Source organism: Leucopleurus acutus, assembly GCF_964270905.1.
Source record: "Leucopleurus acutus genome assembly, chromosome: 6".
NCBI lineage: Eukaryota > Metazoa > Chordata > Mammalia > Artiodactyla > Delphinidae > Leucopleurus > Leucopleurus acutus.
The window spans coordinates 31,793,373-32,788,441 of NC_139149.1; the positions used below are offsets into that span (position 1 = coordinate 31,793,373).

At 36.1% G+C, this 995,069-nt stretch overlaps 2 protein-coding genes across 4 annotated transcripts; both read left to right on the forward strand.

Annotated features, from left to right (window-relative positions):
• Positions 1-210,544: 210,544 nt before the first annotated feature.
• Positions 210,545-302,808, forward strand: KYNU (kynureninase). 3 transcript variants are annotated; one of them, XM_082841314.1, is made up of 15 exons: positions 210,545-210,780; positions 212,984-213,061; positions 214,725-214,906; positions 224,459-224,579; positions 232,610-232,692; positions 242,122-242,183; positions 243,821-243,892; positions 245,098-245,172; positions 248,289-248,435; positions 268,040-268,138; positions 268,946-269,019; positions 290,432-290,484; positions 292,348-292,433; positions 298,029-298,259; positions 299,571-302,808. In XM_082841314.1, exons 2-15 carry the CDS (start codon positions 213,015-213,017, stop codon positions 299,715-299,717), a joined length of 1,479 nt encoding a protein of 492 aa, XP_082697440.1. In that variant the 5' UTR covers positions 210,545-210,780; positions 212,984-213,014; the 3' UTR covers positions 299,718-302,808. The 3 variants fall into 3 exon arrangements, with proteins under 3 accessions (XP_082697440.1, XP_082697441.1, XP_082697442.1); XM_082841315.1 differs by lacking the exon at positions 212,984-213,061; XM_082841316.1 differs by lacking the exons at positions 210,545-210,780; positions 212,984-213,061 and adding an exon at positions 212,359-212,723.
• Positions 302,809-353,579: 50,771 nt separating this feature from the next.
• Positions 353,580-974,931, forward strand: ARHGAP15 (Rho GTPase activating protein 15; the record flags this gene model as incomplete). The annotated part of the gene is made up of 14 exons (XM_082841317.1): positions 353,580-353,614; positions 382,668-382,846; positions 430,028-430,096; positions 450,009-450,070; positions 464,162-464,249; positions 483,685-483,774; positions 670,272-670,370; positions 671,653-671,782; positions 720,175-720,297; positions 750,559-750,657; positions 780,781-780,858; positions 847,835-847,969; positions 915,960-916,065; positions 974,748-974,931. The coding sequence occupies exons 2-14, from the start codon at positions 382,682-382,684 to the stop codon at positions 974,929-974,931; spliced, it is 1,428 nt and encodes a 475-aa protein (XP_082697443.1). The 5' UTR covers positions 353,580-353,614; positions 382,668-382,681.
• Positions 974,932-995,069: the final 20,138 nt, after the last annotated feature.

Genomic DNA, 995,069 nt, shown 5'->3' on the forward strand with positions numbered 1-995,069 from the left:
TCAGTCTCAATGAAACCCTCTACTCAAGGGCTTCTTGAAAGTGACCCCATTTATAATATGCCCTTCTGGAAATCAAAGGCAACCTCTGAATGGCATAAAGCTTCAGAAATATTGTTAAAGGTTTCCTTGTCATTGTTAAATAAATATTGGTAGCCATCAGAATTTTCCAAGGAATCTTTATACAATTAATATGAATAAAGTATAAGTAATTCAGTCCTAACTGCACATTGGATTGAAGAATGTCTCAAAGATAGTATAGGTAAAATAAGTGGTTTCATTTATTTTTATATTTATTAGTTTTCCAAAACCAGTGTAAAAAAGTGGATTTGTATTAGTTTTCAGGATCAACAGTAATGTTATGGCTTCTCAGTTGGTTCCACAATTTCTTCCATGTCTAACCTGATGCTGAATAAACTACATGTTTTAAATACATCAATATATAAATCTCACTTTTCAAAAATATGTTATACCTTTTATCAACAGTCTTTGGTATTAGCTTAATGACCCTTCTTTTTTTTTTTTTTTTTGCGGTACGCAGGCCTCTCATTGTTGTGGCCTCTCCCGTTGTGGAGCACAGGCTCCGGATGCACAGGCTCAGCAGCCATGGCTCACGGGCCCAGCTGCTCCGCGGCATGTGGGATCTTCCCGGACGGGGGCAAGAACCTGTGTCCCCTGCATCAGCAGGTGGATTCTCAACCACTGTGTCACCAGGGAAGCCTGACCTTTCGTTTTATATAAGTTCATTTTCAGGATCATTCTACCAAGTAAAAGCCAAAATAGACATGACATGAAACCACCTTTTATGCTTTGACTATTAGCCAAGTGTTAAGGTTTAGTTTTGTTTTATTTGTTTTCTAAATTTTCCTTAATAACTCTGTTCTTTAAAGGAACACAGTGACAACTGACTGTGGACAGCACAATTCTTTTCTTAAAGGTATTCTTACTCATTGTTTCATTTCACATTATTTTATTGATAAATATACTAAGCATAAGGAACAACTTATCTTTGCAGTCTCATCAATTTAAAAGCTACATTTTATTTAATTAATAGGGAGAGTTTATGGGAAAAGCTTTTATCAATGGGCATTGGTTTAAGATATCTTGGCCTTTTGAGAGCTATGCAGTATAATAATTGGTCTAAGATCATGTTAGAGAGGCCAGGTCGCTTTATATTCTCCCCCAACTAATAGAGAAGTCAGGTGAGGTTGTTTCCTGACACAGCTACTATTTCACTATTTTGGCTGATATTGCTGACCCCAAGAAGTTATTTCCTGTATTACGTGGACCCAGCATATACAGTCATTGAGAAGCACAGTATAAATATAGAAAACAAACTGGTCTATTCATATCAGGACCTCAATTTACCATTAATTTTCCACTCTTGATTGCATGATAAATTATGTCTATCAAATCCATCATATTGTGATGTAAAAACAAGATAGGCAACTATGGTGTAGGGACCAGGGTAATTATTGTTCTGGGCTAGCGTTCTAGCCCAGGTTTTCACACAGTGAGCCTTTGGTTAAATAATTTTATGCAATGATTCTCAATTTCCACTGCACACTGCAGTCACTGGAGAACCTTAAAACAAAACAAATCTGAATGCTGATGACTGGTCCCACTGCTAGAGTTTTATCCTTTTATGATTTTTTCAGGGTATTAAATAGTCCAGCTATAATCTTAATGCATTTGTTTTTGTTTTGCAAATAGATAGTAGCACATTTAATCTAAAATTGAAAAGTCAAGAATACTTATCTTAATCCATATAATTTTTAATAATAAAAACACACTTCCATTTTTAGGTGATTTTAAAGCTGTAGATATCATATATTTTCCTTATGAACATTTTTTCTCATTTCATTCTTTAATGAAGTCAATATTATCTAATCTAAAAAACAAATAGATAAAATCCAATCTTAAAGGTGATTCTTTTAGAGGATATAGATCCCTAATTCCTTAACCCTTTCATATAAAAATAAACTCCTAACTGAAGATATAAACACATTTTTCAAACATTACCCAAAAGTAAAAACAAAAAAGTTTTATTAGTTGTTTATTACATAATATACACCTTATTAATATCATTCTACTGAATTTCTTAGTCTTTAATATACAAGTTGCAATCAGGAGGAATTATCAATCTACAACCTCTTCCATTTGCAATCTAGTAGACAAGATATACCTTAATTATCTTACATATATTATTACTGTGTTTGACAGCTGAAGAGAGGATGGTCTTGGACCCCATGGATCTTAAAAACTAACGATTTCCAGAAAATAAAATAAAAATCTTTGATTAATCAGGTGGTTACTTCAATTTTATAAACAAGGGGTCAAATCTAAAGATTTCTAGTCTCAGAAAATAGAAATGATAGCAGAGGGAAACTGATGTATAAGGAATAGGAGAGAACAGCTCTCTAATTTAAATTCTTGTGCCTTTGAATCTCTGGCATGTAAAACTATGTATATCATCCTGACCTCATTATTTCTGTCTGTACTTTTTTCCCTCCCTATACCCAACTATAAGAATTTGCAGAAAACATACATCTCAATCTGCCTTTGATGATTCCAAGCTCTCTTGAATTCCTACTAAGTTTACATATAAATCAATAAAGTTGACCAAGGAAGACAAATCAAGGATCATATTTTCACGGTTTATGCCAAGGGAATTAGAGTTGAAAATCAAACATATAGGGTTGAATTAATGGGGCAGTCAGAAGCTATGAAAATCTCCAATGTGGAAGAAGGAGCTGAATAGAGACACATTCCATTTTCACCTCATGGAGACGTTTAGGACCCTCTGTAGAAGAAAATGTCTGCTCTTTGCTACTTGTCCATAATTTTTGTCCTTTTTGTCTCCCAGGTTCATTGTGTCAGTTACTACCAGGTTCATTGTATCAGGATTTTTTAAAAATTATATTTCATGCAATCATAATTTGAGACTGAGCAAGACCTCCAGAGTCTCAATCTTATTTCTCCTTCTTCTCCAGCAGGATTCTTTCCTCACAATCATAGGCTACAAAGAATGTTCAGAGTATTTCAGTGAAGTGACTCAAATATATCAGCATCAGATATTCTGTCTTCCCTTATTTCTATTGTCTTTAACAGAAAAATGTCACACTTTTTCTCTTCTTGAGAATCTACCTATGTTTTGATATTTATTTTGTGCCACATGAACTCACGGATTTATTTATTGACTGCATTGGAATCCATTGTTTTATTATTTTATTATCTTTATTTCATCTATTTGAATATATCTTTGCTTTCTACTTCATTTTTAATCAGTCTGCCTTTAGACTTTTCCTCCTTACATTGCCCACCAATAAAAATCTAGAAGGTTCTTTGTTTATTGCTATTTGAGGACCTAGAGATTACATTATTTTTTGTAATATAAAAGAATTTAATACAAAATATTAAATAATATAAAAGGATTTAAGCTGAAATTATCTATTTCAAAATTCTATATCTTATATTTTGGTTCTGCTGTTTTCACTTCTTTTATCAGCTGAATTCAATTAGCACTTATTAACCCCTTAGTAATTGAAAACATTGTACTATAGGTTGAGAGCACAGAACAATTAACCCTCAGGAACTTTACAGTCATGGCCACAAATGTCAATATGCCGCAAGCATCCATCAATTTACTTTGATTTAAAATGGCTTTTGCTAGTTACTCAGATACACTAACGGTTAACAGTTCGCTTCGGTGAACTAAATGTGAATAGTTATTATCCTGTAAGCATTGCTCCTGAGGTGAGAGAAAATGTGAGCTCTTATCACAGATACATTCACCACCCTTGCCCACAACCTTCTGAAGACCTGACCCTATGCATATTTGAAAGATATTTTACCATCCCTTCTAGTAGATAAGAACTTAAATTTAATTACAGTAAGTCCAAAATTATTGCTTATGGGAAAGGAGTCACATACTAAATCCAGGTTTATAGATAACCATAAAATTGAAAAAGTTGGTACTTATATCAAACTTAGAACTGACTTTTCATACCAAGTTATTGAGCAGTCCATTTAGATTAAGGGAAAAATCAAAACATTTCACTTATGGATTGCTATCACCTTTTGAAGCTTGATGGCTTATTTCTTGGCCTGTTTCTTCTTCAAAAGCTGTTATAAAATAGCTTTGTTATAAAATGTTTTAAATGTATAATTGGCCAAGATAATAAAAATACTTAAATGCAATTCAGTTATTTTTCAAATGTACCATTCCTAATCTAACAGGAGTAAATAGCAGGAGTAAATAACATGAGTAAAATGTAGTCAGTCCAAATTTCTATTGTTTTCCATCATATTAATTGTGAACATTACAATAAAGATCTATTTTGTCCTTATTTATATTATTAAAACTTTGTTTTGAATGTACCTTGTTATTTCTGTGGCATGAATTTGTTCACTTTCCAATGGATAGTAATATTTTGATGGAAAAAAAGCAAATAAGCAAAACCTAATACACACAATAGTGAAATAAAATTATGTAATAAAAATCATTTTCCAGAACAGAAAGTAGGAGAAATGTTGAATTTTCCATCAAATGGCTTATTTGTATTTTCTATCTGCCTTTCGAAAACTAAATCTTCTTTTTATTATTGTTTCTATCTTTCCTTCTATTGTCAGTTTCTTTCCTCTTCATCTCAATCATCTTCATAGCAAACACTAATTTTGCTAATCATGTGCCAGACACTGTTCCTAGTGCTTTCATGCATTTTCTAATTTATTATTCATACCTACACAACAAGGTAGGTATTTTTATTACCCCCCCCCCATTGTACAGATTAGACAACTGAAGTTTACAGTTTTTCTTCCCACATCTTTACTTCCTAGAAACCCTCGGGCATCTTAGATGAATTTTGCTGAAGCTTTTCTTAAACAAAACAATTTACTTAGGATTTTAAATGCAAAGTTGTTAATAAGATATAAACACAACTTATACATCGCTCTGTCCTTACTATTCACATATGAATTTGGTCCTCATCTGAAAAAATTTAAGAACTCAGTGTTTCAGCTCACTCAGAAAATGAGCAGACCAGACCCTCAACAGCATAAAAACTCATTGATGTTAATCAAATATATAAAAGTATCTCTGATACACCAAAATGTCAATGTATTAATTTGCAATGAAAAATTCAATTTCCTGAGATACACTGATATTTGTACTGACCAGTGTAAAGATAAGGACCATTAGTATCACTTAACAACACCAACTTCACTGTTCAGTCACCCTCTGAATTTCATCCTAGGCACCCAGCTGCCCTCTTCCTGCTTCATATCTTATTAGCGTATTTCTTAAAATATCTCTATATCATCATCCCAATTTAGCTTTCATCCTGAAAGTAATTATTTATTTATTTATTTTCTCTCCTTTCTGAATCTCTTTTCCCATCAAGGTAAGACTTTGCTTCTATTTTTCTGTATTTGCTCTAACATCCCTTGTTTCTACTCTTAATGTTATCACTCTGCTAAAAATGTCACTATATCCTGTCTAGAGTGAAACAATAGTCTCTGAATTGGAAAATCCAATAAATTCTCTCGATTACCAGAAGATTAATTTTCTTAAAGTATAGCTCATATAATATCATTTTTCTTCACAGGCTACCCCATTGCCTACTGAAATAATGAATAAATATTTTTTAAACCCATAGTTAAAAAGTCAAGAACATTCGATACTTCACTAATCTCCTTCATATGTAGTTCAAGGCTCTCTAAATTAACTCTACACTTTATTAATTTACGCACTCAGTTCTTTTTCCTGGAATAATTTTCCTTCCCATTTCTTACCTACTAAAAATTTTATCCGTCTGTAAGGCCATTTAAAAGTCACCTCCTCCATGCAATCTTCCAGAACTTCAGTAGACTGATATCATTTATCCCTCCTCAGAATTCTCAGAGGACTGCATTTTTACCTTTCTTACCACATAATTATTCTTTCTCATAATAGAGATACTTGTATAATCACTTAGGTTTCTGGCATTCCACCAGATCTTAACTTCTAAAGATCAGGATTTTGGAAAACTAGCTGCTGGACAATCATCGACAGGAAGAAACTGGAACTCACCAAAAAAGATACCCCACATCCAAAGACAAAGGAGAAGCCACAATGAGATGGTAGGAGGGGCACAATCACAGTAAAATCAAATCCCATAACTGCTGGGTGGGTGACTCACGGACTGGAGAACACTTATACCGCAGAAGTCAACCAACTGGACTGAAGGTTCTGAGCTCCAGGGGGTCCGGCAACAGGAGGAGGAATTCCTAGAGAATTCCTAGAGAATTCCTAGAGAATCAGACTTTGAACTCTCCTGGGATCTGACTGCAGGACTTCGACAGGACTGGAGAAACAGAGACTCCATTCTTGGAGGGCACACACAAAGTACTGTGTGCATGGGTACCCAGGGGAAGAAGCAGTGACCACAAGGGAGACTGAACCAGACCTACCTGCTAGTTCTGGAGGGTCTCCTGCAGAGGCAGGGGGTGGCTGTAACTCACCTTGGGGATAAGGACACTGGCAGCAAAAGCTCTGGGAAGTAGTCCTTGGTGAGAGCCCTCACAGAGTCCACCATTAGCCCTACAAAAGAGCCCAGGTAGGCTCCAGTTGGGTTGCCTCAGGCCAAACAAGAACAGGGAGGGAACCCAGCCTCACCCATCAGCAGTTAAGAGATTAAAGTTTTACTGAGCTCTGCCCACCAGATCAACAGTCAGCTCTAACCAACATCAGTCCCTCCCATCAGAAAACTTACACAGCCTCTTAGATAGCCACATCCATCAGAGGACAGACAGCAGAAGCAAGAAGAACTACAATCCTGCAGCCTGTGGAACAAAAACCACATTCACAGAAAGATAGAAAAGATGAAAAGGCAGAGGGCTATGTACCAGAACAAGATAAAACCCCAGAGAAACAACTAAATGAAGTGGAGATAGGCAAACTTCCAGAAAAAGAGTTCAGAATAATGATAGTTAAGATGATCCAGGACCTCGGAAAAAGAATGGAGGCAAAGATCGAGAAGATGCAAAAAATGCTTAACAAAGACCTGGAAGAATTAAAGGACAAAAAACAGAGATGAACAATACAATAACTGAAATGAACACTACACTAGAAGGAATCAATAGCAGAATAACTGAGGCAGAAGAACGGATAAGTGACCTGGAAGACAGAATGGGGGAGTTCACTGCTGCAGAACAGAATAAAGAAAAAAGAATGAAAAGAAATGAAGACAGCCTAAGAGACCTCTGGGACAACATTAAACACAACAACATTTGCATTATAGGGGTCCCAGAAGGAGAATAGAGAGAGAAAGGACCCAAGAAAATATTTGAAGAGATTATAGTCGAAAACTTCCCTAACATGGGAAAGGAAATAGCCACCCAAGTCCAAGAAGCGCAGAGAGTCCCAGGCAGGATAAACCCAAGGAGAAACACACCAAATTGGCAGAAACACATCAAATTGGCAGAAATTAAAGCCAAAGAAAAATTGTTGAAGGCAGCAAGGGAAAAACGACAAATAACATACAAGGGAACTCCCATAAGGTTAACAGTAGATTTCTCAGGAGAAACTATACAAGCCACAAGGGAGTGGCATGATATACTTAAAGTGATGAAAGGGAAGAACCTACAACCAAGATTACTCTACCCAGCAAGGATCTCATTCAGATTCGATGGAGAAATCAAAAGCTTTACAGACAAGCAAAAGCTAAGAGAATTCATCACCACCAAACCAACCCTACAACAAATGCTAAAGGAACTTCTCTAAGTGGGAGACATAAGAGAAAAAAAGGACCTACAAAAAGAAACCCGAAACAATTAAGAAAATGGTCATAGGAACAAACATACCGATAATTACCTTAAATGTGAATGGATTAAATGCTCCAACCAAAAGACACAGGCTTGTTGAATGATACAAAAACAAGACCCATCTATATGCTGCCTACAAGAGACCCACTTCAGATCTAGGGACACATACAGACTGAAAATGAGGGGATGGAAAAAGATATTCCATGCAAATGGAAATCAAAAGAAAGCTGGAGTAGCAATACTCATATCAGATAAAACTGAATTTACAATAAAGAATATTACAGGAGACAAGGAAGCACACTACAAAATGATCAAGGGATCAATCCAAGGAGAAGATATAACAATTATAAATATATATGCACCCAACATAGGAGCACCTCAATACATAAGGCAACTGCTAACAGCTATGAAAGAGGAAATCGACAGTAACACAGTAGTAGTGGGGGACTTTAACACCTCACTTACACAAACGGACAGATCATCCAAAATGAAAATAAATAAGGAAGCAGAAGCTTTAAAGACACAACAGACCAGCTAGATTTAATTCATATTTATAGGACATTCCATCCAAAAACAGCAGATTACACTTTCTTCTCAGGTGGGCATGGAACATTCTCCAGGATAGATCACATCTTGGGTCACAAATCAAGCCACAGAAAATTTAAGAAAATTGAAATCATATCAAGCATCTTTTCTGACCACAACACTATGAGATTAGAAATGAATTAGAGGGAAAAAAATGTAAAAAACACAAACACATGGAGGCTAAACAATACGCTACTAAATACCCAAGAGATCACTGAAGAAATCAAAGAGGAAATCAAAAAATACCTAGAGACAAATGACAATGAAAACACGACAATCTAAAATCCATGGGATGCAGCAAAAGCAGTTCTAAGAGGGAAGTTTATAGCTATACAAGCCTACCTCAAGAAACAAGAAAAATCTCAAATAAACGATCTAAACTTACACCTAAAGGAACTAGAGAAAGAAGAACAAACAAAACCAAAAGTTAGCAGAAGGAAAGAAATCACAGAGATCAGGGCAGAAGTAAATGAAATAGAAACAAACAAAACAATAGCAAAGATCAATAAAACTAAAAGCTGGTTATTTGAGAAGATAAACAAAATTGATAAACTATTAGCCAGACTCATCAAGAAAAAGAGGGAGAGGACTCAAATCAATAGAATTAGAAATGAAAACGGAGAAGTTACAACAGGCACCACAGAAATACAAAGCATCCTAAGAGACTACTACAAGCAACTCTATTCCAATAAAATGGACAACCTGGAGGAAATGGACAAATTTCTAGAAAGGTATAACCTTCCAAGACTGAACCAGGAAGAAATAGAAAATATGAACAGACCAATCACAAGTAATGAAATTGAAACTGTGATTAAAAATCTTCCAACAAACAAAAGTCCAGGACCAGATGGCTTCATAGGTGAATTCTATCAAACACTTAGGGAATAGCTAACACCCATCCGTCTCAAGCTCTTCCAAAAAATTGCAGAGGAAGGAACACTCCCAAACTCATTCTAGAGGCCACCATCACCCTGATACCAAACCCAGACAACGATACGACAAAAAAAGAAAATTACAGACCAATATCACTGATGAATATAGATGCAAAAATCCTCAACAAAATACTAGCAAACAGAATCCAACAACACATTAAAAGGATCATACACCATGATCAAGTGGGATTTACAACAGGGATGCAAGGATTCTTCAATATACGCAAATCAATCAATGTGATACACCATATTAACAAATTGAAGAATAAAAACCATATGATCATCTCAATAGATGCAGAAAAAGCTTTTGACAAAATTCAACACCCATTTATGATAAAAACTCTCCAGAAAGTGGGCACAGAGGGAACCTACCTCAACATAATAAAGGCCATATATGAAAAACCCACAGCATACGTCATTCTCAATGGTGAAAAAATGAAAGCATTTCCTCTAAGATCAGGAACAAGAGAAGGATGTCCACTCTCACCACTATTATTCAACATAATTTTGGTAGTCCTACCAACATAGTTTTGGAAGTCCTAGCCACGGCAATCAGAGAAGAAAGAGAAATAAAAGGAATCCAAATTACAAAAGAAGAAGTAAAACTGTCACTGTTTGCAGATGACAGGATACTATACATAGAGTATACTAAAAATGCCACCAGAAAACTACTAGAGCTAATCAATGAAATTGGTAAAGTTGCAAGATACAAAATTAATGCACAGAAATCTCTTGCATTCCTATACTAATGATGAAATATCTGAAAGAGAAATTAAGGAAATACTCCCATTTACCACTGCAACAAAAAGAATAAAATACCTAGGAATAAACCTACCTAGGGAGACAAAAGACCTGTATGCAGAAAACTATAAGACACTGATGAATGATATTAAAGATGATACCAACAGATGGAGAGATATACCATGTTCTTGGATTGGAAGAATCAATATCGTGAAAATGACTATACTACCCGAAGCAAACTGCAGATTCAATGCAATCCCTATTAAATTACTAATGGCATTTTTTATGGAACTAGAACAAAAAATCTTAAAATTTGTATGGAAACACTAAAGACCCTGAATAGCCAAAGCAGCCTTGAGGGGAAAAAAACGGAGCTGGAGGAATCAGACTCCCTCACTTCAGACTATACTACAAAGCTACAGTAATCAAGACAACATGGTACTGTCACAAAAACAGAAACATAGATCAATGGAACAAGATAGAAAGCCCAGAGATAAACCCACACACCTACGGTCAACTAATCTATGACAAAGGAGGCAAGGATATACAATGGAGAAAAGACAGTCTCTTCAATAAGTGGTGCTGGGAAAACTGGACAGCTACATGTAAAAGAACGACATTAGGACACTCCCTAATATCATACACAAAAATAAACTCAAAATGGATTAGAGACCAAAATGTAAGAACAGACACTATAAAACTCTTAGAGGAAAACATAGGAAGAAAACTCTTTGACATAAATCACAAGAGGATCTTTGTTGATCCACCTCCTAGAGTAATGGAAGTAAAAACAGAAATAAACAAATGGGACCTAATGAAACTTAAAAGCTTTTGCACAGCAAAGGAAACCATAGAGAAGACGAAAAGACAACCCTCAGAATGGGAGAAAATATTTGCAAACGAATCAATGGACAAAGGATTAATCTCCAAAATATATAAACAGCTCATGCAGCTCAATATTAAAAAAACAAACAACCCAATCCAAAAATGGGCAGAAGACCTAAATAGACATTTCACCAAAGAAGACATACAGATGGCCAAGAAGCACATGAAAAGCTGCTCAACATCACTAATTATTAGAGAAATGCAAATCAAAACTACAATGAGGTATCACCTCACACCAGTTAGAATGGGCATCAACAGAAAATGTAGGAAAAAGAAATGCTGGAGAGGGTGTGGAGAAAAGGGAACCCTCCTGCACTGTTGGTGGGAATGTAAATTGATACAGCCACTATGGAGAACAGTATGGAGGTTCCTTAGAACACTAAAAATAGAATTACCATATGATCCAGCAATCCAACTACTGGGCATATACCCTGAGAAAACCATAGTTCAGAAAGACACATGCACCCCAATGTTCACTGCAGCACTATTTACAATAGCCAGGTCATGGAAGCAACCTAAATGCCCATTGACAGACGAATGGATAAAGAAGTTGTGGTACATATATACGATGGAATATTACTCAGCCATAAAAAGGAATGAAATTGGGTCATTTGTTGAGATGTGGATAGATCTAGAGGCTGTCATACAGAGTGAAATAAGTCAGAAAGAGAAAAACAAATATCGTATATTAACGCATGTATGTGGAACCTAGAAAAATGGTACAGATGAACCAGTTTGCAGGGCAGAAATTGAGACACAGATGTAGAGAACAAACGTATGGACACCAAGGGGGGAAAGCCATGGGGGGGTGGGGATGGTGATGTGATGAACTGGGGGATTGGGATTGACATTATACACTGATGTGTATACAATTGATGACTAATAAGGACCTGTTCTATAAAAAAATAAATAAAATAAAATACAAAAAAAAATCAGGATTTTGTTTTCTTTTTTCTTTTTTTTTTTTGCAGTACATGGGCCTTTCACTGTTGTGGCCTCTCCCGTTGCGGAGCACAGGCTCCGGACACGCAGGCTGAGTGGCCATGGCTCAGTGGCCTAGCCGCTCCGCGGCATGTGGGATCTTCCAAGACTGGGGCACGAACCCGAGTCCCCTGCATCGGCAGGCAGACTCTCAACCACTGCGCCACCAGGGAAGCCCTGTCTTATTCATTTTTGATTCCCTATCCCTATATTATCTATTTACTAATCAAGTATTTAATGAAATCTTGTCCACTTAAATTAAATAGATCAAAATAGAGCACTAAGAGCCCTTACTTTTAGTTTTTTTTTTTTTTTTTTTTATGCGGTACGCGGGCCTCTCATTGTTGCGGCCTCTCCCGTTGCGGAGCACAGGCTCCAGACGCGCAGGCCCAGCGGCCATGGCTCACGCGCCCAGCCGCTCCGCGGCATGTGGGATCCTCCCAGACCAAGGCACGAACCCGTGTCCCCTGCATCGGCAGGCGGACTCTCAACCACTGCGCCACCAGGGAAGCCCTACTTTTAGTTTTATTTCATCTTGAAGTTTATGTCTCTGACATTTCCCCAGAAAGGTTTATACTCTTTGTTTCAGCATATTTACCCATTAAGTCAACAGTTTTATCTCATATATGAAAAGCTGAAAGGCAACAGTTCATGTCCAGACAATATTTTGTAGTCATCAGTAAGATTTGAATCTAAGGTCTGTACTAGGTGGATGCTATTGAATATAAAGAAATGCAGTTTAAATGGAAAATTAGTCATTTACTTAATTTTATACAGTTGAAGAGTATTATCAGTAATGTTTACTCTCAGTTTACCCTTATAACACCTAAGGTCTTTCAGTGTTCAAATAATTTAAAAATTAAATTTAGTTACCCTTTCACTCAGACACCATGAGATCTGTTGAATTTTTTTTTTGATGGGTTTATGTAGTGGATGTTCTTTGTAGTTCTCCAAGTAAATATTTGGGAAGAGAACATTGTTGAGGAGACCCACAGCACATGTGAGGAACTGAAATGTGCAAGCTCGGCACTGGGCATCTAAATGCTTACAGTTTATGCTCAGATACAGGGCAGTTTCACCAATGACCTCAGGAAAGCAAAATGGGTATTTGGCATATTCCTTTCCAATCTGCTTCAGAGTATACTATTTATGGCATGGACAACCTTTGAATTTTTTGTTCAAGTGATACGATCTCACTGAACACAAACACAGGGATTTATAACATGCAGCTCAGTATAGAGTACCTTCTATTACAAGCACATATGGAGAAAAAGTCTTCTTAAAAATTTAATTTTTTTGCATTCTCTTAGCTTAAGATGTTTCTCTCCTTGAAGAATCTTGATTATCTGTGTTGAAAACCCTGTGGGATTCCTCCTATAATGATATTCCTTCTTAGGTTAAATATGTTTTCCCTCTATACCTACTAAAATAAAATTTAGGGCTTATATTATACTTTGCTCCTCCTTTTTGAAAAGACAGTTTAAGCAATAAACATATATCCACAATTTTGCTGATTTTTTTCAGTTTGCTTTTTGATTTAATCAGATACAGAATTCATTGAAAGACTTTTTGTTTAAGTTTTAGGACTTCAAACTAAAATTTTAAAGTACTGAAGGTCAAGATAAGTTAGGAAATGGCAAAAGATCTCATGGTATATGGACACTTGCTTCCTTTTCTTGCTTCACTTGTGCTACAAGGTAAGCAGCGCTCACTTGTAGGAATTAAACTCAGAAGAACATAGATAGCACTATGAGATATATATATATATAATTAATATATTATTAACATATACTATCATATATATGCATATGATATATATGATGTTATATAGTCCAGTGAAAAGGCATGGACTAGGAATCAGGAAACTGTCTCCACTCTTCTTTTTGGTATAACTAGTTGCATGAGTTAACTGACATCATTTCCTCCATGGTCAAATACATAGAAACATTTATTTGCTTCAAGTCTTTATGCGTTTCATCTGAAATGTTGAATCTAAAAAGATTGTAAAAATAAGCCTATATACTGTGCAAATTCAGATGGAAGCAGCAATTTGAATTATAAAATAGAGGAGAAAAATTAAATAGTTGGGAGGGAGTAGGTAGATAGAAAATAGTTGAGAATATCATGATGGAGAAAGTCAAGGTAGTAAAACTTCTAGGCATTTTTCTTCAGAAATATGTTTGAGTGATTTTATAAAGTGATGTACCTACTTGTGATTGCCTTGCCAGTGCTGAGAAGAATTTTCAAGAACGTTCTCTAAACATTTTTCTGAGGCAAAATACACAACTTCTTGCTTTCTTGTAACATGCTTTTTGGCTTGTATGATCAAATATCATATTCAGATAATATTTTTATTTTGAATTTGAAAGTTACCATGTAGGGCTTCCCTGGTGGCACAGTGGTTGAGAGTCCGCCTGCCGATGCAGGGGACACGGGTTCGTGCCCCAGTCCGGGAAGATCGTGCCCCAGTCCGGGAAGATCCCACATGCCGTGGAGCAGCTGGGCCCATGAGCCATGGCCGCTGAGCCTGCGCGTCCAGAGGCTGCGCTCCTCAACGGGAGAGGCCACAGCAGTGAGAGGCCCGCGTACCGCAAGAAAAAAAAAAAAAAAAAAAAAAAAAGTTACCATGTAGTTGATGGGAGCTGAGATGAAGTCATCAAAAGTGGGATATTTCTGCTGAGTTCTAGATGCACTGCAATGGTGTGTGGAGTGACAGTATCACAGAGAACACTTGTGGTATTATAAAATATGAAAAATGATAAATACTTCATATAACATCCAAAAAATCATCTTGAAAAAACAACTTGCTGAGTTGTATCTGTTCTGTGGTGCTTTACATCTTGTTGATGCTTCAAATGGATCCCCTAGTCATCACCTTTGCATCCTTACATTGCTAAAGACTACTTTTTGATGCTTTCTCAGATATTGTGCTTACTTTTCAGCTTTAAATTTAGTTTTGAAAACACATGTTCCTAATTTATAGAATGTCAAAGGAGGCATTTAAATTCAAATTACTGTATTGGGATATTCAGAGTAAAACTATATATTTTTTTACACTGTCTTTTGACATCTCAGAAAAACCCATGTCTCTGATTCAATCCACATACTGCAAGAATAAATAGTATGCCTTCTCAGTAATTTATCACTTTCTGTATGATGGAAAGCCTCGTTTTCTAAAAGAAATACCAGACATGCGAAGGAAAGCACTTTGTACATTATTTTATCAAGAACAAAAAGAATGGTTTAATACTTCCTGTAATTCCACTTTCTCCCTCTGCATATGAAGTAACTTGCACAAGTTCAAGATTAACAGATCCTAATTGAAATGCTAAAAGACAAATACACAGTGTAATTATCGAGTTTAAAGTTTAACATCTTTGAAGATATTTCAATGTGAAAAAATCTGTTCAGAGACTCAACACATGTCATATTATAGAAGGAAATGAGCACTGATTTTTCTAGATATTTTCAGTGCCTAGCAAAATATGGTATTTTATCTTGACTTTGTAACCAAGCACCGTATTTTTTAACAGATGCTATTTCTCTTCTGATTACTGTATCCCACTATGAATTATCTCTCTTGGGAAGAGGAGAGGGGGAAGATTTTCATCAAAACATAAATCTATGCACCTAAAATACACTATGTTCTAAAGACAATAAAAAAAATTATACACATACAGTAATCTACCTTTGCCAATTTGAAAAATCATCAAACCTTTAAAGCAGAAATACTGAGGCCTTGGGAGACACCATAGAACCATTAGAGATGTATATTTATACTTTAAAAGTTGGTATTATTCTACCTCAATAAAACCTTTCCATATATGCAAACAGTAATGGCAGCAATGTAAATTGAATTATCTATAAAATATTATGTTTTTCTTACAGGATTGCTGAAAAGATGTTTTAGACTACAATGCTGTTAGAAAGTGCTATCATGCTGCACATACCAAGGATTCTAATTAGACTTGTCAATCACTGATTGATTACTACCATAAGATGAAAGAGCAATTGCATCCCGGCAATTATATTATCTTAAGGGTACAAAATGCAATGTTCAACTTTCAGCTGTCAGCAAGATTTCACTGAATGAAGGCCTGTTTTATCACACGGGCTGTTCAAAAGCCCTTCTGAGAACCTAAATGGCACATTAAGCCCTGGAAATATTGCTACTCAAAAGAAAAAAAATGTAGTAGAGTGAAATTGACTAAGTTTTAATTGATGAATGAGAAATCACATGGCTCTGTAGCCTCACATTCTTTAATTTTAGGAAAATACGGTCCACAGTAACATGCAAAATTACCCTGTGTTTCCATATTTCATATACTTTCTTTCTCATCTGCCCCCACTTCTCTCTCTCTGTTGACTCCCTCTATGTACAAACACCTCCACTTCTATAAGTAGGTACATGTGTTTCATATATTGAACTTTGCTTTTTGGTTTATTAGACTTCTAAAATATTCAGCAGATATTTATTTTTCTAAATGTATTCTAGGTAAATAAGTATTCTTTTTTTCCTTTTTTCCTAAGAATGAAATATTGTCGAGTCAATAATTATTTAATAATGACTTAAGATTAATTGTCAAATATTATTTTTCATTCCAAAATATACTAGTTTGGAAAGATTATAATCTTTCCAGTAGCACAACTTCAGGTGCCTCTTTCAAATTCCAAATTCAGGAGTATGGTATATCAAAAGGTTGTGATTTAGGAACTCTACAGCCATAATAGCTACTATAGTTTCAAATATTTGGGGGAAAAAAAAGTAAACAGTTAACTGATTTGGAACATAGAGGAGAGGATTTGAATTAGAGATTTATTTTAAATTTAAAATTTTCAGCCTTTCTAAAAAGGAATATTGGATGACATTCTAATTACTATTGCTATAAACAAACCACTCAAAACTTGGAGAGGCAAACACCACCATTTTATTTTGCTCAAGGATTCTGTAGGTCAGGAATTAGGATAGGACACACTGATGACAGCCTCTCTGCTTCATAGGGTTTGGGGCTTATCTGAGAAGATTTGAAAAGCAGGGGACTGGAATCATCTAGAGTTTTCTTCTCATGCCTTTCTGTATCAGAGATGAGATGACGCCAAGGACAGGCATAGCTGGACGTGTCAACTGGGGCACTTACATGAGGCCTTCCATGTGACTTGATATTTTCACCATGTATTGGCTGAGTTCTAAGAGAGAATGTCATGAGAGTGAGTATTCCAAGTGACTCAGGAAGAAGCTACATGGACTACTATACTAGCTTCAGTCACATAGGATCACTTCTCCTGGGCTCTACTAGTTGAAGCAAATGCAAACCTTACCCATTCTCTTGGCAAGAGGACACAGAACTACCTCTCATATGAGCAGAGTCAATTTCCTACTATTTTAAAAAAGGCACCAAAGTGTCATCTGGCCACAGTTATGTATATTTATCATATCTGCACAATAGAATCAGGCTATCTTAAGACTCCTCAAATGTCTCAACTCTTTATTTTTTTATCTTATTTTATTTTTTATTAGAGTTAATTTACAATGTTGTATTATTTTCTGATATAGAGCAGTGATTCAATTATACACACAAACACACACATTCTTTTCCATATTTGTTTCCATTATGGTTTATTATAGGATATTGAATATAGTTCTCTGTGCTATACAGTAGGACCTTGTTTATCTATTTTATATACAGTAGTTTGCACCTGCTAATCCTAAACTCCTAATTTATCCCTCCCCATCCCCATTTCCCTTTGGTAAAGTTTGTTTTCTATGTCTGTGAGTCTGTTTGTTTTGTAAATAGGTTCATTTATGTCATATTTTAGATTCCACATATAACTGATATCATATGGTATCTTTCTCTATCTGACTTACTTCACTTAGTATGATAATCTCTAGGTCCATCCATGATGCTTCATATGGCATTATTTCATTCTTTTTATGGTTGAGTAGTATTCCATTGTGTGTATGTACCACATCTTCTTTACCCATTCATCTGTCAATGGACATCTAGGTTGCTTCAATGTTTTTGCTATTGTGAATAGTGCTGCTATGAACATTGGAGTGCATGTATCTTTTTGAATTACAGTTTTGTCCAGATATATACCCAGGAGTAGGATTGCTGGATCATATGGCAACTCTATTTTTAGTGTTTGTTTGTTTGATTTTTGTGGTGCGCGGGCCTCTCACTGTTGTGGCCTCTCCCGTTGCGGAGCACAGGATCTGGACGCGCAGGCTCAGTGGCCATGGCTCATGGGCCCAGCCGCTCTGCGGCACGTGGGATCTTCCCGGACCGGGGCACGAACCCGTGTCCCCTGCATCGGCAGGCGGACTCTCAACTACTGCGCCACCAGGGAAGCCTCCCTATTTTTAGTGTTTTGAGGAACCTCCATACTGTTTTCCATAGTGGCTGCACCAAGTTAACTTACATTCCCACCAACAGTGTAGAAGCGTTCCCTTTTCTCCACACCCTCTCCAGCATCAAATGTCTCAACTCTTTAAGGAATTATGTTCAAATTCAAAATCCAGGATATTGTTAACTAAATAATGTCCAGATATGGATGAGGTTCCTCAGAGTGATCCCTCTAGTACAGTCCTTGAATATAGTTTCTATCAACCTGAAGACCTGTAAACTAAAGAGTCTCATTATCTTCCCCCACATACCCAAAGTACAATGATGGGATACTCTTGGATAACTGCAGTGGCACTCCTGCTCAAAAATGGATGTGGGACAGGGATAAGGAAAGTGACAGGAAGTACACAGCAGTCATTGGCTTACAGCATTTCTGAAATCCAGCCAGCATGAGCGGCCAGTTTCTAGATTAGAGTCCAGTCCTATTTTCTTTGCTCCTGGCTTTGGAATTCTCTGTGGCTGTTAGCTCCACCCTCCGGGGCCCTGTTTCTGTCCTCTGAGTCATCCTTCCTCTTCTGTAAGAGGTAGCCCATTTTTGCAGTTGAGCAGTTGTTTCAACCTGATCCCTGCTATTCCTGCTCAGAAAAGAGGAGTCACCATATTTCCAAGAATAATTGACCCTGATCAGCAGAAGGCAAAGCTGCTTTAACTCAATGAGAACACAGATATATATATATATATATATATATATATATATATATATATATATATGTATTGCAGATGATACACTTGGGCACCTCCTGGCATTTGTTTGTTCTATTGTAATCATAAGTGGGCAAATATAGCAGCCCGGATTTGAGAAGTGTACGACTACCAAGGATTCAGCCGCTCAATAATGAAGGTTTGGTCACCTTGGTGACCAGCCAAGACCAGCCAAGGAAAAGCTGAGAGTGAGGGGAGTTTAGAATGGATAATGGAGAAGGGAAAGAATGAGTACTGCTTATGGCTCCAAGATAAGCTACAGTAATGGGGGCTATAAAGTATCCCACTAACCTCCCCCTTCCAAGTTTACCCTCAGGAAAAAAGGTCTGTGGGAACCATGGAGGAGCTGCTTTTTGAACACGTGTAGACAAACATATCTGTTCAGTGCAAACAGTGAACTGTGGTGGCTAAATCCATGACTCAGATTTTCTGCTGCAGAAAATCTAATTGATAGATGACCCTAGCTGCTGCACTCTGAAGCTACCACCATTTTTGTATACACAGTCTTTTGTACAGTCTTGATTACCAGAAACTTTGATCTTGTTAAAATTTATCAGAACTGCACTATAGTCTAAGACTCTGCCTATCCAATTCTCCTTCCTTCTTTCTCTCTTCCACAGGTGTCATGTCTGTAACATGGTCTACCAGCTCTCCCTCCCTCTTGGGTTCCCTCCTCTTTTTACCTCACAAGTATTTTCCCCTAAAAATCTATTACAATCTAATCCTGTCTTGACATCTGACTCTTGGAAGACCTGAACTAATGCACTGGGGATTGGTTGATTTGTTTTAAAGCCAGAAAGTCCTGGCTCTTATAGTTTCTTTAAGCTCTGCCTGAAGAATTAAATAAGTTCTTTTTTAGCTTATCTCTCTCTAGTCTCACCTTATGATGCATAAGAAAGCAACTGACACCTTAAACATGTTACCCAGTAATGTCCTTAGCCAGATCTATCCATTCATTAGGTACACAGTCTATTTTCTATGTTACTGCAGGTGCTAGTTGTGCTTAATTCTTCATCACTATGTAACAAGAAATCTATTCTCCTCCAGCTTCCAATAATAGCTTTATCACTTTCCTTTAAGCCTTCACAATAGCCTTCTGAAGACCCATTCAAGCATCCACCCATGACCCAGTCCTAAACCTAACAGCACATAAAGCTAAATACAATGTTTTAGATTTTCACTTTACGTTTTAGATTATTGTATCTTGTCTATTTTTTAATTTCACGTTTGTTTTATGACTTTGCCCTGCCTCAAAATACCAAATTCTATTCCAAGTACTACTGCTGCCTAGAAACCATTCTGAATTTGAGGGTATACAACCACCATTGTACTATATTCACACATTCATTTTTTTTGACTTTTATTTATTTTTTAACATCTTTTTTTTAACATCTTTTATTGGAGTATAATTGCTTTACAATGGTGTGTTATTTTCTGCTTTATAACAAAGTGAATCAGCTATACATATACATATATCCCCATATCTCTTCCCTCTTGCGTCTCCCTCCCTCCCACCCTCCCTATTCCAAACCCTAGGTGGTCACAAAGCACCGAGCTGATCTCCCTGTGCTATGCGGCTGCTTCCCACTAGCTATCGATTTCACATTTGGTAGTGTATACATGTCCATGCCACTCTCTCACTTCGTCCCAGCTTACCCCTTTCCCCTCCCCATGTCCTCAAGTCCATTCTCTAGTAGGTCTGGGTCTTTATTCCCATTCTGCCCCTAGGCTCTTCATAGAGTCTGTCATACAGAGTGAAGTAAGTCAGAAAGAGAAAAACAAATACTGTATGCTAACACATATATATGGAATCTAAAAAAAAAAAAAAAAAAAACCACCACCATAAAAAATGGTCACACATTCACTTTTGTTCTACCTTCATGTTCACCATAGGTCCTAAACCCATCCAGTATCAAAAGAGAGAGTACATGGACCCTACTGCTCAATAGGAAAAGTGTCAACAAATTTGGAGCCATTTTTTAAAACTTCTACATATGATATTCATCAATTCATTACCATTTTGAAAATGTGTAAAATTTATGAGAGAAAATGTGTGAAGCTTAATAAGATTCTAACAGCCTGGGAAATTTTTTCAGAAGTCTTTAGGCCTATAGTATTCACTAACCCTGCCTATATTTAGGATTCTTCCTCCTATGACTTACTACTACTCTTTTCAGTACCAAAGAGCAATTGTCTTTAAAACTGGTTCTCTACTGTCCAGTGATAAATGTTTCTTCTCTGCTAAGGAACCTACTACTTTTCCCACAATCTGTTAAAGCAAATCCAAATTTCTACAACTTTCCTTATCTCTGCCTTGAATTTTAATTCTTATCTTTCCCTTTTCTTTTTTTTTTTTTAAAGATTTATTTTATTTATTTTTGGCTGAGTTGGGTCTTTGTTGCTGCATGTGGGCTTTCTCTAGTTGCAGAGAGCGGGGGCTACTCTTCGTTGCTGAGCCAGGGCTTCTCATTGCGGTGGCCTCTCCTGCTGCGAAGCACGGGCTCTAGGCGCGTGGGCCTCAGTAGTTGTGGCTCACGGGCTCCAGAGCGCAGGCTCAGTAGTTCTGGCACACGGGCTTAGCCGCTCCGCGGCATGTGGGATCTTCCCGGACAAGGGCTCGAACCCGTGTCCCCTGCATTGGCAGGCGGATTCCTAACCACTGCGCCACCAGGGAAGCCCCTCCCTTTTCTTTAACATCAATTCTCTATTCCAAAAATTTTGTCCTCCCCATGTGTCATCATAATGTCTGAGTCCTCATCACCTTTCCATTTCCAATGAAATGGAATTTGTCTTTATTCTCCATCAATCCAAATCTTATGCTTTCTAAAACATATGGTTAAATACCTAACTTTTCCCAAAATAACCCACCATCTCATAGATCTTTTTCTTTGAATTTCTAAGTCTCCTAGGGCATCTCTCCGAATTTCTAAGTCTCCAAAATAAGAATGAGATGCACATTCCTATTTGTTTTGTGTTACTTAAATTCTACTTCTGGACTGATAAATTAATTCTATTGCTTTGAGAGTTTTTGTACATTTGTTTTTTTTTTCTTCTTTTTCTTATTCATAATGTTGATCTTCTGATGTTTGTTGATTATTAGTTGTGTGCCTCAGTTTTGTGACAGAATTCTCACATTGTATTCTGGGCTGTCTGATCTCCCTTGAGGGCTGTGACATTCCATTTAGGTCTTTTTTGCTGTTGTGGAAAATTTCAATTGGACGCACTATTTTTTTTTTCAAATATGTTACACAAATTCATTGTCTCTGAGAATTCCCCTTTGTTTCGGTCATGGCTGTATACTCATTAATTAGTTTTTACATTTTTTCCCTATACTTTGTAGATTTGAGATGTCAAGTAGTGATTTCAATGTGTGTTTGGTCTGCCACTTTGATAGTGGAATAATGCACAGTACACTTTATGTTGTCTTTTACATAATTGACAGGTATCATATTTTCAACATTTTGGCTTACACAGTAGCTAAAAGAGTATCTTAAATGTGCTAAGTTTTCAATTAAAGTTTTTTGAATGACTTTAAATACTTTGGTTCTAATATAGGGTTGTAATTCTGACACTGTCTTGGGATATGGTTTTAAACTGGAGTGAAACCACAATATCCTCTAGAATGTAGACTGTGAGAAAATATGTGTAACAAGAGGTATATTGGAGAATTAGGATTCACTTCGGAGAAAACTATAATTTTAGATTCTATCTAGGTTTCTGTAGCCTTTCAGCTCAGACTGTGGTTTATTCCTTCATTCAGAAAAGATTTACAGAGTAAATAATGTTTTCAAGTATTGTTCTGGATACTAAGTTTGTAGAAATAAAGTGAAAAACTATCCAGTCATCAAGGAGTTTATATGTGTCAGGGCACTGAGGTATAGTGTATCTCTTGTTTTCAAGGAGGCAAGTATGGCTGGAACAGGAGTGATGGGAAAAGTATCAGATGATGCGGGCAAAGAAGTAATGAATGAAAAATTGTGTAGAAAATCTTAGGCCATGGTAAAGATTTTGGTTTTTACTCTGAGCTATATGGAGGACTACCAGAAGGTTTTGGTAGGGGAGTGACATTATTTTACTTTTTTTTTTTTTAGCAGTATCACCCAGGTTCCTATGTAGATGTCAGCCTGCTATGCAGATATCAGCCTGTAGGGGTAAGGGCAGAAGCCTAGAATCCAGTTAGGATATCATGTCATTACATAGGCAAGAAATGATGGTGACTTGGTTCATGAGTAATATTGATAAAGGTGATAAGAACTGGTCAGATTCTGAGGTATACACTAAAATGCAAAGATTGAAGGAAAAATAGGTTTTGGGAGAAGATGAGTACGTATTTTTTAAATGTCCCAGGATAAATGCTAGTTTTATTAACTAAAACCATAAGGGTAAAAGGAGACTATTCCAAAATTCTTTTACTTACTTTTACTACACCCTATAGCAGTCATTCTCAAACTTTTTGGTCCCAGGACCCTTTTACCATCTTAGAAATTATTGAAGATCTTGGGTCTAACCAGGAGTCAGAAATCACAGAGTGATTTAAATAGGGGAAGTTTAATGTAAGTAATTATTATAAAGCTGATATTTTAGAGTAACTATAAAGGTGAGAAGATGATTCTGAAGTGTATCCAGGTACTGAGGGAGAGTTTCCAAAAAAGGACAAACTTGAAAGGGAAATGATGTCCCCAAGGTTGGGGCTCAGACATTTTGAAGGTCTGGTACAATCTACCAGATGGTAGAGAACTTTGCTGAGTTGCCTGAGCAGAGCTGGTCCAGACTCACCGGGCAAGTGGTATAACCCTCTGAGGTGCCTGTGAGTACCATTGTGGGAACTGCTGAAAACTGGAGCTGAACAGGTTTCCCTCTATGAATCTTGGACGCTGTGCCTAGGTGGTGTGGGATAAAGGTTGGGTGGTCTGCTCAGTAGAAGTCAGCCTGATGGGACCTCTAGCATGTGCATTACATGATACAGGTCTGTCTTAAAACTGATCATTCAAATATTTCAAACAAACTACAAATAACCAAAGTAATAAAAGTCCTTAGATTTTAGTCTTCAAAATGTTCTGAAGTAAGATATACACTGCCTCCACCTCAACACCCGATTTACATCAGTTGAAATGAATAGAGAAATGACATTTTCAATTCATATATTCATAGTTCATTAGGTTTATAGTGTACAAACATTATATTTAGAACATCATGGGTAATACCTATACTCCCCTTCCTATGGGCAACCAAAATTTTGCGTTCAAATAATTCTAGTAAAAAACTTTAAATTTGAAATGTAGTTATGAATCCACTAACCTTCTCTTAGAAGATTTTGAAATCTCCTGTAACTTATCCATTCTATTTCAATGTAGTTCATTTCAAAGGCCTTTTTACAAAATGGAATCCTTTTAGATTAAACTTTCCACAATTGCTACTTCCACAGTTTTAGCATATAACATAATTTTGCTTAACAAACAAAAAAAGGCTCTTGAACCTTCAACCCTGTCCTAATAGCTCAGTGAAAAGTTACCAGTAAGTCATTTCTACTCTTTTATATAAATTGGAAAGAAAGTAAAGACAGTGGATAGGTTTAGACTTTTCTAAGACAGTTGTTGGCTACCTTGGTGTGCTAGTGGATCTGCTTGATTTAAAGAACTGGGCTGGCCAAAAGGTTCATTCTTTTTTTTCTGTAAGATGGTTCTAGTAGTGCTTAGTTGTCTTTAACTTCATTTGAAACAATTTTGTTAGATTGTATTGTGACAGGTATCATATCAGTGTGCATTAAAAAATATCAAAATTGGTGAATTTTTGTTTAGCCATTTTAATATTGAAGATGGAAGAAAAAAAGCAACATTTTCGGCATATTATGCTTTATTATTTCAAGAAAGGGAAAAACGCAACTGATACATAGAAAAAGATTTGTGCAATGTATGGAGAAGGCGCTATGACTGATCGAACATGTCAGAAATGGTTTGCGAAGTTTCCTCCTGGAGATTTCTCGCTGGACGATGCGCCACGGTTGGGTAGACCAGTTGAAGTTGACAGCAATCAACTCAAGACGTTAATTGAGAACAGTCAACGTTATGTCATGCGGGAGATAGCAACATACTCAAATTATCCAAATGAAGCATTGAAAATCATCTGCACCAGCTTGGTTATGTTCGTCACTTTGATGTTTGGGTTCCACATAAGTTAAGCGAAAAAAACCTTCTTGACCGTATTTCCGCATGTCTCTACTTAAACATACGTAAATGTTCCGTTTTTAAAACAAATTGTGATGGGTGATGAAAAGTGGATACTGTATAATAATGTGGAACAGAAGAGATTGTGGTGCAAGTGAAATGAACCACCACCCACCACACCAAAGGCCTGTCTTCATCCAAAGAAGGTGATGTTGTGTATATGGTGGGATTAGAAGGGAGTCCTCTATTAAGAGCTCCTTCTGGAAAACGAAACAATTAATTCCAACAAGTACTGCTCCCAATTAGACCGACTGAAAGCAGCCCTCAATGAAAAGCGTCTGGAATTAGTCAACAGAAAACGCATAATCTTCCATCAGGATCATGCAAGACCGCATGTTTCTTTGATGACCAGGCAAAAACTGTTACAGCTTGGCTGGGAAGTTCTGATTTGTCCGCTGTATTCACCAGACATTGCACCTTCAGACTGCCATTTATTTCAGTCTTTACAAAATTCTCTTAATGGAAAAAATTTCAATTCCCTGGAAGACTCTAAAAGGCACCTGGTACAGTTCTTTGCACAAAAAGGTAAAAAGTTTTGGGAAGATGGAATTATGAATTTGCCTGAAAAATGGCAGAAGGTAGTGGAACAAAGGGTGAATGCGCTGTTCAATAAAGTTCTTGGTGAAAATGAAAAATGTGTCTTTTATTTTTACTTAAAAAACCGAAGGAACATTTTGGCCAACCCAATATAAGGTAAGGGTATATGCTCTATAAAACTACCCAGCTTCTCTGCTCATATCTCTATTAATTTCATCCAGTATAATTATTTAATGATAACATAATTATTGAAGACTATTGATCCTCCAAAAGACTTAGTTCTCTTTCAGCAACTTATTCATATACATCTTCCTAATTTTGTAACTTATTTTAGTTTCTCAAGTGTACTTCAGTACATTTGCTGAATGGCTACATGGGCAAACTAAGTGTCAAGTGATGTGATAAGAAGGCCATCATGCTGACATCTCAGAGAAGATTTAGTCAGTCCAGAGTAGGTTATGCTGTGGTAACAAACAACCCCGAGGTCTCTGTTTTAACAGAACAAAGATCTATTGCTCCCTCATACATAATCTATTATGGATTAGGGCTAATGTTCAGACAACTAGGGCCCCAGCAATTAAGACTGCACTGATCTTACAGCTCTACCACATCAACATGAGGTCTTGTCTGCTGTTGGCTTAGGGGAAGGAGAACTAGAGAGTTATATGCTTGCTTTTCTCAGTATTGGCTAGAAGTAACACACATCACTGCTACCCATAGTCCATAGGCCAGAACTCATCACATGGCCAAGAGGACCAGGAATGTGTGGTGCAGATGGAATGCAACTCTCAACTCCACCGTGTAAGTCTGAAACTATCCACGCTTTTGTAGTAACAGCACCAACAAGAAATTCTGCTAACATCCTAGGAAGAAGCAGGAATAGACAACATGAGACCATAATAGATGTAACTAGTTATTACTTGGTGAATTGGAACCTTTTTGATTTATTGATTTTCTTATTTTATACACTAGAAATAATTTGAGTTTTAGATTTGGAGAATCAAGAAATGTTAACAGACCAGATATTAAATATATGTTAATCCTCCACTTGACCTCTCTTTCTTTTACCTTCCATTTACACTAAATTCACAGAACAAAAATTTTAAGAAAAAAATTTAAAAAGCATACCTTTTGTATATTAAAAAATATACATTTTGTAGACAGGTTTAGTAAATTATGACTTTTAGATCTTCAATATAGCTTATGATTATAGGCCCCATTCCTACTCTGTATAGGTGAGAAAATCGAGGAAGCCCACAGAATTTAAATGACCACCATCACTCTTGAACTTAAGCACACAGCCAACTCTGCGCCTTCTGAATCCAAGCCCTGTGCTCATATCTTGCTCCTTTTATCTTATATTTTGAAAATATCTCTGTGTTGTGTTTATCTCACCCACTAGACAGAGATTCCCTTAAGGTCAAGAAACATGACTTGATCTACATTGCAATGGATTACTTATTTGATACAGGTGATCTCACCAAGAATTCACTGACTTATATATACCAAAGATGAAGGGAGGCACCAGGGTGTATTCACTCTTATGTGTATACACTTATGGCATCAAGTCCAGTTTCAATATTTTGAGAGATATCTGATATTTATCACCGTTTAACATCCATACCACTATTATAAAACCCTAGATATGATAATTTTCCAGTATAAACCACTGATGACAAAAAGAAGAGAAATAGAAGAATGGGGGGGACCATGTTCTGCACATGATGATTGCATTACATTATTTAAAATTCAATAACCATATTGACAAATGAGTTACCTAGCTCAGAGAGGTAACTCTCCAAAGTTAGTGTTAAAGCTGAGATTTGACCTCACAGCTTACCTGATTCTAAATGTTGTATGTTTCCTCAATCCCACAATGACCCTCTGACAATGAAACATTTAGTACTTTAGCAAATAAAAATATCAGCATGGAAAATTGCAGGTCCTACATCGCCTCCTTTCCTTTTTTCTTAACATACTCTTTACTTTCATATTGGGTAAGGTTTTCATCCACATATATCAGCAGTAAGCCCACCAGTTGATCTACTTTGTTAAATAAGGTAATAGTGCATGAGTATTACTGTTTAAGTATTTCCCGTAGAACAGGCTTCTGTATTTTTCTTCTTTGATTGGAAAAGGTCAGAGGGCATTGCTATCCTCTGGCTAGGTAAACATGTTTTGGGGATATCTTAAGTTTGTGAGAATGGTTATATCTCTTACATGTGTATCAAAATATTCTAAAATGGAATATATTCAGGGATTGAAAGGGGAAGGGGCATACTCCTTTTTTTTCTGTGATTTTTCCAGCCCTCCTTCTATTCCAAAAAAGACTTTCTTGTAGAAATTATTTTACTGTTTTTTTCCACTGGAGGTCAGAGACATATCTGACAGCAAAGAGAATTCCAATATTTTTTAAAAGTTATTCATTCAGTAAATATATATTTATTGAATATTTATTGAAGTTTTCAATGCCAGATACTGTAGGCATTATGTACAACTGAAAGCATATTTACTGTTCTCTTTCAATTTACAGTCAAAAAAGATGGAGCAGACAGAGATAGGAGATGGGAAGAAGAAAGAGTAGTTATCTCCTCTCCATCGATTCAAACATAACAAGATGAACAATTTCAATGTTCTAATAGAATTTTCAATTCAAGGACATTAGGACAAAGAACACATTGAAAGTCTTTTAATGTAACAGAGTTTTGGCTCTTCTTCAGCTCTCCAAGTCTTGGATCATGCTCTGGGCCAGAGGAAGAAGCCAAGCACTCTTTCTATTCACCCACATAATTGGTGTCAAGTTTATATGTCAGTCTTTTACATTTGTTGTTCCATCTAAGCAGCATGTTTTTTCAGTAAACCCTGTTATTCATTTTGGGGGCTAGGGATGGGACAGAGAAAAAAATATTTAAGTAGATCTTTGTGCTGAATGGGAAGTGGATTTTTGGTATAAGCTTGATCTACATTGTAGGGGTTACTTATTTGATACAGGTGATCCCACCAGGAATTTACTACCTTATATAATCCAAAGGTCTAAGGAAGCACCAGGATGTGCACATACTGATATCATTAGGTCCAGGTTCAATATTTTTGAACCTGGGGTAATGAAGCAGCCAGAAGGTAGTTTAAATTAAGGAAGACATTTTCTGACTATTGTCTCTGGGTATAACTTGAACGGACTTCCCTGGGCAGTCAATTATTCCTGTGTGTATTTGAACATAATTTGGAGTCTCACCCATCAGGGATGTTGTCAACGTGTTCAAGCTTTACACAGATGATTGGACCATGTAACTTCTGATGAGTCCATCCTAAGATTTATAGGATCAGAAAATCCAGAAGTCATAGAACATTACAGATTAAGGAAATATTTCTTCACTATTATAGAAGAAACAGATTTTATTTTAAATTTGAAAAAAAAAGCACTGTCAATTTGTAAGAACATATATACTTGGTTGAATTAAAAATCTCAAAGCACACAAAACACCAAACTGAATGTATTTATAATTAAAATATGCCCTCATACTTTGTGTTGATATTTTTAATTTGGATGTTTTAGAAATCTATTTCTGGTTGGAAAACTTGATAGAAGAACTGCATTAAGAATTGTCATGGTTTTTTGACATTCCTGAAATAAAATCTGTGAAATCTGTTTCTTCTCCCCTGAAACTGAGTGGGTCTTTGTGACTGCCTTGACAAAAAGAATGTGGTGAAAGTGATGCTGTATGACTTCCAAGGACAGTTTAGAAAAGGCCATGCACATTCTGCTGTTTCTCTTGGGACAATGGCCTGGGGCCATTGAGCTGTCATGTATGGAGTCTCACTACCCTGAGCTGCCACATGAAGATAGATACCAGATTGAGAGAGAAAGGCCTCCCCACAGGACCCAGCACCAGATGCTTGTAAAAAGCCTTCCCTATGTCCCAGCCCTACCCTGAGAAAGCGCTGGCCTAGCTGAGTCCTGTCAACCCCCTAACTCCACTGTTTCCGAGTAGTTTGTTACACAAAAACAAAATAGAACACACAGACATCTCACTATTATGCTCTCTTTATACAGTGCTTACCCATTAACTTGAAAAGGGGAAAATTCAATTATCACTACTTTTGACTTTCTCAGCTCTAAATATAATTTTCTATTAACTTACTGGAGAAAGTACATCTTTGGGACTATGTGAAACTGTAGTTCATGTATGAATTTAAATAAATAGACCTTTCCCTTTATTGTTAGTTTGTAATATGTGAGGTATTAACTGAAAACAAGAATATATATATATATGTATATCTATCCATCTATCTATCATCTATCCAAATGTTAATCAAATTCATGTGTTACGTAAAGAAAGTGTTTCGTTATGAATAGCACAAAGTAAACTTTGTAGTGCTGAGAAAAGTAAACATCTTAGCTGGTCAGACCCTGGAGATAAATAACCATCCCAAGAAGCAATGAATGCTAAAAAAATGAATAGTGAATCAGTGCCAGAATTGTGTGTGGAAATGTAATCAATAAGTCAGGTTAGTGAAGAGAGCCTCTTCCCACCTGAAGCTATCCAAATGACACATCCTTTTCAATATGTCATAGGACTCACAAGAGTTTAAAGAATTAAAATTTCATTAAACTTTTCAAACTGTAGCTTGTTAATATACAGATGAAATCTAATTGTTACTATTTACTCATTTCATGTATAGGTAAATATACTATTTTAATCAGTATTATCTATTATCAATTGATTAAAATTTGATAAAAGTTAACATTTTAATTTTGTAGTTTGAATGTTACAATGACATCATTCCTAATAAAAACATTAAAATATCCTATGCAAAAGTAACAGTAAAAAGTGATTACTTCTATTGCATTGTTTTGTATATTCTAGGTTCAGAGTAAAATAGAAAAGAGGTAAAATACATATACTTTCTCATGTAATATTCAGCATCTTTCAAATATATTTGAAACAAAAAAGCATGAACTTTCAACAATACATGTTCTTTATATGTATAAAAAGAATTTTTATAGATATTTTAAAATAAACGTTATAAAAATGAGAAAATTTTGAAAAATACGACTTCATTTCTTTAAAAATTTCTTACCAAAAGTTAGTAGCTATGAACTTTAGTTTTCCTGTGAAAACCAATTTTAATGTATATCTTGTGCATGCTGTTGTATTGCATTAATGTTAATGTAATCCTGTTAATTGCCTATATTTTCCATTCAAAATTTTTAAATGATTGATGAGATTAGTTCTCATCAATATTTTCTCTGGGGCCTCATGATAATTCTGCTTTGCATAACAGCAAATTGAAATGAACGCTAATTTTTAAAAAATACTAAAAATTCCTAATTGAAAAGTGGACATTAGTTTGTAAACCAAAATTTATGCTCAAGTTAATTCTTAGGTGTTGTCCTAAAACCTTTCTTTCATTCTTACAGGAATTAATGAAATCTGTTTTATTAGATGAACAGGAGATTATTTATAACAGCAAAACTTACAAGGTGATAAATATGAATAATGTCAAAGTTTAAAGACCACAACCAGTGTTAATTACCCATCCCCAAGTGATTATTAGAATTAAAAAAGGAAATAAAAACTGAAAGTTTCATTACATGACATTCTGATAGTATAAATTGTACAGTACAACAGTATAACAGTGCCTCCAAGTGGCATCTGCCAAAATTCCACATGAAAAATTAAAACACAAGATCTAAAAGTTAAGTTTTAATAACAACAGACCCTAAAGAAAGACTAACCCTCTTTTCTTTCTACATACTTACGCTCTACTCTTCCTATTTATGGTTCTCTTTATTAGAAATCCCTGTGTCATTATTTTCATTTAACCCCATTAATCCTCAGAATTATAGACTGTTTTTAATACACTAATTATACTGTCTTGATATAGTGTTTTGATGGCTAATATGTAATTATTTCCATTAAATTTGTACAGTAAAATCTGGGTTTTTTTAAATTATACTATGCCTCTTTTTTCAGTATTCTTAGAAATATCACCCATATTTACTAAATCTTAGAGGAGAAGAGGGACAAAAGACTTCTCTCCCATCCATAGAATCCTAGAGTTGTAGGATTATCTAATTCCTTCTCTCTACTGTACAATTAAACACAAGAGTTTAAGCAATTTACCCAAGGTCATCTTGTTTTGTGACTTAACTAACGGAATCTGTCTCCCCAGACTTGTAATTCAGGACTCTTTCAAATGTATTTGCTATGACACCACAAGTAGAGCTCTCACCCATGCCTTAAACAAATGCACATTTAGTACATGGTCTTCTTTTTTTAACTTAATTAATTAATTAATTTTTGGCTGCATTGGGTCTTCATTGTGTTGCACAGGCTTCTTATTGTGGTGGCTTCTCTTGCTGTGAAGCTTAACTCTAGGTGCACGGGCTTCAGCAGTTGTGGCACATGGGCTCAGTAGTTGTGGCTCTCGAGCTCTAGAGGGCAGGCTCAGTAGTTGTGGTACACGGGCTTAGTTGCTCTGTGGCATGTGGGATCTTCCTGGACCAGGGCTCAAACCCGTGTCCCCTGCATTGGCAGGCAGATTCTTAACCATTGCGCCACCAGGGAAGCCCAGTACCAGTACATGGTCTTTTTATTTTTACTTATTTATTTTTTTGATGTGGACAATTTTTAAAGTCTTTATTGAATTTATTACAATATTGCTTCTGGGTTTTTTTGGCCCCGAGGCATGTGGGATCTTAGCTCCCCAACAAGGGATCAAACCTACACTCCCTGCATTGGAAGGCAAAGTCTTAACCACTGGACTGCCAGGGAAGTCCATGGCCCTACATCTGTTTGCTTCAGCCAGATGTCTAAGAGATATCACTCTTTTAGCTACTTTTATTCTTTATTAATTAATAATTTTAATTATTAATTAATAATTTATTTTTATTAATTAATAAATTTTTATTTATTTTATTATTTTATTTTATTAATTTAAATTTTATTAATTAATTATTATTGATTATTATGCTTAATTATTAATTCTTTATTAATTATTCTTTAATTCTTTTATTTTTTTTCAGCTTTACAGTTCTTGGACAACATGAGTAGTATATATATATATTTTTAATAAATTTATTTATTTTTGGCTGCATTGGGTCTTTGTTGCTGCACATGGGCTTTCTCTAGTTGTGGCGAGCAGGGGCTACTATTCATTGTGGTGGCTTCTTGTTGTGGAACACAGGCTCTAGGCACAGGGGCTTCAGTAGCTGTGGCTCGCGGGCTCTAGAGCACAGGCTCAGTAGTTGTGGCACACGGGCTTAGTTGCTCCACATCGTGTGGGATCTTCCTGGACCAGGGCTCGAACCTGTGTCCCCTGCATTGGCAGGCGGATTCTTAACCACTGCGCCACCAGGGAAGTCCCATGGTCTTTTTAAAACTCAATCAAACTCTAGAACACCAAATAAATTTTAGATGTTACCTAAAACAAAAAAGTGCTCAAGAATTGACAAATAACTGATAGGTTCTAAATACACTTTCTAAAAAATTAATGAATGTTTAATGTCATGGAATTATCCCAGTTACATGCCACAGAAATGTTTAAATCAGTACAGCAAAATAGATTCTAGAACCATAATAAATAGGGCAATTGAATTTATAACATAACTTAAAAATTAAAATTTGTTTGCTCTGGGGAGTTCCCTGGTCGTCCAGTGGTTAGGACTCCATGCTCCTACTGCAGGGGGCACGGGTTTGATCCTGGTCGGAAAACTAAGATCCCACATGCCATGTGGTACAGCCAAAAAAAAAAGTTGTTTTTTTTGTTTGTTTGCTCTGAAAAGGTAGTCTTTATAGTGAAAGTTATTTTTAAACTGATTTTATTTGTAAATGCAACTATATCCATTATTCCACCACTCTTTTAATATTTTTCTGAATATCGTATTTTATTGCTTATTTTCCCTTTTTCTGTTCCATATAAATGATTGCAGTAGGGCATCTTTCTCTCTTTTCCCAGAGGTGTCATACCAATGCTATTCTTTACTAATTCTTATTCCTTTTCTACTACTTAATTGCTCCTTAAGGCTGTTTCTCTTTTTCTCTTGCCACTTCATCTACAACTTTCTTGGAGTGAGTTAGCCAACATCGACAACAAGATTTAAAGTTCAATCTCTGAGGGGCTATAAGTAGATATATCTAGAGAATTAAATATAGAAAAAGTGCAAGTAGATTTTTAAATAGATACAGATATATATATATACATATATATATAATATGAACTATATTGTTAAACTTTTACTGTAATGCTGTAATATTTATGGAACTATTTTGCTGTGAAATTGGAAGAAATTTGTTCTTATTTAATGTTTACTCTTACCTATCTCCAAACTTCCATTTGAAGATTGAGCTCACACTCTACTATCTATAGTTTCATTAATTTCTTCAGCTATATCACATTTAAAAAATTATATGTGTTTTAACTTTCTTACCAAGATTCCACCCGTTTAAGGTAGTTTCAAACTGTGCCTTTTTTTTTTTTTTTTTTTTTTTTAGTGGTGTTTTCACTATCTGCCAATCTGAGCTCATCTCAATTTCATTTGTACTCTATTTACTCCATCTCTGAGATCACTAATGAGGTTTCAAATAAGACCAGGCTGACATTCATCCCTATGGCACCCAGAGAACATGACACTGTTTACCTTCACTCTTTGATTCAAGCCCATCGGCCAGATTTTAAACATTATGACAATGCTCAACGCAAAGCCTATTTAAATTAGCTTCTCTGAATTAAATCTGTGACTGAAATTTAATGAGACACATAAAAACTTGGTTATAATTAATACAAAAGTTCTTCTACATTACTATAGCTGTTAATCCTGCTTATTTCTCCCATGATTAACTATTCATATGTTTATTTTTCCCACAGTGAGTCCTTCAGATATTTTCCTTGATATTTGCTCTCATTTTGTTAGTGATAAAAGATACATGTCAACTTTCATGAATACTTCAGTACCTTTTAGTTTGGTAAAGATTATTTAACTTTTCATATTGCTTGCCAATTAAATCCAGATGGTATGAATATATCAGAACTAAACACATATAATTATAAAATCCAAGTTAATATTTTGCCACATTTTTGATGACTAACTCCCAGAATCAGAACAAGGGATAAACTGAAAATGAGTAAATCACACATTTTCTGGGCTTTATGCTAATTAAATATAGCAATAGATAGAATCATTTTTAAAAGACAAAAAAATAAGACAGTCAGATTAAACTGGGTTATAAGATATTTAATTAAATCTAATAACAATAATTTATTTATATTTATGGGCCACCTATCTTTCAACCAGATGGCAATATTTTATGTTACATGTAGGGAGAGATGTAAAATTACCTATATTTTTTATTCACTCTGAATGAGGATGATTAGGGAAAATAATGTTGAAATAAAGGTAATAAATAAAATATATTTGAAAATTATGGTTATTAGAAACTACTAAACAACTATTATTTGGTGATTGTTCCACAAATGTCCTAAAATCTGTGCTTATATATTATCTCCTTAAATAAACTGAAAGATACTTAAAGACCAAAATATATGCTACTGAAAGTAATACAGCGTTTTTCACTAAACATTATTTGTGTTTAAAAAACAAAAAGAAACAAGGCCAAAATTAAGTCAGTTGTGCTAAGTACCACATCATCATACCAAGACTTAATTCCTCACTTAACTACAGTTTCAGCCTCTTCCAGAAATGTAACGTTTAACCAGTCAACCCAGAATTACCTGGCCGGCAGAGGTAAGGTAATCTGCCTGACAGACCCAAGCCTTCCTCCAAAGGAAGGTTACTGCCCGAAATAATCTTTTATTTTGCTATGACTTCCTTGTCCCAGGCCCTTTCTGCCCCTAAAAACCTTTCCTTTTCTGCAGCTCCTGGGAGCCCCTTTCTATTTGCTAGATGCTGCCCAATTGGTGAATTGTTGAATAAAGACAATTAGATTTCAACTAGGTTTTCAAATTTACTCAGCTGAATTTTGTTTTTTAACATTTGCAAGGTGACTGATGTTAATGAGCTGTATTCCCTATGACAGTGTGGTCTCTGTATTAATCTGCTTCAAAATTGCTAGATTATGTTTGTCAATTACTGAATCAGAATCTCTAAAAATGGGGGAGATTATAAACTCCCCAGATGAGTTGTACACTCAACAATGTTTGAGGAACATTGTTCTATAAGCAACATATGCAATAAATGAATGAATAAATGAATAGATGAAAGAATGAATCAAGAATATTTAGGTGCTGTCCAAAATACATGATGAAAAAACAGCAATAGCATTTCTATTAAGCTAAGAGAGGAAAACTTCACAGAACAGTTTTGAGTTGATTATCAGCATTAATAAAATTTGATGACCAGAGAATTACTCAATTTATCTGATTATTCTGTGTTGACTAAATATGACATATACTGTTGCTGCTTAATGACATAATCAAAATGTCAAATTATAAATGATATGCCTCAAATTAAAAAGACAGTGAAAGCTAAAAATGATCAAAAATGTATTTTATATTCATGCCAAAGATTTAGAGATATCTATATTGGTAAAATTGTTGTCAACTATTGATCTGGAAAAGTTAGTCAAAACACAGTTACAATGGATGTATCTAAATTATTTGGTTTATTGCCTCTGGATTCCAAAATTAATATTCAAGAACAGAAGTTACCCAATTTCTTCAATAGTCCCAATAAGTTAATGTAAAGAATAAATGTGTAAATATTTTAAAAATCTGTCATTATTTCAGTCAAGTATGTGTATTTGAAGAAAGACAAATTTATGATTAAATTCTCATCATAGGAGAGTTAGTGGAGTGACCCGAGCCAAGTTATTTTCATTTGTATTCTCTAAAACGAATAATGAAAAGGGGGTGAGGGTGGGGGAATTACTGTCATATAAAATGATTAGATGTGGGAATAACACAAGCTCTGAAACCTAGTAGAGGCTTTGTGAAGGTTTGTTATTATTTTAAAACTTTGTGACTTAAGGCAATCACAATGATAGGAACTTAAAGGTACTACAGTTAAAGAGCCTGGTAGCAGAGAGCAACTACGATTCTTCCCTAATGTAATTAAACACACTACTCTTTCTCTGTGTGGGCCAGATTCACAACTGGCCCACACAGAGTTCACAACTCTCATTCACAACTTCTCATTTGCTTCAAGAAAATTTTGTGATTCATGATTTTGTCCCAGCAGAAATGTTATACTGAGGAAGAAGCATATGTCAGGGAAACCTTTGTACATCCCATGAATTGCAGCCTCTGGAGTGAGTACTTGAACAAAAGAAAAGTGGCTTTGATTAGAGAGCCATGAGGAAAAAGGTCCATTTGCACTGATGCAGATAGCCTATCTAATGTTTTAATTAGTAGATGACCATAAATTTGTTGGTGGGTTGTTTTGACATATCTAAGAGTGCACTAAAACTATATTACACAGCTTTGTTGTCAATCTTAAATATCATTGTTAACATATAAATTGAATAAAAATAACTGATATTAAGAGATTGTAAATTACTTCTGCTCATGATGCCTCAAACATGGTTCATAGAAGTCAAATTAATGACATTTTATAGAAATTATTATTTCAACAATGTGCTAAGTACCTACAATATATAATCACATGATGATAGGCACTTTCAAATACTGTAAATACCAAGAACAGTCTTAACCATATCTTCAAGGACTGTACCATTTTATCCAAGTTTATATTAATACTTGCAAAAAATTAGAAGACAATATAAGAAAATATATACATACAAATACTATAGGAATTCAAAGGGTATAACTTGGGAAAGTTTCATAAGGGAATGAGACTTTTTAAAATTAGTTCTAAGTTTTTTTGTGAAAATGAGGGCCATGTAAAATATTTTTAAGTTTAATTCCTGAATTTGCAATTATATTCATATTTCTAGCATGATTTCAGCAATGTACAATTTGAAGAACCATTTGACTTTGAGGCTCTTAAATTAAGCATTACAATGCATAAGATTGTGAGTCAACAGATTTAATAAAGAAGAAATAATTATTCAAGTTCAGACCAAAAAAAAAAAAGAGAGAAAAAAGTAAATTAACAAATTTAAGTGCAAGAACAGAAGGCAATGTAATAGAAGTGAAATCCATAATTCCAATACACAAGTAATAATACTTAATAACAAATTCCAATTACAGAAGAAATCAAATACTCTAAAGATATAAAGAAAAAAGGATGAATAAAATATAAATTTTAAATAGTAATAAAAAAGATTTTTAAAAGCAAATCTAAAAGGCATGCTTTTCAGTATGAAGAGAAGTAAATATGTAGTAAGAGAACATCTCTGGCAATAAAATATTAAGGGAAGACTTCATTGTTGTTAATGTTATAATATATTCACAGATTAATTATCCAATAAAGATAAATAAAGCTATTTGTGACAAAAACTTTGTGACATGATTTTTTTTTAATTTTAAGAGAATAACCCTATGTGTCTATGCAGAAAGAGCCATTTATGTTTGGTCAGCATATGTCCAAGACATAGTAAAATAATTTAGTTGCCAAAAAAAACCTATTTTGACATCACTAAATTTGGCAGAATTTGTTCTATTCACCCTTCATTTTCTTTTTAAGCTGTCATAACTTCTTCTCTGTTTAAAAAGCATTAAATAAATATAATGGATTCTTCACTGGAAAATGTAATGCCTATTTGTTACCTCCCTTTCAAAATATAAGGTTAAAATTCTTTTAGTGAGAAGATCTCAAAATAGAAAGGTCAGAGAAGAAATCCCTTTAAGATATATAGCATAACCAATGTTTTATAGTCCATAAAGTAAAAAATAAACAATGATGTGGGAAATTATCTGCTTTTATGATGGGATCAAAAAGCAAGAGATTTTAGACGGTATTAATTTAGTCATTAGGGAACTTGTATAATAACATATATATTGGTTGGTAGTAATCATGCTTGTGCTTTGCAAATAAAAACTGCCTCAAAATTCTGGTCAAGAAAGATTTAGAATCTTTCAGAGCAGAAGATGTAATTTCAATAGTTTTCAAGAGCTGTGACAATGGAGTTGCCACAGTTCAATTATTTATAGTCATTTTCAGGACTGGGAAACACAACAATATCATAAATTACTTTTTAGCAGACAATATCAACCATTTACATATACACAAAAGAGATGATTTTAGCAACAGTCCAGCTAATTGCCTGTCTTCTACAAATTAGCAACTAGGAAACTATTTTCACTCCTCATGACATCTATGTCTGTACAGTTTTCTGCTTCATTTCCCAGGTCATCTTGTTCTACCTCTCTCTAAATTGATTATCTCCTAAGCATACTAACCTCATATTAAAACATTTGAATAGCCTTACATATTTTAGTGCAAATTCAACACAACAAACATTTACTGAAAACATTTTATCGTGAAGAAATATTTTGGATAATGTAGGATGGTCAAAGATTGACCAGAAAAGTTCTTTGCTTTCAAGGATATAGAAAGGGGAACATACATGTATGCCACAAAATTTAATTTGGTATTGACCATCAATGTGTTTTAATTTTGCATAACACAGAAGTAGCTATGGACCCTCAGAGGAGATTGTTTTGAATACACTGGGGGGAAAATGCATCAATCATGGTAACTATGGCATCTGAGATGGCACTTTATGAATGTGTAGAATTGGAGTTGGTTGATACAGAGAAGTCAGATGGGAGGTATGAATGAAAGAGGAAGAATTTTAGAACATAGTTTTTAAAGGTGTGGAGACAGAAGATGGGATTTCTCTTTCGAAGTAGAAAGGAGTCTGAATTATATTTTAAAGCAAAAAGTTCTACTAGCCATTGTGTACTGATCTCCTGTCAGGCTTACAGGATTCAGTTACTTCCTCCTTACTTTGAAATACTGCTGACATCCGTACTGCACTGCTTGGTGACTCTTTCATATATACAACTCTCATTCAGAAAGCTGATTTTCAAGTTGAGCAAATTAACTTAGGTTTCCTTTCATTATAAATATTTTTACTTTAGCTAAGATTCAGAATTTTCTTTGGCTAGATTTGAATAAAGAGAAGATTGAAAACTTTGACTCAATTTCATTTTAACTTAGCTTCAAAATACATCCATTTTTTTCCTTCCATTGAAACCTTTAAAAAAATTTTTCTTTTCTTTTAGCAAGCAGCTTTCAGATTTACATAGGCTACCTAGATTAAATAATTTACATTTAGCCAGGAAAAGTTGATGAAACTCTCATTCAAAAATTGAAGACACTTCACTTTTTAGAATCTGGTGTTTATCAAATCTTTAAAAAGTTCATCTGTAGGATTATAATGAAATTACCTAAAATCACAAGACATTTGAATTCAAACTTTTCAATTCCTATTATATAAAATTTGTAATCCATAAATTTTTAACTTCACAGAGTTTAGCTGCATAACATTCAGCACCCCAAAAATATACTGGATAAAATTCTCTTGTGCTCAGAAAAATGCAAAGAGTGAATGAATAGGAGGTTCCATTGACAGTAAAGCCTTCCCTCTAAAAAGCAACTCTTTCATGGCCTATCTGCATCTGCAGGAATTACTTGGAACATGCAAGATGGACAATTTTGTTTAGCATATACGGACACTTCCTTATATGTGTCTATTCCAGTCTCTAACTTCCGTGCAGAAAACTTAGTATTAACTGTACAACTAGCCAGCCTATGACTGTGAATAGATTATTTTATTTCTCTGACCCTCAGTTTTCTAATCTGTAAAGTGGGAGTCAATAACAAACATCACAGTCCATGCTTGAAAATATCAGCTCTCTCTCCAACCCACTCTACATTCTGCAATACCCATCAGAACAACAACTATGCATAGGCACTAAACACATATTTTCAAAAATAATATCCATATAATAAGGACATGCAGAACTTAGAAGAAAGGGTCCAAGAAGATATAATGAAAGAATGTCTATCTTTGAGATAGGAACAGCAAAGAGTAGTTCTCAAACTTTAATGTGAATGGGAACCATCTGAGAATATTGTTCTGACTCAGTAAGTCACAGGGTCTTAAGAGTCTACATTTTTAACAAGCCATTGACAAAGATATGACAGTGCTGCTGGTCGGCAGACCACACGCTGAGCAGAAAGTAATGAGAGGACACTCAGAAAGCCCTCGGATCACCCAGTGAGTCGTGAAGACAGAGAAAAAAATTTAATATATGTGCCCAAGCAAATAGGTGACCCAGGATCTCACAAGGGCCTGCCGTGCTCCGTATGGCAATATTCATCACCAAAAGTTGTTACCAACATACAAACAGAGCCTTGATTCTAGACATAACGTTGCTGTTGATTCTGCAGCTAAAAAATTTCCATCTCTTTATAGGCAGTCTAGCTGAGTATCTGGAAAGATCCAGGTCTGAAGAAGAAATAGGGAATTGAAAACACTGAGAAGGAAGATAATTAAGAAATATGAACCAAAAAAAAGTGGCTTTCTATTTTCTGGAGAAAATATGGTGGAAAAATAAAACTGGGAAAATAATCGCTTTGGTCATCTGAATATAACTTAAAAAGTAGTTGTTTCTTTGATCTCCAATATGGCTTTTTCTGTACTGCTCAGCTACATTTCTTTCAAAATTTTCCAAATATAGTTCATTTGTTTCAAATAATCTTTTTATTTTCCTTGATTTATAGTTACTATTCTCTTATAATATACCATGTGAGTACAAAGGCTTTAGTTTTCTTCTCCATGTAAATTCAGAAGTTCTTTTTTTTTTTTTTTGCGGTACGCGGGCCTCTCACCGCTGCGGCCTCTCTCGCCGCGGAGCACAGGCTCCGGACGCGCAGGGTCAGCGGCCATGGCTCACGGACCCAGCCGCTCCACGGCATGTGGGATCCTCCCGGACCGGGGCACGAACCCTCGTCCCCTGCAACGGCAGGCGGACTCCCAACCACTGCGCCACCAGGGAAGCCCTCAGAAGTTCTTATCTTAGTTCAACACTGAGTTAATGATAAAGACAGGATGATGGTAAATTCAGGGCTAAAATCTAGGTTTTTAATTCTCAATTTACTTCTCTCTCCACATTATAATAGCATTTCCTATTTACGGTGTTAAGGTGTAATGTAAAACTAAAGACTTGGAAGTAAAAAACCGGGTTCAAGTTTTGATTTAAGTAGCCTCGGAAAAGTAATTTAATTTTTCTGATCCTCAGTGACTTTATCTATGAAATGAGGATAACTGTAATATCAATTCAAAAAGATGGTTTGAAGATGCTATGACAATGTTTGGTTAGCCATTAATTACTATACAGCCACCTCATAAAAGTTATAAAAATATGAATTATTATTAAGCAATTTTGCTGCTGTTATGCAAATAATCCATTGGGGATCATAAGTTACTGTTTTCTAATGCTATCCTAATAAATTTAATTATTCATATTTCAAAACTAACCTATCATTAATGAATTTCTATTCCAGATAAACAGTTTGCCCATAATTATTTTCTAAAACAAAAAGGTATATATTCATGACTAGTCAATAATTATAACCTTTTACGTCAAATACATTTTCTAAAAGGTTTAACATATTTTAAAAAACATGGCATCACCCCTTTTCTTCTTAGTTGCAAGGGTTCTACTGGCACACTGTTCTTGGGCAATCCTCTTCCTAAGGTTATGGTGCCTCAAACTATATTTTGTCTCAACAACCCACAGGCCTACAGTGAGGTTAACTGTTTTTGTCTGACATTTTAAAATATCAGCTTTTCTTCTTAAAGGATAGAAATGGATATGCTTTGACACATATAACATTTTAATTTTGGGATACCCATAGATTCAAAGTACTGTTGCAAATAAATGATTTGGACAATTACGTTCTATTTCCTAAACTTTAACAGCAATCCAAGTCAACAATCAAGTGATTCAATTCTGACATCTTTGAAGTATCTTGCCAATATCATATACAGGACAAAGTTTTTTCTCAGTGGGGGAAAAAAACACAACAATAACAGGATCCCAGGACCCTGTGAATGCAAGACTAAATAGAGAAGAGGCACTTACTTTCACTCTGTTTCATGGAAATGCAAAGGAAAGAAGGAAAAAGTTCTGAAGAATCCTCCACTCAAGGAAATACAAAAGCTGAGATATTTCTAGCTTCAGTTTATTTCTAATTCAGTGAGACTGAAACCAACTTTCTCTACAGGAGCCTTACTGCTCCTCCTTCTGCCCAACCACCAAGAATGAAATGTTTTTTAAAATAACTCTTTAATTAAAAAGGATGATTTTAAATAAAATTTGCTAACCTATAATCATAAAGATAGTATTTCCAATAGACCATAATTAGAGTAATTTTTAAGATCTTATGGTGGGTTTCTCTAAAACAATAAAAGTAAAGGAAGGAAATTCAACAATTACTGTATATCTGTCATTTTCTTTCACACGAACCTACGAAGTAGTCATTTTCAACACAGAGCAAATGAATAAATTGGGACCAGACAGGTTATAAAACTTGTCAGATATTAAACAGCCAGTAAGTTGAAGAAGCCTGGATTCTCCTAAAATCATGTTTTGAAGGTAAGGTCTCATTTCTTCTTATCCCCAGATATGTCATTATCTTTATGATGTCACAAAATCTTTATCTTTAATCTTTCTGGACTACAATATATGCCTCTATACAATAAGGTTGTGTAAGTAGAAGCTCTCATTCTGTTTTGTAACTCTATGATATCATGAGTCTGGCCATGGCATACATTAATAGAATAATTGGCCAAGAATATAGGGTCCTGCCATAATCTCTGAAGCTTGCCATAATAAAGAAAAGCCAAATATAATAACATCTCTATTATAATTCACTCAATAGTGTTGCTTTTGCCTGGAGAGTTAACATACCACCCTGAATGCCTTGTCTAATATCAGACAGTAAATGAGGCATTTGGGAGATGGAGATCAATGACATCCCTACATGCACATCAACTGCAGTATAATTAACTGAAACCTAAAACCAGGAAGTTCAAAAATTGAAATGCTCTCCAGTGCACTTTTATATCACTAATCATTGTTGTACATTAAAGTACAGGATGTACTTGTGATTGAGGATAGCAGCCTTGACAATTTAATGAAGAAAAGATAAAACACAGTAATCCTATAGAGAGCAAAGCTGGTCTCCTATTTATCAACAAATGCATTAGGAATCTTCCATCATGAAATTATACATCAATAATAGTATGAAATGAAAAGAAACAAGTGCCAAATAGGTTCTTTGATATAACAAAGGTGTTGGAAATGTAAGCCCTTATACTCATGTAAAAAAAAAAAAAATCCTACTATTCTATGACCTAATTGTAGAGTGATATTAATAGGAATGGTTCTATAGTACTTAATCAAGCAAAAATTCCATTGAAATAAAGGATGTGTCTTAGAACTACAACATAAGTTCCAAGAGACTGTGTAAATAATATGCAACTTTTTTTAACTTATAAGGACACATAAATTAAAATAATAAGGCTGTTGAAATCACATAGTTCTGCAACATAGGAAGTAAAATAGCCTAACAAACAGAAAACAATCAAAACAAACAAAAATCCTATCTATTTTAAATATAGCTTCTTCAATTAGACTTTTGGGAAAAAGACAGAGTGGAAAATTTTGGATTAAATTTCAGAGATTACAAGATAACTTGCAAAGAACATTCCAAAGATTCAACAGATCAGGAGAGAAGCTGGAGATTCCTTTAACTTCAAATTGTCTATGTTGTCATTCTTAAATAAAAAATAATTTATTATAAATCATTTTGCTTTGCTATATAAGTATTCAATTCCATGTTTGAAATCATAGTCATGACAATGACCCATATGTAGAACTAGTTAGTAAAAATAATAAAAATATTAAGTTCAACTATAAGAAATTATAGAAAATGTAAGGTTTTAATTTTTTAAGAAAGACATTGTATTTCAGCATTAAAATGAGTAGTATCGTTTTTCAAAGTAATTGTTCTGGTAAATTTTGCATCAACTCTTAGAAATGTAACAAATGTTCAAAAATTTTTGAACTTCTCTTTACAACTATAAACTCAGAACCACAGGGAGAAAAAATGTCTGTTTTTCTTCATTTTGTTTTTAATAATTGCAATAACCATCCTGATACATTTCATTTAAAAAACTTGTACTCAACATTTGTAGAATTCTTGAGAGATCGTGTTTAATTTCACTGGAGATGCAATAGACAGAACAGCAGTGTAGTGAAAGCATCTTCCACTTTCTGGCTACATAATGCTGGGCAAGTTGTTTGAACTCTCAGAGACTCTATTCTTTTATCTTCTAGATGGAAATAAAATAACTACAGAAATAAAAGAGTTGTAAGGATTGTATAAATACATAGTTGGCAGTAATATTATGAGATCTGTAAAGATATACTAAATGATAGTAATCAATACTAAGGAAAAATATTTTTCCCATTTTATGGGTTGATAGAAGGAATATACTTCTTCACTGACTCTGTTCCTGTATTCACTCTTTTGAAAAGAGAAAGTAGATTAACCAGTAGTTAAATTGGGGAAAACTAACTAGGCATGGCTGTCCTGGCACTACCTGCTTTTGTCCTCTTGCTAGCAGAGAGTGAATTCTCCCTGTTCCTCTGTGCTTTGAGATTTTAGGAGGGGTTTTTAGGAGGGCTGTTGTGCAGAGGGAGTTCTGCCTGGATCCAGCACCTCTCTACCTGGACTGGGAGAATCTGTATATTTCTGGAATTTATTTAAAAGACTGGTTTGGCTCATATATTATATCTCCTATAAATTAGACATTATCAGCTATAAGATGAAAATTTGGCATCCATATTTATAATTTAAAATACAAATCATCTTCCTCAAACACAGGTAGAACCTGTCAACATGGACATGGAAAAGAATATACCATAAACTCTGAGGGTAAATTGAAATAAAAATCACAAGGTGTATAAAGACAAGTTCCTGGAATTGGTTGCAGCATCTCTTAGTTACTATTGATAAGTTTAACACCTATATGTTGTATATGTCCTGGCAGGAATGTTACAAAATTAATTCAGAATTAAAGTGATCTTTCATTTTCCACATAGATCTAAATATTTTTAGAGTCCTCTATTCAAAAAAATAAGAAAATACTGTCATGTGTTTTGAGTATTCTTGTAATTGTTACTTGTGTTCCAGAATAACAGAAATATAGTGTTTTCCATAAATGTGCATTTAAAGTTTAAAGCCATACAATTTAAATTTTCTAGAAGCCACTTTTTAAAAGTTAAAAGATCAAATTAAATGTATTTAACCAAATATAGCCAAAATATTATCATTTAACATGTAATCAATATAAAATATTGATGAGATTTTTTTACATATGAATTCATCTAAAGTCTAACATGTATTTTACATTCACCTCAATTTGGACTAATGACATTTCAAATGTTCAGTAGCCACATGTGTCTAGTGGATACTGCATTTAATAACAGTGCAGGTATAGACCATCAACAGAATACTATGTCAAAACATCACACACACACATACAAACTACATTAATGTATGTTAAAGTAAAACTTCATTAACCTTAACAAGTGAGGAATGGAAAATTCCAATTGAATATTTTTGATTGTTTTATGTTTGGGGTAGTGTTTTGCTAATATGTATATCAGCCTTCTTTTTTTCTCGATTAGGTATCATTTAGCAAAAATAAAATTATATATATATTTAATTAATTAATTTATTTATGGCTGTGTTGGGTCTTCATTGCTGTGTGTGGGCTTCCTCTAGTTGCAGCGAGCGGGGGCTACTCTTCGTTGTGGTGCGCGGGCTTCTCACTGCTGTGGCTTCTCTTGTTGCAGAGCATGGGCTCTAGGCATGCAGGCTTCAGTAGTTGTGGCACACGGGCTCAGTAGTTGTGGCTCACAGGCTCTAGAGCGCAGGCTCAGTGGTTGTGGCGCATGGGCTTAGTTGCTCCGCTGCATGTGGGATCTTCCCAGACCAGGGCTCGAACCCGTGTCCCCTGCATTGGCAGGTGGATTCTTAACCACTGCGCCACCAGGGACGTCCCCAAAATTATATTTTTTAAGCAAGTGAGATGATGAACAAAGGTTTTTTTGCATAGACGCGAAAGAACAGATGCATGTGGACTGATTCACGTACCATGCAATCCTAGCCCATATAAATTAAATATGTATTTTTCCTAAAATTTTCTGCAACTCAACTAGTCACTCACTGCCAGAGCACCTTAAAACAACTCACAGAGATTTAGCATAGTGGGGAATTGAGTGTTACGTTGTTTTTAATCAATATATTGAGGCTTATTATTGCATTGACTGATTCACTCGACTTTGTTCCACAAAATTTTTAATTTTCTTAAAGCAAACGTATGTAGAAAATAAAACTACAAACTTATCAGACTTAGGGATACTGCAGATCAACTCGAGACCGGGAATCCTTAGAATATAGATGTCCTTGTCATAGTGTTCTACAATTACTCATGTAGAGTACGAAACTTCACTCTCTTTTTGGCAGCTTGTGCAAAATAGACACTTTCACCACTTACACAGTATTTGGCAAGGAAAAAATGTTCTGGTCTCTCAGGGTATACAAAATTTTCCTCCAAGTTAAATCTGAAATTAAGCTTAAAAGTCAATTTCTGTGATATTTTCTTCCATTTTTTTAACCACTCTTATTCCTAAGCACCTCTTCCAAGAGAACTGAAAGGGCAGAGATGAACACCTACAAAAGCCTTCCCCTGCTTTGCCTAGGTCCAACCTGCCTTCATCACCCAGCCTTAAAATCAGAGAAAAACCCCAGCTTCAGTACTTCCTTAGTACACGCAAAAAAATTTCCGGAATCTCTAAGCATATATAAATAATCAGGCCATTTTCTAAATCAAACTTTTCTGTAGTTTTTACCACTGTGATCCAAATTCCCCCCAAAAAAAGAAAAAAGAAAAAAAAAACTCTTAAAACTAAGTTTAAGTGCTAAATTCTATCTTCTGGGACTAAATCTCAAAATAAATGTCAGAAGCTGTGAAAAGTGATTTATATATGTTATGGTTGCAATTATGTTAAAAATAAAGGTATGCATATAAAAGTACTAAAAGAAGCCAGATGTTAATAATGGTTGGTTTTTGTGTTATGGAAAATATGGTTGTTGTTGTTTCTTTGTTTATTTTGGAGTTTGAAGTTTATTATGTAATAAGTGCTTAATACTTTTCAAAACATAAAATAACTTCATAAAATGAAATGAAACAGATGTGAATATATAGCATTAAATAAACAGAGAAAACAATGTTGAAACCTTTAAATGTACAAGGGCCTCCAAAGGATTAGGTAAATTTATAAACAATTGACTGAGTTCTATAAATACATTAGAGGTGAACAGTATAGTGAATCAGAAACTGTAAAAGCATACACTCCACCAATACAGGCTGATGTTAAAATATAAAATCACAGTTTGAACATCTCCTAGAAATTATTTTGCTTCTCATTGCAAAGCTTTCAATATTAAGACTGTCATTGTTTGGGGTCAGAATACTTAATCCCTACTTCAAATAACCTTCCAAGCAGAGCTTGTCTTGCTTATCCTCATTCTTTTGCTTCTAGGAAAATATTGTCTTTAAACTGTTGTATAATATTCTATTTTTCAGTGATTATAATTAAATTTTAAATGAACATGAGAACATAGCTCATGCTCAAAACTAATCACTCTATTATCTTGTAAGTGTAGTTGCTGAATAAAATTCTTAATATTTCTATATGCATTCATTTACTCAGAGAGGCAGGCAGGCAGGCGAAGTACTAATATTTTGCAGGGTTTTTTTAATTTTATTTTTTATTGTTTTGTGATGCGCGGGCCTCTCACTGTTGTGGCCTCTCCTGTTGTGGAGCACAGGCTCCAGACGCGCAGGCTCAGCGGCCATGGCTCACAGGCCCAGCCGCTCCACGGCATGTGGGATCTTCCTGGACCGGGGCACGAATCCGTGTCCCCTGCATCGGCAGGCGGACTCCCAACCACTGCGCCACCAGGGAAGCCCTTTGCAGTTTTTAAAAATTTTAATATTGAAATGTTTTAAGCATATAGTCAGAAACAATATTGTGATAGATACCCATGTTCCCACCATCCAGATTTAACAACTGTTAACATTTTGCTGTAGTTGCTTCGAATCTTATTTTAAAGAAATAAAACATTTCATAAACAGTTAAAGCTTTCCACTCTACTGTATGCACCCATTTTCCTCTTTATCTAAAGGTAGTAAGTATCCTCAAATTGTAGTATATTTTTGCTGCATATGGTATCAAATGTCTACTATTTTGTATTCATAAATAATAAATAATATTGTTCAATATTTAAAATTTGCATACATGGCATCTTTTCTTCTTAACTTATTTTACTGCACAGTAGGTTTTGAGTATTATTCCACTGGATCTAACTAATTTATTTTAATTACTAGTTAATTTATTTATCCATTCTCATATTGATAAGCATTTAGAATTTTTTCCAAGATAAACAATACTGCAAAAGCATCATGCCATGAGCATCCTTATGTACATATAGAAGAGTTCCACTAAGGTAGACACATTTTTTAAAAGAAATTCTGAATCATACAACATGACTGTCATCAATTTTACTAGATATAACTCAATAAAAATCCATAACAATTTTGTCAATACATATTCCCTCCAGCCATGTATATCTTTTCATATCCTCATATCCTTGTTGAGATTTTGATCAGACTTGCAGTAAACTCATAAATTCATTTGGAGAGAATTAATATATTTCTATGATTTCTGTGTACCTTTATATATATAAAATCATATTTATACATACTAATTATGGAACATAGTACCTGTTGGGAGAGACAGTTCTTCTGAATTTGTGTTCCTCCTACAAATCTTGCTGAGGTGACTGCTCTCTAGCGGACTGGAACAGGACACATCTCAGTGTTGTTTATGTAGCTGGTAAGTTTGAGAAATGAGATAATCCTTCCACTCAACTGAAAAACAAAAACAAACAAAAACAGGCTTGCTTACTCCTTGCTATGAAAGCAGTGGATTCCCCAAACTCACCTATAATCCAGCCCACTGTATGTGCAGGCATCAACATGGTCCCATCACATAACCCTGTAGTCTTGGGGGATCGCAGACAAGAGGACTAAAGCAAGTATGGCAATACGAATGCTGCTTCCTTAGTGGTGAGTACTAATGTTTCTTTTTTCTAGCTCAGAATCTATGAAACACTAACAGGTTAATTTCTCAGCTTTGAAGTATGGTAAAATTAAATCTCAGAGCTAACAGTGTACATTTTATTTATTGAAGCCTTTATTTGTAATCCATAATACAGATTTACAATTTTGGTATAAAGGGCTTATGTATCTTCTGTCAGAAGAAAGGAAGGAAGCAAAGGAAGGAGGGACAGAGGGACGGAAGAAAAGTGTAACACTGCATTGGTTAAATAAAACACATTTTTCAATCAAATTTGGGATTACGGTCTGCTAAATTGCTACCACTGTGCTAAGCTGTCCAACCTATGTGTCACATGTGCTTTGTATTTTACTGGTTATTTTTCTGGTTATTTTACTGGTTATTTGGTTGTATTTGTTTGCCTTACTGTTCCTCAGGAGTAGATACTCTGTATTAATCTTGTCATAATTTATATGCTTGGTATTTGATGTGCATATGTTATCTTTCATTCACTCAAGATTATCATGTGCCCCCTTTAAATTGTGAAGTCTTCCAAAACACACAGATCATATATTTTCCTTCCTTTCTACCTCACCAGTTGGTATAATATAGAATGCTGTATGTGTACTCATAAAATAAATGCAACTGACAGAAGACTGATTATCCTAGTTGGAAGCATATTTTAAGATGTTCACAGCAGTTACTCTCACTATTTAAGATGATTACAATCACAATAATCCCTTTCATTTGTATAATGCTTTCTATTTTCCAAAACCCTTTTCATATACATTATTTAATGTGAACTCATAACAAGCTGGATCTACAATAATCAACAAAAATAGTATCCACTTGGCAAGATAAATTGATTATATTTACTTATACAGATAAGATTAAAATAAGCTAACATTATGAAAAACTAAAAAAGCAAAGAACACCTTTGCTTGTTATTTTATCTATGGTGAGCATTAATCCAAATCATTTATGTTGACTTCGATCAAGCTACATCTGTTTGTAAAAGTGCTTTGATCTGCTTTACAAAGCAAGTTGCCCCTGGGGTATTAACAGACTGAGAAGAGGCTAAATTATTTTTTCCTTTCATATTTTGAATTAGACAGCATTGCTTAGCCAAAATGTCTCAAGGCTGGGGATATTACCATTCTCAATTTAACTTATAAATGTGTTCATAAGTCTTTTTATCCTCCTTCCCAACCCATTTGTAATATTGCTTACTGCACTCCAGGTCTAAAATGTTTCTATGCTCAATCATGTTAAAGTGTAAAACTGTCTCTCAATTTGAAGATCACTAAGATGGACTGAGTTCTTTTTGTTCTAATGTTCAACAGAGATCCTCATTTCTCAATGTATGTTTCCCATGTGTCACATTACTATGTGGAAAGGAGGTCACAGAAAGAACAGTATTGACTTTTAAGGTCTAGTATTCAAAAACGCTGTTGCAGTGAAATAGCATGTTCTCCAAGCAATGATATCTAAAAGGTCATTGTAGGGACAACCACAACCACATAATAATGATGGCAAAAGTTCAAGAAATCTTTGAAGTGGTAGAAAAACTTTTCAACTGAATAATGTACTATTATAAAACCTGGAGAATATATTTATGTATGCATGGTAACCTTCAAATAGCCCAATCTGCTTAAAGATAATACAGTAATTGATACAACTATGATGACTATTAAGATTTTAATGTAGAGACTATGTTGACTATGTTTTCAGCAATATAAGTGAGGCCATTGAACAATACAGGCAGATCAATCATGAGGATCTGTCTAAATAGAAAGGTGTTGCAACCAGGGATAAACTTTGACATACACAATTTTAAATTACAGGTGAAAGAAATGTTTAAAGATATGAAGGAACAAGGGAAAAATGGGAAGGAAGGGAGGGAAGGAGGTAAAAGGAAGGAGTTGAAAACCCTAACTGGTATATATTTTATCAAAATACCAAAATACCAATCAAAGCAATATATGTTACCTAAAATATGTTTACTTTGGCGAAAAGTAAAATTTTCTAACTTTACTAGTTGGCTTCTACTTTTTTAAACAAAAAATCAGCTTTATAGAGGTATAATTTACATACAATAAAATCTACCAGTTTAGTATATAATTCAATGAAATCATACATGTACATATTTGGGCATCCACCACCTTTACCAGGATGTAGAACACTTCCAGAAGGTTCTCCCGTGCTTCTTTGCAATCAATCATCCCTTGCCCATCTACAGATGACAACCGATCTGCTGCCTGTTGCAACAGTTTCGATTTTCAGGTTTTAGAAACCCACACCAGTGGAGCCACATGCCATATGAACATTTTGGGTCTGCCTTCTTTTGCTCAGCATGGTAGTAATGAGTTTCAGGAGACAGTGTGTATCTATATTCTGTTCCTTTTACTGTAATCAGACACTAGATTGTTTATCATTCATGAGTTGATGAGCAGTGAGCTGTTCCAGTTCCTGCTGCTAAGAACTTTCTTTGAGTCTTTTTTGGGTATGGGTTACCCTTTCCCTTAGGTAAATAATGGGGAATGGAATGACTGCTTTGTATATTAACAGTGTATTAAATTTATAACAAATCACCTAGTTATTCCAAAGTAGTTGTACAATTTTACATGGCCCCCATCAAAGTGTGAGAATGCCAGATCTGTATCCTTGCCAGTATTAGGTAATGCCCATCTTTATTTTTTATTAAGGTATATTTGATTTACAATATTATATTAGTTTCAGGTATACAACAAAGTGATTCAAATTTTTTAAAGGTTATACTCTATTTATAGTTATTATAAAATATTGGCTATATTCCCTGTGCTGTACAATACATACAATAAATGTAGCTTGTTCCTTTTATACTTAGTAGTTTGTACCTCTTAGTACACTACCCTTATCTTACCCCTCTCTGCTTTCCTCTCCATTTTGGTAACCACTAGTTTGTTCTCTATACCTGTGACTCTGTATTTGCTTTGTTATATTCATTCGTTTTATTTTTTAGATTCCCCATATAACTTATAACATCCATTCTCTTTCTGTCTTCCATTCCAGGTATGAGACAATTCGTGACTAGTGCTTTGGGTTGGAAGTTCTAGGATTTAGACTGCAGAGAAATACATGGTGTTAGCAAGTTCTTTTTACTGTAGATATAAAGATGTGCTCTGCAATCAGCTTTATCAGTATTAAAGCTGACATGCTGAATTCTATTTGCCTCCTAGAAATTGCTACTTAAATAGTTCTAAATTCAGAACAGAAAAAAAAAGAGTGTATTAGTGTTCTAAAACCATAGCAACTTGGTCTTTCTCTACGACCTTGAGAAATACACAGACTGGCACTTGGTGACCAAAATAACAAATAGACATCAAAGTTTAGGCGACAGTCAGCTCTACCACCACCAGTCCCTCCCATCAGGAAACCTACACAAGCCTCTTAGATAGCCTCATCCACCAGAGGGCAGACAGCAGAAGCAAGAAGAACTACAATCCTGCAGCCTGTGGAACAAAAACCACATTCACAGGAAAACAGACAAGATAAAAAGGCAGAGGGCTATGTACCACATGAAGGAACAAGATAAAACCTCAGAAAAACAATTAAATGAAGGGGAGATAGGCAACCTTCCAGAAAAAGAATTCAGAATAATGATAGTGAAGATGATCAAGGACCTCGGAAAAAGAATAGAGGCAAAGATCAAGAAGATGCCAGAAATGTTTAACAAAGGCCTAGAAGAATTAAAGAACAAACAAAAGAGATGAACAATACAATAGCTGAAATAAAAACTACACTACAAGGAATCAATAGCAGAATAACTGAGGCAGAAGAACGGATAAGTGACCTGGAAGACAGAATGGGGGAGTTCACTGCTGCAGAACAGAATAAAGAAAAAAAAATGAAAAGAAATGAAGACAGCCTAAGAGATCTCTGGGACAACATTAAACACACCAACATTCACATTATAGGGGTCCCAGAAGGAGAAGAGAGAGAGAAAGGACCCGAGAAAATATTTGAAGAGATTATAGTCAAAAACTTCCCTAACATGGGAAAGGAAATAGCCACCCAAGCCCAGGAAGTACAGTGAGTCCCATACAGGATAAACCCAAGGAGAAACACACCAAGACACATAGTAATCAAACTGGCAAAAATTAAAGACAAAGAAAAATTACTGAAAGCAGCAAGGGAAAAACGACAAATAACATACAAGGGAACTCCCATAAGGTTAACAGCTGATTTCTCAGCAGAAAGTCTACAAGCCAGAAGGGAGTGGCATGATATACTTAAAGTGATGAAAGGGAAGAACCTACAACCAAGATACTCTACCCAGCAAGGATCTCATTCAGATTCAATGGAGAAATCAAAAGCTTTACAGACAAGAAAAAGCTAAGAGAATTCAGCACCACAAACCAACTCTACAACAAATGCTAAAGGAACTTCTCTAAGTGGGAAACACAAGAGAAGAAAAGGACCTACAAAAAGAAACCCAAAACAATTAAGAAAATGGTCATAAGAACATACATATCGATAATTACCTTAAATGTGAAAGGATTAAATGCTCCAACCAAAAGACACAGGCTTGCTGAATGGAACAAGACCCATATATATGCTGTCTACAAGAGACCCACTTCAGACCTAGGGACACATACAGACTGAAAGTGAGGGGATGGAAAAAGATATTCCATGCAAATGGAAATCAAAAGAAAGCTGGAGTAGCAATACTCATATCAGATAAAATAGACTTTAAAATAAAGAATGTTACAAGAGACAAGGAAGGACACTACATAATGATCAAGGGATCAATCCAAGAAGAAGATATAACAATTATAAATATATATGCACCCAACATAGGAGCACCTCAATACATAAGGCAAACGCTAACAGCTGTAAAAGAGGAAATTGACAGTAACACAATAATAGTGGGGGACTTCAACACCTCACTTACACCAGTAGACAGATCATCCAAAATGAAAATAAATAAGGAAACAGAAGCTTTAAATGACACAATAGACCAGATAGATTTACTTGATATTTTTAGGACATTCCATCCCAAAACAGCAGATTACACTTTCTTCTCAAGTGTGCACGGAACATTCTCCAGGATAGATCACATCTTGGGTCACAAATCAAGCCACAGAAAATTTAAGAAAATTGAAATCATATCAAGCATCTTTTCTGACCACAACGCTATGAGATTAGAAATGAATTAGAGGGGAAAAAAACGTAAAAAGCACAAACACATGGAGGCTAAACAATACGTTAGTAAATAACCAAGAAATCACTGAAGAAATCAAAGAGGAAATCAGTAAGTACCTAGAGACAAATGACAATGAACACACGACGATCCAAAACCTATGGGATGCAGCAAAAGCAGTTCTAAGAGGGAAGTTTATAGCTATACAAGCCTACCTCAAGAAACAAAAAGAAACTCAAGTAAACAATCTAACCTTACTCCTAAAGGAACTAGAGAAAGAAGAACAAACAAAACCGAAAGTTAGCAGAAGGAAAGAAATCATAAAGATCAGAGCAGAAATAAATGAAATAGAAACAAGAAAAACAATAGCAAAGATCAATAAAACTAAAAGCTGGTTCTTTGAGAAGATAAACAAAATTGGTAAACCATTAGCCAGACCCATCAAGAAAAAGAGGGAGAGGACTCAAATCAATAAAATTAGAAATGAAAAAGGAGAAGTTACAACAGACATCGCAGAAATATAAAGCATCCTAAGAGACTACTACAAGCAACTCTATGCCAATAAAATGGACAACCTGGAAGAAATGGACAAATTCTTAGAAAGGTATAACCTTCCAAGACTGAACCAGGAAGAAACAGAAAATAGGAACAGACCAATCACAAGTAATGAAATTGAAACTGTGACTAAAAATCTTCCAACAAACAAAAGTCCAGGACCAGATGGCTTCACAGGTGAATTTTATCAAACATTTAAGGAATAGCTAACACCCATCCGTCTCAAGCTCTTCCAAAAAATTGCAGAGGAAGAACACTCCCAAACTCATTCTAGAGGCCACCATCACCCTGATACCAAATAAGTGATGCTGGGAAAACTGGACAGCTACATGTAAAAGAATGAAATTAGAACACTCCCTAACACCATACACAAAAATAAACTCAAAATGGATTAGAGACCAAAATGTAAGACTGGACACTATAAAACTCTTAGAGGAAAACATAGGAAGAACACTCTTTGACATAAATCACAGCAAGATCTGTTTTGATCCACCTCCTAGAGTAATGAAAGTAAAAACAGAAATAAACAAATGGGACCTAATGAAACTTAAAAACTTTTGCATAGCAAAGGAAACCATAAACAAGACAAAAAGACAACCCTCAGAATGGGAGAAAATATTTGCAAATGAATCAACGGACAATGGATTAACCTACAAAATATATAAACAGCTCATGCAGCACAATATTAAAAAAACATACACCCCAATCCAAAAATGGGCAGAAGACCTAAAAAGACATTTCTCCAAAGAAGACATACAGATGGCCAAGAAGCACAGGAAAAGCTGCTCAACATCACTAATTATTAGAGAAGTGCAAATCAAAACTGAAATGAGGTATCACCTTACACCGGTTAGAATGGGCATCATCTGAAAATCTACAAACAACAAATGCTGGAGAGGGTGTGGAGAAAAGGGAACCCCCTTGCACTGTTGGTGGGAATGTAAATTGACACAGCCACTAAGGAGAACAGTATGGAGCTTCCTTAAAAAACTATAAATAGAATTACCATATGATCTAGTAATCCCACTACTGGGCATATACCCAGAGAAAACCATAATTCAAAAAGACACATGCACCCTAATGTTCACTGCAGCACTATTTACAATAGCCAGGTCATGGAAGCAACCTAAATGCTCATCGACAGATGAATGGATAAAGAAGATGTGGTACATATATACAATGGAATATCACTCAGCCATGAAAAGGAACGAAATTGGGTCATTTGCAGAGACGTGGATGGATCTAGAGACTGTCATACAGAGTGAAGTAAGTCAGAAAGAGAAAAACAAATATCGTATATTAACGCATGTATGTGGAAACTAGAAAAGTGGTACAGATGAACCGGTTTGCAGGGCAGAAGTTGAGACACCGATGTAGAGAAGAAATGTCTGGACACCAAGGGGGGAAAGTGGTGGGGGGTGGTGGGGATAGTGGTGTGATGAATTGGGCGTTTGCGTTGACATATATACACTGATGTGTATATAATTGATGACTAATAAAAACCTGCTGTATAAAAAAATAAATAAAATAAAATTCAAAAATGAAAAAAAAATAACAAAACAAAAAACTAATACTAAACTTTCTTTGGGTTATTTGTATGGAAATATGTTAATATAAATGTTTCAGACATTACATGAAATTCCTAAAAATCTTATATATTCTGGTATAATGTTATAAGTCATAATTCTAGTTATTATTTTAAAAGGTATATCTCAGAAGTAACTAAATTTCCTTGTCAACTGTATTATTATGAACTTTCATCACATCTTTCACTGTGGTCATTTTTAAGTCTTTTGTCATTTACAGACAGTTCTGGGTGTACTCTGATGCTTTTGCAAAACTGTTCCTGTACAAGGGTTTCATCTTCAAGGAATTCATGGAAAAGACTGACAAGTACTGGTTTCTGGTAACTCAGTATACTGCTGAACTGAATGAATAAGCATTTTCAGAACTCTAATGGAAAACTGATGAATTCATAAAAGTGCTAACAAAAGATCAAGATGAAAAAAAATTAATTACATGGGACTGAGTGAACTGATGAGGATGATTATAATTTTTGTGACTTTGAATAAAAAAAAACCAAAAAACAAATTGTCTATGTTTTTCGAGAGAATTACTATAAGACCACATGAAAGAAAAGCATACATTTTTGTATGCATTTCTTTGAAGTGAAAGTATCTTTCCAAATTTCTATGAGTGAATTTCTTGCCTGACTCCACTAAACAAAGATGAAATTTAAATGGTATTTAAATGTGTTGTATTTAAAACACTATTAAATACAGTTTGGCAAAAGTGATGGCTTAGTAAATGTCCTTCTCAATCCCTTCTGTTTAGAGAATTATTTATGAAACTAGTCATTATAAAAAAAATAGTTTACGGCAGGCGTGTGGGTTGCTTTATTTAGGTTTTCACCTAAATTAGTTCAGTTAACACGGGATTGTCCACAGCGGGTTAATGCAGTTTATGGGCACTCAGAGTGGAGTTCACATACCCCATTATGAAGACCTGATATGGAGAATACAGTACTTGGTCTTCTTTGAGGAAGGAAATAGCTTAATGAAGTTATTGTACACTAAAACATGAATAAAGCAATTACATAGACCTGTTTTGGAAACCTCAGTTTCTATCAAACAGATTTGCTTAGGTATTCAAATGGTAACTGGATTGGTTTTAAACATATATATTGGAACAACTCTTAGGCCAGGAGTGATGTGAGAATAGTAAAAATATCAGAGGAAAGAAGATTAAGAAGAGATTTTTTTAAAAGAAAGGTCATAATCTTAAAGGACAAGGCTGAAATAAATAAGAAATACTAAATATGTTCCTGGGTCTAAGTGCTGGTAAAGATGCGATAAAACAGGGGGTAGCTGTTTTAGTTATTACTATGAATGAAAAAAATGAATGGGGAGCAAAGTTATGAAACAGAAAGAAAAGGCAAGATCTCAAAGAGGAGACTGAAATGACCAAGTACCAGACACAGAGCCAGTTTAACAACCAGTGTAGATTGGTCACCTACCAATTAGAACAGGACATTACTAATTAGAATGGACAATGGTCATCAAACAGTATATGTGAATATTCAGGTTTCTACTATCTATCTGTGCACTAGGAATTACTATTATTGACTTAGACTAGTGGTTCTTAAATTATATTCTCTTCAGCACCTTTTTGGGAACTAGTTGAAAGTGGAAGTTCTGAGGCCCCACTTCTGATGAACTGAATTAGGAAACACTGAGGGTAGGACCCAGCAATCTGTATCTTAGCAAGTCCCCCTGGTGAATCCAATGCATGCTAAAGTTTGAAAATAACGCGTTTAGCCCAATCATCAACCCTAATCTGAAACACACAGTCAACACATAAATACCTGAATTAGATATTTATTATAGCCAAGTATTATAAAGCTAGAACTAATGTTCCAATAAAAGGGAAGAATCAGAGGGAGCAGATAATGGATAGGAAACCAACAGTGTTCCTGCCATATCTACTCTGTCCTTTTAATCTTAAAAAAATTCTCTCTCTCTCTCTCTCCCCTTAACATACTATGATCTACATCGTATCATGCATTTAAAAATCCAGAAGAGTTGTAGACATTGGTCAGGTAAATTAAAGTATAAAATTGATGTTACGTTATAGTTAATTATATTTTATTTGCTTTAAAAAAAAACTTGTAGTGAAAACACTCATTATCATGGTTCTTTTTCTTGTGATTATTATGATAAGCTAGAACATGCTAGAGATAATTTCAAACAGAAGTGAGTTAATAAATTATCTAATTATATAAATTATCTAATTATACAAATAATTACTGAGCATCTTTTACATTCCTGGCTCCATGGTGTATACTGATTATCTTGTATTTCTACTTAAACCAATTTAAAAGATGTTTTCACTGTATATTAGTAGGAGGGCAGTCTTATGGTGAGGGAGTCTCTTAGGTCCAAAATTATGTGATTCTTAGGTCTCAAGCCTTCTTCTTTGAAGAGAGTCATTGCCTCGTCACTGATTTGTTATGGAATAAAACAACATTGATAGTCTACGTATAGAATGATTCAATGTTGAACACATATACAGATAGCAAATAATATTTTACTAATCTATAATCCCTTCTGTGGTTTCTGTCCCCTTTTATGAACTCTGTGGAGGGAATCACTTATGACAAAATGCTTTATGGGTAAAAAAACATTTTCAGAAGTTCAGATTTGCACTTCACTGACACTTTCCCTACAGCGATAGGAGGATCACAGTTATTTTCTTTAAAAGAGATGTAAGTTAAAGAAAAAAGGCAAACTTTAAAGCTTTCAGGACATCAAATAGAATAATCAGATATTTTATAAAATACATATCTTGATATGTCAGCCAATATGTGTTTTCAAAAGAAGAAAAAAGTTGTAAAAACCCTCAAACAACAATGATTTTTGTGCACATAAACATAAATGTTAGCTTTGGGCTTATTTTAATTCTACTGAAATATTTAAACTAGTTTTTTCATATTGCTTCTTATTTTCTAACCGTTCTGACAAACAGACTTTACACAAAAAGTGAGACATTTGCAAGCTGATGAATCATTATCAATTCATGAGGTATGAATATGCAGTGAAATTTTTCAAGTAAAAGATATTAATAACTTGCGATTTTGCAATGATTTATTATATTTATTGCACCCAGCAGGTAACAGTGCTTTGAACATTTTAGATTCATTATATATTATAGAAACTTACCAGAATAAAACCAAAAATTCTGTATATTGGGTTAAAATATCATATTTACTTATACATTTCCTCCTCATGTAGTCTTATTCCCACAATCAATTTTTTTTTAATAAATTTATTTATTTATTTTTGGCTGTGTTGGGTCTTCATTGCAGTGCGCAGGCTTCTCATTGCAGTGGCTTCTCATGTTGTGGAGCACGGGCTCTAGGCGTGTGGGCTTCAGTAGTTGTGGCACGCGGGCTCAGCAGTTGTGGCTCACGGGCTCTAGAGCACAGGCTCAGTAGTGGTGGCGCACGGGCTTAGTTACTCTGCGGCATGTGGGATCTTCCCAGACCAGGGCTTGAACCCGTGTTCCCTGCATTGGCAGGCGGATTCTTAACCACTGCACCAACAGGGAAGCCCCCCACATTCAATTTTAAGAATTATGTTTTGATTCAATTTTATGTTTTTCTCTTAAATTTATCTAATATAAAAATGTAAGAGTCTTTCTGAATTTTTAGCTAGCACATGTGAATAATACACAATTATTCTGTTTGAAAAAATATAAGAAATTAGACCTGTAGAGTTGTTAACAGTGGACTCTACACTATCCAACCAAATTTTAGAGACTACACTTGAGTGAAAACTTCGCTCCTAACTGTAGAGGCTAAATACATCAAGCCTGCTCACCAGATACAGCAACTCCGCTAAATCTGAGAGGATGCATTCTTATCTTATATAGTGCCGAAAAACGGGGGAAAAAAATCTGAGATTAAAGTTGTAAACTGATATTGATTGGAAGATACATCCTGATTTTGGAGACATTTCAATACGTAAATAAGTGGGTCTTAGACTGAAAAAATAAACTACATCATAGATGTTTTCCTTCCTCTTGGCATTATTTCCAGAAGTGAGAGAGGCTTATACAAATTAAGAGTCCACTGCTACTAGAATGTGCATTATATCTTTTGAAAACTTTTTATTAGAACAAATATCAAACTCTACAATTCAGATTTCTGAGTTTAATTCATTACTTTACTTTGGTTAAAACCAATACTAACTACTAAAAAGAGTGATCTTAATGTTCAGATCTGAAAATACCACAATAGTTTATCCACAATTGGAATCTGGGACTAAGACACAGGTCTAAATAAGGAAGAACTTGATTAATGCTTATCAATCGCTCTCCATTGCTTACAGAAGAAAGTGCAAACCTGCAGCGTGACCCACAGGCAGGCTGGAGCCAAGCCTCTACCTCCCCTATAGCATCTCACTTAGGTCTTCCCTTTTAACCCTATATCACCTCTGTACACAATGCAGTAAAGTTCAATGTCCTCAAGCTGATTCCTACTTCTGTGGTTTCACAGATGCTCTTCCCATTGTAGACTCCAGGGAATATTCCTCCTCATCCTTCAAGCTCTTCTCAAAGTGGTTCTTCTTCTCTGAAGACTCTTCTAACCTACTTATTAAAAAGCTTGCATTTAGTCACCATTGTTTCTAGCACCTATTTTACAGGATTATAGTGTGTTAGTGTGCGTGTGTGTATGTGTGTTTGTGTGTATGTGTACATTTCTTAAGGAGAAGGATCATATCCTTTATCTCTGTTTACGAAACAATCACAGTGCTATGCACATAACTGTCATTCAATAAAACTTTGTTGAATCAGTAATTATTTAATTAAATGGAATCTACGGAAACATTTATACTTTGGTCAAACATATTAAAGTTCCTTATTAGAATTTTTTTTCATTGTCTTTATTGTGAAAATGATGAAACAAGAGCTTTCTTTTATTTCTATACAGGAAGGGACAATGGTGATCGTTTTCTATAGGAAGAGTGAGATCCTTGCTTAGGACTTCATTTTTGAAAGGAAAGTTACCATATTTTGTTCCTGAATTTTCTGTTTTTATTTAGATAGTATATAGGGGATGGTAAAGAAATAATTTTTTTTTAGCAGGATTTTTAAGAGAAGTAAGGGACAGAAAGCTCTAAGAAATGTCTTAACAAATATTCTTTCTTTAAGACCTCAATCAGAATAGCTTCCCAAGATTTCTGAGTGAATATGAATTAGAATTAGAATTTTATTTTCTCCCCCTTTTTTAATAGAAATGCAGATAACACAGGAAGTCAGGTAGGACCCTCCATTCAATACAAACGTCACCCATTCATACTTGCTATAACTACTAACAGATTTGGCTTGATTGCTTTCCAATGGTGATTATATTTCTTTAACTAGCACTCCTGACAAAATATACATCTTCAGCCACTGTATAAAAACCACCAACAATATATCCATACCAACTCTCTCCTTACACTCTTTTCTTCCCGTAGAAAAAAATAAGAAAATAAGACTTTGAAAATACTTCTACTTCCTCACATCCCTACAAAGAGAGGAAACTATGTGAAGTACTTTACTTCCTCTTCCACTCCATCCCCATTCAGCAGGTTTTGCTGTAATTGTTTAGTACTTTTACTTCCTTTACAGCAGTTTGTATCTTCTCCTTTAAGAAACTATAACTAGGACTGATTAAATAGAATTAGTTACCACCCTTACCCACCACTCACTAGTAAATTGTTTCTCCTCTTCCTTGCACTGAGATCACTGATCTATTTGTTTGCTAGGAATTTTTGCTTGAATAGTAAATATGAGGTTAATATAGTTTATGAAGTCTTATATATTCTCCAATATTTCATTGCCAAGTGAAAGCTATCTTACCTGGGAAGAAGATTCTTGGATTTGTCTGTTTCTTTCAAGAATCAATACTATATTCTCTTGTAATATCTGGTGTCACTGATGAAAAATTATAGGTTTTTTTGTATATAACTTCAGCCTTCTGTAGGGCAGACAAGAGGATTTTTCTTTAACCTTGAGAGGTCAGGATTTTTGCCAGGATATACCCAGGTCTGTGTTCCACCAATCCTGCCTGGAATTCATTGAACAATTTTAATTTGCAGACTCAAATGTTTCTTCACACCAGGGAAATTTTCTTCTTTATTTGTTTAATTACTGTCTCTCCTCCATCTTTTTTCTCCTTCTGAAACCTCTATTATTCATATGTTATGTCTTCTGTATCTATTCTTCTTGCTTCTTTTTTTCCATGTAACGATTTTTGTCTCTTTATATTTTTGCTCTCTTTTGAGACGTTCTTCTACTTGATTTCCCAGACTACTAATTCAAATCTCAACCAACAGTGATAATCTTTCCTTTTTATTCATTCTCTGAATTTTTGGTTGAAAGCATGCCCTTTTACTTCTAGTAAGTTATTATCTGTTCTGTGTTGACTTTTCAGTCATAGATAGGTAGATAAATAATACACAGATATAGATAGAAATATAAATATAGATATAAATGTATGACACTGGAAGTATAATGTGCATTTATTATCTGGATCTTGCCATAGTGCCGTATATACTTTTAAAATATCCCTTTAATAGTTGCCTTGTAGTTTACTGTTTGGCTACATCAAATTTAACTACACATTTAGTAAACATGACTGAAATTTTGGGGTACTATAAGTGTTGTGGGGTTTTAAATATTGCTGTGGTATTCTTCCTAAGCATGCATATTTTAAAAGTCAATATACATATGTGTTAAGATTGATGGGTTGGGTGAGATTATGAGTGTTTTTTTTAAATTTGCTTCATTGTCTACCTTATAAGAAATTTCTAAATTAAATGTATATTACTTTTACAATAGAAAAAAATGTATTTAAAAGTTAATTGAAAAACTTAAAGAAAACAAGTCTGTTTACAGTGCAAATTTAACTATTTCAGTGTTTCCATATTTCTCAGCTCACTTTCTGACCATCCATTCCTTCCTCTTCTTTGATTACTTCAATTATAATTGTATTATTTGTATATAATTACATAATATCTTTAGAATAATGAAAATTTCTTCAAGGGAAGAAGTGTTTTATTCATTTACACTCATCTCACGGTTGAAACAAGCTGTTGAAAAATGCTGATAAACAAAATATGATAAATGAATAGATAAAAGGCATTTATTTAAGTTCCATTGCTAATATTGTGTTCAATTTCCGTGCAAACTTTTGTCACTGAACATAGATGAAATTCAATGCTTACACACTTCTTTTAGCTGAATGGACTAGGAAAATACATTCATATGTTCATTCTTTTTTTTCCATTCCTCATTTATTCTTTCCTTCATCTAACGTTTATTTCGTGTTTTGTTCCAGATCCTCAGCTTAGGGCTAAGTATTCTTCTCCGTTCTTTTAAAATGAGAAATGGCTTTCTTCCTCTCCCTTCTACACCTCACTTGCCTGGTTTAAAAGGCAATAATGTTATTGATATCTTCTGCATCCACATCCCATTCTTCTCATTTAATCCATCTTTCAGTTAGGAAATCTCCCACCTCTCTTGTTGAGATACCATTCTATCATCTATTGCATATGCTGATACAACTATTTTGTTTATCAAAGAAAGGATTCTTTAAACTGCTACATATGATGCCTGGTCTTTATTAAGTTAGGGGGAAAAAAAACAAACACAATCTTATTGTTTATTCATTCCTGCCTTCACCAAACCTCTAAAAAAAGATTGATGCTTTGGGGTAATATTAACTGTTAATGAAGTTAGCATGAAGTTTTGAAAAAAAATCTTTAGCATTAGAGTTAGAGATTCTATTCAATTTGGATGGACTGCACAGGTGTACAAAATGGAAAACAGCCTAATTCCTGCCATCAGTTGTGAGCTGCAATACTATTCCTGTGTGCAGATGGGCTGTGAATAGCCTTAAGCATTATAACAGTAATGCCAACTAATGAGAAGCAAATGTTGCCATGAGATTATGAGTGAGCAAAACCATACAGATAACTATATTTTAATAATCAAAAGTGTTTTGCCATTTGCAAGAATATTGCTTTGCATTCTACTTTATATACAGACTTCTCCTGATTAAGAAACAATGAATCAGGCCTAGGGACAAAATTCTCCTCTAGGACTAGCAAGACATCAGTTAGAACTATTTGATTTTAGTACTCTCATGGATTCTTCAAATTGAAAGCAGAAAAGGTTTACATATGTAATATGAGACAACTAACTAGATAGGAATAAACTCTAATAAAGGCTGCTCTGTAAGAATACATTTTGGAATATCTGCCTTTCTAGGATCGTTTAAAGGGAAACTATGTGTCATTTATCTTAGATGTATTTGAAAAGAACAAAAAAAACCTCATACATAAAACACCAAAATAATTCTGTGAGAAAGACTATATTCTTACAATAGAATATCAACCATGCAGTTAACTTGAGGCAATTTCATGGAAATCTGCTAATTCTATGCAGTGTGATTATGTCTCACTAAGGAATAAGTGAAATTCTTAGCAAAACTATAGAATCATTTCTTTCTAATGACTCAGCTTAGATTATCTCCTTGATTAGCTCAACGTCTCATATTCTCCTAGAACCAGTGGGTTGTCTGTTGGAATGGTAGGTTGTACATTATATCAGTGCATTACACTAAGTGAAAATAATTTCCAGACTCTGGGTTTGCAGCCGTTCAGAATTCAGATTCTAAATAACTCCAGTTAGATATAATAACTCCAGTTAGATATAACAAAGTCCCTTGCTTTCTGTTCACTCTGCAGAATGTTAACCACCTTTAAAACTTTGGAACTGTCTCTTTGTGCATCATTTCAGTCCTCAGGTGTGTCTTTATGGGCAGGTACTGAATTACCTCTATGTTCCACTCATACCTGCAGAAGAGGAAAAGATCTGAAGCCCCTTGCTTTGTGATTCAGACTAAAAAGTTTTCCAAATTAAACAGAAGTTATTACAATATTAATATAAGCGTAACTCTATTAAATTATCTTCCTTTAACTTTGAAATTTACTTCCCCCCCCGCCCCCCACCCCCTATCTTACATCCCTGGCTGCATGTCTGGGTTAAAGTTCTTTGGTTTGCAAGTAACAGAAAACTACTTAAGTTAGCTTTAAAAAAAAAAAAAAAAGTGTGATGAAACTAAAGCTGTAGCTCATGGACCTCAGGTGAAGGTCACCTTGGAGGGGAGAGAACTAAAAAGATATCAGAAATTAAGGCAATTCCTCTGCAGTCCCTCTGGTCCTTCTCATTCATTTTATCCCCCTCTTCCTCTCCTTCCTCCCTCACTGTTCAGGATCACAGAGTCTTTCAAATCTGATTCATTCTGAGTATCTTAAATTCCACTGTCTCTACCTGAAGTCTTTTCCTGCTCCTTTTTCATATGGGGAAAATGTTTACCCAGCATGTTTGTAATTTGCAAGTTTCTGTTTAGAAAAGACCCCAAATTGACTAGTATCTTTGAATTCTTAATCCAAAATTTCTGTTCCATCCAGGTATCTAAACCAATTGCAGATAGCTACATCCAGGAAAATGAAGTCACCCAGGACAGTCACAGCTGCCAGGACCCCCACTGGGAGTATGGCAGACAGTCTAAAAGATCTCTATTACACTATCTAAAAACAAATAAACAAAAATTTTTTTTTCCCACAATGTATCCAAAATAAACACTCCTAGGTCATGAAGAAAAAAAAGAAGAAAAAGAAGTAGCTTTTAGAACTACTATAGTCAAAAAGTATATCAATGCAAGTCATTTTTCACACATTGAATTTATACAAAGAAGATAGGTTTGTAGCTTCTTCAGAAAAATTCATAATTAAGCAGTCTAATGAAATAGAGGGCTAACATGTAAAGATTAAGGATCTCATTGTTCCCATAAAGAAATAGATGCAGAAATAGTGCAGGAAAAACAGACAATAGCTTCTTCCTTTTAAAAGTTCTTACAATCTATGTAGAGTGTGACACATTTGATATATGCAGAGAATCATATCAGCCAGTTTAAAGTCAAGTGTCAGGTAGCATGATATGAATTATTAGGGCTACTAGAAATCAGAGAAATCAGTTATTGATGGAGGTGGTAAGAGTGAAAAAAGTTTCATGGTGAAGACTAGACTTTATCTTGGCCTTTTGTTTAAGTGTAGGATTGGCAATACAAGAAGGGTGGAGGGGTGGGGATAAGGGTGGGAATGAGAATTGTTTGGAAAATGACTAAAAGATAGTGTCATTGTCAGAGAAAGTGTTGATAGAGCAAGGCTGTTGTCAGATATACTGATTACACAAGCAGATGTTTAACTTGTTTCCTCCCTAAAACGATCAGAAAAAAATACATTTTTCTTATCAGATTAATGTGACAACTAGTTTTTGACATCAAAGTGTCAAAACGTCATACATAAAATGTTACCAATATTATTTCAGTAATTACCGACAGAAGTCTGAGAATGGCTACATACTTTCACAATTTTCAGAATGGGAAAGTGATATATTAAAGTAATTAAAATAAATTTTGTTTGTTATTATAATTCCCAGAAAAACTGTAGATGAATTTACTTACCAAACACAGTAGGTAAGCACTTAGAAAAGAATGTAGTTCTCATGGAGCAAACCAAGTTAACCTCATGTTTAATAAGATTACTGGATAGAAAGACAAGAAAAGTACCATGCTATAATACAACTTGATCACAGCATAACATCCTTCAGATGAGTCTATCAGTCTTAGTTGTAAACAGAATCAAATTCTGGCTGATTAAGAAATAAAAGCAAAGACATACTATAAAGGTTACCCTAAAAATAGCTGATTAAAACGAAACCAATTTTTCCAAGAGGCTAAAGCATAAATCACAATTTGGGAGGAATGGAGAATCAGACTTGAAGATCTGGTGGCAGGCATCTAGTCCAAAGCTACAGCACAGATCTAGTCTTCCGAGGAAATCACTCTTGCCAGCAGTACCTATCTGAGACCACTGATCACGTGATAAAGTCCTCAGTATTTTAGTTTAGGAACGCAATATTGCCTAGTGGACATGAAAGAGTTCAGGCTTTCAATCAACCTCCTTTGTAGTTAAATAACCTTGGGAAGCACTGGTTTCCCTGTCTGTGTCACACGAATAAAAATAACTCAATTAACATGGTTGTTATATAAATATGTCAAACTGCTCTATGTAGTACCTGACACATAATAACTGACAAGGAGTAGCAGTATAGTTGTTAATTTACCCAATTTTGACCAGCAGAGGGGCTGGAGGACAATGACTTTAGCACTAATATGTATCCATAGTCCATAGAAAAGAGAATAGTGCTGTTATCCATTGCATTTGTTAGGTGATAGAGAACACTGTGTTCAGTTCTGGGTGTTATTTTTTAGAAAAAATATTTAAATCTGGAAATTTAATATTTGATATTTGGAGGAATATCATGTAGAAACAGAATACAACAATCTGTATAGTTCCATAGATGAAAGTGGGAACCAATGAGTTGGAATTACAGGGAGATGAAGTTCAGTTGAACATAAGAAAAAACTCCCTAATGATTATGGAAATAAGGCATTCTTTCATATTCAAAGAGGAATATAACGACTTTCTTTGAAGAATTGAGAACCACAGACATCTTCAAGCAAGAGTTAAATGAGCATTTTTGGATATATTATGGAAGTTCCTATATTTTATGGGATTTTAAAAGGCCCTAAGATCATTTCCCATGATGAGTGAATTGGTTTAAAATTTTCACCTACACCTGTGAAATATATTATACAAGTTAACTTTGAAAAAAATGAGATCAGTGCAGCAAATTACCAATACCCCATACAATATACTTACATTTTAAAAAGCACTTTGTAACACATCAAATACCCCTTCTCTTACTTAGAAATTTCTACTAATGCTTCAGGAAAAATAATGACAAAGTAAAGTTACCCGCAAAATATTTTTGCTTAGGTGCCCAGTTTTGGAGTTTTTCTGTTAAGTGGAGTGAAAGACAAATGTTTACACAAAGACAATAATCAGTGATTCTTTCAAATGCTTCATAAAAACATGAAATGGTATCAGAAATTTAATGAAAATAATTGAGGCTTTCAAAAGTTTGGAACAATTTATAAAAGTTGATATTCATAGTAAATTTTACTATTTTCAAATAGCAGCATAGCTTAAGAAAAATAAAGGAATTTTATTTCTTTTTAAATTTTTTTTTCCTTATTTCTTTGATTTTAGTGATCTTTTAAAATATGACTTTTTTTTCTGTCATATGAAAAATAATTCTGGTTTCAGAAAAGTGCTATAAAGACTGGTTTCTAATCAAATGCCAAGGCAAACTATGAGTAGTATAAAATTAGCATCCCACTGATTTTCAAACAAGGTCCCTTTCATGTGGAGAAAGCATATATGATGTTGTTTTAGTGTACAAGAAATAAACATGAAAGTATTATTCTACCAATCTAGTAATCCAGAGGATGTTACCACTCTACCAAACAGAATCAAAGACTACAGAAGTCCAAGGAACAAGGAAGTTATGCAGTATAGGGGGAAAAAGCTTAATAAAGTATGGAGTTTGTCTTGAATTCTCTACTCAAAAACCCTGTGGCTTTGAATAATTTGCTTTTTTCTCCTTTTATTTTCCTCTGAAAACTGTAGATATATCTTCTGATTAATTATACCACTGTAAAGATGTTGGCATACTGTGAATCACTATGCAAGAATAAGAGTATTATTATTTTTTATTATAATTACAGAAATGAAGTCTCAGAGCTACATACTGGTTTAGTGGAGCAATTTTCTGAAACTGCTTTCCATGTAAGGAACTCAAATGTTCAGAATTTTAGACAAACGAAAAATTTAAAGTGAAAAAAAATTTACCAAACTTGCCAAGGTTAAATTCAAAACCTAGCATGAACACTTTTCTGATGTTATTTTAGTGCATCAAGTATATATTGAGAAAATGAAAAAATAAGCATAAGCATTAAAATAAGCATCTGGCCTTCATCGGAAATGTCACACTACTGTCATTTATCTCACCTCTTCTGATCAATAACTATCTATGGGAAATCATAAAAATAAACAGAAGAACAATTTCAATCTTACAACAGTCTTTATACGCATTGTTTCTAGCACATCAACAACGTTAAAGTACGGTACTATTGTGTTCATTTTGGGAAGGAGGAAACAGGGTCACAGTAGCTGCGACTTGCCTTAAGAGAATACAGTCAGTAAGGAAAAGAAATGAGTTTTATTTCAGGCCTCTGTTACTTTAAAATCTAGGTTTGCATTACTCCAAGTTTTTTTCAAGATTCTATGGTATGTCCGTATCTAGCATATGGATTCTCATCTCATGATTATATAAAAACTGGTATGGAAAAGATAATTTACTTCTCTGGTCCATTATGCTCCATGTCGTTCTATTCCTGAAGGCATCCTTGATCATATTCATCCTTGGACAGAGCTGCCTGTTTTTCACTTAGTCTTCTAATTGCCCATCAGAAAGTATAATAGAATGACTAATTCTTATTCTAAGACAACATCTACAGTTCCAAATGTTGAGACACAAAATGCTTTAGTTCCAAAGATATGTACTCAACATTAAAAATGTCTGTGGATGTGCCTGTCAAGACATAAGGAAAATAAATCTGAAAAATAAAGGAAAATAATCATAGAACACAGTCACGAGAAGACAGACAGATATAAAGAGGATATAGACAGGCTGCCTAAGAGAAAGGCAGTCTTGGTATGTAGACCAAAAAAACAGGTGGAGGAGAAAAAATAGGGGCATATAGCAGGAGAGTACTATTAAAGATTTGCTCTTGTGCTAAAAATGACAGCATAAATTGCCACTCTGCACTGGAGTACAATGATGATTATATGTAAGGATAACTGCTTTGGTGTATATTGTATTATATTCTCCAATCAGAAGAGGAAGTTCTTTCTGAACTTAAAATTGATTATTATTTCTAACATATAACAATTGAAATAGTTTTTGTACATGAGCTATACATCTATCTATTGATCAATCAGTCTATACCTATAACTGATAAGTTTAATTTGATCACAGAATCAAAACAATGTTTTAAATTATTAACTTTAAAAGTAAAATATATATATATATATTAGTTACAAAGGTCAGATGCGTGAGCAGGGTAACATTTTGTTTTGTTTTGTTTAAAAAATATGTATCTCTTTTCTATAATAAACAAATATCACTCAGCTCAAGTTAAGTCAGTTTTCTTTCAATCATCACATAAGTTACAAAGACAACCAGACGCATTTTTCTTTTCTATATTTGGTGTCATCAAGATGCTCCAACTGACTGAATATATTATGTTAGCACCACATCTTGTTGGCAAGAGCTTTATCTGACAACCTCTACATTCCTCACCCAACCATCTGTTTTTCTTGGTCCTTAGTCATAAGGAAAAAAAACTCTAATTTTTTGCAACACCAATATCAAGCTAAACTAATAACTGATTCCCATTGACTTCAGAGAATACTCAGCACTTGGATTCTTACCCATGGGTGTGAAGAAAGATGTGAAAATGATTCAGAGAACTTTAAAAATGAAGTAGCATCATCTCTCGGAGCAGATACAGATGCCTTCAGTTTTCTACACTCTGGATTACAGTAAACTGAGACCAAACAGTCTCAAGTACTGAAACACATTGCAAAATAAGGTATTTTTCAGAACAGATTAGATGTACAATGATGTCCTCTATTAAATATGTTTTCACATATCATCCAGTTGATTTGACAGTACACACACACTGCAAATCAAGTTTGCCCTTGTAAACCTATCAATTAAAATTATTACTGGCCTATATATCCATGATTTAATTACAATCAACACACTGGCCTTTATTCGCACCTAACAGCTTCTTTCTGCTAACTTTTTATAACATTTTCCTTCTCTAAAGATATCATCAATTTGCATATATTCAACATTTATGAGCACAAGCCATACAACAAAAATTAATAATTTCTCATATGGGATTTATAATTATTTTAGGTTCATTCAGTCACCAGCAAGTTAATGAAGACCTTCTATGCCCTCTAGCTGTGCTTAGGCTAAGATATAGTCTTGGTACGTAAGGAACTTCCACCTCCTTGAATAGGGATTACATAAGCCTGTATATTTTTCTCTTCAAACGAACTGTAAAGGCCTCAAACAGCAGTTGTTGTTTATTCTGTATCTCAATAGTTTGTTTAGAAACTCAGGCACAATCCCTATGCTGATAGTGAAAAGCATAAACGACCATGGGAATGGCTATATCTGGAAATACCTTCTTTCCGCCATGTTGTGCTCTTACTGTGAGTTCTCTCCATATTTGAAGTCATTTGAGGATAGACACCAATTCCATTTATTTCCCTCCAGGATTCAGCACAGTTCTTGGCACAAGTAAGCCTCTAAATGGCTGCTCCTTAATCATCTATACTCTATATTAAATCAGTTTGTGATTCTGTCATATTTCTATGTGCATTACATTATTCTACATAGTAACAGCATTCCTTTTGTTGTTTTTGCTCTTGAGTAGAGGCATTTGATCAAAAGATCTACAATTACAAACAAATATTTATCTTCCTGACAAAAGAACATTACTATTCCATTCAGACAGCAGCCCTTATAACTGAGAGTTACAATAAAGTTCTGCAAAAATATTCCACATCAGTTCCAGTCAAGGCATTTGTGGATTTATCGGAAACACTTTCAAAATGGCTCCACTAGTATATGGGAGAGTGACAATTGTTAGACTAAGCATTTATGGTTTTCTGCAGTCTCAACCACTTTAGAGAACTTAGTAATCATCCAAAGTTACTCCTTATGAATGACTGCAGCTTTCTTTCAGGCATTCAATGCAAGCCTCATTGATTCTCTTCATGATTTATTAAGCCAGGGCACTTTTTTGGTTAAGTGACAGAATTCAGATTTCACTGTAATATCTTTTATAATGGTTTTTCAAAAGCTTTATGGAAGAATATGAAGATGTATATTGCCTAAATTAAGTGTGTACTTATTCAAACAAATGTGACGTGTTTTAAAACAATTTTAAAACTGCTCATAGCTGATGCTTGCATCAGAAATAGAATTATTTGACTTTAGAGTATGATTAAAACATTTGTACAAATGTATTGCCTATATGGTATGTATTATTTTAACTAGGGCTTGGTTGGAAAGAGGATGGTCCTGTCAATAATGACCAAGACCTGGGAATCAGGTGGGTTAGAGTATTTGAGAAAGACCACAGAAGTTAGGCACTTGGACTTCAACAGGATACCATTTAAGGAGTTTGCTAGGCAACTAGCCTTAGAGGTGTCTGAAAGCCAGCAGTGAAGACTCTACCATGAAGAAGAGGAACAAGAAAGGAAATATATCTCTGGAAGGATGGAGAACAGGAGAACGACGGATTTTGGCTCAGTAGAACTAGAATATTCCCTAAAGAACTAAGGAACAACCCAATTGTTTACTGATACAGCAGAGTAGCAATCATCAGAAATGTATAAAGTAAGCTCCTGGTCATAGCCAATGAAAAGCCCTGCTACTAGGTCTGGTGTATAACATCAATGTTAAGACCAAAATCCTGTCTGACTTGATCTTAAAGAAAATAAATAATAGCCCAGAGATTTCTTTTTAACCAACCCAAGGGTTTCAAATTCTGTGAAGAGCTCCATTTACACAGGAACTTAAATGACTCCAACATCAAGGGTCAGAGGGCTGCAGAAGCTGAAAGCCTGGCATAATCTGTAGTCACTGCCTTTACTGCTTCCATGAAGATTATGGAAACCTAAGGGCATTTAAAACAGAGGAGAAAGACTGTAGTGGCTGTCTAGAATTTTCTGTGTGAAAGTGTACAAAAGGAATACACCTTTACTTTGCTGATATGTTTTGCTTTTTTAGAAAAAAACAGTGGAATCAGGAATTTTTTGACCTTTCCAACAAGATAGAATGTTGGCTGGAGGAAAGATTTATATCTGAGGTAGAACAATGATGGAAAAGGTGGAAAATTTTGGCATTTTCTCTGTTCTTAAGTTATCAAGGGATTTAACTCACTGCCTAGAGAAAGGAGAGAAAGAGGGACAGAGAAGGAGAGAGAGAGACCCTTGTGGGCTTTTCCCTCTCCTTTAAATACACATCATTATTTATCTTGATTACTCTATCAAGGTATGTCACTCTTAATTTACTGTGACTTTTTTCTTTTAAAATGCCATTGTCTTTGGAATGGAGGAAAACATAAGAAAGCAGAAAATAATACTTTGAAAAGATCATCAATAGCTTTATTAGCAAAATTACTCCCCTTTTTATCCTTCATTTTTCCACACCTCCATCAACAGTTTAAACCTGAAAAATCAATCCACAACTGCACACTGGTCCTTTTCCCCCTAGATATGAAGGAGTCAGTGTGTGGTATGAGCACATAATTCAGAAATAAGATTTCTGAATGAGATAACTGCTTCTATGAAAAGGTTAATGAAAGTAGGGCCTGCTGTGAGGAGAACATTATTTTATGAACAACAGACGTAGGGAGTCTTCATAATAAATTATAATTAGCCTTTTCATAATACATTTCACAGATACCATTGATTTAGATAACCACTTTCTTTGAGAAACTCGATATGCTTCACAACTCAAAATATCTAAAACATATAAACAAATCTGAATAAATCTGAACTGACCATTAGATCTAGGCTCTGCAAAAAACTGTATGTAGAATTAATAGGGGCAGAACCAAAGACAGGGGACTTCTGAAATTTTTGTGAGTTTATAAACATTTTATAAGCTAATTAATTTGCTTGCCCTTCTTGCCAGCTCTCATGAGTTTTCTCTCTTCTCTCTTCTCTGTAGCCTCATTTTGGATGCAAAAAGATGAATCCAGGTCACTAAATAATTTACATCCTTCTGAACTCTGTGGGAAGAAACTCGATTCCTTGCTTAGGTTTCTGACGTCACTATACGATCCTTAAGCCAGTGTCTTAAATTGCCGGAGTCTATTTTATCATTTGTAAAAGTAGAAGCAACAAAACTATTTTACTGTTCTTATGGATGTCTCAGCAAACAACAAGAGTGTACACTAGGGCTTCCCTGGTGGCACAGTGGTTAAGAACCTGCCTGCCAACGCAGGGGACACGGATTCGAGCCCTGGTCCGGGAAGATCCCACATGCTGCAGAGCAACTAAGCCCGTGCACCACAACTACTGAGCCTCCGCTCTAGAGCCTGCGTGCCAGAACTACTGAAGTCCGCGCGCCTAGAGCCCGTGCTCTGCAACAAGAGAAGCCACCACAATGAGAAGCCCGCTCACCGCAACATGCTGCAACTGGAGAAAAGCCCACATGCAGCTACCAAGACCCAACACAGCCAAAAATAAATAAATAAATTTATTAAAAAAAAAAAAAAAGGAGTGTACACTATACAGTTAGATTAGATTAAAATTTTATTAAAATACAAGATATTGGGATTAATTCTGGCATTCTAAATCACTTACTTCTCTAATGCTAAGGCCACTTGAGTCTACTCTTGAAAATTATCAGAGCATTCTGAGGGTATGAATTGCCACTGCCAGCCTGGAGAAGGATATTAATTAAACCTTAAAAATGCATTCATTACTCATTCAATAAATATTTATTGAACACCTATTATTATGTACCAGGCATTGTATCAGTTGCTGTGTACAACAGTAGATGAAATAGACATAATCATTACCCTGATGGAGGTTACATCTAATGGTGAAGCAAACTATTTTACAAGAATTTTGCTTAAGTGACTCTTCTTGTGAGAAATAAGTTTTCCTATGAAAAGCCATTACATTTTAAATTTACACCTATTATAAACAATTTTATCATTCAATTATAAACAATTTTATCATTTTATCATTCAATTCTCTTCTTTGGATTAGATTTTTGATTCCTGGTATGTAGAAGAATAAAATAGGAGAAATCACAATGTTAAAAAAAAAAAAATATATATATATATATATATATATATATATATATATATATATATATATATACACAGACACATATACATCAACAATTTACTCTTTTTCTCTGCTTTCTTTAACTTATACTTGGAAAAAATTTCTCAGCTAACTTGTTTCTATACTCTACCAAGACAGATTAAGGGGAAAAAAGACATCAAGACTGATTTATAGCTTATCAAAATCACTCCACTAGTAGAGATTCATCAAGATCAACTGAGTAATGGTCAGACCAAGTTAGTGAAGTCAACATAGTGCTGACACAGCACATCTTAAACTGAAGAATGATAGCTTTGAACTGGTGGCTAAGAGAATGGATGCTACATTTGCCTCAGTAAAATCTCAGTTCACCAGAAGTTAAAAGAAAGAAGGCTATGTACATATTCATTTGTCTGATTGACAAAACACTAAACAGAAATTTTTTCTAGCAGGAATTTTTCCATCTTTCTTTCTTAGTAAATGTACAGATGATTGAACTTTTTGTGATTCAGGTTCTTGTGCTTCAAGTTCCTTAATTTGTCTATGAAGAGCCATTGAAGAAGCCATTTTACATTAAAGACAAAAATAATATTCAGAAGTATTTTATACCTTGTGAAAAATACGGTTGATAATTTTGAAATAAAAGATGTGAAAGGCAACATAATGTAGTAATTAAGCAGGTACTACAGAGCCAGACTTCCTGAGTTCAATCTAATTCCCTAAATCCTTAGGTGTGTAATATTGGACAACGCTTCAGTTTCTTTACTGACAAAATTAACATTATTGTATTAACTACCTCATGAGGTTGTTACAGGAATTAAGTTAGTAAACACTTAGAAAGGACACTGCCTAGGACAATGTCTCCATCATATTTAGCATACATAAGTGTTTCTTAAAAAATAATATGCACAGAGACAAATAATTTTCTTATGTGACTCATAAATGGGTTTCTGAAGCTGCATGAAAACAAAACAAACAAAAAGCTTTAAAAATATTTTGAATAATAACAGTGTCATTAGGATAAATAAATGGCCCTTCCAAAGGTGACTGATTAGGAGAAAATATTAATTTGAATGTATAAGCAGAAACATGCTTTTTAAAAGCTATTTCATTTCTCTTGAATCACACCTTATATGATAGCCTAGATCTGTCTGCTAATCACATCAAAGATTTTTTTGTTGTTGTTTACTTCATCTGGAACAAAAAGGAAGCGCTGAAGTCAGATGACAGAAGTGAGACCTAGTACATTAGACAAAATAAAAGACTCTTCTTTTTTCAAACTAATAAATTGTCATTAGCTTTGTAGGTAAAATCAAAAATAAAAAAGATAAAGTACAATTATTAGGGATCAGAGCTGGAATTCATGAAAAATATACAAAAATATAGGAGGATTAGATTTACTTAGCTGTTGAGGGTATGTGTGTTAAAATTTCCCAGAGGGCTTTCCTTTTAAAAACAACATTTAAATCACAATTTATATAAATTCAAAAATATTAGAACTTTTGGTGTCAACCCCAAAGAAAAAACATTTTGGAAGCTTAATGCTAACAATAAATTGTGAAAAACTGGCTAATTTAGAAATATTTTGTATTTAAATTTCTTGGAATCTATTTGCCCATGGCCAGAAAAGCAACGGGGGAAAATGGAAATTTATTGAAATAATTGTGTTGTGGGGAGGACTTTTATTTTGTTTATTCACACAACGCCAACCTTAAGTAAACAATCAACTTTATTTTGCTTAATTTTAATTTTATTTGGCATGTTAGTTTGTGGTTTTATCATTCTCAGAGCCAGATTTAATTGGTGAAGTTTTAAATGTAGAAATAATACACGCACTTTATCATATAAAAATATCAAGGCATGAAAACTATTCTAAAGGAAGAAACAATATAGAGCTCAGGAAATGTAATGTAATGTAATGGTTGTCAATTTGCCTAATGATCCACCCACCACTCTACAGATAAAAATCTCCTGACTATGAGTCAAAGCTAACAATGATGACATCATATTCTATTGTTCTCTTCCCTCACTCCCTCTGCCCCAGTCACTCTTGCTTGCCTCATTGCTGTGTCTTGAATTCACCAAAAATCCTGCTGTTTTAGTCAGGGTTCTCCAGGAAAACAAACCATTATATATACTCCCAGATGTGTGTGTGTGTGTATACACACACACACACACACACACACACACACATATATACATATGTATTTACACATAAATATACATGGAGGTGGAGGAGAAAAAGAGAGAGATACTTTAAGGAACTGGCTCATACAGTTGTAGAGATGCAAGTCCAAAATCTTCAGGGTGGACCAGCAAGCAGATTGGAGCCCCAGGGAAGGGCGGCAGTTTAAGTCCAAAGGCAGTCTGCTGGCAGAATTCCTTCTTGCTGAAGGAGGTCACTCTTTGTTCTCTTAAGGCTTTCAACTGATTGGCTAAGGCCCATTCACATTATGGAGGGAATCTGCCCACTCATTTAAATGTTAATCTCATCCAAGAAAACAGATTCACAGATGTATCCAGAATAACATTTGAACAAATATCTGGGCACTATGACCTAGCTAAGCTGACACATACAATTAACCAACACATCTGTCATATCTCACTCAAGGCCTTTGCACCATCCCCTATAACAGGAATATTCCTTCCCCAGCCATCTATGCAATACCCTCCCTCCGTCCTCTTCTAGTCTTCTCTATCCCCATCATTTGCTCCATGGTACTTATAGCTACTTCACTAGTAATAGAGACACCTGTTTCTTGTTTCTTTGTATGTTGTTTTTTGTGTAGTGTCCCTCTTCCTCTACTAAAATGAAACCAGAGATACTGTCTGTTTTTTTCACTTCTGTGGACTCCCCACATATAAGCAGTCAAATAGTCATTTAAAAATAATAATGATAAACTAATGCATGGACCATATTATCTTCAATCAACTCAGTTATTACAGGGAAACATATAATCTCTTCAACAAGTTGAACAGTTGTATTTCATATGAATGTTGAGGAATAAATCAGACAACTCTCTTCAATACACCACACTGTCACCCTGCCACTAGGTCCATAGTTTAAGCTATGCAAAGTGTCCCCCAAGAGGCACACTACTGGAAGATGTGTACTTTCCTGACAACTCTCTACTTTATCTCAAATACATCGTTATCAGTTAGAATTTATATATATATATATATAAAACAACAAGTTACAGCTATTTAAAAATTACTGGATCCAGGAGCACAAACAACGTGGTTAAGAATTAACCTCACACTGCAAAACTCAGCTCATGTTTTCATTTGGTCCTAAAACAGGTTTTGCTCTTGTGATGGCAAGATGTCTCTAGGCCTACATGCTCACAGCTCAAAGTCTGGTAGAAAAGAGGAAAAAATATCTTTTTTTAGTCGTACCAGAAAACACTTCAGGATTTGCTCTGATTGAAATGATATGGATTATATGTCCATCTGTGAAACAATCTCTGTTTCTTTGTGTAGGAGGCAATGCTCAACTGAGCCAGGCCTGCTTCACATTTCCACTACTGGGGCTGGGCACTGAGCCAGCCCTACCAAAGCAGCATCATCTTAGAATGAACAAGTGGATTTTTTTAAATAAACTTTTTATTTTAGAACACTTTTAGATTTACAGAAAAACTGCAAAGATAGTAAAGAGAGTTCCCATATACCCTGTACCCAGTTTCCCCTATTATTGCCATCTTATATTAGTTTGGTGATTTGTTACAGTTAATGAACTAATATTGATACATTATTATTAACTAGAGCCCATACTTTATTCAGATTCTTAAGTTTTATTTAATGTCCCTTGTTCATGCCAGGATCCCATTCAAGATACTGCATTATATTTAGTCATCATGTCTCCTTAGGTTACTCTTGACTGAGACAGTTTTTCAGATTTTTCTTGTTTTAAATCACCCTGACAGAGTACTGGTAGGCTGTTTTGTAGAATATCTCTCAGCTGGAGTTTATCTGATATTTTCTCATGATTAGAATGGGGATATGAGTTATTGGGAGGAAGACCACAAGGTAAATTGCCGTTTCAATGCATCACATCAACAGTATATACTATCAATATAACATCACTATTGATGTTCTCCTTCATCACCTGGCTGAGGTACTGTTTGTCAGATTTCTCCACTGTAAAGTTGCTCTTTTCTCCCCCCAATTCCACACTGTGTTCTTCAGAAGGAAGTCACTATATTCAATCCAGACTTAAGGAGTAGGTAGTTATGCTCTATCTCTTTGATGGCAGTATCTACATAAATTATTTGCTATTCTTCTGCATGAAATATTTGTTTATTCTCCCCCATTTGTTTATTTATTAAACCATTTATTTATATCATATAAATTCATGGATATTTATTTTATACTTTAGGTTATAATCCATTAGTAAATTATTTATTTTGTTGCTCAGATTGCTCCAGCTGTGGCCTTTGCGTGCTCTTTCAACTGACTCCTGTGTCCCTTTGTCATAACTCCAACATTGTGGGACTTATTTTTTTAGTACTTTCTTATCTTATGACACTACAAGATGTTCTAGAGGTGGAATTTTAAGGACAATACGGGAGGAATGATCAGAAGAATTACAAATGCATATATGCAAAAATAACTGAGGCCAACTACATGTATCAAATTCCTTATATAGTATTATATCAAGAGAATTTCTGTGAGCTGAGCTCACATTCTGTTCTATGATGTATAATGTTTTGTTTTTATTTTTTCTACTAGAGAACACTGAGATTTTGAGCTTACACATATCACTGTTACACAAAAATAGTTTGTTTAAGAAATGTCTACATAATTAGGCATTGAGGGTAACATTCCAACTCAAATGCTAAGGTCCATATTGATTGGACTTCTTTTAGCTCACATATCCACATTCAGTATTTAACACAGAAGATGTTAAATAGAAGCTTGATTGTCTAAAGCAGTGGGAAAACAATTCTTTCTTATTCATCTCTAAGTTTTCATATAATTCAAAGCATTCATTTTCTAGAAAATATTTTATTTCATAACAGATCCAAAAATCATGGATTAGCATGGTTAGACAGTAAACCACTCATTTTTATTGCATCAATCCTGATAAAATAGTTTCAGTTCTGAATCCTGTTGTGTAAATGCTTATTATAACACACAAAGATGAGGCAGAAAAAGAAAAACTTACTGTGCTAAGACTATTTCTGTGAAAAATATGAACTTGGTCTTTATTATTCTCTAGAACCCAGTCTACTGTTGTGTTTCTCCACCCAGTCATGCTCTGATTCCTACAATGATTCAGGCTTTAATATGACTATCCTACCTGCAATCCCTCAGTCTAAAGTCACTTTCTCTCAAGAGCCTATATTTAGTCTCTTAGCCAAAGACTATTGTCTCTTAGAAAACTATCATCTACAAACAAAATGCTTTATGGCTTAGTGTTATTTGAATATATATTTTCTGTAGTAAAATTATTATTGCTTGTTATAATTTCCTAGTGGTTTCAGAAAGGTCTTAACATTATTTATTACTTTGGAGCCAGCTGAAAGAGAAAAGAAGGTACGTCTCTGGATTCCTGGCCAGTGAGATTGTTTAGAAATCTATAAGCTTGTAGAAGGTTGTGAAGCTCTGTGCATGTAGTATTCTCAACTCCATGACTCTCCAAGATCATGTTTTCTCAGTATCAACAAGTATAGGCTTGTTACTGAGTCCAAGCTCGCTCTGCTCACCACACGACAGGCCAATGAATCAGAGACGAAGTGCTGAGGCAAGGAATACAACTTTATTTGCAAAGCCAGCAGATGGAGAAGATAGCAGACTATCGTGTCTGGTAAAATATCTTATTGGGGTTTGGATGCCGCTTTCTTTTATAGCACAGAGAGGGGGAGGAGATGAGGAAGTAAACTAAAAAGGCCATAAATTTTGCAAGTATCCCCTGGAATGGCCAGCCTCAGTGAAGGGGATGTGTTAATTTCTCCTTTCTTGTAGCCATCCACAGATGGGCAGGGTCAGGCTGTCTCCCAGTGAGTTAAACAGAGGCACTTTAGTTTTTAATATTCAGGCAGAGGGGCAGGGTTCCCTGAGGCAGGCCATTATGTATGATTATAATAACAAAAGCAACAAAAAGCAAAGGTTAAAGTCAAAGAAACAGATCGAACATGGAGTCCGATTTAGCTCTTCCTGTTACGGGCTTATAGCCACATCAAAAAATTCACACTCTGTGTCTTTCCTCTTTTCTATGTTTCTCTTTCTGAGTATCGTCACATAAATTCTTGGTTGAGGCCTTACAGCTCTCCATTTCCTCTGTGTGGTATCTGTTGACAATGCCCCCTGGATGACTGACCTTAAGCGCTCTTATCATCTATAGCCAACAGGAAAGGGCAAAGCAGTTAAAAAAAAAGTGATCAAAGATTAGAGTGTGTGTTTGTGTGTGTGTGTGTGTGTGTAATTGATACTTTCAACATAACATTATCAAAATATGGGATCAGAAAAAATTGTATTACTGTTTCACTTTAAAGCGGATCTAACAGCAGTAATATTGGGGGTGGAGCGTGGGACGGTTACATTTCCTACACCTGTGAATAAAGAATCCGAACAGCCCATGATTTCTGCCATCACCTAAAAGTGTCCACAGACACATAATATCACAAACACAATTTCAAATAAGTAATTTAAATTATAAAGCCCCATGTAACAATCAAATCTTCAAAATTTACTCCAGTGAATAGCTAGCTGTGGGGTGAGGGCAGTGGTCAGCAAACTCTTCATCCCCATTAGAAATATTCTCCCAAATTTTAGAGACAACATAAAATACCACATAAGATTAGAATGTACAAACCTGAAGGTTAGTAAACAATAGCTTTGATTTATAAAAAGTTAAAGCAAGTGATAAAATTTGAAACACCAATTAAATCATTTTATCATATCTCCCTCATCAAGCTTAAAACCCTTCAGCGACTCCTTAATGTCAAGAAAATTATGGTCAGTTTGCCTATTAAGTTATACAGGATATGGTATGATTTGTCTCTTGAATTCCTCCTTAGCTTCACTTCTCACCAAAACTTTCCTTGTATTCTCTTGCCTTGTACAACTGTTTGCACTTCTAAAAATTCACCATGTTATTTCAAAGCTGTCATTTTCTGTCATGTTTACTTGGACTGTATCACTTCTAATAAAGCGATTAAAATCTCAACTTACTGCTGGATATTTAGAGGCTTGACTCTCCCATCATGTTCTATTTTTTTTGTATATTATTGTAAGGCTGGATATTTAGAGGCTTGACTCTCCCATCATGTTCTATTTTTTTTGTATATTATTGTAAGGCCAACTGGTCCGAGGCAGGGGAACACAATCAGATTCACAGGTTGCATCAGACCGAAATTCTCCGGATCACCCCGTTCCAGAAACTGCCCTGGAGACATTCCGGACCACCCAGTTCCAGGAACTGACCTGGGGACTTTGAACCCAGCCCAGCCTTCCCCTCTTTCGAGGGGTGGGACTAACCGTCCCCCAGGATACCCGAAAAGACCACCAAATAAGGAATACCCTGCGCCCTCCCAGATTCACCACACCCCTTTCCCTTCTTCCCCTATAAAATCTTGCCCAACCCTCACCAGAGCGCGACTTCTCTGGCCCCTTTCTCTCGGATCAGTGAACCTCGCCCAGGAGCGCTCCCTAATAAAGCTCACTTGAAGCTTTCCTCTGTTTCGTGGTGCCGTTTGTTAAGATCCGACCTTACAGTTATGTTTTATTCCTTGTTATATTCGAAGTGTCTAGCAAAGTGCATAGCACATATAGGACAGAGAATTACAATAAAATAAAATAACAAAGACACTATGGCACATGTAATAATATGCATACTTAGCTACTGATATAAATGGCGACAATTTATGTATACATATATATGTGTAATATATAGTGTATACAATACATATATATAGAATAAATGTAGTAGGTTGAATAGTGTCCCCCCAAAGTCTATACCCATTTGGAACCTCAGAATGTGATTATATTTGGAAATAGGGTCTTTGCAGATTGGATTATTTAAAATGAGGTCATATTGCATTAGGATGGGCCCTAAATCCAATGTGTAGTGCCCTTATAATAGGACGGGAGATAGAGACATATTAGGAAGAAGGCCATGTGAAGAAGGGGGCAAATTCCTTATGAGCCATACATTCCAGATCCTCTTCCTAACAGCCACAATTCCTGAATCCAATGCCTAATCACACCCATTACCAATGCCTAGGGTAGAGATCCCTTATATTTCAATCAATTCCCTCTTGGGTGTGTCCATATGGAAAGTCTTTATATATATTTACATATATATATATATATATATATATATATATATATATATATAACTGAAACTAATACAACATTGTAAATCAACTTTATTTCAAAAAAATTAATAAAAATGTATATCAGCTGTAATTCTGTGAGACAGCCTACTATTCAAACATCTTTCTTTTTCCAAGGTTACTCATTCCTTTTCCTTCCTCCTGCAAATGGCCTTGTAGTAAAAACAATTGCATTACCTTTTAACCAGTAATGCTGTGCTGTTCAACATGTGAAAGGCTGAAGGTAGCCAATGAAAGAAGTAGAAAATAACACAGGAGGAAGAAAAAGGCGACAGGGTTGGAAACTGAAGAGGACTGCTCTCTTTATCAACACTATATGACACAAACGACAAGAATGGATGTATTGAGGGTCTTGTTGGTGGTCAAATATCAAAGCTCAGAGCAAGTGAGCGTGGGGAGGCGTTTAAAGGAAGGCTCACTAATGGCAGAAGCGGACTTCAACTCTGCTAATGGGGAATTTGATATTTGGACCAACCCTTCTGCTTAGGAACTCTAAAATGGTAAGACAAAATATAAAAATGATCAGACAAACATTAAATAGCTAATAAAGTAGTAAGGAATTAGACATCTGAAACTCAAGACAGGCAAAAATCACAGAAGTGAGCCCAACATTTAGGGCTGCTTATGGCTAATTTGCTGCTTTGTAAGAAACTGCAGAGGTTGGTCTTCATTATTATTAGTCCAAATCTTGGAGCTGCCACCTTTTCTTAGACAGTTTGCTTCCAATATACCCAAAAGACTATGGAAAACATAATGCTGAGCAGAGGTCTTTTCTATGAACTTAGATGTGGCAACAATTTAGCCTTAACTCTAAAAACTGTTTATGACCCCATGGAAGAAGGAAACTTTTTTTTTTTTTTTTTAATATATGAGGGTAGGAAAAACATTTGAAAATAAAATAAAAATTAATAACAGACTGTATTGAAATTTCCTGTCTCATTATTAACTCAATTTATAGAAAGGTTAAATTATGCCCAGTGTCTCCAGTTACAGGAAAGTACAGGAATGTGAAATTTACTTCTATAAAACCACTCCTACCAAAATGTACTGAATAAATCAAGCAATACTGTACAGCACCTGCCTTTTTATATCCAAGCACAACAACAGCCTTATAACTCCTACCAAATAAATATTTATTGAGTAGAAAGAAACTGTGTGTTAATGTTTGTACTAATGATTTCATAAACTACCAAAAGATGGCATCAAAATCATCAATTGCGAAGTCCAAGGATCCTGGGCCTTTTCACAGAGCCACTAGAGGAACCCCAGTTGGAGCACTGTGATGACTTACTGACACTATTTTAAAAAAGAACATGGATTCATCAGGAATCCAATTTGTTGGAGGTTAATAACATTTAGCATTTGACTGCAGAGGTCTGTTAGCATAGAATTTAGAAAATGTATGGATAATTTAGACACTGATGAAAGGGAAGCTAAAGAATGCCAAATTCAGGTGTTGCTTTCTCAGTGAGCAATGTCTGTTAAGAAAAGACTATAAGGAGACTCTACTCTGAGTATAATTATTAGGTAAAGGATGAGGCCCTAGAAGTACCATACTTTCCCAAACTGAGAAATAGACTTGGCATGTTATTAACATTTTCACATTTTGAAATGGGATTTTTATTTATTTCCTGACATTCTGTTGAGACCAGGTTAGGTCTTCAATTTTCTCCCCTGTATTACAAACAAAAGAGTGCTCTTAAATGCAAAATAGGAGTTGAAACTGATAAGATTCAGGATTTGCATCTTTAACATGTTAAAAATTAGCTAGAGACATCAATAGTAATGAGGAAATCTGTAAAGAGAATCTATATCATTTTAAATAGTTTCTGAACAAAATGAACATTCGAAAGTAAAGAATTTATTTTAATATCAAGCTTGAAATCCACAAAAAAACTTAATTGCAATTATGCACTGATATTGAAAAAATAATACTAATGTTGTACTCTGTTATTAAAGCATATTGATGTTTACAAGTTAACACAGAAAGAGATACAGTTTGACACAGCAACTGATTTCAGTTATTATTCAACACACTGACCAAGCACTACCAAAATTTTGCTAAGTAAATCTTATTGAATAGCTGTCTTAAAAACGTTTAAATCAATAAGAAAGAAAGTTTATTTGACTTGTAGTCAGATCTAATTCTACTTTCACTTTTTCTACAGGCTAAATAATTACAATTCACCACTGATTAATGTAGTTAGTGGGAAATTAAAGCATTCTTCAACTTTCTCCCCAAACTGAAAACAACATTTAGCTAAAATATATTTCATTGTTGACAGGGAAAACAGAATAGTGAGCAAATATTTTTTAAAGTTAAATGCTAATTTCAATCTGTTTTTCTTTTAATACCAAAATATATTTTAAGCCCTTAGTATTTTCTATGCAGAAGTACATTTTAATTTTTTATTCTAAAAAGAAAGTGATTAGATGGTTTTTGAATCATTCAAGACACTATTTTTTTCAAATAAAAATCCATTATAATCAAAACAAAATCTTTGAAGAAGCTAATGTAATCTTTAAAATAATATATTTACCTTCTATCCCATTTTCTTTCTTCAACAACTAATTTAATTGCATTGTTTTGCTTAACTACAACACCATTTTAGCTGGTATAAAGTTGAAAGAAAATGTGGGAGATTTCAAAGAGCAAGTTCATCTACAAAAGCAACAATTTTAATTATCACAAGAAAATGTTTAGTGATGGCTTAATTGGAGAAAGATCATGATCTTAAGGTAGTTTCTTCGTTGTAATCTTTATAAACTTTGACTGAGTTAACTGTTTGCCACGCAAATTAATTATCTAATTTCAGTGACAGGGTTAGATGAACAGATAGTTTACAAACAGCATTCTTTAGCACCAAGTTCTCTTGTCACTGTTAATTCCACTATACCACCTATCTTAACAAAGGTCCAATTTAGTATGTGGGGTGGGAGAGTTAAAAACAACCTGAAAGATTAAACTGATCACTTATTCTTCGAGGTGAGCAAGGATGAGGAATGGTGTTATACTTTTAATCTTTCATACTCACATTTATTTAGCAATTTCAGGAGCTTATCCAGTCCAATGCTGGGCAAGTTTTGACATGGGAACGACTGGAATTTGATGTCCTTTCACATTCTTATGCCATTTTTATTTTCTGTGGTTAATTCTTGTATCAAGTGTCTGAGACCTTCATTCTGCTCACTCATACCCAGAATTACCCATCATAACACCTAAGTAGCATCTTAAAATAGAGCTATGCTTTTCCTGTGCTTTTTGAAAACTATCTACTTTACAATTATTCTTACAGAGGATAAAATTTGAGTCTCAGAGATGTTAAATATCTTACCAGAGATCACCGTAGAGAGATACTTTTCATGGATTATAAGATCCTACACTCTATTTCTTATTGAAATAGATATATTCAGTAAGAGTATTTGAGGTAGTTTGAGTTTTATCAAAACCCAGAATTCAAAAATCTATTATGGCTAACAGTATGTAGTTCCATAATTGAAAAGGACCTGGACTTAACCATATGAGCTAAACAGAGAGAAGGAAGGAAAATAAACAGAGTTTTCTTTATTTACCTTGTTGCCTTTTCCTCTGTTACAGGGAAAGCTGAAAAGCAGATAATCAAAAGTGCTTTGTTTTTTCTAACATATCATTATATAAGATGCATAAAATGTATTTATCTTATTTATTGCCTGTCTCACACACTAAAATGTAAGCTTCATGAGGGTAGGGATTTTTGCCATTTTATGTTTTTAGCATCTTTAACTGTACCTGACACAAAGTAAATGCTAAATAAATCTTTGTTGAATGATGAATTCCTTGACTTTGAACTTCTAAGGGCCAACATCCTAGAGATTTAAGGGTGGTTTAAGGGATTTACAGTTTATGTGACCATGTGTTATTCTTTATTTTATTCTCTGTCTTTAGAATCTAACCCCTACATAAGCTGAGGCACCGTCATTTTGAATGAATGTTTTATATAAAATTTGTACATGTGCTCAAATTATACATTTATAGCACAACACACAGTAAGCATTCACAATACATAATCATTTGGCAGCATATGTGTGGAGTATAAAGGAAAAATACCAACAAACAGGAGCTACAGTCTAATAAATTAGAAATATCAAAAAAGAAAGACTAGTATTATATTTAAATTTTTTAAATACATTAACATCTAGACCCAATACTTTTGAATTCTAAATATTTTTGTGGCTTCACAAAGATTTTTAGTATTAGATGGATTCCATGAAGCCCAGAGGTATCTCATTATGGGCGATACTCTTAAAATCATATCCAAAATGTACAGATTTTCAAATAGAGATTGCTTATTTACATTTTGCCAGGGAACAAATCCATAGATTTTATCAAATTTCAAAAAAATAAAGTTAAGGACTATTGATGAATGAGATTTTTAAGTTTTTTTTTTTTTTTTAATGCATACTCAGTCATTTTCGTTTATTTGACAAACACATCTATATGCTAGGAGAATATAAAAGGTACATGCTATGTGCTCCAGCTAGACTCTCAGGATACAACAGTAAGTAGAGGCTCCTTTAGTTAAAGTCTAGTGACTAACATCTGTAACTGTTAAAAATTATCTAGTTTGGACCAAAAAGTCCTCATCCTTTCTGATTTTACCTTACTAAAATTTAAATCAAATAATATTTCAATGAATTCAAAATTTATTACCAAAGAGATAAGAATCACTCTATTTCACATTTATGAAAATGTATTTAAAGAACATGAAATCATACATTTCTTGTTATGTGGTGTAGTATCATAAATTATTGACAGTCAGCTTTCCATTTACTTGTTAAAATATGCAGCATTTGGTTCTGATATTTTAAGTGTTTTACACATTTACAAAAATAAAAGTCAGCACTTTAGAGTTGTTATGATCCCAACCTTAACCTAATGCAAATGTATAAGTTTCTTTCTTGTAAATTAATAAGAAAAACACATTTTTAAAAAAGCTAATTTGAAGACTCTCTTATTCTCTTTAACTATTCCTAGTGCTTCTTTATACTTTCTTAAATTGTTCAGAAGTACTAGATCTCTTCATGTCGTACTTAATCTGTTAGGCTTCCTCTTCTTCTGTTTACAGAATATTAGTCTTCTGACATAAGACAATATTACTCTTGTGGACACTTAAAATGTCATCACTGTTTTTCTGATGTATGAATAATCAGGTCAAAGATCTGTCTAAAGTCCTTGTGAGATAATTGCTCTTAGCTTCATTTTTTTCTCCTTTCCACATTTCTTAATTCCACACAACATGATGGGGATATGAGCAAATTGTGATTCCATTCCTTTTATTCCATTTTTTTTGGTAATCTCTCTATGTAGTTGGCATTTATGCCTCCTCTGGTAATAGTAAAAAACGAGGCTTTATTTTAATGGGGAGAGAGATCTTTTTTGGCTTTTTCCATGGACTCATGCAACTCTTTCTTTTTTTTTCATGATAAACTAATATTCAAGTAAGTGCTGATTTAAGGCCACTTTTACCTATTGAAAACCACCATTATCTGTAGAACCCTGCATTGAATTTATCATCAAATTCCTACTGTTTTGTTCTCAGACTAAAGGATTTAATCAGCGGACCTCCAACTAAATGATTTCCATTAAATATGCACTTTGTTATTTTAGGTGCTGCCCGGAACCTACCTTTTAAGCACTGTTTATATTTTTCTGCACATTTACTCTCCTCCTGCACTACACACGCACTTTAGCATGCTTTAATTCCTTTAACTGGCTTAAAAAATATTTTATATATCTTAACATTATATCCTGCAATAATGTTATAATTGCTACCAGCAATTTAAATTTATTCCCAGATTCAAACTCTTTGCTTTTTTTCTCTTGTTTCATCTCCAAGATTCCACATGGAATTTTTTTTTTTTTTTTTCTACCTGAGGTTCTTATATTTTCCTTTGGGTTTGTCTGCTGGAGGTGAATTCTTACTCTTTGTATGCAAATGCATTTATGTTACCTTTATTCTTAAAAATATTATCTATGGTGGAAAATTAGGCTCAATAATTCTGCCCTTTAGCATCTTGAAGACACTTCATGCTTCTGTGGCCTCTAATGTTGTTCAGTAGTCACTCAATCATTCCTTTGAGGTTTAATCTTTGGGTACTTTCAATACTTTTATGCTTTGTTTCCTTCATCAATTATGGGAAATTCTCAACCATTATCTCATGAAAAATTTCTCTGGGGCCCATTTTTGTTCTTTTTTTTTTTTTTTGCGGAACACAGGCCTGTCACTGTTGTGGCCTCTCCCGTTGCGGAGCACAGGCTCCGGACGCTCAGGTTCAGCGGCCATGGCTCACGGGCCCAGCCGCTCCATGGCATGTGGGATCTTCCCAGACCGGGGCACAAACCCGTGTCCCCTGCATCGGCAGGCGGACTCCCAAACACTGCACCACCAGGGAAGCCCTGCCCTTCTTTTATTTTCTAAAATTTTAGTTAAAAAGACATTAGACCTTTTTCACCGTATCCTCTCTTACCCCTTCATCTTTAATTCTGTATTTGTCTCTTCTTGTTCTTTCTAGCTGAGCTATGTGTAACTGGCTATTAAAATCGTTATGTTGTCTACTTGGTTTTAGTCATACTTTTCAATTCCACAATTTTAGTTGATTTTTATTCATATATGCCATATTGCTTTTTATAGTTTCCAGTTCTTTACTCTAAATTTTAAATGTATTTAGGGACTTCCCTGGCAGTCCAGTGGTTATGCAAGAGGTGCTATTTCGATCCCTGGTCCCTGGTCGGGAAGTGAGATCCCACATTCCCACGTGCCACGTGGCACAGCCAAAAAAATCCCTGTATTTTTATTCTCCTGAACATGGTAAATCATTGTTTTACAATCTACATCTAATAATTCCCCTAACCAGACTTCCTCTCAACCAACTTCTGTTGAATATTGTTCTATTGATTTTAGCTTGTGCATTTTTATTCTGCTATTTGTGTTATTTATCTTAGATTGTTTCTTAGAACAATTAATTTCAGAAATAATTTGAGTCCTAAGATGTTTCTATACTCTTTTGAAGATGATTTTTGTTTCCTTCTGCCAAGCAGAAGTATGTGCTAGATGACCAAGACCAAAACTTAAGAACTGTTTGTGTTATCTACACGGCCTGCCAGAGTCTAGTCCATACCCCACCTCCTGAAGGCAGTTTCTTCAGGTTCCTGCTCTGAGCAAGGGATTTTCCACGAGGGTTTCTACTTTTAGTGATCACTTAAATTTAACTTTCATCTTTTGAACTCAGTGAGTCTCCTGACTGATAGGTTTTCTTTCAGATGTGTCCTGGGCATTGGCAGGAGTTCCCAGTACAAAGGTAGCAGTGTAGCCCTAGCAATCAGAGAAGGTCCCTGCTCCCGGAGGTCCAGGGCTCTGTCACCTGTTGTCTGCTGCCTCTCTGCTGTCTGGTATGATTGAAAATGCCCCTAATAAAGAAGTGGCTAATTCTCTTCCTTGTTATTTTATGAGGACCTCAGCATATGTACTGACATAATATGCTCAGCATATATAACAGCTTAGTGTATTAGTATATTTTTTAGGTCCAGCTTTTTACGTGCCTTTGGCAGGAAGTGCTTTGAATCACCTAGGTGACCACTTATTGGAAATGGATTTCTCTCAAATGTTAGTTTTTCACAGACTTTATCCACAGTCACGTTATATTTGGGAGAAGTTAACATTTTGTAAATCTGTGTTGGAGATCTTAAAAATATTAGTAACTCCTGCCTTGATGATTTCACTCTGGCAGTGTATTTGAAGAAAAGAGACCAAAGGGAAAAAACACGAAAATCTATGGGAACACTTTATACAAAAAAATATTAACTATAACATTTTTTAAACTCCAATAAAAAAATGAAAACAAATGACATATCAAATAAAATGGAATAGATGTGCTAACTATGATTTATCCATACAATGGATTAGTATTTAGTAATTAAAAATAATATTTTTCTATAAGCATGCTACCTAAAATCAGAATATAAAATTTCATAGACTATGTGATTAAAATTATATAAATAAAAGAAACAGGACTATAAATCAGAAACACATGGAGACAAATCACTAAAAATCTGTAGATTATTATTATGAATGCTGACATATATTTATTTATATTTTATATACTTTTCTAATTATAAAATAAAACCATACTAATTTTAAAATTAGAAAAATATTATTCTAATTGCACCTAAAAGTAAACATAGCAAAATATAATCAGTAATTTTATTTGGGTAGTGGGAATTTAAGTTTCCACCCTTCTGTCAATTTCTTTGTATTTCACAAATTCTCTAAGATTAGCATGCAGCCATTTTTTATGATCATAATAAAATACACTCTTTTTAAGCTAAATTTTAAAAAATCCACCTTTATTCCTGCCTGAAAATAATATTACATAGACTCTTGTTTATATATGTTACATAAAGCTATCCCTAAAAATAAGGTTAAAATCATTCAATCATGTAAAGTTCTGCAAAGTATGTTCTAGGCAGCATGGCTACCTGTCAGTGTTCACAATAATAGTTCACAAAGATCACCATCAACATGAATTGGCAGGAATTTTTTTTTCAAATTCTTTTTTTTTAAACAATTTGGCTTTTAAAAAAATGCACTGTTTAAATAAGGCCTGAATTAAAGGAGAATTTCATCTGGCATTAACTTTTCAGTCATGTCCTCAATGTAAAATATAGCTTAATAAGGGAAAGCAGTCTTTAAAGGCTTTATATTAGAAGTAAAATACCATATGCTATTAAAAAAGCAAACTTTCTAGAGTATATCTTTTGTGTAATAAAGACCATAACGTGAAAGGGTAATATAAAATAATTGCATAAATGTACAGCCTTCTGACCCATGTAATGTGTTCCTTTCTCTTTCAGCATTGAATGCTTTCTGCAAAGGATCCTTAAGTACTTTATCTCATTTTAAATGGTGAAAGAAAAAGGATTTCTAATTCTTCCCATTTTCGTCTTGGTGTCCAAATCTAATGTTCTCCTAATCAATCACCTCCCATTAATTCTAGCTTTGTTTCCTTAGTCACTCTTAGCAACACCCACAATTCTGTTTCTGATGCTGTGATAGCTGTTATGTAATATTCACCTAGCATAGTATTTATGAAGTATAATATTGTTCACAATAATCTTTAGTTTTAGAAATAAAACAAATTAAACAAAAATGCATTATGCCCTTGAGTTGTTTCTTGCCTGCTCAATAGGTTAATTGTGACCTCAGCATAAGGAAAGAATAGCTAACTAGGTTGAAATTAGCTTACAAAGGTGGTCTGACTTGTTTAGAAAACAGTGTTGCTCTTTGCAAACTAATCCTGTAAAATTGTAATTTTTACTTTCTTCACAAATCAAGGACTTTCAAATACACATTTGGTTACTCCTGATATTTGGATAAGCGAATCAGGAAATGTTTTTATATTCCAAATTTGTCAAGATTTTTAATCTTGTTTTCCTCACCAAATTTGTTAGCCAGATAGTCTTATGGCAAACTTAAATATGAAAGTTTTAAACTCAAATGCCTTTTTTTGGTGACTTAAGATACTTTATAAAATCAGTCTTTTTTTATATCCATTCATTCATTTGTACCTCACCTTGTCTGAAAGGTTTTAAGATATTAAGAGTGTGTGTGTGTGCATGTAATGAGATAAAATACTAATAAAATTAATGAGTGAGGAAAGTAGGACAAAGAGAAAATGACAAAATGAAAGGTAAGGTGAAACGAACATGACATTAATACAGGAAAAGCTAACCAAGGGTTTTTACATATCTGTTGGCTACAGAATACAAATTTGACCCTAAATTAATTAATGAATATGAAAGTCATTCGAGTAATTAGTATGAATTTAGAAATATGATAACATAATTCAGTAAGAAGAAACAAAGAGTTGTATAAGAGAAGTATCACACTCCCTGATACTAAGGCCAGAGAGAAATTACTTCTGTGAATTCTCATGAAAAGGATGCTATATTATTCAAACAGTAATTTTTTTATAGTAAACAAATCAACTTATTCAGTGGTGCTGTTTCCTACCTAATAGGCTCATTCTGGGTGAATAGGAAAAGACCGTCATTCAACTCAGGAAAAACAGCTAGGTAAGGGGACATGAGATGAGGCCAAGTGTATAGTTCTCTTCCAGTCTATTTAAAGCTCCTTCAAAATTGTTTTCTATGAATAAAAATTCTCTTTACTGAGACTTTCATTTGTATTAAACAACACTGATTCCAAGATTTTAACCCTTGACCAGTAGCTATGCTTCAAGTTAAGCAAAGAACCAAAAAGCAACATCAGTCAGTTGAGCTAGCATATGTGTGACCTCTTGGGGACGGAGCATCCTAGCAAGGAGCTACCTAAAGAGAAGGCAACTGTCCCCTCTTCCCAGAAATGAAGGAATACTCATGGGCTGGATGAAGTATCTCTTAGAAGTAGTTGTAAGTATTGTCACAACAGGTGCCACAACTTAGAGCTATGTAGGTGGTGCTCTGCATAATGTTCTCCTTATCAATATGTCATCTAAAGGGTTACATCTATGGGGTTTGAGAGCACCTTTTTCTAATTCACATAAAGGATCTCTAAAGCTTAGCTTTGGCCAGGTTAAGATGTATTAATAGATTAAGTACAAGCAGTCCCTGCTTTTGCATGATTCTGAATGCACAACTTTCAGTAACAATGATTTAGTTAAGTAACCCCAGTCCCCCAATGACACAGTTTAAATTTTGCTTATCATGGTATGAGTTGTGAGGAATTACATACTGATACAAACTTCACTACCAGCTCTTCAGTCCACAAATCACTAAGTAAATAACAGACCTGCATCACCATGAATGACCCAGTTGTGTCACTTGTTTCAAAGTCTGTCAGTGATTGATTTCTGAGCATCTGTTAACAAGTCCACACACAGACATCAAGGTATGGAATTGTGTTGCCTTCTTGTCTCCCAGTGGTAAATCTATGTGACATTTTACAAAAATGGATAATTGAAAGACAAAGAGAGGTATGGTCAACAAAGATGAACGTGCAGGGGGAAAAAGGAGGAAGGCAAGGAAGAGGAAAAAGAAGAGAAGGAAGAAAAGAGGAGGGGGAAAAAGAAAAGTGGTGATGCTAGAAGTGAAATTCAAATCAAATGTAAGTAGAGTTACAGTACAAATAGCTGAGTGTAGGAATGTTGACAATGGCACCATTCAAGAGACTCTAAACATGTGCCATAGTAAGTTAGTGAGGGTAAACTTGTTAACATAAAAGAGTAAAGTAGTTGTGATGGAAAGGAAAGAGATGTCTCAGAGGAAGTGATGCCAGCAAAAACTTCACACTGAAGGAACTCTCAGAGATATTTCAAAACATTGAAAGCACAAAGGGTAAATGTTGGAACCTGCTCCAAGTGTTGAAAGGTGTAAGGAAATTCTCCAGAGCATAAGAAAAAAAACGCTCACTTCACATTTTAAATTATATCAAGAGAAGAAAAGGGAAATGCTATTCAAACTACTCTCTTGATAAGCTATTTTACAAATAAATAAAACACTTTAATTTTCAACATCTCCAATGTTTCAGTGCACTAAATAAATGTTTTACTAATTTTTCATATACATACCTCTATAACCAACAGAAAGAAAATTCTTAATGTTTTGACAACAAATTTTAAAAGTCACAGAACAATCATAATTTTCCCATTGATTATTAAAGTTGCTTTCATGTTTTTAGTTTGTATGATTATTTTTACAGTCCCACACTACTGTGCAAAGAGAGGACTTCTTGTACTAAACAATATGAGTAGGTAAATATGTAAGTAAGATAGATTACAGTACTGGTAAAACAAAAATAAATGCTATGTATGAAAAAGTCTTTTGATATATTATAAGAAAGGAAGAAAACATAAAAGAAAATGTATTCATTTAATAATATTGATAACTTCTTCAAGACTGGCATAAGCAAAATTAAAAGACAACATATTAGAAATATATATTTATAATGTGTATGGAATAAAAAATAATTAAGATAAAGAGTTCAAACCAAAAAAATTAGCAAGTATCCCAAGAGATAATGGAATAGCTGGGAAGAAAATAAACTCTAGAAAAGATTTGGTTACAAGGAACTAAAATACACTTTAGCTTGCATGAAATAAAAGGAAATAAATGAAAAGCAAGAATTTCATTTAGTCTTCATAGGGATTGAAGCTTGGAGATAGAAAGTCAGGAATGGAAGCTGTTTTATTTTTCTCCTCATGGATTCTCTAACTTTCTCTCTGCTTTAAAGCCAGTCTAGATTTGCTCATGCAGCTTCCTCATAGCTGCAAAATGGCCACCTAAAGCAAAATCTCATCACCTTCTGGTTCAACAGCTACTGACTGTAGCTGACTTTATTTTCTGAGATTTGTTTGTCTAGTTCTCAATAAAGATTTGGTCTCAGGGCAGACTTCTTATCAGAAGATGATGCAATTTGTTGGCTATTTCCAGCAACTTTGGGCAGGTCAGATGCATTTAATGACATATGCAATTCACTTAATTAACAAAAGAAGAAATTAAAAAGTCTAATGAACATTTGAAGATATTTTAAATTGCAGTCAAATAACTGATCCATAAAACAGTGAAACATTATTTATAATAAAATATGAATAATCAAGAAAAAGCAGACAAGAAAGAAAATTGACACACCCATGAGCACTGCTTGAGAGATTACAAATTAGTACAATTATTTTAGAGAGAAATTTGTCAGTGCACAACAAAAGCCTCAAAAATCTGGATTTCCAGTGATTTAATTTCACTTCTAGAAATTTATCTTCAAGAAATAATTATGGGGACTTCCCTGCTGGCACAGTGGTTAAGAATCTGCCTGCCAATGCAGGGGACATGGGTTCAACCCCTGGTCCAGGAAGATCCCACATGCCGTGGAGCAACTAAGCCCATGCTCCACAACTACTGAGGCTGCGCTCTAAAGCTCCACAGCTACTGAGGCTGTGCTCTAAAGCCCGTGAGCCACAACTATGGAGCCCACATGCCTAGAGCCCGTGCTCTGCAACAAGAGAAGCCATAAAGCACATGCACCACAACAAAGAGTAGCCCCCGCTCGCCTCAACTAGAGAAAGCCCACGTGCTGCAACAAAGACCCAATGCAGCCAAAAATAATATAAATAAATTTTAAAAAAAGAAATAATTATGACTTCATAAAACAGTTTACGTACAGGGATGTTCATTTTTATATTATGTAAAATAGAGAATGAAATGAATAACTTCAATATTCAATAAGAAAGAATGACTAGTTGGTCATGTTTTCAAATAATGAAATATTCACTCATTACAATTCATAGAAGTCCCCATATTCATTTTTGTAGACATCAATATTCACATGCAATAACATGGAGAAAAGTGTAGGTTCTGTACACTCTGAGAGAATATTTTAAAGTATTTGGAAGAATTTGATAAAAATCACTTAAGACAAAGAATAATTGTAGACCAGTGTTTTTCAAACTATACGTGGTAAAAGACCAGTGTTGTTGTTGTTGTTATTCCTTCTAATCCTAATTCACTTGAGACTAATACGTTAAAAAAAAGCAATAATAAAATAAATCAATACAAAAATAAAATGATGACGTTCAATATATATAAGTGTTTTTATTAGATTCAATAGACAAAATATGTCATTTTGTTATATATGTTTCTAAACACTTTCAGTTTCTATACTTATCACAGACTGGTAACCAATTTGCAGACCAACGAATTGTGAAACACAACTTCAATTGCACTGTAATCGATCTTCATTATACTGTCTCCTAAAGAGTGTTGGTTTTATTAACAGCAAAGCTTTTGATTCACTAAATGATATGCAGATTTATAAAATAAAATTTTGTTTACAATTTTTTTTATTTTGTAAATAAAATTTACAATTTTATTTACAAAATAAAATTACTAATTATTTTAACTAACATATATGGAAGGCTTTCTATGCCTGTCACTGTTTTCTATACAAAAAAAAAAAATATTCAAACCTAAAAATAACCATGAAAGGTAAGTAAAATTACTCCATTCATTTTAGAGACATACTGAAGAAATTTTCCCAGGGATACACAGCCAGTCAGTAGCAGACCTGGGATTTGAACTGGGGCAATGTGACTTTAAAGCCCGTGTTCTAATGCACTATGCTATAGCTTCTCATAGCACACTGCCTTGTGACCTGAAGCTGAACTGCTTAGAACCATGGAATAGAGGTTGAGCACTAAATCCAGACTCTGTAAAGATGGGGCTCTTCTGGTGACAGAAAAGAACTCACAGACATACTTTTAAAGGAGAATTAACAGAGTTTAACGCTAGATGTGTTCCAGGAATTCCTTTGTCTATTCTAGGACATCTTTGGTAAATTTGGGTATTCCAATTCCCCCAAAATATTGAGTATAACTGGATATTTAACTAAAATATAAAATGGGCTGAGGTGTGTTTCAATGTCCTAGTTGTCACTACCCTCATCAATTGTGCCATAGATAACACACCAAAGTTAACTATGTTAAAAGGTTGAATTTTTTAGATTAGGAGCTTATTATTTTCTTTTATTTATTTGCTTTTTATTTGATTTTCTGGACCTCAGACGCAAAGTGTTGTATTAACCATATGCCTCAGTTAGTAACTCACATCGATCTGAGCAAAACTCCTCTTTTATTTTAATTTTGATTCTCTTTGGCCCAGTTCCCTACTCTCATTTCTCTATCTACCAAAAAAAGGCACCCATTTTAATATGTTATAAAAAAAAAAAAGAATCCGCCTGCCAATGCAGGGTACATGGATCCCCCATGCCACGGAGCAACTGCGTGCCACAACTACTGAAGCCCGCGCGCCACAATACTGAAGCCCAGACGCCTAGAGCTCGCGTTCCGCAACAAGAGAAGCCACCGCAATGATAAGCCCGCGCACCGCAATGAGGAGTAGCCCCCGCTTGCCGCAACTAGAGAAAGCCCGCGCACCGCAACAAAGACCTAACGCAGCAAAATATAAATTTAAAAATAAATTAATTAATAAAAAAAAGGTATTCAAATTTCATTTGTATTTAGATGATTAGTGTTCAACATTCTTTTATGATTTTAATAATAATATCTCAAATAACATATGACTAGGAATACATTTTTTGTTTCTTTTCTATTATAAAAAGAAACAACTCTTTAATGACACTGAGAAACTGACTGTGGATAAATTAAAAATTAACAGTAGTGCCAGGATTAAATGTTATTGAGACCACTAGACCATGGGTTCCTAAGAGGATATTAGATACTTACCTTCGTTCACCCAGCATCTAGCATCCGGTGGGGTGCACTGCACACACAGAGAGGTTTGATAATTGGAAGGTAACTTAGCCTAGTTAGTAATATTGTCCATGGGACTTCCCAGATTTTAGGGAAGAGTAAAAAATGTACAGAACTTGAGGAAAGGAAGTAGGTAAGCTTTGGGGATGTAATGTTTAATGGCGGAGATAAACGAACATACAGTCAAAATAAGTCTTAGGAGGTGAAACTTAATTTAACATACACATGCACAGAGTGCTATATATGGTTCTTTAAGTTAAGAGTATAGTATTAAAGCTAGTACCAATTTAGAGGTGTGCAATTCATTACATATATGCTATCCCATCATGAATAAGATATAGCTATAATAAGCTTACAAGTGCTAATTTTGTATGTAAAATGACACTCCAGACCTCACAATTTTCAGGTTTATTTTTTTTTCTATGAAGAGTGAGGTAATGTGAGCCTATCCACATACTTCTTTGTCTCTATTGTAAATTTATTTATTACTTTTTTCTGGTGAGATATAGTTGGAAAGAATTTTGAAACTAGTAGTTACATATAAGCATGTGACCACATGGGGATCAAACCCCATGAATTCATAACATTTGTTTCCTACTTTGGTGAAGTCTTTCCAGCTACTGACGTATGCTCAGAAATTAATTTTCTCATTCCACCAGTGTGTACTCTGTGCCTATCAGTTCCAGGCGTTATGATCGGGGCCACAGAAAAAACATAGAGGTTGACTTTTATTACAGTACTTAAAATCTGAGAGAAGCCAGTATATAAATATAATAAGATGAGAAAATATGAAATAAAGAGCAAAGGTAATTTAGGAAAGTGAGAGATCACATCTGGCTACACTGATAAAAGAGGATTTCTTGGAAGAGCTCATATTTAAGTCTGTATTGAGAGTTTTATGTCACGGAACATGTGTATAATAGAATATATTAAGATCTCAGTCATCTCCATAAGAGAGAGAGGGTCCAAAGGTCTGCAGACGAGGAAATTTGAAGTATGTAGCAAGTTAACTTATGCAAATAAATCATCTTAATTGAGATTTCTCAACTAGGATTCCACAGCTGAACCACAGAACACAGAAAATGTCTAAGTGATTATTTTACTTGTCTCAATGAGTACCATTTGAATGCATAGGTGAAAAGATAATTCATAACCTTCAAAAATGCCTTAGTGGAATAGGACTTAATTCTCTCATGATGTTCCAGTTGAGAAAGACCTAGTGTCTGATATTTATGTTTATTGATGGATATATCTATATTTACCTATATATTCTATATCCATATCTATATATGTATTTATATATCTATATCCATCTATATACCTATATATTTGTATATAGCTATTCATCTATTCTTTTTTTCTTTCTAGAGAGAGAAGTTATCTATTAATAATGAGAAATATGACTACTAAATTTACCAGATACTGAGCAGCATTTTCAATCCCTGAAGGTGGACTTACATAGAAGACCAATTATTATTAGAAAGACTTTTCTTGGAGTATAAAATAATAGTACCATTGAGTCATAAGGACTTGATTTATTTCTCTCCTCAAAGAGATAGTCTCCATGTGAAGACTGGATGATTACTTGCGGCCCAGAGCACATTCCCTGAGCCTTAGGCATGGTGCCACTGTTTGCTTCTCTCCCTCTTTTTACTCCTTTCCTGAAAACCTCTCTTCCAATTGAATCATTCTCTCTTTGATATCTCTCGTATATATTATGCTAAAAATGTGTTTGACTTAATATCTTTCGAAGTCATACGGCTTGCATGTTTTAAAGAAGGGGATGCTCTTCGCAGGAGCTTAAAATATTATAAATCTCTAAGTGCATATCACATTTTAGATGTGATCTCTGATGATATATTTCAAGCATTTCATACATTTCCTACTTTGATCTTTCCCTTCATAATTGAACACACAGTTGACAGGATTAGGTCTAATGAGCATCCACTTGAGTCAAAATAGTCTCTACTTTCAACTTTCCTAATGAGTTTCAACTGTTACCTCAAGTGTATCAAGGTTAGGAGACCTGAATTTCTCATCTTTAGAACTAGCACCTTCATTTTCTGTTTTTTTTTACTCATTCAATATAATGAGTAAGAAAAAAATGCAATGCAATAAAACAGTGGTTTTAAATGTTCATAAGCAGAATGTTCCATTATTCAAATGACATGTAGAAGGAGAACGAGTATGCCTGAAGTGTAGTGAGCGTCAGGAGGCCCACTTGCTTGCTCCCTCCTTTCCTTCAGCCTTCGCTATTTCTAAGGTACATTTGTGGTGCCATGCTGCAAGGCTTTATAAACCACTGAAAAGACATGATAGATACAGATATTTAGATCAATAGATAAGTAGACATCCGGTCTGTAGTGTAGAATATTTGTTTCCTTTTGCTGCTGTTAACAAAATGCAACAAACTTAGAAGCTTAAACAATACAAATTTATTATTTTACTGTTCTGTAGGCTAGAAGTACAACACAAAACTCACTGAGCTAAAATCAAGGTGGCGGCAAGACTTCATTTCTTTCCAGAGGCTCTAGGGTTTTGAAAACCTTTCCTGGATCATTTGGGTCTTGGCACAATTCAATTCCTTGCAGCTGCAGGAATAAGATCCCAATTTTCTTACTGACTGTCAGCTGAGAGCCGTTTCCAGCTTCTAGATGCCTTGGCTGATGGCCCCCTTTTTCCATCCTCAAAGGCATCAGCAGAGGTTCCACCTCTTTTATGCTTCAAATCTGTCCTTCTTTCCTCTTCATCTTTCTAACTCAGCCAGGATAGGTTCTCCACCTTTAAGGATTCGTGTGATGAGGTCGGGCCAACAATATAATACAGGATAATCTCCACATCTCAGGATAATCTCAAGGTCTGTACTCATGATCGTATCTTAAAGTAATGTCTGTCATATAACATCCACAGGTTCCAGGGATTAGAGTGTGGACAGCTTTGTAAGGGCAGAGGTCATTATTCCACTTATCACAAGCAGTGTTTGTGTAGTTATTTCCATTTTCTTCTAAAGAGGAAGTCTTGACCAACAGGCAAGGCTACTAAGAAATATTTTGAAAAGTTATTTTGTATTTAAATGACATTTAATCAGTTTTTAAGTCATGAATATCATTCTTAACTTCAAGGCTTTGCATACCACAGTTTGGTTAATTATACCTTGCTTTTTAGTTAATTTCTGGAGAAGAATCTCACATCTCTATTTCCAATATTTTAATTGAACATATGTGGGAGAAGCTCACAAAGAACCATTAACATAATAAAGGGGGTTTTATTTTAGATTATGGGTTGTCAATCACTAATAATTTATGTTTATAATAATAATAATTTATGATTTCAATTTGCCAGCAATTTAGCTATAAAACACACACACACACACACACACACACACACACACACACACACACAAAACATAGAGACTTACTGAAGTGAAAGAACTGACCCATAGCCAGACTGACCACAGTTTTGAATACACTGAAGGACTAAATTTTGACATGCTTATTTGAATCTAATTGGAAATTCAGATCTCTATGCAGCCATTTATCCTTGAGTTCTAAGTCATTGCATTTCATCTGTTATTTATGACCTCATTTAGATTTCAGAAAAAATCCAATACTTCACGACACATCTTAACTTACGCTTTACCTTTAAGATCTGGCTACTCTTTGAGCCAAGAGCACAATGCTTATTCATGTGCATGGGAGTTATGAACCACCACCAAAGGTCAATGAATGCAGTCATATAATGAAGATAGAGTTTTTGGTCCACCTTGGTGTCTGACTGGTGATTTGATTAGTGATAAAAATGATACTACTCTTTCTGATAGTTCCAAGGCAGAATCTTCCTGTGGGATCATGGTTTATGGCCAGCCACTTCCCAAAGCACCACGAGTAGCAGAGGAAGGTGGGGATCCTTACAGCCATCCTGGTGTTGCTTTTGCTAGCTCTAGTCACTGGGGGATGATGTGATTGCTAGCCAAGATAGAACTTCTATAAAACCCAGCAGCAAAATGCTACACATACCTAACGTGTTAATAAGAGAGAGAAAAACTTCAACTTTCTTTTCTCTCTCACTTGGGATTCTAAAGGGCAACTGGGCAGCTACCAGCAAAAAGTCCAGAGGCACAAACCTACCAACACAGAATTCAAAAGGTACATTTCACAAATGGTAGACACAAGATGTGTTTTCTTTGCATACTCTAGTGTCAGGCTATTTCTCAAATGCCAATTCCCATCACAACTGGCACCTTTGGCATTTATGAAATGGTTGGTGTTTTGCATTCAGCTAAGGAATTTGTGTTCAGGGAACAGACAGAACGCAAGTGTCCTGGTCAGCTAATGCCAATCACCGTTCCCCCACTCCACAGGGATTTACTCAAAGAAGAATACAGCTTTCAGTCACCCTTTAGGGAAGTTTCTCTCTCATGCCAGAGTATGTCCAAGTAGATTCTTGACTGTGTTTCTAAATTCTTGACAAGCAATATGGGGAAAAAAAGAATAGCACATTTCTGAAAATGGAAAATGTGTATAAATAGTAACTTTATATAAGGTTAAATCACAGAACTTACTGAATATAAAGCAATAACACTACATGTGTTTGGAAATACCACAGTTCAAAGGCATTCTGTGCCTGATTTTAATGGATCTCACAAATACAATGAGTACATTAGTGAATGCATCATTATGTTCAAAGAGTTTGATCCATTTCCGAATAACAAGAATGGCAAACAACCTTCCAGTCCCAAAGGGTCAAATTCAGGGGCATGTTACAAAACCTTTTACAGATTCACCTCTTGACAAATGCATTTTAGGAATGATTAAATCGAAGTTTCACAATACAAAAAGGAAAAGAACAAGCTCCCTGGTAAACCTGCCACAGCTGAGGGAAGAATAGGCTATGGGATGATCTTAGAAACTACAACAATTTTAATGCGTTATGGAGTCTACCGTTAGCACAAGATGAGAATGAAGCAGTAATTATCAAAATCCAACCACTTATTATTTTCCATTCAATAGGCAAAAATATTTCTCATATTCTGATGTGAGAAAGCACAAGGATTTGTTTTTTAAAGATTAGGTTATGCTAGAGAATTATAAACAGCAGGCACCGTCAGCACTTAAGATTAGTGGACTTTTTTTCTTCAAGAAATGTAACTGAGCACTAGCTACACCACCATCAAGCAGGTACCTGGAGGTGAGTGTAGAAATATCAACCAACTTCATGAACAGTTGGAAGGTCTGAAATTACTATGCCCTTTGTATTTGCTAGCTGACATAATTGCTTACTTCAATGCACAGCTGTAGGAAAGAAATAAGACTCTTTTCACTTGTGCAAACTTACACTGACATATTTGTGAAAGCCCAAACTATCCCATACTGAAAGTTTTGGAATACTCTTATATCTATGGAAAATCTATTTGGCTTGCAAAATTCATATGAGCCTCACATACAAATTCTGTATATTTTCATTGCTTCCATAACCTTTTCCTCTTCTCCCATTACATTATAGGTTAAGAGGACATAAGTATGTGCTGGCAGTAAGTACTTTCAGCATAATATGTGTTAGCATTTCCTCACAAATAAATATTCCCCTGAAGAACCAAAGAGTAGAAAGGACAGGCAGAATGCATTATTACTTATGTAGCTTCACTGCATCATTTTATTTAGGGCCCCAAGCTGATCCCCTTAGTGTAGCTATAATTTCTTTTGGTCTTACACAGTGTACATTGGGTTAATGAGGTCAATTTGATCAGGTCAATGAGGTCAATTATTTAGGTACCCTAAACCCATGCCACCTCTTAATATAGCATAATTCTATGGTGACAAGAAGGAAATAGAGAACAGATTTACATCAATCAAATTGAGATCTGGAAGCATTTTAGATTTTTACCTTTCCTCCTGCTCCATGTATATTTGATAATAAAAATTTATCTCAGGTTGTCTTCTTTTGCTGCATCTCCTACTGCCCCAGCTTTAATTCAGGCTATCCTTATTTCTAACCTGGATTATGGCAGTAATCCAGAAGATCCCTCTGCCTCCAGTCTGTCTCTGAATTTACTCTATCATCTACACTGATACCACTGTGTCTAAAGCACAGATTGGATTTTTTTTCTATCTTGTTTAAATCTTTCGACGGCCTGGCTAATTTACTGCATGTTCACAAAGACAGTATCGTCATTAATGGTATCAAATGTCCTTTGGGGAAGCAACATCTGAGCATCCAACAGGAAGGAGTCAAGCCACACACCCTGAGCTACGGGGATTTAGAACCCTCAAGAGAAAGAACTTGAAAATGGTCCACAGTAGGAGTCCAGATCTATACAGACATGTGTAATGAATAGGAAGACCATATAGTAATCTGATTTTAAGAAGTACCAGCTGTGGCCCTGAGAAAAAAATCCCAAGGAGAAGAATGAATTTATAAAGGTGGACCATATCCAACAACAGGGACAAGATTTTGCTAACAACTACTGGCAATTTTTTGAGATGCATGCTGAAGCCAAACTTGAGTGCACTAAATTCAGCTGTGTGCCTCACCCTCAAAGCATCTATGCAGTCTATGAGGATGAGTGCCATGTAGTAAAACCCCATATAATTATGTCAATATGAATCTCAAAATATCTAAAGCTGGACATCTTCCTTTCTTACTTAAGCACTTAAAGAAAGAAGCTCTTTGTATACTGTAAGCCTGAGAGAATTATACAGTTGAGATGAGAAGAGATGGGAAGGAAATCCGCAGATGGAAACTGAGAGAATACAGATATACGTGGTATTTTGAAGCCATATATGGGTTTCAAAGCATTCATAGACTCATTGAGAGATAGATGTATAGCATCATTGGCAGACACATTAAGTGCCCTGGGATCCAGAGATAAAGAAATGTGAGACCAAAAGTCATAGATAGTCACTCTGGAAACATGTTTAAGTCACTCTTGGCCATTTCTGAAAATGTCTAAAGAGACATAATGAAAGGGATGAGATTCTGGTAGAAGTTTTTGAGTCAGCAATCCTATTTTACAACTTTCAGGGAGGGGGAAATTTCCCCCTCTACCCTTCTTGAGTTCTTGTGGCTTGACTAATAAAATTGACACAAGACAGATTAAAGAAACAAGCTTAATTGGTACCCACAGAAGTCTCATAGAAATGAGACCTAACAAGTGATGAAAGAAGGCAGCTTTTATACATTTTAGAGAAATAAATTTGAGAGGAATTAATGGGGCAAAGAAACTGAAGTTTGGGTGCTTAAATAGTAAGAGAATTTAAGCAAAGTTAGAGCTTGAGTAGTAAATTAGTAAAGAAGTAACAAGGTTTGTTTGTACAAGTTTCTCAGCCCTGAATTCCTTATCTCTGGTAATGAGGATGTCTTTCTACCTCCCAGTACAGAGAAGGTACCTTTCACATGGGAGATTTATTTCCTGCTTTCAGGCAGACAGAGAGGAGTGTTCCTCTTGCATCTACTGTTTCTTAAGTAATTTTAATTCAAAATAATCAATATGCCATTAGGGCATATTTTGGAGCTTCCATGCCCACTCCAGGCACAACACTCTCTGGGAATCTCCACGTGTTCACCATCTTGGAAGTTCTCCCAACCCTGACCTTTTGGGGTTTTGATGGAAGCATGGTTGATTAAATCATCGGCATTTGGTGATTTTTTTTTAAATAAACATTTATGTACAGTTGTGTTTTTTTCTAAATGTATTTATTTGTTTATATTTTATTTTTGGCTGTGTTGGGTCTTCGTTGCTGCAAGGGGCCTCTAGTTGCGGCGAGCAGGGGCTACTCTTTGTTGCGGTGTGCAGGCTCCTCAGTACGGTGGCTTCTCTTGTTGTGGAGCACAGGCTCTAGGACACAAGGGCTTCAGTAGTTGCAGCACACGGGGTCAACAGTTGTGGCTCTCAGGCTCCAGAATGCAGGCTCAGTAGTTGTGGTGCAAGGACTTAGTTGCTCCGCAGCATGTGGGATCTTCCCGGACCAGGGCTCAAACCCATGTCCCCTGCATTGGCAGGCGGATTCTTAACCACTGTGCCACCAGGGAAATCTGGCATTTGGTGATTGATTCAACCTCCATCCCCTTTCCCCTCTCCAGAAGTCTGGGAGTGCGACTAAATTTTCCCCAATTTGCTTTCTTCACCTGGCTAAATAAATTAGTTTGGGCAGCCTTCTCTAATCTCAACTCTTCAAACCCCATCATGTGTTAGGTGCCCTTTTTGAGTCCAACAACTCTATAATTATAAATTACACTGCAATATAATTATTTCTGTACTTTTTTACCTCCTCCATTAAATAGTGAATTCTTAAATGACAAGGGTATTCTAAATATTACATGGTCGATACAGTGTCTGATAAAGAGTAAATGCATAGCAAAACTGTATTTAATAGATTAATTCCTTCACCCAATATTCTGTATTTTTCATGCAGGTCTATCCATCTATATAGAATGTGGCCCCCACCATCCAAATAATGTAAAAAGTGGAGTCCCATTCCCCCCGTTATATCAATTATCTGAAATTATTTGCTTTACACTTGCTTTTTACTCTACCTGTTTTTCTTTTTTTTTTTTTTTTTTTTTTTTTTTGTGATACGCGGGCCTCTCACTGTTGTGGCCTCTCCCATTGCGGAGCACAGGCTCCGGACGCGCAGGCTCAGCGGCCATGGCTCACGGGCCCAGCCACTCCGCGGCATGTGGGATCTTCCCGGACCGGGGCACGAACCCGTGTCCCCTGCATCGGCAGGCGGACTCTCAACCACTGCGCCACCAGGGAAGCCCTGTTTTTCTTTCTTAATCTTATTCTGTGCCTTTTGTTTTAAAATTCTGTTCTAGTGGTATCAGGAATATGTTAAGTAAAATTTTACATATTTTATATATATATTCTATAATATTTTGTAAAAATTAATAAATAAATCTTAACCTTAAAGGAGCTTAGAATCTACTAGGAGATGTAAGACACGTGCACCATAGAAATCTAACACATGATTGAAAGTGAGAAGTTCTATAACAGAGAAACATATAAAGTGGTATGACAGCTCAAAAGAAATTCCAGTAGGTTATCAATGAAGTTGTAGCAGACACTATTACTTGCTCACTTGGTGTTGGCAGGATTTGGCTCTTTGCTGGCTGGTGGACTGACAGTCTCAGTTCCTGGATGACTATTCCCTGCATGTCTCCCTCAGTCCCTTATTCTGTGACCCTCTGCCTATACTAGCTCAAAACATAGCAGCTAACTTCCATTAGAAGGAGCAATGGAGAGATGAAGAAAAGGCGAACAAGATGGAAACCATAGACTTTTGGTAAATCTAATATTGGAAGTGACATCTCATCATTTTCACTGTATTCTATTTGTTAGAAGAAAGACATTAGGTATGGCCTATATTCAAGGGGAGGGCATTTCACAAGTGAGTAAATACCAAGAGGCAGAGATCAATGGGGGTCATCTAGAGGCTGCCAATCACATATACACCTCATGAAACTTTCATTACAAATGACAAAACAACAAAAACAACAAAAAAAGTTAGCACAGACACTCCTTGAAGCAATTCAAATGTATGTTTCTTAGAAGACCCTCTGGAAGGAAAGACAAATACTTAAAAGGAATGGTGAGCAGGAGAATTGCAAATATGAGCAAATCTAAATGCACTGACACATATAAAACAATAATAGTAGTTTGATGACTAATATAGCATGTAATTAGAAAACGGGCAAACTTATTAAAAAAGAAAAACATCAATAGTATGTAGAAGAACAGAGGCAAGTGAAAACAGATGGTTCTAAGGTTCTTCTATTGTTTCAGAGCTTACTAAATCCAAGTATGCATATTATATTTTAAGGGTAACCACTAAAAATAGACATAGATTATGCTGTTTCCAGACTAGTAGAATGAGTGTATGGGTATATGTTTGGGGGAAAAGGCAGTGGGAATATAAATAAAATTCAATCAGTACAAAAGAACACAGGAAATATGGATACTGGGAGGCATGGAAAAAGCAAGGTAAAAAGAAACCACAAAATAGTAGAAAGTAAAATGTTTGAAAATAATGAAATCACAAAATGGAAGATCTAACCAATGAACCAGAATACATAGATGATAGCAACTGGTTAGATATGGGGCCCAAGGAAAGAGAAAATTAAAGATCTGCCATTTTTCACTAGAGTGATTAGAAAGTTGATTGTGATATAAACAAAATCAGGGAGTATAGGACAGGTTACTGTTCAGTGAAATCACATGACAAAGTCAATTTTGAAAATTTTATTTAGATTTCAGCAGCTTTTCCAGAATTTCTAAGTAACATGCCCTTATGGTTGGCAATCAGGATAGATGGAGTTACCAAAGCTGTGTTTTATAGCATTTTGCATAAGATTGGGAAAATATCACTTGTCTATATGAAAAAATATGTGTGTGAGTGTGCATGGGGAGGGGAACAGAATGGATCTAAAGTTCCTTCAGGAAGCCCTTTGCCTCTACCAGTTGAGTCTGAGTTGCCTATGAGACATCCAAATAGAGCTGTTCATTCAAGTAGAGTATAGAGGCATGGATGTTTATTGTAATATCAGACAGACTGGATTAAATCACACCTTTTCCATTTACTAGCTATGTGATTTGGACAGTTAATTAGTGTTTGTAATCTTAGTTTCTTCAACTTCATAATGGTCACAAGAGCATCACTGTTGCAAGAATTCATTCAATTACATAAGATAATGAATATAAAATGTGTAGAACAGTGCCTGAAACCCAGTGTGTGATTATTGACAGCTTTATTTACAAGTCAATTTCTATTCCCTTTAATATCCATTATTTAAACATCTCATAAATAACATATCTTTTGTTCAAATCTTAGCATAAAATGAAATCACATCTTGAATTTCATTTTCCTTAAAACAAATCTACTAAAAGACTAACATGTCATATGGTTTCTACTGAAGTATCCCAACATGTGGGTCACATTTGTTAACATTTCTATTACAGTGTTGTCATTGAGTCGTACAATTCCTTGCCATCAATACCAAATTTCTCCTTGGAGTTCAGAAACATATTTTCAGATTTGATGGTAACAGATGAGCTTGCCATGAGATCAGCACTATAATAATTTACTGCAAATTCTTACCATTCATTTAAATAAATCATATAGAATACATAAAGCCAGAATATTTATACTATTCTTATCTTGTACATGAGGGAGTTTATAACATAAAAAACTTTAATTTGTATATAGATACATGTTCCTTCAGTGAAAATATAGGGAGAACATAGCCTGAGACAAAGTAAGTAATCTAATGTAAGAAAAGGAACCTAATTAAATTTAAATAAGGAAAAAAAAAGGAAAGGAAGGAGCTATTTCACAAGAATGCATTATTCTAGCAAGAATACTGGGTAGTCTCTGACATTCAATATCTATGACACCATGGAAAAATCACCAACACTAAGCTCCATGTATTTCTCTTTTTAAAATGTTTGGAAATAATTTTGAACTAGTAATGTATTAAAGAGACATCCTTACGTAATTATAGTACAATTATAAAACTCAGTGTGTTTTTCATCTCAAACATTTTTCTACAAACTTGATTTGGGTCATTTTTATATCTATCAGATTCCTATTTAACTTTTTAAACATATAAAATATGGTTAAAATACTTTTTAATGACCTTTGTTGCTGCTAATTCTAACATATATGTCAGTTATGGGTCAGATTTTTTAATTAACTTTTTACTTTGAAAGAATTTAAGATTCACAAGTTGCAAAAATAGTGCAGAGATTTCCCGTGTCCTCTTCCCCTAACTTTCCCCAATGATAATATCTTACATAACCATAGTACATTGTCAACATAAGGAAATTGACATTGGGACAATATTATTAACTCAGTTACAGACCTTTACTGAAATTTCTCAAGTTTTGCATGTACTCTTGTGTGTGTGTGTGTGCGCGCGCACGCGCACACACATGTTGAGTGAGAAGTATGGTTATGTGAAAATTTGTCACATATATAGATTTGAGTACAAATACCACAATCAGGACACAGACCTTTCCATTAGACAAACACACACACACCCTCCTTACTATTACCATATTACTCCTTAATAACTATACCCTTCTTCCACCTCTAACCTCTGTTACTCTCTGATGTGTTTTCTTTGTCACTTCAAGGTTGTTACATAAATGAAATCACATAAGTCATAAGTCTTTGGGTTGGATACACACACACACACACACACACACACACACACAGTGATAGAAATAGTTTCTATATCTATCGATCATCTATATCTATATAAAAGCTATTTTTTAAAAATCACTTAGCTGAAGAATGGCATTGCCTCTCCTAATAGATTTGGAAAATATCATTATATTACTGCCTATTTATTTTCTTATTTATTATTCTAGATGACTGTATATGCAGTGGCTATTTTTGTCTCTGTTTTGTACTAGGTGTTGGTTGGTTGGCTGGTTGGTTCGTTGGTTTTGAAGAAGATTGAGGTTTGAACTAAAGATAATTTGGTACCAGTCTCAAGAATTTCTCTTACTGTCCAAAGACAATCACTGAATTGCATTTCAATAAGATCTATCAACTCTGAAAGAGAAGACTGTATTATTTTCTGAAGTGACAGCAAAAAGCCAAAACAGTTTCTATCCAACAGGAAAAACCTGCTGCATATTATCAAATAATTGGCACAAGACTGGTAAATTCTTTCATAGATATTATTTATTATAATATTTTATAATTCACAAAATTTAAATAAAGTTAAACTATTATATTTGTAATAGTTTATATTTGTAGTAATCAAACCACTGTGAATACATTTGGGGGCATTAAGTAGTTAAAGTATTGCATTTGAAAGAGTGGTAATCAAACTGCTAAACTTTTTGAGACTCTTTTTACTTCTCATTAACTAGTAATAATTATAAGAAGAAGATCTGCAGCCAAGGTAGCAAGGAGCAGAAATGAATAGGGTAATCATAAGAAACTCTGCCCTATCTGACTGTTTACCACAACGCACTGTGTTCATTGTGCTCCTGTGGGCACCAGAATGTAAACATGCTCTGACCTTCTTTTCTTTACCTTGCTGGGAAAGGTAATTTTAATAGAATATTTAAATTCTCCAAAAGGAGTTTTCACAAATAGAGTTGTAACTTATGTTTCTATGACTATGGTCAGTCAAATAGTCTATAATTTCTGACATGTTTCTGGACATTCACTTTAAAGCAAAGTAAAACATAGACTTGATCTCAAGAGAGGAGAAACTATGAAAACATTATTTTTGTAGGGTTCCAAGTCTCTACTGAATCTATGTGTTAATAACATTTATGTGCTACAGGCATTGCTTTTAATGTTTGTACAGAAAATGTATGCAGATACTACTATTAATTCATTTTTAAATGTACAATACTGGTTTGTAAGTGAACCGATGATGTACTCAAATTGCTTCTATTTTACAGAATTATTTTCTAGCAAATTAGACATATAACTTTAAGTTCTTCTGGCACTATGGATTCTAATGTGTATACCATTCTGTATTTCTAAGGGTAAAACTTCCCAAAGTAAATCTCTTTGCTCAACTATATATGGCACAACAATACTGGGAAATAATAACATATTTGGTTTCCTTTCCATAGTTATTTTTCTTGCCATCTTGATCTCCTCTAATTAGCTTAGTGGCATCTTTTGCCTGGCAGGTGGGATTTGGGTAGTGGGAGTACAAGTAAAAGCGAAGTAACTAGCTAGATTTCTTAAAGAGATTATTTTTAAAACTCATAGCTCATACTACAGTCTTAAACCAAGGCACCTTTGAACTTGAATAGTTGGACTGTTTGAAAGACATTTTAATGTTTTATCAAAGTTTTCTGTTTTTTTTCAAAAATCAAAGCATATAGTTTATATCATAAACAATAAGTGAAAAAAATAGATGATAGAAGGGTAACTTCTTGTTCCAAACTAGATAAAGATATATGGTTTGAAGTGAGAGAACTTTGAAAGAAAATTTAAAATTACATAACTAATTATCTAAGACCACAAAGGTCTTCAAACCCTTTCCCACTGGTCTTCACTCCCCAAGCTGTCTACTAGGGTTAGGAGTGAACAACAAGCAACCAATGGTTTAAAAGGAACCTAACTGCACAAAAATTGATGTCTCACTTTCTTATATTGGAGCTTATAAGGAGAGTTCCAAGAATGAATGTCATGGCATGAATTGGCAGAAAGAGACCTCAACTGCCTCTAAATTTTTCTTGCATTCAGAGAATCACAAGAGTTTTAATGTTCCTTCACTTTCATCCCAAGAGGAGCACAGAGACTGCTAAGGGCTATATATTTGGGATGAAGAGGGAACAGAAAGTCCAAATTTTCACAGTGATAAAGGCCATAGAACCCAAAACTTGAGTAAATCGAAGCCCATGACTGAAAATCAATGGGAATTACACACCACAGTAGAAGCCAGGAAGATGCTTGTTGACAGAAAGATGAGACATTTTCCCTCTATTTGAGAATAATGTTTGAGCCCTTGACTGATATTCCTTATTTATCTCTCCAGAGCTATTCATCTCTGCCCTGTTTTGGACCTAGAGGCTTACTTATATGGACTGCCTCACTTGGGCAGGTTCTGTTGCCATCTGGATCATGGTTTGGTTTGGACAATAAGAAGCATTGGAAAGAGATGAAAGAAGAGAAACAGGTCAAGATATTTACTTATATGCCCCACCTACTCTCTCCATACCTCACCCCACTCCATCTGTTTCCTGCCAAGACAAATTTTGGCAGTGGCTGCCTTCCTCTTTATAACCTGCGACTGTTTATTTTCAATGGGTTCCTTTGTTGCCTCTCCTGTTGCCTCTTTAGGTATAGGGGTAGTAACAATGTCCTCCTCTTCTGAATCCCTAAGTGACTCTCCATCCCTTATTGATATTTCTTAACCTTGCCTATACCTTTATAAATAATCTTGTCTTCATACTCTCTTCCTTTATTCCTTTGAGTGTTCCATTTGTCACCTGATCTTGAGTTTTACCTTCTAGCAAAAATAGAAGGAAAAGGTAGAGGTAGAAATTACTGAACTGATTAAATATTTAACCCAAAAACATTAGAAGCTATGAGTTTCCTTAGAACCAGTAGATAATTTTTTCCATCAGTAGAGAAAATGCTATACAAAAACTAAGTAAAATTCTATTAGACACATAAAAAATTTCTGATTTTGTACACTTGAAATTGTGGTCTTTAAAATTCAACCAACTATATACAAAGACACTGTTCTTCAATTTTTTTCTGAAAGCAATTTCAAAAAATAAATTTCTATTCATTCCAAAAGATATCGTTTTTAAAGGAATTCTCTAGAGTATTTTTAAAGTCTCATAATCGAAAATTAGTCTCAAATCAAATACTCGCAGGCTAATTTTCTTAACCTCTCTATAACTTACTTGTAAAATTGATATCAGAGTTTAACCATACATTTAAGGAGTCATTTTTAATATAGAAGCATGACAGATGTAATTATTATTTTCAGCTTGAACAAGTTTACATTTATAAGCCATTAATTTACTAGGCTTTATTCAATTCTATGACTTACAGAGATTGAAAATTTAACCCTAATTGTCTTTAAACGCAATATCCTCCAGCTGTGTCCATTCTTTTAAAAGAGATCATGCATGTGTCTATGTGTTTATTTCTCTGTATGTAGCTGTGTTGGGCAAATCCCAAATAGGATAAACCCAAAGAAATCCATGACAAGATACATCATAATCTAACTTCTGAAAACTAAAAAACAAGAAAAAAATCTCAAAAGCAGCAGAGAGAAATAAGGCATTGCTTATATGAGAACAGCAATTCGAATGACAGAGGATTTCTCATCTGAAACCATAAAGGCCAGGAAAAAGTGGCACACCATGTTTCAAGTGCTGAACAAAAATAACCACAAATTCTACATCTGATGAAAATATCCTTCAGGACAAAGACATTCTAAGATGAAGGAAAACTGAGATAATTTGTCACTAGCAACTGTATCATTAAGAAATGATAAAGGAAATTCTATACACAGAAAGGAAATGATCACAGAAGAAGTTTTAGAACTTGAGGAAAAAAAAGAACATTGAAATGGGTGAAAAGAAGGGTAAATACAGTAGACTATCTTTTTTTCTCATGAGTCTTAAGACATATTTGATGATTGAAGAACAAATTAGAACACCACGTGATGTGGTGCTCAGTGCATGCAGAAGAAATACCTAAGGCTGTTATATTTTAAAAGAAGAGAGGGTAGGGCTTCCCTGGTGGCACAGTGGTTGAGAGTCCGCCTGCCAATGCAGGGGACACGGGTTCGTGCCCTGTTCTGGGAAGATCCCACATGCCGCGGAGCGGCTGGGCCCGTGAGCCATGGTCACTGAGCTTGTGCGTCCGGAGCCTGTGCTCCGCAACGGGAGAGGCCACAACAGTGAGAGGCCTGCGTACCAAAAAAAAAAAAAAAAAAAAAAAAGTAGAGAGGGTAAAGGAATCTAAATGAAAGTAAAATTTCTACACTTCACTTGAAAGGTTAAAACATCAATACCAGCAGTTTCTAAGTTATATAAGTATACTATAACACTTTGAATGGCCACTGAGAAAACTATACACAGATTTTATATATATAATGTATATATATAAAACATATGTATATATTTTAAGCACATTTTTAAAAATACATCAGGATGAGCCTTTTTTCTCTTTTAAGTGTTAAAATACACCAATCAAGTGTCGTAAGGGTAGAGGTATCTAAATGTTTCTTTCACAGACCATGGATAGGGTCTGAGATGCCCTAATTAAGTGTCTGACCATGGGTTTAGGGGCATACTTGGCCTCCATAAGGCCAAATTCAAGATGGAAGGAGGTTCCCATCAGGGAGCACATTGGGTAACATGGAATCACAATTATGTTATTAAAATCAATTATGAAAATTCAGTAAATAAAAGACAGTCCGACAAAAAAACGTCAAAATGCCGAAGTCAGCAGAAAGTTCCAAGTCAAGCCAAATGAGACCAGAGTGAGAGGAGGTCTACCGGAGTTACAGAAATTAGGGAAGAAAAAGTTCGGTTCATGACTTGCTGCTATGGGCTGACAATTGTGTGATGTATTATGCTGAAGGTATCTGACTCATCTGAAGTACAGGGAACAGGAAGTACAATGTAGGGAACACATAATAGCAACTTGGTTTCTATATCTTCAAGCATCTTTTCCTGTATCATCTCATTTAATCTGCTGTGGGACAAGATATTTTAGCCACACAAGCCTGTGTGACAAGATATTTTAGCCTCATTTTACAAAAGACATAATTGAGGCTTAGAGAATTTAACACCTTGGATAAAATTATTTAGCCAAATATGACTCAACCAAGATAGGCATCTGGTCTAACTTTTACAGATCTTTCTCATTAGAAGGATTCTAAGCTGGACTGAGCAAAGGATCTAGGTTGGTAAGAATGGAATAATCTCTCTACCACCTCCTCCAATATTATGTAGCATGGACTTGTTTAGTCCACAATTAAGAAACCTTTTTCTTACCTTTTATTTTTTAATTATAAGAGTGGAAAAATTCTTAAAATAAAGCAGGACTTGGTGACTGAGAGCATAAGGAGATTTTTTAAATGAAATAAATGCTAAAGGTTAAAAAAAAAGGATTATGCAATAGAACCAATTTTTGTTAAAATGTTAGTGTTTGTTGTTTGTCTTTATTACTTTTTTTAAAATAAATTTATGTTTTATTTATTTATTTTTGGCTGCGTTGGGTCTTTGTTGCTGCACGTGGGCTTTCTCTAGTTGTGGCGAGTGGGGGCTACTCTTCATTACGTTGCACGGGTTTCTCATTGCAGTGCCTTCTCTTGTTGCGGAATACGGGCTCTTAGGTGCACGGGCTTCAGTAGGGTTCAGCAGTTGTGGCTTGCGGGCTCTAGAGCGCAGGCTCAGTAGTTGTGGTGCACAGGCTTAATTGCTTCACTGCATGTGGGATCTTCCCGAACCAGGGCTCGAACATGTATCCCCTGAATTGGCAGACAGATTCTTAACCACTGCGCCACCAGGGAAGTCCCTGCCTTTATTACTTTTTAAATGATGAATCTTCTAAAAAAGTGATGCATGTCCACTATCCATATTTTTTCTGAGAAATCATTTTCCCCAGTGTTTAAGAATATAGGCTCAAAGTCAACTGACATGGATGAATCCATAATCTGCTACTTCTTAACTGTGCAACCTTGGGAATTATATTTAAGCTATCTAGAATTTAGCATCTTCATTTGTAAATTGGGGATAATCATTGGAGCGCTTGGAGATTAAATCAATGATACATATAAAATAGTCCGGTAACTTCTTGGCAAAGTATTTCTTGGAAAGAAATCAACTTTTTAAATGAATATCTGGCAAACAACATTTGTTTAAAAACATTGATAGAAGATAATATTGACAAGGTCATAGTCATGACCTCTCATTGGAAATTTACCTCTACTTCTATCTACTCTTTGAACCCTGAACAACAACAACAATTACAACAACAAAAAACTGCAAATAACTCATTATAGTCATTTGGGATCTGGGTGAAAGGGCATAGCAGGATCTAAGAAAATGCAGGCCTGCTTTGGAAAGAGTATTTCAAAGTCTATCCCCTACCCAACCTGAGTCAAGGCTATCATGTGAAACATAGAACTGCACATTGATAATGTGTATGTTTTATAACCTTTAAAGAAAACCAATGTAGCAAGACATAAAAGAGTCTGAAAAAAATACAGTAGAAATATAATACTCAGTTTTAGAAAGATGAAGAAAAAGTCTTATTTGGAAGGAAATGATTGAAAAGACAAACAAGCTGCAGCTTTTCTTACAGCTAAAGACCATGGAATAAAAGATGAAAACTAAGCCTCTTAGGTGGAATGCTATGAATTCCAGCTCTGTATAGTGGAGGAGTTGACAGAAGACTAATTTCTCAAGAAGAAAATGCTTTAAAAATTAAGCACTCAAATCAATATATCATTCTGGTTTAAAAGAGAAGAAGTGACATCTGGGAAGTGCGTTTTTATTTCTTAATCAAATGTAAATATAAAAACAAAGATCCTTGACAACTTTAAGAGATCAATGTTACCATGAGTAATTGCTATAATTTCATTTTTGTAAGGCACATAATTGATTAAAAAATTAACTCATTTCTGGTAATCATTTATCAACAATATATTATTTTTATAAAGTATTCTAAAATGATAGAATCATATGTCATTGTAGAAAAATCCTATGCATTTCAAACAATTTACAAAGTATCAACTCCATAACAAGGGCCTAAATTTTTTAGAACTCATTTAAAAAATTAAAACTTCAGAATTAAGATTTCCACTTTATTACACAATATATGTCGGGTTAATTAATCATTCTTGTCGATTCTCCAATATTCAACTACAAGTGAAGTGTGAATGGGTGAATCATATTCACTAATTCACATCCTAGGGAAACTACTTTTGTCAAATAAGGTAATGTAATAAAAATTTTAAAAAGGTTTCCTCAAATTTGACTGCTACTTGGTCCTTTCCAAGACTTTTAGTACAATATATTTTTCTTTTATTTAACATCAAGTTATTTCAAAATTGTGAGATGCATGTGATAATTCTTAAAGTCACTTGGATAAGTTTCTCCTTAACATTTTTCAATTTTTTTCTACTGGAAATCTTAGTATGTGTTCTCTTTCCTTGCATTAAATTTCATATATAAGAGAATGAATTTTCTATAAGAACTTCTGAAGCCAAATCTAAAATGAATTTTATCCTGAAGAACTGTCAGTTACTATTGTATTTGCTTAGAAACATAATGGCTATGTTTTAATGTTAGTGCTAAACAGAAGCAGAAATAAAATTTAGACAACACTAGTCTCTCTGTATCTCTTTTCATAGGACAGAGATTAATGTCATGCTCTGGATTTGATCTGGGATATTATTTTTCAATTTAAGAAACCTTCAGTTGCATCTATAACCAGAGAAGCCCCAAGTTCTCTAGCTACTGAAATTACTATCTTCTTTAATGTCTAAATAAAATGACCCAAGATGGATCCTATGTGGTTGCAGAAATTAGAGTCCTGCTTTGAAAATTCAGAAAGATGGGCTAGGGGAGGGAATGTGAACAGTTGCTTTCTTATACCGCTCACTGCCAACTTCTCTTTCCAATAATGCTTTGATCATCTCTCACAATGCTATATCAGCTTACTCCAGTTTTCGGTAAACACAAAACATGAAAAAAGTATGTCTCGTTCTCCAAGGCAGAGCAATGACAAGGCTAAAACCAAATTTATAAGTTAATAAAACTCTTTTTTTTTTTTAAAGGTTTGGGAGATGTGGTGGGAAGTTGGTGAGGGCAACCACAGTATGAAATAGAAAATAACCAAAAAGTAGATGGTACATAAAACGTAATGAACTCTGAACATATACAAACCACAGAGATGAACCTCAAGTGCCTTATATTAAGGAAAAGAAAGCCAGACTCGAACAGCATGATCCAATTTATATTATAGGCGAAGCTCTACAGGGACAGAGACTATAGGTACAGAAACAGATCAGTGGTTGCCAGGAGCAGAAGAAAGGAATAGACTACAAAGGGGCATGAAGAAAATTTACGGAGTGAAGGAACTGTCAAACACGGGTTGTGATGGTGTTTACCTGACCATATTCAATTATGAAAATTCATAGAAATATACATGTAAAAAGGAAAAATTTACTATATGTAAATTATACCTCATAAATTTCACTTCATAAAAATGGATGTTGTGCAATAATATTCTTCATATCCCTTATATAATCTTGAATGGATTTTCTTAGAAGCTCTCTTTCCACATGGCCCTCACCTCCTGATTTACTCTAAAAGCAGAAATTCTAGCTCCTCTTAATCCTGTTTCCCATTTGCAGGATCCCCAAACTCCTGTTTTCCTAATCCCTCAAAAATAATTCACAAATCTCTTAAAACTGAATGAGTCAATTCACTAAGATAATAATTAGCAGGCAGAGAGATTTTTGCTACCTACTCATTGATTTGAACCAAATCATAAATTTTTCTTGACCATAATCAACATTTTTTTCTTTCCTATTTTCTTTTAACACAAATAGAAGAACCATCTCTCAAAGAGTGATTTGCTGTCCATCTTTGGCATCTCAATGGCCTGTGGTTACATTTAGAGTCGTCCTTCCACTCTCCCAGTTCCAGATGTACTTTTCAACAAAGACCCTGCTTCCAAGTAGAAGGGTTTCCCTTCCCTGATCAGCAGTTACCAAAAAAGGAAAGGATTAAGTACTAGAAAATTCATCTCCTATTTGAAATTTCTTTTCAAATTGTAATTTTTGGTTACCTAATCTCTCTTCAGTCACCAGGCATATTAACTGTTCAAAGGATAAAAGAACATACTGTATTATCAATTTATTTGCTCACTTTCCTCATAGATTACTATTTAGACAATATTTATATTCAGAACTGATTCTATATTAAGAGAAGAAAAAATGGTGTTAATCCAAAAATGAAAAATGTAAAAACTGCTTTGCACAGCTGCCTTTATAAGTGTTATAGTAGTCTCAAGCTTATGGATACAAATGAGATCACACTAATATCCCCAGCCTCTCCCGCCCAATAAACCATAACTCAGCCAGTCCCCAGGGGTGTCATTCCTTTTGGGAGACAATTCTCCATGGTCTCTAATATTTCTGCATGCCTTTTGAGCGAAGGCATTGACAGCTGTGCTCCCAAACATCTTATCAAGGATGTTAGTACATAAAGGGCCTTGGAAGATAAAGATAGTGTCTCTCTCTAGGGCAGTATGCAGATTTCTTGCCTTGGAAGATAAAAATAATGTCTCCCTCCAGGACAAAAAAAGTTGGGCAGATTGACTAATAGCCTCTTGAAAAGAGTAGGGTTTCTAAGCTAGGAGTACTCAGCTGTGATGCAAACCTACTGCCTAGACCTCATCACATGGGCCATCCTGCTTAACCCTGTGGGATTTAGGGTGTGAGCAGAATAGAAGTGATCATGAAGCTCATGACTGTTGTTCCATCAGTAATAAGGTCTTTTGTTTCTGACCCAGGAGTTTCATGTCTTCTGCCAGCACTCATGAAACTGTGGCAACCTAACTTATTAACTGACAAGCAATGTAAAATCTCAGACCCTTCATGGTTCTTGACAACACCATATTCATGAATCAATCCAATTCACATCTATGTTCCTCTCAGTGGGCTGGTACCACCTGCAAGCTTCTGGGTTGGTGCCTACAGTGCTGCATCTAGATCACAGCCCTATAGATCTCACCAGAAAACTGCCCAAACCACCACCATGTTACTGCACCAGAACTGCTGGCAATAGCTACCTTCAAGAAGCTGCTCTTTTTGTTGTGCTTCCCTAGGGCATTCTCTTTTTGATTTTTGAAGACTGCTACACAAACCACTGATGTCATTACCAACAACTGCCCTATTCAGGCCTTTCTGAGATGTTCTATTGCAAAATGGTAGGGAGACAACTTCTCTTTCCCCGTTGTGGGCTCTTCTGTACATGCTTCACAGCAGGGTTGCTTGGCCCTATTATAGTTCCATTTGGCTTTACAAATACATTGGCCTCTGTGTCCAGGATAAACACCCAGCGCTATCTGGTAGCTGGCTGAGGTGGGTTCAAGTAAAACCAACATAATGTAACCAGGATGATCTAGCCTCTCCAACTCTTAAATCCTATTGTTGAGTCAAGCCACATTTGATGCACACTATCTTCTCTTATTAGCATATATTCTCTACAGAGAGCCTACAATAACTGCTAAATTAGAATAATTTGGATACTGTTATGAACTGAATCATGACTCCCCCCCATATTCATATTGAAACTCTAACCTTTATTGTGGTTGTATTTGGAGATGGGGCTTTTAATGAGGTAATTAAGGTTAAATCAAGTCATAAGGGTAGGACCTTAATCCCATAGGACAGATGACCTTATAAGAAGAAGGGGCACAGAAATCTCTCTCTTTCCGCATGTATACAGAGGAAAGGCTGTATGAGGGCACTGAGAGTAGGCTTCTGTCTACAAACCAAGAAGAGGGCCCTCAAAAGACCAATTCTGATGGCATCTTTTTCTTGGAATTCTAGCCTCCAGAACTGTAAGAAAAAAAAATTTCTTTTGTTTATACCATCCAGCTTGTGGTATTTTATCATGGCAGCCTGAGCTGACTAACACAGAAACTCCTGTGTCATGGCTTCCCACCACCTCCTCCACAGTTCTACTACCAGGGCAAACCTTGAGTTAAAATAATTACTCATCAAGTGACTCTGGTTTTGGGGAATGCTTCATGTCAAACCCTGGACTACTGTGGGCTTCTATTTGCCCCATGTGGGACATATAATGTTTACTGATTTTTATTCTCTTTTAATAAAGCCTTTTATGCCTTCAAGATGGAGACATTTGAGACAGTGAGCTGGGCTATTCAAGGCAAAGATTTCACAAGCTGCTAACAAGAGGCTGATATTAATATTATAAGGATCATGACACTTAGGATTCAGCTTTGACATACAGGTCAAAGACAGTCTGAAACAGTAGTTTAAATATTTGCAAATAAAAAATCAATATGTCTTTCTATGAGTACACATGATCAGAGGAGCCCAGCACGCTCTGTTGCAAGAAATGGCATGAGCCACTGCCATGTTGCAAAACACCTGTGGGTTAACCGTATACTTCTCTTTCAAGGGCAGGCAGGCCTCATAAGAAGAATGGAGCAGCATGTTTATTGCTTGTTAGTCCTTTCTTTGGGGGCTAGAACTCACTCTCCCTGCTCCATCTCCTTGCAAAGAGGGGACATAAAGAAATATAATATCACCATTCTATTTTTATAACTAAAAATATTTTCCCCAAACCCACACTATTCCAAGTACTACAAAACCATATCAAATATTTGATCCCAATTAGGAAACATAAAATGCTATGATAGTAATCTTTATAATTATTATTCATTTTTATTCTGTCATTTAATTTTTGTTTTTATATTTTACACCAAAATTGTATTATTTATACAGTCATAATATTTTATATATTTTTACAGAACTATGATATTAACAACACATATTTCATCTGGTTAGCTGTGAAATCATGGTCCAAAGTTCCCTAAGCATAAATCTGTATGACTCAATGGGCTATGTTATAACCTGTCACTAGGGCAAGAGGCTTGATGACCATTGCCTACAGACTAGCACTGACACATCCGAAGTTTAAGGATAACATTGGTGACAATTTCCCCAAATGTAAAAATGTCCTTAAATTTATTAGCTCCTCTTTAAGAACTAATTAGGATTAAACTTACAATCCTCATTTAGTATGTTTTCCTAGCACTTTGTTCTGATGGTGAAAATTTTTTAAGCATTATATATTTCAGTGAATTGAATCTTTACCCAACACTAAGCTTTGTCATTGAGAAAGAAAAACATTTTTGCAATAAGTTATAAGAATGAAGCATAATGCATATGAGAAAATTTATGATTTCTTTTTCCTCAGTAAAGGCAGTCTATAGATACTAGGTTAAATGTGGAAATAAACTACAAAACTAATTTAGTATGTGGGTATTTAGTATGTGGGTATTCAATTTATTTAACTGCAGAATATTGTAAAAGGTAAGTACATTCAATATCCATAGGTGAGAAAACTGAGCTGTAGAGAAGTTAAATAACTTACCCAGTATATAAAACGAGGAGGTAACAAAGTTAAGATTTAAATCTAATGTTTGAATCTACATTTCAAGATTCTCACTACTATAATATCCTAAAACAAATCCATATGAGCAAAAATTCATAGTTTCTCAAAATGAAACTATGGTAAAACAATAAATAGAAAACTAGAGATAAAATGTGATGTCTAAGGGAAATAAAATATTTTAGATGCCTCAAATATGAAACATATAAGCATCCAGTTCCAGAAACTTTTGGCAGATACAAAATTAGAAACTGTATGACCTATTTAATGAATATAAGCATCGAGGTGCAATAGTTACATTGAATAACCCATGATCAGACACTGTGTTGGTTATTTTTGCTATAAAGATAAATCTCCAGTAAAACGCCCAATAAGGTTACCATTTAAATGGTAATGCTAATAATTACATTCTGTGTTCACATTTCATTGAATGCCATAATTTGTTTACTACACATTTCCCCTGTGGATAAAAGAAAATGCTTTTGTTCCTGTGAAAGTTCTTGATTATCATTTTTGAAACCTTGTTTAATAACCAGTTTGAATGGAACAACCCACAACATTTTTATGGAGGGGGTTTCTGAAACAAAAAATATATTTTCTATTTATTATGCAGATATCTATCCTGGGAAACAAAGCGTCTCCTAAGTAATACAATCAGCCAAAATCTTACAATTCTCAGGAAAAAAAAATGGCTGCCATGTGTAACTGTAAGGTATTCTTTCATATGTGGCTAGAATTCAGTACTACAATCTTTAACCTCTGAGGTAAATAACTAACTTTTATGTAAAATTGTATTTGTTTTAGTTTAACACGTTAAGTGTAGAGACCAGAATACATTTGTCTTTGGCAGATGTCAAGAGATTACACATTTTATACTTCATAACTGAGAAATGCATATGTATTTTGTTCATCAGAAGAATGGAAAGATGCACAAACTCAACCTTTTATTTTATCTCTTAATATTCAAGATAAAGAAGATGACTTTGTACAGCTCCAGAAGAAATGCCTCAAAAGCAGAGAGGAACACCAGTTGCTTAGATAAGCATCGCCATTGGCATGTGCTAGTTTGGGATATTTTTGTTTTGTTTTCAAAATAAAATTTTTGTCAGTAATTTAACATTATTACAAAGAAGAGCTTGTGAACACTATGATCTATAAGTTTTTGATGTTTACTAGACTTTGATTTCCTTAACAACCCATTTCTTTCAACCTTCTTGTTAAGAAAGAAAGAAGAAGAGAGAGGAAGGAAGAAGGAAGGGAAGGAAGTAAATGATGGAGAAAGAAAGGAGAAAAAAAGGAGGAAAGAAACAACAAATAAAACAACAAAATAAAAAGACATTCTTCCCCAAAATCAATACTCTCTACCTTCAGCAATTTCTTCCCTACTTTCCCATTTAGTGTCATCATTTTCTTAAGCGGTTGCTAACACAGTGAAGAACACGACTAAGAAAGGGTATGTTAGGCTTGGTTAATTGTCCATGGTTCATAGAACACCACTGCCTTCTTTCAGTGTCAGAAGCAATTCTGGTTCAAATAAAAGTGTGGCCTCTCAGGGCTGTCAGCACTGCCACTTACTCAGTCAAAGACACAGTATGCTTCCCTTTTACTTACTTTGAGTCTTGCTGAACTTACATGCATTGGGAACACACCAGAATTCTGTGTTCTCAGGGCATCACCTATCAATGGGGAGGCAAGGAATGGCAGTGAACATATTTCACGTATTTCCTCTACTATTGTGTATGTTCCATTCTCCTATGGGACTTCATTTACAAAACACAAGTTCAAAGATACAATTATGAAGAATTTCAAGATGGTGACAGCAGAACATTAAACTAAACATAGTTCCTTTTAAACCTGGGACCCTTTGAGACTACACAGGTTGCACATATAGGAAGCCAGCCCCGATTTCATAGGTAGATAAGTAGGTAGATAGATAGAGGGAGATCTTAGAGAAGGCTTCTTTAAAAGGTAAAAGAAACCTCAAGAGAATAAAAGTGATGAGAAGTGATCAAAATATGAATATTGATTTAAAAGAAAAAAGAAATCAAAAGAAATTGAAGGTCTGGGGCCTGAGAAACTAAGAAGATGAAGTTATTATTTAATCAAACAGGGACTACTCCAGGAGAAGGTGGTTTGAGAGATGAGAGATAACAGAAGTTCAATTCTGGATGAATTAAGTTTAAGTGCCTGCTATGCATCCAGGTGTAAAACTCAATTAGGCAGTTGGATATGTGAGTATGTGGAGTAGAGAAGATATCTGAGCTGGAGATTTAATTTGAGAGGAGTCAGCACAGTGGTGACATGATATTTAAAGCCATGAGTGGTGAGAAAAGCTGATGTAAGAAGTACAGATGGAGAAGAGAGAGGGTTAAAGACTCAGATTTGGCACACTCCAATATTTATATATCAAAGAAATGACATGTGACCTACAATGGAAACTTGAAAACTAGTTTTGGCAAATGACAATCTCTCCAAAGTTACTCATCTGTAAAATAAGGGTGCTAATACTTCTTAAGATTGCTAGGGAATGAAAGGTAAAAAATAGTATCTTAACTGTCTAAAGTATCAACAACATTGCCTCCTTACTCCAACTACAGTGTCTCCCTCCTCTTGTTCATTTCCTATGCTCTCCCCATAGAACTCAATAAACAACCACAACAAAAAACCTAAATCTATTCATATATTCATTTGTATTACCACTGTTTGCTTTCCTAATACCTTCAATTACTGTTCAATTGTCCAGGACAGGAAACATGTCTTATTCATCTTTGTAACTCTACCATTAAACATATTGCCTGGAAATGAAAGACACTAATATTAAAAAAAAAAAAAAAAAGAATGTATTCTCATGAAACAAGGTCATTCCATGGCCATAGAGAAGACTTTTACACTAATGATAACTTATATAATTGTCTCAAAGGACTAGATGCTGAATGTAGGAGAATATGGCATCTACTCCTATTCAAAGTTGCTAAGATTTGAATTGTATATAGCTAAGTGAATATATATATTCAATAAATATATATGGCGAAACTAAAAGTTAAAAATTGACCCTAATATTTCTTTCAAATGACCTTTTTTTTTTTGCCAATGCAAAACGCAAGAGGTTTATTGAAGGCCGGTGCACTGGGGTTCCTTGGTCCTCACGCAGGAGGCCGAAGAAGGAACCCCCCCAGGGCGTGAACATGCATTTTTATAGGTCTTAATTTCCTGTTATGCAAAGTGTGGATTCAATTGTGATTTTTAATGATAGGTTCTTAGCTTCCGTTCGGGCCAGAGAGGGAACCTGTCCCAGGCTTCAAATGATCTTTGATTCAAGTACGTATCCTTTGATTAAGGGGAGATCAGAGGCCGATGACATCTAGGAATACTGGCCACCCTAGAGATAGGGCCAGGACACAACTGGGAGTAAAAAAGAAACCACTCTGAATATATAAACAACAGGGATTGAAATGCAAAGAACTGGCTAGACAAATAGTGAAAAAACAACAACAACAATCAGCAAACAGGAGACCAAAAGGGAATCCAGACACTCGCAACAAAAGGAACCCCTTACAGTCCCCACCATCAGACTGAAGGAACAAAGGAAGGAGGTGGTTTTACTAGGGCCAAGGGACCAGCGTCATCTGGTAGAAGCCAAGGATTTGTTCATAGTAACTGGTCAGCACATTCTTTCTACATAAGACAGTGTTCCTCAAATTTTGTGTGCATAAAAGTTACATGGGCAGTTGCATAAAATGAAGACTCCTAGGAAGCACCATCAAAGATTCTGATTCAGTAGAATCTGATTCAGTGGTATCAGGCCTAAGAATATGTATGTTTGACAAATATTATTGGTGATTTCAATGGAAGTGGTCCATGAGCCACATCTGTAAATGTACTGTTAAGGAGACATTTCATGGAAGATCAAATTAGAACAAAACTGTTTGTTGAGAAAGAAATCAGTCCAATGTTGCATGGGGAGTGATGGGGTAGAGAATGTTTAGAATGGATTAATTTCATACTTCCTTTAAAGGCTGGTTCCTCCATTTCCTTTTCTTACACCCTGTGTTGATCACATTCCACTTATCTCAAATAAACCATTCGTACATAAAGGTATATATTAACTACACTAAATTTCAAGTGATAGAGACAGACACAGATCACCTCAGGATTTCGTATCAAGTGACTCAGGAGGGTAAGGAGCAAAGGAAACTATTTTAACAGTTGCACAACTGCTCCTGTAAAATTTAAAATTTAAATCATTATTTAGGACATCATGTCTAACATCAACCGTGGTGATCCAATTAAAGGTCTAGTGACCTAGTCTTTTTCATATTCTCAGATAGAGGGGTTTGCACCTCTATTTCCTTAGCCATTCTCATGACTCAACTGCTCTTATTACCTCCCTCTTTCCATGTCTGTTTTATCTTTTCTCCATGTCTGCATCTTCCTCAAATGATACATTCATTGCTAACTCTGATCTAAAGCTATCTATAGTTTCCAAGCTCCCCCAAAATGTTGCAATCAAGTAAATTAGGTAACATCCTTCATGGAGCCTATAATAAGCAGAGGTCTCAGATTTGTTTAGACTCTTCAGTAAGAATCACATTCCAGTCCTGCTTTTATTAAGACTGAACAGCCCCATGTTTCTTCATATAATATTAATGGACAGTCACTCTTGTAATTTCAGCAAATAACTAATTTTATCAATTTCATTTTGATTTTTTTTTCAAATTCCCTCAGAATTATGGACACTCCACTGTTAAACCCATGTGTTAACCAACTATTCTCTACACACAATGAATTAGCTGCTACTCAAATGTTTCATATAAAGGTGTTCTCACTATGTAATCTGTCTGCCTTTTCTATCATTGCAGATCATTCATTATCTGAAGGATTTTCCTTATAAGTAGCAGCAACTGCTTCATTAAAACTTTAATACATACAAGTGATGTCTGAAAGATTTATAGAATACATAGAATCTATTTTTTTCACCAACAGAATAGCTACTCAAATATTTAAAAGCATCTACTGTGGCTCTCCTAAATCTTTTTATCTCCAGACTAAAATCCCCCACTTCCTTTCATCTTTCCTCATGTGTCAGAGTTTTCAGATTCCTCACTGTTCTGAACACTGTTCTGCCAATATTTCTTTTACATTGTGATGTATAGCGTTAGAGAAATTATTCCAAGTGTGAACTGCATAGTAGACGGAATGAATAACCTTCTTATTTGGACATGAGACATTGATAAACACAATGTAATACCATATCATGATAATATTTTCAGTGGTATGATCAGAGTGTTGACGCACGCTGAGCTTGTCATAATCAACAAAAACACAAGAATTTTCTATTCAAAGATGCTATCATATCAGTTTTTCCCAGTCTTTACCTACATCATTTATTGTTTTATTCTAACTAGTAAAGGTGGATACTGGCATTTGTTCCTTTTAAATTTCATAATATTGATTTAATTCTCTTATTTGTTTTTATAACAATGATTTGAAATGTTACAATCATTGAATCTTAGAACGGAAAAACAATTTAATTTTATCTGTATAATCAAAATAAAGCACTGCACTGGTGGTGCAGTGGTTGAGAGTCCGCCTGCCTATGCAGGGGGACACGGGTTCGTGCCCTGGTCTGGGAGGATCCCACATGCCGCAATGCAGCTGGGCCCGTGAGCCATGGCGGCTGAGCCTGTGCGTCCAGAGCCTGTGCTCCGCAACGGGAGAGGCCACAACAGTGAGAGGCCCGCGTACCACAAAAAAAATAAAATAAAATAAAAAAAATAAATAAAAATTAAAGCAGAATGGACAAGATAATCTCTATAGTCCAGGGTTGACTGACCTTCCCTATACATCAATTCTGTGATTCCTTAATCCTATATTCTAGCCATGCATGTGCCATATGAATATTTGATAACTACAGTGAACCTAATTTGCCTCCCAGTTATTCAAAACTTGAAAAAAATAATATTGCCTCTAATGTTTAGAGCATCTCTGAGGCAGACAGCTGAAATCATTATTCACGTTCTAAGAGTCACTGATGTCAAAGGTTTGCTTAAGAAATTAAAGGTAGTATAATACACAGCAAGAAACAGAACAGAAGTAATCTAGACAGACAAAAAGTAGTCCTAGGAAGGGAGGAAAGGATTATAACGGCGCATGAGGAACCTTTTAGGATGACGGATATATTTATTATCTTGATTGTGGTTGTGGATTCACAGGTGTATTCTTATGTCAAATTTATCAAATTGAACTATATCAATATTTGCTGATTATTGTACACCAGTAATATTTCCAAAAGCAATTAAAATATATTACTGAGGGATCCAAAGGTCTTTGTTCATGTTACCTACCAATATTACTGAATAGGTGATTAAAATTGAGAAAGTTTAAAATATTTTTAGTTATTCATTTAAAAATTTTATAATAATTTCATTACATGCTAATATTTAAATAAGCTATTTTCCAAAATAAAAAGTTAGTGAAAATAGGGATAATATTTTACATTTTTGCAAATCTCTTATTACATCTAACAATAGAAAGGAACTGGATTTCATACACTTTGAGTTTCAATATATTGCTAAATGTTGTATCAATTGATGTGTCTCAAGAAGTTACAGCCTCACACAGATTCATAGCTGGAAATGAGAGGAGCATTTTAATAGCCTTTTCAGATAATTCTGAATATTCTTTGATGCTGCACCAAAACTCAACAAGTGATCGCTTCTTAAAGGTGCACTGAAATGTGAAAATTCAAATTACATCAATAAACTTTTATATGCTCTGTTACTTTAAAATCCATTGGATTCATTGTACATTAAATAGATTTTACCCATGCATGAATGTGTGTCATGCACTGTAAATGTGAAAAAATACTGATTCTCTGAGACCTTCAGTTCTTTCCAAATTATGACCCATTTTATTTTACAATAGCAAAATGACAAATTCCAGTTCCATCTTGAGAACGGAGACTATTTTCTCTCTGTTTCACTATTGCTTTCTTGGTCCTGGAGGTGATATTCTGATTCAGTAAGGTAAAGTACGTAAGCAAATCTTTAACTTATGGTATGGTTATCTATTCTTTTATTGATAGAGATTGTTTCAATACAACATGTACACTTATAACATCTTGCTATGGAATATGAGGCTTTCAACATCTGCTTCCTTATGTATATCTGCAGCCTTTTTACCATCTTATTTACTACATTCAAAGATTCCTGACTTCAACTTGTTTGTGCACATTTCCTTGATTTTCCACATATGTAAGTATCTTATTCCTTTTGACCAGAGAACTCTAACTGTCTGAAAGGATGAGACTGTTAGCCATTATTTGAGATAAGCCTCTTTAACCACACAGAATGAGGTAAGGGTTTATTTTATGTGGTGTATACCAGCTGATCCTACCACTTTCTTAGTCTTCACATAAAGTTAAGGAAAGGCACTCCTTCCAGCAGGATGCAGGCAAGCACAGGGCTTGGCAAGCCAATAGTACCTTATGCAATAAGAAACAGGCATATCTTCCTCTCATTGGATACAACCTCCAAAAGGCACAGGGCTGAGAGGAAGAATTGGCTTGGATTTTAACCGCACAATTTGCAAAATATACAAAATTCTTTCTGGATGTCCTGATCCTTTCATAGCACTTTTCATTTGCACCCTACAAAGTCATGTCTCCAGATAAACTCTAAGCACCCTGAGTAAAGACTTTCTGCTTTATTTACATCCCCAAGATGTGGCACAACAACTGACACACTAGAAGCGCTCACCAAATGGGTACTGAATGAGTGAGCATTTGGTAAAACATGTCAAGATGGAAATCTACATACAAGAAGAAATGACACTCATCAGGAACTTCTTTTCGAAAGAAGTCTTTTTATGTCATGGTATATATGTATTTTCCCTCCACTGCCAAATTCATCACACCATCAACCTTCATAGGATAGATTTGTGTGGAAAGATAATGCATTAAAATGAAACTATTCAAGGGAAAGCATTTTTTTCTTTTCAAAATGACCATGTAAAACATGAAAAAACAGATAAATAAATATATTTAAAATATTAATTTGGCTAGTGATGGAATGAGAGAAAAACAGCAATTTTCAAATCTGCTCTGGATTAACAAGGTTCAGAGGAAGTGAGACACCATGAAAAGAACATAGATTGTCATCCTTGACAAGTGTGTTTACGAGTCCAGCCTCAGTTACTTTCTGACCACGTGAACTACAGCAGATTGCCTAACCAATCTGATCCCAGTTTGTCATTTGTAAAACAAATGTATATTTACCTCCATAGTAGGGTTGTAGCAGTGATTCAAAAAACAAATGATACATGTAAAATAACTAAACAGTATTCAGCACATTATAGATACAAAATATTTGGTAGTTCTTCATAATTACTTATATTTTCCTCATACTATTAAAGGTAAAAACTCCTTGGGAAGAGAAAATAAATTTTAGATATGAAATTCAAAAGCTGAAATTCTTGATTATGTTTATGTGTCATTTGTCTTGAACATTTCCTCAAATTACATTTTCATATCAGTGACAAACGCATGAAAAGGTGTACATTTTAAAAATACATCTAAATCAATATAGTGTTTAAAAATGCATATTATATTTTATTTGGTAGTGCATTTGCCTTCAAATAACCAAAAGCATAACAAATAGCAACTTGAAAAATTACAGTTTGTTTCATATAACATGAAGTTTTGAGAAGAGGCAGGCTAGAGCTGGTGAAGAAGCTCAATATGGAAAGAGGAACACAATACCTTTCTCTCTTTCTTCTCCACCCGTCGCTTGCTTTGTGGCAATCATCAGTGAAAAGTGTGTTAGGAAGGTCTCTTGACTGAGACCAACTATAATGTATACTACAGCAAGTAATCAAACTACATTTACATGTTTTCATATAAATGTTTGAGACTAAATTTAAACACATTTACCAATATTCTATATTGTACTTCTTGCTCAACTTGCTTTTGTACTTTAACACTGAAAAATGTCAATTGCAAAATATATATATATATATATATATATATATATATATATACCCATTATGTCAACAAATATGCAATTAGAATATTGTGGATTTAACAAGTATTGAAATGGATATCAGCTTTATTTTGTTAGATCTAGTCATTCAAAATTGATTTTAGTTTACATGAATTATTGTCATTTCAAACGGTTTATAGAATTTACAAAATATCTTAGATTTAAACACTAAATATTTTTAAAACAAATCATGTAAATTTTTATTAACTGTTAGCTTGTGAGTAATATGTAGATAATCATCAATATTTTATAACAACATGATAGTCCTTAAAATAGTTGCAGGTGAGAGTAGGGAATATATACAGTGAGAATAAATTAGGTTTACCGTAAAATCTGATGCCACTAGGGATGGAATAGATTTCTGACTAAATTTCTGAAAGAGTTATCAGAGAGCTTTATAAGTGTGTGTACTTTTGTACTAACATCAAATCTTTTGACAACAATTTATAATATTTATAATTTGTTTACCATGTACTTACAAAAGTGAAGTTTGATCATGTTGTTACTTGTCAAAAGCTAATATATTCCATGCATATTACAATAAAAGGAGACAGCCAGATTTGAAATATGACATAACTTTAAAAACTTTCAACAGTGTCATATCCTTTATTTAATCAGTCAGCCTTTTTTCTTCCTCTCTAATATTCCTAGTATTTTCCTCTTCATCACCCATTAATTTAATCCTTATTTAAGTAGGAGTCATTATGAAACTATCATAATAGCTTTACTTTCTTTGATTTTAGAAGAAAACCAAATATTTCAAATAGTTCAATTTACCCCATAATTTCTTAAAAGCATGTTATATTCACATTATTTCCCTTGTTATTTTTTTCTTTTTTCTTCTATGCTACATTTTGAGACTTTTTAAATCTTTCGTTTGCTTTTATTAATTTATAAATTATTTATCCTGTTCCTGAGGATTTTTTGTATTCTGGGGGAAAAAGAAACATGAAATTGTATGTATAGAAAAGTAGTTTTAGAGGTGAAATTGTCATTATATGCAGATGACATGATACTATATATAGAAAACCTTAAAGAAAATCCACACAAAAACTATCAGAACTGATATATGAACTCAGCAAGGTAGCAGGATACTAGATTAACATGCAGAAATTGGTTGCCTTTCTTTACACTAACAATGAAATATCAGAAAGGGAATGTAAAAAAACAATGCCTTTTAAAACTGCACCAAAAATAAAATAAAATACTTAGGAATAAACCTGATCAAGGAGGTAAAAGACTTATATGTTGAGAATTTTAAAACATTAATAAAGGACACTGAAAATGATTCAAAGAAATGGAAAGATAGCCCATGATCTTGGACTGGAAAAGTTAATATTGTTTACTACCCAAAGCAATCTACAGATTTAGTGCAATCCCTATCAAATTACCCATGATATTTTTCACAGAACTAGAACATACAATCCTAAAATTTATATGGAACCATAAAAGATCCAGAATTGCCAAAGCAATCCTGAGGAAAAAGAACAAAAGAGGAGGCATAACCCTCCCAAACTTCAGACAATACTACAAAGCTACAGTAATCAAAACAGGGTGGTATTGGCACAAAAACAGATATATGGATCAATGAAACAGAATAGAGAGCCCCAAAATAAACCCACACACTTACAGTCAATTAATCTTCAACAAAGGAAGCAAGAATATACGATGGGGAAAAGACAGTCTGTTGAGCAAGTGGTGTAGGGAAAGTTGAACATCTCATGTAAATCAATGAAGTTAGAACACACCTTCACACCACACATCAAAATAAACTCAAAACGGTTTAAGACCTAAATATAAGACATGACACCATAAAACTCCTAGAAGAGAACATAGGTAAATCATTCTCTGACATATTTCGTACCAATTTTCTTAGGTCAGTCTCCCAAGGCAATAGAAATAAAAGCAAAAATAAACAAATGGAACCTAATTAAACTTATAAGCTTTTGCACAGCAAAGGAAACCACAAACAAAATGAAAAGACAACCTACGTACTGGGAGAAAATATTTGTAAATGATGCAACCAACAACGGCTTAATTTCCAAAACATACAAACAGCTCATATAGCTCAATAACAAAAAAACAAACTAACAACCCAATCAGAAAACAGGCAAAAGACCTAAATAGATATTTCTCCAAAGAAGACATACAGATGGTCAATAGGTACATGAAAAGATGCTCAACATCACTAAGTATCAGAGAAATGCAAATCAAAACTACAATGAGGTATCACCTCACACTTGTCAGAATGGCCATCATCAAAAAGTCTACAAATAATCAATACTGGAGAGGGTGTGGAGAAAAGGGAACCCTCTGCACTGTTGGTGGGAATATAAATGGGTGCAGCCACTATGGAAAACAGTATGGAGGTTCCTCAAAAAACTGGAAATAGAGTTGCCATACGATCCAGCAATCCCATTCCTGGGCCTATATCTGGACAAAACTATACTTTGAAAAGATACATGCACCCCTATATTCATTGCCACACTATCCACAATAGCCCAGACATGGAAACAACCTAAATGTCCATCATCAGATGAATGGATAAAGAAGATGTTGTACATATGTACAAAGGAATACTGCTCAGCCATTAAAAAAAGAATGAAATAATGCCATTTGCAGCAACATGGATGGATCTACAGACTATCACACTAAGTGAAGTAAGTCAGAAAGAGAAAGATAAATACCATATGATATCCCTTATATGTGGAATCTAAAATATGACACAAATAAACTTGTCTATGAAACAGAAACAGACTCACAGATATGGAGAACAGACGTGGTTGCCAAGGGGTAGAGGGGTGGGGGAGGGATGGTTTGGGAGTTTGGGATTAATAGTGCAAACTATTATATATAGAGTGGCTAAACAACAAGGTCCTACTGTATAACACAGGGAACTATATTCAATATCCTGTAATAAACGATAATGGAAAAGAATATGAAAAAGTATATAAATGTATATACATGAATAACTGAATCATTTGCTGTATAGCAGAAATTAACACAATATTGTAAATCAACTATAATAAAATACCATTTTTTTAAAGAAGTTGTTTTGTATAGATGCTAGGTGGTGGCATTGATGGGGGTCATGGAAGCTAAAGAGATGGTACAGAGAAGTAGAAGGACAGAAAAATACATTGGCTTATGAGGAAGTATCAAACCAGATAAGCTAATATGTAGAGATATAAGACTAAGTGATTTATATGTAGTTTTTTTCAGCTTTATTGAGGTATAATTGACAAATAAGATATTTAAAGTGTACATGATGATGATTTGATATATGTCTACATTGTGAAAGGATTCTTCCCATTTAGTTAATTAAATATCCATCACTTCAAATATTTGTTTTATTTACTTGATTTGTTCAGAATATTTAAGCTCTGCTCTCTTAGCAAATTTCAATTATACAATACACAATGCAAAATTGGTCAGTGATGAGAAAGAAGGAAATCCTGTTGTTTGTGACATGGATGGACCTTGTGGTCATCATGTTAAGTTAGATAAGTCAAGCAGAGAAAGACAATACTGCATGCTATGAATAGAGTAGGGTGGGGCCCAAGGACAGCCTCTTCATTGCATAGGCATTAGGCAGAAGGCAAAGCCACCTCCTTGTTTTGCATTTAATGAGGGCATGACACATAGGGGAATCGCATTTAAAACAGAACTTTGTAGCATCTTAACAAGAAACCCTGACCATGAGAATTGTGAAGCACGTGCAATAAAACTGCACAGGTTACTGATGACCCGGTACCACCTTCCACATGTGGTGCCCCACTAGTTAGGGAAAATTTAAGGGAAATAGCTCTTAGAGCATATGTACGGTGGCTGTAGGAGAAAAAAGCTCAGGACCCGGAGCTGATGCAGCCTGGTGCAGTCCAGGTCACACCTCAACCTTCCCCTCAATGAATATTCCAACTGTAATCAAAAAGATCCCCACCCGGGCTTCCCTGGTGGCGCAGTGGTTGAGAGTCCGCCTGCCGATGCAGGGGACACGGGTTTGTGCCCCCAGTCCGGGAAGATCCCACATGCCGCGGAGCGGCTGGGCCCGTGAGCCGTGGCCGCAGGGCCTGCGCGTCCGGAGCCCGTGCTCCGCAACAGGAGAGGCCACAGCGGTGAGAGGCCCGCGTACCACAAAAAAAAAGACCCCCACCCATGCAAAAGGCTAAAAATAAGATAAAAGGGGGATCAAAAAACCCTCACTCTGACATGCCCGTACTCTTCTCCTCTGAGTGTGTAACTTTAGCTTCTGCCCTGAATAAACCACTTCTTTTGTACTCTTTGTTCCCCAGCCTCAGTCTTTATTTTTCCTTAGTGTTTTGTGTTCCTTGCTCAAATTTTTTTGAATGAGTTGAACAAGAGCCTCAACTTTTGATAAAGCTTTTCCAGTATCACTATCACTTATATATGGAATCTAAAAAATATTTCAAACTCATATAATTTTTGAGAATAAAACCATACATGGTCATTCCAATGATGTCACCATTTTTTTTTTAAACTATCATTCACATGGAAGGTGAAATTCTGAGACAGAGAAAATTAGAAATGAAATTTAATTATATTGAAGTCTTCTTTAGGAAATCATTAACATATTATACTTCACAAATATGTAAGGCTTTACTAGTTATCATAAAAGAATATTTGTATGGCTTCCAATAAATATAACTCATTCAATTTATATGACTTCTGTTTTTTACTCCTCATATACAAGCCACTGAAAAATGAAGTGAAACATTATATATGCTTTTTTCAAAGCTTTCTCAAAGTTATAGCACATCACACTACATTTTTTTCTTCAAACTGTGCAATCTGAGTGAGCTTTTTAACCTCTGAAAAGTAATGGTCAGAAGTTTACTTGATTATTCAGAGCAAAATGTTTTTCCTAGTATTGGTTTCACTGAACGAATACACAATTAATTGTATCAAACTGAGACAGGTTCCAAACTCATAGACGGCAGAAAATATTAGCAAAAGAAGTCAGAAGAACAATTAATGAAATATTTTAAGAGATAAAATACTTTTTGAATGTCTTTAACAAAATTAATATTTTAAATAAATGTAACATTGTCATTATATCCATTATTTTGCTTTTTCTTTACCTTTTTAACAGCTTTATTGAGATAACTAATATATCAAAAAATATGACTCCTTCCAAGTGGACAAATAGTTTTTTGTATAGTCACAGTTGTGATCCTTTAGCACAACCTAATTTTAGAACATTTTCATTACCTGAAAAGAAAACTTGTACCCACCAGTTAGTAGCTTCCCATTCAACAACTCCTCCCAACCTCACTACCCCACAACACACAAGATAACCCTACCTTCTGTCTCTATAGTTTTGTCTATTCTGGATATTTTAAATAAATGGAAATCATACAATTCCCCTGTATAGAACCATATAAATGAAAGCTAATGTTTTGAAGTTTCATCTGTATCATAGCATGTACCAGCACTTCATTTCTTCTAATAGCTGAATAATATTCCATTGTGTGGATACACCACATCTTTTTTTTTTTTAAACATCTTTATTGGAGTATAATTGCTTTACATTGTTGTGTTAGTTGCTGCTATATAACGAAGTGAATCAGCTATACGTATACATATATCCCCATATCCCCTCCCTCTTGTGTCTCCCTCCCACCCTCCCTATCCCACCCCTCTAGGTGGTCACAAAGCACCGAGCTGATCTCCCTGTGCTATGTGGCTGCTTCCCACTAGCTATCTATTTTACATTTGGTAGTGTATATATGTTCATGCCACTCTCTCACTTCGTCTCAGCTTACCCTTCCCCCTCCCCATGTCCTCAAGTCCATTCTCTATGTCTGTGTCTTTATTCCTGTCCTGCCCCTAGGTTCTTCAGAAATATTTTTTTTTTTTACCACATCTTTTAAAATATATTCCTCAGTTGATGAACATGCAGCTTGCTTCTTGTTATTATGAATAATGCTGATATGGACATTTGTGTACAAGTTTTTTGTTTGAACACCTATTTTCAGTTCTCTTGGGTATATACCTAGGAGTGGAATTGCTGAGTCATATAGTAACTTTACATTTAACATCTCAATGAATAGCTAAACTGTTTTCCAAATTGGCTGTACCATTTTAAAATCCAACCAGCAATAGATGAATATTCCAATTTCTCCACATCCTTTCCAACACTTGTCTTAATTAGCCATCTTAGTGGTTGTGAAGAGGTATCTCATCGTAGTTTTGATTTTATTCTCCTAATGACTAATGGTGTTGAGCATCTTTCATTTGCTTATCTTTCATTTGTTTATATTCTTTGGAGAAATATCTACTCAATTATATTGCTTATTTTTAAAACTGGGACCTAGCACAGTATTACAAATAGTAGATGCTCAATAAATATATGTAGAATAAATGGGAATGGCTTTGCTATTTATAATTATTATGGCTAATTAATGGATGTTAAGCTACAAATATAATTCCTTTAAAAGTTTGATTAAACATCAGAATAAACATTTTGAATGATAGGATGCTTATTAATTTTGCAGCTCACGTTGTATATAAAAACAAGTCAATAAGTAATGCCTCATAACATCCCAAATATGATGAAAAACTTAAATCCACAGAAGCTTAACAAACCATAAGCAGAGTAAAAAGAAATAAAATCACATCTAGGCAAATCATACTCAAACTGCTGACCAAAGATAAAGATAAAGCCTGAAATCAGCAAGAATGATTAATCCAGATAAAATTAAGATGGGGAAAAAGAGAAAAACACACAGTAAGTTTATACATATAGACCCAAATTTTTCAGAATGGCATTGAATGTTAAGTGGTCCAAATACTCCAAAAACCGGGTATCAATCTGAATAGAAAACAAGCACAAAATATAACACTGTATGTCAAGTATACTTCAGTGAAAAAACAAAATAAGCACACAAACCTAATTCTATGTTGCTTAAGAGAGATAAAGACACAAAGATTGAATATGAAAAGGTGTAAGTAGATATAACAGAAAACATTAGCCAAAAGTAAGCTGGTAGTTATATTAATATCATAGAAATTAGATTTTAAATCAAGAAGCATTATTAGAGAAAAAGAGAGATGCATAACGAAAACAAATCAGGGGAAAATAGAACAGTTCTAAATCACTGCGTGTGTAATCACAAAGCCATAAAACAAGAGAAGAAAGAAAAAAATCCACAAGCATAGTAACATAATTTATCAAGCTTCTCTGTCAATAATAGAACAAGACCAAAAATCTCTAAGTATATAGAACATTTAAAATCTATGATCAACAACTTGGTCTAATTTATATATATATGTATACATATATATGTAATATCCCCACAGTATCCTTAGATTTAAATGAAATCTCAAAGTCCCAGCAAGTTAAGATATAAACAAGTTGATTTGAAAATTCATATAGAATTAGGAAGAGCCATAAATAGCCAAAATAATCTTGAAAAAGAAAGAAACAAAATATTGGACTTATACCACCACAAATCAAAAAACATTATAAAGTTACAATAACTAAGAGAATGTAACAGGATCGGTAAATAGACCAATGGAATAGAATAGGGTCAAGAAAAACACCCACACATACATACTTATAAAAGTATTACTGCAATTCACTTACAAAATGTGCACTTTCCAAAATACTGCTATATTATTAAAAAAAAAAAAAAACCAGGGCTTCCCTGGTGGCGCAGTGGTTGAGAGTCCGTCCGCCTGCCAATGCAGGGGACATGGGTTCGTGCCCCGGTCCGGGAAGATCCCACGTGCCGCGGAGTGGCTAGGCCCGTGAGCCATGGCTGCTGAGCCTGCGCGTCCAGAGCCTGTGCTCCACAACAGGAGAGGGCACGACAGTGAAGGCCCACATACCGCAAAAAAAAAAAAAAAAAAACCCAGAAACTAAAAAACAGACAAAATACTCTAGATTATTGTTGATCTAACAGTGAAATTTTAAAATTAATAATAAACTGTGCTATGCAACACAGTAACCACTAGTCACATGTGGCTATTTAACTTTGAATTAAAAATTCAGTTTATCAGTAGTAATAGTCACTTTTCAAGATATTGATATATACATGTGGTTAGTGACTGCTATATTAACAGATTTAGAACATTTCCATCATCATGAAAATTTCTGCTGGTTAGCTTGGTTCTAGAAGAAAACAATGGAGACTACCTTTATGGCTTGGGATAGCAAAGATTTCTTAAATAGAAAAGAGAAATGCTAACTACAAAGGCAATTACAATGATAAATTAAAATGTCTTAAAATTAATAACTTTTGTTGATCAATAGATGTCGTTAAGAGAGTGAAAAGGCAACTCAGCAAGCATCAGAAGATATTTTAATTACATGTATCTGACAATTAAGTTGTATTTAAAGAGCATGTATTTTAAAGGATTCTTATAAATCAATAAGAAAAAGACAGTAAACCTAATAGAAAAATAAGGAAAAGACCTAATGGGCACTTCACAGAAAAGATACCAAATGTCCAACCAACAAAAAGTATGTTCAACATCATTAATCATCAGGGAAATTAAAAATTAGATCCATAGATCTACTACATGCACACATATATTCTCTCTCTCTCTGTCTCATACACACACACACACACACAAACCGAAATAACTACAAATTGAAAGACTGACAGTATCAATCATTGAAGAGGACCTACAGTAATTATAACTCTAACAGTCGGCTAGTAGGAGGTAAATTCATACAACCACTACAAAAAAACTAGCAGTATCTAATAAAACAGAATGTATATCTATTCTATGACCAAACAGTTCCATATGTACATATTTTTTCAATAGAAATGTTTGCATGTGTGTTATGAAGGACATGTACTCAAATGTTCATGGCAGCATTATTCATAATAGCTCCTAACTTGAAACTGTTTAAATGTATGTTAATAGTAAAATAAACAAATACATTGTACTATATTCATATAATGAAATGTTAATTATTAATGAAAATTAATGAACCATGCTACATGTAAGTACACGGATAAATCTTACAAACTTACACTGAAGGAAATACATGAGAACAAAATGATACTATATAAAATCTAGTTATATAAATTTTTAAAACAGGAAAAACTAATCCATGCTGTTAGAAGTCAGGGAAGGTAGTTTCCTTTCAACACTATAATGACTGGGAAGTAGCACAAGGTGGCCTTCTTTAGTCTGGCTATATGGTTATGTCTTTTTTTTTTTTTTTTTTTGGTGGTGGTTAAATGAATTGGTAGCATTGTGGTATTTATTTATTTAGCTGTGTACTTAATGTTTGGGTAATTTTCTGTGTGTATATTATACCACAATAAATTATTTGTAAAGCTACATCATGTAATTGGGTATTAGCTCCATGTAGAAAATATTTTGCTAAAGAAGTTTCACTTGAAGCAAATCTTCAGAGTAACACACAACTAATTTATAATGAACACCACCAAACTCCCTAACTACATAACCTGTAAGAAGCTAAGAAAGCTCTGTCGGTAGAAGTTTAGAAGTATTATTTTAATGATAACTGGCAAAGTAAATGTTCCTACAGACCATGATGATTAGATGGATAGACAGAAAGATAAAATATAGGTGGTTTACATGATATTAAATATATGAAACTATAATGTATATATATAACATTATGATATATGTGGCATTATAGATATATATGGCATTATATATGTATAATACTAAATTTATTATAGTAGATATAACACATATATACATTAATACTAATGATTCTTAAGATCATCCAAGAGATTACTGAAAACCACTGAATGATTTTTTAAAAATCAATTTTGTTTTAATGAGCATTAAAGCACAAAGTTCAATTTCTAAACAAGCAAAACGTTTACAATGACCAGTAAGTCTCCCTTCTACATTTTCCTCCTAGATCCCTCCTGGGAAATAACTGCTATGAACACTTTCTTGTTTATCCTTCTACTCTTTCTATATACTTTCCCACACACACTATTCTACACTTTATTTCCCCCCAAATAAATAAATCTAGTGCATTTTATACATACAGATCTGTTTCATTCATTTTAATGGCTATGTAAATTCTATCGTATTAATATACCACAATTCATTTAACTAGTTCTTTGCTGATAGATATTCAGCTTTCCCAAATCTCTTCTATCATTGATGTGCAATGTGTATTCTTACACATTCAACATTTTGCATGGGTGAATACAGCTATAAGATAAACTCCTAAAAGTGAAATTGCTCATTTAAGTGATATGTGGATTTTAAGTTTTGACTGATATTGCCACAAAGTTGCTCATTAAGGTGGAAGCAATTTACATTCTCATCAAGTATATATGATTTTAAGCATTTGTGTTTTAGAAAAATGATTCTGTGTGAAACTTGGAAGATGGACCATGGCAGAGAACAGTGATATGCGGGTTGGTAATTTGGAAGCTAATATAATAATAGTCTATGCAAGTATTCAGGCAAGGGCAATAAGAAGTGAGAGGAACTAACGATTTCAAGAACTATTACAGTAGGAGAGTTGAGAGGATTGAGATAATGACACCTTTGAGTGCTCTATCCATAATGGCCTTATATATATCTTTTACTAAGTCATCCAAACTGAAGTCCCAATAATTCAAGAGACATCCAGTCCATTACCACCTCAACCTTTGACTTGTCAGCCTCTCAGTTTCTTTTGCCAAATTCTCACTTCATTAAAGTGCTACTGAAATGAATTACCTTTGTCAGATGTCTCCATTAAGCCATTAACATGGGCTCTTCTCTCTCAAAACTTTTGGTCTTAAAGGTTAGCAAACTGGAAGTTCAAGTATTTGGCCTTTATCATTAAAAGGTTAAGGAAAAGCTATTCTTAAATCTGCCTCCATGTTTAGCCTCTAAATTATATCCGGTCCAGCATTAACAACTATATTTCCCAGAGGAGAGTTGTCCTTGTAATTTACGTGTGAGGAAACATTTGAATTTCTTTTAGAGAAACTAAAGTTTATCAGGAAATACAAGCAGGAACTCTTGATCATTTGCATAAATTCTTCACCATAGACAACCAGTTTCCAAAATCCTTTTTATATGCAAAAAATGGACTTTCTTCCTGATATGAGAAAATCATAATCCCTCTGTCACTCTTCCAAATGTCATCAGTCTATCAATTTGGAAGATGGTAACTAAAGCTAAAATTGTGAAGCAGTTTCTCCTATTGAAGAACAGTAAGACAAACACTGGTTTTTGTGAAAAATTTTACTTAACAGTTTTGCTTGGACCTGTATTCCACTTGAAAATCTCACTTTGGCATGAAAATCTCTGAATGGTCTTCCCCCATTCCCTCCCCAGGTGGTATAACTAGCTGATTGCAACGTAAGAACAAGTTGGGAGAAAGAAAAGGCAGTGATACCTAAAAAGGATTACTAAGGGCATAAATAGATCTTTTATTGGTAGAGATCTCTGTAGAGGATGGGCATGACAGAAACTTTGATTCAGGCCTAGATGCAAACTTCATGCTAATATCTTTGAAATCTAAAGCTGGCATAAGCAAAGCTGAGAGCATGGTGGAACAAACAAATAAAAGCTAAACTAAACAAACCTGATCTTTTAAAGCAGTCAGGATGTTTTCTGCTTTCCAATTGTTAGAGACTTGTATTCTACTTTCATGGAGGCTGTTTTATTGTTCCAGGAAAACCATGCACTGAAAATGTGCTTTTTAATTTTGAAGATGTAAAGCAGAGATGTGACTCCAAGGGATGCAATTGCTCTGTCAGATAATACAAAGAGGTTGGCTATGCTGCAAGTAGAGTTGAGTATCTGCAGATTGTGCTCCCCTTAGAGGAATTTTTTTTTTCCAAGTATGGCTTTAGAATGTGCTGTCTCTGAAAATTATAGCAAGTCCTTGGGGGAAATTCTTATGAAAACAATGCCCACAAGACATAAGCAATTAAGACCTCTTAAGACTTAAAGAAAGATGAGAAAGCTGAATTAACTTGAGCTAGAAGAGAAACTCTACATTGGAAATAAATTGGGCTTGGCTAAACATTGGACTACTGCATCAAACTGCTGATACCCCACACTATTATTATTTAAGACAAATAACTTGTCAGGTAAGGGGCTGATGCATGACTATTGTATTCCAAGAATATTGTTCTTTTGAAGACAATGGGCCAGACTGCACCTCTGTGGTTGGAGGTGGAATCTTCCTTAAAATAAGTAGAACTGCTCATGACAACCATCCCCGTGAAGAGGTCAAACTGGGGACAGGAAATGAATTCGGTAGGTCTCAGATTCAAAGAAAAGAAAGACATTGTCTGTCCTCCTGTGGGTAGTAGGATTGTGAAGCTCAAGAACACTCATTTAAGCGTGTGGCAAGCAGAGGAATTAGGAGGGAAGAAAATTGGCCATTACCACACAGATACAGACAGGAAGCTAAACAGGAGCCATCCTGTTAGAAATGTCTTAACGGTAAGTTTAGTTTAGGTGGTACCTTTCAGCTGACCTGTCCAGTACCAATTATAAATTACACCAGGGTTTTGTTTCTTTTTTATTATATTTTAATTTTCAGTGGGAGATTAGGGGAAAGTTCATGCCCATGCTTGAGAGACAGAGCAAGAGAGAAAAACACATTCAGAGACAACCTACTCATTTGTTCATTCTGTAAATGTTCGTCACACCTTCTCTATACCAGGCACTATTCCCCATAATAGATGGGTGAGCAAAACAGTCTTGATGAGTAAGACAATGTCTCTCATAAAGCTAACATTTTAATATGAAAAGATCAAAGAAACAGAATTAGCAATTTAAAAAGCAACAAAGAAAATAATGCGAAGAATATCAGATGCTTATTAGAATAATAAAAAAATGTTAATAAATAATAAATTACTGCATGATGGGGACATAATTTAGATAGGCTGGTCAAGGACAGCCTCTCTTAGAAATGACTTTTAAACAGAGACCTGAAACGATGAGCAACCAACCTCCTGAAGAGCTGGGTAAAACATATTCTGGGCAGAGGGACACCAAGTTCCACAGTCTTGAGGAAAAGCAGAGCAGTAATGTCCAATGGGTGGGCAGAGCAAGAATCATAGACCAGAACCAGATGTGGAGGTAAAATGAAAAATGAAAACCAGGAGTGCTCTCTAGAATATGTAAGTGTACTCTAAAACTTTTCTGATATTCTGCAGAAGAGGAATTCATTGAAAAATATATTTTTATTAATAAAATCAGACTTGCCATTATTGGAATGTAATTTTGAGGGAAAACATGAGCTAATTTGATACTCAGGGACTCATTGATACCCTGGCCATACCATTCACACTTGCATCTTTTAAAATAATAAAAGAACTAACTTATTGTGAATAGACATTAATGTTTGAAGCTGATATATATATAGGATATCTCTCTATATATATATATAGAGAGATATATATATATAGATAGATATGTAGATATCCTTTTCTACTTCAAAAGTTGACCTCAACCTTCATAACAGGCCCTGATTTCTATTTGGGGATCTATGTTGTCCCAAACAACCCAACTATCCCCACAGTGCCAGGGGCAGAACACGTGACCTAAGCTAAGGCAGTAAGTACCTTTTCACTACAGGGATTGGACTGGGGACAGGCACTTGCCCCAAGATGATCCAATCAAATTGAATCCCTAGAGTTTTTCAAGGATTTCTGAGGCTAAGATAAGATGAGGGAAGCATGCAGTCCTCTGAGCTGCTGGATACCATCTTCATATCATGAAGGGAGAAAGTCTTAGGATGACCCCAATAGCATTAAAGGCAAAGTGGAAAGCGAGAAAGAAACCTCATCCTTGAGAACATCACTGAGTCTCAAAATCAAGCATTACTGAGGACACTGCTCCATCAAGTCTAGGTACGTAAGTCAGAAACTTCCTTTTACTATTTAAGCCAATTTTTGTCATGTTTACTTATTGTTACTCCCAACAACAAAAACAAAACACTGTACCCACAAATTTGCACATAAAATGGAGACTAGCTTGTAGTTCACTAGAGTGCAGTAACTGGAAATGTTTGTTAAATGTTGTGGAATTCTTATGAGAAACTGACAAAAATCGTCAGATAAGAAGTATACAGAGTTTAATATTACAGTACTTTAACAGCATCACATCTTTTATGCCACAATTAATGCTTAACTATTCTTATAGTACCAAAAGTGTATATTTGTGGAGTTTTGTTTTGTTATTTTTTTTTTCCCAAGAACCTTAGAAGTCCTTGTTAAGTAACTCATGAACCCTCCTCATAATCTCTCTCTAAGGTAGTCAGGTTATAAGCAGTATTATTCATATTTTACATAAGGCAAGAACAATTTAAAATTCTCATAATCCCAGTTATCTTAAAAGATAAAACAATTTACCTTAAACCGAAGTAAATATAACTTGGCAGTGAGATATGTGGGTCCTGAGTTGCTTTAAAGTTTAATTCATAAGGCAACTAAATGCTTTAGATCTTTAGGTTTTTTGGGGTTTTTTTGTTTGTTTTAATTTGGAGCAGGAAAAGCTGGTAAGGAAAAAACCACCAATTTAACAAAATCTTATGTGGTAATGTATTTATATTTATGTATTCTAGTTACATTGTTTTGAAACAATATTGTCATCATCTTAAGACTAAATTAATATCTCATTTTATATGCAGAAAAATGACAATATGATGTCATCAAATGGAAAAAAGTTTTGAGACACTATTTTAATTATGATATTAATTATACTGAATAATAAATTTAATATTGATTAAGTTCATCCATCCTACCCTCAGTATGTCTTTGGATTAATAATGCATATTTTGAAAGACCAATTGTCAGAATTAGAAACACAGTACGTGGCAAGAAATTATCTATGTTAACCAACTGAGACAATTCATTAATTAACAGACTGACAATCACTGCTTTGCTAATAGTGAGCAGATAATTATCATGATTTCCCACAGTAATCTGTGAGTTTTAGACTCATTTTATAACATTAAACATTGTTCATACTTTGGGATTACAGTTAGTAAACTAATTTGAGGCACATTATCATTATTGAATGAATATAACTTGCCTGCACAGACTGCCACAAAATCTGGTGCTATCAGTTAATGAGCTTAATTTTCAACTATTACATGATTGCTGCCCAAACAGTCAAGTGTTCTTTAAATATCTTTCTAACATAAATGAGAAACGGTGGATCTTCCATAGGCTATTTAAGAAACTAAATACATTTTTAATTTACTCTTCATAAAATCCCATTAAAATGAAGTAATCATGAATTTTCGTAAAAGTAAATTCTAACACAACGTTACTGGAAAATGAATCAACTTTAACTCTTAAATCCTTTCTAGATTAATATATGTTACTAGGAAATTCACTGTAGTGTGCACGTCTGTCACTTTAAACTACTAATTGAAATGTTCTGGCCACAAAAACTCACCTTAGATTCTGCAGCGACGTGACTCAAAAAGTTAAATACAAGTTCCAGAAAATTTTACTCCTGAAATTAATAAAGTCTCAGTAATTAGAAGTTTCTGTAATTCAGATAAAAATTATATTCAATTAAGAATGGTTTTAATAAAAAGTAAAAAATTGATATATCTGTTTTTAAAAAATTATAAGCTGGTTTTAAAATTGAAATTTTCCAATATACACCAGTTTCCTTCTAAAATTGCTAAAAATGTTAAGGCGATGATTTACACAGTAGCTTTTCTGGCAAAAGGGATACATTAAATGGTATAAAGATCTAGTTTCAGAAATTAGGCAATGTAGAAAAATGAGCAAATATTGAAAAGAACAAAATTTTCCTAATCTTGTTGACACTTGGTTAGTGAATTATCTAAAAACTACAATGCCTCTACATTTTAATTAATACCGTTAGGAGCATTCATCCTCAAGACAACAAAGGATTTTAAACTTGAACTTGTCAGTGCTGATAACACTATGTAAGTAAACACACAAAGTAAATTGTTTAACATAGAGTTCAATTGAAACATTCCTAAAGTTCACTTCATAAAGGAATTTTACTGTCATCTAGTTCCTGCCCCATATGTGATATGCAGGGGGGGCACACACACACGCACACAAATATAAATACAAACACAGCAATGTGATCTTCATGCTAGAGTTCCTCATCATGTTTTTTATCATGATGTATAGTGCTGAAATGAGATTCAGGTTTGGGTAAGGAACTAAGTAAATAGTTGAGTAGCAGATATAAGGTAAGACTCAGGTAGAGTGATTTTAAGATGAAGTGGGAGATGAGGCAGTTTCAATAAAATAATTAACAGTAAATTATGCTATTTAACAAAGTAAATTGATAAAAAAAATTAAGCTCAAATAAAGTTACATATTTTAAACCCAATCATCTCATTCTTGAGAATTGATTCTTAAAGAAAATACGTAAAATCCATAAGGAGTGGGAGATCAATTGTATAAATAAAGATGCTCCTTGTAGTGACAACATTTATAGTGGCAGATGTTGGAAACAATCTAAAATTCCAATAATATGCAAATAGCTTGCTTATTTTAGATACAACCACTGGATAATTTTTTTTGCATCAATTTATTCATTTAGCAAGCATTTACTGAGTGCCTTTTCTGTTACAGGAAATGTCCTAAGTGTTGGAGATAGAGTGGTGAAAAGTTATTCATGGTTCCTGTCTTATTGGAATTAACTACAAATCAGTCATCATCAATTATGATACTCTTGAAGGCTGTACAAGTGCATGAAACAATGGCCATGAATTTTTCAACTACTGACTTAAAAAATCTATTTGCAAAGAAGTTGCAGGGCTTCCCTGGTGGCGCAGTGGTTGGGAATCCGCCTGCCGATGCAGGGGACATGGGTTCGAGCCCTGGTCTGGGAGGATCCCACATGCCGCGGAGCAACTAGGCCCGTGTCCCACAACTGCTGAGCCTACGCTCTGGAGCCCACGAGCCACAACTACTGAAGCCTGTGTGCCTGGGGCCTGTGCTCTGCAACGGGAGAGGCCACCGCAATGAGAAGCCTGCGTACCACAACAGAGAGTGGCCCCCGCTCGCTGCAACTGGAGAGAGCCTGCACGCAGCAACAAGGACCCAACACAGCCATAAATAAATAAATAAATAAATAAAAAGAAGTTGCAAACATGATGCAGAGCATTCTCATGCATCCTTCACCCAGCTGCCCCTAAAGATAAAATTTTACATAACCAAAGTACAATTGTCAAAGCCAAGAAACTGATTAAAATACCTAGGAATAAATTTAACCAAGGAAGTGAAAGACTTGCACACTGAAAACCATAAGACACTGATGAAAGAAACTGTAGAAGATACAAATAAGGCTATTATTAAAATGACAAGAAATAAGAAGAGTTTGGAAGGATATGAAGAAAAAGCAACCCTTGTGCACTGTTGGTGGGAATGTAAATTGGTGCAGCCACTGTGGAAAACAGTATGGAGTTACCTCAAAAAAGTTAAAAATAGAATTACCATATGATCCACTTCAATTCCACTTCTGGGTATTTAACTGAAGAAAACACCAACTCAAAAATATATATGCATCCCTGTAATCATCACAGCATTGTTTACAATAGCCAAGATATGGAAACAACCTAAGTGTCCATCAGTGGATAAATGGATAAAGAAATTGTGGCATATATGCAATGGAATATTATTCTGCCATAAAAGTAATAATGAGATCTTGCTATTTGCAACAACATAGATGGACTTGAGGGCATTATGCTAAGTGAAACTAGTCAGACAGAGAAAGACAAATACCATATGATCTCTCTTACATGTGGAATATAAAAGACAAAACAAAACAAAACAAGCTCATAGATACAGAGAACAGATTGGTGATTGTCAGAGGCAGATGGGGCAGGGGGCAAAATGGGTGAAAGGGGTCAAAAGGTACAAACTTCAGTTATAAAATAAATGTCATAGGGATATAATGTACAGCATGGTGAAGATAGTTAATGATAGTATATTATATATTTGAAAGTTGCTAAGAGAGTAGATTTTAAAAGTTCTCATTATAAGAAAAATAAATTTTTTACTATGTATGGTGATAGATGTTAACTAGACTTACTGTGGTGATCATTTTGCAGTATATACAAATATCGAATCACTATGTAGAACATCTTGAGCTAACACGATGTTATGTGACAATTATACCACAGTTTAAAAAAAATAGGAAAATGACATTGGCATGATATTATAAACTACACTACACACCTTATTTAGATTTCTCTAGGCTTTATAGTCATTCATTGTGTGGGTGTATAAATCTATACAATTTTATCACATGTATAGATCCATAATCAGGACACAGTAATATTCCCTCACTCCAAACAAAATTCCTCTCACTACACTTTGTCACATCTTCCCCACAACACTAACCCTTGACCACCACTGATCCGTTTCTCATCACTACAATTTTATGATTTCCAGAATGAGCAGAATCATACAGTATGTGACCTTTTGAAATTGGCTTTTTTCATTCAGCACAATGCCCTCAAGATCTATCCAAGATGTTGCATGTCCCAATAGTTTGCTTTTTCTTATTGCTGAGTAGTATTCTCTTGCATAGGTGTATCACAATTTGTTTACACATTTACTCATAGAAGAATATTTAATAATAGATTTGTGATAATATTAAAGTGACATGAGTTATGTGTATGTATTTTAAAAGTATAAGAGTACATGTGTTCTCTTAAAGTCTCAGCTCCTAGGCAGATGACTAGACCCATGTGGAGATTAATAAATATTTATTGGTTGCATCAATTCCAGAAAAGAAATATGGAAAAATTATATCAATTTTTTGAAATGATATATATTAATGGTTGTTATAATTTGGTTTATAGAGGTCTATTTTGAAAAGAGCATGGGAGGTGGAACATAATTAAACTTACATCTCTATCTCTTATTAGCTATAATACTTTGACATTCTATTAATAATTATCTCCACACTCTAGGTTATATTACCTCATTTAATCATCACAATAAAAAAGTTCATGAATTATTATTCTACCCATGTTCCAGATAAGAAAACTGAGGCTCAGCAAATAATGAAGAATGCATACAAATTAATTTTAAAAAGAGACAAATTCCCTGACAGAAAAATGAAGAAAGAACATTAAAGTAATACCTAATAATTATTTTTAAATATTTAACTATCTTAGTTATCAAATACATACTTATTGAAAGATCAATATTATTTTTAACTACCAAATTACCAAGGAGTTTTTTAAAGGATAAATACCAAGAACTTGTATCTAACTACTTATGGGAGCAAAAGTTAGCACAAAGTTATACAGGGCAATTGACTGTAAATATTTTCACTAAGATTATTTAATGAATCCACTTCATGTATTTTATTAAAGAAATAATTATATGTATGTGTGTGCATACACATGTATATATGCATCCACAAACACACATATACACACATATACATATATATATACTTGTTTACAAAGGTATTTATGCTGATGACAAAAATGTTACATGTAATTTATACATACAAGAAAAGTGATTACATAAAAAATGAATAGCAATATCTATAGAATTTATAGATTTTTTCATATAATTAGTGATCTCTCTAATTTTTATGTTTCCTAAAGTTTTACAGTATATTGCAATATTTATATATACTATGATTATATTTTAAAATAAAAAATATGTATGTAAAAAATATATAATTTATTAAGCCACTTTCTATGTTTAAAAATCACATCTCACTTATGTCTCACATGACTTTCACAATAACCATTTAAGAATGTCATTATTGTTCCTATTTCGCTGACAGAAAACTGAGACCTAAATTGATGAAGAGATCTGCCAATATCTCACAGAAGAGTGAATGTAAAATTTACTTCTAACAATAGTGTTTTCTTTCTCAAAGTGCAGTATTCTTTGTACTACATCTTGCTGACAGCATATGAAAAATTACAGTTCATTGGTAATAAAAACATTTCACCAAATTTATGAGCTTTAAAACTTACATTTGCATGAGTAGTAGTTTTAAGTACACAGGCCTAAAATGGTTATAGCAATTTTTACATCATTCAGTACTTGACAAATCTAAATGGTGACAAATACATTTCCTATCAAAAGAAAGATTTTCAAATAACTAAACATTGAAGGGAACACTGCCATTGAGATTTCCAATATTTGGTTGCTGTGAGGGACACTGAATTTCACTGTAATACAAGCACAGACCAGGGGTGCTATATTTAAAACTACATCGGCATTTCTATTAAAATTTAAGCTTTTCAAGGGTTTATGCCAAAGCCATAAAAATTCTATTTGATAGAAAGACAGAATTGAAAGCCTCTGTGGAGATTGTTTTCTTCCCTTTTCATATAAAACCAGCCTACCTATTTGTTTTCTTCATGGAATCCAAACACTTTAGCAGAACATGAATCTTGGATAACCATTAAGCAGTTAAGGTATATCAGCACCCTACCAACCTGAGAAAATGTGAGCAGGCCATACTGTCTGAAGGCTTGCCTATTCCAAATTCTGTTCTTATAAACCTATAAAAATTTTTTTGGTAATACTAATGGACTTGAAACCCAGAATATTTTGAGTCATTGTTTGTGCCAACAGTTGATACTGAACAGAGAAATGATATGTTGGTTTTTCCATGTTGTTGAGAAAACCCTATGATTTCTATTTTATTTTCAGAAGGATGACACAATCCTGTCAGTTATCACTCAGAGCCATATGAATTTTAAAACTCTTTATAATTCTTTTTCTGTTATTCAATTAAATATACTTTTACTGAGCCCTAGAATTCTCTGCTTAGAATCATGTTATTACTGCAGGAGGTAAGGGGAATTACCAGAGATGGTTCTGTCCTTAAAGGGCTAACAAGTTCATTGGGGAGATAAGAGAAACCTATGAAGCATCATGGTTCAAATACATAGTTGTAATCATTGTGAAACATTTGCTAAGAACAGAAAAGAAAAATTTTGTGCTGTTGAATACAACTCAATTATTGCCTCACTTCTTAAGGACCTTACGATTGAAAACAATATGACACAACTATGTTCATAAGGAACATTAGGAAATTGGTAGAGTTATTGATCAAACTGAGTCTCAGTTTTCTTAGCTATAAAGTGAGACTTCAGTGTTTTTTAAACTTAAAAGGGACTATTTCACCTCCTTTAGTGGGCATGAAATGAATTAAATGGGTCACAACCAGCATTCTTTATAAAATTAAGTAGTACAGAGTAGATGAAATAGAAAATATCAAAGTACATCCCATAGTGTGGGTAAGTGTTGTTTCATAAAATTTTTTTTAACTTGCATGTGTGTGTCTGCATATGTAATCCATCATAACATATATTTCCTTTGGTGGGTCATAATATGTAAAGTTTAGATTAGATGGACTAGTATCATTCCATCTATTAAGGTCTATAGTTTTGTAAACTGTCTCAGATTTCATTAGGCTATAGAAACACTATATCACATTAAATATTAATCTCCACTGGCTTTAAATATTCATCAGTTTAAATAGAAATTTATCTCATAAAATCCCTGTTCTTCCGATCTGTTTTTGTAAAGAATATGAAAGTGGGTAGTATCTCATGTGTCATGACTTTTCTAGTATAATTTTTCTACCTTGACGTTCTTTTCTAGGCATTGGACACATCTGTCCTGAGACACATGGCCAGTCCTTGAAATATTTGCAAGTGCTGTATTTCATGCAGAGTATCATGCTGGCCTTGAAACACCAAGGATCATTCCTGGGATCTCATAGCACAGCTCATAAACTGAATTCTCTCAACTCTTTTTTTTTTCTTGGAATAAACAAAACAATTTATTGATTCACTCAACTCTTGAATCGGCTTTTTTTTTTTTTTTTTTTTTTTAACCAAAGCTCAGACCCTGTCCAACTGGCTGGTAGGGCAACAGATGCTATCATTTTCATACTTTGTCACTTCTCTTGCCTTGAGTACTCCTGAAAAATCCCTTAGTCTTCCTCTAGCCAAAGAGAACAGTCCTTTGGGTAGATCATTTGTCTATTTGCTTTTTGCATTCCAAACTCCACCTTTCCTGGCTCTGCTATATAGTTCAGGAGTCTTGGAGCCAGAACATTTTATTTCCCAAAGCCCTTTTGACAGCTGAATTTTTGATGATTTCTTATCATTAGGAGGTCAAACAGGCAGTCAGAGAGTGGGAGGAAGAAAGAAGCTTCCAGCTTCTCGCTCCCACAATTCGGTAGTTGTTGAAAATTGCTAGAGATGCAGCAAGCGGATATGATATTGGGCTTAAGCAACCTGAAAAAGGCAGTTACCTTTTCAGAGTCAGTCTTGGTTGAGCTGAACTTCTCTGGTGGATAAAGCAGCAACTACAATGGTTTCCAACAGCTTACCAGCAGCATAAGCTCATAGACTCCAGCACAAGGACTTCTGCAGCTTTTGATCTTTATATATCACATCTTTTTTTCTTTTTATTTCTCTACGTAACACTACCTTTTTTCCTTTTTACTCTTCATACCATTCCAACACTTGCACAACCAATTCTCCAGATTAAATTTCCTTTAAATTACTAGAGTTGATCTGTATTTCCTAACTCAACCCTGACTGATACAGCCCTATATATGTTAAATCCTTCATTGCAATTGGGAATGGGAGACATACCACTGAACAACACTTCACAGAAGAATCTCAGTTACAGCTCTGGTTTAGTCTATGAACTAACCAAGGGGAACGTTTGCCTTGGGTTTATTAGTCATTTTAGTAACTCATTTTTTTGCCGAAAGTACTTGAAGTAGATCGGAGTATTTTTCAACAAAACTTCATTTCTCTCTAACCTCCTCATAGGGAGTATATTTCTCTGCTCCACAGAAGTTTTGTATGGCCATGTGATTTCTTCTGACCCACGGGATGTGACATGAGTAGCAGCAATAAAGTAATGAGCTTATTAGCCCTTATGGAGCAGCCACATATTTCTGCCAGTTCCCTTGGGGAACTTCTGACAGTTGCCAGAAGAAAATCACAACCACTTGGCTTCTGCCCCTCTAGCCTAGGAACTCAGCATAAACATGCATGGAACAGAACCAACCCAACACACATGTGGGACCTGCAGCATGAAACTGAGTGAGTTGCCAAACACAGTCCCATGAGCATGTCATTTGCCATTGAGATTTCTGCAATCAGTTGATTATGTGTACAAAGCTACTAATGCCATAGATTTGTACCATATTTTTTCCTATCTTGTTGATGTAATTGCTGACATAGATAATCTCTGCAATCAATATCTGTGTAACTCTGACCTGGCCATTCTGATCTGTTGTAACCTGCTACATAACATTTAGTTATTTCACTTAGAACCCTGAGAAAATGAAAATGTGATTAATATTTCAGGAACTGCATAACACTGAAAGCAATTAACAGGCATAGTCAACACTTTTAAGAAATAATATTTCTCAAAAAAAGATATTGTACCCTGCTTAAACTAAAATGTTATCCTTCATTCATTCATTCATTCATCACTATTTCAGTTATGGGGAATACAGCAGCAAACCAAATGAAGTTCTCTGTTCTCATTCTAGAGGTGAAGACAGACTCCAAAATATAAACACATAAACACATAAATCTTTATATTGCCACTAGCTGTTTTAGGCAGGTTATTCAGAGAAGACCTCTGGTCTTCTGCCAGAGTTGCAGTAAACACTAGCAGAGCTTATGTTTATGTTATTGTACATATATAATAAATTAGTTTATAAGGTTAGTCCAAAAATATGAATGTTCTTCTGTTTCATTCAGCAATAATTTTGTTAAATGAGTTCCTAAGCCTTGCAGAATACCTGATGATTAAAAAAAGTTGGCCTTTATTATAAAGTTACAAAGGGCATCTTTCAGAACCCAACAGTAAAAACTGCAGCCAGACAATCAAGTGTTTAGAACGAAAAATTAGAAAATTTCTGAGCTGATTTTTCCATTCCTCTTTTTACTGAAGCTATATTTTTTGTTTCTGCTTTGCTCTTTGCTTGATGAATATCTGATTTATTCCTTTCTCTGCAAAATAACTTTCTCTAATTGCACATGACTCAACCTGGCCACTTCAGCCCCAAACTCACAGATTTTACACAGAGATAACTGGTAACATTACCCAATTCTAAATTCTAACTAAAGGGAATCTTATTATCCTTGCCCAAGCTTGGACCTTCTCTACATCAATGATTACCAGTGTGATCCCTGGACCAGTAACAGCAGCATCACCTGTGAATTTGTTAAAGATGCAAATTCTCAGACCCAGGCCCAGATTTATTAAATTAGAAGAAGCTCTGGGGTGAGGATTAGAAATCTGTGTCTTTACAAGCCTTTCATGTGATCTTGATGCATACTAAACTTTGAGAACCACTGTTCTATGCTGTTGTCTGTAGCACTGATGAAATTAGCTCTAGGTAGATTGCTTAGGTCATAAAATAAAACGTCTTCATTTTCATGACCCATTGCCTGGGGTGGGGAATGAGTGTTAAAGGAGAAATTTCTTTAAAATAGAAAAATAAAATATGGAATATAGAAGAAACGATTAACTTCCTTCATACATTTCCTAGGATCATTCTTATCTATTGTTCCATTTTTGGAAATTGATTATTCATAGGTTTCTCTCCACCTAAGAATTAGGCTGTTTCTATTAATAGAAGTTGCTTCTATTAAATATAAAAATTTTGTTTCGGGTATTTAAGTAAGTCATAAGTTGGAACACACAAGAAACGTGCTTTTAATTTTTTTTCATATGGATGAAAAAGACACAGAAAATAACTTTATTTATATGGCTCCTCATAAAAAGTAGAGTATTTGAATTTCTCCTATATTGACTTTGGGATTTTAAACTAGTATAAATATTCTTTTTAGGGCAGTTTGATGGCTAAATAACCCCATGGCAATCCTAACACAATACAGTTCATAAATACTGGATAAAGCTATTTGACATTCATGAAGTCTTTTCTCTGACATCCTTACATGCTATGTTAGTATTAAATTCAGAAAGACAGCAATGAGATTTAAAAGCATGACTTGTTCAGAATTCAGAATATTTTCCAGTAGAAGTATGAATAGAGGTCTTGATATTTGAGTACATGACAGTAGAAGGAGAGGAGAAAATTCTGGTGACTTAATAACCACCATTTACCCTGACAAAGTAGAAATTAAAGAAAATCCTCACCACCATAATGCTGTCACAGGCACTGAACAAAGAAAGCTACAAGACATACCCTTTGTCCTTCAAGAGATTACTATCTGAGAACATTTATTTTGCTTTAAAGAAACAGACTTAAGTGACCCAAGGCAGAGCAGAAGTCATACATACAGTTCTCAGGCAGTTAATATGTTGATAAAACAGAAATGGGAGAGACAGGACTAATTTTATATTGATGGAAATGCAAGCCTTCTAAAGGTAGGAAGAATCGATCTTTTCTCCTGTGTTAAATACTCATAAGGCACAAAATAACTTACTTGATTTCTGTTCAAAATCTTTTCACTGCAGTTCACTACCTTTGCTTCTGTTTTCTCTCTCAACTGTCAACTGCTAAATGAATCATAGGAAGTAAGACAAAAAAATATTTGTTCTGGGGGGGCTTCACTGGTGGCGCAGTGGTTGAGAGTCTGCCTGCCAATGCAGGGGAGGCGGGTTCGTGCCCCGCTCCGTAAGCCATGGCCGCTGAGCCTGCGCGTCCGGAGCCTGTGCTCCGCAACGGGAGAGGTCACAACAGTGAGAGGCCCGTGTACCGCAGCAAAAAAAAAAAATTTGTTCTGGGAATAATAGAGGTAAGTAAAACCCTACTGAGACCAGTTTCATGCAGAAGGCAACAGAGAGAGAAGAATGTTCTCATGGCAGAGACAGGGAGAAAAATAAAACAAGGCATGGACATTATCTTAATGATGGCATCAAGGTGCACAAAGAAAACAGTGAGAATTAAACGGTGCTTGAAAAACTGAAAACTGAAATGGAAAAAGAATGTGAAGACAGTGAGTTGTTTTCTTAAATACTATGTAATATTTAATACATACAAAAAACCACACATACATTAAAAAACCACCCCTGAGCCCGTCAATAATATAGTAACGGGAACATTTCACACCTGTGTGCTTCTACTTGGCTTTATCATTATTTTGATTTTTTTGTCATCACTTATTTCATTATAAAATGGATTTTATCACATATGCATGTGTCAAAAGAAAATACTGATAAATATGACAGCAAAACTTATGCTTTGATAAAAAAGTAGGAAAAATAATCTTAAAAGATATACTGTAAGTGATGTAACTTATTACCTATATGAATAATTGATAAAATATGAGAATAAAAGTAAAATGAAAAATTAACAAAACATATGAATAAGCAGTATTTAAAAGCAGAAACTCAAATGACCTATACATATATGAAAATTGACTACTTATCAGTAGTAATCATAGGCAGTTAAATTTATAGAAGTCATGTATTACTTTATCATTCATCAGATCAGAAAATATGAAAAAATAATATTAATATGCTAACAATGCCTTGGCAGGTTGTGAGGAAATAGTGTTTTCTTTCATTCTTGATGGGAGAATAAAGCAGTAGAGCAAATTTGATGAAGAATTTGACAATATACGTTAACACTAAAAATGCACATATGCTGTTATTCAGCAATTCTCATATTAAGTACCTAAGATAGAAAAAGCAAATTCACATATGCAAATGGAGACATTCTAAGGTGCTTAATGAAGCCCTGCTTACAAAAATTAAAAACTAAAACAACCACAGTTTAAAAACAGTTAAATCTAGTTTGTTCTTTTGATGGAATAATATATAGCATCTATAAGGAATCAAGTATATGAGTTAGCATAGACAGACTGAAAACATATTTGAGTGAAAAAAAAGCAAGCTACAAAATGATATGTACACTATGGTATTATTTTTATAAAAATAAAAATCTGCATTAAATTTTTTATATACTTTCTATCCACGTATTTTGATATATAAACCAGTATTTTTAGTTTCTACTAGAAAGATACATATTGCATTCTGACAAGGATGAGGAGAAAGGAGCATGGTGATCAGAAAGGACTTAAGCATTAAATGTAACACTCTTATTATTTTTTAAAACCAATGCAATAATACATTACTTGTGTTATTAATTTTTTTTAAAATACAATATTAAATAAGATCAAGGTACTTTCCGGGAAGTGGAAGCTTGAATCACACACTCAATCTGAACTCTAAATGTCATATATATTGTATCTTCATGGAAATGGATGCCTCAGATAATCATAACATGGAACATGCAAATAATTGTTATCCCTTTGAAGTGTATGTTCATCTAGCATCTTATAGTTTTGACATCTATCAAGGAAAGAATATGCTAAGCTTAACAAAATAAATTCATTTGTTCAGCAAGTACTGTATGCTTACCATGCAAAAGTCACTGTTCTGCATTGTGGGACTATAACTGAACAAAACTGGCCACGATTCTTGCCCTGTGGAGCTTATATTGTAGTGCAATATATAAAGATGTTAGGTAGGAGTAAATGATATGGAAAAAATAAAACAAAAAGAAGGACACAAAATTTGAGGAGGGAGTAGTTGGGAATGAAAGCTGGGCACAAGAATCATTAGATTGTTGTAAGTTATTCTCAAGATTTTGAATCTTACTCTGAGTTAGATGAGAAGAAATTGGTGGGTTTTAAGCGGAGGAGATTTTATTAGGATCTCTCTGGGGGTTGTGCTGAGAATACACTAAAAAAGAGCAAGGTGGAAATAAGACTCTTCAATAAGTTACTACAGTAATCCAGGCAAGAGAACATGGTGGTTTGGACAAGTGTGATAACAAGGGGATGGTATGAAATGTTCTAATGTGTTTTTTTTTTTTACTTCTTTTTTTTTTTTTTTTTTTTTTTTTGCGGTACACGGGCCTGTCACTGTTGCAGAGCACAGGCTCTGGACACGCAGGCTCAGCCGCTCTGCGGCATGTGGGATCCTCCCGGACCGGGACACGAACCCATGTCCCCTGCATTGGCAGGCGAACTCCCAACTACTGCGCCACCAGGGAAGCCTCTAATGTGTTTTTAATGTAGAGTCCACAGGATTTGCTGTAGGATGATTGTGAAGGTTTAGAGAAACACGGAAGTCAAAAATGAGTTCAAGGTTTTTGTTTTACGTTATAAGGATCCACTGACAACTGAAATGGATAACACTAAAGCAGGAAAAGATTTGGGTGTTTGATTGGGTGTTGAACATATTAAAACTGAGTTCAATATCCCTTAATATATGACTGCTCTAATTCTCACTGTAAATTAATAATAGAAATTCTGGTTAACATATCATTGTATTAAGTGTGATTTAAAAAATAACATAGTGCTGCTCTCAATGCACAGGTATGATCATGAATTTAAACTATAAAGAAGAGGAAATGACTGGATTTTTTGGAGAGTCTCAGCAGTCAGCCAGCCAGTCTGCCATGTGACATTTTCTAGGGACATCTAGGCTTCAGAATCTACCTGCTTTCAAACTTTAGACTATGGTGAAAGTAACATGTAACTGAGAGTTGATAAACCTTATCTACCATCAACTTAGAAAAGGAAGGAGAACAAGGGTGTGGGTTTCATATCCCAAAGGTATTTATTCAGTAAGATGTACTGAGCAGGAAGGAACAAATAGCAAATGAGGAACTACGCTATGAACTTGGATTTGGCTGTGGTTGACTGCCTTTCACACACATCTTCCTGAGGGTTGAAGCACAAGGAAGCAGTCTTATCAAATTCAGTTGAGTTTCCATATATCCTAGAACAATTCTTTATCTTCTTTGCTGCTTCAAAAGCTCTAGCAAAGAAAAAGCTAAACAAAGCTTCTTTTGCCAAATAAGTTCATCCCAGATTAAAATGTAGTTACAACAGCTGCTACTGAGGATTTTGTTTACTAAAACTTTCACAGATCTTTTTTTTTAAAAAAAAAGGAAGCTTGGGAAGAAGCAGATTTTACAGTAGATCTTTCTCCAGAGAATGCAAGGTATATTAGAATAAATTAGTAATTTTTATATTTTAGGAATGAGCATCAAGAAAGGTCTATGTTAATTTAACTTGTGGAACAACAACAAAATATGCTAACTATATTGCTGTTTCATAATCACAAGACACAGATTTTTTTTTTTTTTTTGCATTTTTACTCTGCATTTAATCTTTACAATGGATGTATATTGAAATCAATAATGTTTCCAAACAGCAGTCAGCCAATTAGCAATTGTGGCATAATTGCCATTGCCTGTGTATGGGCAACCATCAAAATGCCAGATCAAAACTCACAGAAAGGATAGCAGTGGCCTGTAGAAAGGCCCAGGGATAATTCTGGAGTATTCTTTTAAACTCTTAGACACCATCAGTAAAGACATTGAATTAGATAGTACTTAGCAAAATTTCTGAAATGGTATTTAAAAGTAAGCTAGATCTTCATAACCTCAAAGTTGTCTTAGGGCCTATTACTAAAAGGTTTTAATTCTCTTGTGTAAGATTTTAAGAAATGCTGTATCACCAATGTTCTTGAGGATATTAATGACTGAATTAAAAAATTTCTAGAAAACTTTTGTCTGAATGTATAAAATTTTCAGGAACAACTCAACCAATTTACTCTCATTATACTTTGCTTATATGCATGTATAAGATTGATAAAAGATAAAACCCTATGTCTAATTAAGCCTAGAAGAGTTCTTTCAATATAAAAGTATAGAATATGAATCTAAGTCACAATAAGCACTGAATTATAGTCTAATTGGAAGCATCTTTTTTAGAGGTAACAGTGCATCTTAGAAGCAATGGTAACTTAAAGTCAATGAAATACAGTATATGCTTTAAAGTGATGGCTTTTTATCAGAAGATCAAGTTATCTTTAGAAAATGTGATATCCCAGGAAAAGCACTGGGTGGTGATCAAGAGGTCTAGCTGTGACACTAATTTGCTGGGAGACGTTAAGTAGCAATGAAATTTTGCTTTATTTTACTGGTCACTTATACAAAAATGGAAACAATTCGTTAGGAAGTAAATTATCTGGCAGAAGTAATTGTGCAAATTCACTTAGTGTTCCAAACATTTTCATGGCTCCTTACATACAAAACAATAATCCACATGGCACATAATGTTACAGCAGTCCTTTTACTGAAGATATGACAGTGCATTTCAAAATAGCAACTTTAGAATTAAGTATCTATAAACGCTCAAATATAGCATCAACTCTTAAGTCAGTGAAGCTATCTCTTCAGGGACCAGAGATAATATGATCCTTTTGGAAAATCTACAGAAAAAAAATCTGTCCATTTGTTTCTGTGATGATAAGAAAAATAAAAATTATTAAAATCAAATAGAAATGTGAATCCTGCCATTTCCTTGTCTACCACATATGAAGTAGAATCCTAGACACTTTGTTACCTGCTTCTGCCTTACTGTAGTTATAGCATGTATTATATTTGCATTTTATATTATTTCTTTATTAATTATGGTCCTTCTCTCTCTCAAGAACATAATGAGAGCAAAAGGTTGGTCAGGACCTTTGTCTCCTAGGGAGTGTCTGATATATAAGGCATTTTCAATAAAAAACTGTGTGTAATGGTTTGATAAATTAGGTATTTGGGAAAATCTTTAAGCAAAAATATTGCTTTAAGCACTATATAAATGCAATATGTTGTGAGAATGAGACAAAGGACAGCATGGACCTTACCCTATATTTTCAAAGGCACATATGTATAGGGTATATTTATTTGCTTGGGGGCAAGTCCACTTATCTGTGATGCCCAGCAGAGATGTTTTCAATCGAAAAGATAAGGCAAGGGTTAAGAAAATCAAACTTGATCTTTCTTCTATTCTCTGGCTTCTCTTGTTTTCCATTCCATTCTGACATAGTTTAAGAGAAATTTTAATGTCATATATTCTATGACATGGAACAATTTAGTGATGGCTTTAAGAAGAATTTTGAGAGTAATTTTTATATCATAGTTACTGAAACTTAAATTACTCTTTCTTTTAAATTGCTATGGTTATGTATTTGTTATAAACTCTCAAAAAGAGCTTTTTACTGCTTTGTAGTTCTCTCTTGCTTAAATCTGGAATATATGTTTTAGTTATCAGTGAAATTACTAATCTATTTTCTAAACAATTTAATTTGAACAAGTTGCTGTTTCACCTTTTTCTTTAGATTTAGATCTTTGATCATCTATATATAAATAATTATTAATAATTTTATATATCTTTGTGTTTGTAGTACATGTTTGACCTTAAGCTAAACAATTTTGCAAAAAGCAGGTAATGAATAAATAATGTGTACATATGGACATTTAGAGAAAATTAATCTTTGAAGCTTTTTTTTGTTTTTTCTTTTGTTTGCAATAAATGGTACTTCGCTTCTAGATATGTATCTAATCACAATTATAGAATTGCTCAAATTTTTTAATTGTCAGACAACCATTTTTCATGTTTTCTCTCCTGATTATGCAAACTAATAAAGAGGGAACATTAAAGAAGATCTCTGTCAGTTAATCTTCAGAATTTTTAAAATGTAACCTCATCTCCAGGTCTCAGATTACTTCCACTGAGGTAAACATTAATACACTAAGCATATTCTACAAGGATTTAACAAAAGTTGAATGCTCTCCTTCCTGTCTCTCATCAAAAGTCTAAACTATTCAGGCCATAAAAATAGTACTAACAACAACTAACATTTTTACGTCCTAACTACTTGTCACTAAGCACTAACACAACTGTATAACTAAAGCACGCAGTACTGTATACATATTCCTTCATTTAATCTGAAAACAACCCTATGAGGTAGATAATATCTTAGAGTCTAGGTAAAGTAGTATGAAGAGGTATATTGAAAAAAACCTACAGATTTCCTCCTGTGTGTTTCTCCTTTACTTTTTTTTTCTTTCAGTTTTACTGAGATATAATTGACATACACTACTTTGCTTATACACAGAACACTATTACTGACACTTCTGGTCACCAAATGTGTGTGGGTTTTTTCCCCACACCAAAGCAATTCATGACACCAACTGGGTATCCTACAATTTAACTCAGTTCTGGAAATGGGTCAGACACCACAGGTTAAGAGCTCAGTCCCACAAGAATGTTCCCACGACACTTTAGATACCAACTGAAAGTAGTAGGTCCCCAGAGTACCCACAACTTCTGTCTGACTTGGCTACAAAACGGAGGTTTTCACAATTCCCTCCTCAGGTTCTATTAATTTGCTAGAGCAGCTCACAGAGCTCAGAGAAACACTTATTTACATTTACCACTTTATTGAAGAATATGATAAAAGAATACAGATGAACAACCAGATGAAGTAATACATAGGCTGGGAGGGTCCCAAGCCTGGGAGATTATGTCCCTGTGAAGTTGAGATGTGTCACCCTGCACATGAATGTGTTCATCAACCTGGAAGTTCCCAGAACCCCCTACTCTTGGAATTTTATGGAGGCTTCTTCACGTAAGCATAATCAACTATTAACTCCATTTTTAGCCCCACTCCTTTCTTTGGAGGATGGGGGCAGAGCTGAAAATACCAAGCATCTAATCATTCTTTCTGGTGACTAATCCCCATCCAAGAACCAACCAGGAGCCCACTCGGAGTCGCCTCAATAGAACAAGATGTGTTCCTAGTGTTTTTATTACTTAAGAAATCACAAGGGTTTTAGGAACTCGGTGTCAAGAACTGGGAGCACAAACCCATATTCTATTACCTCATGAGAGGTAATGAGACTTACCTTAAAGAGTTTTCAACACAGGTCTTTCCAACTCTAGATCTCAGATCTTGACATCAGTGCTATACGGAAATGCCATGAAATAATTAATTATCTTACAAAATACAACCTTGTCAATTACACAATTTTACTACAATGAAATATAGCTGGTTAAAACTACTACTATAGTTATTCCTAATAGTTCTATGTCTCAAACACCATACTTGAGAGGACTTAAACTGATGTATATTTGAGAAAATTCTAAGGTATACTAGTTAATATGATGAGCAGATCTTTAATTTGAATAAGGAGACCTCCAATGTATCTTCTGTTATTATTAAAAAAAAACCCAAAAACCCACATTGTACCTTCAACACATTGTAATTTGGCTCAAAAATTTTACTACAGATGATTCCTTTGACCCATGTGTTTTTTTTTATGTGTTTTTTAATTATTATTTATATGCTTTACAAATTGTCACATTATCTAGATATATTTCAATGTAAGTTCATTCAAAGTAAACTGCAGAACATACTCATATTCTTTTATAGATCATAACATTTGCCATGTTATAAATATTAATTTAATACTTTAAATTAAATAGGAATAATAAAAAGGAATAATAACATAAGTATCAGAAAATAATTATTCAGAAAAAGTAGATATACAGTATATGGGCCTAAGAAATATTTACTTGTTAGTTCTGCAGTTGTCCTAAAATGAATTTGACATGTGTGGTAAACTGAATAACCGCCCTCAAAGATGTCCTTGTCTTAATCTCTGGAACCTGTAAATATGTTACCTTACATGATAAAAGGAACTCTGCAGACGTGATGAAGTTTAGGATCTTGTGATAGAGAGATTATGCTAAATTACCTGGGTGTGCCCAAAGTAATCACAAAAGTCCTGTAAGAGAGAGGCAGCAGGATCAAAGTCATGAAAAGGAGTTGTGAAGATGGTAACTGAGGCTAGAGTGATGTACTTTGAAGACAGAGGAAGGGACCATGAGTCAAGGAAAGCAGGGAGCCTCTAGGAAAGGAAAATTAAAGGAAATGGATTCTCTTCTAAAGCCTCCAGAAGGTCCTGCCAACATCTTGATTTTAGACCTCTAGAACTATAAGAAAATAAATTCATGTTCTTTTAAGCTACTAAGTTTATAACAATTTGATAGAGCAGCATTTGAAAACTAATAAATTACGGTTGTTAAATAGAACTTCTCACACTTTTACCTCTGGCCAAGATTTACCAAAAGTTTGTTTTAAGCAAAAACAAGCAAACCAACATATTGAATACAAAAATAAAAACAAAACAAAACCCAAACTACCAAAAATAAAAAAAACTGTATGTGAAAAGTAGTTTTCAAAACAATGGATATCATGCAATGAATGTTAGTCATCCCTGACAGGCACGAAACAAATAAAAGCAGTCCAACAAGTTTTCTAGTTTAATGCTTTGAGAGACTCTTCAGGCCATGGCACAGGGAGGAGGAAACTAGGCGTAACCTGGAGAATGCACTGAGCTGAGGAGACAAGCAGAGTCTGAGGAGAACCTGGCAGCAAGATTCCACAGAACAGAGTCCCTGAAGAGAAGGGGCCGCTGAAGAGACCTAGAGCTCTGGGGATCTGCTAGTGAGGAAACCACCTGAGGCTGAAAGAATGCCAACCATAAGAATTAGAGTGAATGGGGCCTGGAACACAGACATGGCGTGAATCGTGTCTGACTCCTCCAGGCAGCCTGTGTAAACTCCTAATTCACTTGACAGAGTGCTCAGAAAATGTTTACCTCAGTAGTGGGGTATAATTATCCATAAACTGAGCACTGTTCCAGGCACATATGACAAATTAAAAAAAACAAAACACCTGAAAGGACCAAACTTCTTTCCAAGTAACTTCTCTGAGTCCCCAAAGCTTAATATTTATATAAGTGCAACAAAATACGCACGAGGGGCTGCGTGGCACATCCTGCAGGCGGTGGCAGGCAGGCGGCCGGGCGCAAGATGAGGAAATTTCGGTTCCTTAGGCAGAGCTTCCACCCGCCGCACGAAAAGCTAAAGCAGCAGCTCTTCGCCTTCCCCAAGACCGAGGAGCATGGCTTCCCCAACCAGCCCAGCCAGCGCCCTGGCCTTCGACCCTGAGCTTCGCGTCATGGCCTGCAGCACCAGGTCTGGAGCCGTCAAGATCTGTGGTGCCCCCTGGTGTGGAGTTCACGCGCCTGCACCGAGACATGGCCACCATCACCCAGATGCACCTCCAGCCCGGCCAGGGCCACCTCCTGACCCTGCTGGATGACAGCAACCTCCATCTTTGGGAGATCGTCCACCACAATGGCTGCGCCCACCGGGAGGGAGCCCTCAGCTTCCAGCTGCCTAGGCGCCTGGACTTTAACAGTGCCACTGGCCTGCTCAGCCTCTCGCATATCACAGTGGTCCGTCTGGTGGCTTCTGGTGACAGGGCAGCCCTGGGCACTGAGGGTGGTAGCATCGTCTTCCTGGATGTTCCCACCGTGACGCTGCACGAGGAGGGCAGACCCTTGGCGCTGAAGAAGTTCCCGTGAAGGTGAGGCCATCAGGCTTCCCAGCATCCTCTTTGCCGGGCAATCAGCTACCCGCTCACACCACCCCCGCACCCCGCTCTAGCCATGCTCCCTCTGGGGGGATATACTATACATATATATATAGTACGTACTATAGTATATAGTATATACTATAGTATATAGTAGTACTATATATATAGTACATGCACATGCACATGCACATGTGGGCACCCACACACACAAGGGATAAATTTCAAAATGAATGGTATCTAATCAGATTGCCAGGCATGAAAGAAGTAGAAAAATAAAAACCCGCAATGAGAAGAGTAACTGTCAATTGAAACCAGATCAAAATTTACACTGATATTAGAAATATCAGAGAAGAATTTTAAAACCATTATAACTCTGCTGTATATGCTGAAAATGCTAAGTAAAGACCCGGAAAACATTTTTTAAAGACTCAAATCAAATTTCAAGAAATACAAACTACAATGCATATAATGAAAAATATACAACATGAGCTTAATGCAGATTAGAAATTACAAAAGAAAAGATTAGTGAACTTGAAAGATAGTCATAGAATTATCCAAATTATGTTATCTAATGGAATAATCCAAAGTGAAACACACAAAGAAAAAAAGGATTAAGAAAATGAAAAGAGCATAGGAGACCTGTGGAACAATTCAAATGATCTAATATGCATGTAGCTGATATTTCTTAATGAGATGAGAGTGGGGAGACAAAATTTTTGAAGAAAAAGTTCTAAATTTGATTAAAACTATAAACCTACAATTCCAACAAACATAATGTATTGTAAATACAAGAAACTTGAAGAAAGCTACACCCATACAGAATATAATCAAATAGATCAAAACTAGACAAGGAAAAAACTTAAAAACAGCCAGAGGCAAATGATACATTACATACAGAGAAACAAAAATATTGATGGCGGCAGAGCTCTCATCAGACATAACACAAGGTGAGAAAACACTGCATCAATGTCTTTAAAATACTGAATTAAAAAGAAAATCAACCTGGAATTCTGTTCTGAGTAAAAATATATTTCATAAACAAGATGAAATAAAGTTGCTTTCAGACATTCAAAGCTGAAATAATTCTTCACTAACAGACCTGTTCTATAAGAAATGGTTGGGACTTCCCTGATGGCTCAGTGGTTAAGAATCCACCTGCCAATGCAGGGGATAGGGGTACGAGCCCTGGTCCAGGAAGATCTCACATGCCGCGGAGCAACTAAACCCGTGTGCCACAGCTACTGAGCCTGCACTCTAAAGCCCGCGAGCCACAACTACTGAGCCCGTGTGCCACAACTACTGAAGCCTGTGCACCTGGAGCCCATGCTCCACAACAAGAGAAGCCACCATGATGAGAAGCCCGCATACCTCAAAGAAGAGTGGCCCCTGCTCGCCACAACTAGAGAAAGCCCATGCAGCAAAGAAGACCCAACGCAGCCAAAAATAAATAATTTTTTTTAAAAAAGGATTACTATTGTTTAAAAAAAAAAAAGAAATGGTAAAGGACATCCTCAAGCAGAAGAAAAATAATAACAGCTGGAACACTGAATCTATACAAAGGTAGGGGAAAAGAAATATAAATTACAACTAAATGGGTAAATATATGATTTTTTCTTAATATTTAAATCTCAAAAAATCACCACAAACTTCCACATCTAGAAAGATGAAATAAATGTAAATTTTTCTATTCCTCCGTTAAATATAGTTATGCATTCTGTACATTATATATAAAACAAATATAAAAAGTTTCTGAAAGAGAGAAGGCAAAATAGCTAGAGAACTCAAGATTTAAGAAATGTGCTCAAAAAAAAAAAAAATGAAGTTCTTAGGAAGTAAATCCAATAAAACATGTCCAGTTTTGTATGCTGAAAATCATAAAATGGTGATGAAAATAGTCAACAAAGATCTAAATAATTGGAGAGATATAGTGTGTTTATGGATTGGAGGACTCAACATAGCAAAAATATCAATTCTCCCCAAATTGATATATAAGTAATATACAATTTTTATCAAAATTCAAGAATTTGTAGAAATAGACTAAAACTATTATAAAATTTGCATAGGAAAAGGAAGAAACTTGAATAGCTTAAAAATGTTTTGAAAAAGAACAAAGTGGGAAGAATCAGTCTACCCAATTTCAGTTACTAGATAGCTACAGTAATCGAGACTATGTGATACTGCCAGATAGACAAACACAAATCATGGAATAGAACAGAAAACCCAAAAACAGACCCAACAAATATGCCCAAACTGACATTTTTTTAAGGTGCAAAACTAATTCAATGGAGTAAAGATAGATTTTTCAACAAGTAGTGCTTGAAGAATTGGACATCCATAGATTAAAAAAAAAAAAAAAAAGAACACAACCAGTTTCACATCTCATAAAAATATTAACTCAAAATGGATTGTGGATTTAAATGTAAAACTATAAAATACTTAGGGGAACAAAAAAACTAAGGGAAAATTTTTGATATCTAGGGCTAGGCAAAATGTTCTTGGACTTGATGCCAAAAATACATTTTATAAAATAAAAATAGATAACTTATACCATATCAAAACTTAAAACTCTGGCTCTGCTAAATACCCTGATAAAAGAATGAAAATATATGCTGCAAAGTGGGAGAAAATATTTGAAAACCATTAGTCTGTCAAAGGACCAATACCTATAGTACATAAAGAACTTTCAAAACTCAACAGTAAAAAACAAATAATGCAATTAGAAAATGGGCAAAAAACATAAAGAGACATTTTATTGAAAAGAATATATAGCTGACAAATAAGCACTTGAAAAGATGTTAAACATCACTAAAGATTAGAGAAATGCAAATTAAAACCACAATGAGATATCATCTCACATCCATCAGAATATCTAAAATAAAAATAGTGTCAACATCAAATGCTGGTAAAGATACAGATGTGAAAGGGCCAGATGGGAAAGCCAGCCTCTCGCTCCTTCCAATTGCAAGTCTTTCAGCTGAAGCTGATCTCAGCATGGGATGGTAGAAAAATCTTATGTTAAATAAACTCAAAATTTTGATTATTAAATAGAATTGGGCTATTTTCTAAACTGAGATGGTTTTAATTCAAAGTGCCCCACAAACTACTTATATTATACAGAAATGTATTGGAACTGAACAAAGTCTGAGACTGAAGATCTAGCCTCTATTGAATCTATATTGGGAAGAGTGGAAGACAGTTTCTTTATGATACATCATTAATTGTAACTTGTAAAATATTGTGATTCATGTAATAAGCAAGAGATTGCTGAGAAATCATTCAAAACAGTTAAAATACTTACTTTTGACAAAGAATTTCAGAAATAGGAACATGAATAAGGTCCAGTATTACACAATTAATGAATCCCATTTTTTTAAACAATCCCTGTAAAAGAGGTATCCAAATATTCTCTGGAACATGAAGTCACTGATGGTAGTGCTCCTGGTGATAATGGACCTGTTAATGCATTTTTGTATTTAACCAAGAACCATGTATTAGAATACCTTTAAATATTAAGAATATTTATAATAGGAAATGTCATACCCTTTTGTAAGTATAATTGAAAGGACTTTATTCCTTTTCATCTGCAAATAAACACCACATCTCTATTGGCATCTTTATTAGTATTGCTTAAACTGATGTTTTCACAACTGCCCCTCGTGAGAACCCTGCACTGGGAGTCAGCAACTCTGGATTCTTTTTTCACCCTGTTGCTGGCTTAACACATTACTCTAGAAATACTACATAACCTCTCCCTCCTCTCTTTCCACATTTTTTAAAAGACATGTATTATAGCTACTCCAAATACGCCAGAAAATCATTTTCAATTGCCAAGCATGTATTTATGGCGTGGTTTCCCAATATCTGGAAGTATGCTTTACCTTGTGCTTAAAGGAAACTTATTGAAAGATTTAAAGTTGCCTAGAAACAAGCTGAAACTGAAGTTTAAAAAATGGGATTGGAAGGTGCTAGAATAACCAAGTATTCATATGGGGAAAAAACATTCCCTTCTATTTCACCCAATACATAAAAAAAAATATTTAATGGGCAAATTCATAGAGACAGAAAGTACAACTGTGTCTACCAGGAATTTAAGGGGAGAGGGGAATGGGGAGTTACTGTTTAATGGATACAGAGTTTCAGTTTGGGAAGGTGAAAAAATTCTGGAGATGGATAGTAGTGATGTCACTCAGCAGTTTGAATGTACATAATGCCAATAAGTTATACACTTAAAATGGTTAAAATCATCAATTTTATGTTATATATATTTTACCAAAAAATACAATTGAAAAGAGAAAAGGAATTGAGTCTTTGGAAAGCAGGGCGGCCCTCATAGCAACCTCTGGTCCTAACTAATGTGTGGCTTATCAAGTAGGATGGGATAAAACCACTGCCTCACTTAAAGGCTGGGGTTAAAAGACAATAAAATAATGCTTCAAGACTTTAAAGTATACATCAAACTGGTGGAATAAAAAATGCATAGCAAGTATATGTTACAAATGTGTGCTAGAACTATATAAAAAAGTGAAATAGCATAATTTCCATTAGACTGAGACATCAGACTCCCTTGAGATGCCATACATGGCGTCCTACGTGATATGAGCAGTTTAATGTATGCCAATTATACCTCAATGAAACTGTTACGAAATTTTTTCTTAATTCAAAGTGAATGATAGAAAGAAATTTAAAAGCTAAAAATATAAAACTTCTAGAATAAAAGAGAAAAATATCTTCATGATGTTAAGATAGACGAAGGTTTCTACAGAACACAAAGAGCCCTAACAATAAGAGAAAAAATTGGTAAATAAAACTTCAACAACAACAATATGTATGCTCATCAGAAGGAATAATTAAGAAAATAAAAACATAAACCACAGACCTGGATATTAATATCTGCAATGCCTATATGTGATAAAGAACTTGTATCTAGAATATACATGTATGCATATATATATATTTTTTTTAATCCCTAAAACTCAATAATAAAAAGACAAACACAATACAAATGGGCAAACAACTTGACAGACACTTCCCCAAGAACATACAACTGGCCAGTAAACACATAAAAGGTGTTCAATATTATTACTCATCATAGAAATGCAAGTAAAAACCACATCACTAGAACTGCTAAAATTAATTAAAAAGAATCACAAAATCAATTGTTAGTAGTAGACATGTGGAGCCACCGGAACTCCCATATTTTGCTGGTGAAATAGAAACTGGTACCATCACTTGGAAAACCACTTGGCAGTTCACTATAAAGTTAAAACATACCTACCCTGTGATTGAGAAAATTCACCTCAAAATACTTTTCCGGAGGGAAATAAAAACTTCTGTCCCAAAAACCCTCGTGTGTATATATATATATATATATATATATATATATATATATATATATATATACGTATATTACAGTTATATATATACACTGTATAAACTGTATATATATATATAACTATATACAGTTAAATATATAACGTATATTACAGTTTTATTTATAATACTAAAAACCAGAAACAAATTAAAATGTGAATGAGTAAACAAATTGTAGATATTTATACAAGGGGATACTAGCTAGAAATATAAATAAAAGTACAATCAAGGCACACAACAGCATGGATGAATTCCACAGAAATAATTTTGGGCAAATGAAGCCAGGTAGTTAAAATTCCATTTACATACAGCTGTAAAACAGGAAAAACTGGTAACAGAAATTAAATCAATTGTTGCCTTGTATTTCGGGAGAAACTGAATGTAAGAGATTGAATGTGAAGGTGCATGAGGAAATGTTCTGAGGTGATGGAAATGTTTTCGATTATAGTCTGGTCACATAGGAATATATATTTGTCAAAACTCATTCCACTGAAAACTTAATACCTATGCATTTTATTCAAATTATACTTTGTGATGATTAATTTTATGTGTTAACTTGGAAGGTATTTGTGGATGAGATCAACAGTTAAATTGGCGGTTTGAGTAAAGCTCTCCATAATATGGGTAGGCCTCATTCAACCAGGTGAAGGCCTGAATAAAGCAAAAACGACTGGCCTCCCTAGCAAGAGGACTGCCTTCCTCCAGCTGACTACCTTTAGACTTCATCTGCACCATTGGCTCTCTGGCCTGCCACCCTATCCTGCCAATTCTGGACTTGCTAGCCTCCATATTTGTGTGAGCTAATTTCTTATAGCAAATCTCTCTCTCTACCTCTCATATATACATATACACAAACACACATCCTATTTTTTCTCTGGCAAACAATGATTAATATGTACCTCAAATCCAGAAAATAGTATAAAGCAAATTCTCCAGAAACAATATGCTAATTCAAGGAAATCCTTCCCAGACAGTAGATTCCATTCCAAGCCAGATTCAGAGTCCACATCTCAGAGGTAGCCAAAAATACTGTTTATTTTTCTTTATGAATCTTGCATAATCCTACTACTGGGAAAATCAAGTTTGAGCTTTCATTCTATCAACTTTCTCCTTCCTGAAGGTTCTGAGTCACTATCCGCCATGTAATCTATTTTTTAGCAGCTATTTCAATTTGTCCCTACTCTAGGACCAGAGTCATTATGGCTATACTCCTACAACAGAATCTTACCGCTCTTCATGACCTTTCTGGGTCATGGCTGGAAGCACTTGGAATCAAACAAGGCCCCTCCAACCTGTCAGGGTCTGAATAAAGTGTCTGCCTTCCCTGCACTGTGTACCTGAAATTCCTGCTCACCTGTTTGGCTGTTAGCCACTGTTTTCTGCCAGGTTTCTTGAAATCTTGCTCTACACAGGCATAGCTGAAGAATCAGCCAACTACTTGAGAGAAAATTTGCATACAGATTATTGTATCCACTTTGCTGAAGTTCATCTCGCCAAGATGTTTCTCCCTCAAGTCCCATCCATTTTCTCAGTTCCAAGCTCACTTTTGTAAAATAGGCCATTTTCTGCCTTGGCTCTATTCCTAGGAACTGAAAGCCAAAAAATATCTTCAGACGAAACAGCCAAAATATTTGAGTAACATCATTTTCCTTCCTTTCTCTTAAAGAAAGGAGCCCTATACCCAGCCTGTCTCAGTTGCTCTCCAGGGCTTTCCAAAAGTTGCTTTGTGTAGTTTGTCCATATTTAGTAATTATTTTCAGGGACATCACAGCTAGAACCAAGGTTAGCAGAGCGCATCTTTAAAAACATAAATTTTTTCAAGTCACCCCCACTCTCCAACCTTAAAATCCTTCAATGGCTTCCAACTACACTTTGAACGAATTCAGATACTTAGCCTTGACCTAAAAGGACTGCATAATCTGACCCTGCCTATCTCTCCTGGTTCACCTAGAGCCACTGCTGCATTATGTTCAGAGTTACTTAGCCACATGTCCCTTCTTGCAACTCTTGAAACATAACACTACCATATATAAAATAAACAACAAGGACATACTGTATAGCACAGGGAACTATGTCCAATATCTTGTAATAACCTATAATGGAAAAGAACTGAAAAAAATGAATGCAAACATAAGCATATATATATATATATATATATATATATATATATATATATTTTATATAACCAAATCACTTTGCTGTACACCTGAAACTAACACAGTATTGTAAATCAACTATACTTCAATTAAAAACAAAAGACAGAACTAACATAACAAGCCTCTTGGTGGCTCAGGGGCCTTTATTTTGGCTACCCCCTCACCTCTGCTTGAAACACTCTTCTCTCTTTTATTAGCTTATTTCTTCTCATGATTGACGATGATTGACCCCAATGCAACTTTTTCAGAGAGGCCCTCCTTAATGACATTATGTAATCTCATACTCCCTTGTTATTCACTATTTCTGTACACTCTTTTTCACTTTAGTCTTTCAGTGCGCATCACAATATAAAAAGTTACATAGCAAAATCATACCCAAAGAAATGGAGAAAGTGAAGAAGAAATAAGTAGGATTTAGCTAAGCAGAGAAAGAGAATACAATTACAACATCTGCAAAGTCACTTATATGCAGAGATTAGTAATAATATTCAAGTCTGAGGAAGGGAGATGATAAAAGGGAAGTGAATATGTAAGGCTTTTACTAAAAAGTCAAGTCACTTTTTGTATACTGTTGCAAGATTTGATTGACTTGTGAAATGAACAATTAACAAACATGAAATTATTTTATTTTTATCAATACTTAGGCCAAATTTGCTTTGTGTGTCCTCATCTCTTTCTATGCAAGTGAAGAAAATTAACATTAGTGGTGTCTTTTGTTCTCAACTCACTCATACAATTAATGGGATTTTTGTTTTCTACTAAAAACTGTCTTCAAAGTATTTTATGTATTCATCTTGCAGTAAGACTAGTAAATCTTTATTAAATCTGTTGCACATATTTTTAAAGTTCTTGACATTTATTATAATTTTTTTGCCATATCAAAGTTTGAATTTTTGCAGTTAAATCTGTCTTTTTCTTTATCACTCCTCTTGATGTGTCACACTTAGAAGGTACTTCCCTACCCTAAGATGCATTCAAGTTTTTAAGTCATCTTAAAATTTTATTGTTAGTATGTATTAAATACATTAGAATTTCTTTTGATTTATGTTGTAAATAGGGAATCTAAATTATCATTTCCTAAATGTCAATCATCACTATATACTATATAATATTTTCCCCATAGCTTTAAGATGTCAATAATAAAATACTTAATATTTACAATTATATGAATACGTGTGAATTCAGTACATACACACATACACCCCTGTATCTAGGTATTTTGCTCTGCTTAATTGATACATCCATTAACCTTTATAATAGTGCTTCTTAATGACTATTTGTTAAATAAATAGAATTAAATTACATATTAATTAGTCATTAAATTTTTACTTAATATTTATTTAGTAACCAAATTAAATATAGCATCTCAACTTTACATGTATATTTTAATATGTTCTAAAACAAAGCACTATTTTTTACTCTTGTTTTCAAAAGTTATTGAATATTTTACTTTGTTTATTCTTAAAGTAACAATATGAAATGATCATCTCAGACCACATTAGAAAAACATGTCACATTTGATGCAAAAAAGAGTCATCTAGAGACTGGTATAAATATACTGACAGAAATGTTTTCTACAGAGCTGGGATAAAACTAGATTTCAAAGATTTGCTCAACCTTATTTTGATTCATCCAGTGCCTTACTGAGTACATAGAAACCTTTCAGTAAATATTTATTGATTGAAAAACATATTTGAAGGCGTTTCAAAGGTGAGCTATTTGTCCAAGCTGTACAAATAAAATTACACAGATAAAAAAATTCCCCTTTATAATTTTATTAGACATGAGTTTTCAACCAGCTTGAATTAACAATTAATATATGTTTATTGGCTGCTTGTAGAAGTCTCAATTGTTTTTACGGTATATACAAAGAAGTAGAAGATGTAATGAGTCTCTTGTTTCAAATAGTTGGCAATAAAATGGGGAAACGTAATGTGTATTTAATCACTAGGAGGAAATTAAGAATTTTTAGGGGGAGGAAGTTTGTAAGGTCTGGAATCGCATAGGTTCCCTTACAGAAGGCTAAAGAAGGATGGATGGCCTTTCACCTCAGATACATAACAATAGGCAGGGAAAATGTCAACACAGCAGAGATCCTCCCCTCTAGTACCAGGAATCTTGGTGTGAGAGCTTTGATGAACTATTCCCATGAAGCAAGTAGACTTCATGAGTCCTATGCCAATTATTTTAGATGGAATTCTTTTTGAAAATATACTTAACTGGAAAAAAGTAAAATATGATTTTTTTACTCTTTACACATAGTGTGCATTTTCCTTTCTTTTTTTTATTTTTTACTTTCATTTTTTAAATTCCATTTTCAGGCAAAAGGCTTGGGTTCTTGGCAGAGGGTATTAATGTAAGTATTCAGTTCTGTATTCTCCAGTTCCTAGTACTACACAGACATTTAGGTTATCTATTTTCTACATATTTATTTTCGTTAACTGCATATACAACAAACAAAGGAAGTAAGGGAAAAAAGGATTAAATATATTTAAGCCCACTGTGTGTTGTGCCTGTAGACATGATGTTAGGAATCCACATGAAAATACAAAGATCAAGCCCTTCAACAGGTCTGATTTTTGGTGCATTGGGCCAAGACACATGCAAGAAAAAAGCAGAGCAGTTAATGAGCTAGTGAAAAAATTTATTAAGATTAGAACCTACATAATTAGATGATACTTGCTGATGTTTTTCTTAGTGTGTATATATCATATATCCTTAAAATATCTGTAATATTTTGTTTGCTTGGAGAAATAAATTCAAAACAAAAAGCTTCACAACAGATATGTCAACGTAAGGATCACATTTCATATTTTATCCTGGAATGTTTATGAAATCTCTGCTCCATTAAGTCTTCACCCCAATAACCTTAGAAAGCCCATTGATATTACAGTTTAGTTCTTGTTGGTTGATATTTATATCTTTCAGCAATAAATGCTTTTATTTTGAAATTGCTTATGAAAAGGTTAAACTAGTTCACCATATGCAGAAAATAAACACGTATTTTGCCTCGGATAAAATGCCAAGAATATGAAAATAAACAGGTGGATTTATGGATGTATACCAAAACATCACTAAAGCTTAGTTGATTCTGCTTACAAAGCCACCTTAATATTCAGTGGAGATCACTGCCAGATCCATTCGACAATAGTGATTGATGTAAATAAGTAAAGACAGAATCATTCCCCCAATTATATTGCGTCCTAGCTCAGCTGTTCAGGCTAGGCAGCCATAGTTCCAGATACTGAACTTTCTCTGTCACTCTCCCCTTCGTTAGTTCTCTTTTATCTTCAAACATTTTATAGAAAATAGCCCACTTTTGACCCTAGAGGGGTTTTTTGTTTGCTTGTTTGGTTTGGGGTTTGATTTTGGCCATACCACAGGGCATGCCGGATCTTAGTTCCCCAACCAGGGATCGAACCCATGTCGCCTCCAGTGGAAGTGTGGAGTCCCAACCACTGGACGGCCAGGGAAGTCCCAACACAAGAGTTTTAATATAAAAGTAAAAAGGTCTCTCTCTCTCTCACTCCTAGACCTAGGTCAAGATGGGAAGGGGCATAGGGAGACTCAAGTGTCCTCAGTAACTTTACTTTGGTTTTGATATGTAGTAATGACTGAAAATGGAGTAACCAAGGCATTTAGCTCCCAACTATCTCTTCTTATACTCAGGGTGAATTGATCAGCAAGGTTCATGCTCTGCAGGAAAGCCCTGTGAGCAAACAGATAACAATTTATGCTCCTGCAAATCCCTTCATAAACGGCACCCTTGCTGTTAGTGTTCTTCTTAGCAAAGAAGCTCCTGGGAGAATGGGAGATATAGAATGTCCAATAAGTAAAACAAAGTCCTTTGGATTTCTCAACTTTTTGGAAAAATATTCTAATCCTAGTAGATAGTTCACAACACTTAGATTTTAATAGAAGTTTTTCCAGTTTTCTGTTCTAGTCTAACCTTGCCTATAAGCTGTTTCAAAGGGGCCCTCAATAAACAGGACTTCTACAACAAGTGTGATGGTTTTCATCAGTTAATGAGAATCAACTTGGATGTGTATATCAGTTACTGTCAACATTATGATGACTCTGAACCACAGTCAGAGTGGCAGTCTCTTGTTTAATGTTTTTTTCCTTCTCCATTCAATGTGGTCATGACTCACATGTTAAGAATAGTACTACTTCATAGTGTAAAAAATTAATAAACAGAAGCCTCAATTAAACAGAGCTGAAAGATCAGAAAGGGGAATTCTCATGCCCTGTGACGGTAGCAGAGCCCGACGGTAGAAAAACTCCTCTTCTTTCCTGGCAAGGACTCAGTCAATAAAAAGCCATAGACTCTTTGTTTACTATAGAACTACCAACTTCCTTTTCCTCTTTATAAAAGCTTTCTCCTTTCCTTGTGGGGTGGGAACTTGCATGTGGCCGCCATTGTTGCAGACCCCAAATTGTAATTCTCTGCTGATTCCAAATAAACCTATCTTTGCTGGAGAAATACAGGGCAGTCTGCTTATTTCAGGTCAACAACAGTATTGGGAGAATTAAATGAATTGATACATTAGAGCATTTAGAACAAAGTAAGCATTCAATGAGCATTAATAATTTGACCTTTTTGCTTCTTGCTGTGGCTGTTGTCTCTAAAATTACCAGTACTGAATGCCAGCCTGCATGACTGCCTCACCCTCCCATTCCCTTTCCAGCCCCCATATCCTCTGGACCATTGCAGATATGAACCGGAAAGTAGATGGGAGTCAGGGCATGATGGTAGGGAAGGAACAGCCCTCCACTTTAACTTTTGACATAGGGACTTAAAATAGGTCCTCCCCTAAAACTCTCTCAGCAGGATTGTGACTAAATTGCAACTTTACAAAAGATTTAACTGAAAGTTCATGGTTAACAGAAGGGTACACAATCAGCAGTTATTTTCAAGTGCCAATCCATGTGGTTCATTTCAGAGCACTCTAGCCCAAGATTACCCACATGGATTTCCTAACAGTCTGGCACTCTAGATGACAACTTGCCTACAAGCAGTAAGGTCAGTTTAGCTTTCATTATCAAAAAGGCAGTAGAGCATTCTGTTCTACATTTAATAATTATGATACCCAGAGAAAAAAATTCTCCCATTACCCCAAATGAAGACTTGTTTCTCAATTTTCTCATTTCTTCAGATTCTGGTTTATCCCAGAATCTGCTGTTTCCTCTGAATCATTTTCAACAAAAACTCTCATCTCTACAATATAACAATACAGTTTAATGTAGTGTAATCCATTCTAAGTCTTCTAAAGAAAAGAAGCATTTCTACCATCTGTTTCCTCCAGCCTTCTCATCCAGGCAACTACAGCAACAAAGTCAACAGGGACAGAAACTCTCCCTCAGCCAAATGTACACAATTTTATATTGCAAAGTTGAATATTTAGCTTCTTCATCTAAATCATCTGCATTTCGGTAAAGGGACACGTCAGTTCTTCCCACAGAACAACAGTTGGGTACATTATGGGATACCATGAACAATTACAGATGCACTCATTAATTTATTTCAAAAATTGCTTTAATTGCTAATGATATGCCTGGCACTGGAAAATAAAAACAATTAAGAAAAAAATTTTGAAACATGAGCCTGTCTTCTGAAGCTAAAAATCTAGTGTTAGAGAAATAATAAATAAGTTAAAAACCAAAATATTATTATAGAGTGCTGTAAGTTTCATGAAGGAAACAGGGATCTGTGCAAAACAATGGCAGATGGCATTAGTGAAGATATGGCATCCTTTCAGTCACTGTGTGCTTTGTTCAGCAATAGTATGTTTTCTGGGTATGATCTTATTTTTGAAAATATCATTGTCTATGTTACGTCTAAAAAGTACAGAAGTTGGGTTAATAGTTGAAAATATTACAAAAAAGTGTTACAAAAAAGCATTTCGCTATAGTGAAACTAAAAGTGGTAGCAATAAAAATAATTAAATATGTAAAGAACATGGCAAATTTGGCATGTCAGGGATCAATCTTTTGAAAATAATATAGATTCTGAGGAAAAAGCAGCAAAGCATACATTATATGCAGAAGTCCATAACCAGCAAGAGTGGTCTGCTGTCTTCCCTCATCCCCCATCTGCTCTGTTATTCCAGAGTTTTAACAAGCATCCAATAATCCTATATATGTTTCTTATATACCAGGTTTATTGCTCATTTATTCCCATAAACTGCAAATTCCACAAGATCAGGGTTTTCTTGTGTGATGAATTTCAAGCACCGTGAATAGTACTTTATGCATAGCAGGGTTAAATAAATATTTGTTAAATCAAGAAATATGTAAGTAAATGAGTGTACAAATGAACCAACAAAGAATCTAATAATTTCAAAATGAATAATATTGGATGAATTCTAAAATTAACTTGCATTTTTGTCTTTTAAAGCTCTCTGAAGTAGACCCATTTAATTTTCCCTATTTTTCCTTTCTCCTATAGAAAGCTGGTATAATTTCTACATATAAGTAATTTTCATGACATTTTTTATTGAAGTATAGTTGAATTATAGTGTTGCGTTAATTACTGCTGTACAGCAAAGTGACTTGGTTATGCATATATATACATTCTTTTTCATATTCTTTTCCATTATGGTTTATCACAGGATACTGAATATAGTTCCCTGTGCTATACAGTAGGACCTTGTTGTTTATCCATTCTATATATACCAGTTTGCATCTGCTAATCCCAAACTCCCAATCCAACCCTCTCCCTCACCCTTCCCTCTTGGCAACCACCAGTCTATTCTCTATGTCCCTGATTCTATTTCTGTTTCACAGATAGGTTCATTTCTGTCATATTTTAGAGTCCACATATTAAGTGATATCATGTGGTATTTGTCTTTCTCTTTCTGACTTACTTCACTTAGTATGATAATCTCTAGTTGCATCCATATTGCTGCAAATGGCATTATTTCATTTTTTTATGGCTGAGTAGTATTTCTAATTTTGATTACTTATATGTTTTATTAAAATATAAGAAAATAATGTGAAAAACACTGGGGGAATAATTCATATGAGCAAATATAGGGATTTTAAAAATATTCTAATATGATGGTCAATATATTCATTCATTAGTTCAACAGATATGTTTTGAGCATCTGCTATGTGTCAGGGGTATAGCTTTGAAAAAGGAAGACAATATTACTGAACTCATGGAAACACATGCAAAGTAGTAAACACACTGAGTTATTTCAGACAGTGCTAAATGCAGTGAAAACTTAAAATGGAGATGGGATGAGGATCTTGTTTTTGGTCAAGGTAATCAGGGAGAGTCTCCATCAGAGGTGACTTTTGAATTGAGACCAGAATGGAGAGACTGTACACCCTATGGGAACGTGGAAGAACAGAGTTTTCTAGGCAGAGAGAACAAGTATGTGAGATTAGAGGGAGGCAACATGAGCACAGGTACAGAAAGGAATGAAGTCCAGTATGGCTGGAGGCCACTGAGAAAAGAAGAATATGATGTGTGTTGAAGTCAGAAAGGTCTCAGGGACCTAAATCACTCTGGGCCTTGTTGACACGGACAGTGTTTGGCCTTTATTTCTTGTTCACTTGTACTTCGCTGGAAGGTTTCATCTTGCAAGTAACAAAATTTGATTTATTTCAGTTTTAAAAATATCCCTAGCTGTGTATAGAAAATGACCAGCACTGCTGGGGGAAAATATCTTCCTCATGTGTAATTTTCTTTTTCCTATGAAATCTCTCGGTGAGGAAAGATAGTATATTGAATTACTATTACAATTCTATGCGTCTTGCCTTTTATGCTTTAAAAGTCACAGTTCTGGAATTTTATTCATGTGCACCACAAATACAATTTTTTAAAAATTGATCATTAATTTTTGTCTAAAAGGTGTCTGCTTCTTTAGAACTAACTTAAGTTCTCCACAATGTGGGGGAAAAAAATTAATGACAGTTACTCCAGTCCAAGGATATTACTTTTGATAGAAGTATCCCTAAATCTTGGTTTACTTCAGTCCTTTTCAGTGAAATCGCACATTAACGTTGGCAGGTTGCAATGGGTAAAAATCATCAATATTCCACTTCTTATTCCTCCTAACAAACTAAAGCCTGATGGGCTAAAGTAAATTTAAAATCTAAACCACAATGTTGTATTAAATTCAGTTTTGGCAGTTAGTAGATATTTTTTATCCTACAACAACAGATGTGACTAAAAGAATTGATCTTGTTGACATCGTTACCCTTGTATGGATAGAAATCAATATTAACAATATAATTTACCATTGCATATTTTGGCAAGGAAATTTTAACCATTCATAAAGTCAGGCTGAGCTTGTTCTCCATTGCAGTGTCACAGCCTACTTCTGATAGAAAACATTTTTATCTGCAATTGGCTAAGTCATTTATCTTAGTGAGACATCACAGGCAGTAGATGGCATCAGCAAATAGATATAGGAAAACCGCCATCATTAATTATAGTGAAGGCTGGAATTGGGGTCGCTGAGCTTCCAGTGACAGACTCACAAAGGAGGTAATACAACTTGTGATTCAAATACAATTAAGCGTAATATATTAATGTCTTTTTAGTCACCTCTTTAAGTGCAGGATTAACTCTAAGTCTTCATTATAATGACTAGTGTCCAACCAAATTTGAGTGTTTGATCTAGATTTAGTACTGTCTTTGCATTTGAGCTTCCTGACAAGATTCATGACAATCACCCATGTGTTATGGGTAACATTAGCCAGTATCTACACACAAAAAATAAAGTGGAAGACTGAAACAATACTCCAGATAGTTTTTCCCACATTTTGATTGTCTGCATGATTACAATTTCAAGAGTAATTTGCAGAGAAACAACAAGTTTTCATTTTCTGAAAAGTTTTCTGTAAAGGTTATTTAACATACAGTTATGTAAGAGCATAATCATTTTGACAAATAGGACATACTTTCAGAACGTAAAATGGAATAAATAAGATTATATGAAAAATGTGCAGTACATTTTGTCCCTGGCAAAAGGTATTCAAATCTGGCTGACCCTAATAACTATTAATCATATTAATTTGGTTACTTATGCATTTAGCTATTGTGTTTTATATTTTCCATCTTAAAATTTGCAGTTTTTAAATACATTTCTACCTTTGTTCTTCCATATTTATTGTAGTTTGTTTCTCTCTAGCCTCTGGTTCTTCTATTTGATGCCTTCTGTAGCACTTTTCTATGCTATTCCTTCCATTTATACTCATTCAACTCTTTAATATTTTGAGTGTATTTAGCATTGAACTTTAATTTTGGTCTGACTGTCTACTTTTTTCTTTAAAATTACTGCAGTATGTCTATTAAAGTTTATCAGAACTTTTATATACTGGTTCATCCATTTTTACCTTTCTTAAATTAGGGGAGAAAAACACCTTATACAGTAAAATTCACCACCCATTCAGAGAATTCCTTGATTACATAAATCAATGATAAAAAATGCACATACCTGTTACAAATGCTGTTTTTTAACTCGATTAAATTTAAAATATTTTGCTATATGTAAGGCTGGTTTTGTTAGAAATCCTAAGTTTACATTCAAAAAGACAAAATTTATAAATCACTCAGAGATGTGTATGGTTCTTAGAAACACTATTTACCTGTCACCTATCAGTATGCATATTTATAAGTTTGTGTGTGTGTGTGTGTGTGTGTGTGTGTGTTAAGTGATAGTGGATTTGGAGGAATCTGTTGGTTTGGCATGATCACGGGAAAGCCATGTTTCACCAAACACTGAGAAAAATAATGAAAACTTGTACACGTATCTTTTGTTTCTATTTGTTCCCTCACTTTGCTATGGACTTATATAGACTAGTGTTGGGGTGGTAGCATAGCAGTTTCCTGTCTCAAGGTGGCTTCATACTATTAAAAGCAAAACAGCACACTCCGCTTGGTTCAAAGGAGACTACAGTAAATAATTACTCACATTGTGAAGGTGAGCTCTTTCCAGATACAACCCTTCTCCTTCCAGACTGATGTTTCTAACCTTCCGTATCCATTAAGAGATGGATGAGATATGGGAGAAAAAAAAAATCCCCGAGGAGGTTATTATGTGCATGCTGCTCCTGGGCCATGACTCATCTAGTGAGCCTCCTGTAGGAATATTCTTACATGAATATTATCTCATGGAATCCTCACAGCAGTTCTGTGAGGAAGGGAGACATGATATATTATTACAGATAAGGAACCTGAGACTCACAGAGGCTGCCTTTTGCAAAGGCTACATACTAGAAAGGGGCAGTTTCTCACTAAGAATTCTGTGTGTTCTGACTTTAAAGTCCACATTCTGTCCACATCATGTAGCCCCTAAAGCAGATCTCAGCACAGCTGGCAATGCCTGCAAAGCACAATGAACTACTGGGTTCTGTTATTCTGTTCTCTAAGAACTTTTTGGCCCAGTTATACAGCACCAGTTCTTGCTTTGCAAGAAAAGAAAAAAAAAAAGAAAGAAGAAAGGTAGAAAACAGTAAGAGTCAATCTTGTGCCCATTACAGTAAATGGTAATGTATATAATTTTTCGATTAAAAAAATTTCAAAAGTTTCCATATATTCTCCAGTGGCCTGCCCCTGACAGCTTCGAATTCCATCAATCTTACTCTATTAATTCATGTTAGGCATTTTCTTCTCATGCTTCAAGTTGCAAATATCTCTGGAACACTGAAATTAGTGTCACATATTTAATTTTCTTAAGTAATTGGAAAGGCAAGCAGTATGGGAGCACTGGAGAAACTGAAGTGGGAGAAAGAGGAGAATGAAGGAGGATACCTATAAAAAGCCCTCTGCATTTCACTATTTCTTTATATTTGATCTTGCTCATAAATGAAGTTGTACGAGTTAGAGACATAAATATCATCATAAATGTCTTTAAAAAGGCACTGATGACAGTTCCATACAGGCTTTCAAGGGAAACAGTGGTGTTTTGGGAGCTCTTTTTTAACATTCAGGTAAGCATCATGTACAACCACATCTCCCCATGGCAATTATTTATTGCCCTAGTAAGTGGCAGGATTCTGATAGGGACAGTGCCCAACTGACTCAGAGTAACAAATATCATACTTTTGGCTCATGTGCATGGCCCCTGATTTCTTGATGCCATCTTCAGAGAAATAAATCATCATAAAGTTGACTGAGTGTGTCCTATGTACATGTGCTTGACTGTATTTGATATAATTGACAACAATAAAAAGACATTAGAGAAGAGAGGCATCAGTGTTGTCAAGTGAGTGTCACCTGACCCACGACTTCCAAAGAATAGTCAGGATATAGATGGGCTGAGAGGAAAGAAGAAGCCATCCAACAAGAGTAGGGATAGATAGTACAGAAGTAGTGTAACCATATGACATCTGTGTCTGTGTCTGGAAGGGGCTGCATGTGGTGGAAGAAAAAGGAGAGGTATTCTGCAAAGTTAAAAGGTTAGTCTGATTAAAATAGTTCATGGTACTAACAGGAGATCATTTTAAAACTGTAGAATTCAGTGAAATTATTGAATACCATAATTAGGGTTTATTTTTATATCACATTTGACATCTCAGCACAGTAGCACTTATAGCACATGGAGAAAAAAATAATTATGTTTAAGTGAGCATTCTGTATAGGCTGTGGCTTTCGTACTTCTTCATCCTCTGTATACCAGAATATAACAGAAATATAGTATACCTAACAGAAAGTCAGTGTACAGCCAGACCAGGATGCTCCATCTATAGCAAAATTTTGAGGTGTTCTTGGAAGGATTGTATAAAGAGAAAGAAAGAATATGTAGAAAATAGGTGAACGCATATCTGTTATGAGAGTCAAGTATATGTTACTGTAAATACTTATATGCAATGAACTCTAACATCCACCCAGGGGTTTTTGTTTCAATGTTTAGTTGCTCATGTTAAAGAAATCATGTAAACAATTAGCCAGTTTTTCTGATGCTCTGTTTGGATTTACTGCCATCTCTCTCCTGCTTAAGGATTGTTGTTACTCATCAGATAAGCTGAGTTCTTAGCACTTTCTTGTTAATTCCTTCAATCACTTTTGAAGCTTTAGTTCTGCTTTTCTAACTTCAGTGACTTGTGTGTGTGGTCTTGCCCTTTGGGTAGCAGTGTTCTAAAATGAGAGAGAGAGGATTTTTTTTAAACTTTTCCTGGAGGATCTTGTGACTAGAGTCAATCTAAAAGGAAAAAAAAGAAGTGTATATGCCAACTTATACATGTTGAGTTCCTACCTTTGAATTATCCCAATCTTAGAAACTTGTTATACTTTAAACTCTGTCTTATAAGTAAATGGTCAGGGCAAAGTACTTAATCACTGTAGGGTAGCAGACTATGCCACCCCCAAAATATGCCACTTTAGCATAGGGGTTATTTTGAGCTGAAGTTAATTGAGAGGAATTAGATACAAAAAAGTTCTCTGCCCTCCTCCTATTTCTCTAAAAGTAGAACATAAATTTAGGAAGGTGCCTCTCCTCCCCTCTCCAACAGGAAGGACAAAAGTTAATCACTGAACATTAGTTTGTATCTCTGAATCCCATACCCCTAACTTGCACCCCCCTTAATAGATAAGCAACGAGGATATATTGTACAGCACAGGGAATTAACCATTATCTTGTAATAATTTTTGATAGAGTATAATCTGTTAAAACTGAATCACTATGCTCTATACCTGAAATTAATATCATATTGTAAATCAACTGTACTTCAATTTAAAAAAAAGTTAATTACTGAAGAAAATTTTAGATCCTAACAGCCTGGAGACAGCATCAGAGGAATCTACATAATGAGATTTACTAATGAGGCTTTATCTACCATAAGTTTCTCATATGTTTACCTTTCCACATTTTCCTGCCCCTAGAGACTCAGGACCTTTCCACTTCTCTAAAAATGTATTATTTCTTTGTTAAGATGCTGTATAAGTCCAAGTTCTAACCAAATCTTTGAGTCATTCATCTCTAGGTACTCCCATGTGCCATATGTGTGATGTACATGTTAATAAACTTCTGTTTCGGTTTTCTCTTGTTGATTTGTTTTTGGCCTGTCTAATTTATAGGGCCCCAGCTGGAGAACCTAAGATGGGTAAAAGAGATTTTTCCTCCCCCACATCACTTAATTCCAAAATTCTGTGAGTTTCTCTGCAAATTTTTATGGCTATATAATTTCATTCCATGCCTAGGCATAATATTCAATATGAGAACCTTCAGTGCCAGCCGTACAGTGCTGGGCAAATCCTTTGCACACCCAGTCTCACCATATGGTATAGCTCTAAAGATAGATAAGAGCAATGAAACTAGCGAGCTCCTGGGCAGGGAGTGAAATGGGAATGACAGATAGCAGGACAAATAGAAGAAACAACCAATTTAATCAGTCAACATGGATATATGGTGTTCCTACTAGAGTCCATGCCTGGCATTAAAGAAAGAGATAACATGGGCCTTGCCTTACAAGATCTGATTTAGAGATCCCATATTCATTCAAATATTTCCAAATATTTATTCCAATGTTCCAAAATTCCAATATTTATTAAATAATTAAACTTGTAAGAGCCAATGGTGACATTAAAAATAGTTAAATATTAATGTTATATGGAACCATTAGGACTGAAATGTTCAGGGAAAGATTTTTTTGGGGTAGGACTTTGTAGCAGGGTTTAAGATGAGGGAGTTTGAGAAACAAATATGTAAGTATCATAAGAAGTGGGAACAAATGAAGCAGAGAAAGTGAGGAAAGGCTAAAGGTGGAATATTCTGGAAATAGTGAGATTTCACTCAAGAGAAGCTTTCATCAAGACAGAGTCAGGAATAACAAGAAGACCAGCTCTTAAGCAGTTGGAAATGTCATGAATCACTCAGCATAGGCAAAAGGGCCACAATTCAAGGGACAAAGTGTAAAAGGTATTGAAAAAAAGTTCAGCAATTAAAACAGCTTTAAAATCATGTTTCTTACTGATGGTCTGTTGACATTCTGCACATAAGAGGTGTCCAAATAATACCAGAGAATTATTGTCTAGGCAGAATGAAATATGTTGCTTTAAAAGTCAAATTGAGGCTTTTCGCCCCGGAATATGTTCTGACTTTGCAGATTTATAATGATCAATTTCTATCACTGGTAGAGAGCTATACACTGAATACTGAATTTAAGATCTATCATTTGCTTGAGCTACATTATAATAGTTTAATTTTTAAAACAATACAGCTGAAATAGTTTTCATACAGGAACTAGATAATAGACTGTAATACAGATTAGAAGAAAGTACAGTACATTTCTCCAGGGTACAAAGCAGGTGCCTTCAATGTTTGTATATTTTAAATGGAAATTGTTTTCTTTTAAGAGAAAGTATTATATAGAATATTGATACAAAGGGATTATATATTTTTGTTCTATTTTCCTGAGTTGTAAAACTAATTTCCTTCCTCTAATGAGAGTTCCGTGAAATATTCCATGAAGTCTGTAACAAATCTGGCCTATAAGGAAATGGATTTATATAAACTATAGCTGGGATTTTTCTGTATCTCAATGCAATTTCTTTCTTTCTAACATTTTATGCAGGCTTATTATGATTTTATCTACAGAGGCATTTAGGTATGTTTTAAATGGTAAGGAAAAAAATCAAAATTTGAAATTGAAAAAAAGAATTCAAAGTGAGTTACCAGGACAAAGAGCTCTTGAATAATGAATTTTAGAAGTAAGATCAAATTCTTACTATACAGAGTGCACATCTAAACAATTTCCAATTGTGACCTAGTAATCAAGGCTTCTCTATAACACTGCCTATGATTACCATCATTAAGAATGGTATGGATATTATATATAAAAAAACACTGGAGAGGCCTCCTTTGAAATTGATGGCCAATATAACTCAGAGGCATTTACACGAACAACTTTGTAATAAAGAATAAGCCCAATGGTGTAAGAACAAGTTGATTTCAATCACAGTTTTAAGTTAAAGCTTGTGGGGGCCACAGTGAGTGTCTGTAATTATAGGAATGTGCTGTAGGATGGTGTGGGGTTTTTTTCTGAAGCTATTCCTGAAGAAGATAAATGAGGCATGATGGTGGTACATTTTCATTGGTTATATTTTCAATAGATCTTTTGTAATGAATGTAAGGTGGCTTAGGAGAAGAAAAACTGATAAATCTGAAAATATAGATACTAGAATGATCTCTCTATGCAATGATGAGCAAAAGAAGTAGTTGAATTCATCAGTGTAACATATCCATTGAAAATGGACAGACCATGTATTGTTTTTGTTAGAAAAAGAGCTGGAGCTCCACAAACATAAAGTAAAAATGTAATAACCAAAAGAAATTCTGGAAAAATGATTCCTCAATAGATGTTCTGACCATCCAACACTCTCAATTCCAATATCCTCAACTACTGCTCTTATATGAAGCACCACTGAATAGATTGTAAAAGTCTTAGGCTTTGTTGGGTATTGAGGCAATGAGGAAATAATTAAGCATACCACTATCTAAACTCTAAGTTCAGGATAGTTCTATTACTGTTCAAAACTGGTCTGAAGTGTAGAAGCAGTGGGCTCCTACCCCTCTGCACTGCATCAAGTCCATTCTCCCAGTAAAAACATAGGCCTTTGCCCTTCTTGAGCTCAACCCTGTCCTGATAAACTGACTACATGGGTGAGCCATACAAAATGCAACTTTTCCACAGATGATCAGTTCTAAGATACAGAAAACTCAGACGTGGTTGGAGCAAAACAGTAACTCAAGCTGAAGCTTCTCCACATGAAAGCTTGAGGCCAGAAAAACAGAACTCCTGCCTTCAAACCCAAACCCGAACTTGGATCTGGAAAGAAAGAGAAGCTATATGCAGAAAGTTTATCTTCTTTTAGCCAGAAGGATGCCTGGAGACAGAGGGTAGACAGTCTCGGGATGAGAATTAAATTCTGAGGTTCTTGGAGAAAACTCAATCTGCAGAAATCCATAGATGTTGGTATTTGAACAAGTGTGTAGTGCTAAGAGCACTCAAGCCTTGGAAGAAATGCTGGAGCATCATACAATTGGACACACTTTAACCTAAATCTCATAAAATAGCAAAGTTTTCAGTGAAAGAGACTGTGAAGAATAAAGCGTTACTGATGGAGCCTCAACAGAGGGCAGATGGATTGCGGGTGGTACATCATCAATGCCCAGTTGTAAATACTGTAGAACCTCCCACCACTTGTATCCCTCATGATAGCTCAATAGCTTGATCTGAGTCATAAAGGCAAATAAAGCCAAGAGCAAATATATGCTTAAGGAAATTTAGCACTTAACACAGAACACCCAAAGAAAACAATCCAAACAAGTAGGTTCTTCCAGTGAATTTGAATCTGGAATTTGAATTTGAATCTCACCTTGAAATTGAATCTGGAGGAAACAGATGAAACTGTTAGAGAAATAAAAAGGAACACTGAGATTAATTCAATGATCATAATAAGGCTTTCAGGTATGGAAACATAATTTTTAAATTTAGAAAATATTAGAAATACTGAAAAAGTAGATGGTGATTGTTAAAAATGAGGCAGTATCCTGAAATCCTGAAATGATAAAAATGCAAAGAGACTGACAAGGAACTTGTAAGACGTATCCAGGAAGTCTAACACCTGAAACATAGGAGTTAAAGAAAAAGGGAACAAAGAGGTTGGGGAGAGACAATTGCTAGAGAAATGATAGAGAAGAATTTTCCCATGCATATGCACATACGAGCATGCTCATGCGCACACCCACGAAGAAATTTTGGGGCCAAACTTCTGAATTCTAAAAATAGAAAAAAAATTCTAACAAGATTCCACACAAAAGAAACAAGTTGTTTTCTTGTTTTTTATAAAGGAAAACCAATTAGACTGGCATTGAGCTTTTCCCTTATAATACCAAAGGAAGAAGTGTATGGAATAACATCTATAGGCTATTGAAAGAAAAGGATTGGAACCTAAGTATCTACACCCAGCTTAGAATCATTCACCTGCAAAAAAAAAGAAACATATTTGTTGACAGGCAAATATTCAAAACCATATTATTCTATATCCATCAAAGGAAATACTCGAGAATGGATTTAAAACCAAAAAACAAATAAGTGGAACAGTATCCTTATATATCATTATGGAGGATGATGGGCAAGAGAGTTCCTTCAAACAAGAAGGGTGAGTTTTGTTATCCCTGTCCTGTAGTATTTGTGTATGTTTTATATCAAGGGCCTATTGCTCTCATTTCACTGACATTTCTTTATAATAGTTTTCCTCCACTGCTTTAAAGTGGGAATGGGTATCTGGGTTCATTTTTATTATTAGCCATGAATGCCAGAATAATGAGAAACCGTATTTATAAAGAACAAGAATATCCTAAGTTTCCTAACAACACGTATCCTAAAGTTCCTGTTTTTAGAGGGAAACTTTAATTTGGATGAAGTTTGGATTGTCTCTCTTTGGAAATAGGGTAACTGTGTTTCAGTTGCATATGGAATTGCTGAATTGGGTCCATGGGCACAGGTTTAGAATTATATATCTGGGGGAAAAGATTGGGGTTGCCAGAAGTGAAATTGTAGTGAATTTCACTACAATATAGTAGGTATATAGTTTGGTCAGCTTACGTCAGGAAGCAGCTGAAGTCCTGCTCTATAATAATTCTCTATTCAACTGTGTTCAGCCTAGGGTTATTATAGCTATGGATTTTTGTGTGTCTATCTTTTTATTACCAAGATTTCAATTGATATTTCTTTTATATTCATATCTTCTTATTTTGGTTTTCATGTTTTTTTAAATAATTGAAAACATACTTATTCCTATTATAATTGTATGCAGAGTGAGTTTATCATGATTATTTAATCACTGAGTATGTCTTTCTTAGTACTATACTACTTAATATAATATGCAGACTTATATTGAAAAAGAGAATGTCATGTGATTATTTACACTCTCTCTCCCCCACTTTAACTGCCTTATCAGAATCATGCCAGCCCACTCACCCCTCTCTCTTTTTCTAAGGCAGCAGTCATAGTTCTGTTAGCTCAACCTGTAATTGGCACTTTTGTTTCCTACAGCAGCCAAACATGTAGCCTTTCTTTTTTTCACGCAGATCCACAGCCTTGCAGGACCATAACTTCAGCCCTACTCACTGCTTTGGTTTTATGTTTTGTTTTGTTTTTCTATTTCTTATCCACAGAAATATTTGCCTTTTTATTTATTTTTTGATCCCAGCTACAATTGTTTTGCTTTTCTCTTTTACTATAGTATCTACTAGTGTGGATTTGGGGGTCTATATTGCATGGAATATTTCCTTCTTCTCTCTCTCTCTCTCTCACGCACACACACACACACACGCATGCACACACACACACATTTTATTTTATTTCCTTTGACGCATTTCCTCCTCTGTAAAGTAAAACAGTAATAGTACTTATAACTCTTATTTTCTTTCCTCTAAAGATTAAGGGAGATAATACAAATGAAACCCTAGTACAATACTTGACACTTAGATAGGATTAAATATATACTAGTTATTTATTAATCTTGTTTCAAATTGAACTGACATTTTTGTGGGACTTAGATACACATATAAAATGAGATTTAAATTTAATTTTAGTCTAAATTGAAATTGAATAATTTGTTCTGTCCTATATTTACTCCCTCACCAAAGTCTCTGAGAATGTACAGTATGGTGATAAATGGAGGAGGATGTAGCTGGGAAATCAGCAGCCATAACTCCTGCCTGTGTGGGAAGCAGACCCTGCCCTTAAAGCTGACCTGCCTTTGTGCAGCAAGCACCTGACCTGCTAATGATGGAGGAACTCTCATCTTTTCATTTGGGCCAAATGTATCTATTGAATCCATATATTTATAGTCTCAAACTGCAACACTTTCATCACCATCACTCTTGCCTCCAGTGCATGATTTATCACACAACACGTCAAACCATTTTGAGGAAGGTATCAGGAAATACAAAGTCAAAGTTGTATCTGATTTCTTTACTGAAGAACAAACTTAGAAAGGAAAGAAAAAACAGCACTGCCAATGTCATGATAGAAAATGGAATCATTCTTAAATTCATGAGGCAAAATATGTTTTCCAAAATCTGTATTATAGATATTGGCAAACAGAGATAGGTAAGAAAAACAGTGGGGCAAGTAGAATGTTCTTATAAGTGCATGGAGTTTTCTCTTAGTAGACACTTTTCCATTCAGTTACTAAACAAATTCTCTAAACATTGAAAATATTTTAGAACTTCTCAGGAAATGATCATTAAAGTAAATTGCTAGTGTTTGATAAATTCTCACTCCAGTGTCCATCCGTGGCTCCTTCAACCAATACCTCTGTTCTCAGCCAGATTCTTTACTAGCAAGGAGTTCTGGGAGCATTTTATATTCACTTGTCTATGTCAGGGTTGTCTAAGATGCTCAGCCTAGGTTGGCAAAAACATTCCATCCCTTTTAAAATTAGTTTCTGGAGTACTCTGTTAAGAAGATGAAAGACCGACTTCCCTGCTGGTGCAGTGGTTAAGAATCCGCCTGCCAATTCAGGGGACACGGGTTCGATCCCTGGTCTGAGAAGACCCCACATGCCGCGGAGCAACTAACCTGTGGGTCACAACTACTGAGCCTGCGCTCTAGAGCCCGCGAGCCACAACTACTGAAGCCCACATGCCTAGAGCCCGTGCTCCGCAACAAAGAGAAGCCACTGCAATGAGAAGCCCGTGCACCGCAACGAAGAATAGCCCCCGCTCGCCGCAACTAGAGAAAGCCCGTGCACAGTAATAAAAACCCAACGCAGCCAAAAATAAATAAGTAAAATTAAAAAAAAAAAAAAGAACATGAAAGACCACATCTAGGCACAGAGGAAAAGAGTACAGTGTGAGCTCCATTAACAGGGACTGCCACAGGCAAGGAAGAAAGGAGTAGCTTCAGGTAAGTGTAGACACTTCTTTGGAATACTCTCTGACTTCCCCAAGCAGAAACATCATTGCTTTTTCCCAATTCCATGGGGATGTATTTTCAGGATACTTTGAATAATTAAATTCTAATTATGTTCTCTGGAGATTTTATAGATCAAATGTAAATATGAAATAACTACTATTCTTGGAAGTTTTTGGATCAGCTATTCACCTTTATTACATTAATCAATAAATTCAATTAATTAATCAAGTGGATTACCATGTACAAATCATGTATTTAAGGACTGTGCATATGCTAGGGCTATCTAAACTGAGTTAACCCTCTTATGTAATTCAACGAGCAATATATGTGTTTTCTTATGGTGTTTGGATTATTAAGAAGGTGTTGTACACTGTTCTGTAAACTCTATGTTAATGAACCCAAGTTTCACAATCATAGTAAGAGGTGTTTTTTTTAATTCTGTAGTTATACTGTAATCAAGATGTACAGCACAAGAAGCAATAGTAATAAATGCACTAGTCATATCTCATAAATCATGAATAGGACTATTTTAATAAGCAAACACCTTGGGTCAACTCAGGCTAAGAGGCAGAGTTGCAAAAAATAAGCTTTTCATAAAATCTCTTTAGCTGAAAATGTAAGCACAATCATTTTTGTGGTTAAACAAGGGAAAGGATTAATTCTAACTCTGTGGATATGTGTGTATCTATTTCCCCAACCAAACTTACAATTGCTCATAATAGAGGCAACTTCATTTTTGAAAGGGTTGGCTGTGAGGTTGTGATAATGAAGAAAGAAGCTCTGATAAAGCATATTTTTTCTAGTGCTTCCACAGCTAGTTTTAGTACGTATTGGGTATTTTTATTAAGCTGATGGCTTCTCAAAGAATATGTTTGTTTTATTGGTGGGTCTTTCCTATATTTTAATTAAAATTGCATACCTCTTGGGCCTCCCTGGTGGCGCAGTGGTTGAGAGTCCACCTGCCGATGCAGGGGACACGGGTTCGTGCCCCGGTCTGGGAGGATCCCACATGCCGCGGAGTGGCTGGGCCCGTGAGCCATGGCCGCTGAGCCTGCGCATCCGGAGCCTGTGTTCCGCAACGGGAGAGGCCACAACAGTGAGAGGCCTGCGTACTGAAAAAAAAAAAAAAATTGCATACCTCTACCATGTTTTATTTATAATTTTTATGACAATGATATATACATTAAAATAGTTTTTACAGAGCATTGACCAAAAATTGGTAGTATTTCAACATACTTTTCTATCTGAAGACTAAAAGTAGATCTCTGAATATCAGAAAAACCTTAAAAATTAACATTTTAAAAATAAATATAACTTTCACCTTTATCAGCTTGATTTGTGCCTGCTTAAGACCTCATGTTCAATTCTGATAATGCTGGGTCTATGTGGTAAACAGGTCCCCAGACTTATGGTCCAGAGTTTTGTTTTTTTAGATTCATATTCCATTGCCATAATGCTTTTTCCTTTTGTTCTCATCACTATTAATGATATTTTAATATATTTATCAGTTTAACTGGTTAATAATAGATCCTGGTGAATAAAAACAATGCAGAGGCAATCTAACTAATAAAATAATTTAACAACGTGAATTCAGGAAACATTTTATTATCTACTATGCAAAAGGAAGTAAAGAAAGATAAAACTTCATGCTCAAGTAACAAGTACCCTAGAAAGGAAGAAAATTGTGCATACAGATATATTAAGAACTCAGCCTATGCTAAGGGCTATTAACAGCAGTACAGAAAGTGCTACAGGTACAAAAATGAATGCATGTATTTTTATTAGCAACAGAGGGAAAAACTGTAGAATGAGACTGGAAAAGAAGAGACAAAGAAGAATGAGAAAAAAGATTAAACTGAGATTTGTACTCTAAAAGAACTGATAGGAACAAGAGCTTTCAATGTAGAGGCTGTCAGCAGAGAAACCAGTTTGAATTTGCCAATTAGGAAATCATTAGAACTGTACCAGAGAAGAGGTTCAGTAATACAGTAGAAGTGGAAGTAAGATTTAAGGAGAGTTCGCAGTTAAGGAGGCACTTTAAAGGCATTTCTACTCTGTTCTTCTCTTTGAAGCCAAGAGAAAACTGAAAAGAAAACTTCTTAGAAAACAGAGAAGAAAACTCTCTCTTTACTAAAATGGGTAATGGCTATAACTGCAAATGACAAATTATGAAGAACAGCTGCTGAATACAATAAAGTCTCAGACCTAACATGTCTGGGTGCGAAGAGTGCATTCATATCTCACATGGTGAGCCCTGGAGTTCTTCCAAAGCAGGTGGCATGGTCCTATGGGAAACTGTAAAGAATATCTTATCCAGAAAAGTAATTCTGGAAAATAGGACAGGCTAGAGAACAATCTCTAAACTCCATTCCACTCTGAATATAGAAAAGAGACATAAGAGTGGAGGAAAGTACACAGATCAGCCGCCATCATGAGAAACTGCAGTCATTATGGTAGTGGGAGGAAAGAGCAGGAGCAATTCACTTTACCCACAATGACAAGAGTTAGCTAAGTCATCTCACAACAGGAAAACCTGTGTCACCTGGGCCTAAATGCTAAGCCATGCTGATTTACTGCTGCAGCAACAACAAAAAAGAATTGGACCATACTGGGTAGATAAATCCCCTCACACCTCCTGGATACCTCAGTCATGCTTCTGACTTTAACTCTGTCAAAGCATAATCACTCAGTTAAATAAAATATCATACGAAGCATTATAAAACAGACAATAAACTCTGACTGGAATATAAAGAAAATCCTGAGCTAAGTGAAAACTTAAGTTCATTTTTGGAAGAGGGCAATCAAGAGAGAAAAGAACATTTCAACCAGAGGGAAGTAACAACATAGGGAAAAAGAGAAGTGGATGGAGAGTTTGGGCATCAAATTCTCATAGTGAGTTTAGCATGGCTGGATTATAGCATCCATGGGGAAGAAGGGCCCAAAAGGAGGCTCCAAAGGTAGGCACAGTCCAAACCATAAAATACTTTCTATGTCATGTCAATAACTTCATCCTTCCTGGATACAATTTTAAAAGTCCTGTAAGTAGCATTTAACACATGACCTGAAAGATTAGTCTGTGAATGACATGGAATTTAGATTACAGGGGAAATATAGAGACAGGGAAGCAAGTTAAGAGACTGTCCAAAAGAAGTCAAAAGGAAGTCATAAAGTGATGACATGTTAGACTCGGACAAGCAGTGAGTGTAGAAAGGGGCGGAAAGAATGACTAAACAGTACTTGGACAAATTGAGGACTCCATGCTTTCCGTGAAGTACCTATAGGATGATGATTCTGCGATCTCATAAAGAGTCACAGATAAAAGGAAATTAAGAACAATTCCTCTTGCACATCATTTTCCTATTGATGATATTTTTGTTTTCTATTAGTTTTCTTTTATAAATTTAAATTTCAGATTGTCCTACTTGGCTACTAATTGCTGTTAGTAAAACATTAACCTCCTATTTCATCTGTACTGGATTAGGGCAGTGAGTCCAAAAGTCCACTCTTGTAGGCACAATAAAGTTACAGGAGCCTCTTGTGAGTGTAATAGTTACATGGAATTCCTTAGGAATAATTATAAAGAACAAGGAACAAAGATAACTGAAAAGTTAGAAGTCAGAGGATTTATAAACTGCCCTGTTGAAAGTAGGTCCTAAGTAAACTGCATAGGACATATAGCTAGTTACTGACTACTCTACAGCTACTTCCTGGCTTGGACACCACAACAAACATCCAGACCATAAAGGCTCCTTGTCTCATAGAATAGCCTAGGGATGCTCTGATCCAACAGGGAAAGCCATGGAGATCTGACCCTGCATTCTGAAGGCTTCCTCAGAGGAAGGACCATGAGGGTGAATATTTTAAATGGATTCTCTAGAGCATATAATACTAAATCAACAGGTAAGGCGTAACTGGATTACTGAGCAGCAATTAGGGACCAGTCAAAGTAAGAGAGGGTAAATTTGTATGGGAGTAATAATCACCTTCTTATTTAATTACTTATTTGTCCATTATCATTTAACCAGGGTGGTTAATTTATATGATCAATTAAAAGGCCACATGTACGTTGAAAAATAAATAAACATACTGATCCCATAGAAAGATTATTGTACAGTAAATACAAGAGGAAATTAGAACTCAGTGATGTAAATGAAAAGTCTCACTAAAGGTAGTGCAAAAAGTTGATTTTAACCTCCCTAGCAGCCAAAGCAAAGAGTAGCACAATTCTTCATGGTTTTTCAAAAACTAAGACCTGAATGATATTTCTCCTATAATTTTTCAAAGCAAAATCATGTTTTGAGGTAAAATATATATAAAGTGAAATGCATGATTCTGCTCCTTTTACTCCTCTCAAGTCACACTGAAGCAGAAAGTCAAATTGGAGTTCTATAAGATCCAAATTATTAAGAGCCAAAAGCAATAAGGTTCAACTGTGCAGCCTGAGGTAAAGTCTGTAGATCCTCAAAAGTCATCCAGTTGCCACGATTTCACCGTGTTCCTTTAAATGCTAATGATACCTGAGGATATTCATCCTCAGAATGCCTTCCCTTGCTCCAAGGATATGTGTGGTGAGGGGGAGAATACACTTTTCACCTCTTTCCTGCATTCCTACTTGAACAAATTTATTTAATTTTGTAGACTATCTCAGTCCATTAAAGGTTGTCTCTTTACCAAATCATAATGTGTTGAACACCAACACTATTTTTTTATTTCCATCAAGAATAAGACACAAGGCTTTTGGCTGGAAATTTATGTAGAAAAAGGTTTACATTGCAGGACAGTAACATGAACAATCACTAAGGTTCTTTGTCTTTTTCTTATCTCCTTGTCCATCACAAACTCTTCCTGCTTGGGCCACCCAGATTAAATGGTTTTCTATATACCATAGAAAGATAACTTATTTTTTAATATTTTAATTTTATTGGAGTATAGTTGATTTACAATGTTGTGTTAGTTTCAGGTGTACAGCAAAGTGATCCAGTTATACATATACATATATTCATTCTTTTTTAGATTATTTTCTCATATAGGTTATCACAGGTAGAGTTCCCTGTGTTATACAGTAGGTCCCCATCGGTCATGTATATTATATATAGTAGTGTGCAGGTATTCATCCCAAGCTCCTGATTTATCCCTCCCACCATGTTTCCCCTTTGGAAACCATAAATTTGTTTTTGATATCTATAAGTCTGCTTCTGTTTTGTAAATAAGTTTGTTTGTATCGTTTTTAAATTAGATTCCACATATGAGTGATATCATATGATATTTGTCTTTCTCTGACTTTCTTCACTTAGTATGATAATCTCTAGGTCCATCCATGTTGCTGCAAATGGCATTATTTCATTCTTTTTATGGCTGAGTAATATTCCTTTGTATATGTGTATACCACAACTTCTTTATACATTTTTCTGTCAATGGACATTTAGTTGGCTTCCATGTCTTGGCTATTGTAAATAGTGCTGCAATGAACACTGGAGTGCATGTATCCTTTTGAATTATGGTTTTCTCTGGATATATGCCCAAGAGTGGGATTGCTGGATCATACGGTCGTTCTATTTTAAGTTTTTTAAGGAACCTCCATACTGTTCTCCATAGTGGCTGTACCAATTTACATTCCCACCAACACTGTAGGAGGGTTCCCTTTTCTCCACACCCTCTCTAGCTTTTATTGTTCATAGGAAAATAACTTATAAAATTAAAAGCAATTACAATTGTTAATAGTGAATATTTGAAATAAATGGGAAAGAATTAAAGAATTATGAAATAAAACCAATGAAATAAAATGAAAGAACAGAATACAAACAAACAAGTTGAGTAAAAATAAATAATAATAAACAATAAATAATAAAATAAATTGAAATGGCATAACAAGAAATAATAAAGGTCCATCTGTGTAAAGAAAATAATTTAAAATAACAGATTAAAATAAATAAAATAAAAATTGAAAATGTAAAAGTGAGTTATGAAATAAAGCAGGGAAAGAGATTTTAAAAAGTAAAAAAGTTAAAATTTTAAAAGAATCAATATTGGAGTAATAAGTAATAAGAAGGAAACACAAGGATCAGATTGGACAAAAGTGAAAAGTTAAGGCAAGAAATTTGATTGGAAAAATTAATATTAAAAATAAGTTGAGAAGGAAGTATTATATGGGAATTCTCTGTAATTTCTGCTCACTTTTGATGCGAATCTAAAGCTGCTCTAAAAAGCAAAGCTTATATAAGAAAATAAAAAAGAAAAACTAGATAAATAAGCTAAAGAAGAAAAAAAAAACAGTTGAAAGCCATGTAACGAAGAACAAAATATGTTAAAACAATGCAGTGGAAAATAGCTATAATTTATTTTAAACAGAATTAATATATCATGAATAAAGATAAATGATTCTAATGAAAACAGTTAAGCAACATGATTCTTTATCAACATTTTTTTTTTTTTTTAATGAAAACAGACTTTTGTACCTTAGACTCCTACATTATCAAGTTTGGAATTGAGATTAGAAAAACTTCAGAAAATAAACAGGAAAGCTCATTTTTCCCCCAGTAGTCTGGAATAGTTTGAATAATATGTGAATCTCCTATTCTTTTAAGATGAACTATAATTTAACAATAGTTGTACAAAAGTATTCAAACTTCATATTGCCTTCTGTATGACAGCTCTTTAAACTCATTTCTAACCTCTTCTGAAGGAATTGTTCTTTTCAAGTATTCCTCCAGTTCAGTCAATTTTGAAAATGTGTATCGTGTTAAAAAATAATCTTTTTTCCAGATTACAGAAATATTTCTATAAAGCAGGATACTATTCTCATATATAAATGCAAGTTAAATTTCAAGTTTATGAATGTTATTTTCTACTTCTTACTAACTCTTCTCTAATACAATGTACTTTCCTTTTCTAAAGAAGAGCCCCTTAGAAGCATTTCCTGTTGGCCCTCAGGAACTTACTGTAACATTCTTTGGATTCTAACTAATAAAATCTCTCCCACGTTCAGTGTGGGATTTAGGAAATTGCTATATTTTGGTGGATGTGTACTATAAAAATGTGGGAAGTAAATGAGTAGGAACCAGCAAAGCTGGTGTCTAGATAATGGACACATGCACAATGAGAATTTTTACAGCATTTGTTAGTGGTGCTAGAAACCATTTTGCCAGAGAATCACAGGAAGAAAAGTCAAATGCTAGAGGAGGATCTTGAAGAGTCACCTATGAACATCCACCCTTCATTGCCTCTCTTGATAGTCACTTTTAATATTTTAAAAATGTTTTAAGGAGAAGTGAGTTATTAAAGTAAAAGGAGGGCACTTGTATTTGTACTTGTACTGTGGAAAAAATTCTAGTGTATAAATCTTTGCCTTTTAATGGAAATTTTGCACGAGTGACATCAGCATCATGGCAGAAGACACTTTCTTTGTCTCACCCCTTCAATCTACACACAAACTACAACCAAGGAAACATGCATAACTCAACAAAAGTGTTCTCTTAGCTTCATGGACTTGTATATCCAGTTCTTTCCTTAGGTTTGGAAATTTCTTAGCTATTATTTCTTTAAATAAACTCTCTACTCCCTTCTCCCTTTCTTCTTCTGGAATACCCATTATCTTTATACTGCCTTCTCTATTGGAGTCAGATAGTCCTCATAGAGTTTATTCATTTAAAAAACAAACAAAAAAACTTAGTTCTTGTTCCTCTTCTCCCCGAATCATTTCTAGCTTTCTGTCTTTGAGCTTAATAATTCTCTTCCTTATGGTCTGCTCTATTTCCAATGCTCCATCTCATTTATTGAGTTTTTCAGCTCTGGAATTTCTGTTTGGTTCATTTTTAGAGTCTCAGTCTCTTTGGTAAAGTATTCCTTCTGATCATTAATTTTATTCCTGACCTCATTGAACTGCCTTTCTGAGTTTTCTTGTAGCTCATTGAGTTTCTTCATGACAGCTATTTTTAACTCTCTCTCAGTTAGATTCTGTGACTTTAAGTTTGTTTTCTGGAGAACTGTCAAGTCAATGAAAAAGAATTTTAAAGGAAGCCAGGGAAAAAAAAAGGATAATAAACTACAAAGGAACTCCCATCAGGCTATCAACAGATTCCTCAGTAGAAACTGCCATGATCAAGTGGGATTTATTCCAGGATGCATTGATGGTTCAACATCATAAATCAATAAACATAATTCAATACATTAACAACATGAAGGATAAAAATTACATGTTCATCTCAATACATGCAGAAAAACTATCTGACAAGACAAAAACTCTCAATAAAATGGGTATAGAAGAAATACACCTCATCATAAAAATAGCCATATATGATGAACTCACAGCTATCATACTCAATGGTAACAAACTGAAAGCTACCACTTAATATCAGGAACAAGACAAGGATGCCCACTCTCACCACTCTTATTCAATGTAATACTGGAAGTCCTAGACAGAGCAACTAGGCAAGAAAAAGAAATAAAACACATTCAGACTGGAAGAGAAGAAGTAAAACTGGATGACATGATTTGTGGATGACATGATTATATATATTTGTGGATGATATGATTATATATAGAGAAAACTCTAAAGATACCACCAAAAAAATCTATTAGAAATAATAAACCAATACAGTAAGCTTGCAGAGCACAAAATCAATATAGAAAAATCTGTTGTGTTTTTGTACACTAACAATGAGCTAACAGAAAGAGAAATTAAGAAAACAATCTCATTTACAATCACAACAAAGAGAATAAAATACCTAGGAATAAATTTAACCAAACAGGTAAAAGACCTATATACTGAAAACTACAAGACATTGTTTAAAGAAATTGAAGAAGACATAAATAAATGGAAAGATATTTCATGCTCATGGATTGGAAGAATTAACATTGTTAAAGGTGTCCATATTACCTAAAGCAATCTACAGATTCAATGCAATCCCTATCATTATTCACAGAAATAGGACAAAAAACTCCTAAAATTTATATGGGACCACCAAAGACCCCAAAGAGCCAAAGCAATCCTGAGAAAAAAGAACAAAGCTGAAGATATACTCCTGATTTCAAACTATATTATAAAGCTATGTACTCAGAACAGCATGATATTGGCAGAAAAACAGACACATAGATCAATGGAACATAATTGAGAGCCCAGAAATAGAACCACACATATATGGACAATTAATTTATGACAAAGAAGCAAAGAACCATACAAGGGAGAAAGTATCGTCTCTTCAATAACTGGTGTAGGGAACACTGGACAGCCAGATGCACAAGAATGCAACTAGACCACTATCTCACACCATACACAAAAATCAAAATGGATTGAAATTGAATGTAAGACCCTACACCATAAAACTACTATTTAGACAGTATGCTCTTTGATGGCAGTCTTAGTAATGTCTTTCTGGATATGTCTCCTCAGGCAAGGAAAAAAACAAAAAAACAAAAATAAGTGGGATTACATCAAACTAAAAAGCTTCTGCACAGCAAAATCTACTGTCAATAAAATGAAAAGATAACCTACTGAATGGGGCATTTACAAGTCATACATCTGATAAGGGGTTATATCCAAATATATAAAAGATTCATTCAACTCAACAACAACTAAAAAACAAACAACCCAATTAAAAAATGGGTAGAGGACCTGAAGAGACATTTTTCCAAGGAAAACATACAGTTGGCCAATAGACACATGAAAAGTTGGTTAACATCACTAATTATTAGGGAAATGCAAATCAAACCCACAAATATCACCTTATGCCCATTAGAATGACTACGATCAAAAAGGCAAGAAATAACAAGTGTTGGAGAGAATGTGGAGAAATGGGAACCCTTGTGTAGTGCTGGTGGGAATGTAAACTGGTGCAGTCACTATGGAAAACAATATGGAGATTACAAAAAAAATTAAGAATAGAACTACCATACGATTCAGCTAATTCGCTTCCAGGTATTTATCTGAAGAAAACAAAAACACTAATTCAAAAAGATATATGCACCCCTATGTTCATCGCAGCATTGTTTACAATAGATATAGATATGGAAACAACCTAAGTGCCCATTTATGGAATGAATGGAAAAGATGTGGTGTATATATATATATATATATATATATATATATATATATATATATATATATACACACACACACACACACACACACAAAGAAATACAACTCAGCCATAAAAAAAGTAATATTGCCATTTTCAACAACATGGGTGGATCTAAAAGGTATTATGCTAAGTGAAGTAAGTCAGATGGAGAAAGACAAATAACATATGATTTCACTCATATGTGGCATATAAAAAACAAAACCTCAGAAAACCTCTCCTTAACAAGAGGAGAAGTGCGTGGGTTATAGGAATTTTAGTCTACAAATGAATTCTTTTAATATTTAATTAATTAATTAATTTGGTTGTGCTGGGTCTTAGCTGCAGCAGCCAAGCTTCTTAATTGCCGCTCACCTGCTCCTTAGTTGAGGCTCTCTGGCTCCTTAGTTGTGGCATGCATGTAGGGTCTAGTTCCCTGACCAGGGATCGAGCCTGGGCCCCCTGCATTGGGAGCCTGGAGTCTTAATCACTGAGCCACCAGGGAAGTCCCTACAAATGAATTTTAAGTACCAACTGGCAAAATGTCATTTGCTTATAATAAACCCTTGTATTTTTTCTCAAAAAAAAAAAAAACTAAAAAAACTAAGATACTGCATATAGAGGATAGGAAAGCCCATGCTCATTACTGGGGAATTTTTCTAATAACCAGAATATATATCTCATAGGAAAGACAGAACAGATTATCTATTTAGCCTAGTGATTTACTGTTATTTGCTTTCCCTGTTAGATGTGACGGAGAGGGAGAAGAGGGAAGGGAGGAGGGGAAGAGTGGAGGAGAAGGAGAGGAGGGGCGCGAAGGGGTGAGGACAGGAGGGAGGTAATGGAGAAGAAGAAAGAAGAAAAGGGAGGGGGCAAGAGAGAGAGAAAAGGCAGGGGAGGAGGATTAAGGAGAGTAGAGGAAGAGGGGTGAGGGGAGGAAGTAAGAAGGGGGAAGGATAAAAAGGGAAGGCAAGAGAAGAAGGCAGGGAAGGAGAGGAAAGGAGGGAGAAAACGAAAGGGGAGGGGGAAGAACAGAGGAGAGAGAATTTGGGGAGGCAGTGTTCTGTTCTTGATATTGTTCCAATATTTTCCCCTACCCATGAAAGATTTGGCATTCCTTGGCTTCAGAATGAAATTGCTTGACAAGAACCCCCTGACCTGGGTTTTGAGAGAACTTATGTTATGTTGGTTAACCCTAAGAGGAAGGGGAAAGAGTGTTGGCAGTGCAAAGTGATGACGCTGGGAAAGGAGAGGCAGAAGGGAAGAGAGAGAAGGAAGCTACTAGGCTGGCCCCAGAGTATTTTGCTATGTGTAAAACGTCTGGGGTATTTCCAACATCCCCTTGGAAGAAGAAGGAAGGAGCGTCCTAATAATGACTCAGATTAAATTTCCCTGCACAGAAGTGAGAAGCGAGTTCCTACATGTTTTTACTTAATTAGAAAAAATAGATCTATGTGAAAGTTCCTATATACTGTAGGGGAGGAAAAATAATTTTCCCTCTACCCTTCTGAGTTCTTAGCTGAGATCCCTGTAATAAAAGACAGATTAACAAGAGAAAAAAAAAAGTAAGTTTATTAACATGAATACCTCATGTATACATAGGAAATATCCAGGAGAAAATGAATAACTCTCAGAGCTGGCTTAGAATTCAGGCTAAATTCCCATCTTAATAGGGAAGGGAAGAGGAATGTATGCCACTTCGTGGAGAATAAACGATTTTTAGGAAAGATCAATGGGCCCTTAGAAGAAAGGATGAGAGATAGAAATAGTTTGTGACAAGGTCTGTCTGTGTGTGGTGTGGACTTCTAGTCTCTTCTGTGATAAGACTCAGTCTCCCCTGGTTAATGAAACTTCTGAGGAGGGCATTTATGAAAATTGGGTTCCTTTCAGATCTATCTTTAGGCAGATAAAGGGAGTTCAGAGACATCCTCTCCCTGCATTTGCTGTTTTTCAAGTGCCTACAGCTCATAATAGTCAATAAGCCACAGTGGCATATTTTGTGGTGACATGTCCTGAACTACTACAGTTCTATTTTGGGGTGGCATATTATGCTACCCTTCAACACCCAAGTTTGAGACTGCAGCTTTTTATCAGTCCGTCCTCACTGGCCCCCGAGGTTCTCTTTTACTTCTACAGAACACTTTTAATAGTTGGACCTGAACTGGCCACCAACCAGCATCTTTGCCTTAGTCACATACTCGTTTTTACTTACTGAACATTTAGCATTAGAGCTTCTAGTTGGATCTGTAGCCTTGGATTCTTACAGAAACAGTTGCTACACTGAATTTAATTTGATTAATAATACTGTGAGCCCCGATTGAAGTCTACTACTTTATGCCACACACTGGTCCAGCCTTAGTGAATAAGCCTTGAAGAGTAAATATAAAATTCACTGTTTAAGAATCAGTTTTTGAGAACAGACTTTCCCTCATATCCCCAATCAGCAATTTTGATGGAAGGAAATGAATCATCTTCTGAAAAAAAACCAACCTAATTCAACAGATATTTTCTTAGCTCTATTCATGGGCAAACTCTGAAGAGGATAAAATCAAATTTTCTGCCTTTCAGAGACATATCATGTTACAGGCCAGATGACATACATGGAAATTAAAAGACAACTCTGAATTGGTACATTTATCCTGGCAACATGTTTCCTCATTCTGTTTCCAAAAAAGAAGAAATGGAAGCTCACCCTGTTCTTTCTTTTCCCGCCACAGCTGGCCTTGCAGTGGATCTTTCTTTCACCACTCCTGTCACGACTTATCTCACAATCCTTTATATTTTTAGGGGCTTATGTGAGTATTATAAAGATTTTATAATGGAAAACCTTTATATCCCCAGGAACAAAGAATATTCTTAATACTTTTTAAAAAATGAATAAAGGTAACAGATTAAAAAAGACAGATATACAAAATATAAGAACTAGAATGACAGCTTAGACCTCCAAGCAAGTTCTTTAAAAGTGGCTATGTTAAACAATAGTTTTTAAGACAATATTTTTATGGCATGGTCTTTAACATTATCAAAAGACTTTAGAAGAAGTAGTGTGAAAGTAAGACACTTTATCTCTACTTCTATATGTACCTATATCTGTCTCCTGTAGATAAAGGAGTATAATTCTCCTACCAAAAATGACACAGACTTCACCCTCAGGCTCACTTCCTGGATATTAGAACTGGACAAATTGTCTAACACTCTTACAGCATAAGGAATAAGCAAAATAGAAAAAAACACACAAAATTTGAGATAGTCTGGATTCAAAGTTTTACTCTTCCAACTTAATAAAATTAAGACACTCTACTTACTCTATAGTATTATTGTAATGATAAGGTTCATGAGATGAAATACATTTTCTTTTCACTGTTCAATTACTTGTATGAAAGTGACTTCATGTCTTTTATCCCCATCTCTCATACACTGGAGGGTAATGCTTTTGGTCTGGTTAACTAAAAAAAAATAGGGACATGTTACTTATTAACTTATGTGTCTTGGTACACTGGCTCTCTAGGTACATTGTTTTATATCTCAGTAATCTTGATGGAAAGGTACTTTTATGTCTCCATCTGATAGATGACATATGAGACTCACCACAGGTGAGGTAAATTGTCCAGAGTTACACAGCAAACATATGGTAGATTGAATCAAATAATTATTTGATTGAATCAAATAATGCTATACCTGGTATGGTGTGGGGCTCAACAAGGGGCAGATGTACAAGTGAGTTAATTATTCAGGCCCAGTCTCTATCTTTGGTCTTCATTCTGAAACATTTTGCTCTTGGTTTTTGATACCTAAAAGGATATTCACTAAAAGACCCAACCTCAGGAATAAGCATAAAGAGATAATGAAGGTAGAACAATAGATAGCCCACAGGCTTAAAGGAATAATTTCCATTTATGAAGTTTCCTAGGCTAGTTTCCACTTGATCTTCAAACTCTAACTCTTTCTTCCTTGATTGTTTTGTTAACTGTTAATTTAAGACTTTCTAAAATCCACCTATTGGGCAATAAAGTATATTCTAGAATTGTGGGCCAATATTAAACTTTCGACTAAAATGTTAATTCATTAAATACCAAACTCTACCTTCAGACTAGAAACTTACAGTGCTTTTGACAGTGGGGTACTGCCTCAAAATCTAAGTTTTCCTTATCTCCCAGAGTTGGGAAAGAACTTTTCTCCAGTCCTTAGTGTATTCCATAGCCCAAAGCAAGGAAGGATTGCAAATTTGGGGATTTAGTTCCTGGACAAACTCATTGGTTCATTTCACAAAAAAATGAGGATAATCTATTTACTCTATAGGATTATTACAGGATATAGCTCACATTCTCAAAGGTCTTAGTTGGAGGACAAAGAAGTGTTTATCTAAGTGTAAAGGTCAGAGCCCCTTAGGGAGCTGCCCTAAGCAGAGCCTCTAGTGTTTGAAATAGAGAGCAGAAGCAGCATTTTGTTTAGATGTTTGTCAGTGATTGGAGATTTACAATCAGCATACACAGAGTGGGAAGAACTAAAGTTAGCTCACAGATTCCCCGGAGGGTGGAGTCTGAGCAGAAGTGCTTTCAATTTCTCACCCAGAAGTCTGGCCTATAAATTTGTAAGGAACTCTTGAGAGGTTTTTTTTTTGTTGAAGCAGAAACACTGGGAGCTGTGGACCCCATTGGAATCCTAGCCGGTAAGCCGTGAGGCACTGATATATATACTCTGTACACAAATATACATTCAGTGATTTTTCTAAAGGGATATTCTGCTAGAATTCTTGTCATAATGCTTTAGAGGTTTCTTCTGCCAGTTTCTTCTCTTTTTCTCCTCCAAATTATTTTCATAAAAACAGTGCAACGCCCTAAAAGTGTTCTCACCTTTAAAATTGCGAGTTAAATGAAGAGATTTTTACCAATATAGTAAAAAAAGAATTGATGTCAATAGTATACTGCAATTCATCTACTAAAAGATAGTTATAGTTGAATAAGTTAATCTTGGTACTTGAGTTTAAATGGTAAGATTTGATCAAAATTCAAATTATTAAATTAGCTTTAGGTCTTTTGTTTTCTGGTAACTCTAGTTGTCTTTAGTGCTGTTAGTCATACTCAATTTTTGTTTAGAGAAGTGAAAATGTCTATTTCTTGAGTGAGGTTTCTTCCCCTTTCACTCTGTGAAATGTTTGCCTAAGAATGGAAAGTTGATACTCATTTTTTCTATATAGCTAAAAGAGTTTCTTTTTTCTTTCCTGCTTTTACTTTGAGGACGGAGGGGTGTTTTTTTAGGTAGTAATATTGGAGCAAATGCATTGAACTTATTAATGTGAAACTCAGCATATAATTCATATAAGCTTAGATATGAAGTATGCAGCTATGTCAGTGATGTCACTCATTCCTCAAACAATGATATATTTAAAGAACACTGTTCTATGCACATATATTAAGTAATACTTTCTTTCTCAATGAAAAGCTACACACTTTCTTCATAATTTGCTTTACCAGGTTCTAATCTTTGGACTCAAGTGAATAATTTGCTCATTTCAGGCATGAAACCTGAAACTGTGTAAAGATTAACTACTGGGTATTCATTGTCATTTACTTAACTATTTAACCTTAGACCTGTGGGCAACTGGGAGATCCTGAATTCCATAATTCCATAAAAAAATTTTTATGATTCTAAGAGTTTCAGCTTTAAAGTTTTAGCTGTCTAAATAAAATTGAAAACAATTTACAAAATTTCAAAAGCTAAATTGACAGTAAAATGGCAATTTCCATCATAAGGTACTAATATGAAAATATATTATGAGACTATCTTTTATCTCTTTAGAAAGGAATTTACTTAAATAATTTTATTTGATCCTAACCATGATCTTCTGAAGTAGAATTTAAGATAGTTTTACATAACATTGCAGCAGAGAAATGTTAGGAGACTTGCCTAAGACCATATGTGTACATGTCCACTTTTAAAATAAAATTAACACTAAATACATGAAGTATAAAATTTGGAATTTTTTTTTTTTTTTTTTTTTTTTTTTTTTTTGCGGTACGCGGCCCTCTCACTGCTGGGGCCTCTCCCGTTGCGGAGCACAGACTCCGGACGCGCAGGGTCAGCGGCCATGGCTCACAGGCCCAGCCGCTCCGCGGCATGTGGGATCTTCCCGGACCGGGACACGAACTCGTGTCCCCTGCATCGGCAGGCAGGCGGACTCTCAACCACAGTGCCACCAGGGAAGCCATACTTCTGTCGGAAGCTGTGCCTGTTGGCAGGATGGCACCCAGTTTGCTCTTCTGGAAAGACTATTTCACCAGCAGGTATCTTACTGTCAGTGCAGGTGAGGTTTTGACACCTGGGCTATGACAGGCCCAGAAGTAGGACCAGCACTTTAACCTTTGCCTGGCTGGGACTGAAAGGATTAAAAAGAGTAATAGCCTGTGGTGCTTTGCAGACTGAGTACAGGGCTGAAAAAAGAAATAAAGGGAGAGAAAGGGAATGAACCAAAGAAACATCGAAAGGAAAATCAAGAAACAAGATTGAAAGAAAAAGAAGTGAGAGGTTCAAGTCTTGGGTCAGGAATTCTTCTCTGCACATTCCACCCACATGCCCTGTCAAAGACAAGCACAATTTGACTCAGCTCCTCAGGCAAGTGCAGTCCCAAATTGTGAGCTCTATTATCCTTCTCTTTCATTTTTGTTTCTACTCTATTTTTGTTTCTACTCTATTGATTCCAGAGTTTGGTCTCAAAATAGGGGAAAATGACTCTGATCCCTCAGAATTGTTACAGGGATTAAATAAGAAACAAATATAAAGAGGCTAATGAGTTAATACAAATATTTTTTTTAAATGAAGTTGAATTTTATTGCTAATATGATGGTAGAAAATTAATTTGTGTATTGATTTAGATAACCCAGTCAGAGTTTAGAGTCAACCCTGATGAACTCTGAAAGTGCTGACTCTCCAAAGGAAGTCTCAAATACAAGGCAAGCTCTCTTGATTCTGAATCCCATTGAAAATGTTCCTTTAATTATTTCCTCTGTGGTTGGAATGAGGAGGGTATTCCTCTAGTAACAGTCATTAATCCTGTCAAATAATTCACCAAGCTATTTTGTGAATCTTATTCAATTGCCATTTCGGGCGGAACACTCTATCTGAAAGGCACTGCTCAGGAATGGGTTGACTACAAAGATAAATTAAACAAGATTCAGGCGCCCAGGTAGAATACAGTTCAATAGTAACTCAATCAAGCTACCATAAGTAATGGGTTTATAGTAAAGACACACTTGATAGAAAAGCTCCAGGTTTTGATTCCCTCCAGACTGTGGGTCACCACACGGGCAAGAGGGTGTCAAGGCTAGATTGTGTCCTAGCCTCTTCTAATCACTTCAGTGTGGTTTTCCCCTCGTTCTCCTGATGTGTAGTTGATGCTCAGCCAGCCTTTAGGTTTTTTCAGAGGAAACTGCTTCATATGTAGTTGTAGACTCATTGTGTCTGTGGGGTCAAGTGAGTTCAGTATCTTCCTGCACTGCCATCTTAAACAGGAAGCCTCTCCTATTCTTGCTCAATTTCAAAAAACTAAAACTTTGGGAAATAAAATACAAATATAAAAACTAATTACAAAATAAAATATAAAACTCCATTGTCATTTATCCCTTTCCAAAATTTAAGTTTTCTTTCCAAAAGGGTGGGAAGTGTTAGATGATGACTAAAGGAAGCAGGATGTGGTTTCAAGAAAGGGTCCTGCTTTGTTCAAAGATGCTCTGGGGGCTTCCCTGGTGGCGCAGTGGTTGAGAGTCCACCTGCCGATGCAGGGGACACGGGTTCGTGCCCCGGTTCGGGAAGATCCCACATGCTGTGGAGCGGCTGGGCCCGTGAGCCATGGCCGCTGAGCCTGCGCGTGTGGAGCCTGTGCTCCACAACAGGAGAGGCCACAACAGTGAGAGGCCTGCATACCGCAAAAAAAAAAAAAAAAAAAAAAAGATGCTCTGTATTACTGTGAAAGAGAAGTTTCTCATTAGCAGCAGCAGGTAGATCTCTTTGGTCTTCATATGGCAAAAATTACTAACATTATTTAAGGTGTTTAAATACTTTTTCATCGATATTGTTTTTATTCACAATAAAGAATTTGTTAAGGTTCTATTGTATATATGTTCCTATTTTTAAAACTATGATCCAAGAATCATTGGGGAGGGGAAAGTGGAGGTGGGCTAGGGAGAAGGAGGATAAGCTAGTTGGGGCACTGCTCTTCTATACTTTTCACAAAAGCATCTTTACTGTTACCTCCTAGTAAGACACCTAAAGGAAAAAGTGCTGACATTATATATGTTTGAACAACATTAATTTGGACCACTTCTCAGAAAATAAAAATGGAAAGAGCTAACACTGATTGAGAGCTTACTTTGTCTTGAGCACCATTACCTAATTCAGTCCTTTCAGCATCCCTAAGTCACTATTATTTTCATTATTATGTGCATGAGAAAAACTCAGGCATGGGGTTTAATGCTGATTGTTAATTATATTATTCGTGAGGTTGGGAAGATGAGAAGCTTAGTTAAAACAAAAGGTGTTTTACCTAAAAGCTAATTTTCTACCAAAAAAAATGATGGTGGCTAGATTATTTTTAATTTTTTTCAAATTAATTTTTAGAGGAGAACTTATAATGGAACCTTCACCTCCTGAGTTACCAGATAACACAGTCCGACGCATTGCATCTGAACTTAGATGTCACCCAACAGATGAGAGGGTTGCCCTCCGCCTCGATGAGGAAGATAAGCTGAGGCACTTCAGGGAGTGTTTTTATATTCCCAAAATGCAGGATCTGCCTCCAAGTAAGAATACTGGAAAGGGTTTTACTTTTCTTAATTAATTTATTAACATATTTGCTACTGCATGTGTTCATCATAAATCTTTGAAAATCATTGTTCTGTTACATAATAGAGCCATTGCAATTGTGTCCACAAAACAGCAGGCTCCTGGTGGTATTAATTCAACCTGTCAGCCTACCTTAGTCTCAGATTCTATGTGTTTCCTCTCCTCTTCTGAAGAAAATACTTACAGGGTTCTTATACTGTCATCTAGTTCTCTGAACAATAGAGTTACTGATTGAAAATTGTAGCAGATGCATTTACTTGTTCTCTTAAGCACTCAGAGCTCAAAACAATTCTTTTTCAATACAGTATTAGAATACCTCTTGTTTTGTGGCACCTAGTTCATCATAACATATTTGTCTAAGAGAGAATATTATTTTGGGACTTGGACATATTAGGAAGGATGTTACATAAATAGCCATCTTTGTGTGTTGAGGCATGTATGACTTACAAAAAATAATTAAATAAATAAAATCAATGCCTAAGAAATGCATATTGCATTTCAAAAAATTAATACAGTAAACTGACTTTGTTCTTGTTTTGGAGGATGTTCTGTTTTAAAAAAACTAGGTAGCACAGGTAAAAAAAATGAAACAATTTTTCATATTTGGCTTAGCTCCATTTTCCATCGATGAAAAAGTTTACAAGTTGAATAGAATTGATCCACCAAAATGGGTTTCACATACTTAATAATTCAGTCTAATTTCCTTTTTTCTTCAGATTAACTGTGGCGGGTACAATTTAGGATAGTCATAATCCAAGAGCATTAGCTAATATGATTTTAAGATGAGATTGGGTCACATAACTGTCATATTTGGTTTATATTTTATTATGTAACACAGGATGGCACTTTGTAAAATTATGGAAGTGTAAAATAAAAGGAAGCCTAGTATCCAATTTAAAGTTGCTTACTTTCTGCCCTGCAAACTGGTTCATCTGTACCATTTTTCTAGGTTCCACATACATGCATTAATATACGATATCTGTTTTTCTCTTTCTGACTTGCTTCACTCTGTTTGACAGTCTCTAGATTCATCCACATCTCTACAAATGACCCAATTTTTCCCTTTTTATGGCTGAGTAATATTCCATTGCATATATGTACCACAACTTCTTTATCCATTCGTCCGTTGATGGGCATTTAGGTTGCTTCCATGACCTGGCTATTGTAAATAGCACAGCAATGAACATTGGGGTGCATGTGTCTTTTTGAATTATGGTTTTCTCTGGGTATATGACCAGTAGTGGGATTGCTGGGTCATATGGTAATTCTATTTTTAGTTTTTTTTTTTTTTTTTGCGGTACGCGGGCCTCTCACTGCCGCGGCCTCTCCCGTCGCGGAGCACAGGCTCCGTACCCGCAGGCCCAGCGGCCATGGCTCACGGGCCCAGCCGCTCCGCGGCACATGGGATCCTCCCGGACCGGGGCACAAACCCGCGTCCCCTGCATCGGCAGGCAGACTCTCAACCACTGCGCCACCAGGGAAGCCCTATTTTTAGTTTTTTAAGTAACCTCCATACTGTTCTCCATAGTGGCTGTATCAATTTACATTCCCACCAACAGTGCAAGAGGGTTCCCTTTCCTCCACACCCTCTCCAGCATTTGTTGTTTGTAGATTTTCTAATGATGCCCATTCTAACTGGTGTGAGGTAGTACCTCATTGTAGTTTTGATTTACATTTCTCTAATAATTAGTGATGTTGAGCAGCTTTTCAAGTGCCTCTTGACCATCTGTATGTCCTCTTTGGAGAAATGTCTGTTTTGGTCTTCTGCCCATTTTTGGATTGGATTGTTTTCTTAATATTGAGCTGCATGAGCTGTTTATATATTTTGGAGATTAATCCTTTGTCCATTGATTCATTTGTAAATATTTTCTCCCATTCTGAGGGTTGTTTTTTCATCCTGTTTGTAGTTTCCTTTGTTTTGCAAAAGCTTTTAAGTTTCATCAGGTCCCATTTGTTTATTTTTGTTTTTATTTCCATTATTCTAGGAGGTGGACCAAAAAAGATCTTGCTGTGATTTATGTCAAAAAGTGTTCTTCCTATGTTTTCCTCTAAGAGTTTTATAGTGTCCAGTCTTATATTTAGGTCTCTAATCCATTTTGACTTTATTTTTGTGTATGGTGTCAGGGAGTGTCCTAGTTTCATTCTTTTACATGATGCTGTCCAGTTTTACCAGCACCACTTATTGAAGAGACTGTCTTTTCTCCATTGTACATCCTAGCCTCCTTTGTCATAGATTAGTTGACCATAGGGGCGTGGGTTTATCTCTGGGCTTTCTATCCTGTTCCATTGATCTATATTTCTTTCTTTCTGCCAGTACCATATTGTCTTGATTACTGTAGCTTTGTAGTATAGTCTGAAGTCAGGGAGTCTGATTCCTCCAGCTCCACGGTTTTCCCTCAAGACTGCTTTAGCTATTTGGGGTCTTTTGTGTCTCCATACAAATTTTACGATTTTTTTGTTCTAGTCCTGTAAAAAATGCTATTGGTAATTTGATAGGGATTGCACTGAATCTGTAGATTGTTTGGGGTAGTATGGTCATTTTCACAATATTGATTCTTCCAATCCAAGAACATGGTATATCTCTCCATCTGTTGGTATCATCTTTAATTTCCTTCATCAGTGTCTTATAGTTTTCTGCATACAGGTCTTTTGTCTCTCTAGGTAGGTTTATTCCTACGTATTTTATTCTTTTTGTTGCAATGGTAAATGGGAGTGTTTCCTTAATTTCTCTATCAGATTTTTCATCATTAGTGTATAGGAATACAAGAGATTTCTGTACATTAATTTTGTATCCTGCAACTTTACCAAATTCACTGATGAGGTCTAGTAGTTTTCTGGTGGCATTTTTAGGATTTTCTATGCATAGTATCATGTTATCTGCAAACTGACAGTTTTATTTCTTCTTTTCCAATTTGTATTCCTTTTTATTTCTTTTTCTTCCCTGATTGCCATGGCTAAGACTTACAAAACTATGTTGAATAATAGTGGTAAGAGTGCACATCCTAGGCTCATTCCTGATCTTAGAGGAAATGCTTTCAGTTTTTCAGCATTGAGAATGATGTTTCCTGTGGGTTTTTTGTACATGGCCTTTATTATGTTGAGGTAGGTTCCCTCTACGCCCACTTTCTGTAGAGTTTTTATAATAAATGGGTATTGACTTTTGTCAAAAGCTTTTTCTGCATCTATTGAGATGATCATATGGTTTTTATTCTTCAATTTGTTAATATGGCTTATCACATTGACTGATTTACGTATATTGAAGAATCCTTGCATCCCTGGAATAACTCCCACTTGATCATGGTGTATGATCCTTTTAATGTGTTGTTGGATTCTGTTTGCTAGTATTTTGTTTAGGATTTTTGCATCTATATTCATCAGTGATCTTGGTCTGTATTTTCCTTTTTTGTAGTATCTTTGTCTGGTTTTGGTATCAGGGTGATGGTGGCCTCATAGAATGAGGTTGGGAGTGTTTCTTCCTCTGAAAATTTTTGGAAGAGTTTGAGAAGTATGGGTGTTAGCTTTTCTCTAAATGTTTGATAGAATTCACCTTTGAAGCCATCTGGTCCTGGACTTTTGTTTGTTGGAAGATTTTTAATCACAGTTTCAATTTCATTACTTGTGATTGGTCCATTCATATTTTCTGTTTCTTCCTGGTTCAGTCTTGGAAGGTTATACCTTTCTAAGAATTTTTCCATTTCTTCCAGGTTGTCCATTTTATTGGCATAGAGTTGCTTGTAGTAGTCTCTTAGAATGCTTTGTATTTCTGCAGTGTCAGTTGTGATTTCTCCTTTTTCAATTCTAATTTTATTGATTTGAGTCTTCTCCCTCTTTTTCTTGATGAGTCCGGCTAATAGTTTATAAATTTTGTTTATCTTCTCAAAGAACCAGCTTTTAGTTTTATTGATCTTTGTTATTGTTTTCTTTGTTTCTATGTCATTGATTTCTGCTCTGATCTTTATGATTTCTTTCCTTCTGCTAACTTTGGGTTTTGTCTGTTCTTTTTTCTCTAGTTCCTTTAGGTGTAATGTTAGATTGTTTATTTGAGATTTTTCTTGTTTCTTGAGATAGGCTTGCATAGCTATAAACTTCCTTCTTAGAACTGCTTTTGCTGCATCCCATAGGTTTTGGATCATCGTGTTTTCATTGTCACTTGTCTCTATGTATTTTTGATTTCCTCTTTGATTTCTTCAGTGATCTCTTGGTTATTAAGTAATGTATTGTTGAGCCTCCATGCGTTTGTTTTTTATATGTTTTTTTCCCCTCTAATTCATTTCTAATCTCATAGCGCTGTGGTCAGAAAAGATGCTTGATATGATTTCAATTTTCTTAAATTTACTGTGGCTTGATTTGTGACGCAAGATGTGATCTATACTGGAGAATGTTCTGTGTGCACTTGAAAAGAAAGTGTAATCTGCTGTTTTTGGATGGAATGTCCTATAAATAGCAATTAAATCTATCTGGTCTATTGTGTCATTTAAAGCTTGTGTTTCCTTATTAATTTTCTGTCTGGATGATCTGTCCATTGGTGTAAGTGAGGTGTTAAAGTCCCCCACTATTATTGTGTTACTGTCAATTTCCTGTTTTACAGCTGTTAGCAGTTGCCTTATGTATTGAGGTGCTCCTATGTTGGGTGCATATATATTTATAATTGTTATATCTTCTTCTTGGATTGATCCCTTGATCATTATGTAGTGTCCTTCCTTGTCTCTTGTAACATTCTTTATTTTAAAGTCTATTTTATCTGATATGAGTATTGCTACTCCAGCTTTCTTTTGATTTCCATTTGCATGGAATATCTTTTTCCATCCCCTCACTTTCAGTCTGTATGTGTCCCTAGGTCTGAAGTGGGTCTCTTGTAGACAGCATATATATGTGTCTTGGTTTTGTATCCATTTAGCAAGCCTGTGTCTTTTGGTTGGAACATTGAATCCATTCACTTTTAAGGTAGTTATCAATATGTATGTTCTTATTACCATTTTCTTAATTGTTTTGGGTTTGTTTTTGTAGGTCCTTTTCTTCTCTTCTGTTTCCCACTTAGAGAAGTTCCTTTAGCATTTGTTGTGGAGCTGGGTTGGTGGTTCTTTATTCTCTTAGCTTTTGCTTGTCTGTAAACCTTTGATTTCTCCATCGAATCTGAACGAGATCCTAATCTTGGTTGTAGGTTCTTCTCTATCATCACTTTAAATATGTCATGCCACTCCCTTCTGGCTTGTAGAGTTTCTGCTGAGAAATCAGCTGTTAACCTTATCGGAGTTCCCTTGTATGTTATTTGTCATTTTTCCCTTGCTGCTTTCAATAATTTTTCTTTGTCTTTAATTTTTGCCAATTTGATTACTACGTGTCTTGAGGTGTTTCTACTTGGGTTTATCCTGTATGGGACTCTCTGCACTTCCTGAACTTGGGTGGCTATTTCCTTTCCCATGTAAGGGAAGTTTTCAACTATAATCTCTTCAAATATTTTCTCAGTCCTTTCTCTCTCTCTTTTCCTTCTGGGACCCCTATAACGTGAATGCTGTTGTGCTTATTGTTGTTCCAGTGGTCTCTTAGGCCCTCTTCATTTCTTTTCATTCTTTTTTCTTTATTCTGTTCCACAGCAGTGAATTCCACCATTCTTTCTTCCAGGTCACTTATCCGTTCTTCTGCCTCAATTATTCTGCTATTGATTCCTTCTAGTGTAGTTTTCATTTCAGTTATTGTGTTGTTCATCTCTGTTTGTTTGTTCTTTAATTCTTCTAGGTCTTCGTTAAACATTTCTTGCATCTTCTCGATCTTTGCCTCCATTCTTTTTCCGAGGTCCTGGATCATCTTCACTCTCGTTATTCTGAATTCTTTTTCTGGAAGGTTGTTGCCTATCTCCACTTCATTTAGTTGTTTCTCTGGGGTTTTATCTTGTTCCTTCATCTGGTACATAGCCCTCTGCCTTTTCATCTTGTCTATCTTTCTGTGAATGTGGTTTTTGTTCCACAGGCTGCAGGATTGTAGTTCTTCTTGCTTCTCCTTCTGCCCTCTGGTGGATGAGGCTATCTAAGCGGCTTGTGCAATTTTCTTGATGGGAGGGACTGATGCTGGGTAGAGCTGGCTGTTCCTTTGGTGGGCAGAGCTCAGTAAAACTTTAATCCACTTGTCTGCTGATGGGTGGGGCTGGGTTCCCTCCCTGTTGGTTGTTTGGCCTGAGGCGATCCAACACTGGAGCCTACCCAGGCTCTTTGGTGGGGGTAATGGAAGACTCTGGGGGGGCTCACGCCAAGGATTACTTCCCAGAACTTCTGCTGCCAGTGTCCTTGTCCTCACAGTGACACACAGCCACCCCCTGCCTCTGCAGGGGAGCCTCCAACACTAGCAGGTAGGTCTAGTTCAGTCTCCTATGGGATCACTGCTCCTTCCCCTGGGTACTGATGAGCACACTACTTTGTGTGTGCCCTCCAAGAGTGGAGTCTCTGTTTCCCCCAGTTCTGTCAAAGTCCTGCAATCAAATCCCACTAGCCTTCAATGTCTGATTCTCTAGGAATTCCTCCTCCCGTTCCCAGGCCCCCAGATTGGGAAGCCTGACGTGGGGCTCAGAACGTTCACTCCAGTGGGTGGATGTCTGTGGTATTAAGTGTTCTCCAGTTTGTGAGTCACCCACCCAGCAGTTATGGGATTTGACTTTATCGTGATTGTGCCCCTCCTACCGTCTCATTGTGGCTTCTCCTTTGTCTTTGGATGTGGAGTATCTTTTTTGGTGAGTTCCTGTGTCTTCCTGTCAATGATTGTTCAGCAGTTAGTTGTGATTTTGGTGTTCTTGTAAGAGGGAGTGAGAGCACGTCTTTCTACTCCACCATCTTGAACCAATCTCCATAATTTCTTCATTACATTTTTGATCCCCTTCTCTCTCTGTCTTCTAAAATCCCTATAATGTGAATATTGGCATGCTTAATGTTATCGTAGACATCTCTTAAATTGCTTTCAGTTTTTAAAAAATTTACTTTTCTGTCTGCTGTTCCAACTGGGTGATTTCCATTATTGTATCTTTCAGATCACTTTTGCATTCTTCTGTATCACTTAGTCTGTTATTCATTCCTCCTAATGTGTTTATTTTAGCTACTGAATTGTTAAAATGTCAGTGTTTAGATCAGTTATTTTTTTCTAATTCAGTTAACATTTTTATTATCAATGTTTTGAATTCTTTGGTAAATTATTTATTTATGTTTTATTATTTTTTTCAACGGCTTCCTCTTGTTCTTTCAATTGTGGGTAGTTCTTCTGACTTTTCAGTTCACTTAACTTTGCCTCTATGAATTTACATGAAACAGTTACCTACTGTGGTCTTGAAGGGATGTTCTTAGGTTGGAGCATCCCTGTGCAGACTGCGTGTACCCAATGCTTTTGGTGGGAGAGCTGGATTTGATATGGATACTAGTCACATCTTCTTCCAGGGTGTGCTGGCAGCTATCTTATGATGTGAGTATCTCATGACTTGGTTAGGTGAAGGTCAGAAATTTCTTCCTACACTAGCCATTTCTCAAATTCCTTCAGCTTAAAACATCCAATAAGCCAAGGTGCTGTATTTTTTTAAATACTTTTTAAAAAATTAGTTTATTTATTTTTGGCTGCTTTGGGTCTTTGTTGCTGTGTGCAGGCTTTCTCTAATTGCAGTGAGCAGGGGCTACTCTTCATTGCGGTGCACAGGCTTCTCATTGTGGTGGCTTCTTGTTTCGGAGCACGGGCTCTAGGTGCGAGGGCTTCAGTAATTGTGGCACACAGGCTCACTAGTTGTGGCTTGTGGGCTCTAGAGCACAGGCTCAGTAGTTGTGGCACACGGGCTTAATTACTCAGTGGTATGTGGGATCTTCCCGGACCAAGGTCCGTGTCCCCTGCATTGGCAGGAAGATTCTTAACCACTGTGCTACCAGAGAAGTCCAAGGTGCCATATTTTGAGGTAGCATGTCCTGAACCCCATGACTGCCAAGAGTACCAACTTTTAATAAGAAATTTTCTTACCATTATTCAGAGAAGAGAAGCCTAGGCCCCCACAGCTTAAAGTCCTGTTTGTCTTTCATGTTGTAAAGATCTGATGGCATTAGGTTGGAGAGTGGTGTGTTATCTCTTCATTCTTGTGGATAATTACCAAAGCACTTTCTTGATACTCTATTCTACCTATTTACATAATGCCAACTGAATGCTCACATGGTGACATTTGATGTGCTTTGAGACAAAAAACAAACAAAAAAACAAAACTCAACCAAGTAAAAGGAAAATAGTTTAGGATGGGGAACCACACTTTGGGGAGGCATGAGATGAGATAATTCAGTTTACAATTCCACTTTTTTTTCACACTGAACACATTTTAAAAATGACTTTCTAAGTAAAAGTAACCCAATACCTATTTATCTGTAAAAGCGTCACCAATGAAAGAACAAGACAAAAAAAAAAAAAAATGGGAGCAGAGATCTGGGTGATTGCCTCCTCTTCCTGGGTTGTTGATAAGGCTGACACACACAGAACATGTTTAGTCTTTAAACTACTTATTTGAATGCTTAGTTGAAATTTGAGCCATGGTACACCAATTAAAACCTCTGGATTCTAAAAAAAATCCTTCAGTATTTGTTCTCTAGATCGACAAAGAACTGTTAATTAATCAAATTTAAATGTGTGAACAGTATTTACACCTCTTTGATTGGGTCTGACTTAAGAAATGCCAATGAAAAAGTGACACAGGATCTATAAAAGTAGGTTGAATTAGATGGTATGCCTTTAAAAAGCCTGCAAAGATTTAAGTAGTCTAAATAAAGACAAGTATACTACCAAATGATTCAAATTTCAGCAAGAAGCTTAATCTTTCTTCCCATAGAATTAAGATAAAACTTAGTAGAACACAATTATAAACTTGTGCATTTCTAGAAAATACTTGAAGCATATAGATTGGTTTGCTAATGAAATTGCATTTACTGCAATCAAGGAAAAATTATAAAACAAATCACTAAAGTTCTGATTTATTTGAATAAAAAGTAGATATAGAGAACAATCTTTGCCTACATATGTATTAATATTATATGCATACAAAGAACAAAAATCTATAAATTCAATATATCTACTTCAGATATATAAGTAATCATTTAGATTTTTTTAATTTGCCTGATCTACAACACCAGGATTATTACTTGTCTAAATTCTGGTAACCTTCTGCTATGACTAGATAGGCTGATATAATTTCTGTAAAAATTCTGGTTTTAACTCTTTTCTATTGGCTATTTATGATTGGGAGTAGCTGTTAATCTAGATTTCCTCGTGGAGCATAATAAATATGACAGACCTGAACAAAAGCATCTATCTGTTTAAACCGTATTTTAAAATATAAATGTAAAAGATTATTTTTCAGAGAACCTGATGTTATCCTTGGGAGGAATTTTAAGATATGTATCATCTTTCTTGGAGTTAATTACATTCATTGTTTGTAGTGGATTAACAATGCCAAATGGAAGAATGTTAATTAATTGAATAAGTATATTTTCCCTTTTCTTCTATTTCAGTTGATTTATCTTTAGTGAATAAGGATGAAGAAGCCATCTATTTCTTGGGAAATTCTCTTGGGCTTCAACCAAAAATGGTTAAAACATATCTGGAAGAAGAACTAGATAAGTGGGCCAAAATGTAAGTATTATTTCAAAAGCTATCATTCAACATCTCATATAAGAATTTTAAAAATCACGCCAGGTTGTCTAATATTTGGAAAGGTGTATAGTAGAATCTTAGAATTTTAGAGCAGAGGGAACCCGAGGGATTGTGTCATTCAACACTGGATGAAATAACTGAGGATCAGTAAATAAGGTATTATGGCAAGTTAGTTGCAGAATCAATAGTAAAACTTTTGAAATATTTAAAAATTTAAGTTTCTCCCTTGAATTGACACATCTACATCGTATGCAATTATTTTATTTTCTAAATGATTAACAAAGCAGTTAACATTTAGGATTCAATTTAGTGTTTTCATGATTAGTTCTTGGCTAAACTCTACCACACTAATTTTTATAAATAAGAAAATAAAAATTGTTGAGGTGGGGAGAGGAGGTTGAGTGGAACAGAAGGTGCTTCCCTCCCCAAATTGAACATGATTATTGAGAAAATGCTCCATTTGGGCTTAGCTAACCATGCAGGAATCTTAAATTAGGATTCATCTTTTTCTCCTTTTATGTTCTACTTTTACTCTTCTGCTTATGAAAGCCTTCATACTCTCTGCTTACCTCAATGCTTACCCTCTTTAATATCAACCTTCTCAACCACTGATTAGCCCTCCCTGAATGTCTATTGCATTAATAATCAGTGCTCTACAATAGGCAGTTTAGAGGCATCTACTTTCATTAGTTTCATATTCTTAGCTATATTGTAAATCCCTTAAGGAAAATAACCTAATCTTATGTACTTCTTATCCTTCCCCAGTGATTACTGATAAAGCTGGAACTGAAAATATTTTAAAATATTTTTAACTATTTAAACATTTTATATTTAAAATATTAAAAATAGTACAACTATTTTAAAAATATTTTTTGACTCTTAGAATCTGAAAAATAGATATGAAGGGGAAGCTAAACCTGAAGGACAGGAAAAAAAAAATTCAGGAAGGAAGATGAAACTAAACCAGATAAGAATTCTGAGCAAGATATTTGGTTCTTATAGAAACTCAGAATGTCTTTTCCAGCTTTCTATATTCTTCAGGTCAGTGGTCTTTTACATTGAGACCAAAACCTCTTCTATAAAGTTTAGTTTACACTGACTATGCCAATGATTACTACCATGGCTATTAGATAACATTGCAAAGTTTCTTAATTTAAGTGGTTAAGAATGTAAGTTCACAACTCCATGCAAGAATAATAGAGTTTTATATAGTTTATTATGCATATTATAACTTTACCTGCATAACATTTATGCATAAATTGAAAAATAAATATCACCACATGTGGAAGCATTTTGCACTAGCAAGCTTTAGTATTTAAAAAATGAGGGTCATAGTTAATAAAAATGGTTAATATTCATTTTTGGCCTTAACATAAAAGATAGCAAAGAATTAGATTGAATTTGAACTTTGGAGAGTGTCCTTGACTCTTGGATATTCATTCAGCAAGACTGTGCATTTTTATCCTTCAGGTATTTTAAAAAGATGCCGCTCTTCTATCCTATTCATATTCTTATGATTATCCTACTTTATTAAAAGAATGGTTGATTATTCTCAAGACATGTATTCCAGTTATGTTCCAGGAAAGTGCCTCTCTGTCATAATGCCCTTCTATTGTTGTTACCTTTCAATTTTATATTTTACCTTGTGACAACAGAAAATTACATAATCTTAAACCCTTCTACCTATTTTTCATCAGACAGACGATTTAGCAAGGAGGTGCACTGTAATGCTTCAAGCAATGTAAATTTTAAAAAGACTTCTTCTGAGAAAAAGATTAGGTAGCTAGTTTGTTTTATTTAGTCTTTTTGCTGTAAACTGTGGTGGCCCAGTCAACATCATAGCCCTGCCAGCTCAATGTCAGTGGTGTTTTAGGTGCATGATCGCAATCCTGTTTTCCCCTATCCCACCCTTGATCTTTCATCTCAAATGGGTTTGTTCATTACTTTTTGCTCCTAAATATTTAGCTTAAAATTCCACTCTGGCCTTTTCCAGCTAAGGTTGTGTTGGGAGGAAAACTTTTCCTCTACCAACTTACATTCTAGTGGTTGGGGGCATGAGAATTAATTGACAACAGACAGATTAGCAGGAGAAAAGTTTATTTCACATGTGTGCAGAAGCACTCTACAAACAGTGATTCACTGATCAGCCAGAGTAAAGGTTTAAAACCAACTTAACAAAAGGGGCGAGTTTTAGGGCTTCAGTAGGAAAGTATGGAAGGTTCTGTTGGGCTTTTCCATCCTGATGATAATGGGCAGTATCTTTCCGGGCTGGAAGCCCCCCAAGAGGAAGATGGAGGAGAAGTAAATTTGTAACTCCTAGTGCTAAGCGTCATTTTTCTCTGACGGTGGGTCAATGGCAATGGCATTTTCAGGAGGCTTTCCTTAAGTCTAGATAATGTTTCTTTCTTAGGCTGCTGTTTGTCCACATGCTTTTAGTTTAAAGTAATCTTCATGCCACTCTGGTGGCCTGTTGGTTACTTCAATTCCCTTTCTGGCTATTGCTTTTGTTTTAAATCTCCCCTGAATATATTTGATTTGCCTCTAGATCCAGGGCCTCCCATTACTGTGGTGAGTTTTATCCGATTATCTGTTCCTCTTCATCTCCTCCAACCCCACTTCTGCCCTACTTCTTAGCTGATACCCAAGCCAGGCCAGTGCCTCCCCCTCTTCTAGATCACTGAGAGATTTTGAGAAGAACTGAGTCAAAGAGAGCTACACAGTCACTAAACACTCTAATGCACATTGAAATTAGTTGGAAAAAAAATAATATTAAAAATTTATAATCTTAAGAGTAACATAGAAATTTGAGTGCTCTAAGCAAGATATTACTCTGGGATATTGATGTCAAGTCTCTGGCCATCCATGACCTATAATGTAGGAAATGACATTTGGCTCATGGTTTTCATCTTCTATGTCATCATCTTTTATGGCCTATTGTAGACATACTACCTACTTATCTACAAAATAAACCATCACTGGTCACAATGCCATCCCATCTTATAATTCATATGGATACCATATTTGATTATTTATACTAAAGAAAACTCAAGGATACAGGCACACTTAGAAATATTTTAGGACCCAAATGATTTCTTCTAAAACTTCAAGTTACTTAAGGCAAAACTATGAAAATAAAATACCTACCTCTGTGTTTTTTATAAATGATTATCATTATTTTCCAAAGTCATTTTCAACTGTATGTGATTTCTAAAGTAGGTTAATAACACTTTACTTTGGAGAATATATTATTTGTTTGGTGAAATGATAATATTTAGATAATTTTAATATTCTGAAATAGAAAACTTTTAGGGTTATTTCACTCTTTGATATATAATAATTAGTTATCAGCAAGAAGCTACCATAAACAATAAGAAGCAACAATATCATACACTTGTTCATTGTGGGTCTGCTAGGATGGATAGGCAATAAACTTAAATAATTTTTGAGAACATTTAAAATTATATATTTTACCAATGGCCCAGATTATTTAAAGGAGAATAACATGGGTTAATATTCATAGCGGTAAAGTTCGGCTAGAAGGGAAAGATACGTCAGTCCTAAAGAGCACATTGTAAGTTGAGAAATGTATATTGTGTCCCTAAGATATAATCACTATATCTTAGGTCTTCTGGGTTGTCTTATCTGCTAGATAAATAAATTTCTTTCTTATTCATAGGAGCAAAAACTTGCCACATTTGTGTTTTTATAGGCATTCTTCTAAGAACTGAGACATATTAGGTAGAATTATTTAAAGAGAAAAATAGCCCGCTGAATTACATATTAGGAACAAAAGGCCTGGTTTGCAGACAGTGACTTAACTTACATGGCAATGTGTGTGCAGAAAAGGTACTGGTAAAGCACATGGGAGAGGCCTGCTCCTGCAGACCTGCAGTGGTTCAATTTATGGGTTTCTTTCTTTAAAAAAAAAAAAAAAAAGTGTATTGTAAGGGAGGAAAGACTGTCCCCCTACTCTCCTAGATCCATTAGCTGGGTCTATGAAATAAACACAACAGGCAGATTAACCAGAGAGAAGGCATAAAAGTACATTTTTAACATTACGTGCATGAGGGCATCACAGGAAAAAGAAAAAAGTGAATATCCAAAAAAGCAGTGAGATTTGAGAGCTTAGGTACTGTCTTAATAGGGACAGAGGAGGGGTATATAGGCTACTCTGGGGAAAGTAAACGATTCTTAGGAAGGATGAATGGAACTTTAGAAGAATAGATGGGAAGTGTGATAGCTTGTGACAAAGTTTGTCTGGCTGTGGTGCTGACTTCTAGTCTCCTCTCTTGTGACAAGAGTAAATCTCCTCTGGTTGATGAAATTCCTGAGGAGGGAATTTATGACAACTGAGTCCTTTTTGGAGGATCTGTCTTCAGGCAGATAAGGGGAGTTCAGAGATATCTTCCCCATGTATTTGCTGTTTTTCAAGTGCATTCCTTTTTATTAATTAATTTATTTATTTTTGGCTGTGTTGGGTCTTTGTTGCTGTGCGCGGGCTTTCTCTAGTTGCGGCGAGAGCGGGCTGCACTTTGTTGCAGTACGTGGGCTTCTCATGTGGTGGCTTCTCTTGTTGTGGAGCACGGGCTCTAGGCACGCAGTCTTCAGTAGCTGCAGCATCTGATCTCAATAGTTGTGGCTTGTGGGTTCTAGAGCACAGGCTCAATAGTTGTGGCACATGGGCTTAATTGCTCCACGGCATATGGGATCTTCCCAGACCAGGGCTTGAACCCATGTCCCCTGCATTGGCAGGTGGATTCTCAACCACTGCACCACTAGGGACCTCAAGTGCATTCTTTGTGCTTTGTGCAAAATAATCTTTTTTTTTTTTTTTTTTTTTGTGGTACGCGGGCCTCTCACTGCTGCGGCCCCTCCCGTCGCGGAGCACAAGCTCCAGACGCGCAGGCCCAGCGGCCACGGCTCACGGGCCCAGCCGCTCCGCGGCACGTGGGATCCTCCCGGACCGGGGCACGAACCCGCGCCCCCCCCATCGGCAGGCGGACTCTCAACCACTGCGCCACCAGGGAAGCCCCTGTGCAAAATAATCTTATGCCAAAGAGGCCAGTTTTAGTGTGGCATATTCTGCCACCCTTCACTATGAATAAGAAAATACATGGTATGACATGTGACAGAGCTTTTCCTGACATCTCTGTTGGCTAATCAACAATTGGGTCACAGAAAAAAACTTGTGATATCATTAAGGAAGACTGTGAAGTCTTATTTATTCGCTTATTGGGGGGAGCTTTTAAAAGCAGGGCCACTTTTCATTTTGTAGGATGGTTAAAGCACAGTCATATTTCAAAGAGGATCCACATTTCTATTAACTTCCTAATTAGATTTTATATTCTGAAATTTAATTTTCTGAGCAAATACTGCTTTGTAGACTTCTCTGAGAACAGCTCACTCAGGCAATGATTGATGCTATGGTAGTGAGTGAATGCTTTCCTATGCTCTCTTCTCCTTTCCAGCACTTGTAAAAGAAGATTGCAGCTATACAGCAACTATTTTAAGCAGTTTTGAATGAGAACAACATAATCTTTCTCTTAACTTGAATATGTACGTTATGACTGCAGTGTGATCCACATTAGCTCTTTCTAATGACAGGCCACTTTATTTTGAGTTTATTTGGGTAACACTTTCTAAATACATTTCACTATCTCAGGCTAGGAGACTGACAAAATGAAGAAGCTGACTCTGCATGTGATATTTTAAAGGGAGGAAGATGACAAAAGCATTCCAAGAAGAAAGTATCCTTAAAGATTATTATCATGGTGTCTACCAGAGTGAGAAGTAGGTGACATCATATTCTGAGATATAAATTCTCTGAGGCAGAACATAGACTTTTACTACCTAAATGTAATAAGATGTATTGTGCTATAAGCAAGGCCATGGAGCTCTATATGATTAAAATAAAAATGTATCCAAGTATCTGCCTTTAAATACTATTTAATGATAATGATTTTTGTCTTTAGTATTTATATTGGAAATCAAGAGAGAGGCAAGCTGCAGCCTATCTAATAATAATATGAATAATATGCACTAACAGTTGCCCTTCTTTTCCTCCTTAGTTCTTATAGTCTGTTTATTCTCAAAGAAAGTCTTCTTCCTTCATCTCAGTTTATATGGTAATTGAAATATTAGCTTAAAAGTTGTGTTTTACACCTCATGCTGGTGAAGTGAGTTTTAACATTAGATTTTCATTAGGAAAGAAGACTCAGAAAAGGGGTACCATGTACCAATCTTTTTCACATGTTACTTGTTTTTCATAGCTATCCTTTAAGTTATGTATTGTAACCCATTTACTTTTATAAAAGTGGAAAATTAGGCCCTATAAACCTCTAATAAATGTAGCCTCGGGCCCAGTATTGCCCTGGACCTGTCTCATCCCAGGTGATGGAGCCAATTGCTAAATATTCAAGATTTTTGTTGATACCAAATTGGCCACGTGAATGGGGGTAGTCATACCGCAAAAAACAGCAAGGGCTAAAAAACAGGGCTCCTCCCTTCCAGTTCCCCACTGCTCTGTAGAGGAGAAAAAATATTTTCCTTTACCCTACTGAGTTTATACCTGAGAGCTTGTAATAAAAGATTAACAAGAGAAGAACAAACGGAAGTGTATTAACATGAATACCTCATGTATACATAGGAAACACCCAGGGAAAAATGAGTAACTCCCAAAAGTGGCTTAGAATTCAAGCTTAAATCCCTTGTTAAAAGGGAAAGAGGAGGAGAGATGAAGGCCTCTTAGAGGAGAGTAAAGGATTTCTATGAAAGATGGTCCTTGAAAATAGATAAGAGGTATAGTTTGTGACAAAGTTTATCTGGGGTATTACTGACTTCTAATCTCTTCTGTGCTAAGAATCAATTTTCCCTGGTTGATGAAACTCCTGAGGAGGGGATTTATGACAACTGAATTCCCTTTGAAGGATCTGTCTTTAGGCAGATAGGGAAGTTCAGAGAAAGCTTCTCCATGCATTTTCTGTTTTTCAAGTGCCTACAGCTCAAGATGATCAATATACCACTATGCTACATTTTAGTGTGGTGTGTTCTGCTACCCTTCACCTCTGAGAGAAGGTTTACCAGCTCACCACTGCCAGCTTACCTAATTTCAGAGTATGTATTCATCACAATTAGCACTATACATAGAGCACACGCTCATTCTTTTCTTCCAAGTTTAAATAGTCTTTGGATTCCAAAAGAATTAAAAACAATCTAATTCAAAGCTTCCTAAGATATGTTTGTAACAGTACACAAAAGTCACTCCCTTCTTAATCCTTTGTTTTAATTTCTTCTCCTATATTTTTCAAATATTTTACCTCCTCATTTGATAGAAACTACCAGAGAGTTGAAGTTCTCTTATGTATTTTGTGTTTTCTCCATTATGCCTACTGGCATACTTACTAGAATAATAAAATTGAGCTAGAATATGATAGATGAAATTGCTAGAAAATAGGTCAAGAAATAGTGTTGGCTTTGATTATTGCCACGTTTTACTATCTACTTAAAATGTTACCATGAGTATAGTCACATTTTATACACTTCTATTTAATTTACAGATTGTAATTATATTTTAATGTTTAATTAATAATCATTTTAATCTCTAGCCTCAAATAACAGTTAATATGTTTTAGTATAGGTACAACTATATGGTATGGTATACAAGTAAGGTATTCAAATAGTCTTGAAATTTTCAAAAGAAAAGAGAAAAAAATAACATCTTAGACTCCAAAATAGAGAAAAATAATGAAATATATGGGTAATCGCCCCTACGCTCCCCAACAGAAAGGAAATCAAAGAAATTTTTTTAAATGACAAGTTAAAAAGCAGAGTTCTCAAGTATTACTTTTGGTTTTCAAAAAAGCATGCTTTTTATTAAAACACTACAAAGACTCATTTAGAAATGTCCAGTTGCTAATGCTGATATCTGAAAACTCTCACACACACACTCACACAGATACACACAGACACACACATAAACTAAGATTGTTCATCTCCCTTTTGAATTACAGGGGAGCCTATGGTCATGATGTAGGGAAACGTCCTTGGATTATAGGAGATGAGACTATTTTAGGACTTATGACTGACATTGTAGGTAAGTATAAAATGAATTTTTTCCAAAAGAATCATAAAGATATGATCATTTAGTTATACACATAGGTTATACGGTAAAAATTTTATTGAAGAATGTCCTGAGTTTCTATTTTAATCCATAACACTAAGGCGTAAGCATGCCTTTAATTAAGACTTATTGCTAATGTTATTTTTTATTATATATTCTAGGACTAGTATTTGCTCACCAATGAGAAACACACATATTTATAATTAAATAAGTTTCATAAAAATCAACTTAAAATAATTTTCTAAGGTTTTATTATATGGTAAAATAAACATTAACCTTAACATGCTAAAGGTCTAAAACACCAATATGTTTTGGTTCATTTCAACTTAATTCATGGTGATCTTTTAAAATTAGGCTGAGTGCTGTTGAAAATAATATAGTTGATGCTGTTTTTTGGTATATAGTGTATTCCTTAAAGTGAATTCTATCTACTCTTGGTAAAACTATTCAAGATAGTTTTAGATGGTAAATGTGTTAACATTTCAAAAAAAGTTATCTGTTTAATTGGGTTGATTGTTCAGCATTGCCTAAAATCTTATATGAAATTTAAGGTATTAAACAAACAAAAAATATAGCTCTGGTGACCAGAGACGAGTGTGCTTCTGGGCCCCATAGTAAGTTTCCTACATACAGCCTCTTCTTTAAGATCAGGAAATGTAACAAACTTCCCTAAAACATACAAATAAACATAGAGAATTAGGCAAAGTGAGGTGACAGGAATATGTTCCAAACAAATAACAACATGAAACTGAAGAACTAAGTGAAGTGTTGATAAGTAATCTACTCGATAAAAAAATCAAGGTAGTGATTATAAAAATGCTCAATGAATTAGGGAGAATGGATGAAAACAGTGAGGAGTTAAACAAAGAGAAAATATAAAGAAGACCCAAACAGACCTGAAGAATACAATAACTGAAATAAAAATACACTAGATGGAATCAACAGTAAATTAGATGATACAGAGGAACGTGTCAGTGAACTGGAAGACAGAGTAGTGTAAATCACTCCAGCTAAGCAGAGAAAAGAATAAGGAATTGAAAAATAAGGACAGTTTAAGAGACCCCTGGGACAATATCAAGTGTACTATCATTCACATTATAGGGGTCCCAGAAGGAGAAGACAGAAAGGGGCAGAGAAGTTATTTGAAGTGATAATAGCTGAAAACTTCCCTAACCTGGGAAAGGAAACAGACATCCAGGTCCAGAAATCACAGAGATAAGATCAAACCAAAGAGGTCCACACCAAGACACATTGTAATTAAAATGTCAAAAAATAAAGAGAAAGAGAAAATCTTAAAAGCAGCAAGGGAAAAGCAAGTAATTACATACAAAAGAACTCCCATAAAACAGTCAGCTGACTTTTCAGCAGGAACTCTGCAAGGCCAGAAGGGAGTGTCATCACATATTTAAAGTGGTGAAGAAAAAAAAAAAAAACCCTACAAACAAGAATACTCTACCTGGCAAGACTATCATTCAAATTTGAAGGAGAGATGAAGAGTTTCACAAATAAGCAAAAGCTAGAAGAGTTCAGCACCACTAAATCTGCTTTACAAGAAATGCGAAAGAAACTTCTGCAAGTGGAAAAGAAAAGGCCACAACTAGAAATCTCTCTCTCTGTTTTAATGTTCTTACACAGTATTCATTTGCTCTGTAACAATTCACATTTTAAATAGTGCTTCCTGACAACATGCCAGCTGGCTCTTCTTGAATAGGGGCAATAAGGATAGCAATTCACATTCAAGGTGGTGATATTACCAGACCACACTAGAAGGGTAAGCAGAGATCCTCTGGGGCGGGGGCGGGGGGTGGGGGGTGGGGGTGGGGGATGGGGGGGTGGGGGGGTGGGGGGGTGGGGGTGTGTGTGTGGTGGGGAGGATGTTGTCTAGGGTAGAGGGTTTGTAAGGGAAGGAAAGAGGAGAGGTTGGGAGAAGGAACACCCTTGAATTTGCAGAAGTCAATTACTCTATCTAAGTAGTGGTTGTATTGGCTTTGCTGGTAACCCCATGTAGGGAGAAGAGGAAGAAAGGAACACTTCCTATCTTAGATGTTTGGTTGGGGGCTTGCCTGCGAGGAGAAGGAAGTTTAGGGACACATTTGACAAGAGACCAGCACCCACACCAATCAGGTGAAGCTTACTCAGTCTTTAGCCACCATTTACATCCTCTGTACTGGCTGCAAGAGGGAGAGGAAACCTCAAGCTTTTGTACTATGTTTGACAAGGAGAAATTCAAACTTAACTATAGTCAAAACAATCTAAGGCAGTTTGCAAACATACCACAAAGAATTTAGGGACATTGTTTTTCTAGCTGCTTCTTATGTATTTCTGGGAGTCACCCCAGCATAAATATAGTCTTCTGCCCCAATCAACCCCCACAAACCAGATCCTCAGTAAACAACTTTGCATTTTACTCCTGCCCAAAGTGGCTGGCTTCCCAGAAAGCCTCAACATGGTAGAGAACCAGGCCTAGATGGCCCAGCCCAGGTTGCAGGACTACTGCCCAAGTTTAGGTATTCAGTCAACTAAAAATTAGTCCTTAGAATTCTCTATTAGACTAAAATCTCACTGGTAAAGGCAAGGAGGACACAGTTCAGTCCATAACATATTCCCTGTGAAAACAGAGTTAAATAAATGTTTATCCACCTCTACGCTAACTTAGCTCCCAGTATCTAGGCAGGAGACTGGAAAAGTCTTCTTTGCGATATTTGGGCAGCCTGAAGGTTCTGACATGGGTTTTCATAGCACGACAAACCCCACCACATGCACAGAGGGGAACACAGTGGGTGCTTAACACACCCCAAACTACCAGACTTTAAGGAAAACCTGTTTTTAGTTTATGAACTATATGAATGTGTAACCTGTTCCATTCAGCAAGTTAAAAAAAAACAAAAAACACTCCATCGAAGAGTTGCAAGCAAAAGCAACAAGCTCGGTTTGCTGCTAGTTATTACTGAGTAATCATTACACTACACACATTTCTGTTTTAGGTGGTTATATTATAGGATCAGAAGATTGGCTTCCAGTTTAAGATAACACATTAAGTACAAACTGAAAATGCTCCTTTCTATTCCAAAAACAGAGAAATGATAGAAAAAAATTTAGATTAACAAACATATAGCAACACTAAAAAAAATTAAATAGAAATCCCTACTGACCAGAAATATAGCAACTGCTGAGAAAGAAGCAGTTGAAAGCTGGAAGCACAATATCTGGGGGGTAGTGCATGGAGCCAGGAGTGTGTAGGGCCTGAGTGCAGGACTCTCACAAGCCCCAGGGCGAATCTGCAGAGCCCTGGATGCTTGGGGCTCAAACTCAAGGCCAGAACCTTGTCAGCCAGGTGGGTAAAGGTGAAAACATAGCATCTCCTGCCAAACCAGTCAGGATCTTGGGAGCACAGAGCATTTGATCAGACTGCCAGCATTATCCAGAGGAGTGTATATTCTCATGGAGGGAATTCCCACCTGAACAATCCTGGACTACATTTACGGGTGTATTAATTAGTTGTTTGACAATGCTTTCATTTATGTTCATTTTTTAGATGCCTATTATACTCATTCAAATGCCTAACATGTAAATTTAAAAAAAAACTGAAAAAAATCCTGCATTAATTTGACCTGAGCATATATGTTTTCCTTAGATGTGGACTGTCTCTTTCTTTGCTAGATTTGCTTTCAGAACATAAATTGCATTCTAATCCTATTATTTTGTGATTAGTATTTATCATCCTTTAAAGAGGAGTTCAGATGTTTATATACAGGCCAGGGAAGTGGTAAGGCTATCATTTAATGAGATTTATTTATGAAGCCCATAAAACCTGCAAAAAGATTTCCTTTGATCGTTTAAAAGTTTATAGCTCTATTGCAACTTATTAAATGTGCATGTGTTTTGTTGCCCAGCAAATACACATATGTCAGAATGATCAATGAAATTTAAACCAGCTCACCTCTCATGATGATTACTAAGGAAATTAAAAAACAACAACAACTAAATACTCAGATTTATTTAGATAAGTAAGAAGATTGAGCTTACTAAAAATGTTTAAAGAATATTTATCAGTTCTAGCTTTAGGGATTTTTGTGTGTCTTTGAAATACCATACAAAGCTGTAACGTATGGGACAAACTTCATTATGTTTTCTGTGATTTTTGTCCTTGAATGTTGTATAAATTAAATTACAGTCATTTGATCCTAATTATACAGGATATAAAAATAACAATTATGTCTTGAAATGGGCAAAGTCACATTTGTACATATGAAACTCAATAAACAGTATATGTATTGTTTATTTTATATATATACAGTATATATATATTCTCAAAGTTTCAAGCCTTAATATGACAAATGCATTGTCATATTTTATTTGAAATATTGTCAGTGCATTAAACTAAATATTTAGTTTAATGATTAGTTTATTAAATGTTTATTTTGTTCTCTACAATTTATGTTGTATCAGGAGAAATATTTCTACTATTTTTGTTGTTGACAGTATCTGCAAAAGTATATTATGAGCAATATTTTAAAAGCTTGTTTTTCTTTTTAATTTCAGTAGCTATCATCTATCCCCAAATTTCTTTACTTTTAAAACTGTATATATTAGTCCAAGAAACGGTTCTTAACTTAAGTTGAAAAATGAATGAGTTCACTTTGTTCGATTTAGTAGGAACTGATTCTTTTAGAAGGTATTGTGTGTCTGTTCATGTTTATTTTCTTTGCTGCAAATCCCGTGCAGGTTCCCTTTTGCCTTGGTTGATAGTAAGTTCTGAGAAAATTTGGTAGAGTTCGAAGTAGCAAAAATATTTAGTTAAAAAAATATATATATTTAATAGCTCCTAATTTGTTTCTCATCCACATATATAGTACTCTGTTGCAATTTTTTAAAATCATTCTTTCTCACATGTAATACAAGAAACCTAAAATCCTCTTTGGAAGTAGATATTGTATAAATCACAAAATAAATGTTAAAATTATGTGGTAACTACAGAAGAGAGCAGCAGAAGTCAAATTGATTTTTGCTACTTGTGGGCTGTCTAAATGTGTCATGAACAGATAAGTTGTATATTTTGGACTATGACTGAATCTTCCAGGTTCTTAAAACCACAACCTGTATTTTGCCATAAAATTTCTCAAAAAGAAGTAACAGGAGTATAATAAAAATTATTATGTGTACAAATTGATAGAGTGGATAGAGAAGCGGAAGACACAGTGAGCAACCCTATATTTCTATGTCCACAGACATAGAAAAGAATTTCCGTTTCAGATGAGAAGAAAAACCATTAATAAAACATTTTATATGGAGCTAACAATTCTGCAAAACATGGAATAACTTTCCCTTATAGTTAATGTCATATTATCAAGATGCTAGAAATAGAATTGCTGAAGAATATTATTAGTATTATTACTAAGCCTACTTCTCCCTGGGTACATAAACATCACAAAGGGCTAGATACATACATTTCGGCTTATAAAAATGTTGTAATGTGAACATAAATTTGCTTTATGAAACTTGTGGTTGACCCTCAGAGAAGCAATAATCCCTGGGAGCTCTCTCCAAAGTCATAAATCCTCAACCACACACTAGCCACCTCCAAGGCCATAGGAATTTGCTATTTGAAAAACAGAGTGGAAAGTTCTCGGACTTAGCCGAACTACAAACCTTACAACAAAATCCACAATTAACATTTGCATCTGCTTAATAAAATATACAGAACATGGTATGGCAGTTATGAGATCCATCATTAACCTTCTTATCAAACACTAAGCAGCCTGGAACCCCGCTGACCTCACTTTGCAAAATATTTGAAATTAAATAAAGATTAGAAAGGTGCAGAGGGATGTTAGTAATGAACATGGGCTTCCTATATTTGACTTACAGGGAGTGGATAATGTAGACAACACTTCCAAATGTTACCTTGAACAAAGATTTTAATTAATATTTTTTTCTATAAGATTTTGTCTCCTACTTCCTATCTGTGAGACCTTAAGCGAGTTAGTTCATTTCTGTGCACATCAGTTTCCTCATTGATAAATATGGAAATCAAAGTAGATACCTTATCAAGTTACTGTGAAAATAATACAAGTTACATTAGAAGTGTTGGCACATAATAAGGGCTCAATAAACGTTAGCATGCCAGGCATTGAGATAAGAAGGCAGTGCTTGTACATAACTTTCACCTTCTGGTAAACAAAAAGTTATGTTCAGTAAATAAGCAAGCAAGAAAGCACTCTTCAAATGAGAACCCTGGCTCACACCCATCTCAGATGAAGTAATTCTAATTTTTACATTTACTGCAGTGAGTTTTATATGATCTTCTAAAATAAAGACTCTTTCAAATCCTGATAAGTTTTCATGAAGTTTTTTAAAAAAACCTTGGCCTCTAGTAAATTTGCCCTCAATACTTGTGGTTCTTTCTTTTATTTTTATTTTTTATTGAATTTTAGTCAGATGAATGGATAAAGAAGATGTGGTGTATACATATATAATGGAATATTACTCAGCCATAAAGAAGAATGAAATAATGCCATTTGCAGGGGCATGGATGGACCTAGAGCATATTATGCTTAGTGAAAGAAGTCATACAGAGAAAGACAAATACTGTATGATATCACCTATGTGGAATCTAAAAAATAATACAAAAGAAGGTATATGCAAAACAGAAGCAGAGTTATGGATGTAGGAAACAAACAAGTGGTTGCCAAAGGGAAGAGGGAAGAGGGAGGAGCCAAACAGGGGAGTTACAAACTACTATGTATAAAATAGATAAGCAACAAGGATATATTGTACAGCACAGGGAATTACAGCTCATACTTATAGTTATTGATGTTTCAACATTATTTCACAAAAAGTTCTTGGGAGAAAGAAAAGGTACAAAGAAAAGCAACTTGAAATAATTTCAGCTTGCTTAAAAAAAAATTTTTGTCTTATGGAATGCTGATAATATTGAAAGATCTTAAAACAACAAATGTTGATTTCAGAAATACATATTAGACCAAAAGAGATAGGTCAATTAGATATATTTCCTTTGGAAAATAGGCTAAAAATCAGTCTGACTGGTGGCCCTTTCATGTTAACAATGCTTGTTTCTTTAGTGCCTTTAGGTCATATTTGGAATAAACATTTCTGTTAATGTTCTGCAGCATTAATATTTGCACCATCCTTAGATATACATAGGTACGCACGCACATGTTAAGTACACCGAACCTCTCCTTGACAAAGTTCGTTAGCAGGTGAGGAGGGCATTTTGTGAAGAGCTTGATTGAATTTAAAGTGTGCCAGGGCGGGATAATTTTTGCGGGCAAATTATTCAAGTCAGTGAGGGATTATTTACAAAGAATTGATCCAATGTTAGCATGCCATTGAGAGTGAGGGGAGGAAAGGCCACGTGTATGTCTAGATTAATTCAGCCTAGCACTTGTGGTTCATCACATTCCATGCAAGAAAAATTTTAGGTGATCCAAAGTGAACACTATTATTTGAAGGACTAACATTCCTGAGGAATGAATAATTATTTTAATCAGAAGGTAATCACTAAACAAAAATGGAATGCCTGACCTTGTATAGAAAGTCTCACTCCCTTCCTGCCTCTTCTATTTCTTTGTTTTCATTTTGTGATAAAATTTATGAACTTTCTCCTCGTTTGTTTTCTTCCCACCACATTCTTTCAAATGCTTTTCTTTCTACTAATTCTGCTTTCTCAGTATGTTTGGGGCGTGGCTCCCCCCTGGATACCAAAATAGGAGGATGCTCAAGTCCCTAATATAAAGTGAGTCGTGCCATGAATAAAGTCCGTCCTCCATATCCGCAGGTTTCAGATCCACAGATAAGGAGGGCCAAATGTATTATTTTTCCTTCCTTTTCTCCTTCCACGCTCCCTGCCAGAATATTTTTTATTAAAAGGAATAGTGTTCAGAAAAGATGTGTGTAAAGACCTAACAGGGAGTTAAGGGTTATATAAGATTAATATAATAGATAATGTTTTGTTTTAGAAATAACAGTAAAAATTCATACCATAATGCAAAGAAACGAATAAAATAAAGCTTGTAGCATTTCTTTCACCATATTTCTAAAAGACTTTTATACCGTAGGAGAAGACATATGCCCCTGTATACAAATTAAGCTTTCTAGTATGTTTGAGACATTTTATTTAGTGCTAGGAATGCAGAATGAGGTTGTCGTTATTGTCCCTTGACTTGAGACACTATTCACATTACAATGACCAGAGATACATCTCCTAACAGCCACCATTTATTTACCAACCTTGCATTCAAATGGGGAAATCCATCAATCAAATGCAACAAAAAGTTTTTCTTGACTAAATGAAGACACAGGCCTTTCCTTAAATGGCTATGTTGAAATACAAATTCCTAAGTTATACACTTATTTCCAGTGGCCTTCCCTCAAGTGAACTTAACCTAAAATCCATCTATTAATTAGATTAATTATTCTACTTACTGTCTATTCTTTTAGTAAAAATGGGACTCTATCAGAAGTATTTCATTGGATACAAAGTGCAAGACTTGTATGATACATTTTCTCTAACACCTAGTACAGCCTTACAAACATTAAAGCTCACAGCCCATTTTTCTCAGTGATAGTAAAGAGAAATCATTCCTATTAAACAGGTCTAATTGCCTTTAAGAGACATCATAAGAACTAAAAATAGGGAAAGTATTATTATCTTTGTTATTGCGCTCTGAGTTCTTAAGTATTCAATGTATGCTTTGTCTCTGGGTCTGTTTCCAGTGGCAAAACCCTTGTTAACAGGAATTATATCAGATTATGATTGTGTAGTGGATATCTTAATTTTGTGTGTTTTCTTCATCAGACAATACATATCTATATTAATTATCTTTTATCAGTGTGTATAAATAAACCCCAGAGCTATTTAGCTCTTTGTACTTTGCTCCTAGCTCTTTTGTCTTATGAACTACAGTATTGTATATCTCACTGTAATAACAGTGAATTATGTTTAGCAACATTGCCTTCTTTTATTAAAGGTACATTTTAATTTGATGTTACAAACAACCAGCTTTAAAAATGTGATGGGCTTTCATTTCTTTTTAGATTCCTTTTGGAGATACACTTACCACAAAAATGTCCTCTGTGGGAATTTGGCAACGTAGCTGATGATAGGATAAATCATTTTTAGTTTAGCAAATGCTTCACTATTATGTTATTATTATTTACTATGTCAAAAAGGAAATATAATTTTTAGCTAGCTATATGCATATGAGTCCAGCTATTGTTTGATAAAATGAGTCAAGTGGGAAAACTTCCATTTCTTTGTGATGACACATCAAATGTGTCCTTATCTCTAAAAACATTAAGGATGAAGGAGTGATAGTTTGTTTTTCCAGATACTCTTAGAACTAATAGAACAATCTAAATTATGATATATTTATTTTGCAGGAGCCAATGAGAAAGAAATAGCCCTAATGAATGGTTTGACTGTTAATTTACATCTTCTATTGGTAAGCTTCCTATTCCACCAATGTTTAGTATACACTGTTTACAGAATCTGACATTTTTCAATCTTTAATCCATGAGCATTTGGAGGTTTACTTATTTAAAAATAAGTTGTGAGGTTGTTTTCATTTCTACCAGGAAATGCTGGACCATGACAGAATGGCTTCTTCGTAACCATGGGAGAGTTGACTCTTGCAAAGAGCTTTAGAATAATGAATAGCTCTTATCTCAGAACATAAGGAATAAGAGTCCCAGTGGGTAAAAAGCAAAACTGCTGCACACACACAAAACAATGATGTATGAATGGTAGCAAACAGTGAGCTTTTCAGAAAGACAGTTTTCCAATATGCTGGGCTTTAGCAGGGTGGGACTATGGATTAGTATGTCTTTGTAGGCTAATTTTGGGGGAGTAGATTAAAAAAGAATTAGAAAATAAAACTAAATTGGAGAAAAAGGACCTAGTACCTTAAATGAGTCACTGTGTTTAGGTGTTTCTTACATCCTAAGAACTTAATAATGTGTATGCCTTAGAATGTCAAATATATTATTGATTTGAAATATGGTACCTATAGTAATTGTTTGATGCTATGAAAAATTTGTATTTCATTTTTAAGTGAGATTTTGAAAACATGTCTACAAGACAAAGATGCACAATTAAGATATTGATATTTTATTTTGATAAAATATAGACATGATTATTACATATGCCTGAAGGAAAGTACTTGTGGAGTATGTTAACTATGATGGTAAACAGCATAGTTTTCAGTTCAGACACCTCTGGTTTGGCTCCCAGCTAGGCTACTTAATACCTGTTTGACTTTGGACAAGGGTTTTGGCATCTCTAAATCTTATTTTTTTCCTCTGTAAAAATGAGGATAATACCTACCTCGTACATATGAAACAAGATAATATGTGAAAATTGCTTTAGCACCCTGGCCAGTGGTCAACATCCAATTAACAGTAGTAATCATCCTCATTGTTATTATGTTAACAGTAGTAACAGTAGTAATTAACAGTAGTAGTAGTAATTAACAGTAGTAATCATCCTCATTGTTATTATGTCAGTCAGTATTGCTTCTCCAGGAACTGTGTGGAGAAATGAAAAGGCCCCACTGAACACATGAGCTACTTCTCTCTGGTGTCTCTAGAAATGCCAAATGTTTCATTAGGGCAAAGGTACTTCTAGTTGAACCTAAAATTAGATTTCATAAAATCATAAAACTGTAGAAATCTTATGTACTAGAAACCAAATCTGCAGTGCTAGATAAACCAATATAAATAAAATATACACAGAACATGATATTTGTCTCATAATAGAGAAATTGCCATTAAACGCATTGGGAAGTTAATTTTTCAATTAACATTTAAGTAAAGTTTGAGAATGTGTTTTTATCTGATTCACATTTTCTCCCAAATTTGCTTTCCTATTGATAAATATAATGAGCAAGTATCTTCTTCCATTTTAGAATTTACTGGAAACAAGGCTAATCAGAGAAGGTACCTTTGACAGACATCTAGCTGTGTAATTAATTAATGCCTTTAAAATGCTGGAGATTATAAAATGAAAGTGTGGTATATATAAAATGAACAAATGTCTAAGTTGTGCATTAACTCATTTCTCAATAAATCCATTTCATTGCAGTTATCGTTTTTCAAGCCTACACCCAAACGGTATAAAATTCTCCTAGAAGCTAAAGCCTTCCCTTCAGATCATGTAAGGATTCTTCAAATCATATTTATATTATTTCTGCTCTTCCTAAAGGAGCATATCATTTGCCTGACTTGAATGTTTATTCACTAGTCTTTTCCAAGTAACCTTATAATAAAAAAGATCTGTCAAATGCTTTTGATTTATGCATTTTTTATAGATTGTAGCTTTATTTCTTTGGTTCAAGTAAAACGTGTTAAAGGAGGAAAGAATTGAACGGGAACATTGATTTATTAGTCTTTTTAAAGACATTGAGCAAACCGCTGGTCTAAATCAAGTGCAGTTATAAATGTTTTATTAATTCTTGTTGCTGTTTTATTTTATGAAATTAAATCGATACATATACCAGTACTTAACCTTTTAGGTACATAAAGTAGGAATATAAACATTTATTTGTCCATTTGTTTTCATAGCACACTAACATAATTATTGATGCTTTATAATTAAAAAAATGTATTAAGGACTAAAAGAATTTTTTGTGGTTCAAGAAAAAAAATCATGCTACTTTTTCAGGAATCACAGTTGGTAAGAAATATGATTGTTCCAGACACAGACAGACACAGATTAAAGTATATTGCAGTTTCAGTGCTGTATTTCAGTTTTAGTGTTGGAGAAACTTGATTTCTGTCTTTTCTAAGTATTCTAGCCTACACCTTGTAATTTTAAGGCACTTAATTAATGCAAATTAATAACCATGATCTTACTAAAAAGGATCAAACCCCTATTTTGAAAAACTTCAGGGTTTCTAAAATTTCTTGTTCCCATTTATATCTTGGGCTCTCAATGAAGGGAACTTCTTGATGCCCTTTTCTTTTACTAGCTTACTCTTTCTAGGACAAGCCACTTCTGTACTCTCTGTTGGAGCCTAGCAAATCCCCACCTGCTCACTTTGGTTATTTTGTAAATTCTGTTTTGACTTGCATTAGATGATTTAATATCTTATTCTAAAAATCTCTTGTACTCCTAAAGTCTAGATGACCCCTACATTTCCATCCATTTCTAATATTTTGTGTTTCAAAGAATGTTCAGACTGTTGCATGTAAATTATGTTAAGCAATTCTTCTCTGATATATTGTTTAGTCACTTTTAACCTTGACCTTGAATTTAATATAATAATATGCTTTTATTGGTATTTTATTATTTTTTTCTGAGTTATTTCAATATACTTCTGTACACTGGACTTGATTTAATAAATCATCTCTCTTTTCCAGTATGCTATTGAGTCACAGCTTCAACTTCATGGACTTAACATTGAGAAAAGTATGCGGCTTATAAAACCAAGAGAGGTATATGAGAAAGATACATAAATATTAATCATTCTTCTATTTAGTATTGATTTTTTTTCTTCATTTTCTTCAAAAGTTTATTATCTTCATTACTTCAATGGAAGTTTCAAGAAAGTATAAAAGGCCTATACTCTGTTACTGTTAGGTCATTTTGCTTAAAATAGAGAATTAACTCAGAAGTGTATTTATTTTAATTTTTCAAGGGCTATTACAAGCAAACTATTTCCCTATTAATACCACTGGAGTCTGCCATATTCTTCAATGGGATGGGAGGAGATGACAAATTGCATACATCATTTTCAATTTTAAATGCCATTGCCTGTGGGTGCCATTGAAATCATGTTAAAAATTAGTGATACTTGTTGAAATTGAATGATGCCTATCTTTTATGCCCCTCTTAATCTAAGGATCAAATATTTTCCTCTGAGCTTGGCCTGGGGAATAGAAAGGGATGCGGTGTAGCAGAAAAAAACTAGGCTTAGAACTTCGCTATTACTCCCCAGGGAAATCCCAGACCCACCAACATACTGGGTATGTGACTTTCTGATAGTTACTTTATCTCTGAGATTCCTTTATATTTAAACAGACAACAAAGGAAATACCTAGTCAGGCTTGACCATATGTTCAAGGTCTAAAATACTGTGCACTTTACATTAATAAAGATATAAGGCTAAGTTGTACAGGTTTTGACCTATAAACCCTGCATCTTGTGTAATTTTGGCACCAAGAGATCCACACAGAATAAATTTTAGGTTTCACATATGTACGATGCTCCCAGGCTGTTAAACCAGTGTTTGAACATTTATTTCTTTCAACCCAGAACTAATTTGAGAAATTAAAGGTCTACTCTATTCACTTCTATTTGCCAACATGCAATAAATTAATGGAATAGAAAGTTCTCACAGCTTTGGAACAACATCTGTTTCATATGTTGTATATTTATATACATTCATACATACATATGTTGTATGTATACATACATATGTTGTATGTAACATACATACATATGTTGTATATTTATATTTGTTGTATATTTATATTTATATACAACATATGTATGTATATATATGTATACATATATATGTATACAACATACATATGTTGTATATTTATATTTGTTGTATATTTATATTTATATACAACATATGTATGTATGTTACATATGTAAAATACATACATATGTTGTATATTTATATACATTTCATATGTTGTATATTTATAACATATGTATTAATATACATATGTTGTATATTCATATGTTGTATATTTATATTTATTTCCAGCAAAAATGAGCATAGCCACTAATATATCACAAGTTTTTACTTTAAAAGTGACAAGTGGGGACTTTCCTGGTGGTCCAGTGGTTTAGAATCTGCTTTCCAATGCAAGGGACACGGGCTCGCTCCCTGGTCAGGGAACTAGGATCCCACATGATGCAGGGCAACTAAGCCCGCCCGCCACTAACTAGAGAGAAGCCCGCGCTCCATAACGATAGATCCTTCATGCTACAACGAGGATCCCGCGTGCCGCAACCAGGACCCGATGCAGCCAAATAAATAAATAAATAAATAAATAAAATGAAATAGGGAACAAACTTACAGTTACCAATGGGCAAAGGCGGGGGGACAGGGCGGAGGGGAGGGATAAATTAGGAGTTTGGGGTTAACACACACACTACTTATTTAAGGTAGATAACCAACAAGACCTACTGTATAGCACAGGGAAATATACTCAATATTTAAAAAATAAAAAAATAAAAAAGTAATAAAAGTGACAAGTGTTGTAGAGCTGTATGAGTTAATCATAATTTGGGGACCACTCTTTAGCATTACTGGATTAGGGCACATCAACATGAGAGAGAACAATATCTATCACTGAAAAATATATTTCTTATTTGCTTAATACTGATTCTTTAAAGAAATAAAGTATTAGTAGATATAACACTTTCCTTACTTTTTTTTGAAATTATGGTGGACAAATTGTATTAACTTCCTCTAAGGGAAAAAAAGAGTTTGGGGTTATGATATTATTAATTTTACTCTGAATTTTTTCTTAGAATCACTGAAATCCTTCTCTTTATGTATAAAGTATGCATCACTTAGTAATTCAAAGATTTCATTGTCAATCCTATTTTTATAGATTATCATTTTGTAAACAAGTCTCAGACTATTAGCAGAAATTAGAGTATTATTATATTTGTGATACATATTATATATGCCTAATGTGGGATACAGTAACTGGCAAATAGTAAGTTACCAAAAATTAAAAATAATTGAAGGAAAATTCATTAATGCCTTAATGAGTTTTCCCCACATATTAATGTAGTTAATGATGCTTTGACTTCATAATCATGTCAGATTTAGCACTGTATAAAATACATGAAGACTTCATAAATAGATGAGAATTATCAGGATACAAATAGACTATATGTATCTAGGTGAGTTATTTTCACTCAAGTTGTTATAAGACCAAATCTAAATTCATTCACAATTTTCAGAAAGTCACTGATCACTAGTCTTAGGTGGGGAGTTGTAGGGGAAAAGTAACTTTGATAATATTGAGTTTTATTGATATTTTCTTCATGTTTGGATCTTGATCTTTAGATTGGTGTGGAGGAGATTTTACTCTTAAACTAATAGAAAATATTGGTTAAGTTACACTCAGATGAATGATGTATACGTGCCTCTTTTTTCTGGAAAAAAGTATTAGATTGATAAGTAAAATACTAATTTCCAAGAAATTTGCCTTGACATTTAAATTTTATGGACATCCTGTACTTTCTGGTATTTTATTTGATGGGAATAAGAAGGAAACAATCTATAAGTATGTAAATAGTAAAGATTAAGTGAAAAACTGAAGACTAAAATCAAGCAGTAGGGTTTTGCAAAGATACTTTATAAACCTCTTTTTTACTATTTTATTATCATTTCTTAATAACAAAAAGATATTCAAATATATGCTCTTGCCCGATTTTTGAAGATTATTAATTTGAAAAAAATTATCTTTGATTTTTCTTATGGTAGGAAAGATCTCAAGGTGAATTTTAGATTGGGAAATGTAAAGGGACAAATTTGTTATTGTGGATATAATGTAACTTGTGCCTAACGTGACTTTAGGGGGAAGAAACACTGAGATTAGAGGATATCCTTGAAGTAATTGAGAATGAAGGTGACTCTATTGCAGTGATCCTGTTCAGTGGTCTGCATTTTTATACTGGCCAGCTCTTTAATATGCCTGCCATCACAAAAGCTGGACAAGCAAAGGTATGTACGTCATTTCCTCCTTTGCCCCTTGTCCAGAACATCACTCTATAGGAGTATTCAACTGTACTTCTAGTAAAATACCTTTGTTTGTGTCTGTGTAAAATTATTTAAAGAGTTTAAAAAAAAGAGTAAGATATATATCATATATATGATATATGACATATATATGATATATGACATAAATAATATATTAAATATATCTGAAAAAATATATATATTTTGCTTTAGGCATCTCTATTTAAACCTCTTTTTGTCACTTCTGTGGTCTTACCTCCTTATTAGCATCTGCTCTCCCAATGTCTACCTCTAATCAGCAGTATAGGTGAGCTTCCTGTAAGTGATGTCATTGGTACAGAGCTGCTCAGTCAGCAGAAAGCAGACAATACTTAGGATAGTAACTATATACTAGGACTGTTAGAAGCTCAACTCTGGTGCTTTGTCATATTATAACTCATTCTATATATAATTCATGCTCATTAACACTGTGTACCTGAAAAAGGGGAGATGGAGAATAAAAGTTTATCAGTAGATGGAGTTTTACCCAGTTTACTTTAGGAAGCCATTATACTGCCTATAACGAGCAATTTTCCCTCAATACTACTGAACGACACTTACATAGTTTACTATTGTGAAAGAGTAGCTCTTTATATATAAGTGCTTGTAAGAAAGTGTTTTTAGTATTTGTTTGCCTGAAAAAAAAAAATCAGAGGAACAACATTAAACAGTTACAATTTGTATTTAAAATCTTTAAATAACAGTTCTATTTGATTCAGCAATCAAATCATGTATTTAAAAAGGTAACAACTGAATTATACTCTGAACATTAATAAGTTATGCGATTAATATATGTGTGATATCTAGTTAATGTACTCAGTTATTGAAGCTAATGAATGGAACTAATGAAAAAAAATTTAGCACCGTTATCAGCAGTCTCTAGGAGTTTCCAACCAAGACTTCCAACTGGTTTGATGGATAACTGTGAAAGTGGTGCATTATGAAAGATATAAAGATAATGTCTTCTTAATTTAGATATTAAATGTTAAGCACCAAAATAAAGGGAGGCCAATAAAATATCATATTTTTAAATGTTATACAAGTAATCAGAAGTCCCTGATTGCCTTAGTATACACGCATGTCTCATTAAACTTCATAGAAATGAGGCAGGATGGTAAAGGAGAAAGATCATGGGTTTTGGAATCACTCAGTCTGAAATTCATATATTGGCTAGGTCATTTAATTCTTACATGATCTCAAGCAAGCTAGTTACTTGACTTTTCTGAATTTCTGTTTTCAAAACTGTTAATTTGGGATAACAGGACCCACTTCATAAATGCAGCGTTGATTATGAAGAGTATAAAATATCTCTTGGATTGTACACATTCTACAGTTAAATGGTGGTTCCCTCCCTCCTTCCACTGTCCTCAACAAATATGAAGTTATAGAAAGTGGCTTAAATATAAATATTCTTTCATTTCCCATTAAAAGCATAATAAACTTGTTTAGTAGATGTTATATGTAATTCTTATTCTTAACTACCTTGCTTACTAAAACCATTCTCTCAGTATTTTGCACACTTTCTTTTATGTAAAAAATATGGTAAGTGCCTACCAGGTAAAACTCTCATTGAGTTTTCAGTCAAAGAAAGGAAGGTAGGAATGAGCAGTTCCATATAAATGTAACTGCACAGGAGTGATGGATACTATGTGAGTGAAATGGCGATCTAGCAGACTTCAGTTTATCCATTATCAAAATTATTTTAACAGACATTTATACTCTTGCTAGACAATCCCCTCCATTCTCAATGGAGATTTAGAAAAATTCTTTATAATGTAGACTTACATAGCTCTCTTGGGTGGTCTATGAAGATAAAGCTGAAGAGAGAGACAAAGAGAAAATTAAAGGTGTCAATCAAGAAAGAGTTGGGAAATTCGAGGGGAAAAAAAGCCATAAAAGAGCCACTGTTAGGAACGGCTAAGTGACATAAAAAAGATGAAAGTTTCCAGAAGTATGGTTGGAACCAAAAATGATGGATTAATAAAAGTCAACAAGAGTAGATTCTGAAGTAGAAACTTCATATGAAAGGGAAGTGGGGATAGGAATTTTGAAAAATATATTATTAAAGAAATACATGTATACCAAAAAAAGCAGAAATCATAAGTGGCTTGATGAATTATTTTGAACCCTTATAGCCATCACCCACATCAAGAAACTTCTAGAACATTTATAACACTCAGAATCCTCCTTCTCCCAAATACTGCCTATTACCTCCTCTCCTGACTTCTAACCATATATAAATATATATATATATAAAATATATACATATATAAAATATATATATAAGCTTTGCCCATCTTTGAACTGTATATGAATGGATTAACATATATTCTTTTGTGTCTTGCTTATTTGCTATTATATTTGTGGGGTTCATCCATATTGTATGTAGCAGTTTTGCCTGTTTTTCTTTCCACTTCACTATATTATTATAGTGTATGAAATAGATCACAATTTATTTTTTTCCATTCTAATCAGAATAGATATTTGAGTTTCATTTCCATTTGAGGGCCATTACAATAAATTCTACTGTGAACATTCTTATAAATTTCTTTGGGTATGCCTTCATACCCATTTCTGTTAAATACATACCTAGAATTAGAATCCTTGGAACATAAAGTATGTATATGTTAAATCCTAATCAACAATGCCAACTTTCCAAAGGTTTGTATCAATTTGTCATATACTCCCACTAGCATGTATCAGTTTCTGTTGCTCTTCATTCTCACCAATAGCAAATCTGATTAGTTTGTAATAATAATTCATTAAAGTTTTAATGTGCACTTCTCTGACTATTGATGAGGTCGAGGATCTTTCAAATGTGTACTAGCTGTCTCAGAATCTTCTTTTATGAAATGCTTATTCAAGTGTCTTTCCCAATTTTGTATTTGGTTATCTGACTTTTTGTTGTAAGTGGTATAGAAATCGACTCTGATGGAAAGAGAAAATATAAGATTTCTAGTGATCATCTAAAGGGAAAAATAAATAAATTAATAAAAGAACAGTTGGTAGGACGGCTCTGACTCACATAATGAATTTAGAGAATGCTGAGACTTTTTTTAACTGAGGAGAAGCCCTGGGATGGTGACAAGTGTGAGAGGCCAAGGAAAATTAAGCATAAGATCAGGCTAGAGAGCCATATTATAAGGGAAGGCCAGCATGTGAAAAGAGACATCAGTTTGAAGACACACTTTTCATATTTTGTCTTAGAAGCCATCTACTTAATTTTATATTATTGGCCAACCTACCATCTTGGAGCTCTGCCTTACTTCTATATTTATATATTTTTCATACACTATTACTTATTTCTACTAATAATTTATTTTTGTCTACATTCACTGAATGCTCCCCATTGTCCTTTGAATTACTAACCCTAAAGATTTTTAACCACTGCCACGACTCAGCTCTCACTGTCAAGTAAAAGCTACAGGCTACTCACACACTTGAAAATTGTTATTTATGAGCATCTGCCTATTACACATGGAAGTCCTATATGCACCTTGAGATCAGTATGTTCCAGACTTGTCTCCCTCCAGAATATCCCTACTGTTTGTTTCATGCCACCATCGTTATAGACCTATAGACTCAACTCTGACATTTTCCTGTTCTTTACCTTTTCAACCAATCACTTCTTAATTCTACCCTCAGGGTTAGTCTTTCCTTTAATATTCCTGAATCACTTATGAAGGTTTTCAGCTGCAAGAAACAAAATCCCAGAGAAAAATTAGCCAAAGATTAGGGATTTATTTTTCTCACCACAGAAGACTTGAGGCAGGAGGCTGCTAGGATGCACTCAGCAACTGAGTAGTGTTTGTGTGACATCTCCAGGGCTTTCTTATATTTTCTTCAGTCTTTTCATGTCATGGTCACAGGGAGAGTTGTCCCAAATCCAGATATCACAATTCTATTTACAGCAGAGAGAAAGACGAAGGGAGAAGTAGCAGTACAGCTTTATCTGTCCCTTTCATCCAAAGTGCAAAGTCTTTCCCAGAAAAACTTAGCAGTTTCCTGTTTATGATTCATTGCCTTCTGAAGTAGTAGTTTCAAAGAAGCATGAGTAAAGGAGTTTTTAGCTTTTATGGCCCTATATTAAAGAGAGGCTGAGAAGAGGGGTTGGGGTTAATTTACCGACAGTACTTCTTGCATTTCCCAATTACACCCCCGTGGAGCATCATTGTTTCTAATCTGTTTCCCTCTTTCCTCTTCTAGCCCTCTTTAATTTTTTTCCTTTTTTTTCCCTTCGTTCCTTCCTCCCTCCCTCCCTCCCTTCTTTTTTTCTTTCTTCTATTTTCTTCTTTGCCTCATTTCACAAAACATTTGAAAAAAATTCATGGAAAGTTGATTAGGCTCCATAATGAAATATAAAGAGAGCAAAATAAAGAGAAAATCTATATCATCTGGTGAAATGAATAGACTCCCCACAAATTATAATTTCTCAAGTTGAATTATGATAAGAAATAGGTAATTAGAAATTACTGTCAATGGAAACTCTTGGTGTATAAAGTAGACTAAGTCTTGGTAACAATTAAATAGAGCCATAAATGGCTTCACTGTGATAGATGTTTTTGTGTTGCTCATGCAGCAGTCAGGGATCAGCTTTCTCCAGTGAAATGATTCAGGTTACCAGTGGTTCAGGGTTGTATCCTATGGCTTTCATACCCTAGAGCTTCTGTCACTATTCAGCCAAAGAAATGGGATAAAGGGATTTAAAGGGGAATACTAACATCTTAAAAACATTAGCTTAACAATGAAAAAATTTATTTCCACTTATATTCCCTCGACTAACACATGGTCATTTTTGGGAAATTAAGTATATTTGTGTGCTTAAGAGGAACAGTTATTAGCCTTGCCACACCTGGAATTCAGGCGTTTTTGGTTGCTGATGGAGTAGGATACTTATTCTGAAATGCAGTATAGCATTTGCATTAATGAAATGTTTAGATAGTAGAGACAGAGACACACCTGGCCTTGAACCCACATCTTTCCATTAGTTTCTAGAATAGTTTAAATGGCTTAATTCATTTACCAATATGACTTCATTTCTCCACTTAACAAATGGGGACGGTAATAGTGCCTACTTCATTGATTTGTTCTACTGAGAAACAAGGAACTATCCCTAAAACACTTAGTACTTAGTGCATTGTAAGTAATCAGTAAACGTTATCAATATATAAAAATATCACATTGGCATATCCAACCTACAAAAAAATAATGAATCCTTAGAAAGTGAAATATTAAGAACTTTAAACTAAAGACTCTCATTATACACTTCTACTCTAGATTATAAAAGAAAACAGTAATCTAAGCAGTATGGTTAGGACTCAATAGACTGGACTGAAAACTTTAAAGTCTGGGTAATGGACTGATAAAAATTTTAATAATCTTATCCCTAAAAAAACTCAGTGCCAACTGCTTGCTTTCTACCTTCCCTCTCCAGTGCCACATAAAATGGCCTACAGCACTCTGGAATTCATGGTACCTGGCAGACAGTGGTGCCAAATAAATATTTTTGAGTGAATGAATGATTGATTCTCTTATTTATCACATCTTTTATACTATCTTACTCTACCTTATATGGATGCTGGCATGTTAGTTTTCTTTTAGCCTACTGAAAATTGAAATGCAAATGACAGCCAAAAAGAAGACTGAATTTTGCAGACCTGTGCTTTGCTTTATTAGTTTCTACCTTGTCATGGGTCACTCTCTACTGGGTATGGGTACAAACATCTCTTAGACCTAACTATAAGTTGCCTAAATTATTAATAAGTAATAATCACAATTACAGCCCAAACAATTTTAAAAACAAAATGAATTAATTCTGGATCTAGAACATTAGACGAAAGCAGAAATATGAATAAAGACATCATTATAAAAAAGAAAGACATAGTTTAGCTTTAATATCATTTAATAAAAACTGAGGTATCTAAATAACACTCATATATAAATGGTCACCTCACTGATCCATCCATTTATCTTCAGGGAAAGTTTAAATTATTGTTAAAAATGTCTTCAGACTTTTGTAGGAGACAAATGATTGATCAAGCCTCAAAATTCAACATTATCTTGGCTGAGCTGCTTCTAGTACTGAAGATTGGGAGTCAAGTCTCATGGACTATTACAACAGAATAATATCAGTAATACTTGCATGAGATATCAGGATTTGAGCAATCAATCAGTCAGGAAAAATCAGTACCTGATGCTTTTGTATATAACTATAATATAAACTGGCATGTTGTATGAAATTTTTATGCATAATAAATTAACCTTTTCCAAAAAGGTTTAACATTGAGATGTTCAATATTAAGTAATCTTTACTAGAAATCATACTAATACAGCCATTCTTTCATTAAAGTCACTGCCAGTTCACCAAATAGGATCTTATCATTAGCGCATAAAAAGAATCTTATCTCTATATTCTCTATAGCAGAGCGATATGCATTTTAATTTTTTATACATTCTTTCTATCAGTAAATATTTGAGTAGTAAATTGTAATAACGGAATTCTAAATAAGAATGCCTAATTTAGCCTGGAGTGTCAGCCTGACCTTCTTAGGGAAGATGAGACAAGAGCCAATTCTAACATTATGAGTAGGAGGTAACTAGGTAAAATCTCCTCCAGGGTGCGGACAGTATGGTGGGGCCATTCTAGATAGTGTTAAAAAATGACAGAATCACAAGGAAGCAAATATTTCAGTATAATTTGATTGTAGAAAAGATTGTATAATTTGATAGTTAGAAAAGATATGACAAGAAATGAGTTTATAAAGCAGACAGAGGCTGAGTAAAGAAGGGCCCACTAAGCCATATTATACATCTTGAGCTTCTCTTTAGTGCCACAGGTAGCTACTAAAAGCTTTTAGACAATGAAAGAACTAGGTTTTGTTTTAATTTTAAAAAGATTTTCCCTGCCTACAGGAATGGGTAGGAATTAGATGAGTAGGCAAAAGTAAAGAGTCAGTTGCAGTCTCTATGCAAGAATTTTAAAACTCGCTATCATGATACAGTTCAAAAGACAGGGGTACCAGAGAGCAGATCCATTTCATACTACATGAAATATTTTTCTGATCTCCTAAGAGATTCTTCTTATTTAATCTTATCATCCTATTGTTATTAAAGACAGATTTTGTATAACCATCAGAAATGAAGGATCTATACTGAGCTCTTGCTGTCCCACCCAGATTTAGTTCTAGCCACAGAATCCAAGGATTAAATATATATATATATATATATATATATATATATATATAGAGAGAGAGAGAGAGAGAGAGAGAGAGAACAGAGACAGAGACAGACAGAAACAGAGACAAAGAGACAGAGAGAGAGAAGAGAAAAATGACCTAAAGTTTAGATGGAATGTCCCATTAACTATATATCATTTACTCTGGGAATAGTGAAGGATTATTCTGTTTAGAAATATAAAGTAAACTATCCTGGTTATCCAAGCAGGAGCCTGGAGTCTCTAAGTCAAAATATGTTGGTAAGGATCAGTGCCCAAGAATCTAAAAATTTTGAGCTGTCTCTAAGAACTTTGCATCAGATGTTTTAATTTAAGCTTTTCATTAAATGGACCATGTGAGAAAGACTGAGTAGTTCTCAACAGAAGAGAAATTTGCACTCAAGATGTTTTAGAATTACAGATTTGAGAAAAGCAAGACTCTCAGTTGTCAATCAGGATTGTTGCTTTGGCAACCACTCTCATCAAAGCCATGGTGGACAATTATTTCTCCAGATCTAGCCTCGTCTAAACCCAGGGTCCCCCAAGTGAAATATTATATTTATGGGTTTTTTTTAGATGATATGCATTTTATAAAATACTTAAGTTGTCTTAGACCCAGGCTAAAACCCATATTTTTCATGCCACTTGACCAACAAAAGGCTGATTTAAGTCTTTGTTAAGCTGAAAAACGAAAGTGTTACAACATGAAATGTACACACCCGTTTTAATTTATTCACTAATCACCATAAGAATGGAAAGGAAAAAGTGTGTCTCATGGCAATCAAGGTAGGTGGAATTTCAGAAGACCCCAGAAAAAAAAATCCCCAATAAAATGTGAGAGATTTCTCTTAATGTCCTTCTTCATGATCCCCTTCTTTAAGAAATGTTTTATTAAATTAATTTATTTTTGGTTGCGTTGGGTCTTCGTTGCTGTGTGCGGGCTTTCTCTAGTTGCGGCGAGTGGGGGCTACTCTTCATTGTGGTGCACGGGCTTCTTACTGTGGCGGCTTCTCTTGTTGCGGAGCACGGGCTCTAGGTACACGGGCTTCAGTAGTTGTGGCTCGTGGGCTGTAGAGCGCAGGCTCAGTAGCCGTGGCGCACGGGCTTAGTTGCTCCGCGGCATGTGGGATCTTCCCCAGACCAGGGCTCAAACCCGTGTCCCCTGCATTGACAGGCGGATTCTTAACCACTGTGCCACCAGGGACTTCCCCCCTTCTTTAATCAGTTAAATTGTTTATGCAAACAAGATTAGGGATATCAAAGTTTAGTTCAGTTGAAGAGACAATGTTCACTTTCCTAGCAAATTAAGTAAGGTGGTAAACAAAGAAGATAACTATCACATTGTCTATAAAAAGTAGCTTTAAGGGAAGAAATTTAAGAGTGACATCTTCAGAAACTATCCCATAAGCTTCTTTGCAAGATTATCAAGTTCAGTATGTAAGTAAAACTTAATAATATAAGCAAATTTGGTTGAGAAATTGACCATTTAGATTGGCATAGTAATCACTAGTAAAATATCTTATGGAAGAGTGTACTTTCATTTCCCATCTAAATGGGGCTCTCTTTGATACACAGTATCATTCTCATGTGATGGATAAATTAAATAGTTGCTTTAACGCCACTTTATAACAAGACAGGTAGATAAAAGTAGATATGTAAAGGTTAAAAGTCACCACCCATCCAAAAAGTAACTGCCCATTGTTGGGAAGGTTGTGATTAGGCCCATGTATCCCCTATTTGATCCCTTGCTTCATGTCTTTCCCAAATTATGACCATCATTCTTCTACCATTTGTAGAATAGAGTCAAAACCACTTCAGGGCTTCCCTGGTGGCGCAGTGGTTGAGAGTCCGCCTGCCGATGCAGGGGACACGGGTTCGTGCCCCGGTCCGGGAAGATCCCACATGCCACGGAGCGGCTGGGCCCGTGAGCCATGGCCGCTGAGCCTGCGCGTCCGGAGCACAGCTCCGCAACGGGAGAGGCCACATCAGTGAGAGGCCCGCGTACCGCAAAAAAGAAACCAAAAACACTTCAGTCTTTTATGATTAGGCATATACCTAAGTTATCAGTATCGTATTTTCCTCTGCTCTCCTTCACATACTAATAGTTAAACTAAACCAAATGTGTTGAATGTTTTCTGTCCAGATGTCATACTTTCAGTCTCCAGGCCTTTTTTCTTTGCTTTCCCTCCTCCTAGAATTCCCACATATGAAGATTCTGTTCCTCCAGCTTAGCTCAACCACTACCTGCTTCACAGGTTATGATCTGTCCTAGGGAATTGCTTTGTTTAACCCTCTTTGTATATGCAAACATCGTACATTAAACATTTTTTTAATCACATGCCAATAATGACAGATCAAGAGATTTCATATAAAAACTCCTAGTTTCAAATTACAGGTTTGGCAACACTAGACCATCTTTCTTGTACGATAACAAGTGGCAAGCCTGAATCATAGCTCTGCCCATTGGATGGGACTTCGGTTCTTCAACACAACTCCCACGTCTACCTACTGACCTCAGCACTGAAGCAGAATGACAGCTGGTGTATATATTTCTGCTTACATTGCAGCATTCTTACCAAAAACGGTAAAGTGGAGTATTTCTTATAGGTCCAACTCATATATTTCTTGACTAACTCCTGTAGAAACATGAGGGGGTGATCCTTCACCTTCATCATAAAATTTTTCTTGCTCCTCTGTGTCAGGCTAAATCTGTCTTCCTGCTGTATTTCCATAGCATGACAGAAAATGTATTATTGGTCCTCTTTTGCAGTATCTTGCAATTATTTCTATGCCTATCTTAACTATGAAATTTAGGAAGCTTTTGTCAATAGTGTGTTCAATGACTGATTGAGGGTGGACCCTACAAACTTCACAGGCTTATACTAGTGCTTTACACATACATAGTCATTTATCATTAAGTGCATACCTGTTTGGCCAGTGAATGGATAAATGTGTGTTATCAGCAAGAATGGATTAGGCTGATTTTATGGATCACACATTGCATAAAAGATATAACTATGCTCCCATTTAATTAGAATCAGAAAATTCTGAAGAATTACTTATAATGGTCAATTGCTCTAAAAATCAAAATACTTGTAAAATTTGAGTTCTTTTTCAAACTCCATTTCTACTCTTTGACACACTTAGGGCATGCAGACTGCTCCATTAAGTTATTAAATATTAAATGAACTAAATTAAGCTTGAAAAATTACCTTGAGCTATTTTTCCCATCTTGAGTATCTGAAATAAATCAAACAAACTATATTTTGTGTGAGATCCTTGCCAGCTGGAGAAAGACTCCAGAAGAGAAGAGTGTTACTTGATTTGTTTTATTTTTCTTCTTTGGTTTTGTACTTACTTCCGACCATAAACAGAGGAGACAATTGCTGTTTTTTCCTGGTAAAAGAAATAGCTGAAATTTACTCTTGAAAGCACACTCTATTAGATAGTAAGACATTTCTACCTGTAAATTACACAACACTTTAGGGTCTCAAGGTTTTTTTTTTTTTTTTTGCTTTTCCTCTCTCTCAAATCCTTTACTCTTTCTCCCCATGTAGCTGTTAGCTCTTAGCTCTGTCTCAAACCTTCTTAACTGATACCTCCCTCCTTAAATTTCATTAGCAAAATGCTCCTAACACTCCCCACTTTCTACTTCTCATCTCTGGATTTGCCAGTCTCATCAATATTTACTTTTAAAAAGCCAGGCTAAAAGGATGAATCTAGTTTCTGCAATAGTGCTTTGTACAAATGTGAATAATACTAGGTGCTGATGATGACCTACTGTGCTTCAGGCACTTGGCATGTAGTATTTACAATATTCTCAGCTACCCTAATAGGGAGCTTTTCCCATGGCTCAGTTGAGGAAACTGAGTCCAAGAGAAGTTAAGCAGTTGCTCAAGCTGACTTAGCCAGCCAGTAAAGGTTAGACTTGGAGTCTGGCGCTGATACCATACCTCTCTTTCCACTATATTTTCTCCTTTTATATTTGTAAACTGATTGTGTAAGGGCAAAGAGGTCTCAACATTTGGAAAGTCAAAGAAAATACATATAGCCCTCTTTCTTGGTTATTTTTCTCCATGGGAGCCTGAAACCTTTGTCTTTATGGTTGATATAACTGTCTCTTCAGTTTAGAGAATATTGAAAACCACAATTTTTACTTTGCCCCTAGATGTCAAGTATAAGGAACAGAATTATTGCTGAATAAGATTCTATTCAGTGCCAGCATTCAATAGTGGCCCAACTCGGAACCTCTAACCCACTCTTCCCAACCGCTCTTTTTAAGAGATGCCCCAAGACACTGGTGGGTCTCCTTCTGATGGTTCTCTTAGGTAGTTCTATTGGCAATAGCTCCCACCAATGATTGCCCCATTGTCATTCCTGTTAGCAGCTCTTCAGGGCCTTTAGATGTATTTGCAGGTGCCCTCCCTCTAATTAAGAGCTTACAAACTCCTATATGACTGGGAAGCTAATCTACATGACAATAGGGAGAATTTCAACAGGAAGTCCACTGAACCTTCTAATGGTAGCTGAGTTGCAGAGTATTCTCAAGAAATTTCATTGTTTCACAGGTATATTGACCCCTCACTTAATATCAGTTTCCAGGATTTAAGAGGGGGAGAGAGAGACAGAGAGAGCGAGGGAGACAGAGAGAAAATAGATTAAGAAAAACCCCACTGTGTCTGCCTTTAAAGAATCATATGGGACATAGAGACATATATATAGAAAACTGCTTTAGACTGTATTAATGCTCGACAAGGGTAAAAACAAATCCATGAAAATGCCTTAGAAAATCAATCCAGTCTAATACCACAAAAAACAGAGTTATATATGCTCCAATTCATTTTACCTTACGATTGGGTCAAAACCACATATTGCAAATTCAAGAGGAAGTCAGATAGTGTGGGGAAAATTTCCCACTCAAGTTCGGAAGCTATCATTTTCCTCCAGGCATCTGTTCACAGAACTAGGGGACATAGCTATTAGGACATAGCTAGTATTCCAGACTCTGGTTGCCAGTGTTCCCCATGGGCTACGTGGCCTGCTGTGTAAGTTCCACAGCTAAAACACTTCTGGAATTTAAACAAAGGGCACCTTGAGTTATATATTAATTTCAAAAAACATTCAGGTTCCATTTCCTGTTACATAAATAGAGCCCAGAAAGGCCTCCAAAAATGCACTAGGTTGGCCATCTTCAGCACCTGAGTAGAGTTCTACCACCCCATTCAGGACTCCAAGGTTTCCATCCAAAGACAAGCTCCTTAGTTTTCCTGTGTCCATCATCTTCTTCCCAAATTTCCACCCCGTCACTTTACTTTTCCAACAGGATACTTCCTTCATATTTTCTTTTGGGTAACTATAAGTTACTATACTTTCTGAAAATATGGAAGTATGGCTTGATATAAGTGGGTAATAAAATCCTAATACTGTATTAGTCTAATTTGCACAGGTTGACAAATAAATGAATATTTCAGAATTGATTCTACTTTCACTTTTTAGCTTACCCTTGAATCCAAACCAGAGTTTTTAAGTCACCGAGTGAAAGCATTCATTCTGATTTCATTTTGATTTCAAGTTAAAGGTACTCGTTTTTAATTTAATTAATTCCCTGATATCTATGCACAACCTTTGTCATGAAAGACTCTTTCTTGATTCAAAACTCTCTCTTATTCGATATCTTATCTTTTTCCAAATTAAGCTCTCTGGAAACCGAGAAGTATAGTCATGGCTCCCCAAATCCCTAGCAATAGCCCACATGAGAGGCACAGAACAATGTTCACTTTATCAGGGCTTGTTGTCTCTGCTGTATACACATTTTGGCATAAATACCATCAATCAATAGCTCTAGGACAATGGGGGAGCTTTCTTACTCAAATTATCATGTAGACTAAGGGTTATTTGTGATACCATCCTTCTCTGTACACTTGCATTTTAAAATAATATTTTGATAGAAGATACATTTGAAATTATTAGACCTTAACCTTGGAGTAATTCATCATATGTCTCGGGTAGAATCTTGTCTACCCTCCCAATTTTTCCTCTTTCTGTTCGTGTTTGCTGCTGAACTTAATATGAACATTTAGAATTATCAAGTCACTAGCTTCCTGGATGGAATACTGTGTGTATTTTTTTTCTCCTGCAGTACATATGCTGATTACTTATGTTTTTCTGGTATCATATATTATCTATAAGAGCCTCAGGACTAAAATAACTTTGAGTAGCATTCAGGTTCTGCCTTACAGAAAATTTTAAGTTTTGGTTCTGGTTGCCAAGCTACTTGATTTCTAAAATATTCCCTGCAGTTCCACTTGGAAGATTGTGTTTTGTCCCTTTTAACTTGTGAAAGTTCATTCTCATTTTGTATTGCTTTATGTTTTAATAGTGAGGAACAGTTACTCCCATAAAACTATTGATATAAATAAGTGAAGGCTTAACATAGTATTTCAAAAAACAGTAGACAGCTGTATTAAATAATTTGGGGAAGGAAACTGTAATACAAATTACATATTGACTTTAAGTGCAGAGTAAACACAGTATTAAGAAATAATGCATAGTTCCTGCTTATAACCAGAGTTGGATGAAAAGAAAAAAAAAAAGTGAGAAGGATATTTGAAGACCACAATAAATTATAGGATGAAAGGAAAGACTTTCACAATAAAAATTCACTCTGAAATGATATACTATGTTTACAGAGATGGTAGAGGCCCCTCTTACAGAGATCTTTACTAGGTATTACTTTTTTTCTTTTAACTTAGCATCTGTGGATTTTTTTGAATCATAGTACTTGAATGAATTTTACAAATTTTAGTGCTTCAAGACTATGGCAAGAAACCCTACCACCTTTCATGTGCTTCTTGTTCATTTTCACCCTCCCCAATACAAGTCAACAACACCTCCCTAACTGTGAGCTTCCTTGGGAAATCCCAGAATCAAAGCTAACTAGCCAACCTGTTGTTATTAATCCACCATTTGTCCATATCATCTATGTAGAGTTGAACAACCACACACACATACACACACACTCCTATCATTTTTTAAAAGTTTTGTTCACTGTCCTCAAATTTTCCCATCAGTTTTTCTATTTAAGGTAATATTGTTCAAATTTATAGCAATGTACTTCTTCAGTTGTTTCCTGTGACTTTAGATCAAAACAGGAGTGATATTTAGAATACATAAAGATCTCTTTAGTATGGTGTGGAAACTGTAGTTCCCATAAACAGCCACGAGAGAAGTCACACTCCTATTACTAGTATCCAATTACTAGCCTTGAAGGGACTTGTAGGCCCCTGTAATTTACCCACCATGATGCTAATGCCACTGCCAAGGGCATCCACTGAAGTCTGGACATGCACCCAGCTGGTATGTATGAATGACCACAGGCTGTGTGACAGGCATCTCTTGCAGGTACCTCCTAAGTAACCTGGGCGCTTACTCAATTGGCTCAAAGACAAAGGCTACTTACCTATCTTAAGTATTTTATTATTTTAACAATTATTTGAACACACAAATGCATACAAGCTGACTTTCAGTTCTGTGTATAGCTACAAATATATAATTAACCCTTTTCCCACCAAATTTGCTACTTATTGATGGTCTTCATAATTTATAGGATTTTTTTTTTTTTTTGGTGAAGAAAGAACAAACTAATAATATCTGTCTAAAGCCAATCTGTTATAGAATAAATCAATAAAGTTATCAGGACTTTAATGCTACAAGGGATAAAATTAAACTGTACTATTCCATATTTCATTTTAATTAATAAACAAATAATAAACTAAATTTGAGACACAGTGATCTAGCTCTTTACCTGGAAATCTCAGCACAGACCCTGTGTATTATTCCACTGGTTAGAAAAATTTTTAGTATTGTGCTAGTAAAGATGGCAAAGACAAAAAGTCATGATATTCCTTGTTTTATTGAAAGGGATTTTAAATATATTTTAAACTACTTTTGACTGTCCAAGAAACTTCATTTTAAAATATGCCAAGCCTGAATAAATGGTTTATGCAATAAAATTGAAACAGAAATAAAGGATATCAAATAATATTTTAACATTTAGCTTCAGTTTACAGAGTATTTATTGACAATTGTATGACTTTGTTTTTTTACTTATTTATTCAACAATTGAATTATTTGAGTTCATATTATATAAAAATAGAAGACAGTTTAAGACTGGAAAATTGCTACAAGAGATTTATGCAACCAGGGCTGTAAGATGAGAGAAGCAAGAGGGTTTGGCAAAGGTATCTTCCTATGGAAGTTATCTTGTGATCAAAATTTGAGCTACCCAGGCAAATGAGGAGGGAAAGAATACCCGAGACAGAGAACAGTTTATGCAAATAAATGAAAGTACGTGTAGGGCACCCGGGACAGGAAAGCTGGAAAGAACCAGATCATAAAGGTCTTTAAAAGCCATACCAAGGAAAATGAGTTACATTCTCAAGTTAATGGGGAGATCTTTGAAGGGACCCAGGAAGTCTTATAACCAAATGTATGATTTAGAAAGTTCATTGGAAGAAGGCAGGCTGGAAGTAGTCTGAATGGTTAGAAGGCTGGAAGTAGTCCGAATGGTTAGAAGACTGCCATAGTTTGGGGACTGACTGTAAAGCCAGGTGACACGGTGGCTGAACACCGCTGCTGTCCTTGTATCAATGAGAGTCTGAGCAATTGTGGGTAATTTTAATAAAAATCTGTTGAAAAATATTTGATTTCTATTTTTAAAATTACATAAAGTATGCACTCAAGGATGAGGTCTGTTTTCACACATTCATATTGTTTTACCTACTCTTATTCGTAAAATAATGAAAATGTTAACTGCATGGCTATACAGAGGTTTTGGAGAACTATTAGTTTTTTCTTTATTTTTAAGATGCTGCCATCTAGTGAAACTTTTGTAAAATCGCTTTGTGATGATCTCATGCAAGTTTGTATCTTATGGTCATTTCCTAAAAACAGTCACATTTTAATAATTTATGTTCTCTGCCACCCATGGGGAAAGAATTGTACATGCATTAAAACATACTGTAGGAGCCACAAGTGATTATTTTACATCGTGCCACAGATGTGACCACAGAGCTTTTAATAACAGGATACAGTAGGTGAAGTTTCACGGTTTCTTCATTGTGCCATTCTTTATAAATAATTGATAATAAAATAAAAGTGCTGCCTTTTTATTCCTTGAGTTTTCTAAGAAAAGCTGTGTTGTAAAAACTTGTCTAAGAGAAGTTAAGTTGTAAAAATTTTTTCATTAAAAAAGCACTTTAATTGGATGTGTTGGTGAGAAAAAAGAGAATTTTAAATTCAGGACTTTTTTCCCCCAAATTTAATTTCAATATTAAAAGTGTATCTTAAAATACAAACTAATTGCACATATGTATGTCTCTGTATATATATCTATTGAACCTAGTCTGCAAACCTCAGTTTTGATGACCTCTAAATCTTGATGGAGATTAACTGTATTTCTTTTCTATTGCTTCAAAAATTTGTGTTAGCATGAAGCATCTGTCATATTTTTATGACATGTATTGCTCATTTTTTGTGTTTTAGAAACAAAATACCTGTAAGAACTTTTTCTTTTATGATGTTCTAGTTCTGGCCACATTACAGTAAGGTTTCTAATTAACTGACTCCCCAATATATTGAGTTTCTCTATGGAAACCAATGCTATAGGGCAGGGGTCAGCAAATCTTTTCTGTAATGGGCAAAATAGCAAATGTTTCAGAATTTTTCGTTCATATGGTCTCTGTTGCAGTGATTCATTTGTGCTTGCAAAAGCAGCCATAGACAATATCTAAACAAATGAGATTGTTGTGCTCAAATACAACTTTATTCATTAAGAACAGGTCATGAAAAAAAAAAAGAAAAAAAAAAAAAGAACAGGTCATGGTTTGCATTCCTCTGTTCTGGGGAAAGTACCTGTAATAGCAGTTTGGGGTTATTTATTCTTAAGAGGTGTTAGAACAATCTAAAACTGGTACCTCTGCAATTATTTACTTCAAAAACTTCAATCCATAGATGTGTTTCTTCGAAGTTGCAGGAAGTCTACAAGTTTTAAGAATGTAATTATTATGTTTGCTCTTAGTAAGCAAACAACAGAAGAACTCAGAGGTAAGACACGTTTGCAAAGTGAACTATCACCCCCATTTAACTATCAGCTTTTTAAAAAAATTCATGTCATTAACTGAGACAGAATAGAGTCAGATAGTAAGAGACTGTTAGGGTCTCAAGTCAATGTACAGGGAGAACACAGTATAGAGTCAAAAACAGCATCATTTTTATGGGTCACCTTTGTGTCAACTGATCTAGACAGGACTTAGTTGCAGGGATCTTGCTAATCTCAGCTGAGGTCACTCATGCATCTCTGGCCAACTAAGAGAATGTGGGTGAGTAGAATCCAGGCTGAGCCCAGGGGAGGATGACTCTGATCCACAATTTTTTCATCTTCCATCTGGGCCAGTAGGTTGGCCGAAGCAAGTCCTTCTCATATAGGTGGCAGAGGGCAAGAGAGAGCAAGCCTCATCACTCAAGTGATTAGGACATTCTCTTTGTATTATATGTGCTGATGTCCCTTTGCTCAAAACAAGTCGCCTGACTGATCCCAGTGGCGGAGAATTGCACCCTGTTCTCAGTGAAGGAACTGAAAAGTTACGTGGCAAGGGACATGGATACAGGAAGGGACGTAGAATCGGAACCACTAAGGCAATTTACTACAGCATGCATAGACTTGATCAAATTAAATGACATGATGTGGGGTTAAGTGATAAACTGAAAATTTTATTAACTCCTTCAGGTTAACAGGATATACTAAAGCAGCAGTTCTCAAACTTTTTAGTAATGCAAACCTTTTACATTCTTAAAAATCACTGATCACCTCAAAGAGGTTTTAATATTGTTTATATCTATCTATCTATATTTACTGTATTTCTAATTAAAACAGAATTTTAAAATACATTTACTTATTTATTTTAGGACAAAAGTGGCAAACCCATTACATATTGACATAAATAATATATTGTTAGGGAAGCAAAACTGTAGTTTCTAAAAGAAACAATAAAAGGAATGTTTTATATTTGGCAGATATTTTATATAGATAGAGATCTTTACTGTTTGGCTTCATAGCAGGCAACTGGTTTTATATATCTTCTGCATTCAATCTCTTGATTTTTTTTTTTCCTTTGTGAACCACAGGAATGAAATTGGACCTTGTACAGATATATATTTAGAAAAAGCAAAAGTAGTTTAATAGCTTTTTCAGTTAATTGTGAATAATCTTTGATACTACACCAGAATTTGACAAGTGAGAACTTCTTGGGAGTTGTGGTATGAAATGTGAAACCAAATCACTGATCTTTCTATGCTTTGTTACATTAAAATCCATTGGCTGATTTTTCATTTTGAATAGATCTTTTATCCATGCATGATATGTAACAATAAGCATTGGTCATTTGGAAAATATTGGTTCATTATTATCATATTTTACAAATATTGATATTTACATATTTCAGTATATGTTCTTTTAAAAATTATATATTACTTCTAAACTCATCAGAAATATCTTTAAATACTGGGAAATGGTCATATTCATAAAAGTGGATACAAGTTTTCCAAAATTCTACTTTATCTTGGTAACTACTTTTTTTCCTTGGCAACAAATCCTGTGAGTTATTTTCCTTAAATTGACAGACTCATTTAATTTTCCAAAATATGTCTGTCAAATACCTAAGTATGACCTACTATTGTTTGTATATAAGTTGCTCTTTCATGCAAAAACGGTTTTCCAGTAAGCTAAAGTGGCTAATTCAGCTTGCAACTCAAATAATTGTATAAGTGCATTACTTTGAGACAACTATCCTACTTCAGGATATGGTCAAATGTCTTATGCATAATTCCCACATTAAATCTTAAAAACAGGAAAATTAAGATATTGAGATTTAATATAAATGTATTAGTTTTATACTTTTATCAAGGATATATAGAAGTGAAATTAACTTTTTTATGCTGTAACTGAATGGCTTTGACACACAATGACAGTACAAGCTTCCACTACCTTGATTTGTGCTGAGGTGCCAGCAATTTCACCCATCATTGCTTTTGCATTATCATTGCAAATGTCAACACAGTGAAGAAGGCAAAGAATGTCTTCTTCATGGTATGAAAATTGTTTTGACCTGAAAGGGTCTTGGGAATGCCCAGGATTTTGTGACTCATACTTTGTGGGTCACTGTACCAAAGGATGAACTATATTTATGGTACAGCAGTGTGTCAAAGATTTTCTTAAGTATACTGTCTTTACTATTTCAAATCATTAAGTGAATTCAAAGTTTATTATGTTCTTCCACAGGGTTGTTTGGTTGGCTTTGATCTGGCACATGCAGTTGGAAATGTTGAACTCCACTTACATGAGTGGGGAGTTGATTTTGCCTGCTGGTGCTCCTACAAGGTATCAACAAACTAGTTAATATATTTTTATTCTTTTATTCCATATTGACATTAATCTAAATGTAAAACTGGATCAGTGGCCAATTTTAAGTATTTGAATTACTTACCTCCATTTCTTTCATTACTGTATTTTCTGACTCTAGTTAACTGTAGAGCACATGATAGAATAGTATAGGTTATTAAATTTTGCTATTTCCATCCTCTATAGAATACTATTCCTTCAATTCCCTGGCTGCTCTGTAAAAGTCAGGAGGTTCTGGAAAAAAAGCTCCACACTTAGAACTTAATTTAAATTGATCTGAGTTTTTTGTTGATATGTTGTGAAATTTCTACATAAGCAAAGATAATTCTTATGGAATCAACTTTGTACTGACATTTGAAGACAAGTTAATTGACAGGGAGCATGGATATAAAACCAATTTTATTTAAATTTAAGTGTTTTAAAAATATAATCTTTTATTATTATTTAAATAGTTTGTGACAAAATAATTGAAATGAATGAGCTCTGAAATGAGATAAATGTCACTGGAACTATTATCTACTAGTTGGGGCAAAATTTGGCTAAAAAATTAATAGCTATTTATTCTCGATTAATAATGCTATGTTTCATTTTTTTTTCTTTAAACAAGGTAACTCTAAATTCTGTTTTTTATAAAAGTTCAAATAGTCACACATTCTGATCTTGTCAAAAGTTGGTTTCATAACAAAAAAGTCAAATTATTACATTGTTTACTTTTGTCATACATATTTAGGTAAACCCATACAGTTTAATTTATTCTCAATCCAGTATTTTTTTTTTTTAATCCAGTATTTAAATTCAGGAGCAGGAGGTCTTGCTGGTGCCTTTGTCCATGAAAAGCATGCCTATACAATTAAACCTGCGTGAGTACTATCTTTAGATTCTTCTTTGGTGATGAATAAATGAACTTGCATTAATAATATGCTAAATTTACATGAGCTCTTTAAGATGCTATCCAATAAGAATCTGGACTGATTATAATTATTTTACTACTCTATGGACAATGATATGCTTTATCGGAAATAAATGGTTTCCAAAGAGTTCTCTTGGTTGAACAAGAAATTTAATCACAAAAGAGAAGCTTCAAGGCTAAAAATGAGTCCCTGTAATCATGCAGAGCAGATGGTTTAATGCGAAGAGACTACTTAACTTTTTTTCAAAAATTAGACTTTAGAAAATTTCAGGTTTCTCACATTGATGAATAAATCAAAGGCAACTAGAGCTGTGCCTAATAGAGCTTCAAAGTGGTATGTGATTATTAAAATTACATCTACCTTTAAAGCTGGAAACTTATAAAATGGTCTTGTAAGGAGTATCTTCTGTCCTAAAAAATTTTATAATCCATGAAAACTGAAGAAGCTGAACACTGAACAACAGACTGACTACATAAAAAGAAATACTTTTCAATTTTTATATAGCACTCCATTTTTTTAGAGCAAGTATAAATGCAAATGTGATACACCAACAAATTTACACATTTTTATTTGACTGGGGAACTCTTAAGTGTTTCTATTTTTTAAATCTGGTATGGAGATAAAGAAATAATATCCTGTAAAAAAAATCCTTTCAAAGTTGTATCAGAGTGTAGGTGATGAGGAGACTGTCTAGACTCCTAATAGGTAATATAATAACATTTGATTAGTTTTCTGAATCTTCTCAGTCACTGGTTGAGTGGTATAATCGTTATAAGAATTGAACGTGAATTAGTAATAAAACTTGGAGCACCTCACATTTTTGAGATTCTGTGCATATAAATCTTACAAATTTAAGATGATTTTCTATAGCTCATTTAATTATGTCTAAAATTTCCACAAGGCAAGTATTTTGTTAGGCAGACATCTTCCTTGAGTATATTGTCAGTACATTAGATTTCTCCCCTTGTCCCAAATTCTCTGAAAAGAATATAAAGCATATATTATATTATAGGAATACGATACATATTTTAAAAGGTCTCTTTTTCATTTTTAGCAAACCACATTGATAACATTTTACCTAGCATAAGTGTTTTCCATATAGACAGTATATAAGGTATTGCTTGCTTTTGCGTGAAGACTCACTACCTTGAGCATCTCCAACTCTCCACTTATTTAAATTGCAATAGAGGAATCAGCAAAGGGAAGCGAGGGTAAGTAATCTACACAAATTCTAGAGAATGCAAGTATTAGCAGTTTAACTGATTTTACAGCATCTCTATTGAACTTCAGATTTCTTTCACCGTTATTTGCCTTTCATGGATGAGGAACTGGAGAGGGTGGAGGGGTTGTAGTGTGTTCGCATGTGCCTCATCTTGTAGAATCCCACATCCTCTAGACCCAGTAAGCAATTGTTAAGTTTATGCTCCCAGGAGAAAGACCATGCAGACAGACCAGATTTACATTCCAGCTTGATCACTCACTTGCTGGTCCATAACCTGAAGAATGTCCTTGACTTCATAGTGTTCTAGCCTCTATATAAAGATAACATCAGCATTCACCTCATAGGCAATTACTGTGAGATTAAAATGGGATGATGCATGGAAAGCACTTAGCATAGCCACTGAAGCATGACAGGTGATCCATACATGTAGGCTAAGTATTTTGTTGCCTCAATGTGAAGCTGCATGTTAACTTGTAGAATTTTGCCTAGTAGAGACCATTTCTCTCAAGCAGGAAACATAGCCTTAAAGATTACAGCTTGTGACCTTGGGGACATTAAACCGTTTTGTACCTATTGCCAAGCTCAGACTGACCCTGTAAGTCTCTATTCCTTGAATTCTCTCTCATACTGGCCTCACCATCTTAATTGGCTCCCTTGCTAATTAATGAGTTGATTGAGATCTTTATATGTGTTCATTTTATATTTGTATGAGAGCCATGCTTTTAACTTTTTTGAAAATTATATGTTATTAACTATTGTTGCATTTTAACTATCTGGCTTTGGAGACTGACGACTCAATTCAGTCTGACTCATGTAGCCCTTCTTACAGGAAAGCCTGTTTGTTGTTTCTTCGTTTGTCTGTTGTTAAAGCTTCTTTTTATGTGATATCAGAGGGACTAATTCCGATGGTAACAACTTCTACCCTATAGTGGAACGTAACTGCTGTTGATGTTGTAAACTTTGTCAAGTAAACTTTGTCGCTTAAAAAGGGTGACATCTAGTGGCTAAACACATTATTTCAAATAAAGAGTACATATAACTTTTCCTGGTCCATTCATCCTTTTATCAAGTATTTTTAAAGTATATATATTTAAATCATTTTTTATTTTATATCATTTGACCCCATATTTATAGTGCAATGATTGTGTAGTCAAAGCCTTCGATAAAGAGGCAGGACAGGACGAAGGTGGAAGTTAGTGAGGGGCATTCTAGGTGCATGGTTCAACATAACGCATACATGTCTATCAAGGCTGAGAAGAAGGGCATTATGGGAGTGGTTGGCGGTTGGCCTACATGCTATAGTGAGTGGATCCCGGAACATGTAATCCTGCATTCTAAAAGTTTAATATTCATTATATAATTTCAAAGTATCTTTTATATGATGTTCCCATTAGCAACTGGTAAATTATATCTGTACCAAGAAATTTCACTTCCTTCTTTTGTTTAAATAGGCATTTTGGCCATTGTTCAAACCTGATGATGACCTAAGACTTTTTCCAAGAACCTTTGCCAATAAAAAGAATGAGTAGAGGCCAGAGTCAGTCCACTGCATTAAGCATTGTAACTCAAGCTATCATTCTCAACTAGAATTTGACCTTTTCCTAGTTTATCATCACTTTTTCTCATTCCAGTGTCATATTCTAAACCTTGTCTGTAGCTAAGAATTACACAAAGTTAGAACTGGTTGTGAGTAAATGTTATCTGTGTCTTCTTCCTTCAAGGCTGACTTCAATTTAGTCTACACAGTTAATTATTGCTCTGAAATATGAAGGAAAATATTTTAATTATAAGAATTTGACAATCAGAAATGTATCACTTTAAAAAATATACTTCAAAATCTTGAATTTTTCTTTTTAACTTTATAAGTGTTGACCTTTCTGATAGACTTCAGATCAATATTTAACCTTTTGGTTTTAGGGGATTCAAGCATATCTGAGGACCATAAAAAGATTCTTCTGTGAGAACCTATAGACTGCAATTCAAGACACCACCACCCACCTCTTCTTTTTTTTTAGAGAGACTCTAGCATGAAAACAGGAGTGGATTATGTGAGCTATTAAGATTCCTTCTATGGCTTACTTTTTTACCCTGTCCAATGAAATAACACATACAAGAAAACTGCTGTTCCTCACTTTCCATGCTGGCATAAAAAACCTCCAAATGGTCTCATATATCTCTTGAAATGCTAGTTTCTCCTACAATTTTTTTTTTAAAGTTTTCTGAGTGGCCAAGAATGGGGCCAACTGATAATTTTTTTTTTAAATGCCGGAATTTCAAATCATGCCAACACATTTCCATAAACAGCTAGAAGTATTTGATTGAAGACTTTAAGTAGAGATAACATTTTCAAAGCTTTATTGAGAACTTGAGTCATCTCCTTTATTATAATAAGTCATTTGCAGGTTAAAAAGAACCAATAGAAGAGGCTGGCTGACATCAGTGCATGGTTAAGGCATATTTTAGAACTCAGAAATGTAGGTTATTATTATTATTAGGGAACTTAAAAAAAGAGGAACAATAAAAGAAAACAACATTGTTTCCTATAAAACAATATAGGGAAGTCTAAGAAAGGATAATAATAAGCATCAAGAAAATTTAGAAAAAAAGACTTAAAAAATTATAAGCATGTACCATGCTTGACCCAACTGTACAATTAATGTTACATGGAGAGAGCATCTAATGCACATTTGTTCTGGGGAGTGCTGACTTGAAATATTTGATTCTACATACTTCTCCAGGCGATACTGGAGAATACCATAGCCCAAAACTCATCTATAATTTAAACCTTGTTTTGGTTTCTGTGATTCTTTCTGACTTACTACTTATCACATCCTTGTCTACTACCTGCATAAGGTCTTGTTGTTAAACGCTGAGAGAACAAGGAAGTGTAGGTGTGTGAATTCACAAGACTCCAAATGCTTTCAAATGGAACAGGCCAGTATCAATAGATTTTTCAGTGAGAGTTTTCACAGAATTCCTAGTTGATCTATGACCTAGACCTCCCAGGGCATCTGTTCTACCTATTTAGCATGTTTCTGGAGTTAGATGTTCAGTATGAATTAACATGGATGACTTCTCAGCCACAACTTCCTGCCCTATCAGACAGCCATATTAAATGTACTTGGCCATCCCCTTTGTCCTTAATGTGTACCTCCCACAGCCCTAATCTTCTAGTGTACCACTTTCCCTTGCTTCTGCTCCAATGTATGTGATTATTCTTCTATATTTTATAAGGTTTTCTCTTTCACTTTTTCATTGATTCTCTCAATGCCTCAACCATTGGTCCTCTTGCCCAGGAGTTTCTCATCCACAGTCATTATGTCAACAAGACATTTGTAAAAGACACCAATTTGCATTTCCAGCTTTACCACTTGCTTACTTTCTAGCCCTTACTTTCATCTGATTGCAAATTGCAAGAGTTCCTGATTACCAAAGCATTATTCCAGTCCCCAAAGATATATGACAATGTAGGGAAGCAAAAACTGTCATAGTAGGAAATTTTCACTAATGAACTACCCATTTATAAAATTAGCCTTTTCTAAACACCCTTTCCCAATTAGTACTAGCATTTATCTCTATGTTATCATAAAAAAGTTTAGACTCTTGCTGATTATAGAATGTTATAAGCATAACACAATAAAAACTTAACGCAAATGAATTGTAAAGTAACATTTTTCAAGAGATTCAGGATTTCATGATGCAAGTGATACTGAAGAACTGCTGAATCACAAAATCATGGACAATGAGAATATGTCAGAGTCAGAACCATTAACAGATGAAGTAGAAGAAATTAGACACAGTACTTCAAAAGCAAATGACTAGAATATCAGGGATTAAAAGGAAATGATGAATGCTTCAAAAATTTTGTGGAAATGATCATCTTTATGCTCATGCTAAAAAAGTTAAATGTAATACAAAAAAGATTGTAGTTTGCTATCACATTTGTTAAAATACACACAAAACCCCCACAATTTATTATTCTTTTTAATAATTAGCATATTATAATTTTAATGTAAGTTTTGTCAAATTATATTTATTTTACAATTTAAAATTTTATTTTCAAGAGCATCTCAATCAAATCTTTTATTCTTTTTTCCTCCATTATTTACTTCAAAAAGTATGGTTTACTGTTTTAAAATAGATGTATTTTAAATGGCCTTCTCCCAGTATTCCATTTGTAATCAAATAATGAGGACTTCCAATATATTCATACATCTTTCCAATCTTAGGAATTAAACATGATGAACCTTCCATTTTATCCTACTCCAAAACGAGTATCCTTTCTAAGGTGCTCACTGCTTTACCAAGTAAAGAGAATGTTCCTGAGTCAATTGAGGAGGCATGAGCAAATATAAACAACATAGATTTTTGTACAAGAAACTTTAATAGATAGAAATAAATATAGGATATTTCATATGATTTTTAAATCATACAATCTATTTGGAGAGATGCCATTTCAATAGCTGAATAAACAATTTAAATAACAGGTAACACAGGGATAGAATATGTGCCACAAGGCAATTTCTTAATAATTGCTGGGTGAATTTTCAGATATTGCCATAGGAACAGTGAAGGAATAGATAACTTTAACTCAGAGCTGCTTTGGAAAAGTTTGAAGAAGTTGGTTCACCACCAACTTACAGATACAATTCCTCTGCAAAATGGAATGCTATGTTAACTGAGTAAATTTTCTTTCTGTTACTTTGAAAGCTGAAATTGTTGCCTATTAGGGGGTTTCACTTGATTAGTTTCATAAATTTAAGGAAGTATAAAGAAGAGTTACTTAAATGACATTTCTTTAAGGGATATGTCAGGTGATCTTTATCTTTTTATACTCTTTACTAGAATTTTTATGGAATTTGAGTTATTGACTTAACATTTAAAAGTCTGCCGATTATCATAAAATTGCTCTTTATCTCTATTCTACAATATTTTAGAAATTATAAACAGTGGTAAAATCAAGTATGCTTCATACACTTAGTTCCAGAGCCATGCTCACGAGTGGGTTATACCTATTGCAAATCCTAGTCCCCAAAGCCTCATTGTAAGGGATCCAAAAGAAGACAATTTGATTGAAGAAAACTCGTTTATGGATTCATGGCATATAACCTATACCTGTCTTCATTCAGAAACCATTTTAGATCAATAACTCTAAAAGGATCCCTCATCTTCTTGGCTTGACACTTTACTGTGCATAATCATCTAGACAATTTTCCCGTGTGAATTTAAGCTGGGATCATAAAAATAACGTTTATGCACTGAGGCATGATCACAGTTAAAAATAATTTCAGTAAATAATCTGATTTTCTCAATTTAAGAGATAAAGGAATCCTGGCTCTTAAAAGAAAACCAAAATAGTAATCATCAGTATAAAAAGATACATTAAAGCCATTGTTGCTCGCAAATCACTATTCTCAGATAATGATGACATAAAGATTAATTTGAGAAAACTGAAGTCCTTTGAAACCTCAAAATTTATTTTCTCTTTGAAAATTGCAGACTTGTGTCCCTGGAGACATATGAGGTCAGTGAACCTTTTAAACACAAAAAGTAAAACTTGTCAAAGAACTTCTGCTCTTGTTTTAATTACTTCAAGTTTTGTCCCTAAAGTAACCTTCAGAATCTGCAAGCGTTTTTAATATAAACTATGGAGAGCTACTGCTAAACTTTTATTTGTTGTTGTTGAGAAAACACATGTATCCATCTGACTTTTTATGACTGTCAAAACAGCCACGGTGCAATGATACTGTTGTGCGGGGCAGCTTGGGAAACTGCTCATCACACACAGACCCACTGGGTCCTGGTGCTTCCAAGAGTGAGCTGTGCCAACTTCACAGGTCACAGGAATACTTGGAATGCATTACTCAGAAGAGAGGTCTGAATTCCTATGATCCATTTTCTCTTTGGTCACTTGTTTTTAACTCTACCCCAGAGGAGAGGGTTTGATTGAGTGGGAGTTATCATTTTCTCTAGGATGGAGGTTTGTCCCCATCATGGTAACGTCCTGTAGAGATAGCTTGCCTTCATTCTCTTATAAATCCTTGCTCCAATCAGATGTGGTCAGAGTCTCAGAAGATTTAGCACAAGCATGGAAACCTAGGCAGAAAATGCCCATTTGATTCTTTTTTTTTTTTTAAAGGGGGCTTGTGATCCTTGTGAGAATTCATCTTAGTATGTCCAATGTGATTGTTTGAAAAATTGACTAAATTAATTCTAAATGTTTAAGTACAAGGACATTGTCCTTTGAATTTTCCTTTACTTTCATAATCCACAACGCCCAAGAAAATATTTTTAAAATTTTGTTGTTGGATATATGGCTCTTTCTTTACTCTCAGCATAACAGACAAACCATCTTCTAGCATATGGAAGCATTTCTACTTTGCAAGGTATTCTGAAGTGGGTATGATTTGCAAAATACTGTCAAATTAAATATGCATTTCCATATGCTTCTACAAAGACCAAATATATCCATGAAAACCAGCTATATACAACTTCAAAAGTCCTTCATGAGTATTTTAATCAACATTGCAAATAGTTCTTTCTAAAGTCCTAAATTCAGACATCTTCTTGATGTGTTTTATGCTTTTAGCATCAATGTTACCACAGATTATAAACCAATATTTTATAGTAATAATACATTTCAATGAATCATATGCAGAAATTTTTTCTTAATGAAGCTTTCACACCAAGAAAATATTGATTTAGCTCTTGTAAGGACAGCATATTATTCTGAATCTTCAGGAAACAATTTTCATTAACCAAAACTTACAATAACAGGAAGTACTTTCTTATAACTATGCTTATCATACTGTTAGCTCACTGAACATATTTTAACAAGCCTCCTTTTGAGTAAGATTTGAAGATGTAATTGAATATGTAACAGAACCAAGTAAAGCACTCTATCTTAATGATATTTACATTATGATTGGGCAAATGAGTGGAGGAAAAGGAATTGAACCCCCATACATCCACAACTCCTTTCCAAAGCAGTGTTAAATCAGCTGACTTAGAACAGAGCAGAGCAATTGTGAATAGATGAATTTTTTTAGAAAATAGGAACTGATAAAGATCTTTACTAAGAGTGAGTTGGTAATATTACCTGTCTAATGTCATGGCCATATTGAGCCTTAAAATGGTCATGCTTAGGGACTAGTTGCTGACATCAAGGGATGAATGCACAATTCACGAGCTGAAACATCCTGTTTTGTCAAGATTTTTGTTGTCACTAGTACCTTTGAATCTGCTTTTATCACTTAGCCGTAAGTTTACTTTTCCTTCAAATATGCTGTTTCCCAACTGCCTGGATTTAGGTTTTCCTTGCTCCTTCTCTCATTTTTAGTTGAGCTTTTGTTTTTTTGCCTTTTGTTATAGTTTATATCTGTTTTCTCTGATCCTTATTCCTATGCTGTAGCTCCACCTTTCCTATATGTGCCTGAACTACTGTTATTTTTGAATTTCAGTATCTACTTGAACTTTAGCAACTGTGTTCCTGTTTCCCAAGCCTTTCTTCTCACTCTGCATGGTAGTTTAGAAATATTAATGCCTCATTGTGAGAAATGGCCTAAAAACTTTCTGGGATACTTATGTACCCACGCAACCTGCCCATATCCCACCCAACTGATATTACTTCCCTGAAGGCAGTGTTTTAGTATGCTCAAAGTCACCCTTGTTGGCATTTGGTCATCCTATTGGATGGCTTGCTTAGAAAAGACTGTCAGTGGAGGCTTGAAGAAACACCTTGGCTGATTATAGATGAATAGAGCTTGGACTAACCAAAAAGAAAGAGGAAAAAAGTATACAATTGTTCATGAAAAGAAGTTAATATTGTCACTGAACATTGTGGAAGAATTTTGACTTATAATCTTTTAAGGCACAGCTGCATAATGTCCTTGTACCACATTTACATTCATTAAAGAAATATTTATGGAGCATCTACTATATTCCAGGCATTTTTTTTAAGTGTCTGGGATATATGGACAAATAAAGCAAAGATTCCTCCCCTTATAGAGCTTACATTCCAGTAAAGAAAGATAGATTATACACATAATAAAGAGCAAATTGTATGATATGTTTGAAGTTGATAAGTCCTATAGACAATTGGAAAAACAAGACATTAAAAGGAGGTATAAGAATACTCTGTGGGGCTTCTCTGGTGGCGCAGTCGTTAAGAATCTGCCTGCCAATGCAGGGGACACGGGTTTTCGCCCTGGTCCGGGAAGATCCCACATGCCGCACAGCAACTGAGTCCATGAGCCATAACTACTGAGCCTGCGCTCTAGAGCCCGCAAGCCACAACTACTGAGCCCACGTGCCACAACTACTGAAGCCCGCATGCCTAGAGCCCGTGCTCCACAACAGGAGAGGCCACCGCGAAGAGAAGCCCGTGTACCACAACAAAGAGTAGCCCCCGCTCAATGCAACTAGAGAAAGCCCACACACGGAAATGAAGACCCAACGCAGACAAAAGAAAAAAAGAAAAAGAATACTCTGTGGAATCCTTGGCATTGCACAGTATTAAAAAGGCATTCAGGAAAGCTCACCATTGGGAAAATATGATGTGGATGAAGAGGTGAATGCGGTGGAGACTGGACAAAATAATTATTTGGTGAAGAGGGCTCCAGGCAGTGGGAGTATTTTATCAAAAGCTCAAAGACAAGAGTGTGTTGAGAAAGCCAGCATGGCTGGAATAGAATGAATAAGCTGGAGATGAGTGAGACAAAGTGGTCCAGAAAATGCAGGCCCTTATAAGGCAATGTAAAGACTTGGGATACATTGCCCATTTTGCTGAAAAGTGACATGACAGCAAATTTAAAATGATAATTCTGGTGGCTTTCTTGGGAATAGGTTGTAGGAGGGTAAGGGTAGACTTTGGGAGACCTGCTGGGGAACCATTAAAGAATGCAGACAAGAGGTGACAACAATTCAAAGCAGGGGAGCAGCAAAGGAGGTGATGAGAAGTTGTAGGCTTCTAGATTTATTACAAAAGATAGGTGGCAGCACTCTGAAGGAGGTCAGAAACAGAAATGTGGATGTCAGTTAAGTGATGTTTGCAATCACACAGAAGTGAGCCACTCACTATCTAAAATATAGTAATGGCAAGAGGGATAAAGAAAGCAGGACAGAGTTAAAAGTTATTAGGAAATTAGAGGACATAGAGAAAAGTTTGGCTAGAGGGACAAGAATGAGGGGAGAATCAGACTGATGTCTGTCCAAATGATACTAAAATACTCAAATGTCATACAGTTATTTCAACTATCAACTAAAAAAATATTTCTTGAGCATCTACTACAGGCAAAGCAGTATGCAAACCCTGGGGATACAGACAAGAATAAGCCTGTTTTCTTGGGATTTATCATTCTGTGTGACAGGGAAAAGGAAGAGAAACGTTGGAGAAAGTCTCCTAACTCTTAGTCAGACTGAAAGGGAACAGGCAGTGGTGGGGTGTTCCAGGCAGGATCATCGAGGTCCTTGTGTTTCAAGTTAAGGAGTTTTGATTTTTATCTTAAAAACAAAGGGGTGCCATTGACTGCTCATATGGAACAAGACTGCAAATTCAAGTCTCATCACCTCTCCAGGTATTGGTTTGATTATGGGAAAAATAAATAGTTAGGCCGGGGCATCTTTAAGATTCCCTTCCAGTTTTCAAACTCTCTGATTCTTCAGTAATAAACATGAAGCTTTCGAATAAGGTAAACTGCTGATAGGGATAACTCAGAAATTAAAACCAATTTAATGGAAATCTGTGCATCATCGGTTATATTAAGTTTGATGACCCTCTTCCCTTCTGTTTTTTTGTAATAGGTGGATACAGTAATGCCCAGTAAGTTCAGACAAATTTATAACAAACTTTACTGTAACTTTCTCATCTTTTTCATTTTCTCAAGTATGAAAGAGTACCATGTTCACATTTCCTAAGCTCAGCTACCAAATTTTTTATTATGAAAATTAAGACTATATAAAAGCTATTTGAATGAATAAATTTCTCATTACATCCTCAATAAAACAACCTTTGTGGAACTTTTGATTCTGTGAAACCTGATTATTTGATGAGGATTTTAAGTAATATACTTTCACTTGAGGTTCGGTTATAGAGGACATTAGGATATGAGATAACAGACAAACTTATTCACAATTGCTATTACAGATTTTGTTTAAAAATAAACAATTATGCTGTACCCCAAATGTTCCTTTTTTTTTGTAATGCTATAACAGTTTTGTTGATTCAACACATTTTCTGAAACCATGAAAGCAGTAAGACAATTGTATTTAGTTCTAAGTTGTGCCCGAGAGAGAGAGAGAGAGAGAGAGAGAGAGAGAGAGAGAGAGAGAGAGAGAGAGAAATAAGAGAAGAGGGGTGGGGAGGGGAGGGAAGAAGAAAGGAAAGAGGAAGAGGGAAAAGAAGAGGAAAAGGAAAAGAAAAAAAAAAAGAAACTTACTCCCAGTCAGGTTTATATTCCTAAGCACAGACTTAAATTATTAAATGTGTGGTGATAAATTGCCAAATTAAAGGGCATCATGAAAGCAGTTTTTAATGCAAATGTACTTCCTTAGAAAAGATTGTGATCTATTTCTTTATATGTGGGATTTTGCTCCAATGAATAATTGCACTTTTAACATAAGCTAAGAAAACCGGGATAAGTTGTTTTGTTTAGTTTTGGTGAGGTATGGGGTGAGGAGAGGTAAGGGGTTTGCAGAATAAGTTAAATTAATTCAGTGCATGAAATATTTAGGGATTCATACTGGAGATTCTGCCATTAAAGTCTTGCTAAGGAGATCAAGGAGCACTTTGATATTTCATTTCATAACTCTTAGCATCCAAAATCATATTGATTGGATCCCTAGTGGCTTCCTCTTACTGAATCTGAATATCATGGCTCAAAGATGCCTTTATTGTAAGTGATGCTTTCCATTTGATAATACTTATTTGAAACTCCTTTTAGGAAATTTATGATGTTCAAGAACAAAAAGCATATTAAAATCTTTACTTTTTATTATTTATTGGATCTCTCCCAACACCTTCTCTCAAAATTCTGTTAACATCCTCATTTTAAGTAAATTTACTCACTGCTTGATTTTTAATTTTTGATGGCAAAAGATTCAAATTTCTATCCTAGTATGATGAGATTGCATCTTAATTGTTATTGTTCATATTCAATTTGTAGATATGATTTATGAGCTTGTGATAATAGCTACTTATAAGCTAATTTAATGGTTTTTAATTTTACTGCATTAGCTTTAGAATATTTGTCTTTAGAATTCATGCCACGATTTCATTTATATTACATTTCTTTTGTATTTTGATTTTCCCTTTCCTGCATTCCAAGTGGTGGAGTCTTAAAATGAATTTAATTTTCCCCTAGGTTCTTAGAAATGTATTTTGAGTTTGAATAAATATTCTTTGAAATAATCATTTCTTTATTTGACTTTAAACAGCCCCCATTCCATCTGTCAAGACTTCAAGGTGTAATATATGATCGATACACATACTCAGATTCATTAAATTAGATACCTAGGTCCATGCATTTTGAAGAAAAGAAACTGACTACAGTGATTATGAAAGGACAGAGTCAAAAACTTTTTTTTTGAGGAAGGAAAAACATTGTGTATAAAAAAATGTGGCTGTCATCTAGACTGGCATTTTGCCAGGTCAGAACCTTAAGCGTAGTATTTAAGTAATCTAAGGAATATTGGGGTTTTTTTAGACTCCTTGATGAATTAAAAAAAAAAAAAAGACTGCCCAGGCGATTTTGCATGTGTTTGTGAATATACTTGGTCATGATGGTCTATACCTGTATTTGGGCTTTAAGGACTAATAACTGTATTATCTTCAACTAATTTTTTTTTTTAATTAATTTTTTTGGCCACCAACGTGAGGCATGTGGGATCTTAGTTCCCCGACCAGGGATGGAACACACGCCCCTGACAGTCGAAGCAGAGTCTTAACCGCTGGACTGCCAGAGAATTCCCCTATCTTTGACTATTTATCCAGCATCTTGGAACCTCAATTTTCTCATCTGTTTAATGAGGATGATAATAATATCTACATCACAGGATTCTTTTGTAGATTGATTGTTTAGAACAATGTTTGATTCATAATGAAATCTCAATTAACATTTGTTTTTGTTGCTCTCAAAATTAATAAAACAACTACAAGAACCTAAATCAGGACGAACCCACAAAATCAAATCAAATTCTTTTGAGTATTTTTACAAGATCTTTGCTTGATGTTTGAGGAGTCAGTCACCTAGTTTCATGTTGTTCACTTTCCAGCATTGGAAAATAATATGGGGAAAAGACTTTATCTTTTTAACATACTATTTTAATAAACAAAATTCTTTTTCCTTTTCTTATTTAAATTAACAATGATTTTCAAAATTTTAATCTAGTTATGGTAAAAGTTGAATTAGTATGGGCTCTTATATTAACATATATCATTGATGTTATTTATCATGAAAATATTCAGGATAACCTGAAAAATGTCAGGAGTTAAAGAAGAGATTCTAAGATCCTTTTACTTTACAAGGAATTATGGGTAAAAATAAATTTTAATAAGATAAAAATGTCATTCTCTTGTTGTAACACCCCATTTAAATTATTAATTTTTATCAAGTGAAAGTATAGAGCAATTAATTTTAGAAAGTTGTAATTATTTCCAGAAGAAATAATATTTAGAATTTCATTAAGATTATAGATACCACAAATGATTAAAAGAATATGGTAATTATTAATCTTTTATATCAGAATAAAGACATAGAGGAAGAAAAGCATCACATGAAAATCAGTGACAGTTTGGGACAATTAACCACTATTGGCTTCAGGAATTTGAAGCACATACAACATGGAATAGCTCCTCTATCCTCTTTTTTCATAACTGTAAGAGTATTTGTACTATGATTTGTTGAGTTGTTTTGATGAAAATTTTCAAGTAATTGCTTTGGTAACAGAGTTCAGTGATGTCACTGTCACATTCTGATGATGCTATATCAACCACAGCTTCTCACTGTGGGTCAGTGTTTCTGCTCACTTACTGGGCAGGATGTGGGCTTAACTAGCTACATTCCTTTAGATGATCACTCAAACCCTGTAAGCCTTACTTTTCTCAAATATAAAATGATGGAAACAATACCAACCTCAGAATGTTGTTGCAAAGATTAATAAGTAAGATGACATGAAACGATCTTGCCCATTTTCCAGCAAACATATCTTTGTTTCTGCCCTTTTTTTCCCTTAGCAGTTCAATATGCAAAAGCTTTGCCCAACCATGCCTTTTGAATAGGATTTCCTGTTGGCATAAGAACAAGCAATTTGATTTGATAGATCACTCCGAAATGTTCTATAGGATTATATAATTTCCATCCAGAAGTGACACAGATGTGGTGGCTAGGGGTGATGGATGGCAAACAATTAGAATCTCCAATGCGGCTGGCCCAGAGGTTAGTCTCCCAGTATCTTTTGTACTAAGCCATTGGATAGAAAAATATAATCTCTTTAGTGAATAAATTCAAAAGAAGCATATTATCATCAAATAATGAGGCAACTCAGAAAAAATTACAATATCATATTTGTACTTTTTCAGATAAAAAGTTAAAGTACTTTTATGGACTCAGTAAATAAAGCATAAAAAATGATGCCTTGACCTCAGTTATAGACTCAGGTCCAAGTACTTTTTCCCCTAAAGAAGAAAACTTTTTCCCTCCGTGTATTTACTTGTTCCTTTTATATTTGGGCTATGAACGTGCCATCAGTACTTTTAAGCATGAACTATAATTTCCTCCTATGATACCACGTTCATATCTAGGTCTTTGATGGTATCTTTGGATACCATGTATCTAGGTCTTTGATGTTTCTGTCAGATATGCCCAGCAATCATAACTCATACTCCTGAATTTTTAATAGCACTCCACAAACAGAAATGATAAATACCTAGTTTTTTAATGAATACACAAAAATGAAGGAAAAGTTGCTAAATAAGAAAAAAAGTATCGAAGTACTCTCCCAATTTTTATTTTAAACCTGTTGAAAAAAGATGGAAAAAAAATTCCCAGTTTTCCATTACCCTGTCTCATAGCCACTGTATTTGCCTCAGATTTTTAAAAAAGAAAATGCCAAGAGGAAAATTTTGAATCCGTTTCCAAAGGAAGCATTACGTGCAAAAGGGCTCATACATTATTTTTTTGATTTGTAACTATAGAAGAAATCATTCTCTTTAACAAACTGTAGTATCTTTCTTCTCTTTCAAAAGATAGAAATAACATAAAAAAAATAGTCAATGCCTCTGTACTAAATGATAGTGAATGAATCTAATTCATTCAGGCTAGAACTCCTTTCTTTATTCCACTTTTTTTATGCAAACATAATCTTAGCCTCAATAGAAAAGGTGATACTGAGTTCCCCTCAGTACCCAGCACAGTTCTATGCCTGCTGAAAGAATGGGTTTTCAATAAATATACACCATGATAAATATAAGTACCTCAAATAAACAATTACATTGTACACTGATTTGTTTTCCCACTCAATTTAACTCATCCATATAGCTCAGTTATGTGTTCAGATTAACTAAAGAAAGGTTCTGATTCTGGATATTTAATTCAAAAACATATGAGAACTTTGATAAACATATTTTTCATTTTATAATTGATTTCAGTTGTCATCAGAAATTTAATAATTTTTTAGTAAGTTACATATGTAAATGTCACCAGACCATAAACTTAGGTGGACAAATAATTTTATTTTCTTTATTTTCATCTATCAACTCATTTGATTCAGGAAATTCAGTCTTATAACTTTGAGGTATACTTAGTGACTTTTCTCAGTAAATTCAGAATTTAAGCTCTGTCAGTTCAGAGTTCTTTTCTTGTCCTTCTCTCCTTAGGATGGCATCTAAGGTTGCACGATGGGTGACGTACAGAGTGCCCAGACATAGATAAAGGAGAGGCATCTTGTCTACAGCCATCTCCTGGAATCCATTAAAATGTACCTGGCACTCCCTTGGTCATCTGCTCCCATTACTGCTACATCCTCCAAGATGTCTGTGGAGCTACCATGACCCTATGCCCTTTATCTCAAGCTCCAATGGGGATGCTGACTTTCTCAGTCACTTCGATTTCCTTCTCTGGGGAAACAGGAATTTCAGGATACTCTCTTGGGTCTCTTGGGTTAGTATGATCCTAGATTATAAATGGAGGTGCTATCACAGGCCCTTCTGCTAACCTTTTTTGTATGAAGATTATGGCACCAACCTGGCATAGAGGGATTCTTACAAACCCTTTGGATTGCCACATAGGACTGAGGGAACATGGCTCAGGAATTTCGTATCATTAGATCCTCCCAAACATATCTGGAATTCCCACTGACCTCTCAAGCATCCCAACTCCCATCCCCTAGAACTTAACTGGGGGTAGGGAGTGCAGCCCAGCTCTGTATTAGGAATATGAATCCAGTCTTTCTATTTTCCTTTCTGAAGCTTCCCATTCCTCAGCACTCACAAAGGTCATTTGATTCATGGGTTAGATTTATTATTCTCTTTTCTTTTTGCTGCTTACAGCATAAACTTTATGCTAGGCTATTATATGAGACACTTGATAATTAGAATTCCAAAATGTCTATCTACTGCAAGTCAAAAGCCTTGGCTTTTAAAGACTACTGACTCTGCTATAAGTTTCAATAGCTTGTTTTGAACTCAAAGCTAAAAGGAGTATACATCTTTTGGTGCTCTCCACTTAACAAATGACCCTGAAGCAATAAAATTTATTGATTCATTGTGGAGAAGAAAGTTTTAGAAAATTATTTGTAAATGATGAGAAAATTTTTAATTAATACCTTCAAAGTTTTTTTTTTACCACCCCAAACATTTTTTTCCAAACAATATTATGTCAGTAGTTGTCCCTGAAGCCATAGATTTTTCAAGTCAAGAGAAACTGGCAATTAATATGTGACTAAAAATATCATACATAGCAGGAGCAGAACCCAAACTGGATCATCAGTTTTCTAATAAGTTTTAGAGCTTTATTCTGGAAAAATCATTTGAAAACAATTCTGAAGTTGAATATTAAGTCTACACCTAGAAATTTAGTAAACTCAATAAAAAATCAGCAGAATTCATTTAAAGTCAAACAGTATAACACACACAAAAATATAAAAGTTGAAAAGGGAGGTGGTGTGAAATTTGCCTTCATAATCTTCATATATGCTGGGCCTTTGAATATGCTATTTGACTATCTGGAACACTTTTTCCTTCCTCTTTTGCTGAAATATACTCATTCTTCTGCTCAGCTTCCTCGTCAAAGCCTCCCCTGACCATCACCACACTAGTCAGTTGCCCGAACTCATGCTTCTCCTAACAATCTTTTACCATTCGTCACACATCCACATTACAAACACTCTTCTACAAACACTAGGAGACAAGTCCCTGATCTCATGAGCTTACATTCTAGTTGGGGGAGAAAAATGAAGATAAGCAAGATAATTATCAGGTTCATAAAAGATACTACATGTTCTATTGTATATCTTTATTTTTTGGTTTCTTATCTCTTGCAATCATTCCCTTTCAGGACCCAGAACTCATTCTCATTCACTTTTGATATTATGACTATGTGATATTTTATAATATTAATTTAGCATAATTTATAAAACTAGTCTTTTATTGAAGGAAGTTTAGGTTATTTTCAATCTTGGACTATTACTAAAAGGGAGGCAATGGCTACACTTATACATAATTCACTTCATACTTGTACAAGTTCTACTGGAGAAAAAACTCCCAGAATTGAATTTGCCAGGTCAAGGAATACATGCATTTGTAAATTTTATAGCTGTTACTCATTTGTTTTCTAGAGGGGTGCATCAATAATACATATCCCCACAATAATACATGAGCGTTACTTATAAAACATGTTAATACTAAAAGAGTCCTTAAAAAAACTTTGGAATTTTTTCTAATCTAAGAGGACAGCAAATGTATCTCAATGTAGTTTTCATTTGTATTTTTCTTATCATTAGTTAAGTGGAGAGTTTTTTGGGTTTTTTTTTGGCTGTATGCGGGCCTCTCACTGTTGTGGCCTCTCCCGTTGTGGAGCACAGGCTCAGCGGCCATGGCTCACGGGCCCAGCCGCTCTGCGGCATGTGGGATCATCCCGGACCGGGGCACAAATCGGCGTCCCCTGCATCGGCAGGCGGACTCTCAACCACTGCGCCACCAGGGAAGCCCTATCTCTAGATATTTTTATACTACAAAGATTAACCTCTTGTGACATAAGCTGCAAATATCACTTGATAGAACTTTCTCTTATGACTCATTGGTCTATGGAGATGATTCTATAACTTTCTCTTCAGCTTTATTAATATGATGAATGGTATATTAATTGATTTGTTAACACAGTTCCACATTGTTTTCATTTTGAATTTTTATAATATAGTAATATTTTGTCATAGCTGTTATGTCATAGCTGTTATGTCATAGCTGTTATGTTGTAGCTGTTATGTCAATGTCATAGCTGTTATTTTTTAGGGATTTTTTAATATTATTTGTTTTTCCATGTGGCATTAGAATCAGCTTGCAAGTACCAAATGAAAATAAAATCTGTTTGTATATTTTACTGGGGTTACATAAATTTATACATCAATTTGAGGAGAATTGACTTTTTCTTTTTTAATAAATTTATTTATTTGTTTATTTTTGGCTGCGTTGGGTCTTCTTTGCTGCGCACAAGGCTTTCTCTAGTTGGGGGGCGATGGGGGGCTACTCTTTGTTGCGGTGCGTGGGCTTCTCATTGCAGTGGCTTATCTTGTTGTGGAGCACAGGTTCTAGGCACACAGGCTTCAGTGGTTGTGGCTCACAGGCTCAATAGTTGTAGCACTAGTTGCTACAACTTAGTTGCTTAGTTGCTCCGCAGCACGTGGGATCTTCCTGGACCAGGGCTCAAACCCATGTCCCCTGCATTGGCAGGAAGATTCTTAACCAATGCACCACCAGGAAAGTCCTATTGTTTTTCCTGATGTTGAAAATTATTCAAGTCTTTTTGCTCTTGTTGTTCAGATTCAGAAGTATTTAAACTTTTTTATGTAGGTCTGGAATATTTCTTATTATTATATCAGCTTGTTGAAATTGTAAACTTCAGATATTTAGTTCTCATATTAATTTTGTACCAGATTACCATACTAAATTATCTTTTTGTTCATACCAGCTACAAAATTGTATAATTTGAAAGTAGTGACAATTTACTACCTCTTTTTTCAATTATTATAACTGTAAAATCTTAGTACTAATGAAAGTACCTTTGGTGTTTCTCCATTTCATCTAAGTTTGACTTGGATGTGAATAAAGAAAAAATTAAAAAATTTAACGTTTTGGCCATAATTACATATAAATGCATGCAATATATTTTATCCTAAAATTGGAAACATAGTTTAAATATTGTTATCTCCATTTTATTCTTTTTGAATATACATTCTTTCAAATATGATTTTTATAATGGCTACATAATATGCCATCATATAAAAATTGTATAATTTATTTTATTGTTTCTCTGTTACAAGATATTGGGGTTGCTGTGACACTGTAAATAGTATTGTGTTCACTGTCCTAGCACACACATCTTAGCGTACTACAAATAGTGTAATCCGAATAGTCCTTTGGATAAACTGGAACAAGTAAAAGTACTGGGACAGAAAACTATACAATATTTAATTTATATTTTCAAACTGTACTCCATAAAGGCTTTATTACTTATATATTCATTATTAGACAAAGAGCTTAGTTCCTTTTTACTAAATCCTTGATGCAAATAGACATATAAATTTTAAATGACTTTGCCAATTTGATATGTGAAGCATGGTCTGATCTTGTTTTTTCATATTTTTAATTATTACTGAGATTGAAGGGTTTTTTTCCCCCCAGAATTCATGGGGCATATGCATTTCTCCTTTTATAAATGCCTTGTCCATTCTTCGTGGCTGTGTGGTTTTGGGGGCACTGCCCTTTCTCTGATGAAAAAACTCTTGGTGAAAACTCTTTTAAATGTGGCAAACAGCTTCCTTCTCCCCATCATTGGTTTTTCTTTTGGTTTTTCATTTGTTTTTTCTTTGTAATACAGAATTTGAAATGTGTCTGAATATATAGATATGTTCCTTTATATTTTCTTTGGTTTTCATAGTTAGAAAATTTTCTCTTAAGAATCATATAAATATAGGAACATATTTTCTTCATCTCTGCATTTTTTGGAATGTTACAATTATCACTTATTAAATTGTTGTATGATCTGAGGACTGTTTTTTATATTTTCTGCCATGTTCCATTTGTCTCCCTGATGCTTCTTTTAATAGTATTGTGCTCATTCATTTAACGAATTTTGTAATATGCTATATAATAAAGAGCATATTCACCTTTATACTCTTCTATTTCAAAACTTATTATTTTCACTCATATATTCTATATAAACTTAACAACATTTTGCCAAATCCAAAAACAACATACTTGGAATTTTTAATTTTGGCAGTATTAAAACTAGCAATTTATTTAGGAAGAACTGATTATCAGGAATATTGTATTTCTCTTTCTCAAATTTTATATTTTTCTTTAGATAGTTTGTATTTTTTTTATCTAATAAGCACACACATATACATATGATTTTTCCTATATATACTGTATTTTATATCTGGCTAATTAACATTCTTATTAAAATCTGAAAGTAACAATTTCTTTAGAAAATTATTTTAAAATTTTCAAAAATTATATAGGTTATTTTTATGCCATTTCTCCTTAGAGAGCTTACTGCAAGAAAAATACATTATTGTATTAATCACTTTTTTTTGGAGCTTTCTTTTCACCTTTGTTTTAAAATCTAAAAAAAACAACATTTTTGCTCATTTTATTTAATTTTAAATAAGAACAAGGTCATTAAGTACAGGTCTCCAGATGATTTAACTTTGCAAAGGTAATACAACTAATAAGAATAAATTGATTTTATACTCAATCTCAAGAAGGTTATAAATATTAATTCCCTTATGATATCATATAGTATTTATATGCTTAAGTATCTGATGACTCGTATCACAAATGATTTTAAAATGCAGGCCCTAGAGTCCTATATTAATTGTGACTATTTTTATAGACCAAAATATCAAATGTTATTATTTATGTTTCAGGTTAGTGGGATGGTTTGGCCATGAATTAAGCACCAGATTTAAGATGGATAACAGTAAGTGTATTCAATTTTACTTCACAAGTCACTTTGTCTTAACTTTATTTCAATTTTCGTCTGTCTTTGTATGATATGTAATATACATGCCTCATGGAGAGTGCACTTTGAAAATGCCACTGAGAATTCTTAAAATAAGAAATGACATTTCTTCAGTGTAAGACTAAGTGTTCATAGATTTTAGCATGATTTTGAGCCTATCCTTTTGTAGGGAAATAAGAAGAAGTGAAATCTAAAGTACTCAGATCTCATCAATATGGAGTACCTAAAACATCAGGCAGGGAAAACAGGAAGGAATTGTTGGCTTGGAGTCAGACCCAGAGAGACTTAGGTATCAAACCCACTTTGCTGCTTAATAGTTTTGTGATGTTGCACATAATTATCATTTTGGATTTTTGGGGTTTTTTCCTCACATATCTAATGTGAATAATAATAACTATTTCAGGGTTTTGTTTGAGGGCAGGACACATTGTAAGCTATAAACCAAGTAGCATACTATTTAATAAATGTTCATTTTTATCCCTCTATTTTCCCAAATATTCCTTCTTTTGTGGCTTTCACCACATACCAAATAGTAACCCCAATGGGTAGAAATGAAAGTACACCATGAACAGGGAGTTATCAAATTGCACTATTTCTTTTTCCTGAGTGACTTTATTCTTCCATCACATGGGATACAGAGAACTTCCTAAATGTGAGAATTAAACTTAAATTTGATCCTTCAGACTGCTTCCAACCCTGAGATAGGATTTTAAATATATTCACATTTGCACCAACCAAGATGCAAAGAATAAAGATGGGCTCTTCAGTCATATCAGGAAAGCTGTGTTTTATCTTGGCTGCTGAAATAATGAACTGTTATTATGCCAGTTATTTAAATTGTTTGTAGTGGGTTTTCTTATCTGTAAATGAAGGAGCTGGATTAGATCAGGGGTGGACAAAAGTTTTCTGTGAAGGGTCAGATTGGAGATATGCTAAGTTTTTGGGGCTATGCTGTTTCTGTGGTAAATACATAACTCTGCCATTGTGGTGCTAAAGCAGCCACAAAAATACATAAATGAATGAATGTGGCTACGTTCCAATAAAACTTTATTTACAAAAACAAGTGGTGGGCCAGATTTGACCCACAGGATATAGTTTGACTAGCCTTAATTAGATGCATCTCTAAAGACCCAGAAAATTCTCTCACTCTTAGTCAGTATTAGTTTTTAACTTTATCTCTAACAAGTAGTTTTAACTCTTGGATTTAACTTGCAACTATTCAATCTAATTAATTATAATTAGGATAATGTCTGATATTAATTTACCTTTTTAATATATCATACTTAGGCAGATCATTTTTATTAAAGCCCTTTTTTTTCTTCTTTCCCAAGAGAAGTTACTTGACCTAGTAATCCTAATGTTAAAAGTCACCTTCCTAGGTCATTTCATTTATATTTCTGCCTTTGGGTGACATTACAATTACAAATCATTCGAATATTGATATCTTCCCCTTGTTGACCTGGTTTCATAATAGAAAGGCAAAGCATGGAGCAGAACAAGGAATGCTGGCTGGGGATGAGAGGGCAGAGGATGGGGTGCCGAAAATCTTCTAGATGACATTATGTTTGTCTTGTGTCTAAGGGCTCTAATTTTTGGTAGGCTGCTATGAAGGTGGGGGCAGAGGAGATGGAAGTTGTAGGTGAAGGAGAAATATGCCGGTATTTTAGGTCCATGGAGTTTCTCTTAAATATCTCAGAAATCTCAGGAAGAAAAGTTTTTAGGTCTTATATTTTTCCTCTCTACTTTACTGTCATAAAAAAATCCATAAAGGATACCTTTTTAGTCACATTCTATAAAAATGACACGATATTAATTTTTCAGAACTGCAGTTAATCCCTGGGGTCAATGGATTCCGAATTTCAAATCCTCCCATTCTATTGGTCTGTTCCTTACATGCTAGTTTAGAGGTAAGTGATCTATGCTTCAGCCTTCCCACATCTTTACCTTTCTCTTTACCTGAGACATGTTGTTTATCTGCTAATCAGCTAGATTAATATGCAATGTGCATAAACAATGGAGGAAGGGCAGGGTTCTCCATTAGGACAGTGACTGTGTGCTAATGTCACTTTTTATTTATATATTCAGCCCCCAACCCAAGGCTTGGCACACTTAATAAATGTTCAATGAAACTTACATGGGGTGACATATTTTTAGTTCCACTTAGAATTTGTGTGAACCTGAATAAGTTATTTAATCTTCTACTGGTCTCTCTCTATACAAAACAAACATGCAATATTTAAGTCTTGATTAATTCACTCATTCAAACACTTACTTATTAAGAAATTATTGTGTGCTGGACGATGTTGTGATTACTGGGGACTCTGTTTCTTCTAGTTCTGTGAGTCAATGAACTGACAAACTGCCATGTGACAAAACTATAGGAAGACTTAAGGGGGTTGGGGAGAGTATGTATAGTCAGAGTAAACCAAAGATGAGTAAGGTTGTCCCATGAGGTAGGGCGGATTTTCTTTTTCCTCACTGGGGTTTCTATAAGATTATATCCATGTTTAATTTCTACTATTATTGGCTCAATATTTTTCTTTAAGTTCATTCATGCTTCTACTTAAAATTAGTCTCACCCTAAATAATAGGGTACTTACCTATATCTATTCATTTTTACGCACATATAATGCATATATATGTCTCCTAATTATTTGGATATTGGATATTCATTAATTTCAGATTAAGACTAAATTTATCTAAGTAAATATATATTGTTAATAATTATATCTATATAATAATAGTATTAATACATATATTAAGGCAATATATATTTTATATACATACATTTAAGTAAAATATATTTTAAGTAAATATACATATGTTTCCAATAGAGATTTTAAATATATAGATATTCAAATAAAATTTTGATTTTCTGTTTTTTTTTAAATTGAAAGCCTCCTAAAATCATCTAGGTTTAGGAAATTCTACTGTGGCGCATTCTGGCATGAGTGACCGGATAAAGACTTCCAAAATCTCTTCCAAACTTAAAATTCTAGAATTATGTGAACATTCACAGCAGCTTCTCATTTTGGCCACTGGACAGCAGCGTCAAGTTCCGCTGTTTTTATACAGCTTCACCACTAGATAGTAGTAATCAACTCATTTCATTTCATCCCAATTTAAAGAGCACATACTCGGTATGACCACTAGATGGAGCTTGTGCTGTTTTCACTTTTGGGCAGGTTTTTTTTTTGTTGTTTTTTTTTTAAGTTGAAATAGACCCAGTAACAAGATTTCACAGGCAGTGATACATATTTTTAAAAATCTTTTTAGGGGGGGTGATGAAATCTACTCGGCAAATCAAATAATGATATTTGATTTGCTTTCAAAATATCCAACCTGAGGAACACTTCCGTTAAACATTTTTATTTTATTTTGTTTTATTCTATTCTATTTTATTTTATTTTTTTGGCTGCATTGGGTGTTTGTTGCTGCGAACCGACTTTTCTCTAGTTGCGGCAAGCCAGGGCTACTCTTTGATGCAGCACGCGGGCTTCTCATTGCGGTGGCTTCCCTGGTTGTGGAGCACAGGCCCTAGGCATGCAGGCTTCAGTAGTCGCAGCATGCGGGCTCAGTTGTTGCAGTGCATGGGTTCAGTAGTTGTGGCGCAAGGGCTCAGTAGTTGTGGCTTGTGGGCTCTAGAGCGCAGGCTCAGTAGTTGTGGCACACAGGCTTAGCTGCTCTGCAGCATGTGGGATCTTCCCGGACCAGGGATCGAACCCGTTTCCCTTGCATTGGCAGGCGGATTCTTAACCACTGAGCACCAGGGATGTCCCCCGTTAAACATTTTAAAAGAAGATAACGTTTTGCTTATTTTGAAAGTTTATATCAGGCAGAAGATGAATTATAGTAAGAAAAAACAAGGCACCAAGGAATACCTTAGGAAAAACTAGTACTTAAAGTTTCCTCTGATTTTATCTTTGCAAATGACTTCCTAGCCATATCTAGAAAATGTCTTTTAGACACTATCACTTTGGTATTCTCTGCAGTGGACTGACTGTTCTTCAGTATTCACCTCTTCTGCCACAGGAAGTCTTATTCCTATTTTCCCTACCAATAGTTTTCTTCCACACTGTATTATAGTCACCTAGACATGGTTTCTATTCTCAGCTGGAATCTGAAGACTGATTTATCTTCTCCTTTAATATCTAAACTTAAACCTGAGAAAAAGACTCTAAATGCCACAGAAGAGGTATGTACACTGCTCTGGAGCTTCTTATCACTTAAGTGTTTCTCTGCATCCTCTTGGAGATATCTTATTAAATCATTCACTGTCGAGGCTATGTTCTAAACAAAATTATCTTTAAGTAATCAAACCTTGTGGTAAAGAAGGTGTTTTCGAAATTCTTGCTTCCTATTATAAATTACAAAATTCTGAAATTACAAAATAATACGTTTCATTGCTTCCCATTCTCTTCTTAACTGTTAAAACACTGTACCTTCTAGATGTTTCTGAGTTTGCCATGTGTCAGTGAATTAACCTATTCAGTACTTACCTAATTTATTTAAAAGTTACGCATATAGGAGATACATAGCTGAAGTTTGAGTAAATGAAAGAAATAAATACATGAATCAAGCTACCTTTCTTTGTTATCTCTACTTCCCTTTCAAAAAATATTCTTACACAGTCAAATGCCAACCGAAGAAGAGATTCTATACTTAAGAATCAATGTACATGGATATGATTTCGGATTTGCAATACACAGAATTTTTAAAAAAGATTAATTATGGCTTTGTTCACAATTAATGTGTATTTGATTGATTGATGGATACCATGAAAAATAGCACCTCATAATTAGTTTCAAACTGTTTCTTCATAGTGCTGCCTATTTAATCTTTTGTACAATAATTTAAAAAATATTGTGGATCAAGAGAAAGAGCAATAAGGTAGGAAGCAGGAGGCAAATACTCTATCCCTCACTGGGACACTAAGTGTGACCTTCAACAAGTGACAACTACTCTTGAATTCATTTGCCTCAATTTTTTAATGAAGATGTTTGGACCAGATTTGGACTTCGGAGGTCACCTCAACCTTCTAATTACTAACTTGAAATTAAACAATACTTATATTGTATTTTGAAGGGTCATATTTCTATGTAGTGATAGGTAGACAATTTTAGACTTTTTCAGTACATAAATATATAATTAAATAGCTTAAATATATAAAATTAGAGCATTCAATTAAAATACAGGGCAAGTCAGAAGAAATGTACTCTGTCTTTCCTCAGAGTTATTAGGGAGCAATTTTAAGAATTTAAGATTGAAAACATCATACTATACTTATTTTTCCTATTTAAACATAACTAACTTTTCTAGCTTTGCATTTATTTTAGTTAGCAAGAAAACTCACCCAAATAGTGGAAACTCTGCCAAGAATTCTGTTATAAGCTGAATATTTTCAAACTACACTTTTCATTTTTCCTAATTTAAAAAAAAAAATTATTCCACAGTACTGAAAGCATGAAAATAATGAGAAGCAAAAAAAAAAAAAAGGGACATTTATTCTACTTCACTGTTAACTCCTATTATCCCCTCTTGATATTTTTATCTGAGGCCTCAGTAGAGACTTTTACACTCTGAGAAGAATTTACGACCGCCTCAGAATGCAGCTTCTCTTGTTGTGGTTGTAATGTGGAAATTAGTTTTACATTTAAAAGTTATTTTATTATTAACAAAGAGTCATGATATGTTAAAATTGACACATTTGTCATGAAAAAAATTGGTTGCTTGTTATCAAATCTGCAAGAGCAAAAAACTTCATTAAAAAAAACCCCTATAAACTTAATATTCCCCAAAGTCTTACTAACCTATGAATACAAATGAAATACCATTAAAAGTACTACTTTACACATTGTCCCCATCTGCATCTTATGGGTCCCAAAGCAGATCCAGAAAGTGTACTAGAATTATTTAAATAATTAAAATATCCTCAAATTATTATTAATCTCCAAAGAGAAGCTTGTAAAGATTCCTGTCACTTTTTTTTTTTTTTTTAATTCCAAACCTGACAGCCAAACCACTGGTGGGCTACACCTTACCTGTCCCTGCTCCTGCCCTCTGTACAAATGTTGATTCTTGGATCAGGCTCTCTTGATCCAAAACTTGGAGGTGTTCCCTTGAGTCTTTATTGTGCCAAATCTATGGACATTTTGTTTTACACAGGAAATGAAGAGATGCCTCTTACCAAAGTCCATGTAACTGGCCTAAAGTAGCATTTTTTTTGCACTGAATATGTCAGATGCCTTTTGACATGGACCTCAAAGACCTCAGCTTCTATTTGCAGCTGAACTCTTCCCAGGCTGCAGACACAGTCCATGAGGTCTGGTTGGGAAGAGAGGCAGATAGGTTTCTATCCTCTGATTTTCCTCTCTTCCTTCAAGACATTACCTTACATACAACTCCCATCCTCTCCTTCAGCCACATCCATAGCTTCCATGCAATAGGTCAAGAAAATCTATGCCTGAATGGTTGAGTTCTAGTAGAATGCCTGCCCACACATGCCATGTGTATATAGAGAAAAAACTATTTTCATAGACTTCATAAAGTATAGATATCACCAAATGACCCTATGTTTGCTCAGTGGCATAACATGATACAGAATAGGGACATTAAGTGGCTTGCCAGTGCATCATTCTCTGTTTGCAGTTATTTCAGTTCTTATATGTAGAATATATTTTTAAACTCTATTTGACCTTAAGAGATAAGCTAGAAAAGCATGTCTGTTCTGACCCCTAATGTTCCAATACCAGTTATTTTGTGCCCTTTTGTCACTCATCTTAATATAAGACACCTCACGCAGCAACTGGCAGTATTTTCACACCAGTGTTAGAGTTTAGCAGGGGAGAAAATGATGAAAGAAGAAAAAAAGAAAGACCAAATGCTTCAGTAATAATACATGCATTATCTAACATTATTTGCTTTTCTGACCAAACTTAGCATCACTATTTAACTACTTGTTTTCTTGCTGTTAAACTGAAGGAGATTTAGGAATTGGTAAAACGAATAGAAATAATATTGGTAACATTGCCTTCCACATAAGTGTTTAGCTCTTACTGCACCGTTTTGTGGATTAAACAAACTTTATATGGGAATAGAAAAAAATCTTGATTATGATTGTATAAAATGTTTGGAGGAAAATTTTTGACATTTATAACAGTTAAATGCATTTATTAAGGTATGTTTTACTTGTACTAATTATATGAAGCTAATTTAAAATAACTCTGAAGGAACATTATGTTCACTTATATTTTTCTGCTCTTGCAAGTATTGTTTAAATGACATTTGTACAGTTTTTCTGTCATGGACACTTTGTGTTTAATTTTTAATGGCAAAGCACTTAAAAGAGGACATGTTTTCACAAAAAGATTATCTAAAATGGATGTTTTATTGGAAAGGTCAAAAGTGGGCATTTCCCTTGTTTTATGTGTGATTTACAGTTAAATTTTGCTTCTTTATAAATCAACAAGAAACCGTGAACCTGATTGTTTCTCGTTCTGCAGATCTTTAGGCAAGCAACTATGAAAGCACTGAGGAGAAAATCTATTTTGCTAACTGGTTATCTGGAATACATGATCAAGCATCACTTCAGCCAGGATAAAGCAGAAACCAAGAAAACAGTTGTGAACATAATTACTCCATCCCGTATAGAGGATCGCGGCTGCCAGCTAACCTTAACATTTTCTATTCCAATTAAATATATTTTCCAAGAACTAGAAAAAAGAGGAGTGGTTGTACGTATATCTCTTGCTTTGCTACCAGGTTTTTCTCTATGGGTTGAATGTTGAGGACAAAATTTGGATTTTTTTGTTTATTCATTTTTCCATGTTATTTCACATCAGTCAGTGAGGATAAGTTAAATGCCAACTAAGTATTCAGCACTGTGCTAACTGAAGGGCACAGAGATCTGTCATTTCTGATAAAAGGGAAGAAACCACAAATTTTGGTTGCAGAAAAGAGTTTTATGTAATTTATCCATTATTTTCATTATAGTTTGGGCAGAAAAAAATTTAGTGAAAACCCTAATATATTATATATTTATTGAATAAGTGGAATTAAAGAACATACAATATAGTAGAGGGAGAAAAAGGAAATCAGTCTTACTTAGTTGTTTGATTGAACTAAATTATTTTCAACATTTTCACTTCAGTCAAGAAAGATATGTAGACACATCTTAAGAGTATTAATGTTGTATGGAATTTTTTTTTTAACTGTTGGGACTAAGTAGCCCTCTTAGTCTCTTGAAGAGAACTAATAAGTATTTAATGAGTAATTTCAGGAAAAATGGTGATAACATATCTATTTCCAGATTTAGAAACTGCTGCACTCAGTCTTCCAAACCTTTAGGAGAGGTATCACCAGAGTCTGAAGACACAAATCAGAATATCAGCATTTCAAATCACACTCTACCATTTATAAGCCATGTACTCCTGGGAAAGTTAGTAAACAACTATTGACTTCAGATCCTTCATCTGTATTTTTGCTGCAAAAATACTTACCTCAAAAGTTGTTATGGAATAAAATGTGCCAGCACACATAAACCATTTATTATATTGTCTAGCCCATAGGGCGTGTTTCTTAAAGATAGTCATAGTGATCTTCAGACTATGCTGAATTATCTGAGCCCAATTCATGAGATTAGGGATTACTGAATTTAATGGAAATATAACTAAAACTATCCAGATCTCAGTGAGGTTCTCAATCATTGAAATGTGTGCAAGGGTTCCAGTCTCTCCAGGGTCTCTCCACAGATAAACTGTATACTCGATCCATTGGTTGCTTAAAAAGGATCATTGCTGACTGGACTTCAGGAAAGTACTTAGGATATTCATGTACCAACCCATTAATATTTTAATTATTATTAAGAGGGGAGTTTCAAATAACATAGAAACACTATGCTTTACTTAAAGTGAAAAAAATTGCTTATATATTAAGTTTTAGGGAAATCAGTATGAATGTTTTATGTAAGTTTCTCTTGAATGTGGATTTCCATTATATGAATGATGCCAACATTATTGTGGTTTTACTTTTTGTTTCCTCCACAGTGTGACAAACGGGATCCAAATGGGATTCGAGTGGCTCCAGTTCCTCTCTACAATTCTTTCCATGATGTTTATAAATTTATCAATCTGTTCATTTCTGCACTTGACTCTGCAGAAACAAAAATAGCCGAGTTTTCCATAGCAACTTAAGCAAATAATATGGAAAGCCTGTGGTTATTTTATTACTATTATTCAAGTTTTAATTATTTCAAAACTGATTACACATAACTGGCAATGAATTGTATACTTTACAGAAAAACAAGACAATTTTTTAAGGGCCTGTGGCCGTGAGATATCTGCATGGCTGTCCAATTTCTTGGTGTTTGGTGGATCAAAGTCTTTACTGGTGCAAGTATTATGTACACAGTCTTGATTAGCTGTCATATTTCATTGTTAATGAAATGTGTTTTGTTGGTTTAATTTATAATTTGACTGACAACTTCACAATGTACGTGGAAATTTTTGTGTCAATTTTAGAAATATTACTTTAATTTTAATTTACCAAAGAGTTTCTTATAGGCACTGTAGTTGAACAGTCTGATATATGTATGCTTTTTACAATGTTCCATCTAACTCCAATCTGAGGAACAGAAAATGCATTTTCTAGGGCAGTGGCTTTCAAATATTTTGGTCACAATCCACACTAAGGAATACATTTAATATCAGAGTTTAATTTGTGTACAAGCCTTATTTCATTGATTCTAATACACAATTTTTTTAATCGTATGTTAACATCTGGTAAAGAAGAAATGTCTTTCAGTTTTCATTCCACAGCTTCTTACAATTGCCATTGGCCATTCTTTCATGTTATCTTCCCTGACATTACCATGATTTTCATAGTGAGTAGATATCATCCTAGATCTGGTTTTAAAAATGGTATATATAGCAACAACAAAAGTTGCATAAATTATTTGCTTGTGCTTTCGTATTTATTATTTTATCTCATTACAACTAATGGTGGTTGAAGCTCATTAAATTGATTTCTTTACTCACTCTAGGGTCCTAATCCATTTTTCAAGGATGTCCCCTTATTTAATGTTATCATAATCTCTTGGTTTTGTTTAATGGGAATTTCTCCTGATAAAAGACTTCAGATGCTACTATGTTTCTAAAATAATGAAATAAATCACTCTAAGATACTTGTGATTGAGGATTAAGGTTAGGAAATAAGTGCTTCATCACTCAACCTCTATCCCAAATCTATGGACCTTTGTTAATCACTATGAAAACACAACAGTTACATTCAGCCCTGTAAGATTCCCCTAGTTCTCAGCTGTTGATGCCATAACCACTATTCATGAATTGGCAAAATACTCTACATTTGTATACATAAGCAGCACGAAAGAGTGACTATGACGGTATTAGCTTAGCCAACCACTTTGAGTGGTAGAGTTAAATAAAAAGTTGCAGACCTCTGACACCAACACCAGCAACTACTGATATTTATTGAGTATTTCCCATGTACCATGTATTGTGCTATTCTATTTACATGTTATCTCACTTAATTGAGTGGTTGCATAATTGCTTTAGAAAACTTTCCCACCTCCACTTTTGGCAAAACTCATCTTTCATAGATGGAAAAATTCTCAAAACCTTAAAATCTGACCATACATGACTTCATCTAGAAGAAATTGTTTTTGAACATCACAGTGGTAAACAAAAAAGACATAATTTCAGCTCTCAGGGAACAGGTAGCTTAGTGGGGAAACAGAGAGTAAACCTATAAACATCCAAGTAAATATATAATTACAAACTGTAAGTTCTTCTATTAAAGATAAACGGTGATACTATGAGAGAAAAATCTTAAGGGTATTAACTAGATAGTTGAGTAAGGAAAGGTATATGAAGGTGCCTATCAGTTAAAGTTCTAAAATATTTGATGTTAATCACATTAAAATTACATCAAATTATGTAAATAAACCATTCAAAGCATCATCAGCACTCTGTCCTCATCACCCAGGTGAAGAAAGAGCATTAAAAACTCGCTTTCTCACAGACTCTGGGAGGGCTCATGCCAAGGAGTACTTGCCAGGACTTCTGCTGCCAGTGTCCTTGTCCCACCGTGAGCCACAGCCACCCCCCGCCTTTACAGGAGACCCTCCAACACTAGCAGATTCACAGAAAGGTAGACAGGGGAAAAGGCAGAGGGCTATGTACCAGATGAAGGAACAAGATAAAACCCCAGAGAAACAACTAAATGAAGTGGAGATAGGTAACCTTCCAGAAAAAGAATTCAGAATAAGGATAGTGAAGATGACCCAGGACCTCAGAAAAAGAATAGAGGCAAAGATCGAGAAAATGCAAGAAATGTTTAACAAAGACCTAGAAGAATTAAAGAACAAACAAACAGAGATGAACAACACAATAACTGAAATGAAAACTACACTAGAAGGAATCAATAGCAGAATAACTGAGGCAGAAGAACGGATAAGTGACCTTGAAGACAGAATGGTGGAATTCACTGCTGTGGAACACAATAAAGAAAAAAGGATGAAAAGAAATGAAGACAGCCTAAGAGACCGCTGGGACAACATTAAACGCAACAACATTCACATCATAGGGGTCGCAGAAGAAGAGAGAGAGAAAGGACCTGAGAAAATATTTGAAGAGATTATAGTCAAAAACCTCCCTAATATGGGAAAGGAAATAGCCACACAGGTCCAGGAAGGGCAGAGTCCCATACAGGATAAATCCAAAGAGAAACACGCCAAGACACATAGTAAATCAAACTGGCAAAAATTAAAGACAAAGAAAAATTATTGAAAGCAGCAAGGGAAAAATGACAAATAACATACAAGGGAACTCCGATAAGGTTAACAGCTGATTTCTCAGCAGAAACTCTACAAGCCAGAAGGGAGAGGCATGATATACTGAGAGTGATGAAAGGGAAGAACCTACAACCAAGATTACTCTACCCAGCAAGGATCTCATTCAGAATCAATGGAGAAATCAAAACCTTTACAGACAAGCAAAAGCTAAGAGAATTCAGCACCACCAAACCAGCTCTACAACAAACGCTAAAGGAACTTCTCTAAGTGGGAAACACAAGAGAAGAAAAGGACCTACAAAAAGAAACTCAAAACAATTAAGAAAATGGTAATAGGAACATACTTATCGATAATCACCTTAAATGTGAATGGATTAAATGCTCCTACTAAATAACACAGGCTCCTTGAATGGATACGAAAAAAAGACACATATATATGCTGTCTACAAGAGACCCACTTCAGACCTAGGGACACATACACACTGAAAGTGAGGGGATAGAAAAAGATATTCTATGCAAATGGAAATCAAAAGAAAGCTGGAGTAGCAATACTCATATCAGATAAAATAGATTTTAAAATAAAGAATGTTACAAGAGACAAGGAAGGACACTACATAATGATCAAGGGATCAATCCAAGAAGAAGATTTAACAATTATAAATATATATGCACCCAACATAGGAGCACCTCAATACGTAAGGCAACTGCTAACAGCTATAAAAGAGGAAATCAACAGTAACACAATAATAGTGGGGGACTTTAACACCTCACTTACACCAATGGACAGATCATCCAGACAGAAAATTAATAAGGAAACACAAGCTTTAAATGACACAATAGACCCGATAGATTTAATTGATATTTATAGGACATTCCATCCAAAAACAGCAGATTACACTTTCTTCTCAAGTGCGCATGGAACATTCTCCAGGATAGATCACATCTTGGGTCACAAACCAAGCCACAGTAAATTTAAGAACATTGAAATTATATCAAGCATCTTTTCTGACCACAACACTGTGAGATTAGAAATGAATTACAGGGAAAAAAAACATATAAAACAGAAACACATGGAGGTTAAATAACACGTTACTAAATAACCAAGAGATCACTGAAGAAATCAAAGAGGAAATCAAAAAATACCTAGAGACAAATGACAATGAAAACACGATGATCCAAAACCTATGGGATGTAGCAAAGGCAGTTCTAAGAGGGAAGTTTATAGCTATATAAGCCTACCTCAAGAAACAACTCAAACAATCTAAGCTTACACCTAACAGAACTAGAGAAAGAAGAACAAACAAAACCCAAAGTTAGCAGAAGGAAAGAAATCATAAAAATCAGAGCAGAAATAAATGAAATAGAAACAAACAAAACAATAGCAAAGATCAATAAAACTAAAAGCTGGTTCTTTGAGAAGATAAACAAAATTGGTAAACCATTAGCCAGATTCATCAAGAAAAAGAAGGAGAGGACTCAAGTCAGTAAAATTAGAAATGAAAAAGGAGAAGTTACAACAGACACCGCAGAAATACAAAGAATTCTAAGAGACTACTACAAGCAACTCTATGCCAATAAAATGGACAACCTGAAAGAAATGGAAAAATTCTTAGAAAGGTATAACCTTCCAAGACTGAACCAGGAAGAAACAGAAAATATGAACAGACCAATCACAAGTAATGAAATTGAAACTGTGATTAAAAATCTTCCAACAAATAAAAGTCCAGGACCAGATGGCTTCACAGGTGAATTCTATCAAACATTTAGAGAAAAGCTAACACCCATCCTTCTCAAACTCTTCCAGAACATTTCAGAGGAAGGAACACTCCCAAACTCATTCTATGAGGCCACCATCACCATGCTAACAAAACCAGACAAAGATACTACAAAGAAAGAAAATTACAGACCAATATCGCTAATGAATATAGATGCAAAAATCCTAAACAAAATACTAGCAAACAGAATCCAACAACATATTAAAAGGACCATACACCATGATCAAGTGGGATTTATCCCAGGGATGCAAGGATTCTTCAATATAGGTAAATCAGTCAATGTGATAAACCATATTAACAAATTGAAGAATAAACCATATGATCATCTCAATAGATGCAGAAAAAGCTTTTGACAAAATTCAACACCCATTTATGATAAAAATTCTCCAGAAAGGGGGCATAGAAGGAAACTACCTCAACATAATAAAGGCCATATATGACACACCCACAGCAAACATCATTCTCAATGGTGAAAAACTGAAAGCATTTCCTCTAAGATCAGGAACAAGACAAGGATGTCCACACTCACTACTGTTACTCAACATAGTTTTGGAAATCCTAGCCATGGCAATCAGAGAAGAAAAAGAAATAAAAGGAATAAAAATTGGAAAAGAAGAAGTAAAACTGTCACTGTTTGCAGATGACATGATACTATATATAGAGAATCCTAAAGATGCCACCAGAAAACTACTAGAGTTAATTAATGAATTTGGTAAAGTTGCAGGATACAAAATTAATGCACAGAAATCTCTTGCATTCCTACACACTAATGATAAAATATCTGAAAGAGAAATAAAGGAAACACTCCCATTTACCATTGTAACAAAAAGAATCAAATACCTAGGAATAAATCTACCTAGGGAGACAAAAGACCTGTATGCAGAAAACTATAAGACACTGATGAAAGAAAATAAAGATGAAACCAACAGATGGAGAGATATACCATGTTCTTGGATTGGAAGAATCAATACTGTGAAAATGACTATACTACCCAAAGCAATCTACAGATTCAATGCAATCCCTATCAAATTATCAATGGCATTTTTTATGGAACTAGAACAAAATATCTTAAAATTTGTATGGAGACCCAAAAGACCCTGAATAGCCAAAGCAGTCTTGAGGGAAAAAAACGGAGTGGGAGGAATCAGACTCCCTGACTACAGACTATACTACAGTAATCAAGACAATATGGTACTGGCACAAAAACAGAAACATAGAGCAATGGAACAAGATAGAAAGCCCCAAGATAAAACCACACACCTATGGTTAACTAATCTATGACAAAGGAGGCAAGGATATACAATGGAGAAAAGACAGTCTCTTCAATAAGTGGTGCTGGGAAAACTGGACAGCTACATGTAAAAGAATGAAATTAGAACACTCCCTAACACCATACAGAAAATAAACTCAAAATGGATTAGAGACCTAAATATAAGATCAGACACTATAAAACTCTTAGAGGAAAACATAGGAAAAACATTTTGACATAAATCACAGCAAGATCATTTTTGATCCACCTCCTAGAGTAATGGAAATAAAAACAAAAAAATGGGACCTAATGAAACTTAAAACCTTTTGCACAGAAAAGGAAACCATAAAAAAGACCAAAAGACAACCCTCAGAATGGGAGAAAATATTTGCAAACGAATCAACAGACAAAGGATTCATCTCCAAAATTTATAAACAGCTCATGCAACTCAATATTAAAAAGACAAACAACCCAGTTCAAAAATGGGCAGAAGACCTAAATAGACATTTCTCCAAAGAAGACATACAGATGGCCAAGAAGCACATGAAAAGCTGCTCAACATCACTAATTATTAGAGAAATGCAAATCAAAACTACAATGAGGTATCACCTCACACCAGTTAGAATGGCATCATCAGAATATCTACAAACAACAAATGCTGTAGAGGGTGTGGAGAAAAGGGAACCCTCTTGCACTGTTGGTGGGAATGTAAATTGATACAGCCAGTATGGAGAACAGTGTGGAGGTTCCTTAATAAACTAAAAATAGAATTACTATATGATCCAGCAATCCCACTACTGGGCATACACCCAGAGAAAACCATAATTCAAAAAGACACATGTACCCCAATTTTCATTGCAGCACTATTTACAATAGCCAGGTAATGGAAACAACCTAAATGCCCATCGCCAGATGAATGGATACAGAGGATGTGGTACATATATACAATGGAATATTACTCAGCCATAAAAAGGAACGAAATTGGGTCATTTGTAGAGATGTGGATGGATCTAGAGACTGTCATACAGAATGAAGCAAGTCAGAAAGAGAAAAACAGATATCGTATATTAACGCATATATGTGGAACCTAGAAAAATGGTACAGATGAACCAGTTTGCAGGGCAGAAATTGAGACACAGATGTAGAGAAGAAACATATGGACACCAAGGGGGGGAAGCGGCAGGGGGGTGGTGGTGGTGGTGTGATGAATCGGGCGATTGGGATTGACATGTATACACTTATGTGTATAAAATTGATGACTAATAAGGACCTGCTGTATAAAAAAATAAGTAAAATAAAAATTTAAAAAAAAAAAGAAACTTGCTTTCTCCTACTTGCACCCCCTCCTCCCCCAAACCCAGAGATAATCATCGAACTAAATTTTGTGTTAAGCATTCCCTTACTTTCTTTAAAATTTTATAACTATGCATGTACCCATAAAAATATATTAGCTAAATTTGCCTGTGTGTGAACTTTATATAAATGTAATCATACTGTATATATTCTTCTACTTCTTTTGCTCAGCATCCTGCTTTTTGAGATTCATTCATGTGTTACACATAGCTTTCCATTCACTTTCGTTGCTGCTCAGTATTCTATTATATAATTAGAATTATAATTCATTCTACTACTGATGAAGATGTGAGTTGTTCCAAATATTTGTAATATTGCAACAATGTTGCTATTAACATTCTTAGTGCACACGTTCAAAAGTTTGTCCAGGACCTATAACTGTGGAAGTGCTTGGTCATAGGCCACAGACATGGTCGACTTCACTATGTACTGTCAAACTTTTCTAAAGTGGTTGTACCAGTTTCCACGCCAAACCAGTAGGACATGAGGGTTCCCTTGCTCCTTATCCTTGCCAGTAGTATACATATAAAAATAGACAAGGTGGGGCTTCCCTGGTGGCGCAGTGGTTGAGAGTCCGCCTGCCGATGCAGGGGACACGGGTCTGTGCCCCGGTCCGGGAGTATCCCACATGACGCGGAGCGGCTGGGCCCGTGAGCCATGGCCGCTGAGCCTGCCCATCTGGAGCCTGTGCTCCGCAACGGGAGAGGCCACAGCAGTGAGAGGGCCCGCGTACCACACACACAAAAAATAGCCAAGGTGATTATTAAAATAACAGAGAATAAATGTTTAACTTCCACACAAGAAGAAAGGGAAAAAAGAATGAAGACACACACAACACACACACACACACACATACACACACACACACAAACACATCAGTTTATGCTTCGGACACCATCCTTAATTTGTGGATTAAGCCAAAACTAGATTTTTACTTGAATTTTATACTTGATCAGCCTCTTTTCCTTTCTATCCTCTCCTTCACAGGCTTTTTGTATAATTCCTTCAGTAAAACATATTTATCCAAATTCCTGTCTCAAGTTCCTAGGGAACCAAATCTAAGACACCATTTCCTTACTAGTCTTAATAATCATAAGTATTTTATATTCTATATCTAATATATAATGAATTTACAGTTCTGTTTCTGTTGCTTTTCACATATAATGCTAGTTTCCTTGTATATATTGTAATTCTTAACTTTAAAGTGCTCGTTCTTTGAGAACTGGGTTAAAGTGTGTTATTTGAAAGGTATTCACATTTGCTTCTGCCAGTTGCCGAGGATCACTTCTGAGTTGTTTTCAGGTTTTTCAAATCACATGAACAGCATGTAACTAGATATATTAATCCATGTGAGGACCAATTAATAGTTACAAATCTTCACAAGTTATTAATTTTTCTTGCTGATCCTTTATATAGCCTTTGGTTGTCAACATTATGCCAGGCTCTCCTATCAGCTTACTTACCTTGGCCAATCCTAGGCTTGTCTCATGTCCTATTTAGTTATCAACACTGAAGCTCAGTGACTCTGGGATTCAGCAGAAACTCTGAGGATGAAAGCCATGCCTTGATCCTAAGCTTACTTTGATCTTTTCTTACTTCCCAGTTTCCTGCTTTTATTTCATTTTGGGGTTCTGAGAATTTCTCACTTCTGTGCCATCTCATTTTAAAAGGCTTTTTTGTTGTCGTTTTTCTTTTTTTTTTTTTTTCTTTCTGGTATCTAATCCCCTACAACATGCTAAACTGTCAAGAAATGGATTATGACTGAAAACAAAACAAAACAAAATATATATATATATATACTTCCTGTTTTCTTAAGTAGAATGTGTGAAAAATGAATTGCACTTTCTCAATAACTCACGCACATCTATATAAATATCAATTCTTTTATAGAGATGTCCTTGGGTGCTATTGTAATACATAGGTCTGTTTGTGTAACATGAAATTATTATACAAAGCTTACTGGAGAAAAAGCTGGATGTGAAGTCAATAACTTATTTTCAAATTAAAGAAATAAACTTTTTCTACAGCTATTTTCTGCGCAATAACTTTCTACTTATTCTTGAGTTCAAAACTATACGGGTTTACATTCAAATTTTTTTATGTCTTTGTTTCACAAATTGAAGTTGCTAGAGCATTGGTTTTTAAGTAAATGGATTTTGGCATAATCTTAAGAAAGAAACTTGCAAACACCCTGAAAGCACACCATAAAGCACAACATGGTAATCACTGGATTAGGGCACCCTATTACTGAGATGATGGATTTGATGCTTGTGTGGGCCATTAGCATCTGCACTATGTGTTTGAGAAAGGTACAGGATATGTACCCAGCCCTCTAGTAGTAGTATTTTTAATCTCGGCAAGATGTACTCTCAAAGAACAAAATGATAAAGAGGATCATTATAATGGATTTAAACATTTCTGATGTGGTTTTGGCTTATTGCAATTATTCTTTTTATTAATGATCTAGTGTTTCGATTTTTGACTCTTTAAAGTGGCTCCTGAGTCCTTTTGACATTACCTCAGCTATTTTTTGATAGCTTTATTGCTTTTGGTCTGACAAGATGTAGGCTTACTTTGTATATTTCCTACCTCAAACTTGATATCACTCATTTCTTTAAGAATATTCAATTTCTTTTGGAGAAAAGTGGCATTTAGAAACTATAATCTTAACAGTACAAGTGCTCATTATAATTAGGTTGATCATTATATCCATGATTTTCAGTAAAAGCATTAGGAAATATATATTTTTATGAGAAATTATATCTTTATTTCATATTCATTCAATTTAATTTAGGATAACAGAGTTTTTATTTAACTTAATCTATTTTATATCTCTTGTGCTGAAAATCTTTGTTCTAATAATATTATCATGTATAATATACACTATCATATATATGCATATATATTATATATATAGTTTTAGAATTAGTAATACTAAAGCTATCATAAAGAATATGATGAAAACAGTTTAAGATCTTTTGGAAACTTCTTTTTGTCCTTAGAATACATCTGACTAGGAATAGTAAGTCAGATTACTGTGTTTTAAAGGCACTTGTAATAACTCTTCTCTGTATGGTTCCATCACCAATTGTATATATATTTAGGTTCAGTACTTTAGAATTATCTTTTCAATCTTTATAAACTTCATTTTAAATATAAAATTTATTTCAGAATTGTGTCATATAATTGGACAATTTCAACTTCAAATCTGCAAGCCAGGTATACTCAGAAAACTCTAGATTCTGTCCCTATTCCCTTCACCCTATTTCCTCCCAGTATTTATACATATTTTTTTCATGCTTTGGTTTATCCTTTCTTTTACTTTACATATAGATATAAATATAGGTAAATATATATATAAATATATATCTCCTTCCTTATATAATATATAATAAATATAGTAGCATGTTACAAATGCTTCCACTTTGGAAAAGCATTCCTTTATAGAAAATTATAGTTAATACTTAAGGAATAATAGAATTAGAAAATAATTCATTTTCAATTCTTATTAGAATAATTGGTTCAGGCAAAGATCAAACATTATAGGAAAAGTTGATGAGAAAGTACATAGTGGGGGCATTGGATTGTTACCACCTAAACTCACTGATCATCACTAATACCAGTAAAAATGGAGCAACCTGTAACTATGTGCCTGTGATGCAGGCTATTTACTAAGGATATAATAAACCTGAATCCAATAAAACTTTAGGGCTATTTTCCAGTTTATAACAACATGAAGAATGGAGGAACAAGCTAAATGACCCCACAGACCCCACAGAGAAGCAAATATGAGCCATTCTACATGGCAACTGGCTGGGTTTCTTCAACAAGTCAATAGCATGAATAAGATAGGGAAGAGGTGAGGGAGAAGGAACTATTCTGGATTATGAGACTGAAGAGACGGCAAGCAAATGCAATGTGTAGACTTAGTTTGGATCTTGATTCAAAGACCAACTATAAAAATATATTGCTGAGAGAACTGAGGACATCTGAATGAGAAAATAATTTTTATTCAATTTGTTAGCTGTGATAGCTACTGTGGATGTAAGAAGATGTTAGTATATCTAGGTATATATACCAAGTACATAGGAATAAAATGATGAAGTCTGGAATTTGCTTTAAAATTCCTTTGTTCCCTCCCTCTCCCCCCCCCCAAAAAAATAGAAAGAGTTTCTTATTGTATCATGTATATAATATTTCCCACCACATATTCTTAGATGGAAACAATCCCTTCTGCCTCCACGTGTCAAAGAGTTGTTTCCATAATTTCCTTATGATGGATTTTGAAAGGAACAATATATCACACACTTATTTGCATATTTGTCTTTTCTTCCTACTTTAATATCCTCAATCAAATGAGAATAGTGTTTTAAAGCATGACTTCCCATGAAAAACAAAGAAACTAACTAACATTGGATTCCTGGGCCTCAGTTGCAATTTCAATCACATATACTCATAATATTATTTTAGGTGAAAAGAACTGCATTTGGGTGCCAATATTTACTAAACAGAGGTCTTAATTTACTCTTTCCCAGTATGTGGGAGCTTCATTTCATGCAGCTCTCCTTGCACTCTATTGTGCTAAAACAGCAAGCTTGTCAAGAATGGAGACATTGCAATGATATATGCAGAGTCTATGGGAGACATTTTCTCTATGGGTTAAAGTAAGTAGTTGGATCAAAGTCAGGACGTAGATGCTACAGCTGGTCTGGGAAAAAACGGCAATTAAGAGGAAAAAAAAGAACAGAAAGAGAGAATCACAGACAGTCTTTTTTTAGGTGGCAACAACAGAACCAGACTGTTTGAAACTGGTAACTGACTCCAAATGTCACATTTTTCACTGAATTCTAAGTAATATTGCTATTTCATAACTGTTATTTGGTTGTATTGATGGCCATATTAACTTACTTTGTAACAAACTTGTTACATATATTTTTACATACTATATTTGTTATCTTTCTCTTTCTTATGTATCTTTCTCTCAACAATACTTAGGAGGATTGAAGAAAAGCATATTAAAGCTTACAGAACACTTCCTTTGAATGACTTTCAATCCAGCCAGACCTGGTAAGTTTATTGTGATCAACTCATGCACTTCTGTGCAGTTCAATATCCAGTACCTGTGTGATTACCTATCCATCAGAAAATTTCATCTTCCTTAAATATTTTAATGTGTATTTGTGTCAGAAACATAAGAATAAAATAAGACTAAAAGAAAACTAAATGTTTTAAATTAATTTCTCTGGGAAAGTTGACAATCATTTTAGGGGAGCAAATTTACTGTATAGTAATCTATACTTCCAGGTAATATTAGTCATCTATCTCACAAAAAATGATAGTAAATGAATAAATGTGGCATAAACATAGAAATACCCCTAAAATGACAAGAGTCAAGAGTGCATGGAAGATGTCAATACACTTTCAAAACTGGAAAGTAAACTGACTTAGCAGGACAAAGAAAACTGAAATATAACTGCCAACATGAGAGGGGAACCTATCAAAGAGTATTAATCTAATTCAGGTCAAAGCCATTGAAATGTTTAGGAATTGGAGGTACCTGTTATTTCTGAAGATCAGGATACACAGTGGGATGGGAAATAAATGGTTGAAAGTCTATATAATTCGCAGCTGGACCACAGATTCTTTCCTCAGCCTGTGCAACTGTAATGTTATACCTTCCCCACAACCACAAAGACAAGAGTTCACTTTCTAGAAAGGATGAACTTGTGTAGTTCTAGACGTGGGGCCATGAGGACAGCTGAGGAGATGGATGAGCCATTTGACTAAATGATGAATGATTTAGCAAAATTTTGCATTTTAAGTGGTGAAAGCCCTTACTCCTTTCCCCTACTTGTCTCCCAAGAAATTATGCATGTGCCTAGGGCCATGTCCACCTCCCCTCCAGCCCACCCCAGGAATATGATTATAGAGTTCTCTCTGGGAAAACTGTCTAGTCCAATTGATACGAACTACAAATCTTTACATGGGTCTCATTGTGGTATAGTGTCACCCACCAATCAAAAAGTTCCACCCCTGCACAAAATACTCGCACTTGATTTTTACAGTTCCAAGTTTAAAATGAATAGACATGGAGTATCACCATACGTTGAACAATAACATTTAAAGTGCAGGATATAATCCAAAAGAACAAACAGGAAATAAGTAATACAATGAAAAAGGAAGAAAAAGAGGAGAAAAAGGAAAAAAAAAAAGCTACAGCTAAAAATCTTCCAAGAGAAAAGAAAAATCTTGGAACAAGAATACTATACAATTAAACAGGGTTCAGAGAACAAGAAAAAGTTCTTGAAAATGAAAACAAATATGATATCAGAAATAATTCAAAGGAAAATTTGGAATATAAAATTGAAGAACTGTCTCAAAAGGAGAACAAATAGATTAGATAATTAGAAGGTTAATTCTAGAGGTCAACACCCATCTAACAGTGGCTGCAAAATAAAAGAGCAGAGAAAATATTGGGTTGGCCAAAAAGTTCGTTTGGGTTTTTCCATGTTACATTTTGGCCAACCCAATAGAAAAATTATCAAAAAAGAAAACTCCTCCCAAGAACTTTTCCCAAAACAAAGATGTGCTTTCAGAAGAAAGAGGCTTAGTAAGTACTAAACATGATCAACTTGTTTTGTTTTTTAAAATATAAATCACATTATGGGAAAAAATGTAAGACACTGGGGATATAAAGAAGATTCTAAAAACTTTTATAGAAAAAATTGTTACATTAAAATCAGCAACTATAATGATGCAGAAATTCTTACTACAAAATCTGAAAGACAGAGAACAATGGAGGATACTTTCGTTATTCAGATGGGAAATTATCTCCATTTAAGACTTTGACTGCAAGTCAAACTATCAATTAAATGTGAAGATAAAGATGTTTTCAGGTGAGCAAGGTTTTAGAATGTTTACTTTCCATGTACTACTTCTCAGAAGCTACTGGAAAAGACTGAGGTAATAGGATTCCCAAAGAGGGCATGAAGAGAGGTCTCATGCCGACAGCCCTAGAGCAGAACCACTCCAGACTGGAATAAATCCTCAGAGGGCTGCAGGAGGTGGATATTTACGTCCTCTCTCTGTCCTTCCACCACACACACAAACTGATGAAATACCTAATGCCTCATATTTTTCATTATTCTGATAAGAGTTTTAAATTCTGTCAGAGCTAATTTGAGAATTCAAATTAGTAAACAGACAACAATACTGAGCAAATGTAAAAGAAGGCAATTATTAACTCTAAAACATAAGATTGTACAATAAAAGAAACATTATTAGAGTAAAACGTGCGGTGTAGAAGACATACCCTCTATTTCTCAGTTTAATATTACAAAAATGCTATGTTCTCAATATATTTTAACATATGTCCTGATTCTTTCATATGCACACAACACCAGCTGTAAATAATATTTATGTGGTTATAAACATGCAAACAATGACTATTGAGGCAATCTAAATAATGATTTCACTATATGTGGAGGATAGGGGAAGAGAATATGTATTTGTTTGTATGTATGTGTCTGTGGGCCATGGGGGAGAGGGAGATCTATGACAACTAAATCCTCAATGTTCACAGTAGGAAAAAATAATGTTGCAAATTTGAAGATGAAGAAATAGCTATAAATTCATATTATTTAAAAATATGGGGCTAAATATAGATAGAAATAGCTAAAATAGTTGAGAGCTGTCGCCTTTTGGTTAGCAGGAATTAAAGGTAGGTGTTGGGTGGGTCAGAGGACTACTGTTTTGGGCGTAAAAGTTGAAACATGCAGAGAAGTATGCTGTATAAGAGTTACGTTCACAGACTCTGAAACCAAGATACAGGGCTCAAATACTGGGTCTACCACCTACTAGTTATATGATTTTGTGACATAGATGCTCAGTGCCTCCATTTCCCTTTTGTAAAATTAAATAATAATGGCGTTACCTCACAGGGTTGTCTTACAGATTAAGTAGTTTAATAAACAAAATCATTTAAATAGTATGTGGCACACATTACTAGTACTGGCAGTTCTAGGTAACTGTTAAGTATTTACATGAGTTACTTTGGTTAAAAAAAAAATTAAAAAGAAAACACAACACACTGTGCAATACATAGAAATTAGTCAAGAAATAAGAATCATTATATTTAAAAACTAAAAATTGATGAATTGCCATCAATGGAATAAAGCTATCTTAAACTACTAAAGTATGTTTCTTACTGTTTAATATCTAAACAAGAGCATTTCATTAATTATGCTTCGTATGAAAGATTAATTTGTGTCTATTGTAACTATCAGTATATGAACATATTGTATAAGATATGAATTGAAATTGTCTTCTAAAAATCAGAAGCTCATTCACTGAAAGAAATGAAGACAGTAAAATTGATAATAACATTCATTGGACTTCCCTGGTGATGCAGTGGTTAAGAATCTGCCTGCCAATGCAGGGGACATGGGTTTGATCCCTGGTCAGGGAAGATCCCACATGTCACGGAGCAACTAAGCCCCCAAGCCGCAACTACTGAGCCCACACACCACAACTACTGAGCCCATGTGCCGCAACTACTGAAGCCTGTGCACCTAGAGCCTGTGCTCTTCAACAAGAGAAGCCCTCACTCCCTGCAACTAGAGAAAGCCCGTGAGTAGCAACGAAGACCCAATGCAGCCAAAAAATAAAGTAAATAAAATAAAATAAAAACTTGTCAGAAGACTAATTAATACTTATGCGAATATTTCTTCTTTTTGGCTGAACACTGGTCCTATATCTGCTTTGATATTTTCACATAATATCAGGTATGCCCTCTATGCTTCAACTTAATATTCAGAAAATCCTAAATTCTCAATATATCTTAAGATATGTCGCTACTCTTTCATATACACTTAGTGAGTCCAAAATTTCAACAAAACTGATACTGATTTTTCTTTTTCTCCTCAGTAGAGATTAAGGACTTTTTTTTTTTTTTCCAAAAACGAACTGTGTTTAAAAAGATGCTATTAAGTGGGGAAACAACAAGTAATGTGTTGAGTGCAGTGGTTTTATTAATTGTAACATATAGTAAACCATGTTTTTGTTTTTATTTATAGTTTCAACATGTGATGTAAATTAGAATACCTCCAGATATTCTTTTGGCAAACACAAAAGCTGTTTATCCCATAGATGATATAGACAATAATGTATGGCTCATAATTTGGAAGAAAGCTGTAACTTATGAAGTTCCGATGACATTCAAACAGTTTGTGTGTAACTAAACTAAGGCTGTTAGTGAATGGCAGCTTTAAAACATTTTAAACATGTGGACAAAAAATTGAATTTTTATTATTGTAAACGAAAAAGGAAGGTTTCTGGAGAAGCTAGACAACATACTGTAATCCAAGCTTGAGCAAGTTGAGGAGGTATGGTGTCGTATAAATAGAAACCTACTCTTCCCTTTATGTGTTTAACATACATAATCTGAAAAAGAGGAGAGATATGGAATGATAATGTACAATATCATACATCTTAGCACAGGAATAGAAATGTTTTCATTCTGAATATCAGAAACTCAAGGAAGAATCACAGTGAGACATATTTATCTCTGCAAATCTAGGTACATCCTGAAAATTTTGAATAATATACATTATATGAAAAAGATTAAATTGAGTGAGTTTGTATATAAGTGTATGTGATGACTGAAAGAGAGAAGTGACTGAAGGACAAAACTTAATCCAGTCATTGCTATCAAACATATGACAACATTTAATGACATTTCTACTAAGGCAAGTTTGAGTACAGGAAAACTGTATGATAAAAAAAATCTTTATAGCCTTCTGTTCATTCAATTCATAGTGTATTTAGTTAGTTATAGCTTAGGGAATACTTTAAAATCATATTCATAGTTTTATTACATAGAGAAAATGAAGAAAGAGAAGAATAATATAGGAAAAAAGAAAGGAAGATGGATTAAAAGGACTGAGAAAGTAAACTGCTTCTTTTCTTTTGAAACATTTGTCATAAAGAAAGTTGAATTCATTTTACTTAGAATTTTTAGGAATTTAGTAGAGAAACATTTCTTAATATAGAATCCTGCATACTGTAGGTATTTTTATAATATCCACTATATATTGAATACCTAAGCTGTGTAACTTATGTTAATGCAAAAATATGTACAAAATGGCTAAAATTTAAAAAATAGAGATAATATCAACTTTTGGAGAGGCTGCAGAGAAACTTAATCACCTGTACATTGCTGGTTAAGATGTAAAATGATATATCTACTTCTGCAAAATAGTTTACCAGTTTCTTCTAAAACTGAAAATGTGCTTACAATACAACCCAGGAATGGTACTTTGGGAAATTTATACCAGAGAAATTAAAACCTATGTTACTGCAAAGACATGTACAAAAATATTTATAACAACTTTATTTATAGTAGAGAAAAACTGAAAACAACTCAAATGTCTTTCAATGGATGAATGGTTAAACAAACTGTGGTATATCCATACCTTGGAATACTGCTCTTTTACCTTTCTCTCTTTAGTTAAATTCACTTTCACCAATCAATAGAGACTTTATTTTGCCTGGAAGATTCTCCTTCTAGGCCAAGTTGAGTATCTTCTACAATACAGTCATTCACTTGGGAATGATAACACAGAGCTTAAATACTGAATGAATGAATGAGTGAATCACAGTAGGACAAATGATCAATCTCTGAGATATGGAGACTATCTGAAAAAATGAGAATTCCATTAGTGAAAATAAACTCTTGTCTAACCAAGAATTACTTTTGTTTCTTTCTTATTCATTTTGGTTGAGTTCTTAGAAGTTAAAAACTTCCAGTTATTTTAGGTTTACCTATGATAATAGGTTTCATTATTTAGTCTAATAGGTATCTAATGGATATCATGTTAAATAATAGTTCAAAAAAGGCTAGAGTTAATTGTTCTCTTAACGTATGCCAGATTTTTGTCTTAACACTTTATATTTAATCCCTATCCCAACCCTATGAGATAAATACTATTATTTTGTTCATATTCTAGATAAAGCAGGAAAGGATAAGTATTGTGTCAAGATCAAACAACTAGAAAGTGGTAGAGTTGGGACCCAAATCTGGCAGTCTGTATCTAGGGCTCACGTACTTAACCAACATGCAATATTTCCTCTCTTGAAGCACACTGATAATTTGGTTTATTTTAATTGCTCACAGCTTTCTCATCTTTCGTAACATGCATGGTAAACTCATAAAATAATAACTTTGTAAGCCCATTTCCTTAGATGTAAACAAAGATAAAATAACTACTTACTCCATTCACTTCTCAAAAAAATAAACAAGGAAGCATTTTGTAAACTTTGAAGTTCTATCATAAGGCTTTTGTCACAGGCAGTGATATCCACTGGTTTCTTTTCTGTATTAAAGTCATCTTGTCATGTCCCTGCCTTATACCTTTTCAACTGTCATCTTTTTATTTCTTAATGTAGTCCTAATTATATTAAGTTTCCAGACTTCACCTCCCTAAAAAGGTGCACTTCAATCAAAGACAATATGATTTGGACTGATTCACATACTCATCCTTCAGAGGTACAGGCATACCTTGTTAAATTGTGCTTTGCTTTATTGTGCTTTGCAAATATTGCAATTTTTTACAAATTGAAGTTTCGTGGCAACCCTGCATCGAGCAAGTCTATCAATGCCATTTTCCCAACAGTTTTTGCTCACTTTGTGTCTGATTACATGTTGTTAATCCTCACAATCTTTTGGACCTTTTCATCGTTATCATATTTATTATGGTGATCTGTGATCAGTGATCCTCGATGTTACTACTATGATTCACTGAATGTTCAGATGATGGTTAGCATTTTTTTAGCAATAAAATATTTTAAAATTAAAATATGTACTTTTTTAAAGACATAATGCTATTGCACACTGAATAGGCTACACTATAGTGTAAACATAACTTTTATATGCACTGGGAAACCAAAAAATTCATGTGACTCACTTTATTGCAACATTTACTTTATTGCACTGGTCTGGAACTGAATCCACAATATCTCCAAGGTATGCCTCTGTTAACTGAGCCCTGACTACAGACATTTTCTCATGCTAGGTTCAGAGATTAGAAAAAGGGCAATCATCCCAGCCAAGGGAGCTCAGAGTCTGGGGAGATAGCTACCATAATGTAGACATACTCCAGATAGTAAAAGAGTAGAGTTCTGGTAAGGGTTGTAAAGGAAAAGGACAGAGTGTACAATGGAAGACTGACCAAGGGAAAATTTTCACCTATAGGTTGGTCAGGGAAGGCTTCCATTGAAGAAGTGATTAAAATGAGACCTGGAAGATGAGAAACAGGTAACGCAGGGCGGAGAAAGAGTATTCTAAACAAAGTCCGTGAGGTTAGAAAGGACTTCATGTAGAAACGAGCTTCAGTCTTTTGAGAAACATATTTAATAGGCAAGATTTCCTACTTAAAAGTCCAAAAACTTTTTCTAAGTTTTTAAAGATTTTTTCCAGTTTTCTTATTATATAGTTTGATGAAACAACAATGAAAAAACACATTAATTTGTGAATGTATTTTTAAAAATGAGTTTGAGTGTTCCTGTGGCTAACCCAGTGACTATAAAATAACCTACAGGGCAACATCAATCTGAGGTGAGTAGTAATTATTTTGAACCAAAACATCTATTGGATCTTTGAATGTTCCTTTTATTTAATCAGTTCTCACCCCAAAGGCAGAGAAGTGTTTCTCTATTTTGTCCTACACTGACAATTCAACTACAAGTCATATACCAAGGTCAGCAAACTATGGTCCATGGGCCAAATCCCATCCAACATCTCTTTTTGTTCAGTGTGTGAGCTAAGAATGGTTTTTATATTTCCAAGTGGATAAAAAAAATTTAAAGAATAATATTTCAAAACATATGATAATTACATAAAATTCAAATTTCATTGCCAACTATTTTTTTTTTGAGTGGGGGAGAACTCAGTCATGCACATTTGTTCATGTATTATCTATGGCTTCTTTTACTCTCTAAGGTCAGAGTTGTGTAGTTGGGACAGAGACCTTATCATCCACAAAACCATTTAGACCATCCTCCACAAATATTTACTCACTGGTCCTTTAAAGAAAAAGTTTACTGACCTCTGCATTAAAACATTAGTTTGTTGAGGTGTTATTGGTAACACATTCATGCCACTAATCGTCAGTTCAGTTGTGTGCCCATGGCTTTATCGTAAGCTTTAAACGTATATGAGCTGCTTTTTCTACCTTTAATTTTCTGAACAGTATCTCGTTAACAAACTATACAATCAAATGATTTTATTTTGAAAAACTATATGATTTTTTGTTTAATCTTAATTTTTGGTAGCTTTCTAAATTCTATTTTAGGATATTGAAATTTTTTCTGACATTATAATACATAAAGTTAACATTAGGTGTCAGTATTTTACATATTATTTAGTAAGTGTGTGTATATGAAAAAGTATTGGATTATTACAGACAGCATTTTCACTGGAAAACTTCAACTTTGTTATAATGCTTGCTCTATTGTTTTTGGGTTTTTTTGGTTTCTGTATTATGGAAATATTCTTTATGATATCTACTAAGAAATCTCTTTAAAATGTGGCCCATCTACACCAGTCCATTTGCCAGCTGAATATAACTGTACCCTCAATTGAAGCCACAAAGAATAGAAGCTCTACCAAATTGTGGACCAAAACATTCATGAGGTGTATTAATTTTAGCCTCTAAATTTTGAGGTGATTTGTTAAACACCAAGAGATAATTAGAACAATTGGGACAATCCTCAATGTTGTAGACAACAGATGTGGTAGAGTGAAAGAGTAAGAATTTAAACATTATTACTCAATCGAGCAAAAAAAAAATATAACACTCTTAGCCCCCACTCCCAAAAAGTCTATTGCTCGAAAGCCCTATGAAGCAACTGGGAGTAGGTTTGGGAGGGGACTCAAGCCTGCTAATTAAGGGTATTAACTTATTTGATGGCAAAACCTGATCTGGTCCAAACTCATTTGATCAGCATTTACATAAGACTATACATTGCTTTTATTTATTACACTTAGTGTGAATATTCATATATTTGGTTACAGTTATATTAATGCCCTTAAGTGATACTGTCCTAGACCCCACTGGAAGTATTATGTATTATATGATGTATATATTATATTACTTTATAAACTTAGAAAAATTCTAAATTCTAAATCATAAGTGGACCCAAAAGTTTCAAATAAAGTTTTGAGAGCCTGTATTATGTGGCAGTTGAACATGCCATTTTTAGGAGTCATAGTATTGGGTTCAATTTTCAACTCTGTATGCAATCATGGGAAAGTTACTTGGTCTCTCTGCACCTTAATTTCCCCACAATCAAATGTAGATGTGTTCACAAAACATATCTTCAGGAAAGCTTAATCAAATATTATTTATAAAGATAGAAAAACAGAGTCAACTTAAATGAAGAACTATAAGGGACTAATTTAATTAGGCCATCGTTAAAAATTCTGCTTTAGAATTTTTAAATATTTTAAAATGCAGTACATTCAACACTGTAAATAGATATTGAAATAGTGAAAACATTATTGCTATTCCACAAAAGTAAAAACCAGAAATAGATATTAATATGATTAAATCTAAGCCAGAAAGAGCTAAACAGAAGTGCATTTACTGTACCAAGTTTTATGAAAGTGAAGAGGAAGGAGAGTTTTAATCCCACCTAAGGGGAATAAATGAAGACTTCCTCTCTTTTATAGTAGCTTGAAATTCTCCAAAAGTCCCAACGTCATGGATTATCATTAATGGAAGGAGCAAGTAAGTCAGGGAGGAAACAGTGTCATGTAAGTACAGTGGCGCTGCATATACTAGGGTTCACTTTCAAAAACTCAACTAAATTATGCTCAATCAAAAAAGATTAAACATAAAAAACAGTCTAAATTGTTTGGGTGACTGATACAGCACTACAGAATGAGCTGAGGACCCAGATAGAATGTGACAAGGTTGACAGCAATTCCTCCTCACTTTCTAGATGCCTCTCAGGACATAAGCATGACCCACACCAGATGTGATTCTAGTGTTGAAGACTAGATGAAGTCTATTTTTAATAAATATTTCCAAGTATTTATTTTTCCAAAACATAAGCCATAAACTTTATCTAGAAATCAACCAAAGCATCTCATTTTCCAATAATGGAGGAAAAACTATTCACACTGGACTTAAAGAATATAGGTCTCCAAGATGTTGCCTTCTTTGAAGATCTGCAGTTTGCTTAGGGGTCACTTACATCCATCCTACATACCCACATCTTACAGATGTAGAAACTCAGGACCAGCACAGTCAAGCACTAGAACCCTGAAGTTTTCACTCTATGAATGTTACTTTTTCCTCCTTTTTCTATACTATTTCTGTGAGGATTCCACAATTCTCAGTTGCTACACAACCCTCTCCGTGGGGATAACAAATGGGGCTTGCTGATGATTCTGTTTGCTGCTTAAGTGTCCCCATAAACCTGCTTCTCTACTGTGGGAAAACAGAATAGCACCTCAGAGGATTCTCTAGCTTCAGTTACTACACACATTTCAAATATGGGAGATTCAGCATGGACAGCAAGATCTATCCATTGATTTGTAGGCAGTGCACGAGCAACCCTTTCCATACACGAACCTCCATCTCAGCCAGGAAGGGGTGTACCACCAGCAGGAGTCCTTGTTTTTTCTCTCCCATACCTGTTTCCACTGCTCTCACACTAACTTGGAGGAGAAGTAAACAATAATTCTAACATTTTGCCATTGAAAATACTAGATATTAACTTAGTCCCACCTCCTGAAACCTATGGAGAAGGGGAGACATTCTCTGAGTATCAGTACCCCCTTGTACCTTAGTTCTCCAGGTCAAAACCCCTCAACCCTTAGGAAAACACTGGGCAGTTTTTTCTTGTAGCCCACCAAGTTTTGAATGAATGTAAAGAGAGGAAGTTAGGGGAAACAGAGTAATCACACTCTACCCACCAACTTTCATCTAATCTATAATAAATTATTAATCTAATTAATATTAGATGTTCAAAAAACAATGCCTTCGCCCATAACCATGACCTGACATTCTCACAGGAGTAACTTGTCTAATTTATCCCAAATAGTACTTCCTTCTCAATAGATACACACTTTCTAGATTTCATAATTAACAAAACTAAAAGTAACTTTTAAAAAGGGTCATCTGTATGGTAATAAGATAGTGGCCCAGTTTCATTCTTTCAAATGTGGCTGTCCAATTTTCCCAATACTGTTTATTGAAGAGACTCTTTTTCCATTGTATATCCTTGGCTCCTTTGTTGTAAATTAGTTGATACATATGCATGGGTTTATGTCTGGGATCTCTATTCTGATCCACTAATTGATGTGTCTGTTTTTATGCCAATACCATTCTGATTACCATAGCTTTGTAATATAGTTTAAAATCAGGGAGCATGATGCTCACAGCTTTGTTCTTCTTTCTCAAGATTACTTTAGTTATCTGAGATCTTTTGTGGTTCCATACAAATTTTAGGATTGTTTGTTCTATTTCTGTGAAAAATGCCATTGTAATTTTGATAGGGATTACATTGAATCCATATATTGCTTTGAGTAGTATGGACATTTGAACATTAGTTCTTCCAAATATGAGCACAAAATATCTTTCCATTTACTTGTGTCTTCTTCACTTTCTTTCATATATTTCTTTCTTAAATTTATTATATTTTGTAGTTTTCAATATACAGGTCTTCCACATCCTTGGCTAAATTATTCCTAGGTATTTTATTCGTTTTGATGCAATTGCAAATGGGATTTTTTTTTAAGCTTCTCTTTCTGACAGTTCATTATTAGTGTATAGAAAAGCAACAGATTTTTGTGTATTAATTTTGCATCCTGCACAGTCCCTTGTCATGTAAGGCACTGTATTTATAGTTCATGGGGATTAGGGCATGATCTTTAAGGGTTATTATATTGCTCACCACCATTGGTTTCTGAGCATTTCTCTTTCTCTCCTACTTTGGCTTTGCTCCCATGTAGAATCCCTGAAGCCTTTTTACCCTAAAATGCTTTGCTTCCATCTTCTACAACTTTTCAATAACCAAAGGCAGATATTTCCTTGGATGGTAGGCTTCTGGAGCATTCCTCTATGTTCTCTTTGAAGTTGTTAGTTGCAGGAAGCAAACTCAGATGGAGATTTATGTGCAGGAGTTTTACTGGAAATGCTCTTGGGATGAACATGTGTATGTGGGGATGGGCTTGGGGGACAGCGAAGGAAGCAGGACTGTGCTAACGGGAGAAAATGAACTTTAATACAGTTACAACAAAGTTCTCAACCAATCCCACAGGGAGTCTGGACCAAGATGACCCTTGAGAATTGCCCTCCAATTGAGGTCCCTTGTATGGGGCTCCAACATCATTGTCATAGATGCAAGAAACTAGGGCATGGAGAAGTGAAGGAGGGGCAGGCATGACCTCAGGCTAGGCACAGAAATTCACCGAGAGAGGTCTGTCCCCAACAATCCCAGTAATAATTGTTTTGAGGAATGAGTGTTTTGCAGCTAAAGAGTAAGAAATCGGCCTTGAAGTAGGAGAACAAAGATGACACTTGGGTCAGGAAAATAAGATCAAAGATTTGGGATCAAATGGAGGTGGGATAGTCTAGTATTTCCTATACCAATCACTTCTACTTCTTGTAGCTTGTATGCACAGGTGTATGGGAGGTGTGGGGTTCAGCTATCAGGAAAAGAAAAGGGGTAATGATCTCATGCCTGCCACCTGCCACATTGATCCCCACTCTCCCTGAATGGTTCCTGATCTTTTATCTTTAAACTAATAAGCCTAGGTACATGTTTATATATGTGTATTTTATGATAAGCCATCAAAACTTCACATTTAATGTAGAAATGTTATCAAATATAAATGAACCATTTTTATGTGTGTACATATGCATATATATGTATTTACACATATGTGTGAGTATATACATATATATACACAGGTATACACAGACATGGAAACACACATATATTCAGAAATCTGTGTAAACAGCTAACCTTGCTTGATAAGTGTGTATGGTTTTTTGGCGTGTGGAGTGTCCTTGAAGGTGGTTTTGGAGTAACTAAAAGTCAAATCTGAAGTTGCTTTTGTTTAAAAAAAAGAAAAAAAAAAACCACTTCTTTTGTAACTACTAGAATCAGCTCACAAAGTTTATTTTTTATCTGTGTCCATAAAATTTAATAAATTTAATAATTTAAAAGATTTATAAAGGGAAAATTGTCCCTAACAAGGTCTGGGACAGAGTTTTTAATTCACAACCTTCTTCTGGGAAGAAATTAGCATTCTTGATAAACTGCTAAAGCAATTTTCAGATAAACTTTTGATGGTATTAAGACCTCTTCTGGGAAGCCAGCTGTCATCCCACTCAGCCGAATGATAGTCAAAGAGTTCAATGATCTTTCACCAGACATCTTTTTCTCCCTTTTTGTGTATGACACCTTACCACTCTTTCATATATGTTTGTGTGTGTGTATGTGCGTGTGCGCGTGTGCACGTGTACGTGTGTGTATGAAGAGAGAAAACTTAAAGTTGTCCAATTTAGAATTTGTAATAATTTAAAAATAAAATTTGATTAGCACACATAACTAAATTTTCTGGGGAAAAAAGTTTCAAACAGGAAGTATTTCATTAATATTTGGTCCCATTTAGAAATGTAAGAGCCCCTAAACATTTTAAACTACAGTTGTGAATTTAATACTTGATTTCATTTTTTAAATATTTACATTTAAATACCTTTAAATATTTACATTGTCCAAAAAAAATTTTAAGTACTTACATAATTCTGTAAAATTTACTAAATTAAATTTCAAAATAGAATAAACCTGTGCCAACAGGCATTCTAATACTGTATATGAACTTACTGAGATCTTAAGTTAAGATCTCAAGTTGAAATTGATTTCACAATTGCATATTTTAAACTGGAGTCAAAAGTCTGACCCATTCTAATATACTAAATTCTCCACAACATTTCAGATATTTGAAATACCAAATGTGCACAATTTACTTAACAAAGATGGCTAAATAATAATAATATCATAGATGTGATTTTCTAAAACATTTTAATACTAATTTTAAACCTTCTCAAGTTTAAAAAAATGCTGCACATAATGAAACAATTATGTCACCCAACCCATTTTTGGTGGTTACCTTCCCATGAAATTTTTGGAATTGCTTTCATTTTCCTGGTTCTTAGAGACCAGAATATATTGACCAAAAAGCAATGGATCCTTATCTGGGATTCTGATGGATTTCCCATGAATATAAAGAGGATCCAACAGTCTTCCTAACTTAAAACGTGTAGACATTTGGACCATTTTCTTAGACTTAAGTCTCATCATTACCAAATTTTCAAATGAAACAAGGTCTGTAATCCACACCAAGGAATTAAATTTGACTTTGCATTTCTTTCTATGGAAACGTGTCTCCATTCAAGGTCTAAAGACCCATGAGCTTGAAGGATTTCACATTATCTTAGTACTCTATAACCTTAGGAGATATGAAAATTATATCAAACTAATTCCATATGTCTCTCCTGGCTGTGTGTTATTATTCAACCGTAATTTCCAAGGTCATTCTGTGAATGCTATCCTTTCCCCTAAGCTCTTCAACTTCTTGCTTCCCTTCTCTGAGAACAATTTCATCAAACCTTATTTTCCTCACTACAAAATAAGAATAATAATATACAACTCACAAGTTTTGTGAACACTAAATTAGATAATATATGCAAAATTTCTTTGTAATAAAATCAGTGTTGCTGTGAAATTTTTTTTTTTTTTTTTTAACCACAACTACTCGTTGAGTAAAACTCAAACTCGTATTGAGTTTTCACTATAGGGCAGATCCCACAAGAGGGATTTAACATTATCTATTTAAACCTCTAAACAATGCTAGGTGATGACTAATAGTAATCTCCACTTCAGAACCAGGGCTTCAAGACCACAAGTCATTTCTTAGTTATATAACATATTGCTAAATTATGCCCATAGCTATGTTGCTAATGTTTGTGGAACTAGAATTTAAAGCCAGACATGATGGACTACAATGGTGGTTTTTTTAACCTCTATTCTAAATACTCTAGGCAACCAAGAAAGAGGTGATCAGTGTAAAGTGTACGATCCAGATCTTGTTACACAGATGGTCCACTATTTCTTTCACCATCCTTTTTTTATCTCCACCAATGACCTTTTATTTCTGTTTTACTATTTCATCTTTGCAGAGTTTATATTACCAGGTATACAATAAGCTGTTCCAAGCACCGTTTGGAGTTCCTTGGTGAATGCCAAATCACTCCTCATATATGGAAGGTGCTACAAAAATAGTTGTTGAATGAATGGGGCAAAGCGTTGAAGAAAAAAAAAGGAACACATTTGTTATTTAGTATAATACTTAGAAGAGATATTTTCTTGGCGGGGAGAAGAATATGAACCCTTTAGAAATGTATATTTTTTAGTTCTTCTATGCACTAGGCATTAGTTCTCTAATACACTAGAAATAAAGTAACACATACTTTATTTCATTCAAGCTTTTCAATAACGTGCCAAGATTTGTTGCACTACCGCTATCTATGACTATTGTTGTGGAGACACTAAAGAAGTTAAGGAACTTGTCAAAGCATAAAGATCAAGTGTTAGGACCAGACTTTGGAGCCTAGTGGGTCTGATTTCAGTAATGAAAGGAAAGAGCCTTTCTTTTGATCATAAAGTGAGTACTGAAACCTGCTTATTGTTGAAATTATTTCCTATCAAAATGCTAAACATTTTTAGTAGAACCTTTTAAACAAATGTCCTGTATTCTTCAACTAAATTGATTTAAAGGTAATACTCCTCATATTGGGCCAGTCATTTAAGAAAATGTAAACAAATGCCAAATTGATCTCCATGTCCCACCACACTTATTAAAATATTTTTATTGAAGTGTAGTTGATTAACAATGTTGTGCCAATCTCTGCTGTACAGCAAAGTGACTCAGTTATACACATATAGACATTCATTTTTTAATATTCTTTTCCATGATGGTTTATCCCAGGAGATTGGATATAGCTCCCTGTGCTGTACAGTAGGACCTTGTTGTTTATCCATAGTAAATGTAATAGTTTGCATCTACTAACCCCAAACTCCCAGTCCATCCCTCTCCCTCCTTTCCTCCCCTTTGGCAACCACAAGTCTGTTCTCTGTGTCTGTGAGTCTGTTTCTGTTTTGTAGATAAGTTCATTTGTGCCATATTTTAGATTCCACATATAAGTGATATCATATGATATTTGTCTTTCTCTGTCTGACTTACTTCACTTAGTATGATAATCTCTGGTTGCATCCATGTTGTCGAAAATGGTATTATTTCATTCTTTTTTGTGGTTGATTAGTATTTCATTGTGTATATGTACCATATCTTCTTTATCCATTCCTCTGTCAATGGACATTTAGGTTTCCACCCCACTTTTTTATACACCCCTTACCCTCCAAACACCTAAGGGCTTTTTATCACCCAGTGCATCCTCACAACTTTCCTGTGCTACCTCTCCTATCCTTACACAAGTCTACAGTGAAACTCTGACATCTCGTTCTCAACATGGTTGAAATTAAGTTTACTGTCTTTCCAACTGCCCCAAATAAACCTTGTCTCTGCTCTTTCTCTTTTGTCCTCTATGTCATATAATAGCATTACCAGCTATGCATTTGACTGTTCCTGAAGCCTCAAGTTCCCACATCTAATCAATCACCAAATTTTACTGATACTATCTCCTACTACCTCTAGAATTCTTTTTTCATTTTATTCCACTTCCATTGTCAGAATCATAGTTTAGTAGATATCTTTTTTTTTGCCTTGGATTCATGAAAATGAACCTCTTATGTATTTCCCCATCTTGAGGCATATCCTACCTTTTTGAGTTCTCTACACTATAGACAAAAATATAATCGGCAAATAGGTTCTATTTAGATCCCTTTTTAAAACGTCACTATTTCCAGGAATTTGGGGGACAGAATACATATCTGGTTCTGAAACCCTTTCAGGCCTCATATTTCTTTCTTTTTTTTTTTTTGCAGTATGCGGGCTTCTCACTGTTGTGGCCTCTCCCGTTGCGGAGCACAGGCTCCGGACGCGCAGGCCCAGCGGCCATGGCTCACGGGCCCAGCCGCTCCGCGGCATGTGGGATCTTCCCGGACGGGGGCACGAAGCCGTGTCCCCTACATCGGCAGGCGGACTCTCAACCACTGCGTTACCAGGGAAGCCCATGGCCTCATATTTCATCATTCATTTGTTCCTCCAAACTGCTCTTCCAGAATTAACTGTGCTTTCTCTTGATTTGTGCTATCTGCCATTCTCTGCTTAGAAGACATTCCTTATGCCTTGTCCCCTGATTACATTCTACTCTTCCTTCAAGTCTCGGCTGAGTCTTACTTAACTTGCTAGTGAAATTGTTGCCGATGGGTATCATCCTTACATCCCATAGCAGGGAAACATGAGCTATCTAAATATTCTCATAGCAAAATTAAGTTCTTCTTTATCTGTGTTTCCATTGCAGTTTTGTACTTCCCTGTTTTCATCCCTATCTATTGTATTGGTCCTCATGTACTAAGTATTGGACAGAGATCTGGAACATAGTAGGCATTCACAGAACCCTTGTTCACTTGAAATATTAGATATACTCATAATATTTATTAATTTAATGTAGGAAACTTCATATAACTTAGCCACAAATTTTTAATGGGTTCTTCCTATATTAGAAATTACATATGTAAAGCAAAAATAAGAAAATAAATCATGCTAAAAGTAGAATGTTGTACTTACATAAGATGAATGTGGAAATGTTTTAAATAGAAGTGTGCTAAATTAATGGAAGAATATTTACTAAAACATATTTATAACATTCTGATATGACATAATGCTATACATTTTAGTTTTCTTCTATTTTGAGCTCTTTTCTTTTTTTTTCTTTTTTTTTTTTTTTGCGGTACGCGGGCCTCTCACTGTTGTGGCCTCTCCCGTTGCGGAGCACAGGCTCCGGACGCGCAGGCTCAGCGGCCATGGCTCACGGGCCCAGCCGCTCCGCGGCATGTGGGATCTTCCCGGACCGGGGCACGAACCCGTGTCCCCTGCATTGGCAGGCGGACTCTCAACCACTGCGCCACCAGGGAAGCCCTATTTTGAGCTCTTTTTAGAACACAGCTGAGCATTCTATTGGATGACTCTTTGGGTCAATTTTATTAATTTAACTAATTAAGTGGTACTGAAATTTAGATTAAAGAGGAAATATTAAAGTTAACGATAACAGAGACAGAGTTATAAAACAATGAAGTCTGTACAAGTGAGGGAACATAAAATGCTCAGTCAGATTAAAAAAATAAAAAGTTCAATTTTTTGATATTGTGGCATGTGTCTTTCACTGAGTTTAACATCTTTTCTAAGAAAACAAAAGTCACATAAGTTCACTGAATTTGTATTGACTGGTTGGGATACATTTGATAAAAAACATAAATATTCTGCAAGACTTCTGGTGGGTAACATAGGTTTAGGTACTGTTTTGACCAGTTAAGTAATAAGAGGGGTTTTGTTTTTTTGTTTTTGGGGTTTTTTGCTTTTGTTTTGTTTTTATCATGCACCAAATTTTCACTCAATATTGGTGACACATTTTACTTACATGCCCCACAATCTGCACAAATGACTCAGTTATAGATCAGTAATTCATGTTTTTTTATTCTTCAATTTTATTACCTACACTTACTCTTCTAAGCATCGTTTTATGTTTCTAGTTAAATATAAGTGAAAATTGATTGGAGTATTTCTCAATGGAATTTTATCTTTATTTCATCATAATTGCTTCATATTTGAATAATGACAGATGAACTGCCTCATTCAATTGCAGCTTTAAGTCTTTGAAGTCACAATAACAGCATACGATTTAAATCCTCAAGCCATTATTATATCAGAAAAGACATTGTTGAAAATGAAAACTTATGATGCTATAATTTGATGGGAAAAATGACTCTAATAGTTAAAACATATTATTTCCTGGACAATTTCTAACCTAAGACATTATGACACAAGAGTGAACTGGACAGTTACACGGTGGTACCACCTTCCTAAATTACTTTTGGAGCAATATTTTATAATTATTGAGCAAAAATTCACATAGCAAGTAAACGACACTAAAATTATTTTGCTTTAGGATGAAACATTATCTCAGTGGCATTTATAATTCTATTCAGCAACAATTCAGTATTTCACCAATAGAGAGTTCATCAGATCGTTTTCTTTTTTTCTCTGACATTTACATCAAGAGTTGAGTACTTGTTAATACTCCAAGGTATGCATTTCAAAGTTCTCTTTGGCTTTGTATTCAGTTTTAAGTAAAGAATCAAATACTATGCAAAGGCTAAAAGTAAAAAAAAAAAAGAGATCCTGCACTTAAAATTTTATTAAATATGGCTAATATGTTTTGCAGCGGCTGATTTATACATGCAACACTTTCATTTTTTGACTAAGACACTATATTTCTACCAATGCGGCATCAAAAGATTTTCAGGACCTCAGTTAAGCAAAGTAAATAGAATAAAACTTATGTAACACATACTTAACATAATTCAGAGTACATAAAATTACACACATAAGAGGGAATATCTGTAAATGATTACAGTGAATAACATGAACATGAAAATGGCTCCCATTTGAAATTATAGAAAGACCCCTTTTTACTGGGGATTTTCTTCAGCCATTTATCGAAGCAAGTTGATACTCCTAGTAAGTCAATACCTTTCTTTAAGAATGAAATTACATAGAATAAAATTAATTATGTGTTATAAAAATTATATTTTGTACTAACACTAAATTTTGTGAAGTTACAAAACCCAGTAAATATCAACTTCTTGTCCAATAGCAAGAACATCATTAGATATTTCTTCTATAAAAGATCATAGAATACTATGAATGAAGCACCTCAGAGTCAGGCAAAACCCTGATATTTCTCTAATTGCATAGATGTTTTCCGTGCTAGTAGAATCTGTTTAAATTCTAAAACTCTGCTTGTTTACATTTTAATACTGTTTAACTACTGGGATGTCCTATATCATTTGAGCTCTAGGGGAAAAGTGAGATTGAATGTTCTATCTATGCACCCAAATTCTCCTTATGTTGCAGACTATTAAATAGATCACCAAGGACTTTTGGATCTTGAGGATGAGTCTACAATTTAAGAAAGATATTTTATAGCACACCATGACAAAACCTATATGCATAAAATCTTCACTGACTACTAGTTATTTTCAGAAAATACTTTTACAGTTCATTTCATCCTTTCCCTTCCTGTCCCTCTTCAATAGTTTTAGATTCCTGCCTGCCTTGAGGAGAGCTTATTTTGGTACATTATCTTTGAATTGAGTTTGATCTAGCTTCTTCAAATTGATCAATTAATTCTAATCAGCTATCTCGATTTACTGTGATTCAAATCTCCATGTGCCAACTTATCTGAGTTTCTTTCTTTAAAAAAGAACAGGCATTTAGGAGTAAATGTTGGCAGCAAATGTTGGAGTCTAGAGATGGCAAGAGGGAAGATGAAGAATTGTATGGAAACATACGAAAGCTCATTTGCCTCTCTGTGCCTTAATGCACACTAGAATCTGGTTTCACAGATCTAGGAAAATGTTATAAAGGAAACTATTCCCGGGACTTCCCTGGTGGCGCAGTGGTTAAGAATCTGCCTGCCAATGCAGGGGACATGGGTTCGAGCCCTGTTCCGAGAAGATCCCACATGTCGCAGAGCAACTAAGCCCGTGTGCCACAACTACTGAGCCTGCGCTCTAGAGCCCGCGAGCCACAACTACTGAGCCTGCGTGCCACAACTAATGAATCCTACGTGCCTAGAGCCCGTGCTCCGCAAAAAGAGAAACCCCCTCTCTCTGTGACTGGAGGAAGCCTGAGTGCAGCAACAAAGACCCAAAGCAGCCATAAATAAATAAATACATTTATTTAAAAAAAAAAAAAAAACAAAAAAACTATCCCCACGGCACATTCACAACTTACTTTCTGAACCCAACTCAGATTCTGGACACTTTATCTCCTGTCTTTCAACACTGGTGCATATGCCTTTATATTTCTAAAACCCTTCACTGAAAAACCTCCTTGACCACAGCGCTCCAGAACTAAAATAATACTCCTTTTCCCCACTCCCTCCTAGATCTGCCCCTAACATTTGCAGAACCCAGGGCAGGATGACAAATAGCAACTAAATATTTCAAAGTTGCAAAATATATTGTTAATAAGCTGTGAAATAAAACCAAGTTCTATCTTTCTACCTTGACATATATTCCCTTATAATGTCCTGGAAAACCAGATTTGAAGTTAGAATTCTTGTGCTCCTTAGCATTCCCCCTGAAATGAGGGTGCAAGGAAGCCAACCCCCTGCCGTTAGTCATCAGTTTGAGCCCTGTTCTCCCTTTCCACCCTGGGCTCCAGTCTGAAGCTGAAGGAACTTTACTCCCATGCATGTGTGGCTTCATCTAAACCCTCCCCCAAAATAGCTCTTCCTTAGCTAAGCCTGAGGGTTAGCGGTGCACACAACTGGCCGTGTTGCCTATTCTTGGATAAATGGAAGCAGGGAAGAGGCTTTCATAAGGTCTGGAAGCAGGCTCAGAGCTCTTTGGGCAGAAAATTCCCCAATTTTTGATATCTGTAGATATCTAGGGGTTCAGAGACACTGATTCAAACTGGGTACATGCCTCTGGTCTTATGGATTTCCTCACTCGTGGGGAGGAACTGCTGGAAGAGAACCAGAGTAGGGGCCTCTGAAATGTGGATCTCATCTCAAGGCAGGAGCTCTCTCGTCTCAGCCACATGTTAGAGAAGAAGCAAACTAAGGTCATTCATATTATTATGAGAATGGTCAATGATACTAATCTTTAAGTAAGGCTGAAATGGCCCCCTAATTCTGAAACCAATGAGGTCACCAACTTTGAATTTTAAAGATCCATTTGCAATGTGGTTGTTTGAAACTTGGAGTTCTGTTGTCAGATGGGTCAGCCAAAGCCTACTTAGATTACAATATAGTTAAATGCTATTGAAAAAAAATGAGAGATAACACTATATCTTGCAACACTGGTCAATTAAATTACATAGAAAAACATAAAACAAAGGAAAATAAACCCCGAAGTCTTTGTTTCCTATAATTCTTCATACAATTTAAAATCTCTCAGTAGTAACTTTTTATCGTATCTGTAGTTGCCAATATCCTGGGACCATTTATATCAGAGTCTCCTAAACTCAACTAACATTGAGATTCAAGGAGAGAACTTAAAGAGCACAGTGTTGGCCTTACATTGTTCTGTCAGTTTGAACCTGGAGCACTGCCTTTGGTTATGGCTGGCATCCAGCCAGTACAGATGTAAGGCTATATCTGGTATTTATGGCAATAGTCATCTAGTCAGTGTCTATGCCTTACTACTGTTTAAATATTTTATATATTATCCTTGTTTTTTGGATCTGTTCCTTGTCTTTGGGGCAAATTAAGTAAATAAGTTACCTGAAATGTAATCTCAAACAAGTTGTATGTCAGAAATTAAGAAATGTATTTTAAACACAGTAAAACCTTGCAATAAATCAGAATCAGATATAATAAGAATGCTATTGGCCCTCCATTATTCAACGTTTCATTAGAAAGTGAGCTGTTTTTTCATCTTTTAAGGAGAGTAGGCAGAGAGCACACAGAGGCAGCCCTGACTCAGGAGACAAGATGTATTCTACATTTCCAGTAATTTTTCTGCCCAAATCTTACCAGATTTGTCTGACTGAATTAAAGCAGCCTCCAACTAACTATAGAACCATGTGACTGTGAGATTTCTCAATTTACTGTCTCCATACAAAAGTCCCAGGCAGCCACAAAACTCAGAATGGTCCTCAGCTATATTTAAAGTAAACAGGTGCCACAAGGTGGCACCAAACCATGGATGAAACCAATACCAATCAGCTGGCTGGATGACAGGCTAGCCCCTGTCATTTAATTAACCTCATAATAATACAATCCTAGGTTTTACATGATTTATTATTCCTTGGATTTTTTTTTATTATTGTTTGGATCCCATTTATCTTGACTTAAAGGGATTTTACTCTACAGGTAAATAAAACAAAGAGAGGAGACAGAGACATCAATCTGTAAAGACAAACAGGAAAGTCTTCCATAATAAGAGTTGCGAGAGACATAGGAACTTTGAGTTTGGATAGCAGAATGTCTACCAACTGTGAAGGATGCCTATGTGCAATTCTACAAACTGGAGAAGGACTCAGTTACATCTTCCCACATCGGCAGCATTTTCTTACTGTGTGACATTGTCCTGTATCAGCCAGTATCCCAAGAAGTATTTCCCTGAATTAAGTGGCATAATAAAAGTAGCTACTATCTATTCACCAGAATGTTTGTCAGTACAGTTTGTATAACAAACCTTTGATGGCTCCCCTCTTATTTAAGAATACAGGATGAGCAAACTGGACCCTGGCCTTCCTTTGATTCCTTGATATGTGTATGTGTGTGTCTACACACACACACACACACACACACACACATACACACTCTAGCTAGACCCACAGAACTATTTTTCATTAATTTTGTAGTATATACTTGTTTATAGCTGAAGATAGAGTATCTTGTTAGATTTTGTATCTTGCTAAATTTTGTGACCTGTATAGTAAAAAATAAAAGCAATCATATTAATCGTTTAAAACACACCTTAGCTAAACTCTGATTTTAAAGACTAGAAACAATTATTTATACAATGACCATTTTCCCTTTCTTCCTAATAAACAGAACACTAATTTTCTTTTAGGCTATCATGTGTCCAGCTAAAAGATTACATTTGTAAACTTTTTTTTTTTTTTCCAGCCAGTAGTGGCCAAAAAGCTATAAGCAAAATTGTCAGTGGAACATTCGGGAGAGTGCTTTCTTGCTCATGGAACTCAGACATGAAGGCAGGAGCTAATAAGACAGCCATCTTAAGACTATAAGGGCAAAGCTAAAAGTGTCACAGGTTTCTAGACCTTGACCATCCGAAGCCACTGAATCAGGGCTAGCAACTGCCTATTTCTAGATTTCTCATTATGTGAGAAATTAACTGTTCTGTGTCATCTGTGCCATCTTTTTTTAATATGTAACTGAATCTAATCCCAACTGATATAGAGGGTAAATAGCAATCATCTTCTACCTGTCTTGAACATACAGGTGCTCTAAAACTCAACGTGAAGCCCATACTCAATAATAATAATAATAATAAAGGTTTATTGAAATGTATCAAACTAACATTCTGCATAGCTTTTACTATTTATAAACTGAGTTTACAAGCACTATCTTATTTGACCATTGTAAAACTTAAAGTAATTCAGTCATTATTTATTAGGCATTTACCATATGCCAGGCACTGAACCAGGTGCTGGAGGTACATATTGTAAGCAACACAAAACCTTATTTGAACAAATAGAGCTCATATTCTTGAAGAAGGTAAAATGAATAAATAGAAAAAAAATTTAAATTCAGTACAATAAAAAAGAAATAGGGGCCCAAGATAAAAATATGGAACAGAATGGGGTGCTTCATAGATAGGTCAACAGAGAGATGGCATTTTAAGGTGACATCTGTAGAAACTGGCTATGGGAACAATGGGAGGTGGGCATGAGGAGTGGGTGCAGAGCCTCTGAGGCAGAACAGGCAGATAGAATGAAGGTCATCAAAAAGAAAGAACTTGGCACATTCAAGGAACTGGAAGATTAGTGGGGATAAAGTAATGCACAAAAGAGAAGTGCCTAACATGTCATAAATTCTTAAGAAATAGTTGTTGAAAACTACAGTGAAGTAATTCTATGAATACATTAATTGTAACTAGGACTGAACTAAAATATAAAAAAACAACTTATGCTAAAATAGCTCAATTTTTAAACCTGAATCTGTAACTTATGGTTTACCAACAATACTCTCCTTATTATAAACTAAAACATAATAAATAGATAACAGTAGAAGAGCTCATTGATAACACTGATATATTCTTAAACTTGCAATGTTTTTTCGTAGTTCAATTCACTTTTCGAGTATTCTTAATATTAATTCATTTATCAGAGTGTCCATAAAACTTATTAGAATCAATAAATGAGATTGAAAGGCATTAGAGTAATGGAAGTAATCAAGTTAATTTTCAACATTTTCTTCACTTTGCACTATGCTCTATGTATGGTCATGCCCCATCAGATACTAAAAAGGTTTTAGTAAAGTTTGTTGAAGAGGGTAGGGGAACTTTCTTGAGAAATAAAGATGTCAACTGCCTTCATTCTGAAAGTATCTACTTCTATTTGATCAGGACATATAGAGAGTAAAATTTCTAAATACTTGATATTTGAGGTTAAAATGAACAGAATCTTTCATCTAAAACAGAGTTACTGGGGCTTCCCTGGTGGCGCAGTGGTTGGGAGTCTGTCTGCCGATGCAGGGGACACAGGTTCGTGTCCCGGTAGGGGAGAATCCCACATGCCGCGGAGCGGCTGGGCCCGTGAGCCATGGCCGCTGGGCCTGCGCGTCCGGCGCCTGTGCTCCACAGCGGGAGAGGCCACAACAGTGAGAGGCCCGCGTACCGCAAAAAAAAAAAATAAAAATAAAATAAAACAGAGTTACTCCTTATATGCCATTTTGGTGATTATTTTAACTTACAGGTTTTAGATTACCCTAATATTTTTAATTTACCCAAGATATACATGAACTTGAAAACATAGTCACAACTACATCTTTACTTTGCCCAGTTTTTACAACTGTATGTTTATAACCAAATTTTAATGAGGAGGTTGTTAATTCTTCATCTTCTGAGTATTACTGAGCTATAGTTTATTTCATAATATCTGCAGTTTTTTTTTTTTTTTTTTTTGGCGGTACGCGGGCCTCTCATTGCTGTGGCCTCTCCCTTTGCGGAGCACAGGCTCCGGATGCACAGGCTCAGCGACCATGGCTCACGGGCCTAGCCACTCCACAGCATGTGGTATCTTCCCGGACCGGGGCCCGAACCCGCGTACCCTGCATCGGCAGGCGGACTCTCAACCACTGCGCCACCAGGGAAGCCCCTATTTTTGAATGTATAAGAAAGTTATTATAGCTCAAGCATGATAATGAGTATTACTATATTGAATGAATCTGAGTATGCTGAGATAAAATTGCATGTCCTAGGATTTTTTTTTAGTGAAGATTTTCTGTACCCCATGTCTAGAAACTATGATTAAGTAAGTCATTGGATAAACATTGAAATATTTATTTTAAAAAATCCTAATCATTATGGTGCAGAAGTTTTGACCAGCTTTTGGGGAAAGTAAACAAGCAAGCAAGCATGCCCTCAATCTTCTAGTTAGCCAGTAAAGGTTTTCCAAAGAGTTAACCAGAGGAAGAAGACAGTATTGTTTCCCAAGAGCAATAGTACAGGTTTTGTCCATTGTGTTGACAAATAAATATATATTTTTATTTTAAATAACTGAGTATATCCTGAGAGTGAAAATGTAACCTAGCTGAAGAGTCATTTTAGGATTGTTTTTTAAACTGGAAACTTTTCCCCCCTAGCTGTCTGCGGAAATAAATTATTTCTCCTAATTTCCTGATTTAGTTATAGTCATAGTGTACATAAAAACAGATTTGATTTTCTTGGAATCAAACATAAAATGAAAGTCAAGGCCTTATCACTGAAACAAGACAGCAGTTTTGCAGAGCTGTGTACATCCTTTGAACTCAGATGACATTGTCTCAGAGGAAAAGATGTTTGATGAGTTTTTTACACTTTAAAGCTCTTTCTAAGGAAAATGAGCTGGGGATCTCTTTTGGTAGAATTGAAGGGGGTGGATCATTTTGTCTTCAAAAGATGAGGGAAAAAGTGTCATTTTCTATTTCCCTTAAGTATCATTCTTTCAAATGCTTGTGTGACAAGAGGTTCAACAGGCTTAGATTTGGGGTTTTAGTTTTCCAGAAATGCAAGTAGGACTTAAATGGCCCTGCACATCAAAAGGAAGAGAGAGAGAGGAAAAAAAAAAAATCCCCTAGAAAAAAGAAAATAGTGCAGAAAACTCTTGAAAAATATAGTTCATAAAACTGCTACAATCTATTCAATATCCTACAATTTAAAGGGAAATTAACAACTGAAACTCAAAACTGAATTAAGTAACATTTTGTACATCTAATTCAAGCTGTCAAATGATAAACCAAGTGAGAAATGGTGTTTAGAGATAGAAACTTATAAAAGCGTTGGTTCATTTAACAAATATATATCATGAGCCAAGTTCTGTGCTAGGTGCTATTTTCATATACAGAGGATGAGGTTAGGTTGAGTAAACAAAGAATAATAAGAAATAAGGTGATATAGAGTGGAATGAGGGATGAAAGTATGAAATGAATGGAGACTGAAATGATAAACACTGCAAGGAAGAAAGGCCAAAACTGGAAATATTGATGTGTTGAGAATTGTGAAGGGTCTGAGATTTTGTACTACCTACAAGCTCACAAATCAGTCTGCTGCAGTTTCATAGATGGTAAAAGACAGAAGATTCCTGGGTCAAAGACAAAGAACTTTTACTCACTGCACAGCAAGCAGCCTGTGCTTCGTGTCCACATCAGTTTCCCTTGCTCTGCAGATCCCCTGAAGACAATATGCAGAGAGGCTCAGATGGATAAAGTACACACAGTGGGTTTGCATCACAGCTAAGGGAACTTAAAATTTAAAACTCTGAGTAATATAAAGGCAAACCTACTAGTGAACCTTTGCCCCAAAGTGAGATATAATCTTCATTATCCTGAGCAATGAACAAAACTCCGCTACTCCAGAGGAAGATATTACACCTTCCAAATCTGTGTGCTATACAAAATTCTTGAACAGAGCCATTAGTGCCTCTAGTTTATAGATGGCCAGAAACACAAGAGATCCATAGAAAATTGTCTCCCAAGAGGATGCAGAAAGTACAGGAGTTTCAACTAGCATTCTGTAACATTGGGCCATCATTGTGCCATATGATCTTTTAAAACTCTACTCAGCTGAGTCAGTCCTGAACAAAGCAACCGTAAATGTCTTGCTCATTTATAACACATACAGATGTATACGGCCCATGACAAACTTATAAAGACATAGTTTTCAGCTATTTTTACCATACATGTTTTAAAAGTGATTTTAAAGGATCCTAATTAAATATTGTTATTTATTCTTATTTTTTTTTAATTATTTCTATTTATTTATTTATTTATGTATTTGGCTGTGTTGGGTCTTCAGTGCTGTGCACGGGCTTTCTCTAGTTGCAGTGAGCAGGGGCTACTCTTCATTACGGCGTGCGGGCTTCTCTTGTTTCAGAGCATGGGCTCTAGGCACGTAGGCTCAGTAGTTGTGGCGCATGGGCTTAGTTGCTCCGTGGCATGTGGGATCTTCCTGGACCAGGGACTGAACCTGTGTCCCCTGCATTAACAGGCAGATTCTTAACCACTGCGCTACCAGGGAAGTCCTGTTGTCACTTTTTAGAGTAAAATCTATCATTGTGGTGTTTGCCAAGTCTAGCAGCTTTAAGCTGTTTTGTTGTTTTTTTTTTTTTTTTTTTTGCGGTACGTGGGCCTCTCACTGTTGTGGCCTCTCCCGTTGCGGAGCACAGGCACCGGATGCGCAGGCTCAGCGGCCATGGCTCACGGGCCCAGTCGCTCCGCGGCACGTGGGACCTTCCTGGACCGGGGCACGAACCCGTGTCCCCTGCATCGGCAGGCGGACTCTCAACCACTGCGCCACCAGGGGAGCCCTAAGCTGTTTTTTATAATTTTCTCCGTGTCCTAATCACGCTCATTTCTGGCCGTGAACAAAAACAAGGCACTTCAGCCTCATTATTGTGTTCTTTCACAGAGGCAATAACAGTACATTTGAACCTAACAAGACAGAAATGCTTTTATTGTGTTTCAGCAGGGATCACAGTAGTGCTTTATTGTAATCTAAATTCTTGAAATAGTAACCTAAACTCTCTCTCTGACAATTTATGTAACCTGGAGAGAGAGGTGACCAAGATGGCCAAGTGGGGAGAAACTGAACTCACTTCCTCCTGTTGACACACCAAAATTACAACTACTTACAGAGCAACTATCTATTAGATTGACCTGAAGGTTAGCAGAAAGAATTTTCCACAACTAAAGACATAAAGAAAGAACCACAGCAAGATGAGTATAAGGGGCAAAGATGTAGTATAGTCAGGACCCACACCCCTGGTTGGCAACACACAAACAAAAGAAATATCACAATCATACAGGTCCTCCCCAAGGATTGAGGGGTCTGAGTCCCATATTGGGTTACCCAGCCCAAAGGTGCTGCACCAGGAAGATGAGCCTCCAGAACATCTGGCTTTGAAAACCAGTGAGGCTTATGTTCAGGAGAGCTGGAGGACTATATAGAACAGAGACTCCATTCTTAAAGGGTGTATGAAAATCTCATAAGCTCTGAGTCCCAGTGCATGGACAGCAGTTAGAAAGGGGTCTCCACCTGACGATCTCAGAGAGTCTCTTGGAGAGGCAGGAGGCAACTGGGACTCCCTGTAAGGACAGAGACACTGGTAGCAGACTTTTTTAGGAGATCATTCTACCATAATAACACCAGCACTGATAAGTGCCATTTTGGAATTCTCCCTCTAGCCTATTACACTGCCTGGGATACAGCCGTACCTTGCAGCAGGCTGGCACTAGGCCTGTGTCCCCCCACTGGCCACACAGACAGCCCTGCAGGGACCAGCTCTCATCCTCCAGTGGGCCAGCACCAGTACTGCAACCTCCCTGGACCACACAGACAGCTGGCTGGTACTAGCCACGAGCCACCCCAGGCTATGCAGTCAATTGCAAGGGAAACCTAGTCCACCTTCCAGCAGCCCAGAGCCACCACACAAGGCATGGCCTCACAGCCAACTGGACTGGGGGCCAGCCCACCTACTAGTATGCCCACAGTAGTTGACCCCGCCACAGCAAGAGCACATGCAGCCCACACAGGGCATAGCCCTAGAACATAGAGCTCTGGCAATCAGAGGGGTGTGTGCTGCTGAGCCCCATGATCTAGAAGACAAAGTAGAGGAACTCACCTAATCTGTGCAGAAAAAAGAAAATAAAAGAATTTTAAAATATGAGGATAATTTAAAAGACCACTGGACAACATCAAGCTTACTAACATTTGTATTAGAAGGGCCCCAGAAGGAGAAGAGGGAAAGAAAGGAGCAGAGAACTTATTTGAAGAAATAATAGATTAACACCTTCTTAAGCTGCAGAAAGAAACAGACATCCAAATCCAGGAAGCACAGCATCCCAAACAAGATGAACCCAAAGAGATCCACACAAAAACACTTTATAACTAAAATGTCAAAAATTAAAGATAAAGAGAAAACTTTAAAAGCAGAAAGAGAAAAGCAAAGAAGCTATATACAAAGGAACTCCCATAAGACTACCAGCTGACTTTTTAGCAGAAATCTTGCAGGCCAGAAGGGAGTGGCACAATATTTAAAGTGATAAAAGTAAAAAAAAAACAAAAAACCCTATAACCAATAATACTCCACCCAGCAAGGCTATCATCCAGATCTGAAGAAGAGATAAAGAGCTTCACAGACAAGCAAAAGTAAAAAGAGTTCAGCACTAGAAAACTGACTTTAGAAAAAATGTTTAGAAGACATACATGTAGGATCTGAAAACATACGCAGTCTGCTTTTTGACATCAGTGCTAGCAATATATATATATATATATATATATATATATTTTTTTTTTAAATCTGTTTCTTCAGGTAAGGGAAGCAAAAGCAAACAAACTGGGACTACTAAATCAAATTGAAAAGCTTCTGCACAGCAAAGGAAAGATCAACAAAATGAAAAGGCAACCTACTGAATGGCAGAAATATTTGCAAATGATATATCTGATAAAGAGTTAATAAGGCCAACAGACACAGGAAAAGAAGCTCAACATCACAAATCATCAGGGAAATGCAAATCAATACCACAGTGAGATACCATCTCATGCCTGTCAAAAGGGCTATCATCAAAAAGACAACAAATACAAGTGTTGGTGAGGATGTGGAGATTGCACTTACCCTGTTGGTGGGATTGTAAATTGGTTTAGTCATTATGGAAAGCTGCATGGAGTTTCTTCAAAAAAAAAAAAAAAAAAAGGCCTACCATATGATTCAGAAATTTCACTTCAAGTTATCTATCTGAAGAAAATGAAAACAATAATTAGGAAAGAGATGCGGCCCTATGTTCATTGCAGCATTATTTACAATAGCCAAGATATGGAAGCAACCTAAGTGGTCATCAATAGATGAATGGATAAAGAAGTTGTATACATACACAACAGAATATTACTCAGCCATAAAGAAAAATGAAACCTTGCCATTTGTGACCACATGATGGATCTAAAGCATATAATGTTAAGTGAAGTAAGTCAAACTGAGAAAGATAAATACTGTATGTTATCACATATGCGGAATCTAAAAAAACTAAACAAACAAGCAAAATGAAATGAAAACAGATTTATAGATGCAGAGAACAAAGCGGTGGCTACCAAAGGTGAGGGTGTAGGGGTTTGAAAGAGATGAAGGGGATTAAGAGGTACAAACCTCCAGTTATAAAATAAATAAGCTATGGGAATGTATAGCATAAAGAATATGGTCAATAATATTGTAATAACTTTGTATGGGGACAGATGTTTACTAGATTTATTGTGACAATCATTTCATAATGTATGCAAATGTCAAATCATTATGTAGTATACCTTTAACATAATAGTGTATGTCTACTATATTTCATTTTTTTAAAAAAACAATAATTTGAGAAGATAGATGCAGCCCATGTTCATTGCAGGATAGCTTCAATCATATGTGATAAATTATTTAATAACCAATTCTGAAAACTTTAGGCCCAAGTTATAGCAATTACCAATTTCTGTGGTAAATACCTCTATTATGGCCAATTTCAAATTACCAACGTGATGTCACTGAACACAGGGTTGAGAAGATAGGTCATATTTGAATCTTGTAAGGTGGCTTAAGCCTGCTCCAGCACACTAGTGGATAGCTCCATCTATCACTTATACTTTCCATTTGTAATGTAGCTCACTGGAAAATTGGAAGGCTACCATTCAATTTGTAGTTGGCAAAATAAAATTTATACTCAGGTATGATAAGGGACAAGTCATCACAGAGAGATTAGAGTCGTCTCCTACTTGTGAATATGGAATTTATACATTACCTTATTTACCAAAATAGAGAACACAGCTTCATCAGCCAATAGCTTTCTCCACCTGCACACATGCTCATCTTGATAACTCACCAGCATGTTTCTTCAAAATTCAGCTCCGAAAAATCTCAGCTCATGCAAGTCATACCTGAACCTACCTCTCATCACAATCCACCATCCTCTATTCTGCATTTCCATTACCTCCTCAAGTCTTTTTGTCAAGTGAAGGAAATTCTCAGGCTTTACCTCATTATATTTTGCTCTCCCCTATTTTCTGTATTCCCTTCCTCTGGTACTCCTTTGAGATGCATTCTGTCCTTATACCTTTTATTTATTCTTTCATATTTTACATCTTTTCAGTACACTTGCCACATGCTAGGATTTTCTTCAAGTCTATCTTCAAGTTTACTATTTTTTTCTACACCTGTCATTTATTTTAATATGCCTTTTGAGTTTTTAATCTTACTTTTTTTGTCTTAGTACCAAATTTTTCTTGAGAAACAGAGAGTGGAAAACTACAGTTTTTGGCTGAGAGTTCAAGATAATTGGTATTTATTACAACACAATTGGCATAAAGTGATAAAGTGGAATTGTCAGACATTTTACATCTGCATTATTTTTAGAAATTAAAAGAAAAAGCTTACCACCTACAATGCTATCAAAGTTTCAGTATTTGCCATCTATCCATTAGAAAGTAGATATATATATTTAAGGTTATTTCAGTTTTAAAGATGTGAAATACAAGTTGCTGATATATTCCATGAGATACAATTTTTTTCCATATGCAGTTTTTACACAGAAGTCATTTTTAGTTTCTTGTTCAATTCTACAGAAAGGAAATAAAGAAAAACAATAAAAATTATAATCTCACTAACTCACAGAATTGCTTATTTTTCAGCTAGAAAAAACGAAGTACATTCTATCTATGATGATGTAAATGATCCTTCTATTATATTTTAAGACTGACAAATTTATTTGAAGTAAATTATTTTTAGGTTATATTGTTTCTTAACTCAAGAATATTGCTTGGTCAAATCTACGTTCCAAGAGTTACATCTGAAAAATAATTATGTAAATGATTCAACCCTTGATTTATAATGATACATATTTATCAAGGAAAATCATATAATGGTGGAATATTTCAGTTTGAAGGCATCATAATATAGAACTTCCATTCTCATTCATGATGCAATATGGGTATACTCACTATGACTATAACAGGGTCATCTTTCTACTGCTAGAAAAATTCTCTGGTAATCAAGAACATATTATGATTGTCCTTAATATGTATTTTTTTAAATTCATATTTGGTTCTTATGAAAACATGTCAGTCATTTTTTAATGGAGCTCTGTTTTTTCTGGTGGAATCTATTTCATTTCTAATCTTTGTATTCAACTGAAATATACTCATTTCGTAGATTTTTTTCAGATTGCCTATAATCTCAAATTCTGAGGAATCTCGTTTTTTGTGATGACTTTTGCAAATGGTTGATAACTTTTTGATATGCAGTGTCATTTTCATTGTGAAAGCACCTTACATGGATAGATGTGCATGTACTCTGGCTTGAGGAAGTATTTGCTACATAATAGTTTTGCATTTGCTCCTTCCATAGGCCACCTGGTTTCACTGGTCTAAAGGCAATTTTACATGAATTGTAGACTTGGAGTTTCCAGTATCTGAAAAGATATTATGCATCTGGATCCTCAACATGAGTCAGTTTTTAATTTCTCACAAAAGACTTTTCTTTGTTAAACCAAGGACCCAGTATTCACAGGCTTTCTAGTTTTTATCTACTTTAGTTCCTCTTTTATGGTGGTGATAGCCATTCTAGGGTCCTATCTTTAAGGCAGGAATCAGTTTTAACTGCTGGCGTTGTGCAAGTGCAGCGCCATCTTTTCATTTCCTTGGTGACCATGAAAATCTCTGACCCCAGGGACTACCTGCCTCCTCAACCTGCCATAGCAGCAGTCTGCAAGCTTACTCCTTTAGCTTCAGATTTCCTTTTTAATCCTGTCTTTCAGTGAGTTTCACTTGCTTTTCTGGGATGCTTAGCTATGTGTTTAATATTTTGTTAATCCATATTTTTTCTTGCATTTTTAAGCGTTTGCAGTGATATGGCAGATCCATATTAGCTCAATAGGCAATGTTGCTAGAATAGGAAGTCTCTCCATTTTGCACATACTCTTACGGCATGAGCTTCATGTTTTGAAACCAGCTTGTTTCCTTTCCTCTTTCTCTCACTGGAGTAATATCCTCTGGGGCTTTCAAATAGGGCTGGAGGCCAGGACTTGGGACCTGGCTATGTACAGATACCCAGAATCTTAAGGTTCCAAAAGTACATTCCTGATCCAGGAGCCTTGAGACAGCTCCTTCTGGCTACTTAAGTCAATAAAAGGAAGATAGACCTTACCCCTGTTACAATATACAAACATGTAACACGAAAAGAATGAGCCAAGATGTGATGACAGTGCCTTGATGGAGGTTAAGGGGATGGAAGGGAGGTGAAGAATTTTGTCTCTAAAGTCTCACTTCTTAGCAAAATGACTTTTGCACAATGTGTATAAAAACTATTGTTCTTATTTGGCATTCAGTGCCCTATAAAATCTTGCCCTCACTGCCTGCTTTCTAGGCACACATGTCTCATTGCTATTCTTCAAATTGCCAATCCTGCTCTAACTTGGCATTTACTCTTTCTTCTGCTTGGACCACTGTTCTCCATATATACCAGGTTCCTCCTTGACTATTTTCATGTCTTGTGCCAAAAGTCACGTCAGAAATGTCACTCCTGAAAACCCTATATCTAACCACCTTCATCTAGATGCTCTCCTTTTTCTCCTGTTTCTATGAATTACCTATGACTTGATGCCAAGGCCAATTTCTCCCTTTTCACTTACTCAGGGTCATTGTTTCAGGGAGCATCCTTTTTATGTTATATCAACAAATTTTCCCTCTCTACTACATCATTTCAAAATCAGCATAGAATCAAGGTATTATTATTCTCTGATCTGAAAAACAAAACAAAACATTTTGTCACCTGCTTCCCCCTCAAGGCACTGCATATCTAACACATATCTAACTTCCTTTTAGATTATGATTTCTTGGAAGAGTTGTGTATACTTGCTATTTGCTGATCTTGCTTTACTTTCTCCATAGCTCTTACTACTCTTGAACATTATTAATTAATGTGATTTTATTCTTATTTATTGTCTCTGTTAACTCCACCAAATGACATTAAAAAATCTCCAAGAAATTGCATCCTTGGAGCTTGGTGTTGTGTCTAGAATAAAGTAAATACCCCAAATATATTTGCTGAATGAGTGAGTGATTGAGTGCACACATTTTTTTTCCTACAACAGTATAACACTTGGTTGTAAGAAATGTCACATTTATTTCTCTTTTTATAAATAATCTAAGTCAGGTCTTATTCTCACCTACTTTCTTTAGTTAGAATTAAATTTCCATCATGCTTGGCCCACCCTCCTCCATTCTACATCCAACTTTCAGCTCTTGAAACTATACGGGATTCCCCACTGCTTCCATAGTCCTCAGGGAAGCTCCTCCGGTCATTATGAATGTCACTGAAAGACGTCTTGTCTAAGTTCAGGGGCATAACGTGAAACAGGTGGTTCCGATGCTCCTGGCAAAATGTGGGGTATAGAGATGTGTCCACACTCCACTCCAGAAATCTCACAATGTTGGACTGTTTCACATTTTATTCTCTCTTAAAAACTCTAACTCTTCACCCCATTTTCACCCATTCTAATTCTCATTCCCATCTTTCTCCTTAACTGACAGAATTGTTGTAATCAGAAGAGAACTTCCACTGACCTCAAATACTGTACCCAGCTGCAAATTTGTGCCTTGCCTATGTGCTCTGGCTTCATTTCTGGTACAATGAAAGAACTGCCCATGCTTTCAGCCAAGGCTTAGGCCATAAAGCTACTTGTGCCTGAGATTCTATTCCCACTCCTCTGCTTCAGGACTGCATCCCATAACACTTTCCTTTCTATCTGGTATAATCAGTTTTTCCTTCTATAGGATCATCTTCACTTCTTCTACTTCTATTCTTTCCTGTAGAGTAAAACTCCAAAAAGATATCTGTATTTGCTCTCTTCAATCTATTAAAATAAGATTTTCTCACTCATATGCTACTAAAACTTTTATCATGGTCACAACGACCTGTATGTTGCTGTATCTAAAGGTAATTTTGCCCCTTTCATTTTACCTGAGTTTTCAGTGGCATTTGACAATTTATGAATCTCTCATCCCTGAAAAATATTTTCACTTGGTTTCCAGGACATCAAATTCATCTGTTCTTTCCTCCTTCCTTCCAGACTACCCTTTTTACATCTCCTTTGTGAATTTTTCCTCTGTCCCAATCTTAAATTAAGCATAGATCCTTTCCTTGAAACTTTTCTCTTTTCTATATACACTCTGTATCTATATTATCCAGTCTCATAGTATTAAATGCCATTTTTATGCTGATGAGTTCCAAATTTATATCTAACCTGGACTCCCTTCTTGACCTCCAGACCTTCATATCTAACTGCAAAATAGTCAACTCCACTGAGATGACAAATAAGCATCTCAAAGTTACCATGTACTACAAACCAACATGCCCCAATGTACCAGCTCTTCTGAAGTCTTTTTTGTCTCGGTTAATAGCAACTCCATTCTTCAGCTGTTCAGGTTGCTCAAAAGGAAATGGTTGTTGGATCCATTTTCAGAACACATACAGAATTTGATCATTTCTCCCTTATACTTGCTACCATCACTTTGGTCCAAGTCCCAATCATCTCTGCCATGGATTATTGCAGTAGCTTACTAATTGGTGTCCTGGGTTCTAATTCCCATTCTTTTGGTCAATCCTTCATACAACAGACAGAATGCTCTTGTAAAATTGTGAGTCAAATTATTTTAATGTTTCCCCTTCTCACAGATTTTTCAAAAAGAGCAGGAGAGTCCACGTGGTCTAGGCCTTATTACTTCTCTGATACTATACCCTATACTCCTCTCTCTCACTCATCTATAGTCACACTGACCCCCATGCAGCTTTTCAATGATCCCAGACACAATCTTCATCCAGAGTTCCTGCACTTCTATTTCCTCTCCATGGAATACTCACCTCCCACCTCTAAATTCACATGGCTAGATCCATCACTTTCTTTAAATATTTACTTTCCTTGGTAAGACCTCTCTTCTCATCTGACCTCAAGTCTTATACCTTCTGAACATTTTATGTGCCACTTCACTGCTTTTGTATTTCTTTCCTTATCAATAAATTATTTTAATTTATCTTTTTTCTAACTAATATTCAGTATATCTAAAGCTTGCTATATTGCCTGGTACACAGTAAGTGTTCAAGAGATGAACAGACGTTGCCTCCAGATTAAAGTGTTTGCCAACAAGGGGCAGCTTCTTGGGAGTGGAGCAAGCTCTCCTCCAGTAAGGGAAACCCATCTCTCTCTCTCATTCCTATCACAGGAAATTGAAATCTTTCCCAATCTAAGTCAAGCCTTTCTTCTCTTTTCTACTCTCCTTTAGTGTCTAACTCATAACATCTGCTCAGAGGGCCTATAAACTTCTGTTTTTGTTTTCCCTAATCATACACAAACACACAGACACAATACTAGTTAATATTACCTGAGACACAAGAACCAAGACCTAAATCAGTTAACTAGTTGTGATAAAGGAGGGAAAACAAGGTTTTGTGAGGGATTTATCTGAACCTATATTTATAACAGAATTGGGTTGCTGGAACATAGTGCATGAATATATTTTATTTTGCTATATTTTTTTTTGCCAGATTGCTTGTCAGAATGGCTTCAGTTTATAGTTCCACCATCAATATATGACAGTTCCTCTCTATAAATTCTCATCCAGATTTTTGCCATTTCAATAGGAGCTAATTTAACTTGTTTTTACAGTGACTACTGGGGAGGTGTACATCTCTTTACTTACGGATGGATACTAGTTCAGTTCTTTTCATGAATTGTTTATTCAAATTACTTTCTTATTTCCCACTTAAGTTTCCTACTGACTTACACAAATCTTTTGTGAATCTATGTATGTTCTACTAGTCTGTTATTTTTCTGTAACTTTGTTTTATAATTAACAGAATTCTTTAATTATTGTATAGTTAAGTCCATATATTTTTGCTCTTGTTTAGTTAAGTCCATATATTTTTGTTCTTTTCCTTTTAATTTAGGGATACTATTTATGAAAGTTGCATTTTGCAAAAATATATTTCTTTATATTTTGTATCAGCAAAAGGATTTACTTTTCAAATGTAGATTTATTCCATCTAGGGTCCATCTTTGCTTGTGGTCTAATGTAGGGGCCCAACTCTATTTTCTTTGATTTAGTGAGTGTGTCTTGCCAGAATCATCTACTAATCAATCTGTTCCTTTTTGTTTACCGTATGATGCCATCTTTGTCATATATCAAGTTCTCAAATAAATATGGTCTGCTATTGGACCAGTACTCTAATGTTTTTTTAATACTGTGGCCTGGACTATGTTAATATCTGACTAGTAAGTCATCAGTCTTTGCTGTTCTGTTTCAAAATAAACTTAGGTACTTTGGGACATTTGTTCTTCTATGGAAATTCCTGGAATAGCCTGTTGTGTTCCTTAAAAATTCATCTGCAATATATTGAGATTTTATTGAATCTATTTGTTGATTGACTTGGACAAACTGACACATTTTCACTGTTACTTTTCTTATCTATGCACATAGTGTATTTCCATTTATCACTTCTTTTAATCTCTTCAATATAAATTTAAACGTAGAGAACTTTGGGGAGATTTGATTTTAGTATGAGTCTAATGCTAAGTCTATCATTCCTGTCAGTGAAGAAGCAAAAAGAAACACCAGGGGTGAAACTTGTCCTCGGCATTACTTACTTTGAGTTATGCTGAATAAAACATGGTTAGGAGATAGCATAGTGATCTAGAACAATCACTGTGGGATCAGGGCCCTTGGCTGGACTCCTGGCTCTACTCCTTACTAAATTGGGCAATTATATAATCTCAGTTTCCTCATAAGAAAGAAAAAAAGAAAGTATAATAACATTGGTTAGCTCGTAAGGTTGTTGGAAGGATTAAACGAAAGAAAAAATGTAAAGGGATTGGTACAATTCTTGGCTTATAGCAAGTATTCAATAAATATTAGATACATATTGAGTGGCAAGTGTCAAAGCCTAAGCTAGATCCTTAATCGTAATCATGATAAATACATTTCCTCTAGCCACCAAACCCAGGTATATCACTGCCTGAGTTGCTCCCCTCCCATCTTGTACAAAGAAAATGTGCTTTGTCTTCATTTAATGTCTACTTGTTCATGATCAAAAATAAACACTGAAAATTTATACCTTCAAGTAGGTGTTTGTGTTTATTTATTTCTCATAAGGGTACATTGGTGTTTTATATTTTTTCTATTCCAATATCTGTTATCAGTACCTATGTAAAAGGAAAAGCCTATTTCCCTTGTTCTAGATTTATGAGCCTGACTTGGACTTACAAAGGCTTAAATCGAGTAGGATGTACTAAATTTATCTGATGTTTCTTGGGAGGCATCATCATTTCCTAGCTCATGCTCATGTATAAGTCTGCAATTCTTCATTATTTACAACATATTTAAATCCATTTACTTATTTTTGTTGGAGGAGGTAATTGGGAGAATGTGACCTCCAGTTGAGCTGCAAACTGGACCCAGGCAATCGGAGGCTCCTCACCTCCTACCCTGACCCTGGAATGTATGTTCTGCCCACCATTCCCACAGCAGGAGCCATTTTCAAGGACGCAGCCTTGAGGGAGCAATGTGTTATTGAGATGGTCTGGACTGTATGCATGACTGAACTCAGTTAAGTCCTCTATCTAAACTTAAGATTCTGGTGGGCAGGCGCAAAGATTTACTTGTCTTGCGGCCACCCAAGTCAATCTTTGTAGGTAAGTTCCTTTGCTTATTAAACCTGCCACCTACCAATCTGGAGTGGTCTGCCTCTTTCTTTGGTCTCTTCTTGCCCTCATCATATGGGGGCCAGTTTCAGATTTCACTGGGGGAGCTGCTGAGTGTACCAACCAACAATTTTATTCTGGTAGATGGATATTTTTTATATGTATGTTTCCATTATATAGATAAATAACCTTAATTTCAGAGAACTTAAGCGACTTGGCCAAGGTTAAATAAGCAGTAGTGTCAGAACTGAAGCCTGAAATCTGGTTTCCTCACTTTCATTATCATGTCCTTTCTATTTTCTCTTCAATGTTAAGGAGGAACATTGAGTACAAACCTTCAGGGCTCTAAAAACTTAAAAAGGTGTATGCTGGAATGACAATTGACAGTGAGTTCTAGGGTGAATCTGAAATATGATTTTAGAAAGAAGAGTCCTAGAGAAATCAGATTAATTTGCAGGGGCATGCCATGCATATCTTGGGCCATATACACCACCTATATTTTTAAAGTTTTTCTTTATGTGTGCCAAACATTCCACACCACTGAGAACTACTACATAGATTTCTAGTCTGATGGGTTTGTATGACAAGAGATTATGATTTAACTTTCTCACATATTTGGAAGGGAAGATTTTCCTTTTGTGAATCTCCTGCAGTCTCACAAAACCAGCCAAGCTTGCACGCCCAGGAGCTCACTTCTTGGAGCCCATGGCTCAGTAGAGAGGCACACCCTGAGGCTATTTTGAGTCCCCACCCCACCCCAAACGTGTCTTGGACAGGTGGAAGTTTGACACAGAAGGGCACAGAGCAGCATGCCAAAAATGACACCCCTTGGAGCCTTTATTTTCCTTCTTAAGTCAGGCCACACAGAGAATCATTTAGCCACAGCAAAAGCTCTTCAGCACATATCAGAACTCCTTAGGCAACTGCGAGAGAGGACACACAAGTGTGAGAGCCACCTAGAGCAAATGTCACAGTATGTGCTGGATGAGCACATTCCATTCCCCCACGTGGCAGCGGGGCCCTGGGCTGTGTTCTCTGAAGTTCTAATGCAAGCTGTCCAAAGCCTCATGAACTTAGTAATGGAGCACCTCTTTGTGGGGCCCTCTGTGAGTTAAAAGCACCAGCTCTGTGAATGGAGATGGTCTCTTGGCTTCCCAAGCCAATAAGCAAAGCCTCCTGAAGGCATATGGACATGCTCTAACTGACTGAGGAGAGCAGGCTTCAGGCTTAAAGCCCTTGCTAGAAGGCAGAGAAAGAGGAAGTGTCCCCGGTGCTTAGCAGGCTGCCCCCTCCCTGCTAAATTTTTAACCATACATTTCGCCCCATTAAATCAGAATTGATGAAACCTTTACAAATGTGCAGTGTCTGAAAACTGAAAATCACACTGAAAAATAACAATCTCGTTGACTATAGAAGGCAAGTTTTTCAAATCGAGTAATGATGTGATGTGTGTGGTTAACCGTATCTACGCAGGAAGTGGTTTATTTAAAAGTTTTTGTGCTCACTCCACACCCACCCCACCCCACCCCACCCCACCCCGCCTTTTTTTTTCCTCCAGTACTGAAATTAAGCAGCATCCAACCTAGGCCTACTTTTACGACATGTGACTTGACTTTACTGTTTTCCGTTTTTGCTAAAAGAGTCATTAACAGAAGTTGATGGCAGTTTCAATAACAAGTCAGCACTGAGGAAAGGTAAGTGAGCTCATACTGAATGTGCAATTTAACCTTGAAAATATTTGACAGAGTATCCTATGCTTCAGTGGGAATGTATAAACTTTTCCTACAAAATTGTGATGTTTTCATTTGTGATTGAAACATCAGTTTGTTTCCTTTGGTGTAGAGAAGAATATTGTTTTTAAATTTGCAACAGTTAAATTCTAAAGTACTTTAAAAGATCGTATACTAAGATTTTATATGAAAATATTTAAAACAGAATAAGGTATAGTTTTAGTTTGAAAGTGCTTTTAAAAATTGGGACTTTGTATCTTTAACTGACTGCTTTATAATAATATGCACTCTTCATGATCCAGATAATAAAGAGAAAAAGGCATTTTGTAACAGTTAGAAATAACATCTGAATTGCATGCAGTGTGAAAGATACCCACTGTAAAGTGTTGTAGTAAAGTTAGCATTAGAAACCCTTAAAAGGTGTAGTTTATTAAATTTACAGCTTATTAAATAGCTATTAAAAAGCAGGAAATTTTCAAAATGCCAAAGAAATTTCTCTATCATGACATCTGATTTTTTTCCTAAATTTTATTTAAGATATAGTGTGAAATGAGGGCAAGTTTCTATTTCATAAGCAAAACTGTACGTTTAAAGGAGAAGTCACAGATGACTTCACAGGGGGTTACTTCTGGGAGAAGAGGCAAATTAGAAATATACTTCTGTTATTTAGGTAATTATATAATTTTCCTTCTTTGAGATTTCTAAAACAATAACTTCAGAAATTAAAAGGATTTGTTAATCATTAACTGACAAGAACTTTTCTTGTATAGTGACTTCTTGCTTTTATAGAATGTCTTTGTGTGCTGTAACATATGTACAAAAAATATAAAAGTATTGCTCATCTCAGAGACAAATACCTAAAATAAATCTGACTGTAGATTTTTCAAGGAATTTTAATAAAAGCTCCAGATACGATCCACCCTTCCGTAATATTATTTTTATTGTGCTGTTGGATGGGGGACATAAGGGCCCCACAACACCTATTTTTTTGTATTATTAAAAAATGGTTACAGGGTTGATAAGTGGCAACAATTTTCTTTTCTTTTATTGTCTTCTATTGAAACACTCATAAATGTTTTTTGATGTGGTCAATTTGGTAGGAAATTATTAGTTATACTAGTACACTCCATTTTAAGACCTCTTCAATTGTCAATACTGAAGCTAGCTACTTGTTGACTATTCAAATGATCATGAAAAAACAGAGATTAGGACTTGATGTTCAATACATTTTTTATTGTTAGAGTGTAAGAGAACCTTGGTAATATGTATTTGCTTTGATATTCTGATTAGCTTTTCAATTTGCTGCATTTTCTCACAATGGAAAGCATTATTTAAATCTGTCTTCAATACTGTGGTTCTGAACCTCTGCATCTACAGAAGCTTAATAATTCAGATAGTTTTGGTTGATATGTTATTACTTTATTTCATTTTATTATAAAAGAACATCACATGAATAAACATACGTAGTACTTACATATTAGCAAGAATGAATATCCACATAAGCCTTTGGTACTAAAAAAAGTCCACTACAGTTTTTTAAATAATTTAATATTTTTATAAGCCAAATCTTTGTAAAATGATTGTTTCCTGCAGAAACTGTTAAATTAAAAGACAAATATTTTATGGAGTATGTATAAAATTAAGAATTAATTAAACATACTTAATATGGATTTATAAAGAGAAATAAGTAGAGATGATATTCATGTAACCTAAGATGCTCTCAGAATTGTTTGTAAAAACTACTAATGCATTATCTCTGGGATGTAAAGACCAAATCTTAAGAGGGTAAATTACAAATGAGTTATTATAGGTAGGTTACTATATCTTTATGTATTTTAAGCGAATAAGAAACAAATTTTGATGAAATAAAAACAATGCAGAGAATCTCATTTGTAAAGTCTTTAAAAAAAAATAGGGGGCTTCCCTGGTGACGCAGTGGTTGAGAGTCCGCCTGCCGATGCAGGGGACACGGGTTCGTTCCCCTGGTCCGGGAAGATCCCACATGCCGCGGAGCGGCTGGGCCCGTGAGCCATGGCTGCTGAGCCTGCGCATCCGGAGCCTGTGCTCCGCAACGGGAGGGGCCACAACAGTGAGAGGCCCGCGTACCGCAAAAAAAAAAAAAAAAATGCTTTTCCACTTGGGGCCAGGATTCAGCAAAATTCAGAAAGGAGACATTTCCCCCCCCTTGATATTCCTTCTCTTGTTATTTCTAAGTGTTCTGTCCCAGACTGGGCTACTCTGTCCCCAACTTAAGGTCTGCCAGCCTTGGTCCTAGAGAAATACCCCCTACACTTCTCCTTCCATCACACTCCCATTGTTCTTAAAATGTACTCATCCTATTTTCCAGAAGTTAGGGCATCTGATAAAAATAATCCATGCTCACAAGAGAGGGCTCCAGAGTTTTATTTCTTGTAACCTGTAATTCAGGCCTCCCTTCCTCCTCCCAGTAGAATTTTAATAACTTCTCTCAGCAGACAGGATCCAAGGGAACGGCTAACTGTTGAGGACCTCAGTCTCAAGTGAGGAGACTGATGCCATTACAAACAGTTTGGGGAAAATATTTTGGGGGAGAAAGAGTGTTTTGTTAACTATTCGTCTTGTCTATGGCATTTAAACAAAATTTCTGAGTATGTTTTATGTGAAGGGTCCATCACAGAGATGTGTCCATTTCTCTAAGATATTCCTTAAGAAATATACATCTTTCTTGTAGTGGATGAAAATTAACTGCACATCTTCAGACTATTTTGGTATTCCCATACACTTAGAAACTATCTAACATAATCAAAAGTTTTACATATGTATTTTAAAAATCATTTAATATCCTGAATTTAGCACTTTGGGTACCATATTTTTTGTACTGCAAGATAAATGTTATATAACTAAACTATAAAATGTACTTATAAGTATTCTAAATTTTAGCTTACGGTAGACAAAACTCCTTTGCTTGCAAATGATAGAAAATAAGCTAAAGTTAGCCTAGGCAATAGAGATAGGCACTGATTTGTATAACTGAAAATCCAAGGAAAGAAAAGTCAGGCTGGATCCAGCAGCTCACACAGATTTACCAAGATCATTTTCTTCATCCCTTAGCTCTTTTTTTTCACTCCACTATAAACAGTCTCTGGTAGAAGCTCACACTAAGTTGACCAGAAGGCTTCAGGTTTACCTCTGACCCTTTCAGCAAACTTTGTACAAAAGAATGCCTTTCCCCCATCACCACAGCACAGGTACCTCAGATTGAGATCTGATTGGACTGAAGTGGGTCACGTAACCATACTGAACCAATCACTGCGTCTGAGACACAGACACCCTGCGTGACCAGGCCTAAGGTCACTGGCTCACTCTTGCATTGATGAGCCACCTGCCCCTGCAACACCTGGACTCTCCGCTGAAAAGAGGGGTCCCTACACTGAGGAACTAAAATTCTTCCCCCAGAAGAAAAGCGACTTTATGTCTTAGAGGTAATACAGCCATAGAAAACTACCACACGGCCACATCGGGTCACATTTAAAACCAGTACTTAAATTTTCCAACCTCTGTAATCAGACAGAAAGACGGCGTCAGTTTAAGCATAGGTCTGAATGAAGCAAGTGTTTCAATTAAACTGAATTTTAAAGTATTTTTCAACAGCTACTCCATGTACAAACCCCTGCCCCACAATACTTGTCTTCTAAAAGCTTATAATCCAGTAAAAGTACAAGATTAATAATTATAATGCCAACAACTTTTTATCAAGTACCATAAAAAGATATAAGAAATATTCTATTAGGATTCAGAATTTCATCAAACATTTTTGTCTTCCTGTTATATGGCGGGCAATAAACTAGAGAATTTTGCAGGTGTTATATCATTTATCATATCCAGTCAGAGAAATCAGGGCAGTTTTGGAAGAAATATTTGTACAGTAGTTCCCGCTTCTCCAGGGTTTTGCTTTCCGCGGTTTCAGTTACCTGCAGTCAACCACCGTCCGAAAATGTTGAAGGGAAAATTCCAGAAATAATCCATGAGATTTAAATGACTCACCTTTCTGAGGTAGTGTGAGGAAGTCTCGCTGCCGTCCTCCGGGCCGGCATCTTCGCGTCCAGCGTTTCCCCCGTGAGGCACTGAGCTGCTTTCCCGCTTATCAGATCGTCGCTCTCGCGAGTTTGAGGTTTGAGGTATCGCGGTGCTGGTGTTTGCGTCCCCTTTAATTCGCTTAATAGTGGCTCCAACGCGCGAGTGGTGCTTCCGGCCAATCGGACATGCCAAGGCATATCCTTGCAGTGCTTCCTCTAAGCGATAGGGTGCCAGAAAAAAAATTCGTAGTCCGAGGTTGCCCAGATGTACTGTACGGACGAACCTGAATTTTCTATCCGTGAAATTGTGAAGAAGGAAAAATAAATCTCTGTCCGTTTTGTTGTGGCACCTCGAACTGCAAAAGTTATGGCTGCAGTGTGTGGTAAGTGCTTAATTAAGATGAAAACGGCATTGAATTTGTACAATAAGATATTGTGTGTGTGTGAGAGAGACAACATTCACATAGCTTTTATTTTTTTAATTTTTTATTGCTGTACGCGGGCCTTTCACTGTTGTGGCCTCTCCCGTTGCGGAGCACGGGCTCCGGACGCGCAGGCTCAGCGGCCATGGTCACAGGCCCAGCCGCTCCGCGGCATGTGGGATCTTCCCTGACCGGGGCACGGACCCATGTCCCTTGCATCGACAGGCGGACTCTTAACCACTGCGCCACCAGGGAAGCCCCACATAACTTTTATTACGGTATATTGTTATAATTGTTCTATTTCTTTATTAGTTGTTGTTAATCTTTTACTGTGCCTAATTTATAAATTAAACTTTACCATAGGTATGTATGTATAGGGAAAAACATAGTCTATATAGGAGTCGGTGCTATCTGCGGTTTCAGTATCCATCGTGGCTCTTGGAATGTGTCCCCGTAGATAAGGAGTGGGGGGGGTGGACTACTGTGATAGTATCCAGAGAAAGCTAGAACTGGGAAGATGAGAAACATTCCAAAAGACAGGAAGGGAATGTGTCAGGGGACAAACATGGAGTATCAGAGAATTTCCCAGGCGGAGTGAGTTGTCTCCTGTTGTTAGCTGTAAGTATACTAGCAGGAGGTCAGGGCAGACGGTTTGAGATTCTAATAGGGTGAACCTGCTGAGCAGATCATGACTAAGGGCTGTAAGTACCAACAGGGTTGTTGAGCAGGGGAAATCCATCGCAGGATGGCCACGTTTTACATCTGGGTGGGCTATCTAGCATCAGGATTTATTTACTTCTTGTATATATGTCACTAACGGTGACATACTCTTCAGGGTGATTTGGAGAAATGGTGGTCGTCTATGAAGGGAGGTATTCCTTTAAGACAAGTCACTGGCGCACCTCCCCAGGTGCCTCGAGGTTCTTATATAGGCTGTGGTTATAATGATTTTTTTTTCATATTGCAGAGCTTTGTTGTGTTGTTTTTAATTTGAGAATAAGTGATACAGTGAAATGGTTTGAAAACAAACAAAACCTAAATATAAATATTTTAGTGAAAGTCTTTCTAACATTCCTATTTCTATATACCTCTGTTTACTCCCACCTTAACCCAGCAGGCAACCACTTTTCAGTTTTTTTTTAAATCCTTCATTGTTTCTTTATGCAAAAGCATGTATGTATATATGCACGTGTGTGTATATATTTCTTTATTATATTAAAGGGAGTTCACTATATACACCTCTGCACTTTTTTTTCTTTCAGTAATATCTTAGAGATATTTTAATTATAAAAATAAGAAACTGTCTAATTCTCTCTCTCTCTCTCTTTGTTTATAGTTGTACAGTGTTCCACTGTGTGGATATAGCATACTTAATCTAACCAGTCTAAAAGAGTCATGGGTGTTTTCAATTTTTTGCTAATACAAAGAATGTTTTAATATAATTGTGTACATTTGAAAATATATCTATGGAATGAAATCCCATAAATTTCATTTATTAAAACTATAAGCCAAGAGATAAAATAATTTTGATAGTTATTGCCAAACTATCCTTCACGTTAGTTGTAACTTTTTTTTTTTTTTTTTTAGTTTTTTTTTTTTTAGTTGTAACTTTTTGAATTTCCTTTAGCACTTAACGAGAGGGCTGGTGGAAGCTCCATAGCTTTTCTAACAGATTGTGTTACCAAACATTTCAGGTTTTGCCAGTCTGTAGAAAAATGTATCCTGATATAGTTTTATGTAATATTTCTTTTATTATGATTGAGGTTGGGCTTGTTTTTAAAAGAGCAAGGTCTATTTGTTTTTCCTAATAACAGAATGTATCCTTTCTCAACTGCATAATTAAGGACCAAAAGCATTAGTTAAGTTCAAGCCTAGAATGAGATGTTAAAGGAAATAAGGAATCGGGGCTAGCATATGTAAAATACTCTTTTTATAAAACTTGAAATAAGCAGTAGCTAAAAGAGGATGAAACATGAACACTGAAGTGAAGGAAAAGAGAAAAGGAATGAAAAATAAAAATAAAAAAAAAAAGAAAATATATCCAGACATCCAACAATGTCTCAGAGGATACGAGGACAGATGGGTGTAATCACTAGCTCAAGTAGATAAATTAACCTGAAACAGAAGGAAGAGCACTTTAATGAGTGTGCATGTAGATGAACTGGATACAGATAAGATGAAGTGAGGAGAGGAAGGTGAGGAATATTTGCTTCATGGATTCTATCTTCTTTGAAATGGTAGGAAAGTCCATTTGATAAGAGGTAGTATTTAGAGGATGCCAAAGAATATGCAGACTATCTTATTTTAAAAATTGGCCTCGTCAAAAACATATAGTACAACTGTGAATTTTAAAGTTGATTTTTCACTTTCAATGGGCATCAACCCTATTCAATTCCATAAATTCCATATTTATTATTCCATAAATAATTTTGAGCTCCAACTAAGTACACTGTGTTATGCTAAGAATTATTGGGGATACAGAGACTCAGTGTGCTAACTAGCCAGTGAAACCATCTTAGGTAGCTTAGTGCACAAATACAAGAATTTAAATATAAATTTATAAGTATAAATGCAAGGCCTTAGAAATATTAGAGAACATGCTATGTCAGAGTCTCAGTGGTTTCATTTTACCAAATCCAATGGCTATTTATGCATCTTCATATTATCCATATCTGAGTTGCATTTGATGCAACTGAACGTTCCTTCTCTCTTGAAACTCCCTCTTCACTAAACTTCTATATTTCATTCTCCCAGTTTTTCTCCAAACTATTTCAGTGCTCCTTCTCTGTCTCTTTGCTAACTCTTCCTCATTATCCAGCCCTCTAAATGTTAAAATGTCCTGTACTCAATCTTCAGATTTCTACCTTTCTGGTCCTAGCTATCGTCTTCTTAGTTTATTCCTAGGTGCTATTATTTAGTGCCATGATTTTAAATACTATATATTCTTTTTTTAAAAAAATTTTTCATTTATTTATGGCTGTGCCGGGTCTTCGTTGTGGTGCGCGGGCTTCTCATTTCGGTGGCTTCTCTTGTTGTGGAGCACGGGTTCTAGGCGTGCGGGCTTCAGTAGCTGTGGCTCACAGGCTCTAGAGCACAGGCTCAGTAGTTGTGGAGCACGGGCTTAGTTGCTCCGCGGCATGTGGGATCTCCCTGGACCAGGGAACAAACCCGTGTCCCCTGCATTGGCAGGCGGATTCTTAACCACTACCTATATTCTATTTAGACCTCAAGACCAAAACTTTTTGTTTTTTAACACGAAAACTGTAAATGCAGTTGCCTACCTATCATCTCCAGTTGAATGTTTCAAGAGACATCAAAATGAGTATGTTCAAAACTAAGCTCTTATTTACTCCCCACTTACCCACCCCCACCTGCTTCTCTCCTATTTTCATTTATCTCATTTAATGGCACCATCATTCATATCTCTGTTCAAGATAATAAATTAAGAATTACCCCCAATTCCACTCTTTCTCTCATACTCCCTACCCCAAACCACATCCAATTAATCAGCAATAAGCAGAGCCTGCAAAATTGACTTACCTCCCATAATCCTGTTTACTTTTCTAAATGTTGGCTCTTGAAAAGTTATATCTTTTTTTTTATACTAATGGCTCTTTTTATTTTTTGTTTCTTGGTATAATGAATTTTCCTCAAAAAACCTGCTAAATGAATACACTACAATATATGACATTTAGATGACATCACAATTTTAGATAAACCATGCTTACTAATTCACTTTCTAGCTTCAAGTTAGAGAAGAATCATACAAAATATATGGAGCAATGTTGATTGGAAAATTTTTGAATGAACTCAAGAAGGTTGAAGAAGTAGCAACTTGTAGAACATTCCAGTTGGTTTGTTGGCCCTAAATTTTTTTTTTTTTTGCTGTAATTTATCATTAAGTATGCTCTGACAGCAAGAAAACTGTAAGTTTCATAAACATTGAAAATATTGGTGACATAAAAGATACAGAAAAAAAGGAAATTTAATAAATATACTTTTTATATTTTATGTACTTTTTTTCAAATTGTTGTTACTACTTACATAAACCCATTTTTAAAATCTATTCATGCATTTTTATATTTATAAATGTTGATTGGGTATCTTGAGCTTTTATTTAACTGATTTTCTCTTAGCAAGGATGAATTAGACGTTAAGCAAGGGGTAAATGTGTATCAAAATATCCCAAATTTAATCACTTTTTACCACCTCTACTGCTGTTACTGCAGAGTCCTCTAACTCATCTCCCTGTTTCTAATTTTTACATGATAGTCATTCTCCAAAGAGTAGCCAGAGTGACTTTCTTAAGACTTAAATCATACAATTCTCCAACTAAAACATTCCAAATGATTTTCTATTATACTTTAAATTAATTCAGTCTTTTTCCATGATTTGTCAGGCCTTCTATGTAATTACTCTGCTTTTGTTTGCTTAAATAGCATTTTGGTTATGAGGAATCATTATTACATTTTTTAGTGGCTATCTTTACCCTGAACTGAATGGTCCATGAAAGTACTGACCTTGTTTGCCTTTTTACTACTGAATACCTAGAACCTAGAACAATGGTAGACATATAATAAACACTCAATAAATATTTGATTAGTGAAAGAACAAATAATATAAAAGCTGACTGTGGGCTGTAGAGTCAGGGAAGGCTTTCTGGAGATTTGTGACTTCTCTTGGATCTAAAAAAGGTAAGTTTAGGGGAAGAGAAGCTAGAAACGTATTTCAAACAAATGACACTTTATGGGTTCATTTTGAGCAACCTGGCAGTGATGAAAGGTTGGAATGGAATGCTGGATCCGTTATATACTGTGGCACTTTTTTGAAACTCAAAACAAATAAGCATCTGAAAACGTATTGCATAAATTGGTAGAGAACACCAGCTACTTCTAAGCATTTAAATTTTAAGCTGTTTTTCTAAAACTAGGGTATTAAAATTGAATAATTTTGTTTACTTAGATTCATTTCCTAAACACTTAGTGAACTTTTTGTTTTAGTCTCTGCTGATGTAATGACAAGCTTAGAGTCAAAACGAGATTTCTTTTTAAAATAGAATGCTCAGGAAATTAAGTGCTGAGTCGGGGGAAATTTTTTTTTAATTTATCTTTCCATTTCAGTTAATTTCATATTAGAATTTTAAGGGATAGAAACTGAGCAATGAAGTCCATATTCATCTTATTCAGGAAATCAAGTAGTCTTAGCCTCTATTTATACTTTGATGGTTCTCCTAAAGGAAGTAGAATGTAGGAGGAAAAATGAGTGTTGATTACCCCAGTGGTGCCTCCAACACTGTGGTAGGTACCGTGGTGTTACCCCAAGCAAACAATATCCCCTTCTTGTCTAGTTGCTTACAGTAGCATGAGACATTCATTAATATAAATTATTAGAGTGACATTATTAATAATAATCATCAGAGCTATGATTTATTCAATGTGTATTATGTATCAGGTGTTTTGCATACCTAATAGTATTTGAATCCCACAAAAATCATGTAAGAGAGTTAGTATCTCCATTTTAAAGAAAAGGAAGCTTAGGTTGAGTGGGTAAGTGCCCAAATTTATAATGCTGTTTGGTTGGTGGGTTATGATTTGTAGGCAGATTTGGGTAATGCAAAATCTGTGTTATTTTCACTATGCCATGGTATAATTTCTAATCCTGTTAGGTGTCAGCAGTTAAGTGATACTGGACTTCACTCATGAGGCCCTATAGTCTGAAAGGGTCTAGAAGGATCTTGCTTTGTTTGATATCTAAAACTATGCCATCTGTGGAAAACCTGTTGCTTTTTCACTATATACATATATCCTTATGTAGAGATGTTATAAAATATGTGAGGAAGAAAACATTTTTGCCTTAGTTTTTGTCATACTGTAGGTACTTTTTCTATTTCACTTCTTCTGTCTTCTCTGGACCCTGTGTCTCCTTTCTGCCCCTAGATTCCCGATTCCTTCTTAGAGTCATGCTGTCCATTATGGTAGAAACTAGCTACAGATGGTTATTTAGCACTTGAAATGTCGCTAGTTTAAACTGAGTGTAAAATAAACACCAGTTTTTGAAGACAGTACAAATAAAAAAGTTATAAAATATCTCCTTAATATTTTTACATTGATTATATGCTAAAATTTTGACATAGTGGGATAAATAACATACATTATTAAAATACATTATTTTAATATAATCACTTATTTCATTTTACTCATCTAGTATGGCTACCAGAAAATTTTAAATTATTTGTGTGGCAAATTATTTCTAGTGGATGGCACAGCTTTAGGCCATCTCCTCTTCTCACAAGACTACTTTGACATTCTTATCCACTCTTATGATTTAAATTTAATCAATATGGTCCTTAATTTTTTATCTTTGACTTTGGTCTCTCTCCCAATATTGTTCCTTCTTCCAATTGTCACTTGATAACCTATTCCGTGATGTCCCATCAGAAGTTCAAACTGAATATGTCTCATGTTAAACCTATAATCTCCCCACAGAATCCCCATTCTCTTTCCAACTTCAGTTAAGCTATCTCTGTTCTTCAAATCACTTAAGTAAGTGAGCTTGGTATCTCCAAGGACTCCTGTCCATACATCCAATCAACTGTCATTGTTAGGGGCATCCATTTCCTTCTTTCTGTGTTCACTTATTGTCATAGTTACTCATTTGGATATCCATTAAGTCTTGTCTAGACTATGGCAAAGGGGTCTTATTTACTTTCATACTCATTTCTCTTACCTCTTTAGTTTGCATATTTAATATTTATTTTATGTCTTCATGGTGATGGTTGGGTTCAAGTTAATTAATACAAGTAAGAATTTTTATGCCCTAGTTATATTCTATTTAGAGTTTTAAAAGTGATTTTGCATAATTATTTTATGTGGTTATTCTAGCAAGCTAGTGGTAAAAGCAGAAGATTTAGTAGAAGACAAGGAAGCTTGGAGAAATAGAAGTGTTTGAGGACATGCTGAGAACATATTTCTCCCAAATTCTGGTCTAGAAGTTTTTTATTTCTTGTGGAGATAGTGAAGATTTTTTTTTTAATTTGGAGTATAGTTGCTTTACAATGTTGTATTAGTTTCTGCTGTACAGCAAAATGAATCAATTATATGTATACATATATCCACTCTTTTTTAGATTTCCTTCCCATTTAGGTCACCACAGATCACTGAATAGAGTTCCCTGTGCTATACAGTATGTTCTCATTAGTTGTCTATTATACGTAGTAGTGTATATATGTCAATCCCAATCTCCCAATTTGTCCCACCCCTCCCTTTCTCCTTTGGAAACCATAAGTTTGTTCTCTACATCTGTGACTTTATTTCTCCTTTGCAAATAAGTTTATCTGTACCATTTTTCTAGATTCCACATATAAGCAATATTATACGATATTTGTTTTTTCTCCTCCTGACTTACTTCACTCTATATGACAGTCTCTAAGTCATCCATGTCTCTGTAAATGTCACAATTGCGTTCCTTTTTATGGCTCAGTAATATTCCATTGTGTATATGTACCACATCTCCTTTATCCATTCCTCTTTGATGGACATTTAGGTTGCTTCCATGTCCTGGCTATTGTAAATAGTGCTGCAGTGAACATCAAAACGGGTGCATGCATCCTTCTGCATTATGGTTTTCTCTGGATATATGCCCAGGAGTGGGATTGCTGGGTCATATGGTAGCTCTATTTTTAGTTTTTTAAGGACCCTCCATACTGTTCTCCATAGTGGCTGTAGCAATTTACATCCCCACCAACAGTGTAGAAGGGTTCCCTTTTCTCCACACCCTCTCCAGTATTTATTGTTTGTAGATTTTTTGATGGCCATTCTGACCCGTGTGAGAAATAGTAAAGATATTAAGAGTACTGCCTGGGAAGTCAGAAAAAACAAAGTTCAATCTTGGGCTCCACCACTTGCTAGGTATTGTATATGTTATATTGTACAAGTTACTTAATCTCTCTGAGCCCAAGTTTCCTTATCTATAAAATGAGGAGTTTCCTCACAAGATAAAAAAAGAATGTATATAAAGAACTTTGCCTAGTTTGTGTCTCACAATATTGTTTTAGAAGGGTTAAATGTAGCGTGAATAGTAGTTATAGTAGTAATTGTTTTATCAGGTTGTCTTGAATCAAATGATGACCATTCTCCCCTTCATTATGATATAAAAATCATGCCAGGATAATTTTGATTTATTTCAATTCTAAGTATTATGATAGGATTTGGAACTCATCAAAAGCAATTTCTTGCTATTAGTTTCATTTCCTCAATACAGCTGTGTGGAGGAGAAGGAAGAAGACTCACTCTTTTCTTGTTTGTTTACCAATTTTTGGTTGATATGGAAATTTTCCTCTGAGCAGCTCAAGATGTGTCCTAACCAAAAATACCCTTTAATTTTGAAAAATTCATATTCATCACACAGAGCAGTTTAAAAAGTGAAAGGCAGCCATTGACTCTTGGACTTAAAATTAAAATGAAGCAAAAAAGAACTACAGAAACCAGGAGAGAGAAAAAAAAAGTAGAATTCTTTTCACCCACTTTTATATTATACCTAATTTTTGCCTAGGGTTATAAAGTATTAATGCAGATTGTTCATGAGGCATGGGGGTCCTAGCAAAATGATTCTGAAGAAAAAAATAAGATGTTGGGATGTCCAAGGTGCTTATCCAGTTAGCAAAGTCTTTTTCTGTTTTTATTCTGTTTTGTTCTCCCCCTGAGGAAACCTGCTCAGGATTCCATGTATGGAGGTTGACTGAATACACCAATCTCAGTCCTAATCCTGAAAGCACTTGGTATTAGGATATCCATTAAATGACAGCAAGGTGTGGCAGTGGGAAGTGACTGACAGAATGCTAGGGAGATAAGTGGCTGTGGTGCTGTCCCTGGAGAATTAGCTGCATCCTACAGGCCAGAGGGCTTTAGGTTAGAAGTCTGGCTCTAAGAAAGTGGATTAACAAGTGGGCCATAGTTTCAGGGTGGGAAATCAGCTTGAAAGGAAAACCAGTGACTAGTCAGTATGGCAGATGGTTAGGGAGTATGTCTTGAATCAGGGATGGGAGCAAGTAGAGATGCAGTGGATGTTCTGACTTCCCCTAACCATCATGCACTGTATCCCAGGTCCATTTGGCAGCTTTTGATGTGGAGAAGTAGGAAAGAAGCATGAGAATCCAGTAACACTTGGGACTGAGAATCAGGACCATTCTAATATGGTGGCAAACCTGAACTTGTTGGAAATGCTCATAGTACTGGCAGAATTAGAGGCAGAGGATTTCAGACAGGCACCAAATATCTGTAATGTTCTTGGTACGATGCAGAGCAACAACACTGAAAAAATACAGCGTCTGACTTTAAGGATCCTACAATTTGGCAGAAGGGACACGCAACTCAAATAGATAACAGAGAACAAAAGAAGTCAGGATGTGATTATCTGCCAAAATATAATAGGAACAGTAAAGGAGTTCAGAGCAGAGAGGGTGAAATGGGAACTTGCTTAGCAATAGCAAAGAGCACAGCACAATATCCTACTCTTGGTAATTTCAGATCATGTTGAAAAAATTGTACAAATAAATGAAATAATGTTAATCTCCAGTGAACCTCTTTCTAAAGCAGAAGTACAAATTCAGTCTCAGTTTTGTTCTCCATTTTCAATCCTACCAGCTTGGATTTTAAAATAATAAGATATTGAAAATGATATTAATTTAATATGCAGCAGAAACTCTGCTCAACCCTCAAATCAGAGGAGCAAAACTCCTAGAGGTGATTGACATCTGGGGTCACAGTCACGGATATTCCCAGATCAGTCAAGTTTTCTATGCAAATCAAGGGGGAAGGGAGAGAAAGTCTGAATCAGAGAGAACTTGTCCTATTTACAAGATGTTGAAGCTGCCCACCTCCACCTGACAGTTACCATGCATACCTTGAGCAGTTTTTCACATCTCATCATTTTTCGAGAGAAGACACACATATACATTTTTTTTAAAAAGTAAAAATTCTCATGTTTCAATTGGAAACTGATTCAAAACACTCCAAAACATTGTTCAGGCCCAACAACATATGTCTGTGGGTTGAATTTGGTTGGCAGTCTGCCGGTTTTCCACCTCTTCTTGAATTTATAGCTGTTCTGAAGAAAACAGGAGCAGGGTGTAATGATTAGAGAGAACTAGAATCCTCCAACTAACTTCTGTACACACAATAAATCGTAATAAGTGTTTAGAGACTGACTAGCACATTGCTTTATGAAAAACCTCCATTTATCTGCAACTTTTTCATTTAGGTCCTTGTTTTGTTTGTCTGCCTTTCACGACTAGGCTCAGTTTCTTTACTTGGAAGAACAAACTCTTCTGCTACCAACCCTCTTCAAAGCATTTTTTTAAACATTAAGATATGTCTCCAAAAGGTTAACTTTTCTAAATAATAGCAAGTATAGTAATCCTTAGTTTCCCTGATTTTCACAAAATCACAAGATATCGGATTCCGACCAGAACATCTACACTTTTAAAGGATGAATTGTTGTAGGGGAAATAAAAGAGAGTTTAGTATGTCTTAAATGGTGATAATAATAGTAACAACAATTTAAACATATGTGCACACATGCATACACACACATACATGTGTGAAATTCACAGTGCATAGAATGAGGAAATGTAGCCCAAGTGTGGTTGTATAACCCATTTTATCATATGTGTTATCTATTAATAGATGATTATAAGTTCCAGAAGTGGTCATGACAATGGATATAAATGATGTGGGAGGACAGACAGAAAAAGAATTACTGTTCAATAATTTTTTAATTAAAAAGGTAATCCTGATAGACATTTAAAAACTCTAACATTTATGAATTCCTTTTTTACTTCAATGTGTCTGAGACAAAATCCTATAGTTTGCTTTATGAGGAGCCTAAATTAAGATAGAAATTTAGCTACATTACTTCAAATTACAGTAACACTCAATTAACTGGAACCTAGTTCGATAATGCATATAACCATCTCTACCTCCTACCTCCTGGGGAGAGGCCTCTGAACTCTACTTTGAGGAAAGAGAAGCAAAACAGGACTTATTTAAGTGGGAAAATATCCCCCGAACAAACCCTGGGTTGAGGTTCCTAATAATACAGCTGAAGCTCTTCAAGAGACTATAGCATCATAAGAGCCTTTAGTTAACCAGTCTAGAAAGGACACAATTTAAGATGTATAATATACAGAACATATTGAAGTATCTTCAAAGACTAGGATTGGAAAAACTCAGTCAGAAACTTTTAATTTAAATAATGTGGACTGCTAAATATTTTTTTTGCTATTTTGACATTCTTGGCTTCATGAAAGAAAGCCTCACTTCCACAAAATTTCAGATTAAATTTGAAAACAACAATATTTTGTGGAATCTGTTTTGTTCTCACACTAAACACCCTTTGATATTTAACAAGCAAGAGAACAGTTTTCCAAGTGTTCAAATTGACATTGTTTTACTCACACTTACTATGTTCATGATATAAACATTAAAAAAACAAACAAACCAAAAAAAACAACTTGCTGAAAGTTCTGCAATAGACCTAGATCGTTTGTGGTATGATACTACTGGGTTTTTCATTTATGTAAAATAATTCATTTTGCAGCAATAGTTAGGACTGGATGTATGTTCTGGATAGCTAAACATCATATTTTAATTAATCTCAAATAGGATACTCATAGTATTACTTTCACGTACCTATGTGTCTGTGTGTCAATTTTTATACTACCTACTTAGCCACCTGCTCACTTCTCTCCTCACTGTTCTCAACTGCGATCCACACCACTCCCCCAAACCACCAACATATTCCAAAGTGAGGTTTACTTCCAGAAAACTTAATTAGAGCAAAAATGTTAACAAATATGAACCTAGTATCAATGGGCTTTAAAAATAAGACACTGTAGTAATTGGTAACATTTTTAGGACAATGCAGATATGAAATAAAAAATAACTTTATATAATTCTATAGACTTGTTTCTCATCAAAGTTCAGTGTGCATTTGAATCACCAAGGGTGATGGCCAAACATGTCCTTTCTCAGGCTCCTCCTCAGTCTTGCTGAATGGAAATATCTTGGGAAGGTGCAGTTAAATCTGCATGTTTATGAAGCTACTCACACTGACCCTTGAGAATCATTGCTCTATAGCTGTCTTCTTCCTCACTTCTAGAGATACCTTTTCATTTTCAACTGAAGTTGAGTTATTTGTGACCCTAACTCCCAGGAGAAATCTTAGCTTAATGCAGGTGATTTTTAACTAATTCCAGTGAAATGGAGTTCTGTGAGTTCAATAATAAATTATAACAAGTGATTATGGCTTTTAGTCTGCACTTGTGATACACAAATCAAGTGTGTTGCCCCCTTATTTACAAGTCCCAGTGCCTCAGCGAGTCCTTCCTCATTAGGCATTTGTTTTGTCCCTGACCACAACTTCCTCTATTGGAAACCTGGTCATTCATTGCCTCATTCTCTTGCTAGGATGAAAGTCCTACCTCTCTACTGAGAGTCTCCCATGTGGGTAACTGAGCTAGCTCTGAACAAATACCCGGTGTTCAAAACTCTGACAGTAACAAACCTCCTGGTTGATAACAATCTGCAAATCTGAACTTCTGAGTATCGCTCCTCTCAGAATGGTTGTTTCTTCCCACCTGTTAGATAAATCTTTCTATTCAACTTGGATACCCAGTTGCCAGTATTTACCAAGACTGTAACCAGATATTTATGTAATTATTAGACAAAATTGCACCTACTGTCAATATTTGTGGATAGGAAAGCTCTCCAGTATCTGTTCACTCCAGATGGAGGGCCAGATCCTGGTCCTTTTTCACCTAGATAAATCACGAGAGATGACAAGTCCTTCTAATCAAAAAAAATACACACACACACACACACACACACACACACACACATATGAATTCTTTATATAGAAAGAACGTTTTCCTGCCTCACACCAAACACAATTATTTCCAGAAGGATCACAGTTCTAGAAAAAAGTTTAGGGACTTCCCTGATGGCGCAGTGGTTAAGAATCTGCCTGCCAATGCAGGGGACATGGGTTCAAGCCCTGGTCTGGGAAGATCCCACATGCCACGGAGTAACTAAGCCCATGTACCACAACTACTGAGCCTGCTTTCTAGAGCCCGCGAGCCACATTGAGCCCACACGCTGCACCTACTGAATCCTGCGCACCTAGAGCCCGTGCTCCGCAACTAAGAGAAGCCACCACAATGAGAAGCCTGCACACTGCAGCGAAGAGTAGCCCCCGCTTGCCACAACTAGAGAAAGCCCACGCACAGCAACAAAGACCCAATGCAGCCAAAAATAAATATAAAACAAATAAATAAATCTTTTTAAAAAAAGTTTAAATAACAAAACTCTTTAGAGGAAAATATATGAATAGTCTTTGTAGCTTTGGATTAGGCAAGAATTTCTTAAGAGGACGACAAAAGCACTAATTGTAAAAGGAGATAAATGATAAATTGGATATATTAAAGCTAAGAACCTCTACTAATGAACATATTACAGTAAGAGAGTAAAAAGCAACTTACAAATGAAAAAAAGGATCATTATTGCAACATATATATTAAAAGGAAACTTGTATCCAGAATATAAAAACAACTCCTACAAATCAGTAAGAAAAGCACAAACACCCTAATAGAAGAATTAGCAAAAGTTTTGCATGGGTGCTTCCAAAGAATATCACACAGCAATCAGCTACACAAATGAAAATTTGAGTAAAATAAGCCCAGCAATTAAAAAGTATATACTCTAAGTTTCCTTTTATATAAAGATCAAAAGTAGGCAAAACTAAGAAGACAGAATGTTGATTATCCTTGGTGGGGTGGGGTGGGTAGTGACCGGAAGGGAGCTTCAGAGGGCTTCTGGAGTGCTGATGATGTTGAGTTTCTTGATTTGGGTGTGGGTACAGGAGCGTGCATTCAGTTTGTGACAATTCATTGAACTTATATGCAAACACAATCGTATACATACACACACATAAACACAAAAACTATTTAAAATGTATTTTATGCATATATAATTGAGCAAGAGAGAAACCAATTTTTAAATGCATTTTAAAAGATATGCTGAAATGTTTTATCTTAATGGTGCTGTCATTGTCACAACAGTGGACTATATTACTGTCCCATTCTCAGACAGGTCCCTTTGGCACTGAAATACAATTCAGTCAATTCAGAGTTTGAAGACATGAGCATTAGGGAAAGACTAATTGGATACAATGACAAATTTGCTAAATAAAACAAATGTCATCCACATTTTCCTACTGTCAATTACTGACTCCCGTTAATTACTGTCAAACACTACGCAATATGCAGCTTCCTCATACTTTAACTTGGGCAGGCCAAGATGGAGATGGAGGGAACCTGGTGTATTGCAATCAATGTGTGATTAGATTTAATCTGCTTGGTAAAAGGGCTTTGCAACTGAGTCATGTACTTTAGGAAATAAATACTATAGAACATGAAATTGGAGGAAACAAGCAATCGCAAGTTGAAATGTATATTTGTGCACTTGATTCTCTTCCAACAAAGATCAGAGAATGAGCCCTGTCCCAGAGGGTGAGACTGCTTGTTTTGCCAGTGTTTTTTAATTCTGTGGCTGCCGAACAACTTCTTCTACAGCTGATGTTTTCTCCTTAAGTGACATTTCATCATCCAGTGCCCTAAGATAGTCACCCTGTTTTCCCTTAATTGATACTTGTATGCAAGAGGCGGAAAATGGCTCAGCATTTCTTGCTATATTAGTTCAAAACTGACAGAGGAAACAGAGAAGAGATTGCACTACTTATGCCCCTTATGGTTTTCCTGTGTATCTAAGGAGATTGCCATTTTATAAAATTTCTTATGCTGCCTGAACATAATTACAATAATGCAGGCATTTTGTTCCTATTTGCTTTTCTATTTTTTACTGCTTACCTGATCACCAGAGGGAAATTCAGAAGCAGTTTCACTAATCTTAACTTTATTTTCTTTTATGCCCTTAATAAGATGTAATTGTACCCTTAGACCTCCCTTCCGTAAATGCTTCATTTTGTCATTCCGGTGAAGCCTTTACCTTTCTCTTCATTTGATTGGTAACAAGAAGCATTAAACATGTACCTGGAAGTTCAAAGTGAGGTTCCTGAAGTTTTTCCCCCAAGTCATGGGGTGCTCTTTTCATAAGATTAGTGTTTACAAATAGATGCTGTGATATTTATTCTAATTTAAAGTTAATTAAGAAGCATCCCATGAGAATGCTCCTGTTCATTGTGCAGCCTCAGTGGCTGGAGATCCATTCTGGGTCCTTTCCACCAAGTCTTTTGGAATGGGATTATGCCTTAAACAAAGGCATCAACATTTCCAGGGATCTATAAAAGCCCTTTTTTTTTTTTAAGATTTTATTTTAGAATTTATTTATTTTATTTTATTGTTTATTTTTTGGCTGTGTTGGGTCTTTCTTGCTGCATGTGGGCTTTCTCTAGTTGCGATGAGCAGGGGCTACTCTTCGTGTAGTGCGCGGGCTTCTCATTGCGGTGGCTTGTTGAGGAGCGCAGGCTCTAGGCATGCGGGCTTCAGTAGTTGCAGCATGTGGGCTCAGTAGTTGCAGCACACGGGCCGTAGAGCACAGGCTCAGTAGTTGTTGCTCATGGGCTCTAGAGCGCAGGCTCAGTAGTTGTGGAGCACGGGCTTAGTTGCTCCACGGCATGTGGGATCTCCCCGGACCAGGGATCAAACCCATGTCCCCTGCACTGGCAGGCAGATTCTCAACCACTGTGCCACCCAAGAGCCCACTTTTTTAAATAGAGCTGCAAGTTTCTCCTAATCCGGCCCTAATCAACTATCTCTCCCTAGGTTTCCCAACTAGCCACCCCCACTCTGTCATTTGTTGTGGATGTTCACTTTGCTTTTCCTGAAATCTTGTGATCTCAGCTTGCACTGCCCTTGATATCCCTTCTCTGCCTTTTGGATCCTATTTATCATACAACATCAAGTTCAATGTCACCTTCACCTGGAAATTGCCCTCAATCCCATTCTCCATTGCACTCTTATCAGACTTCATTGTAAGCAAGCATGCTTATGTCTAACTCTACCCCAGAATTCTTAACAATTTTTGTAGAAACTGTGGGACCTAGCAAGTCAGTTTCTCAGGGTAGAGGCTCAATAATTATTTGAAATATAAAACCAGTTGCTTTGCTCCCAGTAGGTTGGAGACTAATGGGCTAAGGTGCTCAGGGGATGAGAGGTAGCAACAAGATACCAAGGTGGCCTACCACACAGTTTTGGTCAGTACTTATTCTACTTAAGATATATTTTATATTTTACTTGTCATTTTTACCATTTAGGATACCCATATGCAATGACAATAACTGTATTACAATTTGTCCATGCAGATGATCTGCCAGACTTTGTCAGTAAATGCAGTCTATCACCCAGATTTCCTGATATATGTTAACTAAATGCAAAGCCTTATTATCACATTTCCTATATATAATACCTGCCAAAGTCAAAGACAGTGTTACCCAATGGGGTGGCTATGGTCAAATTCCTTTACTGTGATCTTCCTTTCTCATTATATTTGACATTTTTGAAACTGAATTTTATTGTACTCTCTCCGCTTCTGAAAGTGGTCTGGGAAATTAGACTTAATAGAGATGTAGAAGCCACAGGGAAAAAAGAAAAGGAGAGTGAACCGGGAAGAAAGTGAAATTAAAATGTTATTTTGGTAAATGGATGCTCTGGTGGAGACGGCAAACAATTGCAATGCAAGTTAATTACTGACCTGTCAGGCAAGTGTAGCACAGAGGTTGTGCCACACGTTACTGGATCTACCACTGCCACAAGTCATTTCCATAGGGGAACAAACAGACCGTGCTCTACCACAGATGAGTAGAAGACCTTTCCAGGGGACAGAAATGAGTTTCTGATATCATATTCATCTGTGGAGTTTCCACACACTCTTACTAGACCTGGAGAAGCAACTCATCTTACACATTCCGGAAAGGGAATGGGGTCATATTGCCACAGAGGGTTCCTGTGTGTTAAGGCAGAGAGGACCTTGGTGGTGACCAGACAGCTCACTGCCACACAGTGAAAACCCAGGCTAAGACCCATGGAATGGGAAAACACTGGGGCACACTCAGTGCTTATCTCTGAGACAGTTCTCCTCACAAAGTCTTTAGTGAGAATCCATGTCAGGCAAGAGAGTCCTTCTATTCAGAGAAAAAAATGTTAAGCACCTGAAGAAAGCTGAAACTCCAGGGAGATGTTCTCTATTGGTAGAACACAGAGCCCTGCTAAGTTGCAAGGTGGTCAAAAATGCAGTCATTTTTTAAAAATAAGAAATAAAGAAAAGGGTTATCTGAAATGGAAATATGGTATTGTTCATATTTTTGGAAATTTTGTATGATTTTCCAAGTATACTTTAATGTTGGCCTCAAAAGGTATGAAAAGCATTGCTTCTTTGCAGCCTCTAACTTATGAAATATCCATCGTTCATTGGCCCTTAGAACCACTGGGCAGAGCAAGTTATACATATTCTTTTTAAAATAAGAACTAAATTAGGTCAAAGACATTCCTACTGATAATGCTTTCCTAAGCTATGTACTCTGGCATTACCTAGGTTCTATATTTGTTTTCCATTTCTATATTCTGCAAATATTTATTCAGTCTTTATTGTTTTCTCAGAAAGCACGGGGACATTTATAAATGATTAAATAGAAAGACTTACATGATCTATACTTAATATGGATGCACTTTGATCATTTTATCTACCTGATCTCTGTCAGATTTCCTTTGGAATTCTTGTTACCTTGTTTTTCCAGACACAGTTGCCACTTGACTTGGTGGTCTATGACTAAAGCAAGGATGTTTGGAGATGCAGGACTTGAGCTCTGTCCTGGGACTACTTTGAACAGGTTGTGGCACCTTGAGGAAGAGTCTGTATCCTTGAACCTCAATTTTCTCTGCTCTGTAGCATGTAGATAATATCATAGTGCCTATTCAGTTTCTACTAACTCAAATAATTCTTAATATATTTTTATTTTAATGTTGCTGATGGGAAAAAGATGTCAAAAATACACTTTCTACCTCAAAAGGGCAAGCTGCTGAGCCTTAGTGTAATTAACAGAGTGCAACAAATAATTGACAGAGCAGCTTTGAAATTTATGATTAGATGAAATATCACATTCATTCCTATTTGGGTATTTGCAGTGTGAGTGGGAGAATCAGGCCCAGAATATCACTGAGCCAAGTCTGTTGAGCAGAGCCAAAGTTTGTGTGGCTCTTATGAAGTGCATTCTCATCACTGTTTCCTGTTTTTAAAACAGTATTGAAAGTGGAACTAGTGTAACATCACAAGCTATTCTTGCTGTTCTCTTGGTACATACAAAATCAGGAAGTCTACAGAAATTGTGAAGCCAGTCTTAAGTGATTTACATTTCAACTTCTAACTCAGGGATATTTATTTGGAGAGTTTTGTAAAAATCAAATGGATATTTTAAACACATGCAAAATGAACGAATGTGTTGTCATTAGTCATTCACCATGCTTCTGTGTGCCTCCTGTAAGAATATAAATGCATACGTCATCAATGTTTTTTCTAATAGAATTTGGTAACAATGATGATGATGATGATGATTAGATGATATGTTATGAAAGAACAAGAGAAATACGGAATAATGTAGATCACATGAAACTTAAACTTAATATGACTTATAGTTAACAAAATGTTTCATGTTACGAAGTTGCATAGAAATAAGCATACAAAAGTATTATTGATTTTACAAGTCCTCTACCAAATCTAGAAAGTTAAGGGTCAATGAGAAATGAAAATACAGGTGGAACAACAGAATACGATTTCAAAACCCTGTGTATATTCTTGGAATAATAACTCAGAAAGACTCACAGATTAGAGCTCTTCATTGCCTTTCTGAGTATATTCTGAAATTGATACTTATGTTCCTGGAATTATATTCACTCCCTGATGCTGGGAGCAAGTTATGATGGACCCTGGGGTTTGAGGGTTTCTCTCTTTTTTTAAAAAATATTTATTTATTTATTTAGCTGCCCGGGTCTTAGTTGCGGCATGGGAGATCTTTTAGTTGCAGCATGCAGGATCTTTAGTTGAGGCGTACAAACTCTTAGTTGCGGCATGTGGGATCTAGTTCCCTGACCAGGGATCGAACCCAGGCCCCCTGCGTTGGGCGCGCAGAAACCCTTGAGGGTTTCTTCTGACTCAGGGTTGGGAAGACTTTATATTGGAGTTTATTCCCCTAGAACCTTCTTTCATAAAGACTCAAAAACTAGAGCACCCTGGCAGGGCCATCACGTCCCACAACTCCAAGAGGCACCCTTTACTAGAATGCAATGCTAATATCCTATTCCTAGTCACAAATGCTACCTGCCTCTACTTTTACTTAAGATCACACACAAAGTAGAGTAATCAAAGGTTTTCTACTGTAAGATATTTTCCTACATAGCCGGAGGAGTTTCCAGTATGAGATTCAGGTAAATGATTCCCTGAGAGTTCATGGGAAGTCTGACTAATCATTTATGACAGTGTGTTAATTAGTTTAATCATTCCTCTCCCATATATACATCTAAGTGATTCACTGAGCAGATGGATGTAAGTAAAAAGATGTAAGTAAGGAAGAATGGATGATGGAATTTCAGATATGTTGACCCTGTAGATGAGATGGGGACTAAGTAGGTGCTGCAGTGGGGGGCTTTGGCAGCCAAAACGTGAAAAGGATCATAGTGTGCACTGTAGAGGAAAACATGAGTATTAGGATGCAGGTGAGGAGAAAATGGGAAAGTTGGAGTGTAAAGAGAATGAACTGTAAGTGGGGTCCAAATACAACTTGCAAAATTGGCCTAAAACAGCCTTATCCACCAGCTATGAGAGGTTTCTAACAGGATGAATAAGAATAAATCATCTCTGAACCCACAAGTACGGCAGTTAGAAGTTTCACAGCCACCAACACAGCTGTCATTTCTGGCCATTAGATTTCCTTCCTCCTCTGTCCTCCCTCCTTCCTCAGTTCCTGCTTGGGGTGAGGGGGTCCTGCTTCCTTCTGTTTTGCACTCAACTCATCCATACAAGACATTTGTGTATTATGCCAAGGAAAGCCCTCTTCCCAAATTCTCTCCCTCAGAGTGTCTAGAATACCAGCCTCTTACAGCACTGGTGGGCTTAGAAGGGATTAGGCTCTCCGTTAACCCATCAGCACGATAAAAGGATAGAAAGATGATCAAACTCACCCACACTGAGGCTAAATGCCATTTTCTTCATGAAACCCAATGCTTACCTTTTCCTTGAATTTCCTTGGTACTATAGTTTTTCTTCATGACATATTTCAGTATCTACTCTATAATATCACAGTTATTTGCATACCTCTGCACTGCTGAGCCCTTTGCCTGAAATGCCCAACCTGCCCTGACTTAGCTCCAGTGTCAGCTGATCTTTTGTGGACTTTCCCTCTCCACACCTCCCAGTTCTACTGTGGTCTGATGTCATTGCTTCTCTCCCCACCTGGCACCACTCTATTCTCTTTTAATTATTGATTTGTTTCTTTATCACACTCACCAAACTACTGTAAAACAGTTGGTTGAAACAAACAAACAAAAACCAAAAACACAAAAAAGAGTTATCTCCAGCCTCTAATGTAGTGCCTTGCCACTCAGGAAAGTCTCAGTAAACGTTAAACAGATAATTTATTTTCTGTGGGTAGAAAGAGGTTTGTGTCATTTTCTGTATTCTTCTCAGAGCAACGTGGTGCTCTGCAAAATCAGAAACCACCAAATATTTGCAAACGTGAGAATAACTATGAATAGTATCAAGTGAATGCCATTGATAGAACAAAATACAAAAAAAGCTGAATAAAGAGAAAAAATTGAGTGCAATAAATAGAGTATCAATAAAAAGTGAAGATGAGGTCAGTTGGGAAAAGAAGTGATGGCTAGAGGAGTGAGAAAAGAGAAATAACATTAACATTGGTAGGGGGAGAGATCAGCTTAAAAGAAAGATCTGAAGGAGGAAGATTTTGAAATTCTTTTCTGTAGACTGTCCTCGAGAAAACAGATGGGAAAGCCAGATAAGAGGCTTTTAAAATTAATCCAGCCTTTTGACAGTAACCCATCACCAGGCAAATTATGGGTTAATTGTCAAATCAATACAAGAATGCAAATGTTGATTTGACGCTGAAATTTGTTCAGAGTTTGAGAAATAACATGCCGTATAAACGGCACCTGGTGGGGCTATGTAAATACAGTGGCTTTATGCTCTTGGTCAGAAGAGAGTGGCTTTAGCCCGAGTATTTCTCTTACCAGTATTACAAACGCACCACCTTAGAGTTTTGAATCTAATGAATAATTTGGAAGATCAAGCCTTCAGTGTACTCCAAGGAGAACCCAAATTTTTTAGAAAAGATTTATATGTTTAATCATAGATCCCCTCAACCCTCACTCAAATCCTTGGGCATCAGATCATACCAAAGCATTTACATTGTTGCTAAAACTACCTAAAACTACTGAGCTCTGTAAATCTGCAGTAATACTTCTTGAGCTCCCAGACTTTTACACAACAGTATCAGAAGTGAAAAGGAGCCTACAGATCATAGCAATCCTTTTAGTTGCCCATGCCCCCTCACTATCAATTTTTTCCAGTGATGAAACAGAGGTCCACGGACTTGTTGAAGGTCACAAAGGTGGCCATTAGAAACAGTGCTGTACTAGAAGTCATCATAGGCTCTTTTTATGCAACCAGTCTGATTATAATGAATCCAAGGCCTCCATTACAATCACGGTACCTAGATTCTCATTCTTTCATTCATCCTTACTTCATCCACTGAAATATACTCTGAAGAAAACTCATGCTTTTATTAGTAGCGTCTTTATAAATATAAAAAATCCAGAGATTTGCTTTAGTTTGAAATAATGTCTCTTGGCTAAGAAAAATTGAAGGCCTCAATAATAAATAATACACAGAATAAAACCAAAAATGTTTATCCTGTACTGGGGTACATGGAGAAATAACTATTTATATCATCTGCATGTGATTGCATTTACTTTTTTTTTTTTTTTTTTTTTGCGGTACGCGGGCCTCTCACTGTTGTGGCCTCTCCCGTTGTGGAGCACAGGCTCCAGACGTGCAGGCTCAGCGGCCATGGCTCACGGGCCCAGCTGCTCCGCGGCATGTGGAATCTTCCCAGACCGGGGCACGAACCCGTGTCCCCTGCATCGGCAGGCGGACCCTCAACCACTGGGCCATCAGGGAAGCCCGATTGCATTTACTTTTCAAATCACATTTATATATAAAAAACCCTATCTTATTCTAGTTAGATATAGAGGTAAGATCCCTTATGCATACATTAGTGTTCAGATTTGATACATTTTAAAGTCCTTCTTATTAATGTAGCTGTCATCATATTGCTGTGGAATAGTGGGGATAAGATTTCTTTTTATTCAAATTTTTATTTCAAATGTTGTCAAAAGAGCTCTCTTATTCTCAATAAGTTTTTTAAATATATCACTCATGTATGATTATGAAAATGAATATATTCAAAATAAATTAAAATAAAATAAGTAGCAAAATAAATTGGTTAAGGAATTCTTAATAAAACTGTCCTGTAAAAAGCTTTGTTAGATATAACTGAAGTACAATAAAGTGCAAGTGTTTAAAGTGTACAATTTGATCATTTTTAATATATGTATACTGCTATTAAACCATCACCACAATCAAGATAACAAACATATCCATCACCCCCAAAAGCTTCCTTGTATCCAGAGTCCACACTGTCCCTAGGCAATCACTAATCTGTTTTCTCTCATTTTATGTTAGTTTGCATTTTCAAAAATATTATGTAAGTGAAATCGTAAGTACTCAATGAGTACTTTTTTGGTGGGGGGCTTGATTTCTTTTACTCTGCACAATGAATTTACAATTCATCCATGTGGTTGCATGCGTTAGTAATCCATTCATTTTTATTGTTGAGCAATATTTCATTGTGTAGATAAACTAGAATTTGTCTATCTATTTATCTGTTAATGGACATCTGGGTTGGTGGTGGGGGGGTGGATAAAATAAATACTCCTTCACTTCTTGCTGCCCACTGTCCATAAGAAAATTGTTAGTCACTCTGATCCTCATTTTTCTCCACTATAAAAATATGAGTTTTATGTCAATATCATAGAAACTTTGTAAGGATTAAACCAGCTCATTGCCTGGCACATAGTAAATACTCAATAAATATTAACTTCTTTTCTCACTCAATATCACTCAATTGCCTAACCGGTTTCAATTGTGAGGAAACACTTTTCCTCCCGTTAAAATGCTTTTATTCTTTTCTAATCCTTTTAGTGTCCACTCAACTTGAACATTACCGTGATTCTAGCCCTGTTGTCCGTCCAATCAGGTAGAGGTACCAAAACAGTTGGCTCCTTAAAATATAATCCTTCTTTTGGATTATATTGGCTTTTATAACTGACTGGTGACATTTTTTTCTAATGTTGTGCCCACGTGCCTAGGCTAGCTATGAAATGTCTATATGGGTGAGACATAGAGAGGACACTCAGGCTAGAAGAGGGTCTGTTTCTAGAAGCTTTGAAGCTATATTTGCATTGCAAATATCCTATTTAAAAAGAGTAGATGTATTCATTTGAGGAACTCGTGGGGAGGAGCAGCTGAAAAGGATTATGGATTTGGGAAGCAACTAAAAGCCCTCCTGGTCCACCCACCCAATTTATTTCCTTTGTTTTCTTTTTCTGAATTATTGTTTTCTCACAGCCGCTCCTTTAAAATTTGCCCACACTGGATTTTCCTACCTGAATCAGACTCCTTCCATTAAAATAAATATAAATAAATAAATAGTGTCGATGTGCTGATTTTCTGTTTCTTCATAGTCTTCATAAATATTATATCCAACTAAGCTACTAAATCTAGTTCAGTTGGCAGATGGCAGTGGACAAAGGAATTTTAATTTTTCCCTGTGGATATTGCAAGTGGGGGTGGTGACTGGGACTCTGCACCATGCTAATGAGGCCAAGCCGACATATTTGATAGTCAATGGGACCAGCTTGCTTTCCTCCAATTTTACACACTTAAATTTGACCTTATTCACAGGGGTTTTTTGTTCACCAAAAAAGGCTGCTGGTGGTAGTGTCTGGAGGTGGGTTGGGATGGGGTGGGTGATAGATCAAAGACGTTGTGAATGAAAAGAGCATATACCCGGAAGATGCTTAGTTGGCAATATCATTTCTATATAAGGGAGACCATATCATATTGCCATTAGGAGTTCCTTAATCGAATTAAGAAACTACACAGAATTTGAGTGTGCTATCTATGAACTGAAATCCTCTGGCACGTATACAGTACCGTTGGAATACAGAGGTCCAATTGATAAAAGTACTACAAAGTAACTACCTTCTTATTCACCACTCAAAGAGGCGGAGACTTTATTTCATTTTTGTACTTTAATGATGTATAAGGATATGCACTCCACCAGGAGTTTTTCATGGAAAAGCATATACTTAGAATAATATAATGCTTTTTATTTCATCAGGATAACATTGTAATATGCAGAAGTCTACAAATTCTGATACCTCTGTGGAAACACTGAATCCCACCCGCCAAGGCACTGGAGCTGTGCAAATGAGAATCAAAAATGCCAATAGCCACCACAGCAGGCTGAGCCAAAGTAAATCCATGATCCTCACCGATGTTGGGAAGGTCACTGAACCTGTAAGTCAAATACCACAAGTTCCCTGATATATAGAATTTTGTAAAAGAAGGGGGGAAAAAAAGCTAATTAGCCTTGTTTTATTTGTTTTCCTAATGTGCATGAGAAAACTGTTTTTGTAATGCATTTTATCTTGCCTACTTATAGTCATAATTATATCCCCAGTTGCAAGAGAAGAGCTGGGCTTAATCCAGAGTGATAAAGTGGATTTGGAGCTAGACTGAAGAGCACCTTTGACTCATTTTAAGGGCCTCCACTATCATGCTTCAGTGTCATAAAAATAATGAGGTTATGCTAGCATGTGGTGTTTGTACTTCCAAATACAGTACATCACTTTGAAAAGCCAGAGGCTAAAATTAGCTAAGAATAAACTGAGAAAAAAATCTTTTAAAAAAGTGAAAATCTCTTCCTTAAAATCTCCCAACAATATATGATATTGGAAATTACAATCTGATTTGGAATGAGCTTGAACAGTTGAAATGGTGTGGAGATTTAAGGTTTGGAGAGGAAGCCATTTTGTCTCCATAATGTGTCATTAGGAAGATTTGAAATAAAATAGTTAGAGATGAACTCTACTGCCAGTTGTGTCCCTGCCCCTGCACGCATCCTGAGCCACTAAACACACTGATTGCAATGAGTCTCCTCTGGTTAATTTTCTTCCATAATGGTGGTAACTTGCAGCTGAGGCCATAGGATGTTACAAAATTATTTATGCAATGTTAGCCACTCTTTTGGACCCCGGATCTATTTTGTTTCTCACAGTGAGAGCAAGAGCAAGAAATAGGTTAGCTGGGGACAGGCTGTGAGTCCCAGTCACCCTGCAGTAACATGTGAGCTATTAATTGAGTGTTCTGTTAATATCATAGGGGCCTATGAAATATTCAGCTCCCTAACTGAGTTATTAAATGAGATCAACTTGCTGAGTAGCATGTTACCGATTATATTTATTCGCTGTTTTTCACTCGAATTTCAAGTGCAAAATTAACCCACAACGATCTCAGGAGCCTGAGAAATGTATGGTTTTAATCATCCTTTCTTCAGGTATTATAGACAAATTTAGCATGAGGAAGCCAGTGATTATATTTTGAAAGTGAGAAACATATCCCTAGTTAAGGTACTGAGAGATGCATTTTTTTTTCTTTATTTTCTCATTTAAAAGTATTATCTGCTGGGAGGCACAACATGGCCAGCCTGACTTGGCCGTTGAAACCTGCTAAAACGTTCCTCAACCATGAACTTGAGACAATGGTTAGAGTAAATTATTGGAATCTCTATAATGTATTATCAGTAAGAACTGTACCTTTGGAAAAGTTTAAAAGTTAAGTATATTTAATGATGCCTAACATATTTTATTGGCTGTGTTTAACAAAAGGCACTATGCCGCAGTTGTTTTTGACAAGCATGAAAACATCACAGCATGAGACTGCAAAAGGAATTATGGAGAGAAATTACAAGTGATCCATCTCTCAATGAATTATCCACCTCAATAGCCCGCAGAACTCAGCTACCAATTAACACCTACTTTATTACATGTTGGGATGTACTTAATAACTTTCATGTGTTTATGCACTATTACCTTGACTGATGCCTCTTGTACAATTAGGCATAATTGGCATATCAATATGCAAAAGTTAAAAGGATTAACCCTCTTAAAACTAATGAGCATTTCTGTATCCAGCTGCTAAATGAGACAAAATTAGCATTTTTCACTTTTGGGCAGGATTTTATCATGCAGTTTCTCATTGTTGATATTACCTTGTTACATAACTTTAGTTTGGGCGGTTATATGCTGGACTGCTGGAGAATCAGAGTTTTCCAAAGTTAAATTAGCTATAATTATCCCAGCTTTTGTTTCCGCATTCTTAGCCTCGGCAATATGTATTCCTCGATAAGGAACAAAAATAAAAGTTACTTTTGGTTATGTGTGCTCGGTGCATAATTATATAAAAGGGGTATTTTAGTGAGGATATGTCATTTCACCGAGAAAACTTGGCTCAGAGATACTGTATTGAAAGCTTGCCATGGCACTAATTTTCTTTCTGTCTCAGTTCTTTTCATCTCTTTTTTTCCATGCACAATTTTCTGACTAGATACTGACAGAATGTAAAGTATTTTGGCATATTTATTCAAACAAGCCTGTTAAAGATATCTGCTCAAGCTAAACTAAGAACTTGATTTTTCAGAAGTTGGAGGTTGGGGTAAGGTCAAAGGGGGAGATTTTGAACTTAGGAGAAGTGGGAGGAAATGCACACTAAAAATGTGTGCACAAGTTCACGTGTGGTATGGCTTGCTGTAACAGAGATACATTTAATCTGTACAGAAAAAAATTGAGTACTTAGAGACTATATATGTATTATGCATCCTATTTAATATATATGGCATATATATACTACTTGTCACTTGCATATCAATTCTACAAATCTAATATGGACTTATCAGAGTATATAATAACACAAAAATCTGGTATTACACATTTCCATGATTTCACTTATTACAAAAACATGATACAAATATTCTAGGGTCAAATCAGTTGTATAATTTTGTCATTAATTCATAAAGTCCTCTTAAAATTTTGCTTAATTAAAAATATGTTAATATGACTGTGAACTCAGAACACAATATAAAATTCTCCTATACATGTCATAAGAGCCTGTATTCTTGGTATCTTAAATCGAGGAGTATTTTGAAATGCCAATATAAACATTTATTCTACCCTAAGCTGTGCAAACACAGGTGAATTTACTTGTTGAATTAAAAGTTTTGATTGCCTAAGTGCTGCAGGGAAGCATTCCAGTAAAACAGGTATCAATACTCCATTAGTATTTTATTGGTGGCATGCATCATTTTCTTTAAACACCAAGCAATCATTTTTATGTGGTTCATAAGATCAATGCCTTTTCAAAATTCAGAGGCCACTTTGCTTTCTAAGAAATGTTGGAGAGGTGGGAAATTTGGACATCTAATGACATGGTTAGTAAGAAATTTGCGTATCTGTGAGAGCCATCTGGAGACCTTCATTTGGTGGGGAGGGAGCGCTCTTTGGTCTCAGTGATTTGTTGTCTCACCCTGAGCATTGGAGTGAGACCTCTTAAAGGTGGACTGCTGATTTACCTGAATGTGCTAAACACAGAAGCAGAAGGCTTAGTGAACGTAAATGGGGGCAAGTAAAGTGTGCCTCTTTAAGGGCTAAAAAGGCTAATGTGCAATCCAGCAAATAGCTAATGCAAAAGGTTTAATGTGGCTTTGATGTTATTTATAAGAGGGATGCCCAGCCTACTAGACAGTTTGAAAATAGGTATTAATGAAGAGTTTAAATAGCCCAAGTCAGGAAACTGCAGACATAGGATTTGCAGGCAGGAGTAGTTCCGGCATTTAATACTGGTGTCTTAAGCAGCAACATGTATGAATATTCACCATTTCCATCTTGTAAACCCTGCAGAAGTGCATCACTCCATTCATAGCCATCATGGACAGGGAAATATTTTTTTAAATTAGTGTTCAGATAAAGACTTAGGTCAAGCCATTCCTAAACATTAACATACAAGACTCCTTGTGCTTCTCTTAACATACAGCGTTCCTTCATTTTTCTTTTTAATATATTATAAGGAAAAAGAGGAAACAATTTTCCTTTGTTTCTTACTTCTGTGATTTTAGGATACTTGCCAAAGTTGTGGCTAGCTAAAAAGGCAGACATAAAAATTGCTACTAAAAATATAAGCCTTCTGTTTAGCAGAGATTTTGAGAAATATTATGAGGCTGTAGGACTTGTCCATGTTTACTTCAAATCAAGCGTATAGATAGGTTTGAGGCTTTGTTTGTATAAATTGTCCTGAAGTGGATCCTGATATTTAATTAAAATGACACTAAATCACATTGAATTGATAAGACTTGGCATCTCAAACAAAGGTAATTGCCCGTATTGGTTTTATACAAAAATAGCGCTGCTTGGAAAATGTGCAGCCAACACAGACTGTCAACTCCATTTATAGATCAATATGTGAAAACCATTGATCAGGCAGGCATGTATAACAGTAACACTTTGCATTTATTTGTTGTTTTTATACCACATTAAGGCTTACAGGATTATAGGCTTCCTAAATATTTTGACTTCCTCATAAATATATGATCTGTTGAATGTTAATTAAATGAGAGTCTGCAGCCATCTCTAAAATTGTTTTTAGTTTGATGATTTCCTTTTATTGCTGTGGATCGTATGATCTGAAAATGGATTAGTTTCCTTCTGCATAAAGATTATTAAAGCCTTAATGTGTCCTATTTAGTGTAAGATGTGGCTGCCTTTTTGCTTTGAAAAATATAGATACAGACAATTATTTTTCTCTTAGCGAGTGGCTGATCTCTTTTTATTAACTGGGCATTCTCAGAGCTCAGGGTGGAATTATTTCCTGACATAGTTTGCACACTCTGTAGATAACGGGTCTTCTTGATTTTTCCTGATAGAATTTGTTTTCTTTCTTTTCTTTTTATCTAGCTCTGTAGTACAGGCATCTGATCAAACATTATGTAGAAAATAAACTCATCACCTCAATTAAATTCTAGACACACACATATAATTTGAATTCTATTTTTCTGATTCAAGAACAAGCCTTATGAACTGTTCTTATACACTGCATTCTACAGTTAAATCTTTCTTATCTCATCAGTGTAAGGACAGTGTTTTGTTCCTAATCTTTATTGGACTATTGTGGATGACATTTGTAAGCCATTTTGGTTTATAAGGAAAAGCTGGAGGACAGTGGAGTCAGACTCTCCATAGATCCAAACCTCAGATATGACTACTAAATAATGTGTCTTCCACTGCAATTTTCTCTGCCACTGAGAGGTCAATTTTGTTGAGAAATCTTTTTATATCCTCTATATACATTAGGAGTACTGCTTTCAAGACACTACTTGGTTTTATATATGATATTAAAACAATAATAAAAGAAACAAGATTTCAGAAATAGAAAAAAAGAGAAAAAAGAAATCATGAAATTCAAGGGTTAGCTAAGGTAACCAGTCTGCTGTAAAGCAGAAGAAAATGTTTATTTAGCTAGATTTTTGACTTTTAAATAAAATGCCCTGGGGTGGGAGGGAGGAAAGAAGAATAAAAGAACACTAGAGATTTCTTTCCTTGTCCTTGCAGTCCCATGTCATCTCATGCTGTGAAAATCTTTAACTCTGTTTACCAAGCACAAATTGGACTTGCCAAATGTTCAGGAAGTTTTCATTGACAGTGTAGAGTCTGTACTTCAAAGAATGAGCTGGGGCTCTTGAGTTCACGTTTGTGGTTGCATCGTTTCCATTTTAACTTGAGCATAGCTAAATTTGTTTATAATCTCCTACTGATTGAACATGGCGCTGAATGTACATGAGATACATTTTTTTTTTTACTTTAGTCCTCTGATTACTAATCTGAATCCAAAACTCTAACCTTGTTAGCATCTGGACTTATTTCCATAATAACAACCCCTTCAGAACCTACAAAGTAATGAATAATTGACAACAAATGAAATGTTTTGATAGTTGTCGGCACAAAGCATGTTTAATGTTTTGTGTTGCTTCCTAGCTAATTATGTAGATGACACATTTGTCAGACCTTGACTGCCATTAGAAACGTGTTTCCAGAGGGGAGAAAAACAGGCTATTCATAGAGTAATTAACTAGAATGCTCAATGACCTGTGAGAGATTCAAATCGCTGCCAGTTCAGACATTGTTTTGTTACAGAAGCAGAGGGGTAATTAAAATTCCAAATTACAGTCCTATGATGGAGCATTTGTTTGTTGACAGTATACTCTTACTCTAGTTTGTTAATTCTTTTTAAAATTGCTTCTAATCCATTTTATAGCTTTAGGAGTTCCGTCTTTGAATTTACTGACAACTAATATTATGGTAAATTGTACTTCAATGGAGTACTGCCTTCCTCACAGTTTCAAGGGAGCACAAGGTGGGTGGGATAAAAATAGCTCCTTCCCTAAACTGACATATCAGGTGCTGTCAGTGGGAATGCCACTAAAGTGTAACGTCTTGTTAAATACTGTGTTTCCTTTTCTGTATTAGGGGAAAATGTCCTGGCAGAAAATACAGAGATTAAAAAGGAAAGCAACCATGAACATCTAAAAAGGAGGAAAAAAACTCATCTCCCGACAAGAAATGATTGATTAAGGTGTTCTGTTAAACAAGGAGGAAGGGAGAGGAGTTAGGGCTGAGGATGATTTGGGGAATGTGTTGAGTTCAATGCAGAAGATGCAGCAGTCTGTAGGAAGGCTCTCATGGATCAGTCAAAAAAGGGCGTTTTTGCAGCAGTACCTTCCATATCAGGTCAATAACTGTAGGATAACGGGTATCATGCATGAATTTTTTCAAGGCATTATTGGCATAGTTTACAAATCTGGAAGGCCAACATAGTCTAAAAAATTCAGCTCAAGAGAAATATGTATTCAGGTTGCTGAAAGTGAGAACATAGTTTTATTAAAAAGATCTGACAGAAGTCACACGGTATTTGATGCAGGCGAGCTGACAGAGGCATCCAGTGAGCGTTGATTATCCCGAAGTCACTGTCAGCTAGGATTGATTTTCACTTTCTCCGTTTATGTAACAGTTCCTGTAATACAGCTGACCCCGAATCATGTTACCTTGTCATTTCTCTGCATGGATCAAGAAGAGATGAGCTGAAAATAGCTAGACACTGACCTTGAACTTGCCAGAAAAGTGAGAAGTGACAGTGGGGTTTTTCTGTAGTAGTGTACAAAGATTAAGGCGAACTGTTCCTCTGTTGAGTTCACTGTAGCAGCACAAGGGGGCAGAGCAGTACTAGAGATTACAGGTAAAATAGATTCTGCACCAGCATGTAAAGGCTCTGAAATACCGAGTTGAGCCAGAGGTCTCATTTTTACATCTTAGTGTAGACATAAAGGAGAATTACTGATGAATCAAAATCTTGGGTCCCCTGATGTTCATAATCAGTAATCTAAAAATGTACATTCTAATTAAAAAGAGGTACCTAATACTCTGTGTGGCAGCAGCTATGCTTTTGCACTAAGTTATTTGCAGCATCTCTTATTTAATTCATAGAATACTCTTCACCCTTAAAATAAGTTAGTCACTTAGAACCATAGTCACTATTATTATGAGGGTTTTATGGCAAATTCCTAAGGTAATATGTGTCATTTAAGGTACAGTTGTATCAGAAGCTGGGAACAGTCTTTTTATACTATTAAGTATCAAAACCCCCCAAATTAAAATTGGGCAGTGTTATATGTTGATGTACATGCACAGAAAGGTAAAATGCAAGCTGGTAAATAATATTTGCCATTTGATTTACGTTTTTCTATACCTTGTACATTTTTCTACCTTAATACTTGCCTCAATTTTCAAACATTTCCTTTAATAGATCATCACTATAACCTTGATTAATCTAAAACACAGTATGTTGAACATTGTCCTTTGATTGCTAGCACTTAGTTAAGCTAAGTCATTGTTTTACTGCTGCAGAATGTTTCTTATAAATGACACTCCAGGAACTTGCCAAGTGAAGCAGAGAACTGAAGCAGGTTGAGAAACAAGAAGAAACACTGACTTGATTATCCCCTAGGCTGTAAGTGCCTTATGAAATGGCAAAATAGCATCTTTGCATGCGTGATGGCACAATAACATTGCAAACCTCTATAGAAACAAGATCCTTTCTTGCATCTAGTGGATTCTTTCTGTGTGTGTGTGTGGGGGGGTGTGTAAATAAACACACGTATCTATTATACATATATAAAAATACAGTAAATATATATATACACACAAATGCATATATACATCTTTCACTTCAGAGTGAGAGAGATATGTATATAATATTTATATATTTGAGATTATTTTTATATTCTATAAAAATAGCCACCTACATATAGTTACGAGCTGAAATATCAAGATTGCTTCAATACTCTTCTTCCCATAGATTTAATTCAGGACAGACAATGTTAAGATCTGAGAAATAAGTCGAATTCCAGTATGTTTCAAGGATGGAATAAGTAGGAGATCATTTGGTTCCCAGAAATGAGGTTGAAAATATTCAGAATAACTATGTCATCACAGAAATCTATGGTACCTAGTTTTTGGCCTCACATGGAAGAAGATAGCTTGTGTTGTTGGAGCATAAGTCCCCCAGTGTAGGTTGTGATGTGTGTGTGTGTGTGTGTATGTAGGAGGGATGGGGATAGGGTGAATTTATAGTTACAAAATTGGTGTGTCTAAAGCTGGTGTCTTTGAAGGCAATCCTGAGGGACAGTTGCTTTCCTTTAGAGTCACACATCTACTTTGCATTCCTGCTCCTCAGGCTGTGCAGAAGACCTCTTGTGTGCCCTCTCCCAGGTGGTAGGAAACCCATCCCTAAATGGTTGATTAGCTTCTGCTTCTGAGGTCAAGGCAGACATAAAGGTGTTGGCTGCTAAAACACATCCCCAGAGTTGTCATTCCCCCTCCTTTCGGTGTGTAAGGCTTTTAATAAGGGACTTTAGCCCCTCATATGTTCAGATTCAGTTTATTGTTACCATCTGTTTAATAACCCTCTCAGGTTCGTGTTGGGAAGCATGAAACTATTTTATTCAGCCTTTGAATCTCTGTGTTCCTAAAGAGATGTGGGTAAAGTACATGTCAGTTTTCAAAGAGCATATTAAAAACTGATAAGCAGAACCATCTCTAAACAATACCATGTAACAAAAAGGCATTTTTTATACGTTAATGCATGTTGCAAGTAATTAGCAAATGTACAGCGATGTGGCACTTTCTCCCAGAAATGATGCCATCTTCTTTATGCGCAATCTCACATGCTTCTCCTTTTAGGTGATGGATTTTTGATTCCCATTCACTTCCAATGCACTGGCAGTATGTTTATTGAGGAAGAGATACGGGATTTGAGTTGTAACAGAATGTATGGTTGTCATATGTCAAGCAAGTTTAAGGATATGCTAAAATGAGAGATAAATCATATGCTCCAAAAATGAGGATAGACTCTTTGGGGAAGGTGAGAAACCCAGAGGAAGTTCAGTTACTTTATTCTTTCTCCTCTTCCTCCTCTACCTCATTTTTATTATTTCATTCCATTCTTTCTTTTTTTTTTTTTTTTTTCTGGAGAGGCACCAGCATGTTGTTTCTGGTGGCCACTGTAGACACCATGATATGATGCGTTTTTCCACATGTAAATTCATTTGATAAAATTAAACTGGCTGACACAGACCTCTCACTCATTTATATCCAAATTATTTTATATACCAGCATTTGGGTGACATAAAACATAACATAAAGTGAAACAAAGCCAAATTCTGGCGTTTAAGTATCAAAATGTTGTAGAGGTCTGGCTTTGAAAACCAGAAGGAAATAAATCAGGTGATTATACTTACTAAATAAAAAAGAAAATGCCAAATGTTTACTAATGTTTCATATTTACTTATCCCTGAGGAGGTGATTTCAATAAGTGATTTTTTTCCTGAGATTCCAAGATATCCGATTAATAATGTGTTTGAAAATGTCCAGAAGTGGTAGTCTTGTTTTTATGTGAGTGCCCTTCCACAATACCATAAACACAAACGACCATGGTACTGTTGTATTTTTTTTTTAATCCCTTCATGAAGAAACCAGTGCTGTTCTTGCCTCATAATCTTATATTATTTCTATGGAGGAGGAGGAATAGTGATGACACTAACTTTCCTCCACTACTTTTGGACACCTGACCTGCTTTCTTTCCCACAGGGTAAAAGGAAGCTGCAGTCTTCGTATTCCCAATGAGAAGGGACATGTGTCTCCTTGCATTGAATTGTCTTAGATCATATCATGTAGCACAAAGTGACCCAACATAGGAAGACAGGAAAACAAAGTGACAGTTCTGTTTGCTCAAATATAAACACCAACATCAAAACATGGGGGCAAATCCTAGAGTCCCACTGCCAGACCACAGGAATTAAATAGCAAGAGCTGATATTCTGTACTTAGATAAAATGAGTAGTCTATAAACAAGGAGTAGTCTATAATCAGCAGGGAAAGGATAATGAATAAATAAGCTTAGCTCAGGTTAGACAAAGTGAGTGTAACTACTACTCTTAAAATCCATGAGAAAGTTAATCTGGCTGGTACTTGATAATATATCACCCACTGTGGTCTTACCTATTGATCATAGCCTGACAGTGGGTAACATTTCATGGCAACTTCCTCTTTTACCATGAATTATTGACAGTATTAATGCCAATAACACATGATCAAATAGACAGGAAAGAAGTTTACATTCCTGGATGTGCTATCTTTAACCTCCATGCTTTTAATATCATCGTTTAAAAAAAAAAAGAAAAGAAAGAGAGAAAGAAAGACATTTTCTTTCTTGTCTTGAAATTACCAATGAATAAGATTTTGCTGTCACACAGATTATTAATTTGATATCTTTATAATTCTCATCTATAACACATTTTGGATAATAAAGCCCTAAATATAAGGGAACATTATAATTGTTATTTTTATCCTGGCATCCTCAGTCTTATGTAACAAAAATCCTAGAGAATGTTACTCTAATAGTGTGTCCTGAGGTCCCTGCATTAATAATTTCCAACTCACGGAGTTGTCATCCTCCCAACCCATTAAGAGTCCCCAGACTGAAAAGTGGGTGAGCAGGTCAACTACTTTCATCCATTCATTCATTAGTCCATTCTTTTATTCATTTGGAAGACATTTACTAGCACCTACTGTATGTCAGAGACTGCGTTGAAACCTGGGTACGCAAAACAGAAAGGTTCTCTGTCCTCTTGGAGTTTACATTCTGGTGAGGTAGAATCATTATCATGGGATCGCCCAGGCTCAGCCTGTTTGCTTCCTAGATGTCATCATGGTCACCACCAGCTCCTTATTCTCAGTAGTGGTACTAGCATCATGTACCTTACATTTTGTCAGAAACATTATACACAGTGTTTAAAATTGACCTGTGAAATAAGAGACCTTCACTGTCTCTTCCTGTAGACGCATTTCTGTGGGTTGTAAATCTCAAACAAGACTTTTTTTAAAATTTGAAATTGTGGAACTCCCACCTGATTTTAGCCTACTTTAAAGTCTCTGTAGCACACTTTAGCAGACCTGTTTCCTATGTCTTTTTTCCTTTGGCAAACACAAGTTATTAGAGTACTTTTTTTTGGTAATAAATCAAGGTGCAAGTATTCTCAACTGGTTAAATTTATAATGCCATTTTTATTCATTACATTATTATTATTTTATTCATATTATTTTATTTTATTCATTATTATTTTATTCATTACATTATTATTATTTATTCATTACATTATTATTCATTACATTACATTATTCATTATTATTCCCTCTTCCTTAGTCTTCAAAAACTTATCATAAATGTTTAACTGGAGTAGTTGAAATAATAATTTTTATGAATACAAATTAAAATGTTAGTATGTATACTTGACATCTAGGACTGTTTATGCTCTCAACAGGAAAATTGAATACAGACCCATTTTAGACTTTCACAGAGCATTCAGAATTTTCACCAAGTTCTTGACTTTTAAACATTTTTTTATTATGATCTTTGCTGATTATCTGGCTGAACGTTGTCCTCCAAGTACCCATGATTTGTGAAATTTTGGGGGGTTGATCATGGAAGGGATGATTTAATTTACACACCCACCTGAGTAGTCCCTATCATTAGTGTTATCCTCATCTATTTAAGAGGAGCATGCTATCATAGTCCTTAAGACACATTGCCGACTATGACACTAATACGCTCCTACACAGAAGCAAAGATCAGAGAGCATAGGCTCAGTTGGCAGTATGAGCTATTTTCAGGTTTATTCTATTCAGGAAAAAAAAGAAAGGAAAAAAATGTTTTGAAGGATAATTTCTTCAAATTGCATAGACAAACTAGGGTCAAAATACAGTAATATCCAGGTTTTGAAATAAGCCAGTCAGTTGACCACTTTAAAGACTTAGCTCTACCTAAAGCAAGGCGATTCTTAGGTATTTCCGAATAGAGGCATATCTCCCTTTATTGCGCTTCATTTTATTTCACTTCACAGATATGCGCTTTTTTTTTTTTTTTTTTTAACAAATTGAAAGTTTGTGGCAACATTGAGTTCAGCAAATTGGTGCAGTTTTACCAAGAGCATTCGCTCATTTCGTGTCTCTCTGTCACCTTTTGGTAATTCTCATGATATTTCAGAGTTTTTCATTATAATTATATTTGTTATGGTAATCTGTGATCTTTGATGTTACTATCGTAATTATTTTGGCATTTTTTAGAAATAAAGTATTTTTTAATTAAGTTATGTACTTCTTTAGACATAATGCTATTGCACACATAATAGACTACAGTATAGTGTAAACATAACTTTTTTTTTTTTTTTTTTGCGGTACGCGGGCGTCTCACTGCTGTGGCCTCTCCTGTCGCGGAGCACAGGCTCCGGACGCGCAGGCTCAGCGGCCATGGCTCACGGGCCCAGCCGCTCCGCGGCACGTGGGATCTTCCCAGACCGGGGCACGAACCCGCGTCCCCTGCATTGGCAGGCGGACTCTCAACCACTGCGCCACCAGAGAAGCCCTAAACATAACTTTTATATGCACTGGAAACCAAAACATTTGTGTGACTAGCTTTATTGTGATATTAGCTTTTTTGCAGTGGTCTGGAACCGTACATGCAATGTCTCCAAAGTATGTCTGCACTTGATCATGCACAAAATAGTTTCTATCGAGACTTCATAGTTTCTTACTTCTCTAATGTGTGCGTAATTGGACAGCAGTCTTGCTATGAGAATGGACAAGGAAACCCAGACTAGATCCTGGATGCATTAAAGAGAACTGTTTTACCCCTTTTGACTGTCAATCTGAGCTTCTCTCCACTCATGTTGACCTTTACAATTCTGAGATCCACACCTGCTGCCTGACTGCTTAGCTGAAACCAATCTTGAAAGATCTGTGCTTTCCAAGATCACAAACATGTACCTAGAACTCTGATAGCTTCCTTTTACCTATGCTTCAAGGATTTGTTTAGGGACAATATTGATTTCATATATACTAGTGACAAGAGGCTAATAGTCTAAAGCAGAGGTCACAAACAAGTGGATGACCCAATTTTGCCCATAGGTATTTTTTATTTGGGATGGTGTTTTTAAAATTTTGACTTTGAAAGCCTTTAGTTGGAGTAGCGGTGTCTTCATCAACTTATGCTACCTGCTTGGCCCTGAAGATATTTCAGCTTGTAATCTTAGAGTTATTTCAGTGACTGACTATTTAGAATTGAGAACATAATGTGGCAAGTCAGAAGATGACAACTGTTAGTTATCAATTTGAGAATTTAGAAGATGACAATTGTTAGTCATACATTTGGAAATGTAGTCTCTACCACATTTCACTGAGAGTGTGAAAACATTCTGTTATATAGCTAAATATGAATTTTCTTATTCAGACTTTTTTACTTGGGATTAATTTCAATTTTAGACTCTTACATTATTATAAATTAACAAACAACTTGCTACCTTTTAGACAACACTAAAAGATAACTGTGATTATCTATGCAGATAGTGTTTTCTTGTCACTAAGTTATAAATATTCTGTTTATTCTGATTTATCTATGATTTAACTTTTGTGGGTTTTGTTAAATATTTCTGAAAGTTTGATGATAAGCTGCCTTGTATTTAAGTGAAGCAGTGCACTTCTAAATATTATAAAAAAGAATCACACCAGGCCCATAGAAATGAGAAATGATGCTATCTGACAGTTCACAATATTATACAAAATTTAAATCAGTTCAGATTTGAGTAGTCATCTTATCTTTTACTTTATCTTATCTTTTACATTGTATCATTTACTTTACATTTTTACTAATTAAAGTTAATTTGAAGACTATTAAACTTTGTTAGAATTTTTATATCTTTTTCAACTGACATGTAACATCCCATAAGAAATGAAACACACAAAAAAATGAACTCCACAAACAGTCTCAACACAGCTCCTTATAGCCAAAATTTCTTTTTCTGGAGCATTGGCTTTACCAAGTCAGAAGCTGTGTACCTTTGTGGAGAGAAGATAGGGTCATATAAGGAAGAGAAAAGCTCCTTTAAAACAAAGATCAAAGGGCTCTCAGAGATCTCTAGACTTGCATCTTGCATGCTGAATCCAACCTAAAGATGTGGTTTGCCTGGTCCAGTTTCCTTCTTGTTTTTTAATTGAGCTGACATTTTATCATTGTGACCTATCACAAGAATTTGTATATGTGACACATCTCAAAATATCAGAAATTCTGGCATCAAAGGGCTGGCTCCCCAAAGAGCAGGCAATAACCAGCTAAAGGTAAATAGATGTTGCCCTGTCTAGATGGGGCAAGTGACCTCTAGTTCACAGCATTCAAACCAGTTCCCCTTCACTGGATCCTGTTACTTACCTGACATTTGAGTTGGCAATGTCAGCTTTAGCATATCTATTCCAACCTTCTTTAAATGCCCACTAAGGTTCAAAAAGAAGCTGTGTTATCATTCAAGTAACTGCAAAACTCATGTTTCCATTGAATGTAACTTTTCTAAGTTGCCTCTTCTAGGTGGGAATAAGGTTTGGAAATAGGAAGAAAGAGTTCATTTATGTACTGTGGTGGTTATTTACATAAATGAAACTTTGGAAAACTTGATCCTCTGCTGATTCCCAGAGACACTAATTAGTGCCCCTGTGGCACACAAATCTCCAATGACAAATCAAAGATTCAATCATGGGGAGATGTGGCAAGTCTCTGTCCCTGAAGTGGTCCCTCCAGGTTCAGTCAGAACTGTCAGGGCAAGTGTCATACAGAGGTTGTAATGTTCTCGTTTGTTTAGTTATGAGTTTGGTACATGTTCAGTATTTTGACCAGTAACATTTGACTCTAGCCAGGATTAGAATTATTTTAGGCAGTGTAAATCAAGTGTAAATCATCCCCTCAAGCACATCTGCATGATGGTTACCTTCAAAGTGCTTTGCCACTTCATGGAAGCAAATAGGAGTGTGGTGATTATAAACATGAGCTAGTGCTGAGCAGACCTGGGAGAAAACCCTGGCTCTGTCACTTACTTACTATGTTACTTTGGGCAAATTTCTTTTATATATATATATATATTTATTTATTTATTTATTTATTTTATTTATCTTCTCTTCATTTTTTTGGCTGCGTCGGGTCTAAGTTGAGGCACACGGTATCTTCATTGAGGCATGTGGGATCTTTCATTGTGGCACGGGCTTCTCTCTAATTGTGGCATGCAGGTTTTTTCTCTCTAGTTGTGGCACATGGGCTACAGGTTGCATGGGCTCAGCAGTTGTGGCATGCGGGCTTAGTTGCCCTGTGGCATGTGGGATTTTAGTTCCCCAACCAGGGATCGAACCCGTGTCCCCTGCATTGGAAGGCAGATTCTTTACCACTGGACCACCAGGGAAGTCCCCTGGGCAGATTTCTTGATGGTTTGGGGGCTTCCTATCCACAATTTTAAATGAATATAAAAATATCAGTTACCTATAGACTGATGAGAATTTAAGAAGATAATGTATATAAAGTGCTAAGTATGATACCTGGGTACATAATAAGTATTCAAAAATTGTAGAAAATCACTGTTATAATCATGCCACTCATTTGAATAAGGTTCTACAGACCTGGCTCTGTAGCTTTGAACTTCCCTGTGGGCCCCTCTGCCATTTGACCAACACCTTTCAGCAAAGTTGTTCCAGTACTTACCTGTATTCTGAAACATTTTGATTCAACTACCTTGAACTCTTACTCAACCTATTCTTGATTTCTTTAAGCTTTTAATTCTTAGACAAATATTTTCTGATATCTGATACTGTTTTTACAATGCGTTAACGCCTGCCGGCTTCCATCCTCAGCTAAGACCAGAGTTAGCTCTTAAGTTACAGTAATATAAATGTTTGCCATTTGGGGGCGTCCACTATGTACATGGCACTGTGTTAAGTGCTGTAACAAAGAAGACTTGATTAAAGCCTCACACCAAAAAATAAGTGATGGAACTGAGACTTGACTCCAAGGATGACTGATACCAAAGCCCAAGCTCTGGCTATTCTGAGCCACAGTCAGTATTATAGCTCCTAAGCCCTGAAACCCTGCCCTGCTATAGACTCCATGGTGACACTGTGCTGTGTTCAACCTGGCCCACAGAAACAGTGGGAAGCAGTTATACATTCTCTTTTTATGCCAATTAAAATTCTGTTCAACTTTAAAGAATGAATTAAAGCTCAATCTCCTACACAACAGTTTCTCAACTGGCTTTTCCCTCATCTGAACTCCAATAGCAATTATTCATTTGATGAATTATATAACTTTTTATTATGCACAGCTTTAGTGTATTTCTCTATGTTTTATTTTGAAAATTTATTACCCTTAATTATTATTGTTCAACTTTTTGTATTTTCCTATTATATATCTCCTACTAATGTGAAAACTCCTAAAAGTCAGATATCATGCCAAACCTCAACTGAACCTGACTGAAAGTGAGCATTTAGTATTTTTAAAAAATTTAAAGTACTTATAAGAAGTTTAAAATAGTATATGGCTAGTAAGATCTAACGATATCTCTTCTATTTTCTGAATAAAACATCCCTGTAACAAAAATGTGTAATTTTTATCTGTACAACAGGAGTAAGAAAAAATTAGAATATAGGGATATCTCATACTATAAAAATAAAGAAGCTGAATTGAGAGCAGGAAAACCCCAACAGTCCATCTATGTTTCTAATCATGGACAGTGAATTCATCATTCCATCCACTGAGTCTGAAATAGGTAGCTTATCTCTTTGACTGCCTGCCTTGTAATTCAGAAATGATGGCATGTGTGCCAACCACAAACTAGGCAAGAACCCCTGTACTGAGCAGGTGTTGTTTTATGAAACAACCAGAATTCTGTTGCTCTTTATCCTTTCCCCACCTTTTTATGTCCACTCAGAGATTAAAACTCCCAGAAAACACCATTGTAGAGATAGTAGGGGACTGGCAATGGGATAAGGCGTCATTGGAATTATAGTAACCACAAGTATATTGCTAAAGGTAGAGCTAGAATTACCATGAGCACCAGTAGAAGGATGGGCTGGGATTTAATTTTATATATACATATATGTGTAAAATTATATTTAATTATGTATATATACATAATTAGTATATAATTATACACTACATATAATAATATATTATTAGTATATGGTATATAATTATATATAATTAGTATTTAATTATATACAAATATAATTAAATAATATATATAATTAGTCCAATACATCAGAGAACAAGGCAGGGAAAGCTAAAGATGTTCCCACCTGTATCTAGCAGCACTATACTAGGCAGTCTTGCTGACTAAAACTGTGATGGAGAGTGGTGGTTACCAAACTGTTCTCAAGCTGTATCTAACTCCAAGAAAGGAATTCAGCCACCCATCTGGATAATGAATTCAGTCCAGAAATAGTCACATGACCTTCATAGCCATTACAGATTGCATTTGGTCCCATGGGACAGAAAAATGGACATACTGGCTTAAATAACTAATGGGCTTATTTTTGTGTGTAACAACAATGCAGAGGTAGTAACTACCAGGCAGTTGTAGTGCTTGGCTAAGAAAAATGTCAAAGACTCAGGTTTCTTCCAGTCACCCTCTTTAGAATGCAGTTTATTTCCTATTGCTGATCTTCTCATGGCCAGCAGATGGCTGCTTTACCTTTAGCATTTCAAGTGCATTCCAAGCAGGAAAGAAGACTAGCTAAGGGCAAAAGACCTGTGCAAGCTGAACCTACTGTCTTTTAAATAGCTTCCACAGAAGGTCCATTCAATGATTCTACTTATATCTTGTTCAAAACTGTATTACATTTTCACATTTAGCTTCAAGGAAGACTGTGTTATGTAATTTTTGATCAGGAGCCTTCCCTGCTGCAAACAAAATAATATCAGATAGAGATAAGGCTAATAAAAGATCAGAGTTAAAGGACAGAGTGGATTAAGAGTGAGGTGGGGGCTTCCCTGGTGGTGCAGTGGTTGAGAGTCCGCCTGCCGATGCAGGGGACACGGGTTCGTGCCCCGGTCCGGGAAGATCCCACATGCCGCAGAGCGGCTGGGCCCGTGAGCCATGGCCGCTGGGCCTGCGCGTCCAGAGCGGAGAGGCCACAACAGTGATAGGCCCGCGTACCGCAAAAAAAAAAAAAATAAGAGTGAGGTGGGAGTGGGAACATTCCTTAGATCATGCAGGGCTTTGTAGTCTACTAAAATGAGTTTAGATTTTATTGTTTGATGCACAGAGGACACTGAAATATTTTAAGCAGATAAGTCTCCCTGCTTGGTGGAGAATAGGTTAAGAGAGGAAGAAAGAAAATGGGAGTGCTATTGAGTTCAAACTATTCTTGACCCAATAAATCATGGTAACTTGTACTAGATTGGTTGACTGGAGATAGATGGAAGAAAACAATTAACATTTTAAGCATAGAATTGAAAAGACTTGCAGACAACTGAATGTAGGTGGAAAGGAAGTGGGGAGGTTTCCAGGTGTTTAGATAGAGAAAGTGGATTGATAATAGTGCCAATCACTGAGATGGGAAGAACAGAGAATGGACAGATTTGACAATGTGAGTTGTCAAGTGGTCAGATTTGGTTACGGATAGTTTGAGATTTCCAATGACACCTCAAAGTCAAAGTGTCGAGGTGACAATGAATTATGTGGGTTTGGAGCTCAGAGAGTAGGCATGACTAGGAGATATAATTTTGATGCCAAGAACGAGCAGATGATATTTAATGCCACATATATAACCAAGAGTCCATCGGAATAAAGCGTAGGCACAAAAGAGGGTTTAAACCTGCAGTGTAAGCCTGCAAAGAAGGTGAAGGAGTGACTAGAAAAGTGGGCGTGAACCAAGAGATGTCCATGAGTTTCAAGAAATAAATGGTGCCTGAGAATATTCAAATAAAAAAAATATATATTTCAGTTAAGTACCTGTAGATTCAGTTTCTTTGAGTGAAAAATTACTTCATAGGAATTGGAAATGAGGCAAAACTAGTGACTCTAAGTGTTGGTATTATGATCTAAAGATACAATTAAAAACAGAGATGTTGTTTGTTTCATGTATAAGTATTTTAGACATCGTTTGTAGTCATATATGAATATGCATGCATATATAAGTACTATTTATCTATATACATTTGAATGTATGCTCTGATAAAATCTAAGCAATATTAGGTATCTTTATATGTTTCAAATATTATTTTTCTCTTCCTGGTAGAGGAAAACTCAAAATTTATTTTGCACTTTTAACTTTCCCATAAAAGAATATTATCTTGGTTCTTCCAGCATCACAAGGAATAGGAAAAAGTCAAAATGTCTGGAAAATAACTGGTTTCAACATGTAAAACAAATGTTCAAAGATAGAATCAAAGGGCAAACATCAAGGTAAAGATAAAGAAATAAACTACACAGAGATAATAAAGATAATCCACAAAACTAAAAAAAAAACCCTGCAACTCTAATTTTATCTTGAGTAAATTGAATGGATATTTTTGAGCTTTGTTTTCCATTTACAGTTTGCCCTAGGATAAAATGATAAGCTCTATTAATCAGAAAAGATTAATGGAATATTATTTCTCTGGTAGATTGATAACAGTTTCTGGACCAAGTTGTTTGTAACTTCTGTCCAAGTAGACTATTGTACCCTAGCAGCAAATCATATGAAAATGTCAACCATGTGTTTGATTTTACCCACTTACAGAAAAAATCCCTCAAGGAACATTATAAGATAATAGAATGTATAAAATTAATCGTTTTTCAAGTGGTCTTTTCCAATTTTATTCTCCTTGGTTGAATTCCCTTCCCAATTTGGCCCTCAGATATGCATTTTCTCATTGGAAGATGTGTTTGTGGCAAGGGTACTAGAGCCCACTTTGAGTCAACTTATATTTATCAAACAATTCCCTCTCACCCAAAAATTCCCAGAGTAGTCACTACTAGCAATTCTCCTTTATTTGTACTCTCCGTTTGTACCTGGTGGATTCTATATTATATTAATTCGTAAAACCAGCTCTGCCAGACTCCCTGTGGTTACAGTTATTAAGGCTGGAACTGAAATGATATCTCTCATATTGATCTTCAACCAGAAGTTCTTGTCCCGAAGCTTTTGTTTCCCATTAAGACGCTAATGATCACCTCCACCAAATGAGCAGCTTAATAGTCACAAAAAGCTGAATGAAAAGACTTTGATCATCACCTTTGAGAGCTCTATATTTCAATCTCTCTCCTGTCCATAACTGGCAAACACTAACAGAGCTTTCAATTAAAAAACAAACAAACAAAATGCTTTAAAGAAACTTTTTTTTTTTAACAAAAATCATCTCCTTTTTTTGTTTGTTTTTGCCAAGTAGTTTTAGCTCTACAGGCTCTGTTTGCTTTCCTGGTCATACAAACAAAGACTGTTTGCCTATGGATTATTTTTAATATTCTAATTTTTAACAATGTTTCATTTTCTTTCTATAAGAACTGAGATGTTATAAATCCAGTTAAAACGATAGAAATTAGGAAGCACTTTAGAGTGTCTGTTTGATTTATTTATTAAGAGAATTGGTACAGATTAGTCAGTGTAGTCTCCCCCATATCTGGAGGGACAGAGGAACTACTTGATGGTTCTTTCATATTCACATCTCCTCCTGGAAAAAGTAGAATAATGACTCTATAATGAAGCTCTTATACAAACATAGTGTATCCTGAAAAAATATTAATGATATTTTTGTAATTGATCAAATGGAAAAAAATCTCTTTAGGTATTAATTAGACATATTAACGTTATTCACTCCACTGCTAAAAAATAACAACACTATGGAGAGTTTTCATATCCAAGTTTTAAATCAATCTCATATTGTAGACTTTTAATTTTCCCTAGGAACCTGCAGATGCATAATTTAAAAATGTACACTCTGTAGTGGTGGACTTATGCATACATAGAAAGAAAACTAGAGAGGGTTAAAAAACATCAAGCCTGAAATTTTATGGGTCATTAGTTCTTCAGTGCATCTCATGGGCTCCTAAACCAATGAACCGAGAGCCTTGGGAAGCCTAGCCTGACCCCAGTGGAAGAAATGAGGAAGAACACAAGTATTAACAGTGCTCAATGCTATTAAAATATTCACAGAAGACTAATTTGAAAGTGTATTAACCACATAGTAAGTTAAGGCCCATCACAGAAAAAGCTAAGTTTTGGGACAGGAAACAATTGTTGAAAGTAATTGGCTGATACTGGGAGGAAAGACTGGAGGAGAGAAGGCTGGGATGGAAAATGACCTGATAGCCTTTTAAGACCTGTGGATGGCAGAGGTCCCTGTGATAATGATCTGCTTCCCTTGGTATTTCTTCCTTTAGGAGACACATGCCTGAAATGTGGAAGCTCTGATGTCTCCATGGATATGGAGCAGGCTTGTGCATGGACAGAAGGAAAAAAATTATCCCCACCATTTTTATTGTCAACCACAGATCTTGGCGTGAATAATGATTTCTAAAGTCATCTTCAGAAGCCACTATAATTCTTTTACTCCTCAGCCTTCTTTTTTTTTTTTTTAACATCTTTATTGGGGTATAATTGCTTTACAATGGTGTGTTAGTTTCTGCTTTATAACAAAGTGAATCAGTTATACATATACATATGTTCCCATATCTCTTCCCTCTTGCGTCTCCCTCAGCCTTTCTTCCTTGAACTTAGAAATTAGTACAATATTTTCAGGGAGGCCTCTCTAACTACTGCAAACCTCCAGTATCTCCAGGGCTATGAAAAATGGTCATCTTGAAAACCCAACCTAATAGCAGATGTAGTTTCAATAAAAGAAGAAAAAGTCAAATTCAAGTCATAGAATCATATCTGTTTGAATAATAATAATATGTATACAATACCTTAATGAAATTATTATTTTATAATACATTAAAAATAAAATACATGTTACTATCTAGAGGGAACTTTTTTTATTGTTGGCAAATTTCAAGGGAATCACTACATTGTCAAGCTTGAGCACAACTGAGTTCCTATATTTTGAAAGGTTCTTCTATATTACCAACCGATCATGCGAGAAAGCGAGATGACCTCACTCCTTAACCAAAATACTTCAGGATGCTTTTGTCACACAATTATAAAGATTCACAAAAATTATTTTATATTGATGGAAAATAAGCGAACGATGATGTAGGAAACTTTACTATTATTCATCTATACAATAATACATTTTCTCAAAGTTTTATTTGCAACTTTCAAAAACAATTATGGAAATTACTCAGTAAGAAAATAAATCTACTGCTTTGTTAATTTATCTGTTTCACATCATTCAAGAGTAGAGTGGAATAGATATTTATATGAAGAAGCCAAGCAATTAATAAATTATTATATATCCAAAATGACCGTGGGCTTTGGGCAGCTGGTTAAAATTATTAGATAATAGCAGAGGAAATCACTTAACATTAAATAGTGAAAAACAACTAACAAATCGGAGAATCTATGTAAAAATCATCTTGTACTGGTCAATTCTTTTGTTTTCAAATGTAGAAACCCAATTTAAATTAGTTTAACTAGAAAAAAATGTATTGGTTCTCATAGCATGTATTAGTTATCTATCATTGCGTTATTTACCATCCCCAAATGTTTATGTAACTTATAAATCTTCAATATGGGCAGGACTCACTAGGGACTGCTCATTGCATTGGCTGGGGCAGCTCAACTCAGGCCTGGAGGACTTATTTCCAAGACGGCTCACTCACATGGCTGGAAAATCAATGCTACTGTCTCCTAGAAGCCCAACTAGAGCTGAGGACTGGGGGGTAAGGGGACTCTATTTCCTTCCACATGGGCCTTCCGTGGCCTGTTTCAGCTTCTGCGTGGCACATGACTAGTTTCTAAGTGTTAGTGTCTCAAGAGGACCAGATCGAAGTTGTATGACCTTTTATGTACTGATTTTAGAAGTCATTATGGTGTCACTTTTGTGGTAGTAGCAGACCCCCTAATTTAAGAGAAACCAATATACAGATTCTTAATGGAAGGAGCGTCAATGTAATGTTGTAAGAAGAACATGTGGCATGGCAGATCTTGTGGACACCTTGGAAAACAAAATCTGCCACATAATCAAAATTTAGAAAGATTCTATCCTCTACGTCTGCCCCTTGCCCCTCTAAATACTAGCTTCTTTTCCCCCTGTGACAGATAATCTTTTCTCAAGAAAGTGGGTAAGATGAGAGCTAGCAGTCCACATGCATAGGGAGGTCTCTTGCAGAAGAAAAAGTCCTTCCCCATCAGTTTGAGCAAGAAGAATCCCAGGCAAAGACTTGGCTTTGTTTTGGTTATGGAGCCATTCTTAGACCAATGACTGGTCACCTTGGATGGGAACTTAAAAGACAAGAACTGAAAGGCAAGCTTATAATTTGGACAGTACCCACCAGGATGATTTCATTGGATTAGGAAAGGCTGTCCCCACTCTCACCAAAGAGGGAGTGCATTCAAGACAGATAACATAAAGAATATTCACTATAAGATTTGATAACAGGAAGAGACTTTGCATTTTTCTACCTTTTACTTTCAATTGTATATTCATTTGCTCATTCATTCATATATATGTGCATGTAGATCTGACAGGCAGTGTTCTACATCAGTGATTGTCAAAGGGTGATCTAGAGATTCCTGTGGGTTCCTTGCCTTTCAGGGGATCCCAGAGGTCAAATCCATTTTCATAATAATTCTAAAATATTATTTATATTTACAAAAAATATAAATGAATTCCTCTCTCTCACTGCATTTTTCTTTGTTTTGGAGAACAGTTATTTTCATAAATATATGGGATTTATGTTAATAAGCAAAGGATTTATTATTCCTATGTATAAATTGATTACTACATAAATATTTTTAAAAATTACTCAGTTTAAGTTCCTAATGTGATAAATATTGTTAGATATGTCCCACATTGACAAAGTCTTTAAAGAACTTAAAATTTTTTAAGAGTGTAAAGTCCTCTTAAAAATGTTTGAGAACCTCTATCTAAGTCGAGAATCTGGCATCCAAGAAAGCGGACTAAGCCTCTGCTCCAGAGCATGGTAGAGATACTAAACCACTTTGAGTAGGATTCCAAGATTTATCATGCTGCAATGTACCTGTCTATCTAATTGTCAGTCTCCTCCCTAAGACTAAAAGTTCTTAGGGGGTAAGGATTTTGTATTGTTTTCAGAAAAGAAATATGATAAAAAATGATAGCTATTGTTTTTACAAAGAGAACTACAAATCAGCCCTCAGTTTTATGCATTTATGAACCCCATTAAGGGATGAAATCTCTCTTTCATACTGATTTACTCTAAAGGTGGCAAAAAAATGAAATTGAGAAGTTACCAATTAGTTTGAAAGTTGTCATTAAAATTTTCAATTTATCACAAACAGATATTGCCTAAATATTGTCTAAAGTGACTAATAAGTGTTCATGATGACTGGACTGTAGAATTCATTACACAGAAAAATAGCATTATGTCAAGCACATTTTAGTAATTTGGAATCGTTATACACCTAAAAACAAAATGTTTTGGCTGTTATTTTTCTCTGACATTGTGTTGAGTTTTGTTGTTGTTGGGGGTATATTATATATCCTTCATAAATCTTAAAGCTTTATTTTCTGAGATGAGATGCAGAATGTAACATAAAAACACAATTTAGAATTGCTTGAGCCCTTGGAGATCATTGGCTCCAATCTCCTCATTTCACAGATAGGTTAAGTCATTGAGCAGCTAACTAGCTTAAGTTGTGGCCAGCTGGTCTATGGCCAAGAAATTCCCCTGAAATTTCCACCAAATATCATTTGTTGGATTAAAAGTGTGGGCAGACAAACTAGGTTCAGATCCTGGTTTAACAACTCACTAACTGGGGGACATTTTACATGTTCCATAACCTCTTTGTGTCTCAGTTTCCTCACTAAATATTGCAATGATAACAGTAATTTCTCCCAAAGGATTGTTTTGAGAATGAAATGATGACCTAATACACATAAAGCACAAAGCAACTGTCACATGTGAAACTCCAATAACCGTTACCTTCTCTTACTTGCAAGCCATTGCTCTCTGTTATTGTCATGGTTTATGATCACAAAAAATTTACGTGAGAGTTCTTTGGATTGCTAGAAGATTTAATAACGGTAACAATAACATGATTTAAATCTTGGAAGGACTCTTGGGCTGGTGTGCAGAACTTCTAACTTCTGGTATCAGTCCTGTACAGACTCTGGGTATCATTTTTCACAAGTTTAAAACTGGATATTTGGATGATGTTATATTAGGTTCCAAATTTTGTATGGTTATATTAAAATGGGTTTGGACACTGGGCAAAGTAGATTTGACAGCCTTACATTAGCTGGAAATTCACTGAGTCTGAGCAGACCAAGTTGAGCAGAAGCAACCCCCAAAACAGCATCAGTGCTTTAAACACATAGTCTCACTTAATCTCTATACCTACAAGGTAGGTGTTAGTAATATGGTAACTAACACACTTACAGAGCAAACATATGGCCCTAAATAAGGATGCAAATCCCAGGGTGTAAATGGCACTGTCATTCAGGTGTTTTTCCTGCCTTTTTAGCAATTTGAGGTTTATCTTCACTTATAGACAACTAAGCAGGTGCATTGGATTCATCAACTTTAGTTTAATCTCGCTGGTATAAGGAGTAGTCCCTTTATTTGGTTGGCATTACAAGTCGCTTTTCTGGATATTCCAGGATTATCTTCATACCCTTTCATCTTTAACATTTTTATGGGCAAGCCAAGTCTAGACATCCATTTAGGACCTAGAACAGGATAGATCTCTTTTCCTGGCTTTTGTTCTTTCATTTTGGAAAATGCTTTCCAGTTATTCAGCACTGCCTTCATTCACAACCTGAGATTACTAGTTTATTTCTTTGACGATGATTTTGAAGTCACCAGACACTAAAACCAAAATCCTAGAAGTAGGGTCTTAGGCTCACTTGGAATAGGAAATGCTCTTCTGCTACCACACTAGGATACATTCTGTTATGTAGGGTACTCAGGGAAATTATCACCTTTCTCTATTTCAGTGATTACAAAATGTGGCTGATCATAAGAATCACTGGCAGAGCTTTTTAAAAATACAGATTCCTGAACTTAACCTAGATCTTAGGAATTAGAATCCAGCTTGTACTATTCACTGGGTGCCAAACTTTTCAGGCTCCAAAGTTAAATAAACAAACAAAAACTAAGAGTACTCTCTATTGGCCAGCCTCTGCTTTGAAACTGAGCCTATGAAACCAGTAGCACTACACTACAAAGTCAGCTAGCATTTAGAAGCCAGAAATGTTCACCCTCTACTCTGCATGTAAGGTTCCAGTTCCCTCTACGTTTTAGAAAATCTAGACATATTTCATCTATGTCTTAGATAATCTATATTTTTTATTCTTTCTCTACCAAACCTTTCCCTAAGGAGAGTGTGTGTGTGTGTGTGTGTGTGTGTGTGTGTTTTAGAGAGACAGAGAGGAACTTAGAGAAAGACAAGAGAATATTGAGTTAGTGCAGAGCCAACATAGCATCATCTATACGGCTTCATAAACCTTGTAGGGGCTTCTCTTCTCTCTTGCTGCCATTCACCAGAAAAACTCAACCTCTACTAGGGTGGGAATTAATACATTAGTAAGGACTGTCTCCGGTAAGGCAAATGTTTGATGCTGAAAGAAACTCAGAGATATTTTAGGCAATCATGTTTACCAGCTGGTTCAAGTGCTTGGCAGGAACAAGGTCACAAAGAATTTAAATGACATTGTATTCTGTAATAAGGGATCTGTCTATATGTTGCAGGGCCCCCACTAGGCAGCAGGGATACTAAGCATATAATCTAGTCCCAGGAAATAGTATGAGCAGGATCTCAGGGGAGGCAGCCCTTCAGCAACCAACCATGGTTCAGGACAGGCCCTCTCTCTCACTGGAGAAGATCAGGGTACCAAAGGCTAGCTGTCAAGGATGGGAGATCAGTCTTATAGCTGAAGTCAATACTAGAGGCAGGCAAAGAAGATATGGAAGGGCCACCGGAGTTCTCAAATTTGGACCTAACATTCAGGCTTGACTGGCATCAGAAATTTAGGGTGGTTGTTCACCAACTTGGAGTCTTGAGAGGCTCACTGACTATTCATCTTCTTAAGGTAGTGGGTCAGAGAAGGCTGACATATTCTTGCTCCTGTTAGGACTGGTTCTGGAGCTATGCTAAGCCCCTTAGAAGAGCTAGTCTTCAGAATCTAGGACAAAGCAAAGGTAGGAGAAGGTCAGCAGGACTGTTGGGTGTTGTCAAATAATGTAATTTATTCATAACCAGTGATTAATTATTATCAGCTTCAAGGGGTCTATGTTATTGGAATTTTAGAGATTTAAATTCTCTTTCAAATTTAAGGCATGTTTCTTCTGTGTAAAGGAAACAATGATCAATGAGGAAAATGGAAATGACTTCAGGGGACACCATCAAAGACTACCATTTTTCTTTGTACTGATATAAACATATCTTTGAAAAAATAATCAAGTATATTAAAGTATCAAAAATAGGATCAGATAAGAAACAGGAGCACACAAAGGGGAAATAAAAGTATATAGCAACTGAAAGAGTCACACAGTTCCAATATGAGTATGAGAATAGGACCCTAGGTAAAACACTCTGTAGATTTCTCTGTATTGGATTGTCTTTTTCTAAAGCTAAAGATAAAATGCTGTCAGGTTATAAGTTTGTTTACTGTAAGCAAAATTGACCAAAAGAAATAGACACTGTCCTTAAATTGAAGTTTAAAGTTGGAACCACATAAAAAGGTAATCTTTATAAATCATCAAGTTGGCACAGCAGGATAAAAGACAGGCATGTAATATTAGACAAGCCAAAAGTTTCTCCTTTGTGATTGCCCTTGCTCTTCAGAGCTCTTTCCTTCTCTTTGACTAGTAGCCCATGGCAGTCTAAGGAGGTCAGCATTCCAGCAGCCCAAGTCTCGTGAAGAAAGGACAGAAACATGTAACCTGAAATGACACAGCCGCTGATGCAGCTTGTTGCTCAGTTAGCTTATATTTTGAAGTATATCATGTGAGCTGAATTGCAAAGAATAGCATTCGACAGGGTGAAGGATTCCATATACTAAAGAGAAGGCAAGATTCCTGGGGAGGCAAAAGTCTGAAGGACAAGTGCCTTTAGCACCAGCTGAAAGTCTGTCTGTATAAATGTGACCTCAAAAAATTGGACAGCACTGATAGCAAACTGGACAAACTTACTTAGTTTTGTTGCTTACTTAGGAATACTCTTTGATGACTTTGATTTGAATAAAGCAGAACTACTTTCTTTATTCATATTTCCATCTATATTTGGGATGGCATGTTCCAATGGAAAGACAGCTGCAGATTCTATTTCATGTGGCCTCAAGGAAATGTTGTGGATAGGTATAGGATCTGATCTAATATCTAGCTATTTAATATCTCTGAACCTCAGTTTAGAAATCAGTGATACCAATTTAAGAGGCTGATTTTGTAGATCAAATGACATTTGGGATGTAAGTAAAAAATAAATATTATTTATTATCATAGTAATCCTACCTGGTCTATGCTCATAGAATTAACCCAAGAAATACCCATTTAAACTGTAGCTTAATTTCCTTATCTTCGAAAAAGATGTAATAATTTCCTGTATATTGTACAATACCATTTTTTAATAAAATGGGCTAATTATATGAAATCATTTTGAGAAATAAAGTGAAATATTTTTGTTGATATTTTAATATTCAACTTAACAACATTCATTCCATGCCTGCCATATACCAAGTACTGTGCTGATCTTTGGGATTACTAGCGTGAACTGCATATAGTCACTACCTTAAAATAAAAATATGTTTATTCTCTTTTTAATTTATCCTACTGAAACTTTCTTTACCCCATTGCTTTTAACTACTAACACAGATTTAAGCTCATATACTTTGAACATTTTCTATATTTTTCCTGACTTTAAACTTTTGGGTCTCTCATTGATTTTTTTTTTTTTCCCCCGGTACGCGGGCCTCACTGTTGCGGCCTCTCCCATTGCGGAGCACAGGCTCCGGACGCGCAGGCTCAGCGGCCATGGCTCACAGGCCCAGCCGCTCCGCGGCATGTGGGATCTTCCCGGACCGGTGCACAAACCCGTGTCCCCTGCATCGGCAGGCGGACTCTCAACCACTGCGCCACCCGGGAAGCCCTCTCATTGATTTTTAATCTAGGATCAGGGTAGGAGCAGGTTTTTTCAAATTGCAGTCTTCTCTAAGATTCTGTAATATGAGACTCTGCAATGTCTGCTAGGAGTGCTCCCCGATGCCTATAATCACTGCAATAGTAAGAGTTGCTACTTACAAGTGTGTTTCCTTCAGGTATGTTGGAGGTCCAAAAAGAGTTGAGATCCTTTCTCTAGAAATGTCTTTGTTTTTTGGTTAGGATGAATTTTACCTTTTTCACCAGGCACTGTAGATTCCCATATTAATTGCTATTGTAGGAAATCTATTTATCCTTTGTCAGTATCATTGGAAGGGCTTCATAAATCATATGAAAGTGATTTCTCCTAAGCAGAAATTTTAAGTTATGTTTCATAAAATGAAAAGAAAAAGTATTCTATCTTAAGTTTACAAGAAAAGTATGAAATATATATTTTAAATCCAACCCCAAATTCATTAGCTTTACCAAACCTTCCGACCCCCAATCTTATTCCTTTTCTTCTTTAAATGAGACCCCAAATTAACTTCCTGTAGCTGTGTGCAGTATGTCCTGTTCTCTGTGAAAAACCCCACCAAACTCTTGTAAAGGCTATTTAATAAATACACTTTACATTCCTTCAGGAAACTTTGCCATTAAGCTACTGTCGAACTTGTGGCCAAAATTTCAAAAATAATCATCAGCTCTTTCTTTTTTATTGCTGCTGATTTGGGTGTGTCTTTCACTGTGACTGGATGAGGAAAATCAAATCAGCAGTAAAGCCACAAATAACCAGGGAAATTTGAGCATATGAAATAGGAACAAAAACATTTTTCTTTGTTTATGGTTAAAAGTTAGCAATCTTTATTTAAATTATTTCTACTTACAAAGAGCAAGAATTTGACATTTGTACTATGAAAAACATTTATTTTGAAAAGTTAATAAGTTAAAGTTTTCTGTTTTAAAATTTAGCTGTATATAGTTTTCATTTTAAGAGTTTATATGACAAAATTCATTTATTATAAAAATTTCCTTTTAGTATATGACCTAAAACATTGTTTCCTAGGTTTGTTTTGCACCTGTTTTCTATACCATGGTTTAAGGTTCTTCTCCCTCATTTTTGAACTGCCACTGATTTCAAATCCCTGTCCCCAAACCAATATAATGACCATTCTATGTCCCTTTATCTTCAAAACATTCCCACTTGGTCCTGTACTTTATTAGCCTTCACATTTCCCTTAAAATATCTCCTAAATGAACCACAGAGGATTCTCCCCTAAATGCTCAGGATCACAGTTTGGGAACAATTACTCCATGTGACTGATTTCTCTCCAAACAAACACTTTGTTCAGTTAAAAATGATGGCCCTTGCCGAGAGCACTAATGAGCTGACTTGTGCCTTGTGGTGGGTACACAATGGAGGAGAAAAAATGGGCTCAGAATTAGACTCCCTCTTTATTTATCCAAGGGGAGCATTAGTGAGAGAGTTATTTTTAAAAAATTAATACAATTTTGGCAGCTTCCCTTCATTTGAAAATGAAAAGGTTTTAAGTAGGTGACTAGTGAAGAGGCTTTCTTTTTTCTTTGTAGATGTCTGTAAAAAACAGAAACTTGAAAATCTTTCTATGGACATCACAGAACCAGGGATCTAATGGCACCTTACCCGCTAATAACAAGCAAGGGGTTATTTCCCAGCCTCTCCCACTTAATGTCCAGAAAGATAAACATCTGGTTAAATAATAGCATGCATGCTTTTTGGGGATATGGTGCTAAATACAAATGTAACCATTTCACTCCTTGGCTATCTGTTTTGTGAAGGCTCATTTGTCTGTGTGAAATGCTTTCACTGGAGAAGAGAAAGTGAGACCAGGGAGAATAGGAGAGGGGGCACTTCCCATTGTCTTCTCCTTTGACCCTGCCTCTCCCTGCCCTTAGAACGTACATTTAGGGAGTGAGTCTTCAACTGGGAACTCTAGGAAGATGAAAGGGCTAAGGAAGCCACTATTTTAGGAGGACTCTCTTAGGGTTCAGAATTCAGGAGTTCTTTTGATAATAATAGCTAACGTGTATACAGCACTTATTACATACCAGGTGCTCTCATATGTACTTTGAAAGTATTAATCTGTTAAATCATCCCATAACTCTATTGGTGTAAGCTGTTATATTCTCTATTTTGTAGATGAGGAAACTGAGATACTGAGAGGTTAAATAACTTGCCCCAAATCATGCAGATTAGTGGTGAATGCAGGGCTTGAATCCACTAGTTGCTCTGTGGGTGTGATTTTGTTAAGTTATTCCAGTTGTTCTCTGCTGACTCAGACTTAAAATTCTTTTTGTATTCAACTCTGATAGGCAATTGGAACTTTTTCATGATAGAGATTGATTACCAAGACTCCTGGTGTGAGAATTGCCTGCTCTCTTTCTCTCTCTTTCAAGACTATTTGGAAAAAATTTTAATTTTTTTATGATAAGTTACACTTAACTTGTAGTCAGTTTTATTATTTTTTTTATCAAAGTTATACATGAAGTTAAGACATTAGTCTAGAAAGCTTTTAATTAAACATAACATTCCTCTGGCTTCTCCATCTGTCTACTCATCAATCTCACTTGCTAGCGGCTACCACCTTCAACAGCTTTAGTTTTTTGGTATTGTTGTTTCTTATTTCCATTAACCTTCATGTTTTTCAACACTATGTGCCATCGGACTTTTCCTGATTTATCTATTTTAGGCATTATATATTAACTTTCTGTTATGATACTTTAATATTAGCACTCTTAACTCACACCTTCCCTTCCCTCATTCTTTTCATTATAGTTCTGTCACAATTTTTGTTTCAATCACTAGTTGACATTATTGTGATTTTCTAAATATTTCCAGTTGAGCCAAGAATTATTATATAATTATCATTCCTTTTGTAGTCAACCTTTTTTCATGGACTTAATAATTGCCTTAGTTTAATTTACTTATATTTTGTCATATCTATAGCTAATTTACCCAAAGATGCCAGCAAATCTCTCAAACTCCTACCAATCTTTTCCTCAAACACAGAAACATTAAATATTGTCTATCCACATTTAAAATTTTGTTTTCTTTTTATTGATTTCCATCACCTTACTTCAATTTGGACTGAAGACTGTTGGCTTGACACACATCGGTGAACATGGGCTCCTCTTTGCCTTTTTTTTTTATGTATCCAGGCCTTATTTACAATGCCTTCTTATCCTTGGTCAAATCCTTCATTTTGCTAATTTTCCTCAGGAGTTTCCCAATACGAATGTAGTAGAGACAGATGCTTTGAGTCCTTTTATATCTGGAGATGTCTTTATTCAATTCTGTCTTTTGATTGATAGTTTAACAAGCTACATAATTCTAGGTTGACAGTATTTTCTCCTTAAATTGTGGAAGCATTTTTCTAGCCTCCAGTCAGTTTTAGAAAAGCCTAACACCATTCTGATTCCCATCCTTTTGTATGTGATCTTTCTCTCTCTCTATTTCCAGTGTTCTATAATTGCATGACCTACCTATTAATTTATTACACCAGACACTTGATAGTCTCTTTCAACCAGAAGACTCATATTATAAACTTCTGGGATATTTGCTTGTACTTTATTTTAAAATTTCTTCACATGCATTTAAAAATTAATTTTTGTCCTTTGTGGTTTTCCTATAAGGCAGATGTTGAACTTCTCAGATTATTTTTTTTATTTATTCTTTTTTATAATCCAGCTCTTTTTCTATTTCCTGACATATTTATTATTCTTATCCTCCAAGAATTATGTTGAATTAATATATTTATTTACATTTTTAATTTACAAATGCCTCTCTTTATTATTATTGTTCCTGTTTTTATGAATCCTATATATTTTCTTATCTCTTGATAATATTAACAATAGTTGTTTTTTAAATTTTCTTTTTTGTGTATAATTTCTGCTTATTTTGGGTTCCTTTTTAGATTTGCGTGTTTTGATATTCCTCTTCCATTTTGGGATTTTCCCCAAAGACTTTAACTTCATTAAAGCAGAGGTTATTTTACTCATCACTTTGAACATGTTGTACGTATTTGACGCTCAATAAATAAATATATAATATAGTGATTATAATTTATTATACATATAATGTAGTAATTATACTCATATATAAGTGTTATATAATATATGACCTATAAGTATAATATATAAATATTATATAGTATTATATATCATATATTAATTAATTTCTTTTAACTCATTCCTGCATGCTCATATTTTAAAAAGAGGCACTAAAATGCCTCTTTTGGAGTTGGCATGTTGGGCTTGTTGACTGCCAGGCTTTTTTGTAGAACATGTTGATGCAAGCTTTTCATTGAGGATATCTGAGTTTCAGTATCTGAAGGACTTTAGAACCATTCATCCTTCTAGAGTAGACTCCTTAAGTCTCCTGGGAGAAGGGATACATTTTTTGCCACTGGCATTTCTGGGAGAAAAGTTGAGAATGGGTGCTGAGGGTTCCATTGCTTGGTACATAGGATTTAATCCCCTAGTTCACAGTACTGCACTCCTCTCTTCCCTTTGCAATGCCGGGTGATCCTAAGTCAAGATTCTGGAAACTGCCTGATTTAATGTCTGTCTCATGCATGTCTGGGAGTGGTCTCCTGGCTATGAATAAATGAGTGTGTTGAATGACTGAGCCTGGGAGTCCAGCTTTTCTGATAATGGCTGTTGCAGGCAGTTTTGACCTTATCTCTTATCGTACCTTGTGCTTCCAAGTGATGAGCCTCTTGAACATTCTGTGGGGAGAGAGAGACTTATTAACTTTTTTGTCCTTAATATCCTCATCTTCCACTGCTGCAAACACTGAGGTTGTAGATTTTTCATTTTACGAAGTAATATACAATGCTTTCATAACTTTTTATCTTCCAAAAGTTCTTTGAGATGTATTATCCACTTTTGCGCACATTTTCATTCTCTATGAATATGTTTTTATCCTTTTACTCTGATTTTAGTACACAGGGGGGATTAAGGTATATGTTCAATCCACAAGTTTCAACTAAAGTCCACTTTGGCAACTTTACCTCAGCTGGTATAATATCTAGAACAGATAGATAGTAATTTTCCAATTCCAGGATATGCCAAATACAAATCTGTAGCACTATTTTGAGTGAATACTATAGTAAAGTATATGCACCATTAGTTTATTTGTCTTCCTGATTTCCAAAACATTGCTATCATTATTTCATTTAGATAATGTTCAAGATGATTATAAAAATTTCTTATTTGAAATATGATGAAAATAGAATAGGCACTTAGGTGTAAGAAAATAGTTCAGTACAAGTTGATAAACACTAGTCTATATTTTGATCTACAAACAGTGTGATATGATGGACAGGCAGCAAGCATTTGTTGAATATTCACTTTTTTTTTTTTTTTTGCAGTACACGGGCCTCTCACTGTTGTGGCCTCTTCCGTTGCGGAGCACAGGCTCTGGACGTGCAGGCTCAGCGGCCATGGCTCACGGGTCCAGCCACTCCGTGGCATGTGGGATCTTCCCAGACCGGGGCACGAACCCGTGTCCCCTGCATTGGCAGGCGGACTCTCAACCACTGTGCCACTAGGGAAGCCCTGAATATTCACTTTGAGAGGCAGTAGATTCAGCATTTAAAAGCTTTGGAGTCAGCATACACGCGGTTTTGAATTGAATGAATCTGGGTTAACCAACAGCCTCTGACACTCGCTAACTTTCAATCTTATTTCACTTGCCTTAGATTTATCATCTATGCAATGAGGGCAGTAATCATAACTACTTCATGGATAGTACACATTATTAAAGTTGTTAAACACCACTGGCTATAGAATCAAATTACTTGTGTTTGAATCCTGCCTCTGTTACTTAATAGTTGATCTCAGTCAAGCTCAACTTCTTTCAAAACTGAGTTTAGGTGACTAGATTTTGGTCTTTGAGCTGGTGAGATAATGAGATTTAGATTTGTATGATGCGATTTTGGTCTTTGAGTGGATGCTATAATAAAACAAGACTCTTTGGAATTGTGGGATAGGATGATGTATTTTGCTTGTGGGAGGGACATGATTTGTTGAGGGCCAGAGGTGGGATTGTGGTAGGCAAAATTCTAAAACCCCAGGATACCCACCTCCTTGTGTGCATATCCAGTATAACTCCACTTCTTGAGTATTTAAAGATTTTTCTATTAAAATGCTTTCAGAGTATCCTAGAAGAAATAGTTGGAGTTTCTTAAAGAAATAAATCATTTTAAAAGAGTTTTTAAAAGCATCAAACACTTTAAAAGAACATTGACTGAATGTTAATTATCCATGCATTAAAATATATTTACTCATTTACTAGAAGGACTGTTGAAAGAGGAATTATATGATTGGTATAGCAGAGATTATGCTAATGAGTACTTACCATGTGGTTGAAGCTGTATATGTTTTAATTTACTTATTTCTAATGGAATCCTATGAGGAATGACAACTATACCTTGCATATTTCACAACTGAGGAAATAGAGGCACCAAGAGGTAAAACAATTTTCCCAGTGGGTAAGTGATAATAGAAAATAGAACTGTTCAAAATAATAATCTACATAATTGTGTAATGCTACTTAAAACCATTATTACAGAAATATATCTACCTAAATCTATATCCATATCTATACCTATCTATATCTATTTATCTTCTCAGATTTTTCCTCTGGAAGAGGAGTGTAAGCCCCAAGCATTGGGTATACTACATAGATCAGGGAACTATAATATTATCCAACTAGTGTCAGTTATTTCAACTGTAGACTAATGGAGGGATCATTTTGAAAGTTCAACCTTATTTCAGTAAGGATAGATGGCAAATCTCCTATGAGAAATTATGGAACTTCGTCTGGAAATGACTACTGACTTAGTCCATATTTTGGAAAGAATGATGAATTTGTTTATAACAGGGTATCACAGGGCAAGGCATTATAAGCTTTTGAAGGTCTTGGTAAATTCAATGAAAAATAGGTCACATGTATAAGATGATGCAATATGAAGTTTGAAGTGACCATTTCCATAATATGTATTTCTCACTATACTAAGTTCAGTTGATTTAAAGATGAGTAAAACATGGTCCTTACCCTCAAAAGTCTCTAGATAGGACATCTGCTTTTTTTCACTTTCAAAAAGTTAGTAGTATGTAACTCTTACTGTAAAATACTCAAGGTGTGGTAAGTCATGAGGAAAATGATTTATTCTGGGAGCTCGCTCTGAGAGTTGTAGAATAAAAATCAGATTGAAGAGTTTTGGATGACTACACCCATTCTTTGTCTATTTTCACCAGCAGCTCCCAAATAATTCCAAATTCAGTTTCTCATAAATACTTTTTCAAACTATTCAAACTTACCTCTTCTTTGACTAGTTTTCATTTAAGTATACATCTAAGGCATGGTGCTAACTTGAAGGTCAATAAGGAAAACAGGATGAGGGATCTGTCTTTTATGAAAATGTGCTGCTTTTGAGAACTTTTTTTTTTTGATAGGAAAAAATGGCAGATTTTCTCTTGTAAACCGTATGTTCTTGCATTTCTGATATCTGGAATCAGTAGCTTGCCAGAAACATTCCCAATCAAAATTCAGACTAACCCATGAAGGTGTCCAAAGAAGTCTGTTCTGATTACTAAAGATGTTGAACTAGTCCTGACTTCAAACAGTAGATATTTCCACACTTTAGTGGTATATGACAGCTCTATTCATTCCACAATGTCAGATTCTTTGGTTTTGGCCATTGGGTATTTACGCATTTCTGGCTAGGGAAGCAGAGAAACCTAATTTGATTCTCAAGCCAAAAGTTTTTAGGCCCTGTTCCTTTGGAACTTGGACTGGAGGATTTTGGCACTGTATAAAGACGAGGACAGAGCAAGTAGTCACACATAACTAACTGACTCAACAGAACATATTCAGGGAGAAAGATCATGCCTACACATTGGATAACCATTCTCCAAGGCAGACTGACAACACCCTGAATTCAATCACCCTTAAATAAACACACAAGGAAAGCAAAGCTTTAACATACCTTCCGGCACTGCTTTCCAAAGCAGCCTGATTGGTTTGAGTGCCATAGGCCAGGCTGCAGATGCAACTATTACTGTTGTTCTTACTTATGTCTGTCTGCTAACAAGCATTCATATGCTTTGGATCATTAAAGTCACAACCTCCTATGCCAATCTATTCCTCTCCACGGATTTCCTGTAGATTGGAAAGAGAGATGCTATTTTGTTTCTTTTTTCTCTCTATTAGGACCTCCAGTAAGGGTTATTTCTGAGGTCTGAATATTGTAGCTTGTACCCTTGCCCCCATTGAGCATATAAATTGTGTTCCCATTAAGCTTGTTCTTTTTGCCTGATTTATTTCGTTTTCTGTTGTACGTGCCTTTTCAATGCAAGGCAAGTGATTTGTGCTGGAGCTGCGACAGACAAAAAGTGTTGTAACTTAAGCTATTTCCTGGTGCCATTGCTATCTGTGAGAGATCTGCTGTACTTACACCCTTGCTAAATTTCTTCTGACAGACTCCAGGTGGTCGGGATTTTCACAATCCATCCCATTTCTGAATTAGAACTTGTCATTTGGGGCTCTGTGGATTCTTCCTTATCATCTTACTGTTGGTAGCAGGTTGAGTGTATTTGTATATCTACCTGTAAAAGGCCACATGTGTCCACAGGTATAAGCAGAGGTAGAGAAACATAAGTGTCTCTTTCAGAGAAGGCACAGAAGACAGATACTGGAGAGAGAGAGAGAGAAAAAAATTGTCACTTGTAGTATTATGCAGGCTGCCCATCTAAACCCATCATTGCCTGGCACCTACACACTAAGGGCAAGGATCCAGCCAACTTGTGAGTGGGCACCATGCCATTTGAGCAGATGGGCATGGAAGTCGGCAGCCAGTAGACCATGTATGTGCATCAGCAGTGGGTGTTGAGGGCACGATTCCCAGAGGAGAATGTCCTAACAGCTGTCTGGCCTGAGCCAACGTACTTACGACCAAGGAAAAGTGCCATCCTTCAATCCTGCTGAGTTGGATTAACCTTCAGAGCTAATCTGCGTTTTTGTCAGTAGAAGGTGAGTTTGGGGTCTATGAAAACCTCAAAAAATAACTGAAGAAAGGAAACTGGAAAGATACGATTATTAGACATTCACTAAAGGTGCCAACAACATTTGTATGCATGTTTTAAATATTTGACCAAAAGTCCATTAATTCTTGAAAGAACGTCATAGTTATTAAAAGCTTTGCCTCCCACAATGCTTTTAGAAGTGACCTTTCGACACAGGGAGAGCATTTTCAGTGAGTTACATAGTACATTTCCATCTTTGCACTAAGAAAAAATGTGCAAGGAAAGGTGTCAAAAGACTATAGAAATCTGACTGTGGGTAAATGTCTTTGTCAAACTTTACATATCATAGATCAAACTTGATATATCGTGGATTACAGCTTTCCAAAGAAGAGAATTTCTTCTTTACTGATTGAACATATACCTGAAAAAGTAAGAAGTAAATTTGATATTTCAACTTAAGCCTTTCTGGACAATGAAAGAGACTGAAATATGAGACTGAAAATAAAGCCTGTTTCTAATCTGTTGAGTATTTCCAGACAGTTAAACATCATGAAATTAGATATAGTTTGTTTCTGCCCAACATAGCCAAATGGTGATTTGACAATGATTTGTTTCATTTAGCTAAAAATAGGTAGACCATTTTAATAATTTAGACCCTCAATAACTGTTTATTTGTTTACTGTTTTCCTTTGTTTTGAGGTTTTTTGAGATAGTTTTCTTGGTTTGTTTTCTACTGCCTTGAATCTTTTTATTTAAAAAATAACATATGACTTGCCATTGTGGAGAAAATATCCGTTTGGCCCAAGTGTTCTAGATACCCATCTATATTTTCTTAATCTATCTAAACTCTTTCCTTTTGTTTACAGAGTAAAATATCTCTGTATGGAGAGTAAAAGAGATGAATAAGTTATTTTATCTGCTAATGGTAGTAACTTTAGCTCTGGCTCTAATGAATTATCTAATGTGTTAGATCTAATACCATTAGTAGTATTATGAGTGAAATAAGATGTTTCTGTGTCTATTTGGCCTTTATTTTCTCATATCAATTTGGAAATTCATGGCTAAATATATATGAACCTATAAAGAAAAAAAGTAAGCTAAAAATTAAGACAATACATAAATGCACTTCACATGAAGAAAATGTAAAAAATTGTATTACCCAGATATCTCTGTGTTTCTTGCTTCTGGTAGTTTTTATCTTACAAGTGCATTTGAAGGCTAAAATTGTGGAGCGTCCAAGTTCTGTATGAATGATACCTCTCAGTCTGAGAAGATTCTTGGAGAGAAACATTTTACTGAAAGTATGCAAAAAAAAAAAAATGAGAAAACTAAAACAGTATTTAGCAATAAACAAGGAAGTGTGCGCTGTATATAGTTCATTTTTATTTAAAAAGGAAAGTAAGAGGCAGTTTGATTTTCTTCTTGGAGGAACACACATGTTTGTGACTAAATAAAGGAGGGAAAATATAAAGGAGTTAGAATCATTCCAGCAAGCACTTACCTTTGGCTATCTGGGATAAGAATATGTGGTTAAAGCTGAATTTCACTCAGCTTGACTTATCCCAGGATTGAAAGGCTGGTGAGAGCTTCAGGTGACCCAGATGTTGACTAAAGAATACTCAAGAAACTTAAAAAAAAAAAAAAAAAAAAAGCTGATAAACTTTAGTATACCCATCAAAAGGTTTCTGAATCTTTCATTTTCTGCAGGGGATAAAAGAGATGAGAGTGTCAGATTTCTGACTGACAATGTACAACCAAAAAAGGTTTATGGAAAAAAATTTTAAAAAAGACATTTGCTTATGCCCAATATGGTAATTGAATGATATTGTGGGCAGATGGAGGAAGAGAATACAAATGTTAAACAGTATACTGTGGTACATTAATAAGGAGTATAACAAGATTTGGGTTTTCCATGGTTTATGTCATTACCTCTCATTAGGACTAGGAAGGATACATTTAGTTAGTGGTAGAATAATTATGAGGCATGCGTAAATTTTATATGTGCCTACAAATATGTAAAGTTAGAATATTAAATGCATGATAAGGTAATGTCCTTATATGTTCTTATCTTCCTTTTTTTTTTCAAAATCAGTTACCTACCACATACACATGATTGAAAAAATAGAGCCATCACTTAGGTTGATGTTTATTATTTCTAAACAGCTAAATTGTTGTGAGTTTAAGAAATACTGGCCACCTCTCCACATTCCAAAAAAAAAAAAGCTTCACTAACTTTCCTTAACTTCTGATTGTAGTAGCTTTAAGAAAAAGAACTTGCAAAACAAATGAAGATTTGAACATAAGACTTGGGATACACCAAAAACAAACAAGCAAACAAACAAAAACTCTTGAGAAACTGAAGATAAAAACTAAACTTAACCAAAAATTTATTTCTGTTTTTCATCCAAGTATCCAGGGAGGTTGCTAACGGGAGGTATGCCTCAGAAAATGTACATGTCTGTGAAAATGTTGGAACTAATGCTTTTATTCAAGTGATTTTATTTCAGTTCTAAGCCACAAGATATAAACTTTCATCAAAAATGGTAATCTATTTAAAATCAGAGCTATGTGGAATGTTTCATGTTTATGTATAACTCTCACAGTAGATGCTCCTAAACAAGGAAAATAATATGCTCAAATTCTGTTATTTTTACAGTTTGTAATATATCAAGTACTAGACCCACCCATCAGTTTCATATTTTTTAAATAGTTAAAAGAAAAAAGGAATGGAAGAAAAAATAGAGACACTTTGAAAAAGGGACTTTTAATTCCTTTTCTTGGAGGAAAAGGTATCTGAAAAACTTAATTATGATGCTTATTCTAATAAGAACAAAAAGGAATTTAAAGGAAAATATGCATTACACATCTTGAATACTTCATGTTCCACTTTGCTTTGCACAATTAGAAAGCTAGAGTACCTGGGGAGGGCAGAGGAGTGGAAGCAGGGAGCATAGTGTGCAGTGATAAAGGAGAAAACTCATAGATTTGATCTAAGAAAGTTGCAGTGATATATAATATTAACCTAATTTTGAGTTCAAAAAAATCCAAGTCAAAAGATATTTGTATTTCTATTTTTTCAATGGTAGCTACAGATGATTTCTATTTACTGGAAAAATAAATCAATAGGAAGACGGCATCACTGAAAAAAAGATAAGGTCTGACTTTTTTTTTCTCCTCAAAGGAAGGGTTGCCATCAACTCATGTATTTATTATGAAAGCTCAGTTGCTTAAGATGCAGAATACTGTGAGAGAAAAAACAGTTTAAGACATAACCATGTTACCTCAAAAGAAACTGTTAAGTAACATTCTTAATAAATAGGCTGGAGAAGTGTGGAATTGTTAAGGCCTCTTTCTGCTAAAATGCTGGAAGTAAATTGACAGGTAGCAATTCATAAAATTCTCAGATGGGAATTGTAAAATGATATTGAAACCAATATTTCATAATTTAAGAGTAAAAGAACTAGCAAGAAAAAATCAGGCTATAAACACTTAAATATGTGGTGGGTATACATACATGTTCACTTATGTTTAGAGGGAAGATCTGTATACTATTTCAGATTATTTGGAGACATAAAAATAAATCATACATACATATAAATCATATTTTCAAGCTTCCTCAGAAGAAATACTTCTGTACTTCACAGAGAAAATAATGTATTAAAATTTTTATATCAAGCTACTGCTAATATTTTGCCTGTTATTTTAGGTTTTCAAATTCAATGATTAATTAACAGTTCCTGCAAAAGTGAAAAGGATCTAAGATTAAACAATGGAGCCCAACCTTGCCAGCATTCTGAAACTTATCCAGAAGCAATTTGCAGAACAAGATGTAGGTTTTTTGATGTCAGGTACATTTAAAAGTTCTGATATCAAGAACTTCATCCAAAATGAAGGATTATCCAAAATGAAGTATGTGCTGTCTTTGCAATACTAGTATTAGAGATATTTTATAATGTCAACAAACAGGTACATTTTAAGCACCTACTATTGGAAATTACTGGCATATGAGTGTAACTAAACATGAAATGTTTACTGGCTAAAATGAATGGTTCATAAAAAATCTATGGAAAAGAATATAAAAAAGAATATATATATGTGTATATATATATATACAAGAAAAACTGAATCACTTTGCTGTACAGCAGAAATAAATACAACATTGTAAATCAACTGCACTTCAAAAAAAAAACCAAACTGATGTCTTAAGTGGGACTGTTTCTCAGGAGAATGACCCATAGAAATTTGCAAAGTTATCAGATACTGCCAATAAGCTATTGATAAATAATTATATAAGCTGTAAGATTTTCTCTGTTTATACTGTGGCTTAGGAGAATCCTTTTTTCCGTTCAAACTTAACCTCATGAGACTGTGATTGACCTCAAATTTTCTTTACAATTATTATTTCAATTAAGTATGTCACAGAAGCACAGCTCTTTTGAAACATCCTAAGTTTTTCAGATATCCATGCAAGACAATTGAGCAACTTTGGATCCAGAATTTCCTAAATGATAAGTTTCAGTCAGCATAATCTGATTTGGCATAACATATTTCTGTACCTAATGCTTAACTGAGAAAGACATTAAAGCAAAAGACAGGTGATGAAAGTTTTCTTTTCTTCCGTATCTTCATAACTTGATTGAACATGATAGATTAGCTAGCTTATTGATTTAGGAATGATCAGCAATATTACTTCCCCAAAGGAATAGTAAGATGATTCATAACAGATTTGAAATCTGATTTCTAACTTCCTGCATCAATGTGTACAAATTTGTAAGCTTGGCTCTCTTCAAATTTCTACCTTAGGAATATCCACTTATGCACACAGGAGATCTCTGTAGTTCCCCAAGAATTTAGTGACTGTCTTTATACATATACATTTATATTTCTGGAAAAACAGTAAAGTGCAATAGCTGAGGGCTTAGATCCATGTTAAAACATCACCCATGCTTTCACTAGCTATGGATTTTCAAAGTTACTTTAAACGTGTGTGTCTGTGTTTCTACCTTTATGAAATATATGTCATTGATCTCTTAATGTTTGGGTGATAATTAAATATTTTAGTAAATGCAAAACACTTAGAACAGTGCCTGGCAACTAATAGGCACTCAGTAAATGTTAGCAGGCAGTATTATTGTTGTATCATTTCTCAAGTTGAATTCTTGTTTATACCATGGAACCAATGGTTTCCTTCAAGGGTGGTATGCACTTAGTAACTGGTCATTTCTAATTACATTTCTTCCCATTAAAATTTGTTTCCCAAACTTCAGTCATTCACTTATTGTGCTTGTTCTTTTTTCCCCCACATTTCATATACTTAAATAACTTTATATTAATGGAAAATGTATTCATATCACTAATAAATGGCTCTGATGTGATAAATTTTTCTACTAAACCTTAAAATTATGTAAATAATAATTAAAATTGAAACATTCATCAGCTAAAATCATCTCTTGTACCCCTGGCAATATGTATACAACACATTTTGAAGCATTGCCTTATAAGAAAGCTTTCTATAGGTGACTAGAAGGGAATATTTAGAGGCTTGTGGACCACTATGCCCATTAAAATCCAGTAGTGGTAGGACAAAAGATGGCATGGACTTGGCCATAGAAGAAATGGTAAAACTGACACAAGTGAATGCCCAGGTGCCTATTCATTGGTATCGTATCGTCATTGGTATCGTATCGTGGAGACATTTACATACTACTGCTTTCTCTAACATTTAAAGCTTGAGGTACTTTACATGCCAAAAGAATGACTTTTACGCCAAGACTATAAATCCAGCAAGAAAATGGAACAAGAAAACTCCCTCTATCCCAGAATTCTCCGACCTTTGTAAGCTGAATATGACATGTATACTAAATTTTCACTGAAGATTATAAATCTTAGTATAATGAGTAATAGTTGAGAGTAGTAAATTCTAAATGCATAGCAATATAAAACAAATTCTAGTTCCTTAAGAGGCTTAAATACCAAATATATGTATATTCTCCCCCTGCTGAGAAGCTGAAATATCAATGAATAACAGGTATGAAGTTTTGGTTGCTAGGATTTCTCTAATGAACTATTATTCTGTTCACAGTTTTCTTATGCAAAAGACCTTTCATTTAAACATTGATTGAGTGTCAACTATGGTTATCTTAATTAGGGTAATGTTAACACCTATAAAATTCTCTAAAATACATGATGGCTCCACAAAATACAAGTTTATTTCTCGCTATATACAAGTTCGAAGGAATTTTTCTACCTGAATTCTCTGTCCTCGCTGCAACTTTTCTCTAAGTATAAAATTATTCCAAAATAAAAAGTTTACTAAATAAAACAAAGTGAATTTTCCTGGCCTGTGCTTGGCTTTTCTTGACATGGTGATTCAGGGCCCCCAACTTGCATCTTTATCCTCCCATAAGGCCTCGGTTAATGTTTACTCCCAGCCAGTATACTAGGAAAGAGAACATTGCGGGGGGAGCACTCACTGGTTAATAGCCTTGGAGGGGGAGTGGTTCTCATGATTTCTGCTCATTTGCCTTTGGTCTGAACTAGTCACGTGGCCACTCTTAACTGTAAGGCAGGCTGAGAGTGCAGTCTGGAGATGTGCTCAGGAAAGAGAGCACAGAATTTGGTGAGTGACCACCAGTCTTTTCCTCCCTCCCATATATCAATTTGCACCTGTATTCCAACACTTAGAAATACACCCATACACCTCCTCAAAGGAGACAACCAAAAGTCCCATCCAGTTACTGCCTCAAGCTCCAGTTCCAGAATCTCTGGTGATAAGTAGCTTTCTTCTTCAGGCCCAAATTTTCTCCAGGGTGTTAAGAATTTAGAACTTGAAAAATAAGCTCTCTGTCCTGCCCTCCCCATCATATCCAATAGAAAATGGTGGGGCAAGAACTTAATACCTGGAAATAAACAAACAAACAAAAATTGTCTCGTTTGTAAAGGAAAGAATGGTAAATGACCAACAGTCTCTGGACCAAAGTGATGATTGTAATCCTGCTGGGCAGGTCCTCTGAGACCCTGCCCTGGCAGTAGAGACAGTTTCTGGCTCTTCTTTCTGGGAGAATTTCCCATATCCATTGTTCTCCAGGTTTCTGGCTCTGCTTTCTGGAGTCTGTTCCTTCCCCATTATCCTTCTTGGGCCACATCTGAAGTGGGAATTGAAGAAAATGGCTTCCTTGAAGGTTGTACTGCCTTCATAATTCAGTTTTTGTGGAGCAAATATGGGATTCAGGGATTGAATAGAATCACAGGGTTTTTAGGCCAGGTTTTTGGTTTCTTTGGGAATACAGTTCCCTCAGAATCTTAGTAGACATTGATCTAATCCCCTCAGTCTGTTGCATGTGCTGGTAAGCAGAGTCAAAGACATCCAAAGTTCTTTTCTAGACATGGTACTTGAGCCTGCTTTATTTAAAGATTCCTTGCACTCATGTCTTTCTCTCTGTCTCTCTCAGTCTCTGCTTCTGTCTCTTCCTTTTTCTTCCTAGTGCTTTGTCCCAACCCTTTCCACTCTCTCCTTCATTCAAAGTACTGGAAAATTCCTGTTTAGTGAAATAGTACTCTTAATGAGAGCTTCTACTTAAATTTTCAAGATAATGATTTTTAATTATAAATTCCTCACTTTTTTTTTAATTATAGAATCTGTCTACGATGCTTCTTCAGGAGAAAGAACAATAAGGCATTTAAAACAAATTTGTTCCAAAAGTACTTATTGTGTGATTATTATATATTTATATATATCTAGATAATAGTAGAAGACAGGGAAATTAATAGCACATTAACTCCGAAAAAGCTGAGTTCATAACATAGCATAAACACAAAGTGTTTCAATATTAAATATTTTGTTCCAGTCATTACTACAGCATTGCAGATCACACTGAAACATAGAGGTGTAAAGCAATGATTTTTTTATGCTTATGGAATCTGGTCAAAAATTCAGATAAGGCACAACAGGAACGGCTTATTTCTCCTACAGTGTTTGAGGTCTCTGCTGGGAAGACTTGAAAGCTGGGGGTGGTTCAATGGCTGGAAGAAGGAATCATCATATCTTTATACTCATGTGAATGGTGGTTGATACTGGCTGTCTGCTGGAACCTCAGCTAGTCTGTCATCTAGAAGACTTACGAGGTCTCTCCCTGTGGTCTCTCTGTATGGGATGATTTGGTGACTTTTTTTTTTTTTTTTTTTACAATCCATAGCAAATTTATTACTCAATAGCCAGTGCCACATCATAGCATCACCCAGAGCCCTCACCTTCCCTCCCCACCTGTCCCCAAGGGTACACCCGTAATGGAAAAAACGAAAGTAAACTCAGATCTCTGCTTTTCCTCTGGAAAAAGGGATCTTGGCCCCGGAAGCCCCTTTCCACAGGTCTCAGCAGGCAAGGGAGTGGACACCTCCTGTTCCCAGAGAGCGGGGCTCCAAGCTCCAACAACAGAGAGAACATGCAGGCAGGAGCAGAGCCCCGTGTCTGTGGAAGAAGATGAGCTGGGAGTATTCCAAGAGAACAAGGGGGTAGTGCATGATATTTTTATGCTCTAATATTTGGAGTCCATATAGTATTACTTCTGCCATATGTTTTAGTTAAAGCAGGTATAAAGGTCTGCCCAAGTTCGAAATGAAAGAACATAGACCTCACCATTTGACAGGAGGGGTGTCAGGGTCACACAGTAAGAAGACCACATGCAATATGAGATATTGTTGCAGCCAGCCGTCTTTGAGTACACATCTTACTCAAATTAATGTCCCAAACATTTACTTCCCATTTAAATGTACTTTATTCACCTTTTTGAATGAATCTGAATATGGTTATTTTCATGTGCACTTTTACTAAATTACGCTCTTTTAAATCATTTAAAGTTTTTTTTTTAAGAAAAATAATATAATAGTATCAAATGTCACTATTTTTTCAGGTATCCCGGCACAGAAGGAATCATTCACAGCATGTCTTGAAAGATGTCATTCCTCCACTGGAACAACTGGTAAGTGATTATTTCACTTCAATACTGTATTATTTATCTACTGCTACAAAATAAATTACCTCAGAACTCAGCAACTTGGAACAGCACATATTATTATCTCATGTTTCTGTGGGTAAGGAATCTGGGCATAACCTAGCAGGGTCCTGTGGCTCAGAGCCTTCCAAAAGTTTGCACTCAAGGTTTAAGCCAAAATTGGGGTCACATCTGAAGGCTTGACTGGGGAAAGATCTGTTTTCAAGCTCAGGTACATGGTTACTGGCAGGATTTAGTTCCTTCAGGGATTTTGGCCAGAGGCTACTCTTACTTCCTTGCCACTTGGGCTTTTCCAGCATGGTGGCTTGCTCCTTCAAAGCATGCAAACTGAGAAGACGAGAGTCTGGCTTATTCTGCTCCTGCCAAAATGACCTCCTTACTTTTTCCACAGGGCCGTTTCTCCTCTTCTTTCCTCTGCCTGATACAAAATTCTTCATTTGGTGCCCAGAAATTTTTAGGGCTCATTCGTTCCTTTTCTTCGCATCTCTGTTCAAATATCACCTTTTAAGATAGCTCTTCTCTAGTGTCCCCTAAACACAAATGAGCAAATTTAAAAACCCACCAGTTCTGTCCACACTTCTTTTCTCTTACCCTAATTTAATTTTCTCCATAGAACTTACCACCATGTGGTATACTCTGCAGTTTCTTTTTATTTGTTTGTCATCTCCTTAGAAAGTTCTGTGAGAGCAGGGTTATTGTCTCCTATGTTTATAACTATTCCCATGATTATAACAATTGCTAGAACATAGTAAAATCTCAGTAAATGTGTGTTAAATGAGTGCACAAATGAAATAGTTAATGACTTCTTTTTTAATTTCCAAGCTCATAGTACACAGATCTATACTTGTGTACTTTCTTTTCATTATCTCATCATATATCTTGAAGTGCTACTTAGTCATTTGTTCTTAGCGCATCTTGCTGTCATCCTTAAAATGAAATATCCCAAGTTGAACACACCATCACCATCTTCCCAAATTGATTCCTATTTCCATTGAACCCCATCTCTATTTTTTTAATAGCTGTTAAAACCAAAAAGTTAGCTCTTTTTAATAGAGAAGACTTGTTTTAAAATTTTATTTATTTATTTAAATTTTTATTTTATATTGGAGTATAGTTAACAATGTGTTAGTTTCAGGTGTACAGCAAAGTGATTCAATTATACATATACATGTATCTATTCTTTTTCAAATTATTTTCCCATTTAGGTTATTACAGAATATTGAGCAGAGTTTCCTGTGCTATACAGTAGGTCCTTGTTGGTTATCTATTTTAAATATAGTAGTGTGTACATGTCAGTCCCAAACTCCCAGTCTATCCCATTTCTATTAGTAGCAAATGTTTATCTAGGCTGAGAACACATTTTCTTTGGATCCTTTATTTTCTCTGTGACCCTTCACATGTCAACATTTTCTGAGGTGGTTTCTCCACAGTGGATGTGGTGGCCTCATTTTTTTCTCCATGTGTACAGGCACACCCTTTCTGAGGCCTTCAAATGCTTCTGGTCTCACCCCACTGTATCCCACCATGCCTCTCCCACTGATCCTGTGCTGCTGTACAACCTTCCACACCAACCTGCTTTAAACAGTACCTTCATTATTTCATTCTCCTTGTCAGAACTTTCAACAGCTTCCTATTTTCTATACTATAGCACCAAGTCTATAGACTTCTCTCATGGCTCTGATTTACCTTATTTATTATCTACTGCCAAATACACAACCTCAAGCCAGCAATAGTAACATGATTAAGACATGGTTCTCACCCTGAAGGAATTTGGATTTTCTGTAACAATTATAGTTCCTTCATCTCAACACTCTTTTGTGGTGTTCTCTCTTATTTCATGGGTAATAGACTTGTTCCATGGCTAGACTATAAATGCTTTGAAGTTAGGGGTCATGACTTGTATTTTCTTTATTATATCATACTTCCCCTTACATTGCTTCTGGGACTAGTGTTTGTTCAGAAAAGACATGTTTGTCAATTGATTTAATGATAAGATATTACAGATTTATTAAAACAATATTGTTGATTTTGGAGATTAATAAATATATGACTGCTATTCATAGTGAAAGACATTTTAAAATTTAGTTAGATATAACAATATCTTGTTTTCAAAATTAATCACTTAGGTTTCAACTTAGAGACCATTTTCCCTGGAAAGTATTTCTTTGCTTCCTCAACTTTGCATCAGGTAGCCCTTCTTTATTCTACCTTCCTATAGCAGCTTGGCCTTGCCTCTGTCTCTAAATTGCCTCTATCTCTAATCACACTAAAATTGCCTGTTTCCTTTTACTTGTCTCTTACTGCACTATAAGTATTTGAGGGGAGAGCTATGCTTCACTTACTGTTTTATTATTAAAACTTCATAGAAGGCCTGGCATAGTATAGCTGTACAGTGAATAGAAAGTAATTGTGTTTCTTTTCTATAAATTTGCCTTACAGAACATATAAAGTGCTCTTTTTTAAATATAGCACGTGCAAATGTTTCTATGAAGTGTTTGATGAAACATGGCAAAAGTTAGACTGAAAATGAAGCTATATGAACGTGTGTGTACATAATATAAATATATATGCAATTATATATAATTTTACATGTACAAATATATATGGATTATATTTGAAAAATGCCTTAAAGTGTCTCAAAATTTTTACATGAAATATATATTAATTATGAATTTTAAAAATTAAAATTATGGTCATTACTTAAATTTAATCAATAACTAATGGTATATTTGTGCTATGCCTATACATCAAGCATAGCCTAATATTAAAAAAATTAGAATATTCAGAAATAGTTTTGTCAGTTTAATAACTTCCTACCTTTAAGGTTATTTGTTGGTTTGCTGGCCTATAGTTATGTGTTTTGACTCTGCAGCCTCAATTCTCAATAAATGAAACTCATTTTAAATATCTCAAATTATGGATAGTTTAACTAAAAGAAAATATATCTAAGTGCTCAATACTCTATTCTAGGTCAGATAACCTTGTAAAAGTGACATTGGGAAGTACTGCTGATAGAAGGAAAAAAAGACAGTAATTTGTTGACCTCTTCAGTTTGCAGTCTCTCTGAATCTCTTTCTCTGCATCTCTCTCTGTCTGTTACTCTCTCTGTCTGCACAAGCACACACACTCTCCCTCTCTCTCTTTCTCTCTCTCTCTCTCTCTCTCTAAACTCTACTGGAACTACCAACCAATTTACTTCCTATTCCTGAGTTGGGTTTCCCTGGACCCTCTCTTTGAGTACTTGTTTATCTTGCTCTATCTTGTGAACAGAGGTTATGTTCAACTTTTATTCATCAATCTCTACTTGAATTAAATTGCTTATTTAATGTTACTTTAAAGAAAAATGATTATCTTTCCCCCACACGTCTTAGTTATGAATTACTTCATTATGGTAGACGATGCCGAAATAACCACCAATTCCCTCAAACAACAAATTCTGATTAATATTTTTTTTAAATTTCATTTACTTATTAATTTATTTTTGGCTGCGTTGGGTCTTCGTTGCTGCGTGCGGGCCTTCATTAGTTGCAGCGAGCGGGGGCTACTCTTCGTTGCAGTGCACGGGCTTCTCATTGCGGTGGCTTCTCTTGTTGCAGAGCACAGGCTCTAGGAGCGCAGGCTTCAGTAGTTGTGGCACGCAGGCTCAGTAGTTGTGGCCCCCAGGCTTAGTTGCTCCGCGGCATGTGGGATCTTCCTGGACCAGAGCTCGAACCCATGTTCCCTGCATTGGCAGTTGGATTCTTAACCACTGCGCCACCAGGAAAGTCCCTCTGATTAATTTTTAATTATCCGTTACTATTTACATCAAGACTTGAATTATTTTCCAGAACCTATAAAGCTGTCTTTATATTTGACTAATATAACTGTATAATTATTTTTAACCTAGATTCACATTTTTTTTTCCGCAAATCTGATGTGTTCCTTCCTTCATCTCTACATCTCTTTTTCTTTCCCTCATGCCTGCCTCAGTGTTGCTTCTGGAATCATCCTTAGGTTCTTGCAGTAGTTTCCCTTGCCAGTACCTACCAGGATCAACTACCATATATAAAATGATATACACCAAAACACTGTAGAAAATAGTAAAATCCTTTAAGTTGATGTTATTACTCATTATTTTTACTATGGATCTTTGAGCTTATTTATATCCCACATTTTCTGCTATAAATCCCAGTTCCTTTATCTCCTATATTTAGAACTTCCTTGAACAGTATCCAGCAATCATGGGAGGCTTTGGCTTTAAGCACAACTGGCAAAAGTATCCTATTCGATGCATTCCCTTTGGAGAAAAGTAATTCATTTTATGACAGTGGAGTCTGCCATGGTGGATGCTGCCATAGATGCTATCATCCTTTGGTAACCATGCTTTACCTCTCAACTTCCCCTTTAATAAAGTAGGTTGTGATCAACACGGTTAAACAGAAACATAATGCATTTCTTTTGAATACTGACAAAAATATATTCCTATTTGGAGTCTGAAATCTTAGGGCAGAAACTACCCAGTTCACTGACAGCTGAAGTCATTTATGCCACTTGGTGTGCAAATCCATATGCTATCAATGCATGAGACTATATTATTTTCTGAGAAGCCGTGTTGTTGCTTAACCATTTCTGTAATGCAGCAAAGATTTTAAACATGAAATGTCAAATATACTAATATGTGTTTGTTTCCTGATCTTGTATATTTCATATTATAACTCTTCGTGAGACCTAATTATTTTCCGGGCATTTTCCCTTTCCCCCTAAAGAAATGTTCAAGAAAAATAACCCTGTTTATAGCATGTTAAATCTTTATCATCTTTATGTTTATCAAAAGAGTATAAGACATGTCTACGGATAACCCTGCAGGAGTCAAAAGCCTGTGGCAGGTTTTAGAGAATCATCTGCTACCTCCTGAGCTAGAAGGATTTGGAGGCCAGAGCTCAGGAAGTTGCCATGGCTTGGGGGCAAAGCAGGCTTTTGCAGATAAACCTTAAGTCACAGATTCTACCTTTTGGAGCCAGATATCATTTTGTGGATTAATTAATACTTGTGAGGGCTTTAAGGATGAAAGACATTGTGAGCATACAGTGTTTTCTTATTTTAAAACAAAGGACGGCCCCTTTGGGCGAATAATTCTATTGATCAGGCTGTGCTTTCCTCAAATTGCAAAAAATTTTCAAAAGCTCTTCAGTCTTTCAAAATTCTACTTTGTTAAGATAGAATTAGGTTTTCTGAAAAAAACTTCTTCCCAGATCTTCAAGCTGGCAGTATGTTAATAATGTTACATAATTTAATAACAGTAATACAAACCATCTCGAAGTTTTCATTGCTTTATGTACCCTTCCTTTACTCAAACAGCAGGAGTGTGTTTTTTATTTAAAAAAAAATTTATTGGAGTATAGTTTTTACAGTGTTTTGTAGGAGTGCATTAATTCCAATGTTTGTTGAGGCCATCCCTGTGCTGGGCACTGGGCTGGGTTTAGGGTATGCAATGATATGCTAAATAGTCATGTCCTTTTTTGGAGGGCCTGTCAGTCTAAGGGTGAAGAAAAGAATTAAACGAGTAAAGAAAGGCATAATTCTCTGAATGCAAGTTACACAACATGCTATGACAGCAGACAAACAAGTTTCCATGAAAGAGGGAGAGCCTACCTTGGATTAAGTAGTCATAAGATCACTCTTTGAAAGGGCCATTTAAATTGAGATTTGTAGGGTGACTAGAGTTTGTCAAGCAAATTACTGGAAGAATGATGCAAACTGAAGGAACATCAAGTGCAAAGGTCTGGAAGTCAGAACAAAGTGGTTACATTGGAAAAACTGCAAGAATGCCACACTGGCTAGAACAGGGAAATAAGTCTGGAAGTGTGGGCAGAGTGAGGCAGTGCTCAGATGTTGATGGGCCTTGAGGTGATGATAAGGAGTTCAGAAGCCATTAAAACACAGAAACAGGTTACCATGACTTCTCCCATCCAGGCCTACATTTGAAATTCATTTAACTGTAGAGTAGAGAAGAAGAACAAACACAACAACAAAAAAGGTTGTTAACATTGAGCAATCCTTTCTTCCCTACTGCCTTGACCAAAATTAGGTTATAACAAAACAATTGAATTAGGCTAATAAGTTGCCCAGGCAGTGACCAGGAAGGCGATTCTCACTGAATTCCAATGACGGGCAAAGAAAGAACAACATATTTAGATCAAGGAAACAAAGAAATAGCAGTCAGGGAAGAAGAGAGAAATAAAGGAGGAGAAAGGAGATGTGATACATAGGAAAAGCCTCCAGAAGACCGAAATTCTTAAGATAAAAAGAGGTTCCCTCATCAGCCTGTTTCCCAATTAGAACCTGGATATTTTGGTGGTGACCAAATGAAACACACTGGTTACAAGATGAAAGGCTCAGGAAAAGGCTATGGGGGTTCTTAAACATCAAAATGTAGCTTATTCAAGATGATATTTTGATGAGTTAAGGGTAAATAAATCAGAGACATGTGGGTAAAATTTCTCTTGAAATACACAGGGGTTTAAAATGATGGGGAAATTCACTTGGCAAAACATTATATGTACTTTGCCAAACCCAACATTTGAAAAACAGTTTAAGACATTCAGCAGAACCCCAAAGCACAACATATTCTCTTATCCTGAGAGTAAGAGAGGGAGAATACCCGTGAAAGCATTGTGCAACATACACACTGCAGGGTATAAATAATTTACAATGAGCAAACCATGCCTAACTTTGAGACCTGAAGTCAAGACCAGCTTCTCCAGAACTTCTTTGAGAATGCTTTATTACTCCTTTATAGGCATCACTCATGTATGACACAGCATCGTTTTTCTTTGCTTTTCTTCTATCCTCCTTTTTTGTGTAATTATCGTATCCAACTTGAGAATTTTGGTTTACCACTTTTTTAAAGTATGCACACAGTAAATTATGTATCTACATTAGGCAGAAATATTATATTTCACCCCTCTAAATGCATCATAGTTCATTCTCCAGCTATATGTAAGATAGTCCTATAATTAAGCATTTATATTTTTTATGTACTTAGTACTTTATATGATGTACAGATAAGCTGCATTTTGAAGGTGATTTTTTTTCCTTGTTTTTGTTTCTGTTCTACTGCAAGTCCACACACATGGTCAGCAGATCTGATATAGCAAGAAAGCTAGAGCCAGTACAGAAATAATTGGAAACGGAGAAGAAAAATGTAAGCAATGAGTCCCAAACAGGGAAGTGGGGCAAGAGAAGGAAAGCCAATGGAGTTATGTAGGATGACTAAGTTCTAGAGATCAACTGTACAGCATGGTGATTATATTGGTTAATAAGACTGTTGTACACTGGAAATTTGCTACAAGAGTAGACCTCACATGCTCTCACCACAAAAAAAAGACTTAAATTTTGGGGCTTCCCAGGTGGCGCCGTGGTTAAGAATCTGCCTGCCAATGCAGGGAACACGGGTTTGAGCCCTGGTCCGGGAAGATCCCACATGCCGTGGAGCAACTAAGCCCATGCACCACAATTACTGAGGCTGCGCTCTAGAGCCCGCGAGCCACAACTATTGAGCCTGCGTGCCACAACTACTGAAACCTGTGCCTAGAGCCCATGCTCCACAACAAGAGAGGCCACCACAATGAGAAGCCCGCGTACCACAGCAAATAGTAGCCCCAGCTCGGCGCAACTAGAGAAAGCCTGCACGCAGCAATGAAGACCCAACGCAGCCAAAAATAAATAAATTTATTAAATAAATAAAAAGATAACTATATGAGGAAATGTATATATTAAGTAGCTTGACTATAGTAATCATTTCACTATGTATATGTAGGTGAAAACATCATATTGTACACCGTAAATATATACAATTTTTATTTTAAAAATAGAAACTTAAAAAATAATTTTTAAAAAGCTAATGGAAAGAAGACACAGAAATTTCTATTTCTGTGGGTGGTGGAAAAGTTAAGAAGAGATTTAAGAAGGAAGAGAAGCCCCATTTGGGGGTAAAATGATGTAACCAGTTATGTCCTCCTTCTGTGCTTTGTAATAGAAGTTATCAAAGCAAACAGATTATCAGCAAAGTACTGCGATCTATTAAAAGTTCAGAAAAAAATATAGCAAGTGCCTAATTATTAAATAGGAAAATAATTAAATGCAAAATAATAGTAGCGCATGTTTGTAGTTATACAGAATTGATACAAAATTCTCCTAGGAGGCCAGTCAGTCATACAGAAACTTTCACAGGGTGGTGCTACTTCGGAGGGCTCTCTCCAGTTCAGGTCTGGGGCCTGTCTCAGTTTTGTGGATCTTGAAAAATTATATGTAACAATGTTATCAGTGTTTACAGAGGTGATGATCCCTAGGATTACCTCACAGTAACCAAATTTGTAAGAGTCAGCTGTATAAATTATAATTCTGATTTATTAATTTATAATGGCGAATATACTGATGCTATTTGTCACCCACATTCTGACTATTTGTGAGAGGACCGAGGAAGCTAAATTAGGAGCCAGAGGATTGCCAGTGAACACAGGAATCAGAACAAAGGAGAAAAGAGCAACCACTTACATACATCAGCAGCCCAAAGGGTCTGTCGTTCTGGTATTAAAAGCCAATACCCTCTCATGAAAATCTGGTGAAAGTTTTAGATTCAGTTTATTTCCATTTATAAACATGTATTTTGACAGAATTCTTTTGGTGGACTGGTGTAGATGAAAACCTATTGTTTTCAATTCAAGTCTTTTATCAGAGAACTACTTGAAGCCTTCATATAAAAAAAAAATTACAGTGTCTGTACTTAACGGTTACAGGCCGGTCCTTCTGCCATGACTGTTAGCATTAATCAAAGGTTGTCATCTGCTCTCTTGCCTTGCCTCTCGCTTCCAACTTAGGTTGATAAACAGGTGCTATCTGGATATCCCACTGCCATTCATTCTTTTCATCTGTATCTCAGCACAGTTGTGTCTGCCGAGTGCTTCCTCAATGCTAGCAGACTGGCTGGCATCTAATCTGGACAAATTGCTGATCTTTCCTGCCACTTAACATTAAATAGGGCTTCTAAGGAATATTGGACAAATAGCTCAAGAAGCCAGATTCAGCATCTAAAGATTGGTTGGCAATTCTTAAGTATACTTTGTTTAGGGAGTGCTGCTACTTTAAAGAACTTCAGGTTGGCTTGGAACTTGGTGTATAGTATCCTAAACATAGGCCTAAAGCTATACAGAGTTTTGTAAATTACTAGCGGCAAGACCATCTAGGTCCTAGATGACCAGTATACTCAACTGTAATTTATAGATTACTGTCCCTTCAAACCATGTGATTAACATAAAAGAGGAATAAGTAATTAGAATAATTACTATGGTACCATATATAAACCCACATACAAAATACATAGCAATCTTCTGCTTACCCTAATACTTCTTTCTGCTCCTATGAGCCTCCTGGAATAACTGATTCCTAGTGCCTGGAACATGGTGAGGTATTTCAAAGTATGACGACAAGGAATAATAAAGTAATTAAATGTACCTCATGGAAACTTTGCTTCCCAGCATGGGACTTAAAATAATGCAGTACTTTCAGTGTAGGAAGCCTGATTGGAGTTTTCTATTCCAGGGCAAAAGTTGGCCTTAGTCTCTGAGATAACTGGAGGGGAGTATGGTATCCAGTCCCCCAAAAGGGGAACAGGAGTATCTTGAAATGTGAACTCACAAGGATATAAGCCTCAGTGAGATTAAGGTTGTCCTGTTAGTCTTTGCAGTCCCATTGTGAGCAGAGCAGCTGGCATTTAGGGGAAGAGGATGTTACTATTTAAAAATGTGTTGAAAGAATGAATGGTTGTGCAGCAAGTATGAAAGAAACAATGGAGAGAAGTGAACACCTGATCACAAAAGTGGGAATAGTGCATGATGGTTGCACATGTATATAATTACATGTAGAAATGTGTATGCCGATACATAGATAAGTAAAAATACGCACTGTAGAAATAAATATAATAGGTAAAAGTACACAGTAGAAGGATTATTAGCTTCTTCAAATGACCAGGAAGGCAACTTGGACTTTGAAAGATAATATAAAAGAAGATACCTAACCTGCTATTTACCTCTTCCTCTTTCCTTTTTCTGGACCTCTCTGTGGACATGCCTGGAAACTCTGTTGCGTTGACCAAAGGCCGTGAAAATTGGTTCAGCCTGTTTGATGGCAATGATGTCCATTTATAGAATCCTAACATGAGAAATCCAGCCCCTGGCCTGAATCTCAGGTATCCTGAAAAGATCCAGCATATAGAGAAAGTTTACTTATACATTCAAGGAGAGAGAATTTTAAGGTATATAATTCAAGCCAGCTTATGTTGATTTCCCTTGCAAGAGTGTTAGGTTTCTACTTTCACATTTCCCTTCTCTTTTTAAAGAAATGGTCATCAATAATACATCTCTGGGTACTAAACATCCACCTAGTGGTCTTTTAGTGAATATTTTTATGGGGATAAAGGCAATATTCTTAGCTGAGAAAGTATGCATCAGTTTTTATCATGGGTTGAGAGATTTTGTAGCTGTTTGGTAGAAAGATTCAGGCTTTTGGTAACTTATTTTATTTTCATCATAAGAAAGCTTAAATAAAATGGTAAATTTTATCTATGGTTACACAACAAAATTTCTCAATATACATTCCTAAAAGGGACCTCCTCTGTGATGCTAATTGCTCTTAACAACATTTTTCTTCCAAACATTTGTAGAAACTAGTGATGCCCAGATTTAAATACTAAATATATTATATGGATTTTAGGGGGTAGACAAATAAGACTTCCTGGAAGTAAGAAGAAGAGACGGCATACATTAGGACAAAAGGTGGGAAAAGCAAATGAATAGACGTATCTAAGTACAGAAGAGGCACCACTGAACATCATGATTCTAAAAGTTATCTAAGAGAGCTTCCTCAGATTCTTCTAGGCTTGTGGAGAACATGCTGAAAGAAAAGAAATTCTCTGGAAATGTAGCTATGTGAAAAATACTATGCTATGATTATCATAAGTCATCATTATCTTCATCATTATTTATTAAGAGATGTCTTCATCCAATGTATTTTTTAATTTCTATTTTAAAATTTATTTTATTTTATTTTATTTTTCTACATCTTTATTGGAGTATAATTGCTTTACAATGATGTGTTAGTTTCTGCTTTATAACAAAGTGAATCAGTTATACATATGTTCCCATATCTCTTCCCTCTTGTGTCTCCCTCCCTCCCACCCTCCCTATCCCACCCCTCTAGGTGGTCACAAAGCACTGAGCTGATCTCCTGTGCTATGCAGCTGCTTCCCACTAGCTATCTATTTCATGTTTGGTAGTGTATATATGTCCATGCCACTCTCTCGCTTTGTCACAGCTTACCCTTCCCCCTCCCCATATCCTCAAGTCCATTCTCTAGCAGGTCTGTGTCTTTATTCCTGTCTTACCCCTAGGTTCTTCATGACATTTTTTTTTCTTAAATTCCATATATATGTGTTAGCATACGGTATTTGTCTTTCTCTTTCTGACTTGCTTCACTCTGTATGACAGACTGTAGGTCCATCCACCTCATTACAAATAGCTCAATTTCGTTTCTTTTAAGGCTGAGTAATATTCCTTTGTATATATGTGCCACACCTTCTTTATCCATTCATCCGATGATGGACACTTAGGTTGTTTCCATCCCCTGGCTATTGTAGATAGAGCTGCAATGAACATTTTGGTACATGACTCTTTTTTTTTTTTTTGTGGTATGCGGGCCTCTCACTGCTGTGGCCTCCCCCATTGCGGAGCACAGGCTCCGGATGCACAGGCCCAGCAGCCATGGCCCACGGGCCCAGCCGCTCTGTGGTATGCAGGATCCTCCCGGACAGGGGCACGAACCCACGTCCCCTGCATCGGCAGGCGGACTCCCAACCACTGCACCAACAGGGAAGCCCCACATGACTGTTTTTGAATTATGGTTTTCTCAGGGTATATGCCCAGTAGTGGGATTGCTGGGGCATATGGTAGTTCTATTTGTAGTTTTTTAAGGAACCTCCATACTGTTCTCCATAGTGGCTGTACCAATTCACGTTCCCACCAGCAGTGCAAGAGTGTTCGCTTTTCTCCACACCCTCTCCAGCATTTATTGTTCCTAGATTTTTTGATGAGGACCATTCTGACTGGTGTGAGATGATATCTGATTGTAGTTTTTATTTGCATTTCTCTAATGATTAATGATGTTGAGCATTCTTTCATGTGTTTGTTGGCAGTCTGTATATCTTCTTTGGAGAAATGTCTATTTAGATCTTCTGCCCATTTTTGGATTGGGTTGTTTGTTTTTTTGTTATTGAGCTGCATGAGCTGCTTGTAAATTTTGGAAATTACTCCTTTGTGAGATGCTTCATTTGCAAATATTTTCTCCCATTCTGAGGGTTGTCTTTTGGTCTTGTTTATGGTTTCCTTTGCTGTGCAAAAGCTTTGAAGTTTCATTAGGTCCCATTTGTTTATTTTTGTTTTTATTTCCATTTCTCTAGGAGGTGGGTCAATAAGGATCTTGTGTGATTTATGTCATAGAGTGTTCCACCTATGTTTTCCTCTAAGAGTTTGATAGTTTCTGGCCTTACATTTAGGTCTTTATTCCATTTTGAGCTTATTTTTTTGTATGGCGTTAGGGAGTGTTCTAATCTCTTACTTTTACATGTACCTGTCCAGTTTTCCCAGCACCACTTGTTGAAGAGGCTGTCCTTTCTCCACTGTACATTCCTGCCTTCTTTATGAAAGATAAGATGACCATATGTGCGTGGGTTTATCTCTGGACTTTCTATCCTGTTCCGTTGATCTATCTGTTTTTGTGCCAGTACCATACTGTCTTGATTACTGTAGCTTTGTAGTATAGTCTGAAGTCAGGGAGCCTGATTCCTCCAGCTCCATTTTTCGTTCTCAAGATTGCTTTAGCTATTCGGGGTCTTTTGTGTTTCCATACAAATTGCGAAATTTTTTGTTCTAGTTCTGTGAAAAATGCCAGTGGTAGTTTGATAGGGATTGCATTGAATCTGTAGATTGCTTTGGGTAGTAGAGTCATTTTCACAATGTTGATTCTTCCCATCCAAGAACATGGTATATCTCTCCATCTATTTGTATCATGTTTAATTTCTTTCATCAGTGTCTTATAATTTTCTGCATACAGGTCTTTTGTTTCCTTAGGTAGGTTTATTCCTAGATATTTTATTCTTTTTGTTGCAATGGTAAATGGGAGTGTTTTCTTGATTTCACTTTCAGATTTTTCATCATTAGTGTATAGGAATGCCAGAGATTTCTGTGCATTAATGTTGTATCCTGCTACTTTACCAAATTCATTGATGAGCTCTAGTAGTTTTCTGGTAGCATCTTTAGGTTTCTCTATGTATAGTATCATGTCATCTGCAAACAGTGACAGCTTTACTTCTTTTCCGATTTGGATTCCTTTTATTTCCTTTTCTTCTCTGATTGCTGTGGCTAAAACTTCCAAAACTATGTTGAATAAGAGTGGTGACAGTGGGCAACCTTGTCTTGTTCCTGATCTTAGTGGAAATGCTTTCAATTTTTCACCATTGAGGACGATGTTGGCTATGGTTTTGTCATATATGGCCTTTATTATGTTGAGGAAAGTTCTCTCTATGCCTACTTTCTGCAGGGTTTTTGTCATAAACGGTGTTGAATTTTGTCAAAAGCTTTCTCTGCATCTATTGAGATGATCATATGGTTTTTCTCCTTCAATTTGTTAATATGGTGTATCATGTGGATTGATTTGCATACATTGAAGAATCCTTGCATTCCTGGAATAAACCCCACTTGATCATGGTGTATGATCCTTTTAATGTGCTGTTGGATTCTGTTTGCTAGTATTTCGTTGAGGATTTTTGCATCTATGTTCATCAGTGATATTGGCCTGTAGTTTTCTTTCTTTGTGACATCCTTGTCTGGTTTTGGTATCAGGGTGATGGTGGCCTCGTAGAATGAGTTTGGGAGTGTTCCTCCCTCTGCTATATTTTGGAAGAGTTTGAGAAGGATAGGTGTTAGCTCTTCTCTAAATGTTTGATAGAATTCGCCTGGGAAGCCATCTGGTCCTGGGCTTTTGTTTGTTGGAAGATTTTCAATCACAGTTTCAATTTCAGTGCTTGTGATTGGTCTGTTAATATTTTCTATTTCTTCCTGGTTCAGTCTTGGAAGGTTGTGCATTTCTAAGAATTTGTCCATTTCTTCCAGGTTGTCCATTTTATTGGCATAGAGTTGCTTGTAATAACCTCTCATGATCTTTCGTATTTCTGCAGTGTCAGTTGTTACTTCTCCTTCTTCATTTCTATTTGTATTGATTTGAGTCTTCTCCCTTTTTTTCTTGATGAGTCTGGCTAATGGTTTATCAATTTTGTTTATCTTCTCAGAGAACCAGCATTTAGTTTTATTGATCTTTGCTATCATTTCCTTCATTTCTTTTTCATTTATTTCTGATCTGATTTTTATGATTTCTTTCCTTCTGCTAACTTCGGGGTTTTTTGTTCTTCTTTCTCTAATTGCTTTAGGTGCAAGGTTAGGTTGTTTATTCGAGATCTTTCCTGTTTCTTAAGGTAGGATTGTATTCCTATAAACTTCCCTCCTATAACTGCTTTTGCTGCATCCCATAGGTTTTGGGTCATCATGTCTCCATTGTCATTTGTTTCTAGGTATTTTTTGATTTCCTCTTTGATTTCTTCAGTGATTACTTCGTTATTAAGTAGTGTATTGTTTAGCCTCCATGTGTTTGTATTTTTTACAGATCTTTTCCTGTAATTGACATCTAGTCTCATAGCATTATGGTCAGAAAAGATACTTGATACAACTTCAGTTTTCTTAAATTTACCAGGGCTTGAGTTGTGACCCAAGATATGATCTATCCTGGAGAATGTTCCATGAGCACTTAGGAAAAATGTGTATTCTGTTGATTTTGGATGGAGTGTCCTATAAATATCAATTAAGTCCATCTTGTTTAATGTATCATTTAAAGCTTGTGTTTCCTTATTTATTTTCATTTTGGATGATCTGTCCATTGGTGAAAGTGGGGTGTTAAAGTCCCCTACTATGAATGTGTTACTGTCGATTTCCCCTTTTATGGCTGTTAGTATTTGCCTTATGTATTGAGTTGCTCCTGTGTTGGGTGCATAAATATTTACAGTTGTTATATCTTCTTGGATCAATCCCTTGATCGTTATGTAGTGTCCTTCTTTATCTCTTCTAATAGTCTTTATTTTAAAGTCTGTTTTGTCTGACATGAGAATTGCTACTCCAGCTTTCTTTTGGTTTCCATTTGCATGGAATATCTTTTTCCATCCCCTTACTTTCAGTCTGTATATGTCTCTAGGTCTGAAGTGGGTCTCTTGTAGACAGCATATATATGGGTCTTGTTTTTGTATCCATTCAGCCAGTCTGTGTCTTTTGGTGGGAGCATTTAATCCGTTTACATTTAAGATAATTATCGATATGTATGTTCCTATTCCCATTTTCTTAATTGTTTTGGGTTTGTTATTGTAGGTCTTTTCCTTCTCTTGTGTTTCTTGCTTAGAGAAGTTCCTTTAGCATTTGTTGTAAAGCTGGTTTGGTGGTGCTGAACTCTCCGCTTTTGCTTGTCTGTAAAGGTTTTAATTTCTCCATCAAATCTGAATGAGATCCTTGCTGGGTAATCTTGGTTGCAGGTTTTTCTCCTTCATCACTTTAAATATGTCCTGCCAGTCCCTTCTGGCTTGCAGAGTTTCTGCTGAAATATCAGCTGTTAACCTTATGGGGATTCCCTTGTGTGTTATTTGTTGTTTTTCCCTTGCTGCTTTTAATATGTTTTCTTTGTATTTAATTTTTGACAGTTTGATTAATATGTGTCTTGGCGTGTTTCTCCTTGGATTTATCCTATATGGGACTCTCTGTGCTTCCTGGACTTGATTAACTATTTCCTTTCCCATATTAGGGAAGTTTTCAACTATAATCTCTTCAAATATTTTCTCAGTCCCTTTCTTTTTCTCTTCTTCTTCTGGAACCCCTATAATTCGAATGTTGGTGCATTTAATGTTGTCCCAGAGGTCTCTGAGACTGTCCTCAGTTCTTTTCATTCTTTTTTCTTTAATCTGCTCTGCAGTAGTTATTTGCACTATTTTATCTTCCAGGTCACTTATCTGTTCTTCTGCCTCAGTTATTCTGCTATTAATCCCATCTAGAGTATTTTTAATTTCATTTATTGTGTTGTTCATCATTGCTTGTTTCATCTTTAGTTCTTCTAGGTCCTTGTTAAATGTTTCTTGCATTTTCTATATTCTATTTCCAAGATTTTGGATCATCTTTACTATCAATATTCTGAATTCTTTTTCAGGTAGACTATCTATTTCCTCTTCATTTGTTAGGTCTGGTGGGTTTTTATCTTACTCCTTCATCTGCTGTGTGTTCTTCTGTCTTCTTGTTTTGCTTATCTTACTGTGTTTGGGGTGTCCTTTTTGCAGGCTCCAGGTTCGTAGTTCCCGTTGTTTTTGGTGTCTGTCCCCAGTGGCTAAAGTTGTTTCAGAGGGTTGTGTAGGCTTCCTGGTGGAGGGGACTAGTGCCTGTGTTCTGGTGGGTGAGGCTGGATCTTGTCTTTCTGATGGGCAGGTCCACGTCTGGTGGTGTGTTTTGGGGTTTCTGTGGACTTATTATGATTTTAGGCAGCCTCTCTGCTAAGGGGTGGGGTTGTGTTCCTGTCTTGCTAGTTGTTTGGCATAGGATGTCCAGCACTGTAGCTTGCTGGTGGTTGAGTGAAGCTGGGTGCTGGTGTTGAGATGGAGATCTCTGGGAGATTTTTGCCGTTTGATATTATGTGTAGCTGGGAGGTCTCTTGTGGACCAGTGTCCTGAAGTTGGCTCTCCCACCTCAGAAGCACAGCACTGACTCCTGGCTGTAGCACCAAGAGCCTTTCATCCACACAGCTCAGAATAAAAGGGAGAAAAAGTAGAAAGAAAGAAAAAAAATAGGAAGGAAGGAAAGAAAGAAAGAAAGAAGATAAAATAAAGTTATTAAAATAATTATTAAGAAAAAAAATTTTTTTAAGAAAAAAAAAGGACGGATGGCTAGAACCCTAGCACAAATGGTGAAAGCAAGCTATACAGACAAAATGTCACACAGAAGCATACACATACACACGCACAAAAAGAGGAAAAGGGGAAAAAATCATAAATCTTGCTCTCAAAGTCCACCTCCTCAATTTGGGATGATTCGTTGTCTATTCAGGTATTCCACAGATGCAGGGTACATCAAGTTGATTGTGGAGCTTTAATCCGCTGCTTCTGAGGCTGCTGGGAAAGATTTCCCTTTCTCTTCTTTGTTCTCACAGCTCCCGGGGCTCAGCTTTGAATTTGGCCCTGCCTCTGTGTGTAGGTCGCTGGAGGGCGTCTGTTCTTCGCTCAGACAGGACGGGGTTAAAGGAGCAGCTGATTCGCGGGCTCTGGCTCACTCAGGCCCAGCGGAGGGAGGGCTATGGATGCGGGGCGAGCCCGCGGCGGCAGAGGCCAGCGGGACGTTGCACCAGCCTGAGGCGCGCCGTGCATTCTCCCGGGGAAGTTGTCCCTGGATCCCGGGACCCTGGCAGTGGCGGGCTGCACAGACTCCCGGGAGGGGAGGTGTGGAGAGTGACCTGTGCTTGCACACAGGGTTCTTGGTGGCGGCAGCAGCAGCCTTAGCTTCTCATGCCCGTCTCTGGGGTCCGCGCTGTTAGCCGCGGCTCGCGCCCATCTCTGGAGCTCCTTTAAGCAGCGCTCTTAATCCCCTCTCCTCGGGCACCAGGAAACAAAGAGGGAAGAAAATGTCTCTTGCCTCTTCGGCAGCTCCAGACTTTTCCCCGGACTCCCTCCCGGCTAGCCGTGGTGCACTAACCCCTTTCAGGCTGTGTTCACGCCGCCAACCCCATTCCTCTCCCTGCGCTCAGATCGAAGCCGAGTCTCAGCTCCCAGCCCCACCTGCTCCGGCGGGTGAGCAGATAAGCCTCTCGGGCTGGTGAGTGCCGGTCGGCACCGATCCTCTGTGCAGGAATCTCTCCGCTTTGCCCTCTGCACCCCTGTGGCTGTGCTCTCCTCCGCGGCTCCGAAGCTTCCCCCCTCCGCCACCCGCAGTCTCCGCCCGCGAAGGGGCTTCCTAGTGTGTGGAAACTTTTCCTCCTTTACAGCTCCCTCCCACTGGTGCAGGTCCCGTCCCTATTCTTTTGTCTCTGTTTATTCTTTTTTCTTTTGCCCTACCCAGGTATGTGGGGAGTTTCTTGCCTTTTGGGAGGTCTGAGGTCTACCGCCAGCCTTCAGTAGGTGTTCTGTAGGAGCTGTTCCACGTGTAGATGTATTTCTGGTGTATCTGTGGGGAGGAAGGTGATCTCCGCGTTTTACTCTTCCGCCATCCTCCTGATTCCTCCATGCAGTGTATTTTGAAAGCTAAGTATTGTGCTGTGTATTAGGAATATAATAATAAACAAATCAGAAAAGATCTCACCTATATCAGAGTGAGTCTTGTAAATAGCCAATTCTTTAACTGGTGAAATTTTAGTGGTTTGGAACAACCAAATATCTCTTCCTTTAACCTGTCATAATGCAGACAGATTATTTTTGCTTGTCCAGTTTCCTGTAAAAATTTAAATGAACATTTAAATAGCCATTCATTCATCCACTCATTTGTTCAAAGAATATTTATTATTGTGATCATTGGTGCCAGCAAGTACTCTCTGTGCTGGGAACACAGGTGTGAAAGGAAGAGTCACAGCACAGGTGCAGGTACAACCAAATAAGCCCTGTGATAGTGGTAATGGCAGAATGAAAATGAAGATTCAGGACAGGGCATCTAAAAAGAGATTGCAGAGGAAACATGGAAGAACTCTCTAACAATAGAGAGAAATATTACATTTTAAAGTAGATTTAATATATCTGGGAATTGATGAGATGAAGATATGGTGGAAGTGAAATATTACAGTCAGGAGGAAGGCATGTAGGGTGGCACTGAGGGAGTGTGGTCCTTTGATATTAGGTAGGTGACTCCTTAAAGCTTTCAGCGTATAGCATGGGGGTGCGGGTGAAGGTTGTTGGCAATTTACCAAGATCGAAAAGATGGAACACAGGTAAGATCTAGGGATGGGAGGGGTGCAGGACTGACAGGGGAAGGTAGAAATAGGGCACTAAGAAATTAAAACATCTATTATAGACTTTGCTGGGAGTCACCACATCACAATTTGCATTGTGTATTTATTTACCCTAGAACTCCACAAAAACCTCTGTGGAATGATAAGGAATGGTTGAATCTCCTTTAAGGAATGTGCAGCTGTATTAGCAATGAAAGCCAATAAATACAAATAGGAAAGGAAGCAAACCCACATCATGGAGGAAGATAATGAGATAATGCTGCTACAGCATCTCTTGGCAACTAACTGAACGAAATGCATGGAATGTCAGTGTTTTAAATGCCCTTCCAGTTTAACCGGCCCAGTTACCTGCTGCTGTTGACTTTTTCTCACTCACTGGCATCAGCAGGTACATGAGGAAGTGGAAATGAGGAGTGAAAAGGAAGAACTTTTCCAAGCATGATTGGTAAAATTAAGGAAGGCATTAAATTCGTTTTTGTTTTACCATTTTTAATCAATTTTGTAAGCAAGTGACTTCAATGCCCAGAAGGAAAAGTAAGTAAAGGTGTATCACTATCTAACAAATCATTCACATTACTCTTTGTTATCTTTCTTTTGGATATTTAACAGCTTGTAATTACTGATCTTGAAGGCACTTCCCATAATCTATATATGCATTGTTGATGAAGTTCTATGACTGGAAACTTCCATCACTGCAATGACTGTTGGAAAGCACAGGTTCATTCAAACTAATAATGCATAGGAGTTTGTCACAGTTTTAATATATGTATTCTTCTTGCAGATGGTTGAAAAAGAAGGTTATCTTCAAAAAGCTAAAATTGCAGATGGAGGAAAGAAACTAAGGTAATAAAAGTTTTTTTAATTCACTTTTATATAACTATGCCAGTTCCCCATCTCCTCAATTGTGTCAATGCTATTGTTTGGAAAGGTAGGCCCTATGGTACATGACTAGAATATTCCTTTCTGCTATCACTAAGATCAACAGTATTTTTAATATAATTATAGTTTTCCAACAAAGCACTACATTTTATTTTGTTGCACAGAATATATAAATGAAATGCTTCATGACCTTCTAAGACTTGAAATCTTAAAAAATATGTGAAGAAATAAGATAATGGGTCTTGATTTCTGGGATTAATAGATTAGGGGATGAAAGGACTCATTTTGCAGTATATAAAAATCTCCCTACTGTACACTGGGATCATAATTTTTTGAAGGATAGAGGATTTGAAATACATTTGTTGCTCAAATAAAAATCATTTGAGAAAAAAATAAAAGGAAAATAATCTGTCAGATAAAAAGTTGGAAGTTGCTGCACTTGGAGATGAGGTCAACACAGAGTAGGTGAGAGAAATTAGAAAATGTAATAAGGATTCCCTAGGCAACAACAAGAAAAAACTTGGAGAAAAAAATAAGGTTGATAGGAGGGTAGACAAACACACTACATGTTTTTTATGTATGGGATATTTAGAAATAATCATCTCCATTTTAGAATTTTCCCTATTTCTCATGTAGGTCTTATAATATACTTAGCTTTGTGCTAGGTTATATGCAAGCTGCAAAGGTATGTAGAAAGTGCTTACAGTGGGAGAAAAGGCATTTATTCATGACTATATTATTAACAGTTAAAATCATACAGGATAAATTCACTAATTAGCTATACAATGGGACACTTATTAATTGTATAATACAATTCATTACTAGAATGGAACTCTGGCCAACACTAGAGAATGAAGTATGCTATTGTTTGTTTGCTATAGTGGAGTAAGTATATATTTATTTAAAAGAAGTAAAATTGGGGAAAACTATCATCCATAATTCCACTACTTAAAATAACTATTTCAATTTTAAAGAACAAACTCTATTTTCTGCCCATATTATGTTTTATTCTCAGATAGCAAACAGGGCCTTGAACCCTCTCCTAGACTGTTCCTCTGCAGTAACCCTGCAGCCACCCTCCTTTGAAGGGTCCAGGAGGGAGATGCACAGGAGACAAGATCAAATGCAATGCTGCTTTCAAAGACTCATCTAGTCCTGGCCCCAGTGGAGAACCTGACTTAATATGTTGGGTTCTGAAAGGACCCAGGAGGGATTCTTTGATTAACCCAATCTAGTGCCAACTTTCCCCTAGACTTTTCTCCCAGTTATATCAGCTCGTGAAAGGTGCAATGATAAATCTTCCCAAGATAAGTCAAAACCCTTTCTTACCTTACCAGCGATGTGGACAAAAAATCCATAGAGGGACAGAAGAGGACTTGTCTAAGTTATCACTTCACCTTTCACTGGGGCTTGGCAGGAAAGAGGAGTGATAGCTTTGGTCAGTCTTAGCCTCCAGACTCATGCAAGCAAGAGGAGGAGATGCTAAAAGGAACTCCAAGGAAACAAGATGATGCGCCACCACAGTGATCTTTTACAATGTCCTTGCCCATAAGCTATCCATAAACCATCCCAGTAAAATGTTTTCCTAGAAAGTGGTGTCAAGAAAAAGTAGAGGAGCACAACCAGGCCTTTTCCCTAACAGACTCACATGAATACATTTTTAGGTAATTTCAACCAGTGTGTATACCATTTTGTATTTGTTGTTACTTTAATCAGCTTACAAATCATTTCTGTGTTCTAGTTTAAATTCATATAAACATTATTTTATACTGTGTTTTATTGTTATTTCAATCAGCTTACATGCAATTATGCATTCTTTCAGCTTTTTAATTTAAAGTTATATAAATTTTAGTTTTCCGTTTTTGTTTTTGTCTTTGCTTCTAACCTCAGGTGTACAAATTGAGTTGATTTTCCTCTTCAGTGTGTGGCCTTGTATTATCATCATTCTGGGCAAGACCCCTAGTTGGTTTTATTTTATTCTTCATCTCCATTCCTCACTTCAATCCTCTGTAGAATGTATGTTCATCAAATCCTCTCTCCATACATTTATTTGGCTATATGTATGGCATTCTAGAAAACAGTGTGTAAGTGAATGTGTTCTAAATTGCATAAGCCTTTGGTTATAAGCCTCATTCTGGTCCGTACTGCTTTCATTCAATGTTAGTCAATGTTAGGATATCTTATCTATATCTATATATTTAAAACAAGTTAATTTCTTCCAACTGCTGCCCATTTTGCCATTGTGAACACACATCAAATTTTACTTACTCAGTCTTCCAGGAGTGGATACCTAAATTGTCCCTAACTCCTTCCATCCCAAACAACATTGCAACAAACCACACCGATATGTCTCCTTACAGACCTGTGAGGAATTCTCTCTGGGGCATACCCCCAGGAGTAAAGGATTGCTTGGTGGTAAGGTACACACGGTTATAAATGATTTGGGTGCTACATGCCAAACTTTCTCCAGAATGAATGCATCGGTTCACACTCTCTCCACAATGCGGAAGGGATCACCTCGCTCCATGATCTCATCAGCATGCAGCATTATCAAACTTTCAGTTTTGCAAGTTGATGGCTATAGGACATTACTTTAGTGTTGCATTTATTTTTATTCTTCTGACTTGTGTTTCAGTTAAGCATCATGTCACCTATTTAGAGTCAGTCAGGCTCTGCATTCCAAGAATCACCTGTGCATAAACTCTGACTATCTTCTACTGAGTTTCTCCCTTTTTTTTTTTGAGAGAACTCCTGATGTACACCAGGTAGTAATACATTGTCAACTTTAGGCTTGGCAGATATCTCCTCCAAGTCTCTCACTATCTATTTACCTTGCTGATGAAAGTCCTTAGTGACCAGATATCTTTAAATTTGACCCATATTGTTCCATAATTTCATTCTTTATTGTTTGTGGGATTTGCTTTCTTTTTTGAATTTTTAAAAAAATTTTAATTGAAGTATGGTTGATTTATGATATCATGCAAGTTTCAGGTTTACAGCACAACGATTCAGTTCTATATATATACATATATATATATATATATATATATATATATATAGTTCAGATTCTTTTCCCTTACAGGTTATTACATAATACTGAGTATAGTTTCCTGTGCTCTACAGTAGGTTCTTGTTGGTTATCTATTTTATACACAGTAGTGTATAAAATCCCAGCCTCATAATTCATCCCTCCCATCCATCCCCCTTTCCCCTTTGGTAACCATAAGTTTGTTTTCTGTATCTGTGAGTCTCTTTCTGTTTTGGAAATAAGTTCATTTGTGTCTTTTTCTTTTCTTTTCTTTTTTTAGATTCCACATATAAGCGATATCACATGATATTTGTCTTTCTCTGTCTGGCTTACTTCACTTGGTATGACAATTTCTCAGTCCACCCATTTGCAACAGCAGCAAATGGCATTATTTCATTCATTTTTATGGCTGAGTAATATTCCACTGTGTGTGTGTGTGTGTGTGTGTGTATGTATATATGTATGTATGTATATGTAGGGGTGTGTGTGTGTATAGATATACATATATATGTATATATATACACCACATGTTCTTTATACATTCATCTGTTGATGGACATTTAGGTTGCTTTCTTGTCTTGGCTTTTGTAAATAGTGCTGCGGTGAACATTGGGGTGCATGTATCTTTTCAAATTATGGTTTTCTCTGGGTATATGCCCAGGGGTGAAATTTCAGGATCATATGGTAGCTCTATTTTTAGTTGCTTTAAGGATTGCTTTAGTTTTTATTATAAACACATTACAGATTGAAAATTGTAGTATATATAGTCAGCATGTTTAATAACATATAATACACCACAATGTTGATGGGACTGTAATACACCAAGCCATTTCTATGTTCCTCTTTTATTAGATTTTTAAGTTGATTCCAGTTTTATACTAAAATAGTTATAAATGCAGTAAACCTACTATTGCTTGTCAATTTTTCTTTTATATCTTCTTAAGAGAATTTCTAAGCCTAGATGACTTAATTAAATCACAAGACCATTTTTAAATGACTGTTATGTATTGACATACTGCTTGCCCAAGGAGTCTGTATGTTTCTTGTAACTAATAACAAAATGGTCAGTTTAATCATAACTTTGAAAAATTGTGTAGTTTTTATATCATTGGAAATTGAGTAACTATTAAATAGTATACCATAGTTGCTATAATTTGTATTTCTTATGTAAAATTTCTTTCCATAGCCTTTTCCCCATTTATCAGGGAACTTTATATCTTTTTATAAATTATAATCAGTTACTGCAATAGTAACAGATGCTTATTCTGTCAAGTACTTGGATAATTGCTTTACTAGTAATTCTGAAATAATACTCTAAAATAGGCTATGTTACCGCTTTCAATCTTACAAGTGGAGAAACTTGGTCACTTGTATCAACCTCTCCTCTCAATCTTATTGCATGTATAGTTGGTATCAGATTTTTAGCCCTGTCCTCTGTTTAAAGTAGGTTGGATTTTTCCCTCTTGCTAGAAGATGTTTGAGGCCAGGAAGCAAAAATTGTTCGTTTATTTCATACCATCAACAGTACAAAGGGGCTTCCCTGGTGGCGTAATGGTTGAGAGTCTGCCTGCCGATGCAGGGGACACAGGTTCATGCCCCGGTCCGGGAAGATCCCACATGTCGCGGAGCGGCTGGGCCCGTGAGCCATGGCTGCTGAGCCTGCGCGTCTGGAGCCTGTGCTCCGCGACGGGAGAGGCCACAACAGTGAGAGGCCCGCGTACCGCAAAACAAACAAACAAACAAAAAACAGTACAAAGGGCTTCAATTGTCACTTAATACTATTTTATTAATCTCAAAGTTTTCTACTCATAAATACATGACTGGTCATCCACATTTTATCTTGTGTTCTTATTTTTCTTTCTTTCCCTCCTCCTGTTCCTTTTTCTTTAGCTTCCTTTCCTCTTTCATATATTTTTTCTTTCTAAGACAAGTTTGACCTATCTCTGAATACAACAAGAGTGGGTGGAAGGAAGGAGAACTCCTTGGCTGTATCTTACATTTATAAAGGGCCATAAATTTAACTTAGTTTGAAATGAAGTTCTAGAAATCTCCCCAGACAGACAGATGGGGTTGAAAGCCAAAGACATTCAGCATTCAACTTTAGTTTTTCTTTGTGAACATTGAAAGTATGCTTTTTCTGATAAAGTTTAGAAATTCCTGCATTTTGGTACATCTACCCCCAAAAGTTAAGTAGCCCAGGTTTCTCTGAAGCTCTCGGAGACCTTAGCAAAGAGCTGTTTTCAATTCTTTAATTGAAAAGAACTTTAATTTATAAAAGCCCCCGACAGCATGTAAGCTATTTCCATACCCTTATCTCTCCCTCTATACCTTTCAAGCCTGCCCCTTCGTCATCTCATTTGTGGCTCTGTACATCTCATCATGGCTTTTTCACTCTGCTCTGCTTTTCAGAGGGACCTGGGAAGAAGTACTTGAGGGTGAAAATATGGACAGAAAGGTATTTGGGAAGAAATCGAGTAAAGGTAGTGCAGCGTTATGTCTACTAGTGTGTATTTTCATCCTAGAGCCCATGGCTGTTAGACCTTAGTTTTTATTTGTTTTTTCTTCTTTTTAAACAGTTGTTTCTCAGAATAGACTCTGTAGAACATGATACCAAAGTACCCTCCTAATGTAAACTTTTTTTTTTTTTTTAGCGTTTTCTGCTCAAGATCCCAATAACTTCTTCCAGGCTTCATCTGTCTTTCTCTCTTTTTAATGTTCCATAATGAGGACTGGAGGGAAGGTTTGGAGAGTATGGAATACTGAAGTTAATTTGTAAAAGGTTGCTTGAGTTTCATGATTTCCAACACATGCTCTGTTATAATTTCCAACTTCTAGTAACCCTTTGAATATATAAAGCTTTTACATTTCTTGCAATAGTGGCAGAGATGTATATATTTATACATCAGTGTCTCTTTGACCCTTTTTTTAAAGCAGAGGCAAATTACAAGAAGCTTAAGAGAGAAGCAATAAGTTCTTCACCTACCAGTTTGAGAACTAGTCAGAACACTTAAACAGTGTCCAAGTGATTTTTCAGTAAATCAGTCAAGGACACTAGAGTAAATCACATTCACCCCCACCAGAGGTACAGAATCAAGTCAAATCCAGTGTGCCCAAGTCAGATAACAGAGGCAGGTGGCCCAGAGTGAGTCTGAAATTTACAAAGTAACCTCACATATATTTTCCTCTGACTTTTTCGTTTGCCACCGTGTCATTACCAAAGGAGGCATAGGAGAGGTGAATGTAAGTTATAAGGCTTTGATGTTAGAGCAGATGAATACGTTAAACCTGAGTTCAAGCTAACAGATTCTTATGACGATAACGAATATCTTAAGGGCCATTTTCCATCAAGCGTTCTTCAGATAAGCTGTTACCAAGCTGCTGTTATTATGTGCTGCCATCCGGTGTCCGTTTTGTAGAATGCAGAGTTTTTGGTCAAGCTGATGCCTGTGTTGAGTTTTCTTTGGTTTTGGGGTTGTTTTGTCTTGTTTTGTTTTTACTTTCTACCTTTACAACTCAGGATTTGTTTTAGGGAAGCTCTCTGAAGTGTCTCACTTGGAGAAATTGTCCCACCAATTGCATTAATTGTAACTAATTGTCCTTATTAGAATTTAGTTCTTCCTCCTTCCTAATTACATTAAGGATCTTTTTCCCCCTTAGATGTGATGTCTTGTGACAAAAAAAATTAAAATAAATAGGCTGCATTTATTGTCCCAGGATATATTTCCTGTACTGAATCACTAGTGTCAATATCAATCCCTTACCTAATTGTTACTTGTAAATTCATGCGGAGACTCTCTCACCTATTCCTGGTACCTCTGACTTACTGAAGTTGGACATTTCCTGACCTGTGTATCTTGTTTAACCCTCAAGTCTATCCAACAGCTTGGTTTTTATCTCTCTGTGTGGAAAAATAAAAAAGAACTCCCTCAAAGTTAAGATGATGAAGTGTTGATGCATTAATTGGCTCCCATCAATGGATGAAGTTACTTGCTGGCCATCTTGGGAAGGTAGAGATGAAAGGGCTTCCAGGTCAGCATTGCAGAACAGCCCAGGTCAGGCTAAGAAGTGCCCTTGTTCCAAGGAGAAAGATGTTCAAGTAACTCTTTGACAGCAGTTGGGTGTCTTCCTCTCTCAGAGTCTATCATGAGGCTCTGCATAGACGTGCCCAATATGACTAAGGGAGAATTGCATGCCACCTGCTCTAGAGATAACTGATACAGCAGAATGAGCATGGCCTTCTAAGTCCAGAAGACTTAGTCTGAATCCCATATTTATGACTTTGATGCCCTTGGGTAGGATGCAACCTCACTAAACCTCAATTTTTTTATCTGAATGTGGAGGATTTGTTTCTGTGTTTACTGCCTGTCTCCTCTGAGTTAGACATAAATGCCTTGAGGTCTCTGCTATTTGCCTTTATATATTCAGTCCTTGGAATTGTATCTGTCCTGTGGTAGATGCTCAGTAGATACTTGTGACTGTCTTGGGGATTAAATTACTTGACACAAAATGCCAGGTGCCATACCTAGCACAGAGTGAGAACCAATGCATGCATAATAGCTTATCTTATTGAAACACATCTGAGAAGTCAGGAAGCCCTCTAGAGAAAGCTCAGGTATTGCCACTAGAATTATAAATTAGAAAAAGATATACTAAACCAGGAATGTTAGATACTTTTAAAACAGTGCTATGAAAGACTTATCAAAACACTTGGGAACTAAGGAATAAATAAGGGAAATGTAAGAAGTAGGTGCTTTTGTAGTCCTTGTTAGTAAATAACAACAAACAGGGCAGGAGTAATCTAGATGTGTGACCCTCCTGAAATTTGAGAACCCATATATTCTTTTACTCAAAAACCTTTGATAAGCACTCACTAAATGTCAGATATTGTGCCGAGGAGTGGAAAAGCTCTAGGAGGTCATGGTGTTCCCCTCTTTGGGGGTACTAGGAAAGTAGAGGGACTTCCTTTCCATTCTGAAAATCGCTTCATCCTCAAAAGGGCTATTTTTAAAGTCCTGCCTAAGCCCTCTAAACTTGAAGGAGTTACTTGCTCTCTGAGTTGAATCTCAATACACCGAAAAACTGTCACCTATAAGGATTTGGTTGCATGCAGAAAGCATTAAAGGTACAAGTCAAGGCAAAACCTTGCCAGTTGATCCTATTCATACTCCCTCCAGAGCTGACAGTGCCATCAAAAGGCTTGCTGTGTTAGAGTAACTGGTGAGAAAGCTTTTCTGCTGATATCCTGAGAATTACAAGCAGCACAATGGGCCAAACACATCAAATGGGGAATGGACTTGAAAGATACTGTGAAGAAAATAGCCAAGTCTCTAGACTACTTCATTCAGAGAGGAAGGTTCTGACCTAAGTCATAGGTTAAAAGATATTCCCATTAGGTGAATTCTTAGCCGCTCCCAGACTAGAGGCTTTTGAAACACTTTCTGGTTTTAGACTCCCTACTGAGTGCAGGTGAGTCTACTCATCACAAACCAGAATAATCCCCTAGCAGGAAAGAGAAAGAGGTGGTGTCATAGTTAGAAGCACATCCCTGCTTCCGGCTTCTTATGAGGAATTGAAAGACTCATCATGTGACTCCTTTAAATCAGCTCAATTCCCAAGAGAAAAATAGAGCTTGAGAGTGGTGGGCCTTTGACCAATCCTTCTAATTAACATTAGGTAAAACACTTAATTTGACAGTCCAGATGGCTTATACCTTGTCACAGGCTCTGCACTCTAGCTTTTATAATTTGAGACTTAGGACCCAAACTATGGTGAAATCTGACATTGACAATCTCCTTAACCAAGAAAATAGTGTATTGCTCGTTTGGTTCCAGAACACCTCAGTAAAGAGAATAAGGCAACAAAGAGAGTCACATGATTTTTTTTTGGTTTCCCCTTGCATATAAATTTATGTTTACACTCTACCGTAGTCTATGAAATGTGCAATAACATTATGTCTAACAAAACAATGTACATACCTTAATTCAAAAATACTGTATTGCTAAAACATGCTAACCATCATCTGAGCCTTCAGTGAGTCATAATCTTTTTGCTGGTGGAGCGTCTTGCCTTGATGTTGATGACTGCCGACTGCTCAGGGTGGTGAATACTACAGGTTGGGGTGGCTGGGCAGTTTTTGAAAATAAGAAAATAATAAAGTTTACCACATCAATTGACTCTTTCTTTCACAAACGATTTCTCTGTAGCGTGCAGTGCTGTTTGAAAGCAATTTACTCACAGTAGAACTTCTTTCAAATTGGAGTCAGTCCTCTCAAACCCTGCCCCTGCTCTATCAACTAAATTTATGTAATATTCGAAATCCTTTGGTATCATTTCAACAGTCTTCACAGCAACTTCACCAGGAATAGATTCCATCAGAAGAAACCACTTTCTTTGCTCATCCATAAGAAGCAATTCTTCATTCTTCGAAGTTTTATCATGAGATTGTGGCAATTTAGTCACATCCTCAGGCTCTACTTCTAATTCTAGCCCTCTTGCTATCTCCATCACTTCTGCAGTCACTTCCTCCACTGATGCATTGAACCCCTCAAAGTCATTCATGAGGGTTGGAATCAACTAATTCAGACTCCTGTTAATGTTGATATTTTGACCTCTTCGCATGAATCAGGAATGTTCTTAATGGCATCAAAAACATTGAATACTTTCCAAAAGGTTTTCAATTTACTTTTCCCATATCCATCAGAGGAATCATGACCTATAGCAGCTATAATGTATTTCTTACATGATAGAACTTCTTGATCCATGGGCTGCAGAATGGATGTTACGTTAGTAGGCATAAAAAACATTAATTTCATTGTATATCTTCATCAGAGCTCTTGAGTAACCAGGTAATTTGTCAACGAACACTAATATTTTGAAAGGAATCTTTTTTTCTGAGCAGCAAGTCTCAAAAGTGGACTTAAAGTATTCAATAAACCATGTTGCCAAGAGATGTGCTTTCACCCAGGCTTTGTCATCCCATTTATAGAGCACAGGCAGAGTAGATTTAGCGTAATTCTTAAGGATCCTAGGACTTTCAGAATGGTAAAGGAGCTTTGGCTTCAACTTAAAGTCACCAGCTGCATTAACCCCTAACAAGACAGTCTGTCTGTGCTTTGAGGCTTTTGAAGTTGGGCATTGACTTCTCTTCTCTAGCTATGAAAGTCCTAGATGGAATCTTCTTCCAATAGAAGACTATTTTGTCTACATGGAAAATCTCTTGTTTAGTTGTAGTCACCTTCATTAATTATCTTAGCTAGAGCTTGTGGACAACTTGCTGCAGCTTCTACATCAGCATTTGCTGCTTCACCTTGTACTTTGATGTTGCTGAGACAGCTTCTTTCCTTAAACCTCATGAACCAACCTCTGCTTGCTTCAGACTTTTCCTCTGCAGCTTCCTCATGTCTCTCAGCCTTCACAGAATTGAAGAGCATTAAAATCTTGCTCTGGATTAGGCTTTGGCTTAAGGGAATGTTGCGTCTGGTTTGATTTCTATCCAAACCACTAAAACTTTCTCCATATCAGCATTAAGACTGTTTTGCTTTTCTGTCATTCATGTGTTCACTGGAGTAGCACTTTTAATTTCCTTCGAGAACTTTTCCTTTGCATTCACTTGGCTAACTGCTTGGCACAAGAGGCCTAGCTGTCAGCCTGTTTTGGTTTTTGACCTGCCTTCCTCGCTAAACTTAATCATGACTAGCTTTCAATTTAAAGTGAGAGAGATGCAACTCTTCCTTTCACTTGAACACCTAGAGGCCATTGTAGAGCTACTAATTGGCCTAATTTCAATATTGCTCTGTCTCAGGGAATAGGGAGGCCTGAGGAGAGGAAGAGAGATGGGGAAAGGCCAGTCGGTGGAGCAGTCAGAACACACATAACACTTATGGATTAAGTTAGCTGTCTTATATGGGCATGGTTCACGGCGCCCCAAAACAATTACAATAGTGACATCAAGATCACTGATCACAGATCACCATAACAAATATAATAATAATGTAAAAGTTTTAAATACTGCAAGAATTACCAATATGTGACACCGAGACATGAAGTGAACAAACACTGTTGGAAAAATTGCACCAGTAGACTTGAAAGCAAGGTTCAGTTTGTAAAAAAACACAATATCTGTGAAGCACAATAAAATGATGTATGCCTATACTCTTTAATCTTTAAAAAAAAAACCACAACATAAATTAGTGAACAGATTTTAGGCTTCAGAATCGGAGAAACTGAGTTTGACTCTAAGTGTATGGCCTTAAGTAAGTTACCTAAACACTCTGAACTTTGTTTTCCATATTAGTAAATGGACAGATTAGTACCTTCATCTTTTTTGCGAAGCTAAATCTCCAGTAGACAAGCAAACTTATACTAGGTACTCAAAATAATTTGTGCTAATTATTATTTTAAAAGAGATCATGAAAAACTGAATTAAAAATGGAGCCTCTAAAACATTGAAAAACAGCATTCTGTTTTTCTTTTTGAAATGAAATTATCTTAAATTGGAAAAATCTTCACTTGTATTCATAAAGACATTGTTTGTAGTTTATAAGATCAAAAAGAAATTTAACTGTATGTAAAGTGCCAGAACAATTCATATTACTAAGGTTCCAATACCTGCAGTTCTTACCCTATTCAGCTTGTTCATCAGATTCACCTAAGAGGGAACATTTCACAGCAGTTCAAAGTTCTAACTGTGAACCATGAGGTAATCTAATTTCATGCAACTTCAGTTCTAACCAGTTCCAGTTCCAAGTTTAAGAAAGGGAAGAGTAATGCCAACACATTCTATAAACGATCAACATCTGAAAAAGATCAAATCAGAACCATTTACTCAGGGCTTGCTATAGACAGGAAGCAAATAAGGTATAGAGTATCTCTTGCCAGGAGATGAAAAATATAGTGGGAAATACAACAGGCAGGTTAAATATAGGTTCCCTCATGCCTGGGGGTGTCTCATTCTCCTTGGTTACATATGGTCAAAGTAAGGGGTGGAGATAAAAAAGATGCCCAGTCTAGAACAGCAGTCCCACCAATGTTTACTCTATCTTGGGCCATCTAATATTATGACCTGCATAAGAAGAAGGCTACAGGTGTTGCAATTCATCTTGCTGCTACTGTTACCTAAAACGAGAAATGGGAACTAAGGCAAGGGAAGAAAAAGGTCTATGTGGTTTTCATTTTTCCTCCATCTTTTTCATCATTTGATTGAAAAAGTGACTATTTGAAGACAAGTGGGTCCAAGAACATAGTGTTCATATTTGCATGGTGGAAAATACACATTGTGTTTGTTTTGTTTCTGTTTATCCAGTTTTTTTTCTTTTTAACACAGTGATGTATCATTAGGAAAGCTTCAGGCATGTAAGAGCAGCCTAATCTTGTAAATATTAACTTTACTGAATCACAGCTGTCCTTTAAATCAAGCCCCTAGAGACTATGAGGCAAGTGGAACTAAATTACACAAAGATCTTAAATGGTCATTTAAAATGTATCTTTGTGTAGTTTTCTATGGATCAGAGTAGTCTTTTTGTAAACTTTTTTAAAAAATCACTTTTGTAAAATGAATTCAGCTATTCTGAACTGAGTGTTAAACCAAAGCAAACTGCAGCAATATGATGTAATAGAAACTTATGTATACTAATCTCCTTAATCTTTTACCATCTAAAACATTTGTCTTTCTTTATGACACAAATATATACACATCTGCGTATTGAAGTAATACATGTTCAATGAAAAGGAAAATCAAAAGCTATGGTTTCACTCTCTGATTTAACTATTGTTATATCCAGCTTTTTATTTTTTACCCACATGCCTAAGTTTAATCATTGACTCAACAAATACATATTTATTGCCTACTCTGTCCAAGGCACTGTTGCTTGTCACTGGGGGTATCTCTGTAAGGATGAAATGTTTTCTGTCGATTTGGAGCTTTTTATTTAATGGGAGAGAGAGAGAAGTGAAATTTACAGAAAAAAATTTTTTAATTTATCCTAAGTTCTATGTGAGGAAGTCATGGAAGACATATTTGAGGACATAATATTTGAACTTCGATGAATGGGAATTGATAATCAGAAGGGGCTGGGATGGGTGAGGACAATCATAGGTAAATAGCACAGCATGATCTTATGAACTACATATTATATTATGGTCTGCATTAAAATCTTCCCACATCAGGATTCTGCTAAGCACAGGGTTCATTAGTCCATTGTATGACTCCATTACATGCAATTTACATAACCTATCTCATTTTTTGATATTTTAGATGCAGAATTAAGAAATGGTACACTTCCTTCTTATGTACAGAGCCTTAACTTGTGAGATGATTTCTTTAGGATAAATTTAACTTCATAGTAATGGGCTTGTTCAATCAAAAGATATACACATTTTAAAATATTTTTAAAAAACATATTGCCAAATTCACTCCTGAAAAGTTGTTTCCACTCCCACCAAAACTGTATGGGAGAATCCATTTCTCCATACTCTCAGTAAACCTCGGTATTATTCCTTCTAATTCTTGCCAATTTGATTGGCAAAAAAGTAAAAAGCATTTGACTCCCTTTATTTGCATTGAGTTTCAAGATTGAAAAATATTGTGAACTAGGCAGGCAAATTAGCTGATTAGTTTTGCAGACTCTGATGTATACTAAACCAATGAAGAGATATAACGATGAAGGACAAGGTTCTGATTTCTATTTTTACTTTGCTGTTTTTGGTTTGCTGCAGAAACATAGACTTTTTATGGAGTGGAAGACATGGATACACGAGGTTGGATTTTTGATAGCTGAAAAAGATTTGGGGAAGATCTACAAATGATGAAACTTTTACGATAAATGCCATGATATATAAAAATTACAGAATATTTTTATTATTTTTTTAATCTAAATTCCATACCACCTGTAGATTTTAATAAAGAAAAGATTTTTAGGAATTCTGGTTAAAAATAAAGATAGTCTCTACTTATTCCAAATGTTGCTCATACAATACCTGTGAATGATTTCTTCAAGTGATAGTGCTTTTTTGCTTTTTTCTCTCCTAAGGAAAAACTGGTCTACTTCCTGGATTGTTCTTTCTAGTCGAAAAATTGAATTTTACAAAGAATCCAAGCAGCAGGCTCTGTCTAATATGGTGGGTAGTTCTCTGTTTCTACTATTATCATGTTTACAGAAATATCGTTGAATTAAAAGTTTGGTTTCAACAGAAATCACACTAAAGCCTCCAAGCTATCAACATCTGAAAGCAGATGGAGGAAAATGACTCAATAAACTTTTAATCAGATGAAGGGAAAATAGAACTTAGTGTTTGTTTTATTAAGTGGTGCATTTGGAGAATAATCACAAAATGAGATGAATGGCAAGCAGCTCTCTAGTAATGGGAAGGTAACACTTTAAATTAAGGTGCCATTTATAAATGCTTTATTCTTATTTATGAAATGATCACTAAATGCAGCTACTTGCTCAAATAATGTAGTATAAAGTATGTTATAAAATGCATTAGTAATAAATACTTAACGGATGAGACTATGGAAAGCTGTTTTAAAGAATATTATAAGGCATAAATCGTATTAAACCATGTATGTGCATCTTTAATACATGAATTTAAGTTGTTATCTAGCATGCTATAAAGTGCTTCACACATTAATAAATAATAATAAACTGTTTATAAATGACACCTTAATATAGGGTGTTACCAATGAGGAAACACTCTAAGTTAACATGATTTTTTATCTTAGTCTAACTGTGACATTCACTGCATCCAGCTAACCTTTCTGAACAGTTCTATGACTCCATCTAATGGAACTAATACAATTTCTGTATCCAATAGTTATTACAAAGTGAAATTTGTAGGGCTTCTTGATTTGTACCTGGAGGAGGGCCTCATATATGCCCACAGAGATTTGACAGTGATAGTAGGAGCAATTCTGAGCTAGTTACTGGGGCAATTCAAGCTCAAAACCTTGCTGCTCGAACACCAGAGCTGCCACACGATGTTGGAGACAGTGGGCAAGCAGCATATCTGACAGCCTCCTGAGTAGGAAGGACTCTGGGCAGGAACCAACCTGCCATACCCCAACGGCCTGATGGGCAGCAGGGAAAAGGGGTCTCCTGGCAGGAATTAACCACAGTGAACTAATTTGTATTTGGCAGGTAATAAAACGATGGAAGATTCTTTGCTTTCCAGCCACTAGTCGTGTTTGCTATGTAATCCTCTTTAAATAGGAAATAGAAAATCATTTGCTAGGAGTTTTTTTTTTTTTTTAAAGGAGAAGATTTTAGTAAGAACAAGAGGTAGCATTTGGCTTGCTCCTGATAATTGCAATAGCCTTTATCCCCAAGTAGCTTGCTGATTTTGGAGTCTCGGTGCAGTCCAATCTGTAAACTAATTATGAATAAATTAAAAATATATCTCAGTCCTTTGTATTTTTAATTTAAACTGCCTCAGAAATTTGTTTTAGGGTTTTGTTTTGTTTTTATTTTTTGGCTACAGTAATGTTGAGATAATCTTTTTAAGAAAAATAAGGTATCCCTAAAGGCTAGGTACAAAACAATTCCCATCCACCCACGGGTCCTTTGTCTTCCCTTTGAATGAGTTCTAAAGGGGAAATCAGGAAGGGAGGAAAGTCACTTGCCTTGCTGAATTTGGCTGCTGAGAAGATGATCTTCATCCTGCTGGGTGAGAATTCCATTGGAGCAGAGTTTATGTGAATGTGCTGGGATAATGGGAGAGATTAGATTCCAAGTTAAAGCATTTGGTTTATTTTTATTTTATTCTTTTAGTCTCCTCATACCAGGAGATAGTTATCAGGTGCTTAATTTTGTACAGGTGGAAGAAACTCCCCCTTACTGTAGGCAAACTTTGCAAGTCAGCTCACTAATTGCATGCCTCTAGTTCAAGCTTCAGAACTGTTGTAAATTGACGATAGATTTTACTTTTAGAGGAAATTTGTTAACCCCCTTTTTTTTTTTTTGGCAGTCCCTATTTATTACTTCTAGTCCCATTTTCAGTGCTCTTATGGTTTCTCCCAGACACTCATTGTCTTCAAAGCAAATTCTGGGCAGGAACTAACTGTGTTTTGTGGTAGTAGGGGAAAGAATTGCAGATTCCTGTTTGTACTGCATGGATTGTCTTGCTAGTCAAGTTCTTGGATACATTTCTAACCAAATATTAAAGGCCTGGTGGGATAGCCCACATTTACCAATTCCAGTCTCAGAGAAATGATATGATGATTACCAGGCCTTGATGAAAGATACTGTGGTTTTATTTTGAAAGAGATTTATGCTCAAGTTTCTGAATTTCTCTCGTGCCCCCTTACACATGTCCTGGTATTACTGTTCATTGTACTTCTGGGAAAGTCTGTCGTTTTCTCCAAGGGGGTCTGTAGAAGCTGCCTAAGTGAGTGCAAAATGTGGCTTAAAAGAGTAAATGGCATTTTAATCTGTACAGGAATGATCTTTGAATGTTAATGCAGTGGTGAGACAAAGCAGCAGAGTAGCTAGGAGAAGGGCTTTGAAGTTCAACCATAGGGAGCTTTATTCTAGTTTTGCCACTTAGGAGCTGACAAACTTATTCAGCTGCTTTGAGCTTCAGAATCCTCATCTGTAAAGTGGAGATAGTAATATTTGCCAAGAGAATTAGTAAGGAATAAAATTAGTTAATAAAATAAAAATATGCATAGTAGCCATAAAATAATTATTATATTCTAATATACTCCATTAAAATATAAATATACTGTATTCTATAGTACATAATATAGGGTATAATATAATTATAACTTATCATTATACTATCTTAGTTTTGCACTTGAATTGATTCACACGTGCGTAGAAGAAAAGGTATATTAATTCAAGGAATACCAGCGTGTACTGTCTCCAGAAAAAGAAATATGTATCCATAGGCAGCATAAAATATTGTGTCTGAGCACTGAATAATTCTGAAAATGAAGCCATTTCTCCATTTGGGGTTCTAGATGTAATATCCTGCTTATCCATATATATTTTCCTGGGACCCTCATCTTCCTTCATTGTCTCTTAACCTTACTGCTTTCACGTTTAATACAGAATGTCACACAGTGTTGTGCCTGATCCCACATTCCATGTTTGACTATATTTCTTTCTCCCTGAAATTCTTTCAGTTCATAACCAAGTCACATTTTTATCAAAAGCAGCCTCCCCCTGAAAAGAAACACAGTCACTTTGCTGGTGTGTGTAAATCAGAGATTCATAGGCTCTGGGTCCTCAGTGACCTATTCAAGGAAAAGGAGGACTGACCTATTCTGTTTTTCTTTTTTAATGACATTAAAGAGTAAAGTACTGCCTACTACTACTGTCACTTTCTAACAGAAAGGACATTGTATAATACCCCAATCCTAAATCTAGGTGGGATAAAACCTCAAAATTAAAGACAGTCTTTACCAAGAGAGGAAACCATCTCCCTCCTACGTCTACATACATTGTCTCTGTTTTGTTCACTTCACCTCAGACCAGAAAAAGTTTGGTCCAGACTGGCTGGCCCTCCTGTGAAAAGGAGCATTGGAAAACCACTGGTGTCCTTAGTTCCGGATTTTCTGGATTATAAAGGAAAGGACAGTGTTCTTATTCTGTATTCTGTTTTGTAACTCACTTTAAAATTTTAAAATATTGTCACTGGAAAATAATGCAGAAACCATTTTTAGTAAAATGTATAAAACATGTATGTATATTTTAACAGTTATAATCAAACTTCTACATAACCACCACCCAGGGCAAGATGCACACCCTGCCAGCCCTCCAGAAGCCCCACCCCTGCCTATTGTCTGTATGTCATCACAGCCTCTTCCCTTGCCACAGACTTAAATGGCATTTTAGTCATTATTTTATCACCCTTTATTATTTTCCCACCTATATCTGTAGCCCTTAAAAATATAGTATACTTTGTCTGCTTTTGAATTTATAAAATAGAATCACAGCATGTGTTTCTTTTGTTTCTTGCTTCTTTCTCTAAATATCAATATGTTCTGCTTTTTCCTTCCTTTCATTTTGTTTTAATCATTTCATATTTTTCTTTACTGTTTTAGGAGTGATACACTTGGTGTTCTGTTAGTGACTTGCCTAGAATTATAACTTATTGAAGACTAAAGCTATTCAAATATTACTTTAGAATAGTTTTAATTCACTTATCACCTTCCCAATGTATATGCTATTTCTGTCTGTATTTTAATTCTTTTTTAACACCACTAGACATTATTTATTCTCTTTTATAGAATCAATATTGATTTTTATTTGCCCAATATTTGCCATGTTCCTTGTTATTTATATATTCCTGTATCTTAGACCTTCCCTCTAGGATTATTTTTTCTTCTATTTGAAGTATATTCTGAGAAATTCCTGTAGTAAGGGTCTTGTCGTGACAATCTGTCTCAGCATCTGCTTGTTTCAAATGTCTCTATTTCTCCATCATTTTGGAAATATATATTCTCTCTGGATATAGAATTTTGAGTTGGCAGTAATACTCTTTTGGCACATCAAAGATATCATTCCACTGTTTTCTGTCATCCATTATTGTTATCAAGAAGTTACCTGTTAATCTAACCACTGTTCTTTGGTCCCTCATAATATTTTCTCATTACCTTTGTGTTTCACTGTGATGCATCCAGGTGTCAATATCTTTTTATTTTCCCTGCCTGGATTGTTGGGCCTCTTGAAATTGATTATAACTGTCATTAATGTATTTTACAAATTTCCAAGCTATTATCTTCTCAGATGTAGCTTCTTTTACATTTTCTCTCTTATTTTCTTCTAAGCCCCTAGTTAAACCTATGTTAAATTTTCTCACTCCATCCTCCACATGTTTTATATTCTTCTTTCTTTCTGTCTTTCTGAACTGCATTCCAAATAACTTATCTTGATTTATCTTCTAATTTAACTCAGTCTCCCTTTGTGATAAACATTATTTTTATTTCAATTATTATAATTTTTATTTCTAGAAGTTTGTTTCTTTTTTAAATTTACTGTGTCATTTGTTGTAGGTTTTATTCCTGAATGTTAAAGACTCTCTTTTATTTTGTGAAAATTAGAAGGCATAGTTTTTTTATATTCTGTGTCTTGTGATTCTAGCATCTGAAGTCTACATCAGGCTGTTTCTACTGGTTCTCACTCATGTTGCTTTGTTTCCTTGTGTGTCTGCTTATCTTTGACTGTGTGCTAATCATTGTTATTGAACTATCATGGGAGGTTCTCTGAGGCCTGGAATAAATGTGTCCTACTCCAGAGTGTTTTGTATTTTTCTAAATTGTCTGGGGGCACTTCCAGTGATTGATTAGATCAATTTAACAGTTTAAAATTTTTGAGTTATGTGTACATAAAAGGAGGGCTACAGCTGTGCTACACTTTATCAGGGACAGAATTATTGTTCACTCCTTCTTCTCTTAACATTGTTCATCTACAAAGGCGGTCTTCTTTATAATCCCTTGGGATTGGAGAAAGGGAACAAGTTGAATATTGGTTCTCCTTTATCCTTTTATAATGCCCTCAGGAAAGGTGCAGTTATTTTGATTTGATATTCTGCTTTTCTCTGTGGGTTCAGATTCTCACCTCCAAAAAATATTTACCCTCGATGTTCCCACTATCTTTTCAGCCTTTCAATTCTTTTAAGGTTAATTTTAAAAAGAAATATTTTATCCAGCATTTTTCATTGTTTGCAGTGGGAGAGTTGATCCAAATAGCATAGTTTCTCATTACAATCTACCTCACTTTCATTTAAATATGCATTTGGTTAATCAAGTTAGTGCTATTTATATAAGCCTTGGTGGGAAAAGACTTCATAAGAATATGTATTGAAATCCTACAATGAACAGCTTGCTCGTTAGGGCTACATATAAGGCATAGAGATATAATCAAGATATAGTCTTTGCTTTATAGCATCTCTGCCAAAAAATAGGATGAGATGAAATAAGAAACATAGGAGAGTGTTTTTTTTGTTTTGTTTTTTTTGTTTTGTTTTTTTTTTAACATTTAAAGGAGGGACAGCTCACATCTGTGAAAGATTTGAATTAGGCCTTGAAGGATGGTTATAATTTCAATATGTGGAGATTTGTGGGCAGGGAAAATTCCAGTGGAGTAAAAAAATATGAACAATGGCATGAAACTGAAAATGGGCAAGGTCTGTGTGCTAAAAAGAGAAATGAATTTTTTAGTTCGGTTGGAAAATAGGATAAAGGAAGAGGATTGAGAAGAATGCCATGGGCTGAGATTTGCTACCAGGGGCAACTCTTTAATAAGGTGTGTCAGTATTCTCCAGACATCTTCACCCTAGAATAATCTCCCGTGGCTCTTCTTTTAACAACTACATGCTGAACAGCAGTATGACCCAGGTGTTGCTTGTCTTAAAAAGACCAGTACTATCACAGGAAAAAGGCAAGAGAGGAGATGATTCTTCTAACTTCAACTCACTTAGTCCAAGAGCAAAAACTTTTGCCTCAAAAGCAGCTACAGTATTATTTGATTCATCTAGTGGCAGAGAAGTCCTAAAGAAACAAGAGTTGTCAGTTTGAATTATCCTCTGAGGCCTTGAATCATACCTCTTGCATTTTTCAGGTACACTTACCTATTTCAGTACCAGCATAGTATTTCAATTGGCTCCAGCAATTCACTTGCAACTTTTCTCCTGTGTATGGGCTATACTTTGTGATTTTAGAGCATCTGCTTGTTATGGAGTAGACCCTGGACTATAGCTATGGGATGTGGCAAATATGCACTCCTGGTTAAAAAAACAAAATTGATGGATTGCCTCATGGGGAAGAAGCTGTGTAATTTAGAGAACCCATTCATTTATTGATTTATGAACTATTAACAGCTCCTAACAGGTGTCACACAATGTGTTGTTAAACCTTAGAAATATCCAGATGAATAATATATGATCCCTGCTGTCAAGGTGCTTATAGTCCGGTAGGGGAAACAGAATCATATGTAGGTTTATTATAATAGAACATGACTAACATGATAAAGGTGTATAAGAAAACATGCTGGGGAACCATAGGTTTAGCTACAGGTAGCTCTTTCCCAAGGAAATTGTTGTTGCAAGTAATGGTCAGCTTATGTATTTCTCCATTAGTTCATTCTGGAAATATCACTTAGGGTCCTTGATATTAAGCCACTGTGCTAGGTATTAGGAAAGACACAAAAATGAAACAAACTCAGATCTTTCACTTGAGGGTCTAGAAACAAATAGAAAGCATGCCCATAAATCAAGTAATTGTAGTGAAAAAGTAGACATTGATAGTTACTCCAAAATGGCATGAACAGAGACATGGGTTAGTTTCATGGTAACTAAGAGGAGAGCGATATGGCTCCCAGCTGGAAAGGATTCTAAATATATCCATTAGAGGAAGTGACATTTGAGGAAGTTTTTGAAGGCTGAATAGGATTTCATTGCAGAAATGGGGGGGGGGAATACACTTTACATGGAAAGAAGGGAGTAAGCAATGATAAAATGTGGGAAATTAATTCCTCAATTTGTTTATTTTCCAGATATTATCAATTGCTTGCCTTGCTCCACATACTGTGCTAGTCATTGCTCTTAAAAATGTTTCTTGGTGGTTCCCTGAGTCCTAGGGTGTATATGCCCCAGTCCAGACTATTTTGTGTTTCTTCTGTAAGTTGTCTGGATGCACTGCCAGTGAGGGATTGCCTCAAAAAAAGTTGAGGAACATTGTTGTAGGACAGCAAGCACTCTAACTTGGTTAGAAAGTCAGTGTGGAATCAGCTCATGAAAGACCTTGAACAGGATTGTGGGAGGAGATGATTTCTTTCTGTAGGCATTGTGGAGCCCTTTATAGTTTATACTGCATATGCTCAAATTAAGAGAGATTCAGAGTTTTCAGAGACAGTTTGGGGAGTTAAGATACATTTTTCCTACAGTTAAAAAAATGAAGGTAGGACTTGTTAAATTATCTGAAAAACCTGTTCTAAAAATATGTGGAAATAGATGAGAGTAATAATGCCTGTGCTCTTATTGACAAAGAGAATAGCAAAACGGCTAAGTCTGTCATCATTATGGCCCCATGCATTTAGTAAGTCACAGGGCATCTTCTTACTCAGAATGTATATTAATATTCTCCTATGACCTGATCTTTTAGCAGCATGGTCATTGCTAAAGAAGTCCTAGTGCAAAGAAAGCAAGCAGGGTAATTCTTCTAGGAAGAACTAAAAAATATGCAGTGCCCAAAACATGGGTGTATCAGCACATTAGTGAGCACCAGTAGCAACCTGGAGGTGTTTTCATGTGATTCCAGAATATATGTTCAGTGTGGTACCCCACTGAGATAAATGCATCATGCAAAGTCTATTTCTGATTAGGAAATTTCTTGTCTCCACAGCCACCAAAAATCAGACCAAGTGGACCTTACTTCCTTTTATATTTATCTCATGGTACTCAGAAAACTTAGTGTCACTTTTGACATAAAATCAGAAGTATTATAAACATTTTAGGGACTATTTCTCCCCTCAAACTGTATAGTTCTAAAGCCAGAATGTTTGATATGGAGGCTACATATTGATTGTGTATGTAACTGGGATTTTTGGGGCTACTTTTATGTTTTTTACTTTACGTTGTACTAATACTTCTAATCAGAGGCAGACACTGGCAAATTTTACTTCTAATGACAGAAAACTCTTCCAAGGCATTTAATAAACTATTAACTTTTTTAGACCACTCATTCAGCCATAACCTTGAAAGCAAAAAGAGTAATATAAAAGACTTCATTAAAATAATTTGTTTACTTTTTCTTAATATTGTTTACTTCCAGTGCAAATAATGAGCCCAAGCATTAATTAAATAATGCAGTATATTTAATGTTCATTCACTGTAGCATGACTTTAATAAAAAATGGACTTATTTATGGGAGTAAAATGATGCGATTTAGCAAAAAAAGATGAAAATAGTTTCAGTCAGCAAGCTATTTATGAATTATTGAGTAATCTGTATAAAATGAATGTGGAATGATTTTATCTTTGTAAAGTGAGTGTTCAAAAAGATCATAAAAATGGAGGTGCTCAAAAATATCGTAAAAATGGAGGTGCAAACAATAGATCTAGCAACCTTAGCCTAACGAAGGCATTTTAAATTCTCACAATAATAGTGCTCTGGTGAAGTCAGCATGGTTAACATTAGGGCAGGTTATTAGTAGAGCCATAGATTGCACTATCATACGGTCTCAACATACATTTAAAAATTAAAAGAAAAAACAGTCCAAAACCTGGAGGATGACAGGTGGAGATCAAAGATATAAAGGAAAAATGAATTCTAGTGTTTTATTAACACAAACTTTGTAAGGAAAAAAATGAAATCAAGTGATCGATATTAATATAAATGAAGCCATGTTCTCTGGTTATAATTTTCTCAAGATTTGGCCATTAACCACAATAAATTCTGTATCGTACATAATTTTTAATAACCACAAAAATCTATGAAATTGATAGGATGCCTTATAAATGGGTAATAGCTTACTGTCCAATAAACCTCACCTTAGGCTCCTTCAGAAAAGTATTTTAATTGTGAAGCTTGACTCTCTGTGGTTTATCATTTTGGTCAATGTAATACATCTGATTTAGAGCTTACATTTCTCTAAGATAAAATGGACTTTTACTCCACGGTGCATTTTTAAATTTACTGAATATATGTATTTATTCTTCCTTTAAAAGTCACTACTAAATTGAAATGCTCTGGGAAGCAGTATACCGTATTAGGTAGAAATAGGGGCTTCTAAGTCACACAACCTGGGTTAGGAATCCCAGGTTCACATTTTATTTGTTGCTACAATTCTTTGTCTCAGCTGCAGTATGGGTTTAATAAGAGTACCTACCTCATAGAGCTATTGTGAGATTGTGTGAGAAAATTGATGTAGCAAGCCTGACACACAGCAGAGATAATAAATATTAGTTATATTTATTATTGGTATTATTGGTATTATTATTACATGAAGCAATTGAGTATAGTGGTTAAGAGAACAGACTTTGGAATCAGAATTGGATTCAAATGCACAAACTCACTTAATGACAGTATACTTCAAAATCCTTGTCTTAGTTTTCTTAACAATAATATCAAGATTTTTCAGGTAAAGAAACACTACCTGCTGTCCAAATACAATTCAAAATGTCTTCAGAACCTCATTTCTTACTCATACCATAGGCCAAAATAGATATTCCTGGTCAGCTTTCTGCTACATTGTGCTTCTCCCATCTTTTGGTTCTGTCATCCCCTAGTGGCAGATGAAGGAAACGTTAAGAGAGCATAGGAAAATCTGCATGCTCTTTAAAAGCTGTGAGCCCAGAGGTGTCTCACATTGTTCTTGTTCACATTCCAGTGATGAGAATGGGTAATGTGGCCACAGGTTGGTGTAAAGGGGGATAGAAAAAAATGGAGCCTTTGGCTGGTGAGCTGTTGGGATGGTCAAAAAGTTCTTTTAGGTTTTCCTGTAACATCTTATGGAAAAACCAGAATGCACTTTTTGGCCAACCCAATACTTTCCAATGACAACTCTAGACTCCTGAAGAGAGAGCCCTGCACACATTTCAGTGGAGAGCTATGCCTCCCTGACACAGGAGAGTAACATCAATTGTCTCAGTCCGGATTCCCTAGAAAACAAAGCCCAAATTAAGCATCCATGCTTTATTTGGGAGGCATGAGCCCAGGACACAGAGAGTGAAGTAAAAAGGAAGTGAGGGGGCCTCCCTGGTGGCGCAGTGGTTGAGAGTCCGCCTGCCGATGCAGGGGACGCGGGTTTGTGCCCCGGTCCGGGAGGATCCCACATGCCGCGGAGCGGCTGAGCCCGTGCGCCATGGCCGCTGAGCCTGCGCGTCCGGAGCCTGTGCTCCACAACGGGAGAGGCCACAGCAGTGAGAGGCCCGCGTACCGCAAAAAAAAAAAAAAAAAAAAAAAAAAGGAAGTGAGGCAGGAGATGATGCAAAATAGAAAAGAGGATGTGTTATCATGCTGGCTACTACTCTACAGTGATCCTCAGAGACACAGAGAACCACTGGGCAGGTGCACCACTTGACTTGCAAAAAAGCTGCAAATAAACTGGAGAAAGCATGAAGCAGTCTGTAGGAGGAAGGGATGGAGGTAGGAGAAGGAATATATTGACCTGTTTCTTCCCATTTCTTGCTTCCTTTTGGTTAAAATTTATCACCCGGAGTATTTTCTCCTTGTATTATGTGGATGCTGGGTACACCCTTGGATGGCTATGCAGAAGGTCAGATCCTACACCCTGTAAAATAGTATTTTATCCAAATCTGGATGTGGTGGGGATCTAAAATCCAGTCTGAACCTTGGCAACCAGGAGGGCCTTGCATTCCAAGAAGGTGTCTGGTCATCCACAGGAAGTGGGACCATATGGGCCCAAGCATCACTGGTCATCTACAGGGACAACTGAGGCAGACTGAAAGAATGAGGGTCTAAGGAGGGAATCTGAGGAGGTGCCTGAGGCATCAAAAATGTGCCCAAATTGCTCACATTGAAGAATTAAATAGTTTTTACATAGTGTAAATTTAAGGCAATATAAGCATGCAACAAACATAGATTAAATAGAAGCTATTATATTTATTCTAGCAAGATTTTGATTCAGGAATAAATGCAATAATCTTAAAAAGGGGAGAATACTTTCTCCTCAACAAACAAACAAACACATAACATTCTAGTGCCCCAAATCACTAACAAGGCTTTGCTTTTCTGAAAATCTGGTTTGATTTGGTCTTGTAATATACTGAGAAATTTCACTGGAGAAACAATTTCAGTTATTATTAACACCATTTATATTCATATACATAAAACCCACATCTTAACAATCAAAGTATCCTCTTCTATGTTGACAGCGGCCATACTTTAGACATTAATAAGATCAGGTATCCATTCAGCACTCTTTCCTAAATCATTTTGCCCAAATGAGAATTTATAAGTGAGTTTTATCCTCCTCCATGACTGATTTTCCAGAATCAAAACCAGTTATGTGATAAAACTTAATTCCTCTAAACAGATTTTGTGTTTCATGTTTCAGACTGATAAGGACAATCTGAGTCTATATTCTGGAATAGCAATTAATCCAAAATAAAAAATGGTAGCTAATAAACTGTTTCATAAAATCTGAGCCTTGACTTTTTTTCAACCACATCTAGTAATAAGGGTATGAGAATGAGTGGCCCAGTGATTTGTTGCCCACACACATGGCCAATCTTCATCATGGAAAATGCCATCAAGCAAAAAAGCATCTGGCCTTTGATATTTTCTTAATATACATTAAAAGCCCCCAAATATCCCATAAAGAAAAATGGGAAACTTAATCCCAAAGGTTTAATCTAAGTCAGAGAAAAATATATTATGGAGAGACAACCCTGTCAGCTATTATTGAGAAATGGTAAAGATGGACTAAGAGAATAATAAAAATCAGAAGTGGACAAGACCTAAGATCAATTTTTAATGACTTCACATTTCTCCAACAAAGAGGCTTTTATGTTTTATTGTCCAGAAGCAGTAACTTTTAAATAATTCTATTTAAATATTTAAAAATCATTTATATTTTAAGTTTACCCAGAATAGATATATGTCTACTCTTAGGCTTAAGTTTATATTTAGTCAACTTTTAAAAGTACATTTTTATAATGATGTACAATGTGATACATTGGCATCATGTAGTTCAGCAGACTTGTTCATGTGTTTTATAGCTGTAGAATCAGAAATACGTTTTCTATTAAAGGATTCTTTAATTTCAGATGGAATAAAATCTTGACTGTCTTCCAAGTAAATTCTACAACTTTTCTGAACTACTTATTCCAATATTTAACAACACTTAAACACTGATGATTTTCCCTTCTAATAAAGCCTAGTCCCTAAAGTTGTTCTTCAAACCTAGGTCTTTCTGCTTTGACTTTGTAAAAATAAACAATTGATTAGGATCATTTTTATATAGTCCTTCATTTACTTATCTTAGTTTTCTTTTCTTGAGGCTAATATTTTTATTTGCTTGACTTTTACCAAAATCACTTTAGCTTTTTCTGGCATACTTTTAAATTCACCCCAAATCTCTATTATTTGCTTCAATTTTGCCATAAGATCAGTTCCTATTTAAGGTCAGTATAAATGGGAATGTAGTGATTTTTATGTCCTAAATATTTCTCATTTTGTAAACTATAATTCTGAGCTGTATTCTTAATTTTATTAATTCATTTGAGTGAATCTGGAAATTTTCTGTTGCAATTTTCCATCCAGTTCATAAATTCATTCAAAGGTTAACAAACTTCTCTTGAGTGCTTACTTTGGGCCACTTTGCTAAATTTGGGGAAAATGAAGACCGATAAGACAAACCCAGCTTGTTCTCTGATTGTATAGCTGGGGGAAAGAAACACATCAAAAAGTAGTTGCAATGTGTGAATAACAAAACAAATTGTAAAAAAAAAAAAAAAAAAAATGTTTTTCAGAGTAGGGGAAATGGTAAGAAGGAAAGAGTGACTGTGCCTGCAGAGGTGAAGGAGAGCCTCGTGGAAATTATTTTGGAGTTACATCATGAAAATGAGCAGGATTGGGGCAGATGGCAGGCAAAGAGAGTGGATGAAGAGAGAAATAACTGTGTTCCAGATGAAAAGGGTACATGCATACTCACTTCCCCAAAATATAGAGTTGTGAAAGCATGTAGCATTTTGGAAACTGCCTGGAATTCAGCATTGCTGATGTATAGAAAAAAGGAGGGATGAATGGAACTGAGAAGGTGGTTGGGGGATGATGAAAAGAAGCCTGTATACTCTACTAAGGGATTTGTACATTATCTTGTGGATAACAAGTTTTCTAGGAGAAATATTGTGAGATTTGTATTTTAGGAAAAAAATTCAAAATGTGGAGAATGAATTGAAATGGTTTTTACTGAGTTCAGAGGAAATGGGAAGGAGAGAAATTCAGATGAGAGAAAATAAGAACTTAAAAGAGTTTGTGATCTCGTTCTGGAATTTGGGCTTTGTACCTTTTGGTTGTGGCTATTGATGGAAAGAGGAGAACTAAGAAAGTGAAGAGAGTGAAGGAGATAAATGATTAGCCAAGACAAGCAATAGAAAAAAGAGGACAAGTCTGAGAAGAAGACAGTGATTTCAAGGAGATGTCTGTGCTATATCCTAATGATAGTTAGAAAATAGAGTTTGGACACATAAGAGGGAGCTGGGAACCAGAGGAATCATGGGGAGTTAACATAAATAAGTGATGGATCAGGCCACAGGCAAAATCAAAACTCACAGGAATCATGTAAACTATGAGAAATAATGAAAGCCTAGAACCATAAACCAGGGATTACTAACATTTAAGAAGTTAAGAAGTTGGTTGAGGAAGAGAAGTCAGTGAGGGAAAAAGAAAAAAAAAAAAACAGAGAAGGAAAAGTATAAAAGGTGAAAGAATTTGGAGAGAAAATGTCTCCTTAGCTGAAGGACAGAGGGTTTAAGAAGGGCCAGCAGAATCTCATAGTACTACAGAGTTCAACCAGAATGTGGATGGGAGAGAAAGCATCAGACTGTTCCTGTTGACCTTAATAGTTAAGACGAATTAGATTAACCAAGGAAGGGGATAAAAGACTGCAGTGGGTTGAGGAGAGAATAGAACAGGAGCAGAGAATGTGACTGCAGGAAACTGAAGAATCCTGGTAATCATGAAAGGAAATAGGTGAGATTGAGAAAACGTGAAGTTGTGGCATTGGTGCTTGCTTTCTTCTATTTTTTATTTTTTTATAATCACTTCAGTGTGATTATAGTCTAAAGGATATAATCTACTTTAGGGAAAACAAGGAATGAGATTGGATAGAATTAGGAACTATAGAGGAAAAACCTTGGGCTGAAGAAGGAGCATCTCTTACTCTGAGGCAAAACAAGACATGCCTTGTGAGTTCATGCAGTATATGGCACTGATAGGCCAGGTAATTTTGATGCTCATAGATGACACTGTCGTGCCCAGACATGGGAGTTCATTGGACAGGTGGACCAGAGTCACAGACCCAGGTCCAGAATTTTGGGAAACAGATGCAAAAGTGGGAAATGATGACACTTACAAGGAAGAAATAGAAAGTGTTAATTCTTACTTTGGGACCTGAAAAAGGCATTATGTGACCTAGCAGGAGGAAAGGATAGGTATGGAGGGGAGGCAGTGTATTGTGTTGTGATAAGGACTTGGGACTTGGAGTCAAATAAAAATGAATTCGTATCTCAGCTGAGGTCCTTATTAAGTGCATGAGCTTATGTAAGGCACTTAACCACTCCCTGCTTGAGTTTTCTTCACATGTCAGTTAAAGGCAATGGTATTAACTTCACAAATTTGTTGTAAGGAATAAATGAGAATTTGATATAAAGCTTTCAGAGGGCAAGACATATAGAAATTTATTAAAGTTTCTGTTTGTTCATTTGCATTACACAGACTAACTATGAAAGAGGGAAGAATGGCGAATGTTGTAGCACCACAGCTCTATGATCTCTCTGAATTATGAGTAAGCCGTTTGGTGGGCTTGAAAAAGGTAAAGCTTTGGGAGAGAGGTACCATGAGGAAGAGTAGAAACTGACTAGGAGCGCATAAAAACTTTGCAAAGTATTCATGACATTGGTCTTGGTAATGATTTCATGGATACGTTGTGTCCTTATCACAGTAATAATAGTATTGCTAAGTAGAGTCAAAAGCCCAGCTGAAGTAGGTGGCCATTATTTGTAATGTTACTACATTGAGTAGTCAAGTTATTTCTCTAGAATTGAGGAATATGAGGAAGATTGTAGAAGAAGAAAAAGTGGATGAGAGAGTGGAGTGGATCATCGAATGAGGGAGGGAGAGAGAGAAAGAGAGAGAGAGAGAGAGAGGCTGAATTGACTGCAGAATCAGAGGCACAGGTCTGGACATGAAAGGAAGTGAAATCAAGGACTTGAGAGGCTGGGGCAACACACAAAGGTGTGCAGATTTCAATAACCTCGAAAATCAAACATAACAAGGTGGGAGTAAGGCAGATTCAGAAAATGGGATTTGTTAGGCAGAAAGCACAATGAAGATTGCTAATGTGGAGAGGAGGTAAAGCAGTGAGCTCATGAAGAATGTAAGAGACGGGTCAAAGTCACATGAATGAGCACTAGGAGGTGACTAAGTGTAATGGGCAGTGTTCGGACTGAGATAAACCCAAGCCAGGTGCCAAAGCCATCGGATTTAGCATATGACGCTGATGAGGACAGCTAGAAGCTGGCAGAACTAGATGGTAAGCACACTGGCAAAGCTTAGATTGCTTTTTACCCATAAGTCTCCTCTAGCTCTCTCTCTTTCTATAGAGAGAGTCTATAGATAATTATACAGAGTCTGAGGCTAGGATACGATTCTTAAAGGAAGAGTCAAGATATAGGCCAACACAGTAGCTAACACACTCACACTTAGTATATATACAGTAAGTGTTTATTGCATGATTCTGTGAAATCCTATGTTCAGTCCACATATGAGTCCATTAAACTGTTTAGATTTTGCCAAATCACAAAGCAAAGACTGCTTAACCATTAGACCAGATACAAATCTTGCTTGTTATAAAGTTAGGAATTTTAAGATGCCCAAACCTTCCTTCCAAAGCACAAATGCTAGTTGCATTTTGGTATTTTCCTTCATGCACAAATTTAGCAAATATTCATTGAACAACTATGTACCAGCACTGTTCCATACATTGGAAAAATAGTGGAGGAAAAGGCAAACAAGGTCCCAGCTCAGGGAGTTAAATTCCAGTGGGAGAAAAACAGTCAGCATATAAAACTATATATATATATATATATATATATATATATATATAAAAATTTCGGTTAGGAGGAAGGCTGTGGTGAAATTAAAATAAATAGGTAGAGAGTAATCAGGAGTCCTGGAATGCCATGATTTTATATAAGACAGTCAGAGAGAAGACCTCTGACAAGGTGACATTCAGCTGAGACATGATGGAGAAGGAGTCAGCCATGTGAAGATTGGGAGGTATTCCAGGTAAACAGGTGGTGTAAAGGCCCAATGGGAAGATCAAGTTCAACAGAGAAGGACAGAAACAAGATCAATATGTCTGTACTAGTCTAGTAAGAAAAGCATATCTTTTCCCAAAATGTTTCATGTTTTAGCATGAATATGATCATAGTGTATATTCAATTTTTAAGAACTACATAGTGGTTAAAAACAGACTCTGGAGGGGCACTGCTAGCATTTAAATCCTGGCACCTCCTTTTCTACCTATGTTACCTTGGGAAAGCTCACCTAACCATTCTGGCATATTCTCTTACCTGTAACATGGTAATAATAATAATACCTACTGGGCTTCCGTGGTAGCGCAGTGGTTAAGAATCCACCTGCCAGTGCAGGGGACGTGGGTTTGAGCCCTGGTCCAGGAAGATCCCACATGCAGTGGGGCAACTAAGCCCGTGCGCCAGAACTACTGAGCCTGTGCTCTAAAGCCTGTGAGCCACAATTACTGAGCCCACATGCCACAACTAGTGAAGCCCATGCCCCTAGAGCCTGTGCTCCGCAACAAGAGAAGCCACTGCCATGAGAAGCCCACACACTGCAACAAAGAATAGCCCCTGCTCACCACAACTAGAGAAGGCCCACACACAGCAACAAAGACCCAATGCAGCCAAAAATAAATAAATTTATTTTAAAAAATAATAATACCTACTTCATACAGGTATTTTAAGAATTAAAAGAATTGATAGCCATAAAACACATAAGAAGTGTTTGGCCCATAAAAAGTGCTTCTTATATAAAATCATATTCCATCTTTTTTTCCTGACTGCATTACGTGGGAGAGATAATCTTTTTTGTTATATATGTTTATTGGTTCTGAGTGTCCCATAATTCAATTAACTGTAGAAGCAGGTTTTTCTTAATTTTTCTATGTCATAAGTCACTCAACAATGAACATTATTATTGTGCCTTGAGATTTTCCACAGCCGTGATGACCTGGGTGGCAGATTATGGGAAAACAGTAAAAATATTTCAGTATCTGAAGCATCCATAAGAGCCATGCTCATCTTGATAAGTTTTTCCTTAGATTACTACCAAATAACCAAGGAAAGCTATGCTATCAATTGCCATCTTGCCAGCCGAATTTACCCTGAAGGAAAGTTATGCTTGGCCTGTATAATGTTTCCAAAAAAATTTTTATTGAGTTGCCAAAAATCAAAAAATCTCACAATTTACTATTAAAAAACCCCATATTTCTGGCTTCTTCTGAAAAATATTTTATTTCTTTTAAACCGATAGAACATAGTGGCTCTGAGGAAACAATTGTGGACAGATTTCTTATAAAATTTTTGCCATTTTTCCATAATTTTATGCTTTAACCTAAAGTTCATACTGTTAACATTGTCTAAATATATTATAAGCTTTTTACACTAAAATTTTAAAGTATTCTATTGAAAATGGCTTGAGGAAACTGAATTTCTCTCTAGGAAAACCTAGAGTAGCTCAGAACATATGAAAATAGTTGGAGTCTTTGAAATGTGGCTTAACTTTCTTTAAAAATAGTAAAAAAATCTCCCAAGCAGGTAAGTTTTTGTTTAATGTTTGGAGTTTTGCAAATTTAAAGTTATGTAAGTGTGATTCACTTGAACTAAATAAAAATATGAAGAGGCAAATACAGAGGATATTCCTATTAACTGATTATTATGAATTACTGAAGTAAAAACAGCTTTTCACTAACATACACATTGTATTGTGTGAAAGGAGGCACACACCATAATCTATTTGATCTAAATTAAATTTACTAAATACAAATACACATTATACTTATGTGTATAGACTTAAAGTCTGAAAAATGAATTTCTAAAAGGCATACAGTTGGCACTTAATATTTATTAAATTTGTTTTTTCTTTTTTTCAGCTCTATTGAGATATAATTGACAATTAATAATGTGTAAGTTTAAGGCATGAAATGTGGTGATTTGATATACAGATATACTGTGAAATGATTACCACACTAAGGTTAGTTAGTAACATTCATCACCTCACATAGTTACCTTTTTGTGTGGTTCTAACATTTAAGATCTACTCTCTTAGCAATTTTCAAGTATACAGTAAAGTGTTAACTATAGTCACCATGCTGTATATTCGATCCCCAGAACTTATTCATCTTAAAACTGAAAGTCTGTACCCTTTGACAAATATCTTCCAATTACCCCAGTGCCTGGTAACCAGCCTGTTTCTATGAATTATACTTTAGATTCCACATAAAAGTGAAATCATGCAGAATTTGTCTCCTGTCTAACTTACGTGTGTGTGTGTATATATATATATATATACACACACACACAATATAAAACATTATATTATATAAAACATTTTGTTTATCCATTCATCCATTGATGGATTGATGGACACAGGTCATTTCCATGCTTTGGCTATTGTACATAATGCTGCAATGAACATGACGGTGAGGATATCTATTTGAAACTGGAAAAAAGATAAGAAAGTCTTTATACCATAAATATATAGCTGCTAAGTCAATAAAGCTTTATTTTTTCTGACATGCATCTCCAGTGTTGTATGCTTTTTATTCTTATTGCATTTTCGTTTGCAGAAAACTGGGCACAAACCAGAAAGTGTGGATTTGTGTGGGGCATATATCGAATGGGCCAAAGAAAAATCAAGCAGAAAGAATGTCTTTCAGGTAAGAATGCTACATAGATTCAAATTATTCCTATTCCTTCTAAATCTGAGCTCTCTTGGGTAATCAAAACAAGACTACCTTGTTACGATGTTTTTATGTGCATGAACTAGTTGTGTAGAGGTCATTGTGAAAAACCTGGCTTCTCTTCCTTGTTGAATTTTGGTTGTTTTGTTGTTTTTCCCTGGTGACTGCTTGCTATCTAAACACAAAATATATGTTGTGTGGTGATTAATTATATACCCGAAAGTCATTGAATTTTTCAGTGTGTTTGATAGCTGTTTGTGGTTCAAACCTAGAATGCTTGGCTTAAATAGATTTAATGTAGGACTTTCAGATGTAAACAAAGTAAGATTTGCTAATTATGATAAACTATTTGCATTCATTGCCATTCCTGCTTTCCAGTCATAAATTATATTTACCAGTGTAACTTGGGGGATGGAGAGAGCTGAACAGTTATAAAAATTGGATTTTTCATATTGTATAATTTAATTTTTTGGAAAAAAATAACTGTGATTAATAATTTCAATCATGTTCCTTTAAATGGAAAGCACCAGATGAAATCCTTGAAAGAAAGGAAATGGGAAAACTTAATATTTCACATATGATGTTACTGAAATCCCTTTGGCAATTAATAACTTCAGATTATGGAAGTTGATCTTTTTCTATATTTACATGACATTTAATTTACTTTTATATCTCCAAAGTAACCAATAACTTTATAGTATATTTTAGAATTTATATCATTTAGTAGGAACTAGATTATCATAATTATTGTATCAAATGTCTTCTGAGACCATTTTAGCCCTTGAAGAAAAGTCAATTCTGTTCTTAAATGTATCACTAAAATTAATGTATTCAGTCTTATAGAAGTATAGGTAGGTGACATTTCTTATCTGAACTCTCACTGGGATGAAAAAACTGATTTTCAGTTTGTTTTTGCATTTTCCAAATGCTCAATGAATTCTAGGCAAATAATTTGGACTTATGTTAATTAAAAAAACAAAACAAAACAACATGAAAAAACACTTTTAACATATTATGGAATAACTTATTTTTCTGATTATAGTTGAATTCTATTTAGGTATTCATTTTTATATGGAAGAGGTTTTTTTGTTTTTCTTTTTCTTTTTAACCAAAAATGAGGAAGAAAGAAAGAAAGGAAGGAAAGAAGAAAACCAAAAAAAAGAAATAAAGAAAACTAAACATACTTGCCAAGAAATCAAAGGACTAAAGCCCAAAGTGATTAGAAGGTGAACTTACAGAATCAAGAAGTAAAATTAAATTTTTTTTTAAAGTCAGGAATTGTAGATCAGTGATATACTCTGTCTCCCAATCTCTTGCTTTTATTTTTTTTTATTCTGCTATAAATAAGAAAATTTAGGGGCTATAATCCTAGCCTCTGTGACAACCTAGATAATCAGTATGGCTAGTTCTGAACAGGGTAGGGTGAGCTAAGTGGTTTAGTTTTATTATGTATTGTGAGTTTAGCAACCTAATCATCAATGTTGTAAAATAAAGACATTATAAAAAACAAAACAAAACAAAAATAAAGACATTAAAATTTGACACTGACATAATTCTTGAATAGAAGAAACCCTCGGAGTTGAACTAAGGAAGACTTTTTCAGTTCCTTCTGTTAACCTTATGAAGAGTTAAGTTAGATCACAAATGAGGATGATAATCAAATATATATGATGTGTACAGGGCTGCGAATATGGAAGAAAATATTTAAGTATAATTTTACATAGCTGTGAATATAATATTCATAGATGTATATTTAAACCAATACATTGATAATATGTTATCATCCTAACCTTTTCGGGGTGTGACTGCCTCTGTTATAATATTTTACTCATTTTTCTTATTTCTTAATGTAGGTACTTCCAAAGATATTAAAACTATTCTCACTTTTGGTAGCTTTTTGGAGGTGAAAATCTTGCCAGTTAGCTTTGTTTGTAAGATACCTGAGCAGTTCATGGGACTTCAGTTTTCTTACATCCAGTTTATCTTTTTTTGTCTTGTACCCTTTAGTTTAGAGAAACAAGAGGTGATGATAAGGATGTTGCAAATAATAAAACTAAAGAAAGATTCAGGTTTAATTTCCTGCTTCATTCTTTTTGGGGTGAATCATGTGGTTTTCTTGTCATGCTGAAATCTTTTCATCATCTAAACATATGAGCTTAGGTAAAATTGACTAATACGTATCCATAGTGAAAGTAAGCGTTTCAAGAGGAACAATATAGATAGCTTTTATAGTTCTGTTAACAAAAAAGCATCGGGAAGGATTTGTCAGAGAGCTAGCTCTAGATGACTTGCATCAATATTTGATTAGGTACATTAGCTGGAATAACTCTCAAATGATCAGAATAAACATGATTATATCTCAAAAACATGGTATTAAGGCATTGTTGGGTATCTGAGTGTGTGTGTTCAAGGGTTTCATTACCTACAGGATAATGAAGTATTTCTTCCTCAGTGAAAAAGACCATCACAGTTTTAGCCGATATGCTACATCAGAAATAGCTTTAGAATACCAAGTTTGAATTAGGCATGGTGTTCAATCTCAGTCTATGAATTATAGATTACAGATAGCAAACGACTATTGAGATTTTTGGTTCAAGAAAAATCAAGGAAAAGCAAAATTAGAAATAATTTAAAATTTGAAATCTGTCTTTAAAAACTTGATGGATTAGCAGTTATATGCCACATAATTACAATGTCTCTAGAGAAGTTGAACTTAAAATGAAGAGGAAAACAAACAAACATGTGCCTGAGATATGCTCGAAAGACTCAGAAGCAAACATTTATGACACAAAAAAATGGAAGGATTTCATTTGTTTCCTTTGTATATGTCATTTGGACATTTGAGTTCATTTTCTTTTTGCATTAAAAGTCGAATTTTCTTTATAGTCAAAGTCTTATTAAACTCTTGATGTAAATTCAATCTTATTTGATTGGTACATAGTAACATAACTGTGCCAGCATTAATTAATTAGGTTTTGTATTCAACTATTCTCAGTAATTCAGAATGATGCTCACTGGCTGAGTTCAAGAACATCTGCCTATTTTAGAGCAGTTTTTGACATAAGTAGCTTTAATAATAAATAATATATTAAAGATATTTAGCAACTTCTATAATATATATATGTAAAGTAGACATAGACAAGTCATAATGTGTTTAAAGTATAAATGTACATACATGTATGCATATATGATGTATGTGTCAATGTATATACCCACATGTAATAGCTTGACGTTAAGAAATAGAATGGTCCTTTCCACACACATACACTACCAACACTGAAAGACATATTGTATTTATTATAAAGGTCATACACACTCTAAGTTAAACTAGTAAATGTTCATTGCTGCTAACTTTTGTTCAATTCTGCATTTAGCATAATTGTCAAGGACCATCACAAGTTTGATGTAGCTTGAGAAAGCATTTAGCAACCGAGTAAATTGTAATGAAATGTGGTACGAGTTTTCTTAGTTAAGAGCAACCCTAGGTCTTCATCAGGGAAAGAGTGAATAAAAAGATTTATGTTCAAATCACATGTTTTAAGCATTTCTGCTAAGTGCTAGTTTGCTCTTTGGTGTTTAGCCTGAAATTTAAAGCACTGAGGATTAAAAGGATTACAACATAATCTTAAATAATCCTAAATGTCATTTACAGAGAGATACTTGTAATAACTAAATAAAACCATGTGAAAGGATGGCAGTATTGTCAGGCAGCATCTGTAACATAAGCAGTGCTTCTGTCACCTTCTCTTTCCTCATGGATACGTCAGGCATTTACAAAGCTTTTCAATAGAAGTCCAGTTGAAAAAATGGTTGTAAAATAATTTATAACAATCAGTAATTTTTAAACATCTACTATCTTTTTGTTTCAAAGTTGAAGGAAAAGTTTCACTCAGGTTTCCTTCCTTCCTTTGAACATAAGGCTCTCTGAACTAAACATTTTTGAAAGTCTGGGGAAAAGGAGTTCATGATATGGCTATCAAATAAATAGATGACACACCTCTAAAACATTCCCAGCCTCCAAGAAGCTGCCCTCTTATTAAATATATGATGGTCCCAAGCACTGTAATTAATTCCATGCCTTTTAATTTAGCACTAAAATATTCTTTACTCCTGTCATGTAAATTAGTTTTGCCTCCTCAAAGAATATACGAAGATAGAGACTATATCCCATACTGCATTTTTAAACCAGAAGACTGGAAACCTTTTAACCAATTCAGTGGTTACTACTAAGGCTAAAATTGCATTGTTTCAGTTAAAAAAAAAAAAAAAAAAGAAAAGAAATTCATTGTCATAAAAAAATTTTAAGAAATTGTGTCCACAATATAGGCTCTATATTCCAAGATGATTTCTGGAGTGTCATCTCTAGTCACTTTTTAAAATGGGGGTTAAGAATAAGAAAAATACTATCTGTTTTCTTGGTCATTTTCATTACAACAGTAGTTGATTACTCATTTGAAATAATTAAACCTTTTCTCAGAGCCAGACGGTGACTAGGCCTCAGTTTTTCTGAGTTTCCTTTCAAATAAAATTTTCAAAAAATTTCACCCATGAACATGCAGCAGGCTCATCTACAGATTACGTGATTTAAATAAGATAATTCTACTATTAATGAATTATGGTTGATTAGAACTGTATCAATTGCCTGCCTTAAAGGCAGAAAAAAATTAAATGACTCAAGAAGATGAAAGTATTTTTTTTCCTCTCACCACCAATTTATAACCTCAACAAAAACCATGGCCAAATTTCTTGGATTTGAGATTCTTTTTTTTTTTTTTTTTTTTTGCATTACACGGGCTCATTTTTAACGTATAAAAATATCTCAAGGAAGCCAATTCTGTCCCTAAAAGTAAATCTCGGAATAGATTTATCATTAGTTGTATTTCTTTTCTGACTTTGGATGGAGTCTTCTGACTATAATGTATATTAAACATATTCATGTAATATTTTCCATGGATATGCTTTACATTTAAACATAATTTGATAGCTCTTCCTGATCTGAATATGTCTTAGCTTAAAATCTTTAAGTACTACTTAAGTTTATTAATGGGAAGATAATTTAATAACATCTTGGAAAATGTCATTTTAAGCCAAAAGGAAAACTACTGGTATTTTGCTTTTATCCATTTCCTTCTGTTAAAAGTGATGGTTTAAAATAAATCTGAGCTTTTATCAATTTTCTCTTTCATTTTTCAATGCTTGTAGTTAGACTAAATGCAAAAGGATAATTCTTCACATTCATATATGCATTAGATTTCGAGTAAAGCTGGTTTCACTTTGGAGAATTACTCACAGTATCTTGAAAGGCATGGCATTAAAAATAAACCAGAATAAGAGCAGCATTAATGTCTAATACAGTTGTTTTTTTAGTTTTTTCTTGTCCCCAATCATTTTATCTACTTATTAGATATTCATCCATCATTCAGAAGGTTCAGTGGAGAGAGCACAAGAGTCTGGGGACGTGTGTTCCAGTTTTGGCGATGTCAGTTGTAACTTTATGTAGAACCCAGGGTAGGATCCCTCCTCCAGCTTACAGTTTTTCACAGCAAAGAAATAAGAGAGAAGCCTTTAACTCACCTGCCTCCCATCTGTGTTAAGGTTAAAGTGAAACAGCCCTGTATTTGAAAGCAACTCCAAAGGACTGATTTTTAACATAAATAAGATGGGGTTGTATTCATCTTCTAACCACATCATCTCACAGTACTTTGAGAACAATTCCAGATGTGGATTTTGGAAGAAAATGGGTAGGAGAGGTATGCCTCTGTGAAATGCAATTCAGGGTCTCTGTACTCTCTGTACTACCTTATGAACTTAACCAAGAGACTAAGATTAAATATACCATTGAAAATCTGTTCATTCATTGTCTAAGGATATGTGTCCTCAAACATTACGGAAATTATTTTTAATATCCTAGTCTATAAGTAAATAGTATAATTAATGTAATATCTAATCAATACAAGTTATTTAATTAATGTCATATCCTAGTAAACACTTTAAGAAAAGCATTTTGCCCTGAAAGCCTCTACCAAGCTATTGAGAGCATCTTGCAAAAGGGAACTTAGAGACAAGTGCAGCTACTATGCCCCCAAATGAGAGACAACAGTAACTCTTTTTATTCCCCTACTTAGATATCAGGACAACACTTTTTTTCTGATTGAAGGGGAAGGGATATTATTTTGATGATTTTGGCTTCATTTTTACCAGTGGGATTTCACAGAAGAATTTTGATGAATGGAATGATATAATTTTTTATAATTGGGGATTTGATTTAGGAATATTAACGTTAAGGGTGTATATAAGGCTTACTGCAAAGGAGAGAGCCTGGAGACAGGAATTAAAATTGATTGCAGAAATCTAAGGTGAGACCCAAAGAGCATGTTAGCCTGACTGAGGAAAAGAGAAACAGAAACAAGTCCTTGGATGGCAAGTACACCCCTCAAATGAAGAACATGCCTGTTTGTTCAGACCACGTTACTTGGAAACCACTGTCTTTTTTCTGGTTCAACTTTTGAGAAGTAATAAAGATCTCTGTAAAAAAACAGGTATAATCTCAAGTATAGAATTAAGATACTGATACCTTGGGTGTATTATCAAATAAAACAATAGCAAGCTTATGTTGCCTGGTGATTCCATGAAGCATGGTAGTCTGTGAGGATATGGTCTCATTTGCACAGCTTCTTTATTATACTAACTACCAAAGGACACAATGCTACCTCACTGTCTTCTACCTTACTGTCTTCATTTGTTTTTAAACTATCATCAAAGCAGAATGCTACTGGATGACAGTAAAGATTGACAATAGCCATACTAGTACCTTTTAGTCCCAAATTAGCCAAGAGAACCAAGATTTTAAGGTTCCAAAATAAAATAAAATTAATCAAAATTAAAAATATAAAGAAAAAAAAGAGAAAATGTCAACTTGTCTTCTTTTACTTCTAATATTTTAGCAGAAGAATGGATGTGTGTTACCTAATGGGCTTATGTCACTGGTTAGCTCACTTCACATCGCCTTCTGGAATAGCTGGCTCCGTGTGCTCAAAGATAAGAGTTGTCCATTTGGAATAAATTCTGGATTTTAGTTTGACACCAGGCTAAATGCAACATGCCATTCTTCATTTATTGACATCATGATGTAAATCCTCTCCTCTTATGGAACACACTCTGTTTCTTGATGTTTTGGTAGAACTGGTGTGTTGGTCACTGAGCCATACATGGGCTAACAGTGCATTTCCCCATGTCTGCAGAACCAGAGTGAGGCTAGCTGAGTTATGTGGGATCAAACCTGGGCCTTCATAACACCCACCTGAGCAAAAGCCACCACTGCCAATGGGGGATTTCATGGCATCAAAGTAGAATCATCAAGTGTTATGGTTTTTCCATTTGTAATTTTCCTCTTGTAAAGTACAAAAGATATTACACTGATGCTAGCAAGACAACGTTCAAACCAATTTATTCCTTTTTCATCTCTCTTTCAAAATTCTTATTTTATATTTTAAAGGAGAACAACTGTGTTTATTTCATGATGAATATGATTTCTTTTAATAGTAAACAGGCTTTTTCTAGAAAAAGGAACGATTTAATCCCTAAAGCTGGTAAATAATAGATGGGGCCAATAAATGGTATGACATTTTATAGCTTGTCCATGAGGGTGACACAGGGTGAAATAAAATTGAGTGGTTTTGGATAATATAGGATCACTGGCAGAGATATAGTTGATGCCATTCAGTTTTTAGAAACATAAGATAATGAGGCTGGACCTGAAAGCAAGAGAAAAAAATATATATTCACAGCATTTATATGCCACAAGTCACTGAGCAGGGAAAAATCTGGGCAGTGGTGAGCAAAACCTCAAAGCAGTGTTTAAAGCAGTATAAGAAAACAACAAAGCAAGCATCCATAACAAAGGTATGAAATGTACACAAGAAAAAAAATAAGTTTAAAATTAAAGGAAAATGCCAGCATTCATACAGAACTGGAGAGGCCACTTATAGAATCTATGCAGCCTCTCAATATATGAGTTAAATATGTTACTAAAAATTTAGTAGAAAATAAATATTCAAGAGCAAGGCTGTAAACACTGCAGGACAGTTAAGGATTCTCGGTATTTGAAAAGGAGAGGAGGCTGTTTTTTTATCTTGACAGAATGTTGAGAAATGATCTAAGAGAAACGATGAAATGAAATGCCTGATGGTGGGGAAGGATCAGGAAGGAAGCTGTTTAAACTCTTTTCAGATAACAGATCAGTATGAGGTGATTTGACCAAGGGAGGCACATTCACTTGGAGGCTTTAGATGAATTTCTTTTTAGTAGAGAGCTATTAGATCCTTGGCCTTCATCCCACCACTTTGCCTAACATTTTATTTCCAGCACTGGGAGAAATTCTAAGTCTGACTTCCTTGGTGAACATGTGCAAACCAAAAAAAATTTACAGTGGAGAAGTTAACAAATGCTGCAAACAGCCCAAAAAGGGAAAGAAACATTGATATTGAGGATTCCCTTCCTGAGTAATATAGACCTTGATAGTTTTTAGGGATTTTTTTTAAAACTTGAATTTAAACAGTGCTTCATTTTTCAAAATTCTCACACCCATGATCAAGTAGAGGAGAAGCTTCTGATATTTGAGATCTGTGATAGATTTGAAATCAATTCGTGGGAAGGGAGGTTATGAACACACTCTTTTGATGTGTAGGATGACTGATGAGGGTGGCAGGAAATTATGTGAAACCCTTCTCTTTTGACAGCCACACTGGAACATGTACAACCGCAGATGTTATTTGTCCATCAGAAAGGAAAATATTTGTTTCAAGCCACAGGCATTTTCTATCACGATATCAAAATGAAATTCAACAACAATTTAATGTTTAATGTGTAAGAAAATAAATATTTTCGGGGGGCCCAAATTCTAGAAAGCAAATAGATCCCACAAAATATAACTAGTGACATGAAAAAAATAGCTGGCCTCATTACGAACAAATCTGTCCTTTTGCTAAAGTAAGGATTGTTCTATTATTAACATAGGAAATCTTAGATGGACTGCACATAATGCCGCATTATTCATAAAAGCATTGCTGCCATCTGGTGGCTAGTTGGCATTTCAACACTGACTTTGCTGATTCGATTTGGCTGGGTGCTCTGGAGAGGTATTCAAAGGAGGTCTCTATTTATGTTGTTAAGCTTAAACCTGAAATCCCATGGCCCTAGATGTATTCATCTGATGGCAGTCCTTTCTCTCTGTCCTGTCATAGAATGGAGGATTCAGGGGAAGCAATGACACACTTGTGTAATTTTTGTCCTGAACATGAAAGTATATTTTCCATGACTTATCTAAGGAAGTTATTCTTGGCTGTTATTGACTGATGAATTTTATCAACACTCATTTCTGTTAGAAAATAAATATGTAGTCAAATATTAGGAAGATTTATTGAATCTAAAGATATACTATATTGCTTAAATAAGAATATATGTGAGATGTTGTAATCCCTCTTTTGGATCTAAGCATGAATTTTTTTTAAGTTACCACTTACTGAGCTTGATTTTGGAAATAACATAATTTACAGCGTCAAAAGAGAGAAATGTGTAGGGCTTCATAAAATTCAAGATTTCTTCCCAGTCACTCAATTGTTATATTGAAGAAATCTGATTAATTGCTAATGACTCAGAGACTTACGAAGTCATCTTTCTTCATGGATTTACAAGTTAAATGACAAATATTCAGCTCATGCTGCACTTTTTATCAAAAATATAATAGTTAAAATGTAATTTAAGAAATTTTGATGGTTCTTAAGCATCAGTGAATTAACACATTCTTAATCAGAAGCAGTAGGGTTATCTTGGCAACTTCAGTGTATGTTTTGTTTCTAATAACTGTAGAATGTCTCATTGTATGTAATGAAAATCCTGATCCTTAAAGTGTATACTTATATAGATCACAAGTCTTTAAAGATTATAGGAGATAATGAGTTAAAATTACCCTAGGAGGAAAGTTGAAGTTCAGTCCTGAATTCTCAAGGATGATATTTAATAGTTAATACTCAGTTTCTACCAGCTATTTGCCTACATCTTTAAACCACCTTATAATTTAGTAAAAGTCAGATAACAAAAGGCCATTGCACTAACTTGGGAGAATCATAATATCAAATGCATATTATCTTTGCAAAAAAATTTGTAAATGCCTGCTTTTAAAGTAAGACTGTGGGTTTTATTTTTAAATTTTTGGTTAAGATTTTCACTCTGTGAATGCATACTTGATAATACCCTCGATAAGTACCTACTTTTGCCACTTAAAATGTTTTCTCCCTCAAAATATTTAATTTGACTCATGGAAGAACATTGCTGGTTTTCCCTGGGAAGATCGCTTAATCCCCTACCCCTACCCCTACCCCTGTCTCTATTTAGGAAGAGGATATGAAAAACAACAATAAAACCTTAGAAAGAAAGTAAAATCTATAATGATTATGCCCCAGTCTCTTTCACCTATAAGTATAAAATTTCAAGTAAATTATTTTCCTATTCAACTTGGATACAACCCTATAGTGGCTTCTAATGGCTCCGTAATAGAGATGGTAGCTATGGTCAGGACGCTCCAGGCTGTAGTCATAAGTTGCTAATGTTTGTTTCAATAACATTTGCTTTCTGGCAGCTTTTACAGCTACTTAACACTAAATTCCCATTTAGCCAGGAGAATCATTCACATACTATAATGAATGATGTCACCTTAAATCCTTTAGTATGTAATTGCTGGATGTTACATTTTATAGCAGGGCATTTAATGGTGTATTTGTTTATGCTAAATTTTATGACAGTGACAGCTGTATCTCAGTGGAGGAATGATCCATTCCTTTCATAGGAAGCTAGGTTTGAATTCTCTTTAAGCAAACAGATTTGCCATATATGCCCTCTGGTTTGGGCAGGGTTCCCCCGCAAACCAAAGTTAGAGACTAGGAATTTTGTAGCAAGTAGTTTATTTGCGAGGTGTCCCAGAAAGCAAGAATTCAGAACTAGAAAGAGTGAAACAGAGGAGGAAAAGGCACTACAAGTAACGTTATTGAGTGGGTCAAAGTGGCTAGGATGCTTGTCAGAATTTTCACCCAAGGATTAACAGAATGAAGCATTTGTTCATCAGCTTCTCATCCCTTTGGTTTAGGGTCACCTCGGATGGGATAATATCTTTAAATCTTCTTGACTTTTAGACTGCACATGTGTGTGTATGTGTGTGTCTGTGTGTGCACCAAGAAGGCTCTTTCAGGTGTCCTCCTCCTTAGACTAGAGAATATCAGTGACAGAAAGTGAAAGATACCTGGTGCATGCTTGAGGCAAGATGAAGTCAGGACAAAGGAATGTGAAGCCCTCACAGAAATGTTTACACCAGCTACAGCTAGAGTCACAGGTAAAGCCAAGAGGATGTGAGGCAGGACACAAGAAGTATGTGATGCAATTCACTCCTTCCTATACTCAAATTGACTTGGACCTCATGTTAACCTTAATCCATTTCTGAATATTCCAAGATGGTGGCTGGCCTCAGTTTCTTCAAAAGAGGTAGTAAAAAAGTGGTGGTAGTATAAGTTACACTCCTTTACTGCCACTGTGTCTGAGGTCATATTTGCTATTCATCATCTACTTCTTGTACCACTCATTCTAGATTTTCCTCACCCTCAGTCAGGACTGCAACTAGTCTGTTGTGTTTGCCTTATGAGGTGAATCAGACTTTCATACCTGACGGATTTGAGCCCTTAATTTTTTGACAGTGCCAGCCTCTGTTTGCTGCAGTTGACAGATCACTGCTCTCACCAGGCACAGAAACACCAAGACACATGTCAGTGAATTCCCCGAGTTCCTGAATCATTTCTCCAACTCCCATTGTACAGAAGCAACTTCACCTTCTCATTTTAATAGGGCCAGTTATCCTCATGATTATAACAGCTATTTTATTTGTCTGTTGGTCCACTGCTTGAGTATCCATAGTTACATAGCAGTGATTATAGCTTTAAGTTCAGTGATTCCATTACTAATCCTTGCCAGAAGCAAACTTCTCCCCCATCCCAAGAACAAGAATTTTTAATCTAGCAGAGCCAAAGCTGCAAAAGTCAAAAGCATCAATGCTGCAAATGGGTTACTACAGGAGCTACTCCTGCTTCTACCTCTTGGTCCTTAGACTCATATAATCTAGCTGTTGGGGACACTGTAACATATATCAGATAATGATTCAGTATATATATTGCATCTTGCAATACAACACCCTAACCAAACAGGGTCTAATCCCTAAGCTATCACCTTAACTGAGACTTTAAGAAGTCATTCCATTATTCTATTAGGTTGATTGCTACCAAACAATATGTTATTTAGTAAGAACAGTGGATCCCGGGATCCACTTTCAAAGGAAGGGCTCTGATACAGTGAATTTGCTATCAGGCACCTGGTTAGTCTCCTTTAAGGACTCAGTTGTGCTTCTGCTGCTGGAAGACTGAGCAATCAGCAGTGGTAGGAGTTATATCATCCTTGGTTAGAGGGAGCCATGGTTTGGCATCTGTGCATAGTTTCCATCTTTGCTACTAGGGCCACTCCATTCATGAGTGTATTATACAAGTTCCAAGTGGCTAAAGACAAAGGTTAGAGGACTTCAACTGATTAAGTCATCTGGTGTACTTACTCTCTGGTAGACATTAACACATGAAGATGAAACACAATGATTTGCATGTCCTGTGCCCACTCCCATGAGTCCACTGACTCCTTTATCTCCAGCCTTCCAGACTGTTTCCTTCCAGGCCTCTGACCAACAAGCAGAGTCATTCTCCACTTTCCAGAAATCAGTCTATATGCTTACCTCAGGCTGCCCTGCTCTCTACAGAGTGAACAAGTCAAGTTTATTTCTTATATTTCTCCCCATGGGAATATTTCTCCTCACCACTTTCCTGCAGGCTCACCCCAGGGTCGGCCTATGGTGCAGCTGCAGTTCATATTTTTGGTGTTCACCAACATACTGAGCTGACCCATTCATGAATCAGGCTTGAGTTTTTTCATCCTTCATCAGTTGGCTTTTAGGAACTTCCATGAGGCCATAGGTGCAAGCTCAGGGAGAAGCACTACTCCAATAGTGACAGATATAATGGGGCTTTGAGCCATGTGTTCATGTAACTTACTTAGGCCCTCTGGACCTGCTTGGGCCAAATTCTAAATATAGCATTTCTATCCATGGATTGTTGTCCAATATTATTATTCAATGGATTTGACAATGCCTGGCTCATCATGGGAAGCTGAAGTCACATAGTCTCTTGACGTCTTGTGATCAGGTGCTCAGTCTGTTCTAACCCAGTAATAGGCCAGGAGCTATGTTTTAGGTGGTGAGGATTTCTTTACTGAAGGAAGCAAAGCCTTCCTCCACAACCCTGGGGGTCTTCATTGTGAGGATCTTTTTATAAACTGCCACAAACTCCACAGCAGCATTATACTGTAATTCCTCATTGAGTTTTCTGAGTCATATGACTCAAGAGTCAAAGAGCTTACACCATAGCCTGAGCTTGCTGCAGGCATTGCTAAGTTATGGATAGCCAGGCTGATGTGTGAATGACATCCAGAAATACTCCTGCTGGCTAGTGTACTGACTCACCTGTCATGGAGGTCCAGGGCTTGTGATGATATCACTGTTCAAGAATATCTAAGAGCAACCCAGATTCTTGATTGTAAACAAATACAAGATTATTGTTTTAAACCACTAAATTTGGGGCTAGTTTGTTACAGAGCAACAGCTAATTGATACAAGTAATATGCCTACAAAGAAAATTCAATGGCATGATTTTTAGAAGAAAAAAATAACATATTTGAAAGTAAAATCCAGCCAGTATAAAAGACCTTTGTAAAGGTTGTGGAAACCCAGTTCATGGTGTCAGCTTCTAATAATTAACTACCAAGCACTAGTTCCTTACAGGGTTGTAGAGAAAATGCAGGTAGTAGCATTTCATCTCATCATGTGTCTTTTCTATTACTCAGTTTGTTTATAGAAATAGCCGCCTAACAAAGTTAACTTCCAGGAAAGATGCCAGGTTACACAGAACCATACCAGAGCCTCAGAATCACTTTGGGCTTTCACCCAAAGTTTTTGCAACATTAGGTGGAGGCAACATAATTTGGCTTGAAAAGTTACAAGAGAAAAAATCACAGCAAATGCTCATGGAACAGTATGTTCAGAGTCTTCAAGATAGTATCTTTCTTGGCCTCTTAAAAATCAGAGACTATTGTATATTTATGCTATTTTTTTAAATGGTCTGGATCAACAGGACCCAGGGTTGTCACAGGTCATTGTTAGGCCAGCAACTATAGAGGTTCTAACCCAAAATTTGAGCCGTAAGACATAAGACCAGATAGAGCTACAGTTGGAAAATCTAAATATAGCTGAAAAGTTTTGGCACTTCAAGAATTTCTGGGAGAAAGAAAAGAAATTTGATTTCTGTGCTGCTGATGGAAAAGCTTGCAAATGACCTAAGAAAATTATATTTGTCATATTTTCATTGCAAATGGTATTTTTTATTTGTTCCTAAAAGTTGAAAATGACCTTCATGTTAAAAACCATTAGTTAGGAAAAAGCATGAAGTCCATGTTGCTTTGCATTTTGGAGTTAAATATTCTAGCAATTCCTTTAATTTTGAAAAATATATGCATAGAGAATGCTATTATTTGTCCTCAGAATTTTCACAGGATATTTCAGGTCAGAAGGTATTTATTTGTACAAGGTTAACATGTGATTCCCAGACCTACCTTCATCGATATAATTTTTAGTTTCTTTTTTTCTTCCTAAAATATGTAAATAAGAAGGTTTAATTCATTTATTTCTTTCTGTTTTTTTTTACATAATTAAACCCAAAGATAAGCATGGTATATTCTATGTTAAAGCTGCATGATACTAAGAATACTCTGCTTTGGATTAAAAATTTATTTGAATTCCTTAATTAAATTAAATTTTCAATTTTCAAGAGTTTATTATTTCTAAATCTGTGTTAGGTTAACTTCAGGAACAAAAACTGATGAAAAACAGGGAATAAAGTTATTCAGTTACATCAAAGTCTAGGTTTTAAATAATTTTTTGGTAGTTATTTTAGAAATTGTGTGTTCAGTTACTACTTTTTCACAGTACTGAGTAGAACTACAGAATCTTGGAAAAAGTCAGTTTTCAAAAATGTCTAATTTATGTTTAAGAAATTGAATAACACTCAACTATTTCCCATTTATTCCTATTACATCCGTTGTTTCACAGTTTATTTTAAATAATTTTTCCACTCCATATAAAATGCCATTTTGATAACACATGTTACTTTATCTTCTAAAGTCAAACAAAATTATTTTTTTTCAGTGTAACGCAAATCAAATCACGGTGCAAATTTCAGTAACTGGAGAAAGTAGCTGAGCTATTTTTCAAATGCAAGCTCTAAGAAAGTTAACTAATACTTGGGTTATGTAGAGTACTTATTTGCTATTGGTGACTAAGTAGCAATTCTACTAATTTTGCTGGAACTCCAAACAGGGTGAACTCAAGGTAGTCAGGACTTGTAATTAGATTGCTTTTACCAAAGACATGATTTATATATGACATTATTTACCAAAGAAATAATGTATGTCTGTGATTACTAATTCATATTTATTATTTATTTTTTTCACTTAGCATATGAATCTGCTAAATTTACTTATTAAAGGTGAAATATTTCTGAATTTTCTACTTTGATGAGTCCAATCTGACTCAGGGGCAGAGAGATGTAAGAGGGATCACTTCTTAAGTTACTTTGTGTAGGATTTCCATTGTATCAACAAAATTCTTACACTTACTTTTCTCCCATAAACTTTGCTTAGTATTCACTCATGTTTCCAAATAAATAAAAGATCTATAATGACTTAATGAAGTAAACATTAACAGAATGATACAAAGGACCAAATGGCATCAGGGTTTTGATTTACCATACTTCAATTTATGGTCCCTGTATCATCCAGGATAGACTTTAGGAACAGATTTCTGTTGCTCAGCTCTGTACTGTCTTCATTCTGGGTCACAGGTTGAAGGAATAGCCTCTGTCTGGAACAGATATGACAAGCTACATGCTAGCCTTTAAGCTCCTGTCTGAAAGTGGCATATGTCAGGTCTGTCTTCATTTCATGGGACCAAGGAAGTCACACAGCCAGGAGACTACACACTATAATCCTCCCATGTGCAGGGCCACTGCAGGGAGATGCACTGTTATAAATGGTAACTAATAATAGAGTCTACCACAATCCCTACACAACTACATATTCAACTCACTTGACATAACCTGCCCGATCTAAAGGGTTGTTGTTGTTCTTTAAATGGAGTAACATTTCATCAAGCCATTCTAGAGATAAAAAACATTTAACATAATTGATTGCATACTTGTAATTGATGGTGACATAGTGACTTATTTAAAAGAACCATTCAGCTTCTTTGATAAAGACTGTTGAGTATGAAACTAGAGTTCAAGTTATTCAACAACACATGACAACCTGCATACTAATTCATATCTATTTTAAATTAGTTCAAAAGTGTTGAGAATATAGAAAATGTGCATCAATAATTATTTAAGTCCAAGTCAGATGCATGAATTATAGGAGCTAAAGGTCAAAGAATTCAGAGTGAAATACTTTATGAGGGTGTCAAAAATGAGGTGAGGGTTGGAAAGTTCATTCAGTAATTGAACCATGTTAATAGGCTTACACCTTTTTTCAATGGTAAATGAATATATGTCTCATATTATCAAATAAGGCTGTCTTCTGATCATAGATATTTATATACCATCTTTAAAGATATTGAATACATACATACTGTGCCTGATTTTGTTGGTCTCTCAGGAAATGCTTTGCTGAAAAAATAAACTGTAGAGCACTTTTGTTGTTGAAATAACAGTTTTCTGGAATACAAATATTTGGCATAAGAAATCATGATTCTTTTCTGTCGAGTTTTATGAATTTTATCCTTCTGAGGTGTATTCTAGAGAGATAATATTAGATGGGATGGAAGACGAAATGAGGGTGCTCAGTGTAAATTGTTCAATAGCAAAGGAACACATTTTGCTTCATAAGCCTCATTTTTAATACTATAGATTTGTTACAACAAGTAAAAACTACTTTAATTTTAGCGAAAGTACCAACTAGTGTCAGTGAAAAATGATTGCAATTCAACTTTATGTATGTAGCTATCATGGCAAAGTAATTTTACAGAGTGTAGGTTTTTGTTTTGTTTTGTTTTTGCTTGGAAGTCATTGGTTTCAAGTCCTATGTTTCGAATGTACAGCGTATTGGTATAACACAAACAAAAAGGCCCTCAAACAAAAGTCCCAGTAAACCAAGTTGCAATTAGCTTCGACTCCTGGGAAATATTCTAGCATATGTTGCTGGCACTTGAAAAATTTACACCTTATGAGGAAAGGCAAGAAAATTCTGTCAAACAATTAAACTGATTGGAATTCCCAAGAATGTGAAAAAACAAAATGAGTCCTGTGTTAGAAAAGAATGGAAAATAGTTGTGTATACAGCTGTAAACAGAAAGAGTAAAAGATTTTTGTGCCTTGTGTAAATCAGTATTTTTTTTCTTTATAACACATGTAATGCAAGTCAGGTAAAAACTTTTAGTACTGGTTTATTCTTTAAAAAACTACACATTCTAGACTTGAAAATGTGTTTAATTAAATAACCTCTAGAATAGCAATAGAGTGGCACATTTGGTATTAATATTTTTGGATAAATTAGATGCTTATTAAATCTTTGGATAAGTATACATTTGACAACTAAGTTGGTAAAGATAAAATATGGGTATGTTACCATCAAATAATATAGAATATACCAAGAAGAGAGCAAATAATTCAGATTAAGGGTAAAACAGAAGTTGGCATTTAAAAGATTAAACTAGGGTAATATTAATTGAAAGAAAATTATCCAACAAAATGAAAACGGAAGACCCTGCTGTATGTTGCCCTTCCTAAGTAAATATACTTCAAAGAGTTGTAAGAAAAAAAATTAGAATACCTTAGGTTTTCAAGAAAATAAAATAAGCTTTCTGATTTAGAAGGCTATGTTTGGTAGATTTCTTTAAGAAAGAGAAAATACTATGGTTTACCCGTTTCCTATTCTAAATATTCCTGTGCCAACATGGGTTTATTATATTCACATGCTTTCATCTATATAGAAATTATAGGAGGTGATGGATAAGTTTATGACATTGATTGGTATGATGGTTTCAATGTTTTATACTTATCTCCAAACACATCAAGTTGTATTTATTAAACACCTATAGCTTTTTGTGTCTCAAAAAGATGAAAATGAATGAATCGTAACTACTTTAAAAGGATCTGTACTTAGTGAATATATAATATCCCATGCAGTTGATAAATGCAGTATTATTATTTTAAAAAAGAAATGATAAGTTAATTAAAGTAATGCTTCTCCAGTCTCATAACACAGGGAGATCAGCTTAGTGCTTTGTGACCAGCTAGAAGGGTGGGATGGGGGAGTGGGAGGGAGGGAGGGAGACACAAGAGGGAAGAGATATGGGGCTATATGTATATGTATAACTGATTCACTTTGTTATAAAGCAGAAACTAACACACCATTGTAAAGCACTTATATACTCCAATAAAAACGTTAAAAAAATAATAATGCTTCTCAAGCTTTTCTATTAATAAATCCTAAAGAGGGAATAAAAACTCTGAAAGCTAGGGAGGGGTCAGAGATAAAGATACAGACTTAGGGAACTTCAGGATTTAGATGGTGTCTAGCACATGAGGTTGCTAAACATGAGGTTTAGCACATACAGCTACTTGCCATTAAAGCTATAATTTCATCACATATAAAAGAAGTGAGTCTCATACAGGTCGTGATCCTTACAATCAACTTGCTCATCCAATTCTTAAATTTCACTGTCACAGTGATTTTTGTTCCAATTTTTAAGAGTGTTCCTTTACAGCTGATGGTTGAGACTCTGGACCTTTGAATTAATATATGATTAATGAGTCATTTTTTATTAATAAGGTAAAATAATGAATTTCCATTTACCTAGTCAAATTTTGATCATTTTCTATGAAGATAAATAACAAAATAACCCAGAAGTTAAAAACTTTGACTTAGTTAAGTATATACCTTCCAGTTGAAAAAAGTATTCCAGGTCACTTTCTATGAATTATAAATTTGGTTAAAAACTTTTTAAAAAGCCAAGCTATTTTTAAACTATTTATCATTTTTACTACTCTATTGATCATACTGAAAATAAATCATGAGCAAAATTATTCAAAACAAAATTATTCTCATTGAATGATATAGTGGCTGCAAGTGTGTTCAGAGTGAGTGCTAGCAGCCCTGCAGGGCTGCCTGTTATATCGATGTGTGTACAAGTCCCATTAGGTGCAAGTAACAATACCTTTTAAAAAAAACTGTCGGGCTTCCCTGGTGGTGCAGTGGTTGAGATTCTGCCTGCCGATGCAGGGGACACGGGTTCATGCCCCGGTTCGGGAAGATTCCCCATGCTGCGGAGCAGCTAGGCCCGTGAGCGATGGCCTCTGGGCCTGCGCGTCCAGAGCCTGTGCCCCGCAACGAGAGAGGCCACAACAGTGAGAGGCCCACGTACCACAAAAACAAAACAAAAAACAAAACACTGTCCACAAAGAGGCGCAGATATTATGTCAATAATTTACAAATATGTCTGTAGTAAAATATTAATCATCTTACATATTCTTCACCAACTACAAACCTTTATTTGATTTTCATTTTGCTCAAGATGTTACTAACTCAGAAGTTTTCACCTTTGTGTAGACATTTCTGGTTTGCTTTGGATGTGATTTCCTTTACATTTATGCGTTAAAATACAATCCTTACCCACACTGAGATCAGCACCTTTTCATTTGTATTGCCCATTTCTGAAAGGATTTCAGTATTTTTTAACATTTAGCTAGTGGTGATATTTAATTTGTTCATAATTTATTTTGGTGTGTAGTGTAACATGACTCAAGTACTCAAATATTCAATAACATTTTGTGAATAATGTATCATTCTCTATGGTTTTATGATGCTTATATTTTTATTATATATTATCTTCTCTTTTTAATAAGTGCATTTCAGATATCAATTTAATTTCTTTGACATTGCACCCAATATTACTGTCATCACTATTGTAACCATATAATTTATTCTAATTACTGGAAGATCAAATCTCCTGGTCAGCTTTTCTTTTTTTAAACTATCTTTATATTGCTCTATTATCTACAGGCTGTTAGTATAATATGAAAAAAATCTAATTTTGTTCTTTGCAAATAACCTGGTTTACCTGCCTGTTTATATCTTTATTCTAGAAATTTTTTAAAAACAATCTTATTTATTTTTCTACTAATTTACTAGTCACATTCAATATTTTAATGCATATTCAAGCTTAAGGTTATTTTTTAAAAAGTTCATGTTAGTGATGATCACTTCAAGTTGTTTTTTTTCATCTTCAGTACATCTAACTTTCTGTAAAATTGCACCTCCCTATCTGTTTTTCATATGTATCATGTTTATCTCAAAATTTCTCCCTCTTGGTCTCTTTCTTCTGTATTAGAAATGGCAGAATTTTCCCTATCCATTGTTGATACTTGGTTTTTGTTTGGTTTTGTGTTGTTTTTTTGCCGTGTAAATTCAGCTCTTTTCTGCCTCTAATAAATATTTCTGCCTCTAATAAATATTTTAATAAATAATTCTGATCTAATGCACAAAGTTGCCCTGCCTTGTTTTCTTACCTTTTCCAGCCATATGCACATCTCACTCTATGTAAGCCTTTAAAAGAATCAAATCTTCTTTTTCTGGCCATATACATTCCAAGTTTTCTTTTGTTGCAACACAGGTATGTTCCTACAGGTTCTGGTTTCTATAATAAATCTTTTTTCCCCCCACAGATTTTTCTCTGTATCTTTTTTTTTCATAAGTTAATGGTCATCTTTTTTTTTAATTCATTTTATTGAAGTATACCTGATTTACAGTGCTGTGTTAATTTCTACTGTACAGCAAAGTGATTCAGTTATACACATATATATGTATACCTTCTTTTTCATCATGGGTTATCACAGGATATTGAATATAGTTCCCTATGCTATACAGTAGGACCTTGTTGTTTACCTTTTCCGTATATAATAGTTTTCATCTGCTAATCCCAAACTCCCACTCCACCCCTCCTCCACACCCCTCCTCCCCCTTGGCAACCACAAGTCTGTCCTCTATGTCTGTGAGTCTGTTTCTGTTTGGTAGATAATTTCATTTGTGTCATATTTTAGATTCCACATATAAGTGATATCATATGATATTTGTCTTTCTCTGTCTGGCTTACTTCACTTAGTATGAAAATCTTGAGGGCCATCCATGTTGCTGCAAATGGCATTATTTCATTCTTTTTATGACTGAGTAATATTCCATTATATATATGTACCACATCTTCTTTATCCATTCATCTGTAAATGGACATTTAGTTTGTTCCCATGTCTTAGCTATTGTGAATAGGGCTGCTATGAACATTGGGGTGCATGTGTCTTTTCGAATTATAGTTTTTTTCAGATATATGCCCAGGAATGGGATTGCTGGATCATATGGCAACTCTATTTTTAGTTTTTTAAGGAACCACCATGCTGTTTTCCGTAGTGGCTGCACCAATTTACATTCCCACCAACAGTGTAGGAGGGTTAACAGGTATCTTTTGATTCAACATTATTTACAAAAATAGACAGCCGGTCAGCAGGCTGTAGTTTTCTGACCCTTGTCTCTTGTTCAAGAGACACTCTCTGAAAAACACAAACCAGTCAAAAAATAGGCAAGATCTGAACAGGCACTATGTAGAAGATAATGTGCCATTAGCCAGTAAGTATACAGACAGCTCAATCTCTCAAGTCACCAGTGAGTTTGTGATCAAACTCCCTCCCTGACAACCCAGGAGGCCTTCAGGTACTTCTCCTAACAGGGCAGGAGGCCGCCATGCAAATGACATCAGTGATGAGAGCATCTTGGGGCAGCTCTCCCTACCCAGAACGAGGGGGCCTTCCCTGTCTAATCTTCACTTACATTGAGAGTATTCAGGACCCTCCTTGGAGTCCTCAGATACACGTAAAAACTGTATATCCTGCTGTTTAGGAAGTAAGGGAGGCAAGACCACATCTGGTGAAATCACTGATACGATGCAGAAAAAATTTCCAGACCATCCTTCCTGAAGGTTAAATTCTTTCTTCATGAGAGGAGGACTGGACAATGGGATCGCAGAGCAGAGGCAGAGATTTCCAAAGTCCTTTCTGCTTGGTCAGCTGTAATATGCTTCCTCTGAACATTGCTGATCTCAAACATTTTATTTATTTATTTTTTAAAATAGATCTTTATTGGAGTAGAATTGCTTCACAATACTGTGCTAGCTTCAGTTGTACACCAAAGTGAATCAGCCATATGCATACACATGTCCCCATATCCCCTCCTCTTGAGCCTCCCTCCCACCCTCCCTCTAGGTGGACACAAAGCACCGAGCTGATCTCCCTGTGCTATGCTGCTGCTTCCCACCAGCCAACTACTTTACATTCAGTATTGTATGTATATCAATGTTACTCTCACTTCACCCCAGCTTCCCCCTCCTACCCCATGTCCTCAAGTCCATTCTCTTTGTCTATGCATTTATTCCTGCCCTGCCACTAGGTTCATCAGTACCATTTTTTTTTTTTTTCAGATTCCATATATATGTGATACAATACGGTATTTGTTTTTCTCCTGACTTACTTCACTCTGTATGACAGACTCTAGGCCCATCCACCTCACTACAAATAACTCAATTTCGTTTCTCATTGTATATATGGGCCACATCTTCTTTATCCATTCATCTGTCGATGGACATTTAGGTTGGCTCCATGTCCTGGCTATTGTAAATAGAGGTGCAATGAACATTTTGGTGACTCTTTTTGAATTATGGTTTTCTCAGGGTATATGCCCAGTACTGGGATTGCTGGGTCATATGGTAGTTCTATTTTTAGTTTTTTAAGGAACCGCCATACTGTTTTCCATAGTGATTGTATCAATTTACATTCCCACCAAAAGTGCAGGAGGGTTCCCTTTTCACCACATCCTTTCCAGCATTTATTGTTTCTAGATTTTTTGATAAAAGCCATTCTGACCAGCATGAGGTGATACCTCATTGTAGTATTGATTTGCATTTCTCTAATAATTAGTGATGTTGAGCATCTTTTCATGTGTCTCTTGGCCATCTGTATGTCTTCCTTGGTCAAATGTCTATTTAGGTCTTCTACCCATTTTTTAATTGGACTGTTTGTTTTTTCGATATTGAGCTCCATGAGTTGTTTGTATATTTTGGAGATTAATCCTTTGTCTGTTGTTTCGTTTGCAAATATTTTCTCCCATTCTGAGGGTTGTCATTTTGTCTTGTTTATGGTTTCCTTTGCTGTGCAAAAGCTTTTAATTAAGTCCCATTTGTTTATTTTTGTATTTATTTCCATTACTCTAGGAGGGGGCATCAAAAAAGATCTTGCTGGGTTTATGTCAAAGAGTGTTTTTCCTGTGTTTTCCTCTAAGAGTTTTATAGTGTCCGGTCTTACACTTAGGTCTTTAATCCATTTGGAGTTTATTTTTGTGTATGGTGTTAGGCAGTGTTCTAATTTCATTCTTTTACATGTAGCTGTCCAGTTTTCCCAGCACCACTTATTGAAGAGGCTATCCTTTCTCCATTGTATGTTCTTGCCTCCTTTGTCGTAAATTAGGTGACCATATGTGCATGGGTTTATCTCTGGGTAGTCTATCCTGTACCACTGATCTATATTTCTGTTTTTGTGCCAGTACTATACTGTCTTGATTACTGTAGCTTTGTGCTATAGTTTGAAGTCAGGGAGCCTGATTCCTCCAACTCTGTTTTTCTTTTTCAAGATTGCTTTGGTTATTCGAGGCCTTTTGTGTTTCCATACAGATTGTGAAATTTTTTGTTCTAGTTGTGTGAAAAATGCCACTGGCAGTTTGATAGGGATTGCATTGAATTTGTAGATTGCTTTGGGTAGTATAGTCATTTTCACAATATTGATACTTCCAATCCAAGAACATGGTATATTTCTCCATCTGTTTATGTCATCTTTGATTTCTTTCATCTGTGTTTTATAGTCTTCTGAGTACAAGTCTTTCACCTCCTTACGCAGGTTTATTCCTAGGTATTTTATTCTTTTTGTTGTGATGGTAAATGGGAGTGTTTCCTTAATTTCTCTTTCTGATTTTTCATTGTTGCTGTATAGGAATGCCAGAGATTTCTGTGCATTAATTTTGTATCCTGCAACCTTACTAAATTCACTGATTAGTTCTAGTAGTTTTCTGGTGGCATCTTTAGGATTTTCTATATATAGTATATGTCATCCACAAACAGTGACAGTTTTACTTCTTCTTTTCCAATTTGTATTCCTTTTATTTCTTTTTCTTCTCTGATTGCCATGGCTAGGACTTGCAAAACTATGTTGAATAAGAGTGGCGAGAGTGGACATCCCTTGTCTTGTTCCTGATCTTAGTGGAAATGCTTTCAGTTTTTCACCATTGAGTATGATGCTTGCTGTGGGTTTGTCATATATGGCCTTTATTATGTTGAGGTAGGTTCCCTCTATGCTCATTTTCTGGAGAGTGGGTGTTGAATTTTGTCAAAAGCTTTTTCTGCATCTATTGAGATGATCATATGGTTTTTATTCCTTAATTTGTTAATGTGGGGTATCACATTGATTGATTTGCATATGTTGAAGAATCCTTGCATCCCTGGGATAAATCCCACTTGATCACGGTGTATGATCCTTTTAATATGTTGTTGGATTCTGTTTGTGAGTATTTCATTCAGGATTTTTGCATCTATGTTCATCAGTGATATTGGTCTATAATTTTCTTGTTTTGTGATATCTTTTTCTGGTTTTGGTATCAGGGTGATGGTGACTTTGTAGAATGAATTTGGAAGTGTTTCTCCCTCTGCAAATTTTTGGAACAGTTTGAAAAGGACCGGTGTTAGCTCTTCTCTAAATGTTTGATAGAATTCACCTATGAAGCCATCTGGTCCTGGACTTTTATTTGTTGGAAGATTTTTAATTACAGTTTCAACTTCATTACTTGTGATAGGTCTGTTTATATTTTCTAATTCTTCCTGGCTCAGTCTTGGAAAATTGTACCTTTCCAAGAATTTTCCCATTTCTTCATGGCTGTCCATTTTATAAGCATATAGTTGTTTGTAGTAGTCTCTTATAATCCTTTGTATTTCTACAGTGTCAATTATGATTTCTCCTTTTTTATTTCTAATTTTATTGATTTGTGTCCTCTGCCTTTTTTCCTTGATGAGTCTGGCTAAGGGTTTATCAATTTTGGTTATCTTCTCAAAGAACCAGCTTTTAGTTTTATTGATCTTTGCTATTGTTTTCTTCGTTTCCTTTCCTTCTTTGTCTCTTGTCTTTATTTTAAAGTCTACTTTACCAGATACCAGTATTGCTACTCCAGCTTTCTTTTGATTTCCATTTGCATGAAATATCTTTTTCCATCCCTTCATCTTCAGTCTGTATGTGTACCTAGGTCTGAAGTGGGTCTCTTTTAGACAGCATATATATGGCTCTTGTTTTTGTATCCATTCAACCAGTCTGTGTCTTTTGGTTGGGGCATTTAATCCATTTACATTCAAGGTTAGTATCGATATGTATGTTCCTATTACCATTTTCTTAATTGTTTTGGGTTTGTTTTTGTGGGTCTTTTTCTTCTCTTGTGTTTCCCGCCTAGAGAAGTTTTTTTAGCATTTGTTGTAAAGCTGGTTTGGTGGTGCTGAATTCTCTGAGCTTTTGCTTGTCTGAAAAGCTTTTGATTTCTCCATTGAATCTGAATGAGATCCTTGCTGGGTAGAGTAATCTTGGTTGTAGGTTTTTCTCTTTCATCACTTTAAGTATATCCTGCCACTCCCTTCTGGCCTGCAGAGTTTCTGCTGAAAACTCAGCTGATAACCTTATGGGGATTCCTTTATATGTTATTTTTTGTTTTTCCCTTGCTGCTTTTAATACTTTTTCTATGAATTTAATTTTTGTTAGTTTGATTAATATGTGTCTTGGTGTGTTTTACCTAGGGTTTATCCTGTATGGGACTCTCTGTGCTTCCTGGACTTTGGTGACTATTTCCTTTCCCATGTTAGGGAAGTTTTTGACTATAATCTCTTCAAATACTTTTTCAGACCCTTTCTTTTTTTCTTCTTCTTCTGAGCCTCTATAATTTGGATGTTAGTGCATTTAGTGTTATCCCAGAGGTCTCTGAGATTGTCTTCAATTCTTTTCTTTTTTTTTTTTTAGTCTGCTCCTCAGCAGTTATTTCCACCATTCTGTCTTCCAGCTCACTTATTCTGCCTCAGTTTTTCTGCCTCAGTTATTGTGTTATTGATTCCTTCTAGTGTATTTTTAATTTCAGTTATTGTTTTGTTCATCTCTGTTTGTTTGTTCTTTAGTTCTTCTAGATCTTTGTTAAACATTTCTTGTATTTTCTCAATCCATGCCAGCATTCTATTTACGAGATTCTGAGTCATCTTTACTATCATTACACTGAATTCTTTTTCAGGTAGATTGCCTATTTCCTCTTCATTTATTTTGTCTTGTAGGTTTTTACCTTGCTCCATCACCTGTGACATATTTTTTTGCCATCTCTTTTTTTTTTTTTTTAAATGAGTGGGGCTGTGTTCCTGTCTTATTGTTTGTTTGGCCTGAGGCTTCCAACAATGGAGTTTGTAGGCTGTTGGGTAGAGCTGGGTCTTGGTGCTGAGATGAGGCCCTCCATGAGATCTCACTCCAATGAATAGTCCCTGGGGTCTGAGGTTCTCTGTTGGTCCAGTGGTTCCGACAGAGCTCCCACCGCAGGAGCTTCGGCCCGACCCCAGGCTCATGAGCCAAGATCCCGCAAGCTGCATGAGGTGGCAAAAAAAAAAAAAGAGAGAGAGAACAATAACAAAGTAAAAAATAAAATTAGACTAGGAAACTAACAGGTATGTTAGAAAGAATATAAGAATATAGATGAATCAACAACCAGAAGATACAACAGTACCACAGTAGTAAAAAAGAGGAGGGAAAAGAGAAAAAGAAAAAAGAAAAGAAAGAAAAAGAAAAAAAAGAAAAAAAAAGGAGAAAAGGCCTTGGCTGTGGAGGGCGGGGCCTAAGCAAGGGCAAGGGTTGGGTGGTGGGCAGGGCCTATGCTCAGGACCCACAGGGCTCGAAAAGGGCCTGGGGGCTTTGGGGGGTGGGGCTTAGGCTCAAAGAACAGGAAAGGCCTAGGTTTGCCCCCACCTCTGGTCTCAGAGGAAGGGGACCTCACCTGGCAGCCCAGCAGGCTTCCTGGGCTCGAGTGGGCGGGGCAAACACTCTCCATTCTTCTCCCGCTTCTCCCGGAGGGCCACTCTCACCTGCCTCTCCTCATCTCCCGGGCCTCCCTCCCTTGCCCCCAAGAACCCATGCGGCCTGGAGGGGGTTTTGGAGGAGGGGTACTGGCCTGGGAGCTCAGCAGGCTCCCCGGGCTGGGTGGGCCAGGCGATCGCCCTCTGCTCCTCTCCTGCTCCTCCCATAGGCCCCTCTCGCCTGCCTCTCCTGATCTCCCCAGGCTTAGGGGTGCCGATCCTGTCTGGCTTCCACTTCTCCTCCCCACTCTGTCCCGCCATGTCCTACTGGTTCACTTGGGGGTTCCTCCCATCTCCTTGGGCGTCAGGGTCCCCCCTTTGTATTTTTTAAGCATTGCACTCTTCTTCTAGGTTGTAGACTCTTTTTACAGAACCCAAGTTTTCATACATTTTTCTTATAGTTTTTTACAACTTCAGCTCTACTTGAGTGCTGACAGACTCTCTCTTGCCTTAAAGTTGAGGAAACTTAGATATGTCAAACATTCTTTTCTATTATATGTTCTGCTAATTATAAGGAGATGGATTTATTCATGAGAATTTCAAAAATGTTTTTAGTTCGTCTTTTACTCGAACGTGTGCATGCATCTGTAATTCTCTGGAAGAATGAACCATTTCTTGGGTTCCTTTTAATCAGCAATTACTGTTAATTTTGCTCATCAAGTAAAATTTCTCCTCTTCTTGTGCTGGACCCATTGCCTCCTTACAAACTGATGGTGTCAGGAGGAGGCAATGGGGAGGGAACAGGATATGAATGGTTCTGGTCGCCTCAGCAAACGGCTCTCTTCCAGCAGACACAAGGCTGTGGTCACAAGTCTGCATGGGCAGTGCAGGCCAAACCATATTAGGAAAAAAGAGTTAATAGATTTTTTTAATAACCATCCTTTTTTTTCTTTCTGTATTATTCAGCTTAAAAAGTATAGCAATGCATTCACTGCTAATCTCAATCCAGATGATCTGTAAAGCATTCAGGGAATATTATTACCAATCTGTGAGATCACTAGTTTATATTCTCAATTTCCAATACTGCTAGAACTCACTGGTATTTTCATGAATGTTTCAGTAGAAAAGTATTAATCATATATGTATTTAACCACCGGATCAGTCCAGATTCTGCCTTTTAATAGGCTGCACTTTTAAAATTTAAATTCGACCATATTAAATGGAATATTTTTCTTGTTTTTGGCAATGTGATTTTAAAGTTTGACAGTGTTGTTGATGTCGTTTTTATTTCACGTGTTCAAGTACTTTCTCTACATTTTTAGCTGTGTATTACTTCATTGTGTTGTGTGTCTTTTTAATTGGATATTTTTAAGTTAAAGATTTGGTTAGAGAAATGATTTACATTGCTTTGTCTACATAATCACTCTATTTCTACTTGTCAACCTGTGTTATTTTCTTAAATTTCCACTTAAAATATTATGACACTGATATCTTTGTCTTTAAGTTATTGATATCCAGAAATGAAGGTAATTAGGTTTGGATACCTTTGTTCAGTAAAACAAATGATAAAATAGGTAAAAATAAGACAATACATCCTAATAGAATCTAATACGTATTTCTGAATAATTTGATGATGATATTCGGTAGTAATTACTAATAACTGCTTTATTTTATAGTATGTTTGCCATAACTCCTGTTCTTAATAATAACATATTAAAAAGCCACTTTTTAATTAGATGAAATATATTACAAATAAAAAATCATGACCCATATTCTTAAGCAGCATGTTGTATGACATTTTTCAAAAGATTAAATATTTTAAAATGTAGGTTAGTATTTTATTTGTGTAATTTTTTAAGATTTTATAAATTTCTCCTAATCTTAGTTACTTTTAAAATTACTATTTAATTTATTTTAACTGCTAGTCATTTTCCAAATACTTCACTTCCATATTTTATTCTTATAAAATTTCATCATTAGTAATTTCCTCTCATTTATTGCTAATTTATTTCCTGGTAATTCCAAGGAGCCTAGAACAAAGTCTGGATCATAGTCAGAGTACAAATGTTTTTAAAGAATAAATATATTTTGTACTTTTTTCTAGACAACCCTTATAATACATGTTACTGAGAAACAACCTTTAACACAAATGAGCTTTCTGGAAAAGTAAAGTTTTTTTTTTTTTTTTTTTCTATTCACTAGCTATTTTATTATGGTCACTCTTCAACCTTTAATTTCAGATTTTAAGTAAAATGTCTGTGCATATTCTGTTACTTTATGTCAGTTGGATAGACACTTAACATCATTAAGTACTCTGTTGTTTGAAAATAAATAAATTCTGTAACACACAACTTTGCAACCTAGATGAAAAGTTGCCAAGGTATCTCTCTACCCCTTGTTATCTGTAACTAAGTAAGTTATCTAACTCCTGTCTGGCTTCAAAGTCCACAATGTTAGGCATATAAAGCTGTTTTTAATAACTAGTTTGTTCCCATAGAGAAGAAAAAAGTCCAAAATACAACATTAATTTTCACTGTTGCATTAGAACTAGCTTTTCTCTGGTCTTCTCATCTGTACTTCATTAAGTCACATTATGTGGTATAATGTTGCAAGTTTGAAAATGCAGAAACAGTTCAAGAAATTGATTCTATTTGTTCTTTCTGTTCAATAGACCTTTGATCTGAAATGTTCAATGGTGCCTGACTGTTCCACGCAAGCCTCTTTTAAACCATTGTTCGCATTGTAATAGCCTTGTTATCAGGTTGTATGAATTAATTCCATCACATTAGCAGGAGGAAGTTATACTCGCACAGCACAGTCTAATAACTGTTTCATGTTACTGGCCAATTGACTGGGTAACAAGACGACATACCACGTTTATAATTCAGTTGTTTTGCAAGGTGGTCCTAATTTCAGAATTTCAAAATGACAATAATAATTTTTTATTTCCCCAGGACACCTTGCCTAACTGACTTTGGGAACCTAACAATGTATAACTGAAAAATGTCACAGTGAAGCGGGTCACCGCTCTCAGTAAAATTCCTGAATCAAGAGAAAACACAGACCCCCCCCCAAAAAAAAACCCTTTGGCACAATGAAACAACCACCCACAAAAAAAGAACAAAAGCAGACATCACCCACACACTAAAAGGCTGAAGGTCTGGGGGTAGACAGGTAAACTAGGAGAAATATCAGAGTTCTTCAGGCAGCTACTGTCCAACTTTGGGCTGACTTCAACTGCTAGAGAAAGGGGAGGAGATCCCAGGGACACCCCCTGCCCGCACCCCTCCAGGCTGACTTCACCATCACTGAACTATTGATGATATAATCAGCAAGGGAATGGAATAACATATAATGTTGATGTTTCCATCACAAAGGGTTGACCCTGGTGATGGTGAGATGCAGTTAGACAATTAATTTGAAAACAGTAATTTCGAAACTGTTCAAATCTACATATTAACAAAATAATTACTGGACAAGTAGATTTCATTTCTCTGCTTGATTAGGTTTGTGTATGTGAAAACAGGCCCATTTATTTATTTATTTACTTTCCTACTTACTTCAGAAGATCCAGTGAGCACATTTCCCTAAGCTTCCATCTCTTCAAGTTATCAACCCCAGAGAGGTGACCTAGTCAGTTCCCCGATTCATTTGTGTAAGGCACCTTCCAAGTCTACACTTCTCTGATGCACAATTTCTTGGACACAGCAGTCCTCTAACAAACCAAATTGCTTGTGCCCATACTCTTTTGGTGATAATGCATGACTTCTTTAAATGATTGATAGGCTCTTTAACATCATTGTGTATTTGCTGAACCATTTCCCTTCCTGGTATGCCATTACATTGCCTCTCTTCCAGCCCAGCTCTTGCACATCCTTTACAATAAGTTCTTCCATGAATTCTTCCAAGTCTCATAGCTAGAATAGACTTTGCCCACTTCTAAACTTTTAAAGTAAGGATGTCGTTATATGAGTTGATGTGATAATTAAATGAGATAACTTAGGCAGAATGGTTCCCACAGAAAAAGCAAAATAAACATCAGCTATATTTATGAATACCATTTACTTAGCCAACTATTACTAATTTTATTATTACCCTTTACCAAGTACTCTAGTGGCGGCTCAGCACTCTGTTGAATACTCCACATGTATCTTTCTACTTCTCACAGCCAACTCACCAAGTCTATAGTTTGCTTTGTTTCCAGTTTAAAAATGAGAAAAAGGATTTACAGAAGGGTTCGTTAACTTGCCTTATTTTGTGCAGCTCTTATGGCAAAGGTGAGGTTTAAACCACAGGCAGGTTGTCTCTTATCCCTATGCCGCTAACATTGAATCTTGCCTCTGAATGACAGTGTTGCTGTCTTTGTGCATATTATTATTGGTAATCTTTTTGTTAGACACTTTGCTTACTACTTGGCATTTATGCATGTTTTCATATGTCTATGCATTCTCTCTAATTACATTTTACATCTTTGGAAAGCAGGGGCCACAGCTACCCTCCCTCCCTCCCTCCCTCCCTTTCTTCCTTCCTTCCTTCCTTCTTTTTTAAATTTCTTTCCATGTCTGATGTAGTATCTTGCATAGTGATGCTCAAAGTTGTTTATTCTTTTCTTGTTATAATTTGGTATTTTACTAAAACATTGGCTCAGAATTAGGCACACCATCAAAACAAGCAAAAACTCGCAAAGTTGTAGAAATCCCGTCACTGGAAGCTTAACCACACCATCTTTTCATTCTTCTACTCACTCGGATGCCTTGTATTTCTGAGTGTTCTTCGTAGTTTTTTGGCTTATTTGTGTTGTTTTTATTGTTATTGTGGCTTGTACTTTGATACTGGGGTTTATTGAAATACTGCCTTAGACCCTTCTGAACTTCCAGTATGCCCAGGGAACCTAAGAGTGGAAATGAATTCATTCTTAGCCGTTTGCTTTTCAAATAATAAGAAATGAAGTAGTTTATTTTTCATTTGTTGCACACTCCTCAGTAAGAAAAAAATGAACAGTTTCATTACGTATCATTTGCTGCTTGTTTGTTCAGTGTAACTGGCAGACATAGCTTGTTTACTTTTTGAAAAATGAATATGAGGTAGATAGATTCAGGAAGTCACACCAGGATTCAGAATGTACCTCCTATGCCTGAGAATTATGTATGCTCTTACCACATGGATAGACCGTCTGTCTGGGTATTTGGACAGATAGAGCTTTTAAATCTTAAGCTACTAGCCATCTTTGGGCAACTTTCAAGCAGCAAGACAATAAGACAAATCCATAGGCTTTGTTTATTAAATTCATAGGCAAACCTTGAAATCAGCTCTATAGACCTACATGGTGCTTTGTGGACATAGCATTTATTTTTATCAACTAGATAATCATTGGACTATTCTTCTGTAGATCCAGGGTAAAATGGGCCATAATTTCTTCAAACTCTCTGCCTCTGTGTCCCAGTTTTTCTATTCCATTATCACCAGCTTCTGTAGGTGTAGCTTCTGCCCGTTCTTTCCCTGTGGTTTATTTAGGGGAAAGTCCATAGAACATTTCTTTCTAATCTGTGAGGAAATTTGTGAGTATGCATCTCAGGGATCTCTCAAACGTTGGACTCATTATCTCAGTATTTTTACACTGGTGGATAGCAGCAGGTCTGAGATGCCATGAGAAGTAATGACATAGAAATAATTCTGAAAACAATGCCTTCCAGGTTGTATTAGTGACAACTCATCTGTGTAGAAAACCTGACATTTCTATCCTAAATGATACCGAAATTTTAACTCATGTAGAAAGAGAGTGCCAAGATAAAACGGTACCAGGGGTGGCTAATTCAGTAGCTCAATGACATTATCAAAGGCATAGAGTCATTCCTTCTTCTTGTCCTGTCATCCCCTTGGTCTACTTGTCTCACTCATGGCCACATGTTTGCTGTTGCTGGTCCAGATAGCCCACAAAGACCTGACGTGTATAACATGCAAGAGAAATGGGGACAAGAGTTGATTGACAAGGGAGGGCGGCTGACAGACCCCCCCAAGCTGGGGTTCTGCCAGCAAAGAAGAAAATGACTTTTGCATAGGTAACAGTGCCTGCTAAATTAGTCTCCTGTTTTTGACTCTCTCTTTGGACTTCTTCTGTTGTCCTTCATGTTTCCTACCCTGAGGGTCTAATTACCTGGTCCAAATGCAGATTTCCTTCCAATCCCGAAGGTGGAGTTCCACAGCCCCTCAGATAGTTCTATTCTGATACTTAAGATGAACATTTAACTGTTTCAATAATACTAAATTGACTAGTACAGCAATTTAAAAATATAAGAAATCTTCTTATTTATAGTTTAACAAAAATAACCTCTAGCCTCTTGGCCCAGAAGCCACTGCTAAATTTACAATTACATTTTGAGGTATTTTCTTCTTTGTACCAATCAATGCTGAAGACTTTTTTGGCCAGACTACACGTAGGATGGATTAAAAAAAGGAAGATTTAATATACATTGTAGATGCTCTTTTTACTCAAATAGCAGGGAATTTAGAACCCACTTATTTAAGTGCAAATGCCACCTCCTACCTAAGTCACTTAATCAGGAGACTTTAATTTCTACAATGGCTAAATTCAGATAATAATACCTGCCCCCTATCTACCTCTCTGGGAAGCTGGGCGGATTAATTAGATAAAGTATTTAAAGCCCCTCAGAAGTGTCATATGTAAAAGATGTTATTATTTCTAGGGAAGAATGAAGCAGTGTCTCTTTTATGGACAGTCCATGCTTCTAGAATTTTCCCCTCTTATTCATTCAGCTGAAGTGCCAATTTGGTGGATTTTAATTCACCATGTGAGACCCTTCTCATTCTCAAGTAGCTGTGCTTAAAGAAAAGATTTTCAAGTATTCCTTTCGATGATAGGAACCGCGTGTGATTCCTGAGTTTCTCTGAATATTTCATAGCATGGCCTTGCAAATTAGTATACATGCTAGAATCTGTTTGCATTTGTAAAAACAAGCAATGACTACATTGAAGACTGTGACCTGGGCCCTTTTTGAGGTCACACTCAATCCTGGTTTCTTCCATGAAGTGTCAGCCTATGATAGCAATCCTTACTGCTGTCCTTCCCTGAGAGCTTATATGGCCAGAAGAGCCTTCACTGCTCAGTATAGAGCTGGTTCTCAAACATAGGACATCTGACTCAAACTGAGACGTGTTTTGAATACACCAAGTTATTCAGAGGTTATTCGGCTTTGTACAGAAGGAAAGAAATCTCATCCACCCATTTACATAGAAATGGGCCGAGTCAGATCATTTTGGACATAGAAAGAAGACAGATTGAGAGCATAATCTTTATTTATTCCCAGAGGCACTTTGTGAAATAGTTTACTTTTAAATATCTTTTTTAAGCAGTAAGTTTTCTTATTTAGGTCACAGATCCCTACCATTTTCTTCTAGAATCCTCAGTTTTAGTTATACATTTAAATTTCTCCACTCTTTTCACCTCTAACTGCATTTTATGGAGGTTTAGCTATGCTTGACCTTGAAGGTATTTTAGTGGACATTGAGCACCTTTGTTAACTCTTAAGTTGATGGTTTGCTAGTTGAGAAATTCGTTTAGCAAGTCCTCATGTGTTCTAATGACTGCAGCTGTGGTTTGCTGTTAAAAAATCTGTGTTCTGTTTGGGGATGTGGAAGCTCATTATCGATGCAGCCAGGCCTGTTTCCCCACAGCAGGTTTTGAAGCAAGTGAGCAACTGTGTCTGCTACTGAGCTTGGGAAGTGACTTGCTAGGGACATCAGTGTTAGTTTTCCCCCAAGCACTTTAGGACAGCTTTTGACAACCTTATATCACTCTTCCTAGAAATAAATTCAACCTATCATTCTTCACAAATCAAAACAGATAACTTCCTTCAAAGCAAAAGTGTACCCATAGAACTTTATCTGAATCTTGATTTCATATGTATGGGCTCTTAAAAAAAAAAGTCTTATTTTCCTCATACTTCTAGTTCTAAAGGAAAAGGATAGAAATGAGCATTGGATTTTACTCAGTAACTACATAATTCCAAACTTGCTTAGGCAGCCAACCTTCCTTGCCTGGCAGTTCAGTATGAGAAGCAGCAAGAGAGGACATGGTGAGATTCTATCAATAGGGGAAAAGGCTATGCTCTTTTACTTTTCCAGAAGCATAGAGTAGAAAAGAAGATCAAGGGTTAGGTCATGTCTAGGTCCACTTACCACATGGAGAAACAATCGAGGGTACAAGAGAAAAAGAAACAAGAGAGAAAAAAAAGAGGGGAGGGTGCTCTTAAGACTTGGTAACACCATCCATTGATCCAGGTCATGTATTGGGTGCTGACCCTTCTGATCATAAACTCCTCGCCCTCTTGGTAGAAGCTGGAAATGAGAATGGGTGGAGATGGACCTGGCATGGGAGAAGGCAGACATGTTTCTTTCCCAATGTTGCTAACATGACTGGCCCTAGCAATGTCAATGTTATTCATCCCCAAAGAATTGTATGTCTATAGTGTCTTCTTTTGAAGCATTCACAGCCAAGAGGGATGCCAAGACTAACCTAAAAAGCTAAGTTTTAAGGATTTGATTAAGGGTTTGTTGAGCGGTTTTGAGAAGGAAGAATCGTGGTTTTGATATTCAAATATGTCCTTAATAACTTGCCCCATCAAAAGGTAGATATTGGCCATTTATAAGAAGGAACCCACACTTCAGTTTTGATACAAAGAAATGGCAGGTATAAAAAGAGCACCCTCATTATTTGCTTAAAGATAGAATATTAGTAAGATATACTTGCAGTAAAAATGTAGTAGACAGGAATTCCCTGGTAGTCCAGTGGTTAGGACTTGGCACTTTCACTGCTGGGGCCTGGGTTCAAAAGCTGTGTGGCATGGCCAAAAAAAAAAAAAAAAAAATGTAGTAGAGTTACCATATGTTGTACTTACTATACACTAGACTCTAAGGAGTTTATTTAATTTTACTGATTTAATCCTTACAATATCTGTGAAACAATTGTTATACCCATTTTACAGATCAAGAAAAGTAAGGCTCAGAGAGTTTAGATCACTTGCCAGAGGTCATATAATTAACAAGTAGTAAAAGCCAGGTTTAGAACTAGGGTGCTCCTGCTATAGGGTTCTTGATGTCGACTACTCTGCTATATATATAGTGAAGAAAATTTTAAATGTAGAAAACATTAACTACTAATTACAGATATTCAAAGTACATCAAATATACACATAGGAAGAATAGTAATCATGAGACATCATTAGCTTATGTTAATATAAAAGATCTAGAGCTGAAATAGAGTCTCTTATATGGAAAGTCTTAAGCAGTGAGTCAAAATCAAGAAGATAAGACTATAACATAGCAGGAGGACAATAATTGTTAGGATTTTTTGCAATTAAGAACATCTGCTTAAAAATAGAGACATGTTTCATGAGGTTCTTTTTTTTAATTATTATTTATTTATTTATTTGGCTGAGCCAGGTCATAGTTGAGGCACGTGGGATATTTGTTGCCTCGTGCGGGATCTTTTTTAGTTGCAGCATTCGGGATCTTAGTTGCGTCATGTGGGATCTAGTTCCCTGACCAGGGATCAAACCTGGGCGCCTTGCATTGGGAGCGCGGGGTCTTAACCACTGAATTACCAGGGAAGTCCCTCATGAGGTTCTGAGACAGTTCATGTAGGAAGCAGAGCCAAATAGAAGTGAAACTAAAAGAAGAGAGAGCCCTGCAAATTGTGACTCTCCCATAGAAAACATGAGCCAACTGGAAATGGGCCTGAAAACCCATTTCTTGAACATTGTAGTGAAGCTGCAGGTTCCCTTCATGATGACCAACTATGAATGATGGTGTTTTATTATGATAATAAAATGGCCAGTAGTGCATCGTGGACTAATGCATTTTATTAAAGTGTACCTGTGCTTCAAGCACAATTTTCATTAGCAGTTTATTAATGGACTCCAAAATATTCTAGTTTCTATTTTTAAAAATCCTACTATTAAGTTAAAGAAAAGAGAAAAACCTCTTACTTTATTCCTTTTTTTAATGCTTTTGGTAGCTGAACCTTGTGAAAGTGTTACCTAGCCAAAAGTATTTTCAAAGTTGTTTATGAATCCAGTATTCATAAGCGTATGTAATCCTTTACTCTCAGACTAAATGAAATTGTGATAGATGGAATCCAATAAGGTTACCATCTATTACATAAAAGACTTCTTTATTTTAGTAATTCTTAGTTTTAGCAACTTTTCTTAAAGTCATCTCTTCAGTATCATGTTTCCAGTCCACTTGTACTTGTAAATAAAATTTTGAATTCACAAGTTACATTATTTACTATGTAAATTTTTATTTCTCAAGGAAAAGTATATAGATTTGCAATATGTCCTCCTACCGACACACCTTTATTGCTTTAATAATAATGATTTTCATAATGATAAACTAATAATAGAAATACCATTTATAATGCATGCATCAGCTTGTCATTATTCAACATTGTTATCAGGTAAATACTAATTCTCTCACTTTACGTGCGAGAAAACTGGGATTCAGAGAGGCTATGTAACCTACCAGATTTCACATAACTAATAAATGACAGAACCAAAATCTGGACCCAGATTTGCCTGTCGTCAAAGCCTGTGCTCTTTCTACCCTGGCCCACTGCTTAGAAGTTTGGTCTTTTCCTGGTTCCTCCTCCTCCTTTACTTTACCTGTCATTCAGTGCTGCCTCCTGCTGATCTCCCCTGGTATTACACCATAGCCTGCCCTTCAATACAATCCAGTGAAAACAATCAGTTCTTGTTGGGAGCAGATCATTTAGGAGTATTGATTCTAAATTTGTCATTGTTTTCCGTGAAAGCTAAGCATAGAGTATAAATTGCCACTCACCACATAAAGTTGATGACTTTCTATGCCCAAATGATTGGACAATTTGTGATTTCACCCCTAGGAGTTATTTTGCTAACATTTTTCAAGGCAAAATGTTCAATCCCTGTCTAAAATGATCAAATTTTGCCCTGCAGCAAACTTGTAAATTTTTGCAAGGACTTGTGAAACTTCACAAGGCAAGAGATCAATAATTTCACACCGTTCTGTTCTCACTGCTTTCCTCAATGTACAGTATTTAGTTTGAAACCGCCAAGATGAGAAAGTAGAAATTTAAGGGACAAGTAAGAAACTCCTTCCCTATCTTGTATAAATATAACTGCTATATTTATAATAAAGATGATCGATCTGTAGCCCAAAATTTAAAGAAAGGCAAAAACTTCAATTCAGATACAGGCATATCTCATTTTATTGCCCTTTGCTTTATTGCGATTCACAGATTTGGTGTTTTTTACAAATAGAAAGTTTGTGACTACCCTGTATCAAGCAACTCTTATCAGCACCTTTTATTTTTCCAACAGCATTTGCTCTCCTCTCACAATATTTCAAACTTTTTCATTATTATTATATTTGTTACGGTGATCTGTGATCAGTGATCTTTGACATTACTACCGCAAAAAATTACTACTCACTGAAGGCTCAGATCATAATTAACATTTTTTAACAATAATGTATTTTTAAATTAAGGTATATACATTGCTTTTAGACATAAGGCTATTGCACACTTAATAGACTATAGTATAGTGTAAACATAACTTTCATATGCACTGGGAAACCGAAATATTTGTGTGACTCCCTTTATTGTGATATTCACTTAATTGCAGTGCTTTTGGAACCAAACCCGCAATATCTCCAAGTTATGTCCATATTTTTAAAAATGTATTTTACCCAAAAAATGGCAAAATTACATGTTTCTACTCTTGTAATATCCTATTATATATATTCACATAAAAATATTTTTGGTTTTCTGCCTATTGTGTCCAGCACTCTTAGCCTATGTTGCAAATCAGGGTTTCAGCAAAGGTCCTGCTTGAGCTTTGTGCTGTTGTTATGCCGAGGCACGACGACGTTTTGTTCCTCCCTGGAACAATATTAAACCTTTCATTATTCACCATTAATTTTATGCATACCTATCTCTTTCCATGTTGAAAAACACCAATAAATTCAAGCCAGGAAAAAGGTAGATTTTGTCACCCTCTTCAAAACTTCCGTGTATCTATCCAGATCCTTTTTCTCTGCCTGCATGATAATTGTGAATATTTCCCTAAGTTCAGCTCTTTCTCGTTCATTCTTCTTGCTGTCTAATTTCTCCTTCAAAGAACTCATCCATTTTCATGGCTTCAGCTCTGCCTTTACTCATATGATTCCAGGATCTCTATGGCCAATCTTTTCCTCTTGTGTCGGCACTAGCCATTTATTTCCAAATGTTCACTGGACATTTTCTACTTTGATGATTCACCCCTTCTTCCAAATAAATATGCATTCCACCCCCAAACAACCTTCTCCTTATTTCCTTTTTATTTTTGAGAATAGAAACATGTTTCCAATCACCCACACTTGAAACTTTGGACCGGGGCTCAAAAATGGCAAAACTTACATACGTACAAGGGACAGGAGTTCATTTACAGCAGTATAGTAGGGCCAGTGATGCTGGTTGAACTGGGAGCCCTGCCCCTTGTAACTCAGCGCCACCTAATGGTCACCATAGAGAAGGACAGGCCCAGTTTTTTCAGTCCTATTTTTCAAAGGAAAACATAAATGTAGATTTTGTTGTGAAATCTATCAAATATATTTAAATGCCGGCAACTATTAAACAAGACTAAACCCTTTGGAAGCACTGGAAATATGTATATGAGCATGTCTATCCCAAGGGCTGCCTATCTGTGACCATTTTACAGGCACTGAGCTAAAAGGCAATTAGAAAAAATATATAAATAAGTGAAAGATAACAAGTAGATAAATACTCTTGGTTATGGTAATGGTATAGAGAAAACAGAGCCAGTCCAACAGAGTGGAGGCCCAAGACCTTGGGCCACTTAGCACAGTGTTCCAGAAAAATGGGCTTTATTAATTTAACCAGTGAGATAACTGACATTGAGCTAAAACCCATAAACCTGAAATAAAAAATCATACATTCTAAATCAGTGAGAAAATAATACAAGAAGCCAGGAACTACACAAGGTGATCCTGATTCTCCAAAAATAAGCCACAGGTTATATTTCTTTCCTTCAAGGTTCTCCTAAGCATGAAAAACATATTTCCAGCCTAAGACTGGTAGGTTTCAGTGAACATGCATCCCACGTCTCTAATTCTTACTTTGTTCTTTTAATCTTTTAGAGATAATGTACATTTTGTTCTATCATAACAAAGTTATTGTAATAAACTTTTGAAAATAAATATAGACTTATCAAATTAGACTTTTGGAGACTGACTCAAAGATATATACTATACTGACAATATGCAGTATGCAATGACATAATGCAGTCTTTGACAGGATCTCTTAAGACATCAAAAAGACCATGTGCAGGCCTGTGAGCCATGGCCGCTGAGCCTGCGCGTCCGGAGCCTGTGCTCCACAACGGGAGAGGCCACAACAGTGAGAGGCCCGCGTACCGCCAAAAAAAAAAAAAAAAAAAAAAATGTGCAGATGAAACTAAGTACATATAAATTCAACTAATAGTTCCTTACAAAAATTAAAAATTTGATTTAATACCTCTACATTTGGGGCTTTTACTTGTAAACCCAATACTGACTGAGAAAATTAAAGAACTGTGGAAACTTAATTAATTCAATATTTTTTCAATATAGTGTAAAGGGTATTTTTTAAACATAAAAGAAATGAAAAGTATAAGCATACAAAACACCTGGTTAAGATTATACACTTAAACGCTCAAACTACCAGTGCAAAATTCATGTTAAGTATAAATTAGCTGAGTGACTGAATAAATAATACCAAACTTCTATTTTGTGTGTGTGTCCTTTGGAAATAGACTTTTAGCTTCCAATAACTTTTTTACCCAGATCAGGTGGCAAATTGGTTTGATAAGAAATATCTTAAGAGTGAGAATGGAAAATACATTATATGAAATACTGTGGTATAGGGGCTTTCGAATCTTTTCTGAGTTGTCGTTGATCTGTATGCATTTACTTTTTAAATTAGAAAACATCTAATATTTTGTGAGAAGGTACTTAATTTTTTAAATTGAGAAAATAAATTACCAAGTTAATATAGCATCAGTTTATTGTACTTCAAATTTCCAAAGCACAAGCATTTCAGAACACTGAAAGGCTATATTTAGAGTGAAATCTACATATTCCATACAGATGGAATAAGTCTATGAATATGTGTTGGTATCATTCTTGCCAGTCCTAATAAAACTCTATCTTTAGTGTGTTTGAACAAGACTTAAGTTATACATAAAAACTGAAACATCAAACCATTATATACCCTTTAAGTGTAGATAAAATAATTTTACATCCATACAATATTTTTAAATGTTGACTTTAGCAAAATCTTAAAAATCCCCTAAAATTTGAAATGAAAATTCATGATGCACAAAATTATGAAAGAAAAAACTGTCTTCTCTAAATATTCCATAACTTTTTTGAACAAAATCTCAGTGTTATGATTTAATCTTTCTCATTTACATTTGCCAAGTGTATCTGAGTTTACAAAGTGTTTTCACGTAGAATACAACATTTAACCTGCAGAGTGGCCTTTGTGAAAAGAGGGGTTATTATAATTTTAATGATGACATAAGAGTTTCATAGAAGTGAATGACCATCCTCATCATCACACATCTAGAAAAAATGGCAGAACTAAAGAGTAAAGCCCCGGTTTTCTGAATCCCAACCCAGAGCTCTCTTTCTAATAGACCATGATCTGCTCTGACAACTTCTGATCAGATTTCTGTTTTCCTCCATTCATTTTACACCATGTAATATATGAGGGCAATGTAAGTGTAACCATTTAAAACTTTTGAATTTCTCTTTTTTAATTGGGCCCTTGTTGTATTGCCAGCTTTGTCTGAGCATAACCGGAATGTGAAATCATGTTCATATTTGTGTGTGTATGCACGTGAGTACACACATACATATGTATACATGTAATGAATTCCTGTAGAAGTAAATTTACTACTTCCTTTTATTTTCTCTGACAGAAAGATTGCTATAGTTCTGAGAAAAGAATGTGGGGAAGAGGGGAATCTCAATAGCTATGTAGGAATCAAACACTTTAGTAAAATGGAAATAGGCAGGAAGATATTAGTTTATTGCAATGATTGTTCTTTTTCATATATAGTCAGGTGTGTAGAGCCCATTCTGCACTGTAAATGCATAATTCTTAGGAGTCTGAAGTTCTAGAAGTGGAATGGCATGACCATGACCAGAATTTTTGAGAATGAAACACTACAGTGAACAAATGTATAATTCTGTTACCTAAACTGGCATAAACCTACTACATATTAATGTAATTGCCTGGCCATATATTTTATATAGCTTACTTTTATCTAATGTCAATATAAAATTTGTCCAAAAATATAAATTATATTAGTCGTTAGGAGGGAAGTCTGATTTTGACTTCAATGGAAAATGCGCTTAAAAAGATACTGGAAGAGGTCAGTCTTAATCTAATTATCTGGCCGTGTGCTTACTTATGACAAGTGCTTTCTTTCTTTCTCAAAATCCACCCTGTCTTCTGCCTGGCTTCACTGTAGCCTTAAAATCGCACTTTAGGACATCAGCTTGTCACCCTGAAAGGAACTGATATCCCCGATGTGTCATTGAAAGTTTGCTTCCAGAACAAAGAGGAAAATAGGATGGGCTCTCATGGGCTAGTTTAAAGAATCATCTGAGACTTTTGCTCTGTGTGCCTCTTTAGGGAAGGCTAACCCCCCAATTTAGCTCACTTCTTGGAGACTGCCTTCTGTGCCGAGGGAAGGATGCTTAGTGTGTCATTTCTGCAAATTGACTTTCTGAGTTTTCAAACTTTGGGAGACTGTATCAAAGTCATGATTTGAAAGATTATCTCCTCAAACCTCTGGCACTCCCTAATGGTTCTATAACACATTCACCCTTGCACACAGTGCTCTCTGCATTGATGAGGGACACAAAGAACCAAGCCCAGTGTGAACCCACGTGGGAAAAAGTGCCACATGATTCAATAGTACATGAATCTGCCTCAGATGGTAATAAAAGGTGTCATGCGAGGCCACAGGCCATAGGGAGAGCGCCAACCATGTGTATGCACATTCAGTTAAGTCTTGTGCACATCCTGTTTCTCTTAACTGCAGACCAACCGTTTCTCCTTTGGAGTCACGTACACAGTATGCAGAATGGTTATGCAGGAGAAATCCATGGCAACAGCACATACAAAGCTTGTTGATTTATTTGGAAAAATAAGTTTACCTAATTTTTTTTTTATTTTTAACCTTTTAAAAGGATATATTTCTTTAGATTTACTTGATTCAAACTTGGAAAAAAAGAACAGTGCTGTACAGTTTTTTTAGCCATAGCTTATCTTGGCCTTTATGAATAGCTAAAGGCTATTCACTCTTCCCTTTAGAAAATTTGGAGGTATTTTTCTGTGCTGTGTACATTTTCATCCACAAGAATATTTTCTTCTCATTCTCCTAGATACCTTGGGACAATTATTTTTTCTCTGCAGATACCTTAAAGAACTATTTAAGACCCTATCCATTCCATCTACTCTTAGCCTCACCTGAAGGGCAAAATCCCTAAGACCTTGACACAAATACTGATAAATACATGGAATTATTAAAGGTGCAATCTCAGCAGAAAAGGATTGCTGCTGCCTTTATTCTCAGGGGAATACATTTCACCCAGTAGCAAGACACCCATCCGCGGCTACGATCAGAAATCTCTGAAATGCCTTTAAGCTAATCATCTTTGAACATAAGTCTTTGTTGTTCAATCAGGGACCTTCTAGATGCAAGGCAAAGAAACGTTGCTTCATTTTTTTTTTTTCTTCACCTTGCACAAAACAGCATCAAGCCTGTCACTATACCAGTAAGGTGCAGTGATCTGTCAACATTCACTCCTGATGAAGACAGTGAGAGAAATCCGGAGCTCCAGAGAGTTCAGGAGAGAACCAAACAGAGTGTTTGCAAAAGAGCATTTTTATATGTTTTCCTGTGACAGCACTAGTTTAACAGAAAATAGTTGGAGTGTGCCAAAAAAGGGGGAAAAAAATGAAAGACAGTAGTAGTAAGTTAGGCTAGCATGACATGATGGATCTGGGCTATGACAAACCGAATTGGAAAAAAGCTTCCCTGGGGACCAACTATACCAGGTTTGCTGAATTGTATTTCTTGCTTTCTTACTGTGCAACAGTGCTTTTTACTGTTAGATTGACTAGGCTTCAGAATATTTTTAAAATTGTACAAATCAAAATCCATGTAGCTTAAAAATGAAGGATGTAAAAGATTTAGGAGTTTGATGTATTGAAAGGCATTCTGTATTCCCTCATGTGAGTGTTAAATATACACTTTGTCTGTTTGATGAATTTTAAATCTTTGTGGAAGGCAGTACACTTGATAACCGTTTACAGGGCTGAAAACCCTGGTTGGAAAGAAGGATACAGGCTGCAGAGATTCAAAGCTTCTTCCCTCTTATCCCACCCAGATGTGCCCAGGAATTACAACACGCAGCCTCTGTAGGTTCTCATTTGTTCTGAGTTGTTTATATAAAGGACAAGTAAAGAAACCTTAAATCTGGGGTCCTCTTAACAAAAGTATGATGCCTTGTTCTTATCACGTATCCTTTGAATTCATACATAGTGACTTTCACACACCCTAAGGTGAGGTCGAAAGAAAAATAAGAAGAGGGAGAAGAATTATTTCACAGCTGATAAATTTGTCAAATCTTCATATACTGCATGACATCACATGCAGTCTGATCCTTTAAATAGCCACACCTAAAAAGCTTTGAATGAATATACCTAAATGAATGGACTATATTAGCTACTCAGACAACTTTAGGTACTTGAGCTACAGAGGCATAAACAATTTGGGTCCTGTTTTCAAGGAGTTTGCAACTGATTTGAATAATTCATGAAATGGTCAGAGTGCAAAGTGATAATGTACCAAGTGACGCTGAAGCTCAAAGAAGATAGCAAACTATCTATTGGGCTCAGGCAAAACAACTCCATAATTTTCCCCATCAGCTGTTCACATCGAGGAGAAGGTGTTGAGAAAGTGGTTGGTGAAAGTGAGTTTTGGTTGAGGATTAGAATATATAGACAGAAGATCTAAGCACTGAGTAAATGAGAGCTAAATGATAAGACGTAGGTTCAGAAAATATTCAAGTTGGAACCACATACTGAAATGCTTATGACTGGTAAAGACATAAAATGGTATGGTTTAAGTGCTGAGGAAAATGTGACAATTATACACTGGAGTTTGCTTGTCCTATCTGAAAAACAAAAACAAAAACAGCTGCTTTTCAGCTGTAGATCATTGATGCATGCAAAAATATGGAACAAAATTGCCAAATCTTCTGCATTTTTACATGAATCTCTTGATTTTAAATATTAGCAACTTATTTTTTTAAATTTACACATTATATGGATCAAATAAAATGTACCTGAGACTTGTGTTTCAGCCCATATACTTTCAGTTTGTAACCTCTATTCATATAAAGACTCAGCTTGAATTGTGCATACACGATGTAGCAAGTCTTTGAGTTTGAGAGTGTGATGGGTGAACTAATTATGACTCAAATAGTTTTAGGAGTAGATATCTGGAGTGGGTAGGACTGAAGAAATAAAAGGGATTTGGAAGTCAGGCAAACAAAGAGATAATTGGAGAGATGATTAAAGTAGCTGGGATGGTAGCAGGTGACAAGGTAGAGAAGAACAGCATCGGCCAGGTGTTGACATCAAGGAATATGAAAGATTTGTCAGAGAGAAGGAAGCACACAAGGTGTTATAAAGTTGCCAGTGATATTAACAGTGAGGGAGAAGCATTACTGTTCTGTGGCCTGACATTGAGCAGGTCACAACGAATGCCCGAAGTCTAAGCAAAAAAAGGTGAGAATTACTAACAAGAGCAACAAAGAAAGCCTTAGTGAATTTGACTTGGTTTGATAATTTCTATCAAAAATATATCCAATCAGTTGGTTAACTGAATTCAATTTATTTGCAAAAATATACTAAAGAATACATTTTCTAAGATATTGGATTAAATATTTTGGAAGGGATACTGGGGGCAACAGTGAATATAAAGATGTATAAGACACTCTGCCTGTCCTCAAGGTGTTTAAATCTATATGGAAAGCAGCAGATACACACACAGACACACACACACACACACATCCCTATGTGTTTTACTTTGTTTTGTTAATGCTAAGTGCTATGACAGAAAGGCAAAGCATTCTTGTATAGTAGTTCAAATTCAAATGATTGTTTTTGAAGGATTGTTTGAATTGATGTTTTCTGATATCTATATATAGATATCATGTGTCAGAGCTCTCCAGAGAACCAGTGATATGTGTGTGTGTGTGTGTGTGTATGTGTATACATATCAGATACATATACACATATATATGGAGATTTATTATGAAGAATTAGTTTCACATAATTATGAAGACTGAGAAATCCCTTGTTCTGCCATCTACAACTTGGAGACCCAGGAAAGCCTGTGGTGTATTTTAGTTCAAGTCCAAAGACCTGAGAACCAGGGAGCCAATAAATCCCAGTCCCAGAGAAGATGAGATGTCCCACCCCAATCAGTAAGGCTGGAAAATAGGGAACAATTCTCCTTCCTCTATCTTTTGTTCTACTCATGCCCTCAACAGATTAGATGATGCCCACTCACACTGGGGAGGACAATCTACTTTAGAGTCCACCCATTCCAATGCTAACCTCATTTGGAAACACTCTCACAGGTACACTTAGAAGTAATGTTTAATCTGGGCACCTTTTACCGGTCAAGTTGACACAGAAAATTAAACATCACACCATGTAACAGTGTTTTTGCCTGTTCTGAAGAACTACAATGCATTATTATCTGGTGGGTTCTCTTCTGAAAATCCCAATAGCAAGCCAGAGTGGGTGCTCTGGGAGGGGTCTTCTTTTCTTGCCTCTTTTGTTAAGATGTGACTCAGGTTAGCACTCAGCAGATGTACAGTTTTAACTAGGATGAATTGATTTGAATTCCAGTTGACTCGGTTTGAACCTTTGCCCTCCATATCTACCCGTTTTATTATTGCCCTGCTTGGGTCAAAGCCCACCTCCCTTCTCTCCATCAAGGTTGGAGCTGAGACTATCACTAAAAAGCATATTCTATGTAAAGGTCTCCAGTATCCTTAAGAGTTGTACTTGGATACTGGGAAAAATCAACTAGAAATTCATTTAGGTAGATAGACACGGCATGGTTTAAAATTTCAGAATAAAAATACTTTAGAAACTGGAAAGTTTCAAAATACTTTTAGAAAGCTGTGGCTGCTTCTCAAAGAAATGTCCATTTCTCAGTGGTGCTATTTGACAGTCGTAACCAAGTGCCCCCAAACTAATAACAATGAGTACAAATAACATTTGGCTTTTCTATCCTATAAGCACATCCTATTCTTATTTTGAAATTCAGTTGCTTGGGCTTTGCAATGCTTTACCAATTTCATCAGACATTTGGGGTAACTTTAGCTTCCAGCCCATAACTTAGAATATTGTAAAAGGAGAAAGTTAAGATAAATCTAATAGTTTCCATATAAGTATTTTTGCTGTCTTTAAAGTTAAATTAGTTACTTTTTAATGCACTTTTTCAATTTATAATGCAGGAAGATGCCAATATTACTCAATTATTTTGATCCATTTACATCTTAAACTATGGAAATAATTGTTATGCCACCCCTACTATTCATTTACTCTTAGATTGGTATCCTCTTTGGTTTGGTTTTATTTATGTGTAAATATGCGGAGTTCAAAACTTGTTAGTCGCAACACTAATAATGTTATTTATATACTTCACCTTGTCCATTTAAAATGGATTGTTCTATTTATAGAGTAACAGCCTGTAAAATTGAATTTAAAAATTTAATAGAAAAGACAGTCCTTTTAAAAATTATTATGATAGAAAGATGGGTAATTTTTGTTCATAAATTACTCACAGAGCAACTTTTTAAAAAATCTTGTTTTTAAGTTCCAAAACTTTAAAATAGTCTTATTGATTTTTAAAAATAATTATTTATGTAAATAATTCATAGCAGAGTTTTCAGTATTTGAAATATAAATTCTTATAATAGGAATTTTACAAGACCATTAATTTTAGCAGGGCTGGGAAACACAACTATAATTTAGGAGCTATTGTTGATTGTTTCTAGAAATAGATATTGACCCCATTAGTTTTAAGTGATAACATTACTAAGCCAAGTATTAATCCAACAATACCAGAATTACTGATTTTAATCAGCATTTTTATTCAAAACCTTCCTTTAGCACTTAAATTTCACTTAGCTTATCATACATAAATATAAGTGTAAAATTTCAATAAATTATCTTAGAATTCTCATTTTTAAAGTTATTACAAAATTAATGCCTGCAGAAGCTCCAGTGCCTAAAGTCTTTTGTTTGTTACAGTCACTTTAGTATGCATTTTTGCTCTGGTGGAAAAGATGCCACCCTCTCAGACATTGTTTCATTAATCAAGAGGGTATCCTCGGGGTCCAGAGAAGCCTCGTGGCACAATAATCAATCCCTGAGTCATTTAGTTGTTATGAAATTCTCTCAAGGAGAGGAAGTCATCATCATCAACAATAGCAACAACAAGAATAGCAGCTAACATTTACTGGGTCCTCACTATGTGCCAGGTATGGTTCCTTGACATGTATCAACATATTTAGTCCTCACAACCAATGAAATGGTTTGGAAAATGATTTTGTGAAGTTTGTTAACTGCATTTACAACTGTTAAATATTTTCCCATACAGCATGTATGTCTCCATTTGTATTCTTGTTTTGAGACCCATAGATGCTAGGGCAGGGGGTGCTTAATGAAGTCTACTCACAAACAAATCTGCTGTCACCAACAAGAGTATAATTTGTGTTCATTTTGGAGAGGTTAGATTAACACTAATTTTGGAGTTTAAAACCACCTCAGTCCATCAGAGATGTCAGGCTTTGTTGACGATGCATAATTCCACAAGCACCTGATGAAAGAGACAAAGTATCTCAGAGATGGGTCTTAAGGCTGGGTGTCTGGGAGGTAACTAAAAGTATATATGTGTTGCAAATATTAAGTGGTAAAAGAATAATGTGACGATGGGCTGTTCATATTCAAATCTGAATTTAGCTATTGTTTGGCAACAAATACTTAACCACCGCCCCAAGAAGAGCCCAAAGAAAAACCTTCCCTGTTTTGCTTATTCAGTTTTTTAATTCTACACTTAAAAGTAGAGACAACAGGAAAATCAATGATATTTTGGGGGTTACTATATAAAACCATTTAAGTTCATTTGATGAACATTCATTAAAGCTCTGGGAACTTAACTCAATGGTAAACTGGTCTTGCTCAACTATTTACTTAAAACTCCTTTGGTGTTTGTCTTGATGATAAACGATTTTCTCCATCTAAGCCTTCTCTTCCCTTATACCTGAATCTTAATAAGCACCTTTAAAGATCCTAAGACAGTCTTTGCTGTAACTATTGCATATTTTGGAACCCAGAACATTTAAATGTATGGATGAGTTCAGAAGCACTTGTGAACTATTCAGTATTTTGCAATTTTAACACAAATTTCTCAGAATAAAAGCACTAAGTTAGCAGGATAATATTACCAGATGTATTTACTTGGTGCTTCTGAGACTTCGGTATTTTATGGGTTAATAATTAACTTTTGGTAGATGGATGGGCTTCTTTCCAATTTACTGATGGACAACGTGTTAGTTAGGATAACTGCTACCTGCTGTAACAAACAAACTCCACCCTAGATAATTGATCAAATAGAATAGAATGTTACTTTTCACTCTTACAAAGTCCAGCATGGGCATTGCTGATTGCAGGCAGCTTTCCTGTGGGCAGTCAATCAGGGACCCCCAGAGTCTTCTCAGAGGATGGACCCAGCATCTTCAACATGTGGCTTCTAAGATCTCTGGGTACATCTGCATCAAGCCAGTGAAAGAAGCATGAAGGAGAGGAGGGGCACAATTGGACTGGAAGCGACACACATCACTTCTGCTTATGTTTTATTGGCAAGAATGTGATTCACCATTTAAAAGCAAGGGGAGAGGGCTGGGAAGTATAGAATCTAAGGGACAGCACTTCTGAGCGATAAATGTGTACTATGGAAGGGAAACCACACATATTTGGTATGGTTATCATCATCTGCTGAAGGCAATCCAGAAATATCAGTGATTACCCCCAAAGAACCCTGGGCTGGTGCACTGACCAGTGACTGAAGAGTCAACTCCCCTAACATCCAGCCTAAGGCTCTAGGTACTACATCGCTGGTTTCCAGCCAGTGGGACTCTACATTCAAACAAGTGGCCTCTACTTAGAAACCAGAGGGAAATTTAATCGAATACTAAGCTAATGAGAAGGAATTTAATCATAACAAAATAATAGCGCACATTTATTAGCATTCACTATGTTTTGGGCATTGTTCTAAGCACTTTACATATGTTAGTTTAATTAATACTCCAGATGACGCTAAAGGCAATTATTCTTATTTGGCCCAGTTTACAGTTGGGAGACTGAGGCACAGGGAAGGGAGTAAATTCCCCAAAGCTATATGGTAAACATCAATTAGAATCTAAATTCAAATCTAGACAATCTAATTCTATTAGACTATCTTATCTCCCATGAAAGATAGAAAAATACCATTTGAAAAGAAAGGGGGAAATGGGGAAGAACAGTTTCTTCCTGAAAGAAACTTCCTCTAATTAGACTTTGCTTAGGTTACACCTTATAATTTTGTACAATTCACTCCCAGCCTGCAGACTTCTGTCCTTTTCTCCACAGGATGTTTTCTACCTTGTGCATGTCATGTGGATTCAGCAAAGGACTGAATTTTAAAATGACCTCTAACCTCAAGGAATTTGGATTCTGTTGAGGAGGAAAGAGATTCTAAAATAATAGAAAAGGACAGTCAATATTAAAGGACAAATAAAAGGCAGGCAATAGGATTTCCAGGAAGGGTGGGAATTTTCAAGAAAGAGTTTATGAAGGATGAAGATTTTAACTGGTCCTTAATAAATGGGCAGAATTTCATGAATAGAAAAGTACAGAAGACTTCAAAGGAGAAGGATGATGGGAACAAAGATTTGGGTGGAAAAAGGCAGTATTTGTAGCAGCATGGCTGTAATAGAAGGCAATTTTGGGAATTAGTGAGAGTTATATCTTTAACCACTTTTACTTTAGAACTTATTTTTGCATATATTTTTAATTCAATGTAACCATCTGGTAAGACCTGGCACTCGATGGTTTGTTGCAGTAGTAGTGTTTATCTAAGGAGCTACGTATGTAGGCACAGGAAAATGAATACTGGGTTTTGGGAACAAAGACTGGGGAGGGATTTCCAAACAAATGCCACCTTCTACTCATTTCAACAAGTGTGAGAGTTAAGGAATGTGCTTCACTGCCATTACATTTCTGGGTCCCCAGAGCTTCTTACAGAGAACCTAACCAAGACCTTGGGGTATTCAGCCTGTCCTGCTTCTAAGTACTTTTAGAGTAACTGACCATTCTTATGTACCTATGTCACTTCTCAACTCTGCTTTCTCATGCAGCGAACACTTCATTCCTCCTTCAAATCAAGGGATGAGCCCCTGGAGGGCACTAAGCGAGTTCTGAATTCTCTGAGGAGCCACCTCTGACTATGACTGTTCTTCTTTGTCAATCACAGAGCACTTCCAGTGCCATCATTGCTGTTTTCAGTATTATGTTGTTGCTGTAGGCAACATGAAACTGACAAGGGATGGCACGGAGAAGAGCTGAAAGGGCACTTCTGTTTTTTTGATGCATCTGACACCTGTAGTTACAAGAAAGAAAACAGCTTTCTTAAGCATATTGCTGGGTGACGTAGAAGGTGAAAGATGATTTAGAAATAGCTTTTCAATGCAACAGCACAATAGAATCTAAACTGCTTCTGTGTACTTCCATCCTGAGAGTATCTTCCTAAGTAGAAGCAATATGGTCAGGTAGTTTCCTAGGAGTCTCTGGATAGAGTTAGGCTTCAGTGAAGACCCAGTCTAACCCTTAGAATTTAAGTATGTACTAGTAAAACTGTCTTACCAGTACTTACTTTTATATATCAGGCTCATTATGATGAATGCAAGAAGCATGGTGAGAAAAGCTTATCATCAGTCTTACTCACAAGCACTGGAGGAGAAAGAAAGAGAAAATCCTCCTTGTAACCTTTTGCATGTCTCCTAAACCATGGCAAGAAAGAAAAACTATGATTGTTGAAATAGAGGTTTACATCCCAGGCTAGGACAAATATTCAGCATAGAGCCTCAACATTTCATATATATGCATTTAAGTAATAATAATAAATACAAAAAAAGTCCACAACACATAGGACTATAATTGAGGACTAATTAGGTGCCAATTTCTAGACCATATGTTTTGCAATGCAGTATCTCATCTAATTTTAGTGAGAAAGGTACTATGCACAATTGTTATCTCCCCTTTACAAATGAGAAAATTAAGGCATAGAGAAATTAAGTAGCTATCCAGAGTTGGGCAGCTAATGACACAGGACTTCTTATTCTTCCCCACAGGAGCCCTGCATTTTAGAAAGATTTCTCTTTGCATTGTCTCACATAGAATGCATCTTATTTCTACCTTTTACTCTACCACTCCTGTACATTCTTATATAGCTTTGTAGATTACCATCTTTATTCTTAAATTATTGCACTGTGTTCACAGGTATAATTATCTCCAATTGGAGGGGAGTCTCCCATATTCCCTGGCAGATATCTGGTTATTAATTGCTTAAAAATAGATAACTAGGGCTTCCCTGGTGGTGCAGTGGTTGAGAGTCCGCCTGCCGATGCAGGGGACACGGGTTCGTGCCCCGGTCCGGGAAGATCCCACATGCCGCGGAGCGGCTGGGCCCGTGAGCCATGGCCGCTGAGCCTGCGTGTCTGGAGCCTGTGCTCCGCAACGGGAGAGGCCACAACACTGAGAGGCCCGTGTACTGCAAAAAAAACAAAAAAACAAAAAACAAACAAACAAAAAAGATAACTGGAGTTGATTTGTTCTCTATCACTTCTGGCTATAGATCATACCATCCACATGTAAATTATTATACAGATATTGGTACTTCAGTCTCAGCTATGAATTTCCATGTGGAAGGATTAGTAAAAAGGTAATATTAGGATTCCACCTCAAATGGATGTAATCCCTAGTTAGCATCTTAAAATACTGAAACTCCTTATTATCCCCTTAGCACACCATGGTATTGACAGAACTTTGTTTTACCTTATCATTATAACATCATCTCGGAGAATTTCCACTTGTATCATTACAAGATGATTATGACAGCTTCACTAAGCCTCATTCATGTGAATGGAAAATTAGTGCCATGAAGAAAATTTCTAATAATTATTTTCCAAGACATATTGGTACTTTTCAAACTTAAACTCATTAAACTGATTTGAATCTCATTTCAGCAAATCCATACCAAGTGTTATTAAGTTATTCTCATACTACTTTTAGGTAAAGATTTAATCAGGAAATATGTTACTAAAATCCATATGCATAACCTTAATATCATCACATATGTGGCAATGGTATATGTGGATCTCAATACTTCCAAAGTAAGTCTCAAAATAATTATATAGTAAATTAAATTATCAAAATAATCAACAAGTAAATAGTACCCCAGATACTGTGCTAGTTGTTCTACATTCATTATCTTATTTAACATGCACAACCTCCCCATGAGAATTTTGTCCACATTTTACAGATGTGGTAATTGAATGCCAAAGATGTTAAGAGACTTGTTCAGAGTCACATATACAGTGTGTGGCAAGAACCATTTGGGGATATGCTTCAAGATTCTAAAGTTCTTACTCTTTTAACTTTCACATGTTAATTCACATTTCTAGTACTGGGTCCTCCTTCCGTTGTTTTTTTAACATAAGAAAAAGAAAGAAAGCAGCTAATGATGAGTCTTATATAATAAAAAAGAAGTTCTGAGTTTTCATAAGTTCTAGTTCAAGATCTAAAAATTTATAATTTAGGAATAATTAGATTTATTTTCTCAGCTTACTCATTATAAGAAATATTTGAACAAATACATATGCAGTAACTAAAATCAATATGCAAAATGCTTTATGCAAGTCTACATAGAGAGGCACAGAGAGAGTAAAATCTCACCGCTCTGAAAAATTTGGAGGGGTAGCTATATGTTCCCAGGCAGAAATCAATCTAGAAAGTCTTCTTTTTTCTCCATCCTATACAATAAAAGCCTATAGAAACCCTTGCAAAGGCAGCAGCAGAGTACTTCCTATCATACACAATTTTATTTAATAGCATTTGATAAGTTAAATATCTTAGATTATAAAGGGAAAATGATTGAATTCTGCGTAGACAAATCAGAAAGCTTATTCTTAAGGGAACAGATGTTGAGCACTTTGGGGCAGAAAATCTGGGAACTTTCTACAGGAGTGTTATTAGCTCAGTACTTACATTAGAATAAGCCAGACCTGCTTGTGCCAGTGTGGCACGTGGAAGCCCATCATTCAGTTTGGTCAATAGATTAAGCACATTGAAAGATTAAAATCAAGTAGAATGGGATCAGATGTGGCCATACGGAGGCAAAATTAATAGCTAACACTCTATCCTATGTAACCATAAGTTTTTCACACATAGTAACACTCAATAAATTGGATATACTTCATTTTATGTATGGGTTCAAATTATGTCTAAGTATTCACTTTGTTACCTGTATAATATTCTCAATGTATAAGTTGGTGTCTCCCTAACTGGTATAACAAATAGACCCAACATGTGTAATGACTCAACCAAAACAGACAATCTGATGATGAACTAGAACATAATTACAAACATTCTGAGTTGGGGGTTCTTGAACAGGCAGCTCTCCCCCATCTCCCGTTGGACAGGCAGTGATTTGGGGACCCTAGCCCCTTGCATCTTGTGGCTCTGCTTGCTCATGAGCCTCATTATTGTTGTCCAGAAGGAGAGAGTATAGTTAGGGCACAGCAGCTGCTTAAAAGCCTTGTCCCAGAAACTGGACACATCTTATCCTCTTATAGTCCAATGACTAGCACCAATACATGGTCATAACAACTGCAGAGGAGGCTGGGAGATGGAGTACAGTTGTGTACAAGTTGGAAAAGGAGAACACAGCTTTCTCAACTGCATTGTATATTAAATTATTACAGGATCTGTATCTAACAGGGAATTACCAAACCAACAAGTGTAGCAACTGCATCATTGTATTGATAGAGTTACTATGTTGATAAACACTTTAAAATATGTACTGAAAGTCTTCTAACACTTGTGCTAATGAGTCAAGCCTCAACATGAACTCTAAGACAACGCCTTTGTTTTTTTACTGTCATTTTTGTTTTCCCCAATTACTTACTTTTGGCTAAATTCTAAATGGGTGAATTTGATGAGGTAAATTTATTTGTTCGTTTGTTTGTTTATTAGATCTTAGATCCTCAAAGGAGAGCTGTTAAATGTTTCCAAAATAATAGGTTCTGAAGATAAAATAACAAAGTCCATTTATCAGCTTTGTCAATTTATCATTTTCCTAAAGATGACAAAAGAGCACTAATTAAAAAAAAAAAGCAACAGTCAATACGTTATGAACACTATCTCCACAGGTAACTATGATGACTTTATAATGGATAAGATATACATATCAACGCTATTATCTCCTTATAGTAACTTCATTCTTAGAGTTTGACATGGGATATTTTTAAATGCAAAATTGTTTGATAATGAAATTGCTTAATGCTAATTCAGCACCACTTGTGGGTTGAAAATAGTTACAATATTACAATAAATGTGTGAGTTGTTTATGTATACACATGTATGGATATGTATACAAATGGAGATAGATAAATAGATAAGTTGATAAATATGAAGTATGAAAAGTATGAAGTTGCTATTTCATACATAGATAGATAGATAGATAGAGTGTTCTTTAAAGGTTTTAAATAGTGAATATGGTCCCACTTGGTTTATCCAATCAAGTAGTGACCAAGGTGATATGAAAAATTAGGAGGTTGAGTTTCTAAAATCCAGCCATGTTTACTTTTAGACTCAGTTACTTACTATAAGCATGACCTTGAGTGAATTTTAATCTCACTTATCTTCGTTACTTCACCTGCTAAATAGACCTAATAACCTCTCCTACATAGGCATGTTGAAATTGTCACCAGAGATAATGAATGCCAAGTGCTTATACTGTGCATCGTTTGTGTTCCACATCCATTAGTCTCATCCTCATTCCTTTTTAGTGATTCTGCATTTAAAATATCACCACCACTGCAATCAGTACCACCACCTTTGCTCTCACAAGACATTGCTAAAGAGGACCTTTAATGCAACTGACAATCAGATTTTACTTTTATCCCCGCAAGTTAAAATCTTGTTAAACTTTCACATTAAAAAAACCATAGCAAGGTATAAATAATACTTCTTGCTCTGACTAAAAATAATTCTGACACTTTATATTCTTTTTGAAAATTTCAGTCCAATGTGGTGTGAAATTCTGGGCTGAAAATCTGCATTTCTGGTGAAAATACTTATTTAACTTAGTGGCACAGATAATACGGAAGATGGGAAGAAATTCTGTTTTATGACAAAAGTTCCTTTGGAGAAGAAGGAGATCAGGCATTCTTCAGTACACAGATGACTCTAAAATTTCCCAGGTAGTGAAATACCAACTCTTTCCCAGGTGATAGCTGAATTAGCATGTTATAAAAGCATATGTATTCCTATCATTTTAACTCAGGAGGAATAGTTCTGCCCTTTCACATAAATGACCCTTTTATCAAAGAGAAAATTCTCAACTGAATAAATCATAAGCTTGACCACAAATAAACTCCTGTGGTTTTGTAATCTAACCCTTATTTTGTAATTTGTGAGGCTAAACAAAATGGTTTATATCCTTGAGGATAAACATAATAAAACTGCTCCTTTCTAAATAAGTATAACATCACACGGTAAATATGTACATTCACAGGATGGTAAAGTCACTTTCTTATTTCTGGCTTATCCATTTAACCTTTTAAAGCAGATTGAACTAAAAGTGTGGTCAGTCTTACAGCAATGCTCACTGAGTTTCATGGATACTTCAGAATCATTATTTAAGTCTTGCTTTAAGCTGTATGAAGTTGCTATTTTTGTAGGTCAAAGATGGTCAAATCTTGATCCTTCTACATCTTTTGAAATGGTATTTCCAAAATCAAAATTGAGTATAATGGTGATGAAATTGTAAAATCCAAATAGTTTAGACATATCAAACTTGAGACACAACCAATATATATTTTTTTAATGGTGTTTCAATTGTCAGTGAACATTTAGGCAAAAACAGATCTTTAATGTGAAACTGGTAGTAGAATATCAGTGCTTTAGGGAAAACTGGCCCTTCTATACAAATGGAATTTGAGCAACTGTTGTAAACAAATTAAGGGTAATTTAAAATATATAAATATCATTCAGTGCCAAAACTATGTCAATCAAATAAATTCTAGTTGATACTATATTCTTTAAGATATTTTCTAAATAAGTGTATTGTGTATCTTATAATTAATTTATTTCATTATAGAAACAGTTTGTGGAATAGTCTTAGATTAAATTTTTAACCAAGTTTTTTTTTTCAACTTGAAAAAATATTTTTTGCAAACACCTGTTCCCCATCTCTACATTAAGAACAATTGGAACAATCTCAGTAACATTATTGGGCATACTGTGAATTTCTTATATAAGGATGTGCCACTTTTATTCAAATTAAAATGCTACATTAAGGTAAGAAAATGCCTTGATATACTGACCAAAAATATGAGAAAGACATAGAAAATCTTTCTAAGATTTATGGGCAAAGATTGAAGAGAAAGGTGCTTACTGCAGTTCTCAGATTGGTAGAGATAGAGAGGGGCAAGTCCCTGTATGGAGGAGAGAAAACTACAGAAGTATTCAGATCATGGGGTTATTGGTTAGATCTGTGTTTAATTCTTGGCCCTGCCATTTACTAGCCATTTGATGATTGGCACATTATTTAACCTATATGTATCATCAAGTATATCATCTGATAAATAGGGCTGATAATAATACATAATTACTTATCTCAGGGTGGTTATGGGGATCAGAATAGATAATGCATGTGAATTGTCTTGGACAGTGTCTAGCACCTAGGAAATACTAAAACATATTAGTCCTCCTTAGTATTATTTAGGAGAGGACTTTTAGGGCAAGTGTGACTGATCTGGAGACAAGGAGAAGTGTGCTTGGGTAAAACAAACTCTAGGTCCTGATTCCAGGCCTCCTTGTAATTCACCCACATCTTAGGAGGAGCTTTTATTTTCCTGAGTGGGAGTAAGCCCTGAATAGTCTTTTTCTTCCCACTCTCTCCACCTGTTTTGCTAATATCTCACCAACCTGCTGATCCCTCCTTTAGTTGTCTCTTGCTATTTAGCAAAGTACCACAAACTTGGCAGCTTAAAAAACACACACTTATTATCAGAGTTTCCATAGGTCAGGATCCTCGGCACAGCCTAGCTGCGTCCTCAGGTATTCATAAGGCTACTTGAGATATCTTTTTGCGGTGTCCATTGGGGCTGCAATGTCACCTGAGGCTACACTGGCAGAATTCAGTTCCTTGTGGTTGTAGACTAAGTTCCTAGGTAACTCATAACATTGCTGTTTGCTTCTTCAAGAGCAGTAGGAGAGTATCTTTACTGCTTCCAGTCTTTTTTTTCAGGGGAAGGGCTGATCATCTTATAAAGGGTAGATTTGATTAGGTCAAGCCCACCCAGTATAATCAGCCTTTGATTAAGTCAAATTCAATGGATTTGTGGCCTTAAGTACATCTGCAAAATCCTTTCACCTTTGCCATCTAACAAAACCTAACCACAGGAGTGGTATCCCATCACATTCATAGGTCCTGCCCACATTTAAGAGTGGATTATACTGGGCGTTCATACCAGGGGGCTGGAATCTTGGGAACCATATTCGAGTTTTGCCTATCCTACCTCTAAACTATTTTAAATAAATAAAAGGCCTTTCATTTTGTGATTGTGGATGAGATTTAAATGCTAAGGCTCAAGGAAGGTAGCAATATAATATGATCAAGATGCAATTGAAGTATAGTCGTCAACACATTCTGATCAGAATCTCCTGTTTGATGTTACAAACTGCATGAAGAGGAAAAGGATCCTGGAAGCATCTGAAGGATATTGTCAGTCTGAAAGGAGAGAAAGAAAAACTTTGCCTCTCATCCAAAGACAAATTTTCAGTACTTACTACAAATGTGTTTTGAGTCTATCCAGTTTACCTTCCAATGACTTGGGGCAGAGAGAGCGAGCATGGTGGGGTCCTGATTAGGCAGCTAGTGAACAGTCAGATTTACATCACATAATTATAAATATTTTCTTGTTTTTCATGATATAGTAATTCTTATAGTATAATTAGTTCAGATTAAATGAAGCATCACTACATTTATTTATGGTTTCTTTTATTTGTTGAAATGCCTTAAACAGAATGGGGATGAAGTAAATTATCACTAAGTAGATTCAATAAAAAGTCATACCAGAAATTGAATTAAATCATACCTAAACTTCTACCTTAGAAATTTATTTCATACTCTATTAAAATTTTTCCATTTTTTTAATGCATTAAGTGGACTGACATACAAGTGAAAATAAGCAAGGACTTTGCAGTCAGATCTACAGTGGGATTCTAGTTCTGCCACTAGCTCACTGGATAGTATTAGGCAGGTTACTGACCCGCTCCAAGCTTCCAGTTCTTCACGTGTAAAACAAGAATAATTGTATCCAGCTTGCAGGATTGAGTTAATGGTAGAAAAAAGAACGCAAAAAAGTACACAACAGAGTGCCCAGCAATAGAAGAGCTATGGTTAAGTATTACAGTTACAAGTCTTTATACTGCCGTTGACAGGCGAGGTTGTTTTACTTAACAATATGCTAGAAATGGCATTCCTGGAAACCTTTCATGAAATTCTAGGGAATGCAATAGATTCAAAATCATTGAGTAAATCATAGGAGAAGAAAGTGCATGTTAATTATTCAGTTTTAAAACCATTTATAATATTATTATTCTATGACACTATTTAAGTAAACTTCCAGCTTCCCTGGTGGCGCAGTGGTTGAGAGTCCACCTGCTGATGCAGGGGACACGGGTTCGTGCCCCGGTCCGGGAAGATCCCACATGCCGCGGAGCGGCTGGGCCCATGAGCCATGGCCGCTGAGCCTGTGCGTCTGGAGCCTGTGCTCCGCAACGGGAGAGGCCACAACAGTGAGAGGCCCACGTACCGCAAAAAAAAAAAAAAAGCGTTAAGTAAATTTTCTAGGAAAACAGAGAGTGTATCTACTTAATTAAATAATTTTTTCATACTTCCTAACATCTTAAAAAAAAAGAAACTAAATCAGGGTAATGGAAAAGATAAAGAAACAGAGAACATACAAACTAGTATTTTTGCTGCTAGTGAAATTCATATCTGGCTCTGACTTTCCTGGTGGCCAGGGCAAAAAAGAAGAAAATGATACTTTTTAAGAAGTAAAAACTTTTGCTGATCTTTAATTCTGAAAATATTTTCTCATACTATTCTTTAAATATGTTACAGCATTGCCAAAAGAATTTTTATTTTTGTAGTTTCTATTAAAGGTCCTTAGTAGAAAATTAAAATATAATATTAAATATGACTCAAGGAAGATTTGCTTAGCTAATGAGATCTAATAAAAGTATCCCTGTGGAATCAACCTTATTCCTTCATGTTCTATCTATATATCTTAAAATGTAATAGCAAATAGCCTATTCAAAGCAGTCAAAGCAAGTTGGAATTTTAGCCAATATATGGGAAAACACCTGCATAATGCAAATCAGCATTGTACAATTACCATTCCCAGTTGTTAACTGCTGAGAGCAGAGGTTTCAGTGTACGAAAGATTGTTCTGGAATCTCAGAGTTAAGAAAACTCAATTCAAACCCAGCCAGGCCAAGGTAAGTATAGGCAAGTCAATTTACTTACTAGGACAATTATTCACCAAACCTTAAGTGAAGGAATTGGACTAGACAAGTGCCAGCTTGTTCTAGAACTATGCCCACAACAAGGCCTGACACAGAGTATGCACTCCATAAATTAAAGTTAAGAATGAATCCTGTTCCTCTATTACAGCAATGATCTGATTTTACCAGTCTGGTGGCTAACAAGGGTTAATTGATGTAAGTACTTGGTATTTCTCAATTAAAAGAGGGCAGATGTTAGCAACAAAAACTACAGGTATATCTCAAGGTTTCTCAAACTAGGTACAATAATATTTTGGACTGGATACTTCTTTGTTGTCCTGTTCACTGTAGGATATTTAGCAGCATCCCTGGCTTCTGCGCACTAGGTATAAGTAGCCCTGTTCCTCAAGTCATGGCAACTAAACTGTCTGGAGACATTTAGACCTCATTTGAGAAAAATTGGCATATATGAACAGGTGTATGCATGTGTGTGTGTGTGTGTGTCTGTGTGCAGATAGATAGTGTTGTCTGTCAGATATTTACTTTTAATGTACCTTAAATACATGAGATCAATCATTTTCAATTATTAATTTTATGTACTCCAATGACATAATAAATAATTAACACAGTTAGCCCAATGATCTCTTCTTATTTTGAATATAGTATGACTGGAGTCTAAAAGAATCAAGTGTTTTCCAAAATTAAAGCTAATGTACTTCATTCCATTGCTTATGGTTCTTGATGAAATCATGCAAACACAAGCAGTCTGATGTTATTTTTTTGTTTACAGTATTACTGTGTTGTTTTGGTTAACAGAATGAAAAACAGCACTGTAATACTACAAGTAAAAATGTTTTATTCTTAGTTTGTTTCATCAATAAAAGCTGACATTTTTGCAAGAAAGATGTTATACTATTGAAATTAACTCTTAGTCAATTGTAAATAATTGTATTATATCGGTATGTTATCATGAAGATTAGAAATCATTTCCTACAGAATCATGTTTTTGCTTCCTCAGCACTGTTTCAATTGAAAGGAATTTGAATGAAGTGCATCTCATTACTAACATAAAGTAGATGGAGCTTGAATAATTTTTATATTTATTTTCCATGGATGGCTATTACATTTCTTATCCTATCTATCCAAATTTTATAAAATAAATTGTTTTAATCCATTCTTTGGAGAGGAGCAATGAATTTATTTTTGCAAAAGCTCTGCATCTGAATATATTGTAATATGCATAAAGCTTTGTTAACACCGTTATTTATATAAAAAGTGTAGCTGCCTTACCTTTTATTTAATTTACATATTTTATTTACTTTCTGACAGGTTCTTCTCCTTGCATTTTTATTTAGATACCAAAAATGTCTTTTCAGATAAGTCAACTAAAACTTTAATGTACTGTATAATTTAAAACTCCATAAAATGTTTTATGTATTTTATAGTTTCATATGAAATTTTAACTTGATAGTGTAGAATTTTGGAAATATTTCATCAATTCCTCTACAACACCACCATATTTCTTAAATAGGATGGGAAATAGAGTATTGTCTTTTGTCTGAGATCATGTTTAGAAAGAATTATAAAACTTATGCTAAGTCTGTGTGCTTCAAATAGGAAAGAAATCACCAGATAGTTTAAAGGAGTGTAATTTTTTCTTAAAATATTATTATGAATCTCATATAATATGGGCATCTCACATCCTTAAAGAATTTGGTTCTTTTGTTCTAAGCTATACAAAAGGTCATTATTTTTACATTTAAATGTTGGAAACAATACATTTCCCTTATGTGTTTCATCAGCTGAAACAGTGAAGTAATAATGCCAGTGTGTCAAATCAAAGTCCAGTTTCAGAAATATAAACTTAACCCTCACCCTCCCTTCTTCATATTTATCTTTTGTAAGCGTGGTTTGTGTTTGCATAACCCACCATTCATGTTCTTGTGAGCTCATGATATAAATAATTTGAAAAATTTCATTCAGTTCCCCAAATTATTCTAGTCATTATGGATGATTCATGAGAGGATTAATCTCTTGGATGTGACATAAAACTAGAGAGGAAAGACACTACCTATCATATCATTTGCAGTTAAGAACATGCTGCATATCTTTAAGCTTTACTTAAAGTGCTTATAGTAATTGGGTGTGCATGCCTTCACTCGGTTAAAACCCAAACAGCAATATGGGAGAGTGGTTTGTTTTTTAAATGTGCAAGGAAGGAAAATTAGTGAAATGTTTAAGTCACAAAACTGCCTCATTCAGGACCCAATTCAGCAGCATGGAAAAAGTAACTCAAGTTAACTGTACTCTTAGCATATGTCTAAGCTCAGAAATTTCAATTCACTTCAGGTTCCTTTCTTTTCCCAAGGATCTGCTGGCAAAGAAGAGATCCAAAGATGGTAAACAGGTTCAAATAGTTCAGTAGCTCTAAGCTCTCTCAAGGTTTTCAGAATAAAAATATGTCCAGTTAAAGAACAAGTTCCTCGTATTTTGGAACGGGGATACCCATACAAATTGTTTTCTGTTTTATTATGGGCCTTTCCTCTTTTCCTGCTCCCTACCCGCTACTGCTACCACCAGCACACACAAATACACACATGCATATGGAGTTAAAGGTATAATGTATTTTGATTTTATCCATGCAAGGAAAATTTGGGGGAAGGAGTGAAACTAAGCTAACGAAGAATAGATTTAGGTATTATACAGAGATTGTGGTTTAGTGACCTAAATTGCACCATAATCTTTTAAAGGATTACAGTATTTAGGGAGAAAAAATGATCTCTCTTTCTATAATGGCATCTCTGTGTAAGAGGATATTATAGGATATGAGCTGTGTGGTAGCAGCAGATATTTTCTCTATATCTTTCAGCAATTCAAAGTAGTTCTCAGATACATCTGAGAAGTAGCACTGAAGAATTAGTCTTCATTTATAATCAAACATTCTTGAATAACATTTTCTTCCAATTTTTGTTTTAAAGGTCTAACATTTGATCGTATGTTTTCTTTAGTTAACTTTCTATATTATATGGCAATCTCTGCAGTTATTTTTTTCAAAGATAAAAAAGAAAAAAAGCATGCTCAAAATGTAGAAGTTATTTTTGCAGTAACGTATGTCATGATTTTTAAACATTCAGGCCTTTAAACTTTTTTTATAGTGTATGTTCTTGCCAATCCCAGCACAGTTCTACAAAGTAAAATATTTGGCAGTGAATTCATATTAACAGATGGAACAAGAAATTAACACGTTTTTGCTTCGCTAATTCACAGTTCTTTTAATACGCTAATTCTAAATCACCTGTTCTGACTTTGACAGGCTACAGACACCTGTTTGGGGTAATATTCCACAGCTAATTATTACATGAGAAATTCAGTTTCCAACAAAAGGGTTTCTGTGTGAAATTGTCATAGTTAAAAAATTAGTAATACCCAATATATACAAATATATTTCTGATGTCTTAAATGCAGTTAATCTACTACTTATCTTTAACTAAAGGATGGTGTATGAAAACTAGAGACTGTCCTCTTAGTGTTTGAATTCTGTCTATCACACTTTACACCATGGTTGCACTGATCAAGTCAGGATGTTCTTCCTAGTAGCAGTGATTTACTGTAATACTGTATTTTAAATGGCAGGAAAAGAGTATAGAATTTTCAAGTGGCTGGAAAAATTCCTAACTGTATGTTAAAAATGACTCAGGAGAGTTAAAAAAATACTGACAAATGAAAGAGAAAAAAAGAAAAACTTAGCCTGGGTGGTATAGTGTATGGAAGACAGACAATAAATAAATAGGAAGTTCACTGAATTACAGTTTGAAGTATGACTGACTCACATGAAGCACCCAGAGGACCATTGACTGTTTGTCAAAGAAAAGCAAGGTAACGATGCCAGGAATTTTATGGATATAAAGTCAAGTGCCTCCCACCTCTTGTATCTCAACCTCTTAATGGACAAACTACTTCTGTTTTCCACTAAACCTTGATTTTCTTTATTTCTCATACTGTTCTTCATTGTTCCAACAGGGTCATTTCCCTTCTCTCACCTCAGATGATATCCTTACACAGTAACTCTTTTCATTTCAATTTCCTACAAAACCCTGCTACAGGGGAATGTGGAGGCAAAGAATGTGTATGTGTGGCAGGGTAGGTTGGTGGAACAAGAAGCAAAAATTAGAAACGTAAGGTTTTTTCGATGTTTGTAACATAACGACAGATGCTGAGGTAGAGTCTATCTTTAGGTTTGCCAAAGGTTCCATTTTGTGTGTCTGTTTTTTGATTCTCTCTAATTGCTGTTCAGCTTTGTATATGGCTTTGCTAATGTGTCTTCCTTAGCCACATTTGGGAAATGGAGAACTTGTTTCTTTAATTAACCTTTATATCCTAGTGCCGTGAGAGCAGAGTTCACCAAGCAGGCGCTCTTGGAACTTTTAAGATTCATGTGGTTATACTCTGATTTTGAAAAGGTATTGTATAAAGCATGTTTTTTAAATGCAATTTTATTTTGCAAGACTCCAGGTGGATGAGGAGAAAGCTCACTTTTTACATTTAGCCTCCTTATAATTTTGTTTTCTCCCAATTGCTACTCTAGAAAGCACATGGTCTTTCTCTAAAATCATGCTTTATGACATTGCTATTTGCAGAAATTTAACTGGCAGCCCACCCCAGGAAGATAAAATCCTGTTTCATCCAAGTTTGGTTTCCCTCCTACACCCACACCTGAAACCGTATTTCTGCCAGAGCCTACATTCTGCTAAGGAGGAAACCAATCTTTTATAATACTTTAACATACGTGAATTTTATTTTATTTTTAATTAACAAATTACATTTCTCATCCAAAAAATGCTAGATGACATTTTAAGCTAGAAAAGAGTTTCCAAATAACTCACCTTTACAATTAACTCTTATCAGAACTAGACAGTTATTTCACTGCACAGAGCATAAGCAAATGGCTGTGACGTACCTTTGAAGTGGAAAGGCCTCCATCACTACTCAAGCTCTTGGCAAAGTTCAGAAGCACATTATCCTACAGGGAGTTGGTCAGGTCTCAAAGTTTGGAAGAGAGTTACTGGTACAGAATTGGAATAAAATCAGTTTTTTTTTCAGCTAATAAGATGCCTCAAGAATAAACCAAACTTCCTGGTCTTTAAGAGAGGGGAAAAAAGATTCTCAGAAGCTTCTCTATAAATCTCTTAAGTTTCCCTGAAAATAGTTACAGAAATACATTGCTACCTCTAAAACAACTTGAATGAATTAGATCTAGATTTTAATGCAAAATATTCAACATTGGGGCTTCCCTGGTGGCACAGTGGTTGAGAGTCTGCCTGCCGATGCAGGGGACACGGGTTCGTGCCCCGGTCCGGGAAGATCCCACATGCTGCGGAGCAGCTGGGCCCGTGAGCCATGGCTGCTGAGCCTGCGCGTCCAGAGCCTGTGCTCCGCAACGGGAGAGGCCACACAGTGAGAGGCCCGCGTACCGCAAAAAAAAAAAAAAAAAAAAAAATTCAACATTTAACATTTAAAGGATAATGACCTTGAAAAATGTGTTTGAGATTTAGATTCAATGTGAAATTCTTAAGAAAATTGTTCAAGGTGATGAATGACATTGCAATGCAGTTCCATTCATCTGTCCTTAGTTAAAACACTTTGACAAGTCAATTAATATAAAAAACTGATATCTCTGATATGTCCTACTTTAACATACACGTGCAATGGGTAAAATAACTATGTCATTTTGCCATGGACTAATACATATGTATATAATTTTATTTGTATGCATGTATATATGTGTATACACACACATACACACTTGTACATACACCTACATTTTAGGGAGCTTGTTTAATCCTTCAGAGAGGATTGCAGATTAGAACAGATTAAAGAGTTATTGCAGCAGCAATTATATTTCACTTAATCACTTTTCTAAGCAAGTAAATGTTCAACATATCAGATACTTAAAGGGAAAACTTTAAATAACTAACAGATGCCATTAATTTATAGTCACCATTTATGTCCTTATACATATTTTAAATAGTTGCTTATATATATATGTACACACACACACACACACACACACACACATATCTCAAGGTATTATATTTACTATCTTATTTATAGAATATATTTTAGAAAGAGGTAAACTTCATTTAAAATTTAATTATATTAATGTAATTCATCCTAAGTCATTCTATTATATCATCTATCTTAGAAGCATGATATTATTATTATAACAATAGCTTGTCATTTACTGAGCAGCTAATGAGCACCAAATACTCTCCATAAATTATTGCTAATCCTAGGCTTATTGTTCCATTTCACAGAATAGGTAGCTGGAATCTAAAGAGGTTAATAACTTCTCCTCTAGTCTCAGAGCAGTGGCCAAAATAAAATCCCAACCTGGAACTCTGTAATTGCAAACCCATTTTTTTCCTCACCACTTGATACTGGTGATCAACATTTGAGTAGCTAGATATGTAGAGTTCAGGTTTAGCAGCAACTGTCACCAAAAACCAAAAAGGTACACACACTGTGATAGAGTCAAATGAACTGTCTAAATAAGAACTTAAAACTAATCTGCATAAAATACCCAAATGAGCAAATCACTTTGCCTTAGTAATCTGCAGGGATGTTTATTTATTCCTGGAAATATTGAAGTCTACCAGATCATGATGTCAACTATCTTATATTTTAAAAATTCAGTTTCCATGCTGTTTACAAACTATTCACTGACATTGCCTGTGCCTTCAAGGAGTATACAATTTAGTAAATTACAAAGTTCATAACTTGATTCTTTTAGCTTTACAATGCTGCTTTATATCTCTGTAAAATAATATATTTTTATCAGCAAATTTTCTTTAGATGTGTTGTCACTTTAAAGGGTTTTCTTTTAATCTTTATTCCAAAATATATTTGGCAAATATATTATACTGGCCTGTTTAATTATGACCCATGAATAGATCGTAATATTCCTGTGTCAAAGACCACATAAGTCTTATTTTCTAGCCTTTATCACAGTCAGGTATTATAGTGAAAGTTTAATAACTCAGTGTTAAATGATTAAATGGATGGATGGATGGAAAATGTATTCATGTAAATTCTGGCAGATAATTGTATGGCAGTGAAAGTGAGGAGAAAAAGAATACACACATAGAAACACACATAGTTGTAATCCAGATGAGAAAAACTGAAGAGCTGAATGACTTCATTTAGCAAACCTTTATTGAATATCAGGCACTGAGTTAAACATGAAGATATGATGTTGATGGAAATTAATAGTAGCTAGCCACATGGAGTTTGCTTGCCAATGGGAAAGGTACAAAAATACTTTAATAAGTGAACATAGTCAATAAGATAATTGCTTAATCTGATTATTGCTATAAAGGTAAAATGTGCATGATGACACAAACTCACTCAGGGGATCTCTTTAGAAAGCAGAGACAGGGAAAACTCAGAGGAAGACTTTTGAGTTGGGATTAAGCAATGTGAAAGAGGAGGAAAAGAGCAGTCTCCTGCGAGTAGGTGGAAAATTCCTGATTGTTAGCAATGAGGACCAAGAGAAGGGAGTCATGCGTCCTTTAACAGAGTCAGTAGCTGCTCATCATGACACACTCTTTGTCTTCCTTACTTAAATATACATGTGGCTCCGAAACACAGCTAAACATAAGAATTTCTGGGGTAATTTTTTAAAATCTAGATACCAGGACACTTACTGTATTGTCAAGTGGTAGGACACACTTTCTGTATATTATAAAAGCTTCCCAGGTGCTTCTGTACAGGACAGAAAACAACAGCAGCAACACTACGCTCATCTTGTGGTTTCTACTAACTACAAACCACAGTTACAGAATAATACTAACAAACATTATAGAAATAAACACCAAAAAGGACCACTGAAATCTATTCTGTTCAATACTTGTAACCCAGAAAATGACCACAGTCATGTTATACATACCTGCATCACCTTAATCCCCTAAGAAATAAATATATATTAAACATTTATTTGTATGTATCAAGTAATTTTCAACTCAAATTGACCCAAATAGGGTATGATTTAATGAAAATTCTAACCATTAGCCTTTCTTCCTAATTTAGTTAGTCAATCAATTAACCAATAAATCCATTCAACAATCATCTAATAAATGTGGTCCTCAAACAGGCAGCATTGGGGTGTTCCAGAACTTGCTACAAACGCAGAATTCCAGGCCACCCCAGACCTAATCAATCAGAGTCTATATTCTGACAAGTTTCTCAGGTGATTTGAATGCACAATAAAATTTGGGAGCTTCTTGAACACTAGTTGTATGCCCAATCCCAAAATATGTGCTAAAGTACACAGAGGCAGTACAAGTTTACCAGGAGTTAACTTTTTCCAGCAGAATCTAACTAGTTGAAACTGGGAAGAAAATACCAGTTTTTGGCAACGTTGATTTGAATATGCATTTGAGTCAAATTCCTAAGTAAGTTACTGACCCTGATCCATGACATGAGATTCTCTGATCAGTTCTGTTTCTAAATATGTAAACTCGCTGTACGTATAATACAATCAGTCCATCAACCTTCAATATACAGTCCAAATTCCACCATTATTTTCAGTCTAGATTATAGTAAATCACTTCCCAATTGTGTCCCTGTTTCCTATATTCCTATTATAGTGTATTTTCCAATAAGTTGTTAAACTCGGTGACTTTTTAAAGACCTTGGGTTTATTCTTCTCCTCCCAAATTGATCTTACATAATTACAGCGTATATACTTCCCGTGTCTGCTCATATGGTAACACCTCAAATAAAATTTTCCTGAACACTTCAGTTAAACTAGACTCCTCATCTCTCTCTTTCTCTCAGTCTCTCTCTGTCTCTGTCTCTGGCTTTGTCTCTCTCTCTCCCCCACCCCTGACTCTATCTTACATTTTTCTTTATTGTCCTTATAACTCTCTGTAAGCACATTATATCATATTATTTATATCATATTATCAACTAGTGTCTTCACACCAAAGTACAAGATCCAGAAGGCAGGGACTTTGTCTTTCTCTTCCACCAGTGCCTGGAAGAGTACCATATAAATAACAGAGGCTGAAGAAATAATTCTTGAGTGAATGTTGAATGAAATTAGCATTCGAGGATGTCCACAGTGTGTGAGGCTATATAATTATCAGAAATACTTATTGAGCACCTAATATTTGTCACTGTGGTAGACTCTAGAGAATGGCATGCAAAAATATATGCCTTCTGAAGACATGATGCAATTGAGTAATAAATGAATGAAAATAGGGAGGCCTGTAGTACACAAAATAAGTGTTTCATGAGTTAAAAGGTGAGTTCAGTGGTGGAATGTGGAAGAAAGAAGACCATTTTGATAAGCAGATAATATGGTGATGGCATTTTCAGAAGCATAAATGGCGAGCTTTAGAGTTAAGATATGTATGGAACATTATTCATGAAACTGTGAAAGTACCTGTGGAACCCACAGTTAGTTACAAAGATAACCAGTGACCAGCTAATGGTGGCTTTATCTCTGAAAGTAAGGAATTTGTACTTTATTCTATAGACAGGTTTTTTGAGAAAATAGTCATGTGTTCAGAATGATGGTTTGGGAATATTCATGCAAAGGCAGTGTGCAGGATGAACTGGATTGGGAAGAGGCTGCACAGAGATACAGTTGGCTAAGAGATTCCCAATTGTACATGGAAAGTAGCCTAGGTTAAGAGGTGACATTGGTAATATAATGTATTAAATGAGCTAATAATACATAAATGTTAGAAGAGCACATAGCAAGGAAAAATACTATATGAGCAATTGCTATCATCTTGTTCATCACTATTATGGCACATAAAAACACCAAAGAACTTTCGCACAATAGGAGCTATGAGGGTACTAACATAAGCTGTGTAGAAAAAAATTCTTCCAGAGATAAGGATATTATCATTTTCTAGTGATTTAAGACTCAAATCATTGGGCTACATTTTAGTGCAGCAGTTCTTACCATTACAAATCTTAAAAAAGGAATTTATTCTCATCTTCTCAGAAAAAAACCGTAGCCTTGCTTCTTTCAAATAGTCAACACAAGAGACAAGAGTTTTTCCTCGATTCCAAACTGCCTTTTATTTGTTTGCCAAATGGGAAACCCCTCATACACACAAATCTTTTGTATTTCATTGTTTCCACTTTCTAAACAACAGTTTTCTTAACCAAAAATGAGAAGATTAAAATTGACCTGAAAGATTGTGATGAGGATGTAAATGACAAAGTATAAGTTAAGACTCAGTCTTCATGCTGGAGTGGGACCTTAATATAAATATCTGTTGTCCTTTCTTTCCCACCAGAATCAAGTAGAGTGCCTTGACAATGTTAATGCTCAATAATTGCTTATCAAATCAGTGAGTGTTGCTTAATTTGCACTTACTAAGCACTTCACTTTTAAATCATTGACCAATACACTTTCAAATGTTCATGTTCAGAAAACCTGCATAGAAATATCTTTTAGTGTTGAACCTCAGCTGTAAACTTGACTTTTCTCTCAGTCTCTTCTAATCCACAACCTTCTCTTTCTTTATATGTGTATGGTTACCTGTTCTCCCCACAGTATGTATCCTAATACTGTATCTCATATCCTGGTCCAATATTTGTTTATTTGCCATGATATATTTTTGATACTTTTAGATTGATTTCTCTTATTTCCATTTTTGTCCCTTTCACTCCCTTCTTGTGTTTCCCAGTGTATTTTTTAATTTTTTTTAAAGGGATTTCTGGAGTCATAATACAACAGAGGAAGCAAACTCCTGACAAGTAACAGTCCAATATTTGTTTATTTGCCATGATATATTTTTGATACTTTTAGATTGATTTCTCTTATTTCCATTTTTGTCCCTTTCACTCCCTTCTTGTGTTTCCCAGTGTATTTTTTTAATCAGATCCCATTTTGTTTTAAAATTATATTTTAAAAATATAAATTCCTGTCCCCCTATTCTGTGTTTCCTAAACCATTACTCTCTTCTATATATACTTCTTTCCTCCCTCTTTTATGAAACTTTTTCCCAGTCTGGAAACTTATTTCCATCTCTTTGCACATTTTGTCTGTTGCCCAAGGTATTGTATTCCTAAATGGATTAGAAAACTCATCCTTATAGGACCTTTTATGTGTTCTGTGCACTCACGGTTTTCTGTAAACAAAAATAATAAATAACAGGTGGGTAGCTAAATATATAACCCACTGGGAATCAAGTATTTCAAAGAGGAAGGAAAAGGCTATGTCAGAAACACTTTACATAGGTTATACTGAGTTCAGTAGAAAAGTAAATGGTGTTCAGCTGTCACTTTTAATAGACTAAATCCTGCTATTGATTAGCCAATAAAAAGTAAACATTTTAAACTTATCTCAATCTTTTTTCAGAAATGTATTGTAATAAATGTTATTATAAATGTGTGTTTTTATAGCACCAAACATGAAATCTCTCTTCTGTCTCATCTTTACCCCTTCTTAGTAGAGAGACAGATGGACCCAGTGAAGGATAATTAAAACTGTGTGGGCAATAACCAAAACTTAGATGTTTCTAATATAAAATACAAAACCTGGTTAGGATTCTTTAACTTTAGCAATTCCCTCTTCCCATATACTACCTCCTACCAGAAAAAAGGAGGGGCCAGGATGCTGGTGGACTGGAGCTGGCTGCAGAGCTGACCATGTACAGCTCTTCCCAGCTCTGCATTCTGAGATACCACTTTGTTAGCTTGAAATGGGCAGTGGGAGTATTCCCACCAGGAAAATCAGTGAATGCTACAAATAAAGACTTTTCCCCAGAGCCTTCGATATACATTTTTTTTTGACCCCGCCACTCCACTTGTGGGATCTTAGTTCCCCGACCAGAGATTGAACCCATGCCCTCAGCAGTGAAAGCGCAGAGTCCTAACCACTGGAACGCCAGGGAATCCCCTATGATAAACATATACTAGCACAGCACTGGGGAAGGGCCTGAAAATCTGTGGCAAAGATATGCTGGAAGTCACTTGACTTCCAGCATAGAAGGTAATCCCTGAGAGGGAGCAATAGGAAGTAAGGAAGACCGTAGAATCTGACTGGGCTGAGCAGAAGCAGGGGATTCAGAGATGAATCAACAAGGTGCTATTCTGGGAGAAAATATCAGAGCAAAGAGTTAAAGGGGAGACTAGGCAAGGAAAACTGGGGGCTATCTCTGAGCAAAAAAAAAAGAGTTGTGCAGACTTTGTATTGGACAGTTGCAGTCTTTTGGGGGGATGGGGAGTTGGGCACTAAAGTGAATGGAATGAGACTTTAAACAGAAAGGGATTTCTGGAGTCATAATACAACAGAGGAAGCAAACTCCTGACAAGTAACAGATTAACCTGGTGAGAGGAGCTTGCTGTATGTGGGTGCAGCACCAGCTCCCATATAAGACCTTTGCACGGCGCTCAATAGCCTCCACTCCCTGTAGGAGGAAGCCACAGCCAGAAACTTGGATGACAATGGATAGCCTGGGTTGCTGGATGCCTCGCTTGGCTCTGGGGGGCCCATTACCATTTTCCTGGAGAAGGACAAAGTCTCAGAAGGAAGATCTTGTGTACTTAGATAAGAGGGAAAAAAGCCTCGAAGCATCCAAACCAGGATGCTCAGGTTTATGCAAAATGTATAAACGCACGTTTAGTTTAAGTGCCTCAGTCCAACGTCAATTCATGGGAAGTACAGATAGGGCCCTTTAGGTTGCAAGTGACAAAAACTCAACTCAAACTTGTGTAAGCAAAGAAGGAATGGACTGCTTTGTCCCTCTCCTCTTTTGTTGTCTGTGGGTTTTTGTTTCTAAACAGGCTTTCTCTTATAGGGGGTTCACACTGATGTGCACCTCAGCACACAGGCAATTAGCATAGGAGAGATTGCCTATTTCCCCTAACTTCTGGCATAAAAGTCCTGAGAAGACTTCTCAGTGGCCTGGCTGTGTTATGATGTGCCTTTCCCTGAACCACTAACTATAGGCAGAGAAATGAAATTTTCTGCGACCTGGGCTCGGTGCCCATATATGGAAAAGGGCTCGGATCCCATGGGCTGAGAGGGGGAAGGGTATTTTCCCCAAAGGAAGAGGTGTAGATTGGACATAGAGAGACATGCACTATAGTTGTCTTCTTATTAGGGTTACAGTGAACTTACCGGTATCTTCTAAAAGTAGGTAGAAGCTTAATCACTCTCTTTAGGACATTGTTTCTTTTCTAGCTAAGATTTATATGCTCATTTTCAATTTCCCTAAACTCTACACCTTCTAAAATTTCGTTCTCCTGCATGTGTGCACTGCACTTTATTTCTACCGTGTTATTGGTCTAATCCCAAAAGGCTGCTCAACCCTCTGTGCCATGCCCCCCCTCCTTTTGGCTTCCAGATCTGTACCAGGGTTGGGCTCACTCTGATGGTTGGTCTCCTATGCAATTTTTTTTTTTCTGTCAGACTGACTGAGGCACTTAGGAGAGGCTATGTTGCTTCAGCCAAGAAAATCCATTGTTCAAGTGACAAGGGACTGCTTTATTAGCAGAGAGAAGCTAATAAATTAACTACCTGAGATATTATTTTTATTCATAAATTTGAAAATTTGATCAATCAAAGATGAGGTTATGTGTAACTCTGCATAGCCCACTCTTGTAACTTGTAAAATGAATAGTGCAGAATTGATGGAATAGTGATTATTTAATCTAAAAATGCAGTTATGAACTTCCTACTAAATACAACACAATAATATGATAGCAATATTATTACTATTATTGAATAATAGTAAATAATCACAAAAGTAAATATTTTCATTTAGAATTTTGAAGATCAAAAACGTTTTGCAACTTTCCCATTTTAAACTTAAAGTTACTAATGGGAAAAATGGAAGGTCAGTATTACTATGGACAGAATAACCCAAGGCCTAAACTAATTATTGCTGTCACTGAATTTTTTGTTTACCCTCTGTCTGTGCTTCCCAATGCTTGTATGTGGTACTGGAATAGAGGAGAAGGAGGAATTCATTTGTGAAATGTTTGTTCTGATAACTGGAAGAATGGCTAAGGAGAAGGTTTTATGTCATTATAAGTAAACAACATATTTCCATTTGCAATTATATGAATTTAATTCCTTATCTTTTAATGTTTATACCTGTAGTTATTAGTCAACTTAATCTCTCTTAGACTAATGGAAATCAGTTGACTTTGGAAATAATATTTGCTGCCATAAGAGTAAAGGATGGTACCCACCTGCTCTTCCCCTGACTGTGCCTCCTAGTTTGCCTGGGACTCTCCTGGTTGATGCTTGTTTTTTCAGTATATTTTTAATTGTGCCTCCTTGCATGCTATAAAAGTATTTTAGTTCAAAGAATGTAGATAGGCTAAGTTTATGTTACACATGAGAATTATTTTTGCTTTGAAATGACAGGCTGTTCACCAGAAACATTGGAATTGGTTAATGAAGGGGTCATAAAAACAGCTTTCTTCAGAAATCTTTAACATTGATGAAGTTAGATATGTGCATCACCCTGAGACAGCTAAGGAAGAGTCTATGAATGTAGGAATTGACTAGTATCTGATGATGGCTCTTGCTCAGCATGCAAACCTGCAAACATCTTAGAAAGGAATGAAATGTCCATGAGTGTGAGAAAATCTATATTAAGATTGGAAATCAGTCTTACCTCAGTCACTGTTTTCATTCTGTTTTATTATAAATTTTATAGTTTAAAAAATTCAGGACCGGCAGATGATGGATCATAGATCAATAAATTTCAAGTCTTAGGATTTCCTTAAAAGGTTTTATAATTTCCTTTGGAAAGACTGTATGAAGAGATATAAGCATGGAGGAGAGGCCAAGGCCATGTGCTATGTCATCCCATGCACCTGGGTTTCAAATCTCAGCTCTACCGCTTATTAGTTTGGTCTGTGGTTCTTTGCTTTTAAATTGCATTATTAACACCATGTATGCAAAAACACACCCACACATAAAATTACAGGGAGAAAACAGATTAGCATTTGATCACTGCTTTCCTTAGTTATAACATCTACTAACGCTAATATTTGTCTGTCTTGTATTTTGTTTTCCTAGCATATTTTTTTCTTTCTTCGAATTATAACACAACCTGCATGGACTGGAAAAATAGTCTGTGGCTTTCTTTCAGTGTTTACATACTTAATTCCGGAGGTGAATTACCTGCTAAAATGATTTATGTTTGTCCTTGATGGACTGCCACCAATGTAGAAAGTCTGAGGTACTCTTCATGGCAGAAATACTACTTTGTAACCTAATACTTATTTGTTTTGCTTTTTAATGAGGAAATGCAGGGAGAGTAAAACTGTTAGTTCAGGTTTAAACATTCACTTGTGCTTTCTCTTCTGTACTGTACAAGCTTAGCTGAGAAAAATCAATACATTTTGGTTTCGAAGCGATAATCTTACATTCAGTATGTATGCTGGTCCATTGTGTAAAAATGAATTTTTAAGCAATTTAGCATTTCATCAAAGTAACAGGGCACTTGATTTTCATTCATCCATATGAAAACAATTAGAAAAAAATGCCACTTATCTTAAATAGTATTTGTCAGATTTTCTTCATCAAACTTGGTAAATACAGATCTCTTGACATTTTGATGAATTTTCATCACTCTGTGGTAAACCTAAGTGACTAGGCTGTGGCCCGTGAACAGCTTTTGTTTCTATGTGACATTAAAATGTATTTTTTTAAAAAACATGATTATAATGAATATTCAAAATTAGATTCATTCTCCAGCATGTGCACAATAGGTTAGAAGTCGTGGCTGAAGAACACTTACTAGTCAATCTCAAGGCTTTATTATTTCTTATGAATCTCATCTTTTCACATTGTTCAGAGATATGACTATCAAAGAGGAAAGCCAGCTAAATATATACCAGTTTCAGTTTACCTAGACAACTTTGAAAATTCATTTCACATGTAGTTAAGTGAAAAGTTGGTGTATCTCCCTAGCTGTATATTGTCTCGACTCAAAATTTCTTGGACCGTATGTTCAAGACAGCTTGAAACAGACATTATAAATGAAGAATAATCAGTTACCATAGTTCAGAGCATTTTCTTCAAATACTCTTCAATTTCTGGTTCCAGCAGAATTTTATTTACTCAAATATAAATCTTTTTTTTTAATACTCTAGAGCCTCATCCTCAACAAAACACCTCATTTTAGTACAATTGTTTTTATATCCTGTCACAGGGTGATGATGATAAATGGAAAATGATTAAGTATATTGTTTGTCAGATTTCTTCTTTCACAATTCAATAAATATTCCCAGAGTCCTCCCATGTCACCTTACTTACATGATTATGAAGTAGAAGATATGTTTGAAATCCAAGGTTGAAATCTAGTTTTTTATTTTGGTTGTTCTTCTTTACCAAAAATATAAAATATGAATTAAAACTTTGGATGCTTACAAGCCAAATTAATCACTTAGAGACATTAAATCCTTTATTTGGAGACCTTGAGCTGTGTATACTTACATAAGAAAAAATCACTTTGAGTTTCTAATTCAGTGGGAGGCATAGCTGTAATACAGTGCTTTCTTTCATTTTAGACACACTTTTAATATTTAAATCACTGGTTTCCAAATACAGTGCACTTATTCAATAAAATTTATTACATCTACTATTACTTAAACATCAAAAACAATCACTAACAAGAATGGTGACAATTGAAAAAGAAAACAAAAGCAAATTCCTTTCCTAAATATCATCCATACTGACCTTCATGTTCTTGAAATTTCCACCTTTTTTTTTTTTTTTACTTTCATGGTATTAAATTATAAAAGTTCTCAGTCAAAAAGCTAATTTTATTATTTATTTGTCTGTTTATTTCTAACTTCCTTGTTTCAGAATGGTCTTGAAGTTGCTTATGCATTTATTATATCAAATACAGTAAGGCAATAAATCAGAGATATTTAACTAATGAGAGAACATCACTGGGGAACTTATGACATGAGTGGCCTACATTTTTTTGGCACTTTACAATTTTTAAAGTCCTTTTCTCTTTTAATATTTTTTGTTTCTATATTCTTTCTGTGATCCTATGAGTAAGCAATCCAGATACTTGATTTTCTCTTCTCTAACACCTATGAAGTAAGCATTTTTACTTCCATTTTTATAAGTGAGGGAAATGGAAGTTCAGAGAGTTCAAATACTTTACCCAGAGCCACACAGCTATGCATTGACAGACTAGAATTCAAACTCTTATCTGCCTGGCTTTACACTACACTGTTAAGAAAGAATGTTAAACAGCTGTATAAACTGAACCTCTCTTCTCTGTCTGTTCACCCAGACCTTTCTTATCTTTTAGAATCCAGCCTAAATCTCTTCTTTAGTGGGGCTTTCTCCAACAGTTAGAACTCATTTCAAATGAGCTCTAATCAATTTCCTGAGTTATTGTCCATGCCATTCATTTTGACTTTTAATCATGGATTATTTTCCAATATTATTCATGAGTGTATGCATTCCTGACTTATCTCCCCTATAGTATTTAAATGAAAGCAACTCATCAATGTGTTTTGTACAATTATTTGCTCTAAGTTTGCCCATGATTGCTGAATAATACAAACTTGTCCTCACCAATGTTTAAGCAGTAGCTTTACCATGCTCAGTAAGGTATGATAGGCAGATTCAAAGAGGGCCCCATGATCTTTGCCACTGATATTACACCCATGATAGGTTACATTATAGGGCAAAGATGATGATGTCACTACCTCGATTTGGTTATGTTTTATGGTAATGGTGAACAGATTGTGCAGATATAATTAAGGTCTTGAAGCAGTTGACTTTAAATTAATCAAAAGGAGATTATCCTGGGTGGACCTCATTTAATGAGGTGAGCCCTCTAAAAGAAGTTTTACATGTCAGTGATAATCTCCAACTAGCCTTGCAGAAGCACACAGCCATGCGGTGAATTGTGTATGGAGAGGAGTCGTCTCTAGGAGCTAGGGGCCTTAGCCCAACAGCCATAAGAAAGTGAATTCTGCCAACCACAACATGAGCTTGAAAGAGGACTCCTTAGCCTCGGAAGAGATAGCAACCCCATCTGACACCTAGATTAGAACCTGTGCAGTCCTGAAGAGACGACTCAGCCAGCTTGTGTCTGAACTCCTGACCCATGGGAACTGTGAAATAAGAAATGTATATTGTTTTGAACTGCTAAGTTGGTGCCAGTTTGTTAGACTGTCATAGAAAATAAACACATTTTTACTAAAATAAGTACTAATACTAATACATAAAGTAATGTCTAGTATACTATAAAACTTGTCAATTATATATGTTATGTATATCCACATATATATCTTACACTGATTATTTATTTACACATGCACACAACACGTGCCTAATTTAGCAGCAGCATCTCTATCTTAAAGTTTTAATGACAGAACTTTCACCAAAGTTGTGGAACCACTTACAAAATTATGAAAGAACATATTTTAAAGGAAACTGCTTGGTGTTTAAGAATGATTCCAGGAGGAAAAAAAAGAAAGTTGACATTAAACTTTGAAGTTGAGTGTCTATTTGTCCACAGTAAAAGAGAAGAGTTTAAGTAAAATTTGGCCTACAAGATCTATAAAGTATAAATAATGTAATACAATGTTAATATTTCAATGCCCCTGCCTAAGAGATTTTTATAGATATATTTTTCTACTATGCTACCATTTCCCATCAAATTTTAGCATATAAATAAATTTGCATAATAGAAATAAACTCTCAAGTAGCACTGTATAAGACAAATATATGACATATCCATAGTCATATGTGTGTTAAATTTATGAGTATTTCATAAGTAGCCATGTATGATTCCTAAGTCTCTATCACTTTAGTTGAATAAAGTTTCTTTTTCAGGATTTTGGTGATATTGTATGAGGGCAAAGAAACCTAGTGATTCAGGCCTTCAGAGTTTTGAAGTAGCATATGCACAATATTGCTACACTGTTTATGCAATTTCAACATATTACTCAAATAGAATTATGATTTTTTTCTAATTTCAGTTTGTCCTCAAGGTTTCATTTCTCCATCAGTGATATATTGGAAAACTCCTAGGCAATAAATAAACACAGGATGAGTTGTAATTTTCTATTTCTAAAGTAATATGTTTGGTAACTGTCAATGTCCCCACATCAATTTGGATGTCCATAGAGAAAGTATTTATTTTGCACATTAAAGATAAGTAGCCTAAGTTGTATACATACTCTTTTAAGTTTTTTTATGAGGATGTTCAAGTAACTATTGCTAATCTATGTCACTTTCTCCCTAAAAATATCATTTCTTTGGTTTGAGTTGAATTTGATGTCCTCATTCTGTCCTTAATTAGATATGGATCTTTGAGTTTATCATTTATTCATTTATTTCTGCTCAATAAGGACAGAAATTATATCTGCAGGAGAGGCTGCTAGGAGGATCAGATGTATATGAAGTTTTGCTAAGTATGAACCCAGTCATAAACCAGAGTTGTTTGTCTTTTACATGATTCCAGTACATAACAAACATGTTTTTCCCCTGAGAATTACATGTTAGCAATATGTTTTTCATTATGTTCTATTTTTTTTTAATGCAGAAGGCTTTTAAAAAATATTTTATTTATTTATTTATTTATTTGGCTGTGCCGGGTCTTAGTTGCAGTACGCGGGATCTCCATTATGGCAAGCGGGATCTACTTCCCTGGCCAGGGATAGAACCCAGGACCCCTGCATTGGGATCGTGGAGTCTTAACCACTGGACCCTCAGGGAAGTCCCCATTATGTTCTATTTTTGTAACTATTGTGCACTGATTACCTTTAAGATCCCTTTGTAAAAGCTCCTCCCCTCCCCCCCACCCCCCTCTTCTTCCCAACCTTCCTCTTTTGTAAAAGGAACCATACCTTCTTGAGGCCATTAGGGTACCATGGGCCTATTTATCTCTTTTCTGGAACTTAACTATAAATATCTCTTTGCGTGTCTCCTCTGCTAGACTATCCTCAGAACAGGAACAGTGTCTTGTGCGTTATTTGTTTTGTCAAAATCCAGCAGAGTACATAATGCATAGTAATCACTCAATAAAATGGTTTTGATTTTTCCTGTAATAAAATAATATATGAAAAAATGAGGAAATAGTGAAAGTCTAAGCGAGGATTACATAGACTAGTCTCCCTTCAGTCATCAAGCTAAACTTTCTGAGAGGAATACTGTTGATACTAAAACAACAACAAATACCCTTAAGAAGTACATGAGGAAAGAGCTTGAAATGTGTAGCCACTTTAGAAAGGCTAAGACCATCTTTTGGAGTAAAAAGGGAGATGACTGGGTATCTTGACAGTAGAAGGGTTAATATCATTTCTTAAATCTAACCTCAAGTTTAAATTGTGATTCTAATGTTAATCATTATAAGACATAAGCTTCACATCTCATAAATTCAGTCAGCCTGTTTCCATTATCGAGAGCCATGTTAAATAAAGAACAGTTTCACAAAGCATACATTTCTAGAAAGTCCTTTCTGTACTTTTTCCAAATTATGTTTCTTGTCGTACAAGCTACCTTTCATGAGCTGTCTGCCACTAAGCCCTAAGAATAATAATGCAGATGTTTGAGTCAATAAATGGTCCACTTCTCTTTCAGACAACCTAGTGTATAAATAGAAAATACCCCTCCCCTTCCTTTATATATACCATGCGTAGATCACAATATCAATTCAAACAAAGAAATGGATGTTCTAGGAACTGGGCGTACAAATACATTATTTCTTCTCTTTGAAATGAGTGAAGGAAAGGGAACTAATAATAATGTGACATTGTTGTCTACTCACTAACGACAGCCTGGAATAAATAAAAAAGTCTTCCTTTGGTTGTCCTGATGGTGAGATATAACTGCCTTTCATAATGCTAGAGGTACAAATGTCCTCATATTTTAAAAATGTTTGATAAGATCCTTATCTGTCATATATTTCAGTTGAGGCATTTTATGCTTTGTATTGTATCTAATAGGCCTATTCACAAATGAAGAGTATATGAGGGAAAAGATGAACATCACTTCATAACAAGACATTGCGATAAACTCTCCTAAATTATGAAAGCTTCCAAATGCATATGGCCTTTTTATTCATGGCTTTTTCTATTCACATATCAAAGTGCTTCAAGTGGCTTTGATGACATACTTATGAATTCATAAAAGTGTTTTTCATAATGTGCTCACCTTTGGTGCTGAGAGGTTATGCAGATTGCTTTTATTTGCTTGGCTGGAAAAGAGGAGCTAAGAGTGTGTTGCAGATACATCACACTTTAGAACAATTTCTTACATTGTCCTTAGCTACTTTTCACAAACTTGCCGGAACTCTCTACCCAAACTTCAGGCAATGATAAGAATAAATGTCAAATATTATTAGTTCTGGAGTATAACTACTAATTTTGGTTTCGACTGCACAGTACATAGATAAACCTTGGAACATTTCCAGTTATCTTCACGATCATGTAGTCCTTAAAACCCTGCACAGACATTTAAAATGAAAAAAAGAAAAAAGTACACCATCGTATTGAGGCGGCAGATGCAAGTTAGCATTATCAGAAGATGAATACTTGCAGCCTTCACTGGCAACCTGATCAGATATATTCTGTATAATTAAATAAGGGAGCAGTTTAAAAAATAAAATTATAGCATCTTGGGGAATGCTTTGTAAATAATGGAGTAAGCAGCAGAGGGGACAGCAAAAAAAGTCCAAATGTGATCAGCAGTTGCTCTTCATGAGAAATTTTCTCCACCTCTAATTTGACTTTTCTGAAAAGCTTTAATGAACACTTTCCTCAGTGATACTGTTTGTTGTTTTAAATATCATCATGTAATCTTTGCGGTGTTATTACTGTATGAAGATGACACACTGACGAACTTTGTAAAATACCAAGTGGCTCTTGGCAGGACGTGTCTATACTAACTCATTTCAGCCCGTCGTGTCCCTGTTACCGAGCTCTTTTGCACAAATGTTAAGGTTATCACAATTCCAGAGAGAAACTGGACTTTATGAAGGCTTGCTTTCTGAAGAAAAGGACTTGGAAGAAAGCAGGAAATATTAGTACATCGAGCAAAGTGAAAGACAAGGTAGTTTAACTTGTTAGTTTGTTTACTGATCTCAAAAGTAAATATACTGCAGCTGAAAGTGTTCCATTTTTATCCGCCTGCTGCAGTAATGGTTGTGTTACTTCAGGGCTTCTACTTCAATAATTGATCAGGGTTTGTATAGCACCGGCTAAGAGCAAAAATAAGAGTGTTGCTTTGAACAAACTGCGGCAATGTTATAGCATTAGGCACAGAAACAAGATTCGGGAAATATAGAAGAAACAGGAAAAAGGTGGATACGTTGGGTGGTAAATACTGCTTCGGGCTAGAAAGTAATGAGAATTTTTCCGTAGAGAGTTTTGACCTGCTATTCAAAAATTGTTTCTTGTCTTAATAAATCCTAAAAGTGTAATTTACTTGCAAAAGGGAAAGAACAAAGGCACCAAAATTCTTTTGATAACACCACTTGTTAAGGTTGATAAGTTGGGTTTCAAATGTGTGAAGAAAAATGTGTGACAGTTTGTTTTAAGGTGACAACCTAAGTGTTCAGATACTTCCATCTTTTGTTACTTATCAAGCAGTAGCCAAGTTGTAGCTTCCACTTGTACATTTGCAGCATAGACCATACCGAAGTAATATCAGTTGAATTCGTGGAGAAAATATACTCGTATTTTTTGGTAAATTGACAACCACAGATCTCTATAATTTTTCTTAAAGTGGTAAGACTTTTTTCTTTGGTTTTAATTTGTTTTGCATTACAAATAAGGAAACACCAGTCCTTTCAGAAAATAATTTTTTTCTGAACATAGAGTTTTCCAAAGATGATAGTTACATATTTTCTGCTTTTTCTGAATTGAATCTCACATGACTCACAGGGGTCTCAACTGTTAGATGCCAACTACTACATACATACGTGTCCATTCAGCAAAAATTTGCGTTTGTCTTATAAGCTATTTATGAATTTTTAGTTTAGCCTCTTTTTTTTAATAATTTTCTTTCTTTGTTTTTTTTGGGGGGCTGCGTTGGGTCTTCATTGCTGCGCACGGGCTTTCTCTAGTTGCGGCGAGCAGGGTCTACTCTTCATTGAGGTGTGAGGGCTTCTCATTGCAGTGACTTCTCTTGTTGCAGAGCACGGGCTCTAGGCATGTGGGTTTCAGTAGTTGTGGTACGTGGGCTCAGTAGTTGTGGTGCACAGGCTTAGTTGCTCCACGGCATGTGGGATCTTCCCAGACCAGGGCTTGAACCTGTGTCCCCTGCATTGGTAGGCGGATTCTTAACCACTGCGCCACCAGGGAAGTCCCTAGTTTAGCCTTCTTGATTGTGTGTGTGTGTGTATATGTCTGTGTGTGCACACACAAGAAAATCAACTTGAAGATTAGGAAGCATGAGGTGGTAAATTCTAAGTTTAACTTACGATTCATGCTATTAAAATAACTACTGTAACCTGCTGCTCTGGTGTGGTAATAGTGATAAGATGTAAAGCAAGATTACCAAATTTTAGTAACAGTGTAGGAAAGACACTATGATGTTAATAATAATGTGATTTATTCCATTATGAAACACATTGCCAAGGAGTGATTATTTATTTTATGCCTAATTACCATGGAGGAAAAAAATTAAACAGTTATATATTTCATACCAAAGAATAAGCAAAAAAGGATCTAAAATTATTTGTTCTCAATTATATAGACCCTTCCTGGTAAAAATGATGTACCAAATAATTGCTTCAGTTCTCTACTTTGCATGTACATGTACCACTGTAATTAAAAGGCATGCACTGGGTTGAGAATGTGAAGATCAAGTTTAGCTTTTTCCACACTGAGTACCTAAAATGTCCGTAGAGCTCCACAAGCAAATGAGTTTGGATATGTTGAGCTAAATAAAGATAAATAGGCTTTTTTTACTGAAGAATTTCTCAGGGCTTTAAGGATTCTAGTGTACACTACAAACCTCCATGCAGGGCCAGGAATGCAGTGTTCCCAAGCAGATCTCATGATGAACATTTTTGTTCAGAACCTCAAGGGACTGGTGAGTCTTGGAACATACTTTGAGAAATACTGATCTTGACCTATACCAGCACCAACCCTGATTCACTGTGCAGTGAGAAAATCACTTTCTTTGTTCTTCAACTTTCTAAATTAAAAAAAGTCCACAGAATTCTCTGTATATTTCACAAGAATTGAAAACCCTCTTGATAATTGTTGTCATAATAAAATATTATTTAAAATAAAAATGACAAAATGGTTAGATGCCGAATCAGAGCAGTTGACTGGACTCTCTAACCAGCTAAACGGTATATGTGGGCAATAGGCACCGTGCATGCATGATTTTGTTTGGGATTCAGCTAATTTCTCTGTGGTACACACTTTGGGGAATCTCACAGTGAGTTGAAACCATAAATATTAAAGGTTTAAATGCCAAGGAACTGTTCAAAATGATTGGAACATTTCTTCTACTCATTCAGGGTACATTTAGTATGTCAAGCAGTAACCTAGGAAGTAGGAACAGAGCTGAGAAATGCAGAATCTGTATTTAAGGAGATACCTAGGCAGGGAAGACAGACCCGAAAGTAAACAAGAACCATACTTGTTATCAAACAATGTGTTAAGGCCTATGGTGAGGTGGAAACCATAGAGTCCTATGGGTGCATGTGGTAGGGATTTGGGTAAATTATCCAGACTGGGAAAAGCAAATGGTAATATTTGAGCTAGTTCATGAAGCAATTGAACAAATTATTCAGGCAGAGAAAATACATTCCAAAAAGACAGGATGGCAAGTACACAGGCATAGGAAAAATTATGATATGTTTCATGATTCATATATAAAGCTCAAGGGGAGGGGAGGGAAGCAGGAATGGTAAGTGAAAATAATGATAGAGTTTTTAAATGTTATGCCATAGACTTGGATGTTTTCCTCTGGGTATTAGAGGAACCACTAAAGGACCTATGTTTATGAGGGGAAAGGTAGATGATAGAGACAGCCACGAATAGATGATGATATCTGTGTTTTCTGACATGTATGGATGTATGAGAGCATGACTTAGATTGGGAATAGAGTTTGGAGAGTTGAAAAATTATGTAACCTAACAAAGTTTACCCAGGACAGCTTGCCCTTGTTATGATATTTAAAAATAAAATAATTGATCATTATATGATTGTATCCTGTATCACTGATTTTCAAATTATTTCTATCCTCTCAATCCTTCACTCATGCATTGTGCAATAAAGAAAATGCAGTAAAAAAAATACCAAGAGAGGATGGCTTTGTTTGGTTGGTGGGGACATGGGTATAGGAGGCCCCAGGGAACAACCCAAGTAGGCCCCTGGGAATTTAGAATAAAACCGTGGAACACAGTGAGGCAGAGTTTTAAAAGTACTCTTTTTTTTAATATAAATTTTATTTATTTTTTGGCTGCGTTGGGTCTTTGTTGCTGCAGGCAGGCTTTCTCTAGTTGTGGCAAGTGGAGGCTACTCTTTGTCACGGTGCTCATGCTTCTCATTGTGGTGGCTTCTCTTGTTGTGGAGCACAGGCTCTAGGCACATAGGCTTCAGTAGTTGTGGCGTGCTGGCTCAGTAGTTGTGACTCGCGGGCTCGAAAGCTCAGGTTCACTAGTTGTGGCACATGGCCTTAGTTGCTCTGTGGCATGTGGGATCTTCCCGGACCAGGGATCAAACCCACGTCCCCTGCATTGGCAGGCAGATTCATAACCACTGTGACACCAGGGAATTCCCCAAAGTATTCTTCTAAGTATTAGAAAATAACATGTGTGACATTCTAACAGCTTATTTTGTATTTAAAGAAGACTTTTTGCTTTCTCTTTCAAATTCTTTTAAAATTTTGGTTTTCTTTCTTCATTGCACAATATTTATTGAGAACTTAATACTGGCCCTAGGCTGGATGCTGGAAAAATGGTGGTGAACCTAGAAAACATCCCTACGACCGAGACAAGTAAATCATTCCCTAAGTATCTATGAAGCTGCCACTCTGCAAAATGTTACGGGAGAGACCTCCAGAGCACCATTCAGGACTGTGCAAGTGTTGATCTGGTGAGCAAGGCCAGAGGAGGCTCCCTGATGGGCTGAAGGTGGAGCTCCGTGGAGTAGGAGAGGCTGGAAGTGAACCTCAGGCTGAGCTAAGTGTGTGCAGAAGTGCTGTGAAACAGTGAGCATGGCACATTTGTGAGGCTGTCTGCAGGCCAGTCTGGCTATGGGGGCGGGAGGAGGTGTTGGGAGTGAAGGGGGGACAGGATAGGAAGCTGGGGAGGTGAGAGGAAGGCGTCAGACTTTGGAAGGTTTTGTAGGCTGAGTTAAAGATTTGATATTTATCCGTAGAGCAATGGGAAGGCATTAAATAAATCAAAGCAATGTAGCAAAATGTTTCTCGAGGCTGCGTGTGGCGTTGCTTCTGTAGGCTCTAGGTGGCGAATATGTCAAATTTTGCATTACATTAAGGATTCGGGGATTTTGCCTTAGTAGGTTTCTGACTGCCATTGACCTAAGAGTCAGGGATTTTTAGGAATGTAACCTAATGTAAATAACCCCTTCTGGAGTTCTCTCTTAGGCTTTCGTACTTGAGGATCACAGGATTTATTTTCAAAATAACTCCAGGTCAACTAAATTTAGCAATGACTGGCAAAATATCAAAAATTTAAAAAAAGAATGGAAGGTGTTCTGCTTATAAGATAGCAAAATTCTACCCAAACACTCGAAGGTAGAATGCCACTGACCTATGATAATTAACTTGAAGAGGAAAACACAGCGTTAAATTAATTACTCAGCTGGAAATTATTTAGTAATTCTCTGAGTTTTAAGTCCCAAGGGTTTACTTCTTGCTATAATATGGTTAGACAACTTAAAATCATCTTAAAACGTACATTTTGGGACTTCCCTGGTGGCGCAGTGGTTGAGAGTCCGCCTGCCAATGCAGGGGACACGGGTTCGTGCCCCAGTCCGGGAAGATCCCACATGCCGCGGAGCGGCTGGGCCCGTGAGCCATGGCCGCTGAGCCTGCGTGTCCAGAGCCTGTGCTCCACAACGGGAGAGGTCACAACCGTGAGAGGCCCGTGTACCGCAAAAAAAAAAAAAAAAAAAGTACATTTTGGAAGGCATTACTTTCCTTCACTTTTAGTTTGCAAGTGTTCATTTATGTGTCTAATAATAATAAACATTTCTTGACGGCTCCATATCTTGAGTGTAAACACTAAATCTGAGCATTTTAAATGATATATCTCATTGTACCCTCACAATTACCTACATAAAGTAGGGGCATTTTTACTCTTATTTACAGACAGGAAACAGGCTTTAGAAGGGATAGCTACCCAAGGATGTACCAGCTGGTTGAGTGGAGGTTTGAACCCAGGAAGTCCAATAGAGAACCCATTGATTAATTGCTGCAGTGTCCTGCCTCAAAACTCAATAAAAATAAACAGAGTTGTACATTTCGTAGTATTCAATAAATTTCTGACATGTGGAGAAAAGTACTATCAGTTCATGGTTAATGTGGATGGGATTCAGTGGCCCTTTGTATTTTAAGGAAGATAATTGACAAGGAGAAAAACAACATAAATCAGTGATTAGAATTTATTAATGCAAGACTCTGACATTGAAATACTGTCAACAAAAGGCATCCATAATCTCTCCAACCAGTAGAATCGGGACCTGTATTTGGTTACTTGACAGGAAGTAGGAGGTGAAAAGAAGACTGTAGAATTATCTAGTGACAGACTGGTAAGTAATGGGAGTAGAGAGAGCTTCGGAGTAACGATTTTATATATTCCATTTCAGTGGCTTCTTGCTAACCTACTTGACTCCTTTGAGGCAAATAAACCAAATGAAAACCTCACTTTAGGGCGTGACTGTGACTCAGGTTTCCATCAAGGAAAAGAAAGTACACAAAGCTGTGCAGGAACATCATGAAGTCAGGCTGCCGGGTTCAAATTCTGCTTCAGGACTCACTTGCTGAGTGACCCTTTAGAACCTGTTCAACCTCTCTAAATCTCAGTTGGTTCATCTATAAAATTAGAATAATAGTACTTCCCTCACTGCACTGGTGATGAAAACCCTAGATTTACGGATCTTCAAAGTCTGTATTCCTTTCCCTGTGTCATGCTAGATGATAGAAAACAAGACAGATCATAACAGGGAATGAATATGAGGTGTGTGCTCTGGGTTGGGGTGAGCTATCCATTTTTTCATAAATATTGACTGATTGAATGGACATTGTATGCCTGACTAGCTTCTATTGGATATGCACCAGTGTCATGCAGACGTCTAATTCCTAAAGTAGGAGAGGGCTGTTGCTGTTGTCACTGTTGTTGCTGAGTAGGAGTGTAGTGTGAAGTAAAGAGATGACTGAACTAGGACTAGTGACCTCAGGTGCAGGCCCAGCCTTCCCAGGTGGGTGCCCTTGATCAAGTCTCTTTACTCGTGGGCCCTTCATCTCTAAAGGAAAGAACTGGGTGAAATATTGGACCAGATATTGCTCACAAATTTATGGTTGGATTCACAAAATTTTTAATAGTCAGATACAGGAGTTAAGCAAAGAGATGTAATGGGATAGCAACAATGAATTACGTAAAGAGTAGGCGATACTGCTTATTGGTGACATCAAGCAAACCTACCAGGTGTCAGAGGGCTGTGACTGGGAAGACAGAGTAGATTATGTTCCTGAGAATCGTGAATTCCCAGAAAGAAACCTCGAATTATTCCATTAGGCAACAGGGCCACCAAAGAAAGGCAGTTCCAGAGTATATCAGTCATGTCATCAAACCGGAAACTCAGATCTGGAAGCTTTCTATTTAAATTATCTTAGATTCCTTCTTGCTTTTCTTTGGTATCTATGGTCTATCTACTAAGGCTCTTTCGCTAAAATTCTCAAGTTATACTTATACGTATGATCACATAAAATACTGTAATATACTTTAAAACGTAACTGGCAATAGTATTCAGCAGCATCATTGTAATTTGAATTTGGATCATTTTAGCTACCTTGTGTCTCACTGTATGAAACTCTCTATGTAGAGAGTATTTTGGTTTTCTCACACACCACTTTCATAGGGTCCATAAATCAACAGGGATTTTCTTTCAGTTGAATCATTTTTCCTTTCTGAGTTCTAAATGCCTCAGTGTCACATACCCAAAGTTAGTTCTTTCCTTCTCTTTGAAAACTACAATCAGTATGTTTAAAACACACGGCTCTCAAATACAGAAACAATACACATGTAGCAGAGACAAAAAAGTATGAGCCTTCAATACCTTGCATCCAAAAAAGAAGAGCATTTTTTTATTGGGGCAGATACCTACCAGGTTGGGCTTTCTACACTTGTAATTTGCTGATTGGAATAAGGGTGAAGCTGCAGAACGAAAGAGAACCAAGACAGATTGGAAACCATTCAGGGTGAAAGTGACCAGGGATAAACCAGGCAAAGGAAGAGGAGAGAGGCTTAAAAAAACAAGGGTGGGCAAATGCTGAGTTTTAAGTGAGAGTTTTGAGAAGTTTTGTTGGAGAGAGTTGGTTGATTTTGAGGCATACTCCACTGTGTGAGATATTGGACTAGAACTGGGAAAAGATTTTTAAGATTTTTGTGTCTTCCTAATGTATATTCTGTTTGTTGTCTACTGAGAATTAAAATGTTTTCCCCCAAATTTTTACTAGTGGACATGTTTCTCTTTTTATAAGTTTAAAAGAAATCAATATTTTTATGGGGAAAGGAGCATACTGGGATGGAGCAGTACGCAGCAGCATTGTTCACGTTGATTATAAACCACATATCTGGTAGTCTCTAAGGTGGAGAACTCATGGTAGCAGAGGTTCCCAGGATGTTTACTCTCATTTTTCTGATGAAAGTCCATGCTGGTGGGAATGATTTGCTACTCAGACCATAAAAGTCTAGTTCAAGTGGCCATAGTTGAGAGTGGGAAGCATAATGAAGAAGAGAATTATTGAAAAAATATTTTCCTTTTCCTGTTTTCTTGACATTTGACTTGACAGTGATAAAAAAAATGGTAAAAGAAAAACTACAAATATAAAAAGCATAGAAACCGATCTAATAAGAAATACTGAAATTTTTAAACAATGTGAATTAACTAATGTAAGACAGCTTTATGTTTTCACACTTTGAGGGACATCTATTCTTTCATTGGACTTAATTCTGTCCGTTGACAATTTGTTTTCCATAATATGTAGGGAAAACCTCTCTTCTCTGTGAACACTTGCAGGTCCTGCCTTTGCAGTTCTGTCATTTTGTCCTTTATTGTATTAATTTACCTCTCTGGCTTCCCTTTTCCTGGGGAATTCATTAGAGGAGGAACTAAGTCATATTTTTCTTTCATCATCATTATCTTAGAAAAACCCCTGTATAGTAGCTACTTATTAAATGCCTGAAGAATAATTTTTGAATACACTATTACATTTGAATTGAGATCTTTACATTATTCTCTACTGTTACAAAAATATAAGGAAATATTTCATCTACATGACAATTTTACAGATAAAACTAACAGACTCTTCAGAAGTCTCTCGCAAGGGCAGCCAATACATGAGACTCTAGTATAAATAACTCTCATAAACACGCTGACTAATACATTTTGGGATATTATTTTGAAATAATATATAATCAATCTGTTTAGTTCCACCCTCAGATCCCTCATGTTCTCCTGTTTTCCTTCTTTGTTGTGGCCATGCTTGGTCTGAAGCAACAAGTGCATGTGTTGCACTTGTTGGAACACAAGGAATGGAGCATAAAATCCCTCTACATCAGATTCTGTCTCACCAGAGTCATTCTATTTTCCCTTGCATGTAAGCTTCTAAAATTTCTCACTCTGCGTATACTCTGTGTTAATGCTAAATAATGACATATAGAATGTCTCTCCCAGATTTCCAACCAAAAGGATAATAATTATTGTTTCTTCCTTCCGCTTATGTACTAAATTCAGTGTATACAAATTGCCCTGACTAGTGTAACAAGAAGCAGTATTAAATTTACACAAAATTTAGAATTTAACAAAATCATGGTTCTTCTTAATTCTTGACCATCCTACTTCTTAAGTGTCTTAAAATGTAAGTTGCTTCCAGTTTGATGACATGAAAAATTACATTGTTTTGAACTTTAGGAAATAGTTTTAATCATTAAAATAAATACAAATCCTATTTTATATTTGACCTATCCAAAACCTTTCACACTGCACATGTATTATGGCATTAATTGGAGACAACTCTGAATTTATGTTTCCAAATGCTACAGGACTTACTGTGAGCTATATGTTCATTTAAGAGCAGAATTTTAGCCATTGTACATAACGACATCATAGACGATTGTGATGATTTGGATATTTGTGAAAATTGCAAGCTATATCCCACATATCAATAGATGCTTTCTGGGCTTTTCATCGAAATCATGGGTATTGCTAGTGTTTTGTGGGAAAAAATGTGCTCACATATGGCAAGTTTGTATGTCCAAGAAATGCAGGACAGGACAGACTTCAGAAGGAAATAATACTCAGTTAGCAGTATAATATTTCATAAGGAAAAGAAGTGCCTGGAACTGGAAAGATGATTTATTTTTCATGCTATTAATAAAGCCTTAATAAAGGGATTTTTAATATGAATATGCCATGATCATTCTCTCCTGTATGGCAATAGAGTAATATGCCTACTTAGAGGGTATTCTTCCAGACACATGATGATTCTTCAGTGTTATTGTGTAAGTAATTGCATTTTAAAGGCTATGAGCCTCACAGGGTCTATGTCTTGCACTAAAGTTCCAAGAGGCAGAAATAAATCATAGCATTCCACCCATCGCTCTGACAACCTTTAAGTTTGCATAGAATTATTTCTTCCTAAGTCCCAGACTCCATGTATTCACTTACTCCTGTGTGCCAAAAACTATGCTGAGTTCTAGATGAGGCAAAAAGGTGAAAAAGCCTCAGAAGAATAAGTTTGAAAACTATTGGGTAAGACGCATTGTAAATAAATGATTGCTGAGTATCTTTACTCAAAATCTCTTGATGGTGTGTCCTTCCCTGGCCACAGCTATCAACATTAATCACCCCCTCTAATACCACACATCTTCTTTCCTTTAATCTTAGAACTCAACACTATCAACCAAAAAAGTATGTAATATAATATTATATAATACATGATATAAAAATTGTCTCACTTTTTTCTGTGATTGACTTGAAAGTAAATTCTATGAGATTAGAAATTTTATCTGTTTTGTTCAGTGATATGTCCTCAGTACCTAGTACATAATGGAAGCTTGATAAGTTGTTGCTGAGTGAATGAAGATGGTAGTATGATTGGTAGCATAGCATACCTCTTTCTACAGTGATATGGAAGCACAAATGGGAAGCCTGCATACAGAGAAAAAATTTTATATAGGGACAAATGATATTTCATCTGGGTTTTGATGGATGAGAAGGAGTTCACCTTGCAGGCAAGGAACTGTGCAGAGAGGCTAATTCAGGAAGATTGAACAGTACCTATGAAGCATGGAGATGCGTGTTGACAAAGAGCTGTCAATTCTGGGATAGAGTATAAGTCAACAAGTGTTGAGGGGAATTTAGCAGGAACTAGCATGATCAGGAAAGGTCAGAGAAGAAGATTGGTGAAAGAGGATCAGAAAACAGAGATTGGACAATTAAGAATCTTACATACCAGGGTCAGAAGTTTGAATTTCATTCTAAGGCCATGAGTAATCTTTGAAGGATTTTCTGCAGAGATAGATCAGATTTGTCCTTGAAAGATCATTCTGGTGGCAGTGTGGTGAATGGATAGGTACTCAATATTTGTTGAGTTAATGAAGGATTTCTCAACATTACTATAGACCTTACAATTTGGTAATTCTTCAAACTTCACTATATATATTGACAGATTGAGAGGATAAATATCTTGGAATGATAGAGCAGTTCTATTGAGGAAGACAAGATTGCACCCAATTTTTCAGAATGTTAAAAATGGAGAACTTTCCCTAAGCCTCTCACTGGTTTCATAACTAATCCTGTCATTACACTAATCTTGGTTACTCCTATTAATGATCTCTTTTCTCTGAAAATCTTCAACTATCTTAAACAGAAGCTTTCTACTTTAGAGACAAAATCAACTTTTTGACTTTTTCCTGTCTGCCAAAATTGATTTGCTACAAATCAAGTTTAGTTATGTACTTCTTATTCATTATGGAAAGTAGTTAATGCAAATTTAAAAATCAACGCTCCCTACCACAGATAAAAACAAACTTACGTAAAAAACAGATTGCCAGGCAGGCTTTGAGAAGTCTCTGATGTACACACATTCAGAACGATTACTCATTCCGAATTCCTTTCAATAACAAATGAAAAATCATTTTTTTTCAGATGGTTGTTTGAAAGTAGTTAGCATCTTTAACCTTGCCGGGAAAAGTAGATACCAAAGTAGATACCTAGAAAAGTAATATGGGTAATTTGGTATTCCTTCTTTCAAAGCCTAATATGGTTGATATCTTTATCAAAAACTGAAATTACAGGTAGTCTCACAATTGCTATTTGTATCTAAAATGTCAACAAGTTTTTTCGGTTGTATATATTGGCTTAATTAAAGAAGTCTTTTTAGCTAAGCTTTCAATTCTGAAATTATTTGAAAAGTTTAGGTATAGTTAAGATTAAGGAAGTGCTAAGCTAATTTTTCCTAAATAAAATCTCTCTGTCTGGACTGTATAAAACAGAATTAGCACCATATGAAAGTATTCATTTGTCATTAATGAAATGGTATTTTGTCTAAAACTTGACATAAAGTGATTACAAATTTATACCAGGCCAGTAAGTTCTGACTGTCCTAAGGAAAAGTTGAGAATATCATGCAGACCATGGCTCGTGAAGGACATTGAGTGAGTCACATTTATCCATTCATCTTACACATGTGTTACTGAGTGTCTCATAGGTGTCAGGCAGATAGGAATGAAGATCCATAAGACCCCTTCTATGAAGGAGCTCACACTTCAGTAAAAAGTGGGGAGAGAGATAATGAACAAATAAAGAAGTAAATGAAAAGAAATATCAAGTAGTTGTAAGGCTTTGATGAAAATAAAACTAAGGAAGAAGGCTGCAAGGCTATTCTGCCATGCAGGGCTATTAAGTGATCAGAAAAGTCTTGTCTTTAAGTAGATCCCTGATTTTCTCAGAAAGCCTGTCTTACTTCAGCCATGTGTAATTCGACAACAGCCATGAATCACCCCAGCAGCTCAGTGCTCTGGGTTAATCATTTACCATACTTTTTACCCTACCGTGATGACATTTGAAAGTTACCTGGCTTTATTAGCAAATACATTTATTTTCAATCTGATTTTCTATTAATGGATTTAAACTACCTCAAAAAATGCAAATTGTGCTTTCAGTAGTTAAAATTATCTTATGGGCTTGGAGCATATAAAATCCGAGAGAAGAACTACAATTAGCCTAAGCCAGTATCAGTTCAAGCTTCCCCCACATGATTTTACTAATACCCTTCAAATTCTGACTTCTACCATTCCAGCCATATGTCTCTTTAAGCAGATCCACTCTGTGGTGCCAAAGTGTGTCAAGGACAGTGCTAGGTTACCAAAAACATTTTTTTATGTGCAACTTTTTATAATATTCTAAAGCACTCTTCCACCTGAACCCCACCCCACCCCTAAAATATAATTTTAATAACACACATGAAAATGTCATGCTGATAATAAACCCAGAGATATATGACAGGGAATCTGTCTGCATTTTTTTTAACGCCTTTTGGCACTAACATAATGGCGTAAGCACATGGACTCACACACATTGCCTAATGTCTTTTCTTTCTTTCTTTTTTGCAGGTTTTGGGTACAAAAGTAGTGCAAAAATTTATAGTGATGTTATTCAGTGCATAAATGTCAATTTAAGAAAGAGCTAGGAGGGTAGGAATATAAATTTGTGTTTGAGAGATGTACTAAGAGAGTAGAACTGTATGTGTATGGGATGTGGCTTTTTAGTTTCTGATCGCAGTTTTATAATCATATTATCCTATGTTGCTGCTGGGGAAAGCAACAAACAGTGGCTTCTGCCAATCTCGGTGAACAGAGATCTCTGGAAATTGCACCTGTTCATTATTATGTGAGAAAGCCTTCTGTGGGCAGAGAGGAGGAATTCAGTTTTATTCTCAGACTGTTGCCTAATTCTTATAGCTTGTGCATATTTTTTGAGTGGTGATTGTACAATCTGCTACACATTTTGGGATAAAAACATTATTGAAATTGAGCATACTAACTTTAACCAAGCTGCATTTTTTGTGAATCGGGTTGTAAAGTTGATTGCCACAATACAGCCATGTCCTGTAAAAATTAGCATACATACACACACTCACCAAGCCCCCCACACACATGCACACATTGACGCACACACATACTCTCTAACAAACACACCAGGGAGGACATAATTTAACACTTGGAAGCTCATTACTCTTCTAAAATAAAGAGTTAATTTTTTTTCCCCTACTGCTCTTCCCATCTTTGAAACTCTATGAGTCACGGTGTTTCCCATTTAACAAACACCACAGATTCTTTATTGTCTGTGAGGCTTCCGTGTACTGCAGTAAATTTGAATTGGATATGTTATGTCCCAATTGACAGTAGTGATTAAGCCAAAATAAGTGCATTCTCCTTTAAATGTTAGCTGCATCATCAAGTAACATCCTCTACATTATGCTATACTCAAACAAGTCAGTCTGCACAGACCAACATGTTGATGGATATACAGCAGATCAAAAAGAGGAGAGTCATTTTGAGGTGCTCGCTATCTGTCTGAGATGATAGGCTTCTGCATTTGTACCTCTTTGCAAAAGAGACCACATTATTTTGTCAGTTTGTTTCAGTTTGAGAGGTGTTGAAATTGGTATTCATTTTTTGATATAACCCTTAAATTGCACAATTTACGAAAACTGACTGAAAGAGATAAATTAAATGGGTAGAAATATTTTCAAATCAAAGGCCAACTGACATATATAAAAATGATGTATGTTTCCTACATGGTCCACAGGGAGAATTCTGTAGGCTTGCTATGATCTCTACAATTTGCTTCAGGGCAAACTAGATTCTGGGATATTCTGTTATCCCTTTGGTCTGTTTATCATGGAAACTGATGTACAAATTGAGAGTTCTTTTTGGTCTCTTTCTTTGTATATGGTTGGAACTGGTAAGAATTCACTTATCTCATGTCCTCACCTTCGGTAAAGTGCTACAGAAGAGTTCAGTGACCAGTAATCAATTATTATTGAGAAGCAATCAATTGCTAATTTCCATAATTATGCACATCTAAACACTATGAACAAGAAAGAGAAACAAAGCTGCACTCCAAGCATTGCCTTGTTAGCAGTATTTTGTTAACACAGGCTCTAAAAAAAGCTGCCGCAGCTGGTACCACAAATGTGTTTCCAGTATTCAGGCCATCAACGTGATTCGTCGCTAAATGTATAGAATCAGCTTCTTGCTAAAAACTACAATTACAGGTGATATACAGATTGAAATCACAGGGCTGGTTTGTCGAAGAAAATTGTCCTAATGATGGGTTTTCGGATGGGGAATGCAGCTCTTTTCTTTCTCTGTGATGGGTTGTGAAGGCAGCTGCACCTGCCTCTATGCTGTATTCTGCCGCACTTAATGATATCTGATGATATCATTAGGCAAAGTGTTCATAAACAGATGTTGAGCCTGTGCCTAAATGCTGTCAGATGAGCGGTTGCTGGCCTGAAACAGTATTATTTATATAGAACATTTACGTTTGTTATGTTAATAACCCCACTATTAGCTCTCTGGATGTTACGTTAGGAATGTAAATGTAGTTAATATGAATAACAACCTCTTTACTCTTTGTGCTGCAGTTGAGTATAACTTTTAGGCTTTGGGAGAGAAACAAAGATACCCCCACCAAGTCCTTTTGACTTCTTTTTTGGGGGGCACCATTCGAAATTTTGATCAAAAGATAAATGATAAGAATTCGTAGGACAGATGTTAAATATTAGGATTTGATTTTCCTAACAGTTAATAATTTCAGGAGATTCTGATATCTATGGGTGTTCTTCTGTGAGCCCAATCCATGACCTTAATGTACGTAGAGTGGTCATCATGGACACCAAATTGACAAGTATCCATTTCAACTGGAAAGTCCCAAACAAACTGTTGGATATGGACCCATTTTGTTCCAGCTCTTTTTCTGACGCTACCACATTGCATGCAACACATTGGGACACTAAAGTCATGTGTCATAATAATTTTTTTCACATTTGTGTTAGTGATTTAGGCTTTACCTTGATGTCATAGTTGCAGTGCCTAAAAATGTCACATGACAATTATTGTCTCTGTGTGTATTTAAGCCAAAACTGAATTTTATACCTCATAGTTAATTCATGCGGAGTAAGTTATGTAAATTCTGACAGTCATCAAATGTGCAATATTTTTCTGAAATACTATTCTACTGTGATAGCCGCATTATTTTTTGAAAGTGCCTTTGTCATTTTTTATGACATTTTAACTCTTCCAGGAGTTTTCAATACTGAAAAATTGTACTCGTCTATTTTTAAGATCAGAAAAAGTGTTATTTGGAATGTTTAATGAAGAAAAGAACAGTGTTAAACAGGTTTAACATACAACCATAATTAGAGGTTAGAGTGATTTTTGACATGTCATTCTCATCTCAATTATGAAATCATTCATATTACTAAAACTGATAAAGATGTCCTTATATGTTTGTTTCAGACTATAGGTGTGAACAATGTACTAGAGATATGTGTTTACATATGTAACTTCTTTCATTTCATCTTATTTCTAAGGATAATCTGAATTATCTGTGATTTTAAGTAATCGTAATGGAATCTCAAGGATGGCATTTTTTTCTATGCTTCTCCTACCTGTCATTTCAATTCTGATCTTCTGGGAAATGCAAGAAACTCCAGATTTTTTTGATATGGAGATTTACTAACATCTTCCAAATAAGGCAATGGGAAAAAGTAAATCAAATCAGAGGATATACTGTTCCATACAAATTGCTTCCTGACTATGATGTTTACATGGATAGTGTTTTTAATTGTAACTTCTCCTAAAATTGGAACACTTAAAACATCATTTCTTAAAACGTAGCTTCAGGTAGTAAAACTATCAAAACTTTGCTTGTAAGAGAAATTTGGGTACTGGAAGGAATGAACTAACTCTCAACATATTCTGAACAACACATGCAAATATAAAGTGTCAGAGGACTCTGAGGACCTGTTGAGTTATTTAGACTTTTCAGCATGTCCAGTATGCCTTTTATAAGGGGAAATTGAAAGAAGGGAGTGGGGAGCTTCAACTACCATGGCTTTGTACTTTGATTTGCTTGATACTGCCTGAAGTTGTTCAGAAGAAACTTGAGGATTGCCTTTGTATTTGCTCATCCAGTCAACACTTTGGAAAGCTAACCCATGAAAATATTCATTCTGAACTCCTCAGAAATTTAGATCGATTTGAGTGAGAGGATAAAGGAACTGCTGAAAGCATCAACTATTGTCGAAACAAGATCAATTCATCAAAGTCTATTTAAGAGGTATGGAAGTCCACCACCCTCTCAAAGAAGTCTTCATTTCCTGTCTTCTCTTCAGTAGCAGTAATTCTGACCAGTTCCTTAGGATGAATGCATGTGTGTGGCATATATTAATTTCTCTTCATTCTTAAAGATGGAAATGATGCAATCATCTGGCTTGTAATTTTCCAAAATGTTTTAGTTTGTTAGGTTGAAATGAGGTGATGGTCACTTTGAAGATGAAAATATCTGCTGAGGCCAATTGGTGCATTCTACTTTTTAAAACATTTCTGCTTACCTAAAGAACTAGATTTTTATATAAATCTCTTGATGAATAATAAATATTATTTTATTGGTCTGATGACATAATTATCCTAATGTGCAAAGATCGTTGCTTTTCTGTGTCTTTCTTTCTATGTCCTATGTCTTATAAAAGAACTCCAGAGTTCAAGAGTAAGGCAATGAGTACATCAGGAATCAAGCAATGTGTATTCTAGTGTTGGCTTAACAAATGCATAGCAAGTGTATGATTGCATACAAATGTTTAGCAAATGCATTACCTTTCTAGGCCTCAATTTATCTGCTGTAATATATTTATGGCTTCTTATTCTTCTGCTTCTTGGAACGATACCTGTATACATGATAAAATACTAAGATTTGTAGAACTATAATGTATGAGTCCAATTTCAACTGAAACTTAAAAAACCTAGTGGCAGTATTGTTTTATTAAAATATGGCCAAAATATGGCCTTTTGAGGAAATACATTAAAATAAATACTTATTAGAGAAAATCTCCTTGTGATGACAGCAATAATAATCTTGTCATTAGTTTTGTTAGCTTTTTGTTATGATTTTTGTAAATTTTTCTTTAGATCCCCAAAATGGAGAGGAGATATGCAAAAATATTTTTTACCGACATGAATAATACATATTTATTTATTGTCAGAATATTCCCCCTTTAGTGAACCCCACTTAAAATGAATCTGTTCATATTTATAATTAGCTTAATTTTCAACATATTTTTAATAAAACATATCCTGATTCACTGATATGGCATTTTATGTCTCCTGTGTGTGTTCTCACTGGAACAACTAGGGACTTTTATCAGTTGCCTGAGTTTCAGCATCTGTAATATTTAGGACATCTCATATAGAATTTCTTTAATGAATATAAAAAAAAAGTTTGCCTTTTAAAACTAAAGCTATATCTTCAGAGATGGGTCATAACTGGTTTTATATCAAAGACAAGTTAGAATCACTTAGGAGATAGTAATCAATATTTTATTTTATCATTTCTTTTTTTAATTTATGAAATTATATTTTTTGTTATTAGATGGACCTCAAGGAGCAAATAGGAAATATAAAACATTTAGTTACTTGTCCCTGCTCTTTTTATATATCTTACTGGACTTTCTTAAAATATTCATTATGTGATAGTATGTGCGTAGAGCCTATTTGAAAGTATGTGGCTTATATTGTGCCCAGAAGGTCATCAGGGTCTCTGTGAGAGGAAATTTGGAGACATCAGGTTACTCATGCCATAGTTATTAAAGTTAATAGTTTAAGAACAGATTAAGTATGCAGAGACTGCTTTTGCTAGTAAAAGGTAAGAAGTATGTGTGTTGATGTGAATTCTTACTTGTTTCTTAGCATTTATAAAAACCATTGGTCTATTCCTGCAGTTTGGTGTTGGTGCCTCAGTATACAGTGGCCATAAGCAATCAATTAATAAGAAAAATATTTTAAAGGATCATACGTTTCTGATAAGACATATCCTTCCACTGGGTGCTTTAATATCATCAGGGAATTGTCCAACAAATAACTGGTACCTCAGAGCTGCTTTTCACCTTGAAAGGAGGGGAAAGAAGAGGGGGGAAAAGGTAGAAGGAGAAAGCAAGACTACTGAATTTCTGGATATAACACTATGTAACCAAATTCTTCCTTTATTAAGCAAAATGCTTAAATTGACAAAATATGTTTGCCATGATGAACAGAACTTGCTTCAGGTGGTCAGAATAAACAGTTACTTGGGTCCATTTCTTCTGCAAGAAAAGGTTTTGTAACCTGGGAAGATACGTGATGTGATGACTGTGATGGTGGCCCAGATTTGAGCACTTGTCGTTACTTTTGATTAAGAAACAGACTTGTGGTGGGAAGGTTAGTATCAGAAGATTCCCCATTTTTTCAGTCTTGTGTCTGAATCAGTAAGATTGAACTAATTGCTAATTGGCGTTTAGAAAATGAACTACTTTGGTACCTTGGAGCTTCGCTGTAATATGGCATGGAATTAGGACTATGATATTTTTATCTTAGATAACAGAGAATGGTATTTATTCCTAGAAGTAACATAGAGTCTCATTATAATATTTTTATCTATAATATGGCCAAATATATGGACAATCAGAAATTCATTATTTATAGCATACATTTATTCAAAAGATGTGGGTTTCCTAGAATTCATTACCTTAAACAGAACTGTTAGGTCCTGACATCACTCATCAAGAATTAAGACAAAGCTTCACCCTAAATAACCCTGTTTGTCCCCACCTTCCAACCATCATTACAACAATTCTTTGTGTTTTTGATTCATGTTGTGTTGTAGAATTTCAAATTTTTTTTCTCCATTGCCTTTGGCATAGAATATCCTAACATATTTAGTGATTTTAAGGTTCTTTTGGTATATTTTCCAAAGAAATTTATAGTTTGGGAAACATTTATACAGAAAGCTTTCTTTATGAACTACCACCAACTTCTCAAGAAGTTACTGCTAGAAAATTACATTTTTAGGATTCATTTAATATACCTTTAATAGACTTGCCTTTTCTTACCTTCTAGAGTCATTGAAATAAAATAATGATTTTTAAAATGTGATTATCTTCAAAGTACTTAAGTATTTGGGGTTAATTTCAATCATCTATGATTAGCTTTTTTTTTTTTTTTCGGTACGCGGGCCTCTCACTGTTGTGGCCTCTCCCGTTGCGGAGCACAGGCTCCGGACACGCAGGCTCAGCGGCCATGGCTCACGGGCCCAGCCTCTCCGCGGCATGTGGGATCTTCCCGGACCGGGGCACGAACCCGTGTCCCCTACGTCGGCAGGCGGACTGTCAACCACTGCACCACCAGGGAAGCCCGGATTATTTTTTTTTGAGTAGCGTTTTCTAAAATGTGGCTCATGGTCTTCCTGATACTCTCTAGAAAAATCCATAGCCAAATAAGTCTGAGAAAATTTGGGCACACCATCACCCTCATAGAGAATCATAATACATGTTAACGTTAAAAAAGAATAAAAGAGGTCCTGCATAAAAATATTTATTTGCCTAACTCAGCATTTTAAAAATTTATATAATTATGGAATCCCTCTTTCTCTTTGTATATACTGCAGACTTGCTGTTCAACCCAATTCCCTTCAAAAAACATTATTTCAATAACCATTTCTCATGAAAGGGGTAGGTAGATCACTTACTTATAAATAATCTGAATCATCTTGAAAATTCTAATTTTTCCACATTCTCTGAACTTGCTAATTGAATATCTAAAGCATGTTAACCAGTGGTTATAAACCTTTCTTAAGGAGTGGACAATCTGAAAGTTTCATTACCTCAATATTAACATCAAAACCATTATGTTCAAATTTTACTTTAATAAATACTATGAATTTTCAAGTTTAGTATTTCTCGTACTATTAAAATGACACATAACATTGAATCAGAACAAAACTTTATGAAATAATTTAAAGAAACATTGTTTTTTAAAAAAGGAATAGCTATGCTCATGCATTTTAAAAAATTAGAAGGTGAATGAACAAGAAATGATTGACATTAAGGCAAGGCCAAGATGAAGTTGGACCCTTAAGAGAAACTTGTTGAGATCCAGAGAGTTTCACTGCTTTTTCAGCAAACTTGGAAAGTGCAACAGTGTATTTTGGTACACCATCAGATAAACATCCTACTGGTCTCCACACCCTGGATTTAGGCTAAATTTATGGTGTAAAGGTGGTTTTGCATTTATAAAAATCTTTCTATTTTTTGAGAATCTCAGAGTGGTTACTCATTCAGTTATATAAATGAATAACCTGAGTAGGAATTCTATGACATGGGAGAGATATACAGAAATACTGTCCATGAGTCTTCAATTTAAACCAATGATCAAAAGCTTCTTTCCATTTCCAAGGATCTGAAGTTATAAAATGGGTGCAACCTAATTTCGTTATTTCCTTTTATTTGTTGATTGATTACAAAACTAAGGAAATAAAACTTAGAAACTGTTTCAAAAAGCACTGAACTTATTCTGAAGTATCTTAGTAATTGATTCTTGTTGCTAAATAAATATTTCCTTGGAATGTCAGTCATTCTTTTTCTTTTTTTTAATTGTAAAATGCGCTTTAAAAAATTGTTAGAGATCCTGTTTTGTTTAAATTAGGAAACTAAAAAACAAGGTAAATTTGGACAGAGCACAAATTTGAATCTTTAGCAGAAGAAACACATGTATTCTTAGGCCCCAAGGTAAATGATGGAAATGGACAGATATCAAAAGAAAAATATTGAGTCTGTTTATGATTGACTAGTGAGGAATTTGTTTTGTTTTCCTAAAGATGAAGATTTTAGTTAGTGGCTCCTAGAAGTTGGGGCTGAGGTTGCATGTGAAAGTAAAGCAGAGAGACTTAGGAAACAAATTGATGACCCCCTTTTTCAGCAGGCAGGCTATTTCGATCATACGGAAAGAATAATGCACTTCAGAACCAATGTATCTGGAAAGGAAGAGCATTCTACTGTGTCACTTAAATGTATTATAGAGATTAGAACAATATTAATCCCCCTAGTATACTTAAAATGATATTAAGTGCCCAAATAACAAAAGTTCAAATACCTGGAGCTAATGTGAACTTTGAGCTCAATTCAAGAATGTCAATAACCAAATCATCATTGAAGTCTGGAGCCCCAAAGACGTAATGATGGGGCAAGCATTTAAGGCTCTAAAATGATATTCTTCACAGTGTGATTTCATCTGCTTTGTTATTATTTTTCTTAAAATAAGAACCCTCCATTTGCATTGGCTTCTGTAAAATATAAACTACTTCCTGATGAATGAATTCCTAATGGGAATGAAAATTATCCCACATTCATAGATTAAAACAAGAAATTCCTATCATCTCCAAGTGTCTTCACACTTACATTAAAAAAAATGGTGAGCTGTGAGGTTCAGTACAGGAGGCAGAGTTTGGAAACTGCAGCTCCTCCTTCCAAAGAACTGTGCTTACCTCAGAGTGAAAACGTAGGAATCTGTGACACAATGATAGTGGCAGCATTTGTGTAAGCAAGTGTCTCATTGAAAGCAAAGAAGCATGTTGCTTGAAAGGATCCCTTAGAACCTTGAAATAGAAGTATGGCTGCCTAAGAACACACTCATACACAGAGTAGTATTTCAGCTCTGCTGGCTTAGCTAGCGAACAAAATGTGGTTCAAATGGCTTAACAATCCTAGAAACGGAAGGCACCAGTTTAATGAGGTCTCTTCGGCTTGAAATTAAAGTAGGAGTTTTACAGAGAACAGTATTCAATAACAAAATATTAAATGATAAACACAGATTGCTTAAAATCAGACGGGCCACTTTAAGCAAAGCATTTTAGCTCATCATGATATGTAGCACCTTATTTAAATTAGGAGGTGTTAATTCGTAGCTTGAATAATATATTAATATAATATGTAAAGTGAATGGCATTGTTAATCACAGTCGCGCCTGGAACGACTTTGCTTCTGTGCACTGAATGTTAATTTTGCAAAACATTAATTTCAAAGATTTTGCAGCAGTGCTTTTGTAATTAAATATTAATGTCACATGTTATTGCAGTAGCATGTTTATGAAAGCCGGCAACACTTCAAGTCAACTCATTTGTTTTTATATTTATTCTTGTACATCTGCAATCCCTTCCATTTCACAATTTCAAAGTGAAGGCCATTTTGAATAGTCAATATGTGAACATTTTTCATTGTAAGCGTTTTTTAACATCCAACAGGGTAAATATTTAATGTTGTGTTTTTAGCTGGTATAATTTTTCAGAAAATTGGCTATAACTTTTAACAACTCAAAGGTACCTAAACTGTCTCCAGTTTTGGCGTAAGTGATCTGAAAATAAAGTAGCAATAAATGTGATGAAGCTGTGTAAAAATATTTAGGAATTAGAAGGCTTTATATGAAAGTTTGAAATTAGAACTGCAATTCTGTACATGGGATATCTCAGCGGTTACTTATTTTCATGTATTTTCATTATGACACTGTATTATCTCAAGAAAATTTAAAGGATGGAACTGACTTTCAGTTAAGTTTGCTCAAGTTGCATAATGAGACAAAGAATAGAAAAATATCAGTTTGCAATGATATGTATCACCCTTAATATGTGTTTTGAAGTTATACATTTCCTTTAAAAGAGAACCATTTTGTTTTATGCTCACCAGTTTACTCCAAGTATACACAATATATATTTCATTATATTGGTTTACCCATGACTATTTTGGCTAAATTGCTGCATCTAGTGATCTTGCCCATGATACTTCCAATCTGCTAATTACATTTAGCCTAAAAATTAAGTCACTTCCATTTTTGAATCTTGACAAGAAGTAACATTAAAGGGATGATAATTTAAAGCTATTATTTTAGCCATCTAGTAAAGTCATCTTTTAGAATCAAGTCCCTTAGATAAATGTTTTTGAATTATGGAATGAGTTCCCCATACTACAAAGAAAAAAACAAAAAACAAAAACAAAAAAAAACAACCAGGAAAAATCAAGATACATTATGTTTGGTTATGGGCACATTTAACAGTTAAAAATTATATCTGCACCTGATGTTGCATGTTAACAGCTAATGCCATTTGACAGTGATGAAATTAAAGGATGAAGAAGAGATACAAACTACATTTTACAAGCATGATGGGTCTCCAACAATGCCATTTAAATATTATTTGTCACTATTTAAAATGAACCTTTCCCCTTTAAGCTATGCCATTACGCTCATTTGTCCTGTCACTGCTGACAGGCTATATGACTCACACACAAAAATGGTCATTAGGTACTGCATCTTCATCTTATTTAAAAAAAAAAAAAAAGAAAGAAAGAAAGAAAGAAAGCATTCTGATGCCTCTAAAAGCCTGTAATTATTTTCATCCAAAGAGATAGTGTTGCTCGGAAGGTAATTTAATAACCTTTTGCATGTACCTGGGGAATGCCTCTCCAGGGGACCAAGGTGCCGACATGCCATTCAGTCGTCAAAACATGACCTTTAATGGTTGCTTGGAGAGAAGTTAGCATGGAATGTTGTACACAGTGCAATGCTAATTCTGCTTTCTAATATATGCAAAATTTAGTTCTTGAGCAATGATCTTTGTAAGATGAATTAACACAGGTACTGCTCCAGGAAACAAAAGAAATTGCCACATGAAAGCCTCCTTCCACCCATGATCTTTTATACTTCAGTTTGAAGTAGCTAACAACTTGCACAATCTGTATAAAAAATAGTGTGAAACACTCCAGAAGTCGTTTGCTTCTTTTCCCCCTTTAAGTTTGTTGATGAATGCTATTCTATATACTATGGAAATGTAAAACAGGATTAAAGGAATTTCTTTGATAAGTTTATTTCCCAAAATAAGGCACCGGCCCCAACTCTGTGAAAAAGAAAAAGAAAGGCTTACCTTTAATATACCCTCTCTTTTATAACACCATCTATGTGGCTCACTGAAATTACTAATGCAGCTACTGAGTTAATTAAAAAAAGAAATCCTTCATGGATTTTCCTGTTAAAATATGATATTTTGAACACTTGCATATACAATAAGATGCACAGGCTGTTTTCTGTGACAACCAGGTTCAGAAACTCCTTATTTTGGTAGTCTGATATTAGATCCCGCCTTAGTTAGAAATGCTTGGATTTCAACTCCTACCCCTGACACGCCATCCGTCAATTTATTAGCACGCTGGTGCAGTAAGCCACTGAACAGGCTATATCAATTCGTTTAGTTTTTTTCTTTAAAATGTCTGTAATCCTCAGCTCTGCTCTCTCAACCGATCAGCATTAAAGATTTATGTTGCACTTTTTTTCATTGCCACACCTGAATATGGATTACTTAAATGGGCTGTAAATAATTCATATCTGGGAATAAGTTTCCATTACTGACCAATGTTGTAATTTAATATACTGTATTATGGGTTATACAATTTTAGATTGTTTTCTGTGTGCATTCAGCAGTCAGGCAGACAACAGTTTAAGTTAAAAGGGTGAGATGTTTGTTCAGCTTATTTTCATGTTCACTCTGTGTGCTCAAATCAGCAACAAGGCTAAAGGAAGCAGAAGGCTACTTTCAATTGCATGTTTTTTCTGCTATTTATGAAAATCTTTTAAAAAGACAAAAAAACACTTGACCTGAAACAAAATACAAAAATGTGTAATAGCATATTATTGATAAAACTCAAGAAAGAAATAAAATGTGTTAATGTAGGTGGCTAGAAATCTCTTAATTCTTGAGAATTGAAAAATATTCTTGATTCTTGAGCACAAAGGTTAACTTCCCTGTTCGATGCTTGATTATTCTATGCATAAAATGCCCATGATAAAATTATAATTTATTTGACAGTTAAGTTTGAATGAGGCTACTGGATCAAATACGCAAAGTGTTAAAGTATAAGCTATCTTTAAAACATAAGCAAGTGTTTACTCTTAAAAGAGCTTTAAACAATTTAAGATTAAGTTGAGTATAGTAAAAATTAATAATAGATTAATACATGAAAATCTGTGAAGACACATAAGATAATGATTTAAAAAGGAATAATTTAAAAAGATGAATTAAAAAGTCGAATCAGAAAAGAAGGCCAGCATAAACTAGGGAAAAACATGCTGTGAATAAAGTCTGTTAGATCTTGAAATAGGAGAACTGCTAAATAATGCATAGTTTTATTTTTCTATAATTTGCATAAACCTTAAGAGAGTATTTATTTGTGTAAAACTTGATATATCGAGTAAGGAGAATGAAAAAATGGCATTCATTTTGTTTTCATTTTGGTATTTAGGAAAAATATTCTGTTACATATGGACTACTTAGACCTAATCATCTGACTGAATGTGATGTGTGTCTTGAGCCAGGTTGGAAAGGGGCTGGCTGGAGAACAGTGCCCTGGTCTTGCTGCAGGCGATGCAGGTTGGCCCGTACTCTGCTGGGGAGCAGATGGTGAGCCAATGCTTGTAGTCACACTTACCTTCCTTGCTAAATCCATAATCCCTCACTGGACACGGAGCCAAGGCAGGCTTTGGAGGCAGAAAGGAGGTTACAATCTGGACTTGGGTAGTGACTGCCAGAACTGAGAAAACAGCTCAGAAATTTCAAATGCTTAACAAGTTATCTGTCTTGTCCCTAAGCCAGTGCAGCATTTTTAAAAGTAATTAAGACATGATTGAAAATGTGTATGCCATCTAAATACAAAAATCTTTAAAAATCATCAAAACCAATAATGAAAAGCCACATTTAATATGACATTATGCAAAAATACATTTAAAATGAATTATATTTTTGAGATTGAGAGGAAATATACATAGTAAAAAAAAAAACAGGAAAGAGGGAAGCATTTTTTTATAGGAAAAAGCATTTTTTTCTTTACAAACCTGGACCTTATAGAAGAAAAATATTTCATACATGCCTATAAATATGCGGCATGTATGAAATATTTACCTTCTATAAGGAAATGCATAGCTATGCAACATCTATATCTATACTAACATATGCTCTTCTCTATAAGTTATTCTTTCAGAATATTAAATGATTATAGTTAATTTTTTCTATATATAATGATACTTATTCATGTAAATATATGTTTTTATATGTGTGAATGGAGTTCATCATCAACACAGACATTAAAACTTAGAAAGACAAAATAAAAATATTGAGTGGGTAGCCAAATTCTAATCATTTATAATAAAAGGGATAGTAAGTGCCATCTGTTAAATGTAAAAAAAAAATGATAAAATGCATACATATCTAGTAAATTGAAACCATAGCATAGTTCATATGAAACAAAATATATATAAGATATCAACATATTTTAAGATATCAACATATTTTATTAGGGTGGGATTGACTTAAACATGTACTACTTATATAATAATTATATAAGAATAAGCAAAATCTGATTATTTTTGGTGTAATATCACCAATATATATTTTTAACATCTTTATTGGGGTATAATTGCTTTACAATGGTGTGTTAGTTTCTGCTTTATAACAAAGTGAATCAGTTGTACATATACATATGTTCCCATATCTCTTCCCTCTTGCGTCTCACTCCCTCCCACCCTCCCTATCCCACCCCTCTAGGTGGTCACAAAGCACCAAGCTGATCTCCCTGTGCTATGCGGCTGCTTCCCACTAGCTATCTATTTTACGTTTGGTAGTGTATATATGTCCATGCCACTCTCTCACTTTGTCACAGCTTACCCTTACCCCTCCCCAAATCCTCAAGTCCATTCTCTAGTAGGTCTGTGTCTTTATTCCCGTCTTACCTCTAGGTTCTTCATGACTTTTTTTTTCTTAGATTCCAGATATGTGTTAGCATGCAGTATTTGTTTTTCTCTTTCTGACCTACTTCACTCTGTATGACAGACTCTAGGTTCATCCACCTCACTACAAATATCTCAATTTCATTTCTTTTTATGGTTGAGTAATATTCCATTGTATATATGTGCCCTATATTCTTTATCCATTTATCCGATGATGGACACTTAGGTTGCCTCCATGTCCTGGCTATTGTAAATAGAGTTGCAATGAACATTTTGGTACATGACTCTTTTTGAATTATGGTTTTCTCAGGGTATATGCACAGTAGTGGGATTGCTGGGTCATATGGTAGTGCTATTATTAGTTTTTTAAGGAACCTCCATACTGTTCTCCATAGTGGCTGTATCAATTTATATTCCCACCAGCAGTGCAAGAGGGTTCCCTTTTCTCCACACCCTCTCCAGCATTTATTGTTTGCAGATTTTCTGATGATGGCCATTCTGACAGGTGTGAGGTGATACCTCAATGTAGTTTTGATTTGCATTTCTCTAATGATTAGTGATGTTGAGCATTCTTTCATGTGTTTGTTGTCAATCTGTATGTCTTCTTTGGAGAAATGTCTATTTAGGTCTTCTGCCCATTTTTGGATTGGGTTGTTTTTTTGTTATTGAGCTGCATGAGCTGCTTGTAAATTTTGGAGATTAATCCTTTGTCAGTTGCTTCATTTGCAAATATTTTCTCCCATTCTGAGAGTTGTCTTTTGGTCTTGTTTATGGTTTCCTTTGCTGTGCAAAAGCTTTGAAGTTTCATTAGGTCCCATTTGTTTATTTTTGTTTTTATTTCCATTTCTCTAGGAGGTGGGTCAAAAAGGATCTTGCTGTGATTTATGTCATAGAGTGTTCTGCCTGTGTTTTCCTCTAAGAGTTTGATAGTGTCTGGCCTTATATTTAGGTCTTTAATCCATTTTGAGTTTATTTTTGTGTATGGTGTTAGGGAGTGTTCTAATTTCATACTTCTACATGTACCTGTCCAGTTTTCCCAGCACCACTTATTGAAGAGGCTGTCTTTTCTCCACTGTATATTCTTGCCTCACCACCAATATTTTTTTTTAAATATGTAGTCTACTTAGTGGGTGTAACAAAATTCCTCAGTTTTCTCCACTGGATTTTCATTGGCTCTCATTCTCTTAGGCAGTACTTCTCCTTGCAAATCATTCTTATGCATACTTGCATTGAAGTTCATTCATTTGAGCAAATTTCTTATAGCTTCATTAGTCCATTGTATTACCTACATTTTCCATTGGTAGCTGATAAAATGCTACAGATACTTTACTCATATATGAATAACTTGAACTCTCCACTTTGGGACCATCATCAACTCCTTTCATTAATTTCTTTTGCTCCCCTTTTCATTGCCTCTCTTTTGGAAAGTGTTTAGCATTCTTATCTATACTTAGTAAATGTCTTAATTCTTCTCTTTGTGAATCTTCTTCAGAATTCATTTCTTGACAATGCCCTCCATCCCTCAATATGTCCTTTCCTAATAATGCTGTTTTCTTCAAAAAAATGGATATACAACAGTAAACAAAGAAAAATGTAGAAGCACCTTTCTTTGTCTCACCTTAGAATTTAAGAAATTTGCCTTGATATGTAATATGTGCAGGTCAGTATTTACAAAAGGAGGTGTAGGAGCAAAAATATTCAATAGTAATAACTTTTATAAATATTATATGCAGTCTTTATCCCCATAAAAATATGCATGTTATTTTTAACTTTTATCTTAGTCTACATTGGAAAACTAAATTCCAAAATATAATGATATTTATGACAAACAAATTTTTCATGATTTTGATAGAAAAGTTTTACTATAAAATGGCATCATAGAATAGTTCACTTCACCCTCAAACCTAAAATGAAGACATATCTTATGATATTTACATTCACCTATTTTTTTTTGGAGGGAGGGATAATTTCATAGACTTTCAAACAGGCCTGAAGAGATGGATTTAATATGATTTCTGCTATCAGATAAGAACAGAAAGAAACAAAACATTAAAGTTCGCTTTCAACAATACAAGTTTTCTATAAAATCACATTTCTGTTAATATCAAAGATTAATCTAGAACATTGTAGACAACAACAGTTTAAAAACTAGCAAAACAACAAAAGATGTAAGATAATTTACTAAGAGGTAAAGGCAATGCAAAGAAGTAGAAGACATAGTCTCTCCCTTCAAGAGTTTTAAACAAAGATATTGGACTTGAAAACAGGAGACCTGGGTTTGCATTACAGCTCTGCCACTTGTGCACTACAGAAATATAAGAAGTACCTACATTTCTGGATCTCAGTTTCCTCATCCATACAATTATAGCATTTGCCGAATGATTTCTAGCATGTTGATTACCTACAAAACATTTTATGACTATGTGAAGCTGGAGAGACAAACTGAAGAGGTAAATAAGGAAGAGTTAAGTACCAGTGATAACACAGTAAAGATGATGTCTCTGGGAAGGAAATATATGATTAATGACCAAGTAAGTGGTTCAGGCTATGCTTTAAGCCAGTTAACAGGATAAGTATTTATATGGGTTCCTAATGTTTTATATTTAAAATTTTTCATTGCATAATTTTTGATATATAATTTGAAACACATTTTGGCCAAATTAAATTGAGATGTTAACAATGGAAAATGTTTCAAATATAGACCTCCAAGCAAAATTTTGTAACATGCTCCATGTCTCAGGACAATGCCACGAGAAATTCCATTGCCGTGTACCATGCATGAGTCCCACATTTTTGGGAACTCTAAGGTCCCAGAATTGCAGAGAGAGGAACTATATCCATAGACACCAAGGAGAAAATGAGTAGCAAAAGTGAGCTACCCAAGCAAAAAATGTACTGCAGATTGAATTAGAAATCCAATTTATCAAAATCCAGAGGCGGCTTCTAAACTCTAGCTGAATCTTCAGCATTTTGATATGTCACCTGTTAAACTGCAGAGAGACATATGCCAATTCTTATGTGGTGTACAAAGCCTCCAAATAACTATTATATTATCCATCATTATCACAAACATTATTATGAGAGACCTGTTTATTTCCTTAAAAGGGAATAGTACTCTTATGGAAAATGACCAATTATAGAATTGGAAATGGCTACGTTGTAAGAATTTGCACCTCTTGGATGAAGCATAAAGCACACTTCTTGATTTTAATGGTCATGGAAGATTCTGTGTTGACATCTGTCTGGAATTATTTACCAGTTCTTGCTGACCAAATTCCAAATTAAGGGGCTCCATTTACTGGCTCAAACGTACCCTCTATCTTAATTATGAATAGTGTCCACCTTTACTATTTATGATCTATTATAAGATATGTGAACTTTGATGGACTTAGGTAAGATTTTTTTTTTAATTCTACTTCCTCTTCTTTTGTTCAGGTACTCATCTTTTCTTGATAGAATTTCTACCACAAGTCCCTAAACAATATTCACAGCAGCCTTCTTTACTCACTTTAAGCCATACTCCTGGGGCTGGCTGCCAGAGAAATCATTCTAAAATTCAAATTGGTTTCCTAGTTGTCCACTTTTTATAATTCCTCCATGACTCCCCATAACCTTTAGAAGAAAAACGTTCAAAATCTTTACTATAACTTTCAAAGCTCTCCACGATCTGGCCCCTGCTTATCTTGTTAGCCTCAGGTCTCGTGCTGCATCTAAGCTCTGTGGATCCTGGAAACATACCTACAGGTATCAGACTCTGCACTCCCTCCTTTTGTTGGCTTTTCAGAAACTATTCTGTTTACCAGGAATGCTCTATATGTAGCCACATCTCCTAATTTTTCTTCCATCAAACTCATACCTTCCCTGTAGATGACCTGTCCTCCAAAAGACCATTCCTAATTGCTCTCCTCAAAATCTTGGTGGACATGTCCTTCTTTTGTGCTCTCATAATACCCCAAACTATCACAGTTATACACTGAGGGAAGTTGTCTGTTTGTTTCTCTGCTTACCCAATTAAGTTCAGTAATTAGGTTATATTCCTCTTTGTACTTCCAAGGCCTAGGCTATTGTGTGGCAAAAAGCAGTATTTGTCACAGTTGACCTCTCTGTCCTTGAAATATCTTCTCTTAGTTTATTTGGCATCATACTCTCAAGGGACAACCTTTTGTCTTAGTTTTCTGCCCTCCTCCTCACCATTTCTTACTTGTGCAGTGACTCAGGATGCAGTCTTTGATCCCTTTAATATCTGCAATTGTCTAGTTGGTTTTATTCAGGATCATGGTTTGAAATTATTCTCTCCATGCCACATGCACTCAAATCTCTACATCTAGCCTTGACCACAGCTCTCCAGACTTGTACATCCAGCTGCCTCCTTGATGTCTCCATTTGGATGTTTAATGTGTATCCTAAACCATACAAACAAAACAAGAATACTTGTTTTCTTCATCAAAATCTGTTCTCTCTTGGAATATCCCATCGTTATAAACAAACCACTCCACCACTTAGTTGTTCATGGTAAAAATCTAGGATTCATTCTTGTTTCCTATTTAAACCCAACCCAGTGAAATCATCATTATGACCCCTTGGCCCTACATCAAAGCAACCTGAATACATCTGCCTTTTTGTATCTCCATTAAACCACCTTGGTCAAAGTCACCGTCATCATTCTCTGAATACTGTAATAATGTTTTAGTTGGTTATGTCAACCATGTCAATGAAATTATGTCAATGAAATCACACCATTCATCTGTTCAGAGCTTTACAATAATGTTCATTCTATTTAGAATAAAATGTTGATATCTCATTTTGGCTTAATACACCTGCACGGTTCAACCCCTTCCAAATGCACTGGTCCTACTCATCACATACCCCTCTTTCTGCTTTTGCTTCAGCCATACTGTTCTTCTTTTACTTTCTTGGACATGTTAACTCAGTTTTGCCCTATAGGTTATGCCCCTGTTGTTTCCTCTATCCAGAAGATTCTTGCTCTTTATCTTCATATAGTTTTCTTCTCTGTCATTCAAATTTCACCTACTTGCCAAGGCTTTTTCTAACTGCCATTTCTAAAAGTAGCCACTTAGTCATTTGCTATCACATTGCACTATTTCAACACTCTGCAAAACACCTGTCATTACTGTATGTTTCTGTTTGTTAATCAATATTTTGTATATCTTCTTTAAACTCATCAAAATTCTAACTTCATCAGAGCATAGAACTTGCCTATCTTCTTCATTGCAGTGTCTCCAGCACCTAGAACTGGGTATCAAACAGTAGAAACAATGAATACATGTTAGACAAATGAATAGCAATCCCAAAGAAAATCCAGTTTGAATGAGTGAAACTTAGAACATCATGAATTTGAGGGTTGCTACTAATATATGAGGAATAGAAGTTACCATGTTTTGTTTCAAATTTTAAAGAGACTGGTGGTGTCAATGAGCAAGCATTAAAAAAATAGATTGCTAGCGTGGTTAAGGACCTTACAAAGTATCTGTTGTCCTCCTAAGAAGTGCTGACGAAGCCAAATCTTCTGTTCCAACTACTTTTTTCCAGAGAAAAAAAGCCAGAGAATTAGAAGTCAGAGAGGAAACAATAGCATAAATGACAAAAAATTCAGCTGTCCTTTACATACACTAACGGACTTCTGAATAATGTTCTCTCTAATCTCAGAAATCCTAATGAGCAGTTCCTAGTGAACATGAGCCTATGATAAGATTACTTGGTTTATTTTAGACACAGATCCACCTTAAACTTTGTGTTTTCCTTCCTTGAACTTTCACTTGGAAATTATTTTATTCTCCCACAGAAGAGGTTTAGGTCAAAACCTTGCCATTTCACCATTTATTTAGTCAGGAAATATTTATTAAGAACTTTTTATGAAACTCGAAGTATAATAAAAGATGTAAAACATGAGTATAATGTTTATCATATGGGCAGAGCAATTGTATAGAGGGTGTTATAAGTACCAAATAAATGCTAAGAAACTTCAGAAGAGGGAGGAATTATGCCCTAATGATGGATCAGTAAGTATCATGTATTGTAATATCAAGAAAGCTGGGATTTGAAGTATGCCCAGAAATTTACCGTGCGCATAGAGCAGCAGCAGAAGAAGTAGGAGGGGAAGGAGGAGGAGGGGGGAAAGGGGGAAAGAAAGTAAGGAAGGAAGAGAGGGAGAAAGGAAGGGAAGAGAAGGAGAAAGGAAGGAATAGAGGGAGAAGGCATTTCGAGAAGAAAGAGCAATTTGAGCAAGGTATAAAAAAGGATTATCATGGGGTATGTGCAGTATGTTAAATTAGTAGTTTCATTCCAATGAGGCACTGCAGGGCAAGGAGGGGAGTGGGAAGTAAGGATAGGAAGATATTCTTTGGGCCTTCTATCACTCTTATGCTTTCTGTATATACCAGCAAGAAATTGATAGAGCCTGGATTATGAAGATAAACTTTTCTAGAATGTATCTTGGCTCCTCATTTAAGACTTCAAGGATCTTGGGTGATTTTTGCAAACATCTCTAGTTCTAAGTTGCCTTATATATAAAGTGGGAATAACCATGCTCACCTTTTAAAGAATTTATCCATGGAGTCACAATCACAACTATTTTTTGGCTTAAATAGACAAATGTTCTAAGGATCAATGACAGAATCTGTAAAACATCAGGAACACACTAGGCACTTAATAGCTGTTAGCTCCCTTACCACATCCTTGTGTGGATTTCCTGATTCCTTCTGGAAAATTCTTTATTCCACATTTCCATGGGTTTTTCTTTTACCCATTTTTCAATATTCTGAAATATTTTTTGAATGACCAATTGAATGAAAGGCTGATTGTCACAAATCTGTCTTTCTTTTAAATTCCCTAGGCATTTTATCTGAGCCTCTTTTATGGTGGGTTTCACTCTCTACCTTGATTACAGCAGCACAAATTTTGCCCTTATTTTGTGTTAAGTTCCAATTCTTATTGTATATCCTCACAGCATCTAATGCAGTATTTTTCAAGCAATAGATCCTGTATATATACATGTTGAATCAGTTTTTCTGAATAGTTCTTTTCTTATGTAAAACTACTGAAAAATCATTTAGATTGTGGAAAATCTATACAATTATGTCTAGAACTTTACCTAATAAAGTATATATTTTGCTAAGTCAACTAGATAGTACAGTAAAAAGATATGAATGTTCTTAATTTCTAGTTAACAAATTTATATCATTCAAACTACCTGAAACCTATTGCCTTTTTATAACTATTAGAGAATATACATGAAAAATTTCATACATATATAAAAATTGGATCTCAGAAATTTCATATACATATGAAATTTAGATCTCAGTTCAGTTTCTATTACACCCACATAATAGAAATCAAGATCACAAATCCATTATAACAATAATTTTCATATCTAATAAATGTTTCAAAAGAAAAATAATCTCTACCTTAAGGTCCAAGTTATAGTGTTGATAATAAAACATCAAAAATTATGCATTTCAGGATCATGTTGTTTTTTTCCTTGTGAATTTTCTTTAGCAAATATGATTAATGGTTATTAGAATAATGCTATAAAAGTGAAATCTTTATATTTTAGTTTATCATTTGAAGATTTTTCAAATAGGCTTATAGAAATTCAAACTCAAAACAGATTTTAAATCTTTATTAAAAAACACCAACTGAAAAAATTCTTGTCAGATAATTATTCTTTCTGAAAATTAAAATAAAATACATAAAGCATGACCAAGATATTTCTCTGTCTTCAGCAACTTCTTTTAACTCTATCTGCAGTCCTAGTGTTTACTGGATTTCTCTTAAAGATATTTTTTAAAGTGTTATTTATGTTCTTCACATAATAGGCAAGTTCATGGTTCTTGTAATCAACTCCAAAAATGCTTATTGTAACCAAGATGCAGTATTAATATTGTTTAGTTATACCTTTTATTTTCAAATAGAATGAAACGTTGAAGAAAAAAAAAACCTGCTTCAATTGATTAGACATTCCATAGCAATCTTAATTTCCTTTAACATTTCTTTTCTATCTCATGGGAAATGTATGTCTGTGTTTGCCATGTTAGCCTCTCCACTATTCGTGGACACTGAGGCAGAAAAAAAAATTAATTTTGTTTTATCAGCTCCTCTACCTTTGCTGTCAATAAGTTATCTCTTCTATCTCTTCCAGGGTCTGACCTCTTGCCCTTCCTACAGTTGAAAAATGTCATTGTATTTATCTTTATCATCGTCACAATTTTACTTTTATTTGCCACCTTTCCTTTCTTATCATGTTGTACTCCCTTCACTTCATTTTATAATCTTCCACATAATGTTTTGAATCTCATGCAACTTACCCTGCATATTCCTCTTCTTTATTCCTGATTATTTTTGCATTTTCTTGTTCATACTAATTGGCTCTATTTTTATTTCCAGTATATTTATTGCTAAATGGCATTCATTGCCTTTGGGCATATATTAATTTATCTTTCAGGACGTTCCATTTGCTCCCTATGTCTTTTCTTTATATATTTCTTCTTGCAATCTCCATTTCACTTTACTTTTCTCGTATGTGTTGGTGTATTATTTTTATTGTTGCTTTTTTAATATGCCTTCATATCTCTGATTCATGCTTCATATTATTAGGAAGGTTTATAAAATAAAACACTATGTTTTTCACAAACAGCAATAATTTGGATCATCTTAAAATAGTTTTGGGTTCACTGTACTGCAATTTGTCAGCCACGTTTTTTTACAGCCATATTATAGGATTTAACTAAATAAATAATTAGAAGCTAATTTTGCAAATTAAAAGGAATATATATGTGTATGTATATATATATATATATATATATATATATATATATATATATATATATATATATATATATATATACTGACCTGAGGTCAGAGAAGGGGAGTTTATTGAAAGGTGAACGAAACAACGTAAAAGTTATGATTTATTTAAAGAGAGATATGTTTAGACCTTTTGAGGTATTTAACTGATAAAGTTACATATGTATATATATAATATATAATTAATCTTCATACTTCTCTATGCTTTTATGCACATAATAAGGTAATACGGTAACATTTAAATCCAGATATACCTTCTCTAGGAAGACCCTTGAAAAGCAGAATATCTAATGAGGCAAGTAAAAATGTACCAAATAAATTACAGCGCCATGTGATAAATATTGTTAGATTAAATAGAATTATACTTGGCCTGTGATGGAAGCAAAGCGATACAAAGAATGTCTTAGAAGACTCCCTGGAGTAAATGATGTCTCAGCTGAGTATCAAAGAATCACACATGCCTTGCCACCTGGAGATGAGGGGAAGGGAGTCTTTAGAGAACATATTCCACGCTGTAACTGAAAAGTGAGCTTCAGTAGAAAGAATGGCAGGAAATGAAGTGAAAACTAAGCATATGTTTACTAAAAATTTTTGGAATTTTCCTGTAGTTCAGTGGGAGGCATTGGACATTTTAAGCAGAGAAGAGGCATGATCGGATTTGATTTTAGAGTGAAAATTCTAGTACAAATGAAGAAACTGTGGGCTTGGAGGCACCAAGACCACTTTGGATAGTAAAATAGTAACATTGATGAAAGAGAATGAGGCCCCAAAGTAAAGCAGAAACTGAAAGGAATAGTCAGAAAATATATGAGTCAGTTAAAGGGTTCAGTCAAGAGAACATGGGAACACCTGGGCACAGGTGCAGACAAAAGTAAGGGAGACAACATTTTTCTGTAGAATTGAGGACCATCCACCTAATTTAAATTAGAAAAATAAAGCTTTGAACTGTCTGTCCATTAAGTCCAATTTCATTCAGACCGATTCTCCAATTTCCATTGACTATTTAGTTCACTGCTACCTCTTGACAGTAGTTAATGAATTACGATTAACAATTGATTGAATTAAAATATGGTCAACCAGGAAAATAAAAATAGCTAAATATTGGATTAATACTTTATTGCATAAATGGTGACACAACCAGACTTCCTAACACTCAGCAAGGGAGACCCCCCAAAAAACAATAAAAAGCATTGCACATACATTCATGCAAAATGAACACTGATACTAGTAAATTCTAAAAATGGCAGAATTTGGTTCTAAATCAAATGCAATTTCCACATTTGCATACTATGTTAGAAAGCATCTTATAACTATGTTCGTAGTATATTGTTCAGTTCATTTCCATAATCTAATTCAGTGATACTTATGCTCTTCAAATAGTATTCACTGATCATATTTTATCTCTTCTTTTTCCTAAACTGTGGTTCTGTGAACTATAGACCACATCAGAGTAAGATTGTAAATATCATAAATATTATGCCAATTTCCTTAAAATGGCAAATTATGTAAAATTTATTTTCTGCTTTTTCTTAGAAGAACCAAAAGCAGATAGACCTTTGAGCTTAAAAGTGGATTTTAATATCTTTTCAATACATAGCATAAATTTTAAAAATCCTTTAATTTGTTAAAAAATATTCATTTTGACAAGGTAATCATGTAATATAGACCTATTGATTTTAAACAGACTTCAGTTTGGTCAACTTTCTCATCCAAACTTGCAAAATTTCCAATATAATTGCTAGTTGAATTTGTAGTAAGTAAGGCAGGTATTTGTTCCAAAGATATAATCCACTATTTATTCATGCTGTGTTAATTTATTATCAGTAAAATGATGATTGTGATATACTGAGACCATATTAGGAGCAAAGTACTCCACCAGGCACTTCACAAAGTATGTGTGATATACTATGTAATATTTCTATGTAATACAACAGTCTTTCAGAGAACGCATGCTTATTATTATTGTCATTTGTACTATTGTTGTTACATTTTATTTCCCAGAAATTGAATGTAAGGGAGGTTATGTAATTTGCCCAATATTTATCCGCTTGTAATGTAAATCCTGGATTGGAGTCCACATCAGTCTTTTTCTAAAGTCCATGCTTATTTCCTCTGGATTATCCTGTCATAATGTGACATTAGCACTCTCATTTGCGAAGCAGTAATAGATAACTAGGGAGCGGGCCTTAAACAAAACATTTCTTATTTGGTGCAAAAGAACTACATTATTTTATGCACCAAAAAGATGAACTATATGAACCCCAAGAAATAATAACACAAGTGTCGAACAACAAATAGGACTTGTGCAAAGATATCAATTTCCCCCAGTTATGTTTAACCTATGTTTTTTCTTTAATATCGAATCTTAAAAAAGAGAATTTCATAAATTAATTACTTAAGACTCAAATATTTATACCTTGTTTTTTTACTTCTTCAGCCCACTTCAGAAAGCCTGTTATATCAAAAGCCATACTGACTAATTGTAAATACTTGCAGCTGTTTTAATTATTTGACTTAGCTCTGATGTCTTATGGAATATCCTAAGAAATTTAGTGTGGCGTACAGTTATTTATGAAGAAATCACATAATTAGCAGACAGCATCTTATATGTCATTTCTAAGATTATTTGATTATATTTACTTAGCCATAGTTGGAATTCTTAACTCTGACAGGTATCTGCAAACTGGGCCTTGAGTCTGTTCTAGTTATGTCCACATTTCAGAGTTACCCACAGTGACTTCAGGTTTCTTTCTCCAGTGATTCCTTTCATTTGTTCTTTTATCTTCTATGGCATCATGTAAACCCATGTGAAAAGTTTAAAGTTTAGCTTTTTCATGTTTCAAAAGATTATGCAAGTTAAGAAGGCTTGTCTCCTTAATCATTACTTTTTTCCTCCTTTGAATGTCTTGGCCCAAAGTGCCTATCAGGATATTTGCATAATGTACCTAATTTGGGAGAACAGGTCGTTGCTGGGGACGGGGGAGTGGTTTTCATTTGTTGTCTGGTGGTTGTAGAGGTGGTGGTGGTGTTTGGCACTATAGAAACCCGTGCTAGGTCTGCTTTTGACAAAGAATGCTTTTGAATGTAGAAAGTCATTCAGATATCATAGATCCGATAGATTCTGAAAGACGTGTCACAGTAAGGATCGGTTGGTGAGGATCTCTTCTCCAACAGTGAAGAAAGAGTTCTGCATATTATTCAGTGATCTCTAGAGTATCTGTGTGAGATTCCAAGCTTGCATATTCTCTTTCCCTCTCTGTCTCTGTTTCTTCGCACACACACACACAGACACACACACACACACACACACACACACACACACACAAATACAAGAGAAATTGCTACATTCAGAATAGATACAGATTCTGTTTGGTTTGGTTTGGTTTGGTTTGGTTTGTAGCAGTTCAGGCACTGAGCCAAGTATTATATTCTTCTTTGGTTTTGGTTTTATCAAGCTAGCTTAAAACCAGTACAAGGATCAGTGTAGTCTCAATCTTAATTTTGGAATCCTGACTGTTAGGTCTATGAAAGGTAGGGCTTCAAACCACTGTTTTGAGAAATTTCTCCTTGATGTAAACATTTTATTATCCTGATGATCCACTCTTAAGCAATCATTTATCTGTGCTACCAGTGCTGAAGACATCAATGAAAGCTTTCAATTTGTGTATCCCATTACTATGAATGTGTTCAGAAATGACTTAATGGTTTATTCTTTAACTCAAACAGTTTATTTCTTTGATTTTCATAAAAATGTCATTAGTCTCTCAAAAATAAAAACCAAGTGTTCTGTTTCACTAATACCACCACAGCTTTTAGCTAACTCACATATGTGTATGTGTGTATAAATTCAAACTTCAAAAACTATTTGTAGATAAATTAAGATGAAAGAAAGAAATAATGAAGACACCACATTACCTTGGGTTTTTGGGTAAATTCTTATATAAACTTCAGGTTATACATTCCAAATGGACTTGGAAATTTTTTAATTGTTGTAAAAGTTAGAAAGTTGTTTCTTTACTATCTTTGTTACATAATTTTATTAAGAATTTGATGAGTGATAGGAATACTTGCCTCAGAAAAAATTGCACATGAGCAGTTTCAAAGTACGGAATTTTTGAAGATCATTCATGGGGTTCCTTAGAGTCTTTGATTCCAGTGTTATATCAGTCAACATTTATTAAACTCCTACCATATTAAACAATTTTTAAGAGACTCGAAAATGTGTGATGCACAAAAACAAATGACATGTTCTCAGGATTAAATAAAGGCTATGCTATTGAGGAAGATTCACACGTGAGAGAACAATTATATTAAATAGATAAGATAGGACTGATAGATAAAAATAGCACATACACGGTATTTGCTGTATGCCAGACAATTTTATTATTCCTTTTATATATTTACTCATCTCATTCGACAATTTTATTATTCCTTTTATATATTTACTCATCTCATCCTCAGGACCTTATTAGTTAGGTACTGCTATTTTATCTGCTTTATAGATGAGGAAGTTGAGGCACAGAATGGTGATGAAACTTGCCTAAGATAACACAAGTACTGAGAGGGCAAACCAGGATTCAAAACCAGGTAGTGTGTTTCAAGAATCCATGCTCTTAGCCATTACGTTTGCCGTCTCTCATAAAAATATAACAGAATTATTAGAGCGACGTGGGATGACAAGATGAAAGAGCAATCAATTTTGTTGATAGTCTAGGAAAAGTCTCAGAGAAGCACATCAAATTTGAGTTGAGCATTGAAGGAGAAGATATATAGCAGGTAGTTTTGGGTGATTTCTCCTTAAATAAAAATATGCTTCACCATGCTTAGTTTCATATTAACAAAGTTCCTTGTTTTCTAATGAAAAAGTAAAACATAATAATAATTGAGTTACTCATGAACAAGATATCCCAGATAGATGAAACATTCTTTGGACCTAGCAAAGCTGCAAATCCATTTTACTAAGGTTAAACTGTCTTTGGACCTAGCAAAGCTGCAAATCCATTTTACTAAGGTTAAACTGTTATTTACTAAGGTTAAACTGTTATTATTATTAGAATCATGGTTAGCTCTTAAAAATAGGTGCATAACAACAAATCCCAAATGTTGTATATCTGTGAGGTAAAATTATCCTGTTAATCACATCTGGCTGGATTTGTAATTTTGTTACTTCTCAAACAATTGGCAAAGGGCACTGCAAATTAAGTTGTTGAAAGCCATTATAATGGATGAAATAAAAGCCAGTGGGTAAGAAAGAACATATTTCCTAAAAGGGAACATATTGCTTATTTCTTACTTTTAAAAAATAGGATATAAAAATATTGTAAGTGGATTATGGGATGTTGTTACTGGAATGTGCCTCTTTCACGTAGCGCCACTATTTGCCATCATTAGTATATCCCTACTGTTGCCAACCTCCCACCCCACTTCTTCCCCACTGTGCTCCACCCTGCCTGACTCTCTACAATGATGATTCGTTCTTTGATTCGTCTTCGGGCTGCAGTGGTAGCTTTCACATGCCCCAACTGGAGAGTCTGCCCTGTGGCCACAATGGCTACTCATTGAAAGAGTTGTTTTCCCGAAGCAGACAAATGACTTCTCTAGGACAAGTACAATGCTTTTTCCATTTGCATAATCTGAGAATTTAACACTGTTAATAACGTGTGCCAAAACAATTGATCAATAAAAGGAAGAGGAAAATGAATAGACGAAGGCTGTCACAGCTTCACTACAAGAAAGAATCACTAGAGGGATCTAAATTTGTAAAATAAAGCAATGAACAAACAACAGGTTGGACAGAAAGGAAACTGGGCTAGATGTTTTGATTAGGATGTGGACGTTAAAATGTATTCTAAGTTAATTTTCTGATAAGGCAGGTAGTGATATATGACATAATTTATATTTTTTTAAAAACCAAATGCTTTTTTAGCTTAAAGGCAAACATTCAGAATGGTTACACTAAAATGTGTGTTACTACCAATAATTGTATTATTAACACGACGCTAGAATCAGAACTCTCTACCTACTGGTCTTCGGAAATGTCATTGGCCTCTCTCCCTCTCTTCACCTCCCATCCTGCCATTTCTCCCTAGGGCCCTACTAAGTATAAGTTTCCCAAATTCTTTTTTGTGACTTTTAGTGGTCTGAAAGTAAGTAATCTGATTGGTGATGAAAATTCAGAACAACATAGCCCAAATACCCTGGGAATCAGAGTTCTGCCAAGCACTTATGAACTAAGAAAAATATACTCTCTTGCACATGTGGAATGTTGTGGAGGAAACCCTGCAGCTCACTGGGTGTTAGAACAACAGTGCAAGAGTGTCCAGTGGTGACACGCATAAAGACATGACCTCCCTGGGAGCTCCAGTGATTTAGAAATGAAATCTTAGACTGCTCTGTGAAAGTTGAAGATGCTGTTTTTTTAGCAAAGCATGGAAATTGTATAGGTTTAAGGTAAAGACAGCAAACTCACCGATAACACTGCCATGGTTAAGTGTTCCTACTGAAAACTTCTATCAACACTCGGGCTCTAAAGAGTTCATTCTGGAAGCCAAGAACAGTGAAATGCCAACTAAGAACCCAACTTCTCCAAACATTCATTAAATGGATTTTATTTTTCTTGTTGATGGTTGCTTGGATCGAGGAGTGCTTTAGCAAAGAGCAAACCCTGCTCTAAAGAAAATGTGTTGACAAATAACAACAGAACAAGTTCACATTTTTAAATGCATTATGCAAAGAGAAAAACAAACAAACACATATCTACAATGGCCTACAGTGCGTATGCATTCATTCTCATCTCTAATATCTTCAACCTCTACATTTTCCATTCGGTACAATGAGAACTGATTTTTAGAATCGTGACTGGGTACAGTAAGTTTCTTACCATTACAGATACATTCCATTGTGCAACCCTTCAGAATGCTAAAAGTAGAGAGAGGAACTAAAACATTTTAAAGATAAATTTAAATTATAAGACAGAAAGTAGAGGACTTTTCATTAACAGTGAGCTAATCAGGAAAATCAATTAACCAAAATTCCTCATTGCCAGAACACTCCATATAAATTTGTAAATTTCGATTTTTACTTAACTTGGATTGTTTGTAGCCTGTCGATGATGTTTCCTGAAGTGTTCAAGTCTATCAGTCATCACTGATAGAATTCACTCATTGACACCTACTCTGTCTGGCAGGGGTGAGGTATGTGTGGGGAACAGAACTTCTAAAATCATGATCCTGACCATGAGGAGGGCTTTCTAGGCTATGGGCTAAGGGGATTTATTTTGATTAACTTCAGGTGTCTCTATGGTAAGCCTTAGAAAACATAGAATAAAATTCAGGACTTAATATGTGGCATGGAGGCTGACACTAAGCATTAGAAAATCTGATCTTCACTAGATTGCTTTTAAAGGGTATTCCATAGGATATCTATCACTAATATTGTAATATTTTAACATTCTAATTTAATAAAAATTAGAACTTCCCATTTTCTTCTAGCTACAACTTTCTCACTTTATAATTCTTTTTGAGCTTATAAAAAAGATAAAACTGATCTAAGTGCCAATTGAATATTTTGAAATGTTGAATATTTAATTTGATCAAACATACTTGCCCACTCTTCACAAGCATTCTTTCTTTGCTTTTTAGATTACACATATATGCATAAAGGTCAGATTGTCAACCCCCAATACTGTGTTTTATATTGTTGGTAGTGGTAAATATTTTCTTGTAATCTCTTTTAAATATTTTGCTCTGGAAGTAATAAACTGAAGAATATCAATCCATTTGCCTGGAATTAAAATGAAGCTATACTCCCTTATTGAGGAAGTACAAGCTTTGGATTCTGTTTACAAATGGCATATATGGACTACTCTCCCCAACATCTAATAAAATTTTCAAAGACAGAATAATTTTAATAAACCACGTCTCAAAACATTTGGGTAAAATTATAATCCTATAAAGAGTAAATACATTTTTTAATGTATAGTCAATATTTACCTAGTGAAGTTATATACAGTACAATAGAATTTTAATGTAGGAAGAAATGTCAGTGATCATTTATTCTAGTTTCCTATTCCAATTAACATATTTTTTAAAAAAAACTCCTTCTAGAATATTGAGGAACAAAGGATTTTTAGCACATTTTCAGTAATTTTATTTTCATGATTAAGAAAAATATTATTTCATAATGTGATTACTTTAGAAAAATTGGAGAAAAAATACAAATAACTATTTCCAAAGTATTTGTTATTAAATATATTACAAAATAGAGTTATGTATTTCCTTTCTACATTTATTTTTCTTTACGTATATATTTTTATTTTATAAATTGGGATCCTATAGATAATTTTGTTTTCTGATTTTCTTTTATTAAATTTAGAGTGGGAAACTTCCAAGTCACTAAATATTTTTTGAAAAGTAATTTAATGGCTACATAGTTTTATGATAATTAATATTACTAATGCCATGTTAAAGAGGTTTAAATTGGAATTTTTTCTATTAAGGTTAAAGCAATAAATTAGAAAGGTGTTAGTAGTAAAAAAAAAAATATTATAGAACATATGAATTTGCTTTAGAACTTTTCCATTCATGATTTTAGGACACTGACATTTCAGTCTTCTGAGAGAAGATTTTCTTGAAGACTGCTTCTTTGAATGATGCTCATAAATAGCCTTTTTAATACACAGTCTAAATCTCTCCCTGGTACCTTTCCCTTTACAACAAACATACCAAAATATTATCTTCAGTTAAACATTAATAATTAATTTAATATACTTAATATGTCATAATACTTAATAAGTAGATAATTCTAGCTTTAGAAATAGCCTTTGGAGAGAAATGCAGAAAGGAAAACAAGCAAACAAACATTATGCTTACTGAGATTTATTAAAGTGTTGAAGTTTACCCTGAAATTTGGATTTGTATGTGTGGCTTTGGGGTTTCAACTCAGCAAAGCAGATGATCTGATAATAGTAACTAACATAATTAGCGTATGTGAAAATGAGATCATAAAGCACAATTTCTAAGATCTTTTAGAAATAACTTGTGAGTGATTGGAAGTTCAAAGCCATTCTTGAGCCTGGAGATACTAAACAGTTTATTAAACAGATATTAAAGTATTTCTAAAATTTTAAGAAATTAAGATATTTTTCTATAAATCTGGTCTGGTATTAAGGCTGATATTATCCATGTTACCTCTTGGCGTATTGAGGTCAATTCTCAGTTATCTATCCAACATGACACAGTGAATCAAACTCATTATCCTTCCTATTCTGAACTCCTTCATTGATAACAGGGATAGTTTATAAAAGAGCCATAGTCACCCTTAGCACCTTAGAGAAAAGGATATAATCAAAATCAGTGAAAACCTCACATACTCAAAAGTATCATTTTAGCTAGCTTTTTCAACATCTTCCTATACACCATCCTCTAGCAGTTCTGCTAAAACATTGATTGATGTGTTTTATCTTCTTCATTCTCCATTGCCACCCTCTAGCAGAGATTCTAGGGAGGGAAGAAATGCCCTAGAGACAGGTTGTTTGAGGGAAATGGAAAAGTCAAGGACTTGAATTATATACACAGACTGGATAATCAATCTCGGAAGTATTGAAAGTTGACTGTACAGGAGAAGTACACTAGGTAAACTGTAAAGGGTAACTGTTTGTAATTTGGAGAATTAAAAATATTGAAGAGAATAGGCACAGTATTTGGTGGTACATGTAATGAACCTTGGAACCATGAAGTTGTTTATTTATTTATTTTTAATGAAATGGAGATTCAAAAATTACCAAGTTAGGGTACCTTCAATGAATTGTCTCGGAAGTTTAAATTTCCAAATATGTGTAGATTAAAAGCAAAGAAGATTGTGTTATATGCATACAGGTCTTCTAGGTACATACTAAAGGATAAATTGAAGCGAGGGTTGAGAACTCAGTCTATGCACAACGCCACAAGTAAATTATCCTCCAAGCATACAGCTTGCCTGTTGGTGCTGATCATTGCTACAGTTGAATTCATAGTGAAATGATCCACACTGACCATTAAAAAAGCCATTTCCAGACATTGCAGTTTCAATGCGGCAGTTTACAAAATTATCTTTTTAGCTTCCTCAAAACCCATCTGAATTTCCTAGTTTGAATCTTCATTGCTTTTGTCTTCTGCAAAGACAATATTGTCAACTTTAGAGAGGGGTGAGCAACCAAAAATTGTTATGAAAATTCTATTGAAAATCAAGTTTAAATGACAAGACTTGCCTCTTTGTAATAAATACATGCACTTCAAAATGCTTTAGTAGGAAAAAAGAATGGCCTTTTTTATTTTTTTTTTCAAAGAAGTGAAGATACAATACAGATAGATTTTAAAGAGGGTTCTTATTCCACATCCATTAAACAGATATTTATTGTTCCAGGAACTGGATGCTCATTTGCAATTCTCAAAATATGTAGTGGAATAGAACAAGAAGAACAAAATTGCCCATTTTCGTAAATACCTACTTTATGCACATTACACTAGGCACTTTGCAAAGAAAAGGGTAAAGGAAGGAATGAGGATAAATACATCAGACCTCTGGTTATAGCCTTTGAGCAGATCTAATCTAACTGGAGACTTGAATATGCATGTGAGCATAGGCAAAACAGATTAAGTAGATTAATAAGGAGTACTAATATATTATAATGATATGTTAGTACTCTGCTTCTTATTAGTCTCCTACTTAATCTACTCTGTTTAAAGTAACAGTGTAGTATAGTGGAAAGAATGTTACTTTGTGTTCCATTCCTGGCTCTATTGCAAACATTTGGGCTGACTATGGGCCAATCACTTAAAAACAAGAATAATACTTACCATTGATTTGATTGCTTGGGTGCTTAACATACATTGTTTCATTCAGTCCTCATATCTACCCTATGATGTCTGTATCACTCTCACAATACAAGTGACTATAAGTCTAGTTTGTCAGAAATAGCCCTGCTTTATCCCCACTGTCCCAGCATACTTATCATCAGTGTCCCCCTTTCCCCTTCAAGAGTGTCCCTGTTTGGATGATATATTAAATTGCCCCCATGTAATGAGAAATTTGATAGTCACAATCGAACAAGTAGTGGAGCCAGATTTGATCCAAGGCTGTTGATAGCCAAAGCCCATATACATAACTCTCTGTGTTCCCTCTGGTTAAATAGTTCCACTCGTTCTTTGTGTATAAATAAAATTAAGCCATTAAAGTAAATGATCTCCAGGATTCCTTCCATCGCCAAACTCTAAAATGCTAACTACAAAGAGACAAAATATGTGGGCTCATTATACTGGGATTCAGACTTTACACCAGGGTTAGCAAACAGAATTGAGAAACAGTGAAGGAAAGAAGGGGAAAGAGAATGGAAGATTTAACACATTGCCTGGTTCATAATATAAGTGTAGTTCTGAATGATTAAAAAGCTAGCCTCTCTTACTAATTGTGCATGGCAAACAGATGACCCTTGACATAAATTAAGGGGAGCTGTATCTTTTCATATCTTTCTATTAAGAGCATGGAATGATGTGTTATCTTGGTCCTTGTATTTTTAAAGTACTTGCATTATTGTTTTAGGTAGTTCTTTCACTTAGTTAAGTCCAATTCTAGTTTATAATATTATGAGATCTTCATTGAAATTCTTTATTTCACAGAATACGATATTGCCTACAAAGAATTGTTTGGCATTCTCCCCAGATAATTATATTTTCCTGGGAAAAGTTGATGCATTCCTGACAGCTTTGACTTCTCATATTCCCTTCTTTATTCTCATCTTATTGGATGCTTGCCATCAATACTAAATTGTCTTAATCCCAATTTTTCCACCTATTGCTGCTTTTGCAGTTGGCACTGATTCTTATGCCCCTTGAAAGGTACTTGTGTGGCAAAAGATTGAAAAAAAATTGGCAGTTGCTGTCAGGGTTAATGTAGAAAAATAAATCTCTTATATTGCCAGTTTGGATTTACGTTTCATTTTTAATGGCCCCAACAGATGTTGGAGGAATCCTCTACCTCCTGCACTCTTCCATTTTTACAGCTGGTACTGCTTGACTGGTTCTTGACTTTGGGGGAGCAGTTCCTGGGTGTTTACACAGTGATTTACAGACACCCTCTCACTACAGACTCTGACCGACCTCTAGCTTTCTTTCACCATTTTCCCTGAAACTGACTGATATCACCATTACTCAGTTTCTCACCAGGTTTTCCCATCTCAGAGTTTCCTAGCAATTGCTTCTTTCCCCATTGTGCCACATTTTGAAATGTTTGAACTGTTAGGTAAAAGGCATAAAGAGGAAAAAGTACAAATAAGAGGAGACTTTTCAACTTAACAAATGAGGCATTCCATCTTTTTTGGTACCCTCTTTGGTATCTTTTCCTCATTTTTTACAGAAGTGCTTCTGACAGTTTGCATTTGGGTAGTTCACTCCTTTAGGACTTTCCCCTTTCCTTTTCTTTTCTTTTTCTATAATTTTCTTTTCTGAAATATTAGCCTCAGTGGCACTAGTTTCACCAACTGTATTCATTTGCTAGGGCTGCCATTACAACGTACCACAAACTGATGGATTAAAACAACAGCAACTGAATGTCTCACAGTTCTGGAGGCTAGAAGTCTGAAATCATGGTGTCATCAGGACCATGGTCACTGTGAAACCTGAAGGAATCCTTCTTTGCCTCTGGTGGATTGCTAGCAATCTTTGACATTTCTTGACTCGTAGTGGCATAACTCTAATCTCTGCCTTCATTGTCACCTGACATTCTCCCTGTGTTTCTTTACATAGTCTTCCCTCTATGTGTTTGTCTCTGTGTCTAAATTTCTCCTTTTTATAAGGACACCAGTCATATTGGATCAGGACCCACCCTCATGACCTCATTTTAACTTGATTATCTCTGTAAAGACCCTATTTTCAAATAAGGTCATGTTCTGAGGTACTGGGGTTACGACGTCAACATATCTTATTGGGGGGACCTGATTCAACTCACAACACCAACTAAGAACAGAATTCTCCCCCACGCTTGCTTCCAAAGGAAATGTTGACAGCTTTTAGCAATTGGTAGGATCCTGCAAGGCTGAAAGTGCCATTCAGGGCTACTCTCTTGTCTATGACTTCTTTGCACTGTTCCCTTGCTCTTTTGGTTTGAGGGTTTCTATGGAAAAGGCAGAATCAGATACAAAACACTGATGAGAAAGTATTGCATAACCTTTCCATTCTTTTAATAATCTTTATAAGTAGCCCTTTTATGTAGTATATAAAGTTTGTTTGGTAATCATCCTGACTTGAGAAAAGAAAAGCTAAGCTACACAGCATTGTGGGAAAGAAAATTATCAAGTATCAGTAACACCAGCCATGGTTTTATTTTCCTTCACAAATTTTATTACTTAGATATGTATCAAGATTGCTGAGGATTCCAAAGAAGCTTATCAACCCACAGTTTTAGTGCCTTGTTCCAGTAATCAATGAAACCATTTTAAATACTTTTGAATTATGCTAGGGAGAGAAAAAGGAGAGAACACATTTAAAATATATAAAGCCATTTCAAACCCAAACTACTGGAGTATTTGCCTAAAAATGCTTCGAAGTTTTCTTCTGATGATAAATAATTTGTGACTGTCATTGTGGCCTCTATTAACTTTTTAATTTTCTTCTGGAAAATTGAAGAAAATAAAATATTTTACTCAAGCAGGTATCTTGGCTCATTTAAATAACAGTAATGTGGCAATGCTTTTCTTTGAATGTATCTTTAATTAAAATTATGGATAGCTATCAATGAATAAAGTATTCTTGAGGTTAGTAATAAAATTAAAATATTTAATGTCAAAAAAGAATTGTATTTGCAAATCCCCTATTGCTAATAATACAGCTATAAACCTATAGCAGATCCAAACCTGCTCTCTTGGAAGTGCTTTTTAAAAAGTAATTATGACAAACATGGAAAGTATAGAAAATAATTTGTCACATATTCCATATTCAGCCAAATTCTTGCAGTTCTCAAGCAATTCTCCACTGTGTTCATTTGATTAAAAAAAAAAAAGTTGATTCAGGAAACTGTAGAGAAAAAAAATAGTTAAGCCAGTTGTTCAGACAAAACCAGTAATTATGTGTCTAAATTATTTTGCCTCCTAATTCATTTGCTTTGACATCACACAGACCTAGTCTTATTCACATATGGTAGCTGGTACAAGACCACCGGGGTATTATGCAGTGAGTTACTAAACAAGTTACATTGAGCAAATCTGATGAAATCAGGATTCTAGGGGCAGGACTTACGAGACTGTGTCTTGGAGTGAATGATGAAATTTTTACAGCAGCATTAAAGAAAGGGAAAGGTATTGATTGGAGAGGAAACTAAAATTGACAGCCACCTGCATGCTCTTCTGGGGCCACCCTGTAAAGTCCTTGTCATCCTCATGAGGCAGAGAAAAGTCATCATTAGGCTTCCTGGGGTAATTCAACCTTGCAGATGACTATGCTTTCACTTGGAAATAGTTTCACAGTATGTAAGTGAAAAATACAAATTTTATTTTAGAATTTTATTTTAAAATTTTCAGAACATTTAAACACACGGGTTTTGATTTATTTTTTCTGTTCGTTGATTTTTCATGGAGTTGATGGAGATAAAAAGATCAGCTTGGCAGCTTGCTGGCATGGAGCTGGAGTGTTTAGGGTTTGTTTTGCCTCTTTGCAAGATTGGTCCACAAGAACTTTAAAAGGAGAAAAAGACGATGCAAATTAAGTACGTTAGAAACGTATGTCCCATCTGTTTTTATTTCATTTTTAGAATAAGGTTTTCATACCTTCTTTTATTTTTATATTCTATGATACCACACTATAATGTTGGCCACCTCAGAGACAAACTAAATTAGCTATCCTGACCATATGGAAAGGAAAAGCTTTACCAGCTAAAGAAACAAATTTAACTCAGGCAAAAAGGCCTATGTGTTTTAGAGTTTTAAAAAAAAATACTGTTAAGTGCATAGTAGGGGAATGTAACCCACCTGCATAAGTAAAATTTGAGAAAAAGTTTGGGTATTCCAAAATAGCTTTCTCTTTTCCTGGCGTCATTCAGGAATCACCCATATTTGAAGCATATTTCTGTTTATTTGTATCTGGATTTATTTGTAAGTAAACGTAATCAAAGGCATGAAGGCCCCTTGAAAGGCCATCCACTCCTTCTTTCTGCCTCCGAGTTTAATTAAATCTAACCTGCCTAAGTATACCTTATCCCACTATGAAGAAAAGCTTCGAAACTCTCCAGAAAACAAAACTTTTCCCCTACTGTCTATTCTTTGGAAAATTGAAGAAGGCGTGCCTTTATAGAAAAAGATTTTATTTCATGTGTAAAACATTTGATAGAAGCCCTAGGCTACCATTTTACTTACCTGGAGAGAAGCTTCTCATAAATTCACTATGTTAAATTGATGGCTGCTTCAGAAATCTCTCAATTTTAGGTTTTTATATAGACCACAGTGAAGGAATGGAACTCACAGAGGTCAAGCATGTGTTTTCTAACCACACAGAGCAGAGGAGTGTCAGCCTGATCCAGGAAGACTTCATATTGACATGTGCAGTTATTTACAGTGATTGAGAACATCAGGTTTTATGCACAACCCATGAAGACAAGATAAATAGATTGGTAGAGAAGCTTCGTCTAAAAGAGCGTCAACTGAAGTGTTTGCTGTCACCTGGCTGTAACTCTAGGCACGACCAAGCTAGGGCCACTCGACTTCTAGAGAACTGAAGTTAAAATTCACTTTATTTCATCAAAATAATAGCTAAACTTATAAGTGAAGGCATATGTTTTGAGAGTTTTTCTGTAGACATTGGAATGGCTTTTTTTCTGGACATTCCTACCAGCAGGCATTTCACCAAATGCACACTGATTACTAAAATTACCTGAATGTATTCAAGATGTGTCTCAGTATTTTTTCAGTACTAAAGGGGGGGGGAAATTACAGTAATAGTTCCCTTTCTCAAATCATGGGGCAGTCAGTGTAACCATTAGCTAGCCTGCAAGATAACTTTCCAACTCAGACACTAAACTAGTACAAGATTTCTGAAGTGCCCTGTAGTTGTCCTAAAGTTATTAATTTGCACCAGACGAAATGGACTAATCAAGCAAAAGTAATTTTGGTTTAGAAAATGTGAAGTCTGCATATTGATCTAGCTATTTTGGGTTTTCCAATTAATACTTGTATTAATGTTGATATCAGAAGAGACAGATAAGCAACAGAAAAATGGCCATCTCAGGCCCAGCATTGGTCTTTGACAGTGGAACATAGTGTTAATGCTCTGAGCTACATAAATAAATAAATACTTCCTCTCTTTTGTTTCCTGGGACTTCTTAATGTTCATACTCAACTAGTATTGTCTAGTTTATGGCAAAGCATAAAAAAAAATAAATGGTTTCCTTGAAACATCCATGATGTAATTCACATTATCAATGAAGAGAGGAAATTCAGATGAATTCCGCTTGAGGTATATTACAACCTGAAACCACTCAGCCCCCAACATAGTGTTGATAGTTCATCTGAGTATTGTCAGGTGGGATATTACTAAGCAGACAAAAAATGGCCATGGGTTTTTCCAAAGAAGAGGATTGTTAAAAATCTATATAGGCTGAATGTGTTAGATGTATCACTCTGATCTAGAAAAATGACTTATGGGGCTTCCCTGGTGGCGCAGTGGTTGAGAGTCCGCCTGCCGATGCAGGGAACATGGGTTCGTGCCCCGGTCTGGGAAGATCCCACATGCCACGGAGCGGCTGGGCCCGTGAGCCATGGCCGCTGAGCCTGCGCGTGCGGAGCCTGTGCTCCGCAACGGGAGAGGCCACAACAGTGAGAGGCCTGCGTACCGAAAAAAAAAAAAAAAAAATGACTTATGTATCAAAAAAGTTTTTCTTTGTTTTAACTTAGAGCTTGTTTTGCAGTTAAGGAATGAAGTTTATGCAAAGCCCACTGAAAGGAAAAAAAAAGAAAGTACAACTTTTCCTGGATTAAAAGGAGGGGGGAAAAATCAATGCTTACTGAAGACAATTGTTCAAGAAGTTCTCTTATAAATACACAGTAAAACTGGTCTTCAGGTAACATGAAAGGAAAATATGTGGAAGGAATAGACAGGGTCCTTTGTATATTTATTTTTTTCCATGTGTCCAAAAAGACTATCAGAAAAAAAATTCTGGAAAGATGTTTTGTGTAGGCATTTATTTTTGTTCAAAATGGCCAAGTTGGCTTTTAATTTTGCATAGAGAGTATCTGTTTCAGAGCACAAGTCCATACAAAACAGCCTATTTTGCCATAGTAATGTTTCATTGAAAATAGTTTAAAAACGTTAATCAATAGGAAAAAACATGATGAAAAGGAGTAACATAGGAACTATACATTTTTATAATAGTGGAATTTTGCCAGTTTAACTAAGGGAATTTAGGAATATCAATTAATGTTGAATGAATGTGATTTTTACGTAAATGTTCTTCACACACACTAACAGTGGGCAACAGTTTTGAGCAATTAAACAGAATTCAAGAGTCCCAACTCTGAGTTTTCTTTCCCATTTTTCACTAGATCTTATTTTTGGTGAGTGAATACTTAAAAGAGACTAATGATTACATGGCAATAATATTGATAATGTAATATTACCTTACATTATTGATAATTATACCAATTACTGACACCCACTATGAGCCAGGTCTTATTCTCTGCTCTTTATACATTTATTAATCCACAGAATTCATAAAATAACTTGACATTTTATTATCATTGACATTTTACAGATGAAGACGCTGACACACAGAACTTGCCTGAGCTCATAAAGCTGGTACACTGCTAATCACCATGTGTGAACCATGCACTGTGCTGGGCCATGGGGATAAAAAAGAATAAAATGCAGTACTGAATCTTTCCAAAATAGGGGAAACAAGCAAACAAACAAAAAACCCTACTAATTCTTATTATAAAAAGTGGGAAAAAATTGTTGAGTTCTTAACTGCCACGCCATTCCCTTGCCTCTACCCTTACCATGGGGTGTGAGAATATACATACACAAATACACACACAATGATAAATACACATTCGTAAGATATTTTAAACAGTCTCACTTAAGTGCCTCAATGATTAGCTAACATTTTTCCTGTTCTTTCTGAAATGTACTGATGTCAACACCATGCTAAATGCTCACAGGTAATATTCCACTTTTGGTATGCCTGTAGTATTTTGTGCCTAACAGTTGAGTAGGGTGCTTTTGGAGAATACTTTTCATTTTTTTCCACAACGATTTACATCAGTTTTATGTATAGAAATACATAACTTAATTCAATATTATGTGAACTGATGACATAAAAATGTTCAAAGAAAGGAAGCTATTGTTTGTATGAAACCAAAGATGAATGCTTTGGAAAGACTTGATAAGTGAATTGTTAAAAGAAATTGTTCCAAATCAGATATAGACAAGACAACTGCAAAAAGTTGACAAAAATTCCGGAAAGATTCTGAACTTAGCTTATTTTGCATGTATCACTGAATTTGCGCTCTACATCAAAGAAACAAAAAATTGACATTCTATGTGTATTACAGACAGGTTTATGGAAGAGAGCATGAAACCCAAACTTTGACACTCAAATGAAGAAAAACTTTGACCCTATCTAAAATATATATTTGTTTTAAATTTAATTAATTGGTTTAGGTAGGTATAGTATATAATTCTATAATAGTTCCTCACTTAACTTTTTAAATTACTCATTAAGTATTGGGCCAGATTGCTTCAGATAAGAATATTTCTATGATTACTAGATCTAAATTCTTTACTTTTTCTGTTAATTTGTAATTTAATGTATGTTGTATTCAATGTAGAGTAAGAACAATCAGATTTTTCACAAAAGCCTCTGCCATTTAGACAACTTTTTTAAAGGTTTAATTTGATTATGTTATAATGAAATTATGGCATCTGTATGGATACTATTAAACCTCTAGTTTATTTTATGACATGCCAAATGAAGAATTTACCTTTCTAAAAAAAAATTTGGTAAACTAGTAGTTTAGAGGGCTTCAGCCTAGGTAGTCCTATAAAAGTATCTAAGTAGACTGAGATATTTTCCCTTATGCCTCACTAGTTTCAGTTTTAAAAAGAACATCTTGAAATATGTATTTTCCTGCTTTTTTAAAAAACTAAGGCATTACTTATTTTTGCAAACTGTGTTCAGTATGTTTTTGAAACACAAACAAGATTTTGTATCTGGTGCATTTACTAATAAGCCCAGGTCTGCACCAGATGGGCAGGTGAAAATGTAATTATGAGGTGTGTGGAGATAGTTCCATTTCTAGGATACATGACTCTCCAGATTATTTGTGCGTCTGTTATGTTTATCAATTCACTTTACGATTATCCTTAGGTGTGCTTAAAGAGGCAGTCTTACACCACGAAAGGTCTCTAGAAGAGGAAACGTTCCTTCTTTTAACACAATTACAATAAATGATTCTCCTTGTTTCATAACAATCAAATAAATAGAAAGATGTCAGCATTTTTCCCTGGCAGGTTTAGAAGTTTGTTGCTGAAATATTGGATAGTGCACGTGGAACATGACTAAAGTGAGCTTGCTCTTTAGTAGATAGATGCAAATTGAGTCATAGGGTATACTTTGCTGCATCATGGCTTTGGGAATAACACATAGGGCAGACAAAGCCAAACCCCATCCAGGTGGTTGAACTCCCCACATATTCATTTGGACTGAAACTTTCAAATGTCAGGTGCCTGGAGAGCTCATTTAATGAAAGGGTTATCTCTGCCAACCAGTCAGTAGTTGATTTTTTTTTCACCAGAAGTTGTGAAATATTATTTATGTATGTAGTAGACAGGTGCTTCCTGCTGTTGTTGTTTACTTGTGGGTTTGGGCAAATTTCGTCTTTTCCAAAAAGCAAGTTTTCCATAAAAGCAACTTTGCAACAGCCTTGCTCCTTTTGTTTGGTACCCCAGGCAAAGAGCTTTTCATGGCACTGAAATTATTCTCATTTAAAAACGGGAGCTCAGATGAACCAGTTCTTTATTGAAAATACACAAAAAAAAAAAAAAAAAAAAAAGGGCAGTAAGGTATCCTTGGTTAACTTTTTAGTTATTTAAAAGTAGCTTGTTGAAGATTGAATATTTCTATGTTTCACTAGAGCCTTTAAATATAAAAGAGATATGAGACTATATCTGACACCATCAGGCATATTATATTAAAATTTATGAACAACTTCATCAAAAACCACTTTCCCTCTCCTGCATAGAGACAGATTTGTTCTGACATAAACGTTACATGGCTGGTTGCAGCCTCAGATTAATGCGAAGACCCTGGCGATTCCTTTTAGACGTTATTTTATGAAATAATACCTGTCAGCTGCTGCCTGATCCTAGAAAAGGGGGCAGGTTTTCCAGGTCATCTTGCCATCTGTCAGCTAAAGCTCATCTGTCCCTCCACATTACCACCTGATCTGTGCTAACAGGCCTCACAGGGAGGCCTGCTTCATTGGCCCAGTGGGAACCTGGGAAAGAGACTGTGTGAGGACATCACCTGTGATGCTGAGATTTAATTATCGCTGAAGTGATGAAGATGTGCAGGCAGATTGCAATGCTTTTGAATAAATTCATGGAGCGGGATGTGCTGTGCCCCTCTCCCTGCTTCCCCCTCCCTTCACTTCCCCCACTTTACCCCCGACCCTCAGCCTGGTGTGCTCACAGGTTCCAGCAGAAGCTTTCAGATTCACCCTTAGATATTTGCAAGTACACCCTTGAAACACACACACACACACTCTAGCACAGGCACATGGGCACAAACACGCAAACACAACTAAATATGACCGCTGAAGTATCAACCTGAAATGAAAGAACAACCATGTCGTTGGGAGAAAATTTGCCTCAGCTTTTTACAGCAAACCTGATTATTTTCTGCCAAAGTTCCTTGTTATCAAATTTTAAAGCCGTATTGATTGTTGCTGACTTGAAAATCAGATTTCATTGTGGTGCCGGGCTTTTACCTACGGTTTTACTCAGTCTGTGGTAACACCAGCACAGAGTTACCTGGGGTCTCCTGTGGAGACTTAATGTGAGGGTTCACAGTGGAGGGGGGAGTGTGGTAGAATATAAAGGGTAAAGAAGGCCATACAAAGCCCCCCGACACCCTGGGACGGTGGACTCCCTCATGATTTCTGAATCAATACCCTGCACAAAAGTTATTACAGGTCCAGGCCTTTTTGCCTTCAAAGCTGCTTAGGCCATATGTGGCATTAATTCCCTCCTGTACAAAAATGTAGTTGATAATCACCTGGCTGAGGAAAGGATTTAGGGCTAGAACAGAAGATTTCCTCACAGATTACGGAATAAAACCTAGTTTCTTGGGATAAATCGGGATAATTGTAGTGAAATACGTTACCCCCGTGGATTCATGCCCATGTGATACCTTTGTTAGACATCACCAAAGAGAAACATTTATGCCATTATGTGCAGTAAGATCTGATTTCCACCCTGTTCTAAGACATGCTATGCTGCACAATACACATATTTATTTTCTTGGTTTGGGGAGCCTGCCTTCAGTCCAGAGGCCAGTTATTAAGCAAGCACTTAACTCAATTGACTCCTAATTATAAAGTTACAAAAGAAAATGATATGCTACTACTAGGCCTCTTTCTTGTCACCTTGTGAGCACAGTCATGGCCCTGAACTGCACTTGACCACATGGCTGTCAGAGGCTACAGAATTTCCTTCCCAACATACACCTCTCCCTGAGAAGGAAGATTTGGAACAGCCAAAGAAGACCCAAGGGTTTTTTCCAGCACAACAGCAGACTGAAATTGTATATTATCCTTTTCTTTTTTAAGGGAAATCGTGAGCAAACATTGCCTTAATTCACATTTCAAAAATAATTACTACAGATTCAAGACATTTATCATGTTGTCATTGGAACCTGGGAAAGGTTATTCTCGTGGTACTTCAGGTCACAAACAGGAACGTATTATTAGAAACTAACACACAGGCTATCCAAGAGATTCCTGGGGGAAAAATAGAGGTCCATCGGCTTCGAAAAAAGGTGGCAGGAATGAATTAGGTAACAGGGGCCCAGAGAAACTTACCAGGCTCTGAGTGGGTCAGTTTCCAAAGTAACTCCTATCCGTTACATTATGTAGCTCTAGTGAGAACATGCTGGGAAAGTACCAAGAGTCACTATTATATTTTTCCAAATACTACTTTTATTCTCTGAAATGGTATGGCTTTTTATGAAGCTGCCATTTTGCAATAACTCCAAAGAAAATGTAAACATGAATAAACATATAATATAAATATAGAAATTTTAAAACAGAAATATTATTCTCCCAAGTCTTTTGACAGTTGGCCCACATCTTTAACCTTTTTCTATTTTCAAAAATATATTGAAATCATGTTTTCTGGAAGAATTATTGTATATTTTGTCCACAGATGTAGTATTGATCAATTTAAAAACGTTAAACATTCTATTCAGTGTTAAATTCCGCCTAGATTATGTGAACATGCATTTAGAAATGCGACTTCAAGTAATGAGTATATCCCCACAATATGTACCCTTTAGCGCACAGTAACACTGGCACATACACTCCACTTATAAAAGACAAATGAGATTGGGTTTGGATCGCTTTGGATGAGTGTGGTTGTTTCAGCAGCTTGAAGTGATGCTATGAAATCAGCAAGTGAGGTAGATGGATGAGGTTTGAAAGAAGCATAAATAGAAAGTAACGAACATGCTGAGAGGTTTTTGTTGTTTTGGCTTTTGGGGCATTTAGGAAAAATTCTGTACAACATATATGGCTCCTTGATATGATTTTGACCTCTGGATGTCTGATTAGCTTTCAACAAAAGTCATTGTCATTTGAGTATTGTTCAGTAATCAGTAAGAAAATGTCATATTCTTAAGCTAACTCAATGTAGATGCATATCCCAAGATAAAAATCTTGACAAAAAAATGTTCTTAAAGGCCCATAGTCAAGCTTAAAAATATAGGGAATTTGTCAATATATTCATCATATATGTATGAAAATATATAAGATGAATAAGAAAAAAAATGATTTTTCTCCACATACATCTTAGCTTTTTTCTCCTTTTTTTACAAAACAAATTACAATGTGTACTTACTTCCAGAAAGATTATTTAAAATATCTTTCATTGTGAAGGTCTCTGTTTCTGTTTTCAGTTTTGGATTTGTTAATTAAAAAACCGATTGAACCTAGATATCCCAAAAGATCTAGACAGCCAAAGTTAGCCTTCTTTATGCTTTGCCTAGATTATAAGATTTAGAATTATGTAAATTTTATAATCTAGGAACTGATATTTTCGATGTGGCAATAGGTGCACCAAGAGCTAGGACTTGTATCACCAATACTAATTTATCCATTAGGCAGACATCATTATTAATATTACTAAGAATAATGCACCCTATCCATAACTTATCTTCTGAAAAAGACACTTCAGATAATTTATGAGAAAACTGGCATTATTACTTAATTGGTACTTAAGAAATGCAAAGTGAAATTAGGGGGTAGACCATTAAAAGAGGTGTCTTTCACAGGACTGTTTTTCCAGTTGAAATGTAATTGAAACAGAAAGAAATACTTAAATTGTTGTTACTGTAAAGCCAGTCTGTCTCTAAGGAAGGCAATCCATTGAATATGTCCATGGAACAAGCATTACTTCTCAGTACCCTTTGTCAGCATTGACCTTCTTATGTGCCAGAGGACGGGACACTCCAGGATCACGTCCAGCTTGCTTCTGTGGTTTAGGACACAGCAAAAATTTACAAGAATTTTTCTAAAAACTCCACCCTTTTCTAAAATAGGGGTTTAATTGTTGATGAATATGCACAGTGATCACTAAATAAGCACACAGAACATACTATGACAACTTAATTAGAGCTTTTCAAATAGACTTCTTTGCTCATCCAATATGACAAACACTTAACAACTTCCCTACAACTTTAAGCTACAACCTCATTATCATTCTGTATAAACTAATAGACTCTTAGGCATCAACATAGCCATAAATATACTAGTTTGTGAAGAATATGGAAATGTCCAGGGTGACTCAAGAGCTAGTGACGGCCAAGACTAGAACACAAGTGATTCTCTTCCTTGTTGGCAAGTTAGAAAAAATAATTAAAACTGTAAAACACAAATCCTACACTAAACTTGTGAGCACATGGAAATGTAATGAAAACCATGGTCAGAATGCCTGCTCACAGTGCAAGGGTACTTCTCCAGGGGCCCAGACTAAACATTATAGATATGTTACACACTCTGTGCAACTTTAGCTTCACTTTTAATAGTGAGAGTGATAAATGGAATGTCTTCCAATCTCCCATATCCCAACTGATAACCTTTGATGACTGGTGCTGTCTTCTACCTACTGAAAACAGTAGAAATGAAAATATGAAAGGAAACTCCCAGAAAATGGCATGTTTCAGGAGTAGGCATCTTTTCATCTTAGTTAAGGACTTCTGAAGTACAAAGAATCATCCAATATACTTCAATAGGACTATTGTTTACCACTTTGAGATGACTGTTATTATACTTAGAACTAAAGAGATGAGTAAAGTCTCAGAACATGGTAAAATGTATTTTCTAACAAAAAGAAATGAGGCAACTTAATGATCAGCAGAAGTTTTTCCTTGCTACACATAGGCAGAACACTCTATGACATAAATCATAAAGCAAGATCCTTCCTGACCCACCTCCTAGAGTAATGGAAATAAAAACAAAAATAAACAAATGGGACCTAATGAAACTTCAAAGCTTCTGCACAGCAAAGGAAACCATAAACAAGACCAAAAGACAACCCTCAGAATGGGAGAAAATATTTGCAAATGAAGCAACTGACAAAGGATTAATCTCCAAAATTTACAAGCAGCTCATGCAGCTCAATAACAAAAAAACAAACAACCCAATCCAAAAATGGGCAGAAGACCTAAATAGACATTTCTCCAAAGAAGATATACAGACTGCCAACAAACACATGAAAGAATGCTCAACATCATTAATCATCAGAGAAATGCAAATCAAAACTACAATAAGATATCATCTCACACCAGTCAGAATGGCCATCATCAAAAAATCTAGAAACAATAAATGCTGGAGAGGGTGTGAAGAAAAGGGAACACTCTTGCACTGCTGGTGAGAATGTGAATTGGTTCAGCCACTATGGAGAACAGTATGGAGGTTCCTTAAAAAACTACAAATAGAACTACCATATGACCCAGCAATCCCACTACTGGGCATATACCCTGAGAAAACCATAATTCCAAAAGAGTCATGTACCAAAATGTTCATTGCAGCTCTATTTACAATAGCCCGGAGATGGAAACAACCTAAGTGCCCATCATCGGATGAATGGATAAAGAAGATGTGGCACATATATACAATGGAATATTACTCAGCCATAAAAAGAAACGAAATTGAGCTATTTGTAATGAGGTGGATAGACCTAGAGTCTGTCATACAGAGTGAAGTAAGTCAGAAAGAAAAAGACAAATACCGTATGCTAACACATATATATGGAATTTAAGAAGAAAAAAAAATGTCATGAAGAACCTAGGGGTAAGACAGGAATAAAGACACAGACCTACTGGAGAACGGACTTGAGGATATGGGGAGGGGGAAGGGTGAACTGTGACAGGGCGAGAGAGAGTCATGGACATATACACACTAACAAACGTAAGGTAGATAGCTAGTGGGAAGCAGCCGCATGGCACAGGGATATCGGCTCGGTGCTTTGTGACCGCCTGGAGGGGTGGGATAGGGAGGGTGGGAAGGAGGGAGACGTAAGAGGGAAGAGATATGGGAACATATGTATATGTATAACTGATTCACTTTGTTATAAAGCAGAAACTAACACACCATTGTAAAGCAATTATACCCCAATAAAGATGTTAAAAAAAAAAAGATTATAAGACTCCATTCTGTATTGTATCTTCAAGGAAAAATTAGTGTGAAAATGGTCAAAAATTACCATTCATGGAGGATAGGGCAAAGAAGGAAGGGAGGAATTGAGGGAAAGAGAGAAAGATTATTATACCTTGCCTGAAAGACACTGTATATCTGGATCACCTACCACCACAGTGTAACAAGATAACCACACATGAATAGTAAAAGCTCAAAGCACCTGGAGTATATAATGTGAAGAATACAATAATTTTTAAAGTGCCTAGTTGTTAACATTAAATGAGCTTGAAATTTATTGAGGAACAGTCATTATTGTACAAGAATATCAAAGAGAGATTAAATCAGACTACAGAAAGGAAAGGCCAATAAAGAGATGGCATTTCAGCTGGACCTTCAAGAGTTTAGTAAATATTCAATAGGCAAGGAGTTTCAGGGGAATGCAAGTGAGAATGAGGGACCACTCAGTCAATAATTTTTGAGCCACTCTTACAATCTAACATTGACCTAGAACAAAGAATTCACTAGTGAACAAAACATAGTCTGTATCCTCATGATGTTTATAGTCTAAGTGGAAAGATATAAAGCAAATATTTAAATATTCACACACATGCAGAGTGCAGTTCAAGAAAAGTACAAAGTACAACGAGAGCACACCAGTAGTTATCTCCAGAAAATCTCCTTCCTATATAAAAAGTAAAAGACATTATTAGTGTTAAAGACTATTTTTAGCTGTATCTAGTCTAACATGTCAAGAAAGACTCTCCTGGGGAAGAGATCTTTAAATTAGGAGCAGGAGAATGAGTGAGCATACACAGGTGAAAAGAGAGGCTAAGAGAATTACACACACAAGGAGTATCTTGTTGAAAGATGCTATGATAAGAGAGAGCATGGCATGTTTGAAGAACCAAAACGTTCTGGAAAGAATGCAATGAGAAAGATAGAGCATGGAAAGGCATAAAGCCATGGGGTAGGCAGAAACAGGTAATGCAAGTCCCTTTTTTTTTTTTTTTGGCAGTTTTTTGTAATGATTTTATTACTTTTGTTCAGTCTTGCTAGTTTTTAGTCTCTTGTATAAATATCACAAAATTGATAGTGAATTATTTTCTTTTCCAAATGATGTCACTTCTCAAAGAGTATGGAAATTCTTCTAAGGACAGTAAATTAATGCCAGTGTTTTGAACTATGTCAATATCTAGAAGCACATGCTTTCAAATGACACCAAGAGACTGGGGGGAAAGGGGTCTAGTGTTCCAGTACTCCAGTGGCTTGTTAGAGACTCCTATTCCTGCATTTATAAAACTCATTTATAAAACTTGTATGCAAGTTTAGCATACAACTATGCTAAACATGTTTCACTTTTATCTGAGAGCAATGAGATGCCACTGGTGGTTTTAGGAAGCAGAAACAAGGTAAGTTTGTCCTGGAGTACAAGGCACATAGTGGGGCATGGAGGAGGATGAGTGCTAATCAGAATCTGAACCAGAACACAGAAATTCCAGGGAACGCTAGCACTTCATTCCTATTGTATTCATTGATGGTGTAAAACTATTTGTCTTCACCATTTCACCAGAGATGCTGTCAGCTTCTGTGTACATTTTGCTCCCCTAAAATTTCATCGTAAATCAAAGATGCTTTACTGAAGGTCTCATTCAAAAGGAGGTGAAATAATGCTGCATATTAATATTCTGATTTGCTGAGTCTGTTTTATTCAGCTGTGTTTAAGGGCAACAGAAATAACCCAAACATTTATATTGTCATTGCCACTGTGCTTCCATAAAATTCTTCCATTTTAACAGATTAAAAAACATTATCAGAAATATCACCAGATGTTCATGAACCAAATCATAGGCTCTTCTCTGTGCCATGACTGCATTTTCAGTAATATACCAAGGAATGTAGACTGATGGCTAACGTGAATCAGGAACGCAGCATCACCTGCTATGGGTTTTCACAAGCAGTGAGGCCCCCATTCAAGTGGTCCCTAGTGACTAGAGTAACATATAATTTAATGATGCTATGACAGACCATGTAAAGGATCTGATTCAATCAAAGGAGCCTATTGTTTCTTAGAGTGAGCTCCATGTAAATATTCTAAAGAAAAAGTGATTCAAATTATTTTCTTTTTAATCAAAGATGGTGTTTTCAGCTTTCTGAATGATTTCATGAGCCTTTCCTAAGGAAATAAAAATATCCTAGAGCACAACCCATCTGTTGAGATTAGTTGTCACTCTGCTAGATGTACATCAAAGCCTAAATGGTTACAGCACATTCAGTCAAGAAGATGAAGCATTCCAATACCCAATATCCCAAGAACACCCTGAACTGCAGTACCAATTGTGATTATAGTAGTTTCTCTCTTGGATATAGTTCTTTGAAGTTTGTAATGAATATTTATATGAATTATCTCATGATTTCTCACATTTAACAATAGACACAGGGAGATGTAGTATGACTTCATGACATACCCAAAGTTAGAGATGGAGGAGGTGGGAGAATTACTGAAATATTCTTGACATTTCCTTAGATTGAGTTCTTGTCATCCATGTTATTTTCTCACTTTCCAATGCTGCAAAGAGTAAAAAGCCAAGGAAACTACTTTTTGCTAGCTCAAGTACAACCTGTAGATGGAGGAAAGTAGATACAGTCTCTTGGCAAGAGACTATGGCTAGGGGTCAAAGACAAAAGCCCTAAACATAGTATGGACAATTATTCCATCACAGTGAATGAAGTATATTCACTGATTTATCAGTACATTACTGATTTATGCAGAAAATAATAATAACTAATGATAAATAAGAATGATGATAAATATGATCAATAACAATAAATAAGAGTGATGTATATTTTCAACTTTAGTTTTATATAATGAATGTGTGAATAGTGTTTAGGTTTCTGGTCATTTTTCATGGGTGGTACATTTTTAATATAGTTTTTAATTGCTTACTAAAAATTGCTGAATTCCACAGGTTCTCAACAGAAGATAAAGTTGGCATACTAGAGATACTTCTATGAAAGTAACTAATATCTTAAATATATAGGAATCATAACTTTACTGATAATTAGCTAAAAATAAAGAAAAAATACAGTATAATCCTAGAACATTTTACTCATGGACTTTTCATTTTTTGCTTATTTTTTTTTCATGGATAGTAAGTTGTAACAAAATTAAGAATGCTACAAATTCTAACACTTTAAGTAAAATTGGGGTCTACAATGCATTATACCTGGTGTGGTGCTGGATGCCACTATGGTCATGAATTTCCACTAATTTGAAATTTCCCTAACATGTAAGTCTATCTCACCATGCTTCATCTTCATTTGGAATGTTTAGAGTATTCCTCTGAAATTATTTGGAAAGTGTACAGATAGATTCATACCTTCAATAAATTGCTTATAAAAATCTCAAAAAAGAAAAAAAAGGAAAGCAATAAATTATTTTTCTGAGTGGCTCAATGAAAGTTAAAAGCTGAGTGTAGACCATCATCATCAACTCCTTTCAACCTTGAAATGTCTGCTTTCTGCCTTGAGTGGTAATTTCTCAAATAATCTGCCTTTAAAAAGGTTCAAATTGTATGGGAAGTCTCACATGTATGAGTCATCTTTATTACATCCTTCCATATTGGAGACATAAGAGCAAGAATAAGATTTCATACTTCTCAGCCTGAGCAGTTAGACTCCAGCAAGAGATGCTGGTTAGGTTGATACTGTTTTATAATTTACACAAAGCTAATGTTCCCTTCAGTGATGGGTTAAAAATCATTCACCAAAACTCTAAGAGAAGTGGACTTTCCTGGAATTTTACTGCCTCTACCGTTGCTTAGACTAAGCAGCCTAGCTGGGGTTTAGGAAGCTTTCAGTTCTGAGCTTTTGTAGTTGCTAACTCGGCTTGTCGTAAATGCATCCAACCTGCAGCGTTGTTGATTTTCTCCAGAAAATACTGAGGCACACTCGGTTTATAGGCACAGATGACTGGGTTAAGGGCTTCCTCCAAGCATAATGCCATATATGATTGAATGTAAACGACCAACTCTGATCATCACCCACACAGTGGAATGGAAATAGAGTTGCTGAATGATCCTGAATTTTCTGGTTCATAAACAAATAGAAAATAACAAGCCTAATATATTGAGTTTTATGTGCAGTTTGGCCACGAGACAAACTTTTTTCCCCTTGCAATGTTTAATGAGAAGCATCCCTCTCGTTGCTCTTCCAATTTAGATTTAAACTTCCCTATCTCAGATAATCAATTGCTTATAATACATGGAAAAATCCTTAATTTTTTTGAAATGGTTTCTGGCATCTAATTACACAGAATTTTTGACCTGGCTAGACAGATAATGTTAACACAGCTTCAGTACTAAACAAGTCTGAACATGTGTGCTCTTGACTTTTATTAAACTCCTACTGAAGAAACAGATTAATTGGAGGCTGATTCACTGGTGAACAGGCGTTAAAGACAGAAGGACCTTCTCACATTTTGTTCTGTTATCCAGGCTTATGCCATCTCAGGTTGGCAAGGAGATCCCAACTGTAGTGTTTTGAAATATAACTGAAAGAAATTGTAGAATACCAGGTGCAAAAAAAAATAAATAAAAATGCAAACCACTTATAAAATGTTGATCTGATTTCTTCCTTTTTCTCTTGCCAAATGGCCACCTGACACTTTATGGACTCAGGTACTGCCCAGACAGCATTTCATATGAGAATATTATGTGGAAATTGATTATGGAGGCTAGCAGCTATCATAATTATTCCTTACACCATTATTACTTTTTTCTTCCTTTTAGAAAAATTTTTTGGAAGAACATGGGTACGATCTGTGAGGAAACCATTTCAGATAGCCTCAAAGAACATTGAGGTGAAAGAAACTGCCCTTCTTGGCAGCTTTGCTTCTATGTATAAAAGCTGGAATTTTATCCCCTGATGTTTCCTTTGCTGTTTAATGGTTTATATCCTGTAAGATAAGGCATAAATAAATAAATAAATAAAGACACTAGGAACTAAGTTGCTGGTGAACTGGAGAAAGGCCCTGTAATGTATTTGCAGATGTAATGTATTACAGTTTACAGGGCTTTCCCATGTATTATCTCATTCATAATATCTCTGTGAAATACGTGTCACCAGATTTTTACAGCTGGGAAAATCGCCTCTTAAAAAAGTTAAGAGACTTCCTAAAGTAACTCATGGAGTAAGTTGGGCAATAATGACTCCAGCCCAAACCTTTTGACCCCAGGTCTGCTTGGGGCTTTCTTAGGAATGTGCCCCCTGGAAAGTCCCTGAATACTTCTGGGTCTAAATCTTTTCCTCTGTCAAAAAAGGACATTGGTGGAAAGATGATCTTTAAGTCTCCTTCCAGTTTCAAAATGTGATCTTGAGATTTGATTATAAAACTCTAGAATCATAGAAATAAGCAACAAATTTCAAGAAATAGTCAACACATATCTGGTACAACTTGACTCTAGGAAGGTGTGACCTGTGCAGACCCTCAAGGTCACCTGGAGCACACCCTCAGGTCTAGTTCACACCACCTGGAGGTTCTGTTAACTGTTTCTTTTTGACAAAGTTCCATTAGCATCATCAGTTTCCTCTGTGTAAATACTTCTGTGCAAGCCAGGAACATAAATGTGGGGATGAGTGTAAGGGTTTCAGTGTTAGATGTTTAAAGTCCCAACTGTTAGAAATTAAACATTACTATGGAAATTTGGAAAGATTACATTTCATCACATTTCAGGGAGTTTAAGGTTCAGCAAAAGGAAAGAAGTAGTCAATTGGTTGAAAGTGAAGGATGCGAAGTTAAGATAGTGGCTCTCCATAAGGAGCTTGCACCTCACATTCTATTTGTAAATACATTTTTATTTACATTTATTTCACGGAGGCCAAAGCAATGATTAGTTATTTACTTGTTTGTTTATCTATACCCTGTGTCCTTTCCACCAAAGTTTTGAGACAGCCCATAACACTACTTTTAAATATTTGATTAAATGCCCTAAAACTCCTGAATATTAGCTATCACATTAAAAAATTCAAGTGCCATGCACATCATTATATTAATTCACTTCAAGCTAAGGTGGACATCCATGCAGTTGAAATGAAACCACAGTAGATACAGGAATAATAAAATACAAAGTGAAGCACTTACTTTCAGTGAATATTTAAAAAATATTATGATGGACTATACTTTTTATTTTTAATGTATGGACTGATTGTTCAGCTCTTATTTAGGCTCTGTCCTGGATAACAAATAGTTAACATGAAATACAGTAGAACTATGGGACGTTTTCTAGTCTCAATTACTAATAGAGGAGTGTAGTAGAATTTTCTATGTGTGTTGTGCAACAGCTGATTGGAGACTTTCTGATTTTTTACTACATTTCAATTTCAATGTAGAATGAAAGTCCAAGAACTGAGTGAACTTTTTCATATCTAAACATGCAAGCCTGGTAAAACCATTCCGCTTGCTAAAATATGTTATAAATATCGAGATTAGTTTCTTCTAAAATTACCAGTGCCAGGTGCATTCCATTTCTTATGTCATATAATATTCTGTTACCAGTGTTCACAGTTTAAAAGAAGGTTTAAAGAATGTGTAGACAAAAGAAAAATGAGTAAAGACATTTAAATGTGACAACTGTATCTACACAACCTACATGGTAAGTGCTGAAGAGTAGGATTATTTTTTTAGTGTTGTCTTTGTTTTGCTTAGGTGGAATAACATGATGGGGATATGTATGTACAGTTCTGAATTAGCTATTGTCTCCATCATAAATAAGTATAACAGTTTGAATATATAAATCAGTTGCAAAACCAATGTTACTATATTTTGTTTGTTGTACTTCCCATGCATAAAATCTCAGCACTCAAGATGTCCCCATAAAATCCTTCACTAAACCTTTGTTTTAAAGTATTTGAAAGGACATCATTCCATGTGGGAATATTACGTACAGCCACTGATTCAACAGTAACTGAGAACTTATGTACAAAACATTCTTTACATATTGACAAATATTTCTAAAAAATGAATTGGTATTTTTTGTTGTTGAGTGTTTCATGAATGACCTTTACCTCTGTAGACATATGCAGTTTTCAGTTTTTTGGGTGAGACTTTCAAAATATTTTTTTAGAGTGTTCAATGTTAGCAGTGACATTTTTACAGTGATTTCAGAGCCTTGTAGTTTAGAATATTCTATTTGCTTTATTTCTAATTACTTATACCACCCTCGTTTTAAATACTGTGCAGATGTAATTGACAGTGATGATACACAATATGTATTAAATGAGCTTTTCTCTATCAGTGATGTGTGTCATGCAAGATTCCATTGCAATATTTACAGTTAAACTAAACTTTTTAGAAGGAGCAAAATTGCATTTGTTTTGCAGATTTGCTCATCATTAAATGTGAAACATTTCACATTTGTCTTTTTGAGTAATTGGCTTTTTAAAATGATAAGGTGCTCTGAACACTTGTTATGTGGATAGGTCTGACGTTGTATCCCAGAAATCCATATGCCATACAGACAGAACAGAAGAAAGATATTCACAAGCATGTCACAGATTGGACTAAAGCAAGCCAAAAACCCAAGTGCCATGGCATTAACAATAGCACCAGATTTACTGTCACGATCACAATCTGTGCTGCATCACAGACAGAAGGAGAACTTTTGATAGGTAACACCTCAGTGTTTTTTTTTGTTTTTTTGGCAAATTATCATTTATCATTATATTTTTGCCTGCTGTATAATATTATTATAACGATATAAAAAATACAGGATAAGTTTACTAGTCCCCAACAAAAAGACAAACTTATTTGCCAGGCTAGGTAGGATTAGAGGCAGGGCAGGGGGAAGAAGGGAGAGAGAAAGAGGCAGATATTCTGTTGTTTTATTACAGACAAAACTGAAGTTGGAAAAATAGAAAACAGCTAAGGTACTAGTGAGAATTTTAGCTTCTTCAAATTCGCTTATTAATGACAGGGAAAACAAAAGAATTACTCCTCTTGAGAACTTGAAAACTCTGATGTTTCCAAAATATGTGGTTCCCCAGGATAAAAACTCACAGCTAATTTTATTTTCCAAATTGAAAGGGGGTTGGGTGGGGATATTTTGAGATGTGAAATTGTCCAATCCTTTCTGTTCTGTGCATATTTCCCCATGATGCAGATATGAAGCGACCACAATTCACAGGATGCCCCAATAGGTACTAAAAAAATGATTTACAAAATCACAGCTTGCAGCACAATCTCATATTGGGCTGATTGAAGGAAAAACTCTAGAAACACTGCACAGAGCTTCCTAGCATCAAATAGAGACACATCGGTCAATTGCTTTTCTTAATTGAGGGACACTTTGGGACCTCACTGAAAAGAATGTTTCCACCTTTTAGCTGTCTACTTGGCTAGAAGACATTCTGGAGAACGGCCTCAATGAGAGTTTTGTTTTCTCACAGAAGAATGTATCCTAAAGTTATCTAGTTTTGTTAATATAATTAAAAATATTAAAGCTAGCTTCTCAAAGATATAAAAGGAATCTTAAGGAAAACTTGAAAGGATTAATTAGCAAAATGCTAAGCTATTCACGTATAGCTATGTAGACACAAAAGGATATTAATCTGTAAATTAATTTGAAATTGAGTTGGCTGAAATTGAGAAATGTCTTTAAAGTATATACGATTTATTTTAAAGTAAATAAACATGTTTCCATCCTTTTCAAGCCATGATTTTCACAAAAATTAGAATAAATTTTTGTATTTCTTAGCCTTGAGACCAGTGAGCATTTGGTTTCTAGTCTTGTGTCAGTTTGGAGACCTGGGCACAGTATTTTCTCTCAACATTCCACTTGCCAATGTCAGTCTTCCTTAAAGCCTTGAGGATTATTTACTGTTGTCCACATCCAGTTCACATGCCTCACTTTCGCAGGACTTAATATATGTCTTCTAATTTTCAAACTCTGTCAACTCAATTTTTACCTTATTAATCATTACCCCAGAGATAGACTAAGTATTGTGAGGGTTACAAAGAAGCACAAAATAGTTACTACTTTCAAAAAAGATATGTTGTTACTAGGGAGGAAACAAGAAGAAAACCACCCAAGATAAAATACAACAAACTGCTTAAATTGCTTCTAAAAATGTATAATACATAATAGTGGTGAAGTTATGCTCAGAAATCAAAGAAATCTATGAATGAGATACCTAGAGAGACCAGAGAAGGAAAACTTCAGTTTTACGAGCTATTAGGGGAAGAGACAGAGAAAGAGATGCAATTTTTATCAAGATTTATAAAACAAATTGTTCTACAAATCACTCATTTGCTTTTATTGTTGCATTTCTACTATAAGTATATAAAGACAATATGAATGAGACAAACTTTTCTCCAGAGACATAGAACAACTATTCATACAAGGTATATGAGAGCAACACAGGAAACATCCTGAGAGTGATACTGGTATATGAAGGTTGTAAGAAAAGGAAAAGAGAGTGGGAGCCTTATTACTCAAAGCTTATTCAGGTGACAGTATATTGAATATTTTCCAATTTAAGTAGAGAATTCTTGTAATGTTAATTCTTTAAGGTTTTGGAGTTGGTGAGATATATGATATAAAGAGGGTATTGAAAGGAAGGGGTCCAGAGGTGGCATGTCAGGAGCAAATAGAGTGTGGAATAGACTGACAATTCTGAACATTCAAGGATGAAGGAGACATTATAAATGATCGTCTACTGGGGACAAAGGAGATGCAAGAAATAAAAGTAATACAGTTGTAGAACAAGAATTGATGAAGTGGATGATGGTGTGCACTGGTAGAATTGTGAACATCTGGAAGGTAAAACATTTTAAGAAAAAAATTTTTATTGAAGAAGCAAAATTTGATAGAGGTCCTATGACATATGTAGAATGAGTGAATGTGTTAACAAAAAGATATGGAAATCAAATTATAGACTAAAAATTTTGATGGTGTCACTTAAGTTAATCCCATAGAAAAATTTATATTATTTTCAGGAACATGTTTGTCTCCTAAAGCATGGTATACTTGTAATTTTCAAAAAAGTATCTGCTACTGCATATATGGTTTCCATTAGTTTTGCATTAGTTTATTAATATTTCATTTAAATTATCTTTGTTCAGTGTAAATAATATGTAAACTCTAAAGTCATGATTTATGTATTCAAAAGTCAGCAAACATGTATGAGTTCCTACCATGTGGGCACAAGCTAGGGATAGTTCTTAGCCTCTAGCACAAAGCAACCAAATTAGATGTTACCCTTTGGGCAACAGGGTTAATGAAAATTGGTGAAATGAATTAAGTTTATAAAATTTGAAAAGGTAAATTAGGGGACTCATGGTTATGGTCTTAAAATAAATTAAAAATTTATTACTACTTGGGTTGTGTTAAGAACTTATGCCTTATGTTCTCACATCTTAAGTTTTTAGTTCTTTAGTTCTCTCAAGTTCTTAAGAGACCAGTTCTGTCTCTTAGAGACCACACGAAGTTTCTCTAAGATTACCTGAGATGAAACTCATGTTACAAAATGTACAACTTCTACTTCAAAACAATGCATAGTTTAGATTTTTCTCTCATTGCAATGACTACAAAGTATGAAGATAATTTCTGGGAAGCCAAGGTAAATTTTAGAAAAACAGAAATATTTCTAGTTAAATAATTTGATATACAAACATGTCCTTTCAATGAATTTTATAACAATTTAACGTGTGATGGGAGAACACATTTTAGGAAGTGTGTTTAGTAAGTTTGATGGTATAAGGTAGATTTCCCTATAACAAAACAAATAAATGAGTGCCCATGAGCAAGTTCTCTTTGATTTTTGTTTGTTTTGCGTTGTGGTCTTCATCAAATTTTGTTTATCATTTTGTGTTTTTTATTTCTGCCGTTATGGGAGTTAGTTACTCTTGCAATTATCCTTATAAATGTAATACTTGCTTCATTAACTTAAACAGCATTGACCCCCGTTATGAAAAATGAGAAATGTGTGCACTTATACTTCTTCCCACTTTGTCATAGTCAATAGATTTTTAGTTATATTTTTATATTTTCAGGTTTACAATATTTATATTTTTCTGTCATCCTAATTTTCAGAGAGTTTTAGCTTAATTAAGGATTGTATCTCATTTTATACAACAACTTCCTCAAAAATAGTTTTTTAGCTTTTGATATTTGGTTGCTTTTGGTTGTTTGGAACCAAATATATTATGAAACTCATATTGCCCAAGGAAGTCTTCTGGTGCCTTTGTATGTGAACAGAAACTTGACTGGGTACAAAGTACTTGATTAACACTTTCATTTTACCAAGACCTTTAGGCTTTCTCCACTATTTTCTGTATATAAACATTGATATGGAGAAGTCTGAAGCAATCCTGTTTTTGCTCTAATAAGTGACTTCATGTTTCTGAAGGTCTATAGGACTTTTTTCTTTATCCATAAAGTCTGATAATTTAGCAAAGATATCTCTTAGTATTTAAATTCTATAGCAAAATTCTCTAGAACACAGTCATCTTATCCACATAAATTCAGATTTCTCTCTATGTTACTGAGATTTTTGTTTGTCACATATTTGGACATTTCGTTTTATTAAAATGTTCTTTTTTTGGGGTTCACCAATGATGAGGATATGACATCTCCTATGTTGTGTTCTCATATTTAGTCTTCTACAAATGAATGTACCTCAATTAATAAATTTTCTGATTATTTAGTATTTTTATCATATCCTCACAGGTTTTATAATATAAGGTTCATATTTAAAATTTTGTTATTCTAGTTTTAATGTTCTTTTTAATCCAAATATTTTCAGGAGAGTATTTTCTATTTGCTTATATGTTATTACGGAGAGTATTTTCTATTTGTTTATATGTTATTACTTTCAAGGAAAGATATTCTTTCCAGCTATTCTGTTTGCTTTTAATTTCTAATTATACGACATCATGGTTTAGAGGTATGGCTATTAAAGTTTAAAAATAGAACTACCATATGGTTCAGCAGTCCCACTTCTGTGTATATTTATGAAAGTAATGAAATCACTATTTGCAGAGATATCTGCACTCACATGTTCATTGCAGCATTATTCACAATAGGCAAGACAGGGAAACTAACTCTCCATCAGTGGATGAATGGTTAAAGAAAATGTGATATATCTATATAGATATAATGGAATATTATTCAGCCAGAAAAATATTCATGTCATTTGTGACAATGTGTATGAACCTTGAGGGAATTTTGGTAAATGAAATAAGTAAGACAGAGAAAGAGAAATACAGTACAATCTTACTCATATGCACAATCTAAAAAAGTCAAACTTGTAGGCTCAGAGAGTAGACTGGTGGTTTCCAGAGCTCAAGGGTGGGGGAAATAGATGTTAGTCAAAGGGTGCAAACTTTTAGTTAGATGATAAATAAGCTCTGGGGATGTAATGTACAGCATGGTGACTATAGTTAACAGTACTGTACTGATACTGGAAAAAGTTGTTGAGATAGTAAATCTTAAATATTCTCACCAGACACAAAAAATGATAACTATGTGGAATGATGGATATGTTAACTCACCTTGTGGTAATCTTTCCATATATATATATATATATATATATATATATATATATATATATACACATCAAAACATCATGTTGTACACCGTAAACTTACACAACGTTATTTGTCAATTCTGCTCAATGTTATGTGGCAGCCTGGATGGGAGGGGAGTCTGGGGGAGAATGGATACATGTATATGTATGGCTCAGTCGCTTTGCTGTGCACCTGAAACTATCACAACATTGTTAATCAGCTATAGTCCAATATAACATAAAAAGTTAAAGAAAAATCTCAATAAAGGTAGGTGAAAAAAAAATCTGGAAAAGAGGCCAGGAGTACACATTTAAAAAAAAAGAAAGAAAGAAAAGAAAGTGCCACATGTGCCACACACTTTTTGGTAATATTAATATGAACTTGCATTCTTATTTCCAACCTCATTGTTCCCTTAGTTTTGTATCTTGTAAATCGTCTATTGATATATTTCTGTTTTAAAAACTCAAACTAATAACCTCCATCCATTAATAGGAAAAGATAACCCATTCATATTTTTTTCAGGTTAGTAAGGTATTTGATATTTCTGTGAGTTTTATGTTATTATTTTTGGTGTTGGCTTTTGAGGGTTTGTTCGTTTTACCTGCAGGTTATTTCTTTTTCTTCAATTCGTTTTATCTCTAGGAAATTAAATTACTCTTTTTTGTTTATTTTTATCCATTTGGTGGAGTCAAGACCCTTAACATGCTTTTTCTCTCCCTACTGGAAAAGAACAAAAACCAAAAAAACAAAACCCTGGTATATTCTTCATATAGATATTGTTTTTTGTTGCTTTGATGAGAATATGCCAGGAAAGCAGAATTAATGCTTGTATTCAATCTACCATCTTTATTAAATCTCTCAAATATTCTGTCCAATAACTTTGATCTCATCGTTCTTTTTTCATTCATGTGTTTTCCGTCAGTATATCATTATACCTGTTCTACTTTTTGCTACTTTACTGTGGTTTAATTTCTCTAATAATTCTCACTGTAACACTCAATTCTTTTTATAAACCCTAAAAATTCTTACTTTATATTTTTGCTTACTCATCTTTTCTTTGACCATGTATGTTTATTCTTGTGTTATTCTTTCAATAGGTGCACGGTCCCATATCTTTTCCCTGAAGGTGTAGAATATTATGTGTGACATTTTCTCCTATTTCCTGGAATAGTTTTTCTTCTGATGTGGGTTTTTACTATGACTTCTGTTTATTTTTTATCTTTTTCCCCCCACTGTTTTCTGAGGAGGTGAGAACAAGAGTTGCAGTGTCTGTGCACTAGTTCCATATGGCATGCTCTCTGCTTATTAATCTTCTTAGTATGGAAATTATTGCATTTAAACCCAAAGTATTTAATCTGAAGAAAGCTGCACATTTCTTCCTGGGCAATCTCTCTCTTTCTCTTTCTCTTTCATTTTTAATCCACATGCTGACTTTTTGCACTTTCTTCTTTCTGTGTTCCTATTTCTTCCTTATGGAGAACTCTGGACAAGACTGGTAAAGTCTCTTCCACCTTTAGGCTACATGTATCAGTTTGTGGCTGTTTTTGAGAACGTATTATTATGTTTTAGGAATTATTTAATTCCATCTAAAAGATGAGATTGGGTAAAGGATTGTCCAATACCTAATTTGCTAGAACACTTCTCCCCTCAATTATGCTAATAGTCCTCAAATCTTTTTTGCCAAAGATAATTTTGAATACAGTAAAAACTCTGCAGACAATACATAGGCTTTTTAAATACATCAATATAACGTGTGTATTTAAGTGTCTCCATCGTGTAGATTGCTGGAAAGAAAAAGAAATGGCCTCTTTAAATACAAACGGTATTTGCACTATTTGAATAGAATTTGTATACAGGTATAAAAAAATCATATGTTAATTTTTATACGTTTGAAAACAGAAGACTTGATTACTGTAATAATGAAATAATGTTTCAGCCCTACAGAAAAAACATTTTTCATGCTGTTTGGGGAGGAAGAGTGGTGGCTTGAATCAATCATCGTTGTGAGATTTTTGTTTTAGTTGGGACTGGATAAAGGAGGAAGATACGTTTTTTCCTTTAAATCTTGGTTTGAAGTATGTATTACATAAATATAAGATATTCTGATAATGACATTGTTTGATTATGAGGATTTGATACAAAAGACACTTGTCTCTGACACTTTCATTTTTTCAGAATAAAATATTACTTGCTTATAAAATCCATTCAGGTGCCACCAACTTCTAGAAATTGCTTACTGTAAAACGACTTCAGCTTCAGAGAATAGCTAACCTATGTAAAGCATGTTCTTTGAAGGTACAAGTCTAACACGTTGACACATATATCACACCCCCACACCTACCAATAGAAAAACAACAACAACAACAACCTCATTAAATTTAATGAGGCAAATGGTGCTACTTTTGATGGGACACTAATGAGAGAATCTTTTTTTCTTAACCAAATAGAGTCTTATTAATTTATGTCAGAAACAGAAGTGGAGACACAGTCATATTAGAAGTGTTAATTCCACAAGGGAATATCTCCAGTGGTCCTTTAACTGGGCTTAACCACTTATTCAATCAAACTTACTGAGCTTCATTTTAATGTTCCATGATTTAAGATCATTGCTGTATCACAGTATGTTTCTCAAAGACAAGAAATACATTTGTTCACCTGTATATCCCCTATTACAGAGAATGGTACTTCAGACATTACAAAGGCACCCTTTCTTCTTTTCTAGATCAAGAAATTCACTTTATTTTACTTTTATGGTTTTCACATGTAGAAAATAAATGAAACTGAGATACTGATTTTTTCAAATCCAACCAAAAATCATCCTGAAACTACTATTGCCATGCATATTTTTAGAAAGTAGTGTATAAAGTCTGAAAATCCATAGAATTTTAATTTAAATGCATTATAGAAACTTGCCATTTAAATTAAAAGTCATGGTGAATTCTCTTAAAATGGAATATTCTTTGTAACATGAAAATTTTCTACTTTATTATTTGTTTTGGTAATTCTGAAGACACATTTGCTATTTCATCAATTACAGAATGGACACATGCACATAGACAAAAATTCATCTTTGGGACTAATGTAAAAATGTATTCATTGATCAATAGCAGTCTACATGATTGTCTATTATAATATGTCCTCTTCTATGTCAGCATTTTCTAATGTTCTGAATAGGTTACTAGTATTCTATCCTGGAGAGGGAAAACATGTGAAATGTGTGATTGAAGATTCAGTCTTCTTTGTGCCTAGTTATGGTGTGTGTGTGTGTATATATATATATATATATATATGCCAAACATTAGGATGGGTACTGCTCTACAGCAGTTAACAAACAGAAAAATGTTCCACTCTCGTGGAGTTAGCATTCTAGTTTGATGAGGCTAGAAATAGGCAAAACATTAAGATAAAACAAAATATATAGTATATTGATGTTGCTATGGCAACTAGAAAATTAAGGCAGAGAGAATAATTTAGAAATTTAAATAGCATGGCCAGAGAATGCCATAGTAAAGTGATTATGTGAGTCAAGTCTGAAGGAAGTAAGGGTTAATTAAGGTTAGGGTTAGGTTCTGTTGATGACTGATTTATATGATCATGATAGCTTCAGTCACAGTGATAATGAAAATGAGAATATAGTAGGAAAGGCTATATTAATTGAAAACCTTTTAAAATGTATATTTTAAAGACCATGGCATAATTCATATTTTAAGAACCACAGCCTTTAATTCTGTATTTATTAACATTAAAAGATAAGTATCTAGGACAATTATTAACTAGCTGTGTGAAGATGATAAATTAATCAATTTATTTTCTACCAAAAACAAACAAAAAAAACCACCAAGACTTCACATCACTGTATATGGACATTGTCTCCCTATTATAGTTATCACATTGATTACTTTATCTGTTTATCTCCTATTATCCTATGAATTTATTGAATATAAAGATACAGATTTATTGAATATGTTGAACTTACTGAATTCATCTTTTCTTTGCACAAAGGCAGAGCAATGCATGGCACTCACTCATTATAATTGTTGAATACATTGATCGATCAAACAAATATTTATTGAGATACTATTTTAAAAACTGGAGATACACTGGTGACTAAGAAGAAAAATTTTCTGGAATCGTGGAGTTTACATGTTAGTAAAAAGTAGTCAATAATCGAGTAAGTAAAAATATATAGTATGCCAATTAAAATATATCATGAGAAAAATAAAGTGGGAAAAGGGGATAGAGGGTGATAGAGAGTAGTAATAGGGTGTACTGTTTTGGGAAGGGTGATTAAGGAAGACTTCTGTGAGGTAGTGATATCGTAGCAGAACCAGGAGTGAAGGGCAGCATCTGAATAAAGAGCATTCTGGGAAGAGGGAATGAAAAGTCCAAAGGCTCAGTAGCAACAGCTAGAAAGCTAATGCAGCTGAATCAGAGTAGGAGGTGAAATGAGGGAGGAGAGAGGGTCAACACGATAGATGATGCTCAGATCACATAAACCTAGGAGACTGTGACAGAGTTTCAGCTTCAGTCATTAGGGTATTTTAAGCAGAGAAGTGATATGATCCTATTAGCAGTTTTTTGTTAATTACTCTGTCAGCTGTGTAATGAAATTGAGTGTAGAGGGTTAAGACCGGAAGCAAGGAGGCCGCTTAGGAGGCTCTTGTCATATAGATAAGAGGTAGCTCCTGTTTTGGTCTAGAGTGACCAGAGGTGATTAGAGATGAAATAGAAATGGGTTAAATATGATAGTACAAAGGGAAATTCTTTGAAAACAACTTGTTGGACTTTTCAACACATGGTTTTAAGTAACTGTAATGATATTAAAAAGTGACAGTATTTGAATTTTATCACTGACATGTTTGGTAAAAATTCCAGATACTGAAACAAAATATTAACTGGAATTTACTTCAAGGAATGGCTAATGTGGATGAATACTATCTTTTCATAAGTCTTTTATGGGCTTATGGGAATTCATTTTACCTAATAATATTAACTGGTGATTTATTACTGCTCCTTTAAATTCACATTGCTTTTTTTTCTGGGTGCTTCTGAGAATTTTCTCTTTCTCTTTAGATTGCAGCTGTATAATTATGATATAGTAAGGGTGATTTTCTTTACATTTATCCTGCTCAGGGTTTGTAGTGATTCTTGGATCTGTGGCTTGATGTATTTAAGCAGCTTTGGAAAATTCTCAGTCATTAGCTTTATTTATGTGTTCGTTTATTTATTTAAGTATAGTTTACTTGCAATAGTATATTAGTCTCAGGTGTACAACATAGTGATTCAATATTTGTATAGGTTATACTCCATTTAAAGTTATTATAACATATTGGCTATATTCCCTATGCTGTATAATATATCCTTGTATCTTATTTATTTTATACATAGTATTTTATACCCCTTTATCTCTTACTCCTATATTGCCCCTCTCCCTTCCCTCTTCCCAGTGGTAACCACTACTTGGTTCTCCATAACTGTGGGTCTGTTTCTGTTTTGTTATATTCATTTGTTTGTTTTATCTTTTATATTCCACATATGTGATAACATACAGTATTTGTCCTTCTCTGTCTGACTTATTTCACTAAGCATAATACCCTCCAGGTCCATCCATGTTGTTGCAAATGGCAAAATTTTATTCTTTTGACTCATTGCCTTTAAATATAGCTTCTTCCTATTCAATTTCTCCTCTCTTTTTGGATTCCAAGTATATATCTGTAGGACCTTATGTCTTTTTTTATGATCTTTTCAGTATTTTCCATTATTTTGCTTTCTGTGCTTCAGTGTGCATATTTTATTCTGACTTAATATCAGTTCATTTTTCTCTGTATATTTTATCTGCTGGTAATCTATCTTAATTTCTTATTTTTATATCTTAATATATCTTAATTATGTTTTCAGTTCTAAAATTCATATCATTCTATTGATCATTTCCAGGTCTCTGCTAAGACTTTTAGTTTGTAAATTATTTTTGAATATATTATATAATGTCATAGAACTGGATTATCTAAATTTATTGTAGGTCTATTTTCATCACTTTTTCTATTTGTTGTAAATCGTTTATCTATAGCAAACCTGCTTTTTAAATCAGGCACAGGACATTGTTCTGAAAAATTGTAGAGATAATTTAAGCATCTAGATGATGCCATTTTCTTTCACAGGGAACTTATTTTTTATTTATGGCAGGAGCTTTAGGCTAGGAGATCACCTTAATCCAAGCGGGGATTAAATTAACTCAATATTGGCTTTCTACATTTGTGAAGGCTGGTAGATTCCAAGTTCATTTTAATGCTTAAGGCACAATCCTTCAGGGTCCCGATTGAAAGCCTCAGGTCCTTTCCATCCTGGTAGAACTTAAACTCTGCTTTTGTTTCTCAAGCTCTGTGAGACTACCATAAACTCTGATGAGCTTCTCAACCTATCACCCATAGCTTTAATTGGAGAATGTCTGAGGGGAAGAAGCAAGACCAAATTCTGAGCTCACTCCTCTGGGCTTCTATTCTTTTCAAGATCTTAGTTTATAAGTTTTCTGTGCCTTGTTGGCTCTTCTATGTCTTCAAAGAGAAGTGTTATTTGTGTGTGTGTGTCTGGTTCTCTGGTAAATGTTGATCTGAAGCCAGTCAGCCTTTGTCTGAAACTTGTTTAATGAAAAAAAAATAATGGTAGAATACAAAGCAGTTTTTTTAGGGGAATATTTATTATCCTAATGCATATATTTAGAAATAAAAGTAAATAATAAAACAAAATTTAAAAAGATTAAAGTTATAAAAAATCAAAATAACCCCAAAGAAAATGTAATTTAGAACTTAATTAAGATTAAAAACAAAAAGTAATGATGGAATAAACCACGAATAAAACATACTTTATCAATAAAACTAAAAGCTGATCCCTTAAAAAGACACAACAATAAATTTGAACAATAAAAGACAATTATAAGCAAAAAAGAGAAAAGACATTATGTTAGAAATAAGAAAATGACTACAAATGAGAAGTGATTTACAAGAAAATTTCCATAAAACTTGGTTAATACTCTGAAAACCTGGATGAAATGGATTATTTTTTAGGAAAATTTAAACCTACAAGCTTAACTCAAGAAATGGAAAAGCTGAATAGAAAAATTATCCTAGAAAAATTTTTAGAAGTAATAAAATATCTACATCTGAAAAGGCATCAAGAACAAACACTTTTTATAGATGCATTTCACCAGAACTTCACAGATCAAGCAATCCCCATGTTACATAAACTTTTTCACATAGAAATATGGAAAGCTTCCCAATTTATGAGACTGGCATAACCTGAAAATAAAATCAAACAGGCAGAGCTCCAAAAAAGAAACTAACTGAAGGACAATCATAATGATGAATAAGATGCTAAGACCTCTAAATATAATATCTATAGATAATATTAGCAAACAAATCTTAGTAATCAAATGAAATACTTATCCCAAGAGTGGATATCTCCAACATGAGGAATTCTGTTTTTGTACATTCTTACTGTAACTTACTAAAAAGAAAAAACTATTTAATATCTCCAATATTAAAAAAATCCTTTTGAAAAAATTCAGTACCTGCCTAAAAAAATGGTGTGCCAGCAATAGAAATAAATTTCTTTGGCCAAAAAAAAAGGCTGACATATATGAACATATAAAATTAAAACCTCTGTGGGAAGAAAGATACTATGAGTAAAGTAAAAAAATAATATGACAGATAAAAAATATTTTTGCAAGGACAAATATAGAGAGAACACCTCTAAATGAATAAGAAAAAGAAACATGCCAACAGACAGCTGAGAAGAAAAATTGTAAAAAAAAAAAAAAAGCAATTAATTAAAAATTTTTAATAAGCTTATGGAAAAAAATGTTTAACTTCACCGAGCATCAGAGAATTGCAGCCTTCAATGGGATACCATTTTCACTCATCAGATTGATAAATATTTAAAAGATTGATAATGTTTAGTTTTGAAAGAATGTTGGGAAAAGCATTCTTATTCACTGTTGGTGTAATTGCAATTTTAGAGAAGAAATGGGCAGAATTTATTAAAATTAAATGTGTAGGGCTTCCCTGGTGGCGCAGTGGTTGAGAGTCCGCCTGCCGATGCAGGGGACGTGGGTTCGTGCCCCGGTCCGGGAGGATCCCACGTGCCACGGAGCGGCTGGGCCCGTGAGCTGTGGCTGCTGGGCCTGTGCGTCCGGAGCCTGTGCTCCGCAACGGGAGAGGCCACAACAGTGAGAGGCCCGCGTACCGCAAAAAAAAAAAAAAAAAAAAATTACATGTCTATTACTTTTGATCCTGCTCTTCCACTTTTAAGAATCTATCAAACATTTGCACGTACATAATTGGTATATGTACAAGGGGTTGGTTGTAACCTTGGCTTTTTGTAATAGAGAATAATTTTATTAAATATCCCTTTATAGGAAGGTATTAAATAAATTCAGGTACACTGGGAAAGGTGTATGGGAAAACTAGGCAGTGGTTAGAAAGAATGGTATGCTAATGTGGGAATCACTCTTTATCTGTTCCTGTCAGGAAAAGAAATGGCAGGAATGGCTAGAGTGAGAGAAGAATTTGGCTCAAAAGGGAACATTTCAATGTTGTTTAGGGGAGTAGCAAAGCAGACTGAGAAGGAGTCAAAGAATTAGAAGAAAGCCAGGAAAAGAGATTATTCATGATAGAGGGTTAACTTGCTTATAGCTTCTGAGATATCAAATATGAGGGAGATAAAAAAACTATGAGGGAGATAATTGTAATGGGGTCAAAAATCACTTTCTATAAAGCAAATATTCTTTAAAAGAATATTACACTCAATAATTTAATTCTTAGTTCATTTTGATCCAGATCCCCCATTTCCTTGGGGGGGGGGGTTGTGGGTGGTTAATTAAAACAAAACAACAAAAACAAAAGTACTTACAAAAGTACTTACAATTTCAGTCAACTTAGTCTTCTGAGATATAACGTCTTCCTTAGTTTGCCCTCCCAGGTCTCCTTCCCAAGATGGTATCTGGGTAAAATGAGAAGCTTACTGGCCTCACGGCAAATGGCAAATAAGAGAACGGTCTCTAGATTCATTGTTTTTCATATATTCATTCAATAAATACTTACTGAGTATCTATTATGTGCCAAGCTTTATTCGAGATCCTGGGGACACTGCAGTGAATAAAGAGGCAAAAATCCCTGCCCTCGTGGAGTTTACATCCTAAGGAGAGGCCTTTCTGGTCTCCACTTTGTGGTTGGTCTAGTCTGTGCCCTGCTGTTCTCTGTCCTCTGCTCTTCCGTTACACCTGCCTGGTTTTTGTTCTTAACTGTTTATTTGCTTTGTTTTGTGGCTGGCGTTAAGCTGCCCCACCCCCAAATTTTGTGATTTTTACTGTTTGCTTCAACTCTGAGATCGCTTCTTTCTTCAGCCTCTTTGTCCTGGCCTCAGGATGGAGATTTTAGCACATGTGTCTGCCCTCAGGGGCACAGGGACACAAGGGGTCTCCTCAAAGCTGTGTATAAACTGTGAGGATGAGGTGTTGCTCCTGGGCCTGGTCACGAACACTGCTCCTGCCCTGCAGCCTTGCCTGCCACTTCTCCCCCAAGCCCCAGCCACCACACACTTGAAACCTAGCCCCAGACAAGGGTTTTCCCTCCACATATCTTCCCCGCTCTAACCCATCTATAGACAGCAGTCCAAACCCACTCATTCCCTTCTCAGGAGCCCCGAAGTCAAATTCACCCTAATTGTGATTCTGCAAAGTCTCCATAGTTGAGGCGTTCTTTTATTGTTTGCTTGTTTGAAACTGCTGTTGTGGTGACACTGCCTTTGAAAAATTTAGGATAAGTGGTAGTGGAAGAGTGTGGTACCTGAGTAAGCAAAAGAAATAGAGACTGGGACTCCAGAGTCTTCAGTCAGGTGTCTTTATAACTTCTTATACAGGAATTGATTCCTGCAGCCCACAGGGTTATGATCATTAATTCTGTCATATTCTTCGGTTGCAGTTTAGAAATTATCAGTCCACAATCCTCCTACAGGGGACACATGGTTTTGAGGGCATTAGCTCACTGTGGCCCCCTTTGCCTGGCAAAGCAATAAAGCTATTCTTTTCTACTTCACACCTCCCTCCCCCCGCCAAAAAAATCCTCATACATGTGGATTGTGGAGGTACTCCACACATGTTTATGCATATATGTAAATAGATATGCAAAGTTTCCCCTTTTTCCTCCCCATTTATTTGAAGTGAACTTGTCCTCTTTCACAAAATAGGCTAGGAACATTTAGGGGAGGGGAGATAAGGTAGTGGTTGCAAAGATATCTTGTTCTTTACTTGTTTGTACATATCATGGGTAATTGTATTAATAGTTAAGACTCTTTGCCAGGCACTTTGTCATGGGATTTTCATGGATTACACTTAATTGCCACCACAGTCCTATGAGGTAGCTCCTCTTTTTATCCCCATTTTAAAGGTGAGACTGAAGCACCGTGTGGTGAAGTGACATGGGCAGGACTCAAGCCTGTGTGAGGCAAGCCTAGATCTGCCCAGAGTGGTATCTGTAAAGCTCACGTGTTTGAACTTGAGCTATACTGTCTCACGCTATCTTTCATGTCCCGCACATTTGTACTCGAAATTATAGGCTCTCATTTTGTTAGATATTATGAAGATGTGAAAGAAATTAAAGCCATACTCCAAGTTTTTGAAAATGGAATATGATATATCCAAATGATGAAATATTACACAATTACCAAAAGGTTGCATCTGAAGAATTTACAGTAACTTGGGAAATCGATTTTTGGAAAATGGTAAAGATGTGGGTCTAAAATTAGATGAATGTTTTTGCAGCTGCTGATGTGGAGGGGTTTTAACTGCCTTGATCAAGAAAAGGAAACTCAGTCCAATAGAAATAGTACATTTTGGGTATCAGTAGTTCTATTTTTTATTATCATAAAATGAGCATGTCTTTGGATTAGATTACTCTAGTAGCACCTGTTAGCTTAGAGTCATTTATAGGGACAATGCCCTGTAGGAAATGCTTACACAAGCCAGATGATAAGAACAGGGAAATGAATGTTCTGGGCTTCTTGGGGTCATTACCACAAAGATCGCTGACCTTGTGCTAAACACTGCTGTAGAAAAAGCACTCCCCATCTATTTATTCTGAGCCTCTTCTTTCTTTGGAGTCATAGTTATGTTTGCCCTCAAGTTTCTCTCTATTCTTCTATCAAAATTCTTTTCAAATACCGAGAACTGAGTGTGTTTATATGAGTAAAACAAAAAATCTGTTAAGAGATACAAACAAAATCTTAAGATAGACATACTTTGTTTCTGAGGAGGAAGTCTTACCATTTGCAAATTTTTCATTTTGCAAATTAATATACAACCCTATCAAAATCCCAATGGGAGATTCTGGGAGAAGAAAAAAATTTTTTTAATTTGTTTAAAAGGTTTAGAGTCAAGATGGTTCCAAGAAAATCATAAAAGGAATAACAGAGGGGAAACATGCCATGTGAAGTACAGGAAAAAATCTAAAATAAGAATAATTAGAGGTTGAAATAGCATGAATCCAGAGAGAAGTCACACAACTGTGTAGACAGCCCACAAAAAGACCGTGGCATCTATACAATAACAGGAGAATCGCAAACCAATAGGGAGAGGAAAGATTAATCAATAAATGGTGCTAGATAACACATTATTTGGAATAAAGTTTTAATAATAGATTCTCATATACCCATAAAACAAATCTAAGAGGAATTAAGTATACACAAGTTTAACAAAATCATAAAAAATAGTGGAAAATATATGAGTCAAAAATCTGACATCTGGATGAGTAAGGGATTTCTAAGAATTAAAATATTAATTAGAAAAATCACCAAGGAACAATATACAACTTTAATAATGTAAAATTAAAACTTACACTTTTATATATAAATAAATTAATTAGAAGTACCATTCAAAATAAATTAGGGAGAGTATTTGTAGCAATTATGGCCAAGCTTTAACAAACTTTAATTCAAGTTCTCTTTCAAATAAATCTTAAAAGTCCTATAATTGAAAAATGTAAAAGGATACTAGCAACAAATTTTTAATAAATGACTACTGATAAGAGAAATGCAAACTTAACAAAAAATATATTTTTGTATTTACAAAATTTGCTAACCATACAATAATAAGATAAAGTATGAATTGAAATGGTCCCACTTCTAAATTTTAGTGAGATAATACAACTTAGAATAATGTTTCTAGAAAGTAATTAGGAATGTATTTCAGCAGCCTTCCAAAATTATATTATTTGATGTAGCAAATCTCTCTCTAGGAGTCTCTTCTAAGAAAAACAAACCAGAAATTTGAAAAAAAAAAACATGTTTATGCAACATGGCCTCATTTGTCATGACAAAAAATGGAAACAACTAAATTATGGAAAAACAGGAAAACTTAAATATATTATGATAAATCTCTATGACAGAATGCTATGAAGTCATTAAACCGATGCTCTCAAAGAATGTCATAGAAAAACCCTTATAATATAATGTTAAAAAATTAAGATATAATACTGTATATTTAATTCAACCTATTATATATACATATTTTTATATATATATATGCATTCAAAAATCTGAAAAGAAATACATTAAGTATTAAGAGGGCTGTCTTTGAGTAGTGTGATTAGAGGTGAGTTTTAATTTTCATTTTACTTATTTCTGATTTTGCTTGTTTTTAAAGTGTTTATATGCTGTATTTATAATCAGAAATCATTTGTTTTAATATATTTTCTCAGGAAAAGTAATATACTGATATCTGAACAATTATATAAAAAGATAATCTCTCCATTTAATTGTTTAAAAAGCTTCATCTAAAGTAATAACCTGATCATTAATATTCCAATCCTGATACAGCAGGTTTAGGGAATTTGTCATCCAAAGAGGCTTCTTCTTAACACTCCTGGAATCACACTACATGGCAATTGACAATACTGCCAATATAAGTTTTAAGGTCAGGTCAGCATATGGATACTGAAGTCTCATGTATGGGAAATGCAGTTCATCAACTTATAAGGAGATTGCCAAACTTTCTCAAACGTAGTGGCAGTTTTAAAATATAGTCATGATAATTAATTACATAGAAGAAAGTTTGCTCAGTTTTTGAGCTTGAGAATTTTGGAAAAGAATGTCATGGGGAGAGAATGGAACACAGAAAAAGGAAAAGTGTGGTCTCAGAGCAGCAACCACTTGGAGTTACAGTCTTGTTAGAGATGGCGTAGAACAATCAGTATACCTGGGGGAAGATTTACTGGCTATCTGAGATATACCAGCTCCATTTTGTCAGCCTTCTGCTGTCGTATTGTCTGGCTTACATTACAAGAACACTCGGAGCCTAAGTCTCTGGTAATTTTGGTGCATAAAGGATGAGTACGTTTCACTACCTTTAGTTATCATAGTGGCAAGTGTTCTCTGAAAACCTTGATGTAGTCCGAGCCTCTGCCGAAATTTACCAAAAAGTCTTTGGAGTTTGCTTTCGAATCTTACCATCGTGGGCCCTTTGAGAGCACTGACTTTCTGTGATTTTCCTCAAGATAGCATATCAGGTATCTGCCTGACATCATGGGAGCATAAGGGCATCTGTTGATGGCAAGGAGAAGACCATGGAGTCATATTATCTGATAATGTTTATTCCACATCTGTGATTTGTGTCCTACAAGGCTCTTGGGGCTTAAACCACATGTGCTGTATTTGCATTAATGGGAACTTGAGAAGGAGAGTCCATAACACTATTAAAATGTTTAGCTTTCACTCTCCCATCACACAGACACATGCTAATAACTACTCCCAGACCTTGTATCATGGTGCTGCAGGATGAACGTGGAGTGCGCTCATTGTTTCGATACAAGGGCCTTAAAAACAAATAGCTACCATATCTGCCTCTGATAGCTTGCCAGGCTTTTAACTTCTTTGGTTTTTCCCTCTTCAGATCATGGTGAGGTATCTCAAATGTATTCCAAACAGCGCATTACCGTCAAGTCTTCGTTTCTTCTTTTATGAAGAAACTAGTGCTTTAAGGTATATTTAGAAAAGACAGGGTTTAAGCCAAATTCCAAAGAGCCACATCCTAATTCTACTTTCAAAAGGCAGGAAATGATTTATCAGAGCAGAATCCCCCCTGCAGGGTTATTGATCAACCAGGCCTAATTGTCAAAAATGTGACAAATATTCTGGAGTCTTTCTGTAGGGTTAAATATCCAACTGTTAAATTATATTTGGAAACATTTTGAAGCATCTTATAAACCAGAAGAAAGAGAGAGAAAGCCAAGAAGCAGGACTTGAAGACTGGATTCTTCATTACTCCCTAAGCCAGTGTTTTTCAAATAGCATTCAAGACCCTTTAGTGGATCACGAAATCAATTTAGTGAGTTGGGACTATATTTTTTAATGAAATCAATTAAAGAAAGAATAGGGCAGAATAAAAATATCAGACTACATTACCTATAGTAAGGGTAACTATTATTTTATGAAACTTCTGTTTCAATTATATAAGCTGTGCATATATTCACAAACATATACACAAACATATGTACACAGTATATATATTGAATATTATATACAGAAAATGGATGGCTAGATAGATAGGTAGAATTGTGTGTGTGCATCTAAGAAAGAGAAAAAGAGAGAGAGTGAGTGAAGGAAGAGGTACCAGTTGCCAATGTAAAATATATATCTTACCATGGATCATGGCCAGAAAAGTTTGAAAGCCATGACCAGACTATACTTCCTGGGCAGTGGCTTCTTTTAACTTTGGAATAAATTCTCCCCCTCAATGCCTCCCTCATCAGCTTTCAGATAAATTCACAAGCTACTTATAAATGTAAATCTCAAACATTTTTAGAAAACTTTGTGGATGAAACTCAGTAAGATGTAGATCTAATGCCATGAGCCATTATCAAGAGTAGCAAATTACGAGCCAGATAGATAGTGGTTCCAATGATGGGAAAGTGTTCTTAATGTCCCACTCCTCAGGATCCTAGAAAATGATAAACCTCACAATAGTTCATAGTGAGCCACAGAAATTGAGGGAGGAACTCACTGTATTGATGATACTTACTTATAATATCATTCAGGGATAGGGACTGTTTCTTAGGTTTAGGAGTAATCTGGTTGATGGCAATAGAACCATCTTGATGAAGCCAGCAAAAAACTATAGTTGAGACAGGTGCTAGGGAAAAGTTTGAGAGGATAATATTGGAAGGAAGTGTGTCTGCTGGACATAATACAGAACCAAAAACTAAGATAACAGAATACAGTCCAAGCTGTTAGAGTCAGAGTGTGAGTTCCAACTTGAAATAAAAAGAATATTTAAAAGGCCAATTGAATAATCAATGAATACCCGGAAATGGCTCATTTTGGGGTACTCATATGACCACCTGCCTTGAATGCTAGTAAGGATTATTGTTTGATTACACGTCTAGTAATTTAGGTGGATGAGACAGATGGAAGGTGGAGTTAAGGAAGGGGGTGGGCAGTGAGGATCAAGGAGATGCTCAGCAGAGCCCCAGTTTCTGAAAGGGATACTAGCCAAAAGCACTCCTGCCACCTGAGAGGATCTGGTGCACAATGTAAGCCATCAGAATAGGGAATCAGAAGCCAAGAAACAAGGGTAAAGCTACAGAACTGAGTTTCAGCAAAGACAGGATATTGAGAACTGGGTGCATTCTAAACTGTCAGGGTCTGAGATCATGTCAAGCCACCTAGGAGTGAGCTCAAGGTCTGAATCCAATGCCAAGCATCTCAAAAGCCTAGCGTCTAAAATCACAGGCAGAGAAACAGACTACTTGAGCTCTTTGGAAAGGAGGGACAAAAGACTGAAAACCAACAAGAGCCTTGGAAAGTCCAGGAGACAATGGAAGAGGCACTGTACACCTTTCAGAAGAGCTACATTGTCACAAACGTAGAAGGCAGTGCCATGCTAATAGGGAAGTTGCAATACAGATCCAGCTTTAAGATGCCCCCACTCCTCTGACACTATGGTATGGCTCTACTGATATATCTGCTCAGGAATCTAGTGCTGTTTTCCTCTTGCCTAACATATCAAATCAAACTTACGTTTTCTAAATTTTAAGGCCTTTTGTTATCTGAATATCACAACTCTACAGTAGTAACCTAACTCAGCTGAGCCATCATTCATTCCATAACCCTTCTGAGGGCCCATGGTGCTCAGCTGTGTGCTTGGGACACATGGTCTTTGTCATCAGTGAGTTTAAAGTGTAGCAAGGGTGGAACAAGAAATTAGATGCTTACAGTAGTGAGATGAACTCAATGGTGGAGTAAATACAGGCTACTGAAGGGACACTTCCGTTTTCACCTCCATAGGTTAGAAGAGCCTTTCCTAAATAGGTGATGTCTGAGTAGTTTCCTGAATAAAGAGGAGGAGTTTGCAAAAATCCAAGAGACAATCAATGACTCAGTCAATCAAATAATAACAACCACAATAGTTTCAAGGACTTACTATGTGACAGATACTATGCTAAATTATTTTCCTGAATTATATTTTATATACCCTGCACACTGGTCCTATGAGGTAAGTATTATTATTTTCCTCAGCTTATAGGTGAGGATATGGAAACACAAAGATTCTACTATAAGTAACTTGCTCAAAGTTATGCAGTTAACATATAGGGGACTTGAAGAGAAAGGTTAGAGACAGAAAGAGAAATCATGAAGTGCTTGGTAATCCATATTAAAGAATTTGGGTTTTATCTTGAGGACAATATGGATCCAGTCAGTGACTCTTAAATGACAGGTGACCAGCATGGGTTTGGATGGATCATCTGTCTATAGTCTGGAGTGGCAGGCGCCAACACAGAGTAACTTCCAAACCATGTGTGGAACTCGGTAAACAAAGAGATTCCTAATCCCTACTCCAAGGATCTGATCCTTAGGTCCCTGTGAGCATGAGAATCAATACTTCTTATAAAGACCTTGAAGGACAATTCTGATATCAGCCAAATTAGGAATTCGCTAATGAGTAGATATAGAGATTGGATTGTCGCAACACAAATCAGCAGTAGGGAAATCAGACAGGGAATAACAGTGGCTTGAATTAAAATAGATATCAAGAAAGATGTCTGAAATAGAGATAGTAATTAAGGATTCATTAGTTTATAATTCTGATTTAAACAAATAACAAAGTGGGTAATGTCATTCAGGAGTATGTCCCTAATTGAGAAGAATCATGGCTTATGAGAGAATGCTGATAAAACACCTCCATTTAAAGGATGAGTGAAGGGAGAATAGCCCACAAAGAGGACTTAGAAATAGACTCTTAATGTCCTCTAGAGATGCCATCTTCTATCCTGCCTCTAAGCCATTATACATTCTGCTCCTGTCACCTGTGTTACTCTCTTCCCCCTCCTTTTCTTTTACTAAATCTCATCTGTCCTTGTAAGGACCTTCTCCAACATTCTTCCCTGAAATGCAAGTTTACCCTTAGAGAAACTTTGGTTTGTTCCTTAAAAGTTACTACATATGTCCCATCTTGGATCATGATTAATTATTGCTTTCTAGTTGTTTTTCCGTGTCACCCTAGATTATAAGCTTGTTAAGAGCAAGGGTCACTGTTAACTTTTTTTTGGAATACTTCATCATTCCTAGAATTGAACGCTAATAGGTGTTCACTAGGCATCTAATGATCAGTGGTTGCTGAATGGCTCTCCAGTGTTGTATGTGATGAATAGTGATCTATATGTCCCAATATACACAAAGTACATGGACCTGTTGTCCTGGTGCAATTACTAGTAGTGCTTCTTTTGCCTTCAAAATTGTCACAGTTTAGGCAATAAATTATATGGTCACTCTACTGATAATGCAATCAATATATTTTTTTAAGAATCTAGCATTTTAAAATGGTGCTATTTCTAACACAAATATAGTTTTGTTTTGGAAATTAAGGAGTGTTAAAGTTTTTCTGCACACATGTAGCGTAAGTAATGTGTCATTCCAGATGTCAGATGTCCCCATTACTGGCCTGTTTTTCAGTTGACAGATGTCATTGTCTATTATATAAAGTCATGAGTGGTTTATTTTTTAAAAAGTGACATCAAATGATATATCTACTATTGTATTATATACACATTATGCCACTAAATTATAGTTTTAGAAATGTCAGATACTTCTACATGTTTGTTTAAAGAGAACCCTTTTGAATAAACAGTGATTTTCTCCCAAAAGCAGAATTATCACTTTTGCTCATTTTCAGGGAAAGTTTCATCATTTTCAACTTATTTAAACATATAATTCATGGGGAAAGAGAAATTTCTTCTCATTCATGAACTTCCTAATTACACATATGCTTAGTCTGTTATCCTTAGTGAATAATGATGCTGTTTTATAAAGGCCAAAATCTAGATTGTCAAGCTCTTGGTTAAATACAATTTCAAAATTTTCAGAAACCAAAAGTAAGGTTTTGCTATAGTATTAACTTTACTTCTTGGATTAGGAAGTTTCGATTCCAGACAATAAAAATTCACTAGTTGATCCCCAAATCCTCACTGAGTATTTGTTATTCTGCCCAGACCATGTAGTGTGATGTCAGAGAAGGAAATAGATACCCTTCGTTCTTGTGATCTACACATTCTCCCAGAGTAATTCTCAGTTCCCTCATTTCCCAGGTTGAAGTGGCATTAATTCTGTGAGACTAGTTCATCTGTGCCTGGGTAATCGGTGTTTACTAGAACAGCACAGAGGCGCTCTGTTTATGTCTGACAAAGTAGTTATAAATCACATTTCTTCAGATCATAAATACACATTTATCTTTAGAATATTTCACCAACTGAGTCATTTTGATGTAAATATTGCACCTCTTAAATATAATGATGATAATCGAGGCTGTGAATCTACAGATTTGTGCAAGTGCTCCCTTTTTGATAACTGAAAATATTTAAATCGCAGAAGTTTTAACATCCTATGAGAAGTGGCAGACAGAGTGGGACCTACCAAAGTTGCAACTATTTTCTCTGAGTTATGAATAAGGCAGTCTCACTGGCTTCTGCAAGGAAATCACAGTACGTTTTCTAAGTTGGTAGGCTTTTGTTGTGCTGGGAGCAGCGGCCCGGAAATGACTGACTCAGAGGGAGTCCGCAGCTCCTTCCCTTCTTTTAGTTCTGGCATCACACAGAAAGGGCTCTATGGCAAAGCGTTATAAACAAAACAAAGTGAGCAATAGTCTGCAAATTTTCTCATTCAGTCAAAAGACCTGTGGGAACCATCCAGCTTTCTCAGACTGGTAAAGAGTCCATCTTTAGAGAGGTCCCCAAGATGATGGAGAATCAACATTGTGATGGCATTGCCATCTCTCTCTTGTTGGCATCCTTGTCTGGAAACTGTCTCAGTTGGCTGTAATTTTACTTGAAGATTAAAGCACAGATTTTTATATGTATCTTCTGTTCTCTGAATGTAAAAAATATAAAATACACCTACATTCATTTCTCACTGGCAGTCTTGTAGTTTAGCAGATTTCTCTTTTTCATTGAAACCTGGAGTTGAATTATCTTGAGCCGGAAGGCATTCAAGGTGCTGTTTTTTGCTCAGCTGTATTTTTCTATAAGCACCTAATTGTTTCAAAAAGTGATGCACAGTATGCAAAAACCTGAATCTACTGAAAAATAAGTCTGTACAGCACTCACGTTAACAGGTGTTCTCATTAATGTAAGTAGACATGGAACAATTCTTGAATGTTTTATAAATACTCATAATCATGGCCAAATATGTTACAATAGCATAAAGATACATCAACATCTTTCATCCTTGTTGTGCAATGTCAGCACTTATTAACAGAAGACATGTGTGAGTAATAAACTAGGGGCAACAATACCTATTTCTACTTAAGTCACTGTATCTTAAATTAACTAATACTTCTAAATAAAAAGTTTGCTTGTTTATTAATGTTGATAATGCTTTACTGAACATAATGGCTGCAACATTGTTGGACCAGCAATGAGCACTTTTGCATCACTGAGGTTCTCTAAAGGCTTGACCCATTAACCTTAGGATTAACTCTCGAAAATCTTCAACTGTATCCAGTTTTGAGTATTGTCAACGCTCAATTAGAAAGTTCCACACATAGGGCGAGATTCTTGGATGATCTAGTATAGATTACCCCTGCAAAACACATGCTTTGGAATATAATCAAGAACATTCTATTCTAGCAATATGCGTTGAAATACAGACCCACTCTTGGTGCTTCCTGAGTCCCTCCACGTTTAGTCCTATTGTCTGAAGTCTAGGGCTTATTGACTGATGGGAAAACATAGTTTCAGATTGTTGTTCCCAGTCTTCAAAATGGATTGCCTACTCTACTCTGATAAAAAGTGTTATCAGGGGGCTTCCCTGGTGGCGCAGTGGTTGAGAGTCCGCCTGCTGATGCAGGGGACGTGGGTTCGTGCCCCGGTTTGGGAAGATCCCACATGCCGCGGAGCAGCTGGGCCCGTGAGCCATGGCCGCTGAGCCTGCGCGTCCGGAGCCCGTGCTCCGTGACCGGAGGGGCCACAGCAGTGAGAGGCCCGCGTACCGCCAAAAAAAAAGTGTTATTAGTAGCTATCCAAATAAACTACTTACGTTGCCTGACAGTACACAATGGTATTTTAACTTTCAAAATTCTATTACAATGGAGGATGAGTTAAATACTGTATGCTATGGCATATCAAACAATAGGATGTAATGCATTCACTGAAACGTATAAGGTAGATATAGCTTACCTATATATTACTTACTTAGTGCCCCTTAGGTGTGGGTTGTGCAGCCATATACTGGATAGACAATTGCCCTTGGCTTCAGAGTAATTATAGTGTAGTGGGGGGAATAGAGAAATCAATAGGGAACTGCAATGGAGAGCAGTATGGCCTATGATGAAATAGAAGCAGGATATCACAGAAGCACTTAGGAGGAACATCTATTTCAGAGAACGCTTTCCTGAAAAGCTGACATCTAAATTGATTTGAATAATATCATAGAGGAAGGCACAAGGTTCTGCACAAGGGAAACAACCTACTCTGAGGGAAGAAATAAGAATTAGTATGGGACAGCTGGACAAAAAAAAAAAGAAAAAAAATCGATATGGCTGGATTGTAGAGGTGCAGAGGAAAATGTGGAACAGGGGGGCTGCAGAGCAGGTAGGTGGCAGAGCACACAGGGTCTGGCAGCCTGAATTAAAAGTTTTATTTGCACTGCAGTGTACAGCTGTGGGGAATCTCAGAATGATATCAAGCAGAGGAATGGGATGATCAGATCCAAATTTCAGAAGGATCACTATGGCTACAATATGGAGCATGGATTGGAAGGGAAAACGTAGATGAGATGGTGGGGAGACAAAAAGATATTGTCATTAAATCCATGTGGAAGATGATGGTAGTATACATAGTTAAATACATTAAAATTCCATAACAGTATACATGACTTTTCATTAAAATATAAACACATATAATGTTTATCCATGAATCAAAAAAATTGAACAATAGCAATTTGGTGTACCTTGGGAAAAGGGAAATTTTGTGTTTGTTATACTTTTATATTTGGTAAGAAACTTTAAATTGGGCATTTCTTAAGTAAACACAGAAATAGTGACAACCATTCCAATTTGAAAATAGTGGGGACAGCAGATTCCCAAATGTCATGTGACTAAATGAGTAATTTTGCACAGTGAACATAGCTCAAGCTAGAAGCCGATCTGTGGTTGGCAGGGATTGAGTGGTGGGTACCAGCGAACACGAGCCCTGGGATGATGAGTTTACCTAGAGGCAGTTGCTCCCCCCAAGTTTAAAAATTAACATTAACAGCAATAAAACTCTAAGCTGATATCTTTATACACCAACTGCTTCGATTAGTCACTTTTTCAGTCGTTTTTCATATGAGCACCACAGGCAAAAGTTTTGGTGTAGCTGACTGCAAACGTGTAGAAACTGCTAAGCTATCTACTAATTACTTGGATAGTATTCTTTGATGAATATTGAGAAGACTGTTTCTCAGTAGTTAAAGTATTTTACTACAGGTAAAAGAATGAACACGAGTTTTGTTTGTCTTTTTTCTTTGTTTGGGTTTGGGTATTTCATTCATAAACAGAAAGGTAGAGTGGGCAAGTGATTCAGGGTGTGAATGTTCACTACGGGACCAGTTTTATTACGCAGAACAAATCTGTGTTGTAGGAATGCAGGGACCAAATTATTTGAGTGTCAAAGGTACAGCTCAATTTCAGTTAAAAAACACTGTTTCTTGAAAGTTTGACCTTAAACCTTGGATTTCAGAACACACTTAAAATCTGTCGTGTATATTGCCCAACATGTGTTTACGTTCCATTAAATAAGAAATTGCTTACATGAGCAGGTTATTTTGATATGATGACACCACTGAGGGTTCCAGTAAATGTACATGCAAATCAATCAACCCCAAACACATTGAAAACATATCCAATAAACCTCTCGAAACTAATGAACTCACGTTTGTTAACACAAAGGGAGTTGTGGATACGCAGGATCCTTTGGTGGCCAGGCTCATTTAGTAGCGTGTGGATTTTAGAACATTTCTCAGAGTCAGAAGAAACAGGGTAATTATAACATAAGGTTCAACATCTTTAGATATGTAGAACATTTTCCGTTGCTTAAAACAAATATTCCCTAAGAAAGTATAAAACATTTTTCTGACTTGCAAAGTTTTTGCAGTCTATCATTTAAATTACTTAAATAAAGGGAGCTTTACTGGTCCCCAAAGCTGAGAATATAACACCCTCCATGCATATTAGCTTGATCTTCTTGACAGACCAGAAAAGTGTTTGTGTGTGCCAATTAAAACGAAAATGGATCCCTAGTGGCTTGTTCCTCACCCGACTTCTGAAGACTGCTATCATTGTTTGCTAGGATAAGGCTGCTATCCAAAGTAAACAAACTTTTCAAAACTTTCATGACAGATGGGGGTTACAAATGCATTTTAATAAGAAAGTTGCCAAAGCAACTTTTTTTTTCTAATCAGCATATATTTACTTAACATCTAGCAACATTGGGAACACAAGGCAGATACTTTCTCACAAAATGTTTTAACAAGTAACATTTTTGGAAAGACAAATTGAAGACCTTTTACTTCTAACTGATATTTTACCCTCAGTTTTATGTTAACTTTGCTCGACATGTTAAGAAAAATGTTAGGAGTTACTCAAACCAGATTGTAATTTGAGACAGACATGCAGCTTGATAATGTAATTTCTTTGGTGGTCATAAACACCTTTGAGACCCAGTAATTTAACTATTAGTATAACCATGACAACGTCCATATCAAATGTGGAGTGTGATGCAAGATGAAAAAAAAATGTTAATCTGAGGGTTTTTTTCAAAGCATTATTGCTTCAATTTTAGGTCTTGACATCTCACTATGATGTGGCCAAGATATGTATTTCTTATGCTATTAGAATTAAATAAAGATACAACCAAAATTAATAAAAAAATTATTTTCACTTCAAATGAATTTGCTATACTTTGACATAACTTTTTATATCTACTTAATTTAATTTAAACATAATGGTTTCATCAAGAAGTCCAAAGTGTCTCCAAATATAGTAGCAATTAAATTCCATTCCTCTTAAATGGGTAATCTGCTTACTTGTAGAATCACTGTAGACACACGATTTAACATTTTTCAAGGCTCTTTGGATATCTGGCATATATTATTACACATTTCCTATATACAGTTTCAACTTTATTAAGATGGAATAAACCCTCCTTAGGCTCATCATCAAAGTTTGATCCTAAGCAAAATGTGAAAGATACTTAGTTCAAACATAGGATTGTTTTAGTTCTTTCTAGAATCTCAAAGAGTTTTTTGGGTGCTCCAATTCTGTTTTAGATATATGTTTTTTTTTCGTAGCAGGATAGTAGCTGTTTTTGAGGGAAAAAAAAAGAAAGAAAGAAAACATCTGAGAAACAATATTGGTTGATCTTTGAAAATTGTGCTATCTTTAGCATAACAGTAAAGAAACAAGCAACTTTTGTCTAAGATCTATATTCCAAATTTCACAACTGAAACCAAATCATCATGGTCCTTTTCCCATATGCAGAGTCCTTGACTGGTATACAACTGTTTGCTAAGAACTAGTGAACTAGAAATCAAGATCTTTGTAATCTCTTAATTCTGTCATTTAAAGTGATGCCAGTTTGATAGAATGGCATTCTCATTTTCCTCATTTGCTTCATTTTCTTCATTTGCAAAATTACTTTATGATAGTGGAAGAAAGCTGCATTTGAAGAATGTTTAATATGTGCTTTGAGATCATTAAAGCTGTAATCACTTTGCATACCAAGTGGTAGTATTCATATCCTTAATATACTAAAGTTCTGATAAAGTCAACCTTTAAAGAATAACGTATCATGACCAATAGTTTATATATAATTCCATGATACAAATGTGTCTGCAGTAATTACTCCCTCCTCTGAAATCTTGACATGAGCATTGTCTGTGCCACTCACATTGGGACTTTGTATAAGCCATTTTCTATTGTTATTTAGCCTTATACTCATATGTCCTGTTTATCCAAACAGGTTGTGAGCTCTTGAGGGTGAGAGTTGTGTATTCTTAGCTTCTAACAATGCGCCTTGCACTTAATAGATGTTTAATCAGTCCTTATTGATGATTAGGGAGATGTTCGGTGAGAAATACATCTTCTCATTCTCCTGAACTAAAATTATGTGTGGGGTTTATTCTGCAGTAGGTAAGTTGTTACTATCAAAGAGGGGAACACATGTCACTTGTTAACTCTAGCACCTTTGATAGTCTCCCAACATTCATTTGAGGTCAACTGGAATGGAAGTAGCCGACAATATTTAACCATCAAATATGTTTTACTGATGAGGCATCTATAATGTAAAGTTGTTCATTGATCATTATCACATACATTTGGTTATTATTTATAAAAGACTGAAAAATAACTAAAATAATATGTCTATAATGTTTCCTCTATGGAGCTATGAATAGTTTTAATTTGTTTTTTCATTATCTTTAGTTTTTCTAAATTCTCCACAGTAAATTTAATGTCTTACAATCAGGAAAAAAAAAAGTGATGTTCTGAAAATTTTTTGTTTCTATTCTGGTAAACCAAAGTATGGAAAATGTTAATAATATAAATACCATCCTACATATTAATTTCTCATTTAAATGAACATCCAACAGGGGAAAGACTAACCGCCAGAATGCATTTTGACAAGAGCAGTACTTAATTGACAATATTGAAAAGGGCAATACTTAAACATAAACCCTACTCATTAAAAGTCCTTTAAGCAGCCTTAAATTAGCATAACTATACTCCATTTGTTAATTAAAGGTTAGAAAATAAATTTCTTCTCTCCTTGTCTCTAATCAGTGAAGTTTGGAGTTGGGATGTACCTGCTTTCATCTTCAGAGGAGCCCTAACAAGGACACAGACTAAGTTATGTCCCTAGCCCAGGGAAACTATTGCAGAATTAACACCAGAGTCTTGAGGAATGTGTCTGTTCTGCGTGTTGCCCAGTGGATATGCGTATATAATTTCTTAGGCATACACTTATTACCAGCAAGAATTCAGGTGGTCATTATTTAGCGAGAAAAAGTTTCAGGCAAATTTCCTGACAGGTATTTAAATATATCTATTCTTGACAACACCAGAAAATTTCATTGAGACGACTTTGGTGCCAGGATATATCCCTTCAAAATACAACTTAGTGGAGATAAGGGATTTCAAGAGGCATTTGTCTAAAGTAGGCTTTGAAGCAAAGTGTAGACCAACAGCTCTTGCCTAAACCCATCTTTTCTGTAAGTTCTTCCTTCATCTACCGTATTCCAGCATCTGTCAGTTAGACAAAGCATGATACAGAAAGAATACATTAGCCTGGCTTAATATCAAATCTTTTATGTCTGTTATCAGTTCTATATCACTCTATAGTGTCATCAGGAGATAATCAAACATTTAGTCAAAGCTAACATTTACTGATATCTTTTTTTTTAAGAGTGTTGAAAATTTGATTGTTCAAAGTGCAAGTATGATTCAGCAAACCATTTATCAGAAAACCTAAAGAGGTAATGTTAAAAAAGTGGATTGAGAAACCTGAATTAAATGTGTTTTACCAGCCAAAGACTTTGAAACTGCTTTCCTGTGAGTGATTGGAATGGAGCAGAACAGTCAATTACTGACTGTAATTAAGAAGTGGATGCATTTAAACTGTAGAGAGCAGTAGCAGACTTCTCCAGACTGCCTAGTAACTTGAAAGATTAGTGGGAATACCAAGGAAAGGATGTAAACTGTATCTTTCTGGTAGTATGTTTTGAATGAATTGCATTCACATAGTTCTCTGATCCAGCTTCTCAAAATGAATTCATAAATCACTGGTTATGTACAATTAATGCAGTAATATATTTGGACAAAGAAACTTTTAAAGTACATTTTGCTCTTGGTTGTGTTAGGAGTAAAGATCCCCTTTGCATTGCGTAGCATGCCCCAAAACTGCAAATGCACTGCTGAAGTACTTACATTTTATCACTGTTTGAATTTACTAGACTGAAAACTGAACCATACTGGCTCTTTCCTAAACCCTCAGAATATGTTTGTTTCTGGTACTTTGAAAATGTTCCTTTTTATAATTTTAATAATGGTTTATTTATAGTGACAGAGAAATAGGTTGTACACTGCATTTGGGCTAATTGATTTTTCTTTGTGTATGTTAACAAATTGTAACATTATATAATACATTCTTAATCAAAATATTTACCTTCAGATTAGGATGAAGGTAGAGGTCAAGGACATTACTAGTTTTCTTGCGTTAGTTAGAAGTGACCTTATATTTTTAGATGACTATTTCTGTGGCAGCACTTTATAAAGTAAATATTTGGAACTTTATGTAAGTAAAGACCATTGTAAGTGTGTTCAGATAATTAAGCAAACATCAGCTTAACTGTCTTTTACTAGATACATAAAACAGAGGACTATTTGGAGGCTATTTTGAGCCATCCCGAATCTTGCACGCAATTTTACTTTAAAAAAAAGAGTGATAGGGCTTCCCTGGTGGCGCAGTGGTTGAGAGTCCGCCTGCCAATGCAGGGGACACGGGTTCGTGCCCCGGTCCGGGAAGATCCCACATGCCACGGAGCGGCTGGACCAGTGAGCCATGGCAGCTTAGCCTGCACGTCTGGAGCCTGTGCTCTGCAACGGGAGAGGCCACAACAGTGAGAGGCCCACGTACTGAAAAAAAAAAAAAAAAAAGAGTGATAGGCCCTGGTAATCTGTCAAACGCTAGTGTGGATAATTAAATTCCTCTTATTTTCTAATCTTTCACTTCTCATAATTTGAATGTACTTTGAATAGTTCCTTTTCTTACAATTGTAAAAAGTTGGAATCCAACTCACTCAAGAATGGTTGCATTGCAGCACTGAGTAATGTTGCATCTCTAAATAGTTTTTTCTAAAAATCAATGCAAATGAATATATATGTATGTGTGTAATCAAAGATTGCTTTAAAACTCCAGGATTATTGTCATTAAATGTTGCCATAAGAATCACTGAAACCTTCAGAGTGAGCTGTTTGGGGTAATAATTGTCACTTTAATGATAGAATTACAGAGACATTTTGTAGCATGATTTGTGATTTTCTGAACTTGTGCCACATTTCAGCATTTACCTCCTATTTAGAGGAAGTAAGGCTGAGAAGAGGTGACTAGCTCCTGACTGAGTATTTTGAAATGTCAGTCCTCTAAACCTCTGAAGCTTTGCTTGATGTGTGACAGTAGTTGGGAAATGTTCATCTTCCTGTTGAAACAAAAAGTCAACAATACAAAGGGAAAATCTTCACAGTTCAGATTGATAGCTTAATACGAAGAGCGTGTCCACACCCACTCTAATCAAATTCTTGTCTAAGTAGTCCTTTATGTGTGAAATCAAGAGCATTGCTCTGTTTTCTATAGGGCCACATTCTTCTCTCACAATTCCAGGGAGAAAAAGATTCCCTGCAATGAAAAACGTATAGTTGCATGCTAAATATTGCCAACTACTTAACAGCCCTAAGAGTCTGGAACAGGAACGTTCATTTGATAAGTACTCTCCATGAGAGGTTCAAATATGTAAATGAACTTTTATTCTAATGTACTCCCTTTGTGGGGAAATTGGTCCTTTATTGCTTTCCTATAGGTCTTTATGATAGGAAAGTAGAAATAGCCAAATGTTATTCGTTAGAATGACCTTTCAGAAAAGTCTGCATTAGTCTCTTTGGTAAATAATCTGTTTTAGTGCCCTCCATAAAATGAAATCAAATATAGAGATACTATTTGATTTGAAAGAGACAAACAGGAAAGAGCCAAAAGTGCAGAATGAATTCTGACACACCCGAGTGCATTTTTCTGAGGTTCTGACTTAAGTGGATACTGTCTGCATTATTCTGAACTTCCTGGCTTGCTTTCTCCATGAGTTGGAGTAATTCAGCTTTAGGCCTACTCTGAGTTAATTGTTCTATTATTAAAACAATAATATATTTGTTATGACATGAAAAAATCGTTTATAGAGAGCAGTTCAAAATGATCCTAGTCTCCCAGTTTCCAGAAAGACAATTACTGGAATACAAGAAAATATCTGAGTGTATTAAAGTGTGTTTTTTAAAAAAGTATATATTTTTTAATGTAAGAGATCTATTTTATTTTATATGGTTTGCTTACCTCTCAATTTTTTTTTTTTTTTTTTAGATCACAACAGTATCAGGAACTGAGTTCCTTCTGCAGTCAGATATTGACTTCATCATATTGGATTGGTTCAGCGCTATCAAAAATGCAATTGACAGATTGGTATGTATTTGTTTTGGCTGTTACCTTTATTAATTAGAATGTAGTCATTTAAATCTATTGCTTAGGCATAAGCACACATGCATTTAAGTAGATCCTATGAATTGAGAGTTAGTAAGTTATTTTAAGTTTAAATAGTCCACGAAAACCATTTTCAGTAGAGAGGATTTGTGGAACTAAATGTCATTTGATTTCTCTCTTTCAAAAACACAGTGCATTCATTTTTTTTCCTGAAATAACACAAACATTCATTCACTGAAGGCTGTAAAAAGCACACAAGAACTTAATAACTACTGAATTTTCACATTTTCAGTTTATGCAATCTATAATACATATTCTTGAAAATAAATATCAATGTATTTAAGCCCATACTCACTGTTATAATACCAGTAAACAATAACCCTTTGTATTGATTTTCATTGTTCTTCCAGCTAAGCTAGATTGTTCTTCTCATGAAAATTATGTATCTAGAACTTCATGAAATTACCCTAAATTCACACATTTAGAGTATGTTCTTAAAAGAGTCAAATTATTTAAAACTACTCATTTTATACTGTTTCTCGACCAAACATCTTATTTTAGGACACTAATATTTGCAAAATCTTGAGAAGAAAATATTCTTGAGCGCTTTTAATAATGTATACAAAAACTACAACATTTTTGTGTAATTTTACTGTGATTTAATCACACACTTCCATTATATAACTTTGGGATCAAAACTTTAAAAAATAAAATAACAAATTGACTTTTCCCCATCATCAATATAGTTCCCTTATCCAGGCACACATGAGTACTCACGCACACACACACACACACACACACACACACATACACAGAGATTGCTTTTGTCATTAAGAGTGGACTCTGGAGTCAAACTTCCTGCATTTGAAAGTTTGAATCCAGGTTCTATCATTTACTAGCTGTGTGGCCTTAGGCAAATTACTTATCTCTTTTGGCTTCAGTCTCCTTGTCTGGAAAATAAGGATAATAATAATAATACCTACCTCATAGGATTACTGTGATGATTGAGTTAATGCATGGAGTGCTTGGGGTATGCACAGCATTTAGTAAGTTTTATATATATATATGTATGTATATGTGTGTGTGTGTGTGTGTGTATATATATATCTCATTATTAAATTTGAAAATTGAGCTTAGCTTAGGGGCCCTATTCCAAAATAATTATCTTATTTCAAACTTCTCTTTAACAGCAAAATAGATCACAGAACTATTCAGTGCATTTTTTCTTCCTTGTAAAATTATCCCATCTAATTGTCATTTCCAGCCAAAGGATCCAAGTAGTCCTTCAAGAAACCTGGAATTATTTAAAATTCAGAGATCCTCCAGTACTGAACTACTAAGTCACTATGATAGTGATATAAAAGAACAGAAACCAGAGAACAGGAAATCTTTAAGTAAGTATTTTCTTTTGACTTGCTCATTTTAACTCTGTTTAAATGCAGTGCTTATGAAATATAAATGCATTGAAATGAGATTTGAGCCAAACTCATACTACTCATGGAAGATTCGTAGCCATTTTCTGGCCAGGGATTCATGCACTGGAGGGCAGTCTGGGCGCTTTGCATGCGTCATTGTTGGTAATGCCTTTTGAAAAAATAATTGTTCCAAGGTCATGGTCTCTGCTTACAGCAAACCTCTGAATCTCTGAGTAATAACCATGGCGTTCAGATTGGTGATTGATTTTGAGAGTGGGAAATGTCAAGTGTCTCCAAACCTTGGTAAGCTGACTATTTGATTTCCATACGTTAAAAGATATATGAGTGACCAGCATAGTTGGCTCAACATAAACCAACAGACTATGCAACTTTCTACACTTTTAGACCACCAGAAAGATTTAGAAATGTGGAATGTGGATTAGATGTCCTCCAAGGTCACATCTATTTCTAATATTCTGAAAGAAATGAATTTGAAATGAAAAGGACCAGTCTGTCCACTTATATAGTGACCTTGAGCATATCTCTTAACCTTCTTCACTCTGATTATTCCTCAATAAAGGAAGTTATGAAAAAGTGTCGTGCATATCTCACAGAGTTGACATGAGTCTCAGCTTCCTAAAAGAACAAGTAGATATCTCTGGAATTAGAGAAAAACAATTTCCCAAAGTCTTGTAAATTATAATACCTTTCTTGCATCATCTGTCTACCTACACTGAATCTTCTGAATCACCATTTTTTCTGCAATTTCCCTCTGACCGAAGATCAGTGTAGTTATATCCTAGCTTTTTGAACTTAAGGAGAACTCAGTAAGTAGAGAAAGGCTGATTATGGAATATCTCCTTATCTACATATGTATATGAGTAAATATGCTAGATGACCATATGTGTAGATACACATATTTGTGTGCATTAGAGAGTATTATACATATTTATACATAAATGTACATGTACATTCACCCACATGACAAGAAAGAGGGAAACTATTTATATGTGATACTATATCTTCCAAATCTAAATTATTAGGAACCCAGATCTAGAAACAGCATGACAACTTTGAGTAAGAGCACCCTTTCAAAACTGTCATTATTCAAAGAACCATACCATAGTTTCAACAACTGTTAGGTACATTATTTAGGTAGCAGTTGTGTTAACTTAGAGCTTAAAATTATCAATGTTAGTGTCTTGGACTGTATGGTGCTTTCCAAATTATTTGTGGAAGATAAACAATGCCATTTTTAAAAGTTTTCCATATGATGGTACAGTTTGAAGTTATCTCATTTGAAGATTTCTCTTGAATTCCTGGTCATTGTCCCTCTTGACTTCATATGGGATCAGACATAAGATTTTAGAATTAGAATTCAACTGTGAGTACATAATTAATGTTAACTACATAAACATTTGTAGTGGATATAAAAGGATGCATGAGGCAATGAGCAGTAGCTCTGGAATCTCAGATATAATTGCTGGTTTGGAGGAGACCTTGGCACATTTCTGAAGCCTAAAGCTCAGGAGAAAATAAAGGTTTATAAAAGTGTGTGTGAGAAACATTGAGGTAAATGGATTTTGTATTCAGCAATAGTCACTTGAAATGTTTTCAGACCATACTGGGGAAAAAAATTCCTACAGGTAGAACACCAGCCGCTTCTCTTTAGAATTTATTTTTAACTGGGAGAGACAGTTATTTGTCTATTTTGGGCTTAAATTCAATCCTGTCTAAAGACAAGGAAAGAGACGTATGATTCATTCTATTCATTTCAAAATGTATTTAACTGTATAATGACCTCATATTCACCTTTTTCTTTGCAGTTAAAAAGTAATGATAGCTAACAAATACTGAGTACTTACTATTCAGGCATTGTTCTAAGTGCTTGTCTTATATTGATTTACTTAATCCTTCTACTAACCCAATGACATAGGTACCATTATTAACCCTATTTTATAGATGAGGAAACTGAGGCACAGAAAATTAAAGCAACTTGTACAAAAAACAAGTTATGGAGACAAGTTTCAAACCCAAGCAAACCGATATTAGAGTCTGTGCTTTTAACCATCACACTATAGTGAAATGAACAAATAAAAGGTAAACTTAGTTTATATCAACCTTGGCCTTGGGTGGAAATATTACATTAAAGATGAGATCCATATAAATCAATAAACTTAAATAGGGACCGAAAAACATATTAGCAAAAGAATTAAAACCAGATGTTGCCTTTGGACTTTGATTTCACTGTTAAACTAAAAGGGTCATTTAATCTTTACTGCTAGCCCTAATTTTAGAAAATGCTTCGTTACTGTATTTTGGTGGATATTTATAGTTGTAAGCCTTTTTTAGGACTAGTATATTTTTTGCAACGTAGGATGCAGTTAATATCCATCTAATACTTTGAATGAAGTTCATTCGGTATTTACATATTCATTTTCATTTGAAAGGCATAATGATTGACCCACCCACACAATATCAAATTAGCTATGCATTTAAAATAGTGATTGGCATATTTTATATTTGATGCTTTTTAAAATATTTTTTCAAGTAGGAAATACGCTCTGTGAAACCCCTCTGATCTCAGTCCCAGATTTGAGCACCCAAACTTAGGTTTTTAAAGCATGCATTCGGTTTTATGTCACCCTCTTGAGATTAAATAATTATGTGGAGTTAGAGAGTCACAGTGTCTCCTTCCTTATTAGCAGTCTAAGAACAAACTTTATTGTCAGTTTGCTGCCTTTGGCTTCCTGTGCCCTTGATGTTCCCACGAGTTTTGTCGCCAAGATTGTAGACAGATAAAGCCAGAATTACTTTTTTTAAAGGCATGTGAACATCATTAGCAGCTAACAGGTGGTCATTTCATTGTCCAGTTTCTCTGTATAACATGGGAAAAAAAATATGTACTTTCAGTGAGTGAATCAGAAAGTTAAGTGCTTAAATATACTTTCCTTTTTAAAATATGATTCTAACCTGCCAACACTATTAAGTACTAATCAGATATTTTAAGATATCAGTTGAGTCTAACAGACAAGAAGCCAGAAAATTCAATGTAAGGGCCAAATCACTGTGGGAAATTCAGGACACCAGCATGGGATGAGAGTGGGAGAGCAGCTCTCCAGGGAGGGCTGTTATGGAAAGTGGAGAGTCAGTCAAAGAAAATGCTAACATATTTTTCCGAGGAAAGAGAAGCGTCTTCCACTGATGGCAAAGAGGAAAAGCTCAAATATAAATCCAAGAAACCTTGGAGAGCTTTCTGAACTTTTCTGAGCTTTACTTTCTAGATCTATAAAAATGGATCTAATACTGTCCTTGCAGGAGCAAGTGAGAATGTGAAATTAGATATGTAAATACTTAGCTCACAGCAGGCACTCAATAAGTAGGAGCTCTTATTATTACCCTCTATGTCCCCAAGCAGATGGCAGCAAACTAGGGCATGAGCCAAGGGTGGTGTCTGATAGAAGACTGGAGCAAGGCATATATACTTGACATCTTCTCTCTGAGTGTAGAGGAAATAGGGGAAAGGAGCCAGAACTGGATATGGGAGTTATGGCTGCAAAAATCTGAATATGAGCAGCTGGTCTTTTCCCTGGCGACTCCCTAGGTGAAAATGGCAGCCAGGGCATTCTTGGGAGCAGCACACCAGGAACTAGCACAAGGGAGCCAAGAAATACTCTTGATTCATTTATGCCCAGAAGAGCAGTTCATTAAGAAACTCCAGTTGATGGAAAGGATTCAGCATCTAGCCATTTCACCATTGCTTTAGCCATACCTCTAGTTTATTCCCTCATTCATGTATTTATTATTTTTCATTAATAGATATATCTGAAGCCACACCACTAAAATTCCTGGCTCCACACATCTGTACTTTAAACTTTTAAAAATTATTTTTGTATTTAGATTATGCTGTAGGAGTAGTATATCTCATGCTAATCAATTGCTAAGCTGTAAATCCATGTATGGAAATCTTGAATAAGTTTATACAAAATTGATACTTAGCATTATAAATAAGCACCCCAAAATGAACATAAGTTAGAAGAATAAAATCAAAAGTAATAGAACCGAAAGGAAATGGGTTTCCTATTAACTGTCTTTTGATGAAAGCATCATAAAAACCAAATGTATTCTGGGTGAAATCCTAAAAGTATTTTAGATATGGATTTCCTAATTCCACAGCTCCTTAGTGATGTATGTAACAAGAACGTATGTACAAGGCTACAGGAATAAAGATAAGAATGGAAAAATTGGATTGAGATATTTATACAGTGCAGAAAATGAAAATGCTTGTGAAACTTTAGTGATATTTTTGTTTAAAAATTTGCCTGCAAAGCAATAATGGTCATGCCAAGTGAAAACAAGTGTGATAGAGAAGGCAGTTCATTTTTGTGCTAATCTAAATAATTATAATACTGGCCATCCACAACTGTATGTAGACTAACTTCTCAAAATCCAATTGTAAACTGGTGGCTTAGACCTCAACACATTTTCGTAAGGAAACCATGTACTAGCCACAAAAGCACACTTGAATCTTATGCAATCATTTTGAATGTTGTTTCTAGGGAACAGTTCATTCTGAGTTTGTTGCACCTCTGTCCTAGGAGCTCTGCCTTCCCAGTAGCATTGCTTTCCATCTGGTTTCCCTTTTTCTCCTCCCCCCACCCTTACACCAACTCCACCAGTGCAATCAGGATTCTCAGAATGGCTTTGGCCAGGAGATTCCTGGACCCTGAAAATCCCCAGTGATGGCAAGGAGGGAATGCAAGGCCTCCAAGCCAGAAGAAATAGTCAGAAAAGGAGAGAATGAAGGACTGCAGAGGAAGTTTTTGCAGCATGGGTGGGGAAGTGAGTCCTCAGCAAGGTCAGATGTTCTTTGTAAGACATGTATGTAATGAGAGATTAGTCTGGCATTGTCCCAAATGTTAACATTTGTTGAATCTAGGTGGTATCTATAGGAGTGATCATGATGCTGTTGTTTTCTGTATGTTTGAAAGTTTCACAATTGAAAACTGGAGTATATACACACATATACACACACACACACAATTAGGCATTACTCATGTTCACAATTCAATAAAAGAATATATACATTTTCTAATTGTAATTTGAAAATTTTAAGAGAAAAGTCAAATTTTCTGAGTATGAGTTACATTAAGACCTCTTTAAATGTAAAACATTGATAAATCACTGTTTTCCTACTTTTTCTCCAAAAGCCAATATATTTTTTCTTGTGACTATTGTGACCTTTCTGGTAACTATATAATTAACAAAATTTATTAAAATGTTCATTATTATCCGAAATGGAAAAGTCATACTAGTTTCCTGGATAAATATGTAATTAGCAATTGTTCAAAACATATTGTGAGGCCTGTTCTGGAGAGTCATATAAATACATATGTTAAAGTTTCTTCTTATTAAGAATTTTGTATAAAACAGCCTAATCTTGCCAATGCATGAAAATAGTAAGATGAATAAGCCATCTGCCAAGAAAATGAAAACAATATTAAAATTGCACAAAGAAATTATATCTAGCTCTGAAGAAACAGAAAAGCTCTTACCTGGACACACACGAAAAAAATCATAATAGTTGTGTAGAATATTATGGGTAAACGTGTTGTCAGAAAGATCCAGATTCAGATAAGGTGGTCAATTATCTGATTCTTTTTTTTCCCACTAAAATCAATATTGGTACCCTGGCACCAGTTTCATTCAATATCCACCTGAGAAAAATAAACTATTGAACTGAAGTGTGAAAATAAAAATAAATTTGTTTTACTATAGTTATGTTGACTTAAAAAAAACCGCACAATGTGAGAGTTTTATTTGGGACAAAATGAGGACTGCAGCCCGGGAGACAGCATCCCAGATAGCTCTGAGAAACTGCTCCACAGAGGCAGGGGGCAAGGTCAGTATATATGTGATTTTGGTGAAGGGGAATACATGCAATCAAGCACATATTTTTTACAGACAGTTTCTGCTAGTCCCGTGCAGGTTACTGCTAGTCACAAGGAGCAGAGGTCGCCATGAAGGATTTTAGCACTTTTCCAGATATGAAGAGATACAAGAATTGGGGTCATAAAATTGGCTCCTGAAAATATCTAACTATCTGAAGACCTGTTCTGCCAGTTTTTCTCAGAGCACAGAGTGCCTCATTTCTGCTCTCCACCTGAACTCCTTTCAGGGGGTGTTGAAAGTCAGCAGCTGCAGCAACACATGATTTAATCCTTGTAGAGGTAGATGGCAAGTGCCAATAGAAAATGCCAGTTCGTAGTTGACATTTAAGACACAATATCTAAGGAACAGTGAGTGTCAGCTCTCTTCTTGATTGTTTCCCACAGGTTAAGGGAGTTCTTTATTTCAAAATATTCCAGTTTGGTGAAGAAAAAAATGAAAAGTTTTAAAAGAAAATTTACATTGCCAAAGCTGGAAGAGTTAAACATTATGAGAAAAACAAACAAACAAACAGTAAAGATTAAATGCACACTTGATAATCAGACATCTGAATTACTTTGTCAAAACAGTATTATTTAATTAAAAAAAACAAAAACCAGTATTATTCACGAAGGTTCCAGGGCTTCACTGAGGCACTGTGTGACCACAGCAATTGTTCTGACATGTGTTTCCAAGACAGTTAGCAGCAATTCAAGTTTCCTGGGACCCATAGATTACAGTCTCTTCAAAACATTCAGTTCTCCGTGAATCATTGGATAAGAGGACTTAGTTATAAGCTGAGCAAAGGATGTTCTGATTAATCTCTTCCTTCCCATCTAAGGGGTTGATCTCGCTCTCTGACCTTTCAGTGTCCATTGTCATGTATCTTGTAGCATCAGCTACTCTGAAAGTCTATCTAACCCTATCAGCACTCAAGCACTAGATCACCGCATCTCCTCTTGACCCTGGCAGTAACTCCCTGACCATATTTCCCCTTAGATGAACTGCATTTAATCAATTTCTGATTTCATTAGGTCAAATGGCATCTTTCTTTCAATAATAGGCCAGATCCAGAGGGCTGTTTGCTGTAACTCTCCAGCAATACTTCCTTAGCATGAATACACTACTGTGATGGTAAACAATAGAAAAAAATGTCCTTTGATCTCCTCTGAAAGTGTCTCCTCTCTTTATTCCATGACCCTAGAATGGGCATATATTAATATTTTCTTGTAAAGTTAGGTATATGATATTTGTTTACTGGTGTCATATCAAGTTTAAAGTATCTTAGCTAAACATGATATTTAAAGCATTCTTACAGTGAATCTCTGTGCAGAAAAAAGCATTCTTTTGAATGCAAATGATCAACTCTTTCTGTGTACAGAATTTATTTGGTATACTCCTTTTTGTTTCTGGAGTGCGGGAATAATGCTATTTTTCTTCAAAATCCTAAAAAAAAAAAATTTGATTTTTAATGCATTTATTTGGGTGTCCCAAATAGGCCCAAAAGTATGCTTAGGGAAAACATTTAACTGTAAACATGTATAATCGATGAGATTTTCTTGGAAAATAAGTTTATTTCTCATTACTCATAGTAAAGCCCACATCCATGTAAGGAAAATCAGGTATTGCTTTCCTCCCAAAGTATGAGTTGTATCCAAAAGTACCAGCTCTTTCCATCGAAATGCAATAAAATGTGATCTATAACATTAGGACTCTTAGCTTCCTTCAAGAAATGGCTTATGAATGTCTGGAGAATGGTAAATCAGTCTGCCAATTCATCTTTCTCTGATTATTTAAATAGAACCTAAATACTCCTGCTACCCAATTTCAGTAATGTAAATATACCCTTTTTGTATACAAAATCAATTGGCCTAAAAAAATAGAGGTAAAATAGGAGATGCGATGGCTAAATACGAAATGTAGGACTGGGATAGTGCCGTCAGAGATGGTGACCTCCAAACTGAAGTCAAAGGTTAAGAACAATTTCTAATTAAATTACTGCGTTTGGAATGGCTCAAGTCCAAGTTCCTCAATAGAAAGCTATCACTGAGTCCCCTTCTCCAGTTTTTTTCCCACCTCTCTCTGACCCATGATTTATGTTCCAGGAAAATGACAGTTATAATCCCTGATGCACGCTACTCTGTGCTGATGTTTATATTTAAATCAGTGTCTTCTCTTTGCTAAATTAACATCCCGTTCAACTCAGCTCAAGCCACACCTCCTCCAAAAAGCTTTCCCAAACCTCTGTGGTGAGTTAGGAGATCCTTAGTACTCAGTGCATATCTCTACCATTGCAGTGGCCAAAGTGTGTAACAACAAGCTAATTATCCATGTCTGTTTGTCTGTCCACTAGACTGCCAGACTCTAAAGAGAACTCTAGTTTAGCTTTATCTGCAACTATCAGAGTGGCTTGATGATATTTGAGAGTACTCAAAATGTGCAGTGTTAAATTAGTGAATGAATGGATGAGGATATTCAAATGGCCATTATCAATGTACTTCTCATTCTGTGCTAAAAATGAAGATAAAATTGCTGAAACATTTTTATGAACAATAATGGATTATTTCTTCATCCTGACTACTTGTACTGGTTTGGTATTTTAAGGTCACTATTTGTATGTCTCTCTTAGTTTTCTCTTAGAACTGTAAATCTCAAAGCAATGGTATATTTTTGCAGGTATCATGTACTGTACCTAGCAAAGTCATGTATAAGTAAGTGTTTTATCATTCAATGAGGATAAAAGTGACTAAGATTTTGGGGAGAGAAAAGAGAAAAGCCTAATCCCTTTGCTTAAAGTTACTGTCCTCTCAGTATCTTTCTATCATGCATTCTAGCCTTCTATTTTTTTAATAGATCTTTATTGGAGTATAATTGCTTCACAATACCGTGTTAGTTTCTGTTACACAACAAAGCAAATCAACCATATGCATGCATATGTCCCCATATCCCCTCCCTCTTGAACCTCCCTTCCATCCTCCCTATCCCATCCCTCTAGGTGGTCACAAAGCACGGAGCTGATCTCCCTGTGCTATGCTGCTGCTTCCCACCAGCCAACTATTTTACATTCTGTAGTGTATATATGTCGATGCTACTCGCACTTCTCCCCAGCTTCACCCTCCCACCCCATGTCATCAAATCCATTCTCTATGTCTACGTCTTTATTCCTGCCCTGCAACTAGGTTCATCAGTACGTTGTTTTTTTCCCCAGATTCCATATATATGTGTTAGCATACGGTATTTGTCTTTCTCTTTCTGACTTACTTCACTCTGTGTGACAGACTCTAGGTCCATCTACCTCACTACTAATAACTCAATTTTGTTTCTTTTTATGGCTGAGTAATATTCCATTGTATATATGTGCCACATCTCCTTCATCCATTCATCTGTTGATGGACATCTAGGTTGGCACTATTTACAATAACCTTCTATTTTATTTGAGAGAATCACTCTGGTTCATAATTATTCTTGATGCTGTTCTGTGGGCTCTGACTTAGAATTTTCAAGGCTGTATTGGAGGCGAGAAAGAAGAAGACACTCTATAATGTACAAAAAAGATAGTAGTTTTGATAATTTTTAGAAGACTCTGAGAATAGTTTTCTTTAAGGTCAGCATATTTATAAAAATCCAGTAATTTTATAAAAATCCACACAAAAGTTAGAAAAGTGTTGTATGCACCTTCTTCAAAAGGTTATATGGGATTGTGTCAGAAATTTGTGTCTAACAATCGGTATTTTAAGTACAATTCTTACCGCCAAGATAAGCTAACTATAAGATTTGGACAAGTTTCTTAAGTTTCCAGAAACTGACTTTTCAGATAAATACAGTGGATAATTTTTATATAAATATAAAGCATATATACAATATTGTATGATCTAAGGAGATAATAATATATTAGATCTAAGGATAATGTATATACTAGATCTAAAATATATCTAAGAACTATGTAGATTTATATTACAATATAAATATTAGATAATGATTTCTAAATGGGTGTACTCTGAGTAAAATAATCATGACATTTGTCTACTATAAGTTCATCAAATTTTCTCTTTAGAAATATAGCAGGAATGCACTTTGCCACTGATTTGAACAGTTGGCGAAATCAGATCAAACAAATGCATAATTTATCAAAGGCTTAATTTTTTAATATCTTCATTATTCTATTGACTCATAGCATTATGTACACTTTTATCTCTGTTTTATTAAGGGATTCCGAGTGTTATGGGGAATAAACCCTTGGTTTTCCATTCCTGAGTGTGAGCCTGATGTTATGGCAATCTCTAGAGATTAAATGTCATGAAGTATCAGTTGCCTTTTCATTCTTGCATAAAAGAGCAAAATGATGCAATGGTAGAGTTTTGACAGAAAGTTATGTAATTTCACTTAAAAACAAGGAAAGATATTGTTTAATTTTAATGTTTTATATATGTGTGTGTGTGTGTATATATATATATATATATATATATGTATATGTATATATATATTAGAACCAAGCCAAATGTCATAACACATCTGGTGATAAAGAGATAGCTTTTCTTTTTTTTTTTTTTTTTTTGCGATAGCTTTTTTTGACTAAAGTAAAACTATCAAACCCACATGAATACAGAGCCACTTATACAGAGTAAAGTGAGAGATGCTTAAGATCTGGTCTCACCAAAGCACACTCTATTGACAGAGACTGGTAAGCATTCCAGGATGCCTCCCTAGGCCCACTCTATCTGAATGAAGGGGGTTGATATGTGGCAGGGGCAACCCTAGCTGACCAAGGTTTCTGTCATCTGCTGAAGCCAGGATCTCCCTGTTCCATTAGCTTGCAAGTGCCTGAGGGTATAAATCATGACCTTCTGATGATTACTCCTCATCATCCCCGCTACCTAAGGGCGGAGTCCGAAATATATTGGTGTTCAATATTAAATGTCTGACTGAGTGAGTAAATAAATGACAGAGTGAGTGAGCTGAAAAAAAAGAAAACAATTTTGAATTTTATGTATGAGAAATGAAGGGAAAGGTTGAAATGTGAGGCACTGACCTCTTGATGGGTGTTTTAGTTTGGATTCCTTCAGAAACAGTCCCTGAGACAAAGATTTGAGTGTAGGTAATATTTTTGGGAAGTCATCCCTGGAAATACAGGTGGGAGATGGGGGTGTGGAGAGAACCAGGGAAAGGAAGGCAACAAAGGAAAATATAAGTTACCTGGAGTTTAATACTGCTATGAAATGCTGGGAATTTTTCAGATTGAGAAAACAGGAATGGCAGAGAAGAAAATGGGTACGTATTAAGATAGGAAAGAAAGAACTATTAGAGCATAACATGTTTGGAGAACACCCTAGACTGGCGAGCCTGTAATACACAAAACATTAGGGCAACAACTGGAGATCAGATTGGAAATGAGCAGGAAACATTGGCAAAGAGTCTTGCACAGAATGCTAAGAAATTTTGATTTATACTATAAGTAATGGGTGCCTAGTGACACACTTTTATGCAGGCAGGCAGGCAGGAGACATTTACAGATCTGATATTCAGAGTGATAATTTTGGCAGAAATGTGGAGAATGGCAAAGAGACAGGTAGCACAAAAAAAGTGAAAAATCAGATATAAGGAGATACATCAGGAAACTATTACAGTGGACCAAGTAACGTAATACAGACTGAAACTAGGTAATTAGAGTGGAGAAGGGAGAAAATTCCAGAGATTTCTGAGGGGATATTGACAGGTTTTCTTGATATGTATTGGGAAGATTCTTGGCAGTTCCCAAATACCCATTGCTTCTGTGGTTAGGATAAAAGAAACATCAGGATGCCTAGGAGTTCAACAGAACTGGCATCCTATGTCTCGTTCTTTTAGGATCTTGCTAGATTCTTGTACTTAAAGTATGGTCTGTGGATCAGCAGCAGCAATATCACTTGGGAGCTTATCAGGAAATACAGAATCCGGAGCCCCATCCCAACCCTACTAAACGGAATCTCTGTTTTAACAGGTGATTTATATGCATATTAAATTTTGAGAAGGACGCTCCCATATGACAAAAATAATTTCTCTAAGTACTTTTTTGGAAGTCTTGAGCCAGAGAGTGGCCTTTGAGACTTTGACAAGACCTACTTATGTAGAAGAGCTATCTGGTCTGCCTTTATGTAAAATAACCCTACACGTGGTTATTATCACGTTGGCCATGCCATGGCACTGATTTTGGATGGTGAGTACTTATTTCATCTCACCAACCCCTTTCAACCCCTAATTGCAGACTAACTGAGACAGAACCAACTTACACTTTCCTTACAGCTTTTGCCTGTGCAAACACCCAAGTCATGAACTCTGACTTATCCATGTCAAAAAGTCAACAGCTCTAGCCAAACAACAACCACAATAATGAAATTTTAGCCAAGAATAAACTACCCTCACCAAGACAAACATCCAAGAAACCAAAGCTCCAAACAATTCCTTGGAAGTGATTCACGAATTCCCTGGATGTGCTCACGTGCAAAGTCCATCTGAAAGGCTATTTACCTCTTATTTTCCATTTGGCTCTTATGGGAGCACACAGTCTCATACATAGCCTTCTTTTTGTTATTTTTCTTCTCCAAATGCAAGAATTATAGTATTTTATGGCTTAAATGTCTTTTATTTTAATGTTGTTCTTGGGTACCTGAATTCATTTCTCATTGGCCTTTCAGGTTATATGTCATAATTCTGAATGAGTCACGATATAGCTGTTTTACTTATAGAGTAAGTTTATCTGTTGTGCCTGCCAAAACAATCAAGGCCTACCAGCTTGCACGTTAGTGAAGTAGTTTAGAAAAATTGCCAGAAAAGAAGTAGGCTCACAATTTAGTGATCAAAAAGTAAAGGATAGATTCCAAATAAAGTCTGATTACTCCTTCTGGTAGTATGAAATTTCATTCACCAGGAAGAGGTAATAATAACTATCTCGGAAATAAAGCATCATTTTCTCAGATCCACCTTTATTTATTCTAGGAAATGCAAACTGAGCTGGGCAAATGATAATCTTTTCTAAGTAAGAATCTTTCTTACAAATTTGCCCCTAAATGCCCAGTCTTTTAAAAACTTGTTGGATAGTAATGAGACAGATTGAAAGAGTATCCTCAAAATTTTAGTAGTGCCTGGATACACTTCACTTAGTTTTATTACTCCAGGACGGCTTACGTAAGAATAATTAATCTTCTTTATTTTTCCTCGTCAGTACCTAGGTTTATTATTGAGGTTCCATGCCTTATTTTTAAATTGGACATAACTGATTTCACTGAAGGTTTTGACTGAGAACCCATACAATTTTTGCTTAACTCATTTTTATTGAACAAAATCTTGAATTTTAGTCAAGAAGCATTAGATATTAATCACATGCAAGTGGAATCATTAAAATTTCCTTTACCTTCCAGAATAGCAATAGCAGGTCATTACAGAATCATAAGAAGTGAGCTCACTTAATACTCTTAACAATTACATAAAAGCAGTCATTTTCATAAGTCTTAGAAGAAGCTTTTAACTGTTACTTGAAGAGCATATTGGAATATTAGAATGTATTATGTTGTGTTATTATAGATGTGACTTGTGAATTGAAAAAAAGTGTTCTCTCACTCAAGACTCTTAGAAGTTATCCTTTTCAGCTTGAATAGTTTTGTTTAACACAGTTTGTGATTATATTTTTTACATGGCAAGTAGAGACCTTTTTGCTGAAATATTCCAGTATCGTTTCTTAATTATTACAATCCTAACTTTAGAGAAAATTAGAGGAGAAACGCAATATTTCCTACTGCAGTTAAGTACAACAATTGGTGATACTTAATTTAAGGTGAGTCAGTTTAGAGGAAAAACTAAAACAAATCCCTCCTCTAAATGATTATCGCCTTTCTCCTTCCTTTTCTTGTAACCACTTCTCGTCTTTGACTTTGAAACCCAACATTTTAAACTCGGTTCTTATTTCAGTGGGCTAATCCCCTTTCATAAATCATGCTCAAGAGCTGAAATAATTTGCACATCATTTAAAGAGTATTTGCTTTGAAATATTCACCTCAAGCCCTTTGTATATCCTTTCTCTCTAAAGATTTGTAGTATTTGTTTTGTTCTCTGAGGTATAAAAGACCTGGATAAACTTTATTCCTGTTGTTTCAAGATTAGTTAACGAAAATGCATATTAATTCAGCAGGAACTGGAACAAACCTCAGTAAAGATGATCATACATATGCCTCTTGGGAATAGCAAAGTACAAAATGTCAGTCTTCAAATCTCCTCGGACTTGCTCAGAAGAGCATTGAGGGATTTAAATTTCCAGAATATGTCTACAAATGTATTTTCTTTGTTGTGGAGAACAGGAGCTATACTGATTATTTTTCCCCAGAAAATTGATTCTAATTTGTATTTAAACAAAAATTAAGCTATTTACAAAGTAGCTCTTCCAGAATACAGAGAAAAACTGCCACAGAAAAGGTAAATTTAACATCAACAAATTATAGTCCTGACATGCCACTAAATTTTTAATTTCTTTTGTTTCAGGCATCAAATCCCAAAATAAAATTTAACAGAACACAGCTTTTTTTCTAAAAACAAGTGGAATTGAAAGGACCTCATAAAATCAGAATTAAACATATTTAGGTAAAGTTCAAGGATACATTTAAACATATAAACTCAAATTTTCCAATTTGCTAGTAAACTCAGAAAAAAAAACGACCATTTCTCCAAATAATATATCTGTTTTGTATGTTAAGATGTACCCTGTTCTTTTCTTAAACTGAAAATGACCATAACCTTTGGCACTTAAGTGCTTATCCGGAAATGACTAAGTGGATTCAGGGGTAATAAATCACTCATATGGATCCAGCCACCCACAGTCTTGTTCCACTTCTCTCCTTCACAAGTGTAGTAATAGACATTTCCATAGTCCTCAGGGTGCCAAACTTTGCACCATTAGGAAAATCTGCAAGTAGCTTGATTTATCTTCCTCACTCAGTTAGCTAAGACTCAACTAAGTAAAAACCTGCAGGAATGAACTTGAGTTGTTAAACTTTTTTAATAGGGAGATGCAACAATTAGAACTTTCCTCCTTTGCCACTTCAATTTACTTTGGATGTGAAGCCCCTTGTGAAAAATATTCAGATGAGATCTCAAATTATAGGTGCATGGCTGGATGATGCTGACTCTGAGTTTTCATTATACACAGAGGATTGTCTGCTGTTTGCAATTAATCCAGACACAATTCTCTTGGTACTTTGGGAGGAACGTGGAAGAAATAGCCATTTTATAAGTTGTAAACTCCTGAATTACCCTAAATTAGAGACACTATTAATCAGACACTTAGATATAGACAGGATCTGCTTATTGTGTAGGCTCGTCTTCCCCTGATGGAGAAATCAATTAAATATTTAGGATGTGGAATACCTTCCAGGTTGGATAACACATTTCATTTAAATTATGGCCCTCCAATTCGAAGCATTAAAGGGGATCTTAACGGATGGAAGCACATTACTGTCTCTTGGATTGGACGCATTAACACTTTAAAAATGAATGTGCTTCCCCGGATTTCCTATTTGTTCCACCAGCTGCCTGTCGATGTGCCAGATAAACAGTTTAAGGATAAGTATGTAAAAGATGTATGTGCAACATTCTGTGTGCTGAGGTGCACCCTTGTAGGAGAGGTCCCCAGCTGTGACCCCTTTGGATGGTTTTTCTCAATGCCTAGCAATCTAAAATGAGAGGGCTCATATGACCATGAGAGAGTAGGAGGGAAAACCTAAAAAGAGATGCAGTTAGTCCTCTCACAGAGGTTCTGTGGATTTCTAATCTTGTATCATTTCTTCCTATCTTAATAAATAACTAAGTGACTATCACAAGAAAACATTGGGACAATATGGTAGAATTTTAAATAAACATAAGATTTCCCATTATAAAAATATTTGGTAGGAAAATCATCATTAGATGATCACTCAAGGACCATCCTTATGCCAAATTTATGAACAGTACTGTAAGAATGGAGCTTTCATGTCCCCCATGCTACAGAAGTATGGTATAGAAATAGCTATTGTTTGGGAGTGCTTACCAGGCTGTAGGCCCCGTTTTAAGCAGTGTACATGTTCTCTCTCATTTAATTCTGTCAGTAAACCTATGAGGTACAATGGTATTACCATCATCCGCATTTTACCTAGTGGGTAAGTGAGGCACTGAAATGTTAGTCAATATGCCCAAGGTTACACAGCTGAAAAATGGCAGAGTTAGAATTCAAAACCAAGCATTCTGAATCCACAGCCTGGAGCCATAACCATTGTTCCGTGAGGATTCTGGGTTTGGGAATGAGGCTGAAGGTTTCTGCTGCTTACTAGCTCTATAAACTTGTAAAACTCACTTATATTCTGTTTTACAGTCTTGAAAATGTCAATAACCATAGTACCTATGTTGTTTGGAAGCATAAATTAGATTATGTATGTGATGTTTGTAGCAGTGCTTGGCATAAAGTAAGAACTCAATAAATGTTAATACTAACATTGGTATGCATATTTAATTTTCATCCATAGTATTTTGAAGAGTCTTCCTAATTTGGTTCAGGAAAGGTTACCTTAGAGATAGATGATTGAAGTCTCTTAGATTAACATATTTTCAAAATTTCTTTGGGATTTATAGGGAAAAAAATAGCATATGGAATGACTTACAGAAGACTGAACTGTAGTCAGTCTGAACTTAGTCAGACATTGTCCTCTTTTGTTTCCATTTATAAAAGTCTTGATTCAGAATTAACATAGATATATTAGCTTACTTAGTGAAAACAAATTTACTCAATCATAAAAGAGATGATGAAGATAGGAGTCAATTTCTTTGTTTCTAGAGACAGACTCCTCTTGCCAAATCTGATAGAACACATGCTTCAGTGCATTTGCCTTACTTCAGAAGACAGCAGAAAACTCAGCTAACTGGTATAATTATATAACTTGGATGGTCCTACTGAGGGGGTTAAGCTTTGGCAATATAATACGGAATTACAAAGTGCAGTGAAGTTGCAGGACTTTAACTGAAATTACTTATCAGCATTTTGACTGGGAATAAACAGAAAAGGAACAAATTGATCCTTGCAAAGTTGGGTGGAAAGAGTGTTCCAGAAGCCTTCCTTTGTAATCACGGTCATTGAGAGGCCCTGAGGCCTCTTATTTGTTAGTAATTGATACCTAGACTTCAGGCTCAAATAGTAAAGAAACTGCTATTTTAAGGGCTTGTCAAGAAAGTCAGGAATTAGAGTTCTTTTTCCCTACCCAGTCTTTCACTAGTCTTTCACTATTGGACCAAGGTCATCGTAAGTCAGGGGTGAATCATATACAGATAATTTTACTCTTTCAAAATCTTAGGAAAAATATTGGGATAAAATCAGAATCTGATATTTAAAACCACCAGAGATGTGCTTTATTTGTCTGGAAAACAGCCTAACCAGCAACCATTCTATATTTGTTTATTTGCTTGTTCATTTGGCGGTTCTAACAGTGGAGTAAAGCTCTTCATTGACTCTTAAATTCTGCTTTTCTTCCACTGAATAGATAGAAAGGAAATGACTTTAGATGGAATGGTAATAAAGGAAAGGGACCCAGGCCCAACCAGATAGATCAGCCAATCAACTCTGAAAAGCAGTGAAGAAACAAGTTACACAGAGCAATATTCCTCTCAATGTATTTGTTACATTCCAATTATAGAGGGACATTCTTAATGTCCCTGTATTATAATATGTTCATAATATAAATGGATTAACTCAGATCAGAGAGATCTGTATCTGGGGACTGAGGGAAGACAAATAAGCTCTAAAAAGCTAGAACTGATATTTGAGGTCTAAGCAAAGTTGACAAGAACCCTTAAAAGCTAGAGTAGTGGGAACAAGCACTCAGTTCACACATTCGTGTCACAGGTGCATTTGAGAAGTTGCTTGCACTGTTTGAAGCACTGATATGAAAGAGGTGCCAGATGCTCTCAATTCTACATTGACAAAGAGTGTTTATGGTCACATTTTAAGTAGGTATTTACTATTCTCTATCAAAATGATTTAATGATGAATTTACGCATGAAATATTGTTAGAATATACCTTTTTTGATTTTCTCAACAAAATGAATACAATAATGACTGGTTAAATATGCTTTTGGCAAAGTACTTTGCTTAAGTTTACATTTATATCTCACACTGAACTTCTCAGAAATTTTGCATCCACATTAAGACCAAGCTCCTATCTATGGAGTGTTAAGTAGCACCATGAGCCATGGTCCACCAAGAGTTCATAAGGGAAGAATTTGATAAGTCAAAATGCTACAAGCTTGAGTCCTAGTGTCATTGTTCCTCCTCAGTCTTCTAGAGGCTGGAATTGTTTCCTATCTGGCCCTAGGAATGAGAATCTGTCACTTTACAGTAATAGAAACAGTGTTAAATGACCTAGAGCCCAGCTGTTAGGAAGCAAGTGCTACTTTAAGTGCAGATTAGGTTAGGAGCTCACCTGGTTGTCCAGCTGCAGTGCAGTGATGAAAAGCATTGATGCTAGACCCAGATGGCTTGGGTGTAGGTCCTGGCCCTGCCAGGACCATCTGTGTGACTTGGGTAACATTTCCTCATAGATTTGTAGTGAGGACTAAATCACTTAGTCCCTGAAAGTGCTTAGAACATTGCCCAGAATAGAGTAAGTGCCCTTGAAATGTCAGTTATCCATATTAGGGACTCCTATTAGACCAAATAAACCTAACAATTTATATAACTTGAATAACTTTAAAAACAAATGGTAAAAATATAAACCACAGAGTGGAAGATTAATTGGAGGTTGTAGAAAATTTTAGAATAATTATAAATAAAATAGTAATTTTGCATTTTCCATTGTCTTCTGTATTAAAATTAAATACATTAGGTAATGATATGAAGTAAACAAAGATATAAAGTGATATGGATAACTTTATTTCCAAAAAGTTAAAGGATTCTCCTGTTACAAGGGAAATAATTTTTGTCAATATTTACATATTAATATCAGTATTAATAAAAAATATAAACACATGTGCCACGTTTTGCTCTAATCACATAGCGTGTGTTTTCTCATTTTTCATCTTTAAAACACTCTATATAATAAGAACAATTTTATATTCATTTATAGAGGAGAAAACACAAATATTTTAGTTTTGGAGCCCAGATTTTAACTTAAGCACACATTGTATCTTTTAAGCTTTGTACAATTTTGTTTTTATTTTCTCTTACCTTTCTTTAAGTTTTACTTGCAAATATGTATAAATAATTATATTGTTAAATGATTTTTGTACGTGTGTTTTGAAGGATAAAGAGATCTTTATACAGATATAAATGCATGTGTGCATATATACAGTATATAAAAATAAAATTTAAGGGCCATATTGACAGATGGAAAAAGCATAAATGTCAAGGAAGGTTGATTTAGAAATTAATATATAATAACAAAAATTAAACTCCAGCATTTATTGATTTAACAGATGATGAGTTAAAAAGTAAAAGCAAAAGCTTAAAATGTAGTTTGATTTTTAAAATTAGTGAAATTACTCTATGAACTTGTTCAGATGTTTGTTATTTTCTAATTATATTTAAAATAACTCTAACCTTTAAGTTTCCAAATAACTTATGTCATTTATTTAATTGTTTCTGTTTAGAAATTTGCATATGTAAAAATATTTAGTATGAAAATATCATATTTAATTCTAGATAAATGTCCATAAGATTATACTGGAGGTAAAAACATTTTTCACATATTTGTATTGTTGATTACTAAATACATATTAAACTTTGTACCTGAAGTACAGACTCAACACATTATTTTAAAATATCCCACATAATATTTATTATTATCAATCATATACTAGAGCCACAAAGAAATGTTTTTTTAAATCCTAAATGTAGAGATTACAAAGAAACATGACATGAATAAGATATAATAAAATATAAGAAAAATCGAAATTGATAACAAGATATTAAGCAAAATGCCCCAAGTCACTTGTTAGCTAAAATAACATTTCCTTCAGTTGCTTTTGCCCTAAGGAAGAGCCCAATAAATATCAAGTGTAATAGTATGCAACCAAAATATTATTCTGAGGCAAATGCATAGCATGAAATGTTTTTAGCATTACAAAGAAAGTTAAACAATTCTGTAGTTAACTCAAGAAACTTTTTTTAATAACTAAATATAACTAAAGAAATTTGAAGGTGAAAGTGGTAAAGTGAAGAAAACCAGTCATTTATAAAACAAAAATTCCTTTTTTTTTTTTTTTTTTGCGGTACGCAGGCCTCTCACTGTTGTGGCCTCTCCCGTTGTGGAGCACAGGCTCCGGATGCACAGGCTCAGCGGCCATGGCTCACGGGCCCAGCCACTCTGTGGCATGCGGGATCTTCCCGGACCGGGGCACGAACCTTTGTCCCCTGCATCGGCAGGCGGATTCTCAACCACTGCACCACCAGGGAAGCCCAAAAATTACTTTTAAACTAAGAGATAGTCCTTTGAAAATAATCTTATTAAGAATAAAATAAAAATAACTGAAGACTCTAAAAGAATATAAAGCACAATTAAAATTTAAAATGTGAAGCAGATACAGAAGTTAAATTTCAAGACAATAGTATATAAAATTGTATTCTCATCAATGGAAAACCAGTGAAATATGTTATTTTAGAAAAATTAACCAAAAGAAATAAGGAGAAAGTAGAATATTCTAAAATATCTCTTCAAAATCTGCCTCAAAACTGTTACAGGTCTAAAAATTTACTGATGTCAGTTTTCTAAAGAGCTGATCATTTTCATGGCATTCTAAAGCACACAAATAATCAATGAGAAAAATCTTAAAGTACCCATATAATCAAGGAACTGCAAAATTAAGCAATAGAGAGCATACATCACCACTGCAGCCATAGCTGTCATGAACAGTGGGGGTCGTCTGCACAGAAATGAAGGCTAAATATGACCAGAGTTCCAACCTGATTTTCCACGAAGTTCCTCAGAGGAGTCAGCTCTGGAGACCTGCACACAGATTCTTGTAGCACTACCAGCAGTGTGTTCAGAAGACACTATAGGGAAAGGATTTTCCTGTTGAAGGGCTGGGAATCATAGGCCATGGGAAAGAAAGTCGGAAAGTCTCTAGTGCTCTTAACTGTTGAAAATGGACTCCTCAGATCTGGAAGATAGGAACTCTAGGTTTTGTCAGTTACGATCATCAAGATAGACATCTGTTTGATGAATAGTTAAAGAGGAAAGAAAAATTTTTCCCTCCTTCCTAATGATTTTCTCTCCTTTGGGAATGAACCATCACTCATTGCTTTGAAGTCAAGACTCAATTGCTTTGGCATCTCACAGCAACTAAATGTGGCAACACAGAACAATTTTTTTGGAATGATGGTTGCAATACTTGATCTGTGATCAGCTTGAGATGTAAATAATGATAAACTAGTCAGGATAGTCAAGGCCATGTGACCTCTTAAGTCTGGCTGTTAGGTACACCATACTTTTGTTTTTGTTTTTATGGAAGCATTTGGCTAGATCTTTTTTAGCCTCAGAGAACTAGTGCTCTGAAAATCATCCTAGCAACATAGTTTCAATGTTTGGAGGCATAGTTTTATATTTTTATATACTGAGTTAACTTTTTTTTGACTTAATTTTTAAGATTGCTAGTAGCTTGGGTTAGTCAAGAGGAGAGAGGTTTTAACAGCCTACTTCCTACCTTAAAAAGGGGTGTCAGGTTGAGACTTGAAGACTTCAAGAAAGGTCATGGTGAACACCATCTCAGAGCTACAATGATGTACAAGAAGAAGGATGATTTGAGTGGCCATAGAGGAAGATCCAAGTTGCAAAGATTTGCTTTTGCCAGCATCCAATCCAAGTCAAAGGGTCAAGACATCTGCATATTATTAAAATGCTAGAATGATGCATCTGGTTAAATGAGGAAGAGAAGAATGCTTTATTTCCCTTGTTTCTCCATGCTTCCCTGTAACATTTTGAATCATAAAGATGGAATAAATCATAGTATTTCGTATCCATCATTTAAAAACAAAAATAATATTAAACAGAAAGAAACATATTACATTTTTATAAATTTTATCAACTATTATACTTCCTTGTACATAAACAGGTAGATATAAAAGCATATGTGTGTGTGTGCAGGTATATATACAAATATTCCACCTGTATTGTACATAAGCTTTCTGTGAAGCAATTTGGAATTGAGCACGGAGAACCTTGAAAATAGTTGTAGTCTCCAAACTTAATTTCAGTTCTAGAAATCTGTTCAGAGAAAATAGTAACAATATGAAACTCCAAATTAAAATGCTTTTGAGTGTAGTGAAAATTTTGAAATAATCTAATTGCCAACAGTGGGCATTTGTTAAATAAGTCATTGTGCATTTATATGGTGATGTGTTATGCAACTATAAAAATTTGTTTTCAAAGAACAATTGCAGAATGAATGTGCATGGTATAATGTGAAGTGGGGGTAAGAAAAAACAAGCTACAGAACTTGTTTGATAAGGAGAATGAAAGCAGGGGCCTGATCTACTTGTTCAGAGATGTATCTCTAAACAAAGTAAGGGCTCATTCAATACTGTTAAGTATGTGAATGAATATATGATATAAAAGAAAAATACACCAAAATAGCAACAGCAACAGTGGTTGCTGTTTTTCTAAGTAATAAATTTGTCATTGGTTTCTTTTATTGTTGTGTTCTCTGTTCTTTCTGTATCTTCTAAGTTTTTCACAATAAATGCATATTTGCTTTCAAAATCAGAAAAAATATAAAATAGGGCATTATTGTAAAAGATGGACATTATGTACAGGAAATACACCTCACAAAGTGTCTGCTGGACTGTACTTATGAGTATTTGGCTCTTCTCAGGTCAAGTTCAAAACTCTTGCGTCTACTCACACCAATTTTCTCCCCCAGATTTCATCTACTGCCCCTACGTGTGTGTGTGTGTGTATATATATATATATATACACACACACACACACACACACATACATGTATACATATATATAAAACAATACATACTAGTTTTATTAATTTCACTTTATCCTCTGCATATGTGAAAGCACAAATGACACGTCTGGAAAAATACATATCCAGAGACTAAAAACATAATTTCTCATCAAAGAGCTGGAATGCAAAGGTTTAGAAGACAAACTACTTGAATAATGATAACTTAGAATCTTTATTTTATACTAACCAAACCTCAGATATGAAGCACAAATTGTGGTTTATTGCTTGATATGGTAATTGCATTAAGGTTATTATTCTCTTTACTATCTTTTTTTTTTTCTCTGAGTTGGATTTAAGACAAGAAATGATACAGTTTTCTAGGAAGATTCTACCTAAACTTTGATCCTTTTTAACTAACATATATGTGTGATTCCTCCTCTCCTTAAAAGAAGAAAATGAGAGAAGGAGGAGAAAGCTGAAATATTGCCATTTAGAGGAAACTTAAGAAAGGGACCAAGAGCACAGATGGCCTCAACTGAATCTCTGTATTGTGCCATGATTCAGGGAAAGGGCCCTATCCTGTTGAGTTGAACAGCTGGCAGCTCCCTGAGTACTTCTGCCACCCTGTCAGAGGGGAACAGACACACAGAACATAGGTAACATACCTGAATTTAGCCCCAGGATAGAGGCCCCTTTTGTCAGAAAAAATTTTAATTTGAAGTGAGACCATAGCTTTTTCTTCAGGCTTTAAAATGTTTAGTGAGTCTAGAAGACACAAGCCCATCTTTAAATTAAAATCCTTGAACATTTTCTTCAGATTTGACTTGGACTATTAAACTATCCTTTCACTTTTGGCACATCTGTGGGGCAGTGAATTTATGATTCGAGATCTTCATTCCTCTGAACTTGGAGGAAATCCCAGGGAGATGCATCATTTCTTCATTTGGGCTAAATGTTATAAGAAAAATGTAAGGACTAAATGACTAGTTTTACTATAATTAGAGAAAATAACTTCCCCCATCATTAAAAGAAAGCAAACTAAAATAATGGAATATATCTATATATGTAAGAGCATTAGTAAATTCATCAGGAAACTTTTTTTTTTTTTTTTTTTTTGCGGTACGCGGGCCTCTCACTGCTGTGGCCTCCTCCGTTGCGGAGCACAGGCTCCGGACGCGCAGGCTCAGCGGCCATGGCTCACGGGCCCAGCCGCTCCGCGGAGTGTGGGATCTTCCCGGACCGGGGCACGAACCCGTGTCCCCTGTATCGGCAGGCAGACTGTCAACCAGTGCGCCACCAGGGAAGCCCAGGAAACTTTTTTTAACTGTCAGAAAACCCACTCTTTTTCAGTATCCATTTTCATCAGTATGACTTATAGTACCTTTGCCTATAAAGAAAAATTTAGTTATTGTAAAAATGAAGGTACCAGTTAATTCTGCTTCTGAAATTGTCCGTAAATATGAATCCCCTTTGGGGTGTCTTCTTCAGCATAGTTCACTGAACAAATAGGCATTAATCCTAGTTCCAACAGGCCTGAAGTTTACCATTAAAAATGGACTGTTCAGTAGGTCCACATGATATGTAAAAACGGTTGCTGTAAAGTGTATTTGACTCACCATCTGCATTGTGCCAGGGGTTTTTGTTTTCTTTACTTGGATTTTTTTTTTATTAATTTGTTTTGTGGTAGAAGTTTGCCTTTCTAAAAATGACAGATTAAAGTTTAACTCTGGAAAAAAACTAAAAGACTGAAAGGAAGAAATCATGCCTAATCATTAAGCCTTCTACAAAGACATGATAGGAAAATACAAAGCCCCACTGAAGGTTAGATATATTTCACATTTCCAGAAGACACAGAGAACAGAGTTCCGTCCATTCATCCATCCATACATGCATCCATTCCATATATGAGACACTGTCCTATGCACTGGAGATATAATTTTGAACACAATAGATTAGTTAATATTCTCCAAAAATGTCCCACACATAAGAGAATGCTGGCCCTAATATCAGGGCCAAGTGCTTTGAGAATTGAGAGGTAACTCAAGACTACACCTAATCAACCTTCTACTTTTACAAAAGACAAAAGTTAGTCCAAAAGCCACTGTGTAAGTTAGGGTTCAACCAGAGACGCAGAACCACTACTAATAGGAAGGATGGACAGAGGGGAAGAGAGAGAGGAGGGAAGTTGGGTGGAAGGCAGGGGGGGGAGGGGGAGGGGAAGGGAGGGGAGAGGAGATGAGAGGGATAGATAGATAACAAGGAACAGACTTACACAGATATGGGGCCAGCTAAGTCTGCAGGCCATAGGGAAGGCAGTCAGAAAGGGAAGACCACAACCAGGCTGGAAGTCCATAGGCAGGGGCTGAAGCTACTTGTCCATGGACAGTAAGAAAAGGGAGATTAGGCAAAAACTGAAACTCCCTGGGCAGGAGTTATTTGGAGTCTATGACACCAGGGAAGACTTAAGCCCTCTTTTAAAGAGCTCAGCTGATTAGATTTTAAGAAATGTATTTAAATAACATCTTTAATTTATCGAACTGATGTTAGGACAATCAAGAAACAATTATAATTTCTTTAATTGTATTTATTTTAATGGTAATTAGTAAGTTGGATATAATTTGATACATATAAGGAATAGACCGAAATTACAATAATTTTAAAGAAAATAAAGGTCTACCCTTGAATAAACAGAACGAATTGCATTGGTGATTGAGGACATACAACAACATAACCTAAGATGAATTTCTATTAATATGGCAAACATATTATGGCAAACATAAAAAGCAAGAATAAGTAAATAAATAACCCTCTGTATATTCATGTAAATTTGGAAAGCTGTGCTTAGTCTTGCCAGAAAAGTTATTTCTATTTCTAAATGTAAGTAACAGAAACTTCTTTGACAATTTCTAGTCAAGACAACTTCTGTTACAGTGGAAATGATGTAATCAAGGCTAGTTTGGCTTCTTGTTGATGATCAAGACATCTCAAGAAGTTTGTGCTGGAGGGTGATTGCATTTCTAGAGATTTTTATTATAGACTACACCCTCATAATGTTTCTTAGTTCTTAGTTTTTTCCCTTTATCTTATGTAATTATGAAATAAAAATCCTATTGATTTTCTTTGGATTACCACATCAACTTAAAGCCTTCTATTTGATAATTTTCCTTTATCTTATAAGAAAATCCTTTTTATGTTCTATAAAGCAGTGATGTCATTTTCACAGTCAAGTATTAGAACAAGTTTTACTTTTTTAAACTTTTTAAAGCCTGTTTAAAAAAGTAGTTCCTTAGCTTAATGAAGGTGTTTTAGATTTAAAATGTTGAGATGGACAGATTTTTCTCCCATCATTCCCTCAAAATGGCTCTACTCTCCCTCCCATTGCTATTTTCTTTCCCTCTTTCTTATTTCTTCCCCACTTAACCTCCTCCTGTTTTTGTTCTTCTGTGGCTGGCCTTCCGTTAACATTTAAAAATACACTTTAATGAGCATTAACCAAAAGATTTAAGATGAACAAAGGAGGGGGCAAAGAAAGCAGGAGAGGGAGGAGGAGGAAGAAGAGATGAACAGTGGGCGTTACTATCAGTCTTAAACTAATTTCTGCAGCTGACTCTCATGTCCAGAGCTGGTCCAAAATTCTACAGTATTTACTGAGGTGTCCAAATCAGAGAAAAGGAAGGATCTTGGTAATAAGAAGTCTGCAGTCCTTGAATCATGGATTATTGCCATAGTATTTACCTTTAAATGTAATGAATATGGGCTATTAAGAGTACAGGGAATCTAGTCACTGATGGTCTTTATTTTATTGATATATGCATTTTTAGGGTATGACCTACACAGGTATTTATTTTAAAATCTTCGTTTACATTTTTTTTTACATTTTTATTTAAGCAGAAAGCTAATGCTTTATATTTTCCAGTTTAAAAGTCTAGATACTGATATATTACATATAAAAAAGCATAAAATGTTCGAAAATATAGTTACCTTTTCGACATTAATCAACTGAGAAAAAGTATAAATATGTTTTTCTTTACATCACTACTTTTTGACAGCTCCCCACATAAAAATTAACTAAACGCCACCTTTTGTTGTATTAGCAACAGTGATATTTTTAATTAGCTTCACTACCTCCATTTGTGCTTAGGTATGACACTTTCCACAAGCCCCAGTTCACATCAGCTTTCTAGTTCCTTCTTTGGAAGACAGAAAAATCCCTCACCTGCCTTTGATACTTCGTGTCTCTCTTTAGGGTCTGTTTAACAGAAACCCCATGTTTGTCAGTCAACAAACCAGTTCCTTGAGCAGTGATGACCTAATATGAAAACTGAATATTTTATTTAGTTTGTTTTTGTCACACTGGGTCTGGGTCGGGGGGAGGGTCGGGGTCTCGGCAAATATCCCCAGGATGATAAAGTTATTCCAGAATAGAAATTTTATTTTGATCAGCTATTGTATTTTCAGTCTATCATGGGTCTCTACATCCATATAGGATAAAGTATGTGGGCCAAATAATAAAGGGCGGTTTGGAAACAATTGGCTTTTATGGGCACAATCTTATTCTTTCCATATCCATTTTTTTTTAATTGTGAAAATGAAGCCAGTTTTTTTTTTTTTTCAAAACAATGCAACTTCTCAACACTCTTGGAAAAGACAGCTTGGGCTGAATCTTTTTTTTTCAATTTCAGCTTATGAGGAAAAAGAGTCGGTTGTTTAAATTGAGCATATATGTTTGTCCAGACATTCACTGTGTTTGAGTATTAGTGGAAAAGAGTATTTCATGTGATAGGCTTTGTCTCCTGGTTTAGTTCTTCAAGTTCCTGACTCCTATACTCATAAATCAAGCATATTTAGGCACAAAACAGGTAATTGAGGGGAGCCATTCGCTTGGTAATTCCATCCTCTCTTTTGTGCACACACTTGCAAATGTAAATGATTTGCATCTGTGCAGACACCCTTGAGGGGCTTGTCTATCCTCACATCATTTTTAGATATCCAAGAAGTTTCTTTGTGAAACTCTCATTCTGTGTTGCCAGATGGTTGATACAACCCTACAACACCATATTTTGAGCAAAGAGGACCAGTTTAGCAGGTAGATGAAACAACACCCATTACAATTATTGTCACATCTCCCGATTTGATAATGGCAAAATGTACTTCTCATCACATGTTCATTCCAAACACAAAAATGAGTAAAAAAAATTGATATGGTTTTCCTTTTGCATTAAGAATTGGGCACAGCTGCTGCCTTACAAACGTTAAAAGCAAAAATAAAAGATAATAACATCTTTAATTTCTCATGTTTCTCAGCATCTCTTAGAAAAACAGCTTCGTGATACATGGCTCAGTGGCCTGAAAATACCTACTCTTGCTACACTTTTAAGTGTTTTCCTTCATGTTATAATTCGAGAGAGGGAAGATTTCTAGCAAACATAAAGACTTGGGGATCTAAGGAAGAGAATCTGAAAACTTGAAATAATGCCTTGTCATGCTGTTCGCTTATTCCGGGACATTTTTGCAGTCTTTTGTTTGATCACTACTGTATACCATTCATTTACCTTGTTTGAAAAAAAAGGGTTAAACTAGTAGCTATATGCGTGGCAAATATTAAGTAAAGATGAACATTTTAAATATTTGTCATACTTTCAATTATTTGTTCTTTTGAGTAAAATTAAAATGCACTGATCAGATAAGTAATTGTAGTTGGATTTGGAGTATATAATCTTCAGGGAATTATATACACAATAAATCAATGCATTAATATAACAAAGTAAGCATTTTTTACTAGATTAAAAAAACTTAAAATAAAGCTAGGTGTCCAAAACTGTTGTTTCTCTCCATCAAAAGGATTGCTTAGAAATTTGCTTGAGACCACCTTCAGATCACAACATAGGCATAATACATAATTCAAGTTATTAACTTTTTCCATTTAGGCTTACAGATCTCCGAGACACAAGTATTTTAAAAGAAGAACAAGATTTTCATGGAAAAGTATGAATTATACAGTAGTTTTATTGAGTCTTTATTGCTAATGCACATGGGGTTCAGAACCATAATGACGATATTGGGCACTTAAGTCATTAGGCTGTCATATTACAGCAAAATTATTTGTACTATATAATCATTGTTTCCTTTTTTATATTACACATATCTAAACTTAGTTCATCTATCTTTGCCATTACAGTACTACTTTGTTGTTGTAAATACCTATTTTTTAAGGATGATTTGAGTATGTTCATTGTAGTTCAAGTTCATGTTTATTAGACCTCTGCATCCTTAAAGCTGGGAAACATGATCGAGGGAAGTTTTCAATCTGCCTCATGGTGTCTTGTTTGATTATGTATTGCTTCACAGCGTCAATTGCTATATAGTTTATATTTTAAGTACTTGTACACACTAAAAATTACAAGCGGAACGGGAGGAGCCAGTTTCTTTTTTTTTCTAGCAAGATTTCCATCATACTCATATTTAAGACACACTCTTGTTTTTAAAATTAAAGTGAAGTTCTGTTTGTATTCTCCTTTTTTAGCGGGGTGACTTTAAAGATGAACACATTTAAATGCTCTCCAGTGATCATTGGCAGTAAGAGCAAAATCATTTGTGGGGAAAGGTAAAGCTGAAGCTCAAAGCTTCAGCTGAAAATCAGGTGAATGTGGCTTTGGTTTTGAGAACTGGTTTGAGGGTTTCATAAACCCTTTAGAAATGAATATTGATTATTATTATTCAACTAATCAAACAGCTTTCTCAGAATTTGCTTTGCTTGAAATCAGTGCCATGATGGATTGTTCGTTTTATTATTAAATCCTAGGGGTTATGGCACAATATAGCCCACACTATGTGTTGCCTTGTGAGTGTGTGTGTGTGTGTGTGTGTGTGTGTGTGTGTGATGTAAAAGTTGAGAGATATACACACTTCTCAGTTTGAATAATTTTTGGCCGAGATTATGTGAATTGATTCCCTTACAGGGAAATGATATAAAAGTAAAATCAGTAGAGTCTATTCAAATCATTGTACAAGTCAAGTCAACTAAATATATGGCACTTAAGAGCAAAACCAAAACTCAAATTGAACAAAACCAATTTATTCTGTAGCTAAGCATATACTATGTCTGAGTGTGTGTCTCCAACTTTTCTCACCAGACCAAAACCATTATTTGGATAATGTCCTATAAAGCAGACAGTGCCCATCCAGTCTTTCTTATATTAAAATAGATCATCTGAAACTGACCCTTTGTGATAATTTAAAATTTTTACCTTGCCATGAATTTTCAAAAATAAAATACATTTAACATGAGAGAGGTCAAATAAGGACTACCACTCTGAACTGTTGTAACTGTCCTGAGCACAGGGAGTACATCTTATAAAGTTAAAACACCCAGCACCCCTGAGAACCTAGAGTTAACCCATTCAGCCCTCCCAGATATATTTTAAGGTTTGGGTATAAATTCAGTTATGGTGGAGAGATGACTAGCACATGTGAAGTTTCAACAGAACAGCACTTGAAAGTAGGCATACTAAAATTCAGAAGCCTAATTATCAGTATTACAGTTAAAAGAACAGAGTGTGTCTTGCTTGATCTGCTCTACCAGCTTGAGATACAGGTAAAATCACCTTACTTTTTTCCTAACTGTTGTCCTTTTTGATGAGTCACTCTGGCTCCCCCATGCAATTGTCTTACTTAGACACGAACAGAAAGCTAGGTGGAGAAAGAACTGGAATCACAAATTAATTCAGAAATAGTCTCTGGTTTTGGTGGCTCTGATTCCAGACACATGACTTCGCAGCTTTCTTTTCTGACATACAGTTGCCCACTGCTGTGGTAAGGCCCACCTTCAGACATGACACCTAGAAGCTTGCTTTAGACCTGCACTGTCCAGTACGGATGCCACTAGCCACAAGTGTTTATTGGACATTTAAAATGGGGCTAGTCTGAATTGAGACGTGCTGGCTGTAGGTGTGCCGTACACACCAGATTTCAAAGACTTAGTACAAGACAAAGAATATAAAATATCTCACTAATAATGTCTATTTTGATTACATGGAGAAATGACAATACTTTGGATAGATTAGGTTAAATAAAATGTACAAATTATTAAAATTAATGTCTGCTTTTTCTTTTTTAATGTGACTACTAGCATATTTATAATTACATATGTGAAGAATGCTGGTCTAGGAGGTCTGCAATCTCAGCCACATGAGAGACCAGAATCAGCCCCTTGAGGAAACTCAGCCTCTCTCTTTCTCTCTCTCTCTCTCTCTGTCTGCTTAATTGATACAGAGAATTGAGTTTATATCATCCTCATCATCCTTGTCATCCTTATTATCATTAGCCATGCAACTCTCTAGCTTTACAATTTTCTTCTTTATCTCTCATTCACCTTCCTCCGGATAAATACCATATAGAATAATTTTAATATATCCTTGAATGTATGTGTCCTTAAAAGATATTTAATGTTTTTAATATGAATTCTATTTTTCTTATTTAAATAAGATAATAAGGATAGCAACATAATTTTTCACTCATATCTGTGAATAGGTAAATAAGGAAAGAATACCACAACTCTTTCTAGATGTTCAAGGTTTGAAGAAAAGGGCCTGAGGGCCAGGATCTGTTTCTTTTCTCAGACCTGTTGTGGATATAAACTCAGACTGTCATTCAATGATAATAACCAATCATAATTTCCCTTCTTCATAAAACATTAGGTGAAGGTTTACTTTCTAAGAACATAGGGTTTTATTCATGTGTTAAAAATGTTGAATAAAAGAAATTAGAACTTTCAGTTTTCTAGAAAAAAAATCAGAGTATTCTTCTATTCAGTCAACAAATACATACTAAGCACTTATCATTCACTCAGCACTGTTCTGGGTACTGGGATTAGAGTCTCTTAAAAAATCAGTAAAATAAAATACAATGAAACATAGGCAAAAATCCTGCTCTCCTGGAGCTAACATTCTATTGGGGGAAAAATAGATGTTAAAAGGAAGTAAAATATATATTAGTGAGACAGTGAAGTTTAAAAACTTAAATAAACAAACAAACAAATAAACCAAGGAAGGGAGATAGCACCTAAGTGGGGAAGGCTTGCAATTTTAAATAGAGAGGGAAAACCTATGAGAGGTGATGTTTAGGGGAAGATCTGAAAGAAGTAAGGAAAGTAGCTATGCAAATATCCAAAAAAAGTTCTGGGTCAGAGGAAGCAGCATGTGCAGAGACCCTGAGGTGGGATGTGCTCAGGAGAGAAAATGAAGGTCAATGTATCTAAAGTAAAAGTAGTGACTGACAAGTAACTATAAGCGATCAACTCCATCTGGGGGTATGGAAGCTTACCAGAAAGACACTAATTCTGAGAAGTTTTCTTTTACTCTACTGGTCAGAGCTGATCTTGCTTAAAAATTGTGAATATGACCCCTATGAAGTACAACAGCAAAGAGTCTTCTGACTACTAACCCATTCCCTCACTCCCCACCGCACAAACAATTCAGCTCCTCAGATCTTCAGATTCTCCCCCAAACTGATATTCCATCCGCTATTAATCAAGTGTTAAGGGTCTTTAAAATTTTTTTAATATATAAAATATGTTTTAGCTGTCATTATTAAATTACTTATCTGTGTACTGTAAGGCTGCATGAGATGTACTTCTGACACAATTCTGATAAGAAGTACCATTATATAAGACAATGCTGCTACCATATTTATCAAAGAAAAATTTCTGCCATTTCTATTTGGGTAGACGCAAGATTTCAGTCTTAAAGTATAAATAAAATACTTTAATTTTTTTAATTATTATTATTAGCAGAAGTTGTTGTGGTAACTCACATCATGCATTCATGTGGGAGGGTTTATACTGCCAGGACACTTATTGCCATCAAAGCTGCAATAAATAAACATTCATGCAGGTGGAGAATTTGGTATACAGTGTGTTAAAAGTGTGAGAAGGTATACTCTGTCTCAACCAGCAATTCCTAGGGCTCTTCCTATGCCATATAGACATATCTCTTTACTGACAGCTAATATTAATAGAAGCTTAACTTAATTTTTATACACTTACTCCAAATTTCTTAAATTATCCATATCTACTTTCTGTTTAGACACATCAGTGTTGTAATTTTTAATTGTTAGCTCCCAAAGGTCCAAGGACCATCTCTGTTTAATTCACTTTACAGAGTCTAGTGCAAGCTGTAATTTATGGTAATGATGGTGAGAATGATGAAGATGTGGAAGAAAGTGGAGGAAAAGCATAAAGATAGTAATATATTTGTGTTCATACAAAGCCTTGTGATATTTTACATCATAACATTTAATCCTTACAACATTGCATTGGAGCTTTTCTATCCCTATTATACAGATAAGGAAATTGAGATTCAGGGAAGCCAAGTCACACACTTCCTAAGTGGTGGATCTGGGAGTCAAGATCAGCTCTCTTAGCCCAAATGCCTATGTGCTTTCCACCATACATCTTGGTCAGAGAGTATTCAATTATTAAACATTTTTTTAACTGACTACTGACTCTGTGTCAGCCTTGATTAGTGTATAGGGAACACCCTTAAATTCCAAAGTGCTATGTGAAGATCTGCCTTAGCCCACCCTCATCTTTGACTTCCACATGTTTTCCAACAGCAGTTTATTTCATGTGGGCACAAAACTGGCAAAAGAAGTATTTTTGCCAAACTATTATGTGACCAAGAGCACATAATTCTTGGTTGGCCATTCCCTCACAGTGGAGCAATTAAGTTCAATTTTCCTTTGCAAGGCCCCACCTTTGACTCACGACTCTGTTCTCCTCTGCTTTCTTGAGCCATTACATAAGCCAACACCTGTTTTTGTTGTCAGGCGTGTTTTCAGACTGAAGTCCACAGGTGTTTTTTTCCTTTTTTTGTGTGTGCCACAGAGTGAAAAATAGCTAAACTTGCTTTCAGTGGTTAATTTAAGGGAATATTTCCTGATAGAAATTTCCTAGCTGAACTGCTTGACACAAATGGGGAGGGAGTCAGGTCCTGCTAGAATATTTCCCTTTTACTCTTGGTTGTGCTTTGACAGTTTGAAGGATTAAGGGATAACAATGACAGTAGTTATTGTTATTATCAAGTCTGACCGCGTCTTTCTCACCATTCACTGTGTCTCTGTTGGAATAGATGCTGATGACCACATCTGTTGTGTTATTTAAAGTAGATCTTTAAGTCAAAATAAGGATGTGTGTGCGTTGCCTCATTTTGAGTTTGCTTAATGTTTCCAACCATGTTTTAGAAGTAAATGCCAAATGCTTTTTTGCTAAGTGCATTTTCCTTTTGATTTTAAACCTATGTGTATTTTAGAGGTCATTTAATCCGCGCACTTCCAGTTTCTCTGGTCTTAAATCATCGCTGTCTTATTTTTTATACAAGAGATACTTAATGTCTCAAGAAGCTTTCAGAGACCTTTAAAACCCAAAGACATTTTTTTTCCCCAAGACCAGAATTTCTATTTTGTCGAAAATAAACAAGCTTGAAGAAAATCAAGATCTCAGCCTGTTCAATAGTCCAAAAGTTCGAATTTCAGAGGGGTTGGAACTTGGTGAAATGCATGTTCCCATTCCTAGCTCAATCCTCTTTATTCCCTCTTAGCTTAGGCTGAAACACATGGAGGGGATATCCAGCAGAGGACTCTCCTCAGTGACATCTGTGTCTGGAGGAGTGTCCTGGCAATTGGCAACAGGATCTTCTCCCCGCAGGGAATGAGAAGGGTCAGAACCCTAAATAATAATAATCTATTACAGATTTCAGGTTACCAAAAGTTAAAGAAAAGTATAATAGCAAACACAGCATTGCTACATGTCAAAAGCAAGGCTACTGTAATTTCCCCCCTTGGGGCATGTATTTTTCATATTCGTATGCATAATTATGCATATGAATTTAAATATATTTCCAGGGCTTCCCTGGTGGCACAGTGGTTAAGAATCCACCTGCCAGTGCAGGGGACACGGGTTAGAGCCCTGGTCCGGGAATATCCCACATGCCGCAGAGCAACTAAGCTCGCGTGCCATAACTATTGAGCCTGCGCTCTAGATCCCGCGAGCCACAACTACTGAGCCTGTGTGCCACAACTACTGAGCCTGTGTGCCACAAATACTGGAGCCCGCATGCCTAGAGCCTGTGCTCTGCAACAAGAGAAGCCACCGCAGTGAGAATCCTGCGCACCTCAACGAAGAGTAGCCCTCGCTCACTGCAACTAGAGAAAGCCCATGCGCAGCAACGAAGACCCAATGCAGCCAAAATTAAATAAAATAAAAAAATTTATAAAAATATATATATATATCCATATTCTATTCAAAACTCTTTTTCCAAATATGTACAATAAAGTGAAATTAATTGATGGCAATGACTGCATTAAGATTCAAATCTAAAATACCTGATCACTGGAAGATTTGGGCTAGTAGTGGGTGCCTAGAGCAACAGACCTGGCTCCTGTAGAACATTCTTCTGGATTTAGGACAGTTTTTCCAATAAAGTTAAATCTGGGATTACTGAGACATAAAAAATGTGCTGACAAAAACCCAGAGGTGGTGCTTGAGACTTTGGAGAGAATCTTTACCCTGCTTCTTACTCTGTGGCCTAAGGCAAGTGACTTAAACAATTTGGGTGTCTTTTTCCTCATCTCAGAAGTAAGGGTCATTTGGGCTTCCCTGGTGGCGCAGCGGTTAAGAATCCTTCTGCCAATGCAGGGGACATGGGTTCGAGCCCTGGTCCGGGAAGATCGCACATGCTGCAGGGCAACTAAGCCCATCCTCCACAACTACTGAACCTGCGCTCTAGAGGCCGCAAGCCACAACTACTGAGCCCACGTGCCACAACTACTGAAGCCTGTGCACCTAGAGCCCATGCTCTGTAACAAGAGAAGCCACTGCAGTGAGAAGCCCGCGCACCACGAGGAGTAGCCCCTGCTCGCCGCAACTAGAGAAAAGCCCATGCGCAGCAACGAAGACCCAACGCAGCCAAAAATAAATAAATAAATAAATATTTTTTTTTAAAAAGTAAGGAGCATTTATTTTATGTTCCCTCAAGTTCATTCCAGATTTAATATTTCATGTTTCCGTGACTCCAACATGAACTGCCCCCAAGAATGGGGTTATCTGATGGTCAAAAACAAGGAAAAGCTTGGCAACTTGATTACAATTAACTCATCTAGGAAAAGAAATAAAATATTCGGGATAATAATTGGATTTTGGCAGAAAGTAAATCTCCTATCACTATTTTTTAATGGAAAGAAGAGTTAATCTGAAGGTGTGACTGGAAAGCAGAAAGCAGTTTCATTTGTCACAGACCTGGGGACCATCGTCTCCATAAAGGACCCCACATAGACTCCAAATAGACAACAAATAAAACAGCGTATATCCTGACCGCTTCAAGTGTCACAATGATATGGGTCTTTCTGGGTCTTTTCCTAGTTTTTTCTCCTTCTTTAGCAATGTATGTTATGAATTATGATTATTGCAATGGAGCCAAGTATTCACCGGCTCCAGCTAGATCTTTGTTTAGCAAGCATAAACTCACTGCCAGCTGCAAATTGCAGCTGTCTGTCAGCATTTGTGAGGACAAACCGCTCCACTATCCCGGATCACTTAGCTGTAGACTGCATACTGTGTCCTCAGTTCTGCTCAGCCCACCCTTTGCATTTTCAATACCCTTCCTGTGGGGGAGGGTCTCAGTGTTTACAAGCACATTTTGGAGCAAATAGCTTGAAGCTTACATCAAAACGATGCCTCTACTAGAGGGTCCTATCCCAGCAAAACTATTTTGTGAGAGACTAACTGACTCTGGCCTGACGTTCCCTGATCTCCGATGTCCTGAAAAAGGCACAGGAGGCTGCCACGCTGACAACCAGCCGTTCTTCAGGACAGAGTGACCCCTGCAGAGAGTGCCAAGAGAATGGGCCCAAGGCCAGGAGCCTGTCTCAGAGCTAGGGAATGTGAGGGTTGAGAAGGCCGTGGCCAAGGGGCCAAGCCAGAGGAAGGACATGGTCCAGGGGGCTCAGTGAGGCCATTCTGCTGGGCCATAGCATGGACGAGCAGGAAGCAAGGCTCAATGGGACCCTTTTCTTGGGAGAAATCCTAGTCTCGAATGTTCAAGTAAACTTGGAACTCTGTCACTTAAGGAGGGGATTTGCACAATGATACATTTTGCTTGTGTAGCATTTGCCAGCATTCTAAGCAAATTTTTTCCTTTATATTTCCAGGCATGCTTAGACTGGGGAAGAAGCTGACAGTACCACAGCAGATTTAATTAAAGTATTTGTAGACTTAACCAAGTCTTCCCTGTTTTATCATCAGAGTAACTCGTGAGTTCTAAGGATCACTTTTTTAGAGGGTTGACAATTTTAGGAATATTCTGAGAATTATCCCAAGATCGAGGAATACCCTGCTTTCCCCAGGCATTTGCATACAGTAAACTCTGAGCTTTGTAGAGGGTGAAAACTAAGACTGAAGGTTCTTTAGGCCCTGGAATGCTCCTCGTACACTGCAGGAAGCATGAGATATGATCAGTCAGTACTTGGGGAAGGTATGCTTTTAGATTTTGTTTAATAATATTTTCAAATAAAAAAATAAATCTGGAATTCTTCCCACTCATGAGGGTAGTATGAGAACTGTTCTTTGTTATGTAAGAGTGTTGTTTCAGTAAGAAATGTGCCCTCTTGGGAAGAAAGGCACAATGCAAATTCAAATTAGTAATGAAACTGTACAATGTGTAGCATATGGCCAAAGTTGGCCTGAGTTACTCATGGGAGAAAACATTCTAAGACTTGGGAAAAGTTACATCCCTGGTGTGTGTGTGTGTGTGTGTGTGTGTGTGTGTGTGTGTGTGTGTGTGTATGTGTGTGTAGAGCTGTGTATGTTTGTGGACAGGGGAGCAATGACCCAACATAAACTCTTTCCCACAACTGAAACATACACACAATACTTAAAATAGTTTCATTCAGGGGTAGAAACCGTGAGAGTCACAGGATCATTAAACAATAGCAAAGCTCTGTTAGTCCATGATCTTTCCATATTCAAGAGGATTCTAAAATAAAAACAAGACTCTGCAAGAGATTGACATTTTCCAAAGGGATAGCAACTTACAGTACAAGAGTGTTTGGAGGTGCCTTCCCTTCTCTCTTTGCTGCAGTTTGCTGCTTTGTTCATTGTGAAACCTTTTTGCTGGATGTGTTACATGCGATGAGCTTTGGTGTTAAAATAAACAGAGAGGAAGGCTGCAATAATGTATTTCAGTTAGGAAGAAGCACTTGAAAGAAATTGGTTTTGCTATACACATGATGTGAGCCAATCAATAGTGGTTTAGTCTGACAAGCACTGTCAATATCCATCGTCACAGTTCAGAAAGTCTTTAATGGATAGTTCTTCAGAACCCAATGATTTCAACGCATGTTCAAAGTCTTGAAATACACTCTACCTGGCAGAAATTAATCACAGATAAACTCTTGGGGTTGTATACAAGTTTTTTTTTTTAACTGAGAGCCAAACAGCCGTCAATTAAAATGTATATGTATTAATATATATTAATCATATAAATTAATATAAACTTAATGTATGCAACAGCTAAAGGCATAATCTAATAATACCAGATACATAATAAATGACCAAGTAAATGCTGTTAAAATGAGAGGCACTGGGATGGAAGGAAGAGTGCACTTTTCATACCACCTGATCTGTTTACTTACTGATTATTACAACCATGATTGTGATACGGGGTAACTCTCATAACCTCACAGTTCATAACAATTGTTAGTTTTTATTGAATGCTTACTATACCCTAGATATTGTGCTGATGTTTTGCATATATCGGGGTATTTACCTGCTATAACAATCCTTGGTAGGGATATTGTCAGTGCCATTTAACAGATGAGAAAATAGAGGCAAAAAGAACTTATACTACTTAAATAAGATCTTACCACTGTTAAGTATCAGAGTTGAAATTCAAAATCCAAAACTGGTAGTATTCAAAAGAGAGAAAAAATGCATGAGAGAGAACGGAACACACATTTTTGAAAAGGAACAGCATTAGCTGTTAGAAGGAGGCCACATATTAGTGGTTCTTATCTGCCTTCCCCTTAAATGCTGACCCTGAACTTACTCCTATGAAGCAACTAGGAATAATACAAGCAGACTCTGTGGTTGGATATAGAGAAGAATGAGATTCCTGGTTGGGCTGAGAGAAGAACTAAGGAGCCTGTAGACATGAATGTATGTGCTTTGAATGTATTGTGAATGTATTGTGGGCTAAGGGTGCATCATCTGTTTTTGAAAAAAGATTGTATGATGACAGGAATCAAGAACAAGGACTAAGAAATTGAGAGAACCGGCTAGGTCACTAGGCATTTTGGCTTAAAAGGAAGCCCCAGTAGCTCTATTTCTATATTCATTCTTGTCTTGCTACATTCAGCCACCTGGAGCATGGTGAGAGATCCATGTATTCACCTTCTGCCCAGTAGCTGAAGAGCTCAATTTGTGTTTATGATGGTTATGGCTCTGTGCAGCCCAGAAGCCATCTTCAGCTGTTCTGACTGACAATGCAGAGAGTATTCAGCTGTCAACACTGTGGCTGTCCTGTGATTCACTAATCTCGCCTAAAGCAACTCATTTTCCCTTTTAGGTCTACAGTGACACACAGCACCTAGAGTAATTTTGTCATCTGAAGCAGATGATTTAAGACCTTAGGTCGGAAGTAGTTGACCACAGTGGGAGGCTACTGCCATCTCTCCACGTCCTTAGAACTTTGACAGCATTGCCAAACAGATAGAGAGGCAGGCAGTGGGGCAGGTTAGGCATGCCCAGGGGCTCCAAATCAAACAGCCCTGCATTTGATTTCTGGCTCGGCCACTATTGGCTACTTGGCTTAAGCTCTCTGAACCTCAGATTCCTAATCTGCAGAGTAGACAGCAATAAGAGAACCTACCACATTGAATAATCATGAGATATGACGTTCTTAGTACAGTTCCTTGTCACACTGGTAGTACTCTACAAACATTAGTCATTATTAATAATACATGTGATTTTAAGATGATCAGATTGACTGGTCAAAATGGAAATTGAGACTGCTTTAAAAGAATCAATACTATATAGATTATTATATGTAATTATGTAGATGATTATATATATATAAATATAATATTTAGATTGTGAGAAAAGTTAAATATATATATTTATTTAACTTTTCTCACAATCTAAATAAACAATTTATTCCACCACTTCCTCTTAAATATTGATTTTTTTGACTATATATTTTCCTGTCCTGTTTCAAATTTTATGTTTGCAAAATTAAGGATACATTGTAAAATATTCTTGATCACACATAGGGGCCAAGAGTTTAGAGATTAAAGAAAAAGCTTCAGAGTTGTTATATATTTCTCCCCCGTATGCCTGCTGAGAATACAGTATCTGTACACACATTTTCACAAAGGTACAAATACATACACGTGCACAAAATACATAGTGATAGCTCTATTTATGTCTGTATGGAGAGAAGATTTTAATACCACCCACCCAATGCAAATACTGCTAAGCATGAGTCAGTATGTAAAGTAAGCATGGAAATTGGCTGGTGCTCTAAAATATGAACATTATTTCTTTCTCCAACTTGCCTTTTTTTTTCCATAGAAATCTAAGTGTTAATTTCCTAGAATTTTGTCATGCTTCTACCTCTATGGGGGGAATTGCCATGCCTACAGTCCTATTGTTTTGTTTTTTCTTTATTTTGTTCTCTGTTTGTGGACTGATGTTCACATTCATCTGTAAGGCTCTTCTCATTTGATTTGGCCATGGCCTGTTTTCTATCACTAGGAGAGAACCCATCCCTGTATTTAATATGCAGCCTTTCCTCATGGAAAACATGTTTCTACTTCATGGTGCCCTTTGTCTGGATTGGTGCCGTATGTTATTTTTTTCTTTCTTTCTTTTTTTTCCTTAGTAATTTTACTTTCAAAATCAGTTACTGCCTTAGCTCAGTAACCCCTTACTCTATTAGCAAATTTATCAAAGTTTTGAAATAGCTCTCAAGTGACAAAGTTTTACCAACACTACATTAAGTTGTAAGAAGCCAAGATAAAATATCTAGTCCATAGAAGATGTCTGGATGATCTGAATCTTTACATCTTATACTATATCTGTATCTGATTCTGTTTCAGGAAGAAATATCATCATATGTCTCTACATACACCATAGGTTTTTGCTATTTAGGTGTATTCTCTTTTTTTCTTCTTTCCTTTTTTTGTGAATATGTAGTATTTCCATAACCTTTGATGCCAAAATCTTTTGCAACTCTGGCTTATAGAAAGAAACCAGATAGACTAACAATTGAAAGAAAATTATATTTGTGATGAAATTACTCAATATTTGCAGTACAGTTTTGAAGTTGTCATCATCATCATCATAACCATCCTGAAAGTTATTCTTTAAGTAACTCAGTGCTATGCTAAACACTGTAAAAAAAGTTTAAATATAATACCCTGACTCACATTATAGAAATGCATTATCAACACAGACACATCTAAGATATATCATGAGCAAAATTAAAATATTAGGTCAATACGTGAAAAGACACTAAAGAATTTATACATTACTGGAAAAAGCAGTTAATGGTATTTCCATATGGCTGAGTTACAGGGGCCATGACAGTAAACTGCCAGCTCTTTATTGACACTGAAAATGTAAAAATGTGAGTAGATTTGTCTATTTAAACTAGATGAGTTAGCCTAAAAGTAAACATATTTCATTGCATGAATTCTCACTCCTCTTTAAATGAGTAGATAGCATAACTATGAATCATTGGCAAGAGAACGTTTTCATACCCTTCTGTTTCCAACTGATTATTTATTTTATATTTCTACAATGTCTAAGTGGGAATTAAGTGGTTAAAATAAAGCACTGCTGTTAAAACGCCCTGCATTCCCTCTTCCAATTATTTCCAGATTTAATCATGATTTGTGTTTCAAGTAAGTCACTTAAAGTTTCAATAACTTAGCTCCTCAGGGGATTGAAATTATGACTTCTGTTTACACTGAGCATGTGAAAAAAAAAGAGAGATTAAATGACCAACAGTACATTTCAGTACATTAAGTCCAGACTTACCCTTTCTGCCCACTCTGACATGGAGTTATGTGCAAAGTTTTTGAGCTCTAAAACCACACTCTGGAGAGAGCAAAGCAGTATTTATTACAGCCTAATGAATTAGGGCAAGCAGATATGCCCTGTAAAGGAATCAGGCAGGAGACTGGCAAGAAATTTAAGAAACTTTATTTCTCTACTTTGGGTAAGGTGCTCTTGTTTTAGTAATTTAGAAAGTGGTACAACAGGGTAATTCCAAATACAAGAAGGTCATATTGGAAAATATGAAAGGAGACAATCAGCACTTTGTTATGTAATCCGTGTGATGGTTTGAGAAGCGTTTTCGAATCTCTGGGGATGAAGAGCCTGATATAACCCTATTTTGTCATTTCTTTCTGGATTTCCCTCTCCAAACACTGCAGTGCGGTAAGATGAGTGCACTAAGCAACTGCCACCAGTTTTGCTCTGAACATCCTACCAGACTCTGTGTTGGGAGCTCTTAGCTGCTAATACAACTATCTATCTACACCTGATGTTGATCCCTATGTAAAACCCCATCAAAAAAGTGACAACAAGTAGCCTAGAAATTTGTTTGTAATAGCATTTCTGAAGGGTAATGACTCTGCTTTCCTTTAGCAACATTTCTGAAATGTTAGCTCTCCCAGCATTTCCAAATTTAAAAAAATAATAATATTAACAACATGTAATTGTAACATGGGAATACCGCGAGAACAGCAGTTTGGCAGGAAAAGGGGATATTTCAAAATAAGGTCCATAGCAAGAAAAATTCTGGCAGATGCACAGTTCTGGATCATATTATCCAAACCGTTGGATTCTGGAAGATTTGAAGGTTTTTCTTTTGTGGTTCCCATCCCTTAATAGAATGGTAGTGGATATTCATCATCTAAATTGTGTTGCTTCCTCCTCCCATTACTAAAGTTGGGAAATAAATATACAAAGGGCATCCTTTACAATAAGCATTCCTACCTCTAGAGGTGGTTTTAACACCATAATGGCTGCGTCAGGTATAAAACTTGTGTTGGGCTAATGCCTTATTCTCATATGTAATGATATTTATTGAAGATCATCTTGAAAAGCCCAGGATCCTAACTCTTGTCTTGTGTGAGCAGCTTTAACACCAATTAAATCTCTCCACTGGTTAAGAATGGTGCTTAAAGCTAATGCCTTTGGCCTATGAGTGTGGAGACTTAAACTGCATATTGTTATTCAAAATTCTTACGCTTTGAAAAATAGTCTATTTGTTTGGGCTTGAAAGAAAAGATCACCCATCAGCGGAAAAAAAAAGAGAAAGCATAAAGGAAATAAAAGTAAATTCTAGAATACCTGGAAAGCTAATCCAATTCAAGTTAACTTTTCGTGGAGGTGAAAATATGTAGAATTAAGAGTGATTCCTCTGTAAATCAGATTAAATGCTTTGGAATTTAAACCCCTATCTCTTCAGTCTCTTTTCATTTTTGAATAAAAAGTTTAAATGGGAACGGAAAAAAACTGCTCATTGGCTTAACATAAATCTTTAAATTGCAGTAAGCTTCACTCTCAAAAAGTAGTTGAATCTCTGAGGAAAGAGAAAAGGCTGAATTCTATTTTTCATAAATGATGGATTATTGTACCACACTGTGTATTTTCCAGTAAAGTGTCCTTTTATTTGCACTGTGTGATTACAAGTTTCTAAAAGTATGTGTGGGGTCACTTGGGTGCTGTGGGAAAGTGGAAGGAACACTGTTCTGTTAAAATCAGTAGTGAAATCAGAAGCAAACTATGTCCTGATTACCATAGGCATGTGTTTAAATTTTGCTTTCCTTAATTGGTTATGTTGTATTTACTTAAAATGAACAATTTGGCAAGTTTTTCTCCCTTGACAACAGAAAAGCGTAAACTGTTTTATAAGTTTGGCTGTTAAAATCAGATTTGTAAACCACAATATTCAAAGAGTTTTATTGCTGTTTACAGGGGTCCAGTGATGGACTTTGCTTTATAACCATGTGCTTTTTACATTTTTAGTTTGTATTTACAGCGCTTTCAAGTTATTTGGTTAATAAAAATTATGCCATATATTATAGTCATCTATTGACTTTAACTTCTGCAGATCTCTTCTTAGAACAAAGTGAGCAGAATGAATGATGGCAAAGGCCTGGCAATTTGACTTGTCATCTGAGGACGATTATTTATGGCATCAGGAAATGGAAGTTGACACTCTAGTCTGTCTCCAGGAAAGTCATCATTAGAGGCAACTTCGGATAGTTTGGCTATGTTAAAAACTGTGTAATCATATTCAAGACTCTGCTAGTTTCTCAGAATGTATGAGAAAGAAACAAGCTAAAACATTTTAAAATACACTTTCATTTTTCTTGAAAAAACAGTGTACCTTACGTACATTTCTCACATGTGGAGGCAGAAGTTGGTATTGAAAACAATATATATATATACACTATATAATTACTTCCATAATCTCACATTTATACCACATGTATGTGTTTTAATTTAAAAAGTACTTTTTAATCATATCATATTTACTAGTCCCTAACTGGCCAAAAAAATACCTCTTTTGGCCCTTAATTTCTTGACATTCTATCATGGAAAATGACAAGATTTTGAGGTGAGACTAGACATAGAAAATGGTAACCTGTGAAAATTTAGATTGATTATTCCATATCATTTCAAAGGCAGACAGACTTGAGACCAGAATTACTGAGGTAGATTTTTCCTGAAGGATAAGTGTTCCTTTAGCTCCCAGTACTAGAACCCAGAGCCATGGGGCTTTGATACAGCTATCAATTGGAGCAGATTATATATGACTGGACCCAGATGAAAGTTGATAGGATAGCATATAAGCACAGTATATTAAGACACTCAGAATGACTCATCCAATCATACAGTTTTGAATCAGTTAATGCCTGACATTCATGGTCCTGTAAAAGCAACTATGGCTTGCATGGGTTTTCAAGGCACTTGCTATTTCTCCAAAATGACCTGAGGTCTGTTCCTCCTCTAAGAACCCTTAGTCTCTTATACTTCAAACTCCTTATCATGATGTATTATTACTACATAGACCGTATGCATTTCTATCCACAACAGTTAAATCCAGCACTGCCATGTATTCAGTAGGTGGTCAATGTGTGTGTGTGTATGGGGGTGTGTGTGTGTGTGTGTGTGTGTGTGTGCGCGTGTATCACCTAGCAGCACTGTCCAGAAATATCTGAGCTATGTGTGTAATTTAAAATCTTCTCATAGCCACATATTTTAAAGTAACAAGTTTTAATAATATATTAATTTTAACAATATATTTTTTAACAAAAATATCCAAAACATTATTATTTCAACCTACGGCACAAGCTGCATTTCAAGTACTCAATAGCCCTGAGTGACTAGTGGCTACCATATTGGACAACACAGGTCTAAAGCAGTGCTCCTCAAACCATTTTATGTTCAAATGCACAAAAAAAATGATAATATCTGCATAGCCCACTGGAACAAATAAATAAGACTGCTCATAGCCAACAACAATTTCCCAGGGGCTCAGGTTGCCTTGGTCCTGCTCAATTACACAGAGTGCTGAGGGCATCCGTAAATCTCACTCTACATAACCATCCTGTCAGGTATAATAGTTGGCACGCTCTGGTCTACAGCAGTGCTTCCCAACCTTTTCAAGTGATAGACCCATTGACCACACTCACATGAGAGTGGTTGTACTTTTATAAACAGCTCATTTAATTAACAGATAGCAGATAGATAGACAATAGATAGATGATAGATCAGATATATATGTTTTACATATATATTTTTATATACATGCTACTTATAGAGAGATATATTATTAAAATAATAGGGTTTTTTTTTTTTTTTGCTTTTCACTGTTGCTTTACATTTTGTCAGCGTGGGAGTAGCCCTTCCACCACCAATAAACAAGAACTGAAGCAGGTCCTATAACTTGTCCCTTCAGTTTAAGGGAATGATTCTCGGCAGGGAGCACTTTTTCCCCCTATCACCCCAGAAGACATTTAGCAATGTCTGGAGACATTTTTGATTGTCACAACTGAGGAGAGTGTGCTACTGACATATTGTGGGTAGAGGCCAGGGAGGCTTCTCAACATCCTTATCCTGTACAGAGCAACTCCCTGCAAAAAAGAATTTTGGGGCCTAGAATATCAATAGTACTAAGATTGAGAACATTACTTTGAGATAATAGAAGATATTATGGTCTTATAAGTGGCAAGTACTGTCTCAACTCAGTATTTAATAGTGTATAACCCCATGTGATAATCAAAATTTTGAACTTAATTTAAAATTAAAACTCCACTCTACACTTAGCTAGGAGGGGGGCAGGATGTCTTCCTCTTCTTTTCCTTAGCCTAACACTTCACTCCAACTCCCCATTTTGCTAACACAAGTTTATAACTACTTTGTGGTCAAAGCTAGAGGAAGGAGGTTGCAAAAATGTCCTTATTTGACCAGTTATAAGAAAGCTTCTCACACTCTAGGCCTGGCAGAATTTTTAAAGCATACACTCTCCCTTAGGCACTTTTGCGGGTTCCTTGGAGACCCCACTGGGAAAATTTGACTTCAGATCCTCTAATTCAGGCAATTTATTTTCTTCCAGTTGCAGCTCCCTCCTAAGTCTCTCTCTTTTCTCTTCTGAGTTCCTCAGGAGAGGATAGAATGACTCAAGTGAAGCTCCCCTACAGCTGTAACTTAGTAAAGTGTTTTGCACCCAATAGCTACTTGAAGAATTTTAGTTGATTAAAACCATTCTACTTGAAATGACTACGTGAGCTCCTGATATTTCTGTTTTCCTTCCCCTTCCATTCTTTCACCAATATTCCAATACATTAGAATACCAGATAAAAATCCTATGAGACTGGTCCCATATCCAAACTGCACCTTGGACAAGTTACTTAGCTTGACTCTCTGACTTAGCTTCTTCATCTCTAAAATGGATGAATTAGTTTATATACTTCAAAAGGTCATTTGAGATTTGATTCAACAAATATTGACTACTAAACACTTACTAATTCTAAACAGTGTTTGAGGTATTAGGGACACATTAGTGAACAACATTTGTAAAAGCAGATAAAAATCCCTGCCTACATGTAGCTTACATTGCAGTAGGATTAGGTTAAATCATGTTAGGTGCTTAGGAGAATATCAAGCATAAATTACGGTGTCAGTACATTTTAGTCATATTATTATTAACCCAACTGAATGATTGGCTTATTCTAAAATATGATTTGAGAGGAAAAGAACCTCTATGTTCCTCCTTAAGTGCCCCAAATCCTCACATGACGTCAGTAATTAGGTTAAGACAGTGAAGGGCCCACTTACGATCTGTATCTCAAGTCATACAGATAATAAATTCCTATCATTTCAGGAATTATTAATGATAAGAATCATTGTTAACAAGTTAGTTAATAAAGTCATTAATAATAAGATAACTTAAATGTATTTAGACTCCATGCTTAATGAAGGTACAGACCTTAAGTGTTACGTTCACCATTGAATTCACAGCGTTTAGCGTGGGATGTGATAATCAGTAGACATTCAGCAATTATTTGCTTAGGAAATGAATTTGATGCACACCTAACTTTGAAGATAACAGTGAGGCTAGGAAACTGAGGATGGGGGACTGATGAAGACATGGCAAAAGTTGGAGGCAATATGTGTTACAGAATTTCACCTAGTGGTAATTGCACACAAATAAGAAGAGTAAGAAATATCTGCTTTCTGAAAAAGAAATCACCTTGGGTTAACTTGATAAAGAAAATTGATGAAATTATTTGGGCAAGCAGGATCTTTGAAAATGCCTACATTTCCTACAGGCAGTATATAATCACAATTAATTGAAATTAACCAGAGCTTTTTTTTTTTTTTTTTTTTTTTTTTTGCGGTATGCGGGCCTCTCACTGCTGTGGCCTCTCCCATTGCTGAGCACAGGCTCCGGACGCGCAGGCTCAGCGGCCATGGCTCACGGGCTCAGCCGCTCCGCGGCATGTGGGATCTTCCCGGACTAGGGCACGAACCCGTGTCCCCTGCATCGGCAGGCGGACTCTCAACCACTGCGCCACCAGGGAGGCCCAACCAGAGCTTTTTTATCTCTAAGTTAGATTAACTTTTCTACAATTTTGTGTATGGATACAGTTAGGTGGAATTATACAGATAAAGATTATTGTGGTAAATATGAGGAAATGAATGTGAAATAAATTGTGAAAATATGGAGCTAACCACATTCTCATTACACATGCATGTTGCAACAGAGCTAATATTTTCATATGGGCAAATTTTTACTCCTATGCCCGGTCTAAACAGAAGGGCCTGAGCTATTAATTCAGGTAGTTGTCCCATAACTACTGTTTTCTATTCATATTTGCATAAAGTAATAATCATAAAGGAAAAATTTACTGAAAGCCTCTTTTTTTTAAATCTCCAGTGTTCAGACTGCATCATAGTGCTTCTGATACAAGCGACAAAAACCGAGTTAAAAGCAGATTAAAGAAGTTTATTACCCGAAGACCTTCCCTGAAAACTCTGCAAGAAAAAGGACTTATTAAAGGTATAGAACATTTTATACTTTTACTGTAACAGTGATAAATAAATGTGCCTCTGTGTCCATAGTTATTCAGCTCTAAAGGAGTATTAAGATATTTTAGTCTTTTTAGGTTGCTTATTAAATGTTCTACTCTATAACAGAGGAAAAATAGTTGTCCAGAAAACTAATCCTGAGAAAATAAAGGTTGTATCAGAGGATCATTGAAAAAAAACACCTAGTGTTGCCCTCAGAGGATCTGGGCTCTGGACCAGCAGCCGAGAAGAAATATCCTAGTGGCCCATCAGAATGATCCCATGTCCCCACATGCCTGGACAATCCTAGTTATACCTGTCGTCCCAGAATACTTAGTAACAGCAGCCCTTTTCATTCTCAGATGAATCCTGATTTGTCCTGTAAGTTGTCTGATCATGTAGTCATAGTCTGAAGTAAGTGCGAGGAAGAAAGTGCTAGGAGGAAAGTCCAAGATAAACTAGTGTCATGAAAACTTACAGATTTGAGAGCTGGAGAACCTAGAACTCAATCTAAACTGAAATAAGCAGGTACTTTTGCAAATATATCTAAAGTATATAAAATATCCTAGACCAGCCCAGCCACCAGAATAAAAAAACACTCTGGCAAGAGACTGTAATTGGAATTCAGACCTTGGTTCTACCACTCACTAATATGGACACTGAACAAGTTATGATCTCTGAGCCTCAGATACCTCTTCTGTTAAATGGGTATACTTATACCCACCACCGAGAGGACCACTAAAACAAATAAATGAGATAATCCATTTAAAGGATTTAACAGAGTTTCTGGAACATAATTATTCAAGAAATGTCCTCTGCTATTATTAATGCCATTATTATTCACTACTGTCGTTATTACCGGTAGTGTACCAGATAGATGAAAGGATGGATGGACAGATAAAAGCAGTGATGTAGATTTCTATCACTGGAAATCATCACTTAGATCACACAGGCAAATATATTATTTTCCTAAGAAGAAAACATGCATCAAGTCCATTATTCTCTCTGGTTTTCAAATTTTCTAACTGATGCATATGTTTTGAAAGTTAAATACAAGAAAGAATTTGAAAAGAATTTGGGCTAAAATAAAGTCCTAAAATAAACTTTGAGAACAAAGTTGAAAGACTGATCCTTATAGAAATCAAAAAGTGATTTAATATGAAATTATTTCTCAGGAACAGGACAAAGCAGATAATATTTTCAGCACTACTTAGAATGAGAATTATTTCAATAGTTTAGACTAACTGTTTGACCTATCAATTTCAGTCCATTTTAGAAGAGGTGAACATATCACAAAAATCATCTAGCATTCTGAACCAATTGTGAAAGGTGAACTTTTATGCAGCATGAACATACCTATCACTAATAGAATGGAAAATTCTTAGAATGTAAGCATTTGCAAGTAGAACTAGAACGTGCTTTAAATCAGTCTTAGCTCAGACTTTTACTGTCTGAAGTGTCCTTTTCAGTGGACAGCATTTGGTCCTCTACAGATCCAACTTCATATAGTAATACAGTAGTACCTTCAATTCTGCCTTCCAATTTATCCCCTAGATTAAAAGTTTCTTAGAAAGGATTCAGTAGCATGTTACCTGCCATCCTGACAAAATATAAAACCAGATAAGTAGCCCAAACAATCCCAATCTGACATAAAGTCCAAATTTTTCATGACTGTGGCAAAATAAAAGAATTTTAATTCAGTGGCACAGTCTGGCCCCAGTCAAAATGCTAAAGAATTAATAACCATAGTGCTCTAGAATTGGTCTCAGAAAGCGGCAGAGAAACCGGATGCCTGATGCAGTTTTCATACTGATGTAATGGAACCACCGAACACACTCCAATGATACATTTCCTATCTTAGAGCTCCATTACATTTTCACCATAGCTGACCAATGAGTCAGTATTCATTAGTAGGGCTATGGAAAATCTATGTGAAATTCCAATTTGATAAGCTTCCATTGTTGTCTTCAGTGGAATTTTCTTCCAAATACAGTTCAAGTTATGCAAATATAGTCACTTCTTGGGCTTGTTTCAGTTTTAACTGTGAATTTTTTGTAAGGCTTCTTCTGAGACTTTTTTTTTTAACCGAGTAGAAAGGATTAAACCAATTTTTAAAAAACGCAGGCCTAGTCAAATTTAGTACTTTAAGTCCATTTTCTTAGCATATCTAAGGCAAAGACTTAGAAAAAACCAATGAAATCAGTGTTTCTGATTGGTTATGAAAACTCACATAACATAAATTAATGATTAACAGTTAAATATTTAATTTCTCCAAGTAAAATGACTTAACTCTTTCAAGAGAAGAATTATTTAGAAAGAGGGATAATGCCTTTAAATTTATTCTGCAGTGCATTTGACCAAAGAATATATATCAAATTCTTTAAACTGTCTAATTTTCCACATGTGGAATAAAGGCCTCCATTACCAAGGTTTGGGAAAGCTTTGGTAGTTTGCGTCTTACAAGTGTGCTTCCTGATACCTGGGGGGTGGGGGTGGGGCTTGACAAGGCCACAGACACTTTTCAAAGTGTTTACTCTTTTATGTAGTGTTCCCAACAGACTGAGAGGCCTGAGTTTTGAATTCAGCCAGCCTTTATTGAGCCCTCACTGTGGGGCAGGAAAGTTTTATGGACTTTAAATGCCCAGCAGAACTATATTCACAAAGTACTTTATGTGAAAAGAAAACTGTCCCAGTATCACACAGTCTAAGCTCAGTCACAAAGCCTTTCTTCAAAACCTGTTTTTAGGACTCACGGAGACCTAGCCAATATGTGATTTCTTTGGCCAGGTTTTAGATCTGGAAACAGTCTCTTGATGGGGCTGCATTTTCTGATTTCTTTAATATGACTAATGAGAAGGGTACATTGTGATGCCAAAAAGGGGCCATCAGATAATTCTGAATGATCACCCAGTGGAAGGAAATCGTAATAGCTCAGGTGGGTGTTGCAATCATTGTGCCATTGCAGGGGTAGCTTCTGAAAAGCTTTCAATTTCTCCAAGTGCTTTCACATTTGCCAAGGGAATGGCAAGAGCTTTTTAAAAGTATGAGTTTATTACATTGAGCCTCTCATAGAAAACAAAACTCCAATCAGTATAATATGTAAATTATAGGGAAGAGGGTACATTTTAGGGTGGTAGGTGTGCTTATACATGTCCTCTACTTGCTTTTGGAACTGAGATTATAGCTCTTTAGTGTCAACCAAACTACCTTATGTAATCTTTCAAATGGCAGCATTGACATCCAAGAACAGAAAACACTTGGCAGTGCAATTTTTAGAAAAGATAACAATTGGTTGGTTTTTTAGGAGCAACTAGTGTTTCCTTATATCAAAATGATAGAGTTAGAAAGTACTGTATATTTAGAAAGTGGTTTCTTTCATCTTTGTATGGACAAAACCATACTGGATGATATTAGCAGAAATTGAGAGTAATGCTGCACTACTTGTATTTTTTACTCAGTATATTGTAGAGGAAACAACCAGTCTGAGGATGAAATAGTATGCCTCCAGGATTTATGATGAAAAGCAGTGTTTTCTGCCTTACCCCAGTTTTCCTTCTTGCAGGGCACCGTTTGGAATGGTTTCTGTTCACAGCTCTTCTGGTGGCTGCCTCCCTATCTTATGTTATTGTTATTTGGGGCATAGATTTTTGTCAATATCTTGCTTATCTGTAATGTTTTAATATCTTTATTTATAAAGCTTAGACATTACCTCAGATTTATTTTACAATGAATCTGACTTAATTAAACTAGTCTTCATCTACCTGGCCCTCTCTTCCCCAAATACTCAAATATAGCCGGTCTTGCTGTTACTGTTGGCTTCCTCTGAAACATCCAACATACTTGAACCTCTATTTATTGTTCTATTAACCATAGAAAATTGAGACTTAATGCATCCATTGGCAAGATGAGAAGCATAGTGTCCTTTGCCCTTTCATCTCCTCTGCCTTTGCTATTGAGTCTTCTGTGTTTTGAAATTTTATATTATTTCACTGGTTTCTGTAATTATGACTTATTTATAGGTTGACTCTAAAAGCAGAAAACCAAAAAACCAGCTTTCGTATGATTATGATTAGGTAAGGCTGCTTACTGCAGCACCAAGTACTAGACTTCCTTCCCTTTTCTTACAATATCATGACCCTGTGACTCTCAAAGAGAAATGCACCTTGATCCTGGTGAAAAAGATTCTCCTTTCTTTTACATTTGAAGGTTATATTAGTAAGTTTATGTGGTTTCACAACCACAATCAAGTCTTCTATTTCCCACCCCCCCACCCCGCCCCCCGCATATTTTGAATCTAAATGTGAAAAAAACAGTCAGTTAGTCATGAGCATTTACTTCATATTTATCATGTAAATATTATGGAATTTTTCCCCAGGTAATTTGCCAGATTGGATTAACTTATCCATGGGTCCAATGCTATGCCGTTTCGGCCACACATATTATAATGTTCTTATTTTTAAAGCTTATGCTTCATCATTTGCTTATAATCATGCTATTGTTTAGTTTGATGTATTTTTGGATTGTGAATTTCTTGTACAGATGTTTTTTTTTTCCCCCAGAGTTTTATTTTTTATTGCTTTCTGAGCCTTTACATCCTCAAAGGCTTTAATCCTCTCAATTAAACATTCTATATACTTTAGTCTGTGACTCCCTGGTTTTACCCCAGTTTGTTTTCTAAAGTCCTTCCACCATCCTACTTCATTTGTATTGGTTGCTTTCCAGACTTCACATTTATCACCCTGTGATTTCCTTTCACTGATCTTCTGAGTTGTATTCACTGTCTTCTGAATCACATGCCTTTTCTTTCTTGCTTTAATTTCTTCTATTTCTATGTAACTCCAGTGACTCATTTAGGAAACATGAGAACTTGACTGCCTAAAAATATCTTCAGGATGCAGGCACACTTAATCAATAGTTCAGTTGGGCATAAAATCCCATTGCCTCTAGAATACAGAGTTGCAGCTTCCATTCTTACTCTTGTTACTTTGAATTTTTTTTCTTTCAGAATCATTGAGGGTTTTTTTTTTGTTTTTTGGGTTTTGTTTGTCTTTGAGATTCTGTAATCGAGATAATGTATATTGGCAGAATTTTTAAAATTTATTCTGCTTGGCACTCAACTTGAGGAACAGTGACTCTTTGGCTCTGGAATTTTTTCTCTTTATTATTATGTTAATAAGTTTCTCCCATCAGTTTTCTCTGTTTCCTCTTTTGTGATCTTTATGATGTGAGTGTTAGATCATCAGGATTGGTTTTTCTCATGTTCTGAAAGAATTCTCAGTTTGATCCCCTCTTTTTTTTTTTTAATTTTCATTTATTTATTTATTTATTTATGGCTGCGTTGGGTCTTCATTGCTGCACGCAGGCTTTCTCTAGTTGCGGTGAACGAGGACTCCTCTTTGTTGCAGCGCACGGGCTTCTCATTGCGGTGGCTTCTCTTGTTGCGGAGCACGGGCTCTAGGTGCGTGGGCTTCAGTAGTTGTGGCACATGGGCTCAGTAGTTGTGGCTCACGGGCTCTAGAGCACAGGCTCAGTAGTTGTGGCACACAGGCTTAGTTGCTCCATGGCATGTGGGATCTTCGCGGACCAGGGCTCGAACCTGTGTCCCCTGCATTGGCAGGAGGATTCTTAACCTTTGTGCCACCAGGGAAGCGCCCCCCTCCACCTTTATATTAATTTATTTTTACTTAAGCAATTATATTTTCAATTTTCTAGATGTCTTTCTTATTCTCTGTTCTTTCTTGCATACCTCACTCTCTCACATGATGTGAGGGCAAAAATTTTGTTTGACCATGCTACTCCCATTCCCAATAGTGAGGATGACACTTAGCACTCAATAAACATTAATTAATTGAATAAGTGAGAAAACAGAAAATAGATTATACATATATATATAGTGTGTGTGTGTGGTATGCGGGGCTCTCACTGTTGTGGCCTCTCCCGTTGCACAGCACAGGCTCCGAACGCGCAGGCTCAGCAGCCATGGCTCACGGGCCCAGCCGCTCCGCGGCATATGGGATCTTCCCGGACTGGGGCACGAACCCGCGTCCCCTGCATCAGCAGGTGGACTCTCAACCACTGCGCCACCAGGGAAGCCCAATAGATTATATTTTTTTCTAACTTACCTAAGGATATAAATTAAAATTTGTTGTTTTGTACTTTTAGGTTTTTTTATTTTAAAATTTTCTCTACTTTGAATCATCAATTTCATCTGGTTCCTTTCGTTCATATATTTTTCTCATTCTATTTCCATCACATTAGTGACTTGACTCAAATATCTGGTGGGCCGTGGTTGTCCATTCTTATTACAGAATGAGGCTCCAACAAGATAAGCTGGAACTCTGCATACATGGGTAGAGGTAGCTTGTCAATGATATGTTTTTGCTGGACTATAGGGACTACCACATCTGTCTCAAATATCAAATATTTCCATTGGATACAGTATGTCTTATATACTCTGGATAAACTGAATCAGTCTTTATGGAATTTTTTGTGGTGATAGAAAATTTTCAACTCTATTTTACAATTAAGAAAACTGAATTTATTTGAAAGTAGAGCAGCTTTAGAATGTGACTAATCTAAGCTTAAAGGTAGATCCTGTCATTTACCAGCTATATAATTTAATATTTGGTTATCGACTTCTTGATATACAAAATTTACATCATAAAACTTAAATGAAATGATATATGTAAAGAATCTCACACAGTGCCCATTAACCATTAGATAACCATTATCTTAACCATTCAGCAACTCCCTCCCTCCCTTCCTTCCTTCTGTCTTTGCTTCCTTGTTTTCATCTTTCTTTCTTTCCTTTCTTTCCTGCTTCTTTCTTTTCTTAATTATGTTTATGGAGGAAATCATGGCCAAGATGACCCTAGGAAACCATTCTCCCAAGTATTCTTTTAGTGTATGAGAAATCAATCCAAACAAGTGTCAAGGAAAGGCAGCAGTAACTCATTTACTTTAAGGAAAGTAGAAAGATCATTCGCAGTTGGCTCATGTTTATCTTTTTTGGTAATTTTTATCATGGTGCTCTTTATACACAAATGGGCATGAGCTCATTTTCTTTCCTATCTACACCCATTTACATGGTGTCATCTAATTGCTAGAATGTTTAATAATTACCCACACAACTAATTATTTAAGGTTTTTGTCATATGAGAAAATAATGTCTTTTAAATCACAGTACTTTTGTAAAAGATGTCAATTATATTGAGAAGTAAAGAAAGCTTTGCTATCCAAGTTTCAGATACAAGTTGTCAGCCCTAAAGGTTCAACAGTTATGTTTATGAATAGCAAAATCGTTGAGGAAAGTATTTTTAAAATAATTTGTTAGAACTAATGTATGACAAAGTAACCTACCTGTCACATCATTAATTTAAGCAAAAAATATATGCGCAACACTGCAATATACCTTTGAGTAGAGGTATGCTCCAACTCGCCACTTTATCAGTGTTAGTCTAAGAATAATTATATTTGAATTTATATACTGGGGCATGGGTCTATCATTGCTGGGGCCTGAAATACTCTCACAACTTCCACAATATGCATTAATGTGCTTAAAAATATCTTGTAAATCTTCTTTTCTTTAAACTTCTTTACGGTTCATAATTGAACTGTGATCCTTACGTGTGAGCTGTGTCATGATTTAATATTAGCCAAAATTAATAGCCAACCTTAAGCTGCTTTATCTTGGCCTATAAGCTGCCTGGTTCCTCTGCATTTAGAGTTCCCAGGCAATTTCTGTTATTTAAAGGCTCTTGGGAGCTAATGTGTTGGTAACAGAGTACCACATAGATAGCTTTTGTTCAATAATAAAATACAGGTCACCATGAAAGGTGACAAATGTTGAGAAAAAAGTGCACCTGGGTAGCAGGTTAAGCCCATGTCTTTTAAAAGCTTGTTATCCAAGGAGGAAATGATCCTGATATTATGAGATATTAAAATCAAAATAACTTTAGAACAACAGGAGAAAAATCAGGTCCAGAAATGGGAGTGAATTAGGTAAGCAGGAAAAGAATGAGCCAGAATAATAAATTGGTTTCCCTGAGGTTCAAGAACTTATTTTCTTATGGAGGGAGACCTTTTCACACAGGATTAGTTAGAATATATTATTTGAGATGGTGACTTATATATACTTGATTTTTAGTACCTACAAAATGGTTTTACCAGTAATTTCCTGGTATAACCTACTATATTTTATATACTATATATATTTTGTATATCTGCAAATAATATTTTCTATTATTGTTATTTTTTCTTCCTTTAAATTATATTACTTTCCCTTTGAGTAAAGTTCTCAAGATCTTTGTCTTTTTTTAAGTAAAAGAAAGTTCCAGATAATAGACTTTAGCCTTAAAGCTGACTGGATTCCTGGTAACAGGCATGCTAAATGCTGAGAATATAAAATGAATAAGACCCAGGTGATTTGAAACCGGCATATTGGTATTTCGTTGTTAGCCAATTGCCTCTAAAACCCATGTTAATTCTTGCCCTGGCAGTAGATGCTGGTTTTATTCATTCCATGGACTATCTATCATTAAAAGATTGTCCAGAGTTTTGGCATGCCCTACAGGATTAGTCTAATCCTAGTGCCAGTTCAAAATACTGTCTTTAAGCCTTCCAGTTTAAGGACTGACAAGTTTCCTTAAAATAAGAAGAAATCAGCATGAGTGCCAGTAAGGAAACAGTAACAGGTAGAGACAGGTTTTGTTTCATAATAAACCATGTTTTAAGCATGCTCTAACTCAAATTGTGTGTGTGTGTGTGTGTGTGTGTGTGTGTGTGTGTGTGTGTAGACTGTATAAAGGCTAGGAAACCTCCCCTCCCCATCCCTGACATTGCACCAGCCCAAGTTTATATGCTCTCTGAAGCATATCCTCAACTAGTTGCAGATGACCAAAAGTCAGGCCAATGTGATATTTCCTTCCTGTGCCAGGAGGCTGCTGCACTGCCCTCTGGAGAGGTGGTCTATGACCCGTTCAGTCCTCTAATCACATCCTAAATCTTTCCTCCATGAAACCACCTGAAGAGAAGAAAAAGATGCAGGGCTCTCCTCAGTGTTCACAAGAATCCCCTTTTTAAAGGTTACATTTATTATTGATACCCTGCTGTTTTCCAGCAGGTGTTCTCGTACCACATAGTTCCCTCATGACTCCTAAACCCAGCTCACAGACAGTGGAAGATTCTTCAGCTTAATTCTCGTTAGCTTTTCAGGGCCTCGGTAGACTATACGAACTGTATCCAAAGCCAGTGCTGGCGCTTCACTTTCTCCTTTGTCGTTTTTATAATTCTACTGCTTATACAAAGTACTAGCCATTGATTTCTTTTTGTGGTGAGGTGGATAATTGAGGGAGCAGAAAGCAGAATTTCTTCCTGACCTGCAGACTGATAATTTGAACAAATGTGTGAATAAATGCTTCATTTGTAGTGAGATGAATTGAATTTTTCATAGTGCTTGGGAAAGGAGGTATTCATGCTATGATTGGGATTTGAGAGTCCACATTACATGTATGTTGAATGTGTTTCTAAAGATGGTACATATCAGAGCTCTCCCAACCTGCATCTCCTCATCAGGGTCCACATTCAGCAGACGTGTGGGCTGCTACAAGTACAGGAAATATTAATATCAACAATTCATTTTGACATATCCTAAGATTAAGAGAGTGTTCTTTTATAATATTTCCTTTAGCATCACTGACAGTCTGGCCTACAAATCTTTCCCCGCAAATTCATTTCTATTATAAATCAGCAATGTTCCACAAATTCCCAACATAAAGAAAAAAAGAACTGTATCATTTTATTTGGGGGAGGGACAAATTTTGTTCAGTATAAAAATATCTCTTTTGACTTGTTACCCTATCTGATTATAGACATTGAAATTTGACTAGCCTCTGTAAAATTTAGTCATCAAAAAAATAACTCTGTGTGGCAAAAGTGCTATTCCAGCATATTCTATTTTCCTCTGTGGGAAAGAGGCAAGAGGCCGTATCAGAATTTGGATATTCATAATTGGTGGAGTGTCAGTATTAGTCAAATTGCAATAAGGGGAGGTATATCTCCCAACCTCCCTTTGAAATTGACTATGTAGCTCTAAGTGTGTTTTATCAAAGCATTTTCTGGGGCAACAGATCTGAAAACATAAACTTTATGTAGCATTGTTCCTCCTTAGATATTTCTCTTTAATATGTCCTTTCTTTTTGAAGATAAAATAAAAGTACATAAAAGAGTTCTGGGAATAGGCAGCTATATGTCATAAACACCCTTCACTCCCCCTCACGCAGGGCCCCCAGAGCTCCTGAAATTTGGAAATAATTTGATTGAAGTGATGACTGCCTTGATCTTGTTTGAATACTCCTCCTTCTTCATTGTCTTTTCTCTATGGGAGGCAGCAATCCTGTCATGGAGTCATTCCTGGGAGAGAAAGAGGTATTTCAAGCAACCATATTTTCCAAACACAAAATTGAGACACATGGCCTGACAGTGACATAATATTTGAAGTGGAGACTGTGCTCAAAGATCCAGAACATATGGTTGAAAGAGTTTTCTTATAAAAAGCAACTATTAAGACACTCTCTAGATTCTTATTCACAAAAGGCACATTCCTCCATCCCTTTTATTCTTGTGTAAAAATATTACCCAAACATGGGAAGACTGACCAGTTTTCCCTCAAACACGTTGCCTTGGCAGTGCAAGAAGCACCCTGTTGACTAGAAAGTTAAATGCACAGCCATCAAGGAAGCAATGCAAACCAGACTGCCAAACATATTATGAATATATTGCTCTTCTTAAAAATGCTAGTTGGTTTTTCATACTGGAGTATTGACTAACTGTCTGTGTTTGATGAATGGTTTACCAGCCTGATGTCGACTTATGGTTAGAGCTTAACTTGTTAGTTCTGCTTTTGCAGCCAATTCAGAATAACTACAGATGCCTTGAGATATTAAAATTGACTGCTCAAATGGACTCAGTGTGGGAGTTTCATTGGTTTTAAATTGATAACAGCTGAAAGAGTGAGTGATTAAAGTGTACATGGGCATAGGACACAGCTCTTTCACAGGAACTCTTGTGAACAAACTCCCTTAGTGTGGGAATTTTTTCTGTCTTTTTATATCATAGTTATGTCTAAGCAATCTTGGGTTAAATTTTAAAATTGCACAGGAATATTCAGAAGCTTACAGAAGAAATAATTCCTGAGAAACTGAGATAAATTTTGATGAAGTGGGTTTCTAGTCTGTAGGGAACATTTAAAGTTAAGCAGCATTCCATAAGGTGGTAATCGTGTCTATTTCCCAGGCATTGGAGTTAGATAAGCTGTACAGGAAGCATAAACTGTCATAATAGAAGGGGTGAAATGTTGTGTACATCTCTTTCTTCAACTCGCAAAAACCGAAGCACCAAAGTGCTTTATCACAGATAAGTCCAACAAAACCTCTTCTTTGCTGTCTTATTCTCCTGGGAACAGTTGTTATTATTTTCACTATTTAAAAAGATGATCTGAACACTTTCTTCTCACACAGGAAAAAAAAAAAAGACACAAAAGAGAAATAAGAAAACTTTCCTCCCCCTCCTCAAATCAACAACACTCATATAATAAAAAAAAATTTTATGAAAATGTATTTTCACAATTTATAGTAGCTTAGGGAAAAAGCCTAGTAAAGAAAAGAATACAGAGAAATTTAAAGAAGTTTATAAGAAAGGAATATCTGTTTATACACGTCTTCGTCAACTTAGATTTTTCCGAGAGTTCAGTGCCTTTACTATCAAATATTGTAACCTAACTCCATTCTATTTTCAATTGTCTCTAGTATTTTTTACCTTTGATAGTCTGTTAAAAAATATTCAAAGCACTTTGTATTGCTAACTGATAGAGAACATCAATCTATAATAATAAAGTTGGGGTTTGTTGAAGGAATATAAAGCCAAATATCATGTACCCATTTCACCTATACATTTTAAAAAGAAAAACTAAAACATTGTGCCCAGCTAGCATACCCTAAATATGTAGCAATGTCAAGTGTTAATTAAAATTAGTGGACTAAGAAATTTAGATATATTTGACAATAATGTCAGTGGATACTGATACATATGTTCAGACATGTAAGATAATCAAATTATAAAGGAGACTATAATTTTAAAGCAAAATAAGTCGTATATATTTGGCCAATATTTATAAGAAAATTTTTTATATATTTACTGCTGAAGTTTTGCCCCAAATTATAACCTAAACTTGCCTAACTCCATGCCTTCCTGAGATGTATGCAGCCGTTGAATCATGCTTTGTGTTGTGATGGATAACTTGTGCAGATAGTCATCTAAGAGGCTGTTACAAGGTTTGACATTTTCATAAGATTTAATTCCCTTAGAAATGTAAGAGCAAAGGAGAGAAATTTTCATTCTCTTTCAGCAGTTGTTGAGCTCCAATTTTTTAATGATTTTCTTATCTACCCATATTAGACAGGAGGGAGATTTTAGAGGAGATGTCATCCAAGTTAAACACATGTGAGGGTCATTAACTTGAATATATCACTCCTAACTTATCCCTTTGAACTTGGAACTCAAACTCATAGAAGGAAAAGAAATGATGCAGGCGGAAGAGGACTGGCCTCAGTTAACCTCACAACGGTGGAATCTATGATGCACTAGAGGCTGAGAAGTAAGAAAGCAGATGGTCTGAAAATAATGTCTTGAGGATATCTTTGTATCTTGATATTCCAAATAATCTAAATTTCAGAAAAGCCATTATTCACCCAGACTCCCTCATCATTTGCACCACTTCATGCATTCCTTCCCTGAACAGTGAGATACTGTATTTACATCTTTTGTGACTCTACATTTCAAATGCACTGGAGCCCTGAGCATGTTACAATTTTTCCATCTTAAAAAGAGTCATTAGCATAGGAGAACATTCAATATTATGTAAAGAATTTGACAGGACCTCACTTAATGTTTTTTAGAAACAATTAACATGTCAAAAGAAGAATTGAGAGCCCTTTTTGGTTATAAATCTGTTTACATAATTACCAGTTGAAGAAGTCAAACATTTTAGGGGGAAAAAAAGCAAGGTTAGATCCTCTCTTCATCAAAGGCAGTATTCCCAATGATGTCAGATGTCTCAAATTCTCTAGCATAAGGTTTTTTTATTCATGTACACACTTGTATGCATACCTCTTTAATCAGAAAGATCACGTTTATAGTATGAATGAATAATATTGAAGAAAAGTAATATTGGCTAGAAATAAGCTGTCCATCATACAGGAGGAGAGACAATTGCATCTGTGTGTGAGGTTATGTTCAACTCAAGATGCCACAGTAATATGGAGAAAGTATTTCAAGGGTGGCTATGCAGTGTGGGAATATAAGCTTTCCAAATGTGACCATACGGTGCCACATACCAGGGCACTACATTAGTAGATATACGCCTGTCTCATGCTGCATCGCGGAGGACAGAATGGGAAGCAGAAACCCTGGCCAGGGAACTGTGACCTCAGAGGGGACTGATCGGTAGGAGGTAGATAGTGGGAGAAACAAAGACCACAACCCTGGTCCAGGACCAGAAAGAAGGTAGAGAATAAATAGCACATTGGAGAAAGTTAAGGAGATGGGACATCTAATCTGAGGAATTCTGGAGAAGGCAGTAAGTACTTTTGCGTAAAGTTCTAGTGGAAAATACTTCCATGTGCTAATCCAAAGCCATTTGTTCCTACAATCAGTTATTATAGTATGAGCACTACCAAAAGCCCAGAGGAGGCTTCTGTCTCCCAGATGCAGTTCTCTGATTCTGAGAAGCTGCCATGGATATGTGTATTGTGCTTCAGTTTCGCCTACTGAGCTAAATGGCAGACACTCAACTGAGATCTGCTAGAAGGAGTCTGTGCTAATCCATTTGCCACACTATCTGGAGGCTAGAAGTGGTTGAGGCAGCCTCTGCTGGACAAGGGTCCCAGGCTGTTGGCTCCATGATCACCAGCCTAGAATCCTAGACTCCAAGAATATCTACCAAGAAACGCAGCAATGCCATACATTCTTGGGAAAAAGAGATACTTGAATACAAAACTGTACTTAGTTTTGTGTGATATTTAAGTACATAAAGAACACTTGAAATAATGAAATATATGAAAGACTATTTTCCCTATTGGGTCTGGAGACATGAGATAGTAGTGACAAACTCTCCCTGTGCTATTTGAAAGAGCTATATGTATTCTACTTTACTCAGGGAAACAATGTGTTGCAGTCATTAGGCCCTAAAGATGGCTGCATTTTGAAGTAGATTTGAAGTCTAGTCTTGGCTCTGCTACTTATTTTTTGTGAATTAGGGCAAGGTAATGAAATTTTCTGTAACACTTTCCAGATAATGCCTTTTAGGAATGTTGATACCGTGTAAAGAACAATCAGCGTAGCAAGTAATAACTATCCCTTCTTATACTCCTAATTCTACTCTTATTATCGCATTACATATTGCAAGTGCACCTTGTCCTGAATGCAGAGTAGGTATTCTGAAAATTGCAAACCAGATAAAATATGGTGAGATTTTTGTGACATGGCATTAAAAAAGCCAACATGTTGAGCATTCTGTGTGCCTCACACTGTGCTTGTAGCATTGCATGCGGTATCCAATGATGAGAATAAAGAACTATGCTTGGGCTTCCCTGGTGGCGCAGTGGTTGAGAGTCCGCCTGCCGATGCAGGGGACGTGGGTTCGTGCCCCAGTCTGGGAGGATCCCACATGCCGCGGAGCGCCTGTGCCCGTGAGCCATGGCCGCTGAGCCTGCGCATTCGGAGCCTGTGCTCCGCAACAAGAGAGGCCGCAACAGTGAGAGGCCCGCATACCGCAAAAAAAAAAAGAACTGTGCTTACATTTCTTTATGCTTTGATGGTTTTTCATATTGCCTACTCATACATATTTTGTAAATCACTATGTTCTAAGAGGATACAAAGTTACATAAAGCAGAATCTCCCAAGAAGTGAGTGAGGGGGGAAAACGTACAACAAATACGGCATAATATGTCAAATGCTTCAAGGGACATTCAGGTTGTAGATTTGGGAAAATTACAAGTGGAAAAAGTGTGGGTAAGATTAATATTTATTTTATTCTATGGTCTTTAAGCTGAGTCTTGACTTAGAGCATTTGGATATGTGAGGAAATGGGTAAGCCATCCAAGGTGCCCAATTGTAGGAAAGCATGGGGAATGGTGGCTTCGATGAAACGTAGAGGGTTCGATGAGAGGTCGTTGTGGCAGGTGTTTTGCATAGTGCCAGGCTAAGGAGCTTGTACTTTATTTTATAAGCAATTTTATTATTCACTCAGTACCCATTATATATTTTTATTTATTTGATGAACAATTTATTGAAGACCCAGACCCACCATGTGGTAAGTGATGGGCTGGATACTGGGCCCATGAAGATGTATAATGTGAGATTCCTTCCTTCAAAATTAGACACTGCCTAGGAAGAAGTATTCTATATCAAAAAAAAAAAAACCTTCATGTCCATACCCTGCCAACTTGGCTCCATTTTAAAAGACCAGTGAAAATATATATTGTTGTCCCTTACTATCCACAAAAGATTGGTGCCAGGACCCCAGCAGATACAAAGTTTGAGGATGCTCAAGTCCAGTATATAAAATGCCATAGTACAGTCGTTTCTCTGTATTTGCCAGTTCTGCATCCCTGCATATGTGGAGGGCTTATTGTATTAGAAAGCTGTATTATGGAATTAATTTTACTTAATTCCTATATAACCTCAATGGGCCATGCCCCAGCAGCCTGTGAATATGAGTGAAGTAACACGGACATTAAGGCACAATTATCACAAGTCATGGCTCCCACCTGTACAATCATAACAATTCAGCCTGTCTCTGTTTCCAAGCTCTCCCTAGCTATTTCTGGGAGCACCTGGAATGTATCACATCTGAGGAGAACTGCCCTTCTCATGTTCTTCTCCTTTGATTCTTCTTCTTTGATACCCCATTGCCTACAAACTGGCCAAGGAAGGCACCTCACCAGGCCACAGGCAGCCAGCATCTTCCAGTCGATGCCTGCTTCACTGCCTAGGTACTGTCCACGAGTTTCCAAACCTACAAAAACTTCTGGGTGCCGTACAGTGCTTTGATTCCTCTGGTTCCACCGCATTTCTGGGTTCACTCTGTCTCCAGAGCAAACAGGAAGAATGCTCTTCTCCCCAGCCACCTGCATATTTCACTTGGTATTTTAGGTCCTGAAGCAATAGCGCTTAGGCATTGAATCTCACAAAGTGAGAAAACAGCTTCTTTGCATACTGTCTGAGGCCCTTTCCTCAACAGAACTCAGATCTACTCCCTGGGACTCAGCTGGGTTACATGAACCATTTTGCCATCTCTCAGAATTCCCATTGACCTCACAGGCTCAAAATTCCTCTGAAGTCACTGTGTTTTCACCAACGAATATCAATACCTGCAATTAGACATCTGGGTGGTGACCATGATTCTGCCAATTCAGTAGGCAGACCCAACTGAGGTACTCCATTTTATCTTTAAGTGTGCCCATCCCCCCATGGGAGGCCCTGTTAGCTGGGAAAGTTATGTAAATAAAGAGTATGAAATAAACTGATATTGCATTTTCATGTGCAATATGCAAAGTGCATCTCCCAGGGAGATATCTATTTACTCAGTTCTGTGGACAGCTTCGGGACAGGATAAGGTGTTTTAGAAATGTTACTGCATAGTTGCTTTCTACAGTAAGGGCCGAAAAAGAAATACACACCGTGTTTGACTGGAAACCCAAAAGAGACCAAATGTTTTCGGAAATGTGTGCATCATGGACTACTAAATTTGGGCTCATAACCCCTTCTCTCCAATTATATTCCTGGAAATGTTTTTCAGTCTCTTTGCATAAAATAATCAGTGGACCACAGGGAACAGGCAAACCTGCGCAGAGTATATACCACACCTCCATGGAGCTAGCCAACACTTCCAGAGAACCACACGATTCCCCAGCTCTTAATACGGTTTATTACAAAATCCTTTACCTGCCTCAAAGCACTTTTCTTCAAAGCAGCTTTTAAGCTGAAGCTGAGGACCAAAGAATGCCTTTAACAGAATCCTGAAATAGTTTTTAACCCGAGGCTGAGAAGAGAAAGTGCTTTTAACCTGAAGTGCTTTCCTCTTAGGTGCTTCAGCATGTACCTAGCACTCAGCATTAGTTGCTGTGAGAACACCCTTAAGACCCAAATGAAAGAGACTCCATTATAGATATTCAAACCCGTTATATTAATATATTACACGTAATATTTGAAATCATTAAGCAGTTTTACTCCAACTAAATTTGAATCTTTTCTTATTGAACTATGCATTCATGCAAATAAATTGAAGTCTTACCACCTGGGATTCTAACAAATCTATGCTGATATCTGGAAAAGTACATTGTTCTTTCCTAGATTTTACTTAAATCCAGAGTGACTCAAAATTTCCACACCTTTTCCACCCTAGAAGAAACTTTCAACTTTTATCGATCACTGAATGACATTTCCAACTTTAGTCCATAGTTTTTTGAGCTAAAAAGGTAATTTTATTAAATCATTTAGAATTAATTCAATCAAATATCTGAATAAATTTTATGTATCAAGTTTTCTTCTTAGTCTCATCACTCAAACAGAAATAAAAGTACTGATTTCACAGTAATTTTAACTGCAGTGAAGTTCCTACTAAGTAGAGTAAGTAGACAACCCAACCTATAAAAGTTTTAACTTCAGAATAATTGCAGTAAGTTGTGTGCTTGAGCAGTTGAATTCCATGGACAGTTTTCTATTTTAAAAACAGAAAATGTACACAAATAAGGTTAAGGTAGCAAAGTTTGACATCTTTGAATTTTATTCCCTTTTCCTTTTGTAGACCCCTGTGTAATTCTAATAAAATGAGGACAGGCAAAGGAAAACCAGAAAGTATTGTCAACCCAAAATATAATCAGTCTTTGCTAAGCAAAATTTGGCCATGTCAGTCATCCAAAATGCACTAATGCAAACTAAACTGAAATATATTTCTTTCATACTCAAGTGACCGTGGCACAATCTTTACATAAAAGTCACTTTCTTTTATACATTCCCTTATTCATTTATTCATTCATTCATTCACTCATTCATATATATTTCACTTGGCATCCAGAAGGGAGTGTAATAGGATGCAATAGAAGTACATCTATTTCTATAGGAAAGAGGAAGAAATTACATTGATCTTGTTCTACTGTGTAAAGCTTCCTTCACCTTGAATATTCTTCTCCAGCTTACTCTATATTGTAAACTTCTATTCATTTTTAGTCCTCCAGCTCAAAGCTACCAACTCCATAAATCCATCCCTGTCTTCCTCATTCTGAATTAGTCCTCTCTTTTCTTTATCCCCAAACTATAATTTCAGTGGTTGAATATTTTAATACCTTCCAAGGAGCCTGTGAACTATCTCTGGTAGAGAGAGATCACCTTACTTCGCTCTGCTTTGTTATTGCCTAAAAGAGGGTAGGAAAGAAAGGAAGCAGGACATGAAATCTTTCAGTGGTTTTAGATTTCAGTGGTTTTAGATTATTTACAATTTCTCATCCTTCTTGTGGAAACTCTTCTGCCCATGGGTGCTCCTTTGGTAGAGCCTGCTCCTCCCACCAGCCTCACAGTGTTGGGCTACTCCTATGTTAAGTCTTTGGACTTCTCTTTTCTTTTCCTTCTCCTTCAGACTACTGAGCACTATTGCTGAAATATTCCAGCCCTGTGGCTTCAGATTCCATCTGCAAGCTTTCCAAACTTAGTACTTCAGCTTCAAACTCCAGACCCTTGAAGCTCTAGTCTTGCATGTTCAAACATCTATTTGACATCTCCTAGGATGTTTGGTAGACATCTCACATTTACCTAGAGCAACCCTTGGCTTCCGAATGGCTTCCATGTGTTCTCGACCTCAGGAAATACCTCTGTTCTTTGCCAGCCGGGGTCACCCTCCATGCTATTCTGTCTCTTCTACTCTCATCAACAAATCCCACCTTAAAAATATATTCTATATTCAACCACTCTCAGTTACTTCCACTGTTACCACCCTACCCAAGCACTATCACCTCTCCCTGGACTATCTCACCAGCCCCCTAACTGGCCTCTCTGCTTCTTTTCCTGACGCCCTTACATATAACCTCCACATGGCAACTAGAAAGATCATTTAAAAACATAAATCACTTTAAGTCACTTTCCTGCTCAATAATTTCCAATTACTTAGAATAAAATCATACTTAAAATAATATCTATTGCCCTTCCTGTGACCTATAGGGTCCTACCTGCTTTGTTCCCCAGGCTACCTTATCAGTTTCATCCTCAGCCATACTTCCTGTTTATCATTTCACTCCAGCCACACCGGCCTTCTTGCTGCTTCTCCAGGGTATGCAACTTACTCCCATTTGCTACTCCTCTGATGAGATGCTCTGCCTGTGTATTGGTATGGCTCATGCCTTCACTTCTTTGGGTCTCTGCTCAATGCCACTGTCTAGCAAATGTCTGCCCTGACAACACCTCTCTCTTTCTATCTCCCTGCCATGCTTTATTTTCTCATAGCACCTATCACCATCTGACATTGCATTCCATGTTAATGTCTTTATGTGTTTGTTTCCTCCATTTACATACAGGCTGTGTAAAGACAGAGAGTGTTCTGTTCATTATTCCATCCTCCGAAGGCACTGAAAAATATTCAGGGATGGATAGCTTGAATGGATGAATACAAAAATGCAGTAACATTCACTTGGTCAAACCATTCTCTTTAGTATTGTGATTCTGTGCACACACATATAAGGGGAGGGTGTGTGTGTGTATGTGTGTAATTCATGTGTTGTGCTGCTCTGGGTAAGCAGAGGTAAGGAGAAGTATAGGGCAAAGTGTTGCCTAGGGGAGACAAATACAGAAAAATTTTATTCTCCTTGTTACATTTGGGTTAATAAACTCTTCATTTAAGATACAAATTCCTTCCTGATTAGTGGACCCACCAATGTGTCCGTTGCATTAACTGGACCAAAACTGAGTTGAGATCTATTTTTAATGAGTTTAGGAGCTTAAAGCAAGGGGCCAAAAGGTACTTCATAGAAGCATTGTTTGGGGTTGAGGGTGAAATTGTGAAAGGTGGCGATGGCTGGAAGCCTGAAAAGGGAAGAAGGAGAAAACATGGAAAGGACTGGGGAAGAACTCACCATACCGTCTGGATGGCAGCTAGCCTGTCTCTGACACTTATCTTTGGGCCGATCTTGTCAAAGGATGCCACCCCTGCAGCCAACTGTCTAATGTCTATTGGAAGCTGCAGACCCCAGCCTACCCTTGTTTGAGAAGATCTTCTCGCTAGAGCCTAAGCCAGTTTCCTCCAGGCCAGCCTTTCCGGAGTAGACATTATCATTTTCCACCTGCGACTTTAAAGTCTGTTAGTAGATGAGATCCAAAAATATGAATAAACATGTGGGGGGGAACTATACACAGAAGTGTATATACTTTAAATTCCTATTTATTTAGATTCCAAACTACCTAAAAGTTAAAATAATTAAGCTTTTCCCTGTACTTGCCTCTTATGAGAAAAGAAATCACAAGTAAACAAGGCAATGAGAGAGATTTACTTTCGGCATATATTAGAGACTCAACGGAGTATCAGCCCAATTTTTGATATCTGTGTAACAAAAAGCAATAGCTGATATTTTTAATCAAAGCCCTGAGACATCATAAGACAATGCGGTACCTTCCGAAGCACTTAAGATAGATTAAGTTCAGTGCTAGTGTTTTAGCATTAAACGTATTTTTCCGCATCTTAATTCAAAGACATAAGCCATCAGTAAACTATAGTTCTTAACTTAAATCACCTATTTCTCCAAAACTATTCAGTAAAGTTGTGGGAAAGTTATATGATGGGGGCTCATATAGTGGGTATTTTAAAGGTGGAAGAGAAAAATGTAAGAATGGAAGTGGAGAAAATATAAGGATAGAAATACGATTCCTTCATAAGCAATCTGAAAGTTTTGGTCTGGAAACCTACTCCCAAAAGGAAAAGCGAATGTCACTTACAGTTTAAAATCAAAAGATGAAATTAGTGAAATTGCTGAAATTACCTGTGTTGAGAATATTATTTTAGCCCTCCACTCTCCACTGCCCTGCCCTTATAGCAACCTATTGGGAAATGATCTGCCCATGTGTGTGGCAGTCCAGAGGGAGAAAATTTCCAAGTGAATGTTACCTACTATGGAAGCTACATGGGCTGTATTTTTTCTCATTTCAACCCATTTTTTTAGACAAAATCTCAACCCGTTGGACATTGTCTATTGGAACTTCAGATCTCGAGTAATTGATGAACGGAAGTCGCTAGGACAGTACTGGTGGTGGAGGTGACAATGCGTATAGCATCCTGACCCAGCTCTCAAAGTTACAAGGCAGTTGCTCTATTTCCTTTTTCTTATTTCGTGGATCTCCTGAGAACCTTGGATTAAACATCTCCAAGACTGGTCCCTCGCCTCCAGTATTTTCTTTGAGGAATTAATAAATTACTTTAATTTTTTTGTTTGTTTTTATTTTATTTTGGAGTATAGTTGCTTAACAATGTTGTGTGAGTTTCAGGTGTACAGCAAAGTGATTCAGTTATAAATTACTTTTAGTTCTCAGTAAATTCTTTGAGTTTCCTCCTACCCCTATCCTTCACCATCATTTGAATAAATTTTTCTTTGCTTAAGATAGCCACAGTGGATTTTTTTCTATTGTAGCCAAAATCCTTGATGAATATGCCTCATTACCAAAATAATTATCCAATATGTGTGTGTGTGTGTGTCCGAACAGTTCAGTTTTTTGTTGTTGTTTTCTCTTCCCCTCTTTATTTCTTCATGTATGTAGTTCTAGGTGCTTTGTTTTCTTCTTTAAAATTCACTAGAGTGGCTGCAATGGGCCTCTGTCCTGAAAGCAGAATAACATCATTTTGAAAAGCATGTGGAGACTGTCTCCCTGCGTAAATGATGATAACACCGTCACATTATTTGAACATTTAACTGCCTCTATTGAGTAGTTTTCCTCATAGTTTTGATTCATTTGGAATCTAACTGACAAAGATCCCATTACTGGGTGTTCTTTTCATTTTTTGTCAAAAAATACATAGCAGAGATGAGGGAGAATGAAGCTAATTTGTGATCTGGGAGGCTTAACCTGGTTATGCTGATGAACTAACTAAATCGGTCAAAAGTTTGAGAGCTTAAAGATTAAAAACCACCATTCCCTAGTTAAACTCTAATTCATTATGTAAACAACGTGATTTGTAAGTGCAGTCATGTGGAAGGTCTATTTGTTTTTCTCACCAAAAGATGCTTTCAAAGAAAAATTACAGAAAATGGATTTTCTCCAACCAATGTGTTGCCTGCCACCCCTGGTACAAGCGCTGAAGCAGGAGAACAAAGATGTAATGATCACACCAGCCAAGGCCATAGGCATGTGCAGAGCATTCTGAAAATATTGGCACCCCTAGCAAGAGGTGTTTTCTAAATACAAAAAGTTGTTAAGAGAGGAATAAAGGATTACCAGTGAGCCCACAGATGGGACTATAGATGGGGAGCCGGGAGCTCAGGGTTCTGGGACTGCTCCCTTTTTTGGAATACCATAAGGAGGGGAAAAGCAGAAACAATCCTTAATGTTGTGCCAGCCTAGCAAGCATGGAAGTTTAGGGGGCAAAAGCTAGGTCATCAATGCTTGCCAAGAAAACAAAACACCTTCTCTCTCCCTCCCCCTTTCTTCACACGGTTTTAAGAAAGAAGGTTCTGTGGTTCAAAGACATTCCTATAATTTAATGGTCTTCCTTGGTGTATCAAACTCTGGACTGTATCAGAGTTACAGATGGGTGGCAATCTTACAACAGCCCCTAAATTGGACAATGATGTCTAAGCTAAATCTCTATGATTTACTTCCTTTGGATATAGCACTTTTGACTTTGCAAAGTCGTTTCATGTATAACACCATCTCCTCCACGTTATATAATTCACCATGTAATGTTGAAGGCTAATGTTGTAGTCAAGTTGTTTTTTAGTTGTAATTGATAGAAACTTATTCAAATTGCAAATGTAGGAATGGAATTTATTGGACTACTTAACTGAAAAGTCCAAGGGACAAGGATAGCTTCAGGCATGACTGGACCTCTGGGCACAAAACGCTATCGAATCTTTATCTCCTCCATCCCTCAGCTGTTTTCCACTCTGTTGGCTTCATTCTCCAGTATGTTTTCCCAGAAGCTGGCAATATAACTTCTAGAAGCTTAGACTCATATCCTCATAGTTTACCAAATCCTATAGAAAGAGGGCTCCTCTTTCCCAGCAGCACTAAAAAAAGGAAGCCTCAGGATTTGCTTGCCCAGATCCAGCTGGGTCATGTGTTCATGTCTGAACCGATTACTGTGGCCGGGGGAGGAAATGCATGTTCATCCCTGGAGCTGGAGCTGGTGAGGTCAGCACTACTCAAAACAAATGGCAGCAGAATGAGAAAGTATCATCCCCAAAGGAAAACCAGGGTGCTCTTACCGGAGGATAGAAGAATAGTTCCAGGGCCAGCAAAACCAACAGACATACAACATACTCTTCCTAACCAGCATCATCTGTAACAGGGGGTCTCATTTAGTTATTTTCCCAAGGCTAGTCCTTTCTATTGTGATTGTAAGCCCTCTTTGAAACCTTGTGGACAATGCTATCCACGTACTAGCCAAATTTGTCTAATTGCATTAAACTGAAATTCCCTCTAACTTCTAATGCACCCCATGGCAACCATATATGGTGCCCAGGCATTAGGAAGTGAGAAGTTGAGGTGTGTCTGTTTCATTCACCTCTCTGTCTGCATATTAGCTTCAGTGACACTCATTCACTGCACATCACCATCTCCCCAAATGGCTGCTTTTGCCCTGCAGTGTCTAAATCTAGACGGCCTTTCAATTCAAATCCCTGGAGCAGGTAGTATCTCTGATACCACCTCAGTCTATAGCGTCCCAATTCTAAAACTTTTGCAGGACAAATTGCATTGACCCAGCTTGGGCCACATGACAACCTTTGATTCAACCAGGTTTACCTGAAAGGCTAGGTCCTTCTACTACAGAGCCATACCTTCTTGGGTAAGTATAGCCACTTTAAAGACAGGATATAAGTGAGATGGAATTTTTTGACCTTTCTGGTAGCTAGTGAAAGCAAACGTCTCCCTTCTATCTAATGAAGTTCAACATATCTAAGCTCTTTTTTCACCAGGGCGTTATTGGCAATCAGGGAGGGATTGTTTTCTCTCCCAGTGAGGGATTGCCTGCACTTACCTGGACCACCCAGTAAGTGGCAGTAGCACACCTCCCCCACCCCAGGCATTATAGCAACCAAAAACAGCCAAGAGGGCGTCTCACCCCCTCTAGAGCATTCTGGCAATCAGAAACACTCTGCAATTGAAATTCTCTCCTATCCACCCCAAATGAAAATCTTTCCCCAAGTCCCGTCTTTCCTTATAATTAGTGAATTCCCACCACTAAACTTCTAAAAAAGGGGGTCTATTTGCTACCTCTACTTCTTACCTTCTCTTCAAATCTTTACCACAAACATCTGCTTCTCAGTTTCATTCTATGAAAGCCATTTTCCTTATGATCAGCAATAGTCTCTGAATTTCACCTGGATATCCCATCAGTGTTTTGCTGGGTCTGAAATGCTATCCTAACTTCTAAACATCAATCTCTCTCTTCTTCTCCAAACCCTCAGTTTTCAGCATCTTAGTCTCCTTCAACCAAGCAAAAAACCTGAAAGTCCTCTTTGCCTGGTGGGTTGGCTCACCTCCCGCATCCAGTTTACAAATCCCACTGAATCACCCCATCTCTTCGTTGTCTTAGTTCAGGTCCTTATCTTTTTTTTTTTCCCCAGAGCCTGATGTTTTGTAACTATGAACAAACGACTCAATATCTTTGTGCCTCAATTTTCTCTCCTATAAAATCAGGATGGTAATAGTATCTACCACCAAAGTGTTAAGGATTGTTATAAAGATTAAATAAGTTAAAATATATAATGTACTTTGACCCTTGCCTGGCTAAATATATCTTCGCTATTTATTATTGAGCGCCCTTGCAATAGCACTAATCACATCATATTATAACTGGTTTTGAGAGCTGTTCTTCCCCCTACACTGTAGGAGATCATGCTTCATGGATCATTGCATCTTTAGGATGGAGCACACTGTCTGGACTACAGTGGGCATGTAATAGATAGCTATGGATGAATGTCAATCTTTGCATTCTTTACCATGCCCTGCATATGGTAGGTGCTTATGAAATATTTGCTGAATTGAATTAAATAGAATTGAATTGATCTGGAGAGAATACATAATAAGAAATGCCATAATATAACATAAAACATAATGAGTTTAAATTATAAGGTGAGAGAAATTTCCTTTGAGACTCCTCCTCAGGATTGACTCTAAACGAAGGCATATTTCCACGTTCTAACCAAATTTAGGTTTTTTTCTCTATTTATTTGCTCCCCAGTTTTGGTTTCCATTTCCATTGTCCAGTTTTGGTTTCCATGTCCATCATCTTTATCAGTAAGCTATTGATGCCTAACAAACAAACATAGAATCTCAGTGGCAAACTGCAAAAAGCACTTATTTTTCATGTGTCTGTGGGTCAGTCTATGGCAGGCTTGAATGGACAGCTCTGCTTTAAGTTGTAGGTCTGACTGGACTCGTCTCCTCACTGAGGGTTGACCTCAGTTCTGTGCTATATGTATTTACTCTGGAGCCCAGACTGAAGGCGCAGCAGCTACCCAGGGAAACTCTTGTCTTGGCAATAGTGAAGAAGCAAGGAGATGAGTAGAAATCTGTAATGTGTCTGAGGGCCTCAGTCTTGAAGTGACACATCATTTCTACACATGCTACGTTATCCAAAGCAAGTCATATGGCCAAGCCCTATAGCAGTGAAATGAGGAAAATGTTGCCCACTCTAGTGAGTTTTACTACACAGGCAGATGGCAGAGGTAGTGAATGTATGAATCTAACTCAGAGAAGATGAGATGAATTCTCAATGATGATTAAATTTACCACAAGCCTATCCTGATTCTGGTCGTCCCAAGCAATCACATTAGCCTCTTAACAAATCTCTTTGTGTTCAGTCTTCCCCACTATCTGTGCCCCCCATTTTTTTATGAACCTTTTGGTTACAGGTGATAGAATACCCAGTTAAAAATTATTTATATTATATTTAATTATTATTATATTTATATTCATATAACAGGAAGTCTAGAGAATGTGTTTTAGGATAGGTTTAAAATTTCAACAATATTGTTGAGGTCTCAGGTTTTTGTACCTTTTTTTTTAATCATGTTTAGCTTTTGTTTGCAAGCTTCTTGCCTCGTGGTGACAAGATTGCAGCAGTAGCTCCAGGCATTGCATGATTGCACAGTTATGTTCAAAACAGGAAGGAAGAAAGAATGAATGTCTTCATATACCCCTCTCCGTTTATCAGGGAAAAAAATCTTCTCTTGTAGATTCCCAAGTCACGTTCCCTTACATTTTACCGACCAGAACTATCTAATTTAAACTAACTAAAGCTACAGGGGAAACAGAAGTCAATGGAGAACACTTTCAGGTTCTGTCTTATGAGTGGACTTTAAAAACAAGAAAGAAGGGGCTTCCCTGGTGGCGCAGTGGTTGAGAGTCCACCTGCCGATGCAGGGGACACAGGTTCGAGCCCTGGTCTGGGAAGATCCCACATGCTGCGGAGCAACTATGCCCGTGAGCCACAACTGCTGAGCCTGCGCGTCCGGAGCCCATGCTCTGCAACAAGAGAGGCCACGATAGTGAGCGACCCACGCACCGCGATGAAGAGTGGCCCCCGCTTGCCACAACTAGAGAAAGCCCTCACACAGAAATGAAGACCCAACACAGCAAAAATAAATTAATTAATTAATAAACTCCTACCCCCAACATCTTCTAAAAAAAAAAAAAAACAAGAAAGAAGTTGGGAGGGGAATAGCATGTGTATAAGAAATCGATGGTATTTGCACACTCTCAAATAATTACCTGCCTGACTTAATATTTAAGACTCTTCATAACCTAATCTTCATCTCCTTTTAAAGCTTAATACATCAAGATTTTTCTAAATAAGAAAGAGTGAATGTTTTTCTCAGCACACCACATCCTTCTCATCACTCTTCTCATCATTGATGTGTTTGTTTGCCTCTCCTCCATCTTCTCCAAATGCCCTTTTTGTCCTTTTTCTTACCTCTCCAATCTAAGTCTTATTTATCCTCGAGGATTCATTTCTTCTTTGGGAAGTCTTCCATGTGCACTCAAGGCTGTTCAGGTTGCCCTGCCACATGTATCTGTGCTTCCCCAGGTATAATATTTTTCACGATATGTTCTTACCTGTTTACTTATATGATGCTCGCACTAGTCAAGAAACTTTTAGAGTATAGGAATTGAGTCTTGGTAATTGTGTTACCAGTGCCATTCCTAGTTCCTGATGCAGAGCAGGCACTCTGAATTTTTTTTGGCAAATAACTGAGTGAATGAAACAGTAAATACACTAGAATGCCTTCATCTTCATCTTCCTGTATCTACCTATCAGAAGAAAAAAAAAATAAACAAACAAAAGAAACCTCTCTCCAGATTTTAACACCACTCCATTCAGGAATCTATCTTTTTGGAATGATCTCCATCTCATAAACTTCCCTCCACTCTGCCCCCACCAAACACCGCATCTGCACTACATGACACAAAAAACTCGATACTATAGAACATCCTCCTTAGCACTGAGTACCTTTTATGATACCTGTTATAGTCTATTTTTTATATTATTTGAATATTTCTTTCAGCCCTACAGTATTATGACCTCTTGATATCTTTTTCACAACCTAATATGCCTACTTCATCACTACAAGTATAGAAGATAATAAATATTTGTGAAATTCATTTGAATTATGATTACTATTAAAGGATTTTCTACTCTATAACAGTTCCCCCTGACTGTAACCTCTGGCCAAATTAAATGATCAAATCTGAAGTTTTGGATTATTTTTCTTAAGTAATATTTTATTTTATCCTTTCTTATAGTGGTGACTCACTGTTTTTGAACAAATCTTTGTTACTTGACCAGCTATTCAAAGGAAATACCTATGATTATTTCCCACTTCTCTACACTATGTTACTGTGTTTTGAGCTTATCTTCTTTCTCTCTCTTGCAAAAAATGCACATTTCCATATTGAAGTACGTTATTATTGGTGTTTTAGCCTTAATTCTTTCCCTTTCTGCTAAGTTCTCAATTCAAGCCATCACCTTTTCTGAGAAATGGATGAAAATCGTGACTTTCTTGAAGTCTCACCACAGTCCATGTTGACTACCCCTTTGTAATAATGCATCGTTTAGCATTCTGTTATGCTGCATTTTATATTTTTCTCCCCACTTCTGCTAAAAATATGTTTTAAATGCATTGAAGACCTCCACTGATGATTAAGATGCTGTCTTACAGTCAATAATTCAATAAATATTTATTGAACTTCTAATGTATGCCAAACGTTGTCGAGTTACTGGGGATCCAGTAATAAAGGAAATAGGAATAGTCCTTACTCTCCTGGGTTTTGCATTCTAAGCAAGGGAAGCAACTAACCAGTAAACATATCAATCTAATATGTCAGGTGGAGAAAAGTGCTCCAAGAAAAGTAAAGTGGGGCGGCATGGAGAGTTCTATTGGCAGTAAAACCTGGCAGTGGTTGCCAGGTTTTATTTAAAGGTGGATAGGAAAGGCTATAATAAGAAGGTGACATTTGATCAGAGAGCTAGGACAATAGAGCTCCATGCAGAGGAAATAATAAGTGCAATGTCCCTGAGGCAGAGCATGAATCAGCAACGTCGACAGAGTGGTGGCAGGCAAGTGATGAGCGGGAAAGAGTAGAGAGGAAGCAAATGAAATCAGTTAATTGGTGGAAGGTCAGGTCGTTTACTGCCTTGGAAGTGATGTTAGGGAATTGGATTTCATTCTGTGGTAGAGGGGAAGCCCTTGAACCTACTAAATATTTGTTTCATTATCAGTAATCAACATCTATGCTGTTTAAAAAGGTTCTGGAAATGGATGGTGGTGATGGTCGCATACCAATGCACATGTACTTAATGCCACTAAACTGTACACATAAAAGTGGTTAAAATGGACACTTTTATGTTACATATATTTTAACACAGTTTTAAAAAATCTTTGCGTGAATGCCGTGGACCCAAATTTGTGCTAGGCACTGGTGACCGTAAGAACATATAAGCAATGCAGCACTCAGAATCTGCTTTGAGAAAATACAGTCCATATATTATAAGTGTAAATACACAATGCAAGGTAGCATAAATCATGTTCCAAATGAGAGGGCTAGGCTAGAATTTCACAAAGTGTGTTCTGGGAAACATTAGTCTGGAGAGATGCCCTTTGAAATAAAAGGATCTTACTCAGATAAGTTTGGGAAATAATGCATCCTCCAGTCCCGCCTGGAGATTCCCAGTGCACACTGGCATAACACAGGCTCTAAAAATAAGTACACATGAAAGAAACCTGTTTAACTTTGTTTAACCCAATGTGGCTAAACCATTTTTGATTACAGGCTTTTTCCCCAAAATCGCCTATTAACATCCTGAAGAACTGGTATTCCAAAGAACCTATGTTACAGGAGACATAAAGCTGAGATAGGAAGGATAGAGTTTATGGAGAAAGAGCCATCTGAGCTGAGCCCTAAAAGAAAGGGGATACTTAGATTAGAGAAGAGGAAGGGCATTCAAGGCAGGAGAGATGTGAAGAAATTCACTTCCAAGTAAGTCTCCGGGAACTTGCTTTCTTCGAATATCATTGAGCCACAGGGTGAATCTTCTGCATATACTAACAACATCATTATTTTGAGAACCATTGACAAATTTGTTCTCAAACACTAAGACACTAATTCGCTAAGATTAATTATTTTATAGAAGTTTTCTTAATTCCTTGTCATTATTTTATAGACAACAAAGTTAAGCCCAGAGAGACTATAAATTACTCAGTCATCCCTGCCTAATCGATGGCAGAGTGTTAGTTTTCTTTCTCTGGGGCCGGAGTCCTGTTCCATAGAGAAGGGAGTTATGGTCTTTGTATGTCTGCAATAGACACTTTGGAATTAAAGCAAAAAATCGATTCCTATGCAAGATGCAGATTTCATCATTCAGTGGATATGGAAACAGAATCAAATTAAAGAACAACGCAAGCTTGGATTTTAATGAAGCTCATCTTTGTTTCTTTTGCAGATCAAATTTTTGGCTCTCATCTGTACACAGTGTGTGAACGTGAAAATTCCACAGTTCCGCGGTTTGTAAAGCAGTGCATTGAAGCTGTCGAAAAAAGAGGTGGGTAACTGAATATACAGCAGTTTCCCCCAATACTGTACCCTCTACACAACCAGTGCTCAAGTTAACAGCACTGACAAGCTATGAAATTAAAATTTGACTTTTGTTAATCAGTTAAGAGGATCAAGTTTCTTATTAACTTCAGTTTGTTTTCACAGTAGGGACATCAATAATTCCCACTAATGTTCTTTTTTTAATATTTTTTTCTGTCTGACATGTTGTTGATTCAATTGCAAACTTCTTGTTTTCTCGCCAGTGATAAAACATTCATAAAATATCAGCACTCACAGTGTTAGAACCCTCCTAACATTCATGCTGGTAGATTTTGTGCCAGAACATATTTTGGTAAGCCCCCAACATTACCCAAGTGAAGCAAACAGCGTTTCTACTTGCACATGGTGATATTCCATCTTCCACGTGTATCTGTTCAGCACAGAATATGCCTAACTGGTTTTCCTGGAACAATTAACAGACGCACCTCCAGTGTTAAGATGACCTTTGATTCCTATATTTCAACATTCTGTTTTCCATTTGAAATTATTTCATCTTACTGAGGGGAACAAAACAAAACCCATTTGACTCATCATTTCTATGCTAGTCTATCTGTGGGGTGTTTTTCCTTCAGACTATGACTTTATTCATTCAAGGTCATTTTCCCTGAAAGACACATACAGTAGGTGCAGAGTCTCAAAAAATATATTGCATAGAAATGTGAAGCTTCATCACCATCTGTTACAAGTTTACAACATATTCCCAGGATCATGTAAAAGACAGAGGTGTTTCCAGAAAAAGAAGTGGTGAATCTATTCCCCTTTTCAGCTCCCAGTCTCTTAAAACAATAGAACCAGGGGAAGAAATCTTTACCAAGTTATCTGCTAGGGAAAAGCCATTTTAATTCTCTCGATGTTACCTGGCTTTCTTATAGAAACATAATAAAAATGGTCTGCAATTTCCAGCTCCTGGAAATTCATACTTTGATTATACTGTAAGGACAGCCTTGGGATCCTATTATTCCCATGTCAGTAGGGAATGAGAGAATAACAAGCAGGGGACGAGTGGGTAGAGAAAGTGGATAAAGTGAGCAGCTTTGGGGAAAAGGATATCAACACATCAGAGAGAAGAGCTGAGGGTTCAAAGAGAGAGGAGAAAACAGTAAAAGCAGAATGAACACAAGGAGAGGTATCTGTGAGGAACGGAATCAATTGGAGTTTAGAGAGAATTGTCTTTTTATTGTATGTTGCAATCTCATTTAATTTTGTAAGTACATATTTTAGGAATAAATATTATTTAATAAGTACTTAAAGCCAAATGGATCACTGAAAATGTTATAATGCCATTATTGCTAACAGTTAAATTATCATCATTTTCAGGAAATCTTCATTCTCTTATAAATACTCAGCACTGATGGTGTGAGCACTGTTATATTAGCAAAAATCCAAATAGGACTTTGGGGGAAGCTGTACATAATAAGATGTGTGCCCATAAAAAAAGGGTTCTGTAACTCTCTATTTATGTACATACCCCAGGCAAAATGAGGACTCTGCTAGATACAGCCTTGTGGCATGCAAACACCATGGTATTGCAGAATAGAAAATGCCCATAAATAGAAACTGTATGTTTTGTTCATGGTATTTTGTTGGTGATTTTTAATAAAATAAGACAATGTATTTTCTGACAGGGGCAATCATATTTGGCATTATATTTCATTGTCCCAATGTTTACTCTTAAAATGAATTTGTAGATTCAGCACTGAACAGGCACTAATCACATATGATTATTAAAATAATTCCTAAGTGTTTTAATGAAACTCAAAGACTGCAATTCCATAAAGCAACTGATAATTCAAAGCATTTTGGCAATGTCAGCTTGAAGGAACTGTATGGAAATGTTCAACAAAAACTCAGAGACACAAGGTAAACCTCTCACATCACTGCACGATTTACAAGTGTGTGCTTTTGATTATATTTTTCTATGATCATTTGTTGGATTAATATTCTTACATTGAAATGCCAATTCTGTTTACTCAAAGTGTTGTTTTTACTAAATTTTGGCATAAAGCACCTCAGGACAGAAATAATTTATGTGAATCTAAGTCCAATGTTTATGCAGGCTTCTGATGACATTTTATGCTGGGGTTGTTGTTAGGAAGTAGCATGTAAAGGTGCCAAGTCCCTCAGCACGGCTGGACTCTGCATATCTAGAGCCCTCCTTCTAATGGCCAGATCCTCTTCCAGCCAAGATACTTAACTGCAGAGTCATGGGAAATGCTTATGGACCAGTTATGGGAAAGGCACTTTTAATGAAAACTGTGTGTTTACTCTCACAGTCTTAGGAAAATGGTCTCAATCCTCACTACAGCAGCACATCAGCTGTTATAAAAAATATTTGTTTCCTTTCTCTCTCTTTTTCTTGAGGTTATTTCCCCCACCTTAAAAAAATCATTTACAAACTGTAGCTGGATTTTTTTAATGCTTCTTACATGCTTGATTTCAAATGAAACAACATCAGGAGGGCATTTCTCACCATTTATCCATTCATTCCTCCATTCATTCATTCAGTTAGTTACTTGCACTTGGCAGAGCCAGTTTGCCCATGCTCCTCTAGTCTCCACAGGGAAATCCTACCCAGCCCTTGGCACAAGATACATTCTCTATTCATCACTGGTACAGTGGTATTAGTTATATTTTAGATTTTGCATCTCTTGGACCTACCTAGAAAGAAATCTCTTAGTGAGCCGAATGTAAACCAATTTAGCGAATCACTTGTTTAGTATGTTTCCTTATCTTGATTTGGATTTCCTTTATTCCTCTAAACCACCAGAGCATTCTCCTTCTTACCAACCATTATAACTAGATTAAAGTTATTTCTGTGGTTTCTGACATTGTCTGCTCAGCCTAGAAAACATACAGAAAACTTGGAGGGCAAACTGTAAAGGAGTGTGTTAGTCTTTAAAGCTTTTCCAAGTGGTTCATTCTCCCTTGCCTTGCCTTTACAGTTTTAGATTTTATATATATATGTGAAATCATAAGTAGCCAATGAAATATTCAACTTATGTTTCTTCTTCCAGAGCAGTCTCTGCAAAAATATTGAATTATTGTTCAGCTAATGCTCAATACATATGGTAAACTGACTAAAAGCAGGAGATCATCTGATACTTTTTTGAGGTCTGGGGGGGACAAGCCTGGAGAGGATAACATTGTGACACACTGGTGGTATGTAGCTCCAAAGAGGGAGAAGTCCAGTTTTCAGTGCTTTATAAAATACTTTCTGTAGTTTATGATGACCTCAAAGGTGTCTAGAAATTGCTTACTTAAAAATAGGGTCACCTGTATCACTTAGAGACAAGGACCTAGGAGGCATGAACTAAACAAAGTACTAAACTGGTATAATTAGTACTGAGACCTTAATCCATAGTTTTTTATATGAAAACTATGTAACTGACTGGCTACTGTTTGTGAAGACCAGTTACTGATATTTGGAAAGAACGGCACACAGTGTGTGTGGCATTGTAAACACTCACTGAAGTAACAGACACTAGTTTTTATTGCATTTCGGCAGTAAGTAACTATTCAGTACCTACTCTGTGTCAGTCTCCATACTACCAGCTGAGAATATAGAGCAGATATACATTAAACAAACTGTGATAAGTGCTGTGAAAGAAAAGAATAGATATTGTGCTAGGAGAAAGAACAACCACTACAGTAATAATAATAAAAAACAATAGAAGAAGTTTGTCAGCTTAAAAATGGCATAATAGGGGATGGGGGAAATGGAAAGATCTTGGTCAAAGGGCATAAAGTTGCAGTTATGCAGGATGAATAAGTCTAGAGACCTACTATACAAGCATGACGACCAGAGTTAACAATACTGTGATGAATACTGAAAATAAACTAAGAGAGTAGATTTCAGGTGCTCTCGTCACAGACAAAAATTGGTAGTTATGTGAGGAGATGATATGTTAATTAGTTGGTCATTTTGCTGTGTCTATGTATATCAAATCATCATGTTGTACACCTTAAATATATATAATTTTGGGGCTTCCCTGGTGGCACAGTGGTTGAGAGTCCACCTGCCGATGCAGGGGACACGGGTTCATGTCCTGGTCTGGGAAGATCCCACATGCCGCGGAGCGGCTGGGCCCGTGAGCCATGGCCGCTGAGCCTGCGCGTCCGGAGCCTGTGCTCCGCAACGGGAGAGGCCACAGCAGTGAGAGGCCCGCGTACCGCAAAAAAATAAAACCAAAACAATGAATATATATATATATATAAAATTTTTATTTAGAATATATTTCTAAATGACATTATAAACCCTGAATAATAAAACACATACTCTTCTGGTTTTAGCCTCCTGATAAGACCAGAAGTTTAATTACAGCCTATTTCCCAGGTTATTTTCTTGACACATTGTGACAGCACAATACAAGGAGTCACTTGGTGTGAGATACCCAAAAGAACATGCCATAAATGATGAACCAGTCCTTTTTCTACACGACAATACCATACATTGCCAAAGACTTCCTTTATATAATAATGGAGTTAACTAAATGAATGAACACGTTTCTACACTAAATGTATTTTTATGCATTGAATATATTTTTGTTTGTAAAGGAATAGGGCTGGTTTTAAAACAATTTTTAAATTACATTTGGATTGGCATTCATCCTTTGGAATATGGTTTAACAACTCATTCTTCCTCCATGATTCCCAGTTCTGATTTTTATGCCCCTGAACTATTTAACAACATTAAAATGATACCTAGAGATCTGTTGCAAACAATGTGTACACACTTAACACCACTTAACTGTACACTTAAAAATGGTTAAAATGATAAATTTTATATTATGTGGTTTTCTGTACCACAGTTAAAAATCAGTGATACCAGGTCTTCCAAATTTGATGATTCCAGCTATAAGCTACTTTGCAGAATGCCTCAGCAGATGCTAACTGACAATTTTGCTCTTTCTTTTTTCTGGAACACAAAATACTATGACAAGAATGATACACAAAATTACATATTTGACTTGGTGCCTAAAAGCCACCCTGGGATCCATAACCTTGCTTAAAGATTTAAGAAAGACCTTTAGTCTACTTCTGAGAAGGTCCTTAGCCTCAAAAACTTTATCTCTCTACTTGACTTCTTAGCAGCTGTTATATTTTTTTGCTGTCGTTTGTTTGACAGGATCCAGTTATAGGTTCCGATGTCTGTTTAAAGAAACAAGGAGGCTGTTGGCTTTAAAATTCCTTCATTGCTTGTGTGATCAGCATTTTCCCAGGCTTTTCTACATAGTTTGCCAAGCAAAGGGACTGACCTTTTGTAGCAAACACTTTTTCATTTCAAAATGCTCACTTTGATTTTTGTCCCATTTTATGCTCATTCCAAACTGTTTACAACCCACTAAAAATGACTGTGAATTATATGTTTGTGTAATGGATTCCTTTTGTGGTCAGAGTGGAATGTTTACTTTGAACAATTAGTTATCTTTGGGTAGATTATAGCAACTTGGAAAAAGAATGGCTAAGATTATTATTATACCTTAACTGTTTCTTTTTGGTAATTCAGCTGCTGTTAACGTGAAGTTTGAGAGAAAGACACATTAAGAATCCCATGGCATTATAAATGAAATCTGTTTCTCTAATTGTGTCAGTATTTATTTAGACGTATGTATTAATATCATAAGAAGGTAAGGTTATACACCTACACAGGAGTATACTTACCGAGTCATAAAAATTCAGAACAAGGACGATACGTAAATACATGGATATTTACTATTATATATAGTGCATGCCTTGCTTAACATGTACTTGCAAATTAAGTAAGGCATGCCCATGTACGTACTTATTATAAAAAGAACAGGCAACATTCAGTGCACCAGTCTGCCTCTTGAGATACTACCAAGTGTTCACTTGCAGAAATAAAACTACATGGTCTATTCCCATTGCCTGATGATCTAGACCCCTGAAGGGCAGATCATAATGCCTTCCCTAGACAAGCTCTGCTCCCAGTTCTGCTAATTTTGTCCTGTTCATTCTTTCCCACTTTGGGATAATCTATTATAGTTGGATCCAGGCACGCACCAAAGGCTGATACTTCCATGAAGAATGTGTAATTTGTACTGTTTAGTTTGTGACGAGATTCTTGAAAACTTGTATGATTCTATCTTGTTCCAGAGGGACTTCTGCTTGCTAGTTTTAAAAGCAGTGAGTAAAAAAAAAAAAAAAAAAAAAAGGTAACAAAAACAAAACAAACTGATAAAAATGACATGTTCAAAAAATAAAATCAAGAGTTCAAGATAAGCAGTATTCCTTTTTCCCCAGAGAATATTTGTGGACTGAACAAAAATGTTTCTAAGAGCACTGACCTATGTCTTCCTTTTTTTTTAAGTGCTTGCTTTTTATGCCTAAAGTTAGGCATCCACATGCGTTTACAATAGCAATGATCCTCCAAGAAACTCCGTGAAAGTTTACAGCAAATTTTCCTTAGTTTTTAATTCTGAGTTAAAATCAAGTCCACTTTAGCGTTTTTGGTGTTTTATGTTTTGTTTTAATGCAACCAATGACAGCCACCTTCCTGACAGCAGTAGTCTTGTGGGTCCAAGTTGGAATTGGCTCTTTGGGGTAGTCATGCTGGGGCCTCTGTGTCTGTAAGAAAGCCACATTCAGGGCTAGAGGGGAAGACAAAAATCAAAAAAGAGTAAACAGGAAACAGCCAGCGAGAGTATAAAAGAGAAACTGGGAAAAGACAACCAAAAGAAATCAGAGATGACAAGGTGGAGAGAGAGAAAAAAGCTGTGTTTTGCAATTAAGAAAACAAATATGGATAAAAGGACTTGCTTGTGAGGTCTGTAATGAAGAGAAGACAGACTATTGCACCAGTTACCATCTCTGCCATAGTTACCTAATGCCTACTTCCCTGTTCCAGAGAAACGTACTGCTGTTCCAGAAAATGCTTGTCAGTTAAATCTTGCCATGAATGTTCACAAATTCTGAATGTTCACAAATTCTGTGTATAGATGTGGCTACGAATTAGTTCACTGTACTTATTAGTGACATTTAATGGAGTTTATCTACATTGAGCAATACACAACAGTCTTATTATCAAAAAAAGAGAGCTTAAGACTAACAGAAGTTAACAGAGAAATGAATGTGCAGTTCAATAACCAGAAAGGCTATCTAACGTATCCAGCAACGTGGCCCTGGTCAAATCAGTCAGCGGATATTCCCACACTTTTGAGTCCAGAATGCATACGAATAAATAATGTCTCTTCCTAGATAAAGCCTGAGTCTAATTTCCAACCTCTGCCCCCACTCCCATCCCCTTTCTAAAGTTTAGGTTCTTAACATATTTTTCCTTTGGAGTCAGTTGGAAGGAAACACAGCCAAAATTAATACCCTAGGAAATTAGCCTTTTGTTGTGGATGGAGGATTTAAATAATGCAACACCTCAACATGTCAAGATGCAGTACTCTAAATTATCCTTTAGTGGTGTCATTTATATGATGGGAGTTCTGGGTCTGGGAGTTTTGTCCATTATAAACCCCAATATTCAGAAGTTAATAGTTCAACCATAAAAATAATCTTGGCTGAAAGTTGGCAGGATGTTTAAGCCTGAAAGCAAGTGTTTACAAATGTTGAAGGAAAAAAATCACATGCTTTTGGAAAGCTTTCAGTTTTTTAAAAAATGGGAGTAATAGTGATAATAATACTACTAATAATAAGGCAGTTAGAGATTTTCAGATATTTGTTGCCTTGGGATTCAAAAATGGATTTGTAGTTTTTAAATATTTTTTTTTATTCTTGTTGCATAATGTGAACCAGTTGATTAAAAAGTAAATTATCAACACTTTCACAAGACTGTCACTTTATTTTTTGAATTAATCTATTCTTTATTGGTTGAACAAAAATATATATGTTATATTTTTATAGGCATTTCCCTAGAGCTTAAAAATGTATGATAATTGAGAAGCCTTAAGTTAATTCAGGAAGCTATGAATAAGACCAAAATTTTATACTCTTTTGTGGGTTTCCTAATGAATAACATTCCCTTTCTAAATGCCTAGAAAAAATTGCCTTTTCCAAAGAATTTTCACACTTTCAGATGAAGTGTGTCCAACTTAAGCATTAATCATTAATCTGTGTATACCGTAAAAGAGACGTACAGATTCCAGGAGAAATAGTTGCATTGGTCTGCATAATTGAATGTGGCATATTTTCCTCTACAGGATGTTTTAAAGTAATTTACTCATCTCCTTAATAGATTCGCGTCTTAGAGATTCTTCTGAACTCTATGAGAGGTTATCTTATAGTCTAATGGGCTGTTGAGTTAGAAATGTTTTTCCTGTCTTTAAATAATCTTTTCTTTGCTAGTTTTATTCCTTTTGCCAAATTCTATACTCTTCAAGCCACTTCTGTTTTCAGTTCAGAAACAAACAAACAAACAAACAAACCAAGGGCAGGATGCTTTGAAAAGAAAAACTGACGGTGCAAAACCAAAATAAGTCTGAAATGATACTGCTGGAAGAGTTCTTGAGGTTTTAGTAGACCATAGACCCAAAATGTAAAGTCGTACTCTTTTTAAGAAAATAAGAATGCCCTGAGATGTAGGGTGAAAGCACCACTTATAGAAGGAAAGTATTTAAGACATCACCTTCAGTACATTGTGTGCTCCTTTCTATAGGGAGCATGGATTTATTTTTAACTCTTCACACAGTGCCTTGCACATGATGAATTCTCAATAAATGATGAAAGAATGGTTAAATTACATTCAACATTGTTTAAATCTTGATTGGAAAGTTGCACTCCATTGCTACACCTGCAAATGGTTGAAACTAAAAAGATGAATGACCAGCAGTTGTTGGTTGAAGGCAGCTACAAGATGTGCAGAGAATAATGTAGCTTGCAAATCTTTGTTTTAAACATTTAAACCATTTCTGATGATATTATATTATATTCTAAATGACATCATTCTTTCCCATTGATACTCAGCTATGCTAAACATTCGAAGTTATGTTTACTTTAAGATTTTATGCTCATCAATTTTTGGAAAGCACGTTTAAGTTCCGCAGCTAATAGAACATCCATTCTCATTTCATCAGAGGAAGTCATATCCCATTAGGCATTATTTCAACACCAATAGCCTGCTGTTTTTAATTTAGTAATTGAATGGCAACTATGACTTGTAAGTGACATGTCTGAGAATGGTCAGACATAGGCTCAGGTCCCATAACCACACAGAAAGTTGAGCACCACATCTTTTCCTTTAATTCAGACTTGGAATACCATGCTGGTGCTCCTCTGTGTTAGTTTACTTCCCTGTGAATATCTCACCTTCCTGATTTAGTGTTTCTTTTCTATGTAAATATCAGGAAATTCTTCGTTTGAAGATAGATTTTGAGTTTACAGATTCTGTCAAAGAATTTGAAATAAGAAAGATATGGTCAACGACACAGACCTATCAGTTTGAAACTAATGAACAGAGGATACCAATCCTCTACATTCTGACATGGTTTTGCTACTGGATATTGATTTCATTTTCTCCAAAATTTACTTCACAGCAGAAAAAAGTTAAACTCTGCTGACACTATCAAAAGCTCTATAAAGACTTAGAATACACCAGTGTCATTAAAAGAGGACTATTACCTTTCTTGTTTTAAACATAATGCTCTTCATGTTATGTTTTGCACTTTTGACAGTTTGGGCTAATAACTTAACTCTTGAGTATCCCTACAGAGTGGTGAGACACCCAACAGCACTGTAATCACTGTGGTAAGTTTTCTTTACTTTTGTCTTAAAGGTGAGCAGTTGGCATGTATGTGAAATTGCATAGCATAATATTGGAGCCTATGTGTCTGGCCTAGAGTTTGACAGCATAAAAACACGCATTTCCTCTGGATTTAATTCTTGACTGACATTTCGTGCTACTCATTCTCTCAGTGTGATCTCAATGCCCCTAAAGCTTCAATGATTCCTTCAATGACTTTAAAGTTCCTAAACGGGCATGACTCCTCAAGCTACTTTTTTTTTTTTAAATAATTTTATTTATTTATTTTTGGCTGTGTTGGGTCTTCGTTTCTGTGTGAGGACTTTCACTAGTTGTGGGAAGCGGGGGCCACTCTTCATCATGGTGCGCGGGCCTCTCACTATCGCGGCCTCTCTTGTTGCGGAGCACAGGCTCAGTAGTTGTGGCTCACGGGCCCTGTTGCTCCGCGGCATGTGGGATCTTCTCGGACCAGGGCTCGAACCCGTGTCCCCTGCATTGGCAGGCAGACTCTCAACCACTGCACCACCAGGGAAGCCCCCTCAAGCTACCTTTTTATACTCAGACCTGAGGTCCAGGAACAACCCTTTTTGAGTTTTTCCCTGGCATTCCAAATTCAACTTTTTTAAACTGAACTTATAACTTTCCTCAACAAACCTGCTATTCCTCCTTTAGTCTTTAATTCAGTCAGTGGATTCATAACTATTTCCCCATTGCCCTAAAAAGAAATTCATTGGACATCTTAAATTCTTCTCTCTCATTATGTACAGCATCTTTCATCAGATCTAATGATCTGTACTTTTTTTACTATCTCTTTTTTTTTTTTTTTTAAGCATTGACTAATTTAATCCTCACATCCACGGTGGCATTGGTACTTTTGTTTTTAATTAATTAATTTATTTTTGCTGTGTTGGATCTTCGTTTCTGTGCGAGGGCTTTCTCTAGTTGTGGCAAGCGGGGGCCACTCTTCATCACGGTGCGCGGGCCTCTCACTATCGCGGCCTCTCTTGTTGCAGAGCACAGGCTCAGTAGTTGTGGCTCATGGGCCCAGTTGCTCCGTGGCATGTGGTATCCTCCCAGACCAGGGCTCGAACCCGTGTCCCCTGCATTAGCAGGCAGATTCTCAACCACTGCGCCACCAGGGAAGCCCATACTATCTCTTGAAGCTGATTCTTCCTCTCACCTCCCATGGCCTTAATTGTGCTCCCATAATTTATTTTGAGATAAACCCTCTAATTGATATCACTGCCTTTGTTCTTATTTCTTCCCAGGCTATTCTTCTCCATGCTGCCAAAATTATCCCTCTTAAATATAAATAGGATTATATTATCCCTTCTGAGAGCCTTCCCATCAGGATAAACAAAATACCATACTAGTTATTACCATAAAAAGGAGAAGCATATGACCTCTGTCTACTCTCCAGCTTTATAACCTCATAAACGGCTTCCTATGCTCCAACTACATGAAGTTTTCCAAAGGCTGATATTCCTTCCATGAACTGTTTTCTCTCCTTAAAGACCCTTTCCATACCCATTTACCTGCCAAATTCCGATTGATCCTCTTGGGCATAACACCAGAGTCACCCTCAACAATGAATGTTCTCTGACTCATACCCTCAACCACCTCTCTGTGGTCTCTTGAACATTAGTAGCCACCCCTCTGCACAGTGTTCCAGTAAGAGCTTTGCTTCCCCAACATAGCCTTTATTGCATGCAACCATAACGGCTGGTTTCATAGCCCTTTCCCCACCTAGAATGTGAGTCCTGGAGTCTAGAGACGGTCTGGTTCATCCCTGCCACCTCACTGCTCAGCACACTAGAGCTGGCATATGTAGGGGTTCCAGTCAAGATGGACGATTAAATGGATGAATAGATGGATATTATCCAAGATTTCTTTTCACTCATCCACCCATGCATCCATCCTTAGAGAATCAAATTCTATGCTGAGTGGCTGCTTCCCACCAGCTATCTATTTTACGTTCGGTAGTGTATATATGTCCATGCCACATCCATCCCAGGGATATCAGCTCGGTGCTTTGTGACCACCTAGAGGGGGTGGGATAGGGAGGGTGGGAGGGAGGGAGACGCAAGAGGGAGGGGATATGGGGATATATGTATACATATAGCTGATTCACTTTGTTATACAGCAGAAACTAACACACCATTGTAAAGCAATTATACTCCAATAAAGATATTAAAAAAAAAAATTCTATGCTGAAGATTCATTGAACTGCTAGAAGAGATAGTGATTAAATGTCTCTTAAAACACAATGTAAAGTTACATTATCTGGAAAGGTAAAGAAGCTGCCTTAAAAGAGTTGTTTTGTTTTGTTTGGCGTTTGCATCATGGTATGATATGTGTATATATACCCACCTCAGTCTATATCCATGTTTATATCTATATGACATACCATATTAGCAATAATCTGTAATAGGATAAGACAGAACAAAAATAGAGCAATGACCCTGGTGTTCAGGACAGGTTTCAGACAAAACTGACTTGCTTATCCTTAAGAGGCAGAAACCAGTCTCTCAACAAACAGTGTTAAATTGCTTCATAAACCTGAGAGATTCAACTAACTAAAGAGAAATTTAATGCTTTTGAGACCTACCAGTGTCATAAGAGTAGAACTATCATGTTCCTGGTTCAAAAAATTATGTTTTTTATATATAAACCTCCAGGCATCGTGCCTACTTCCCCGTAAGCTTGTGTATAATTTTTCCCATTATCACCCCCTAGGTCTCTTTCACCATCACCACTTTCCAGGCATCTACCATCCACTGAATAGCCATGTTTCTGATTATCTTTTCCCAAATGTATTAGCTTGCATTATTTAAGGCTGAATCTCATTTTATTATTTCCTGCTCGTATTTCTAAACTCCTGAAGTCCATTTGTATGATTCTTTTGTCTTCACAGATGTCCACAGTTCCTCCCAATTTAGTATCATCAGCAAATTTAATTAATGCTCTGTTTACCTTTCCTTCTAATGAAACCAGTCCCTTGTTTCATTTCATCATACAAAGTAAAAATGTATTGGCAATAAAACAGTCTGAAGAAATGTTCCCTCACTGTAGGAGGGGAAGTTAAAGATACAGCAAAGAACCATGTGGTGAGGAGTGGACAGGGCAGCAGGGCGGTGAGCTAGTTTGCTGTTGCCCTAAAGGAAAACCTTCACAGCAGCTACACTTTGGCAGATTGCCTGGGTTGGTGCTGGGTGGGCGGGGTGTGTGTGTGTGCGTGCGCACGTGCGCGTGTTCTGGAATGTAGCTCTATTACCCCAACTGAGGACTTTTTATGAAAGATATTTATTGATATCTGAAAAGCACGTTTAAAAGTATAAATACAAATATAAATGTAAGCTAGTAACATTTACTCCATAGTGTAGCCACAAACCTAGATGTGAATATATGCATCTGGGTATACACAGGCTCACAATTATTTTCAGCAGGATTTTTCTAACATTCACCACTGTCTAAGTTTTTATCTTAGTCCTTAACTTGACAAAAGCTTTAAGCCCAAATTACCCATTGGGTTTAAATCAAATCCCTTATAACTAGTAGACTTATAAAATAAGGCCAGAGAACTTTTTCAGTTGTATCCCACAGGCAAATGTCAGTAAAAATATTTTAACCTCTAGAATTAATAGGCTGAAAAATTGAACTTGATCGGAGAAAGAAGCCTTACTTGTTAACTTTAAGGTAGGCAAGTTTACACGCAAAGAATTATACCATTAGTCTTTGAAGTTGTGGTCATACAGATATGGTATGATTTATGTAAGGAAAGCAAAGGTGACATTTATTAAGCACTCACTATGTGCGACACATAATGCTAGTGCTTTCCAACATGAGTCAGTACTATACATTTAAAGCTTATATTAATTACTACCTGATACTCCAAATTGTATTCCTAATTCCAGTAAATCTCTTAAACATTTGCCATGTTGTATATGAAAAGTCAGTCTTCAGAATGTGGGTGAATTAGTTTAAATCCATTGACTCCACAGGAAAAAAAATCTTTCAAATTTATGCTTTGATTAGGACAGACAGATGGTAGACCAGCATCTCTATTGTTATATACAGAAGATAATGCACGTTTGCAATGTTGAAATTAAGGCTGATACATACTTTACATATAGCGCAAGGTCACCAAAGATGTCATCACCGAGGCATGGTGTTAGCAAAATAGTGACTGGGAATATGGTTAAGCAGTTACAGCCTTGTATTGTTTTTGCAGTGAGAAAAATCTGATGCATGATGCATTCTTATGAGAGAATTTTCTCAGATGCCAAGACTTTACAGGCATAACTTCCATAAGCTTTAATGGGAGTTTCCTGCCAGCACCTGTTATGGTGCAGAGTTCTTACTTTTCACACACAATCCAAGACTGGCTTGGAATACTGACTTGGAAAAACTAATATAGTGAAACCTTGTAATGTTTCCTCACATATAATGTTCATCATTTAATCCTTGGTCTGATATATGTATGAGCATGTTTTCCATACAAATTCTTTTCCCACAAGAAAGACTTCTTTTCACAAGCTGTTTATGAATACGAGCAGATAAAACAATTATTCTTAGCAGGTAAACTAAGGGAAAAGTTATTAAGCTAGAAATTGAATTAATGGTAGAAAGCAACTCTTCTTAACTGAAAATAGTTCTAGAACTAGATTGTAGATTCCTGAGGAACCAACAGAAACAATTAGAGTACCACGTGCAAAAAGCAATACCAGTGGCTCTAAAAGAAGATCACATGTTAAAATAATATAGTTTGGTCATATTTTCTCATATATTTAAAGACTAAAGTATAGGGACTTTTAATATTTAAAGGGATATTGCATATTTAATCCCATGGATAAATTAGCGGGATAGAGTTTTGTGTAGAGGAGAAAGAGTTTAAAGAATTCTTAAATATCCATATTTTGAAATTAACTGCCACAAATTCCCATTACCAAAACTAAAACAAAAATAAACAAAAAGGTTATAGCACTTCTGTTTAACTAAAATTGTTGGAGATCGCACAGAAATGCTATTCTATGAACAACCTCTCTTTTGAAGGTATTTGAAATCTCTTCTTATTTACTATTTCTAACACACCTAGCATATAAGAGGGAAAACAGACCTTCATACTCAAAGTCCTGAATCATTTATTGTCATTTTCTTGTTTGACAGCATGCTGGGCGGGGGAAATGCTTTTCACTTGTCAAACATTGTCAAATATTAAATTTTTAGCTCATATTTATAGCAAGATTTTATAATTAATACTGGTAGGTAACAGAGTTAAAGTTGAAAGGAGTCTGAAACCCTGAAACCTTAAGAAGACAATTACAAACCTGTTAGTGAAATTTCTTATGGGGCAAAACATGAGTTCTGAACAAGGATAACTCCAGGATGATGATGATGATGTATTTTGGGTACTCATTTACCCCCTTCCTTCTTTTTCTTTGCTGGATGGCTGCATTACTCCATACTGTTCCCTTCAGCACTGTGTCTGACATCTAGTACCCTTCTCCTGGCCAACCTGCCTCAAGAATATCATTTATACTTCAGCCTGAAGTTCAGACACCCTTATGACTGAATATTACCTTGAGTACAGTTGTTCTAAAAGGCATCAATAAACTGGCACCAAATGGCTTTGTCTCTTATTAGAGTATATTCAAGCACCAGAGAAGGGGTTTTGTTTTGTTTGACAAGGCAAAGAAGGGAAAAGGGAATCATATTGACACCTCTAAGAGCAGGCTATGTTCCCAAGCTTAGTACCTTCCTCCTCTCTAGGGCTTTTGCTTGTAGTACACTTTGCTCTAAACTTTGGCAAAATAAGGTCATTATTTTGTTTTTATATTCTAACCAATGGGTTGGTAGAAATGCATTTGTTTCTGTTTATAGTAGTCTTTGTTAAGGTTTGTTTGAAAACTTGAGAGTCGGTTGGGAATCTAGGACCTCGTGAGTCCGCCATTGTTCAGTGCCATGTGATCTCCAGTTGAGGCTGGAGAGTTTTAGGCTAAGTTACTGAGAGACTTAAGGACACGAGAGAGGAGAGGTGTCTGATGGAGCTAGTCATCTATACACAGACAGCTCCATATGCAGTGCAGGTGCAGAAGAATGATGCAGTGAGAGAAGAATGATGCCAGACTGTGTTTTCTGCAGGCCCTACCCAGAGGAGACAGGCTTGTGTACGTCATTATTCCAAGGACATACAGAGGTCTCATAATTCCAAGGAAGAACAGTGTGTCTCTTAACAACATTTCAATCTCTAGAGCAAAGCCCTATATGGATTCATATAAGCTCAGTTTTTCTTTTTTTTTTTTTGTGGTAGGCGGGCCTCTCACTGCCGTGGCCTCTCCCGTTGCGGAGCACAGGCTCCGGACGCGCAGGCTCAGCGGCCATGGCTCACGGGCCCAGCCGCTCCGTGGCATGCGGGATCCTCCCGGACCGGGGCACGAACCCGTGTCCCCTGCATCGGCAGGCGGACTCTCAACCACTGCACCACCAGGGAAGCCCCTAAGCTCAGTTTTTGAACTTCAGTTTAGAGCATTACACTCACCTAAAAGAAAAAGCGTGGTATAAGTTGTCCCAGAAGAAAGATAGATCATTTATTACACTTCCCATATATTGGAAAATTATCATGATAATAAAAATAAATCATATTTAAGAATAAATTGTATTTAGTCAAACTGAAAAACGTGCCTGTCCTCCCCACAAATCTTTAAATACAGTAAGAACACTCCATTTTCCTATGTCCAGTGTATCTGAGAATATAAGGGTGAGCATTTGGATAATAGCAACTACCCATTTGCATTAGCTTGAACCCAACATGTTACATCCACTTCCTTTTCTTTTCTTCTCCCATTATTTATTATACTTGACACTTATCCTTCATCTCTTCCTGTTCCACATCCTCCACAAGTGAACTCTTGCTCTATTTGCCTTCCTTTTAGCTAAAGTCTGCTCTCAAGACAAGATCTAATAGATTGATCCACACTAAAGTGTACATGATTAGTGAAGTTTTATGTGAAATCCCTCCATGGGATTTAAAGACAAAGGAATAAAACTCTAATTACAGAATTTTGAACATAAGCAATACTATGTAAAAGAAATATTTTTAGATGAAATTATCTTCCCAAAAATTCTAAAAAAAATTGTAAATATAGCCTCTATAATTAATGTTAGGGCTAACCTTGGGGACCAATGAAATAAAATCTAGGTCATCAAATTGATAGTCCTTTATTTCTGTCTTCTGTAGCCCTGAAAGTCAGCTATAGTAACTGATGATGGATTTTCTAATATTATTTTCAAAGTTCAAGATTGGCCAGACCTTGGTGGAATTAGGAAAATTAAGATACTCTTTACTTAAATTTAAGACAATGGAAAACATGAAATGCATTTGTAACTTGGTTTCTTACCACTTCGAAAAATCACACATGTGGGAAGAGACACTCAGTAAATAGTGTGTTAATGAACATCAACATATGTAACACATCTTTGCTTAATATACCTTCTTTCCATGACAACAGGTCAGAAAGAAGTGATAGATGCTAAATATCTAACGATAGATGTTAAATATGTGTGTGTATGTATACACACACAAATATTTCAGTAAGACTTTTGATGTAGACCCAAGTGACAAAATCATTCAGAAGCAAGAAATCTGGTTTGTATTACACTAGTGCTAATGAGTTTAAAAAGAGAACAATTGGTACTGGAATGCCTTTTTTTAAGGCAACAAGTAATGTTTTGAGCAACTAGAGTCTGTGCAATTGTTTGCTAGATAGTTAACAGTCCTCAAGTAGTCAAAAATGAAGCTGAGCAGATAGGTCTCTCTTACACCACTAAAAGAAGTCTTCCCCTAATCTTTCTGCTTGTAATATGATAATAGAAATTTAAAAAGCCAACCTCAGTGATAACTCTGAGCATTTATCTATATATTCCATTTTGTAGAAGTCTTAAAATCAATGGTTTAAATTGTCTGGGTATAGTTAGAGCTTCTAATTAGGGGAAATGATTGTCTTTTTATCTCTCTTCCAGTGACTTATATTTATATCTCCAAACCTGGGTGTGATTTGTCCAGTAACTTGTGAAATACTTAAATTTTGAGATTTTTACTGTGTCACCTAAAGATTTGGAATCTGATATCATGGGTCTTAAAGCATCTTTCAGCTAAATTAGAGGTATAAAATAGAACATTCAAGGACATGGTAGATTTAGGATAATCTCCCAATCTTTTTCAAATGAGCCCTTCAGAACACACACCCATATCATAAGAAAGAAATGTAATCTATGACATAATACTTTGGTAATAAAATAAATATCATAATTATCATTTGTTTGCTAAAGTTTCATATATATTATATGCCTACATATTTTACATGAAACATCTATATACACACATATGAAACTTAACAGTTTTAGGATATAATGTGAAATTGAATATATACCATGATGGTGTTTCCTTCTAAAGTTGACTACAGAGCTTATATACCAGCCTGAGTGTATTGCTTGGATGTGTCGTATATGTAAAAGTATTAGAGATTACAGGTGCCATTGTCACTGATGCATGACTAATGCATGTCACTAATGCATTGTTGCTTCAGAAGATGCTGGTGCTATGGCTCCATTACATCTGGACTGTGTACTCTTTGTTCTTTGCTGTATTCCAAGTGCCTGGCACACTTTTGCTACGTAGTAAGTGCTTAATCAATATTCGTTAAATCGCATAGACAGTTGGAGTTTACCAGCTCAAGGTCTTTCCATCTAGAACGTATTGAAATTTTTCTGTCCTTCCATTTAACCACAATCTAGCACAGGTCCATCTGCCAAATAGGGAGGATTATGCACTAGCCCCATGTTTCTGTTTAGCAGGAGTATTAACAGTGCCTACTCAGTAGTTTATCCTGTATTCTCAAAAAGAAAACAATAATCTTATGTTTCTTGAGAAAAGGAAGTTCAGTCTTTTTAGTCTCATCCATTGTCATGGTTAGAAGCATATTCTTTGACCAGGAAAGAGTCTAATGACACAGAATTTCTCAGAAGTTTGGGAGAGCATTAAGAAGTTGAGAAGAACCATCTTGTCTGTGATCTAAACAGGACTTGTGGGTATTGATAGGATTAAACAGGTTTGTAGACTGTTTTGCCTTTGTGGATGGAATTCAGCTTCCCTGACCCACTCTAGAAGCAGCAGCCAGAATGGGCTCTCTCTCTCACCTGAATGCTTAGCAGAGCCAAGCCATCAAAACCCTCCAGGAAGTGGCTAGCCAAAGGGTCTGAATTAGAGGCACCTCCCCAAAGAAGATCAAAAGTTATGCTCCACCAACACAGAGACACTGAGAAATGGTTGAATGTGTTCTAAATTAAACTGCCCTGGTGGTGAGCAGAGATCTGCCAAAATCTTTCAATTAATCACTTTTACCTCAGGGCAGAGTTAGGCCTAAGAGTATTTCAATAGGTTTTTATTGGAACAGAGTTATTTCAGATATTAAACTATGTTGCACAAAGTAAAAATAATGTTATTTTTAAGTTGCTACTCTTGTTAAATAAAAGTTGGCAAGCATTCTTGGGGTCTGTATTGTGTCTGTGTATTTGTATGTGTGTGGCTTTTTCCTGTGCCATAAGCCTCATTGATTTATACAAGTGAACAGCAATGAATTAGGTGGTAAATATATTCATATAATCATTTTCATTAATAATATGTTGCACATAATAGAAGAAAAGTTTTAAGTATATAATTCTTTGCAACACAATTTAGATATTTTTTTCCTACGTCTTCAGCAATAAGTTAATTAGAATCACCTGCATTTCCTTGGATGGACACCAAATGGATTGCAAACAAAAACAGATTAAAATAGCTGCTGGAGCTCATGGCATACAGATGACAAGATTCACAAAAAGGACAACAAGGCACTGAAAATGTTCACTTTTCAAACAATTTTAGAGGAAATTTAGCTCTTGCAACCTCTCTGTAAAAGCTGCTTATAAGTGTTTTGCTGAAAGGCTAGAATGGCTTTGTTTCTGATCCCTTGATGAGTGAGAGAAATGTTTAAGAAAGATCACTTTACAGAGAGATTCAGGCTGAAATGTGATGACTGTGATTCAAGCCAAGCCAAAAATTACAGTTCAGAATGAAAGGGGAGGGGACGTGGTTTGGGAATCCATTTTCCCACATTCCTGAATCTCAATCATCCCAGCCAATGTTTTAAAAAAAAGTCCAATGGAAAACAATGAGGTCACTTTGTTTAGATGTTTAAAAAAATAGAGGTGGAGGGATTGAAAAGAATGAGAGTAAATTTATAAATTTTAGATCAATATCGATTTCAAGTATGATGGGATCAAAGTCTAGACTTCATATAACTATAATGACTTCATCACACAAGGGGCAATTTTTAAGTGTTTTCTTCTTGTTTGTGTTGGTAAGCCTTTTATTGCATATCTTTAACTTATAAGAGAGTTTGTTGCTAGAATTTTAAAAAGAAAAAAAGTATACATGGGCATAGTCTACAGATTACTCTTCCCTAGGCCTCAAGTTTTCCTTAGGAATGGCATCGTCGGGCAACTAGTTTTCTATCCATAAACCTGCTGTGGCCATCCACTCCTGTCTGGACCTCAGGTTATGCTGGCATGTTTACTTGCAAACTACCAGATGATAGTGGCCGACCAAATTAGACTGTTTATTCATATGACTCCTATTTATTCTAGAGAAACACTGAGCAAGTCACAATACCAAAAGAATGATTTATTTACATCAGCATGATCACAGCATAACATAACAATAGAACTCAAACCTACAAGAAACTCAGAGAACGATAGGAGATAAGCTAAATACAACCTCCCACTTCAATGTCTTCCAGACACATGTGATTTTCCTTCAAGACAAGTGCTCTCACTTAATGATACTTAGAATCATTCACCAATATTTGTCTTCAAGACTAACATTTAGGTACTAAATCTAACTAAACTAACATCTAGGTACTTTGTTTTCCACTTTCCAGAAATCATTTGAGGTGGTTATCTTTAGTCTTATCAAATCAAAGAGGTTAGGATTCCTAGTCAAACTTCACAAGCATACTCAAGCTCTCTCTGAGGTTCTTCTTACTTTGAGTTTATTTCCAATATTATTCAAGTCTTAAGATTGGTGTAATTCTGTAAATTATGTTTATTTCTACCATCCTTCAGGCTCATACTCATAGGCCTCAAATTCTCAGCTAAGTTTAAACAATTACTTTCTAGCAATGTAACTCTTTACAAGAATATTTAATAATAGTGAAAAGTAAGATAGCCAGCTCTTTCCCCCCATACACAATCCCTAAGTGCTAGTGTTGTAGATCTTTTCAAGGCATAAGTGGTACAGTACAGCCCAGTAGAAATGGATCAGTAACACCATTAACACTCAGGATATTTTGTCCTTTTCCTCTTCCAATTTTAAATTTGTCTTCCCAGGCTGCTTAAGATGTTAGGACTGCACAGAAAAGTGAATATGACTTGATAAATAGGTAGGTAGGTAGGTAGGTAAATAGATAGATAGATAAAGAATTTTTTGCTAGGACCCTTAACAATTTTATTTCCTAGTGTAATAGCTTAAACAGATGGAGAGGTTGGGTGGGAAATATTTGATAATGATCCTAACCACTCAAGTGTTCAATGAAAAGTCGTTGAAGAGGAAATCAACATCCTTCCTTCTGAGCCAAGATTCTTCATTTTTGGTATCATTTTGTCCTTAGTCTCATATATTGTTTCATTTACTTTGCAATTTCAATTTTAGGATATTTAATTTAAGTCTGGAATTTGCTCCTATCTACAGAGTAGGCTACATAAACAATATATAATAATGGTTCATTTATTAGCATCACAGTTTCTAAGCAGTTTTCTCGCGGGGGGGTGGGGGGAAATACCCTTCTCTTGGTGACCTATTTAAAGTCTAACATTTTTAATTTATCGACAAATACTTGGTTCTTCCATGTGTTAAGAAAATAAAATTCTTCTTTTCCATATGAATATACTATAAAATATCTGGTAGATGAAAAACTTACTTCATTCAGAAATGAGTAACCTAAAATGCTAACAAAATCAAACAAACAAAATGTAAAGGAAAATTGAAGAAAAGTATTTTGATATGATATTAAAAAGAAAACTTACTGCAACAATTGTCTCCATGAAACAAGAATTTATTGCAGAGAATAAGGAAGTAGGAAAAGGAAGGTAGGAAAAACATCAAAATAAGATAAAAATTTAAAAAGAAAGGGCTCATGAAACAAATGGAAAAGAAAAATAAAACAATCTCAGTAATAAAGGGAACACTGGAAAAAGCATTAATGACAATAGGAACTTCTGAAGACAAAGAAAAGGACAGGAGCGAGGCAAAAAAATGAGGGGTATACTGATCCTGGACCCTGTATGAACAAATTCTGCCAACATTAGATTTGGATTCACATAATAAGTGTTTTAAATATTCATAATTTATCTCACATGGATCATTTATATCCTATAGGTTATTACTGAAAAGAAAGTTATTATATAGCAGTATCTTTACAATCCAGTGAAACTTTTGTTTTCAGCATTAAAAAGTCTCTCTTTATGAAAAACAACTCAGCCCCCCGCCATTAAGTTGGCAGACTGAAAAAACATGTCTGATTCTCCTTCCTCAAAAATATCCCAATTAAATAATAGAAAAGATATGTTGGAAAAGAAAAAAAAAAAAGTGGTGCTGCAAACAGAAAAGGTACCATCAGCAGACCAGAAATAGAAATTCCAGGAAGACAGAAAGCAGATGGGATCAAACAAGTGAAGATATTAGAGCAAAAGAAACACCATTCTCAGACACCATAATTAGGCACAGTTCTTCCCAGGGATGTCCTAGAGATTATCCAAGCTTAGAGTTAACAAATAAAAAGAGCAAAAATTGGCAAGAGGACAGTAAGTAAAGTAATGCACCAAATACTGGATCTAACGCGTGGGAGAGCTGGGCCCCTCTCCATTTACCTTGCAGCAAGGAAGTCCTCGCATGAGAATAGGTTCTGCAAGGACAAATAAGAGGATGCTGGCATCTAAGAAGGAAAGCAGTGGAGAATGAAGTATCTCAGGTCTTCTACAGCAGGCATAGAATTAGAGAACTTTGCCGAGAAGCAAAATAGTTAAAGTATTCCATATCCCAAAATCAGTCCTCCTTACTTCAGTCCTCCTTACTGAAGACCTCTAGCCTACTATCTACTCACCACCCATTGATACTGCAGGAACCCCTCACTGAGCCTAACAATTTAAGATTGAAGCCTGTTGAGGGTAAAAAGATGTGTATAAATACAGAAATACCCATGACCATCATTTATTCTAGTTAATTTTGTCTTTCATCATAAGAGTATTCTGATATTTGAACATCCATCTTAAAGAAATTCTAGATGGAAAGAAAAGAGACAGTAGAGGGAAGGGTATATAAAGCAAATAATATAAGAAAATGTTTAGATACATCTGAGTGAAATTTTACTTATACAAGTTTAAAGAGAAAATCTTTTTTTAAAAAATCATGAACGAAAAATTGATTTACCTACAAAACATTAAGAATCAACTTGATATCTTTAGTTGCTAGAAGATAGTGGAACATTACTTTTCAAAGTTAGAAAAGTAGAAAATAATAAAACTCAAATACTTAAATCAACAATTAAATATGAAGCAAAAGAAAACAGTCTTTTTAAAAAAATTTTTATTGAAGTATAGTTGATTTACAATGTTGTGTTTATTTCTTCTGTACAGCAAAGTGACTCAGTTATACATATACACATATAGAGATCTATATTCTTTTTCATATTCTTTTCCATTATGGTTTGTCACAGAATACTGAATATAAATCCCTGTGCTATATGGTATGACATTGTTTTTTATCTAAAACAGTCATTGAGATGGAAGAAGTAAGAAAATTTACCAACCACATACTTTTGTGAAAAAAAAAAAACACTAAAAAAATAAATCCAAGAAAGAATAACAGTGGAATACAAGAGAGGAGCAGTAGTTGACTCTGACCTAGAGCTGCACCGTCCAAGATGGTGGTCATAAGCCACATGTGGTTGAGTTATTAAAAATAAGATAAAATAAAAATTCAGTTGTTCAGTTGCGTTAACCACATTTCAAGTGTTCAGCAGCCAGCCTCATGTGGCCGGTGACAGTTGGTCTGGAGAGTTAATATATAGAACATTTCTACCATTACAGAAAGTTCTATTGGGCAGCACTTAATTTGAGGAAGTGAAGGAACCTATAATAGAAGAAGACACATGAGACCTTGACTTTGGGGAGATCTTTGTGAAACAAAATTTTAATGTGGAACCCAATCACATTCGTTTTTTTAATAGTGACTTATATTAACCCATAGATAAGTCAAAAATATTTATAAAGAATAAAATGTTCTAAACTTTGAGAAAATAAGAAATAATAACATAAAGAATAAAGTTGGAAGTTATGAGGGAGAAGAGAAGGGGAAGGAAGAGTAAATGCACTAAGTTCCTTATTTTTTTTTTATACACAGAGGCAGTTTGATATATTAAGATATAGAAATAGACAAATGTAACTAATAATAACAAAGCGTACATAGATAAGTGGTAGGAGCTATGGACTCTTTGTTTTTTATGATAGGGAGTGAATAAATACCAAAGTTAATAAATTAATAAACAGAAATGTGATACATTAACATAAAATGAGTAACAATAAAAGAACTAAAACAGAACTGTTAACAATGACTGTATTTGGACAGCAGGATGAGGTAGATACTTACTTTTCATTGTATAATCTTGTGTGGTTTAAATTTTCATTTTTAACAAGGAAGTATATTGCCTCTATAGTAAAAAAAAAACCATCCATTTAAAATGGCTATTATAAAGTCACAAGGTTTTCCTATAGAATAAAATCCTTGTTTGACAATCAGAATTGTGTCAACTATTTTCTAAGGTAGTTGTTCTTGAAGGATGAATATCTCACAAGGAATTAGTAATAATTAAATAGAGCCAGCAAAAGATACAGGATAAATACAAGCCATTGAGACAGAGTAGAAATTAAATTTAGAAAGAGTTTCCATTTATATCCTGTACTCTCAGTCACTGAACTTCAAGTGTGTGATCAGATAAGTTAGCAATATAAAGTTGGAAACACTTCACTTTAAAGGAGGAGGAAATGTGTGCCATTTGAAATGATCCAAAACCTCTCACATTGAGCTCTGAAACCAAGCAGGACCTTTAGAAGGATAGAGAAAGAAACGTGCAGCACTCTTTGGGGGCAGTCTGGGCGTTCCTGCGCTCACTTGTTCTTGCCAGAGGGAGAAGCCAGAAGACCAAAGCATTGCGAGAATGACTCTTCTTGCGGTAGCTCTGGCCTCCTAGGAATTAGGAAGTGCCATAAATCTCAGGAGAGAGACTGTGTAAAATTCCCAGCCCATATTTCAGACTCCAGAGGTTCAGATGCATTTTGTTATATTCCAGAAAAACAAGCAGGCTTTTTGGGCACACCTCTCAACCAGGCTCAAACTCCACATCTTCGTGATTTGTCCATAATTTGAGCTACCAAGAATGCTACCTAATCCACAGTTTGCAGCTATTTTTAACAGACTCAACTGCATTGTTGAAAACTACCCATATTTTGGCAGATAAGTCAGTCAACTCTGGAAACAGTGCTGGTCTCTTAGATTTCTTTTTGGAAAGTGTCTAAGATTTATGGTGGGAATTACACATGACAGCTGCATTCTTTCCACTGGGTTTAGACCACCATTTGGTCTAATAACTCCTAATTGTGTGTCTATCCTAGTCTAAGCTTCTTCAGGGAAAAAAAAAAAAAAAAAAAGAGGCAGGGGAAGACTTTTGAAAATCCCCTACAGCAGTACCCAGTGATTTCTGTCAACAGTAAACACTATTTTGAAACTTAAGAAGGTCAGCTGATGAGGAACAAATAAAAGACATTTCGGTGAATGTGAATTTCTTTAGCGAATTTTTCATTAACGTTACATTAATGCTGGTCTGATAAAAATAAATGTAAAATGTTTTAGTTTCATTGTGTTCCCAATGTATTTTTAGCATAACAGGCAAAATTCCTGTCAGCATTTTCAGTCATGGTATTTTCTTAAAAGAAGTACCTCTTCAGTGATTTTTCTCCAAACTTCACCAAAGCACAACATGGATACCTTGAAGACATTGCTCATTTAAAAATCATAAGAGGTCTAATTATATTTCCAAAATAAGTAGTTTCCAATCCAGCAAGGATAATGTGGTCATGAAAAGGATGTCCAAATCCACCAATTTACATTGGTTTGGCTTGGCATGACTTTCAAAGTTCTTGGAGCAAAAAGAGGATGGCACGTGAATCATTCTAATTTGGGTTCGATTCCCAGGACTTAGGGTTTGCCATTCTGTGAGCCATTCGGGGGGGAGCTAATCAACTATAAGACTGTACCTATGTAATTTATAACTGCTAAAATTCACTGATGTGTTCCAGATTATTTTGCAAAATGTAATACCCTCCTTTTTAATATATACTTTGTCATTTTCACTCTATTTATGTAATTTAAAAAGTATGATAGCAGGGGAGCATGAGCCATTCAAAGCAGGAGCCAGTAATGTCAGAGATTGTTATCCTTCATAAGATATATGGTGTTGATATCTCTATATCTAAAGGGCTTAGAAGTTCCGTCAAGTTAGATTCAAATTGCATCTAATGTGTTTTGCTTTACTCCTTCTTTCTGGTTTCTAACGTAAGCCACAAAGCAGTTTCTCTACTGTGACTTAGTTCTGCAACCACAGTGGTCACACTGGTCTGAGTTACCCTCCCTGTCTCCATTCCCAACCCTCCCTTCTTTTATTCCAGAAGAAAATTAGGTTATTAATTTAGGATGAGGCTGCTTTGTTTGAACAGTATAGTGCTTTCCAATTGCTCATACGTAATATAACCAACCCATACTGCTCTTTCAAATGTTTTTGATTACTGAACTTAAAAAAAAAAAAAAACCTTGTACTGAAATTTATGAAAGATCAAAGGGATACTTCCTATGTTGTAACTTAAAATTTCTATAAGAGAAAAAGTTTTCAGATAGTAGGGAATTTCATTAATTGAAATTCAGTTTACAACTCTAGACAACACATGCATTTCAATAACATGTAAAATAATATTAGAAAAGGAACAGTTCTAGCTTCAAAATAAAAATGCACTTAATTTATATCTATAAAGAGATATGCTTATTAAAATGAGGCTTAAGTAAGGTCCTTATTTGTAATAAAAATTTGTTGGGATTCAAATAATTTTATTTACTGTTGACCTTTGATAAAGGTCCAACTAATTAGCAAAACAAAAATTAATTTAAAAAGAAATATATGGTAAATTTTCTCATTTTTTATTGTAATAGTTGTTGACATTTCATTTTTAATCATTACTTTAAATAGGGCTAATTTGACCAATTCTTTGCAAAAAACATATATTAAGGGCTTCCCTGGTGGCGCAGTGGTTGAGAGTCTGCCTGCCGATGCAGGGGACACGGGTTCGTGCCACGGTCCGGGAGGGTCCCACGTGCTGCAGAGCGGCTGGGCCCGTGAGCCATGGCCGCTGAGCCTGCGCGTCCGGAGCCTGTGCTCCGCGGCGGGAGAGGCCACAGTAGTGAGAGGCCCGCGTACCGCAAAACAAACAAACAAACCAAAAAAACATATATTAAGATTTCTTGTTTGAGAAAAATGTAGACCTGCATACTGCATCAATGTTTCTATTTTCCAAAATATTATTTTTCTCAAGTTCCTTCAGAGCAACTGATAACTCGTGGAACATCATGAACGCTTTCATTTGGTGAAACTTTATTTGACTTTGTGATGGCAAGGAAGATGACCTTATTCACCATTTGTGGTTCTGAATGACCTTTGACTATTTCCAAACCAAAAACTATCACCAAAGGCCCCAACTTGCATCAATAAACATTTTTCTATAGACAATATGGAGTCACTGGAGGTCATTTTAGAGAAGAATTTCAAAATGTTTTCCCTAAGGACTACATGTTTAGAAAAAGTACAGATACCCACAAGAGGGAGAACTTTGAAAGGGACACACTTTAATGCATAAGTTTTAAAATTTTAAATATCTATCACATTTTTTAAATTATATAGGTTAAAGCTAAGTACCAAACACTAGCTAAATGACAAAGCAAAAAAAGAAAATAGTTGATAAATTATTACGTTTCTGAGCACATGTGCATAAACTGAAGACCAGCATGATCTAATACTGAAACTAAAAATCAAACGTTAGGAAAGTTTTAATTAAGATGATTGTCACATTTAAGTTGTCGAGAGCACATTGTACTTAAAAATGAACTGGAGTGCCCTTTGATTAATGGAGCTATTTTGTGCATCAGAAAACAAAGAAAAAGAATGCATTTGATTTTTATAAATGTATGTGTCTTAGACATTTTCACCACACACTAATAGGTGTCCAGCCTCATCTCAATTCCTCACAAATTCACAGATTCATAGTTCTCAGGAAGGAACAGAGGCTCACTAATTTATTATTAGACTATTCTAGAACTACAAAACTCACAAATTAATACATTTGTTAATAGCTATTCCATTTTATTGACATTATATGTAAGTTATTACATGGAAGAGTATAGTGAGGACGAGTACGTGGGACACAGAGGGCTTTTTTTTTTTTTTTTTTTTGGCCGTGCCGCACGGCTTTTGATCTTAGTTCCCCAATTAGGGATCGAACCAGGGACCTGGACAGTGAGAGCGTGGAGTCCTAACCACAGTGAAAATGCTCTGTATATGCTGTAATAATGGATACAAGTCATTGTACATTTGTCCAAACCAATAGAATGTACACCACCAAGACTGAACCCTAATGTAAACTATGGACTCTAGCTGTATCAATGTTGTTTTCATCAGTTTTAACAACTGTATCACTCTGATGGGGGATGTTGATAATGGGAGAGGCTATGCATGTGCAGGGGCAAGGGGTATATGGGAAACCTCTGTACCTTCCCTTCAATCTTGATATAAACTTAAAATTGCTCTAATAAATAATGTCTTAAAACTGAATGAATAATGGCTTTGATTTATGCCATTAATATCAGTATTACACATTATGTCATTCTGTCCTAACCTACTGATGATATATTTTGCACAGCAGCAGAAATGTTCCTACTATAAAGTATTGATACTTAAAAACAGAGATGGTAAAGCAATAAAGGAGCTCATTTCATGTCAGTAAAGAGCTTTACAAAAATTTTATTCTGTTAGATTATGACAATAATTTCTGTCAGTTTATCTAGTACTATCTATTGTGAATTACAATGTTTAATGATGATACTATACCACCTCCCTAGAGAAACTGCTGAGATACTGACCTCTACATTAACTGGTAATCTCATCCAGGCCTCCTTGAGGGTCTAGACACATCAAGGAATATGCAATCCTGACATTAAAATTATGTTATCAACATTTCTTATCAACAATAATAGTGTTTGAATAAATGTTTCTCTTTTCATTTTCCTATTTCTTCATCTTTTTGATAACTGGGTCATGGAAATAACCTGATGATATAAATAAATGTGTGGAAAACAAGTGGTTGATTATCCAAACCAACTGCCAGGATAAGTTATTTTGAATTATAGATAACTAGTTTTAAAATAATCTGGAACTAATGTCACCATCTTGTCAAAGATTTCTTTTTATTTTTCCCTCCATAATGGAGCACCCCATTACCTACAATACACTAGAGATTTTCAAAGTAGTTATACATCCATAGTAGAATTTTCATTCTGTAGTTTCAAATAATCAGACCAATATATGTTATGCTATAGTAATTGTAGGAAAAGACAATGAAACAATGGAAATGGATTGGAATCCCTAGGAATAGAATAAAACAGAATAGAATAAGAATAGGAAAGAGGGAAGAAAGGGAGACAGAAGAGAAGTGAGAAGGGAGTAAAGGAGAGGGAGGGAAGGAAGGCAGGAAGGGAGGGAGTGAGATTTTAAGGAAAGAAGACTTCACAAGCACTTTGGGTTATTTATCTTTCCAACAAGGGGCAATAATACATATATACATGAAGGTTCTTCTCCCTACTCCACCCCAAGTTTGATTCCTGTCTTTTTCGGGGGAATGAATCTTAACTATACTGTGAAATCCCATGCTACCTACTGCTGTTTTATGGTTCAACTACACTCAAGTTTGTTGATGATGAACTGTTACTGAACTTAATGATTATTTTGCTTGTATTAAAATATTGAAGATTGCTTGGTGTAGGACATAGAAATTTGTTTTCTCTGTGAGGAAGAGAGAGTTGGTGGTGATTTACTACCTTCCCATAATTATTATTGCTATTTTCTTTTGCCATCTCAATTTTTATATGAGTGAATATAAAACATGCCCTTTTGTTTTCAGGTCTAGATGTTGATGGAATATATCGAGTTAGTGGCAATCTAGCAACAATACAGAAGTTAAGATTTATTGTCAACCAAGGTAAGTGATTTCTTCAGTTCAGACCTTTTTACAAGTAGTTTCATCTCCAACAATATTTCACACTCTCTGCATATGTATTATGAATATATACTGATAAAGACTTTGAAGGGAGAAAGAGAAATTTGAAGAAATTAAACAATTATTACCAGAGAAGTAAAAGATAGCCAGTTTACTTGGAGGTAAATAGAATAAAGAGAGAGACTAACTATTATGTTGTGTGAAATAAATAACAAGTGAAATATGACAAACTAAAAATGAAGAAGAGAATAATAAAAGGAAAAAATAAACTAGCTTTGAAAAATGTTACTGGTATATAATACACAATATATGCTGATAAATGAATAAATAAATGAATGGTGGAAAATGTAAGAGTCAAGATCACAGATGTTAGAAAAATATATAATAGGTAAGTAAAAGAATTAAAAATTAGGAAATACAAATATCATCAAAGGATTACAAACTAAAACAACTATGAAGTACTACTACAAGCCTATTAAAATGGCTAAAATTTAAAACACTGACAACACCAAATGCTGACAAGGATGTGGAGCAACAGGAACTCTCATTCATGCTGGTAGAAATGGAAAATAGTACAGCTAGTTCGGAAAATAGCTTAGCAGTTTCTTATGAAAATAACCATATTCTTACCTTATTACCCAGCAGTTGTGCTCCTTGGTATTTACACAAATGAGTTCAAAACTTATGTCCACACAAAAAACTGCACACAGTATTTCCAGCAGCTTTATTCATAATTGGTAAAATTTGAAAGCAACCAAGATATCCTTCAATAGGTGACTGGACAAACAAACCATAAAATATCCATAAAATGGAATATTATTCAATGATAAAATGAAATGAGCTGTCAAGTGATGAAACGGCTTCAAGGAAACTTAAATGCATATTGCTATGTGAAAGAAGCCAGTCTGAAAATGCTATATACTCTGTTGTCTCAGCTATATGACATTTTTGAAAAGGCAAAACTATGGAGATAGTAGAAAGATCAGTGATAGCAAAGGATTTGAGGGGAGAGGGGGAAGAATAAGCACAGGGGATTTTTAGGGCCATGAAACTATTCTGTTTGATACTGTAATAGTGGATACATGCCATTATATATGTCATTATACATTTGTCAAAATCTATATAATATACAACACTAAGAGTGAACCTTAATGTGAACTATGGACTTTAGTTAATAAAAATGTATAAATATTGGCTCATCAATTGTAAAAAATGTACTACACTAATGCAAGATGTTACTAATAGGGGAAATTTGGGGGGAGTGGTCAGTCATAAGAGGGAGTATGTCGGAACTCTGTATTTTCTATTTTTCTGTAAACCTAAAACTTCTCTAAAAAAGACAGTGAATTTTTAAAATAAAAATTAGGAAATGTTGAAAGAAAAACAGACTAAAACATCTTGAGATGGTGTTACAGACAGCTCACAGGTTTAGAATTAGACACATGGAGTAAAACCCAGACACTCTCTCCTTGTGTCCTTGGCATCTTATTTAACTCCCTTATGCTCTGTTTCTTATCAGTAAAAACAGGATGGAAGTGCCTTGGAAATATTTTTGAGAATGAAATGAGATAGTGTGTACTACTCCCTTAGTAACATAACAGACTCATGGTAGTTGTTCAGTACATCTAAGTTTCCCTTTCACTTAAAAAGTCAATGATAAAAAAGTCAATGATGTCTCATTACCTTCAGGAGAATTTACACAAAGTCTACATAATCTGGCTTCCCAGCTACTTCTAGCTGACTGCAGGTCCTCTGAATTTCCTTCATGATACATTCCTAACTGTACTTCCTTATTTACATACTGTTGTATTTCTTAATGCCTTTGCATAGTCTCTTCCATCTACTTTCAATATTCTCCTATATTTTCCTTCCCATCCCACATACAAAAGCTTCCTGCCTGGTTAGATTTCTCCTTATTCTTAAAAGCCCAGATTATAAATAGTTTTCTCCAGGGAGCCTGCAACATCCCTCAGTCAGATTCCTTCCCTCTGTGCCCATTACACTGGGTAGTTAAATTTGCATTCGTACCGGCACATCTAACTTCTAAAATTCCATCTATTATAAGACCCAGAGATTTAATGCCATCTTTTAAAGAGAATTTTATCAAATGTATTCAGTGATTATATTTCACAAACATTAAAATTTGAAAGTCTTGGAATAAAAAAAGAGGATATTGGTTGAAATATGTGTCTCCTCCATAAATCTCTATACACCTAAAAAGGTAGGATTTAAATTAGCCTTATATCTTCCCTCACTCACCACCAGTAGCTCTGGAGCCTCCATACAGGGAGCTCTTAATATCTGTTGTATAGTGTGTGTGTGTGTGTGTGTGTGTGTGTGTGTGTGTGTGTGTGTGTGTGTTGCAAATAGTAGAAGTATTAATACAGAGAATCATTAACCGCTCCAGCAGTTCAGCTTGGGTTGAACCATACTTTTAAGTGTTAACTGCAGTGCTTTTGGCCAGTGGCCACACGATTCTTATTTCTGAACATCTCTATAACCTAGAATCTGTTTGCTCACTAATGTGCACCATTGTCTTTCAGAATTACTGTCCCTCCTGGGCAAAAAACAGAACTGAACATTACCTTATGTATTCATATTGGCCATTGGCCTGAACCAAAGTACCCCACTGTGGATAAAAATTGGATAAAATACCCCAGCTTTTTATAACCATTCCTGTTTATAACCAGCTAAAATCATTCTTGTAATATATTTCATACTGAAACCATATCCTGATTGGGATTCTAGACAGGTGGGCAACACATTTCTTCTACAAAGAAGAAATCTCAAAACAGAAGCCATGCTAGAAACAAACACTAGTTGCATTTCCTGCCTTTAAAAACAATTATGCTCAGCAGTCTGAAAAGGCAAAAAAAAAAAATCTGCAGTGAGAATATGAAATCTGTCCATCTCATCTTTTGCAATCCAAACTTCAGCATCCTCTGGGGCTGTGTAACTGCTCATGTTTCCATGAGAGTTGACAGTGTAAAGCTGGACAGAGGCCTGAGTTGGTATCTGGTAGCACAGAATTGTCAGTAAACTGTCTCCCTGGTTTATACCACTGTCAGAATGCAACACACTCAACACAAATTATGCTATATTAGAACCTTTGATACTAGTATTTTGTCCAAGCTGTGTTGTGGAGTTGTTTTGAATTAGATGATAAAAGATATGCGTATACCATCCTCTCTCAAATTTTGCTAATCAGATTATCCTGTGAATGAAATTTTCAGGAGTGGACCTGTAGCATTTGTTCTGACACCATACCTTCCCCTCCATCTGCATGCTGGTTGCTGACAGCAGAGCTGATATGGGAGAGAATCAGTGCTGGATACAAAGAGACTGAGTGTGTACGTTGTGGTCTCCCCTCTGTGTGTGTATGTGTGTGTGTGAGTGTGTGCAATGAAGTGGCAGTGCAGTGATAATTCCTTGAAAAGCATAAAGGAATATGTGAATGCAATGCATTGTATTCAGAGATGGAACATACCTGGCTTTGGCATACCCTCTTTGTATCAACACCTCTTATCCCCTCCATGTTCACGTTCCACAATGTTTCCTTTTCAGAAGGTTCTAAACGTACAGTTTTTAAAATGAACAAGCCCTACCCACCATTGGACTAGACAAATGAAAACGATTTTGGGGATTTTCAAGAATAGTTTAATTGCAATTTATGCATTTCACTAACTTTCTTGAATGCTATAATCATCAGCAATTCTAAATACACCAGTTGAATGATTCAATTTGTTTTGGTTTTCTGTTTGACTCACTAAATCAGTAGGAATTGGATACCCTTATTATACTTCCAGATCAGATGGCATGCAAATTAAATTCAAAGTGATCACTTTTGACAAGTATTTCCTAATTATAACTAGTAATGAAGATGATAATAATTATTATTATTGTAAAAGTAGCTAACATATTTTCATAATTTATTATGTGCCAGGCACTGTACCAAGCGCTTTACTTATATCATTTAATTTAATCCTTTCTGCTATCCCATAGAATGTGTTCTATTACTGCTCCCATTTTAAAGTTGAGGAAACTGAGGCTCAGAAATGTTACATAATGTCCTAAGGTCATAAAGCAATAAGTGAAAGAGCTAGGACTAGATCCCAGGTCGCTCTGTCTCAGAGCCTATGCTAAAAACCACTGCCTGATTTGACATTTCCTATTCACTGATTGTTGATTACCTCCTTAGAAAAGTGGAGCTCAGTCTTTTCATGCTGTACCCAGTTGTTAGTGACTTTCTTTCTGTTTTCTGTAAGTGACAAGTACTGTCATAGGAGTTTGGCTAAAACTTTTCAAGAAAGAGAAATGCCTGGGAAAACACCAAATGCCATAGTTAGGAAGAAGCCAGGCACTGCCATTCTCTGTAGGGCTTCATGTATCTATGCTGGGACCGAGAAACTACTTTAACACAATATTCTGTTGCAACCTTCAGGAAAGGCATTGAAGACTCTAGATTTACTGGGCTGTTGATGCATTACTGAGCGGTGCTCTGCCTTGTTTGTTGTATTTGGTGACAGCTTTCAGTGACATTTTGCTGATGCTGCTCTTCCATTCTATGAGGGCATCCCCAAAGAAAACTAGTCTGTGACCTTAGATGTCAACTTGTCATCAGCCTGTGAGACTGCGTCAATTCTTTGGGATGATCTGTGACGTGATGGTTTTCTTGTGTGGGGTACTTTTACAGAGGACAAACTTTAGCCCTGAGGATGCTGCATAACTGTCTTGAGAACTTTTTGACAGTGGGTCTTAGAAGTCCCACCAGTCTGAATTCCCCCTCCTTCTGACATCAAAATTCTGACTTGAGCTGCCCATCTAGCTTATTGTTCAAACTCCAAATTCAGTTCAGACTCTCTTTGGTATTACAAAGAGAACATCTAAATGTTCTCTTTCACCCTTTAAAAAAGGGACAAGGAAGACTGGCATCCTTTTTGGAAGATATTAACTGTGAAGCTTCCCAAGCCCATAAGCCAATGGGAGGACTCTGAGGCAGTAAAGGAAGAACTGACTGGGAATTTTCCAAACTGGTGTTTCTTAGCACACAATAACACATATTCCCTCTAAGCATTTCTCTGAACTGGAGGAAGTTACTTCTTACCAGGATTTTAGACATGTTTTCCATATATAGAAAAATAATTTAAAGGAACATTCTTAGGGACACCCTCCTTCACTTTTTCACACCCGGAGGAACAAAATATATAAATGCCATAAATCTACATGGCCAAGAATCTTAATTGGGTGTGTGGGTGTGTGTACGTGTGTGTTCATACGATTGTGTGTGTGTTATTTTAAAATGGAAGAGGATTTTTTCCCATTAATTTACAGTCTTGTACTTTGCATACCTTTATTCATCCAGATCTTATTGACATAATGATCCAAATTAAGTATTGGCTTAAAGAGATGAACTTGCTTATTTTGAACATGCTAAGAATAAGCTCCATTGAAAATAAACCATTAGAGAAACAATTTTGTGTTGCCAACTATATCTAAACTACTTTTTTATAGATTTGTACCACAAAGCAAAGAAAGCAAAGCATTAACTTCAGTAGCTATCCCAGTGCTTTTCATATTATTTGCAGCATTAAAAATTGAATAAATGAAGAGGAAAGCGAGAAAGAATGTGAACAATTGGCAGTTTCACCATGAAATAAGCAATTGTATGAAACAGAAAAAGATCTGGAAAAGGATTTCAAAACTTCTAGTTCTGTTCTCATAAAATAGTCCGTTCATTTTTCTATTAAGTGAGTTTATGTTGCCCTCTTATTATTTTTAAAACGAGGTATTTCCTTAAGCTTACTTCCCACTCACTGCCAACTACAGCAACAACAAAACAAACTGTGTTATTTGCTTTATCCGATTCCACAGGGCAGTTTTTGGAAAGTTGAATCATTGATATTGCACCTTTCTGGCTTCCATGTGACAAGATTATCTTTTAACAGTGATTTATTTTTCCCATTAAAGCTGAAAAGATCACTTGATCATAAAAGGGCCAGACTCTAACATCGTTCAGGGCTTTGGAAACTTTCTTAGACCTCATTTTTTTAGCTACGTTGAGTCAGAGAGCTCAAAGACTTGTATTGCTTTCTAGCTGCTTAAGAAAATGTATTTGTCATTAGTAAATAATGGTAAACACAGAGGTCAACACAATAAGCTCTTCACGTACATATATATTTATATAGTTTTTAGTTTCATGTAATATTCAAACAACAACTTTCTGAATATAGTCTCTAAAGTAAACAAATTCTGGCTACTTATGTTAAAGCAAATTATACCATCCATTTACTGTGGACTATATTTTATAATTCATTACATCCCAAGCAATAAGGAACTGACTTAACTGTGTGGTGAAACAATCAAAGACAGAGACCATCTAGTGGGGAAAGAGCACTGGATAAGCATCAATGAAACTGCCTCCTTATCTTGATTCTGAGCTATTCGTTAGTCTAATGGAAACTATTTTAACCCCTTTGAATCACAGACTCTTCATTTCCAAAATGGGAATAATAATGAAAATGTTAGGACTTTAAGAATTCTGAATCAGCCAAGCGATCATCAGTATTAACTTTAATTAAGATGACAAGTGGTTACATGAAATCAGATCAATATTACTTAGTTGTGTTAATGATAGCATGATACTAAATATTAATAATCAAATATGGCTTTTAGCTTCCACATGATTGAGTTTTCTCTGATTATAATAAGATTATTTTTCTTTGGAGACTCCCTGCTATCCAATGATTTGTCTCATTCCTAGCCAAATTCATAGGAAATCTGGGTTGACTTTATCTTATCCATAGGCTTTTGGGAGATTCCAGATTCCAAAAGACTAGCCTCATGTTCATTGGAGAGGAGGAGAAAAGTCTACTGAAATTTTAGGGCCTAGTTTAGTTGTGGCTTTTCCATTGGGTCAAGAAATTGAGTCCAGAAACTAAATCTGTCAGAGTTGTGCCACTGCCGATCTTCAAGGAAAACCCTAAGGATATTTATAAAAATCCATCATCATCATCAATCATTATCATCACCGTAAGAATTAATGTGTAGTCATTAAAAATTAGTGGAAAAATACACCAAGCTTACTTCTGCTCTAACCAAGCTTTAAAGCACTGGTTCCCAACCCTGACTATATTTCAGAATTTTATTGGTTATCTACTGCTGCCTAACAATATTACCACCAACTTAGCTGCTTAAGCAACACACATTTATTATCTCCCAGTTTTTGTGGGTCAGAAGTCTGGACATACATAAAAAGAAACGAAATTGAGTTATTTGTAGTGAGGTGGATGGACCTATAGTCTGTCATACAGAGTGAAGTAACTCAGAAAGAGAAAGACAAATACCGTATGCTAACACATATATATGGAATCTAAGAAGAAAAAAAAAAGTCATGAAGAACCTAGGGGTAAGACGGGAATAAAGACACAGACCTACTAGAGAATGGACTTGAGGATACGGGGAGTGGGAAGGGTAAGCTGTGACAAAGTGAGAGAGTGGCATGGACATATATACACTACCAAATGTAAAATAGATAGCTAGTGGGAAGCAGCCGCATAGCACAGGGAGATCAGCTCGGTGCTTTGTGACCACCTAGAGGGTGGGATAGGTAGGGTAGGGGGGAAGGAGACGCAAGAGGGAAGAGATGTGGGAACATATGTATATGTATAACTGATTCACTTTGTTATAAAGCAGAAACTAACACACCATTGTAAAGTAATTATCCTCCAATAAAGATGTAAAAAAAAAGTCTGGGCATGGATTAGCTGAATTCTCCATAAGGCTACAATCAAGGTGTCAGCCAGGGGTGGGTCCTATCTGGAGGCTCAACTGGGGACTGGTCTGCTTCCAAGCTCCCATGATTGTAGGCAGGATTTAATTCCTTGTGAGTTGTTGGACTTAACGTCTCAACATTACTGGCTGTAGGCCAAAGTCCTTGTGGACATTTCCATAGGCCATTTCACAACATGGCAGCTTTCTTCATCAAAGCAGCAAGGGATAAAGACCAGTAGCTAAAGCAAAGTTATAATCTTTTGTAAGATATCATGAAGGTTATAACTCAGCACCTTTGGGGCATGCTGATGGTTAGAAGCAAGTCACAGTTTGTATCCATGCCCTAGAGGAGGGGATTACAGAAGGCATGAATACAAGGAAGAGGAGAGAATCAGGGATCACTTTAAAGTCTGTCTGCCATGAGAATCAAGTAGTGGAACTTTTTACAAATAAAGATTTTTGGAGCTCAGTCATAAAAACTCTGATGTAAAAACCTGAGGTTAGAGCTATAAGTATGCATTTTTAAAGAAAAACTTTACAGGTGACTCACGTGCGTAGCCAGGTTTGGGAACTCCTGCACAGTATCCAGCTACTTTTATTCTGGCTATTTAGAGGAGATGTGACCTACAAGCCATAAGATATGTGAAGTTTATGTTTGAGGAAAAGAGGAATAGACTATGAACCCTTTTTTGTTAACCAATTTTCTAGTGATGAGAAGTTTTCTTTTTGACTATTGATTGATATAATAATGTTAACTAACTTTTATGAACTCTGAGTCATGATTTGGAATATAACTAAGAAATGAATGTCATGAATATAACACGTATATTATTCATATGATTAAAATTGCTGACATTTTTCGCAGCTGCAATCCTTTTCCAATATTATAGATTTTGGAATAAATGACAAAGAAAGTTGTTTTACTGAAGGATTTGCTAACAAAACTAAAGAGTAAATAATATTTTAAAATGTAACAGAATAATACTGATGCTGATGATAGCTAGCATTTAATTGAGAATCTGCTACGTGGCAGTATGCAAACTTAGAGTTATCTCAAACCCTCGTAAAAGTTTGCAAGGTAGATAAACTTTATTATCCACATTATTCACACATGAAAATCATGGTTCAGAAAGTTTAAGTAACTTTCCTAAGGTTACAAAGTTATTATGTTTTGAAGCCAGACGGTGAACCCATTTTAAACTTACTCCAAAGAATATATTGCTCGTTGCTGGATTCAATTTACTATAGGGGAGGGAGCAGCTCTCTCATTTTCTTCTTTTTAACATCAAAGAACCAAAAACCACTTCTTCTCATTATAATACTATACATTCTTGGTGTCCAGTCTGTGGGACTCTTTTATAAAAGGAAACTTCATTTTAAAATGTCCTTTCAATAAATAACCCCTAACTGCCTGTGACTTCATGAAGGGTAGTAAGTTTGATTCATTTTTGTATCCCCAATACAACAAAGTGCCCACTACTGTTTATGGGTTAAAGTTTTGTTGCAACAAAATAAGAGAATGATGAACTTCTTAAACAAATCAACTCTCTATCAAATGGTCTCATTGGTACATTGTGTTAGGTTCTACTTCTTGGATGTCTCAATAAAGAAAACTCAAGCTGTATCTCACATTTATTTTCTCCCAGACTCCTATAAATTAACACAATTTTAGACTGTGTAAAAAAATAGTGGGACAGAAATAAAGAGTGAAAAATCCTGTATTCCCATTCTCTGCCTCAGTAAGACAGAGCTTGAGGAGAGATGGTTTACCTTGTGTCACTGGCAATTGGACAAGTCAGGCACGACACAGGAAGTAGTGGTGTAACTTCACTTGCCATCTTGGCTCTCCAGAATGTTGGAAATGACTAAGTAGAGAGAAAATAGGAAGTGAGTAAATAGCAATGAAATTAATTATATTGCTCTTGTTAAGTCCATGCCTTGAATTTCGAAAGTATGCTTTGGTGTTTGTTTTCACCCAGGAGGTCCCTGTTGCCAATAATCGTGGCTTCAGTGACTCACATATACTTATGTGGCACCTGTTCTTCAAGGTGCTCCATGTAGTTTAGAAGGAGTTCCTAACAAAAGTGTGCTATAGGAAAAAAGGTATTCTTATTACTTCAAAGCTGCTTCTAGAAAGAAAAAGGAACAGGTGTAGGGGCAGGAAGGAATTTTGGGGGGTCTCCATAAACTCCCTGAAGAGAAGCATCCAAAATTTACAAAGGTAGGGGCTGAAGCAACGATCAGATGAAAATCTGAATGACTTAGAGTCATGCAGAACTCAAAACCCATCCTCTCTATGCCCTCACATTCATGGCCCACCAGAGACGGAGTGGCAGATATCCCTGTCAGCTTTCCTTTTCTCTGAGGGTCCTGGCACATCAGGATTGATAAGGAACTGAGAGGTGAGCTCCATAAAATAAGATTTTGGCTTTTACATCATTCATTCATTGACAAACACTTAAAAAGTTCTTACTATTGCCAGGCAACATGCAGGATGCTGGAAATAGCAGTGAATACAACAAATGACATTCTCATTGACACAGAGCCTCTATTTCCATGGATATTCCAATCCAGTGGCCAAGAAGATTGGTGGTCTATTCAATGTAAATTAGTAAGAAAATTCTAGGATCTGCAGGCCCCACAGATTCTTTTTCTTTCCTACCTCTCTGATCTCACCACGTACCTCTCTGTCATCTCATTATTTTCCAACCACCCTGGCTTCCTTTCTTCCTCCCTTCCTTCCTTCCTTCCTCCCTTCCTTCCCTCCTTCCTTCCTTTCTTCCTTCCTCAGACACATCAAGCTCATTTCCTTCCCAGGGCTTTGGCTTTTGCTCCTGTGTACCTGAAATGTGCTTCCTCCAGACGTCCACAGGACTCATTCTTCTCAACATTTGAATCATCTTCTCAGCAAGGCCTTCCATGACTAACACCTCTGAAACATGCCTCCACCATGCCCACCCAGTCACTCTCCACCCCAATATTTTTTTTGTTTTCTTCAGAACACATACTATCTGAAACTGCCTTGCTGCTTTATTTGTTGCTTCAGTGGCTGCCTTTCTCCTCTACACTGTAGCCTCTATACAAGCAAGCTCTTGCCTATTTTGGTCTCTTAAGTATCCCCAGTTCTTACTGTACCTGGCACATAATAGCCTTCAAATAAGTATTTGTTGAATATTAAATGAATTCCATAAGGAAATTAATGAATAATGTGGACCACAGCGATGGTTAGACCCTAATCAAAGGTAACCTTAGCTTTTAGGGCCAGAATACAATATAGCCTCAAGAAAAAAAAATCTTCAGAATTTGAGAGTCACAAACTTCTCCCCACCTCCCATCTCCACCTGTGGTCATAATCTGACTGTCCAACATGGACCACATAAGAAAGACTTGGCAAAAAAAAAGAAGAAAAAATAAGAGACACCTATCAAGGTGGAAGACCATAGCCAGCTCTAAAATCCTGGCCTAATAGGCCAAGAAGGGCTGCCTAAACAATTGGTGACTCCCAATCCAGGTGGTAAGACCACACTCAGGACTGTCATCTGCTTATGTAAATGTCCACAGTGTGATTCCTCTCAGTAATATTGCTTATCCACAAGGCTGTGCCAGCCCCACGTCAGTCTGCCAAAAGCCACCTCTCAAATTGCAAGGCTTAAATTGCAAGGGACTTTCCTGGTCTTACCATGCCCGCCCCCCACAGAAGTATTATAAAATGAAAAGTATATGAGAAGAATCAGGAAAGGAGGAAAATTAGTTTAAGGAATAAAATAAGGCTTTAATTTGCCTAAGGACAACTTGAAATGGAGATTTATTCATTCAGAAATATCTGTTGAAAACCTATGAGTCAGAATCTCTTCTGGGTACTGAGGAGAGCCCAGGGGAATCAGGATCTGGTGGAGTGTACATTTTGGTGTCAAGAGACAGATAATAATCAAATACACAAGATGTTACAGGTCAAGTCAAGAGTCAAGATGGTGACATAATAGAGGATAACCAAGGAGATGAGGGTGATGGTCCTCATTTTGGATGATTTGGGAAGATCTCTTTGAGGAGGTACCATCTGAGTAGAAACTTGCCCTGATAGGAAGGAGACAGGAACACAAAGATGTGGGGGGAGAGGAGAGCAACCAGAGGAAAACTGGTCCCAGGGCATGAGGGCTTGTATGACATCAGGACACAGAAGTTAGAGAGGTGGGCAAAGCCAGCCCAGGGAGGCCCTTGCAAATCAAGATAAGACGTTTTGCCTTTCATTCTAAGTTCAATGGAAAGTCACTGGGGTAGAGGGAGGTGGGAGATAATCAGAAAATGATCTGACATTATTTATTTTTAAATCATTCTGGCTGCTGTGAGTATTTATTTTTAAGTCATTCTGGCTGCTATGAGAAGAATAGATTGTAGAAGACAAGAGTAGAAACAGGGGAACAGTTAGGAGGTTATTACAGTAGGTCAGTCAAGATATAATAATGGTGACTGGTTTACATGAGGTAAATTCCATGTTCTACTGTACTTTGTCTCATTTTCTATGTGTCTTTTGAACAATTTCTTTTAGGCCATTAGGTGCAAAGAGAACACTGATGTCCAGGAGGTAGAAAACTTAGATCAGTTTCCGTATCACCTCTTATTAACTGTGTCCTCTTGCTCAAGTTACTTAGCCTTCACAGGCCAATTTTCTTATCTTTAAAGCAAGACCTTCTGTTCACTTGAGATGAGTTAATCACATGAAATAATGAACCCGTTATACCGGAAAATGCTACCCCATACCTCGTTTCGTTGTGCTTCACTTTATTGCGCTTCATAGACACTGCCTTTTTCACAAATTGAAGGTTTGTGGCAACCCTGAGCGAGTTTATCCACGCCATTCTTCCAACAGCATTTGCTCACTTTGTGTCTCTGTGTCACATTTTGGTAATTCTCACAGTATTTCAAACCTTTTCATTATAATGATTGTTATGGTGATCTGTGATCAGTTATCTTTGACGTTACTAATGTAATTGTTTTGGGGTGCTGTGAACCACGCCCAGGTAAGACAGTGAACTTAATCCATAAACGTTGTGTGTGTTCTGTCTGGTCCACCAACCAGTTATTCCGTTGTCGCTCTCCTTCTTCATAGGTTTCCCTATTCCCTAAGACACAACAAAACTGAAATCAGGCCAATTAATAACCCTACAATGGCCTTTAAGTGTTCAAGTAAACACTTAAATCAAAAGCTAGAAATGATTAAGCTTAGTGAGGAAGGTATATCAAAAGCTGTGATAGGCAGAAAGCTAGGCCTCTTTCACCAGTTAGCCAAGTTATGAATCAAAGCAAAAATTTTTTTTTAAAAATGAGAAGTGCTACTCCAGTGAACTCACAAATGATAAGAAAGTGAAACAGTCTTATTGCTAATACAGAGAAAGTTTTAGTGGTCTGGATAGAAAGATCAAACCAGCCACAACATTCCTTTAAGCCAAAGCCTAATCCAGAGCAAGGCCCTAACGCTCTTCAATTCTGTGAAGGCTGAGAGAGATGAGGAAGCTGCAGAGGAAAAGTTTGAAGCAAGCAGAGGTTGGTTCAGGAGGTTTAAGGAAAGAAGCTGTCTCCATAACATCAAATTACAAAGTGAAGCAGCAAGCGCTGATGTAGAAGCTGCAGCAAGTTGTCCAGAAGATCTAGCTAAGAAAATTAATGAAGGTGACTACAACTAAACAACAAATTTTCAATGCAGATGAAACAGCCTTATATTGGAAGAAGACACCATATAGGACTTTCATAGTTAGAGAAGTCAATGCTGGCTTCAAAGCTTCAAAGGACAGGCTGACTCTCTTATAAGAAGAGGCTAATGTTCTAGTGACTTTAAGTTGAAGCCAGTGCTCATTTACCATTCTGAAAATCCTAGGGCCCTTAAGAATTATGCTGAATCCACTCTTCCTGTGCTCTATAAATGGAACAACAAAGCCTGGGTGACAGCACATCTGTTGACAACATGGTTTACTGAATATTTTAAGCCCACTGTTGAGACCTACTGCTCAGAAAAAAAGATTTCTTTCAAAATATTACTGTTCATTCACAATGCACCTAGTCACCCAAGAGCTCTGATGGAGATGGACAATGAGATTAATGTTTTCATGCCGGCTAACAGCACCCATTCTGCAGCCCTTGCAGCAAGGAGTAATTTTGACTTTCAAGTCTTATTATTTCAGAAATATATTTCATAAAGCTATATAGATAGTGACTCATCTGATGGATTTGGGCCAAGTAAATTGAAAACCTTCTGAAAAGGATTCACCATTCTAGATGCCACTAGGAACATTCGTGATTCATGGGAAGAAGCTGAAATATCAACATGAATAGAAGTTTGGAAGAAGTTGATTCCAACCTTCGTGAATGACTTGGAGGGGCTCAAGACTTCAGTGGAAGAAGTGACTGCAGATGTGGTGGAGAGAGCAAGAGAACTAAAAGTGGAGCCTAAGTCTGTGAGACAGTTTCTGTTTTGTAAATAAGTTAATTTGTATCATTTTTTCTTTTTAGATTCCACATATAAGCGATATATGATATTTCTCTTTCTCTGTCTGACTGACTTCGCTCAGTATGACAGTCTCTAGGTCCATCCATGTTGCTGCAAATGGCATTATTTTCTTCTTTTTAATGGCTGAGTAATATTCCATTGCATATATGTACCACATCTTCTTTATCCATTCCTCTGTCAATGCAGACTTAGGGAACGAACTTATGGTTACCAGGGGGAAAGGGTGGTGGGGGCAGGGATAATTAGGGAGTTCAGGATTAACATGTACACACTGCTGTATTTAAAGTAGATGACCGGGCTTCCCTGGTGGTGCAATGGTTGAGAGTCTGCCTGCTGATGCAGGGGACATGGGTTCGTGCCACGGTCCGGGAAGATCCCACATGCCGCGGAATGGCTGGGCCCGTGAGCCATGGCCGCTGAGCCTGCGCGTCCGGAGCCTGTACTCCGCAACGGGAGAGGCCACAACAGTGAGAGGCCCATGTACCACAAAAAAAAAAAAAAAAAAAAATGCAGATCTGTACAACAAAAAGAACAAACTTCAGTGTATGTAAACTGAATTAATAAGCAAAGCATTATTGGAAAAAAAAAAAGTGGAGCCTAAGATGTGACTGAATTGCTACAATCTCATGATAAAACTTGAATGGGTGAGGAGTTGCTTTTTATGGATGAGCAAAGAAATCGGTTTCTTGAGATGGAATTTACTCCTGGTGAACATGCAGTGAAGATTGTTGAAATTGAAAAAAAAAAAAAGATTTAGAATATTACATAAACTTAGTTGATAAAGCAGTGGGAGGGTTTGAGAGGATGGACTCCAATTTTGAAAGAAGTTCTACTGTGGGTAAAATGCTATCAAAAAGCACTGCACGCTACAGAGAACCAGTTCGTAAAAGGAAAAGTATCAATGTGGCAAACTTCATTGTCATATTTTAAGAGGTTGCCCCCAGCCACCCCAGCCTTCAGCAGCCAGCACCCAGATCAGTCAGCACCCATCCACATCAAGGCAAGACCCTCCACCAACAGAAAAAATTATGACTCACTGAAAGCTCAGTTGATGGTTAGCATCTTTTAGCAATAAATTATTTGTGATTAAGGTATGTACATTGTTTTTGTAGACATAATGCTACTTCACACTTAATAGACTACCGTACAGTGTAAATATGACTTTTATATTCACTGGAAGGCCAAAAAAGCTGTGTGACTCACTTTATTGTGGTATTCGCTTTACTGCTGTGGTCTGCAACAGAACCCACAATATCTTTGATGTATGCCTGTAGAAATGAAAGTTATATCGAAATGTGTCCCTGACAACTATCCTGATGGAGACATCTATTTTAATAGGATATAGGATGAAGTATATGTTTTTTAAAAGGAAAGAATACTTGAGAAAGGGCTAATCTCATGTCCTCCTTGGATTATTTAAATGTCACTCAAATTTTCCCTGGATCACCCCAATGCACAAAAATTGTTGCTCCTTTTAAATCCTATATTTGCAGTTTCAACTACTTGATTCACAAAAATCTCATATTGTGTATATTGTCATATATTATTAGCAAACATTATGTGCCTATCTTATCTTCTCAACACACCCAACACTTCTTAAGAACAGAGCTCATATCTTTTAAGTCCGTCGGTCCTACTTCACTTTGAAGAATATCTCACACCTGATAGAATCTCTATATATTTTATTTAATATATTGATCAGATTCAGAGTTGGGACATTTCATGTAAAAAGCAAAGGCCTTTTACACATGCTAGAGATCACTCTCGACATGGACCGTGTCATTGCATATTGCTGAACTCTGTTCAAGAAACAATGGCAAGAAAAGCATAAAATGTTTGAAAAGTCACTAGGTGCTGGTGACTTTTATTGTCTTCTTTTTTCTAAACTGTGTACTAACTTCCTACAATTAATACATGTTTCTTTTGAAATAACAAAAGAAATATATGTTTTGTTTTAAAGAATTGGGTAAATCCACTTCAGGAGAATGATGTTCATTCCTTAGAACATGCCAAGGTAATGTCAGTACTTGAGTTCTCTAAAGCATTTTTCAATGCTGTCTCACTAGATCTTTATAAAAGAGCTCTTCACTTTATAGATGAATGAAAGTCCCTATGAGTTTAAATGAATTGCTAAAAGTTGCATTTGTTTCGTTCAACTGATATTTTGAGAAGGCACTATGTGTCTCCTGGTAATCTAGAGATGAACTGGATTTAAAGCCCAGCTATGGTCTTCTAATGCCTGGCCCCCATCTTGGAGACTCTAAGGCCAGCAGGGTGTCCGATAGTCTGCTTAACATAATGTCCATGAGATTCTGAGAAGCTCATTGGAATAATTTTGTTTAAATAGCAGTTTTTCTTGCTGTTTCACTATCTCACCTTTTACAGTTCTCCAAATTGTCTTTTTGTGGTCTCCCCACTCCCTGCTACGTTTTTCCCCAGTGAGTGGCCTGTTCTCCTTTCTACTTAATTCATTCCTTTAATGTTCTGACAACCATAAGGGATTCACTGTCCTTTCTCTGCTCGAGATGTTGGAAGTCAATGTCCCATCAGCCACAGGGACTGGAGTATGTATGTGTATTATTGTTTGTTTGGTCCCAATGGAAGGAACAGCAGATCTATCTTTCTGAGCAAGAGGCACACAATCACTGGTTTTGCTGACTGGTAAACTCACCTCCTTAAGACAAATCTCACGATTCCTATAAATCTCAACAGGAATTAGCTTCTTCTTCCACTATGTTCCCTTAGCATTTTGTACCTGTGGTTTAGCACTGGTTTTAGTCTATTTTGTATCGTATCTCTCTCCCTTTCCCAACTGTTAGATGCTGGGAAGTGAAATGTGCTTCCCACTTACTTCTGGATTTCCCATTATGCCCATGATGTGCCAAGCACATTATAGGCCCTCAGTAAAGCTGTACCTGCCAGAACCTATAATTTCTGCTTGCCAAATACTCAGCCAAGAGAAGTGTATGCCTTGGCATCAGCATTACACTTCTACCCTCGGAGACTTATCTGACTTGAAACTGGGGTCAATCATCAATCAAAACATAGAGGGACGAAGTGTGGCTGCAGAGCCTTCAAGTCATTCTACCTTCACCTCTGACACCTCCAAAGCCTACCTTCTCCACACTCATACTCACAGCAGCCAACCATCTTCTCAATTCCATCTCTCCCTCTCCCTTTTCCCTTACCCTCTGCTGAACTGTATCAGCCCCATTCCCAAGAGTCTGTTCAGACCTTCCAAGGTGACAATCTGTTCATCTGAATACACTAGCTCAGGCTCTGTACTACATAATAGCGTAATATAGGGGCCTCCTATAACCAGGCCAATAGTGAGGATATCAGGTTTCTACGTAAGGTATTTTCAAAACATAACGTTGACTCACCTCAAATCACACCACTTAGACAACTTTATAGCCAACTATGCCTGGAATTTTCTTTTTATGACTCAAGAAAATGTTGTATCTCTCATATGTTTATTCTTACTTCGGAATTAATATAGCACTCCTGAATCCTAAATCCAGGTGTAATTTCTGAGATCACTGTTCTCAATACTAATCTAGTTACCTAGAAATTTCTTCTAATCAAAAAATTTAAAATGTACAAACTACAATTGAAACAAAAAAGACCATATAAAGAGCCATCTGAAGCACTTTAAAAGTTAGGTATTCCAGCTAGATAAATTCAGATCTCCAAATGACAAAAATGAAAATTCAAAAAAATTTAGATATCTTTATATCTGTTTCTTCATTTATACCACCTTGTGTGTTTATAGAAGGAATAATATTCAGGAACTTTTCATTTCACTGGGATAAGAAAAGAAAATGCTAACCACAATGCAGCCTCATGACTCAAAGGTCTGTAACTGGTATTAATGAACTTTTAAAATGCTAATTTTAATGCTTACCCCTCTAAGAAAGACGCCTTAGAGCAAAACCTCTCATTTCTTATCTGCTGAAAGCAATGTGTTTGCATCCCTTACAAAATAAAATGGTTGAAATAGGGTTTTTGAATGGTTTAAAGTTTCAAGGACTTCTCTTGTTCACAGTTATTCCTCTAGAGAAAAGAAATTTCTAAAATCACATCCCTTAATGGTCTCTCTGCTTGAAAATGGAAATATTCCCAAATATGTTCCACTGTAGGAAAATCAAAAATAACATGGAAACTACAAACATGTTAGCCAATTGAGAATATTTATTAACTAAATAATTTAATAATAAAGAAAATGCCTACTTGATTAATTGTTACAGAGTAAAAATTACAATAAAACTGTCTTGATCAGTGCTTTGCAGAAGCGCCATTACTGTCTGTGCAGTTGTTTAACAAGGATTTAATTGGAAAGATAAGTGAATGCACATTTAAAAGTATTGTTAATTTGCTTTATAATCACCCCATCCTTCACAGTATTGACAGCACAAGGCACAAACCCCTTTCTGTTTTACAAGTATTATTTTCCATATGTGCACAATAAATTCTGAAGCAGTAATTGGAAAGTTTATGGGTTCCAACATACCTAGTATAGTGTATTTAGAGGTGCACTCTTCCTTTATAAGAGGTAACCCAGTTCTAGTTGTTGGATACAGTGACAAATCTGACTTATGTATTTCCCCCATTCACTGCAGATAATAATCATATTTTGTCCACTTATAGAAAAATTGCATCTTCTGTATTTTATGTTTAATAAAATCAGGATTGAGAGGAGGAAAAACTTGTCTGAATTATCTTTGTTCTGTGACCATTTATATTATTTTCTTGAAAAATGTGCATAAACAGTAGAGGATGGTTTCTAGACTGTATGGATGGCTATAGCAAAACATGTTTTTCTGAAAATAGTTGCTCCTGACCCTGTTAAAGGAGACAAGAAAAGGGGCAAAGAACTTCTTCTAATGCACGATCTCTATTTCTATACCATGACCGTTAGCACACAGACACTTCCTCATCCTCACACACCCTTTAGAGTTTGGAATCATCCAGTCAAAACTCCAATCAGTATGGCTTTCAAAACCATGTGAGTGTAGGACTTCCCTGGTGGAGCAGTGTTTAAGAATCCACCTGCCAATGCAGGGGACACGGGTTCAAGCCCTGGTCCGGGAAGATCCCACATGCCGGGAAGCAACTAAGCCCGTACGCCACAACTACTGAGACTGCACTCTAGAGCCCTCAAGCCACAACTCCTGAGCCCACGTGCCACAACTACTGAAGCCCTCGTGCCTAGAGCCCGTGCTCTGCAACAAGAGAAGCCACCGCAATGAGAAGCCTGTGCACCGCAACGAAGAGTAGCCCCCGCTCGCCGCAACTAAAGAAAGCCCATGTGCAGCAACGAAGACCCAAAACAGCTAAAAATAAATAAATAAATTTATTAAAAAAGAAAACAACATGTGAGTGTACTACCTCAGATTTCTAGGAGTGGGAACCTTGCTGACCAAGTCTCCATTGACTAAAGCCCAGAGACCTTTACTGTTGAGTCTAAAGCTGCTTTAGAAGCAGGTAGTGTAGATGTTTTTCCTGTGGACAGCAAATACTTCAACTCTACAAGCTTAGAAATTCTTTCGAGGAAAATTTTTGTTAGAATCTTTTTCAGTATAAAACCCTTTGCCCTCTTGATAAAACATGTGACCTCATATTTGTCATGGGAAAAATTATTTTTATCTTTAGTTTGGCTATGCCTCTAAACCTCTAAACCTCTCACGTTTACAGTAGCTTTTTATGCTTACAGAGTAAGATAGATACATATTGAGTTTCACATGTCTAGAGATTTGCCAATAAATGCTAATAACCAACCATTAATAACAACTCACCAATCACGTGACTCCTTTTTATTTCTTTCTACATATATGTGTGAAAAAGAAATAAAAGTAATCTTTAAAGTATGCACATATGTGTGCCTGTGTGTTCTCTCTCTCTCCATATGTATAAGTATAATTTCTCTAGTAAAATTCTTCCATGCTGAGTTTCACTCTCCCTATTTATGTATGCACTTGTATGTTGTGAAAACCATACACAGGCACACATATGTACACACTTTATTTTTATTTATTTTTAAAATTTCTCCCTTAGAGGCATGGATTTTAAAATCGTTTGCCTCAGGAGAAAGTGTCTTTGGGACCAAGACCTTTACATGCCCCATTTCAACTTGTCGGAGCTGAGGTTGGTGCAATAACGAAATGTCCAGCTGTCCTTTAATTAACTGAAATGAGGAAAATGTAATGTTCTGATGAGAGAACCAGGATCATGTGCGGGATAATGGGAAGACTATATGTTTCTGTGCCTTCCTGCATATGACGGAGCCATGGGGTACAGGAAAGCGATGAGGCCTTTTTATGCTCCAGTAGGGGGAGCTTTCTTTTCTCTACTGTACAAACAACATGGTGCATGTGTTTAAATACGCCATCCTAAAATGCAGACTTCTCATTTTCATTTTGCAAGTGGGAAATTTCACTATGTGATGGGCACATTACTCTTCGTAGCGACACATTTTGTGCAAACTCATTTGGGAAAGAATAGGAAATTTAGAATACTGCCTTCATATTTCTTCTGGAAATGTTAGGCTGAATCCATTATTTCCAAACCTGATGAGGATTACAGTTCATTTGTATTTCACAGCAACCCATATTGTATTCTGTTTTGTGAAGTAAATAAGAGATGATACCATTCTAATGGTGCCTGTATTTTGTTTTCCATATGAATAGTCCTATTCTGGGGGCAAGAGGGAAGGAAAAGAAAGCAGGGAGTGGAGTACTTGATTTAGCCTTCTCTAGATGGAATATGTTATTTTGACAAAGAAGTGCCCTGAATTATTTTATAAATAATCTAAACTGGAGGAGGTGGAATATAAACTCACTTAGGTCACTGAGTACATCCATATTCAAATGACAGTATAAAAAGCACTGTTTGGTAACACCCAAATCTATATCTCTTATTTAACAAGTTTAAAATACTCATGGACTAACCTGATTTGACAGCAGTGTAGGTGGATGCTTTGTGCCGATGAAGAAATTCTTTATATACAAAATAATTTCCCACCACTATTTCACTGTGCCTGAAATGCCACAATTAGAAAATCAATTCATCAGCTAGGGCAGGAAAGGCAAATAATTTTACCTCTTATACGAAACACAGTTGATTATTAGTGGCTGATTAGATGGTTGTGTTAAGAAGGATACTGAAGCATTGTCCTAAAGAGAATGAGTTCTGTGATCCATTAGTGATGTGTGGCATTGGCATTATTTTTTAAAAAGAGCCTCAGTATGCTTGCCACATGTTTTCTGTTTCTGGGTTACGGTATTGCATTAATAAAAATTGATTATTAGAATTCAAATATCATATGAGGTTTACACATTAAGGAAATCTAATGAACACAAATCTGTTTATCAGGCAGGATAGCATATATCTTAGGATACCTCCAACAGAATACAACAAAGAGTAGGAGATTTTGGAAGAGTCAGAAGAGAGGAGGAGTATATGATAGAGAATGAAGAACTCAGAAGTCCTAGAAGCTTAAGAGCACAAAAAAGCCTTGACTCTAACAATGAGTTAGATGAAAAAGCCACATTTTACTTAATTTTACTAAGACTAGCCCTGTTTTACCCACTAACTAAATCCCCCATTTGGTATAAAGTATGACTAGACTAGTTTGGTTGACTCTTGTTCATTATGCAAACCATATATTGAGTTGACTCCCACTGGAATGACAGGAAGTCCAAAATAATCTTCCCGACAGGAAATGTCCCATCCCACTTCTCATGACTTCAGCTGATGACCACAGACACTGTCTTTCTGTCTATAAAGCTGTCGTTTAACTGTGGATGGAACAAACCCCCTAACTGAGAAATAAAAGCAAGTCACAAATACAGAAAAACTAGGGACTTCCCTGGCGGTCCAGGGGTTAAGACTTCACCTTCCAGTGCAGGGGATGCAGGTTCGATCCCTGGTTGGGGAGCCAAGATCCCACATGCCTCTCGGTCAAAAAACCAAAACATAAAACAGAAGCAGTATTGTAACAAATACAATAAAGACTTTAAAAATGGTCCACATCAAAAAGATCTTTAAAAAAAATACAGAAAAACTAAAATGATGTATCTAACCACAGTCTTCCCACTTTCCTTTCACTTTGTTTGGGCTCAAGTTGGTGAGATTTATTTTCGTTAAATCACATTTTTTGACAGACCCTTAAAAAATTGATGAAACTGCCATCTGCATTCAAGATCTCAATGTTCAATTTAAGTTGTCTGTTGAGTTTAAACATACTATCAGCCCATTCCTCATATCAGCTAAAATACAGTCCCCTTCACTGGGGATAACGATGAAATGTTGATTTTTTTCATTTATTGACATGTTTGGTCTCTCACTATGCAGCAGCTGCAAAACTCAGCACCATTAAAGAAAACAAAGGAATAAATAAAACTTACAGGTGAATCACTTAGGATTCTTTTGATTTCAAGGCATAGAAAACCAATCCCAATTGACTTAAAATAAATATTTTTTTTTCATGTAACTAGAAAAGTCAGAAAATAATCCAGATTCAAGCATGACTAAAATTGGTCACTTAAACAGCTTCATCGGGACCTAGTCTCTCTGGATCCCTCAGCTCTGCTTAGGCTTCACATGGTGGCAAAAGTGGCTGCAATTATCTCTGGGTCAACAAGGTCCCTGCTTCTAGTTCATCAGGAGTCTCTTTCCTAAACAGACTTGAGTACTAATGACCAAAATTGGCTCCTTAACAAATATTCCTGAGTCAACCACTGTGGCTAAGAAAATCAGATGGGCAGATTGGCTTAGACAAACATCACATGGTCCATACTTGGAGGTAGGGGTAGAGTCCCATCCAGATCACATGAACTGGGATGAAGGAGAAGTATGTTCCCCCAAGGAAACTTGGTACACTAGGTCCAGAAGTAAGATGCTCTCTACAATGAGTAGGTGAACTTTTACTGTTAAGACCATGAATGTCATACCATGGAGATTGGTGTGTGCAAGAGATATCAGCCATCACTAAAGCAATGTTCTTACCTTCAAACAGGCTTCAAACATGCTTAAAGCTCTTTAGATAAATCCATTTCATAGGGTTTGGGAGCTTTTTTAAACATGCAGTAATTGCTTTGGGGGATGATGTACACAAACTTTGCTGTAATTGATAGGTTCAGGAAAGGGGTAATTGCATCCCAGTTAAATTGGTTAGCTTGCTCCAGCACAAGCATGGGCCCTAACATGTTCCCAGCATTTAATTAATCTATAATCTTTGAAATGTTTTAGGAGCAAAACCTACACGATTTCAAAGTATTTTAGGCTACCAACATTGAAAAAAAAAAAAAAACCACTTGATCGTATACAAGCATGGACCAAGATATGCAAAATTACAACATAGAGTATTAAAAAGGAGAGACTTAACCTTGGACAGGCAGAGGTGAACGTTGGGAGAGTCAGAATAATGATGTAGAACTATGTACCCCAGAAACAGGTTAAGTTGTGATAAAAAATACAGTTCAGCAAAGGATCTGAAAGAGTAGTATTGTGATCTTTGGTGACTCCAGGATATTTAGAAATCCTTAATGACTCTCTAGGCATAGGGGAAGGTGATTTTTTGGTTGATGCTTTTGTCATTGTTAGTGGCATCTGTGCATACGAAGACGCCTTCATACAAGAAGAGAAAACGGTTTTTTGTTGTATCACGGACCCATGATAAAGCATTCAAATATAATGCAAATAATTGCAAACTGATGTATCCAGCAGTAAAAAATTGAATAAATAATTTAGCTTTTACACATGGGCAACTCTTGCTAAAAAACTACAAATCAGAATCCTTCTATTTGATTCTATTTTATTTTGTTAATAGATGAACTAATATGATAGGCATTTAATTGTATAATGTATTATTAGCCATTTTCTTTGGCATACCATTAACTTTAAATAGTATTAATATTCAACATTTCATAATACACACTACAAAATTCTTATTTTTTCCAGCCAAACAGAAAATGTGCTTTGATAGTAAATATCTTTAAAGTGGGTTTTAAGATCCCCAGTATGCAAAACCTGTTCCATTTATATTGTTTGATCAAAAATACTGAAAATGCCGCAGCATAATAAGGCAAATGCTGTAAGATGACAGTGATGCCCAAACTGTATTATTATTTTGTAATCAAATACAATGTATTGTATAATTAGACATAATTGTATAATTTGAATATTTAAAAGAGCATTTAAAATGTGATAGGAGGCATCTAAGTACATGGTCTTCTCGGGGGTAGTGAAATCAGAAGGTGTAAAGTTGCCATTCATAGTTGCTATTGAATGGGCAACTAATTCAAACACAAGTTTGCTAGAAGAGGACTTGTAGCTGATTCACATCATGGGCACTCTCTTGACAAATCTGAATCTGTTTGAATTTGACCTACCATGGTTTTCTCCCCTTGAGAAAACACTGTCAGTGTTTAGTTAGCTGAGTTAGGGCACAATACTTCTAGTCTCCACGTGGGTCAGTTTGATCCTTTCTTTATATTCCGTGGGTATACATTGTGCCCTTAATTCAGATCCATGTTCTCAGAAATGTGTGCCCATGATCATGAGGGGAGCTGGACCAGAAAGAATAAGTGGAGCAACACAGATCCATCCCCATTTCCAGAAAAACTGCTCAAAGGATATGCCTCACATGGAGGAAATTAGCTAGATATTTTGTCAAGAGAGGCCAGTGTTTTAAGGCAACTTTTAAAATAGACGAAGAAGCTTGATTTTTTGGTTAATAAATATTTTGGAAGGGCACACTTTTAAGTGAGCAACAATTCTGAGCTTTACCCAGCTCTCCCCACACAGAGCTCCTCCCTCTATTACCAGCCCTGGAACAGCATTTGTTTGTTTTATTAAGGAAGAACGCTGGGAAATGAGGAAAGCCTTTTTATTTACAATCTTGCCTAAATTTTCCAGTGATCTGGAGACAGAGCCAATAGAAGACTAGGTTGATGGTATATTCTAAAGTTAGAGGAAAAACTCAAACAATATTTTCTGTTTCATATTTATTTAGTAGTGACTCAATTAGGGGGCCAAAGATTGGTAAAAGTAATTGTCTCAACTTAGAGTATTCAATATGTCAGTTATTTCAGAGATTTGTGCTATCGCAATTAAATAGGAAATGAAAAGACAAAATTTAACTGAGGATTTCCTGTATCTGTTAGTACAAAAGCCAGATACATTTCTTCAGAGTTCACCACGTTCTCCAGAAGCTGACCACATGCTATTATTTTCAACCCATGCCCAGTATGAATCTTATGCTCCTGCAAGCGAATGTAATTATTACAGGCAGAAAATGGTATGTTTATTTACATTTCTATGGCTTGATGGTAGCAACAGATCCCATGTTCTGGGTATTTTGTTTTCCTGATATTCCCTTGCTTAGACCATGTTTCAAAACCCAGGTCAAGTTCCAAATTCCTTTGATGAATTCACCTATTTCTGTACTCTTCCTCCTATTATATGGTTTTTAAAAAAGTTAATACAATAATTAATGCCTTAAAGTAAATTGCTCTATTTTCTAGGGTATTTTTCATTACATAAGTACCTAGTACTAAAAATATCTAGATCCTCAGGGGTAGATTCATATCATATTCTATACTTTTTACCCTCAAAGTGCCCATAATGGATGCTTAATAGTGATGGTGAGAATGATAACTAATGTTTATTGAGCACTTACTATGTGCCAGGTACTGTGTGTGCTAAGTGTTTGATTGGCAATTTCTTACTGATCATCACAATAATCCTATGTACCAGGTACTAGTATCATTCCCATCTTCAGACTAAGGTATAGTGCGATAAGGAATTTGACTAAGGACATGAGGCTGGTAACCAGAGTCAAACACAAATATGCTTAAACAGAATCCATGTTTTCAAGGTTAGTTGCTTGATTAGCTCCACAAAAAGCTAAAAGATGCAGGAGCCAAGCAACATCTATCCCGATATACTGTAACATTTGTTAAACAAGCTGCAATTTTCTATAGCTTCACTTTATGAAGAGCTGGGCTAATGGTATCAAACCAGCAACTTGCTATGTCTGCTAGTGCATAACTATGAACCACTGCACACACTTTAGTCCTTCCCAGAATACACTTCCACTCCACAACCCCACAAATTCCTGCAAATTCCTTGTTCATCCTTCAAAATCAAGCTGAAATCGTCAAAACCATCACATCTCTGAAACTGTCCTTAAATCCCTCAGGCCCAGATAACCCCTCCCTTTCTCCTCTTGTCTTTCTCCATTTTATACATGCTTTTTTCATAGCATTATTTTCTCACTTTGAAGAGCCTGAATTCCATAAGGTCAAGTATTGCGTCTCACCTTTGCCTTTACTACCTGGCATAAGGACTACTGCAGAAGTGATATAAATAAATGAGTCTTAACTGAGTTATTGCAAAAAAGAAAAAAAGTGCAGTTTATTTGTGCATGATATTAGCTGCTCCAATTCCAGAAATGGCACATTCTGAGCTCCCCTGGCAGCTTCCCCAACTTCAGATTCTCAGAATCTATGGAAGAGCAAAATCTTATCTTCAAAGACAGTTTCTTAAAACCTTCCAAGGATTAGAGCTTCTCTCACAATCACTTCATTGGTGGGAAGGGGATTAGAAGGGGTGGGAACGGGACCAGTTTTTTCTCTGAAAGACATGAGATGAGATGAGTTGAGATGAGATTAGATTACTCATCTAAAGACTCTGGAAAGTGATAACAGCCATTTAGCATTCCTTCATTTCAAGTATTTATGATGCAGTTGCGTTCTTGCTTCTGCATGCTGAGCAGTCTTATTTGAGTCTAATATTGGACGTGATATAAAGACTTGCACATCTTTTACCTTAATAAGGCTTTTTATTTCAAACCCCATATCTTGCATCTATGTGTTTGACAGCTGGTGTCCTGCAAGGCAATGGCCAGTAAGAGGCATGATTGCGCTAAATTGGAAGCATGAGGCACAAGAGTGTGTTTTTATTAGGGGGGCAGGGAAGAAAATTTGAGGGTAGTGGGTTAGAAGAAATCATCCACAGATGCCGATCTCTGTCCTTTAGTGGATGGGATTTTTGAATTGTGGTAATTCCTGTTTCTGTGACAGTTCATCAAAAATTGAGAGCACCCCATTTGAAAATTACCCATGGTTTCACTTCCAAACTAGATGCAGACTCTGTGCCTTTGATTATTAGAATTATTCAACTCACTCTGTAGGGCAATGAGGAGGGGCATGGGTAAATACTAAGCCAACTGATATTCTGTAAGAGATTCATTTCAGAAGCACAAGGCAGCAGAGCAAACTCCATCACTTTTTAACAAGCGTTATCTAAACACACAGCAGCAACCGATGAGTGAGCCAAAGTGACAATTTGGAAATTAATCTGTTTCCTCCAGAAATGTCTATGTGGGTGAGGGGCCAGTCATACTGAAAGATGAGGAGACAAACTTTTCTCTGCTTTTATTAAGCATTTTTAGATGAATTGTGGAAGGCAACTCAGCAAATGTCTACAGGTTTCTCTCTACTCTGCAAAACTTCTTTAAAAATAATATAAAAAACATCTCTAACCAAAGAGTGAGGAGGAGATAGTACTTCAGAAACTTTTCACGGGTAACACCAAACTGATTGTTCCTTTAGCAAAAGCAAAACTTCAAAAGCTGGTTTCCTTTCATTCCACCAAACACTGACTGAGGTCAAGTCCCAACGTTCTCTTCAGGAATAGGAGAGAACTCAGACAGAAGGTGTGTGGAAGGGAAGAGGAGATGAATGTACGTTAGTCATATCCACTGTAAGGAAATTGTTTCTTCACTGGTCTCACGTAGAGCTCTGCTACACTCCTGATGCGCTGAAAGGCACATGAGCGCCATTGTGAAGAGACAGGACTTAAATTGTAAGAGGGATTTCAAGAGAAGAGGGCTGTTGATTCACATAGGAGCATGTCAAAGATTATTTAAGTGGCCAGTAATATAAACATCATGTTACTAACACTGAACAGTTTATCACATAAATATAATTGTCTTCTTTTAGAAGAATAATAAAAGCTGAATCCATATGTTTCATATTATTTAAAATTGTTTCTGCAAGATGTATTAGTCCCACAGAAGAAGCAATTCTTCCACCAGAGGAGGACAACAGCAGTTTTATTATTTTACATTGTCATTTGTTTAATTTGTTTGTTCCCAGTAGTAGTTTCACAGATTTTTATGAACTGTTACTTTTATAGAAAGTCAAGTTACTCAGGATGGATGTTGCTTGCATTCATTAAAAAAAAAAAAAAAAAGAGTCAGAAAGGTAGATGACATGGATTTACTTAACCGAATCTGTTTAAAACAATGTTTCTGAATTCTTAGACAAATCGAAAATTAATGTAGGGAGTTAGGTTCTGTTAGGGATATTTCTAATATTTTGTCTGAGTTTATTTAAACATGGAGATCAAGTTAAAGCTCAGACTGGAAGACCTCTTGTGAGCAAAGATAAACTAGCAATTCTTATGTTTAGAAATAATTCTGAATAAAAGAGAGTTCTCCAAGGATTTTTTTTTTTGTACAATTACTGCAAAATACTAACTTTATTTACTTATAGTTAAATGTCTACTACTAATTTTTAGGCATTTTATTCGTTGAGAAAACTAGTTTCTCCTGTCATTTCTCACAGTTTCAACTAAATCTTATTTTTTATCTAAACTGAGATGTTTCTAAGTAAATTTGAAAGTTTAAAACTGAAACATTATATTTTGTATTCTCCATTAACTAATAGATTAAATAAATGCACTATGAGAAAATATCACCCAAAAGTTACCATTCTTATTTTTTGGAACTGCTAAAGATGCTTTTTTTTGAAGTCAGATATTTGGAAAGAAGTGTCATGAAGGTAAACGTCCAAAAGAATTTGAACAAAATTATTTCAACAGTATAGACACAAGGCAGGCCAGAGAATCAGCAGTACATTCAAAGTCTTCCAGATATCAAAGTACGTGAACATTCACAATCTATTTGCAACACCCTGGTAAACTAAAACTCTAGAAGAGAATAGCAATATTATTGCAACATAATCTGGATAATCAGAGCATTAAAAAAATCTGGCAATATAGACACATAGCACGTATCTACTGAAGCTAATTGAAGTCAAGCTATAATTCAGCAAAGCAGTCTTTATGAATGAAAATAATTTATCATACGTCTTTTATTCTCAGTTGCAAGATTTTAAATCTAAATACCTGAAAAATTCTGAAAATGAAATATGACCAATACCAGAACAACTGGACGTGAAATCTGTAATTCTAAATAGTCCCAAATAATTGGTATTTGGCTTTGGAATATCTTGCAAATATCTTTATATTTGTATTTTACTTTTTGCTATGAAAACAATTTTCTATTTCCTAAGCATATTGATAAAGGCACAGAGAGATGGATCAGGAACATTCTGGGTGTTAAGAAAGCATCCTGAGATTTAAAACGTCCTTTCTAAATTTAGACAAATGCAAGATAAATCCTACAAAAGGTTCATAGTTCCCTAGACTAAAATTAAAAGAATGTAGAGATTTGTGTAACCCTGTACCTTTTCTTTATAATCATATGTTGACTGAATAAAGAATGATAAAAAACTCTTCAGCCCTGATCTTATGCAGCTATATTGCTGTTTGTTAAAAGAATATTTTAAAACTTTTTATATTAAAATATTAACTGTTACAAAAATTCAAACAGCACAAAAAAAGAAAAAGAAAAAATTGTCACCTAGTCATTCCATAAATAAACACATAATTAAATACACATACGTATAAACATGTTAATATTCAGTGAATAACATTCAAGATGGCACTTGATATAGTGATGTACATAGAGATGAATAGTAAGATAGATAAAAATACGACTCTCCCACAGCGGTTATTCCTTAGTAAAATGTTTTACATTTAGTTTTACTTGAATTTTAAGAAGAAAAAGAAGTTTAAATGAGCTTGAAAGAATGCCTAAACTTCAAATAAATGTTTACTTGACCCAAGAACAATTAACTCCTAAAAGATGACTTAACCTTAAGGAAAATGTTAAGACTTTGAAGTTAAAAGAATTACTTCCATTTTAGACTAAATCTTTTGTTATTTAGAAGATTTGGAAGGTATTCTTCCTTCTAGATGGTCTTCCAATTTATTTAGGATTTTCTTATTGAAAGGTTAACATTCACATTTGTAATCATCATTCCCAATGCTGTTTAGACTTAGTTCTATGCTGCAAAGGAAAAAATGCTCACACCTAGTCAGTTTACCAAGTTTTCTACATTCTCAAGGCCTTCATTTAAACTTTCTGTTTATTGTGTTTTGTCATCCAGTTCCATTTCCAAGAAAGGAGCATGAGTAGGTTACTCTCAAGTTTCTGAATGAAGTTCTCTGAATTTTGCAAACCTTTTCATCAGGCATTGGTATTGCTGTGAAGTATTCTGAGACCAACCTTTTTTTTTCCTCTCTTAATATGAATTACCTGTGCTGTCTGGAAAACCATATGGCTTTTTATTTATCCTTAAATTTCAGTAGCCCTACTAGGATATGTTAGATTAATCATGCTGTATCAATTTTTCCTGGGACTAGGTATGTTTTTTCAGTAAGCAAATTTAAGTCTTTCTCTATTTCCAAAAACTTTTCTTCTGTTACATCTTTGTTTTTTTCTGTTCCATTTGCTCTTTGATCTTCAAGAGCACTAGTTTTGTCTTTGTATTATAATCACCTTTACTCATATAGATAAAATTATTCATAGGCATATTTTATGTCTTTAATCTTTTCCTTTTCATTTTGTATAATTTCTTCTAGTCTGTATGTCATCCTCTGTTTTCAATTATATATATTCAGTTTCTCTTCTACTTTGACACTCGTAGGTTTTTTTTTTATTCCACTTATTTCCTGAGCTTGATAAACTTGCTTTTCCTCCCTTTGAATACATATAGCTCTTTTTAAAAATTCCTCCTGATACATTTTGTGTAAATAATTTCTTTGCAACCATAGAATAACTATTTGTCTGAACTCTCCTGGTTTCTTGAATAATTCCTCTTATGATTTATATCCCTCTGCTTTTTTTATTCTTGTCTAATCAATGATCCCTTGGTGCTTCTGTAATCCCTACTTAATTTTTCTGATTACTACTAATCCTTGAATTGGCTCATTTAATACCTCTCTCTCTCTCTCTCTCTCTCTCTCTTTCTCTCTTTCTCTCAGTAACATAGCTCTGCGTGTGGAACCTGGAAATTTCTGTCTCCTCACTCTCCTTCATGCAGCTTCCTCCTTGGAACTCTTCCTAAGCTATGTGACTGGGGAATAAACAGTAAAATGGTTTTGCTTCCATGCCACCTTCCTTGACTTTCTGTGTCATAAATTTCTAGCATATTTCCCTACTCACAGGCTGCACCCATTCCATTCCCATGGCCTGATATTCTATCAGATCATCAGATACCATGCTCAAAACTATGACCCTTTTAAGGAAACCCCTTTCCTCTTCCATTTCTGAAGTTTGTGTTGGCTCTTAGTTTCTCTCCTCACTGTGGCACAGACTCCACAGTATTTCACAGTACACATGACTGTGTATGGTTTGAAGCTGTGGCTATTTTTGTTTTATTGAAGATTGAGGGGTTTTGCTGTTGTTGTGGTTCCCTATTTTTTCAGTCTCTATTGCTTTTGGTATGTTTTCAAAGCCCTCAATCCAGATGCTTTTTAAAGGAAATAATCTAAGACCCAAGTTCCTCTGGACTTTTGAAGTTTGTCTCATTGTGTTTTGATCTTTATTCACATATTCCTGAAAAAATCTCTTCCTTTCTAATGAATTAATTTAAACAAATCAAATATACTACTCCTTCCCAAATCCCTCTTGTTTTAGTTGATTTTATCCTTCCCAAAATGAAGGATAAAGACCTTCCTTTCTTTCATCTTTCCTCTTTCATAACAATTTCTGTAATGCCAGCCCTCCCTCTAAATTGAATGGAGACGTGGACACCACCGGCATGATAATAATTTTGCACTATGGTCAAACATATCATTTGACCTGCAAAGCACACCAATAATTTGTCAACTTCCGTAAACTGATATAAATATTTATTAAACATTTCTTAAAGACAAATTCAAGTATTGGGGGTTGGAAGAGCAGAAAAAAAATCTACTGTTGCTAGCCTCTCAATTTACAGGCCCCATTCAGCACAACAAAAGCCTTTCTCTTAACTGGGCTCAACTTCCTTAGAAGACAATTTAACAGTATTTTGGTTTTACTCAAGCATAACCTAGGATTTTAGCTCCTCTCCTTCTCCAACAGTTTATCAAAGAACTGTATGCAATTCTCCTACCAAGAGAAGTTCTAGTAATATAAATTTGCCCTGCTCATTACATTTTAAGTGACCTTTTAAAATCCTTTTGGATAAGTTCCCTGGAGCACCAATGGTACTCTCCGGGCAGCTCCTGTGTCTGGCTTTCTACCCTTTATCACATTCTTGAACAGTGATCTCAATTGCTCTAAGTACTCATGTTTTCAAGTTATTTACCTTCTAAGTAAATTGGAGAAAAATCAAGGTTTTCATTTAAAAAAAGAAGAAAAAGGAGAAGTCCCGCTCCCGTGGCATCCCAGTTTGCTTTTATGGGCAGAAGAGAAAAGTATGGATACCTAAAATTAGATTGTGTCCATCCTGGGCATACCCATCAGAAATTCTCCCACAAAAAAATATCACCTGTACTATGTTGAACAATAAATGATTCTGCAATCTGTTATTTTCTGCCCAGTTTAATACATTTCCTTTCTGGCTTGGACATGTTCCCAATGCTCTATAGTAAATTTACATTCATGTTTGACCTCCCCAACCATCTGCCTTCTTCTATGGCCTTTTTTATACTTCCTGGGTCAAGACTTGAAAAAGGCCTTAAAGGTCCCTTTTGCTTTTTCCTCCACTGTATTTCACCTATTGAACTAGGCTGGAGAAAGTTCAACTTCAGGCCTTCTCTACACACTCCTTCCTTAGAGAACTTGCATATTTCAGCTGTCACTTGCAATCAAGTTATTCTCAAGCCTTTATTTCTATACCTTAATTCCAACCTTTCAGCATACTATTAAAAGTGTGATTTTCATTATCTGAAAATATATCTCTACTTAAGCGGTCACTAATCACTGGAATGATAGAGAAACTTAATCTCTGTTCTGAGGAATCCACTTCTCTGTGTACACTCTACTGCCTACAGCAGTTGACTGCTCTTACTATCCTAGGATGACAAGTTTGAGTCAAAAATTTCCAGCATTTGCTTTTTGACCATCTCAACTACTACAGTTTTAACAGCATTTCTTGAACACTTTTATATACCACCATGGCATGGTGTGCTTTACAAATATTACCTCACTTAATAAATGTAGACTACAAAGAGGTAGACATCACTGTCTCAGTGGTGCTGACACGGAAACTGAAGCTTAGTGAGGTTAATTTGCCTACGGGCACACAGCTAGTAGGTGACAGAGCCAACATTCAAACCTGGGATTGATTGAATCTAACGTCAGTGTGCTTTTAGTCAAGATGCAGTGTTGTCTTAAATTCTGCCTCTCTCTAGGTCTAGGATAGGCTTCTTGAGTCTGCAGTCACTCTCCTTTAACAAACATGAATTGAATGGCTGTTATGTCCCAGGCACAATGCAACAGAGTATAAAAATGAATAGGATGTGGCCCTGGCTCAGAGGACTTTTGGGGCTAGTGAGAAACAGTGAGACTAAAGCTTGGTGTAGGGGTGGGCATCTTTCATGAGTTGATGAGTATTATAGTTGCAATTTCAAATAATTAGCTCTTAGTAGTTAATATATACATTTTCTTTCCCTTGATTCACTATCTGTTGCAGATGATTGTCTCATTTGGGGAACTTCACTGAAAAAATGGAAAGCAAAGCCAAGTGCCAATTGGGAAAGAGGATCCTCTCGACAGAACAGAAGTTTGTAGGAAATGATTAGTAGCGAAGATAATAAAGCAATTGTGAACAGTGAGATGGACAAGTTCTCATTTTGTAATTTATGTTCTACTCAGGAGCAATTTGTTCTCAAAAATTAGGCCTCCAATTCAGGGCTTCTCCTGATGATGACCCGTGTGAGTTTGGGATATCATGTATTCAGGAGCCTGAAAAATATTCTTCTGGTAAATTTCCAAAAGTACCCATTTGGTGTACCATGTCCACCTTACTGTTCACAACTGCTTGGTTAATTATTTTTGTTGCCTCTCCTTTCCTACCAACTTCCGTTCTGTCCAAAGGATCCTCTTCCCCAATCCACTTGGCTTTGCCTTCCATTTTTCGGTAAAGTTTCCAAAACACATTCATTAAATCCTAAAATTAGATTGTGATAATCAGCATATTTCATTTCTAAGCACAAAATGATATGTGCTTTAAAATGTGAGTTCTGGAATCACATTGCCCTGGGAGAAATTCAAGCCTTGCTTTGTAAAACTGGCACAACCTTGAATAGGTTGAAACATTTCAGGACTCTGCTTCTTCAATTATAACACAAAATTAATCATCCTTCCTACCTTATGAAGTTCCAACATAAAATGCAAATGAGGTAAATGGTTATTATTATTTTATTATTCTGCAAGTATTGCTGGGATAAAATTTCTCGTAACTCTATTTTGAGAAGGATTTTTGTTTGAAGAAACTTTCTTTTACTACTTTAGTTTGCCCCAATAAAGCAGCATAACCCATTTCTCTGTTTCAAATATTATTTATTATATTCAATATTTCCTGGATGAAATGCTCTTTCTGAATGATTGGTAGTCAGACAACATTCAGCAACTCCTTCTTTCAATTTTTCTAATGTCAATCCTAGTATATCTAGTGGAGTACATGAAAAGATTTGTTTACAAAAAATTCATTTTTTAAATTATACTCTGAGATAATTAGATGAACTATCTTTATTTTTCCAGATATTTATTACTTTGTGTGTGTTTAACTTCACAACTCAGTAAGAAATTACAGTATCATTTTGGAAAATCTCCAGTCAAACTCTGATCTTTGCCTATGATGTATCTGGTTTTATTTAACTGAAATGGGGGAATTGAATACTTTTAGATTTTCCTGCTATTCTTCGTTGACTATTTGACTTTCGTTGTGTCATTTTGTAAGAAACCTTGACAAGTTAAATTTATCCACACAGAAACCTGTAGTTAGGAGACCTGTGAGACGACTATAATTTCCTTCCCATTAGTTTCAATGAATTCCATGCACGTGAAAGAAAACATGGAGAGTGGAGTCTGGAGCCCTGTATTTCCCGTTGTGCAGGTATATTGAGGAGAGAGATATAGTCCAGGTCTCCTTACGTTGTTCCTCTGCTGCACATTACCCTTAATCCTCCTTTGAGCAAATACAGACTAAAGCAGCAATGCCAAGAACTGGAGACTTAACTCTTTAAACACGATAGGCCTATGGACAAGTAGCTTACTCTTTGCACAAAATCTGTGAAATGGTTAATATATAAATGTGAGTGTCTATTGTAGCCAGTGTGAACCAGAAGAATTGAGCTGTAGCCAGCATTTATTTAAGCATCATTTTTGCCATCTGGATTCTTTTGTGAGGAAAGAAACGTTTGAGGGGAATTGCCTTTGGTCACAAAAGTGATTTGACTTTCCTCCCTATTTATATGTTAATCATCCCTAAGCTTCCATTGTTCAAAGTTCCATAAAGAGGCATTTTTTCATACTGCTTTGAGACTTTAGGTAGCTTAGAGATCTTGAATAGGATGTGGGAAGGTATATCAAACATTCTGTGGACAAAGCACATTGGCCTATGTATGTAAAAATCAACTAAACAATTTAACCCAGGTGAAAAAGCATGCAACCAGTCACTCAGAGAGGGCCAATTAGCCTGTACTCATTGGTTCTTTTCGAAATCACATGCCATATGATATGGCAAATCATTTGGAGATGAATGATCAAATTCAAAATCTTGGCCACATAGTATCAACTGTTTTAGGTACCAATTCAGTCCATTCTTCAGTATTAAAACAGAAGACAAAAATATTACTATAGCCCAGAAATCATAATTTCTAGTCCCCTTTGACCTATGGCAAAGTAGAAAAATTCAAAGACAATAGTGAACATCTATCACACAAATGTTTCGAAGATTAAAACTTGAGAAGACTGGCATTCATATCTGGGAATTATACATTTTATACTTATGTTAGAGGAAAGGTTTTTAAATTAGTATGGTTTATTTTATTACTGTGTTTGTAAGATTCAGAATCAGTGGTTATTTTATGATTATTGTAAGATCAGGGAATTTTTATCTCATGTGAGAGCTCTTTAAAAATAATTAATAAAATCTCTTATCTGAATAAGGGGTTTAAGTCGTGCAATGGGCAATGAGGCAAAGTTTGTGGGTTTCCCCAGCCATAGAATCTGTTATTTTAAAGTATATTAATATAAAACTATTTACAGAAGTACTAACTCCTGTAACATATAAAAGAAATACCCACAAGTAAAGCTCTTTTAGACCAGCAATAAATAGATCAACAAATACAAAATATTATAATTCATACAAAATATTTTTGTGCTATTCACAGAACACACTAAAAGAATGATTGGAATGGAAATGAAAATTATCAGTATATAACTCTAAATATTCACTCCTAGTCTTAATTGGAAATTGATACCTTATTTAACTCTTGAGCAGGAATGTGTGATGTTTAAAAATTAAGAGAAAATTATAAAGTCCAAAGGTAAATGTTAAAATACATATATGTGTGTGCATGTGTGTGCGTGGGTGGAGGTATTAATCTTACCATTAAAAGGAGAAAAAAAAAGAGCCTTTAAAGTTTCCATTATCCGTTATGTCAGGTAGCAAATATCTTCTCAGTGTAACTCCAGACATTAAATCTGTCGAGAGGAATGCTGTAAAATAAATGTCTGGGATACCTTCATAAACAAAAATCTTATTTCCATAATTCATACAGCTGGCTGGCATTTATTGGCACGTCAGGTGCAATGGGGACATTTCAGGAACATTAACATGTACAGCATCATTTGTCAACAAAGCAACAATGTAAGCAAATCGTTCAGAACTCATATAGATTTACAGCTTTCTCTGCCAGCTGCTAATTACGGTGTGCTCTGCCTATTTGGTATGGTCTTTTTATTGGAAAATGACAAAGGGGTTATAGTATCCCAGTTTGGAATATAGATGTGGCTTTTAGTAATAATATGAGTGTAATATGACCACGTAGCTTGGAGTTGTGATCCAGTTTTGCTGGTCTTATAATTGATCAGCTTTGATTGATGAAGGACAAAGAGAAATTCACAGGCTATTTCATTTCTGATATAAGTAACCTCTAAAACAAAGGGAAAATGGGGGAAAAATTATCAAAGACCATGTCATAGCAGTTCTTAATGTTTTCCCCTATGGAACATGACACATAATATTTACCTCTCAAAGAAAAGCTGATGTGTTGATTGCTGATGGAGCAAATGTTACAGGAGCCTGTACATTTCAGAATACTAGGTTGTGCTTTGAACAATCAGGAAGCCCTTCCACAAATATGTTTAAATAATGTTAAGGTTATGACATAAGGTGACAAACGTCAGCAGCATCAAAGTTAACATCTATAATCACCCCCTTCTTAAGTTGTTCAGCTTTAGGAAAAGACACAATTGTGCAAGCAAATGATGGAGTGTCAACTCTACCTTCAAATTCCCCGGATTGTGTCAAGATATATTATAATCCATAAAATGAATAGTGGCGCTGCATTCATGCCCATGATGTAAATCCATATTGAGAGATATAAATGCCTCCTATTCAACCAAAATATAAAAAGTTAAATTGGTAAATCCTTACTCAAACATTATTTAGATTTATCCCATCCCGAACCTTATTAAAACCCATTAAATTCCAGAGTGAACAGATTTGACATTCAGCAAATCAATTGCTGTCAGAGCAGCTGACTTGACCAGATATTAAAATATTTTAAGCTTTGTTGGCACCGTATCTTCAGAGAAGAAATGTAGTGAGGCATTCCAAGAGCTGGTAATGTAAGGCCAGCAATGGTTGACTGTATTCAATGTACATTATACTAAATGAGCATCGTCTCATAGTCTCGTAAATAAATATTTTAACTTCAAAAATAGTTTATAGATAAATGGAGTCCCTCTATTTTACATAATCCTCCAGTGGAATCCCTTAGAGTCTTCCCTTACACATTTGTCACTATTTATTTTGATTGTTGGTTTATTTCGCCTTCACTAGAGTAGAATACCTAAAAACAGAAAATATATTGTGTTCATTTTTGCACCCCCAATCCTTAGCACTGCCTGGAACACAGGAGGTACCAAATTAAAGCTAGTCAAGTGAATGAAAGAAGGTATACATGCATGAATATTGAGGCAGCCCTTGGTAAATAAGATTCTGAGGAAGCAGAAATTTGCTTCAACATTTGTCCACGAGTCCTTTTCTTCAGGATACCTTCTAAATCCCCTAAGAAGCATATTTCCTGTATACTCTTCTCTTGTTTTTCTCGTCTAAAACCTACTTTCAGAAAAGTATCTGAAACCCACAAATATTAAGATATGAAGTATAAAGAATCTTCAAAAGTATTGTCTTTTTTCAGGAGAATTTATATTCTAACCAAGATTCAGCTCTTAAACTAAGACTGATTGTTAACTTGAGGATTTTAGGCATTCCTTTTATGTGAAGAAGAATTTTTAAGGTGAGGGTAACATTTTGGTTTCCCTTAATAGATAGACGATCTCAGATTTTTCCCAAACCACTCCTGTTTTGTGCCAAGGGAGGAGGTGGTATTGACTCTGCACTTCAGGATTACGGAGTACACAGATTATACCAGGAATTAAAACACAGGCCCTAGAATAGAAATGTGGTTTTGCTAAGGAAAAATTCCATGGTCTAATTCTCATTAAAATGAAATTTTTCGGTTGAGTCAATATGAAGAGAAACATCTAGATTGCTACATCTGGGTAGAGCCCTTTCAACCTGTATTGCCATTTCCTGTGTGAAGCAAAATTTTCTACTGAAATTAGAAACAAGCAAGAGCTTTTATTTTTTACTGTTCAAAAAATGCTAAAACTTTCAATTCATGTCATAACAACCCCAGAGAAATGGGGTCGGTGGAATCAGATCATTTGGAAGAGAAGCACAATAATTACTTGAATAAAAGTCACCATTTGTGAATCCACCCAACTTGCCCAAAATAAAATGATTACTTCTGAAAGTAAATTACATATAAACTAACATTTATCTTAACCCTTATCCCAATTGTTATCCTTATTTTTATTTAGAATCATTAAGCCAGTTCTTTAGAATATTCTGTATCATTACTTCCAAATAATTTAGGTTGCACTAATTAATGATTCACATATACTTGAGATAGAATAGGTTGATGTTTACCTGTTTATTACGCAAAATAGCTTCAAAGAAAATACTTGCAAAATTCCAGGGACATTTTTAAACATTCTTAATTACTTTTAGAAGTATCTGTTTTTCTTCACCAACGTGGTATTCTAACTATAAAACCTTCATCACTAATCATTAACTCAGATCCTCTAAGCAATTCCACCAAGAATCATTTATTATCCTCAGTAATATATAACAATGCTATTTTAAATGATATCAAAGTTGACCATAATTTTATTTCTCACTAAGTTAAACATGCCTCTCCTTTTCTTTTCCTCTTCCTACCCCTCCCTTCAACCACCACCTTTGCCCCACAGTAATACATGTCTATAGGCATATTGAAAATATAACCATATAAATAAGAACTTTTGAGAATTTGCAATTCAGGAAACATGGTAGAACCCCGGACTTATTATCACTTGTTAGTTGATTTGCTTAAATACAAAATATGATAATAAAGAGATAAACATATAAAATTGATACACTTTTGTAAGAGCTATGGAAAAATTATTATTTATGGTTTATATTACATATAATATATAAGCCTACAGATCTTAATTCAGATGCAGATGCAGGTAGAAAATCTACCTTTAATCCAGTTTATATGGAAATGCCCTCTTTGGGCCTTTCTAGAAGAAAGCAGGAGGCCACTCATGAGAACGACTCAGTCCAGCTCTCCCTCAACATGTTAAGTCAGCAGCTTAATAGGGGGCATTTAATCAGCTTAGTAATTCCCTCTTATTGTTCCTTCCCAAATCTAATTTAAGGGAGAGAGAGCCTTTAATCTCAAAAGGTAAATACTTAACTTAAAAAATGGTACAGAAAGATAGAAAAGATAGTTTGATACGTGGCATTTTCTTACATGAAAAAATAACATTCAAACTAATAATGTGTGTCTATATATTTTTAAGATCCATAGCAAAATAGAAACATTCTCAAGCAAGGAAATTTGAGAGTTTAACACCAACAGACTCTCCTGAAAAGATACTATAAGGATGTATTTCAGGAAGAAATTAAATTATTCCAGAAGAAATGTCTGAACTGTTAGAAGAAAAGATTAGTGAAGAAGCTAAACTTATGGGTAAATCTAAAGAAACTGTGTAAAACAATGAGAAATTTGTGGAGCGTAAATCTAGACACAGATAAAATCTTGGTCAAAAACAGTATATAAGTGGGTAAGGGAGTAAACAAAGTTAAAAAAACTTCCAAGGTCTTCAAAAATTATGAAGGGACGTAAAGACTTTAGATTGTATTAAATGAAATACACATGTTAAAATTTCTAGGCCACTGTGTTGTCACATGGTCACCATTAGCTGGAAGGTGCCACAGGGAAAGAGGTTAGGAGCGGGGTTGGATCAGCCAGCCAATAAGATGTCTCTTTTATCACACCCTGCTTGTCCTCCACAGCAGTGAGCATTCCACTCTTTAAAAAGAAGTTTTATTTTATTTTATTTTTGCTGAGGATAGAAAGTGTGCAACCAGAAGATAGAAATCCTAAGAAATATACTGGATAGAAGGAGAGTAGAGATACATTTCTCGGGGTTGAAAAGTAAACTTAAGAGTCTTAAAGACAAGGAGGTCTATGCATTTGCTTAAAAACCAAACATCAACAGCAAACAGGAATACAAGTGATGTATTCTGGAAGGAATGTTAGCTATTGAGAAAATTATTTATTTGTCTATTCACAGAATGCCACACATCTAGATGCTTCCACTTGGAAGAACAGCAACACATCATTTTAATAAACATGGACATTTGAATAGTGTTTTTGCTGTCCATAGATGAGAGCCTAAGTAATTTTCCTACCAGCAGACAACAATGTACTTTGAGAAACATATATGTGCACCTGTAAGTTCCTGTTAATGCACAGTTCTTTCAAAAATAAATTTGAGGATGAGCCATTTGAATGTTTCATAGTTAGGAGGGAAAAAATGACTTTTGTAGTAACAAAAATACAGTGAAAAACAGTCAATTATAAACAAATAATAAAGATAAAGAAATGAAGACATCACTACCAAAACCAGAAAAATAAGCCTCAAAGACCAGAAAGCACTTTCTGTCCAAAATTAAATGTCCAGTATTTTCATACAGTTTGCATTCATCATGTATTTCCAGTTTAACCTATTTAAGCCCCTTCCCATTGCTACTGATGTTCATGGATCGCTTTCTGTCTCTCTCTCTTTCAGTTTTACTATTTCTTATCATGTATATCTGCCTCAATGAGTTTTAAAGGCTAAACTGTTTGCTTAGAATTCAGGTGTTTTTCTTAGCAGATTATTTCAAGCTGAAGCTGGTCCTTTCACATACTGTTGAATTCCAAATGTCCCCCTAAAACATAACCATGAAAGTAATTTCTTTCCTAGCCTCATCAACACTTCAGATAGTTAATAGCTGCAGGCACATGTTATAAAAGAAGTTGCTGAAGAAGGGAACGTGAAGCGAATTTGGCATAGAGTCATGGATGGTACTAAACACATGGATGAAGTTATTTACTTAAGATTTTTCTTGTCGGCCTGATTTGGCTATATTTTCAAAATTGACACATACTAGGCTGTAGACTTCTATTTTCACTAGCTGAGAAACAGAATGATTGCAGACTTTTGCATGTTATGCATTTTTAAATATCACCAAGTTAAACTTAGATTTTGATTCTGTGCCCAGGACCAAGTGGAAAAATCTCCATCTTCAATAGTTCCTATTATCTTTTAGTCACAGGGCCACATACTGTATTTCTTCTATGAGTAAAACTCCCACTTGGAATTCCAAGCATTGCATAACCAGTGGAGTGTTCATATTATATGTAACTCAGTTGACTTTCATAGCTGAAACAGACATTTTATCTGCATGATATTCTTTTTAGCAGTTAAAACTCTTAAAATCATGGTTCAGAATGGAGCCAACATTTAATTCATCCAATAAATATTTATTAAACACCTACTTCTACTACTAGTATCACAACCATGACTACCACTTTACATAGTTCTTTACTGCTTTAAATTGCTTTTACAAACCTCATCTCATTTAACTACCATGTGAAATTGTCCACTATATTGAAGGAGCTTAGAGTCCCATAAAGCAAATCAAAGCAGTTGCCAGAAAAAACAAACTTTAAAGTCGTTGTCTATCGTGAGCTAAATGGTACTGGCTAATGTAGTATTTTAGATGGTTTTGGGGAACTGACAAGTGATCTTAGGTAAACAGTTCACCTTCACAAATGTACATTTATTTTTTATTGTATTCTTTTTTATTCCAATATAATACTCTTTTGAGAACTAAGGAACTTCACATAAAAATATAATTTAAAAAAATGCCACCTATATGAATGACATTTCTTGAAGAATGTCATATTTAAAATATGACCTATGTTTAAAATGTTACCTGCCTGTGTTATGAGCTAAATTTGGCCCATGGGCCTTAGTTTGCCAAACCCTGTACTAAAGCAGTAGTTCTAAAAGTTTGGCTGGAGAACATCGATTGCTATAGAAGTCCCAGACTGGTCTTCAGGGGTTGAATAATACAACTGCTGTGTTTGAAGGAACCTCAGCAACTTACCTTACTCTCCAAACATGATTCAATTTCTCTTTATATCTTTAACATGTATTTTACAATGTGGAGATCTGTAAATTTGTTTGGATTTCATGAGTCTATAATATTTTGCTCACAACCTGTACTGTTGTCTCTTCAAAAATCTTTACTGTCCTTAATCAAAGAAGGTTTCTTGCCAGGGGAAATTAGAAGTAGACATGATAAGAAGTAAAAGGCAAAGAGTAAGTTTAAAATATTAATTTTGTTTTCTCTGATACAGCAAGCATCCATAAACCTTAAAAATTAGCATTAGCCAGTAATCAAGCAAATGTTGTTAGTTTCAAACACAAGAGGGAGGAGGTTGCCTAACCACAGGGCTTGACCATTTAAAACCTGAGCTCTATCATTTCTCTGGTAAAATGAGTTGGAGACTCTCAGTTTTCCCTTGGTAACTATTTGTCTTTCATATCTCAATCATGAGAACATAAGTGAGCATTTTTACTTCATCTGGTGTTGAAAATTTTGTATGATGCAGGATTTAAAGTTTTCCATCCTAATTCTTAAAAGTCTTATTTCAAACCACATTGTATTAAGTGTGTTTCACTTAAAATAAGAAAACTATTATATAGCTTAGCTTGGATTATTTTTTCCTAAATCCACCCAATTGTTTGTGACTTTCTTTGGGAATGACTTGCTAATCTTACCCCAGTCCCATTTGTGAGCCGTCACTTTACAATGAACATTGACTACTGGACACTTATCCTTTCCAAGATATATTTTTCAGGGTTTTTTTCCTATATAACATAAAACAGTAAAGCATTCATTAATCATTATTAAATCCATTCTTCTTTTTCTCTTTATTGAATTTAAAAGGCAAATCAGCTAGTCTTTTTTTTCTTTTTGGCATGCATCAGCAAAAGTATGTTATTATGAGGTATTCTAAAATAATATATCTTCATAAAACAATATAGGTGGAGGTTTAAAGAGAAATAAGGAAAGAAATTGGAACCATCTGGAAACCAAAGTAGAGAAAAGTTTTTGCTAATGGTTGTCATGTACACATTACAAAAATAACATTGTATGGCTTTCTGAGTGGATGGGCAAACACAGAGCTATCAAAAAGTTTAGAAAGAAGACAATTCTGGAGTGTAGCAATTGAACAAATAAAATTATTCGTAAGACCTGTACTTAGAAGGAGAGTGGAGATTCACACTTCTTGGGTCAGTAGGGAATTAAACATATCTCAGAGATGATTTGCTCGATCATGAGAATGGAAATCCAACTGTGTTCAAGGGAAGATGGAGGGGATCAGCTATTTCTTTATTGGCAGAGGTGAATGGGGAGAGCACCTTTTACTGATTTGCTCCTAAATCAGCGTGATGAATTGGAAAAGAGTAGAGATTTCATGAAAGAAAAAAAAAAAAGTATGAATACATGCCTTAGAGACAAGAAGGGAAATGGGAAAAAAAAAGAACGGAATGAAGGAAGGAGGAAGGAAAGAGGGAGGATAGGAAAACTCTCCAGAAACAAGCTGAACTCCCTCACGTGTCCATGTTACATACAAGAAGCAATGTTATTGAAATCCCATTTCTAAAGATATTATTTAAGTATTAATACATAAATTAAAAATCAATTTCAGGAGGGTTATCCATCCAGTATAAACATTTTTCAGGCTTTTCTTCTTTTTGTCATTTCATCACTAAGTAACCACGCAGGCAGGGAGTATGTCTTTAAAGGAGATTAGTAAAGGTGGTCTGATCAATTATTTTTAAGCCAAACCAAATAGGCATGCTCTAATTTTGCGTATTTCAGCATAATGTTGACCAGCATGATAGAATACTTATTTAAGCAGGTATATCAATCTCAGAGATCTATATGTATAGTTACCTTGAAGTCAATTGAAAACAGAATATTCCTTATTAATTTTGCCTGCTCAGCTGCTGTATGTAGTCAATGGGACTCTTAAGGTTGTATATAGAATGAATCAACTGCTTGCTGGCCCTGGGCCTCCTTGAGTCATGTGAAGTAGGTTTCTGATTCCTTTATGTTCAGGCACAGCCAGGGAGACAAGAGTGCTACTGTCTTCTGCTGGTGTACAGAGTTACCTCAGGCTATGCAGGAAAAATGCTCTTTTCTTATTTTTAGACCTGAATCAGTCTCTGCCACAAAATGTATTCTTGTGAATACAGATAGTACTTTGTTGTTGTGTTCATGGGAAGGCGCTGGACTAACCTGTTCGGACGCAGCTGCAGGCCACCTGTAGAGAAAGTCAAATTAGGGAGAGACCCCACTGTTCTTTGCATTAATGCTTTTTGTATTGTTGTTTGACTTTTCCCCCCTCTGTCTATGTATCTTTTTCAACTAGGGAGATCGGGAGCACATTTTAAGGCCTTCTGTCCCTTTAAGGCATCTAGTGATTGAAAGGACTCTAAGATTTGAAAGGCTGTAAAAACTCCCCAGTTACCAATGAATGATGGCAATACAAAGAATTTTAAAGCTGTTGAAGTTGAAGTAGTCTTCTTACAGATTTAGTCTGTTTGGTGAACTTCCAGCTTTTGCAAAGTACTGTTCAAATATTCCCACCTATCTGTGCTGCTTCTCCTTGTGAGGATTTCTCATGCTCTCGGTGGAAAAACAGTCATCGATATTAGCAGTTAACTTTACTGTAGATAAGGAGAAAAAAGAAAGAAATTCTCAAAGGAAAAGGATAAACTCCTCTTCTTCCTTTCCTCATCTACCAATTTGAAGCTTTAAAAAAGAAGCCCATAAATGAAATATCTACATTAGCCACAAATATTAAAGGAGGGAAATGCACAAATAAAACTTGTTTCTGGAAAGCTTGATTTTCGCTGAAAATCAAAAACTATTTCCTGACAATGAGATCCATTAGACTACAAAATAATTTCTCAAAGTAGTGGTTGCATTGCTTATAAGATTTAAAATTTAAGGTTAAACTGAAGACAGCAAGTTCAAATGCAGAGTTTTATTCTGGCGGTTGGAAGGACCAGTTCTTCTGAGCCTAGTTGTTTCTCTTGTTTTTGTTTGTTTGATTGAAAATTCAGATCCAAATATAGGATTGGAATTTTCCACACCCTCTGTTATGAATCCTTGCAAGCAGTTTTGGGAAACTGGGATGGAATCTCACATAGAGACCTGGTTTTGTCTGTGTTTCTACATTGTTCTTCAAACATCCAAAGCAGAAGAGTCATCACAGTTATCATTTAGAGAATTCTCTCTGCTCGACTTCCCAATATTTATCGAATTTAAACATCATACAGTTACAAAAACTTTCGATCATCAGCATTTTGCCCATTTGGGGCATTTTGCCTGTTTGTATAAACAAAATGCCCCTTCAGAGAAAGTATTGTATGTAGGTAGCTACTGAGATATTCCCTAATTCCTCTAGATAAAGCTTTAGTATTTTAGTCCTGATGACCATGATTTGATACATGCAAGTTATACTCCTACTAAAACTAAATAATATAGAACAGAATTTGCTGCAACTAAATAGTGACATTCAGACAACTTTAAATCTCAAATACATGTTCTGTGCTTTTTCCTAAATGTCCTACTCTCTTGAGCATCTCTATTCTGGTGAAGAAAAGACTGGAGTAGTAATGCCTTATATAGCATAATATTTTGCAGTTTCATAGGTTGCTTCTGCTTATACTTCCTTTAATAGATCCTCACAACAACCCAACAATTGATGCTAAGAGATTAAGGGACAGAGCAGAGACTTCAAGTAAGGAGTTCTGACTCTCAGCTCCTTCCTGCTTTGCTCCATGGCTGAACTCTCACATGAAAAGCATTTTCCATTTGGTGTTCTCTTTCACTGGGACTAGCACATAATTAGCACTTTGAACTATATATCCAGGTAAAGACATAGTCCTAAGGGAACAATGTAAAAAGTACCTACCTGCACAGAAGCAAGGCACTTGAGGAAGTGTGAGACATAGCACCTCATGTCAAGGTGCTTGAAACCCACGGCTGAAAATAGGACAGGTCCCAGGAAAAAAGCATAAATGATCCCCAAGTAACAGTCATGCCAACATATACTACTATGAAGCAGATTCAGGGCACTTAATGTAAAGACACTTTCCCCTTCCAGGATAAAGAGATGAAATTAATTGACCACAGGGAGCTAATTGAGACCTACCTTAAAACCATTCATCTGGGACTTTCAAACTACCTGTGTTTTGAATTTGAAATGGTTTTACTATTTTTATCCCCGAATGCTTTCTTCATAGTTCCACCTAGATATGGTTTAACTATTAAAATGGAAAGCTGATTTAAACAGCAGCAACGGTGCTATAATGGTGCAGCAAAAAGAGTGTTTGACTCAAAGACTTGGTTCAAATCCTGGTTCTCCTGTTTACAGTGTTTGTGTAGTTATTTCACTGAACCTTCTTTTACTGCCCTCTAAAATGCAGAGAATGCCAATAATAACTTTTTCCCGGATTGTTGTATTTAATGAGATGCTGAATGTGAGTGTGTTTTATCTGTGATGCATGATACCAACATAATCTGTTATTTTGTTTCAATTAGTTTAGTAGCTTAGTAAAAATAATTTCTTAAATTATTCAGATAACTACCCCTTTAACACCCCAATTTGATCTCTGTGTGTGCTCAGTCCATGTCAGGGTAATTAGCAGTGAAATAGAAAAGACATTTGTAATTTATAACAGTCCTTGGACTCCTGTGTATGGACAGCCTCTATTTTTTTGTCAGCTTGTTTATGAGACATTCATATCCAAACTTAAAGCCTACTCTGTAAAGAAGTTTCAATGCCAGAAATCCCATATGGTTTTGATGTAAGTAAAAGGTGTACATTTCCCTCAGGGTCAAGTCTAAAAATTGGACCACTGCAGGCTCTGACCACATGTGTAAGAATCCACAGGACCTGTGATCTCACCTGCTACAATCATATGCCATTATTTACTCCACTTGCCTCTTTTGAATAGGTATGATCCTAGCTAAACACAGTGGATGAGAAGGTTAAATAATACTAGGAAAATCATTACAGATGAAAATGCTACATTATATGAGTTTTGACATAATGCAACAGAATTACAACTTTATACATAATTCAAATCCATCAACGTGGAGGAGTCCTTGAAATTACTTTCTTCTCCCAAATGAAATGTCCTTTTTAGTTTTGATTTTTGCAAAATTTGGAAAATGGTTATTTTACACATCATAAACAATTACTACAGATACCTTTCAATCACACTGCTCTGACTTGGGAGGAGAATTAGCACTAAAATTCTACAATGTTTCAAAATTCTACCCTGTGGGTCAGAGTTTAAGGCCACTCAAAGAGAGACCAGAGAGTCTTAGCAGAGACCTCCAGATCTCACCTCTTTCATTGGAACTTTTCATAATACTTGTGTTTGAACTCTCAATATTTGCCAGAGAGACTTTACTTCCTAGAGCAAATATCCTGGTATTTTAGAACCCAGAGATGTCTCATAATTTTGCAAACATCTATGCATTATCAAAAGCCCTGTGAATTACTAGTCATTTAAATATAAGTTATCTATTTTTTTCTGATTGCTTTTTCATTTCAATTGCTTCCATTTCCTGTCCTGACCTTAATGTTTCAGAGAAAGGAAGGAATCCCACAAGAGAGTGATCTTTCATTTGTGAACTGCAAAGCTTCCTAGACCCTAATTTGGCAGTGCGTTTACTGCAAAGCCTTGGAATGCTGTTTTGCAGTTTCAAAAGTGATCATACTCAGCTTCCCAGAATTTTTTATGCCTGGAGGATGCCACCAGAACAAGGGCATCCTTGTTAACAGTTGTAATCTCTCAAAAACAAGATAGGATTCGGATATAAATCATCATTTCAGCTCACAAAGCTATGTTTTCCACCCCACTAAAGGATTTCATTTACATCTAAAATGGTTAATACTGATCTCCACTAGAACTCCTAAGTGGAGGAATGCAGCTGCCATGTGTTTAGTGACTTTGGGGTTAGTGAAGAATGACATCACCAAATTTAAGCATATTATCATGCTGACATAGAGGCACCTTGTTTTCTCTTCTGTGGATAGAGCAAGGATTGTGTTCTGAGTCTTGTTTTTTTCCCCCCAAAGAATACCTTTCCACCCCACTTCTTAGCAGCTGCAATATGAAGGGTTGAAAATGTCACTTCAACTAATGATGAATGATGCTTGACCTCTGGACGGGTTACTCTGAATTTTATGCAATGCTAAATTAACATGAAAGATCCCAACTCAAAGGACTTTGGCTGTTACGAATTGCTTGGAGGATAGATTTGTGTAAAGCAGTCAGTAGCTGCAGGGTTTTTTGTAGTTGTGTCCTTGGTGGTGGTAGAGGGGTGGCGGGTGCTCTATAAGCAAGGTAAAAGACAGAGTGTGCTAGCACTTTAATGTGTTTTTTCTCCTGTGAGATTAATATCTTTTCATACTGGAAATATTGTCAGTAAGCAGAAACAGTCGTGAAAAAAACATTCTCAAAAGGGCAACTGGCCCACATGTCTTTGTTGTTTTTATTTGGATATAATTAATTATGTAAAGCAATAGTTAGTAGAAGATTAACAATTAGTAGATTCTGTCAAGTAGTCACAGGGAAATTACTAACTAATTGAACGACTGGTTCTCTGTTGTGTCAGAAAGCAGTGCTGAGTGTCATTCTTTTTATCTTCTTACTTTGTTGTTTTCACAGATCCCCTTGTTCTAAGATGTATGTTTCACAGCAGAGTAATAAACAAATAACCCTGGTTGTAATTTCATAACATGCAAAAGGGTTTGAAATAAAAACACCTGTTTTAATTAGCATTATGATTTGTTCGCTTAAAAAAAGTGATAATCCTGATGCAGTTAGCTGACATTCTTAAGCTTTGAATTTCCATCTGTATCTTATATCATGATGTTTCAGGATTGTCATGAGTTAATTATGTTAACTTGGGAAGCATTGCTTGCATTTAGAATGAAAAACTTCAGCTTGAATAGACAGAAAAGCAGATGCTATCTTTCTTGTCAATTGCTTTGTTGTGGGCTGGCTTGCAACTTTTCATGTATTTCTGGATGTAAAGGGAAGTGTAAATCTCTATTTATTTTAAGTTTAACATAAACTACACAATTTCAGTATTCTGTTCTGGCTGTACGTGTCTTGTGTTTCTTTAAATGTGTAGCTTTCCTGCCGCCAAATCCAAAAATCCACGGTCAAATTCTCTCTCCTTTAATTCTTAATTTGTTTTGTTGTGCCTAGCCATTATGAAGATTAGAGCATAATAAAATTTAAGAATAGGACAACTCTACATGGCTCTCTCCTTTTCTTCAGTTAATTTTTCTACCACCTTTTTTGCTTTTGTACATCAGCCTTTTAAATGGTGCAAAACTACACGCAGCATCTGGGCACAACAAGCCATGTTAAGAATGGAGTAGACACTCTAAGTAGGAATTTCCATGCTTTTGTGAGCTTAATGTTCCTTTAACATAGAGAGCAGCTGTGTTTATGTCAATAATTACACATTGAAATAAGTGCATGTACATGTGAGTCTTTATGGGATTAAGGACGTTAGGGATGGCCTTACACAAAAGATTTTTGTCCCTCCCATCTCCACCCAGAAAGTTTCTACAATATTAAAAACCAAGTTACACTGTTTTGAGATTCTGAAATATTTCTCTGGGCAATTGGCTCCAAGGTGTCAACGAACAGACTATTGGATTGATATGATTGTAATTTTCTGTTTGCCTCCCTACCCCACATTGGTTCTGCATTCTTCACTACCTTGCTCCGTAACCAGGATCTGACCTATATGCACTATATCACCAAGGTCCCCTTACCAAAAGGCTTCCAACTAGATTGAACCAATAGGAGGCATCTGCAGGAGGGCAGAGGGCAGGAGGAGACAGTGCCAGAATGCAGTGATTGTTAATGCCTAATCCCCAAATTAGCGTCATAGGCAATAAGTGCTCAGCTTTCAAAGTGAAGTGAGATCAAGGAAAAGTGGCTCGCTCTAGGCAGGATTTCTGGAGATGTGAGGCTTCCTTTGGGCTTTAAAGAATTGGTAGGTTGGGGTAGAAGGAGGGAGTGGCTATGATAGCTTAGGTCAAGAATGAGCAAGACCCAAAGTACGGAGGTTTTAAAGTACAGCTCTTGTTTGGGAATAGTGAGTACACTAGTTTAACAGGAGCAGATGACGGGGGCCTGAGGGAAGTGGAAAGTTAAGATTAAATGGCAGGTTGTGTCACATAGCAGAGGCCTTGAATGGATGGAATAAGGAATCGTAGTCTTTAAAGTGCATTACAAAGGTGTATTCAGTATATAAATACAATCTGTAAACGATACGTATTGTGGAGGTTTATTCAAGTGCCTTATCACACATTTAAATTAACTTATGGCTGTTCTATCACTTAAAAATAGCTCTGTTCATTAAAGGAAATGTAACCTAGATTTTCAGAAAATTAAAACATAATGTTCCTAAAATCATGTTATACCTTTAACCAGGAGTCACCATTTAGCACTGTCTTTCTAAATATTTTGGACTAAGGGGGAGAGTTATAAATCTAACTGGTTATCTGTACTTGACCGAACAAGATTCCAATTTGACTTCAAACTATCAACTTGTTGTTTGCATAGACATGGCCATTGAACCTGGGAAACACCTATCAGTCCGTGTGTTTCATTTCTCTCAACTTTATATGTGTTTTGCTCCATAAACTTTACAACATAGTAATTGTTATTAATCAGTAACACATCAGAGAGCGCTGGGTTTGCAGTGATTGGTATTCTTCAGGACAGATGACCTGAATCACAAAGTGTGACTTGTTCCGTGGTCTTAAGACTGCTGCCGCTCCTCTAGAGACCATGGAATTTACCTTGTCAAGCAAGCTGATTTGTGTAGCTGCTGATTTGGGGAGATTAACTATTAACACAAGAATCCATGTTGTTGGTTGGAGCTCATAGTCTGGAGCTGTTTGCATATAAACTCATGTAAAAATAATTATATTCTTACTTCCAGAACATACATTTAAATGGCACTCTTCTCTTCTTGCTCTGTTTCTACATGACCATTTTCCTCCCTTATTATTTTAGGTAGTCTTGCAAAAAAATAGTTTGCAAGTCAGGAAACAATGTTAAAAACTTAGCTGTGACACTAACTTCCTGTATGAACTCGAACAAGTTAATTTCTCTGGTTCTTACATCTTAACATGTTAAGTGAGGGTAGTACTACATTCCTTGATTGCTGTGGAAGTTAAGATCATGTGTGTAAAGTGCCTATCATAGTGACTGGCACATGAAAGGTGCTCGGTTAACGGCTTTTGTTGTCATTACTGTAGTAATCATTGTTATTCAACTTTTACTTCTATGTTGATAATTCTCAAATTGACCTAGTCAATCTTTATCCCCTTTGCTAAGCTTCATATTCAAATATCCCAATGTCTATTGGACATTGCCACCTGAAAATGTCAATAGCATACCCAAACCAAACTCATACTCCCTAGCATCTTCTTGTTGAGAACAAATGGAGTGAACAAAAAATCCTAGGGCTTCCCTGGTGGCGCAGTGGTTGAGAGTCCGCCAGCTGATGCAGGGGACACGGGTTCGTGCCCTGGTCCGGGAAGATCCCACATGCCGCGGAGCGGCTGGGCCCGTGAGCCATGGCCGCTGAGCCTGCGCATCCGGAGCCTGTGCTCCGCAACGGGAGAGGCCACAACAGTGAGAGGCCCGCGTACCGCCAAAAAAAAAAAAAAATTCCTAGCCACTCTTTCTCAGGTGTCTAATACAAGACAACTATGTCAACACATCAACATCCTTCTAGCTAGAAACAATAGTTTCACTTGATTCTCTTTTCCCTTTACCACCACTACTTTCATTACATTTTAAGGCCTCACATACTCAGCCTCTTTGTGTTTCTACAAAAACCACTTAGTTTCGGCCTTCATGGTGCCTTGAACTACAGCAATAGCTTCCTAAATAATTTGCGTATTCCTACCTTTTCATTTCTCAAATACTGTGTCCATTAAATACAGTCTGAATGGTATTATCTCCCCACTCAAACTTTTGATGGTTCTCTCTTGTCTAAAGAAGAACATTTAATCTCTCAGCATGGAAGTGAAGGCAGTCAACTTCCAAGCTAAGTTCTCACCACATTTCATAACCCACCTTTGCACTAGCCATAAAGAGGCTGCTTGACAATAATCAAACTTTCATCCATTTCGTATCTGTTTGCTAGAAACCGTGGCTCTCGGCCTTTAGCATGCATGCATCAGAATCACTGGGAGGACTTGCTAAATCACAGATGGCCAGCTGCACCCCAGGGATTCTGATTCAGTAGGTCCGATATGGTTTGTTAATTTTCACTTCTAACAATGTCCTGTGTGATGCCAGTATGGCTAGTCCTGAGGCCACATTTGTATGACCTAGAACATCCTTCCTTACCCATCTCAGTCCATCAGAATCCTATGAATCCCTTACTGCCATTGCCTTAGGGAAATTTCATCTGTCACTCTAGTCAGAATGAACCAGTTCATACTCTGTGCTAGCAGAGGGACTAAGGGTTCTGAAGGCTTGGAGTCAGACTGACTGGACTCTAGCTAAATACCTGAGTGAACTTGGACAAATTACTTAATCTCTGGACCCATCTCCTTATCAGTAAAACTGAACAAATAATAGCACCTATAGCATGTGTTAATGTGAAGGTAAAATAACTTAATACACGTGAAGCACTTAGAATAGTGCCTGAGAAGGGCTCCAAGATACTATGTTTAGTAGTTCATACCTTTAATCTAACACTCCACTTAGCCATGTAATGACGTTTGGGGTTTGCAGACCAAAGTCCTTTATTAGATGTTAAGTTCCCCGAAAACAAAGACCACATCTCCATGAATCCCCAGAAACATAGCCCCAGGCTTAGCACTTTACAGAAATCAGGTACAAAACTTTTTTAATTAAATTGAAATTCAGAAAAGATTGCAAAGGTATCTTAAGTAAGTAAAAATCTTCTAAACAATAAATAAACCATCCATTTCTTTTTCCCTCATTATAAAGATGAGGTCAATTATTAATAGTACATTGAAAGTAGGTTTGCCTTTTCCTTTGAATTTTCTAAACTCTGTAATTAAAACGGCTTCAAATTGAAAGATTGTAAAGAAGGAATTAATCTTATTGGTAAGTAAAAAGCAAATCCCATGATTGATGATAGGTATGACCTGTTAGCAATAGTTACACTTTTATACTTTCTTTTCTTACAATGAGCGTGTGGAGACCAGCATAATCCAATTAATTGTAATTCCCTTTTGTGGAGTCCGTAAAGCAGCGCGTGATACTGAAACACCATTGAAGTCTTATCTCTGGTCATATAATCCAAACGGATTCTCACTTTCCAACCACCAGCAGATCTTTATAAACTTCAGGAAAATAGAATATTTTGACTTCCTCAAACTTATGATAAATGTGATACACAATAATTGTCTCTGAACTTTAATCCTTTGTACATGCCTAACCATCAGTTCTCTAGACGTCTTTCTCCACGGTGCAGTGGTTTCATGAATACACCTGAGTTTTTCTCTCTTATTTCCTGACTTCCTTTAAAATATTGTTTTTCCACAGTAAATATGCAGTATTTTAACACAACAGAGCCTCTCAGCTGAGCTCCTTGCTCCTGGTACCTCTTGGACACACCACCTCTCGTCCATATACTCACTCTGATCCATCCTGCTCACTCCTGCCAATGCACAGGAACAATTATAACAATATGCTGAATTAAAAGTTACGTGAATGTGGTCTCTCTCACACGCACAAAATATCTTATTGTACAAATTTAATGCCTTTTCCATCTTAACTAAGCACTTACCAAGCACCGTGGCCGTAAGTTCGGCAGTGTGAGGTACAACAGTAAGACTAGCATGAATTTATTTTTCCTTTTTCACAATTTCATGAATAGAAGGTGCATTCTTACCACAGACCTTAGTAACTTCAGCATACAACTCTTTTTCTTTCCTTATTCAGTCTAGAACTTTTACCTTTTCACTTAGAGGAAGCACTTTATGGCTTCTCTTTGGCATATCCGAATTGCCAACATCACCACTCTTGTGCTTTGGGGCCAGTATTAAGTAAAATAAGGGTGACTTGAAGACAAGCACTGTGATATCGTGACAGTCAATCTGATAATCGAGATGGCTACTAGGTGACTAACGGAGGCTACGTTAGACAAAGGGAAGATTCAGGTCCCGGGGGGACCAAGCAGCACTGGGTGAGGTTTCATCAAGCTACTCAGAATGACTGGTAACTTAAAATTTATGAACTATTTATCTCTAAAACTTATCACTTGGTATTTTCAGACTGTGGTTGACTGCAGATGAAAGGATGAAAGATGAAAGGAGACTGCTGTAGTTAAATTATTTAGGGTGTGCCCCAGGAGTCATGGGATTACCAGGCTAGGATGAGTAACATAGTTAACAGGATCTGAAATGAAGCAGAATGTAGGCCAGGGTTAAGATTAGCAGCATAGACATGGGTGACATCAGGAACCAGAGGCAGAGACCCAGGAGTTAGTGCCACAGATTTGTTTCATGTTAGATTGGAAGAGAAGAAAAGCAAGGAGAAGAGCACCTGGCCGAAGAAGCCTGTATCTTTCCATTTACATCACTCCTCCATTTACAGCTTCCTCCACTGGCTTTCTTGTGTGAGAACATGTGTGGTGAAGTTAGCCTAAGTACATCTCTGCTCTACAGAGGGATGAGGCTCATATGGGCCAGAACTGCCTAGGCTGCTTGAAAATGTGTTTACTACTAACAGGTCACCTGAGACCATAGCAAATGATGTCTTCCTATTTTTCTACAAGAGGAACTGTAGATAACTCTCAGACTTGGAAGTTTATATAGTTGTCATCATCATCATCATCTTTATTTAAAAGGTACTTATTAAGCAACTAATTGAGCATGTCTGTGTACTAATGAAGCAAATATAAATTAAAGGGGGCAAAAAAATTTAAATAAATAAATAAAATTAAAAAAATAAAATTAAAGGGGGTAGCTCCTTCCCTAGAGACAGCACAATCCTAGTAGTGATGTTAGAGAACTTAAGAACTGTCAGACTTTAAGAGATTATATACCATTTCTTAGATATATTTCGATCCTCATTTATAACTGCCTTCCCACCCATACCTCTTGCACTTAGCACATCTGACATCTTATAGGTGTTTTATTTTTTAATGAGTGAATATATTAATTTATTTGATTGATGGGTTTGTTTCACTTTACACTATAAATGTATTGCTGAAATTGACATAATTGATGGAATTCCATTCATTCATTTCATTTTCAGCATGCTCAGTCCTTTTTCTTTTATTTGACTTTGTTCCTATTTAGATTTTTATTTCATCAGAAGATAGTCATTGTTATTGGGTTTATTTTTTGTTTGTAGTTACAGTTGACCCTTGAGCAATTCAAGGAGTAGGTGCGGCAGACCCTCCATGCCATTGAAAATCGGAGTATAATTTATAATCCACCCTCCATATATGCAGTTCCTCTGTAACTGTGGTTCTGCATCCGCTGATTCAACCAACCATGGGTCGTGTAGCACTGTAGTATTTACTACTGAAAAAAATTTGTGTATAAGTAAACCCTTGCAGTTCAAACCCAGGTTGTTTAAGGATCAACTGTATTATTGTTACATATTTATTAAACATCAATTGTGTTAAATATTCAGACTTTTCTTTATCGGAAGTTACATCTCTCACAAGTCTCTCTTATGTTTAACAAAGACTTTATATATATTTTTAGTCTGTATCTTTCCTCATTTTACTCTTTGTTATGTATTTTTTCAACTATACAGTCAAAGGCACGATTTATTCATGGGCATCTGAGAAGAGTTACAGGCAGTAATGAATATATATTCCCAATCAACCATAGTTTCTCAAATATTGTGATGGTAACATAAATTGGTTCACTGGCTATGAGGATAACTTGGCAAGGTCTATCAATAGTTTACAATATACACACAACTTTTCACCTAGAAATTCCAGGTCTAAGAATTTGTTCCACTCACACAGATACATACTTAGATATAAATGATCTAAGTGCAAGATTATTCACATTAGCACTATGAAAAATATTTGACATTTGGAAACTGGTCAGTTATTGTACATCCATTAAAGTAAATATGCAGCTGTAAAAAAAGAAAGAGAATACTCTCTGTGTCCCAATTTTGAATAATCTCTATGATATATAGTCAAGTGAAAAGAATCAAATGCAGAACAGTGCATAGATATCACTGTTAGTGTTTTGGGTTTTTTTTAACGTCTTTATTGGAGTATAATTGCTTTACCATGGTGTGTCAGTTTCTGCTGTATAACAAAGTGAATCAGCTATATGTATACATATCCCCATATCCCCTCCCTCTTGCGTCTCCCTCACACCCTCCCTATCCCACCCTTCTAGGTGGTCACAAAGCACGGAGCTGATCTCCCTGTGCTATGCGGCTGCTTTCCACTAGCTATCTATTTTACATTTGGTAATGTATATAAGTCCATGCCACTCTCTCACTTTGTCCCAGCTTACCCACTGTTAGTGTTTTTTTTTTAAAGTGGTAGTTGAGGATAATGTTGCTTGAGTATAGAAAACATCTTTGAAAGGATACATGGGAAATTGACAATATAGGTTTTCTGTAGAGGTGTAAACTAGGTAGCTAAGGATAGACTAGAAAGAGACTTTTGCAGTATACTCATGTATGTTGAACTTCCTGTAAATATATTATTTCAAAATAAAATAAATAAAAGTGTTCAAAAAACAATAAGCACACACTTCATATTAAACAATTGTAGGTTTTTGAGTATCATCTTATTAGGTATTTTGACAATTTTTATCAACTAGTTTTTATAGCTACTTTGCAATAAAAACAACCCTCATTGTGAATTATTTGTATGAATTATGCTTCTTCAAAGTCATGGTAGAAAGGAACACAAGAGTAATTTTATGCTTCATAATTGGAGGCCTCTGGTGTCAGACAGGCAGACTCTCTTTTGAGGTGGGAAAAAAAATCTCTAAAACTTTTCATTCACAAAGAAAAAACCAGAAACAGTTATTGATAATAGGTAGGCCCATTAAAGAATCTATGTCACTATTCTGGGCTTGGAATATTGTATAGATGCAGAATTAAGAAGATAGTGTTATCGTGTGGTTTCACAAAGAAAGTTTTGCATAGATCTCTAGCTATCCTAACTTAATGCAAGTAGTTGTAAAATTTATAAATCTTCCACTCTTATTGTATGTACCTTTGCAGAGTTCTGGCTATTCTTGTGATATGAAGTAGAAAATTTACTCAACTACTACCATGGATCAATTAATAAAGATAACTTATATGAAAAAATATTATCCTCAATAACTGCTAGAAATCGTCTCTTCGTTTTGGTTGTCTTTAATTGACAACTAATTTGTGTCCTATCCAGGTGTAAAATGGTTTCAAGAAATAAGAGTGGCACTGTCTTACTCTATCCATTTTGTTTCTATTTTATTGATTTTTGTTATCCTTTTATTTCTGTTTTTCTGACAGAATATTTCCAGACAAGAGACTTCTAAATTAGTAAAAAGCCCAGTCTTTCTCCTGCTAAATAATACCATTGCTAACCCCATGTACACCAACAGTGTAGTAAAAGGAATAGTTGAAGCAAGAAAGTATATTAAATTCTGGAAATATTTTCCAAAGTCTGGCTGACAAAGAAGATAATGTCCAAATAAATTTTCTAATAATGTTATAACAAACCTGTGCTAGAACTTTTACGTATATTACTTCACTGAATTCTCACACAAAATTAGGAGGGAGAGATGACAGTTCTCATTAGACAAGTGAGGAAACGATACATTAAGTAACTCTGTATATGTGCATATACCTACAATAGACATGTTATCTGTAGATGGGTATTTATAGGACTTAGTTATGTTTATTTCCTAGATATCATTATGAGATATGTTTTGATCTGACCTTCCGCTTGGTATTTACAAATGTAATATAACTTGGAGAGAACAAATGGCAACAGTGTTGAAACTTAGAGCCGATAACAAAGAAAACTTTCAAAAATGACTCTGTTGAAATTTAATCCTACGGATTCTCTACCCTTTGGAGTATGTAATGTATGAAATCATCCATGGAATTCAAGTAAATTCAGAATCTGTTTGGAGAAGACAGTCAAATAAAATGAACCATTGTGTATAGTGTCTGCAGAGCACAAAAAGCCTTTGACTGCATGGAATTAAGAGCAGTGTTGGAAGCTCTGAGTAAGAAAGTAATTAAAGAAATATATATTGGTATCATGAAATGCATCCTTTTTAATATTTATGATCCTAACAAATAAAGTCAATTCATTTTTGTCATTGTTGTTGTTGTTAGAGTCTGAACAGGGCTACCTCTCCTCAGATGCCTAGACAAAAAAACCTAGAAGCCTGGAGAGAAGCATAATGTCAGTAACATCATGTTATAAGATGGCATTATACATGGAGTTATGATGATGGGGAGATGTTTTATTTTATGCCGTTATAAATTAAAAATGCACAAAGCAATGACACATTTGTTATACTTTCCATCTGTGGCGCTTGCTTCACAAATTTCAGTTGTACCTATTTATTATGTTATTATTTACATTCTGATGAAATCTGAGGAAAAATAAAAATAAGACATACTCATTCCTGACTCAGTTCCTATATTGGATATAGTAGAAGGCTGCTTCACCACCTTCAAAGAGAGTAACGAAAGATATTTCATATTAGCCTGTGACATTATTTGCATGCCTTGGGCTTCTTAAGTGATTTCCAAAGAAATATGCACAGCATGAAGTCCATAGAAAGCAAGCTAACATGGCATGCCAAAATATCCCAGTGGATTTAAGAAATAAAAGCTTCTATGAATAAGGTTTTAGTATCTTAGAGAATTTCTGCTTATTTTCTTGGTTCCTCCCTCTTTCCTACTGCAAGGGGGCCACACAAAACTGGATTTGGTAGACCAGGTGGCAAAAGTGCCCATTCTCTGCCTAGGTCAAACCATCTCCTCTTACAGTAAAGTAACCATTTTCAAATGTAGGCATCCTAATAGCTTCCTGGAGGTTACTGTGATACATTGTAAGGAATACATCTCCTTGGTTTTGGAATATGAAGTTTCATATTTAAACCACTTTCCTCCTTCTTTGATAGATACCATGGCCATAGAGAGTTGATTTGGCTTGTGTTGAGTTTTCCTGAGAACTTTTTAAATGTTCCCTAGTATTTCATGTCTTGGTCTATAGCAGCAATGAAATATTTCTACTCTTGAAGTAGTAGCTGGAAAAAAGAGTGAGTAAGAAAATAGCAATCATGATTTTATTCTTTGTCTGGAAGCCATGCTAGAGAGTATCCTCCATGTTTATAGATCAAGTAATCAGAAATAGTTAGGTTGATCTTGAATAGGCAAGCAATTATTCAACTTATTCCACCTTCAAACCCTTTCTCAGAATCTAGATAATTATTTTTATTTAATTTGAATTACCTAAACAGCTCTTTCTGTTGTCTATAATATTTCATAAGTGTGGCATAGCCCATGTGTTGAGAAAATGTCTAGATATGATCCAGGAACATGACATCTTTCTCTGCACAGAATCTTTGGACATCGTATTCGTTTTCTAGGGCTGCCATAACAAAGTGTCACAGACTAGGGGGGATGGGGGTGTGGGGGATTAAACAACAGAAATGTATTTCCTCTCTGTTCCAGAGGCTAGAAGACCAGGATCAAGGTGTTGGCAAGGTTGCTTTCTTCTGAGGCCTCTCTCCTTAGCTTATGGATGCGTGTCTTCTTTCTATGTCTTCACATGGTCTTCCTTCTGTGCATGTCTGTGTCCCAATCTCCTCTTCTTATAAAGACACCAGTCATACTGGAATAAGGCCATCCATATCATCTCATTTTACCTTAATTACCTCTTTAAAGGCTCTATCTCCAAATACAGTGACATGGTGAGGTACAGGGGGTTGAGACTACAAATCATTCACGGGGGTGGGGGGACACAATTCAGCCCATAAGAAACATAAAGCACATTTGGGGGGTGAATTTGTCCCTGCTTTTCATTAAGGTCAAAAGAGTATTATTCTAGGGGACAGAAATAAGATGTAAAATGTCTAGAACCTAATTTATTTTCACCTGAGTAGTATTTCTGAGCACCTGGTAAAGCCCTCGCCTTTGAGGAATATAAAGCAGCCTCAACAGCTGTAGCTTTGAAAGGCACAAAATACAGTTCCTGGTATGTAGTCTCCCTTCAATCTATATTTGCTTAATAAAAACTAAGTGAACAAACAGATTAACTGGTCAACCAGCCTAGTTTTCAAAGATATTGTCCTCACTGAAGTCTCATGTTGTACCCAAGGTGTTATAGGAGGGGCTTTAGCGAGTGCAGCGTGGAAAGAGGATGGTTTTGGCACGGGGTTTATATCACCGTGTTTGAGAATTTGGAACCTCTCTAATCCACTAGAGATCAGATTGAACTGTCACTTTAAGGAGCCAACACAACAGGAAAGGTCGAGCTAGTCAAATGATTCAACCAACTTCCTTTTGATCCACTCCTTTAAATGCTAAACTCAAAATCAGCTATATCCTTATAGATAAACAGTATGTTTTATCCACTTTTATATCTACCAGTTTGATTTTCTGGAAAAACATACTATTATTTTTCAGATCAATAGTCTCTCTGGCATCTTTTTCATTCATGATGTGACTTTCATGTACCCAGCAGGGCTTTCAGATAAGGTTTCTAAGTGGTCATCTGCACTGGAAGCAGATACCACATCCTTTATGAGAGTTTCATGATGTAATAGGTTCTTGTCACTATATTAATGAAATCAGAGCTATTCTCTCCATATCCTGTGAAAGGTGGGCTGTCTTTTCCTCCTTATTTTTTTATTACAGCAGTAAAAGAAAAGTTAGTAAAGGGCTTTAAAAACTACAAGGTAAAAATGTACTTGTTTTTCAATACACAAAGAAGTACCTCTTTATTCTTATATAACTATTCTATTCTGGATAGTCCAAGTTTATCTTCAGCTGCATTTCAACCAATACTAGGTTAACACAGTGAGTTTAGTTAAAGTCGGTCTTGATATTGCAACTTCTGGTTACACCAGTCTATAGAGCAATACATAATACAAGAGGAAAGTGGTGATTAAGTTATTAGTGATATTTAAATGTGCCTTTTTCCATGGAAATTACCATGACCTACTGTGGCTATCAAAAGGTCCATCCTTCAGTTCTCCTTTTTAAAAAAGATTATTCCTAATAGCTATTGTCAGAATTTTTAAATTTTAAATATAATAGTTTTTAGCTGGAAATAGGTAAGTTTTTATTTAAAAAATAAAATACACAAAAGTCCCTTCAAGGAAGGACATTTCAAGATGCACTTGAATGCTTGGATACAATATTTAAATATATTTTTTGTGATATCATAAAAGTCACATAGTGACTTTGGATTCTGGAGGTTAACCTATCTTCAATTCTGTTTAAATGCTTTAAGCAAAAAGCCATGACCAAAATGAATTTACGGTAGCCTAAGTAGAGGGCCAGGAGAAACCAGCACAGATTATCAGCATGATAATTGTGAGATATCTTGATTCAACCAGACTTCTTCCCAGTATTGAACTCCAGCATGTAAAGTTTTTGTTGAGTTCATATGACAGATTGCATCACACTGAAGTAAATCCTCTAAAACAACCAGAATGGTTTATGATGTTTGCTCAGTATTTCCGTTGCTTTAATCCCTAATGTATTTTGCCTATTTGGCTTTTATTCACTTTCCTCATCATAGTGGTGTCTTGGAGATATATATATATATATATATATATATATATATATATATATATTTACTCTCCAAATGTTTTTCAGACACATTTTCTCATTTGATACCAACAACTATCCTTCTGAATGTCTTCATTTCACAAATAAATAAATAGATATACAATGAATTAGTGGTAAATCCAGACCTGGTGTTTTGTATAATCTCTTTCTCACCCTATCATATTTCCTCTTCACTCCATCACCACATAACAATTTGCTACATCTTCTGTCCCATTCCTAATGCAGTTTCTTTTTATTGCCAATTCGCTTTGTATCTGTTTATATAAGCATCTGTTCCTTTTATAAATCAGTAATTATGAAAGATCAGAGTAAGTTTACAGGTAAGAGCATAGCCTCAAGTAAGATATTTAGGGATAAAATATAAAAATCACTATCTTTGAAGTAATAGTCAATCTACTACCACTGTTAATTGCTATTTATATGCCTTTATCCTTTCAACTTCTTCCAGCCAAGATTAGTCTGACCATAGTGGTTTTGAGGGGAGGCTTACATCCTGGGTTTATTACTTGTCATCCATGGAAAAGTTACTTAATCTACCCATGCCTCATTTTTCCTATCTGTAAAATACATGATGATAACAATAGCATGTACCTCATTGTCTTACTGAAAAAAAATTATATTAGATAATAAATGGAAAATGCATAGCATAGTCCCTAGTATGGTGTAAGCACTGAATAACTGTTGGTTATTCTTCCTGTTGCAAAGCTTCCTGAAATATAGTCATATGAATTTTGAATTTTGTTCTGTAAAAGGTTTTTATTCTGTCAATAATAATTACCAACTCTTAGGTTCATATTAAAGAAATCTCAGTATTCACATATCTAGTTTTCTATTTCTCTGCCCACCTAAGGTAAACTTCATAAATCAATATTTATTGAGTAACTTTTATAGACTCTTACAGGCTCCACTGTTGTGGTTCTCAACTGGGGATAACTTTTTACTGCCAGGAGATATTTGGCAATATCTGGAGATATTTTTCATCAGCAGCCCTGGGAAGTGCTACTGGCATCCAGTGGGCTGAGGCCGGGGGTGCTACTAAATATCCTAGAATGCACAGGACAGACCCTATAACAAAGCATTAGTCAGCCCCAAATGTCAACAGTGCTTCACTATTGAGAAATCCTGCTCTATTGAAAAGAGGGGAAGCAGAAGACATCATCACTGCCAACAGATTAGTTAGAAAATGCCTATCAGGTAATACAAATGTGTTCATAATGATACCTGTTAACGTGGAGACAGGTATCACTTCATCTTCATTTCATCTTCAGAACTGATTGGATTCATGAGAAGGTGTGCAAATATGGACACAACTGCATGTTTAAATAAGTCACAGTGGCCTTGAAAAATATGCCTTAAAGGCCTCTGGTTTACAAGGAATCTTAACCTTGGTTGTTCACAAAAAATCTTAATATAAAAATTAGGTATTATATACAAAAAGACTCTTTCCAACCACTTGCCATATTATTTATTGAAGCTACTTGTTGAGGGGCTACAAATTATCTTTTTAAAGTGAAGACTACATAGTAGGAATGCTAGTTTAAGTAACACAAGTTGATATGTTATATGGTATTTTGAGTGGATATAATCAAATGGTATTTATTGACTGGTAAATTATCTTTTATGTATATTAAAATATTTCATTTTCACAGTCAATTGAATTAACTGATGTTTACTGGCATCTGCCTTTGGTTAAGCAATTATTTGTTCTTATTGTTTTCTTGCTCAAGATAAAATCATTCTCTTTTTTTACCGGCTGAACACTTTCATTTGGCGATCTTAAACCTATGCACGAAAACGACAATTTGTATTGGACTTTTGTGATAAATTTTTGGTAGAGATAGTTGTGTGTGTGAACATGTGTGTGTGTTGTGTGTGTGTATGTGTTTATTTAGGTTTCCACTTAAAGTTCAGTGCCAAAGCTACCGTACTTATACATTTTCTAAATGTGCTTTAAGCAATAAGTTGTACAACATTTTTAGAACATGTGTTAAGCTATTTCTCTAAGAATGAAGCTCTTAACAAAACATAAGCACTCTGCATGAGATCTTAGCAGCAAAGTGCTTAAAAGATAAAGTAAGAATTGGTACCATGGGAAGAACACCAGCTGTAGAACGCACAGGTCCATTATGAGAAGTATGGTAGTGGGTAGGGAGAAAATGATTTAATCAGGAGTAAAACCAATTTTATTATAAGGGCACGCAGGGGGTGTGGCACCATAGTGAGAGGGACATTTCAAAATATCTGACAGATTTCAACAACGTGAAAAACCCGTTCTTTAAAGTGACAGTAAACCCCATCAGGTCTCCCTTTTTGATGCTATTGTTAACAGTTGACTGTTTAAAGCTGGCCTGCTAAGATGCTGTCGTCCTATTTCAATAGTGTGTAGCCAAATAAAAGACTAATTGTTGAAATACAATCAATCAAAAATGATTGCAGGGCAGAAAGAAGGTCTCCTCTGCTGATTTTGTTGTGGATCAAATTATTGTGTTATGGCCGAGGTAGGAATGAAGGCTGAAAGGGGAGAAGAAAATAGCCCGTCTGAAATAAACAGATTCACCTTCATTCCTTCTCTTTGCAAACAGCCAATTGAGCAGGAACATAACTTACTAGCCCTGGGAGTAATAGTCCATTTAGAAAAAAAGATCTGATAAAGATTTCGGCTAATATTTTTAAAAGGACATGAAGACTATTAGCAGAACAGCCCATGCAGAGATCCCCTATAGTGACAATTCTCAGCTTTTCTTACATTTTTGGTGTCAGTTCTCCTCTGCATTCATAAAACTGACACAAGCAAGCATCTGAATGTGAGCTTCGGACGTCGGTAAGGAAACACAATTCTAGTTGACCAAATACCTATTAAGTTCTTGCCAGGATACTCTGCTTTCCCATTAACCCCCAGATTGTCCAGAATGATTAGCTTTAGTTTTCATTAAGCCCAGAATCCAAAATCTCTTCTGTGTTGTACGTTCAGAAAGACAAACGCTGTGGATCAGCAGCAATGCTTTTATGCCTGCTTCCTTTTAGTTGTATGCAAAGATGTCACTTTCAGACCCTATTACATCCACTTTTTGGGTGAAAATGATTCCAGACTTTCATACTGAAGACGAAAAGGAAGGAAATAATTGCCCAGCGTCTCTTTATTTCTTCTAAGAACTTTATTGTGGCCTTTATTTTCTTTAATATTTAAATGTCTCAACTCACTCAAGCTTCCCAAGCAAACATTTCCGTTATTTCTAAGAGGAGTTGGTAAGCACTTGTGGGTTGTCTTTAGTGTGTTATCATTTTTGACAGCTTTGCATAGCCTACGTAGGCCAACAGGGGTCTGTCTAATATTGTTGCTGGGCACATTTTCCTTGCTGAGATGAAAACTAAAAAAAGATATTTTTGAAGCAGTAAGAAGGAATTAATATCCTTTCTCACTCACTATTCTATTCCTTGCTGACTTTATATTCAGTGAAAAAAGGAAAAAAGTGTTACCCATTATTCCCTTGTACATAGCAAGACTAACACATGTAAAGCAATAACTCATTTTCTATTGCCATGTTTAGCATATGTCTCCTGTTGGCTCAGCAAGGCCTTTAGGCCGGTCCCTTGAGCCGGCCATCATTGGCAACTCTTAGCCCCTCGGCCTCAAAACCAAATAGCTTTGAATCATGTTGAGCTGTGATGCTAATTTTCATACTGATGCATTATGGGAATAAATGTATCTGACATACTGTGTCAATGGCACTGTCTCTTTGTGTCTCTTGTTTTTTGTTAGCTGCACTCCTACAGATGGTATTCCATTGAAAACGTTCCCGTCCTACGGAAAAAAGAAAAAAAAAAAAAAAAAAACCATGCACAGCACCAAACCTCTAGGTGCAGAAGGCTGTTAACGGTTGCTGATGATAGTAGGCAAACATTAACATAATAATTAGTGTCTTGTAATTGTTTCATTAAAACCAGTTGTTCCATTTCTCCTCGTGTTTTCCCAGAAGAGAAGCTGAATTTGGACGACAGCCAGTGGGAGGACATCCACGTTGTCACTGGAGCACTGAAGATGTTTTTCCGGGAGCTGCCTGAGCCGCTCTTCCCTTACAGCTTCTTTGAGCGGTTTGTGGAGGCGATCAGTAAGTACCTTACAGACAGGAGCGGTTGGTGCAATAACCTGGCAGTGTGGAATTACTATTAAGTAAATAATAAGAATGGTGATAATAGCAATATGGTGATGATAATATCCCCAATGCTCCACAGCTTTCATTTTAGTTTTGGTGTTTTTGATGGCTTATTCTTATTTCTGCAATATTATCTAAGTGTTTTGAAAAATTAAGAAAAAAAGAAGAAGGCATCCTGTTTAGGGTGGCCAGTTTTCAACTAAGCCTCCTCAAATGAAAATGCCTTCTCATGCAATCTGCTTTACAGGGGCCACCTTCCGCCTCCCTAGCCCCTACCTTTATACTTTCAGAATCACAGTGAGTTTAACTGAGTTCAAGGAGATTTTGAAAAAGAACCGAAGTGAATTAACTATTACATTTCATTAAAGAGGTGTTAAATCATCAGCTGAGGCATCACCTTCTCAAGGCTTGCTCACCCTACGCCCACCAACACTAGTAAAGAGTTGGCTACAATTTGCTTACAAACAGTGTGAAGATTAAATTAAGTAATGGAAAGTTTCTTCTGTTAAGCTGGTGGCCTTATGGGAGGTTGAGTTGTATCACTTACTAGCCAATAGTCGTCGTATGCTCCCTGAAACTTCCTTTCTATTATTTTCTCATTCATAACACACGCACACGCGCGTGCGCACACACACGTAAAAACGAATGAATGAATGAATGAAAATCTTTCCAAATGCAAGGAAACTTCTGCTATTGATCCTCGGAGCAGCAACGATTAGTACATCTCTAAATTTAACATCTTAGGGTGTACTTACTATGATTGTGACAGCTTGGAAAAAGTTTCCTGGCAAGCAAGCTGATTCAAGGAGGAAAAAGAAAGAAGAAAGAAAGGTAAAATTAAAAAGCTTGCAAGCCTGGCAGGAGCTTAATTAAAGTCCAAATGAGAATAATCTCCAAGAAAAAAAAGTGCTCTACTTAGGAGGTCTGATCTTGGATGGCTGTGTGTACAGTGTTCCCATTAGGGGGAGTGGGATATGGGGAGCCTGTTGGAAACAGCCCCTCAATATGCCCTTTTATTCTGTTTTTCATTTCACAAAAGTCTTCACGCTTGTTTAAAGCTCTGGCAAAATGATGTCAAGAGGAATAAAGCAGAGCTTATTCTCCCAAGGTCTTTCTCTCGCTGCCTGCTCACAATTTCAGATGTTGTTGTTGTTGAATAGAGTAGCAGTGCTTTAAGCATGGGTTTTGAAGTGAGGCTGGAGCTCATATCCCCTGTCAGAGTTTTTATTTCATGAGCCCTCTGCTTCTCAAGAACAGTATTTTATAGTTCCCAGGCTCTCTTCACTTCTTTTTAAAAGGAGGAATAAAGGAAAAATAAACAAGCATGAATTTCCCTAACAGTTTATTCTGATATTCCATCTTGGAACACTCAAGCACGGAAGATCACTCATAATGCGAAGACAGTGTTCTGGTAAGACACTGGGGGCTTTTGCATTTGGGTACATATTTCTGATTATGTATGTTTAGAGAATTCATACAAATTTCACATCGTGGTCGCCATACTTTTAAGTGAGAATTGTCTTATTTGGAAATATACTTGTGCATGTGCTGATTTGAGGGCTACGATGTAGGATACCCATCGTTTAAGCTTCCTTTAGTTAACCTGATTCTGAAGATATTAGGCAAGCCATTCCCTTAGTCTAAGAGATGTGGGAAGCAGGCCCTCAAACCCATGAGAGGTTGTGTCCTTTGAATTTCCATAAAGAGGAGGACCATCTCTGGTCTATCCTAGACTTGACTCCAAACTGGACAGAATTTCAGAATTATTGGCATGGTTAGAACTTAACAAAGCAGAATTGAGGTAGGCAGCATGCTGTTGTGACTGATGGCCATTGAGAGGATTTTTTCCAACACCTATCAAATAGGCTATGGAGAAAATGAATGAGAGAGTGCTTTAGAAAGTCCTTTAAAGATGTAAGATACTGAACAAATGCTAACAGCGTTTCTCCAGATGAGCTTTGTTTGAGAAAGTAATCTAGAAGCAAAGAGACGGGAGTTTTTCCTTCATTGCCCAAGGCAAGGAGAATCACCCTCAGCAGGCTTACCTTACCTAACTCATGTAGTACGTAGTATTTTTAATATGTCAAATGGAGGGACTACCCAAGAGGCTGATATGGCTGAGAAATATGATGTTGGAAAGGGACATATGTTTGCTAATCCATGCATTTTTGACATAACCTTGACATTAGTTCTTGAATTCTCAACTCAGCTTGAGGTTGTAGTTCATGTTTAAATATCCTTAAGCAATGGCAGAATGGCCACATAGTTCTTTGGAAATGGCAAAACCACACCAGAGGAGGCACTTTTACTCCACGGTGCACTAACTGAGTAAAAAAGTTTTTCCAAAATATAAGGACATCCATATCCAGTCCCAGAGAAGTGCTGGGCTTTATCATAGCTCTCGCTGCCTCTTGTAAAATCTATACCATGAGAAGCTCAACAGACCTGCCCATGAATTCTTCGCTCTTTATGAAAAGGAACCAGCCAGGTGAGGTCTGTCTGCAGGGGAGATGTCCATATAGGCTGGCTCTAGGCTTCTTTGACCATCTTCATCCATCACTTCTTTGCTCTGTACCTGTGGAAGGTTGACCCTAGCCAGCTGTATCGCAGAGGTGCTCTTGAGGGCTGGCTTCCTGCTGCTACAGTCAGTGGAAGTCTCTGGTGATAGATGGCAGAGGGAGGGGGAAGGAAAAGACCAACCAGTTTTTTTAGTTTATCTTCCACCCCCTATCCCTTGCCCACCCATCTGCCTCAGATACCTTCTCTACCTGAGGATCCATGATGTCCTCCATGTCTTCAGCCCATTCTGGTTCCATCTTCCATCTGGTGATGTGGACCCTCCTCCCTTTGTCCCTCCAGCCTGGTAGTGGCTTCCTGCAGTGGCTGGTTTCTTGGTGACTTCAGGCTTCCTTATTTGGCTCTCAGCTTCTTCATCACATGGGTAACCAGTTCCCTGCATCAAAATCATTCCCTCTGTTGGTAAATGCTTGAAGTGATGTCTGGTCTCTGGTTAGCCACTAGCAAAACTCCATGCCAGTCACTGTCATGGTTCATGTAGCTATAACGTTATTTTCCTTTACTGTCTCACTACCCCCAAGCCCAGTTTGTGAAGGCTTAAGATTTCTATTTGGCCCCAAATTGGGAGATCTTCTGTTACCCATTCATGACAGAGTGAAAAGGTGAATAGACCAAAAGGAATTTTACATCCAACTGGAATGCTTTGCTTCTGAAGAAGAAATGTTTTTTTGTGTACAAGCAATTAATGATCATTTGTGCTATTTGAAATACTGTTAATTTTTATTATGTTTGAAAGTCATCATTATATATTCCAAGAAGAGTGAACAGAAGGCATTTACTTTTTTAAGTAGTTTCTTTTTGGACCAAAAACAAGCATTAATGATTAATGATAAGAACCAACAATTGCCATAGTGATTCCCTGTCTGATAACACCCATTGGGGTAACAAAAACACTAGCGATTGTTTCATATTTCAGAATCCAAGTACTGCAGCTATTGATCTGAAATTCTATACTTGAGGTCAGTGCAACTGGGTCACCTACAGGTTATTTCATGGGGATTTAACCCACTGACTGCAAGGACTTAATTCCCTGGAAATGACTTGTGTTGAAGGCATTATTAATACTGTAAATGTGAACTCAGTACAAAAGCATGACTTTAGAGTTTTATGAAGGTGATGCAATCTTGTGGCTAAAAGCCTGCAGGGGGTCTGGACATTTCCAGTACATCTAAATCCTATGAAATGTACGAAATTTTTCCTCTATTCCCATCTCTTTTGTTCTGGTACCGCTACCGATCCAAAGAAAAGAGACAACAAACAGTGTCTTTTCTATTTTACTATCTGCATTTTTCCAAAATTCCTGGAAAAGGGAAAGAGAGGAGGAAAACTTGTTGACACTTTTTATAATTATCTAATTTATTTCTGAAAATAACACAGGAGACACAGAAGAAATGGAAAAATCATGTGGAAAGTAATTTCTAGCTCATAAAGTTACTATGAGAATAATACAACATAAGATTTTCTTTATATTAGGTGCTCAATAAATGATTTGAAAGAAATTCATTTTTCAGAGGAAAAAAGTAAGTCACAAAATATTTCCCAAGTTCATATGGCTCAGAAGATTAGGTTTAGCATTAAGCTGCAGACTCTAAAACATAAATACTTTCCATCATCCTACATTGCATTTCTGGGACTGTTTATCTAAAAGAAATCTTGCTGGAAGAATAACTAACAACTAAACTAGCTGTTGCCAAATATCTGTCTGTTACATCATCCTATATAAAACCTATATATCCCATATCATTCTATATAAGATCGTGTCATTTCTGTCTTTTTTTTCAATGCTAGAATGAAATGATCAGAAATTTTAGTATTGGAGTTCTAGGTTAGAAATAAGTTAAAACTTTCCAAGAGTGAGCTTGTTTCAGTATTTACTATTAGATATTAAAAGCATCAGTGCTTTAAATATTGCCCTCTTTGAGTACATTTTAACCCTCCACTGTATTATTTTTGTAACCAATTTTTCACCTATCCCCTTTTGAAATTCATTTAGATATATATAATGTTACTTTCCTATTTCATATGAGTACCTGTTTCAAGCTGAAGTGTTATTAATGTTCCTTTATACAATTCTTCACTTTTATCAAATTACAACATGCACCAAACCAGATTCTACAGAGGAGTTTATGATGGAAAGTGATGGATTGGGCCCTATCACTTCACATCCCCAGGCCTATTCATGAGAGGAAACCTCCTTCAACTATTTCAGTTTTCATCTCTTGTAGTCGTTACTTTCATAACTCTGGATAATATCTCTACTTCTTGACTTATCTACTATAGATAATACCTAATATGAAATATTAATTTATTCTACTTCACTTCCTCTAGCATTTGATAGTCATATTATTATATGTAGATGTTGAATAATACACATAAACCTCTGTTTCTTGTTTCATTCAGCATTCTACAGTAGCTCCTAACTTTCCTTTGTAAAGTAAATATATTTTCCTTTCTACTCTTTCCTTTACCTCTCTTCCTTTCTTTCACAATCTCTGGTTATTAACTCCTTTAAATTTTAAAAGTTTGACCAATTAGAAAACTAATAAACAGCATTGATATTTGCATTATTATGAGTTTGTAAGTCTTGTTCATTACCTGTCCAAGAGGTTTCACAAAGATTCCTTCTTTAGAATTCACTGTCACAATCCCTACACTTGTCAAAGAGTATTCCTCACCAGGTCCAATAGAATCTATTTTATTACACTCCAAAAATTGCTTAAACTCTTGGCCATATTTGGTTCCCTTTATAGTTGGATCGTGCTTTTCTTGTGCAGACTTTTTATTTATTTTTTTCCTGGCGTCTGTAATTGCTTTTCTTTTTCTTTGCTTTTTTTCTTTTATAATGTCCTTACTCATTTCTGACGCTATTGCACAGAGTCCCGATTTACCAGGATGGCTTCTTTCTAGAGGCTTCTGCCATTCTAATTCATATTGGAGTGGTGCTTCCAGGGCTGCTTCAGGGTGTTCAGATTTCTTTGTGTTTTCTGAATTAGAGGCACTGTTTCCTATAGGACATGTGTATTAGTTTCCTATTGCTGCTGTAACAAATTACCTTGAACTCAGTGGCCTAAAATAACAGTGATTTATTACCACATATTTCTATAGGACAGAAGTCTGAAGCTTAGTCTCACTGAGCTAAAATCAGAGTGCCGGAAGGACGATATTCTGGAGGCTCTGCAGGAGAATCCACTTCCTTGCTTTTTCTAGCTTCTAGAGGTTGCCTGCATGCCTTAGCCAGTGGTCCCCTTCCACCTCCTTCACAGGCAGCAGTCACATGACATCACATCACTCTGACCTCTTCTGTAGTCAGTCTCCCTCTGACTTTCTCCTCAGTCCATTTTCCAGTTTTGAGGACCTTTGTGATTACATTGGGCACCCCCTGGATCATCCAGGATACTTCCCCATCTCAAGGTCCTTAATTTAATCATATCTACAAAATCTCTTCTGCCATGTAAAGTAACATATTCACAGGCTCTAGGAAGTAAAGTATGGACATCTTTATGGAGCCTATTTTTTTTTTTTTTTTGCCTACACCTTCTCTACACCCATGTCACAGATGCGCTTCATCCATCAATTTTCATCTTCCTGTCTCAAATCTAAAGAATCATCAGAGTTGAGATAACAGTGAAACCATAGGTTGATTAGTAGATGAGCGGAAAATAAAGAGAAATGACCTTGTGAATTTCCTTACAAGATGTTTTATCTATTATTTGTGCAGGATAGGCTTAGAGATTTGTGTCAGGCCTGGGCCAAAGCTCATTTATTCAAGGACTGTCTGATAATTTCACCTTGGTCACCTTCACCTCAGCTCTGTGCTGCTCTTGCTAGAGCATGATTTAGGGTTTGTTGATTTGTTGTATTCTAAATTTCCAAAGTTGCCTTTTGTGTATAAAAATAATTACTTTTCCTTCCACCCCTGAGCAGGGCCCCATCATGGGAATGCAATCAATGCTAACTCCAAGATCAAAACAACCTTACGGGTCCAATAGCAGTCCCCTTATCCTCGTTTTCAGTTACTCTTAAATAATATTATATATATCATGTTTATTATATATCATGTTTATTATGCATCATATTGTTATATATCGTGTTTATTTAATATATGTGCATATACATATATATATGTATTTATGTATATAACACTTGGAGATTAGGCAAGCCAGCAACAAACTGAGACAGTAAAGATGCTTCATACAAGTCTTCAATTTAAAGGTTGTAGTCACACACTCATTTGAAGACAATATTTATGCCTAGTTTTGCTACACACTGATCAGTTAAGCATTAAAACAAATTGTGAGAAATGGTATCCATAAGGTTGACTAAGCATCTTTAAAATCAAGGCACCGAAGGTAGAGCATACCCCATGCCTAGTCCTTAAATATAACTCATCCTACTATACATCTGTCAGTCACACCATCCTCGTATAAAAATGATCTAGGGCTTCCCTGGTGGTGTAGTGGTTGAGAGTCCGCCTGCCGATGCAGGGGACACAGGTTCGTGCCCCGGTCCGGGAAGATCCCACATGCCGCGGAGCGGCTGGGCCCGTGAGCCATGGCCACTGTGCCTGCGCGTCTAGAGCCTGTGCTCCGCAACGGGAGAGGCCACAACAGTGAGAGGCCCACATACCGCAAAAAAAAAAAAATCTAAATTAAAGACATTGCCCTATGTCAGAAAGTATCTATTGCATGTCTTAGTGGTTTTTTCCTATGGCCATCATGCCATTTTACCTTTAAACTATACTTTCAATAAGTAATTGGGAAAATAAACTAGTCAAGTATATTTGCAAATATTTTCTTTACTCTTGACTTTATCTTGCCCTTTGGTCAAACTATTTCTGATGCATCATCAACTCCATGATGACACTCTGGGAGAAAAGAAACAGAGCTTGCAAGGCACTTGACTACGAATAGTTGCTAAACATGAAAGCATGATAGTGACAAATTACCTTAAGACCAGAGAAAGGAAAAAACAGGGTTTAAAGGGTCACCACAGAGAAAGCAGAGATATAAAAATAATGTAGTACAAAAATATTCTCTACAGCACCATTTCAAGGAGATTTGAAATTAAAATAAAGGTAGATTTTACAAATACTCCCCTTTAACTACAGTTTCCACTTCAAGCTCACAGACTTGGAGGGGTTTTTGTTGTGGTTGCTTTTTCATTAGTGTGTTTGTGTGTGTGTGTGTGTGTGTGTGTGTGTGTGTTTTAGCAAACTAGAAATTTTATGGCTGATGCCTAGCTTGTCTCTTAACTCATTCTAATTATATTCATAATTAAATTGTAAAAAAAATAGTTGACTAGAGCCAAATGGCTTGCACAGGTGTCTTTTTGTAGGAATGGTTTAGTGCTAGATAATAAACAACTGGACCTCCATCTACTTAATTTGGCTTAATGAAAAGTCCTTTATAAGTAAAACTAGAAGGTGATTCAGAACTAAAATTGGACCTCGACGCTGAAATTAATTGAGTGGTAACACATCAGCTCCATTAGAAAACGTGGTGCTTGTCTTTTTGCTTTTCCTTAAAACTTTCTTGCACTTCTTTCTTCCATAGCCTTATGAGGTCAGTTTTCAAAGCAATAAACTTCAAGCTGAGCGATGAGCCAGTCAGCCTTCCTGAGCATCCCTGCTCCCACTGAAGAGAGGTGCTTTTAAAAAATATATAGCAAAATGCAGAATTTCTCCTTAGTACCTCAGTGGAAAACAGTTATCGCGACCCTGTCCTCTAATGTAGATTTAGGTCACTGGTTTTCATGGGCTGTTATCAGGGTCACAGCATCAATAGATCCTAATGAAAAATGAGGGTTTGTGGCCTTTGAGATGCCAGTCTCATTTCACATTCTCAGGTTAACATCAGTACTGCTTTGTGATCACCACAGAGAGACCTTCCAAAAGTTTTCTGCCGACCCACTCCCAACTCTGATTCTGGCCACATTTCTGGGAGAATGACCTCTCCTACTTCCCCAGTAGGTTTCTTTTCTCTCACCCAGTCCAGCGTGGTTCTAATTATAAAGATAAGCTAATGATGCAACTGGCTTGCCGTTTCCTTTTGAGGAAAAGCCAAATTCTTTGTGAGGTCTTCAAAGCCCTTCATGTCTGGTTACCTGAAAGTTCTCTTGCCTGGACCATGTCCTTCAAGCCCGCTGATCTCCTGGCCTTTCCTTGAATACCCCAGGTATATGGAGGGTCTTTGTCTGCTCAACCCCTCTGCTACAGGCATGTCCCCATGTTGCCACTCACATGTTCACTTTTCAGTGAGGCCTACCTCATCAGAGAAGCTAACATTTCTACCTGTGGGGCACACCACCACCTCCATTCAAATTCTGAGTCCACTATTTACTACCTTTAAGACCTTGAGCAAGTCCTCAACCTCTCTTCACCTCAATTTCTACAACTAGAAAAAGGATGTAAAAGTAGTATCTTCCCCATGGGGGCTGTAGGGAGTTTAATGAAATGCTAATTATGACAAGGCACTTATTTACGGGTTTCTGGCACGTGACATTCAGTGAACATCAGCTAGTAATATCAGATCAGTGTACAATCAGCCTATCCTTCGGGCCACGCTCTCAAATGACCTTCCTGTCCATTCCCACAATCTTTCCACTCCTCCGATAACGTGTCTCAAGTGACACATATGATCATCTTTATTCTGCTTTAATATTTGTTTCCAGAATTCCAGACAGCACCAAATATGTTTAAGATAATAATCCAGGATATTCTCTTGCTTTGAGATCCAGCAAATCCCACTTTTCTTTATCTCATGACATCTCTCCTTTGTTCTGTCAGCAGTTCCCAGCCCAACTCCACCTGATTATTTCAAAGCCTGTTACTTCATTATAGAACATACATCTTAATCATAACTCAGAGGCTAACCATCTTCTCCAACCTGACGCTGCCTTACTTCTAATGGATATTAGTAAATGTGACATTGATAGTGACACCAGAAAAGACAACTTCAAAGTAATGCCTTCTCCCAGTTGGGAAATTAGCTTCCTTGCTGATGGTGTTCCTGTGTTTTCTCTTGTGAAGGTTATAGGCTCATTGGCAGGAGAGGAGTTTAGGGTGTGGAAGGGGGAGGCTAGACACCAGGCTGTGCACATATTCGTAACACTGTAGATCTTTCTCACAGAAAAAAGCATTCAAAGAGTTGTCAACTAAACCGTATTCTACAAGAAGTCATTCCTCCTCATACACACACATAGACACAGGGACACACACTCACACACATTCTCCAAAGCAGAAATGTTTCATTTTTTTTCTTTTCAGCTCTCACAACTCGTGACATTCTAGCTTTAAAAGGTAGACTTATTTTGGAGAATTCCCTGGCGGTCCAGTGGTTAGGACTCCACAATTTCACTGCCGAGAGCCCAGTTCAATCCCTGGTCGGGGAATTAAGATCCCACAAGCCACGCGGTACGGCCAAAAAGAAAAAACTTTTACAATTATCTCAAGAGAACTTTCCTATTAATCTCCCTGAGCTATTTTTGAACCTTGATATGGGGTGAGAACTGATCCCTTACCCTGTTTCCTCTTGCTTGCTTACAGGCAGGCACAACTCTCATCGGCTCAGGCACCTGTCCTTACTCTAATTCTCCACCTCTCAGTTGATAACAGAGTTTTCTTCTAATAGCTTCTAGGGCTATCACGGGCTCCTTGAAATGCAGCATGTCTTCATTGGCTCACTCTTTATTGTTTTGGAGAGTTAAACTTTAGAAGTGATGTCTGCCAGAGTACTATACATCTCCTGGGGGAATTCTGCTCATGTTGGAACAGCACAATATACTTGCTGAGAATTGCCATGTGGTTTGGAGATTGGAGCCTTTCCCTAAGGATCGACTCACACATTTTCTACCTACACTTTGGGAAACAGAAACATGGAAAATGGATACCCTTTTATAGAAAGCAAGTAGCAGTGCTGGTTTTGTAAGTTAAAGTAATATGCTTGAGAAAACAAAAGCAAACACATATTTTTTAAAAAATCCATGCACGATAGAAAAAAGTTGCACTGGATAATTATGAGTTTCCTCCTTTCATTGACTTATTTATAGTTTTCTATTTAAATGTGCAGTCCCTTTTATTTCATGCAACACCTTCACTTTTCAGAAAATTGAAACTCTAAAAGGGTAAATGTCTAAGGCCCTGAGTCCATGATTACTGTCTAACCAATCAGCTCTTGGCCCCTTTCTCTTTTACTTTTCACTTGGAGCGTCCAGCAGGTGAAAGGTTGACTCTTTCAGATCTCAAGTCCATTCGTCTGCCAAGTAACGGATGGGTAGACCCAATATTGCCATCTGTCATGCTAGTTTGCAGGCAGATACTGTCCTTCCAATACATGAAATCAATGATCTTTTGAGCTTCTCCTCCAGGTCCCTAACTCTAAGCACCATGGTAAGATTGTTCTTTGACACCTTTTGTGTATTATTCTCTGAATATCTAATTGGCACCTAAGAAGGAACTATTACGTCATTGAAATATTTTTTTGAAATTTCTACTCCTTTGTGCTTTGTTACAAAAATGTTTTAGGAAAAAATCATCCTGAGCAATATTAGACACAGAAAGACCTCTGAAACCCCTGTCTATGATGCTAGGATCTGTAATGCTCAGGGCTTCTGAGAGCTGGACCCCTAAGTGAATATGTCTTAGCCAAGCAGAAGACCCAGAGTTCTCCACAAAGGGGAAAGACAGACCAACTAGAACATAACTAGAAGAATCCCATTGGTCAATGTCAGAATCCAAACACCATCTTTCTCTAACAGTTCCTTAATATTTGAAAAGACCTAAAACATAAGCTCCAACCTCTGTGTAGTATGCTCCTTTCTTTCTCTGTTCTTTCAATCATTCTCAAGAATTAAGATCACAGTCTTCCAAGTGTGCCCCTCTGAAGTTTGGAAATTATCTTAGTCAGCTTGGGCTGCCATAACAAAATGCCATTGACTGAGTGACTTAAACAACAGAAATGTATTTCTCACAGTTCTGAATGCTGGAAGTCTGAGATCAGTGGGCCAGCATGGTTGGGTTCCAGTAAAGCTCACTCCCTGGTTTGCAGATGGCCACCTTCTCACTGTATCCTTGTGTGGTGGAGAGAAAGCAAGTTTGGTCTCTTCCTCTTCTTAGAAGGATGCTAATCCCATCATGAGGCCCCACCCTCATGACCTCACCAGCATCTAATGACCTCCCCCAAAGGCCCCACCTTCAAATACCATCACGTTGGAAGTTAGGGTTTCAACATAAGAATTTGGGGTACCACGAAAAAATTAGGGCTTCCCTGGTGGCACAGTGGTTGAGAGTCCGCCTGCCGATTCAGGGGACACGGGTTCGTGCCCCGGTCTGGGAAGATACCACGTGCCGCGGAGCGGCTAGGCCCGTGAGCCATGGCTGCTGAGCCTGCATGTCCGGAGCCTGTGCTCCACAACAGGAGAGGCCACAACAGTGAGAGGCCCGCGTACCACAAAAAAAAAAAAAAGAATTTGGGGGACTGGGGGAACAAAAACTTTCAGGCAATAACAGAAATCATACTTGAATGAATACTTTAGTTGTACAACTTAACCAGTGTAGGATGAAGTTTCTTCCCTTATTCTGGCAATATCTTTCTATTACTGCCACACACGATTTAATTAGCTCTTTATTAATATTAGTTAATTATATTATGGGGGTCTAAAATTGAATTTAAAGTTCCAGGTGTCACTTTTACCCATTTCTCTCTCGTATTAAGTTTGTGTGTTTTTTAACCTACGTGCAGAAATATGCATGCAACCCATTGTGCTTTTTCCCTCATGATCCCAGGCTGTCAAAACAATAACACTAGCAGTGGAGTTTTGCTTTAAGTTTTAAGTTTTGCATAGTCACAAGACTAATCTCACCTGAGTCACGTAACAATTGGAACTGGGACCAAAATCCAAGTTTTTAACCATAAATCCTTCAGTCTCATTACTCACTCTTCCTCTCAGCGTTATGACATTTGCAAATCTGAACAATGTGTATTCCATACCCACATCCAGGTCCTTGAGTGCATTTCAAGACTGTATAGCATAGACTGGAAGGCCATTTGGAACAATGGGGCAACGAGGGAGAACAATTTTATAACATTTTGGGAAGAATTTCAAATACTGTGCCATTAAGAAGAATTGTAGAGAGGGGCATTAAAAATTTACAAAGTGTAATTCTTTAGACATTTGGACAGTTTTAAGAATTAATTTGAATTATAAATATTGTAAACTAAACTGGTCATATAATTACAGTTTCAATTTATAGTTTACTTACCATATTTTCACTTGGATAAAGCCAAGTACAATATGTACAGTTTGCCATTTAAATTAGTATTTAAAACACTACTTTGTGATAGATATTATTATTCCCATTATTTCAATTTAGAAAACTGAGGCTCTTGGACATTAAATAGCATGCCTAAGGCTACCAGCTGGAAAGTTGCAGAACTGAGATTTGAACCCCTATCTGGTAGACTCCAAAGCTGTTGTTCTTAACCAGGAAACTAACAGTCTTGCCTAATTTGGACAAAGTGATAGCAAGAGTCTACTTAGAAATGAGATAATTAGTAGAGTTAGATGTGGCTCAGATGAAGACTCTGTTGTCAAGAATTATAATGAAAGGAAGCTAAGTAGAACATGAATAAATTGCTATGTTCATACACATGGTCTCAAAACCTCATTGTTTATTTAAGAAAGGCTTCTGTCCTGGCTATTCAACTTAAAACAAATTCAACAAAATTTTTTATAGCTTTCTGTATCCAAGGCAACATTACAGGTACTCATTCTCATGCCTAGGTCACTGGAAAAACTTTTAAAAATAAAGTTAAGCACCAGTGAAATTCAAACACTCCTAGCAGATGGAGAAGAAAATGCTTAAAGTGTAGAAACAAGGCACTATGTCCTTATTACATTTTCTAGCAAGTGAATTAAGAAATAGCATAAAATTTCTTACAACTTTCATTGTATGTGTTATTTAATTGAAAGGTAGAACTACAACAAAGCATTGCTTTGCCTCTCATGTCATGTGCTAGAATATATTTTCATGGAGTCTATAGAATAGATTCACTATTTCAACCCATCATATTCATAGCAGAAAAAGCCCAACCAGAGTTAAAATACTGATACTATGTCCACTCACATGCAATGATCGTCCACTTTTTAAAAAACATTTAACATCTTTGTTGAAACAGAGCAAACACACAGAACAATACACCGATCTTGAGAGTGCTGTTAACTGGGAATTATTTTTTATAAAATTGGTTTTCCAGGCTTATATGTTTGTGACTCTTTTCTCTGATGATTAATCATAAATTATCTCTGTTGAATTTTTAAGTATGAAACTGAGTCTAAGCTGTCTCATGTCTAGGTATAGAACTGTATAGTATTGTTTTCCATCTCTTAATCTGACCTAAGGATCTCTGGGGTAGGAGCCATGTTTTAGTATCTTTGTAGCTGCAGCTACTAGGTGAATGCAAAAACATAACGTGCTTTGTGTTGGTTGTTTCATGTAATTCCTCCTTTAACAATCCATTGTAATTAGCAGCAATGGACTGTTGAGGTGGGGGAGTGGGAAGGACTGGTGGTGAGTTAGGTGAGTAAGAAGAGAGGAGGAAACTGTGCTTAATATAGCCCATTTTACTGAGAGCAGATTTAAGAATTAACTGCTTACATCTCTCCAGATGTTCTTATCTGTCTTTAAAGCTCTGTTTTACAGCTACCTTCAGAGGAATATGCTGACTCTAGTCTTCATATTTTCTGTATGTCAAAATGGTATTACTATATAATTTACAAAGACTTCATCTTGGTGGTTTAAAAATTTATGAGAGAAGAAAGGGGATGTTAAATGAGCAAATAAAGTATTTTGATAAGGCTAGTGAACTTTTGCAGTATTCAAAGGGTTACCTGAACTCCTGCTAATACAACTTGCCAGTCTTAAATGCAGGGCAATGGTGGAGAAAACAGTGAAACTGTACTATAAAAATAAATTACTGTCATGAATATTAAGCAACAAGAATATAATAAACATGACTGTTTGCCTGATTCTGATTTATTGGTACTGATATGTGTATAAATTACAACACTAAGTGTTTATTCTAGTTGTTTCAGAATATGGGCCAAACAAAACTGGGTGGACACTTCCCACAGACCTTTCCATCTGCCACCAAATTCCTATTTTACTGCTCCTGTTGCTGAGTTTCTTATGTCGGTGGCATCAGGACCAAATGTGAGCAGCCGTTCCTTTCAGTTTACTTTGCAGACTGAGTAGATAGCCTTTCCAGGATCTGGTGTTACAACTACTACCATCATGAAGTTTCTGCTCTCTTGCAATAGAAAAACCCCAGCTGCAGAGCATCCCGAGGGCCATTCCTACTTGCTCTGTTAAACAGTGCTCACTTTTGACACGGGAGGGTTCATTACTATATTCATGAACTTCTTGGCACCGGATTTGGGATTTCCCAATACTAAGCTGTACTGTGTTTTACAAACTTGCTTAACAGTGGATGTTCTGGATTACTTGTTCTGAGAGGTTAAAAACAGAGAGAGAGAGCAAAAACCACCCTGTGTATCCATGTAAAATCCGGTGGTACCTCAACTGCCGTAAGATAACTACATGAATAGCACAGAGTTGGTCTCGCTGATATTCACAAGTCGATGTTATTAAGATTTGTCATCAGTTTTAATTGACACTCTTTGGAACCAGATATTTGTTAAACAGATGGCCAGAATAAGGTATCGCACAAGAAAATAGCATTCTCCTGCCTCGGGTTTTTAGCTCTTCATCAAAGTTTACTTCAGGAGATTAATTATTTTGGAGATCTCTTTTCTCTAACATTGGTGGCAACCTGCAAGGAAGATAGCCAAAAATTTAATAACCTTAACAAAAGATGCAGTTTCCACGTAGTGGAGTATGCTGTACAGGTGTAAGTTGATGATGCCTGTAAAGAACTGCTGATCATATAAACACTTGGCTGCAGATGAAATGCCAGCTAAAGTTCATGGTGAGGCAAGAATTGTTAGCTACTTAGAACTGGAAGTCTTACAACATTCTTGAGGGCATTTTAACTACATATACACCAAAAGGTTTAAAAATCTGCATACCTATGTATTGACTACTACCTATCTAGAAACTTACCTTAGAAAATTTTTATAGATATGCACCAGTATGTGTACAAAGTTGCTCATAGAAATGTTATTTATAATCGTGAACAATGTAAAAGTAACATATTTGTCCAAATTTGGGGAAAGTTAAATTATGGCACATTCATATAATGAAATATTATACATTTGTTAAATTATGTTATAGAAAGCATTACTCACAAGGTAAAGTGCCAATAAATATTAAAAGAGAGCATAAGGGTGTACAGGTATTAACCTATTTTAAAATATGTATGTAATTATTTATAAGTAGAGAAAGGACAAAGTATTTATTTCAAATATTAACAGGGGTTGTCTCTGACTGACTATATAGCCTTCATTTTTTTTTTTTTTTTGCTTTTTTATGTTCTTCAAGTTTCTTCAATAAGTACATCTGTAATAATGGAAAAAAAAAAAAACCCTAAAACTAAAAAGTATAAAAAGAGGGTGAGTTGACGGTATTGTGAGAGATCCCAGAAGCAGCTACTCTAGAGGATCCCAAAAGTGGTTTTGACCCAAATCACCTTCATAGAAACAGATTCCTGGACCCATTCTGCTAGGTTTTGATTCAGTGTGCCTGAGATGAGGTTGAGACATTTCTACTAAAAAGCAGTGAGCAAATTCTCAGGTGATTCTGATGTGCAGTCAGATTTGGGAACCATTGATTTCTGTCCTTTCTCCTTGATGAAGCCGAAAAGGAGAACGTGTACAGACTATGTTCCTTCTGTACATAGTCTGTTGGCATCACAGCGTCTTACCCCAAAACAAGGTGTGCAATCCTTGAGTGGGATACTGCAGAAGTAAGAGGTAAATTCTCTAAACTAGAGAAGAATATGCGACCCTGTATGATCTAGCGGCACAACAAGGGATAAAGACAATGAACACTCTACAGAAGAGAGAGAGAAAAGTACAGTGGTTGCAATAACTTCACTGTGGAGTCATTCAGTGTATGTGGAGTTTGAAAAATCAGTCAGGGAAAGAACATGAGTACTGGCTCCAGCCCTGAGATGAATGTGTTATGCTGGGGAGAGTGAAGAATCTGAATAAAAAGCAGTAAAGATTGTGGAGATAACAACAGAAGGTAAGGAGTGGAGATACAGTTAAGCCAGTGTTATAAATTCCATGAAGGTTGCAGCCCGCAACTGTAGTATTTGATCCTGTAACCTCCCGCCTAACACCGTACCTTCCACAGAAAAGCTACTCAGTAAATATTTGGTCAATAAATTAACTAATTAATTGCACAGAATTCAATACTACAGAAGGGTTTTCATTTTGATCCACAGCAGAGAAAACCCCATTAAACATTTTTGAGGAAAGTAGTGAAAAACTAAAAAATATTTTTTAGAGAAATTATTTAGTGGTAATTGACAAGATGTATTTAAGAGGAGAGACAGGAGACATAAAACCCTATTGTGTTATCCACCTGGCATTATGCCTGGCTACCAGTCCAGTATGACCTTGGACAAGTAACCTAACCACTCATGGACTCAGTTTTTTCTCTCTAAAGTAATGAAAGTATACCATGTCAAAATTCTGAAATTGAGATACATAGATATGCAAGAGGTTCATGATCCACTGCCCAAAGTGTTGGCCAGGTTTCTGTATATGTGCACCTGTGTATTTTCTGGGACAAGAGTCTCAGAAGATATGTGACCTTGCAAAAATTTATAGAATATGTGCTACTCAGAACATGGTCTGAAGACTGGTAGCATCAGAATCACCTGGGATCCTGTTAGATATAAAAATTCTGGGGCCTGATTCCAGACTTTCTGAATGACAATCTCTGGGAAAGGAGCCCAGGAATTCCTTTTTCACAAGCTCCCCAGGTTATTCATCTGCATGCAAAAGTTTAAGAAGCATCTAGTAGCTAGATGAGTTCTAAGCTTCTCACCAACTTGAAAATCTTTGACTGTTTTGTAAAAAAAAAAAGAAAAAAAAAAGAAAAAGAAGAAAGTATAGATAAGAAAGATGAACAACAAAAAGAAAATTTGCAAAGACTTAATGGCAACTTGGATAGACAGTCATGGTCACATTTTAAACCTGCATGACCAAGAGAACAGGACTGTATTTGACAGAAATAGAGAAGCTATGATGACTGTTTTGCATGCAGTAGAAGACCGGACCAAACACAACTCATCTATGAACTGATTTTTCTTCGTGGCATTGTTCTTATAGACTTCAGAGCAAGACAGTTCAGTGTACCTTTGTGCTGCAAGAAATTATTCCAGGATAACCCAACTGAATACAGCTGTTGGAACGAACACCTAATAGCTGATCAGAAGTTGAAATTGTTCAGAATGAAATGTTTGGCAAAATCCAAGATACCATCATATATACTGATGCGTGTGTGTGTGTGTGTGTGTGTGTGTGTGTGTGGCAAAAAAATATTAAAGCCTAAAATTGGGATTTCCACATGTGAAAAAAGTAATACGATTTGATGAATATGTATAATGTAAAATTACTGTTTCAGAGGTGAGATTGTTTTAAATTTTTAAACAGAGCATTGAGAAATGACCAAAAAATGGTTAACAGGACAAGCAAATTTAAACCTTGACTAATTTTGACAAAAGCTCTACAAACCAAAAGATATCCTTAAAGTAAATGAAACCAACTCCTTTGATTCAAGAAAGAGAAAAGATATGCAGATTGAAAAGAACTTTTAACTCTGTCTGCACTATCATTAAGTGTACTTAGATTTGCACCATATAATTATTATGATTGTGGCAATTAATCAATCAACTGATTAACATGTAAGGTCAGCAGGATCCAGTGATCTTATCTTGAAGCTTGAATTAATTAATTACAGTTTCTTCAACATTATTATTTTCTATTTGTGTGCCCAGTTTGTGCAGGTTGCCCCTGTTGACAAAATGTGGTTTAGTCTCTCTATCACAGCAGGTATGAGCACTCACTGAGGTACTTTTGCTGATATAAAGTCAGAATTATAAGGAAACAGAAATATATTCAATACTTTCTGAAGTAATTGCTTTGTTATTTTTCAACATTTAATGTGTTATATACATTACAGAAATTAACAACATTCTTGTGAATGTTTTTTAACATAAGATCACAGAACTTCTGTCTGTCAGAATAAGAGAACTTCAATTAAACTATTGTAGGTCATATAATAATTCTATTATTCAGATAATTTAGTGTATATTGCAAGAAGTGCCCAAACCTGCACCTTACAAACACATGCTTTTTATAAAAATATTTTTTAAAGTTTTTCAAATATATCACCTCTTTTGCTAATTTTTTGTCAAATGTTTAAAGTTGCATGAGGAAACTGAAGCTAAAACCATGAAGTGGTTTGTCCAGAATCTCCCAGTTCACTAAGAGCATACTGGAATAGAACAACTTTTTCTCCAAGTACGTATTGAATGACTTTTTTTTTTTTTTTTTTTTCTTTTTTGCGGTACGCGGGCCTCTCACTGTTGTGGCCTCTCCCGTTGCGGAGCACAGGCTCCGGACGCGCAGGCTCAGCGGCCATGGCTCACAGGCCCAGCCACTACGCGTCACGTGGGATCTTCCCGGACCGGGGCACGAACCCGCGTCCCCTGCATCGGCAGGCGGACTCTCAACCACTGCGCCACAGGGAAGCCCTGAAAGACTTATTATGGACACAATATATTGAAAGTTAGAGACAGTAAGATGAACAGAACATGCTACCACTTTCATGGAATTCACAGTCCAGCAGGTGAAACAGGCATGTGATGAGATATTTACAAGGGCAGCCCCACAGTGAAGAAATGAAAGGCCTTGAGCACATGAAGGGTCTCTCTTCCACTGCTTATGGTGTTTCAAGATGACATCCTTGATGACGATGCTCCAAAAGGAAGAAGATAGAACACAAAAGAAGTAAATATGTTGCGATATGAGACCTGTTGCAAATGTTAAAGCTGGCTTCTTTTTTTTCTTTTTACTAGAAGCCACTTATTAGCAGGGCCTGTCTCAGTTGGAGGCTCTGCCTTTTTGCTTACAGACTGTCTGACGCCTTTATAAAGTGGGCCACTACATTGTTGATTACTGCACACCAGGGTGGTCTGTGAACCGTTGTTTTCTGCCGTCCACAGTGAGGCAACATCTTCTGAAGTTCTGGTCTCATATGTCCTTGGAGAATGGTTTGTGTTTCCTAAGAAGCTTAAGTCTGGATGATTTACATGTAACATTTTAAACTCCTGTTGTGTAATGCCTGGAGTGAGATTTATATAGGCCGAAACCAGTTTTTCAGGTCTGTGCATGACATGTAGTTACGTATTGTATCACCTACCCCCGTTTATCCATGTGGCTGGAGAAGATGTTCATGGGATGCACAGTAACGAGGATCTGAAAATTCTGTATTCTACTGCAAAATAACATCACGCACATAGATGCTCTGGCTTCTTACGATGATCTCATAGTCAAATGATTAAGTGTTTTGTCAACCCAAATTAGATGTGTTTAATTCTGACTTGAAAAGAAAAAAGAGAGCGGCAACTGGGATAAGTTAAGACATGAAATGGTCAGAGTTTGCTTCTGCCTGATTGGAGTTCATTTTCTCCCATTTACTTTTTTGCTCTCTTCCAAGTGAACAGCATATTTCCTGGATGTGAGAGTTTGTCAAATGACATAAAAAAAAATTCTGAAAACAATTTCAATCTGTGAATGAAAAATTAACATTTATACTCACTCTCATAAGCATTAAAAGAAAATAACACGCGAAAATCCATAGAAATGTGATTGTCAAGCTACACTGACTCAAACCAAGAGACCCAGAATGTAGTACGTCTACTATGCTACATGTGGTGGGTGTGTGGGTGTGGGTATGAGTGTGTATGTGAGATGTATCATTGCCATAGTGTAAAAGAGTTGAATTAGCTTCCACTTGACTAGATGAGAGCTCTTAGTTCTTATTTTGAAAGCAATCAATTGAGCATGGTTAATTAGGATATCACCAAGTAGTTAAGAAAAAAAAAGGCAAGCCACTTACTAGAAAGTATATTTTAAATCTGCTTACATTACAGTGCTGATCAAAGGATTATGAAAAGAATTCACCAAAACTGTGGTTGTTAGGTGCTTTCTGCACAAACACATTTTTCTTTAATTACAGCATATTATTATAGTTATTTTATGTGGTAATACAGGGCTGCCTTTATGGGAATCATTGAGTTATAAACAAAGAACACATTCCAGTCCTTCGAGCAACAATTGTAAAAGGACAAGCCAAAAAGATTTCATTTGGGAAAAAATTATCTTTAATTCTGCTTTTATTCTGTCCATCAGTGCTCTTTTAACTCAACTTACAAATATACATAATTTTTATGAAATGTTAAATTACAGTAAAAATTCAAAATGACTAGCAATATTAACTAGCTATCTAAGGTTTATGCTGTACCATTCTATTCAAGGTATGCCTTTCACGTGAAAGGATTTCAGTGTCCTAAGTAAATTAACTCTTTCATTAATATGGAAAATGAGAATGGACTCCACGTTTTCATACACATGCCCTCTTCATTTTGTTCTGATGGTGTATAACACTCTTTTCAAAATAGTTCCAGAAATCTAACAGCCAGAGAGGGCTGAGTATTAATACTCGGAATGTCAAGCCACTCAGAGGATTGTTACTCTACCACCACCCAGATTGTTCCCCACAAATACTAATAAGATCAATGCAAGTCTTCTTAACCTTGGGTAAGGTTGAACATTTACATGATTTGAGACTTGAAAACTAAAGTACAAAGGCAAAATCCACATTTTCTTCTAATGCTTGAAGGGCTTCTCATTACCCAGGTCCTAGATTTGAGCAGTAGCCCTCTTTCATGCATTAACTTGAGAGTTATGGTGAGCACAGTATCCTATTATTTGTGTGCTTGAATGCAGGAGAATACAAATGTTAAAATTTTACATGTATGCCTTAATTGTTTGAATACAGTATTGGGCCAGTGTTAAGTATTAGTAGCCTACAGGGAACTCAGACTTTTAACATATTTTTTCTGCCTTCAAGAGGCTCTAACATTTTCAAGAGAAATTTGTGAGGTGTTTTTATGTCTAGGATAAGTCATTTGTCCTCCTTTTCATGTCTGAACCTAAGAGAGTAGGACTGGATTACACTCAGAACCACATGTTGAAGTTGGACATGGGGAGTCCTTGCCGATTTGTGTCAACTGAGCCTTTGAGATATTTTGGGTTTTCCCCTCCCTTCTCCCCTTTTATAATAAAAATACTTCAATTCCCCTGCAAATAAGTGAGAATCCAGGTAAGAATCTAGATTATCAGAAATAAGAGCTGTAAATATTTAAAGGAAAATAGTTGCCTGATATCCAAAAGTTAGGGCCGAGATTCCCACCACTGGCTTATTTCCTATGATTTCCACCCAACCACAGGTTTCCAAAAGAAAACCCCTCACTCATAAAGATGCATTGTTAGCACATGTCTATGTCTTTATTGGTTTTCTTTTCTTTTTTTAAATTTGTTTGCCATTCTGGGAGTGAATAGTAGGGTAGTCTTTACAATTCAACTATGTAAAAGAGGGCCATATATGTATTTATATCATGAGACGCATGAGGAAAACCTGATTCAGCCCACTGGACTCACTGTAATACCAACCCCATAGTGAAAACCACACATTTAGTTCTACACCAGGTGACTTATAGGCAAGTCAAGGAATTTCTCTGACCTTACTTAATCACCTCTAATCAATGTACTCACTGTGTTTCAGCATGCTCAAGGTCAGAGAATGCAAAGTATTTCCTAATAATTGCTGCCATTTCTTTTTCAAATCGTGTATAAAAGCAAAACCTCACTTCAGCAGCAAGCTTAACTGTCTTCTGTCTCATTCATCATTATCATCATCAACATCGTCATCATCTATGTAACCAGTTAAGTAACCAGCATGTGGATCTATCCTCTAATCAGTATTTGTTGAAGAAGCAAGAGGCTGAAATTCAGATCTCTTGTTCATTTCAAAACAGTTGTCAAATTCTTCCTTGGACTGGAAAAGAAAACTTTGGAGAAATTGACATCTCAGTCACTGGTTAAGAAGTAAATATGGAAGCACAAAATGGCATTTTTAAACAAAACTGCTATCCTGACCATAACTGAATTTTCACATTGTCAGCACTTCCATTATAAACATTTTTTTTAGTTGCAAGTTTATAACGCAAATGTAAAGATTTGCTATGGGCTAGATCTCAACCCAAGAGCAAATGTTTATACCAATTTTGAAAACAATCAGCTTGCCCATTTGTAGTTATGCATGTGTTCATCTGTTATTGCTTGTCCAATGCTCTCCAACTTCTGGGAGAAAAAGCAGACATCTGGAGAGAAGAAACAATGTTTGCTCTCCAGCAGATGTAGTCTGTTTTCCACAATCATTGAATAAAGAAGGTATTGAATAAATCTGTGCCCTTTAATACAGGGGAATGAAAATGACAACATTCTGCCTGCATATCAATACTGTTGAAGTACATAACTGGATAGTCTAAGAATTGATCACTTTGGATCACTAGAACTCAGGGTTATACCCATTTTACAGATGGAAGGAACTGGGATACTACCATGAATCACAGCAGTGAAAGGACCTCTCTTATAAAGTACATCATACTTCAGGGATTGCCAGAGTTAAATGAAAAATAATCATTTTGGTAAAAAGTATTCTTTACTAAGAATAATTAATGTTTTCCAAAAGATTGTAAATGAACTTCCAGTTTCATATTGTTCGAGTTTTTTTCTTTGCTTTTAAATTCATTCAGTAACCTAAATGTTCAATTAGCACCTTGCAAAAAAAAAAAAAAAGATCAGAAACTCATTTATATCTGGAACAACTCCGAAAATGTTCCCTAGCTCTGTGTCCTGATGAGCTGGGAGATCAAGGCTGGGTCTACGGTTTATTTTTTTCAAAATAATATGATAAAATTTCAGTGGGTCTTTTTGTCACCTACATTGAATGGCACCATGAATAACAAAGGGCAAGTATGGTTTACTAAGAAAAAACTGGGTTCACAAGTGATTACATTCTCCTAGTTTGGCTCAAATTAGCTCCACCACATCAAGCAAGTAATTTGTCCTCTCAAACTTGGTATTGGAGGTTATTGAACGAAGGGATCTCTAACCATCTCATCCTACTCTAAAGTTCCATGGCTATAGTGCTATACCTTACAAATTACCTTCCTCAGAAGTTTGCAGTTTCTTGGTGAATCAAGTCAAGTCTCTTGTCTGATTCTTCTGTAGTCTTGTATACCCCACCCAGTAAGTAGTCTCTATGTCAAGGGCCCAGCCAAGTGAAAGAATCAGGAAAGCACCTTTGTCTTGTTCTGGGGCAGGTAAAATCAAAGATCCTTATGCATAGCAAATCCTTAGTGCCAATATAATTTATCTGGTATTGGTGGGGATTTCTGTAGTACTGGGGACAAAATAAGATTCTTGACTTAATCTGTCATATATTTGGTGGCACTGAATATACCTCTCTATTAGGTAACTTTTGAGAGATAATCAATTATTATTTTATTATCAAACCCCTTAAAATAAAATCTTATCTTCAAGATTAACTTCAGCGTATGATTACATAGCACCCATCACATGGCTCATTTTCCTCCCAAATCAACACATTCTCATATGTTGTCCGTTTTTTTCTGTGCTAGAAATACATTCCCATGGTGACCTGGAGGACTCTTGGAGGGAAATCCTATATATCGATGTACTAGTAGATTTTTAGTACATAAAACCGTCAGTTACTTACGCCTGCATCGGCAGAAAAGAAGTCAGATACAATGGGTTTACTGCAATGTACATGTCCTGGTCTTACCCAGAGTGAAGACCAGGGTACATGTCAGTCTCGGTGCTGTTGTTTGTATGTTTCTTTTTTGATAAAAGCTGTAGTAGTAAAAAGTAAACATGCTCAGTATTGGAGCAATTCATGTGGATTTTCTCCAGCTGTATTAAGGTATAATTTGGGGCACAACTTTAGTATACAATTTGATAAGTTAGACACAATTTGAGATATGTATACACCATGAAATCATCAGCACAGTCAAAATAATGAGCTCATCCTTCGCCCCAAAAACTTGCCCCATGTTCTTTTGTAATTCCCTCCCTCCACGCCTGGTGCCCCCCTCCCATAACAAATGATTTGCTTTCCATCACCATAGATTAGTTTGATTTTCTAAAGTACTATATAAGTAGAATTATACAATATATACTTGTCTGGTGCATTTCATGTAGAACAATTATTTTAAAATTCATTGAGGTTGTGCATATTGGGATTTATTCTTTTATTGCTAAGTAGTAGTCTACTGTTTGGGTGTATCACAATTTGCTTAGCAAAGTACCTGTTGGTGGACATTTGGATTGTCAAATTTTTGGTTATTACAAATAAAGCAGCTATGAGCATTTGTGTATAAGTCCTCATATACTTTCATTTCTTTTGTGTAAATACCTAGGAGTAGAATGACTAGGTCATGCGGTAGATGTATATTTAACTTTAAAATTAATTGTCAAACTGTATTTCAGAGTAGCTGTACCATTTTTCATTCTCACCAGCAGTAAGAGCTGCATTTCTCCACATCCTCATCAACACATGGGATGGTCAGTCTCTTAAATTTTAGCGATTCGAACAGGTTTTGTAGAGGTGTCGCATTGTGGTTGTTATTTGCATTTCTTTAATGGCCAATAATGTTGGGCATCTTTTCATGTCATTATTTGCCATCTCTATGTCTTCTTTGGTGAAGTGTCTGTTCAAATTTTTGTTCATTTTTGATCAGGTTGTCTGTTTCCTGATGAGTTTTCAGAGCTATTTACATATTCAAGATATGAACCGTTTCTTAAATGTATGCTTTGCAGATGTATTCTCCTAGTTTGTGTCTTTTCATTTTCCCAGCAGTGTATAAACCAGAAGCTCTTAATTTTAATGAAGTTTAATTTATAAATTTGTTACTTTTATGGATCATGCTTTTGGTGTCATATCTAAGAAATCTTCGCATTACCCCACATCACAAAGACTTTCTCCTGTGTTACCTTCTGGAAGTTTTATAGTTTTAGATTTTATGTTAAATCTGTGATCCAGTTTGAGTTCATTTCTGTATAAGTTTGAGAGGTATGGATCGAAGTCCACTCCTTTTGCCTATGGATATCCAATTTTTCCAGCACCCTTTGTTGAAAATACTACCCTTTTTTTCACTCAGTTGCCTTTGCACCTTTGTTGAAAGTCTGTTGTCCATGTAATTGTAGTTCTATTTGGGGACTATCCATTTTGATTCATTGATTTATTTTAACTCAATGCCAGTGCCACAAGTTATTACCATAAATTTAAAATAAGTCTTAAGATCAGGTATTATTTTTCCTTCAACTTCACCCTTTATCAAACTTGTTTTTGCTATTTTAGGTCAGGGATTGGCAAAGTTTTTTTTTTTTCTCTGAAGGGACAGATAGTAAATAGTTTAAAGTTTATAGCTATATAGTCTCATACAGTACTCAATTCTGCCACTGTAATACAAAAACAGTCATAGGCAATATTTAAACAAATAATATAGCTATCTTCCAATAAAACCTTATTTACAAAAGCAAGTCATAGTTTGCTAACCCTTGTTGTAGGTCCTTCACATTTTCTCATGAATTTTAGAATCATCTTGTCAATTTATAAAAAGAAAAAAAAAAGATTTGCTGAGATTTTGGTTGGCTTTGAATTGAACCTATAGGTGAATTTGAGAAGAATTGACATTTTAACAATATAGTGTCTCCCAACCAATGGACAAATTATATCTAATCATTTATTTATATCTTAATTTTTCTCAGCAATGTTTCACGATTTTCATTATACGTATCTTGCACATCTTTTGTCAGATTTATCCTTAAATATTTAATATTTTTCATTGCTATTATATATTTCTTATTTCAATTTCTAGTTGTTCTTCACCTCTATATAGAAATATGGTTATATTATGTTTTGTTCTTATATCCTGCAACATTGTGATATTAACTCATTGGTTCTGGTAGTTTTTTGGTACATCATCAAATTTTCTACATAGATGATTATGTTATCTTCAAATTAAAGCAACATTACTTTTTCATTTCCTATCTGGATGCATTTTCTTTCTTTTCCTTGTCTCATTGCACTAGCTAAAACCTCTAGTACTATGTTAGATAGAAATGATGAGAGAAGACATCTTTGTCTTATTGTTGCCTTTAGATGGAAAGTATTCAATTACATTGATAGATTTTTCAAATGCTAAACCAAACTTGCATTCATGGAACAAGTCCCACTTGGTCATGATCTATTATCTTTTCTATACATTGTTGATTTCCATTTCTTAAAATTTTGTTTAGAATTTTACATCTATGTTCATGAAGGATATTCATCTTCAAAGGGTTTTTTTTTTCCCTTGTAATATATTTGCATGGTTTTGTTATTTGCCATCAACAGTGCTGGCCCTAACAAAATGAAGAACTGTTTCTTTCTCTTCAATGTTGTGAGAGTTAACTAAAAATTCAACTTCTCTACTAGATACATGAATATTCAGGTTATTTATTTCTTCTTGTGTGAGTGCTGGTAGATTTTGTCTTTAGGAAATTTCTTCATTTCATCTCATTTGTTGAGTGTATTGGCATAATGTTTTCTTATTGTTCTTTTATTATCGATAGAATATATAGTGATCTTCCTCATCCCTGACCTTAGTAACTAGCATCTTCTATGTTTTTTTCAAGATCATTCTAAGGGACAAGGAAAAGATACCTCAAAGAGGAGAATACAATTTTTTAGGAAACAGATTAGATCTTTAAAAACATGAAATAAAAAAGGTGAGAAATAAGAGTTCCTCAGATAGTACTAGTTGCCCCTCAGTCTGTGTTAGCATCCCCTACCCCCAGTACTTTCCCTCAGTCATAGCACTTTCATTAATTTTATTTATACATCAATAGTTTGAGATGATTAGTTGTTTCGTTTACTTCCATAGCACCAGAACACGACACAGTACCTGTCACCTGGTAGGTGCTTAAAAATGATTATTTTAATGTGTTATAAATGAATTAACATAATCATTTACCAGATTCTGAACACTTTTCTGTGACTTACTCTGGAGGTAGATTTAACCTGAGGGCAAACAAAGTCCCCTTAAGATTTTCAATAAGTGCTTGACCTACTGAGATTTGCATTGCAACATGTGTACTTATGGGATGGATGGTGGCAAACAAAAGAAGACTGGAGATAGGGAACTGGTTAAGAAGACATTGGTTATATAAGGAGTGTTTGGGGAATCAAACTAACAGAATTTGTTTGACCACTTACAGTAGAGAATGAGTGAAAATGAAGTGTAAGGAATGGGAGGATAAAGGAAACAGAACAGCTTCTCAAAATTATAGCTTGAGCAATTGATTGGATTTATGGTGCCACTAAGTAAATTTAAAAATAATGGAGTAGGGGAAACCTTTCTGTTCCAAAAAAGACAGGTACCCAGTTTGTTACCTGTATAAATCAGCATTATAATTCTTTGTCCCTGCAGTCATTTCAAGTGAGGTTGCCAAAGCTTACTTAACAAGGAGATAAGAAAAGCATAATATATTACAGTTCCCTAATAATGTTTCATTATCAGTATAGCACTGATTCAGCCTAGTAGGTACAATGGATTCACATAAGTGAATTCCCCAATAAGTGAAACACCCCTTGTGTTTTCACCCCAGTTTTCTCATTGAGGTTGCCCCAGCTTGACAAGTGAAGCAGAAAAAATGTTTGAGAACGAAAGAAAGTAATTCAGCATTCAGTATGGCTATTTTCTGGGTTTATTTCTACTAGAGACTATCCTTTGGTTTTCTTCGAGGACCAAAGACCATTAGCTTCTGTGCAATATGTGGTTTTCACTCACAGCAGGTCTCATTTAAGCATGTTCTAATTCTAAACTGATTAAGTGCAACTTGATTTCTGGATGGCATTTGTTTATAAGTTGTAATAGTTTTCTTAGTTATTGGGCAGAATCCACAACGATGCTTACCTTGCATACAAGATGATATCTTTGTCTGTAGAAGTCATCTCTGACCACACTACCCACAGGTCTAGAGTAAAAAGACACCACAAATGGCTGAAAGTGTCAACATAAATAACTATCGATAAATATGGCATGTAGCAAAGCACTTGGCTTGCATCTTGCTAACCTATCAGAGATAACTGTATGGCTATTACTGTCACAAGGGATGCTCCCAGTTTAGCTACCTACAGTATTTATCAAGTGCCCATCACCATGGTATCTAAACACTTGGGCAATCTAATTAGGCTAGTCCAATTACTTGTGTAGAAGTAGAGGAGGTACATTCCTTATATCCCACTCCACTGGAACCAATTTGATTGCGTTTTTAAAAGCAAGAAAAGCCTTCAGTGAGAATAGCTTTCTAGGCCTCTTGTTCCAAGATTAAAAGACTGTCTGGGTAAAGAAATGACTGTTTCCTGTCCCTGAAGGTGATAATGTTCAGAATCAAGCAACTCTCCAGTGGTAGAAAACACCACAGCCCAGAGATCTTGATTGAGAACATTCTACTCCCTTTTCTTTTGAACTTCACTCTGGGGGCAGGTAACTGAAAAGTGCTTTCTAAAAGCAGTTCACCTTAAGGTGAATTATGTCCAAGGACCTCCTTGGTGAGAAAGCTGTGTTCTTTCCTGGCCTAGCAAGGCAGAGTCCTTCTGTTCCTCTCTAGGAGATTGAACTAGGTCAGACCTGAATTTAACCTTGGTAACGAAGGCCTCCCCCTCAGACTTTTATTACTAACAGACACAGAGAACTTAGGATATAAGTTCTGGTGTGTGTGTGTGTGTGTATGAGTATGTTTTTAACGAGGCACATATACATGGTGGCATCTGTCTGGAGTTCTGAACCCAGTTCCCAGTCTCTCCCTGTGTGTGTGTTGGGGGCAGGGGCATATTATCCATTAGTATAATCACTAAGAAACATTTTTATAATTTAAAGCTAATCAAAGACTTTAGAAAGCTATTTCTGTGCACTGAGGCAAACTGTGAATACCATGCTTATACAGAAAAGTAGTAGCTTGCCAGTACAGACCTCAGGATAAAGAGCAGTTGTCCTTTTGTACTACCAAGACTTTTATTATGTTTCATAACTTAGTAACAAATAAGTCAACATGGCCTGTAATGTTTCAGAGTATAATTTAAAATTTCATAGAACTAACATTTACCTTGAAAATGGGTAGACAATTATTTTACTCTCTGGTGGTTCCATCTATATCATGCATATTATTATTGCTTGTTGCTCAGTTCAGGTTTTAAACAGTCTTATTTTCTCCTTGTCACCTCTTAACAATATAGAGTCTCTACATGTGTCTCATTGATTTGTTATTATTGTGGCTTTGGAGCCTTCTTTTAAGTTGATATTCTTTCTGTGCCTCAACCCTCCCGATCCTGTTCTTGGAGTCTGGCACTTCTCTTTTATATCCATTCTTGGTTGCAAGACTTTCCTTCTCTCTTTCAATATATATTTTTTAAAAATTACCTTAGTTCATGGAAAATATTCCTGTACAGCTACATCAGTTCCCTTAGCTACCTCCTCATTTTCTTTCTTATCATAACCATTTGCCATTGTATTTTCAGAATTTCATTTTTTAGTGTTCTATTTCTCTTGAGCCATCTTCCTATAAAAAAATTCTCACTAAGGGTTCTTAAGCAATTTTTTTTCTCCGGCCCTTAAAATGATGGTTGCAGTTATTGAGCATCTACTTCATGACAGGAATTTTACGTGCATTATCTCATGTACTGTCTACCACTATACTGTCTTATAAGATAGGTTCATTGTCTTCATTGTACCAGTATGAAGATTGGAGTTCAGAGAAGACAAGCATAGGCAGTAATGGAAAGAGCAGGGTAGAATTTCAGGTATATTTGGCTCAAAAGCCTATACTCCTAACTATTACATTCATACTGGAATACTCATCTGAGGAGCCAGAATTTAACCTTACTATGTTATTTATTCCTATAAATTACTAACTTAGTTAGCCATTCCTATGTCACTATCAAATACTGTGTCAGTTGGATTGTGTTTGACTACAGTTGACAGAAAGTCAGCTCAAAAGGATTTAAGCAGTGGCTCATGTAATGAGAAAGGGTTACATGAGATAGGGGGAATTACAGGATTTATTGATACAGGGATTCAAAGATGGACATCATGGCCCAAGGCCATTCTACCATTGCTCTGCCATCCACAAGGCTGGTTTCATCCTAATGCTGATCTGCCCTCGTTGTATAGGATGACCACCAAGAGCAACACAAACCATGTCCTTCCTCTGTTACATATGGTGAGAGGTAGAAGAGCCCATTTCCCAGAAATCTGAAGCAAACATCTCCTTTCACCTAACTAATTTGAATCGTATCACACGCCTATTTCTTAAAATAGCCCAGAAAAGTACATTGGCTTCGATTAAGCAAGGCTGAATCCAGGATCAGGGACTGGGGTCTGCTAAGGATTAGTCAGATAACAGATCCCTGAACAACATGAAATTTCCATTTAGAAGAAAGAGAGGAGAATAGATGTAGGATAGGCAGTCAACAGTATCTCCACTCCAGCTCACTGACTGTCCAACACTCACATGCTCCTTCTGCTCCAACCTTTACCTCTGAAACCTTCACAACTACTTGAAACTGCTCACTCCTCCCCAAAGCCTCATCCAGCTACTGTAGCTGGTTCCAAGAATCAAGGTTTGTGCTCAGTTTTCTTTATCAGGTATGATGTGACTTCTCTAAATAAATGACATCCGTCTGCCACCAAAGCACTTACTATTCAAGAGTAGAGGAAAAAGAGATAACTACCACTAAGATTTCTATTTGTAAAAGTGAACAATGGAGAGCATACGATAGTGCTTTGTCCAAAGGATATATGAGATTCTGCCGAGAAGAAAAGTGTGAGCTCCGTGCCCTGGCTGTGGAATGATTTTCTGGATCAGCTAGTCTGGCAGCTCCTGATTCTACTTTCTGGAAAATTCTCACTTACCCATTGTCTCCATAGTCACAGTGGAGAAAGGTACAGTGAAGGATAGCCTTTAGCAGCATCCTTGTCCTCAGGGTCCCAGGGAAATTTTAAGGAGTTGTCTGTCCTTCTAGGCAAACGTGGATTTATCTGGTAACAGAATCCCTTTTAAAAATTGAGAATACTTTGGGTTTATTTGTTTCTAGTCAATTATATCAGCTTTCAATAATTTTAGAAATCTTTTGTGATCATATTCTGGAAATTTTAGCCTCTTAGCAACAAGCTTCTGTCTTCTGCCCATTTCTCTGGCACTGTGTTTAGTTGATGCTATCTTCATCTTAGAACATTCTTCAAGATAAGCAATAGATGGATATTCTTCTTATGGAAGGACACTAGAAATAGCCAACATAGACGAACATCCTGAATTTCAAATTTCTCTGACCAATTTTCCTAACAGGGTAGTGTGGATACACACATGGTCTGTGTTCCAAAATACAACAGATCTGAGTCTAACAAGATGTTTTACTGCTATGTGACAAAAATCATTGCAAACTTCATAGCCTGGAATGATGGAGTCCTCAATGCTCTCACTAACCCCTACATTCAAACTTTCCTCTATGTAAAATCTATTCACGCATACTTGCTTCTATCTATTTTCAGAAAGTACATCTATTTCTCACTCTTCCTCCACATTTGGTTTAATTTTTCAACTTTTGACTGTCTTTTCCACTCTGTAATCCCAGGAATTCTAGGAGAACCAATGGGGACACCAATTGCATTTATAAAAGTCAACTTTGCTTATTACTCTCAACCAGATTTTAAAGTTCTGTATTTCTGGGCAACATTTCTGGAAACAGAAAAGAGATCTGTGCCCTGAGAGGCTAAAGCAGGGTTAGTGGCTTAACATAGCCAAGGAGTGAAGGGTGAAAAAAAGAGGATTTAGTTAAAAAACAAAACAAAACAAAAGAACAAGAATCAATCCTAAAATGCACAGCTTATGAATTATTAATGAAAGATATCAGGAAATTACTCATTTAGAGATAGGCCTGCATAAATATCAATGAACTGTACATGTGATGTGTCTCCACGGGGGTTATCTTTATTTGAGTATAAGTATGTTAAATTACAGAAGTTGGTGCTAAATTGTCACAGAAAGAAAAAGATTGGACCTATCATATGTGTTTCCTTGAGAGAAATCTTCTCCTAACCCCTGACCTTTTACCTAGGAGTAGTAGCAACAAAGTGAGTTTGTTATGGCCAGGAAATAACATAAGGGTATGTCCTCATTTATCTCATTCCACATTGTATTAGTTTTGTGGTGCTGCTGTAAAAATTACCACAAACCTAATGACACTACTCTACCCTTCTGTAGCTTAAAAGTCTGACATGGGTCTCACTGGATTAAAATCAAGGTGTTGGCAGGACTGTGTTTTTTTCTGAAGACTCTAAGGAAGAATTCATTTTCTTGCCTTTTCCAGCTTGTAAAGACCACCCACATTCCACAGGTCATGGCCTCCTTCCTCCATCATCAGCAACAGCAACAAACAGAAACACTGTATCTCTCTGAACATTCTTCCATACCAGGAGAAATCTCCCTCTGACCATTACCAGGAAATCTCTGCTTTTAAACAACCATATGATTAGATTGGGCTCAACCAGATAATCCAGGATAATCTCCTCATCTCAAGGTCCTTAATTTAATCACATCTGCAAAGTCCCTTTTGCTATGAAGATAACATATTCCTCGGTACCAGAGATGAGGACCTGGGCATCTTTGGGGGTCTGTTATTCTGCCTACCACACATGTTAAGTAGGATATAACATTGCTTAAATGATAAATAGTTGAAATCTTGCATTGTCCTTGCCAAAATAATGAAGCAACAAATGTTTAATGAATGTCAACTATGAATAAAGAGAGAAGTAGGAGGAGATAAGGAGGGATACAAGGCTGAAAAAAAGAAAGACCCCATAAGGGTATGCAAAAAATCCATACCTTTAAGAAGTATATGTTCTTACTATGAAAATAAAATTATCGGTGATAACTACCTTGAAAATAAGTGCTCAACAGAAGTGTGTTGATTTAATCTTCCAGAAAATGCAATCTATAATTTAGTATAAATCATGATAAAGATTCAGAAAAGAAAATTATATTGATGAGAAATAAGGAAAAAGTTTTGAAGTGTGTTTTGTAGGTTTCATAATATTAGACTGGAGAATAGTTAACACTGTTGTTAAACCTATATGCAGTCTAGTAAGTTTCAAAGCCCATAGGATGGAAAATACTGTGAAGATACTCATCTGAAGCTTGACAGTATGTTGATGTAACTCTCCCATCTCCTCCTAAAAGGCTTCTTCACTGTCTTGATTCTATTTTCTTTTTATTTTCAATCATGGTATTGTTTTTAGCATACAGAGCAAAATTTGGCAACAGCTTTGAGTTCTGAATGACTGATGAATTGTTCATCTGTGTGAAGGATCTCCCTGGTGCAAGCTCTGTGTGAGTCTCTATTCCTCCCTATTCAAAGATGACATGGTTGATTGTGGCGATATCACCCATGTATGCAGACCCAGCTGAAAAGACAAATGAGAGACCAGCATTCCTTTCTAAAACCCCATGCCCTTAAACTATGTCCTTTGTTTGCAGGCACAATTTGCTGTTTGACAAGCCTGTACTCTGACTCTTCCTTTTTTGTGCAGTCTACATGACAGTCTCACTCTGAATAAGTCACCCTGTTCCTTTTTCTGCAGTTGATCTGTCAGTTATTTTTTTCTTAGAGAAGCCCAGAGTTCTGATGTACTTGTGGCTCAAGTCACCTTTATTCCAATCCTTTGATGAGTAATTCCAACTTTTTATTTGAAGTTGAATACATAGACAATCCTGTAAAGTCAATACAGGCCACAGAGAGCTACAGAATCATTCAAGTTCACAACACAAAACTTATCCCAATAGCACTTCCCAAAGAGGAGAAATAAGAGAATGATTTAATTCATATGGGTATAAATATATTTGTAAATATATTCTTCTCTCCTGTATGAAAGAATCAGAATTTTAATTGTTTTTGGGTATTGGAATTGGTAGCTAAGTGGAAAGTTTACATTCTGTTAGGCCGCAGATCCCTGAGTTTAGACCTTACAATTTTAATGTAACTAACTTACCATAATTTATTATGTGCCAAGTACTGATCTAAGCACATTAAAGGTCTCAATTTCAGCTTTTAGAGCAATCCTAGGCGATATGTACTATTATTATCTCTATTCTGAAGAAAAGAAAAATTGAGATATAGAAAAATTATCTTAGTTTACTCAGCCATCCAGTAGAGGGACTGGCATTCAAACCTAGGCAGTATGGTGCCAAAGCTAGCTTCCTTAGTCAGTATATTGCCTCTCCCATGTCTCTTATCTTGGAGCATAGTTGACCATAAATCTGTTACCTACCCAAGGACTGAGCCCAGTGAGAAAAGCCCAGATTTAGAGCTAATGCCCAGAACAGTGCCTGGAACGCAGTGGGTTGAATGAATGAATGAACAAACAAACTAAATCTACCATGTCATGGGTCAAACATTTGAAGGGCAAACACAAGTGTAGGTACCATATGGAAATCCAAAAAGATAATGACAGCAACAGTTGTGATTTGTTGAGCACTAGCTATATACACAAACTGTGCTAAAGGCTTTCTATAATCTATGTAGCTTAAACACCATGATCAGGCACCTATTACTCTCCCCATTTTACAAATAGGGCAACTAAGACCTAGAAGTTTATGGGGCTTGTCCACGGTCAGACTGCTAGTAATTTATAGACCCCAAGATTTAAATCCAGGTCTCTCTGGTTCCGTGATCCAAAGACTTAACCTCTTGTGTACTAACAGGCTTTAGTCCAGTAGGACTTTATCAGGAGACATATATCATATGAAGCTATAATGGTGAATCTAAGATTAGGTTATATTTTATAACCTAGACAAAGAACTGTCTTAGCAAACTGTGAAGGTCTGAGAATGCAGGACAGATTCCAGACTTGAAAGCGGGAAGTGGAGCTTGAAAATGGAGATTTGCCTCTAGGTATGTGTGCATGGTGCTCTGTTTATACTTGAGTAGAAATATTTCTACCTAAAAAAGGTAGGGAGAGGACCATAGGGCTCCAGTTATTAGAGGGATCCAGAATATACCTGATCTCATCACCAACACAAAGATTCAAGCAAAAAGGGACCAAGTGGAAGTCCAGTGTTTCACACTGAATTTAATTTTAGGCTGAGACAGGCAGCAGAGGTGACATGGTGTACAGGTCCCCAATGTAGGGCACGTAGACTGGAGTTTCTTAAGTGCCCACTACTGCTTAAGGTCAGGGCAGACCTTGGACACTAGGGAGGAACTGGGCTCACAGGTGGCAGTTAAGTGTTCCGTGGATGGACAGAAGAGACTTGGAAATTCTAGGAGTCAGTCTCCACCTAAAAAAGCTCTTGCTGCTTCTCGAAGTTCTTAGAGCAAACCCCATCTCTGCCCCTAACCTCATCCCAGCTTTTTTAAATTTATAACATCTACTTTTTTCTCTCCCCTATACAACCTCACCTTTTTCTGTATTTGTAGTGCTGTTGTTATTTCTTCTTGGTGTCAACATATTTTCTGTGCCACACATGTCATACTTTCTATCATACATTGGAGTATGATAGAAAGGGTTTGAAGATTGTAAGACTGATGCCTCAGACTCAGTTTGCTTTCTTTTTGTCATACCACCTTACCAGACCAGCAAAAGGCAGTGCAAAGGACACATAAAACCAAGGATACACATGTGGACACTTCTGCTTGCCTCTGCCAGTTCCATACAATGGCAAATCCTAAATTTTATGCTTTCAACAGCCCTGCACACAGTGAGGGATCCAATGGGTCACTGGAGACGAGAACCCTCTGCAAACATCCTGCCCTATGCATTGTTCTGCTGGTGGTGGTGACCACGCCACCATTCCAGTCCACCCTACAACCATGGTTCTGTTTATGCCAAAGTTATTTCTACCAAATTCCCCATTGTCTCTTATGCTAATATCAGGTCCCCTTCAGACAGCAGGACTGGGTCGGACCTATTAACAAAATCTAGAGAAACTGAATTTTATATATTGAATTCATCACCAACACAAAAATTCCTGTTTAGTGCATACTTTTAATTGTTTTGTGTATTTTAAATTGTTTTGCATATTGTAGGTTTCTAAAGATGAATACTTTATCCCTATGTAATCAGCTGGTAAACTGACCTGACTCGCTAAACAGCATGAGGTAACTGTGTTAAAACATCAGGCCCAGGCCAAAGGAAACCACTAACCGAAATTATTGGAAAAGAATTATTGGGAATACTCATTCTACAACTATGTTACCTCCATTCTACAACTATATTTTCTCTGAGAACAATGTGCTAATGGCACGCCTACTGAGAAAATGATGTGTCAGAAAGCTAAATAACATAGTCTATGTTATTGGTTGAACAGTAATTGAACATTACTATGAACAATGTTCATGCAGTATAATGCAATGAAGAAGCAGCTTTAGGTTTTGTTTTGAATGGTTCTTTTGTAAAACTATCATTTTGGTTCAGTGGTTCAAAAGTTAGGGTCCATTAACCAGTTTCCTTATGTCAGTGGGAGATTTGCTTCTACGTATGCGTGTGTGGTGCTCCGAGTAGTTCTATTTTAGTAGCCCCCTGAAAGAGCAGTTCCTTGGAATCTTTCATTTGCAATGGCTTTTTTCGACATATTAGAGCAGTTGGCTACAATGCATCATTTCTGATTTAGGAAATAATTTTGCCTTTAATATCAAAAGTGAAAGATTATTGATTTGACCGAAGAACTTCATCGTACAGATACCTTAAATAAGATTATGTTCCAAGGGGTTTTAGCAAAATTTTGGGGTGATTAAACAATTGACAAATTTATAGGTGTCCAGTTAAAGCAATGATGGCCAAAAACGACATGCAGTTTAATTTAGTAATGATCTATAGTCTACATGGGTCTATATATTTTTACTCTATAGTTATGCCTTCAGTTTGTTTTGCTGGGGGTAGTTCCATGAAATCAGGTGGTCTGTCATTTATCCACATCTTTATATAATCTTTAAAGACAATTATACAGCATATTAACTGCCTTATAACACTTTATTTGGAATGCTTTTATTTTTTTATGTATTTACTTAAATGTAATGTAGAATACTCATGTAAGTAGAGTTGTAACAGTTGTTTAATACGTATTCAGGCCTACTGTCACCTCTTACACCATCAGCTGAAGAGAAAAGAATTATCATTATTGATCTATTCAAGTCTCCATGATAGAAACTTTATGTAAGTTTTATATATGCCACAGACAAATAGTGTGTACTTGGTGCTAAAAAAAGCCTGTTATTAATACTTTTTATTAATACAGCAGTAATTGTAACCTAGACCATCCCATGCCTAATCTAATAAAAAGAATATTTTTCCTAAATGGGAGATAAATAGCATTACTTAGGACGTATCAGTAGATTTTCATTTCAGGAGAGGTATAAGTAATTGATAGAGTAATTTGACTCTGGTAGAACTAAAAAGTTGAGATACAGTATTTGGCAGACTTACCTGACCTTAACATCAGTGTAAACCAATATTCTCAGGTCAGAAATCAAAGTGGAGCAGAAAAATGCATATATGTAACAGACAAAACTCAGAAATTGGCTCATTGTTTAAATATGAGGAACTACCACTATGAATGTCTATAAAGAGCCCAAAGATGAGACAAATCTCCCATATACAAATATTAGAAGACTCAAATGATTTTTAAGTTAATTAACGGACCTCACTACAGACATTACATGATAGATTGAGTGTTGGTTGATTGCAAAATTTAGCAAAACTGTGCACTTGCATTAAATTGGTTCAATTTAATAAAAAGGATAAAGAACCTCAACTCAGCCCTGCTGATTTATGTACAAATCATGAAGAAAATGCTGGGCCAAGAATGCAGAATAATATTTCTATAATACTGGGCCTTTACTCACTTTCCATGGTAACTTTTAATGGTCCAGTCTGAGAATTAGTTAAGCTAAATGAATATCTACATTATTTGCTTTGCCTAAAGTAGAAATATCCAAAGGCAATGGTAAAACACTTATTTAGGGTTAGTTTAAACTCTAATTTGAATAAATAAGCAGATAAAAAAATTAAAGAGATAATTTTGCATTCCTACTCTTTTGACTGCTACTGAAAAGTTGAGTTTAAAAATGCATATATCGGAAAGGCAGTGTTTGCTCCTCTCCATATTGGAATAACTGCTAATAGACTTTCTCTCCTACTTTAAACAACTATACAATTTGACAAAATATAAGAGGCATTAAGATATTGAAAAAATAAAAGAAGGGAATCATATGGAATGAGCCTCATGATTGCTCTAGCTTTCTATCTGGATACACTTTGATATTGCAGCATAGAGAAATGGAGACCAGAACGGATGGTAGTATTGTTGAGTTAAAGAGGTAGATGCCAAAGTTCAGGAGTGCTAAATTGGCTAAAATTCATGGAGGATGGTATGAGAAAAGAAGGGGCTTTGCAAACGGGGCTTCCAGAAATCTGCATGGCAATTCTGTATATGTGTGTGCCTGAGAGCTGTGTTACACATGCAGAAGGCTTCCATGAGGCCAAGCAGAGATACCCTGTTTCAGGGTTGACAGTTGAAGCAAGATATCTTACAGTACTGAGGTCTTACAGTACTGAGAGACATTGGGGTTTCAGTTTAGTCAGAGTAGAGAAATCTCTCTGAGCAATTTTGACATTTAGGTACGACCTCAGAAAGGCTGTAGCTATATCTAACAAGACCTGTAATTGAGTTCAAAAGTGAACTAAACCAACCCTAACAGAGAAATAGCCAAGCCTCACAAGATCAAAAGGATCTGACAAAAGCTTAACAATCCTTCATTAAAAACTTCTCCTCTTTAAAGAAAAGCGACTAATACAGATTCCATACAACATGTCATCTGCAAGGACACAGTGAAGATTGCTAGCAATGTAACAAAACAGAAGATATGGCCCACAATCAAGAAAAACACAGACAACAGAAATAGACCTTAAGATGACCAGGTTAATGAAGTTAGCAGACAAGAATTTTGAAACAGCTACTATAAATGTGTCCAGAGACTGAAAGGAAAAGATGGCCATATTGAGTAAACAGAAGGGGGACCTCAGCATAGAAATGTAGAAAAAAGGACAGAAGGAAGGAGGGAGGGAGAGCGGGAAAAAGGAAGAGAAAGAATGAAAACCTAATAAATGTTTTAAAACTGAAAAGTAAAATATCCAAAGTGAACAAATTTACTTTGAAATGAATGGGCCTAACAATAGATAGGTATTTATATTATAAAGTGTCAGTGAACTTGAAGACAGATCAATAGATATTATACAGCAAGAAGAACAGAGAAAAAAAAAGTATAAAAAAGAAACAGAATTTCAGTGACCTATGGAACAAAATCAAACAGTGTAACATACATATAATTGGACATACAGTGGGAGAGTAGAAAAAGAATGAGCACAAAAATATATATATTCAGAGAAAAAAAGTGATTGATATTTTCCAAATTTTATGAAAACTTCAACTTATGAATCTAGCAAGCTCAGAAAACCTTAAGCAGAAAATATACAACACAAAACAAAAATAAAATCCCTAAACCACATATTTGAACTTAAAATAAAAGGCGGAAATAAAAAACTTAAAACTTTATGGAGAAGAAGAATATAATTCATGCATATATAAAAACTGTAAATTATGACTGACGACTTCTCATCAAAAACAAAAAGCATTGTTAAAGTGCTGGAAAAAAGTCAACTCAGTGTCTTGCCACTTCTATTCAAAGTTGTACTGGATTTTCTAGCCAATGCAATCCTAAGGTAATCCATAAAAACATTACTGGAAGTAATAAGCAAGTTTATAAACATCACAGATCAAAATCAATAAAGAAAATGCAATTATATATCTGTATACTAGCAGCAAACAATGAGAAATAGAAATTTTAAAAATGTAAATTAAAACTTGCATTAAAAATGGCTTTGAATACTTAGCAATAAATGTATCAAGTCATATAACCCTGACAAATCAAAGACTACAAAACGTTGCTGAGAGAAAATTTAAAAGACCTAAATAATGGATTAAAAGATTCAATATTGGTAAGATGTCATCTCTACTCAAATTTATCCATAGTCAACACAGTCGACTTTCCAACAAGTGTTTCTATAGACATTACACGTTGATTATACAGTTAATAACAAAATGAAAACAGCATGGAACAGTTGAAACAATTGTGAAAAGAAGAAAAAAATCAATGGGGAAAGAAGAGTCTTTTCAACAAATAACACTAGAACAATTGAATAAGGAAATGGGGAAAAAAAGGAAAAACTTTGGTCCCTATCTCACAACATACACAAAAGTTAATTTGAGTTGGACCATAGACTTAAAAGTAACATAAGTCTACATAGCTTCTAGAAGAAACTATTGTAGAACACAATATTGAAGGACACATTTAAGGCCTAGGAAGTAGGCAAAGATTTTTTAGACAATATATAGAGAGCATGGGGCTTCCCTGGTGGTGCAGTGGTTGAGAGTCCGCTTGCCGATGCAAGGGACACGGGTTCGTGCCCCGGTCCAGGAAGATCCCACATGCTGCGGAGTGGCTGGGCCCGTGAGCCATGGCCGCTGAGCCTGCGCGTCCGGAGCCTGTGCTCCGCAACGGGAGAGGCCACAACAGTGAGAGGCCCGCGTACAGCAAAAAAACAAAAAACAAAAATAAAAAAACAATATATAGAGAGCAATAACCTTAAAAGAAAACATTTTTATTGGATTTTACAAAAGTTATCATTAAGAACAAAAGACAAGCCATAGATTGGGAAAAAAAGTTTATAATACATATATCTGACAAAAATATATGTATATATGTATACTCATATATATATTATAAAATCAATAAAACAACATGCAATCCTATTTTTAAAAATGGACAGAAGACTTGAACAGACCTTCACCAAAGACATACAGATGGTCAACGAACACATGAAAAGTTTCTTGACATTAATAGTCATCAGGGAAGTGCAAATCAGAACCACAGAATACAACTTTACACCCGTCAGAATGGCTAAAATTAAAAGGACTTATAACACTAAATATTGGTGAAAATAGTGAGCAACTAGAGCCCTTGTACATTGCTGGTGAGAGTGTAAAATGGTACAATCATTTTGAAAAAATGTTAGGCGGTTCTTAAAAATCAAACTTATTCCTACCTATGATCCAAATATTGTACCCCTAGTTATATACCCAAAAACTGTAAAAACATTTGTCAACAAAAAGACTTGTACAAAAATCCACAAACTTTGTTCATCATAGCCAAAACATAAAAATGACTCATTTGTTCATCAAAGGGAGGATTTGTGAACAAATCACGTAACAGAATACTATTAAGCATTAAAAAACAATGATTACTAGAGAATGGACTTGAGGCTATGGGGAGGGGGAAGGGTAAACGGTGACAAAGCGATAAAGAGGCATGGACATATATACACTACCAAACGTAAGGTAGATAGCTAGTGGGAAGCAGCCGCATAGCACAGGGAGATCAGCTCGGTGCTTTGTGACCGCCTGGAGGGGTGGGATAGGGAGGGTGGGAGGGAGGGAGACGCAAGCGGGAAGAGATATGGGAATATATGTATATATATAACTGATTCATTTTGTTGTGAAGCTGAAACTAACATAGCATTGTAAAGCAATTATACTCCAATAAAGATGTTAAAAAAAAAAAAAACAATGAACTATGGATACACACAATAACATGATGAATCTTAAAATTTGTCTTGAGGAAAAGAATTCACACACACAAGAGTATGTACCTACATGATTGCATTTATATGAAGTTCAAAAACAAGCAAAATTAATCTATTATGATGAACTCAGAACAATGGTTGCATGTGAGAAAGATGGAGACTGACTGGAAAGATATCTGAGGGAAGTTTTGGAAATGAAAAAGATGTGCTATACATGTTCTAACTCAATTGGGGTGTTCGTTACTTGAGTGCATGCATTTGTCAAAACTAATCAAACTGTTCACGTAAGATGTGTGCATTCCCCTATTTGAATTTTAACTCAGTTTTACTTGAACTGAAAACTGAAAGGAAAGTATTTCAATAATTGAAAGATCATTTTGGTTTCATTCTATTATGTTATTCTGTTTTGATTCTACATGGTTCCTGTAGACACCTCATTCATTGTTTCATTAATTCTTCATGGTTCCAATTATTCTAATATTGACTCAGAGCCTCTGAAAATGGTGAAAACCCAGAGTACCAGTTAGTTACGCTTAAAGTGAAGAGAAGAAATAGAAGACTTAGACCTGATTGGTCTTGGGGATTTCCATTTTGTGAACACCAAGTTTTGGAACACATGATTGGTGTACTTGGTAACTAAATCATGAGTTTGAACACCAGAATCAGTGAGTAAACCAGGGAATGTATATTGCTATATTTATCTTTAGACACTAGAGTAGGGAATGAACAAAGCTCCTGGTTACTGGAACCTACTTTCATGCAACCTTTCTGGATTATCCCAGATAAATATGATATTTTTCTTCTTCAAATCCACACAGAAATTCATACCTCTTTAGTAAGCCTTGTATTTTAATTGTGTCCATGTTATATCACCCCTCCTAGTTGGTGTGCTCTTAAGACTAAAAACTGTTTATTATCTCATAGCACCTAGAACATTGTTTAATTTAGATCAAGTGCTTGGTAAGGTTTGAAGTATTTGATGGATTGGATTTGATTGGACTGGATGGAATAACCTTTGTAGGTAATGGAGCTACAGATCAGGCAATATTAACAGGAATTTGAGGAGCTGGATTCATTTGTGCCTTCTTATAACAAAGTTATTGAGTACTTACCATGAGTAAGATAATGAGATGAGAAATTTAAAAATCAAAGAAAAATAAGGCATAGTTCTTGTATGCAAAGTTCTATCAGGTTGTCAGGGGAAAAAAACAATGTGTATAACTGAAACAATAAAAAGTGGAAAGTCATGGGAAAAAACAGAGGAAGAGATACATTCTTATGAAAATGCAAAGAGGAAGAATATGTTTGCCTGTATTTTCCCTCTCCCATTAGAGAGGCTTGCTCTCTTTTAGAACAAATTTAACTCATGTTTAGCATATGCATGTTGGGAAAGCCGCAAGAAATACTAGTAAGAAGTTTTAGGAATTCTCTTTCAACAGAGAGTCAAGAAGATAACCTTTTGTATGAAGAATAGTCAGTATTTCTTCCAGAAATCAAGTGTGAGTGAATGGGAAGTGATTCCCAAATTTATTTATTCTTTTCCTAACAATGAGAGCCTAGTCTGTGAGGAGCTCTGGTTTCTAATTGTATCTTTGCCCATAACTGGATGGGTGACTTGTTCATTGGCTTACTCTCCTGTATCATAACCTTTACATCCATAAAATTAGAGAATAGGACAGAAGGTTTCAAAGTCTGCTCCAACTCGAAAAATGTCATGACTATATTCTGTGCCTCTGTGATTCTTATTATCTTTAATAAAATTTTTTATGTGATTTTGGTGAAAGAGGTTGCCCAGTTTCCCAAACTTTGTAATCCACATGCTATTTTCATGGATAGTATTTTCAGTAAATCAATGTTAAATATTTTTCTTAAAATTAAATGACATTTTTATTTAAATAGATTTAGCTTTATTCCCAAGTAATAATATCCCTGGAAGCATACATTCTAAGTGTTCCTTATGCTTTCATACACATGAAAATAAATACCTAATCATTAAATTTGTCTCTTATACAACCAATAATATGCATATTCTACTTTAAGAAACACTGTTTTGCTGTATTAAAAAAGACTTATCCAGTGTCTTTGCCAGTTGACCGTCAATCATAAATGTTAGCAGAATAGGTCAACCTATATGCACTAGTATCTATAAAGACTAAAAAAATATATGTTGCGCTCAATCAGAATCTTCTAAATCCTGAATTCAACTCTTAAGTGAGTATGTGCATTACCTGGAAAACCATTTGCAAAAATAGATTTTTAAAGTTCAGAGTAAATTGGAGAAAAGGCTACATTACATTTGAACCTTAATAAATACTTAATAACCCATAAGACAAATAGCCATGAATTACTAGAATGATTTCAAGCACAGTGCTTCTGCATAGAGCCAACCTGCTCTCTTATTTTTCTCATTATAAAACAGGAGTTACAATATTGCGAAGTTTGTTAGCTCTGTTGATTTGTGTATTTTATAAAATAAGACATTTGAATAATATGGAACCAGAACCATAGGAAAATCCATTTCTTTCTCTTCTTTCTCTTCTCTATCTAGTCTCCCCTGCCCAAGACAGCTTTAAAATGTCTCTCTCATAGAGTGGGAAAAACAAGAAGATTCCTCTAACTCTGTCCTTTTTTATGGAGGTTATTTATTTCTTGAATGAGGGTGTGTGTGTGTGTGTGTGTGTGTGTGTGTGTGTGTGTGTGTGTGTGTGTACAAGCTTAGGTCCTCAGGTGGAACTGTGGTTCCTGTGCTTTCGTCCTCGAAGCTGTTTTTCTGGAAGGGAATGGAGGCAGCTGTGTTTACAGCTCAAGTCTTGGCATACATTTACCAGAATCTATTATTCATATCATTCAGTATCAGGGAGAGATCTCAGGCCACCTGTCTATCTGACAAATTCACCCTTTTGTGAGCTTTCTGTTCATAGCAAATTATGTTCACATTGATGAATTGAGTTTTTATGAGCATTGCTAACTAACATTCTCACAGAAGGCCAGGGGCAAGAGCCTGCAAGTGTTTCTGGTCCACAAGTAAATGATAAAAAAAAAAGAACGAAAGAAAAAAAAATAGTAGTGTTTAAAGACAATTTGCCATGGAGGGATAGTTAAATCATTTGGCAATGGCGTAATATTTATAATTCCAAGACTTTCCATAAATTATTGCAAATACTCTGCTTATAACAAACAAAAACATGGAAAAAATCCATACATTATTTTTCTCTGTGGCACAGAATATTCTTTAAATACTGTTTTACATTTTGACAGGTAACCACTGACCAGGGCAAAACACGGAGTACTTGAAGTATGCCCAGCATTAATAAATCGAGCAATTTTATACTATAATGTGGAAAACTTGCAGCAATTATAGCTTAAATTCCAGCTTCATATTTCCATAGATACAAAATGGATTTTTTTAATCTCTAGAAACCCTATACTGGTTATGAAGCTACGCCATGTGGCCTGAGTTAAATAAATGAGAGCAATCTTTCACAAAAGACTAACAGAAATCCTTCTAAATGGTGGGTGGGGAAATATCCACTGTTCATGATAGAAATGAAGATTTCCTTCAGTTTACATATAGAATTGGTTCTTCTCACATGCTTCTGAGAGAAGTTCCTTGCATTTATTCTGACTCCTAGTCTGCATTTCATTTAGAGCAACTGAAAAAGAGGAGAGGATTTCACGAGAAAGACACATTCTAGTTTTACTATACCCACGTTTCAAAGCTCTAATTCAGAATCTACTTAAAATGATAAACCTGCTTAGGTGGCAGATCCACTAGTCAATATGTTTTTTGTTTTTTTTTTTTAAAAAAGGAACAAAGCAGAAATTTTACAGGGTAGTGAGGAATATCATCAATAAAAATCCATGTTCTCCTGGTCTCAGTTCTCTCCGCAACTGTGACCCTGTCATTCCAAAAGTCAGATTATTACCTTCGATAAAGTACACTCTTATTCTCTTAAGTCTTATTGCAAGTCAGTGGAAAATTCTAAAGCTCTTCAAAATGTAGCCTGCCAAAATGTGTCAGACACATCACCTTTCAATGCAAAGAAAGACACCATAGCACAAAGAACACTTGGCATTATCCCTGGAAAATGCACACCTTTCGGAGGAGCAAATGGGAAGGGTGGTCTGTTCAACACCATATGTGAGGGAGCTGAACCAGTCTCATTTCTCCTTCCAAATGTTACAAGCTGCTACCTCATTGTGGTGTGTGTGACTCTGGAATGAAATTGGTGACAGCCAAGTGTCTACCTGGTCCCAACGTCAGTTGGCCTGTTGACCACTCGAGCGTACTGCTCAATATGATACTATGCTTTAGTGGCCTCTGAGAGATAGAATGCCTAGGGCTTTATGTTAATTTAGTAGCACATGTGAAACTTTTACAAACTTCCCAGTGGCTGCCACTGCCCTCAGATTTATGGGTAAAATGAGGAGACTGGGTTTGCCATCCTTATAGTATAGAGAGATGCAGAGACAGGCAATTTTTAAAGATTTTTTTTGATCTTTCCTTCTGGTCTAAATATATTACAGATAGGCGCTTATGTCATTAAAAACAAATTGGAGAGAATCATAGCAACAAAATGCTGCAATCACAGGTGTGATGGCAATTTTCTGTGGTAAGCATGGTGACCATTCATCTCAGATTCTCTATAATAGTTCAGTTTTCAAATGGTCCATCCTTTTCTCCAACCATGTGTTCCTGTTTTACTTCAGGAAAGATGGTAAATGCAGCTTTAAGGCAATAGGACTATTTTACCTGCAAGAGTTTTTCACTGTAAGATTGTGGAAATGAACATAGGAGGAAGAGATTGAGGGTTTTCATTGCTGAGTAACCAACTTGAGATAACGGGTACATTCTCCGGTGGCGAAGGCATAGCAGGCAGCATTCTGCAGCTCGGTGCCATGTTCGTAGTGTCAGGCAGCTTAAGGACCACCATTTTGCTCCCTGGAACAGCTACTGCATTTCAAGCATTGCTAGAAGGCTGAACGTTGGCTGCAGCTGGCAGAGCATTGTTCTTTTTTTAACCCATGTGATAGGTATCTTCAACAGTGTCAAACAAATTTGTAGAGCTGGTGATTAGTTGCCCAAAGAGCATAATGTATGCATTATTAATTAAAGAAGGTAAGTTTGGCTAATTGTCATTTCTATACGGTAGCAGTGCACTAAGATACATTTTAACAATCTATAAATAATTGATAATTTTTTTTCTTTCATCTTCCTTCCTAGTTTGCATAAAACTAATGACTTGGTAAATGTTACTCACTTCAAAATATTCCACCGCTTCTATGAAAATTAAACTAACACTGTAACCTTAGCAAATAAGGAGATTTTTTCCCTTTTATTGCAGGTTAAAAAAAAGATAGGAAATATAATGCTTGTAACAAAAATGGGATTCTGTGAAATCCAAATGAGAATCATAAATAATATAAAATCAGCACTGAGTGTGAATTTAATAAATAGAATTGACTTTTAAAATATGAAGATTCATATATATGTGATCATGTGTATATTCCATCGGCCCCAAAGTATTGCTTGTTCAGCTTTCAAGAGCCTATGACCCAAAGATTTGCTCCAGGATATCTTCTCCGTCTGGCGTCAGCCGGTGTTTCAATACTTACTAATAACTACATGAATATAATCCTTTAAATCTGGTTGGCAGAAGAAGCAAAATTTTTCTCAAATGAAGTGTTTAAGTCTAGTTTCTGTATGCTTTGTTAATTTGATTATAACACCTAGCTGGGTCCTTGTAACAAGAGATTTACTGCAGTAAAAGTACCTACTGTCCTTTTTTTTTTTCTTTTGACGAGTTCTCTGTTATTTTTACAAATCCACAATCCGTCAGTCTTGTATAATAGCACAAGATCTTACTCTCTAATTTTCACCACAACTGAATACATTCCCGAAGTTATTGATGGCCCCATAATTTTACGTTTATTTTGTTTGGAATACATTGTGGTTAAAAAAAGATTTTTTAAGAAGACCCACAAACTAAAGTATTGCCCAAGTGACATATTGTTATTTTAAGCCTTCGCCGAATCTTACATATGCTTCATTATGATAAAAAACAGGTTGTAAGGACTGATTCTGTGACCTGTTTTTCTCATTTTAACCCTACTGATATGTCACCCATGGCAACCTTAAACTGATTTTAATAGAGTCGATCCTATTATTCATTTAAATTGAGGTGCAAGAGCACTTAGACCAGGGAAATTTGCATTCAGCAAATGGGGATTTGATGAGTAAAAATGATAAGATATATGTTGTATAACATGGCCTATTTTGCTAGCAAATAAACAGCTCTTGAAATTGATAAACTTCAGAATATTTTATCCTCAAATGTTTATACATAAATGATTAAAATGCATTAGCAATTCTGCTTTTAAAAAAAAACATATTGGGAAAACAACACAGTTGTGTTGCTTAAATTTGTAATTAACAAATTTATTACTAATTCTGTTCAGTTCTTTAATATGCTGCATTCCTGAAGAAGAACATTAATACACAATGGCATAAAGAAGCTAATTTTAAGACTTTGGAGAAATGAATGTCTTTTAATGCTGTGTGTTTCTCTTATCTACATGCCACATTATTGTAATAAGTACATTCAGGAATAATTTCTTTTCAAATATTTTTACAAATCTTGCTCTTATTTGCATGCAAGTAAGTTGTCAGCTTAAATCTTTGAAATGCAAAATATATCTCATTTCTATATTTCATCAAGGAGCCTTTCATGTTTAATAAATTACAACTTAGATCCTCCAAGACTTTGTTTTTCATTAACTAAAAGCAAAAGGATACATTTAAAATCTTAATCACAACCTGCAAGGGTATTTGCATGTTGCTGATATTTGTCTTGATGGGACTTTTTTAATATTTGCAAACTAATCAGGATAGCAAGGTTATACCAATAATTTCTGAAGACAAAAAACTTTCTGCATTATTTTCTTTATTACATCCAAGCAGAAAACTTAAATAAAAACTTTCAGTGCCTTAGCCCCAACAATCTGTATATTTTTTTGTACATACTCCTCCTCTCTTAAAGATTTTAAGTGGAGAAAATGGCCACATCATAGGAGCACTATGGAAAAATGTGTAGAAGAATGTCACATCTGGGTTCGGCCTAGTCTTTTATTCGTGCTCGATCAGCATGTATTGGACAGAATCGTTAACAACACAAAACAAGCAAAAGGTAAATCAGCCACTACCGCCACCCTGATAACCACCTGGTGATACTACAGAGAGATGTGGACCCAGGAGAAATCAAAGGAGAGCTGCACTCTTTTCATTTAACCCCAGCTTAGACAGGAGATAAGGTTGTTTCTGCTTTTTGTGGTTGTGGTTGTTATTTTTATTTTCTCCAAACATCCGAGCTGATCTTGCAGAAAGTCTTCTGGACTCTGAAATAGGATGGATCATCTCATCTCAGCAGAGGCAAAAAAAAAAAAAAAAATCGGGACAGTTAGCATGGTATCCTTATTGCGGGGGTCCCATGGGCCACAGCAATACAGTGTCACAGAAGAGGCAAACTTCTGCTGAACTTGCTGCCCTGGGACCTTCGGTTAATCTTTTGCTCGAGAATGGAACATCAAAAAACCCTGAGCAGTTTTAAAAATATGCAGCTAATGTCATGCAGTTAAACTGATGTAGCATGCATGTTGTTTTGCAAGCTAACAGGTTAAATATGGCTTTGCTTTAAGATTCCCATCAAATTTCGTTTTTATAGAGAAATCTCTGAAAGCAGAAGGGGTTGAGGGGGGGTGAGGTAAAAAGAAATAAATCATTGTAGTCTCAGGAACAGTAATCCTTGTTGAGGATTTTGGCTGATTGATATAAATAACATCGTCCCCGCCATCTGTCCGAAGAGGGACCTTTCCAGTCAGTGTTAAGCTGCAACGGCAGAATAATTAATGAATGGTGTCCTTTGTGCTGGTAATAAAGACAAGACAAATTATGTTATAATCCAACTGCTGCTCATTTGTCACAGCCAAATAAAATGTCAAATAAAAGTGAGGGGGGCACTGTGTTTGTTTAATGGACTGCAAGCTACCTGTTTCTATTGTTGACAGACAACTAGAGTGCAAGTTCTGAATGTTGCAGGAGAGAAAAACCTCCAAATGGAATTCGCATTTCCTCGGGAGCGGGGGTGGGAATGTAGGGAGACCACGGCGGAGGACTGGCAGATAAACATTGAAGTAAGTTTTAATTAGAGAGCCATAATACCACCCGCTTCTCTGAGTAAGTTGGTTGCGATTACAGTGCAAAAGCGCTGCCTGGAAAGTCCAAGCTATTTGCAAATCTCTAAGATTGGTAGGGCTCTCATCTTGCATTTTCAGGATAGACACATTCATCCAGTTGCTAGGAAAGCCAAATAATGAAAACATAGCTGGGATTTAGCGAGTTCCACTGGGAATTACCTATGATAGAGGGCAGAGCTGCACTTCCTCAGAACATGCTCCTGCTGTAAAAATTCACAAACCTGGCATTCATACAGGCATCTGTCGCTTGCTCTAATGCCAGTTCATAGTATACATACAAACATCTGCTTCCGTGCACAAAGGGATACAGAGCGCTTGACAGGTCTGTGTTAGCAGGGTTCGCAATGCCAGTTCTTTATGCAAAAACCCTAATGCTTCCCGTCAAGCCATTAGAAGTGATACAATCAGCCCAGGCCCCATTAAGCCATCAGTGTCCACCTGTGATAAAGATGGCCATTTGTTTTCTTAAAGCCCACTTAATGTCTGCTTAACTCAATTTGTCAGGAAATGTAGAACAATTTCCTCACAGCCTGAAATTTGGTAGTGGTTCAAAGTCAAAAGGCCAGGTCTAGTCCTATTCAAATGATATAATAAACAGTCTTCAAATCGAAATCTCCCTTGAGGAGCTGATGTTTACTTAAAAAAAAAAATTATGTTAGCTAGAAAAGAATAACATTTGCATCCTTTATTGTTGTTTTTTTTTAATTTTTAAAGTCCTGGAAGATGTCTACCGGTGAAAAGGGCCATTGCTTGATTATATGAGAAAATAACTTTATTCTCTTTTTTAAATTCAGCCTGAAATTGGTTTTAGAAAGAACAGAAGAGCCTTTGCAAAGCACCAGTCCCTTACTATAGCAATCACTTCCAACCTCTTTAAGGAATCCCACTGTAATATGCCCAAGTATACTTTTTAGTCTAATTCTGTTTACAACATTCTCCATATCACTTATATTTCTAGCTATTTGTTGGAGGCTGATATTGTCTTTTTGTATACCTTAAGAGAGAGAATTAATAGATTCTTTTTGAAAAATGTTTTATTTTGAAAATGATATTAATCAAATCTAGGGGCTGACTTTGCCACCATCCCAATTTACTTTTAAACACATGGCCAATTACATATGCTTAAATATATCTGGCCATCTGGAGGACAGAAAGGAATCAGAAGACATTTCAAAGAGTAACCAACAGGGGGCTCTCTTAAATATCCCAGATATACTGACTTCCTACCATCCCAAATTAGTTGTCCATTCAAATCTAACCCCAATTTTGAAAAGAATTTAAATCAAAAATTTAATTTTTGATTGTCTAACAACTTCTGCATTCAGAATATTTAACTTTTGGTTCCTTGTGTTTCTGCTTGGTAAAACTAGGAGCTAACTACTGATGCCAACTCTGAAGAATAATTTCTCAGCTCACTATGAATGCAAGGTGAACTGAAGAACCAAGTCAGTTATCTGGATAATTTAATCAACATGTATTAATTGGGCATCTAACATGTACAGAAAAATTGAGACAGAAGTAAAGTTTAAGGGTTTAAATTACCTGGATATGACCTCATTTCTCAACTTTTCGCTACTAGTAGAGAAAGCTTTAACGAATGTAGTTTCCAAAAGAGAAGAGAAATTGATGTGACTTAAACGGATAGGTAGGAATAAAATGTGTGTTTCGATGTAAGCTCTATAGCAGTCTTTTTTTTCACTTAGAAATACCACCATTAAGTCTCATCCTTGAACTAGTGTTGTGTTGATAGGTTTTATTTCCCACGCTTCAGAAGTTCAGTCCAATAGGTGATGTAGCTCCCTAAGAAAAGATTTGATTGAGGAAGAATCAGAAATCAGAATGTGGAACTAGAATATATTTACATATATTGCACTGCATCACCCTGGGTCTTTCTTCAAGTTGCAAATATATAATCCTGTGGCATTTTACATTTTCTGTACTCTCCCTGCAAGTACCCTATACCCAATATTTTCATCCATGAAAAGAAAGTATCAAATTCCAACCTTGCTTTCTTGATTCTAGAATTTAGTCACTAAATAAAAGATTAACTGCAACAGAAAAACCTAGAGGAAAGTCCAGTATATTATTTTCCTAGAAATGGTTTGATCTGTGAAAATAGTATATTTTTCTATGGCTTAGAACAACTAAAGGTTCTGTACCAAACACAGAAAATTATTTTTCTTATCAAGATAGCACATACTCATTATAGAAAATATGTAAAATGCATTTAAAATGGGGAAGAAAGTGATCTATAGTCCTGTTGTTCAAAGATAACTTATCATGGTTAATATTTTGGTATATTTTTCTACAGTCTTTTTAATTAGCTGTTTGGCAAAGCTATAATTATATGGTATCTAAGCAATTGTACAATTTAAAGTTGTCTCTTTTAACAGATTACAAAAATAATAAATATTTATTGAAGCTAACTTGAACAGAAAAGTAAAAAGAAAAAAATTAAAATTACTCTGAATTTCATCATTGTATTTTGTAGATATTTCCTTTTGACCTGTTCGTTCTGCATTTTTCCCCCTGGACTTTTTAAAACATATGCAACATAGGATAATTTGTATATAATACTTATCATTGCTTAATTGTTCAGTCTTTATCACTTTAATTGTCCTCCGATTCAGTTTTTTCAGTACAGTTATTATAGATATAAAGGATGTTTACTAAAGATTCAGTTTTTTCAATACAGTTATTACTGTTTACTAAAGATTCAGGAGTAAACATTCTGCTATTCTCTGAAGCTTTGATTTTTGCGAAGGGAAAACTTTAGTAACTCTCCAGTGCAATGTTCTAATAATGGTGTTTGCTAACAAATGCCAGAACTGAATAGCATCAGTCACTGTTTTAAATGGTCATTAGAGCTTTCACCTGAACTATGAAGGGTGGAGCCCAAGAAGATCATTTCCTGGTACTGAGAATGAAATGGAAGCCAGAGAGAAATAATTCAATGGAGCCTTCTGAGTTTGAGGTCCAAATAAGTATAAAAAGATACTTAGTTTCATTTATAGTGTCTCTCTTCTTGAGTTCTAAATTTTGATTCATTAGTCAGTAGGGCTTACATAATAAACCTTCAAGTAAACTTTTCAAGAAAGCAGTGCTATTATAAGTCTTTGCATAGATGAGCATGTCTTTCTGTTATCCTAACATGAAAAAGATGATTGAAGTGTGCACACAGTTTTAAGACCACAGTTTTCCCTCTGAACAACAGATACTGCTTTTACTTCAGAATTTAGTGAGATAAGTCTTAGGAAAGCCCGCATGACTACTTAACTTCGTTTTATTTTTGTTCTAATAATTGTATGATAGTGCTTGATCTTCATCATTACAAAGTTTTGCCAAACTATATGAAAATAATATATCTACCCAATGATGTTTTCTTAGAACCTAGCTGTCATTTGTAAAGAGAGAGTTTTTTTCACTCACAGACAGACATTTTCTTTAATTTTGTCTTTGATTATTGAATATTTTTCAAATGTTCTGGTTTCTTCCTCAAGTACACTTACAAGTTGTAGATAATCTCTCAATTCTCTGACTTCCAGCATGTCTCCTTCCTATCATTTTTTGTTTCCGCATTCTGGGGAAGCTTCTCTAGTTTGTCATCCATATCACTGACCTAATTTTTCTACAATGACAGTTTGGCCTTTAATGTAAAATTTAATTTTGTTTTGCATTTTTAGATTTCACACTGTCTTTCCTCACCATCTATCTCCTTATCATCTCATCCTGGTATGTTTTCATCTTATCCAGTTCTCTCCCTATGGCTTGCTGATCCTTTTGATTAGACTCCTTGATATACAAAATTCTGTTGAAAATACTAAGTAGTTTCCTAATTGTCTCATGGTCATTGTGAGAGTTCTGCATTTCTGAGCATTGTTCTCTTACCTGAAATGAGTTTTTTCATAGGTCATGCATTGTTGGAAATTTCGTTATGTTTACTCATCTCAAAAGGTGGAAATGCATGCAACATTCTGTGCACATTGCATTTTGCCTTTCACCCTCTGCTTTAGTTTTAGCCTAATCTTTGTCCTGGAGTACCATCCAGTTGACAAATTGATAATCACAGCTCTTATATTTATTCTTTTCTAGCACACTTACTGACTTGTGGCCCTACTATCCTGATGATATTTCTCCCACCATGTTTCTTAACTCACTGGCATTCTAAAAGATGAACGACATACAACATTAGAATTCCAAGAATGTGTTCCTAATAGAATTTTGCCAGTCTCCACCTCCCTCCTACGTTTTACGTATGGGACTACAATTCCTATGGTGATATGCGCCTTCATCTGCCTTCCACTCTCAATTATTATTATTATTGTTATTATTATTGTTGTTATTATTATTCTGCCTTCCATTCTCAATCTCCTTGGTTATTTTGTGGAAATTGCTATCTCTAAATTGTTGCAGGCAAAAGAGAAGTCTTCATCTATAGTTAGAAGGGCAGAGGACAGGTGAGGAAGGAAGAAGGAAACTATACTATTCACAGTACTCAACACTATCAGCTGAGGAAAGGGAGTTTTTGGTTGGCACAGACCTTGAGTCTTTGATTCTGAAATCAGAGAGTTGAAGAAAGAAAGAGAAGGATGTTTCTATCTGCTCTGAGAAAGACAGGCTCTCTGGTTCAATAGTTCAATAGCACAAGTGGTCCCACTTGTGCTACCACTTTCCAGTTAAATTCCATCTGTCTTGAAGGAAATTACTATTAACTTTTTGTCACCACGTTGCCTGTGAGTCCCTGGTTAAGAATTCTAGTCTTTTTTCTTTGTCTTCAAGCATATTTAGTGACAAGTTCCAAGAGGTGGTTAGGTGTTGCCAATCAGATGCCATTTTTAAACCAAAAGTCAAGATTTGCATCAAGGACATCACATTGAAAGTCTGCATTCAAATTCTCCCTTGGAGTGTGACCTCTGTCTATGACTTCTTCTTTACATTTGCATCTTTACCTGGAAATGGTAACAGACCTGAGAGGAGGATGTTTATTTTTAGTCTTGCCATTTGCAAGGAAGGCCCTTTGAGCTTCTAAGAATATGCTTAGTATCACAAAATGTAAATCAATCATTTATCGTAATGATCGATCTCAAAATATTATTTTTCCATTTGGGGGATTTTTTTTCATTGTCTAAACCACACCTTGGTTCTTTATAAAAAGAATTTTGGACTTTACACCATAGGAAAAAAAAAGTTTCTACTGGCTTGAATTGCGGGTAAGGAGGTGTGCAAATGGCCTCAAGTCATACATTTGCAGAGGAAATATCATCCAGATGCTCAGGTCAGCCTTTTCTTGCCAGACAGCTAAGAACCATAGCAAAACTGAGTCTACAGTCTTTAACAAAAGAATTCCACAATCACTTACCTTTGAAACGGACATTAATTAAAAGAAACGTATCCCTTGTGATCAGAGTTTAACTACTATTAATCAGAGTTCACCACACAATTAACACTTTGAACTGATTAGCAAATGGAAATCATAGCAAGACATTTTGAGGTTAAAATAGTGAATGGACATATTCTCTTACCCAACTCACTGTCCCTCATCTTTTAAAAGAAAAAAAAAAAATTAAGCACTCCAGTCATAACGAACTGGGCAGATTTTGTTTTCAGTGAGGTGTTTGCCATTACATATTGCACATAATGTATGGCACTGTTAGGAGGAAAAAATTGGAGTCAAAGTGGCTGGAAAGTTAGGTCTGCTCTGTAGCACTGTGAGATTGTTGACATCTGCCGAGGTTGGAGCGCTCAGTAAGCAGGAAATGGGGTGTCACTCTGAGTGGTAGTTTACCATTATCCTGGCATCCTAATGAAGTGTCTGCAGTGCACAGAGCTTCTGGATGGCATCTTAACGCACGGCTAAGCAAAAGCACTTCTCTCCCTGTCACTGTCATCCATCTGCCTGCACCCTACTGTAGCCAATGGGATGGAACCATGCTACAATGTGCTATAAGCCATTTAGAGTTGCACATTGCATAATCAGTCCCATCAAATATGTTAAAAATGGCTATTATTGGTTATTTTCTTCAAACTCTGGCACCTGGAGTTTGATACATTAAAGTTAAACTTTTCCAAGTGCTGTTTATGCTATTAATTCCGCATTCCCCTTCCCCCCACTATCTAAATGGGAATGAGTTGCATCCTCATTGTCTTAAGTCCTGTTAATGGACTGAAAGACTTGTATGAATATTCATTAAAAACTTCACTGTACATCGTACTTGGTGAATTTGTCAATTTACAATGGAATGGAATGGTCATTTTCTTCAAGATAACCATTTTTAAGAAAAGGACAAAGAATAAATCAACTCAGATCACAGATCGGTTGTTTTCATCTTTGAGCACATTATTTAGTTTGCAGCGATAGTTTGAGGTCTTTTGATAGATTTCCTTAAAGACACAGTGCATTTCACCAAGTACACTTGCAGTTTAAGTCGACATTGTCGATGTCGGTGCTTTAACATTACCTCCGATGAAATGCACACGCAGTAGAGAAGAGGATATCTGTTATGAGGTGATATAAGTAGAGCAAGGCGTGTGTGTTATCCTCCCGGAACGTCTAAATAGATCATGTGTGATCCTCCGGCCGTGGCTGCATAGCAGCTGGATTGTGGTGGCGAGAATTGGCGTGGTAAGATGGCCACCAAGTTGAGAAGGCTCTTTCTGTCACGGGCAGGGGCAACAGGAATCTGCTAAATTCGGGGGGTAGGGTGGGGTTAGATAAACAAGAGGGCATAACATAATTCGGTTGCATCAGGAATTTTTTTCACAGACATTAAAACTATGGTAAACATAACAGCGGGGAGGCTTGTACTGCAGCACAGTGGGAAGCTCAACGCGTCTGCCCGCACCGTGCCTGGTTCAACCACTGCTAGAAGTCTCCGAATTTCATTAGCACTCAACAATTCACCCAGTTCCCCAGAAAAGGAGAAAAAACCCAGGCACCAAAGCCCCTCACTAATTATTGTAAATGCTCCCAGGTTACAGTTTTGGGGGGACAATAATGGCAGAATGATGTTAAGCTAGAACGGAAGAGTCATTCTGAAATAAAAAAGAATAAAAGGGCTCGCTTGTTTGTTTATTTGTCTGTTTGTTTGAAATCAGTGCAGTCTTTCATTTGATGGGTAAGACAGTGTGTTAGAATATTAGACCACCTCTTTACAATGAAATTTTAGATGACCTAAGCAAAGTGTGTACAGCTCTTTCTGAGCAGTGAAAGTACAGGTTGGTTTCACAAATGACATCTTCCACTCCACCCCCTACCCCCAAATTTATGCAAGTTCATCTCACAAATCTCTGAAACAGAAATTGTATCCTTTGGAGGAAATGTGTAATAATACAAAAATTAATGTGGAATCAAATGTAGGAAGACTGGAAAACTACTGTAGATTATTGCAAAATACTGCATGTCAAATTCAAGTTTTTATCTCCCCCTCAAAGAATGGAATTCTTTGAGAAAAATATTGGCTTTTTCAAAGGGAGAGAGGTCTGCTATTAATGCCCGTAAACATTTAAAATGGCACAACTTTTTAATGGAATGATAGGTGTTTATTTTTGCTAAATCCAGGCTTGGGAATCTGGTTTCTTCATTCATATCCCCCCAGCTGCTGTCAGCATTACAGCACATCAGCTTTCCTTCATGTGCGGATATTTCTCCAGAACTCATTTGCAAAAAAGTCGAAGCAATATTCAACACCACATCCAAACCTCTTTTAAACACACAAAGAGATAGGAAAACACATCAGAACTAGACCATTGAGAAAATCCTCCTTTCAAATTTACCGTCTGCTTCACGTGCTAGTATAAAGTATCCCGCAAAGTCCTGTTTGTGATCCATTTGAAACAATCTTGATTTGCTTAAATTGTCACATTCTTCTTGCACATTTCTTCCTAAATGCAAAGATGGCAAAGAATTCTCCTCCCTCTTCATTACAAAAGTGCAGAATTTCTGGTTTGTTTATTCTTAATGGAACACTTGAGAAAGAAGAAAATATATAAATATCTCCTTCAGAAGATTAGTTGTCTCAATCTTTTTAAAAGAGAGTATTTGTTCATTTCTTCCCCATGGTAAACAATTTGGGCTTTTCATTGTAATTTTCCATGGTCAAATTAATGCATTTCACTTTACTGTCCTGGTCCCATGGTTCAAAAACATCGTACTTTTTAATATCCTTATTTCTTCTATATATATTAATGTATGTCGTTTAGGACATAGATAGTTAGGGATAGAACCTAAGCTCCTTTTTAAACAAATTTGTTGGCAGAACCTTCGACTTCATTGTAACTTACTGGAACAGAATCTGGAAAAACTCACAATCGAACAAAGTAAACTACATCGTACTCCTTATGAGAACACATTTCCAAGCAAAGGATTTCAGGCAACAAATGGCATACGTGTTTTGAGTATTACAAATCAAGCATCAGAAATTTCATCTAATCTACTGGTAAATATTCTATTGACAAGGTCAAGAAGAGAGAAAACTCCGGCCCCCAAGACGGAAGAGAGAATAAGCATTAAAAAAAAGTGGACGGTTTATCAACTTCAATTTCTAAAGGACTGTGCAGTCCCTTTATAGGATGTAGAGGAAAGTCCCCTAACTCTACTGAAAGTATGTCCATATGTGTGTGATTCTTCAAAGATTATGTTAAGGATGTTAATGAAAAAGGTGGCTAATAATTTCAAGAAACCATAAAGAAAGAGAGAGAGGGAGAGGAAAGCAAGCTGTGGCAAAAAACCTGGGCTCAGCAACTTTCTGGGGGAAACGGTGAAATGTGACTATGTGATTTATAATGAGAAAAGGTATCTACAACATACAATTTTCTACCTAGCTGCAAATAATAATTCATAGTGATGTCCCTTCCAGATAAAAGACCTTTGCTATGTAGGACCCATGTGGTAAAATGATCATGATAAATGTCAGACCAGTGCAGGTAACGGCTTTACAAACCATTAAGATTAGCTGGCTCTTTTTTCCGATGATAACGGTAACCATGCTGTGACTCTATGTGGTAATAATATCTCAGTCCTGATAAATGCCAGAGCCAGGCAGAGGTGTTTATCATTCCCAGTTCAGAAATGCTGACTAAAGTTACCACATGTTGCCTGTTTTTCTTCTTTTACAATACTCTCACAATTAAAAAAAAAAAAAAAAGCTGAATCATACAATTATTTTATTCCCCATTTCTTAAAGGAGTTTGATGCTTGTGCTGTTAACTCTCCCCTGCTCTCAATGTCACTGTGCAGCCATGTCGAATGAACTGGCTGGAGAAACAGTTCACCTCATACTAACCACTATCTCTTCTTGAGAGGTGTTTTGTTCCAAATGAATAGTTATGGATAAAGTTGAATATGCTTCTTCAAAAAATATTTTTAACCCAAAAGACAGGGAAAAATATTTCTTCGTTCACATTTTTCTTAATTGTGTGACAGATCCTAGTTGTTTTCAAGTGTGATTTTTTTTAATCCCCTATAAATTTAATTTGTCTACCAGTGGAAAGAGTTAGACACATTAAAACTTTAAATCTGGAGAAGTATTTGTAGGATTGCCACCCTCATGAAAATGTACAAAGATAATGCTTAATGTAAATAGCTACTTGAGTATTTGAAAAGAATTACTGGTTTATGGTTAGAAAGATGTCAAATGTCTCAAAACGATAAGCCTGTTTTTTTTAAAGGCTTATAAAACCAGATATGCACGGATAAATATAGTTTAAAGAAAATTCTCAAAGGAGAACTAAATAAACTAGTGAGCTTTATTTTCTCAGCACACACTCTCACCTGAGGATGAATTAGTATCATTTGTAAGTTACAGAAATGTGCTTGGCCACCATGACACTTGCAGAATTACTTTGAAAACAAGAAATTTTAGCGAGGATACTACGATCATGCTTTTCCTGTGAAGATTGCTGCCACTACCTTACTCTTTGATTCAGACAAAGAGCGGCATTGCTGCAAAACTGAGGAAATTTGTTTTAAGAGACAGTTCCAGGTTGGTGAATTTTAGAAAATGTTACCATCCCCAAATTGATTGCACCAAAGGAATAATACAAGTTATTAACAGTTACTTAGAGCCTAAAACTTGAATACATTTTCCAAACTTGCCCTCAGTGTGAGGTCAATACACCAGAAGTCCCTAGGATAACATAGATACAGTTACATGAAAAAGAAAAGGTGATTAAATTACTTTCTTGAATGTATTTGGGGATATACAAAGAAGTTAAGAATAATGATTCGAAGACCTTCAGAAATCGATTAGAAAAAATTTTACATTTGTGACTTGGTATTAATTGCATTTCTCAATTATTTTGAATTTTTTGGTATAAGGAACTAACACCCAAGAAGCATTTTGAGTTTAACAATTATCTTAGAGGATTCCTTCAGTCAAAAGAAAGATACAAACTCCACTGATAACTATATAATGATATGTCTTAAGTTTAAACATCTCTGGGACACATTTTGTATCTTATCTGCCCCTCTAGGCTGTAAAATGACAGTAGATAGGGATCAACTTTGTGTTTGCCACACGCTGCACGTTGGTCTTAATAAACATTTTTTTCTTCAACCGTGTGTACATATATATGTTTAATACTCTAAAAATTATTTAACAAAAAGGTATTTTTTTCTTTTCAATAATTTTCTAGTTGGTATTGCCAGAGACTAGGAGTAGAGGTGAAAAGAAACAGAAGTCAGCCTTAACAAAACTAAGTTTGCCCCTAACAGCATGCTGTAGATGACCTAGCTCCACCTGCACAAGGACCAGAAATGGCCTCTGGAAATGATGCAAAACTGGCCAGGATGCTGAAACTTTCCTCACAGGTTGAGGAATCCATGGACTTATGTCAATCAGTTGGCCAGAGAATTTTTGTTACTGACATTTATTAGCTATGGAGAGTTATTTTTAAAATTCTTCCTAAAAGGGAAAAATTGTTCAAAAATCAGACAGCACATTAATATCTCCTGGAAGTAGAAACAAAGAATACAACAGAAATCTGGTGTACCAGTGAGGGGATTAGATCTAATATGCAGGTGATCCCTACTAGAGAAAGTAGATTCAGTTCCGGCTGCATCTTTCCTGCCCTGTGTTCTCAAGTTGAACTGCCTTGACATAGATTATCAGTACCTAAAATCAAACTTACCAGGTAACTGCAGACATTAGGAATGTGTCTTCCTTTTAACTAAAAATAAAAAAATGGCTCTTCAGTTTGGATGGGGCAAGGGGAGCAGACTCTTGAAAAATTGCCAATTGCCAACTCCAGATTAGCCTGAAGTCCATTGTTCTTCCTTTTTATGATGCAATGGCACACCTATTTATAATACACTATGTCTACTTATGAATTAGAACCAAACACTCTTTCATAATGGACAGCATTCTAAGTATTTATGGCTTCGTATGATTTGGGAAATGGCCTTGAACTATGAACAATCATGTGTCAGGGCAGATAGGATGATTCAAAAGAAAGATTTTAATGGGAAGGGTACTTACATTCAATAAGCACTTATAATATGTGCATTTATGTACATTGAAACATTTAATTCAACAAATGGGTTGTGCGTGTGCACGTTTAAATAAGGAACTGGAAGCATCGAAATTCAAGCAACTTGTCCCAAATCATAACTGCAGAGCAAGAATTCTAACTTAGTTCTTTCAGACTCCTTCATGATATACCACTTCTCTTAATTTATAACAGGGATTTAAAGCCTCTATTTGTATCCATTTGTAAGTCTTGAATTTGCTCCCCTCCCCCTCAGTGTTCCTCCCTGAATTCAACGTAAATTATTTAAAGAAAGTTATCAAGCAATTGTTGTCATGCCTTGGATGATTCCTCAACACCCAATTCGAATTTTATAATTAAAAATCATGTCCTCAAAGATTTGCATCCAGTTGTATGGTACACTAAAAAAATAAAATGTTCTCTGAAGATAATCATTCCTCCTGTAAGCCAGGACAGTCTCTAACTGAATTCTGAACTGGTGATGATACAAAGAATAGAAAGTGGATAGAAACTAAACTGCTTTCTTCCAAATATAGCCCTGACGTATAAGTGACTACCATTTTTTTCATACAGGATGCACTATACATTCCAGAGTAACTTTCAGAAGCAGAACAGCTGTGATATTGCTGACCTCCTCAGAACAAAGGGGTACAGTTGTCCTTTAAGAATTACAGACAAATAGAAAGAATAGTACTACTGATACATTGGTTACTGGGAGAATCTGGTCTTTTCTTCCCCTGGGTGAACCTACATAACAAAGCAGAATTAATTTTGAAATATGATTTAACATGTGACTATAAATAAGTTAAGAATAATAAATGCATAGATGATAAGGCCGGAAAAGTGTCCAGGGGTCACCAGGTCCAGGGTTTTGCACTGCACAGAACTCTTTCCATCGTTGTATAACTTTCTCTTATCTCTGCAAAAAAAGGCATTCGGTTGTAAATGTCCTTGTTTTAGTAGCAACATTTCATGCAGATAAATGCAAATGCATCATAAACCATATTTTTAAAAATGTGTCCTCAAAACCATGAATCAGAGGAAAACTGTAAAGCCACATCCTTACCATAACATTAAAGGCTATTTCACATCGTGTAGGAGCTGTTACTTCTCTAACTGGCCTGGAGTTGTTTTTGAAGAAGCTCATTTACAAAAGAGTTTAATGTAGTTTGAGAATATGGGGCCAGGTGAGTGAGGAATAGGCATTAGTAAAAAACAGTTTACTATCTCAATATGTACATGTACACTGTGCATATTTTTACATAGACATTTTTGCTACTATTGGGTAGCAAGAATGAAGCACTACAGAAAGATTTTGTATGCAATGTGGGTTCAAAGCTCAGAGATTGGAGAGGCTATTGGGATCTGGGTGGGAACTAAAACGGACGTATTAGAGAACATAGAGTAGATACAAAAATAAATTATAAGGGAATGAAGGTAGGAGCAAATGTGAGTGAAAAAGGAAAGAATCATGGAGGTTTTTTTTAATTACTGGCAAGATTTTGTATAAGTCTCTTAGTATACAGTTTACCTAAGAGGTTCTCTAATTCTCCATGTAGAAAAGGTTCATTTCCCCCCTTTTAGACATAATGTAAAAGAGTCAGAGATATCTCAAAGTCTTCTCGGAACTCTCAATACTTCACAAGAATGAGAAACCATATGCTGAAGGAGAAATATTAATAGAAAATGCTGTCTTTCAGATGCTCACTGAATCAGTTGAAGACAGTTGACGCATCTGTAGTAAACTGTGTCTGAATCTTAGCTCATTAACCACTGCTGTATTATGTATGCTGATTCCAACTCCTAATATGACACATCAATAAACCAGATCAGAAAAGGTGTCATTTTGATTTTAATGTATCCAATTGTACTTTTAGATGTTCCTCTACTTAGAAGTGTTTGTGTTATTTCCTGATTTTACAAGCTATGGAAGAGTGGGTATGGTATTGATTTGAAGGGGAAACCACTGCTTTCCTATAACCTTTTCAAAGATTTTGTTCTGATTATGTTGTAAGAACAATAAATTGCTCCTCCTTGATAATATTTCAGCCCTCTCTAAGCCATTGTCCAGTACCCCCTCCACTACTTAAGTGTAACCCAGCCACAAATATGTATATACCACCATTCATTCCAGTTCCTCAATTATGTGTGAAAGCAGAGGAAGAGAGAAAAATGTTTCTATAAAGTATTCTTCGTGTAGGATGTTTCTTACAAGCAGATATGGGAACCACCATGTACTTTTATAAGAATTCTTGCATGGAACTGAGCTGCTCATCAATCAGTCTCTCTGCCCACCACAAGTTATTTAGTGTGCTGTAAAATGTCAGGCTACCATAGCAAGTGTATCGTCACCCACTGGCACCAACTCAGTTCAAGTATTAGAAACTACATTTTGAACGCTCACTGCAACCAGGTAGTATGCTCATTGCTGAAGATAAAAGGTGAACCATACCCAGCATGGGCCTCAAAAGAGGTGGCGGGGGGGCAGGGGTGAACACTTATGGAGTACCTACTTTTTACTAGTCATCGTTAGGTTCATTACATACTATCTTGTTCAATCCATAAAATTGGCCTCAGACATTTTTCAAAGAAAATAAGAAACTTGTCCAAGACCACACAGCTAATAAAAAGCTGTTACAGAATTCAAACCAAGGTCTGTCTGTTCCAATCTGTGTTCATGTCTTTCCTTTGTTCACTAATTCTTTCTTTATTCATTTAACCCACTATATACCAGTATAAGAGCTGCCTCAGTTTGTGGGAAAATTCTCAGTTTAATAGGAAAAATTGAACGGCATTCAAGCCATGAAAATACCATGCAGAATGTTATCTACATAGAATGTCCTAAGTGCAATGGAACATAGAACAGGGACTTTGTCTGGGGAAGGTCATAATTCTTTTACCTAGTGGTTAAACAGACAAACTAAAGTTTTAATTCCTGCCCAGGCACCATGGCAGTGACCTTGCACATTCAAGTATTTCCAGTTAAGCAACGCCAGCCTTTCTTAAACCTACCCAAACTGGGGCATATTTCCCTAAAACTGAGGTTTGCTGGATATAGCCATTTAGACCACTCTCCATTTATTGTCTGTCAGGCTTAGATTATGGCCACTACTCCTATAGTCCTCAATGTCAACAGATCCCTTTTTTGGAGACTCTGACATTGACCTAATCATAACCATGGCCAGAGACTTCAGTGAAATTAGAAAGGTGTCCTCTCCTTCCTTTCCCTCCTCTCCCTCACCTCTCCTAATTTCATCTTAATTGCTTGAATCAAGTAGTTCAGCAGATCCTTAGGTAAATTCAACTACTAGCATCATGCCAAACTATGCAGAATATACCCATCTCATAAATATATAAATGTATGTATATGTACCTGTTTATGTATATGATCATTGGTGTGTTGCATTAGCTTCAGATGGCTAGATACAAGGTATCCAAGTATCCCTAAGTGCTCTGTCCTGAATGTACTGTACCAATTTCACTGTCATCTTTATTGACTTTGTTTTCCTTCTTTTTCTGAGTTCCTCATATCCTATAGGCTCCAACTGGTCCTGTGAAGCATACATTGTCTTACCACCATTAAGCTACAAGGTGGCTTTCTACTCTTTGGCAGAAAGATTAGATCTGCTGTCTGCTGTGATGTTGCAACTGGCTTTTCTGTTTTTCTCTCTCTTTTTCTCTCCCCTTTGTCTCTTTCATTTGCAGTTGTCCAATCCGTATTATTCCGGAACTCTTCTAAGAGTAAGTGCAGTTTTGAAAGCTCAGACTGTGGGAGGCATTATTTATAGACCTCTGTGGTTTCAGGAAGAAGAAGAAACGCTTCCAAGCAGAGTTCTACTAGGAAGACTGCCCCCACCCTACTTTAGCCAAATACTATCTTCTGCAGGATATTTTCCTGTAATTCCTTATAAAAAGTTTCTTTTGCAAAAGTGTATTTAAAAAAAGGAAAACAAAACACCCTGCCAGTTTCTACACTAACTCTTTCTTGCCCCACTGTATAAAGTTTATATACCTAATAACAGGTGATTATGAACTGGGCTTTTGGAAGCACACTGTATTAGGAAGTACGTTTGGTTTAGAGACCCACCTTCAAAGGCTTCAGTACACAAGGACTTATTATGTTAAAGAAACTCAGAGACCAACAGTGCAGGACTGGTCTGACTGCTCCACAGATTCAGGGAAGCTCTTTATACTGTGTGTCCCACTCTGCATAGCCTCAGTTCTCAAGGTCATCTCATGGCACAACCATGCCATCTACATTCTGAGGAGCAGAAAGACCAAAGGACCACAAAGATAAATTAGCCTCCTGCACACAGCCTCATAACACTTTGCCTTCTCATTGGCTGCACTCTGTCATACGGTCATTCCAGCTGCCAAGCAAGGAAGCTAGGATGAAGGATGTGGCCATCCCTTCAACAGCGGGATTGTCTAGCTAAAGAAGAAGAGAATGGATATTGCGTGGGTGGGTGCCTTACATGTTATTCTCTTATCTATCATCTTTTCCAGCAGTGGCCTCTTTAGAATCATCAGGAGCTCTGTGCTAGAAGTTAAAGTATAGAAAGGAAAGGCACCTGAGTCAGTGTATCTAAGGAGTTTAAGTTTGAGAAGTAATTATAATTCTGGGCCCTGGTTAAAACTATGGTAAGATAAATTCTCTAGTGTACTAAGTAACTCAGTTCTTCTTATGCCACCCATGCCCAGAAAGGCAAAAAGAAACAAAATGAAGGAAAACAACCAATATGGTATGTAGTTTTGAACAACTTCCTATTGTTTTAAAATGTATATGACCAAAAAATTAAAAATCAATAAAAAATACAAATTAAAAAATAAAACAAAATGTATATGAATAAGTATTATGCTTTCAAATTTATTTGCACTTTTTTGTTTTACAGCAAAAGCAAAATATATTCGGGAGAAAAGATAGCATAGAACTAATTTTAAAAATTCTTTACTTCTCCACAAAATCAAGCAAAATAATAGAATGTTGGTAATTGAATGAGAATATATGTCCTTGTGTGTTTGTTTTATATTGTTGCTGTAACAAATTGTCGCAAACTCAGTGGCTTCAAACCATAAGAATTTATTATCTTACGTTCCTGAAGACCAGAAGTGTGAAGTCAGTTTCACTGGGCAAAAATCAAGGTGCTGGCAGGCCTGTGTCCCTTCTGGAGGCTCTCTTCCCTCAGTTTTTCTGGTTTTTAGAGGCTCTCTTTACTCCTTGGCCCATGGTCCTTTATCACATAGCCAAATCTCCTTTCGTTTTCATTGTCATATCCCCTCTCTCTCCGACTCTGACCCTCCTGCTACCCTCTTAGCCACCTTTGTGATTACATTGGGCCTCCCAGATAATCCAGAATAATCTCCCCATCTCAGAATCCCTAATTTAATCACATTTGCAAAGTCCCTTTTTCCATGGAAGGTAACATTCACAGGTTCCAGAGATTAGGACAGAGACATCTTTGGAAGGCCATTATTTACCCTGCCACAACTTGTAAAATAGTAAAGCATTTATGAAAACGGATGTAATACCTGATCTTAATAAGAAGATCGTGTCAGAGCCACACTGTTGCTGCTTTCATTTTCCCATGATCTAATTCAGAGTCAAAGTAAAGAAACTTCATGATCCTGATTTCAAGTATAACTATTCCCTTTGGCTGCTAATTAGAACTTTAAGTTGCTCAGACTTAGTCCAGAATTCTCCTAAGAAAATTCCCTCATGCACCTAAGAAATATCATTCTTTTCTAACCTTCCTTTTTAATTTCTTTTTTTTTTTTTCCAGAAAAGCAAGACAATAACACAAGAATTGAAACTATAAAGTCTCTTGTACAAAAACTCCCTCCACCAAATCGTGACACCATGAAAGTCCTCTTTGGACACCTAACTAAGTAAGTTGCAAAGTTTCTGGTTGTTCTGTCACAGTCTCATTTCCTAAATGAGCAATATTTAATTTCAAATCTCTAATACAAGAATTTCCGAATGCATCGATCTCAGATTTCCCTCTCCAGCTGATCTGCGTCTTCCTGCAGAAGCCGGGGAATGTACTAGAGGTAGGAAGGGGAACCTACAAAAGCAACTTTTAAAATACTTTTTTTTTTCTGGCTTTTCAACAAGTAGATGTTTGCTGATTGATTGTCAGAACTGTAGCCAGAGCCCTGGGATGGGCTGGGTTTACTTTGTTACTTAGTATAATGGCAAGAGCCTGAAATGATTCAGACGTGAGTTCAAAACCTAGCCTCACCACGTACCAAGAGTGATGACCACAAATAAGTTACTTAAACTCTCTGATATCCAATTCCTTCGTCTGTAAGACATTGATTCACATTGATAAGGTGCCATCCATGTAAACAGCTAAAAGAAGAGTATTTCTGGAAGAAAAAAAGACAGTGTAAAGACCCAGAGGCCGCACAGAGCTTGATGTATTTGCAAAGCAGAAAGCAGGCCAGGCGGGCTAGAGCCTAATGGACAAGGGGCATGGTGGTGGAGTTGAGGTCATAGATGTTGGACCAGTGTAAGATCACATAGGTTCTCGTGGGCCACAGTGAGAGAGTGGAATTCCATTCTAAATACAGTGAAGAGCCATAAAGAGTGCTAAATTGAGGGATATACAAGATCACCCTGGCTGACAGGTGGAGAATGATTTGCAAAAGTGAAAGCAGGGAAACCTATATGGAGGAGACCATAGTAGTCCAGGCAAGAAGTAATGGTGACTTCAGTGGAGGCCTTAAAGAGGTATTTTGATGATGGATCAGATTGTATTTGCTGATGGTTGGGGTGCAGTGGGGAAGGGAAAGGAGAAATTAAGTGTGCCTGTTAGGGTCTGGGTTTGGGCAAGTGGAGAAATGGTAGTGCGGCACAGATGGGTAAAACTGGAGGAGGAACGGGCTGAATAGGAAGAGCCGACTGGAGAACTTCATTCTGGACATGTTAAGTTTGAAATGACTGTTCCTCATTTGCCTTCTGTTAACACCTTCTTCAGATAATGCAAAGTGCAATACAAGTGATGAGGTTGTAGCTTTCACCATATGCATATAGTAATGTTGAAGCCTGACAGAGTTTCAAATAGATTGGGCCGTTTTGCTTTTGTGAGATTAAATCTCTTTAATCACCCATGCCTTAGGTTGAGTCATTCCTACAGCTTATTCAACTCATCCCCTACATGATTTTTAATTGTAAATGTAATGTGCAGAATTGCACACACACAAAATTTAAGCAACTGTCGTGCATGTAAGTCAAATTTGCTTACTAGTCACTCTTAGCCTGCTGAGCAGAAGCAACAAACATTTTTGTATCTACCCTTCCAGACCTGTTCCTAAGGACATACATACCTCTGTGTGGTTGTTTATTGCATTAGAGTATATCATTCTGCACATATTGTTCTTCTACTGTTTTGCAACTCATGGACAGCTTTCCATTTCATGGCATAGTACTCCATGGTATGGATGGTCCATAATTCACTTCACCGGGCACTGCGTTAGGGAACATGTTTCAATCTAATTCATCATATTTGCTTCTTACTTATTTTACTCCCACAGAGGAACCTATGTCAAAGTTCAGAACATCCCTTATTGTTAGAATGCCCCTTTTTGTCACCTCCACATTACTGGCTTCAGTGGGAAACCCAGTGTGGTTAAGTGAAAGGATCTTGGGCTTCAAGAAAATAAAGAGAGAAAGCTAGAGTCAAATTCTTGTTCTATACTTTATACTCCCTTCATGATCTCGAGCACATAAAATCAGATTAAATAATATCAACCGTATCTTGTGGTTATGAGAATTAAATGAGATAATGCATATAAAAAGCCTGGCACAAGGTAAGCATTCCTCAAATGTTAATTCTTTTCCCTTAGGATCCAGACCCACCATGAAAGGGGTTTCAAGTTACAACTAAATACTGGAGTGCTTATCTCAGTAACTTTAACTGGACAAAGTCGTAAAACAAATGGAAAAGTGTACTCTTTAATGCTGTGCAATACCTAGTCTCAGAGATCTAGAGAAATATCCATTACTCAGTCTCAATTATTCCTTTTTTTTTTCCAACTGAAAGAACAGCTATAAAATGAAGAAACTGAGAATCAGCTAAATCCTACTTTGAAAAAAACACACACAGATGAGAATCTATCCAATTAAAAACCTTCAAAGGATGAGAATCTTCCACCTTCATGCCAGCAATCCCAGTATTAACAATTAGTGCCTGATCATGTTTCTTATATCTAAATTAATTTCCTAATTTTGTTAGAACTTTCAGTTGAGATGGAAATAGATGTTTTTAACTAAGATTTAAGATCAGATGATTATGTCACCTTCACAGCATTCACATGATAAGATTTTTCATTACAGATGGAGAAAAAAGTGTTATTTGCTAGCCACCCGCCTTTCTTGAGTGGTGTGACCATATTCCACCCTGCAATGATTTATAAACGGGGTTTAATTATGCAGAAGTGTGTGCACATGATTATATCTTGTTAAGCATTTCTTGTTAAGTTTTTGATAAACAGCCAATCGTGGCATGTCATCAAAGCTTGAGAAGGCTAAATAAGAAGATTGTTTAACGAGAATTTAAATGTATTCATCTTTGAAAGAATCATTAGAATGTTTTCCTTAGTCTTGATGCATTTGGTAGTTCTTCAGAAAATCTACCATCAACACTTGTATGTAGTGTTTATTCCAAATTGCTGCAAATATATATATATTTTGAAGTTTGTTTAGTAAGGGTCAGGGAATGTAATGAAGTGCCAAAAATTCCACTTGACCTGCGTTGTACTCTGTAGCCAACAGAATAGAAGTCCATTTTTGCAAAGCTCTGAGTTAAACATTCCCTTGAAAGCAGAGCAACTACCAGCTGAGAAAGCTTAATACAGCACAGTTGGGCTAGAAGGTGGATGCAAGTGCTGTCCACAAAAGCCAGAATTTTTAAAGGATTGTGATTATATTAAGCATAAGATTACACAATAGCTGCACAGACTGAATAGTCTCAGAGTCCAGAGTCCTCATTCTCGATCAAACTCAAGGTGAAGTATGTGCTTCTGCTGTGATAGATTGAGACCAGGAATTCAGAATACACTATCATCTCAAAATGCCATCAGCCAGAAACCTTTATTAATAGGCACTTTCACCAATTGACATTACAGTGATAAGCACTAGAAGGTCCTGTGACAGCTCTGAATCATCATATAAATGGCAAGTTCTATCTCTGTTAAAATATAAGTGTCGAATGCATGTTCTTTCAGCCTGCTTCTTTGGAAAGGCAGGCAGGCAAAGTGAAGATGAAGTTAATGGGAAGGAAGACCTAGAAAGATAAGGGTTGCTTGCTGATGGGTAGTGGTTGGACGTTGAGAGCCAGGCAAAGAGGTTATATAAGAAATAGAGGACCATTGAGACTTTATCTGCTGGACATTTGCATGATGTGCTCTGTGTTTATGAAAGAGTATTCTGACAATAGAGTGCAGGGTGAACGAGATAGAAGGAGAAAAAAAACCTAAGAGGCCACATGGGAGTTGTAGTTGGTTTGGAGTGATGAACATAAAATGGAAAGCAATGGTCCAAATCCTGAGACTTTTCAAAGGAAAATTCCATACAATTTTTATTTCTCTCATTTCTTTATCCCCCTTATCCAGTCAGCCATGGGAATAAGTCTGCGGTTTCAGTGCTGAGTAATTGTAAAAATAGTTCCTCTGGTAGCAAGTTAAAAAACAAAAGGAGACAGTGTTTAGAAGGGTGCACTTTTTTCTCTGTTTTGAAATGCAGACAGGGGAAAGAGGAAGATTAAGATGAGGGTATAGAAGACTAATGAAATAAAGTAAACCCCATTTTGTCAGGTGTGAATTGAATCAAGCCCTCTAGATCTGCTGGTGGGGATGTTCCAACCAGCATGGTATGAAGCCACATACGTAATATAGCTCAAGAATGAAAACCTTTCCAATCTTCATGCCTTTTGAGCCAATCATCTTAATTGCTAGGACCCTATCCTAAGTAATGCTGGGGGATGAGGCCACTTTATGCAGATAAAATTTTACTATTTTCACTGGGAGAAACTTGGAAACAACCTAAGTGTTCAGAGATAGGGGAAGGTTATATAGAACATGGTACATCATATCGGCTTCATAAAATGTGGTTCACAGCTAATTGTTTTCTTAATTAGGGAAATGCTTGTATTAAGTTAAATAAAGTCAGGGATACAATATTTTATATATTTAAGGAGAGTATAAATATGTGGGAAAGTTGTGCATCTAGAAAAGACTGTAAAGCTATTTGCTGAGATGTTAATATTTCTTAGAGTTGTTGAACAATGAAAGTTTTTTTTTTAATTAATTTATTTATTTATGGCTGTGTTGGGTCTTCGTTTCTGTGCGAGGGCTTTCTCTAGTTGTGGCAAGCGGGGGCCACTCTTCATCGCGGTGCGCGGGCCTCTCACTACCGCTGCCTCTCTTGTTCTCTGAGGAGCACAGGCTCCAGACACGCAGGCTCAGTAATTGTGGCTCACGGGCCCAGTTGCTCCGCGGCATGTGGGATCTTCCTGGACCAGGGCTTGAACCGTGTCCCCTGCATTGGTAGGCAGATTCTCAACCACTGCGCCACCAGGGAAGCCCGAAGGTTTTTTTCTCTTTGTGTCTCTTTTTCTCTCCTAACAATGGGATAGAAAGAGATATTGAGGTTAAGAGAACCGGTAAAGAGAACAGGCTTTGGAGTTAAGCAGAATTGAATGTGAGCCTTGGCCCTGCCACTTACTGGGCATGTAACTTAGAACTGACCTAACTCTAAGCTTCCTTCTTCTCATCTGCAAAACAGGGATCATAATAGGACCTATTTCTGTGGTGAGGAGTAAAGGAATTATCCTTTTAAGGAGTCTAGCACAATACCTAGCACATAGTTGGTTCTAGTTAAGCATCAGACATCAACATGTCTTATTTTTATAGTGAGAGAAATATAAAATTATTTCTAATGAAATAAATATAGGAAGAATTGCAGAGGCTGGGTTGCCAAATTTCCTGGCTTCCAGAAAATTCTTTACCCCACCACAGAATCTTTTGCCAAAACCTGAGTTTCTATACTGGCCTGACTCAGCCAGTTTCCCCTAGTCCCAGTGAGGCTGTTTTCACATGTTTGACAAACCACGTGACGCCTCCATGTGTTGCCCAGTCCCTGTGTGAATTCTCCTGCCCAATTCTGTACTGTCACCAGCTCTCCATCAACCTGATCTGAATCTTGTCCCGTGTTCTCAAATCCAACTATTTTCACCTTCAGAGTTGTAGCTTGCTGATAAGAAAGTCTGGTCCGCTTGACTTCTAGGCAGGCGTGGGAACACTGGAGAAGGACACAGGTCCTCCTCTGCTTCCTGCCCAGAGCCTCCCATCACAGCAGTTTCCTAGGGACGGTTCTCTTCTTGTTGTCTAACTTATCAGAATGGTTCTCACAGTGAGAATTTCCTACCAGGCAGAACAGCACACTGGCCACGTGGAAGCCTGGTAAGTGAGGTAATTTGGAGCTGGTAGGGCCTTACCCTATGCCTCAAATCCCCAGTGTAAACACTCCTAGAATTTTATCAGCTACATATCCACCTAGAATGGACACTGACCTTTTCAAGTTCTAGAATTCCTGTTGCCGTTCCTATAAGTAAGCTGTCCTAGCTATTGCTGAAGTCTTTTCTCACATTTTTATTTCCGGGATAAAAGTAATACATGAGAATTACAGAAAACTTAGAAGATAAATACAAAAATATTTTTCCCCCAGCTAAATTGAACTTGTTATCCAGATTTACTTTGTGGCATGCGTTTTGGAAGCCAAAACAATCTCAAATGTTTGATGGTGGGTGGGGGGAGGATATAAAAGAACATTCAATCCCACATAGGTATATATTGTCCAGAGAAAGTCAAAATGTCTTAGAGATGGGTGGCTTTTAGAGGTGACATAAAATAATGTCGTTCGTTGATTTTCAAGAATAGCCTTGGAAGAATATATTTGCTGCAGATTTTAGATGCAAATAAACATTCTTATAGGAGACTTGCACTTTGTAAAATAGGCTGAAAGGAGAGCACTGACGCTAAGAAAATCGTCCAGCTGTTCATAGAATTCCAAGGTGAATAGACAAGTCTCATGGAAGCATGCCAGTTGAATGCCTCATTGAAAGGCGAAACTGTTGAGCTGTGGCTATTTTGTGAGAGTAAACCGATATTTAAAGCTTCTCTGTGGTCTTCATGGATGTTAAATAAATACTCTACAAAAGCATGTCAGAGGCAACTCAAATGATGATGACTTAGAAATATAGGGGTTGTATGAGGAAACAATGGTGAGGAAATAATTCATCCGCTCTGTCTTTAAAATGGCATTGTGAGCGTTTCTGATATTTTGTGGGGAGGGGGGTGAGACATGGCCAGAGAGGGACTGGAAAGCCCATGAGCCCGCACCCTTCTCTCTGGTCAAGAGCAATGGCTGGTGAGGCTCTGCCTCCCGTCAGGCCTCTGAAGGCTCAGCTCTGGGGTGCTTTGGAGCAGGCTGTGTTTTTCTGTGCTGCCTTCTGGCATTCCACCCTTTTTCTGTACACTTTGGTCTCTCACCCAGCCACAACACCTGATATCCAATGACTTGCAGGCCATGGGTGTTTTTACTGGAAAATAAAGAACCTTAGCAAATTGTTATTTTCCCTTTTTCTCTTTTCTTTTTTTTTTTTTTTTTTCCCTGAGAAACAGGGGCTGCAAGTTGTTTGAAATAAGCCAGAAGCCTAATAGCTCCTTTGCTTGTGTATTTGAAATGGCACCCTAATCACTTTGAAGAGCTAATGTACTTCCTATGGGCCTGAAATTTCTCAACTGGACTCCCGTGGCAGAATTTGGCCTGTAGTTAAGAAAATTAATTACTCTGATAGTGAGGATGAAGCAATAGTTCCCAACTCCCTGTAGTAATCATTAAAATGTCATCTACTTAGGAGACATCTTGGCATGGGATTTATAAGGTTTGTGAGCTGGGGACTAAGTTCAATGATCCTTCCAGTGGTGGATCCTTGTTCTAGAGGAAGGCTTTGGGAGTTAAGGTTTTTAAGATGGGAGTGAAATTACTTTAGATCTTTTGATTTAACATTTGAATGTTAACAGTTAACCACTGAATAATAAAAAACAAAACAAAACTTAAAATGGCTACTGACCATTTATCACTGTCTTCTCTATTGTTAGCGGTGGCTCACCTTATGGGGGTATTTCCCTCATAAGAGGTAAATTTTTTAATTTGCCTCACCCTTCTCCACTGTGAATCTTGGCCTTTCACCTAACGGGAAGAACCAGGGATTTGGAATCAGAAGACATAGGCTCAAGTCCCAACCTCAGCCCTTAGAAACTGTACAACATTAGGAAAACCTTTCATGCCTCTAACCCTCCCTTTTGCTTATATGTGAAATGGGTCAAATAAATTCACACTTGAGAAAATATTTGTTAACTGTGAAGTCCTATCCACCCATTCCTTTAGGAAGTCTTAAATGAGTGCCTACTGTACTCCAGGCACTGGACCAGATCAGAGGTTGGCAACCTATGGCCATGGGCCACATCCAGCCTGCTGCCTACTTTTATCAACAAAGTTTTATTGGGAAACACACACGCACACCTATATGTTTATGTATTGCCAATGGCTGCTTTCATGCTACAGTGGCAAGAATTAAATAGCTGTAACAAGTTGCACAAAAATATTTATTATCCAGCCCTTTACAGAAACAGTTTACTGACCTTTCACCTAGATACCAGAGGCATAAAAAAGATTCCTACCCTCACTTATCCTATAGTTTCCCAGGGTAGATAAATTAATAAACAATTATAATAAATGTGGTGAGATATCACAAGACAGTATGAGAGCACCAAGCAGGAGCTGAAATTTAGCCTAGAGAAACCAAAGCATGCCTCCCAGAGGAGAAGACATGGCTATCTTTAAGGAGGTCAGTTTGGCAGACAAAGGCCTGCTACAGGCAGAGGGAAGACTGTGTATAAAGAGGCAGGAAGAAGGAGAACCACAGTGTGGTAAAGACATGCTGACTCCTCTGGAATGATGAATTAGGAAACATGAAAGAGGTGACAGGACATAAGCCCAGAATGTAGTAAACTAGAGCTAAATTGTGATGAACATCATATGCTTTGCTTAAGGAGTTTGAAATTCATTCTGTGGATGCTAGGTAAATCACTGAAGGGTCTGAAGCAGGCAGATGAGGTGATGTGATTTGTGTTTATAAGGAGGGCAACGCTAGAGGTAGTGGAACCAGTGAAGAGGCTGGTATAATGTCTAAGTCAGAGATCCCATAGTAAGGGAGTGTGGGGTGGGGGAAAGGAATGGATACAAGAGGCATGGAGGAGGTCGATTCAGTAGAACACGCTCACTGAGTGCATGTAAGAGGTTAAGAGGAAGGAAGGTTCCAAGATGGCACCCAGGTTTTGAACTAGCTGAATGGTGATACCCTTAACTCAAACAGAGCAAAAGGAGAAAATTGGAGACATAAAAGAAGTTGAAATTTTCTGGACATGATATGATTTGGTCATTGCTGATATTCCATTAGAGAATAAGAAACATATGTTGGGAATGCAGGAAAGTTGATTGGAATCTAGGTATGAATTTGGGAGTCATCAGTTTAAAGATGGCCTTGGGGTGAGGTCATGAATAAACCCAAGGGAAGGTGTGAACCTAGAAGAGAGTTGAGGGCTTCTCTGGTGGCGCAGTGGTTGAGAGTCTGCCTGCCGATGCAGGGGACGTGGGTTCGTGCCCCCGTCCGGGAAGACCCCACATGCCGCGGAGCAGCTGGGCCCGTGAGCCATGGCCGCTGAGCCTGCGCGTCTGGAGCCTGTGCTCCACAACGGGAGAGGCCACAACAGTGAGAGGCCCGCGTACCGCAAAACAAAAAAAAGAAGAGAGTTGAGGACAGACTCCTGAGGGTGTCCCCATTGAAGAAGTGGCCAGAGGAAGGGATACTGGGAAAGGGGTCTGAGACTAGCATGCCTGGTAATAGAAAACGTGGTGAGACCAGAGGTATTATATTTTGTGGTTAAAACTATTGCTTCCACAAGACCTAGAAAATTCTTATGGTAATGGGACATTGGGCAGAATTTCTAGTGATGTGATCTCCTATTCTAACATTCATCCTTTGGCTTCTGAAAAGCCATAGGAATGAATATATAGTAATCCAGAAGAAAGAAAATTTGTTCTTTAGTATAGTCAGGTCCTGGAAACATTGATAAAGTTGGAAATTATGACCTGGTCCCTTCTACCGTTAGTGCTTGGGCTCCAGGAGGGCAGGAATTTGTATCATTTTGATTCTTGCTATATCCCCAGAGCCTAATACAGTGTTCCACACGTTATAGATACTCAATGATCTTTGCTGAACAAATGGAATCACATGAACTCATTGAAGAGACGATGAACATCTAATAGCCATTGGTGGTTCCAATTAAGATCAACTTCTTAAGCTTGTAATCTTGGAAACTTGATATACTTCAGACTAGCACTAGGGAATATTCCATTTTGAGGTTATTGTTAAGTAAATTGTTTTTCTCAAGTTTCTCTCTCATCACCTGATATTTATCTTTTCATCGTGATGAAGAGAAGAGCAGTTTTAATTGTGAAAGAGGCAATATTATCACTAAGACTGCAAGTTAGGAGGCCTGGAGTATAATGATGAATGGGAGCTAAGGGAAGCTGACCCTGCTGAGTGAGTCTTGGTCAGGGAATCTGTGACCACAGACCAGTGTTGGAGCCCTTTAGATCAATTAGTGCAGCCCAGGGTGGGATTGCCATTTCTTCTGATTTCTTGATCATCTTGGATTTGTAACAGATCTTGGAATTTCAAAACTGAGTTCTATACCTTCTGTGAGTACTCTTACTACTAAATTAAAGAATCTCTATCACTCCTGTCTCCTATCATATCAGCCAACCTCCCTATCCATCTTTTGTTCCAGATCCAATATTGACTTCCTACTACCTTGAATTATTTAGCATCAGGTCAAGGAAAAAAATGATGATTACAAAAACTTGACCTGTGCTATTAAGTGTATAAAGAGGGCTTCCCTGGTGGTGCAGTGGTTGCGAGTCCGCCTGCCGATGCAGGGGACGCGGGTTCGTGCCCCGGTCCGGGAAGATCCCACATGCTGCGGAGCGGCTGGGCCCGTGAGCCATGGCCGCTGAGCCTGCGTGTCCGGAGCCTGTGCTCCGCAATGGGAGAGGCCACAACAGTGAGAGGCAAAAAAAAAAAAAAAAAAAAAGTATATAAAGTAATTTGGTTCTCCTGTTTTATGGAGCAGAGACACATAACTTCAAAGTGGAAGGGGGAAAAAAATCAACCAGACCTCAGGTCACCTGATTTCCAGTCCACTAGACCACACTCTGCTTCCTTGCCAACACCAATACTCGATTGTTTCCAGGGAAGAAAGAGGGAGAATGACAGGCCAACTGTGATAGAGGCACAGGCCCATCACTTGAATAACTTTTTAAATTGAACATCAGCTAGAATCCCAATCTTTTAAATAAAATAACCTAATTAGTTAGTATAGTGACATATTTAAATAAGGGGTTTCTTGGTGTCTGTCCTTCTATCTCTGTCTCTCTGTCTCTCTCTCTCCCTCTAACAGCTTGCTTTCTACCTAAAAAGCACTGGGAAAAGTTTTATTTTGGGGGGTCCTTTTTAAAAACAAGTTCCATGACCATATTTATTAATGCTTGTGTGTGTGTGTGTGTGTGTGTGTGTGTGTGTAGAAAACACACATTTTTTTAAAAGGCAGTGATGGTGCTGTCTTTTACCACCTTCTTTTTCCTCCTTAAATGGAAAGCACTGAACCCAGATGCCCAACCACGGAAGATATTCTTCCAGAAGCAGCATCTGGCTTCCTGGCAAGCCCTTCAGGCGAGTTGTTTGGGGAGCTTTGCAGTTGTCTCTTGGTCTGTCACGTGTATCAGATACTGTGGCCCCTCTGGCTGGCATGTCCAGACAGCTGCCAATTCCTTTCGGTTCACCTTTAATTCTGAGAACTAGTTCCCTTATTTTCATTTCTTGTTGGACTTATTTTTCTCCCCACTGCCCATAAGAATTCCAGGACAAGGCTAATTTCTCACTGCTGTCTGCCTGTCAACTTCCTCTCCAGGCCTCCGTCTTTTGAACCCGAGTGAAATCCTCCGTCATTTAGCCCTACATTAAAATAGGTGACTTTTAATAGTGTTTCTTAGCCACCCCTTGTCAGCCTAGCTCCTTGTAATCTGCGGGGTTGTTCCCTGAAAAGAAAACAAAACATTCCATCAGAGTAATTTATTCTGGTCTGTACACGAGATATGAAAGTATTCCTGGCATTTGTGTATTATTTAGTTAAATCAAATTGGCTCCCTGCATCCTCGTCACACCATGAACAAAAGAGCATCTCAGGACTGGAAAAGAGGAGGCCACACGGCAGCATTTACAAATAGCTCCTGCTTCAGGACACCAAAATTTTTAAAGTAGCTTTCTTTTTTTTCTTTCTTTTATCTGTTAATGTAAATAAATTGTTCTACTTGTGAAGGATTCTGTGGGGTTTTTTACGGATAATTGTTAAGAACACAGAATCCGATGGTAGCCCACGCACGAGGAAGCCGTGACAAGGTGCTGACAGGTCCGGCTGCAGCACCCAAAACGCAGAGGAGAAAGAAGAAATTAGAGCTGCAGGGTGACATCCAGGAATAGTTCGCATGGGGTAGCTGCACATTTCCACGTTGCTGGGGGGGTTTGCCTCATGCAGGAAAAAGTGCAGATTGTATATGAGATTTCAGATCCCAAGACTGTATTGGCTGAGCTGAGAGAAGACTGGGCTTTAGTAATGGACAGAAGGAAATCTCAACCATAAGTAATAATTAGTCTGTGGCCCGTGGCAGACTTAACCCACAGTTGACTCTGAAGAGGTCCGCAGCTAAAACCACGGGCTTACCTGGAATGAGAGCCTCTGGGGGACAAGGAAATGAATTTAGGGGCTGTTTGGATCAGGACATTGGGAAAATCTTTGAAATCATCTACAAAACAGTAGAGCTCGAATTGAAGATTAGGCTTTTTAAAGTTTTTTTCATCTCTGCCTCAGTGACATTTTCTGGTCTATAATTTTTCCTCAGGTTAATGTGTACAAAGGAAGTTGGAAATACATTCAGAACTTAGAAGCTTTATACTAAATATTGCCCTTTGTACAGAGATTACTTTTCCTCACTTCTAGTAATTTCTTCTCCTCTGTGTCATACATTCTTTTGTCAGACTCTTTTCGCTGACATTTTCCCCTTTCTATTTTCTGCCTTTTCTCCCAATATCACCCTCCTCCTCAAATTCTTCCTCCTGCCCCTCACTCTGAGAACTCTTTTCACCTTCAAAGCATTGCCAAATACGTCATCCATCTCCCCATTTATTCTTTATACAAATAACAGATCAAGTGCCTCTCACGTGATAGACGCTGAGCTGGAAATAAGGATAATTTTACCAGGAAAACAATCAGTTCCTAGCATCTGGGAACTGCATTCAGTTATGTTATCAATCTCTCTGCCCTTATCTGGGAATGTTCACTTCCCTTAGTCTGACTTTCACTCCCAACTTTGTGGTTCTAGCCCTGCCCCTCCTCTCCTCGCAGGGATATGCAAACCAGCCTATCTGTTATAGGCGTTCGGTGAGTCCATTGATGAGATTCAGGAAGCCCCTGATCTTCTTTTCTTTCCCACTGTCTGAGAGACAAGTAGAACACTTCGGGGCAGGGCCATAGCCAGGAGTAGGCAAGACATGGGCGCTGGCACCCGGAGAGCTAAAAGCACTTTCTTTCCTACCCTCCGTGAACTCCCAGTCAACATATACCTCTTAATAAATATTTTTCCCTTTGTCAGTGAGTTCACTCATTCATTCATTCATGAATTCATTTAGCGCATAGTGTTTGGGCTATGAAAAGGGAAAAGAAATTACTCCTGCCCTAAAGGAATTTTTATCTAATTAATTTGTGTCTCTGAGCTTAGACATCAAAACAGGATAAATGTCCTCACATAGTGAAAAGACATGCAGAGTGTGATACTTTACACATGCAAAGTGTGATACTTTACCTAAATCTGGGTTCTTTTTCCCATTTGAACACTTTTTGAGCAATCATTTTACATCCCAGAAAAATTCCACCCTCAAATGCGTCTCCTCTTTGATTAGAGCACAACTCTGTCCCCTCCCTGCTCACCCACCTTTTTTCCACTTCCTTTCATTTCCGGCTGCCATTCCAGAGCTGCAAGTGCTCCCTTGGTACTGACCTTTGATTCATCAGAAAGGGACTCCGTTCACTCTCCCGGGGCCACATTTCCTGTTTAGGGTCAAACATCCCCCACAGAGATAGTGAGGTATTTTATGGCTGGTTTACATGTCCAGCTGTATTTTTCTAACTAGTGGGAAAAGAGAAATAAAATGCACGCCCCATTCTCTTTGACCTCACTCTCCATTCATATCACACTGAGAATAACCAATTCCTAGGGTGCCAGGCTCTTAAAGTAATTCATACTTCCCTGGCAATCACAGGCATTTACCTTTCATCTTGGCAGAGGAAGGCCTGTTTTATCCACCCCTCATCACATTCTTGCCTCTCTGTGCTTGAGTTTCCCCTCCAACACCCTACAATAGGCTAGGTAGGCTAAGAAGCAGTTGGCTACATAGAGAAAGTAAAGAAAGGTTCACTGTCACATTCTAGTAATTTCTGATCCCAAAGCACTTTTATCCAAGAAATGGTGATATAGAAGAAAACAGTCATGAGGTTGTGTGGGCTGGTGGCCGCGGAGATAGCGGGACTGGGGAGGGAGATAGCCAGAGAGAGACGTTTTGTTCGTCACGAATGCAGTCACCTGAAAAAAACCAGCTAATTAGCAGTCTGTAGCCACACAACACAGCAGTTTAGTACAAGAAGTGAACAATACTTTACTTAATTGAAACTACAGAGCAGACTTAGGTAGGCTGAATGCAATTATGCAGATTGGAAGTCAGCCAGGATACACTGAGGTTAACAACCCCTTCTCTCACAAAAAGCACCACGGGAACATCAGTGACCACAAATGGTAAAAGCTGTCATCCTGGGGCCCATCCAAAACGCCTCACCTCTCACAACCTAGGCTCCATCGGAAGGGCTTAATGGTATCAACTAACTGGCTGGAAGAAAGAGTGCCCTCTGTCTGTGCAGGTGTGCCTGTGCCTCGTGCTGTGTGACTAGTTCAGCCTTCTCAGGAAACAAGCTTTGAAGAGGTAGAGTGGAGGGGGATTTAAATGGTGGAGGACATCCAGGGGGGTCCAGTGGTGGACAATGGGAACTGTGAGAGCTCCACCACCTGCTAGTCTTGTGGTCAACACGATGGCTGCCTAACCGTTGCAGAAAGTTCTAGCTCAGGATTTCTCAAACTTTAAGGTGCTTATCAATTAAATCACCTAGAGATCCTGTTAAAAATGTAGATTCTGATTCAAGAGGTCTGGAATGGGGTCTGAGATTTTGCATCGAGAACAAGCTCCCAGGTGCTGCTGTCCGGGAACCAAACTTTTAGAAGTCATTTCTTGCAGGGAAGAGGGCAGAGGCTGGACAAAGAGAAAGAGGACTTTAAAATGAGACTTAACACCCAGAATAATCAGGCTCACTTTCATTTGTCCTAGGAACTAAAGGAAGCAGAAACTTGGAGAGTTCAAAATAGTAACGAATCCAATCCACTCGTAAAACTCACTCCTAAAATGGCTTCTGCCATTAGAGGATGGGGAGAGGCACAGAATTTGGCCCCTGAACATGTTTCACGAATGAGATGCCCACTCTGAACAGTGTAGCATTTTCCACTCACTGGTTGGTGCTGTAGCAGAGACACACCAGCCAGCAGTGGTCTAAGATGACCTCCCGAGAACAAAAACTGTCTGTCTTTCAAGGTGAGTCAAGAGAAGACAAGATGGCAGAATGCAGACCCTCAAAGCTTGACCAATGGACAGTAAAGGGAGTAAGAATATTCCTGCAGAGCCTTGTAAAATAAAATCAGAGTTGCTGAAAAACATCAAAGAATGGGCCATTTTAAGCTTATATTATGCAAACTTAGTTTATTGCTGTGTGCTGTGGAGGCTTCCATGCTAAAGTCTGCATGTACTATTAAAGACTTAATTGTTGGGTGGATTATTGATTATATTCTTTAGTTATTTCCCAAGTGCTTTTTATACTAATATCTACATATTTTGTGACTTCTTAATGATAGAATTCACTTTAGATGCATGGAAACACACACACACAAAAACACACACATGCTTAAAAGCAAGACCCAATTAATTCCTGGTGAAAGCAGTATGGGTTCCTACATTTAGACGTGCTGTAAACACGCTTTAAACTAGATAAGGCTGGAGTTTAGATATACATTTATCCTAATATGTAGCTCATCAGTATAGCTACAAAAATCTTATTACTTGCCATCATTCAGAATATATCATTTGAAATGTTCAGCTATCTAAAGCTAACACAGTAAAGCATACACACACACACACACACACACACACACACACACACACACACACAAGAAACAGAAGAATATAAGTATCAATCAGTGAATCAGCAGTAGCTATGGAGTGCCTATTTTGTGTTCCATACCACACTGGGGAGGGTTGGGAAGATAAAAGAAGCATAAAGTTCTGCCATTGCAGAGATATTTATCTAAAAGGGAACAAAGCACTTAGGAAAAAGAGTAGAGAATAATTAACTGTTAAACAGCATGTATGGGAAGAAGTAGAGTAAAATAGTTAAGTCTGCAATGAAAAGTGGACCTGAAGTTAGGCTTTGAAACACAAGTAGAATTTGGCACTTTTCCACTTGAGAAAAGCCAAAGGAAGCCAGGATGTGACAGGGAGCAAAGGAGGAGGAGGGACCTGAGTGCAGGGAGAGACCAGGTCATGGGTAGGGCCTGGCAGGAAAGTCGGAATCTGAAGTCTTAGATAATAGGGGCCCAAGGCAGGTTATGGAGCAGTTGAAGAATAGAAGTTTTGCTTTGGTTTCTGTTTTAAGTATCTCAATTCATTGAAGGATCAAATGTGAAATGGATCTGGGGAGGGAGGCTTGGAGAAAGGCTAAGGAGCAGTTTAGTCCTGTGGTGGCTGAGGAGCTCAGTGGGAAGAGGGGAATTTCTAGAGAAACTTTGCAGTGAGTCAATAGTATTTGCTGATAGGTTTGATATGATGGATAAATGACTGGAAAGAGTTTGAGACAGTGCCAGGATGTCCAATTTGTAGACAAAGAAGAGTGGAGATGTCACTTATAGAAACTGGGTTATTGATGGACTTTAAGAACCAAGGATGTGACAGGCACTGTTCTAGGAGCTTAGGATCATCAGTAAACTTTACAGAAGTCACCTTTGCCCTCACAGAGTTTACATAATAAACATAACACACATAATATAAATAAATCAAACAAATAAACATAATAAGCAAGGAAATGCTATGGCATATTAGAAGATAATGGCTGCTAAGGAACTAGTAAAAATGGGGCAGAGTGAGGAGGGTCAAGGGTGCTGCCAGGGTCCTGAGTCCGGTGGTTTGCAGTCATTGGGGAAGAACTCATTACAAAGGGGATATTTGAGAAAAGACTTGAGGGAGGGGAGGGAGTTAGTGAGGCGGATTTGCCTGGAGTCAAAGCATTCCAGAGATGTGTAGAGAACATCCAGCATCTTGGTGTCTTCAAGCTACAGCAAAGCAAGGAGGCCGGTGTGGCTTGAGCAGAGGGAGGGTGGGGAGAGGAGTCACCTAGTTGACAAGGCCACGTCACACAGGGCCTTCCAAGACCATTATAAGGACCTGGTCTAGACACTGTCAAATTCTTAGAGGAAAACAGAGACAGAACACTCGATGACATAAATCACAGCAAAATCCTTTATGACCCACCTCCTAGAGAAATGGAAATAAAAACAGAAATAAACAAATGGGACCTAATGAAACTTAGAAGCTTTTGCACAGCAAAGAAAACCATAAACAAGGCGAAAAGACAACCCTCAGAATGGGAGAAAATATTTGCAGACGAAGCAACTGACAAAGGATTAATCTCCAAAATATACAAACAGTTCATGCAGCTCAATATCAAAAAAACAAACAGCCCAATCCAAAAATGGGCAGAAGACCTAAATAGACATTTCTCCAAAGAAGGTATACAGATTGCCAACAAACACATGAAAGAGTGCTCAACATCATTAATCATTAGAGAAATGCACATCAAAACTACAATGAGATATCATCTCACTCTGGTCAGAATGGCCATCATCAATAAATCTAGAAACAATAAATGCTGGAGAGGGTGTGGAGAAAAGGGAACCCTCTTGCACTGTTGGTGGGAATGTAAATTGATACAGCCACTATGGAGAACAGTATGGAGGTTCCTTAAAAAACCAAAAATAGAACTACCATATGACCCAGCAATCCCACTACTGGGCATATACCCTGAGAAAACCATAATTCAAAAAGAGTCATGTACTACAATGTTCACTGCAGCACTATTTACAATAGCCAGTACATGGAAGCAACCTAAGTGTCCATCGACAGATGAATGGATAAAGATGTGGCACATGTATACAATAAAATATTACTCAGCCATAAAAAGAAATGAAATTGAGTTATTTGTAGTGAGGTGGATGGACCTAGAGTCTGACATACAGAGTGAAGTAAGTCAGAAAGAGAAAAACAAATACCACATGCTAACACATATATATGGAATGTAAAAAAAAAAATGGTTCTGAAGAACCTAGGGGCAGGACAGGAATAAAGACCCAGACGTACAGAATGGACTTAAGGACATGGAGAGAGGGAAGGGTAAGCTGGGACGAAGTGAGAGAGTGGCATGGACATATATACACTACCAAATGTAAAACAGATAGCTAGTGGGAAGAAGCCGCATGACACAGGGAGATGAGCTTGGTGCTTTGTGACCACCTAGAGGGGTGGGATAGGGAGAGTGGGAGGGAGGGAGACGCAAGAGGGAGGAGATATGGGGACATATGTATACATACAGCTGATTCACTTTGTTATACAGCAGAAACTAACAGAACATTGTAAAGCAATTATACTCCAATAAAGATGTTAAAAAATAAAAAAAATTAAGGACCTGGTCTTCGCTCTTAGTTAAAAGAAAGGGGGAGCCAGTTGTAGATTTTGGAGCAGGACTGACATGAACTGATTTCAGTTTTAAAAGAATCACTGTGTTGAGAATACATTCTAGGAGAACAAGAAAACCAGCTGGAAAACTAACTTATCCAGTTACCAATCTAATTAGAAAGAGTTATTTGTGGGTGGAAAGTTCTTCATGCATTTGCCTCTGATAGGTTGAAGGAATCTAAAGAACTGGATTCCAGCCCCCTGCTTGGGTATAAGTTTCCCAAATAACTTTAGGCCTGTTGCTTCACTTCTCAGCTGCTGCTTTATTGTCTTTAGCATGGGAATAATGCTTAACTTTATCTACCTTGTAGTGTGTGTTCGTGTGTGTGTTTGTGCACACCCTGAATCGAAGGAGATAAAGTAAAAGCCAAGACTACACACTGTTATTAGAGATTGACACAATTGGAAATTCAAGCAGAGTCCGGTCCAGACACCTGATCTTGTGCTGAATCCAAGTGAGAGTGGAGATAGCACTGGATTCAGAGTCAGAAAACCTGAGTTTGGATCCTGAGTCACTGACTCCTTACCCCTGTCACCTTGGATAAAACAGCTTCCTCAGTTTCCTCTTCTGTGTTAGAGGAGATTACGATACTGATACCTCAAAGGACTTAATCCAGAGTTACAGGTGAATAAAATTCCTGTTATATACTGTAAAGCACCAAAGAGATGAAGCCCCCCAAAGCTCCTATTGCAACTGTAGACAGCTCTACTCAGCCTGATAAAAAATCTTAATTAATCCTTCCATATAGGTAGTTGTTAATTTTAACTCCTTGAGGGCAGGAATCATTTCTTCCTTTAGTGCCCCATGTAACCAGCACAGGGTAGAGCAGCAGGGGGCACTTAGCAAGTCATTTTAGCAAGTGGGTAAGTAAAGGTATGATATTAAAGGAGGAAATGTAGATTTGGGAATCAGGTTTTTTTAGAGTAAATATTCCAAACCATGAGAGTGGATACATTCACCGAGAGAGTTCAGAGCCTGAAGAGGCAGGATAGAGCTAAACACCAAATTGGGGACTAGCACAGTAAATTCACTAACCAGCAAAGGGAAACACCGTAGAAAGTAAACAGATCATTCGGAATCATCAGCATGATAAAAACCTGAAGAGCATCATCAACTAGTATAACTTATTATAAATACCTTCCACTCAGAAAGGATCCAAACAAATTTCAATTAGCTGTCATTTCACCAGTCTGAAATCCCTAATGACCACCCACTTCTCTAGTAACCACACTCCAGCACAGAGACAACTGAAGTTCCTTCACGATTCAAAACTTCCGTGTGAATTATCGAAGGACGATAATGCAGTGTCCATTGTAATTTTAACACTAATTGTGTTGTTTGAGTCCTGCTAATCCACATATGACAATATAATGTAAGTGTTTTTTACCAGAGCATTTGCTTAATCAGAGCCTCACACTCCCCAGGCCTTCTAAGTAAAGGAACTTTACTGGGAAAGAAGGAAAGTGGCACATAAAACCATTTTCCTAGTCTGTTTGTTAAGTACATACTTAGCAAGCCATCTTGCAACATACCTAGCCAATAATTTACATCTCCTCTCTAGAGCCCTCTTTTTTGTGTCTTCTTAACTGACATTTTGGAATTCACCTGAAAACACCAACGATTTGCCAAGACAAAACTTGGCCTGTGGAGAAGACACCATATTCAACACCAATCTGGAGAAAACAGCATACTCAGTTCCTGTATTCACTATGATCGTAATATTTATTTTAATCATTATCACAATTTGAGGATTATAACTTGGTCCTAAGAAAACTGGCCTCCAAGCAGTAAAGAGTTAAGACCAGAAAGTTCACCCCCTAGGCCCTTTGCTCAATCTCCTTATTTCAATCCCTCCTTCCCTGTGATACCACAAAATGAATAATGCCTTAGACATAGTTTTTGCAATGCTAATATTTGAACAGTAAAAGATACCTTAAGACCTTCATCAAGATTTTTTAAGGCCTCGTTTAATGTCAGTGTCAAGGTTCTGTGAGGAATAATTAATATAACAAAACAAGGTCTATGTGCCCATCGATTGCCAGGGGATTTATGCAGGTAACTCATTAATGCTGCAGGGGTTTCTGCATGTAAATCCCGAAGCCTTGATGGGGAAATGGGACCCGATGATTTTCCCCCTATAAAAAACACAAACAATGACAAGTATAAAAGCAGATAACCTGAATATCTATACAAACAGCTCTATGGCTTGTAAAAGTTTTCCATTTCCATCCTGTCACCTCTTCTTTTCACATGTATAAAAGATGGGACAATTATTTCAACAAACCGACCCATATAAATCAATGCAGTTTTGCTGTGGGAAGACTGGGTGTTTCAGGCATTTAATATTTCAGCATCACCAGATTATCACCAGGATCCATTTCACTTTGCGGTAAAGTGCATGATTAGCGCTGTGACAGGATATTGGCCATTTTCGTAGGAAGATCTGCAAATCCTAGTAAACAAATACCCGTTGGAAAAATTAAGAACAAGTCTGTGGACTGGAATGCACCCTACTTGTAATGGGAACAAAAAGCTGGCAATCAAATCTAAAGAAAAAAGCTAAATCACAGCAGAATGACCTACTTTAAGGCATTTGCCAAAGAGGCAGTGTTTTTAGACAGCTCTTCTGAAGTAGCGTCTTTCTGTCTATGCCATCTGCAGATTTATTACTGCCTGAGAAAAACAACCAAAAAAAAAAAGCTCTATTTGAATGATACTAGGAGGCTGGTCTATAGGAAAGATTCCGGTATTGTGGGCACCACACCCACACCTACTGATGTGGTCCAAGGTTTTGCTTTAGAGGCACCTAATTAAGAAACCCTGACTCATTTACATGGAGACGTTTGATCTAAATTACACTCCAAACCGCACCAAATTGGGAGCATCTGTGAATGTGAAATGTTTGTTCCCTGTGACGGCTAGAACAGGGCCAGCTCTGGACGGCACATGTTCAAGTGACGAAAAATATTTCACATGTAACGTACTTCTGAGACCCACTTTTCCACTAATAATTCATAGTGATGCTAACCAGTATCTGTACTTCCACAATTATTTCAGGCTGTGAAAAATTATGTCACTTTTTTTTTCTACAGCTAGAAAGAGGTAGAAGACCACCTACTTCGCTTGTTGTCATTGATAAAAGGCCTTAAGTGCAGCCAATAGCAGAAAGGCAAAGCTGTATGGTGTAGGGGCTGGTCATTACATATATCTCTTAACTGGGGGGTCCAGAAATGCAGAGCAGCAATCTAAAAGGATAAATCTCAAGGATGACCCCCTCTCATCACTGGCTTAACTTCTCTAGTTTTCCGCTTGGCTTGCTGGTTCTCAGTAAAGGTTTGCTTCTCAACTCCTCTGAGGCTGTGTTTGTGTCCAGAAGACACAGCCCACCAAAGTGAGAATACTGATAAATTAAAGGTCACATTATATGCAATTAAAGGGCATTCAGATACAGTCCATGTCATTTCCATCCTGTAAAATGTCTAAGAACGTTTAAAAGAATTTTTTAAAGTGTTCTGCCATTGGATGCTAAGAACAGTACTTAGCACATAATACTCACGAAAGAGTGCTGTATACCAAACACAATCAACAGTGTTTCATAGACGCAGTCAGCCCTGCACTCTGGCACCTGGTGAGCACTTTCCCTTATTAGGCTGTGTATCACCTATGTTTCAACTGGAGTCCAAGGAATAAGAAAGAAACTTAAAAAAAAATTCCAGATTCTTTTGTCTAAGAAGATACTAATACATTGATCTGACATACCGTTTTTTTGCAGTAGCTAGAATGAGATTTGAATATATTGATAGTTTCAGCAGCAGAACCCAGGGAGCCCAGTTAATAACTTATGCATGGATATATAGATATACTTCAGACAGAGGTAAGGTTTTCAGCTCTCATGTTGGTAATACTTAGAGGGATCGAATGAAAGGGGCTGTTCCCCCAGAGTCTTTGTTGTGGGCATGCATTGTGACAGTATGGAGCCAGAGTTCTTCTGGTTGTCTACACAGCCTGGATTCAATAAACTGTTATATATGCATATTATGACAATGTGGTCAAGGAAACCAGATTTTTTTACTCTACCTTCGAGTGCCTATAGAGCCTAAATCTGGTGTTTATTTTTCTTGTCCCCCTTCAATATGTTAACATATTCATAATTTAATACAGGTTATGTTCATTTTATAATTAAAGTTATGGACTTAGTTGAGAAAGCACTCAGACTATACTGTATGGAAAATATTTATCTTTTTCTATATCTGTCTGGTTCAGTGTGAATCCTAAATGTAGATAATCCCAAACTATCTTAGTTTGCTAGGGCTGCCATAACAAAATACCACAGACTAGGCTGCTTAAACAACAGAAATTTCTTTTCTCACAATTCTGGATGCTGGAAGTCTGAGGTCAAGGTGTCAGCAGGTTTGCCTTCTTCTGAGGCCTCTCTCCTTGGATTGCAGATGGCTGTCTTCTGATTGTGCCCTTACATGGTCTTTCCTCTGTGTGTATGCATCCCTGGCATCTCTCTGTCCCAGTTTCTTCTACTTATAAAGACATCAGTCATATTGGATGAAGGCCCATCCCAACAGTCTCATTTCAACTTAATTACCAAAAGCCCTATCTCCAAATTCAGTCACATTATTAGGTACTGGGAGTTAGGGCTTCCACATATGAATTGGGGTGTATGGTGGGGGCAGAGGGGAGGGGACATAATTCAGCCCATAACGTAGTCCAAGACAATATCCATGCTGCTGACATGCCCCTTGCCAAATGTGTATTCACTTGAGACCAAAACTAAAGTTAATATTTTAAAATCTATGGTATGGGCTTCCCTGGTGGCACAGTGTTAAGAATCCGCCTGCCAATGTAGGGGACACGGGTTCGAGCCCTGGTCCGGGAAGATCCCACATGCCAGGAAGCAACTAAGCCCACGAGTCACAACTACTGTAGCCCTCGTGCCACAACTACTGAAGCCCGCACGCCTAGGACCTGTGCTCTGCAACAAGAGAAGCCACCGCAATGAGAAGCCCGTGTACCGCAACGAAGAGTAGCCCCCGCTCGCCACAACTAGAGAAAACCCGCACATAGCAATGAAGACCCAACACAGCCAAAAATAAATATAAATATATCTAAAATAATAATAATAAATTAATTAAATCTGTGGTACTTTTCCAGTATGATTCTCATTCACTTCTTCCATCAGTAAGAAACAAGGATGACTTTCTAAGGTTTAGGAGAACGAGCAGCAGCGTGACTCTTCTTATACCTTCTTGCTAGACTGGAAGGAAGCAGTTACCGAGTACAGTAAGTGTTACCACAGTGCCTGCCTGAGCTCCACCCCGCCTTCAGGGACCCCTGGTCTGGAGGCATAAGTGCCTCCGCCTCCATTACTTCCACCCTCCATTAGGAAAAGATAATGCAAGAGATATCACTTTCACAATAAAACATTGCACTTACACCACACCTTTCAACTCAGCATTTCCAAATGCTTTAAAAATCATTATTATTTTTATTATTTATTTGTGGAATCCCAGCAGTCTACTCGGCACTGGGAAGTGCAGTCAAAGCCACAGAGCTATGGTCTCAGTTACACAGCCTGAAACTGACGCTCAAGTTTCCCCCTTGATGTGCCAGTAAAAAATCTGAAGGTGGGTGTTTGTATGTGTGTGCATATTTAGGAAAAAAAAAGAGAGAGAGAAAGGAAACTTATCTGCTACCCTGCCACTTATATAGCTGAAGAAATTTAGAAACGAGCCGTTCCATAGCATTGCTCTAATAAACTAAGAACCACACCAAGAAAAAAGCAAGAAAGCAAGCACATAGTTTTGGACCTAAAATTCAGAAAATGGAAATGAATTGCCCTAATCAAGGACAACTACAATAACACTCTTAAAGGGTTATTAAGCGATGCAGGAAATAGAAATCAATCATGCTCTGCATATTGTTCACTGGTCATTATTTCCTAGGTCAAATCTGCTTGACATTCAATTTAATACAGTCTTTCATCAAGTTAAAAGGACCTGGAGAAACTTTCACTGGCCACCCACATTTTCCAACAGGGCTGTTGCCTGATCCACCTCATTTTTGTTTTCTGACTTTTTATTGTTATTGCATAGTCTGCCTTCTCCTACTGAAACAACTCTTCTGCTTTACGTGCCTTCCAAGATGGTGAATATATGCTGTCCATTCCTGTAATGCTAGAACCTGGTCCAGTGGCTGGCACATAGTAGGTGCTCAATAAATGTTTGTGAGATAAATGAACAACACATTTTCATAGCACTCCGCAAAGCAGTCTAAAAGTGTGTTTGGCACATCCTGTTTCATCAATAAAGTTATAAGCTAAGACAGATCACAGCAAAGAAGAGATAGTCCAGATGCAGAGTAAAAAATCTAATGAAATAAGGATTTAGATTGCTTTAAATCAGAGTGACCAAATGCATTTGTAGAAAGTATATGTTGAAAGTTATCTTGACTAGTCTTGAATTTAGCCAGCAAAGGTTTTCTGAAATAAGTATGAGTTCAGGAATTTTTGTTATAATGGGAGGGAGAAGTCATAAACTGGGAAGTGTTCTAGAATGTGGGGTGGGGCCTCTGAGGAAGCCTGAAGGTAAAAATAGAGGTCAGTAATTGGATTTAAAATATCAGAAGAGGCAAGAGTCAGGGAGGTAGAGGAACGTCAGATTACTATCTATTCTAATGAAAGGCTTTCCAAGAAGATAAACACCCCCAGGTATAGAGAACTTCTTTACGGAGATTGTTGTACCATAAGAATGTCATTAGTAACACAATTGGGGATACACTAAGGTAGGAATTCGGACAATAAGGGCTGCCACAGTGTAGCCAAAGTGAGGAGAATGTTTCTTGGGTCCTCTGTGCTTGGTGGCAGCCACCACCCTCAGCAGTCCTGCATTATCCCCAGGCAGAGAGCTTAGAAAGGGCCTAAAGACACACTGTAATCATATGTCTTGCTCAGTCTACATGGGGAGTGAATCACAAAAGGGCATTTCCTGTGCTTAGAGAAAAGTATGCAATATTTGTCTTTCACCATCTCAAATCGGTAATGCAGAAAGACTATGTACCCTTCTGTATTGGGCTATTTTGAGGCTTAAGTATCCCCAGCCCCTCAGAGGAAAGATGCTGCAAAGCAGAGGAAAATATGGGGCATCTTCCAAAAGTGAGCGAGTTAAGCCCCTGGAAGGTGGCTGGCCTCATCTCGAAACCCACCAAAGAGTAGTAGCACAGCTAGAAACAAGTTCAAAAGTGCTTGACAACCCTAAATTAAAACAACAACAAAGTTCAAATTGTGGCTTGGCTCAAGCTGCTTTATTATATTTTGTATTTAGATTTCACACGTTTATATTCCAAAGTGTGATGTCTCTTTAAAAATGTAACTGTTGAGTTTAAAATCAAGAAGTAGTAATGTGGCTTCCCAGAGAGACACATATGGAAGGTTTTTGTTTTGGGGGGTGGGGAACGGAGTTGATTTTGTCTTTAGTTCTGTGGAATTTCAGGCCAGTCAACACCTAGGCCACTCCTTGAAAAAAAAAAAGAGGAAGAAGAAGACCTTTTCAAAAATTTAAATGACTCAGCATGCAGAGGACTTCTTGCAGACATCTGGAAGTTTAAACAGAGGCGTCCAAAAGGCAAGTCGAGGTACAGCAGCAGTAGCAAGCATCTGACCTTTATTCTCATTTTCAAGAGTGAAATGGCTTATAGGTTTTTGAGGTGTCAGTGCCAGAAGGGAAGCTGGCCAAGGCTCTCATTGCAAAGATGAGCAAACCTGTGCTTTCCCAGGTCATCTAGCCGGTTTGCAGGTCCTATAACCCAGGCTGACTTTAGTGGTAAAAGGAAAATGGAAATAAGCTATGTCGAAGGCACTTGACCTCCAACTGGCTAATTATTCTAGATGGTTCTTAAAGTTAAAGTTCTTAGATTTTCAATTTCTGATGAAGGTAATTTCATCACAGAGGTCCCTTTTCTATAAAATTGTCAGTACTTTCTCACTGCCTTAGCTCTACCTGGAATTCTAACCATTACTTCCGTGAACGAATGTGTCACTTCATCAGATGAATGAATTTTCTCGTCAGCTCCACCCATACCTCCCGCATCCCCCTCTGCAAGGCTTGGCCCACATTCTTCTGCTCCTTCCCAGACTCCTCTCTATGCTCTCTGCTCATCCCAGATGCTACCACTTCTTTGAAGCATCTGGCTCAGTGTCCAGCTATATTCAGATTTGCTCGATCACAGATCTGACCCCATCTGAGGAGATCTTTCCCTACTCAACTCATAGCATAGCCCTTCGTAGGCATAGCCGTGAAGGGGAGCTTGACACATACATACAGCATAGTGAATGTAGAGCAGAAGTTATTCTTATTCTTTTCTGGTTCTTGAGAATACCTAGCATGAAGAGACATCGTTTACTGAGCAGCAACCACGTGTCCCATACTCTCCTGAATATTTAGAAATACATCCTCTCAATTCAGCAACCACGTAAAGGAGGTATTACTGTCCATTTATGGAGCCAAAAATCTAGCATCCAGAGGAACCACGTGTTTTTCGTAGACCCCCCAACTAAAGAGTAGTGGGGTCAGTATTTGAATGCAAGTTTTTTTGAATCCAAAGCTAACTTCTATGCAAAACTGCTTCCCTTCTCAGAGTAACCCACACATAAAAGTCACTAAATATTTGTATGAATGGACAAGCTAATATGGGAACTGTTCCCTGCTCCAATCTGACTTGAAAAAAAAAAGAAGAAATTCAGAATCTTTGGTGCCTCTGAACAGACATGGTCACATAGACAGTACAAGGAAAGCAGAAATGTTCTCAGAAGTTAACAGTTAAGTTGGTCATGGGCAGACTACCTGGAAGTGATATGACTCACAGGGAATGACAAGCCTCGAGTCAAACTTGGCAAGCATTTGTAACTTTACAGCATGCACCTTAAATATTCTACTAACCCCTTATTTTCCCTTTGCCCTTATTTTCTCACTCATTTTATTTTATTTATTTATTTATTAATTTTGTGTGTGTGTGTGTGGTACGCAGGCCTCTCACTGTTGTGGCCTCTTCCGTTGCGGAGCACAGGCTCCGGACGCGCAGGCTCAGTGGCCATGGCTCACGGGCCCAGCCGCTCCGCGGCATGTGGGATCCTCCCGGACCGGGGCACGAACCCGTGTCCCCTGCATCGACAGGCGGACTCTCAACCACTGCGCCACCGGGGAAGCCCCTCTCACTCATTTTAAACGTATTTTAACCTTTTATATGTAATGTATTTTTACACAGTAAAATACATTTATAAGGTGGAAGTATAAATCAATTTAATACATAATGAAAATGAAATTAATTAACAAAATAAAATTGGTGCTCCAATTTACAGAACAAGTTCAGAAATGTTCACTGCATAGAAGTGGGTGGCTCAGGCCTCACGTATTACTTCATTAAAGCATAGGACTATAATTGTGACGTTGTGTTTTAGGGAAGATTTGAAATGTGTGGCGTTCTAGAAGTATTTAAAGATGCAGCTTATCCATATTAAAATCAGAAAAGTTTAAAGGCCAACGGAAGAGATATGGGATTTTCATAGATTTTTTTTTTAATCCCACTAAACAGTACAAAGATCTCTGAGTTTGAAAATGATTTTATCCTCAAATACCATAACGTTTGCAAACTGATATTTTAAAACACAGAGGGGAAGGTTGACTAAGACTGAAAGTTATGGTTTTCTCGAAGTTTTTAACTAAATGAATATCAAGACAATAAAGAGAAGCTTATTTGATTGCAAATTCTGAGGCTACCAGATGGTATTTCTCTCTGTTGCCATCCAACTCTTAGTTGTGTTTTTTAATGATAAGGGAGGCTGGGAACCACTGATCTACTCCAGTCATATCACATGAGTATCTCAATTCTCAGAAAGAAATCCCTTGTCCAGATTTTTCCAGTTGTTTTTAAAGAGCAGTGATGTTGAGGCGACTCTCATGGGAACCAACTTAGTTCCGTGAATGAACCATGGAAAGGAACTCATTTGGGGAAAAGGAGTACGTATTTCTTACCAAATTGTCATTGCCATCTGCTCTGTCAGTGGATGTCATTGTCTACTACAAATTCTCAAGGACCTCCAAAGAATCAGAGTCAAGCCCTTCCTAGGAGTGTTGAAAGGAAGGGTATCTGGTTGGTTTTAACTGCAGGCATGTGTGACCAAGTAAAGCAGATTCCTGAAGAGTATCCTTCCAGATGTATGTATGACATTTGTGCTTTATTCAAGCTCCTTTTGGACAGTGAAGACCCTTCAAAAGTAACATAGTCTGTGTGGATCGAGGGTTTATTACTCAAGAACCCAGATATCGCTTCCCAGTTATATCAATGAACTATACCTTCAGCTACTGATTTCAGCTATAAGATGGAAAAATAAAAACTGACCCAACTTAATTTTTCAAAAAATATTGTGGCAAATTTAACAAACCTATTTCCCAATTCATGTGTTATATGACAAGCTACCATAAACTTTCAATCAGAAATTGTCTCTAGATTTATTCAGAGACTAGAATTAATTTCCTTTTTTTTTTTCATTTGTTCAGTCCATGGAATAATGAAGTAAGAATGTTCTTTCCTCTCTGTTAAAGCATGTTGACTCCTATCTATTAAGATAGAGGGTCAATGTTTGAAGAGGAATTGGGGGAGTATGTATGATGGTCTTAGATTGAATTTCCAAAAGTCTTTTAAGTCTTTAACATGCATCATAGAAGTCCAAACTATAAAAAACCCTGGTCTAAATTTATTTCTACAAAAATTGAATATAAACTAACAAAGCCAGCAACTTCAAATAAATGTTCACTCTAAATTTAATTTGCTTTTATGTTGGCCTACCCTCATTCATGTTAACATCTGATTCATGAGCTTTATCTTTTTGTGAAGTGTCCAGCCTAACTAGTCTAGGATGTGAGGGCAGCGCTTACCTTGGTTTAGATGTGCGTGAACAATGACTTCCCCTTCAAACAATCACAGTCGTTTTCTCATCAGAGATGGCCGGGAGCAGCAGCAAAGGGTGAAGGAGATCCATCATGAAATGTCCAGCGTCGATGTGTTCTCTCAATTTACTTCCTGACCTTCAGCGTGCAGCCACACTCCTGACCCTCATGAGATGGAGCCTAAGGGGGAAATGGCACTGAGTACCAATTCCTATGTCCTGTTGTTCTGTGGTCTCAATTAAGTGCTAATTAATTACCACTGGCATCTTTGGCATTGCTTGTCAAATTGCATTTAGGAATATCTTTCCTGTTTTTAAATATCAGTAGTCCAAAATCCAAAGCTAAAAATCCCATGTGTTACTATACCTTTTTTTCTTCCTTTTCAAAACTGTGTTTTAAAACTCAACAAATATATCTATAACCACTGAAGGTAGCTTTCAGATACAACAAACAGGAATTGGTATTGTCAATTTTGATTAATAGTACTTCATTAATAAACATCCTGCTCTTCAGTCTCCACCTGCACTTGCTGATGTTGCCTGGAATCAATTAACTCATATAATTTGATTTATTTTACAAAGACATTTTGGGATGTGCTGTGCTGATGATAAGGTCCTATTTTAGTAGTTCTTGATTACAAGTTAGATTGTACCCGAATGGATTTCTGTTTCTGCATGGTTGTGTATACACAAGTGTGTGTTTTGCAAGTGAGCTGGAAGAAAATGCTGCTTGAAGAAGTCTTGAATTAAAGAATTCATTTGAAAACATGGTGGGGGCATTCCCCCTGAATATTCTGACTTGTTCTGAAGACTTCCAAGAAATTCAGATCTTGCAATGTTATGTATGAAGCCATTTTACTTAGCAGATTAGCTAGTCTTCTTTTAAATCAAAGAACAAAAGAGTGTTACTAAGCACCAAAGTTAAAACACTAGCTAGAGCTAAGATATTAGAGCCAGATATTAGATTCAGCTTTGTGTTTAATTTTTTTTCTTTGCTTTGTTTTAAGTGTAATTTCTTTTTCTCCTCTAAACATTTGCAAGCCATGGTTTCCGGATCAATCCATTTGATCCCAATTATGCACTCTGAAAACATTTCTTAGGTTTCTATAAATTCTTAAGACATGCTAAAGTTCGGTGCAAGTGACAAAGGCCAACTCAAACTGTTTAGGTATAAAAGAGAATTTATTGGATTACTTAACTTAAAGTTCCAGGATTAGATATGACTTTGGGCATGACTAGATCCAAGTGCCAAAGTATCTTGCCGGGAATTTTGCCTCTTTCCATCTCTAATCTCTGCTCATCTTTGGGTTAGCTTCGTTTTCGCTTAAAATCTTTCCTCCTGGCAGCAAGATGGCAGCAGCAGTATTGTATCGTATCAGCCTAGCATCCTCAGGGGCAAGTATGTTTCTCTTTTGCCGTGGGAATAGAAAATTCCCAGGAACAATTCTCCTTGGCCTGGCTTCGATCCCATATTTATTCCGTATTTGCTCCTGATCCATTCACTGTGGCAGAGGAATGAATGGTTCTCATTAGTTGGACTTGGGACATAAGCCCAACCCTGGAGGCAGGGACTGGGTCAACTCCACTCACACCACAGAGACTGGGAGTGGGCGAGAGGTCTCCCCCAAAAGGAAGAAAAAAGATGCATAGAAGACAAAAAAAAATAATCCACTTGTCCACAACAGTAAATTGTAACTACAACCTCTTATTTCCCCAACACAACTATCCTATATCTGAATATAATAGTATTTCAATCAATGAGAGACGTACATGGAGGCTAAGTCACATTAAGCAGCACTGTTGTCTGCGAATAAGAAATGTTGCCTGTCTTTCTTCCGTGCTCTCTGGCAAAGTGACATCAAGGCCTAGCAAGCAAAACTGAAGTAATACCCATCCATGCGTGCATTCCTTCATCCATGTAACACTAGTGAGTCCCTACAGTGAGATAGGACCTGAACTAGGCACTGAGGCTACAAAAATAAATAAGGAGCCTCTATGTGGAAGTAGTATAGTGTAGTCACAAGAGATAAGGTTTTGAAGTTACATAGAGCTGAGTGTCAATCCCAGCTCTTTTACTTATTAGTTGCGTACGTGTAGACAAAGTTCCCATTCCTTCTGTGTTTTAGTTTCCGTATCTAAAAATCGGTGTATTGTAAGAGTTAAATGGGTAATATTTATAATTTGCTCAACAAAAGGCCAAGCACATAAGGTCACTGTTCAATAATTAATAGTCATTACTGTGTTTATCAAATGAGATAATGCAAACAAACCATTGTACACAGTGCCTGGCACATAGTAAGTGCTCAGGAAATGGTAATTGGCAGCTGTTATCATATGAAATAGAACTTGGGACTAAATCCAAAAGGAAACAAAATTTAAAAATGAAGAAATATCTATTACGATAGATTTGGAAAAAGCCTTGAGAATTCATCCAGACCTACCCCATCTTCAGAGAAAACCCTTTAGTCAGTTTAGATTTAGTAGAATTTATCTTCTCTTCAAAAGAAGTGTTCCCCAAAGTAACTGTCTTCCTTTTTGCTCTCATATTTCATCAGTTTACATAATATTTAATTAAATTATGTAATTACAATAATAAGTACAACTGGTATAAACTTGTTTGGGACTCTCTCCTGGGACTTCCCTCTAGTGGGAACAGATGTGCACAGTTGAGAGTCATTAACTAGCTGTGAACATTCAGTGTGTTGTGGGCATTGGTCAGTATATTTTACAGAGGAAATAGAGAGCTGGTTAAGTAGAAGTGAGCCACCGGAACCTCTGCAGTACTGTAGCGGTCTTCTGCGTGCTCTTATCTTCTTCAATGCCACTGATTCTTGAAAATGTGTCCCATATTAACTTGTATTTTTTAAACTTCTATAGGTGACATGATCAGAACTTTATAACCAGAACCTTAAGCCTGCCTTCTGGTCAGTTTTCCTATTCTATAGTCACAACTATGTACCGGGCAAAAATGTAACGTGAATAGAAAATGGTAGAACGTGAAGGATTAGTACTTGGTGCTGCCCTAAATCCATTTCTAACTCTAATCTTAAATAATAGGTTATATATTCATTTCTTAGAAGGAAAAAATAGAAAGTTATCTCACACATTGAAATGACACTAACAACTGGGTAGAATCTAAAAGAAGATTAGAAGTTGCTTCGCATATATGCCTGTCCTAATGCATGAAATTAAGAGACTGTTCTTCCCATTCTCCATGGTGATCTCATGATGATTTTTTGAAATCTATTTGTCTACTGTCTTGAAAACCTCAAAATCAGAGTGCCACAAAAATTGGAAGCATGGACAACATATATACTTTAAGATTGTTGGTTTGAGGGAGATTAATGACTCTGTGTTAAATTTTAAGTAATAGTCATTAAAGGCTAAAAGCTAATGAAGTTCTTATTTGTAACCAGGTACTTTTGCTGGGAAGAGCATTAGAAGTAGTTCAATCCATGCCTCAAGAAGTTAAAATTTTATGATCAGAGTAGAAAATAAGCTATCATTACTGCTAAGTCTCAACCAATGGGAGGGTGCTAAGCAAAACAAGGGGCGGGCCCTGGGATGGGTGCTGGAGTGGCCCAGCCCGGGGCAAATAATTACAATATTAATAAATATCAATAGCAGACATTTAAAAAAAGAAAGAAAATAAGCTGTCATATAGAATTGGTCAAATTCAGAAGACACGTGCCTTTCGCTGGTGGTCTGTGAGGTAATTTAGAGTCCTAAACATTAAAGGCCTCTTCCACTCCTCAACTGTATTTTAGACGATTTAGAGTTTTCTCTAGTAACCATCGGCCACCCAGCAGACACTGACCTTGTATAGAATGGTTCACTATTAAAGATGACTTGAAACCAGATCAGTTCCTTAGATGTGAACTTCCAGGTCTCTGTTCGAATATCATGGAGATCAACTAATTTCACTACTTATGTGAACTATGTCATATGTAGTCATTATAATTTTGAACATTGTGGTATAAATAACAATTTAAAATTTCATAATTACTCTTGGTGAGAAAAAGAGTTCTGAGCCAAGGCACCTTTTTTGGTTTTTCTTAATTGAAATAGTTACACAATCCAAATCACGTGCTCTCTTCTGTGAAGACCTTATATTAACAGGCATTGCAAAGGTTGGAATGTCCTTCTTCAAACCAAGTTTAAATGCTGAGAAAGGCACTCTGGTTGGTCCCATTTCTTGATTCAAGCCTCTACCCTTGGTCCAAACAGCCATAAAAAAACATGGCCAGGGCTTCCCTGGTGGCGCAGTGGTTGAGAGTCTGCCTGCCGATGCAGGGGACAGGGGTTCGTGCCCCGGTCCGGGAAGATCCCACGTGACACGGAGCGGCTGGGCCCGTGAGCCATGGCCGCTGAGCCTGCGCGTCCGGAGCCTGTGCTCCGCAACGGGAGAGGCCACAGCAGTGAGAGGCCCGCGTACAGCAAAAAAAACAAACAAAAAAAAAAACAAAAAAAAACATGGCCAGGTCTACTCACTGGGAGAAAAAGGAATATTCTGATGAGTGCTTATTGAGAACATTGAATGGGGAGTACTGGAAAAAGACACTGGAACAGGTTATGAAGGGGCTAATATATCCTAGTAAGGAGCTGGGATTTTACCTAATGGGTAACAGAAGGCCACTGCTGGTTTTCAAGTCAAGAACATTGATCCACATAATGAGACTAAAAGAGCCCAGGTGCATGCAGACTCTATCTTGGAAGGCTCTGTAACCCGTGTTTGGGGAGAGGCAATAATAGTGGTTCAGGTATACTTAGGAGAGCAGAAAAAGACAACCACCTTAGCAGAAGAAGCTGGCAAATACTAGGTGATAGAGTCAAGTCTCCCAGCAACCCCTCTAGTGTTCAGAGCCGGGTTCTGGTCCTTGAGGGGGGGAACTGAAAGGCAGAACCAAGTATCAAAACCGCAAATGGAAGGGTCACTTGGGGAAACAGGGCACATATGGCTCAGTCCTGCTGCATCCTGAAATCTGTGAACTAGCAGGATGCATAGGCCCTTTAGAAGAAACTTGGGTACAGCTGAGGCAGGCAAGACATGGCACCAGGAATCCCAAGGAAACACCCTTTGTCAGTCTGCATCATCATTCCTACTCAAATTAAAATAACGTGTTCAAACCTACAATCCTTATGAAATTAGAAACCTGGTGTCTCTCAGGTTATCAGAAAGGATTTATGTTTCATCTAGTTGTTTCTGGCTTGATTTCCTGCTTTGGCTGAAACCACAACTCATGCATTGCCTCATCACTTGCCAGTGTTCCCTTATCTTAACAATTCCTCTGCCTTGCTTTCCAAAAGCTCACTCCAGGACATAGCACTTAGTAGACATTTACTGAAAATTCATGGAGGATGGAAAGATTACATCACACCCAGCCTAGCAGATAATTGAAAATTTAAACTTCAGTAATAGGCATTCCTATCACTACCTTGGGCATTCTCCCTACACCCTCCACTAGGAAATTTTTGTGGGTTGTCTTTTCCATTTGGCCTCCAACTTTCCACCATGTAATTCTGCCCCAACACCCTTCTTTCATATTCTTTCTTTTTACACACAACCTTCATAAGTCCATTTCATTTTTTATACAGAGAATTTGTTTATCTCTTTTTCTGGCTGTGTTCTAAGGATTATCTTTCCAAAATGGTCCATCAAAAGGTTTTGCTTGGGCTTCCCTGGTGGCGCAGTGCTTGAGAGTCCACCTGCCGATGCAGGAGACACGGGTTCGTGCCCTGGTCTGGGAAGATCCCACATGCCGCGGAGCGGCTGGGCCCGTGAGCCATGGCCGCTGAGCCTGCGGGTCCGGAGCCTGTGCTCCGCAACGGGAGAGGCCACAACAGTGAGAGGCCCGCGTACGGCAAAAAAAAAAAAAAAAAAGTTTTGCTAAGAAAGAAAGAAAAACTGATTTTTTTCCCTTAAGAGGAATTCTGCTACCAGCTATTAAATAAGACTTTTTCCCCAGTATACTTGAATCTGTAAGTTGAGCATAATTGTACCTCCTTTTTACCTAAGAATGGATTAATATATCTAAACTGACCTGCAGATAGTCTACTGGGATACCCTGTATTATGCTGGCCCTTCTGGCTATCACTGTCTGACAGCATATTAGAAACAACAGTCATGTCAGACCCTACCTCTTGCCTTTCCTCTTGACAATTTATAGATCTGATGCTATTTAGACAGGTGTAGAAGTAATCTCACCAGTGAGGCAATTCCCTTGGGCCATTATACATGCAAGATATTGCAATTCAAAAATGCTATTGGAGGATTTCACTGAGAGCTCCAGTAAAGAAATTCCTGAAACTGCAGTGCTGAAACTAGTAAAAGGGCTCTGCTACAAGAAGCACTCTTCTCACCAAGCTGTTGATACCATTTGACAAATTTACATCTTGAGACAGTATCGGATGGTGGTGATAACAAGCTCCGTGTCAATGATCCTCCAGGTCTGTCAATTGATCTCATCCCAGGTAAAGCAAGAGCAGTGACTGTCTTATTGAAAAATAAATGCAGACCCCCAAACTGTCAGAAGCACAGCATGAGCTACTGAGTGCCTAAAAGAGAGTGAAATTCTATCAGAAAACCATGAACATAGGGTCTGTTCAGTTTCCATTTCAAGGACCATATTTATGTGCTTGGGAGTTGATTTAAACTGCCTCTTGTTTTTCAAATACTCAAACCATCCTACCCATTTTGGGGGGGAAATACTGAAGTTGTGGATAATTGAGAGAAAAAGTCAAAACAGGCAAGGATCTAGCAGCTATATTCAATGTACTGTATTGCTGTGGAACTGCCTCAACCCTCCCCCGTGTTTGTCCCACCACAAATACCTGAACCCAACGACGACAAAAACGTGAAAGACCAAGACGACTCACCCTTGCTGAGTAGCAGTGGTCCCTTGGCAACCATGGCGAAAACATCACCTTAGCAGGTGACAGACACTTGGGCCTTGGCTAGGGCATTAGTGAACAATATTAATAAAGACTAATTAGATAGTTTTTGTTGAAATGTCTCCAAAGTGATGAGCAAAATAAAGCCAACCTAAAGAAAATATTTTAAAACCTCCCAACGAGCATGCTCAGAAAGAGCATTTTAACTTCTTTTAGTTTTAAAATGCTCAACCATTTTCTTCAAGAACTTGGCTTGATCTTCCTGATTCAGTGATAACTGAAGTCATGCCAACTTTGATGTTTTTAGCTTCAGCTGTTTTAGAGCTACATGTGATTTCCCCTCCCCAAAAGGTTGGAGTGAATTTTTTTCTGAGTGAAGAAGAAAGCATATGTTTTAACCCTCATGTGCCTTTTTTGAAAAGGATGAATTAACATCCTATAATATTTTACCTTTGGGCTTAAAATACAGAGTGTGGTTTGAAAGTCAAGGAGACATTTTTCAGAAATCAACATGGAGACTCCAGCTTTCAGGATTAAGTCTGTGGATTTTGTCTGTTTTACCAAATACGTTTGGTGACTTGTGTGTCTGCTGCTATTGTTTTAAAATGGCAGCAGAGACAAGGCAGTTTGGAGACTTGAGCATGACGGACCACACACAAACCTAACTTCAGGACATCAAAAGAACATGAAAACTAATATGCAGAAACACTGAAGCATCTTGAATACATTTTTTTTCTAACCAGATAAATGACAGAATGGGAAATAAAAATGAATTTAGAAAGCTTTAATCCACCTGACAGTCTAATTTTCCCTTCTAATTATAGAAATAGGAAGGAAGGAATAAATAATGAGAAGTTAGAGGCTGAGTGGTATCAAATATAACTAATCCCATTGAAGAAGAAGGAACATAGAAGAGAGGGTTGTCAGGGTTGCTTCTGAGAGCCATGTCTACATTCTTTTCTATTTTCAACCATGCCAAGGCTTCCCTCAGATTTCTCTTGGGATCAGTTCGTCATTGGATTTCCTTAGGACACACCAGAGATGGTAAGGAAAAGAAATCAGGGTAACTATGGCTGATACAATGATTAGCTAGAAAGTTAGACAACAGTCCTGGTAATGCAGGACAGATATGTCAAACGGCTCCTATAGTTGATGCAAAACTTAAGTGAGAAGTGGCTTTGGACGTAGGGTAGAACATTCCCCAGGTCACTATAGGTGGAAACATTGGATGATATTTGTGCTTCCAGATCAGACCTAGGTCATTTTTGCAGATGATGTTGCAATGCCAAGTCTAGTAGTATCAGGTTAAATTTCACTAAGTCACAACTCCCACTATACTCTGGTACGTACCCAAAACTCTGGATGAACAACAAAAGGAAAGAACTGGTAAAGAAATGACAAATGTCTCACTGTCTTACAATGTCAGAAAAACTACGGGCGGAAAAATTGAAACCAGAATGAAAGAAAGGTTTAAAAGGAAATTGAGTCTGTGTTTACAAAAGGATTCCAATTCTGGGTGAACTGTCCAACTCAACCAGTTGCTTTGGAGAAACATGATTAAAGTGATGACTGAGGTGTTTTGTGTCCTAGCCTCAGTTTCCTTTAGTCCCCTCTGAGTCCTGTAACAGCCAATCAGAAGGAACCTGGCCCGGAGGCTTGTCAGTGATAATAATTGAAAACATCTGTCCATGTAGCAAGTGTGGGAAGCCAAAGCAGTTCCCTGACAGAGGGAGTTCTCAGACAGCAAAGCCATAACCACGACTGCGTTCATATTCTCCTTCACAGGCTTTTCTCACTGCCAGCTGTCTTTATTCTCCTGCCAGGAAAGCAAGGGGCCTGGGGCTCTTACCCGGGCTGGGGTTAAGTGAGCTGGGACTGGGGGAAGGAGGGGGAAAGGCTGGCTCAAAGCTCTGGGTACAGAGATGAGGGCTATCTGATTGGGAACTAAAGAGACCCAGGACTGGGGGGAAAGAATAGCAAACAGAGGAACCAGTGAGGTATGAGAAGGACAGAGGGATAACAATGTAAGAAGAGTTCATATTCTGCACTCAGAGGACCTGGCTTTAAATCTTAGCACAACCGTTTCTGTGTGACACAGGACAACCTCCATGAGCCTCAAGTTTTTCATCTTTAATATGGGGATAATAATAGTACCTATCTCATTAAGCTGTTGTCAGGAAAAAAATAAGATGATGCATTTGAGTGGCACAAGGCAAGGACTGAACAAACACTAGCTCCTTTATCAGAGAGAGGATGGCTTGCCAGACAGCACTTGAGGTTTAGAAAAACAGGGGCAGAGACTTCGACTGGAGGGCCTGATACCTTGGTCATGAGTAGCGCTGTTCCTGACCATGTCTGTCTGTCTTAGACTGACACACTGACTGTCTTAGACAGTTGCCATGTCGTTGCTGCAAATATGGCTCATCCCCTGGCTGTAGCCTTTTAAAAACTACTTTGCCAACTTGTGTTGCTTAGCTTTTTGTGATCTCAGTACTGACTCTTTCTGGTAGCTTCTCTCTGCCCCTAGAGCCATGGTCTGGGCTGCACCAGCTTCTGTCTGATCTAGCCGGCTTCATCTCTCTCCTAATGTACCAATGCCTCATTCCCTCTGTCCCAGCGATTGGCCAGATCTTTCAGCTTGGTGTTGAACATATCAAGGGAATATCTGGTCAGAGGAATGCCAGTAAAACATTACTTCAGCCAATTGAAGAGAAAATTCCAAATTGTAGGTTAGAGAAAATTTAAAGCAAGGAAAGTTGGAGCAAGGAAAAGAAAGAAAATAAAGTTCTTAATAGGAAGACTTAGATGTTTTCCCTGCCTGCAGGAAAAGAAAAAAAGCTTTCATTGAGAATATAATAAACCAATAGATTCAGAAAGAAAATATAAACAAAAGATCTTAAAGGGCCACATTAAAAAATGCCCAATTAACCAGGTCATTTCATTGCTTCAGATACTCTGTACATAAATGAACCACCTCTGGAAACTTCATCAGCAGCCACATCACCACAATTGTATGTACAACTAACTCACAGTTATTTGATGTATGATATTCCCCTGGAAGCTAGAAGGAATAAATCCAGCTTGCAAAGAAGCCGAACTCACTTTTAGGGTGGGGCTTAGGTCCTGAGAAAATCTTGCTTAACACATGGGTGGCAAGAAATAATACAAAAGGAGAAACTTGGGGAGGCCAACTTTGTATCATTAGTTAAGAACAGTTATGTATTGTATATGCATCCAACATAAACACTTGGCTGAGGATGTTATTCCACTGACAGTGTTTGCCTTTCCTTATGGTCATCAGCTGGTGACTACTGCTACTTGGCTGCGAAGCACTTCATCCATAAAGAAAAGCACCATAAGTAATAATGAGTGTGAGTTTGTGTTCGTTGCAAAGCAAGAATTCAGCTTCAACAAGAGTTTTTTTTATCCAATTGAAATGAATCAAACTGTTTAACCTAACTGGGCTTCTATAAATCAGGAGTGTTGTCATATTAGTAATCCTCCTAGATAAGGCATGGCAATGAGGCGCCATGCAAGAGTACAAACGTATAAACACAAAATGAATAGATTCCACTGACCCTCTTCTATTCCACAGCCTTGTACGTCTTCCCTCTATTATCACTATTCAATAAAATTACCACTTAACCACTGACATTAGTAGATCTTTTTAACCATAGAGAGACTGTATTTTTCCTTTCTATGACTTTCTCTTCAGTATTCATATACAACCAGAGAAAGCTCTGATCTTGTGATGATTATGAGTTAATAAAATATAGGGGTGGGGTGGATAATGTACATCCACTGGGAACTGGGTTTTTTAAAATACATATTATAAATATTGAGTAATTTCTTTTAAAAAATGAAGCAGGTATATATGTTCTAATTTGAAAGGACTACCAATTTATATCTTTTGTATATATTTCCTTAAATCTCTTTCAGAGAGTTATCCTTGAAATTTAACTCATATATATCTAAATTCACTCTTTGTCTACTTTGACACCTCTATGCAGCTACAATTTTCCCTTTTTTTTCTATACTTAATTAAGGGCAACTTGGTTCAAATGCCCCCAACAGCTTGCCTCTCAAGTTTCCAGATTCTTTCTCATCCAGGAAGGCTTTGTAATTCTTCTATAGATGTATCTGATTTCCTTTCAAAATTACTTTTGCCCTGAATGGCACATTCCTGGCACATACACCACCATTCTCCATCCAAATCCCATGTAGACATTATTGATTGGTCACATCACTCTTTCAACTTCAGGGTCCTTCCCCACGGAGCAGACAGCCACCATCAGCCAGGTAAAGCAAACCTGTGTGTCATCTCTGCCAGAGAAGGTCTGTTGGTCCATTGCCGCTATTCTTTTATAGGTGTTATGAAAACAAAAATGCAGACTACAGACACACCCTTATGCTTCCAAGAGAACAGGAGGCTCGTGTCTGTTTCCTTAAAAATTCCCAGTGTCTGCCTTTTTGTTTCATTCTTTATTTTAATAAATAAATGTATGTCTTATAGCAAAAATATACATACATACCCTTTATATGTCTATTATATTTAAAGCGTGTACACATATACCTAAGATATTATTACAACCCCTTAAATTTTAGGGTTTCCTTATTTTGCAGCGGAGTACTATGCTTTCCATGTGTTTCCGAGCGTGTCAACTTTCCTTACAAATCATTTCAAATTTGAGGAAGAAAAGAGTTTAAGCTTTTTTTAAGCATTAAATTGTTCAACAAGGACATTAGAACTCTTCCAGCCCAACTGTCTGATTTTCCAAAAGAGGAAACTGAGGCTGAGGAAGGCTAAGTGAATCCCCAAAGTCCTACATGCAATAAAAAGTGGAGCCAGGGGAGGAAACCAGGCTTTCTGTTTCTTCGTACACATTGATCTTCTACATCAATTAAAATTGTGTGCATTTACGAGACAAAGGCTTCCTCACTGAATCACCTTTTTCTCCAGGTACCTATGCTGTGCTGGGTCAGTAAGCCTCAGGGATGTCTACACAATTCTCTAGGTCAGTGAGATGGATTCTTTCTCATTTGGATGATGTAGACATTTCTGTGAAGAAGCAAGACTGCTCAACACAAACCTCATAACTCCTGCATTCTATTTTTGACACCTTAACCTAAAGTAATTTCACACTACCTCATAAAACCTTTGAAAATGGAGCATCCACAGATGATATTTTGCACTTACTGAATTCTCTTTTCCAAAAAAAAATACCTCTAAATGTTACATAAGATTGCTGTATTTCCAAATTCAATTCTCCAGTCATCCTCTGTAATTTTTTTTTTTCAAAAGAAGTAAAAAGAGAAGACAGGGGAAAGGAGAAAGGGAGAGGATTGACATGGAAAAGGGCTCAAGGGTTTCACTGATGATCTTGACTTCCCTCCTGGACTTAAGAAAGAGAAGCTAACAAGAGTGGCTGTGGGTTTCCCTGGTGGAACACTGGTTAAGAATTCGCCTGCCAAGGCATGGGACACGGGTTCGAGCCCTGGTCCGGGAAGATCCCACATGCCGCGGAGCAACTGAGCCCGTGTGCCACAACTACTGAGCCTGCGCTCTAGAGCCTGTGAGCCACAACTACTGAGCCTGCGTGCTGCAACTACTGAAGCCCGTGCGCCCTAGAGCCCATGCTCCGCAACAAGAGAAGCCACTGCAAGAAGCCCGCGCACCTCAGCGAAGAGTAGCCCTCGCTCACCGTAACTAGAGAAAGCCCGCACACAGCAACGAAGACCTAACGCAGCAAAAAATAAATAAATTAATTAAAAAAAAAAAAAAGGAGTAGCTGTGGACAGCTTTGCTCTGACTGTAGATAGAAAAGTATAAGGGAGTACCTCATTTTTGTTCAGTTCAGCTCACTTTCTGCTTGAGCAAAACACATCTGGGTGAGGAAAAATTTAACCTGCCAGTGACCTATAAAGCAAAATCAATTTGTAATAACAGGAAGGTATAGAATACCCAAATTTCCTACTGCAATGAAAACAGGAGTAAAGTAGAAGGTAACACATCACCTAAACTCAAAGATTTTGCAATCTAATTGAGGGAGATAAAACATATGTGCATGAAATACCTTAGAGATAAAAATAAACCGTCAACAATAATGTAATACAATCTGAGTGTTTAAATGCCAAGAAAGCAAATAACGAAGTGATCAGAATACAATTCGTAAAGGCTTCCTCGTAGAAACAAACTTAAATATGGTTTTGGTTACGGTGACTGACATACAGTGCAAAGCCATTCAAATGTGTGTGCCCGTAAGGATAGACAAACAGGGAAATGGACCTCCGGACCCTGAATTAATGCAATCTGCTTTCGTTATCTTTTTTTTTTTTTTTTTTTACTTTTTTTTAATTAATAGATTTTTCAGAACCGATTTAGGTTTACAGAAAACTGAGCAGAAATTACACAGTTTTCATATGCTATCTAGCCCCACACACCCCCAAACACACATGCAGAATCTCCTCTATTATTAACATCTTGCATTAGTGTGGGACATCTGTTACAATTGATGAGCCAACATCAATACATTATTATTAACTAAAGTCCATAGTTTACATTAAGTTTCACTCTTGCTGTATATTATATTGATTTTGACAAATATATAATAACATATATCCACCATTATAGTATCATGCAGAATAGATCTACTGCCCTAAAAATCCTCTGTGCTCTGCCCAGTCATTCCTCCCTCTCCCCTAACTCCTGGAAACCACTCATCTTTCATTATCTCCAGAGTTTTGCCTTTTCCAGAATGTCAGATACTTGAAATCATACAGGCTTTTTAGACTGGCCTCTTTCACTTAGCAACATACATTTAAAATTCATCCAAATTTTTTTTTTTTTTTTTTTTTTGCGGTACACGGGCCTCTCACTGTTGTGGCCTCTCCCGTTGCGGAGCACAGGCTCCGGACACACAGGCTTGGCGGCCATGGCTCACGGGCCCAGCCGCTCTGCGGCATGTGGGATCTTCCCGGACCGGGGCACGAACCCGTGTCCCCTGCATCGGCAGGCAGACTCTCAACCACTGCGCCACCAGGGAAGCCCCGTCCACATTTTCTCATGGTTTGATAGCTCATTCCTTTTTATCATCAAATAATATTCCATTATTCCATCCCATAGTTTGTTTATCCATTCACCCACTGAAGGACATTCATAAACTTTTGAATTTAAAAACAAAGTTTTTTCAACTTAAGTTTTTTAACCAATGCATTACTTAGGTAGGAAATACAGTTCTCAGAACACATACTCTTTTCACCTTGAGACTTCTTTGTCTAGGGGAGTATGTTGTCATTTTCTATAACATGATAGTAGGTCATCATTTCTCTCCTTATACTTGTGAGTCATGGGCCACCTCACCCTTTTGCTTTCATTCTTTGGTAATGTGCAAGCAAAGCATTTAAAAATATATAACCAAAAGATGAGAGTTACAAAATTAAGTTCTGAATTTTTAAATTGAACATGGTTATTATCAAACATCTATTGGGGTTTATGTCTTTTCCTTTCCTCTAGAACTACAAGGATGTTTTGTCTTCACAGGAAATCAGACTATAAATCTAAATTTGAAATTATGCCTTTTTCTCTCTTCTTTAGTCACAGTGTTAATTATTTCCAAAGAAACAATTTTATGACTTTTTCAAAAGTGACATCCCAGGCTGTTGTTGATTCTCTAAATGGAGCCAAATGTCACCTGGCGTACCTGTGTCTTCCTTTTTGACACCAAATAACATTGATAACCAAATTATTCTAGCAATAATAATTTGAAAAGCCTCCCCCACCTGCCATTTGAAGGAAATTTTCAATGAAAGCCATTTATTTGGCTCCATAATTATGTATACATTGTTGATTTTAAGACAGCACACAGGAGGCTTTGCCAGAAAAATTTTAAAGTTTAAGTAGAAAAAATAATCACAATATCTTTCTGTCATTTGCTGCTTGTATTTGTTTCCTTAAAATGCACAGCTAAATGCTCTCTACACACAGATATCACTTGGTAGGCGGGGTGTATCTTATTACTGGGTTATTTTCCAGTACATTTGGCGTAGTTAAGGTAAAGTGTATTAACTTTCTCTCAAAATAAAGATGAAAACGGAGTTGTAGCGGTTGTGAATGCTTCAGCCATTGTCAGGAAGTTAAGAACTGACAGGAGGTCCAAATAATCAACTCTGCCTGGTGCATATACCGTAGTTTTCCCCTGGGATATCCGGTCTAATCCTACAATGTATCTGACTGGCATGAATGTAGAATTACTTTCAATAAAGATTTTATTTCAAGCTTGGATGATTTCCCCCAAAACATCTTGTCACTAAGGCAAAGTATATCATAGAATATCTGATTTTTTTTTCCCTCCAAGTCAGCTTTTGTGGGTGAAAAATACACATTTCAACTCAAGTACTCAACTCAGGTCAATTCGCTGTAAAAATCACATTTTAACATATCTAGACTGATTAAAGGTTTGCCGCGTTAAAGAAATCGGGGAGCTGTCAAGGAGAACTTACCCTAAAGTCTGCAAATGTAAAGAATAAGTAACACATTTGCTCATCTACAATTTTCACCCCCCCTGCAGTAAACTCCACGCAAAGAGCAAGCAGGACAGATGCCTCCACAAGCTGACACCGAGCTTCTAGAATATTTGTCGTTTTGCAAGTAAGGGCTATTTAAAGGTCACACCTTCCAATAAGTATAAGGTTGGTTCCAGGCTATAGGAGAAATATGAATGGCCTGGTCATGATCACACTAAAAATAATCTTCATTTCTCTATTTATCCTGCTCTCTGTCTTTATCCTGTTCTCTTCCTTCCTGATGCCAGATTAAGTCAGCATGTCAGGATAGGGGAACCGTCAGTAGCAACACTACTCTAATTTGAATTCACTGCAGTGTTTCACTTGGTGCTCGCTTACATTATTTCAGCCTTGGTGTCACTTTATTTAATTTATGCTTGGTTCATATACACTTAAAAATAGCTTAGGTTACCTATAGTCTCACCCCTTACTCACTAAAAGCACACAAATCACATGGTTTAGTCCTGGTAGGATAGAAGTAATTTTTTAATATTTAATAATTATAGCACATTTTACAATGTTTTAAATTCAAAATCCCTCTTATCTCTATTATTATACTTTATGACTAACATATAATATTATGATAAAATGTATGTGCAAGAATGAAAACTCAGCATGGATAACAGCAGATGAAACTTGAGAGAGGCACAAAAAGGTCTAGATTTGAGTCATAACAGGTGATTACAGAGGTGTGTGCTGAACAATAGACTCATGAGTTAACCTGACGTCCATATGTACAAGGACAGATGCAGAAACTGGCACAATTTATTTCTCCACCACACTACAGATTATAAATTCATGTGTGTAAAAGCAAAACAAATAGTTTCTATCTTTAAGCCAAGTATTATAAACATTTTGAAGGGGTTTGTATTTCTGCAGATACATCAAGCATTTTACCTAAAATAGAATTTGATGGTCAGATTTTAGATGGCCAAGAAAAATGGTGTCACTATCTTTAACTTCAACCATCCATAGTATAAACCAGATAAAAATTACATTTTATTCTAAACTCCTCTCACCAGTTTTGTTCAAACTGGGTACATGTTAGAATCTCATTGTCAGATAATACATGGGAAGGAAAGGCACCCTGCACACTTACAGGCCCTTAACTAGCTCTCAAGAAATATTATCTCTGTTCATCTCTGCCTTCGTGTTCTTATCATCTGGGAGCAGGTATGAAACTCGAGTGTGCCAGAAATGTAAATATTGTGCCACAATTGAAACTAATTTCCCCTGTGAGCCCTATTCATCTAAATGATTTAAATTTAATCAGTTCGGAGTGTCTTCTAGACACTTCTAGACATTTTCCTAGATCCTTTCTAGTTCTGGAGGGCTACGTATGGCCTCGGCATTTGGTGGGGGGCAGGGAGAGCATCCGTTTATACAGTATTTCAATAAGTGTTTACTGAGCACCTAGTACTATGTGCCAAACACTAATCTGGGTCTAGGAATACAGCACTAAACAAAAACAGATAAAGTCCTGGTCCTTAAGATGTTTACATTCTACTAGAGAAAGGTAGTAAAGCAGATAAGCAGGGTAGTAAGTGTCTGGCTTTTGTCACCTGTCCTGGCTTGTCTTCATTTCCTTCTGGTTTTCTGTCATCATCCCCAACTTCCAATTCCAGGTCTTGGTTTCAGTCACTGGTCAGACAGACACTGTGGAGTTATCTTGTGCCACCCTTGCGTAGATACACCATGCGGTAATTTGTCTTTATTCCTGATACACTGAACATGAGGAAGTCTGGAATTTTTTTATAACCCTAGGTTTTCCCCAAGGAGGGGAATATGGGTCTATCTGATCTCAGAATCCTCAAACCTTCCAACAGCCCACATCCCCAGGGAAGGGGGATAAGAAGGACTCAGGATTGGGCCGCATTCATGGGACCTCACCAAAGTCTCAGCTCTCTTTTTAACTCTCTTTCTACCGATCCAGAGAAATCTTTCTCTTGTCTGGCAGCAGGGCAGCCTGGCTCTTGATCTACCTTCCAATCTATTGGTTAAGCCATCGCTGCAACTCTGAGTCCAGGGCACTTAGGCCGAGTCCTTTTCAATTCAAATGCCCTAGCTTACAAAAATCCAAAGCACTTTCTCTGCTTTTCTGTTGTACCGTCCCTCCACTGAAGACAAAATGCTGCTGATTGAATCTTGGAGAAAAGAAAGAGGCATTAGGAAGGGTGGGGAAGAAACCTCAGTTATTATATATTATCCCACCTCATCTCTAACGATAGTTTGACTTTCCCAGAATGTTCATTCTTTCGTCATTAATCTGGAAGCCCAAACCAAACCACACTTTAAATGTCATTCACTTTGCCATTCAATACGGGAATCTGGAACATCTCTGAATGCCTCCTGATGGGGAACTCAGGCTCTTTTTAAGTGCAGAATGTTTAATAACCTTGATAGATAGTCCCCCTATTTTTCTAGTATACACTTGGAAAAATCTATACCAAATATTAATAATAGTAATATCTAAGTGATGGACTTATCAGGGATTTTTAGTTTCTATTTTGACTCATCTACATTTTCTAAATTTTCTATAATAACTGTGAATCTTTTGAAGGAGTCTAGTCTATTTTCATAACTCTAATTCGTCGTATGGAGGTGAAATTTGTCTCTGGGCCAATTCCAGGAACTGGATTTACTAGAGGAAAGTAGACTTTTTCTTCCATATCATGGCTTTTTGCTTTCAGTCATCGTGGCTTCCCTAATTGTTCTTTTTTCCAAACCAAAACACCATCAGTCCCTGCCCTGTGTCACTGAGGAGCCTGTCACTCTGCTTCACACATTCACCCTGGAGCCTCTATTTGTGCAGCCTCTCAGAGTCAAGTCACTGTGAGAAACATCTAAAGCTTGTTTTTCCTCAGAAAGTAAAATTAAGTGTGGACGAATGAATGCTGACACCCAAACTACAAGTGATTCTCTTTCAGCTATTCTGGGACCTTTTAAATAAGGAAACAATTTTCTAGAAAACTGCTGAAGATTTGATAGATGCCCTTAGCGAAATAGCTGTTCTCCTCACCTATGTGAAAAGAAATTAAAAAAAAAAAAAAAAAAGAGGTTGATGAATCCTGACTTTGCATATTGATAGTATTCCTTTTAGTTTTATCTAACATCACAAGGCAAATATTTAAGTTCTGTATTTTCCACTAATGTCTTATAATTAGGTGCCTTATTCTGCTAGGCCTAATTAATGCTGACCCACGCACACCCCCAATGTTCTATATAAAACGTTACTAGCTCATACTAGTGTTTTAACTGCCTTATTGGACAAATTCCAAGTAAAGAATAATAAACAGTCTTATATTTTTTTTTCTTTTCTAAAAATACTCCCAACATGTAATACATTTCCTAGCCTTTCTCCCCTAAATCCAGGGCAGTGTCTTCCCAGGATGGTGATATTATCCATGGTTATTGGTAGATCAACAGAGCTCAGGGAATAAAAATTAAGACTTCTTTTACTGCGGACAAGGTCAAATCTGAATGGCTAAAACCATTTTAAAGCTTAAGAGAAAACAGCTAAGGGAAACAATAGCTGAAACTCTCAACCAATCTCACAAATAGTGCGTTTCTTTTCACAGTGAGAAGTGAATGCTCTCAGAAGTTTAAAACACTGTGTGATTCTGGAGAAAAAGATAATATGTATTCATTTGGTTTTTCTTCCACCTGAACATCCTTCTCATCCCTATAAATATATCCTTGGATGTGAGTTAGGTGATTAAAAAATCAAAATATGTCACCCAAGACTTGTGCCAACTTTCTGACTCACTTCTCTTCCACGTCTGCCTCAGGCCTCAGGCCTCAACATTAAGAAACCCCTTGATTTCAAACCCCAAATTCTTGAATCTTAGTTATTTGTGGAAAGAATATCTATCTCCCAGAGTAATAAAGATCTGCATCTTCATCTAGGTGCTACTGCCACTTAACTACATGATGTTGGTCAAATTATTCAATCTTTCTCAGGCTCCTTTTGTCCATCTGAACATTTTCCTTCCCATCTGAAAAAGAAAAAAAATGGGAAGATTCCTAATGTATATTAAAGTTATCATGATTTAAACAGCAAAGTACTAGCTAAGAGTACACACAGAAATCATCCACAGAGTAAAAATACCAGGTGTGTGTGTCTGTGAGTTGTAGGAAGGTAGCATCACAAATCAATGGAGAATGGAAATTTATTCAAGAAATGTGGTTGGGGGAATCAGCTAGCTTTTGAAGAAAAAGAAGATAGAGATTACCATCACATTTCAAACAGTAAAATATACTGAGATGAATTAGAGGATATGAAATGAAATCATTTTTTAAAGTTAGGAAAAAATATTAATGACATTTATCTGATTTATTTAAATGGATGAATTTTATAATAACAAAAACAATGATAGAAATTCCAAAAGAAAGAGTGCTAGATATGACCACACAAAATTTAAATAAACAAAATTAAGGAAAAAAAGAACGGGGAGGATATAAGTACAACAAAAGTAATGAAGTATTATGCATCTTAATACATAAAAAACTCACAAATCTATATGTACAAGGATGTTCATTGTAGCATTGTCTGTAACAGCAAAAAATTAGAAGCAACCTGAAAGTCCATCAGCAGGGGAATGGTTAAATAAATTATTTCCATATTATGAAATGTAACAACATTTTTTTTAAAGGGTGAGGTATTTTTATATGTACTGACTTGGAAAGATTCCCATGATATATAGTTAAGGGGGAATAAAGCAAGTTGTACCATATTATGTACTTTTTTAAAAAGAAAAAAATATATATATATAGATAGATAGGTAGATGGATAGATAGAAAAGCATCCAGAAGGAACACCCATCTGTTAATTAGAATTATCATGAAGGAGTTTGACTAGAAAACCAGAGTATTTTACCTTTTTATTCTACATACTCCTGATTAGCACACTGTTAAAGACTATGTGTTAGTTTTGTTATACAAAATAAGTAAGTGGATTAAGTAAACAAATAAAATGATATGCTCTCAATAGGAAAAAGGCAGGTGATATGAACAATTGTTCACAGAAGAAAAAATCCACATGGCTGTTCTTTTCTTAACTTCTTCCCCATTACCTAACTTCAAAGAATCCTAAATTCAAACAATGACAATCATTTTTCACCTATCAAGTTAGCAATTATTTTAAAAAGAATAAAACCAAGTGATAATAATGCTAACAGGACTATGGGTTGTCATGTTACATATCCCACGTTATCATATTTTAAGAAAAGAGAACCAATATCTTAATCTAGCACAAGTTCTCAAAGTGTGGTCCCGGGACCAGTTGTATCACCTCTAGGAACTGTGACAAATGCATATTCTCAAGTCCTTCTCCAGAGGTGCTGAACCAAAAATCTGAAGGTGAAGTTCAGCAAACTTGTGTTTCATATGGTTTCCAAATTACTCTCATGAATGGTAAAGTTTCAGAACCATCGATCTAATTGTTACATTTCTACTATTTTACCCTGAGGCAGGGTTTCTCAACAGCAACACTATTGACATTTTGGGCTGGATAAATTCTTTGTTTGGGGGACTCTCCTGTGCATTGTAGAATGTTTAGCAGCATCCTTTGCCTGTACCCACTAGATACCATAGCAACTCAACTCCCCCACCCCGCCCAGTCATGACAATCAGAAATGTCTCCAGACATCACAAATGCCTAATAGGGGGAGTGGGAGTGGGTAGTTGCCCCATTTGGAAACCACTGCCTAAAGAAATACTCCAAAATGTGGAGAAAGAGTACAAAAAGATTTTTTAATACATCAATTTCACTTATACTAAGAAATCATAGGGTACAGCCCATTCTGTCCCATATAAGATAATGAGTAAAAAATATATACTACTTATATAAAACATGGGAATTGCTCATGATAGAAGTGAAAAACGGTGACTACAAAATTATATAGAAAGTATTTTCTTGAATATGTATATGTAAATAAATTACTTATACATTTATATTAAATGCTGGCAGCGTTATTCTCTTGCTCAAAACCCAAGGTTGAATTCCCATCACTGTTAGAATTAAGTCCTAAATCCTTACCAAGGCCCATGGGTCCGCCCACAGCATCTCCTACCTTCTCTGCCTCACTCTCCTCTTCTCTATTCCTAGAACCACCCAGCCCAACTTCACCACTGGGGTTTCTACCTACTTTTCCCTGCCTGGCGTTTTCCTTCCCTTGGTGTGTGCACATAAGCTGTTCTCTGCCCCAGCGTCCCTTCCTTAGAAAGAACTTCTGAGCACCTTGTCTGCCACATGTGCACTTTCCACCTCTCTACACAGTGGAATAATCTAGGGGCTGTATTATCTACAGCCAGCCAGGCTCCACTCATTCTTGGTAAAGAAGAATCTCTGGGGATGGATTCTAGGCCAGGACAAACGTTTAAAAGGCTCCCAGCGTCAGTGGAAGAACCACCACTTCTCTTAGTTTTTCTTGAAGTACCTCAGTGCCTGAAATCACACCGTATACTGATTAGTGTATTGTTTGTTGTCTGGTTCCCCCGCTAGATTGTATGCTGCATATGGGCAGGGATTTTGTTTTACTCACTGCACCATCCTCAACATCCAGAACAGCATCAGGCACCTAGCAGGTGTTGAGTAATAGCAGGTCTACTGAGTAACAGATTTTTATGAATGAATAATGGGTACCTTGAGTTACTGTTCACAGTTGCTGGTGTGGTTTTTTCTTTACTATACTTTACTAAATTTTCAAATTCTAATAGAATGTATTACTTTATAATCATAACAAAAGAAATTAAAGCTGATTTTTAAGTCTACCTTTGAAAATTGTGATATATTTGAAGCACAGTGATTAATACATAAAAGATATTCAACAAATAGTAACTACTGTTAGTGTTCCTTTTGATATTATCTACTATGTAAGGGCTTTGGCTATGATATCCCATTTTATCCATGGTTGTTATCACCTTATAGAATACATATTCCGACCAGAAATAAGCCATTTTGAAGTCTATGGGCTAGTCACTTTTTTTTATTTTATCACTCCTCCTATCTTATTGTTCTGAATATTGCTTTAAAGATACATTAGACTCTCCCTGTAATGGCCAATCAATATAAATATGAAACAAGTGAATAATTGAAAATGTTTCAGTCTTTTGCAATGAAATCAATGCAAAGAGGGTACTCAATAAATGCAAAGAATAAGGCCATGTTACCTGTGAATGTGCGACTGCCATATAAAGTACCTTTTCCATGATGTGCTTTGAAAGAATTACATACACGTAGCTTTAAAGATAATTTAAAAGCAAAAATGTCAGAATATAGCAGTAATTCCTTTTTAGGAGGATAGTTTTTTGCTTACTTTGGAAAACAATAATATGATATTTAAGTATAAAATTGAAGACTTTACAATTAGTTTAAATCAATTAATTTATAAATTTGCATATAAAAAATGACTGAATCACCAGTGAATCACTGCCTTGAACTACATTAGTATTAAATGCAAAAATATTTCTGAATGGTCTTCTGCTTTTGCAATATTTGAAAAATTTTCTAACATATAGCCATGACTTTAAGGGAGAAGGTAGAATTCCTGCTAAGTCCCCAGTCTTTAAAAAAAAATAAAAAGGCCAGTGTAGACAGCAGTATAGTTTGTGCAAATTGAGAGTAGGCAAGCATATGGTTAGCATGGAACCCCCGCCCCAAAGTAGTTATAGCACATAGGAAACATAAGTTGAGCACATTGAAAATTTATTCTATATTTAACAGCCTCTCTTCACTGAAATGGTCAAAGTCACAATTAACATTTCACATACAGTGGATGAGCTGTATTTTGCAAGTGTGACCTGATGGCAAAAGTACGTTTACCACCGCACTTTCCCCATTCAAGTTAAACCATCCTAAAGTTATGTCTGTTGGAAAATCACAGCAATCCAGAGATAGGGAAGGGAATATTTTTAGTACACCTCCAATAACCTGAGGCTTGTTCTGCAGGCAATTATGTGGCTTTCTACTTGCTTTGCAAGTCACTATGGTAACAGCAAAGCACAAACTTAAAAGGAAGTTTGCATCCATATATCTGTTTGGAGCTGGACTATTATTAAATGCTTTGGTCTTCTTAATTCAGCATTAATTTTTAGTTTTATAGTAAATCTCTCTTTCATTTTGAATCATTTGGCTGTGATTTTAAGCAACTAAGAAATTCCTTTGAGTTAGCAATTCAGCTCACTTTTGGAAAAACTTACCCAGCATAAGGCTCTGAGGATTTTTTTCTGCCTGGGGTCCAGCATCTATAGCTCTGGATTATAGATTGTTTCTAAAATAATCTAAAATTGATGGATCATTGCTCCGTCCATTTGGGCCCAACAAAAAGTAGCTCTGGTATTTCTTTTCCTTCTTATGCTGTAAACTGTATATCACCTTTTTGATCTCTTGCCAGAAAAATGAATTCTTACCCACTTCAAGATTTTATAAACTTGAATTTACTTAGCGGTATAAGAGTTTCTTTTAAAATGAACACATATCAAGTGCTATTTTGTGAAGAATTCATAAAATCATAATTATTTTTGTCAGGCTATTTTAAACTAAGCAGTGTTAATAAATAGCCTTTTTCAAAAGAGTTGCAGTTTGGGGTATTTTTCCTATTAGTCAAGCATTCACAGGTACTAAACTTTGAGCTTTTCTTGTGGCTGCAAATCACGTATCTTTGCTATAAGGATTTCTTGGGAGTAATCTAATGGTGAGTAAACAAACATGTAGAAGAATTTCCAAATATTGATCTAAGATCTAAATGTTTTTGCACCTTCTTACCATCCATCAATTTACTGTATGGTAATCTCTCAACCATGTCTCTGCTCTCACCTTTCTCATTCAGATGTGGTCTTTTGCCTTTTGGCCTTTGTTTTGTCCTAAAAAGGGAGCTTCTTTCATTTCTTTGCTGAAAACAGGTTAAATTGTAGCTCAGAATTTACAACACTGTCATGGAGTTTAAGGCCAGATGAAATCTAAGCCCTACCAGAGGGGTGGAACTTGCCAGAAATGACCACAATCTGACCTCTTTGAATTAGCTGCTATGGAGTTCTGAAGCCTGGGTGGCATAGGAGGGTAAAATCCGTAATGTTTCAGACTTAGTAGATCCTTAGCAAAGCACACTAGAAGTAACATTTCTTAATGTATGCTGTTTATTGTCTCTCAAGAAAGAGGATCCACAACGTGCAAGTAAGTTAGGGAGCACAAGAGTTACACAAAGATGAACAGGGTTAGTTTTCTGCAGGACTTGTCAGAGCCTTTATTATGCTATTGTGCATTGTAAATTTCCAAGAAGGAAAAATGGCATATAATTTTCTCCAAAACTTTTCTTACTCCAGATTGCTATTTTTGTGAAGTATGTCACAGAGATGGTGTTTTGCAGAACTCACTTTAGTGAAAGCTGTCTTGGAAGTACTGCCAAACCCATAGTAAAAATGTATTTGGTTTCTGAATCAGATCCTCCCCTCCAATAATACAACTCAACTGCATTTTAAACTACTGGAAGTACAACTTACTGTTTTTGAGAGTTTTCCATCTTACATACTAGATTGCATTTTTTTCCATGCAGGGCTTTTATTTCTTTCGATAGCCTCTATTTCTCCTCTACATATGTTTTACTAGTTGAAGCCTTCAGAAATAATGACACTTGCAATGCCCAGATAGTCCCCATAGTGAGAGTGGAAATTATGACACCCATTGATCTGAGGTAAAAAACTGAGATTTGAATAATTTCGTAGGATTGTATTCTAGCTGTATTTTGACATTGTGGTTGACTACTTATGTGGTCCTAAATCAACCACTTAACTATTTAAGAGTCTGTTGAGGTACAGCGTAAGTAAGTTCACATTTGAATAGTGAAGTCTATAACAGCATGAATACATCCATAACAGCATGAATACATTTTCCAGACATCCCCAGTTTGGGAGCCTTCTTTGCTAGAAATATCTATCACCACTCTTTACTATAAAGGGGTTTAATCTAATGTGAATGTTGATGTGAGAATATTTTTGTCTATCTACATGAATCATATAGTTCGGTAGTTGGTGACTTCGACCCCAAAATAGTCTTCACCCTCAGCATTTTCTAACCTAAAGATTGATTGATTTCTCAATATACCAACTACTGGTTGGTTGATATTCAGAACATAAATTGCCAATGAAATACATACACACACACACACACACACACACACACAAGCACACGTTTTGTAACAGAGAATAGGCAAGAAAGCATGCATTCTGTATAATACATATCCACATTTTCTTAACATTCTTTCTTAACTACATTTGATTTTTCTAAAAGTTATTGCAAGTAACTTAATTTTCCCAACTTGGAAAAAATTCCAAGCTGCTAAAAAAATTTAACCTGCAGTAATGCAAATATAACCAGAATACAACACTAAGTGTTATTTGGTAAAATCTACATGTAACAAGATTACTTGAAAGCACCCATTAGTTAAAACTGGTTTTATTAAAGTCACATGGAGAGTGTGAAGAGAAATGGACACAAATAACACAGGTTGAGATGGCATGAATGTTCCACAGTTACACACGCAGAAGAGCTCAAAGTGAACACTTGTCCATGGGAAATTTAGGAAACCGATGACTTGGCAGAAATCCATTACAGGAGTCCTCTCCCATGATCCACTGGCCAAGAGCGAATCCTTTCCCACAGGGGGCTCTGACAGCCCGCTGTAGCCTCCTACTCTTCACTCCATTGAAACTCAGCCTTGCTTTCCTCTAGATTTGGTCCTGCTCTGGATTCTCAGATCAGGACTTTTGCTGAGCAGGAAAAATATAAAGAACACTGGGAAAATTAAAAAATAATCTCATCCCATTTCAGCCTTCTTTTTCTCCTCTCACAGCTCGAGTCCCACCAGCTATATCTTTCCTGTATGCCCTGGAGACCCCTCCAGTCACGCCAGTTCCTCCAGATAGCCTAGACCTCTTCCAGCTTCTACCCCCATAATCTCCAATAATGACAGCCACAACTGTCCCTTCCAATAATCAGCTTTTGGACGTCCCTTGATTTCTAGCCTCACCTTGAGTTTGACACAATTCTGGTTCCCAGCTATACCCCAAATCTCATTGTTCCTGCTATTGACTGAAATTATAGCCATTATTAACTAGGAAACTATATCTCCCATCATCAATCTGTCTTGAGGTCACCCCTTTCCCCTTTCAGTCTCCCTGGACTCCAGGTCCTAATGTTCTTCTTCTCCCCTGTTGGCCCTATATCAGCCATTCACCTTCATACTTAAATAGGCTTTTGCTTTTTTTTTTTTTTTTTTTTTTTTTTGCGGTACGTGGGCCTCTCCCGTTGCGGAACACAAGCTCCGGACGCGCAGGCCCAGCGGCCATGGCTCACGGGCCCAGCAGCTCCGCGGCATGTGGGATCTTCCCAGACCGGGGCACGAACCCGCGTTCCCTGCATCGGCAGGCGGACTCCCAACCACTGCGCCACCAGGGAAGCCCTAGACTTTTGCTTTTAATTTTACCTTCTTCATGCCCCATGCCTTCTGAGCCCTGTTCTCTGATAGATAATTCTTATCAGCCTAGACCTTTGCTACCTATGGGTAATGTTTTCAAAGCAACTTTTACCTAATAGTTAATTAATTGATCACTTATGTTATCTCTCTCCATATATGTTTAACAAAATTTTAAATTATTATTGTGGCATAGTCAATGAATGAGTTAGCATCCCAAAAAGGTATTACTTTAAATCCAAAAGAGAAAAACTGTCTTCCTTCACAATGAATCATACAAGTGATTTTTATAATCAAGAGGCCTGGGAGAGGCTCAAGAGAGACTTTAAGCCAAGGTAAATAGGTGTATTAAAGAGAAGCAAAGCCCTACTCCATTTGTGCCTACTCCAGGTTAGGAGAGTGTTTTAAAATCATTCTACAGACTTTTGGTAAATGTAGTAGCAAAGTGGCACAGTTTCTTACATTCCAAAGGAAACTCTAAACTTGAAGTCTCTGATAACTCACTGATACTTTAAATATGAGAATCCCTTCCAGAAACGTAGTCATGCCAACATTACGCACAGGTACAAATGCTTTCCATTTGAAGGAGAAGAAAAGTGAAAATGGAAGGCAGAATATCTTGAATATTCAGTCCAAGTTTAAGAGTAATTTTCCCCACAATAAATCCATTGTAACCAGGCTGTCAATCACAATGCTACTGTGAGGAATAAAACTCCAGACCCCCTTATGGAAGGACCAATAACCATGTGCAAGATGGTAGAGTGGCATGTCAGCCCAGTTATTAAGCATAGGAGCCATAACACACCCCAGGGCAATGATGTTTCCACGGGAGCTGCAACCCATCTGCCTGGGTCTGAGCCTCAGCTCTGTGTGATATCAGGCACTTTGCCGCTCTTGGCCTCAGTCTTCTCGTTTGTCAAAAGGGCTTAAATAATAGATACTACCTCATGGGATTGTTATGAAGTTAAATGAGACCCAAAAATTGCTTAGAATAAAATCAACTATATTTCAATTTAAAAATCAAATTAAGTAAAAAATAAATAATAGGGACTTCCCTGGCGGTCCAGTGGTAAGGACTCTGCACTTCCACTATGGAATAGGGGTGCGGGTTTGATCCCTGGTCAGGGAACTAAGATCCCGCATGCCTCTGCGGCCAATAAATAAATAAAATTGCTTAGAATAATACTTGATTTTGCTTGATTACTACTGATATTGATCAGGTCAATGACATCTTGCTGACATCTTGTGGGGAGTCACAAACTGAAGGCTTTGGCCCTTCTCAGTCTCTTTCAGGAGAGAGAAGGCATGGGCTCTTGGTCACCGAAATGGTATGTCAGAGATCTGGGTTTGTGGAGAGATGGAAAGAGAGCAAGTCTTCCTTCCTCCTGCCTCCTCTGAGTGGGAACTAGGTAGGCCCACACAGACCAAACACAGAGTCCGCTAGAGCTCAACCAGTGCCCAGTGGGCTCTGAGACTGGATGCCCCACTGCCTTGCAGTAAAGTATTGTTTTGCCCCACTTTATTCTCTGAGCTTATATTTCCCTTGGGTCGGTGTTCTGCAGGAATGCAGAGTACAGTATTTCTTAGCACCCTGTCCTTCCATGTGCTCTCCCTATTTCCCTAACATCACTAAAACCTAATTTTAATATAAAACCAAGGGGGGTTTAATGGTGAGAATAAGCATTATTTTTTTAAATTTTAGAGTCTCAATTGATAGGAGGGGGCTTTATTTTCTTTTTAAGAGTCCCGTGTTGAAGCAGGCAAGACATTACCAGTAATAAAACTACATCCTAATGTTTCGTTGGTATTCCAGCTCTCCACAGTCCTCACATAAGCAAACATTTCTTTGATTCCAGTGGGACTCTTCTCCTGTGCAAATGCTACAGTCTTCTGCATTTTATTGAGATGTGAGCTAAATTGAGTAAAATGGGTGGGGACACTTAGAATTTTGTTATACACCTAAATGTCCCAGAACCTACCCTCTCTACAAAACATATTGCAATTAGCATTTGTCAGGAATACTTTACTCATGCTAATCACTAAAAACTTAATTATTTTTTCGGTCCTTCCATCATGAATTATGTGTCTATTATTCTATTTTTTGTGTGTTTGGCTTCTTATATATTCTGTGCATGTTTCCTCCATTGACTATAACCACTTCACAGGTTGAATCTTGTTAACTCTCCACAGTAATTTTTCTCATTTTTGCTAATTTATTCATTCATTCATTCCACAAACATTTATTAAGCACCCACAATGGCCAGGTATTATGGGGATAGAATCCTCCCCCCAAAAGTCATAGGTTCTATTTCCATACAGTAAAGCACACAGAGTAGAAGATTAAATAATGCTGTGGTCTAGTAGTATTTCTGGAACCTGAATTTTTTTTTTTTTTTTTTTTTTTGCTTGTGTTGCATTCTGTGTTTTGCCAAAGCCAATCACTGCCCTCATTCTCCTTCTTTAAGTTGAAATTTAACGAAGAAAAAGGATTCAAGAGCACAGAACTTTATAATTCAAAAGTAGCCACAATTTTATTCAAACTCCAATGGGTCTTTTTTTTCTCTCTCTCTCCATAGGATAGTGGCCGAGGCATCCAAGAACCTCATGTCCACACAAAGCCTAGGGATTGTATTTGGACCCACCCTTCTGCGAGCTGAAAACGAGACAGGGAACATGGCGGTGCACATGGTGTACCAGAACCAGATCGCCGAGCTCATGCTGAGCGAGTACAGTAAGATCTTTGGCTCGGAGGAAGACTGACAGACAAGACGAGTTACTGAGTATGTTCACATCTGTCTCGAGGCCTCATATTTTTACGTTTCTGTAAACAAATTTCTGAAATATTTTTTTCCATTCAAGTGACAGATGCCTCATTTTGTAAAAACTTAATGATGATTTTGTGTTTAAGTTCCAAACATTTGAATAAAATAGTTGACAGTATTTGCCTATATGTGTTCTACATTAACCCCTTCAGTGTTGTGCATTCCAGCACTTCTAGGCATACATTATGCATGCTCCATGCTATTGAATATTGTTCAGAGGACAGCATATATCCAAAAATAGCCTTAATTCGACTCCCAGGCATTGGATGTGTGGTTGTGTATGTGCAGACATGTGAGTGAGTGTGAGTGAGTGTGATTGAGAGTGTGGGTATGTGTCCACACAGGTGAGCCTCTTCACTACCCTGGCTGCCTCAGGCCTCTGTCCATACGCCCACGGGTACACGAGTAGAACCAAAAGACGGGAGAAGGCAGAAATGAATACTTTTTAAATAGAACAAAGGAAATCAGGATCCCAACCAAAATAGACATATTTCCTCTTTCAAGAACCTTTTCGTTAAGCGTAAATCTAGTCCAGCTATCCTTGGCGCTAGATGCTGAAATTTACAAATACATGTTGAATGGCATTTTTTCTGAAGAAAAATGGCAGTTCAAAACATTTGCCATTGGATATGTTTTGTTTTGTTTTGTTTTTGCGGTACGCGGGGGCCTCTCACTGTTGTGGCCTCTCCCATTGCAGAGCACAGGCTCCGGACGCGCTGGCTCAGCGGCCATGGCTCACGGTCCCAGCCGCTCCACGGCATGTGGGATCCTCCCGGACCGGGGCACGAACCCGTGTCCCCTGCATCGGCAGGCGGACTCTCAACCACTGCGCCACAAGGGAAGCCCTGGATATGTTTTTTTACATATACTATTTGCAGTCCCATAAACATACTGTCTTATAAATTAGAAGCAAAATTAGTGCCCTGCAATTTTGATCTTTATATTATACAGGAATTGCATGACTGTTCATTTTTAATGTTAACATCCATTTTGAATCTTCATCAGACTGTATATCTTCCTTTTCCCTGGCTATGTCATTTTATGTAGAATTTTTATTATGCTTCTGAGGATGCTTTATTGGTGAATTACATTAAATCCATCTAGAAAGAACTTTTTTTAAAAAGGCTTTTTTTTCATATGCCCTAAGGATTACTTGGACTTGGATTGCTTTATCCATTTGATGGTTAATTTCAGTTGTCATGGATAAACAAAAGGGTAACTGTCTAGAATATATCAAACATTGTTTTATTTTGAAAACTGTGTTCTAGCTGAACACATCTCATAGCCTGTTTTGTGAAATTATTCTGCTGATATAAATGTAGACTTATGTTTGACAGCTTTTTAATCAAATTCAAACGGAATAAATAAAGCTAATCCAGTGCGATAAAGAGTAAGTCTAGTTATCGATTTGTTCATAAAATGAAAAATAAAGCATGTAAATAAAACACGTGAAGCACGGATCCAAGAGCAAACACTTAGAGCAGTAAGGAGCTCAGAGGCCTGGGCTGTCTGCGTGGGTGGGGTATACGGTGGAGGGAGAGCGGCTGCTCGAGAGACAGCCAGATGTGCACAGCTCCAGCATCCACGGAGCTGCCTGAGGAAGGAGAGGTTTCCCTTACCCCTGTTGAATGTCTTCATTTTGGCAATGGCGCCAGTAAGTTGGCTGATGGCCAAGAACACAAGCGACCACAATAAATGCTGAAGTGTGGTTTCATGGAGTGGGACATATACAAATACCACAAAGCCAAGGAAAGTCACATGAGGCAGAACCCCATGATCTAAAGTTGCTGGTAGCAATGAGCTAACAGACTTGCAGCTTTAAGCTCTTCTTTTATTCAAAGTTGTGCTTGTGCCTTTCAGAAAAACATGGAGACATGAAACAAGAGTTTCTGGCATTCAAGTCCTCCTCATTTCCATGACATTTCATATTCTTAATTAGGTCTTCTCCAAGGCTTTCATTGCTTCTTAGTAGCCCGGGTGTTAAACTCTTATCCCTTCCCGTGTCCATCTTTAAAGTAATTCTGGGGGCAATAGCCAGAGAGAAGAAGCGCTAGCAGCCACAGCGACGTGGCACTACCTTCTCTGAGCAGGGACTCACAGCCCCTTGCCTCTGCTGCCTTCCAGATTTATGATCTTCAAAAGCAGCAGCTTCTTGATTTCCAATCTGATGGGATTTAGCCTTATTCAAACCCCAGCTGTGTCCTGTCCCTGCCCGCTAAGGGCATTTAATCAAAGACTGTGTTTCCTCTCTGGAAGAAGACCGTTCCAAGGTGCTGAGCCAAAGCGCCCATCACAGGATCTGACTTATACACACTAAAGGCATAAAAAAGTTTACGCCGAAAGGTCATTAGCTTCCATAACATCTCAGGGACAACGATGATGCTCGTTATCCACTGTTCCAAGTTTAAAAGCCAAGATTGTAGGTATACTAGGTTGCCTCGCTGAGGGGTTAGATTTTATAAAACTGATCAACATTCTCCATCAAGAAGACATTTAAAGACAATGAGCATTTCTTAATCACCTTATCTGATCCAGGTGCAAGTCTAGACTCTGCTGATCGAATACAAAGTAAGGCAAATGTTACTACACTAGGCAGTTTCACAGTCCGGTAAGGAAAACAATCACCTAAGGATTAGTTACAGTTCAATACCAGATCAGGCGCTCAGCCCTCTTAGTGACCATGTAGCCCCAGGGTTTAGCACCTCGACACAGAGATGCTCAAAAAGTATTTTTTCCAGTTTTATTCATAAGAAAGTATTTTTGAATGGGTGAATGAGCAGAAGCTGGTACAGAGGTGTTAAAGTTCAGTGGTTGACAAAGAACCAAAAAACAGATTGTGCCTGGGAGAGTCAGGTGAAGTTTCACTAGGAAGGTAACCCTTTCAATCTGGCCTTGACCCATGAGTAAAACTAACCAAAGAAAAATGTAGAAGACACACTAGGGAGCAGGAATGGCATGAACAGAGTCGCGAAAGACCTAACCCCTCCAAGGAAAAGTAAGAAGCTCACGTGAAGCACACGCCTGGCAATTTTGGAGAATAGAGTTGGAGTCAGATACAGGATGTGATAAAATATTTAGATTTTATCCTGTAGGCAAAAGAGATCCAATGGAGGTTGTAAAATGAGAAACTTTGTTTCTTAGAAAGAGAATCTCTAAATTCACCAGTGGGCAGAAGAAAACAAGGTACTTGGAGGACACTGGCATTTTCTCGTGTGTGGGCTTATATGTGTGTGTGTACAGCTTTTAACATTTTCTAGGAGTGCAAGAGATAATCTTGTACTCTTAGAAGCATTTATATATTATGATGAATAAATATTTTAAAGAAATCATAACCTTAACATAATGGAAGTCCAAAGCAGTCTCCCTGGAAAATCAGGCTAGTTAGCATGTCCAATTGCAGCACGGCTTTTCCTCCCAGGACACGGGAGCTTGTCCCTCTTTCCTACTCACAGAGCTTCTTGGAGATGGTATTTATTCCATCTTATATGTTGCAGGTCTGACTTTACTTAGCATGTGCCATATGACAGGATCACCATGCCACAGCTAGTAACTGAAAGCCATGTGATAGTTCTCTCTCTCCAATTAGAAAACAAAGGATCCAATTAAGAGAAATTAGAAAAGCTATTAAAAGGGGACAATCACTTGCCACTGGTTGAACACAGCTAGAAATTGACCTGTACTTCTCTTTTCCACATTTATTTTTTGTGAATTATAAGTTTAATCATGCTGTCAATTCCTAATGAAAAGGTCCCGCAAAGATTTTCTGCCCAAAGGACTGTCACTAAGAGTTCTGGGTCAAATTGCTCTGTTGTCAAAAATGAGAAATTAAACCAAAACAATATCAACTCTCTCCTGGGAAACTCAAATCTTAATATGAAAAAAAATTATAAACCAACAAAAAAGAAAAGACTTTCTTCAAACATAATAGTCACATATTATTTCCTCAATTAAAAATGTTTCATCTCATCTTTAGAAAATAGGTGGATCTTTTTCTTTTTCTTCAAACCAAGGGTTGCAAACTAAAATGGGTCTCAGTTTTTCAGTTTATGAAATAGAATCATACTTGCCTTATCTCACCTCTTAAGGCTGTCTAATGGAATCATGTGAAGGAAATTAAAACAGGTAATACACTGTGAAAATAGAAGTTGTCCCATCTACCTCTGTCTGGAGGTAGATGATAGATTTCCAGCTTATTGACTAACAATTAACTTTATGATCTTCTGAAGATGATGAGAAGGCAAGTTGGAACCAGACTCCGAAAGGCCTCGAATGTCATACCAAGAGGTGTTTTTTTTTTGCGGTATGTGGCCTCTCACTGTTGTGGCCTCTCCCGTTTGCGGAGCGCAGGCTCCGGACGCGCAGGCTCAGTGGCCATGGCTCACGGGCCCAGCCGCTCTGCAGCATGTGGGATCTTCCCGGACTGGGGCACGAACCCGTGTCCCCTGCATCGGCAGGCGGACTCTCAACCACTGCGCCACCAGGGAAGCCCAAGAGGTTTTATATTAAGTCCATAGTCAATTTTGAGACCCTGAAGGTTGTTTAGCAGCGAAGTGACTTTAACAAAGCTGTGAAGATTCTCCTGGCAACTTTATGAATTACAGTTTGAGGCAGGGAGAAAGTATAGGCACCACTGCCAGACAGAAGATCATTGCCATCATACTATTAACACAGATCTGAATTCAGACAGTGGCAGAAGATTCAGAAACCAATACTAAGGGGCATCGTCCTCCTGCATTTCTGAGCGTCACCCGCCACCTCTGAGTTACGACTGCTCCGTGCAAAGCAGCATTTGTTGTTACACAGGACTCCTCTAGCAGGCCCCTTTCCAGCTGAATTCTTCTGGGTTGGGGCAGAGCAGATTCTGGTATTCTGACAATGAGTCGACATTTGACAGTAACGTCTTAAGATATTTGGACCAAGTCATACCCAAGTCAGAGGAGCACGCATGCTGCCGCCTTCTTCCACAGCATGATTCCCAGGTGATCATCAGGTCATTTCTATCTCACCTGCTCTGATGTCTCCCCCTTCTCTCGGGGCAGTGTGCCTTCTCTGGCCACTCAGAGGACCACCAAGAAAAATTAGTCCTGGAATGACTAATTTTTGATTAGCGAACATTTCTTGAGTGCTTGTTAAGAGCCAGGAACTGCACTTCACACATACTGCTGCACTTAATCTTCATAAGTTTTTGGAGGAAGGTACTGCTATTATCCTTGATTTATACTTGAGGAAACTGAGGGGAAAAAACAATGAAGTTACCCAAGTTCACATAGTAAGTGTCAGGTTAGTGTTTGAAACTAAATAATATGGCTCCAGAGGCCCCTGCCTTAACCACTAGACCATATATGCTCGCTCAATTAGAAAAGAAAAACGTTGAAGAAATGTAAGCAGATGAACACCTAAATATTTATACCCCAGATGTGAGTAACTCCTCCCTCCCCTGTTAAAACACCTGATGAGAGTTTCACTTTCACACTAATTTTCATGAAAGAACAAGAGGGATATTATGTATTTCCCCAAAGAAATACAGAGTACCTTTGTTGTTATGAGTAGATGACTAACTCTCATTCATGTTATCGCTATTATAATTTGAATATTCACGTACCATTTCATTTTTCTACGTTGTACCGACCATGTCACTACATTATGGAGAGGACGGCATGGAAGCCTCCTTTCCCACATCTTTAAAAGTGCTTGTTTGGGTGGCTTCTACTCTATGTTACATCATATTATCCTGTGTTGGATTGTATTTGTCAATGTCCTGTTATCATTCATCATATCATACCGCTTAATATTGTATTGAAATTAAATCTGGCCCTTTAGGGGTCCTGTGCAAGATGAAAAAAATGGGTCCCCAGCAGTCTTCCTCGTAGATATAATTGAAAAAGAGGCAGGCATCAAAACACGCTGTGTCTCATGCTGCTGGAGAGTGATCCTGAATCACCCAAATGATGAGAACACCGCAAACATCATGTACAAAAAGATGACAATTATCTGTAGCAGTGTTGTCAAAATGAAAACATCTAGCTGTCTCGGTGAGAGACCTGGCAGAAGGATACACACGCACGTGCACGCGTGCGTGCGCACGCACACACACACACATACACACACACACACACACACACACACACACATCCCTTGTAGACTCATCCAGCTGCTTTTTGCTATCTCATGCTTGAAGTGAAGCATGCAGGGTCCACGAGATTCTTAAGCAAGCAGCTGGATTCTATAGAACGCTCCTCATTCAATTAGGAGAGTGCTAGGAAAGCAGTGAGGGAGAGAGGTAACACTAAGCCCAGAGTTGGTACTCAGTATATGCTTGTTGGATGAGTGAACCAAGACCGACACTCAGAACATAAGCAACATTAAATACGACTCTGATCCACCATGGGGTTTCTTATCAGCTAGTCATCACAAGTTCTATGTAGTCTCAACTCCCTGGTATCTGTACTGACTCCTAGTCCCGCCTGCAAAGGATCATCAAACAGATAGGCCTGGGGCTTCCCTGGTGGCGCAGTGGTTGAGAGTCCGCCTGCCAATGCAGGGGACACGGGTTCGTGCCCCGGTCTGGGAAGATCCCACATACTGCAGAGCAGCTAGGCCTGTGAGCCATGGCCGCTGAGCCTGCACGTCCGGAGCCTGTGCTCCACAACGGGAGAGGCCACAACAGTGAGAGGCCTGCATACCGCAAAAAACCAACAAACAAACAGATAGGCCTTCAACTGCCTCTTTTGAAGTCTAAGTGCACAAGAAATACTTCTCTCCAGTGGCTCAGTGGCGGAGAGTTGGATAAATGCTATAGAGCATAGACTTTTGGACCAATTTACGAAAATCTCAAAAGCCAAGAAATTCGGCAAATACAAAATCGGCCTGAAAGATCCACACTTTCCCCGGCACCATTTAAGCTGACACATTTACTTGAGACACGCACACTCCCATTTTAAGAGCAGGACTTGCGCTAACCATTCTCAGATCACTAGCAAAATGTGTTCTGGGTCCACATTGTGCAGCATGCTTGAAGATGTGTAGATCTTTCCACATCATTTGGTGACATTTTGCACGGTTTAATTTCTGCCCTTTATTGCTAGACCCTACCTTTTTTTTCCCTTGCAAATATTCCACCAATGGGATTCCCTTCAGTATTTTAACCCTGGGCTCAGATTCCTCTCCTTCAGCATTTATTTGCGCTGCTGCTGCACTGCTTTGCCGTGACGTGTCCCTCGGTCAAATTCAAGCCTCCCTGATTGAAAGGAAGAGGACAGAGGTGTTCGGCTGCTGAGGAGAGAAACAGAGTCAGGGGACCAGGGGCCAGCCTATGAGGGTCTGAAGGGAAGCCTTAGAACTCCAGCGAGAGGTCAACGGGGAAGGCTCCAGGGAACGATGGTCCAGCTCCGGATGCCTGTTCCTAACGTCTCCTCCCAAATCCAGGTGAAAGGCAGCTTTTAAGTAGGAGGGGGTGAAGAATACAATTGAAACCAAAATTGGTTTGAGCTCACCATTTTTCTAGCTATCAGTTCTAAGGTCACAGTCACTAAAACTGGAAACTTAAAAATGACTTCAAAAAGGCAAACGCTAACTAGATTTCACACTGGATTTCATTTTACTTGGCATTACAGAAAGAATGCAGGTATTAAATAGACTGTTTCCTGTATACAATAAGGTTAATTAGTAGTGAGGGATGGAAAATCAGTGTAGACATAACTCTTTTCGACAGGTATCAAAAATAATCCCCTGATCCCTATAGACCCCAGCTGCATTGAAAGAGGAGCAATATAAAAGATTCTTTAAGCACAAAATTTTCAAACATTCTCCAGGTGTCCGCAGCACCAGTGCAATAGGCCCTGAGCCCCTGGGCAGGCTGCTCTGCGCGCCCTTCCGTTGCTGGAACTTAAAGGCGCAGCTACTCACGCTGAATTTTGAGGCGCAGCATAAAGGCTGTCCATACAAAGCGGCTGGGATCGCAGGCGGAGACAGGAGAACAAAAAGAAGAATATATTGCGGCCTGAATGGGACTTCCCTAAGCTCCTTATCAATAAGGTTAATAAGGGTCTATGCAATTTACTGATCACTAAGATGGAACAAGCCTCCTGGCGCTCCAAAGCTCTGCGTTGGCGCTGGCTTTTAATGCTTTTCACAGCCAATCACATAAAAGCCCCTTTGCCCCGCACCCCAGAGAATAAACTCCGGTTCACCATCCTGGCCTCCATAAAATCGCTGGTCCGTTGTTACACTTCTACCTGCCCTAGTTAAACAGATGAACAGTTATTTCCTAGAATTTGATCTATGAGTTTCTTTGTAATTGAAGCTGTAGTACTCAGATATTTCTTGAACCAAAAAATGTATTTCTGAAAAACGCGTTTCTTTTTTCTCTGCTTTAATTTTGTTATCCTCAAGCGTATGTATGATATAAAAAAAAATTCCAAACTTCTATCTCCTCTATACAATACATGTCATATCAAAAAGGTGACAGGAAGGGGGAAAAGTAATTAGTGAGTTCACAGAGTTCAGTAGAAAAGTTAAAATGGAGTAACACATTACTTTTTATGTTAAGATTTCACAAGACAAATCTTGCCTGTGTTTTAATTGCATGTGACCCTGGCAGTCCTACTCTGAAATGAAGTGCTGTAAAATTAAAGATGACAGACGCTCAAAACAAGTCTTGTGATCTTGATTAGACTACAAAGACCACACTCTCTCTCTGCTGCAACTCAGATATCATGGACTGTTTTATTTGGGGAATTACTTCATTAATGCCTTCTTTGACTAGACATGTTTATTATTAAAAAAATATATACTGAATATGGTGATATCTTGCATAACTAAATAATTCCCCAAAAGCAAGCTATAAGTGAAGAGTGTTTAAATAACCCTAAGACCTAATTTTTATAGACACTTACACATGAATATATATATATGTGGATGTAGATGTATGTGTTATATATCCATCTTTGCTACATATATTACCTACTCTAACCTAGGATTCTCTATTATAGCTTGAGAAGCAGAGCAGTTAATCTGTCATATCTCCTTATGTGTTCCCAGGCCAACAGAATGTGCAGAACTATACATTATCCTATAAAAACTATTTCTGAGAAACACTGTTGGAATTTTAAACTTTTCAAGCATCACCTAAGTGGAGGACCGGATTTGACTCACACCTAATATTTCAAAAGTGTCGCCAAGTCACTCTACCTAAATGACGTCGTAAGACATAGAATAGATGCTTTTACACCCCACTTCTTCCTAGTTCAACCAAAGCAAGAAATCTGGGACCAAGTGCTCATGGTATTAGACTCTGTTACCTCTGCACGTTCCTGCAGGCCAGCTAGAGGCCCTGCTTTAGTCTCAGGTCCTCTGAGTCAGGGCTTCATCCTTAACATGAGGAGGCCAGATTAAAATTCATCTCTAGGACCGCCTACCCTCTAAATTTCTATGATTCTCTTATTTTGTCCCATTTCAAGAACACTATTTTAAATTCATATATTTCATCTTCGGAAACAAAAGATTTATGCTGGTTATATGGATGTTACTATCAACACGGGTATATAGATTCAACCTAGAATCAAAAATTGGAAAATCCGTTTTCTAGAGTTCACTTATTTATTGCATATCTGTGATTCCAGGAAAGTCTCTATACATATTCTGTCTCCATTTCTTTAAATTTAAAATACATATAGCAATTTCTCTCCTACCTAACATCAGGGCTACTGTGAGAATAAAATATGAGAATGTATATAAAAACTCCTTGAAAAATATATGAGGTAAGGCTTCCTAATCAGTAGTATTTTTAGTACAGTTATTTGATCAGTGGTCTTCAGTGTACACAAAAGGCTTTTTCACTTACAAACCGAATAGTCCTTTAACCTATAAGACTGTGCCTTCAAGCGGCCTACATACTTGCCTTTAAAATGAAATCTGTGTCCCTGTAGAGTTTCTCCACACTCAGGTCAAAAATCCTCAGGTGTGGGATGTGTTGTGTCTCTCATATGAGAGATTTAATTCACCAGAAGAAGGAGGGTTAGGAACATGTGAAAACATTTATTAGAATCTAGTTGATGGGCTTTCCTGGTGGCACAGTGTTTGGGAGTCCGCCTGCCAATGCAGGGGACACGGGTACGTGCCCCGGTCCGGGAAGATCCCACATGCCGCGGAGCGGCTGGGCCCGTGAGCCATGGCCGCTGAGCCTGTGCGTCCGGAGCCTGTGCTCTGCAATGGGACAGGCCACAACAGTGAGAGGCCCACGTACTGCAAAAAAAAAAAAAAAAGAATCTAGATGAGCATAGTGTTGAGAAGTTGTATTCTGCTAAGAAAACTGGAGTTATACACCCTGTCTCTGCATCTGCCTCTGCCTCTGTGTTTCTTTCTCTGGTTCTCTTTGTCTTTTCCTATCTCTGTGCTTCTCCTCTGTCTCTCTGTCTCTCTTTATTCCCACTCCCCACTCTCATACCCAGAGCAGGAATCTTAACCTAAAATTCATGGTTCCCTCAACCCCCTGGGCTTTGACAGATACATGAACTCTCAGAACTTTCAGACTAGATTGTTTGTGCATTTCCCTCGACTTAAAGTCTGGAGTTTTCATTAGATTCTCAATGAAGTCTGTGATTAGGGTTTACTGTTCTAGATTCACTTCCCAGCATAACAGTGCTACTACCTTTTATCTGAAACTAAGAATGGGTCACTTCAGTCAAATCCTAAGGTCTACCAGGCCCCAAGGGGTCTTCATGGCTTTCTGTCTGGTTGCCTGACGGGACGGGCTGGTCCAAGGAGTGAAATATAGATCCGACAAAATCAGTTAGTGCACATCGAAAAATGATGCTGCATTCCTTAGAGGACCTCCCACTTACAATTGATGAAAATAGTAAATAGGGGCACCCATGAAATTGATACTTTGCCTGTTATTCAATGGAAGATATTTAGTATTTTAAGAATAAATCCAGTAGTAACACAAACAGTCCATTCTCACAATGCCCACTTTTAAACTGTGCCAGACACATGTCCGATGCCTGCATGGTACTTCTACACCATTAGCTGCCACAAATCAAAGGAAATGTCATTGCTTTTAATAGGATTACATAGAACCCAGTCACAAGCAGGAAGACTAGCTTTAGTCTGAGTGGCCAGTAATTTGGATGTTTAACTAGATGATTGGCTGCCAAATTGACAGGTCATCCACACTGAACTAGCCACTATTCCATGAATTTTCATGACTAGGATCACAATGGTTCATTTGCATGTGTGAAATTCTGCTGTGAAGCTGGCTTTTGAACTGGCTAGCTCAGCCAAAGATGTGTTTCCCAGTGCCATGCATTAGTGCCCTAGAAATACCATCACATGAGGGTAGCATAGATCTTCCCACATCCTGCTATCAAAACACAGTCTACAACTAGAACAGCAAATCAACAAAAATGGCAACAACTGGGATGTAAAGAATACAGGGGAACATTTGAACGTTAGAAAACGAAGATTAGTACCAAAAATGAGCATGGGATGAGGAGAGAAAAGTTTAAAGTCTTTAAGTTGTAATAAAAGTTTGGGGTTTGCCCAGGACTATTACTAAGAGTAACTTCCTACCCAGTGAGCATTCAGTGAATATTGAGGCATCATTGTTATGATCATTAACAAACATCGGTTTACCACCAATTTTGTATAATACAGTGGGACAGACATGAGGGCAACAACACAAGCCCCATGAGACAAAGTATTCCCCTTAAGGGACTTATGATCCAGTTATAGGTGAAAAGACATGAGGCCAAAAAAGAAAACTTATAATAGCCCACATTTATTATTGACTTACCACATGCCAGTTATCTTGCAACAAGACTGTGATATAGCAGTGATTTCATGAATATTTCAAAGATGAGGAAATGTAAACTTAGAAAGGTTTACATCATTGCCCAAGGGAAAAGAGCTAGGAAGTGGTTTTAAACCAGGTATGTCTACCTTTAGAGAAATATTCTTAGTTCCTCCATATTAAAAAGATAAGAAGTCTAAAATATATTTACTGCAACATATAATAGAAAAACCATGTAAATATCTACTAATATAAAATTGAATAACTAAGCAAGGGAACATTTATATGATGAGGTGTTATGAAGACATTTAAAATCTATGTGCACGAATACTACTGACAAGAGAAATTTTGTTAAGAGGAAAAACAAGTTATGAAATCATAGGTACAGTGTGATGCCACTGTTGTTATATATCCTGGAATGTATATGTACACACAACAGACTATTAGCAGTGCTTATCTTTGGGTTGTGAGATTATCAGTAATTAATTTTCCCCCATTGTGCCTGGCACATCCCCAAGTTTTTGCTTTGAGCATTTGTTACTTCCATAATTAGAAAAAGAGCAAATACAATTTTAAATATACATAAGTGGTAATCTGAGACTGTATATGATCATTGATACAGACAATAAGATCTGAGAAATTTCAAATGATATCATATTAAACAAGAGCCTGAAGAAACCAAGGAGGCTCCAAGATGGCAATGGCTCTTGAAGGAGGGCAGGTCGAGAAAAGAGGAAGGCATCAAGGCGAGGTTGTAACACGAGCAAAGGCCCAGAGGCAGAAATTGCGAAGATGCATTTGGAGAATAAGACATGTTTGGCTACAATGGAGAGTTCTAACAGGGGAGGGTTCAGAGCAGCAATTGACTTTACATCTTTTATGGACCATGTTTTAAAAGGCGGAACTAAGTAAAACTTGGATGCCCTTATGTGACAACATTTCTAGGACACAAAAGCATAGAGCACCAGACGTGTCCCTTGGCTTAGAAACCCCGTTCGCAAGCCAGATTCACAGTGGAATTTCACACATGAGAAGATAGGTAAGGGCCAAATTTTGGAAGCCCTGAAACGCCAAGCAAGCAAGTTGGACTTTATCCTGAAGGCAGTGGGGAACCTCTGAAGTTTGAAGTAGGAGGATAATGAGAGCAAAAACATTTTAGTAAAATTAATCTGACAGCACAGGGTAAGTGGATTGGAAGGGAAACAGTTACATGTCTCTTGTCATATGCTTCTTCATGCTGATTTTTTTTCTGTGAAGATCTTTCTCAGTTAGGATTATAAACTCCTTGAGAAGAAAAGCCATGTCTTATATTTCTTTGTATCTCTGGCATTCCCGGGCGACAGAGGAGGCATTAAACCGTGGTTCAAGGTGCCAGCTTTGGCTTCAGAGAGTCCTCTGTGGGATTCCGGGCTCCTTAAAGGAGTAACCTGACCTCTCTTGCCTCAGGGTGCTCACCTGTAAAATGGAAACAGTAACACACACTCCATAGGACTGTGGTGAGGATTAAGCGAGATGATGAAATTGTGTGTACAAAGCCCTTGATTGGAAGTGTGTACACCTTGATAACTCTTGTTCTAGCAATCACGATTATGCCTAAAAATATTATCAAGTTTGTGGATGAAGATAATGATGTTGATGTTTGATTGTGACTCTCTAACTTAGACACTGAGTGGAAGAGTGTGTGCCAAATATAAGTGAGAAGGCAATTATTCCATGGGTGAGGTTGGGCACTGGAAAGGTTCGAAGGGCAAAGACTGAGCCATGGAAACTAAGACATGCAGAAGCCAGCAGGATCGGTGTTTGTAAGCCAAAATAAGTCTGGAGCAAGTTATAAAAGAGGTAGTTGGCTGGCATAGGCTCACTGTAATAACAAGTGATATCTGTGAGAAGCATGGGCCTCCCAGGAGAATGAACAATGATGTCTGGCAGCAGCTTGTCCAAAGAAACCTTCCCATTTCTGCTAACCAATATCATCACAATGTAACCTTCCTTCACAGTGTCCCCTCCTTGTAGTTAGATGAGGCAGATACCTCCATGGCTGAGATGAAAATGCCCTGAGCTCTTGGAGAGATAACAGATTCTAGGCCTCGGACCGGAAATGCACAAGATGACTCTGGAGCTTCTGGTCCGGCCCAAAGACAAGAAAGCCACCAAACACTAGTGGGATCCTGTCAAAAGGGCACAAAAGCCAATTTGAAGAGATTCCCACTGGCCTAAGATGGGATAACTTAAGCACCAGAATGTATAATAATTGCAATGGATTGAAAGATACCAAATTTATTTTTTTTAATCAAATAATAATACCAATAAAAGAAACAAAAATTCACAGTTCACCGAAAAAGGAGTACCTAGAAAATAGAACAGTACTCTGAAAAGTGATGTGTAAAGGAAACAAATCAAGTATTTATTCTGACTCTCTTCTATCAGTAGTATTTTAGGATAGCCAAGTAGTTGATGAGGAAAAAAAAAATTTTATAGAAGAATTGTAACTAAGAATGCAGAAGGAATTTTACACATAATTCCAAAGTAGATAGAATAGTGTATTAAACTCCAAGTAGTCATTGCCTAGATTTAACAAGTACTAACATTTTTCTAATCTTATCTCATCTATCTGCCATTTTTTTTCCCTTGAGTATTTTAAAGCAAATCCCGGACATCATCTCATTTCAACTGCAAATTTTTTAAAAAAGAGATACCTGAAAAGCTACCGTTACACAGTTACAGCATCCAGAAAGTATGCTGAAGGTAAAATAAAACTATATCAGATAGAAGTGGCTTTTCATTAATTATCTCACCTAACCATCAATCAACTCACAGAACATTTAAGAAGTATAAAAGATAAATCAGTTTGTGAACAAGATTGGGTGACGGATTACTGTGACTGACCATTGCTCTCAAATGGACTTGATAACTAGAGAAGCAAAAGAAACCACCAGAAATTATTCCAATGGAGAAGAGTAAACAGGCCCTAGTGCATCTTAATTTATTTGACAATAGAGAAGAGCTTTATTTACCTAAGTAAATCTGAGGCTTGATAACATTCCTGCTATTCCCACCATGAGGTGACCCTTAAGTATATCCATGAAGAAATAAAAAAAGAGAGGCCACAAAGGAGACATATGTAATCTCAGAAATTTTCCATCCTGTGATCTAATCTCTCCTTCCCATTTAGGTGATTTATTTAAAACTTCTACAAGTGAATCCACTCCCCCAGGTGAGCACAAAGTGACTTATAGAACTGCCGTCTATATCCATGAAATTGATTCTTTTGTTAGCTTTTAAATTCTTCAAAATCCTGAGGAAGGCTTTGAAAAAGCCTGTGGTGTTACAGTTCCTGTTGGTATTGTTATTCTGGCTGATATACATCTGTTTTAAAGCCCACAAGCTGACATTCTGATGAATCAAACAAAATGACACCTCAGCAGTAAATGAGAGAAAACATACACCTATATATGTTCATGTAAAGTGTTATTTTCCATTGATTTAAGTTGATAGTTTCCATGTCTCAATTTTTAAAAATTTTCTCTTTCCTGTATTTTCAGTATCATGGCTACAACTTAAAAAAAGAAATCAAAGCTTTCTTGCCCACTCTTATTTACGTCTAAACTATGTTCTTTATCTGCCTTCATTACAAAAACCTCTATTCCCAATCAGCAGTGAAAAACAAAATACTATCTACATACTTCCATTAAAAAAAGCATGGTCACACATTTCTCAGTGTCCTGATGGGATCCAGCATGATGGTCTGAATACCAGAATTATAACACACAAAGAGAGAGAAAAAGCAGCAACATACTTGCTTTGGGACACGTAGAAAGATCATTTCCCTAAAATATTTTCCCCTTTTTTTTTTATGGCATGATGCCTGAAATTCACAGAGTCATCATGGGGGTGGGAGGCAAATGAGACAGGCCTTTTAAGTCAGGGAGTGTGGGATCGACATGTACACACTGCTATATTTAAAATGGATAACCAGCAAGGACCTACTGTACAACACAGGGAACTTTGCTCAATATCATGTAACAATCTAACTGGGAAAAGAATTTGAAAAAGAATAGATACATGTATACGTATAACTGAATCACTTTGCTGTACACCTGAAACTAACACAACAGTGTTGATCAACTATACTCCAATATAAAATAAAAAGCTTAAAAAATAAAATAAAGGAAATATGAAAATAGAAGAAAAAAATGAAAATGTACCACTTGTTACAGCTAAGATATTGGCCCTTGTACATTAATGAATACAGTCACCCCAATTTGTGTTTCTCACCAGGAAGCAATAAGGCTGACTCATCTTTAAGGGAGTGTTTGGTAAGTGGGAGCTACTGGGAATAGTACCTAGGATGGGTACTGGAGGGTGGGCTCCAGCACCTCAGACCAGCACGGAAAACTCAGTGGTGGGGTACGTGAGTGAGGTGAGGGACAGGGTCCCACATGGGGGATAGATGTCAAAACATGTCACTCACTCAAGAAATTTACAGGTAGAAACACTGCGCTAGCTACATAGAGTGACAAAAAAATAATAATATAATAGCTCCTAAGAAAATAAATCTTGTCTATTTCACAAAGCTCAGCCGTGGTTAGTGCAAATCCAAAATTTTATGAGTACAGTTCTTAACAGTACTTATCTGTTGCTTCAAATTTCCCCCACTTTCGTTTGATATCTTTTGCCAAACTCTCTTAAGACATACACATCCCCCATGTACATATATACATACATATCTGTATACTTATACATAGATATATACATACACACATATGTGTGTATGTGTGTGTGTAACTAAAATAAAATTTTGACTCTGTTTTTACTGTTTTTCATCCATGAAATTCCAGTTTGTAGCAGGGTTGCTGGGTACTAAATAATACGACTCCCCATCTCATCTCTTAGAGTTGAAACTCAGCTCTGTTTAAATATGTCTTTCATGAAAGGGATAGATCATTGACCAAGTACATGAGTGAAAGGAAGGCAGCTTTTAAATCTGAAGCAAAACCTGAAATGAAAAATCTAGAAGTTAAAGAGGCACTTTGCGGTCAAACAGCAATAGGCAAAGTTGTAGAATAGAAAACCCCCAGCTTTGGGTCAAATAAACTTAGCTCTGACCTCTACCTCCATCATCTGCTGGCTGCATGACCTGGCACAAGTTTTAGTCTTCTCACCTGTAAAAAAGGGGTGGTGATATCCACCTCAATGAGTTGCATGAACGAGCACTGATGAGATAGTGTACAAAGAGTCCCTAAGATGTAGTGTGTCCTCAATAAATGACATTTGTTATTTTTGCCACTCTTATGTCAGGAGAAAAAAAAAAAAAGCCAACCCTGGAGGAACAGAGGAGAGATATTTGAGTTAGCGCACAGATGTTTTCCGTCCTATTTCCACATTCCACACCCCTTCAGTCTGACCCAAAAACACAGACGCCAGCCAGAAGGAAGCCCACCCAAGAATCATAAAGATAGATGCCAAATTGAATTAGTTAACCCCTGATTTAAATACAAGGACATTATATTTTATGAATCAATTCCTTAAGTTCCCCTCAGACCACAGGTATATAAAGCCCTTAACTAAGTTTATTTTTAATGTTGAAAGTACAGTAATTATAAAGAAAAAGATAATAAACATGCATCAACCCACCCAACTGCAGAATGTTAGCACTTTGTCAAATTTGCTTCAGACTTTTTAAATAAAAGAAATGAAACTTTGTGGATAAAATTGAAGTCTCCTTTGTTCGCTGCCTGAGTCCCATTGCCTTCCCATCTCAGAAGTAACCATGATAATGAATACGGAATGGCTCCGTCCAGAAAGTCAGTGTTTTCTACTTTTACCACATAAGCTGCATATGTAAACAAGACATGCATATGGAGTTTTACATTTTTATACATGGATACAGTATACATTATTCTGAAACTTACTTTTTTGCTTTCATTTTGTTCTTAAGATCTGGCCATGATGATACATACAGATTAGTTCACTCATATTAAATACTATAGAGTCATCATTTTTTTAACCAAGGGAATTCTGCTTGAAGAAGAAAAAACTAAACTCAGTACTTTTTATGAGACTCGTCAGGATGTACATTTACCATTCCAGAGTTCTATCTGCTCTCCCCTCTCTTGCAGGCGTGTCTCCTTGTACCTGTGAATTGCTGATGGGCAATACTACTTATCATTCATTCATTCATTCAACCTATATTTATTGCAAGCCTTGCATGGGAAAGGCACTGTTTTAGGTGGTGGGAATAGAAGAGATGAAATCAGACAAGATTCGCACCCTTGAGTAGTTTATGGTCTACTGGAAGAGACAGACAACACACGGTTATTCAAATAATAAGCAAGATAATCTCAGCTTGTAATAACTTCTCTCAAAAAATGAAGACAATCATGTTATGAGGGTGAGAGGAGTGGTGGTAAGAGATTTACTTTAGATAGGGTGGTCCAAGAAAGCTTTATGAGGAATGGTTACAGTTGAATGGAAATTTTAGGAACAAGCAAGAAGAAGGCAATGTGTGATGAAACCAGGGATGAGCATTTCAGGCAAAGGCAACAAAAAGTACATCGATGAGCTCTCTCGCCCTGTTTATAACACAGAAAGGAGAGCAATACGGCGGGAATATATTGAAACAGGGAGTGAGTGTTATGTGACGATACGAAAAGGAGGGATGCAGTCCCATGAGGAATTATAAGGAGTTCAGGTTTTCACCTAAGTGATACTGGCAGCCTGCAAACACTGTAATCAAGGGAGCTACACGATCTGATTTAGAGGCTTAACTGATCGTTTTAGTTTCTGGGTAGAGAGTGGATTATAAGAGTATAAAAATGGGAGCAGGGAGACCAATCAGAACACCATCTCAGCAGACCAAGCAAGAGATAATAACAGTGCGGACAAAGAATGTGGCAGTGGAGATGGGGGAAAAAATAAAGAGATTTGAAATATCTTTGGGGGTTATAATCAGAAAGAGACACTGATAGGTTGACTCTAGAAGATGAAGGAAAAGAAGGAATCAAGGAGGACTCCTAGGTCTAAGGTGCTGGGTGCGGGTGCCCTTTGTTGAAAGGAGGAAGGTTGGGAAAGAAAATGGTTTAGTCCAGGAAAAATCAAGACTTCTGTCTTAAACACATTTAGTTTGCGATGACTAGATGCCAATATATATCCAAGGGGACATCTTGAGTAGTCAGTAAGCATTTGGGCCTCATGGGAGAAGTTAACACCAGAGATATAAATATAAGTATGTAGGCATCATATAAAACTGTGGGACTAGATGAAATCACTTAGGGAGAGAAGGTAAATGAAGATGAAACAGTACAGGATGGATCCTGGGAGGACTCCAATATTCAGAGAGGGAATAAGAAAGAAGGAGTCATTGAGAAAAGACTGAGAATGAGTAACCGAAAAGGTAAGAAAAACCCCAGGGGAATCTGGTGTCAAGGAAACTAAAGAAGGATGTGTTTCATGACAAGGGTATTTTTAATGGCGTGGAGAGGATGAGATCCAGATTGAAGAGCGTGAAGAGTGAATAGGAGGTGAAGACGTGGATAGATAGAGAGTAGATAATTTTTAGAGAAATGTTGCTTTGAAGGGTGGCAGAGACATGAAGCACTAAAAGGACTGTGTGGTCATTAGAGATTTTTCATAATGTGAGAAAAGAAATTGGTGGTGCAGAGAGAGAACAGCAGAAATTGGGTCTTCAAGAAGGTAGCAGAAGAGTATGTATATACGTATACATAAACATACATATATGTGTGTGTATATATACCTATGTATGTATAGCATTATGTATTTTTTTCTTCCATGTTAAAAAGAAGAAAGACAGATGCATATATGTAAAGTTGGGTTTCTATGTTAGGTGGTGGGAACGTAAGGAATGTGTATCTCTGATTACTTCCATTTCTTTTTCAGTGGCTGTCAGACAGTGTCATCAGACGAGAATGAGGGATTGCAGAGAGCATGTAGGATATTTTAGGGGAGAAGACATGAAGGAAATTGTTTTTAAGAAAACAGAAAAAGGAGTCACTAGGGAACTCTCGCAATGCTGAGTGTAAGCTTTGCTTCATTTGTTCACTGCTCTATCTCTGGCTCTAAGCACATGAGTATTCCATAAAAAACCTGTTGGCTGAAACAATAAACAAGTAAATGAATGAATGAATAAACTAGGAGAAGAGAAGATGAACATTTGAGTTATATCAGGGTGGACTTTGCCACACTAGTATGATGGGGGAAGCAGGAGCAACGTGGTCGAGAGGCAGTGAGCACAGTAATGGATCTTTATATCAGGTGGGTATCTAAACTGG

What these genes read in the sequence shown, in the direction of transcription:
- KYNU (XM_082841314.1), top strand. Translation starts at nt 213,015, where the DNA reads ATGAACTCTGAAAGTGCTGACTCTCCAAAGGAAGTCTCAAATACAAG. An exon ending in CCTTACATGCTAGTTTAGAG is followed by an intron (nt 292,434 to 298,028) that starts GTAAGTGATCTA and finishes CTCGTTCTGCAG; the next exon opens with ATCTTTAGGCAAGCAACTAT. An exon ending in TAGAAAAAAGAGGAGTGGTT is followed by an intron (nt 298,260 to 299,570) that starts GTACGTATATCT and finishes TTTCCTCCACAG; the next exon opens with TGTGACAAACGGGATCCAAA.